Source organism: Pelobates fuscus, chromosome 9 (assembly GCF_036172605.1).
Source record: "Pelobates fuscus isolate aPelFus1 chromosome 9, aPelFus1.pri, whole genome shotgun sequence".
In the NCBI taxonomy this organism is placed as follows: Eukaryota; Metazoa; Chordata; class Amphibia; order Anura; family Pelobatidae; genus Pelobates; species Pelobates fuscus.
The window spans coordinates 27442537-28595969 of NC_086325.1; the positions used below are offsets into that span (position 1 = coordinate 27442537).

The 1153433-nt window shown below is 42.8% G+C and overlaps 30 protein-coding genes and 1 long non-coding RNA gene across 54 annotated transcripts; 16 read left to right on the forward strand and 15 right to left on the reverse strand.

The window, feature by feature from the left end:
- The first annotated feature begins 9087 nt into the window (after positions 1-9087).
- LOC134573629 (olfactory receptor 8D1-like) lies at positions 9088-10020 on the forward strand. The gene has a single exon (XM_063433414.1). It carries the CDS (start codon positions 9088-9090, stop codon positions 10018-10020), a length of 933 nt encoding a protein of 310 aa, XP_063289484.1.
- Positions 10021-11786: 1766 nt separating this feature from the next.
- LOC134573630 (zinc finger protein 184-like) lies at positions 11787-47478 on the reverse strand. The gene is made up of 11 exons (XM_063433415.1): positions 47370-47478; positions 45953-46078; positions 45173-45299; positions 44910-45062; positions 41527-42305; positions 20256-20345; positions 18697-18753; positions 17040-17187; positions 16083-16190; positions 15105-15212; positions 11787-14642 (listed from the first exon to the last, which is right to left on the reverse strand). The coding sequence occupies exons 2-11, from the start codon at positions 46028-46030 to the stop codon at positions 13216-13218; spliced, it is 3075 nt and encodes a 1024-aa protein (XP_063289485.1). The 5' UTR covers positions 46031-46078; positions 47370-47478; the 3' UTR covers positions 11787-13215.
- On the forward strand, positions 23552-32366 carry LOC134572588 (oocyte zinc finger protein XlCOF7.1-like). Its single transcript, XM_063431641.1, has 7 exons — positions 23552-23621; positions 25561-25663; positions 27101-27160; positions 27713-27860; positions 28288-28395; positions 29875-29982; positions 30484-32366. Exons 1-7 carry the CDS (start codon positions 23611-23613, stop codon positions 31806-31808), a joined length of 1863 nt encoding a protein of 620 aa, XP_063287711.1. The 5' UTR covers positions 23552-23610; the 3' UTR covers positions 31809-32366.
- Positions 47479-76951: 29473 nt separating the features above from the next.
- LOC134573533 (putative transcription factor ovo-like protein 3) lies at positions 76952-87302 on the forward strand. Its single transcript, XM_063433309.1, has 4 exons — positions 76952-77051; positions 86012-86070; positions 86708-86870; positions 86968-87302. Exons 1-4 carry the CDS (start codon positions 76952-76954, stop codon positions 87288-87290), a joined length of 645 nt encoding a protein of 214 aa, XP_063289379.1. The 3' UTR covers positions 87291-87302.
- A 78-nt stretch (positions 87303-87380) lies between these two features.
- On the reverse strand, positions 87381-91193 carry POLR2I (RNA polymerase II subunit I). 2 transcript variants are annotated; one of them, XM_063433310.1, is made up of 6 exons: positions 91084-91193; positions 89628-89682; positions 88913-88986; positions 88582-88656; positions 88430-88481; positions 87381-87522 (listed from the first exon to the last, which is right to left on the reverse strand). In XM_063433310.1, the coding sequence occupies exons 1-6, from the start codon at positions 91140-91142 to the stop codon at positions 87460-87462; spliced, it is 378 nt and encodes a 125-aa protein (XP_063289380.1). In that variant the 5' UTR covers positions 91143-91193; the 3' UTR covers positions 87381-87459. The 2 variants fall into 2 exon arrangements, with proteins under 2 accessions (XP_063289380.1, XP_063289381.1); XM_063433311.1 differs by lacking the exon at positions 91084-91193 and adding an exon at positions 90754-91062.
- A 16412-nt stretch (positions 91194-107605) lies between these two features.
- On the reverse strand, positions 107606-180087 carry LOC134572634 (sphingolipid delta(4)-desaturase/C4-monooxygenase DES2-like). Of its 2 annotated transcripts, none has more exons than XM_063431717.1 (4): positions 179926-180087; positions 131217-131342; positions 126350-127092; positions 107606-109018 (listed from the first exon to the last, which is right to left on the reverse strand). In XM_063431717.1, the coding sequence occupies exons 2-4, from the start codon at positions 131296-131298 to the stop codon at positions 108875-108877; spliced, it is 969 nt and encodes a 322-aa protein (XP_063287787.1). In that variant the 5' UTR covers positions 131299-131342; positions 179926-180087; the 3' UTR covers positions 107606-108874. The 2 variants fall into 2 exon arrangements, with proteins under 2 accessions (XP_063287787.1, XP_063287786.1); XM_063431716.1 differs by lacking the exon at positions 179926-180087 and adding an exon at positions 132412-132484.
- Positions 180088-180373: 286 nt separating this feature from the next.
- Positions 180374-202179, forward strand: TBCB (tubulin folding cofactor B). Its single transcript, XM_063431680.1, has 6 exons — positions 180374-180575; positions 184725-184868; positions 194772-194868; positions 196391-196582; positions 199617-199689; positions 200223-202179. Exons 1-6 carry the CDS (start codon positions 180459-180461, stop codon positions 200338-200340), a joined length of 741 nt encoding a protein of 246 aa, XP_063287750.1. The 5' UTR covers positions 180374-180458; the 3' UTR covers positions 200341-202179.
- Positions 202180-230528: 28349 nt separating this feature from the next.
- Positions 230529-251453, forward strand: LOC134572613 (NTPase KAP family P-loop domain-containing protein 1-like). Of its 2 annotated transcripts, XM_063431683.1 has the most exons (5): positions 230529-230602; positions 238420-238465; positions 246295-246426; positions 248142-249919; positions 250803-251453. In XM_063431683.1, exons 2-5 carry the CDS (start codon positions 238453-238455, stop codon positions 251106-251108), a joined length of 2229 nt encoding a protein of 742 aa, XP_063287753.1. In that variant the 5' UTR covers positions 230529-230602; positions 238420-238452; the 3' UTR covers positions 251109-251453. The 2 variants fall into 2 exon arrangements, with proteins under 2 accessions (XP_063287753.1, XP_063287752.1); XM_063431682.1 differs by lacking the exon at positions 230529-230602 and having other exon boundaries at positions 238367-238465.
- A 2627-nt stretch (positions 251454-254080) lies between these two features.
- Positions 254081-708982, reverse strand: LOC134572638 (uncharacterized). Its single transcript, XR_010085291.1, has 2 exons — positions 708927-708982; positions 254081-254111 (listed from the first exon to the last, which is right to left on the reverse strand). It is a non-coding gene; the product is annotated as an uncharacterized LOC134572638 (long non-coding RNA).
- Positions 254159-256697, reverse strand: BLOC1S3 (biogenesis of lysosomal organelles complex 1 subunit 3). Its single transcript, XM_063431718.1, has 2 exons — positions 256573-256697; positions 254159-254823 (listed from the first exon to the last, which is right to left on the reverse strand). Exon 2 carries the CDS (start codon positions 254821-254823, stop codon positions 254269-254271), a length of 555 nt encoding a protein of 184 aa, XP_063287788.1. The 5' UTR covers positions 256573-256697; the 3' UTR covers positions 254159-254268.
- On the forward strand, positions 256892-266710 carry TRAPPC6A (trafficking protein particle complex subunit 6A). Its single transcript, XM_063431719.1, has 6 exons — positions 256892-257195; positions 257453-257520; positions 257832-257949; positions 263467-263550; positions 264920-265013; positions 266604-266710. Exons 1-6 carry the CDS (start codon positions 257115-257117, stop codon positions 266633-266635), a joined length of 477 nt encoding a protein of 158 aa, XP_063287789.1. The 5' UTR covers positions 256892-257114; the 3' UTR covers positions 266636-266710.
- CLASRP (CLK4 associating serine/arginine rich protein) lies at positions 297811-330412 on the forward strand. Of its 2 annotated transcripts, XM_063431714.1 has the most exons (22): positions 297811-297878; positions 300654-300724; positions 301453-301580; positions 301708-301805; positions 303415-303516; positions 303911-303990; positions 304637-304721; positions 305166-305308; positions 307140-307236; positions 307418-307496; positions 307701-307774; positions 308197-308238; positions 308708-308917; positions 309904-310167; positions 321715-321873; positions 322312-322351; positions 322960-323020; positions 325032-325090; positions 325349-325395; positions 328948-329027; positions 329289-329313; positions 329568-330412. In XM_063431714.1, exons 2-22 carry the CDS (start codon positions 300715-300717, stop codon positions 329608-329610), a joined length of 1926 nt encoding a protein of 641 aa, XP_063287784.1. In that variant the 5' UTR covers positions 297811-297878; positions 300654-300714; the 3' UTR covers positions 329611-330412. The 2 variants fall into 2 exon arrangements, with proteins under 2 accessions (XP_063287784.1, XP_063287785.1); XM_063431715.1 differs by lacking the exons at positions 325349-325395; positions 328948-329027; positions 329289-329313; positions 329568-330412 and having other exon boundaries at positions 322312-322355.
- Positions 340534-369031, reverse strand: LOC134572617 (galectin-4-like). Of its 5 annotated transcripts, none has more exons than XM_063431690.1 (11): positions 368938-369031; positions 360171-360259; positions 358743-358938; positions 358174-358293; positions 357082-357129; positions 354233-354274; positions 352639-352677; positions 345779-345802; positions 345047-345135; positions 344022-344187; positions 340534-341396 (listed from the first exon to the last, which is right to left on the reverse strand). In XM_063431690.1, exons 1-11 carry the CDS (start codon positions 368965-368967, stop codon positions 341253-341255), a joined length of 987 nt encoding a protein of 328 aa, XP_063287760.1. In that variant the 5' UTR covers positions 368968-369031; the 3' UTR covers positions 340534-341252. The 5 variants fall into 5 exon arrangements, with proteins under 5 accessions (XP_063287760.1, XP_063287758.1, XP_063287763.1 ...); XM_063431688.1 differs by having other exon boundaries at positions 340535-341396; positions 345779-345805; XM_063431691.1 differs by lacking the exon at positions 357082-357129 and having other exon boundaries at positions 340536-341396; positions 345779-345805.
- LOC134572618 (uncharacterized) lies at positions 354285-355305 on the reverse strand. Its single transcript, XM_063431694.1, has 2 exons — positions 354458-355305; positions 354285-354366 (listed from the first exon to the last, which is right to left on the reverse strand). The coding sequence occupies exons 1-2, from the start codon at positions 355025-355027 to the stop codon at positions 354292-354294; spliced, it is 645 nt and encodes a 214-aa protein (XP_063287764.1). The 5' UTR covers positions 355028-355305; the 3' UTR covers positions 354285-354291.
- NKPD1 (NTPase KAP family P-loop domain containing 1) lies at positions 472762-491105 on the forward strand. The gene is made up of 4 exons (XM_063433312.1): positions 472762-472808; positions 486664-486744; positions 486978-487109; positions 487980-491105. The coding sequence occupies exons 2-4, from the start codon at positions 486720-486722 to the stop codon at positions 489959-489961; spliced, it is 2139 nt and encodes a 712-aa protein (XP_063289382.1). The 5' UTR covers positions 472762-472808; positions 486664-486719; the 3' UTR covers positions 489962-491105.
- GEMIN7 (gem nuclear organelle associated protein 7) lies at positions 493078-495406 on the forward strand. The gene is made up of 2 exons (XM_063433313.1): positions 493078-493159; positions 494382-495406. The coding sequence occupies exons 1-2, from the start codon at positions 493145-493147 to the stop codon at positions 494733-494735; spliced, it is 369 nt and encodes a 122-aa protein (XP_063289383.1). The 5' UTR covers positions 493078-493144; the 3' UTR covers positions 494736-495406.
- On the forward strand, positions 509564-547633 carry PPP1R37 (protein phosphatase 1 regulatory subunit 37). 2 transcript variants are annotated; one of them, XM_063431712.1, is made up of 13 exons: positions 509564-511541; positions 525375-525472; positions 534177-534222; positions 534671-534771; positions 537343-537462; positions 537573-537723; positions 538335-538490; positions 539257-539369; positions 539627-539768; positions 539905-540071; positions 540364-540985; positions 541371-541466; positions 545384-547633. In XM_063431712.1, the coding sequence occupies exons 1-12, from the start codon at positions 510941-510943 to the stop codon at positions 541463-541465; spliced, it is 2412 nt and encodes an 803-aa protein (XP_063287782.1). In that variant the 5' UTR covers positions 509564-510940; the 3' UTR covers position 541466; positions 545384-547633. The 2 variants fall into 2 exon arrangements, with proteins under 2 accessions (XP_063287782.1, XP_063287783.1); XM_063431713.1 differs by lacking the exon at positions 545384-547633 and adding an exon at positions 542179-542327.
- On the forward strand, positions 569609-576826 carry LOC134572621 (uncharacterized). The gene is made up of 3 exons (XM_063431697.1): positions 569609-569639; positions 575530-575906; positions 576064-576826. Exons 2-3 carry the CDS (start codon positions 575531-575533, stop codon positions 576639-576641), a joined length of 954 nt encoding a protein of 317 aa, XP_063287767.1. The 5' UTR covers positions 569609-569639; position 575530; the 3' UTR covers positions 576642-576826.
- RELB (RELB proto-oncogene, NF-kB subunit) lies at positions 577135-610798 on the reverse strand. Of its 2 annotated transcripts, XM_063431695.1 has the most exons (11): positions 610730-610798; positions 603775-603813; positions 596240-596565; positions 590800-590960; positions 585894-585985; positions 585082-585213; positions 584574-584678; positions 581604-581819; positions 578606-578668; positions 578371-578442; positions 577135-577871 (listed from the first exon to the last, which is right to left on the reverse strand). In XM_063431695.1, the coding sequence occupies exons 1-11, from the start codon at positions 610749-610751 to the stop codon at positions 577579-577581; spliced, it is 1521 nt and encodes a 506-aa protein (XP_063287765.1). In that variant the 5' UTR covers positions 610752-610798; the 3' UTR covers positions 577135-577578. The 2 variants fall into 2 exon arrangements, with proteins under 2 accessions (XP_063287765.1, XP_063287766.1); XM_063431696.1 differs by lacking the exons at positions 603775-603813; positions 610730-610798 and adding an exon at positions 598549-598797.
- CLPTM1 (CLPTM1 regulator of GABA type A receptor forward trafficking) lies at positions 631140-694431 on the reverse strand. Of its 2 annotated transcripts, none has more exons than XM_063431709.1 (14): positions 694412-694431; positions 641523-641644; positions 639925-640051; positions 639672-639830; positions 637832-637949; positions 637628-637713; positions 637400-637520; positions 636848-637092; positions 634793-634886; positions 634408-634598; positions 634063-634158; positions 633246-633381; positions 632301-632468; positions 631140-631729 (listed from the first exon to the last, which is right to left on the reverse strand). In XM_063431709.1, exons 1-14 carry the CDS (start codon positions 694412-694414, stop codon positions 631542-631544), a joined length of 1854 nt encoding a protein of 617 aa, XP_063287779.1. In that variant the 5' UTR covers positions 694415-694431; the 3' UTR covers positions 631140-631541. The 2 variants fall into 2 exon arrangements, with proteins under 2 accessions (XP_063287779.1, XP_063287777.1); XM_063431707.1 differs by lacking the exon at positions 694412-694431 and adding an exon at positions 656076-656268.
- NANOS2 (nanos C2HC-type zinc finger 2) lies at positions 693606-694179 on the forward strand. The gene has a single exon (XM_063432293.1). It carries the CDS (start codon positions 693606-693608, stop codon positions 694059-694061), a length of 456 nt encoding a protein of 151 aa, XP_063288363.1. The 3' UTR covers positions 694062-694179.
- Positions 708983-709818: 836 nt separating the features above from the next.
- On the forward strand, positions 709819-725610 carry CCDC61 (coiled-coil domain containing 61). Its single transcript, XM_063433315.1, has 14 exons — positions 709819-709907; positions 712233-712388; positions 713897-713979; positions 714170-714330; positions 715437-715589; positions 715680-715890; positions 717128-717210; positions 717402-717595; positions 720997-721075; positions 721172-721236; positions 721539-721614; positions 724309-724378; positions 724491-724563; positions 724660-725610. Exons 2-14 carry the CDS (start codon positions 712238-712240, stop codon positions 724752-724754), a joined length of 1494 nt encoding a protein of 497 aa, XP_063289385.1. The 5' UTR covers positions 709819-709907; positions 712233-712237; the 3' UTR covers positions 724755-725610.
- Positions 725611-734148: 8538 nt separating this feature from the next.
- On the forward strand, positions 734149-767623 carry DMPK (DM1 protein kinase). 8 transcript variants are annotated; one of them, XR_010085292.1, is made up of 15 exons: positions 734149-734600; positions 740793-740884; positions 758737-758820; positions 759465-759560; positions 760957-761105; positions 761234-761327; positions 761404-761604; positions 761732-761995; positions 762115-762191; positions 763695-763797; positions 764500-764624; positions 764886-764989; positions 765224-765339; positions 765602-765676; positions 766264-766276. XR_010085292.1 is itself a non-coding variant. In XM_063431721.1 (15 exons), exons 1-15 carry the CDS (start codon positions 734468-734470, stop codon positions 766354-766356), a joined length of 1761 nt encoding a protein of 586 aa, XP_063287791.1. In that variant the 5' UTR covers positions 734149-734467; the 3' UTR covers positions 766357-767623. The 8 variants fall into 8 exon arrangements, 6 of the variants coding, with proteins under 6 accessions (XP_063287791.1, XP_063287795.1, XP_063287793.1 ...); XM_063431721.1 differs by having other exon boundaries at positions 765224-765294; positions 766264-767623; XM_063431725.1 differs by having other exon boundaries at positions 765224-765294; positions 765606-765676; positions 766264-766354.
- Positions 767624-769670: 2047 nt separating this feature from the next.
- Positions 769671-783416, reverse strand: RSPH6A (radial spoke head 6 homolog A). Its single transcript, XM_063433316.1, has 7 exons — positions 783285-783416; positions 778346-778577; positions 777488-777943; positions 776829-777116; positions 770973-771117; positions 770548-770665; positions 769671-769979 (listed from the first exon to the last, which is right to left on the reverse strand). The coding sequence occupies exons 1-7, from the start codon at positions 783383-783385 to the stop codon at positions 769736-769738; spliced, it is 1584 nt and encodes a 527-aa protein (XP_063289386.1). The 5' UTR covers positions 783386-783416; the 3' UTR covers positions 769671-769735.
- Positions 783417-787582: 4166 nt separating this feature from the next.
- SYMPK (symplekin scaffold protein) lies at positions 787583-805319 on the reverse strand. 2 transcript variants are annotated; one of them, XM_063431732.1, is made up of 27 exons: positions 805202-805319; positions 802390-802469; positions 801704-801769; positions 801535-801588; positions 801376-801449; positions 797154-797280; positions 796642-796891; positions 796369-796539; positions 795833-796075; positions 795505-795650; positions 794924-795074; positions 794568-794784; positions 794335-794485; positions 794025-794251; positions 793682-793763; positions 793451-793564; positions 793214-793361; positions 792954-793114; positions 792350-792458; positions 791494-791594; positions 790279-790369; positions 789886-789987; positions 789561-789748; positions 788571-788747; positions 788255-788344; positions 787979-788152; positions 787583-787901 (listed from the first exon to the last, which is right to left on the reverse strand). In XM_063431732.1, the coding sequence occupies exons 2-27, from the start codon at positions 802465-802467 to the stop codon at positions 787785-787787; spliced, it is 3609 nt and encodes a 1202-aa protein (XP_063287802.1). In that variant the 5' UTR covers positions 802468-802469; positions 805202-805319; the 3' UTR covers positions 787583-787784. The 2 variants fall into 2 exon arrangements, with proteins under 2 accessions (XP_063287802.1, XP_063287801.1); XM_063431731.1 differs by having other exon boundaries at positions 805180-805319.
- A 37220-nt stretch (positions 805320-842539) lies between these two features.
- On the reverse strand, positions 842540-844943 carry FOXA3 (forkhead box A3). Its single transcript, XM_063433317.1, has 2 exons — positions 844830-844943; positions 842540-843591 (listed from the first exon to the last, which is right to left on the reverse strand). Exons 1-2 carry the CDS (start codon positions 844887-844889, stop codon positions 842743-842745), a joined length of 909 nt encoding a protein of 302 aa, XP_063289387.1. The 5' UTR covers positions 844890-844943; the 3' UTR covers positions 842540-842742.
- Positions 844944-866159: 21216 nt separating this feature from the next.
- Positions 866160-878208, reverse strand: MYPOP (Myb related transcription factor, partner of profilin). The gene is made up of 3 exons (XM_063431733.1): positions 878193-878208; positions 869438-869859; positions 866160-867424 (listed from the first exon to the last, which is right to left on the reverse strand). Exons 2-3 carry the CDS (start codon positions 869838-869840, stop codon positions 866787-866789), a joined length of 1041 nt encoding a protein of 346 aa, XP_063287803.1. The 5' UTR covers positions 869841-869859; positions 878193-878208; the 3' UTR covers positions 866160-866786.
- A 16213-nt stretch (positions 878209-894421) lies between these two features.
- On the reverse strand, positions 894422-922646 carry NOVA2 (NOVA alternative splicing regulator 2). Its single transcript, XM_063431730.1, has 4 exons — positions 922018-922646; positions 903238-903381; positions 897629-897795; positions 894422-897017 (listed from the first exon to the last, which is right to left on the reverse strand). The coding sequence occupies exons 1-4, from the start codon at positions 922169-922171 to the stop codon at positions 896175-896177; spliced, it is 1308 nt and encodes a 435-aa protein (XP_063287800.1). The 5' UTR covers positions 922172-922646; the 3' UTR covers positions 894422-896174.
- Positions 922647-951157: 28511 nt separating this feature from the next.
- Positions 951158-980561, forward strand: EXOC3L2 (exocyst complex component 3 like 2). 4 transcript variants are annotated; one of them, XM_063431738.1, is made up of 13 exons: positions 951158-951228; positions 967615-968084; positions 970022-970458; positions 970610-970764; positions 971244-971358; positions 971458-971568; positions 972839-972939; positions 974488-974598; positions 976572-976707; positions 978212-978334; positions 978654-978809; positions 978954-979075; positions 979855-980561. In XM_063431738.1, exons 2-13 carry the CDS (start codon positions 967625-967627, stop codon positions 980141-980143), a joined length of 2316 nt encoding a protein of 771 aa, XP_063287808.1. In that variant the 5' UTR covers positions 951158-951228; positions 967615-967624; the 3' UTR covers positions 980144-980561. The 4 variants fall into 4 exon arrangements, with proteins under 4 accessions (XP_063287808.1, XP_063287807.1, XP_063287805.1 ...); XM_063431737.1 differs by lacking the exon at positions 951158-951228 and adding an exon at positions 953946-954014; XM_063431735.1 differs by lacking the exon at positions 951158-951228 and adding an exon at positions 965608-965863.
- A 90786-nt stretch (positions 980562-1071347) lies between these two features.
- Positions 1071348-1109587, forward strand: MARK4 (microtubule affinity regulating kinase 4). Of its 2 annotated transcripts, XM_063431742.1 has the most exons (18): positions 1071348-1072610; positions 1073658-1073843; positions 1074301-1074354; positions 1087972-1088020; positions 1088137-1088202; positions 1088404-1088474; positions 1094834-1094890; positions 1095112-1095348; positions 1095667-1095786; positions 1095897-1095996; positions 1097992-1098101; positions 1098302-1098452; positions 1099715-1099929; positions 1101030-1101133; positions 1101684-1101920; positions 1102541-1102620; positions 1104829-1104873; positions 1107490-1107656. In XM_063431742.1, exons 1-18 carry the CDS (start codon positions 1072569-1072571, stop codon positions 1107552-1107554), a joined length of 1989 nt encoding a protein of 662 aa, XP_063287812.1. In that variant the 5' UTR covers positions 1071348-1072568; the 3' UTR covers positions 1107555-1107656. The 2 variants fall into 2 exon arrangements, with proteins under 2 accessions (XP_063287812.1, XP_063287811.1); XM_063431741.1 differs by lacking the exon at positions 1102541-1102620 and having other exon boundaries at positions 1071349-1072610; positions 1107490-1109587.
- A 2227-nt stretch (positions 1109588-1111814) lies between these two features.
- Positions 1111815-1118381, reverse strand: CKM (creatine kinase, M-type). Its single transcript, XM_063431743.1, has 8 exons — positions 1118275-1118381; positions 1116047-1116259; positions 1115455-1115609; positions 1114959-1115091; positions 1114515-1114686; positions 1113728-1113851; positions 1113411-1113600; positions 1111815-1112339 (listed from the first exon to the last, which is right to left on the reverse strand). Exons 2-8 carry the CDS (start codon positions 1116237-1116239, stop codon positions 1112161-1112163), a joined length of 1146 nt encoding a protein of 381 aa, XP_063287813.1. The 5' UTR covers positions 1116240-1116259; positions 1118275-1118381; the 3' UTR covers positions 1111815-1112160.
- Between the last annotated feature and the right edge of the window lie 35052 nt (positions 1118382-1153433).

The following is a 1153433-nucleotide window of genomic DNA, read 5'->3' on the forward strand; positions in this document are numbered from 1 at the left end:
GAAAGAGAATGGAGCAGAAGGGGGAGCAAACTAAGCAGAAATTAGCAGAAAGGTGAAGGAGCCAAGGAGGAGAAAAGACAGTGTCAGAAGAAAAAGAAGACTGTGTCAAATGAAGGAGAAGAAAGGGAGATTGGAGCAGGAAGAACAAGTGAAGTGATCCCTCCACTTAATTCTAGACACCACATCATAAGGCTTTGGTACCTGGGCCTGGCAGGGAAACTTCTCATCTCCACAGGTAAAAAAGAAATATCAGTGTTAATGTGTTCACTTTCATTTACTGAGTGTCAGGAAGCACAGAGTGCCGCTGAGTAGGGGTGTCGCTGATTGGCTAGAGCGGTCAACTGGCACTCTAAGCCAATCAGTAGCTCCCCATTCATAAAAAAGTAAAACATTTTTATGAACCGGGAACTAGCGATTGGCTTAGAGCATCAATTGACCACTCTAGCCAATCTGCAGCACCCATGTCTGACGTCAATCTGCACTTCCTGACACTCCGTTTCAGAAGCCGAATACCACTGAGCGACCTGGAGCTGGAGGAAGCCTTTGGGATTAAACAATTTGAGAGCGGTTTAACCCCTTAAAGGAAAGAGAGCACCCAGGGGCTTCCTGGCATCATAGCATTTTCATTTAGATGAATTTGTTATGGTGACCAGAATGTTCCTTTAATTTGATTAAAGGAACACTATAGTGTCAGGAATACAAACCTGTATTCCTGACACCATAGTTGTGAAAACGCTATTCACCCTGATTTTATGTGATAATGACTATGCCCCTTCCCTTTCATGACACTGTCAAAAAGGGGCCAAGCGTTGATGTCATTACAATTATGCCCCCTCCGGAAAAATTCCTGTGGACGCCCATGGCCATGTCTGCAGCTTAATAGATGTTTTGCTATTGTAACACCCTGGTACTGCCAGTGCTCTGCCTGTGCACCAATTTGATTTGTGCATAATACCTTTCTAGCATGCCTGAGTTAATCACCCCATTCTTATAGTCCTCTAGCCAGCAAAATATAGGCTTGTAAGGTAGTAACCATAGTAACCAAAGTCAATACACAGAGCATGATGACCACCTCTGTCAGGTGTTTCCTCATCTGGCAATCAATTCTTTAGCTTACACCTCAATGCCAAAGAGCGATTTTAAAAGACCTTTGCTAGGACAATGCATAAATTATATGCTCTGTAAAATGAGTATACTTTGTGTGTGCCATGACAGATAGACTTTACAACATTCACGTTAATACATGGTTTGTTTGGGGGGATTTTTTCAGACAAAAATATAGGAAAACGTAGATCTAACCTGAAGTGCAGAGATTGACTGCAGCAGTATGCATTGCTGTGGCCATTATTGAAAAAAAAAAAAGGATTTGTCAATGATTTCAGCACCAAGTTACAAAGAACAGCTCCTCAATTTCACTGAATTTTGCTGCTGCCAATAATTTCATTTTGTCTAAAAATGATTTTGTCTCCCTGACAGGCCGTGAAACAAAACATATGGAGATGTGGCTCCCGTGGTTCATGTACATTACCCAATATAGACAAGCAGAAGATGTTCCTGAATCCACTAATGGAGCGGCAGCAGTCATGGGCCCCACTTGACGCAGATCAACTCACCCTACTCCCCTTCCTTCTATACCTAATTCCTACTTACCTCTCTCCAACTCTGCAACAACTAAGCTAACGGGGCCCGGGGGACAGGGGACAGGATCAGAGGGACATACCATTGAACATGCAATCTGCTACACCTTAATGTCACATATGTTCCCAGCCCTCATGAGGCACGGACAACCACCCGACTATCACAACACGAGTCGATGTAAGGGACAATGCACGTTTGCAGCTTACGGTACTGTACCACATAGACCTAGATCATACTCACCCTGCGCTAACACAGATACACACACTAATGACTTAGCACAATTACTCACACTCGACAATTGCATTGTCACCGACAACTACATGTAACTCGCATCCTGGGATATATGCGAACTGCAGGCTCTGCCGAGAGGGGAAAACGACAATGGCCATAGCCAATTACATCAGCAAAACGGAGTGTAGAGCATCTCCCATGGGTACTTACAGCCAAAGAGTGGAAACTACTTCCCACCATTATAGCTTAGAGGGAGATTTTGCCCCGAAATCATATGCTTATACGCACCGGTGAACACCTGAGGACTGTGACGCTAACTACGAAACACGACCCTAGTAATCCCACCACTCCTGCGCGCTAGGGTATACCTGGCGACACCAATGCGGACCTGCGAGTCTGAACTCAACAGGGGCCTGCGAGCCGCCTTTCTCATTAGTGCTTTGACATCCCGCCCAAACGTTCAGGTAGCGCATTGTTGTCTGACTCACATCATAGCTCGTTGAGAACGGCATGTCTCGATACAAACTATGTTTGTCCTTTACACATAACCTTGTTACGTGATGCCCTCTGATCGCTCCATACGTATTATTCCGTATGATGCCACCGTTTCGCACTGTTGTGCACCTTCGCTATCTACAACGTGTATTTACCTTGCTAAGAGACCTGCGAGTCTCCCTATTGAAGATTGCGCAGAGATTTGCATATCTCAATGTATAATATGCTCCGGCAAATAACAGAAACCTGCGAGTTTCAAACTGTTTACCAACTAAATGCTTTTTACTACATGAAAACACTTTAATAAAAAGATTTACAAAAAAAAAATATATATATATATATATATATATTATTTTGTCTATTCGTTTTCGGACGAAATTTGGTCATTATTTTTGTTTCAGAATTTCATTCAGCCATTTATTAGATAACTCCCTTAACTGGTACCCTTGCGGAATTGCCACATTTCATGGTACCAAATTAGGGTGCTTTTTAGTAGATAACTCCATTTTCTATCAATAAATGGGCACTCTTTTCGTATACATAATTTTTCTGTGGCTTATTTTGGATTTTCTATGTTTGCAGATGTACATGCACCCATTGTGAAACATTATCGTTTTGGGTATCCTTGTGGCAATCCCACATACGGACTAGGGCAGGGCACTATCCTTTTTGTAATTTTGATCTTTCAGGCAACCTTATTAATACTAAGTTAAAATAAATGCTTAGTATTGGTAAATAAGGGGGCTTAACTCTCTCTCCTGCCCCAACACACTCTGCCTACTACATGTCTACAGATGCCTACATGTCAAAGTTACTAACAGCCTAATTGCAGCTAAATCCAAAGGCCACTACTCAATACTAATTCTTCTTGACCTCTCTGCTGCTTTTGACACGGTTGATCATGCTCTCCTTCTTCAAACTCTTCAATCGCTCGGTCTCTGTGACTCTGTCCTCTCATGGGTTTCCTTCTATCTCTCCCAACACTCATTCAGTGACTCCTTTTCTAAGGATACCTCATCCCCTCGTTCTGTCTTGGTTGGAGTCCCCCAAGGCTCTGTCCTTGGTCCCCTTCTATTTTCTCTTTATACTGCCTCTCTTGGCAAACTTATTACCTCTTTAAGATTCCACTACCACCTGTATGCTGATGACACCCAGATATATCTCTCCTCCCCGGACCTCTCCCCTGCAACATGTCACTGCTTGCCTATCTTCCATCTCTGATTGGATGTCCTCCCGCTTTCTGAAACTCAATCTCTCTAAAACTGAGCTCTTTGTCTTTCCTCTTCCTAATACTGATGATCCTCCTTTTGCTCTCCCTTCAAGTGAGTGGTACCCACATCAGTCCATCCTTGCACGCGCGCTGTCTTGGCGTCATACTTGATTCTGGCCTCACATCCTGTATGTTGCCAAATCCTGTAGATTCCATCTTAAAAACATAGCCCGCATCCGCCCCTTTCTTACACAAGATGCTACCAAGGACCTTGTCCATGCTCTAGTAATTTCCTGCATGGATTAATGTAACCTTCTCCTGTATTGCACCGCTACAGTCTGTAATGAATACTGCCGCCAGGTTGATTTTCCTCTCTAGTCTGTTCTCTTACACTTCACCCCTATGTCAGTCCTTACATTGGCTTCCTGTATCCTATAGGAGTCAATTCAATGTACTAATTCACACCTATAAAGCACTGAACAATTCTAGCCCCTCTTAGATCTCTTCACAGATCCATAGGTATGCCCCACATCGGTCTTTCCACTCTGCTGTGACCTTCTCCTGTCCGCTGCTCGCACCCGTACGCCCAACTCACGCTTGCAGGACTTCTCGCGGGCGGCTCCCGTCCTATGGAATAGCCTGCCTACTGCCATCAGACTCTCCCCTAGTCTTCAATTGTTTAAAAAGTGCCTTAAAACCCATCTCTTTAGGAAGCGTATGGCCTCCCAGAGTAACTTCTACCTTACATACCTGTCTCTTGCTCTCTCCTAAAGGGCAGCACTCTTCTCTCCTCCAGCTCTGCCTCACTCCTACCTTATTTGATTGCCATTTCCTGTCCTAATGTGTTTTATACCCCACCTTCTATAGACTGTAAGCTCGTTTGAGCAGGGTCCTCTTCAACCTATCGTTCCTGTAAGTTTTCTTGTAATTGTCCTATTTCTAGTTAAATCCCCCTCTCATAATATTGTAAAGTGCTACGGAATCTGTTGGCGCTATATAAATGGCGATAATAATAATGTCTACTAGGGGCGGGGCCGGGCCGCCGAGCCGAGCGGTCGCAGGGAACAACAGCTCCCGCATAACGAGCTCCATCTACACTAAAAATCGGGATTTCAACGGAATTCAGCGACTAACAACCCCGACCAGCAGTGTATGCAAGCTACCGGAGCCGGGGTGAGGCTTGCTCCTGGAGTTCCAGTCCCCCTGAGGTGGGTTCACCGCAGCACCAAGCGAGACCCAACCTGGCGGTGAGTGAAGTGGACGGCCGCCACTTCGCTATCCTGCCCAACGGTGCCTGACGTGCACATAGCGCATTGGACGACCCGGTCCTGTCCCCCCCCCCACCGGGCCGGGGGGGTGAACCCGGTCCATGCCTCAAACTTGATCACGGAGGCACTACTCGACCATCATGCAGGCCCCAAACCCACAGCCAAGATGGCGGAGGCCACGTGTGCGGGGACCGATCTGCAGATCCTGAGGCAGATGGCGGACGGGAACTGACTGCAAACGTGTTGGGACCCACACAGTACAGCAGCACCCGACCCCGGAGACACATCAGCAGCAAGACCCGGCACATCGCTCAACCCATATGGACGGAACCACCCATGGGACCGATCGCCCTTCTTCTGGGCTGGGTGCTCACCTAGAGGAACTCCTCTGCAGCCTGCCATACTCCCTGGGAGAAGACCGCGATCCGGCGGAACCCAGGGCCCACGATCCTGCTGAAGGGATCAATGGCGAAAGGGCACGAGCGCCTGTTAAGGCCTCAGGCTGAAGGCTGGTAGCCCATGGTAGCGGTACCACCACAACGTTGGGAAATCCTAAACCCGAGAGCCGGAACCACGAAACGCTTACCCAGGTTTTGGGCCACAAACCCTCGCCACTGCCAACAGGTAAAAGCCTGTGGACTGCTTTGAACTGTCTGATTGCCTGGCTGCACACAATCCAGGGCTCAGCGGGCAGGGCCCGTACACAACAGGGCACAGCAGGCATTCTCCTCTGGGCAACGTGCAGAAACAGACGGGACTTAACTCATCTATGTAATTATCATGCATACTGTGTTTTCTGCCTAAACGAACCAACATATGTCTTTTCACTGTGTTCAGTCATGCATGCAAACCCCTTAGCCCGTACTAAACAGTGATATCTTGAATTCTGCTTACTGCTGTCACTAGACTAAATGTATTTGTGTTAATAAGGTAAACTCACAACCCACATACCTCCTAGTGCTTACTACCACCATGAGTTACCATAACACTAGGCTAATCGGGCTGCAACCTTAACGCTACACAACCGGTGAGAGCCAAATATGGGAGGGCTACCTGCCTGTTAATATGCAGCTGATGCCTATCTACGCTATCAATCCCAGTCCGGCTGCATATGCTACCATTAACTGACACACCAAAACTTAGCAAAATGAGGCACTAAATCGTGTATTGTATACTGCACAGACGTTCCTGTTATCTGTTCGCGCTACTGAACAACGTATCCATATAGCCTGTTAAGCCCAGTTAGACCACCAAGTACACCCTCTTGGCATACCTGACAACCAGTGCGAACACGAGGCTTAATACCGCTGAGCCAATTTAAATCGCCCCTCTCTTGGCCTCCATAGAATAGCCATAGAATCATATTACTCACTCTGAGGTTGCTACACGAAATAATTTCTGACAGAAAGCTTTTACTCGTTGTATGACATCTCTATCTAGCCTGTTTAAAACTCGACTCCTTTAAGCGACACACAAATTATAAAAATAAGGCATTATTGTCCTGGAAATGTAACTAACAATGTTTTAACCCCAAGCTGTACGTTCTCTATGCATTTCCCCTTCTTTATTCTGTATCCCACACATGTGCCTTAATAAAAGAAAGATTTACGAAAAAAAAAAAATAATAATAATAATGTCTACTAAACATTGAGCAGCCAATAGCGGCTCACTGTCATAACAAAGACTAGCGACTGGGCAGCTATATCCTGAGATTTACCTGACAGAGCGCTCTGCGTGAAATTGCACAGCATGGGACAGCTTTATAAGGCTTTCCCCACCCTGCAAGATCCGTCTGCGTGGAGCCCTCACAGGGTGAGGAGGGATTATTTTTTCTACTGGAATTCTTTTTTTTCCTGCAATCGTTTTTTTAGGGCTGAAAAAAGGGAGATGGAAGAAAAAAAGAAGACATCTGATAGGTATTTATTTTTTTATTTGACAGGTATTTAGTTTATTGGCCCCCCTCACTATTATGAAGGTGGTGACTAGGGGCTTGGGGACCCCTAATCACCAGAGGGATGGCACTCTAGGCCCCGCATTTATCACCCGTGGGGCACAGAGGGACACTACATCCTTTAATGATATGTCAGGAGAGGAGCTGAAGAGACATTCACATTCAGATTCTTTCTCCCCAGCATATTCGTAAAGGAAGCGGGACATGTTCAAGACAGCAGTAATAACAAATAGTAACTAATACCTAGTCAGCCAGAATGGGACTTGTAACATCTCGATGAATGTGTTTTCTAGACATTCATCGATTCACTCGACTTTCAGTCACATGGTTTATTATCCTTTCTTTAGAACCCCTTGGTGGCCTCATTTTCCCATAATACGTTTCACTCTTATGCTTCACAATTCTATCTCTTTATCTCATTCTCTAAGTGTGTATACGAAGAGATACAGATTGTGTTGGGAAGTCTATAGAGCTCTCAGTACTGGCTTGGTGCTCACTGTAGGATTTTACTGCCATTGTACTTACTGCTGAGTTCCAGCCAAGTTAACCCCAGATTAAAATAAATGGGACTAGTTTATAATATGTAAACTCAGCATGGCAAAAGCTTGTTCTAAGTCTAGAAAAAATATAATTGTTTTAGAGATCGTATCATAATCTATATTTAAGAATAGTATGCAATATATATATATATATATCATCTATAAAGCAAAATCGCATATCTAATATATATCCTTTTCACCTCCCAAGAAGCGTCTGTTTAGATGTATTTTTAGTAAAAGTCAATGGGGGTTTATCTGTTTATAGTAGTGTTCAGGGATATTTCATAATATTCCGAATAAGATCTATTTCTTAATTAATCTTCTGTGTTTACACCCCTAGAGAAACCTTCCCATACATACTATATAATGACATCTTCTAACGTATCTGTGTAAATTAGACACTGTTGATTGTAGGTAAGTGCACACTTCAATACGGTTTAGTTGATATTTTGTGCCATTATCCATTTTTAAATGTGCACTCAACGTCAGCCACCCTACACCCCACCCTTTGCCGTTGTCAATTCCTCAATGCAACTAATCTATTTATTTTTTTTTTTTAAAACACACGCCATCCATATTTTTATAACCATCAGTGACCAATCGACAAAATATAGAATGGCCAGTTCCAACAAAAACGAAAAAAAAAACACAATACTTTTAAGGTGGTGTACACATTGTGCAAAGAATGTTGCTACCCACGATTTTTGGTGAGTATTAAGAATTACACCCTTCATTATATTTAAAATCAGTATAAGTAAAATACCTATCGTTAATGTATAGGTACGTGCACTGAATTTATTTACAATTACAAATTCACTGTTTAGTTAATATTGCCACACACAGTAAATACACCAGTCAATAATTTAATTCAGCATAGAAACAAATAAAAATGCAAGCAACCATTGAATAGTGTCACTATTAACTAAACAGTGAATTATTGATTATGGAAAACCTCAGTGTACTTACCTATACACTATCCAAATCAGACAGTGGTCCATTTCAAGATAATACAGATGTTGTACTGAGAAATGTTGCAGGTGCCATACTACTTTCTAACTCTCCTAACCCATGTTCAACAGACTCAAATAAATAACCTTATACTTTTCCATTTGATTTTTCCTTCTGCCAAATATAACCACTATTAGATAATACGGAAATGAGATGATGATCATATATGTGCAATACACTTTATATCTGTTATATCTTGTTTATCTTCAGACTGCAACATTTTTGTAGTTTGTATATCTCTGTTACTGTCTACTGAATGAAGACTTGATTGACTATAAAATACAGATGTGATTGCTTTTGGCCAAGCAAAGGTTAGGGGAATGTTTTTCCTATTTTTGTTAGATTAGGGGAACTTTTAATTCGCATTTTAGGTAAAAAAAAAAATATGTAATCCAACTGTAATCACATAATGTACACCTTCTATTCCAATCGGCTAACCCTTATTATACTTTACATATATGATTTGTACTGTACATTGCCGTGGAATATGTTGGTACTGTAATTTAGATTATATTTCCATATAATTGTCTGTTTGAACAGTTATTATAAATTTAATAAGGGGCTCGTATAATGGACTCTCTCAGTTTCGGAGTAATGTGAATAACCTCGCAAAACAAGAATATGGCTAAATCCTGAGTTTGAATTTCACTACATACGGAGTTATTTAGCAAAAAGAGAATACTCATGAATTCAATTAACTAAACAAGTCATTGAAAAAAGATCTTTCAGATTTCACCTTGAATATCCATGAACCTCACAAGTCAACCTCCAGTAACCTATTTCATTATTAAGGGGATATCGGATGTCCCAGAACTGCAGGTTCCAATTTTCCTACTGGTTCTGCTGATTTATCTCATGATTCTTGGTGGTAACATGACTATTTTTCTGCTTGTTTGTATGGACCATCACTTGCACACTCCCATGTACTTCTTCCTGTGTAATCTCTCCATCATGGACATTATGTCCAGCACTATCACCCTACACAAGGTCCTTGTGAAGTTCCTCTCAGGAGACAGCACGGTTTCCCTCCATGCCTGTATGACACAAATATTTGTTTTTACTTCCTTGGTGTGCAATGAGCTTCTAATTCTTACAGCTATGAGCTATGATCGCTATGTAGCCATCTGCAACCCAATGCATTATTTAACTATAATGAGTGGTAGAGTCTGTGCCACGTTGTCCATTGCCTGTTGGTTATGGGGTTTTCTAGTTACTATCCCTCATGTAGTTATACTATCACAGTTGACATGTTATAAATCAAAGGAAATAAATCATTTTTTCTGTGATATTTTACCCCTTTTAAAACTTTCGTGCAATGACACATCTCTTTCAAACCTCCTAATATTGATCTGTGGACTTTTTTTGGCAACCTTCCCCTTCCTTTTCACTTTTATCCCATATGGTTTTATAATTGCCACCATTATGAAGATTAACTCTACTAGCGGGAAATATAAAGCTTTCTACACGTGCTCCTCACACATCACTCTTGTCATCCTTCTCTATTTGACACTTGTCTGCCAGTACCTGAGGCCCATTTCAAAGGACAGTTTGGAATCCAATAAACTCTTCTCTCTCTTTAACACGGCCGCTGTTCCCATGCTAAACCCGCTGATATACAGCTTGAAAAATAAAGACGTCAAGTCGGCATTTAGACGCAGATGGCATAAAATTATAGCTTAACTTTGAAATCCTGGCTATACAACCCACCAAAACTCTTTTTAGATCCGGTAAATACAGGCTTAAACCTATATTACAGATCTAATTTTTGATGATCGACTTATTTGCCAGCTTATATGGTCCATTTAGTCGGAACATTTTCTTCTGACTCATGTTACACAATATTTACTTACAACTCCACAGCATAGATGTAACGCGGCAATTTCAATATAAACTAGTTACCCTGATCAACATATTTGCTTTTGATAAACTATACAAAAAGAACAAACATATATACATATTCAATTTATATGTACATATAATGCAGACACATAAATATATACTATAATACATACATATATAAACACACCATGTATATGTACATATTATGCGTGAAACAATACCCACACACAAACTTATATAAACATCCAATATGCCTTGAGCATAATCTGAACACACAATATCTTCTGTACTCCAATATGTTTCATTTAAGCTGATTAAGTCTATTGGCTTCCATAGGGTTGTGCATTGATGACATTTAGGTTTTATTTGTTTTATAAAAGGGTTATATTGTAGATATGGCACAACACACAATGTCAGACACCTCCGAGGGTATTGTAAGTAAATATCTAAGGATACGCATGCTATTGCAGTAACTAGATCTCCAGAAAGTAAAACCGCCGTTAAGCTATTCAAACCAGGAAAGCATACATATTGTTTAACCCCTTAAGGACCAAACTTCTGTAATAAAAGGGAATCATGACATGTCACACATGTCATGTGTCCTTAAGGGGTTAAGGAGAGAACTGAATCCATTAACACAATTAGACTCCCAGTCAAGACCGTACGTTGTAATCGTTGGTTATCAAGTCTCCAAGAGGTGATGCTCTGGAACGCACAGCCCTATTGAATGAACGCAAATTGTAATTCTTTTATTTGTTGTAAGTCTTTTGTTTTAGCGAAATCCACCCTTTGTAGTACCCAGTGTATGTTCTCCTCTACCATCAATTTACATCCCTGATACATCGACACTACAACTGCTGCATGCTTCATTTCTTCCACCTGGGTATCTTTCTGCTTGTAGCATCATTCCATCGGAAGGCTATACATCTCTCTGTAAGTTCTTCATGTAACCCTGTGTGTTGGCTTGCTGACACACACTAATAAACCCATCATTTATACTAAAGAATTAACTTCTTATTATCTACAAAGGCTATAAAAGCTTTAATCCATAGACAAAGGTGTGTTGGCACCTGTAAAACTCTCACATTATTCATTAAAGAAAATTATAGTAAACTGGGTTTCCAACAATCTGTATGAAACCAATAATAAATAGGCTTTGGGATCGGCTACTATGAAATGGGCTTCTCAATGGCTGTTATGTAGAATCTATTCGTTTTGATTCATTAACACATCTAGTAATCAGGGAACGGCGGATAGATTTTTAAAGTGGATTATGGATTAACCCAGTCTATATTGTAGAAATCAGTGCTTGGCACCATCTCCATGGATATCAACCCACTTTATTTAGTCAAGTGTACACAGGAAAAGTGATAAGGGTCTCACTAAATACTGATCTTTGTCAAATGAGTAGTTTGTTGAAATGTTATTAGCTTTTCCTGTCTACGTATTGCTATATATGAAGACGTGCTAAATAATCTTTTTTCTATTTCCATCGTCACAGCCATCCCCTAACTTGGTAAAATGAGTGCACTCGACTAATTGCACTTTATTAGCTTACAATGTAACAAAATGAAAAGCATATCAATAAATTCATAATAACAGCAGATTCTTTTCACATAGAGTTTAAGAAAAAGACCAAAATATCCGCAGATATTTATTTTAGATTATGTGAATATTTATTCTGAGTGAAACTGCTGACAAACAAGACATCCTAGACTGAGGTCCTGAATCTTACAACATATTACTTGGCAAACATCACACTAACAGTGCATTCACAAAACAAAAAACAATTTACTGCCTTCCTGGGCCATGGCCCAAACCGGGACAGTTCCCTGGATACCACTCACTCCCTCAGAGGATCCCTAATACACGTGAGCCGTAACAACCTCTTAAGAGACCTCAAGACCAAGCCCTGGCAGTATCCAACGCTGAGACTGAGACTGGCGCATTGGGCTTTGAGGGGACCTGGGGCTGGTGGGGTACAGTTGCATGGGTCATGTTCCGTGTTGGGGTAGCTCCCATTTTCTCACAGGCGGGGGCTAAGCCCTCTGGTCTTAATGCTCACCCCTAGACCCACGGCTTGCTCCATTTTTGTGGGCCCTAGCTTCACACGTTATATCCTTACCCTCATGGGCCAAGCCGCATGTTCTACTGCTATTTAATGTGTCCCCTTTTTACCCCCCCCAAGGCTACACAGGCATACTTTAAAACCGAAGAGCGCACCTAGGTACGCATAGCATGCTCTCTTAACACTCTATCAACTCTACATGTCTGGATAATCTTCTTAGGCTAACTATATCAGCATTGATACTTACCTAACATGTGTAATGCATTCTACTTTCCTAAAAATATAAAATGTGCAACTTCTTCTTATGCCATGACACTGTAGTTTGCAATAAGCTTGTCATCACTGTTGTGGCATCACAAGCCTGTATGTTATTCCTCCCACTATGAAAATAAAGAATTGGCAAGAGCACCCGAAATTATATACGGCTGTACAAAAATATAATATATATTAAAACCTAGAAAAACAAAAAATAAAGAACAGACCATAGTGCAATATTGTATGAACAAAATATATTTGTCCACTGTTTTGGTACAAGCGTATGTAATTTTGTGTGCTCTCACAAATAGTTTTTTGTTTTGTGAATGCACTTTTTATATGTAGAGTAGTGACCCACATTAGGTTATAGTAGCACCAATTGTTTTTTCCCAACAAAACCCTTGTACTTGTTTATAACCGTGAAATAAACTGGTCAGTGTGAGTATTCTGGTTTGTTTGTTTTTTTGCAAACAACTCTTTTAAATGTATAATCCTAGTTTGTGCTTTTTTAAATCCAACCTTGTCAATTGCAATGTTTTCAAGTTTATATAGTTTACAGTATAGAATTGTTGATTTATCAGAATCCAAACCGAAAGGTGCATCTGAGTGAAACATATGACCATAAAAATGTTGGGCAGTTATGATGTAGAGCAAACTTTCAAAACCTGGGCCTGTGAATCGACTATATACAGGTAAAATGTTTCCCAATCGTGTCAAAATTCAACAGAGTTGAACATATTTACTTTTTCAGTTCTGTGAGTTCTCTGGTGGACTTCCAAATAGGACCTTTTAGCAAAACCTTTTCCACACACAGAGCAAATATACGGCTTTTCTCCTGAATGTGTTTTATGATGTGTTACCATGTGTGACCTCTGTGAAAAACACTTTCCACATTCAGGGCATGAGTATGGTTTCTCTCCTGTATGAGTTCTTTGGTGGGTGACCATGTTCGATCGTCTTGTGAAGTATTTTCCACACACAGGACACATAAATGGCTTCTCTCGGGTATGAATTCTGAGGTGGGTGACCAGGTTTGTCCTTTTGGCGAAAGACTTCTCACACACTGTACAAACATATGGCTTCTCCCCTGTATGGGTTCTATAGTGCATTACAACGTGAGACCTTTTCGAAAAACATTTCCCGCACTGTGCACAAGAATATGGTTTCTCCCCTGTGTGAGTTCGTTGGTGTATGAGCAAATGAGCCCTTTTACTGAACCATTTACCACACACAGGGCAGGTACATGACATCTTCTGATGTAGAAAGAAATTTGAGGATGTAGGCAATTGCTTTTCACAGGTGTCTCCCCCCAAATGTGTCTTCTGATGGAGAAGGAGGCTATTTGCAGAATTAAATAGCTCACCACACTTATCGCAATTTTGAAGCTTTGGATCCGTATTTGTTGGTTCACGCTCTTGGCTCTTTTCTTCCTTAATGTGAATATTTTGGATTGTTCCATCAACAAATCTTTCATTTAGTAAGTGCATATTATGTTCACTTAAAGGTAATGAAATTATATTTCCACTTTCATACGACCCTGACTCATTTGGTGAGTGTTCTCTAGAGACTCCTTGATAACTATGAGACATACAGTTGTCAACATCTGCAGTCCGATCCCATAAACAGGGCACTGTCCAAGAAGAAGCTCCTTGAAATGCATGAGAAGTAGTGGTATCACCTTCCACTGTACAAGGCAGTGAACAGTCCACTACTTGAGTTTCTTCTTTACATCCATGGGATGCCTCATTGCCACCTTCAACTGACCAATCGGAAGTACAGGGTACTGTCCAGGACCCTCCTTGAAAGTCATGTGATCTACTGGTATTCGCCACTGTGTGAGCCAATGAAGAGGACATTTTCCAAGACTCCTCTACAAACTTATGGGATGTAACAGAATCATGTTCCACTGTCTGAGCCAATGCACAAGTCTGTGTACGGGATTCTTGTTTAAGCCCATGAGATGTGCAGTTTTCACTTTCCACAGTCTCGTCCACAGAACAATGTGCTGTGTGTGACTCTCTGGTGATCTTGCAAGATGAAATGGTATCACCTTCCACTGTCGTATCTGAAGACGGAGCCTGTGTTTGGGATTTTTTAAACATATCCTTATTCGTGGATGAATCTTCCACTAAGGAACAGCCTGCGAGACAAAACATTTACAGTGGGTTTATCATTTGTGTTTTACAAACTTGAACTTAAAAAAAAAAAAAAGTCATTATTAAAGAACCAATATCTGTTCTTAAAAAGGACACTCTACAGACCAAAACCACTACATCTGAATGTAGTGGTTTTGGTGCACACACCTGTCCCTGCAGTCTGGCAAATGTAAACCTTACCACTTCTGAAAAACAGCAATGTTTACATTTGTCAATCAGTATGCCTCTGCTGGCTATCAATTACACAATCAAACGGTCTCTAGTGGAGACTTAATAAACATCCACCATAGTTTCCCAACGAGAAGCATTTGGCTGAATAACGGAATCTGGCAGAAATGCCACTAGAGGAGTGTTTAACCATGCAATGAGAACATTATAGTTTCTACAAAACATCGCAGGGTTAAAACGATAGGACCCCTTCATTGAGATGATATGAGATGTCTCACCTGTGCAGATGTCTCCATCCATTTGTTGTTCCTGGGTTTCCGGGTTACTCTTCACAACTGGTGCCTCATTTATTTCACCACTGTGTACAATATCACTAGTTAAATCACCTGTTAGAATGAACAATTGGGATTTTTTTATTTTAATGATGTTTTTTGGGGGCTCCCTGTTATCGTTACTAAGACCAGACTAGTCAAAATGGAAGGTGGAGTCCTCCAAATAAAACACATATAGGCTATCCTGAAATTTCATTAGAATAGTAATGTAATCATAAGATAGATAAGAGCAAAGAAATGAACTACTTTGAATTGTAGCAAAATGTGCATGTGCAAACTTCTCTGAAACATCCATTGATCTATTTTGTACTCAATGCATACTAGTGACAAAAAAAAGGACTCTGCACATGGCATCTTCATATGCTATGAGGTGCACAAGGTTCTACAATGTAGGAGTGAGTACTTCAGGTAAGCATATCAACCTTCTCCACCTCCACCAGGATCCTTTAAATGAGTGGAGATGTAAGGCACACTCCCTGCAAGTGGTGGTGTGGATTTAAAGGGATTCTATCAGAGCCTACCTTCGGTGTACAAATAATCATATCTAGGCCATGAGGTTCACCTTACAGCACTCTAGACTTGCACAGTATTTCACTAAAGTGCGAATTGAAGGTGAATTTCAAATTTAAGGTCATAATAGCCAAACTGGAAAAATTCTTAAGCTAAAAGTGCAGCTCCTCTGGCCTTAAATGTGGAATTGACTTTGAATGCTCACTTTAGTAAATAACCCTGATAATCTATAATGAAAGAAAAGCATTCTGGGATAAATTGCAGGAGAACACGGAAATTCCCTGTGGCCATTGGTGGAACTAGATAAGAGAGATATATAGTTTTATAGAAAAGTTGTAAAACTGAATCTACTGACCACAGCATGCTTTGCAGGAAAAGGATCCAAAGAATTTTAACTGTCACGTTCCATATTACCTTCACAGGTGTTCACCAAGACTTCCACTTGTTCACTTTCTCTGTTACGTTTATCATTTTTAGGAAACTCACTAATAAACACAGGGTCTACGTTTTCCTCATGGGTTCCTGTGAATTTAATAAAAAAAATAATCTTATCAAAAGACCTGCTTTTTAAATCTCTCAATTTTATCTCACCTGCCTCTTTACATAATGAGACTAAAAATTTGAATTCAAGACTCAGAATTTCCGCTCACCCACTAGCCATTGGCCTGCCAAATTTTGGCAGAAATTCACATTTGGCTTGCATCGATGAGTAACTTTTAAACCCTGGCTAGTAAACTTGAACTTGAAATTTTAAGCCTTGTAAGTATTATTTATGAAAACTATTAATTAGAATATGAAAAAAAAGATTTAAAACATAATTATTTATTAACAGAGCTGAATTGCAGAAGTTTTCCAAAGTGGATAATGCTGCCCACATTTTGATTTTTTTTTTTGTTCAATTCACAATTCACAGTTCGGTGATTAGTGGATTGGTCGCCTAACGTGACACTGAATTTCCTCACGCTATGCATGGGTAAGTTCAGCATCACCCAAAGCTACATGGAAATAGATCGAATAAGGTTTTCCTATTGGGCTGTTCTAATGCGAGCACATGCGCATTAGGTCTCCCCCTTCAGCTGACGTCAACAGGGGAGGAAAGAAGGAGGACCCAAGGCATCGCCGAGGAACATCAATGCTAAACCTAAGTAAGTGACATAAGGTGTTTTTAACCATTTCTGTACAGGGGGTGGGGTTTACCTTGACTGAATTGAAAGCTATAGAGCCAGGAAAACAAAGTTTGTTTTCCTGGCATTATAGTTTCCCTTTAAGCCATAGGCGATGGGGGATTCTTGTGTGAGATTTGGTGGTTGGAACCTGCACGCAGCAGGTAGGACATTTATCTACTTCATAACAATTAAAACACAAGGTCACCTGTGCTTCTTCTTTTTGGACTTCTACTTGCATCAGACACCTGACGACCCTTTATCATAACATCCTGGTAAATGTCCTTGTGTCCCTCGATGTAATCCCATTCCTCCATGGAGAAAGAGATGGAAATATCCCCACACTTTATCGGGACCTAAAACACAGATAATCAAATCCTAAAGCAATCTAACAAACAAACAAACATATTGCTATAGAGAACAAAGATGCAAAACCGTGCCAAAAACATTGTATCTTACCAAAGATCGCCTAAAGCATAGTCATCATGAGAACACGGGTTGATTTGTCTTAATTCCTTATTAACCTGTTTCCCCTGAAGGTTTTCCTGATGCCATGTAAAAACAGAACACACCAGTGGTGCTTTAAGGGATCTGATAGTGCCAGGAAAACAAAGCCATAGGTTTCTAAGGAGCCACCCTCCCTCGCTAACCCCCCAACCCCTACCGCAGGGATGAAGGGTTTAAAACCCCTTCAGTCACTTACCTGAATCCAGCGCCGATGTCCCTCGGGCTGGGTCAGGCCCTGCCCACACTTCTCCCCCTAATGCACATGCGCGGCAATGGCCGCACTTGCATTAGGATTTCCCCATAGGAAAGCATTAATCAGTGCTTTCCTATTTGGAAAATCTTACGCTGGAGGTCCTCATGCAGAGCGTGAGGACGTCCATCGTCAGATAACAGGCCAAACATCCGTTTAAATTACAGAAGCTAGACAGCAACTGAGGGCAGACTTGGAGCTGCAATGTAATGTTTTACATTGCAGAACTAGGTGCAAAAGGGACACAGCACCCAGACCACTTAAATTTGGCCGAAGTGGTCTGGGTGCCTATAGTGTACCTTTAACACGAACTGACAAAAATGAATAAAATAAAAAGAACGAAAATATGTGATCACGAGTGCCCCCCAGTGGAATAAATTATGTTCACCATAGCCACAGGAGATCGCTTATAGAGGTCCATGGGCATCAAGAATGTATTCTTCTCTTTACCAATGCACTTTAATAGTAATGTGCTTAAGGTGGAAAATCAATTAGCAGTTAGAGGAACAGTACTTCTATAAGTGGGGTTTTAGGGTTTATTGGTAAAGGGAGAGCTTGTCCTTGAACCGTTATAGAAAAATAATAATAGGAACTCCAAGTACATAAAACAGTATTATATAAACAAACTCATTTTTATTTGCCCCATGGGGCTGTTCAAAAATCCAATCCAAAGTCCACAAGAAACCAGAGATTGACGGTAATGAAGCAGGTCTTGCAAACAGATCAGCTGGCAAATTTACCGCCTACGTGTTTCCTATAGAACTCTTTTCAAGACTAGTTATCCAGGTGCTGAAGCTCAACATAAATGAAGTAGCCATCTGTCTATGCTCCTCCCACTACCATATGAATCCTCATCAAAATCAATTAGCTTACTTTAGCTAAGCAACTATATAGCTAAGATTTTATCCAGACACTACAACAAAAAAATAAAAAAAAAACTACCCTAGAACTCTAACTGTTGCCAGGTTCCTTTCCCAGGATACCCTGCCTGCCTTAATAATGCTTGCTGGCTATATGTCAAGGTAATAGAAGTCTTCATGAGTCATAGTATCCCAAAAACGGGTCTAGATAGCGGAGTCAAACAGTAACTCCTGTGCTAAACACTCACCTCTCCAGTCAGCAGGTGAATGCTGTGCGGGGAACTCTTTTTCACAACAACATATTCCTGCACAACGAGAGGGAGCACTATATCAAACAATGACCTTATGTATCATAAAAAAAAAATCAGCATTACTACTAAATATACACATGGTGGCTGATTAATTTCTACATTTCACCTGAGAAAGAAACTCCTGGTTATGTTATAATAGTTATTTCAGAATACATTTAAACTAAAAGCACTTGGGATTACATCAGCAGTGTCATATTGAGATTTAGGATTAGTTAGAATCCAAAGGTAAATTGACAAATTTAGAAATAGCACTGAAATCTATATTATCTGTAGTCAGCCGCAGTCAGTCACCAGGCCCACCTCACCTTGTGATTTACCCCTGCCCTACAGTACAGCACAGCCCACTGACCAAACCCACATTTGTTTAAAAGTGAATAAATGTTCCTTTTCATAGTCTCTTGTACTTTCTATGTTCAATCCACTGGCCAGTCCCATGTTCTCTATTAAAGGGATTCTCCAGTGCCAGGAAAACATATTAGTTTTCCTGGCACTGCAGGACCCTGTTGTGCCCCTCTCCCTCCCACCCCCCATCCCAAGTGACTTACCGGAGTCCAGCTTTGATGTCCCTCGGCGCTGGGTCAGGCTCCGCCTATTCTCCTCCCCCGCCGCTGTCAGGCGGCAGGAGAGAGTGAACGCGCATGTGCGGAAATTGCCGCGCACTCGCATTAGACCTCCCCATAGGAAAGCATTATTCAATGCCTTTCTATGGGGATTCCAGCGACGCTGGAGGTCCTCATGCATGGTGTGAGGACGTCCAGCGTCATATAACACACTTTTCGTGTTCTAAGAACACGGAAGTCCCTCTAGTGGCTGTCGGGTAGACAGCCACTAGGGGGACGACTTAACCCTGCAAGGTTATTATTAATTACACTTGCAGGATTAAGGGTAGTGGGAGTTGGCACCCAGACCACTCCAATGGGCAGAAGTGGTCTGGGTGCCTGGAGTGTCCCTTTAAAGGGAAATTGTCACTTACCAGTATTTTTAATATTATATTTACTTATCCCTACATTTAACAGATATGTATTTGTGAGGTGTAGAAAATAAAATTTAATTCAGAAATCCACAACTTCTCATCTTGAAACTGGGCGACTCCATCTTAGCCCCCTGTCAATCGTTGTAACAAACTCTGCCCTATGCACCTGGCATTCAGCATAGAGAAATCATACAGAAAAGAGGAGAAATTAAATCAGGTTTCTATTTCTCTTCTCAACCTGCAATGTTTGCCCTGGTTTTGCCGTGTCTGAACTGAAATATGGAGTAATTTCCTAAATCTTTATTTATAAATTTAAAGAAAATGGAGCATTTTATGAAAAAAAAAGCCCAACGCGAGTTACAGGTGATTTTCATTGTTGTAAGCACTGGTGTAAATTCCAGAGAAATTATAGTTTCCCTGTAAACCGCCTCTATTCTTGGACATTGCTCTCCATTGGCACAGTGAAGTCCGGCTATGACGGCAGTAACGAGTGCTCATTGGGATAGAACAGAACAGTTCCCACCTCTCCAGTCAGTAAGAAGATGATCCCGAGAGCATGGTTCAAGATCCTCTCCGTCATCTGCTTCGTGTCCTTGGTCATCTCTATCATCCTCTGTAACGGAGACCAACAAAAATGGGAGAAAGATCAGCAAAGCAATAACACCATGATGGTTGTTCTCACCAACGACCCAGAGAAAATGGCTATTACCAACAAACACTGGCCATTTCACTGTAACTCCTAAATACTGCAGATATTTCTAAACCACCGGCTTTAGTTGCAAACATCTGTTTACCAGCCCCTCCACCATATCAGAAGTTGCAATTTCCTGATATCCCGAATATGATTTAAAGCTAGAAAAACATATTAAAGTAAAACAATTATTTATTTATTTTTAAATAAAAATAAAGCAGTGGTTTGGTTTGCATTATTGGCCAGCTACATACTAGCTATAAACCATAATGTTGTACAGGAAGAAACCTGAGTAACAGCAACTATTGCCAATGTAACCCCTGATAAATTTCTATAAATAATGCATTTACCTCTAGATGAAGACTGCAGGTAATCTCTCAGTGGATATACAGTTTGGTATTGTGCCAGGCCCAGATAGATTTCACCGTAGCTTGCCAGAAGATTGTCTATTAGCTGCTAAGTGGTAACAAAGTTCAATGTATATGTACAGGAGTTAGATACAACGCTAAAAACTGCACAAATTTCATAATTCCCAGCCGTCCAGGAGAGGATTATGGGATGCTCAGTTTACTTCCGAAGAGCAGTTGAAACTATGCAATAAACTGCTGGAAGCCGCACCACAGCGTCTATAAGGATATATACAACTCAGTTCACTGTTTCATGAACAGCGCATGAAAAATTCACAGACAGCGCATGCACACTCCGTTAGGGAGGAGAGAGAAACAGCTTTCCATATTGTGCATACAGTATACACTGAGAGCACAATAGAGATGCGATTGACACTAGCAACCCATGAGCTATCAGGGTTATTCACGGAAGTGGGAATTAAAAAAGAATGTAATTTAAGGTCAAAATAGCCAGACTGGAAAAATGTAAAAAAGAATTAAGTCAGCAATGCTTTTAGTTTGGCAACTCTGTCTTTAAATAAGTCATATCGACCAATTAAGAAGTGCATAAAATAAAATGAATTAGAACTGGTGATTTATTTTAGCTAGAGGCATGCGCTAAATAGGTTTCATTCTTATCTAATAAGGCTGTCAGAAAATGTATAAGTCCCCGATAAATATTTGTGTATACTGAAATGTTTGTTTCCTCTAATTAATATGTGATTTGGTCCAAAAAAGGTTAGTAGCCCCTGGCTTTCAGTGTAAGTGATCTGACTGGTTTATTTGGGATGTGACTATAAGAGAGCCCCCCTGGGGCACTGCACATATAATAAAACAATAAAACATGTATATAATAACCCATATAATATAATAAAACATACTGTACAACACATAACAAACCTGTATATAACAACACATATAACAAACCTGTATATAACAACACATATAACAAACCCTGTATATAATATCACATATAACAAACCTGTATATAACAACAACACATATAATAAACCCTGTATATAATATCACATATAATAAACCCTGTATATAATAACACATATAATAAACCCTGTATATAATAACACATATAATAAACCTGTATATAATAACACATATAATAAACCTGTATATAATATCACATATAATAAACCTGTATATAATATCACATATAATAAACCCTGTATATAATAACACATATAATAAACCCTGTATATAATAACACATATAATAAACCATGTATATAATAACACATATAATAAACCATGTATATAATAACACATATAATAAACCTGTATATAATATCACATATAATAAACCCTGTATATAATATCACATATAATAAACCCTGTATATAATAAACACATAGAATAAACCCTGTATATAATAACACATAGAATAAACCCTGTATATAATAACACATAGAATAAACCCTGTATATAATATCACATATAATAAACCCTGTATATAATATCACATATAATAAACCCTGTATATAATATCACATATAATAAACCCTGTATATAATATCACATATAATAAACCCTGTATATAATAAACACATATAATAAACCCTGTATATAATAAACACATATAATAAACCCTGTATATAATAAACACATATAATAAACCCTGTATATAATAAACACATATAATAAACCCTGTATATAATAAACACATATAATAAACCCTGTATATAATAAACACATATAATAAACCCTGTATATAATAACACATATAATAAACCCTGTATATAATAACACATATAATAAACCCTGTATATAATATCACATATAATAAACCCTGTATATAATATCACATATAATAAACCCTGTATATAATATCACATATAATAAACCCTGTATATAATATCACATATAATAAACCCTGTATATAATATCACATATAATAAACCTGTATATAATATCACATATAATAAACCCTGTATATAATAACACATATAATAAACCCTGTATATAATAACACATATAATAAACCTGTATATAATAACACATATAATAAACCTGTATATAATATCACATATAATAAACCCTGTATATAATAACACATATAATAAACCCTGTATATAATAACACATATAATAAACCCTGCATATAATAACACATATAATAAACCCTGTATATAATAACACATATAATAAACCTGTATATAATATCACATATAATAAACCCTGTATATAATATCACATATAATAAACCCTGTATATAATAACACATATAATAAACCCTGTATATAATAAACCCTGTATATAATAAACCCTGTATATAATGCATGTAGTAGGTATTCTCCCAGCATGCCCCTGGGCTGCCCAGTGACATACTGACAGGGACAGGGTGACAGAGAATCACAGGGTGACACGGCCTGGGACTGCCTGCTCCCCCGGGGGAGCAATGTAAACACAGTGACAGCAGAATGCATTACCTCGCAGCCATTATCACAACACCGGTGGGCAGACGTAGAATCAGAGCGCACTGCGCTGATTGGCTCAGCTCGGCGTGATGTCAGCACCAAGGCATTCGGGGGTTGTAGTTCTGAGATCAGCGAAAGCGAGGCGGCCCACGCACCTGCCGAACTACACGTCCCAGAATCCCTCGCACGGTGCTACCGTTCGGCTTAACCCGTCGTTCAAAGGTTGATGAGAGCTGGTGTTCTGTCAGAACCCCATCGGTCCCACCGCGCGGGATTCTGGGAGTTGTAGTTCTGTCGCTCGCTGGTTGGTGACGCCACACCTAGCTCAGCCAATCAGCGCACTTCACTCTGTTTCCTTACTCCTGAGAGTGACTATGGCTACAAGGTAAGATCTGTGCCATCTCACACTGTATATTCACAGCCCTGGGTCTGTATTTACTGTATATAGTGATTGATATATTCTATATAATGATTTATTACAGCCCTGGGTCTGTACTTACTGTATATAGTGATGATATATTCTATATAATGATTTATTACAGCCCTGGGTCTGTACTTACTGTATATAGTGATTGATATATTCTATATAATGATTTATTACAGCCCTGGGTCTGTATTTACTGTATATAGTGATTGATATATTCTATATAATGATTTATTACAGCCCTGGGTCTGTAGTTACTGTATATAATGATTGATATATTCTATATAATGATTTATTACAGCCCTGGGTCTGTAGTTACTGTATATAGTGATTGATATATTCTAGATAATGATTTATTACAGCCCTGGGTCTGTATTTACTGTATATAGTGATTGATATATTCTATATAATGATTTATTACAGCCCTGGGTCTGTACTTACTGTATATAGTGATTTATATATTCTATATAATGATTTATTACAGCCCTGGGTCTGTACTTACTGTATATAGTGATTGATATATTCTATATAATGATTTATTACAGCCCTGGGTCTGTATTTACTGTATATAGTGATTGATATATTCTATATAATGATTTATTACAGCCCTGGGTCTGTACTTACTGTATATAATGATTGATATATTCTATATAATGATTTATTACAGCCCTGGGTCTGTAGTTACTGTATATAGTGATTGATATATTCTATATAATGATTTATTACAGCCCTGGGTCTGTATTTACTGTATATAGTGATTGATATATTCTATATAATGATTTATTACAGCCCTGGGTCTGTAGTTACTGTATATAATGATTGATATATTCTATATAATGATTTATTACAGCCCTGGGTCTGTAGTTACTGTATATAGTGATTGATATATTCTATATAATGATTTATTACAGCCCTGGGTCTGTATTTACTGTATATAGTGATTGATATATTCTATATAATGATTTATTACAGCCCTGGGTCTGTACTTACTGTATATAGTGATTGATATATTCTATATAATGATTTATTACAGCCCTGGGTCTGTATTTACTGTATATAATGATTTATTACAGCCCTACCCTGCTTGCTGCACACACAGTGACCCTTTTATCATAATGTTATCATACTGTAAAGACTAAACATATAAACACACACAGCTCAATCTGTTATTATGATTGTTATTATTATTTATAAACCACCACCAAATTCTGTAGCAGTTGATGGACAGATCTGTCACATCCCTATATTTACAAATGTAAGACATGAAAAGAGATTTAAATGGCATTTACCAGACTTGTTATTGTAAGGATGCAGGGAAGAGTCACGCTGAGGTTGCCAAATGTAAAAAAAAGTCAAAGTTTAGGAGCCGGCAGTAATGTTTTCGGTTGCATTTCACCGATTGCTGAGACACATCATACCTACTCAGTCATCCGTAAAATATTAAGTCTGCCTCCTCCAAGATAGATTAACCAAGGGATTGTGGTGAACATGTTTGTATTCACACCTTATGAGGAAGTTCGAAAGATGGGAGAAGGAGTGTCAGGGAAATATATTTGATTTGGCAGAATTCTGTAAATAACCAAATTATTCCAGTTCAAATTTTTTTGATATTGGTAATATCATATTTCAGGAGTTTTGAAGAAGCAAACTCATATGAAACCAAGTCTCCATCCGTCCAACCAACCTCAGACCACATTAACCCAAGGAACATTTATTTCACAATACCCCTTCCTTTTTGTAATACTGTGAGAATTCACGGCTTTAATCGGGTCATATGTATCATTGAAAGTCTAGTATTTCTCAGTTATATCACGCTCTCTAAATCTGAGAATACAGAGCTATTGACCAGAACCACTATTATTCACTCATCGCACTCCTATTTTTACACTCTTTCTTGTAGGTCTCAGTCGCTGAAGATGAAGGAGTTGACAAAAGACAAAAGGAAAATTTCGGAGAGAATCTTGAATCATGCTCTCGGGATCATCTTCCTGCTGACTGGAGAGGTGGGATTATATCTAAGTGCCCACTTTTTACTGCTTAAAGAATAAGAAGCAGTGCACAAATTCACTAGGTTGCTTAAAATCACCTAATATTGGTGCATCCTACAATAATTTTAGAATTAATGTAAGTCCCACCGATATTGGGGTACTGTGACGCAGTGGCGCGCTTAATACGGTATAGCCATATTGTGTTACCAAAACCCCAAATTTTTTGCTTAGATATGTGATTATAAGTGACCCAAAAAGACTGTTTCTTAGTGGGTAGTCAAAGGGAAAAGGGGAATTCAGGTGGGCTAGATGGTGTTTTTAACACTATAGGGTCAGGAATACATGTTTGTGTTCCTGACCATATAGTGTTCCTTTAATTTAAATACACACTCCTCACAATAAGTATTCACTTTGCTTGGTTCGTTTGTTTGTTTCAATGTATCTCTATGAGGAGATGTTGATTGGCCAGGGCAGTGTTTGGCTCTGCCCATGGCCTGCCTCCTTGGCTGTGGTCATCAGAATTGACAATCTCAGACAATCCGACGCTTTCCTATATGAAAGTATTGTGATTGGCTGAGATCATCACTTCTGATGATGTCAGCCAAGGAGACAGATCAGGTAAGATTTTACTATATTTAGGGGGGTAAGGGATGGCCAGGGGGGCTAGATAGTGTTTTTGACACTATAGAAATAAATGTTTGTGTTCCTGTCCCTATTGTTCTCACTATGAGAAGAAATCTATTAATATAAACTGGGAAGAGAAACAAAAGATCATATTCAGATAAGTATTGGGTGAAGTAATGTCCATAGACTCATTCGTGGTGAGGGAATTCCATCAGAGCCTCTTACTCACGCATTTCACCAGATAAGACTCAGCAGAGAGGATTCTAAATTTTCCCATTCGGGCATCGATCTACTATAATTCTGGGTTCAGTGAATCCCCCTGTGTGTCTAATCCAACCACTTGGAATCCAATACAAGGCCATTAGAACCCAGGAGTTAAGCAGAGTTAGAGGGTTATTCTGTACTGTAGATCATGTGTTAATTAGAAGAGGTAAAGGTCCAAGTGACTGACTGTGGTTTGGTTTATAGATGACCTGTGTTGCATTTCTCCTGCACACAATGATTTTACGTAATTGTAAAATCATTAATATGCATCTTGAGGCATCCGTGTGATATCCATAATGTATTCCCTCTGTTATCTCTGCTATGACAGATTCTGCAAAAGGTTCCACAAAATCATGATGAGATCTCCGCAAGTTTTACATTTCCTAATAGCTATTTTTACGGAATGGGAGGTCACTGGATAAAGTGCGATGCTTACAAAATTGTAAAATTTTCTAAAATCTTAAAAGGGCATGATCCAAAGCAAGGCTGATCATTATATGATATTGAAGGGTGTCTGTCCCTTACACCACAGTCTGACATGCTTTTACTGATCTTATTTTGCAGGAATATGTAGTTGTTAAAAAAGGTGCCCCCCACAGTAGCATTCATCTTCTAAATGGAGAGGTGAGTATCCAATGCATAAATTACTATTTGGGATTTCTGTCTCTCACTGGCTAAAGCAAAGGCTGGGGAAAAGTTAATGGGCATAGCTGAGAGGCGTAATTTGGAGCTTACAGAAATATAATTTATTTTGAAGGCTGTTTACCTCCTCGATTAGCAGCTGTACTAGGAGATAAAAATACTAAAGCTTTCTGATCAGCAATTACAATAAGCCTTTCTCCCACTCTCACTGCAGTATATAATATTAGATCTAGGGATGCAACAGAAAGGTGATGATTGTATGATCATTACATCAATATGTGTCCTCTCAGTGACACACAAAGTTATTCAATGAACATCACATTTTAGAAAATTTAAATCCAAATGGCTAAAATATCTTATTGGGAAAAAAATCTCCAACTTAGCTAAAGTCACAGATTGATTTTTAGCCTCATTTTTGCCACTTGGATTTCACAGTTTCCCCCTGTGTTGTCCGTAGCAGGACGTTTTGTGTGTGTCATTGTCTTTTGGAATGACCTGTTGTGTGAAATGATTGAATGTTACTCTGCGTTTCAGGTGCCTATAAAATGTGGCGATATTTCCGTTTATTTCTCCATGGAGGAGTGGGATTATATAGAGGGACACAAGGACATTTACCAGGATGTTATTATAGAGGGTCGCCAAGTGTCTGATGCCACGAGAAACCCAGAAAAAACAATCTCAGGTGACTTTGTGTTTTTAATATCAAGAATAAAATACATATCCCACCGATGCTGACAGCGATCACATAATGGGAATTATTATTATTATCGCCATTTATATATGCTGATAACTTGCTAATACTGGCGGACACAGTCTCTGAGCTGTCTGTATGAGAGTTTACCCACAGATCATGAAATGTACGTTTACATATTGCCATCTCAGAGCAGTGACATGCCAGGACAGTCACATGACCTCTAGAAAGAGCTTATTGTGCCCTGGGATGTCATTTAATATGAAGTGGTTAATCGCTCATTTCCTTGTGTAGCTGAATGTTTTTGAAAAGATATTCTACATAGGTGAAATGTACTGCATGCGAGTGGAATATACTTTAGTGTTATGTAAATTACACCAGTATAAACTCCGCTTACTGTTTCTGTTTAAACTGCCAGACGCCCACGATGATGATGATGCGGACGTTGTGTTTATTAGTGAGGTTGTGAAAACAGAAAAATGTGAAACAAACAAAGAACATGTGAAAATCTCTGACACCTGTGCAGGTAAGTTGTGCAGTTGAAATATCCTGTAGACACTGGTGTGAAATGATGTGAGAGAGTCACATTCTAATATTCAATTTATTAAAATGTGCTATTTGTCCCTTTTGCCACCACGTGAAACTGTAACCCAGCTAAGTGCCTGTTCCCTAGCTGCCTTAACTCCTTCCACTCAACTAGAGGCCCCCAGTAAACTCTGCTCAGTGAGCGGCAGTCCCCTTTCAAGATTGCCAGTCTGTCTTAATGTTGCCCGCTACATTTCCAGATCTCCAATATGATCTTCCAGAGAAGCCACTCGCTCGCACATGCCACAAAGGTATGGACCGTGGACGGCTTCATCCAGGCATGCATACCTGTAGCAAGATGTGCACTGGGTCAAACCTTCCACCTTGCTAACACTCATTTCTCCAGATAGCGAAAACAACAAGCATACAGAACAGTAAAACAATAATTCCCTTGTTGGTTTAAACTCCTGTTTTTCAACTCCTACTTATAAGAGACTCATTTAAAGCAAGTCCAAGTGAGCCAGCTCAGTGAGTCAGCTGAGGGTTTATGCAGCTAAACAAAAACCCACACAGATGGAAATTAAGGCACCACTCCCTGAATTAACTGAGCAGCAACATACAGGGGAAAAACACTGCTCTTTTCCCTTTTGAAGTTAAAGAAGATTTGCTGGGGAAAAACCTCTGTCCGCAGTTTTGTAGATCTCCAGGGGAACTCCTTGTTTAGAATCCCTACTTAACAAAGTCTGCTTAAAAGAGACTACTATTAACCCCTTAAGGACGGAGGCTATTGTGCAAGTTCTCATAAAAACCTGGAATATGAGCTAGAAATCTGTTCAACCAAAATCCACCTCTTTCATATTAAGTAAACCCTCAGTTATTATATATAATTTTGTTCAGGAGAAACTGGACTTTCATTTCACATCAAATATTCATATATCAAACAATTTAATATGAGTAAAATTTAGAGAAATTAAGAAATGTTATATTGCAGGTTCTGCATGACACTTTTACTGTAACTACGATAAAATACACATATTTGTGTTCAGCAATGTCTCGCGTGTACAACAGAGCTCACTGAGCAGAGTTTAGCGGGGGGTCTCTAGTCGAGTGGACGGAGTTGGTGCAGCTGGGTAACAGAACAAACGGAGGCAGGAGGGAATGCAGAGTGGGCGGTAGGGGAATGCTAACTTCACAGCAAGGGAGGATTTTCACGTCTGTCGGCAGCTTTCAGTGTGTGCTGACAACAGACAGAATTTGTGCACAGAATTGACATCGGGCAGCCAATGTCACGTGTGCTGAAACCCTGCACATACGCACCCCTACCACCATTACTACTTCAAATCACTCAAGTAACCCTTTAAGAAATAAATTGCTTAGTGTTTTGTGGCCAGGAAAATGTAGTGGGGTCATAACCGTCCCTCCACTCTAACATGTAGCACCTGTACTGCATATAAGAATCCACAATTGTTTATTTTCACAGGTGAATATAATGGTGACTATGTATACTGCAGTGAAAACACTAAGGCTCCGAATATGAAGAGTCACCTGGAAACCGAGCAGAAGGAAACAAACAGAGACATTGGCACAGGTGGGAAATCCCTTAATAATCAGTTTATCAATATTATCGCAAGCTGCTAGCCGGTCCTTGATCCAATAGTGTTCAATGTATTGATCCACATCATGAAGGAAGAATAGACAGTCAACCGGTTGATTTATAAATTCTCTTTTGGATTATATACTTTATTTACCAGTTATTTTAGAGCGATTTTATCCAATAATCAAATCTAATGCTCAAAATGGACCCATTGTTAAAGCATTATATTGATATTACAAAAAAAATAATGCAAAAATAAAATGGGTACAATAATAAATATGGTGGGGGGTGGGAATAAAAACCCCAGTTTAAATGATATGCTTTCCTGAAGAGTGTTTTCAAAGATTTTTTGAAGGTGTGGAGACTGGGTGAAAGTCTAACGGAGAAGGGAAGGGAATATAATATAGTAGATATTTGTATTTGATTCTTGATAATATTTGTGGTACACTCAAAAACTAATGATGCTTTTTCTTTAAACATTTGTCGTCCTCACAGGTCAATGTCTGAGCGTTGATGTGCTAAGAGAGTCTCAAGTAGCAGACTGTGCCTCAGGTCTGACAGAGGAAGGTGTTACACATGGAACACATCAGATTTCCAGAGATCCACAGACTTCTAATTCATGGGTTAGGACCGTAGAAGATAATAGCGGTGTGTCTCATCCACCGAAGGAAGAATCGCATGTACAGTCATGTTCTTTGACTCAGGCAATGGGAGACCATACTGAGAGTTTAAAAGGGTTTCACGAGGAATCCTGGACAATGCCCTGCTCATCAGAGTGGACAATGGAAAGTGGCACCGGTGCTCCTCATGGTTTTAAAGAAGAACCTAACATAGTGGATCCTTCCTTAGCTGAGGTAATAGAAGATGAGTCAAATGCATCTGTTGCATTTCAAGGGACATCCTGGTCAGTATCCTGTTCATGGGATCAGGCAGAGAGTGGCAACACCAGTACATCTTGTACTTATCAAGATGTCCTTCAAGAATACTCGCCGAATGAGTCAGGTTCATATAAAAGTGGAAATCCATTACCGTTAAACCAATGTCAAAAAAATATGCACTTGCTGAATGAGAGGTTTACCAGAGACAGCTCTGGTAATATTAAAATTAAAAAAAAAAAGCCCACTCGTCAAGATAGTAACCCATTGTACACAGGTCAGAATCCTCATCAGTTTGATAAATGTGGAGACTCGTTTCATTCCACAAATAATCTTTCCATATTGAAAATATATCCTGAGGAAAACAATTGCGAGGCACAACTGCCTACATCCTCAAATCTCAGTGAATATACTGAGCCTGTACTGTCATATATCTGCCATGTGTGTGGAAAACCATTCAGTAAAAGGGAACAGTTGATAATACACCAACGAATTCACACGGGGGATAAACCATATGAATGCCCTGAGTGTGGAAAGTGCTTCACCAGTAGGTCTCATGTGGTGATACACTACAGAACACACACAGGTGAGAAGCCATATGTTTGCAATGTGTGTGAGAAGTCCTTCGCTAAACGGACAAATCTGGACAGACATTTCCGAATTCATACCCGAGAGAAGCCATATATGTGTCGGGTATGTGGAAAATGTTTCACTAGACGGTCAAATGTAATCAGCCACCAAACAACTCATACTGGAGAGAAGCCATATTCATGCCCTGAATGTGGGAAATGTTTTACACAGAGGTCACACATGATTATGCATCATAAAATCCATTTAGGAGAAAAGCCGTATGTTTGCTCTGTGTGTGGAAAAAGATTTGCTAAAAAGGGCTATCTTGATCTTCATAAGAGAGCTCACAGAACCGAAAAGGCAAGTTTGTTCTAAGCGAGAAAGCATAACTACTTATTATGACACGTATAACAAACAATGGGAATAATAATTTGCACTGTTAGACTGTGTCCAGCCCAGGCAATGGTGTTGAGTTTTATCTGCACAATCTCTGCCCAAAGTCTCCTTCCAGTCCTAAGCAAAGGTTGTGGTGTCGACCTATGTGGTTTGGAAGCTGAAGAAAAGTCATACACAGGGCTGGACTGTCCAAAGTGCACTATAGACCATCCTGTACAATATCCTAGAGTATTTTAGGAGCACTTCATCTATTTATGAGAAAATGTTATTTATAGTTACCTTTATTTTGTTCTAGTTAAGCAGAAACAGATCGTGGCTATACTTAAGCCCCAGGCCGACATTAGCATTTATTACTGCTTGCAAGGCTCCCCACATCCTAAGCCAGTGTTTCAAATTCATTATTAATGTAATTTTAATGTAGCCAATGGATACAATCACTCAAGAATCACTGCTTGACGGTCATTTACGTTCTTTTTTCCTGAGGGTGGTGGGCTTAAAACCATGTTAAACAACTAGTTTTTATCAACTCAAAGTTTAAAAAAATAAATTATAAAAAGATATTTTGACATGACAGAGGTCTGATTTTGTAGTCCTGCTAATTGTGTCTATACATTGTGCTAGCGAATTAAATTATCATTGGTTTCATTGTTTCTCAGTGAGTAATATTTCTAGTAGATTGTGGCTATTGATGCCCCTGCTTCTCACTGCAAGCCTTTAGGTTACCTGGAAGATCATAACTATTGGTAATCTTGCAGAGCAGCAAATGATTCCTCTCTCCACTGGATTAGAGGTGAGTAACTTATTTTTAGGAGATGATGGGAGATAGTAATCTAAAGGTAAAAATAAACCCTCGATAACGACAGTGTTGGTGGACTTTCTGCATGTGCACATAGGCATGAAGATGAACATCATCAAACATAGATCAATCCCTGTAGGGGTCAAGTCCTGGGGAATAAAGTGTGGGAACTCACCCAAGTTCAACCCCCCCACTCCCCCTTTCCCAAAAAAATATACTCGTATGCATATATAAATGCATGCACACACACACTGACAGGTGCACATACACACACACACACTCACAGACACAAATTATTCATATTCTTTTTAAATTTTAAAAATGTCCACCCTACCTGGAGAGCTGGCGTGGACCTGTCCTTGGGGTCCAGTGGCGCTTCAGTGCGGCAGGCGCCTGTCTCAATGTCAGATGCAGCGAGGGAGCTGTGTCCTCTCTGCTCCCTCTCACCGCGCGGGCTGTCTACTGATGCAGGGAGCCGGAGTATGACATCATATTCCGGCTCCCTGCATCAGCAAACGTCGTGCGAGGGAGAAGAGCAGAGAGAACACAGCTCCCTCGCCGGGTCTGACAGCGAGACAGGCGCCCGCCATGGGGGGGCCATCAGGCCACCTCTTGGGCCCCCCCATGACAGGGGGAACACGGGGGGGCATTTGAGGGCAGCACTTTTTGACGCCCCCTGAGTGCCTGCAGGACCACAAACGGGAACAGCGTTCCTGCTCTAAAAAAAGGGCAGGAACGTGCCCTGAATCCCTGATACTAAACCTATTAGGCAATAAAATTGGGGGGACACGCCATAATAAGTCCTATGTTTTCATGGAACATAAAGCATGCAATGCTTTATAAGTCACGGTAAAAACAAAAAACCTTACAAATCCGCATACAAATAGTTTAACAGTCTTTGACAAAATTTAAAATTGCGCCTCCCACCAAAGAATAAAAAAAGGGTGATTTTCTGTATTGATCACAAGATTGGCAGTAGGCTCAACGAATAGATGCTTGTTTTTATAACTATGTTGTGTGGCAGTGTTTTATATTGGACACATGGTGGCAGTGTGCTCAAAAATTAGAAGCAAATTTATGTATGTGTATAAATATATATATACACTTTATTGCACTCTTCTATGTTTAACACTTGGTACCTTGTAGCATTCTTGTACATCCAGAAAGCAGGCAAGTTTAAATGACAACAGTAATTTGATACAGCACAGTGTGCTCGTAGCTCACAATGCAACAGTGTACCCAAAAAGAAAGAAAAAAAAAATATATATATATATATAATCTAAAAATTAAATAATATATATAATCAAAGAATTAACAAACACAGGGTCACAGGTATCACACTCACGTTTTAAGGAGCTATTAATGTCCTAGCTCAAGGTAAGTCAGTGTCTGCATTTGTGGACCCTACCGGGGAACAGTAAGTAAAAATCAGCGATAACGAAATGTTGAGACAAAACGTAAAAGGACTCCATTGGTGCTGTGTCAAATATCAGTGCAAATTTATCTAAAGACTGGATACTTACGTTTTTGGTTGCATTATCCCAAACATGGTATATATGTTTGTATCAGCTGGTAGGTGATTAACATGATCAGTATAATGCCAGTATAATATAAAAAAATAATAATAATTGTAATATTAAAAATAACAGGGTTTTTATTCCATTAACACTCCTGTCCCACACGAGTTTGTTCATAGGTTACCATGGTAACTTCTTGTTACTACGTTTGCTAATGTTAAACAAGCAATATTTAGGATTAATATGCGTCAATTACCACTGCGTCAATTACCAGCAGTTTGAAAATGCCATAAGTGAAGTTTGTAATGTTATATTGTACTTTTAACTATTTAAAAAAAAACTTTAACATTACACTGAATGTTAACATATTCTCTTAATAAAAACATGTAAATACATATTTCAAAGAATAGAATTATCAAATGCTTAAAAAAATATAAATACAAAGAAAATATCTTGAGGAGGTTAAAATTATAAACATAGGGGGCGGGGCCTGACCGCAGAGCCGAGAGGACGCAGAAAAGAGCTGCTCCTGGGCATATCTCCCAGGCTATAAGCCTACAAAGTACCGCAATCCCCTCACATGAGCACCTAACGGAAAGGCGAAACTGGGGGCTACCTGCAGATACTAAACATGTGGCACAACAGACAGGAACCACCGAAGTACTCCTCAAGGCCTGCCAGCATGGTCGGTACAGGGGAGATGGCCGCTCCCCTGGCGCCTTCAACGGCTACAAGCGTGATTGTGGGCCCTGGTCCCCCCCCCCCCCCCCCCCAATGACCGGTGGGGGTCATCCCGGTCCCAGGAGGGCCATGTCAGAGGCTGTGGCAGCAGCCCCAACAGAACCGAGCTGAGTCGAATATGTCAGAGACCACACATGGACCATCGGACCTTACACAGGAGACCGACATCCTGGCGCGGCTAGCTGCTACATTTGAAGCATTCTGGAAGAAACTCGACGACCGCGCTCAGATCTCAGCCTTACCTTTGGCGCCATCCTTCCACTCAGGGGTGGGGGCCGAGGGGGACAGTAGTTCCCCCCTTATTGTTTTTTTAGGGCCCCCACCCACCGCTCAGGGGTGGGGGCCGGGGTGGAGGACGGTAGGTCCCCCCCCACCATTATTATCTAGGGCGCCCACCCACTGCTCGGGGTGGGGCCGGGGGAGGACAGTAGGTCCCTCCCTCTCTTTATTTAGGGCCCCCACCCACCGCTCAGGGGTGGGGGCCGGTGGTGCCCCCCTTATTGTTTTTTTAGGGCCCCCACCCACCATTTAGGGGTGGGGGCCGGGGGGGGGGGACAGTAGGTCCCCTCCCCCAATCACAGGTTACTGGCTATGGAGGGATAATGTATAATAAACACAGGTTACTGGCTATGGGGGATAATGTATAATAAACACACAAAAAAATTAATGCAGCTTCAGAATTAATCTAAATTGTATGCTGTCTAGGAGGTGGGAGGGTCTGCTGCTGATTGGCTGGAATGTGTCTGCTGACTGTGAGGTACAGGGTCAAGGTTTACTCAATGATGATGAATAAGGGGCGGACTGAACATCGCATATGTTCGCCATCCGTGGCGAACGCGAACATGCTATGTTCGCCGGCGAACCGTTCGGGACATCACTACTGCTCACTAAAACTAAACAGTGGGCATAAATTGTCCTGGCTCTGAAGGGATACAGCATTTATATTTCAAAGGAATAATATCCCATTGGAAGTACCATAAATGATTAACGCATTAAAGAGAATAAGAGAATACCTCCCACTAAATCTACAATTATTTATCTTGGAATAAACCCATTAACACATGCCTGAAGGAACATAAACCAAATTAACCTGTCCAATTCCTTGGAAAATTGCTCAATGCCACTTTCCTTGTTAAGCAATCTTAATAGTGCCAACAATTGTTCAACTCCATTATCTGTCATAATCCATTTATCTATTAGGTCCCTAAGCAAAATAATAGCTCCAAATTGATTACACCTATGAGAAAGATTTAGCCCGCTCCATATCATGCAGTTCACACAAACAAAATAAGATCCCGTACAAAAAAGGGCACTAAGGTACATACTATGCCCAAAAGACAATGGGATAATGAAATGTAATCTACTATTGCTTAGTTTTAAAGTATTGACGAATGTGTTCCTTTAAAAACATTTCACTGGTACCCTACAGCGAGATCCTTTTTATATTGAAATCCCTGTCTGTTTTCTCGTTCTTCTTTTCTTATCATGTGAAATAAGATTACCTTTCTTGTTCTAAGAAAAAAATGGATTCTTGGAAAACACGAACGCTTATCCTCTTTAATTGAACAATATTGCAATGTTTATAGTTTTTCTTTCTGACTGACATTAAGTAAAAAATACTGGTATTAACACAGATATTTTGGGGTGCCGGCTAACCCTCCTCTGTGACACAATATTAAGGTGCCATATATCACATTACTTCCAGAGTCTTGTTACATGTGAATCATTTAATGTGTTTGTGTATATGTCCATGTGTTTGTGTATATGTACATGTGTTTGTGTATATGTTAAAATGGCAACCATTTCCAAGTTGGTGCTCTGTGGAGCCTTTGTGGATCCCCATGCTTGAGCAGATATTTCTGAAAACATTCTTTTTAAATGTTTGTTGTTTCTGTGATTATTTCCTATTGCACTGTCTGTGTTCCACCCCCCTGCCCACTAAAAGTCTGTAATGTTTATGGTACTTGGAGTCAAGGACACATAGAGAATCAAGCTTGTAGGACTAGTTATGAGCCACGATATAGGATCCTGTGGGCATGTGCAACACTACAAGCATGGTCGGCCCGTCCGTAGACCGCTGTGGAGCCACGGCTCCAGGTGGCACATTGACAGAGGCGGCATTGTGCCACCCCTGGCATAATCTAAAACAGGAGTTCCCAACCTATGGCAGCGGTGCAGCAGCACCACACAGGTTGTGAACCTGTGTGAGGGTCCATCGGGTGGCCCAGGCCCGATGGACATTTGTTTGTGTGTGTGTGTGTGTATATGCTTGTATGTGTGTAATGTGTGTGTGTGTGTATCATTCCCCACTGGACCTGAGAGTAGACTGCTACAAAGTACACAACATAATTACATTACTTCTCAGGTACAGGACATACAGATCAAATACACCCCAAAATAGACATTTAACAATTAGGTACCCCCTCAAGTTCCGGATTGCCTGGATCTGAGCACACAACATATCCGAAAAGCGCTCAGATCCCACGAACGTAACCGAAACGCCGCCGGGGTATAGTTTGGATCGACCGCACATGAGTCGCCTGCCCAAAAGAGTTCCAAAGATTCAGGCTGTGCGGTCGGTCTCTTTCGGGAGTACAAAAACATAATAAAATACCAAAAGTATCTGTTCGTATGAGAGTTGGTCGTGTGCCCCCCGTTCTGGAGTTTGTTTCTACCGAACCCCGCTCGAGTGAGTCGAATTAAACCGAACACACTTGGGGCTGGAAGTCCCAGCGGTGTTCGCGCCGTCGAGTGCCCATTTAAGTTCCACACACTCGACGACCAAACCCTGCTGTATGCGTTCACGAAGTTAAGATGGCCGCCGCCTCGTGTTCGTCCATATGAACGACGCCCACCCAGCCGTCCACTTAAAATGTTGGTAATTGTGGTTTTCGAAAGTGTGAAAAGAGGTCAGGCAGGTTAATGAGCGGCACATGACTGTTCTGGGCGGTCAATCCATTCGGTAATAGTTCGGTATACGAACCAAACTGTTCAATCTGTTCGGTGGTGTTCGTATACCGGACCAGTCAAAGAAAAACAATAATCCTGGGACAGGGAATCTGCCACATTATGTGTCTGTGCATCTGCAGGTGTATCAGTGTGTTACTGACACATGCAGATATACAGACACACAGACACAGACACTGCCACACACGCAGATGCATAGACAAACAGATACAATCACTTACACACAGATACACAGATACAAACGCTGACACACATGCACATACACAGACACAGTGTATAGGTAAGTTTATTGGCTGCAGTGCACACACAGATACAAGCTACATCCCCAGCACACAAAGACATATACTACATCCCCAGCACACACACAGACACAGACACATACTACATCTCCAGTACAGACACAGACACACACCACATCTCCAGTACAGACACAGACACACACCACATCTCCAGTACACACACAGACACACACTACATCCCCAGTACACACACAGACACACACTACATCCCCAGTACACACAGGCACACACTTCACTCCAAGCACACATACATAGAGACACTGCCATTGCAGAAGCATATATGTTTGGGGTTTTTTTTTTGGGGGGGGGGGGGGCAGCATTTCATATTTGGACTGGCAGCACAATTTCTTGGGCCGGCCCGGACTACAAGAAAACCTGTTTTTGAGCAAATTTATAGATGTGGAAAAAAAAAACCTATTTAAAAATAGTTTTTCTCCCACCTGTTAATCAATTGTTCTGCATAAACTTTATGCCGAAGAATTAATTAGTTACGTAGCTGAAAAGAGACAAATGCGTCCATCAAATTCGACCTGGCATTTGTTTTTGCTGTTGATTCAAAAGAAGGCAGAAAACCCAGTTCCAAACTAGGAAAATAATTCCTTCTTGACCCAGGAATGGCAGTCAGACCTACAAATTAAAAATTATATTCTTGAATATTTTTTTCTTTTTGCAAGTTACTGTTTAAACTTGTGTACAGACTCTGATAAAACTACCTCTTCAAGCAGCGAATTCCATGTCCTTACTGTTCTTATAGTAAAACAAACCCTTATGATTATTGCACCATTGCCACGTTCTTATTTATTACTTACTCTTCCGTGTGCCGGATCTTAATACCTGGGCGCCTCCATTTTGTTTTCCTCTGTCCATGATATCTGCAGTTTGCCGTCTGTGGGAATCTATTGACTGATGGATTGTGGGTAAATCAGCTTAACAACTGAAATTAAACTTTGCTTATGCTCTACATATTGCAAAAAAAATGCCAAAGATAACACCCCCCATGAGAATAAGCAGTCGTTACATCTTCTTATGTACAATAGAAAAACTAAGGTGAATTAAAAAAAAATCATAGAGAAAAAACATAAAATACTGTGCTGTAAGATCTGATTGAAAATGCCAGGGGAGGTGTGGCTAAATGGTAGAGAATTGAGCAGTGAGACTGCATGGACATGATCGATACAACACATATTTTCTTCTGGCAAATATATACAAGTTGTTGTGTAGGCACTGCAAATATTTAGTGCGTGAGTTTGAAAAAGGTGTAATCCCTTAACACCTGAAAACCAAATAATCAGTTAGAATACAAAATAGATTCACACACACAGAACAGGTGTAAATATATCTATATACCGCCTATTACAGATGTAATTAATGTAAGTACACCGCAGACCAGTTATACAGCACTGAGGAAGGCCCCATCTAGGGCTGAAACGCGTTTGCTATTCACTGTACACACTCTGGGACTTTTTGTTGGCGGTATTTGTTTATATCCATCTGTATTTACACTGCTTCTTATTTTTGGCCAAATCTGCGGTGTACTTATTATCCTTAGATACCTGCCATACTTTTGTCCCTGGTTATTAATTTATTTTTAATTATATTCTATAATAAATTTGTACTCTAACACTGCATCCTTGTGAACATCGAGTTCTTCATCGAAATATATCGAGAGCCTGGACAGGCACCCAAGGGCGATTTCCATAGAGCCTAAGTCACTCCATCTTTGTGAGTTTATTCCACATATACCTTAATCTCTATATTTTATATGTTATGGAGAGCACTACGTACGTTTTATTTGCTTTTTTCAGATGGAACTACATTAATTACATCTGTAATAGGTGGTATATTGATAATTTACACCTGTTCTGTGTGTGTGATCCTATTTTGTATTCTATTGAATATTTCCTTCTGGCTAGTGATTGTCCATGAAGTCCTTTTTATTTGGGTGTTAGTGTCTTCATGCTTCACGTGCATTGTTTCCTGCATTGTATGTGCTTTTCCTGGGTTAGTTGATGACCATTGTTTCTCAGGAGGAGACCCAGGAAAGATAATGAGAGAAGCCTCAGTGAGTGTATTCAGCCTTCCTAGTGCAATGGACTTATATTAACTCATTTAAAACATATTTTTTACAAGGATAGTCACCAAACATAAGCAAAGAGATCTATCTCAAAACATAGATGGAGTCACTTGTTTTTAATTGCATTCTCACCCAATAGGGAGGATAGAATTGCAATGGGAACGACCATGATTCCTAGACATACTGCTTGGTTTTTGGATGTTTTTGAATGACCTATTCACAGACATTTTGGGATCTTCCTTAATTCAATCCCATTCCTGACCCCATTTTCAGCCTGAACAACTCCTTCCCTTCCATTGGCCTTACCTGTATCAGCCTCTCTCTGCTAGCAACTATTAATCTTTGTTGATTCAACCAGAAGCTAATAATTTATCTGCCCCGTTATTTGCTTAGATAATAGGCCTTCATTTTGTCTCATGTTTTTTTTTGTGTAAAGGAATAGCTAAATTACATGCTTCCACTGTGGATTATGTGACAATCTGAACTCAAGAGAGTGACCTAAGCATTTTTGCCATTTGTAAAGCTAGAGGTCATCCCAGGAGGGATTTAGACACTTCTTCTTGATTCTTTGTAAGAATAATGAAAAAAAAACTGAATTATCGTTGACAGTGTCCAGCGAACATGATGCCTCAAACCCAAGGTATTAAACCCAAGAGACAAACTTGCAGGACGTAAACAGAATTATAAGGAAAATTACACCATGCATGTTTAATATGCATCTTCAGTCTGAAATCAGCTTGCTGTGGTTACCTTTCCAACTCACTGGAACCTTATACAGATCATGATGTTACTGTGTGACAATCAAACTGTTATACCCTCCAGCTAAATCTAACTGGGCCATAAATACAATAACATAATCTTACAAATTAAGACTAGGCACAATCAAGAGAATAATGTGAAGGGCAAACAAGCATTGAATAAACCAAAGACAATGGGTAGCAGAGGGTCGTAAGATTTAACTGGATTGTACTGCACTGTTGCGTTTTATCGCAGGTGGCAATTTCACATGTAAATTTCATTCTCAGAGCACAAGGAAAAAAGGTCTATAGCACTACAGATCTCAAGCCAGTCTTGGATGATTGTTGTGATATTGATTAAACATGGATTATTTTGTACTAAATTCAGGGCCATGCAATTTTACAGTTTCTTTCCGTACACATTGAATCCCAGTTTTATGTTCCAAAGTAGATCCTGGACTGTTAGTTGCTTAAGAACCATTGACACAGTCTATCTAGCTCTTGAACCCATTTTTGGAATTAATGCAAAAATGTATCTGATTGTAAACAAAGCAACAGTTCCTTCAAGTGTGAATTTTCTGATGTCTGACAAGATGCGAACGTCGGCCAAAACGTTTTCCACATTCTGAACAGGCAAATGGTTTTTCCCCTGTGTGAATTTTCTCGTGTCGAACCAAGCTGGAGTTACAGCCAAAGCATTCTCCACACTGTGAACACAGATAGGGCTTCTCCCCCGTATGAATAATCTGGTGTTTATTGAGATTTGATGTGTGGGTGAAACATTTTCCGCACTCAGAACATACAAAGGGTTTTTCTCCTGTATGAGTTCTTTCGTGTATAATAAGGTGAGATTTGCAGCCGAATCGTTTTCCACATTCGGAACAAGCAAATGGTTTCTCTCCAGTGTGAATCCTTCGATGGGTAACTAAACTTGAGATTAGGCTGAAACATTCCCCACATTCAGTACATAGAAATGGTTTATCTCTTGAGTGGATATTTTGATGTCTTATAAGATTTGAGCTCTGGCCGAAACGTCTGCCACATTCCACACAGACATATGGTTTCTCCCCTGTGTGTGTTCTCTGATGGACAATAAGGCTGGAATTACAGTTGAAACATTTTCCACACTCAGGACAAGGATAAGATTTCCCTTTAGGTCCAACAATCACTTTCTGAATAATATCTGAGTTTTGTAAGAAATACTCTTCAGAAATATTTCTTGTTTTACTTCTTCTGGGATAGCTTTCTTCTTGTGCATCTTGGTTAACAAAACTTTCCGTCTTACAGTCTGACAAAGCAAGGGAAGTTTCATCGACTTCAGATATATCCCTGTTCATCAGCTCATCTGTTGGAGAGAAGAAAAACAAATATATACCTTTTGAAATTACAGTAGACCTGTCTTTATTTCTTATCAGAAATTCAGGAATGCAGAAGTCCTATCGCCCAACACCTGGGACATGCAGTTTGGGGAGCAAGGCAGGAAGTTTTGGGGGGCTTTTAGCCCTGCCGCAGGCAAGCAGCTGAGCTTCTCCTGTGGATGACAGGACCTGAGAATCTGGTGGAGGTGCAGGCTACAGTAATCCCTCACTTACATTCGGGAGCTCACTGATGACTTAGAGTGCAACCGCCAGGATTCCCAGCATGCTTTGACTCCCTGGGCACTGGTACTGTGGTCTGCACCCACTGGAGATGCAGACAAAACGCTCAAACACCAGATCATCAGGTACACAGCACACACTAACACATTACCCACATCACAGGCATTGCACATAGCCATCAAACATCAAAACACACACAGCACACATAGCCAGGAAACATACACATTAACGCAGCTGGCACAAAAACACATCTGGCACACATCACTCTTACATTACAAACAGCCAGAGCACACTACACACATTACACACAGCTAGAGGGCAATATACACTCAGCACAGACACACACAGTCTACATATACATTGCACACACAGTATGGGAGAGACAGAGCAAGAAACTATGGGGGGCAGAGGATTATTTACTGAACTCAAAATTGTTACAAATTTAATCTGAATCAAAAAAACTAAACCCAAAGATTGTGACTACACCCTGTTCCAAATTATTATGCAAAATTCTATTTAAGTGTCACAAAGATTAAATATTTTGTTTTTCAGTTTAACTCATGGATGGCATTGTGTTTCAGGGCCCTTTATCACTGAAAACAATCTCGGACACCTGTGATAATTAGATTGCCAGGTGAGCCCAATTTAAGGAAAAACTACTAAAGCAGGGTGTTCCACATTATTAAGCAGAGCACCATTTTCATGCAATTTGGGGAAGAAAAAGGATCTCTCTGCTGCCGAAAAGAGTGAAATAGTTCAATGCCTTGGACGAGGTATGAAAACATTAGATATTTCTAGGAACTTAAGCGTGATCATCACACTATTAAGAGATTTGTGGCTGATTCAGAGCACAGACGGGTTCGTGCAGATAAAGGTACATTGAGGAAGATTTCTGCCAGATCCATGCATCGGGCTCAAGAGAGCAGCTGCTAAAATACCATTACATAGCAGCAAACAGATATTTGAAGCTGCTGGTACCTCTGGAGTCCCACAGACATCAAGGTGTAGAGTCCTCCAGAGTCTTGCAACTGTGCATAAACCTTTTATTCAGCCACCACTAACCAATGCTCACAAGCAGAAACGGCTGCATTGGGCAAAAAAAATACATGAAGACACAGTCCTTTTCACTGATGAGTGCGGTGCAACCCTGGATGGTCCAGATGGATGGAGTAGTGGATGGTTGGTGGACGGCCACCCTGTTCCAACAAGGCTGCGACGTCAGCAAGGCAGTGGTGGAGTCATGTTTTGGGCCGGAATCATGGGAAGAGAGCTGGTCGGCCCCTTTAGGGCCCCCGAAGGTGTAAAGATGACCTCTGCAAAGTATGTGGAGTTTCTGACTGACCACTTTCTTCCCTGGTACAGAAGAAAGAACTATGCTTTCCGTAATAAAATCATCTTCATGCATGACAATGCACCATCTCATGCTGCAAAGAATACATCTGCATCAATGGCTGCTATGGGGATAAAAGGAGAGAAAGTCATGGTGTGGCCTCCATCCTCCCCTGAACTCAATCCTATTGAGAAACTTTGGAGCATCCTCAAGCAAAAAGATCTATGAGGGTGGGAGCCAGTTTACATCCAAACAGCAGCTCTGGGAGGCTATTCTGACATCTTGCAAACAAATTCAAGCAGAAACTGTCCATAAACTCACAAGTTCAATGCATGCAAGACTTGTGAAGCTGCTATCAAATAAGGGGTCCTATGTTAAAATGTAACGTGACCTGTTAAAATGTTTAAAAAGTTAAAATGTTGTTATAAGTTTGATTGAAATAGCTTTTGATTTCAGTAAATGAGCTGCAAACACAACAAATGACAATTTTCAGTTCTTTACATCCTATAAAGTGTTTTGAAACTTACTGTGCGTAATAATTTGGAGTTTTTTATGTTTAAAAAAAATACTGTCATCATTAGGAGGTTTGTTCAATAAAATTTGAATTTTACTCTTAATAGTTGACATGAGAATTATGCTGACTGTTATTTACATCAATTATTTAGGTAAATGAGAAAAATATAATTTGCATAATAATTTGGAACAGGGTGTATAGCTGAACAGGATAATTTTTCAAAAGCAACTTTTTTTGTCGTGTCAGTTTTCCATTCAGCTTTAATTCACAAAGGTTTGGTAAAAACCCTTCCAATAACCATGGCTCTAGGCAGGTACCCAATCTGAAATTATTTTGTGTGTCAGGACAAGTAGTTTGTCAAGCCGAACAAGTAGATTGGGCTACCTCTTTAGTCCATTGGACAACTGAAACTGTAGATAGTTTGATATCTTAGGCCAAACTGAAAAGAGAAATGACCTAAGAATGAGGACTGTAGCTACTGTCTTTCAATAAACAATTAATACCAACCTTCGGTGCCATCCAGATCCATGTTCTCCTCTTTAATCTTAAAGTGACTAGGAATATATAATGCTTCTTCATGTTTAATCTTCGGAACAACCCTAGGTCTCAAATTGATGCATCTCTTCTGAGAATAATTAAATATGCTCATCTTGCGGTGACCTACAAGCCAAACACAGACACATTGTATTGTAGACTGCATAATTAGGTTTGTTTTACAACATAATAGAGTGTATATTATGTATATAATTTTACGACCAGTAGTTTATTACCTATAGACCTCAGGGTCCAATATTTTGTTGTTCTTACATCTTCACGTACGTCCTCTCTTCCATTTTTCACATCTTTTCCTGTGCCCTTATAGATGTACATTGCTTCATCGTCACGCTCAGATTTGGGCTAAAACAAAACATTCTGAGTCAATGTCTTTCTATTGAAGAATTCATAGACAGCAACAATTTGGCAGAATACAACATAATACAGAGACATGCAACCTCTGTCACCCCTCTTTAAAGATCTAGAAACCCCCATGGTTGAAGCTGTAAAAGTTTAGCAGGTTTAAAGAAACAGTCTAATCACCAAAACCGCCACAGCTTGCTGCAAATAGTCATCAGGTGCAAAACATATTTTGTACTAAATCCATCCATATTTGGACAACAAAAATTGACTGTGAGCAGGGGGTCACTTACACCTAGCAGCTGCTTGTGACAGGTATTCAAATTTGTACAGAAACCTAACGAAGTAAAATTACTCCTTATATTGGTAGCTTCAGTAAGCTCAGGATTTGGGTATTGGGGAACCCAAGTCTTTGTCAAACCACTCAAAAACTCAGTTACGCTATAAGACAGCCAGATATTCTGTCATTAGCCAGTGAATCCGGATAAGCAATATCTATAATAAATTAGGGTTTAGGGTTCGCCAGTTGGAAAATCATCTGTTTTTAATTGTCATTTTTCTTTGTAATTACCTACAGTGAAAGAGGTAAGTGCCAGCTATCCAGGTGTAATGGGGGTGGAAGAACAGATTATTGTCAAAGTGTATTTCTCTCTTACCTGTTCACTTAGCAAGTATTTATTTTTCAAATTACGTTTTAACATTTTTGCAGATCCCTGCGTCTCCTCCTTGTTCATGTTCGGTTATTCAAGATTTTCATGAATGGAATTTCGTGGTGGAGGTGACTGTAAAATGGGGGGGGGGGGAGGGAAAGTGTTGTTTATGCCAAGGTGATGCCACAACAAAAAAGAAGTTTAACTGTATACAATGTATTTAATGCAAAAGTATCATGACAGCTTTACTTTGTCCTATAACAGCTCCCAAGTCATTAAGTGTCATTTATCATAGTAATAAATTATAGATTTTATTCGTACTCAACTACTGCCCCTCGCTCTAGCAGCGCCTTCTTCCCAGAGTGTCTGTTACAATACTGTAACACCCACTCTCTGCTACTGCTCCCTCTCTGCTGGAAGTATCCGTAAACAGGGCAATCCGCTCTGATGGTGTCAAAATGCTGGCTTCACTGCCAAAACATCGGTGTCACAGTAATAGTAATAGAGTGACAGCTTTGAAAGGGTTCTCCTGCTCTCCCTGTCATTCATTTTTCAGCATTTGACATCTGTAGGTCTAATGCCAAGGATTGATTGACAGGTGGGGGATTGGTCAAAACTTAAACGTGCATTTAAAATGTAGACATTTGCCAGTATTTTAACTAGCACAAAGGATACGGTATATGAACTGTAATGCACTTTAACATAAGACACTTTAAATCATTTGACTTGAATAACAAAGCATGTCAATATCGGTGATATTCCACTAAAGTGGTAGGCAACCTTCGGCACGCCAGATGTTATGGACTACAACTCCCCTGATGCTTTGCCAATATTGTGGCTGTAAGAGCATTATGGGGGATGTAGTCCACAACATCCATTGCAAAATTTAGGACAAAACAACTGATTTGGAATAATTCTCCTATTCAGCTAATGTCACAGCTTGGCTACTTTAGCCTTAATTTGTATTATGCATTGTTTAGTGAGTAAACCCTTAACATTATCTGTACTGCCTGGTTTTAGCCCGACACATAATTTCTCCTAGTAATACTCCATTCTGATATTCTTCTAGCAAACATTTGCTGGGGGAATATCTGTAACAGAGCGCAGGACTGGTGAACAGGGGATTGAGGGACCTATTTTTAAATATAAATATCTAAATATCGATGAATTTGCTAGGATGTTTGATAGCACAATTTATAATAATAATAAGAATAACATTAGACAATATACCCACGATGCATGACCTTTCATGATCTGCCCGGCAGGTGACTTTTAAGATGCCTGTGCAGGCCAAACCTGTACACATTCATTTCTGTACACTCTCTGCAATAGGATGCCTGCTGTACTTTCTATGTAATTAATCTAGACATTTTATAGAGTTGCTTCTCTATATTTTTTATCTCTGTAGTTTTATAACCCTTACCTCCTAGTTTTCGATCCTTTCTTGAAGTTCATGCTGAAACAATGATGAAAAGAGTGTCTTCCAAACGCTAATAGAATATGGTTTTATTTCTTTAAAATACATTGATAAAGGGACATTCCAAGCACCAGAACAGCTTTTACTAATTGCATGGGTTGTGGTGCGAGGTGGTTCCCTTACACACAGTTACATCAATATGGTATGGCTATACGCTCAATGCTTTTGTCCCTGAGTGTACTGGATGAATCTATACGCCTAACTCCGCCACTCCTAATACATGGACAATGTATGTACTCGCTCCTTTCACTAACTCCGCCACTCCTAATACATAGACAATGTATGTACTCGCTCCTTTCACTAACTCCGCCGCTCCTAATACATAGACAATGTATGTACTCGCTCCTTTCACTAACTCCGCCACTCCTAATACATAGACAATGTATGTACTCGCTCCTTTCACTAACTCCGCCACTCCTAATACATAGACAATGTATGTACTCGCTCCTTTCACTAACTCCGCCACTCCTAATACATGGACAATGTATGTACTCGCTCCTTTCACTAACTCCGCCACTCCTAATACATAGACAATGTATGTACTCGCTCCTTTCACTAACTCCGCCGCTCCTAATACATAGACAATGTATGTACTCGCTCCTTTCACTAACTCCGCCACTCCTAATACATAGACAATGTATGTACTCGCTCCTTTCACTAACTCCGCCACTCCTAATACATAGACAATGTATGTACTCGCTCCTTTCACTAACTCCGCCACTCCTAATACATAGACAATGTATGTACTCGCTCCTTTCACTAACTCCGCCACTCCTAATACATGGACAATGTATGTACTCGCTCCTTTCACTAACTCCGCCACTCCTAATACATAGACAATGTATGTACTCGCTCCTTTCACTAACTCCGCCACTCCTAATACATGGACAATGTATGTACTCGCTCCTTTCACTAACTCCGCCACTCCTAATACATAGACAATGTATGTACTCGCTCCTTTCACTAACTCCGCCGCTCCTAATACATAGACAATGTATGTACTCGCTCCTTTCACTAACTCCGCCGCTCCTAATACATAGACAATGTATGTACTCGCTCCTTTCACTAACTCCGCCACTCCTAATACATAGACAATGTATGTACTCGCTCCTTTCACTAACTCCGCCGCTCCTAATACATAGACAATGTATGTACTCGCTCCTTTCACTAACTCCGCCGCTCCTAATACATAGACAATGTATGTACTCGCTCCTTTCACTAACTCCGCCGCTACTAATACATAGACAATGTATGTACTCGCTCCTTTCACTAACTCCGCCGCTCCTAATACATAGACAATGTATGTACTCTCTCCTTTCACTAACTCCGCCACTCCTAATACATAGACAATGTATGTACTCGCTCCTTTCACTAACTCCGCCACTCCTAATACATGGACAATGTATGTACTCGCTCCTTTCACTAACTCCGCCACTCCTAATACATAGACAATGTATGTACTCGCTCCTTTCACTAACTCCGCCACTCCTAATACATAGACAATGTATGTACTCGCTCCTTTCACTAACTCCGCCACTCCTAATACATAGACAATGTATGTACTCGCTCCTTTCACTAACTCCGCCGCTCCTAATACATAGACAATGTATGTACTCGCTCCTTTCACTAACTCCTCCGCTCCTAATACATAGACAATGTATGTACTCGCTCCTTTCACTAACTCCGCCACTCCTAATACATAGACAATGTATGTACTCGCTCCTTTCACTAACTCCGCCGCTCCTAATACATAGACAATGTATGTACTCGCTCCTTTCACTAACTCCACCGCTCCTAATACATAGACAATGTATGTACTCGCTCCTTTCACTAACTCCACCACTCCTAATACATAGACAATGTATGTACTCGCTCCTTTCACTAACTCCGCCACTCCTAATACATAGACAATGTATGTACTCGCTCCTTTCACTAACTCCACCACTCCTAATACATAGACAATGTATGTACTCGCTCCTTTCACTAACTCCGCCACTCCTAATACATAGACAATGTATGTACTCGCTCCTTTCACTAACTCCGCCACTCCTAATACATGGACAATGTATGTACTCGCTCCTTCCGGCTTTGTAAGTCAGTCTGAGTTGCAGCTGCACACATGCAGGGTTACATGGTCAGGTCAATAAGCTGATAGTAGCTGTTGGACGACCCCTATCAGCTTATTCAGGATTTAAGTCATTGTGTCCAATGAATGGAAATGCTGCTAAGGACTTATACTATAAAATCTTAATTAATGGACAACAAGGCTTTCATTTACACTAGACATCATCTGCCCATATTTTGGTTAGTATTCCTTAGGCTTTTCTACAAAACAGCTTCCAGGGTTATTCATTACAGTGAGAATTCAAAGTGATTTTCAAATCTAAGGCCAGAGTAACTGAACTGAAAAAATAGCTTAGGGTATCTTACCAGTTATTTTGACCTTAAATTTACAATTACATTTATTTATTTAGCACCAACACATTCCACAGTGCTGTACAACAGGCAAACAAGACAAACATTTAAGTCTGACAAAACACGTGACACTCCTTCAAAAAAGTCGTTAAAAAACCCACTTTTTCATAAAAGCGTATCAATTAAACTGTTAATAGCTCCCAACTGATTCCTCTTCTGCAACTGTCACTAGTCTAATACTATCCTTACCTTTTTGTGGCACTTTACCCCACTCCCTCTAGCATGTAAGCTCATTGAGCAGGGCCCTCAACCCCTCTGTTCCTGTGTGTACTACTTGTCTGGTTACAACTACATGTCTGTTCGTCCACCCACGGTAAAGCGCTGCGGAATTTGACGGCGCTCTATAAATATCATAATAAGGGAAAGTAGGTGAAGAGCGCCAAAGCTGTCCAAACAAGCTTACAATCTAAATTTGAAATTCACTTTGAATCCACTTCAGTAAATAACCCTGTTTGTCTTGAAATCGGTTTCTTAGCCAGCACTGAATCTACCTCCTCTAACTTCCAACAGCTGTTTACAACAGATATACTGTATATTGTTTATACGCTTTGTGGGATATCATCATGAGTGATTGTTTGGTAACATGTAGGGGGGGGGGGGGAGTTGATGTAGAAAAACTCTCCAGCTCAGCTTTAGTCACAGCTTAAATATTTCAGACTAGATTTTTAATTTCTGTTTTTGTTTCTCTGCGATTCATTGTTTATTGAATAAACCACTGAATGTTCCTTCGACTGGACAAAACCTCTCAAAACCTATACAGTCAATGTTGGTTCTCCCACTTTTTACATTAATGCGGCACTGTCAAGATACTCTTTATAAATACACATTTTCACTATGTTGGCATCGGACTGAAATTCCAATCCAGTCAAGAGGTATACTGACCGAGACAAAGTAGGCACTACTTAGTCTGAGTATTTGTCCACCGATTGACTTTCTTAAGACGGAGATGCAGTGTCAATTCAGACAGCCGTCACCCGGGACGGTTGCAGGGAATCGACTCTATCTATGGAGGATCCCACAGTCTCATGGAATCCTCCATAGACCTCAACGCTACACTCTTGCGCATGCGAGTACAGCAGTGACGTTGGCTCCTGGCTCTGCCAAAAAGGACCTGCCGGAACAAGATGGCCGTGCCAGCGAGGGACAGGTTCAGGTAAGTAAATCTTACCTTTATCTGTCCCATCTCCGGTCACCATCAGGGGGTCTTTGCGAGTTTGGCAAAGTCCCCAGATGCTGAGATTTCTATTGATAATTGAAAAAGGCTGAAAACCTGGTCATGTTTAGTTTTACCATTAAATGCTACGAATTAAGATACATCAACCAAATGGCTTGTATTAAACTGACTAAATCAAATTAAATTAACTCATTAAATACATTCTTTAAACTAGAAGAGATGTAAATATTCCATAAAATCCTGCAGAAACCCAAACGAACTCTGCTTTCAATTGAGAGTTGTAGGGTACATCGCAAACCTAGCCACGAGTAGTTTCATTCATGAAAAACATGAGCAAAGCTACTTGCACAAGTTACCGACTATAAGTTAATAGCCAAAAAGAAAATACATTTTTTTTCTCTCTCGTTTCAAACAGAAAAGTAATGTTTTAGTTTTGGTTTTGGTTTTAATGACATGCAATCAAGCCAATTATTATACATAATGTGAATGTAGTGTTTCTTTATTTAGGATACCTACCTGTGCCTACTGTGTCACTGCACACCCTAATTCACTGAGACTGTCCCCTGGCATTACACAGTAATATACAGCTCTCACATAAATAGGTTTATATAGCCTTTACCAGAAGAGCATTAAAACACACATATAAAATCCAATTCTTTCTCTCACCTCTGTACAGCCAGGGTGGGTGGGGAAGGAACTGAGGTTGAGGAAGGTGTAACTAAAGGAAGGCATTAAACAGTGACTAAAGGCTTTCTGGGAATTGTAGTTCTGCATTGCTTTGCTATCCCAGCTTAGATACTAAACAGAACTACATCTCCCAGAAATCATGTGTAGATGTGATCACATGACTCTTAGTAGCCATTCGCAAGAAAGATGGTATAGTCTCTTTTCGTTCCTATTTTAGCTACACTGTTGCCAAGCTTAGACTGCCCTGGATGCTGAAAGAGCATCATGGGAGTTGTAGTCCACTGCTTAAAGGTGTAGCTTGTTCTTGTATATATTTTCATAGTAACTTCTCTGAAGGTAGCCTTTCCTAATGTCCTCACCAAGGTGAACAACCATGCTGCACAGTACACACCCAGAGTAACTGAACTGCAAGGATAGTTAGCTCAGGGTATTTTACCAGGTCAGCTATTTTGACATTAAATTTACAATTACAATTATTTATATAGCGCCAACGTATTCAGTAGCGCTGTATATTAATGGTCATGAGGACTGCACAGGGTGTAGGTGTAAAATACACCTACCTCTTCAGCACTTCTCATGCTTAAATTATTTCCCAAGGTGCCCTGGATGTGCCTGGGTAATGCTGAGAAAAGTGCCCAAGAAGAAATGCTTAAGCGGGTGACAGTAACAAAACTAACACAAAAGGAGCAGGCTTCTATTAAGCAGAGAGCACAGGTGTTGACGATGATGACCCATTGTACAGCGCTACGGAATTTGCTGGCGATAAATAAATAATAAAATAATAATAATGGCTGATGTCATTTAATTGCGAACGCTTTGTACACTGAGCTAAACTGAGTACTTTTTGGCTCACCTAAAATATCAGAGCTTGGAAAGGAAGCATGAGGACCTTGAAGATAAAAAAATGGGAGTATTTCCATAATATTGGCATCATTTTTGCAATTTGATTTTCAAGTAGGAGCCATTTCCCGATTTCCATGGTAACAGAATAACCTGTCGCTTGAATGACTAGCAATGCATTCCAAGGACACGTGCTCTGCTCTAAAACTCCCTTAGCACCGTCTTTTATTGAGGTGCCAAATATGTAGTAGAGAGCACTGCCAGTCAGTTCTGATATATGGGGATACCTGCATAGACAGGCAGATTCCCAGCATATATCCTATTCAGGAGGGAATAATAACACAGAACTAGGTCAAAGAGGTAAATTCCTCCAAATTTGTGTTTTAGAACCGCAACTCCCATTATGTTATGTTACTATACTTTGCTAGCATTAGTGCTTGTACTTGAGTCTATCCTTTGACCTCCTCAGCATTAGAATCTCTTGATCCTACAAAAAAGAATAGAATATCATTAGTCTTGAGCAAGGTTAGGCAACCTACATCTCCCCCGATGCTTTGTGGGAGATGTAGTCCACAAAATCTGGAGTGGTGAAGTTAAATTACTTATGGTCTCTTAGGTGCCTCTATGTGGAGGTTCCTGAGGATTCACTCAAAATATTGTATTTGCTGTCCTATTGTGAGACAACATTCACCTCCAGTGACATTATAAGAATTACATTTCTCTTTCTATAGGCCTTCTCTAACAAGGTGTTCGCCATAGTTGGATTTTTGCAATGTTTTTTTTTTTTTTTTGTATCTATGACCACCTCAGTGATTTGAGTCTGCATGTGCAGTTTTTCATTGTGAAGCATTGCCCGTACTAAGTTAAAGTGTAATCCCACCTCTTGCAACGGGCTCTAGTGGTCATGATGGTTATTATTATTATTTTTATCGCCATTTATATAGCGCCAACAGATTCCGTAGCGCTTTACAATATTTTGAGAGGGGGGGATTTAACTATAAATAGGACAATTACAAGAAAACTTACAGGAACGATATGTTGAAGAGGACCCTGCTCAAACGCGCTTACAGTCTATAGGATTGAAGTAACCTTTTAAAAACGAAATTATGGAAAAGTGTTTTTTATTCTTATTTCCATTTTTTACACCAGTTAGAGCAGACTAGCCAGATCTGAGGGGTCTACGGCCAGAGAAAAGGGGCGTTTTCCAAAAATGCCCCCAAACCTTGACAAGATTACTTACCCAGCCTCTTAGCTGCCTCTTCAGTCATTAAAATGTGGGGATAGAGATGCAGAATTATTATTATGTATTTTTTATTGCAACAAAGACTGAGGGAGGCAATACCCCACCTGCCCCTATGGACCACCTTAAAAAGTTACATTAAGCTGAAGGGAACATTTAATTTAAGCAAAAAAATATTTACATATTTCAGCTGTATGCCGACGAGGTACTGTTACTATCTATAAAAGTTGTTATTGTCTTTGTATAGGCAATGCGTGTTTGATGTTCCCAGAATGCACTGGGTTTTAAGGTGACTTGCCTAGCTCATCCTATGGCTCAGTCAGTCATTGTTAATCACAGAATATTGTTTATTATAAATGTGTTGTCATTTTCATGTAACAAAAAAGAAAGATAAGAAAAACTTTTAAAAATATAAATCATCGCAAATTGCAGTATTAAAGGACCACTGGAGGCACCCAGACCATTTCAGCTCAATGAAGTAGTCTGGGTGCCAGGTCCCCCTAGTTTTAACCCTGCAGCTGAAAACATAGCAGTTTCAGAGAAAACATAGCAGTTTTACTGAGGGTTAATCCAGCCTCTAGTGTCTGACTCACTGACAGCCACTAGAGGCCGCTTACGCGATTGTGAAAATCACATTGAGGACACGCTGGACATCCATAGGAAAGCATTGAGTAATGCTTTCCTATTGGTGGTCTAAATGGCACGCGGCTCTTGCCGCTCATGTGCATTCAGAGCTGATGTCGGCATGGGGAGGAGAGGTCACCAGCGCCGAGGGAACCTAGCGCTGGATTAAGATAAGTGGCTGAAGGGGTTTTAACCCCTACAGCCTAGAGGGAGGGGAGCCACGAGGGAGGGGGGGACCTAATAATCCTATAGTGCCAGGAAAACGGGTTTGTTTTCCTGGCACTATAGTGTTCCTTTAACACATATTAACCAAATATATATATAAATGATTTGAAGGTCCCTCTTTCATCCACACTCATATTACATCCAGTCAAATAAAATCAAGTCAGACAAGGAAGAAGAGGGCATTACAGGTGATATGTTAAAAAAAAAAAAAAAAAAAAAATCATTCCCGCAAGCGAATAGGATTGCTTTAATGCATATTTATTTAGTTCTCTGTCAGATCACAGCAGGTAAATTCCGAGCAGTATATATTCTGAATAAGTAAACATGTGTTATGTGCATTCATGAATAAAGTGTTCCTACTTCCCAAGTCATGTTATTCAAGCCTCAGCAATATCGCACAATGTTAAGCAATGTTTTATCTTCGTCAGAAACCTGGCTCCTGTAATCAAGCGACCTGGAGCTGGTTCTGCCTTTTCTAAATACTTATTATGTGCTTATAGTGCAAAGCGTCTCTGAGTGCCTTCACTCGAGTGGTTTGACAAAAAAATCTCTGGGCCCCTTTTACTGCCATCTAGATAATGAGGATGGTAATAACAGACCCTGAATAGTGTGGTCCCAGGGCTTACAGCCTAACTCTGCCAGTGGAGTGCTTATACCTATGCCTACTATTTTTCCTGTTGTACATGTATACCTATTTTGGACATTAGGCAGCAGTTTCTGGAAGACAAGATCATTAAAACTAAACTTTAACATTAACTTAAAGGATCGCTATAGTGTAGGGAATACAAACATGTATTCCTAATGCTAACGTGTTAGCCTGCGTGTTTGGATTGTTGGAAAACTAATAATAAAATAGCTTTTACTTACTTTTATTCCAATGTCATGCCAGTGTCGCTACTGTCACACCACTTCCATTGGCTGAGATTATCAATACTGTTTTCCTACTCTCAAACTAGGTGCGTCTTATAGAGCGAAAAATACGGTAATTAAGTTTAACTAAATGTTTTCAACTTTTCGTGGTGTTATTCTGATTTTTTTCTGCTGCTGATCACAAGTTACTGCCTTTTCCATATCGCTTTAATGAATATTTATAGGTTAATGCAATAGCAGTATTTAACAACTCTTATTAAAGTTTGGTATTCTTGACGTACAAGTGTAATGGGACCTTATTGGTAGGTGGATCTTATTGCGCTGCTAAGTTAAGTCAATGTTCCCCATGCTGGCTATTTATTTGGATATTGAAACCTCCACATTGTGTTTAGTTACTCACTCAGTAGTTTTAAATTGTAGCAGTTTTGGGGTACGATATGTACAGCCGTTACAATGACACATTAGTTTTCAAGACACACACAATCTTCTCAGAAAGTCAAAGTAGCAATCTCTAGTCACACGCACTGATCACTGTTAATATCTGGCTGTATGTTTTAATGTTGGTATTTAGGTTTTATTATCATCACTATCATTATTATTTTTTTCATTTTTTTTTTCTTCATCTTTATCTCATGAATAAAGAGATTTATGTTGTCTGACTTTGTAATTGCAATTTGTTATATTTAAGTATTAAAAAATAGTTCTTTTCATGCAAGATCGTGTTTTGAGAAGAGCTTGTTTGCTGGTCCTACAGACCATTCGTTTTGGAATGTTCTCTGGAACGTTCAGGAAGAACCCTGCGTGTTACTCACTGGGGCAGAGGAAAGCTCTAAGGATGGTGGGAGAACACCTAAAAAGTGCACGCTGAAAGCTGACCAGTCTCCGAAGTTCATGTTCAACACTTTCCTTATGTCGTTGCTATCACTGTAGTAAAGGGCTTTCCCATTCAGTTTCTGCTTCTTTATCATCTTGTCATAATTCTTCAAATTCTCATATAAGTAACCATGATTGTTCATCTAGAAAACAAAATGTATGTTGGTATGTTTGATTGTACCACACTGATTCACAGCAATAATTACAATCTGTATAAATAAGATACATTGTTCTGGTTCTAAATTACATTTCAGTTGCATACACTTTTAATAGTAAACTACCTAAACAGTCTTAGAACAGCCCTGCCACGGTCACACCCCCAACCCTAAAATTAAAGTTTCCCTTTTGTTGGTCACACAGGTTTTACTATCACGGCTAAATGTGGCGGCAAAGAGCCTCACCTAGCGTTGGCAGACATGATTCCAGTAACAGGGTTTCATGTGAACATCGGACCCGGAAAGAGAAGTAATGAATATTTAGTGATGTAGTCAGGGCTATATTGGAGCCCCTGGGCCCTAGACATTCTTTTGAATAGCCTGGCTATACAAAGTACAAATAGTTCAAATCAACCGATTATTGAAGGTTCTAAATCAGGGATCCGGTATTTAAGACAACAGTTCTGCCATGGACCTATGGGTGTTCGGTGATTTCTGAATCTTTGGTATAAGGGGAAAGACTGGCGTGGTTGGGTGGTCCACCAGGAAATAATTTGCCAGTTTATCTAATTCTCATCAATGAAATGTGGTATTGCAATTTATAAGAAAAGTAGATTAAAATCCAGCGGTGTAAAAATGTTTTACCTTAATTTTTCTTTCAACGTCTTGTTTATAGAATACAGTTTCAGGGATAACTATAGCCTCGTCTTATCTGAATATTGATTATTTATTAAACTATAGGTGTGTCATTTTCCAAAGAAAGTATTTCATAGTCTTCTTCTCTGGTAATATTACAGGACTTGCACAATGTTCTCTTGGATAATTATTCAAACTTGGCTTCACAGGTCCTTCTGGAATCCTAAAGGCTCTTAACCCCTGAAATGGATTCCTAAAATTGACAGACAACACTAGTTCATAATTCTAGATGTGCCCAAAACAGGCCAGTTTTTCTAAATATGTGATTAAAGTTTGCATAGCGAGGTCAAGAGTGCTATCTTGTACAAGAAGACTGAGAGAAACATTACTGTCAGAATTAAATTATTAAAAATAATGGTGTTGACTTGTTCTTCATAGTGAATTTAACAAATTAAACCAAAATAGCCTACTTTGGAAAAATAGATGACTAGTATCGATTGCCCTAAACCGTGAAATGTGATTCCTGGAAAATCTCACTTTAGTGAATAGCCCTACCAATTTTGATCTTAGAGATAGACACTCCGGGGGAGTTAGGGTCTGGATTGGTCAGTGATTGTATGCTGTAATCTTGCATTACAGGTTACATTTCCACTAATACAAATACAGGGTGTCCCAAAAATAAATTTCAATCAATGAAATTCATCACAACAGATTATATGGGTACACATACACAGTGACACACAACAAAGTGGCAATTCCATTTAAGACATTTAAATATCAGTGTGGCATGCCCTGAATCCCCCCGCACCTCCCTCCTCCACCCCTTTCCTACTTCTCTCACGTACTAAACCCCTACTCACCCCTCCTTCTTTTCTTTAACTATCTTTCTTTTTATCGTGAGAAACGCTCGCAACTGTAGCAACAAAACCATACAATATGTTACTAAATTACATTTCGAAGGGATATGGACCTATACTCACATGAATAAATGGATACCGATTTATTGGATCCACACATTAATACATGAAAATGATGAGGCATGTCCTATCGACCAAAGCAATGCCTGTATGGTACTCTGTTGCTTCTTTATGTTATATTTGATTTTCATTTTCTGTCATAAGTTAAAATACCAGGGAGAACGGGGAATCAGCTTTGTACTGTATGTTATACACATTGCAGGATACATTAATACAGTGACAGTTAAATAGATGTATCAATCTAAGGCTCTTAAAGGATTGCTGGGGATGTATGATACACAATGTAACGACACCTTACAATGTATTGATGTGTTATGTTTTTGATGTCCTGTTCTACCTTGGAATAAATAAAGAATTTAAAAAAAATATATATCAGTGTGGCACTTGGAATGAAAAGTGAAGAGCAGATAAAATAATCATTTTATTTTACTGTTATGGTGAATGATGACAGCGAACTTGAGTCAAGAACAAAGAAAGTGGATTCTAAAGCAGTACTGGTGGCATATACGGACATTGATGCAGAACGGAATTCTTGTCTTCTTGTGTTTCGCAGTGTATTGGACTGGTTCGAGGAAATGTTGTAGCGTTGATGGGAGATATTTCAAACACTTTCGAGATTAAATAGTGTTAAACAAATATAAATGTAACAAATATGTAATAATATTCAAACAAACTTTACTGTATACCTACTTTTGGGCGAATAATAGAAAACGCTTTAATCAGTAGTGAATGGCAGAATACTTAGCTCAGACCATGAAAGGTTTGTTCAATTATCTCTGTTGAAGCCTTAAGCCTCTACTTATGCTGCAGTTATTATCACCTGGCTTTTAGCGCACGTTGACAAAATAAGAAGGAAATATTGCCACCTAGTGGTATTCTGTAGAAAGACACTTTGGTATTTCTAAGGCAATATAACAGAGTAATTTATGGTCTTATACCACCATTTCATGGCAGATATTGTCTACTTTCCTTTTCTAAATAAATACTGGTGGCAGAAACATTATTGTGCATCGCCGGCATGTTTCAGGTTGGACTTGAGGAAGTTCTTCTTGGGCACAGAAATCAGAGAAATCATGTTTCCACAACTATCCCAGAACCCCCGGATTGACATGCCAGTTATTGTGTTACAGATTTCACAGCATTCCTGCCGTTACCCTTAGCAATGGGCGCTGTTTTAAAAACAATTAGACAAAAATCAACTGCATTTCTGCATATTTCAGCTTTCGAATAACCCCACCCCCCACTCCAGTCTTTAAACACTCTCTGTATTCTCGTGAATTTTAAGCGTTTTAAGTTTATGCAACTGATTTAAATGAAGAGAACACTATGTTTTGTATCATTATTTTTCTGATAGTATAAACGTATTCTATTCTTTTATACAACTTTTCATCTCTCAAGTGAGCATTTGTCAAGGCTTGCCAAAGGGTAACCTGAAAGCGGGAATGTTGTTATGCACTGTTCCTGAAAGTCCAAAAATTTTATCTCCATCTTGAGATTTTTATACCCCAGGTGGGAGAGGACATTTTGGAAGTTACTTCCACTTCCCTTCCACACCAAAAAAATATTATTTATAGCAGCAGTTTTGACTTCCAGTAATGTCCTTCTTACATAAAATATTTTTCCCAATACACCATAAAGACAATGGTGACAATCATGTAACTGGTGGTAAATCTGGTGCCCATCAACATGTGTTGGTTTGCAAAGACCACCAAAGGTGAGAGCCTCCATAAAAATGCACAAACATTAGTATAATTGTATATATTAAGAGTACACACATAATTCAATCACTCGGTCTCTGTGGCTCTGTCCTCTCGTGGTTTTCATCCTATCTCTCCCAACGCTTTTCTAAGGATACCTCCTCCCCTCGTAGTCCCCCAAGGCTCTGTCCTTGGTCCCCTCCTATTTTCTCTTTATACTGCCTCTCTTGGCAAACTTATTACCTCATTTGGATTCCAATACCACCTGTATGCCTATGACACCCAGATATATCTCTCCTCCCCGGACCTCTGCCCTGTCATCCAGCAACGTGTCTCTCGCGGGCGGCTCCCTTCCTATGGAATAGCCTGCCTACCACCATCAGACTTTCCCCTAGTCTTCAATCATTTAAGAAGTGCCTTAAAACCCATCTCATTAGGAAAGCTTATGGCCTCCCAGAGTAACCTCTACCTCACGTACCTGTCCCTTGCTCTCTCCTAAAGGGCAGCACTCTACTCTCTCCTCCAGCTCTGCTTCACTCCCACCTTATTTGATTGCTACCTCCTGTCCTATTGTGTTTTATACCCCACCTGCTATAGACTGTAAACTGGTTTGAGCAGGGTCCTCTTCAACCTATCGTTCCTGTAAGTCTTTCTAATTGTCTCATTTATTGTTAAATCTCCCCCTCTGATAATATTTAAAGTGCTACAAAATATGCTGGCACTATTTAAATACCAATAATAATAATAATCTATAATACACAGGGCCGGCTCTACCCTAAGGCAGCACAGGCGGCTGCCTTGGGGTGCACCGGACCGGAAGCGCAATGTCAGGCTGACCGACAGGAGGAAAGCGCACTGCCACGGATCTATGGGTGATTTCTGAACCTTGGGTAAGGGGAAAGATTGACGTGGTTGGGTGTTCCACCATGAAAAAAGTTTACTAGTTTATTTAATTTTCATCAATTAAATGTGATATTTCAGTTCACAAGAAAAGCACATTAAAAAACAGATGTGTGAGACTGTCTCACTGTCGTACTTTCACTTTCATTCTAGTTTGTTTATAGATTATATCTTCTCGGATAACTACAGCCCCACCTTATCTGACTTTAATTAATCTACAGGTGTGTAATTTTCCAAAGAAAATATTAAATTGTCTTCTTCTCTGGTAAAATTATAGGACTTGCATAAGGTTCTCTTAAATGATTCCACACACTTGGCTTAACAGGTCTTCTGGAAACACAAGAGTTATTTGCTCCTGATATGAACAGGATACAACTTGGTTTCATTTTCCTAAAACTGACGAAAGAGGTATTCCTAATTTTAGATGTGCCCAAACAAGCCATTTTGTTTCTTTTTGCAAATTATTTCCTTTAGTTTTAGATATACAAACAGGCATGTAGTGCAACAAGTATAGAGTGTACAAAAAACCCAACAACATGAACGTAGTTGTGCGGTTTATCATAAATATGTATAGCACAGTATGAACCAAGAAAGTTACGGTGGGGGGGAGGAGGAAATGATTGAAAACCCCTTTTAGTTAATACATTGTTACTATCCACTGACTTTAGGTGGAAAGGGTTTTCAATTACTTTTTGTCCCCATCATAACTTTCTTGGTTTGTGCTCTGCAAGTACTGCCAAGCCTCACTAGCAAGCCAGTAACCAACCTCATGCTGATGAGTTGCATTAACAACGAAACAGCTGTCCACGAGTGGTTCACTGGCTTTGCACCTCCTCCTGAGTTGCGTTTCAATGCTGTTGTACACAGCAGACATAAACTCCAAGGAATCCATGTTTAGAGGCAAAAAATGTATTCTTGTTGAACTAATTTGCATATGCCCACCCAGAATTCCTTGCACCAGTAACATCACTGTAAACGTGAGATTTCTGTGCGGAAAGCAAGTCATATGGCTTGACTGGTGTGTAGATCTGTGTTTAACAATGTGTGGACTACACCACAGTAAGAAGAAGAGTGTGTAGTGAAGAGATCACTATCGCCAACTAGGAATGCCAATTTTGAGGCTGAGACTAATAGTGACCAGAAAGTGCTCTAGATAGAGGAGGTTAATAGTCAACTGGAGAAAAGAAAAGAAATAAGAAGCGCTAGTGGAGGGAGAATGAGGAGAAGAGAGAAGTCCATGGCTGGACCAGATAGCTGCTGATTCATTTCTATTGTCACCAGGTCTTATTGCATAATGTTTAATTGCCTATCTGAGATTTGTTCATTGATTCTGGTCCTCTGTAATCTCTCCAACACCATTTGCATTATCAGGGTTACAAATTCTTCCATTGACAAGTTATCACTTTTGGCCGCTATCAGGATTTGAAGGTCAATATTTCAGGAGGGGCCTTGGATGTTAGAAGGAATCATCTAGGAGCAGGACCTCTGGCTTCTTGGGTAGAGATGAGTGAGTTAATTAGGAAAATAATCTAAATAAATACCGGTGGCAGAAAAATTAAAGTGAGTACAAACATCAGAGTGTTGTCCGTGAATATAAAAAAGTGGAATACAGAAATGTTTTATTATTAATACTTATATATCAAAGTCCATCCCACTGAAAATAGACTACAAAAAATAAAAGTGCAAACCCTTTTTTTTTTTTTTTTTACTAAATATCAATCAATTTAAATCCTAATTAATGATACTTTTCATGAGTACAAAATTGCCAGCGTTGCATTTGAGCATGTTCTCTTTATTGAGACATTTGAAAGCTAAAAATATTTAACTTCAAAACTATTTTTTTTTCTACATTGTAGGGAAAGGCCATCTATGAAAAGAGAACTGTACACAATTATGTTTTAAAATGCTGGCACTGTATTGATGACAATGCGAGTTTTATTTGTTTGCTAAGATAAGTTATTTTAGGTAGCCAAACTGCATATTTTGTGTGTGTGAGTATGCACTTTTTTCCTTAATCTGTATTTTTGTTTATATTTCAGTTTTTGCGGCATCATCACTACTGAGAAATGCATGTCCTGGTGAGAAGAACTTATGGTAACTCTGTAATAAAGCGTCAGGATAGGCGCGAAACGCATAGAGAGTTACTGTAAGTTTATCATGTTTTGCTTCTCAAATAATTTATTTAGACAATTTTTAAAGAATACTGCGCGCACCATAACCGCTACAAGCCACGGGGGGCCCACTGGGCCTTTGTCTTAGCTGGACGGGCGTTAGGCAGCTGCCTATGGCGCCTTACGGGAAATCCGGCCATGAGCAGACCCTTGGTAAGTTGTCAGACTATTCTCAAACAGTTTGACGACTTATGGGACCATAACCACTACTTTAAAGTAGAGGGTTTTGATACTATTGGAAGAAACATTTAGCTTAATAATCGAATAATGAATTATAAAGACCTTATAAATCTTTCTTGTATATCAACCAATAGAAATAGTCTTTTCACTAGTCATTTTTTGAGGATTTTTAAATTTGGCTATCAAAAACAAATTATTTCTAGAGTCAGTTAACTAGAGTAAACAAAAAAAAAGGATGTTTCAGATCATCATGCATGTATATATATATACTTCAGGGGAAATTTTTTCTTTTAAAACTTGATAAAAGTGTTAATATATTAAAAAATAGCGTTGAGTTGGCAGTTGTCATTAACCATCAACCACCCATTCCCACACCCCACAGGCCACAGCATCTCCCCATCCCCCTAAGAATGTTGATCTTGCCCTTTTCCAACCTGAATCTCTTCCAATTTCATCCTACACTATTTCTATCATTGCTGGTATTAGGCAAAACGTGTTGGGTATAATTTGGGAGAGCGGAGGGAGAGTATGATATTGTTATGGTACTTTTTAGCAGTAAACCAAAATGTTTAAATGTCTATCTGTTCCTGTCCAAATCAATAAAATCAAATTGCGTATATACGCTGAAGTAATTAAGTCTGACACACAAGGTTCAGGTTAAAATAACTTCGAGAAAGTTTATTGGCAAGTCAGGAAAAAGCGGGCGCGCAGGCCCTTTTAAGAGGCATTTTGCGTCATCATTGATTATTAGAATATCAGCAAATAAACATCATCAATTGGATTAATTGTTAAGTGTCGGGATTAGTGTCCTCCTATCAATATTATTAATTGGCTCAAAAACTAAGTGGTTAGTCCCGTGCCCACCCACCAAGAGGTGGGATTGTTCTGGACACGGGTGGGGACAAGGGGGTCTTGAGCGTCATTTTACACGGTCGGTGATCTCAGGCCTCGTGGCCAGGTGCAAGGTCTCTTATGAATAGAACATTTCATTACTACTGTGTTCTCATGGCCTTCAAATTATACTATGTTGCAAGTTTAAGGAAAAGTCAGCGATTTCTGTGTTAATCATGTCTTTATAGAAAATACAGTCTTTGTCTATTGTATTAGATGTGCTGGGAAATTCTGTCATGTAAGGTACTTTTAAAATGAACAAGTTAGGTTATTAGGACAAAATGGAGGATTGAAGAAGTCAGGTTAGGAGGACAAAATGGAGGATTGTCACAGTATAAAGTTAAAATGGAGTTAGTGCAATTATTGAATACAAGTACAATAAGGATTTTTAAATAATCCCACATCAGTCCCCCCTATGAAATGTTAGATTCTAAGAGATAAAACTTTATTAAGTTAGTACCAGGAAGACGTGTTAACCCAAAGGCACAGAAATCCCGTGGCCGCTAGCTAGGTGTTAATGCAAAGTGCAAGACTGTCCCTAGATCTGACCCTGAGAGGCTAACTCATCCGTCAGTATGGCTCTCGAACACTTCACACCCATGGGTGTCCCATGGCAGCTAACCCACCACTTCTCCACACGGGGGCCTTTACCATTCACTGACAGATGCTGTCCCTAAGCTAGTCCCTTCCTAGAATTCCTGCACTTTATCAACGAAAGGGATTGTTTGCAGCGGCAGACAGGGTGAGTTGATGTCTTGGAAATCTTGGTCATCAACTTCGAGATGGGTGAAAGTGGGTGCCGCTTGGTCAACAGTCTTCATGAGGGATTTTCTCAGACATGGGAGGATACAACAAAAGAGAAGAGCAAAGATAAAAAGAAAAATGAGTATAGCCATACCAATATGCATTAAAGCCTTTTGCCATCCTGTCATCCAACCAAACCATCTTTCCCAGGGATCTTGTATCCCAGAATTCCTTTTCAACTCTATAGACAGGTCATTTAATTTTTCTATGGCTAATGTAACTTTACCATTAGGGCCTGTGTTTTCTGTGATATAGGTACAACATGTCAAGGTGTCGGGCAAAATTTTACAAACCCCTCCTTTTTCGGCTAAGATCATATCTAGGGCCATTCTATTCTGAAAAGCCATTTGGAATGTGGCCTGCAATTGTTCGGCCAATCCCTGGAGGGCGTCTCTGGTATAATTAACAAAACGCTGTTGATTATAATAAATGTAATTTATCCAATTTAAATTCTTGTTTGTGGTAACTATGGCAAAAAGTGATTCAAATCCTGCAGCAACTTCATCTCTTGCTTTAAACTCATTGGGCACCCCCCTAGGCACTCCAATGGCATCAATATACACATGAGGATCAAAACTTCCTTTCACTGGGGCGTCACGCTTAACCTTAGTGTGTCTGGACTCATGGGTGACGAGGTGTGTGTCAGAGATGATATGTATAGGCATAATAGCTTTAGCCAAAGTACACTCCCCCCACCACTCCTTGTCCATTCTGGATCTTAGCTGTAAATCCCCACACAACCAGTAGATATCCCCTAATGACCTGGTGTGAAACTGCAACAAGTTCATAGAGACACTTCTGTAGGTAGCACAATACCCCTTAGAGAAGTTACCCAAGAATTTACCAATTCCATCATAATTAGCATAACAAGTGTAATTACCTTTATACACGGTAATACCATCTGGGGGTTTGACATCCTTGGTTAGGAGAGGATACTCCTTTGTCCATGCAATACATATGGACCTGTTAAAATCATAGTGATAGGCAAAAAGGCTTAAAACACATTCCTCTACATCTACTGGCAGGATTAGAGGTACAGTACCCAGGTGAGGCTGGGCACCACCACACACATAGCATGCAGTCTTATTATGCTTATTGGCATTATATTTCATCCATTCTAACCATAAATTTACATCATTAAAACCTGTTTCAGCGGCCATGGTATCTTCAAAGGTGGGGTTAGCAATGGCCATCATGTCTTGAAAGGTCTGGATATGAGGTTTTAATGGGTTAGGGACCATATGGGTGGCCCCTTGCCACTCAGAAGAGTTGCACATATCTTTTAAAAAGAAATGCCCTAATTTACGGTAGGAACCCTTTTTCCAATACATTCCCATCACATACTGGTCTGCATCCGTTGGGCTTGGATCTACTTTAGATAAGGCACTTTTTGGTTTGTAACCCCAGGCAGGCCCGGCATTCCATCCCGCCGCCCCCCAATGGTTACAATTGTGCCCCCATTGCTTGTCAACTACACAAACATATGGATCCTTTGAATGAGGGATATCTCTGTAGATACTCTGGATTTGTGATGTGGGGAACGGGCATTCTACAATATCACAATAGTCAAAGGTGTAAGTAGCCACATGGGTGCATGATGAATTGTACCAGAAGGTATACCCGCTAATATCTTTGGTGATGGCTACTTTTTGGGCCTTTATGAGGCTAATTAAGGAGAAGGTGTACCAGAGGTACATGCTTGTGCGGTATCTGCTTCCTCGGGGGCTGGAGATTTCTTGCAGTGGGAAGCGTGGATCCAATTTGGCCTACCGGCCAGTTTGACGGAGGTTGCGGTAATCAGGAGAACTTGGAATGGACCGTCAAATCTTGGTTCCAGGGTATTTTTCCGCACAAACTTCTTGACCAGAACCCAATCTCCGGGAAGCAGGTTATGGGTACCTGTATCCAATTCGGGATCTGGAATTGAAGAGAAAACTTGGGCATGTATTTTGTTCAAGGCACTTGCAAGTTCAGTTACATAATCTACTAAAACATCTGATTGGAGCTGTAACTGCTGCGGATAATAACAACCTAGTCTGGGTGCTGTCCCAAATAGAATCTCATATGGGGACAGTGAATGCTTCCCTCTAGGTGTGTGCCTAACACTAAATAAAGCTATTGACAGGCTTTCTGGCCAGGGCATTTTTGTTTCTTGTGACATTTTTAACATTCTGGCTTTTAGAGTGCCATTCATGCGCTCTACTTTACCACTACTTTGTGGGTGGTAAGGGGTGTGGAAGGCTAGAGTCACCCCTAGAGCAGTCCAAATTTCTTTAGTCACTGTCACTGTGAAAGCTGGGCCTTGATCACTTTCAATGACTTCTGGGAGTCCAAACCTACATACTATCTCTGTAAGTAGGCGTCTTGCGGTTGTTTTTGCAGTGATATTGGCCACTGGGTAGGCCTCTGGCCATCCTGAGAACATGTCAACTATGACTAGTGCATATTCATGGGGCCCACTCTTGGGCATTTGGATGTGGTCAATTTGAATTCGCTGGAAGGGGTACATGGGCTTTGCCAGGTGTTTTGCAGGCACCTTGATTGGTCTTCCTGGATTGCATTTTGCACAAATGACACAGGCCTTACAGAAGCTGCTGATCAATGTTGTGATTCCGGGTGCTTCATAATACTTCTGTATGAGGGCGGCCATCAATTCCTTTGACAGGTGTGCAGGCCCATGTGCCCATTGGACAACTGCTGGATATAAATTTTTTGGAAGACAAAATTTGAAGTTGTTGTAATATACTCCGTCCTTTTGGACAGCTCCTTTCTTTTTCCATTTCTGGATTTCTTCAGGAGTGACTGCAGCTTGCTGTTCTCGCAAAATTCGCAAATCAGTAGGAAGAGTTTGCAGAGCAAAAATAGGGACTTCTTCTTCTTCTTGTCCGGACACTTCTTCATCCACTTCCTGCAGATCCCTGGCTGCTAGCTTAGCAGCCTGATCAGCCAAATGGTTGCCCTTTGCTTCATCTGTATCCAATTTCCCATGGGCCTTTACCTTCAGAACGGCCACTTCTTTAGGGAGTAGGAGGGCATCCATTAGCTCCTTGATTGCAGTACCGGCGGTGGTAAGAAATCCTCTTGTCTTCCAAATTAGGCCGAAGTCATGTGCCACGCCCAGAGCATATCTTGAATCTGTATAGATGTTGGCACGTTTTCCTTCGGAAATTTTGCATGCTGAAGTCAGAGCCTGTAATTCAGCTTCTTGCGCAGACATTGCTGGCGGTAAGGATGATGACTTGATAACTTCATCTGTTGTGGTTACGGCATATCCTGTATGATATCTTCCTTCTTCATCAGCATATCTTGAGCCGTCCACAAACAGGGTAAAATCTGGATCTAGTAATGGATTCTCATGTACAGTTGGTAGGTGCACTGTCTCCATTTTCATCTGTTCAAAACAGTCATGAGGTGTTTCGGGGTCATAATCATTCACTATGACCAGATCTTGAAATTCTTTTTCTAGGAAGTGGCGTGGCCATGCTTCCAGAAGGTCGGTTGTTGGGTATTTGACAATACCATTTTCCTGTAGCTGTTCTTCATCCATGGTGGCCCATAACTTTGCCATGGGCCCAAGATCATTCCACGACCTTGTCTTCAATTTGGTAACAGGAATATGTGGGATAGCAATATCCCAATGGCGGTAGAGGTAGTTAAGTTGTTGAGGTAGTTGGACCAAGACCATGCTATTGCCTTCAGAGTCACAATAGAAATCTTGAGCAGTGAGCTTCACATCAGTCCAGTGGTAAAGCTCATCTTCATAGCAAGGTTCGGGAGTAATGTTTGGTTTGTACCACATGGTACAGAAGGCGTAATCTGGGCCTTCACAGAGAGGCTTCTCATCTTCATAAAATGTCAAATGTGGATGCATGACTTTCTTGATACATCCACAAAGCAGGTAAATGTAGGTTTCATCTGTGATAAATCCATAATAGATACCCCCCTCAGGGAGTGGAAGAAGAGTGGATGGGTTAAGAACTTGACATCTTTGGATAGAAATGTTGTCAGGTAGAAGAAGATGGCACTGGAGGCGTAGGTGTCTGGCTGGAGACACGTGCTTGAGCTGGACTTGGTTGATGATGGCAGAAATGTCATGAGGGGCCAAAACAACCAGAGGGTGGCCAAGGACCAGGTCTGAGGTTCTTTCTATGAGCTCTCTTGCAGCAAAAACAGCCCTGAGACAGGACGGAGTCCCTCTGGCCACAATGTCCAGTTGACATGAGAAATATCCAATAGGCCTCTGGCGGCCTCTTAAGTCATTAGTTTGGGGGAGAACTCCTGTTGCGTGGCCTTGTCTTTCAGAGACAAATAATTTGAAAGGTTTGGAGTAGTCAGGTAGGCCCAAGGCAGGAGCAGAAGCAATGGCACGTTTGAGAGCATTGAAATTGTCCAGAGCTTCATTAGTCAAACAGAAAGGGTCAGACTTAAGTGCGTCATAGAGAGGTTGCATGAGCAGGGAGGCTTCTGGGATCCATGCTCTGCAGTAGGAAATGAGGCCTAGGAAGGCATGGAGAGATTTTGAAGTCCTTGGAGTTGGAATATCCAGTACAGTTCTTACCCGGTCCCGAGTAAGATGTCTAGTACCTTGAGATAGGCAATGTCCAAGGAAAATTACTGAGGGTTGGCAGAACTGTAGCTTGATGAGCGAAGCTTTGCATCCTTGTTCTGCCAAATAACAAAGAAGACTAATTGAGCACTTTTCAGTAGTGGGTATATCATCTCCACAGAGCAACAAATCATCCACATACTGGAGCAGAACAACTTCTGGGTGCTCAGCTTGCCATGGGTCAAGGATGGTGGCCATGGCCTTTGCAAATTGACTTGGTGAATTTTGTGCCCCTTGGGGCATGACAGTCCAGGTATACTGTTGCATCTCATGGGTGAAAGCAAACAGGTATTGGCAGGATGGGTCCAGTGGGACACTGAAAAAAGCATTTGCTAGGTCAATGACTGTGAAAAATTTTGCAGATGGTGGGACTCCAGAGAGCAGAGTATGGGGATTTGGTACAAGAGGGGTGTCCAGGACGGTAGCTTCATTGACAGCACGGAGATCCTGAACCATCCTGTACTTCTCTGGCTCACCTTTTGGAGTTTTCTTTTTCACAGGGAATAATGGGGTGTTGCATTCAGATTTACATTTCACCAGGGCACCCTTCTCCAAGAGTGCCTTGATGTGGGTAGAGATGGCAGCAGCCTGTGCTGGTTTTAATGGATATTGTGGTTTTCTTGGTAACTTAGCTCCTGGAATAAGCTTTACCACCACAGGGGGAACATTTAGGTGACCTATGTCCTCTGGGCCTGAGGACCATAACTTGGCGGGCACCTGTGTTTCTAATGCCTCTGGGAAATTGGACCTTAATTCTGCTGCTTCCTCACGGGGCTTTTCTAAATGCAGCATTAGAGGCAAGGAGCACAAGGCTGAGGTGTCTGATTCAGATAGAGGTGTGGACATTTCTACCTGCCCATCCGGGGTGAAGGTGATGGATGCTTGCAGGCGTGAGAGAACATCAGCACCTAACAGGTTAATTGGGCATGTGGAGGATACCACAAAGCGAGCAAGCAGGCTAGAGCCAACTCGTAGTGGGGTTGTTAAAGGGCTATGTCTTGGCTGGCCATCTACTCCAACACAAGAGACATCAATATTTGACAGAAAGGATGGGTCTGGCAGGTCTTGTTCTCGCAGAACACTACGGGCTGCACCTGTGTCAACTAGAAATGTGGTAGGGTGGCCTTCAATGGGCAAAGTCACTGTGGCAAGTGGCCCCCCCTTATCCCCTGTAGACACCGCCATTACAGGGGTTACAGACACAGGCTTGCCAATTTCCTAATCATCGGGTTCCTCAATTATCGGAACCTCTTTCTCGGCCTTGGGGGCCGGGGCAGGCCTGGATGGCTTTCTTGGCTCTCTCTTGGGTTCTGGGCAATCACTTTTAAAATGCCCCTTAGCCTTACAATTAAAGCAATGGCCATCCTCCGGTCGGACGCCCTTGGGGACAGGGGTAGAGCGGGAGACCATGAGAGGAGCTGAGGTGGGTCTTCTTGGGGTCTGAGCAGATTCTAACCCTCTGGCAACTAAGAGCAGGGTATCCAGAGGAACAACCTTATATTCTGGGCGGGCAGCAATAATTCCCTTGCGTATAGAGTCTTTAACACCTTGGACAAACGCACCAGACAGCATTTGTGAATGAATCTTGTCAGTAAGATCAAACCCCAAATCTGTAAACATTTGATACAGTCTTGCATGAAACCTTTCCACTGATTCTCCTTTATCTTGAATAACATCAGTAAGGCCAGCAGCCTGATCTGCAAGTTTGTCCTTAGCCCATTCTCTTAATTGGGTGCAAAAAGTTACTCCAGAGGGGTAATCAACGTCACTGCTGAGCAGATCTGTACTGAGGTGTCGAGCCATGCTTGGCCAATATGCATCCCCTGCTTTAATAGCACAAATGCTCAGTAGATCACGCCATGCGGCGGAATAAGTCTTTTGAATTTGAACTATCCCTCGGTAGAAGGGCATAGGCTGCTTTTCTGGGTCAGGGAGTGATTTCATTAGAGCACTAGCTTGAGTGGGGTTGAAAGCAACATATTTAGGAGGGACCCGTTCTCCCCGACCCTTGTGGCCGAAGGGATCATCGATAGAACGATGAGCTGAGGCTCCCGCAGCAACCTCCGACGAGACATGGGACACCCTGTCCTCCTCTTCGTCATCGAATTCTATGATATTGGCTCTCTTACGCGGTGCAGGGCCCGCGTGAGGTGAAAGGATCGGGGGTTGGGAATGAGCCCCAGATGCAGGGGTGGCTAGCGTGTCATAACCTGGGGACAGGTAGTCACCGGGGATTACCGGCATCAGGGCTGAACTGGGGGCCGCCATATTGGAGGCGGGGAAAGGAGTTGCATTAGGATTAAGGGAAGAAGTGGCGGCCATGTTTGATATGGGCACTTCCGGGGCAGACTGAGCCGGACTGGGCATGACCGGAACCTGGGGAGTGGCTTGGGGAAAGGAAGGGTAACCGGGGTAGGGCAGGGCCATGGGATATGGGAAGGGGTAGGGCCAGGCAGGGGAGGGCAGAAGAGTAGGGTGGGTGGGTACATTTAAGGAGGTAGGATATTGGACTGGGGCGGAGCTGGTTATGGGAGGAGACAGGACGGGATTGGTAGGGATGGATGCAGAAAGAGGAGTCGTAGCAAGGGAGGGAGGGGTAGTTAGTTGGGCGGATGCTGACGGGAGGGGATTAGCCATGGAGAGGGATTGCAGGGAGGAAATGGCAGATGAGATGTTAGGATTAGGCATGGAAGGGAGCGTGGGGATGGCTGAGGATGATGGGACTGTTAGAGAAGGGGAAGGGGTAAAGAAAGATCCGTCAGAATTCAGGACCGGGCAGACAGGGGAGGTGGTGGGATGGGATTCGGGAGGATTGGGAGTGGGGAACATAGTCAGCTGGCTATCACCTATTGCTGACTGAACCTTGGGGATAGACATCCCCTGGGCGCCATTTTGGGGCGCTGGCTGAGGGTAAACCCCAGCAACACAATTCTTATGATACACAAACAATTTCACACCTTTGTGATTTATCTCTTCCTCAACCCAACCTTCTAACTGAATAGCCTTCGCTACTCTGTACCATGCTTCAGCAGTCTTTAATAAACCATTGTCTGTAAGCTTGCCTTTCATTTCTGCCAGTAACTTGCGCCAGCTTTCTGGTTGCAATCTCCCACATGTCGGTACAGCAATTTTACATACTTTTGCAATCTTCTCAACACCTTTAACCATCTCTTCACCCTCTCTGTTCTCTACTAAATCACATGCTAACCAGCCCTTGCTGGGCTTATCTAAATCCTGTCCCATAGTCCCTTTACCCCTATACCAGCGTCCTAGATATAGAGAGAGAGAAGGAAAATTGAACAGGAACGTCTACAATGCTCGACTGCCACCCGAGAATCGTGGGACTTTCTCAGGTGCGTCTTCCCAAAACGTAGACCAGTCACTGAATCCGCCTACCCGGGGTGGTAGACACGGATTGGAGCGAGGTGAGAAGTGTGTGACCAATCACTTCTCTTTTAAGAGGAATGGGAGTGGATAGTATAATAATATAGAAAGTGTAGGAAAGATGAAAGGCAAGGAAAAATCCTTAGAGACAGACACAGGAGTTCATGAGACTCCTCATTAAACAAACAAGACAACAATACAGTTGAAATACAGTGCATGCATCACAGTTCAAATGAAATCAACAGTAATTCCTTTCCTTTACTCGTGTGCTTACTCCAAAGTCACCTCCCTCAACCCCGTAGTGTCTCCACTACCTGCAGCCGCGGAAAACAACTGACACCGGTCCGAGTTCCGCCAGCCTCCCTCAACACAGCAGCCCACTAATAGTGTCTGCGCTACCCTCACCCTCGTAGTGCCCCTATAAAAACCCACTTTATAAGTCTCACTACTCCGTGGCGATGAAAACAGCAATGCCTGCCCGAATTCATCCACCACAAATAAAAAAAATTGGAATGGCTCCAGCTCAGCGCTCAAAGCTGGAGGGTACCACCACTCTGCAAGCAGAGTAACGTGCACAGAGAAGCTAGCTAGGCTATCAAAGTGACACAAGAAGGATCCCCAGGAAACTATGAGTCTACACAATCTCCACAGATCCAACACACCTCTTTTTCCCTACAGCCCCAGCCACGAGGCTCCTAAAAGAGTTAAACAGGAAAAGATGACCCCCAGGAACACATCCACAGGTCAACCCCCCTTTTTCCCTACAACCACAGCACCGTGGTTCCTAAAAGGAGTAAAACAGGCAACAGAAGACCCAGGCAAATCCCCTCAGGTCCACCCCCCTTTATCCCAAAAGGGGCAAAATACAAACAGATAGACAGATATACTGAAGACCCAGGCAAGTCCCCTCAGGTCCACCCCCCTTTATCCCAAAAAGGGGAAAACAAACAAGACAGAACCCCAGGCAAATCCCCTGCAGGTCCACCCCCCCTTTATCTCAAAATGGGGAAACAGGCAAACAATTCAAACACACCCAGGCAACAGATAGACTAAAATGCAGGTAAACAAGTGAGTAACGAGGCACCGGGCAAGATATTACCTGTCTTTGATGTCCTCCCGGGAAGCAGTCACAGACACGTGGACGGGTCAATCAAAGGGGCCGGAACATACCGGTGGCTCTGCAGAAGTCTCTACCGTGTACCTGGAGGTGATCAATCTCCTTTCCTTCCCCCTGGATTCCTCCGTCCACCCTTGTCTTCCTTAGGACGGCTCACCGGCCGGACATAGCCCGATGCCCCACGTTGGGCGCCAAGTTGTTATGGTACTTTTTAGCAGTAAACCAAAATGTTTAAATGTCTATCTGTTCCTGTCCAAATCAATAAAATCAAATTGCGTATATACGCTGAAGTAATTAAGTCTGACACACAAGGTTCAGGTTAAAATAACTTCGAGAAAATGTATTGGCAAGTGATTAAAAAGCGGACGCGCAGGCCCTTTTAAGAGACATTTTACGTCATCATTGATTATTAGAATATCAGCAAATAAACATCATTAATTGGATTAATTGTTAAGTGTCGGGATTAGTGTCCTCCTATCAATATTATTAATTGGCTCAAAAACTAAGTGGTTAGTCCCGTGCCCACCCACCAAGAGGTGGGATTGTTCTGGACACGGGTGGGGACAAGGGGGTCTTGAGCGTCATTTTACACGGTCGGTGATCTCAGGCCTCGTGGCCAGGTGCAAGGTCTCTTATGAATAGAACATTTCATTACTACTGTGTTCTCATGGCCTTCAAATTATACTATGTTGCAAGTTTAAGGAAAAGTCAGCGATTTCTGTGTTAATCATGTCTTTATAGAAAATACAGTCTTTGTCTATTGTATTAGATGTGCTGGGAAATTCTGTCATGTAAGGTACTTTTAAAATGAACAAGTTAGGTTATGAGGACAAAATGGAGGATTGAAGAAGTCAGGTTAGGAGGACAAAATGGAGGATTGTCACAGTATAAAGTTAAAATGGAGTTAGTGCAATTATTGAATACAAGTACAATAAGGATTTTTAAATAATCCCACATCAATATGATATTCAGACCCTCTCTGTCAGACAAGAGAGCCATCTTGGAAGACACTGTACCATGTAGCACATGTGCCTGATCTAGAATGGAGATGCCAAGGCTCGTGTGACCTTTAACTCAGTATCTGCTACATCCCATTTCTTGTTCCATGTGTAATGTTGTTGCTTTTAAGAAACATAAGTAATCATTTCTTTTATACGGACATCCTCAAACATAAATCCCAGTTTAATCTCTTTGGGGAACATACTCCACATTACATATTCTCAAAGATTCATTAGGGTGATTATTGTCTAAACTGGGAAAAGATATTAAAAGAAAAAGAGAAAAAAATAAAGTGAGTGGAAAAGTGGGGATACCTCCCGCTGCAGTGGAGCAAAATAAAAAAGGGAGGGTTCCCCCAACAGAGATCCACTCTCAACCAGGAGTATACTTGACCAAGGGATCCCAGGTCTTATGGAAAGAGGGACGAGGTTTGCAGACCATGGTCGAATGCTTGACCATTAGATAACTGTCAGTAACCTTCTCAATTCGAGGGGTCCATCCCAGAGCCAATCCACAGCAAGAGACCTGTCAGCTGATGAGGTGATTTTATTTAATAGATTTTGAGAGTGGGTCGAGAAACCCTCAATCGGATGGGAAAGTAAAAACAACCAGGGGTTTACATCAAACTGTCTATGAAAGACAGCAGCCACAAAATCCCCACCCTCTCTCCAATAAGAAACCACCCTAGGGCAGGTCCAGTATATGTGTAGTAAGTGCCACGGGCTCCACATAAACGTCAGCATCAGTCTACTGGGGTTTTACCCATACGTAAATGTTGTTCTGGGGTCGGGAACCATCTAAAAAGAACTTAATCTTTATTTAGTAAATAATTTTTCATGCAATAGCAAAATACAGAATAGGTAGAACAATTATATATCACAGTTGAATGTTTGCAAACCAGTTAACAGTGTTTAACATCATCCATCGAGTTTGGAATTTAACATATGTGACTTCCTGGTCAATTCTCCACAATTCTAGGAAAATAAATTCCTATGAACGTATCATGGCACTAAGGACACTAAAAGGTTAACAAACTGGGAATCTCAGCTAACGAGGTTTGTTAATCAAATGATGTTCAAGGGATAAGTCAACGGGGCATTCAAATGAGAGCTGGCCAGCTAATGACAGCCCGTTAATTTGAGGATTATCCTCTTGTAGCATCTGATAGTTCATCTTATGCATTATTCCTTTCAGGACAGGTAACATGTTCACCCCTGCTAAGAGAGGAGGGGGTTTGACATTTGTAGGAATTAAAGGAATTCTAAGAGAAATTAACCGTTCTCCAACGAACAATTCCCTTCCCTTCTTTCTGTCTACAGGATTTGCATGGGGAGGAAGAGCCCGTTCTCTCTGTGTGTTAAAAAGAGCTCAGCTCCACATGCAAAAACCTGGGACATTCAAATTATTTGGAACAAATAAGAGATCCCGTACACTCTCTGCCTTCTCACTGCTGTGATTCACATTGCTCCTCGAGAACAGTGAACTTAGCATTAAAGTCACCTTTCGCCACTATTATTGGGTACCATTCAGTGACCCACTCCTGTCTTCTACTAATCTTTTAGAAGTTCAATTTCAAGTTCTACGAGATTCCACTTTATCGAACAAGGCGGTTCGTTAAAGTTAGCCAATAGTCTTCGGTCGTTAGTTTAATGTTATTTAGTTGATTCAGAATTGTTTCACTGTCAAGAGCAACAAGGATCCAGACTGTTCATTTTAATTAGACAAACCACCAGAGACGTATCTGCTGTGCACAACCTTTTAGACAGAAGCTACTGTGAACTATCATTCACATTTCTTCACCATCACCGCTTCTAAACTGATACTGGCAATCCAAAACTACTCCAGGACATTGTCATAACTTGCACAGACGAGCCGTAGAAAATCTTCCTATGCTGCCTAAAATATACCTCCTTAAAGAATATACCTGATTTAAAAATCCACAGTGCTCTCGCAACATCTGTCAAAAATCATTAACTATCAGGGTAGTTATTCTCCTGAGGACAATGCCTCGTTCATTCTTGGTAAAACGCCGTCACTCCATCATGGGTATCACAGGATGGGGGCACCTTGCGGATGAAGAAAGAGGAGACATGTATATTCCAGGTATGTAGCTGATGCTCTCCTGAAAGGCCCAGAACATTGCTTTATAGAGATTACACTAATGGCAAAGCACATGTTTATCACACATAAATCTCACAGGGTTATTTACTAAGGTGAGAACTGTTGGGAATAAAATCTGAATTTCAAATTTAAGGTCAAAGTAGAAAGTAGCCAAACCAGAAGAATAGATGGCTAGTATAATTTTTCTAGTTCAGCTATTTTGGTCTTAATTTGAAATTTTCTTTGGATTCCCAGCACTTGACATTTTATTGAATAGCTCTCTTAGACATTCTTGAATTGTTTTTACTAACACTAACTGCTCAGGAAAGGGACCTGCCTACTCTAAACAACGGAGAAAGGTAAGGGAGTATTCGTACGCTATGTGTCTGTTCATGAATAGTTATCAGTACTGGTGAGGAGAGGATGTTAACGACACATTAAAGATCACTCATAAGATGTTTCCTAAAATACAGGCGACCATATCACGTTAATCAGTATTAGTAGTATATTAACTGATTAAACAGGGTGGTTGATGCATTGAACGGCCTTCCAGGAGCTGTGGTAAGAGCTCATAATTTAGAATGTATGAACTTTTAACACACGGATGTCCTATATAGGAAATGCACTAACTATAAGGAGGATAGGATCTTTAGAAAAATGCATATATATATGGGATCTTTGGAAAACCTATATTCCAATATTTTCTATAGCTTTTTTTAAATTTGGTAACTTTATGCGAGAAAATTCAATCCTTCTTTGCTTCCCGGGCTCATCTTTCCTTCTAAGTTTCAAAACATCTTTCTCGATAGTTTTATTCCTGTCCATTCTTCTCCAAAAAAAATAGATCTCTTTTATGTATATAAATATACATGTAATATTGAAAAAATATTTAGATTGTCAAAAAATAAAAACTTTAAATAATGAACAAGCCTATTTCTGTAGAGAGATTATATAGAGAGAGAGCATAGAACAGGGGCGCTCCTAGGTTCTGAGCCCAAAAGAAAAGTTGAGGATTCCCTACACGGACACAGAGCTGGGAATATATTAGGATAATCCCGTCTCTTTGCTATGTCCCTTCCTGTCTAAACATTGTGCTCCCCATCCATGTTTTCTTCTATTTCCAGAGTCATTAACCCTTTGAGGACCAAACTTCTGGAATAAAAGGGAATCATGACATGTCACGCATGTCCCCTTATGGGGTTAATCACCCCCACCCCACTTTCCAATACTTGTTTTCTCCTGTTCTCATACTCATTAAATACTAAAAAAAAAAAGTTTCGATTTCCTGTTATCTACCATTCTCAGATTTATTAGACTATCTCCACTATCCAATCTTCATTTCCTGCTGTCCCCTAGATTCATTCTAATACCCAATATTTTAGAACGTCCTTTCTGCTTTCCCCAAATTCATTAGAATACCCCCTATCAATCCTTTGCTTTTCTCTAACCTGAGATTCATTATAGTACCCCCCCCCCCCCATTTCCAGTCCTTGTTTTCGTCTACCCCACCTCCCCCCGATTTATTTGAATATTAACCCGTTTCACCTCTGTGAAATACATTAACATTAGTGGATTCTGTTACAGTCAAATAAGCACAAATCCCATCTATTTATCAAGTCAACTGATTTATCCATTCATAGCTCACTCCATGCATCAGGATTGGTTTTGTCTAAATGTTTTGAATAGCAGCTTCTTCTGTTTACATTGGCATTAATGTGTCAGTCCATCTATTGCTCCCAGCCTCGTTATCTTTTCTTCCTTTCGACTCTGAATAAACACACCTGATACATACGCCAGGTGTGGTCTGCAGGTAGCTATCCTAATGCTGCACAGGTGCAAATCAGAAATCAGCTAGCTAAGCATTGTGGGTGGTGTAGTTCTGCACTGGTAGAAGAACTACATGTTAGCTTCTCTTGACGTACAAAGTAGGACATCTAGATTTTGCTAAATTGAATTGTGAGATGAAAGGGGCTGTGGAATATTATTGGGCAAAATCACAGAAAAGGTGCAATTGGTTGATCAGAATTGAGCTAATTATGTATTTACACACACGCACACGGAATTACGCTGCCTATTTGGTTTTAAATATTAAAATCCTCAATTCTGCAGGAGAATATAGAAAGAGTGATAAACGTTTTGCTCCATATTCTTTTTATTTTATTTTTTTAATTCCCGAGGGGCACAGAATTGAGCTGTGAGACTGCAGGGGGCATGATTGACATACAAAAACCACTTAATTAAGTTAAAGTTGCAGAGGCACAGATAATTGCAATACCAAGAGGATTGAAAATACAGGATTGAAATTTCGCTGCAGCTCCTCCCACTGTGGTTCCAGAGGTGGAAACTAAATAAACGTAGAAAAAACGAGGTCTGCGCTTCCAGTTGGAGTGTGCACCAAGCATTTTATTTATTTAATTAGTTCAATAACTGCTTGGTAGCACATTGGCGCACACTACAACTGGAAACACAAACCTCCTTTTTTTCTGTGTTTATTAAGTTAAAGTTGTTTTGGCGTCCCTTTAAATTTTACATTAACTTTTTTTGAATTTCTGACCAATCTCTCTTTAGTGAACAGCCCTGTATGTGCGACTGTGATGAATCCAGTGACCTAGTTGTTAGAGAGCTCCATAATTCAAGATTTTCCTAGTCTTGACGTCAGAAAATATAGATTTTATTAAAGACAGGAGGCGAGTATTATGCATTAACTTTCTTTACTTAACTCCAGCAGCAAAGACATTTTTTCAATAAAGTTTAGTGAATAAAAAAGGTAAAACAACAGAGTAACTGAAATGGAACGTTGGTAGCCAATCAGCATCCAGCATAGTCCATATAGTGAATGATCCCCCAATATTCTCCCTCTTTCGAGCTGCGAATGTAGAAGAAGTGTCTAGTAGAGTAACTCCAAGGATAGAATGATGAAACTCCAAACAGGATTAAGCTGAAATATAAATAACAGGGTGGGTTAATGGGAGGGATAATACTCGCCTCCTGTCTTTAATAAAATCTATATTTTCTGACGTCAAGACTAGGAAAATCTTGAATTTTATAACAAGACAGGAGGCTCGTATTATGCTTGTTCAAAGCTATGTAGTCATAATATAACATACATCAGAAGTTATTACAATATTATTTTTGAAACATGCTGGCTAGGTCTAAAATAAAACTGTTTAAATGTAGATTCTGATAAAGAGCCTCCTGCTTGAAACACTTTAGTAGTTATAGCTCCTCTTGATGAGTGAGCTCCAAACATTGAAATATTAATACCTGCCATAGACATGGTTTGTCGTACCCATCTAGCTAAAGATGTAGAGGAGACAGGTAGAAAAGGTTTACGAAAGGAGATTAGTAATTGTGAGAAATTAGAATTTCGAATTAAAGAGGTTTTAAACTCATATGTTTGAAGACAACTGACAACACATAGAAGAGGATGGTCAGAAAATGAAGGATAGAATACAGTACGGAGATTAGTTTTGGTACGTCTAACAATAGAAAATTTAACACCATCAGGAGTATATTGTCTATTATTTAAGTCTAAAGCCTTAACGTCAGAAATTCTTTTGAAAGAGATGAGACATAGTAAAGTGGTAAGCTTAAACGAAAGCAATTTTAAGGATAATGAATCATTGGCCCCCCATAATTCTATCAACTGGAGTACCAGGGTAACATCCCAGGTGGAATTATATTTAGGGCATGGTGGACGTTTAAATCTGATACCCTTCATAAGTCTGCAGACTAGAGGATGTTTACCCACAGGGAAAAATTCAATAGGGTCGTGATTCGCTGAGATAGTGGATCTATAGACATTAATGGTGCGATAAGCTTTCCCTGAGTCAAAAGAGGCTGACAAAAAATTTAGAATGTTTGCTAAATCTGAATGTATGGGATCCACTGCCCGTTCCATGCACCAATTAAGCCAAATTTTCCAGGCTGATCTGTAATTTGCACGGGTTCCCGGTGCCCATGCTTCTGAGAGAATGTTTTTAGTAGTGTTTGAAAATTCACTATGAGATTCGAGTGACCCGAAATAAGGGATGCAATCAGGGGTAGTTGGCCCGACAGTACTAGAGGATGAAAATTTCCCTCTGGGTCGCGAAGAGAATCCCGACGCATCTGTATGAGTCGAGGGTAGTCTATCAGCATGCTGAGAAGCTGAGGGAACCATGGTTGTGATGGCCAGATAGGGGTTATAATCACTAAGGTCGAATTCTGAGACCATGCTTTCAGAAGTACCCGGGATATCATCGTAAACGGGGGGAAAGCCTAATTGACCCCTTCCTTCCAACATTGGAGGAAAGCATCTTGATCTACTGCTTCTGGATCCGACCGCCAACTGAAAAATGTTTCCAATTGGCGATTGAGCCGCGATGCAAAGAGTTCGTATTGAAATGGACCCCACAGAGCAAGTATTCGTTGGAAGATGTTGGGATCCAACATCCAGTCGCTGTAATCCACTAGAAAGCGGGAATTCCAATCTGCTACTGTATTGGAAAGGCCGAGAAGGTATTCTGCTCGTAACGTTATGTTTCGATCGAGGCAAAAATGCCATAATTCTTTGGCAATGTCGGCCAGTTGCTTGGATTTTGTACCTCCTAAGCGATTTATATATTGGACTGCTGATATGTTGTCCATCTTGAGAAGGATACAACAATGGGATTTGTGTTTCGCAAAACTGCGTAGAGCGAAAAACCCTGCCATGAGTTCCAGGCAGTTTATATGCATATTCGTCTCTTCTAGAGACCATTTGCCTCCTGTGGAATTGCCTCCACAATGAGCTCCCCAGCCTAAACGACTTGCATCGGATTCTATAGTTAGGTCTGGGAACGATGTGAAAATGGCTTTCCCGTTCCAAATTTGAACGTGATCTAACCACCAGGAAAGTTCTATTCTTGTCTCTGAAGTTAGAGAAATCTCGTCTGAATAAAGGAGACCATTGTTTAGATGTTCTCTTTTCAATCTTTGAAGAGCCCGATAGTGAAGGGGGGCTGGAAAGACAGCCTGGATCGAGGCTGATAAAAGTCCAACAATCCTTGCTAACGACCTGATGGAAATTAATTCCTTCTTTAGAACTGACCTGATCTCTTTCCGAATTGTTTTCAACTTCCGTGATGGAAGGCTGAGAGTGGCTAAATTAGAATTTACTAGAAATCCTAAAAATTCTATCTCCTGAGAGGGAGTTAAAATCGATTTTTCGTAATTTATTACAAAGCCAAGGCTTGTTAACAGATTCAATGTCCATTGAGAATGTAGTTGAAGAGTTTGCACACTCTGTGACATAATCAGTATGTCGTCTAGATATATTATCATTCTTATTCCCCTGCTTCGAAGTAGGGATATTACTGGTTTCAGTAATTTGGTGAAACACCAAGGTGCCGAGGATAAACCAAATGGCAATGATTTGAATTGTCATTTCTTCCCTTGCCAAGGGAATTGTAAATATTTCTGACATGAATGGTGGATAGGTACCGTAAGGTATGCATCCTTCAAATCTATTTTGATCAACCAGTCGTTGAACATCAACAGGTCTTTGAGGTAATAAATTCCCTCCATTTTGAAATGGTGGTATCTGACAAAATTGTTCAAGTATTTCAAGTTTATGACTGGTCTGTGACCAGAATCTTTCTTTTTCACCAAGAATAAATTGCGTATGAAGCCTGGGCTGTTCATGGGCACATGTATGATGGCATTTTTTGAATATAAATTTAATATTTCTTGATGCACCAGGGCCTGGTCTTGGGTCGAAAATTTTATCGGCAAAGGTATGTTTCTTTGGATGGGGAATGATATAAAATCTATTTTGTTACCTAGAACCGTGTCTAGTATCCAAGAGTCGTTTGTAACCTGACTCCAGACATGGAAAAAACGAGTGAGTCTGCCCCCTAACCTTACTGGGAAAGAACGGGGATTTGTCATACTCACCAGATGAAGATCTGAAGCGAGACATTCCTCGATGGCCTCTTGATCTCCAAGGTCTGCCACGTAGTGGAAAGAAAGGAGTTGATTGTTGGGTGTCATATGAGGATCTGGTGGGTTGAAAAGTGTTCCTTGGAACCTGTCTATGCTGAAAGGAACGTCTGGAAGAACGGTTCCTTCCTCTTCCAGCCCTTCCGAAAACCTTAGGGTTTAAAGCTTTTTTCAGGGATGACTGAGCCTTATCAAGGGAACTAAATAGATTGACATATTTATTAATGTCTTTAATAAAGGATTCTCCGAATAGGACCAGGCTGGACCAGGTTCGGAAGTAGCTAAATTTGACAGTTGAGGGTCAATTTTCATTAAAATAGACCTGCGACGTTCGCTGGTGAGCAATGCATTAACATTCCCCAAAAGACATATAATGCGCTGGGTCCAGCCTCTCAAAGTATCAATGCTGGGAGGATTCCCAGAAGCTGCCGCATATTCCAAAGTTTCAAACATTTTAGTCACAGGACCAGAAATGTCCATTAATTTATCTTGACAAGATTTCAGTGATCTGAATTTATGATTTTGATAAAAATTGTACAATAGTAGGATCTAGATCAGGGGTCTGTGCGACTTTCTTTGATAAGGTCGGTCTAGGGCATTCAGCCCTTAGTTTATTTCTAGTTGCTTGCTCAAGGGGTTTCCTTAACCAGTGTTCAAGATATTTGGCTACATGAGCCATAGGGACCCATTCGGCTGACCTGGGGTGTTTAATATGGTCTGGGTCAAATAATGGTTTACCATTAAAATCCAAAATAATGTTTTCATCGTCAGATTTAGAAATAAGCTCAGGTTTCTCTGAGATATATGAATAAATTGAAGCAGAATCAGAGTCAGATTTTTCATCCTCTGAGATTGAAGATGATTCACTATCTGAGGAGGTTTTATAGGAATCAGGTTTGTTCCTGTGAATGGCCTTCCGAGCCCGTTTAACTTCCTCACGAGCAGAGGGTCTTTTGAGTGATTGATTACACTCTTCAGTTTTGCGTGAAGTACGCATTGTATTCTTGTCTTGGTCCTTCCCTCTCTTAATTTGCTTAGAGCCATTAGGGGATTCTGCAGGACCGTCAAAGCAATGTTTGCGTTTCTGGGTGGCCTTCCCAGACCTCCTAAAACCTTGAGCTAGGTTTCGTTCAGACTCCACAGATGACCAGAATTGGTCTGAAGGAGTATTAATTAAATGAGTCTTCTCACTGGGTTTTGAGTTATTTATGGCTTGAGCCACAGACTTTGCAATTGCCTCCTGCATAGAGGACATTGCAGTATAAATAGCAGAGGAAACTGACTTTTGAACGGATAAATCCACCATATTATGTAAAAAATCCTCAGTGAGGATTTCACAGTCATGAGAAACACCAGGTTTTGTTGATTCAATGTGTCTGATCTCCTTAGAGTTCATAATTTCTAAATTGCAACAAATAGTAATTGTATCTACTATTCGTAGAATAGTTAAATAATAAATAAATGTTGACAATAATGAGGGGAAATACTGACAGGAATTCAAATAGTTCAAATTATAATATTAAAGGACCACTCTAGTGCCAGGAAAGCATACTCGTTTTCCTGGCACTAGAGTGCCCTGAGGGTGCCCCACCCTCAGGGACCCCCTCCCGCCCGGCTCTGGAAAGGGGAAAGGGGTAAAAACCTACCTTTTTCCAGCGCTGGGCGGAGAGATCTCCTCCTCCGATCCTCCCCGTCGGCTGAATGCGCACGCGCGGCAAGAGCTGCGCGCGCATTCAGCCGGTCACATAGGAAAGCATTCACAAAGCTTTCCTATGGACGCTGGCGTGCTCTCACTGTGAAAATCACAGTGAGAAGCACGCAAGCGCCTCTAGCGGCTGTCAATGAGACAGCCACTAGAGGACATAGGGGGAAGGCTTAACCCATTCATAAACATAGCAGTTTCTCTGAAACTGCTATGTTTCTGAAAAAATGGGTTAACCCTAGAAGGACCTGGCACCCAGACCACTTCATTAAGCTGAAGTGGTCTGGGTGCCTAGAGTGGTCCTTTAATTACCATTATAGAGTAACAAGTTGTGAGGAAAATGCTGTCCTGAGGTAAAGTGGGCGGTAAAGTTAGCTGAGGACCAACTAACTGGTATTCCCGCCCATAAAACATCACCAATGTGTAAGGGACTAACTGACAGAAAACGCGCGTGCAGCGGTTCGTGTAAAAACTGCCGAAATGACTGAACAGTGAATCGACCGTTCGTATACAAAAAAATAAAGTACATACGAAAGTAAATGGGTGTAATTCGTGTGAAAACTAACGAACACGATTGATAGAAAATACTGACCTAACAGTTTAACCCCTTAAGGACACATGACATGTGTGACACGTCAAGATTCCCTTTTATTCCAGAAGTTTGGTCCTTAAGGGGTTAAAGACAAAAACTACCGAACGCGGACGAACCGCGATTTATTACCAGACAGAATTCATGAACGACAGTGTACCAAATATAAAAATATATGTTTAAAAAACTATAAGAAACATAGAATTACTTCAGAAAAGCATATATTCCAATGAATACATACATATGTCAAACATATAATCAAACTAGAAGGTATGTTTAGAAAACAGTAGCATAAGTGAATATATATGATACTTATCTCTACTGGAGCAGCAAAGAAAGAGGGAGAATATTGGGGGATCATTCACTATATGGACTATGCTGGATGCTGATTGGCTACCAACGTTCCATTTCAGTTATTCACTAAACTTTATTGAAAAAATGTCTTTGCTGCTGGAGTTAAGTAAAGAAAGTTAATGCATAATACTCGCCTCCTGTCTTGTTATAAAATAAACGATTATCTTCATTAATGCTCAGACGGATCAATGTCACATTTGGACCCTGAAACGACCAGCCGGGGCAATGCCTTATACCAGTGTAAAACCCTTGAATTGCTGGCAGTGTGGGTGCTAACAATAGGGGTTTTAATTTATCTATATTTATAATCGTTTTTAAAGCAGAATCTTGTTATTGCACTCATCTCTCTTATTTCAGACTCTGTGTTTTGGACACACTCCTCAGATCATGGAACACCCACACCACATGTGCATGAGGTATGTGTACAGGGGATCAGATTGCGTTGTACGGACAGGTGCAGAGATTTTCCATATTAAGTTTTGGTCAAAGTACTTAAACCAGTGATACGTTAGTACTCCAGCAAAGTCACTACGTCACGGGAGATGTAATTCAATAACCGGACACCTACCAGTGCATTAAAAGGAACAGTACACACCTCTAAAGCACAAAACTTTGGTTATGTGGCTTTAGGGATTAACAAAGTGCTCAGTTTATAAAAGTAACAATTCCATCATCAGGAACAAGTGACGTTTCCCATTCAGGAGTATACGTTTCAATGTTTTCAATTATCAGCAAAACTGGCTGATTGCAGCAATTACAGTATATGTACCCTGCCTCCCGATGTTTCTTCGTAAGAAGTGTAGGATTGGGCAGGAGTTCATCAGTGGAGATGATCTCCTAGAGGTTGAGCACGGTTTATGTAAGACCCTCTTCCCCTGAATTGCAATTGAGTTAACTCTTTATTTTACATTAACAGGGGGAGTCTAAATCCATGTCACATAACGCACTTAAGCATTATAAAGTTGTTGTTTTTTTTTTGATCATGCTATAGCATTCCTTTAAATAATTATCTCCAATTTTTTTCATCACTGATGATCTCTTACATTCACTTAGGGTCGGTTCGCTTGTCGTGCATGTCGCAAATCTTTCCCTCTTCAGCGCATGTTAACACGTCACCTCAAGTGTCACAGTACCCAGAAGAGGCACAGGTGTCCCTGCTGTGCAAAAGGATTTAATGACACGTTCGATCTCAAGCGGCATATGAGAACTCACACAGGTAGAGCAGCAGCACGGGTGGGAGAAAATTGATTATTTTAATTGACCATCTTGCGTGGCTCACAATATTTACTTTAACATTTTTTTATCCCTTACAGGAATCCGTCCATACAAATGTCCAGTTTGTGACAAGTCTTTTACCCAGCGTTGCTCCTTGGAAAGCCATCTACGCAAGATCCATGGAGTAGTACAGAGTTACGCGTACCGCCAGCGCCGTTCCAAAATCTATGTGTGTGAAGAATGTGGCTTCACGTCTCCAAGTGCGGACACCTACACCCTGCATGTCATCGAGGTCCATCCTAGCAGTCCTGTGCTATCCAAGCATCTAAGAAAACGGGGGGCTGGAGTTCTGAGGGGAGAAATGGGGGTCTTACTACACCCTACACCTCGTTATGCCTCAACTACTATTCACTCCAGGTGACGCAGGTTACTGCCCCAGAGACCCTGTGCAGAATGATGCAGACCTAAAAGGACTTTAATCTTGTACAATAAATGAAAACCACTTTTAGCATTTAAATAAAAAAAATATTTATTCAAAAGACAGACAGTATAAAATTTCTAAGAACACATTGGATGACTCCGCAAAAAACTCATTCTGTCCAGCGATGGCCACAGTGAGGCGCTGTACAAACATAATACAATCTCATGGCATCCTAAAACGAGAGCAAAAAAAATAAAAATAAAGATATTACTGGAAAAAAAATAATACATTCATACATGGCTACTTATAATGCTATGATAATGTCCACAAATACCAGTGGAGGCTAAAATAAATTATCTGGTAAGCACCATGAGAATTATTTTAATGTATTTTTTATCCTAAAGGGTTAGTACCACAGCCACTTCAGTGATTTGAAGTGGTCCTGGTGCTTTGTGTTTGAATGTGCAGTGATTCACACGGATATATTATATATTGCTGCTAGATGTGTAACTCCACCGCCGGCAGCGTCATTGGTATGTCATTAGCCAGCCTGGAACAAAAATGCATATTTCTTTGTCCAGAAGTTCATTCATTGGTTCAGAGTGATCAGCTGACGTAAGTTCATTCATTGGTTCAGAGTGATCAGCTGACGTAAGTTAATTCATTGGTTCAGAGTGATCAGCTGACGTGTTCTGCTAACGCATGAGCTCAGCATTTAGCTTCTGTAGAAGAACTGTAGCTTCTGTAGAAGCTGGTCATCAGCCAGGCCTGGAGAATTGGCGCCCGGTGTCAAACGGTTGATAAATGGCTTGCCTCATTACTGGGGAATGGTGCTTGGGTATTGCTCACATCATAACCTTTAAATGCACCTAACAATAAGGTGCTCTAAATATTTATTTCTTAAAGGGACACTATAGTCACCAAAACCACTTTAGATTAATGAAGCACTTTCGGTGTATACAGCATGCCCCTGCAGTCTCACTGCTCAATTCTGTGCCATGTAAGACTATAACAATGTATAATCATTTAGATGCCAACCTATCAAACAACGCTTTACTGGAGGATATTTCCTAGGAAAAGGAAAGAATCTGTAAATTGTGTAAATAGAAAAAAGAGCACTTGGCGGTTCGGGATCTTACCTCAGCACGTGCGCTGTGAGACTGGAAGAATACGGCTTCTTTGTGTCCACACCTATTGGCCAGAGAAAAGGTTTATTAGCAAACTAGACTAGATTGGATAGCTTGGTTACGCAGAATAGAACGCCAGGTTGTGCATTTTCAGGGTAACTTACTTGGAACAAGGATGGTCTTCTGTACGTGGTAGTGTAGGATCCTGAGACACATCAGCGATGATCTGAGTCAGTTCACTATGGCAAGACAGAGTTAATAAACCCACAGTTCAGAGAAAAAGAATTCCCCATCATCCACTGAAGTGGGGTCACAATATGCACAATAAAATGCAACACTAATTACAGGTAGAACTAGAAACAATGGCAAGCCAGTAAGGTATAAATTGTACTGGTGGTTCATGACTAGATTTCAGCAGAATCCATAATATACACACTTTTCTTATGCGATAAAATCTATATCCATTTCTATTAAACACACACTATCACTACTTACTCCACTTCATGTGTAATCTTATTGACGTATATGCAGCTGTTGTCTGCCTCCTGCTGGTAATCACAATTCCGGCACTGCAAATAAAACAAACAATATATTAATATAGCCCAAACAGTCCTATTCGCATTCCAGTGGAATTTGACTTTGGCGCTTTGCAAATTCAATGGCTTTGTGAGTAGAACCTTCAGGGAAAACCAGATTTTTAAGGCAGACTGTACAAGCCAGATACATTGGATGGAAAAGAAGACTATTTAGTAGACTTGTGCACGAATGTGTTTCAGCCGGTGCAATCAAATCACGTTTTTTTTGGGTTTTTTTAATGTACCCCAGTCCAAAATTAACTGTGCAAATTGGTTCATTCGGGAGTAGATTAAAAGGTATACTCAACTAGTTAGTTTTTTAGAACTGCAATTCCCATCATGTTTAGTGTTCCTTAAGGCTGCAGAGAATAATAAAAAAAATTCAATCCATAAACACGTGAAGCACCAGAGTTAGCAAGAATTTTCATGAACAGTACTTTTAATGTGCAAAACCACTGGGGAAGACTCAACATTCCCTGTGAGTCATTGCTGGGATATCAAGGTGGCAGCCCTCCTTCTGTTTTCGAACAACTCCCACTTGCTTCACAAGTCTAATGTGTGGCCTGTATACACACTATGAAATATCAACCAGAATGGAAATGCGGAGTAATAAAAAAAAAACAAGACTATCTTACGGCATAGAGGAGGATTCTGTTCTCTTTGTCTTCCTTGGGATACAACATGTTGTTACTGCAAAACAGAAAGAAACAATGCACCATTTTATTAATTTAATACAAATTCACTGCATCAATAATATTCCATATTACAGTTCTCAGCCACAGCTTTTTTTTCCCCTCTCTCTCTTATGTGATGGGGAGGTGGAGATATGAAAAGTTTTAGGTGGAGGTTTAAATCATCTGATTTCTGAAACCAGGGCTGATCGTGGGCAGATGCATGGGTTTCCCGTGTCCAGGCATCAGGTCATGGGAGGCGCCGCGACGAGTGAGTCGATGGCCTTTAACAGGGGCACAGGAGGTGGCAAAGAGGGCGCCTTAATGCCCCCCGGAGTGGTGCTTATTCAGTAAGGCAGAGTAGGCACCTGCTTTTCCCACACTGCAGTTGCCTACTCTGCAGAAATTTACCAGGCCGGGGAGAGAGGAAGCTGCAGGCATGTGGTGGCGAGAGAGCGCTCTCTGCACTGAATGCTGTCTGCTCCTCCCTTGCGTGCCCTGTGTGGTGATATGAATATGATGTAAATCCGGCACATCATCACTAATCAGCATGCGTGAGGGAGCAGGAAGGGAGACCTCCAGGGAGAAGATTCCCACTGGACCCCAGGGAAGGGAGAGGAACCACACCAGCTATCCCAAAGGTAGGGAGGCTGGATCAAAAAATAAATCAACAAGAAATAAAATCAATTTGTTAGTGTATCTGTCAGTGCGCGTGTGTTTCAAATAAGTGAGAGTGTGTGTCTGTCATGGGGAGTGTGTGTTTCTCAGTGAGAGTGTGTGTCTCTTAGCGAGAGTGTGTTTGTCAGTGACTGTGTTTCAAAACGTTGAGATTGTGCGTCTGTCATTGAGAGTGTGTGATTGTCAGTGACTGTTTCAAAATGGTGAGATTGTGCGTCTGTCAGTGTGTGTGTGTGTGTGTATAACTGTCAGGGAGTGTGTGTTAGGGGGTGTGTCTGATTACAAAAAAAGGGGTGGGGATTGCAACGTACCTCACAAGATTATTGTCATTACTCTAACAAAATGTTTTAGGGAGATCGCATTAATAAATATTATTAGCTTTCAGTAAAAGGACCACATACACAGTACGTACCCAGTCTTGATAACTCAGGAGACTCGCCCAAGGTAAGTGAATGTTCTGAATAAATTAAAGTACTTTATAGATGGAATAAAACTCAATAATCTGGGGTCCTTACAGCATCAGGAGAGGGCAAAGGCAAGACTTCAAACTGCTATAGGACTACAATTCCCATAATGCCTCTCCAGACTAACAGTGACTAACAGTCACAATGTACACAGGCTGATACAGAGTGCAGGATAATTAAAGGGACTACATTTCCCAGAATCCTAAGCCAGGTATATTATAACCCATGGAGAGAGAGGCAATATTAACCCTTCCCTGTGTGTGTGACTCCCTCCTCACCATTCCTGACAGAAGCGAATCCCCACAAACCCCGGCTCATAAGACCCGTCCGCCTCCATGTTGGTCTCCTCTCTCAGAGCTGGAAGTAACCACAAACCCAGGGCCAGCAGTGATGACGTCAGGGTTCACCAAACACGCCCCCTTTCGGCGTAGAGCTCTAAACACCCGAGATAACCGGAGCCCTGATGTCTGTGAAAGCACATACTAGTAAATTGTGTAAAATAAAACGTCACCAACTGCAGATGCATCGCACAAGGCGTTACTTTACGTTAACTGCACTGAGATATGTGACTTTTTGTGATGTGGTTAGTAGTAAGAGATGTGGCTCTGGTGATTAGAACTCTGCGTCAGGCGCGCTAGCTCTATTTACGCGAGGGATCTGGACATTCTGCGGAGTTACGTCACGTACGCCAAGCCGACCAGCGCTTTTCTGAAGTCTTCCGGGCAGCTGGGCGCCGCCATTTTGTTGGTGGGCAATAATGCATACATTAGCTCAGTACGTACACAGTATGGACGTATGCCATGCCTCCAAGAAAACATGGCGGCTCTGATGACTTTATACCATTACTCACATCTGGGACAGAGTCAAATACAATAAACTGTTATATGGCTCTAACACTGTCTTCCATTTTCAATAGGTATATAGCAGAGTAAGCAATTGACAAAGTAAACGGAGATATGCGATGAATGAAGGATGGTGAAGATATATATATATATATAATATATATATATATATATTGGATGATCAGTCTCTATTCTGTACATTAATTTTGTGTACGCTACTGCACATCTTGTGTTATAGCAGTAATTATGTGCACATTAAGGGCTTTGGGAGTTAAAGGGACACTATAGTCACCTGAACAACTTCAGCTTAATTAGGTTGTTCAGGTGAGAACTATAGCTCCCTGCAGCCTTTCTCATGTAAACACTGTATACAGTGTTTACATTGAAAGCTAGGAACACCTCCAGTTGCAGTCACTCACAGTGAACCAGAGGGACTTCGGAGTAGATGGAGGCATAATTTGCCTCCATCCCCTCAGATCTGCTGTGCATGAGCATTCTGTGATTCAGTATCTCCTCCCACTGCATGCAGACACTGAACTTTCCTCATAGAGATTCATTGATTTGTGGTGGAATCTCGGTAAAAATAAATTTAGTAGGCCGAGATTACCACGTGGTATGTGTACGTGCATATGCTGACGTATCGATCAGTTGGATGCACGAGGCAAGATACGATCAGTAGTGTACGGAGCATGTGCAAGAATACAGGATATAGTATTCCCCCTCCTCCATTGTGCTGGACAAGCCATGCGGTCAAACAGGAAGTTAATTCTTATTTGTGTTGATTGGTCAAGGGAATGTGCGGGTGGAGCTTAATATGGGAGGAGTTATATGCCTATATAAGGAGCCTGCACTATTGTCCGGGGCTCAGACTTTGCTGTATTTTGGTGACATTAGTCCCTCTGAGTCCCGATCGGTGATCCAATAAAGAATCTCTTCCTTCCTGAAGAAACCTGTGTCCATCTCTCTGTGCTTGGCTTCCGTCAGTTTCTCCGGTATCATTTGGTGCATTGGCCGGGAAGCTCATCGTTCAACGGTAGCTGAGAGGCAGAGGCGTGAGACGGTCTATCTTTGCCCACGTTCTCTACGGCTGCACCCCTGAACTTCTGCGTGGACCTCCCTTCGTCTCGGCGCCACTGGTCTGTTGTCCAGGAGATCATCGGCCTCTACGTGAGAAGTGCTGGGGTGTCCCCGTCGATGAGTGTGAACTCAGGTTCAGGAACGAGGAGGTAAGACAACTGCTGTTTTAGACGGCAGGACCCACTAGGGGTATACCGATTGTGCGGTAGGCCCAAAGGGGTTTTGAATCTGTGTATCTGCCCCCTCTGTCGGAGGGAAGGAGCGAAGGCGCACCGCTCGATCGAACGCTCTTTAGTCAGACCGTTTGATTCTGTTAGTCAGGCGGGGCTCTGGTGTAAATAGCCCTAGCCGGACACCGGTGTCTTGTCTAGACTAGCGTTCTAGGGTGTACATTTTGTTCGCTAGGTCGGAGGGACCGGGAGACTAAGCGGCGTCTGTGTAAATCCGGTTCGCTAGTTCTCATCCTATCTGGGCTAAGTGGGAAGGCGTGTAAATTTGGAACCCACTAGACTTTTGATAGTACGACTAAGAGGCGTCTGTGTAAATTCGGTCCTCTAGCTCGTTGTATAGTGCGACTAAGAGGCGTCTGTGTAAATTCGGTTCTCTAGCTCGCTATATATGTGGTGATTGGGCAGTGTGGCTAACCAAAACGTATGTAGATTGTTTTTAGGTAGTCCATTCAAGGTACTGGCCAATAGTTTAGTTGGGAATTGTAAATGTGTTAACGATTGTTTTAGTAAAGTGTATATCTTGTTAGATAGCGCGAGCTCAGCCGTCTAGCGAGAGTGTTAATAGTGTGTTGCTGTATTATAGTGCACGGTACCATAACCCTGTATATTTACTGACATTGTATAATAAGTACTAATCATTGTCGTCCATTGCATGTTTAACACCATAACCACTAATAATTGTATTGTGACCTTAACTTGTGCTTTGACCTATGCTAACCGTACTGTAACCGCTATTTGTAAAAGACGATGTTACTGGGGTGTGTTATAGACGGGTAATTCGTATATAGAGAATTATAGCGTGGGTGACTGTATAGTTACGCCAAAGGGCATAATATTGATTATATAGTGACTGGTGTAACAGCTGTGTGTGTACGGGAATTCCCTGAGTGTTTATTGTTATTGTGTACGTTTCACTTGGTAACCGTACCACGTGGTGCTGTTGCCAGAGGAAACGGGTGTGACTGTTGAATAGTACGCGTGCATAGTATTCGTTGTCGACGACGTTCCATTGTTAAGTATGGGTGCGTCGCAGTCAACGATTCCGGATCCCTTAGGTTGTATGGTGAAGAATTTTAAAAAGGGATTCAAAACTTGTGATTTTGGGGTTAAGATGTCTCCTGTGCGTTTAGTTACTTTGTGTACTAGAGAGTGGCCTACTTTGGTTGCGGCATGGCCGCCACGTGGCAGTTTGGATCCAACTCTGGTACAGCGCTTACACGTGGCTGTATCAGGTAGGCCTGAACTTTACGGCCAGTTTCCTTATATTGACTGTTGGAGACAGGCCGTAAATGACTCGCCAAAATGGCTCCAGACATGCCACGAGGAGCAGTGTCGCCTCATGGTAGCTAGGACTTGTTCGTCCACTAGGACCGGTGTTAGGCCCATTTTGGACACGCCCCCTGAGTCCGAGATCTCTTTGCCGCCCCCTTACTTTCCGTTAAGAAGAAGTGACGCAAACGCAGGAAGCCCTGCACCCCTCCCCTCATTACCCTCATCCACTTCCGCTTCCTCCTCCAGTACAGGATCCACCCCCCCTCGTACTAAATCTCCCCTTCCGGAACCAGAACCCACCCCCATTAAAAACGAATATCCTGATTTGGCGCCACTTCAGACTTCCGGTCAAGCTTCATCTAGCTCGGCTCGAAGTGTTTTATTTACGACCTTTTCACAAAACCAACCTCCCACATCCCCATACCCTATCTCTCCCCGACCGGAACCCATGACTGACGCCTCTCTACGTAGCCCCATCCAAACCCGACAGTTGACTGGTGCCCAACAATTAAAGCACTATCAGATGCCTCTTCGCCTAAATCCCGGGTCAGCTTATATCGATGCCGCAGGTCAAATGGCACACGCTGACCCAGTCTTCGTATATGTCCCATTTACCACTACCGACCTTTTAAACTGGAAGACCCATAATTCCTCGTATACTGAGAAACCACAAGCCATGACTGATCTGTTCACCTCAATAGTACAGACGCATAATCCGACATGGGCTGATTGCCAGCAGTTACTAATGACTTTATTTAACAATGAGGAAAGGACAAGAATAAATCAAGCAGCCATTAAAGCATTAGAAGATAGAGCCCGTACTTTGAATCAAGCTAATCCAGCAGCATGGGCCGCAACACATTATCCCAATACTGATCCCGATTGGAACGTAAATGGTGCTGATATGGTTCAACTCAAAGCCTATAGAGACGCTATAATTGCTGGCATGAAAGCAGGAGGAAAGAAAGCCATTAACATGTCGAAGACAGTTGAGGTGATCCAGAAAAGCGATGAAGCGCCCAGTGTCTTTTATGACCGATTATTGGAGGCGTACCGCTTGTACACCCCCTTTAATCCGGAAGACGCAGATAATTCCCGAATGGTTAACTCCGCCTTTGTCAGCCAAGCATACGGAGATATTAAGCGCAAGCTACAAAAGTTAGAAGGGTTTGCAGGTATGTCCATCACCCAACTAATGGAGGTAGCAAATAAGGTCTATATGAACAGGGATACAGAAAGTAAGAAAGAGGAAGAGCGCAAGATGCGTAAAAAGGCTGATATGCTAGCGGTAGCGATCGCAGGCGTAGATAGACGGGGCCCGGATAGAGGCGATAGTAAGTGGAATGAGGAACCTCTAAGTAGGAATCAGTGCGCTTACTGTAGGGAAGAAGGGCATTGGAGAAATGAGTGTCCACGGAGAGAACAGTCTGAGAGAGACAGACCTAGGTCAGGTTACGGAAACTTTAGAGGCAGAGCGAGAGGTAGAGGAGGCCCCGGAGGGAGTAATGGTTATAGAGGGAGTAATGGGAACAGAGGAAGTGTTAGGGAAGACAGGTATATTCCAGCAGCGCAAAGGTCCCGCGATAGAGAAGGTAGGGACTTCGTAGGATTGGCTGACACGGTCATGGAGGACTATTGATACCGACCGGGCTCCATCCCCCTTGGTCGAGCGGAGCCTATGGTCGATGTATCAATAGGGGGGAAAAGGAGTGCGTTCATGATCGACACTGGTGCTGAACATTCAGTGGTGACTAATCTGGTTGCTCCTCCATCTGGAAGGACTATTACTGTGATAGGAGCAACTGGAAGAAGTGCTGAAAAACCGGTTCTTAAAAGTCGACTCTGTACATTGGGAGGCCACGTAGTAAAACACCAATTCCTTTATATGCCTGAATGTCCAGTCCAATTGCTGGGACGTGATATGCTATCAAAATTACAAGCGCAGATTACGTTCCTACCAAATGGAACAACATCCTTAAAGTTTAATGGACCCTCAGGTATTATGACTTTATCCGTACCAAAGGAAGAAGAGTGGCGACTTTATACAGTGTTGACTAGCCAAAACCCTAGGAGTGATGAGACATTGTTTAACATACCAGGAGTTTGGGCAGAGAACAACCCACCAGGACTGGCCCGCAATATTCCACCAATAAAAATTGAACTGAAACATGGGGTTTATCCAGTGAGCCTAAGACAATATCACATTCCGCAGAAGGCTAAGAAGAACATCCAATCCTATCTGGATAAGTTCATACGGTATGGTATCCTAAAATTCTGTACTTCCCCCTGGAACACCCCATTGCTGCCTGTTCAAAAGCCCGGTACAGATGAGTATCGACCTGTGCAGGACTTAAGAGCAGTCAATGATGCGGTTGTTAGTATACATCCAGTTGTACCCAATCCATATAACCTGCTTGCTTTAATTCCGGGCGGGGCTACTTACTTCACAGTCTTAGATCTCAAAGATGCCTTCTTTTGCCTCCGAATTGCCGCAGAAAGTCAATGTATTTTCGCTTTCCAATGGGAGAATGCTGTAACGGGCTCAAAACGCCAAATGACTTGGACAAGACTGCCCCAAGGGTTTAAAAATTCACCTACCCTATTTGGTTCAGCCCTAAGTCAAGATCTACTGGATTTCGAGTCCATCCCAGGAGAGTGTGTATTGTTACAGTATGTAGATGACTTGTTGATAGCAGCAGTTACAAAAGAAATCTGTCAGCAAGCAACGCACGATCTACTACACATTCTCTGGAAGGCAGGATACAAGGTGTCTAGAAAGAAGGCTCAGTTGTGTTTGCCAACTGTCAAGTATCTGGGATTCCATATCTCTGAAGGTCAAAGGATTATGGGGCCAGAGAGAAAAGAAGCTGTCTGCCAAATACCAATACCCAAGAATAGAAGACAAGTGCGAGAATTCTTGGGGGCAGCAGGCTTCTGTAGGATATGGATTCCCAGCTATGCGATACTGGCAAAACCTCTGTACGCAGCCATCAAAGGTACAGAGCACGACCCCTTCTTATGGACCCAAGAACAGCAAACGGCATTTGAAGATGTGAAGAAGGCTTTGATGAGTGCCCCAGCATTAGGTCTACCTGATCACACACGACCATTCTACTTATATGTACACGAGCAGAGAAGAATGGCTGTGGGAGTATTGACACAGTACTTGGGATCATGGCAAAGACCTGTTGCCTACATGTCTAAGCAATTGGATGCAGTGGCCAGCGGACTTCCACCTTGTCTAAGAGCCGTAGCTGCAGCCGCCCTGCTAGTAGCTGAAGCCGATAAACTCACTCTGGGTCAAGAACTTTATGTACGAGTCCCACATGCAGTACAGACGTTGTTGGATTACAAAGGAAATCATTGGTTTAGTAACAGCCGTATGACCAAGTATCAAGCAATGTTGTGTGAAAACCCAAGAGTGCATTTAGAGACTGTAAACACCTTAAATCCAGCTACCCTTTTGCCACAACCTACTGAAAGTCAACATGATTGTTTGGAAGTAATGGATGAAGTATTCTCAAGTAGACCAGATCTTCGTGATTTTCCCATCCAGAACCCCGATGTTCAATATTACACCGACGGCAGTAGTTATGTGAAAGAAGGGATCCGCTATGCAGGATATGCAGTGACAACAATAGACAAGGTGATAGAAGCTCGGCCACTGGCAAAAGGAACATCAGCACAAAAGGCAGAATTAATAGCACTAACACGAGCGTTACAATTGGCTGAAGGTTTAAGAGTAAATATCTATACGGACTCTAAGTATGCGTTCTTAACCACTCATGCCCACGGAGCTTTGTATAAAGAAAGAGGACTACTGAATTCAGAAGGCAAAGAAATCAAATACGCAGCCGAAATCCTACAACTATTGGAAGCAGTGTGGGAGCCGAAAGAAGTCGGTATCATACATTGTCGAGCGCATCTGAGAGGAGATGGTGATGTAACCAAGGGAAATCGGATGGCAGATAGTGCAGCTAAGCGTGCTGCTGAATCAGGAAGACAGGAGTATGTGGGGCATATAGCTGCTCTTATACCAACTCCACTGTCCCAATGGACTCCAGTTTATACAGCTCAAGAAGAGGAGTGGTTAAAGACTGAACCGGGAAAGTATCTGGAGAACAAGTGGTATCAGCTAGAAGATGGAAGAATAGTTATACCAGCATCGCTAGCGGTAGAAATTGTCCAAAATTATCATAACGGGACACATTCTGGGAGAGACAGTACTGAAGAATCTCTTAGAAAACATTTCTACATACCAAGATTGTCCAACTTGACTCAGGCCATTGTACGCAGATGTGTAACGTGTGCTAAGAATAATGCAAGACAAGGACCAGTAAAGCCACCAGGAGTCCAGTTTATGGGGGGACTCCCCATGTCCGATCTACAAATAGACTTTACAGTGATGCCTAAATCGGGTGGACATCGTTACCTGCTGGTAATTGTGTGCACCTATTCAGGCTGGGTAGAAGCATGTCCTACTCGTACAGAGAAAGCAGGAGAAGTTGTAAGATTCCTGCTACGAGAAATAATACCTCGATATGGACTACCCTGTTCTATAGGATCGGACAATGGTCCAGCTTTTGTTCACCAGTGCCTACAACAACTGACTCATATGCTTGGTATAAAGTGGAGGCTTCATACTGCATATAGACCCCAGAGTTCTGGTAAGGTAGAGAGAATGAATAGAACTATAAAGAACCAGTTGGCTAAAATGTGTCAGGAAACCCAACTTAAGTGGAACGTTCTCTTACCTATAGCTCTATTGCGAATCCGCAGTACCCCTACCAGAAGGATGGGCCTCTCTCCTTTTGAAATTATGTATGGGCGACCACCTCCCGTACGTGGTAACTTAAGGGGGGATTTGAGTCAGTTGGGAGAAGGAATTACCCGGCAGCAGGTTGTAGAGTTGGGTAAGACTATGGAGGAGGTACAGAAATGGGTACAAGATAGATTACCTGTGAATATTTATCCCCCTGTTCATAGTTATCATCCAGGAGATCAAGTGTGGATTAAAGAGTGGAATAATGTACCGTTAGGGCCCAAGTGGAGAGGTCCTTATGTTGTTCTTTTGTCTACCCCTACAGCGATAAAAGTAGCAGAAGTGACTCCGTGGATACATCACTCCAGGGTTAAGCCAGCAGCAGTCGATTCTTGGCAAGTTACAGCAGATCCAGAGAATCCCTGCAAGATCCGGTTGAAACGCACTACTCAGTCGGAGTAACGAGGAATTATTGTGGATTACAAATTTTATTGTTACAGGTGTGAGTGAGAAGGCCATAATAAAGCCTGTCCGCTTACCATCACATAGTGTATAAGCCAGGAAAGTCTCGAAGGGACACCTGTGAAGACGAGCAGAACTCCATTCCCTGCAGCCCTCACATCCTGGAAGCTGAGGTTCCATCGCACGGACGAAGACTGAGGATGACGGCGAAAGATGTGCTTTTGATTGTGTTTATTCACATGTGTTTTTATATTCAGGAAGGTAGAGGTACCGACACTCCTAGCTGTGAGGTATGCATTAAGACTACGAGAACAGGTAACCATATTTCCCAAACCCTAATTTGGCATTCACAATACGAGTGTAAAGGAGATGTATCGAGATGTAGATACTTAAATATAGATTATAGTGTGTGCCATTTAGGAGTAGGAGAACCTAAGTGCTTCAGTCCAGAGTATCAACCTCGTACAATTTGGTTGACTCTCAGGAATGGAGATCCTCAGGGGACCCTAATTAATAAGACGGTGTTAGAATCCGTACATTCTTCGGGTGTTCTGCTATTTGATGCGTGTAAAGCGATATCGAGTGGTAGAAAGCCGTGGAATGTATGTGGGGATCTTAGATGGGAGAGGACGTATGGGTCTAACGATAAATACATTTGTCCCAGTAGCAAAAATAAATATGTGAGTCCTAGATGCCCAAATAAAGACTATAACTTTTGTCCATATTGGTCTTGTGTGGGGTGGGCGACTTGGGGACAGACAGTAGATAAAGACATGATAGTGACTAAGTTGCCGACTAGCCCATATTGTAAGTCTATGGAATGCAACCCAGTCCATATACTTATTAATAACCCCGACAAGTTCTTAGATAAGTATGGAAATTTATTTGGGTTTCAAATATACGGGACGGGTTTAGATCCTGGGACATTATTGTTTATAGGAATAGAGACTGATACGGTATCCTCCCAGACTCATCAAGTATACCATTCCTTTTACGAAGAGATGAGTATAGATAATAAGATCCCCCATAATGCTAAAAACCTGTTTATCGATCTAGCTGAAAGTATTGCCGGTAGTCTTAATGTTACCAACTGCTATGTGTGTGGAGGTACTAACATGGGAGACCAATGGCCTTGGGAAGCAAAGGAGGTAATGTCCGGTTCTGAGGCAGTTGACCAATTAATATCTACACAAGCCGATTATCATATGAGTGTTAGAGGTAAATCTGAGTGGAGATTAAAGACCTCCATCATAGGTTATGTTTGCATAGCAAGGAAAGGAATAATGTATAATACTTCTGTAGGAGAATTAACTTGTCTAGGGCAAAAAGCTTATGATGATGATACAAAGAATACAACTTGGTGGTCGGCTTCAAATGTCTCAGAACCATCTAACCCGTTTGCTAGATACGCCAATTTAAAGGACGTGTGGTTTGATTTATCCATCACATCTACCTGGAGAGCCCCAGCAAATTTGTACTGGATCTGTGGTAAGAAAGCCTATTCGGAGTTGCCACAGGACTGGGAAGGGGCATGTGTGTTGGGTATGCTCAAACCATCCTTCTTCTTGTTACCAATTGAAACAGGTGAGACTTTAGGTGTTAAAGTGTATGATGTGAATCATAGGAAGAAAAGGGGACCCATAGAGATAGGCACCTGGGAAGATAATGAATGGCCTCCCCAGCGTATCATAGACTATTATGGGCCAGCCACGTGGGCTGAGGATGGTACTTTTGGTTATAGAACCCCTATTTATATGCTCAACCGTATTATAAGATTACAGGCGGTGGTTGAGATTATCACAAATGAGACATCACAAGCGCTCAATCTTCTAGCGAAGCATAACACCAGGATGAGGACAGCAGTCTACCAAAATAGATTAGCCTTGGATTACCTTTTGGCAGTAGAGGGAGGTGTATGTGGGAAGTTTAACCTAAGCAATTGCTGTCTTCAAATAGACGACGAAGGGCAAGCAATAGCTGAGCTTACTAGCCATATGGTTAAACTAGCGCATGTGCCTACTCAGGTATGGAAAGGGTACAATCCAAGTAGTTGGTTTGGTAGCTGGTATGAGTGGTTTGGAGGGCTTAAGGCAGTGGTAGGTGGAGTCCTACTGATTTTACTGTTGTGTCTACTCCTACCGTGTCTTATACCCTTAGTAGTTAGGTCTGTGCAAAGCCTGATAGGAAGTATAGCAGAGAGGAAGGCTGCCGCACAGATAATGGCGATATATAAGTATAAGGCTCTAGATCAAGGAGAACCAATGCAAGAAGATGAATGTTGAAGATTCACATCATAGGATAAGTCTGGTCTGTTTCAAGGTAACTTGCGGTGTAAGCAAAACTAAGGTTATGTGATGCCTCAAGTAATTGTAAAATATCAAGAGGCATCAAAGGGGGGAATGTGGTGGAATCTCGGTAAAAATAAATTTAGTAGGCCGAGATTACCACGTGGTATGTGTACGTGCATATGCTGACGTATCGATCAGTTGGATGCACGAGGCAAGATACGATCAGTAGTGTACGGAGCATGTGCAAGAATACAGGATATAGTATTCCCCCTCCTCCATTGTGCTGGACAAGCCATGCGGTCAAACAGGAAGTTAATTCTTATTTGTGTTGATTGGTCAAGGGAATGTGCGGGTGGAGCTTAATATGGGAGGAGTTATATGCCTATATAAGGAGCCTGCACTATTGTCCGGGGCTCAGACTTTGCTGTATTTTGGTGACATTAGTCCCTCTGAGTCCCGATCGGTGATCCAATAAAGAATCTCTTCCTTCCTGAAGAAACCTGTGTCCATCTCTCTGTGCTTGGCTTCCGTCAGTTTCTCCGGTATCAGATTCAATTCATCTCTATGAGGAGATGCTGATTGGCCAGGGCTGTGTTTGAATCATGCTGGCTCTGCCCCTGTCCCTGATCTGCCTCCTTGTCAGTCTCAGCCAATCCTATGGGGAAGCACTGTGATTGGATCAGGCTATCACATGTCAGCAGACTGCTTGTTTTTCCTGAGTCTCAGCATGCAGATTTACAGCTTCAGGCTTGAATACAGTGGGATTTTTACTATATGTATGGAGGCACGAGAGGCCCAGGAGGGCTAGATGGTCGTGTTAACACTATAGGGTTAGGAATACATGTAGTTGCACTGGTGACTATAGTGTCCCTTTAAAGGAACACTGTAGTACTAAGAACGCAATAATGCCCTAGTCAATGTTTAGGTGACTGGCCTCCACTGCAAAGAATAAAAAGGTGATATTACTTACCTTTTCTCTTTCACAGCACTGGTCTACAGCGTGTAGCATTGCCTCTTTGGCTAATATGCCATAATCAATGTTCTCAGCCAATCCAATGCTTTCCTGTAGAAATGCACTGGGAGGCTAATGCGCATGTACAGCTATATATTCTGCACAATGACAATCATGCGCCTGCTTTATAGCACATAGGAACAGAGATGAACCGCCCTTCCCCGAGGACCACCAGGTGCATGACCCCAAAGAATTGCCCACACAGACAAAAGGCAACCTCCAACCCAGGCGGCGCAAGACATCCATGACCGTATTTTTCCCCCATTGTGGGAAAGACTGGGACTCTGTTAGTCCACTGCTCGAAGATGCCGGCTCTGTAAAGGCCTGGGGTTGGCGGGATGTTGGCGGGGATGTTCCACCTCGCTTCCACTATGCACCACCCTTACCGACCTCATTGTAGCGACTGTGCACATCCCATGTGTGGGAATCGGTTGAATGCGGACAATCTACCTGGTGCAGTCCTGCGTTATGCAATGGGGATTGCCTCCTAATTTAAGGATGCCATCCTGCTCTCGTTGGGCTTATTTAGCCGTGTTATGTAGATTGATGCCATGTTTTTTCTTTTTATTTGCCTTTTATAGTCTCATGTTTTTTTTTTTTTTTTTTAAATTCTTTATTTTTGTCGTGCAAATGAGATAACAACACGCATGAGGTACCCCAAAGGCAATCCGCACGCTTTTTCATAAACATTTGAAAACAGAATGGGGTATGTTAATGCATGCACAATTTTATAAGTAATATTTAGTTTGGTATGATTATTCACGCTCTGGTATCTCCTGACTGTTAAGCGGTAGTATAACATATGTAACTCAGGTAAGGTAGGTAACGTTTGGACGGGGATGCTTGTGTCTAGAGGGCTAGGTGTGACTGAGCTAGTTGCACTTGACATTAAAAATACATCATGTAAACAGTTGCTGGCATTTGAGGGTACTGCACATTTAGTTAGAGTACATCTTACATGAGGTTATGATTTGTCCTGAGCTTGTCGAACTGCTTACAACTAATAAAATTTAACAGAAAGCTTTTGGCTAGGCTGTGCTTTAATGAGGTGTCTCGTTTGTGGACCTGCCCGCTGTGCATTAGGTGCTTCAGCTGTGTGCTTATAGTAAACAGGTATTTAAACTAGGTAGGTTATAACAAACGATTAGTTGTTGGATGATAGTAAATAATAAGTAATAAGAAATAAGTAATAAGACAGATAAACAGTCCAGTTTGAGGTTGATACATATCAGTCTGTGGAGTAACAGCGGGGCACTAACTGAGGTGTGCACATCAGGCTGCGTGTAGTTGGAGTTTCACCCTATTCCCTGACTTGGCTTCTGCACACTTCGATTTGAAGAAGTCTCAGTGGCCCCAAACCCGTTGTTCCGTCTGCCCCAGGTTTTTATTGGGACCCAGTTCCTGCTGATCCAGTTGCGTGTTGCTCCTCCGCCGGTATCCCGGTGAGGTTCAGTGTTGGTGTGAACCCGAAGTTTCCCCCTCCGGAGGTGTGGGTCGTGCTCTCGCGGGCTCCCCTTTGCGGCTCTCCGCCCAGGATTGCGGTGAGGAGTTTTGGTCACCACGTGGCTCCGGTAAGTGCCAGGGGGTCGGTCAGATCGTCTCCGTTGGTGCCAGGTGCGCGGCGTAGAGATTTTATGCCTAGTGAGGTGAGGCGTGGGTCGGCAAGTGTTAGGGGGTAAGCCTTGCAATGAGGTGTCGCTCTTCTCTGTCTCTACCCTTTGTTTGTGCCGATCAGATAGTTTGGACCCAGGGTTAGCGGAGATTGTATCCGGGTGCCTCTTAGCTGCCTCTGGGCTGCCAGCACCGGGTGCAGTGCGTGGCTCGGTTGCTCTTTTTGGAGCCGGTTTAGCAGGTGAGGTGGTGGGTTGCTGAGAGACCGTTTGGGCTGCTCGCATCTGTGGCACTTTGGCCCACAGCTGTGTCCAAAAGTGGTCGAAGGCTGCCGCTATGCGGTCTGCGTGGGGGGTCCCACTCACATGTCGCGTTTGAAGAGGCTGGGTGAGAGCAGAACCAGGAGCGTGGTCAGTAGCCGCCATCTTGGTCACACGATTACTTTCTAAATGAGGTTGATTCTCTCGAGGGTACCTTTTTGTACATACAGTACCTTTTATTCTTATTCATACCCAGTTCACCTATGCATGTGTATTCATGTTATAACTCCAATTTGATTGTTCTGTATTTCAATCTTGCCTCAAATAAAACAAAGACTGACCACACAAAAAAATGGATTATAAAAAAAATAACCAAATAATACCACATTCAAATGTGAAGAAAAAATATATCCAAATAGTGGTTTATTGACACAACATATTAATATTAGATAGAGTCCTAAACTGTCCTTTTTTATAATTCAATTTGGGGTCTTTAGAGGTGACCCAGATACCTGCACCTTTGTTGGGATTGAGTGCAAGCACAATTTGAATGTTTAGTTAAAAAAAATGGAGCCGCTAATAGCTAATATTTATGACCTTAGGTGTATATACTTTGTGCATTTTTAATTTGGCACAGCAACATTTGTGTTTCTGTTTAAATAGTAGTAACAGCCTGTTGTAATGTGATATTTGGTAAAAATACACGCACCTTCCTGTGTTCTATTTAGTGTTTTACACTACTAATGTGTACCTGCCAGGTATACTTTGTTACGTGACTTAATAAACACCATGGGATAATATTAATTCTTTGTTACCTGCATACTTGCCATAATAATAGTTGACTGATTTTATTTTTTATTTTTTTGTTTTGTTTTAATAAGTAACATTTTCTCCATAAACTAAACCCTTCCTTCCAATATGCTGTTAATATCCTATATATTCAAGCATCCAATATGTTAAAAAACGATTTTGACACCGATGTCTCTCGATGCTGGCTTGGGCTACGCCTCTGCTCCTTCAGCGCCCACGTCAGTCAGCGAGGGAGACCTGATGAGCATGCGCAGCAATTTCCTTGCTCCCATTAGGGACTCCCTAGTTATACATGCTTTCCTATATTAATATGCTGCGTATTCTATATTATTATGTTTACCCTTTGCTATTTTAATATGCTGCATATTTAATATTATGTTTTTGCATGCTCAAATCTTTATAGTTTATATACAAAAAAAAGAACAAACTCGTTTTGCAGAACATTGCACCATAAGCCTGCCTCGTTAGCTACGTCCTCTTGCCAGACAGACTTACTTATTAAATTATGCAGTATTCTGAAAAACATTTTTTTTTATGCAAATTTGAGCATTTAAAACAGTATACAGCATACTAATGAGGCCAAAACCAATCAAATGCAGTAAACTTGTAATGGTGCCGGAATGTCTCTTTAAGCAAAGATAACAGTGACAGTTAGAAATATGCAGATTTTTAAAACATTTTTCTAACTTTGTTCTCAACTCTCTGCAGTTTATTGTAAGTAACCCTCCCATTCTTCTTAAATATAGCAGGCCAGTAAAGATAATCTTAATGAAAACATTTTTTTGAGAAAGACAGGAAATATAATAATTATAAACATATAGAAAACTTTATTTCAGTGATAAAAGTTGTAAACGCTAATTTTTATGCAAACCGGATTCTTTATATTACATTGCACAATGTAAGGCTTAAATGTTATATATCTTCATTTTTATATATCTTCTTTGTCATGTGCAATCAATTTTGCATAAACATGATGAAATCCTTAAACAATTCTTAGAAATATCTTTCCACACACATAGCCACATACATTATACTGAAAACTATAACTTAAAAACATACATAATTCATACACCTTTAAGCCCAGACATGTGAAGTCACTAAAAAAGTAGAGCAACCAAGGCATCCTTCAACACCGATCTCCAATCCCGCCTAGTGGCCTCCCGAGGTAAGTAATCAAATTACTGACTTGTGTTTTCCAACTCCCAAACACCTTGAGAGCAAAATCTAAGTAGAAAGAGTTTGAAATAGCTTATATTCTGCCTATAAGGGAAGGAACAATACATTCCATCACTGGCCCCCAGGACCACAAATAATTTTATCTCCCTGCCCTGGCACTACAAGGCAAGCCTACACTGAACCTACTTGCCATTTTGCCCTAATCGCTGGCCTGCCACCACCACATTTTCTGAACCCTTTATAACTCCTCGGCAGTGCCTCAAAATTTGCACTGCCCTGGGATGATGCATAAGTCACCCAGAATTCAGCATTATTAATGTCATGTATTCATTCAATATAGATCGGTAAGTCACTTAAATTTGTTGGGAGACAGTTTCATAATTAGTACATTAAGGTCAGATCTTATTAATCTAATTAGGAGACGGTAGATACATGGTCTGGTGCAGCCAATATACTAATCAAAAAGTGTACGGATGTCAAAGCAACGTTTTGATTCAGAAAGTCATTTTTTAAGATCTCTTAGTGAAAGCAAAGCATACACTTCCCATGTATAATATTTTATATATGTGTAATGGTATGCATATTTTACTGTAATTTGGTTTGAAACTTACATAATTAGTGTTGCATGTAAAAATTAAATGACTAGTATTTCAATATTGCAAATACTACAACGCATTCAGTGTGAAGTCACATCATTACAAGGTGTAGTTACTTTCAAGTGTTATAAGGGCATTCAATAAACAGTGAGTTTTGGTGAGCTGCTAAATTACTTATTTTCCAACTCAGATTTATTTTGATCTTCATTCGTCATTGCTTCACAACTTACCATTTATTGAATACACCCTTTGTATTGTTAGCATTTATAGGGAATTCATTTTTACCCTACTAACGAAATCGAAAAATATTTTTAACTCAATCACTTCATGGCCTCTTTTTAGGGTAGAGTAAAAACACATTATTGGAAAGAATCATAATATATTGTATAGATAGTGTATTAAAAAAAACCCCAGCTGTACAGTGCACATAAGTATTTTTATCCAAGAAAAATAATATAACTATTCATGAAATAAAGAACAATAGCTAGGTAGATTCTATGAAAATTGCCAACAAGCTTAATAAATTATGATACTAGTCACGTGAGCAATGTGCGTGATTGCTGTACAAGCTCTCCTAGAGAAATCTCTTGAGGAGCCCACATTAGTAAAGTCACTTAGTAGTAATTCAAAATGTAGAAGATCTATCAGAGATTGAGAAGCTATGATTTCACAGAGTAGAAAGAAGAACAAAAAGTACTAACGGATAGGATGTAGACTGACAATGGTGAGCACTAGATCAAGAGAAAAAGTAAAAAAACAAAACATGAATTCTTCATTAATGCATTTGATGCTCAGAGAAGGTGTTACCATGGCCTGCAGGGCTTCCCCGTGAGCCGTGACAGATCATAGATAAAACAATACCATGAAGAAGTGATATCATCGGTGGAACATATTTAGATACAAAGCAGCAAAATACTGTTCTCCACAAATAATGTGTACTGATACAAATGTGAAAAAGTTACAGCAGTAATTGCTTACCTAGGCACTAAGGATATTTATTTGCCTAAAGGCTAGCTGATTGTCATGGATATGTCGTTCAGAAATATCTGCAGTGTCAAGGTAAACAATCACTGAAGTGTACAGTTTACATGCACATATAGAGGTTTTTTTCCCCCTTCTTGGTCATTCCTTTATACTAAATAATTATAGTGCATTTCTACTAGGAAAATTGTTCTAGTAGGTTGTCGGATAATCCATAAGGATATTGAAAATTTTTATGTATATTAATTGTAAGGTGGCCATAAGCCACAGACTGATACATTGGCACTTCATTTTAACAGTGTTAAGTGGATACCTTTACAGAAGAATTTTTTACAATTCTGGAAAATACTTTTAAAGCAGTGGATGAAAAAAAATATATAAGGCCATCTTGGTAGAAATTTCCAAATAACCTTTATTAGCCTAAACTCTTGTCCTGAGCCAGTATGCAGGCAGGAGGAAAGGGCCCAAGAATGAGGCACCTGAATAGACTGTTCATGGGCAATTGCTTGTTAGGGCCAATTGTGCATTATGGGGTTTAATATGTTTGATAATTTTGCCTTTTAAATGCTTGCACTATTAAAAATGAATGCCAAATTTAAAAAAAGTGTATACAGTTAATGTAGTTTCCTAAATTAATTATCATTATCTATACACGCGAGAGTGAAATAAATAATTTCTTTCAGTTTATTTTTAGTCCTTTTTTGCAAGTTCACACTCTCTCTTAACACGAGAGAATGGTCCCAATTCTTTGCAGAATATGAAATCCCAGAGTACTCGTCCCCACGATGTATGGTATGGGAGATTGTCGTAGTATTCAGCAGCGATCTTACGTACCTGAGTAGAAAAGAGGAGAATGATTAAATAAGGGTAAGCAACAATAGTAAAACAAAGTGGTATTAAAAAAAAAAAAAAAAAACAAGAGAAAGAAGAGGAGATGAAATTTAGGTAAATACAAATGTAGTTATCAGAAAGCGGCTCTGCTGGTATGGACTATAGGAGAAACAACATATGTAATATTCTGTCTCTGTAAAATTATATCCATTTGAGTTTTGTAAAAAACCCTGAGATTGTTGGCACACAGCCAGACCTCCACATATCTGTTGGACAACATACAGAGCTCCAGTTATTCCTAAATGAATTGAGCAGGCATGTTTATTGTTGATAAACTGTACTAATGTGTGTTGTGGAGCAATCTTTAAAGATATATTATAGACTTTAAAACTACTGCAATAGTCTAACTGCTCATTTCTCTGTCATTTAGAATTTAAATCACTTGTTTATGTAGACCTACCACACCATACCTGGCTGTGACACATACAGAAGGCATGGGGTGGGGGGTGGGGGGTGGGGAGGAATGGTTTTTATTTTTTAATCAGTTGTTAACTTACTTTAGAGATTTTTATTTAATGCTCTGTAAATTGACATTTGATCAAACACAGTAGGCTTCTACAGGGTCTAGTAGGCTAACAGGAGAAGACGTTTTTAGATTAAACAGATTGAGCAATAAAGGAACCTAGAATATCTAACTTCCTTTCCAGGAAATGTTAAGGAAGGCTGTGTAAGTCACATGGGAGGTGTGAATAGAGCTGTATAAACAAAGTGATTTAACAGTGAGATTGTAGGGGTATGGTTTATACACCAGAATTGCTTCATTGAAGGGACTCTATAGTCACCAGAACAACTACAACTTATTGCATTTGTTCTGGTGAGTAGAATTATTGCCTTCAGGCTTTTTGCTGTAAATACAGTCTTTTCAGCGAAAATGCAGTGTTTACATTACAGCCTAGTGATAATTCCACTGGCCATTCTTTAGATGGCTGCTAGAGGTGCTTCCTTAAGCAGTCCTGCCTAATGTGCAGCACTGCCGTTCAGTGTCTCCACCCTCTGCACGCAGACACTGAAGTTCCTCATAGAGCTGCATTGATTCAATGCATCTCTATGAGGAGATGCTAATTGGCCAGGGCTGTGTTTGACTTGTGCTGGCTTTGCCCTTGATTTGCCTTCTTGACAGTCTCAGCCAATCCTATGGGGAAGTATTGTGTTTGGCTCAGACCACCGCTTCTGATGACAGCATACAACAGGTAGTTTCACAGGCAGACAGGGGCAGAGCTAGCAGCTGCATACTTGAATACAAGTAAGATTTTACTATATTTAGGGTGGCAAGAGGGGGCCAGGGGGACTAGATGGTTGTTTTTTAACACTATATGGTCAGAAATATATGTTGGTGTTCCTGACCCTATAGTGCTCCTTTAAGTTAAAGTTGTTTTGGTGACTATAGTGTCCATTCAATGCAGGGCTAAAAGGACAGCTTTCCGCATTAAGATATGGTTTAGCCCGCTTGACTAAGTATTAGCATTTACCTTGTTTAGAAATGTAATATTCTTGTGAATTAAGACAAGCCTACCTAGTTATTTGTATTTTTACCAATCGACATAAACTGCCTGAATACTCTAACATAACCTGCACTGCAGATTGAGGCCAGCATGCTTTGCTACACTTAGATGTCCGTAATTATAATTTTTGCGTTAAGCTTAAGCCCAGGTTTTACGCGGATATCTCCCATTTCTACCCACAACCTGCAGGGAAACCGTTACTCACAACATATAGAGCCAGTACATCGCATAATACAACCTAAGACTCAGCATGTCATAAGCGACCATCATCCTTCTATTTCACATTTTACGCTGTGCTGACACTGCCTTCCCACTGTTCCACATCGCTATATAGCATAGCCAGTTGTTCTTAGTTTGACTAACATGTTCACTACATATAAACTCATGACTTCTATACATACCTACCTAGCATGCTCCAAACTTGATTAAAAATAAAAATTGTGCTCTGTTCCTATATACCCCATTGTTACCCATGTTTTGAACTACGCAGAGTGGAATGCCTTTGGGGTACCTCATGCCTGTATGTTATCCTAATTTGCACTGCAAAAATAAAAAAATGTAATAAAAAAAGGACAGCTTTCTGGGCCCAAACATTTATCAGGGAAATACATAGTTTCACCCAAATTCACTGTGTGCTGAATAAAATCATTTAGTATACAGGCTACTTGAACAGCAGAATATGAAGAATCCAAATTTGGAAGCTAGTTTCTATGTTGATTGGCCAAGCATGTGAAGAACAAAAAATCTCTATTAAAAAAAAAAGATTTCAATAAGTTTAATAAAAATAAATATGCATACAAGCAAACCATATATCCATCATGGGCTGAATTAATCGCATTAGTCCCCAGAGTAGGGGAAAGCAAACTTTACCACTCCAGATGTTGTGGACTACATTGAAAAATGATGCTTTACCGCCATTACGGCTGTAAGGGCATTATAGGAGATGTAGTCACCAGCAGCTGGAGTGCCGAAGTTGCCTACCGCAGCCCTAGAGTATTAATCTGCTCTTTCTAGTTTACGTGGAACATCAACATAGTGCCAAATTACTCACATTCAAAACGCACCACTAGAGGGGGTTGTACTCAGACTCTTGATTAGTTACTATACAAATAGTGGAAAGGACAAATGATCTCAGTGCAACAGGAACATTCTCTGCTTAGGATAGCTGAATTGTTTTGTGTGCCAGACACAGGCAACCACTGACACCTGGTTATAAATTAGTGGATTATGACCCTAGCTGGTGTAGATTGTGACTCACAAGTTGCTCGCTTTTATAATCACATTTCACTTTACGCATCATCACAATCATGCATTACTGGAAAGATGATAGAGCACCCCCTAAGCCTACTGCTGTGCTCTGTAGCTGATCTGGACCTGTGTCATGCTTCTCCACATACAGAAACATAGAATGTGACGGCAGATAAGAACCATTCAGCCCATCTAGTCTGCCCAGTTTTCTAAATACTTTAATTATTCCCTGCCTTATCTTACCTTATGCCTTACCCACACATGCTTAAACTCCTTCACTGTGTTAACCTCTACCACTTCAGCTGGAAGGCTTTTCCATGCATCCACTACCCTCTCAGTAAAGTAATACTTCTTGATATTATTTTTAAACCTTTGCCCCTCTAATTTAAGACTATGTACTCTAGTTGCGGTAGTTTCTCTTCTTTTAAATATAGTCTCCTCCTTTACGGTGTTGATTTCCCTTTATATATTTAAATGTTTCTATCATATCCCCCCTGTCTCATCTTTCTTCCAAGCTATACATATTAAGATCCTTTAACCTTTCCTGGTAAGTTTTATCCTGCAATCCATGAACCATAGGCATGTGCACGGGCACACCCTAATCCTCATGGCCCGCGCTGTGTGCCTCCATGGGCTGGTGAGGATGATCAAAGATCTCACTCACCGGCCCACAGGGAGGGAGGCAGGAGAGGACCCGGGGAGCTCTTGCCAGCAGCTCCGCTGGGTTCCTCTCGCGAAGTTGGAGCGTTCACACTAGGACCACCAGGAATCAGGGATGGCAGCAAGGATGCCCCCTCCCAGGCAAAAGATAAGAAGGGAGGGGGGCTCTTTCCTAATCTGTCCCCCTACCCCCACACACAATCCGTCCAAACAAATTCACACAGCACCCTTACATACATACATACACACACACACACACACCACCCTCACACACAGCACACTAACAGCATTCTCACACACAGCACCCTCACACACACACACACACACAGCCCCCTCATGCAGCCCACAGCACACTAACAGCACCCTCACACACATACACAGCACACTAACAGCACCCTCACACGAACACACACATGCAGTAGTGTATGTATGTGTGGGTTTGTACATATATATATATACACATAGACACATACATATACACGCGGCGTCTGTGTTTGTGCTTGTGCTTTAGGGTCCCTTATGCAATATAAGTGAATAAATTCTGTGATATAGGGCGCTTCAAATTAATGAATACAATGTACAATGTCGTGGTAGATGTACAGTATAGTGATAGCAGCTAACACACCAAAAGTAGGAACTCTACAACCTACTAACAATCAATTGTGGAAAAAACGCTATTGTGCAATTCTATGCAGAAATAGTGTAGAGGTGGAGCGCTTTAAGGAATAAATCACTTACTCCTGCAAATTTCAGGAGACAATATGGATGATGTAAAGGTCCATATGGATGTTGTTAGGAGTTGGAAAACCTCAAATAGGAGACAAAAAATGGGAGAAAAACAGGGAAGCAGTGCTGACCCTGGTGTAGAAATCCTTGGTAAGGTATGCAGTAAGATGTAAATCACAAATCACTTCTCACCTTGCTGGGAGCCTATAACTGGGCTCCAAGTATATAGGTATACTGACAATTATAGGGTGACAGTTCCCTTCTTGTAGCAGCATAAGTCACTAGTCCACTTGGTAGGAGAAATTAACATTTATTGTAAATAAACAAAAAAACAATAAAATAAATTCAATTCAATGTACTCAAGTGCCAGTGCTGTTGTCCGAGACGCGTTTCGCCGATGTGTTTCGGCTTTCTCAGTCGGTGACTGAGAAAGCCGAAACACATCGGCGAAACGCGTCTCGGACAACAGCACTGGCACTTGAGTACATTGAATTGAATTTATTTTATTGTTTTTTTGTTTATTTACAATAAATGTTAATTTCTCCTACCAAGTGGACTAGTGACTTATGCTGCTACAAGAAGGGAACTGTCACCCTATAATTGTCAGTATACCTATATACTTGGAGCCCAGTTATAGGCTCCCAGCAAGGTGAGAAGTGATTTGTGATTTACATCTTACTGCATACCTTACCAAGGATTTCTACACCAGGGTCAGCACTGCTTCCCTGTTTTTCTCCCATTTTTTGTCTCCTATTTGAGGTTTTCCAACTCCTAACAACATCCATATGGACCTTTACATCATCCATATTGTCTCCTGAAATTTGCAGGAGTAAGTGATTTATTCCTTAAAGCGCTCCACCTCTACACTATTTCTGCATAGAATTGCACAATAGCGTTTTTTCCCTTATGCAATAGGCTGCACACGCCTATGCTATGAACCAGTTTAGTAGCCCTTCTCTGAACTTTCTCTGAAGTTTCAATATCCTTCTGGAGATACGTCTCCATTACTGCGTACAATACTCCAAGTGAGGTCTCACCAGTGTTCTGTACAATGGTATGAGCATTTCCCTCTTTCTACTGCTAATACCTCTCCCTGTACAACCAAACAGGTTGCTCTATTACATCGTCTGCCTACTTTTAAGTCATCTGAAATAATTACCCCTAAATCCCTTTCCTCAGATGTTGAGGTCGGAACTCTAACAAATATTCTATACTCTGCTCTTGGGTTTTTACGTCCAAGATGCATTATCTTGCACTTATCCACATTAAATATCATATGCCACAACTCTGACCATTTTTATAGTTTACCTTAATCATTTGCCATTTGGCTTATCCCTCCGGGAACATCAACCCTGTTACATATCTTAGTATCATCAGCAAAAAGACATACCTTACCATCAAGACCTTCTGCAATAACACCATTAAAAATATTAAAGGGACACTATAGTCACCAGAACAACTACAGCTCAATGTAGTTGTTCTGGTGAGTATAGGCATTGCCTTCAGGCATTTTTATGCAAACATTGCCTTTTCAGAGAAAAGGCAGTGTTTACATTGCCCCTAGGAACACCTCCAAGTGGCCACTTCTCATATGGCCACTGGAGGTGCTTCCTGGCTCAGTTCTGTACAGTAGGCAGCAGTGCCGTTCAGTGTCTGTACGCTGTATTTTCCTCATAGAGATGCATTAATTCAATGGCCCCTTGCCGATTTCAGCCAACCCAATGCTTTCCCCATGGAAAAGCATTGGATTGGCTAAAAATCTGCCATTCTGATGATGTCACCAAGGGGGCCAAGCTAGCACTGGCGGACCCGGGTGGCGCTGGAAATAAGGGGAGTTTTAATTGCTTTTAAGGCGGCTGAGAGGGAGTGGGGGGCAAGCCACATAAATGATGGGTTAAACACTATAGGGTCAGGAATACATGTGAATTTAGATGTTCAACAATGCTATCCTTTAACACGGTTTCCATTACTTTCCCCACTACTGAAGATTAACCAACTACTAGCAATCTGTGTGTCATCTCATCTGTATGGCTACATACCCCTTATTGAGACCAAACTCCAAACATGATATAACATATAAAGTGCTAAATTCACCTATTGTCACTATATACATACAATTAGCGTACAGTGTATAGTTGCTACAATTATTGTACTTTTACCCTACTATAATAAAACTTTTAAAGTGCTAATTACTCTTCTTAACGCTATATAAATAATATACATACACTGTAGAACTACTGCACTTTTTGTACCTCCCTGTAGATGCAACCTGTACAGTGCTTAGTACCTCGTCAGAACTATATACTTCAAATACCCATAATCACAGACAAGAAAAGTATCAGAGTGCCGGATTCTCACAGTTTTCTTCACCTTTCAGAGAAATGTGTTTTCTTTTGCTACATATAACCATGTTTGTATAGGGAGTTGGGTTTATCATATAAATAAAAGTATCCTTGTTTTGTCAACAAAATTGTATCTCACAAAGTAACTTTAGGAATGCATTCACATTGAACTGTGGTGAACTCACAGTGGAACAGCAACATTTGCTCGATGTGGGAGATTCACCAAAGTGTTCTGTTCTAAAAGGGGACATAGATTATTAAAAGGGGAGCCATCGGGGGCAGTGCCTGACTGCCAAGCGGACCAGACGCGTGTTGCGAGAGCTCCCGCGTCTGACTTCAATACTCAAGGGTGATTCCCGGCCAACTCACTTCTTTGGCGTCAAAACAACGATACTCACGTAACGGGGCAATGATGATCCTGGTGATACCACTCTTGAGCCTCTTGGTGCCCGGATTGCTAGAGGCGAGGCCTTGCGGGCTGTGCGAGATAGGACAGAGGAGAGGCGGCCGCTCTCCAAGTTCTACAGCCGGCTGAGTGGAATCAGCACCCTACAATCCCCCCTTTGGACCGGTGGGGGTTATCCCGGGCCCCACTGGACTGACTTACTTTGCACCTACGCTCAGGATAGCTCGCACTGCCTGACTGGACACAACGCTTACTAAGATGAATGGATGGGCCCACCATAGAGGAGCGAGACATGCTGCAGCAAAGCAGTGAACAGCCTGACACCACTCAGTGTGTCTTGCTGAAGCTGGAGGCGACATTTACAAACTCCTGGGCCCGACTGGAGAAGCACATGTTTCCTCAAGGAACGGACCAAAGGGGCGAGATACACGGGTCAAATGCCTGTTACTCTCATGCACATCAAAAATAAAGAATTAAAAAAGAAAAAGGGGAGCCATCACCATGGAGACCAGTGTATCCAGCAGGTACATTTCACTGGCCACTTCTCCCCTTTTACATGTTTGTACCAGTTTTGAGCACAGAGCGCTTTTAAGTTAGAGTTCAAAGTGGATTAAAATATCAAAATAGCCAAAACTGGTAAAATTCCATTAGTCAGCTATGCTTTTAGTTCAGCTACTCAGGCTTTAAATTTGAAATTCACTTTGAAATCTCACTTTAGTAAATAGCCCTGTTTACCAAATCTTCTACCTCCTCCTGGCTGTACCAGAACTGGACTGGGATGTGAATTGAAAAGTCTTCAATATTCATGAAAAAAACATTAACACGAGTTCCAGATTATTTCAATGACCATTTTAATGTTATCTAAACAGACCTGATAATTCCCCTGATTTTCAAAATTACACTTTCCACTTCCACAATTTTCCCAACTAGGGTATTTTAACTAGAATTACATTCTAGCAATTTATTTTTAATTCATTACTACTCACCATATGCTATTTATAATCAACACCTAAAGCCCTTATATACCTGGCTTCTGGCCTTGTTCCTTATATTGTTTGTGTATCAAAGCAGGAAAGAGAAACTGCCACAATTGGATTAAAATGTAATGAAACAGAATGTGAGAAGAAATAATTGAGAGAGCATGATGGACCTTGGGATATTTGCATGCACTGCCCTAGAGAGGGACAGTTTTTCCACAACATACGTAAGGTTTTCAATGGCTGACTGCTGAATATTAAGTATCTATATTTGTAGACTTCTTATTGTTTTTGTTTTTTTACAGTTGTACCCCATGTCTGTTAAATGTGTTTTAGTGTGCTCAAATTATACCAGTTAATTGATATCTCTCTCTAATAAGAGCCTGTGGTCTGTAATGAAAAGGCCCTCTTCACTATTGATTTTTGTTAGACTTATTTTCCATTAGTTGTGTTCGATTTAGTTTGCATACCCATCATACAGTAATGCAGAATATGTTGGTTCTCTATAAATCAAAGCTTGTAAATGATCGTGACTTTCGACACACTAATGGTTAATAAAATCCGTCTTATTCAATGCAAACCTTCTACTGCTGTTTGCTTGTCCTTTATGGATTTGATCCTAGAATCCAAAGTCCCAACTACACTAATTTCCCGGCCTGGGGCCTTTATTGTACTTTGGAGCCTATTGTGTTGCTATTAGAAACTAGTTAACAAATAACCAATTCTACAACAGAGTCAAATGCCCTGCCTTAATGAGCTCACTAATGGCTACGTGATTAGGTAAATGATAGGAAGAAAATGGCATGTTTCTATACTAAGCGGTGAATTAACAAAAGGATTACAATATTGAAGGGACAACCCAGACCCCTCGTGTTTTGCTTTGTTCTTAATCAGGAAGCTTGAAGGGGCACTGACACAGGGAAATTATGCCAATGAATTATCTATAACTTGTGTTAATCTTTTAATGTGATAGTATGATTGTTTTTTGTTGTTGTTGTTTATATAAAATATATACACACTGCTACTATGGAGGAGACATTGGTGTCACGTATACAATTTGTCTCATATTGATTTTGAGTCCTTTTTCCTATAGCCATCTTAGAGCTTGATGTAGTGCAAACTGTCTGATAAAAATGGCAGGTTTGGCAACCTTAATTCAACTGTAATTTTAGTTTTTTTTTGTTTTGTTTTTTATGCTGGCTGTCACCAAAGTAAAAAGACTGTCTTTGTGTAAAGTAATTTATAAACAGGCTGGTCATTGAGTACTCTCTGGTCCTGCTTTTACAACAAGTTAAAAATGCATTAGAAATCTCTTGACCTAAGGCCATGATTTGAATCACATCACATGTCTATTTATTATAGGGTGAGCTTAAAACCAGTTAGTGAGGCACATAAACACATTGTGCCAACTCAGCAGTAACTGCTCCAAATTCCTGCTTTGTTCACGGTCCTAAAACATGACATAAGTTCACATTATAAAAATATTTATAATCAGAACTTAACTACCCTATCTGAGCTCTATCTCCCCCTGACGTTTCCTTCTTATCAATGTCCTATTTTGCATTATTGGAGATTTATTTAGAACTATGCGTCACAGGACAATTGTCGCCCTGTGAACGTCGAGAGCACCAGCCAAGAATACATGAATTAACTAGATCGTTAAACAATGCCGTTCTGTTTAATGTTTACATCCTGCACTGCTTGGCCAGATTGTGGAAAGTGCCTGCCGTGCCAGGCAGAAATGGGCATAGTTTCAGGAAATGGGTAGATGAGATAGCAATAGATAGAAAATTCAAACTAAAGGCAATGTAAGAGACTCAAAAAAAAGAAAAAAAGTTTTTTTTGATACAAAAAACAGAGCAAGCTTTCCTATTACTGGCCAGGCATTTTCAATCCTGACCAATATTTTTCAGTGAAATGCAGTTAACCCATGCTACAGAACTTACTCCTCTGCTTCCTCTGACCTGAAATTTAATGAATGAAACAGAACATAAGTAATACTTGTCTCATATCTCATAACCTGCATGGGGACATTCCAGAGAAAAATATGCCCAAATTGTGTATTGCAAGTATGTTAGCATGTTATTGCAAGAGGCCAATGAAGGGTATTTGTACCGTTGTAGCAGCAGTTTTGCAGTACTCTACACTACATGCCAAACCAGGTTAGCTGGTTTGCAAACATACCTCCCAACCCCATTTTAAACATCACCTAGAAAATACCAACTTGGCTATTGTAATTTTTCTTTCAAACCACAACAATATATTGTTTAATGTGTACACCCATTTAGTAGGATTATGGTCACTAATTATTCGCAGTGTTTGATTCTGCTTTTCTGTCTTTTCATTTGATGACTTATCTCTAAACATGTAGTGGAAAAAAAATAATCTCGTTCTTTTATTACCGTGTTGTAACGCTGCCCTCAATAACCCAGGAAATATGAATTGTGCATGTGAGGACTCATTCCACCCATGTTATGTATTAATAAAAACATCATTAGACATACATGTTGTAGCAGAACCCCTTTGGCTGTCCAATATATTCCCTTTGTAATATTATTGTTGGAACCTAAGAGTTTTTCCTGTGCCTGGATTATACAGATTTGCTTACAAACTTATGTGGCCATGCTTTGTTCGGTAAAAAGATGTACAAGTCTGCATGAGAACGGCTATATTCACCATCCGAACTAAAGTACCGAACAACCGGACCACCCTGGTGTGAAGTGTGGCTGTAATTTACCTCCCTGTATGCTCTCTCCATTCCCCTGGTTTAAACACACGAACGCTCTGATGTATTCCCTGGGTGGCCGCCATTTCGGCAGCCGAACACGTGGCGGCGGCAATCTTAAACTCGTGAACAGCGGTGTTTGGTCGTTGAGTGTCTGGAACTCAAATCGGACACTCGACTAACCGAACACCGCTAAGACCTCCAGGACTTCAGAAAGTGACGATTAAAACACACGAACGGCTCGTCATTCGGTAGGATGAATCCCACGAACTAAGGGATTCATCCGAATGCAAACTTAACCATAGATGGCATAGACTTTCGGGACTTTTGATGCACGAACAGAGACCGACCGCAGGGCCAAATCTCATGGAACTATTTTCGGCTACTTTACCCATGCGGTCGGTCAAATCTTTGCTTCCTCATAACTCCCGAACCCCTGGTCTGATCTGGGTGATTTTTCAATATGTTTAAAGGTGTACCTACCATATTTGGGGTACATCCAGGAATTGGGGAAAAGTATGTACATTATAATTATGTTAACTGTTAAGCTAAGGGGAGGAGATGTGTGGGAGGTAACGTCTATGTGATTGGTTACTGTAGTAATTATGGTGAGTACCTCCCTTGCATGGGAGAATCCCATAAAAGCAGGAATTGTGTCATTAAACTTCAGTTCTACTCCTGATACTTTGTGTCGTCCAGTGATTGGGAATGGTGATGGGACAGTGGCGTGCATACCGGGGTCGCAGGGGTCGCGGCTGCGACCGGGCCCGGCCCACCAGGGGGCCCGGCCGCCCTGCGACCCAGGTATGTACCCACAGGGCCAGCCTCTTCTGCTGGGGGGCCCAGGAGCTGGCCACCTAAGGGGCCCCCCGAGGCTGGCCCTTCTGTCACACGGCTGGCGGGCGCGCGAGGGAGCACTGTCCCCTGTTTGCTCCCTCTTCACCTCCCTCGCGCACCGCACTGAAACCGGAGCCGGAAGATGACGTCATCTTCCGGCTCCGGTATTAGTACGCGGCGCGCGAGGGAGCTGAAGAGGGAGCACCCAGGGTACAGTGCTCCCTCGCGCGCCCGCAGGACCGGCCAGCCGGGTGACCGCCCCCCCCCCCCCCCCCCAGGAGCCCAGCAGCACCACTGGACCCCAGGGAATCCCCTCAGATCTCCCACAGGTAAGGAGGCTGGGGGGATTAAATTTCAAACAAAAAAAAAACGTGTGAGTGTGTCAGTGAGTGTGTCAGTGTTTGTGTCAGTGTGAGTGTGTTAGTGTGAGTGTGTTAGAGTGAGTGTGTTAGAGTGAGTGTGTTAGAGTGAGTGTGTTAGAGTGAGTGTGTTAGAGTGAGTGTGTTAGTGTGTTAGTTAGTGAGTGTTAGTGAGTGTGTTAGTGTGTGTTAGTGAGTGTATTAGTGTGTGTGTTAGTGAGTGTATTAGTGTGAGTGAGTGTGTTAGTGAGTGTGTTAGTGGGTTAGTGTTAGTGGGTTAGTGTTAGTGAGTGTGTTGGTGTTAGTGAGTGTGTGTTAGTGTGTGTTAGTGAGTGTGTGTTAGTGTGTGTTAGTGAGTGTGTTAGTGTGTTAGTGAGTGTGTTAGTGTGTGTGTGTGTGTGTGTGTTAGTGAGTGTATTAGTGTGTGTGTTAGTGAGTGTATTAGTGTTAGTGGGTTAGTGTTAGTGGGTTAGTGTTAGTGTGGGTGTTGGTGTTAGTGAGTGTGTTGGTGTTAGTGAGTGTGTGTTAGTGTGGGTGTTGGTGTTAGTGAGTGTGTTGGTGTTAGTGAGTGTGTGTTAGTGTGTGTGTGTTGGTGAGTGTGTTAGTGTTAGTGTGTTAGTGAGTGTGTTAGAGTGAGTGTGTTAGAGTGTGTTAGAGTGAGTGTGTTAGTGAGTGTGTTAGTGAGTGTGTTAGAGTGAGTGTGTTAGTGAGTGTGTTAGTGAGTGTGTGTTAGTGAGTGTGTTAGTGAGTGCGTTAGTGTTAGTGAGTGTGTTAGTGTGTGTGTTAGTGAGTGTGTTAGTGTGAGTGAGTGTGTTAGTGTGAGTGAGTGTGTTAGTGTTAGTGAGTGTGTTGGTGTTAGTGAGTGTGTTGGTGTTAGTGAGTGTGTTGGTGTTAGTGAGTGTGTTGGTGTTAGTGAGTGTGTTGGTGTTAGTGAGTGTGTTGGTGTTAGTGAGTGTGTTGGTGTTAGTGAGTGTGTTGGTGTTAGTGAGTGTGTTGGTGTTAGTGAGTGTGTTGGTGTTAGTGAGGGTGTTGGTGTTAGTGAGGGTGTTGGTGTTAGTGAGGGTGTTGGTGTTAGTGAGGGTGTTGGTGTTAGTGAGGGTGTTGGTGTTAGTGAGGGTGTTGGTGTTAGTGAGGGTGTTGGTGTTAGTGAGGGTGTTGGTGTTAGTGAGGGTGTTGGTGTTAGTGAGGGTGTTGGTGTTAGTGAGGGTGTTGGTGTTAGTGAGGGTGTTGGTGTTAGTGAGGGTGTTGGTGTTAGTGAGGGTGTTGGTGTTAGTGAGGGTGTTGGTGTTAGTGAGGGTGTTGGTGTTAGTGAGGGTGTTGGTGTTAGTGAGGGTGTTGGTGTTAGTGAGGGTGTTGGTGTTAGTGAGGGTGTTGGTGTTAGTGAGGGTGTTGGTGTTAGTGAGGGTGTTGGTGTTAGTGAGGGTGTTGGTGTTAGTGAGGGTGTTGGTGTTAGTGAGGGTGTTGGTGTTAGTGAGGGTGTTGGTGTTAGTGAGGGTGTTGGTGTTAGTGAGTGTGTTAGTGTTAGTGTGTTAGTGTTAGTGAGTGTGTTAGTGTTAGTGAGTGTGTTGGTGTTAGTGCGTGTGTTAGTGAGTGTGTTGGTGTTCGTCTGTGTGTTAGTGAGTGTGTTGGTGTTAGTGCGTGTGTTGGTGTTAGTGAGTGTGTTGGTGTTCGTGTGTGTGTGTTAGTGAGTGTGTTAGTGAGTGTGTGTTAGTGTGTGTGTGTGTGAGTGTGTGTGTGTAGAGTGTGTGTTAGTGAGTGTGTTAGTGTTAGTGTGTGTTAGTGTTAGAGTGTGTGTGTGTTAGTGAGTGTGTTAGTGTTAGTGTGTGTTAGTGTTAGAGTGTGTGTGTGTTAGTGTGTGTGTGCGTCTGTCACTGAGTGTGTGTCTGTCAGTAAATGTGTGCGTCTGTTCATGAGAGTGTGTGTGTGTCTAAAGCACTTACCTTTCTCCAGCACCGGACTCCCTTGGCGCTGGGGATCTCTCCGTCCCGATCCACCTCTCAGCTCCGAATGCACATGCGTGGCAAGAGCCACGTGCGCATTCAAACCGCCCAGTGTGAGTGTGTTAGAGTGAGTGTGTTAGAGTGAGTGTGTTAGAGTGAGTGTGTTAGAGTGAGTGTGTTAGTGTGTTAGTGAGTGTGTTAGTGAGTGTGTTAGTGTGTTAGTGAGTGTTAGTGTGTGTGTGTTAGTGAGTGTGTTAGTGTTAGTGTGTTAGTGAGTGCGTTAGTGTTAGTGAGTGTGTTAGTGTGTGTGTGTGTGTGTTAGTGAGTGTATTAGTGTGTGTGTTAGTGAGTGTATTAGTGTGAGTGAGTGTGTTAGTGAGTATGTTAGTGGGTTAGTGTTAGTGGGTTAGTGTTAGTGTGTTAGTGTTAGTGAGTGTGTTGGTGTTAGTGAGTGTGTTGGTGTTAGTGAGTGTGTGTTAGTGTGTGTGTGTTAGTGTTAGTGTGTTAGTGAGTGTGTTAGAGTAAGTGTGTGTGAGTGTGTTAGAGTGTGTTAGAGTGAGTGTGTTAGTGAGTGTGTCAGTGAGTGTGTTAGTGAGTGTGTTAGTGAGTGTGTTAGTGTGTGTGTGTTAGTGTGTGTGTTAGTGAGTGTGTTAGTGTTAGTGAGTGTGTTAGTGTTAGTGAGTGTGTTAGTGTTAGTGAGTGTGTTAGTGTGTTAGTGAGTGTGTTAGTGTGTTAGTGAGTGTGTTAGTGTGTTAGTGAGTGTGTTGGTGTTAGTGAGTGTGTTGGTGTTCATGTGTGTGTTAGTGAGTGTGTTAGTGAGTGTGTTAGTGTTAGTGAGTATGTTGGTGTTAGTGAGTGTGTTGGTGTTAGTGAGTGTGTTGGTGTTAGTGAGTGTGTTGGTGTTAGTGAGTGTGTGTTAGTGCGTGTGTTGGTGTTAGTGCGTGTGTTGGTGTTAGTGCGTGTGTTGGTGTTCGTGCGTGTGTGTTAGTGAGTGTGTTAGTGTTATTGAGTGTGTTAGTGAGTGTGTGTGAGTGTGTGTGTTAGTGTGTGTGTAGAGTGTGTGTTAGTGAGTGTGTTAGTGTTAGAGTGTGTGTGTGTTAGTGAGGGGGGGAGGTGCAGGGATGTGTGGGGTAGGAGGTAGAAGTATGGGGGGGGTCCAGGGCAATTTTCGCACCAGGGCCCCGTGGTTTCTAGTTACATCTCTGTCCATGTTCCATGTATTTTTACAGTATTGCGCTGTGTCCATTAATGAATGAAAGTAATATGCTCATATTAAATGTGATAAATGATGTATACTTGCTGTAAGAGCTGGTATGGGCTACTCTAATGTAACACCCACCCTCCATTCCCACTCATGTCTGATACTGCATTGGAACACATCAGGAACAGAGTAATCCCCTGAAATGTACTGACATTCCATTAATTTATTCCCCCCAGCAACTATCACTTTCTGTAACAGAGAGCTGGAGACCCACCAGTAAGATGGTCATCCTTAGCTCTCCTGTCAATCAAAAGTTTGCACTGGCAGATGTGATGGGAGTAGGAGGGGGCATTTTAGGTAGATTTTTAAGGCAATCTATACATTTAATTCTGCTAGCATTTATATGGTTTCAGGTTACTTCCGCTTTATTTAAAGGTGTATGTATCATGACATGTACATAATAATGTCCCCCTCTGATGACTGACATGAATAAATGTGTAGTAGCCTCTCCACCCTTCCACATTCCATTCATGGCATGTCAATGGTGTGCTATGGGGTGGCCAGTTTGCTACAGCAGTACATGTTGGACAAGGACTAAGGAGAAAGCGAAACATCGGTAGGTAATCTCACCAGGGTAGTGTATCTCACAGGTTATCAATAAAGTATCATCATTTATAGAAAATAAACATGCACTTTTACCATATGAAATAAGCATTTTTTTTTTGTGTTGGGGCCCACTGTAATAAACACTTTTGTAGAGGTTGAACAGTATAGGTAGACGTGCATTTGCTGTATAGTGACTGGCTGAGCTGCTTTCCATTGATACCTAATACATATGTGGACTAAGACGGAGGGAGGGAGGGGAACTATGGAGAGTGTGGAATAATTGGCAAAGCATTCACATTTGTGGCAATCACCTTATTTACACATGCAAACTTTGATTTGAATACGCAGTTTTGTTTAACACCTTCACGGTTTGCATTTCATCCCATGGAACTTTCACATATGAAGTCAACGCACTCTGTGGGCATTAAGGTGATCGCAGGGGAACGAACCTTCGGGTAATGAGTTATACGGGCATTTACACATACTGAGCCATGCCCTGGGTATCATTTGTATTTTTTCAAGATTATTTGTATTTTTGGCTTATACTCTGTATATATTGTTTGGAGTATTGTATTCATTACCACAAAGCCTGAGGAGAGGATATTAGCACCTGAAACATTTCTGTGTTTTACCACGTTCTGTAGGTTTAGATTTGCTGTTTTTAAATAATAATTAAATGTGTATATTATACACAGAGGAGTCTTTTTGAACTTTTCTCGATTTTAAATAAATACTTTCACTGGCAACAGTACTGTCCCCTAGATCCGTCTAGTTTTGCTGAAGGTTATATTATATGATAGTTACGTGATTATTGTTGGTACTACCCGTATCGAGTGAATAGGCTCATACGTCTATGCCTCTCGTGTTCAGACTAAGTTAAAAAGATTCCAAAGAACGCATGCAGCTTTTCACTGTTAGTAACCGGATACCTATAATTTCAAATGAAACAACTGCTCAGAAACAAATGTTGCAAGTAAAGCAAAAGGTAAAGAAAAAGACGTGCTTCAAGGTATTCTATTACATGGATGATATAGTGAGAAATTCACAGCATGCAGCAATAAAGTCACCATCTCCCCTCACCTCAAAAAAATCCCCAAACAAAAAATAGAAACTCTAATAACAACAAGACCTAATGTAGTATTTTGGTAAATATCCATCACTCTTCTGTCTTGACCAAGGGATGAAGAATTCATATACAGGGCAGAGGTGTCTCTTTCTCTTATATTTGCACACCACAGGCTGGGAGTTTATAATGGTGGGTGACAGTGGGATACTTTTTGGATAATGGCCACGAGATGTTAATTCCACTGATCAGTAGCCACATCACTTGGATAGAGGCTCTCAAGCTCCTGGTCACGTTAATCACTCTAACCTGCTAAGCCTGTGACTTAGTGAGAAGTAGAAAATAAATTTTAATTTAAAAGAAAGACCAAGTTCCCTTAGCTCAAATAAACATTAGAAGGAAGAAGGTATATAAAAAAAATACTTTTAAATATATTAAATATGGACACCCTATTGGTCACTGTTAACTTGTCTGTTACTCTTGTTCTTATTTAGCAAGTGGCACAGTAAATGACCTTGTGGACCTCAAGGACTAATTCTGTATGAATTCATTACATTTGTTGCCCTATGCTCATCACTTAAAAACTAAAAAACAGATTTATACATTATAAAGACAACCTAAAAATAAAATTCTATTTGATTCTAATGTTGTAATCTTAAAATTCTGAATTCAGTTATCTTACCAATGGAAGCTTGCTGCCGGGGATGCTGGGGAAGTCATGATGCTCCATGTGGTAGCCAACATTGAAAGTCAACAGGTTCAGGGGACCATAGTAGGAATAGGTTTCGTAACCCTTTAAAAACATGTAGTGCTCTGCAATGAAGTGCCCTGAAATGGGATGAAAGCCCATAGACAAAATGGAACCAGCCAAAAGGTAGACCACAGGTTTCAAACCCCACAGAGAGTAAATCAACAAATCAAAGGAAAATTGAACTAAGGAGTTGATCACTTCTAGTTCGGTGATGGGCTTGGGATTAACATAAAGTGGACGCAGAACATAAAGTAGAGGCTGAAGGATGATCCACACGACTTTGCGCATAGGGGTGCAGAAAAATTGCCCTTCAAAATCTGTGGGAATGTCAACATCAAGTCCATCTCCACCAAGGTATCTATGATGATCAATGTGATACTTTTTGAATGATGTGGAGTAAGGCACACCAATGGGAAGGTTAGCAAACATCCCAAAGAATCGGTTCAAACGTGCTGACCTATTTCCAAATGCCACATTGTGGGAGATGTCATGAATGGCAAGAGTTAGTGAATGGTTGATTACACCCCCAAAAACATAAGACCAGAAGAACAGCCATTTCCAAGATAGGTCTTGGACAAGAAAGCAGCACAGCACTTGGACAAGAACCATAAAAGACACAGTCCATTTTAGGTGTGGGTCAGGCCCCATTAAACTCTTGATCTCAGGATACTTGGCTGTAAGACAAAATGAACATTATAGAACAGATTAGTCTGAACTGACAGAAGAGACATTCAAAAAGTCACTACCATCTAAGAGTGATACAGACAAGGTTATTAACTAAACCAAGAATTGACCTGGGAAGCAATTACATCTCTGAATGAGATCAGATTTATTCCAGGAGAAATTCTCACAGTAAAATAAATTTGAAGCTGGGGGTCAGCATCTGCGATATATAATATTTAAAGGAACACTATAGTATCAGGAATACAAACATGTAGTATTCTATACTATACTATAGTTCTAATAGCGATATTTAGGTCCCCAGCCCTACTCAGCTATCTTTAAGCTCGTTGCGGCTGGCCCTGCCTATGCTTCGCCTCCTTCACAGAGATCAGCAAACTTGATTATGTCAGACTATTGCTCATGCGCTTCAAAACGCCGCTCTGCACCAATTAGCATCTTCTCATACAGATTCATTGAATCAATACATCTCTATGAGGCAAGTTCAGCGCTTCCATGCAGTAGGTGGAGACGCTGAACGTCACAGGAAGCACCTCTAGTGACCATCTGAGTGACTGCCACTAGAGGTGTTCCTAGGCAGTAACGCAAACACTGCCGCTTCTCTGAAAAGCTGTAGTTATTCTTGTGACTATAGTGTATATGTATAGTGTAGAATGTGAATTTGTAAAAGACACCCTGACATACATATAAGGGACTGGGAAATAATAAGTACAGAAGCAATTTGGGAGTTTATCATCAAACAGAAATTAGAGCCTTATTTTATTTCCTGTTTCATTTCAAAATTTCAATCCCTTAAATTCAGAACATGATTTGATTCTCATACTCCTAAATTGAACAAAATATTTATTCTCATATCATTCTAAATATGTAATTGTAGATTTAACCATATCATTTATTTTCTTCTACAAAGTATACATCTTTTTAATATAAACAGGTGTCTGTTACTTTCCTAATCTACATACTATATGGAGCAGCAAGAAGCCTACCCACTGATCCTCAAGGTGATACCAGTAAGTGGAAAATGGACATATGACAGGTGGTCCCGTGATGCTATTTGTTTGACAAAGACCCTTTTAGGGGTCAAAACGTTGCGGTATCTTGTCCTAATAAATACAATTGCCTAGATCCTCTTTCTACCACTGCTATCTATTTGTTGTCACTAACTGCAGAGTTGGTATTGCCCCCACAATCTCCCAGTTCTGCGTGCACTAAATCTCTTGTGAAGTGAAAACATAGTATGTACAGTTGCTTGTGTAAGGGGGAAGTTTAGAATAATTTACAAAAGAGATGGCCAGAATGACTTGCTATAGGGAATGTCCCAATGAAAATCTGGATATTGTCTATTTTTGTGTATTACATAGTATAACCAGAACCATATGACCTCCATATCTTAACTGAACCGCTTGTCAGTCAGACCTGAGGAATCCTGCGTATTGTGACTATAGTTATGCAAGTTGTAGAGGGTGGGGCGCAGACCAGTTGTTCCTGTACCGAGCCCTTGGATATACAGCAGAAACCATGTCGGTCGTGCAGACCATACAATGTACAAGCTGTGTGTCCCATAGCAACCACATGAGTTGTCAATGTGGGTTAGGAAACAATGCTTCACTTTCCTTGGCAGCTATTACGAGTTGTCCCAGGATGCACGTTACCTGAAAGTAACCTAGTTTAAATGGCAATGAATGCTACAAAAACCCGTTAACGCAATTATATAATGAAGGCAAACATACTTTCTTATCACTGAGGAATTTTCATCACTAAGGGCCAGTCTCCTTTAACCCCTTAAGGACCAAACTTCTGGAATAAAATGGAATCATGACGTGTCACACACGTCATGTGTCCTTAAGGGGTTAAATAAAAGGTATGTTGTAAAAGAGTGTAACCCACTTTGAGATAGCCAAACTAAATTGGAATGTCTAAGGTGACAATGTTTTCCCGTTTTCAGACCTTGAGACACATTGACATTTGCTCTAAAATGCTCCATGAGCTCCGAAATGTCTCCTGAATCATAAAGAAAAACTCTCCCATCTGAATTTTATGAACAACCTATTCATGAGTAAGTTATGAGTTACACACCTCCCAAAACTGCAAATGGACAAAGAAGGAAACTTTAATTTAAGGGTGTGAAGGGTGTGTGGTCAGGGGCAGGGCTGTTCTGGAAAATTTTAGGTGACTTCCTATTAACAATTTATGCAATTAGAATGTAATTTATAACATGAACAAACTCTAATCTTATTGACACAGACTGAATACTAAACATATTTATTGTAATTATTATTGCTGCGGAGCTCTGTTAGACACTCAGACACACCAACAATATGGACCTCCTACAAAAGAAGGACATTAGGAGAGAAAGAAGGGTGCACCAACCTGAGGGGCACAACGATGTCCGAGAGATAGGTGGGGAATGGAGCACAGACAACTCCTCTCCCGCCAGACACTTTCTGTATCAATGACCTTGTTACTAATTTACTGCGCTGGCTGCCTGAAGGGGGGGAAAAAGCATGCAGCCACTGGGAGAGGTGGGAAGTTCCAGTAATGGGAGTAGCGAGGAACGGCCGCTTCATCAGCCAAAGGATGCTGGATCCATCATGTGCTGGCAATGTGTGTGTAAGAGCCAATTAGTGTGTGTGTGTGTGTAAGAGCCAGTGTGTGTTATGTGTAAGAGCCAGTGATTGAGTGTAAGAGCCAGTGAGTGTGTGTGTGCAGGATTTTTGCCGCCTTAGGCAAAACATTTTTTTGCCATCCCCCCATATGCACTGCCCACCATGTGACATCACAATGCTCCACCCATATGATCTGTCATATGAACCAACGCCAGTGCTGCACACAGTGTGTGTTTACATTAAAAAGCCTGCAGGGACAGACAAGAGACACCAGAACCACTACATTAAGCTGCAGTGGTTCTGGGGACAATAGTGTCCCTACCGCCCACCCCATTAGTGGTCTTTCCTCTCCCTCTCCACCCTTGGTGGTCTGTCCCCTAGTGGTCTCTCCTCTCCTCCCCTGTCCCTTGGTGGTCTCTCCTCTGCCCCACCCCATTAGTGGTCTCTCCTGTCCCCTCTTCCCCCTTGGGAACCACCCCTCAGTGGTCTCTCTTTCCCACCCCAGCCCAGGCTGGTCTCTCCCACCCCCCCTCTCCTGGTGCTCTCACTCCCCTCCCCAGATGGCCCCTCCTCCCCTGGTGGTCTCTCCTTTCTCTCCCCCCCCCCTCCCCATGTGGTCTCTCCTTTCCCTCTCTCCCCCCCTTCCCATCCCCCAGGTGGTCTCTCTCTCCCTCTCTCTCCCCTCATTGTGAGTATATGTTATTGGGGGGGTTAGAGACTGGCAAGTATTTTAGCAGCCGCTAGCAGCTGTTATAAGCGATAGCTTGCAATTGCTATTTACTAACAGTTTAGGAAATAAGTTCTTTAATGGTATAATACCAATGTGAGCATAGGCGTGCACACGGGGTTTGCCAGGGCACACCCTAATCCCCGCGGCCCGCGCTGTGTGCCTCCATGGGCCGGTGAAATCAAAGATCTCCCTCACCGGCCCACAGGCAGGGAGGGAGGCAGGAGAGGAGAGGACCCGGGGAGCTCTTGCCAGCAGCTCAGTGGGGTTCCTCTCGTGAGGTTGGAGCCACGGCAACGCTCAGATCTTGCAAGAGTGAACTCTAGCCCTGCAGACTAGAGTTCACTCACCACTAGTACCACCAGGAATCAGGGATGGCCCGCTCCCAGGCAAAAGGTAATAAATAGGGGGGGGGGGGGGGGCTATTTCCTTATCTGTCCCCCTACCCTAACACACAATCCCTCCAAACAAATTCACACACACACACACACAGAGCACACTTACACACACACCACACTAATAGCACCCTCACACACAGCACTGTATGTATGTGTGTGTGTGTGTGTATATATATATATATATATATATATATACACACACACACACACATATACACACACGCATACACGCGCGGTGTGTGTGTTTGTGCTTTAGGATGCACACCCTTATGAAGAAATATTGTGATTAGATGTAACAATTTAAATTCAATGTGCCTACATGCCAAACAAATTAATGGCATTAAAGATATGATGAAAAAATCCCACAGCCATTAATGAATACTCACCCAATATCTCTTTCCTTCTGTCTGAATGTGGTTGATCTGTGTAGACCCATTCAAATTTATCCCTCACAACTGTATTTCCCATGGTGGTCTCTGAGGCTCACCCCAGCTGGTGTAATATACAGTCACCTATGAAATCAACAGGAAACAAATTAAAGTAAATTCCTTTGCAAGTAGAGAGTGTGAAGGCTGGATGATGTTAAATATTTAACCTTATAGTACAGTATAGCAATCCTTTTTGAGGCTATGGAGTTCGGCTGTTTATTTGGGGCAGTAGCACATAAAACATTTACATGTTGACAAATTATTGTTCCCATAAATTTATATAATCTGCATTCATTTCTTTCCTTCTGGCAACATCTCAACGCAAGTTTCAAACCTCTGCACACAGTCAGGACCACCTAATTATTAGATGTGGCTTAGTATTACACAAGCTGTGTAGTTTATGCGACTAAGTCATGCTATTCTCATTAGGAAGTCTTCCCCAAGCATTAGGTGCAAAATGTCAGAATTCTGAAATCTAAAAAAATGGCATTCCTAGTTAAGAACATGATTGCTGTAAACTGCAAAGCTGTACTTTTACTGTGCATCTAAAAGCTTGTGGGATTTATATGTGTTTAACACACTGTGATCATGTTGATAAACCAGTTAGCAAAACATTTCAACAAAAAATTATATCAAGTATGAGATCAGGGACATTCCGAAGTGCAGGTTTCTTTATATAATGACAGGGAGCTTAAGGGACTATATAGTCAGTGAGAAATTCAGGATTATGCAAGGTGCAATAATGCAAAAAAATAAAATAAATGTCATAGCATGCACATGAAGGTGATCCATAAGGAATAAAATATGACATATAGAGTACTGCTGAACTGTAAGGTGCATAAAATATTAACAAAAGTAAGTAAAAGTAAAGCAGAGTAATGACAAATACATAGACACGAGACATTTTTAATGTTTGTGGCATAGAGATATGGAAGTACTGTTACATTCAGTATGATCAATCAAAGAGCAACAGAATAAAAATTATTTCTAATGGTTAAAACTACAACATCAAAATCATGTTTTTTCCAAATAATACTATTTTTCTATAGTATAAAAAAACTATAATTTAACCCATACAGTAGCCCTTACAATTGAACCACCATCATATAAACTACATACAACACAGTTAAAATAAAGTGGAGAGAGGTTTCACCTGTAACGTTTTATGGTGTTAGCTCCTCAGTCTGTACAAAACAAGGATCAAGTGAGCAACATAGAAAGAGGAAGGCAGAGGAACAAGGTGTACGATAATGTCAGGGGGAGGACCTTACTTACCATACTAAACACTCTATGGGATACGCCCTGAGTCAATAGAAATGCCATGGTACAGATAAGATACGCATGTGACCACAGGGACAACCTGTTACTTTAATCCTAGGGATACTCTCCAAAGCATAATGTCATAATCACACCCTGTAAACTGTCACTCACTAAACCAGTTGGATCACAACCTGTGTACTACTAAGCCTGAAATGATTTCACAAGGCTTTCATCCTTTTAACACTCTCAGAGTTAATAATTGCCAAGTCAATTGCAGAGTTAGTCGAAAATACCAAAATTTGAACCAAAATTGTATTGACTAAAGGCAGTTTGAGAAAACGCACCTAATATGTTGGTTCGTTTTGGAGAAATCTGATGTCCACTTTAATAAAAAAATAAAAATAAAAACCTGAAAAAACTTCTGAATGCCATTCACAGTCACAGTCAGATATTTATTAATCACCTTGACGCATTCTGAGATTCCAGAGTCTTTTTTTGGCAACAAATTTTCTAAATGTATGCCAACTTGGGCAAGATGAAGACCTTTTTTTAGTCCAATTAACCATCTCAGTTACCAACTCACTGTTTTGTCAACAGATCCACAAAATATATCTCATGTCGCTGTTCCATTGTAGTTGGAGTAACTGTCTGGTTGCCTACAGCAAGCTGATTGCAGGTTCATGACATATATATTGAAATAACAGCCATGCACAACAGTTAATGCACGGATACGTAACAGATAGACCAACCCTCTCCAGACCATCCCTAAAATGCTTTGCCAGCCTACAGGCATCATGGATGGAGGACAACATTTCTGGAGAGCAACCTCTTGACTACCCTGCTATCAGTAAGAATAGTGCAAGGCTGTTTATACATAAGACACAATGTATGGGCGTAAAGAAATGTATATTGACATTCTTTACCACTGCCACTTACTGGTTATTTGTAGTCTAAATAATGCTCTCATTGAAATTATACAGGACAGTAGTTCAAGAATTATGTTGCGTTGACATTTTTGTGGTGGTCCATGAGTTAATTGTGTGTCTTCCAACAGAACCTAGGATACCTTGTTTCTCCGTGAGACATGTTTCACCTCTTTGTGAAAGATCACTCAGTCCATTACTACTGTTATAGGCATATGCAAATATTTACAAGTTTTTTAGAATTAAACATATTTCTTAAACTGTGTACTTTATCTGTAAGAGATTTTGCAAACTTACAATTTGTTAGAAATTAGACACGTGCAATTCGTTTCGGTCCGAATATGAATTCGGACGAATTTCGGACATTCGGGTACTTCCGAATGTCCGAATTGCCGAAGTGCCGAGGTCCCGAAATTACCAAATTTCCGAAGTGCCGAAGTACAGTATTGCCTAAGTACTAAAATACTTACCCAGTGAAAGAAGAAGAATGTTACATTGTTAACAATTTTAAATAAAAAGTATACAAACATAGCCAGGATTCGGCAACACTTACAACAATCAAGTAACATACATTTATATAAAATGTAAGTTACTTGGCCAGTCAGTGTAATGACAGGAATGAATAAGTAGATAACTCCCTAATTCCCACGGTATTAGGGAGCTATCTACTAAAAGGCTAAAAGACCTAAATTAGTCTTTCAGCCAAATTTACTAATACTAAGTAAAGATTACTTAGTATTAGTAAATTATGCCCCTACTCGCTATACCGTGAGTAGGGGTATGTCTATTAAACAACAAGCAGCCTGTGGCTGCTCACTGTAAAAAAATAAATAAATAAGGTCCCCTCGCCCCCACCCCTGAGCGGCGGGTGGGGGCCCTAATGTAAAATAATGGGGGGGGGGCCCTATTGTCCTCCCCCCGGGCCCCCACCCCTGAGCGGCGGGTGAGGGCCCTAAATCAGAATAAGGGGGGGGGCTAATGTCCTCCCCCTGGCCCCCACCCCTGAGCGGTGGGTGGGGGCCCTAAATCAGAATAGGGGGGGACCTAATGTCCTCTCCCTGGCCCCCACCCCTGAGTGGTGGGTGGGGGCCCTAAATTATGATAAGGGGGGACACCTAATGTCCTCCCCCCTGAGCGGCGGGTGGGGGCCCTAAATTATAATAAGGAGGGGACCTAATGTCCTTCCCCCTGGCCCCCACCCCTGAGCAGTGGCTAGGGGCCCTAAATACTAATAAGGGGGGGGGACCTAATGTCCTTCCCCCTGGCCCCCACCCCTGAGCAGTGGCTAGGGGCCCTAAATACTAATAAGGGGGGGGACCTAATGTCCTTCCCCCTGGCCCCCACCCCTGAGCGGCGGGTGGGGGCCCTACAGTAAAAGAAGGGGGGAGACCTAATGTCCTCCCCCTGGCCCCCACCCCTGAGCGGCGGGTCGGGGCCCTAAATTGGAATAAGGGGGGGGACCTAGTGTCCTCCCCCCTGGCCCCCACCCCTCAGCGGCGGGTGGGGGCCCATAATACTAATAAGGGGGTCCTAAGGTCCTCCCCCTTGGCCCCCACCCCTGAGGGGCGGGTGGGGGCCCTAAAAACAATGTGTGTGTCCCCCAGGTGACTAGGGGTCCCCAAACCCCTAGTCACCTCTCCCCAATAAAAATTATCCCCCTACCTACCCCCTCACCCTAAAAATAATGAGAGGGGGACCTTTAACTAGGTATCTGTAAAAAAAAAAACAAAAAAAACAAAAAAAACCTTACCATTCGATGTTTTCTTTTTTCTAAAATCTTCTTTTTTCAGCCCCCAAAGAGGCCAAATAAAAAACAATAATAACCGACGCAATTATAAAAAATAAATAAATAAACAAGCGCAAAAAAAAATAATCCTTCTTCACCCATGGAGGACTCCGCGCAGACTGAGCTCTGCAGGACGGGGGAAGGCTTATCGCCTTGCCCCGCCCTGCAATTAGGCTCAGAGCACTCTGATTGGTGGGTTTAAGCCATCCAATCAGAGTGCTCTGACAGGTAAATGAAGAGACTGACAGGTAAGTTTTTACATTTACCTGTCACAGCACTGTGATTGGTTGGTTTGAAATCCACCAATCAGAGTGCTCTGTGTCATTTTACACAGTGTGGGAGAGTTCTTTGGAATTTTCCCACGCTGTGTAATTTGACTCATAACTCTCTGATTGGTGGATTCAGTAACCAATCAGAGAGTTATGAGTCAAATTACACAGCGTGGGAAAATTCCAAAGAACTCTCCCACACTGTGTAAAATGACACAGAGCACTCTGATTTCAAACCAACCAATCACAGTGCTGTGACAGGTAAATGTAGAGACTTACCTGTCAGTCTCTTCATTTACCTGTCAGAGCACTCTGATTGGATGGCTTAAACCCACCAGAGTGCTCTGAGCCTAATTGCAGGGCGGGGCAAGGCTTTATAAGCCTTCCCCCGCCCTGCAGAGCTCAGTCTGTGCGGAGCCCTCCATGGGTGAAGAAGGATTTTTTTTTTTTTGCGCTCGTTTTTTTTTTTTTATATATATATAATTGCGTCGGTTATTATGTTTTTTTTTATTTGCCCTTTTTTGGGGCTGAAAAAAGAAGATTTTAGAAGAAAGAAAACACTGAATGGTAAGTTTTTTTTTTTTACAGGTACTAAGTTAAAGGTCCCCGCCTCTTTAGTTTTTAGGGTGAGGGGGGTAGGTAGGGGGATAATTTGTATTGGGGGGGGGTGACTAGGGGTTTGGGGACCCCTAGTCACTTGGGGGGGAACACATTATTTTTAGGGCCCCCACCCGCCGCTCAGGGGTGGGGGCCAGGGTGGAGGACAGTAGGTTTCCCCCCCTATTAGTATTTAGGGCCCCCACCCACCGCTGAGGGGTGGGGGCCAGGGGTGAGGACATAAGGTCCCCCCCTTATTCTAGTTTAGGGCCTCCACCCACCGCTCAGGGGTGGGGGCCAGGGGGGAGGACCTTAGGTCCCGTCCCCCTAATTTTTACTTAGTATAAGTAAATTTGGCTGAAAGACCAATTTAGGTATTTTAGCCTTTTGGTAGATAACTCCCTAATACCGTGGGAATTAGGGAGTTATCTACCAAGCGGCTGCAAGAGAAGTTCCGAGGTGCCAAAGTTCCGAAATTCCGAAATTGCTGAATTTCCTAAGTGCCGAAGTTGCAGAATTTCCGAAGTGCCGAAGTTGCAGAATTTCCGAAGTGTCGAAGTTGCAGAATTTCCGAAGTGTCGAAGTGCCAAAGTTCCGAAGTCTTGAAGTGCCGAATTCCCGAATTGCGAAAATCCCGAATTTTGGAATGCAGAACCGAAAATTTTCCCTATGCACATGCCTATTAGAAATGGAACATTTTGTTTTTAATACAATGTTTCTTTAATAAATGGCCTCTTACCCATATTCAGTAAATATGCATTCAGACTCTAGGACGCCATCTTGTCGTTGTTTAGTGGAATTCCCCAAGTCAATTTCCCATACTTTAATCTTAATAAACTCTGCTATAAATTATTGTATAGGATTAGCAAGGTTTTAGGGCTATATTTATATTTGATAAAATATTTAAAGGGACACTATAGTCACCCAGACCACTTCAGCTCAATGAAGTGGTCTGGGTGCCAGGTCCGCCAGGTTTTAACCCTTCAGATGTAAACATAGCAGTTTCTGAGAAACTACTTTGTTTACATTGCAGGGTTAATCCAACCTCTAGTGGCTGTTTTCCTGACAGCCGCTAGAGGCACTTCTGCGATTTTCGCATCCAGCATGCAGAACGTCCATAAGAAAGCATTGAGAAATGCTTTCCTATGGACTGTTTGAATGCGCGAGTGGCTCTTGCTGCGCATGCCGCACCACACGGGAGCGGACGTCGGCGGGGGAGGAGAGATCACCAGCACCGAATGAGCCTGGCGCTGGATAAAGGTAAGTGGCTGAAGGGGTTTTAACCCCTTTAGTGCCAAGGGAGGGGGACCCTGAGGGTGGGAGTGGGTGGTCCTAAAGATGATATAGTGTCAGGAAAACAAGTGTGTTTTCCTGACACTATAGTGATCCTTTAAAAAGACAAAACTTTATTGCTTCCAAGACCAGGGGCGGACTGAGAACCCTCAGGGCCCCCGGGCAAAATAAATCAAGGGCCCCCTTACAGGCCCCACCCATACTCCGCAGCAAGCGTCACCCATGTCCCGCCTCCATGCACCGCCTCCAGCCACACCCTACACAATCTTTAGACACAAGGAACAAAAGTGCAATAATCCCTTCAAGGCCCCAATAGAGACTACAATTGAGGGCTAATGGGCCATGGAGGGGGGTCTTTCTAGCAGAAGCTATATCAGTGTCCTTTAGAGAGTGTGTTAGAAAGAATACCCTCCAGGCCCTATTAGAGACTACAATGGAGTCTAATAGGCTTGGAAGGGGGTCTTTCTAACAGAGGCCATCTCAGTGTCCCTGCTGGAAACAGTCGCCTCCATGCCCCAGTAGAGACTACAATTGAGGGCTAATGGGCCATGGAGGTGGGGAGCATTCTAGCAGAGGCTATCTCAGTGTCCTTTAGAGAGTGTGTTAGAAAGAATTTCCTCCAAGTCCCATTAGAGACTACAATGGAGTCTAATGGGGCCTGGAGGGGGGTTTCTCCAACACTCTGGTTCCTATTCACAATATAGCAACACAACATAGCTCGCTGATACCTAGGCCAAGTTGGCTCCTCTTACCTTAATTACTGTTGCTGGCTGGCAGTCTGTGGGCTTGCTGGAAGGCTGTGGGCTTACTGGCTGTGGCTGGTAGGCTGTGGGCTTGCTGGCAGGCTGTGGGCTTGCTGGCTACTGCCGGCAGGCTGTGGGCTTGCTGGCTGCGGCTGGCAGGCTGTGGCTTGCTGGCTGTGGCTTGCTGGCTGGCAGGCTGTGGCTTGCTAGCTTTAAGCCTAACTGGTGGCCTGTGGGCTGGCTGGCTATTGGCCAGCCTGTGGGCTGGCTATTGGCCAGCCTGTGGGCTGGCTGGCCGGCTGGCCGGCCTGTGGGCTGGCTGGCTTGCTGGCTACTGGGGCACTCGTGGATTATTTAAAGAAATAATCCATGCACAATAACCACTACTGCTCTGTGTAGTCGTTATGGTGCCAGGAGGGCCGGGTAAGTAGTCAAACCGTTTAAGAACAGTTTAACAACTTACCTGGGGTCTGCTGGGATATGAGGCTGTAGTAGGGTATAGGAGCAGTGGTGCAATGTGTAAGGGGTGCAGTGTGTGTGTGAAAGGTTCAGTGTGTGTGAGGGGGTGTAGTGTGTGAATGTGTAGGGTGTGTGGGGCAATGTGTGTACGAGGGGGCTGTGTATGTGTGTGGCAATGTTAGTATGGGGGGCTGTGTGTGTATGGGTGGGCAGTGTATGTGTGTGTGTGAGGCAATGTGTGTAAATGTGTATGGTCTGTGTGGGGGCAGTGTGTGTGTATGGGGGGCAGTGTGTGAATGTGTATGGTGTGTGGGGGCAGTGTGTTTATTGGGCTAGAGTTCACTCTCACCACTGCGACCACCAGGAATACCTGGTGGTCACAGTGTTGAGAGTGAACTCTAGCCCGTAGCTCCAGGGCTAGAGTTTACTCTCGCAAGAGCCGTAACGTTGCCGTGGTAACCGCGGCAACGATCTGTGCTCGCGCAAGAAGGACCCAGAGGAGCTGCAGGCTGAGCTCCCGGGTCCTCTCTTCCTCCCTCCCCTGCCGGCTGCCCGCACGGTGCCTGCGGACAGGGAAGGGGGCAATTGCCCTCCTCTTACTCCCCCCTCCCCCTCTTCTTACCCCCCTCCCCCTCTTCTTACCACCTTCTTACTCCCCCCTCCCTTCTTACTCCCCCCCTCTCTTCTTACTCCCCTCACCCTCTTCTTACTCCCCTCACCCTCTTCTTACCCCCCTCCCCCTCTTTTTACCCCCCTCCCCCTCTTTTTACCCCCCTCCCCCTCTTTTTACCCTCCCTCCCTCTCTTCTTACCCCCTCCCTCTCTTCTTAACCCCCCTCCCTCCTCTTACCCCCCTCCTTCTCTTCTTACCCCCCTCCCTCTCTTCTTACCCCCCTCCCTCTATTCTTACCCCCTCTCTTCTTACCCCCCTCCCTCTCTTCTTACCCCCCTCCCTCTATTCTTACCCCCTCTCTTCTTACCCCCCTCCCTCTCTCTTCTTACCCCCTCCCTCTCTCTTCTTACCCCCTCCCTCTCTCTTTTTACCCCCCTCCCTCTCTCTTTTTACCCCCCCTCCCTCTCTCTTTTTACCCCCTCTCTCTTTTAACCCCCTCTCTCTTTTAACCCCCCTCTCTCTTTTAAACCCCCCTCTCTTTTAACCCCCCTCTCTCTTTTAACCCCCCCTCCCTCTCTCTTTTACCCCCCCCTCTCTCTTTTAACCCCCCCTCCCTCTCTTTTAACCCCCTCCCTCTCTTTTAACCCCCCTCCCTCTCTCTTTTAACCCCCCCTCCCTCTCTCTTTTAACCCCCCCTCTCTCTTTTAACCCCCCTCCCTCTCTCTTTTAACCCCCCCTCCCTCTCTCTTTTAACCCCCCCTCTCTCTTTTACCCCCCCTCCCTCTCTCTTTTAACCCCCCCTCCCTCTCTCTTTTAACCCCCCCTCCCTCTCTCTTTTAACCCCCTCTCTCTTTTAACCCCCCCTCCCTCTCTCTTTTAACCCCCCCCTCTCTCTTTTAACCCCCCCCTCCCTCTCTCTTTTACCCCCCTCCCTCTCTCTTTTAACCCACCCTCCCTCTCTCTTTTAACCCCCACCCTCCCTCTCTCTTTTAACCCCCACCCTCCCTCTCTCTTTTAACCCCCACCCTCCCTCTCTCTTTTAACCCCCACCCTCCCTCTCTCTTAACCCCCCTCCCCCTCCCTCTCTCTTTTTACCCCCCTCCCCCTCCCTCTCTCTTTTTACCCCCCTCCCCCTCTCTTTTTACCCCCTCCCCTGTAGCGTGGCCGAACGGCTTTCCGGTCCGCGGTGCCCGGCCGGAGTGATAGGAAGGTGCACACTGTGCACCTTCCTGTCAGTCCGGCCGGGTACAGGAAACAGAAACTTCTGTTCCGCGCGGAACAGGAGTTTGTTTCCTGTACCCGGCCGGACTGACAGGAAGGTGCACAGTGTGCACCTTCCTATCACTCCGGCCGGGCATCGCGGACCGGAAAGCCGCTCGGCCACGCTACAGGGGAGGGGAGGTGAGGTGAGAAGCTGCAGCCGCCTGAGCGCTCAGGCGGCTGCAGCATTTAAAGGGGCGGCCGGGCCCCCTGATGGCGGGCCCCCCTCCCGGCCATCCCTTTTTTATATTGTATTCTCAATTATTCATATATTTTAAAAAGAGGAACTCTTACAAACTATATAATATTATGGCTAAGATACCTGTATGATTAGCCCTACTAAATTCTACACTTTAAGGGAGTATTGTGGTAAATAGGGGAACCAGCAGCAGTTACACTACATATTGTCAATATTCCACTGCTTTTATAATAAATATATACACCTCATCCATTCTCTAATTGTTTTTTTTGTTCCACCCTTTTGGCTTTTTCAAGATGAATGTTGGTTAGCATCACGTGATCACCATTAAGGATGTAAATTATACAATGAGAATGTGCAATGAATTGATTAAGGCAGACATGACCAACATGTCACATTTTAAATTTTTTTTACATCTGGACAAATGTGGCTCTAATAAAGAAGATTTTATATTGATTTATGTGGTGTGATGCCCAACCCTCATTATGAGTCTCGAAGTGGTCCAGCGGTGTTACGGTGCTCCAACAATCAGTGAATTGTTAATCCACTGACTAGTAATTATTTCTACATTACTCCATGAGAAAAAAAGAAAAAAAACTTTCTATAGCCTCGGGTCATCCAATTTTTTAAAATTAGCACTTAAATGTGACACGTAAAAACCCAACCCTCACACGTATAGCGACAGTCGATTAAAGATTTAGGCATTAAATTGACAGCAAACCCAGACCACCTCTTGCAACAAAATTCTACACCACTCATAAAACAACTCATCAGGGAACTAGAGACCTGGAATGAAAGGCCTATCTCTTGGATAGGGAGAATTCATGCGGTCAAAATGAACATCCTACCTAGGATTTTATTCTATTTCCAATCTTTGCCCATACATCTCTCCAAGACGCACCTAGCGCCCTTGCAACAGGCGATAGGGAACTTTGTGTGGCAAAATAAACGCCACAGAATTTCGAGACACATCTTACACAGGCCAAAGAATAGGGGAGGCCTTGGTCTACCTAACCTATATGGTTACTACATGGCGACACAACTGTCGCAGATAGTCTTATGGCACTCTCCGCCCGGAGAGCGGAAATGGGTAGACCTGGAGTCATTGATGGTAGGAGCAGACATACCGCAGTTACTCATTTGGGTCCCCAAAGATAACAGACCAATCATTAGGGCTACATGCCCAGCCATATTGAACTCTATTCACGTCTGGGATAGAGCTCAGCAGAGATATGGACTGGCGTCAGCCCCGTCCCCGCTGATACAGTTTCTGCGAAATAGGGCATTCCCGCCGGGAATGGCAGCACGGAATTTTAGGAATCTAGAAAGAATAGGCCTGCAACGCATTCATCAATTGGTACAGGGCTCAGAGGTAGTATCTTTTGATGCCTTACAGCAAAGAGGTCACCTCACGCCTGCAGACTTCTTCAGGTACCTTCAAATAAAATATTTCGTAAAGCTCCCATGGGTCCGAGCTACGGCCCAAACACCCATGACTTTTTTCGAACAAATCTGCCTTCGAGACCATATGCCTACGGGTCTGATAACCCAGCTGTACGCCCCACCTCTGCTCTGTGTCTAATGAAGGGGGAGATCTGGCCTATACGGAACAATGGGAGAGGGACCTGGGGGAACACCTAGAAGGGGTGGAGTGGCAGGAGATCTGGGAAGCCAATCACAAATCCTCAGTATGCGTAACAATACAGGAGCAAGCAGTCAAGACGATGCTTCGCTGGTATACAACCCCTGTAAAGCTATGCCAAATGAAAAAGTGCCCTACCGACTTTTGCTGGAGAGGGTGCGGAATGAAAGGGACATATATCCACATGTAGTGGGAATGCCCCCTGATGGTACGATTCTGGCAACAAATTAGAGATATGATAGCCTAGATTTTTTCCAGGTCCCCCCCCTGGACCCGTGGCTTTACCTGCTCAGTAGAACGATAGACAGGTGGACTAGACACGAACAAAAACTCATACATAAACTAACTCTAGCAGCCAGGAGAGCAGTGGCAGCGGAGTGGCTTAAACAGACCACACCACCTATAGCGGGTGTAATTAACAGAATACGGGAGGTATATGTGATGGACGACCTGACGGCAAGAGTTAGAGGAAACCAGAAGCAATTCTGAAAAATATGGGCGCCATGGGAAAATAGTCCCTTGTGTTAAGGCTCGCAGCGGTACCGAGACCCATAAGACAACTGAACAAATAGATGAGGATCCCCAGTACTTCCCCCCACCCCTACCCTACACTCTTTCTCTCTATATTCTCTCTCTTTCCTATTTCTTTTTTCTCTTAATATGCGAAGCATATTGTGGCGAAACCGACCTCGCCACGTGTCCTTGGAGGGGGCTGCTTGCCCGCCTCTTGCCTTTGGACTATGGACCAGACTTTATGTGAATGTGTTAACCCAGATAGCTATACCATGGAGCCTATTCATATAATGAAAGACTATGGGAAAGACTTTAGCTCCATGGCAATTGTACTGTGTGAATAGGATCTGCGCGCTATTCTGTAGTTTTGTGCGCTCAGATCCCAGCTATCTGGGGATATGTGAAATGTCTGTGTCTTATGTATAAAAAGTAACTTTATGTATTTTAAAGTGTTTTACTGTCTTTGTGCTCCCATGTGCTCAATGGAGTCTGTCTCTGTGCTGGAGATAATTGGATTACTTCTCCAGCACAGAGAAGGCTCTGTAAAAACCGGTCTGAGCTGGAAAGCTAGGGGTTTTAAAAGATACTTTACTAACTTTTGAACCCCTGGTCTGATCCATGCCATTTTTTAATATGTTGTTCCCCTGAATGGATTGATTGTGGATATGTAATTTTGTGTTAATGTGATGTATGGTTTTGAAGTTATAAATAGTGTAAAAAGTATATTTTAACTGTATGTATAATTGTGTTAAGTGTTAATCTAAGGGGAGGAGATGTGTGGGAGGTAACATCTATGCTATTGGATATTTTACACCTCCCCTGTGGGCAGGCTTAAATGTGTAAGATGGAAATAAACGCCAGGCTGGATGTGCCAGTCAAGAGTTCCTGTTTTACCCTCAAAGTGAAGTGTCGTCTCATTATTGGGGGAAGGATTTATTGCATGCTGTTCCAGTTTGACTGCTAGGATTGAAAACCTATTCGTATGGTTCCTATTCAACGGTCTACAGCATTCCTATGCTTGAGAAGAGTCATATGCTGCATCGGTTCGGTGATTGTGGTGTCTGCCAGAGTGCTTGGAGTCCTCAGGAAGCGCTAGGAGCATCCATTAACGGAGGTACCCAGTCGGGGTGCCAGGCGATCCGTTACACATGTCTCCCAGAGGATCTTGGGAGAGGTCTACCCGGAAATTGCTTACACAACAGGTGTGTACAAGGGCTAGGCCCTCTAGAGGGCCCTGCCTACTGCAGGGGGCTCCCGGCAGATAGAGGACACACACCAATGAGGTTTTATGCACATATACACCTAAGCTTCATATGTTACCACATACTTCATGTTTTCCTGTTCATCTTCACAAACCTTAAAATCCAAGTTGACAAGCGGTAACCTGTATTATCAGACATTTTTCAGGTAACCACTACAACAGCTTCGGATGCAATGGTGGGATGTTTCCGACCACCATCACAGCGCATGGTTTTGCGATAGTTATATTAATGCAATCTGTATGCACTATGTATGTCACTTATTGTTTGACCCACGGAATGTACGCGATTTATGCCGGTTATTCTTGTCAACATAAAATAAAGAATTAAAAAAAAAAACCCTCACTATCCTGGTTTGCTACAGTATATGAAACAATATGAAGTTGAGCTACATTACTTTGCAATGCAGGTGATCAAAGATAAATACACACCCCGGAAGGGAGAACAAACTAAGCTAAATCACATACACGTACCAAGAACAAGGAAATAGTATCATGAGTCAAACAGCTTTCTCTTGCCATCCATAAAAGTTTTTAACATCACCATGAGACAAAAGTGAAATACAAACCTTTAACAATCAATTAACTGAACATTCCAAGCAGCATAACCACTACAGCGTACTGTAGTGGTTATGGTGTCATGCATGTACTGGTGCCCTCACACAGTGATTAGTCAAACCGTTTAAGAATGGTTTGACAATTTCCCTGGGGTTCACACAGCTACCTCTGCCTCCACTGAAGTCTGAAACTTTTGCACTGAGCTAAGATTTATTGTGCTGGGAGGCAATCATTGGCTGAGAGTGCTCAGCCAAGGGTCTCAGCAGATGAGCCAGCCATGTACAGCAGGGTTTAGCTCAGTGGAACTAACAGAAGCTACTTGCAGGACCCACATAAATTGTCAAACTATTCTTGAAGGACAGTGATCATCAAATGTTAAATTCTAGTTTGTAAAAGTTTATTTCATAAAACAATGATTTATTTTTGTAATTTTTTTTTGTAAAGAAGGTTATACTTTTTTTCTGGTTCAGCGACCATGTTGGGTTACATTCTACTTGTACAACGCTGCGGAATTTGTTTGGCACTATATAAATAATAATAATCTGGTCAAATGCTTCTCAACAGAACTTGCCTGCTGCTGCTATTGCTCTGTGTGAATCTATAGTACCAGGCTAGTTAGGATGAGCAGCAGTTGGTCAGGTAACATTAGACTGAAACCGAACAGGACTCCTCAGCTACACAAAATAGGGAATTTTCCTCCTATAACAATATATTCGGTCATTATGTTAAAAATAAATAAATATTCCTTTAAAGTGAACCTGTTTTGAAAAAATAAACTTAGCTTGAATCACCACTAAATACATGCATTATGTATTCAATGTAAAATATCAAGATATACTCACGTCACCTCGGTTCCAGTGCCACCATCATCTGAGCTTGGTGATTTGCTTTGCTTGGGGCGCTTCCTTAAGCACGGCAAACCTCCTCAGTGACGGCGGCATGATGTTTTTTTTGCCAGCATGCAGGCATCTGTACAGAGTGACGTCCTTTCTTATACTACCATGCCAGCAATAACTGCATCAGCTAAGGAGTTTCCATAGCAACCACAGCGCATGTGCATGTGCTGTGGTTGCTCTGCTTGGGAGAGCAGCTGCTAAAAGCTTGTGGGTGTTCTTTTTTCTTTTCTGCTCTCCCTTGTCAGTCAATTATCAGCATGGAGCCAAAGCCAACTATTTAACCAAGATGTGGAAGAAAATTTATTTTAAACTTACTGATATTTTATTTTCACTGTTATAGGCCATGGCAGCACTACAGATGAGTGGGAGGAGCTAATCCCATCATAATGCTGCCATGGCCTACATCTGGGAAAAGAAAATATCTGTAAATTGGAATTAAATGTTCTATTTTCCCGGATATAGGCCATGGCAGCACTCCGATGGGTATAGCTCCTCCCACTCATCTGTAGTGCTGCCATGGATATATCCGGGAAAGACCTATTTTTCCGTTTTTTCCCCCAATCTATATATTTGCTTGCAAAACTGCTAACACAATGTATAGATGAAATGTCATGCTCTTTCTAAAGAGCAATAGTGGTTTGGGGCGTGATAGATCTCATTTAAAGATACAATCACAGCAAAATCCTAAAATTTGGACTGCAGTGGTTATGGCTTTTAAGATAACCCTAAAATATGAAAAAAACTATCTACAAACAGTTACAAACATAACAAAGTTGTGTTAAAGGCATTAATATATAACTAATAGTCATATAGTCACGGTTACCATCCATGTATGTATGTATACACTACATATAGTAAAGCATTCCCTCTCTATCTTTTATTAATGTAACGTTAAGGTCACATGGTATGTATCATGATTAAAGGAAGTACCAGCATAAATTAGGACATATGTGTAGTACAAGTCACTCTTATTCCTGTCCAGTCATCATGCTAATAGGACTTGGCTTTGCATTGAATATGTATCAGCTATAGTATGTATTTTAGTATATAGCTAAGGACCTGCTTACACACTCTTACCTGTTAAAGAACTCTTTCCAGTAATCTATGGAAATCTCAGATTGCTTTCATCCAATCATTAGGTTTCAGCCAACTGGGACAAGCTATGCATATTTAACACTCAGCACTTCACCTTTGATGTACTGGTTTCAGCTTTGTGCTTTATCATGCATATGACCCCTACTTTGGTTATTGAGCAGTTAGAATTCTGACCTTTGTTTTGTTTACTGTGCTGTTACCTTTTATCTGCCAGGCACTGAACAATAGCTTGTATTCTGGAATAACTAGTAGCATTAGCACACACACACACACACACACCCTCTTATTGCTAATGCAAGAGGTGCATCAACATGTTATGAGCAAATGCAAATATTACAAGTTTTAGAATGAAATGTTGTATTTCTTAAACTGTGTACTTTGTCTTTAAGAGATATTGAAAACTGACAAGGTGTTAGAAATGGAACATATTGTTTTTCATAACTGTTTCTTTAAGCAATAACCTCAGTGCATATTATGTTTGCGCCATTTTGTCCCAGACGAATTACAATAACAATAATGCATAAACAAGCTTCAAGGCCATACTACGACTCTTTCAGTACACAATATACTGTGGTAACCCCAAGTTAATGGAACTTCCCCAAATCCGGGAATCTCCCACGACTGAGCACTTACGTCTTAGTATAAACAACAGATAAGCTATTCAGACTTTAAGATGCCATCTTGAACTAAGTCAGGAAAATTTCCATGACGTATACACCCTTTAGTTATGGCCTTGTATCTTTGCCAGATTAAGGGAGGTCCTAAATTGATTTAAAGTAGACAAGTTACTTTTTCATATATGAACTATGGTGACTCTAAAATTACGACACTTAAGGTATAAATAGGTGTACTTTTAAAATGTTAAGAAACAGAGGAGAGACTTGGAGACAGACGCTGCTCCATCTTAAAATGACTGAGAGGCTGACATGATGACATGTTCAGAAGGGTATGTTAACCTACTAATGATATTTGCAAGCATTTAATTTCATCTTATAAACTCTGCTATAATGGATTTTATATGTCTATATTTATATTTTTATATAATAAATATCTAAAAGACAAAACTATTGCTTCCAAGACAATCCTTATTTTATATTGTATTCTCAATTATTTACATATGTTAAATAGAGGATCTCTTACTAACTATATAACATTATGGCTAAGATATCTGTATGGTTAGCCCTGCTAAGTTCTATGCTTTAAGACATTATAGAGGTGAATAAGGGAACCGCCAGCGGTTACAAACATGCTCAGTTTATGGGCTCACATATCAAATAATCTCCCTTCACTGGTTTCTGCATTGCAGAGCTATGGCCAGCAATATTTCCCAGGTATAAAAAGTTTCCTTTTCCCCACTGCAGACAGAAAAATGCCCTCCTAATGATACCGGAGAAACTGACGGAAGCCAAGCACAGAGAGATGGACACAGGTTTCTTCAGGAAGGAAGAGATTCTTTATTCGGTTCACCGATCGGGACTCAGAGGGACTAATGTCACCAAAATACAACAAGTTCTGAGCCCCGGACAATAGTGCAGGCTCCTTATATAGGCACATAACTCCTCCCATATTAAGCTCCACCCGCACATTCTCTTAACCAATCAATACAAATAAGAATTAACTTCCTGCTTGACCGCATGGCTTGTCCAGCACAATGGAGGAGGGGAATACTACATCCGGTATTCTTGCACATGCTCCGTACACTACTGATCGTATCTTGCCTCGTGCAACCAACTGACCGATACGTCAGCATATGCACGTACACATGCCACGTGGTAATCTCGGCCTACTAAATATATTTTTACTGAGATTCCACCACACTATCCCATTGATTAGGTCTACTGTGGCAACCATTGGGAGGTAATCGAGGGACTAGAAGTAGAACGAGAAGCATAGCATTCTCTCTGCCAATCTTGTGCTTTCTTACTATGGTACTAAAGCACACTGACACGTGCAGACATAGGTCTACAGCAACAGAACTTGCAATTATACATAACTAAATTGCAGTAAGTCAGATTATAAACTTGTTTAACCCCTTAAGGACCAAACTTCTGGAATAAAAGGGAATCATGATATGTCACACATGTCATGTGTCCTTAAGGGGTTAAAGGGACACTATAGTCACCAGAAAAACTACAGCTCAATGTAGTTTGAGTATTATCATTGCCTTCAGGCATTTTTATGCAAACCCTGCCTTTTCAGAGAAAAGGCAGTCTTTACATTGCCCCTAGGGACACCTCCAAGTGGCCACTCCTCAGATGGTCACTGGAGGTGCTTCTTGGCTCAGTGCAGTACAGTAGGCAGCGCTGCCGTTCAGCGCCTGCACATTCAATGCATCTCTATGAGGAGGTGCTGATTGGCCAAAATGGCATTTGGCCCTGCCCCCTTGCCGATTTCAGCCAATCCAATGCTTTCCCATCGATTGGCTAAAAATCGGCAATTCTCATTATGTCACCAAGGGGGTGGAGCTAGCACCGACTGACCCGCACAGCGCTGGAAATAAGGTGTTTTAATTCCTTTTAAGGGGACTAAGGGGGGAGGGGCAAGCCACCTAAATGGTGGGTTTAACACTATAGGGTCAGGAATACATATTTGTGTTCCTGACCCTATAGTATTCCTTTAATTACAATTATATTCCTTAGTTTTAATCAATTCCCCTTTGGCACTCCTTTCTAAAGGGGTAAAGTGAAAGTGGGATGTTTTTAGTTTGTTTGTGCTTATTGTGTGAGAGAGACTATGTATATGAGACTGTGTGTAAAATGGAGAAATACTTGCTGTGTGTGCAGTTAGGATGTCTGAGAGTGGCTATGTGTGTCTTACTAAATGTAGCAGTACTTACCCTCTCCAGGGGCCGGCCGAGGTCCTCTCTTCTCGCCGCGCGCGGTCCTGCTCCTGCACGAGCCGCGCGCGGCTCATCCAACGAGGAGATCAGTCAGGTGGGCAGTGACCGCGAGAAGCGGTCACGTGTCCCGCCTGACACTAAGAGCGCGCCGCGCGTCTCGGGCGCGCTCTTAAAGGGACAGTGGGAGACAAAATTAGAATCAGTCTCCCATTTGCCCCTGTCATGCCACGTTCCCCATACACTCACGTTTTGGGGGTGTGGATATGACAGGGACCAATCAAAGTGAACATTAGGGTATTTATACTCACCTGTTTCCTTTGCACCTTGCCCTATCGTGTTTCTGTTCAGTTCCCTTTAGTGCTTGTTGCGTTCAGTTGGTTTTTTGGTGCTTGACCTTGGCTTTGTTCCTGTCTCCGTTCTCTCTTTATCCTTGCTTGTTTATCCGCCGGTTTGTCCTCCTGTGTACCAGTCCCCGGCTTGTTCTACTTTACGCTGTCTCTCCGTCCCCTTGACCTCGGCTTGTTCTGGACTCTTGTCTTTTCTTGTACTCGTCTAAGTCCGGCCATTCTAAGGTCCGGTAAGACGAATCCTGTTTTCTTGTCTCTTGACTATCTGGACTATTCCTGCGTGTTGGGGTATATTACCGTGACATTACGATAGAGCCATGGACCCCGCAGGTTTAGGACAACAGATGGCTACCCATGAGGCTAGATTCGCAGAACAGGATCACCGTATGGATCAAATGGCTCAAGCCATCCAGACACTGTTATCCAGAACAGCTCCGGTACCTCTACCTGCGCCTCCTGTAAACCCTGTACCAGACACAGCTAATATGCCTAATGCTTCAGCACATCTAACCCCGCCACCTAGGTATGGAGGGGACGCTAAGACATGTAGGGGATTCCTTAATCAAGTGGAATTCCACTTTGAAATGTACCCACGTTCATTTCCCACTGATAGATCTAAGGTGGGTTTTCTTATGCACCAGCTTACTGATAAGGCACTTGAATGGGCAAATCCTATTTGGGAGGCTAATGGACCTATGGTACACGATTTCAATAGCTTCCTCACAGCGTTTCGTAGAACATTTGACACGACTAAAAGGTCAAAGAATGCCGCCAGGGCGTTAATGAGAATTAAGTAAGGATCTAAATCTGTAGCCGATTATGCTATTCAGTTCCGTACCCTTGCCTCACAGGTAGATTGGACTAATAATGGGCTTACTACTGCGTTTATGGAAGGCCTGTCTGAAACTATGTTGGATGAGGTAGCAGCTAAGGACCTCCCTGTACCCCTAGAGGACCTTATTGACTATCTCATCGATATAGATAACAGGATCCGTGACAGGCTATATACCAAGTCCAGAAATAGACGCTTTGTCCCCGTTAATTCACCTAGAGCTGAGACTCCCAAGGGATCTAAAGGGTCAGAGGAGGAACCTATGCAGTTAGGGGTTGCTAAACTTACTGACACTGAAAAACTTTATAGGAGAAAGGAGGGACTTTGTCTTTATTGTGGTAGGAGGGGCCATATGAGACAAGAACGTCCCGTGCGTCCGGAAAACTATCGCACCTAAGACCGTATAGAGGACAGGCCTTGGGTGTGACATCAGAGTCCTCACATTTGCCTCTTAATAAATTGCTTCTCCCTGTTTCCCTGCACCTTGGTAGTACTGCATAGCAGGGAATATACTAGCCCTGATTGATCCCGGAGTGGCCGAAAACTTTATAGATTCCAGTTTTGTTAAGGAGAATAACATACCCACTGGAGAGAAGGAGACACCCTTGGCCGTTGAGGCCATAGATGGTAGACCATTATGCTCTCCAGTTATCACACATGAAACTGTACCACTACATATGTCTACAGGGGTGTTGCACTCTGAAACCATTCGGTTTCAGATCATTACTTCTCCTTCCTCTCACCTTGTGTTAGGGTATCCTTGGTTGCGTACTCATAATCCCACTATTGACTGGGAGTCAGGACAAATAGTATCTTGGAGTGATGCTTGCCAAGAGTCTTGTATTGTTAAAATCACCCCTTTGAATTCTACTAATATTCCCCCCGAGCTTACTGTCATACCCCCTCAGTACTTGTCTCTTAAATCTGTTTTTGATAAAAGGGAGGCTGAAAAGTTGCCACCTCACAGGCCTTACGACTGCGCTATTAATTTACTACCTGGTACTATGCCTCCCAAAGGGAGAATATATCCTTTGTCTCCTCAGGAGAATCTTGTTATGGAGGGCCATGAGGAATTTGAAGTGGCTGCTATACTCGACTCTCGTTTTCTTCGGGGTCGCCTCCAATATCTGGTACATTGGAAGGGCTATGGGCCTGAGGAACGCAGTTGGATTTCCGCTGGCGCTGTTCACGCTCCTCGCCTTGTGCGTTCTTTCCACGCTCGCTTTCCTGCCAGGCCTGCTCCTCCCCGCCCGGTGGGCGTGTCTTCAGGGGGGGTACTGTAGCAGTACTTACCCTCTCCAGGGGCCGACCGGGGCCCTCTCTTCTCGCCGCGCGCGGTCCTGCTCCTGCACGAGCCGTGCGCGGCTCATCCAACGACGAGATCAGTCAGGCGGGCAGTGACCGTGAGAAGCGGTCACTTGTCCCGCCTGACACAAAGAGCGCGCCGCGCGTCTCGGGCGCGCTCTTAAAGGGACAGTGGGAGACAAAATTAGAATCAGTCTCCCATTGGCCCCTGTCATGCCACGTTCCCCATACACTCACGTTTTGGGGGAGTGGATATGACAGGGGCCAATCAAAGTGAACATTAGGGTATTTATACTCACCTGTTTCCTTTGCACCTTGCCCTATCGTGGTTTCTGTTCAGTTCCCTTTAGTGCTTGTTGCGTTCAGTTGGTTTTTTGGTGCTTGACCTTGGCTTTGTTCCTGTCTCCGTTCTCTCTTTATCCTTGCTTGTTTATCCGCCGGTTTGTCCTCCTGTGTACCCCGGCTTGTTCTACTTTACGCTGTCTCTCCGTCCCCTTGACCTCGGCTTGTTCTGGACTCTTGTCTTTTCTTGTACTCGTCTAAGTCCGGCCATTCTAAGGTCCGGTAAGACGAATCCTGTTTTCTTGTCTCTTGACTATCTGGACTATTCCTGCGTGTTGGGGTATATTACCGTGACACTAAATATACTTCTTAAACTACTGCTTGCATGGCTGCCTTACCACAGCTACAAAAAAATTATGCAATTTTTCATTAATTGATATAAATATTACCGGTAGGGTATATTTAACTGTATATGTATGCGTGTGTGACAGAGTGTGTGTTTGGAATTGTCACAGTGTGTGAATAGTTAGTTATGTATGTGAGAGATTACTCACAACACACACCGAGTGGAGGAAGCTCACTCAGCATAGACACACAATACACAATAAATAACAAAATATATACATGTATTTGTCACATAGAGCAACTTTTGGACCTGGCTAGTAAATTTTGTAGTTAATAAAAATAAAATAGTTACTATATATTCAGTTCTCGGAATGCTTTGCAAACTCTGGTAATCTCAAGACAAACACAAGCATAATTAAAGATCTACAAGAATTCCTGTTCTGCCAGTTCTAGAGCAGGATCTCCTGTTAATTCTTAACAAACTCACAATAAATGCTGCTAACCTGCCTAGTGTTTTATCTATTAAACAATGAACGGTGGTGAATTGAAAAGGGAATTGTAGAATGTGGTGTCAATACAGAAGTTGGAAAAACATTTTTTTGCGATTCAGTACTTCATTGTCAGGATTATTAGTAGATCCAGCACGCAGAATTATATCACACCTAGGACTAAAGGTAACGTCTTACCGGGCCTTAGAATGGCCGGACTTAACGTACCAGAGAATAGTCAGAATACTTGCCGAGGTCAGGTATACAGAAGGAGACACAACGATGAGGGAAAGTCAAAAGTCAAGGATACCAGAATACAGGGAAGTCAAAACGAAGCCAAAGTCAGTAACTAGAAATAAATGCTCAGGAACACACTCTCGGATAACCTACTAAGGGAAACCATGACAGGGCAATGAGAAAAAGTAAAAATGTGTTTAAATAAGCCTCCTATGGATCCGATTGGCCGTAACCGGCCTTTGACCCCAGAACATGCGTGTGTGTCTTTTGCATGACATCACACGCATGTTTACGTCACAGTCTCACGCCGCAGTCTCAACAGCGGAGTGAACCTTGGTCCAAGTCTCACGAATAGAAGCGAGGTGATCATCCAGAGCAGGGATAGCTGTGTCAGAAAAAACAGCTGGTAGGACAGTAGGATGATGACCGTTATTGACAAAGAATGGACTATGCCGGAAGAGTCATGGGTAGCATTGGCAAACTCGGCCCAGGGCAATAATTCAGACCAGTTATCTTGTGTGCTATTCACAAAACAACGTAAATACAACTCCAACAATTGGTTAGCCCTCTCAGCTGTGCCATTGGAAGGAGGAAGAAAATTGCAATTCAATGCCCAACTGTTTATTGAAAGCCTTCCAAAAACACAATACAAACTGAGAACCTCTGTCAAACACAATATTTTGAGGAATACTATGTAGTCTGACAATGTCTCGTATAAAGATAAGAACCAGGTCTTGAGAGGAAGGCAATTTTTTGAGAGGAACAAAATGAGCCATCTTTGAAAAGCGGTCAACCACCACAATCCACAAGGAAGTTTATGAGGAACCTTAGAAACTGCACATACTGAACAGGCCTGCACATATTCCTTGACAACTCTCCTAATTGAATCCCACCAAAATGATCTCAGGATAGCGGATATGAACTTATTAACGCCTGGATGCCCAGCAGTCCCATTGTTGTGGAATACCTAATTACATTCTCTCTTTGGATCAACGGAAGAAACAATTTATCTGGAGGTTTATTGCAAGGTGCCTAGGATTGAGCCTGTATAATAGAATTAAGCAGAGGTGATGTTAAGGAAAGAACAGTGGAAGCAATGATACACTCGGGTTGAACAATAGGGGATGTCTCTTGTTCTGATTCAACATCAAACTGTCTAGATAGGGCGCCAGCTTTAAAGTTTTTGGGACCAGTTCTGTAACTTATAAGAAAGTTAAAGCGAGATAAGAACAAAGACCATCTAGACTGTCTATAAGACAGTCGTTTAGCATCACCGATATATGCCAAATTTTTGTGGTAAGTTATGATCACAAGGGGGTCCTTGGAACCCTTTAAAATATGTCGCCATTCTTTAAGTGCTAGTATAATGGCCAACAATTCTCTGTTACCAATATCATAATTACGCTCTGCTGGAGACAACTTTCAAGAAAAGTGCCCACACGGATGCAAAGGGGTATCCTGACTTTCCCTCTGAGAACAGTTTCGGAGGCATCAGGATGTACCAAAATGTCAGCTGAAGCAAAAAAATGTTTAAGACGTTCAAAAGCCTTTCTAGCTTCCTTAGACCATATCGTACAATTAGCCCCCGTATGTGTCATATTGGTGATGGGGGCTATCACAGAAGAGAACCCTTTGATAAATCTCCTGTAGTTATTGGTAAAACCAATAAACCTTTGAATTACATTTACCCATTAGGCAATGGCCAATGTAGAACGGCCTCTAGTTTATGAGGATCCATTTGAAAACCAGAGGCGGAAATATTATACCCCAAAAACTGTACCTCAGTCAGGTCAAAGATGCATTTCTCAAGTTTGCAATAGCGTCTATTCTTTTTTTTTTTTTTTGTCAAAAACCAGCAACTCAAAGTTTATTTGACGGATATGTTTTAGACGATAATGGATATATCACCCTTTGCTCCACATATATTTGAAAGATTCCATAGGTTATGGAAACCAAAAAGAATTACAACGCTTGGTTCTCAAACTACTATCTAAAAGAAACGATCATGAAGGAAGTTAGGCAAAGTCCTATTAATTATCTAAAAGAAACGATCATGAAGGAAGTTAGGCAAAGTCCTATTATTTATCTAAAAGAAACGATCATGAAGGAAGTTAGGCAAAGTCCTATTAAGACACATGACATGTGACATGTCATGATTCCCTTTTATTCCAGAAGTTTGGTCCTTAAGGGGTTAAAGGGACACCATAGTCACCAAAACAACGTCAGCCTAAGGAATCAGTCTTTCTGCATATATCGTGCCCCTGCATTCCCACTGCTCAATTCACCGCCATCCCCGAGCCAAATCCCTTTGCCTAGCCACACCTCGCCTGACACAGCCTGCATGAAAACAAAATGGTTCAATTTTCAATCAGATTAAACTAACTTTAAAAGTCTTTACCTCTTGCTCTGTTAATTAAACTTTATTTACATATAGGAGGCTCCTGTAGGGTGTATCAAGCTATGAACATAACAGGAGATGATAAGAAATTCTTAATTCATCCGAATTTGCAATAAAAGAAGTGCAAACACCAGAGGACTCTCTGTAGGAAGTGTACTGTATAAACAAAGTGATTCAATTCACAAACGGCAGAGAAGTGAGCAGCGAGACTGCTTAATTAAGCCAAAGTTATCATGGTGACCACAGTGTCCCTTCAAGCTAAAGTTGTTGTGATGCTTCTAGTATGCCTTTAACCCCTTAAGGACACATGATGTGTGTGACACGTCATGATTCCCTTTTATTCCAGAAGTTTGGTCCTTAAGGGGTTAAGAGCAGCATTTGTTTTGAATATTTTTATTGTTTTACAATATAAACGCATATATCAAACTGATTTGTGGTAAAGCAAGTAGTTGCCCGCGCAGGGGCATAAGCATCAGTAAATAAAGGTGCAAACATTTTGTCGCTTACGCAGAAGCAGATTTAACATAGCCTGTAGAACATAACATATTGGTTCATATTGTCAACTGATCTATGCAATGAAATTGGATTCCGGCTATATGTTTTCATAACTTAATCGTCTTTCCAGTATCTAGTGCCCATCACTCAGCGTTTTCTAGTACAAACTCTGCAGGGAAGCCTGCAATACATGTAACTGAATATGTGTACAGGCAAATGTTCTACCAGAACAAAATAGTCCTCTCATAATGCGCGGTCTGATGTAGGCTGAAGCTAACGATGCGGTCTTGGTAAAAGGGTATGCATACTATCACATTGTTTAACAGGCTGCGCTCAGTATAGTTAACTGTGTAAAGCGGAAGACTGTGAAGTGAGAACTTTAAAGCTTTAAACCTGTATAGCTTGGTGGAAAGACGAGACAGGGGGGATATGATAGAAACATTTAAATACATAAAGGGAATCAACACAGTAAAAGAGGAGACTATATTTAAAAGAAGAAAAACTACCACAACCAGAGGACATAGTCTAAAATTAGAAGGACAAAGGTTTAAAAATAATATCAGGAAGTATTACTTTACTGAGAGGGTAGTGGATGCATGGAATAGCCTTCCAGCTGAAGTGGTAGAGGTTAACACAGTAAAGGAGTTTAAGCATGCGTGGGATAGGCATAAGGCTATCCTAACTATAAGATAATGCCAGGGACTAATGAAAGTACCGTATATACTCTAGTATAAGCCGACCCGAATATAAGCCGAGGCCCCTAATTTTACCCCAAAAAACTGGGAAAACGTATTGACTCGAGTATAAGACTAGGGTGGGAAATGCAGCAGCTGCTGGTAAATTTCTAAATAAAATTAGATCCTTAAAAAATTATATTAATTGAATATTTATTTACAGTGTGTGTATATAATGAATGCAGTGTGTGTGTATGAGAATGCAGTGTGTGTGTATGAGAATGCAGTGTGTGTATGAGAATGCAGTGTGTGTGTATATGAATGCAGTGTGTATATGAATGCAGTGTGTATATGAATGCAGTGTGTGTGTATGAGTGCTGTGTGTGTATGAATGCTGTGTGTGTGTGTATGAATGCAGTGTGTGTGTATGAGTGCAGTGTGTGTGTGTATGAGTGCAGTGTGTGTGTGTATGAGTGCAGTGTGTGTGTATGAATGCAGTGTGTGTGTGTATGAGTGCAGTGTGTGTGTGTATGAGTGCAGTGTGTGTATGTGTGTGTGTAATGCAGAGTGTGATGCAGAGCCTTGGTGGGGGGGTGGGCATTTTTTATTTTTTAATTATTATTTTAATATTTTTTTTGTTTCATTACATTTTTTTATTTTATTATTTTTATTTTATTATTTTTTATTTTTATTTTTTTATTATTATTAATATATATATATATTTTTTGTCCCCCCTCCCTGCTTGCTAGCTGGCCAGGGAGGGGGGCTCTCCTTCCCTGGTGGTCCAGTGGATGGGCACTGTGTAGGAGGGGGCTGTGGGGGCTGCAGAGAGATGTTACATACCTTTCCTGCAGCTCCTGTCAGCTCTCTCCTCCTCTGCCGGTCCGTTCAGCACCTCGGTCAGCTCCCAGTGTAAATCTCGCGAGAGCCGCGGCTCTCGCGAGATTTACACTGTGAGCTGACAGAAGAGCTGAACGGACCGGCGGAGGAGGAGAGAGCTGACAGGAGCTGCAGGAAAGGTAAGTAACATCTCTCTGCAGCCCCCACAGCCCCCATTGTCTGTATTATGGCAATGCAAATTGCCATAATACAGACTGTGACTCGAGTATAAGCCGAGTTGGGGTTTTTCAGCACAAAAAATGTGCTGAAAAACTCGGCTTATACTCGAGTATATACGGTATTTAGAAAACTGGGCAGACTAGATGGGCCGAATGATTCTTATCTGCCGTCACATTCTATGTTTCTATGTTTTGTGGCTGAAGCGGTGCATTTGTCTGGCATTGTGATGCTGTAGTGCATCATAGCTATCAGCATTATGTTAATGTCTTATTATTTGCATGATAGGCATGCTATGGATTAGGTGGACAAATATTAAAAATAATGACTTTCAAACTTTTAGCACAAGGAGTACATTTGTTGTTAAGCTGCTGTGCAAGAATATGTAATGGAGCTATCTGTTCATCCCAATGGGGCAATGTGACCGAACAACATGGTTGTTTTTATACTGAAGTAATAACCGTAAATACATCAATTTCGGCATGGGCTGTGGTTCGCCATTCTCAACAGCTGAATACCCATTCCGTGTGTGCATGCTGCGTGGGTTAAAGCCTTATATTGCTATAATGCGTTAAGTAAAGAAAAGCACAGTCATGTCACTATAAACCATAAATACATCAACCTTCGCCTGGGCAATGGCAGGCTATGCTCAACTTCTGGGTAACTGTTCTGTGTGTGTTTGCTGCAGAAGTTAGGACCGAATAGTTATATGTAAATGCTAAGGAAGCGGCTCCATTAAAAGCTTAATGTGCGGGCAATTGATAGGGTACTGCGGTCCCTTCAGGAGCCTGTTAGCTTTTCAAATAGTTAGTAGACATATGCAGATTTGTGCTTTGAGCGACTTCGCCTACTGACAATGAGTGATCTTGAGATGTGCATAATCTAGACGCTAGCAATAATCTAATTAATGAATGCGGAAAGAATAAGAGACAGTGCTAAAAAAATCAACAGTATATGAGCTTGGCAGGTAGTAACTTGTATGGCGGGTGTATGGCAGTCTAGTGGAGGCCACACATGTCTCTTCTGCGATACAGTCCTTGGGTCGCCAAGCCTCCGCCTGTTCTCCCCACACCAGCCCCCCCAACCGCTGGGCCCGCCACGGTGCCGTGGGCACTCAGGGCCAGAGAGTGTCCACTAGACCCCACCACAAAGTCCGTGGCCCTCCCGGCCCTTCACCTCCCCAGCATCTCTTTGTGCCCTATAGAGCGAGCACCCCCATGTCCCTACCACTGCCGGCCTCACTCTTAAAGCTGGTACACAGTCCCCACGGCCACCGGTCCGCCGGTAGGTCCGCGCACTCCCGCCTCACAGGGCTCACAGCAGCGGGGACATTGGTGTCCAGGGACCTCCCTACCCAGAGATGGGGTACTCACTGCTCCGGTCGGCGTGTGGGCAGTGCGGAGATTCCGCTCAGCGCTCTGTACCATTTGGGCCTGCTCGAGCTGTCCATGCCGGTCCTCCTTGGTAAAGTCTGCTGAGACCCACCGGGCGTGTTGAGTTATGGTAGGGCGACTCTGGGTAAATGCTGGTGAGTTTTCTCGAGTCAGTGCCTGATCCGCCATCTTTTGGGAAGGCTATCTTCCCGCTTTTAGTGAGTAGTTTTTTAGGCTGCCTCTGCCTGTTCAGGAGCAGGATGCCTCCCCTTGGAAGTTCTCCTTCCCCTCCGTGTCTGAGCCGACGTCTGCTGGCTTGCTGTGTGTCATATAGCTTCTGCCAGTGTAGGCTTTCAGCGCATGGCCTGCGCGGGGCATCCCGGCGCGGTATGGGCCTCCACCATGTGGCGGGATAACCCCTACTGGTCCAAAAGGGGGGGGAGCGGGGCCGTGCCCCGGGCTAACTCACTGTGTGATGCTGCGGTCGCGCCGGTCTCCCGCTCGGGTGTCTCTAGGTAGAGCTTCTCTGCGGGGGCCTGCCGCATGTAGTGGCTGTCAGCTCTCAGTTGTGCGGCCATGTGTAGACCGTTCATGGCCACCTCCGCTTGCCCGGCCGGTGTTGAGCTTCTTGCCGGCAACGGGACTGAGCTGGGGCCGGTTTCCGTTGAGTAGTGTCGAGGTTTGTATAATTGGGCTGGCTGGGACTGTTTTTTGTGCCTCTTTTTGGGGGTTTAGCGCTGGAGCCCATGCGGTTGGCGTCCAGTCGGCCCGGCCCCGCCAATAGCGTCTATTCTTAAGCAAGGTTTGCAGCACTTTTTAATTGACATGCTTTCTTGAAGAAGTGAGTTTTCAATTATTTTTTGAATGAGTGGAGACTGGGTGGAAGTCTTATGGAGAAGGGAAGGGAGTTCCACAGAAGAGGTGCAGCCCAGGAAAAATCTTGGATGTGCAGGCTTGACCTGTGGCCTGAGCTATCCCAATTTGCGATAGGACTTCTGGCCTGCCCCGCTTCAAGTGTCCGGTCAGAAAGGACCTTCAGTGCAGCAGGAGGTATTGTCACTGAGAAGAGAAGTCGCCTAGGTCAAAAAAGTCTAGATTACCTCACCTTTATTAAGATGAATGAGGGATGGATCCCGAAGGGACTGACAGTGGGCGATATATTCGACTAAAAAAGGCCTGATGAGATGAGCTGCCTTGGGCTAAAAATGGTGACCCTATGTAGGAGGATCAGTCCATATTCTGCTCTGTGTAAGTGTGTATCAGGGTCCCTGAGGACAGGTGTCTATCCATATCTGCCAAGTGACCCTATGTAGGAGGAACAGTCCCTATTCTGCTCTGTGTCAGTGTGTATCAGGGTCCCTGAGGACAGGTGTCAACCCATATCTGCCAAGTGACCCTATGTAGGGGGAGCAGTCTCTATTCTGCTCTGTGTCAGTGTGTATCAGGGTCCCTGAGGACAGGTGTCAATCCACATCTGCCAAGTGACCCTATGTACGGGGAACAGTCCCTATCTGCTCTGTGTCAGTGTGTATCAGGGTCCCTGAGGACAGGTGTCAATCCAGATCTGCCAAGTGACCCTATGTAGGGGGAACAGTCCCTATTCTGCTCTGTGTCAGTGTGAATCAGGGTCCCTGAGGACAGGTGTCAATCCATATCTGCCAAGTGACCCTATGTAGGGGGAACAGTCCATATTCTGCTCTGTGTCAGTGTGTATCAGGGATCCTTAGGATAGGCGTCAATCCATATCTGCAAAGTGACCCTATGTAGGGGGAACAGTCCCTATTCTGCTCTATGTCAGTGTGTATCAGGGTCCCTGAGGACAGGTGTCAATCCATATCTGCCAAGTGACCCTATGTAGGGGGAACAGTCCCTATTCTGCTCTATGTCAGTGTGTATCAGGGTCCCTGAGGACAGGTGTCAATCCATATCTGCCAAGTGATCCTATGTAGGGGGAACAGTCCCTATTCTGCTCTGTGTCAGTGTGTATCAGGGTCTCTGAGGATAGGTGTCAATCCATATGTCAAGGTGTCAATCCATATCCATTGTGATTTAGGAATGTTAGGTGATTTATGCCCTTTATGATTAAAAACAGACTCTGCATCAACTGTGTAATTTTCCATGGGAGTTTTGCCATGGATCCCCCTCCGGCATGCCACAGTCTAGGTGTTAGTCCCCTTGAAACAACTTTTCCATCACTATTGTGGCCAGAAGGAGTCCCTGTGGGTTGTGAAATTCGCCTGCCCATTGAAGTCTATGTTCGCGACATCACTATTTACAGATGAAAATGAAGGAAAGGGACCTCAGTTAAGAAAAGGATAAATGAGTCATTTATTACACGTGAGTTTACAGAGGAAGAGGTTCTATTTCAACTGTCAAAAGTAAAGACAAATAAGTCAATGGGACCTGATGGAATACACCCAAAGCTATTAAAAGAGCTTAGTGGTGTACTAGCAAAACCATTAACAGATTTATTTAACAAATCATTGATAACAGGACTAGTCCCAGAAGATTGGAAGTTGGCGAATGTTGTGCCCATTCACAAGAAAGGTAATAGGGAGGAGTCGGGCAACTATAGGCCAGTAAACCTTACTTCAGTAGTGAGGAAAGTGATGGAAACCATGTTAAAGGATAGGATTGTTGAACATCTAAAAACACATGGATTTCAAGATCAGAGACAACATGGGTTTACTTCAGGGAGATCATGCCGAACTAATCTTCTTGATTTTTTTGATTGGGTAACTAAAATTATAGATCAGGGTGGTGCAGTAGACATTGCTTACCTAGATTTCAGTAAGGCTTTTGACACTGTTGCATATAGAAGGCTTATCAATAAACTGCAATATTTAAGTTTGGATTCCAATATTGTTGAATGGATAAGTATATTGGAAGTATATTCGAAGCTTGGGCTTGTCACCAGTGGGGTACCTCAGGGATCTGTACTTGGACCCATTCTCTTTAATATTTTTTATTAGTGATATTGCAGAAGGTCTTGATGGTAAGGTATGTCTTTTTGCTGATGATACTAAGATGTGTAACAGGGTTGATGTTCCAGGAGGGATAAGCCAAATGGCTAATGATTTAGGTAAATTAGAAAAATGGTCAGAGTTGTGGCAACTGACATTTAATGTGGATAAGTGCAAGATAATGCATCTTGGACATAAAAACCCAAGGACAGAGTACAGAATATTTGATAGAGTCCTAACCTCAACATCTGAGGAAAGGGAATTAGGGGTGATTTTTTCTGATGACTTAAAGGTAGGCAGACAATTTAATAGAGCAGCAGGAAATACTATCAGAATGCTTGGTTGTTATAGGGAGAGGTATTAGCAGTAGAAAGAGGGAAGTGCTCATGCCATTGTACAGAACACTGGTGAGACCTCACTTGGAGTATTGTATGCAGTACTTGAGACCATATCTTCAGAAGGATATTGATACCTTAGAGAGAGTTCAGAGAAGGGCCACTAAACTGGTTCATGGATTGCAGGATAAAACTTACCAGGAAAGGTTAAAGGATCTTAACATGTATAGCCTGGAGGAAAGACGAGACAGGGGGGATATGATAGAAACATTTAAATACATAAAGGGAATCAACACAGTAAAGCAGTGGCGGATCCAGAGCCTGATCTCGAGAGGGGCACTTGTAGATTATTTAAATAAATAATCCAGACACAATAACCACTACAGCTCAGTGTAGTGGTTATTGTGCCAATAATGCCAAGACCCCCTCCCAGAGTAAGTAGTCAAACTGTTTAAGAACTGTTAGACAACTTACCTGAGGTCCTCTGGGAAATGGGGCTGTAGTAGGGCAGAGGAGCAGTGGTATGTGTGAGTGGTGCAATGTATGAGGGGGACAGTGTATTAGCAGTGTGTGTGTGAAGGTTGCAGTGTGTGTACGTGAGGGCGGCAGTATATGTCAGGGGTACAGTGTGTGTGTGGGTCAGTATGTGTGTGACAGTTACAGTGTGTGTGTGTATTGCAGTGTATGTGTGGGGCAATGTATGTGTGTGGGGGCAATGTGTTTATGGGGGGCAGTGTGTGTATGTGGGGACAGTGTATGTGTATATGGGGGCTGTGTATATGGGGGCAATGTGTTTATGGGGGGCAGGGGCAATGTATGTGTGTATGGGGGCAGGGGCAATGTGTGTATATGGGGGGCAGGGGCAATGTGTGTGTGTATGGGGCAGGGGCAATGTGTGTGTATGGGGGGAAGGAGCAATGTGTGTGTGTATGGAGGGCAGCGGCAATGTGTGTGAGTATGGGGGGCAGGAGCAATGTGTGTGTGTATGGGGGGCAGGGGCAATGTGTGTGTGTGTATGGGGGCAGGGGCAATGTGTGTGTGTATGGGGGGCAGGGGCAATGTGTGTGTGTGTGTGGGGGCAGGGGCAATGTGTGTGTATGTATGGGGGGCAGGGGCAATGTGTGTGTGTGTATGGGGGGCAGGGGCAATGTGTGTGTGTGTGTATGGGGGGCAGGGGCAATGTGTGTGTGTGTGTATGGGGGGCAGGGGCAATGTGTGTGTGTGTGTATGGGGGGCAGGGGCAATGTGTGTGTGTGTGTATGGGGGGCAGGGGCAATGTGTGTGCGTGTGTATGGGGGGCAGGGGCAATGTGTGTGTGTGTGTGTATGGGGGGCAGGGGCAATGTGTGTGTGTGTGTATGGGGGGCAGGGGCAATGTGTGTGCGTGTATGGGGGGCAGGGGCAATGCGTGTGTGTGTATGTATGGGGGGCAGGGGCAATGTGTGTGTGTGTGTGTGTATGGGGGGCAGGGGCAATGTGTGTGTGTGTGTATGTATGGGGGGCAGGGGCAATGTGTGTGTGTATGGGGGGCAGAGGCAATGTGTGTGTGTATGGGGGCAGGGGCAATGTGTGTGTGTGTGTGTATGGGGGGCAGGGGCAATGTGTGTGTGTGGATTGGGTTAAGGGGCAATGTGTGTGTGTGTGTGTGTATATGGGGGGCAGGGGCAATGTGTGTGTATGATAAGAAGGATGGGGGGGCTTTTTTTTTTTAAATGTGTGTGTTTTTTTTAAAAATTTAATTAAAATAAATATATAATTTATGTCCCCCCTCCCTTCTTACCTTTACTGGGAGGAGGGGGGACATATTTCGTTCCCTGGTGGTCCAGTGGGGTTCATTGGTGGTTCCAGTGGTAGGAGTGAACGCTAGCCCGCGCTCCAGGGTTCACTCTCGCAAGATTTGGAGCGTTGCCGTGGTAACCGCGGCAACGCTCCTAATCTCGCGAGAGGAGGACCCGGAGGAGCTGCTGGCCCCTGCCGGTCAGCTGTCAGTAATGTGCCTGAGGACCGGGGAGGGATCACTGATCTCTGATCTCCCTCCCCGGTCTGCAGGCACAATGCAGGGCTGGCACTTGGACAATGTCAGCCCTGCACTAGCCGGCAGGGGAGAATCTCGGGGGAGAATCTCAGGGGAGAATCTCTCCCCCCCCCCCCCCCCCCCCTGGATCCACCACTGCAGTAAAGGAGGAGACTATATTTAAAAGAAGAAAAACTACCACAACAAGAGGACATAGTCTTAAATTAGAGGGACACAAGTTTAAAAATAATATCAGGAAATATTACTTTACTGAGAGGGTAGTGGATGCATGGAATAGCCTTCCAGCTGAAGTGGTAGAGGTTAACACAGTGAAGGAGTTTAAGCATGCGTGGGATAGGCATAAGGCTATCCTAACTATAAGATAAGGCCAGGAACTAATGAAAGTATTTAGAAAATTGGGCAGACTAGATGGGCTGAATGGTTCTTATCTGCCGTCACATTCTATGTTTCTATGTGATGATAGCGCCGTTGACTTGGAGGGACACAGACACGGGAGTAGTAACACATGAGGAAGGAAAGACCAGAAGTTCTGTTTTGGACAGGTTGAGTTTAAGGAAGTGAGCAGCCATCCAGTTGGAAATCACAGAGAAGCAGTCAGAGACACAAGTCAATATGGGCGGAGAGAGATCAGGAGAGGACAGGTATTTTTTTAACGTATTTACATATTTATTTATTTTTTATTATATATTAAATATACAAAGACCTCGCGATCACATGGCCCAGGGGGGCCGAAGAGGACAGAGGGGGACTCCCTGGGCTCCCAGGTAAGTCCCCATTCCTCGATCGCCGGCGTGGGATCACCGGCGACCGGGTAAGTACATAAGATCACAGGGCGTTCTATGCCGCCCTGCGGCGTTAAGAGCCATCAAAATAGGGACGGCATAAAACGCCCTGCGGTCTTAAGGGGTTAAATGCAGAGATTAATGGATGTTTTTAACCATACCCACCAATATGCATGGCAGGAGGTGGGAGAAGATCTTAACACCTGTTCTCAGTTTGCAGTGCGCGTTGAAAAAAGACGTAATTTATGCAGAGAATTGACATTAGGCAGCCCGGAATGGAGTCTTGTGTGCTGGGGGTGCAACTTGATTTTATTAAAGACACGGAGGCTCATATTATGCATAACTCTTTCTTTATTTCCTCAGCAGCAAAGATAGAGGAATATAAATATTGTCAAAATGAAAGAAAAAACTGTATAGATACACAGGCAACCAATCACATAACAGAGGAAGTGACTATATAAGGCCTGTGTCTCCCACAATCCTCTTCTTTCTTTGCTGCTTCCTCAGACCAGCTAAGTACCTTAATCTTGCTCTGCATGTTTCAGCATTTATTGCTCTTTTATTGCTGTTTACACTTTTGATTATTATTACTGTGTATTTACTGTGCTCTGTTTCTCTTCTGTGGTGTGCCTAGTGGGTTTTCCGTTTCAGTTTCTGGTTTCCCCGTGGAGGGGATTCCTTCCCTTGTTTCCCCTGCGGCTGGCTTCCCTTCTGGGTGCTCGCGCGCAGTTGTGGGCGGCTGTTTACCGCGATCTGCTCTTGCCGACCGCGGCTACATCTCCCTCGCTCTCGCGACCTCTGTGCACACGCCCCTTCCCCCAGTGTGTCCGGGCCTCAAGCAATACCCGCCGGCTTCCATGTGCGGCGGCCATCTTAGAGGCGGAGCTTACTCGCGGCCTATCCTACTGCTCCCTGCGGCTCGCGGTCAGCCTGCTGTCCGCCTCTGCAGTCCCCTGGGTCCCCCTGGGCACACCTGGCAGCGCATTTATCATTGTTCTCTTCTACCTGTGGGTTACTCAACCCTGTTGCTCTTCTGGTTACTGCAAATCGTTTTTTCCCTACTACATCTGTGAGTATTTTCCCTGCCATTATGCAAGACAGGTATGAGAGGCAAGAGGGCCTTCCTGGCACTTTTAATCAGGATGTTCCTGAGGGCAATGTGGCTTCCCAAGAATTCCAAGCCCTCTTGGATGCCACTATGGCATCATCCTTGCAGAGGGCCTTTGCCTCTGCCATGGGAGCGGTGTCCACATCGTTCTCCCAGTCTCTGCAGAAAATGCTTTTGCCCTCCTTGGCGGCTCCCTCCCCCCTAGGTGATGGGACCCCCCTGCCATGCCTGGGGCCCGTGAGGCTGCAGGTTATACCTGCCATGATGGACTCGCTTGACGCAGTCACAGACAGCGCGCCTCCCACGCGCAAAAGAGCCCCTGGCCAGGCTAAAAAGGCTAGATTGTGGAAACGGGCTAGAGCCCTGGATGATGGGTTGGATACCGACCGGAGTGTGGAGAATGAATCTGACACTATGGAGTATGACTCCTTTGATGAGGGAGATTCGGGCGAGGACTTGCCCCCTACGGGTGTGACCCCCTCGGGATCCTCTGCCGCTACTAAGGGTCATGTACAAGGCCCCACTGGGGATAGTAAAGTATTGTTTGACCCTCAGGGTATCCCCCTGTTTGACCCTGACAACCTCCGCCACCCCCGGTCATCAGAATGGGTCCCTCCTGAACACATAGCTCATTATGTGGCCCCCCCTGTCTAAGGAACGTCGCAATAAGTTGCGTGCCGAATGCCCCAGGCCTTCCCTCCCGGGCTCGGCCTGCAAGACTCCCGATATTGACCCCCAGATTGCCCATATCCTGAACAAGTCAGGCTGGAAGTCCAAAACGGGCCTGGACTACTCCCTTAGGGGCTGCCAGGGCAAGATATTGGATACCCTGGGCCCGCTTTCAAAGCTGTACGAGCTGCTTGATGCCACTAGAGCTGGTAATTCTGTTTTGGACATCGATGTGGCCATCGGTTGGGTACAACGGGCTGCCATTTGGGGAACGCAAATACCGCCATGTCCTCCGAGAGGCGTAAGGCGATACTCCTTAAAATTTACCCAAAGTTGGCTGCCATGACGGTGGCGGAACCAGGCCCATCTGATGAAGGGGTCTTGTTCGGTAATTCATTTGTTAAAGACCTGGGGTCATATGTTAAGACCTTTACGGCCATAGACAAAGCACAAGCGAACATGAAGCGCATGTTCGCACCCAAGGTTTTCGGAGAGGCTGGGCGTAGCAGGAACCGTCCGCCCGGCCGTGGTTTCCGAGGCTCCTTCCGTGCCTCCAGAGGTTTCTTTTTCCCATCCCGGGGATTTCAGGATTCAAGGACGCCTCCTTTCTTCCCTGCCAGAGGTAGATCCTGGGGCTCCAGATACCCCCGCGGTGCCGCTTCGGGAAGACGCCCTTATGGTGAGTACTCTTTCTTCCCCTGTTGCTCATGTATGGGTAGCGGGAAGGCTGGCTCTGTTCCAACAGGGGTGGGCGAATATTACTTCAGACGCTTGGGTCCTGCAATGTGTAAAGGGTTATCGCCTGGAGTTTGTTTCTCTGCCTGTCCAATTTTATGTCCCCAAGGAATTGTCTCTTCCGCCAGAGCAGGACAAGATGATCTCTGCGGAGGTCGAGGAGATGCTATTGAAAGGCCGCTCCGGGTTTTACGAGCAATCTCTTTCTGGTACCAAAGAAAGGGGGCGGGGTCCGTCCAGTGATAAACCTCCGTCCTCTCAACGCATTCCTCCGATACCAACATTTTCAGATGGAGGGCATACACTGCCTCAGAGACGTCCTTCGGCAGTCGGACTGGCTGGCCAAGTTAGAACTGAAGCACGCGTATTTCACGGTCCCGATAGCGGTGGAATACAGGGACTACTTACACTTCACCTGGCACGGAAGGCGTTGGCGCTTTACCTGCCTGCCATTCGGCCTTTCCTCGGCTCCTTGGTGTTTCACCAAGATCATGAAGCCTGTGATAGAGTTCCTCCGTACCCGTGGGGTACGATTGATTATTTACCTGGACGACATTTTAATCATGTCCCAGTCCAGGGACCGTCTTCTAGTGCATTTGGAATGGACGATCGATCTACTTCAAACTTTGGGTTTCATGATCAACTGGGACAAATCGGTCCTAAACCCTGCCCAATCGATGGAATTCTTAGGTTTCCAAGTGGACTCCATCCGCCAATTTCTATACCTACCAGATTCAAAGGTGAAGGCCATCCAAAAAGAGCTACGAAGGGCTCTTCGTGTACCGGACCTGTCCATCAGACAGTTGGCACGTATTATCGGCCTCCTTGCTGCCTCCATTCAGGCGATATTCCCGGGCCCACTGCATTACCGTGCCCTCCAAAGGCTCAAAGGTTCGCACCTCCGGTCGGGTCATTCCTACGAATCTCGTGTACGACTAGACGAGGAATCCAGGGACGAACTGGTGTGGTGGTTGGCACACATGAAAGCCTGGAACGGGAGGGCCATCTTCGGTTCCGTCCCGGACGTGGTGATAGAGTCAGATGCCAGCTTACACGGCTGGGGTGCTCGCTGTGGCGAAGTTTCCACAGGAGGCAGATGGTCCGAGATAGAGAGATCCCTGCACATCAATTGTCTAGAACTCTTAGCAGGGGCATTCGCGATTCGCAGCCTTACCCCAGGACGAGCGAACTGCTGCGTTCTCCTCAAGATGGACGTGTCGGCGGTACGCTATATAAACCACCTCGGGGGCACCAAGTCCAGGATGTTAGCTCTGTAAGCAAAATATTTTTGGCAATTTTGCCTTTACAACCACGTCTCGGTAACAGCGGAACACATTCCAGGACTGGACAATTCGGATGCGGATTGGAACTCCAGACACTTGAGAGACTCGGGAGACTGGCACTTGCACGTTTCGGTATTCCAAGGCCTAGACAGACTATGGGGACGGTTCAAGATGGATCTGTTTGCGTCACGTCTGAACGCTCAGCTACCGGAGTTTTACAGTTGGAGACCGGACCCGGCGGCAGTGGCGACGGATGCCTTTCTCCATCGGGCCGCCTGTATGCATTTCCCCCATTCAACATGATCGCCAGCACGATCTCGAAGTTGGTTCGTCACGATTGTTGCCTGACATTGATCACTCCTCTGTGGAGATCCCGACCATGGTCCCCACGTCTATTGGAGTTGTCGATAGACTATCCCCGGTTGATCCCGAGCTTCAGGGACCTCCTTCTGGATCCGGACGGGAACTCTCACGGTCTGGTGCTACAACAACAATTGCCCCTAGTAGCGTGGCTCCTTTCAGGGGGGAACCTGGGCTGTCCCGAATGTTCCGCGATCAACTCTCCTACTCCTCGATAACGCCTGGGCTCCCGGTACGAGATCAGCTTACCGTGCTTCATGGAATTCATGGTCTAATTGGTGCATGGAATGGGCAATGGATCCCATATCTGCCCCTCTCCATCTGATCCTGGAGTTCCTCACGTCCCTGTTTGATGCAGGCAAGGCGTACCGCACAATCAACCTTTTCCGCTCGGCGATTTCGGCCGGACATAGTGGTTAGATGGTTCACCAGTCGGCAGACATCCTTTTGTGTGTCGTCTTCTCAAGGGTATTCGCCTCGCTCGCCTTCCTAAATCTCGTTTCTCTGTCTTCTGGGACATCAACGTCATGTTACAGTTCCTCTCGTCATGGTATCCTAACCACGGACTGACTCAAGCAATTGTCCTCCAAACTAGTGATGCTACTCTGTTTGGTTTCGTGTAAGAGGGTTTCTGATGTTCGGGCCCTTGATTGGGACGCCATTGTTTTCACCCCGGAAGGTGTTGCTTTCAACATATCCAGAAAGACAAAATTGGCATCCAGGTCGTTTGTATATCCTAGGTTCCCAGAGTGTTCGGCTTTATGTCCAGTAGAATGTCTGAAGGCTTATCTGGACGCTACGCAATCTCTTCGCTCCTTGGATCTACATCATTTATTCGTGTCTTTTAAAGCGCCTCACCGGCCTGTTTCGACACCGACTCTGGCACGGTGGGTACGCTGGCTTTTATCTTCAGCGGGTATAGACACCTCTGTCTTTACGCCTCACTCTATTCGGGGTGCTATGGCTTCGAAGGCATCCGCTATCGGCTGTCGGACATCATGCGTGCGGCGGACTGGTCTAGAGAATCGACCTTCCGCAACTTCTATTTCAGACCTATTGAACATATCGCATCTCAGGTGATAGCACAGCTTTAAACTTGCATAATATGAGCCTCCGTGTCTTTAATAAAATTCCCAGATTTTACTTTTAACATGACGTAAAGTCATGATTTTATTAAAGACACGGAGGCGAGTATTATTCCCTCCCACCCTCCCGATGTGGGTCTAGGGATGAGATGCTATTGGACTCTTCAGGTACGTTTCATTTCGGTCTGTTTTGATGGGATTTGTGTATGTTATTTACATATTATATTAATTATATATTTTATGTTTTTTCAGATTCCAGTTTTCTATCATTGAGCTACCAGCAGTTTGTTTTGATTCCAGTTTTCTCTCATTGCAATACCAGCAGTTTGTTTTGGTAAGTCTACAGTTTGGAGTTTGGATATTACCATATTTCTCTCTCTCTTTTAGCTTGACGCAGGGCCGGCGCGTCCATAAGGCGGCACAGGCGGCCGCCTTAGGGCGCCAGAGGAGGGGGGGTGCAAAAATCCGAATCTCCTGCCTCTGGCAGGAGACTCGGATTTGTAAACTCACCTCTCTCCCTGCAGCCAGCACACAGCAGGAGCAGGGCAGTGAAGTCAGCCGTCCTCCTCTGATGATGTCAGAAGGGGGCGGGACTTCTACTGCTCCCAGACTCCCCAGCCGTCCTGACTGCAGCTCCAGCCTCCCAGCCGACCACCAGTTGTAAGGTTCTCCCTCCCTGGCCCAAGGTAAGCTTCTGGGAGGGGAAGGGGGTGGAGAAGAACTTTAAGCATTTTAATTTTTATTTTTTTTAAATCAAAACTTTTTTTTTTTCAGCCCCTTTCTACAGCCCCTGCCCCCACTATACTCCCCCTGCTCCCACCATACTATCCCTGCCCCCACCATACTATCCCTGCCCCCACCATACTATCCCTGCCCCCAATATACTCCCCCTGCCCCCCACCATACTCCCCCTGCCCCCACCATACAGCCCCTGCCCCCACCATACAGCCCCTGCCCCCACCATACAGCCCCTGCCCCCACCATTCTCCCCCGCCCCACTATACTACGCCTGCCCCCACCATTCTCCCCCGCCCCACTATACTACCCCTGCCCCCACTATAGTCCCCCTGCCCCCACCATACTGCCCCCTTTACAGCCCCTGCCCCCACTATACTACCCCTGCCCCACCATACTGCCCCTGCCCCCACCATACTGCCCCCTTTACAGCCCCTGCCCCACTATACTACCCCTGCCCCATCATATTGCCCCCTTTACAGCCCCTGCCCCACTATACTCCCCCTGCCCCCACCATACTCCCCTGCCACCTCTATAGCCCCTGCCCCCACCATACTACCCCTGCCACCTCTATAGCCCCTGCCCCCACCATACTACCCCTGCCACCTCTATAGCCCCTGCCCCCACCATACTACCCCTGCCACCTCTATAGCCCCTGCCCCCACCATACTACCCCTGCCACCTCTATAGCCCCTGCCCCCACCATACTGCCCCTGCCCCCTCTACAGTCCCTGCCCCTCCAAACGTCCCCACCATACTACCCCTGCCCCCTTTACAGCCCCTCAATAGCCCCTGCCCCACCATAGTGCCCCTGCCCCCTCTACTGCCCCATGTGCCCCTCTACAGCACTTCTATTTCCCTCTTTAGCCCCTGCCCCACCATACTGCCCCTCTATAGCCCCCACCCCTCTATAGCCCCTGCCCCACCATACTGCCCCCGCCCCCTCTACAGCCCCTCTATGCCCCTGCCCCACTATACTGCCCCTGCCCCCTCTATAGCCCCTGCCCCACCATACTACCCCTGCCCCCTCTACAGCCTCTGCCCCACCATACTACCCCTGCCCCTTAACAGCCCCTCTATAGCCCCTGACCCACTATACTACCCCTGCCCCTTAACAGCCCCTCTATAGCCTCTGTCCCCACTCTACTGCCCCATGTGCCCCTCTCCAGCACTTCTATTTCCCTCTATAGACCCTGCCCCACCATACTGCCCATGTCCCCTCTACGTCCCTCTATAGCCCCTGCGCCCCTCTACAGCACCTCTATAGCCCCTGCCCCCACCATACTGACCCTGTCCTCCTCTACTGCCCCCTGTGCCACTCTACATCTTCGCCTGTGTAGCCAAAAATCCTTGCACCGGCCCTGGCTTGATGTTATCGGTTTGTTGCCGTTTTCCTGTTCTGGACAAGTTGGATTTTGTTCTTCTTACCTGATCTTCGGTATTCGCAAGAAAGAGGAGTATTGTGGGAGACACAGGCCTTATATAGTCACTTCCTATGTTATGTGATTGGTTGCATGTGTATCTATACAGTTTTTTCTTTCATTTTGACAATATTTATATTCCTCTATCTTGGCTGCTGAGGAAATAAAGAAAGAGTTATGCATAATACTCGCCTCCGTGTCTTCAATAAAATCATGACTTTACGTCATGTTAATAGTAAAATCTGGGAATTCTGGTACACAAATGCTAATAACTGAAACACTGCACATACTGACTCCTACCACTATGGTAAATCACTGACGTGATCATGGTGGTTTGAGTTACCCTTTAAGGCCAAAGTAGCTGAACTGAAAGTATAGCCGACCTAAAGAAATTTGGAATTCACTTTGAATTCATCTTGAACTCACAATTTAGTGAATAGCCATGCCAATCTCCTTTAGGCAGATTAATGCAAGCAATGTGATTTGTGCTCATTTGCACGTTTTGCATAGCATTCTCGGACTACTGTGGAAAAACATTTTTTTTCAGAGATAAAGATCAAGTTTTTACATGTGGATATTCCATAGCAGTTTGTTTAGCAATTTGCTTTACTTGTTATTTGGATAGATGGACAAATACAGGCAACTGACAAATACAAATTAAAAGATAGAAAGATGGACAGACACAGATTGAAGAAAAAAAAAAAAAAAGTGTATCTACTACACACACATTATACCAGGAATACTGCTTTTACCTAAACATGCATACATTACAAGTATATGATTTATTTATAGTATATTATACACTGCATAAGCCACCAGAACTCCAATGTACCTGGCTTTAGAAGGTCTTACTCAAGCAACTTAACAGGGACACTCCAGGCACCCAGACCACTTCTGCCCATTGGAGTGGTCTGGGTGTCAACTACCACTACCCTTAACCCTGCAAGTGTAATTATTGCAGTTTTTAATAAACTGCAATAATGACCTTGCAGGATTAACTCCACCTCTAGTGGCTGTCTACTAGACAGCCACTAGAGGGCACTTCCGTGTCCCTAGCACAGGAAACCTGTGCTAGAGCGTCGCTGGCCGTCCTCACGCTGTGCTTTCCTATGGGGAGCTCTAATTCGCAGGCACGGCATTGCCGCGCATGCACATTAGGTCTCCCCGGCCGGTGGGCGGGATCAGTCTCGCCCACCGGCCGACGTAATACAGAGGAGGAGCAACCGGGGATGGGGGGTGGGAGAGAGAGGGGACCTGCAGTGCACTGGAGTTTCCCTTTAACCCTACAAGTGTAATTATTGCAGTTTTTATAAACTGCAATAATTACCTTGCAGGGTTAAGTCCTCCTCTAGTAGCTGTCTATCAGACATCTACTAGAGGGACTTCTGTGTTCTTAGAATATGAAAAGTGTTTTAAAAGACGCTGGACGTCCACGCACTATGCATGAGGACCTCTAGCGCCGCCGGAATCCCCATAGAAAAGCATTGAATAATGTTTTCCTATGGAGAGGTCTAATGCGCCCGCGTATGCGCATTAGGTCTCCCCCGACAGCTGACGGCTGGGGAGGAGTGTGAGCGGAGCCTGACCCAGCGCCGGGGCACATCGGCGCTGGATTCAGCTAAGTGACTGAAGGGGTTTTAACCCCTTCAGCAACATGGGATGGGAGGCAGGAGGGAAAACGGTTATGTTTTCCTGGCACTGGAGAGTCCCTTTAACCCCTTGAGGACGCTAGACGGTTCAGGACCGTCATTGGCATTTTTCCCTTGCCGACCGACGACGGTCCTGAACCGTCCTAAATTTAAAATGTACTTACCCGATCGCCGTCGTTCCCCCGGCGGCGATCGGCGGTGCTCCCGGTGTGGGGAGACTGCCTGCAGCCCAGACAGTCTCCCCATGGCGGTTTAGGACCCCTGGGGCCATGTGATCGCCCAACAGGGCGACCACATGGTCACAATAGGTGTCCTAGTCTCTGCCTGCAGGGGGACTGTCTGTGCTGACAGGCAGTCTCCCTGCAACTGTAAAATCATAAAAAAATTTAAAGTGAAAGTTAATAAAAAAAATTATTATTATATATGTGTATATATATGATATATAGACATATATTATACCTATATAATATATGTCTATATATCATATATATATAATGTCATGCTAAGTGTATTTTTATATTAATATGTACATATATTAATATAAAAATACACTTATAATTAATTTACACACGTATATATATAATATATATAATAACTATATATATTGTATATATATATTATTATAAAATACGAATAATAAATAATTTAAATTAAATTAAAAAAAATTACAAATAATAAAAATTTTAAAAAAATTATATATCTATACGAAATTTTATTCTAACTGTATTTTGATATTAATATATATATATATTTATATCAAAATACACTTAGAATGAAATTGTATATATATCTATGTATATATAAATAAATAAAAAGAATGCGAACTATTCATGTCCATATACAAAATTACATAAATAATTATATAAATATACACGTAGACTTCAAATATATAAATATGCATATATATTTAAATTGTACGTGCGTATTTATGTAATATTTTTACATAATTAAGTTATTTTATTGATTGCAATTTAAGGGACCTGCCTGCCAACCCAGGCCGAAAGTCCAGAGAATTTAATTTGCTATCACTGTATTTTACCCTGTAACGTTCTACGACACCCTAAAACCTGTACATGGGGGGTACTGTTTTACTCGGGAGACTTCGCTGAACACAAATATTAGTGATTCAAAACAGTAAAACATATCACAGCGATGATATTGTCAGTGAAAGTGACTTTTTTTGCATTTTTCACACACAAACAGCACTTTTACTGATGATATAATTGTTGTGATACATTTTCCAGTTTTGAAACACTAATATTTGTGTTCAGCAAAGTCTCCTGAGTAGAACAGGACCCCCCATGTACAGGTTTTATAGCGTTTTTGAAAGTTACAGGGTCAAATATTTTTACATTGAAAATGGCCAGGTTGGTTACGTTGCCTTTGAGAGCGTATGGTAGCCCAGGAATGAGAATTACCCCCATGATGGCATACCATTTGCAAAAGAAGACACCCCATTTGCAATACCTTGGGTTATGTCCAGTCTTTTTTAGTAACCACTTAGACAAACACTGGCCAAAATTGGCGTTCAATTTAGTTTTTTACTTTTTTCACACACAAACAAATATGAACGCTAACTTTGGCCAATGTTTGCGACTAAGTGGCTACTAAAAAAGTCTGGACATACCCCATATTGAATACCCTGGGTTGTCTACTTTTAAAAAAATATGTACATGTGGGGTGTTATTTAGCAATTTATGACAGATAATAGTGTTACAATGTCACTATTGATACATTTTAAAAATGTATGTTTTAAAACCGCAATATCCTACTTGTACTTATAGCCCTATAACATGCAAAAAAATAGCAAAAAGCATGTAAACACTGGGTATTTTTGAACTCAGGACAACATTTTGAATCTATTTAGCAGTTTTTTTAATTCGCTTTTGTAGATGAGAAAGATTTTTCACATAAAATTCAAAAAAAGTGTATTTTTTTCAATTTTTCATCATATTTTTTCATTTTTTTTTAAATTAAATTACATGAGATTATATAAATAATGGTATGTAAAGAAAGCCCCTTTTGTCCTGAAAAAAACAATATATAATTTGTATGGGAACAGTAAATGACAGAGCGGAAAATTACAGCTAAACACAAACACCACAAAAGTGTCAAAAAGATGCCTGGTCGCAAATGTACAACATCGCAAAAAAAGTCCGGTCCTTAAGGGGTTAAGATTGCTCTTATGCAATTAAAGGGACACTCCAGGCACCCAGACCACTTCTGCTCATTGGAGTGGTCTGGGTGCCAACTCCCACTACCCTTAACCCTGCAAGTGTAATTATTGCAGTTTTTCATAAACTGCAATAATTACATTGCAGGGTTAACTCCACCTCTAGTGGCTGTCTACTAGACAGCCACTAGAGGTCACTTCCTAGTTTCTAGCACAGGTTTCCTGTGCTAGAGCGTCGCTGGACGTCCTCACGCTGTGTGAGGACCTCCAGCGTCGCTCAAAACCCCATAGGAAAGCATTGAAATGATTTTTCAATGCTTTGCTACGGGGAGACTTAATGCGCATGCGCGGCATTTCCGCGCATGCGCATTAGGTCTCCTCGGCCGGTGGGCGAGATCAGTATCGCCCACCGGCCGACGTAATCACAAGGAGGAGCGTCGCGGAGGCGGAGACAGCGGCGAGGGACATCGCCGCTGTCCCAGGTAAGTGACTGAAGGAGTTTTCACCCCTTGGGTAACCTGGGATTGGGGGGTGGGAGGGAGAGGGACCCTCCAGTGCCAGAAAAACGGATCGTTTTTCTGGCACTGGAGTTTCCCTTTAATCCACTTACTTGGGAAATCCATCCTCCTGGGGCTCTCTGTGGTTCAAAGTTGAAAAAGGGCCCTAATATGAGTCACCTGTGACAGGGAGGGGTGCAAAACCAAGGAAGTTGGTCTGAACACCCAAATATATTTACATATGAAACCAGAAAGGCTACACTCACCTAACATAATACTTTATAAGTGTTGCATAATTTGTGACCAAATGTTACAACATACAGAATCCAGCACACTCAGTCACTGACTAACACCAATTGCAAAGCTCACAATATGTAATCATCTTTAATAACACCTGACTTATTAAAAAATAATGGGGATTTAGTATATGATCATACACTGCATTAGCCTGCCACACCACCAATATACCCATTTGTACTGCACTATATATATATATATATATATATATATAACATTTGTTTGTTAAAGAGTGCAGAAGAGTTGCTTCAGCAGACTCCAGGCAGGACATGAAAAGTCTGCTTAATTTGCATTGTAGCAGGTATATACTCACTTTATTTATTTGTAATGCTGCTGTACAATATGTTAATGGCCTTTAAGTAATTGGCACATTAAGTATATTAGTAGAAAAAAATACTCACCAGCTCCACTGCCGGGCTTTGTCCTAATCCCCCAAAAGGACTAAAGTTTACATTAGAAACAATTTTACCTTTAGGTCCTACAGCAGACACACAATTTAATGGCAATGCTCCTATTCATTAATTATATATATAGTCAAACCTTTACCTGGATAAACCCTGTACAATTCTATTCCAAGCCTTAGACCTTAGAGAGTTTGATTTAGGTTACAGAAATTACACCTCCTGCCCAAGGGAAAACATACAAACATATTGTGGAAATATGCAAAATGAAAGTTACAGCTGGTACAAGGAGGCTATTCTCATGTTTTATCATTAATCCACCACCCAGTGGTAGAACTATTCACAGCAATCAACGAGAACTCTGCATGATACTAAATGGATATATTAAGATAAGCATTGCTTACAGAGAAAAGACTACTACCTCAGATAAAGAAACCTCCCTAAAAGAAAATGAAATGCTTTAGTTTCAGACCAGACATTGAAGGAAACAGATGGCATATACAGGTTATTCACGAAAGCGAGAATAGAAAGTGGATTTAAAATTTAAGACCAAAATAGACGAACTGGAAGCTTAGCTGACCGACAATTTTTCCAGTTTGGTTATTTTGACCTTAAATGTGAGAATCAAATTGAGTGATTCTCAAATTTATTGTCAAAATAAGCTCAGAGGGGAAAAAGTCTTATGCTCTGCTTCCAGTTCAGCTACTTTAGTCTTGAATTTTAACAAGTTATTTAGTAACATGAGAAGTGTATTTCAAATTCAAGGCCATAGTAGCTTAACTGGCTTTGAGATTTTTTTTTTCAGTTAGGCTATTTTAACCTTAAATTTGAAATTTACTTTGAATTTACCTTTAACTCCCACTTTGGTTACTAACTGAGTAAATTGACTTTGAATTCCCTATAGTGAGTAACCCTGATAGTAAAATCAGACTCTGGGATCTTTGCACAAGGAAAATAACAATTGCTAGACTAGTAATAATTCACTGAGTGTGTCGCGTGGAGCATTCGCATTGTAACCCATGGTAACACACTGAAAGCGGGGGCAAGAGTGTGAGTTGGAGACAGCAGTGCTCCCACTTTATTATAAAGACAACCGCGGGTACGCATGGGCACACACACACACACACATATATATATATATATATATATATATATATATATACACACATATATAGCAATTCAGCCTTTGCATGAATGTACACCAACATGACTCCCAAGTGTCCCTATTTAGGGCCCGAATCGCTCTCTCTTTTAATTTCCTGCTTTTCTAGGAACTCAATATCCTCTCAGTGTATAACAGAACTCCACAGCAATAAAACTTACAGTAATGAGTATTTTTAACTTACCAAAAAATCAGTCTGTGTAAATAAGATACATTCTTCCTGTAAATTACAATTTAGTTGCACACATTGTTATCAGTAAGTTACCCTACAATTTCTTAGAACATCAGCCCCCCCCCCCCCACAGGGTCCCCCTCCCGTGGCGCTGAAGGGATAAACACAGCATCCTTGTCCGACATCACAGGAGCCGCACGTGCTTTCAAAGTGTCCGTAGGAAAGCATTTCTCAATGCTTTCCTACGGACGCTCTGCGTGATTGAGGCATAATATGCCTCCAGATGCGCCTCCGGAAGACAGCCACTTGACTAGAGGCTGGCTTAACCCCAAATGTAAACATAGCCATTTCTCTGAAATGGCTATGTTTACATGTGAAGGGTTAAACCCTGGGGGACCTGGCACTCAGACCACTTCATTGAGCTGAAGTGGTCTGGGTGACTATTGACTATAGTGTCCCTTTAAAGTGTCTCTCGTTGTCCGTTTGAACTGTTGGGAGCATTGCACCAGACCACCTGCCATGGATGGAATATCGTTTACAAGTCCCCGTCCCCCCCCAATAAGCAAGTCATCCAGTACACCCCTTGTGTTCCTGAAATTTAAATTATGAGTTTTGTTTTTTTTTAGCTGTAAGTTCGTTAGGGCAGGGCTGTCTGCACCATTCATGTTTTGTTTTATTGTCTCGGTGTTTGTCTTGTTTACCCATTGTACAACGCTGCGGAATATGTTGGCGCTATATCAATAACTTGTCTCGGGTTGCTTTAAAAACTTACACCAAGGTAGCTGTGAGCACATCCCAGTTGTCATCGAAACGTTGTGGGTTGTTTGTTTGTTTTTTTTTAAAGTCAAGCTAAAAATAAATGTCTAATAATAGGATAATAGCCCCAGGATCACCACACCCCGCCATGCCTACATGGTTCCCGCTCCTCACAAACCAACTGCCGCAGCAGGATGTCACAGGGCCCCTGATTGGCTGAGAAGGAATGCATTGCATAACACAAACCCTTCCTGATTGGCTGATACTCCTACAGCGGCTGTTATTGCCTTGCAGCCGCTCTGTCACGAGGGCTAACTGTACGTCACCAGCAAACTCGACCGCGATTGGCAGACGCGGCTTTGGTTGGCAGGAACCAGCTGCTGATTGCTCACAAAGCCAACGCCTAGTCTAATTTCCTATTGGTTCCGAGACGCCTTGCCCTGTGTTGCCATTGGCTGTCCTTTTTTCTCGCCGTGTTCTGATTGGCTCCTGCGTTCCTCCTCTTTCATCTGTCACGATTTCGGAGCCGCCGCAGACCTAAGCTGTAACATGAGCGCCGTCACGGTCAGCTCGGCCCCCCTGGTGTCAGTGCGGGTCAGCAGCAGCCTGAACTCCTTCACCGCCGACAAGAGGTTAAATCGGGGCATCACGCTCGCAGAGCTTAAGGTTGGGGAGCATTAAAGATGGCGGCGCTGGGGGAGGAGGGTGTGACAGCCTGGGTGACTGGGCTGTGAGGAGGGGGTGACTGGGCTGTGAGGAGTGGGGGGAGGAGGGGGTGACTGGGCTGTGAGGAGGAGGGGGTGACTGGGCTGTGAGGAGGAGGGGGTGACTGGGCTGTGAGGAGGAGGGGGTGACTGGGCTGTGAGGAGGAGGGGGTGACTGGGCTGTGAGGAGGAGGGGGTGACTGGGCTGTGAGGAGGAGGAGGGGGTGACTGGGCTGTGAGGAGGAGGGGGTGACTGGGCTGTGAGGAGGAGGGGGTGACTGGGCTGTGAGGAGGAGGGGGTGACTGGGCTGTGAGGAGGGGGGGAGGAGGGGGTGACTGGGCTGTGAGGAGGGGGGGAGGAGGGGGTGACTGGGCTGTGAGGAGGGGGGGAGGAGGGGGTGACTGGGCTGTGAGGAGGGGGGGAGGAGGGGGTGACTGGGCTGTGAGGAGGGGGTGACTGGGCTGTGAGGAGGGGGGGGAGGAGGGGGTGACAGCATGGGTGACTGGGCTGTGAGGAGGGGGGGGAGGAGGGGGTGACAGCATGGGTGACTGGGCTGTGAGGGGGGGAGGAGGGGGTGACAGCATGGGTGACTGGGCTGTGAGGGGGGGGAGGAGGGGGTGACAGCATGGGTGACTGGGCTGTGAGGAGGGGGGGAGGAGGGGGTGACTGGGCTGTGAGGAGGGGGGGAGGAGGGGGTGACTGGGCTGTGAGGAGGGGGGGAGGAGGGGTTGACAGCATGGGTGACTGCATGGGTGACTGGGCTGTGAGGGGGGAGGAGGGGGTGACAGCATGGGTGACTGCATGGGTGACTGGGCTGTGAGGGGGGGAGGAGGGGGTGACAGCATGGGTGACTGCATGGGTGACTGGGCTGTGAGGGGGGGAGGAGGGGGTGACAGCATGGGTGACTGGGCTGTGAGGGGGGGAGGAGGGGGTGACAGCATGGGTGACTGGGCTGTGAGGGGGGGGAGGAGGGGGTGACAGCATGGGTGACTGGGCTGTGAGGGGGGGGGAGGAGGGGGTGACAGCATGGGTGACTGGGCTGTGAGGGGGGGGAGGAGGGGGTTAACCAATGTAACCGGCCGAGGAGGGGGGTCCCTGTTAACCAATGTAACCGGCCGAGGAGGGGGGTCCCCGTTAACCAATGTAACTGGTTAATAATGATGGGTGAGGCTGCCATTTATGCCGAACACTGAGCACGTCATCTGTTTCGGAAGCAGAGCATGCTGGGCCAGGTCCTGGCTGTCACTGGTCTATGGGAGGGGGAGGTGGTGACACATGGAGTATCATGGGTGACCGCACCACTGTTTGTTTTGTAATGTGGCAAAAGGTACATGTGAGCCCCATGTATAAAATGAGCATTGACACATTAATATGAATTTAGAGCTACTTTAAAGCAGTGGGTAAAAATCTCAGTAGAAATGGGCAGTTACACCCTTACATCTCCACTACTAAATCTGCATCAAAATAAAGAGCCCTACGGTGTGTGTATATGACAGACATCTAGTTTTGCATTAAGGTGTTCACAAGTACTGTTTCGCATCACAAGAGTCTGTAGACGCAGAATTCTTAGCCGCCTCCCCTCCAAAAATCTGAATATTAGACTATTAAATCAATGTGTTCAGTTCTACACGGTAGAACTGCACGCCTCAATTTTAGAGCCATGGTGGAGGTTGGACAACAACAACAACAAAAAAATCTTTTAAAAAAGCATGTGAAAGAAGAAAATATTATTGAAAAATATGTTAAGAAACACATAATGTAGCACCGTATGCCAGAAATGTAAAAAGTGACAAAAGTATTAAATACATGCAGTAGTTAACTGGACATTAGTCACCAGAACCACTACAACTTAAAGGACCACTATAGTGCCCTGAGGGTGCCCCCACCCTTATGGCCCCCCTCCCGCTGCGCGGAAGGGGTTAATATCTTAGCTTTTTCCCTCGGCGCTGGGGACTCTCCTTCGGACGTCATCGGCTGAATGCGCATGCGCGGTAAGAGCCGTGCGTGCATTCAGTCAGTCCATAGGAAAGCATTCTCAATGCTTTCATATGGACGCTGGCGTCTTCTCACTGTGAAAATCACTGTGAGAAGCGGCTGTCAATGAGACAGCCACTAGAGGCTGGATTAATCCTAATGTAAACATAGCAGTTTCTCTGAAACTGCTATGTTTACAACAGGCAGGGCTAACCCTAGATGGACCTGGCACCCAGACCACTTCGTTGAGCTGAAGTGGTCTGGGTGCCTATAGTGGTCCTTTAACCCCTTAAGGACACATGACGTGTGTGACACGTCATGATTCCCTTTTATTCCAGAAGTTTGGTCCTTAAGGGGTTAAGATAGTGTGGCTCTGGTGTATAGAACCTGTCCCTGTAAACGCAGTGTTTACATTGCTGCCTAGTAACACTTCTACTGGCAGTCACTCAGACAGCTACTAGACTAGAGGAACTTCCAGGACATGCTAAGCTCTCCCCATAGAGATGCATTGATTCAATGCATCCCTATAAGAAGTTGATGATTAGTGCAGTGTTTTGCTGTGCATGCGTAATAGCCACCCATTGCTTTCTATGGGGAAATTATTGGATTGGTTAAGATGATCAAGATTGATGATCTCAGCCTCGAAGGCGGGGCCAGCCTTGGCAAGACCAGCACAACAATGGAGAAAAGGTAAGTAAAATACCTTTTAACTCCTAACAGAGTGGGACTGGACACCTAAACATGTACTCCAGCATTATTATAAGTTATCTTACATTGTATATGTTTTGGCCTACAAAAGTGCTATAAAAGGCCTGGTTTTAACATACCTGCTGTCTGCAGGTTGCCCCTCTTTTTCGAACACAGACATTCAGTCTGTGAAGAGGAATACGCCATCATTGAGAAGCCTCTGTGCTTGAGCTACATGCCTTACTCTACTGCGTGTGTTATATGCCCATTACACAGTGAAATAGTTGCAATTGTAGAATGGTCGTAATTAACTAAGATTATTTCCTGGATTGCACATGTATGTGCTTTGTCCTATAACGTCTAGGAATCCATTCCAGGAAATATGCAATTCTTTATAACATCAACTTGGGAGGTTCAGCTACCTCCTTATTTAACAGGTTATTATAGCACTACTTTTTGTTTTTTATATTTTTACATTTGATATTTTAGACTTTTTAGTTTGGTCCTTCGGAAGGAAGGAAGTTGAGGTACTGCAAGGACAATAACAGTAATTTAATACTATTGTAAGGAATGCTGTTAAGATAGTGGTGATGACATACAATGTCAAACAGAATAACAGTGCCCCCTGGCAGCTGTACTACTGGGTTCCTAATGCCCCTATACTCGGGCTAGTACCTGCATTCATTCCGAGTCATGGTTTCAGGCTTGGGTTATTTCTCTTCTACAACTAAGCATTGTAAAGAGAGGTCTCTACTTCAACACACACTCACTTTGTAACTATATTTACCAATGCGATTCACCTTCACGGGATTAAACAATTGTCTCATACAACGTGACATTATGTCATGTGCTTAAAATACACCTACCATTGCAGGTTTCTTAGGAACTCCTCACAACCGCAGGTGGTTTGGTGTGAGTCACTGAACTTGTGATGCTGCCAGCTTTATTGATTTTTATGAAATCTGAAAATCTGTAGTGTTGGGTGTGTATTGTAAAGTTCACATGCATGATCCGTGACCGCGTGGATGCGACCAAGTGTGATAAGTATAATGTTGTGTTTGCAGATCAGCACCTACCGGTATCCCTGTTAAAGTGGTTATGAGGGAGAACAGATGAAAAGTGTTTGACCATAGTAAAAATAGCTATTTTACCACCATTTAAATACATAGGGCTTTATTTACTAAATTTCTAATTATAACACATTGAAATCCAAATGGCAAAACTAGGACAATACCGGTGTTGGAATTTTGTTTTTCAGTTCACCTATTTCAGCCTAGGTTTTGTCATTTGGACGTTCGTGAATAGCAACTTTATTCAGTAAAAGAACAAATTGCTTGTTACAATGTAATGTATAATGCGTAAAATTTAAGACTTTTTAATAAAAAATTTTTTACAGTGGTATATTTTATATATATGATGTTTTGATGGTCTGTTCCCATTTATTTTCAGTGTAAGCTAGAACTGGTGGTTGGCTCTCCAGCATCATGTATGGACTTGCAGTTGTTCAGTGCAGACAACACTTTCCTTCAGAACCTGGACCAGGATGATGCATTACTAGGGTCTTACCCGGTTGATGATGGCTGCAGGATCCACGTTAGTAATCCTGAACACATTAAATGCTATCTTGTTTTTGTCATAATATCTTTGTGTCCCATCTTCTACTTTAGCCGTTTGCTAAGCCCAAGCTCTGTAACACTGATGTTTGCACACACATTCTTCATCTAGTTTGTACTGGTGAAATCTAGTGTGATTGGAATATTTCATTAACTTATCCGTGTTTAGAAAAGATCTTGCATTCTTGTGATATATGCACATAAGTAAACACATGGATAAGACAGAACCATACACCTGCTTGTGAAACTGCAACCACCATGGTGCTTCAGCTCGTTGGTGGGCAAAGCATTATGGAACCTACAGTGCTACATTTGCTGGAAATATTCTAATAAGCCACTTGTGTTTTAAAGGGACACTATAATCACCAGAACAACTACAGCTTAATGTAGTTGTTCTGGTACGTATAATAGCTCCCTTCAGGCATTTTTATGCAAACACTGCCTTTTCAGAGAAAAGGCCGTGTTTACATTGCCCCTAGGGACACCTCCAGATGGCCACTGGAGGGGCTTCCTGGCTCAGGACTGCACAGTAAGTAGCCCTGCCGTTCAGCGTCTCCACGCTCTGCATGGGGACGCTGAATTGTCCTCATAGAGATGCATTGGATTGGCTAAAAATCAGCAATTTTCATAATGTCACCGAGGGGGCGGGGCCAGCACCAGCAGAGCCGTGGAGAGCTGAAAATAAGGTGTGTTTTTTTTTTTTTTTTTTTTACTCATTCCAAGGAGGCTAAGTGGGGGGAGCCACCTAATTGGTGGGGTTTCACTATAGGGTCAGGAATACATGTTTGTGTTCCTGACCCTATAGTGATCCTTTTTTTTTAATTTCTACGTGATTCTCCTTTCAAGTTACCTAGCATGACTTTATAGGCACCTAGATGGTCACCTAAAATTGTCTGGAATTCAGACAAGTTTAAAATTTTTTGGACAAAATACCTGATTTTTAATAATCTAAATCATCTATGATCTAAAAAAAAAAAAAAAATGGTACAGATGCCACTGGGAAAATTGGAGATCCAGCATTGGAGGCAACCTTTCAGGTTAAACGGTTTAACCCAAGCATGTCAAACTTGCGGCCCACAATGACTATCTTTGCGGCCCATTTGCCCAGCGGCTGCATTTTGCTGTGACCAGCCACAAGACAGGAAAGATCTTTCCTGTCTGCCATACCACGGCCGATCGCATGCCACGATGGCCCCAAGAGCGCTAAGTTTTAGTCCACGCCAGCCACCGGATATGTGCATACAGCATGTGATGTCATGTCCACCAGCTGTGCTACAGTGTGCAGAGTGGCTGTCTGTCTGCAGAGCATGCTAGCCACTCCCCCTTCCCTCCTGATCACAGTGCCAGAGGAGCATCTGACCTGCTTGAGCAGAGAAGAGCAGTGTATTATATTGGGTCTGCATAGAGGTGCTGAACACTCCCCATGGGAATGCTCATTGGTTGCGTAGCGTCTTGCCACACATGCTCAATAGCCTCCCAATGCTTTCCTATGGGAAAGCATTTGATTGGCTGAGATCATCAAGTTTGATCTCAGCCAATTGAAGAACACACTTATAGGACTTCAAAATCAACAAAATAATGTCATTTGTATTTTACAGCTGTGCAACAGCATACAATCACCATTTCAGTCCCATTACCAAACTTTTCTTAATATGTCAAGGTAGTTGGACTGAAACAGAATGTTATGTCAGATAAGAACCATTCGGCCCATCTAGTCTGTCCAAAACATTTGTTCTATGCAAATGCACGTCTCCTTAACCCCTTAAGGACCGCTGACGGTTCAGGACCGTCAACGGTAAAACGTGCGTTTGGACCGCTGACGGTCCTGAACCGTCATAACGGTTTTGGGCTACTTACCTGATCGCCGTCGGTCCCACGGCGGCGATCAGCTCTCCTCCCGGTCCAGGGGGGTTGCCTGTCTGCCCGGGCAGCCCCCCCTCGGCAGATCAGGACCCCACGGCCATGTGATCACTCGATCACATGACCGCAATAGGGGTCTTTGTATCTGCCTGCAGGGGGACTGTCTGTGCTGACAGGCAGTCTCCCTGCAAGTGAAAAATCACAAATAAAGTTTTAAAATAAAGTAATAAGTGTGAAAAAAATAATAATATGTGTATATATATATATATGCTATATATACATGTATTATATCTATATATACCTATATATAATATATGTATATATATCATATATATATATAATGTCACACTAAGTGTATTTTTATATTTATATATACGTATATAATTATAAAAATACACTTATATTTAAATTACACACGAATATATACAATATATATAATAACTATATATATGGTATATATATATTATTATAAAATACAAATAATATGTTAATAAAAATAAATAACAAAAAATAAAAATAATTTTTAATAATTAAAAAAAAAAAAAATTGGGGGCGGGGCCTGACCTGCAAGCAGAGCAGTCGCATGGTGGACGAGCTCCCACCACACAGGCTGTTTATAGGGAAATACCGGCAGTTCTCATGCCTGGATTAAAGCCGGGGTGTGCTACCCATACTGGGGGCGCCCCGGTGAATCACCCGATACCGGACTCAAAGGTTTCCCTTAAGCGAGAACCCCAGGTGGCAGGCTGCGGCCCACGATGGACGGGGCAGGGGGGAGACGGCCGCTCACCTCGCCTCGACGTCAGGGGCATGGAGCCGCCGATTACCCGCTCCCCCCCCTCAGGACCGGCGGGGGTGATCCCGGTCCAGGCAGCAGGGCTTAAGCGCGAGACGACGGCAGAGCATACAGGGCAGCCCCATGCTACACGAGCACTCAAAATGGCGGACGCCACGTGCACTGCACACTACCACACGGACAAGCATAGCATCATGGACAAACTCGAAGCCATACTCGACGCCTTCTGGGCACGACTGGTGTGCAAGGAGCGACACAATGCAGTTCCAGTGAGTACACCCGTTCAAAAACCAGTACATGCCCACCGCAACCACATAGGCCCCCGCCTGATGGGCCCTAAGAGTTGGCGCCGAAGACGGAGATCCCGCCTGCCTAAACACAAACAGGCGGGATCAAGGCATACTGCGACCCTGGCCCGATTTGGCCCACAAGTTCACCCCAAATCCCGCATGTGGCGGACACCCAAACCGCAACCAGCAACAAGCAAGCTACAATCACAGCTCCGATCCTGCTCGAAGCTATGGAGAGCCCCAGTGCACCAAACGGAGAATACACTTACCCGCAATGTCCACACCGGTCCCCGCGGTGACGAGCAGATGAGTCGGCAACTGGAACCCACGACGCAGCACATTGCAGAGCCTCAGCAGGACCTTCAAACGCTCCCAACACCCTTCAAGGCGATGGGTATCGGCTGACCGAGCACTCCCAGACCGGGACGCACAGCGGTATAAGTCCAAGGCCTCTACTACAATAGACGCTATCTATACCACAGTGACACCTGCTAAGCAGAGTTTTTGTACTCCTTAAAATGTATCCTATCTCTTAACACATCACTCATTTGCCTCTCAAACCAAAATCTTGTTCTAATGTTTATACCTTTCTTACTTGTCTAGATCTTCTCCTAGGCTAGCTAAGCATTATATGCTCATTCACTCTAGACATGACTAAACAGCATGTCATATTTAGCGTTTACTTAATTAACAAGCTACTGTACCAATAGTCTATACTTTTATTTTGTGACTTAAGCCTCAGTCCATATCCTGTGTGCAAAGCATGTCATTCTTATTCATTGCTATTAAGTGTACCACAAGACCTGCAAATCACATTATAAGCATTAATGTACTTTTTATAACATTTAATCTAATGTTTAACCCCTGTTTCTTTAAACTGTAAGCTTATTGTCTACACACGTGAAATCACCTGTAGGACCTCTAATATTTTAGCATGTTAATTACCGGATCTTATGATCCTTAGCCTGTATTTTCTAACTACTGTTTTAACGACAAAAAAATTTAAAAATTGAGGCACCGTAATTCAGGAAATGTCATTTAATCTTGCTGTACCGATCCTATAATGTAATTCATTTGCACGTTTCCCCCAATTTCTCTTATGTACCCCATCTTATTTGCCTCTAATAAAAGAAAGATTGACAAAAAAAAAAAAAAAATTATATATATATATATATATATATTCAGTTTTATTCTAACAGTATTTTGATATTGATATATATTTATATCAAAATACACTTAGAATGTAATGATATATATATCTATGTATAAATAAATAAATAAAAATAATACGAAATATACATATGTCCACATACATAATTACATAAATAATTTCATAAATATACACGTAGACGTCAAATATATAAATATGTATATATATTAAAATTCTACGTGCATATTTATGTAATATTTTTACCTAATTAAGTAATTTTAATGATTGCAATTTGAGGGACCTGCCTGCCAACCCAGGCCAAAAGTCCAGATAATTTAATTTGCTAGCACTGTGCTTAACCCTGTAACTTTCTATGACACCCTAAATCCTGTACATGGGGGTACTGTTTTACTCGGGAGACTTCGCTGAACACAAATATTAGTGTTTCAAAACAGTAAAACCTATCACAGCGATGATATTGTCAGTGAAAGTGAAGTTTTTTGCATTTTTCACACACAAACAGCTCTTTCACTGAGGATATTATTGCTGTGATATATTTTACTGTTCTGATACACTAATATTTGTGTTCAGCGAAGTCTCCTGAGTATAACAGTACCCCACATGTAGAGGTTTTATAGTGTTTGTGAAAGTTACAGGGTCAAATATAAGGCTTGATTTTACTTTTTTTTTTTTTATTGAAATTTGTCAGATTGGTTAGGTTGCCTTTGAGAGCGTATGGTAGCCAAGGAATGAGAATTAGCCCCATGATGGCATACCATTTGCAAAAGAAGACAACCCAAGGTATTGCAAATGGGGTATGTTCAGCTTTTTTTAGTAGCCACTTAGTCACAAACACCGGCCAAAGTTAGCGTTTTTTGCATTTTTAACACACAAACAAATATAAATGCTAACTTTGGCCAGTGTTTGTGACTAGGTGGCTACTAAAAAAGACTGGACATACCCCATTTTGAATACCCTGGGTTGTCTACTTTAAAAAATATGTACATGTTAGGTGTGTTTCGGGGATTTATGACAGATAACGGTGTAACAATGTCACTATTGATACATTTAAAATATATATATATTGAAACAGCAATTTCCTACTTGTATTAATAGGCCTATAACTTGCAAAAAAAGCAATAAAGCATGTAAACACTGGGTGTTTTTAAACTCGGGACAAAATTTTGAATCTATTTAGCAGTTTTTTTCATTAGCTTTTGTAGATAAGTAAAAGATTTTTCAAGTAAAAGTCCAAAAACATGTTTTTTTTTTTTTTTATTTTTCACCATATTTTATTATTTTTTTTAAATACAATATATGACATAATATAAATACTGGTATGTAAAGAAAGCCCTTCTTGTCGTGAAAAAAACAATATATAACTTGTATGGGAACCGTAAATGAGAGAGCGGAAAATTACAGCTAAACACAAACACCACAAAAGTGTTAAAACTGCTCTGGTCCTTAACGTACAAACATCGCAAAAACAGGCCGGTCCTGAAGGGGTTAAAATGAATTCACTCTTTTGTTTACTTTGAAGCCCTACGAGTGTGAGGACATCCAGTCAGATTTTTTTTAATATGGTACTTTTCGAAATAAACCTTTGTTTCTATGAAAACTAAAGTTTTAGTTTTTTTTGCGGGCCATTTAAACCCTGTTTATTTGGCCCGTGTTAGCCTTTGAGTTTGACATGCTTGATTTACCCCTTCAGGTAAGAAAGTGCACAGGGACCATAACAACTTAATTTTGATTAAGTTGTTATGATGTGCGAAGTGTTCCTTTAAATATGTTCAGTGTGTTTAATAAAGGGTTTGACTTATTTTGTAATAAAAATGGGCTGGCGTGGCCTGACACCGCATGGCAGCAGTCGCATAGTCAGCGAGCTCCGCCAAATTGTGGACTGCACAGCGTGCTACACAGCATTTTTTTACTACAAAACGATAGAGCAAGCTACTGAGGACACCGGGAGCAAGATGTCTACCAAATCAGCAAAAAAACATGCTTTCCCACCTAAACAGGCCGAACGTGGTGTATCACGGCGATCAAGATGGCGCCGGCGGACCAAATTCCCCCACTTCAGACTCTGACACCGGAGACGGCCAGGACATACCGAGCACCCCTGGCATACAACCCGCTACCGACGCGTCCGTGAGTACAATGCTGCACTCACTACAGGCCAGCTTGAGAGCGGACTTTTCCAAAATGGCGGCTGATATAAGGGCTGACATACAGGCCCTAGGCGACAGAACCGCTCATCTCGAGGAGAAAGCGGATGGGGCTTATGGAGGCACACAATGAGCTAGCAGAAGCACACTCTGCGCTCCAACAAAAGGTAACCTTCCTAGAAGGGAAGATAGCGGACAATGAAGACTGTGATACGCAAAATAATATCAGACTAAGGGGCGTCCTTGAAACAATAGGCCCACAAGAACTTACTCAGTTTGTTCAAGACATGTTCAGGGCACTCGTTCCAACCCTGGAACCCGCTGATCTCCGCTTAGATCGTACCCATCGCTTGCCGAAACCTAGGTACCTACCGCCTTCCACCCCACGAGATGTCATTACAAGAGTACACTACTTTACAGTGAAAGATCAACTCATGCAGGCATCCCGAACGGCTACCGCTCCACTTCCAGATCCATTCACCGAAATAAAACTATTTATAGACCATTCAGCAACTACCATGTACAAACGGAGAGCGTTTGCACCTGTCACATCAGCTCTGCGATCAGCAGCTATCCTGTGCAAATGGGGATTCCCCGCGAAGATCATAGTGAAAAGAAATGGAGTAGATCGTGTTCTCTTAACGCCGACCGACGGCATGAAACTACTCAAGGACTGGAAAATACCCACCGCTCAACTCACGACCTCTAGATCATCCATGGCATCTCCATCCAAGAAACCTACCAGAGACTTGTATGTGATCCCGTGGCATGAGACATACCCACGCGAAACAGAGAAGCCGCAGCCATGCTCGCCTGGACGAGACGCAGCTGACCAGATATGTATGACTTGTTGCTGCTAATGCTCAATGCTCCCCTATGGTGCCTCACGGCTGACTTCACCCCCTAATGTGATTTACAGCTGGGAGTCCACATAAGGCGGACACATCCTATGTTGAATTTATTAGTTTTGTATAACTCTGCGATTAATACTTTGTATAACGTTACTTATCATCTAAGCCCGCATAACCCCACACTGCTTACCTACCTCATACCATACCCGTTTGCAGTTTACTGCATTGTGCCACTCTGCCAGCGGGCCATTGTACATAGTTATTGTTAATTATTACCGATACCCGGAACCGCCCCTCCTTACCCACCACCCCCCACTAAAGACCCAAACCATAGCGCAGCTGCTGGTTACAGGACCGCCACATAGTATCAATAGGCAAGATGTCCTTAAAGATAATTTCCATGAACACGAAAGGGCTAAACACGCCGAATAAAAGGCGATTTGCACTCCTAGAAGCCAAGAAACGAAAGGCTCATGTAGCCTTCTTCCAGGAAACGCATTTTAAATGGGGCTCCAGGCCTAGGTTTAACTCTCCCTGGTTTCCAGTAGACCACCACTCTTGCTATTCTACAAAAAAGAGAGGGGTTTCTATCCTAGTGAGTAAAAATGTCACCTTCGAACTAGTCCGTAAAATCAGTGACAAAAAGGGCAGATACCCTTATCCTACAATGTCACCTCAACAATAGTCCCTACACATTGATGAACATATATGGGCCTAATGAAAACCAAGAAATGTTTATGGATAAGGTTTTCGCACTACTAAACCTACCAACCATACCTAAGAACCCCAAAACATACCTACTGCTCCTACTCCCCGCAGAGCTCACAAAAGCGAGGAGACAAGTGTTGCGTGATCACACTTCTAGCTGCCAGGAACCTACTGGCCCTTAACTGGAAATCCCAAACATGCCCATCTAAATCACAACTCTGGGACAAAATACAGCAATATTATATCTATGAGAGTATGACCTTGACCAGTAGCAAAGAAACGCACACTTTTCAAGACACTTGGAGACCCTGGGTGGAACTGCATGCATCCGCTGCATGTAATCACATACCTAAGGCCTCTGGACCCTCTACACACCTATGTGTACTATGTGTTGATGCTACGTATCAAATAGGGCAACCTGGCCATGAGCCGACAATATGTAACCAAACTGTGACCTACATAGGTGCAATGCACTGAGATCGCTTGGCTAAACCTACCCTCTATATCCCCTCCTCCAATACCAGGTTGTTGTTGTATGTAAGATTGATTTGCCTACATGTCAAAAATGCTTCCCCTATCCCTTTTTCACTTCTGTACCCCATTCTTTGAAAAACAAATACAAAAAAAATTACGAAGTAAAACAAAAAAGTGAGGTTTTTTTTGTCTGTTTTTATTTTTTTATTCTCTGTAATTTAGGAGAGAACTCACTTTTGTCTCTGTCCATGTAGCCCTAGCCACACTTTCCCTGTCTGTGACAATCTGTATGAAAAAAAATTGTTTCACTTTAAACCAGATCTTAACTTAGATTACCCTTAATTCTGTAAATTAAACTGTAATCAGACACAGGAGGCTTCTGTGGGTCCAGATGGCCTTTAATAATGCAGGAGATAAGAAATTCTAAATTAAAGGGACACTACAGTCACCAGAACAACTTTAGCTCAATATATAATATATTCAATCACCAGGTCATATATTAACTTGGTGATTGTAAATGTGTTTAAACAATTTAATTGAAGATATAATTGACTTGGGTGTCTGTTTTTTTTGTTTTCTAAAAGGGTTTGATCTGCAAAAGGTCACGCCTCTAGTATTCAGCTAAAATAGATCAGAATACCTAAACACAACTCTTGATGCTTAATGAGTGGAGAAGCCTTAATGTGTTTAGAAAAGGTGCTTAACTTAATTTATTTTTAGCTATGCTTTTTAATACACAATATGCCTGACGTTCCTTTCAATGTAAGCCAGCTACTAAAGACCAACCATGGAAGAAATGGTCCATAGACCGGTGTTGGATAGTCTTCAGCCGGGGATAAACCATCAATGCACTATATGTTGTGTTGGCAGAATTGCAAGTTATGTAAGATTTGTGTGCAAATAGATACTCAGGACTTCATTGTATAAGCATGTCTGTGAGAACTGCCATGTTACATAGTTGCATAGCTGAAAAGAGACTTGCGTCCATCAAGTTCAGCCTTCCTCACATATGTTTTTTGCTGTTGATCCAAAAGAAGGCAAAAAAAACCCAGTTTGAAGCACTTCCAATTTTGCAACAAGCATGTGTTTTTTCTCTCTTCTGGTGGAATCCTGCCTCCAGCCTGTTGTTATTCTACCTGCATAGTACCCACATTTGATTGTCCCTGCCACTGTTGATAGTCATTGGCCACTTTGGTCTCACTTCACAGATAAGCGTAGTAAATGTTTTGTTTTATTTTCATGACTGCTAGTCTTCATTGCCGTTTTGCAGACATGTGAATTCAATTATTTTTTTCTTTATTCATATGTCTATTTAAAAAAAACTGTTTTAATTGGCTGAGACTTGGGAATCCAACTATGGAATTCTTTGGATTTTCCCTACTTCAAAATTCTCCTTCCAAACAACAACTCCTGCCTGTGCCTGTTATGTTTTCTTATTGATCTTTCGAACACTAGCAGAGGGACAGAAGCTTACACTTGATTGTTTCAATCTTTATGATTTGTGTGTGTTTTCTCATTATGTATTCCTAATCTGCACAGAGCTATAACATAATAATGGTGCTCTTATGATAATTAATGTCTACCTGCAGGTGATAGATAAGAGTGGCGCAAGGATTGGGGAGTTCGAGGACCTCTCCAGGGTGGAAAAATATGAGCTATCAAACGAAGCCTATGAGAAAAGAACAGGTGCATCCCTCAGTGTCATTCCACCTTCCGCCTATGCTGCCGATCAATGTCCCTTTCCGCTGCCCATTGAATTTTATAAGGACCAGTTGCCAGCAGCCACAGTATCAGTAGTCTATACACCATCCTGTTAGAATTCAGCTCACTGCAACAAGGGATAAGAAAGTGACCAAATGTTTGATTTGCTTTCTAATCTGTGACAAAAAAAAAATCTTTCACCGCAAGGTCTCACTCAAATCACGCCACCTAGTGTCAATCTTGGTTCTCCTGTTCATATTCAGCTTTATAAACTCATTCCCTGCCCCTGCATAGCTTTTTGCTGCAGTAACATGAAATCTCTTTTAAACATGTTGTTCCACCTAAACGGACTGATCGAGTATGTAGATCGAAGAACATGAAGCATTATTTTGCTATTAATTATCTAAATATTTAACAACTTTTAATGTACAGCGCTGCAGAATAAGCTGGCGCTATATAAATCCCAATAATAACAAGGCATTATGCATTTAGCTTTCCCTTGGTTTTCAAGTATCTCCTGGAATTACATTTTTCTTCTTCTCCAATTTATGTTTGGAGGTGGGTTTCTGCTGTGGCAGCAAGGGCTTCTATTCTATAAATACCTGCACTTTGTGTCACATGCTGAAATTGATCAAATCCTAAAAAAAAAGTCACAGGACCAAATGTGAATAAAGATTTACAGACTTTCTGGGAATTCAAAGTGAATTTCTGAATAAGCATATGTTTATAATTCTATTTCTTTAGTTACTGAGTCAATTGTGTTTGCAGTATGGATAGTTAGCCTTATGTTTTGACATTTTCTTTGATTTCCCTGCAGTCCTCACTTTAGATTTTTTTTCCCAGCTGTGTAGCTGGAACTGCATCTTTAATGAAGGTTTTAGGCCGTAGATCTGTTTTATTTATATATTTTACACATTATGGATATTTTGTGTGTACAAAGAAAATGTAGATTTGAAACCCTGCTTATCCCCAAACATTTATTTTATCCTTGAGCACCAGACACGGTTAGTACATCAGATGCTGAGAATAAACCCAGTTAATAATTTTCATTTCCTACAATTTCTTGTTGTTGGATTTATACTTGGTAATTAATAGATATTTAACATCCACAGTTGGAAATGTTCTATTTTGTAAGCGGTACCACCAACTAACCATCCTAATAGGCAGCATCCATTCATATAGGTTTCCTAAAAATGAATTTAGTAGCCTGATAACAGCTAACCTTTTGTATTCTAACTGTCGTAGATTTTAGTTTCCATGATGTTCATTCAGCACATCACGAATAACAGTCACAACAGCTGAAATGCAAAAAAGCTGAGGTATCATCGGTTAGGACTTTTTAAGAGACTTCTGACAAAGTATTATCCATCAGTTGTGCTGATCGGCATGATAGAACTAGTTCTAGAAGCCTTCATACAAAATCGTCATTCATGAAGTAACTTTTGATTCCTGTGACTGGTTTGGGGTAGACGATGACCACCCAATTTCTGTCTCCATTTTCTCATAGATTCTGTGCGCTCATTCCTGAAGAAGAACAAGATGGGGAAGTTCAATGAGGAAGAAACAGCCCAGATGAAAGCAGAGAATGACCGCAAGCTAGAGGAGGAGAGGGTAGCTGCAGAGGCCATCACAACAGGGGCACGATGCGAGGTTCGAGCGGTCGGCCTACCTACAAAGCGGGGAACTGTTATGTATGTGGGTACGTAACAATGAGAGTAGACTTCTATGTGTATTGGTTCACTCTCTAGTTTATTGGTTTCCCAATATTATTCCTTGGCTTTCTTCGGGTACAATTCTTGTTCAAATAAAGTGGTGTGAAAATAAATGTAGATAACAAACAAAGTGAATCTTCTTGATAAAAATGTGTGAAGCACAGAACACACGTAAAATACCGCACATGAAGGATATACAGAAGCAGCATAATCGCTCATATACATCAGCGGCAAGGGGATGAACGATGAAGTATAATAGTGGTAATGAAGACCGGGTAAATATTCTTTAACCCCTTAAGGACCGCTGACGGTTCAGGACCGTCAGCGGTAAAACGTGCGTTTGGACCGCTGACGGTCCTGAACCGTCATAACGGTTTTGGGCAACTTACCTGATCGCCGTCGGTCCCACGGCGGCGATCAGCTCTCCTCCCGGTCCAGGGGGACTGCCTGTCTGCCCGGGCAGTCCCCCCTCGGCAGATCAGGACCCCACGGCCATGTGATCACTCGATCACATGACCGCAATAGGGGTCTTTGTATCTGCCTGCAGGGGGACTGTCTGTGCTGACAGGCAGTCTCCCTGCAAGTAAAAAATCATAAAATAAAGTGTAAAAAAAAAGAAATCAGTGTAAAAAATAAATAAATATGTGTATATATATATATATGATATATATACATGTATTATATCTATATATACCTATATATATAATATATGTATATATATATAATATATATGTCACACTAAGTGTATTTTTATATTTATATATACGTATATTAATATAAAAATACACTTATATTTAAATTACACACGAATATATACAATATATATAATAACTATATATATGGTATATATATATTATAAAATACAAATAATATGTTAATAAAAATAAATAACAAAAAAATAAAAATAATTTTTAATAATTAAAAAAAAATTAGATATATATATATTCAATTTTATTCTAACAGTATTTTGATATTGATATATATATATATATATATATATTTATATCAAAATACACTTAGAATGTAATGATATATATATCTATGTATAAATAAATAAAAATAATACGAAATATACATATGTCCACATACAAAATTACATTAATAATTTCATAAATATACACGTAGACGTCAAATATATAAATATGTATATATATTAAAATTCTACGTGCATATTTATGTAATATTTTTACCTAATTAAGTAATTTTAATGATTGCAATTTGAGGGACCTGCCTGCCAACCCAGGCCAAAAGTCCAGATAATTTAATTTGCTAGCACTGTGCTTAACCCTGTAACTTTCTATGACACCCTAAATCCTGTACATGGGGGTACTGTTTTACTCGGGAGACTTCGCTGAACACAAATATTAGTGTTTCAAAACAGTAAAACATATCACAGCGATGATATTGTCAGTGAAAGTGAAGTTTTTTGCATTTTTCACACACAAACAGCTCTTTCACTGAGGATATTATTGCTGTGATATATTTTACTGTTCTGATACACTAATATTTGTGTTCAGCGAAGTCTCCTGAGTATAACAGTACCCCACATGTAGAGGTTTTATAGTGTTTGTGAAAGTTACAGGGTCAAATATAAGGCTTGATTTTACTTTTTTTTTTTTTTATTGAAATTTGTCAGATTGGTTAGGTTGCCTTTGAGAGCGTATGGTAGCCAAGGAATGAGAATTAGCCCCATGATGGCATACCATTTGCAAAAGAAGACAACCCAAGGTATTGCAAATGGGGTATGTTCAGCCTTTTTTAGTAGCCACTTAGTCACAAACACCGGCCAAAGTTAGCGTTTTTTGCATTTTTAACACACAAACAAATATAAATGCTAACTTTGCCCAGTGTTTGTGACTAGGTGGCTACTAAAAAAGACTGGACATACCCCATTTTAAATACCCTGGGCTGTCTACTTTAAAAAAATATGTACATGTTAGGTGTGTTTCGGGGATTTATGACAGATAACGGTGTAACAATGTCACTATTGATACATTTAAAATATATATATATTGAAACCGCAATTTCCTACTTGTATTTATAGGCCTATAACTTGCAAAAAAAGCAATAAAGCATGTAAACACTGGGTGTTTTTAAACTCGGGACAACATTTTGAATCTATTTAGCAGTTTTTTTCATTAGCTTTTGTAGATAAGTAAAAGATTTTTCAAGTAAAAGTCCAAAAACATGTTTTTTTTTTTTTATTTTTCACCATATTTTATTATTTTTTTTAAATACAATATATGACATAATATAAATACTGGTATGTAAAGAAAGCCCTTCTTGTCGTGAAAAAAACAATATATAACTTGTATGGGAACCGTAAATGAGAGAGCGGAAAATGACAGCTAAACACAAACACCACAAAAGTGTTAAAACTGCTCTGGTCCTTAACGTACAAACATCGCAAAAACAGGCCGGTCCTGAAGGGGTTAATGGCTTAAAAAGAAATAACACGTAGTATAATACCATAAAAACAAACCTGCAAATTTTAAATATTATGCACTCACAAACATGAATGCCACATGCTGTGGCAATAGAAGCCCATTAAACCACTTTATATTATGGTACCTGGGTACGATATTGTTTGCTAGCATGGATATCTGTGCTTGAGGTTATTTATAATTTATTATCCGCATTCATATATCACCAATATATACCACAATGCTTTACAATTATAGAAAGGGGATATTTAGAGGTGAAGTAGATCCTGCTCAAACAAGCTTACAATCTATAAGGATTTTAGCTATGCAGATATTTAGCGTTGGGTGTCTTGCCAAGGACATGCTCGGCTGTGACAGAGCTTGGATCTTTCAGCAGTAGTGGAGGCCTTTAAATTTGGTTGATGTATATTGTGATTCTGAAGTGACCCACATCCCCAGACATGTCAGAGCATTTTCATTTCAGCTTAGGGGCAGATTATAGCACACGAATATCCCTAGAGAACATGTGCCACAGGTGTATTTCTTATTTGTGGGTTTCTGTTGCTTGTAATACACAAATGTATTTGTCTAATTGCAGGTCAAACCGATTTTAAACCTGGATATTGGGTTGGAGTGAAGTATGATGAACCTCTTGGAAAACATGACGGAAGGTGAGTGTTCTCCAAGAATGGATCAGTCACCATGGGAACCAACAGAATGTTCTTACTGATAGGTTTATGGAAAATGGGATTAAATGCCTGCATTTTGGATTGTGTTGTGAAACCATTAAAAGGACACTGTAATGAAATTATTTTGGGGCATAGATGCTGCTGATGGGAACAATATTGTTTCTTTGGACATTTATCATCAAGCTTGATGCTCTGATGGTAGGCAGATCGAGTCTGCAGTGAGGAGGCTCTCCTGGCATTTAAGTACTACTAAGCTAAATTAAGCTTTTAAATGTGTGTTGCATTGTGTTTTTTTTTTGTTTTTTGTTTTTTATGCCAGGTTTATAGCAACACTTTCTAACCGTTTTTTATTTGTTACATGCATATTCTCCACTCACGCAGATGTTCAACATTTCAGATTCATAAACCAATAAATATTAACTATTTTGTTGGGTGGCACAGTATCCTACCTAAGGGTGATAAGTAGCCTGAATGTCTTGTTTATATAACTCATTTTTTGCCTTTTCTCTTTGCAGTGTTGAGGGAAAACGCTACTTCACATGCTCTCCAAAGTATGGTGCATTTGTCAAACCTCAGCATGTATCAGTTGGTGACTACCCAGAAGAAGACTATGGCCTGGATGATGAGATGTGATGTGCCATTATTTTGTGACCTTGTCAGTGCCTCCCGTATCTCATATGTCATTAATATTCAACCTAGATATTCGTTTTCCTTTCTGCTTATTAGTACTGTGACAAACGTAGACCTGGTTTGTGGGGGGAGTAGGTTTCTGCCCACCATTTCCAGTACTGTGAAGGCCCCAGCTCATTGTACCCTGGTCATATTAAGATTCTTGTTCCAGAATCAGTGAGGGGGGTCTTCTCTGTAGCCAGCTATTGACCAGTAATATTAGCTGTAACTTGTGGGGCAAGGAAAGTATGTCTGGCCAATCATTTGTAAAATAAGAATTTTGTGTACTATTTACAAATCTCTACTAGAATGTAGCAAAACCAGTGACTTTTATTAATTCAATCACATCTACATACACTCCATGTAATCTGGGATTGGCAGGCTCAAGCAGTTCATCTTCTGTAGACTGCAACTCCCAGAAACCCAAGCCAAACCTACTTGGAGTTACAGGCCACAGGCAGGTGGGATTGCAGATATTGCATTTAACTACACTTTATAACTGAATTTTCATAGGGGACACGGGCCCAGGGTTTGGGGGTGGGGGAGGAGTGGTGAACACAACCTGTAAATGAAAAGATAAAAGTCCTTTAGCCCACCTCTCATGATGTTTAAATGTCTCTCAGTGGATCCTGCTGGCTGTCCTAATTAATTGTCAAGTGTAACTGGTTTGATTTCTTTTATTGTTGTACACCTCCCTGCTCTCTGTACCATAGACCAGTCTCCATTTTGAAATTAGATACACATATGTAAGCACTGCTGTTAATGATCAGTGATTACCCAGATATGTATACAGATAACATTCACTAGGGCCCAGACATAGGCAACCTTCGGCACTCCAGATGTTTTGGACTACACCTCCCATGATGCTTTGTCAGCATTATGGGTGTAAGAGCATTATGGGAGATATAGTCCACAACATCTGGAGTGCCGAAGGTTGCCTATCCCTGCACTAGGCACTATACAAAACAAATTCTAACTGGAACACATGTATTCTTCAGACAAGTTGTTATCTGTTCTTTTCTGTAATATTCCTAAATTCTAAATTGTTTACTCATTTGAGAACTAGTTTCATAGCCTTTAATTTGTTTGTAAAACACACACGTGCTCTCTAAACAACAAATTTTGATTTCACCTTTTTGACCAAATGTACAATAATGTCTATTGTGGTTTTGTTTTTATTTATTTCCTTTGAGTTGTGTTGTTAAGGGAGGTAGTTTACCAGGCTTGTTAATAGATTTCAGATAGTTGTTATCGCAGGCCTTGTTTGGGCAGGGTTGGCCAAAAGGTAGTCAATTGACTGTTGTAGGTTGTTCCAAGATCTTTTGCCACCCTTAAGCAAAAAAAAAACACAATAATGGAAACCAGTTCTACAACAGTTGTGGGACAACCTTTTTGACTAGCCCTGGCCTAAATTATAATTTGCAAGTGTGTATGCATAGCTAAGCAGGAGTCTTTGCTAGGCCATTTAGGACATGGGTAATCTTTGTCCTGTAATTTGGCTGTGCACTGGTAATCAAAGGAAGACAAACTAGTACAACAGCTGGCGTGAGCTATATCTGTCCAAACCCTCAAGGCACTGATGGTTCCCAACAGAATTTAAAACCTTTCCATCCTTGCTGGTGACGTATAGATATAGCCATGAAAGGCTAGTAGTCTTGCAGTATATACTGGGCTGGAGAGCTAAATGTCCAGACTGGTTTACTGGGTCAATTTGGCAGATCGACACAATCTGGTGTCCCTTGTGTTTCATGTACTGTGTGTACAACCTAAAGAGCTAAATAAATATACACTGCAAGAGCTGAATATACCAAGTCTGTTATCCTTTATTGCAGTATGTTTGAGTTCTGAATTGTGCTGTTTTTACACACATTTTTGGGTGAGGGCCTGTTATGGGAATACACAAACTTAGGGCTTAGAATATCAAGACCTACAATACTATCCAGGCCTTAAGTTACTCGCCACGGCAAGCCTGGAGGGTTTGTCATATTCCCCAAAGGTGAATTTGTACTCGCCAGGTCAAACCTGTGACTTGCCAATGGCTACTACCAAGTTGAAATTTTGAACTCTCTACTAATAGACAATCAAGGACTGAGCAGGGGGATTGATAGCCAAAAGCATGTTGCAGCACATGACCCTCTCTAAATGTTGCATGGGTGGATTATCCTTTGAGTATGATAGATGGGCCCCTTGCTCCCCATTCTACAAATAGACCAGGCAATGCAACTTAGATCCCTTATGAAGTATAAAAAGTGATTTTATATATATATATATATATCACTACATCTGGTTATTATTTGTGCACAATATAGGTTAAAGGAGCGTTAAAGCGTTCGGAATACAAACCTGTATCTAATGCTTTAGTATACTCCAGCATGGTCCAATCCAATGTTTTTCATAGAGGAGCATCGGTGATTTGATCCATGTCAAGTACCACGTGCACATTTAAGCTTCCCCATAGAAAAACTTTGAATCAATGCTTTATTATGGGGGCTTCTGTGTCACGTGTGTCAAGAGTTATACTTGGTCAGTGCTCCTGAAGTACCTGTAGTGGCAGTCCGTATAAATATGGATTTAATCCAGCAATGTAAACATGTTTTACATTGCAGGGTCAAAAGGACAGGAATACTGCACCCAGATCACTTCATTGAGATGATTTAGCCTGGGTGACGTTTTTTATAATATGTTATGGGAGAAACTTTTCTAATTCCTTCTCAATTAACCGTATCTTCTGAATCATGGCAATGTGTTCCAAAGCAGTTACAGCAGGGACTGATTGTTGTGCAAGGGACAAAAGTAGGAAAATGCTTTTCAATCACACTCTTATAATGCAGACATTTACTGCCCGTACCTGGTACTAACAAATTTCACTTTACCGCCTATGGAAGTGTCCGGCATTGCCTGCTGGTTGAGTGCAACAAGCTAGCCACTGTATGACTTTAAATTAGATTTAGGTGCAAAAACACTTGGGGTGACTTAAAGCAAACATACAGACAGGTTTCTGGCACCATAGCCATACTCAAAGCCATGTATCTTGCTCTCTCTTCTGTCTTTTGAGTAGAGGACACATGATCAACACTTTGTTCACGTTTAGCCTACAGCTTTAAAGATGTAACACTGCTTTGCATTGTTCTAAAATTATGTAGTGGACTTGTTTGCTCCCTTTTTTTCTTATGTCAAATGCTTTTTGCAATTCTGACCTTTTTTTAAATAACTTCACCCACATTTATTGTGCATAAATATAAAAGCATATACAAGATAACCTAGTGCAGTATGTGGAAAGGAAAATAATCAGGATTTGTGACTGTGTATATCATTAGGGCATCACCTCCAAAACATTACTTTTTTACTGTGTATAATGGCCTTATAAATATTTGATATAGTTATTATTGAGGGGGTACAGGTGTACAGAGACAAAATGAATAGTATATAGAGAGCCAAATCTAGAAATAGCATGCCATTCTTTATAGCTAGTAGTTACTGCTAAGCACACTGTATGGATTTATTAAAGGGTTATACTAATCAAATACTGCTTTTTGGATGGAGCTGCAGTCCTGGTACCCACCACACCCACAAAAGCGAATAGGAAATTCACTTTGACCCACCAAAAGGACAAATTCTTCTGGCAACCCAATCGTCAAGTGACGCCATTCTGCCTGATATTAAGGGGGATTTAAGAAGGGGGTGCCTCCATTTCTCATTGTGTGTGCTGCCGACAGACGTCTAATATGCAAAGGACCGACTTAAACGAGGGTGGAACTCTTTTTTTCTGGGCTGGATTATTATACTGCAGAGATGTAATGCTACCTCCAGCAGTGTCCATTTAATAGTGAAACACTGCATGTACAGACTCCAAGCACCCTGACCACTTTAAATCAGTAAAGTAGTGCTTGGAGAACCAAGTCAACTACAATGTACAACATGACGAGTTTGCATGACAGCTTCAGTTTGTTATTTACCCAAAAATAGGCAAAAGGAGAGAAGTCAAAAACAAATTAATCTAATTCCTTGTATATGGCTGAAAACCACAATTGTTTCTTTAATCCCAGTTGTACTCTGAGTTAATAGGTCTACATAATTCTAAAAGGAAGGTACTTACAGTTACAGAAGACGTCAAGCTAAAGATTCTTCTACTGAGTTAAGATATACCGTCTGTGTTTTCTTAATTTGGTAATCGCCTTCTGTTTCAACACCAACAAACAAACTAAATTGTGCTGGGACAAGGCTGTGTCACTGAAAACCTTGATTTCCCTAAATGTTCTTGGAACACTGTCAAATAAAATTCAGGAAGCTCTGTAGGGGGTCTAGCCACACCCCTCAAAGGTACAATGTAGAACATTTCATTTTTCAACAAAATATTTGGATAATATGGGGCTGTTTGTTATTACAACAACATATGAGAGCTTTGACCAAGGTGCAGCAAGCTGAATATTGACTATCACATGTTTCTTTCAACTATGTTATGGTTTATGGAGTCATGGGGTTTTCCCATTGTGTTTACAGTTTTTAATGATGATATTTTCAGTTTCCACTATTGTGCTCAAAGCAGACACTTAGACAACCTGTGAAAGGGAAGATTGAAAGCCCACCTATTTGTAAGTGAAGCTATGGGTATATTGGGTTTATGCAAAGGATATTCTGTTTAGTGAATATTTAAGGGTACTCTATACTCAGATGACAGTTTCTCTGAAACTGCTATGTTTACATCTGAAGGGTTAAAACCTGAGGGACCTGGCACCCAGACCACTTTATTGAGCTGAAGTTGTCTGGGTGACTATAGTGTCCCTTTAATAAACTGATTCCCTCTGGTAGCATGTAAAGTCTACACACTGCTGGGCAGTACTTTTCATGTAACTTCCAAACAGCGTGTGGCAGCTCTCTCAACATGAGCCTTGGCGTTGATTCCATTCATTCCATGGTAACTATGGAATGTTAGAAAGAAATGCACAATCCTGGGTTCTGCCTGTTTAGCCAATAATGACATCCAAGCATTTTATGTTTGGCTTACATTCTGTGGATTGTCTTTTGGGTTCAGCACTGAACTCAACCAGTAAAGTAAATATGTTGGGAATGATCTCATGACATGCACGCAGGTGGGAATCAACAGAGCAGTGTTTCTTAGAACGCAAAAGGTTTGGGCAATAACACAAACCAAAACATGTATGTTTAAGATATTCAAAACAATACTTTAAGCACTTTAAGCACCAGAACCACAATAGATTAATGTAGTACAGCTGGTGATTAGCTACCGTCCATGCAGGCTGACCATTTCATTTATGCCTAAAGCCACCGCTCGTGGTTTTCACTAAGCCACTAGCAGGGGTAGGCAACCTTTGGCACCCCAGATGTTGTGGACTACATCCCCCATATTGCTCTTACACCAATAATTCTGGCAAAGCATCACGGGAGGTGAAGTCCAAAACATCTGGAGTGCCGAAGGTTGCCTATGCCTGCACTAGAGGATTTCCCTGTTACAGTCCTGTGATCTTTGCAGGACTGGCTTTCTGAACCTTCATGTTCTGCATTTGGACACCAAAAGCAATCCATGTAGATGCATCGAAACTGACACTTTTATAAATTAACCTGGTTTTCAAGAAGACGACAGGTCCTGTTACTCCCTGGTTTGGTTAGCTTACTGGCACTGAAATCTAGAGGCAGCAATTTCCCAGAGAACTTGCCTTGCAAAGAATATCATTGAGCTGCATTGGGAAGTCTGCGATTGGACAGACACAGAAAGTCTGGGAAGGGTTAGATGTGCAGTTTTTTAAAGCTGTTTTTAGATATTTGGGCAGTGGAGTGCCTTTTAGTTAATACATCTATTCGAGGAGATGCTGATTGGTGCAGCATTGAAATGACCACGTATTCACAATAGGCCCCCAATGCTTCCATATGGGGAAGGCAAGTTATATAAGGCATGTAAAGAAGAATACATGTTTGTATTCCTAATGTTAGGAAGTTCCTTTAACAATATCGTAATTCACTTGTCAAGTGGTGATGGTGAATATGTTGGAGCTGTACAAATAATAAATAGGAGATCTACCCAGTTTTGCCCACTCCTGTTTTTAATCTATATATTTCCATACTAGATTGAGATCAGATTAAGGATATCATGGATTGCGCATGCCTATCTAAAGCAGCCTGACGGCCATGTGGATTTAAAGCTGACTGAGTGCCTTTAAACAGTTTGTCAAGTGTTGTAAAATGCTACTTCAGTCAATAAAAGTGTTTGCTCACATAATGTGTAAAGGATTGTTCTCTGTCACTGTGCAAAGAAAAATAACCGCCAACTCATACGTAGTTTTGGATTTTATTTCAATACAGTGTGGAACCCAAGCATATTGTGAAATGAAGCTGCACATCTTAGTAGAGAGAAGGCAGAATGATATATACAAAAGAGAAACAATAAAAATGGCGATTGAGGCGGAGCTAAGCAGGCAAACTGAATGGAAGCACATTTCATGAGCTCCTGCAGAATAGGCCCAAATTCTACAGATAATCGGCAACCGACTGCTACGATTCCCCTACAAACCTGCCAGTAGGCTGGGGGAAGCAACTGTGAATATGCCGGTACCAATCTTGAAGACAGACACGACCGGGAACCGTGGCAGCGAACTGAGGCCTAGTGGAATCAGGGGAGGAGGGACGGCCGCCTTCCCGCCTGATCCCAACACTGACAAGCGAGTGCAAAACACGCACCCCCCCCCCCTATGGACCGGCGGGGGATATCCCGGTCCCCACCAGGCGGGCTGCCCCGAACCCTACACCAACAGAATGGCACACTGACCACCATAAGAGACGAGGGGACGGGAGCGCCCAAGATGGCGGACAAGCGACAGCGGCCTCCGGATGCAGGGGACACCGGGCACTGCGCAAAAGACTCCATCACACTAATCTTCGAACGCTTCTGGGCCAAACTACAGGCACGCATACAGCCTGCGACACACGGCCAAACGCTACCCACAAGGGTAAGAGCCGATGGCGGACAGGAGAATGGGAGTCCTCCTCAGGGCAACTCTAAGAGCCCTGCATCTATCCCCCACATCCTGAGCCCTCCTGGGCTGAGAGCAAGATGGGGAGTACCCCAGAGGCGCTGGCCACATAAGCGGAGAGGGGCAAGACGACACCACAAGCGACCTGATCTACCTCCCTGCAACAACCCGAAAGGGCCGATCCTGGACCACAAAGGTTCCCAGGCTCGTGGCCTACGAGCGCCAGCTCTCCCACAGCTCCAGGGCAAGAGGGGATTCCCACATCCGAGACACCATGGCACTACCCAGAAAAGACGGAACTCAAGCGAGAGGCCCAAACCTGGGAAGCAGCAGATAACCGGAGGTCACCAGGCCTGCAGCGAACAGACCAGCATTCTGGCACAAGCTCGAGGGATGAACTTCCTCATCGCCATCACAGCCCTAAGCGACTGTCTAGCTGTCTCCATCCACACCAGACAAGCAGGACTCTGCAAGGCACCGAGGCCAGCATCTGATGAACCCCAGGGATGGCACGGACCTACCGAGCCAAGGCATCGGCTAACAGTGCCACATGCCCCCGAGCGAGGTACCCGTGCCCCCCTCAGGACTTACTGCTATACTGCTACACTGCTATATACTCACCCGTTGATACCCAGGCGGATGATCTTGATAAGCTAATGTATAACAATGATTTATAAAGGCATCCAGTGATATATTTTATCTATGTTATAACAGCAACCTTTATATATGTTGTATTGGTAACCAGCGATATCATACAAAATGTTAAAATTAAAATTTACACCAATGATAACCCTCATGCGCTTTATATTGGCACCAGCGATATCTCTCTGTATGCAACCTGTGACAACACATAACATGTTGTCATGTTTTCAATTCCGGCAGCCTTACCATCAGCCATAACATAGCCTGCGTTTAACCATAGCTGCACGTTTAAGCCTGTAAACATACCAATTTGTAATTATTTTTGCCTAGAATTAATCTAAGTATAAACCTAACCAATGGAAGAGTACACTACACGTTAAGCAGGCTGCTAGCGTACAAGCGTGGCTCACTCCCCTTGTCATACCTTTCACCCTTTCCAAGCTATCTTTAACTTGTACTAATGGAACACTGACCAGTCTGATCACCTTCACTGTTTATAACTCAGCTTGTTTCCTATTCTGACTCCTAAAACATAAAATGTGCCATACAAATGTTCAGCTATGTCTATATTTTTTGCTTGCACCAGCTATTGTGGCAGTGCAAACATGTCTGTTATATCTGTGCACGAATAAAATAAAGATTAAAAAAAAAAAAAAAATGGCGATTGAATGAATCACTGATTACAACATCGGACAACACAGCGGACATAGAGACAGCACTAAAAGACTATTTCAAAGACAACACACGTGACCAGACCTCCCCAGCGGTACGTTGGGAGGCACACAAAAGCGTGATCAGGGGGCTCTTTATACAGAAAGGAGCACTCCTCAAACAGCAGAGGGAGGCTCGCAGACTTCAGCTTATTCAGGACATACAACACCTAGACACCCTCAACAAACGAGCACGCCTTCCCACACATCAGGCCGCGCTTCTCACCTTGCGACGGGAACTAACCACTCTATTGCACACTGAACACCACAGGGCGGCATTGCGGCATAAGACGTTTTTTTTCCATACATGGAAACAAGAGTGGCAAACTCTTGACGTGCATGCTTAACAAACGGAGACAGGACACCTACATTGATCGCATGCGGGACAGGGGGGGCACCCTCCACAAACATCCCCCCAAGATACAAGCTGTACTCCCTCCCCCGACCGCAAACAGCAACACAGACACAACGACTTAAGGACTCAATTGACGCGTACCTTAAGACTCATGACCTCCCTACCCGGACGTCGGACACGGTAGACCCGCTGGAAGAGCCGATCACGCCGGAGGAGCTGGCACACGCCGTCAAACACACTAAACCGGGCAGGTGCCCAGGCCCGGACGGCCTGCCCATCAAATATTATAAGAGCTTCGCAGACACCCTGTATCCACCACTGCTCGAGATGTTCAATGAACATCCCCAAGCAATCACTCATGGCACACATAACCCTAATACCGAAGGAGGGAAAGGATCGTGAACAGTGCGGGAACTTTCGGCCCATCTCCCTCATTAAAACCGATCTTAAACTCCTAGCCAAAGTCCTGGCGGCCCACCTCCAGCTGCATATCCCGTTTTTGGTACACGCGGACCAGGTGGGGTTTGTGACGGGACGCGAGGCCAGAGACAATACCATCCGGGCCCTCACGATCATGCACGGACGGACTAGGGACGACGGGGGCCTTCTCCTCCTCTCCACGGATGCGGAGAAGGCCTTCGACAGGGTCTGTTGGGAGTAAATGTTCCAGGCTCTGGAGCATTTGGGGATGGGGCCCCTCCTGCTGGGTTGTATTAGGGCCCTTTACGCGCAGGTAGTAGTTAACGGAGCGCTCACAGAATCGTTCCCCATCTACAACGGCACACGTCAGGGATGCCCCCTGTCGCCGTTACTTTTCATACTGGCACTTGAACCTTTCCTGACGCACATACGGAATCACCCTGACATCACAGGAGTTCGAACGTTAGACACTCACCACAAAATAGCCGCTTATGCGGATGACCTCCTGTTTTTCATAACACACCCAGAGGTATCCCTCCCCAACCTTCTAAGGGAATTCCGGACCTTCGGGACCGTGTCGGGTCTTAAGATCAACTTCACTAAATCGTACATTCTGAATTTAGACATCCCCACACGGAGGGCGGAACATCTCCGCCAGAACTTCCCATTCCAATGGGCCCAGGGTAAAATACGGTACCTAGGCACTTGGCTGACGGCCAAAGATTCGGACCTCTATACAGCTAATTTCACCCCAATTCTGTCCAAGTTCCGAGCAGAAATTAGGGAGTGGGCTCTCCCACACATATCTTGGCTGGGCAGGATACAAGTCGTGAAGATGAATTTCCTGCACAGACTACTCTTCCTTTTTCAAGCCCTGCCCATCATTCTGCCACACCCCTTCTTCGCGACACTCAGACGGGCGCTAGGGGACTTCATATGGGATGGACGGAGACCCAGACTGAAGTACACACTACTCACACAACCCAAAGATCGGGGGGGCCTAGCCCTACCGGATTTCGCACTTTATTATAAGGTGTGTCACCTACAACGCATCTTGGAGTGGTCCAAACCAGGGGTCGCTAAGCTTTGGAAGATCGTGGAGGAGGCCAAGGCGGGTGTTCAGGCCGCACTCCTCCCGTGGCTCCCCAGACGCGAAGGGGGAATGGAAAAACACTACTCAATATACACCAGGGCGACACTGCAGGTGTGGCGTAATAACACAGGATGACACGCACTAACTACACACCCATCACCGCTCCTCCCCCTCACCCATAACACTGACTTCCCGCCGGGCCTAGATCCAGGGGGGATGCGGACATTAGTTAGGGACCCGTTGCCACGATTGCGGCACGTATGCACTAAACGGGGCCTGAGAGACTGGGCGGATATGGGTAACGAAACAGACCAATCTTTCCTAGCCAGATTCCAATATGCACAAGTACGTAGCTTTGTAAAGGCCCTCCCACGGGGAGCAAGACTGGGTAGAGACCTCACAAGCTTCGAAAACCTATGCGTAGATCCTAACCCATTACCACACGGGGTCTCAGTCTTTTACGCCACACTGCAACTACACACACCAACGGCACCCCCAAAATTCATGGGAAAATGGGAGGACGCCCTGCACCGGACCTTTAGTGCAGCGGAATGGGAGAAGATTTGCCACATCACCCACCATTGCTCAGTCTTTAGCAAAAGCCAGGAGACCGCGTACAAATTACTATCCCATTGGTACCGTACACCAGACATGATACATCACATATCCCCACAAGTACCCCGGCTTTGCTGGAGATGCGACAAAGAGCTAGGTACACCCCTGCACATATGGTGGGAATGCGAACATATACAGCCTTACTGGCAAACCATACATAAAATACTAACCAGATTCTCCGACAGCCCACCGCCATTTGAACCAGCAGCCATGCTACTACACCACACAAACACCCCTATCGCGAAGTACAAAAAATCACTCACAATCCGCATCTGTCAGGGTACCTGAAGCCTCTACCTCCGAAAGAGGTAGAGACTTAGTAGTTTACTCCTCCAGCAGGTCGGCTTCCTCCATCCCTCGCGGCTCCTCTAGACACTCTCACGCCGGCCGCGAGGGATCCGTCTCATTTTATGACGTCACGCACGCTGCCCGACGTCATGACGTCAGTCCGGACCGATCTGTCACTCAAGTGACTGGAAGCCACTCAGGACTCGTCGGAGGCGGGCATACTCACTGTAACCAGGGTATTTAAACCTGTTTCTCCCATTCACTCATTGCCCTGTCGTGGTTCTAGCCTGTCTAGTCACACAGTGCTCTGGCGATTTCAGTTATTCCTTTGGTTCCGACCCGGCTAGTTTGACTTACTCTGTTTTCCTCTGGTATCCTTGACCCGGCTTGTTCCTCGCTCACCTGTCCTCTCGTTCCCTCGACCTCGGCTTGTTTCTGACCACTCTCTTTACTCTCCGTACGTTAGTCCGGCCATTCTAAGGTCCGGTATACGTACCCTGTCCTGTTTGTACTTTGCGTGTTGGATCCCTGTCCCGATCCTGACATTACGACAGGGCCAATGGATCCTGCAGGTACAGTCAGGTTGGTTCCTCTGATTCCAGGTTTGACGCCATGGAACACAGAATGGACCAGATGGCACTAGCACTACAGGCGCTATTATCTTGTGCCAATAACCCACCTGAGGAGATCCGTACTACTTCCATCTCTCCTGTAAGTTCTGGTCTAGAGGTAGCCACTGTAGGTGCCTCTTCCCGTATTACCCCACCTGTACGTTATGGTGGTTCACCGGAGAAGTGTCGTGTTTTTTTGAACCAAATTAGTATCCACTTCGAACTACAACCTCGCTCCTATCCCACAGATAGGGTGAAAGTTGGATTTATTATCACCCTACTCATTGAAAAAGCTCTGAGATGGGCCAACCCACTATGGGAGAATGATAACCCATTGGTATATAATTATAATGCCTTTGTAGCTGCATTTAGAAGAACTTTTGATAGAAACTCCTGGTAGAAAGGTTAATGCAGCCAGATTACTGTTGCGCCTGAGACAGGAGAACCGAACACTTGTGGATTATGCACTAGAGTTCAGGTCTCTGGCGGCAGAGGTCAAGTGGAATGAGCAGGCTTATATAGATGTATTTTTGAACGGGCTATCAGATATTATCCTTGATGAGGTTGCTACTAGGGAGCTTCCTGAGAATTTAGAGGACTTAATTTCGTTCATTTCTCGTATTGATGAGCGTTTAAGAGAGAGACAGAACACTAGAGAGAGGAACTTCAGACCTGCCTTTAAATTAGCCCCTACATTTCAAAGTCCTGATTCCAATACCTCACTGTATCCTGAACCTATGCAGATAGGCAATACTCGCCTCTCTGAAGAGGAGAGGCAGTACAGGAGAAGGGAAGGTTTATGTATGTATTGTGGAGCCAGAGGTAATTTGCGTCTGAATTGTCCTACTCGCTCGGGAAACGCCCGCACCTAAGTTTCTCTCTAGAGGGCAGGCCTTGGGTGTTTCTATTTTGTCCTCTACGCATAATTATAAAGATCACAGGCTTCTGCTACCAATTTCTTTAACGTGGGAGAAGGGAATGCTAAAGACCATGGCCTTGATAGATTCCGGAGCTGCTGAGAATTTTATCGACCAAGTCTTTGCTACTAAACACACTATCCCATCCCAGTTAAGGGATACACCCTTGGCCGTTGAGGCCATAGATGGTAGACCTTTACTTGAGCCTGTTATCTCTCGTGAGACTATACCCATTAACTTAACTATTGGTATCTTACACGAGGAGAACTTATCACTTATGCTCATTTCATCTCCTTCTGTTCCCATAGTCCTGGGCTACCCATGGTTAAAGAGACATAACCCTATTATCGATTGGGAATTAGGGGAGATAATCTCATGGGGCCAGGGTTGTCAGGAGAGGTGTTTACGCAGGGTGTCTCCATTGGCTATGATTAACACACCAGATAGTTCTACCCAGTCTACAGGGAGACAGATACCTCCTCTGTACATAGACTTAAAAGCAGTGTTCGATAAGAAGAACGCTGATACACTACCCCCACACAGGACCTTTGATTGTAAAATTAATCTTTTGCCCGGCACCATGCCCCCCAGGGGTAATGTATATCCTCTACTATCCATTAAAGAGAATTCTGTTTTAGAGGAGTATATTCAGGAGAATTTAGACAAGGGATTCATTAGGAGATCCTCTTCTCCCGCCGGGGCTGGATTTTTTTTTGTTAAAAAGAAGGATGGCTCACTCAGACCATGTATTGATTACCGAGGTTTGAATAAAATAACCATTAGGAATGCCTATCCGATCCCCTTGATTACCGAGCTCTTTGATCGGCTAAAAGGTTCTAAGATTTTCACCAAGTTGGACCTCAGAGGGGCATATAACTTGGTGAGAATTCAACAAGGTCACGAGTGGAAGACTGCGTTTAATACCCGCTACGGGCATTATGAGTACACGGTCATGCCTTTTGGCCTTTGTAACGCACCGGCAGTATTCCAGGATCTGATTAACGAAGTTCTTAGGGAATTTCAACAGGATTGTGTTATTGTATACCTGGATGACATTCTCATACACTCTAGAGAGATTGAGACCCACCATAGACAAGTCAGAAAGGTATTACACAAACTTCTACAACACGGCTTATACTGCAAATTGGAGAAATGCAGCTTTGACCAGACCCAGATAGATTTTCTTGGATACGTGATTTCTGGGGAAGGCTTTAAGATGGATCCCGACAAACTCCAGTCTATTCTAGATTGGCCATTGCCTAAGGAACTCAAGGCTATCCAGAGGTTTATTGGGTTCTCCAATTATTATAGGCGCTTCATTAAGGGTTACTCTTCTATTATTGCGCCTATTACCAATATGACCAAACAAGGGGCTGATACTAAGACTTGGTCTACTGAAGCTCTCGTTGCTTTCAAAAATCTCAAAGAACTTTTTGCTTCTGCTCCAATATTAGTCCATCCTGATACGTCCTTGCCGTTCCTACTTGAGGTGGATGCCTCTGAGACAGGAGTAGGTGCCGTTCTCTCACAAAGGTTGGGGGTGGATAAACCATTACATCCTTGTGGTTTTTTTTCCAAGAAACTTTCTGGGCCTGAAAGCAGGTATGACATCGGAGACAGGGAATTGTTAGCAGTCATTAAAGCCTTGAAAGAGTGGAGACATCTATTGGAGGGTACCTTACATCCGGTTACTATTTTGACGGACCACAAGAACTTGTCCTATATTGGGGAGGCTAAGCGTTTGTCCTCTAGGCAAGCTCGTTGGTCCTTATTCCTGACTCATTTCAATTATGTGCTTACTTACAGACCTGGCTCTAAGAACTCTAAGGCCGATGCTTTGTCTCGACAATATGAACCTTTCACTGTATCTGAACCGATTCTTTCTTCTATAGTTCCTAAATGCAAGATTGTTGCTAATACGAATCTCAGGATTCATTCCCCGTTACTGGCCGAGATCTTTAAGCTGCAACATCTATCACCTAAACAGACTCCTGAGGGTCGACATTTCGTTCCTCCTACTCTTCAACTGGAGCTGTTGCAATGTTTCCATAACAGCAAGATGGCGGGACATCCTGGTATCCGCAAGACGTATGCTTTGATTTCTAAAGACTTCTGGTGGCCTGCTTTACGTAAAGATACTAAAGATTTAATCGCTGCGTGTGAAGTGTGTACTAAGACCAAACAACCTCATACGCTCCCAAGTGGATTCCTGCATCCCTTAGAGGTACCAGAGAAACCATGGTCTTGTTTGGCCATGGACTTTATTGTCGATCTACCTATCTCTAAAAGACAGACTGTTATCCTCACCATGGTTGACAGATTCACCAAGATGGCCCACTTCATTCCCTTGCCTAAACTTCCATCCTCCCCAGAGTTGGCAGAGATATTCGCGAGGGAGATTTTTCGCTTACATGGGATACCTTCCCAAATCGTATCTGACAGAGGGTCCCAATTTGTTTCCCGTTTTTGGAGATCCTTTTGTTCTCAACTAGGTATTAAATTAAATTTCTCTTCTGCCTATCATCCCCAGTCTAACGGAGCTGCTGAACGTACTAACCAAAAGATTGAGCAATATCTACGTTGTTTTGTTTCCGAACACCAGGACGATTGGGTCGGTTTGATTCCTTGGGCGGAGTTTGCGCACAACAATCTCGTTTGTGACTCTACTCATTCAAGCCCCTTCTTCATGAACTATGGCTTTCATCCATCTATTCTTCCCTCGGTTTCTCCTTCCCAAGGTATACCGGCGGTTGATGTACATGTTGCCAATTTGAGGAAGTTGTGGGATCAGACTCGACAAATTCTTCTACACAATTCTATGCTGGTTAAGAAACACGCCGATAAACGTAGAAGGGCGGCTCCGATTTTCGTTCCAGGCGATAGAGTATGGTTAAGCACTAGGCTTAAAGTTCCTTCCATGAAATTCGCTCCTCGATATATTGGTCCTTACAGGATCTTGACTCGAATTAACCCAGTGGCGTATCGTCTAGCTCTCCCAGCTGCCTTACGCATCCCTAACTCCTTTCACGTTTCATTGTTGAAACCCCTAGTCTGTAACAGATTCTCCTCCACGATCGCCCCTCCTCGCTCTGTTCAGGTGGAGGGTCAGGAGGAGTATGAGGTTAACTCCATCATTGATTCGCGTATCTCTCGGGGGAGAGTACAATATTTGGTCGACTGGAAGGGATATGGTCCTGAGGAGAGAAGTTGGGTACCACAAGAGGATGTTCATGCTCCTCGCCTTCGCAGGGCGTTTCACTCACGCTTTCCGTCTCGTCCCGGTTCCTTCCGCCCGGTGGGCGTATCTGAGAGGGGGGGTACTGTCAGGGTACCTGAAGCCTCTACCTCCGAAAGAGGTAGAGACTTAGTAGTTTACTCCTCCAGCAGGTCGGCTTCCTCCATCCCTCGCGGCTCCTCTAGACACTCTCACGCCGGCCGCGAGGGATCCGTCTCATTTTATGACGTCACGCACGCTGCCCGACGTCATGACGTCAGTCCGGACCGATCTGTCACTCAAGTGACTGGAAGCCACTCAGGACTCGTCGGTGGCGGGCATACTCACTGTAACCAGGGTATTTAAACCTGTTTCTCCCATTCACTCATTGCCCTGTCGTGGTTCTAGCCTGTCTAGTCACACAGTGCTCTGGCGATTTCAGTTATTCCTTTGGTTCCGACCCGGCTAGTTTGACTTACTCTGTTTTCCTCTGGTATCCTTGACCCGGCTTGTTCCTCGCTCACCTGTCCTCTCGTTCCCTCGACCTCGGCTTGTTTCTGACCACTCTCTTTACTCTCCGTACGTTAGTCCGGCCATTCTAAGGTCCGGTATACGTACCCTGTCCTGTTTGTACTTTGCGTGTTGGATCCCTGTCCCGATCCTGACAGCATCCTCAACGTAGCAAAGCAAACTGTCCCCCAATACTGGAAGAAAGCGGAGACGCCACCTCTGCAAAGGTGGTTCGACCAAATGGAAGAACTGAGGGCCATTGAGGAGCTCACTATGCTGACGGCAGGACCGCAGCAACAGACGTACCTAGACATATGGACACACTGGATACTGACGACAACTCAACCGGACTTCCTGACACTCCTGCGTGGACACGCGACTTAGGACACCTGACAACCGGACGACCCGAAGGTTTCCATACTCCCTACCCCCTTCCCGCCCTACCCTGCCCTACCTCCCCTCCCCGCTTACCCTACAAGAGGCACCCGAGGAGGCGGGAGTACCCGAGAGGGGGGACATGGGTCTGTCCACATGGACGGGAGCTGGCACGAACAGACACGTTGGCCCATCTGGACACCTTCAAGAAGGCAGACAAGACAGCCAGGGGGCTGAGGACAGATAAAGGGGAAGGTCCACACGCAGGACACGATACCGAGTTACCTACCCTGATCAGACAAAGCTAAGGGAGACACCCAAACTAGACGGGGAGGGACAGGCCAGAGAGCACACAGACCAAAACCCCAGGGGGGACTCGTGCCGAAGGAGTAGTGGGCCCGTGCCTTGAGGGAATCAGGGGGGCTTGGAACCTGCCAGAGGCACTGGGGGGGGCACTATTTATATGGCCTATGGCTTCCCCGCCAGGGGGGACGGCAACACGTAAAGCGGAGGGCAAAGGCTTGGACATGTCCCCAGGGCAGGGCCACACGGGAGAGGGAAACCTAGGCCTGGGAGCCCCGACAAGATATGCCATATAAAGACCAAAGAACGGCCTGTGTGCCGCCAATGTATGCTCCTATAGTGGCTGTTCACCCCCCTCCCCTGTCCTCTCCCCACCCCTCCCCCTTTCCCATGGGTAGACAGGGACCTGCGAGTCCCAACGACAACTATCTGAGCACGACAATACCTATAGATAAGTAATTTTATACAATAAGCTGGTGACCTGCGAGTCACGAATGTTGGTTCTTCAGTTTTCCTTTTTCCTTCATTGTTTTCTGCGAGACCTGCGAGTCCGCATTGCGGTTACCATACTAACGTAAGATGTGCAATGGATAACGAAAATTTTCAATAAAGAAAATATTTACAAAAAAAAAAAAAAAAGAGAAACAATAATATATATATTGTTTGACAGCCCTAAACTACTATATGCAATCAAGAGTTTGTTCACTAAACAGTTAATTGTAATGAGTTTAAATGGACATTATAGGCACCCATACCACTTCAGCTCATTTTTGTTTTTTAAAGAAACCGCAATACTTACCTTTCAGGGTTTACTCCACCTCTAGAGGCTGTCTACCAGACAGCCACTAGAGGGACTTCCGGGCTGTTGAGCAACTTTTGGTTGCCTAACTGACGCTGGACACTATGCATGCGGACATACTATATGCAATCAAGAGTTTGTTCACTAAACAGTTAATTGTAATGAATTTAAATGGACATTATAGGCACCCAGACCACTTCAGCTCATTTTTGTTTTTTAAAGAAACCGCAATACTTACCTTTCAGGGTTTACTCCACCTCTAGAGGCTGTCTGCCAGACAGCCACTCGAGGGAATTCCGGGCTGTTGAGCGACTTTTGGTTGCCTAACTGACGCTGGACACTATACATGCGGACATCTAGAGTCACCCGAAACCCTATAGGAAAGCAATGTATAATGCTTTCCTATGGGGATATTCTATGCGATCACGGCCATTGCCACACATGCATATTAGGTCTCCCCTGCCGGCTGACGTCAGCGGGGGAGGAGCGAAGGCGGACCCAAGCCAGTGCCGAGGGACATCAGCGTTGGACCCAGTTAAGTGACAGAAAGGGTCTTAAAACCCTTCTGCACTATGAGAGGGGCTGCGAGGAACGGGGAAGCTATAGTGATTTTATTATCAATATACATTATTGCAGCTTTTCCTGGACAGGTACATATTTCATATACAGTTGGGAAGAGTAATGCCACCTAGCAATTTAAATCTAATATTCTAATCCAATTGGATCTCTTATTTGATTGATAAACTGATTCCATAGCATGTAACGTGTACACACTGCTGGGCAGTACTATTCAATTAAGTTTGTTTTCCTGGCACAATAGTTTCCCTTTAAATCCATATGGCAAAATTTAGGTTAAAATAATCAAACTGGGGGCGGGGCCAAGCAGCCGAGCTGAATGGTCGCACATTCTTTGAGCTCCTACAACGGAACCCACAAATAAACCACAAAAGACCCTAAAATCGAGCTATCCGCAACTGGGGAACCCCCCACGAGACATAAAACTTAATATGGGTCGCAAATCTAAAAAGATTAAGCCTGATAAGCCTCGGATGGGCTTGGATATCGGAGACATACTGCGGCAGGCGAGCGGAACGACAAGGCCAAAGATGGCCGACCACCCGGTACTGTACTCTGACCTCTCAGATGATCTGTCCCCTGATGAGGAGAACGAGTATCCCCCTACGAACCCAAGGGCAGTACACAGGCACAGCGAACAAGACGGGACGCCAGTGACAGCGGCAGTGCTGAAGGCACTCCTGGCGGATGTCCAGAAGAGCATCCAAGCAGACGTCGCCTTGCTCCGCACGGACCTGCAAGGCCTTACGGGCAGGCTAGCAGTAGTGGAGGCCTCGTCCGACAGCCAAGCCCAACAGATAACCGCACTACAGGAGGCGGTCAGGGGACTCCAGCGACACAGCGAGCAGTCGGAGCGCCGCTTCTCCGCCTTTGAAGACTGGAGGAGGAAAAATAATATTAAAATAAGGGGCATCTTGGATGAAGTGCCGACGGCGGAACTACCGCACCTCCTAAGGCGCCTATTGGGCACTATCCTCAACCCACGACAAGGCAAACTAGTGGGTATAGAAGGATTCTTCCGGGTGCCAAAATCCCCACGAGCACCAGAAAAAGTGCCAAGAGACCTGGTCCTCCAACTGATGAGCGGGAAAGACAAAGCAGCGGTGATGGCGGCAGTTAGAAACCACACGCCATACAAATTCGAAGACATGTCTCTTACCTTCTTCCCGGACCTGTCGGGGAGCACGTTGGCTTGGAGAAGATCACTCCGACCGTTTACGTCACTCCTCCAGCAGAAGCAGATTCTATACCAGTGGCGGCAATTCCGTACCCTACAGTTCCAACATGGAGGAATCAAGTTCCAGATAAGGGACCTCGAGGAGGCAAAGGCCGCACTGCCCACTCTTAACTTACCCCCTGACGCTCTGACACCGGCTGGGGCAGGAGCGGCGACCCGCACTCCACACCAGTGGAATCTGGAAACGGTGATCCCCTTCTCCCCCAGACGCCTAAACAAGGGAGGATACACAGCAGCCACCACCTGAAGACACAGCTGTCCGATGCCAGGTCCACAAACACTGCCTACGGCAGCAGCGAACTTTTCTGACCCCTCTGAACTTTACTGACTCCTTTGTTCCTCCGTTATATTTAACCTTTTACAAGTTTTGGTTTTAGCATAGATAGAGCATACACATATGGGAGCTCACTCACATACACATATATAGCGTACCCAAAGCTCGACAGGCTACCTTGAGCCGCACACATCCCCCCCCCCACAAGCCTCTGGCACCCGGTAAACGCAAAATACCTCCCTGATTAGCGCTGGGGGCACACAACAGTGAACCACGCAACATCTCTGCTCCCGAGTTAGAACCAGGGCACAGCACTACAGTGACAAACACTAGGGTATGGAGATCGACAGCCAGCAAGGAATCATTACAAATAGCCTGCTACACATAATTCTCTATCACAGCGATAATACCAATTTAATTTAATTTAAATTTAAAATGTGCTATGAATATGCAATTTATGCCAATGTTGTTCTTTGAATGTTCCTCAAACGTTTGGTATAGCTATTGTGGCATACCGAATTTATCTGTTAATATGTGCACAACATAAATAAAGAATTTAAAAAAAAATAAATAAAAAATAATCAAACTGTGATCAAACTGATTTGTTAATAAGCCCGAGACAAATTATACAGTAATATAATGTTTTGTTTTTTTGGTATATTACTAGTCGGAAATGTAGGAAAGCAAATTGATAGTCAATGTAAAAAAAAAATGTACTTTTATTTAAGCACGTTTTTTGTGTTCCCTTAATATCTGTTTTTGCAGTTCCCTTCTTAAGTTTAGTAAGTAAATAAATCTGTTCCAGGTAAGGAAATCACTTTTTTTTTTATTATTTATACAAATATGTAGGTTAGCGGGGGGGCGGAGCCTGACCGGGAAGCTGGGCAGACATGCTTTTTGTGAGCTCCCGCGCCTGATCCGGAATCTTGCCTAAAATAGGGGGTAAAACACCCAACCCAGAACCCTTACCTGCCTCACTGTGGACTACAGAGTCTGGGGAACCGGGGGACACCTCGCAAGCCTGAATGCCGGCAGAATTCCCGGAGCAGAGTCTTGGGGCCTACTCAGTACAGGGCAAGGGAGAGACGGCCGCTCTCCCGGCCCATCAAAACAAGCGATACCCGAAGTATCGGACCTCCCCCCCCCCCTAGGACCGGTGGGGGTTATCCCGGCTCCACTCAGCCTGTATCACGACTACCCCAGCCACTGGCTTCACCAAGCAACGGAACCAGCGGTCAACCAAGTCCGCAAAGGCCCAAACAAGATGGCGGCCTGCACGAGATCCGCGAAGCAAAGCACCCTCATAAAGCCACCTATAGTGTTGTCGCGAACCCGGAATTTTCGGTTCGCGAACGGCGAACGCGAACATCCGCAAATGTTCGCGAACCGGCGAACCGCGCGAACCGCCATTGACTTCAATGGGCAGGCGAATTTTAAAAACAACAGGGACTCTTTCTGGCCACAATAGTGATGGAAAAGTTGTTTCAAGGGGACTAACACCTGGACTGTGGCATGCCAGAGGGGGATCCATGGCAAAACTCCCATGGAAAATTGCACAGTTGATGCAGAGTCTGCTTTTAATCCATAAAGGGCAGAAATCACATAACATTGACACCTGTCCTCAAAGCCCAGCCCTGATACACACTGACACAGAGCAGAATAGAGACTGTTCCCCCTACATAGGGTCACTTGGCAGATATGGATTGACACCTGTCCTCAAAACCCCTGATACACACTGACACAGAGCAGAATAGGGACTGTTCCTCCTACATAGGGTCACTTGGCAGATATGGATTGACACCTGTCCTCAAAACCCCTGATACACACTGACACAGAGCAGAATAGGGACTGTTCCCCCTACATAGGGTCACTTGGCAGATATGGATTGACACCTGTCCTCAAAACCCCTGATACACACTGACACAGAGCAGAATAGGGACTGTTCCCCCTACATAGGGTCACTTGGCAGATATGGATTGACACCTATCCTCAAAGCCCCTGATACACACTGACACAGAGCAGAATAGGGACTGTTCCCCCTACATAGGGTCACTTGGCAGATATGGATTGACACCTGTCCTCAAAACCCCTGATACACACTGACACAGAGCAGAATAGAGACTGTTCCCTGTCCACAGAGACCATGATACACACTGACACAGAGCAGAATAGGGACTGTTCCCCCTACATATGGTCACTTGGCAGATATGGATTGACACCTGTCCTCAAAACCCCTGATACACACTGACACAGAGCAAAATAGGGACTGTTCCCCCTACATAGGGTCACTTGGCAGATATGGATTGACACCTGTCCTCAAAACCCCTGATACACACTGACACAGAGCAGAATAGAGACTGTTCCCTGTCCACAGAGACCATGAAACACACTGACACAGAGCAGAATAGAGACTGTTCACCGTCCACAGAGACCATGATACACACTGACACAGAGCAGAATAGGGACTGTTCCCCCTACATAGGGTCACTTGGCAGATATGGATTGACACCTGTCCTCAAAACCCCTGATACACACTGACACAGAGCAGAATAGAGACTGTTCACCGTCCACAGAGACCATGATACACACTGACACAGAGCAGAATAGGGACTGTACCCCCTACATAGGGTCACTTGGCAGATATGGATTGACACCTGTCCTCAAAACCCCTGATACACACTGACACAGAGCAGAATAGAGACTGTTCACCGTCCACAGAGACCATGATACACACTGACACAGAGCAGAATAGGGACTGTTCCCCCTACATAGGGTCACTTGGCAGATATGGATTGACACCTGTCCTCAAAACCCCTGATACACACTGACACAGAGCAGAATAGAGACTGTTCCCTGTCCACAGAGACCATGATACACACTGACACAGAGCAGAATAGAGACTGTTCACCGTCCACAGAGACCATGATACACACTGACACAGAGCAGAATAGGGACTGTACCCCCTACATAGGGTCACTTGGCAGATATGGATTGACACCTGTCCTCAAAACCCCTGATACACACTGACACAGAGCAGAATAGAGACTGTTCACCGTCCACAGAGACCATGATACACACTGACACAGAGCAGAATAGGGACTGTTCCCCCTACATAGGGTCACTTGGCAGATATGGATTGACACCTGTCCTCAAAACCCCTGATACACACTGACACAGAGCAGAATTGAGACTGTTCCCTGTCCACAGAGACCATGATACACACTGACACAGAGTGTCCGCGTGAAATAGGGCCGTGAGTAATGACGTCACGGGTAGCCTGCCCATAGTATCGCATAGGGTGGAAGAGCTGATAGGACATCTGAAACGTATTGGGATGGAGATGCTTAATTGTTCTCCAAAATGCTTGACACCACCCCATAGTGAATCTCTGCAAACTTTAATACCATCAGAGGAGGAAGAATGTGGCAGCCCACTGGGATTATTCGAAAAATTTCAAATTGATGATTTTCCAGACCCTGGGGTTGACATTAGTCCAGATTTACATCTTGTGACCCATGAGGATGTTCCAGGCACTACTTGTGAAATAAAGACAGATAATAAAGTGAATGATCCTTCTCCTTGGGACTTGCACCCTGTCGTTGAAGGTGGAGTAGGCAATGGCAAGAGCATGCTGTGGGTAGTCAGTGCAAACACTCTCTTCCCGGTGAATAATGAGGAGACTAACTATGATGACGTTATTTGCGTTGAAAGTAATGATGCCAGAGATCTTTTGAAACCATATGGAAGGAACGAATTGGTTAAAAGAGACCACCTGCATATAGACAAGAATACGCATAAGAGAAAGAAGAGAACAGGTGAAAAAGAGAAGCTGCAGACTGCCTATCTGCAAATAGTTGAGTTATGTCCTGAAGATGTCCGTGTTACCACAGTGCAGACTCTGTTTGATACACTACTGAGGAGAGTCAGAGAAACCCCAGATCTTCACGTATTGGATGAGTCGGTGCGTGGAGTTGCAGAGAACGTAGAACAAGAAATATTTAAACTTTTCCTGTGTACTGACAGCAGATATAAGAATAAATACCGGATCCTCCTTTTCAATTTGAAGGACCCTAAAAATCAGATCCTGTTCCGTCGTGTGGTCCTTGGTGAAATCACCCCACAGTGTTTGGTTCTAATGAGTGCAACGTAAATTGGCAATGTGCACTGAAACAGTTCTGCAGAGCACACGCTGAAGGAAGGACTGACAGAGCCGCTTGAAGACAAGTAACTGCTATTCAATCTATAACAGTGAAAAACAAATTTTGGTTTTAAAAGCACGCTATAGAGACACCAGATATGATTGGCAATGTGCACTGGAACAGTTCTGCAGAGCACACACTGTAGGCCTGAGACACCCGCTTGAAGACAAGTAACTGCTATTCAATCTATAACAGTGAAAAACAAATTTTGGTTTTAAAAGCACGCTATAGAGACACCAAATATGATTGGCAACTGTCAAAGCACGCTGGAACAGGTCTACAGAGCACACGCTGAAGTAGGCCTGACACCCAGATGCTTGCAGACAACTAACTGATCTTCTATTACAGTGAAAAAAAATGATTTCTTTAAAATCTAAAGCTTAAGCTATTGTTAAAACAGATATGAGTGGTGGCACTGGGCAAGTAGGCACAGTATCCAATGTGAACCTCACACAGAAGCTGGCAGGCAGGCAACTGCTCTTCTATTACAGTGGAAACAAAATTTTGGTTTTAAAAGCACGCTATAGAGACACCAGATATGATTGGCAATGTGCACTGGAACAGTTCTGCAGAGCACACACTGTAGGCCTGAGACACCCGCTTGAAGACAAGTAACTGCTATTCAATCTATAACAGTGAAAAACAAATTTTGGTTTTAAAAGCACGCTATAGAGACACCAAATATGATTGGCAACTGTCAAAGCACGCTGGAACAGGTCTACAGAGCACACGCTGAAGTAGGCCTGACACCCAGACGCTTGCAGACAACTAACTGATCTTCTATTACAGTGAAAAAAAATGATTTCTTTAAAATCTAAAGCTTAAGCTATTGTTAAAACAGATATGAGTGGTGGCACTGGGCAAGTAGGCACAGTATCCAATGTGAACCTCACACAGAAGCTGGCAGGCAGGCAACTGCTCTTCTATTACAGTGGAAACAAAATTTTGGTTGTAAAAGCACGCTATAGAGACACAAGATATGAGTGGCAACTGTCAAAGTACGCTGGCAGGGTTGTGCAGGGCACACGCTGAAGGAAGGCCTGACAGAGCCGCTTGAAGGACACTGACTGTCTGCTATTAGCTTACACTGGAAACCTTTTTTCTTTGTAAAAGCACGCTAAAGAGACACCAGATATGATTGGCAACTGTCAAAGCACGCTGGCACAGGTCTGCAGAGCACACGCTGAAGTAGGCCTGACACCCAGATGCTTGCAGACAACTAACTGATCTTCTATTACAGTGAAAAAAAATGATTTCTTTAAAATCTAAAGCTTAAGCTATTGTTAAAACAGATATGAGTGGTGGCACTGACTGTGCAAATGGGCAAGGCATCCAACCTGACACAGAAGCTGGCAGGCAGGCAACTGCTCTTATATTACAGTGAAAAAAAAATATTTATTTTAAATGTAAAGCTTAACCAATTGTTAAAACAGATATGAGTGGTGGCACTGGGCAAGTAGGCACAGTATCCAATGTGAACCTCACACAGAAGCTGGCAGGCAGGCAACTGCTCTTCTATTACAGTGGAAACAACATTTTGGTTGTAAAAGCACGCCATAGAGACACCAGATATGAGTGGCAACTGTCAAAGTACGCTGGCAGGGTTGTGCAGGGCACACGCTGAAGGAAGGCCTGACAGAGCCGCTTGAAGGACACTGACTGTCTGCTATTAGCTTACACTGGAAACCTTTTTTCTTTGTAAAAGCACGCTAAAGAGACACCAGATATGATTGGCAACTGTCAAAGCACGCTGGCACAGGTCTGCAGAGCACACGCTGAAGTAGGCCTGACACCCAGATGCTTGCAGACAACTAACTGATCTTCTATTACAGTGAAAAAAAATTATTTCTTTAAAATCTAAAGCTTAAGCTATTGTTAAAACAGATATGAGTGGTGGCACTGACTGTGCAAATGGGCAAGGCATCCAACCTGACACAGAAGCTGGCAGGCAGGCAACTGCTCTTCTATTACAGTGAAAAAAAAAATATTTATTTTAAATGTAAAGCTTAACCAATTGTTAAAACAGATATGAGTGGTGGCACTGGGCAAGTAGGCACAGTATCCAATGTGAACCTCACACAGAAGCTGGCAGGCAGGCACCTGCAATTACATTACACAGGGAAAAAAAAAAAAAGCAGCCTGATGTTATAGCCCTAAAAAGGGCTTTTTGGGGTGCTGTCCTTACAGCAGAGATCAGATGAGTCATTCAGGATTGTAGTGGACACTGAATACCCTAGCCTAGCTATCAATTTCCCTATCTAATCAGCAGCAGCTAAACTTTCCCTCCTCTCACTAAGCATGCATCTTCCGAATGAATCGAAAATGGATGCTGGGAGGGAGGTTGGAGGGTGTGGAAGGGAGGGAGTGCTGCTGATTGGCTGGAATGTGTCTGCTGACCGAGAGGCACAGGGTCAAAGTTTGCCCAATGATGACGAATAGGGGGCGGATCGAACTGCGCATGTGTCCGCCCGCCGCGGCGAACGCGAACACGCTAATTTCGCCGGGAACTGTTGCCGGCGGACAGTTCGGTACATCACTAGCCACCTAAACTTGTCCACGACTTCTTTCAGAGGCTCTGCACCAACCTATGGGCACAATACCACAACAGGGGTCGGTCATTCCGACTAGCAGTGAAGGAAACAGCGGCATGGATCCGCCCTGCCACCCGGCGCCGCTTGTGCAGACACTCGCATCGCGCCCCCAGAGCAGCAGCCAGACGGAGACTGTGCCGGAGAGCCGGATGGCGGGAAGGAGAGGTTAACTCCACAAGCACCATCACCCACCCTCGCACACAACTGAGCGGGACTGCCAGACAAACCCGACCCGCTTACCACTCAGCAGCACTAGTGTCCTCCGAACACCACAGCCTCCAAGCAACGGCAAGCTCAGAGCGGTCCCTCGCTTGCAGCCGCGCCAACCGCCAGAACAGTAAGACATCAACCCTTACCTCAACCAGGCGCAGACCGCACGATGAGGGACGAAAAGGTCGGTGCCCACCGTGAACCAACATGCAAGACTACCCCCAGAAGCACACCAGCGGCATCGGGTGAGGACTTACAACTACCCGTTGCCCAGCTACCTGCCTAGACACACAATGGGACTTGGGACGCTCTTATTGCCATTACTAACAAGTAAACTCTAGACCCTGCCGTTTTACCATTGTTAGTTTTTTCTTTTTTTTTTTTTCTCCCACCTTGTTTTTGTGTAAGACGTTTAAAATGTCGAGCTAATCTTTAATGTAAATTTTCTGTCCTTCTACAGAATGTTTCTCTATGTTTGTTCATGCATAACTAATCAGGCAAGCAACAATACTGTAGATGTATCTTGCTAGCTAAACAATCTATACCAGCATAAGTACCAATCGCTGGGAGCTAGACCTGATTGAATAGCCTGCATAATGGCCTAATTAACTACTTACTATAACTATACACACGATTGAGCAATGTCTAAGCGTAAAAATTCACGGTACCATTTCGAGTCCAGCCGCTGCCATAAAATGAACGCTCACCCCTGCTTGGTTACTGAGTTTGTTAATACGCTGATTAAGCATACTATTGTGGCTGAATGCGCCCGTTACACTCTGCACACCTAAATGCACACACAAGTAACTTTTTAGCTCGGCCTCGCACCCTCCCCTTACTAGCCATGGTGGCGAACCCGAGCTACGTTGTATTGTATACCATTATGTAGGCGCATGCTGTCATAACATTTCATGTAAGACTGACTCGTTTCTCGCATAGACCACGGGAAATTTTATCAGGGCCCCACTGAGACAAAACAACCACCTACTATGATCCTATAGGATATTGAGTAGAAGGCCTCCCACTGCGACTCTAGCGAGTTATACTATTGTACAGTTTGTCATGCTCACATCTTAACTAGGCCACATGACCTTACGAGCAACATCTAAACCTGACTGTTTAATATGTGTGACATACTCTCTTCTTTCGGGTACTGGGTGACAACACTCTGCAGGGCCTATACACGACGTAAACTGAACGCCACAAGCGGACTCACAAGCGACCTAAAGCAATCAGGGTATAAGCCAGTTGTATTTCATACCAGCGAGGTTGTAGATTGCACTTAATTTCTGTATTATTTCTCCACTATTGTTATTGTTATGTTGTTTAATGCCTCTGATGGTTGCCATGATTTGTCATATTGTTGCTCACGGTCAGGGTTATGGAGCGGCTGTTTTTCTCCTTGGACATCCCTCCAAGATGGCAAAGCTAGCCCTAACGTGTTACAGCTGTTTAAGCTTTCTAATACACTACGAGTTAAACATGTTTATATATATATATAAAAATAGTGCATCGTTCTACTGTACTCAATTGCTTTCCATGTAATACACTCTGTCTTTGAAATGTGCATGCGGAGTGCCTTTGGGGTACCACCTGCCTGTATGTTAACATCATATGCACTACAAAAATAAAGAATTTAAAAAAAAAAATATGCAGGTTAGCGTCAGGTGTATTTTATGATAACATCGGCCAAGAAAATTGTACACAATAAAACTATTTAGATGTACAGATTTCTAACTGAACACTAGGATTCAGTACTCTAGTCTAGAGAATATAAACAATACTAATTCTTTATAAGTGCTCTTCAGTGTAACCCTGTTGGTTGAACACACGCCTATGTCACACGCCTGAGTTTTGTCCTGCCTAGGGCAGCACAAAACCAGGATACACCACTGGGTACGAGGGGTGTACTGTGTGTGTGTGTGTGTGAGTGTGTGTGTGAGAGGGGTGCAGTGTGTGCACAGGGGTGCGTTGTGTTTGTGAAGGATCTAGTGTGTGTTGGGTGCATTGTGTTCGTGAGGGGTACAGTGTGGGGGGGGGGGTGCATGTATATTGAGGGGTACAGTGTGTTTGTGTATGTGGGTAGTGTGTGTGAGGGGTACAGTGTGTGTATGGGGGCAGTGTGCATGAGCGGTAAAGGGGGCAGTGTGCATGAGCGGTAAAGGGGGCAGTATGTGTGTGTATGGGGGGCAGTTTGTATAGGGGGCTGTGTGCATATGGGTGCAGTGTTTGTATAGGGGGAAGGGTAGGAGGCTAGATAAACCCTCCCTGCTTACCTTTGCATGGGAGGGGGGACAGTGCGTATCCCTGGTGGTCCGTGAGGAAGCCCTGGTGGTAATAGTGAACTCTAGCAGCCTCAGAAGCTGCTAGAGTTCACTGTCGTGAGAATTGGAGCGTTGCCATGGTAACCCCGGCAACGCTCCAGGCTCGCGAGAGGAGAATCCTCTCAGGTTAGAGCTCCCCCGGGTCCTCCCTCCCCTGCCGGCTGCCAGCATTACACTGCTAGCGGCCCAGTGAGGGAGATCTTGATCTCCCCTCCGGTCCTGCGGAGCCAGCAGGGGAGAGGGAGGCACATTTCCAGGTTCTATGATTCTAAGATCATAGCACTGGGGAAATATCTTGCGGCGCCCCTGTGTGCCCGTCGCGGCACCTCAGGGCGCCATGGCACACAGTTTGGGAACCGCTGATTTAGAGAATGACCTCCCTTAGATTATCCAGTTATCAGACTTAAACAATTTCCATGAGATTAAGATGAATACACGTGTAACAAGTGATCAATGTTGATGGCATGCAATTCACTTTATAGCTAATGGGGACATATTTTCCTTAATATTTTTTATTTAGGCAGCACTTGATACAATATTAAAGAGAATTAGAAATGAAAAAGACCAAGGCAAGCCTATCATAAGGGATATATATATTTTATATATTTGTACGTATTCAATATGTAGATCACAGGTATGCAATCTACGGCATTCCAGGTGTTGTGGACTACATCTCCCATGATGCTTTGCCAGTATTATGGTTGTTAGAGCATTATAGATGTAGTTCACAACATTTGGTGTGCCGAAGGTTGCCTACCCCTGATCTAAATAACTACACACTCACTTGTTAAAATACTCAGTCATTACTTGACCACTTATTACACTATTTGTCTACAAGGTTAAAGTCCAGGCCGGGCCCATGTTTACTTAACTATACTCTCTGTCTCATTTCTATGATATGATATATAAGCCTATAGCAAACAGGCAGGTAGTTAGTTCCTGTTTCTTTGCATGGAACGTGAGACTGGTAGAGACAGGTGAGTACCACATTGAAATATGGGTATCCTAGAATGTTGGGGTACAGGTTAGTAAGATATATAAATGCACTGTGCTATCTATGTACCGGAACGATATTGTGTGATAATCAGATGGCAGGTTGTTGATGTATATGTACATTTTACCAACACACATTTTTCTACAACATAATCTAAATATCAGTGGCTAAAAATGCCGCATACACCTATTCGCTAGGTATTTTTGTGCTGAATGGGTGGGTAGACAGACAGACAGACTGAGAGATAATGGGCACTACGTGTGTACAGAGAAGGGAGTTTGCATATCAATATATTTGAAACTTTTCAGCTGTAGGGGCACTGTGTGTAGTCAATGGGTTTTTCATTTTTTTGAGTGTGACAGGTTTTCTGTGAACTGTATAAACTTACCATGGAGGGAAATTATTAATGAGGGATATTAGCAGTGGATGAAGTTACACGTCAAGGAGTGAGCCTACTCTCAAGTCAATGAAATTGTCATAAAACGAGTGATCCTGTCCTGAAGTGAATGAGTTTACTGTACAGTGAGTAAGACTTGCTGATCTGAAATGAAATAGCCTGCCTTGCAGTCAATTAGATAGCCGTCAAGTGAGTGAGCTTGTTCAGCAATGAATGAGATTACCTTCCAGGCAGTGACTGCTCATCTGTAAGTGACATTAGCTTCCAGTGACTGAGGCTTCCCCAACTGTATGAGATGACAATCAAATGAATGAACTGCTCTCCACTGAATTACAATCAGTTCTATAGTGCCAACATATTCTGCAGTGTTATACAATAGGAAACATGACAAACATTTAATTCTAATAAAACACGTATGACACACTGAATCAGTAGGTAAAGAGAGTTTTGCCCAAACAAGCTTACAATTTAAAGAGATAGAACTAGGATGCCAGGAATGATGCTGCCTCTCAATGACTGAGATGGTCTCCCATGAATGAGACTGCCCTTCATTGACTGAGATGGTCCTTCAGTGAACGAGACTGCCCTTCAGTGACTGAGATGACAGTGAATGAGACTGCCCTTAAATGACTGAAATGGTCCTTCAGTAACTCAGACTGCCCTTCAGTTAGTGAAATGATGCTGCCCCTCAATTAGTAAAATGGTTCTCCAATGAATGAGACTGTCCTTCAATAATTGAGATGGTCTTCCAATGAATGAGACTGCCCTTCAATAATTGAGATGGTCTTCCAATAAATGAGACTGCACTTCAATGATTGTGATGGTCTTCCAATGAAAGAGACTGCCCTTCAATAAATAAAATGGTCCTCCAATTAATGAGGCTGCCCTTCAATGAGTGAGGTCGGCCTTCAGTGAACTAAACTGCCCTTCAATGACTGAGATGGCCCTTCAGTGAGTGAAACTGCCCTTTAATGACTGAAATGGTCCTTCAGTGAATCAGATTGCCCTTCAATTAGTGAAATGATGCTGCCCCTCAATGAGTAAAATAGTCGTCCAATGAATGAGACTGCCCTTCAATGAGTGAGATGGTCTTTCAATGAATGAGGCTGCCCTTCAATGAGTGAGATGGTCCTCCAATTAATGAGGCTGCCCTTCAATACAGTGAAAGGTTCTCAAATGATTGATGCTACCCTTTAATGAGTGAAATGGTCTTTCAATGAAGAAGGCTGCCGTTCAATGATTGAGTTGGTTCTCCAATGAATGATGAATCCTAATGCCTTCGATCAGAAAGCACTTCCCTTCAATCAGTTACATTGCAGATTCATAAAAGGCATTGCCCTCCAATTAATGAGACTAGCTGGCAACCAATTGCAAAAAAGTAATGTGAGAATTACCAGGAATTAAACATTTATTCAAGGTACATGTAAACAACTAGGATAAAATAACGGATTTAGAATAATTCTTCAAGTCAATTCTGTGCTCAGTTTGGCTATTTTGACCTTACGTTTGAAATTCACTTTGAATTCTCAGCAATCCTCACTTTAGTAAATTAACCCTGAATTGTCCTGTAACAATTCATTTGATGCAATCTAATGGAAGAAAGTTCTCTCCAGTTAATTTAGACTGCACTATAATAGAAGAGGCTGCCCTTCAATGAGAGAGCCTGCTGTCTATTTATACGGCAGAGCATATCAATGAGAGAGCAACCTACGGAACAGAGACTCATCAGAAATGCATTCCAGTGACAAGGTTGCCCTCAGTGGGTGAGATATAATCTTACAATAATAAAACCTCCCTGAGTACAAATGAGATTATTTGCAGGGTGGGACTGCCTGGAATGATATCACATTAAGGTCCATACTTAGTTTAGTTAAAGCAGTATGAGTAGGAATCTGCAGGAACCTAAGAGAGGATTTTGTAAATAGTGTTTTAAAGGTAAGAAAACAGAAAGATCTGAGAAAGAAAATCAAATGTGCATGGGGTACGCTGAATTTTAAGGATTTGTACGTATCCTAACATAATTATATATACTTGTCTAAAAACATTCAGGGCTATTTATCAACCTGTTTAAATCCATTTCCAGCTCCTGGAATCCATCCAATGACTATGATCGGATGGAGCATTGGTAGTGGAGAAGTAGGGGTGCTCAATCAGTAGGGTAACAATAGTGGCTAGAGAGGATCAAAACTGTAAATTGACCCCAAAACTTAAGCTGCCTATCAGCTGGACATCCGTGGTTAACTAGAGGGAATTAGTAACGAGACGCCCTCCGTACCCTCACTGACTGCATTGTGAGCAATGGATGTAGGCATTGGATGTGATGTTATAATTAGGATCCCCATTAACTAGAGAAAATCCTCCCATACCTCATGGATGTCCAGAACGCAGGGTGGTCCAGACTTGGACTTGAAAGCCTTATCCAGAGACATTTCCATACATGCTTGCTTTGCTGAGGGTTCTGGGTATTACACGACCATATTTAGACAGCACCATGCAGCATGTGTATGTAAATTTTTATCATGTAAAATCCAAATATTGTTAATTACCTTGAGTACCCCCTCCCCTCCAGTGTGACTAATTGCCAGAAGCCATACATGTGACTTTTGATAAATTTAGGTTTTTCTAAGCCTGAGTGTAAACAAAGAGATGCTCAAAGCCTGCAAAACCGCACCCTATGTATTACTTTACAAATAACCCATGAAATACACAAATCTTGGTACCTGGAGAGAAGTTTACATTACCACCTTCTTTTAACTCCCACCGTGTGCGTGGGAAGGATTTCAGAACAGCAAGCAAAGCAACATACCTCTAGCTTCCTCCTGCCTAGGTCAGTTACTACGTTCCAGTTCCATCAAGCTCAAACCAAAACACTGTGACCCCTTTCTCAAGACAGCAGTCACTGAACGCAAAGAGTAATGGGAGGTAGATTCATTCATATTTTAAAATGTGCCATTATTGCAGTTAGGTTTATTCTCATTAAATTATCAACCATTCCTTATTCAATGAGTCATATCGATAATGCAAATATATAAATTCAAAAGCAATAAAATAAAAATAATTAAAAAAAGGTAAAAAGATTTGTGCTTTTATCACTTTCGTTGTGGCTATTTACAAAGAAATAGAAGAAATAGAAGACTAATTACCATTAAGTTTAACCTTTTCTGCTTCTGCAGTGAGCTATTACTAAACCAGGAAGTAGCTCGGCCAATCATGGTGCTCACTTAACCTTTCTATAAAGTGTGCTCCGTTTTCTGTGGTCAGAGAAATTTTCCCACAATTCTTACCTTTCCTCCGTGATCTCGCAATGCTTTCTGTCAGTATTCCCGAACGTCCTGTCACTTAGACAGAACGCTGGTGAAACCACAGAATTTTGTCCTAACAGAATGAGAACAGGTTCTCCATTCGTGTTAGGACGCAATTCGGGACTTTGTTCGGATCGGAATTTCAATAGGAATGAATGAAATTCAGATCTATTTGTGCCGCAGCTGCATCTTGCGTCTTTCAGCCAAATTAACTAATACTAAGTAAAGATTACTTAGTAGTAGTAAATTCTGCCCCTACTCGCTATATCACGAGTAGGGGCATGTCTATTAAGCAGTAAGCAGCCTGCAGCTGCTCACTGTTGTAAAAAAAAAAAGCCCCCTATTATCCCCCTCCCAAACCCCCACCCGAGTGGGGGCTATTAAACTGAATGGGGGACCTAGCGTCCCCCCGGTCCTCACCCATAAGCAGCAAGTGGGGGCCCTAAATGATAATGGGGGGATGTATTGTCCCCTCCCACCGGCCCCCACCCATGGGCGGCTGGGGGCCCTAAATGAAAATAGGGGGGAACCTATGGTCCTCCTGCTGGCCCCCACCCATGAGTGGCGGGTGGGGGCCCTAAATGAAAATGGAGGGGAGACCTATTGTTCCCCCCCCGCCCCCATCCATGAGCGGCGGCCAATTTGAAAAGCAACCATGAGCCAAATTACACAGCATGGGAAAATTCCAAAGAACTCTCCCATGCTGTGTAAAATGACACAGAGCACTCTGATTGGTTGGGTTTCAAGCCAACCAGAGTGCTGTGACAAGTAAATGTAAAGACTTACCTGTCAATCTCTTCATTTACCTCTCAGAGCACTCTGATTGGTTGGCTGCAGAACTCCGTCTGTGCGGTGCCCTCGCTGGATGAAGATGGATTACTTTTTTAGCGTCGTTTTTTTTTTTTTTTTCTCTGGTTTTTTTTTATTTTAACCGTTACGACAGGTATTATGGATTTTTATTTGGCCTTTTTTGGGGGCTGAAAAAATAAGATTTTAGAAGAAAGAAGACGTCAAATGGTAAGTTATTTTTTATTCACAGGTATTTAGTTTTGTTGTTCCCACCTCACTATTTTTAGGGTGAAGGGGGTAGGTCTTTATTAAAAAAAAATTGGGGGGGAGGAGGGGTGACTAGGGGCTTGGGGACCCCCAGTCACCTGGGGGGTTTACACTTAGCCCCCACCCGTCGCCCCTAGTCATTTAGGGTCCCCTCCCACCGCTCATTTGAATAAATCAGAATGAAAACCTTACGTTCTGGAAGACATTCAAAGTTGTTCGTATTTAAATGTTTGACAGTGATCATCATTATAATTGTCACACTAGTGTTTATGAAGCAATAACTTGTATATGACCTGCAAGCACGGTTCAAGAATGTTGCATATACTCCACAGTGAGTCATTGAATTCCAGCAAGTGATACTCCTCTTCAGCAAGATCTCCTTCTGGCAATGTATTTCCCTAAAAATGGAGGATTAATCTGAATTTGATACTAGGTCTGCAGGGGGTCTGCAGGGGGCGGAGCCTGAGCTTCATGGCGGCTGGACGCGTTTCAAGGGAGCTCCGCAGCCAAACGGAGAAGTAAGCTAAAGAAAGGCGTTCCAGTAAGCCAAAACGACTGACGATGCAGCGCACCTTAAGCAGGAGCCAGCCGGGGCACCCTGACCCTCTTGCCTCCCTCCCGGATCAATCTCTGGTCGAGGGTTCCGTCGGGGCCTGGAACGTTGCCCGGGCAGGAAGGACGGCCGCTCTCCCGCTCTGCATGCGACACAGCTCCTGTAGGGGGCAATTGCAGACCCGCTGCCCCCCCCTTGGACCGGTGAGGGTTATCCCGGTCCCCGCTGGCCAGTCACAAGATGCACAGAGTGGCAGGGCCCCTGGGTCGGCACCTATTTGAAACGCAGCTCTCCCTGCCAAGATGGCGGCTGCACTCCCACCTCATGGCGATGAACCCAAAACAGGAGCCTACCCTGATATCGTCAAGCAATCTTTGAAGAGGCTAGATGCCCCGTTCGGCCGTTTCTGGGCCTCTCTGGAGCGGAGAACAGCTGCACGACCACCTCAGCCCCAGAAGGGGAACGGAACGATGAAAAGCCGGGAGGAGTGTAGGCCTAAGCAGAGACCGGTCCGCACAAAAGCTCTAACAACTCCCAACACGGGCTCCACGGGGCAGAGAGTCAAAACCCCGCAAAACCCCGCACTCACCGATCAAATGGAAACCGCAGGAAACATTACTGCCGCACCAACACTCCGGGTCGCTCTCCTCCCCGAAAAGTCACAGGCACCATTAGCCAGGGTCGTCCCACGATGACAGCAACGGCAATGGATTGGAGAGAAACTCCAGACTGCACCCTACCTGCGGCGGCACTGCGATGCCCCATCCCCTGTACAAAGGGACCCCAGCGGGCACCTCAGCAACAACCCACACGGCTCCAGGAGACAAAAAGACACGGCACCGGGACTATCATGGCGAGAGACTCACCCCCTGAGCCTCCTAGCGGGGTAGGCTGACAGCCAACAATAGATGCTATGATACCTGCTCTCAGGCACCAGAGAGCCCTGTTAAATCCTGTATGCATTAACTAACCTGTTTATCTACCCAGCGGTACACTCAAGCATTTCAACATAAACTCTGTAAAGCGTGATACTCTTATACTCACTAACCAGCTATTACCTTGCATTTATTTTACGTACTATATTTGGCTGATGCGCATCAACCCTGGTTTGTTGGTACAATGTTCTCGTTTCAGTTAAATATCCATGCAACGCTGATGGCACCTAATGGTCAGGCATGAAATCTAGCCTGCATAAGTCTCCTGCCTATCTAATATAAACTGTCTTTATTCGGTATAGATTTCCTGCAGCACCATACCACACTGAATAGAATAATGCTACAGAGAGCCTCAGGTGTTACCCTAAGTTGCAGCACTGACCTCAGGCTTATATCTCAGACCCTAGCAGTATTAACTCCCCAGATGCCATTGCAGAATGTGCCAACTGTTAATTTACTCTAGCCTCAATGTACTGTTAATTTTATATTATTTACTGTAACGTGTTAGATTGTTTAAGCTCAATAATACTATAAAAATGTGCATTGCCTTGCATGCCACTGTTCTTACTACAATGTCAAAGTTTACGCTGTTGTGGCGTCATTAAATCGATATGTAAACACCTGCACAACAAAATAAAGAATAAAAAAATAAAAATAAAAAAAAAACTGGTCTGCAAAGCCCCTAGGTAGTGCAAGGAGCAGAGAGCAGTGTTTTGGGTTCCCATTGGTACATAACAAGGGCGTTGCTAGGTTCCAGAAACATCAAGGGCTTGAGACCCCCAAAAAACTTTTTGGCTCTTACACTAACAGAGGAGTGGGCACCAAAGTTCTTTTCTACCGCACCCTCTCATGACTGTCACCTTGGGGCACCCCTTATGTAGCCCGATGGAGCGTTTTACTATTGATCTTTCTTTTAGTAATATCTCTTGATGTAATATTGAATTTAATAACAAAAAAATAAAAACACTTACATCCTTCTGCCATCTCCACCAACTGTAGAGACCTGGAATAAAGAGTCCCACATCTGGGGCTTCAGCCCGCAAAGACCCTATGAGAGTGGTACCTAGACTAACATAATATTGCATCAAAATAACATATTAAAACGCTAAATGGAGTACACAAATATGAGCCTTATTTATCTGTGTGTATCTTACTTCATACGGCCCTCATAGCCCCTACCATCTGTATATTATGCAATATTCCTAGCAGTGATGGCTAAGCTTGGCACTCCAAGTATTTGGGAACTACATTTCCCATAATGCTCAGCTACAGAGGCTGGATGAGCATGGAGAATGTAGTGACCACCAGCTATGTGGAGGAGCAGAGTTTAACAGAGTACTTGGTTCAGGTGAGCTGCATTGTGTTTGTGCAGGACATAGAAAGGTTACTATGGACAGGTAACTGTAACACCTGGAGAGGAGTGACAGAATGGAACAGAATACAAGTGGGGAGGAGGAAGGGGCATGGGGAGGGGAGGGAGACATACTGTAGTATTTCAAAGTCCTTATATTGTGCAGAGGTGTCATTAACCAGGACATGATGTGATCCTCCCCACAGGTGAAAGGCCCCTGCTAGGGAACTGATGGTGACATGGTGTGTCCAGGTAAGTACCCTTCTCCTTTTCTGCTGAGCCTCCACCTACCTACCTCTCCTGCTTGTTATTGCCCCGCTTCCTCAGTCCCCACCTTCCTCTTTCAGTCCCCACCTTCCTCTTTCAGTCCCCCATCCTGAGCCCTCTGATACAAAGTTTTTTAGAACACAGAGCTCGAATCCTATCTTATCTCAGTAATTACCTGCCCCTCCCTCCCTCCCATCTGTAATGTAAACTTGTCTGTCTAGCTGCATGTCTCCCTACTCACTGCTGAGTGGCTGAGGATGATGGGAGTTGCATGACATGTTTATTGCCAGTCCCTCAGGTGGTCAATAGTTCTTACCCCGAGTTAGAGCTTCTATTTAACTGCACTCACAACAAACATAGTAATATGGTCTAAAAAAAAAAAAAAAGCCCAGCAAGTTCAAACCTTTTCACGTCTGTTTCCATTATTAATCTAAAGGATTGCAATAAAAAAAAAATTAGTAATAATAATTATATGAAGTGAGTTTTAGCTTTGCCTCAAAATGTGAAAAAATATATAATTTTTCATTCAATAATCGCAATCATGTTGCCAGGAGCCATCTCACTGCTGTAGTCTAATGACCCATCGTTTTAACGTATATTTAATTTATAATGGTGTTAAACTCAGGGTGTTACCCATGGAGGTCAGTAATATGATCTCACATTAACTTTCACTCACAGTGGCTGAAGAGGACAGCAGGAACCCCTGTACCCGCGGACCATACAGGGCTCGGCCACGCTACAGTGAGGGAGTGACAGGAGGGAGCGCTGAATGCTGAGCGCTTACCTCCGGTCAGCCCCTCTCCTCATGCTGCGCCCGGGCGGTGCGCCCTCATGGACGCACCAGCCCGGGCAAAGCTGCAGCCGCCTGAGGCTCTCTACAGAGAGCTCGGGCGACTGCAGCATGAGGGGGGCCGGCGGAGCTGGGGGGGATTTCCCCATAACCTGTCCCCCCCGCATGATTTGCTGGGGGGGATGCGTCCCCCCATCCACCCCGGTTCCTACGCCCATGAGCAGAGTGTAACGAAAATATATCCCAACTCGCAGGATTCAACTCGACAAAAGACAACACAGAAGGGAGATACATCTACTGGACCTTAGAATGGCCGGACTCGACGTATATGAGAGGAGACAGAGTCAGGAACGATCCGAGGTCAAGGGCACAGAGAGACAGCGTAAACTAGGACTAGCTGGGGTCTGGTACACAGTAAACAGCAAGCCGGCAAACAGAACAGATAAGGATAAAGAGATAACGTAGTCAGAAACAAAGCCAAGGTCAATACGAAGGAACACAACTGAACACAACAAGCCCTAAAGGGAACTGAAACAGAAACCACGATAGGGCAGGGAGTAAAGGGAGAGGTAAGTTTAAATACCTTCAACTTATTCTTGATTGGCCCCTTTCATATCCACGCCCCCAAAATGTGAGAGTATGGGGAGTGTGGGGTGACAGGGGCCAATGGGAGACCGTTTTGATTTTCGGCTCCCACTTCCCCTTTAAGAGCGTGCTCGTGACGTGCGAACAGAGTACCTCGGCCGGCCCCCGGACAAGGTAAGAAACGCTACACAGAGGCTATAATAAAAACAAAAACAATGGCTAACCACTGGCAGTCTACCCCTAATTGAATACACTTAAGTTGGTTTCCGCTTCCCTTAGCGACAATAGACCACCTTGGTTGTTGTGCAGATAATACAAGTAAAGGGTCTATACTGTAACTGTAGGCGAACACTAAGAGCCAACGGTCCGTACAACCACTGTATGCCACTGTTTTATGCAAGCGTCCTATGCATCCTATGTGTGCTGATATTTATGCAAACATTATATGCAATAGCTATTTGCAAGTATTGTGTACACAGTCTATGCCATTAGTATATGCAACTGTTCCAAGCGACCATTCTACACGATCGATGTCTGCAACTATTTTTTGCTAAAGTTTTGTACCATTGTTATATGCGACTGTAGGGAGCAAATGGTGGGTGCAATTATTTACGCAGATACAGTATACAACCGTCAGGCGAGACTGAAGGGGGCAGATATAGTATGCAAACACTCTATGCAAACGTAATATGCAGATGTTGGGTGCGCATGGGCGGTGCAATTGGAGTGTGCAGATATCCTGTGCAACTACCCTACGCAAACGATATGTGCAGCTATTTCAGGCTACATTCCATGCAACAGTTCTCTGCAACTAATACATGCAAACGTTTTATACACTCGTTATATGTTAATGTTATGCGTAACGTTCTGCGCAACTGTTTTACACAAATGATACCTGCAATTGAGATCCGCGACTGTTCGCTGTATAATTTTTATTCCTACTTTTAATATGGTAATGCAAACGTATAGTTATGTTGGATAACAAAAGAAACAAAAATGTGCGAATATCTATGTCACTGTCTACAATGTATAAATCCTGCAATACGCTGTTGTGGCGTCTGACGAAACCATGTACCCACCCGCACAACAAAAATAAAGAATTGAAAAAAAAAACAAAAACAAAAAAAAAACATGATTTAAATCAACTTGAAAGTGGGTGGTTTAACATTTTAAAAACTGAATAACAAATGTATATATATATATTTATTTATTTATTTTTAAGTACAATTTCAGTTTATCATTCACATTTTAATGAATAGATGCGTAGTTTTCGCTAGAGCTGAATTAGGAAGTAACATTTTAAATACAACATGTCTTCAAAATAGAATGTGGTCAACGTTGGTGGACGCAGAAGGGAACAGATGGGCTAGCTGTTATTGATGCTTGTTTGCAACTGCCTATGTTGCTAAGTTCCTGAAAAATCTAGCACTGTGTTCTCAAAGGTTATAATGTGTCTGTCATCTTTCCAGTTTACTGTGCAAATATGTGCTAAGATAATGTATGCGATTAGAACAGGAATTAGGCCGGAATATTGTATTTGTCATTTCTGTAAAATTCAGCACGATTGTAATATAAGGTTAATCGTTTACAGGAATACAAAATAACACCATGCAAGGTTATTCTCTAAACTGCATATTGGAGAGAACCGACAAGAGATGCAAGTGTTAAAATAGGCAAAGTGATAAATTCTCAAATTCCTGTGTCAATTTTACACAATTCTCCGTTAAGTGAAAAGACCCAAAATACCCTTTGCATCGGATAGTCACAAACTGGGTTACTATTTTGCAGTCTGATCAGTGATTTCTTATAAAATATGCATTCTTCAGGGCTGCATTCAATAAAGTTACATTTCTGATAAAATGCTGAAGTTGTAAAATGCGTTGGACTGGGTGTTGGCACTGTGTAGTATATTTCTATATTTCTATTTTTTTCCCATCTTTAATGACCCAACCTCTCAGCGTATGCGCAGTGAACTTCTGAAACGTTGGCTATAAAAGTACTGAGTTCATTTCACACTGCGTGCCTAATGATGTGCTTATGGGTGGATTTCCGCCTGCTGTCTCAAGAAGCAGGACCCCAGAGAACAACAGGATAGGGACTGTCACACTGAATCCAGGAGAGTTGTGCAGTTTGCTTTAAAAAATTTAATTGACGTAAGAAATATAAACATGTATAGATTTTTAAAAATATATATTTATACATGATGCCATGATTGTTACAAATGCTGTATTCGCTCTAAGTGTCTGCCTGGCACATGTACGGTGAACAAGCTATTATAATGTATATCACTAATGTCTGAAAAGAGACTCTGTGAGTCAAGTATTGGCTTGCCTCCTTCCAAAGCCTCGGGTAGAAAGAAATAGAATAAAAGTAAATGAAACATGCTTATACTGGCCCATCCGACTCCCCAGCCATAGGTCAGATTCCAGCCATGTATAATGTTTAGCGGAATTATCAATACCAAGAATGAAAAAGATCATTGCAACATCAGGAATGAGATAAGTTGCTGGGGACATTTCACTGGGGAGCACAAAACTACCGTAGTCTTTATTAAAGGTAAACTTTAGTGCCAGGAAAACAAAGTTGTCTTCCTAGCACTATAGCACCCTAAAGTGCCCCTCTATGGCTAGCCACCTCCCCCCAGCTTCCCCCTCTGTGGTGCAAAAGGGATTAAAAACCTCTTTTGTCACTTACCTGAGTTTAGTGCTTATGTCACTCCTGCTCCGCTCCTACCCTTCCGAGGTCAGCAGGTGGGGGAGACCTAATGTTCATGCGCGGCAATGGCCGCCCTCGCGTTAGTACTTCCCCATAGGAAAGCAATTTACAGTCCTTGCCTATGGGGTTTCGGGTGAAGCAGGATATCCTGGTCACTCTGGTACACAGCAACAAGAGGTGGAGTTAACCCACAAAAAGTAATTATTGCAGTTCCTTAAAACAACAATAATTACCTTTGCAGGGTTAAAGGGACACTCTAGTCACCTGAACAACTTTAGCTTAATGAAGCAGTTTTGGTGTATAGAACATGCCCCTGCAGCCTCACTGCTCAATCCTCTGCCATTTAGGAGTTAAATCCCTTTGTTTATGAACCCTAGTCACACCTCCCTGCATGTGACTTGCACAGCCTTCCATAAACACTTCCTGTAAAGAGAGCCCTATTTAGGCTTTCTTTATTGCAAGTTCTGTTTAATTAAGATTTTCTTATCCCCTGCTAGGTTAATAGCTTGCTAGACCCTGCAAGAGCCTCCTGTATGTGATTAAATTTAGAGATTGAGATACAATTATTTAAGGTAAATTACATCTGTTTGAAAGTGAAACCAGTTTTTTTTTTTTCATGCAGGCTCTGTCAATCATAGCCAGGGGAGGTGTGGCTAGGGCTGCAGAAACAGAAACAAAGTGATTTAACTCCTAAATGACAGTGAATTGAGCAGTGAAATTGCAGGGGAATGATCTATACATTAAAACTGCTTTATTTAGCTAAAGTAATTTAGGTGACTATAGTGACTGAGAATATGCCCCCAGACCACTTCAATTAGCTGAAGTGGTTTGGGTGCCTATAGTGTCCCTGCAACTAAGCTGTGCATTAAAAAAATATGTTTTTTTTTAATTCTTTATTTTTGTGGTGCTTTGTTGCATGATTGAGATTTGGCTTTAAAATAGGTTCATGTTGTTCACGGGAAAGTAACAAGTTTCGAGTTGTTGAGTTTTCAGCACTGCTTTAAAGTTACAACAATCAAACAGTTATGCCACACAGTGAGTAATACTTATAGCAAAATACCCTTAAAGGACCACTATAGTGCCAGGAAAACAAACTTGTTTTCCTGGCACTATAGTGTTAATAGGTCCTCCCCACCCTTATGGCCGGGCTCTAGGGGTAGGAAGGGGTTAAATGCTCACCTTTCTCCAGCACGGGCTCCCTCAGTGCTGGGGACTCTCCTCCTTCTTCCGACGTTACCGGCAGAATGCACATGCGCGGCAAGGGCCACGCACGCAGTCAGTCCATAGGAAAGCATTTCTCAATGCTTTCCTATGGACGCTGGCATCTTCTCACTGTGAAAATCAATGAGACAGCCAGTAGAGGCTGGATTAACCCTAATGAAAACATAGCAGTTTCTCTGAAACTGCTATGTTTATAGCAGGCAGGGTTAACCCTAGATGGACCTGGCACCCAGACCACTTCATTAAGCTGAAGTGGTCTGGGTGCCTATAGTTGTCCTTTAAATAAGTACATAATATGGCAAAGACTTAAGTGTTTGAAAATATTTTCCGGCCATGCAGTCTTGTCTCACGTATGAGTGATGCTAAGATTTAACCCAGTCAGGGTAGCGCAAGAAACCTAGTCAAGAAGCATAAACCTGTCTCTGGTATGGGTAAAGTCAGCTAGGCAAGAGGCTCACAGTCCATGAGGAGTGCTAAACAGCATGGTTTGCATTCATGTCTAAGGAGGTCACTGGAACCCGTCACGCTATAAGAACTTGATATCACACTAGATAAGAGTGGTAGTTACAGTCAAACATAAGGAAAGGATAGACAAATAAAAAGTAAACACTATAACTTTTAACATAATAAGGAGCTGGACGTTGTTCTCTGACTGCAGGATGGCTCTTGTTAGCTGTAAAGCTGTAGCTTATCAGAAGTCATCCGATTCCCCTGCTTGGGATGTGTACTGATATTGCATGAGGGTCGGACAGGCTAGTGAGGCTTTGCCTAACTAGCATAACAAACAAGATGCTGATGTTAAGCTTAACATGACTTGTAACGTTGGGTGTAAAAGCTGTATCACACGCAAAGACATTTTACGTAGTGGAAAAACAGGATGCTCGCTATTGCATAGACTTCAGTCTAACTGATTAACAATAGGGTTAGTGGTAGTAAAGGACACAATAGTCACCAGCCTAAGGCAGTAGTTCTGGTGTCTATAGTCTGTCCCAGCCAGCTGAGCAATGTAAACACTGCCTTTTCAGAGACTGGCATGGTGCTGGGAAAAAAAGGTAACTAAGATACCTTTTCAAAGGGAGGCAAGGGGACGCAGACACCTAAATAGTGATTTCACCACTATAGTGTCAGAAATACATGTATGTGTTCCTTTAAATAAAGCCGGTTCTTCCCTTAATTACATAATTGAATACATAATTGATGATGGCCATTTTCTTTCAAATGTGTATTAACCCCTCGAGGACAATAGTTTTGGCATATACCATGCATTTATGACCATGATTATGGTGCTTGAGCTATCGCGAAGGGGTTAAATATTTAGCAACTGGCCTCACAATTCAGTTCAGTCCTGGCGTAGCCAGGTATCACATTGCAATGGAGGAGGAGAAACCAAAATAGCAAGTATTTCCTAAGGCTGGGATATTTGCCATAAACCTTTGTTGTGCAGGGTATTGTGGGATGTGAGGCCAGATCCTTATTAGTGGAGCCTCTTTTTGGTAAAGGAGGACCCTGAACGCTCTTGACAATTGCTGTGATCTTTTAAGACCAGCATTAAGTTCATTTACCTTTTAATTCACTTTCTTTTCAAAGGCTTCAATCTGCTTATTATTTTTCACACCCTGCACTGCTGCTATGACACAAGCTAGGAAGAAACACTCAGTAACGCAAACCACTCACACAGAGAGGGTGTAGTACAGGAGTGTAACTACATATTATAGATAGGGCACTATACTCAGAAACTTTACCTGAGTACTAGCCCTCTCTCTCCGAGCCAGATTCAGGATACAGATAGACTGCCCCAACCAGCAAACTCTAATTTGGATACTCCAGGCCAGAGTAGACAAACTGGAGACATAGTTCAATTTGAGCTAGTTTGCCCTTAAAGGGACACTCCAAATACAAAATAAATAAAAAATCACTGTTTAGTAGATATACCCCAAATGAAAACGTGCATGCATTTAATTATGCTTTTTTTTTTTTACTTTGGAATGATATATATATATATATAATCAACTTGCAAAAACCGAAGATATCTTGTCTGCAGTTGTTGTAAGCCCTCCTCTTCTGACGCCGCCCAGACTTTATGTGACTGTCCAATCGCAGACTTCCTAATGCAGCTCAAGGCAGGTGCTCTAAACAATTGCTGCCTCTTGAGTTCAGTGCAAATAAGCTAACAGGAAGTAACAGGACCTGTCATCTGCTTGAAAAGCCAGGGGGTGTAACAAGGTTAACTTATAACACGGTCTATTTCTGTTGAAATCTGCACTTTTTCCCAAATGAAAAAGAGCACACACTCTTCACACATAAAGATTTTCATCTAGCTAAAGTGCTTCAGGGGTCTGAAGTGTCCCAACAATTTTTTTTGTGAAAAACTACTTTCAGTTTGGCTGTTTTTGGCCTAAGACGTGAAATTCACTTGTAATTCTTAAATAATTAACATTTTAGTAATTACGTCTTAGTTGGCCCTAATGTTTGATTATTTTACCTTTTTTTTTTTTTTTTAAAGGTTTTCAGACCAAAGATGATGTCTACTGCTTCTCTCTGGCTAAAGCACTCTATAATGCCTCAACTCCCGTGACAGTAGGATTTTATGCTCCCTGGGGTAGAAGAAAAGACATCCTTCTCAACAAGATCGAAAGTAAGCACTGTGTCTCAAAAAGTATATCTAATACACAACACAGGAGCAGCATATAGAAAAAAAAAACGTAGTTTGAAATTGTGCAAGGTTACTTAAGGCCACTTATCTCAATTTAATTATTATTTTTTTTTTTTAAATTGGATTTTAGTCACATAATATGGTATAATGTGTCAAGCCACCAGATAAAAACAGTAATATTGGCTGCACACATATTGTAACCCACTCTCCTAGCTGACACTAACCTCTCTCTGACATGACTCCGCAGACAACTAGTAGGTTAACTTCTCAATTACTTTAGCAATCCTACATGCAAATGTCGTGTGTTACAGACACAAAGCTAGAGGCCGCACAACGTGGGACCTCAGTTGGCCGACACCTTTTTCTTTCTACACGTACACCCTCCGTGAATCTCCCCCCCCCCCTCCACCCTCCACGCTGGTCCACAGACGAACCTGCCTCACTGCATATGTATATAGTTAACCGGCAAAGGGGGCAACACTAAGCGGGCACCACGCACGAGGAACACAACATCACCCACACAGAGCACAAGAGCAGACCACCACAATTGTTAAACGTACCATTAATATCAAACTATGTATTGTTCACAGTTGCCGACCTTATTAGTGACCGTTGTTACTTAAGCTGATATGTGCGGTTGTGGCATTATTAGTAACCATGTTCATCATATACATGTAAAATCATAACACTGCAAAATCAGACACAAAATTAAGAGTGTATAGCTATGATCTGCAAAGCAATTGTCAGGGTACCTGAAGTCTCTACCTCGGAGGAGGTTAGACTTTCTAACGGCCGTCCTCTCAGGGGGACTGATTCACCCAATCCTCACAGCTCTCATAACCGTTTACACTCCGGCCGTGATAGCCCCGTTTCCTTTTATGACGCGGCGCTCAGGAGCCGACGTCATGACGGCAATCACGTCCCGACCTGTCAATCTAGTTCCGAACAACGAATCAGGGCTCGGCAGGGGCAGAGTCATCAATCAAAGAGCTAGGTATAAAATAGGGATGTGTGTAATGGTTCATTGCCCTGTCGTGGTTCTAGCTTGTCTGGTCACTCAGTGCTCTTATTACTATTGTCTCTTTGGTTCTGACTCGGCTTGTACTTTCGTTCCTGCTTATCTCTCGTGTCCTTTGACCTCGGCTCGTCTCTCGCTTACCTGTTCTCTCGTTCCCTCGACCTCGGCTTGTCTCTGACCATTCTTTGCTTTCTCCTTACGTTAGTCCGGCCATTCTAAGGTCCGGTATACGTACCTAGCTCCTGTTTGTATTCTGCGTGTTGGATCCCTGTCCCGATCCTGACAGCAATGTCCTAGCATGACCGTTAATCTAACAGTGACTAATAGGTGCAACATACCGGTGAATCAAATACTGCTTTCACTCATCTTTATAAGCGTACGATATTATCTTGTCTATATAACTACTTTAAAAAAAAAAAAAAAAGTGCAATGTCATTAATGCCATGTGATTAAGAGTGTATGCAAACTCGATTGTACCAGCTATTGTTGCAGTACTAATTCGCCTGTTAACCTTATGCACAAACAAAAATAAAGAATAAAAAAATAAAAAACATATAAAGTATAATGAATAAATAAAAAAAAACCAATTCCATTTAATATGTGTTTTATGTTCATTATGAAAGCATTTCCAATGTTTGAAATAACATTTTGTCACGTTGCTTTCTATCTGTTGTCCCAGCATATTTGTATGAAGAATCATGGAAAAAGGAGAGGGCAGAAGTCCTAAACTCAGGCTTGAAGACAAGAAAAACCACTGGAAAAGACCTTCTTACTCTTCTTTTCCTTCTGGTTTTTCACAATCCAGTTGTCACCGAAAAGCACAAACAAAGGAAAAACATCCGTTTTGTCGTCATTCGATTTAGTGCATGGGAATTTGCAGGGAGCGACCAGCTTTGGGCCGGGCTGGTCACTACTCTCTGCGATGGCATAGAGAATTACTTTGGACTAGCCCCCATTAGTGTCTACAGAGCTGTCGGTCGGAAAACAAAAATTTTCGATGGCATGTACCAGCAGGAGTGGGTTAGTAAGAAGTTCTTATGCATCCCATTGTGGCTGGCTACATTATTTGTCATTTTAGTGGGTATCACTGTTGGTGCTTTGATTATGATTTTTGGTTTTCCAGTTGGCGACCTCTCTGGGGATCTCCTTTCAGCTGCCGAAGGTGTTGGGGCGACTGTGGTTGGCATCTCAGCAGCTGGAGCAATTAGAATAGCTATTGTAGTGATGAGAAATGCCGTAGTCACACAGAAAGGCAAGGTGCAGCAAAAGATGAACCGAACAGACATGAGTTCACAATTGGGTTTCATGAATGATGTCAAAAGAGAAGTTAAGATCATAACTCGTTACATTCAACTCATGGAGGTCTTCCAAAGACAGAAAATAAGAGTGGTCCTCGAAATCACTAACCTGGATAAATGCATGCCAGATAAAATAGTAGGTGTCCTAAATGCCATGAATATCCTTCTATCTGACCCAAATGCGCCATTTATTTCCATCCTGGCTGTGGACCCTAGCATCATTGTAGACTGTGTAGAAAACTCACAGGTGCTGAAGGGCATTGCCAATAATGGCTACCAATTTCTAAATCGTATTATATCACTTCCCTTCTCCATCCCAAAAATGGATTGCTGCACCAAAATAAATGTGCTAAGACACATCATTGAGAACAGACAAGAGATAGCAAGTGACGTGGAGGATGGAGAAATGCCATTAAATGTTGAGGTGGTGCCAAATGAGAAAGACCAGCTTCTTCGGAACAGGTCAAACAATAAAAATGAATATGGTTTCATGGAGGTTCCTTTAAGGGATATGAGCTGTGATGATTTAAATCCATCCAACAGTTCATTGGCTGACAAAGGCCCAAAGACCAAAGCCTTAATAGAGGAAGCTTTCCAACACCTCTTTGATGAGAGCATGAAGGAATACTTAACTGATAATGTTGTTCATTTACGACGAGTTGTAAATTCCATCACAATCACCATCAGGCTGATGATCAGGAAGGTACCAAGAAATATGATAAATCCTCAGAAGGTAGCCAAATGGGTTATTTTGGTAACTCAATGGCCATGTCGTTTGAGCTGGGTTCTGCAGTGCATTGAAGATGAACAACAGAGAAGGTGTCTTGAAAATCCAGGAAGTCAATCCGGCTTAAATAGTAATATATCATTGTGGGACGTGTTTGAGAAGTCTTTAGAAGAGCTCGATGCTATAAAGTCAAGCCTCAAGAACCTTCTTGAACTAGATGGAGATCCAGAGATCTTTCACCAACTGTTACGAGACAACTTAAAAGTGGAAGATGTTGACTTCCTTCTGCCCTCTACAGTCAATTTAGATTATTCAATAAAGAGAAAAATGGAGCTTCTGCGAGGCAGTAACAACCTTTGGGAGAACAAGAAATCCAACAGACTAACTATGCTGTCTTTGTTGAGCATGAGTGTATCGGAGGTCTGTGAAGAAGTAAGTCTCACTCTGTGTCATTATTTGTGTGTAGGAATTTTCAGGTCATGTTTCTGCTTTTTATAAAAAGTTGCTTAAGTTAAAGAATGTATGTTATCAAAGGTAAATGGTCATCTGGATCTGACCACCATAATTTGATTTTAATATTGACCTGTATCCTGGAAAATGTTTAACCAATAGAGCATACAGGTTATATATTTTAATGGTTTTGCTGTTTCTTCTTTTGAAAAACCTGCATATCCTACTGCAATTGTCTGCTTCACGTGGATATTCATATATTTCTATGAATTTCAATGCGCAAAAACTGAAAAGGGGAAAGTCCTAGATGTGACCCTGTAACTTTTTAAACCCCCATAAAACCTGTACATGGGGGCTACCATCATATTTGTGAGACATCGCTGAAAACATATGTTTTATTGCAGTACAATCTAACAGTATTGACATTCACAGTTAAAATGCCATGTAAAACAATTTCTTACTTTCTCATTTATTTTTATTTTTTTATTCATATTAAGTTGTTTCATATATGAATATTTGATGTGAAATGAAAGCCCTGTTTCTCCTGAACAAAAATATGTACAAGTGTGGGTTCACTTAATATGAAGAGGTGAATTACGGTTGAACAGTTTTATTTTGATTCAGAACTTGTACAATTACCTCCGTTCTAAAGGAGTTCAGAGCTATGTTTGTTTTTCTCATAGGCTAACTCCCATTCTGTAACTTTCAGATATAATATATACTCATTTAGACCTATTTCAACCCACTGCTCTCTTGATCCTTTATCATATCCTTCCTTTGGATCCAAACATGCATTTTAAAGAGCATTCATGCATATCCTATTGAATCCTTATTGAATATTCTAACATTCTTTCTTCTCTTTTAGATGAAGAAGCTTGGTTTTTCGGATAAGAATCTTACGCGGTATCGAGACCTAATAAAGTCGCACAATCTTAATGGGAGAGCCCTTGTCTACAGTGATAACAGTGAGATAAAAGAGGTCTTGGGGATGGGCCTAGGAGACTGGACACTCTTTAGTGTGTACTTTTTAGGTGTCCTCCCTCCACCTGTAGTCCCTACATCTGCTCCAGTAATTAGCACTCAGGATGCCCAAAAATATACTCGATCCAAGGACCGCCTTCTACAGGAGAGCAAGCTAAATCTTTACATTTCAAAAGAGGATCTCGCATAAGAGGAACGGTTTTCTTTTTTGTTAGCAGTATGTGGATTTTTAATTTTATTTTAGCTATGCCATTGCTCTATGGTACATGCCATTTTTTAAAAAAATTTCTTCACAGGGAGCTAAACTGAGCGATATCACCCAACTAACTTTGATTACGTCGCTAATGTAACGTCAACCCACTGGTGAGGCATAGAAGTTGTCTGTTATTAAAAGCGCACATTTTATACACTGATTTATATTTAACTTTTACATCTGGTTTTACAACATGTGCCTGTAGTGTCCCTTTAATGTGTTCACCTCCTATGTTTGGATTGTTTTTGTATGCAAATTAAAAATAAACCTCCCATTTTCTCATGCTCATAGCCCATCTGCTGTTTTTTCCATTCTTGCTGCAATAACGCAGAAGGTAATAGCAATTCTATCCCAAATAGTTGTACTCTCGGCACTCCAGATGCTGTGGACTACATCTCCCCTGATGCTTTGCCAGCATTATAGCTCATACATGTAATAGATCATACACTATCCCAGAGCCCCCACTTACAGACACATTTTTGCACTCCCATACACTTTGCATCTAAAACACTCAAACAGGGATGAAAAAAGGTGTAAGGTTAGCGCTAATAATATAATGAACAGGCAGCAATTTATTTATCTTTTGGCGCAACCTTTCTTTTTCTTTACTCAAACAGGGATATTTGCTAAAATGAGAATTGTGACAAATTCCGAGTGAATTTCTAAATTTAAAGCCACAGTTGCCAAATTGATAATATCTGTCGACTTTGATTCCAGGTTAGGTATCTTGGCCTTTAAATTGTGAAATTCTATTTGTTTTCCCAATAATTGCCACTTTAATGAAAACCTTGTAAACCTTTTGAATACCCTTGCTACAAATTATTACACCTGTCGTCCTTTCCTTCACCCTTATGCCTAGTGGATACTAACCTAGCAATTCTGCCGAAGATTACACACTAAAGCTCTTTAACTACTATCCCTCCATGCTGAACGTCAAGGACCGCACTACTACCAGATAAAGTTTAATTTCTTCTTTGACGAGTCGGATATGAACTATGTAGTATTGTTAAGCAGATCTCCCAAACTAATCCAGTCCCCATGATCTCATTTAAAAACCATGTTTTTCCTCGTTCGAAACCCTTTTACTGGATGTGTCTAAAAATTTAGGAGAGATATTTATTTTCATTTTTGATGTATTTAATATTTTACTGAATGTTGCAATTTGCTTTGATTTACCCCCATTTACCTTTTCGTGTCTGTGATTCCTCCTACAAATTTAAATTAATAAAAATATTTTCAAAATACTAAACGTCATAAACATTTCATACGAGAAACCTTTGACAGGTCATAGAATGTCTAAGCTAAGGTAAGTCCACAAGTTCTTTATATATTCTGTGAATCAACCCACTCACAAGGCCCCCAGCACACCTGTGCAAAAGCAGATCTGCATGTTGTTTTTAGTACATAAAATAAATTCTTGAAATATCACTTGAAGGGCAGATTCTGATGTTTTTCCAGATGAGAGACTTATTGCATTCTTTTGGAGGTGAAGCACATAAACAAATTATATAAAAATTAGAATTTCCAGTTTAACTGATTACGTAGGAAAAATACACATTATAAAAGGTGGAATCCATGCTCTGGTCCTTAAAGGGGACTGTTTTTGTGGGCTGGCAGGCAGGGCTGGGTAGCCATTGGGTTAACAGCGCCTCACACTCTACAACTCACATAAATTGTCTGCCAGCCAAAAATACAGCATGTGCCAGGCAATGATTTAATGGAAATTGGTGAGCAGGTGAAAGTCCATCTTGATATAAGGATTACTGACCAAATAGACCTAATTGTTAGTAACACAATGGGTTCATGTTCTGCAAAGCAAAAAAAGATATATTCAAAGAGACACTCCTTGAAAGAGTTAAAAACAGCTCCAACTCATTAAACTTGTTATGGGGACAGGAGCATTTGGACACTCTATTACCTTTAGCAATTACCTAGTTCAACTGTTTAACAACAAAATTGGTACCTGGGCGCTGGACACCTTTTCTTTAACTTTATTTTTACATCAGGTGATATACAATACAGAGTTTCAGTAGTAGCGCAAGGAGTCACACGCAGTGATGCATAAAAAAAAAAAAGACATGCACTCGATCGTCTTTTTACATTTTTTGATATCAAGAGTGGTTTAACTTTACGAACCAGTGGGCCCTGCCTAGACAAGATAAGGACTAATGCAGGTTAAAATTATTGCGGAATAGCAGGGTATGTGACCTTTCTTTTATCAAGTTGGTGGGCACAACTCACAACCAATGGTGGTAACGGGGGGGGGGGGGGGTGATAATATTGGATTTATCAATGCATCGAGGTGCATGGTATAGAGCTCCTCCAGGTCAGGGGTTCCCCAGCTGTGTAAGACAAGGTAGTAAAATAGAAGACAAATGAGAAAAATAAAGAAAAGCTTGAGGTATAGTGCAAGTCAAAACATGAGACACCTCCTTCCTAACTTCTTTCTTCCTTTCCAGTCAGTGACTCCCCATTCACAAAACTGTCTCAATTCTTTCCGATTAGCAGGTTCCCTGCCCCAGCAGCACTTTGTGCTTCCAGAAACTGATATTTCAGCAACGAGGGGAGTCAAGATTGGCGCTAGAGGCAATTTCAGGGTTAAACTATTCAAAAATGGCTCGGGGGCTCCTGGCACCATACCCACTTTATTTAGATTAAGTTGTTTTGGTGCCCGGAGTGCTGCTTTTAACTCCTGAAGGTAAGACGATGCCCTGACACTCCTACCCTCATATCAACTACTACTTTAGTGAGCTGAAATTGTTATAGTGGTGTTTCTTTAACAGAAACTTAGATTTAGCGTAAAAGGACTTCTGACAAAAAGTGAAGACAGATGTATAAAGAATGTACTTACCATCATTTCAGAAGTCATGTAAAGGTGCACAGAGGGGAATAAACAATGAAAGCCAAGACATACAAATGGTATTTTATTTAAAGTAAATACTTTAGACTAGGGTTTGTTTTCAATAAATCATGGTGACAATTAAAGGTTTCAAGCCCTCCATATAAATATTTATTCTCCTGAAAACTTTAAAGACCCTTCACATCTCATGGGTTGGAGAAAGCAATCCGGGGCAACCAAAAACGACACCTTAACAGCCTAGATCTGGATATCAGGAAGCAAGTTACAGCTGGTAATTATGTCAATCTTCTCGGAAACGCCTTTTAAATCTTCAAGGGCCAGTCGGATGCTGTGAGATGCATTTATAATACCATTTTGAGAATTACTCAGTTGGCTTGTCAATGTCCGAATCTCACTGGTCGTTGTGTGATAGACATGTCTGATGGTGTTGTTGATATCGTGGTAAAGACGAGCATTACTCTCAAGAAGTTTTTGCTGCAGCAATGTGCTGTAACGGCCTTGCTGTTGAATGTTGACAATGGGTTTCTCTTCGATGCCAACTGGAGAATGTTCTCCTTCATTCCTAATGACCACTAATGGAGGAAGGTTCTTCTCCAACACTTTGGAAGGTGTCTTCAGAGTGTCATCAGAATCCTCCTCCTCGTCGTCTGTCTCAGAGGCTTCTCCCTGGACTTTTACTCCATGAGGGCTAGAGAATGGCCCAGGTGCAACTGATGTCACATACATCTCTTCTTCATCATCGGTCTCAGATGCTTCTCCCTTGACAACAGTTTGGTAACCGTGAAAAGACATCTGCTCGCATGCAATAAAAATTAAACAAATTATTAAAAAATTTTAAAATATATTCATGACAATGTTATCGTTTTTCAAATAAATATATAAATATATGGTTAATAGAATTGTAAAAAAAAAAAGAGAAGCTATATAATTATATTCATACATTGCACAAGGCAAATGTACAGATACTCACTCAGGCAATAACTAACATCAAAATAGGGATGAAATTGATATGCTAATGAAAAGGATCCAGTTCTGCATAAACAATTCTGGTGTGAGGAGGTAGGTCTGAGGTCAAAACGGGAATAGCACCATAACCATTGACATGTGCCTAGACTACTCCTTTTTTTCCATAGCAATGTGGTCCTCAGGGACTCTGTGGCTTATTTACTAAACAATGATTTGTAGTATACTGAAACAATATAACCAATTCAACTCTAGTCACTGCTTCAATATTGTAGCAATAATGACCTGACAGAATTATTCACTAGAGTGAGAATTTAATGTGAATTTTACATTTAAAATCAAAATAGCCAAACATGGACATAATCTCTGATTGTTATCCTTTCAGTTCAGATACTCTGGACTTACTTTGATGTCATACTTTAGCGAAAACTCATGTTAATGTCTTTATCAAGCTTCATGGCTTGACAAAGACACTGTTTAGATTGGAAACGTTGCCAGGTCACTCACTGAAGAAAAATAAATGTGCTTCTTGGGAACATAATTCAGCATACCTCCAAACATCTCAAATGGATAGAGGGCCACTTTAATTTGAGGGGTATGAGTGCTTCCATGTGCAGGGCTGTTCTGCAAAGTTTTAGGTAACTTACTAATGACAATTTATGTACCTAAATCAGGGCTCTACAAATCCCAGTCGCCAGCTCGACTATAAATTTCGCCCGGGCGCCTAAGATTTGTATGCCTTTTAGCTAAGCAGCCGCCCGGCCACCCTGGGGAGCACGGAGAGAGCCGGCTGAGGCAGCATGGAAGCAGCAAGCAAGGAAGCGTCGATCTTCATGCAGCCGGAATATGACATCACTCCGATGTGGGCATCACTGCAGAGAGCGCGCAGGGGAGCAGAGAGGAACTACAGGAAGATTGGAAAGCAGCACACTGGACCCCAGTCAAAGATCCACTCAGCTCTCCCAAAGGTGCGGAGGCTGGGTAGATTTAAATAAAAAATAAAAATGTCAATTTGGGAGTCTGTCAGTTTAGGTACCTGCCCCTTCCATTCGCAAGAGAAAGGTCTTTTTACTCATCTTTCAAGAGGAGATCATCAATCTTTATGATCTCATTTAAGCCAATGATTTCCCATAGGAAAGTATTAGGAGGATATTGTGCATGCACAGCAAAACACTGCGCTGTGCCAATCAGCATCCCCTCCTTGAGTCAATGCATCTCTATGGGGAACATTCAGCGCCTCCATGGAGAGCATGGAGACGCTAAACGTAGATGCTGTACACTGTGCAGCACTGACCCAGGACATTGAAACGCCTGCAGGGATAGGCTATACACACCAGAACAACTACATAAAGCTGTAGTGGTTCTGGTGACTATAGTATCCCATCTGGGCATACATAATTTATCAAAACAGACTATAACCACAGCTTGGCTGTTTATAAACCCTGCAAACTGGATTTCAATATCCTACTATGGGGAATTAATCCTGCATTATGTACCCAATGAGGGTTTTATTGGTTGCTTTTTTTAAGAGACAAGGAAGGCAAAATAAAGAGCACAAATAAACATCAGGAGGCTCACCTCACATATGTGAATTTCGGCCCCAGGCAGACAGTACAAACATTGCAGGCATCCAAAACACTGTTGTGACCGGAAGTGGGGCGTTCTTTCAATGGACAAGTCCTGCCGGAAGTGGGGCAACGTCAGACGACAGAGTCAAAGCGCTACATTTACAGGACGAGCAAAATAAAACACAGTTCAGGTTCGCCGAAAAAAAATGATTTTACCCCAGATTAACACAACGATAGCACTAACATGTCGGGTTTAGTAAAGTGTATGGTGTATGAGAGACCGGAAGTTGCTGCATCTTTCCTATCACGTGACTGGAATAGGACGGAAGTGGGGCAACCAGGAAGTAGGTGTCAGTTAAAGAGGAATAGAAACATTAACTAAACAGCGGGGAGCCCCTGGGAATTGCCAATATGATAACAGTTTAGGAGCAGGAAGGACAATTAGACAAACTACCATCACACAGGTCACATGTTACTGTCACTTTAATGCTTGCAGACTGACACATGGTAAGACAGTAAGGGGCTACTAGGTAACTGACTACTGTCTTAAACATGGCAGATGAAACCTTGTTTGCCCTCTTACACACAGAGATCGTTTCCCATGCGCAGAAGAGTGCGGGTCAGGACGATGAGGTGAGATGGGAATTGGCTAATGGCATATGGTCAATGCATGCTATTTAATTACAAGCAATCATCAGGGGTATTTGCTAATTAATACATTGTAAGCCTAGTTGGAAAATGGCGAAAAGATCTCCAACGTGGTTATAGTCAAAGCTTATTTTGTAATTATTCCAACCATAACATCACATCCACAAAACTGCTTGGCATATCTGATTTTGTTTTACACTAAAATGTGTATAATGTTATTTGTTTGTTGTAAAAATGTGTAGGATCAAGGGACGCATATACGTATTCTAGAGTCTATGGGATTTCGTGTTGGTCAAGGGCTTACTGAAAGGTAAGAATATTATTATTGTTATTATTAGAGCACCAACAATTCCCAGATCCAACATTTTCTATAGATTCTTAGCTGGCAAAGCAAAGACATTGAAATATAGTTCATAAATGTCTGTAGTGACCCAGTTACTTTCGCTAGAAAACACATGTTTTTGGCAGTGTGATTTAAAAACTCTTTTAACTGGATATCGCAAGATCTAGCCCCATTTACCTTGTAATGAGTTTGATTATTATTATTTCCTAAATTGACAGAATAGATAACTGGGAGTCTGTTATTCTGTTCACAAGCTAATAAACGTTGTTTTACCTAAGGTTGACAAAGGACAGCCCGTCATTCAAAGATGATCTAGATGTTGTTAAATTTGTTTGTAAGGATTTTTGGACAGTTGTCTTCAAGAAACAGATTGACAATCTAAGAACAAATCATCAGGTATGTATGGGAGGGGGAGGAGAATCACAGATTATTTGTCCTTTAACATAATAAGACCTAGTAGAGATTCCTATACGTGTTTTCTTAGCTCCATTATTTCATATAGTAATATTTTACATTAGAAGGAGAGGATACTCAGGGAAGACATATACCTGTTTATAGGTTGTTAGTTAAAAGCCACTCACCCAGTGCTGTTAAGGCTGGGACTGTGTGCATATTTTTCACAAGGAAGTGTTGATAGCATGAGGAGGCATGGCTAAGGAGGCAGGCTTGTGCTGCAGAATTCTGCAAAACATTTTTTGTGTGTAAAAACTATAAAGATTTTGAGCATGCAAAAAATACATAATATTAATAAGGCTAAAATCTATCCAATGCATTAAAGTTGAATTAGTGTTGGAGTGTCCCTTTAATTTTTCATAACTCTTTGCCAGTCGTTGGCCAATGTAGGATCACCCAGAAAGCAACAGCAGTGAAAAACAGCCCAGTTTATTGAGGTCCAAAGTTATCAACATTTCAACCTATATGCAGGCCTTTGTCAAGTTCAGAGAGGATAAGTGCAGCACCGTGTATGAAACAGTGAATTAAAGGGGCATACCGATAAGTAATCAAGTGACAGCATGTTGCTATGCAACCATGGTACGCATATTGTCCAGCAATATGGTCATGGCAGTTTAACGTTTCTGGAGAAAAGATTTCTGCATTATGTTATATTCTCCAGTCTTTAGATAAAACATTACAGGTTTGCTATGTGACTGGCGACATCTTGGATAATAGTTTTTCCAGATTTCCTTGTCTCTGTTTTCACCTAATGTAACCTGTTCAAACATTTTGATCTACAGTTTGACAGTGGTTCCTTCTTATATTGACTTCATTTATGTTATTACACATATATAGACACAAAAAAGGGGATGAGATACGGCTGTATAAAATCTAAAACAGGAACAGAAACAAAAAAAGAAACATAGTGTGATACAGCAAAGTGAGGGACAATGCGCTAATACAGTGTTACACTCACGAGATCCAGGTGAATAAATCGCCAAAATGAGAGCCTGCCCAAATTGATTTGGGTGGCTATGCGTCTCCACTCTCCACTGGAACTCCAAGCGGACCAAAGATGGAATGAGACTTCAATAGAGGTAGGTTTGATGGATATGCAAATTTATTAATTATAAAAAGGCTATCAATTGGTAGCCGTATTTTAAATAAAGTAAAAACAAAGTAAAGACAAAAACAAGGTCCTACGCGTTTCGTTCCTATACAAAGGAACTTCCTCAGGGACCAAAATACAATTACATAAAATCAGTCAGTACAAAAATTGCATACAACCTTATCCCCCCAATAAGTCTCTATAAATAGGCCTAAGCCTTCAGTTCATTGGTAGATCCAGTGGGAGTTACCCTTGATTGTTGACCCGGTTCAGATGTGGAGTGTCCATCCGGTTGGTTCTGGTGTGGAGAAGGTGTTCCGACGGATAATTCTGGCGCCAGCCGATGAAACCGGAAACCGGAAGTAACATTCCGTTTGTACTTCCGCGTTCCATTGCCCTATGCGTTCCAACTCATAAACGAAAAACAGTTAGATAGGTCGCCATCTAGAGGTCTCCCAGAATATAACAATTATGATATTACTGCACAGTGTGATCTATTTATAGCAGGCGGACTTCTTTTAACAGAGGATAATTGTAATCTGGATAATTAGATTTAAATGGTACAGTACTTTCAAAACAATATATTTTCAATCTCCTACCCTCCTGTTGCAATTCAATATTGAGAGTTCTCAATTTGTCCTTTATCAGTACAGTACATCTGAGAAACAATCTGATTCCGTTTATTTTATCGGTATTATGGAACCCTCTAAAATGATATTGATATGAGACTAAACTGATCCATCACATAAATCATCTTATAGTTTCATTGTGTGAAGAAAATGATAATAATAATAATACATAGTGACGTCATATTTAATAGACAATTGGCAATTTAGTAGATGCTGATCATAATTCCTATTATACTAATCAAAAAAATATTAAAGAGTGTATTTACAAAATATATACACCTGTGAAAACACCTTAATATGAGCATTATCATCAAATACATTTAGGTGTCAACCCATAATGTGTGAATTTATTTAGTGTTATATATCTATATGTTTAATGTATTGGAGGAGTTTGAATCATAATCTCCATATTACAAAGTGCTCCTAGTGGTGTATCCTAAAGATCGAATAATATCTTATATTAATACTTTCTGTGAATCTGTTCCTTAAATTGTAATAGTGTGAATTTATCTCACAGGATACAAATCTCTTAGCCCTTAAATAAAGGAGGGCAAGAAAAATTGTAGACCCAAAGAAAAAAAGAGAAAAAAGGAGGAAAAAATGAGGGAAAAGGGAGAAAATCCCTCCCATCAAGGCACCGTCGTAGGATGACCCAAAAGCTGAGACCAGATTTAATCCAGGAAACATATGAGATCTATGTCATGATTAAGTCCTTTGGGGTGAAGAGTCTGTAGTTTATGAATCCAAAAGGTTTCACGTTGTGATAGTTTTTTGAGTCTATCTCCTCCCCTCCAGTAAGGTGATACTCTCTCAATTCCCACACACTTAAAATTGGAAAAAGAAAAGTGGGGACATGTATTACAGTGGGTAGGTACAGAGTGAGTCTCAAGCTTCTTTTTTATATTATTAAGATGTTCCATGAATCTGATCTTGAGAACCCTCTTGGTACGACCCACATATTGCTTGCCACACGGACACTGCAGTAAATAAACTACAAAGTCCGTGTGGCAACCAATATCACTTTTGATGTTAAACTCTTCTCCCGTGCTGTAGCTACAGAAAAGGTTTGTTCTGGGTACAAGGCTGGTGGTACAAGCCTTGCACATGTGACATCCCCTAAAGAATCCCGATGTCTCAGGAGCTTTTTGGTTTTTAAGTTTGAGGGCATAGCTGGGGGCTAACATGTTTTTGAAGTTCCTATTCTTTTTATAAATGACTGTGGGTAATTGTGGTAAGGTGGTCCCCAATACTGGATCCTGTAATAGGATCGGCCAATGTTGTTGTAGGCATCTTTTAATTTTGTTGTAATCGGTATTGTATTGGGTTAGAAAAGCTAATGAAAATTTTTTCTCATCCTTAGGCATATCGATCTGGGGCTTGTCCCCTAGTAGCTTGTTTCTATTGACTTGTTTGGCTAACCGGATCTCTCTCTCCAGAGTATTCTTTTTGTAGCCTTTCTCTATTAGTTTATTTTTGACATGTGTAGATTGAATGTTAAAATCCTGGCTGTCGGAGCAATTGCGCCTTAAGCGTGTGAATTGGCTTCTCGCAATGCCCCTAAGCCAGGGTTTATGATGGCAACTTTGCCGATGAACAAACCCATTCCCGTCAGTGGGTTTGAAAAAGCACTTGGTTTTGATCTCTCCCCTATCGAGGAACAAGGTGAGGTCCAAAAAATGGATCACATCTTTGTTCCAGACAGGGGACAGTACCAAGTTGTAAGTATTGGAATTAAGAAAATTAACAAAATCCTGAAATAAAGAAGAGGAACCTCGCCAAATAATAATTACGTCATCTATATACCGCCGCCAGAGCACCAGGTTCTCCCTCCAGTCATGACCCGACCACACGTACAGATCTTCCCAACGTCTCATGTAGGTGTTGGCATAACTGGGGGCACCTCCTTTTTTCTCTTTTTTTCTTTGGGTCTACAATTTTTCTTGCCCTCCTTTATTTAAGGGCTAAGAGATTTGTATCCTGTGAGATAAATTCACACTATTACAATTTAAGGAACAGATTCACAGAAAGTATTAATATAAGATATTATTCGATCTTTAGGATACACCACTAGGAGCACTTTGTAATATGGAGATTATGATTCAAACTCCTCCAATACATTAAACATATAGATATATAACACTAAATAAATTCACACATTATGGGTTGACACCTAAATGTATTTGATGATAATGCTCATATTAAGGTGTTTTCACAGGTGTATATATTTTGTAAATACACTCTTTAATATTTTTTTGATTAGTATAATAGGAATTATGATCAGCATCTACTAAATTGCCAATTGTCTATTAAATATGACGTCACTATGTATTATTATTATTATTATCATTTTCTTCACACAATGAAACTATAAGATGATTTATGTGATGGATCAGTTTAGTCTCATATCAATATCATTTTAGAGGGTTCCATAATACCGATAAAATAAACGGAATCAGATTGTTTCTCAGATGTACTGTACTGATAAAGGACAAATTGAGAACTCTCAATATTGAATTGCAACAGGAGGGTAGGAGATTGAAAATATATTGTTTTGAAAGTACTGTACCATTTAAATCTAATTATCCAGATTACAATTATCCTCTGTTAAAAGAAGTCCGCCTGCTATAAATAGATCACACTGTGCAGTAATATCATAATTGTTATATTCTGGGAGACCTCTAGATGGCGACCTATCTAACTGTTTTTCGTTTATGAGTTGGAACGCATAGGGCAATGGAACGCGGAAGTACAAACGGAATGTTACTTCCGGTTTCCGGTTTCATCGGCTGGCGCCAGAATTATCCGTCGGAACACCTTCTCCACACCAGAACCAACCGGATGGACACTCCACATCTGAACCGGGTCAACAATCAAGGGTAACTCCCACTGGATCTACCAATGAACTGAAGGCTTAGGCCTATTTATAGAGACTTATTGGGGGGATAAGGTTGTATGCAATTTTTGTACTGACTGATTTTATGTAATTGTATTTTGGTCCCTGAGGAAGTTCCTTTGTATAGGAACGAAACGCGTAGGACCTTGTTTTTGTCTTTACTTTGTTTTTACTTTATTTAAAATACGGCTACCAATTGATAGCCTTTTTATAATTAATAAATTTGCATATCCATCAAACCTACCTCTATTGAAGTCTCATTCCATCTTTGGTCCGCTTGGAGTTCCAGTGGAGAGTGGAGACGCATAGCCACCCAAATCAATTTGGGCAGGCTCTCATTTTGGCGATTTATTCACCTGGATCTCGTGAGTGTAACACTGTATTAGCGCATTGTCCCTCACTTTGCTGTATCACACTATGTTTCTTTTTTTGTTTCTGTTCCTGTTTTAGATTTTATACAGCCGTATCTCATCCCCTTTTTTGTGTCTATATATGTTGTAAAAGGTCGGGAACTGGGCCACGACCTTGAGAGGCTGTTATTACTATATGAGATAAGTATAAGTTTATTCTGATACTATTGGTACTTATTTGGAGGTACCATATACATACATACTGTTTGTATTTTTCTATGTTATTACACATGTTGGATAACTAGATGGGACCAACCATTGCAATCCCATTAAAATGCCAACCACCCAGTGAGATAGAATTTGTACCAGCCTGGTAACTACTTACCTATTCCTACCTCTTACTGTGACTTAGTATGCTTATAAATCTGCCACTCGGATCTTATCTTTGTTGATTGATCTTTTGTCTTTATTTGTTATTGTTTGCGTTTCTCTTTATAGGGTACCTATGTGTTACAAGACAACAAGTTTCAGCTTTTGACACAGATTTCTTGCAGTAAGCAATATTTAGAAGAAGCTCCCAAGGTAAATACAATTAGAAGTGTAATTTTTATGATGCCTTATAAACGTTATAACTTTTCCTTAATTGTCATGACAATTACAAAATTCACTGGATATATGATTGGTCCTTTTAGCAGGAGACCGGGTAATGGAAATAGTTTTTTTTTTCCATTTTAATAGTATGAAGGGAAGAAACACTAAATTGTATAACATGAGTCAATCCAGAGTTAGAAAATATCTGAATGACTTTGACAAGGGCCGAATATTGATGACTAGACTACAACGTCAGAATATCTCCAAATCGGCAAGTCTTATGGGGTGTTCCCGGTGTGCAGCGATTTAGTAAATAAATCGAAAAGTGATCTGTGATAAATAGGCTGTTAAATAAAAAATATATATGAAAAGCTGCTACCACGCTTGTGAAAGTTCCTTCCCATCTTTACAAACTGTCATACACAAGAAACACAACCACCGTGTGGAGAACCAAGGCCAACAGCACTGAATTAAGTGGAGTGCTATATTTATGACAAATAAACATACCAATTTGAATGATAGGGGATGTATTGTATCAAGTGCTCAAATGAAATAAAAAATAAAACTGAATATAGTGTAGTGTTATAAAAGTCGTAAAGAATGCAGAGAAATAAATAGGATACACCCACATACACCCACGCACACATTGAGCCTATAAAGACAGGCTAAATGTGTGCTAAGTGGACACTCTCCCTCTTCAATCTTCCAACCAAATAGCTCAAAGGATAAAGTAGAGATATATAGTTCAATATGTCGGATGGTAAACTTGATAGACCAGGAGACAAAGAACTGCTCACCTTAAAAAGAGCCTTCCACAACCTAACTCTGGGTCAAAGCACCCATGTGTCTATATATTGTTTTATCTTTTGTTTCATTTGAGCACTTGATTCAAGACGTGGGTGTGCGTTGTTTACCTGGGGAGGAGATGGCAGTAGGGTGCACTATGGGAAGAAGGCAGGTCGGCAGAGGTAGTGTTCTGCTCTGGACAATGTTGTGCTGGGAAAACCTTGGCACGTACCACTTACCTAAAGATTGTTGCAGACCACGTACACCCCTTTATAGCAGTGATGTTCCCTGATGGTAGTGGCCTCTTTCAGCAGAATAATGCACCCTGCCAAACTTGGCCTCCAAATTCCGCAGATCTCGATCAAATTGAACATCAAATCCGATCTATGGAGGCCCCACCTCACAACTTGCAGGACTTAAAGGATCTGCTGCTAATGTCTTGGGGGATCTGCATGTTATTAAGCAGGTGGTTTTAATGTTGTGGATCAGTGTATAATGCAAACTGAATTTAATTTTAAAACTTCTCATTAACCACTTCATTCTCATGATCGCTGTCTTTTTCTTGTTCTTGCAGTTCCTAGCGTACACATGTGGACTTATTAAAGGAGCACTTTCCAATTTGGGCGTGAGTAGTACAGTTTCTGCAGAGGTCCCTATAATGCCTACCTGTAAGTATTACAATTTCTTAGTGGATTAACTAATAGAATATAGTTTATATATATATATATATATATATATTTTTTTTTTTTTTCATGATGCACTTGTAGCAGCTGGTTAACCAGGGTTTGCCTTTTATTCTGTTTTTTCTCAGGTGTCAGATGATCTGAGTAATTCTCTGATCATATCTCCCACGCCTCACCCCTCTGTCAATCCCTGCATTGGCTTCCTGTGTGATATAGGGCTCAATTTAAAATGTTGGTTCTTGCTTACAAACCTCTACATCAAGCATGTCAAACTCAAAGGCTAACACGGACCAAATAAACAAGGTTTAAGTCCATGTGGGCCACAAAAAAACAGAAACTTCAGTTTTCATAGAAACATAGGTTTATTTAGAAAAGTACAGTATAAAAAAGTTGCCTGACACTGGATGTCCTCACGCTCATAGGGCTTCAAAGTAAGGAAAAGAGCGAGTTTATTTTAAAGAGACATGCTTTTGCTTATGACCAACGTATCAGTCCAACTACCTTGACATATTAAGAAAAGTTTGATAATGGGACTGAAATGGTGTATGTATGCTGTTGCACAGCTGTAAAAAAACAAATGACGTCATCTTGTTGATTTTTAAGTTCTATGAGTGTGTTCTTCACTTTGGCTGAGATTTAATACACTGCCCTCTCCCCCCCATTCTAATACATTGCCCCCAAATCCAATACACTGCCCCCCTCCTTACACTGTGCACTGCCCCCTCCCTCAAATTATTACACTGCCTCCCCCCCCCCCGCCCACCCCAATTTAACACACTACACAGGAAGGTCCCCCAAGCCTTGAGATGAGCCGCCCGTCCTCCAGTTCCAGGGCAGGTGGGGCGCAATTATATTTATTGTGGGCCGCAAGTTTGACATGCTTGCTCTACATAATGCTGTTCAGAGCTATCTATCCTCCCCAATGGCATAGGCAACCTTCGGCACTCCAGATGTTTTGGACTACACCTCCCATGATGCGTTGACAGCATTATGGGTGTAAGAGCATTATGGGGGATGTAGTCCACAACATCTGGAGTGCCGAAGGTTGCCCATCCCTGCACTAGTATGTCCCATCTAGGCTATGCTATCTTATGTCTTTACTCCCACCTCGCCTTCAAGACTTCTCCAGGGCTGCACCGTTCCTGTGGAATTCCCTTCTCCGTTAGACTTTCAGCCAGTCAGTCTCCACTCTTTCAAAAAAATCATTGAAAAATCACTTCTACAGGATAGCGTATCAATTAATCTGTTAATAACCCCCACCCCCTGCACTCTGATTCCACTACTGCAAGCCTCCTAAGCCTTCAGTGAACACTATCCTAGCAACCTACTTTTCTACCCCTAGTATGAAAGCTCATCAACCCTTCTGTTTCTGTGAGTCCAACTTGTCTGGTTACAATAACGTGTTTGTTAGTCCACCCATTGTACAGCGCTGCGGAATTTGTTGTCGCTGTATAAATCATAATAATAATAATTCTGTCACTCAGGAACTTAGTCTTAGAATCAGTTTTTTGACAATTCTGTAACCGTCTAACTAACATCTGATGTAACTAAATGAATTGTTCTTAATTTTCGCAGGCAAATTCCAAATTGTAATTTTAAAGATTTAATGGGACAGAAGATTCAAAGACCATTTATTATTTCGCCAAGAAGAAAAAGAATATATAATTTAAAAAAATAAATCTAGAGCCAGCTGTATCTGCTATGCAAACTTTTTCTATGTGATTTTTAAACTGGATAAATCATAAAAAATGTTTACAAAACGCAGTCCCGCTATTACGTTTCCCAGAATTGTATTCTAGGTGAAGTATTTGATGTAGTCCATCAAAATAGGTGGGCCGAGTTTGGATACGGCTTGTACAGCTTGTTTACATGATGAAGTTCTCAACTGGTCCAATGACTGCTTAGTAAATTTCTTCATATAGTGCTGTTGTTTTGGTGGTTTGGCTCATATATATATTATACACACACCCATCAGGCACTTTTCCTGCTTTGTCTTTTCTTTAGTTTACAAAATAGTTTTACGCTGCAATCTCTACGTATAAAAGCTTAGTCCAGTTAAGATGACAGCTGCTGTGTGTGTGAGAATGCATGCGTACACATAAAAGTAAAAACACAGCTGCTTGCTACCAAGTAACTGGCATTGCATTTGTCCTTGTCATTTGGGTGCAAATGGCGACACACAGCTAATCGCATCGATTTTCTCACAGACATCCCAGAGCTGTGTTTTAGACGTACGTTGATAAAATGACTTTTAATTCAAATTGTTTTCTGGCACTATGTATAGATGGAATTAACTGCACTAATAAAGGGGATTTTGGCATCTTGATTATGACCAAGGCCCTTTAATTTCTTGTGGATCTCCTTTCCCACGGGGACTGTTTGAAGCCATATGTTGACTTGAGCCACTCTTTCTACTTGTTGATTAAACTGTGACTTAGATTGTATTGGTCTATGAAGCAGACAAAGCTCATTGAGACTTTTTGTAGATTGTCTTCTTATATATTTGCTTTGTTAATAAAATAAAATTGAATCCACTTTTGAAGTCACTGTTTCTCTTACAGTAAATAGCTGTGATCTGATTTAGCTCCATACACCTTGGTTATGTACATTTGGTAAGATATGTAAATTTATATTTTTGAAGGAGATTAGGACTTTTTAATTTTAGGAGTCAGTCTAAGGACCATAACAACTTCCAGTTATTGAGGATTCTGCGTACATGACTGGGACTGCTACATCCAAAATTAGTTATCTATTTAAGGGCTTCTTTGCATTAACCCCTTAAGGATACATGACATGTGTGACATGTCATGATTACCTTTTATTCCAGAAGTTTGGTCCTTAAGGGGTTCAAGGAACGCTGTATGCACCATAACTACTTAATTGGACCAAAGTGCTCATGGTGTTTGGAGTCCTCAGGTGCCGGGTGCCACTTTACTGCTAAATAGTTTACTGTACCATTTAGTACAGATTATCGGAGGTTGGCCTCCAGTGACGATATGGCGGAAGCAGAGGTACGCATCTGGCCTTTGCCATTCTAGGTCATGTTAGGGATCGAGGCAGTGATTGATTGAGAGCGCTCAGCTGATGCTCATAGCTGATCACTGACCGCTATCCCTGGTATAGAGTGAAGCAGAGTCTGGACATCAGGCTGCCAAGACCAATAAACTCTATGAAATGGTGAGTGAACCATTTAATAGTGATGTGGGACCCAGTAAATGTGGACTCCCGGCACCATAAACACTTATGTATTGATAATTTCTAATTAGTGGGGTAATAGCTGCTTGATCCAAGGAGACATCTGACTGCTATTTTGGGGTCAAGAAGGAATTTTTTCTATTTTGGGTCAAGAAGGAATTGGAAGCGCTTCAGACTAGGTTTTTTGCCTTCTTTTGGATCAACAGCAAAAACATATGTGGATATGGAAGGCTGAATTTGATGGACACATGTCTCTTTTCAGCTATGTAACTATGTAATATCTACAGTATTCTTCAATAAAGTGATTATTTTGCAATAGAGTTTCTTGTACCCTGTTCTGCCTGTATTGATTGAGATTCAGTGGCTGCGGTGCACCATCCGAATAAAACGGTGCTACATCATCGCTGTGCACAACACTACCATGCTTTACTTGAGATGTATTGCATGAAATTCCTACTAAAGCACACATACGTTATTCTCATATAGACAGATTCAGTTTACATCTATCAATATAGACCAGTGATGGTGAACCTATGGCACAGGTGGCACGCCGGGCCCTTTCTGTGGGCACGCGGCCATAGGTTTGCCATCACTGCAGAGTAGGCACCTGCCTGCCCGAAACGGCAGGCGCCTACTCTGCTTCCGGTTCGGGAGGCAGGGGTAGGCAGGGGAGGGATCTTTGAAGCAGCTCCCCTGTCCTCCCGCGAGCAAGCTGTGTTGAGTGTTGCCGCACGTTACCATGGCAACGCTCCACACAGCATCGCGCGGGAGGACAGGGGAGCTGCTTCAAAGATCCCTCCTCTGCCTCCCCCTGCCTCACGAACCGGAAGCAGTACTTGCCACCACCGGACCACCAGGGATGACTGTACCCCCTACCCTCATTCATTAAAGGTAAGAAGGGGGGGGGGGGAGAAGATAATAATTTAATATACTTTTTTTGTAAACGTTTAACCCCCCCCACACCCCATCCCCACACACACAGCACCCCTACCTCCCAGCAGTACCCCTACCCCCCCCCACACACAGCACCCCTACCTCCCAGCAGTACCCCTACCCCCCCCCACACACAGCACCCCTACCCACAGCAGTACCCCTACCCCCCACACACACAGCACCCCTACCCCCCATACACACAGCACCCCCACCCCACACACAGTACCCCTACCCCCCACACACACAGCACCCCTACCCCCCAGCAGTACCCCTACCCCCCCACACACAGCACCCCTACCCCCCAGCAGTACCCCTACCCCCCACACACACAGCACCCCTACCCACAGCAGTACCCCTACCCCCCCACACACAGCACCCCTACCCCCCATACACACAGCACCCCCACCCCACACACAGTACCCGAACCCCCCACACACACAGCACCCCTACCCCCCAGCAGTACCCCTACCCGCCACACAGTACCCCTCCCCCACCACACACAGTATCCCTACCCCCCAGCAGTACCCCTACCCCTCCACACACAGTACCCCTACCCCCCACACACAGTACCCCTACCCCCCACACAGCACCCCTTCTCTCCCCAGCACCCCTCCCCCACACCCAGCACCCCTCCCCTATACCCAGCATCCCTCCCCTCCCCCCGTACCTCCCCACACACAGCATCTCTACCCCCCACACAGCACCTCTACCCCCCACACAGCACCCCTACCCCCCCACACAGCACCTCTACCCCCCCACACAGCACCCCTACCCCCCCACACAGCACCCCTACCCCCCACACAGCACCCCTACCCCCCCACACAACACCCCTACCCCCCACACACAGCACCCCTACCCCCCCCCACACACAGCACCCTTACCCCCGCCCAGCACCCCTACCTCCCCACACAGCACAGCACCCCTCTCACACACACAGCACCCCTCATACACACACACACACCACCCTTCACACACACACAGCACCCCTCAGACACCCCCACACAGCACCCCCCCACACACACACCACCCCTCACACACACACAGCACCCCTCACACACAGCACCCCTCACACACACACAGCACCCCTCACACACACACACAGCACTCCTCACACACACACACAGCACAGCACCCCTCACACACACACTCAGCAGTCTGTCTGTGTGTGTACTCAGCAGACTGTCTGTATGTGTATTCATCAGTCTCTATATTCAGCAGTCTTGTGTGTGTGTGTGTATTCAGCAGACTGTGTGTGTGTATTCAGCAGTCTGTGTGTGTATGTATTGCATTTGTTGGAGATACTAATAAATATAAGCTTAATTTTATCTATTTATATCATTATTTAAAATTTGTATCATTGAACTCTCTGTTGTTGTGTTCTTTTAAAACAAAAATTATTAATTAGTTCGGACAACAGTACGAGTTGTTTTTTCTAAACTTAAACCTCAATATTCAGGTTTAATTGCCGTGTTGGCACTTTAAGGAAAAAAATGTGGCATGTATTGCGGTTTGGGCTCTCTGGCTCAAAAAGGTTCGCCATCACTGATATAGACCAAAGTAATTTGTGTCTGAAGATTTAATAAAATACTGACTCTTGCCTGTAACACCTTTTTTATGTCATGTTTTTTTCTTTAATTTAAATGTATATTAAAGGAACACTCCAAACAACATATAGCCACTATAGCATGCTGCAAGTGGTTATGGTGCCATTAGTGCTCTGGCGTCCCTGTGTTGTAAGTACTTTTATAACTGTTTGACTTCTTACCAGGGGTCCCCCGGGGACCAGTCCCCACCACTTGTCTGCTGCCAAGCTGGGAGCTTCTGTGGTGGAATCTCGGTAAAAATAAATTTAGTAGGCCGAGATTACCACGTGGCATGTGTACGTGCATATGCTGACGTATCGATCAGTTGGTTGCACGAGGCAAGATACGATCAGTAGTGTACGGAGCATGTGCAAGAATACGGGATGTAGTATTCCCCCTCCTCCATTGTGCTGGACAAGCCATGCGGTCAAACAGGAAGTTAATTCTTATTTAAATTGATTGGTTAAGAGAATGTGCGGGTGGAGCTTAATATGGGAGGAGTTATGTGCCTATATAAGGAGCCTGCACTATTGTCCGGGGCTCAGAATTTGCTGTATTTTGGTGACGCTAGTCCCTCTGAGTCCCGATCGGTGATCCAATAAAGAATCTCTTCCTTCCTGAAGAAACCTGTGTCCATCTCTCTGTGCTTGGCTTCCGTCAGTTTCTCCGGTATCATTTGGTGCATTGGCCGGGAAACTCATCGTTCAACGGTAGCTGAGAGGCAGAGGCGTGAGACGGTCTATCTTTGCCCACGTTCTCTACGGCTGCACCCCTGAACTTCTGCGTGGACCTCCCTTCGTCTCGGCGCCACTGGTCTGTTGTCCAGGAGATCATCGGCCTCTACGTGAGAAGTGCTGGGGTGTCCCCGTCGATGAGTGTGAACTCAGGTTCAGGAACGAGGAGGTAAGACAACTGCTGTTTTAGACGGCAGGACCCACTAGGGGTATACCGATTGTGCGGTAGGCCCAAAGGGGTTTTGAATCTGTGTATCTGCCCCCTCTGTCGGAGGGAAGGAGCGAAGGCGCACCGCTCGATCGAACGCTCTTTAGTCAGACCGTTTGATTTTGTTAGTCAGGCGGGGCTCTGGTGTAAATAGCCCTAGCCGGACACCGGTGTCTTGTCTAGACTAGCGTTCTAGGGTGTATATTTTGTTCGCTAGGTCGGAGGGACCGGGAGACTAAGCGGCGTCTGTGTAAATTCGGTTCGCTAGCTCTCAACCTATCTGGGCTAAGTGGGAAGGCGTGTAAATTTGGAACCCACTAGACTTTTGATAGTGCGACTAAGAGGCGTCTGTGTAAATTCGGTCCTCTAGCTCGCTATATATGTGGTGATTGGGCAGTGTGGCTAACCAAAACGTATGTAGATTGTTTTTAGGTAGTCCATTCAAGGTACTGGCCAATAGTTTAGTTGGGAATTGTAAATGTGTTAACGATTGTTTAGTAAAGTGTATATCTTGTTAGATAGCGCGAGCTCAGCCGTCTAGCGAGAGTGTTAATAGTGTGTTGCTGTATTATAGTGCACGGTACCATAACCCTGTATATTTACTGACACTGTATATAAGTACTAATCATTGTCGTCTATTGCATGTTTAACACCATAACCACTAATAATTGTATTGTGACCTTAACTTGTGCTTTGACCTATGCTAACCGTACTGTAACCGCTATTTGTAAAAGACGATGTTACTGGGGTGTGTTATAGACGGGTAATTCGTATATAGAGAATTATAGCGTGGGTGACTGTATAGTTACGCCAAAGGGCATAATATTGATTATCTAGTGACTGGTGTAACAGCTGTGTGTGTACGGGAATTCCCTGAGTGTTTATTGTTATTGTGTACGTTTCACTTGGTGACCGTACCACGTGGTGCTGTTGCCAGAGGAAACGGGTGTGACTGTTGAATAGTACGCGTGCATAGTATTCGTTGTCGACGACGTTCCATTGTTAAGTATGGGTGCGTCGCAGTCAACGATTCCGGATCCCTTAGGTTGTATGGTGAAGAATTTTAAAAAGGGATTCAAAACTTGTGATTTTGGGGTTAAAATGTCTCCTGTACGTTTGGTCACTTTGTGTACTAGGGAGTGGCCTACTTTGGTTGCGGCATGGCCGCCACGTGGCAGTTTGGATCCAACTCTGGTACAGCGCTTACACGTGGCTGAATCAGGTAGGCCTGAACTTTACGGCCAGTTTCCTTATATTGATTGTTGGAGACAGGCCGTAAATGACTCGCCAAAATGGCTCCGGACATGCCACGAGGAGCAATGTCGCCTCATGGTAGCTAGGACTTGTTCGTCCACTAGGACTGGTGTTAGGCCCATTTTGGACACGCCCCCTGAGTCCGAGATCCCTTTGCCGCCCCCTTACTTTCCGTTAAGAGGAAGTGACGCAAACGCAGGAAGTCCTGCAACCCTCCCCTCATTACCCCCATCCACTTCCGCTTCCTCCTCCAGTACAGGATCCACCCCCCCTCGTACTAAATCTCCCCTTCCGGAATCAGAACCAACCCCCATTAAAAACGAATATCCTGATTTGGCGCCACTTCAGACTTCCGGTCAAGCTTCATCTAGCTCGGCTCGAAGTGTTTTATTTACCACCTTTTCCCAAAACCAAGCTCCCATATCCCCATACCCTATTTCTCCCCGACTGGAACCTATGACTGACGCCCCTCCACGTAGCTCCATACAGACCCGACAGTTGACCGGTGCCCAACAATTAAGACACTATCAGATGCCTCTTCGTCTGAATCCTGGGTCAGCCTATATCGATGCCGCAGGCCAAATGGCACATGCTGACCCAGTCTTTGTATATGTCCCATTCACGACAACCGATCTTTTAAACTGGAAGACCCACAATTCCTCGTATACTGAGAAACCACAAGCTATGACTGATCTGTTCACCTCAATAGTACAGACACATAACCCGACATGGGCTGATTGCCAGCAGTTATTAATGACTTTGTTTAACAATGAGGAAAGGACAAGAATTAACCAAGCAGCCATTAAAGCACTAGAGGATAGAGCCCGTGCTTTGAACCAAGCTAATCCAGCAGCATGGGCCGCAACACATTATCCCAACACCGATCCCGATTGGAACGTAAATGGTGCTGATATGGTCCAACTCAGAGCCTATAGAGACGCTATAATTGCTGGCATGAAAGCCGGAGGAAAGAAAGCTATTAACATGTCGAAGACAGTTGAGGTGATTCAGAAAAGCGATGAAGCGCCCAGTGTCTTTTATGACCGATTATTGGAGGCATACCGCTTGTATACCCCCTTTAATCCGGAAGACGCAGATAATTCCCGAATGGTGAACTCCGCCTTTGTCAGCCAAGCTTACGGAGATATTAAGCGCAAGCTACAAAAGTTAGAAGGGTTTGCAGGTATGTCAATCACCCAACTAATGGAGGTAGCGAATAAGGTTTATATGAATAGGGAAACAGAAAGTAAGAAAGAGGAAGAGCGCAAGATGCGTAAAAAGGCTGATATGCTAGCGGTAGCGATCGCAGGCGTAGATAGACGGGGCCCAGATAGAGGCGATAGTAGATGGAATGAGGAACCTCTAAGTAGAAATCAGTGCGCATACTGTAGGGAAGAAGGGCATTGGAGAAATGAGTGTCCTCGAAGAGAACAGTGTGAGAAAGACAGACCTAGGATAGGTTATGGAAACTTTAGAGGCAGAGCGAGAGGTAGAGGAGGCCCCGGAGGGAGTAATGGTTATAGAGGGAGTAATGGGAACAGAGGAAGTGTTAGGGAAGATAGGTATATTCCAGCAGCGCAAAGGTCCCGCGATAGAGAAGGTAGGGACTTTGTAGGATTGGCTGACACGGTCATGGAGGACTATTGATACCGACCGGGCTCCATCCCCCTTGGTCGAGCGGAGCCTATGGTCGATGTATCAATAGGGGGAAAAAGGAGTGCGTTCATGATCGACACTGGTGCTGAACATTCAGTGGTGACTAATCTAGTTGCTCCTCCATCTGGAAGGACTATTACTGTGATAGGAGCAACTGGAAGAAGTGCTGAAAAACCGGTTCTTAAAAGTCGACTCTGTACATTGGGAGGCCACGTAGTAAAACATCAATTCCTTTATATGCCTGAATGTCCAGTCCAATTGCTGGGACGTGATATGCTATCAAAATTACAAGCGCAGATTACGTTCCTACCAAATGGAACAACATCCTTAAAGTTTAATGGACCTTCAGGTATCATGACATTATCCGTACCAAAGGAAGAAGAGTGGCGACTTTATACAGTGTTGACTAGCCAAAACCCTAGGAGTGATGAGACATTATTTAACATACCAGGAGTTTGGGCAGAGAACAACCCACCAGGACTGGCCCGCAATATTCCACCTATAAAAATTGAACTAAAACTTGGGGTTTATCCAGTGAGCCTAAAACAATACCACATCCCGCAGAAGGCTAAGAAGAACATCCAATCCTATCTGGATAAGTTCATACGGTATGGTATCCTAAAATTCTGTACTTCCCCCTGGAACACCCCATTGCTGCCTGTTCAAAAGCCCGGTACAGATGAGTATCGACCTGTGCAGGACTTGAGAGCAGTCAATGATGCGGTTGTTAGTATACATCCAGTTGTACCCAATCCATATAACCTGCTTGCTTTAATTCCGGGCAGGGCTACTTACTTTACAGTCTTAGACCTCAAAGATGCCTTCTTTTGCCTCCGAATTGCCGCAGAAAGTCAATGTATTTTCGCTTTCCAATGGGAGAACGCTGTAACGGGCTCAAAACGCCAGATGACTTGGACAAGACTGCCCCAAGGGTTTAAAAATTCACCTACCCTATTTGGTTCAGCCCTAAGTCAAGATCTACTGGATTTCGAGTCCATCCCAGGAGAGTGTGTATTGTTACAATATGTAGATGACTTGTTGATAGCAGCAGTTACAAAAGAGATCTGTCAGCAAGCAACGCACGATCTACTACACATTCTCTGGAAGGCAGGATACTGTCAGGATCGGGACAGGGATCCAACACGCAGAGTACAAAGAGTGGAAAGGTACGTATACCGGACCTTAGAATGCCCGGACTAACGTACCGAGAGTAATAGAGAATAGTCAGAGACAAGCCGAGGTCGAGGGAACGAGAAGACAGATAAGCGAGAGGCAAGCCGGGTAAAGGGATAACAGAGATAAGCAGGGTAGTACAACAAGCCGAGTCAAAACCAATAGAGCAAACTAGAATACCAGAGCACTGAGTGACTAGACAAGCTAGAACCACGACAGGGCAATGAGCTGAAGTGAGAAGTAAGCTTAAATACCCTGGCTCTGGATGGTAATCACGCCTCTGACAAGTACCGATTGGATATCGGACACTTGAGTGACAGGTCGCTCGAGATAGCGTCATGACGTCACGTATTGAGCGTCCCGCTAGAAAAGGATGTGGATTCCTCGCGGTCGGTGTTTAAGTGACTGGATGGACCGCGAGGAACGAAGGAAACAGCTCGTTTGGACGGATAAACTACTAAGTCTCTACCTCTTTTAGAGGTAGAGACCTCAGGTACCCTGACAGTACCCCCCCTCTCAGATACGCCCACCGGGCGGAAGGAACCGGGACGAGATGGGAAGTGGAGGTGAAATGCTCTGCGAAGGCGAGAAGCATGAACGTCCTCCTGAGGTACCCAACTCCTCTCCTCAGGACCATATCCCTTCCAGTTGACCAGATATTGCAATTTTCCCCTTGAAATTCTGGAATCAATGATGGAGCTGACCTCGTACTCCTCCCGACCCTCCACCTGAACAGGACGAGGTGAGGAAACCTTAGAGGAGAATTTGTTGCAAATAAGAGGTTTCAACAAGGAGACATGAAACGAGTTAGGAATGCGTAAGGCAGGTGGCAGAGCAAGGCGATACGCAACCGGGTTGATACGAGTGAGAACCCTGTAAGGACCTATGTAGCGAGGAGCAAATTTCATAGATGGAACTTTTAGGCGAATATTCTTAGTGCTCAGCCACACCCTATCCCCAGGAACAAAGACCGGAGCCGCTCTTCTATGCTTGTCAGCGTGTCTCTTGAACAACGAGGAATTATGTAACAGAATTTGCCGAGTCTGATCCCATAATTTCTTCAGGTTGGCGACATGATCATCAACCGACGGTATCCCCTGAGAAGAGGAAACCGAAGGAAAAATTGAAGGATGAAAGCCATAGTTCATGAAGAAAGGGCTAGAGCGAGTTGAATCACAAACAAGGTTATTGTGTGCGAACTCCGCCCAAGGAATCAAACCGACCCAATCGTCCTGGTGTTCGGAAACAAAGCAACGTAGATACTGCTCAATCTTTTGATTGGTGCGTTCAGCAGCTCCGTTAGACTGAGGGTGATAGGCAGAGGAGAAGTTCAATTTGATTCCCATTTGAGAACAAAAGGATCTCCAGAAACGTGAGACAAATTGAGAACCTCTATCAGAAACAATCTCCGAAGGAATCCCATGTAGGCGAAAAACTTCTCTCGCAAAAATCTCTGCCAATTCAGGAGAAGTCGGAAGTTTAGGTAATGGCACGAAATGGGCCATCTTTGTAAATCTATCCACCACCGTGAGAATAACAGTCTGTCTCTTGGAAGCAGGCAAATCCACGATAAAGTCTATGGACAGGCAGGACCAAGGTTTCTCAGGAATGTCCAAGGGGTGTAACAGACCACAAGGAGATGTATGAGGTTGTTTAGTCTTAGCACAAGTCTCACAAGCTGCGACGAACTCCTCAATATCTTTTCGTAGTGAAGGCCACCAGAAATCCTTGGATATCAGAGAGTATGTCTTGCGAATACCAGGATGGCCAGCTACTTTACTTTCGTGAAAACATTGTAAGAGCTCCAGTTGGAGTTCAGGGGGAACAAAGTTTCTTCCCTCAGGAGTGTTTCTGGGTGCCAGATGTTGTGACTTCAAGATCTGGTCAAGTAGCGGAGAATGGATTTTGAGACTGGTATTAGCAATAATATTGCATTTGGGTACAATGGAGGACAAAAGTGGTTCAACTGAAGCAGAAGGCTCATATTGGCGAGATAGCGCATCGGCTTTAGAATTTTTTGACCCAGGTCTGTAAGTCAGAACGTAATTGAAATGGGTAAGAAATAACGACCAACGAGCCTGCCTGGAGGACAAACGCTTGGCCTCTCCGATATAAGACAAATTTTTGTGGTCCGTTAGAATGGTAACAGGATGTAATGTACCTTCCAATAAATGTCTCCACTCTTTCAAAGCCTTGATAACCGCTAGTAATTCTCTGTCACCAATGTCATATCTGCTCTCTGTACCAGACAATTTTTTAGAGAAAAATCCACATGGATGTAATGGTTTATCAACACCCAACCTTTGAGATAGGACAGCACCTAAACCAGTCTCTGATGCGTCTACCTCAAGTAGAAAAGGCAGAGAAGTGTCGGGGTGAACTAAAATTGGAGCGGAAGCGAAAAGTTCCTTGAGAGTTTTGAACGCAAGGAGAGCTTCAGTAGTCCAATTCTTAGTATCAGCCCCCTGTTTGGTCATATTGGTGATAGGTGCGATAATTGAAGAATAACCCTTAATAAAGCGCCTATAATAATTAGAAAAACCAATAAATCTCTGTACGGCTTTAAGACCTTTGGGTAAAGGCCACTCTAGAATGGACTGGAGCTTATCCGGATCCATCTTAAATCCCTCCCCCGAGATCACATAGCCGAGAAAGGTTACCTGGGTTTGATCAAAGCTACATTTCTCCAACTTGCAGTATAAGCCATGCTGGAGAAGCTTGTGCAAAACCCTCCTGACTTGCTTGTGATGAGTCTCAATCTCACTAGAATGTATGAGTATATCATCTAGGTATACAATGACGCAATCTTGCTGAAATTCCCTAAGAATCTCATTTATCAGATCCTGGAATACAGCTGGTGCATTGCATAACCCAAAAGGCATGACAGTATATTCATAGTGGCCATATCGAGTATTGAATGCCGTCATCCACTCATGTCCCTGCTGGATTCTCACCAAGTTATATGCCCCTCTGAGATCTAACTTGGTGAAAATTGTAGAACCCTTCAAACGATCGAAGAGTTCGGTGATCAAGGGAATCGGGTAGGCATTCTTAATGGTTATCTTATTTAGGCCTCGATAATCAATACAAGGTCTTAAAGAACCATCCTTCTTTTTAACAAAAAAAAATCCAGCCCCGGCAGGAGAGGAGGACCTCCTAATGAATCCCTTGTCTAAATTTTCGTGAATATACTCCTCTAGAACTGAGTTCTCTTTCGTAGATAACGGGTATACATGACCTCTGGGCGGCATGGTACCAGGGAGTAGGTTAATTTTGCAATCAAAGGACCTGTGTGGAGGTAAGGTATCGGCTTTCTTTTTGTCAAACACTGCCTTTAAATCTAGATACTGAGACGGAATTTGTGTCTCTGTAGGATTGTCAGAGTTAGTCGCGGTGTTGGTTAAGCAGAGAGGTAAGACCTTCCGCAAGCATTTCTCTTGACAATTCTGTCCCCATGAAACTATCTCCCCTGACTCCCAATTAATAATAGGGTTATGTCTCCTCAACCAGGAGTACCCCAGGACTATGGGAATAGACGGAGACGAAATGAGCAGTAAGGATATGTCCTCTCTATGTAGGATGCCAGCAGTTAAGTTAATCGGTATGGTCTCACGGAAAATGACAGGCTCAAGTAACGGTCTACCATCGATGGCCTCAACAGCCAGTGGTGTCTCTTTTAACTGGGATGGAATAGCATGCTTGGCAGCAAAACCCTGATCTATAAAACTCTCAGCAGCTCCAGAATCGATTAGTGCCATAGTCTTGACTACTCCCTTTTCCCACTTTAAAGAAACGGGTAACAGAAGCCTGAACTCTTTGTAGTTGTGAATAGAGGACAAAGTAGAAACACCCAAGGCCTGTCCTCTAGAGAAACTTAGGTGCGAGCGTTTCCCGAACGATTAGGACAATTTAGGCGTAAATGACCTCTGACTCCACAATACATACATAAACCCTCCCTTCTTCTGTACTGTCTCTCCCTCTCTGTGAGATGAGTACTGCCTATCTGCATAGGTTCAGAAATACGTAAGTCCTCGAACTCAGAATTTTGAAAGGTAGGCGCTAGTTTAAAGGAGGGTCTACGGGTCCTATCTCGAGTGTTCTGCCTCTCTCTTAGGCGTTCATCAATACGAGATATAAAAGAAATTAAATCCTCCAAATTCTCAGGGAGTTCTCTAGTAGCGACCTCGTCAAGAATTACATCTGATAGCCCATTCAGAAACACATCTATATAAGCCTGTTCGTTCCACTTAACTTCTGCCGCCAAGGACCTGAACTCTAGTGCATAATCCACAAGTGTTCGATCGTCCTGTCTAAGGCGCAACAGTAATCTAGCTGCATTGACCTTTCTACCAGGAGGGTCAAAAGTTCTTCTAAACGCAGCTACAAAGGCATTATAATTATAGACTAGTGGATTATCATTCTCCCATAAAGGATTGGCCCATCTCAGAGCTTTCTCAATGAGTAAAGTAATAACAAATCCAACCTTCGCTCTATCTGTAGGATAAGAGCGGGGTTGTAATTCGAAATGGATGCTAATCTGGTTCAGAAAGCCACGACACTTCTCCGGTGACCCGCCATAACGTACTGGTGGGGTAATACGGGAAGAAGCACCTACAGTGGCTACCTCTAGACCTGAGACTGCAGGAGAAATAGAAGGAGTACGTGTCTCCTCAGGTGGGTTACTAGCACGAGACAAAAGTGCCTGTAGTGCTAGAGCCATCTGATCCATCCTATGCTCCATGGCGTCAAACCTGGGATCAGAAGAACCAAGCTGACTGTTTGTACCTGCAGGATCCATTGGCCCTGTCGTAATGTCAGGATCGGGACAGGGATCCAACACGCAGAGTACAAAGAGTGGAAAGGTACGTATACCGGACCTTAGAATGGCCGGACTAACGTACCGAGAGTAATAGAGAATAGTCAGAGACAAGCCGAGGTCGAGGGAACGAGAAGACAGATAAGCGAGAGGCAAGCCGGGTAAAGGGATAACAGAGATAAGCAGGGTAGTACAACAAGCCGAGTCAAAACCAATAGAGCAAACTAGAATACCAGAGCACTGAGTGACTAGACAAGCTAGAACCACGACAGGGCAATGAGCTGAAGTGAGAAGTAAGCTTAAATACCCTGGCTCTGGATGGTAATCACGCCTCTGACAAGTACCGATTGGATATCGGACACTTGAGTGACAGGTCGCTCGAGATAGCGTCATGACGTCACGTATTGAGCGTCCCGCTAGAAAAGGATGTGCATTCCTCGCGGTCGGTGTTTAAGTGACTGGATGGACCGCGAGGAACGAAGGAAACAGCTCGTTTGGACGGATAAACTACTAAGTCTCTACCTCTTTTAGAGGTAGAGACCTCAGGTACCCTGACAGATACAAGGTGTCTAGAAAGAAGGCTCAGTTGTGTTTGCCAACTGTCAAATATCTGGGATTCCATATCTCTGAAGGTCAAAGAATTATGGGGCCAGAGAGAAAAGAAGCTGTCTGCCAAATACCAATACCCAAGAATAGAAGACAAGTGCGAGAATTCTTGGGGGCAGCAGGCTTCTGTAGGATATGGATTCCCAGCTATGCGATACTGGCAAAACCTCTGTACGCAGCTATCAAAGGTACAGAGCACGACCCCTTCTTATGGACTCAAGAACAGCAAACGGCATTTGAAGATGTGAAGAAGGCTTTGATGAGTGCCCCAGCATTAGGTCTACCTGATCACACACGACCATTCTACTTATATGTACACGAGCAAAGAAGAATGGCTGTGGGAGTACTGACACAGTACTTGGGATCATGGCAAAGACCTGTTGCCTACATATACAAAAAGAGAAGTCCTGCGCTTAAGCAGCAAGGACTACAACACACATCAGCCCCAATATATAGTAAAAGCCAAAGAAAAGAAAATGTTACTTGCGCTTTTTCCTTAATCCCTATGTATATTTAGACAAATGGAGGTCATTTAGTTGCTCCAATGGCCATTGGAGGGATGCCCGCCTGCCAACGTCAAGGCAGACCCCCCTAAGCGGGTCCTAACACTGACCCTTCAGCCTGCTTCCTTGAGCTTCTGGCAAAGATATCTCTAATGAGACAGAAAGGGGTATTTTTTATATACACCCCTTTACTTATTAACCCTTAATAGGGAACACATGGGATGGGTAGCAGCATTGTAACCAGGCTGTGTGATACAAAGACGTTGGCAGGCGGGCATCCCTCCAATGGCCATTGGAGCAACTAAATGACCTCCATTTGTCTAAATATACATAGGGATTAAGGAAAAAGCGCAAGTAACATTTTCTTTTCTTTGGCTTTTACTATATATTGGGGCTGATGTGTGTTGTAGTCCTTGCTGCTTAAGCGCAGGACTTCTCTTTTTGTATTTGTATTTACTTTGTATCACACAGCCTGGTTACAATGCTGCTACCCATCCCATGTGTTCCCTATTAAGGGTTAATAAGTAAAGGGGTGTATATAAAAAATACCCCTTTCTGTCTCATTAGAGATATCTTTGCCAGAAGCTCAAGGAAGCAGGCTGAAGGGTCAGTGTTAGGACCCGCTTAGGGGGGTCTGCCTTGACGTTGGCAGGCGGGCATCCCTCCAATGGCCATTGGAGCAACTAAATGACCTCCATTTGTCTAAATATACATAGGGATTAAGGAAAAAGCGCAAGTAACATTTTCTTTTCTTTGGCTTTTACTATATATTGGGGCTGATGTGTGTTGTAGTCCTTGCTGCTTAAGCGCAGGACTTCTCTTTTTGTATTTGTATTTACTTTGTATCACACAGCCTGGTTACAATGCTGCTACCCATCCCATGTGTTCCCTATTAAGGGTTAATAAGTAAAGGGGTGTATATAAAAAATACCCCTTTCTGTCTCATTAGAGATATCTTTGCCAGAAGCTCAAGGAAGCAGGCTGAAGGGTCAGTGTTAGGACCCGCTTAGGGGGGTCTGCCTTGACGTTGGCAGGCGGGCATCCCTCCAATGGCCATTGGAGCAACTAAATGACCTCCATTTGTCTAAATATACATAGGGATTAAGGAAAAAGCGCAAGTAACATTTTCTTTTCTTTGGCTTTTACTATATATTGGGGCTGATGTGTGTTGTAGTCCTTGCTGCTTAAGCGCAGGACTTCTCTTTTTGTATTTGTATTTACTTTGTATCACACAGCCTGGTTACAATGCTGCTACCCATCCCATGTGTTCCCTATTAAGGGTTAATAAGTAAAGGGGTGTATATAAAAAATACCCCTTTCTGTCTCATTAGAGATATCTTTGCCAGAAGCTCAAGGAAGCAGGCTGAAGGGTCAGTGTTAGGACCCGCTTAGGGGGGTCTGCCTTGACGTTGGCAGGCGGGCATCCCTCCAATGGCCATTGGAGCAACTAAATGACCTCCATTTGTCTAAATATACATAGGGATTAAGGAAAAAGCGCAAGTAACATTTTCTTTTCTTTGGCTTTTACTATATATTGGGGCTGATGTGTGTTGTAGTCCTTGCTGCTTAAGCGCAGGACTTCTCTTTTTGTATTTGTATTTACTTTGTATCACACAGCCTGGTTACAATGCTGCTACCCATCCCATGTGTTCCCTATTAAGGGTTAATAAGTAAAGGGGTGTATACAAAAAATACCCCTTTCTGTCTCATTAGAGATATCTTTGCCAGAAGCTCAAGGAAGCAGGCTGAAGGGTCAGTGTTAGGACCCGCTTAGGGGGGTCTGCCTTGACGTTGGCAGGCGGGCATCCCTCCAATGGCCATTGGAGCAACTAAATGACCTCCATTTGTCTAAATATACATAGGGATTAAGGAAAAAGCGCAAGTAACATTTTCTTTTCTTTGGCTTTTACTATATATTGGGGCTGATGTGTGTTGTAGTCCTTGCTGCTTAAGCGCAGGACTTCTCTTTTTGTATTTGTATTTACTTTGTATCACACAGCCTGGTTACAATGCTGCTACCCATCCCATGTGTTCCCTATTAAGGGTTAATAAGTAAAGGGGTGTATATAAAAAATACCCCTTTCTGTCTCATTAGAGATATCTTTGCCAGAAGCTCAAGGAAGCAGGCTGAAGGGTCAGTGTTAGGACCCGCTTAGGGGGGTCTGCCTTGACGTTGGCAGGCGGGCATCCCTCCAATGGCCATTGGAGCAACTAAATGACCTCCATTTGTCTAAATATACATAGGGATTAAGGAAAAAGCGCAAGTAACATTTTCTTTTCTTTGGCTTTTACTATATATTGGGGCTGATGTGTGTTGTAGTCCTTGCTGCTTAAGCGCAGGACTTCTCTTTTTGTATTTGTATTTACTTTGTATCACACAGCCTGGTTACAATGCTGCTACCCATCCCATGTGTTCCCTATTAAGGGTTAATAAGTAAAGGGGTGTATATAAAAAATACCCCTTTCTGTCTCATTAGAGATATCTTTGCCAGAAGCTCAAGGAAGCAGGCTGAAGGGTCAGTGTTAGGACCCGCTTAGGGGGGTCTGCCTTGACGTTGGCAGGCGGGCATCCCTCCAATGGCCATTGGAGCAACTAAATGACCTCCATTTGTCTAAATATACATAGGGATTAAGGAAAAAGCGCAAGTAACATTTTCTTTTCTTTGGCTTTTACTATATATTGGGGCTGATGTGTGTTGTAGTCCTTGCTGCTTAAGCGCAGGACTTCTCTTTTTGTATTTGTATTTACTTTGTATCACACAGCCTGGTTACAATGCTGCTACCCATCCCATGTGTTCCCTATTAAGGGTTAATAAGTAAAGGGGTGTATATAAAAAATACCCCTTTCTGTCTCATTAGAGATATCTTTGCCAGAAGCTCAAGGAAGCAGGCTGAAGGGTCAGTGTTAGGACCCGCTTAGGGGGGTCTGCCTTGACGTTGGCAGGCGGGCATCCCTCCAATGGCCATTGGAGCAACTAAATGACCTCCATTTGTCTAAATATACATAGGGATTAAGGAAAAAGCGCAAGTAACATTTTCTTTTCTTTACCTGTTGCCTACATGTCTAAGCAATTGGATGCAGTGGCCAGCGGACTTCCACCTTGTCTAAGAGCCGTAGCTGCAGCCGCCCTGCTAGTAGCTGAAGCCGATAAACTCACTCTGGGTCAAGAACTTTATGTACGAGTCCCACATGCAGTACAGACGTTGTTGGATTACAAAGGAAATCATTGGTTTAGTAACAGCCGTATGACCAAGTATCAAGCAATGTTGTGTGAAAACCCAAGAGTGCATTTAGAGACTGTAAACACCTTAAATCCAGCTACCCTTTTGCCACAACCTACTGAAAGTCAACATGATTGTTTGGAAGTAATGGATGAAGTATTCTCAAGTAGACCAGATCTTCGTGATTTTCCCATCCAGAACCCTGATATTCAATATTACACCGACGGCAGTAGTTATGTGAAAGAAGGGATCCGCTATGCAGGATATGCAGTAACAACAATAGACAAGGTGATAGAAGCTCGGCCACTGGCGAAAGGAACATCAGCACAAAAGGCAGAATTAATAGCACTAACACGAGCGTTACAATTGGCTGAAGGTTTAAGAGTGAACATCTATACGGACTCCAAATATGCGTTTTTAACCACTCATGCCCACGGAGCTTTGTAAAAAGAAAGAGGACTACTGAATTCAGAAGGCAAAGAAATCAAATACGCAGCTGAAATCCTACAACTATTGGAAGCAGTGTGGGAGCCGAAAGAAGTCGGTATCATACATTGTCGAGCGCATCTGAGAGGAGATGGTGATGTAACCAAGGGAAATCGGATGGCAGATAGTGCAGCTAAGCGTGCTGCTGAATCAGGAAGACAGGAGTATGTGGGGCATATAGCTGCTCTTATACCAACTCCACTGTCCCAATGGACTCCAGTTTATACAGCTCAAGAAGAGGAGTGGTTAAAGACTGAACCAGGAAAGTATTTGGAGAACAAGTGGTATCAGCTAGAAGATGGAAGAATAGTCATACCAGCATCACTAGCGGTAGAAATTGTCCAAAATTATCATAACGGGACACATTCTGGGAGAGACAGTACTGAAGAATCTCTCAGAAAGCATTTCTACATACCAAGATTGTCCAACTTGACTCAGGCCATTGTACGAAGATGTGTAACGTGTGCTAAAAATAATGCAAGACAAGGACCAGTAAAGCCACCAGGAGTCCAGTTTATGGGGGGACTCCCCATGTCCGATCTACAAATAGACTTTACAGTGATGCCTAAATCGGGTGGACATCGTTACCTGCTTGTAATTGTGTGCACCTATTCAGGCTGGGTAGAAGCATGTCCTACTCGTACAGAGAAAGCAGGAGAAGTTGTAAGATTCCTGCTACGAGAAATAATACCCCGATATGGACTACCCTGTTCTATAGGATCGGACAATGGTCCAGCTTTTGTTCATCAGTGCCTACAACAACTGACTCATATGCTTGGTATAAAGTGGAGGCTTCATACTGCATATAGACCCCAGAGTTCTGGTAAGGTAGAGAGAATGAATAGAACTATTAAGAACCAGTTGGCTAAAATGTGTCAGGAAACCCAACTTAAGTGGAACGTTCTCTTACCCATAGCTCTATTGCGAATCCGCAGTACCCCTACCAGAAGGATGGGCCTCTCTCCTTTTGAAATCATGTATGGGCGACCACCTCCCGTACTTGGTAACTTAAGGGGGGATTTGAGTCAGTTGGGAGAAGGAATTACCCGGCAGCAGGTTGTAGAGTTGGGTAAGACTATGGAGGAGGTACAGAAATGGGTACAAGATAGATTACCTGTGAATATTTATCCCCCTGTTCATAGTTATCATCCAGGAGATCAAGTGTGGATTAAAGAGTGGAATAATGTACCGTTAGGGCCCAAGTGGAGAGGTCCTTATGTTGTTCTTTTGTCTACCCCTACAGCGATAAAAGTAGCCGAAGTGACTCCGTGGATACATCACTCCAGGGTTAAACCAGCAGCAGTCGATTCTTGGCAAGTTACAGCAGATCCAGAGAATCCCTGCAAGATCCGGTTAAAACGCACTACTCAGTCGGAGTAACGAGGAATCGTGTGGATTACAAATTTTATTGTTACAGGGATTTGGTGCGTGAGTGAGAAGGCCATAATAAAGCCTGTCCGCTTACCAACACATAGTATATAAGCCAGGAAAGTCTCGAAGGGACACCTGTGAAGACGAGCAGGACTCCATTCCCTGCAGCCCTCACATCCTGGAAGCTGAGGCGCCTTCGCACGGACGAAGACTGAGGATGACGGCGAAAGATGTGCTCTTGATAGTGTTTATTTATATGTGTTTTTATATTCAGGAAGGTAGAGGTACCGACACTCCTAGCTGTGAGGTATGCATTAAGACTACGAGAACAGGTAACCATATTTCCCAAACCCTAATTTGGCATTCACAATACGAGTGTAAAGGAGATGTATCGAGATGTAGATACCTAAATATAGACTATAGTGTGTGCCATTTAGGAGTAGGAGAACCTAAGTGCTTCAGTCCAGAGTATCAACCTCGTACAATCTGGTTGACTCTCAGGAATGGAGATCCTCAGGGGACCCTAATTAATAAGACGGTGTTAGAATCCGTACATTCTTTGGGTGTTCTGCTATTTGATGCGTGTAAAGCGATATCGAGTGGTAGAAAGCCGTGGAATGTATGTGGGGATGTTAGATGGGAGAGGACGTATGGGTCTAATGATAAATATATTTGTCCCAGTAGTAAAAATAAATATGTGAGTCCTAGATGCCCAAATAAAGACTATAACTTCTGCCCATATTGGTCTTGTGTGGGGTGGGCGACTTGGGGACAGACAGTAGATAAAGACATGATAGTGACTAAGTTGCCGACTAGCCCATATTGTAAGTCTATGGAATGTAATCCCATCCATATACTTATAAATAACCCTGATAAGTTCTTAGACAAATATGGCAATTTATTTGGGTTTCAGATATACGGGACGGGTTTAGATCCTGGGACATTATTGTTTATAGGGATAGAGACTGATACGGTATCCTCCCAAACTCATCAAGTATACCATTCCTTTTATGAAGAGATGAGTATAGATAATAAGATCCCCCATAATGCTAAAAACCTGTTCATTGATTTAGCCGAAAGTATTGCCGGTAGTCTTAATGTTACCAACTGCTATGTGTGTGGAGGTACTAACATGGGAGACCAATGGCCTTGGGAAGCAAAGGAGGTAATGTCCGGTTCTGAGGCAGTTGACCAACTAATATCTACACAAGCCGATTATCATATGAGTGTTAGAGGTAAATCTGAGTGGAGATTAAAGACCTCCATCATAGGTTATGTTTGCATAGCAAGGAAAGGAATAATGTATAATACTTCTGTAGGAGAATTAACTTGTCTAGGGCAAAAAGCTTATGATGATGATACAAAGAATACAACTTGGTGGTCGGCTTCAAATGTCTCAGAACCATCTAACCCGTTTGCTAGATACGCCAATTTAAAGGATGTGTGGTTTGATTTATCCATCACATCTACCTGGAGAGCCCCAGCAAATTTGTACTGGATCTGTGGTAAGAAAGCCTATTCGGAGTTGCCACAGGACTGGGAAGGGGCATGTGTGTTGGGTATGCTCAAACCATCCTTCTTCTTGTTACCAATTGAAACAGGTGAGACTTTAGGTGTTAAAGTGTATGATGTGAATCATAGGAAGAAAAGGGGACCCATAGAGATAGGCGCCTGGGAAGATGATGAATGGCCTCCCCAGCGTATCATAGATTATTATGGGCCAGCCACGTGGGCTGAGGATGGTACCTTTGGTTACAGAACCCCTATTTATATGCTCAACCGAATTATAAGATTACAGGCGGTGGTTGAGATTATCACTAACGAAACATCACAAGCGCTCAATCTTCTAGCGAAGCATAACACCAGGATGAGGACGGCAGTCTACCAAAATAGATTAGCCTTGGATTACCTTTTGGCAGTAGAGGGAGGTGTATGTGGGAAGTTTAACCTGAGCAATTGCTGTCTTCAAATAGATGACGAAGGGCAAGCAATAGCTGAGCTTACTAGCCATATGGTTAAACTAGCGCATGTGCCTACTCAGGTATGGAAAGGGTATAATCCAAGTAGTTGGTTTGGTAGCTGGTATGAGTGGTTTGGAGGGCTTAAGGCAGTGGTAGGTGGAGTCCTACTGATTTTAATGTTGTGTCTACTCCTGCCGTGTCTTATACCCTTAGTAGTTAGGTCTGTGCAAAGCCTGATAGAAAATATAGCAGAGAGGAAGGCTGCTGCACAGATAATGGCGATTTATAAGTATAAGGCTCTAGATCAGGGAGAACCAATGCAGGAAGATGAGTGTTAAAAGATTCACATCATAAGATAAGTCTGGTCTGGTTCAAGGTAACTTGCGGTGTATGCAAACCAAGGTTAAGTGATGCCTCAAGTAATTGTGAAATATCAAGAGGCATCAAAGGGGGGAATGTGGTGGAATCTCGGTAAAACTAAATTTAGTAGGCCGAGATTACCACGTGGCATGTGTACGTGCATATGCTGACGTATCGATCAGTTGGTTGCACGAGGCAAGATACGATCAGTAGTGTACGGAGCATGTGCAAGAATACGGGATGTAGTATTCCCCCTCCTCCATTGTGCTGGACAAGCCATGCGGTCAAACAGGAAGTTAATTCTTTTTTTTTTTTTTTAATTCTTTATTTTTGTTCCAGCATCCGTAACGGCATCAAAAAAATACAGTAGATGACCCACGCAGGGGTCTTTCATGTACATGTAATACAGTGTTTTAACATGATGTATATCGTGTCATTATACATGAGTATAAAGGGTTATGCCGCTCGGCGCTGGTTTTCCATAGTCCGGGCATTGGTAGCCCAAGTATCAAAATGAAACATACCATAAAAGAAAAAATAAAACTAAGTGTCTATTAACATGGTTATTAAAGTTCTGTACCACATTTCGTATCACGTTTACCAGTTAACTTTATTTGGGTCTGGCAATCTGCTGGTGGGCGTGGAGTGTCTGTGTTTGCGAGGTAGTGCTCTGTATACTAACACAGTTACTAATCGCCTTTTGCGTCGTAGTGCATTATTCTACCCAGTTGAGGTAGTCGTACTTGTCTGGTATGTCAAGCCCTCTGCGGTACTGATCAGTCGTACTGAAAGGGGGTAGGATAGGGTAGGTTGGGAGTTACGGGTGAGGGGGGGGGGGGAGGTAGTGGGAGGTGGGGGTACTGTGCCCGTTGGGGCGCCCGGCAGGCGGAAGCACGCCGGGCCGCAACCCGCGACTCTCGGTTATTTTGGAATTATTCATTGGCATAAATTTCCCATGGTTGCCAGATTTTTTGGAATGATTTTTCTGTATGTCTGACTTGAGCAGTCAGTTTGTCCATCAGATAAGTGTCTTTGATTTTGACTATCACGTCGTTGTCAGTAGGGACCGTGGGCTGTAGCCATTTTTGTGCTAGTGCCCTTCTAGCCGCCAGCGTAAGTTTATTTAGTAGTTGTTGTTCTTTTTTAGAAAGGCAGTCATTAGGTCTGGATAGGAGGATCGCCCAGGGATCTAGGTCTATGTGTCGTGCGAGGACCTCTTGAAGTAGTGTTTGGATACTTTTCCAGAATTTGGTCACCTCTGGGCATTCCCACCACATGTGGATGAAGGTGCCTTTGCCCCCGCATCCCTTCCAACATGTGTCTGTCGTTGTTTTTCCCATTTTATAGAGTTGGGCAGGTGTGGTGTACCACCTCATGAGCATTTTATATGCTTGCTCCTGTTGTAGCACACAGATTGACGTCTTTGCTGTTGCTTCCCATATGTCTACCCAGTCCTCTCCTTCTATTGCTCCCCCTAAATCAGTTTCCCACTGGTGTATGTAATTTGGGTCTGCGGCTCCTCTGTCTGGGGCACTGAGCTGAGCATAAATTGTGGTGATCATCCCTTTTTGGATTGTTTCGGCGTCGCATAGTCGTTCGTAGAATGTCATAGGGGTCTGGGCTGCTTTCTTTATGTTTGGGAGTCTGGCAAAGTCTCGTAACTGCATGTGGCGGAAGACGTCCTTGGTCGTTAGGGGTGCTATAGTTTGTAGGGTTTCAAAGGATTTGAAGGAATCCCCTATGTACATATGTTTATATCTTTGCATTCCTGTGCTTTCTAATCCCCTGAAGTCTCGTGCGCTCAGCCCGGGCCCAAACGCTTTGTTCCGTAGGTACGGAGTCAGCGGTGAGGGTGTATGTGTCAGGGCGAATTTGGTGGCTGTTAAGTCCCAGATCCTAACGGAGTTGAGGATCGCTGGGCAAGATGTTTGCAGTGAAGGTCGGTCCTGTTTTGGTACCCATATCCAAAATTGAGGGAGGTCAGTGTGCATTAGTTTTGTCTCGAGGTCGACCCATCTGTGTGCGCCCTCCGGTGTATGCCATGCTACTATCTGGGCCAGTTGGGCTGCGAGGTAGTAATGATAGAGGTTCGGGAGTCCCAGTCCACCCCTCGCTTTAGGTCGGTATAGGGTCTGTCGAGCTATCCTGTGTCTTTTTTGTGCCCAGATGAAATTGTCTATGTGTGTTTGTAGTACTTGTAGGTTTTGTTTGGTGACTTTAGTTGGAAGGGCTTGAAATAGGAACAAAATGCGTGGGAGCAGCGTCATTTTGACTGCATGCATCCTACCAATCCACGATATGGGCCTTTCATGCCATTTTTCTAGGTCCCTACAGAGCGCCTGGATGGTGGGCGTGTAATTGGCGCTGAATAGCCTCTCAGGGTCTGCCGTGAGTTTTACTCCAAGGTATTTGAAGTCTGACCGTGTGAGTTTGAAGGGGTAGGTGTTTTTTATGTTGTCCGTTCCTGCCTTGTCCATTTCTATAGGCATGGCTACCGTTTTATCTAGATTAATTTTGTAGCCTGAGACGCTTCCGTACTCTTCCAGTATTGTCACCAGTCGAGGCAGGGATTGAGCAGGTTTGGTTAGTGTGACCAGGACGTCGTCCGCATATGCAGAGACTTTGAACTCCTCCCCTCCCACCTGTATACCCGAGATGTTCTCATCCTCTCTTATCCTCTGCAGGAGAGGCTCCAACGAGAGGACGAAGAGTAGGGGGGAGAGGGGGCAGCCTTGTCTCGTGCCGTTGGTTGTCGCGAACGGGGTCGGGGTCGCTCCCGGCACTTTGGTTTGCGCCCTCGGTTGGGCATAGAGGGCTTTAATGCCCTTTATGAAGGTTTCTGGCATCCGTAGTTGTTCGAGAAGTGCAAATAGGTAGTGCCACTGCACTCTATCGAACGCCTTCTCTGCGTCCAGGGAAAGGATCAGAGAAGGCGTTCGAGATCTCACCGCCCACCATATGATGTCTGCTCCCCTCCTGGTGTTTTCATACAATTGTCTCGTTGGCACAAAACCGACCTGGTCCGGGTGGACCAGCATGCCCAGATGTTGGTTAAGTCTTGTGGCTAAAATCTTCGCGAAGATCTTAACGTCAAAGTTAATCAGGGAAATGGGCCTATAGTTGGAGGGTTCGGTTGGGTCTCTCCCTGGTTTAGGTATAAGCGCTATGTCAGCCGTGAGCATGTCTGAATTGGGGCACCCACCCTCCATCCATTCTGCGTACATTTTCACTAGGTTGGGCGTCAATGCGTCCCTAAAGATCTTATAATATGAGCCGTCAAAGCCGTCTGGTCCTGGGGCCTTGTTGCCCTTAAGGTCTGTGATCGCCTTACTAATTTCCTCCTCATCTATTGGGGTCCCTAAGGTGTGTAGAGCTTCCGGGGCCAGTCTCGGCATGTTAGTCCTAGCTACGTAGTCTGCTACTTCTTTTATATGGTCCGCGTTGTCGCTGTTGAGTGTTGGTGAGTGGTTGTAAATGTTTGCAAAGAAATCTGTGAATATCTGATTAATCTCCGCTGGGTGTTGGGTTATTAGACCCTGTTTATTTTTAATGGCCGAAATGGTATGGTAGGTGGGCTTGGGGTTCAGCGCCCTAGCTAGCAAGGTGTCCATCTTATTAGAGCGTTCGTAGTAGAAGCGTTTTTTGCGAACTAAGTCTTTCCCCAGATCCTCTACTGCTATTGACCTGATTTTATGTCGAAGTTCCCTGAGGTCGTGTAGTCCCTGAGGTGTGGGGTCTTGTTTATGTTTGGCCTCTGCCCCCCTCAGTGCCCTTTGGAGCCCGAAGAGGGTTTCAGCTCTCTGTTTCTTTCTGCGGGTAGCTATTTTTATTAGGGTACCTCTCAGTACCGCCTTATGTGCGGCCCATATCGTGGATTGGGTCAGCTCTGGGTGATCGTTCTCTCTAAAGTATGTCAGAATTTCCTCCCTAAGGTGCTTCTCCGTCTCTGGGTCTTTTAAGAGTGTGCTGTTAAGTCGCCATTTCCATGGTGGTTTAGGTCCCGGGATCCTGAGGGTGAGTTCTATGTCGGCATGATCCGACCAAGTGATGAGGTTAATATGTGCAGTTTGCACCCACGGGATCCCGGTTTGGTTCACCAGGAACATGTCGATGCGAGAGTATGTGGAGTGTGCGGCCGAGAAGAACGTGTAATCTTTCACTCCTGGGTTCCGCAGCCTCCAGGGGTCAAATAGTGTTGCCTGCTGTATAAATTGTGTTAGGAGTTTGTCCTGTCCCCTCGTGCTTTGCGCCCTCTGTCCCCCAGTAGGGGTGCTGCGGTCCACTGTTGGGCAGTGAGTGGCGTTCATGTCGCCCCCTAGGATTAGGATGCCATGTGACAGGGCCTGGGTTAAGGCTTGTATTTGGTCCCAGAAACCTGGGTCCGGCTGATTGGGTGCATAAATGTTAATGAGGTGGTATGTGGTAGCATGGATCGTCCCTGAGACGATTATATATCTTCCCGACGTGTCCGCTTTTGTCGACTGTACTATAAAGGGGCAATTTTTGTGTAGGAGGATTTCTACCCCATTCTTTTTTACTAGGGCCCTGGAGGAATACACCCTGGTGTATGTGTGGTCCTTCAACTGGATCCGGGCTGAGCGCAGGAGGTGGGATTCTTGTATGAAAGCTATGTCCGTTTTTTGTCTTTTCAGTTCCCTCATTAGCAAGCGTCTAAGGTGTGTTTAACCCGTTTACATTAAGGGAGGTAAATTTTAGCGTCGTCATGTTGTAGAGTCTTTGAGGTTACCTTGAGTCGCTAGTGCAGCAAGACTATGCTCCGCCGCCGAGCGCCCCCCCCGAGCCCTGCTGTTCCCCGGGTATAACCCGTTGGGCCCACCAGACTCGAGCCCGGACGGGGGTCGGGCCGGGAAGGGGGATGGGGGGTGGGATAGGTGGAAGGATGGGGGGGGGGGGGGGGGAGTAGGGGAAGGTAGCTTGAGGAGGGGGGGGGGGAGGTAGTTGGAGAAAACTCCGGGAAAATGCCCCGGTCTTATCAACTAGTGCCGGGTGTCTCGGGGGGTGACTACCCGCCCCGCGGTACCAAGTGTTAGCGCGGAGGGGGCAATCAATCGCCGAGCACCCCGGTGTCGGTCCTTATGGTACTGTTATTCGTCACCCGTTCCCTGGTCATACCTGTGTACGTAAGTCAGGTCGTCTATGTGTCCCGTCACACGTGACATGTATAAACAACAATATATGCAACAAATATTAACTCAAGAAGTTTTAACGTAATCAGGTTTAGAGCGATAGTAAGAAAAATAAGAAAAATACAAAATTCAAAATTTAGGGCATTCACCCCTTATCCATCCTGTGGGGCTGCCTAATCTTCCTGTCCCTATTCGCCCCCGCTGAGTGTTTTACATAGAGGTATAATATATGTGGGATTCCCGCTTGTGGCTACCCAAGCTACCCTCTAACCCAAGCGTACTGGTTTAACCTGAAATAATGAGGGGATGATTTTTCCGCACAGTGTAATGTCGACTACTCTCCGGCCCTGCCGGTTCCCATGTCCCCTTAAGGTGGGTGGCCCTATCTACCTAGTCTTGATGGTATACTGTTTCCGATGTGGGTGGGGTGGGGGTGAGGGGGTGTGTGGATGGTGATCCTTTCCCTGGGCCCACTGACCCTACTGCTCGCCTGAACTGCTCCCTCCCTCCCCGTTAGCATGGAAGTAAACATAAATATACATAAATACACAACACAGGGTGAAACTTGCGTGTCTAGTTGGATGTGAGGTGGGTATAATAGTCCGCATTGCACTCCGGCAGGGGCCATATTCATCAGGGAGTGTGTGGTCAGGTGGTGCTCTCAGTCCATCTGTCGATACTGCCGGTATAGGCTCGTGATTCTTTACGATCACTACACCGCCCTTGAGTGCCTCAGTTCGTGGTAGGCATATGCAAAGTCTTTTCGCCCTGTGTCATCGACCTATGGCGGTCAGCTTCTTCCTTAGATGGTTCTTTCTTGGGCGGTAGTCGGAGAGTGCCGATGAAAGGCGCTTTTAAGAAATTGTCTCTTTCCTTTTCTGTCCTCGTTCCTTCACTACTTTCTTCTTCCGAGTTGTCGTTTCTTCATGTTTCCAAACACATATTTACAGCACAAAAATAAGAAGAAGGGAGAAAAAACCGGTGGGGGGCATCTCTGTTGCTGCTCTTACGTCCCTTCTTGTTTATATAAAGTCAATATATACCATCAATGGTGGAGCATGTTAAAATCCGGTTCCGGCCTGTGTGATAAATTTGCTTTGCAGGTCGTGGTGGGGTTGCTTGGGTAGTATTTGGTCTTCAGGAAGTCTCTGGTTATTTACATTGTATGAAGCAACTTTGCTTGTGATGCTGAGTTGGGGAGCCACATAAGGGGGGTATCGGTCGTTTTATTATACAATGGAGGCGATGTGGTGGGAGGGGGTCTGTTAGTATCTGTTAGTATGCGTTAAGGTGCAATGCCGTCTAGTGCTTCGCCTTCCCTGGGTAACAGCCCCAGCGCCTGGATACCCCTCTGGGGGAGGTGAAAGTCTGCCGGGATTTCAATTCCTAGGTCCCTCAAGAAGGCTCTGGGGTCCGCCGAGGGCAGGAGCACGGTTGGGCGAGGCCCGTTGAACACAAGCATTTTGAAGGGGTGTCCCCAGGCGAAATTCAGCCCCTTGGCTCTGACTAGGTCAGCTATAGGTTTCCACTCTCTGCGCCTGGCGAGCGTTGCTGGTGCTATATCTTGGTATAAGTGGAGTGTGGTGCCGTCTAGGGTATACGTGTGACGTCTGGTGCTTTTGATGATGGCCTCTTTGGTGGAAAAGAAGTGCCACCTCATAATCACGTCCCTGGGTGGGCCATTGGGGGGTCCTCTGGCCCTAAGTGCCCGGTGCGCCCTGTCTATCACCCACATGTGGTCAGGGATAGCTGGCAGCTGTGTTTTGAACATGTCTATGAGTACCTTCTGGATGTCTGTGTCTTTAATACTTTCAGACAGGCCCTTTATCCTCAGGTTGTTCCTTCTCGATCTGTTGGAAGCATCTTCAACTTCTGCCTCCAATTCAGCTACCCTGGACAGTAGGGTGTTGGTGGTAGTGGCAGTCTCGTTATGGGCCGTTATTACCTGGTCCATCCGCCATTCCAGGGCTTCAGTACGTTGCCCCACAGTTTGTATTTCGGCCTTTACTTCTCTTGCCGATCTTTCAATCTCCCCGGCTAAAAAGTTTTTCACTTCTGCCAGTGACCGCATTATGTCTGACATTGTGGCCTGCTGTGTCGGGGCATTCAGGTCCCTGGTGCCCGGTGAGCTTGGGGAGTCCGCGCTCGCGTGGCCGCCGCCATCTTTATGCGCTTGCGGCCTAGGCGTTGTGAGGAGGTCGGCTACGGATGGAGTACCGTCTCTCCGTTTGTTTCCCGATTTTTTGTGTTGGGCCATCTCCTAAACCTTCTTCGTTGCTCTGCTTTCAGTTTCAGGTGTTGGTGAGCGGGTAATTCGCGTCTGGCGTGGTTTTTGGACCGGTCGGGGTGCAGAGCTCTCTGCCTAAGCGGCCATCACTTTCGGCGGTCAAGCCACGCCCCCCAGGAAGTTAATTCTTATTTGTATTGATTGGTTAAGAGAATGTGCGGGTGGAGCTTAATATGGGAGTTATGTGCCTATATAAGGAGCCTGCACTATTGTCCGGGGCTCAGAATTTGCTGTATTTTGGTGACGCTAGTCCCTCTGAGTCCCGATCGGTGATCCAATAAAGAATCTCTTCCTTCCTGAAGAAACCTGTGTCCATCTCTCTGTGCTTGGCTTCCGTCAGTTTCTCCGGTATCACTTCGTCTGCTCTCCTTGGTCAGCTGATATCTCTAGATATTAGTAGAAACTAGGTCAACGCACTCAAGGTTTCTTCAAAAAGGCAGATTTATTGAAAAATTAATGTGCAACGTTTTGGCCTGCACGGAGGACTTTGTCAAGCTGATATCTCTAAGCTTAGCTGTGACTGCCCTGTAGGCTGTAGTGGAGGCGGGGAGCGGTGCCCAGTGGAGCTCAAGTAAGTGACAAACCTCTTATGTGGGAAGCGGAGGGAGCCTGGGCACTGTAGTGGTTATGGTGCTTGGAGTGTTTAATTGACATCACAGTCCAGTAACAGCCAGGAGGCCACATTGAAAGCCATGGGAGGACTGGACTTGGCAGAGAAATCTCAGCCTCCCCCTGGTCTGAAGTTTAAATATATGTGTAGCCAATCAGAAATTACTTTATTTTTTTTTTATTTTTTTTATTAGTACTATTTTACCCCACCCCTTTTATTATTATTATTATTTTTATTTACTCTTCCATAAAACAGTAATACATGGTTAGGAAAGAAATACATCAATAAAGTTTATTTTAAAAGTATGTGACGTCATATCAGCCGCCAGGTACGGTAACTGACAGATCTGTGCCATTCCTGTCAGCAAGGTAAAAGGGGGGAGGAGGGGGGCGTGTCTGATCAGAGTGCGAAGCACTAGAGCCGACGTTCGAACCTCGCCGCTGCCTTTCGAACTTTGCCTTCAGCCCCGCCTCCTCAAACATGTCCGCCGCGAGGGAGAATCACCGTTGAAGCTTCCGTCTCTATTGCTTAGCGCTCTTTTTTTTGCGGGGGCATATCAAACAAAAAAAAAAAACAGGTGGCGGGGTGTATAACCTTTCTCCTCCGTTTTGTATTCGTGACGGAGTGTAAGCGAAGAGCGGGTTTGTGTGACGTCACCGTCCGGGCAAAAGAAGCCTCCCCTTGCCCACAGTGGGTGGTGCTTCGATGCCCTGCGTCACTTCCGGCTGGCTGTAGAAGGAAGCTGGTGAGTGTGTTGCAGTGTGTGTCTCACTGTGTCTGTGATAGCGGGGTGTTAGTTTATATAAAGCTGTGTTGCTGTGATAGTGTGTGTGTGTGTGTGTGTGTGTGTGTGTGTGCCATGCATGCTCAGGGTCTCCCAGCTGTGTTTATATGGTTTATATACATAGTATGGAGGCACCTGGCCTGGTATGCATTATATATCTAAATATATATATTGTAATGGCTAACCTGTAACATGTACAGCATGGATACTACTGCCCTATACTGTATGAAGCATTCACATGCTGCAAGATTCTTCTTTTATACCAGGCATAGGGCAACCTTCAGCACTCCAGATGTTTTGGACTACACCTCCCATGATGCTTTACCAGCGTTATGGGTGTAAGAGCATTATGGGGGATGTAGTCCACAACATCTGGAGTGCTGAAGGTTGCCAATGCCTGTTTTATATCCTGCTATGCTACCAGCAGGGCAGCTCTGTGGAAGGGGGTCTCCTCTGTTAGTAGTATGTGGAACAAGGTTGATCTAATGACCCTAGGTGAGCTGCAGGGGTTTAAAAAAAAAATATATATATATATATATATATATATATATATATATATATATATATAATAATACTAATAATTTATGATATTCTCCATGGCTGGCTAAGTGTTACGTGGACTGGAGTCTACAACATGTGTGAAGAATGATGGAGAATACAAGTGACTTAGATTGTATGAATAGACATGTATCTGCTGTTGTGTGTTGTTGTTGTTTTTATTTTAATTTAATTTAATTTAATTTTTTATAAATGTGTCTATCAATCTATTAGGGTTTATTAACAATGTGAGCATTCAAAGTGAACTTCATATTTAAGGCCCCAGTATGAGAACTCAAAGCATAGTTGCCTCAGACAATATTTTTCCAGTTTGGCTTTTTTGACCTTGAATTTGAAATCTACTTTGGAGTTGAATTTTAGTAAATAACCATATAAGAATCTTTTATAGTACATAAATAGGTCAAGCCATGTTGCCAGATGTCTGAAATCGATATGGGCTAAAACTATTATTTATTTACAAATTTCCATTATAATATAAGAACCACATCGTGTGGTAGACCAATTGAAAGCAAATATGTAAATTAGAATTACTCTAATCTATATTTTAAACCATATGTTGGCCACAGGCTAATTGCAAAGTATATATGTATTTTCTATTTTTAATCTATAGGTGTGTGTGTGTGTGTATATGTACATACGATTTAGTAGAACTACCTTTGTAAATGTCAAATCTGGACACCCTAATTAAAGTGTATGTGAAAAGTAATTCTAAAAAATGTTTGAACTGAACAGCTGCTCGTAGGCAAGTGCTTATACAATACTGTACTTAAGCCCTGGTGCCAGTTAGAATGAATTAGATACACATTGCTTATTGGAGCTTAATCAGTTTGATTAATTTCTGCACACAAGTGTGGCATCTTACGGATACACCTAACTGCAAGGGTTGATGTTCCTCAGCCTTCCTATATAATTCAGTAGTGAGCATGCTAAACACCTATAAAAGGGAGTAGGAGAGTGTATTTGAATATGGTGATCATGTTGAGTTATGAATAATTCTTGCAAGGCTCCAGATTGTTTAATTATCTTGTTTTGGACATCTGAAGCTTCTACAGCTTTAGTGACAGCTTGTGCCACATAACACATTTTGCTGAATATGTTGGAACAGCTCTCTGATAGAACTGTCAGTATTTCTGTCGGCTTTGCAGATCAGGGACGTATCCGCAGAGATGGTGAGAGCCTTTGTTATTGTTTCCCTTTCGCATTCTGGATAAAAAGAGAGTTTGGTGTATACATGTCATAGAATACCTAGGCTCAAGACAATAGTCCTAAAATAATCACATTATCGATTACGGTAATTCTCTTTTTTAAGCTACATAGTCTGTTTAGAAAATGTGAGTCTTGTGAGCAAAGGGAATCTCTAATGTGAATGCATGATTGTTGGAGGACCATTTTTTTCAGGATTCATGTACATATTTTGTTACTAATCTTGATACTTGTCAAATAAATGTAAACAACCAAGTCGATGATGATCGAGCATTAAGGCAGTGTCTTGGGTTTAAAAAAAACTCTACAAATAAATACTCTAACCACAAATTCTTGTAAATATAGAAAAAATATAAAACAAAAAAACACTGGCCATCGTCACATAAAGCTCAAATGTGACAAAAGGGAGCGGGAGGTGACTAAATGATGAACTCGAAATAAATGGCAACTGGTTTAATGGACTAGTAAATTAATGTCTCCTTTAAAGTTCTCAAATGTGGATGTGTTTGCTGTTCTTATGGTATTGATTTTCAATCAAAAACCCATGCAGAGGTACAATGGTAATATTCCATATAGATCAAACAAGCAAAATCGCCTTTCATACAATATATTAAGCAAAGTAATTAAAGCTATAAATGAAGGACTGTTTAACAATACAATGCAAGGGATCAACCACACTCCCATAACCACCCAAATCACATGGGATCAATATAACTTTAACTATGTGCAGCACGCTAGTAGGTGGCTGTGCTGTCACTCATTAACTTGACAGTTGTTTGCTTGCTTTCTCTGTGATCGTTATGCATCTCAGTGAGGAAACACACAGCTCTAATTATTCAGAAACAATGACTAGCCTGCAGATTTAGCAGAGTAATGAAAATAATGCGCCTAGGACCCGTACTAAATCATACACTAAAATGTTGACGATACCCAAGAAAATGCAAATGTCATAATCTGTTGCGTTTATTTTTATAGAAAAGGAAGTGCTCCCTACGGGTGTTTGGTTGTTAAAGGGAGAAATAGAAGTGGAGATTCCATGTCATCAGGTACGTTACAATACAGAAATGTTGAACTGAGTGCTACCATTGTAATTATTAAATAAAAAAAGATAATTAAGACTTTTTGTCTTTAGGATTGTACTTTAAGTGATTTAAAGTGGCTTGTCACATGATCACTTCTTTAATGGGAACGTAGAAAGGCCCTAAGGGGTCGAAACGTTGTTTTCTGGTGCTTGGGTCCAATAAAATTGCCTATTTGGTTGGGAATATCTTGGAGTGCCTGGATTACTTTCTACGTTTATATTTGATATTTGGCCCTTTAGTACTGGGGCTTATCCAGTTTGAATTGCACCCAGGATTCCAGGACGAGGGTTTGAGTGCATTTCCACTACCTGTATATAACTTCTTTAATGGGGGCACTCTAAGCAAACCATTACCGCTCAAGGTGGGGATGTTATGTTACTGGGGTGCTTACCCTCAGCTTTACGTCAGACCGCTTAGTGGTGGCTTGACCGTAACCAAGCCTCTCATTGGCACCCGGAGACTGTTCCCTCCTCAACTGCATTAATATTGTGGAGTCTACACTTTTGCCTTTATCATCCAACCTGGAAGATGGTGATTGGCAAAGAGTGCTGGGATGGATTAGTCCAGTGCACTCTGCCTGGTGTGTGGTCATCCAATGAGTACCTTTGCAAACTGTCCTATATAACTAGGTCTTTATAAAAAGTGTGTATTCATGTGAAAATAAGCCGAATTCCTTGCTTCTGTGTTTACAGTCGGATATCGGATGAAGACTGGCTCCAGAATGTGGCATGAAGCTCGTAAACACGAGCGGAAGCTTCGAGGGATGATGGTGGATTATAAGAAAAGAGCCGAGCGCCGCCGCGAATATTATGAGAAAATTGTACGTGAGCTGCACGCATCCTTAAGTGTTTCTAAATTCTGATATTTGAAAGGCAAAATAAATACCCCTGCCCTTGTTGTTCTACTTTACTATTATACTGATGAATGTTTCTCTGTTTCCCATCCAGAAAAAGGATCCCGCGCAGTTCCTTCAGGTGCATGGAAGATCTTGCAAGATCCACTTGGATTCTGCAGTTGCCCTGGCTGCAGAGAGTCCAGTTAACATGTGAGCATCTAGCATGTAATGGGTCAGGAGCTTTATCATTGTGTGATAGGAGCTGCCCATTCATAATTTTATACATTTAATACAAATTCACTAAATGTGTTATTTGGTGAGATATGCTTATTGAATGGATGGTGTTGGCAAAGTTAGCATTAATCAGAGTTCACTAATTGGTTAAAGGAATACTTCAGCTTGCGATAGAAATCCACACATAAAATTAATAGAAATTCCTCCCCCAGGGGTGTCACCCAGCTTGCAAGTCTGTGTCAGGGAATGAATGGTAGACTTGCAAAGGCTGCAGTATATCTACAAAAAAAAAATCATAATAATTCAACAGATTGTTCCTTTAAGTCAGGTATTGCAGTGGTTTTCCAATGTGTTTCCTCTGCTGTCGGGAATAATTGTGGAAGTATAAGCTAAACCGCTTAAAGGAACAGTACGGTGTCAGGAGTACGTGTATTGTTTGACGCTATAGGTGTGAAACCGTAATAAATAATCCGCCAGTGCTCAATCCCTCATTGCTCCCTTATTAACGTGCACAACGGATACAGTGCAGCATTTCAACTGATTACTGGTCTTTATCAAGCTAAAGCGTTATCTGATACATTAAAAAACAAACAGAATTCAGAAAAATGTCGATGCCAATTGTTTTTGTTCACACAATGATGAATTGATTTTTTTTTTTTTTTTAAATCAGATTACTCTTATAAGTTATAAACATATTTACATCATTTTGTTTTATTTTATAAAAGAAAGTGCTTGTATATGTTGCACTGCTTAGTTCTATTGGTTACAATATGAATTATTGTATCATGTGATGAGATGAAACCGGTATCATGTTATTGTATGGGGTGATTTCACTCCCATTCATTTCCTATTCATTGAATGACACCTCGGCTTGATAAAAGCCTGTTATCCGTTTAAATATGTTACTTTGTATCTGTTGCGCACTTTAATAAGAGGAGTTGAGGACGCACTGGAGTATTTACTGATTTCACAATTGATTGATTGGTGTTTGGGACAAATAAGGACTCATTTGCACCTTGTTGACCACACAGAGAGAGCCTACATTGACTTGAACAAATGACATTTTTTTTCTATTTTTCCTCTTTATTTGCAGTGGCTTTGCCTTGTCTGAACTGGATTATGATGCCATTTGCTCAATCTTTAATATAAATTTAAAAGTAAATGAAAATAAGGTTAACACAAGTTATAGATAGAGGATTTCCAATGTTGTAAATTTCATAGAAGGGACTTGTCCCCTGTATAAAGGGCACTTGAGACTGGAGTTGATTCTTTGTAATGCATTATATAAATAACATGTGAAAAATATACAATTCAAAAATAATTTAGAAACTGTTTGCATTTTCAGCAAATTCCCAGGAGAGAAATTAGGTTTACTTAACATCCCATAGCACTGCTCAGTTTATTTTACTCCGTGCGTTACAGATACGGTCATGATTTCTGGGAGTTGTAGTGCATGTTTTTGCTCACAAAATACTATAATGGTTTTATGGGTGGAGAAGAAGGGATGGGACTGTGGGGCAATATTAATAATTTGACAGGCAAAAAATACAGTAGCTCCCTTCTAATACATTTGGTTTCATGACAGGATGCCATGGCAAGGGGACCCTAATAATATGATCGACCGGTTTGATGTCCGAGCTCATCTTGATTATATCCCTGAATATAAACCACCTCTGCTCACAACCATGTAAGTATACCTGGCCATCCCATCACAGGGGGATGTTCATTTTAGGTCTTAGATTCTGTTCGGACAATTCGTTTTATTTCCTATGATCTCTATTTTAATTCATCGTTTAGTCAGGTTATTTTGATTAACCTACTTAGGCTATGGTTGAAGTTGCAATCCTCCAATAGTCGTTGTGCTTGGAGGAGCTACTTTGTAGATTGTTACAGTAATGGACTGTACTATATCTACATTACTCTGCCACTAGCTGTTATCATTCGTCGTGGCTGAGCTTCTTACAAAATTATAGATGAATTGCTGTCATGTGCATAGGATAACCGTTATTGTTTCATTGATTTATTTTTTAGTTTTATATGTTTACATGCTACTAAACGGGTGCTTTCTGTCTTATCCCCAGTTCTTCCGAGCAGGAATCTGATGACCGAAAGTGCAATTATGAGCGATACCGAGGTTTGGTTCAGAATGACTTTGCTGGAAGTGAGTGGATCTTTTAATCTGCCTTTGTAGCACCAAATTATTTTCTAGGGACTTGGACTGTGAGTTCAGATAAGGACCTGATGGCCAATTTGATCTGCCTATTCTGGAATCTCTTGGGGTGTTTTTGTTTGTTTTTAGTTTTTTAATTTTTACATATTTTTTTTTTTTTTGCCCTAATTAGAAAAGGGAAGTGATTACACACCCAACAAGAAACCTTACATTAAATGGTCCCATGACTGTTTGTCCGTTTCTCATTGGAGTAAATGGAGCAGCATGTGCAATGCATCAGCCAGCATTCCCTTGTTCACTGAAGAACAAAGATAAATGCAAACCAATAATGTAGGTGGGTGGATGTCATTGCACATGTCAAATGTAAGACCTGCTGAAACTATCTGCTTTAGGCATGTGAGAGAGGCTCCTCATTCGTTCCTTGCTCTTTTTAGTTTAGTTTTAGTTTTTTTTTTTTTTTGGTTTTTTTTCTCCCCTCTATCTTTTTTACCCATATAATGCTTTTAAAGGCTAGTTCTTATTCAACCTTAGATTGTCCAATTAAAACTTTTTGGGTGATTTATCTTTATTTTATTTTTTTTCTCCTGTAATATCATTGAATTTGTCCATTTATTTATTGCTGTGCTTTCTTCAACAGTTTCTGAAGAGCAGTGTCTTTACCAAATCTATATAGATGAACTCTATGGCGGCTTACAGAGACCGGGAGAGGAAGAAAAGAAAAAGTACGTTTCCAGAAAAGCTGTATCTATATATAATTTTTCATGTTTTTTTTTTTTATTTTATTTTTTTTTCCCTCTGCCTCTCTAATAAACCTTAACGTCACAATATTCCCTGACTCTTTTGAACGTTTCCAATTTGGCCAAGGTGTGCTAATCTAGCACTCACGTGATCATATTATGAATGACTTATGAGTGGTTTTACACTGTGAATAATGACAATGTCGGACATGACATCTATCTCTATCTCTATCACCTTTGGAGTCCCGGGAGTGCTATCTCTGCGATCTATATATATCTCCCCATCAGAGACAAATCTAAAATTGTCCTTAACACCAGACAGCTATGTATCATGCTCTGAATGCTTATTTTATTTCCCCGTCTTGTTTTCTCTCTCTTCCTCTTATGGTTTTTTTTTTTTTTTTCCCTCCTCTCCTTCTTTCCATTCAGGCTTTCGGAGAAGAAAGCCTCTATCGGGTACACTTATGAAGACAGCACTGTTGCTGATCTGGGAGACTCTCCAGAAAAGGGGGAAGATGAAGACTCTGATGACGAGAGCAAATCTGATGAAGATGAGGTTATCCCTGACATCGGTATGTCCTGTCACCTTTACAAACCCTACAAATGTTGGCACCTGGTTTCAATCTGTTGGGATGAAGCCAATTCGATTAGTTAATTTACTCCTTTAGCACAAAGAAAGAAAAAAAAAAAACTAAGTACTCCGATGCCCATGATACCATTAGATACTCCTTAGTAGCATTTACCGCGATACTGACAAGGCATTTGCCTTGGGAATCACTTTCAGAGGGCGGCATAAAAAACAGTCCCCCTCCCCCCCCTCCCTCAACGCCCCGGCAGATGCCATGTCAGCCTCCTGTCCTGGGGGGGCCCAGAAGCTGGCCACCTTAGGGCCCCACCAAAGGCAAGAATCCGCTGATGTAGGAGGCGGTCGGCAAGGGATCGCTCTTCTCTGCTCAGCTCAGCACTGCAGTGATGCTGGAGCCGGAATATGCCGTCACTCCGGCATCACTAAGGGGCACGAGTGAGCTGAGCAGGAGGGTTAGAGCTCCCTCACTGCCCTCCTGAACTGTGCGCCTGCCAGACCACCTGCATTGCCCTGCCAGCCCCACTGGACCCCAGGGAAGAAATCAACCAAAATGTAAGCAAATAATGAAACAAAATTGTAAGAGTGTGTCTATTAATGAGTGTTAGTGTGTTTTTGTCAGTGTGTCTGACACTGAGTGAATGTGCGTCTGTCAGTGAGTGTGTATGTGTGTCTGTCGGTGAATGTGTGTGTGTGTGTGTTGGTTAACAGTTTGGGTGACAATGACTTTGTTTATGTCAGTGTATGCATCAGTAAAGACGTGTGTCTGTCAGGCAGTTTGGGTGACAATGACTTTGTTTATGTCAGTGTATGCATCAGTAAAGACGTGTGTCTGTCAGGCAAAGAGCATGTTGGTTTTTAACAGGAAGTGAAATTGAGTGGGGGAGATGAGAAATATACTCCCATAAGATATTCCTAAAACCACAATAAAAATGTGGAAGATAAACATGACACAAAACATATAAGGAAAACCACTGGGGGGAAAAAAAACTTCCCTATAGTAGCTATTTGCAGGGTACAATGTGATTTAGTTGATATATCTTTGATTGCAACAATCTATGCACAATATATATATATATTATTTTCTGCACAGACTACATAGTCTGTATGCAGTGTTTGCAACTTTCTTTTGCTACACAAGTTTCTATCTTTGATTAAAACAATCACATTGTATCTTGCAAATTACCATTCCTCAGTTTCCCGTTTCTCCTTAGCAGGACCACCCTGTAAGCTACACAGTATTTCTCCCCTTTTAGAATAGAAAAGATATTCTCTAAACAGATGGAACTCTTCACTGTCTCCACTTGCATTAAAATATCATTATTGTATTTGGGTAATATTCCCAAAGGTTTTATTATAACCAAAGTGATAATCAACACAGGAGGGAAGTGTTTTCATTCTTTTATTTTTTTTCTTATGGGCAAGTTTGTCTTCCACATTTTTATTGTGGTTTTAGGAATACCTTGGTACATCTCTCATCCTGTTTTTTTTTTATTTGTTTTATATTTATATTATGAAAGGTTAAGTTTATTTTTCTTTGCATATTGCATCTAAATAAACTTTCTTCTTCTTTATTCTATATTTTCACCCATGATTCCATTAGATACTCTTAGCAGCACTTTTTGTTTTTTCTTTATTTGTGTTAAATTACAATTTAGGGTTTATTCCCCTTTCTATAGGAGTCTCTCTCACTCTCCCCCCCCCCTCCCCCCCCCCCCCCATTTTGGCATTATTATTATTATTATTATTATTATTTTATTTTTATTTCATTTGTTGTAATTTACTCCTGGAATACTATGCTTAGTGTTAATTATTTACAGATGTCGAGGTTGACGTAGATGACATCACGGAAGAGCAAGTGGCTGATCTGAACAAGCAGGCAACAACATATGGGATGGCTGATGGTGACTTTGTAAGGTGCGTTTAGTCAGTAAAGCATCAGTTTTAGGTAGTATCCATATTCATTAAAGGAGAGATTTTTACTGCTAATTCTTGACATTAATGTTTTAGATCCTAGGCTGTAGTGTGGTGCATTTGTATATAGTCATTAAATCTCATTTTGAGTTTGCTATAATACCCCCTTGGAATTGCTTTGCAGGATGCTACGTAAAGATAAAGAGGAATCTGAAGCTATTAAACACGCAAAGGCATTGGAAGAAGAGAAGGCTATGTACTCTGTAAGGATTGGCACCTATCAGTGTGCACCAACATGGCCGACGTGACATGGGTTACTACAGCAATCAGACGCCTAATCTGTTACAGATAGTTCCTTCAACAGTTTCCCATAGCATTTTGGCTTCCCCAATTCCATTCTCAACAGCCCCTTTATTGCATTGCGGCAATCTGTTTGGATTCCTCACATCCATATACTTTTTTTCTAGGGCCGGCGTTCGCGCCGCCAGAGGAGAGAGTTCAGAGAAAAACGTTTAAAGGGGAGAAAAATTAGCCCTCCCAGGTAAGCATTAACAGATGAACATTGTTAGCTGTCGGTCTACAGTCATAAAGTACACTATTGCACCACTTCTGTGCCAAGGGATGTTCCTAATGTACTGTAGGCAGCTGGGGATGTCTGGTACTTCTTTCATCGTATGCAGGTTTTGGAAGAATTGTCATTTGCACTTACTCCAGTTTTGGTAAAGCACTCTCTGCGACTGCGTCATCCTTTTTGCAAAAATAGATGTTCTTGTCTCCATGGAAACTTTAACTCAGAGTTCCATTAAGCGGGAAGAACAATATTGCAAGCACCACTCTAGTGTTGTTGTTTTTTCTTTGTGATTTATCAATTTCATAAACAAATGACGCAGTGAACCAGTGAATGATTGATTTTTTTTATACTCTTGATAAATGATGTAATAACATACATATTTCTCTCTACAGTTATGCCAGAAGGGACAGTCCAACATATGACCCCTACAGGAGGTGAGTCCGATAAATATCTAATCTTTTAAATTTTATCTCTATTAATCCTGTCTACCCACCTGAATCAGCACCATCATTGATAGCTGGGAATAAAAAAAACAGAACGCACCAGTTATAAGTTTTTGCTATCTAGAGGTGTCTTATTTATTTAAGTAGGTTTTTCTAGAATATCTGATTCCATTTTTCTGTAGCGTTGTTAACACAATTAAGTTTAATTTTGCTTACATTAACAATTGTGGAAGATTGTTAGGTTTTTTGGTTTTTGTTTTAACTACTAAGGCAGCAGATCAGCCTCTAGTCCACTGCCATTGATACTGTTTGTAAGAATTGGCAATTTGAGCCATTTTCTGGTTTGCAAGAGAATTGCTAAAATTAGGGATTAGCTTGCCTTTCAGTTTGATTTATGACAAACCGTTCTAGCTCTTTTTAACGGTTAATATTCAAATTGAATTTTGATCTCTTTTTCAAGGTCACAATCTGATTCGTCCTCCGTTTCCCGTTCTCGAACACCAAGTCCTGGGCGAGAGGAGGCAATTACCTTCATCACCAGTTTTGGGGGCAGTGATGAAGAGGCCACACCTGGCCCCGCAGTGCAGTCTCCTTCCGGGAGTGGGAACAGCAAACGCACCCCCAACACACAGGGGACTGGGACTTCATCAGGTCGTAAAGAGGCCTCCCGGTCGGTAACTTTCGATTCTCCCCAGCCGTATGTGTCGTGGGTCGGCCTTAACAGGGGAGGGCGGGAGGCCCGAATCTTCTACATTAGAAGGGCCGGAACTCCCCAACCGGTAATTGGAAGGGAGCTCTGTGTACATATGGCTGAGCCATTTTATTTTTTTTAACTTCGAATTGCAGTAGTAAGTAGAATGTTGGATGAAAAGCATTTCAAACATTCTAATAATTTGTGGCTACTGTACAATTCTTTGTATAATATTTTCCAAAACCTACCTGAAATCAATTACAACTGCAACCCATGCGGGCATTGGAGCCCTGCATTACCTAACTTAAGGTATATTTTTGAAATGTAAAATAACATGAGCGGCACCTTCCAATTTATCTTACAAAAAAAAAAAATCAAAGCTCAGCGTTTGATTTCAAGTGTTGACATTTGTCTTGACTAGTGATGTCCATCTAAGGCTCTCCAACTGTTTGCTTTTGTTTTTATGCCAAGCTTGGACATCCCACTACAATATGAACTTTTGGTTGAAGATTAAAGTCTAGAACATGGGCATCATTATGGTTTTCAGTCTTTCTGATTTAAATAAAATGAAATGGGAGGGGAAGGGCGGAGTATATCTGGGTACATAGAAAACTATACGGCAATTTTCTTAAAAAAAATCCCGTTCTGGGGTTGCGAACAAACCTCGGTGGTTCAGCTCAATGCTCTAAAGATGGAATTTGAAGGAATATGACCCATTACCTCGCCGTCACATTCTGCTTAAGCTCTGGGAAATGTCTTCTTTCTTGAAAACACAGAGCATTGTGGATGTTATGAAAATGTGTGCAGTTTATAGAGTTTACAAATAGTGCCATTGATGTCATCTTCATATCCAACAGAACCAGGAGTTGAAAATGTCTCATTGTTTTTCTTTCATACTCTAATCGACTGATCTGTTTTCTGACTCCCTCTATTATTTTCCTTTTGTCCAACCTTACTTTCTGCAGAAGGAGATCTACATCTTCCTCCTCTTCATCTTCGTCTACATCGAAATCCTCGAGCTCAAGATCCTCTTCAGAGTCTCGATCCAGCTCTAGATCAAGGAGAGGTAGCATGCGGCGTAGGTCTGACTCTCGCTCTCGATCTCGGAGGTACTCTCGCAGCCCTGCAAGACGCTACTCGAGTAGCGGAGGAGCAAGAGACAGCAGAAGATACTCTAGATCCCTGTCTTCAGAAAGGGATCGATATTATGGAGGAAGACGTCGGTCAAGGTACATACTGGCCACTGAGCTGCACTTGGAAATCTGTTGTAACACTGGAGACAGTGAGACACTTTCTTCTAGTGCATTATTTTTGATCTAGGCTTGCATTTCTCTGGACCATGCGTGTCATGTACCCCCAACGTTCCAGCATATCGAGATTCTACAGCTGTAGCCCAATGTGAATATTTTTTAAAAATTGTATTTTAGTGATTGGCTAATGCTCTCATATTTAAAATGTATCTGTTTAAAGAAGGTGAGGGAGAGGTATTTACATTGTGTGGCATAAAACTCCAAATATTGTATGTGTGTGCATTATAGCTCTCCATAGGAAAGCATTCTATGGGGAATTGAGCGGCGCTGGAGGTCTTCACACAGCGTGAGGACATCCAGCGACGCTCTAGCACAGGTTTTCTGTGCTATGCACCAGGAAGTGCCCTCTAGTGGCTGTCTGGTAGACAGCCACTAGAGGTGGAGTTAACCCTTCAAGGTAATTATTGCATTTTATAAAAAAAACTGCAATAATTACACTTGCAGGGTTAAGGGTAGTGAGAGTTGGCACCCAGACCACTCCAATGGGCAGAAGTGGTCTGGGTGCCTGGAGTGTCCCTTTAATAAAAATCAGCTTAATAAGAACAGCTCAAGAAATAGATTCCCACAATCAATGTGTAGATCTATTCAGGAATAATAGATCTCTAAAAATCAGACATAAATCACAGTATGAAAACAAATTAGGTGCGCTGTGCCTTGAAGAATGTATTGTTTTTCAAACCAAATACTTAAACTATATATAATTATTGTCCAAATACTTATTTTCTCTCTAATGTGCATATATTATGTGCAGTGATTTATATGCAACAAACACTTCGAAATTTACCATAAAGTGCTGCAATGCCGTGAAAAAAGCAATGTAAAGTGCTAACATTCACAATAACATGAAATTATATTAGTTGGCTCCAAATAGAAAGGACATATGTAAAAGAGAGAAACAATGACCACATCAGGCAATATTGTAACGCGTTTATTTGAGCTTGTACACTGTGTGAGGTGCAGATTTTTGGGCCTGTTTCCAGCACCATTAGTACTTGAGTTTGTTTTTAGTTGGTATAAATCACAATATACAATGTATCAAAAAATCTCATGTAATTCTAACAACAAGATAAGTTACATAAACCTCCTAAAAAAGCAGGAAGAAAACCTTGCTACAGTTTCAGGTAAAATGAAGCCGCATGTAGCAGCCTAAAGTGAGAGGTTTATGCCAGCAAAAAACGGGAGGGGGATAGGGGGAAGGCACCTAGTGTAAAAGATATAAGAGACCGTTATAAAATAAAAAGCTGGCAAATAATAACAAAAAAGGTCCTCTAGAAACCCGCGGGGGGGCACCCTCCCACTATATCAATCTTGCTATGGGTAAGGATCCAAAGCTCAAAAGTCCCTTCAAAGGCTGTAAACCTGATCGCGCCGATTCCTAGCCACGAGGTGGTGTGAAACAAATGCCGCGATCCGGATCTTCACAAAAGACCGTGGCCATCTGGATGATAAAAAGCTCAGGGAACACGAGGAGAGGTGACAAGCAAATGCTGCGGTCGGAATCTTCACAAAAGACTTCGGCTACCTTGATGTTTATAGAGCATAGCAACTGAAAATCAAGCTGCACCCGGTCCACTGAGTCTACGCGTTTCGTCTGTCACAAGACTAACTTTCCTACTTCCTTCCGTTTCATTTATGTATTTGGAGTGCACATACAATATTTAAAGTTTTGAATCTCCGGCGATAAAGTCGCTCTTTTTATGTATGTTGCTGCCCACTTTATTTAGAATTTTGGTCACCGTTTCACACTTGTAAATACTATTGTGTTTAAAACTCCAAATACCGGGGGCGGCGCCTAGCTACTGAAGAGAACGGTCGCACGCCGGCTGAGCTCCGAGCAACCAAGCGGGAAAAACACACAAAGAACCCCCCTTCTCCGGGTCAAAACCACCCCGAGGGGAGCACAACGCCAACACAAGCCTAATGGGGATAAAAAAATAAAAAACTCAAGCCCGAAAAGCCCACGATGGGCATGAACATCGACGAGATGTGGCGACAGGCCCGAGGAGCCTCGAGCTCCAATATGGCGTCCTTGCACGGCGGATGCTCTTATTTCTATGCAGAGACGTCGGATGAAGATGGAGGGGAGCTCACCCCGGCAAGGCATCACTCACCGCCAGCCCGACCGCAACAGCCGCCTCCAGCCGCGGCCCCCACGCCAGTGAGCATTGAGGCCATCAGGAAGCTTATGGCGGAACACCATAGCAAAATCTTGGCGGATGTTGCCTCGATTAAGGACACCCTGCGGGGCCTAACAGGGCGATTGGGAGCTGTGGAGAGCACCTCAAGCACCCATGCCAAGCAAATCCAAAAGCTACAAAAAGAAGTACAGGAGCTGAAACCGCAATCTAGCCGAAACGACCTAAAATTTGCAGAGCTCGAAGATAAACGCCGCCTAAAACACCTCAAGGTTAGGGGCATCGATGACAACGTACCCGATACGGAGCTGCCACATGTCACTCGGCGGCTCCTCACGGCCCTATTGACTCCTAAGGTAGCCAAGGCCATAGTGCTCGACGGCATTTTCCGTATCCCTAAGCCCACCAAGGCCCCTACCGCAGCCTCACGAGACGTAGTCCTGCAATTCCAGACCTTAACCCCTTAAGGACACATGACATGTGTGACATGTCATGATTCCCTTTTATTCCAGAAGCTTGGTCCTTAAGGGGTTAAAGGACAGATCCGCAGTACTGGCGGCCACTAGAAACCACCCAACTTACCTCTTCGAAGAGATGACTCTTTCCTTCTATGCGGATCTTTCAGGGGCAACGCTGGCATGGAGAAGGACCCTACAACAACTAACATCCCTCCTGCGAGATCGCCATATACAATACCGCTGGGGGGACCTGCCCACACCGTGCTGATCACCAAGGGCAACAACACGCTCACAGCATGACACATGCAAGAAGCACCAGCGATACTGGGACAACTGGATCTCCCAACGGACTCATTACCACAGCAAAAGCCTACAGACCGAACCAAGAACCCATCGACATGGGCCACAGCCGGCGCAGCAGAACTTATCCCCAGGCGAAGGACCGACTCACTCGAGGACGCGGCCGACACCTGAATGAACTGCCAAGGGTTTTTTCATCTCACCCATTGGGATGTTACCCCCCACAAACGGAGCCCACTTTAGTCACACACACACACTTTAGACCGGGACTCTCATCTACCACTGTTACACGGGACGTTTTTTCCCAAGCATACTACAATACCCTTCGGGCTTCGGCCTAAAAGTGGTGACACTGCCTTTTACTTTTTTTTTTTTTTCTTTTTTTTTTTTTTTTGTCAATCATTATTTTATTCAAGGCATATGCAAATGAGTACAGAAGAGAAAGCATGGGAAACGTACCAGCGAATTACATCACAGGGTGGTTACATCAGTGTGGTCATAACAGTACAGTTTCAAAATAATGATGCCTTTTTTTTTTTTTTTTTTTGTGATACAAAGAAAAGTAAAGCAATGAATATCAATCAATCAATATAAAAGCTTCAAGTGAACAGTAATACTATTAAACTATAAAGATTCTTTCAACCATGTGCATAAACCTATGGGTAATTAGCAGGCTAAATATAGCGTGGGGACAGAGGGGGGCGGCAATGTCTTGGGGGGTATTCAGTATCAGTTCCTTTCCCCTGCTATATAGGGTGCTTAGTAGCTTCGGCTGTGCTGGGTTGATTTCGTTAACTAAGGGCCGTCTATTAGGTTAGCGGTGTGGCACTATGTCGGTAAACCTGCGTATCAAGTCTTAGTGCCCTCTAGTGCGTCATGTGGGGTTATCCCAATGGTTAGTCTCACCTCTAAGTTCGAGTCTTGCGACTCCGTCCCATTAGTTGTCCTGGTGTTCAGCGTTATCGCCCCCTAAGGGTCAGTGCCTGTCCTGTTCGGGGTAAGTCGTTAGTCATCAAGCGTCCCTGGTACCCTAGGGGTCAGGGAGAAGGGGTATGCAGAAGGGGTTGGGTAGGGGGGGGAGGTGGGTAGGGGGGGGAGGTGGGTAGGGGGGGGAGGGGGGGGGGAGTTCCGGACGGGACCACTCCGGCACCAGGGGCCATGCCACAGGCACTTCCCGCGAATGGACTTCCAACGTGTCGCTAACGGTCGCGACTCGGCCGATATCAAGCATCTAGCCCATGGGAGCCAACTATGCCGATCTATTAGTGATGTATGATTTCCAGGGATACCATTTGAGGGCACATTTGTTAGAGCGCTCCTGCAGGGAGGCGGTCATGATTTCCATATCATAGATGTTTTCTACCTTGTCAACCCATTGTGTGAATGTGGGCACTGTGGTGCGTTTCCAGTGTAGTGGTATGAGGGCTTTCGCTGCAGTGAGTAAGTGTATGGTGAGGGAGTTTTTGTATGTTCGCATGGGTATTGGCGTGTGGTGTAGTAGCATCGTCAGGGGTAGGAGGGGGATGTCCGAACCTGTAATCTCTCTGATCTTTGTATTGATCATATGCCAAAATGGTGTGATGCGTGGGCACGTCCACCATATGTGTATGTTCGTGCCGGGTCCGGACCCGCATCTCCAGCAGTCTCCTGTGGTCGTTACTTGCATACGTTTGAGGGTCTCCGGCGTCTGATACCATTGCGTCAGGAGTTTATAGCTGGTTTCTTGGAACTTTGAGCTTATTGAGCATTTGTGTGTGAGGAGGAAGATTTTCCCCCATTCCTGATCTGTTAGTTGGGTCCCCGTCTCTTTTTCCCATTTACCGGTGAAGCCTAGTGGGCTGCCTCCCATCGAAGTCAGGAGGATTTCATACATGTGGGAGACACCGTGTTCTATGTGTCTTCTGTCAGTGCACAGCTGCTCGAAGTCCGTGAGCTGCCTATGGAGGTGGGCTCTACCCGCTATTTGTGCGTGGTATGCCTTTACCTGGTGGTGGTGGAATGTTTCAAGTTGAGTGGGAGGCCCTTCCATCAAGTCTGCCAGCCGCCTGACCTCGCCCCCCGAGATCCATTGATGTAGGTAGATCCAGTCTGCCTCTTGGATGCGTTTGAGGGCGGCCGGGTGGAGGCCTCCTGCGAGGTCCGGGTTGTAAGTAATGGGGGTAAGAGGGTTCGGGGAGGTAGTCAGGCGGCGGGTGAAGCGGAGGCCGCACCACACTCTGAGCGTGGCATCGATGATTGGATTGTCCGTCTGCAGGTCCCTGAAGGTGAGCCGTCCCAGCCAGAGTTTGGATGGGATGGTGCCCAGGGACTGTCTTGTCTCCATCTGTATCCACCGCTTGGGGCTGGGGTGGGCGTGCCAGTCTACTATTCTGTGTAGGTGTGTGGCCTGGTAGTAGGTCTGTAGGGATGGGAGTCCCACACCCCCGGCAGCTTTGGGGCGTTCCAGGGTGGTCCTGCGAATGCGGGTCGGTTTCTGGTTCCATACGAAGCGTCTGATGGCCGTCGTCACCGATTTGAAGAATGCCTGTGGGATCCTCGTGGGTAGGGTTGCGAACAGGTAGAGGATGCGGGGCAAGATGTTCATTTTGACAGCACTTATGCGGCCGAACCAGGTAATGTATTGTCCCGTCCACTTCGTCAGGTCTTTCTGTATGGTCGAGAGGATGGGAAGGAAGTTCAATTGGTAAAGCTGAGCCAAGTCGCTCGGCAACCAGGTACCCAGGTAGCGAAGTTTGGTAGTATTCCAAGAGAAACGGAATTGGGAGCTAAGGTGTTTGGCGAGGTCCTCATTCCGAGTTATGGGCATGGCTTCGGACTTATCTATGTTCAATTTCAGATTGGACAGTCGTCCGTAGACCTCGAATGCCTGCAAGAGGTTAGGGACCGAAATCAACGGTTGTTCTAGGAAGAAGAGCATGTCGTCGGCATACGCCGCCACACGATGCTCCTCTCCTCCCACTCTCACTCCCCTGATGCCCCCATCTCGTCTCACCGCCTCCAAGAAGGGTTCCAGGGTGAGGGCAAACAAGAGGGGCGAAAGCGGGCATCCCTGACGAGTGCCGTTGCATATTGGGAAGGCGTTCGTCAGGGTTCCGTTGACTCTGATCCTGGCTGTCGGCGTGGTATATAGCGCAGCTATCCATGAGCGCATGTGTGGTCCGAAGCCCATGTGTCGCAGTGTTTCGGCCATGAACGTCCAGTCTACCCGATCAAACGCCTTTTCGGCATCAGTCGACACAAGTACGGTGTCACGGTTGGATGATCTGGCTGTATGGATAACGTTGAGTGCACGTATCGTATCATCCCTGGCTTCCCTACCCGGGATAAATCCCACTTGGTCCGGGTGGACAAGATCTGGTAGTATATGGGTCAGTCTGAGGGATAGTGCTTTGGTGTATAGCTTCAAGTCTGCGTTCAGTAAGGAGATGGGTCTGTAGTTCGCACAGACGGTCGAGTCCTTGCCCTCTTTGGGGATGACCGTGACAGTCGCCGCCAGTGTATCCACGGGAAAGCGTCCTCCGTCCCGCAGGGAGTTGAGTCCCGCCAGTAGTTTTGGCATAAGCGTGTCTCGAAACGTGCGGCGGTATGCTACTGGCAGTCCATCTGGTCCCGGTGCTCGGTGTGGCTTAGAGTTCTTTAGTGCCAAGGCCAGCTCTTCGAGCGTTAGGGGGCTCTCCAGGTCTTCTGCGTGTTCCGATGACAATTTGCGTTTAACGTGTTGTGACAAGTAGTCCGTGATCCTCCGGCGTTGGGACACGTCTCTTGTGGCTTGTGTGGCCTGTTTCTGATTATAGAGATCCGTGTAGTACGCCTCAAATGCTGCCATAATCCCCTTGGGCATATTAGTGTGGTGGCCGGCTCGCGTCTGGATCTTATGGATATGTTGAGACCGTCTCTTTGAACGGAGCATTGTCGCCAGGAGTTTACCACTCTTGTTGGAGTGTTCGTAGAAGAACCTCGTGGATTTGCGCAGCAATTGCAGGTGGCCTTGAGCCAGGTGTTCCCTGAGTTCCCTCCGAGTCTCTGTCAGTTGAAGATAGGTGTTGTCGTCCAGTGTCTGTTTGTGGGAACTCTCCAAGTCCGCTATCCTCCTCGTCAGGTCCCGAATGAGTCGGGACTTCTCTTTCTTGCGTTGCGTACACACAGATATAAAGTGCCTACGCATCACACACTTATGGGCTTCCCATAAAGTCAAGGGGGGCATGTCGGGAGTCTTGTTTGTTTCAAAGTACTGGGTGATAGCGCGCTGTGCTGCGGTGCGGGCTACAGGGTCAGTCAGTAAGGATTCATTGAGTTTCCACTGGCGCTCTACTGGTTTATATAGGGGGGAGTTTATCTGTATTGATGTCGGGGCGTGATCTGACTGGCGGACAATCCCTATGTGTGCGTCTCGGAGGAGCGTCAGGTGTTCCTGTGGCATGAAGATGTAATCGATGCGTCTATATCGTTTGTGTACCGACGAGTAGCAAGTAAAGTCCCTGTCGTCTGGGTGGGCCGTCCTCCAGCAGTCCACCAGTCCCGCCTTGTGTAGGGCCTTCCTGGCGGTGAGTAGGCAGTGTGGTGGGATTGTGCAGGTCCCTTTCGAGGTGTCTATGTGTGGGTCTAATGGTAGGTTTAGATCCCCTGCCAGGATCAGGAGGCCGTCCCTGAAGCGTTCCAGTTTGGACAGTGTTTTGGCTAGGAACGTGTGCTGCGCTCGGTTTGGGCTGTATATGCAAGCGAATGTGTATGTGTGGTCAGCTATGGAGCCTTTGATGAAAATGTACCTCCCGTTTGGATCAGCAAGTGTTTCTGTGTGTTGGTACGGGATCGAGTGTGCAACTAAGATCGCCACCCCTGTTTTCTTAGCATCTGGGTGGTTCGCAAAGAACCCCTGAGGAAAACGGCTGTTCCCTAGTTTCGGTTGTGTTCGGCTTACGAAGTGCGTCTCCTGCAAGAATGCTACTGACACTCTCTCGGCCCACAGTAAGCGTAGCAGTTGGGCGCGTTTTTCAGGGGAATTCAGGCCGCGGGTGTTGTTTGACCAAAACTTTAGCTGAGCTGGGCGTACCTCCGACATGGCCACGCGAGCCGGGGATCCCCCCGGGACCCGGAGTGGATTAAGAGGGAGGGATAGGTCAAGTGCGATAGGGCAGGGGGGCAGGAAAGAAAGAAGAGGGGGTGGGTATGAGGGGTAAGTGCAACTTCGAACCTCGGTCGGGGAGAGCCGTCGGTGGGTACTATCCTGTAGTCCCTCCGAACACCGACCGGTATATACAGTACAGGTTCGTTGCTTGAGGTGCGAGGGAGGCAACCGATGTCGTCAGTCGTTCGGTTGTCTTAAGTCCGTCAGCAAGTGTCTCTCAGGGCTCCCAACCCGCTGGTGGTGGAAACTAGTGGTCTTAGGTAACTGCCTAAGGTGGTATCATGTGGGGGTGGGCCGTAGGTCCCTGTGGATGGGGAGCGTCATTAGATAAGTCCGGAGGGGCCTCACCCCATCCGGCGTCCGTCTGTCTATGTCCGGGGTCCTCGTCAGTCGATACTCAGAAAGCGTATCCGCTTGTCTTGGCGTCGTCTACCGAGGGTGGGACCGTGAGCGTGCTATCCAGGTCTACCCAGATCCCCGGGTCAGTTAGTTACGCCCGTGGGCCCCGACTGTATAGTCGTACCATACACAAAAGAGTACATACTGTAACCCATAACAATAAGCAAAAGTTAATAAACATTGTAACTTGTGAACATGTAAGGTACCTTCAACATTCCCCAAACCCGATTACCCGGGGTGCTCGGCTGCCGGACCCCGTCCCCGGGCCCTGCCCCCGCTCACAACCCGGCCAGCGAGGAGGGGGCCCACGAAGCTCCGGGGGTGCGGCGGGCGTGCCCCTACGACCTGCCAATCCCATCCTCCCGCCCAACCCAAGTGCTCAGGGGACCCCCAATAACAGATTAATGGCCGGCCTAGTTACGGGAGCCCAGGGGATCCCAGGCCCCGCTTGGTATAAGCGTCCATGTCTCGGCTGTATTAGCTAGCAGCTTCAAAGTCCCTATGACGAACCCGTGACCTGACAAGTGTTTGGCATGGTGGGGACCAGCGACCTCGGAGGGGATTCCCCGCCCCATCCCCAAGCCCCACCACCCAAATTCGTAATGTGCTCCCCATAAATGTTGTAGCCGGGGGTGAAAGCCAGAGTCCCGCAACCACAGTGGGCCCACCATCCCCAGGTCCCTTCCCCCACCCAAGCGGACGTAGTTCCCGGGCTAAAATTCAAGCAAGGTGTGCTGGGGGGGGGGGGGGGCGTGCAGTACATACCAGATTGGGCCGTTCTTACCACTTGGAAGCTCCCGGATCCCCCCGTAAGCGAGGTGGGCAGTTGTCAGTCTCAGCTCTGCTGATGTCGCGTGGGCCCGGAGTCCATGCAACCGCTGTCCGGGGTCGTAGCTTGGGGTACATTCGCTTATTCTTCGGGGCCCACTGGTCCGCCGCGCCTCTGGCTCGGGCCCGGGGTGTTGTCTGTGAGGTTCTCAGCTGGGACAGTGGGGCCAGTGGGTCTGGCTGGAGGGCAATCCAGGATCCAGTTTGAGATTGTCATGGGAGGGAGGCCCACGGCCCGTAGGAAACGGGGGAGATCATTAGGCCATCTCAGCACGTGCCACTGGTTGTCCGTTCTGGCTTGCAGGCTAAACGGGAACCCCCATTTGTAAGGGATCCGTTTCTCTCGCATGAGATTGGTAAGAGGTTTCAAGGCCCTCCGAGCATCTAGTGTAAGTGTAGACAAGTCCTGGTACAGGGAAATCTGGGCGTCATTATATCTGATGGTGCGTTGCGTTCTGGCTGCCCGCATTATGGACTCTTTCAGCTGGAACGACTGTATGCAGCATATCAAGTCCCTTGGTAGGCCGTCCCTGCGCGGGGCCCGTAGCGCTCTGTGTGCTCTCTCCAGGCCGAAATCCGTAGGTGCATCAGCCCCGAGTATGTGGGTGAACAGGCCCGTTAGCTGTTCACGGGGCGATTCCCCTTCTGATTCCGGGAAGCCTCGTATGCGAATATTGTTCCGGCGTCCCCTATTATCGAGGTCTTCCATCTGCCGCCTGAGGTCTAAAAGAATATTGCCTTGCCTCGAGGCTGCCAGGTCGGCCGCCTGCATGTGGTGTTCAGTATGCAGGCGGTGTTCTTCCAGGGTATCCACCCGCGTTTCCAGGACCGCGAGGTCCCTCCTCACTGCAGCCACTTCCTCTCTGATAACTGACCTGAGCTCGGCTATGAGCTCCGTTTTGTCACTGCGGGTAAGCATGTTGGCCGAAATTGCAGCAAGGTCAGCAGACATTTGAGATAGTGCATCCTCTCTTGGGGAGCTCCTCATGGAGTCAGCCCGGCTGCTTGATCCCGGGGATGCGGGCGCCATCTTGCTTTGGTCCCGCGGGCCCCCAAACGAGTGCGGGGAGGACAGAAAGTCGTCCATCGGGCCCGGAGTCTGGATGGCCGGTGTGTGCGGAGGTCTAGGGGTATTCCCTCGTTTTGTTCTCCCCATAAAATCGGCTTTTTTGCAGCGTGTTTAACGTTTAAGCGGGTTGGGGCCTAGGAGCTCTCGCCGTCTGCGTCCTACTCCATCGGCTGTCAGGCCACGCCCCCTGCCTTTTACTTTTTATACATGTGTTTTACTATATATTTTCTCGCAACCACCTATATATATGTGTATACAGTTTTTTTCTTTTTTATTTTTTTTATTTTTTTTCATTGTTTTTTACATTTTCATTGTCTAACCAACAGTTATAGCATCACCACGAAAGCATACATGTGCGCACCCGGCCGCTCATGGGTAGGCAGATGACCCACATGTAGCTAGCTTGTGCATAAAGGATAACATCCAACAGCCTAAACATATTTAACATTGAGCGCAAGCAATAGCCCAGTAACCCACACAATTCTCATGTTTCAAAAGCGAACAAAGGCAGCCCAGTCTTACCATGACATTGTGGGCATTGTTTTTACATGTTCTAGTTTATACTCAATACGTTGCACTACGCATATACTTAACCGCCAGATCAACGATCAGACAGAGCGGTCACAACATGGCGGCTTAGCCGTGATCTTAAACTCTTCACAAGCACACACTTACCAATTTGAGCGGACACCTCTACGTTTAGTTGAAAGGCCTGTGGCCCCAACTCAATACACATACACTAGATATTTGTTCCTACCTAATATTTCACCCAACATAGGAAAACATTACTGCACTTGTAAATGCATTATAATATAAAACGTGCTTCTACTCATACCACTGTTTGTCATGTAAATAACCTGTACGCTGTTGTGGCGTTTCAATTCGCGATGTACACACCTGCACGACAAAATAAAGAATTAAAAAAAAATCCAAATATCACAAGCAAAATCTAGTGTTTTCGTTTGCCTAGAGTGCTTCAAAGATTTTTCAATGAAACACTATTGAAAACAAACTGATTTACCAAACTTTGGCCAGTGGGCTACACATTTTAGTCCTCAAATACTTTAGTGTGATTTTTCAGCTTGTTTCCTGGATTTATAGTTTTATATTGCCTATAACACCTTTTCATCTTTTTTTTTTTTTTTTTTAAAGAAGCCGTTCACGGTCAAATGACCGCTATGGACGCTCTGGACGAGGTGGAGCACGGGCACGTAGCAGCAGCCATAGTAGTATATCACGGAGTCCATCTCCTGGACGAGAAAGGGGGGTGAGACCAACAGTATCCCCTGCTCTGGGGGAGCGTTTGAAAAAGTGAGTGAATCATTAGATGCATTGAAAAGTGATGACTTGGTTACAAGATAAAATGTTTAAATGGGATTATGTCTGGGGTGAATGTGCTTTTAAAAGGGATACATTTGTTCTGGACACTTGGTTGCAGAAGGCTGTGAGATCAAAGTAAAGTGGTGGGTTTGCATTGATGCCTCAAGTTTCAAATTCCGTTTACGGCAAAGTCCCGTCAGCCAGTCATCCTTTCTAGTTTAATAAAACAAGCATTGTTCTGTTGGGTGATTATTGTGTTTTACTAGTAAAACACTATATATTCAAAAATGGAGAGTGTCGTTACAGCATAGTCCCAGTAAGCGTTTTTTTGTTACAGCATTGAAAGGGAAATTGAAGGCTCGATTTAGGGGGAAAGTAGTTACATGTGTTCTAATATACAGATTTGACAATTCTTTCTCTATCCTCCAGGCCTGAGCTTGCTGTTTGCAGAGAGAGCGGATCAGCCAAAGTCAGTAAGAATTTTACCGCCTTGTTGATTGACGCAGGATGAGATCTAGCCGTTAGATAGCAGGGGTCATTAACATATGCCATGGTGTACATAGATTTGTCATCTTTTTATTTCATCATTCTAAAGATTAGCTTCTTGCTCATTTATTATATTTAATGAATACTTGCGTTTGCATATGTTCCTTGTGTTGATTATTGGTGTGGCAATGAAAGGCATATTATCAGGACCAGAATAGAACACTATACCGTCTGAACTTAGTAATGTATTATTGGCTAATATTTTAACCCTACAGGTTTGTTCAATGCATTATGTTACAGTACTCTTAATAATGAGCTGAAGATGCCTTGCTCTGTAAGGCATCATGGTCTTATTATCTAGCTGTCTAGCAAAGCATTATCTATTGTTTCTCTGAGGGTTTATATATATCTATATATTTTTATTAATTTATAGAAAATGGCATGTTCATACCTAGCATTTTCCGTTAACAATCCTTTCTCTCTCTGAGGACATTGTGGTTCCTTCAAGATGTCTGCACTTTGCCCAGCATGTAGCTGTATATAGTTTTATCTCTCCTAATGTTCCATATTCTCTTGCCTTCCTTCCTCCAGACAAAGTTGACTCCTCAAGAGAAGCTTAAACTTCGAATGCAGAAAGCATTAAATAAGCAGTGTGAGTATCCTCAATGTATCACCTTACATGTCTAATGTCTCGAAGGTAGTCCGTAATCTCTACTCACCCGTTTCGTGCATGTCAATTTCTTTTTATTTTTTATTTTTACTATTTAAGAAATGAAGCTAATAAAAAAAATAGTAGTAAAAGTATACGGCCTGGATAAAAAGATGACGGTGGCCAGTGGTGTATCCTGGTTTTGTGCTGCCCTAGGCAGGACAAAACTCAGGCGCCCCCCTCCTGCCCGCGCCACCCCCACCCATCCCTTCCCCGCCTTCTAAATACACACACACACATTCGCTGACAGATACGCATACACTAGCTAACAGAAACACACACTAACAGACACTAACAGACATACATACACACTACCAGACACACACACACACTCACACTAACAGACACACACACACACACACACACACTAACAGACACACACACACACTAACAGACACACACACACACTAACAGACACACACACACTAACAGACTCACACAGACAGACACACACACACCAACAGACATACATACACACTACCAGACACACACACTAACAGACACACACACACACACACACACACTAACAGACACACACACACACTAACAGACACACACACACACTAACAGACACACACACACACTAACAGACACACACACACACACTAACAGACACACACACACACACACTAACAGACACACACACACACACACTAACAGACACACACACACACACACACACACACTAAAAGACACACACTAACAGACACACACACACACACTAACAGACATACATACACACACACACTAACAGACATACATACATACACACACACACTAACAGACATACATACATACACACACACACTAACAGACATACATACACACACACACACTAACAAACATACATACACACACACACACACTAACAGACATACATACATACACACACACACTAACAGACATACATACACACACACACTAACAGACATACATACATACACACACACACACACACTAACAGACATACACACACACACACACACTAACAGACACACAGACACACACTCACATATTTTACACATATATATTTTTTAAATGTACCCCCCCCCAGCCTCCTTACCTTTGGAAATGCTGAGGGGGGGGGGTCCTCTTCCTCCCTGGTGGTCCAGTGGCTGCTGGGCTGGGCGGGCGGGCGGCTGGCGAGGGAGCACTTCCTCTGAGCTCTCTGCTCAGCTCCCTCGCGCGCCGCAGAGTGAGGCTGGGAGCCGGAAGATGACATCATATTCCGGCTCCCAGCCTCACTCTGCAGTGCGCGAGGGAGCTGATCAGACAGCTCAGGGGAAGTGCTCCCTCGCCAGCCGCCCACAAGCGCCGCCCGCCCAGCAGCAGCCCAGTATGTCTGTTAGCCGCGAGGCTAACAAGACATTTGCCTTGGGCATTTGGGGGCGGCTTTTTTTGCCGCCCCCTGGAAAATGCCGCCCAAGGCAAATGCCTTGTTTGCCTCGCGGCTAATACGCCCCTAACGGTGGCCAAACCCTAAGTTACATTGAATTTGTAGCGCAATGTAAATGCTGTTTGTCTGTTTCATAGAGGATTCTCTTTGGAAAAATCAAAGTATGCTCACTTTAGGTTGGGCTTTATTTGTATGGCCCTCGTCAATGCTGAAAAGTGTGTATGACTTGTCTATTTTTTTTCTACCACCTTGTTAAAATGATAGACCGTAGTTTTGTTGCTATGAGTATATGGCAACTGTAGTTTTTGGAATGATTCAACAAAAAAACAGGACTTTTCCCTGAGCACTTTATTTTTGTGTAATTGCTAAACTGCTTTGACAGCTCACCTGGGAGATTGAACCAGAACAGAACCACTACTGTTAAGATTATGATAAGATTCCAGCTTAAAAGGCATAGATTCTAAAGAATAACCTTTTAAAAAAAAAATATATATATATATATATATATATATTTTTTTTTTTTGCGTACATATTTGTTAATTGTTTTTGATATTGTAGACAAGGCCGATAAGAAGGCAGCTCAAGAAAAGATCATCCAACAGGAACACGAGCGCCAGGTGAGGCAAAAACCTTTTTTGATGCTTTGTTTGCCCTACAAATTAAAGATTGACATGACAAAGCATTGTGGGAATTGCAGTTCAATGGCTAAAGAAATGTTGCTGTTGGACAGCGTCTCTAAAACAATCACCTGCATGAACAAAACACAATTTCCTTTTCTCTTTTTTTATTTATTTATTTATTTTTATTTTAGCTAATTTATAGAGTGTGTGTCAATAATTGATTTAATGGAATTTATAACCCATTTCTCTATTTAGGAAAGAGAAGACGAGCTTCGAGCCATGGCAAGGAAGATCCGTATGAAGTATGTGAGAGTTGAATAGCTTATAGACGTGGTCATGGTGGCGGGGGCTCATTATCTGTCGTCAGCCCGGAACTCAGACTGGCGACAGATAATTTTCCTCTAATCATGACATTCCTAATTCGCCCCCCCAAATGTTACCCAAGGGCAGAGTATAGAATATTTGATAGAGTCCTAACCTCAACATCTGAGGAAAGGGATTCAGGGGTGATTATTTCTGATGACTTAAAGGTAGGCAGACATTGTAATAGAGCAGCAGTAAATGCTAGCAGAATGCTTGGTTGTATAGGGAGAGGTATTCGCAGTAGAAAGAGGGAAGTGCTCATGCCATTGTACAGAACACTGGTGAGACCTCACTTGGAGTATTGTACGCAGTACTGGAGACCGTATCTCCAGAAGGATATTGATACTTTAGAGAGAGTTCAGAGAAGGGCTACTAAGCTGGTTCATAGATTGCAGGATAAAACTTACCAGGAAAGGTTAAAGGATCTTAACATGTATAGCTTGGAGGAAAGACGAGACAGGGGAGATATGATGGAAACATTTAACCCCTTCAGGACCGCTGACGGTTCAGGACCGTCAGCGGTAAAACGTGCGTTTGGACCGCTGACGGTCCTGAACCGTCATAACGGTCTGGGGCTACTTACCTGATCGCCGTCGGTCCCACGGCGGCGATCAGTGCTCCACCCGGTCCAGGGGGACTGCCTGTCTGCCCGGGCAGTCCCCCCTCGGCAGATCAGGACCCCACGGCCATGTGATCACTCGATCACATGACCGCAATAGGGGTCTTTGTATCTGCCTGCAGGGGGACTGTCTGTGCTGACAGGCAGTCTCCCTGCAAGTAAAAAATCCAAAAAATAAAGTAAAAAAAAAACCAGTGTAAAATCAGTGTAAAAATAAATAAATAATATGTGTATATATATATGATATATATACATGTATTATATCTATATATAATATATGTATATGTATCATATATATATATATAATGTCATATTAAGTGTATTTTTATATTTATATATACGTATATTAATATAAAAATACACTTATATTTAAATTACACACGAATATATACAATATATATATAATTGCTATATATATGGTATATATATATTATTATAAAATACAAATAATATGTTAATAAAAATAAATAACAAAAAATAAAAATAATTTTTAATAATTATAAAAAAATATTTATATATGCAATTTTATTCTAACAGTATTTTGATATATATATATATATATATATTTATATCAAAATATACTTAGAATGTAATGATATATATATCTATGTATAAATAAATAAAAACAATACGAAATATACATATGTCCATATACATAATTACATAAATAATTTCATAAATATACACGTAGACGTCAAATATATAAATATGTATATATATTAAAATTCTACATGTGTATTTATGTAATATTTTTACCTAATTAAGTAATTTTAATGATTGCAATTTGAGGGACCTGCCTGCCAACCCAGGCCGAAAGTCCAGATAATTTAATTTGCTAGCACTGTGTTTAACCCTGTAACTTTCTATGACACCCTAAAACCTGTACATGGGGGTACTGTTTTACTCGGGAGACTTCGCTGAACACAAATATTAGTGTTTCAAAACAGTAAAACATATCACAGCGATGATATTGTCAGTGAAAGTGAATTTTTTTGCATTTTTCACACACAAACAGCACTTTCACTGAGGATATTATTGCTGTGATACATTTTACTGTTCTGATACACTAATATTTGTGTTCAGCGAAGTCTCCTGAGTATAACAGTACCCCACATGTAGAGGTTTTATAGTGTTTGTGAAAGTTACAGGGTCAAATATAAGGCTTGATTTTACTTTTTTTTTTTATTGAAATTTGTCGGATTGGTTAGGTTGCCTTTGAGAGCGTATGGTAGCCAAGGAATGAGAATTAGCCCCATGATGGCATACCATTTGCAAAAGAAGACAACCCAAGGTATTGCAAATGGGGTATGTTCAGCCTTTTTTAGTAGCCACTTAGTCACAAACACCGGCCAAAGTTAGCGTTTCTTGCATTTTTAACACACAAACAAATATAAATGCTAACTTTGGCCAGTGTTTGTGACTAAGTGGCTACTAAAAAAAACTGGACATACCCAATTTTGAATACCCTGGGTTGTCTACTTTAAAAAAAATATGTACATGTTAGGTGTGTTTCGGGGATTTATGACAGATAACGGTGTTACAAGGTCACTATTGATACATTTAAAATATATATATATTGAAACAGCAATTTCCTACTTGTATTTATAGGCCTATAACTTGCAAAAAAAAGCAATAAAGCATGTAAACACTGGGTGTTTTTAAACTCGGGACAAAATTTTGAATCTATTTAGCTGTTTTTTTCATTAGCTTTTGTAGATAAGTAAAAGATTTTTCAAGTAAAAGTCCAAAAACATGTTTTTTTTTTAAATTTTTCACCATATTTTATTATTTTTTTTAAATACAATATTGGACATAATACAAATAATGGTATGTAAAGAAAGCCCCTTTTGTCCTGAAAAAAACAATATATAACTTGTATGGGAACCGTAAATGAGAGAGCGGAAAATTACAGCTAAACACAAACACCACAAAAGTGTTAAAACTGCTCTGGTCCTTAACGTACAAACATCGCAAAAACAGGCCGGTCCTGAAGGGGTTAAATACATAAAGGGAATCAACACAGTAAAGGAGGAGACTATATTTAAAAGAAGAAAAACTACCACAACAAGAGGGCATAGTCTTAAATTAGAGGGACAAAGGTTTAAAAATAATATCAGGAAGTATTACTTTACTGAGAGGGTAGTGGATGCATGGAATAGCCTTCCACCTGAAGTGGTAGAGGTTAACACAGTAAAGGAGTTTAAGCATGTGTGGGATAGGCATAAGGCTATCCTAACTATAAGATAAGGCCAGGGACTAATGAAAGTATTTAGAAAACTGGGCAGACTAGATGGGCCGAATGGTTCTTATCTACCATCACATTCTATGTTTCTATTCTCTCCCTCCCTCGCTCTATACCCACTCCCCGCCCCTTACCTGTCCAGAGTGCACACGTTCTTTGAACCAGTGGAACAAACCAATCAAATGCTTCCCCCCCACCCCATCCTGTAACCATGATCTTTCTGCCTCTCTCGCCTCAGATCAAAGTGATGAACCCGAGGGGCAGAGAGCAGTGTCTCAGCAAATGTTACAATGTCTCATCCAATGAATAGTAACAGTGATTGCGTTGATCGCTGTTTTGTCAGGCAGGTCCCCCAATTGTGGTCGGCACCTTAGATAAGGAGGGCCAGATCGTTAGCATGCCCTAACGTCGGGAAGGGGTTAATCTCTGAACTGATGAGATTTTCATAAGTGGTTTCACTTATTTCGAGTACAGATCATGTAGCCATGTGATTGATCTGCTATAGTTTTAGGATATCCTGTAGACCCCAGATACTGTGCTGTCCTTTTAACTTTATAAAGGTGCAGGTCAGAAAAACACAATGAAAAAGAACCAATAATTTGTTTAAGACTTTTTATCTCTTCTTTTTAGGGAGCGAGAGCGGCGCGAGCGAGAACGTGATGAATGGGAGAGACATTACACGCGGAGTCGAACCCCCTCCCCAAGGCACAGTGAGTACAGATTTACAAGTTTTCTGTTCAGGTTTATGTGTGTTTTGGAACTCATGGGACCATCTTCATCCTCTGAAATGTCCATCTTCATTTCTTTGAGTACACCTCTTATAAACTTTACTTTTATAAAATGCCATTAAATTAAACTGATACCAAAGTACACTTGGAGTACATGTGTTGTAGAGAACCTGATTGGAATACTGCATGTTATAATCTAGATATTCGTTGATCTGTTGTCACAATTTCATTTTCTCTTTCTAGGTCGAGAGTACAGTTCTTCAAGGAGGTAAGATATTTGCAAAAACTGGACAGTAGTAGCTTTAAAATGTGAATCTTGTTTGATGTATATGGTTTACAAGTCTGTTTATATTGTTTTTTGTGTTTTTTTTGTGTAAAGTGATAATGTGTTGGCTCTTTAGACTGTAGAAGATCGGTTTTACTCTGAAGGAGTAGTAGAGTCCTCATTGTCCTGTGACCTTGATGTGGTTTTGAAATTGGTTGTTGTACACTTATTTAAACGCTTTCTTTTCTTGTTGACAGACGGTCCCGTTCACGATCCAGAAGTCCTCATCACCGTCATTAGCTCGGTGTTGCATCTGCCTATTATTATTTTTTTGATTATACTGCGGGTTATGAAGAAGATGAACCTTCCCAGAGTTCGTGGTGCTCCCCGTGGGGCAGAGATTGAGATAAATCTCATCACCAAATGATTGAAGAATTGGTATCAGAGTGGAGACTGTCTCACGTCCTGAGAGATCCTGGAGGTCAAGGCCAGCCTTTATGACTGATGTCGGACTGTCCAGTTTTCATAAAACGCACCTCTTATCTCATGGTGTCCAAGGGTTTGGTCTTTGTGGTGTTTTACAGTTGTTCTCACTTTTTTGTTTTGTACATTCCAGAGCTACCCATCAGACACCATTCAAAGAGAATCAAATCTTCTAGCAGAGTATAAAATGGTTCGCTCAACAACCCACAAAATAATACAGCTGAGCGTAGCGAATATTTATATATTTTTTGTCCCGCTAACTCCTTTAGAGTCTCTGGTTTTAATGTGGTCATCGTCAAAGATTGATCACTTTATATTTGAGCCTGTATTAGGATGTAACAGACTACAATGAACTATAATTTGATTACAAATTGCAAGCTAGAATGCTTTAAGAAACACTAGTCGGTGATCTAACGAGTGTTTATTGTCTTGCATCTGTTTCATAAGGGCTTGATAAGGGGTCAGTGCTCTTCGGTTAATGCTGAAGTAGCAGTGATCTCATTGCACACAGAGTGTGATGTAAGAGTTTGGTGGGATACATGGCTTTGTTTGCAGAGCTGTGATTTCCACCCAATTCCATTTATTGTATATGTAAATATAACATGTTTTGTTTCTTAAATTGAGTTGTGTGTTTTTGTTGCGTTTTTGTCAATTTTTAGTAAAATAAAATAAAATAATTATGCCGCAGGCACAGCTATACTACAATACAACTTGTTTGGATTTACAGGAGTTATCACAGAGCTCCAAAGCAATACAACACATACTAATGTGTGGTGTGCACGCCAACATAATACTCACACGGGTTTATTAAAAGAGAATTTACAATTTTTAAGCTAAACAGCCCAACTAAAAACCCAGTTTATTTTCATTATTTTCCAGTTCAGCTATATAGACTTTGAGATTCTAACAATTCACACTTTACTGTATAATCCTGACTGTATTGCGAGTCATGTCAGTAACCAGCAATATGAATAAAACTGTCTATGATTCTCGCACTCTCACTGTAATGTGTTTGTGTGTTGAGTTACACAGCAAGAATTCACAGAATGACAGCTTTTGTTTATTAAAATTTATTTGTTAATGTTCAACTCTGTATCTTTCTTTATGAAACCAGAGAGTACATTGAAAACTCGTCATTCACAGTGTAATCAAAAGCTATTTGATATTCTTTAATATAGCACAATTATCCTGGCGTTCAGTTAGTTAAAGGGAAAATTGTAGGCACTGTAACTGCTTCATCTCATTAATGTGGTTATAGTGTCTGAATCCCCCTGGTGCTGTCCTTCTGTATAGTGTTAAACAATTTTATTTTATTTTTTTCTCTTTCTCCCACTCACTCAAATCTATTTTGAGGTATATCTGAGAAATATTGTTTTACCGTGGTGACCATACTAGACATAAACATTGAAAGTTGGGTAAAAATACCAGTAGTGTTACGACGCATAACTACGTTGCTACAGAGGAAACTATTGTACATAGCAACCCAATTAAGGCAAAGGAAAGTTTTTTTTTTTACTGTAAGAACAATCAGGATGTGGAATTCTCTGCCTGAAGAAGTGGTTTTATCAGAGTCCATACAGATGTTCAAACAGCTACTAGATGCATACTTGCAAAAACAGAATATTCAAGGATATAATCTTTCAATGTAGGGTAATAACTGCTTGATCCAAGGATAAATCTGACTGCCATTCTAGGGTCAAGAAGGATTTTTTTTCCTAGCTTGTTGCAAAATTGGAACATTTACAAATTTTTTTTGCCTTCTTTTGGATCAACAGCAAAAAACATATGTGAGGAAGGCTGAACTTGATGGACGCAAGTCTCTTTTCAGCTATGTAACTATGTAATGTTATGTATTGTGTCACACACACATCAGGTAGGCCTCTTCTTAATGAAAGAAAATACATGGTTAATGAAACATATAACCTATGGATGATAAAGCCGAACGGCAAGCAACAGTAGGTTTGTAGCTATAACTTGAAACGGTCAAATGAGCGAAAGAACCATCTATATGGAAAATAAAGCAAAGTAAAACAAATTTTAAATAAACTGTAGTTATACAAATAGAATCAGACACTCAATGGCCCATACTAGCCAAACATTATGTATTTGGCTGTCATCTTGGTAGTCAGATTTAGCCTATTCCCCTACTGGGAAAACATCTTTGCGAGATCTTAAGAGAAGTTCTCCCGCTGAAGTTTACTCCTACAGCTCCCGAACTCTTAATAGAACCTTGACACAGTGTCCACTGACCCTTCTTCTCTTGGTGACTACTTGTTTTTACCAATCCGTTGCTAAATATCTGTACCACTCCAAACCATAAAACCCATCAGCTTGCTAATGCGTGAGAAGTATTCCACTTTATAAAAGTGCTGATTTCAGTTTTTGCTGATTTCGATCTCCCAGTTCAACACAATATCATGGCACCTATGCCCCGCTACACCCCCTCCCCTTCCCTCTCCGCCCATGGCTTGCGGTGGTACCACAAAAGAAGCTGCGACTACGAACAGTGTGCCCAACATGGTGGAGACTGCATGCATCCAAATTCACCTGGAGGAGAAGTATGGCATATTACCTCGATAGTCTCTTTGAAGCATTTTGGCAGACATTGCAGCACAGATACTTCCTACCTGCCACACAAGCTCACCCACAGAGATCGCCTGCGCACATAATCCGGGGCCCTTGTGACCAAGGCCCTATGGTGGCCCACCTCAGGCGGCGTAGACCCCACCGGTAACACCAGAGCAAAACACAGCTCAGCCTGCCAGCTTTTCTAATACATGACTCCCTGACCGGCGTCATAGTGTGGGACTGTGACCTGCTATCAGTGGGTATAGGCTGAGAGACGCTCAAGAGTCATCAATTCATCCTTTTTATGGACTCACACCTCATATACGGAGTCACGAGGTGGACCTAATTCTTTGACAGCAGTACATTAGCATGTGTTTCTCTCTAACTTTAAGCTTCTTCTCTGTTTTCTTGTTCTTACAAGCTTGTTATACAGTACTTACTATATGTGAGGTGAATTGACAAAGCTGAATCTACTGTTTTCTTTCGTGCATATAGTAGCCTATTACCCAGTAGCAAAGAAGTAATTATATAATACTAATGCATGCGTAGAGCGTTCCAGGAGTTTTCCTTAGTGCCGGGTTTCAAGTGTTAGACCAATACCATTAAGTTTGATATTGTGAAATCCATTTTTTTCGGAAGCTATACCAGAATCCCTCTGCAATACTAGACTTAAACCATCACTCGTACCTCAACACGAGGTAGGTTGTACTGATACAAATCCAAATAAGGGATATCCGTTACTTAAATCTAATTGTTTTATTGTGTTTGCTTATTTTTTTTACATTCTTGATTTGACGAAAACATTGAATTAATTCATAAGAAATCACACTTTTCCTTATGAGAATGTATTATTTTTTTTTATTTTTTTTATATTCTTTATTTTTGCTGTGCAGGTGGGTACAAGGAATCAACAGACGCCACAACAGCGTATTGCAAGATAAACATTGGTTAAACAGTGGCATGAGCGTCTGCACATTTTTACATTTTTAGCAAGCTAGGCTAAACTGTTGTATCGTTAGCGTGAAGTTAAATAAAATACAGCAAGATAAATGATGCTTAACTTGTCTAAATCGGCATTTGTGCTAGGCATATGTGTGAGAAACAAAACAGTGAGCTTATTTTTGCCGTTACCGTGTTTCTCCGAAAATAAGACCGGGTCTTATATTAATTTTAGTCACACAAAACACACCAGGGCTTATTTTCAGGGTAGGGCTTATTTATTTACGGTACCGGTATGTACATTGAACCCCCCCCTTTAATTAATCCACCCCCCTTTAATTAATCCACCCCCTCTAATTAATCCACCCCTCCTTTAATAAATCCACCCCCTCTAATTAATCCACCCCCCCTCTTTAATAAATCCACCCCCTCTAATTAATCCACCCCCTTTAATTAATCCACACACCCCTCTAATTAATCCACCACCCCTTTAATTAATCCACCCCCTTTAATTAATCCACACCCCCTCTAATTAATCCACCACCCCTTTAATTAATTCACCCTCCCTCTAATTAATCCACCCCCTCTAATTAATCCACCCCCCCTTTAATTAATCCACCACCCCTTTAATTAATCCACCCCCTTTAATTAATCCACCCCCCTCTTTAATAAATCCACCCCTCTAATGAATCCACCCCATCTAATTAATCCACACCCCCCTCTAATTAATCCACACCCCCCTCTAATTAATCCACACCCCCTCTAATTAATCCACACCCCCTCTAATTAATCCACACCCCCTCTAATTAATCCACCCCCCCTCTAATTAATCCACCCCCCTTTAATTAATCCACCCTCCCTTTAATTAATCCACCCTCCCTCTTTAATTAATCCACCCCCTTTAATTAATCCACACCCCCCTCTAATTAATCGACCACCCCTTTAATTAATCCACCCCCTTTAATTAATCCACCCCCGCTTTAATTAATTCACCCTCCCTCTAATTAATCCACCCCCTCTAATTAATCCACCACCCCTTTAATTAATCCACCACCCCTTTAATTAATCCACCCTCCCTTTAATTAATCCACCCCCGCTTTAATTAATCCACCACCCCTCTAATTAATCCACCCCATCTAATTAATCCACACACCCCCTCTAATTAATCCACACCCCCCTCTAATTAATCCACCCCCCTTTTAATTAATCCACCACCCCTTTAATTAATCCACCCTCCCTTTAATTAATTCATCCCCCCTTTAATTAATTCACCCCCCCTTTAATTAATTCACCCCCCCCTTTAATTAATTCACCCCCCCCCCCTTTAATTAATTAAATCCCAGACATAAAATACCGGTATCTACTCACAGTTCAAAGAGTCCGACCACTGGGTGCCTCACCGCCCGGAATGGATCCTTCCGCTGAAGATCCGTGAAGGCAGACTGACGGCGCTGCGCACGTCGTCATCACGCTGCGCGATGCCGCGGCCCGCAACGCTCCTCCCCCTCCTCATAGAAGAAGGAAGTCCCGCCAAAGGTAAAATGCCTAGGTCTTATTTTCGGGGTAGGGCTTATATTGCAGCCCACCCCGAAAATTCGGCTAGGGCTTATTTTCGGGGTAGGTCCTATTTTCGGGGAAACACGGTAAAACAGGAGCTAAGGTCATCCTAAAGAACAGGTTTCTAGAAGCTTAATTAAGATTAACCACCAGGGGGCAGCAGATCGTCGGATCTTCATGCTAGCTCAGACATATTAATTACTTTAAGCAGAGAAAAAGAGAACTCTGATAACCAACTATATAGCAATGCAGGCTTTTTCACTTGCACACATCCTTAGATGTAATAAACAAGAGTGATTGACATTGGCTTCATAATTAACTATGGATGAACTCTCTGCAGAGGGATATATATTGTAACATAGAAGTCTCTAGCTAGGACATCTGTGCTTGTAAATGAACAAGGTAAACCATGGGTTAAACAGATAACAGTTTGCACAGTCAGGTAAGGTGGCTGCTATTAGTATATATCGGGTCTGGCAGCTTAGGCACGGATTGTATGTTCAGTTCAAGTTCAGCTGACTCCTGATACCGGGAGACGTTGGTGATCTGTTGGGCAGTCCCTCAGGGCCTTGAACACATGTGGGGGCCAGTGGGACCGAGTGGTCACAGGGGGTCCAATGTTGGTCATGCTTGAGTGCCACTGTGTAGGCCTCCCTGCCGTCAGCGCTGTTCTCCCCAGATGGCAGCTGGTAGGTGTGGGTGTTATGTTCCGTTTGCCTGGTCGCTTTTGGCGAGCCGTTCTCTTTGTGGCTCCCGGCTCATGGGGGTGGTTGCCGCTCATGGCAGGTGCTGGGCACTGTGGGATGCCACTATGTGATCCGCAGCCATTTTGGGCTGCCCTCCACTGGACTGTTGCTGGAGGGTCTCGTTGGGGACCTTTCGCTTTTGCCGCCAATTTCGCCCAGAAGGCTTCCAAGATGGCATCAAGCTTAGCCTCTAGGCTCCCCTGGGGCACCTGCCTGCTTTGAGTTGTTGGTCAATGTGTTTGGCTGTGACAGGCGCGTAAATCCGCCACCTCGTGCGTCCGAGTATATTCCACGGCTCCGCTGCGTCGTCCGCTGGGGACCATCCGCTCTGTAAGCAGTGTAGTACGGACCGGGATATCCCCCCCGGTCCAGAGGGGAGGAAGCGGAGCTCTGTGTGGTCCTGCTGGGTGAGAAGATCCGGGACGGGTGATCGGCCGCCTCACCCGCCCGTGGTCCTCGCAAGGCCGCAACCACTCGGCAAGGACCCTGGCAGCCGACATCCCGTTTTTTCGGACCGGAACACTCGGGCCGTTGTCTATGTTGGGGAAGTCTCTTTTGGGGACAGTAGTGAGCGGCAGGAGGTTCGGTTAGTCGCTCGGGCAGGTAGTGTGCTGTGGAGCTCCTGCATGTTGCGACCGTCCGCCATGCTGGTCCGGCCCCGCTCCCTCGAGAATGTATTTTATTCTGAGAAGAACCATGGTGTCTCCTAGAGGGCAGTATTGCTTACTGCTTCAGTCCATGATACAATGAATTCATTTCACAAAACGTGGACCTTTTAGGATAACTTTTTCAACAGGGCAACCTGAGAGATCTTTTGTTTACGTATGAGCCTTTATTCCATTAATTGTTTACTTATCTACTTTTTTCTTGTACCCACAGTGGTGCCCCCTCTCTTCCCCCTATTTTTTGCTCTTCTTTCTCTTTCTTTATTTCTTCTTTCTTATCACTTATCTTATTCCATTTATGTCATGTTTACTTTGTGTCAAATGTCAGAATTATCGATGTTGTCTTTTATGATCCTGCTAATTACATGTGAAGATTTCCCTGTCGCAAAATAATAAATAACTACATTTTAAAACCTAAAAATGTAGATGAATATTTTTATATGATCAGAACATATAGTGCTTTGCTAAAAAAAAATTAAAAAAAAATAAATGCCATGTTCTCTAAAAAGTTAAACAGAAAAGTTTTCCTCCCAAAGTGATTTTTTAATATTACTGGGTACCCCAAATCTTATGCACCCCCTAAATCTAACCATTTACTGCATCTGAAAGGATATACAGTGTCTTGGATTGAGGTTTAATAGCATTGGTCGTCTACAAAGCTGCTGCATTATAGTGTGAATAGATAGTTGGAGAGAGGCACATAGGCAATCCTGATTCAAGTAGCACATTAATATTTAGTTTAATTAAAATATCATATTAATCTTTAACATTACAATATCCTGTTTGTGTCATTCAGGTTCCTGAATATTTTGTCATTTGGAATGTTTTTAAAAATGTCACAGTTATGAAATGTCCCAGACAAGAACATAGAATTATATCATATTTTAGAGGTACCTTATAGAGAGAGAGCAATATCAGTTAGGTAGGGTGTGATACAGGTGTAGGAATAAGACGAATTACATTCTTTGTCAATGGTAATAAACCTTTCAATTTCCAAGAATATATATAGAATAAAAGTTAAAAAGTAGGACTATAATTGTACATTAACCCCTTAAAGGGAATCTCCAGTGCAAGGAAAACAATCAGTTTTCCTGGCACTGCAGGATTCCTCTCCCTCCCACCCCCAATCCCCAGTTGCTAATAGACAGCCACTAGGGGAGGACTTAACCATGCAAGGTAATTATTGCAGTTTATAAAAAAACTGCAATAATTACAGCTGCAAGGTTGAGTAGTGGGAGTTGGCACCCAGACAGTGTCCCTTTAAGGACTCATGCTGGCCTTTTACTTATGAAGCTGTGTGCTTAAGGGTGTTAATAATTGTATAACAACAGTACTGTGTTCACAGTGGCCAAGACTTTAGACGATCAAAGAAAAACCAACCCTCAAATGTCTATTTCACAGCTTTTATAATGAGCCTGTCCTCCACAAATCATCGCATGCAGAGAGATAAACGTGCACTATTTAGAATAAAATATAAAGGAAAAATGAAATCGGTTCTAAAACCTAAAACCAGGAGTAGATATATAGTGACTGAACCACTAAATAGTGGGTTGGATCAACCACTATATATCTACTCCTGGTTTAAAGGGACACTATAGTCGCCTGAACAACTTTAGCTTAATGAAGCAGTTTTGGTGTATAGAACATGCCCATGCAGCCTCACTGCTCAATCCTCTGCCATTTAGGAGTTAAATCCCTTTGTTTATGAACCCTAGTCACACCTCCCTGCATGTGACTTGCACAGCCTTCCATAAACTCTTCCTGTAAAGAGAGCCCTATTTAGGATTTCCTTATTGCAAGTTCTGTTTAATTAAGATTTTCTTATCCCCTGCTATGTTAATAGCTTGCTAGACCCTGCAAGAGCCTCCTGTATGTGATTAAAGTTCAATTTAGAGATTGAGATACAATTATTTAAGGTAAATTACATCTGTTTGAAAGTGAAACCAGTTTTTTTTTCATGCAGGCTCTGTCAATCATAGCCAGGGGAGGTGTGGCTAGGGCTGCATAAACAGAAACAAAATGATTTAACTCCTAAATGACAGTGAATTGAGCAGTGAAATTGCAGGGGAATAATCTATATACACTAAAACTGCTTTATTTAGCTAAAGTAATTTAGGTGACTATAGTGTTCCTTTAAGAATTTAGAACAGAATTTTTTTTCCTGTAGATTTGATTTGATTTGATTTGTAGCCCAGGGTGGGAGCTTTCCCCAACCAGTTGTAGAAGATGTATATGGATTTAGAGCATTTTCTATATTTCCCCGCCTTTGGAGACCAACAGGAATGATCCATTTTGTTATTACATTTTTTCTTCTTGGCTTCTTGGCACTCTATATTTCTGCGCTATTTAGAATGCTGATGAATCAGGTTTCCTCTCTATGTAGAATGGTGCCATAGAATGTACAAAATGGCTGTAGCCAAATGGCACAATGTGCACCCCACAATGACTAACATGCTGGGAATTGTGGGATACACACATGTAGCCAATCCAAACCTCCAAGTTTTTTGTATTTTTTTTTTGTTTTTGTTAAACTCTTTGTTTTTAACAAACAACCTGTAGTATCATTCCCATATTTTCAAAATTTAAAGAGAAACCATTTTCATTCATTTTTATTCATATCGCATGTTCACAGCTTTTTAACGGCATTACATGGCCATATGTAGGTAGCATGGCGTAAAAACATTGTACAGGTAAAATCACATTAGCCATAGATGCATAACTGCCTAACATCAGGCTTGTATATGCAACATGAGGTTTTTGATAGGAAAAGTGTAGATTTAAGTAAAACTAGAAGGAATGGATATCAGTACACATATACTCTGTACATCCTCTACATTTACAGTGTTACGTGTTGTCGAGCATCGTTAGAAGAATGTATGTTACGCTGTGTGTGTCAGGAGCCTATACAAGGCTAGTTCAGGCGATACCAGTCCTTGTAGGGAGCTATGCGTACAAAGATATGTAGGGGGGGGGGGGGGGAATCTTGGCATCTTGGCGTTTTTACAGCTTTGTAAGTGTGCCTATGGAGCCAGAGAAATAATAATAACAAGACTTCTTAACTTTGAAACTAAAAAACTTATGACACAAGGAAAATCTACAGATAGTTCAGACGGTGTCAAGCTGGAGGGTCCGCCGACCCAGCCTTGCCTCGGGACAAATGGGGGGATCTCTTCTACCGCCCGTGTTCTTCTCTCATGTGGTGGAGGAGCTTCTGCCGAGATTCCCAAAGCTTGGAGGAATGCAGGTGCGTCTTGGAGGGTGGAGAGAGGGAACTTCTTGCCGCTCTTTTCTGCCACTAGGTGGTGTGGGCCCCATTTGTACGGGATCTCTGCCTCTCTCAGTAGCTTTGTGGTGGAGCGGAGTGATTGCCTCCAGTGCATGGTTGCTCTTGAAAGATCCTTCTAAAAGGATAGCTGGGAGCCCTCAAAAGATAGCGAGGGAGATACTCTCGTGGCACTGAGGACTGCGGATTTATCAGTCTCTTTGAAATTGCAGGAGCACGTCCCTAGGTTCCTCTGGGGGTGCCTTAGTTGCCTTTGACAGTCGGTGGCCGCTTGCTTTGCTTGCTTGGGCGTTAGCAATGTGGCCAGCAGTCGCCGTACATAGTGGGGTAGTTCGTCTGGCGAGACAGACTCCGGTATGCCTCGAATCCTGACGTTGGGAGCTTTGGCTCTGTCCTCTAGGCTCGCTAGTCGCGTGCTCATTTCACTGCTCTTCTTTTGCAGAGCACGGAGTGCAGCATCTGTGGCTAATTGTGCCAAGTGTGTACCCCCTAGTTCTCCCTCCACTGCCTGGACCCGGCCTGTCAGCGTGGCGACATCCTCCCTCACCACTGCTATGTCAGCTTGGAACATAGCTTTGAGGTCTTGGAGTAAGGCTTTAATATCAGCCTTAGTCGAGGGGGCTGCATCCCCAAGCCCTGCATGCTGTGATTGTGTGGGTATTACCATTGGCAGTGTGGCATGGAAGTCTTCCTCTGTTATGCTCTCGCCTTCCGAGGCGGCTGTGGAGTAGGCCGTGGTCGGCGCCATCTTGGATTGCACCGGAGGTTGCGGCTGTCGGAACAAACTCCCAATATCTCGGCAGCCGGGGCCGGGGTCTGCTCGCTGCTTTTGGAGCGGCTTCCCACGTTCTGTGGACCCTGGGGAGCCTGTCTCGGGCTTTGTGTGCGTCCTTTGAGGCAGTATATTAGCCGGTGAATCAGGCGGCTGCTCGGAGCTCACAGTAGGTGCGACCGTATCGCTTGGGCGCTGGCTCCGCCCCCTCCCCATTTTTCGTTCATTTTAAACAATATTTGAGGCCTTCACACCTAAATAAGTATATACTCCCTACTTCCCAACACCCTTTGCCATCCCTTTAAGCACCGAAGTAATGTACAGCAATGAAGAATTAAATAACAGTTTTTTTTGTAACTAGTAATGGGCAGTTTGTATCCTATGTAAAATTGATGCACATTGGTTGGCCAACCTAGAACATGATAGTCCTATGTAAAACATTTGAAAGTATAAAATTAAAAGAAGCAGTATGTTCCATCTAAGCACTGGTTTTGCGACACTGAAACAGTTAATGTAAGATCTTTGTAAGAACCCCACATTGCTGTTTCAATTGAGGATTTTTTGTTACTTTTCATACCATGAGGTTACTTTAAATATTCCATCCTTCGCGTGAATATTTACTAAATTAAAATTTATCAGGAATTCAAAAAGAATTCAAAATGAATTTAAATTTGTCAAACATAACTGAACTGGATGCATAGATGACTTAGAGATTTTTTTTAGTTCAGTTCAACAATTTTGGCCCTGAATGTAAAATCACTTTGAATTCCCTACAATTCTCACTTTGATAAATAACTCTATGGGTGTATCAGTGCAGGAAAGTTCTCGAATGGGAGCACATATTTAAAGTATATGTATAAATGTGTCACTTTGTACTACTCAATTGCTATAGATTTTCTTGTTTTTTTTATAATTCCTGAAACAAGAACTTAGAACTGGGCATAGGACAAAGTCACATCTCCAGACACCTCCATCATGTCAATCTGGGTGACCGGCAGACGATGAACGTAGGTGAAAACTTTTGTTCCGTTTACGTAGACACCAAAACAGGCTCCTTCATTTCTGATCTCCATCTGTGATGGGTGGGAAAGGACAACATATAGTAAGATGGCATTGAGTACTGATACACAAAGATACACATCAATTTTTAGGGCCAAAGTATATGAACAAGAGGCAGATAAATACTCCTTTGAAAAGAACACGGGAAATAGAAGAGGGAGAAATAGAGGACGAAAGAGAAAGTAAGAGAAGGGAGAGAACAAAGAGGAATTAGAAAAAAAGCCCATACCAATTTTTAAACTTCCGGAATTTTTTTTATCAGATACTTAATGTCAGTTTTAAGGAAAGGTTTTAAATGTGCACCTAGTTGTGATGCGGATAAGTTTGAAAGTTTTTTTAGATCTCAACAGGTTTTTACGAAAACTATGCTTAAAAAAATTTTTACAAAAATTTTATGGAGAAAGAAGAGATAATTAAAGATAATTATAAACCATACTGATTTAAAACAAAAATCTTCTTCCTACCCATATAATAAAAAATCTGATGCAATGAAAGTTTTTGAAAGATTATATTTTCAAGAAATTAAAATAATCAAATAAATATTAAAATAATTTAACAAGGAAAGAGAAAGAAGCACTTAAAGATCTAAAGGAAGATAAATCTATTGTGATAAAGCCCTTGGAATTTGGCAAAAAACTAAATATCTGGAAGAAATACATAAACAACTCAATGATAGTACCACTTATTTGAAAGTAGATAGTGATCCATTAAAAAGAATAAAAGAAGAACATGAAATCTTTTTTTTAAAAAAAGAGTTTGAAATAGGTATTTTAAATAAAAAGTAATATACATTTTTAATTGGTGATTTTCCTAAAATTCCAGTTATTTATATACTACCTAAGATACATAAAGATATTACAAACCCCCGTGAAGGCCAATAGTATTTGGTATAGATACACTTTTATCCCCTTTATCACAATATATTGATACATTTTTACAAAATATGGTCAAACAGTGCCCAACTTATCTTAAAGACACAATGAGTTTATTAACTATTTTAAAAGATTGTTATTGGGAAAATTATTTTATCATGGCCACCTGTGATGTCAGTAGCTTGTACACGAATATAGCACATGATAAAGGCTGTACAGCTACTAGACATTTTTTTGAAAAATTTGGTGACTGATAAACAAGTGGATTTTATTTTGAAGGGGATTAATATGATTCTAAAGAATAATTGATTTTGGTATGCAAATAAATTTTATTTACAAATTCAAGGCACAGCTATGGGGATTAGGTTTGCCCCGAGTTATGCAAATTTGTTTATGTCACATTGGAAGGAGACTTTTGTCCTACCTAGCATTGACTCTGGGGCAGGCCTAGTCCTCTATAAGCGTTACATTGACGATATTTTTATTATATGGAAAGGGAGTAAAAGTCCCCTGGTGGATTTTTTAGATACGCTTAATTCAAATGATTGGAATATTAAACTCACCTGTGACATTAGCGATCAATCTATTAAGTTTTTAGATTTGGATGTTTTTATTGAACAGAATCAGATTAAAAGTGTTAACAGTTTTATTGATTTGAAAAGCTGTCATTTTAAACCCTGAGTTGTAAACGTACCAGAAGGTCAATTTCTTAGGTTACGTCGAAATTGCACAGAGCTTAAAGACTATCAAGATCAATTACTCATTTTAAAACAACAATTTTTAGACAAAGGTTATGATCCTATTTTTATTGATAACAGGCTTATAAAGATAAAATTATAAGCAAATCCGAGATGGTTTGAATGAGGGTTTTGAAATAACTTCATTTTGTTCATTTTTACACTCCTTATATTTATAAATTAATTTTTATATATAATTTTTCTAAGTATTTTATGTTTTTTTATTATTATTTATTTTTATATACTGACTTTTCTGAACCCCTTTTTCCCCCTTTTGCATTATATATATTGTCTTTATGGATATACTATGCAAGCTCCTTTTTCCAATTATTAGAATGTACAGACTTGATTCACGTTGGACTTTGTTTACAAGTCAGCGCACATGCGCATCGATAGGAGACACTCTAATGCGTTTCATGCCGGACTGGCGGATCAAACCCGATCATGTAATCGGATAAGCCGGAAATACGTCACCAACTAGAGACATGCACCACCCGCTGACCCAGAAGTGATGCACGCGGAAGTGACATAACCGGACATACGCAGAAATGACATAACCGGATATTTAAGAATGGACAGCGATCTGGAGACATCACCAAGTACTTTGAGAAAGAATGTTGTGTCGAAACGCGTTAGTGCGGCTGCTTATTGGAGATATTTATTTTATTATATATTTTTATTCATCTTATTAAAGTTTTTCTGGCTACCTTTTACCAACCCCCTCCCCCCTTTTTGCTCTCTGGCAATCCAAGGGGGAATTCCTGATCTCAGCAACTAACTATATTTATCCCAAGGCGCTTAAAGTCTGAGCCCACTACAAATGGCTCAGTACCACGTGAGTGGGACCAATTTGTTTTAATCTGTTTTAAAGTACTGTATACAGATTTCACAATGATCTGTTGTTTCTTGTTATTTTAGGTTTTATCCTATTTGATGGTAATTTTCATGTGTTATTTCATACATTTTTAGTGTGCTTTTACCAACTTTTTATTCACAAAGAACATCAATACATCGAACTCCATCCTCTCACCTGAAAGTTTTGCCCGGGTGAAAATGGCATGTAAGACACGTGTCTCTCTTCAGGTCCCCAAGTGCCTCTGTCCTGGGTGTTTCTCACTAATGCCCCTTCCCGAAATCTAGGATTTATATGGAGGTAGATATTCCTAGTTCTGCTGTTCAGTAGGTTAACAGCAAACCTGCAAGTGTAATAAACATAAAATAATATGAGTAGATAGGATAGGACAAAAATATATAGGTAGCCAGTACAAACATCTCTCTCATTAACAGGACTGTACAAAGGACAAAGAGTCACCCACTGAGACTTGAAGGAAATAGATATTTCTTACAGTGTAGGAAGAACACAAGACAATCAATCTTTAAATTCTGTACATATGTTTGAAAATCCATTTTTTTTTTTGTAATTAGAATATTTATTGATGACATATATTCCCAATTGGAAATATCTTCACATTTAGGTTTTTCTTTGTTTTTTTTTTTTTTTTTTTAACATCTTTTGGATCAATATTAGAGGCGGATGAGTGAAAGGCTGAACTTGAGTCTTTTTTTCCTTTTATGTTATTATACCTACCCTATTTTAGATTTAGATCTTGTGATATTTCTTACTTACAGAAGAGGAACATCTGCAGAATTGACACTTTTAGTACATGAAATAACTATATATTCTGTATGGGGGGCAGGTGGGCATGGGCTAGGACAGAAGTGAATAAAAAATGGGTCCTGCTTTTTACGAGGACACCTGAAAAACATGAGGTCATAGTATTGTGCCCCATCTGAGTTAAATCTGGATGCTGTCTGGAGATTTGAACTAGAACTCATGACTTTAAATGTTAAACTTTTCTTGATTTGTATGATAATATAGATGCACACGGGTAGCAAGTTTATGCTATTTGGACATTGAAATGTAAACTTTGCAGCTTCATCTCACCAAACTCACTGTTTAATGAATAACCTTCAGGGGACACAAAGCAGTCCAAATTGTCACCCAGTCTCGCAAACCGCTAGAAACAGAAAATGGGTATTTAACTTCAAACTCACTTGTCTGCTCCATAGCTTACAATCCCAGCGAGGACGATATTACGGTTCTGGAGAAAAGTCCCCTGCAGAGCACTTTGGAAGGGCATCATCTGTCCAAAAACATAGATTATTAAGACTTAATTTTTTATAAAAAGGAGAGAGTGTGAAACACCCCTCGCTGGAAATGTATCCTTAACTAATAATAATAATAATAATAAAGTATTTAACCAGGAAAGGTACATTCAGATTACTCTGGTTTTCAAGTACGTCACAAGAATATACACGTTTTAGGGACTCCTCAATGTTGTTTTGTTCAGAGATTTTGTATCATTCTAACAGTACGTGAAAGGGTAATAGCACCTGATTAAAGGATACCTAGTTAAGCTGCCTGTATTAAATAGAGCAGATTTTGAGTAAACCAGGTTGTCAGTGTATCAGACTGTACAGGTATGGCTGACTGAATCGGGAAGAGACTCACTCTCACTCAAACTAATTGCAATGGTACATCACACTTTCACCTATTGTGTTAATTATAGACTGTATAACACTCTGTCAGCCTTCACCAATGGCAAAGAACACATCAGACATTTACTGTGATATGTATGGTGTCTAAGTGAATGAATAACAGTGATACTGAATGAATGGATGAATAAGCCATACACTCCTTAAATATTCATATATTAAGGAAAAATAGAGAAAAATCTGTATATTTTCCTGGTAAAATAGTATTTATATATAAATATTCATACGTACCGGGTTATGAATAGTCACAGGACCCTGCTAAAAAAGATAAGCAAGAAGTGTTATATTTCATCAAATGATCAACACTTAACATTACTTCAACATTTAAATGTTAAAGTCTGTAAGATATTTAAAATTCAAAACTCCGTAAGTCATTAGACAACATTATAATATTCTTTAAAACAGGGGCAGGAAAAAGATCTAAAAACTATAAATTGAAAAGCCACTAAACTGAACTCAAATGTAAAGCAGGATTCTCGCACATGATATCTGAATGTTGCCAGATAAAGCTGTTAAAGGAACACTCAAAAAACCAAAATCTTTTCACCTTGCCGAACTGCATTATGGGTAATTGCCTGACCCTTTTTTATATAAAAGTGCCAATTTCAATAGGAATATGGAGTATTCGCCATATGTTTTTCCAGTGTTTTAGTATACATCTGACTGGACCAGAGATTATTAGAATTGATCACCTCATGGGTGGATTGGTCTGCAGTCTGTCTCTGTGGTGAGTTAGAGGTAAATTATCTATTTTTTTTACATTTTATTTAATAAAAAAGGAAGGAGTGCGGTGGCCGAAAAAACCAACTCATTCGACCACGAAAGTCACCCAGACCACTTCAGCTCAATGAAGTGGCGTGAGTGCCTTGATCTTATATGTTTAACTCTTTGAGAAACTACAATGTTTACATTACAGGGTTAAACACACCTCCAGTGACTGTTCAACTGACAGAGAGAGAAGGAGGTTCACCAACAGTGGAGATAAAGTGGGAGGCTCCGAGAAGGAAAAAAAGATGAGTTTTTCTTAAACCCTTTATATGCCAAATTGATGTGATTAATCAGGTTTGGAATTTTCAAAAAAAGTCATGAAAAAACACCAGAAAGTAGCGCAATATTGTACAAAATACAGAATAAAAATAGCAACTGATTTCAGTAATATATCTCTGAATCCATTTATACACTAACAGAGTTATTCACTAAAATGACAATTGTCCGGAATTCAAATAGAATTTTTCATTTAACCCCTTAAGGATCAAACTTCTGAAATAAAAGGGAATCATGACACGTCACGCATGTCATGTGTCCTTAAGGGGTTAAGGCCAAAATAGTTGGACTGGAAAAGTTCTCAAAGTCAAATATGTTTCCACTTCAACTACTTTGACCTTAAATTTGAAATTCACTTTGATTTCCTGACAATTCTCCTTTTAGTAAATGACCGTGTGATGTTTGTCTTAATAAAGGGATCTCCTTTTTGTAACTATGGCTTGTTGAAATAAAAGAAGTCAACAAATTTTGCCTAATCAGGACTAAGTAGTCCCAAAACCGAGAGCAAATTCATCCATCAAAATTGTAAACTGGAAAGTTATAGGTTGCTGAAACACAGTTGGTCTACTCAAACACCATCTCTGCTACTCTCGGTAGAAGCATTGATGATCGCCGAATGACCGCACTTATTTGAACTACTTCATTAACCTACAATTTTAAGACAGCTTCATCAGAGCCATCTCAGCCTTATATTGGCCACCCGGTGCCCAGATTCTGATCGCAGGTGCTCCTCTTTATCTGTTTTTAATGGTACCCACCTGGGATGCCTGTTCTCTGGAATCCCTGATAGCTCACATCAGAATGGCCGAGAGTATTAGAGGTCTCCATACAGCAGGTTCAGAGCATAGGGTCTCCGCTTATGTAGGTGACCTTATTCTCGCACTCACTTACCGTGACACTTCCCTCCCAACCCTGTTCTCCATTCGTAGCAATTTTTCCCTCCGTAACATGATATAAGGTTAATATTGACTTTGGTGACTGTCTCCGAGCACCTCTCAGATACCTGTCACCTTCAAATTAAGACCATCTCTATTCCTTACATGGGATTTAGGATCACGGCCTTCCCCTCAAAGTTATATGCTGTGAACGAAATAACCGCTTACGCTGCTTTAAAACATGACCTATGGTCCTGGAATAAAAATGCCATCTCCTGGGTGGGCAGATTACAGAGCATTAAGATGAAACTTATTACATATGTCATGCACGTTCCCCATGCAAGGTCCGTCAACCTTATGTAAACCTTGATAGATGATAGCGGCTCAACTCTCCCAAATGCAGGCCTGGCATGCTCCTGTCAGACATCATCAATAGATAGACTTGGAATTGGAACATTTTTCCACCTATTTTCCTCAGTTTTTGCTTTTGTTCCCTAAAACGTCCTGATCTTTTTCTACTTACATAATGCTCGACTATAGTAAGTTCTATTTAGATATTGGACAAATATGTCATTAAATGTAAATTTAATTTACCCGCCCTTACCTGACAAGCAGGGTTTTTCCCCCTGGTATGTCGCCGTCCTTTGTTCACCTTGGGAATGCTGGCCTGCATAGGATTACAGATCTGCTTGATGAAGGTGCATTTATTTCCTTTGCTAGGATGAGGAGCAGAGCTTCTCTGACCTCATCAGACTTTTTTCAATTTTTCCAAATTCGTAGGTATGCCACCCAGACCTGTATACATTCTACATCCAGTACAGATCTGACACACATTTTGAACCCCTGTGCCTACAAGAGGTCTATGTCAAGGGCTTGATCTCTCTTAAATTCCTGACTGAAATCAACTCTGGACTCTTTCGTTATGTAGTTAAAGGAGATGTTGAACTCATAGGGGAAATCTCAACTGACGACTGGTTGAAAATGCGGGAGTTCACGGCTAAACTTTCTGTTTGTGTGACCCTACAGGAACAGGGTTTTAAAATTATGCTCCACTGGTCTATCACTCCTGTTGTACTTCACCGCATGAGACGTGCCCCTTCTGATGTGTGTTGGAGAATGTGTGGACAAAGGGTGACACACGTCCACATGATCTTGCTCCTTTTTAGGCTTCTCTACACCGATTATGTGGGCCAGAACTCACTCAACTAATACCACTAGACCTCTGAACATATCTAGATATCTTAGATCTCATGAAAATAAATTAATGTTCAAAATTACCGTAGCATCTCGTAGAGAACTTGCCAAAGGCTGGCTACATGTGGTCCCACCCTCTCTGAATGTTGTCATTGTTTGAATTTAAAAACAAAACATGCAGATGGACAAATTCACTGCTCTATGGCATCATACCTCTCCAGCATTCTTTAGGTATGGACTCCCTGGCTTGAATAAATGCCTGGATAAATGCAAAAACCTGAGTGGTCTTCTCCAAACAACAATCACCCACTCCACCCATCTCTACTCCTCTCTCTCTCTCTTCTATTCTCATCTCTGTTCCTCCTAATTTCTACTCCTTTATCTCTTTGTTCTCTCCACTTTTCTTTCTCTATTCTTATTTTCTCAATTATGAATACGTTATTTGATGTATCTTTGCATTTAATGTTCAATCCTACCTTAATTGGTTCTCATATGAAGTATCAACTTATTGGCATTACTTTTTTTGATGGACAACTGCGCCATTGTGCATTACCGATTTCTTTAACCTCGATGTTGGGGCGTGCTATATTGTCCTACAAAAGAGGGTTTTAACTACGTTAGGGTGGCATAGCACGCTCTAATGATCAGGTCCTTTAAGGAGAGCAGATACTCACCTTCTTCACCAGATCTAATTGAGGAGTGGTCTTACAAGCAAGGCAGCCCCCCTGCAGCAAATCCGGGAAGCATTCTTAATCTGCATAATTCCTTTTTTTACTCTCCCCATTCTAGTGCCATCTTCTGCACTGTTTGCTTGTTTTTTCTCTATTTTCTCTTGTTTTTTTTCTCTCTGCCCCCTCACTCTGTAAATCTTAAACAAGATATTTCAAACCCTTTGTGAGAATGGTGTCTATTTTCTATCAGACATGTGCCTTTTCTGCACTCATGTTGCTCTAACTCCAGTATCACAACTCAACTTTGAATTCTATGTGTCGTTCTTTGCTTAGAAATGCTTTAGACTTGAGAAAGGAAAGCTTGTCATTCCATAATTCTGTTAACCCAATTAAAAGGTGTTATAAGATACGAATTTCATCTGTTATTTTACATCTGCATCACTGGACTAATATGGCCACTAGTGGGGCCACTATTCCCCACACATTCGTAGTGTATTTTTATATTATTTTGTAAAATTTATATCAAAACACACTTATGAATGAATATATATATATACATATATATATATATATATATATATATATATATACACAGTGGAACCTCGGAATTTGAACTGTTCCTTACCCGGAAAATTCGGTAGTCAAGCAAAGATTTTGAGAAAAAAATGTCTCGGTACACGAACGATCCTCGTAACCCGAACAAATCATGCCACAAACATGTTCAATGATAATGCTATGTCTCACTTTAGACACATTTTAAATGCCAGAAGAACAGTTACCTATCCCCATTCCCACAAAGTATTATTGTACATTGTGTTTATTATTTTTTTTTATATGATTTTATGCATTTAAGGTATTGTTAAACTGTAAAATGTGTGTTTAAATGCTGTAATTTTTGAGGTCTGGAACGGAATAGTCAAATTTACATTAATTCTTATGGGAAATGTTGATTCGGTTCTCAAACAAATCAGAACTCGAACAACTCTCTGGAACAGATTCATTTAGAGTTCTGAGGTTTGTGTATGTGTATTGTGGCAGGGTCAGAGAGGCGTTTTATGTTAGTAATAGATTGGAGCGCTCTCTATTCCCAGCATGATGGGGTTAATTGGTAGGAGTCACCCCTTGAATGTTATCAACCAGGTAAATGTAATTAACCAGCACTAGCGTTTTAAAAGGTTAGCCTCTGAAGACATGGGGGAGTCTAACAGCTGGGAGAGAGGAGGTAGTTAAGCCTGAGACTCTGAGAAAAAGGTACTGTGTGAAACCTGCTAAAAGTGCTGTATTTCATTTTGTTTAAAACTGGGAACCAGATTAGCTGGCCAGTTGGATAGTGAGTAATACTGTTGTTTAGTAAGTCTCCAAGTTGGAGTAGGATTTATTTTCTTTTTGTTTTATTTTTGTGGGCGAGCACAACCTTGTATATATTGTGGAAAGTGACAATAAACTGCAGTACTATTTTATCCTGACTGTTGCATTTGAAGTTTATTGTGAAGAGCCTGGCCATCCTGCCACAGTATATATATATATATATAGTACATTTATGCATTATTTTCACATAATTATATGATTTTATTAATTAAATATTAAGAGATCCTGCCAGGCAGAAAGTCCAGAGCATTTTATTTGCAAACCCTTTATTTAACAGTGTAACTTTCCAAAACCCCATAAAATCTGGACATGGGGGTACTGTTGTACATCGTGAGACATTGTTGGACACAAATATGAGTGGTTTAGAGCAGTAAAATGTATGATGATGATATTATTGGCAAAGGAGCTGTTTTTGTGTGAAAAATATAAAAAACAAATCTGAAAACTAACTTTGGCCAGGGTTTATGACTAAGTCTGGACATACCACATTTTGAATACACTGAGTTGTCTACTTTTGCAAATGACATAACGTGATGGGGGAAAGTTCTATCCCTGGGCGGCCATACTGTCTCAAAGGTTACATAGGCCTAGCAAACCAATCTGGCAAATTTCAATGTGTAAAAACTGAAAAGGGCAAGCTTTTTGACTCTGTAACTTTCCAAAGCACCATGAAACCTGCACCTGAGGGGCATCATTGTACTTGTGGGACATGACAGCATACAAATGTGATTTTATTGCAGTAAATGCTAACAGTATTATGACATTCACAGTAAAAATGCCAAGCAGAACTTAGAAATAACATTTCCATATTTCTCACCCTTTTTTAGATTTTATTCATATTAAATTGTGTTCCATATTTAATGTGAAATGAAAGCCCTACTTCTGAACAAAATGATATATAAGTGTGGGTGCACTTATAGAAGAGTGGTAAATTATGGTTGAACAGACATATAGCTCAAATTCTGGGGTTTGTTTTTGTTTTGGTCAGAACTTGTACAAATTGCCTCCGTACTTAAAGCGTTAAATAAAGAACTGAAGGGAAAAAAATATGCAGTTGTTGTTGTTGTTGTTGTTGTTTTTTTGTGTGTGTGTGTTTGAACTTTGAATCCTAACTGATGTCAATTAGAACTTAAACTTGAACTGCTCATAGAGTTTAGTACAGGGGTGAGGGGACAATAATATAAAATGAATGCAATTAAAGTAATAAAAAAAAAAAAAACACGTGTACAGGAAAGTGGATTCTGTTTACATAACCCCTTACTGGCTGACTGCTTTAACCCCTTAAGGACCAAACTTCTGGAATAAAAGGGAATCATGACATGTCACACGTCATGTGTCCTTAAGGGGTTAAGGAGATGAGGGGAAATTAGCAGCTTCTAAATTAAGCCCTGCGTATTCAACGTTTTATGCAATAAACAGGGAGTTTCACTTGAGAGATTGAAGCCGAAATAGCCAGTCTGGGGGGAAAATCCTAAGGAGGCTGAATTGGGATTTTGGTTTTTACAACTCTGTAAAAACATGTGGAACTTGTTTGTTGTCTTATCACATAGTTATTTAGTGAATTTCATCCATGGCTATATAAATCGAAAGCTGAAATTCAGGGGGTGATTAGATCCTTCAGCTTACTAGACTGAAGAGATGAAGTAAGTGGGAAGACTTCCTGGCAGCAAGAAAATGTTATAAAGGAGAAAAGGGGATGTGTACCTTAAACAAGGAGTGGTTTATACCTACAACAGAGAAGGGTGGGTAATGTAGACCAGGAGTGCCTAAAGGTATATCCCCAGATGTTTTAGATCTGCAACTTCCACAATATATCGCTTTTATAAAGCTTGGAGGGAAGGTCATGGGAGCAGAGTTCTACAACACCCCGGGGTCTACCATTTGTATCTGCTGTACACAATACACAGGGGATCTCCATAGATAAAGGCTGGAAACTTACCATGGGACTAAATGCAGGTGGCATCACCATGCTTGGCATCTAATAATGGTAAAACAAGAAAAAAGGATGTCATTACGGAGTACAGCTATTACAAGTGTTTAAAACAAACTGATATGATCACTGTTTGAAAACTGATCTGTTTCTGCATCTAATAAGTTTAGAACACAGCAAATAGCAACATTGTAACTGTAATTCCATGCCTTTGTAGAGATAAGAGGGCCCTTGAGCGCCCTCTTCTGCTTGTCAACTGGACATTTCACCCTCCAGGCAAGGGCGGCAGCCTGTGTCACCTTATGGTAGCACTGGTCCTGCACTTGGATCCTTATTCTGCCTTGGACATAATTCAGAAACATTTTATGTTTTTCTGTGAAGTTACATAATTTAGGAAGATGTGACATTATCAAGAAGGTGTGACGTTATCAGGAAGCATTGATGCCCTTATTGAGGAAAAAGTGATGTCATTAAGGAAGGTATGGCATCATTACGAGAGGAGTGACATTTCTTTAGTTGGTGTGATGTCATTCATTAAGGTGTGTTGCTGCATGTGCCCAGTTTAAATAAAGGGTGCTTGTCTCGAGAGGCTGTTTTTATGGGGGTGGTCCAGCCTTTGCATCATTGACAATAACATCCCTGCAATCCCTAATATGTTCAATTGCCTTGGATATTTACCACAATTCCAAATTCAGTTAATGAGACTCAGCAGCCTAACTAATTAGAATTCGGCATGGACTGAGTGTAAATTCCTATACGCCAATTGGTGTTGCTCTCCCATGCGTGAAAACTCTTCTAGGGTTCTTTACTACACTGTGAATTGCCAGGAATTCAAAGTGGACTTTGTTTTAAGCCAAAATAGCCAAACCAAAAACTTAGTTGAGATTTTGTGCCCTAAACCACCTTGAATTCATTCTGATTTCCTGACAATCCAAACTTTAGTGAATAATCATGCTTGCTTTTCTTTCAACGCATATGTGTCCAAGAACTTTGCTATACTTTTTCAGTGGAATGGAGAATTTCTACATCAACTGTGCACTCCATCCTGTCCACTCCGTCTTGTCGACATGGTCATACCTGTACCCCCATCTTCCTGTCTATGTGGAGAGTGTTGAAAAAAATTTCACCTAGAAGCAACAAGGGCTTCTGTAGAGGTATGAAATAAATGAACAATAAAATGAAGTGATTGCGCAATGTGTGTTTTACTACAAACTCGTTTTGTTGTATTTGGTTTTGTTTAGAGCAATTAAAATATTTTTTTTTTAATTAAAATCATTCCACCTAAATGTTCTGCTTTAAAAGGCACAGTCTTTCTTTCTTTGGAACCCAAATCCTTCTCATTATTTTTTCTATCCTAAAGCTTTTTTTCCAATGACCTCTGAATTATGGGGTAAATGTGTGATAGAGATGAGCGACAAGAGTATAGGAAGGAGAACACTTGAGAGGTATGTGTAGTCGAATAATCAATATTTGCCAATTCATTTTTGCTGTCCTACTTTTGTTATGTATTTTTCTCCTTTGAATTACTTGCCCTCTTCATTCAACATTGAGTTGCTTGCTATGTTACATTTTTCCATACATTGTAATATGGAGATAAACTCACCAATGGTGCTGAATATGCAGGAGGTGCAAACCCACTTGAAACCTAAAGCAAGACAAAATTTAACAACTTTCCTCAACATGGGTTAGAACATGGACATGGGAGTAGGAAGTACTGTCCTCATAACAAGTTAGAAACTTGGACATGGGAATAGTTAGTTCTGTCCGCATTTAGAGTTAGAACATGGACATGGTAATAGTTAGTTCTGTCCGCATTATGAGTTAGAACATGGACATTGGAGTAGAAAGTACTGTCCTCATCATGAGTTAGAACATGGGCGTGGGAGTAGGAAGTATTGTCCTCATAACAAGTTAGAACATAGACAAGTGAATAGTTAGTACTGTCCTCACTACAAGTTAGAACATGCAGGTGGGAGTGGGACGTACTGTCCTCATAATGAGTTAGAACATAAACAAGGGAGTAGTTAGAACTCTCCTCATTACGAGTTAGAATATGGACGTGGGAGTAGTTAGTACTGTCCTCATAACAAGTTAGAACATGGACATGGAAGTAGCTAGTAATGTCTTCATCATGAGTTAGAACATGCACGTGGGAGTAGGAAGTACTGTCCTCATAACAAGTTAGAACATAGACAAGGGAATAGTTAGTACTGTCCTCATCACGAGTTAGAACATAGACATGGGAGAAGTTAGTACTGTCCTCATCACGAGTTAGAATATGCACGTGGGAGTAGTTAGTACGGTCCTCAATACGAGTTAGAACATGGACCTGGGAGTAGTTAGTTCTGTCCTCATCATGAGTTAGAACGTGGGAGTAGTTAGTACTGTCCCTTAACATGTGTTAGAACATGGACATGGGAGTAGTTAGTACTGTCTACATCATGAGTTAGAACAAGGACATGAAAGTAGTTCGTACTGTCCTCATTACGACTTAGAACATGAGCGTGGGAGTAGGAAGTACTGTCCTCATAACGAGTTAGAACATAGACAAAGGAGTAGTTAGTATTGTCCTCATTACGAGTTAAAATATGGACATGGGAGTAGTTAGTACTATCCTCAACATGAGTTAGAACATGGACATGGGAGTAGTTAGTACTATCCTCAACATGAGTTAGGACATGGGAGTAGTTGGTACTGTCCTCATTATGAGTAAGGACATGGGTGTGGGAGTAGGAAGTACTGTCCTCATAACGAGTTAGAATATAGACAAAAGAGTAGTTAGTATTGTCCTCATTATGGGTTGGAACATGGGAGTAGTTAGTACTGTCCGCATAACAATTTAGAACATGGACATGGGAGTTGATAGTACTATCCTCAACACGAGTTGGAACATGGACATAGGAATAGTTTGTACTGTCCACATCATGAGTATGAAGAAGGACATGGAAGTAGTAGTTAGTATTGTCCTCATCACGAATAAGAACAAGGCTGTGAGAGTAGATAGTACTATCCTCATCATGAGGTAGAACACAAAATACTGATCTCAATAAGTGTTAAAATTCTCTTCTTATCACAAGTTGGAACTTGGACATGGGAACAGGAAATACCATCCTCATCACAAGCTGGAACATGGAAATGATATATTGTCATCATCGGGAGTTAAAACAAAGACATTGAAACAGGAGATACTGTGCTCCTCGTGGTTTAAAACATGGACATGGGAACAGGAGATACTGTACTTCTCCAACTTGTTAGAACATCCATATGTGAACTGGAGATATTGTCCTCAACACATGCTAGAACATGGTATATTGTTATGATCAGGAGTTAGAACATGGACTTGAGAACATTAAAATTATGGACATGGGAACAGGAGACACTGTCCTTTTATACAGATAAAAGACTGTGCATGCTGATATTAATTGGATGTTGCCTATGGCACCTTATAGACCAATCCAGACTCCTATCCAGAAGGTAAAGAAAGGAAAAGGGTTCTGGCACACAAAGGTCGTGCAAGAGCAGACTTCATTGGATTAAGGAGCAGGGCTTAATGTGCTCTTGGAAACTTGTGTGCCCGGACCTTTTTATTCATTTTTCTATCTTATTATAAGCTATTACATGGTCTTTGGAAAAGAGGACTTTCGTCACCATCAAGATATAGAACATGGACTTGAGCACAGGAGATACTATCCTTATTGTGAGTTAGAATACAGTCATTGACAAAAGAACATAACATTTGGTGTTATTAGTTAGCCATAATCATTTAGAGAATGAACAAGAGAACACAAGGTTCAGGTATTATAAATAGAACGGGTACGGGAATGAGATCAAAATTGATATTATTACTACTGAGCTCCTGTGTTTGAGGAGGATAATTCCTGAGAATATTCCTGGTTATATCAGGATAGCAAGAGACCAAGTGCACCAAGTCATTTACTTTTGACATTGACAATCATGCAGCATACCACATCAAAACACTGGTTATTTTTTGTTTAAAGCATCCACAAGCTATCTGCAATGTAGCAGAGAATCCTGGCATCATCATACCTTTAGCTACCAGCCACAGAGCAAGCACCCGTCACACCACCCAGCGCTATGGCTAATTAGCAGAACAGCAAGCAATGTTAATCGTCAACATGTATTTGATTATAAAGTAAAAGATCCTATCTTTATCATGCCTTTGGTGATTGGCAATAAAAATAGTGCATAAGCAAGATCAAAACTACTGTTAATACCAGCACCTATAATATAAATGTAAGTAAACATGTTAGTATTGCAAGAAAAAAAGAAAATACTTTGTAACTCTTAATGAGTGACTTATTTGTGCAGAATATTCAGGAAGCGATATCATGACCAAAGATGACAGTGCGCTGACTGCGCGATAGGGACGGCTAAATAAAGTGAAAGCGATGGTGTAAGTAACCACCCACCACCAGATGCTGGAATACTCACAAAGCTTTGGATCATGCTATAAGGAGGTGGGGCGAGTAAAATTTGCTCCTGAAATTGCAATATAAAGGAAAATTGTACAAGAATCTGAGAAATAAGATAGTAAGAAAAAAAAGTGACCTGTTTTAAGGCTATTAAGCCACAGACCTGTCTTCCATATTCGTCAGGTCTTCAAATGGTTAAAATGTTAAAAGCACAATGAAAGTAAAAACAAATTAGTGTGCAATGGCATGATTAGAAGACTAAGCGTAGTCCCTTGGTAAAGTCATCATAGGCAGCCATCTTAGAAACCAAAGTCTCAAATTGTACAATTATAACCAAAGGTAATGTAAATGAGGGGTTAGTTGTATAAGGTTCAGGGGCAATCTTGCATTTAGGATTAACCCCGTGGAAGCCAGAAAGATAACCCTCTGGAACTTGACTGCTTCTCGTTCCTTCACTGACAAGGACTGGAATGTGAGTGCATGGGTGACAGTTACGGTTACAGTTAAGATTCCACTTTATAGATAAGAATAATCAAAGGGTAAGAGATAAGGTTTGGACCCATAAAATGTATCCACTAATCTGAATTAGGTAAACTGACTATATACACTCCACCTAGCAAAGGAGCTGCCTGGATTTATGAATGCAGTTTTCCCCCGCAGATTATCTTCACAACATTTCATGTACTGGTACCACATTGTGATAAGCACCAATTTGCTGTATCCATCGAGAGACTCCCCCCGAGATCTGATAACGAGGAAATCACATGTATGACAATTTAACGTCATTGTTCTCCTCTAGCTGGAGAGGATTTAAAGAACACGTCTTTATAAATGAGTCATTATGCATACGATACTTTAAAGCTCACTTCATCCTGGAATCCAAATATCCACATCACTTAAGGACTTCAAAACAAAGGGCCATTGGCGAGGGAATCCAATCATAAGAAACTAACTTTATCTAGGAGTGGGATTAATGACTGCTCCGGAAAGACTTGAGGGGTCATCTGTTTGGCTAGACATAGGGATCCTTAATGCATCACCCCAATATAATGTACTGCAGAATGCGTTGGTGCCTAGTGGCCAAATAACGGCGTATGCCTCCAGAACTCACCATAGGCCCAGAGAAGGTGACACAGCTGAGATTGACATCCCCATTGACTTGAACAGACTGGATGGTTTGGTAAGACAAACGGTGACGATATTCCAGTAAAAATTGCCCATTTGCTGTGACCTGTAGGACATCAATACAAGTAATCCATTAAAAGGGAAAGTAGACGTCGATAAATTTTAAAGAGTCAGATATAGAATACATGGAAGTCTCATGATAATCAGCAAATAAAAAAGAAAATTTTTGCATTTTTTTTTCAGTCTGCCTGAATTATCCCTCATGTTTCTGGAGGAATCTGGATTCTGATTTTATAAGTTGATATTAATGAGGAGCAGACAGTGGGTGCGAAAAGGGGTTGATGGGTAAAAACTAGTTAACATCACTTTGCCTATAAAGAACCCTGGTTACTAATGTGCTAATTAGGATTCTAATATAAACCAAATTAGTACTCTTGTGCCAACTGGCTGGACAAGGCTACTGATTAGACAAAGCAAATCTTGATACATTTGCCAGATCGTGGAAAGACAGGTGTGAATGGTGTGAATGTTACCATATTAACTTAAGACACATACCTGGAAAGCGTGTCCTAGCACAGTGATTGCTATGTCGAAGTACGTGCTCTTACGAAAAGGCATGTTACCTTTCCTTTCTTCAGAGCCCCACTGGTTCCCCTGCTGGGTGTTGCACACAATGACATTTCCCTCATCAAATCGTGGGTTAAAGTGAAACGCGATGTCATTGTTGAAAGAGACAAAGTTTACTGCAAACCTAAAAGAAGAAAGAACATTAAAGAATGTCCCGGTTAGATAAAGTCTTCTTTAGCCAATGTCTCTACGTCAGCATTAAATAGAAGGCCTATTTTTTCATGAGGGAGAGGAACAGTGCTCGTAAAGGGCGGGGGTTTGGTAAAGTTGGTGGAAGTGAAGTCACCAAGTTCCATTTTTAAATCTGATGGTTTATATTTAAAAAAGGAGAGCAGAACTCTCTGGGTTATCTGCAATTCACACCCTACACATAACTCTTTGTTTTTTAGTCTTTCTCTAGGAAACAAAATCTTCAGTGACTCCCTCTTCAAATAGAATATGGAACATAGCAAACTCTTTTCTCAATACCAGCTTTGTTAGACTCTTTCCTGTGTCCTCCATTGTAAGGCATTGCTATGACATTCATTGTGTGCAGTTGTCTGTGGCCCAACTAACGAGAGGTGCACTGGAAATGGGCCAGATGATGAATTAAGGTTAAGAAGCACTGCTTTAAGAGATATTAGGGGGCTGTCAGGCACCAATGCTCAGAATGAGAGAATTGGTCTGTGAGTCTGAGGGGTTATTAACTAAACTGTGAAATGAACGCTAAAAACCTAAAATAGCCATTTGTGACAATAGCTGAGTTGGAGAGTTTTTCCAAATCGGCTATTTTGGCTTTTTTTTGGCTGGGAGGATGTCAGATCCTTTTAATCCCTTGTCTGAGTGGCAAATCTACAGATACAACAACTGCTACGTCTTTCAGTAAATTCTAATTATTGGTCAAAATAGCAGTTGTGAAAAATGATCCATCACAGTTAACATTTCCCCAAAGTTTGAAATTCCTGACAATTCCCAATGTAATGAATAACCCAGCTTGTGTCTGTGTGAGTGTCTCTCTGTGAAAAGCAAAACACACTCTCAGGTACTCTCTGGGAGTATAAATACAAAAAGATAAGTCCTGCGCTCACTCCCATCACTCCTGGGCGGCAGCAACAAACACAGTACACATCAGCCCCAATACATACCTTAAAAACCAAAGAAAAGGTACTCTCTGGGAGTATGTCTGTCTCTCCGTTGGGAGAAACAGTCTTAGGTACTCTTTATATGTCCATTTCTCTCTCTTTTGGGTGAAGAATTACCATTCATGTACTCTCTATTCCTGTCTCTTTCTCCCTGATGGAAGGGTAGTCTAGCGTACTTTCAACCTGTGTGTCTGTCTCTTTGCTGTAGGAAGGACAGTCCTACAGTTTTACTCACCTCTTGGCATGGGCGCGTGCTTGCCCCTGGATGACCACTCTCTTGCCTTCAGAAATCCCCCCGAGTATTGCACTCTGGAATGGCACAGTCTGCGAAGAAAAGAGAAAAATATTGAGTCACGTTACCAATAATTGAAGGCATTCACTTGACAAAGGGGAGAGTAGTTACTTTATATTCACAGTATTTATCAACATTAAGGCATATTCATTTATCCAGGAATTGCAGAGAACTGACAGACAGACTGAATATTGTAAGAAAAAAAATATTCTCTGATAAACTAACTACATTGGAATTTTTGTCTCGTTCCGATATTGCGGCCAAGAATTTTCAATTGGCTTTTTAGTTTTCCAATATACCCAGTATATATATATATATATATATATATATATATATATATATATATACCCAATATACCCCAGGGGTTATTCAATAAACCATGAATTCACCAAGGAACTGCGCATTTAAGATCAAAATACCCAAACTAGAAAAGTCTTCTCTTCTTTGTACGCCTTTATCATCAGATTGTTTATTTTTTTATTTTATTTTTTATTTTGTTGTAAATGGAACCAGTCAGGAGCCTGGCATCAGCTGTTTTTGGCAGCATTAGTACAGATAGTGACAGATACGCACACTTGCTGTCATTGCTCCTTCTAGAGCACAGTATTTTCCAATGAGGTTGTCAAATCACTTTCCCTTCCATATCAGCCCCGCACTCCCAGACAAGGCGGGAGCAGTGACAGACAGTGGGTTTACAGTACTGTCACCACTCCAGCACCATCACGCCCTCTACTGCCCAGTGAGGAGTAAGACATTAGCCTGCTTCTCCCTAGGGTTTACCTCATCTCCTACTGACAGAATTCCTTTGTGAGACTCTGTAAGTGTGCTTATGTGTGTCTAACTCTTTTGTTTGTGAGTGTGTGTCTGTATGCAGGTTTACCTGTGTATGTGTTAGCCGGTACATGTGGATTTGAAAGTTGTTGCCTGTTTCTACCAATGATTGTGGTGTAGGTGAGTGTGCACCACTGCCTATCTGTGTTTGTTTTGTCGATTATTTAGAAAGGAAGCTCAGACATTAAAGGAACACTATAGTCACTTAAATTACTTTAGCTAAATAAAGCAGTTTTAGTGTATAGATCATTCCCCTGCAATTTCACTGCTCAATTCACTGTCATTTAGGAGTTAAATCACTTTGTTTCTGTTTAGGCAGCCCTAGCCAAACCTGCCCTGGCTATGATTGACAGAGCCTGCATGAAAAAAAAAACTGGTTTCACTTTCAAGCAGATGTAATTTACCTTAAATAATTGTATCTCAATCTCTAAATTGAACTTTAATCACATACAGGAGGCTCTTGCAGGGTCTAGCAAGCTATTAACATAGCAGGGGATAAGAAAATCTTAATTAAACAGAACTTGCAATAAAGAAAGCCTAAATAGGGCTCTCTTTACAGGAAGTGATTATGGAAGGCTGTGCAAGTCACATGCAGGGAGGTGTGACTAGGGTTCATAAACAAAAGGATTTCACTCCTAAATGGCAGAGGATTGAGCAGTGAGGCTGCAGGGGCATGTTCTATACACCAAAACTGCTTCATTAAGCTAAAGTTGTTCAGGTGACTATAGTGTCCCTTTAAAACCCCTTAAGGACACATGACGTGTGTGACACAGCATGATTCCCTTTTATTGCAGAAGTTTGGTCCTTAAGGGGTTAAAGTGTGTGCAGGTGTCGATTTAATGGCAGTGTACAGCGGCATAAAAATATATTTTGTGTGTTTACACTGTGTCACCTGATAACTGGCACATACGGACTTTGTACTTCTTACTAAAGAACCGAATACACGTGATTGCTTTTATCGAGATCCACATGGTCATACCAAGAGAACTAAATATCACTCTGGACACATGTGGGACACAATTATGGATTTAGGTGAAAATAGCTTATTTTAAACACCCAAAGACAAGCACTCGAGAAAACTTACACTTTTCTGAGCTAACAAATTTAGCTCAGATTCTTGCGCTTTGGGGTCCGTTAAGGCGACCCTTTCCCTTCTTTGTTATCCAGTGGTCCAATCCTAAATAGGCATAGAAGGGTGCATATAGTGTAATAACCACAATAAGGTCCTTAACCACATACACGAAGTGAAGTGAGCCTAATTTCTGGCTCTGGGTTTGTGAGTACAAATTCACTATACTTAATTAGCTCTTAAAATTTAGACAATGTTACACTATATGCACCATTCTATGCCTATTTAGGATTGGACCACTGGATAACAAAGAAGGGAAAGGGTCATCTTAGCGGACCCCAAAGCGCAAGAATCTGAGCTAAATTTGTTAGCTCAGAAAAGTGTAAGTTGCCATTTGGCATTTGTTCTTTGTTCTAAATCTATTCACTTATATTATACAGGTTGCACTATGTTGTGTATTTTTTTATGCTTTGTTGAAAGGTACACACAGAAGGGTTAACAATACAAAAAGAGAACATTGAAATTTAAGGTATAGACCCTGATATTTAATTTTATTCCATATCTTTTTCTGTTCACATAAGCGCTGCACCGGTACATCTCCTTGTTTTATTTCTACCTAAAAAAGATATTACGGTGATTTAGCAACTACTTACATCTGGTGTATATAAATTTAAAAAGCACGTATTACTCAAATAGCGCTAATACTTTTTTCTTTTATCTACTTTTGTTTTCATGAGCTGAACTCAAAGATCTAAGACTTTTTCTATGTACACAAAAGGCCTATTTCTCTCAAATATTGTTCACAAATCTGTTTAAATCTGTGTTAGTGAGCACTTCTCCTTTGCTGAGATAATCCATCCACCTCACAGGTGTGGCATATCAAGATGCTGATTAGACAGCATGATTATTGCAAAGGTGTGCCTTAGGCTGGTCACAATAAAAGGCCACTCTAAAATGTGCAGTTTTATCACACAGCACAATGCCACCCACAGATGTCACAAATTTGAGGGAGCGTGTAATTGGCATGCTGACTGCAGGAATGTCCACCAGAGCTGTTGCCCGGGAATTGAATGTTCACATCTCTACCATAATTACTCTTAACTAACGACCAGTCTTTCTGTAATAATTATCATGTGGCCATGCATAAGCAATGGTACAAGATCCATACAATAGAAGCCAAGGATCTGCAAACATTCCATTTACACAACCAATAGAAGCGAGGCTTAACCAAAGAACAGACCAGGATCCATACAATGGACAGCCAATAGAAGCCAAGGATCTGTGAACTTACCATTTACACAACCAATAGGAGTGCGGCCTAACCAAAGAACAGACCAGGATCCATACAATGGACAGCCAATAGAAGCCAAGGATCTGTGAACTTACCATTTACACAACCAATAGGAGTGCGGCCTAACCAAAGAACAGACCAGGATCCATACAATGGACAGCCAATAGAAGCCAAGGATTTGTCAACTTACCATTTACACAACCAATAGGAGTGCGGCCTAACCAAAGAACAGACCAGGATCCATGGAAGAAACGTCTAGTACCAACCAAGGAGATGCTATTCTAATATGTTGTAACAACAAACAGGAGTTAAGCAACAAAAAATAGTTCATAAAATAAAAATAAACAAATAACTATTTAATGCCAATAATAATATAATGGGAAAAAACAACAACTAACGTATGTAGAAATAAAACTGAACATGTAGAAATGTATTCTTTCTAGTAAGAGGTCATGCTTGACCGGGAGTGTTTGGAATGCACACAGTCTAGTCTTACAGTCAGTCAGCTACATCTGGGAGGGAATAACATACTCCCCAGTGTGCAACTTTCAGTAAAACCATTATCTTCCCTCCCTCTATCAGCCAGCTGTCTGCATTGATATAGGGGACAGCCCAGGCTGGGAAATTACAGCGAGGAATGAGAAGGGGGGGTTATATGCAAGTGATGGCCTACACAGACTGATACAAGTAATGTCATCGTTTGTAAAACACTACACTGGTTTCACAGCAACACACGGTAACTTATTTATTCATAAAATATTTTACCAGGAAAGATACATTGAGATTTCTCTCGTTTTCAAGTATGTCCTGGGTCCACAAATCATTGCATTGTTACATTTGGGTACAATAAAATACAAAAACAATATTAATATACAATATATACAAAATATAACATAGAACAGGTAGTAAATATATAATCAACCATGACACATGCATTCTGTTTTGAGGTATGTAGAGAGGGACTTTAGGCTTGTGCACCAAAACTTATATATGTACACTATGTATGTCGGTAAACAGAGCCCTACGGAGTACTAATGGAAGATGGTTTGGTTTTATAGATGGATTAAATGAGGGCGGGCGTTTGTCAGACTACGGGTACAGACAAAAACATACGCACTTGGCCACCAAAATGGCATTGGACATTAATATGAGGGGGGAAGAAAGGGGCAATGCCCCTGACTATGTAAGCAGATGCCTGAGACAAAAAGAAAGATAACTTATACAGTGTTTCACAAACAGGGGTCATGTCCTGCGGAAAAACATGTGAGAATTCATCCAAGACTTTCACCACCCAAGGATGTGTAAATTGCCCCTGTTTGTTTTGCACAGTGCAAGCAAATTTAATGACACACTTCCACTGTGTTTGATGGTGTCTTGTTTCTGGTGTCCCCATAAGTGTGTGTAGAAGGGGTTGTTTGTGGTGTACTATCTGTAGCTAGGGGCTGTAGTGTGTGCATGTACATATGTAGGGATGCGTGTGTTGACAGGGGCTGTAATGTGTGTGTGTGTGTGTGTGTGTGTATCAAGGAGTTGTAGTGTGTATGTATGTTTGGATATAATTTTAGTATTTGTACAACAAAGTTTTTTATTTTTAACATTAATTTATGAACCTGTTGAGCATCCATTAAAGGATGAAGTGGTCTGGGTGCCAGGTCCCCCTAGTTTTAACCCTGCAGTGGAAAACATGTTTACATTGAGGGTTAATCCAGCCTCTAGTGGCTGTCTCGCTGACAGCCACTAGAGGCCGCTTCCGCGATTCTCAGTGAGAAAATCGCATTGAACTCACACAGTGTGAGTTCAGATCCCCATAAGAAAGCATTGAGTAATTGCATTGAAGTTAGACTGTGTATAATGTGCTGGTCTCCAGCTTTGCTTTCACTGACATCCTGGAGAGCATACCCAGAACGCTGTTCACAGAATCATGCGATACATAGAGAGGAGGGGACGCAACAGAGAGCGAGGATATGACATAACCCCCCTTTGTATTAGAGTAGGGATCATCGAGCTTTGGCTTGGGCCCAGGCCCCCACCGCCCCCCATTGATTCTAGAACCCAGCAACGCCCCTGGAGATTTCCTTATATAAGGAAATGCTCTTTTAAAACTGGTTGATAGAAATAACATACAAAAAAAAGGGAAATTTGCATAAAATGCATCCACCGACGTTGGAATTGGTAAATAGTTTAACACTTGCCGCAAGCTTCATTTAATGCAAATCACTCCTGCTGTCTGAGCATTAAGGGATTTTTTAATCAGATTTACATTTCCCGCCTTCTCTTTACTCCATTTCCTCTTGTAATGTTTTGCAATATCTTATCTTGTTTTTACTGCTTTCATGATATCGGTGTATTCTGTTCCCCTCCCCCACACGCTTTTCATTTCTTTCTTTTCCCTCTCCCTATGCATATGGTTAGTTTATTGAAGTCCTCCCATTACTCCTGGTCCTGTTCAACACTTAAAGGACCACTCTAGGCACCCAGACCACGTCAGCTTAATGAAGTGGTCTGGGTGCCAGGTCCCTCTAGGATTAACCCTTTTTTTTTATAAACATAGCAGTTTCAGAGAAACTGCTATGTTTATTAATGGGTTAAGCCTTCCCCCAAAGCCTCTAGTGGCTGTCTCACTGACAGCCGCTAGAGGCGCTTGCGTGATTCTCACTGTGAAAATCACTGTGAAAATCACAGTGAGAGCATGCAAGCGTCCATAGGAAAGCATTGTAAATGCTTTCCTATGCGACCGGCTGAATGCGCACGCAGCTCTTGCCGCGCGTGCGCATTCAGCCGACGGGGCGGAGAGGAGGAGGAGGATCGGAGGCAGAGAGCTCCCCACCCAGCGCTGGAAAAAGGTAAGTTTTACCCCTTTTCCCCTTTCCAGAGCCGGGCGGGAGGGGGACCCTGAGGGTGGGGGCACCCTCAGGGCACTCTAGTGCCAGGAAAACGAGTATGTTTTCCTGGCACTATAGTGGTCCTTTAACCCATTACATGCCCCAGAGCAGCGTATTCCTTGATACGGTTGCCAACCTGGCCATGTTTTCACGGACACATTGGTGGTTATGTATAAAAATGTTGCATTTACTTTCATAGTAGCAGAAGTTTTAAAGGGACACCATCGGCACCCAGATCACTTCAGCTCATTGAAGTAGACTGGGTGCAGTATTCCAGGTCCCTAATTACCTTTGAGAGTTAACTCCACCTCTAGTTGAAACCAGAGAAACTTCAGAGTCATTAGGCGACTTTCGCACTTTTTTCGCGCTATGCATGAGGACTTCCAGCGTCACCAAAAACTCCATAGAAAGCATTAGATAATGCTTTCCTATGGGGGAAGTCCTAATGCAAGCAGTATGGTATTCACGCTGTGCAGTTAATTCGATAATCATGTCTGAGAAAGCTATTCAAACGAAAACAACAGCATTGGTAGAAGGTAACCTGAAACTTGGCAACCTGTAACTTTCATAGGAATTTTGATAAAATCTTCCTGATTGCAGTTTAACCCTCTAACAACCAGTCATTGAATCACCTCCGTACCATAACAATTTGTTGTGTGTTTTGTTTTTTTAAAGGAACCCTTGAGTCTGCATTGAGAGAGGAAATGTCCCTTCCTCATTTAAAAAAAAAAAAGAGAAAAAAAAAGTGCTATAAGTTTTTTCTAAAAATTGACATTTGTTAAGATTTTACCTACAAACTTTTCCAGGTAAAGGCTAGTGAATCATCTAAATTACTTGTGCAATATGTCACCGCGTTAGAAAAAAAAAAGGACATTGAACCTGTCGAAGTATGGAAGTGCTGCAATACTGTTTGATGGAGTAAAGGAAAAACTCATTTTAATTTCTCTGGATGCTACAATTCGTCTTTAACCCATTATTATTATTATTATTATTATTTATTATTTTATTTTATTTATTTTTTTTACTGCATAACATAAAAGTGCATTAAAATATGGAAAAAAAAAAAAAACAATAGGATAACAAATAAAAATATTTTTTTTTTAAATATAATTTTTGAAGTGCCAGCACTTGTTGCAAATCCCCAAGATTTGCAGCAATTTAAGCGATGAGCTCTCGCCATACCAGGAAGTGAATGATGCATTTGGAGGAAGTAAACTAATTATAATAAAATAAAATAAAGAGATAAATTATTATTCATAAAAAAATATATACCTAGCATAATTAAATGTAACTCAGCCTACACATTGCAGATAATTTGCATGGCGTCCGCTATGTTCCTTAAAGGATCATTTACTAAAATGGAATGTCACACTGGAATATCAAGAGTAAGACTGAGTACAGTGATAGAAAAACAAGACATACTCTGTTTTAGGGATTAGTGAGGGTTTGCTGCAAGGTGTAGGATTTGGCCCCATAGTGGTTAATTATTTTTTTCCCCATCAATCTATTGTTAAATGCAATGCAGGAAATATCAAATGTCTGGCTGTTCTCCAACTTATTAATCAACGTGATATGTGACCATAAAGGACAGGTATTGCTGTGATAAGAAAAGGAGAAGTTCGAATTACCTGGGGTTTTTTTTTGATTCAAGGTGTAAATTTAACATTTTAGACCAAAATAGTCGAATTTTGCAGTTCCAAATCAGCAATGTTTTCGGTTCAACTACTTTGTCCTGAAACTTAAAATTCACTTTGAATGTTGGACAATTTACACTTTGGTGAATAATCCTGCATGTTTTCTCGATTTACCGAGATGTACGACGGAACCTGAATATTACTGCCCAGCAAAATGTAACATTCATGATTTTATATTAATGGATGTGAATTCCTCTTACTGCTAAGAAGCGCTTTTCATGATCTGCCCCACAACACGTGCAAAATGGATCTCGCAACCCTGCTTAATGTCTGGACTACCAGTTTAGACAACTACGTCCAATACTCCAATACTCCGTTCCAACCACACAGATACCCAGCACAGCATTTGACTCAATTTCCCCACAAGATCCAAATGAGCAATTTAACCCTTGCATGTGATATAAAACCTGCCAGTTGTATTAATATATATATATATATATATATATACTGCATTAAAGCTCTTTCCCCCTCCAGATGTTCCTGAACTACAACTCCCATCATTCACTGGTCACCTATCTATTGCATTCAAAGAATTCTAGGAGTTTTAGGCCATCAACAAGGGGTGGAGGGGTCAGAGATTGAGGACCCTTCTCCAGATCATTCATCAGTTTTCCTTTAACGACTGACAGCACATGCGAAAGTTGCCCAGCAGTATGCAGGATTCATGTGCTGCAGTATTATTCAGTCATTAATTGCCTTATTTTCCCACATGCAGATGAATTCTACGTAGTGCAGGGATACACTGCATCACGTGCAGCCTAGTAACTGGATGTGTATCTGGCAATCCTATCCCACAAGACATGAGCAGGACATCTTTCAGCCATTCCTAGCCTTTATAAAGACTTCACACACACTCCCAGAGTCAGATATCTCAATAATAAGCACACAGAGCCCCCACAGAGCAGACAGAAAGCCCCCCACAGAGCAGACAGATTTAACTTACAGGATTGTAAATGGGAGCAAAGCTGGCCATGGTGTCTGTCAGATGCCGTGTTCAGCAGCTACTGCTCAGTTAGTTTCGTTTTTGATGAAATAGAGTGACTGATATAAGTAAACCCAGGAGGGAGGAGAAGGGAAGGTTACAATGTAGTTTAACCAACGTTCCATTTTATTATTGGACTTGCAGCAACACTAGGAGGGGGGACATTCCTTCCACCATTTTATGATGTGGTTTAATAGTGTTGGCATAGAGGGAAGTTATGGGAAATGTGGTCACAAACAGCAGCTACAGTGTCACCATCCAATGGGTTCAGAACAAGGTGACCACATCCACTCCCACAATTACTTTTATTAACCAGTCTCTTGTTTTTTGGCTGTTTTTTATTTGTATTTATACAATGCTCACATCCCTCTAACAGTGGGATAATAGAAGGAGGACCTCCCAAAAAAGGCAAGAACTTCCTGGGGACAGGAGGGGACCACAGTGGGGAGACCTGCAGCGATTAGGAAAAGGGGGTGCTAGTCTGACACCGCACTACTGCTGCCCATGTGCAGAAAATTACAAAATGTTTTTTATCATTGGTGAATGGTGAGAGAACATAAGGTATTTACATTAAAATCAAATATAATAATCAATAATTAAGCAAAGAAAAAAACCTGCATAAAATCATTGTAATCTGGTGGGGGAACACAGCAGTAAACTTAAGGCAACTGCTTTAAAAGGATAGTCTAATAAGTACCCTTATCAATAGAGCCCACTGTAGTGGTGATGGTGCCAGCAGTGCCTGCGCAATTAAGCGGTTTAAGCGGCCATCTAAGTCCTCGTGACCGCCTAAACCGCCTTACGGCAGACTGTGTCGGGTCCTCCGTCAAGGCCCTACGGTCCGCCAGGTGCAAGGCCCCTCAAGTGTTGTGCAGAGCTTCAGACCATGTCCCTGAAGCCCTACTGTGTGTATTTTCATGGGCCGGTGGGGAGATCAAAGGGAGGGAGAGAGGAACCCGTGGAGCTCTAACCTGTAGCTCCGCTGGATTCCTCTTGCGAGATCGGAGCATTGCAACAGTTACCACAGCGGTTAGCACGAAACTCTGGATCATGTAATCTACACACACACATATACACACACTAGATCCCTATATACACTATGAATCCTACACACACAGACAATCTCCTATACACACTCTCGGTCTTTTACACACTAGATCCCCTACACACACACACTGCACCACCGGCACCTACACACACTACAGTCCTAACCAGTGGCATACACACGATCCATGGGGCTCTGGTGCGAAAATTGATCCATGGGCCCCCTTACCCTCCCGGCGCTGGCTCTGCGCGGGCCGGGGCCACTACACATACACTTAAAGGACCACTATAGGCACTCAGATCACTTCAGCTCAATAAAGTGGTCTGGGTGCCAGAAAAACTGCTATGTTTCACTGAGGGTTAATCCAGCCTCTAGTAGCTGTCTCACTGACAGCCGCTAGAGGCACTTCCGCGATTCCGCTGGACGTCCATAGGAAAGCATTGAGTAATGCTTTCCTATGGGCGGTTTGAATGCACGCGCAGCTCTTGCCGCGCATGCAATTCAATTTAATCCCCCAGCCTCCTTAGGCCTTTGGGAGTGCTGGGTGGATTCCCTGGGGTCCAGTGGGGCTGCCCGGCGGCCAGTCCTCCAGGAGGCGAGGGAACATTCTCCTCTGAGCGCTCTCTGCCCAGCTCCTTCACGCGCCGCTTACTGATGCCGGAGCCGGAGTGACGTCATATTCCGGCTCTGGCATCAGTAAGTGGCCCACCAGCCCGCCCTCAAAGTGATACCACTGCCAGCCTCGGGGGGGCCGTGAGGTGGCCAGTTCCTGGGCCCGCCAGGAGAACAGGCTGGCCACACTAGCGTACATACCGGGTCGCAGGGTGGCCGGGCCCCCTGGAGGCCCAGACCCGGTCGCAGCCGCGGCCCCTGCGACCGCGGTATGTACGCCAGTGTTCCTGACATACAAACTCTGAATACCCTATGCACACACTACATTCCTTGTAAGCAAAAACATACTACATTCTCTAAACACACACTCTCTACATCACCTACACACACTTCGTCACCTATACACACACACACACTACAGCCCGCATGCACACACTCGCTACACCCTGTATACACACTGTCCCCCCTATACACACACTCTCTACAGCCCCTAGTCACACATATTACACCACAAACACAAATGAAATCAACCAATTTACACAATTCCACACCACAATCAGCTCACTCTACACACACGCAATCCCACAAGCAGGCTCCAAACACATGCACGATATGCTTTCCTGGCCCTTTTGTCCTCTGGTATCCCACTTTTGAAGACACCAGAGACAAGTTAAAAGCAAACACAGCGCAAGCATGTTATTAAATTTGCTTGCGCTGCGCAGAACAAATACAGAGCCTTTTTCTCATGCTAGAGCTCTTCAGCGGGGCTCTGCGCATTGAACCAACATGCTCACTTTGAGAGGGGGCGTGCTTGTCATTAGTGATGACAAAACACACCTTCTCTGGCCCCACCCCCTTCTAAGGGGGCCGCTGAGATTTTAAAAATGACCTAATTTGTTTCCCAGTCCAGGTCCTGCCCACCTCTCACACATTATTATCCCCCCTTCCTCTCACGAACACACACCCCCTTTACACCATCACCCCCTTCCCTCTCACCATCATCCCCCTCCCTCTCACCATTACTCCCTCTCCCTCTCACCAGGGGAGGGCTGGCAGCCTTAGGCCTGGGGGGCAAGACCAGCCAAGTGGCCCATTGCACCACCAAATCAGCTCACCATCCATGACCACCTTTTCCTGGTTTTATAACGGATATTAATGTTATGCTAATCAGTAGCTCTTTGCCATACCCGCTCCTTCACGGCTCTGACTTTCAATGTTGTCAGAGCGCAGGCTGAGAATCTCTGAGCCTGTGCTCTGACTCACTAACTGAGCGCCAGAACCACGAGGGAGAGGATATGATCTGACTGCACCTACTGCTGGAGCACCACCAGTGGACCACCAGCGAATCGTTTAAATTGAATATGCTGGTGTACCCAACTTGTGAGCTGTGTTGGCCGCCGGGTGCCTCTGTTGTCATGGCACCCTGCATGACCGCACAGCTTGCCCACCCCAACGGCTGGCCCTGCTGACACACACTGACGTTACTACTTAGACATCCCTCAATATTAATACAGACATCAGAGTAAACACCAATAAACTGTGGAAACAGAGCTGATCCCCCCAAATGTATAAAGATTTGCTTAGTGGATTTGTTGTAAGATTAAATCATGCCTCCTCCTCTCTCTCCCATGTGCTGCTCTGTAGGCTGGGAGGAAGTGAAGAGTAATCACATTCTCCCAGCACAGCAGCACCTGTGGCCTGCATGGAGAACAGCTGTTTAATGTAATGCTTGCAGGATGGCCAGCTGCCGCAGAACCTCTTTGTTCCTGTCTCTGCAAAGGGCTCCAGGCACTGCTTGTTGTGAGTGTGAGCCACTGTAAATTAGGGGCAGAGGGCACTTGCACTGCGGTAAAGACGGATCTGGGCAGGAGGAGAGTGCTGTGCAATCAGTGCACTCCCCTCCTGTGGGTCACCAGTAGACTGGTGCACCTGCCCAGGATCAGAGCCGGTGCAAGGATTTTTGCCGCCCTAGGCAAAATAAAAATTTGCCGCCCCCCCCCCCCCCATGTGACATCACAATGCCCCACTTATATGATCTGCCATATGAACTAATGCCAATGCTGCAGACAGTGTGTGTTTACATTAAAAAGCCTGCATGGACAGGCTATAGACACCAGAACCACTTCATTAAGCTGAAGTGGTTCTGGGGACTATAGTGTCCCTTTAATGTGAGGTAAATTATAGATTAGTGTCACTAATAATATACTAGATTGCCTGCTAACAACCAGATGAGGATGATGATGGGCTGCAGTTTGGCTCCACTGGTCTGGTGTAGAACAGGATCTCTGGAGGCTGCTTGTAACTGTGGTCACAAAATTCAAAGTTCTAGTAGAATGGGAAGCAGCTCCATTTTTTTTGGGCCCCTTACACAGCTCAAGATCTGGGCCCCAGGGCCTGACCATTGGCGGATCCAGGGGGGGGGGCAACGGGGCAATTGCCCCCCCCCGAGATTCTCCCCTGCCGGCTAGTGCAGGGCTGGCATTGCCCAAGCGCCAGCCCTGCAGTGTGCCTGCGGACCGGGGAGGGAGATCAGTGATCAGTGATTTCCCTCCCCGGTCCGCAGGCACATTACTGACAGCCGACCGGAAGGGGAGGGAGAGAGGACCCGGGAGCTGTTACCAGCAGCTCCTCCTGGTCCTCCTCTCGCGAGATTTGGAGCGTTGCCGCGGTTACCACGGCAACGCTCCAAATCTCGCGAGAGTGAACTCTAGCCCTGGAGCGCGGGCTAGAGTTCACTGGAACCACTGGACCACCAGGGATTCCCCACTGGGACCACCAGGGATCCAGAAATGTCCCCCCTCCTCATCAATAAAGGTAAGAAGGGAGGGGGGACATAAATATATTTTCTTCAATAATTTTTTTTAAAAAATTTTTTTTAATTAAAAAGCCTCCCTTCCCTCCTCCCCTCCCCCCATACACACTGCCCCCATACACACTGCCCCCATACACACTGCCCAACATACACTGCCCCCATACACACACTGACCCCATACACACACTACACACACTGACCCCATACACACACTGACCCCATGCACACACTGACCCCATACACACACTACACACACTGACCCCATACACACACTACACACACTGACCCCATACACACACTGACCCCATACACACACTACACACACTGACCCCATACACACACTGACCCCATACACACACTACACACACTGACCCCATACACACACTGACCCCATACACACACTACACACACTGACCCCATACACACACTACACACACTGACCCCATACACACACTGACCCCATACACACACTACACACACTGACCCCATACACACACTACACACACTGACCCCATACACACACTGACCCCATACACACACTGACCCCATACACACACTGACCCCATACACACACTACACACACTGACCCCACACACACACTGACCCCACACACACACTGACCCCATACATACACACACTGCCCCCATACACACAAACACTGCCCCCATACACACAAACACTGCCCCCATACACACAAACACTGCCCCCATACACACAAACACTGCCCCCATACACACACTGTCCCCATACACACACTGTCCCCATACACACACTGTCCCCATATACACACTGTCCCCATATACACACTGTCCCCATACACACACTGTCCCCATATAAACACTGACCCCATACACACACTACACACACTGACCCCATACACACACTGACACCATACACACACTACACACACTGACCCCATACATACACACACGGCCCCCATACACACAAACACTGCCCCCATACACACAAACACTGCCCCCATACACACAAACACTGCCCCATACACACAAACACTGCCCCCATACACACACTGTCCCCATATACACACTGTCCCCATATACACACTGACCCCATACACACACTGACCCCATACACACACTGACCCCATACACACACTACACACACTGACCCCATACACACACTGACCCCATACACACACTACACACACTGACCCCATACACACACTGACCCCATATGCACACCATACACCCACTACACACACTGACCCCATACACACACTGACCCCATACACACACTACACACACTGACCCCATACACACACTGACCCCATACACACACTGACCCCATACACACACTACACACACTGACCCCACACACACACTGTCCCCATACATACACACACTGCCCCATACACACAAACACTGCCCCCATACACACAAACACTGCCCCCATACACACAAACACTGCCCCATACACACAAACACTGCCCCCATACACACACTGTCCCCATACACACTGTCCCCATATACACACTGTCCCCATACACACTACACACACTGACCCCATACACACACTGACCCCATACACACACTGACCCCATACACACACTGACCCCATACACACACTACACACACTGACCCCATACACACACTGACCCCATACACACACTGACCCCATACACACACTACACACACTGACCCCACACACACTGCCCCCATACATACACACACTGCCCCCATACACACAAACACTGCCCCCATACACACAAACACTGCCCCCATACACACAAACACTGCCCCCATACACACAAACACTGCCCCATACACACACTGTCCCCATACACACACTGTCCCCATACACACACTGTCCCCATACACACACTGTCCCCATATACACACTGTCCCCATACACACACTGTCCCCATACACACACTGCCCCACACACACACTGCCCCACAAACACTGCCCCATACACACACTTCCCCCTTACACACACTGACCCCATACACACACTGACCCACAAACACTGCCCCACATACAAACACTACACACACTGACCCCATACACACACTGCCCCCATACACACACTGCCCCCACAAACACTGCCTCCATACACACACTGCCCCACAAACACTGTCCCCATACAACACTGTCCCCATACAACACTGTCCCCATACACACTGCCCCACAAACACTGCCCCATACACATACTGCCCCGCACACACTGCACACCTATACACACACAGTGCCCTACACACCCTGCTGCCCCCCCATACACACATTGCCCCAAACACACACACACGACCCCCCCATACACACAGTGCCCCCCATACACACACTGCCCCACACATACATACAGTGCCCCCCCATACACACACTGCCCCACACAGACATACAGTGCCCCCATACACACACTTCCCCCTAACACACACACTGCCACCCTTACGCACTCACACTCACTTCACCGCTCACACACACACTGCACCTTTCACACACACTTCACCCCTAACACACACCACTTCTCCTATGCCCTATATCCCAGCAGACCCCAGGTAAGTTGTCAAACTGTTCTTAAACGGTATGACTACTTACTCCGGGGTGGGATCCTGGCACTACTGGCACCATAACTACTACACTGAGCTGTAGTGGTTATTGTGCTAAGATTATTTTTTTTAAATAATCTACAAGTGCCCCTCCCGAGATCAGGCTCTGGATCCGCCACTGGGCCTGACGGTGAGTATGCCCAAAGGGCCCACTCATAAGTCCACCTACATGTTCCACCCATGAGTTCGCTCACAGGGAGTGGAGTGTGTAGGGGATGTGTAATGTGTTATTGTAGAGGATCTAATGTGTGTGCTTATGGTATGTAGTGTATAGGGATACCAGTTTGTGTAGGTGATGCAGTGTATTTGCGTGTAGTGGAAGCAGTGTGTGTTTGTGTATAAGGGATGTGTTGTGTGAATCTGTGTTTGTATGCATAAGGGATGCAAGGTGTGTGTCTGTAAGTGTGTGAATTGAGTGTGTGTAAGAAATGCATTGTGTTTCTGTGTATATGTAAGAGAAGCAGTGTGTGTTTGCATGTGTGTGTAAGGGTTTGCATTCTGTGTTTCTGTGTATGTGTGCAAAGGATGCATTGTCTTTGTGTGTAATGGATGCATTGTGTGTTTCTCTGTGTGTAAGGGAAGCATGTTGTATTTCTGTGTGTGTAGGGATGCATTGTGTGTTTCTGTGTATGTATAGGGATGCATTGTGTGTGTGTGAGTAGTGTGAAAGAGCTCCCTGTCCTGCCCCCTGTCCTATAAAGCTCTCCCCTGCCCCTTAGTGGTCTCTTCTCTCCCCCCCCCCCTCCCCTAGCAGTCACTTCTCACACCCACCCACCCTCCCTGTGCTCTTCTCACCCCCCCCCCCCCAAACCTCAGGTGTTCTTTTCTCCCCCCCCCCAAACCTCCGGTGATCTTTTCACCCCCTCCTCCCGTGTTCTTCTCACTCCCCCCTCCATGTGTTCTCGTCACTCCCCCCCTGTTCTCCTCACCTCCCCCTATGTGTTCTCCTCACTCCCCCACCCTCCCTGTGTACTTCTCCCCTCCCCTCTCCCTGTGTTCTCCTCATCTCCCCTTCTCCCCCTCCTCCCTGTGTTCTTCTTACTCTCCCCCCGTGTTCTTCTTACTCCCCCCGTTCTTCTTACTCCCCCCCTATTCTTCTTAATGCCCCCCGTTCTTCTTAATCCCCCCTCCCTGTTCTTCTTAATCCCCCCAACCCCCGTTCTTCTTAATCCCCCCCACTCCGCCTGTTCTTCTTAATCCCTCCACCCCGTTCTTCTTAATCACCCCCCCTGTTCTTCTTAATCTCCCCACCCACCCTGTTCTTCTTAATCCCCCCCGTTCTTCTTAATCCCCTCCCCACTTCTTCTTAATCCCCCCTGTTCTTCTTAATCCCCACCCCTCCCCGTCTTCTTAATCCCCACTTCTTCTTAATCCCCCCACCCCACCCTCTTCTTAATCCCCCCCCTCTTCTTAATCCTCCGTTCTTCTTTCTTTCCCCCCCCCCCCCTCCCCTGTAGCGTGGCCGAGCTCCTCTCCGGTCCGCGGTGCCTGGCTGAAGTGATAGGAAGGTGCACGCTCAGTCACTCAGTGGGCACTTCCTCTCAGTCCGGCCGGGTACAGGAAGCAGAAACTCCGCGCGGAACAGGAGTTTCTGTTTCCTGTACCCGGCCGGACTGACGTGTGCACCTTCCTATCACTCCGGCCGGGTACCGTTGACCGGAGAGGAGCTCGGCCACGCTACAGGGGAGGTGAGGGGGGGGAAAGAAGCTGTGCTGCAGCCGCCTGAGGCTCTTAACAGAGCGCTCTGGCGGCTGCAGCATTAGGACCGGCCCGCCTTGGCCGGTCTTAAAATTATTTGGGGCGACCTGAGGGTCAATTGCCTCCCTGCCTCTCACCATCACCCCCCACCCTCTCACTATCACCCCCCCCCCCCCTCCTCTCACCATCACCCCCACATGAACCACATTGTATCATATTTGCCTTGCTTCATAACATCAATATCCATTATAAAACCAAGAAAAGTTGGGCATGGATGGTGAGCTGATTCGGTGGTGCAATGGGACACTTGATTGGATTTTCCCCACAGGCCTAAGGCTGACAGCCCTCCCATGTTTACTTAATCTGTAAACTAAGTCAAATGTAGAAATCCACCTCTCTTTCTCCTGCAAATGGGTTCCCATAAATCATTGTTATCAGCTCTCTCATTTGCACTTAGCAGTCAGCATAGAGAGAGAGAGAGAGAGAGAGGAAACACTGAGATGAGAGGAAACGAAACTAAAGTGTTTCTATTTCTTGTCTTCGTTTTCAATGAGTGCTTTGTCGTGATGTTGTTTGCTAAATTTACAGAGTATCTCATGAATAAAATGTCTACGCAAATTACAGGTGATTTTCAATGTTGTATTTAACGGAGTACATTACAGGGAACTGACAGTATCCCTTTAATCTCCATGCAGGTCACTGTAAAGTGTAATCACTCTTTGTATTTTCTAATGTTGTATTTTTCTAGATGTTGTCACATGTGATCAGTCTTTGTATATGCCAAAAGCAGTGCATGTGCAGAATCTTCATGCCTTTCAGACCAATATTTGTGACATACAGTGAATACAGTGGAACCTTGGAACTCAAACTTAATCCACTCCAGAAGTCTGATCGAGTTCCGATTTGTTCGAGAACATAATCAAAATTTCCCATAAGAAATATCGTAAATTTGATTAATCCGTTCCACCCCCCCAAAATTAGTATCATCTACCGTAGTTTCACACAGATCTGCAGGCCTAGGGGCAACATCTCTACGCTAGATTTATCAGGTTAATGAGTTGGATAGGTTTTAAGGGATGCATGTAGTAGGTGTGACGTGCATGCCCTATGTGTCTCAGCAGGGCAAATCAACCCTCTCTCTCCCTAGTATGCAACCAACCACATTTATCAATAGTGAGTTCACCAAATTTCGCTCATTACCAGTGGATCCCGCCAATTATACTCCTATAAAGAGTATAGTGGATATGTTGGATATTGTAACGATGAGTAAGTAAGTACTCAACTGTGAGTAGTTATGGTAGCAATTCATCTATTTATGAGAGGTTAATGTAGTGTGACATGTCAGGGTACTGAGGATCATTCGGGTACCAAGACATTTTTTTCTAAATTTTTTGTTGGTTAGACTACCAAATTGTTCAGGTAAAGGACTATTTGAGTTCTGCGGTTCCACTGCCAGAGCATTATTTGTTATATCATATCCGCGCACAGAGCACATATAATCAGTATGTACATCCCCTCAGAGCTGTACATTTTTCCAGTCTTTATATCTGCACAATAAACTCCTGCCCCCAACACAGGCGTCCAGCTGTATGGAGTATTAGGGAGTGGGACAATGATGCAAATCGAGTTGCTGTCACCACCTAAAGTGGCCGACACTCCCAGAAAGGGGGAGGGTCTACTTGGGGAATTGGCAGGTCAGCCCTGTGTAAAAGCTTCCTGATAATCAAGCTAACCGGCCCACCAAAGGTGGACTATGCAGGGAGCTCTGCTTCAGTCCTCTCTGCAGCGTCCTAGTGGCCTGCCTATAGCAAGAGCGTGTCTAATGATGCACTCGCGATTTGATTTTTGGGACACCAGGGAACAAATTCGGGATGGTGGCTCTCGACCACGGGTGAGTCGCCCAAAACCTAAACAGGGGCTCACCCTGGGACCCCCCCAGCACAGCAACCCTCATAAGCGCAAGCAGAAACAGGGGGCACTACAAACATCGGGCAATCACTCACCTCGACGACCACCCCAGCAACAGCCAGCAGCTCAGACAGAGCACAAAATGGTAAGATGGCGGCAGAGGGCTCAGCACTCACCTCTCCCACGCAAAGCTAGAAAGCTGAGGAGATCGGTGAAGCCAAGACCCCCTCAGGTGCCCAACACAACAGAGGTGACACCGCTCCAACGGCACATCCCAGCAACTATACAAGGAAACCACCGCTCCAGGTATGCAGACAAGGCCTCCAGAACAGGCATTGGCTAAAGCAGACTGGACTGACACGGTGCACGGCTCACAGCCTACGACCCTGCTCATGATGCAGAGACTCTCGTTACCCGGAGGCAACAAAAGTTTACTAACTTTAAATGTGGGACCAGAAGCCCAGTATATTTATGTTTCCCCTCTCTTATAGTATCATAATAATGTCTCCTGAATCCCTCCTGTATAGATGAAAATGTATGCCACTCATAACTCTTACCTCGCATATTGTGGTTACTTTTGTTTATTCTTGGGGAGAAGTAATGTTAAATCTGCTCCACCTTAATTGTAAGCTAGAGAGCCCAGGAGACGTGGCCACACGCTTTAGCACATACGCCCTAATGTGCCATGTTCCTGTTTAGAGTCGGTTACCATGCCTAGCCAATATACCTTGATAGCAATAACTGTGTATGCTGTTAGTCTGGGTTACATATATACGCCTCTAACTTGAAATGCAGCCTAGACAACGGGTGCCAGGCCTCGGTGGCTTAACCGCTATACATAACCTTTAATCCAATCTACTTAGCACGAGATGCAATCGACTAGTATCATATACACTAATCGCATGGTCAGCCTAGCTCGTCAGTTATGCTTAACCTATATTAAAGTTTACAAGCTAATGTTGTACTTTAAGTCTGACTAGTATCGTTTAAACAATGTGCAGTAAGTACAAATGCCATACTGACGTTATACATATTACAAATGCGCTTGTCCAAGCTGTTGTGGCCTCATAAGTTTACAAACTGATGTTTTACTTTGTTTGACCATAACCACTTAAAAAAATGGGCAGTAACTATAAATGCCATACAGATGTTATACATGTTACAAATGCGCTTGTCCTAGCTGTTGTGGCTATCCAAGCAAGATGTACAGCTCGCACAAACAAAAATAAAGAATACAAAAAAAAAGATTAAAAACAAAAGTTCACAGCACGTGTACATCACACTAGGATTTCTTTACCACTTTCTATTGCGAACAGCAGCGTCATATGAAGATGCAGAGAGCTTAAACTAGATTCAACGACCAATAGAACAGTAGCAGATCAGTGTACCATCTTGTAAAAAGCGATACAAAGAGCACATTGCCTGCGTGCAACACATGTCCACGTTTTCTACACGGCAAAAGTAACACTGTTTCACCCCTGGCCGGACCAGGACTGCATCATAAGGGATTGGTGACACAACCCCCCGACTGAAGTTCAAAGTTAACTACGTATCAACAACCACATTAGCGTAGATAGTTTGTCAATCGACACATACTGCTGGTTTGATATTTAAGTTATGTGAAAAACAAAAAAGTGAAATGCCTTTGTTATATAGCATGCATGACAATGTTGGCGGACGAAGGATTACCTGTTATAAGTCAGAGATACTGTAAATGCCTATGTCATATACTCAAGATACAACGAACATTGTATGCTTTTGATGTAACAGGACTTTCGCACAAAAATAAAGTATTGAAAAAAAAAAAAAGTAACACTGTGCAACATATTATATTGAAACATGTTGTATTTTGAAAACACCTGTCGTTCAAACTGGCATGTATGATATCTGTATCTCCACCTGATTGCTCACTCACAAATAAAGAATATAAAAAATTAAAAAAATTCGGGATGGTGGGACACAACCTGAAATCAAGACTGTCCCACTTAAATTGTGAATTTAAAGAGGCATGCAATAAGAGCTTTATATTGACCTAGAAAAGGTCACTGAATTAATTGGTTTCGTTTCTAAACTGAGCAAAACTATGTTATGTTATTATAACTATGTTATCATTTTGCTACTAGTAAAGACAGTGTTACTGTTTTATATATTGTGTGCAAGTTTTTTAGTTTTTTTTATCTGTTATCTTTGTATGGTGAAGTATGTATCAAAAGACTCGTGATTTAAAGGGACATTATAGTCACCAAAACAACTTTAGCTTAACCCCTTAAGGACACATGACATGTGTGACATGTCATGATTCCCTTTTATTCCAGAAGTTTGGTCCTTAAGGGGTTAAAGAAGCAGTTTTAGTGTATAGATCATGCCCCTGCAGTTCCACTGCTCAATTTTATGCCACTTAGGAGTTAAATCAGTTTTGCTTCTGTCCATAGAGCCCTAGCCACACCTCCCCTGACTGTGAATGGCACAACCTGCATGTAAAAAAGGTTTAATTTGCAATCAGATGTTACCCAGATTTCAGTAAGGCTTTTGGCACTGTCGCAAATTGAAGTCTTATCAATACACTGCAATCTTCGAGTTTGGATTCCAACAGAGAGTTGTAGTCAATGGAGTATATTTGAAGCATGGTCTTGTCACCAGTGGGGTACCTCAAGGACATGGGCGTCCGCAGGAATTTTTCCGGGGGGGGGGGGGGGCATAATTGTAATGACATCTATGCTTGGCCCCTTTTTGACAGTGTCATGAAGGGGAGGAGCATAGTGATTATCACATAAAGCCAGGGTGAATAGCGTTTTCACAACTATGGTGTCAGGAATATATGTTTGTATTCCTGACACTATAGTGTTCCTTTAAGCAAATTAAAGGAACATTCTGGTCACCATAACAACTTCATCTAAATGAAAATGCTATGATGCCAGGAAGCCCCTGGGTGCTCTTTCCTTTAAGGGGTTAAACCGCTCTCAAATGGTTTAACCCCAAAGGCTTCCTCCAGCTCCAGGTCCCTCAGTGGTATTCGGCATCTGAAATGGAGTGTCAGGAAGTGCAGATTGACGTCAGGCATGGGTGCCGCTGATTGGCTAGAGTTGACAGTTGACGCTCTAAGCCAATCGCTAGTTCCCAGTTCATAACTTTTTTTAAACTTTTTTATGAATGGGGAGCTACTGATTGGCTTAGAGTGCTAGTTGACCGCTCTAGCCAATCAACAACACCCCTACCCAGCGGCACTCTGTGCTTCCTGACACTCAGTAAATAAAAGTGAACACATTAACACTGATATTTTTTTTTTACCTGGGGAGATGAGAAGGTCCAGAGTTTCCCTGCCAGGCCTAGGTACCAAAGCCTTATGATGTGGTGTCCAGAATAAAGTGGAGGGTTCACTTCATTTGTCCTTCCTGCTCCAATCTCCTTTTCTTTTCCTTCATTTGACAGTCTTCTTTTTCTTCTGACACTGTCTTCTATATTTGTCTCCTTCTGCTCCTTTCTGCTTATTTTGCGCCCTTCTGCTCCTTTCTCATTCTGATTCCTTTCTGCTCCTTGCAGACCCTTTCTGCTCCTTCTCCTACTTTAGCTTTGTGCTCCTTGCTGTCCCTTTCTGCTCCTTCTTCTACTTTACCTTTGTGCTCCTTCTGATTCTTTCTGCTCCTTTACCTTTGTGCTCCTTCTGTCCCTTTCTGCTCCTTGCAGACCCTTCCTGCCCCTGATCCTTGCAGACCCTTCCTCCTCCTTGCTGCCCCTGCTCCTTGCTGACTCTTCATTTAGCTCCCCCTCCCCCCATGCCTCACTTGCCTAATCTATGGGCTGCCCCCCCCCATGCCTCACTTGCCTAATCTTTAGGCTGCCCTCCCATGCCTCACTTGCCTAATCTTTAGGCTGCCCCCCCATGCCTCACTCCCCTTATCTATAGGCTGCCCCCCATGCCTCACTCCCCTTATCTATAGGCTCCCCCCCATGCCTTACTCCCCTAATATAAGGCTGCCCCCCATTCCTTACTCCCCAAATATATAGGCTGCCCCCCATGCCTTACTCCCCTAATATATATAGGCTGCCCCCCATGCCTTACTCTCCTAATATATAGGCTACCCCCATGCCTTACTCCCCTAATATATAGGCTGCCCCCCATGCCTTACTCCCCTAATATATAGGCTGCCCCCCATGCCTTACTCCCCTAATATAAGGCTGCCCCCCATGCCTTACTCCCCTAATATATATAGGCTGCCCCCCATGCCTTACTCCCCTAATATAAGGCTGCCCCCCATGCCTTACTCCCCTAATATATATAGGCTGCCCCCCATGCCTTACTCCCCTAATATATAGGCTGCCCCCCATGCCTTACTCCCCTAATATAAGGCTGCCCCCCATGCCTTACTCCTCTAATATATAGGCTGCCCCCCATGCCTTACTCCCCTAATATAAGGCTGCCCCCCATTCCTTACTCCCCAAATATATAGGCTGCCCCCCATGCCTTACTCCCCTAATATATAGGCTACCCCCATGCCTTACTCCCCTAATATATAGGCTGCCCCCCATGCCTTACTCCCCTAATATATAGGCTACCCCCATGCCTTACTCCCCTAATATATAGGCTGCCCCCCATGCCTTACTCCCCTAATATATAGGCTGCCCCCCATGCCTTACTCCCCTAATATATAGGCTGCCCCCCATGCCTTACTCCCTTAATATATAGGCTGCCCCCCATGCCTTACTCCCCTAATATATAGGCTGCCCCCCATGCCTTACTCCCCTAATATATAGGCTGCCCCCCATCGCTCACTCCCCTAATATATAGGCTGCCCCCCCAATCCCTCACTCCCCTAATATATCGGCTGCCCCCTCATCCCTCACTCCCCTAATATATAGGCTGCCCCCCATGCCTTACTCTCCTAATATATAGGCTACCCCCATGCCTTACTCCCCTAATATATAGGCTGCCCCCCATGCCTTACTCCCCTAATATATAGGCTGCCCCCCATGCCTTACTCCCTTAATATATAGGCTGCCCCCATGCCTTACTCCCCTAATATATAGGCTGCCCCCCATGCCTTACTCCCCTAATATATAGGCTGCCCCCCATCGCTCACTCCCCTAATATATAGGCTGCCCCCCCAATCCCTCACTCCCCTAATATATCGGCTGCCCCCTCATCCCTCACTCCCCTAATATATAGGCTGCCCCTCCCATCCCTCACTCCACTAATATATAGGCTGCCCCCCATCCCTCACTCCCAGTGATATATAGGCTGCCCCCCCATCCCTCACTCCCCTAATATATAGGCTGACCCCTATCCCTCACTCCCCTAATATATAGGCTGCCCCCCCATCCCTCACTCCCCTAATATATAGGCTGCCCCCCCATCCCTCACTCCCAGTGATATATAGGCTGCCCTCCCCATCCCTCACTCCCCTAATATATAGGCTGCCCCCATGCCTTACTCCCCTAATATATAGGCTTCCCCCCCATCCCTCACTCCCCTAATATATAGGCTGACCCCTATCCCTCACTCCCCTAATATATAGGCTGCCCCCCCATCCCTCACTCCCCTAATATATAGGCTGCCCCCCCATCCCTCACTCCCCTAATATATAGGCTGACCCCTATCCCTTACTCCCCTAATATATAGGCTGCCCCCCATCCCTCACTCCCCTAATATATAGGCTGCCCCCCCATCCCTCACTCCCCTAATATATAGGCTGCCCCCCATCCCTCACTCCCCAAATATATAGGCTGCCCCCCCATCCCTCACTCCCCTAATATATAGGCTGCCCCCCCATCCCTCACTCCCCAAATATATAGGCTGCCCCCCATCCCTCACTCCCCTAATATATAGGCTGCCCCCCATCCCTCACTCCCCTAATATATAGACTGCCCCCCATCCCTTACTCCCCTAATCTATAGGCTGCCCCATCCCTTACTCCCCTAATATATAGGCTGTCCCCCCATCCCTCACTCCCCTAATATATAGGCTGCCCCCCCATGCCTTACTCCCCTAATATATAGGCTACCCCCCATCCCTCACTCCCCTAATATATAGGCTGCCCCCCATCAAGCACTCCCCTAATATATAGGCTGCCCTCCATCCCTCACTCCCCTAATATATAGGCTACCCCCCCATCCCTCACTCCCAGTGATATATAGGCTGCCCCCCCATCCCTCACTCCCCTAATATATAGGCTGCCCCCCCATGCCTTACTCCCCTAATATATAGGCTACCCCCCATCCCTCACTCCCCTAATATATAGGCTGCCCCCGATCAAGCACTCCCCTAATATATAGGCTGCCCTCCATCCCTCACTCCCCTAATATATAGGCTACCCCCCCATCCCTCACTCCCAGTGATATATAGGCTGCCCTCCCCATCCCTCACTCCCCTAATATATAGGCTGCCCCCATGCCTTACTCCCCTAATATATAGGCTTCCCCCCCCATCCCTCACTCCCAGTGATATATAGGCTGCCCCCCCATCCCTCACTCCCCTAATATATAGGCTACCCCCCATGCCTTACTCCCATAATATATAGGCTTCCCCCCCCATCCCTCACTCCCCTAATATATAGGCTGCCCCCCATCCCTCACTCCCCTAATATATAGGCTACCCCCCCATCCCTCACTCCCAGTGATATATAGGCTGCCCCCCCATCCCTCACTCCCCTAATATATAGGCTGCCCCCATGCCTTACTCCCCTAATATATAGGCTGCCCCCATCCCTTACTCCCCTAATATATAGGCTGACCCCTATCCCTCACTCCCCTAATATATAGGCTGCCCCCCATGCCTTACTCCCCTAATATATAGGCTTCCCCCCCATCCCTCACTCCCCTAATATATAGGCTGACCCCTATCCCTCACTCCCCTAATATATAGGCTGCCCCCCCATCCCTCACTCCCCTAATATATAGGCTGCCCCCCCATCCCTCACTCCCCTAATATATAGGCTGACCCCTATCCCTCACTCCCCTAATATATAGGCTGCCCCCCATCCCTCACTCCCCTAATATATAGGCTGCCCCCCCATCCCTCACTCCCCTAATATATAGGCTGCCCCCCCATCCCTCACTCCCCAAATATATAGGCTGCCCCCCCATCCCTCACTCCCCTAATATATAGGCTGCCCCCCCATCCCTCACTCCCCAAATATATAGGCTGCCCCCCCATCCCTCACTCCCCTAATATATAGGCTGCCCCCCATCCCTCACTCCCCTAATATATAGACTGCCCCCCATCCCTTACTCCCCTAATCTATAGGCTGCCCCATCCCTTACTCCCCTAATATATAGGCTGTCCCCCCATCCCTCACTCCCCTAATATATAGGCTGCCCCCCCATGCCTTACTCCCCTAATATATAGGCTACCCCCCATCCCTCACTCCCCTAATATATAGGCTGCCCCCCATCAAGCACTCCCCTAATATATAGGCTGCCCTCCATCCCTCACTCCCCTAATATATAGGCTACCCCCCCATCCCTCACTCCCAGTGATATATAGGCTGCCCCCCCATCCCTCACTCCCCTAATATATAGGCTGCCCCCCCATGCCTTACTCCCCTAATATATAGGCTACCCCCCATCCCTCACTCCCCTAATATATAGGCTGCCCCCCATCAAGCACTCCCCTAATATATAGGCTGCCCTCCATCCCTCACTCCCCTAATATATAGGCTACCCCCCCATCCCTCACTCCCAGTGATATATAGGCTGCCCTCCCCATCCCTCACTCCCCTAATATATAGGCTGCCCCCATGCCTTACTCCCCTAATATATAGGCTTCCCCCCCATCCCTCACTCCCCTAATATATAGGCTGCCCCCCATCCCTCACTCCCCTAATATATAGGCTTCCCCCCCATCCCTCACTCCCAGTGATATATAGGCTGCCCCCCCATCCCTCACTCCCCTAATATATAGGCTACCCCCCATGCCTTACTCCCATAATATATAGGCTTCCCCCCCCATCCCTCACTCCCCTAATATATAGGCTGCCCCCCATCCCTCACTCCCCTAATATATAGGCTACCCCCCCATCCCTCACTCCCAGTGATATATAGGCTGCCCCCCCATCCCTCACTCCCCTAATATATATGCTGCCCCCATGCCTTACTCCCCTAATATATAGGCTTCCCCCCCCATCCCTCACTCCCCTAATATATAGGCTGCCCTCCATCCCTCACTCCCCTAATATATAGGCTACCCCCCCATCCCTCACTCCCAGTGATATATAGGCTGCCCCCCCATCCCTCACTCCCCTAATATATAGGCTGCCCCCCATCCCTCACTCCCCTAATATATAGGCTTCCCCCCCATCCCTCACTCCCAGTGATATATAGGCTGCCCCCCCATCCCTCACTCCCCTAATATATAGGCTGCCCCCATGCCTTACTCCCCTAATATATAGGCTTCCCCCCCCATCCCTCACTCCCCTAATATATAGGCTGCCCCCCATCCCTCACTCCCCTAATATATAGGCTACCCCCCCATCCCTCACTCCCAGTGATATATAGGCTGCCCCCCATCCCTCACTCCCCTAATATATAGGCTGCCCCCATGCCTTATTCCCTAATATATAGGCTTCCCCCCCCCCATCCCTCACTCCCCTAATATATAGGCTGCCCTCCATCCCTCACTCCCCTAATATATAGGCTACCCCCCCATCCCTCACTCCCAGTGATATATAGGCTGCCCCCCCATCCCTCACTCCCCTAATATATAGGCTACCCCCCATGCCTTACTCCCATAATATATAGGCTTCCCCCCCCATCCCTCACTCCCCTAATATATAGGCTGCCCCCCATCCCTCACTCCCCTAATATATAGGCTGCCCCCCCATCCCTCACTCCCCTAATATATAGGCTGCCCCCCCATCCCTCACTCCCCTAATATATAGGCTTCCCCCCATGCCTTACTTCCCTAATATATAGGCTTCCCCCCCATCCCTCACTCCCCTAATATATAGGCTGCCCCCATGCCTTACTCCCCTAATATATAGGCTTCCCCCCCATCCCTCACTCCCCTAATATATAGGCTGCCCCCCATCCCTCACTCCCCTAATATATAGGCTTCCCCCCCATCCCTCACTCCCAGTGATATATAGGCTGCCCCCCCATCTCTCACTCCCCTAATATATAGGCTGCCCCCATGCCTTACTCCCCTAATATATAGGCTTCCCCCCCCATCCCTCACTCCCCTAATATATAGGCTGCCCCCCCATCCCTCACTCCCCTAATATATAGGCTGCCCCCCCATCCCTCACTCCCCTAATATATAGGCTGCCCCCATGCCTTACTCCCCTAATATATAGGCTTCCCCCCCCCATCCCTCACTCCCCTAATATATAGGCTGCCCCCATGCCTTACTCCCTTAATATATAGGCTTCCCCCCCATCCCTCACTCCCCTAATATATAGGCTGCCCCCCATCCCTCACTCCCCTAATATATAGGCTTCCCCCCCATCCCTCACTCCCAGTGATATATAGGCTGCCCCCCCATCCCTCACTCCCCTAATATATAGGCTGCCCCCATGCCTTACTCCCCTAATATATAGGCTTCCCCCCCCCCATCCCTCACTCCCCTAATATATAGGCTGCCCCCCATCCCTCACTCCCCTAATATATAGGCTACCCCCCCATCCCTCACTCCCAGTGATATATAGGCTGCCCCCCCATCCCTCACTCCCCTAATATATAGGCTGCCCCCATGCCTTACTCCCCTAATATATAGGCTTCCCCCCCATCCCTCACTCCCCTAATATATAGGCTGCCCTCCATCCCTCACTCCCCTAATATATAGGCTACCCCCCCATCCCTCACTCCCAGTGATATATAGGCTGCCCCCCCATCCCTCACTCCCCTAATATATAGGCTACCCCCCATGCCTTACTCCCATAATATATAGGCTTCCCCCCCCATCCCTCACTCCCCTAATATATAGGCTGCCCCCCCATCCCTCACTCCCCTAATATATAGGCTGCCCCCCCATCCCTCACTCCCCTATTATATAGGCTGCCCCCCCATCCCTCACTCCCCTAATATATAGGCTGCCCCCCCATCCCTCACTCCCCTAATATATAGGCTGCCCCCCCATCCCTCACTCCCCTAATATATAGGCTACCCCCCATGCCTTACTCCCATAATATATAGGCTTCCCCCCCCATCCCTCACTCCCCTAATATATAGGCTGCCCCCCCATCCCTCACTCCCCTAATATATAGGCTGCCCCCCCATCCCTCACTCCCCTAATATATAGGCTGCCCCCCCATCCCTCACTCCCCTAATATATAGGCTGCCCCCCCATCCCTCACTCCCCTAATATATAGGCTGCCCCCCCATCCCTCACTCCCCAAATATATAGGCTGCCCCCCATCCCTTACTCCCCTAATATATAGGCTGCCCCCCATCCCTCACTCCCCTAATATATAGGCTGCCCCCCCATCCCTCACTCCCCTAATATATAGGCTGCCCCCCCATCCCTCACTCCCCTAATCTATAGGCTATTTTGGACCCATTCTCTTTAATAATTTTATTAGTCATATTGCAGAAGGTCTTGATGGTAAGGTATGTCTTTTTGCTGATGATACTAAGATTTGCAACAGGGTTGATGTTCCAAGAGGGATAAGCCAAATGGCAAATGATTTAGGTAAACTAGAAAAATGGTCAGAGTTGTGGCAACTGACATTTAATGTGGATATGAAGCCCATGGAGCAATGCAGGAGGGGAATGGGCATTGACAGGGCCAGAGAGTGGGCAGGTGAAGTTTAGGTCAAGGGGTGTAGAAAAATTGATATTGGGTATGGGGGGGAGGAGAGTAAGGATTTAAATAACTGCCATTTTGATGAAGTGGCCTTTTTAATCAAAATCTCACTTACTTGCTACTTGTGGCAGGTCTGTGTGGTCTGTTCTTTTCTAGCAGGTATGGCTTCTGCTGAATAAATCCTGGCGGGTGTCAGAAGAATGGCGGAGGAGAAGGGGATGTCGTGGCTGCAAGACCAGTTAGGGGTCCCGAGCATGTCTGCTCCCCCCACCGCGGTGATGGAAAGGAGGCTCAAAGGAGGAATGGATCCAGCCCAGCCGGGGTGGCAGCCAGGCAGCAAGGAAGAACCGGACCGGTGATGCATCGCCCCAGTGAGTCCGCCCCTAGCGGCGATACTGAGGGGCAGGGGGATGGGGTAATTGCGGACAGCTCGGCTCCAGCGCCCCCTCAGGTGACAGGGGGGGAGGCAGATGGCAGGACAAGTACGGGCTTAACCCCTGAAGGGAATGGGCCCAGGACACAAAGCAGGGAAAGGGACAGCAGCGTTTCTGGGCATAGAAGAACCGCGGGGGGGGGGGGGATGAATCCCAGCCCTCAGAAGGTCGCCAGCGTGACAGGAGAGGACAAGGCAGGATATCTGAAGACAGGTCCAGGGACGTGGTGGAGGCTCAGGGATCAAGGAGAAAAGAGCTAGGCAGTGCAGACAGAGGCGAGCGGGAGCCACCTAAGGGCCGCTCTCAGGGTCGGCTGGACGGGAACTGGGACAGGAGGCGAGGCTAGCGAGCAGCGCAGTGAAGGGGATAAGAGCAGCATCCAGAGGAGGTCAGCGGAAAAAGGGAGAAGCCGGGACAGGAGCCAGTCTAGGAGCCGGCGGAGTAGGCAGAGGTCTAGTACCAGGGAGCGGAGGCCAAGATATCGGCGCAGCGCTTCCAGTTCATCGGAAAGGAGTGTAAAAGGTCAGCGGAGAAGAACATACGGCCGGGATGGTCAGGCAGCGACGCAGCGCAGTGACAGGGACGGGGCGAGGGAACGCAGGGAGGATGGGCGGGTAGGACGACATGTGGACAGACTACCCAGGTTATATTCTCCCGGCAGGTCGAGGAGTGTTTCACCTACGGTTTCGAGGAGGGGCCAGGCGGATTGGAGTCGGCGGCTACAGTATTCTCCGGAGCCTGGCAAGGCGGATGGAAGGACAGCAACCCCGCAGCCGGCCACGGTCGGGGGCACCGGCGGTGACTCACAAATTGCACCACACACTGGGACCTTACTTGGTTGTCTAAAATCGTTCCAAAACTCCTGGGCAGGAGAAGAGGGGTCACCTCCGCGGTTCGGCAGGGTATGGTCGCCAGACGGCGGGAGAGATAAGGAGCGGGGGCCTGAGGTGGCGTTGGCACGCAGGTCGGGTGTCGGCAAAACGGGGGAAAGGGAGTCGGCAACCGACAATGCAGACGGGTCAGGACAACAGGCGATAGGGGGTGGCGAGATAGCGGACGTGGCAAGGCAAAACGTCCATGTGTCCTTCGCGGGGCCTTTGGGGTGTCACCTGAAAGCGGAGGTAAAAGAAAAAATTGGGAAGGGGGAATTCATGGAAATGTTCTCCTTGCTTCCACTCGAGGAATTCCTCGACTTGAAGAAGGAGGATAAGAAAGATGCCAAAAAAGAGGAGGAAGAGAAAAAGCGGCGGTATCGAAAGATACCGAAGACTTTTGGGAACTGGCTCAGGGCCTTTTGTATTTTGGCGAGCGTAGTCGGGGAAAAGTACCCAGAACAATGCTCACAGCTTTTCTGTTATTTGGACGGGATAGGGGACGCCTACAGGACGTATAGGGGCTTAACATGGTGGCCAGGGTCTAGGGTTTGCCCGGTGGCTTGCGGTGCCGAGTTCTTGGAAGTTCGCCCTGAGAGGGAAGGCTGTTTCTTCATCCATGCAGATGGGAAGGCGTTGTCCCGTTTTCAGTTTGTTAGGGTATTTCGTGCAGGGTTAGGTAAGTTGGGCCTGGACCCCATGCAGTTTGGGACAAATTCTTTCAGAATTGGGGCTGCAACAGAGGCGGCTCGTTTAGGGTTGGGTGACGAGAGGATCAATCGGATAGGGAGGTGGGAATCCATTCGGTTCCGCTCGTACATTAGACCTGACAGGTTGGTGTAACGGGGGGTTGGGGGCGTTTATTGTTAAGATTGCTTTGCTGTTCATTGTTTTTTTTTTTTTAATTCTTTATTTTTTTTGTGCAGGTAGGTACAAAATCTTTGTCAGGACGCCACAACAGCGTAAGTATATGCATAACTTTACAGAGTAGGTAGTGGCATGAGTTCCTTGCACATTTTTTTTTTTTTTATTCTTTATTTTGTTGTGCAGTTTCAAGAGAGATGTCCACATTGCCACAACAGCTCATGCAGGCATACGTAACAATATATAATAGTACAGTAGTGGCATATAAATATACATAGCACTTTTTATGTATTATTTGTGTAGTTGTGGTGTCGTCTGTTAGTTCGGACATGTCCAAGACCTGGTGCTTTCTGTGAGTGTGCCCACTCGAGGTTTGTCTGAGGACATGTAGTGTCGTATGGGTCTTATGGGTTTGTTTGAGAACCAGCTATGGAGGCGTTTGTTGTATGTGTGGTGTGGGGTCCCCCCCGCTTGGCCATCCGTCTAGGCCCCGGTGTGTGAGGATGAGCCGTGTCATGGATGGTACATGCCCTAGGATGCCCTAGGAGGGTATGTGTCCTTTACTGGGGGTCGCCATGGATATGTTTTAGCTGTGTCTTCCATGTTCGTGTGTGGAGGTAAGTTAAATGCAAATGTGGTCGTCGGTAAGCCTGGTTGTGAGTGTGTGTGTCCCTGGTATAGGGTGCGAGTGCCGCTGTCGATGCGGAAAACCTACGTTGGGGAAACCTATATGGGCTATTGGTGTACTAGAAAAAGTCAACTTTGGTTAACAAAAATTCTAAAGGGAGGAGGAACTTGAGTGTTGCCCATGTGCAAGTTCTCAATAAAGTAGAGCGGGTTCATCTTAGGCAGGAGGCCATATCCTGGGGAGTGCATTATCAGCTTACTCTGGGGTTCTGGGGCGAAACCCCTTGTTGCAGTGTCCCTCAGGGTATCTTTCGTTGGTGCGGCGGTCGGGTGGGTGTTCTCGGAATAAAGTCCGTCACAGTGGCCGGATCCAGTCCGGGGAGGTCCGAGTTTTCGCTGCGTGGGGGCGACAGTAGGCCTGCTGTGCGCAGGTGAGAGTCCAGTTCAGGGTAGCTCTGAGCTCGGTACGTGGCATCCTGATGTGTGAAGGTAATCATGTTCGGCGTCCCCCATTTATACTGTATGTTCTTGCTCCTGAGGTGTTGTAAGAGTGACTGCATGGACTTACGCCATCCCATGGTGCTTTTAGTTAGGTCCTGAAAGAGGGACAGCGTGGCTCCCTCAAATGTCAGAGGGGTTTTCCCCCGTTCGGCCGCCAGCAGCTGGGCTCTGTCCTGCAGGCTTTGAAAACTGAGGATTAGATCGGTGTGTGCCATGGCTGGTGCCGTTGCGGGCTTTGGCAGTCTGAACATACCATCGAGTCGCATTGCTTTTGCCTGTTTGGGTGGCAATAAATCGGCTAGCAGGCGCCTGACAAAATGCGGCACGTCTGTCTGGCCTATTGAGTCCGAGATGCCTCAGATCTTGAGATTATAGCGCCTTCTTTGGTCCTCAAGGGTGTTTATCCGGTTGTTTGAAATGTTTTGTTGAGATTGCACTTCAGTTAGTGCTTGTTCCAAGGACGCTATCCTAGCTTCTTGGGAGGTAGTTAAGGCCTCAAGCTTCAGGACCCTAGTCGTGACCCCCTCCACTGCCTCTCTTATGCCGGCCATGTCTGCTGCTAGGTTGGTTCTGAGCTCTGCCAGCATGCTCTTAAGTATTGTGGCCGTGACAGGGTACTCTGCAGGGGTATGTGAGGGCCTGGGGTTAGGTGGAGGAGCTTGTGCCATACCTTCTCCGGGGTCTATGGAGAAATCCTCGGAGGAGAATGAGTATCCGTTGTTTCCCGCCGCCATCTTGTCCCATGCAGAGTATCGGAGAAGTTCACCGATATCGTGGGTAGTCGGGTCTTTATCCGCCTGGGTTTTCTTATGCTTGCGTCCCATGGCTAATCCCGGGTCAGGAGTGGGTATTTGAGCCCGGGTGGACGTCGGGAATCGCCTTATTGAGCGTTTTGTTTGCGGTTCGTGTCGGGGAGCTCTCAGTGAGTGCGACCGATCTGCTCTGCTTCAAGCCCCGCCTCCTCCTTGCACATTTTTAACGAATATAAGAAGGGTTAACGTTATGATTCTATAGGTTAAACATTAACAACAGAAAAACATAGTGCAATAATGCTATAACAATTTAAAGATGGTGAGTAAATGCAAAAATTTCACACTCACAAACCAAAATTGATTGTAGGCGTTATCATAAACCTCAGGACTTGTGGAGCATCATGGCAGATATAAAGGAGAGAAAATATAAAAATAATAGTGCAGAGTATCTTGATAAAAATGAACACTTTAATATACAAACACACTTACAAAAATGAAGTGGAAAACAGGCACATCAATAAATCCAATCTCGGTGGCTTGGCAGCCGACGAACATGGCCACTTAAACTCTCCCTCTCCGCCCGGGTCCCGACTTACCAGCACGATTACCTGCTACGCTGCCGACATGGGGAGATCTAACAGGGCCCCACAGACCGGGAAGACCCCAGAGCCGAAGAAGGGGCAGCTCACCTCGTCCCTGCGCCAGTTCCTGGTGACCCCCGCGGACCTCGTGACACAGCCGCATGGCGCCGACGGCTCAATGGCGTCGGAAGATTCCGCGCCCTCATCGCCGGCATCCGACCTGCACACGGGAGGTCAGGAAAAACCCCCATGGTTGGCCCTCCTAAGAGCTCTGCCCACCAAAGAAGACCTCCGCTCGGCCACCTCGGAGCTGGGAATTAACATAAGGCAAGACATCCAGGCACTGAGGGCTGACATACAAGGCCTGCAAGACCGTGTGAGCCATGTGGAGGCAGCCTGTGACAGCCTGAGAGAGGCTCAGACCACACTAGCTGAGGCTGCAGAAACCTCATCTGAGCAGGTACGTGGCATGGCCCTGCATATTGAGGACTTGGACAACAGGGGGCGCCGCAATAACCTAAGGCTGCGCGGCCTCCCTGAGACTGAGGACTCCCCCCAGCAGTTGCAGGACTGGCTCCTGGAAATATTTAATGAGATCCTAGGCCGTGACCACCAGGCACCTATAGAATTTGTAAGAGCTCATAGAGCCCTCCGCCCTAAGGGCCCGCCGGATAGCCCACCCAGGGATGTAATTTGCTGCCTGGCGAATTTTGCCTTAAAGGAGACTATCCTTAAACACGCACGAGGCCAGCAAACGCTCACCTACCGGAATCAAGACCTGCAACTCTTTCCAGATTTATCGCCGGCTACTCTGACCTACCGACGCGCTCTGAAACCACTCACGAGAGTATTGGTGGCACAACAGATCCGGTACAGATGGCAGATGCCCACAGGACTACTTGTCCACACGCCAAGAGGCCCATTCCTGGTCCGCACACACAGCGACTACATAGCACTGGGCACGGAGCTCCAACTGCCCGCCATCAACATGAGATGGCCTGACCCATTGGACATCTATACCACAGCAAGAAACCCCTATCCGAGACCGGTGCTGCCGCAACGCACTCGAGGGGGACGCCAGGAGGCCACTAGGCCTACAGGTACCGCCCGTTAGAGGGCATGACTTTTCCCCCTTTCCCCCCACGCTGCACCCGCCTGGCCGCCTTGCACCGGTTTGGCCCTCTATAAGGCACAAATAGCCCCGCTACAGGACTTGGACACTATCCCCAATTACAAACTTGGCCAACCCACGGATTGGACACTCCATAATGGCACTCTGCCCCTACACCCCTCAGCGCAGCACCCCCTACCGGGCTGCATGAACAGAGGCTGGGCCACATTCCACCTACAGCCCTCACTTACAAAAGTGTCACCATGGACATGAGGGCCCCGGCTACCCCGTTGGGAAGGGGTGGGTTGGGGGACGTGACCCAAGGGACTGTGGTACCTGGAAGTGCTCACAAAGGTTGGCACTGGCCCACTGGGAGCGCCTACTGCGCTGTGTCTCGTATGGCACCCACGCATGTACATGCTGAAACTGTCCGCTGCATTGTATTTACCCTCACATGTGCTAGCGCATGCTATAGTTATTGGCGGCATGGTACATCCCACATATACCCGCACGCACAGGTTACAATCACCCTCTACGCTGCAAACCACTGCACATACGCCCGCACACACTACAACCGCCCACTGCAGGGCACGTAACATGGCATAGGCGCCCACACATGCCAAAACTGTCTACTGCATTGTACCGGCCGCTATATACACGCCTGCGCACGCTCCAGATGCTCCTAGGTGGGTGTATAACCCTGCACACACGCCCGCGCACGCTAACATTGTCAATTGCATGGTATATCTTGTTTAGGAGCTAAGAGCTGGTCCCCCTATTTATAGGGTTTCTTTTGACTCGCTTCTGTACTATCTCTAATTGCTTTACTTCTATATCATTCGGTGCATACGCCTGCTTATGCTAGAATGGCTTACTACGTTGCACGGACCACTGGGTATATGTGCCTACACATGCTACCAGTACCCCCTGGTCCGTAAATCACCCTACATACACTCCTGTGCATGTTACAATTGTCCACGGTACTGTGTATAACATGGTCTATGCCCCTGCACATACTAAACTTGTCCACTATCTACACCACAGATTAGTGTCAGGATCGGGACAGGGATCCAACACGCAGGGTACAAAGAGTGGAAAGGTACGTATACCGGGCCTTAGAATGGCCGGACTAACGTACCGAGAGTAATAGAGAATAGTCAGAGACAAGCCGAGGTCGAGGGAACGAGAAGACAGATAAGCGAGAGACAAGCCGGGTCAAGGGATAACAGAGATAAGCAGGGTAGTACGACAAGCCGAGTCAAAACCAATAGAGCAAACTAGAATACCAGAGCACTGAGTGACTAGACAAGCTAGAACCACGACAGGGCAATGAGCTGAAGTGAGAAGTAAGCTTAAATACCCTGGCTCCGGATGGTAGACACGCCTCTGACAAGTACCGATTGGATATCGGACACTTGAGTGGCAGGTCGCTCGTGATAGCGTCATGACGTCACGTATTGAGCGTCCCGCTAGAAAAGGACGTGGATTCCTCGCGGTCGGTGTTTAAGTGACTGGATGAACCGCGAGGAACGAAAGAAACAGCTCGTTTGGACGGATAAACTACTAAGTCTCTACCTCTTTTAGAGGTAGAGACCTCAGGTACCCTGACAGTACCCCCCCTCTCAGATACGCCCACCGGGCGGAAGGAACCGGGACGAGATGGGAAGTGGAGGTGAAATGCTCTGCGAAGGCGAGAAGCATGAACGTCCTCCTGAGGTACCCAACTCCTCTCCTCAGGACCATATCCCCTCCAGTTGACCAGATATTGCAATTTTCCCCTTGAAATTCTGGAATCAATGATGGAGCTGACCTCGTACTCCTCCCGACCCTCCACCTGAACAGGACGAGGTGAGGAAACCTTAGAGGAGAATTTGTTGCAAATAAGAGGTTTCAACAAGGAGACATGAAAAGAGTTAGGAATGCGTAAGGCAGGTGGCAGAGCAAGGCGATACGCAACCGGGTTGATACGAGTGAGAACCCTGTAAGGACCTATGTAGCGAGGAGCAAATTTCATAGATGGAACTTTTAGGCGAATATTCTTAGTACTCAGCCACACCCTATCCCCAGGAACAAAGACAGGAGCCGCTCTTCTATGCTTGTCAGCGTGTTTCTTGAATAACGAGGAATTATGTAACAGAATTTGCCGAGTCTGATCCCATAATTTCTTCAGGTTGGCGACATGATCATCAACCGACGGTATCCCCTGAGAAGAGGAAACCGAAGGAAAAATTGAAGGATGAAAGCCATAGTTCATGAAGAAAGGGCTAGAACGAGTTGAATCACAAACAAGGTTATTGTGTGCGAACTCCGCCCAAGGAATCAAACCGACCCAATCGTCCTGGTGTTCGGAAACAAAGCAACGTAGATACTGCTCGATCTTTTGATTGGTACGTTCAGCAGCTCCGTTAGACTGAGGGTGATAGGCAGAGGAGAAGTTCAATTTGATTCCCATTTGAGAACAAAAGGATCTCCAGAAACGTGAGACAAATTGAGAACCTCTATCAGAAACAATCTCCGAAGGAATCCCATGTAGGCGAAAAACCTCTCTCGCAAAAATCTCTGCCAATTCAGGAGAAGTCGGAAGTTTAGGTAATGGCACGAAATGGGCCATCTTAGTAAATCTATCCACCACCGTGAGAATAACAGTCTGTCTCTTGGAAGCAGGCAAATCTACGATAAAGTCTATGGACAAACAGGACCAAGGTTTCTCAGGAATGTCCAAGGGGTGTAACAGACCACAAGGAGATGTATGAGGTTGTTTAGTCTTGGCACAAGTCTCACAAGCTGCGACGAACTCCTCAATATCTTTTCGTAGTGAAGACCACCAGAAATCCTTGGATATCAGAGAGTATGTCTTGCGAATACCAGGATGGCCAGCTACTTTACTTTCGTGAAAACATTGTAAGAGCTCCAGTTGGAGTTCAGGAGGGACAAAGTTTCTTCCCTCAGGAGTGTTTCCGGGTGCCAGATGTTGTGACTTCAAGATCTGGTCAAGTAGCGGAGAATGGATTTTGAGACTGGTATTAGCAATAATATTGCATTTGGGTACAATGGAGGACAAAAGTGGTTCAACTGAAGCAGAAGGCTCATATTGGCGAGATAGCGCATCGGCTTTAGAATTCTTTGACCCAGGTCTGTAAGTCAGAACGTAATTGAAATGGGTAAGAAATAACGACCAACGAGCCTGCCTGGAGGACAAACGCTTGGCCTCTCCGATATAAGACAAATTTTTGTGGTCCGTTAGAATGGTAACAGGATGTAATGTACCTTCCAATAAATGTCTCCACTCTTTCAAAGCCTTGATAACCGCTAGTAATTCTCTGTCACCAATGTCATATCTGCTCTCTGTACCAGACAATTTTTTAGAGAAAAATCCACATGGATGTAATGGTTTATCAACACCCAACCTTTGAGATAGGACAGCACCTAAACCAGTCTCTGATGCGTCTACCTCAAGTAGGAAAGGCAGGGAAGTGTCGGGGTGAACTAAAATTGGAGCGGAAGCGAAAAGCTCCTTGAGAGTTTTGAACGCAAGAAGAGCTTCAGTAGTCCAATTCTTAGTATCAGCCCCCTGTTTGGTCATATTGGTGATAGGCGCGATAATTGAAGAATAACCCTTAATAAAGCGCCTATAATAATTAGAAAAACCAATAAATCTCTGTACGGCTTTAAGACCTTTGGGTAAAGGCCACTCTAGAATGGACTGGAGCTTATCCGGATCCATCTTAAATCCCTCCCCAGAGATCACATAGCCGAGAAAGGTTACCTGGGTTTGATCAAAGCTACATTTCTCCAACTTGCAGTACAAGCCATGCTGGAGAAGCTTGTGCAAAACCCTCCTGACTTGCTTGTGATGAGTCTCAATCTCACTAGAATGTATGAGTATATCATCTAGGTATACAATGACGCAATCTTGCTGAAATTCCCTAAGAACCTCATTTATCAGATCCTGGAATACAGCTGGTGCATTGCATAACCCAAAAGGCATAACTGTATATTCATAGTGGCCATATCGAGTATTGAATGCCGTCATCCACTCATGTCCCTGCTGGATTCTCACCAAGTTATATGCCCCTCTGAGATCTAACTTGGTGAAAATTGTAGAGCCCTTCAAACGATCGAAGAGTTCGGTGATCAAGGGAATCGGGTAGGCATTTTTAATGGTTATCTTATTTAGGCCTCGATAATCAATACAAGGTCTTAAAGAACCATCCTTCTTTTTAACAAAAAAAAATCCAGCCCCGGCAGGAGAGGAGGACCTCCTAATGAATCCCTTGTCTAAATTTTCGTGAATATACTCCTCTAGAACTGAGTTCTCTTTCGTAGATAACGGGTATACATGACCTCTGGGCGGCATGGTACCAGGGAGTAGGTTAATTTTGCAATCAAAGGACCTGTGTGGGGGTAAGGTATCGGCTTTCTTTTTGTCAAATACTGCCTTTAAATCTAGATACTGAGGCGGAATTTGTGTCTCTGTAGGATTGTCAGAGTTAGCCGAGGTGTTGGTTAAGCAGAGAGGTGAGACCTTCCGCAAGCATTTCTCTTGACAATTCTGTCCCCATGAAACTATCTCCCCTGACTCCCAATTAATAATAGGGTTATGTCTCCTCAACCAGGAGTACCCCAGGACTATGGGAATAGACGGAGAAGAAATGAGCAGTAAGGATATGTCCTCTCTATGTAGGATGCCAACAGTTAAGTTAATCGGTATGGTCTCACGGAAAATAACAGGCTCAAGTAACGGTCTACCATCGATGGCCTCAACAGCCAGTGGTGTCTCTTTTAACTGGGATGGAATAGCATGCTTGGCAGCAAAACCCTGATCTATAAAGCTCTCAGCAGCTCCAGAATCGATTAGTGCCATAGTCTTTACTACTCCCTTTTCCCACTTTAAAGAAACGGGTAACAGAAGCCTGAGCTCTTTGTAGTTGTGAATAGAGGACAAAGTAGAAACACCCAAGGCCTGTCCTCTAGAGAAACTTAGGTGCGAGCGTTTCCCGAACGATTAGGACAATTTAGGCGTAAATGACCTCTGACTCCACAATACATACATAAACCCTCCCTTCTCCTGTACTGTCTCTCCCTCTCTGTGAGATGAGTACTGCCTATCTGCATAGGTTCAGAAATACGTAAGTCCTCGAACTCAGAATTTTGAAAGGTAGGCGCTAGTTTAAAGGAGGGTCTACGGGTCCTATCTCGAGTGTTCTGCCTCTCTCTTAGGCGTTCATCAATACGAGATATAAAAGAAATTAAATCCTCCAAATTCTCAGGGAGTTCTCTAGTAGCGACCTCGTCAAGAATTACATCTGATAACCCATTCAGAAACACATCTATATAAGCCTGTTCGTTCCACTTAACTTCTGCCGCCAAGGACCTGAACTCTAGTGCATAATCCACAAGTGTTCGATTGTCCTGTCTAAGGCGCAACAGTAATCTAGCTGCATTGACCTTTCTACCAGGAGGGTCAAAAGTTCTTCTAAACGCAGCTACAAAGGCATTATAATTATAGACTAGTGGATTATCATTCTCCCATAAAGGATTGGCCCATCTCAGAGCTTTCTCAATGAGTAAAGTAATAACAAATCCAACCTTCGCTCTATCTGTAGGATAAGAGCGGGGTTGTAATTCGAAATGGATGCTAATCTGGTTCAGAAAGCCACGACACTTCTCCGGTGACCCGCCATAACGTACTGGTGGGGTAATACGGGAAGAAGCACCTACAGTGGCTACCTCTAGACCTGAGACTGCAGGAGAAATAGAAGGAGTACGTGTCTCCTCAGGTGGGTTACTAGCACGAGACAAAAGTGCCTGTAGTGCTAGTGCCATCTGATCCATCCTATGCTCCATGGCGTCAAACCTGGGATCAGAAGAACCAAGCTGACTGTTTGTACCTGCAGGATCCATTGGCCCAGTCGTAATGTCAGGATCGGGACAGGGATCCAACACGCAGGGTACAAAGAGTGGAAAGGTACGTATACCGGGCCTTAGAATGGCCGGACTAACGTACCGAGAGTAATAGAGAATAGTCAGAGACAAGCCGAGGTCGAGGGAACGAGAAGACAGATAAGCGAGAGACAAGCCGGGTCAAGGGATAACAGAGATAAGCAGGGTAGTACGACAAGCCGAGTCAAAACCAATAGAGCAAACTAGAATACCAGAGCACTGAGTGACTAGACAAGCTAGAACCACGACAGGGCAATGAGCTGAAGTGAGAAGTAAGCTTAAATACCCTGGCTCCGGATGGTAGACACGCCTCTGACAAGTACCGATTGGATATCGGACACTTGAGTGGCAGGTCGCTCGTGATAGCGTCATGACGTCACGTATTGAGCGTCCCGCTAGAAAAGGACGTGGATTCCTCGCGGTCGGTGTTTAAGTGACTGGATGAACCGCGAGGAACGAAAGAAACAGCTCGTTTGGACGGATAAACTACTAAGTCTCTACCTCTTTTAGAGGTAGAGACCTCAGGTACCCTGACAATTAGGCACGTACGCAAGTCCAAAATGTCTATTGGCTAGTTTGCAACACAGGTGTCAGAATATACTACTCTAGGGTACAGCTGTATATTTACCATTGTATTAACACCTGCACACGCTGACCCCAGGACGATACAACCCACTTCCAAAAAGATGGGGGAACCCAGAAGGGGACACAGTGACCGGGCTACCCTCAGGGGGGACACAGGCTTTCCATACCGCTTCTGGGGATGGAGGGATGGTGCCACGGGGCTACACTGGTGCACATGGGGGAGCGGGTTGGGGGGAGGGGGGGGGGTTTGTCAACATCCTAGGCGTATGAGCTGTCGAAGGGGGGTCCGGCCCTGGGTCGGCTCGTACACCTTCCCTTCAGCCTAGACAAGGTCGGGACCCAGGGGTGAGTTCCCGCAGACACACAAAAGTACCAACGAGAGGTCACAGTTCCGGCTGGAACCTGACCATACTCTGGGGGACTCACACCGGGGACACGACAGAAGTGTTCCCAGGTTTGGGTTACAGTTGCTAGTGTTTGCTGCGATCCGCAGCCACCTCTGTTGGCTGGTCGATAAGGCTCCTTCCACGCCCCGTGAGGTCGGTGTCATCTGTATAGGGAGGCTGTCCCCCGCTCCGGTCCCCGGGCCAGGGATTTCTACCCCCCTGACACCGGTGCCTCTGCTCCATTATTAGGGCGGCCCCCTCTGTGCCCCACCACACAGGGGTACCCACCACCCTGCTCCGCTCTGCCTGCCCCGGACCGAGCTCTACCTACCTGGGCCCTCACCTGCCCCCACAGACCGGGGCGTATCAGACACTCGTGGGACTTGACAATATGGCTACACCCGCACCCAAATACGCACCGGCCCCACTTAACTTCCTATCCCTGAATGCAAAGGGCCTAAACTCCCCCGAAAAAAGGTCACACGCACTACGCCTCTGCCAAAAAACCAGAGCCCATGTGGTCTATTTCCAAGAAACCCACTTTAAAACTGACTCTGCTCCGAAACTCTGTAACCACATATACACCCAAGGCTTCTACAGCAATAACCCGGACGGGAAATCTAAGGGCACAGCAATACTCCTACACAAATCCATACCCTTCATAACCGACGCGACCAAGACGGATAACTCGGGCAGATACGTATTTGTTAGGGGTAAAATCCTGGACGAAACCTATACGTTTGCCAACATCTATGCCCCAAACACGCGACAGGACAAATTCCTTCGGGTCACACTCCGGGCCCTCCACGACTTTGCGACAGGCTGTCTGGTCCTGGGAGGGGACTTCAACATCGCCTTACACCCGACGATGGACGCATCCAGGGGCCACTCATCGACACCCCCCCACACACTGCTCAAAATTCGTACACTTCTCCACCATTACAGACTTACAGATTGCTGGAGGGCGACCCACCCGACGGCTAGGGACTACACTTTCTACTCGACCCCGAATGACTGTTACACACGCATCGAATACTTCTTCCTTCCATATTACTATCTACCCAGATTGCGGGACTCCGCCATAGGGGGGACAATGTGGTCCGACCACGCACCACTCACGATTCAACTCACATCGCCACTACACAAACCCAAAACCACGACATGGCGGCTCCACGAAAATCTTCTATCCAACCCGCAGGTGGCCCAAGACGTACAACAAGCCCTGACGAATTACTTCGCCGAGAACCTACCACAAGACACGTCCCCCCTCTTGACATGGGAGGCCCACAAGTGTGTGATTAGAGGGATCCTTATCTCACACTCCTCTGCCCTGAAAAAGGCACGGGAACATACGATCCGAGAACTAACCGCCAAGATAGGGACCCTAACACAGGCCCATAAACGGACACTAGACAACACGCTTCTCCAGGAACTCACAACAGCCCGTGAAGAACTAGCACGGGTCCTGCGGCAATCGTACACTAGGGCCCTCCAGCGCACTAAATCTCTTTTCCACATGGAAGGAGACAAGTGCGGCAGGTTGCTAGCCAGAATGATGAATAAAAAACGGTCCATGACATATATTGCACGAATGCGCGACGCCACAGGCCAATTGCACCACATGCCAGACCAAATCGCGACAGCTGTAACCCGTTTCTACACGGACCTTTACGCGATCCCTCCCCACGCCCCTCGAGCAGACCCGAAACTGGGAAAGACCCGCATGAACGCATACCTCACTAAATACACTAAGACAAAACTCTCCCCAGACGCAGCGGAGGCCCTGGAGGCGCCCCTGACGGAGGGGGAACTGGCCATGGCCATCAAAACCTCAAAGATAGGAAAAAGCCCGGGCCCAGATGGCCTCCCCCTCAAATACTATAAAACCTTCCTGGACACACTGTCCCCCCAATATGTCTCGGCCTTCAACTCCATAACAGAGGGAAATGCCATCCCCCAGCAAACACTGGCGGCCAACATTGTCCTATTGCCAAAGGAGGGGGGGGATACCGAACGGTGTACGGGCTACCGACCGATATCGCTACTTAACTGCGACCTACGCCTGTTCGCTAAAATACTAGCTAGGAGGTTGACCCCACACATACCAGACTTAATCTCTCCCGACCAAGTAGGATTCGTCCCCCACAGGGAAGCCAGGGATAATACGGTCCGGGCCCTTTCTCTGATCCACCACGCGCAGCGCACTCCGGAGAGCCTTAGGAACTGACGATCCCCAGGAGGAGACACTAGGAGACTAATGGGATAATCCACACTCGGCTCAAAACTCAGTACTTCCTTCCCACACCCTATCCCACCCACCCCACCCCATGTCCGGTCCAGGCGGAGCGAGGGATCGGGGGCCCGGGGAGCTGGGCGGGGACCACGGGGGCGTAAGTGGGGCTACGACGCCTGATGGGGTGCGGCCTTATGCGGTACCCAAAACAGCCTACGGCCTCACGGGGGTAGGGGGTGGAAGTGCGCCAGTATCCGTGTACTTTTGAACTAGCTATAAATGATATCTTAGAATGCTAAATGCTAGTTGCTCGTACTTTCTGCAACTTGTTTGCTCTATCAGAACATATATAGAATGCACCATTTTTAGGTACTGTGGCCGAAAACAAGTGCCTGTGACTCAGACAGGGTACAGGCCAGTAGAAGTTCTGAACAGTTCTTGTTTCGTTGTATTGGGGGTTTGTTTATCCACTCATTCGGCTCCCCACTCGGTATCCAGACTAATGGATGATTATGCTGCCCCTTCCCCCGAAAATCCATTCATACAAATACAAATACTTTAGTCTAGTATTAAACAATAGTATCCGTAATCCTGCCTCCCAGGTATTTAAGCCTTCGTTCCATATACAAACGGAACGGCACTAGGCCTACAATCCAGAGTGCACTGCGTAGACCTAGAACCTGTATGTTTAACCCTCGATTCATTCACTCTCTCTTAGTAATTACGATGGGGATATAAATATGCCGGATTAAACTTTTGTTCAAAGCCATACGGCTGGTTTCAATTGTTTATCTGCTTATATGTAAACCGACAGCTGGACCTGCGCGTCCATCCAATTTCAGGTGATTCGAGAGACCTGCGAGTCTCACATTGTTCATTGTGGAAAATACCTAAAATGATGATATGCTTTCAATAAAAACAGATTTACAAAAAAAAAAAAAATCCAATCTCGGGATCCCTGGAATCAGGAACACCAAAAGGACCAATAACCAGAATATAAAAAGATGTGAAAGTAAAAATAAAAATAAATAAAACCAAATTCAAATGTTCTGCACTAAAATAGAAAAGCCCTACGCGTTTCGTTCAGTAACCTGAACTTCCTCAGGGGCAAGTAAATCTCCTAATCTGCATGCAACATCCTTCAAGTCCCGATCTCCTTTTAACCCCTTAAGGACCAAGCTTCTGGAATAAAAGGGAATCATGACATGTCACACATGTCATGTGTCCTTAAGGGGTTAAACTCATCTGAGTTTGGCGCGCAATACGTCCCAGCCTATCCACAGCGTACTTCCGGGTTCGGCATTTTCTATACTTCCGGGTGCGTCCCAATGACGTCACCGGAAGTGCGACTCCGGTTTCATTCTCGGACTAAACCGGATATGATGATGTGTTCCATTCGGCAGTATCAATAAAACTGTTGGAATCAGTAGCCTTAAAAAATGTTTTAGTCTTGATTGCTCCACCCTCAATGAAGATGGATAAATCAAGAAAATCTATACTGGAAATGCCTATCTTAGGTGTAAAGACTAAAGAAAGAGAATTCCGATTAACGTACAGAAAGAACCTTTCTAATTCAACCAAAGGACCACGCCAGATCACCAGGACGTCGTCTATATAACGCCTCCAGAGCACCAAGTTTGCACCATATGGGTTGTTGGACCAGATAGACGATCTTTCCCAGTAGTCCATCAACACATTAGCATAACTTGGTGCAAACTTGGTGCCCATCGCCGTGCCCTTAACTTGAAGGAAAAATTCCTTATTGAAACTAAAAAAATTATGGGTTAAAATAAACCGAATAGCATCCTCCAAAAAAGATTGAAAAGCGGGTGTAAGATTGACATCTCGTTCTAAATTATTTCTGACTGCCTCCACACCGAGATCGTGATCGATCACAGTGTAGAGAGAGGTCACATCCAAGGTAGCCCAAACAAAATCTTCCGCCCACTCAATTGATTCCAGCTCCTGAATAAGATGTTTGGTATCCCTGAGATAAGATTTTGCTCCCTGAGCATATTGTTGTAGATGGAAGTCAATATACTCAGATAGTCTAGAGGTCAGAGAATCTATGCCACTGATAATTGGCCGGCCAGGGGGTTTTTCTTTACACTTGTGTATTTTCGGGAGAAAATAAAAAGTGGGTACCTTAGGGAATTCCGAAAAAATAAAGGTGTAGGTAGACTCATCTAGAGTGCCTGATGTTTTAGCAGTATTTAAAAGGGTTTTTAACTCTCCATTAAACTTGAAATTGGGGTTGTATGTTAGTTTTTTGTATACACAAATGAGAAACCAATCAGGTTCACATTCAAGATGGCATACATCTCCATCTAACCGTTTTGTGAATAACAAATCTTCCTCTAAATTAAGAAATTACAAACCTATTCAGCCCCCTGTGACTTTTAGATCCAGACCCGATCATTCTCCAACTGAAAGAATCACCACCTCACCACAGACGCATGGTCACCAACATAATAGGGATTTTTTAGGGAAGGGGCGAGACCGAAGAAAGGGAGAGATAACGGAGTTTTTTCCTCCCAGGTCTCAGGAATTGCCCCTAACCAACCGATTCATGCCACTGAGAGAAAGAAACACACCAGGGAAGAAAAGGAGATTGAGTGGAGGAGCAATGGGAGTTTAATGTTTACCCAGTTGCAGGAAGAAAATTTAGGAGTCTTTAACATTTCAAAGCTCTCTATGACCCCTCAAGAAATCCTTCTCCTAAGTAAAGGTTTAAAATTTGTCCCGGAGGAACCTCCAAATTTATTTCAGTTGCATATAGATGCCCAAAAGTTTACAAGAAAAATGTCAATTAAGAGATTTTTCATTAAGAAAAGCATAGAGGGCTATACTAATGATGTCTCTAATATTAATAAATCAGTGCAGAAATTTAAACCCAAATCCAGATTTTGCCCTAATGAGAAAGGTAGCCAGATTGAAGCTTTCAATAAAATGATTATCAGAGATTTTGAGAAACTAGGGAAGAATCCAAATTGGGAGACCAAACATAAGAATCTTACTAGTATAGAAAGTAAGATTCTTATGGATTTGAGAAATAGAAAAGAATTAACCATTAAGAGTGCAGACAAGGGAGGAGGTGTCGTCATTATGTCCACAGAATATTATGTGACAGAGGCATATAGATTACTTGACGATCACCTCACCTACAAAAAACTAACATACAACCCCAATTTCAAGTTTAATGGAGAGTTAAAAACCCTTTTAAATACTGCTAAAACATCAGGCACTTTAGATGAGTCTACCTACACCTTTATTTTTTCGGAATTTCCTAAGGTACCCACTTTTTATTTTCTCCCGAAAATACACAAGTGTAAAGAAAATCCCCCTGGCCGGCCAATTATCAGTGGCATAGATTCTCTGACCTCTAGACTATCTGAGTATATTGACTTCCATCTACAACAATATGCTCAGGGAGCAAAATCTTATCTCAGGGATACCAAACATCTTATCCAGGAGCTGGAATCAATTGAGTGGGCGGAAGATTTTGTTTGGGCTACCTTGGATGTGACCTCTCTCTACACTGTGATCGATCACGATCTCGGTGTGGAGGCAGTCAGAAATAATTTAGAACGAGATGTCAATCTTACACCCGCTTTTCGATCTTTTTTGGAGGATGCTATTCGCTTTATTTTAACCCATAATTTTTTTAGTTTCAATAAGGAATTTTTCCTTCAAGTTAAGGGCACGGCGATGGGCACCAAGTTTGCACCAAGTTATGCTAATGTGTTTATGGACTACTGGGAAAGATCGTCTATCTGGTCCAACAACCCATATGGTGCAAACTTGGTGCTCTGGAGGCGTTATATAGACGACGTCCTGGTGATCTGGCGTGGTCCTTTGGTTGAATTAGAAAGGTTCTTTCTGTACGTTAATCAAAATTCTCTTTCTTTAGTCTTTACACCTAAGATAGGCATTTCCAGTATAGATTTTCTTGATTTATCCATCTTCATTGAGGGTGGAGCAATCAAGACTAAAACATTTTTTAAGGCTACTGATTCCAACAGTTTTATTGATACTGCAAGCGGACACCATCCGAACTGGCTCAAGGGGGTCCCTAAGAGCCAGTTCATTAGGATGCGTAGAAACTGCAGTGATCTGGATCTGTTTTATTCACAAGCAGATGTTTTGAAGAATCGTTTTCTAGAAAAGGGATATAGTCTGGAACTTCTGGATGCAGAGATTGAAAGAGTGGGAAGCATAAATAGAAACGATCTTTTAATGGATAAAAGAAAGACGGACATTAGAAACCCTATGTTCGATTTCTCTTTTAATACACAATATAGCTCGAAGGCCTTTGATGTACAGAGAATCATTAAGAAGCATTGGGGTCTATTAATTGAAGATGACTATTTAAATATGCAGATCCCCCAAATTTCGAAAATTATTTTCAGGAAGGGAACGAATTTTAAACAAATCCTGGCACCCAGCACTTTTCGATTGGAGAATAAAAAGGTTATAAATAAAGTAGGTTTCCATACATGTGGCAACTGCATTAGTTGCAATCACCAACATAAAGTTGTTTCGAGTTTCAGTAGTTTTCAAACCAAAAAGAAGTTCAAAATCAAAAGTTTGGTGTCCTGCTCCTCAACACATGTCGTATACCTGATCACATGTGGATGCGGGTTGCAATATGTGGGGAGGACGGGAAGGAAGGCTAAAATTAGATTCCAAGAGCACAGAAATAATATCAAAAAGAAAATGATAACACACTCAGTGCCAGTGCACTGTAATAAATGCCCTTTTTTCAATTTCAGTACCCTCCAATGTACTGTTATTGAACAAGTGTCTTTGGATGAAAGGGGTGGTGACCTTGGATTACTATTGAGGAAAAGAGAGGGATACTGGATATACACCTTGCAAATTATGCAACCAAGGGGGCTGAATGTAGAGTTTGATTTGGTTTGTTTTCTTTAATACATGATTTTTTGATAGATTTGTCTCTTTAAGATTTCATATATATGCTTTAAGCTGCTTTATTTTTTGATGGGTTTGTTCCTTTAAGACAAATACAAAAAGAGAAGTCCTGCGCTAAAGCAGCAAGGACTACAACACACATCAGCCCCAATATATAGTAAAAACCAAAGAAAAGAAAATGTTACTTGCGCTTTTTCCTTAATCCCTATGTATATTTAGACAAATGGAGGTCATTTAGTTGCTCCAATGGCCATTGGAGGGATGCCCGCCTGCCAACGTCAAGGCAGACCCCCCCTAAGCGGGTCCTAACACTGACCCTTCAGCCTGCTTCCTTGAGCTTCTGGCAAAGATATCTCTAATGAGACAGAAAGGGGTATTTTTTATATACACCCCTTTACTTATTAACCCTTAATAGGGAACACATGGGATGGGTAGCAGCATTGTAACCAGGCTGTGTGATACAAAGTAAATACAAATACAAAAAGAGAAGTCCTGCGCTAAAGCAGCAAGGACTACAACACACATCAGCCCCAATATATAGTAAAAACCAAAGAAAAGAAAATGTTACTTGCGCTTTTTCCTTAATCCCTATGTATATTTAGACAAATGGAGGTCATTTAGTTGCTCCAATGGCCATTGGAGGGATGCCCGCCTGCCAACGTCAAGGCAGACCCCCCCTAAGCGGGTCCTAAGGAAAAAGCGCAAGTAACATTTTCTTTTCTTTGGTTTTTACTATATATTGGGGCTGATGTGTGTTGTAGTCCTTGCTGCTTTAGCGCAGGACTTCTCTTTTTGTATTTGTATTTACTTTGTATCACACAGCCTGGTTACAATGCTGCTACCCATCCCATGTGTTCCCTATTAAGGGTTAATAAGTAAAGGGGTGTATATAAAAAATACCCCTTTCTGTCTCATTAGAGATATCTTTGCCAGAAGCTCAAGGAAGCAGGCTGAAGGGTCAGTGTTAGGACCCGCTTAGGGGGGGTCTGCCTTGACGTTGGCAGGCGGGCATCCCTCCAATGGCCATTGGAGCAACTAAATGACCTCCATTTGTCTAAATATACATAGGGATTAAGGAAAAAGCGCAAGTAACATTTTCTTTTCTTTGGTTTTTACTATATATTGGGGCTGATGTGTGTTGTAGTCCTTGCTGCTTTAGCGCAGGACTTCTCTTTTTGTATTTGTATTTACTTTGTATCACACAGCCTGGTTACAATGCTGCTACCCATCCCATGTGTTCCCTATTAAGGGTTAATAAGTAAAGGGGTGTATATAAAAAATACCCCTTTCTGTCTCATTAGAGATATCTTTGCCAGAAGCTCAAGGAAGCAGGCTGAAGGGTCAGTGTTAGGACCCGCTTAGGGGGGGTCTGCCTTGACGTTGGCAGGCGGGCATCCCTCCAATGGCCATTGGAGCAACTAAATGACCTCCATTTGTCTAAATATACATAGGGATTAAGGAAAAAGCGCAAGTAACATTTTCTTTTCTTTGGTTTTTACTATATATTGGGGCTGATGTGTGTTGTAGTCCTTGCTGCTTTAGCGCAGGACTTCTCTTTTTGTATTTGTATTTACTTTGTATCACACAGCCTGGTTACAATGCTGCTACCCATCCCATGTGTTCCCTATTAAGGGTTAATAAGTAAAGGGGTGTATATAAAAAATACCCCTTTCTGTCTCATTAGAGATATCTTTGCCAGAAGCTCAAGGAAGCAGGCTGAAGGGTCAGTGTTAGGACCCGCTTAGGGGGGGTCTGCCTTGATGTTGGCAGGCGGGCATCCCTCCAATGGCCATTGGAGCAACTAAATGACCTCCATTTGTCTAAATATACATAGGGATTAAGGAAAAAGCGCAAGTAACATTTTCTTTTCTTTGGTTTTTACTATATATTGGGGCTGATGTGTGTTGTAGTCCTTGCTGCTTTAGCGCAGGACTTCTCTTTTTGTATTTGTATTTACTTTGTATCACACAGCCTGGTTACAATGCTGCTACCCATCCCATGTGTTCCCTATTAAGGGTTAATAAGTAAAGGGGTGTATATAAAAAATACCCCTTTCTGTCTCATTAGAGATATCTTTGCCAGAAGCTCAAGGAAGCAGGCTGAAGGGTCAGTGTTAGGACCCGCTTAGGGGGGGTCTGCCTTGACGTTGGCAGGCGGGCATCCCTCCAATGGCCATTGGAGCAACTAAATGACCTCCATTTGTCTAAATATACATAGGGATTAAGGAAAAAGCGCAAGTAACATTTTCTTTTCTTTGGTTTTTACTATATATTGGGGCTGATGTGTGTTGTAGTCCTTGCTGCTTTAGCGCAGGACTTCTCTTTTTGTATTTGTATTTACTTTGTATCACACAGCCTGGTTACAATGCTGCTACCCATCCCATGTGTTCCCTATTAAGGGTTAATAAGTAAAGGGGTGTATATAAAAAATACCCCTTTCTGTCTCATTAGAGATATCTTTGCCAGAAGCTCAAGGAAGCAGGCTGAAGGGTCAGTGTTAGGACCCGCTTAGGGGGGGTCTGCCTTGACGTTGGCAGGCGGGCATCCCTCCAATGGCCATTGGAGCAACTAAATGACCTCCATTTGTCTAAATATACATAGGGATTAAGGAAAAAGCGCAAGTAACATTTTCTTTTCTTTGGTTTTTACTATATATTGGGGCTGATGTGTGTTGTAGTCCTTGCTGCTTTAGCGCAGGACTTCTCTTTTTGTATTTGTATTTACTTTGTATCACACAGCCTGGTTACAATGCTGCTACCCATCCCATGTGTTCCCTATTAAGGGTTAATAAGTAAAGGGGTGTATATAAAAAATACCCCTTTCTGTCTCATTAGAGATATCTTTGCCAGAAGCTCAAGGAAGCAGGCTGAAGGGTCAGTGTTAGGACCCGCTTAGGGGGGGTCTGCCTTGACGTTGGCAGGCGGGCATCCCTCCAATGGCCATTGGAGCAACTAAATGACCTCCATTTGTCTAAATATACATAGGGATTAAGGAAAAAGCGCAAGTAACATTTTCTTTTCTTTGGTTTTTACTATATATTGGGGCTGATGTGTGTTGTAGTCCTTGCTGCTTTAGCGCAGGACTTCTCTTTTTGTATTTGTATTTACTTTGTATCACACAGCCTGGTTACAATGCTGCTACCCATCCCATGTGTTCCCTATTAAGGGTTAATAAGTAAAGGGGTGTATATAAAAAAATACCCCTTTCTGTCTCATTAGAGATATCTTTGCCAGAAGCTCAAGGAAGCAGGCTGAAGGGTCAGTGTTAGGACCCGCTTAGGGGGGGTCTGCCTTGACGTTGGCAGGCGGGCATCCCTCCAATGGCCATTGGAGCAACTAAATGACCTCCATTTGTCTAAATATACATAGGGATTAAGGAAAAAGCGCAAGTAACATTTTCTTTTCTTTGGTTTTTACTATATATTGGGGCTGATGTGTGTTGTAGTCCTTGCTGCTTTAGCGCAGGACTTCTCTTTTTGTATTTGTATTTACTTTGTATCACACAGCCTGGTTACAATGCTGCTACCCATCCCATGTGTTCCCTATTAAGGGTTAATAAGTAAAGGGGTGTATATAAAAAATACCCCTTTCTGTCTCATTAGAGATATCTTTGCCAGAAGCTCAAGGAAGCAGGCTGAAGGGTCAGTGTTAGGACCCGCTTAGGGGGGGGTCTGCCTTGACGTTGGCAGACGGGCATCCCTCCAATGGCCATTGGAGCAACTAAATGACCTCCATTTGTCTAAATATACATAGGGATTAAGGAAAAAGCGCAAGTAACATTTTCTTTTCTTTGGTTTTTACTATATATTGGGGCTGATGTGTGTTGTAGTCCTTGCTGCTTTAGCGCAGGACTTCTCTTTTTGTATTTGTATTTACTTTGTATCACACAGCCTGGTTACAATGCTGCTACCCATCCCATGTGTTCCCTATTAAGGGTTAATAAGTAAAGGGGTGTATATAAAAAATACCCCTTTCTGTCTCATTAGAGATATCTTTGCCAGAAGCTCAAGGAAGCAGGCTGAAGGGTCAGTGTTAGGACCCGCTTAGGGGGGGTCTGCCTTGACGTTGGCAGGCGGGCATCCCTCCAATGGCCATTGGAGCAACTAAATGACCTCCATTTGTCTAAATATACATAGGGATTAAGGAAAAAGCGCAAGTAACATTTTCTTTTCTTTGGTTTTTACTATATATTGGGGCTGATGTGTGTTGTAGTCCTTGCTGCTTTAGCGCAGGACTTCTCTTTTTGTATTTGTATTTACTTTGTATCACACAGCCTGGTTACAATGCTGCTACCCATCCCATGTGTTCCCTATTAAGGGTTAATAAGTAAAGGGGTGTATATAAAAAATACCCCTTTCTGTCTCATTAGAGATATCTTTGCCAGAAGCTCAAGGAAGCAGGCTGAAGGGTCAGTGTTAGGACCCGCTTAGGGGGGGTCTGCCTTGATGTTGGCAGGCGGGCATCCCTCCATTGGCCATTGGAGCAACTAAATGACCTCCATTTGTCTAAATATACATAGGGATTAAGGAAAAAGCGCAAGTAACATTTTCTTTTCTTTGGTTTTTACTATATATTGGGGCTGATGTGTGTTGTAGTCCTTGCTGCTTTAGCGCAGGACTTCTCTTTTTGTATTTGTATTTACTTTGTATCACACAGCCTGGTTACAATGCTGCTACCCATCCCATGTGTTCCCTATTAAGGGTTAATAAGTAAAGGGGTGTATATAAAAAAATACCCCTTTCTGTCTCATTAGAGATATCTTTGCCAGAAGCTCAAGGAAGCAGGCTGAAGGGTCAGTGTTAGGACCCGCTTAGGGGGGGTCTGCCTTGACGTTGGCAGGCGGGCATCCCTCCAATGGCCATTGGAGCAACTAAATGACCTCCATTTGTCTAAATATACATAGGGATTAAGGAAAAAGCGCAAGTAACATTTTCTTTTCTTTGGTTTTTACTATATATTGGGGCTGATGTGTGTTGTAGTCCTTGCTGCTTTAGCGCAGGACTTCTCTTTTTGTATTTGTATTTACTTTGTATCACACAGCCTGGTTACAATGCTGCTACCCATCCCATGTGTTCCCTATTAAGGGTTAATAAGTAAAGGGGTGTATATAAAAAATACCCCTTTCTGTCTCATTAGAGATATCTTTGCCAGAAGCTCAAGGAAGCAGGCTGAAGGGTCAGTGTTAGGACCCGCTTAGGGGGGGGTCTGCCTTGACGTTGGCAGGCGGGCATCCCTCCAATGGCCATTGGAGCAACTAAATGACCTCCATTTGTCTAAATATACATAGGGATTAAGGAAAAAGCGCAAGTAACATTTTCTTTTCTTTGGTTTTTACTATATATTGGGGCTGATGTGTGTTGTAGTCCTTGCTGCTTTAGCGCAGGACTTCTCTTTTTGTATTTGTATTTACTTTGTATCACACAGCCTGGTTACAATGCTGCTACCCATCCCATGTGTTCCCTATTAAGGGTTAATAAGTAAAGGGGTGTATATAAAAAATACCCCTTTCTGTCTCATTAGAGATATCTTTGCCAGAAGCTCAAGGAAGCAGGCTGAAGGGTCAGTGTTAGGACCCGCTTAGGGGGGGTCTGCCTTGACGTTGGCAGGCGGGCATCCCTCCAATGGCCATTGGAGCAACTAAATGACCTCCATTTGTCTAAATATACATAGGGATTAAGGAAAAAGCGCAAGTAACATTTTCTTTTCTTTGGTTTTTACTATATATTGGGGCTGATGTGTGTTGTAGTCCTTGCTGCTTTAGCGCAGGACTTCTCTTTTTGTATTTGTATTTACTTTGTATCACACAGCCTGGTTACAATGCTGCTACCCATCCCATGTGTTCCCTATTAAGGGTTAATAAGTAAAGGGGTGTATATAAAAAAATACCCCTTTCTGTCTCATTAGAGATATCTTTGCCAGAAGCTCAAGGAAGCAGGCTGAAGGGTCAGTGTTAGGACCCGCTTAGGGGGGGTCTGCCTTGACGTTGGCAGGCGGGCATCCCTCCAATGGCCATTGGAGCAACTAAATGACCTCCATTTGTCTAAATATACATAGGGATTAAGGAAAAAGCGCAAGTAACATTTTCTTTTCTTTGGTTTTTACTATATATTGGGGCTGATGTGTGTTGTAGTCCTTGCTGCTTTAGCGCAGGACTTCTCTTTTTGTATTTGTATTTACTTTGTATCACACAGCCTGGTTACAATGCTGCTACCCATCCCATGTGTTCCCTATTAAGGGTTAATAAGTAAAGGGGTGTATATAAAAAATACCCCTTTCTGTCTCATTAGAGATATCTTTGCCAGAAGCTCAAGGAAGCAGGCTGAAGGGTCAGTGTTAGGACCCGCTTAGGGGGGGTCTACCTTGACGTTGGCAGGCGGGCATCCCTCCAATGGCCATTGGAGCAACTAAATGACCTCCATTTGTCTAAATATACATAGGGATTAAGGAAAAAGCGCAAGTAACATTTTCTTTTCTTTTGTTCCTTTAAGACCTTATGTATATGTTTTAAGCTGTTTTATTTTTATTTATTTTTATTTGTGTTATGTATTTAATATTTTATATAGAGGAAGGTTTGTTTATTGATATCCTGGTGAATTATTTAATTTATGGGATATGAGATCGATTTTCGATTTGGTAATTGCTGTTTCTTTGTATTATGGCTCTTTTCCGCCCCCTTGACGAGTGGTGGAACGCAAAACTGCCGAATGGAACGCATCATCATATCCGGTTTAGTCCGAGAATGAAACCGGAGTCGCACTTCCGGTGACGTCATTGGGACGCACCCGGAAGTATAGAAAATGCCGAACCCGGAAGTACGCTGTGGATAGGCTGGGACGTATTGCGCGCCAAACTCAGATGAGTTTAAAAGGAGATCGGGACTTGAAGGATGTTGCATGCAGATTAGGAGATTTACTTGCCCCTGAGGAAGTTCAGGTTACTGAACGAAACGCGTAGGGCTTTTCTATTTTAGTGCAGAACATTTGATTTTGGTTTTATTTATTTTTTATTTATTTTTACTTTTACTTTCACATCTTTTTATATTCTGGATATTGGTCCTTTTGGTGTTCCTGATTCCAGGGATCCCGAGATTGGATTTATTGATGTGCCTGTTTTCCACTTCATTTTTGTAAGTGTGTTTGTATATTAAAGTGTTCATTTTTATCAAGATACTCTGCACTATTATTTTTATATTTTCTCTCCTTTATATCTGCCATGATGCTCCACAAGTCCTGAGGTTTATGATAACGCCTACAATCAATTTTGGTTTGTGAGTGTGAAATTTTTGCATTTACTCACCATCTTTAAATTGTTATAGCATTATTGCACTATGTTTTTCTGTTGTTATTGTATTGTAGATTTTCTTTTTTCCATATTAATCTGAGGACTGTGAGGAGTCCTTATCTACAGTACTTTAGTACAAGGGTAATTGTTTTTAGAGTTTTTCTCTATCTATTTGCCCACTAAGTGTATGATTTTTTGATAGATTTGTCTCTTTAAGATTTCATATATATGCTTTAAGCTGCTTTATTTTTTGATGGGTTTGTTCCTTTAAGACCTTATGTATATGTTTTAAGCTGTTTTATTTTTTATTTATTTTTATTTGTGTTATGTATTTAATATTTTATATAGAGGAAGGTTTGTTTATTGATATCCTGGTGAATTATTTAATTTATGGGATATGAGATCGATTTTCGATTTGGTAATTGCTGTTTCTTTGTATTATGGCTCTTTTCCGCCCCCTTGACAAGTGGTGGAACGCAAAACTGCCGAATGGAACGCATCATCATATCCGGTTTAGTCCGAGAATGAAACCGGAGTCGCACTTCCGGTGACGTCATTGGGACGCACCCGGAAGTATAGAAAATGCCGAACCCGGAAGTACGCTGTGGATAGGCTGGGACGTATTGCGCGCCAAACTCAGATGAGTTTAAAAGGAGATCGGGACTTGAAGGATGTTGCATGCAGATTAGGAGATTTACTTGCCCCTGAGGAAGTTCAGGTTACTGAACGAAACGCGTAGGGCTTTTCTATTTTAGTGCAGAACATTTGATTTTGGTTTTATTTATTTTTTATTTATTTTTACTTTTACTTTCACATCTTTTTATATTCTGGATATTGGTCCTTTTGGTGTTCCTGATTCCAGGGATCCCGAGATTGGATTTATTGATGTGCCTGTTTTCCACTTCATTTTTGTAAGTGTGTTTGTATATTAAAGTGTTCATTTTTATCAAGATACTCTGCACTATTATTTTTATATTTTCTCTCCTTTATATCTGCCATGATGCTCCACAAGTCCTGAGGTTTATGATAACGCCTACAATCAATTTTGGTTTGTGAGTGTGAAATTTTTGCATTTACTCACCATCTTTAAATTGTTATAGCATTATTGCACTATGTTTTTCTGTTGTTATTGTATTGTAGATTTTCTTTTTTCCATATTAATCTGAGGACTGTGAGGAGTCCTTATCTACAGTACTTTAGTACAAGGGTAATTGTTTTTAGAGTTTTTCTCTATCTATTTGCCCACTAAGTGTGTGTCTTTTCTTTTCCACGCTTTGGTGTATCTGGACATTTCTGTATTAGGTTAAACATTAAACATATTCAATCAAGTTTTTACCGTTACAGTGACTAAACAAATAGGCATTGTGTAACATATAGGTATGCATGTTTCATGTTACCCAAGTAAGCGGGAAGATGAACGCACCTGCCTCACACTGGCGGCAAACTGTCGTGAAACAAGAGGAAACCGACAGGAACATGCCCGGACGAAACTAAAAGGTGACAGTAAAGCCAAAAACCGCATGGCTCAAACACACGTGGCGTCGCAAGCAAACGGTAGAGACAGACATCAGCAAGCTGCCACTCCAACAAAACGGAGTAAACTTACAGAGGGGGTCCCCAAATTGAGCGACAGAGCCCCAGCAACGAAGCCCAGCACACAGATCCTCTCAGAACACCACGAGGAAGCAGACCCAAACGGACTGAAAACCCGCAGCTGCGAAATCACCCAGACAACAACATGGCTGCAGGGATCTAACTCCCAGCTGAGGCAAGCACAGCATTGAATCGTAGGTACTCCAGAAGGGGAAAAACACTCAGCCACTTACCTGGACTAAACCTAACACGACAATCCCCAAGCTTTAGTTCTTCTGTAGCCGCTACACTTCACAATCCTGCCTCACGGCACACAGTCACTGACTTTCATCAGACTGGTGGGGGGTTAACCAGGGGTGGTCAAACCTATGCATGTTTGAAGCTTCTATCTAGTGATATATCAATATAACCAACGTGATTCTTTGCATTAGTACGACCTAGCTTGAATGTAATTTCATGTCTTAACAGCACATTTGATCCTCTTGTATTTAAAAAGAAAAATTGTGCACTGTTCCTATATACCCCATTGAAATCTATGTTTTGACCTCCGCAAGTGGAATGCCTTTGGGGTACCACTGGCCTGTATGTTATTCTAATCTGCACTGCAAAAATAAAGAATTAAAAAAAAAAAAATAAAAAAAAATAACAAACCAAACAAAGTCAACGGAAAAGGCATACATCATGGTACATTAGGAAGCGGTAGGTCTTGGCTTAATGAGCAGTGAGTAACCTGTCCCGGTGCTCAGCCCATACCCTTTGGGGGTAAGATGTAAGCATGCTGACAAACGCCCGGTCGTGACACATGTCCCATTCGCGAGAGTCTCAGTCCCGGTATCATATATGAGTGAGGGCATACTGTAGGCATCATCCCGTCTTGAGCCCGGCATATTGCATGCTTCTGGCACCTTGCTTGCTTGGTAGGGCGGCAGGCTCTGTTTTCCCTGACCTGTTGCGTGGTCGCTGACTTGCGTCTGTAAGCGCCGGTATTCCAGGACTGTTTGGCCCCCAGGTGCTGTCGCTGGATGAGAGAGCTAGCAGGTCTCTGCTGGGGCAGTAATTGGAGCGCGGGTCTCCTCCTCCGCCTGTGTTGGAGCATGGTCTCCTGTTGCTGCTGGAGTCGGAGCGTAGCCCTGTGCTTTGGTAGCTTGCAAGGTATAACCCTCTTCCCTCTCAGTGTTTGGGAGGGGGTCAGGCCCTTATTAGCACGCGGCTCGGGATCGCACTTTAGGAGGGAGGCAGGATGCTGTCGAGACCTAGGTCTCTGAGGTGGACTGGGCCGGCTTGGTGAGCATCTGGGAGGGTGAGGTGAGTCGAGTTGCGGGTTCGCGGTTTGCGGTCTGCTCTCAAGCTTCCTCCAGAAGTCCGCAAACAGCTTGTCGAGTCGGACTTCGAGTGGCTCCAGTAGGTCTCGTGTGGTGGAGGCCTGCATAGTATCAGACATCTTGGGGTCTCTCTTGTTCTCGTCAGTGCCCTGCCAGGTAGGCAGGATTGTGTCTCGCTTATTTGGAGCAGATGTGTCTGCCATTTTGGAGGTTCCGAGCCCCACGGTGTTTGTATGCTTCGCTCGCAGAGTCGGGGGTTGTGGGGTGGAGGGCACTCCGTCTGGTGGAGACCGGGATATCCCCCACCAGTCCATGGGGGGGGGGAAGGAGCTGTACATACTCTTGTGCAGTTTCGTGCGGCTGGCGGGAAAGCGTCCGCCATTCCCCACCGCCATTTGCGGTAGGCCTCGCTCTGCTGCTGCGGTTCCCGGTAGACCTGGGTGTCAATTTTGGCATTGTCAGGCTCGGGATGCGCACCCCATTGTAGTGGTCCAGATTACCAAAGGTTTGTGGCATATCAGGTTAGGTGCTGTTCATTGTTTAATCTATTTTAGGTTGGTTGGTATGGCTGATTGGACATTCATACATGTATTGGGCACGGAAGAGGGACGCAATGAGACGCAATGGAGCACAACTGGGCTTTCCGAAGGAGACGGTGGTTCTAATGTGGTTGGGGTTCAGGGGTTTCAGTTGGCAGAGCATCAGTACGGAATTGTTTAAAAGGTTAAAATGGGGGTCACTCCCAAACGTAATATTGGTTCACGGTGGGGGAAACAACCTAGGTTTGATCCCCCAGCGGAAATTGTTGAGGAGGATGAAAAGGGATTTGGATCGGCTACGGGAGCTGGTTCCTGATGTGGTATTGGTTTGGTCAGAAATAGTGCCTTGTTTTACGTGGAGACACGCCAGGGATCCAGCCACGGTAGCGCGAAGTAGGGGTGAGGTCAATAGGACCATGGCAGTTTTTGTGAGAAGTACGGGTGGCGTGGTTGTGCGTCACAGGGAATTGGAGGGCATGCTGCCTGGATATTTTAGGAAGGATGGGGTACACCTGTCCGACGTGGGATCGGATTTGCTTAATTTGGGTTTTCAGGATTGTATTGCCCAGGCCCTGTTTCTGTGTGGTGGGGGTCGCACGTGTCCTTAAGGGGATCAAGTCATGTGCTGTGGCGGAATAGGGCATGGGTTAAAGAGGATTTAGGTGGAATAGGAAGTGGGCAGGCCAAGGTCTAGGCTGGAGTATGCCGGAGTGGAAAATGGTTGGTAGATTCAAGCTCGTTGGTGGCTAGGAACCTGGGGGTGTAGGGGTGTCTGGGTACACCCCTACAGTTAAACATATGGTTATGGGGTCTCTTTGGTAGGCCATGTGTTAAACGTTATGCATTATTGGAATGCTTATTATTGTTATTTGGTAGGGTCATTGTCGGGGGTATTGGGCAAGAAGGTCGGACGTAATTAATACTTGTGACAATGACCCTAAATTGTTAAATTGTTAAATATATATAATTAATAACGCTGTGGACTTTATACTCCAACAGAAATTGGTGTCCAGGTGTCAATTTATTATGGGTTTAGCACATGCCGAATAACGACTGTGCACATGTCATGAACCCCATGGAGCAACGCATGAGGGGAGTGGGCCTTGACAGGGCCAGAGAGTGGGCAGGTGAAGTTTAGGTCAAGGGGTGTGGAAAAATTAATATTGGGTATGGGGGGGAGGAGAGTAAGGGTTTAAATAACGGCCATTTTGATGAAGTGGCTTTTTTAATTAAAATCTCACTTACTTGCTACTTGTCCCTCCCACTCCCCCTTTTGGTTTGAGGCAGTTTCCCGTTTGGTCACAGCGGCGGGAAAAGGGCGTGGGTTAAAGAGGATTTAGGTGGAATAGGAAGTGGGCAGGCCAAGGTCTAGGCTGGAGTATGCCGGAGTGGAAAATGGTTGGTAGGTTCAAGCTCGTTGGTGGCTACGAACCTGGGGGTGTAGGGGTGTCTGGGTACACCCCTACAGTTAAACATATGGTTATGGGGCCTCTTTGGTAGGCCATGTGTTAAACGTTATGCATTATTGGAATGTTTATTATTGTTATTTGGTAGGGTCATTGTCGGGGGTATTGGGCAAGAAGGTCGGACGTAATTAATACATGTGACAATGACCCTAAATTGTTAAATGGTTGAATATATATATATATATATAAATGACATAGGTGTAGCTTAAAATGTCATGGAAGGACACTGCACATTTTTAGAATAGTAAATCAAGATGATATCACATGCTAAGCTAATGCAAAAAAAAAAAAAAAGAAATATGTATGTTTGCCAATTAAATATTGTGTATTGCTAACTCACCACGCTTGCTGACATAGCAATTAAAGAGGAAAAAACAAAAAGTTAAAACTAAATAATAGTGAGAGTGTCATGTGTCGTTTATCTAAGAAAACTAACTAAGCAGTATCTGGCAACGGAGGACATTAGTGCAGCTCACGATCAAAGTTCTTTTCAGCCAATCCCCAGAGGAGGCAATAGTAGGGCAAATCTGCGAGAGATCTTGTGAGGATCCACAGAGCTGCGCCAGAATGGGGTTCCCCTCCCACCCCAGGCCTGAGGGAGAGCAGGCATCCTCAAACCACAAACTTGGAGTCCCATGAACCCCAAGTTCATAACCCGCCATTTTTCTGGTGTTAAGATCCTCATGGTGGTAAGATGCTTATGGCAAGTGCCGCTGACTGCGGTTAATCTTTGGCCTATGTGGTCATTGCATGGAGGCATAGCCCCTTGGGGCTCTCGGTGTACTGTAAGGGGGGTAGGTGCTTGCGAGGTGCCTGGAGTGGTAGCATTCGTCTCTGGTGCACTGAGCTTGAAAAAGACCTTTACGGTCGAAACGTTGCGTTGCATTCTGTTACAATACAACTGCCTGCGGCTTGAATTCGGAGTGCCTGCGAGTCTTTCTTCTGGTGCACTGGGTGAGTGACGCCCGTCACGCTGTGTGGTCTTTGAGGCAGATAGGACGCTCAGCCAGCATGAGCCAAGAGCTCTGAAAGATAAAAGCGTTGCAGGATAGTTTCCATATGTGCGCTGTGGGGACTCTGGTTTAGACTAAAGCCTTTGTGAGGCTATATTAGGCACAGCCACCATCTTGGTGAGGCCTAGTGATCGTGTTGTGGCTGGAATACAACTCTGGAGCAGAGGTGAGTGCAGTAGCGGGTACCAGGTCGATTTCAATGGGGACTGGGATAAGTATGCAGCAGGTCTGTACCGGGATCAGTCGAGTGGAAAGATCCGCCTCTCTCCAGCTCAGCCCCGTGCAGGTCATAGCAAAGGTGTTCGGGTTCCCGAGGGCTCTGAGACACGAGTGAAGGCTTTATATGAAGGTCTGGAAAGCCCTTACACCCGTAGAGCAACGGAATGTTAATTCACAGCTAATGGGCTGGGGATAGCACCCTTGAACCGGCCAAATAATCAGGAGCTCGTGTGCCACGCGTCTGGTCTGATGAAAGGTCAGGCTCTGCTATCACATTCTATGTTTCTATACACCAAAACTGCTTCTCTAAGCTAAAATTCTCTTGGTGATTATAGGGCATTCCAGTGACGCTGGAGGTACTCATGCATAGTACAGCCATGACAGACAGCCAGTAGAGGAGGACTTAACCCTGCAACGTAATTATTGCAGTTTATAAAACTGCAATAATTACACTTGCAGGGTTAAGGGTGGTGGGAGTTGGCACCCAGACCACTTCAAGTGGTCTGGGTGCCTGGAGTGTCCCTTTAAAGGTTTGAGCATTTTTCACCCATGCATCTATCAAGATAATCTATCTATTAATTTAAAGGGACACTACAGTCACCAGAACCATAGTGGTAGCTTAATGTAGTGGTTCTGGTGTATAGAGCCTGTTCCCGAGAAAAGGCAATGTTTACATTTCTGCCTAGTAACAACTCTAGTGACTGTCACTCAGACAGCCACTAAAGGGACTTCCTGGGTTAGGTCCTGCAATCTATGCAGGACCTACATTCAGTGTCTTGCCATGCATGGAGACACTGAATGCTTCCCATAGAGATGCATTGATTGGTGTTTTGCCACGCATGGCCAATACCGTCATAATGCTTTCCTCTGGGAAAGCATTGGATTGGCTGAGGTTATCAAGATTGATGATCTCAGCCATGGAGGTAGAGCCAACGGTTTAAAACCAGGTCAAAATCTAATTCTTTCCAATCAACCAATGACATTTTCAATAATTCAACTGCTATCTCACGGCAGTTATCAAAAATTTACAAACCTTGTAGCAAAATGTATCAGTTCATGAACAAATTCTTGTATAAATAATAAAATTTCTCTTAGATACTCACTAGTTGTCCAGAAGATATGACAATGCTAAGACATCTCCAGGGACTTCTAGAAACTGAATACTTTGGAAAGTAAAGCAGTTTCTTGAGGTCTACACCTATCTCCTTCAGTCAGAGATCCCATGACAGTTGTTGCCTCGACTACCAAGGTGTGTACGAAAAGAAGAAGCTGAGTGGAGTACACTAAAGCAGTGCATCCATAATCAGCTTCTAAACCCTGAATGAAAAGTGCTCCGTCAGTGTATGGCAATACAATGCTGTGAGAGGGAGCTAAAGAACGAGCTTATTTACATTAATTACAAAGAATAGTAGAAAAATAATGAATCTTTAATAACCCTCTTAAGGGAAATACAAATAGAGTAAAAAGTAGATGAACTACTCTATGAGCAATGCCGAGATAGATATATGAAAGGGAGTAGGGCAATTAAGCACTACTGAGACATACTCGCAATATAGACACTATGTTGCAATGTAGCTGTACAGACTTTGTTAGGCAGCTAAAAGGTGGATACTCTGTGTTACAATGTAGCTGTACAGACTCTGTTAGGCAGCTACAAGGTGGATATAGTGTGTATGAGTCATGCCCAGTATAAATTCCGATAGCTCCCTAGGTACCACATAGAAGATAGTAAACAGCGTTTAGTGATAGTAAATTGGAGGACTCGTAAAAGAGTCTAGGGGGAACACTGTCATTTAGCACTATATTTTAAGTACTGACAGTTTTCCTAGTGTAGGTACAGCCAGTGATTTCATAGAGTCCAAGGCACGTATTTAGGTAGAAGGGGAAGATCGAGAGTGGATAGCAGATGATTGGTGCCTATCCACCTCTTGTCACCCTTAAAGATGCCAAACAAGGAGTGGTATAACGCTCCGTGGTTCACACTGGACCTATTTAGACCTGTTTAGCAATCATACTCCGCAATCCACTAAATGCACCCGCAAGTAACAGTGCAAGACCACAGCGGGAGTACGCTTACGTTGAAATGCCCTTGTGGTAACCAGTCATATCAGTGGGTTAAAACGATAGGTGCGAGGCCTGTCTACAGCCCGAGGTAGTGGTGATAGGAGAGATAACCCCTTCAGTCCCAGTACCCAGAGGCTAGGCGTACTATCGGTGTGTTTAACGAGAGTAGGAGGCCTGTCTGTGGTCTGGGGTAATCGGGATCCAAGCGAGATAACCCCTTCAGTCCCAGTACCCAGAAACTAGACGTGCAGGCCTTAGAGGATTCCCCGCAAAACACAAACCATACACTGACGGAGCACTTTTCATTCAGGGTTTAGAAGCTGATTATGGATGCACTGCTTTAGTGTACTCCACTCAGCTTCTTCTTTTCGTATTTTTCTGGGTTATGCCCTCTACTCCCTCCAACCACCTACAACTCCAGTGGAGTGATCACTTGTGGGTCCTCCACCGCTGTTGTACTATCTACCAAGGTGTGTATACTATAAATCAAACCACAAGGCACAGATCTAGTGGGTAGAAAAGGCCACAGCCAGTTGTATTTATTAAAACAGTCATTGACTCCAATTAACATTAAATATATATTGAACCTTATAACAACATTAGGCAATGACAATGTTTTTTAACACAGGGTTAACATAACCCTAAATAACTTCCAGACTGTAATTACCATAATTAACCATTAACAATCTAACCTTTCCAGCACCAGCTTGCTCCCAGGGATCCCCGTGTTGTAACCGATCCAACCGCTCTGCCCAGCCCTCCCCCCCCCATTTAGGCTAAGAACCCCTCTTCCGGCTCAAAACCTCTCACCAAGACTCCATTAGGCTATCACCACATCCTCATTGTGAGGTCATAGACCATCCCCAGGAGCAAGCTACTGCCAAGGCTGCGACAAAAATCTCCTCCGGCACTGCCAATCCAACCACTGGAACATAACCATCTGTCCAGTCCCCATGTTGGCTAAGAGCCCCTCTTCTGGCTCAAAACCTCTCACCAAGTCTCCATTAGGCTATGACCACATCCTCATTGTGAGGCCATAGACCATCCCAGGAGCAAGCCACCGCCAAGGCTGCGACAACGATCTTCTCCAGCACTGCCGTCCTTGTGACCCGCCGTCTCTGAAAGAGAGAAAAAAAATGGCAGAACTTGGAAGTATCCCTACAAAACCACAAGCCCCATAAACCACCACACTAGGGAGGGAGGGACAACAACATGAGGGGACTGCTACAAAACTAAAATGGCTGAAGTGTAACTGTTACACCAGCCTATACATGCCCTCCTGTGCCCCTCCCCCTTTCTATATCCATCAATCTGTACAGCCTTGCTCAGCACACCTGTCAAGGCCTTCCTCCGCCTATTTGACTACATGGGGCTGCATTCGCCTCCATTCTTTTAAAATGTCCATCACCATTCATTTGTTTGGGCAAGCTTATCAACACTCCCTTCAACTAGTCTGCCCCCTCTCTCTTTGCACAGCTCAGTCTCTCTCTCTCACTTTCTACATCTTCTTCTTTAATTAGTTTAACTATGTAAAACTTTTAAATCCAGTGATGCCTTTTTGAGACATTGTTCTTCTGCTTGTGTTCTCTTATACCTCTCCTTTCATAGAATCTAGTTGGTACGATTGTCTATAATTGTAATAATAGCTAGAGCTTGGTATCTGATCATATCGTCCCAAACCACATACCCGGAAGCCATGACTAAGTGCAGTAAATGTTGAAGTAGATATTCCTACTGAAGGACACGGTGCCTTTTCTTACTTCAGAACCCCATTGATTCTCATGCACATTGTGTTCCAAGGGACATTTCCTTCATTGAACCATGGATTAAAGTTAAATGCAGCATCATAGTTAATACCTATAAAATGTACTGCAAACCTAGGAGATGAGAAGACAATATTATAGGTACCCAGTGGCATTCTATGGGGGGAATGTCAGACAGGAAGTACTAAGCACATCAGCAGTTACTTGTACCAAGAGGGATGTTATTTTAGTGACATGTTGTGAGTGTTAAGGGAGCAGGGACATGACCTAGAGTTCTTACCCGCCTTGTGATCCACTCACATAGCCCCAACACCAAAATCTCCATGTGGAGGGAAATGCTCTTAAAGGGACACTCTAAGCAGTGTTAGCACTTCACCTTGCTGAAGTGGTTATAGTGCCTGGAGTCCCCTAGCACTGTGAGTCAATTCAGTGTCAAAGGAACATTATAGGGTCAAAAATACAAACATGTATCCTGATCCTGTAGTGTTAAAAGCACATGTAGTGTCCCTGCACCTCTCCCCACCCCTTAAATATATTTTTAAAAACTCACATTTTCCCAGCACTGATCTCAGTCAATCACAAAGCTCTTCCATAGGAACACATTGGATTGGCTGAGATTGTCAGTTCTGATGATATCATCCAAAGAGGCAGGGTGGTGGTGGGGGAGGGGGGAAATGCTGCCTTAGCCAATCAGCATTTCTCATAGAGATGCATAGATTCCATTCATCTTACTAGGAGGCACAATGTATCACAGTCTGTATGTGCATGTTACTGTGACAGATTAAGATCGTGTACAGGCTACAGCCATAGAGGTATAAGCAGGACAGCACAAACAGACGAGGCATATACCCTCAGTTCTAAATATATGATGTTTATAATGTTTACATCACCAAAACATGTGGCAAGTAATGTAGTTTTTCTAGTTTGTTTCTTTTACTTATAAACATCAGAACAGGCAAGGTGAAGGGTTGTAAACTAGTCATATGATTAGATACTGACTAAATACTAAACAGGCTATGTGAAAATACATGTAACTATATATCTTCTTGCTCGGGGAGAAGTTAGTTTTATTGCAACATGAATAGCAGGGCAGAACCCCTTACAGTAAAGGAAATGATTTGTGTAAAGGAAGTAGCTGATATAGAACAGCTTTCCGTGGAAGTGGAATTAACCCATCATTAGTCATATTACATAGGTAATGGCTTTATAACAACAACTACTTTTCAATGGGTATACATTTAGTAATGTCTGAGAGTGCACGCGAATAGTAAGTCCTCCAAATTCTATAGAGGCACAGGCGAAACTACCAGCGTCACAATGGTTGCGCTTCGGTTGTGTCTCTGCAGTGAGGGTAGAATAAACTCTATGATACTATTTGTCTGTGGGACTGTCTCTTTACTGAAGGAATGATGTACTCTCTAATACTCTCTCTAATACTCTTTGTCTGTGGGACTGTCTTATTATGATAGGAATGGCGCACTCTATGATACTCTGTGTGTGTGTGACTGTCTCTTACTGAAGGAATGATGTACTCTCTAATACTCTCTCTAATACTCTCTGTCTGTGGGACTGTCTTATTATGATATGAATGGCGCACTCTATGACACTCTATGTGTGTGTGTGACTGTCTCTTTACTGCATGAATTACACGCTCTATGTTACTCTCTGTCTGTGTGACTCTCTTTATTGAAGGAATGACACTCTATAATACTCTGTGTGTGTGTGACTGTCTCATTATGATAGAAATGACACACTCTATAATACTCTGTGTGTGTGTGACTGTCTCATTATGATAGAAATGACACACTCTATAATACTCTGTGTGTGTGTGTGACTGTCTCTTTACTGCATGAATTACACGCTCTATGTTACTCTCTGTCTGTGTGACTCTCTTTATTGAAGGAATGACACTCTATAATACTCTGTGTGTGTGTGACTGTCTCATTATGATAGAAATGACACACTCTATAATACTCTGTGTGTGTGTGACTGTCTCATTATGATAGAAATGACACACTCTATGATACTCTGTGTGTGTGTGACTGTCTCTTTATGATAGAAATGACACACTCTATGATACTCTGTGTGTGTGTGACTGTCTCTTTATGATAGAAATGACACACTATATGATACTCTGTGTGTGTGTGACTGTCTCTTTACTGAAGAAATGGCGCACTCTATACTCTCTATTCACTAATGTAAAATTGTGAAGAATTGACAAGGGGATAGCAAATTTCACACCAATATAGTTACCGTAAGATGTAAAATTGTCCAACTAAACTGAGCTAAATGGGAGGTTATTCTTCCAACTCTACTGATTTTTCCCAACGTTTGCTAAGTTATCAGGTATAAGTGGATAGACTGTACTGTTTAGTGCATAGGCCATTTCTGTTCAATGTATCCACATATTTGGTGTGTGGCCAAGCTCGGTAATATCCAGAAATTAGGAGCTATATTTAGGTCAATGCATAACAAAGCAAAAATGCCTTTAGTAATGCAGTCAATTTAGAGTACAGGCCATGTGGTGCCAAATATATTTTATGATGTAAAAATACAATGTAGACCTTTGTTAGACAATCCATCTCAATGTATTGTGTTGCATATTCTACTCCGTAATGAGTAGTATGGCTTAGGAGAGATATGAATAGACAAAAGAGGGGTGTTAGGGAGCTGGGGAGAAAGGCTCAAAGGTTTTATAGGAGATGGTGAGAGACACACACACACACACATATAAAAGGGGAGTCAGGGAGATGGCCACAAACAGTTTAAGGGAGATAGGATAATAAAATGGCAGCATTGGGGTTGCTGGATATAATCCTGCAGGTTAGAGGATACCACCGGGGATTGGCCCTGGATGCTACATTGAGGAAGCGGCTTTCAAATTTTGACATGGGCTAAAGCCCGTAGGAGATGTTAGAATTTATCAGCACCCCTGATTTTTTTACATAGACTGTTTTCGGCAGAAAAAAAATGGCCGTTCTGGAAGTTAATGATAATATATTTGAGTCTTGCGAAGAGTTAAGTAGTGAGGGGATTTAAAAAAATGAAGCACCATGGGGATGTGAGAAGGGCAGGGAGGGTTTAAGATAAAAAGGGGGGGAGTGATCAAGCTTCCCCTTGCAGGCACGGTCCCTACAGAAGTTACCATGAAAGCCTATGGGCATTTTTTAGATAATTAATTTGAAAAGTTTTTCTTATGGATTGAGATAATTTCAAAAACATATCCAAAAATATTAAATCGAGGCCATTCTGAAGAAATTATCTCCCAAATCCACCATTTCTTAATGTACTATCACCATAACAAACTATTAACAATAGCCCCTCTTGGTTCTCCTACGACAGTACTTGTTAGAAAAAAAGCTATTATTCACTCTTACAAATCTATAATTATTGGAAGACCTTTCAGTTAACCCGTGAGTCATTGTCAGCAACAGATTTATTGAATTGGGTTATAAGTTGCTGATTCAGCTGTGTAATTTTTCCTTCAAACTTGGAAAACGGGGGGCGGAGCCTAGCAGCCGAGCCGCATGGCCGCAAATCGGATGAGCTCCATGCCAAAAAAGCCTGATTTCGACTCAAAATACGACTCTAAGCCCTAAAAGTACCTGCATTTCGACCCTTGAGACAAGGGTCTACCACAGCGACAGGGCATGAGCGAGCCCGTAACGAAAACGGCAACAACGCCCAAGGGATCGACCTGAGGCCTACAGAGGGCCTACTCAGACGGTACGGGGGAGGCGGCCGATCCCCCCGCCGACTGCAGCCTACTCACCAGGAGGTCTCCCTGGTATACTCTTCCCCCCCCCCCGCCGGTGAGGGATATCCCGGCAAAGCAGTCCGTATCTCAGCAACACAGCACCACTCTCTGCCTAACAGCACTGCAGAACATGGCGGACGCCATGCGCCAGCCTGAGCGAGGATCCCAACTACCACCACTCTCGGAACGGCTTGACCGCCTGCTGGCCGACTTTTGGGCCAGGCTCTCAGCCCACAAGAGCGCTCCAGAAGAGGTCCGACCGGCTACAACACCACGGGTCACCACGCCACAGCCTGCAGTTCCAGGAGGGGGCCAAATTGCAACTTGGAAGGCTGGGAGGAGGAGGCGAGCGGCCCGATGCAAGCCCCAGCAGGTCAGCATCAGACCAGAGGTGAGCCGACTAACTACACAGCGGCAAACCCCAGGCCTACCTACTCAAATCCCCCTCCTCCTCGTGGAAACCACAACCCTACCTGAGAGACAGCATCACGCCGACAGGCCTCAGAATACCCGGCACGACTCCACAAGGATCCGCTACCTACAAGTACCGGGGAATTCTGCTACCAAACCCACGGAATGTATCCCGGCTGGGAACTGGAGAGGCACTGACTGGCGGGACCCCCAACGCTTGTTGTTCCGGGCATCAAACCCACCGCTGATGGGGATCGGTTAAGCCACAAAGTTCAAGCCTGCAAAGTACCAGTCCCTTTGCTTTAAGCATGTTTAATTAAACTCTACATATCACAGCTTAGTATGACGTTCAACTGTTACATACACTGAATATCACTATTGCAGCATCTTGTATTACTAATGTACTTATCTTGCTATAACCAAAAAAAAAAAAGTGCAGCATCTCTTGCCTTCCTCTACTTATATTGTTTACTGTGAAATATTATACTGTACAAGTCTTTGTTCATGCCTGAAAATAACTCTGCACTCCAAAAATAAAGATTTATAAAAAAAAAAAACTTGGAAAACTGCCCAGCTACGACACGAACAACTAAATGGACACAACACGTTGCATATGGTTTTCTTACACAATTACCAGGAATGGTCTTTCATTAGGTCCTTCTTTCTGGTCTTCAACTAATGCCCTCAATGCTCTGCTTTTGACTCCTCTTTTGCCCGTTGAATATATGCGACATGCTGTGTCCTATATACATCTCAAGTCATGATACATCTTAAGGAATTCATGGAGCAGGAAGTTTCATGTGACCTAGGACTCCTGTTATTTCACACAAAAATTATAACAAACATGTAAAAAAATATGTGTCAAGATGACTCCCACATAAATGAAGACAGGGCATTACTTTATCTTCAACTCTATATGCCACCAGTGTGAATTATCTTTAGATTGCCACCACTCCAATTACAGACAAATCATTTCATTTCAAATTTTTTTTTTTTTTAATTCTTTATTTTTGGTGCAAAGCATTTTACAGGCAGGCCCATGTAGCCACTACAGCAGACACAGGCAGGTTCATGCAGACATGTTCGTGACATTTGACATTTGCACATTTTTGTTAATAGGAACTATAACAGGCTAGGAAACATTGCTTATATGGTATAATATGCTGGGGTATTCAGGCATAAGAACAGTTAAGTGAAAGATTGATAATCTGCTTTGTCCATTTGGTTTCATTCTAACAGGCTAATACCAGACGGGTGCTCATTAAGGGTTAAACAGGCTTAATGATTAATCGTAAGATTATAAAATTACAGGCTTTTGCACAATAGTAGTCAGGTGAGACATTCTACTCTAGACATGCTTATATAAGATGATACGTCTTTCTGGGTATAGATTCAGAAATGAGTGAAGTGACTGTAAGCAAGCCTACTGAAATGTTAAACGGTCTATTAAAGGATTAGCAGTTGACTGTGCATTACCATAAAAAACAAGATATGCTAGGCTTATTGACTACATTGTCATGTTTGGCCTTAATAACTGAAGATGCAGGTGAGTTAAGTTATCTAGGGGAAGTACTACATGAGGAAGTTTACAGTCCACTGGTACCTGCTTCACTCTGCTGAGGTAAGTAAGGTTGGTATTTGAGTAGTAGGGTGGGGAGCACCTCAATGAGTGATGCAGGTTTGCAAAACAAAAAGAAAAAGAAAAGGAAACTGAGTCCTCGGCAGTCCAGTGGTGCACCTTACCACCTTGTAGGTAGGAGCAACAAGTATCCCTGCGAAGTGACAGGTAGGTATGGGATACATGTGGCTAGTCCGCCTTAGGCCCTCAGCCTACGCCAGTCCTTGAGGCCCGTCGCCCGGCAGCAAGAATCCGCTCGGCAATATGCTGTGGCCAAACGGTCTTGATGGGGTGTCGCGGGGGGCATTGGAGCCGGACAGATTTGGTGGTGTGAGGCTGTGCCGTTCCCCGATTTGCCATGCGGGTCTGCATATGCCAGGTTGCGCTGTGGTGGTCGGAGGGGTCAGGTTCCTCTGAGTGGGGAGTGGGTCGGGCGGGTTCGCTTGTGTCGGTCTGGTGGTCGTAGGACCGTCTGCTAGCTTCGGGGTGAGAGGTCGTCCGCACTCGCCGCTTCGGTCCCCGGCTCTTTCTCTGACCTGAGACCGCTCCAGTGGCTGGGGGTAAGTATCTGCCTAGTTGGCGCCGGGTTGCTGGTCGTATCCATACCGCCAATGCACCTATAGCTGAGTGGAGGTGCCGGCCTCTGATATGGAGTTAGGTCCAGAGGTGATTGCTGATCCGTTCAAGGAATACCCCGATGCTTTCAGGTGGCTTAGTGAGGGAGCGTTGTGGCGCCGCTCGTGCTTTGGCCGCCATCTTGACTGGACCTTTGTAGTCCTGGTTAGCCTCATGTTTCGTCGCTTTTTGGTGCTGTGAAGGGGGGGTAATCGTCCCCTGCGAGGACTGGGATAACCCCCGCCGGTCAAGAGGGGGGGGCAGCAGGGCAGTCGTCAGGTTGCGTTTGGGAGCAGGTCCTAAGCCGGGGGATCGTCCGCCTCCCCCAGGCCTCGGGCTTCACTCCAGTTTAGGCCGCATGGTCGGAGCTTGTGCTCGCAGTGTGAAGCGGTGCAAGTCGGGTGTCATTCTGTTCCCGGTAAGGTCCTGGACCTGTTTTTGGATCCCGTGTGGTGCTGGCATCGTTATTGTAGCCAGGATTGCCAAGATTCTGCCTGTTTTTGCTGGAGCTCTCATAGAGCACGTCCTGCCATGTTGGCTGTCAGGCCCCGCCCCAAATCATTTCATTTCAAATGGGATATCTATTTAATTTGATTTATTTTGCAAAGCTTAAGTGTTGAGGGCTATGTTTTGGCAGCTTTACATTATCCATTCCCGCTAATTTGTTTCTTGCATTAATGTATTTTTTATTATCTATTTAAAGTGTTTTTTTGTTTGTTTGTTTTTTTGAAGTTTTTTTTTTTTTAAATCTGTTTATTGATTTATGAGCATATTTGACATATTATGAAAGTAAAGTAAAGAAAATAAAATGAGTAGAGTACAAGCAGGTGAAAACCAAGATTCCGTGAACAATATACACAACCGATAATACACTTATTAACAAGGTAACAAGATCCATCCTTACGGGGATCAAATGTTAGCATGGTATCCAAGACGAACTTGTGCAATCGTTATATACAAAACTACACCTGTATTTACATTCGAGAGTTTGCGTTCGGTGTACCCGGGAGGAGTACACCTGGTGGTATACCTGCCATTATGCACACGTGTGGGCATGAGAATTTGCTTTAAAGGCGCCCCAACAAATTGTCTGAATTATAGATAAAGGGTTCGGTATACAGCAGCGTAGTAGTCGGCATGCAGGCGAATAACTCTAATAATAGTGGATGCTCCCGACACCAGGCCTAAGTCGGGGCCTGAAAGAGCACCCAACCCGAGCCTTTAACCCTCACTTTCGGCAGAGCTCGTGCGTTGTCCAGGTATCCCTCCACCTTAATTGAGGCGCTCGGGTCGTGCGTCGTGATGGATATGTTGAGATGGCATGTAATATGGGTGCTACTCCTGCACGAAGGTGGACCGAGTCATGCGTCTGTCCAGTCGGTGGGAGTGTAGTGGACAAGTGTTCGTCATGTGAGCCACAGTCCTGTTAAACGGCAGGCATTGATCCCACAGATTGTCTTGGGATTACGTATCCCCAGGTGAACGTCTTTGCGTTCGTCATGTTACTCAGTAAGCGTATGTTCTTGTCTGTTTTTTTTAAGTTGTGCTTTTTATTACTTTCAAGATTTTCAATGTGTTATCAGCTGTGGATAAGTTCATCATACAGTATATTAACATTGACTTTCAATGTGACTTAAACACTTCCTCCACAGTCCTGCTCCCAGATACACTACAGGGTTAACAATGCACACACTGGTAGCTGCAAAAACTTTACCTAGCATGTGTGTAGGTAGCGGTTATCGTGTGGTGCGACTCAATACATCCCCCCATCCATTCCCTTAACCCAATCAAAACTAGGAAACATATATGTGGTATAAAAAAGGCCACAGCTTTTATTTATAATTTAACAAACATATTTATAAAACCAACCATAAATAAATTCAAGGTATAAGCATGGTTTAACTCGAACTAGTCCTTGCCAACCGTACCACCAACCCTCTAGAGTACACACCCTACCGAGGCATCAGCCCTCCCCCCTCGTCCAGGATACCTGGCCTTCACCTTGGCCTTCCAATTCCACATGCCAACCCCTGGCCACCTTTCCTGGCACAGAGGGCACGCCCAAATACCCAAACATTTTCCGAGGTTAGGGGAGGGACCCGACCCAGCATCCTTCTTTTCCTGTACTCCTATTCCCAATTGGTTCGGCAAGGACCATACCCGCCACTAGCCCCCGCTGCATTTACGCCTAAATAAGCGGGCGCGACCCCCAAGCAACGCCATGGCCTGCTCCAACGCATCCTGCAGCACTAAGTTAAATAAGTCCAAACCAACATCAGTTAGATGGACCCCGTCCGGGCGAAAATAGATCGCTGCCTCCCGCTCGAAATTACGGTGTCGCACTGTCAAGCCCCCGACGCCTAGCACAAATTTGGAAACCCGCTTGTTAATTTTTACCCTACAGCGCTCAATAGCTCCCTGATCGCGTGCGCACTTCCAATAATTCCTGGAAACTATACCCGACCATACTAGGCAAAGTTGCGGAAAAAGCACTCGCAAGCGCGCCAAATCTCGCCTAATCAGCTCTCCTAGTCCCCACGCACGCAGCGACCCTAAATCGTTTCCACCCAGATGCACCACTAAAACATACGGGACTCCTAATAAAGTAGACAACTGCACAACCTCCGGCAACAGCTGACCCCATTTCATGCCCCGGAACCCGAACCACCGGACCTCCGCCAGTTCCCGAGGTATTCCAAGCCGTGTCCCACCCGGGCGTACCCCTGCCCGCAGGTGGGCCCAGTAGATATAGGAATGACCGATCAGCCAGATCCGTCGGCCGGGCCCTGTGGAGAAAACACAAGGGGGATACCGATCAGACGTGTGGGCCGCACATAGGACCGAAACCTCCCCGATTCCCATCTACCAATCCTTTGAATGGCCTGGTCCGAGAAACCTAAACGAGAGGCTTCAGTAGCAGCCCCAATCCGAAAAGAGTGACACCCAAAGTCTGCGCCCGAAATACCCAGTTGTTCGAGTGCCAAACGAAAAACCCGGAGAAATTGGAAGCGAGAAAGGAAGGACCCATCCCCATGAATTAACAGTGGGCCTACAACACCCGGGCGACCCGGACAGTAAGACTGAAAAGATGCGACGGGGCAGACGGCCAAACCAGGAATGGCGCGAAGGGAAACCCATGCCCCCCTACCGAAGATGTCAGTTTTCGACTTCCGCACCGTATCATTCACGACAGACACATCATTGAACAACAAGCCGCCTGGGATCCATTTGCTAGAGCTCACAAGCTAGCCAATCCGCAGAGCCCCAAAGAAGGCGAAAGTGAAAGCCACCCGGAACAAACGCGCTTCGAAATCGGACAAGCAGACCCTGGATAAGACCGACGCGATACCAAGTAGCAGCGCACCTGAAACCGGCCTCCTAGAATCCCGTAGCTGCGGGCCTCTACGCCAGCCGCGCATTGCAAGCCGGACCATGCAGTCCTTGGTAACATCCGGCACTTGAGTCAGGTTGAACCAGAAGCTAAGACCTGACAGCTTCCCCGATACCGTGGCTGGAGAACATCCACTAGCCTCCCAAAACCAGAGCAACCGTAACACCCCTTGAACCCTCTCAGCAGTCGAAGCGAACCCACCTTGGTCCTGTTCCAGAGCGACCCAGTCCCCCCATGCCTTACCGGACCGGACCCAAGTTGCCTCCGACACCGAAGACCGTATCCATTCCCTTATTCGCTCAGGTCAAGGGACCATAGCTCTCTGGGACAGGGAAGGCCCTCCGTATCTGCTTCTGGCGTGGTCAATCGAAACACCTGCCATTGGAAACGAGAAAGAGCGTCAGCCGTGGTATTCTCTACACCAGGAATATGCATAGCACGGCACGTAACATTCAAAGACAGTCATCGCAGTACCAAGCTCCGCAGGAGCCTGACCACCGGAGGAGAGGAGGCTGTCAACCTATTAATGGCCTGGACAACGCCCAGGTTGTCACAGTGGAACACGACACGCCTGTCCCTGATTTCCGGCCCCCAAAGATGGAGAGCCACCACAATGGGAAAAAGCTCCAAGAACGCCATGTTCTTGGTCAGGCCCGAGTCGAACCACAATTTTGGCCAAGGTTCCGCACACCATTGTTTACCCATGATAGCCCCAAAACCAGACGAGCCCGCAGCATCCGTAAACAGGTGCAGCACTGAGTTCGCTACCTCAGGCTGCTGCCAGTAAGACCTGCCATCGTACCCATCCAGAAAAAACGCCCACACCGCCAAATCCTCCCTGAGCGCTTTGGTCAAGCTGACAAAGTGGAACGGCTTCAGTATCCCAGACGTGGCTGCTGCCAGGCGCCGGTTAAACACTCTGCCCATAGGCATAATCTGACAGGCAAAGTTCAACTTGCCCAACAGGGATTGAAGTCGTTGCAGCGTGATCTTCCGCAAGGAGCTCGCCTCATGCACCACCCCACGTAGATCAGCCAACTTGTCCGACGGAAGGCGACATTCACCAATAACCGAATCAATCTCGATCCCGAGAAAGCACAAGCACGTGGAAGGGCCAATCGTTTTGTCCGGTGCCAGCGGCACTCCGAACTCACAGGCCACATCCGACACTGCTTGTAAAATCTGAGCGTATATCGGGGAATGCGCGGGGCCCACACACAGAAAGGTAGTGAAGCAGGGAATCGTAACCGGACTCCACTCTCACTACCCATTCCATAAAGGAGCTGAAACATTCAAAATAAAAACAGGATATTGCACAACCCATCGGGAGGCACATATCCACGTAATAATAACCTTCAAATGCACAACCCAAGAGATGATGGCACCCCGGGTGAACCGGTAGGAGGCGAAAGGCAGACTCAATGTCGGTTTTTGCCATGAGTGCTCCGGGGCCAGCGGCCCTGACTATGCCCACAGCAGCGTCGAAGGACGCATAGGAAACGCTGCATAATTCCGCTGCGATGTCATCATTTACCGAGCACCCATGAGGTTGTGATAGATGGTGAATCAGCCGGAACTTTCCCGGTTCCCTTTTGGGCACCACGCCTAATGGTGAAACCCTCAGATCGGGAAGTGGCGATACCCGAAAGGGGCCTGCCATGCGGCCCAGCGCTACTTCCTTTGCCAATTTATCCCTGACCACCCTCGGATGGTCAGCAACAGATCTCAGGTTTCTGCAGAAACCGGAGGCCTGCCGAGGCCGGTGAGGGATCCAAAACCCCTGCCCAAAACCCTCCAATAATAAGGCAGCCTTTTTATTCTTATAACGCTTTAGCCATGGGCGCATCGCGTCGACGTCCACTGGCGTCTTCGCCCTTAGCGCCCACGGAATCACCTTTGTCGCCAGTTTTGCCTCGTTTAAAGCATTTGGAAGCGGGGTGGGACCCGCCGCATCCGGAACATTCATGCTTGAAGCGACAACCTGACCCGAATTTGCATTGGCCATCATTATATTGCCAACAGCAGCCTGTTTTTCGCTGACCGGCCGACGCTGCGGTTGAAGAACCCGCGCCGGCCCCCCCAAGAAAGGACGAGAGGCCCCCTTGATGTGAGGCTGGGCGGGTCATGATAGCCAACCACAAGCCGATGTCCATTTGATCCCAACCCATGGAAGGCCGAACCGCTAATCGTTGGCGGAACTGCTCATCGTACCGCCACCACCCTAACCCGCCGTACACCCGACAAGCGTTCCATATCACATCCTGGTAGCAAAATAGGGAAGAGCACTTGCTGGGAGTCTTTTCACCTATCACGCTAGCCAGGATAGAGAAAGCTCGGATCCAGTTTCCGAAAGTTTTCGGAATCTTCCGATATCGAAACTTTTCTTTGTCTTTTTCGGACTCTTTAGCATCCACGTCTGCCTGAGGAAGATCTTCCATAGGGAGGAGAGAAAAAAAATTCTACGAATTCCCCCTTGTCTATTTTTGCCCGCAATTCCGGCGTTAGATGGAGGCCCAGGGGACCTGACCAGCACATGTACGCCGCCCCGTGCGCAGCGGGTGCTACCCCCAAACCCGAGACAACAGCGGCGTCCCCAGTAGCGCCCCCGGTGGACTCAGGCGCCACCGTCAGTGATGCTGAGGCCAGGGGGCTGGGGGCCTGTATCAGATTGGCGGGAATTGACGCCGCGACCGCCGCAGGATCAGACCCTGCGGCACCTGCCCAACCCGCCCGAAGTTGGTTATCCAAAGCCACCGGGGAAGGGGCCCCGGGGCCAGATCCCCGCTCAAGGGTTAGCAAAACTTGTTTCATAGCTTGGAGTACCGAACCCCACTCTTGCACCTCCCCTGCGCTAGCGCCCCCCAAACCCAGCCCTGTTATACCGGAGTACTCACCTGCAGGAGCTGAATTGGAAGGTAGCAGCGGAACCCCAACATGCCCACCAGGCTGCAACGGCCCCAAGGGAACTGCGACCGCAGGAAGCACTGCAGCAGTCACAGCATCAGGGAACCGACTTGTCAGCCGACCGGGGGTGATCTTTGAAGACAGGACAGGTGAGAAGGAACCCTGCCCACCCACCCCAGGTGCCTGGGGACCCGCAGAAGTAGTTGGAAAAAACGTGTGTGAGTCTGCCATGGCAGAAATAGCCCCATAGGGGGCAGGATGGACGAATGAGATTGATGGGAGTGCAGGATGGACGGGTGAGGTTGATGGGAGTGTGGTAGTGGCCGGCCCAGGGGAGACAGAGCGGGGAGTAGGAGAAGGGGGGGGGGGCTGTGAGTACAATTAGCCGGTCCTGGCTCTATGCCCCGACCTCCAAACCCCCCAACCCCCTACTGGTTGCCCTGCCGACCTGCGGCCTACTTACCACTCTGGAAGAAGGGCCGGCTGCAGACCTAACCTGTGCGCGCTCCGCCCGAGATCCGCCATGGGCAGAGCGCATGTCAGGTGCCCGGTTCGCCGCCCGCGATGCAGTGCTGGAACGTGATCTCGCGGCCGCCCTCCTGGAGGCCCGCGAGATCATAGGAGCAGGAACCGGGACGGAACGGCCATCACCTCCCCGAGGAGCGGCAGCCAGATGGGTACTCCTAGACCGCCTCGGGGAGGAGGCGACAGACTGCAAAGGCTCACTGCCACCCGCGGCCGCTGGGGACTTGGCGCGCGGGCCGGCAACGGGGCTCCTGCTCCTTCCCCTCACCCGACCCTCCCGCGAGGGGCTATAACGGGTAGGGGGACGCGCCCGGCGGCGCTGAGTACCATGGCCGCCGACAGAGGGAGCAGCTACCACGGAGGCACCCTGCAGCCTAACCAGCTGGGCCTGCAGGTGCCGGCCACCGTCTTGGAGGGCCTCAGCCCGGAGGGCAGCAAGGATCCCTTCAATATCCATGCTCCTGGCCATGGGGTAAGCACAAGCAACAATAACTGCCAGGAAAAGGGGAGAAATTGTTACCTCGCCGTTAGATTTAAGATGGCTGAGGTAAAAGGGACAAAATGGCCGTTATTTATATAACCCCACCCAACACCTTAGCTAAATGACACACCCATTTTTACACACACACCCACCACACCCACACATGCCTCCTATTCGGCTAGCTTCCAGCCCGCCTCCTCTGGGCCTCGTCAGTGGAAATGCCCTCTCCCACACTCTCTGTGGCACTAGACACCTTTTGAATCTCATAAAATGTACGAGGCTATGCCCCACTGAGTGAATGGCACAATCTCAAAGCATGAGAAAGTCTAGGCGTCGTGGGACATCCCCTCTTGCCTCAGGAGGCCACAAACCTAGTTGGCACGATTATCTATGTAGTTTCCTTTTTGTTTCTGTTTCATCGTTCCTATTTCAATTGGACGCCTGTTCAGATTGATTGGATCCATAATTTTTCTTTGCTTTTATTTCTAAATTGGAAACCAACAGAAATCGAGAGATTACATTTTTTTAAATTATTTTCCAGACACCACAATTGAATATATTTAACTAAGGAATGAAAGCTATCACCCAAATCATTGTATTTACAGTAGCTTCCTCCTTGCTTAGCTAATACCAGTTCCCTTATTGCTAGAAACTTTGGTTGAAGGTTATTCAATATTTTCATTACCCTGCAAGTTAACTTATACTTCCTCATAGTTCATTTAAAGGGACACTATAGTCACCAAAACATCTTTAGCTTATTGAAGCAGTTTTGGTGTATAGTTCATGGCGCGCTAAGTTCACTGCTCAATTCTCTGCAGGTTTAGGAGTTAAATCATTCTGTTTATGCAGCCCTAGCCACACCTCCCTTGGCTGTGACTCACACAGCCTCCCTACTCACTTTATGAAAAGGAATCTCAATTTTGTACTTTCCTTATTGTACTGTGTGTTTAATTTAGAATGGTTTGCCTCCCTCTCTGTAAATACCTTGCAACAGCCTCCCATGTGTGATGCATATACAGAAACAAAAGTGATTCAACTACTAAATGGCAGATTATTGAGCAGTAAAACTGTAAAGGCATGATCTATACGCCTACACTGCATTGTTAAGTTAAAGTTGTTTTGCTGCTTAGTGTCCCTTTAAGCCCTTATCGTTCTTGCATAAGACTGCATATTTTCATAGCAAGGAAATCTGCTCATATTTGCCCATAACACTATAAGAGGCTCCAAGAGAAACCCCGGTGAATTGGTGGCTGCTGAAATAATAAAGTGACATTTCAAAGCCAAGATTATTAACCCCTTAAGGACCAAACTTCTGGAATAAAAGGGAATCATGACATGTCACACATGTCATGTGTCCTTAAGGGGTTAATACACATTTGGCACACTCAGGATTCCTGTAAATTATGTTCGACAAAGCCATAAACCGGATTATTCTCTCTGTTCTGATGCAAGTTAATACAGTATTGTTGATGAAAGAGTTATACATAAGAAATGGGAAGAAATATGTTGGTGACATCGGTCCCAGAGAGAAGTGAGTTCTTTAAATTCATTGAAAAGTGTGTTGTGTAAAAATAACTTACAAGAAAGAGGAAGTTAATGAAGCCCATGGAACAACGCAGTAGGAGGAGTGGGCCTTGACAGAGCCAGGAAGTGGGCAGGTGCTAGTGTTTGGGGGTTGGCTTAATTTAATGGAGCTTGGGGGCGGAGACAGGGAGTATAAAGAGCAGCCATTTTAGAATAGGGGCCATTTTAACCAGAGCCTTTCTTACCTGTAAATTGTGTCAGGTCGGCGAGGTTCTTTTTCTTTGTCGTTTCTGCAGGATTATGGCGTCGCTAGATGAGATTCTGGATGGTGTTCGGGCAGCGGTGAAGGACAGAGGACTGGATTGGCTTCATCAGTAGTTGGGGACTGCTGTCGACTGGCGAGGAGGACTAGACCACCTCAGCGTTTGAGCCCAGGCGCTGGGCCTGCAGCGCGGCGGAGGAGGAGCCCTTCAGCGGGAAGTGGGGTGACCGACGGTCCGGGTGAGCCCCGGTCAACAGAGCCAGGCAGGCGCACGGCTCGCTCCGGTGGGCGCGGCAGCGGCCTGGCGAGGACGGCCGCACAGCGCATGGTGGCGGAGGGATCTAAGCCACGCGGTTCCGCGGCTGGCAGGAGGAACGGTCCGGGCGGATCTCGGAAGACGGCCGGGGCGGAGGCCAGGCCGGCTGGGAGTCATGTGAGCGGCGGCACGAAGCGGACACGTCCCGGTGAGTCAGCCACTAGTGCGAATGCTGGAGGGCAGGGGTGTGATGGTGATGGCGGATGTATGACGGCCCCTCAAGCCGTGGGGGGAGGCCAGGACAGCAGTGTGAGGGCAGGGACGTCTCAGGCTGAGGCAGGTCAGGGAGACAGATGCAGGGATAAGGGGACCTCACAAGGAGCGAGTGGGTCTGGGCACACGGCAGGCTGCCGGGATAGCGGAGATGACTCTGACATGGGGCAGACGGCCGAGGAGAGGCCTGGCTCGGCACTGACAGTTGAGGGACAGGGTGCTCAAGCTGTTAAGCTGGTTCGGGATGTCAGCGGTAGGCGGGAGGGCCCATCTGGCCGCTCCCAGGGTCAGCTTCATGACAGGGAGGCCACAGGGAGTGAGTGGAGAGCAGAACGACGCTTCTCTGGCGTCAGGCGCAGCGTTTCGAGGAGCAGAGCAAGGAGTTCAGGGAGCAGGGAAAGATCACCTGCGCGGAGCGGGTGCAGCTTGGCGGGCTCATGTTGCAGGAGGCGTGATTCCAGGGATAGCAGGAGGAGGAGTCAGCGGAGAAGATCGGGTTCGCCGGGAGAGAGGCCTAGTGATCGGTGGAGGGGATCATCTCGTGAGGGCAGTCGCCCTGCGAGACGCAGCGTTGCTGAGGAGGATTGGGAGGAACGTAGGGAGGAAAGGCGGGTGAGGAAGGTTCAGGACAGACTACCCAGATTTCCTTCTCCCTACAGGTCTCGGAGCAATACCCCTACGGTCTCGAGGCGAGTCCAGGCGGATGGGAGTCGGCGACAACGGGATTCTCCGGTGCCTGAAAAGGTGGACGGAAGGACGGCGCCTCTGCTGCCAGCTACGGCCAGAGGTTCGAGTGGTGAGTTCCTACACACACGACACCCAGGACAGTTGTTAAATGATTTAAGAACATTTTTAGATTCTTGGTCTGGGAAAGAGGGGTCGCCTGCGCAATTCGGGAAAGTGTGGGCGCGGGAGAGTAGTCGGGACATAGCTACAGGGCTCGGGGTTACACAGCTGTCCGCGCACGGCGGAGGTGAGTCGGGAGCGGGGGCTGATTTGTCTGGGTTGGAAGGAGGGGGTGAAGAGCGGGAGGTAGGTGATGTCCCGGATGCGGCGCGGCAGAATGTGCACGTGTCCTTCGCGGGCCCCCTCGGATGTCATTTAAAGGTGGAAGTGAAGGAAAAGATATGGAAAGGTGAGTTTGTGGAGATATTTTCCCTCCTTCCCCTAGAGGAGTTCTTAGACTTGAAGGAGGAGGATAAGAAGGATGCTAAAAAGGAGGAAGAGGAGAAAAGGCGGAGGTATCGCAAGATACCTAAGACCTTTGGGAATTGGTTGAGGGCCTTCTGCATTCTAGCTAGCGTAATCGGGGAGAAGGCTCCGGGGCGTTGCTCAGAATTATTCTGTTATTTGGATGGGATAGGTGATGCGTACCGAACCTACGGAGGTTTGGCTTGGTGGAGGTACGACGAACAATTTCGTCAGCGGCTGGCAGCGAATGCGAACATGCGGTGGGACCAAATGGACCTGCCATTATGGATGCGCCTTATGATGGCCCAGAAGGCGGCGCCCTTTCCCGGGGCAGCCGGCACGGCCTCAGGGGCCGGGTCGGCTGGGCAAAAGAAAGGTTTCTGTTGGATGTTCAACGAGGGACATTGCAAATGGGGAAATAATTGCAGGTTCCGGCACGAATGCTCAGGCTGCGGGGGGTCCCACGGTGTCAACCGTTGCTTCAAAAAGGGTAAGTCTGGCGGGGGAAGCGGTCCCGCAGGGGCGGCAGCTACCGCAGCTCCCGTTGGGAGCGTCTCCGGTGAAAATAGACGTGATGTTGCCTTGGCTAAGGCGATACGTTAACAGGGAAGATGCTATTTTCTTGTGGCGGGGTTTTCGGGAAGGGTTCTTTATTCCCTACGTAGTTAGGGAACCTGGTACGTTGTGTGGGAATCTTAAGTCAGTGCGGGAACACCCAGAGGTAGTGAGGGACAAGCTAAGTAAGGAAGTGCAACTGGGGAGGATGGCGGGGCCGTTCTCGGCACCGCCATTGCCCGATTTGCGAATATCCCCGTTGGGCGTGGTTCCCAAGAAGGAGGCAGGCAAATTCAGGTTGATTCACCATTTATCGTACCCGAAAGGGGCTTCGGTGAATGATGACATCGACACGGCTCTTAGCTCCGTCTCTTATACGTCATTTGACAAGGCAGTCGAGTTGGTTCGGAGGCTGGGGCATGGTGCACTGATGGCAAAGGTAGATGTGGAAGCAGCATTTCGACTGCTCCCGATACACCCGGACTGCCATCATCTGCTCGGTTGCTGTTTTGAAGGGGAATATTTTGTTGATCTGTGCCTGCCTATGGGGTGTTCGATCTCGTGCGCCTATTTCGAGAAGTTTAGTACCTTCTTGGAGTGGGTTGTGCGGACGGAATCGGCAGAGGGTGCGGTGGTGCATTACCTCGATGATTTTCTTTGCGTGGGCCCGCGGGATTCGGACCGCTGTAAACAGATATTGGACGTGTTTCAGTGGGTAGCGCATAAAGTAGGGGTCCCCCTGGCAGAGGACAAGACGGTGGGGCCTACGACGTGCCTTAGTTTTTTGGGCTTAGAAATTGACTCCTGTAAATGGGAATGCAGGTTACCGGGGGACAAATTATCACGGCTGCGGGAGCTGGTGGCCACGGTAGGGAGGGCCAAGAAAGTGACACTGCGCGGGCTCCAATCGCTGGTGGGGAGCCTTAATTTCGCGTGCCGGGTCATACCCATGGGGAGGGTTTTCTGTAGGCGCCTCGCACAAGCTACGAGTAAGGTGCGTCTGCCGTCACATTACATTAGGGTTTCGGCGGATATGAAGGCGGATTTAATGGTGTGGGACCGGTTCTTGCAGGATTTTAATGGAACGGTGATTTTTCGAGAGCCGGCGGCATCAGGGAAGGTTGTTGGTCTATACACCGACGCTTCTGGTAGCGTAGGCTTTGGGGCTTACCTGGGGGGTCACTGGTGCGCTGAGCCATGGCCGGAGGCCTGGAGGCAAAGCTCGCTGATTAAAAATCTAGCTTTTCTGGAGCTATTCCCGGTGGTGGTAGCGGTGAGTTTGTGGGGGCGGGTGTTGTCCAACAAGCATATTATATTTCACTCGGATAACATGGCGGTAGTACAGGCGATCAATAGTTTGTCGGCGTCGGCCCCCCCTGTTTTGTGTTTGCTGCGGCGTTTTGTCCTTCTTTGTATGTCTTTTAATTTGGTGTTTAGGGCTAGGCACATCCCTGGTATGTTGAATGTGGTAGCTGATGCGCTTTCTCGTTTTCAGTGGGAACGATTTCGGGAAGCGGCGCCGGAAGCTTTGGCACAGGGGCAGGCTTGCCCTGGCGAGATGTGGCAGCTCGGGACCGCATGCTTGGGGAGTGTATAAAGAATTCCCTTGCGCCGAGCACTTGGTCAGGCTATGTCAAGGTTTGGAAAGAATGGGACGAGGCGGTACAGCAGGTAGGGGGTGACAGTTCGCAAGGGCAGAGGGTGGATGTGCTGTTATGGGTACTGTGTCGCTTGTTTGCTAAACAAGCGTCGCCGGCCGTGATAGATAGGTGCATGTCTGCCATGGCGTTTTTGTTCAAGTTCAACGGGTGGGAGGACATTACGAAGAATTTTCTAATACGCCAGGCTTTGAAGGGCTTTAAGAAGGGTAAGAGGCTCGCGGACCCGAGGCGACCGGTGTCGTTTTCGGTCTTGCAAAACCTGTTAAGTGTGTTGATCGATCTGTGTAATTCCCCTTTCGAAGTGACACTATTTTCCGGGGCGTTTGTCTGGGCGTTTTTTGGGGCTTTTCGCATTAGTGAGCTGGTGAGTGCCAACAAGTCGGGGAACGGCGGTTTGATGTTCAAAGACGTGGTCGTAGGTAATGATCAGGTGCAGATGTGGCTGCGACGGTCTAAAACGGACGTGTACGGCAAGGGACGTGCGGTGGTACTGTATGAGTTGCCAGGGTCAGAGGCTTGCCCGGTGGCTTGTGGCAAAAGGTACTGTGAGGTGCGGCCAGAAGGTAAGAGTTGTTTCTTTTTACACGCCGATGGTTCAGCGTTGTCGAGATTTCAGTTTCTGCGGGTTTTTCGAATGGGTCTGCAGAGAATGGGCTTAGAGCCGAGTCAATTTGGGACGCACTCTTTTCGCATTGGGGCAGCGACGGAAGCTGCGCGTTTAGGTTTGGGGGACGAGAAGATCAAGCAAATAGGGAGGTGGGAGTCCGTGCGATTCCGCTCGTATGTAAGGCCTGATAAATTGGTGTAATTGCTAGGGTGCAAGTATCTGGGGATGGGGACGTTGCCTTTGTTCTGCCATTAATTTTGTCTCTTTTCAGGTTTGAAAGTTTGGTTGCTGGGCCACTCGTATGTGTACTGGGCGGAGAAGAGAGCCGCAGTTCGCAGAAGCGGATCACAGCTGGGCTTTCCTTTGGAACGAGTGACTCTATGTTGGTTTGGTTTCAGGGGCGCAAGTTGGCAGAGTTTGTGTAATTTCTTGTTTCAGAAAGTGGTTGGTGGGTCGGTCCCGGATGTGGTATTGATTCATGGAGGAGGGAACGACTTAGGTGGGATTCCGCAAAGGGAATTGGTGAGAAGGATGAAAAGGGATGTAGATCGGCTGAGGGAGCTGGTTCCTGGCGTGGTGGTGGTGTGGTCAGAAATGGTTCCGCGATTTGCGTGGCGGCACGCCAGGGACCCGGCTGCAATAGCTCGATCGAGGGGTAAGGTTAATAAGATTATGTCAGTTTTTATTAGACGTTCTGGGGGCGTAGTGGTGCGTCACAGAGAGTTGGAGGGCATGTTACCTGGGTATTTCAGGAGGGATGGTGTACACCTGTCAGACGTGGGGAACGATTTGTTGAACCTTGGGTTCCACGAAGGTATTGAGCAGGCCCTGTTTAGGTGTGGTGGGGGTCGCACATGAGCTTAAGGAGGTCAAGCCATGTGCTGTGGCGGAACAGGGCATAGTAGAAATTGGAATTTGGCGAAGAGTTTGGACTGGACAGGCCGAGGTGTAGGCCTGATGGAATTAAGGACTGGTTGGTTCTAGCTCTTCGGTGGCGACGAACCTGTGGGTGTAGGGGTGTCTGAGAACCACCCCTACAGTTAACAATATGATGTGGGGCCTCTTTGGTAGGCCGTGTTTCAAGTGAATTGTTATTTGTTATATATTGTTCAATTGGTAGGGTCATTGTCAAGGGTACTGTGTGGGGGGTATAGTAATTTAATGTATAGTTGGACAATGACCCTAAATTATGTTAATTATGTTAATTTATGATAATTTAATTAATAATTTAATTAATAAAAGCTGTGGACTTTATACTCCAACAGAATTAACTGTGTCCGTGTCTTATTTAGTTTAAGGTTATAGTGCATGACGAATATCGTCTGTACAAAGGTTTATATAAAAGTTTTAGCACATGCCGAATAACGTCTGTGCAAATGTCATGAAGCCCATGGAACAACGCAGTAGGAGGAGTGGGCCTTGACAGAGCCAGGAAGTGGGCAGGTGCTAGTGTTTGGGGGTTGGCTTAATTTAATGGAGCTTGGGGGCGGATACAGGGAGTATAAAGAGCAGCCATTTTAGAATAGGGGCCATTTTAACCAGAGCCTTTCTTACCTGTAAATTGTCCCACCCACCCTCCCTCGGTTTAGCAGTTCCGTTTCAGTCACAGCGGCGGAACAGGGCATAGTAGAAATTGGAATTTGGCGTAGAGTTTGGACTGGACAGGCCGAGGTGTAGGCCTGATGGAATTAAGGACTGGTTGGTTCTAGCTCTTCGGTGGCGACGAACCTGTGGGTGTAGGGGTGTCTGAGGTACACCCCTACAGTTAACAATATGATGTGGGGCCTCTTTGGTAGGCCGTGTTTCAAGTGAATTGTTATTTGTTATATATTGTTCAATTGGTAGGGTCATTGTCAAGGGTACTGTGTGGGGGGTATAGTAATTTAATGTATAGTTGGACAATGACCCTAAATTATGTTAATTATGTTAATTTATGATAATTTAATTAATAATTTAATTAATAAAAGCTGTGGACTTTATACTCCAACAGAATTAACTGTGTCCGTGTCTTATTTAGTTTAAGGTTATAGTGCATGACGAATATCGTCTGTACAAAGGTTTATATAAAAGTTTTAGCACATGCCGAATAACGTCTGTGCAAATGTCATGTTTATCTCTCGAGTGGTTAAAATAAAGCAATTGTAGCAGACTGAATTAGAGGGACATATACAAACCGGACCCAACAGAAATAAAAAATCATTAAAAAGTAGCAGTAATAATTACTTACATTAACAGCGGTAAATGAAAGCAGCAAATGTTAACAAGAACCTTACAAAGAAAATAATGAGTGAATAGAAATAAACTATCAAAGCAGTCACAACAACAACAACAACATGTGAAAAGAGCACAGTATTCATTTACCTTGCTCATCCCATATGTTTAAAAAATTTGTGTCTGTGTGGCCTGAAAAATACATTAAAATGTAGAAATCCATGTAGATTCACTAGACATGACACCATTTAGTAAAGGGTTCTGAGCAGGGCGCAAGTAATCCACAGGAAACCATAGAAAATGCAACTTTATTTTCCCTTTTCTTAAAGCAGCACTGTCACTGTCTGGGAACTTTTACGAATTCGAAAAGAGTGGCATCAACGCTGGGGGTTCAGTTGCCGAAGGGCAGGTAAAGGTGAGATTATTTACCTGAACCTCTGCCTCATGGGCGCCACCATCTTCCTCGTCTGCTCCGCCAACGTCACTGCATGTGCGACACGACAGCAATTAGGTCTGTGGAAGATCCCATGAGATCCTCCGTAGACAGAGCCAATTCCTTGCAGCACTGGTGACGGATACCGGGATTGACACTTAGACTCTGCCCAAAGTCTAGGAAAGTCAGGCCGAGGAAATATACAGAGACAAAATGGTCCCTACTAAGTGAAATTCCAACACAGTCAACATGAGTATTTCATAAAGATTCTATCTAGTGATTGTGCCAATGTAATGGCTTGGCTGGATTCATGACTCACATTAAGGTCCCCCAGAGGAAGGCTTCACAGCCGAAACGTTGTGGCTTCATTTCTCCTGCTCTTGGTCAGTATACCTTTTTTAATGGGTTTTTGCATTTAGCACTTTACTTACATTGTAGCTTTGGTACTATATACTGGTTTAGCACTATACTATGCACTTTCTCTCTGCTATAATGATGCCTTGTTGTATTTTCTATGCATGAATAAATACTCTTTTTATGTGAAAAACCGTGGTGTGCCTTGGGATCATTTCTTGTTTTTTTTATCACATTAAGTCTAGACCTAGTGAGATCAGGTGTAAGGTCTCACTATGCAACTCTGCCGATAAAAATAACCCCTTCTCCTACGATGTGGTGTGCTTTTCTACACTGTAGCACTGACAGGATATATTAAAACATATCACGTTACATGCTGAGGTCGGTAAGACCCCAGCATATCATTAGAAAGAGCCATCCTTATATTGATTAAGAAATAAATAAAATATGGGGTCCCCCAAAAATAATAGAAGAAGCCGCCTCTCCTCTTTCCCCACTCCAGTGACTGCAGAGTTGAGAGTAATAATAAGTATTTGGGAGCAGGAGATGAAGAGTCTCCTAAATATCCTAAGAGTTAACCCGTAGTGCACCCAAGGGATTAACCGTAAAGGAGTTAGTCCCCTAATATTAATGAGAAGCTCAGTCTCCCAGCCTCCTATTGTTGCTTAAATGGGAACGTTAGGTGCAGGATAAAAACACTTAATAAACTCACCAGGGTGGTTATGGGCTCCTTACCACTAGCTACCCCCCCCTCCACCCGCCCCCCCCCCCCCCCCCCTATAAATGACTCTACCTAACTCCCCACACTGAGATTATAATAGGATTTGGGGCAAAATATATTTACCTGTTGAAGTATTGAGTGAGGATATTCTATCTTCAATCTTTCTTCATTTATCAAAATAAATGCCTTGTCAATAAATGATTGTCTGATGTTACGTGAGATTCACCTGTTAATGTGTATATATACATCTTAGTACAGGAGAGACATTGGTAGCTTCAAAATCCAGTTACTATAAAATGCAATGTTTGGTGTTATTAAAAATCAACCACGGGGCGGAGCTTGACAGCCAAGCTGAGCGGTCGCACTGCAGATGAGCTCCGGGCATAACAGCCCAAAATCAGCCAAATTTATGGCACCAAGCTATGTATTGCCTGCGTTTCAGCCTCGGAGACAGAGGCTTAATATGGAGAAGAGTCTAAACGGGGTCCATGACCAACACAGGCGACCGCATCCAGGGGACAGACCTGAGGCCTACTTGCGGCCTACTCGGGAGGCATGGGGGAGGCGGCCGATCCCTCAGCCGACTACAGCCTATTCTACTATAGGTCTCCTCGGATCACCCTCTCCCCCCCCCCCCTGCCGGTGAGGGATATCCCGGCAATCAAAGCATGCAGTCCAGAACGGAGGCACCGACCTCAGATCAGTAGAACTGCAGGACCGCTGGCACATAACATGGCGGGAGCCACGTGGACACCAGCACCTAAGCCCTGTCTGCCCCCATTGTCTGAGCGGCTAGACCGCATATTCGGAGACTTCTGGGCGAAGATTTATCAACGCAGAGACACCACAGATGTAGTCCTACCGACATCAGTCTCAAGGAAGCCCACAGCACCAACATGGGCCCTGAGAGTGACCCGGACGGCGGGGAGAGAGAGGCGGGAAACCAGAGGCAAGCTCCAGCACCTTAATCCTCGCCCAATGGTGAGTCACCTAAAGCCTCCACAAAAACCAGGGCTACCCCCTCGCCGCTCCACTCTCAAGCATACAGCCCCAGCTGGGAAGAGACGCCCTGCCAGAAGGCCTCGCAATCTCAGGCGCAACTCACCCCGTAACAGCTCACCAGAACGCCGAACACCCACTGTCCGAGAACAAACGAACACTCTGGCCACCCGGCCGGGAACGGCAATTGGAAGCCGGGCAACGGAACACACCTCTGCCGCAAACTCTCCTCTTTCTTTCCCATGTAGAGAAGGGAGACTACTGCCCCCTGGGGGGTACCCACCACGCAACACCTTAGACCTCAGTTTGCTCCTGATCCTGATGGACATGTACACAAGGCACCTGAGATACAGAAGCGGCATCGGATGAAACCAGGCCTGCAGGGGGACTTTCCTAATCACTCCAGCGGATGGCCCCTATATCCTAAAGGCTAACTATCAGCTGACATGACTGTTTGCTTTTTTCCACTCATCTGGTCAACACTCAGAGACACCATCTAATATCAAATAGTCAGGCTAGCATACTTATATTTTCATTTACTTTCTTTTGGGGTTATGTTCATCTGGTCCCCCCAGAATCCATGCCGTACTAGACGCTGAAGGGGACTGGTTCACTCACACACCAGCTCCAATATGCTCCAATACTTTGTCTTCTATGCAGGGACTTATGTCTCAACATTCAATCAAAGCTCACTCGTGATTAAACTAATATAATAGCATCTTACCAAGTCAGGATGGTTACTAGCATAGTTCAATAGTTATTTCTTTATTTTTTTTAAGCCTGAGCCTAATTTTGTTAGCTTGCATAATACTGATACCTTAGGCTAACCTCTGCTACGACCTCGCAATGTGACTACAAAATGTGTACCTAAGCTACTGTATTGTTTAGCATTTCTCATTAACAGCCTACCCAGATAGGCATCGCTATCGAAATAGCTTGTTTCATATGTTTTTACTCTCATAAAACTAAAATTGTGCTGTTTACTGATATGCCACATTATGTTTTAACTGTTCGTTATATTACTGCTGGTGCCTGCTATCGTGGCTGACCAAGCCTGTTGTTATACCATGCACGTCAAAAATAAAGAATAAAAAAAAAAAAAATAAAAAAATCAACCACTAGGTGTCAATGTTTCTTCGAAAATGCACTCCAGATAAAGCCAGAAGTTAAAACATGCGACAGGTGATTTTTAATACTGGGACAGAGCTGTAGGGGTGATGTCAGTGAAAGGATTCAGGTAGTGAAGGAGATCATTTTTGTTACATGTGAGTAATGCCAGAAGAATAGCATGGGTTTTGGTTTACCAACTAGAACCTTTATGATTTTTTTTCTGTAATTTCCTCTTTTATGTACTGCTTTGCTTCCGGGTCTTCAATTGATGTAAAAGTATTTAAAAGGGACACTCTTGGCACTATAATCATTTCATCTCATTAAATTGGTTTATAGTGCCTAGAGTCCATTGGCATTGCCCCTCCTTTAAATCTTAAACCATTTTCAAACAGTTTAACTCTAAATAAGGGCCTATGGCCCCACACAGCCTGGCCCCCACTGGAGGCGTGGCTAAGGCAGAGATTACACACTTCCTTCTAGCCATACCGATTCATGCCAGCAATGTGCTCTGTGATAGGCTGAAAGCAGTCAGCTGACACTCTCAGCCAATCATCGCTGCCCATTGCTGCTCAGGCTAATGTTTCCTGATTAGCCCTAGGAGCAAAGAAGGGGATGGGCTAACGGGGAGTCTGGTTTGGCATTAAACAATTAAAAATGATTTAACACTGCACAGAAGGAAAACTTCAGAAACTCCAGACACTATAAACACTTCAATGAGATGAAACAGTTAATCAAAGAAGCTCTAATTGGAAAGGGCGGAGCCTGTGCTCGGACTGGAGCGGCCACTATCTACATTAGCTCCGCAACTTTTCCTCACAAAAACCACCCAAAACGACCTGTGCCTGCCTCACACACGGGCTACTCACGCGAATACACCGAGACTGTAACCCCAACACGCCATATGCCGTTCTTTCAAGCGGCCAAAACGCCCAGGAAAAAAAGAAAAACCAGGGCCTACTGTACAGCTCAAAGCCTGGACCTGACGGCTCTGTTTGGCGCCTTCACCCCGCCGGGCATGGCCGGAGGGAAGCCGGCACAACCAGACACAGCACCCGCTGAGATGGGACGTAAGTCCCAAAAATCGCCCCCACATACCCCAGCAGGGGCCAAGAACATAGAAACAATGCTTCAACAGCAGCCACCATCTAAAATGGCGCCGGCCGGGACAAGCAAGGCCGCGGACACTCCGGAGGGCACCCCATCAACAATGTCCAGCATGTCCTGCCGCAGAATGGACTTACCACAATATCTGCAGGGGATGGCTCAGCTGCGGTCACCCAAATGGACTTCCACAATCTGGTGGGAGAAATCAAACACCTCCTAGCAGCAAACGTAGCAGCCATACAGGCAGATCTTCAGAAAGTCAGTGACAAAGTGCAAACAGCAGAGGGGGATATTGCCGACCTGAAACAAGGTATGAACACAGTACAAGAAACCATCCAACACATACAAATCATGCAACAAGCCCTTTCCCTGCACCAAGCCGCACTGGATGATAGGTCCAGAAGAAACCACCTTAAGATAAGGGGCATCCCAGACTTGGTAAACCCAGACGAACTCCCCCATTATGTACGACAACTGGTCGCCACCATCCTACCGGCTGCACAAGCTAAAAAAGTCGCCCTGGACAGGACAGATCGCCTACCTAAACCCAGCAGAGCTCCAGCAATGGCTAAACAAGACGCCATAGTGAGATTCTCTCACTCCTACGACAAAATCGCCGTCTGGTCGGCACTGCGGGGCAAGACACCACTCATCTTTAAAGGCGCTACCCTCACCTTCTATCAGGACCTCACAAGATCCACCCTACAGTGGCGGAGCTCCCTCCAACCTCTCACAAGCCAGTTGAGAACTGCTGGCGTCAAATACCGCTGGATGTCCCCCAGGACACTGGTAGTGAACCACGAAGGGATAGTACATAGACTCTCGTCAATGGCAGACGCCTTGACCCTCCTCACGGCACAACGCTTGCCAACGCAGGCACCGATAGATGATGGACAGACAAATGCCCGCAGCTGGAACCCATCCCGAGTGGCCCTGTTCAAACCCACTGCCAACCCAGCCGTACAGACAGGGACCTGAAGTCCCAGGAGACTGTAAATCTGTTTGCCAAAAAGTTAAACCAGAACTTTTTTTTTTTATGTTACTCACAGTTATTTTATATATGTACACACACCACACACACGAGTGGCCTCTTAGGAAGACCTAACGCCCCTAGACCTCTAAAGCCCAGAGATAGGGCGCTACAAGGCAGGTGACCGGCTCCACACCGGCCAGCTCTCCCCCCGCCACCCCCTTGGTAAGGGGTAACACCTAAGGAGGGCAAACCCACTCATACTCAACAACCATGACTCACGTAGTAATACGAGGGCTCCGCAAAGAAATGCCTGACCCGACCCATAGTTAACACCTCTCCAGATTAACTATCACACAACTCAATAACACAAACACACTCACGAAAAAAAAAAAGTGCAAAGTCTTAACCATGTTGTTTTCGATTTAACTAAAAATGTGCAAAGTCTTAGCCACGACAAAGCTTATCTATTTTAACTAAAAATGCGCAAAGTCTTAGCTAAGCCAAAGTTTGTTTTCTATTTAACTAAAAATGAGCAAAGTCTTAGCTATGCCAAAGATTGTTTCTGAATTGCTCGCACTCGCTATTGTGGCGATGCAAGCACATTTGTACTCATTTGCACTAACAAAAACAAAGAATAAAAAAAAAAAAAGAAGCTCTAATTGTTTATTTCTGCCTTGTCATTTTTTATCTAACACTATCAGCGCAAGCAGGGACTTTTCATGGTCTGTGGACGGATGGTTTACATTGGTATCGGTTTTGAATTGTTATTAGGACTCATATGACACAGATACTGACAGTTTGCCATTAAGATATGTCAACCATTTCTCTATCACTGGAACCCACCGGGATATGAGCTCAGATGTACACTCGATACAAGTATATGTTTCAATTTGTTAATGGTGGTTTACAATGCTAACCAATAAAAACTTAACTTAAATATATCTAGATTGAAATGACCAAATCATGTATTGTAGAAACATAAACAATGTTTCTAATTCTCCTCCTCATTTGCCAAGTGTGCCCTGGCTGTGCCAAGATTGAACTGGATACTATAGTCACCAAAACAGCTTTAGCTTAATGGAGGTTTTTTTTGTGTATAGATCATGACTCTAACGTTTCATTTTTCAGTACCACTGACATTAAGGAATTAAATCACTTTTATTTCTGTTTATGCAGCTTTAGCCACACCTCCCCTGGCTGTGACTGACATGGATGAAAACAAAAATGGTTTTATTTTCAATCAGATGTTAACTTACGTTGAAAGTTTTTATCTCCTGCTCTGTAAATTGAACTTTAATCCCATAAAGGAGGGGCCTGCACGGTCAAGCAAGCTATTAAGAGAAGAGAGCAGGATAAGTTATAAAATAAACAGAATGTGCAATAAAGTAGAAACATTAGCTGACTCTTTACAGGAAGTGTTTAGGAAGGCTGTGTATGTCACATGCAGGGAGGTGTGCCTCGAGCTATCAAGCTATATAGATTTTGCTTTAACCAGTGCTTGCTGGTGAAGTTTAAAAATCACGGGGGGCGGGGCCGGGCCGCCAAGATGGCTGGTCGCAGGGAAGCTCGGCTCCTGCAGACTACACACAATTGGGCTGGAAATATGGCCTTTGCAAAGTCCACAGATACCTGCCACTGCGACCCACGACGCACAGAGGCTACCGGATCCGAGGAGAGGCTGGCCCCAGTAGCTTCAGTCCCTCGGAGGTGAAATACCCGCGACTCACAGCGGGAACTTAGCCGGCGGTGAGTGGGGTGGACGGCCGCCACCCCACTATCCTGCCTAACGGAGCTGAAACGGCAATCCATCTCACGGCGGACCCGGCCCTGTTACCTCCCCCCTTTGGACCGGGGGGGTGATCCCGGTCCTCGCCCCACAGCCGTACTCACAGCGTGGCAGTGGAGATCCGGCAAGGACGCCCGGCCATTACACAGGCTCAGGGCCCAAAGATGGCGGAGACCATGTGCGACATCGCTGATCCAGACGGAGGTTTCTCTGACTTCATCACTGCGCCTACGAACTCTCCATGGGAAAGGCTATACAGGAGACCAGGGTACACATCAAAAGTCTTCACTGTGATCCACAGAAATCTCCACCACCATTGACCATGATACCTTTGGTTCTCAACACTCAGACAATTCAACAAGACAAGTGAAGCACCCCCAGGACCATCAAGCCTGACAAGGGGAGACCTACCATGCACAGACGAGCACCTGTGAAGCTGAACAGCCATGGCGATAGATCAGTGTCCGAGGGGAAGGAGTCACATTTGCCAGCATAGAGACTCTCACAACACCACAGGACACTGAATAAATGAGAGAAGCTACGTTCCAACATCAGCTACCTAAGAGACAGTAGCTTCCTATTTACCTCTTGCCACTCAAAAGGCGCTCTAACATTCACTGTAGCCATGCTATTATATTACTGTCTAATGTTCATACCTTATAATACAGGAATGCGCCCAGCCCCGGTGGCCACCCGCCTACCCGTTCTGCAGTGGTAATATTGAAGTTCAACCGGGCAATAATCTTGAAAGCCCACACTTACTTATTTAAGCTAAAATTTATTCACTGTTATAAGCTTGCTGATCCCATCGTCTCATTGCATTAGATATAATAACTCGCCTGTCTGCGTATCTGTAACCTGCACTACGTTAGTCTCTGTAGGAGTGCATAGAGCATGTAACCTGAAGCGATTACGCTATAATTGCCCTATAACTTGATTGATGAGCCAGCTTTTAGTTCAAACACGTATTTTGCAATAGTTCATGTTGACGATGTCTTGGCAGGGCATTAGAGTGTCTGTAATTCTTTGTCTAGCACTGTCATCTCTCTATGCATTAATGTACTTGTCTTATATAACGGGTTACTTTAGCATGAACAATAACAAAAAAAATTTGTGCTGTTTTAACTGCATGCCATGGCACCTTGATGTTCAAAATCCGCCTGCAGTCGCTGTTGTGGCACTGCAAGAATTCATGTAATCTGTTTTCACATGCACAAACAAAAATAAAGAATAAAAAAAAAAAAAAAAAAAAAAAAGTTTAAAAATCACCTCTATCTGAGTACCAACAGCGGGCCGCAGCATTTCTCTGTTTGCATGTACCAAGTGTAAGCTATTTTTTAAACTTTATTATATTATTTATGATATTTGAAAACAAGGAAGAAAATGTAAATTTGTCAAACTAATCTAGACAAACAGACTTGACCTCACTTTTGAAAGTATATAACTATTCAAATATTAATTATTTATATAAAGTGAAACAGACAACAAAAAGTAAGCTACATATTTCAGCATTTGAACTAATAAAATTGGCGTCTCCTTGTTGAATTGTAATTCTGCAAACTGATTGAAAAAGAAAATTACGTTATTTGTGTTTCTGTTTTTTTTTTTTCTTTAATTAAACACTATAGCGTGTGTTCTTGCTATCCATGTGTAATGCTATCCATTCATAACTGGAGATCTTACCCCTTCCCATACAAATTATTTGAAGTTGTTCTGTCCTCCTTGCCCTGAAAGTCATAGGCCCTCATCCTTTTTGTCCTCAAAATATTAACGAGATGAGATTCTCATCCACTTAAAACATTTAGGTCAAAGTAATAATCACCATCAAGCTGATAAGTTGCAAGGAATTTAGTTTAGGAATTATTTTTAGAAAAAAACATGTTTACCTAAAAAAATTGATATTTGTCATTCAGATGGTGAACGCCCATTGCCTATATCCAGGGTGATTCTACACATCGAAGGAGATGAGTCAGATGGTTGACTGAACACAACTAGTCCGACAGGCCAGCTGTGCTTCGAAGAATGCTTTATTGTAAAGAGACACGTTCTACGTATGTTTTATCTTCAAAGGAGGTTCCAGTACATAATATTGATGTCAGGATATCCCTCAGATTTATTCGATCTGAACAAGGCCTGCTTCTACTTTGTACTAGGTTATTTCCACAAACTACTACCCACAAGTCTTCCACATATCTTCGGTTTCTGACTACATTCCAAGGTTTGTTCCTCCCTCTCACACAGGAGTAACGGGAGGAGCGCCTGAGGAACCTGTTAGTAATACAGACTGTAGACATTATCTCCTATATGTAGACACTGTGCATCTTTTTCAACACCCTCAGGATTTACTATTAGGGGTTTATTTCCATTATCTCAACATCTGAATGCAAGCATGGGATAAGACCTACCCACCATTGAGTGTGACCACACTTACACCTGATATGATAGGGATCTCCTCTTCTTCCAACCCGAACACTCACATTCACTGCTTCCTCACTGATTTGGTTTACTTAAATCATGTTTCAGCTGTGTCAGTCACTCTACCCCCACTCTACTCCCTCCAAAATGTTATCAACATCATCTTTTACTCAATCTTGCACAAGGTGATGCTATTTTGGGGAAGCACCACTGAACGGATTTAGAAGAGGACACAACAGCACACTGTATTCCAGGATACAGTCAGAGTCAAGACAAGTTCATTCATGAACTCGGTAAAGGAACATTAATAAAATGTCCTAAAAAAAGTGCTAATCTCACTGCCATGGCTCCTTGTCCCCTTTCCCGTACACCCCCATTAGTGTCCTGAATGTTAGCAACCTGATGCTCCTAAACTGCCGGATAAGATCTTCTAATTCCGCGCTACCTCTGGCTGACCGTGTGGAACTGTTTAGTTGACTGACTCTCAGCCTTGGTCGATCCAAACTTATATCAGGTGGACATGTTTGTATATATTATATGTGCATAACTTTCCTACTTAACAGGAAGTAACTTGTTAAATAAATGTGAAAAGAATCCTATCCCTTAATATCATGCGTTTACGAAGTGTGCACTAAGTAAAGGACACACATGCAAATATTGAGTTGCCTAAATTAAGCCTAATATCTATTACAGTTAAAGCGTTTTGGTTTCCAGCAAATAGAATAACCCTGAAGTCCATGGACTCACACTTTGAATTTAGCAACGAGTGATTACAATTAAACCAGTAGCTAAACGAGATGTAGTGTCTCAGCAAATTCTCCAAATTGCAATCTGCTCAGATTTATCATTATATTATTATATATATTATTATATTTTGTCTAACTAAGACATTGAGAGTCTGAAGATGCAAAGTTGTCTTTTTCTCTGTACACCTAAACGAGGCAGGTCTAATTTTTACTCAGATAGTGATTGAGATTCCCACCCAGCATGAGAACCAGGTGATAAATGGCATTTAGCATCTCTTAGTAATCTCTATGGAAAACATTAAAACCTTCGACAGCTGCGAATTTCCACTTATGGTACTAAATGATGATGATGACAATGTTAGGCAAAGAAACGCCATATTCGTTCCAAATCCAATCTCAAAAGACCCACTCAGTGTGCTATCCATGTATAAACCAGCAGAGAAAAAAATGGCGGTGGTAGAGAATGGAGGGAAAAGTAGGAAAACAAGGAGCGCCAACAATCTGCGCAGTCGAGCATAGGTCATGATGTCAGCCCAGGGAAACCAGCTAAGATTTCGGCTCTATGCTTCTTGTATATTTATACAATTGATACTTTTTCTTAATAGAAAAAGAGAGGGCGTATACCGCGCTTATTGTATCAAAAGTAAAACATACAAAAATACATACATATGTTCTTCCAATCAATCGTGACCTCAAAAAGAAATAGAAATAAAAAAATAATAGCGCAATACAGCAAATATAATAAAAGAAATAGATGATAAGTAACTAAATACAGTCCACTCACATGAAGTAGAGCTATAACAGAGCTCTACTGTAAAGCGCTTGGACGGTACAATCCCCGTCTTGGGATTTGTGGTGGTTGCCGCAGATGTTTTCAAGGTGCCAAGTGTATAGTTGGTATAAAAAGAAAAGATAGCAGCAATATGGTGAAGTAAGTCCAAATGGTAAAATAAATAGTAAATAGTAATGTACTTACACTTTCCAGAGCATGTAACCTGCTCTAGTGTAAACAGCTTAGGTGGTATGATCCCCACCAAGGATATACAGGATACCAGGAAATGAAGATTGTGGGGCCCCCACACTTCTGAAGAAGCCTATTAGGCGAAACGCGTTAAGTGGGACTATATTATATATCTATATTTTATTACTATATTTTAGATTTCATTGTTTAGTCTGTTTATATTAAAGTATACTTTTAAGTTACTTTTTTTACAATCTTCATTTCCTGGTATCCTGTATATCCTTGGTGGGGATCATACCACCTAAGCTGTTTACACTAGAGCAGGTTACATGCTCTGGAAAGTGTAAGTACATTACTATTTACTATTTATTTTACCATTTGGACTTACTTCACCATATTGCTGCTATCTTTTCTTTTTATACCAACTATACACTTGGCACCTTGAAAACATCTGCGGCAACCACCACAAATCCCAAGACGGGGATTGTACCGTCCAAGCGCTTTACAGTAGAGCTCTGTTATAGCTCTACTTCATGTGAGTGGACTGTATTTAGTTACTTATCATCTATTTCTTTTATTATATTTGCTGTATTGCGCTATTATTTTTTTATTTCTATTTCTTTTTGAGGTCACGATTGATTGGAAGAACATATGTATGTATTTTTGTATGCTTTACTTTTGATACAATAAGCGCGGTATACGCCCTCTCTTTTTCTGCTATCTCACTCACAAGGTTGGGGAATCCTTGTCCTGTATACTGCTGCCTGGTTACTATAGTGAGCGCCTATTACCCTTCCTTTTTTTAATTTTTCTTAATGCTTCAAATGAGTTTAACCAGTCTTGACAGGAAAAAGATTTATTTAGTTCGATTTCCCATCTAGAGATAGTGTTATGTTTTATTTGCTGGTTTAATTCCTCCAAAGATCTTCTAACTACTGAGGATTTATTATTAGCCACTCCAAAGAGGATCTTATCAAAGGGTGAGTCTTTAATTATAGTTATCTTATGGAGAAAATCTTTTATTTTTAGATAGGTGAAATGCTCTTTATGTGGTAATCCAATTTTTTCCTGAAGATACGAAAAACTACTAATCCCAGAGATACCATGTAAGTCCTACATTTTTGCCCAATCTCTAGCTAGCCATCCAGATAGATTAAGGTCCTGAATAAAAAACTTCAGGACTTTTAAAGGGACATTTGAAGAGATTTGATTTTGGGGGAAAAAATTATTCTTTACCAGTTTTATAGATTGAAAAGTGTGAGAAATAATTAGGTTATCGATAAGCACGTTTTTAAAAAGTTTCTTATCCACCCAAAAAAGATCAAAGATTCCACTTTGATTTATTGTTTCCCCATTCTAAATAGTGTGAAAACATTACCGTATCATGAGTATAGAATATGTTCGGGAAAGATAGACTCCTTCTGTTAATCTGGCTGACATCCATTGTATAAATATACAAGAAACATTTCTCAGACTTATCCATAGATGGTATATGGTCCCTACGAAAACATGTAAATTTCAAACAAACTCCTCAAATGTCTGTTGGCGTTGCAATAATGAACGTGGCTCACTCACATATTTGGTGGGATTGTATTGGTTTGGACACTCTTAAATCAGAAGTATCTAAACTTTTTGTTGATCTAAAATTGAATATTGTTCTATCTCCAGAAAGATTTTTATTCCACCTAGACTTGCCAAAAATAGATAAATCAGCTCAGTACTTGACCATACATGTCTTAATGGCTGTTAAACTATGTATTGCCAGAAAGTGGAAACAGAACATACCTCCCTCTATAACAGAGAATAAAACCCAGATCCAATACCAAGGTCTAATGGAAAAGGCGGTTTATTTCAAAGATAATAATATTGGTTCTTATAATAAGATATGGACAAAATGGTTCGATTACTATAAAGAATAGAATACCCATGTCTTAGTAAAACTAACAAACTCTGGCATAGATACTGATATATGATAAATCGCTAATAATACCTATCCGAAAATGGCTTTAGACCCAATTAATCAACTAATATTTTAAAAAAGCGATAATGATTCGCCAATTTCCTTGATCTCGATAGTTGATCTTATGTTTTTATGTTGTAGGTTTTATTTATGTTTTTTGCATTATTTATTTTTTGACGATTTAAACTTTGACAAAGAGCTCAACTCAAGAGTATACTAATTCCAAATATTAATGTTTAAAAACGAGTTAATCGAGAAATGCAATATATGGAGATTCATTGTAACATTTTGACATACTATTTTGGTTTGTTGTGACCTGAAAGATGTTTAATATTTGTTTAATTTTTGTCAAATTTGCAAAATTACAATAAAAAATGAACTTAAAAGAAAAATGTAAAAAAAGTGTTCGGCTCTATGACTCCCCTGCAGAACTCTCAGAATCTGTATCTTTGATTTTTGCGGTATAATCTAGCCTTGGACACCAAATTCCCAGATACTTAACTGATCATTTAGATTGTAAGCTTGTTCGAGCAGGGCCCTCTTCACCTTCTGTAAAATAGGGCAACCATGTTTTGTTAGGATTAAGTGTTTGTCTTGTCTACCTGTTGTACAGCGCTGCAGAATATGTTGGTGCTATAGAAATAATTATAATTGCAATTGAACGATCCAATTAAACAGCAGTAAGTTCATCCATGGCTTTCATTTCTTCAACACACGCCAACAATCGTCCCGTTATTAAAGGAGTAGGGATTATCAGCTTGGCGCTAAAATGTGGCAGCGATCATAGATATTAGCCCAGATTGTTCATCACACATTCTGAAGTCTGTGTGTGATCAGCTGCAAATTACTAAACTACATGCACAGTCTTACAAGCCTGCAGTCATCTCCATGAACACATTAACATACTGTACCTTCTTCTTGGAACTTTCTCGAGGTTTCGGTAAGGAGAGACAATGACGGTGGGATAGGATATATTCAGAAAAGGAAGTAAAAAGCTAAACTCCTATCCACAAAGTAAATGCAAAGCCCATTATTATCCAACACACGTGTCCCCGTCACCCTAGGATAGTCTTCTCAAAGTATAACAGTATCAGGTACACACACAGGCTCCAGATATGAGGATAGTCCTAGGAAAATCTAATTTTAAAGCAGTAACAAACAGTTGTTTAAAATTCACGATTTTTGTTAGGAATGAATCCACATAGCATGCGCGTCTTGACAAGGTAATTTGTATGAAATGCGTAAACATTAGTTGCCTTTGTTACCTATTTCAATTCTCACAAACGGCACTGCTACGTGGATTTTTCTGATCTTTTTTTTTTACCATTTTAAACCCTGTGGGGGTCAAAAGGAATCGTGGATTTTAAGCAACTGCTTGTTCCTGCTTAAATGGTGATAGGATATAGGATTAATGCATTTTCTTCCATGTGTAACCACATTCTATGGAGTGGTGATAAACGGGTTGGGGGAAAGAATAATTGAAGGGATATTTTATATTTGGAGAAAGAATTACAAGGAAATAAATTACAAATGTGTCATTGTGGAAAGGTGTCATCTATTTAGAGCGGTTACTTAATACAGATGCAGAAATTCTACATCTATACTTATCCACTTTATTATCTTGTCATCTGTTACGTTTGCTTCGGGTTGTAATTTCTATAACCCTATTATTAAAATTATATTGTTCATTTACTATTCAGTTACAATGCGTGATTATAGAGATTCCAGGAAGTCGGTTTCCTTCAGTTCCTGACACTGAGCTACATCCATCCTATAACCTGCTTGGTTTCAAAATGCTGTATTGACCTGACGTGAGGAAGCATGGTACGAATGTGGTGTTTAGTTACCTACTTATTTATTACTGGCATTTATATACCGCCAACATATTCCACAGTGCTGTACAATTAATAAACTGTACAAAAAACGCAGACAAATATAAAAGTTAAAGAGGGCCCTGCCCGTGAGCTACTCCTGTCATCGGCCTACAGGCGCCTGTCCACAGGGAGCACCTGTTTTTTTTAATTTATAAAGTGTCTAGAGCTTAGCTGGGCTGCTTAGGGGAGATAAATAAAAAGAGTCTTGGTCAGTGTCCTCTGCAGTCCAGTCAATCTCCTATGTTTTATAGCAGAGCTGCAGGAAGAGTTATAGAGGGTGTAAGACTCAGTGCTGTCCCGGCTCCTCCAGGGTCTGTGTATGAGTCTGGACAGGAAGTGGAAGTGATCACTTCCCATCTGCCCACTAACAGCCTCTCAGACAGGAAGTGCCTTGCAGGAGGAGCGGGGACACTGTTGAGTGATACACACTGTATAACAACTACTGCAGCTCTAATATCAATCATCAGCTCTAAGAATACATAGGAGGGTGAGTACTTTGGAAATTAGCCTACAAATTACATGTGCCCAAACCATCCCTTTCTCCTTAAACCAAATGTAACCCCTTCGAAAACCTAGACAAACCATTTCATAAGTTCCACATGTAAGTATTCAAATCCTAAACCTGAAATAAATACTAATCCCAGCAGTGATTCTTCTTAAAATCTTAACACCCCATGTGCTCCAAAATAAAATGTAACCTAACTATAACAGAACATTGTCATTTGTTTTATTATTCTTTATTTTTGCTGTGCTTTAAATTACAAACAGGCTTGCATCGCCACGACAGCGGGTGCAATCAGCAAACAGCAATCGGTGTCATGGCATGGAAAACCAGCACATTTTAAGGTGTTAGAGAAAGCAGGCTAAACATTTAATATCGTAACGTGGGGAAGAAATTCACATTTTGTTAATATAATGGACATGCTTATACCGGAGACATCTTAAAGATGGATAAAACAAGCTATATATTCTAACTGCAGGATTGGTCATCATAATGAAACATTATATGCTTTACATAGTTACATATACTTTAATGAAAGACAGAATCTAAGAAAAGAAAAGGCCACCAAGTGTGAATCACAGATTATACTATCCTAGATGTGATAGCCAGGCAATATAGTGAAAGGGAATATATCTGAAGGTCATTCAGTCATTAGGCAATAGGCTCCACGTGCTAAAATAATAGTAAAAACTTAAAAGGAAAGCAAAGAAATGACACAGGGACAGTCTGCAGTTCAGTTTCAGCCAATTCCACGTGTATGAAGCAAGTGGAATCTGGGTTTTCGTGCTGGCAACGATTTCGGGGCAATAAACAGCTAGATGCTCGGGAGCTGATACAACCAGCGTCTGCTCAGCTTGACGGTCAGGCCCCGCCCCACCGTAACAGAATAATTCTAAACACCCCCTTATACCACAACTACAAATACTCTTAATCTTGCAATTCGTTTAACACAAAGCACCCTAGGTTAACTAACGTTAACCCCTCTCAAACCATAATCCCCCCCTTTACCCTACCCACTTTAACATTACTTTGAATCCTGCATTGCATTTACAACTCACTCACTATACTATACACAATATATTACAAACAGATATATATGGCGGCAAGTAAAAGTATTTGAAATTTGTAATTTGAATGTTTATAAAAATGTCATCTCGTCTTCATCAAATTCCTAAGTATAGACAAACACAATGTGCTTAAACTAACAACACACAAATAATTCTAATCTTTCATGACTTCATTGAACACATCCCATTAAATATTTACAGTGCTGTCGAAAAAGTAAGTGAACACTTGAATTTAAAAGCTAGTTGATCCTCCTTTGGCAGCAATAACCTCAATCAAACGTTACCGGTAACTGCGAATTAGACCTGCAGGAATTTTAGACCACTCCTCCTTACAGAACAGCTTCAACTCAGCCATATTCTTAGGATGTCTGGTGTGAACAGCTCTCTTGAGGTCATTCAACAGCATCTCTATGGGGTTAGGGTCCCTACTGGTCCACTCCAAAAGGCAGATATTCTTTTGTTGAAACCATTTGGTTGTGGATTTATTTTGATGTTTAGAATTATTGTCTTGCTGCATCACCCAACTTTTATACTGAGCATCAGATGACACAAGCCACCCTGATATTATCCTGTAGGATAAACGTGATAAATTAATTTTTTTTTTTTTTTTTTATTTTTTTTTTAAATTCTTTATTTTTGCGTGCAAATAGGTAACAGTGATGCATTCTGAGCCACAACGGCGCACGTTCGTATTATCAACAGATATTTATAACATATATGGCTTACATATCTTTGCACAAATTTATAATATTATAAGATCAACTTTAGAGAAGAAAAAACTGTGTAGTGTTATCAATAATGCCCTTCGTGAGGGTGACGTGGACGTGGTGTCGCTCTCTATGCGACTGCCCTGGAGGGCTACCCCCTTTGCCTTTGTTCAAGGTAGTCGTAAGCTAAGTGGATCCTAGTGTGTCGGCATGGGGGGGGGGGGTTTGAGGATGTCGCAGTGTAATGCGGGTTAGTGAGATCGTTACTAGGTAGGTATCTGCCACCCTGTGTGTTTACTCGTGGTATAATGCGGAGAGGGATAATGCTGGTTGTATGGAGGTGACAGTGTCGGTTTCACCATGTGTGAACACATTAGAAATCACAACGGAAAATGTTAGAGAGCATATTAAGTAAAACTAAACAATACTACAATAGAACAATAAAAATAAAAGAAGTAAAAGAGGTGTTGATGATTCTGCTAAGATCGAGTCTCTGACTGCATGAGGCGTTTCGTCTGCGTGGAAGGTGGAATGAAAAATAAGGGTAAGTCATTATGAGGCGGCTTGTAGGTGGTACTTCAAGTAGGCGATCTGCCCGGGGAGGTTCTGGTGGAGTTCCGTGGGGTAAAGTCCCGTATGGTATCCGGATTCAGTTGGGCTATGGTCCGTCCGGACGTCGGTGCCGCTTGAAAGATACCAGTCGCTTGCAGGTGAGCTTCCAGCTCCTGTTTGTCTTGCGCCTTATATGTAGTTCCGTTGAGGGTAAATGATACAGCACGGGGGGTGCCCCATCTGTATGGGATTTCTTTGGTCCGAAGATGGTGCAGGAGGGGTTGTAGGGCTTTTCGCCAGGCTATAGTGTTCCTGGTCAGATCTGGGAATGCTGTCAGTGAAGCCCCTTCAAACCGTAGGGGGGTTTTTCCCCGCAGTGCGGTCACGATTGAGATCTTGTCAGCTTGTGTTTGGAACCGCAGTATGAGGTCTGCTGTTGCCGCTGTCGGTGCTCGGGGCGATTTCGGCAGCCTGAACATGCCGTCAATTTTAATGGCTTTCACCCGTTTTGGCGGGAGTAGGACTTCAAGGAGGCGCCTGACGTAATGGGGTAAGTCGTCTAGGCCTACCGACTCCGGTATCCCCCTCAGCTTTAGGTTGTAGCGTCTTCTTCGGTCTTCTATGGCGTCAAGCCTGTCATTAGTAGCGGTTTGCCATTGGACCAGGTCTGTGACTTGCCGTTCAATTGCCTGAAGCTTTGTGTCATGGGCGCTTGAGCTAGCCTCTAGCTGTATAATTTTTTCCGTGGCGCCGTCAATGGCCTTTCTATAGTGGGCCATGTCTGCCGCCAAATCTTTGCGGAGTTCCGCCAACATTGTCTTAAGTTGGTCGGCTGTGACCGGGTCCCCAGATCCTGGGGGTACCTGTTTGCTTGCCGGTGGTTGCCTGTAGGTTGCACCTTCCAGGATGTCAGTGGCGAAATCCTCAGACGAGTAAGAGGAAAGGTCGTCCGGCTGCGCCATTTTGGGCCATGCGGCCTGGTGCGAGAGCCGAAGCATCTCGCCAATGTCCCTCCCGTGGGGGCTTCTTTCGGCTTTCGCTTTTTTAGATTTCCTGCCCATGGTCGTGTAGCCTGGACCTGGATGCTTTTCAGGAAGGTTTTGGGCCCGATTTCCACCATATATCTCTGAATTTATGCAGGTCAGAGACGGAGCTCTGAGAAATGCGTCCTCTCAGTTGCTCCATAAATTAATTTTTCACTCGATGATGGCATGTGGTCCAGCCCTTAAAGCAGCAAAGCAACCCTAAATCATGCTGCTCTATACAGGGTACGTAACTGTTAGAGTGGCATTTTCACGTTGGTATGCGGCGCCCTTTTTACACCATACATAGTTCTGCGTGCCGTTTCCAAACAACTCAACCTTAGTTTTATCCACTTAACATTTTCCTAGTAGTGCTGTGGAGTGTAAAGATGGCCTTTGGCAACCTTTAGGAGCACGGCAATGTTTCTTTTTTGGAAAGCAGTGGTTTCTTTGTGGTGTTTTGCCATGGATAACATGTCTGTTCAATGTTTTCCGTATAGTAGACTCATGAACCGAGATGTTAACCAGTTCCAATGATTTCGTCAAGTCTTTAGCTATCACTCTAGGGTTCTTTTTTACCTCATTGAGAATTGTGCAGCGGCTGGATGGCCACTTGTAGAGACAGTAGCCACAGTACTAAATCGCCTCCATTTATAAACAATTTGTAGAGTAGACAGATGGACACCTTATCTCTTTGAGATAATTTTGTAACCCTTTCCAGCATTAGGCCATGCAACAGTTCTGCTATCAATGAACATAATGGATGCCAAGATATCTGTATGTAACCAGTAGGCTGGTTTGTTTGTTGGAATATATATTCAAGTGAGAGATGCAACAGGATTTTGCAAGCAGGGTAAGGACTGAGAAATACATAATGTAAAACCAGGGAAAGGAGGATAACACCCAACTATCCTTCCTTCTGGGAAGTGAAAACCCGCTCCTGGCTCATACACGTGTCCATTCTTCAGCAATGTATTTACGACAAAGTATCTATTCCTTTTTTTTTTTTTTTTTTTTAATTCTTTATTTTGTTGTGCTTAGGGTTCAAACAAGCACTTTGCTGCCATTTCAGTGGTAACAAGCTTATACATATGTATACAGATAATGTTAAACGAAATAAAACATGGCATAAGGTTAAAAGCACATTTTCAGATAAGGCGTAACAGGAATGGGTAACAGTGAAAATGAGTCACAGTGGGGTTGGTCTAGCTGTGTGTGGTAGTCAGTTAAGTAGGCTGTGTGATGCGTTGTAGTCTACTATGGGACTGGCTGTTTGTGGTACGGCTTGCATGCTGGGCAGTCTGTGTGGGTTACAGGCCCTACAGTAGCTTCTGCCAGCAGTGTAAGAAATGTGATAGGTTCTAGCGTGTTAGGGCTTTGGATGGTGTTGTGGTGGTGCGCTCTGCCTCGGCACGGGGACAAGACACCCCTGACCATGGGGGGATGGTGGGGGGGGGGGGGAGGGGGTTGTGTTTGTTGGACTATGTGTCCAGTTGGGTGCTTTTAAGGCTACCAGTCTTAGTGGTAGTATAACTCAAGTAGCGTCAGCGGAGTAATCCGTCCTACAGGTAACGATATAGTAACTTAAAGTAAAAGGCATAATAAACATAATAGAACTTAAAGTCCATCGTAATTAAATCTTAAATCTTGTGTTTTATCAACCGGTTAGTGTTCATGTGCCCAATGCCCCCAGTTCACTTGTTCCCGGGGTATCGGGAGAGGCGGTCATGCGTTCCGGGCGTTCTCCTTGCTGTTTCGGGGTCTGGTGCTGCAAGCCGAGGGTTTTCAAAAATTTGGAGGCTTCCTCAGGCAATGAGAGGACGTGTGTTGTCCCTGCGCGGGTGACTTCCATAGACCCTCCTGCTCCCCACTTGTAGGCTATGCCTGCGGCACATAGCTGTGTTGCTGTTGGGCCGTATGATTTGCGCCACAGTAGTGTGGCCCTAGATAAGTCCTCATAGAAGGTTAGCTCTGTGCCTTCAAAGGGCAGTGGCGTTCGGTCTTTAAGCGCTGCCATAATATGGAGCTTGTCCTGAACTGTGACGCACCTTAAGATGACATCTCGTGCTGCCGGTGTTTTCAGATGAGTGTATGTCGGGAGCCGGTAGATGCCGTCTATGGCGATTTTCTTTGCAGCTGCGTGGGGGAGTATGCTGGCTAGAAGACGCCTTACGTAATGAGGCAGTTCTTCTGCAGTGATTGCATTTGGAATTCCCCTGATTTTGATGTGCATTCTCCTTTGTCTGTCTTCTATGGTCGCCATTTTAAGTGCCATAAGTTTTTGGTGATGCTGTATAGTGAGGACTTGTTCATCTAGTGTTGTCAGGTGTGTTTTAACCTCCCCTACTTCTTGCTCTGTGGTAGTTACCCTATCTGTAACCAGTTGTACCTCTGTCTTGAGGAGGGCAGTGTCAGCTGCTAAAAGCTTGTGAATGTCAGCAAGCAGGAGTTTAAGGTCCCCCTTAGTGGCTGGTGCTGCATCTGCAGGGGATTCAGGCTGCTGTACCTGCGCTGGCCGTGTGGCCTGGGGGGTCTCCTGTCCCCTCCGCTCCTGTTGGGGAGCGTGAGCTGGCTCCTGTTCTCCGCCCGCGGGCATGGGAGCGGGGCGCGGTGGCGCCGGGCGTTGCAGCAGCGCGCCGATATCCCCTCCATCAGGTGCTGTTTTTTGGGATCTGCGTCCCATTGCAGGTATGAGCGCTGGCGTTTCAGTGGGTGAGGGGGGTGGTGGAGGTCCTACCCTCTCTGCTCGCGGCCGGAACAGAAATTCCTCCAGGTCCCGGATCGCCGGCGAGGTGTAGGCCCCGGTTATGCGTTTCCGCTTGGGGAGCTTGTGGGGCTGCAAAAAAGGCATCTGCTGGTGCCTCTTGCCTTGCTGGTTCCGATTATGTGGGTTGTGGGGCTGGATGGGTGCCCGTTTCGCGGATTTTGCCTGGATTAAGTTTTAGGATCGGGAGAGATGGAAAATGGCGTCTGGTGCCGTGTGCTAGCAGGCTCCGCCCCAGTATCTATTCCTTTTGATGGACTTTCCTCATTTGCAACTTACTGGTGAAGGGCAAATAGCTCTACGGAATTTGTTGGCGCTTTATCAATAATAAAATAATAATAGATAAAGACATGGGGCGCCCAAAGATGGTCAGCTGAACGAGCGTGATTCTCTTTCTGATCAATAGTTTTGCCTTCCTAGAATTGTAACAAAACTAGAAAGATCTGACCCATTCATAGACTCTGGTAGAACATGAGAGAAGCAAATAAAAAAATAAACAATTGGGGATAAGGACATAAACCTACATGTACATACACACAGACAGACAGACACACAAACACACACACACACACACACACACAGACAAACCTTAGAGTTTTACTACCACCTAGACATATGATGAGATAAGCAGAGGGCTCTTTGACAAACAAAATAATGATGGTGTAGCATCTTATAAGTTGGTCCACAGGATTAAAACTGACAATTCCATTCACAGAAAAACAAAAAGCAAAAAGATGACAAAAAAATTTATTATGTAGGGTATAAATTAGTATTCAGTATCTGTATACTAACAAAAAATGTAATTATGCTTTATTGTAGGATTGCAACCAAACATGCCCTGATTATAGACAGCAGGATGAACCGGCCAGACAGCTTCCGAAAGCAGCCAGAGAGGGAGGAAACTCATCCAGAGGTGGAGTGCATGGATAGTAGGGTGGAGATACATAAAGTGATGAATTAATGTTGTTACAGCATTTTAAAGAATCTAGAAACCACGTTTACTAAGTTATAGAAGGTGATCTGGACAATTTAAGGACAAGATTTAGCTACCACACTCAATGAATGGCAGACTGGATGGCAGCAACACTGTGAGTAAGCAATGGCAACAGTCACTTGAATGAAGAACAACACTGAGATCCAGCCACACGTTCTGAAAGGAACTAGCCATCACTGAGAGACAGCCATACTCACTGAGAGACAGCCACACTCACTGAGAGACAGCCACACTCACTGAGAGACAGCCATACTCACTGAGACAGCCACACTCATTGAGAGACAGTCACACTCATTAGGAGACAGCCATTTTCACTTTAAAGAAGCAGCACACAGTGTGGGGGAGTCCCTCTATTACTGAGATTGTCACACTCACTTTAAGTTAGCGGCACATAGTAGGAGCAAGATGCACTCAGAGTAAAACAGTTATCCTTACTATTAGGACATAACACACGATGTCAGTAAATCACACTCATATCACAACTCACTGGAAGGCATTAACTGTCTATAAAACTGCCACACTCACTGTCTATGAAACAACAACACTCACTGTCTATTTAACAATCACACTCACTGTCTATTTAACAATCACACTCACTGTCTATAAAACAGTCACACTCACTGTATTTGAAACAGCCACACTCACTGTCTATGAAACAGTCACATTCACTGTCTATTTAACAGTCACACTTACTGTCTATAAAACAATCACACTCACTGTCTATGAAACAGCCACACTCACTGTCTATTTAACAATCACACTCACTGTCTATGAAACAGTCACACTCACTGTCTATTTAACAGTCACACTTACTGTCTATAAAACAGTCACACTCACTGTCTATGAAGCAGCCACACTCACTGTCTATTTAACAATCACACTCACTGTCTATGAAACAGTCACACTCACTGTCTATTTAACAATCACACTCACTGTCTATGAAACAGTCACACTCACTGTCTATGAAACAGCCACACTCACTGTCTATGAAACAGCCACACTCACTGTCTATTTAACAGTCACACTCACTGTCTATGAAACAGTCACATTCACTGTCTATGAAACAGCCACACTCACTGTCTATGAAACAATCACACTCATTGTCTATGAAACAGCCACACTCACTGTCTATTTAACAGTCACACTCACTGTCTATGAAACAGTCACACTCACTGTCTATGAAACAGCCACATTCACTGTCTATTTAACAGTCACACTCACTGTCTATTTAACAATCACACTCACTGTCTATGAAACAGTCACACTCACTGTCTATGAAACAGCCACACTCACTGTCTATTTAACAGTCACACTCACTGTCTATGAAACAGTCACATTCACTGTCTATGAAACAGCCACACTCACTGTCTATGAAACAATCACACTCATTGTCTATGAAACAGCCACACTCACTGTCTATTTAACAGTCACACTCACTGTCTATGAAACAGTCACACTCACTGTCTATGAAACAGCCACACTCACTGTCTATTTAACAGTCACACTCACTGTCTATGAAACAGTCACATTCACTGTCTATGAAACAGCCACACTAACTGTCTATGAAACAATCACACTCATTGTCTATGAAACAGCCACACTCACTGTCTATTTAACAGTCACACTCACTGTCTATGAAACAGCCACATTCACTGTCTATTTAACAGTCACACTCACTGTCTATTTAACAATCACACTCACTGTCTATGAAACAGTCACACTCACTGTCTATGAAACAGTCACACTCACTGTCTATGAAACAGTCACACTCACTGTCTATGAAACAGTCACACTCACTGTCTATGAAACAGCCACACTCACTGTCTATTTAACAGTCACACTCACTGTCTATGAAACAGTCACATTCACTGTCTATGAAACAGCCACACTCACTGTCTATGAAACAATCACACTCATTGTCTATGAAACAGCCACACTCACTGTCTATTTAACAGTCACACTCACTGTCTATGAAACAGTCACACTCACTGTCTATGAAACAGCCACATTCACTGTCTATTTAACAGTCACACTCACTGTCTATTTAACAATCACACTCACTGTCTATGAAACAGTCACACTCACTGTCTATGAAACAGCCACACTCACTGTCTATGAAACAATCACACTCATTGTCTATGAAACAGCCACACTCACTGTCTATTTAACAGTCACACTCACTGTCTATGAAACAGTCACACTCACTGTCTATGAAACAGCCACACTCACTTTCTATGTGTCACGGATGGCGTTCCAAAGACCGGGACCCCTGTGTGCCTGATTTAGATGATAGGAGTCTCAGCATGAAAGTGGACAATCAGGGTCTGGTGCAGGGTAACCACACACCCCCTGGTGATGATCACCAGCGTTTGTGCAGCCACAAACCAGAACCCTGGTGCAGCTTAGCAGATACTAGGGGCTAGATGATTAGCTGAGATGTATCCAGTACTAGAAACAAGGCAAGACTAAGATAGGCACCAAACAAGAAAAAAACACAAAACTAGAAGAACCCAGAACCATAGAAGGACAGAAAGCAGAACCCAGAAGATGTGAACAATACATAAGGGAAACATTAACAGAACATGGGCAGGACAGGACAGGACTGTACATGGACTGGGAATAGAAAATAAAACAAGAGGAGACATTAAGTACTATATATATAAGACATTGGAGATTTAGACATAAATAAATGGCCAAGATGTATGCAGCCCACCACTGTGCCAAAGTACTCCAATTACAGTGGGTCCTAACTGCCTAGATATGCATGACTAAATAAACAATAATAAAACACACACAGCACTTACCTGCAAAGAAAGGAGCAGAGGATATAAGACCACTGCTTGCAGGATTAGACTGAAACAAAAGGATTAATGGCAAAGGAATGGGTGTGGCAACATAAAACAAACATTAAAAGGAATCCAGGAGACTGGGAATTCCACGAACAGTCACACTCACTGTCTATTTAACAGCCACATTCACTCTCTATGAAGCAGCCAGGGGCGTATTAGCCGCGAGGCAAACAAGGCATTTACCTTGGGCGGCATTTTCCAGGGGGCGGCAAAAAAAGCCACCCCCAAATGCCCAAGGCAAATGTCTTGTTAGCCTTGCGGCTAACAGACATGCCGGCGGGCTGCTGGGCGATCGGGTGGCCCTGGCTGGCGGGCGGGCGGCAGGCTGGCGAGGGAGCACTTCCCCTGAGCTGTCTGCTCAGCTCCCTCGCCAGCCGCAGAGTGAGGCTGGGAGGCGGAGCCGGAATATGACGTCATATTCCGGCTCCCAGCCTCACTCTGAGGCGCGCGAGGGAGCTGAGCAGACAGCTCAGGGGAAGTGCTCCCTCGCCGGCCGGCCGGCCGGCCGGCCGCCAGCCAGGGCCGCCCGATCGCCCGGCAGCCACTGGACCACCAGGGAGGAAGAGACACCCCCCCCTCCCCAGCATTCCCAAAGGTAAGGAGGCTGGGCGGGGGGGGGGGGAGGGTGTTAAATTAAAAAAAAATGTGTTAAAAATAAATTTAAAAAAATGTGTTAATGTGGGTGGGTGAGTGTGTGTCTGTGTCTGTTAGTGTGTGTGTCTGTTAGTGTGTGTCTGTGTCTGTGTGTCTGTTAGTGTGTGTGTGTGTGTGTGTGTGTGTGTCAGTGTGTGTGTCTGTTAGTGTGTGTGTGTGTGTGTCAGTGTGTGTGTCTGTTAGTGTTTGTGTCTGTTAGTGTGTGTGTGTGTCTGTGTGTCTGTTAGTGTGTGTGTGTCTGTTAGTGTGTGTGTCAGTGTGTGTGTCAGTGTGTGTGTCTGTTAGTGTTTGTGTCTGTTAGTGTGTGTCGGTTAGTGTGTGTGTCTGTTAGTGTTTCTGTCTGTTAGTGTGTGTGTGTGTCTGTTAGTGTGTGTGTCTGTGTCTGTTAGTGTGTGTCTGTGTCTGTTAGTGTGTGTGTCTGTGTCTGTTAGTGTGTGTGTCTGTTAGTGTGTGTGTGTGTGTCTGACTGTGTGTGTCTGACTGTGTGTGTGTCTGTTAGTGTGTTTGCCTGTGAGTGTGTGTGTATGTTAGTGAGTGTGTGTGTCTGCTAGTTTGTGTCTGCTAGTGAGTGAGTGTGTGTCTGTTAGTGTGTGTCTGTTAGTGAGTGTGTTTGTCTGTTACTGAGTGTGAGTGTGTTTCTGTTAGCGAGTGTGTGTTTCTGTTAGCTAGTGTATGCGTATCTGTCAGTGAATGTGTGTGTGTGTATTTAGAATGCGGGGCGGGGGGAAAGGTTGGGTGGGGGTGGCGCGGGGGGAGGGGGGGCGCCTGAGTTTTGTCCTGCCTAGGGCAGCACAAAACCAGGATACACCACTGGAAGCAGTCACACTCACTCTCTATGAAACAGACACACTCACTGTCTATAAAACTCACTGTCTATGAAACAGTCACACTCACATCTATTTAACAGTCACACTCACTGTCTATTTAACAGCCACACTCACTGTCTATTTAAAAGCCACGCTGACTGTCTATTTAACAGCCACACTCACTGTCCATTTAACAGCCACACTCACTGTCCATTTAACAGCCACACTCACTGTCTATTTAAAAGCCACACTCACTGTCTATTTAACAGCCACACTCATTCTCTATGAAACAGTCACACTCACTGTATATTTAACAGCCACATTGACTGTCTATGAAACAGCCACACTGACTGTCTATGAAACAGCCACACTCACTGTCTATGAAACAGCCACACTCACTGTCTATTTAACAGCCACACTCATTCTCTATGAAACAGCCACACTCACTGTCTATTTAACAGTCACACTCACTGTCTATTTAACAGTCACACTCATTCTCTATGAAACAGTCACACTCACTGTCTATTTAACAGTCACACTCACTGTCTATTTAACAGCCACACTCACTGTCTATTTAACAGCCACACTCACTGTCTATGAAACAGCCACACTCACTGTCTATTTAACAGCCACACTCACTGTCTATTTAACAGTCACACTCACTGTCCATTTAACAGCCACACTCACTGTCTATTTAACAGCCACACTCACTGACTATTTAACAGTCACACTCACTTTCCATTTAACAGCCACACTCACTGTCTATTTAACAGCCACACTCACTGTCTATTTAACAGTCACACTCACTGTCTATGAAACAGTCACACTCACTGTCTATGAAACAGCCACACTCACTGTCTATGAAACAATCACACTCATTGTCTATGAAACAGCCACACTCACTGTCTATTTAACAGTCACACTCACTGTCTATGAAACAGTCACACTCACTGTCTATGAAACAGCCACACTCACTTTCTATGTGTCACGGATGGCGTTCCAAAGACCGGGACCCCTGTGTGCCTGATTTAGATGATAGGAGTCTCAGCATGAAAGTGGACAATCAGGGTCTGGTGCAGGGTAACCACACACCCCCTGGTGATGATCACCAGCGTTTGTGCAGCCACAAACCAGAACCCTGGTGCAGCTTAGCAGATACTAGGGGCTAGATGATTAGCTGAGATGTATCCAGTACTAGAAACAAGGCAAGACTAAGATAGGCACCAAACAAGAAAAAAACACAAAACTAGAAGAACCCAGAACCATAGAAGGACAGAAAGCAGAACCCAGAAGATGTGAACAATACATAAGGGAAACATTAACAGAACATGGGCAGGACAGGACAGGACTGTACATGGACTGGGAATAGAAAATAAAACAAGAGGAGACATTAAGTACTATATATATAAGACATTGGAGATTTAGACATAAATAAATGGCCAAGATGTATGCAGCCCACCACTGTGCCAAAGTACTCCAATTACAGTGGGTCCTAACTGCCTAGATATGCATGACTAAATAAACAATAATAAAACACACACAGCACTTACCTGCAAAGAAAGGAGCAGAGGATATAAGACCACTGCTTGCAGGATTAGACTGAAACAAAAGGATTAATGGCAAAGGAATGGGTGTGGCAACATAAAACAAACATTAAAAGGAATCCAGGAGACTGGGAATTCCACGAACAGTCACACTCACTGTCTATTTAACAGCCACATTCACTCTCTATGAAGCAGCCAGGGGCGTATTAGCCGCGAGGCAAACAAGGCATTTACCTTGGGCGGCATTTTCCAGGGGGCGGCAAAAAAAGCCACCCCCAAATGCCCAAGGCAAATGTCTTGTTAGCCTTGCGGCTAACAGACATGCCGGCGGGCTGCTGGGCGATCGGGTGGCCCTGGCTGGCGGGCGGGCGGCAGGCTGGCGAGGGAGCACTTCCCCTGAGCTGTCTGCTCAGCTCCCTCGCCAGCCGCAGAGTGAGGCTGGGAGGCGGAGCCGGAATATGACGTCATATTCCGGCTCCCAGCCTCACTCTGAGGCGCGCGAGGGAGCTGAGCAGACAGCTCAGGGGAAGTGCTCCCTCGCCGGCCGGCCGGCCGGCCGGCCGCCAGCCAGGGCCGCCCGATCGCCCGGCAGCCACTGGACCACCAGGGAGGAAGAGACACCCCCCCCTCCCCAGCATTCCCAAAGGTAAGGAGGCTGGGCGGGGGGGGGGGGAGGGTGTTAAATTAAAAAAAAATGTGTTAAAAATAAATTTAAAAAAATGTGTTAATGTGGGTGGGTGAGTGTGTGTCTGTGTCTGTTAGTGTGTGTGTCTGTTAGTGTGTGTCTGTGTCTGTGTGTCTGTTAGTGTGTGTGTGTGTGTGTGTGTGTGTGTCAGTGTGTGTGTCTGTTAGTGTGTGTGTGTGTGTGTCAGTGTGTGTGTCTGTTAGTGTTTGTGTCTGTTAGTGTGTGTGTGTGTCTGTGTGTCTGTTAGTGTGTGTGTGTCTGTTAGTGTGTGTGTCAGTGTGTGTGTCAGTGTGTGTGTCTGTTAGTGTTTGTGTCTGTTAGTGTGTGTCGGTTAGTGTGTGTGTCTGTTAGTGTTTCTGTCTGTTAGTGTGTGTGTGTGTCTGTTAGTGTGTGTGTCTGTGTCTGTTAGTGTGTGTCTGTGTCTGTTAGTGTGTGTGTCTGTGTCTGTTAGTGTGTGTGTCTGTTAGTGTGTGTGTGTGTGTCTGACTGTGTGTGTCTGACTGTGTGTGTGTCTGTTAGTGTGTTTGCCTGTGAGTGTGTGTGTATGTTAGTGAGTGTGTGTGTCTGCTAGTTTGTGTCTGCTAGTGAGTGAGTGTGTGTCTGTTAGTGTGTGTCTGTTAGTGAGTGTGTTTGTCTGTTACTGAGTGTGAGTGTGTTTCTGTTAGCGAGTGTGTGTTTCTGTTAGCTAGTGTATGCGTATCTGTCAGTGAATGTGTGTGTGTGTATTTAGAATGCGGGGCGGGGGGAAAGGTTGGGTGGGGGTGGCGCGGGGGGAGGGGGGGCGCCTGAGTTTTGTCCTGCCTAGGGCAGCACAAAACCAGGATACACCACTGGAAGCAGTCACACTCACTCTCTATGAAACAGACACACTCACTGTCTATAAAACTCACTGTCTATGAAACAGTCACACTCACATCTATTTAACAGTCACACTCACTGTCTATTTAACAGCCACACTCACTGTCTATTTAAAAGCCACGCTGACTGTCTATTTAACAGCCACACTCACTGTCCATTTAACAGCCACACTCACTGTCCATTTAACAGCCACACTCACTGTCTATTTAAAAGCCACACTCACTGTCTATTTAACAGCCACACTCATTCTCTATGAAACAGTCACACTCACTGTATATTTAACAGCCACATTGACTGTCTATGAAACAGCCACACTGACTGTCTATGAAACAGCCACACTCACTGTCTATGAAACAGCCACACTCACTGTCTATTTAACAGCCACACTCATTCTCTATGAAACAGCCACACTCACTGTCTATTTAACAGTCACACTCACTGTCTATTTAACAGTCACACTCATTCTCTATGAAACAGTCACACTCACTGTCTATTTAACAGTCACACTCACTGTCTATTTAACAGCCACACTCACTGTCTATTTAACAGCCACACTCACTGTCTATTTAACAGCCACACTCACTGTCTATGAAACAGCCACACTCACTGTCTATTTAACAGCCACACTCACTGTCTATTTAACAGTCACACTCACTGTCCATTTAACAGCCACACTCACTGTCTATTTAACAGGCTAACAGCCACACTCACTGTCTATTTAACAGCCACACTGACTGTCTATTTAACAGCCACACTCACTGTCTATTTAACAGCCACACTCACTGTCTATTTAACAGCCACACTCACTGTCTATGAAACAGCCACACTCACTGTCTATTTAACAGCCACACTCACAGTCTATGAAACAGCCACACTCACTGTCTATTTAACAGCCACACTCACTGTCTATTTAACAGTCACACTCACTGTCCATTTAACAGCCACACTCACTGTCTATTTAACAGGCTAACAGCCACACTCACTGTCTATTTAACAGCCACACTGACTGTCTATTTAACAGCCACACTGACTGTCTATTTAACAGCCACACTCACTGTCTATTTAACAGCCACACTCACTGTCTATTTAACAGTCACACTCACTGTCTATTTAACAGCCACACTCACTGTCTATTTAACAGCCACACTCACTGACTATTTAACAGTCACACTCACTTTCCATTTAACAGCCACACTCACTGTCTATTTAACAGCCACACTCACTGTCTATTTAACAGTCACACTCACTGTCTATGAAACAGTCACACTCACTAGTGATCCGTATCAGTCAGAACAGTTTATACTCATACAAATGACGGTAAGCCCGTCTTTCTGTTAGAAGACTCTGTATTTCAGACTCTTTCACTAACTCTGTGTATTACAAGTTCACCTTACATCATTGATCAAGCTATATATGTAGCAGTGAAATTGCCAGCAAATATATATTCTAACCCTATCTCATACATAGACCAGGCAGCTATACTTCAAGGCTGAAAAAACCCTAATATAATAAGCCGCCAGGAGAGGAAAATATATAAAGTTGTGAAAAAAAAATAATATTAACACATTTTTTTATTTTTTTTTAACTTCTAAATACTGAAAAACTATGTTGTGATTATGTATTTGTTTGGCACAACAATATACATTTTCTTTTTCTTAAATATGTATTCTCCTGAATATTTGTTACTCCTGTGCATCCTAGCAGTTGGTGGATTCTGCCATGTCACTAGGGGGCAGTGCAGAGCTGTGGCTCTACCTTCAGTCACCTGTAGACTCAGTATTTACTGCTATGCCAGTAGCATAGAGGTAAAAGCCAATCAGATAAAAAGGGAAAATGTGCATAACTGTGCATTTCTGACATTTCTAGCAATTTGACTAGCACAGTGTATTGATGGAATTTCATTTTCTTATTTCACTTTTTTCATGTAAGGCACGAATGACCAATGCAATTTAAAGCCCTCCAAATAGTTTAAATTCTTTTAGAGTTTGTTTTCTGTTTTGTTTTTACAATAGACATATTGATGGAGAAGAATTATGTGCCATTTGTCACAAGCGCAGAAAAAAAGTTTTAGATGTAAAAAAATATGTCGTTTTTACACGTGTAGTGAAAAGTGACTTGTGTCGAGTTAGCAAATGTGTCATGAAGTGTAATGCACGATAGCAGTAGCTACTTGGAAAAATAAATTGTCACACACTGCATGGGGGTTTACCTTAATACTGTTTTACTGATACCGATGTCCTTCCTGATCCTCTTTGATACAGCAATAAAAGAATATGTAGTGTAGACAATAAGCCAAGTTAAGCTGTTTTCAAAAAAAATAAAAAGTAATCTCAAGACTTTCTTGTCCGACAGACTAAAAGCGAACTTGTGGAAAATCGAGCAGCCAACCATAAGCAAAAAGATGTTGGGTACCGGGTATAATAATGTTAAAAACAAAAATCAAACAGTGAATGGGTCTGATATATTGGTGGTGGGGGGGGGGGAGAGGCTGCCTCCCAATGGAGGCTCATCCATAGGGGTGACCCACCAGTTTTTATGTGGGAAAATGTGTTTGCGATAGTTTGGAAACAGTAAGATTCTTTTTTCAGGAGAGGAGGGTGGCAAATAAAAACTATTTAGGAAAAAAATGAATGTCTCTCTAACTATGTAATAGGTTTTACTTCTGCAGGACCCCTCCCCTTTCATTGGTAGCTGTTTGTAGAAGCTGACTAAAGAGGATCTAGGCATGTCTAAACAATGGGGCTGGTTTGAAATCTGCCCTGTTTCAGCATGTTTTGCACATGCCTTGTGTCCTTTAACCCCTTAAGGACACATGACATGTGTGACATGTCATGATTCCCTTTTATTCCAGAAGTTTGGTCCTTAAGGGGTTAAGAAGAAATTTCAGGAATTTCCATTGAGTTGCCATTCAGACAGTAGAACCAGCTGCCCATGAGTGGCAGCATGTCTTTTCAGGGGCCATAATTGGCTGATAGCACCAGGAAGTGGGGTTACAGTGTACTCAGGAGAGAGACGCCATCTTAGATGTAACACAGAAAGGGCACAGCTGCAGCAGCTCCTGGCCCCTGCCAAATGTAAATGTATAATATTATCTTTTTCTCTTCCCTAATATCCCTTGCGACAGCCTAAGGGCTGGTTAACCAAAGGGAATTTACTCAAAAAAATATAAAGCCATGGATGACAAGGGGAGGGGTCATTTCTGACACAGAGTAATGTGCTGTCTGTCATTAATAGTTTTAATAACTCCTACTGCATGCACCCACCATTGTCTTTAAAGAGTTTAGTCACTCTACAGCTGAGACCTGAGACACTCATGCTGTGGCTATTTGAAAAGTTGTGAAGCTTCAAACTGCAGGACTGTGGCTGTGACTCAGAGGACTGAACTGATTCGGGTTTCAGTCTGTTTTAATCTGAAATGATTGTTAATTCTGCTAATCATGTCAGCTACTTCTTGGTTCCATATTATCACTACAGATTCATTATATTGCCAACTGCAAAGTTAATGAGGAGTCTATCAGTATCCTGCTGCTTTAACTCTGTGTACACTGTGTGCTGATCAAAGACAACGATCAGGTGGCCCCAAGTGCATGGGGAACCCGATGGGCTCCTTGAGCTTGCCTGCCCGCTGCACCGGCAGTAGTTTCGCCACTGCCACTATGTGTATTTTGTGGAAACTTTATGTGATATCTATTGAGGTTGTACACGTTCATATTTATCCCAAGATTGAAAGCGGCTTATATTTAACAGAATTGTATGATATATAATCTATTTGCTTATTAAAAACATATTGAGATTTATTCATTAAACAGTGAATTGTCGTGAATTCAAAATCAAGTGTCTGAAATAGCCAAGCCTAGATTATAACTCTCTTGGAGAATTTCTCCTTAATACATATTTTTACCTAAATTTTGCAATCTGGTTCGTGTCACTGTTTAGTGAATAAACCTCAATGTTTCGAAAGTATTTATTATCTGCATCTTTCCTTGTTCGTTAAAAAAAAATTCGGAATTAGGACACATTAGACACAGTACGGCACGAGGAGGAAGCAATTAGCGTTGTGGAGGTGTTAGAGAATTTGCCTTCAAATTGCTGACAGGAATACCTCTATAATTAAATGCTTAATTGTATGTTATTAACTGTAAAACACAAAATATTTGTTTACATACATGGCAATAAATAGGGAGACAAGGAAACGGGGAGAAGAACGATAAAAAGGAAATTAAGATAATGTTAAATATAGGGGGATTTGGGGTAAGGGACATATAATTATACACAATAACATATTTGGGGATAAACCATCCCATCATGCTCTGCTGTATTTAAAACATTACCATATCTCTCCGTATTTAAAACGTGAAGGAGGAAGGCACTAGTGAGTGTTAGCTATTGAAAGCGATGTATGTAATTAATCATGTAAAACAAGATTGAAGCATTTAATGGACATAAATTATGCAAATATATATTCTCTGTGCGTTAAACACAGACGGCCTTCATTTAATATTTTTTAGAAAAGCTTTTATGAAAATAGCAAAAATATATATATTTATATCAATATATATTGAAAAAAATCAATGTATCAAAAAATATCTAAATATTTTTTTAAAGGTTTATCCAGAAATGTTAAATTATTTGAAAAGATTATCCAAATATATTAATCCAAGGCCACGTCAATGCTGTGTAGCTCTATAATAGACTCACACAACACTCATTGCTGAGAGATTTATAGCAATGGCGTTCACACACATACGCACAACACTATTGAGCGTTTTATTGCCGAATTTCTATCGAATGTACATATTGGAAAAAGAACTTTAAAAATAAGTAGTTCCCCCACCTATCAATCAATTATTTGGCACAGAATAAGCCTAGACCTGTATGCTGAGAATTAACTGACAGTGGAGAGCAGGAGAACCCTCCTACAGATACCATTGTTACCATGGTTACTCACTGATCAGCTGTTCTTGCGCTTCCTGAGGTAACATAAAATGGAGTGACTGATATCAATCAGTTCAGACGCATTGAAATCAGTGTGTCAGTCTCAAATCAAATCAAAGCGTGGGAGGAACACAGGTGGGCAGACCAGCGGTCATGGCAGGTCTGAGGCCAAAGTAGAACGTGTTAATATCTAAAATGAAATCAGTTGAATACGTAATTTATCTCTATAATAAAATGTCATAAAAGGTTTACTTTACAGAGAATTTGTTTGTTCAAAAGGCCACAACCAAACATGTACAGTACCCAGATCTCTCAATACTTTATTAATACGTATTTCGAGGCAAGTGATTGCCACACTCGCCATTTCCAGTTTCCGATGGGCCGTTCCCACATTACCTCGTCATAACAGAGATAAAGATGTGATGTAACTAAAGAATTTCCACCACAGGGTTAGGAAGACATGGTGGGTGAGGCTGCACTGACTAATATGTGTTATTGTTTCATTCTATATATAAATATAGGTAAATATTGATATCACTGTTAGTCATCCTAGGCTGACTGAGATGACCTCCATGAAATGTTTCTTGGTGACGGTACTACAGTATGTGATGTTGTTGGTCCCACTCTGAAACCTTTACGAGTTTGTGTCTTCCAACAGTACAAACATGGCCACAAACTGGGCGGTTTCTCAGAGATTGGTCCACAATGAGGGAAGTGTGCAACATTAGAATTTAATGACATAGACTCCTTTCCCCCTGCACCCTCATATAACTCAGGCTGCAGTAGAAGCTTTTTTTTTGTTTTTAGTTTTTGTGTTTAGGTGAAATGGCATCTTTAAGTATAGTTTTGTCAGTCTGTTGCCATTTTGCTAAGTTGGACAATAAATCATAAGACCAGCCAGTCCATTGGATGCAGAACTGTGGTCTGATCAACCCATCTTCATAACTCCCAGTCCCAGTTTGGGACACATATCTGTCCTCCATCCCATATCTGCTGGTCATCTTCTAGAAACACCACTGACTGCACTCAGGGAAATAAATTGAAAGTGCATCAGTGAATATAATATATTTCAAAATTAAGCCCTGTACTTAAACTCTCACTACTCCTGGGCGACAGCAATGACTATAGTACACATCTGCCCCCGAAACATATACAATAAAAACCAAAGAAAAAAGATACTTGCACACTATCTCAAATCTCTATGTACATTTAAATATGTGGAAGTTTTTAGTATCATTCCAGTGGCCATTCGAGTGTAAGCTCACCTGCCACATCAAGGCAAAACCTTAAGTACTCTGCTAACAATTCACCTTGCTGCTTTTAGCTAAAAGGTAAAATCTCTGAGACAGAGAGGGGTATTTTTCTAAATCCCTACACACTTAATATGAAGAGTTAATACATGTAGGGGTTTAGAAAAAATATCCATTATATCATTGGAAAACACACGTTTTGACCATGCCCTACCCAACTCACTATCATATTTCCCAATATTAGATTATATGCGTCCTAAGGAAATGATCAGTTATCAGTCCTGTACAAAATCTGGAAACCATAGATCCTTGATAGAAATAATATATTATTTAAATTAAAGACATTTCCTTTTTTTAAATTATTCTAGCACTATGAAAGAATCAAATTGCTGTTGTGGATAGTGAAGCTAAAGCCGGCAAAGACATGTCAGCGAGAATAATAACACAAGGTAATATTTTTATTTATATAAAGTATTTGCATACACATAAGCCTTGCTGCCAGACAAGACATGTTTTTATTTGTACCTGCGCATATCTCCCGAATGTGCCCCAGATCAATTGGGACAGTTCCAATTTGGGAGCCAGTTTCCACTATTGCAGTATGTCTGCACCTGATTGAGGTGAATGGGTAGGTCTCAGGTTCGGTCTGTTTGTGTCACATAGCTCGATATTTCTCTTACAGGTAAGCAGACAGAAGATGATATCTACTGCGCCTGCCTCTCCAAATCCTTATGCCAGATATCCACGCCAGTGACTGTCGGATTATACGCCCCATTTGGAGGTCGTGTCTACATTCTACTGGATCGCATTACAAGTAAGCAAAATAACGTGATGCCCAAAGTAACAAATCACTACATAAAGCAGAAGTCACTAATACACCCAATATTTTGCATATGAGGAGAGTGGAATTCTTTGACACATTTTGCTGATGTCATATACAGGTCAGTAGAGTACAAGACTTTCCTGGCCTTCTCAAGAATATCGCACTGATTTACAAATTTCGATCTGTAAATATGCTCCAAGTATATATTAATAACAGGTGGAATTAACAAAATACTCATTCGTATTTTTGTATTGATGGTTGCCTGCTCTCATAGTATTTATAAATATCATTTATTTAAACGATCCCAGATAAGTTTAAGTCCTTTCTGAAAAAAATGTGAATATGAGTGAAAGGAAGTATTCCCGGTGATCTATAAAATGGTATAATTTTTTCTCATTTCGTACTCTTCTGTAGACTCTCTATAGTTCCAGTTGGCGTGCTTTTGAAATGTTAACATTGTAGTAGAGTGTCCACACATAGCTTGTATTATCTTTTCTGCATGTATAAATACTATTACAGCATCTTTACTTCACAATTAACAACAATACAGCCATTGCTCTGGGGGTTATTTTTGTTCTTTTTTGTTTGTTTGTTTTGGTTTTAAAGAATATGACATAGTACAACATTAAAACACGTATTTTCAACCATCATAATCTATGTGTTTTGATTTTTCTTTTGGATATCTCATATATATTTTCATTTTTCTCAATGTATCATTGCATATAGTCGAAAGACTTATGCATATATACTAATGAAAAAAAAAACTATAAAAATAATTTAAAATATTATCAATGTATAGATCATTGTCAGATTTGATTTGTTATCTTGCTGTGGAGCTAACTCATTGCTTATACCTTTCAGAGTGCATGAGGGAAGAGGCATTACGTGTCACCGAAAAGGAAGAAAAAGCTGTAGGACATGTCACTGATAAGCCGGTGGGATGGGGATTCTTCCGTCTGCTCTGGTGTCTTCTTTTCTATCGCCCTCTCATTACAAACCGCCATCTTGGACGGAAAAGCATTGAGTTCATCTTTGTGAATTTCAGTGCCTGGCAGTATGCAGGCAGTGACCGTCTCTGGGCCGGTCTAGTCACTACCCTCTGTGATCAGATTCGCCGCCACTTTGGTGTCGTCCCATTGAGTATTTTCAAAGTTCTAGGATCGGCACCTAAGAGAGAACATGAGGGTGAAAACAGTCTCATTGAATGGATTTTCAAAAAGACTTTCTGCGTTATCCTTGTGGTCGTTTTACTCTTATTTATCTTTGGATTAGTTCTTCTGATTGTGCCAGTGACTTCGGGGACTCACGGAGACAGTGAGACAACCACTACAGTTTTTGGGAGTATTGTCACTGTGCTGTCAGGTTCAAGTATAATTATGACTTTGTATAAGCTGTGTAAAGGTGCCCTAATCAGTCAAAAGCAGAAGATTGAACGACTAGTTAACAGTCAGAAGTTCAGCTCCCAAATGGGCTTCATGAATGAGGTAAAGAAAGAAGTTGAAATTGTCACCCAGATGGTCCAGTGCATGGAGATCTTTCAAAAGCAGAAAATCCGTGTGGTTCTGCAAATCACGTGTCTAGAACTTTGTGCTCCTGACAAGGTGGTAGGGGTGCTAGATGCTATGAACACCCTACTATCAGATCGCAAATCCCCCTTCATTTCCATTTTGGTAGTAGATCCCAGCATTATTGTTACTTGTCTGGAAAGTGCAGGTTCTCTGAAAGGCATGGCAGACAATGGATACATGTTCTTAAACCGCACCGTTACTCTGCCATTTTCTGTGCCAGCATTAGGCAAGAGGACGAAACTTCAGCTTCTGAAGAAGGCTGTTCAGAGGACCGAGGATCTCATAGACTGGCCCAGTCGAAATGATGCAAATCGTGGAACTAAGACTGGTATTGCAGAGTCTGTGAGGCTTTTGAGGGGTGAATTATCAGAAGATGATGAGCCAGAGACAAAGGAATGCAACATTCAAGCAGGACGTTCAATTCAGGAGACCTTTTACTGCTTATATAGCGAACGTGAGGTTCTAAACGAATACATTCCCGACAGTATTTGCCAGATGAAGAGGATTGTTAATACCATTCCAGTGATGGTCCATCTGATGATGTTGAGCCGTATTCCATGGGATCGACAATCAGCTAGATCTGTGGCAGCATGGGTAGTACTTTGCAATCAGTGGCCATGCCGGTTAAGCTGGATATTACAGTGTCTGGAGGATGAGGACCAGAGAGGTTCTAAGGATGGGTTCTCTAACTGCTTACTTTGGGATGTGTTCAAGGAAAACAGCAAGGAACTCTTTGCTTTGAAGACAGGACTAAAGAATCTTCTGGATTTGGATGCAGACCCTGAAATTTTGCAGAGGTTTTTGTCTAAGGACTTTCCCTTCACGGTGGAAGAGGCAATGAGATTGATTCCATGCACTGTAAATTTGGACTCTTCCATAAAGCAGAAAATGGGACTACAACGGGGTATAAACAATCTTCAGAATGACTGGAAAGTGGTTGAGAGCAAGATATCAGAAGTTATTAGGGAGGGGAATTTAAATAAGACCGAGACTGAGAAAGATGGTGATAAGGATAAAGTTGAGGTTGATGTGAAAGTAGATGATTCTATGAAGGACAACAAGAAAGATGGTGGTACTTGTAAAAACGAGGATAAAGAGTGTTGTACAGAGGAATTTGTGAAGGGTGGAAGGAAGGACAGGCAAGAAACTGGTGAAGGCAGAGATGAGTGTTGGGTGGAAAGTGAGAAGGAGGGAGAGACATATAGGAAGGAACCTGGTAATGAAGGGCATCATCAAAGGCAGGACATTGAGGTAGTGGAGGTACACGTGAAGTAGGTCTGCTGGAAAGTGTGTGTTTGGTAGATGCTGTAAATAATGAAGACAGATCAAAAGGAGGTTCAATGGGAGATTAAAGGGACACTCCACCGCCGAAATAAAAAATTAAATATCCCTGTTTAGTAAATAAACCCCAATGAAAACTTGCATGCATTTAATTATGCATTTTTGTATATGGGGTGTATCTAAAGCAGCTTGCAGAAGTTGCAGATCTCTTGTCTAAAGACATTACAAAAAAAAAGGCAAAGACAATCACAAACATATGATGCAATCTGACAATAGAAGTTATTATGACTACAAGAGAAAGTTTGAAGGTTGAAGACAATAGTACGACAGGAGACAATATGACAACAGGAGACGGTATGATAATAATAAACACTATGACAACAGGAGAAACCATTACAATGGGAGATGTTATAACATTAGGCGGTATATCAGCTGGACACAATTGTGGGTTAGGTGTAAAAAGTGTTTCTATCCAAGCATGTGCTTGTATACCAACTGTTGCAAATAGAAGAGTTATCTAGTCATGGTTTACTTTGTTGCATATTATGTATAAAAATAAATGCAGTTGAATTATAAAAATGGATGGAACAAGTGTGACATTTCTAAGATACAAATGTTAAAATAAAAAGTTGCAAGTTTGAGACTGGAAAGTCACAAAAAAGTTCCCAATTTTTTTTCTCATGTAGAATATCTATCTAGATATTGCTATACATACTGTAAAAATGCAAAGGGAAAACTATAACCAAATACATTATAATTATTATTGACACATAATCCACAATGTGAAACAGTATGACAACAGAAAGAAATGAGACAGTAGAAAGAAGTACATAAATAGAGTGTGGGAAATATGAGACAAAGAACTTAAAGGAATACTATAGGGTCAGGAACACAAATATGTATTCCTGACCCTATAGTGTTAAAAACACCATCTAACCCCCTGTCTCCCCTTATGCCTCCCTAAATATAGTGAAATCTTACCTTTATTCCAGTCTGCTGGTGCTGGCTCTACCCCTGATCTGCCTCCTTGATTGGCATCATCATAAGTGGTGAACTCAGCCAATCACAATGCTTTCCCATATCAAAGCATTGGATTAGCTTAGATTGTCCATTCTGATGATCTCAGACAAGGAGGCAGGCCGGGGGCAAAGCCAAACACCGCCCTCGTCAAACAGCACCTCCTCATACAGATGCATCTTTATGAGGAAAGTTCAGTGTCTGCATGCAGAGGGTGGAGACACTGAATGGCAGAAAAAATGGCTGAGTGGCTGAAAAAAAAAACCAGACAGAATAGTATGAGATCTAGCTCTGAGTGCTTTAAAAATCCCATTATTTTAATAAATAGTCCTGCATGAAAAATAACTGCAAATGTAAGGCCAAAGTAACTCAACTGGAAACATTTACATTTCCCAGATGAAATAGCAACAAGCAACGGTTTATTGAATAGTTTAGTGATAATAGGTAAACCATAACAATGCGTTTTAGAGATTTTAATTATTTCAATGTTTAATTTTTATTGTAGCATTATGGTTTGGAGGATGGGTATAATCTGTCACAATAGCTCAATGTATGCAGCAACAAGATATATTGAACAAGAAAGGAGAATGAGCTAGAGAACCACCATACACACAGGTGCGAGGTGGAAGGCTGCTCATTCAGTAGTATATACCCCTTAAGTACATGTACTTACATAAGGAGGGGGAGGGGAGAAAAAAATAATAAATAAAAACATAACCAAAAACCACAAAATAAAAATGAACAAAAGACGGGGTGGAGAGGACGTGAGTATGTGTACCTTTAATAGAACAAAAATTACGTAACTTGTAAAGAATACAAGCTGGCCCTATGCCTGGCCAGGGTGGGTACAAAGTATCCCTTGCAACACGTACAGAGTGACTGGCTATAACCAAACACAGTTGAAAAGTACTAGAGACCACACAAATGGTCGCAGACAGTTATAAATAACCAATAAAGTGTTGGTCTTGGCCAAAAAATAAAAAGTGTTACCAGAAATCAAGTCTTGGCAAATGGGTCTTGCCAGAGATCTGGTAAAAGGGTAGAGGGGTATATTGGATAAAGGTAGGGATATAAAGTGAGCCTTGGTAGTAGTGGTGTCCCTGGAGAGAACAGAAAGTATACTAGTACAGGCTATCAGGTAAATGTATGCAGAGTGGACAGAAGATCCAAATGGTAACTCTAGGAAAGATGCCCCTCAGCATGGGGAAGTATACATGAAAAAAGTAATTAGTTACCAGAGAGGACCTCCAAACGATTTCTTGTTTCAAACTAGGTAGCCCTGTATAAAACTGACTGTCTCCCATATGCACAGGGTGACCAAATTAACTACCTGCTGCTTCAAGGCAGCCTCAAGGCTATCCCTAACTTATAACCCCCACACTGCCCCAGAATGGCCCTCAACAAAGTTACATTAAACACATAAATAAATAAATAGAAAAAACGAAAATAAAGAAAAATATCAAAGAGAATGCTATATTTATTTCTGGGGTAATGCCCCCTATATACCTCTAAGTAACCTACATCAGAGTTTAAGGTGTTGGGTTTCTCCCACACCCCATCTCTCTGTCTTTCTATTTTCAACAAGATATATTGTTAAGTACAGCGCTACGGAATCTGATGGCGCTTTGTAAATAATAAAATAATAATAATAATAATAATAATAATAATAATTCACTGAACTTTTATTGGTAGAAATAAAAATTCTCAATTAATTTAAACACATGTTAAACCAATCATTCTGTAACTCAACTATTTTGCCTATACCCTGTCATTAGGATTTTTGGACAGTTTGCTAAGGTGAGAATTATCTGTAATTCAAACTAAGTCAAAAGGGAATTTTAAATGAAAGGCACAGCTGTCTTGGACAATACTGTTTGTATCCAGTTCTCTGGGAGACAGATTACACAAGTTGTGCAAGTTTTATTTCCAGCACTAGGTGTCGCTAAAGCGCTGTAATTCTGAAATGGGAACTTCGGAATAGGAACTGAAAAGACAGCCGATCCCGTCCTCTGTTCCCGCACGTCAACAAATAATGTTACACACAGAGTGGGAATGAAGCCGAAGGGACTGAGAGTAAACTGCAGCCACAATTTCCGGTAATGTTTTCCTGGTGCCACATGAAGGGTCGGGTTACTGCTGGGCAGAACTGCAAATTATAGAATGAAGGAATCAAACGTGAGGCTCCTCTGCTAATTAATGCTTGCTTCATAGTGGGGGTCACAGGGATTAGCCACTTTGGCCATTCCAGCTGTTTGGCTTAGTGGCTACAATACACCAAACCATGTGCTAATTGTTATTGTCTTGCTTTTTACTATAGAGATATTTGTTATTTTACCCCCTGTCTGGGCTTCCCATGGTTCAGTGTGGAGTATAGGGTTACCATACTCCATGGTCCCCTGGACACCCACAATTGTCATGTAGATGGGCAGCACAGGAAAAGTGCTACCCTGTACCTTTATGTTCATAATGCTTTAATTACAAGTGCTGCCTATACTGAAGGATTCCTGATGGCTTAAAGGGACAGTCTATGGACTATAATTTAATACAGCCTGCTGTAGTGGTTATGGTGCCAGGTACCATAACCTGGTACCGACCCAAAATGGATTTGGGGGTAAAAAAATCCCCAATCTTGCCAATTTGTGGAAATACCTTTTTTTTTAAATCCACTGCAATTCATGGTTTAGTTAATAAACCCCTGCACGTTGTAGTTTACTTGTAGTGCAGAGCCAAATTTATATATTGATATATTTAACATGTCTGTGTTTAAAATAGCAATGTGGGAAATAAAGTTCCTACCCTGTGCCCATTCTGGTTCAAATACTGGTAATGTTAGTATAAAAATGACAGAATTCCCCGAACTTAATAAATAGTAACACACTTAAAGGAACACTATAGGCACCCAGACCAGTTCATTTCAATGAAGAGGTCTGGGTGCCATGTCCATCACATTTATTTATTTATTTATAAAATATTTTACCAGGAAGGACACATTGAGATTTCTCTCGGTTTCAAGTATGTCCTTAAAGGGACACTCCAGACACCCAGACCACTTCTGCTCATTGGAGTGGTCTGGGTGCCAACTCCCATCATCCTTAACCCTGCAATTGTAATTATTGTAGTTTTTATAAACTGCAATAATTACCTTGCAGGGTTAAGTCCTCCTCTAGTGGCTGTCTATCAGACCGCCACTAGAGGGACTTCCGGGTTCTTTTGCTGGAATCCCCATAGGAAAGCACTGAATAATGCTTTCCTATGGGGAGGTCTAAAGCGCGCGCGGCTGATGCCGGTGGGGGGAGGAGTGTGTTCTCTTTAAACTTTAGTTTCTTCTTCGTTTCTCCTGTTCTAAAATGTTACTTTCACTATAACATTAATTCCTCCTTATCTGTTTCTCCCCTAGGATCCTCCTCTTCTACCACAGGTTCCCATAGTGCGCCTCCCACGTGCACCGTCTCCCAATGGCCGTGGTTTTGATCCCTCTTCACCCCGTGCTCTGGCCCTGTGTCCTCCAGTAACGCACCAAAAAGCCCGCTCTACCCTCCGCCAACACTTTCTCCGTAGTCTCCTGGCATCTGCTGGACTCCCTGTTACCTTCACCCTGTACCAGCGTGTCACCGTCAGTGCTGGACGCTTTAATGCTTGTGACATGGAGGCAAACAACTTTCAGGTGTCCGACCTACAGACACCTCTTGGAGTGGAAAAAGAAGCACTTATTCGAGGCCAAGATATCATATCCTACTCCTTCCATCTCTGACACAATGCTTCTACTCCAAAAATGACTTGTGAATTGGAACTGTGAAGGCTTGCTTGTGTGTTATGTACTAGTATTGGCAGGTTAAGTAATCACAGCTGGCATGTTATGACAGTATACTATTGAATTGTATTAAGTGACACCTAGAACTGGAATCATGGAACTGTTAACATGTGGATACTCTGTGTGCCTTACCGGCAGGGATATATACTAAACGTGCAGGGTTATGCTCTAAAGTGAGAATTGCTGGAATTTCAGCATGAATTTCACATTTTGGGCCAAAACTGCAGAAAATTCAAACATAGCTACATTGGAGAATCTGTCCAGTTCAACTACTGTCAGCCAACTTGAGAAATTCACTTCAAATTCTTGACAATTCACAGTTTGGTTAATAACCCCGTGTGAGGTGTTAAGAAATCCAATCGAATTTTGAAATTCCCTGGTGAAATCCCAACAAGTCACGATTTAATGAATAATCCTGATTGTGGTATTAGGTCAACCATACTATATATGTTTTTTTTCTTGTTTTATTATTATTATGGTCTGATGGGCAAATCTCACATAATTCTCAATTTATGTTTGTGTTTTTTTTTATCCAAAGTAGTTGTCTTGATCTTTACTGTTGTTTAAGGATGAATCTTGATGTTATAAAGCTATATTGTTATACCAAATAACCCTGCTGCGTCCTGAAATGGTCTCCACTGCCGTAGGTAGTAACACTGATCTGACAATTCTGCATTCATGCAGATTTCTGTTATACAACTTGTAGATGAGATTTATCCTAGTGCAGCAGGAATTTATATTTCAAATGTTGTCTTATGAAGAACCTAACTCTCATCTCAGAGATGCATCTGTGGAAAACCAAAAAGGTTTCTGAATCATAGTGCACTTAACACAAATTTCAACGTTTTACAGACGTGTTTACTAAGGTGAGAGTTGAAAGTTAATTTTACATTTAAAGGTACACTCTAAACACCCAGACCACTTTGATCTTAAAATTGAAATTCACTTTGAATTCCTTCTTTAGTGAATGAGCCTGTTAGGCAAAGAGTGTTGATTTGAAGAAATTCTCCAATCTGGCTATAGTCACAACTGGCTTTGGCAGTTTCTTCACAACATTTCAGTTTCTAGTGAATAAAACCATTTCGCCATACATTCACCACCCTGGGAAGAAAAATTGGTTGTTTTTAGCTCATCATTTCACAAATCTGCCCATTCACCATGAGAGGCTGGTCTTACTCCCCTTAGAATTCACCAATTGACTCTGAAAATAGACCCTTTCATCTCTTGTTTATGAGAATCCATTTAACCTGCGATCCAAAAAATGTGTCTGTTCAATATGGTAATCTGCTTGTCCATCATGAGAATTTGTCCATTCTCAGAAATTGTGAGAATCTACAGGTGTAGGCATCATTCGTCACTCAAGATGTTCTGAACCAGATCTCCCATGATGCTTTGCCAATGGACCCCTTCACCTCGAGCCTGCATACATTGAGTTGTATTAAATTTGGACAGAAGGGGGCAGTCTCATAATAAGCATATCACAATGTGTCTTCCTGAAAGCCATGATATTTGAGTTGCTGTATTACTCTGGTAGTGTAGATACAAAATAATGAAGTATTTCTTTTTTGTAATACTTTATTTTTTTGTTTTGGAATAAAAATTAATTGTTAGGTATTACAATAAACTGCAATTCTTGAATATTTTGCATCTATCAGCTTGCAAGGAAGTATGTAAGCCTAGGTAGCATGGGTTCTATAAAGAATAAAGAAACGGGTTGTGCCAAAACAACAATAAAGTAAGGGTACTTTAAATAGTAAAGTATCAAAGAGTAATAGTAACTTAGCTAAGGAGTTACAAAAGTAGTCCTTGTTATATAAGGGTGGTAGGTGCCCGGGGTAGTTCAATGTATTCATCGGTTTGGAAAGGCTCTGATATATGGAATGATATAGTGTGATATGGTATATAACAAAAGCAAATGCAATAATTTGTTAGAAATACAATCACAAACAAGGAGCCAACTATTGGCTCTGTTGTAATCGCTTCTGACAATATAATCCTTGTCACATGATACGAGTGACTGCCACTAGAGGTGTTACTAGACCTCAATGTAAACACTGCTTTCACTCTGAAAAGGCACTGTGGGGACTGACTACAGACACCAGAGCCAATACATTAAGCTGTAGTAGTTCCGGGGATTCTAGTGTCCCTTTAACCCCTTAAGGACCAAACTTCTGGAATAAAAGGGAATCATGACATGTCGCACATGTCATGTGTCCTTAACCCCTTAAGGACCAAACCTCTGGAATAAAAGGGAATAATGACATGTCACACATGTCATGTGTCCTTAAGGGGTTAAGGGGTTAACTAGATGGACTCTATCAGGGTCATTCACTAAACTGAGAATTGCCAGGAATTCAAAGTGAATTTTACATTTAAGGCCAAAATAACCAAACTGAAAAATAAATGAATCTCTTAAGTCACCTGTGATTCCAGTTTGGTACTTTGACCATTAGAGTTGAAATTTACTCCTAATTCCTGACAGTCCTCACTTTATTTAATAGCCCTGTAAGACATGCCAAATCCCCTGTATAATCTGCTTATACCATTAACCCACGGACTCTATTAAACACTGACTATCTCCTTATAAAATGGGTTCATATCAGCAGGGACTCTATTAAACACTGACTGTCTCCTTATAAAATGGGTTCCTATCAGCAGGGACTCTATTAAACACTGACTATCTCCTTATAAAATGGGTTCCTATCAGCAGGGACTCTATTAAACACTGACTGTCTCCTTATGAAATGGGTTCCTATCAGCAGGGACTCTATTAAACACTGACTGTCTCCTTATGAAATGGGTTCCTATCAGCAGGGACTCTTAAACACTGACTATCTCCTTATAAAATGGGTTCATATCAGCAGGGACTCTATTAAACACTGACTGTCTCCTTATAAAATGGGTTCCTATCAGCAGGGACTCTATTAAACACTGACTGTCTCCTTATAAAATGGGTTCCTATCAGCAGGGACTCTATTAAACACTGACTGTCTCCTTATAAAATGGGTTCCTATCAGCAGGGACTCTATTAAACACTGACTGTCTCCTTATAAAATGGGTTCCTATCAGCAGGGACTCTATTAAACACTGACTGTCTCCTTATAAAATGGGTTCCTATCAGCAGGGACTCTATTAAACACTGACTGTCTCCTTGTGGTGGAATCTCGGTAAAAATACATTTAGTAGGCCGAGATTACCACGTGGCATGTGTACGTGCATATGCTGACGTATCGATCAGTTGGTTGCACGAGGCAAGATACGATCAGTAGTGTACGGAGCATGTGCAAGAATACAGGATGTAGTATTCCCCTCCTCCATTGTGCTGGACAGGCCATGTGGTCAAACAGGAAGTTAATTCTTATTTGTATTGATTGGTCAAGAGAATGTGCGGGTGGAGCTTAATATGGGAGGAGTTATGTGCCTATATAAGGAGCCTGCACTATTGTCCGGGGCTCAGAACTTGCTGTATTTTGGTGACATTAGTCCCGATCGGTGATCCAATAAAGAATCTCTTCCTTCCTGAAGAAACCTGTGTCCATCTCTCTGTGCTTGGCTTCCGTCAGTTTCTCCGGTATCATTTGGTGCATTGGCCGGGAAGCTCATCGTTCAACGGTAGCTGAGAGGCAGAGGCGTGAGACGGTCTATCTTTGCCCACGTTCTCTACGGCTGCACCCCTGAACTTCTGCGTGGACCTCCCTTCGTCTCGGCGCCACTGGTCTGTTGTCCAGGAGATCATCGGCCTCTACGTAAGAAGTGCTGGGGTGTCCCCGTCGATGAGTGTGAACTCAGGTTCAGGAACGAGGAGGTAAGACAACTGCTGTTTTAGACGGCAGACCCACTAGGGGTATACCGATTGTGCGGTAGGCCCATAAGGGGTTATTTGTGTATGGAATCTGCCCCCTCTGTCGGAGGGAAGGAGCGAAGGCGCACCGCTCAATCGAACGCTCTTTAGTCAGACCGTTTGATTTGGTTAGTCAGGCGGGGTTCTGGTGTAAATAGCCCTAGCCGGACACCGGTGTCTTGTCTAGACTAGCGTTCTAGGGTGTATATTTTGTTCGCTAGGTCGGAGGGACCGGGAGACTAAGCGGCGTCTGTGTAAATTCGGTTCGCTAGCTCTCAACCTATCTTGGCTAAGTGGGAAGGCGTGTAAATTTGGAACCCACTAGATTTTTGATAGTAATCGACTAAGAGGCGTCTGTGTAAATTCGGTCCTCTAGCTCGCTATATGTGGTGCTTGGGCAGTGTGGCTAACCAAAACGGATGTAGATAGTTTTAGGTAGTCCATTCAAGGTACTGGCCAATAGTTTAGTTGGGAATTGTAAATGTGATAAAGATTGTTTAGTAAAGTGTATATCTTGTTAGATAGCGCGAGCTCAGCCGTCTAGCGAGAGTGTTAATAGTGTGTTGCTGTATCATAGTGCACGGTACCATAACCCTGTATATTTACTGACACTGTATATAAGTACTAATCATTGTCGTCTATTGCATGTTTAACACCATAACCACTAATAATTGTATTGTGACCTTAAATTGTGCTTTGACCTATGCTAACCGTACTGTAACCGCTATTTGTAAAAGACGATGTTACTGGGGTGTGTTATAGACGGGTAATTCATATATAGAGAATTATAGCGTGAGTGACTGTATAGTTTCGTCAAAGGGCATAATATTGATTATATAGTGACTGGTGTAACAGCTGTGTGTGTATGGGAATTCCCTGAGTGTTTATTGTGTTATTGTGTACGTTTCACTTGGTAACCGTACCACGTGGTGCTGTTGCCAGAGGAAACGGGTGTGACTGTTAAAAGGAACGCGTGCATAGTATTCGTTGTCAACGACGTTCCATTGATAAGTATGGGCGCGTCGCAGTCAACGATTCCGGATCCCTTAGGTTGTATGGTGAAGAATTTTAAAAAGGGATTCAAAACATGTGATTTTGGGGTTAAAATGTCTCCTGTACGTTTGGTCACTTTGTGTACTAGGGAGTGGCCTACTTTGGTTGCGGCATGGCCGCCACGTGGCAGTTTGGATCCAACTCTGGTACAGCGCTTACACGTGGCTGTATCGGGTAGGCCTGAACTTTACGGGCAGTTTCCTTATATTGATTGTTGGAGACAGGCCGTAAATGACTCGCCAAAATGGATTCAGACATGCCACGAGGAGCAATGTCGCCTCATGGTGGCTAGGACTTCTTTGTCCACTAGGACTGGTGTTAGGCCCATTTTGGACACGCCCCCTGAGTCCGAGATCCCTTTGCCGCCCCCTTACTTTCCTTTAAGAGGAAGTGACGCGAATGCAGGAAGTCCTGCACCCCTTCCCCCATTGCCCCATCCACTTCCGCTTCCTCCTCCAGTACAGAATCCACCCCCTCTCGTACTAAATCTCCCCTTCCGGAACCAGAACCAACCCCCATTAGATCTGAATATCCTGATTTGGCGCCACTTCAGACTTCCGGTCAAGCTTCTTCTAGCTCGGCTCGAAGTGTTCTATTTACTAACTTTTCCCAAAACCAAGCTCCCACATCCTCATGCTTTATTACCCCCCGACTGGAACCTCTAACTGACGCCCCTCTACGTAGCCCCATACTAACCCGACAACTGACCGGTACCCAACAATTAAAACATTATCAGATGCCTCTTCGTCTGAATCCCGGGTCAGCCTATATCGATGCCGCAGGTCAAATGGCACATGCTGACCCAGTCTTCGTATATGTCCCGTTCACGACTACCGATCTCTTGAATTGGAAGACCCACAATTCCTCGTACACTGAGAAACCACAAGCTATGACCGATCTGTTCACCTCGATAGTTCAGACACATAATCCGACATGGGCTGATTGCCAGCAGTTATTAATGACTTTGTTTAATAATGAGGAAAGGACAAGGATTAATCAAGCGGCCATTAAAGCGCTAGAGGATAGAGCCCGTGCTTTGAATCAAGCCAATCCAGCAGCATGGGCCGCAACACATTATCCTAACACCGATCCCGACTGGAATGTAAATGGTGCTGATATGGTTCAACTTAGAGCCTATAGAGACGCTATAATTGCTGGCATGAAAGCCGGAGGAAAGAAAGCCATTAATATGTCGAAGACAGTTGAGGTGATTCAGAAAAGTGATGAAGCGCCCAGTGTCTTTTATGACCGATTATTGGAGGCATACCGCTTGTATACCCCCTTTAATCCGGAAGACGCAGATAATTCCCGAATGGTGAACTCCGCCTTTGTCAGCCAAGCTTACGGAGATATTAAGCGCAAGCTACAAAAGTTAGAAGGGTTTGCAGGTATGTCTATCACCCAACTAATGGAGGTAGCGAATAAAGTATACATGAACAGGGAAACAGAGACTAAGAAAGAGGAAGAGCGTAAGATGCGTAGAAAGGCAGATATGCTAGCGGTAGCGATCGCAGGCGTAGATAGACGGGGCCCAGATAGACGCGATAGTAAGTGGAATGAGGAACCTCTGAGTAGAAATCAGTGCGCATACTGTAGGGAAGAAGGGCATTGGAGAAATGAGTGTCCGCGAAGAGAACAGTATGAGAGAGACAGACCTAGGACAGGTTATGGAAACTTTAGAGGCAGAACGAGAGGTAGAGGAGGCCCCGGAGGGAGTAATGGTAATAGAGGGAGCAATGGGAACAGAGGAAGTGTTAGGGAAGATAGGTATTTTCCAGCAGCACAAAGGTCCCGCGATAGAGAAGGTAGGGACTTTGTAGGATTGGCTGACACGGTCATGGAGGACTATTGATACCGACCGGGCTCCATCCCCCTTGGTCGAGCGGAGCCTATGGTCGATGTATCAATAGGGGGAAAAAGGAGTGCGTTCATGATCGACACTGGTGCTGAACATTCAGTGGTGACTAATCTAGTTGCTCCTCCATCTGGAAGGACTATTACTGTAATAGGAGCAACTGGAAGAAGTGCTGAAAAACCGGTTCTTAAAAGTCGACTCTGTACATTGGGAGGCCACGTAGTAAAACATCAATTCCTTTATATGCCTGAATGTCCAGTCCAATTGCTGGGACGTGATATGCTATCTAAGTTACAAGCGCAGATTACGTTCCTACCAAATGGAACAACATCCTTAAAGTTTAATGGACCTTCAGGTATTATGACATTATCCGTACCAAAGGAAGAAGAGTGGCGACTTTATACAGCGTTGACAAGCCAAAACCCTAGGAGTGATGAGTCCTTATTTAACATACCAGGAGTTTGGGCAGAGAACAACCCACCAGGACTGGCCCGCAATATTCCACCTATTAAAATCGAACTAAAACTTGGGGTTTATCCAGTGAGCCTAAGACAATATCACATCCCGCAGAAGGCTAAGAAGAACATCCAATCTTATCTGGATAAGTTCATACGGTATGGTATCCTAAAATTCTGTACTTCCCCCTGGAACACCCCATTGCTGCCTGTTCAAAAGCCCGGTACAGATGAGTATCGACCTGTGCAGGACTTGAGAGCAGTCAATGATGCGGTTGTTAGTATACATCCAGTTTTACCCAATCCATATAACCTGCTTGCTTTAATTCCGGACGGGGCTACTTACTTTACAGTCTTAGACCTCAAAGATGCCTTCTTTTGCCTCCGAATTGCCGCAGAAAGTCAATGTATCTTCGCTTTCCAATGGGAAAACGCTGTAACGGGCTCAAAACGCCAAATGACCTGGACAAGACTGCCCCAAGGGTTTAAAAATTCACCTACCCTATTTGGTTCAGCTCTAAGTCAAGATTTATTGGATTTCGAGTCCATCCCAGGAGAGTGTGTATTGTTACAATATGTAGATTACTTGTTGATAGCAGCAGTTACAAAGGAAATATGTCAGCAAGCGACGCACGATCTACTACACATTCTCTGGAAGGCAGGATACAAGGTGTCTAGAAAGAAGGCTCAGTTGTGTTTGCCAACTGTCAAATATCTGGGATTCCATATCTCTGAAGGTCAAAGAATTATGGGGCCAGAGAGAAAAGAAGCTGTGTGCCAAATACCGATACCCAAGAATAGAAGACAAGTGCGAGAATTCTTGGGGGCAGCAGGCTTCTGTAGGATATGGATTCCCAGCTACGCGATACTGGCAAAACCTCTGTACGCAGCTATCAAAGGTACAGAGCACGACCCCTTCTTATGGACTCAAGAACAGCAAACGGCATTTGAAGATGTGAAGAAGGCTTTGATGAGTGCCCCAGCATTAGGTCTACCTGATCACACACGACCATTCTACCTGTATGTACATGAGCAAAGAAGAATGGCTGTGGGAGTATTGACACAGTACTTGGGATCATGGCAAAGACCTGTCGCCTACATGTCTAAGCAACTGGATGCAGTGGCCAGCGGACTTCCACCTTGTCTAAGAGCCGTAGCTGCAGCCGCCCTGCTAGTAGCTGAAGCCGATAAACTCACTCTGGGTCAAGAACTTTATGTACGAGTCCCACATGCAGTACAGACGTTGTTGGATTACAAAGGAAATCATTGGTTCAGTAACAGCCGTATGACCAAGTATCAAGCAATGTTGTGTGAAAACCCAAGAGTGCATTTAGAGACTGTAAACACCTTAAATCCAGCTACCCTTTTGCCACAACCTACTGAAAGTCAACATGATTGTTTGGAAGTAATGGATGAAGTATTTTCAAGTAGACCAGATCTTCGTGATTTTCCCATCCAGAACCCCGATGTTCAATATTACACCGACGGCAGTAGTTATGTGAAAGAAGGGATCCGCTATGCAGGATATGCAGTAACAACAATAGACAAGGTGATAGAAGCTCGGCCACTGGCGAAAGGAACATCAGCACAAAAGGCAGAATTGATAGCACTGACACGAGCGTTACAATTGGCTGAAGGTTTAAGAGTGAACATCTACACGGACTCCAAGTATGCGTTTTTAACCACTCATGCCCACGGAGCTTTGTATAAAGAAAGAGGACTATTGAATTCAGAAGGCAAAGAAATCAAGTACGCAGCTGAAATCCTACAACTATTGGAAGCAGTGTGGGAGCCGAAAGAAGTCGGTATCATACATTGTCGAGCGCATCTGAGAGGAGATGGTGATGTAACTAAAGGAAATCGGATGGCAGACAGTACAGCTAAGCGTGCCGCTGAATCGGGAAGACAGGAGTATGTGGGGCATATAGCTGCTCTTATACCAACTCCACTGTCTCAATGGACTCCAGTTTATACAGCTCAAGAAGAGGAGTGGTTAAAGACTGAACCTGGAAAGTATTTGGAGAACAAATGGTATCAGTTAGAAGATGGAAGAATAGTCATTCCAGCATCACTAGCGGTAGAAATTGTCCAAAACTATCACAACGGGACACATTCTGGGAGAGACAGCACAGAAGAATCTCTCAGAAAACATTTCTACATACCAAGATTGTCCAACTTGACTCAGGCCATTGTACGAAGATGTGTAACGTGTGCTAAAAATAATGCAAGACAAGGACCAGTAAAGACACCAGGAGTCCAGTTTATGGGGGGACTCCCCATGTCCGATTTACAAATTGACTATACAGTGATCCCTAAATCGGGTGGACATAGTTACCTGCTGGTAATTGTGTGTACCTATTCAGGCTGGGTAGAAGCATGTCCTACTCGTACAGAGAAAGCAGGAGAAGTTGTGAGATTCCTGCTACGAGAAATAATACCCCGATATGGACTACCCTGCTCTATAGGATCAGACAATGGTCCAGCTTTTGTTCACCAGTGCCTACAACAACTGACTCATATGCTTGGTATAAAGTGGAGGCTTCATACGGCATATAGACCACAGAGTTCTGGTAAGGTAGAGAGAATGAATAGAACTATTAAGAATCAGTTGGCTAAAATGTGTCAGGAAACCCAACTTAAGTGGAACGTTCTCTTACCCATAGCTCTATTGCGAATCCGTAGTACACCTACCAGAAGGATGGGCCTCTCTCCTTTTGAAATTATGTATGGGCGACCACCTCCCGTACTTGGTAACTTAAGGGGGGATTTGAGTCAGTTGGGAGAAGGAATTACCCGGCAGCAGGTTGTAGAGTTGGGTAAGACTATGGAGGAGGTACAGAAATGGGTACAAGATAGATTACCTGTGAATATTTATCCCCCAGTTCATAGTTACCACCCAGGAGACCAAGTGTGGATTAAAGAGTGGAATAATGTACCGTTAGGGCCCAAGTGGAGAGGTCCTTATGTTGTTCTTTTGTCTACCCCTACAGCGATAAAAGTAGCCGAAGTGACTCCGTGGATACATCACTCCAGGGTTAAACCAGCAGCAGTCGATTCTTGGCAAGTTACAGCAGATCCAGAGAATCCCTGCAAGATCCGGTTAAAGCGCACGACTCAGTCGGAGTGACGAGGAACTTTGTGGATTACAAAATTTTATTGTTTCAGAGATTTGGTACGTGAGTGAGAGGGCCATAATAAAGCCTGTCCGCTCACCGACGTATAGTATATAAGCCAGGAAAAGTCTCGAAGGGACTCCTGTGAAGACGAGCAGAACTCCATTCCCTGCAGCCCTTACAGCCTGGAAGCTGAGGTGCCTTCGCACGGACGAAGACTGAGGATGACGACGAAAGATGTGTTTATGATAATGTTTATTTATGTGTATTTTTATATTCAGGAAGGTAGAGGTACCGACACTCCTAGCTGTGAGGTATGCATTAAGACTACAAGAACAGGTAACCATATTTCCCAAACCCTAATTTGGCATTCACAATACGAGTGTAAAGGAGATGTATCAAGATGTAGATACCTAAATATAGAATATAGTGTGTGCCATTTAGGAGTAGGAGAACCTAAGTGCTTCAGTCCAGAGTATCAACCTCGTACAATTTGGTTGACTCTCAGGAATGGAGATCCTCAGGGGACCCTAATTAATAAGACGGTGTTAGAATCCGTACATTCTTCGGGTGTTCTGCTATTTGATGCGTGTAAGGCGATATCAAGTGGTAGAAAGCCGTGGAATGTATGTGGGGATCTTAGATGGGAGAGGACGTATGGATCTAACGATAAATATATTTGTCCCAGTAGTAAAAATAAATATGTGAGTCCTAGATGCCCAAATAGAGATTATAACTTTTGCCCATATTGGTCTTGTGTGGGGTGGGCAACTTGGGGACAGACAGTAGACAAGGACATGATAGTGACTAAGTTGCCTACCAGCCCATATTGTAAGTCTATGGAATGCAATCCAGTCCATATACTTATAAATAACCCCGACAAGTTCTTAGATACATATGGTAATTTATTTGGGTTTCAAATATATGGGACGGGTTTAGATCCTGGGACAGTATTGTTTATAGGGATAGAGACTGATACGGTATCCTCCCAAACTCATCAAGTATACCATTCCTTTTATGAAGAGATGAGTATAGATAATAAGATCCCCCATAATGCTAAAAACCTGTTCATTGATTTAGCTGAAAGTATTGCCGGTAGTCTTAATGTTACCAACTGCTATGTGTGTGGAGGTACTAACATGGGAGACCAATGGCCTTGGGAAGCAAAGGAGGTAATGTCCGGTTCTGAGGCAGTTGACCAATTAATATCTACACAAGCCGATTATCATATGAGTGTTAGAGGTAAATCTGAGTGGAGATTAAAGACCTCCATCATAGGTTATGTTTGCATAGCAAGGAAAGGAATGATGTATAATACTTCTGTAGGAGAATTAACTTGTCTAGGGCAAAAAGCTTATGATGATGATACAAAGAATACAACTTGGTGGTCGGCTTCAAATGTCTCAGAACCATCTAACCCGTTTGCTAGATACGCCAATTTAAAGGATGTGTGGTTTGACCTATCCATCACATCTACCTGGAGAGCCCCAGCAAATTTGTACTGGATCTGTGGTAAGAAAGCCTATTCGGAGTTGCCACAGGACTGGGAAGGGGCATGTGTGTTGGGTATGCTCAAACCATCCTTCGTCTTGTTACCTATTGAAACAGGTGAGACTTTAGGTGTTAAAGTGTATGATGTGAATCATAGGAAGAAAAGGGGACCCATAGAAATAGGCGCCTGGGAAGATAATGAATGGCCTCCCCAGCGTATTATAGATTATTATGGGCCAGCCACGTGGGCAGAAGATGGTACCTTTGGTTATAGAACCCCTATTTATATGCTCAACCGTATTATACGATTACAGGCGGTGGTTGAGATTATTACTAACGAGACATCACAAGCGCTCAATCTTCTAGCGAAGCATAATACCAGGATGAGGACAGCAGTCTACCAAAATAGATTAGCCTTGGATTACCTTTTGGCAGTAGAGGGAGGTGTATGTGGGAAGTTTAACCTGAGCAATTGCTGTCTTCAAATAGATGACGAAGGGCAAGCAATAGCTGAGCTTACTAGCCATATGGTTAAACTAGCGCATGTGCCTACTCAGGTATGGAAAGGGTACAATCCAAGTAGTTGGTTTGGTAGCTGGTATGAGTGGTTTGGAGGGCTTAAGGCAGTGGTAGGTGGAGTCCTACTGATTTTAATGTTGTGTCTACTCCTGCCGTGTCTTATACCCTTAGTAGTTAGGTCTGTGCAAAGCCTGATAGAAAATATAGCAGAGAGGAAGGCTGCTGCACAGATAATGGCAATTTATAAATATAAGGCTCTAGATCAGGGAGAACCAATGCAGGAAGATGAGTGTTGAAGATTCACATCATAAGATAAGTCTGGTCTGGTTCAAGGTAACTTGCGGTGTATGCAAACTAAGGTTAAGTGATGCCTCAAGTAATTGTGAAATATCAAGAGGCATCAAAGGGGGGAATGTGGTGGAATCTCGGTAAAAATAAATTTAGTAGGCCGAGATTACCACGTGGCATGTGTACGTGCATATGCTGACGTATCGATCAGTTGGTTGCACGAGGCAAGATACAATCAGTAGTGTACGGAGCATGTGCAAGAATACAGGATGTAGTATTCCCCTCCTCCATTGTGCTGGACAGGCCATGTGGTCAAGCAGGAAGTTAATTCTTATTTGTATTGATTGGTCAAGAGAATGTGCGGGTGGAGCTTAATATGGGAGGAGTTATGTGCCTATATAAGGAGCCTGCACTATTGTCCGGGGCTCAGAACTTGCTGTATTTTGGTGACATTAGTCCCTCTGAGTCCCGATCGGTGATCCAATAAAGAATCTCTTCCTTCCTGAAGAAACCTGTGTCCATCTCTCTGTGCTTGGCTTCCGTCAGTTTCTCCGGTATCATCCTTATAAAATGGGTTCCTATCAGCAGGGACTCTATTAAACACTGACTATTTCCTTATAAAATGGGTTCCTATCAGCAGGGACTCTATTAAACACTGACTGTCTCCTTATAAAATGGGTTCCTATCAGCAGGGACTCTGTTAAACACTGACTATTTCCTTATAAAATGGGTTCCTATCAGCAGGGACTCTATTAAACACTGACTGTCTCCTTATAAAATGGGTTCCTATCAGCAGGGACTCTATTAAACACTGACTGTCTCCTTATAAAATGGGTTCCTATCAGCAGGGACTCTGTTAAACACTGACTATTTCCTTATAAAATGGGTTCCTATCAGCAGGGACTCTATTAAACACTGACTGTCTCCTTATAAAATGGGTTCCTATCAGCAGGGACTCTGTTAAACACTGACTATTTCCTTATAAAATGGGTTCCTATCAGCAGGGACTCTATTAAACACTGACTGTCTCCTTATAAAATGGGTTCCTATCAGCAGAGACTCTATGGCCTGATAATCCCTGTGTTTCACAGTCTCACACCTCTTTTTTAGGGACCTATCCCCCCCAGCTGCTTGTTTTAGTCTCTCCCAGCTCTAATTTCTGCCTTTCCTTTTCAAGTTAAATATTACAGCCAGTCAGTCCTCCTCCCTCTCTATGGTAAGTGCATGCACGGCCTCTGTTGTGAGCTCTTTCTCTGCCCCGCGAGGTCTATGGTAGTTGCTGACGCGGCGGTCGCTGATTGGTCTCGGGATTCGCCTGCGTCACATGTTGGCTGAGGCCGAGACGGAGGCACGTGACCCGGAAACCGAGTTAGACATCAAGAGACAGCCTGGGAGCGCTGGAGACAGCCCTGCACGCAGAGACAGCCTGGAGCTGGCCTCAGAGACGGAACGAGCAAAGAGACTGCGTCAACCAACCGAGAAAGTCTTCTCCACTCAGAAATCAGTGTCTGGGACCGAGTCAGACCTTCTGCTGACAGATTGTATTAACCAGGCGGCCTGACAGCCAGGACACTGCTACCTTACTGAGACTGCCTCACTGAGTGAGAGACAGCCAGGAGGACACTGAGTGAGACAGCCAGCCAGGAGGACACTGAGTGAGACAGCCAGCCAGGAGGACACTGAGTGAGACAGCCAGCCAGGAGGACACTGCTATCCTGCAGCCCAGCTCCCTCACACAGAGACTGCCTCACTGAGGGAGAGACAGCCAGGAGGACACTGCTATCCTGCAGCCCAGCTCCCTCACAGAGACTGCCTCACTGAGAGACAGCCAGGAGGACACTGCTATCCTGCTGCCCAGCTCGCCCACAGAGACTGCTTCAATTAATAGGAGACTGCCCTGCTCCCTTATAGAGACTGCTTCAATTAATAAGAGACATCACAGGTCTTACAGAGACTGCTTCAATTAATAAGACATCCCAGCTCTTACAGAGACTGCTTCAATTAATAAGACATCCCAGCTCTTACAGAGACTGCTTCAATTAATAAGACATCCCAGCTCTTACAGAGACTGCTTCAATTAATAAGACATCCCAGCTCTTACAGAGACTGCTTCAATTAATAAGACATCCCAGCTCTTACAGAGACTGCTTCAATTAATAAGACATCCCAGCTCTTACAGAGACTGCTTCAATTAATAAGAGACAGCCCAACTCCCTTACAGAGACTGCTTCAATTAATAAGAGACAGCCCAGCTCCCTTAGAGACTGCTTCAAGTAATAAGAGACAGCCCAGCTCCCTTGCAGAGACTGCTTCAAGTAATAAGAGACAGCCCAGCTCCCTTGCAGAGACTGCTTCAAGTAATAAGAGACAGCCCAGCTCCCTTACAGAGACTGCTTCAAGTAATAAGAGACAGCCCAGCTCCCTTACAGAGACTGCTTCAAGTAATAAGAGACAGCCCAGCTCCCTTACAGAGACTGCTTCAAGTAATAAGAGACAGCCCAGCTCCCTTACAGAGACTGCTTCAAGTAATAAGAGACTGCCCAGCTCCCTCACAGAGACTGCTTCCTGCAGTGATATAGTCCAGCTTACTCATAGATTGGTTCCTGCAATGAGAGTTCCTCAATGCAGTGAGACGCTTCAGTTCACTCATATATACTGCTTGCTGCAATAATACAGTCCACTTCACATTTAGAGACTGCTTTCTAAATTACAGACCTGCCCAGTTACAAAGTCTGCTTGTTGGAGAGAGACTGATCCGCGCACAGATAAAACCTGGAGTGAGACAGTCCTGCTCACTGATAGACTTGCCTGTTAGTGAGGCAGCGTGCTACCAGAAATTTAGAGACAGGCTGTCAGACAGAAGCTGTCTGATGACTTTAGTATTTGCCACCAAGCTGCTATATACTCCCCCTTGCAGCACACTTTACATTCTGGCACAAAACTGACCAAGTGAAATCAGCATTGCACTAATACTGAATGATACTGCTGAAGACCGTATGCTGGTGAGACATTCTGTGATTCAAATGTTGCAAGTGTGACCACACATTGTGAATTACCAGCAGATTGACTATTTTCTGTTTGAAAAGACTGCAAATGTAAGGATGATGGTGCAAAAACTACATGAGTTATAGCCCAGGGGGTAGAAAGACTTGTCCAGGCCGGACAAAACGGCATTGCGATAATTTTTCTTTTTTTTTTTCTTTTTTAAAAAGATCACCATTTTGTACAAAACATCATAGAATACATGGATACAATAATGGACATATCTTTTGGAAAGTTTGAATGGCGACAATAAAATACTTCTGATCATACAGTGAGCATACATGGGGTTTGAAAGGGCCATGAAGTGAGATATGACCACTTACTGGGTTTTCCAAAGCATTGTATTTTCAGAACCGTGTAAGTCAATACCCAGTTGTTAAATATCCTGTGTGTTCCAGCACCTGTCATGCACTGAGTCATTGAAGCTGCAAGTTCTCTTATTCTGTATGAATTAAAATGGCATCAGTAGCTGGATAAGTTTTATTGCTATGGAAATGCCTGGGACTTTAGAGAACGCAGAATTGCCCCTCGAGGGGCCACCCCACAGGGCAGAATATGCAGATGAGGAGAATGAAGTCACATCATGCCCTACAAACGAGACCACAGGAGATGAAATGTGTTGCAATCCTCACATAAAACCAGATGGCGATACAGAATCTGATATGGTACTCCCTGACGGGAAGAGACCCCTGGAAATTACAGATGTAGTGCTGGAAACCAGCTCAGTGGCTGAACTGAAAGTTGATGGGAATATAGACTCTCCGTCTACTGTGGATGGTAGCAAGAAACAACAGTCTTCCACTTTCCAAACTTCAATTTGTTCGAATTTGGAAATTCCACCTGATGACAGGACCCATCTGGTTTCTCAAACTAAAGCAATGGGACATGGTGATGGAGGGGAGGGGATTGAAATGTGCACGTTATCCACTGGAAAAGTAGACCAAGGAAAGAATGGGAATGGGGCTAAGGATGGAAGTGCACCAGAAGAAGAGAATGGGCGTAGTAAACAGGGGCCCAAAAGGGTTACCTTTCCATCTGATGATGATATTGTTTCGGGAGCCCTAGAACCAAAAGACCCCTGGAGGCATGGTGAGAAATGCTGCTAGATATAATGGTTCTATATAAATATCTCATTCCCTTCAGTCCTGTATTCCCTGTTCCATATTGGTTACGTCCCATACACAGTTTTCCATTGTCTCCCTAAATTAGGCTTGGTTTGGGAAGTGAAGTGCAGTTTGAAGGCCAAAGTAGTTGTACTAGAAAGAAAAAATCGCAAATTAGGCTTGTTAATTTTTTTTTTCTAGCTTTGATATTTTGGCTTACGATGTGCAATTTACTTGTCAATTTTTTTTATAATTCCAGGTTAATGAGGAAATCCCTGATGTAAGAATCTAAACCTTTTTATTAAAGACATTTCAGGTTTCTTGAGATCTCGTTATAGTTACAAACTACCCCGCAGATTATTGCTAATCATTTATCTCTGATGTTAATAACCCACAGATACAGCAAGGGGTTAAAGCAACCATTAGTTACCACTTACAACAGAGCATTTTTGTTCCTACTTTTGTACAGTCCATTATCTAAAACTGAAACCATATACGATCGGTTGCTGGGTTGATCAATTATATATCAGGCTATCTGAGCACTAATAAGTTATTAATTAATGTGACTTGCTAGTTTTGGTTTAACTCAAAGGTGCAGCTTTACAGTATAAGCAGACAGTTCTAAGTTAAGATATTCTTAACTGTAGTTCTTTTTTATTTGATGTTTAGTACATATGACTTTGTTCTTTTAAATCACCGTGAATGTATCCTGTATATTCCCTCCACTTGGGCACTTTGGTATGAGGATATAAAATATCCCTTTAATTCTGGATCATGCTAATAATGAGCAGACCGTTACTATTTCTCGACTCCTTGCTAGCTAGACAGTCCATCAATGCCCCATGCATCTAATCATTGTGGCACCATGCCCCAGATGCCTGTTGCCATAGGGCACTATTACAGGGTTGTACTGCATGTACTAGGTTATTGCTAAATGCTTTAGGGCACGTGGCAGTGCAGATCTGTGCTCGTAGCTATATGAAGAAAAACAATAACCTGATGTTTTAGTAGATTAGTTACACAAAGTGTATACATGACTCTAGCCTGGATAAATATTTTGCGGAGAGTCAAATATATACTTTTTATGTAATAGTTTATTTTTATTTTTTGGTGATTGCTGTTATATTGTGGACTATGTATAAAAGGTGTGTGTGTTCCGAAAAGTGGAGCAAACATGAAAATGGAGCGGATTAGCAAAGTAAACTGCCTGCCCGGCCCACTGGTTTCCATGGAGACTTCACTTAATTTAGACCACTTTTCAGAATACGACTTTATTATTTTAATTTTTTTGTTTTTATTCTTAACCTTGCAATGACTGCACTATAACCTGTAATGTATTGCAGTCGTTCTATAGCTATTATTATAAGCAAAACTGTGAAAGTTCTCTTTATTGTTTTGTTTTTCTTAATTTTATTCATACTTACCTCTGTGTTGTTTCTAGATAGAGGGTTTCTGAAGACAGTCCTGTCTACCCTTGGAAGCAAAATATAATCTGTATGAGTGCCCTTAATGAGAGAGCCTGAAAGAATGGTTTGAAAATAAGGGTCACTCCACAGCCCCAAAAATAAATAAAAGAAATCACTGTTTATTACATATACGCTCAGTGAAAACATGAGTGTCTTCAATTATGTTTATTTTTTTTTTCCCATTATGGTTATAAGCTATAAAAGCTGCTGATCTCTTGTCTGCAGCCTTTGCAAGCCCTCCCCTTTTTCACCGGTACACACTTTCTGTGGCTGGCTGCCCAATCACAGACTTTCGAAAGCAGCTCAATGAGAAAGTCTTTGCAAGGCAGGTGCTATGGGCAATTGGTATATCTAGTGAGAAGTCTTCTGCAGGGTCCTTGTGCCCCATGATTAAAGGAACATTTAATTAAAAAAAATAGTACATATAATCCCAAATAAAATATGCATGTAATTTGTTTTGTATGTTTTCTTTGGGGGTACATGAAACTTGGTTTGCGGTAGATATATACCTAATGCAAGCCTTCCCCTTCTTACTCAGCACAGACCTAATGCAGTTTAATTAGATCTTTGCAAGGCAGGTGCTCTGGGCAATTGCTGCCTTTTGAGCTAACCAAACCAGGAAGTAACCGGTCCAGCTGTCTGTGTGACAGCTAGGGGGTTGTAACAAGGTTTATTCATAAAAGTGTTTGATGCATGCGCCCGGGGACTCATGGAAGCATAACCACCACTGCAGTTTTGCCGGGTTATGATGCTTAAAGTTTCCCTTTGAATGACCATGATTTAGTTCCTGGTTGGTGACAATCCTGGAAGTTAAATGTGGTCACCTTGTGTCTTTAATTTGTTTTTGCATAATTTGAAATCATTATGAATATATTAAAATAAATGTCCTATATATATGCAGAGCTAGCCCCTAGGGAGCCCTGACCTTGACCCAGATGAGAATAGCTGCCCACCCAGCCCACTCAGCCGACGACCGGCGTAACGCCATAATGACTATCACAATCGACAGACTACTACACAGTTCCAGGACTCTTTTTGCCTCCGGTATCGCCAGACCCGGCCTGGGAGACGTGGAACATAAAACCTACACACAAACCCCCGAAAATACGGATACACACTGACGTGAGTCCAAACACTACACCTGGGAACCACAAACAGGTGGACCGCGCGCTTCCTGCGCCCGGTCCTGTGCAGGTGCGGTCTTGGCCCGACACCCCCTGACGGACGCTTATTTTGCACTGGTGAAGAGGCAGGTAGGTTGCTCTCCACAGAGTATACCGCCCAACGCCTAAACAACAGGCGTCAAGTCATGGCAGACCCCATAAGTGGGATCCTATTTAAACCCTATATTTAGGGACCCCCCTCCCCCCCCTTTTTTCTTTTCTCTCTGATTCTTCTCTCTCCTCTCTTCCCCCGCACCTATTGCACTGAGGGCTCGGTGCTTCCTCCCCTCTCCCCGGGATGGCTGTCTCGCCTCCCCCTTCGCCGCGCGGGCCGCGGGGTCTGGGTTTGCCCCGGCGCCTCTCCGGCTATGGTCGAACAACATGCGAGGCCTCAACACGCCTGAACGGAGATCTCAACTGCTGCGCTCCCTGTGGGCGAAGAGGGCATCGGTTGCGTTCCTGCAAGAGACCCATATCAGGGGGGGATGCGGGACCGCGGCTGAGGGACTCGAGGTACCCCCAGGGATTCTTCGCAAGCCACGCGACAGCCAAGAGATCTGGGGTCACAATCCTGATAGCGAACACGGTGCCATTCGAATGCACGGGGCAATTGGCCGATCCCGTGGGACGCTTTCTCTTTATTAAAGGTTCCATCGCAGGCACTACATACACATTAGCAAGCATATACTCTCCCAACACCCAACAGCATAGATTCCTCAGGAAAACGCTGCTTAAACTCGAACAATTCTGAGAAGGATTACTACTGGCAGCAGGGGACTTGAACGTCGCACTAGAGCCGCGAGTGGACACATCTAAGGGAACTAGCTCCCTCCTACGACATAGTTTGCAAGACAACAAGCGACCCTACGCGGGGCGGGCTTGGTGGACTGTTGGAGAGCTTTTCACCTGAGCGACAAGGATTATACATACTACTCCACAGTCCATAAGCGATACAGCAGACTGGACTACATCCTTATGGCCCAGGAATCCCTGTCCCTGCTTGTGGCAGCCGAGATTAAAGCGGTCTGACCACCACCCCATACTAATGACTATAGCCTCCCCCCTGCATCGACCCAGAGAACGCCACTGGAGGATGAATGAGTCGATGCTAGCGGACGTCCCAACTGCCGTGGGAATTCGCTCCGTACTGACCTCGTTCTTCGACGAAAACGAAGACCGAGACATGCCAGCCCTGACGTTGTGGGAGGCGCACAAGTGTGTAGTGCGGGGGCACCTCATTAAACTGTGCACCCAACGTAAGAAGGAGCAACGACGGCACATGGAGCAGCTCGACCGACGAATCTCAGAACTGGAAGCGGCTCATAAATCCACGCAAACAGACTACGGCTATGCTTCTTTGCTAGAGGCCCGGAAGGCTCTTCGCGATATCCTACACCAAAAGCTTCAACACACTATCCGATTTTTTTTTTTTTCCTACGAATATTCAAATAAATGCGGACGGCTCCTGGCGCGCATGCTACAGAAGAAGCGACGGATGTGCCATATTTCCAAACTTAAAACTAGGGAACAAACGACGACCCAGCTCCCAGATAAAATTATTGAATCATTCAGGGAATACTGCCACGCCCTTTACAATCTGCCCACGGAGACCTCTCCTGATTCCATCCACCGCAGAGAGCAACGGATTACGGAATACCTCCAAGAATACGTTACTAAAACGCTGAGCAGAGACACAGCAGAAGCACTAGAGGCTCCCATATCGATAGAGGAGCTGCAGGTGGCGCTGAAGGGCGCTAAACTCAATAAGGTTCCAGGCCCGGACGGACTGCCCATCAAATACATAAAGGAATTCGGAGAGGTGCTGCTCCCCAAACTATTAACAGGCCTTAATTCTCTCCTGGAGGGGGGAACGTTCCTGAGAGACTCACTCATGGCAACAATAACAGTAATACCCAAGGAAGGCAAAGATCCGACCAACTGCGCCAGTTATAGACCAATATCGTTACTGAACGCTGACCTGAAGCTCTTTACGAAGGTCCTGGATACACGAGTCTGCGGGGTCCTCCCGGAGTTAGTGAAATCGGATCGAGTGGGATTTATACCAGGAAGGGAAGCGAGAGACAACACCATCCGCGCCCTTAATGTCATCCACGAGTAAGGACCAGAAGCTCGTACTGCTCTCCACCGACGCAGAAAAAGCGTTAGGGTAGACTGGCGATATCTGATGACAACGCTACAGGCGATGGGTTTTGGCCCCCAAATGAGAACATGGATATCTTCACTGTATACGATCCCTACGGCCAGAAAAAGGGTCAATGGGGCTTTGTCCGCGCCGATACACATACATAATGGTACGAGACAGGGCTGCCTGCTCTACCCTCTCCTGTTTGCCCTCTCCCTGGAACCATTCCTGGGGGCGGTCAGACGGGATGGGGGAAATAGAGGGATTCGCACTGAAAGGAACGGTCCATAAGGTGGATGCCGATGATATGCTATTCTTCGTCAGCAATCCCCTGGTCTCCCTTCCAAACTTATTGAGAGCTTTTGCAGAATATGGACGGATTTCCAACATGAAACTGAACAAGGAAAAATCAGAAGCCATGCCCCTGTCCATGACAGAAACGAATGTGTCACATATGAAATCCCAATTCACATTCACTTGGTGCCAGACAAAGCTAAAGTACCTGGGGATCTGGCTCACTGCGGACCTCTCGCAACTCTATGCTCACAACTTCGCCCCGATGATGCTCACGTTGAAAAACGATCTGACAAGATGGTCCGGCCTATGCGTGTCATAGTTTGGAAGGATGAACGCAGTTAAAATGAACCTATTACCGCGCTTACTGTACCTCTTCCAAACCATACCGATAAGTATACCTGCGACTTTCTTCCGACACATGGATACAGCCATCGCCAGTTTTATCTGGCAGTCCCGAGCCCCTAGGCTCAAGCGAATGCTGCTTCACCAACCAAAGGCCCAGGGGGGAGTGGAACTCCCTTCCCTGTTGACCTACTATAGAGCAACGCACCTGCTCCGCATAGTGGACTGGCATGTCCCAAAGACGTGCAAGAAATGGATACTTATGGAACAAGCTCAAGCGGAAGGGAATATACCAGCGACCATATGGTTGAGCGGACATCTGAGGAGCCCTCGTATCCGGACTCACCCATTCATCGGGGTGACGCTGAGAACCTGGAACCTCATTAGCACCAAATTCTCCCTGACCACGACACCTGGACCGCTGACCCCACTCACCTAGTTTGAGGAAATCTGCCAAGCTAAAGCGCACATAGCCAGAAGCATCTCTACGATCTACTCACTACTCCTAGCCGCAATCCGAGCCGGGCCAGCAAGATACATGGCAAGGTGGGAGGAAGCCACCGGCGTCCCTCTTATGGAACCACAGTGGATGAAAATCCACATACTGACACACCAAAGCGCAATGAGCTCCAAACACCAAGAACTTAATTACAAGCTAATGACCGGATGGTACAGAACGCCCGAGAGGATACACAGAATGAATGCAGATGCACCCAACACCTGCTGGAGATGCGGAGAAGAAACTGGATCGGACATCCATATATGGTGGACATGCAGGAAAATAGCACCATTCTGGAGCCTAGTCCATGCACAGATCAAAACCATCCTAGACTCTGATCTCCAACTTCTACCGCTCCAGATGCTCCACCACACGGAGATGCCCATATCGAGATACAAAAAGACGCTAATGAAACACCTCCTAAATGCAGCCAAATCACTGATTCCAATCAACTGGCGGACTACACGGACACCAACCATCCAACAATGGATGGACAAGGTAGAGGACATACACGGGATGGAGACCCTCACAGCGACCCGTAGACAAATACATGCAGACGTGGACCCTATGGATGGATTTTCTCTCGCGCAACGGGACGTGAGGGTGCCGGGGCCCTTGTGCGGCCGGGGGTGGGGTGGGCGTGGCGGGTCCAGGGGGTTCTGCCGTTCTCTTCCCCCCCCCCTCTTTTTTTTTTCCCTTCTTCTTCTCAGTCTACCTCCTCCCGCTCCGCCTCCTCTCTCCAGCATCACCCCCTCCCTCCTCCTCTCTGCCCTTCACCCCCCAGATACGCTGAACAGGGGTGACGAAACCTGCACATGTGGGAGGGAAGACCAAAGGCAGCTGAAGCACGAAACAAACAAACTAGTGGTCAACCAAAAACGCTCCAACACCACAAGGGAGACCTACAGGCTGGTGATGGGAGGCAAGGCGGGTCCGATAACCCACACAACTGATAAGACAAAACTGGAAGAAATAAACAGGACATGGACTGGGGGGGGGGGGGGTAGGAGGGGAAGGGGAAGGGGAAGGGGAGAGGGAGAGTGTACCCCTGGCATAGAGGACTGGAATAGACAGCCACAACAGAGTGACAACTCACCCTTATCCCGCGACAAGGGACTATCCTACAATATAAGACGCAAGCATAAGGGAAACATAAATGCGCACCTCTGGGCCCAGTGAAACACATAGAAACACGATGTAACCCCAGAATGCAAGGGCGCACAATAAGGCCACACAGAAAGGGGGCAGACGACTAGCTACCACGCATGATGATTAGAAAGCATCATAAAGCGAGACTCTACATTTACACAAAGCCACAAACGTCTCTCAAAACCAACAGTATAGGAGAAAGTGGCAAGTTTAGAAGCACGCGACACTGAATAGATACACAAGGTGCAAAAGGCATAGCACTTAAACACTGATAGCTAAACAAGTCTAGAAATGTACACATGGGAAGGACCTGTACCAATGTTTTGCAATAACTTTTGACAAATTGTCTCTGTAACCGATAAACACAATAACATGTAACACTACTTAACCCCTTAATGCCGTTATGACGTACCATGCCGTCACGCATTAAATGGGCTTTAAAGCCGTTGCAACGGCATGGTACGCCGTAACGGCTTGCAGCCCCAGGAGGTGAGTTGTACTTACCTCCGCCGCGATCCTCTTCTGGAGGGCTGCCTGACGGCCCAGGCAGCCCCCTCCGGCAAATGACGCCCCCAGGGGCCATTTGATCGCTCTCAAAGAGCGATCACATGGCCCCCTATAGCTGGCTATGGATCTGCCAGCAGGGGGAAATATCAGACAGTCCCCCCTGCTGGTAGGAGGTGTAAAAAAAAAAAAAAATAAACATGTTTAAAAATAAATTAAATATATTTTATATATATATATATATATATATATATATTTTATATATATATATGTAACGTCATACAAAGTGTATTTTAATATTAATATAAGTACATATATTAATATTAAAATACTTAGAATGACGTTACATATATATAATATGTATAATATGTATAATTAAAATAATAAAATAAATAAAATATTGAAACAAAATTTAATCTAAATTATATATGCATATGTAATTTCATTCTAACTGTATTTTGTTATTAATATATATATCGGTAACAAAATACACTTAGAATGACATTCTATATATATCTATCTATATATAAAATACAAATAACCGCAAAAATATATATATAATTACATAAATGATTACATTAGTATACACGTAGAATTTAAATACCTAGAAATGCATATATATTAAAATTCTACGTGTATATTTAAATAATCATTTAACGTAATTATGTGATTTGATTAATTAAAATTAAAATGACATGCCTGACAACACAGGGAGAAAGTGCAGAGAATTTAATTCACAAGCACTATATTTGACCCTGTAACTCTCCAAGACACCATAAAACCTGTACATAGGGGGTACTGTTTTACTCGGGAGACTTCGCTGAACTCAAATATTAGTGTTTCAAACTGGTAAATTGTATTACAACGATGATATTTTAAGTAAAAGTTACGTTTTTCGCATTATTTACAAGCGAACTGCACTTTTATGTCTATATTATTGTTGTAATATGTTTTACTGTTTTAAACACTAATATTTGTGTTTAGTGAAGTCTCCCGAGAATAACAGTACCCCCCATGTACAGGTTTTATGGTGTTTTGGAAAGTTTTATGGTGTTTTGGAAAGTTAGAGAGTCACATATAAGGCTTGCATTTCATTTTTTTCACATTGAAATTTGCCAGATTGGTTATGTTGCCTTTGAGAGCGTATGGTAGCCCAGGAATGAGAATTACCCCCATGATGGCATACCATTTGCAAAAGTAGACAACCCGAGGTATTGCAAGTGGGGTATGTCCAGTCTTTCTTAGTAGCCACTTAGTCACAAACACTGGCCAAATATTCGTTTTTTGCTTTTTTCACACAAAAACAAATATGAACGCTAACTTTGGCCAGTGTTTGTGACTAAGTGGCTACTAAAAAAGACTAAACATACCCCACTTTCAATACCTTGGCTTGTCTACTTTTTCAAATGCTATGCCTTTATCGGGGTAATTCTCATTCCTGGGCTACCACACCGTCTCAAAGGTAACATTACTAATCTGGAAAATTTCAATTTGAAAATGGAATGTTCTATATTTGACCCTGTAACTTTCCAAAACAACATAAAACCTGTTAATGGGGGGTACTGTTGTACTCGTGAGACATCGCTGATTACAAATATGTGCATTTTTTTTGCAGTAAAACCGTGTTATGACATTCACAGTTAAAATGTCAGACGGAAATGCAAATTTAAAACAAAATCTTATTTTTTTAATTTTATTCATAATAAATTATGTTCCATATATGAATAGTTAATGATAGATTAAAGCCCTATTTCTCCTGAACAAAATGATATTTAATAAGTGTGGGTGCATATAATTTGAAAGAGGGGAACTACGGGTGAACAGACATATAGCGCAAATTCCAGTTTTTGTTTACGTTTTGTTTTGATCAGAACGTGCACTATTGACTCCGTCCTGAAGGGGTTAAACGTGAAAATTAAAAAATAAAGATTGTCGGAAAAAAAAAATGTCCATTGCAAACTAAAGTATCCTTTTAAAATACCAGCAGTGTCAGATGATGAACATGCCTCTAATATTTTTTTTGTTTTCCTGTCCATGGAAATAGACATTCAAAACAAAATAAGGAGACACTGAATGTCAGCGCTGCACAACGTGCAGCACTGCCCCAGAAGGCACCTATAGTAGCCAGCCTAGGGAGATATCCCTAGGCTGTAATGTAAACATTGCATTTTCTGTGAAAAGACAGTGTTTACTGCAAAAAGCCTGAAGGAATGATTCTACTCACCAGAACAAATTCAATAAGCTGTAGTTGTTCTAGTGACTATAGTGTCCCTTTAAGGAATCTTTTGTTGAGACACTAAAGTACAATGACTTCCTGGTATGTTTCGCCTCTCTTGGTATTGTTTTCTTGTGTGATGTGTTGCTAAAGTAAATAATTTTTTTAAGCTAAATGCTTTTTCTAGTTTTTAAATGGATGCTTGTTGGGGTGGGGGATGGAGGGTTAACTCTCTTTGTTTAATGTATTTTATGGTTTATTCATTATCAGATTTTTTTTACAGTGTTAAAATAAAAAAAATATTTGTAGATCTGTCTCTCATGCAGGTGTTCCCTAGGCTAGAGTCAGCCTACTTTGATGCTCTTTGCATTTAAAGTGTCCTTGTGCTCCCAGCCAATCTTGATTTCCATTGAACAATTCACACACACGTGTGGTGTGTTCACCCAAGTATGATCTGCGCATACTTACACCGTACAGACACAATTGCTTGCATGAATGAATGGGAACTAACTGAACGCTGGCCTTTGCATTCACATCCAGTCTGATCTATCAAAAACTAAAAATGTCATAGATAAGAGGAGTTATGTTGACAAACGAAATGTCTACAACTATTTTGAGTTTGCTACATAAGTAGCAAATTCTTACATGCCCGTAAATAGTGCCAGGAATGTCCCTTTGTTTTGTAGAGTTTGTGACTGGGCCAGATAACATCATGTGATTTGTTGACCTCACATGTCTGATCAGCTGAGCAATTCTCACAGTGTCGCAATTTCCGCCCCCCCCCCCCCCTAAATCTGTAAAAGCTTTCTCTAAAGTTTGCTTTAACGCAGCTTTTGCTGTCCAAACAATACATTTATTTACACAGTTCTTTTAACATGTAAAGCTGCCTTCTTAAGTACACAGACACCATGCAGGAAACGTAGGGGTCAGATCGTAGAAGGTTTGCATAAGATATAAAATATGCATATTTAATGTTAATATTTTACCTATACACTTAACACATAATCTGCACCTATATATATATATCATTTTTTTTTTCTTCCCAGACTTTGCCAGGGGGCCTATCTCTCGGTTTTATATATGTATGTGTTACAGACCAGAAGAACAACATGTACTAAACTTCAAAGCCCTGTACATACCACCATAAATAGCAACAGGACTATTGCACCAGAGAGGAACTCTGTGACCAGTCCATCCCGTTTACCCATTGTGAAAACTAGATTTACTTACTAATTCAGGGTAGCCTTATGCACCGCACACGTTCTTCCTTTACCTTGCTAATCTTTACTATTACTGCTAATGGCCTATTTCAGCTACCCCTTTATAAATCACTGTTGGCTTTTATTGCTGTCCTGTGTATTTTCTGCCTTTTTTAGATCACTGTTGCCCATTATTACTTCCTGTCTAAGACTGATTCAGGTATTTGCTGCCCTTTATATATTATTGCTTCTGCTGGAAGGCTAATCAATGTATCTACTACTTTAAAGTAGTATATATTTTTTTCTTTCTATTGTCTTTAATCTTTCAACTTCTTGTTTTTATTGAAAATTCGTCCCCTTTCTAACCATTTGATATTGAACATTTAACCATTGGATATGTGCAAAAATGTACTGACACAATGTTACACATTCATGATTGGATCAGTACCTTATTCCAATAAACGGATTGAACCAGGATAAAATACATTGGATTGTAAAACATTCATGTTAATTCCATAAAAGACATTCTATTTGAAATGCAGCAAATTCCTCTAATCCAGTGGTCCCCAACCCAGTCTTCAAGTTCCCCCCCCTAAAAGTCCAGGATTTAGGAATTACCCAGTTGTGTCTAAGGTGTTTCTTTAGAAAAAAAGAAGAAAAACTCTTTAGACACAACAGGGTAACCCCTAAATCCTGGACTGGCTTGGGAACCTCTACTCTAATCTACTCCCAGTATGTTTCCTCAATCCTGAATCTGACTGAGATTTCCCAGCTTAATTATGTACTACCATTGGGTCTTCAAACTCCGGCCCCCCAGATGTTGCTGAACTACAACTCCCATGATTCCCATGGGTAAAGTTTTGAGGACCCCTGCCCTAAGGCATTGGCTCTAATATGATATTGGATTTGGCAAAGTGACCCCGATTTTAGTTTGGAAGATTAGTTTAGTAACTCATCAAGTGCTATATTCGAAACATTAGAACACCTTCAAATGACTGTACTCCGTGTCATAGGTGTCTCTACTTCCATGTATAAAGCACAGCTGCTGCAGTAGATCTCAGTTGCCTGTAGCCCAATGAATAAGGTGTCTGTTCCTATCAGTGATAACCCACTAGAATTAAATGTCTCCTTACAATCTGGTCCCAATGGAAGGGTTAAAAACCATTGCTCTAACTTCTAAGACAAATCAGTGATGTTGTATGACGATGTATGCACGCTAATTTATGAGCAGCATTACAACTCTTGATATAAGTGAATAACACCGGCTTTCGGAAATTAATTGGAGCTGATGATATCCTGCGTTCACTTGTACTTGTTTCTCACATTCATATTTCATTTTTGTTACAAGCCCCTAAGATATAGTTTGTGGCCCCTATAGCCCCTTAAGGACACAACTTCAGAAATAAAAGGGAATCACGACGGAATATTTCCGTCATGTGTCCTTAATGGGTTAATGAAATAAATTAGGACATCCCACTGGCTGTCAAACTGAAACCCACAAGGGTTTCCTCTCTCAGTACAAGAAAACTATAGTTCTCTAGATAGTGAGATTTCTCTGCTGGCTTGTTTCTCCTCAAATAGGTTTATTTATTGAACAGTGAGTTGGCAACTGATTTTATGCCAAATAAAATGTTGGAAAGATTTAACTACTCTTCTGCATTGGGACTGCATTCTTACCAGTTGATTGTCAACATTCCACAACTACATGTTGTGCTTTAACAAAGCCTGTAAACAGGTTTCAGAGAGAGAAGACAAAATTGTATTATTGGATATATTTTAATCCGTAGTTTCTGCTGGTTCCGAGACGGGACTTAAAGGGTCACTATAGGCACCAGAACAACTACAGCTTATTGTAGTAGCTTGGATGAGTATAGTCAGTCCCTGCAGCCTTTTTGCTTTAAGCCCTGCCTTTTCCGAGAAGAGGCAGTGCTTTCATTGCTTCCTAGGAACACTTCTAGTGGCCACTACTCAGAGGTCCCCTAGAGGTGCTTCCTGGGCCAGTACTGCACACTGTGCAGCTCTGATGTTCTGTGTCTCCACGCTATGCATGGAGATGCTGAACTTTCCCCATAGAGATGCATTGATTCGATGTTGATTGTCCAGGGCGGCATTTGGCCCTGCCCCCGTCCTGCCTGCTTGACAATCTCAGCCAATCCAGTACTTTTCCTATGGGAACAATTTTTACGTTAGCCAAGGAGATCTGCATGGCGCTGGGAATAAGGTACGTTTTCTTACCTTGTAAGGGGGACAGGCCACCTAAATGATGGTTTGAAAACCATACAGACAGGAATACACGTTTCCTTTAATATATTATTCATTGAGAACATTTACTATTAAACCCTGCTCATCAGAGGATACATAGTCCAACAGTTGAGTAGTTATATTCACGAATGGGCAAATTAAACTATTTGGCAAGCAGAACCTAGGTTAACCTGCCCAATTAGCTTAACTCATCATTTTTTTATTTTATTTTTTTCCATTAATGAAGTTGACAGTTGTTAATGTAAGAAGCTGCCATACAGAGAGTTGAATAGAATTCTTTGAGGGAGACCATATATGCCACATATAATAACAGTGTGGGGTAGGGTGGGCATTTAACAGCAGGTATAAACCAAAGGGAACAACACAGCCTTTTGCCCCTAAACAGATGCCTGTTTCATTGTGCGGTATAATGTTTGAGTTGAATCCTTAATAAAACTTTTTTTAAAAATACCTTGCAATCCTTTTCTGCTCTATTGATCAATTATATGTATAATAAGTGACTATTTCACGCTAATACACTAGTTATTCATGACCCCATCCCTACAGCTTCTCATTTTTTTTAATTCTGTTCCACCCCCAGCTCAGAACGTAACCGTGGATGATGTCATCACGTCGTACACTCAAGCCTGCCAGAAACTCAACTGCAAACAGATTCCCAAGCTTATTCGACAACTTCAGGTATGTCTGTATCAGTGTAGAAAGGGTCTTTCCCTATTTGTGGGAGCATATATTGATCTATACTCTACAATCTGGACGTATGGGCCTATGTCTGTCGTACTGCTTCTGAATGTTCTCCGTGCCATTTGCACTCTATTCCTGGATAGGATCACTTTTATTGGAAATATCTGAACCCCATACCTTCCTGTATAACCACGTTGCCAGGTCCAGCCCTGTCCATCCTGAATGTTAACCACTGCAAAACCTAGACCCCCCTGGTACAAACAACCTCATAATATAAGGCTAAGCTCTTTCTCCTCATTCTATATCTTCAGTCTACAGCACTCCACCCTTCCTCTTTACCGATGTGCAGTTTTATTCTCCCCTTCCCACTCTGAAGCTTTCCTACACACACTGTGTATATTTTTCATATATATGTTGAATGTGTCATTGTAATTTGAGTTTTTAAGGCAAAGTAAGAGCTACTTTGTATTATGTACACATGTGTTTTGGCAAAATGAAGAGGGCCATTCAACAAGCATCTTCTCAGTCTTTATCATGGCATTTGTGTAAGAGTTCAAAACTAACGCGGCTTTTGGTAGATCTTTCTTCTAGAAGCTGAAAATCAGATTGCGCAGCTCGAGCAGACAAAATGTTCTTAGGTAAATAGATCTCCCTTTCCCTACCCCGGGGTGCCACCGTTCAAGCAGAGGACACCTTCAAGGAATGGGGTTCTTTGCAAAAACAAATGTACATGCACAACATTTCTCAAAGAGCATTACTCTTGTAATTGATATACATAGTCTGTGTGCCTATTTAAAATAATCTGCATTTTTCATATAGTGGAGTTGTGGGTCCCAACTTTGCACATACTACTGTTAACTTTGTATATAGTTTCTAAATTATATAAAAAAATAATGCACGGTAATCTGTAATTCATTTATTAACGCTGACACATTACAAAAGCTGAAAGAGCAACATCAGATGCAGTTAACGTGTCGTGTACCTTTAAACTTGTTAGGTGTTTTTTGGTTACATGTGTGTATAAATAAATATACTCCGGCAGATGTGAGTTTTATCTGTGCGGGGTAACACGATGATACAAAAAAAGACCTGTCTTTAGGCAACATGACAAACACAAAGCCTAGCCGAGACAGACAAAGCGTGCCTTTATTTATGTCCCTGGACAGGATGTGACACAGAGGTTGAGATTGGTTTTATAGCCTTAAGACACAATAGGGAGCTGTCACTACCGGACACATATTAAGAGCGCCCCCGTTCTCAGAATGATACAACAGAGAGGACACAGGATTCTGCACCAAGTGACAATGACACTTCCCCCTATCACCTGTCACTTTCCATGGCTAGACCTCATATTAATTACCTTGCAACTGGGTCACTAGCCTTTAGATTGGCGTATGGATAAAGACAAATGTGTTTTTGCTGTTCTTCTAAACTTCTTGGTTTTAGAGGGAAATCTATTGCAATATTGTGTTAATGGTTTTTTTTGTTATGCTAGTGTCATTAGAAATGTTAAATGGCCTTACCGTGAACGTTAGATGTAAGCTGATTAGAGTACTGTTATTACCTCCGTTTCCCTTTACCAAATATGTTTGTTAGAGCGCTGATGTATTGATTATTTGTTACACAGTGGTGTGCGATATGTTAGCACTTTATAAAAATAGAATTGTTTAGGATATTCAGTATTTAGAATAGAATAATCTATTCCTAATTTATGCATGATTTCAGTTTGGCAGACCTAAAATTAGGCACTTGAATTTGTCTGGGTTTATTCTCTAAACTGAGAATTATAGATTTTGGGCTATAATACCTGGGTCACTTCTTCTATCTGGACGCAGAGTGTGTTGTGTGCTAAATATGAACCATGAGCAGACAATTGCAATGTGAGATTCAACACTTTTTAGCTTAGGATAAATCTGGCTGGTCTGCCGCATGCTTAACTTCACTGTAGATAAACTGATATGTTTCATAGAATACATCTATCTCTAGCGTTTCTCTAAGCTCACTGTTTGAATAGTCGGTGCCATCTGTTCCATTTATGAGAATGCTTGCTCTGCTGTAATGTTTGGAAACTGTACCTGGGCAGAACATTGTGAAAAATCCTTGTACAACATATTGGCTGAAAAAAGACCTTACAATGTCCAGAACTATATTTATGTGAGAGATTTGTGAAAGCAGAAATAGTTTAGCAGCTTGCCACTTCATACAGTCAGGTCCATAAATATTGGGACATCGACACAATTCTAATCTTTTTGGCTCTATACACCACCACAATGGATGAAATGAAACGAACAAGATGTGCTTCAACTGCAGACTTTTAGCTTTAATTTGAGGGTATTTACATCCAAATCAGGTGAACGGTGTAGGAATTACAACAGTTTGTATATGTGCCTCCCACTTTTCAAGGGACCAAAAGTAATGGGACAATTGAATGCTCAGCTGTTCCATGGCCAGGTGTGTGTTATTCCCTCATTATCCCATTTACAAGGAGCAGATAAAAGGTCCAGAGTTCATTTCAAGTATGCTATTTGCATTTGGAATCTGTTGCTGTCAACTCTCAATATGAGATCCAAAGAGCTGTCACTATCAGTGAAGCAAGCCATCATTAGGTTGAAAAAACAAAACAAACCCATCAGAGAGCAAAAACATTAGGTGTGGCCAAATCAACTGTTTGGAACATCCTTACAAATAAAAAATGCACCGGTGAGCTCAGCAACACCAAAAGACCCGGAAGACCACGGAAAACAACTGTGGTGGATGACCGAAGAATTCTTTCCCTGGTGAAGAAAACACCCTTCACAACAGTTGGCCAGATCAAGAACACTCTCCAGGAGGTAGGTGTATGTGTGTCAAAGTCAACAATCAAGAGAAGACTTCACCAGAGTGAATACAGAGGGTTTACCACAAGATGTAAACCATTGGTGAGCCTCAAAAACAGGAAGGCCAGATTAGAGTTTGCCAAACATCATCTAAAAAAGCCTTCACAGTTCTGGAACAACATCCTGGACAGATGAGACCAAGATCAACTTGTACCAGAGTGATGGGAAGAGAAGAGTATGGAGAAGGAAAGGAACTGCTCATGATGGTGGTAGTGTCGTGGCGTGGGCATGTATGGCTGTCAATGGAACTGGTTCTCTTGTACTTATTGATGATGTGACTGCTGACAAAAGCAGCAGGATGAATTCTGAAGTTTCAGGCAATATTATCTGCTCATATTCAGCCAAATGCTTCAGAACTCATTGGACGGCACTTCACAGTGCAGATGGACAATGACCCGAAGCATACTGCAAAAGCAACCAAAGACTTTTTTTTTTTTTTTTAATTCTTTATTTTTGTTCGTGCATAAGGGTAACAGGCGTATTTGTACTGCCACAATAGCTGGTACAGTCAAGTTTGCATACAGTCTTAATCACATGGCATTAATGACATAGCACTTTTTTTTTTTTTTTTAAGTAGTTATATAAACAAGATAATATCGTAAGCTTAGTAGTGATAGCAAATTAAAGACTTAGACATAGAGAAACAGTTATGTGTCCTATTAACTTTGCACAGTTTTATGGGTTAATACAGGAATGTAGGAGCATGCTAAGTCTATTGAGGCTATGGAGTGTTATGCAGGCTGAACATTGTTATTATACATAACCCTATAGAGTGTGTAGAGGTTGTGCTTTGTTAAGTTTGGCATATGTTTATACTAGTGTTGTTAGTCGATAGGAATACAAAATAATTGCAGTGGATTAGCGTGTGAGTTGCAGAGCATAGCATATGAGCATGGGAGTAACACTATATTTCTCAGGGGAACAAGAAAACGTCCTTAGTAGCAGGTAGGGACTTTGAGGCATATGGTGAATGACTCATCTGTGTTGTCAAATGTCCCGGTCAGCCAACACCTGCCAGGGGTATGTCACAGCCATATGTTTTGCCGCCTCTCGGGGGAGCGAGTGGACCAAACACTCCCGTTCGTTGGGCAGTGAGTTGGCTCCGTGCTGCCTCTAGGTTTCCTGGTGGCTTGGAGTGGTGAGTGTTTGGGAGTCCTGTATGTGCCTTTAGACCCGGAGGGTTGCTGTTCTGAGACGGAACCTGCCTGAGTGTGCTAGGCCGGTTCTTAGAGAGGACTTTTTGCGGGTGAGAGAGGTGGTGATGGGGCAGCCCTGGAGATCTTCTCAGTTGAGGCTTTGGGCAACTCACCAGTGGTCTAAGAGTCGGGCGTCCTTTGTTACAGGCTGCAGTCGGCTGAGGGATTGGCCGTCTCCCCCATGCTTCCTGAGTAGGCCGCAGGTAGGCCTCAGGTCCATACCCTGGAATCAGTCGCATTTTGTGGTCCCAGGCGCGGTTATGCATTGTCTGGATATTAAGCCCCAGTGTCTGGGGTGTAAAGGCATTGAATTTGCAGGTTTTGCAGCGATTTTGCTCGTTTTTCAGGCTATTTAGACAGGAGCTCTGCTGAGGTGCGACCACTCAGCTTGGCTGTCAAGCTCCGCCCTGGTGATTGGGCTTTAGAAAAATTGACATGTGCATAGAGGAGAACAGCTATATCTTTGTGGCCAGCATCTAAAGCAATAGACAGCGCTGAGCTGCCATCATTGTCCTCCAAGGCAGCATTGCATGCAGGCTGGCCCAGTAACAGCTTGACTATTTCCACATGTCCATGCTCACTTGCACACATTAATGCTGTTGATCCTTCATCATCCTGGATATTGACATCTGCACCACACACCAGGAGAGCCCTTACCATATCTATCCTTCCATGGCTCCCCAAAGACTTTTTTAAGGGAAAGAAGTGGAATGTTATGCAATGGCCAAGTCAATCACCTGACCTGAATCTGATTGAGCATGCATTTCACTTGATGAAGACAAAACTGAAGGGAAAATGCCCCAAGAACAAGCAGGAACTGAAGACCGTTGCAGTAGAGGCCTGGCAGAGCATCACCAGGGATGAAACCCAGCGTCTGGTGATGTCTATGCGTTCCAGACTTTAGGCTGTAATTGACTGCAAAGGATTTGCAACCATGTATTAAAAAGTAAAAGTTTGATTTATGACTGTTAATCTGTCCCATTACTTTTGGTCCCTTAAAAAGTGGGAGGCACATATACAAACTGTTGTAATTCCTACACCGGTCACCTGATTTGGACGTAAATACCCTCAAATTAAAGCTGAACGTCTAAAGTTAAAGCACATCTTGTTTGTTTAATTTCAAACCCATTGTGTTGGTGTATAGAGCCAAAAAGATTAAAATTGTGTTGATGTCCCAATATTTATGGAACTGACTGTAAATGCTTTAACATTTCAAGCCTAGCACTCCCAGCCTGGTCTAAATACTCAGCTCCCTTATACTTATAGGAACAGATGGGGCTATTCATGAGAGGGTGAGAGGATTCTTTGCTGAAAGAGTGTTTGCACAGATAGGGAACACTAAGTCAATTGGGTGTGTCTGGATTATTGTATTTAACCACTGCCAGTATACTTGCCATACGTGTGTGTGTGTGTGATGGCTCTAAGAATCCACTTTCTGTAAAGTGTTTGACCAGCGTTGTGACCGAGCTGCAGATAAAAATGGGAGTGCTGAGACTGGGAGCGCAGCAGACTTAATGGGAGGAAGTGGAGAAATAATCTGGTAGACGAAGAGTCTGAGCTAGCTAGGGACAAAGTATATCCATAAAAATAAAATGTACTGTGACACACCTTGCTGTTCAAACACAGCTATTTAATGCCCCTATTGCCGAGGTAGAAATACGGTGCAGCCCATAAGTATTAGGTCACAGTTACTAGTTTTTCTGTCTCTCATTGGGCTTAATTGGATCTGTCATTAAGATGGTGAACGTGCATACTGTCAGCTTTACCATGAGAGTATTACATCCATAAATTCCAAACTTCGTAGTAATTAAAGCCTTTCATATAAATAGTTCCTCCTTTTTAGGGATCAGAAAGTAGCTGGATTCATTTATAATGTTGAGTACTTTGTTGCAAATCATTTGTACTTTATTTCTGCCTGAAGTATTCGGCCTATAAACATGACCAGATGTTGGATATATTCCCTGGTGATACTCGTCCCGTTTGTTTCTGGGCATTTTCTCTTCGTTCTAGTGAAACACCAGTTCAGATGGATCCTTTCAGATATGCGATCTCTGCAGACAGGGTATTTCTGTGCCTACCAGAATTTATCATGCTAATTCCAGTGTCCAACCTATACCACTACCTTCAAGTTTCCCAAATCCTGTTCCTTTCGTCACTTTTATAACACGCCATCCCTCAGAGGCAGGTTAATCTTTATCTACTCCTCGCCTGTTCTTTCCGGAATCTATTGTACCTGGAAATTGGTGATCTCATCCCCACCTCCACCACCAGGTGTTATGTTTCCTCATTCATTGCTGGTTCCTGTTAACATTTGTGATAGTTTATCTCATATTTGCTGTTTTATCCCATTAAAGAGATGGTAAAAGCAGTTTAATATGTTGGTGCTATGTAACTGCTTACTGTAATAACTAGAATCTGTCCGCTAATGATTTGGGGTAAACCCTGACTTTATGCTGATGTGGTCTTCCCATTGGGCTACTTTTTGTTCTCATCACATCAAACACCCTCCTCTTATTGTCTCCTGTGGTCCTCTGTACACTGACCATTTGTTGTTATGGAGTTTACCAGGAGATCTTGCAGTGGAATACACCATTGAATCATCTTTGTTTCACTGATTCGGTTACTCTATTTGTGAGAATTGTCTGCGTCTGCTTTACTCCCATTGACAACTCATGTTGTCTTCTTTGAACAGAAGCAGGCTCAAACTACAAAAAGGAAAACTCGTGTTTTCACCTTTCTGAATTATCAACTTGACCTAGCAATGCAATGACACATACTGGGCTAACAACAGAAAAGCCAGCTGTCCAATTATTTTTGATCCACTGAAATGGAGGGCCTATGCATACAAAGGACAATATCTCCAACATGGGTGCAAATACCTTGAAATCAAAGCAAATTAGAGCTCTCGGTTATCCAGTGTGCTAATACACAGACAAAACTACAAATGTCCTGTTGCTGTCCAAGTATTTATGGATTCCACATTCTAGGTTGAAGCGACATTTACAAAGCATACTAAGCATTTTCCTACAGGTTTTAACTCCACACGTCAATGAATCAGAATCTATGTGCCAGGAAATAATTTTGCTTCCTTCATGTTCTGAGCCGGAGAGACAAAACCGCCTTAAATGGAAAATAACAAGTGCTGTCCTCCTTCACTCCCACCCCACTCGGCTGGACGCAGGACATGAGAGTTTGATTCATATCACTATGGGCTTGGGGGTCTGCAACGCCCTGCCTAAATAAATACAGCCCAATAATAAGATCTAATGTTTAGAAATCTGCCCTGATCCTATGCTCTGCCTGAAAAGTAGAGTTAAAAACACTCTGCGAAAATATTGTGTGAACTGGAAAAATAGGTTTGGATGTGTTTTTTGGTTTATTTTTATTTTTTTCATGTGTTTGTTTTTAATTGTTTTGGGGGGTGATTTAAACAAGAATAGGAATTTCCACTAAACTATGAATGAAACCCACATTGTAAAAACTAGGCAAAATTATATGTTGTGGGTGTGGGGGAGGGAGATCTCCAACTCTGCAATAGCCATAGCGTGGAATATTTTAGTTTAAATGTTGCACATCAGATTTAATTTGTAAAAAAATAATGAATAGTGAATAACTGTCTTTCTTTTGTGCAACTCTTAAAAGGTTTGCGGAACTTCATTCAAAAAGAAACCAGAAAGTCACATATGTAGTGTAACATAATTTGTACCTGATTTTCAAGCTTAAAGTTTTACCCAAACAAAACACTGTTTTTGGCCAGAGTAACCCTTCCTATACTTGTCCCACCTACCCAAAAAAACACCCAATTCCTTCATCCCAGCGCTGAGGCCAAGTTCTCCCTGCAGCTGAGCTTCCTCTGTTAATATCCCTCCCCCTAATCCGAAGGCAGACTGAGGGGAGGACATGGGTGGCACGGAGGGACAACGTAGGACTTGCTGCTACTGTCTGTCCGACACCTGCATGCTGTTCATGCTGGCAACAGATGCCAAATTTGCATAGAATTCATATTCGCCACCCTGAACTGTTCCGGTCTGACTAATGATAACCCAGTGACGCATAGGGGTCGATCTCTTCATAGTGAAACCTTGCACATACAGACTCCAGGCTCCGTGACCACTTCAAATCACTGAAGTGGTCATGGTCCTTTAATGTAAATGGTACTGTTTATTTTGCTGGTGTATTGTGCAAATATTTAAGCTCTTTTACAAGAATCAATATATTTATAGTGGAACGTCAGAAATGTAGGCACACAGTATCAATACAACGTCAAAGAAATGTTTTCTCTGTCCCAGTTGTAGGAAACTGGGAGCTGCTGAAAGTCAGATTCTAATTGGCTGCTGGTATCCCATTGTGTCAGCAAGATTGTTTATTATCGGTAACTTCCGCTGTATCAGAACTTTACTGAGGTTACTGTGACATTACTGTATCAGCTACATCACGTTCTTAAAGTGCACACATAAACAGGTTAGCTTTGGATTTACAGGGCTATTGCTTTGCCAACCCGTTTACCTGAGTCCATGTTGCACATAGGAGAATTACTGCTCTGTGATAGAACATAATCATGATGTACCGTAATTTACTCTTAGTGCTATGCTCTACATTTATTTTAAAAACAGTCTTTTTGTCTTGCAGGGTATGACTGATCTTTCGGGGAGAGTGGAAAGTCTTGATCTGAAAGGTGAGTACTCTGTCTAATGGCCTCTAGGCTCCAGGTCTAGCTGTTGCTATAGGTTCCTCTCTGCTTCTTTAGACATAGTGTAGGATAGAATATCCCTACTGCTTATTGACGCCGGTCTTTGTCCCCCTTTTTTTGTTTTGTTACTGTTAACTCCTTGTTCTCCCGTTCCCCTGGAGATATGATCGAAGAATGACAGCTTCTGACCTCTCCCTGCTAAATCCAGTTGTAGACGTATACGGTTCCTTCTTTCTTCCTAAGCTATTAGGCCTAGAATTGATGAAGTCTTAGGCTTGCTAACTGTGACTATTTAGCAGTATTCGCACTACACCTACCATAATCATCCCATAACCTCAAAAAGCTGACCGAGGACTATGTGAGTTGTAATGTAATAGCTGTTACACAGCATGGAATTTGACTGTACATGTATAAAATATTGGTTCTTCCATAGGTGAACGCTTAGACCACAAGGCCTGTGAGGCTTTGGAGGAAATATTCAAGAGGGTCCAGTTTAAAATGGTGGATCTTGAGCAGACCAACCTGGATGAAGATGTAAGTCTTCTATTTCTTAGTTTTTTTTTTAATAAAATATAAATTATTGTGTTCAAGAACATCTGGCTGACCATCACTGTAGTTAAAACCAAACACTGCAATATGTGTAAAACGGGAGAGAGAGTCTATAGCAAGCATGTCAAACTCAAAGGCTAAAATGGACCAAATAAACAAGGTTTAAGTTTGTCTGCCACAAAAAAACAAATACTTCTGTTTTCATAGAAATTGCCAAACGTACAGTATAAAAAAAGTTGCCTAACTCAGGGATTGACAAATTTGCTTTCAATCTAGGAGCCAACTAAAAAAGTTAGGAGCCAGTTTGTTTGTTTGTTTTTTCCAACAACAAAAATACACTTCTTAAAGGAACACTATAGTCACCAAAACCACTACAGCTTAATGTAATAGCTCTGGTGTATATAGCCTGTCCCTGTAGACTTTTCAATGTAAAAGCTGCCTTTTCGGAGGCTGTCACTCAGATGGCCACTAAAATCTCTCCTATCTTAGTCCACAATGTACAGCACCTACATTCAGCGTCTCCACGCTCTGCATGGAGACGCTGAACGTTCCCCATAGAGATGCTTTTAATTAATTTAATGTATCTCTATGAGGAGATGCTGATTGGTAATTGATAATTTAAGCTACGGAGGCGGGCCAGCTACAGCGAGACCGGCACGGCGCTGGAAAAAAAGTTGAGTAAAAACATAATTCCCAATGAGATCGGAGGGGGCTGGTGACCTAATGACCTAAAGACACACCCACACCCACTGACAGAGACCGACACATACACATACAGACATACACAGAAATTAAAAAAGAAATGCATATTTGTAGCCACCCTCCTACCTTTTCGGCTCAGGAGGGTGGCTCCCTTGTGGTCCAGTGGGGCTGGCTGCGGCTAATGGGAGTAGGCAGCCGCTGTTTTTCGAGCCCTGGTCTAACTGAAACTGGACATCCTCTCCTTCGTAGGGCTTCAAAGTAAACAAGAGGGAATTTATTTTCATGAGACAAACATTTGCATATAGCCAATGTTTCAGTCCAACTACCATGACATATTAAGAAAAGTTTGGTAATGGGACTGAAATGGTGAATGTATGCAGTTGCACAAAAACAAATTACGTTATCTTGTTGATTTTGAAGTTTTATGAGTGTGTTCTTCACTTTTGCGTAAATCATCAAACTTGATGATTTCAGCCAATCCAATGCTTTCCCATCGGAAAGCATTGAAAGGCTGTTGTGCATGTGTGGCAAAAAGCTGCGCGGCCATCAGCATCTCCATGCGGAGCATTCAGCGCCTCCATGCAGACCCAATCTAACACACTGCCCACAAATCCAATACACTGCCCCCTCCCTCCACTCTTATTCATTGCCCACTCCTCCACCCAGATCTAATAGACTGCCCCTTAATCTAATACACTGCCTCTCCTCCCTCTTTTCTAATTGACTAGGCTGCCCTCCCTCCCCCCACTTTAATACACTGGCCCCCTGTCTCCCTGAAATTAATACACTTCCCCCTCCCACCACTCTAATACACTGCCCACTATCTCTCCCAATTTAATACACTGGTCCCCTCCTACAATTTAATACACTGCCACCTCTCTCTTTAAATGCACACTGCACCCTCCCTCCTCCAAATAAATACACTGCACCCTTCCTCCCTCAAATTAATACACTGCTCCCTCCCTCCCCAATTTAACACACTACACAGAAAAGTCGCCCAAACCCCTATTTTCCTACCTTCATATGAGCTCCCGTCCTCCAGTTCCAGCTCTTCTCTTCTCTGCTCAAGCAGGCCAGACGCTCCTCTGTCACTGCAAGCAAGAGGGAAGTCTGCTCTGCAGACAGACTGCCTCTCTGCACTATTGCGGCCGCGAGAGCACACAATTGCCGTGGGAGAAAAGACCAGAATCGGACAGAAAAGATCTTTCCTATCTTGTGGCTGGTCGTAGCCACTGCACAAAGCGTCCCCAGGGCAGACGGGCCGCAAAGATATTCACTGTGGGCCGCTGCTTGGTCTATAGTAACGCACTGCATGTTTTGTACAGGACATAAAATTGTGTAGCTCGTGCCCATCCATATAGTATTTGGCCACAGCTCCCTTCATCATTCTCTTGGGTGAGGATCTTCATAGGTTTCCACAACAGATAGAAACATAGAATGTGACGGCAAATAACCATTCGGCCCATCTAGTCTGCCCAATTTTTTTAAAAATACTTGTATTAGTCCTTATAGTTAAGATAGCGTTATGCATATCCCATGCATGCTTAATAGAAACATAAAAAATCAAACTGGTAGTGGCGGGCAGAGCACGTCAACGGCCACCGGGAGCTGCTCCGATGGAGCATCTCGCTGGCCACTATCCACCCTACACTACAGCCCCTGTACTCCAGATGTATGACACCTATCTTTTGTAGACTGAAGGTTAATTATCATAAGCAAGGTGGCTCTGCACTCCTATGGGGCAGTTTGGGACTGTACCATGAGTGCTTAGGAAGGGCATCTTGTCAAAAGGATTCACATTCATTCATTATCCTTTATAAATAGTCACCCATTAATCCTATAAATCCTCCACAGGGAGCCTCCGCATTGTTTGATATGATTGAGTACTATGAGTCGGCAACACACCTCAACATTTCCTTTAACAAGCACATTGGCACCCGTGGTTGGCAGGCGGCTGCTCATATGATGCGTAAGGTAAGATCGCTCTAAGTGTGAATAGTGCCCTTAATCCCCTTGCAGTTACTTGCGTTGTGTTTTGGTAGTATTACTTTGATAAAAATGTTCTACTTATGTTCCTCATGCAGACCAACTGCCTACAGTACCTGGATGCTCGCAATACTCCCTTACTGGATCATTCAGCTCCATTTGTGGCCCGTGCACTCCGGATCAGCAGCAGCTTAACAGTTCTACACCTTGAGAACTCCAGTCTGTCTGGGAGACCCTTGATGTTATTAGGTTAGTGATAGTCACATAATAAAGATTGGGTATACCTTCTGTCAAAGTTCTCTATGCTGAAAACTAAGAGGATGGTGAGAAAAGCGACCATACAATAAGACTATACCTTTTGTAGCACAACGTATCAATAATATTTTACCCTAATTCATTTTAAAATCAATTTGTGCTACTGTGACCGGTATACTTTTAAGAAGCCTGTGATATCCAATTGCACAATGTATATTATAGCTTGTCTGCCTTAGCTGTGAAGGTCAATAGAAAGTTCCAAACAATTGGACAATCTGCTGTTTTGGAATTAAAAACTTACAACCTAAAAAATCAGCAGTTTGAGATATCTTGCCATAGCGTTCAGGTACCATGGTGTCAGTTTAACTTGTATCCAAGGCAGGCATCTGTCATTCTCCCATGGTTTTTACTGGTCTGCGTCTTCTATCACTCTATTCTATCACTGCCGTAAGCGATCAATAATGAGGTCATAGCTCAGATTACAAGTATATAGTTTAAGTTGTAAGATGTGTTCTCTCTCCACTCTTGTAAACACATTCATTAATCATTAGTCCACTCCTTGACATGTCAACCTGCTTCATCCATGCCACTCTCTCTTGGTTTAGCTACTGCCCTAAAGATGAACATAGTGTTAAAGGAGCTATACCTCGCGGATAATCGTCTCAACAATCTCCAGGATTCAGCTCAGTTGGGAAATGTCCTAAAATTTAATAGCTGTATACAAATCCTGGACTTGCGGAACAACCATATTATGGACTCTGGTAAGTGTGACATGTCCTGTTTCTATTGCCAAGCCATTGTGTGATGTATGAGTCTATTATTAAACTAAAAATGACCCCCTTCCTCCCCAGCAGGCTTATAATAAACCACAATCAACTTGGGGAAACTCTGTACAGCAGTCATATGACTGAAATCTAACATTTTCGTTGTTGAAAAGGAGAACAGTGTAAAAATGAGCAATCTACATTGACTAGCGTTGCCTTGTTTATTTAGCATATTATATTGGAGATAGGTTAGGCATTTTTTATCACATGTTCTTATAAACATAGAAATCTGATTTTAGTTTTCAGAACCTCTTGCAATTTTAAAGCAACGTGTTGTGTGTGTGTGTGTGTATATATATATATATATATATTTTTTTTTTTTCATCTACATTTAATCTAGGTTTATACTTTTCTGTGCGATAATTGATGTAGAATACTGTATGGTTACTCAAAGTGTTGTATTGGGTCATGAGATATAACCCCTCTTGTAGTAAATTCACTGACTCCATACGGAAACTGAGAAAAGGGAATAATCCCAAAATGCAGGAAAATAATAAACTCTTTAAAACTGTGTAACTTGGAGTCCAAACTCTAACATGGCATGTGGATCAAAACCTGTGCATGTAGACATTTTCCTCCTGCATTATTTTTGCCATCTGGTAAGCTGCTCCCACCAAACTAATGTGGTGCATTGCCGTGCCAGATGCTTAGGATATTCTTGGTGATGTCTACACTCCATCATCCCTTTTCCACCTACTCCCAGGTCTGGCGTACATCTGCGAGGGACTGAAGGAGCAGCGACAAGGCCTGGTCACCCTGGTTCTCTGGAACAACCAGCTGACCCACACTGGCATGGTGTACATGAGCATGTGCCTGGTGAGGCTGACATCCGTCTTGAGGGCTGAAGAGAGTGGGGGTGGGAGGTTAAAGAAACGGTTTGTAAACTTGCCCCTACTTTTTCTTTTTTTTATTACTATTTATTTTTTGTCTCCAAGCACCACACATAGATTATTTATTCTCTTCTCCCTCTCTCTCTCTCTCTCTCTCTCTCGCTCTCTCTCTCTCTCTCTCTCTCTCTCTCTCTCGTGTTTCAACATTTTCTTTTTAACTCAATCTTTCTCTTTTGCTCTCAGCCTCACACTCAAACTTTAGAGACCCTGAATCTTGGCCACAATGCAATTGGTAATGAAGGCGTACGTCATCTTAAGAATGGGTTGATTGGGAATCGCAGTGTGCTCCGCCTTGGGTTGGCGTCTGCCAAACTCACCTGTGAAGGTAATGCATATGACAATCGTTGGCAAAAATAGTTTTTATTCATTATAGCACCTACAGCTCATGAGGTTAGTGTCCTTTCAGTATTTAAGGGTTTTTGTTTTTTCACTTCTTCCTTTTCCAATCTTGCCACCTACAGGGGCAGTAGCTGTTGCAGAGTTCGTAGCCGAGTCTCCCAGACTCCTACGTCTGGACCTTAGAGAGAACGAAATTAAAACAGGAGGTCTAATGGCGCTGTCTCTTGCACTCCGTGTCAATCAGTCTTTACTAAGGTTGGACCTGGACCGCGAACCCAAAAAGGAGACTGTGAGTTTAATATTTTGTGAAAAAGCTCTCCTCCATCTCTGAGCATGCCGTAGATCAGGGGTGTCCAGAAGGTGGATCCCCAGATGTTGTAAAAATTCAACACCCATCATGCTTTACATGCCTTTAGAATGACAAATCATCATGGAAGCTGTAGTTTAAATACATCTGGGGATCTACCTTTTGGACACCCCTGCCCTAGATGTTCCTATCCTGTCTGTGAGACATGATGCTTTGTATTTCCTTCACCTTCGTTTACATTTCATCTTAATTCTCTCCTTCCCCCTCCCCCCAGGTTAAGAGCTTCATTGAAACACAGAAGGCTCTTTTAACAGAGATACAAAACGGCTGCCGACGAAACTTTGTGTTGGTGAAGGAAAAGGAGGAGCGTCTCCAACAATCTGCTTCTATGGTTGAAATTGCTTGTCCTGCCTCTGAAGATCCTGATACTAACCCTGAGGATTCCGTCACTGCCGCTGAAGGTTCCGTCACTGTCGCTGAAGATTCTGTCACTGCCCCCGAGGATTCTATCACTGCCATGGAGGACAGCACATCATCTCCTGAGAAGCAAGAAGATGGAGAGATTACAACTGCCACAGATCCTCAGAGGGATGAGTCAGACTCTGATACAGAGGAGGAGGAGGACCAGGTGGAAAGGAGGGAAAACAAGCCAACAAGTTCTCAACCCCAAGGCACCCCAGGACAAGTGGCAGTTTCTAGCCCTGGCAGAGGTCACAAGGTGTTCTTGGTGACACGTGTGGAGAATCCAAATGCAACTGAAGGGGTTAGGGGAGACAATGAGGGTCCTGAGACTCGGGGGGTAAGGATGCTCCCCAAAGGTATCCGTGCACTCACCAATGGACTTGAGGCGGATTTGGTACAGACAACACATTGCTGTGATGGCAAGGCTGGGTCTGGTATGTGTTACTCAATGTGCCAGGATCTGACTCCAAATTTATCATTATGCATCACTTTTTTTTTTTTCTTTCTCACTGCATAACAATAACTATTTCTTTTTTTATCCCTATTCATATTTTTTGCCTATTCCACTTGTGGAAGCTGCCATTCTTCATTTCCAATCACATTCTCCAGTTCTTTTGTTTTTGCATTGGGTCAGACAGGTTTGTTTCCCTACACTATGATCAGCCCTGGTGGGCTATTTCTCCCAAAAGTATGATCCGCTCTGACACAATCAGCAATTCATTCAACCCAAATATGTTTGGTGCTGTGGCATTCTTGGTATAACTATATTAATTTTGATATTGGTGTAGATGAGCCTTTCTAACTTTAATTTCCTTACAGATTCCCATGTGACGCTTAGTGATACCGAATTGGAGGCTTTGCTACAGGATGCTTCTAGGGAACCAGACCCTTCTCTAAACTTTGTATCACTGTAAGGTACGGATGATCTAACCCTACTAAATTTCCCTGTAAAACAGAAAGGCATATTGACTATACTGCTGGTGGCATGAAGCCTGAGTGGAAAAAGCAAATAGGGAAATGTTATTCACAAATATCTGTAGTGCCAAGGATAGCCAGGACACTTTTTTCACACTAAACTATAAAAAGAATAAAGACAGAGCCTTTCAATTTTTTTAAAAAAGTGCAGCTTTCAATAGAAATAGACAATAGAAATATTCTACATCAACCTTATTACACCTCCCCGGCTGTCAATCAGACAGATGGTACTGTTACTTCCTGGTTGTTTAGCTCAATGGAGCTAAACAAAGGAGACAGACAATTCATTAAACACCTGCCTTGCAAAGATTTCTCAATGAGCTGTAATGCAGCTAATTAGGAAGTCTGTGATTGGACAGCTACAGAAAGTCTATGCAGTGGAGACTTTTAAGATTTGCAGTAGCTGCAGATACTAGATCTGTAGCTATTGCAAGCCAAGATTAAGCATATCCCAGAGAAGAGAAAAACAAATGACATGCATATCTTTTTGGAGTTATGTCTACTAAACGGTTATTTAATGTTATTTGTTTCCTCATCAACTTCTAATCTACAGTTAAAGGGACACTAAAGGCACCCAGACCACTTCATCTCAATGTTTTACCCCTGCAATGTAAAACAGTGCTGCTTAGTAGAAACACAATGCTCCCTCTATTGGCTGTTTTTCTGACACACCAAGGACGCTTTCACTGTGAGAACAGAAACAGAGTTCTCACTGCTCAACTCCATTAGATTGGAGGAGTGCAGTGCTGGCTCCATTAAGAGTATTGGATTAGACTATTAGAGGGACTGGATCTCGACACTGGAAAGTATTTTTTTATTTTTTATTTTAATTACTAACAGGTTTGTATTAATGCTATAGTGTCCTTTTAATGGTTATTATTAATCTGTATGTTTTTTGTTGTTTTGTTTTTCCCTATGGAATCACTAGTGGTATCACCAATAAGCAGGGTAACCAACAGGTAGAACTCCACTTGTTTCCAAACTACAACTCCCTTTGCCTTCCCCATGCATTTAACTGGGCTTCCATTACACCTTCCATAAAACTGACCACCCAGACCTACCTGTTGACCACAAATAACTTAAAGGGACACTGTAGGCACTATAATGATCTCATTGAATGGTTATATTACTTGGAGTTCCCTGTCACTGTCCCTCCATTCAGAGTTAAACTATTTTGGATCAGTGAATAAAGGGACACTCCAGGCACCCAGACCACTTCTTCCCATTGGAGTGGTCTTGGTGCCAACTCCCATCACCCTTAACCCTGCAAGTGTAATTATTGCAGTTTTTATAAAAACAGCCACTAGCGGGACTTCTGAGTTCTTAAAACCCGAAGTGTTTTAAATGACACTGGACGTCCTCACGCTATGCATGAGGACCTCAAGTGTTGCATTGAATAGTGCTTTCCTATGTAGTGGTCTAATGCGCACGCGGCACATGCACACTAGGTCTCCCACATCGGCGGGGGAGGAGCGTGGGCGGAGCCTGACCCAGCGCCGAGGAACATCGGCGCTGGATTCGGGTAAGTCACTGAAGGGGTTTTTAACTCCTTCAGAAACATGGGATGTGGGGTGGGAGTGAGAGGGGCACTGCAGGATTCTGCAGTGCCAGGAAAACTGATATGTTTTCCTGACACTGGAGAGTCACTTAAGGGTTTCTGGATTCCCATAGCCCAGCCCGACTGGAGGTATAGCTAAGGCATAGATTACACATATCCTCGTAGCCATATCGATTCATACTTGCAATGTCACTGTGATAGGCTGAATGTGATCATCTCTCAGCCAAACACAGCTACCCATTGCTGCTCAGGCTAATGCTTCTTCATTAGTCCAAGTAGTACAGAGGGGATGGGCTGCTGGAGGACCCTTGTTTGGTATTAAAACACTAAAAACCGTAACACTGAATGGAAGGACAGCACCAGTGGACTCCAGACACTATAACCAATATAATGAGATGAAGTAGGTATGGTGCCTATAGTGCCTTTCAAAGGAGCAATTAGCTACGTTAACCAGGCACTGTGATATTATGTGTATCTGCACAAACCGCAACACTTACTGCAGAGGAACCCTTAGTAGACGTGCTGTAGGATAAGTCTCTGGAGGAGATAAGCATAGAATATTAGGCTTTGCCCATGCATTGACTCAATACTTTCCTATTTATGTGTCCCTTTAATTCCCAGCCTTTGTTATAGCCACAGAGACACAATGTAAAAGGCTTAAACATGATATTTGCCAAGAAGGAGGAATTCATGATGTACTATGATTGTAAAGTGAAATAAGATGAGATGTTTATATATAGTAAAATGAAAATTAAAAATCAGAATGTAAAAAAAAAAAGTTTCAAATATTTTTGAGAACTAAGCCTGCACCTCCAGCACTACCCACACGGTGTGTTTAATGTAGAATAAAACCATAATGCAACATTAAAGGGACACTATAGTCACCAGAACAACTACAGCTTAATGTAGTTGTTCTGATGAGTGCATAAAAATGCCTGAAGGCAATGGTTATAAACACTGCCTTTTCAGATAGAAGGCAGTGTTTACATTGCCTCTATGGACACCTCCAAGTGGACTCCTCAGATGGCCACTGGAGGTGCTTCCTGGCTCAGTGCTGCACAGTAGGCAGCACTGCCGTTCAGCGTCCTCACGCTCTGCACGCTAAATTTTCCTCATCGAGATGTATTGATTCAATGCATCTCTATGAGGAGGTGCTGTTTGGCCACGCCCCCTTGTAGAATTTTAGCTAATCCAATGCTTTCCCCATGGGCAATTCTGATGTCACCAAGGGGGCGGGGCCCAGCACCGGAACACTCGCCCGGCACTGGAAATAAGGTGTTTTATTAACTTTTAAGCGGGCTGAGGGGGGGGGCAAGCCACTTAAATGGTGAGTTTTGCACTTTAAATGGGTAAAATTAATACTTTTAGTTACTGTGTGAAAAGCTGACTATTTCGACAGATGCAAAAAAAAAAACAAAAAAAAACCAACAACCTGAAACATTAGAACTGGTTTAGAGTGGACTTCTGTAGCTGCCAAACTCTGCATTCCATTATGATTCTTAATGCATGGCAGGCTGTGAATCAGTGCCACGTACCTGTGCTCCATTTATCTAGATATTTATATCAAACACCACATTAGTACATGTACATGTTAGACGAAAGCAAGATGGAATTCAAGAAATGCTCGTTGGTATTTGCTGAAAGATGGAGGGAAACCATCAGAGTAGAGACTGGGGGAGGCATTTAGAAAGTGTTCGTAATGGTGGCAACATTAGAGAACGAAATCTAGACCTGATTTTATTTTATTATTTTGTGTCCCTTCACCGTGATCTATTCTAGAAGTTGGTATCCTGACGTTATTTCATGGCTTCACTCTTATGCATAAATAGTGTTTTTTTTTTTTATGGATAAGTTGAGCCAAAGAATGTGAAATGTAATATATTCATCCTACCTTAGGATATGAATGCTCATTGTATCGAGAAGGCTGGCGTGAGGTTTCCTTCATGTGGGTTGTAGCCAGTTCCCATATGTGGCAATCCAGAAATAAAGCCTCAACCCAAAGAAGGGTTATAAACAGAAGTGCCTTTCATTTGTCAATCACAGAGAAAAAGCTATCCGCAACAGGGATACTAAGGATGGTGGAATCAGTGTCTGTTTTGTGCTGCAAAGCACTTGGTCAGACTCCTTGCACGACAAAGCATCAACATATCTGAGATGATAAACGTATCTGACCATTTTTGTGGCTTGGTTGTTTTGGTTTAAAACTTACCATATTCTCCAGTTGCCAATTTATTCAATAAGCCCCACTTTACTGCTTGTATCAATGCATTATATCTGTTCTCCTTTCTCCAATTTGTAGGGTGAATTCTTCCTGCTCTTTGGAGGGGTGGGGGCTACATCTTCTAAATTTCCTGGATTCTTCTGAAACCCCTTTTTATCTCGCCTTAAAGAATGGGACCTTTTAAGGATCGTAAAACACGGGTTTCCACAACAAGACTTTTCAGGCGATCCTGAGCCCACCTCCACGTGATGGCAATAAAGGCGCATGGAATTCCTATCTACAATAGGATTTGCACAAGGTAAATTAAGAATCGCATTAAAGAACTCTTGGGTTCCACTACTTTGGGATTTCCAGAGAGATGATGACATTTTCCACTGTGCTGAAAGTGACACAAAGCTGGATCTACCCCTCACACTGGACTGTTACCCGCTTTAGAAGTTTTGTTTTGTTTTTGTTCTGTTCTGGACTTAAGTTGGACCCTTGGACTTTGTCTACACTGCTTATTGCCACCATGTTAAAGCTCTAATTATCTGCAGTACCTTGTTATAGGGTTTACGTAATATAATATATGCATCTTATTTGTAATGTTCTACCTCTGTAGCAGTGATAGCTGCCCCATAGCTCCAAAGCTGTTGTGGAAGTAGGCATACAAAGCATCATGGGAAACATAGCTTGACAGCTGGAGAGATACCTGCTGGCTTGCATTGCTATAGACGATAAATGGGTCTGACCCTATAGTATTCACTACACTGCTTGTCCTATAAAGCAAGTCTGTGTTCTTCCCCAGGGGGTGACATGGGTTGCTAGATTTGTCCTACAAAAATAAAATACAAATATTCACTACATGCTGTATGGCCAGAAAATGCTAGGGTGTTATAGGGGTTTATCCATATAGGGGCAGAAAATATGTAAAACCCCAGCTATTGGTCTGAATGACCCATGGTTTGTGATTATGGGGCCAGATACAAATGGTAAGACCACCCTCAATAATACAGGATTTCTGGAAGAGCCTAGAACGTATGTTGGAGGGGTCTCCAACAGTAAGGTGGTCTATATTTTTCCATTAGGGAAGGGAACATTATTCTTTAACTACACATTTCAAGGCATAGACCGCATCAGCCCCTCAGATTGACCAAAAAATAAATAAATCTGAAGACTTTTCTCTGGTGCTCCTATATCCACCTGCACTTCTAATAGGAGTATGGCTTTCCTTACCCTATCTGTCAGAAAATCACTACATTCAATGTGCACTTGATATGTGTGTAGGTATTGCGAAGGAAACTTTATAGAGTTACTAGTTTAGCAGTAATTCCCATGTGTCCCCTTCTGCTGAGGGTATGTATGGTTGATCTAATATATATATAATCCCCTGCTTCACCTCCCACAGGTTTTAGGCTTTGGGATGTGTTTTTCTTCTATTTAAGATCAGTATGGGGCCTGTGGACTCCAGGCCTGACATAGAAGGTGGCCATTTTGAATCAGGTAACACACTGTAATACTGAGTTGTACTCACACATATACAGACATAATTAAAATACATGCTGCTGCACTTGTTTACTTTAAAAATCACTAAAAGTGACATTGATGACCTTTAAAATGCTTAACTTTTTTTTTTTAATTACTATGTGTGAGCAAGTGTATAAAGTTTGTATTGCTTGACACTTTTAAACAGAGCCACCTCCTCTTCTTTGTTAATGCTACTTGTTATTTTAAAAAACACGTTTCTCGGCATAGCGGTGATCTGTGACATAAAGCAATTTACTAACAGAACTGTGGGAAATTAGGAGCTGTGCATCCTGGGAACAGGCGAGGCAGCTGCATCATATGGCATATGCAGTGTTTATTAGCCTCTCCTTATCCACTTTGTTAAATGAACTGGCAAAAGGGCCATTTATGCCGTAACCAGGGTCAATTTTAAGGGCAAACAGGAGGAGGAGTCTGTCATAAAGGGTTAATTTTGTATAATGTATACATTTGCTGGCACAATGTATTTTTAAACAAATTAGGTGTGTAATTAATTTACCCTAATGTCAATTTTTGTGATAAAGGTATTGTTACGGATTCCCCCGCCCCCTTACTGTTCTTTTCAAGCATGCTATATATTTTTATCCCATGAGAATCAATTTTATTTCTTTAATCTGCTCTTCCAAAAAAATTTACCTATCCCGGTTACTTTGTACAGGTTAGAATGCTAAATCTGTTCCGAAGAGTGATTTACAGGTTTTTTTTGTTTTGTTTTTTGTTTTTTTACAAAATCCGTAACTGACAGTATAGAAATTGCATCTTAACATGTGTGTTACCAATTTCTTTTTTTTTTTTTTTTTTTTTTTTAAAGCGTGTTTTTGAAAAACACCCATATGTAAAAAAAATAAAAAAATAATAATAATTTCATGGAGAGCTTGCAATATGAGGCTGTCATCAAGAATACCTTTTTATGGGTTGCGATTGATCCGATTTCCCAATGTACATAAAGTTTATAATGTTGATTAAAGCATACAGTTTCTGAGGGAATGTGTATCTAATGAATGCATTTGTAAATATTTGTGTTTATACGATTATATGAACTCTGCCCACTTTAGACACGAATATCAACTGACAAATCCCATCTATTATTCTAGGAATCAAAACGGCCGCCCTCCACTAAAAATATATATAATTTTTTTTTTAAACCGAATTCTCAAACCTCAAATGTGATCATATAGGAAATGCAAGCTTCCCAGTGTGCAATATTACCCTTTTATTCATACACACTACTTTCTGCATACCCCTTCTTTCACCTATATGGTTGACCCTTATATACACCCTGCAAACTGTGCTGTGTTTTAAACAAAAAAAGGTTTTCTTCCTTTGGTCAAATAAAAGAATTTCCTACACATGTGTGTTTCTGTTCCTGTGCATGGCAAGACTAGAACGTTTACTAAGCCAATCTTTACTCACAAATATACAATACATGAGTGGTTGCACCTCTTCCTGAGTTGTTTGAAAGCTGCTGTACACAGCAGACATTAACTTCAAGAAATCCATGTATAAAGTGGAATAATGAGGCGAAAAGGTGGTTTTGTTGAACTCATTTGCATATGCCCACTCAGAATTCATTGCAGTAGTAACATCCCTGCGCATTTGAGATTTCTGTGGGAAAAGCAAGTCCTATGGCTTGACTGGTGTGTGCCGATCTGTTTAACAATATTTTGACTTTATATATTTAGATAATCGTAATATTCTGTAAAAGGGACACTCCAGACTTTAGCATGCTGAAAAGCATGTGAAGAATGTGTCCGTTGTTTTTTTTGTTTGTTTTTTTTCTATTATTATTATTTTGGGGTTTTTTTGGGGGGGGGGGGGGTTTAAGTGCAGATTTTAGTAGAATTTAGCACTTTTATTATTTAACCTGGTTACACCTCCTTGGCTTTCAAGCAGACAAGTCCTGTTACGTCCTGGTTTGGTTAACTCAGTGGAGCTAAATCCAAGACGAAGCAATTGCTCAGAGCACCTGCCTTGCAAATACTTCTCATTGAGCTGCGTTGAGAAGTCTGTGATTGGACAGCCACAGAGCTATCTTTAGATAATATCCCCAATGAAAAAAATAGATAATTAAATGCATAAAAGTTTTTATTTTGGGAATATCTACAAAATAGTGATTTCTATTTTTTTTCTGGTTATTAGTTACGAAAGCATAGCCTAAAGTACTTTGGAAATATAAAATGGGTCTCAATGTGACTTTAGTGTGGCCTTATTGGTAGGAGACACATGCACCTGATATTCACTGGACTCAGACTACTGAATAACAGCATTATTTACTAAATAGTGAATAGTCATAAATTCAAAGATTAGGTATAAACACCAGCTTTTGAAAAATTACCCACACTGGCTATATTTTCAAGTTAAACGATTTTTGGCCTAAAATACTTACATTTATTTTTGAATTCACTTTTGAAATCTTTAGAAAATAGCGATGTAAGTAGATTGAAGTAGCAGCACTGCCCTTGCAAGAAACCGCTAATCAATACAAGCAAAGGATTACTTTTGTCACCAATGATTTATTTTACTTTCTTTTGTACTTTGCTTTAAAGAAACAGAATGGCCTAACATTTACGTAACCCATAGTGTATGAAGAAAATATGTTCTTCAAACAGAACTCTCACTTTGGTGAAAACCCTAAGTAAATTGAAAGTTAATTTCAAATTTAAGGCCAAAACATCCGAACTGGAAACATTCTCTAATTCGGCTATACTTACAGATCTGCTGTTTGGGTATCAAAGGAACACTAAAGGGTCAGTGACACATGCATGTATTCCTTACCCTATAGTGTTAAAACCATCTGGCCCCTCCTTGCCCCCTCCTAAATATAGTAAAATCGTACTTTTATTCCAGTCTGCTGCTGATGGCTCTGCCCCTGATCTGCCTGCTTGGCTGACATCAGAAGTGATTCTGTGAAATGCTTTCATTGGATTGGCTGGTACTGTCAAGGAGGCAGCCAGCACAAACCAAACACAGCCCTGGCCAATCAGCGTCTCCTCATAGAGATACATTGAATCAATGCATTTCTATGAGGAAAGTTCAGTGCCTGCATGCAGAGGGTGCCCCAAGAAGCACCTCTAGCAGCCATTTGAGGAGTGGCCACTGGAGTTATTCCTAGGCTGTAATGTAAACACTGCATTTTCTTTGAAAAGACAGTGTTTACAGCAAAAAACCTGAAGGGAATAATTCTACTCACCAGAACAAATACAATCAGCTGTAGTTGTTAAAGTGTCCCTTTAAATTTGATATTCACCTTGTATTCTTACTTTTTGTGAATAACCCTGTATGTACTATGCAGTATAACAATAATTTTGCATCTTAAAACCTTGGCTTGTAGCTGCCCCTACTCAACACTGTGTTAATCCATGCCAAAATCACCCCCCAACCCCCATCTCAATTACTGCAAACTGCTTCTCACACTCCCAACTTTTCCCATATTTGCTCTCCATGTGTCCCAGGCTTCCTCAGTGCGCCGTGCTGCCTCGCTCTCAGCTCTGCCCCCGCTATCCTCCCGCCCTCTTGACCACGAGAACAGGGGAAGGGCCAGGAGCAATCGAGCAGTACGCCTTTGCGCTGCTGGCTTATTCCATGGGTGGGGGCTCTCTGTGGTCTTTGCGTGCGGAGGTTGATACCACCGGGCGCTAGTCTGCAGCTATGTAAGTGCTTCCAAGCGCCCTGTGGCATGACCTGCGGCACGCAGTACAGATTTAGTCACTCATAGAGGGGCCCAAACTAGCATTTAAGCTGCTACAGGCGCCCCCTCCCTTAAGGAGCGCCCTAGGTGGGCGCATAGTTGGCCCGTAGGGAGTGCCAGCCCTGCTTACACCTTAAGCTGTCAATCACACAACCGGTCCTGTTACTACATAAGCTTGCCATGGTTATGATGCTTGTTTTTGATTCCATGAGTACCCAGACTGTCTGAAGACTGGGTCAAACACTTTTATAAATAAGCCTCTCTAGATGGCATTCAGACAGCTGGTCCTGTTACTTCCTGGTTGTTTAGCTCATGGGAACTAAACTCAATATGCAGCAATTGCCCAGAGCACCTGCCTTGCAAAGACTTCTCATTGAGCTGGATTTGTAAGTCTGTGATTGGACAGCCACAGAAAGTCTGGGTGGGGTTAGAGTGGGAGGGTTTACAGAGAGATTGTATAGGAAATCTGCAGCTTTTGCAAACTGTTAGATATAACTCCACTGAAAAATGCATAATTAAATGCATGCATGTTTTTATTCGGGGTATATCTACTAAACATTAATTTTATTTTTCCTTTAAGGGTCAATTTACAATTCTAGTCCTATCTTTTAATCACTTTATAACACTGCTCCTAATTACCTATCTTTACTAATAGGCAAGAAAGAACAAAAATGGCTATTTGTATAATGTATTTATACATTAACCAAGGGTTTGTTGCCAAGACATTTGTTTTATCTATAGATATATCTCTAAAGTAATTGTTGGTGCAGGCAATCCCTTTTGTGCTGGTTACACTTTTGCATCAGTTTAACTTTTTTTTTTATTTTATTTTTTTATTATTCTTTATTTTTGCTGTGCAGGTGGGTACAAGGAATCAACAGACGCCACAACAGCGTATTGCAAGATATACATTGGTCTAACAGTGGCATGAGAGTCTGCACATTTTTATAATTTAACAAGCTTGGTTAAACCGTTGTCGTCAGCGTGAAATTAAATAAAATGCAGCAAGATAACTGTCGTTCAACAAATCTAAATCGGCATTTGTGCTAGGCATACGTGTGAAAAACAAAATAGTGAGCTGATTTTTGTCGTTAAGACATGAGTTAAGGTCATGATCAATAACAGATTTCTGTAAGCTTAATTAAGTTTATCCACCAGGGAGCAGCAGAGCGTCAGACATACCTGCATGCTCAGACATTTTAGTTAGAGTAAGCAGAGAGATAGAGAACTTATAACACCTACCACATCACAATGCAAACTTTTACAATTGCACACATTTCTAAAAAAATGCCATAAACCAGGGTTAGTAACATTGACTACATAATCGATTTGGGTGATCCTGTGTATGCAATATTTGGTAGGTTAGCATGAACTGTACTAAGGGTGCTAGTTAGTCGGTTGATCGTGCATAGTGTCATATCAGTCCGCCATCTTGTTGCGAGTGTCCCCATTTACCCTATACCAGAGGTCGGCAGGCTTTCGGCATAGGTCTGGGAGCAGTCCGAGGCTTTCTGTGTGGGGGTTATCTCCTGTGCTGCAGCTGTACGATTCCGGCTGTGAGCAGTCGCTTGAGCTGGGCTTCCAGCTTGTCCGTGTGCGGTGAGGCTTTGCTGGGGCTGGGCAGTCGTTTTTCCAGGGGCTTTCTCCGCCGATTGTGGACGCTTGAGAGGAAGAGTGCTGCCGCCTGAGGGGCAATCCATCGCCACTCGTTGCTTTGCTCTCTGCCTTCGTCCCCTTCTGGAAGCCGCCCTGGCGGCTCGCTGTGGGTACTTACACAGTTGCCGCCAGGTAGCTGGTCGGACCCATGATGCAATTGCTTGGACCGCTTGTTTAAAGGGCCGAACCTTATGATGGAGTTGTGACCATAAGCAGGAGCAGAGTCGGTCAAAGAACTCCTGGATGTGTCTGGGTGGAGTGGCAAGGGTGCTGCTTGTACCATGGTTCGCCATCTTTCTCTCTTTTGCTGTGTGCTTGTCTTTGCTGTGTTGTGGCTGTATCAGGCCACGTGTAGTAAGGCTGGGCTCGTCCGCCATCTTGGGCGCCGCCGCTTCCATTCTGCTTGGAAGTTCAGTGGTGTCTGCTATGATGTCTCGGCTTGTTGTTTCTCGTGCTGGTGGGGACCGGGATATCCCCCACCGGTCCAGAGGGGGGGAAGCGGTGCGTGAGTGTCCCCTTCTCAGCCTGAGAACCGGGAGAGCGGCCGTCTCTCCGCGGCTCCCACCTGTGCAGGCCGCGGGTTGTGATGTGGGCTTTTCCGCTGCGGAGAGCCCCGAATCGGGTATCTCCGGACTCGGCATTCCCTACTGGATATGAGGGTGGTTGTCCGCTGCCGGCACGATCCGGTGGTCGGGCGTAATGCCCAGAATCAAGGCTTCAGATGTGGGAGCTCCCACCATGTGCGTCTGGCTTGCTCGGCTGGTAAGCTCCGCCCCTCTCAGTTTAACTTTTTATGCAATTTCCATCTACTGTAGTATCCTGCTCCTATTTTTAATTTTTTTAATGCTAAAGACCTGTGTCTATTTTTTCATACTTCTATAAAGCTACAGCGTTCCTATAGAACTCTCTTACCACACCATTAGTTCATCATTCCACCTCCATAACGTTAAATTTTTTTTTTTAAAAAAATAATTGCTAAAACCCAACTTCTTCTAGATGGCAAATCATTTAAACTAAACTAAACTATCTCCCTGTATTTACCAACCCATTTTACATATTCTACAACTGAGTCATCTGGAAAAAAAAAAGACTCATTAAAAGCTCTTCCAGGAACTAACTTTATCACACGTAAAATCCATCTCACCCATACCTCTGTATGTCATTTTACCCCACTCCTTTCGGACTGTGAACCTTTTGTTACTGTACATCGAACTTGTCATGTTACAACTTCTGATTAATTCGTGGACCCATTGAATAGCACTGCATAAAGTTATCGCTTTGTAAATACTAACAATCAGGATGATTGGAACGTCTTTGTAAACCGATAGCAGCCATATTGATGAATGTTTGGTGCTCAATGTTTACACTTGAACAATGAGGCAGATAAAAAAAAAAAAAAAAAAGTAGTTTATGTGCTTGTCACTATTTTCCTGTTGAAAGGGGCAAATAAAGGAGTGTAGGAATTATGGTGCAACTGGTTTTGCAGTTAATGATAATGTAAAAAATATATATATAATAATAATTCTACCAGATATGTAACTACTTAAAACATGCTTGTGTGATAGTGCCACCTATATGTGAAACTGTTGTACTGACCACAGATGGGTTCTACAATTTTCCATTTTAAAGTGAACCTGTAGTGCCGTTTATTTTGCTTTAATACTCCCCAAATACATTGAATATATCATGAGGTATATAATGTATTAAATGTAAAATTTGGAGATATCACTCACCGTACCCCAGATCCAGCTCTGTTGTGCTGCTGTCGTCATTGGTCTTACTCTTCATGTAACACCAACCTCCTGGTCTGCTCAACCTCAGCCTGGTCACTTCGTTCATATGCCTGGCTTGGGGTCACTTCCACAACGTTGGGCTCATTGCCGGCATCTGAATGGGGGTTATGTCAGTTATTCTGTTCCTTTACTCCCTAGCCAGCACTCCTAGATTCCATAGCAACTGTGGCTGCTTATCCTTGGAATAACCAAAGGGCCTCTTATGGGGGGGGCTTTAATGCTCTCCTTTGTACGTTGCATTGTCTGCATAGAGTCTGTGCCAAATATTTAACTCAGAAGTGGGAGAAATACCTATTTTTAATAGTCTCCCCCCCACCCCCTCAAATCTATCCTATCTATCCATTTGCTAGTAAATGCTAACACAATGTATAGATTAAATATTATGCTCTTTAAAATGAGCATAGTTGTAGGGAGGGTTACGCACTTTTCACAACTCTACATTCAGTTCAGGCTCCTCATTTGATGCTTGCCGCTTGACGAAACTGACAGCTATTGCAGCAACCAAATACCCGTCCAGGGGTGTTGTCCAAAAGGATATTTATTGGCATATAAAAAGAGGTAAAGTGCACAATGTGCTAAAAACAGGTCCACAGGTCCTACGTTTCATTCTCTCTTGAGAACTTTTGGACAACACCTCTGGATTGGGAATTTGGTTGCCGCAATACCTGTCAGTTTCATCCGGTGGCAAGCATCAAAGGAGGAGCCCTAGCCCCATGACATTGAGAGTGACACCCATAAGGCGCTCTAATCATCTTAAATTTGTGAGTGCAATAGAATATCTTTAAAAAAAAAAAAAAAAAAATTAGTTACAGGCAATATTGCACTGTCTTATCATATTTATTTATATATTTGGGTACACTAGCCGGATCCCTAATTTTTTTTTACATTGTATAGAAATTACACAATAAAATCTAACGCACAAGAAGAGAAGTAAGCGGAATATAGAGTATAAAAATCTGTAGCATCATGATTGCCTACCACAGCCAATGCACACTGTTTAGATCGATCAGGGTGTGCACATAACTGCAACAAAGTAGCCGTCAACCATTAGGTTGCACTGAACCAAACTAAATCCATACTTCACACAGGACAATTTTGTTGTTCCGCACTCACAAGGAATCCCCAAAAATACATCAGGAAGAAATCATAGAAAAAAAATGCACATTTATTGAAGTAAAAAAAAAAAATCCATATTGCAAGATACTAGAACTACAGTCTTCATGTATGCTGTATTGGTCCAAGCATGTGAAAATGGGGAAAAAAGGTTGTGAGTGAACAAAGTATAAAAAGTCCAAAACCCGAGTGTGGGACCACCCGCAGCTGCTGTACAACGAGCAATGAACAGGTCACACCGCACGATTTCCAACAGTGTGCATTTGAGTTGACCCATTTTGTGCCGTCTTTGGGGCGTGAGATACCAGTGAAGGAGCATCTTGTAAGCCTACTCCTTGTGTGTCATGCAGATTGTTAGGGTACTTCTCGTATATGAAATGTCTGTCTAGTCAGTCAGTTCGTCAGGAGGTCCCAGGTCGGTTTCCCATGCTGTGATATATGTTAGATGTATTTGAGATGTATGTGTAGTCAGGGAGAGGTAGAGGGAAGAGATTTGCCCTTTGCAAACTAGGGAGTCCATGCTTCGCCTTTCAATGGTGTAGGTGGTGCCGTGCCTGCCATTTTTATCGTGGGCGTTGAGCCAAGTAACGTAGTTGGATATAGCAGAAGTAGTCCGCTTTGCGGAGCTCATCTTTCCTAGGGAGATCTATGTATTCAATAGGGCAAGAGTCGTGATAGTGGTGTAGATAGTAATTACAAAGAAAGCAATATCTAAGTGTCTTGCCACTAACCCGGGCTGGGTGAGGAGAGACCACTAAGTGGGTGGGAGGGAGGGTGTGAGGAGAGACTACTAAGGGGGGAGGGGAGACTACTGAGGGAGGGAGAGCGGGGTGAGGAGAGACCACTAGGGGGGGGGGTGGAGGAGTGAACACTAGGGGAGCCGGAGTGAGAAGAGACCACTAAGTGTGAGGGGGGAGAGGTGGAGGAGAAAACACTAGGGGAGCGGGAGTGAGAAGAGACCACTGAGGGAGGGGGTGAAGGAGAGACCACTAGGGGAGGGTGGGGGAGTGGAGGAGAGAACACTAGGGGATCTGGAATGAGAAGAGACCACTAAGTGTGAGGGGGGAGAGGAGAGATCAGCTCCTGTCCTACCCCACATCCTCTCTCTTTCACACTTCACACACAATGCTTCCCTCTACATACACTGAAACACACTGCATCCTTACACACACAAACACACCATGCTTCCCTTAAACAGAGAAACATACAATGCATCCATTACACACAAAGACAATGCATCCCTTGCACACATACACAATGCACTCCTTACAGACATACACTGCATACCTTACATACACAGAAACACACCTTGCATCCCTTACACATACACAGATTCACACAGTGCATCACTGAAATACAACCAGAAACACACAATACATCCCTTACACACAAACATACACTGCTTTCTATCCATTAAACACACTGCATCACCTACACAAACTGGTATCCGCATACACTACATTCCATAAGCACACACTTTAGATCCTCTATACTAACACATAACACATCCCCTACACACTCCACTCCCTGTGAGCGAACTCATGGGTGGAACATGTAGGTGGACTTATGGGTGGGTCTTATGGGCATACTCACTGTCAGGCCCTGGGGCCCAGACCTTAAGCTGTGCAAGGGGCCCAAAAAAACTGCTTCACGTTTCCCCAGAACATTCTTTTGTGACTACAGTTACAAACAGCCTCCAGAGATCCTGTTCTACACCAGACCAGTGGAGCCAAACTGCAGCCAAAGCCCATCGTCATCCTTATCTGGTTGTAAGTAGGCAATCTAGTATATTAGTGACACTAATCTCTAATTTAGTTGAGTAGGGAAATTGGTTGGTATAGTCCTGGATCCAGGTGATCCTTACCTGGTTTGGAGATAAGGCAGACGTTGTCTGAGACCATCTCTGGAGGAAGGGGTTGGACTTCTAGAAGGGAGTTAAAGACTCGACAGAGGCGTGGGAGCAAATCTTCACTAAACATTTTGAAGTACAAGCTTAAAAGCCTGGTCATGGGCTTTTGCCGGACTTGCAAGTTTGGAGAGCAGATTTGAGTTAATTAATCTCTATGTCTGCTGACAATTCCTCCCTAGCATTACATGATAGTGTGGCTAAATGTAGGGGAGCCAAAAATGCTTTGATTTTTCCCATTCATGTCAGCAGTTTCCATTGCGGGTGTGGTTGTGGTTGTATAGTTTATTGTAGTATTGGACAAATGCTTGTGCTATAGCTTAAGGTTCATCAGTAAATGTGCCCGATGTCATACGGATTTGCGAGATCCATTTGGCTTCCCTCATGCCTTTTGAGATAGCTTGCTAACATTGAGTCTGCTTTAGTGCTTTTTTTGTAATATGTCCACATATGGGCTTTTATAGATGATGGAAGTGCATTCAATTCTTCGTCTGGAATTCAGGGTGCTTAACTGGACAAGTCCCAGTACCAAAAAAGGACCAATTGTAACATTTGAATAAAGAAAATAATCCAGGCACTCCAACGAATTCCAAACATGTATAGATAATGGAAGTGCACTCAATTCTTCGTCTGGAATTCAGGGTGCTTAACTGGACAAACACATAAGGGCTTTTGACGTGTCTGACATAATGAGGGACTTTAGTTTGTCCCTAATCATCGTCAGTTGGGTCAGGATATCATCAGTGGGTTGGCATTTTAATTCAGCCATGGCATCAGTGATCCCTGTCATTCTAAGTTTTTTTTTGTTTTTGTTTAAGGTTTGTGATCAGTTTGCTGTGTATGACTGCCTTATGGGCGGCCAAATCATTCCCAGAGAAGAGTCAGTGGTGGTGTTAAGGCAGAAGTATTTTTTTATGTCAATATTTTCAATTTTGTCAGTGCAGTAAAAGTGGATTCAGTTTGGGTTCCTCTGCTAGCGGTTAGTGGGCATTTGGGGCTTTGGGTTAGTGGTCATGTGTGTTACCAGACTTGGAAACAATCAAGGGCCAGGTACGTGTTCCTAACCTCTCTGTGGTTTGAGACTTGAGTATAGTCTGAGGATATGTTACAAGAGGCATGAAATTTGTCATGTGAACCACGGTAAGCAAAAAAAAAAAGGTAGGGCAAAAATGCTTTCGTCCCTGTCCCCCATTTAGAGAGCAGCATAAGCATGTGGTAAGCAGAGGGTCAGATTTGCACTATAATCTAGATCAATGAAGTGTGGAAAACAGGGCGTGAAGGGGAGGGGAGAGGGAAAAAAGTATATATTTTTGAAATACAACAGTTTTACATTTCTATATACTAAATGATGACCTACATAATACTGTTGTTACTGAAGGACAGCTCCCAGTACCATCTAACCATGCTCTCAATCTAGATGAGGGTATTCATCTCAAGCCCAGTTTGACAATCCCTTATGTCCTGTCCCGGGTTGGACAAGGGGTGGACTAGTGTAAGCTATTAGGTCTGTGTGCATAGTTTGAGCTGTTTGATCCTCTGAGGATAAGTTAGTTGGTGAGATCCATGTCCCCGAAGGTGGCTACTCAGTCTAGATGCTATAATGTTGGGCCACTATAGTGTGGTTCTGAGGCTGGGTCCCACAATAGTGGGGGAAGGCAGGGCGGGAACCAGAGGCCAACACTACAGAAGGCATCGGCTTATTATGCACAGAAATGTGAGATACATATGGTAGGCATGCATAGCGGTCCCCTATTAGCTGCCATCAAATCGTCGATACCAGCAGCACATCGAGAGTAGGTCAAGCCAGTGTTGTATCTTGCAGTCGTTATGATCACAGGGGCAGCTAGTTGGCAGAGAGTCAGACTCCTGCCTGGAGTGAACGTAGGTGAGTAATATTATGCCAATGAGGAAAACAGTCCTCTAGAGAGCTCGAGTCATAAGGGCTAATTACCAATCATATTCCACCCTGCACCCCAGCCCCATCATACCTAAGAGCCATAGAGCCAGTGCTTGAGTTGCCCACCAGTGACTGTGGTGAGGTTGGCCATAATTAGTGTGTTAACGATGGCTAGCATTGCCAACCGGGCCTGATTGTGGTACGAAAGTAGAAGGAGGGTGAATGGTGCGGGAAGGCCTGGAGTGGGAACAGGGCCAGTAGCACTCCTCACAGGTTGTGCCAAAAGAAAGCTGGTTAGTGAGAGGGGTGGCTAGTGAGGTGATGGTCTGGAAAGTCATTGATGGGCTTTCTAAACCATGGTATGACTATAAGTGCAAGCACCCTGGCTCTGGCCTACAAGCTCCCGCCACGGAATACCCCATGGTCTCACAACAGCGGTCGGCCAGGGGCATTGCGTGCATGTTCCAGCATTCTGGGTCACACTGTACTACCGCTCAAGGGAGCAACATCACATTTGTGGAGTCTTATATCAGTGGGAGATGCCTAACAGTGGAATGAGAAGCCCCCACCTCCACCCGCCAGTGAAGGTATGTAGGCGAAGGCTGGAGAGGGAAGGAATGTTTACATGTCAGGGCATAGTTAATCATGCATTCTGCTGGATATTAGAGCTCAAAAGGATATGAAAAATAAAAATGTTCTTGGGAACCTGGTATCACAGTTTGCGGTTGAGAAGCTGGAACAGGGTTGGAGAGCCGCAGAGGGTTTGAGGAGTAAGTCGGTAGCCGTTGGCTTGCTTCTAGCGTCCTAGAGCTTGTGAAATGGAGGGTGCTTCTGGTTGGAGTGCTTCTGTTTCAGCTTCTTGCTCCTGGAGCGTCAGATATTTCCAGAGCGGCTTTAAAGGGCCCCTTTCTCGTGGGCCTCTGTGGTTGCAGCAGGGTGAGTGGTGGTTGGCCTAGTTTGTCCAGAAAGGCTGGGATAAGACGTGAAACTTATTGTCCTTTTGGACTGTCAGCCTGATAGGATGGCATCAGGCGTAGCACTGGTTTTGTTGCACAAGAAGTTGTGTAAGTAGGTGCAGTTCTCGCCTTTTGCGCAGTGTGCATGCTTGATAGAGGGGTGCCATCTATTTGCAACTGCGTATCCCTAAGATGTTCTTTTACATGAAAGTAGTGCCTCCGCACTATCACATCACGCATCATAGTTGAGTTAGCTGAGGGTGCACGTAAGGCGCTGTGTGCTTGATCCATAAGTAGATCAGTACCCGGGGGAGACAGGCAATAAAAGGTTTCAGCCATCGTCATCTACAGTATGTCCACTAAAATAGATTCAGGGAGGCCTTGGATCCTAATGTTGTTTCTGTGAGAGCGATTCATTAGGTCTTCCTGTGCTTCTTCAAGACTTTAATGTGGTCTTTGAGCTTGTAAAATGGAGCTTGAATGGCACCATTGTGGGTATTGAACATAATGGAAGTGTCCTCCAGTTTGTTTTCTATTTCATGAGTGCACATAGCCAAGACATTAAGGAGTTGTAAGTTTTTGTGGAATTCCTCTGCCACATGTGCCCTGAGTTCTCTAATGAATCCCCTCATTTCCCATCTGGTAAGGGGAGTATCTGGGTTCTCCTCCTGCATTGCACTGCTGCCCTCCGAGTCTTAGTATGCCGGGCTATGTGACGGCTTTTGGGCCTTATTATATTCCTATTGATATTTTAAGTCCTGAAAGGTTATTATAATAGATATTTACCATTTGGTTTAATTCTTAAACTTAATTTAGTATCTAAATAATTTATTTCCTGGTTGGTTCAGACAGACTAATATTTTGAATTTAGTGCTTCTAATTGTTCCAGTTCAGTATTTGCTGTTATAATTTGAGTTTTGTTGACATAACTTTTAGAGTTTGAAAAAAAAAAAGCCAAATTATTTCAATATATCCATCACTGCTGGAATAGATATTTCCAAATCACTTAGAGTTAAAGTTACATCATCAGCTTATAACCGCATTCTGCAATCAGTGTCTAATATTGAAGTCCCTTTCAGAGCTAATGAACTGTGAATATATGTTGCCATTGGCTCAATAGAAATGGAGACAATGGGCAACCTTGACATGTTCCATTATTAATTTTAAACCAATCTGAATTTGCCCCATAACCTAATACCTTAACTGAAGGGTTTATATATAAACTTAAAACCAATGATTTAAAAAGACCAGTAATTCCAAAAAGTAATTCAGAAAAGTCTCGAGTCATTTCTAGAAATTTCCAATTGACACAGTCAATATGGATAAATAAAGGTTTTTTTTCAAGCTGGAGTTTGTTGGTAAATTAAAATGGAAAAGAAAAAGTTGGGCATATAGTGTGACCTGTATTTTCAAGACTTTTTCTATAATTTTCTGGTTCATGTTTTCTAAATTCCTACAACTCCACTACATATGGACAAGAGTTCCATTTTCTTAATTACACCTCCACAACAACATTTTCAGTTGTTAACATTATATTTAAGTAAGATTTGCAGGACTCGACACCATCTATGGAGGATTTTTAATTGTGTTTCAAATATTAGCAGAGTGTACTGCTTTGGTTTTGTTTTGTTTTGTTTTTTTCTTATAATCTGAATATGCTAAACTAAGTTTCTAATAAATAACTTTGACCAATATCGATTTCCCACTTAATCATACCGGTCAATTTTTTCCACATCGAAGGTTATAAAGGCTGCAGGAATGTCCATTTTGTTAATTTTAAATATCGTATTTATCAAGTATGAAAATATTATCTCCACCTGATCTTTTATTAATGAAAGCTATTTGACTTTGATGTATAATTTACCGGTTTTAGTCTTTTTGAGAGTTTATTTTTGAAAATATTTTTTTTTAACACCTTTAAAGGGACACTGTAGGCACCCAGAACACTTCAGCTAATTGAAGTGGTCTGGGTGCTGTGTCCCTTTTGCACTTAGTGCTGCAATGTAAAACATTGCAGTTCCATAGAACTATAATGTTTACATTGCAGCTCTAAGTCTGCCTTCTGTGGCTGACTACCAGACAGCAACTGGGGGCGCTTCCGGATTCGTAACGGACTTTTGTGTGTTATCTGATGCTGGACGTCCTCACGGACCTCCAGCGTCAGATTTTCCCCATAGGAAAGGATTGAATAATGCTTGCCTATTGGTAGGTCTAATGTGCACGCAGCCATGGCCGTGCATGCGCATTGGGTCTTCTCCGCCGTCTGTCGGTGTGGGAGGAGCATTGGCGGAGCCTGAGGCCTAGGGAGGTGACTGGTGGCCAGACTGAAATACCGGGTGCAGCGTCACCCTCTATCTGCTGTGGTAGTTTAGCCAAGACATCTGTGCACTGGTACATCAAGGCCCAAAGAAGGTGCAATATATGATTTAAAGCTGCCATAAGTGAGGCAGTTTGCTTGCCAAACGTCATGATAGAATTTGGATAGGCCTGTTCGGCACAGAAAAAACATTGTGCGGTATAAGTCATACTTGGTGTGTTAGATCCCTGCAGCAATAGGCAAGAAGGTAAGTCGGCGGCCATCCACCTCGCACAAGTAGGCCGCAGGCATCGATTCTCCGGGTCGCTTACCAGGGCTTCATATTTTCCAGACTCTGGCTGTACAACAGCACTGTCAGCTGCATAATCAGAAATGTCAGCTTCGAGATACCAGAAAACTATATGTTTGGGTGGTTATCTGCTCATAAACCAAAAGCTCTCAGGAGCTAGTCTTGCATGCGAATAGTCAGCATCGCGGTCCGGCCATGTCCCCCTTCTGGGCATTTTCTATTTCTTTTCAATGTTTTTCTATTTTCTCCATCGTGGATGACATTTTTTTTTTCAGCTCCATTATATTCTGTATGTTGCTTAATCTTACCATAAAAATAGTTTAACGCTAATTCCAAACTTTTGTCGTGTTATGGAGTTTTTGATTGGGAGTTGTTCAGAGAAATTTGTTTGGGGAGGCTGTTGTATTGCTAGAGGTAATGATTTCCTTTGGGCTTACGAAGATATTCATTATTCTTTGGAGAACAGAAGGCATTAAGACTTTCAATTTGTATCTTTTTTTTTTATCTCCATCAGTTGTTTTTCTCTTTTTTGGGAGCCATTCTCAAAACAACAAACGACAAAAAAAAAAAAAAAAGTCCTTTCTCCTATTTCTTTCATTTTAATTTAGCTTTCCGTTTATTTCTCTTCACTTTTATCTGGTCTTTTGTTTAAACTTGAACTTGCACTGGAAAACAGACCAGGACAATGAAAGAGATATATATATATATATATATATATATATATATATATATATATATATATCTCAACACCCTACTGTTTGTGGGGCACACCCTATTATTTTAAACCGCTAGCAGAGTTAGGTGTTTGTCAGTAATATTGGATATTTCAATTAATGCTTTGCTGTCTCAATAATTTTCATGTAATTCATACTTATCGTGTTTGACAGCTTGCAAAGATATTTGGTCCTTTTCACTTTTGTGCCTGTGCCTTTTAGCAGTCTTCCAAACCTCACGAGTACAATGATTACAGCATGTATCTATTGCAGCATTATCTGCATTTACCATACGGTACTTCTTTTTGCTCGCTTTGGCAACTTTGTTTATCCTCTTGGGCTTTTTTTTTTTTTTTTTGGCACTAAGGCCCTGAATTAGCATCGTCACAGCCCACTCTCTCAACTCCGTATTCTATATTTTCTTTTGTTTTCCCCTCTCTGGTTTACCAGCTTTTTTAAAAAAAATTAATCCTTTATTTGTACTTTTTAATATTACATACAAAGGTGTAAAACCATGGTTTACATAGGATATAGACTAGTATAGATAGGTAGGATAAGGTTATTATAAGCATCCCTGAGATCATTAGCTGTTGACCAGGTCAGAGGATTTTAGATAGGTGCTGGGTCCGGTGGTCGAGGCTCCTTCAAGGGCATAATGCCTGACCCCGCCTCCGGACTTAGTGGTGGAGACATGTCTGCCCCTCGTGATGGTCGTGGTTTGGGCGTAGGAAATGTCAGGAATGATATTAGACCGTTTTTGTTGCTAAGGATGGATGGGCGGTTCAAGCTTTATGGCAGGGATTTACCAGCTTTTACATCCACCACACTCTGCTTTGTTGGGTAAAGCTTCAGCGTCTCAACGCCTCTCACAGTCTGTATCCGGGTCTCTGCATGCTTACAAAGCATCTCTCAGACAACTCCTCTCGCTTTCCATAGTTCCATAGTTCCAAGCATGCAACATCATGCATTCCTGTATGGGAAAGCATTGTAATTGGCTGAGATCATCACTTCTGATGATGTCAGCCAAGGAGGCATATCAAGATCAGAGCCAGTAGCAGCAGACTGAAATAATATAGTAAGATTTTTGCTATATTTAGGAGGGTGGGGGCAGGGGGGCTAAATAGTGGATTTTATCACCATAGGGTTAGGAATACATGCTTGTGTTCCTCCCCATATGGTGTTCCTTTAAAGCCAGAGTAGCTGAACCAGCAGCATAGAATTTTTCCAGTTCACCTATTTGACCTTAAAATTTAAGTTCACCTTGAATTCTCACTTTAGTGAATAAGCCTAATTGTTTCTATTTCAACAACTCCATTTACAGATTTGCATTGTCTGCACTGGATTATGATGTCATTTGCAAACCTTTCAAATAAATTCAAAGGAAAACAGAGCATGTCATGGAAAAAAACACAAGTTATCAGTGATTTCCAAAGTTCCATTGAAGCCTGTAAACTTCAGGGAGTGACAGTTCCCCTTTAAGATACTCGGTAATCTTTTCTGTATAACAGAATCAGGATTATTCACAGAAAACCACATTTTGATAAATTAAATGCAAATGGCATTACTTGCTATTTTAGTTTGCATTTTACCATTGGGATTCAATTTGCTAAAATTTACTGTTTAGTGAATAAAACTGTGTGTGTTTTATAAAGTGCACCACTGTAGTGACTCTTGGACGCAATGTGCATATTGCAAAGTGCAAACATACATCTGGGTACAGAAACTATAGGCATACTTCTTTAACTACAGATGTGTTTGTGACTAAGTGGCTACCAAAAAAGACTGGACATACCCCATTTGCAATACCTTGGGTTGTCTACTATTGCAAATGGTATGTCATCATAGGGGTAATTTTCATTCTTGGGCTACCATAGGGTCTTAAAGGCAACGTAACCAATCTGGCGAATTTTTATGTGAAAAAAATGAAACGCAAGCCTTATATTTGACGCTGTAACTTTTGAAAACACCATAAAACCTGTACATGAGGGGTACTGTTGTTCTCGGGAGACTTCACTTAACACAAATATTTGTGTTTAAAACAGTAAAAAGTTGGACCCCACTGAGTGGAACGGACCTGGGCGCGCCGAGGATGCGGAAGCATACCCGAGACCTCATGGTCTTCCCCCCCCCCCTACCCTCCCCTCAACCTCTAATTGTTCCCTACACCCCTACCCACATAGGACCCGCACACGAACACCTGCACTCACGACACAACAAGACACAAAACATTCAACACCGATGTCGCCCAGAGTGCGACTGGTGATGAGACTTGAGACACGAGACATGAGAGGAGTACACCTCATGGCTTAGACCGACTCACCACTGACATATAGGGACATGACGCCTCAACACGCCATATGGAGCCTAGGCTGCAAAGTACAACTAAGATTCACAGAACATACCATCACCAAACACGTTACAGAGACTGAGGACAACCACAGATACACATCAACCAACACAAAGACGGACCGCTAGAAGACCGACATTACACCCAAGGGACCTAGAGAATACCCACACTTAGCCTAACGACCTCATGGACACACTTGGAACCCTACTGAACATACAGACAAACATTGACCGCACACGACAACACTGGGCTGTTCCCGAAGGGAGACCAGCAATTACAGGGCAACCTAGAAGACGATGCCATCCGACATGACCTACTGGCAGGCAGATACGCAAGGGAAGAGCACCCTGGGAAGGAGAGACGGGGTGAAAAAAAAAAAAAAAAAAAGGGAAAAAATAAATATAAATAAATAAAAATATAAAATAATAAAAAAAAAAAGACTAGGGAGGACTGACCACAAAACACTCGAATAACGCTGCACAACTACCAGATGCACACCGGACACATTGGACAGACCTTAGATGTGACGCCTCCCTGAAGAGCCGACAACGACTCACTTTATGACACGAACCCGGGACCCAGCATAGGGACCATATATCTTACATGGGAACAACATTACAACCACAAATTCCCTACGGAGGTCCTCATAGAGGGTCTTAGCACACCAACCGACGACACGTACTACCCTAGCTAGACGACTCGCAGCCAGAGAGTCACGGTCATTCACAATGAGCCAGCGGGACCGATTAGGATACTTACCCAGAGAGGAGCACAGAAGAGGCAAGGGACCCGAAAGGGAACCCATTACCAAGGGTGCCTAAGAAGTTGAAACAGGTAGTCACACAATAGGCAGGGTCGTATGAGCACAAACCCGAGACCTGCGTGGCCTTACGCTCACACAATCTATTACAGTATACATGCTTCCCCACACACGAAAATCGTCTTACACACCAGCAGAACACTGCCGGGTCATGTTGGAAGGGCATCAAAATTGTTACTGTGCATCAATGCAAGATATATGCATGTTGTCTGATGAACACTCAGTTTACCTTGAGACCTGTGTGTCTCCCTTACCATGGTTACACATGAGATCTGCGTATCTCGATTGAATAATTACTAATTGTTTTTTTTTAGTTCATTTGCTCATCTGAAACCTGCACGTTTCTTAGCATTTCAACCTTTCTTGTTAACTATTCTGAGAATCTTTTCAATAAAAAAAGATTCTCTTTTAAAAACAGTAAAAAGTATCACAGCAATAATATCGTCCGTGTAAGTGCTGTTTGTGTGTGAAAAATGCAAAAAACGTCACTTTTACTGGCGATATCATCGTTGTAGTACATTTTACTGTTTTGAAACACTAATATTTGTGTTCAGCGAAGTCTCCCGAGTAAAACAGTACCCCCCATGTACAGGTGTTATGGTGTCTTGGAAAGTTATAGGGTTAAATATAGTGCTAGCAAATTAAATTCCCTATACTTTCGGCATGGTTGGTCAGGCAGGTCCTGCTAATTGTAATTAATTAAGATACCTAATTATGTAAAATATTACATAAATATATATGTAGAATTAATATATGTGTGTGTGTGTGTATATATATATATATATATATATATATATATATATATGTGTGTGTAGATATTTATTTCGTTCTACGTGTATTTTGATATAAATATATATATATTAATATCACAATACAGTTAGAACGAAATAACACTCATCTATATATTTTTTTTAACGTATTTACATTTTTTATATTATATATAAATATATATAACAATAATTATATATATATATTTAATCAGTATCAGTCTACGTGTAATTTGATATTAAAATATATATATATATATATATATATATATATATACTTAGCTCATGATCATATATATGATCTAAGTATATAATTATTTTTTTTACACTGATTTTAACTTTATTTTATTTGATTTCCAGCCAGCAGGGGGACTGTCATTACAGGCAGTCCCCCTGCTGGCAATGCAGCAGCCAGCTAACCCGGCCATGTGATTGTATGGTCCTCGCAAGGACCTCAGTCTCTCATGGCCGGGGGCGGCCGCTGGAGGCAGGATCCGCCGCGGGGGCCCACCTGGGATCCCAGGTGAGTCCCCCGACCATGATCGCCGGCGACGGGTAAGTAACAAAAACCATGAGGGCGTACTATTACGTCCTGCGGCGTTTAGAGCCGCTTAGAATAGGGCGTAATAGTATGCCCTCCGGTTTTAAGGGGTTACATTTTCCTAGAAACGTAGGTTTATTTTGAAAAGTACAGTAATAAAAAAAAAAAACAGCATCCCCCTCTACTAAACCACACCACCCCCTATACTAAATCCCAGTCGTCCCCCATATACTAAATCCCAATGTGTGTCCCTCTAGCCAACAAGCAGACTCCACTCACATTGCCGCTGCCATTATACGACTCCGGATTCCGGTCTCTGGTATACCCCAAATGGCGCCATCCGCATCCTGTGCCAAATCTGATCCTGACGCTACTTCTTGAAACCCTGTGAAGGTGGAGCACGTTGATGTCACGTCGGAATGTGACGTGGCGTTGCGTGCCTCCATGCACCTCCAGGTACTCCACTGTCCAGTCGCAGCCAATGCAATGCTGACCCACGCACACACTCACTGACATGCTTGCTCTAAAAGGTTTAGTCAACCTTAAAGGGAATTTCAGAGCCCTAAACAACTTTACATTGTTGAAAAGCTTTGTGTGAAAAGTGTGTCCTCATTTTTTTCATTTTGCAAAAAGTGCAGATTTCAATACAAAATGACAGTTTTATTAATTAACCTGGTTACACCCCCCTGGCTTTCAAGCAGACAACCGGTAATGTTACTTCCTGGTTTTTCGTTAGCTCAATGCAGCAGATCTCGAAGAGGCAGCAATTGCCCAAAGCACCTGACTTACAAAGACTTCTCATTAAGCTGTATTGGGAACTCTGTGACAGGGAGGCACATCAAGTCTGGGCAGGGTTAGACGGGGAGAGCTTGCAAAGGCAGCAGACAAGATAACGGCAGGTTTTGCAAGCTGAGTTTCGATATATTTTCCCAAATGAAAAAAGACATAATTAAATGTATGCACATTTTCATTTGTGGAATATCTACTAAACAGTGATTTTTTTATTTATTTTGTATTTGGACAGTGGAGTGTCCTTTTAATGATGCTGCAGGCGTTGCTTTTGGGCAATAAAAGCTCCCACTTGTTTCATTACTTATTTTTCCCACTTTTTCCCATTTCTGTCTTGCAGTTCTGCATCTGCCGTAGCTATTTATTTATTTTTCTTCCTGTTTGTCTGTGTCCAGACTTTGCCTACATCTTAACAAAAGACCTTGGCTAGAAATCATTTACCAGCCCAGCAGTATAGCATATATGTTACCGGATAAAGTCCAGAATCCGGCTAATCTTAAAGTCTAGAATAATGTTCATTATCCAGGCCTCTGTGCTAAATATCTGGAATTGTTTCCCTTTGTGAGAAGTGCATGGTATTTGCTTCATGGGGGGACTCTTGAAGCGGATTGCGGTCGGGATTAAGGTAAGGCTTAGCAAAACCTCTCGAAACAAATCTGACTTTTCAACATCAACCTTTATTCCTAATCTCTTCTTTGAGATAAATAAGTAGAAAAGCATTTTGCCAGACATTAGCTATAAGTTAGTGTCACCAACTCTCCACACCTGTATATGTTCTCACGTTCTGTCTTATTGGAAAATACCTGTCATGGTAACTGATTTAACCCTTTCTGAGCTACAGCAGGGCGCTTGAGTGTGCTACTCTGTTGCACACAAAAAGTTAAAGTCAGCTCTTGGAAGCCCAGTGCAATGATGTGCAGTGCAATGCTTGAATCTGAAAAGGGTGGGAAAAAAATCCAAATGCAGTTTGTGACATAAAAATAAGATTTAGACAAAAATGAAATAAATATTTAGGTCAATGGGTGCAATGGCCATAGTACATTTTCCCTTCTCTTTCAGGGGGTAAATATCAATATATAAAGGGGCTTTGTTGTACGCCAGTGTCAGCTGAGCTCAGAGAAAGGAATGGATGGGGAGGGGGAACAAGGAGATAGGGAGGAGAGGGAAGGTTCTTTCAAGTTGCAGAGGGAGAGCTAGAGGATTTTGGAGGAGAGAGAGGTAAGACACACTGTACTGAATGGGAGGCAGGAGGACAAGGGCTGACAGTGACCCTCTATAGAAAGAAGGGGGAGTGGGTCTAGCACATGATATAGAGGGGAGGCAAAAAGTCACAAGTGCATTCAGAAACTAAAAGAAACACAAAAAGGTAAGTGAAAAAAGGAGGAATATTGCACAAGGTAAAATAGTAAAGGACTGTGTGATAGGTAACGATGGAGACAGGGAAGATGGGGAGGGGGTAGAAATAAAGGGGCACGAAACTATAAAGTTGAGCAGAGGAAAATAAGACGTGACAAGGATGGGAATTAGGAGATAGCAGCCTCTCTCCCTCCTCTCTAACACAGCAGGGCTTAAGATCCCATGCATTGACACCAAGTGCCATACACGAAGGATCACTTGTGAAGCTTAACGGGGATTCAGAAGGCTCGTGGTGGGAGACAGTGGACTATAAGTAAGCTTTTCTTTCTGCAGTAGACGTACATACACTTTATTCTACATGGCTGCATCTCAGTTATGTATAGAGTGACCAGGACAAAGTTTACAGACTGTCCTTTCAAAGTTTATTAGCCAATGACCACCATCAACAATACTTATACAACTTCAGTGGGTATCGGATCACAAATACCATCACTACCGGCTACACAATGCAGAGTGCTTGTGTAAATGCAACATATGGATTGTAATGCATCTGTATCTCATCTGTCAGAGACGGAATTCGTCACCACCACAGGTAAACAGGATAAAACATCAGAGATTAGTATAAGTTTCTGAGTGATGATGAGAACTAGAATTCTTCCAATTTGATTATTTTGAACTAAAATGTTAAATTTATTTTCAAATCCCCAACAAGTCACACTTCAGTTATTAGTGTATAGATTTTTTAAAAAAAAATTATTATTTTCTGTTGCAGAATGTTTGAAGAGTGTAGAATAGTATAGTGATTCTATAGGGCTTTATGTCGTCAGAAAAAACAAACAAACAAAAAAAAATCTATTTTGCACATAAGCCCCAAATGCTAAGATACTATGATAGTATATGCTATAAAAAAAAAACACACTTTTTTCTTTCTAAAGTTTTAACGTAAACAGGCTTATTTAATAAAGTAGGAATTATCAGGTATTGAAAATTAATTTGATGTTTAAGGCTAAAATAGTCCAAAAAAAATGTTTTTCCTGGTTTCCTGTTATTCCTGGTTTGGTAATTTAGAAATTCCCTTTGAATTCCCGACAATTGTTATTTTAGCTAATCACTTAATTTGTGAATTGTCGGAAATTCAAAGTGAATTTCAAATTGTAGACCAAAATAGTCAAATTTGAAAATTAAATCTCCAAATGGTCTGCGTTTTCAGCTCAATTAGTATGGAGAAATGTTTGAAATAATCCTGTAAATATAATGTTCACCATTAATAATATAAATTAATTGACCACCCTTTTAAGACATCAATACATATTTAGTTCATACGTGTATTATCCATGGGGTAAAATCGGTTAATCGGTGAATTAAATCAAACCATGTCTGGTGGGTTAAAAATTAACGAATCACAAATTATGTCTGGCTGTGCTGGGAGTTAGACATCAGCAGGAGAACTAGGCTGTGCAATCCTGACACAGTGTGGCTTTTTATTTTTTTATTCTTTTTTTTTTTTGTTATGCATGTGAAAAAACAAAGATTGCACAATATACAAATATTCCAAAGAATTGGTAAATAAATAGAATATAAACAGTTGTGCAATCAGCACATTTAAAAATTTTTTTATAATGAGATAAGCATAGTGCATATGGAAGTAGACTTTTCAATTAAGTTTGAGTAACAGGTGAGGTCTGCAGATAGCTAAGTGAGAAGTGATAGGCCACCAGGTTGCGGCAAAGTTGCTTAGGCAAAGTAAGTGACACTAGAGTGACAAAGTTAGAGGTTTAATTTTGCTTTAGGTGTTAATGTAGCATCTAACTAAAATGTCTATCTTGCAGCTTGGTGAGTTATAACTGTGAGGATAGACTTTAAATGGGTAATTGATGTAGCTTCAGTTGATACCACAGGTATGCCTCACTTGTGAGCCGATCTTGCTTCCAGGCACAAGTCTCCGGATGATTTTCATGTTGCTTTCCGGCTCCACATGGGGATCTCGATCTCCCAGCTTATGGGGATGAATGTTGCGAGACGTCATTTTCTCCCCCTCTCCATGCCCATGTCGGTGTATGAGCCGGTGCATTGGTACAACTGCTGTTCTGCAGGGCTCCCACTCCGCAGGCCGCCCCACAGGGTTGTGGACAGCTGATGGGCAGTACCTCCATCTTGGCTCCCGGCTCGGAGGAAGGACAGAGCGCAGGAACGCCGCTGGGGACATCCCCTGTTGCGGTCAAGGTGGGTGGTAGTTGCTGCTGGCGAGACTCGATCTGGGACCAAAAGGCTGCACATATGGTGGCATCAAAAGCCGCTTTAAACTTTTATGGGCGTTCGGTTAGTGTGGCGGCCATTTTGGTTATGCCACGAGGCCCTGGCTTGTCAGGCAGATTGCAATTTTCTTTGCCTTTGAGGATTAGTCGCTTGATCTGGTGGGGACCGGGATATCCCCCACCGGTCCAGGGGATGGTAACAGAGCTGCAGAGAGGCTGTAATGAGCAGTGCTCTTCAGGCCGGGAGATCGTCCGCCTCTCCCTGTCGTCTGGTGCACTAGACCATGAGATGAAAGCTTGGTGAAAACACTCCACACATATAATCGGTTCAGAATAAAATCAGCTTGACACCGTGTACAATACGATAATTGAAGTTGTGTGCTGGGGGCTAGTTGCAACCCCAGCACAAGTGACACTGGCAGCTTTTAACTCTGTCATACCAGTGTCAATTCTGTGCATTAAATAGGTCTGCAGTCAGTGAACACTGCACGCTGCAGACACACGTCATAATGTTTCCCTTGCAGGCAGAAGCTCTTGCCTCCCACCTACCTCCATTCCAGATCCTTTTTTTTTTAACTTCTCCTCCTCTCCACATGCTCATTGAGAAGCCTGTGATTGGACCGCGCACGGCCAATGTGACGTCTGAGGCGACGCGGAAAATCAGCACTGGGAGCTTCGACCGGCTCTGGATTCCGGGTAAGTAAGATCTTTATTTTGCAGGTTTTACTGCAATTCAAGGGAGGTGACCTTCTCCATAGGTGGTTTCCTATGATGTCCAAGCAGTGCATGGCTGGACAAATTATTTCTCTCAGGTACCAGCTGCTGATTGACTGGGTTGCTTGTTGCAAAATGTCCCACTCCGGCACGGACACTGTTCGCGAGTGAGTGTGAAAGAGATTGTGTCTGTCTCTGTCTCTATTTGTTACATATAGTCAATGCATTGTTAAACACAGATCTGCACACCAGTCAAGCCATAAGACTTGCTTTTCCCACAGAAATCTCAAATTTGCAATGATGTTCCTACTGCAAAGGATTCATCAGCATGAGCCTGGTTACCGGCGTGCTACTGAGGCTTGGCGTTACTTGTGAAGCAAAAACCAAGAAACTTTGTATCTCTTCCTGTGTTGTGTTTCAAAGCTGTTGTATACAGCAAACACAGACTCCAAGAAATCCATGTTTAAAATGAAATAATGAGGCAAAAATGTGATTCTCTGTTGAACTAATTTGCATATGCCCACCCAGAATCCTTTGCAGTAGTAACATCACAGCAGATTTCTGTGGGAAAAGCAAGTCTTATAGCTAGACTGGTGTGCTGATCAGTTTAACATTGTATTCACTATCCACTGACTTCTGGTGGAAGGAGTTTTCAATCACAATTTTTGTTCCCACCATAACTTTCTTGGTTTTTGCCTTCTCTCTCTCTCTCTCTCTCTCTCTCTCTCTAAACCTAGAATGTGACATTAAGAACCATTCGGCCCATCTAGTCTGCCCAATTTCCTAAATACTTTCATTAGTCCCTGGCCTTATCTTATAGTTAGGATAGCCTTATGCCTATCCCACGCATGCTTAAACTCCCTCACTGTGTTAACCTCTACCACTTCAGCTGGTAAGCTATTGCATCCACTACCATCTCTGTAAAGCAAGCATGTTAAACTCAAAGGATAAGACGGGCCAAATAAACAAGGTTTGCGTTTATGTGGGCCGCAAAAAAACAAAAACGTCAGAAAAAGTATAGTATTAAAAAAGTTGCCTAACTGACACTGGATCTCCTCACGCTCGTAGGGCTTCAAAGTAAACAAAAGAGCAAATTTATTTTAAGGAGACGTGCATCTGCATATAACCAAGGTTTCAGTCCACCTACCTTGACATAGTAACAAATGTTTGGTAATGGGACTGAAATGGTGAATGTATGCTGTTGTACAGCTGTAAAAAACAAAATTACGTTATCTTGTTTATTTTGAAGTTCTAGGAGTGTGTTCTTCATTTTGGCTGAGATCATCAATCTTGATGATCTCAGCCAATCCAATGCTTTCCAATAGGAAAGAATTGGGAGGCTATTGTGCATGTGTGGCAAAAACTGCGCAGCCAATCAGCATCTCCAGGGGGAGCGTTCAGTGCCTCCATGCAGACCCAATCTAATACACTGCTCCTCTTCCCAATCTTATCCACCGCCTCTCCACTGTTCTACACTGCCCCCACTCCACTTTAAAGGGACACTCCAGTGTCAGGAAAACAATCTGCAGGTCCCCTCTCCCTCCTACCTTCCATCCCCAGTTGCTGAAGGGGTCAAAACCCCTTCAGTGACTTACCAGAGGCAGCGACGATGTCCCTCGCCGCTGCTTCTTGGTCTGCCCACGCTCCTCCCTGTCCCCACGTCATCCGGCGCGCATTATACCTCTCCATAGGAAAGCATTGAAAATACTTTTAATGCTTTCCTATGGGGATTTTAGCGACGCTGTGCTATGAATCAGGAAGTGCCCTCTAGTGGCTGTCTAGACTTCCCCAAATTAATACAGTGCCCCCTCCCTCTAATACACTGCCCCCCTTCCTCTCATTAATACACTGTCCCCCTTCCTCTCATTAATACACTGCCCTTCTTCCTCTCATTGATACACTGCCCTCCTCCCTCCCATTAATATACTGCCCCCCACAGCCACCACTCACTGGCTCCCTCCCTCCCCCAAATAAATACACTGCCCCTCCTTCCTTCAAATACACTGCCCCCCTCCCCCAAGCCCCTCTTCTCCTACCTTACAATTTTCTGTCCATGTCCTCCAGTTCCAGTTCTGCTGAACCAGACCAGACCAGACCAGACCAGACCATCCTCTGTCACTTGCTCTGCCCTCTTGTGGCCAGGAGAGCAAGAATCAGGAAATATTTTTCCTGTCTTGCGGCTGGTTCCAGCCACAACTGAAAGCGGCCCCAGGGCAGCCGGGCCGCAAAAATAAGCATTGTGGGCCGCATGTTTGACATGCTTGCGCTAGATCTACACAACAAATACCAATGCTGTTACATCACGCTAAGAAATGATTAACATAAAAATAAGTGAAATGCTGCAGCTGTGCCCAAAATAGAAAAGTCATGAGTGTGTGTGTTTATTGGATGAACTCAGCACTGCCATAAAAAGTTAGGAGAGTGTCATGATTGGATACGTATCTTAACACTCTGGGGAGAGCTCACAGTAGAAACTGCAAACGCGAATGAGTATATATCAATTAATCATGTATTTTTTTTTCCCAGGAGTGTCTCTTTATACAAGGACACACTTTTTACAGAATAATAAAATGTATTGTTTTTGCGTTTAACTTAACCGTATCTGTATTTAAAAAAAGAATGGAGTAATCTCAGCCCTAGAACATCAATTTAAGCTTTGGCTATTTTTTTTTTCTTTTCTTTTCTCACTTTACAATTCCAGAGTCACTAAACGTCTGGCAGAGGTATTTGTAAGAAATAGACGGGATAGCACTGACAACATTTCTCTCATCTCTTTTTCACAGGATGGTGTCACAATACTTTATCATCGTTCCGACCCTCGCTGTCCTCCTTACTCAGCTCACATTGAGCCGCCTCTCGGACTCGCTGCTCGCCCTCTCTGACGCAGGCCATACCCTCTACCTTCTCATTAGTTTCTGTCCCCCTTTTATTCTTTCTCACTCCTCCAAGTTACCCCACTATGCTCGTATCCGCCTTCCTACTCTCTTCTCCATACTCGCCCCCTTGTTTCTCTCCTCCCTTGGCCTTTCCCTCGCTCTAATGTCACTGGAACGCATTGTACGTCCTCACTCCCCTCAACGTCCAGTTCTAATACTAGTAGCGGGAGCGGTAGGCCTGCTCTTTAATACCATATACATAGTCACAGCAAATGTGTGGAAAGGTAAGAGTCGGCATATAGTGATGTCCTTTCCCCATCCCTGTTTTCCTGTGTCTTCCATGTCTCCTTACTGCTCTTGTAGTTTGTCTCCTTATGTGCTCTTGTAGTTTATAGATTCAATATACAGTTTATATGAGTATTCTTATGTATTCTCTCACAGGATCAGGTTTCTACATAGGAAGAATACAGACACAACAATCAAGATGGACGCCAGTCATGCTCCTGCTGGTCTCATTAACTCCCTCATGTTTTCTCCTGGTCAGCGGCCTTTCCTTCTATCTGTTCAGTCACCCCGTATTGCACTACATGGATGCGGCTCTCTGCCTAGCTTCTATAATAATCATGGTGATTTCTGTATATTCAAGCATAATTCAAAATGGCTCCATTTTGCTCCAGTCTGTGCCACCCTCCGTTGACCTAGCAGGCCTCAGACGGGACTTAGACATTCTTTTCGGTCCTAAAGGTCACCACGAATTACATGTGTGGGCTCTCGCTCAAGGTCACACCGTGGCCACACTCCATCTGTCCTGCACAGAGCCTGAAGCATACCAGGAGTACTTAAAACAGGCTACAACCCTTTTTGGACGCCACAGTGTTCAGGAGGTGACAATACAACCAGAGTTTGAAGTCCCTGGTCCGTGCAGTATGTCTTGTGGTCCATCGTGCGCGAGTCATTTCTGCTGTGTAACGTGGGAGCAAGAACCCAAGGGGCTAGTCTTGGCAAATATCTGTGCGTAAGGGTGGACAAGCTGCCTATATCTTGTTAATCTGCATTATTATGGATTAACCATGTTTGAGCAATTTACTATTACACCATAACTTTTGAAGTATAAAAGAGAGCGCACAGATGGGTTCATCAACTGAAATGGATTGATGCATCAGTTTCTGTTATTTTATACTGTCTAATAAAATCTAGAAATGTTCCTTTAATGTGCGATTCATCATCTGCCCACAAATGGATAACACATACAACTTATTTATTTTAAAAAAGGAAATATATTTTGTGTATATATCATGTTAGTGCTTTCGGCTGCTAAACAGGCTTCCATATTGCATGTTTTTAATGAGCAGCTTTCGAATACAATATAAATCTAAAATCTTGCAATAAAAAGCATCCCATATAACCCATTTCCAGGAACCAAACCCACAGTTCTCAGTCTGGAAAAGAAAAATACTGGATCAAAAAGATGTCTGTTACCCCTAAGTGCTCAAATGTAAGAACTATGTTAAAAAAAAGTGCATTCTCTCCCCCTATCCCAATGTCCCCCAGACACACAGTCCAACAAATGATCCATATTCCTCACAGCTCAAGAGAAGTTATTCACGAATGAGCAATTAAACTTGTGTAAGAATTGGGATTACTGTAACATGCCAGGATAAAGAGAGTAAAGTTTAAAATCCATGCTGTCAAATTGTCCCATAATTCCGTTCCATAACGGTTGTCCATATTTGTGAGAATTTTTCGCATTGATGGGATTTTCTTTTTCTTTTTTTTTCTTTAATGCTACACGACCAGCAAGCCATCACAGAGGTTGAGATTAGCTTCCACTTGCACCGCAGTCACACATAGTTCAGTTGAACTAGATGTGTAGAATATTCATTGCTGGTGACATACGAATAAATTGGTTTTCATCACAATGTAGGTCTCTTAATAACGGGTGCAATCTTCAACAGTCTAACCAACTCTTTTAAAGGAATAATCTGGGAACTCCTGTCCCTGTTCGGTGAGGGCCAAGCTTGACCCAAATAGATCTGCTGTTTCTACACCATCAAAGGTAGAAGTAATTTCCTCGAATTGAGGTAGGATAGTTGGATCTTGAAAATTGTAATCAGGCAATGGTGGCTGCATGCTCAATCCAACTTCTTCCACCAGAGATTGTCCAATGTTATCCTCTTCAAATGTAGAGGAGCAACCAGGCCAGTATTCTTGGTAATGATTTACTGCATATTGTGCACAGAATTCTGTCCCTGGTTGAAAGATGTGTGTTAGTTTTTTTCCAATTGTTAAGTTTTATAAAAATACATCATCTAAAACGTAAAAACTATTTTTGGACAAGAAAGGGCAGAAATAGAAAGGATAAAAAGAAAGTTAACATTATTTCTCTGCAATTTTTAGCAGGTAGCATCGGGAGAACATATTGTGAGTCAATAAAAGACCTCTATCAAGTAAAAATGATTAATGTAGAGTGGTGCTGGTATGGCTTTAACAGTCATGAGGTGGCACAGGTATGTATGTGATGTGAGATATAGGATTTTAAAGTTGTGGATTAATATCGTGTTTGTTCATGTTAAAGGTGCTGTACGGAGGATACAACGCATTGTTCTATAATATAAAATATATATCAAAATACATCATTATGTGATTTAGGGCAAATAAAATATATTTTCAGGCATGATGGGAGAAGAAAAAAAATAAAATAAATCTTGTAAATGCCCCCATTTACATGTGGTTATTTACAAGCTATACCTTGTTCAGGAATGCAGTGATCCATAAAATCAGGTATCGGACGGTTCCTTTTTGCCTCAATGCAGTGTGGATCTGTTGAATAAATAAAGTTGAATTTAAGTTTTTTTAACTTGATACAAGTGCAGCTGGGGTACAAAAGGCTACCTGGAACACCCGATTCCCAGCATTCCAGCTGCTGTGTGCATAACGGGTCATGCAGTCCGTAGCAGGCCGTCTGTTTCTGATGATTACCTACCTGGGTCGTTTATATCATCTTGAGGAGAGTAGCGTCGCTTCTTGTTGTGCAAACCATAGAGATCTGAGGCAAAGATAAAGATAAAGAGAGAGAGAATAAATAAGGAAAAAAAACAATAGGTCTTAGATTTCTTCAAAATGGCAGATTTGAAATCACAAGACACTCACAGAGTTATTCACTAGAGTGGGAATTCCAAATCTAAGGTCAAAATAGCTGACCTGGAAACATTCTTTAAGTCAGCTATGCTGTCAGTTCCGCTACTCTGGCTTTAAATTGACTTTGAATTATCACTTTGAATTAATACCCAGTATCTTTCTTTTCTGGTTTCCCATGTGCATTCATGAAAATAGATTAAAAAAAAACCAAAACACAATGTCCCTACAGAGAATTGTGTCAAACTAAAAGCAAGGACAGATAGTGGAGGTGGATACAAATTGACCACAATGCAATATTCAGTGAATGCGTACGTAAAAGCTGAAGTTTTGTTTTTCTTAAACGCTAGAAGTAAATCGGATCTTTCAGCTTTACAATGTTTGTCTCACTAGATGCATTCGCAGGACTGGTAAAAATATGAGAACATTAAAGATTTCACTTTCAGCACTAAATTTAGGAAGATCTAACTTGTGTTAAATTCGTATTTATAGAGTTATTTACTAAAGTGGGAATTGAATGTGAATTCAAAGTGAATTTTAAAATTAAGGTTAAAATATTTGAACTGGAAACATTCTCTAAGTCCATTCAGCTGCTCTGGCATAACATTTGAAATTTTCAGTGAATTCAAACTTTAGCATATAACCCGGTGTGTGTTGCAGAAACCAATCTATGAATGGATCTAAATTTGCAAACTCAGAAATGTATTACTGTAATATAAAAAAAACAAAAAATATATAGGTGCGTTGTGTCTTTAAATACAATTGAAAAATAGTGTAAACACACTTACTTATTTTAAAACCATCAAGGTTTTAAAATAAAGTGATCTAAAGTAAAACCTATTTTGGTCCCAATATTGTGCAATGCCTCTGCCAAAGTTCATTTGATGGAAATCCAAACACTTACAATCAATCAGTTACTTAGAACTGTAGGCAAATATGTATCCTCCACTTCACCTTAAAGACCAAAAAATTGAGAGAGATACATAGTGTAAGCCTGTGTATGAAAACAGTGAATACTGAAATGCTATGATGGAACTCTCACAAACAAAGAGCAGATGAGCCTGCTCTGACTGATCAGCTTGATTGGGTCCCTTAATGGGTAAACGGTGCAGGAAAGGATGGCAGCAACAGGTATATTTCAAATACATTATTGCATCAAATGTTAGTAAAAACATCCCCAGTACTTCTCTCCCTTGTGCAGTCACCAGACCGCTCAGTCCGACGCCGGCTACAGGACTATGGGCTTTCCGACAACCGACACAAGCATTTCCAGGAGACGGGATTTGCGTCCAAACACCCTGTCTCCTGGAAGTGCTCGTGTAGGATGTCGGAAAGCCCATAGTCCTGCAGCCGGCGTCGGACTGGGAGGTCTAGAGACTCTGCACACGGGTGATCCTAAAGAGAGCGCAGTACTGGGGACGTTTTAACTTACATTCAATGCAATAAAGTATTTGAAATATACCTATTGCTGGCATCCTTTCCTGCACTGTTTACCCATTAAGGGACCTATTCAAGCTGATCAGTCAGAGCAAGTTCATCTGCTCTTCGTTTGTGAGTGTTCCATCATAGCATTTCAGTATTCACTGTTTTTATACAACGATTTACACTATTTAACTCTCTCAGTTTTTTTGTTTTTGAGCTGAAGTGAAGGATACATATGTGCCTACAGTTTTACGTAACTGATTGATTGCAAGTGTTTTGATTTCCATCATATGGACTTTGGCACAGGCATTGCACAATATTGGGACCAAAATAGGTTTTGCACAAGATCACTATAGTGATTTATATACACCTTGATGGTTTTTAAAATAAGTAAGTGTGTTTATACTATTTTTTTATTGTATTTAAAGACACAGCGCACCTATATTTCTTTTTAATTTTATTGGAGTGTACACACAGGGGCTATTTGCACTTTAAGTGCTTTTTTTTTACACAACTTGCACATTGTATAAATAATTGTCTGGACATTATTGAAAGCACCATTTGTTACTTGTCACTTTTTTTGTTATTACGGTAATATACACAGGAAAAAGATACTGGGTAGTCTCAAAAAGAGAAAGAAATTGCATTTCTCTGAAACATCCCAGCAAGTCAAAATGGCTTTCAGTTATGAAATATAAATCCCTGGCCTATAGCTGAATCTATGCTTGTCAAACAGTGTTTCCACTGTGGGGAAACATACATATATTTTTATTTTGTCAATCAAAGTAAACCCTTACACTGTTGTGAGGTACGTTCTTTGGATTTGTAGTTCAGGAGTTACCATTCTACAATACAAGTCAGATATTTGCACAGGCTCCCTAGAACTCTAAAACTATTTTTTTGCAGGAAACATATTTTATATTACTTTTTTTTACCTTTATTTCTAAATATTTTCTTTACAATGTCCTAGAATGTTTGTTTTAAGTTGGAAGTTACAAGGTAGGCTATCTGTAGAACAACTGCTTAAAGGAATATACAGGGTTTTGTTTTCAATATCTTAATGTAATCTTTATGTTTTTAAAATTGCCTGACAGAGAATTGTACGGGCAGAGAGGGCACACTATTTTGAGAATAAGTTGAAAAGCAGAGAGCATTGTGTCAGAAAACTCACAATCCGATCTGAAGGTGCACAAAGATGGCTGTCAAAAAGGGGGAGTGGGAAAGGTGGACATATGCTTTATTAAAAAAAAAAAAAAAGTACATGAGTTGAAAATAAATAAAATAATTAGCTGTTATAGTATCACAAAGGCTATATTAAGATATAAAAAAGTAAATTCACTTTAAGGTAAACTTTAACACCACCATATTACAAAAGGGAAAACAAATAATATTATCCATAGCTGATCTGGACTTTTCAAACACACCTTGTATACGTGGTTTATAGGTGAAGTTAACCCCTTCACTCCGAATGCCATCAGTGATTCTCTGCAGGTATACAGACACAGTTACCGGATCCATGATGTGGAGGTCACGGTACGGAGGAGTTTTCAGGACAATGGCAATCTGCCGGTGTACGTCAGCTTGTGCGAAATCAGCACGGGCCTCCCACACTTCATCCCCGAACACCACCTGGATATCCTCTAAGAAAACCATGAGGAAGAATATTCATACATACGGGTCACATACAATGTACGGTTATTTGTGCAGATAGCAATCTTTTCTAACAAGTCACCAATGTAAATATTAATGCTTTACACAATTGCACCCATTGCAGCCAGGTAGAGCACATTGTTCTTATACATCCTGCCAGTCAGAATAACATTGAGAGAGACAACATGAAAACAGTGCATGGCTGTGAAGTGTAGATTATTGGAATATTAAAGAGACACTACAATAACCAGAACAACTACAGCTTTCAGAGAAAAGACAGTATTTACATTACATTAATGGATACCTCCATTTGCCACTCCTCAGACTGCTGCTAAAGGTGCTTCCTGGGGCAGTGCTGCACAGTGTGACTGACATTCAATGTGTCCACCCTCTGTATGGAGACACTGAATTTTCCTCATAGAGATGCACTGATTCAGTGCATCTCTATGAGGAGATGCTGATTGGCCATGATGGCATGTGGCTCTGCCCCTTGCCCGCCTCCTTGGCTGAGATCATCACTTCTGATGATGTCAGCAAAAGAGGCAGATTGGGGGTGACCCCGGCACTGGCAGACCTGCTGGACGATCTAAATTTAGGGTTGAGAAAACATGTTTGTGTTTCTTTAATGTCAACAAGGAGTTTTGGATAAACCCTGATGTGTCCTTATTTCATCTCTAGTAGTCACTTCACTGTTATGAAACTTTTACATTTCAAGTGTTTGTTTTTTTAATAGGGTTAGGGCTAAGATTCCTTAAATCTTAGGGTAATACCACTGCCTGAAGTTGGTATGAGTAGCTCCCTGCTGCCTTTAAAGGAACAGTTTAATGTTAGGAACACAAATATCTATTCCTAACACTATAGTCATAGTCACCGTTTAGGTAACCAATAAGAAAAGTATTTTAATTAATATGTCTCTCTTGTTGGCTGGTCCTGCCTCCATGGCAGATTATCAATCTTGATGATCTTAGCAAATCCAATTCAGTCAGCTGTCTGGGTGACCGTCACTAAAGACATTGAAACCATGCAATGCAGATATTGTCATTCCTGCACTGTAAGGTCACACACACATATATTTTTATATTTATACAGAGACGCACGGTATACTTAAAGACTGAAGGAATTGACCGGCTTTACCAAAAACACAAAAATGAATAAATAACAATTCATTGAATGCTGTCAACATTTCACCTTTAATACAAACATTTATATGGTATTAATCATGTAAGTCCTATCAGAAAAGGGCTGGTCATATCCGTTTTTCCATGGAGTGCAAAGTTCAGTTTCTAATAGACGTAGAACATTAAACTATGATATTCTCAGTTACTTGTCCTTTATCTTAACTTCCTATATTGTGTAACACAGTAAATATATAACGGATGTGAGATTATGGACAGCTGGGGATATTAGAATTGCAAACTATTTATTTATTACCCTTGGCAAAAACCAGAGCCACACATCCTGGACATAACGGTGCCAAACGTGCTTTATTCCTTCCCGACTAAGGGTTAAGCAAAGTCATTGATATCATGATACAATGTATGTCATTGGTAATGAAAAGGTTGAAGGTTTAACGGCCCCCCTCCCACCATACAAACACAAGTAAAATTAACATTGCAGTGTGATTTGTACACTCCATTGATCCTTATATAGATCTATACAAATTAACTACAAGGTAAATAGCTCTCCGCATTATCTTGATTTAAAAAAAAAAAAATAATTTACAAATTTTTTTTATAAAAGGCCTTAATGTAATGTTTCAACATTTTATCAGAATATACTCACCAGTAAACATGAAAATAACTTCTTCACCTTAGAATGCAGGGGGCCATATTTAGTATTGACAAAGTAACACTGTGTTAATATTGTAGGTTATTCTAGTAGTTATGATGCAAGGTGTCTTTGTATTGGTCCCTGTCTAGCTCAACCATTTCTTTGGGGTTTGTCAGGACAGAGGTATCACCAGCACCCAAATCCAGCTCATCACATGTCCAAATTTGGACACTAGTCAAAGTCTGAGAGACTGTGGAGGATTGTCTTCAGAAGAACAGCACTGGGAGAATCCTTGCACCTATGGTTATATACGATGGGACCTCTGGCAGATGTGAAAGTGTTACAAACTGAATTCTAGGAGTTTGCTTAAAAGTCGTTTTCTTTTCTTACTTTGGCCTCGATTTAACCTTCTTGGATAAGCTTTCCAAATGATTTACGTAATTTAATATTTTTGGATCAATGTTTAAAATGATTTAATAATTATGAAATAATTGTTACAATAATTGGTTAAAGGCAAGAGCGAGTATCTGAAAAATACATTCTGTTGATTAATAGAGGTTAGATTATGTAATGGAGAAATTGAATGAATTCTAAATAAGGAATGTCCTTATTCAGAGCATGCATTGACTCTCCATTGGAGGCAACAAGTGTTTATTCTGCAATAAACCAATCAAACGGATCTGAGTATTTTCTCTGAAAATTGCCAGGATACCATAATCACAATAGTAAGCTGTAGAGGTTGCGGTGGATTAAGTGTCTATTTAAGTAGAAGAGTTACACTAGAAATACTACTGGCCTGGAGGAGTCATGTTTCATTCATGTGCTTAATTAAAGAGCTGGTTAGCTCAGCTTATATTATAAATTATATTTTCCTAAAGCAACAGGATCACCACCCACTCTGCATGGAAGATAAGCATTTTCTACTTGTCCGGAGCTCACATCAGTGGTTTTTATCTCTGCGCCGCACCGTTTACCTTTCTGCACCTTGTCACACAGGATGTACACTTCTTCGCCCCCTTCGCAGTGACCATAGTCTTTGTTCATCCGACAAATCTTCAGCTCAGATGTGTTCGTGGATTCTAACAGAAAACAAGCAAAACACTTAGAATAGCAGCTTTCTCCAAATCCTGCTACATTACAAGAAAGCAAGTATCCAGTAACAGACTCTATCCATAAGCATGGGATTCATAAACATAAACTTTATATCTTTTTAGGATTTAAATATCTGCATTGTTAGCAGGAACATAAAAATTGCTTCTGCAAATGGATGGGGCAATAAAAAGGAGCATCAGCAAAAATAAATTAAATGATGAAAACGTAGATATATGGAGAGGTAGAATGCAAAGTATTCCCTGGTATAGCAGAACAAAGTGGAAGCAGTGAATATTGGCAATAGCGGGATTCGGGGTGGGCTGCGGATAGTAAAGGCAGAGGAACGCAGTGACCGTGTAGTACCACATGGGGCTCCTGGGTTAAACTCACTCTTATCATAGACCGGTTCAGACAGCACTGGTGGTATCAGCCTTCTCTGTCCTCCTGGTTCGTAGTAAGAGGCCTGGAAGCAGAGTCGGACGACATTCAAGTCCACCTCTTCATGGTGCCGCCACATGCCAGCTGGGGGGGAGGAGAGGATCGGCAAACATCAAACATCTGCATAGCAAGCAACTGTCCAAAGACATATCTAAAAAATACACACTGAACAACCAACTGAACACAGCGAATAAATTACAAACTACACATAATGTTTGTTAAAACAAAGGCCTTAATTTAATAAGGTGGATATGCTTTTCAAATAAATCTAATATTTTGGATACACTTTAAACATGAGTTAATAGTTAGAGAAATATTTTAATATTTCTTAATTTATGGATATGTTTTCTTTTAGGATAGATTTAAAAAAAAAATAAATTAAAATAATTTTAAAGAATGTAAGTAAAAATATTAAAACTATTTAAAAAGCATAGCCAAAAATATTGAAATTGAAGCCAAAGTATGAGAATATACAAGCTCAGTGCTAAAAATGGGTTATTCACCAACGCGACAATTCAAGGTGAATTTCAAATTTAAGGGTCAAAATGGAAAGTATAACTGACTGAGAGAATGATTCAATTTCAACAACTTTTACCTTAAATTTTAAATTCACTTTGAATTTTCAATTCTGTAAATGATGCTGTCAAAGCCAGTTAATGAATGTTCCCAGAACGCCAAGTTGGTTCTGTAACAAGTCCCATTATTGTGGATAAATTACTTCCTTTCTTATCTTAGCGTACGTAAGCACTAAGTGAGTTCCTCACCATGGTACGGGTCTATTCCGAGACCTAATCTCTGCTGGACAGCTGTTTCGATCTCTTTCTTTCGCACACATTGAATTCCCAGGTTACTAAAACTGGACACAAAATAACAGAATGTTACTAGGCATAACACAGGAAGCATACAGTATACACTGTCACTCTCTATGGCTTTTATCACATTGTGTACTCTCTCAGGTGTATTCATCAAACAGAACATTGAGGAGAACAGCAAGGAAATTGCAAATAATAGACCAGAGTAGCTGAGCTGGAAAAATTCTTCATTTTACTTGGTTTTCCAACACAGCTATTCTAGCCTAAAATTTGCAGTTCCATGTGAAATCTCCACATTTACCAGTTTAATGAGTAACTACAGCTAATTATAATAATTATGGGATTGTAGGTGCAAACAGTGAGCATTGTACCTTTCAGCCTATAAAAGTTGCCTTCTAGTGTGAGCTCATTAGCTGTAGGAGGCAGTGTTGAGCTAAAGCCAGACTCCTAGCTAGGACTGTAAGTATAGATGTGTGATTAAAGGAGAGTCAGATGACTCAGTCAGAATCCGGACTACCCAGCAGGAAGACACTTTCTTTGACCAGTCCATGAACGTACTCTCTGGGAGGCAAACTCAGAATCAGAGAATCAGCTCAATTACTCATATCAACAGTCAGGAAGTAATGGATATCCTGGGGCTTGAACACTTAACACCAGCCTCTAGTAAACTGAAAACCAAATTTTCAAACATGGGCTGAAATAGGAGTTGTGACTACAGTTGTGAGTAGGGTGTAATTCTCCCATTTTCACCTAGACCTTGCAATTACATTTTCGATTCACTTTTCCAATGTGATAATGCAATGATTCCTGAATTACCCCCTAAGTCACAGGCTGGCTCAAGCCACATCTCAAGTCCACATTCGGCAAAAGCTAAGTAAATAAAATCTGGCAGCCCAAATATCCAAAAATATATCACACAATGCAGTGCAGAGCATTGTATACTAAACTAAATGGGTGATCTTTACTACAATAGAGTGCCCAGAGTACAGTATAAAGATACACACAGAATCCCATACAGAAAATACAATGAATCATTAAATGCACAGAATGGAAAAAATACAACAAAGAAATTCAACAAAGTGAGCGGATTCAAGTTTCCTCCAAGACAATATATGAAACGATAAGATTTAAAAGTCCTTTCTGAGCAGCAGTAAGTGTTTTGTTGAAGTTCCTGTACGTTGTATTTTTCCATTTTAAGCATATTTGTGGTATGGGGTTCTGTATGTGTGTCTTTATTGCAGCCCACTAGTTGCTATAGTTTTTTTTTAACCCCTTAAGGACACATGACATGTGTGACATGTCATGATTCCCTTTTATTCCAGAAGTTTGGTCCTTAACCCCTTCAGGACGGAGTCAATAGTGCACGTTCTGATCAAAACAAAACGTAAACAAAAACTGGAATTTGCGCTATATGTCTGTTCACCCGTAGTTCCCCCCTTTCAAATTATATGCACCCACACTTATTATATATCATTTTGTTCAGGAGAAACAGGGCTTTAATCTATCATTAACTATTCATATATGGAACATCATTTATTATGAATAAAAGTAAAAAAAATGTGAGAAAATAAGATTTTTTTTTAAATTTGCATTTCCGTCTGACATTTTAACTGTGAATGTCATAATACTGTAGGGGGCCATGTGATCGCTCTTTGAGAGCGATCACATGGCCCCCGGGGGCCTGATTTGCCGTGGGAGGGCTGCCTGGGCTGTGAGGCAGTCCTCCCGAAGCGGATCGCGGCGGAGGTAAGTACATCTTACCTCCTGGGGCTGCAAGCCGTTACGGCGTGCTATGCCGTCATAACGGCTTTAAAGCCCACTTAACCCGTGACGGCATAGCACGCCGTAACGGCGTTAAGGGGTTAAGGATATGCAAAGTGGTACAATTGAGCATGTGTACTGTGTGGCCATCACATTCAAAGTGAATGAGCAATTCTAGCAATTAATCTGCATAAAAGTTTGCGCTAAGCTTGAACATTCCTCCGCGGAAACTATTTCGATGATTCAGAAGGCATTACACTGCAACGAGTGCAGCACAAATAAAAGTGTGGTACAAACGCCTCAAAGATGGTCGAGAACCTGTTGAATAATATAACGCCCTGCAACTTTTGTTTTTTGTCCAAAACTAAAATCACCTTTGAAAGGGAAGAGATTTCAGACCATCGATGAGATTTGGGTAAATACGACGAGGCAGCTGATGGCGATTCCAACAAAGGATTTCACAGAGTGTTTTGAACAGTGGAAGAGACACTGGGAGAACCGTGTAAGGTCCCAATGTGCCTACTTTGAAGGGGACTGAGGCGTCAATGTCCTATGTACAATGTTTCTTGAATCTTCTTCAATAAATGTCTAATTTTTATTTTCTGAGGTAGATAAAATGAGTACCATTAAATTGGGTGATAGTAACAACCCCTGGATGTTGGGCTAAGGAAACATCCCCAGGACGTACTTGAAAACCAAAGTAATCTGAATGTGCATTTCACGGTTAAATACTTTGTTATTATTATTATTTTACATGGCTGGGTACTTTGCGGACAGACCTTGTGTATGTACATATAGAATATCTTTATTTTTTTATGTTCAAATTCTTTTTTTACAATGTACCATCTCCATGATACATTTAGGAAGGGTCTCTCTTTTATAAGCCCTCTTTGTGCCATTGGGAGTCCCCGACTGGAATTCTGGACAATGTTAGGTTTCCCAGAATCCTCTAAGTTTATTCTAACTAAACTGAATGAACAGCTACAAAAGGCATCCCACTCAGTGAAATAACAAAAACAGTCAGCAAGAGTGAATGGGAACCACTGCTGCCACTTCTCATGAATTCATTTTCTGGTGATTTGAGATGTGCGTGTGACTATTTCGTCACCTTTCTGCATGTGAAAGAATGTGAGGGGCGGGTGGTTACATTGCATGAATTGAACATTTATTTTTTTGTTTCTGTATCACTATGCCCTTATCACGCAGAAAAAAAAAAGCCATCTATATTTGTTTCTCTTTTGTCGTTTAATCAGAGTAGTTCAAACTAGCAGGATTCAATTAAAGTACATTCATACTAGATTTCCCATTTTAGACCCAAATAGGAGACTTTTTACAGTTTGGTTATCACAGATTAACATTTTAAATTCCCTTTGAATTCCTTTCCAACCACAGAGGTCTATTTACTAAACTCTGAACTGTAGCAAACTGAAATAAGACACACGGTCACATTTTAGACTGGAATTGCTGGTTTCGAGATTTCTCCGCTGTGGGCCACGGCTTGGCTACTTGTGCTGAATTTTATCATTCAGGTGTTATTTTGCTACAATTCAGGTTTCAATGAATAAACCCCATGCGGTACACTACAAATATGGCACAGGTATACGTGTGGGTATTGCTGCACTGCTGTATGCTTTTTTAAGTAGTAGACACACAGGGCTGTGAAACCCATTATTAAAATTAAATCTGTATGTCCATTTTCAGAAGTGAATCACCTGCTGGGCGATTTGTGGTTTAACCTCTCCCCCTTTTCCTCCACTTTTTTTTTTTTCTTCTTCTTTTTTTTCCTCCTTTATATAGACAAACGTTTTCTTTGGCGAGGCATTTCTGCCCTATAAGTATGAGTTTTATTTACGGGACACTTTAGGCACCCAAACTACTCCATCTCATTGAAGTGGTCTGGGTGCAGTGACCCTGTCTCCTTACTCCTCCAATCTAAAACATTGCAGTATTAGATAAACTACAATGTTTACACTGGAGAGTTAAGACTGTCTGTTGTGGTGGTCTCCCAGACAGCTAATAGAGGCACTTCCTGGCATTTCATGGAGTTTAACTCTGTGAAATGATGCTGGATGTCCTCACGCTTTGCATGAGGACGTCCCGCGTCTTGACAATCCCCATAGGAAAGCACTGATTCAATGTTTTACTATAAGGGAGAGATAATGAGTGCTCGGCGCACACGCGTATTAGGTTATCTCCATTGCGGATTTCAGAGGAAGGGCACAGCTATCCAGCACCAAGGGACCTCAGCGATGGAATCAGGCAAGTGAAAAAGGTTTTTTGTTTTGGAATACAGTTTTGTTTAGCGTTCCTAAGCTCTGTTGGTGAACTTGCTTCATCACTAACAACAAAAGAGATATCACTACCTCTTTTGTTTTTTTGAAAACCTTTAATAAACCCTTTAATTTAAAAATTCAATATGAATGTGAATGTATGTAGGGTCTTTACAGTATTAGGGCCCACAGTATTAGGACCTGTAGAAATGAAACATATGTAAAATAATATATTAATATAGAATGTTTAGTAAAGGTGGTCACATGAAAAGTGTCAAACTGTTCTTAGTTAAATACCCTGGGGGTGTCTTATGTCTATAAATAAATGATTTTGCATTACCAGTTTTGGATTTTGTAACTGCTGCTTAAGGTATAGTCTCCGTAGACCAAGTTTTGCACAGGTTTAGCTTTAAATCATGATTTACTCCTTGCAATATTTGTCCTAGAATTTACAAAAAATAACTGAAACCCTGGACATATGAGGGATTTTACCAACCAGGAATAACTTAATTTTTTTTTTAATGTATACACCTTCCCTTGTTGTGTTGAAACTAATCTAAGCATAGCATTACTATGAAAAATGTATTGTTTTTTGTTTAATATTTTATTCATATGTAATGTTAGTTTTGTACATCTGAAGAAAATTCCATCTGTCCTTTAAAAAAACAATAACACATAACAAACGTGTAAAAAGGCCTGAATCGTGAATGCACTGTATTTCAGAATAATCTCAGTCACTAAGGGGTTAAAGACCTGTGTAAAAAAGCTTCTAGTCTGGTTCCAATGGAATGTGTGAGTTTGTCCAAGCATTTTAATTAAATGCTCACCTGTGCTGTGTCTCCCCTTCCTTAGGATGCAAAGTGACCTCACAGATGCCATCGTGACAGTCCTTACCCACAAGGCCGTGCGGGTGAACCCGGTGAGGATGGTCTTTCCACACAAGGCAAGCTCTGACACACACTTCAGAGATATTCTCACAGTTACGCAGCTGTACAAGAAGACACAAGTAGGAGGGGAGAAAGGGTAAAGGACAAATCTATTAACAGGTAATGGGTGTGACATCCCAGGGATTTCAGGTGCTTTCCACTAACTTTTAAAATACTTAGTTTTTATCTAGACAACAACATGGAACCAGTCTTAACATACACCAACCACATCATAGCACGGGCCATCAGCACCTTGGGAAGAGTTACATAGTAACAGGAAAATGACTAGAATGTCGCTCAAGACTAATTTATATATGAAAATATGCTGTCCGTTAAGGAGTGGCACTGTACACCGTAACAGGTGTTTTTATAGAACACACATTGAATCAGGGGCTGTGAAACTTGTATTTGCTGTTAAGGGCTCACATGACTTTAAGACAGCCAAAAAGTACCAAAAAATCCACAACATGTGAACTGCTTTGGTTTGTTTTGTTTTTTTACTTTGGCTATTTGGGGATTAATTTGTGCCGAGGAATTAAATTATCTCACCTGCTCAACACGATTCCTAGCAGCCAAATTGTATTTTTTTTTTCAAATCAATGACTATAATATAAACGTTTTCTATTAAGCTTTATGAAAATTATGGACTAACCATCACATTTTGTCTAAAACGGGCAAACTGGAAAAATTCTCCAGGTTAGCCACGTTTCCAGTTCATCTTCTTTGGCCTAAAAATTAAAGTAAAATGAATAAAAATTAAAAATATATAATAAATCGAGAATTCCTGACTTAAGCGTATAACCCTGTATGTGTTAATGAGTTACTAAAACGAGCCTTACTAAGTTCAGCATATTAACAAGTAGCAGGTAATTTGGGTGATTTTGCAATTGAATGGAGAGAATTTGCTTCTGACTGTAGATGGGAACCCACCAGGGCTCACCTGGAAATTGCAGGTTTATAGGAATGAATGTAATGTCAAAACAGCATTTTGCTGCACATGCACAATAGCCTCCCAATGCTTTCTTGTGAGAAAGCATTGGATCGGCTGAGATGATCAACTATCAAGGCGGAGCGGCCAGAGAAAAAAGGTGATTAAAATCAGCATTTCAAAGGGAGAACGGATACCTAAATAGTTATTTTACCACTATAGTGTCAGGAATACATGTTTGTGTTCCTGACACTATAGCGGTCCTTAAATTAAACTGGCAATTCCAGATAACTGACCAGGAATGAGCAATTTTAGGTCAAAATAGCTGAGCTGAAAGGATAGCAGACTTGGAGAATGTGTCCAATTTGATTGTTTTGCCTAAAGAAACTAAACTCCCAGGTCCAAGCTTTAGTAAATAACCGTCTGTAATCACAGGTTGGTCTAAAAAAAAAATCTAATTAAATTGTTTGGCATGCACTTGCATTACACAATGGATCACAAATTTAATTACGTAGGTGGTTGTGAAGAATGCTTATGTGCAGAAATGTCCTGTGAGTCTGCAAGCAGAATGCCCATATTGATGGTTATGATGGTTGCTCCTCCAAGATGCCTACCATTATTAACCCAGTGTTTCCATCCTGTGCCAAATTAAAGCCACATGCTGGTCTGTTATAGTGCTAGTCAGATCACCTAGGAAGCATGGTAAACAAGAGGCCACTCTGGCAAATCAAGATAACTAAATAACCTTAATTTGTTTAAATATACATAGGGATTTGGGAAAGAGCGCAGGTAACTTTTTTTCTTTGGTTTTAACCCAAGCAACCTCCCTTTCTGGCAATGGTTTCTGCTTGCGCTGCTTGTTTCATTCTAGACAAACATTCACTTTGAAAAAAAACATTATTTCTATATTTACTTGCACATTTTACTGTCATGTTAACTTTTGTCTTAACTTTATTGCTTTGTACTGAGCAGTAAAAAAAAAAAAAAAAAAAACTTTCATTGACAGTTTCTCAAAAAAATCGCTGCAGCTATAACCAGCCTGACAGAGCTGCCAGCTATCTCTCTGTTCAGGACTGACAGTTTCAGATTTATCCAAGTTACATGCCACAAGCTCAACTTGGACTGAGATCTCTTTCCTCCCCAGAGAAATAAACCACTGGCGTGCTCTGCGGATATCTGTAAACAGAAAATTTCACAAAAATGTGAACTCGGCTGTTTTTAATCTGATAGCAGCTGCAGTGTGTCTGCGCTCCGTTTACTGAGCAGTTTCACTCATCTAATGTGATGAATGGAACTGGTCCTGGGGATAAACATCTTTTTTGTAGAGACCCAAAGTGTGGATTGAAACGCAGCACATCCAGAGATATTTTTTTTTATTGTGTGTTGGGGACAAGTTGCAACTTCAGCCCACGTGGCTAAGGCAGCCCAGAACTCATATGTTTTGCTTGGATTATTATCCTGGTTTGTATATACACTTTGTCTTTAAAACAAATAATACATTTATTTTTTTGTAAAGTAGAACAAGTTGCTTAATAGTACAACTTTTCAATGTTTTTATGTCTTATGATACTTTTCCTTTAAGCATTCAGGCCAAATTACCTAGAGCACTTGCCTTGAAAACACTTTTCGTTATAATACAGCTCAGTCTGTGATTGGACAGCCACAGAAGGTATTTGAGGGGGAGGGGAGTAGCTTGCAATAGGTGCAGGTATTGGATCTGCAGCAATATTTATTTATTTATATATATTTTACCAGGATGAATACATTGAGATTTCTCTCGTTTTTCAAGTATGCCCTGGGTCCACAAAACATTGCATTGTTACAATAGGATACAATAAACAAACTATAAATATATACCCGATCTGCAGGACAAAACTAACTGGGATAGCATGATACAGAATAATCTAGACCAACCCCACTGACGGATGGACGCAGGGACAGACCCAGGAGACAGAATGACGGATCCACACGTGACTGGAAGAGGGAGGGAAGCGCTATCAGAAATGGACACTTATTGCAATTGGTCTGAAACATACGATCGAAACCAGGTTAGCGGACGATCACCAATGCCTGAGTTTTTAAGCTTTTGCAAAAGAATGCCATGGTCTACTGTGTTAAAGGCATTGGCAAAATCAAGGAAAATAGCTCCAGTTAAGTCTCCTTGTTCCATGCCAATTTGGATGTCATTGCAAACTTTTAAGAGGGCAGTTGAAGTTGAGTGATTTGGACGAAAGCCAGATTGATCAGGGGTCAGTTAATTTGACCGTTGATAATATTCACATAGTTGCGTGTTGACGCATTTTTCCAAGATTTTTGACAATACAGGGAGCAATGATATCGGGCAATAGTTAGATACCAAAGTATTGTCACCAGTTTTATGGATCGATACAACTTTTGCAGTCTTCCAAAGTTTGGGTATGTATTCTGACACCAAGGATTCATTGATAAGGGTAGTGACAGGTTTAGGAATTGCTAGCGCACTGAGCTTCAGCAACATCGCTGGGATTTGATCTGGTCCACACTGGTTTTTCATTTTTAAATTATTAAGATGTTTATTAATGACACTAACAGGCACAGGTCTAAAATTTAATTTCTCTATATGAGGATTTTGAAGATTTGGCAGGGCCTGATCTTTATTTGCAGTCTAAAAATGAGTTTAATTTGTTATCGTAGCAACCAGAGTGGTAGCACATACAACAAAATAATTATTAAAGGCATTTGCTACATCTAGGGGGTGTTGCAGTGTTTGGTTGTCCATTTTGACAGTGGAGGGTTGGGAGTAGATTGTGGGTGTTTGTATGCTATTTATGATTTTCCAGAAGTTCCTTGGCTTTGATACGTTGTTGTTAAAATTTTCACTGAAATATTGGGCCTTTGCCATTTTTATTTTGTTTTGTGCATGCATTTCGCCATTGTCTGTAAGTACAGTACGCTTGAATTTTGACCACAGTGAATCTCTAAACTGGTTCATTTGAATGAGGTCAGCTGTAACCCAGGGCAGGTGTGTCCCTTTTAGTCACACTTTACGCAGAGGGGTCATGCAAATACCAAACAAGCAAGAGCTCAGACTCCATAAAATGCAATCGCAGAGTCTAGATCTGGGATTAGACCTAATCTGTATCATGGTATGCTCTTGAGATCATTTAAAAAGGATTCAAGATTCATTTTTTTGAAAGACCTGGTGATTATAATCTTGGGAGGGGATTTAGTGGCCTTTATTTTGCGTATGCTGTACACTAGACAGTGGTCACTGAAACTGTTAGGGAGAACGCCCGCCTCCTGGATTCTGTCAGGACAACTGGAGAGAATCCAATCGAGCAAGGTATGGTTCTGGCTTTTAATATTAATGTGAGTTGGGGAGGAAATTGTGTTAGCTGCAAAGTCTTAAACAGCGTACATGATTATTATGTACATGACATAATTATTTTTAGGATTCAGCCAATCAATATTGAAATCTCCAAAAACCAACAGTTACTTTTTTGGTTTTGAGTTACAGTATCACTTAGTAGTTGGGCTATGTCAGAAAGGGAGTGCACCGGAGAGCTAGGCGGGTGGTAGATTCCAGCATCGATGATAGTTTTACTGAAAAGGATCTCAATTGTGCCAGAAAGGAAATCAAAGGCAGAAGGGGGTTATAGTTTTTTAAAGGAGTAAATTTTATGGACATGTCAACATAAATGCAAGGCAAGAGTTCATATGCCCCCAAAGAAAACACGTAAAACACATTTCAAGCATATTTCCTTTGAGGTATATCTACTACATTATTTTAAGTTTTGTTTGTTTTTTATGCTTCGTTTAAAAAAAAAAAAAAAAAACCAACCATAAAACTATGTACTGAATATGCCTTAACAGAAAAACGGAAACCAGCCAATGTAACATTGATTATTAATAAATAATATGCAACAATGAATACCTGTCACACAATAAAATATCTCCACTGCCTAATAAATCTTGCTTGAACCGAGGTGAGTAAATAAGGAAAAGACGGACATTCTAACCTGTATGTAGTGAAATAGATACAAACCTATAAACAGGTAAAACTATTTACTCAAAGTGGATTTATTCAGGAAGTGATATCCATTTTTATCTCCTCAGCTCAACGTAATCCTTTCTAGCAGACACATTTCACTATTTTAATAAAGGCAAACAAATACATATGGCTAAGACTGACTTAGTCTATTAATTCATATTTCTTTTATACTGACAAAAAGGGTTATTCACTTAACTGTAAATTGTCAAGAATTCAAAGAGAATTTCAAGTGTTAGGCCAAAATAGCAAATTGGAAAAATCTTCCATATTGGCTATATTTTGAGACTGGCTATGTTGACATATAATTTAAAATTCACTTTTGATTCCCAAGAACACCAAGCTTCCTGTATGTGAGTAAAACAAAGCAATTAATGTGTGGTCACCTCGATTGCCGGCAGAGTTTTGTTTTGATCGGTGCTATGCTGTCCCAGAATGCTCCCCGCGGACCTTCCTTCACACTGGTATCGAAATCGCATCCCTCTCTGCTTTGGCTGTTCTGTGATCAGCAGCTGTGGTGGTGGTGGAGGTGGTAGAGGGAGGTCTTGCAGTGGTTGCCACACAGACGGCCTGCAGTCCCGAGGTTGGATGCAAGAGGCGACGGTGACTGTTTCGAGAATGCTAGCATGTTCCGTATTTCTTGAAACAAGCACAGGGGAGTGCAGCTGGTTGTCAGGTTGGGATTCCGAATGGATTAAATCCATTACATCATCTAAGAAAAAGTAGGGAGAAAAAAGTAAGTTTTAAAAGAATGTTGCAGAGCTCATTACAGGGTTATGAGCTCACATTTAATGTGCAAACAGAAACAGGAGACACTTGGAGTCAGCAGAAAGTCCCTATTTTTCAGGTATCATAGCATGTGACAATTATCAAAGAGGTTCTAATTGGGGAAGTACCAAAGGTAGATCAGACTCCTTGCTAACGACTAGGGAGGGACCAAGTACAATCAGCATACCCTTATTGCAAGGTGCTCTCTCTTTTTTCTGGGTTTCTTTATCTTATATGGAAAACTCACTTATTATTCAAACTGCAATAAGCCACTCTGATACCATTCACAAACCAGCTTAACTCTTCCAGTAACAACCCCATTTTGCGTTGCTGTCCACGTTTCCCAAGGGAGCCATTTGTAACTGGGCAAGTGTGCAGGGATTCTAAATTTACTCCATGGCCATGGCACCATCAGCACAGAGCATTACCTATGGGCATAAATCCACATATGGAAGCCCATAAGTAGATTTCTTCTTTTTTTAGGCTGCTGCACTGAAAAATGCCAGATTAATGGTTTTATAAAATAATTCTCATTGCGTTTTTCACTATCTTTTCATTTCCCCACATAGCTAAAGGCATGTGGACAACTTTGAGTGAATTTGGCTAACTGGTCACACCCACAGGTTACAGCTATTCAATGTAGAACCAACATGTTCCTGCTAATCTAGAGCTGCCCCGGATCTAGAGCCCACGAGAGCTACCCCGGACCTAGAGCCCATCGAGAGCTGCCCCGGACCTAGAGCCCATCGAGAGCTGCCCCGGACCTAGAGCCCATCGAGAGCTGCCCCGGACCTAGAGCCCATCGAGAGCTGCCCCGGACCTAGAGCCCATCGAGAGCTGCCCCGGACCTAGAGCCCATCAAGAGCTGCCCCGGATCTAGAGCCCATTGAGAGCTTTCCTGAAGCTAGAGCTGCCCGGGTCTATATGTGCCAATATAGAGTTGCAAAAGCTGATTGTGACATTGAAACATCTAGGATCAAAAGCCACTAAGCAATAGGCAACACACGCTCACAAATAGGGCCTTGGATTGCTGGAGTATGTAGCACATGAAAATGGTCTACAGAGTTCCTGACTGCATTCTGGTAGCTGTGTCAGCCAATTAAATCCAGCCTAAGCCAAGGTCATCATAGGATTATTAACAGCTGCTCAGCCATTTAAACGTGTCTCCACAAACCATTCTCGTGGAGATTTTGCCTAAAGAGACAGTTTGGGATTCAGTTGTCACTGTTGCAATAGTTTTGTTTTTGTCCTAGACATTTTCACTTTACATTAACAGCCTGGTAAGTTTTGGCAGGGCAGAAATTGGATTACAGACATCCTTTACAACTGTCATATGTAAAAACAAAGTATCATGTTCCTCTCAATTGTATTACGTTTGAAATCTACATTGTCTGGCCAAACTGCTAGAAAATGCATACATTTTATAAAAAAAAAGCTCAAGAAAATATTGTCACTAATCCCCACCTGTCAATCAATTCTCGGCGCTGACAGCATTGACTTCTGAGAACTGATTGACACGTGACAGCAGGGGAATCCTCCACTAGAGGGTTCTCTAGTAGAACAACTAAAGAATCTATAGCAATGTGCTGCAGTCACTGTAAATATTCTACCCTCTGGCATACATCAATCTGCCATTAAGGTGGCATTTAGACCAGCGTCTGTGCCCTGCTTTGGGAAGCACAGATATGTTTCTCAGACAAAGCAGAAACAAATAGGAGGTAGGTAGGTGGGAGGCAAGAGTGCTACAATTGTAACAGTCATGGCAGCCCCAACACTGCAATAATAAATAATTACTGTAACTAGTTAAATGCAGTGCACATGTATCCAGCTCTATAGATTTGTTCCCCTCTCTCCTGCAGATTTTTGTTGTGGAATAAAACACAGACACTTTAATTTTCTGGAGCATGACTCACACAGAATACATTACATTTTTGAGATCCACGTAAGTGCAGCAGCGACGGCTGGTTGACTCACAACTTTCCTTGGTGTGTGAATGAGATCAGAGATTACTTTTAAAGCTCCCAGCTAACTAGGCCAGAGTCTTAGGCTAAAAGCAGGGATACATTCTAACTGTGAGCATATCTACGCATCGCATTATAGAATCTAAAGATCAGGAGAAGGAGTTATACTAAGCGTGTCGAGCATTTGTCCAAGGGAGCGATACAGACAGCAAGGCTCATGTTTACAGCCCCCAGATCTTCAGTACAGAGGGAAAGCATAGGATCAAAGTTCCCATCTATACTATGAGCATGTGTACTCATACCAAGCAGCTGACAAGGATACATTAGCGAGGGACTGGGAGCATTTTCCCCTTGTGTCAGGCTGTGCTGCCAGAACGTACAGAGAATGGTGCTGGGTTTCAAGTCAAGACATTTCCCAGTGCCTCCTAAAGGTCCCACAGCATATCCCAACGTGGGGGAGCCTGTTAACTGAGCTAGGCCTGGTGATTTAATCAGTCTCTATTACTTTATTCTTCCAAGATCTCCACAGAAATTAAAAAATGAAAAATTCTATATAATTATATATATATATATATATGTGTGAAAATGTATATAAAAAGGATGCACTCTCTGGTCTTCCAAAGTTATAACATTTTTATTCCATCAAATAGTGTGTAATAAGATGATCGACGTTTCGACCCATTCGGGTCAAGATCTTGAGGAAGACCTGAATGGGTCGAAACGTCGATCATCTTATTACACACTATTTGATGGAAAAAAAATGTTATAACTTTGGAAGACCAGAGAGTGCATCCTTTCTATATACATTTTCGCATATATACCCAGCGTGGGATAGCACCAGGGCATTGAGCTAAATACTATTTTGTCAGCAAGGGTGAGTGCCATTATACTTAAAAAAATAAATAAAATAATAATATATATATATATATATATATATATATATATATTGCATAAGCCTGCCACAACGTCAATGTACCCCATCTTTGGCATGTCCTACTCTAACAGCCTAATGTCTGCTCTTAATAGATTAACCCACTTACTGGGGAATTCCATCTGGGACTCTCTGCAGTACAAGACTAAATAGGGCCCTGGGAAGAGGCACTTGTGACAGGGAGGGGTTGGCTAGACTCCCAAATATTTATATATATATATATGAAACCAGGGTGCTGCACTCACCTGAACATGCATAAATGGGGTACTGCTGGGGGCCAATTTATACAATACACAAGATCCAGCGCACTCACCTATCCACTAAACAGCAACTTCAATGTTGTTATTTGTGTTTTTTTTTTTTTTTTTTTTTTTAAACAGGCTTATGCAATGTATGATCATATAATGTAACGCCCACTATTTTTGCATATATTAGGTGTTTTTAAAAACACTAATTAAATCTGTCAACATTGAAGTTGCTGTTTAGTAGATAGATGAGTGTGCTGGATCTTGTGTATTGTATAAATTGGCCCCCAGCAGTACCCCATTTATGCATGTTCAGGTGAGTGCAGCCCCTTGGTTTACACACAAACACACACACACACATATATATATACACACACACACACACACACACACACACACAAATACATACACTTAAAAATATATGTTTTCCCTCCCACAGTTGTAGACTTCAGCAGCACACACTGCACATTACTGTAAGTTTTATTGCTATGGAGCTCTGTGATGCACTCATTTTTGTACTTTTATATAAAATTCAGGGCTTGACAGATGTCTCAAAGCTCCACTTCCCAGCGTGCCTTAATGCTTAAAGGGACACTATAGTCACCAGAACAACTACAACTTAATGAATTTGTTCTGGTGAGTTGAATCATTACCTTCAGGCTTTTTGCTATAAACACTGTCTTTTCAGAGAAAATGGAGAGTTTACATTACAGCCTAGTGATAACTTCACTGGCCACTCCTCAGATGGCTGTTAGAGATCCTTCCTGGGTCATGGCTGCCTAAAATGCATCCAAACATGCAGTGTCTCCTCTCTCTGCATGCAGACACTGAACTTTCCTCATAGAGATGCATTGATTCAATTCATCTCTATGCGGAGATGCTGATTGGCCAGTGCTGTGTTTGAATCATCTGCCCCTGATCTGCCTCTTTGTCAGTCTCAGCCATTCCTACGGGGAAGCATTGTGGTTGGATCAGGCTATCACTTCTGATGATGTCAGCAGGCAGAGGGCAGGTAAAAAGTAAACAATGACAAAGCAAACAGCTCCAGACTTGAAAAAAGTAAGATTTTACTAGATTTAGGGAGGCAAGGGGCTCCAGTGGGGCTATATGGTGGTTTTAACCATATAGGGTCAGGAATACATGTTTGTGTTCCTGACCATATAGTGGTCCTTTAATATTTATTTTGATCAGTTAGGAAAGCACAATCTTCAGGCAGACATATACACACACAATTAGAAAACTAAAATTTTTGTAGATCGAACGAGTTCAAAACATAACTGGAAATGCCACACCCTTTTGTATAACAGATGGTTTAAATCCCAGACACCGGGCAGAAAATAAAATCGTAACTGGTGCTATGAATAAAATAATTGCTGTAGCATGCAAACCATAGTACAGATAAAAATCTAACTAAACAAATCGAACCTGGCAAACAATAAAAAGCAACACTGCATTTAAAACGTATGAAAAACAAAAACAAAAAAAGTAATAAATTACATAAATATAAAATTAGTCACTGAGTCTCAGTAGTGAACTATGTGGATAAAAAAAAAATTCTCCAAACTCTCCGTGCAGCCATAATTATATTCATACTTTGAAGCAGCTGCTGGAAGACTCCAGGCATTCAGTGTCCAAGTACACCGGTATACGGCTAAATTAAATGGTAGAATGTCTTCCAAGCAATATACCAAAAATCCAACTAAGCCTAGAATGATTGATAATGATTGCGCCATAACACAAACGAACAATGTATTATTGTCTGTCTTTCCGAGACTCCCTAAGGACCTTCTGTGCCCAAATCAGCAGCAGTGAACAGGCAGGTGGATTGTGAATTACTTGTTCTCAGCCAGTGACTCCCCATTCACTAAACTGGCTTGCAAAGATATGTACCACTTTTGTGAATGGGAAGTCACTGATTGGCTGAGATCGTCAACCAATCAGCGGCGCCTTTGCCTGGCGGCACTCCCCTCTTCCTGTAAGTGAAAATGCTGAAGCCGGATGCCACTAGGGAAGGAGACGGAGACCAGCAAGAAGGCAACTTTGGGGTTAAAACGTTCAAGAATGGTTTAACACCTTGAGGTAAGAGTGCAGTAGTTTTGGTGCCTGGAGTGTCCCTTTAACTGTGAAATTCCCTAGGATTTACTAGCACATCTCACTTTTGTGAATAACCCTGCAAGTTCTAAATGGAACCAAAGAAAGGATACCATTAGTCATTAATTTCTCAGTAAGGTCTTAACAAAAATTCAATGAATACCCTCAGTGAATAATGATCAGTTCTAGGTCAAAGTTCTAAAGTTGCAGCAGTTACCATGGAGACAATGGAATGTTCCTGCTGACTGTTTCATGTTTAGAACTTATTCAGAATTTCTGTTACACACAACACTACCAGTCTGCATATCCCTTTTATAGGACTATGTGATATCAAAGAGCGCGTTATCATTTGCACAGCTGACCACGTTTTGATGCTGTTGTGAAATATTTAGCAGTTCCTTTCTCACACGCTCTGTTTCCAGGAGGATAAATTGGGGTTTTACTTCCCCAACTATTTTTGAATTCAACCCAAAGCAAGAGAATAAGAGCTTCCGGCTGTCAACACGAACAGGGCAATCCACTAGTACAAAGCTGAGAGTGGAGAACAGAATTCTGCAAGATGTGTATTGCATAAGAGACACACTGAGTGCCATTATATAAAGCACTGGTCAGTATTCTGATTTGACACTTAAACCCTTCATTAACACATTATTTGAAGAAAAGGGGCAAAATAAAGACATTCAATAAAGTGATTTGTAAATGTATTACCATGTCAGTATGCACAGAGAACAATATTTAATGATAAAATGACTTTGCTGATCCTTGTTTTATGGATAGAGGAAATACACAGAGTTAAAACATAATGGATTTACAGCCAAGCGTACTATATTCATTTATCTTATGTGCAAATTATTAAAACTGTGGGGGGAAAAAGTGTATATCAGGTTGGGGTTTTGGGTATAGATGCAGACACTTGTTGCCTGGGTAAACATGATATCAGGTGGTGAAGGGGTTAACCAACGGCACATGTGGAATCTCATATCCGTAGGTTACTCAATTCAGGACCTGGAGGGAAACATGCAGGGTTAATTCATTAAAGGGACACTCCAGGCCCACAAAGCACTTTAGCTTGCTGAACAGCTCTATGTGTTCAGAGTGTGACCTCTTTTTTTTTCTACAGAAATTGATACATTTATAAATGACCTTATTACATCCACCTGGCTGCCAATCAGACAGCAGCTTCCTGTTACATCCTGGTTTGGTTATCTCAGTGGAGCTAAATTCAAGAGTCAGCAATTGCCCAGAGCACCTGCCTTGCAAAGACTTCTCATTGAGCTGCACTGGGCACTCTGTGATTGGACAGACACAGAAAGTCTGGGTGGATTAGAAGGGGAGGGCTTGCAAAGGGAGCAGACAAGAGAAGTGCAGTTTTGAAAGCTGTTTTTATATATACTCCAAATGCATAATTAAATGCATGCACATTTTCATTTGAGAGTATAACTACTAATCAGTGTTTTTGTATTTGGACAGTGGGGTGTCCCTCTCAAGGGTTACTGCAACACCATGACCACTTCCATTCTAAAACAATCTGACGACTCTTAATAAGAGGGAGCCAGGGTACTCCAAGCACCACAACAACAACAACAGTGAGTTGTGGGGATTATCGTGCCTGGAGAGCCTTGACGCATCCCCCATTCTAAGTAGTCAAACTGTCTCAGACCTGAAATGGGTATGGTGCTTGGAGTGTTCCTTTATAGGATCACTTTAAGTACCATAACCACTACAGTTCAGTTTAGTGGTTTTGATTAAATAGTGCTATGGGTACCCTCCCACATTAATTTATTTGGAGCAGTTTGAAGAAGCCTAGCACCCACAGCCGACCACATTTACATTTCCACATTATCAATATAATGAGTGTTTGAGGGTCCTGGCAGGCAAGTTGTCACACATACATAATAATATATACACACGTGATGAGTACTTACCCAGTGTTGTGCCATCTTCTTCTTGAATATCATGAGAATCTATAAAAGACAAAAGAAAAATACGATCATCTCAACCACACCAACTCTTGTTAGACTACTATTTCCAACAGCTTTGAGACACAGTAACCGGGCCCGGAGTTAAATGGATCTGGCTTGATGACCAAGCACATTGACATCTTACAACATTTTTTTTTGCATCATACTTCCAAAGCACCATGCTCTGCCCTTTTTCTACCAACTAGATTTCTCAAGATTTGTTTGGGATCAAGTAGCCAAACCATTGTCATCTGAAACCTGGACCAACTCACCCTAGCGTCCCCCCTGGCCCCCTCCCACGAGCGGGCTGTGGGGCCCTAAGAGAATGGGAGGGCTTATTGTCCTTCCCCACCGCTGAGCAGCGGGTAGGAGCCATAATGAGGGGTGGTCACCTATTGTCCTCTCCCCAACCCCTGAGCGGCGGGTGGGGGCCATAAACATAATGGGGGGGGACCTATTGCCCTCCCCCCGACTCCTGAGCAGCAGATGAGGGCCATAAATAACACTGGGGGGGGCCTATTGTCCTCCCCACCGGCCCCCACCCCTGACCGGCGGGTGGGGACCCTAAATTAAAATGTCCCCCCCCCTCCCCAAGGTGACTAGGGGTCCCCAAGCCTTAGTAACCTTGGGGAGGGGGCGTTCGACAGGTATTATGGTTTTTATTTGGCTTTTTTGGGGGCTGAAAAATTAAGATTTTAGAAAAAAAGACATCAAATGGAAAGTTTTAATTTTTTTTTACAGGTACTTAGTTCTTTTATTCGCCCCTCACTATTTTTAGGGTGAGGGGGGTAGGTAGGGGTTTATTCATTTTGTTTTGGGTGGGGAGGGGGGGCACACTTTGCTTTTCCACTGGTCAGAGATGGTCAGGCGTATGAAAACTCCATAAGACAAATAGTTCCTACTTTGTCTTAGGTTTTAAAAAAAACTAGAGCAGACAGGAAGAAATGAAGAACAGATCCTGAGATAGGGAGAAACGAGGAATCGATTTGGGAAAGGTAAGTTCGGCATGACAGTGCCGCTTTAAGGTATGTGACCAGCTCACCAAGAATGTTCTCTAATAAATGTGACCAGCTTTCATAGAATGTTTACTAATAAAGTAAGTGATTACTTTTTGTAGCATGTTTACTAATAAAGAGGTCAGCTTTCAGAGAATGTTCACCAATAAAGTATGAGGTCAGCTTTCGTAGAAAGTTTACTAATGGTATGAGGCCTGCTTTCGTAGCATGTTTACTAATAAAGTACGCGGTCAACTTTCAGAGAATGTTCACTAATCAAGTATGAGGTCAGCTTTCGTGGAATGTTTACTAATAAAGATTGTGGTCAGGTGATTCAAGTCACAAAATCCTGGCTGAGGAATATGGAAAAAGTAGTCCAAAATGTGTGAAATGCTAAAAGGTTACCAAACACTGCTGTGTGGTGACTTCAGATGAGGGCAATTCTAAATAAAACCACAGATGCCACATAGACAAAAGTGTAAATAGCAAAAGGAAAGGGAAAACAAAAACAAAAAATGTCTATTTCAGACTTGATTTAATATTCTTGAATATGCTAAATGATTTAATATTTATTAATTTAGTGATATATTATTTATATTTTAACATTTAGAAAAAAATTATTTTAAACGTTTATCCAAATATATATAAAATGAGTAAAATAAGCTTATCAAAAATATTTAATCAAGGCCTTTATCGGGAAAATATGTCATAAGATTCAGTAACGTGAGTATTTTAAGTGAATTTCACTGTGAAAGGGACACTATAGTCACCATTTGTTCTGGTGTGTAAAATCATTCCCTTCCCATCTTTTCAGAGAAAATGCAATGTTTACATTACAGCCTAGTGATATCTCCAATGGCCACTCCGCAGATGGCTACTAGAGGTGCTTTCTGCATTGATTCAATGTATCTCTATGAGGAGATGCTGATTGGCCAGAGCTGTGTTTGGCTTGTGTTGGCTCTGAACTTGATCTGTCTCCTTGACAGTCTTAGCCAATCCAATGCTTTCCTATGGAAAAGCATTATAGTTGGCTCAAAACACAACTTCTGATGATGTCAGCCAAGCAGGCAGATAAGGGGCAGAGACAACAGCAGCAGACTGCAATAAAGTAATATTTTGCTATATTTAGGAGTGGAAGGAGGGCTAGATGGTGTTTTTAACACTATAGGATCAGGAATATAGGTTTGTGTTCCTGACCCTATAGTGTTCATTTAAATAGATTTTGAATTCTCACTTTAGTGAATATCCTTTTGTATCTCTGTGGAATGTAGACAATACTGACTTTATATAGGCATGCAATAACATAAACCGGGCATTTAAAACAGAACTGTCAAGTTCACTGGAAGGGCCCTTTTCTAAACCCCTTTCCCCAAAAAACTTTATCGAAGCTTAACAGGGTGTGTAAATGCCATTGAGGTACTTTTCCGGTGTACTATCTTAATTCAGCATTTTTTTTACCCACCCTCTATGGAGCTTCACCCCATTTTCAGCATACTTACCTCGTTCCTAATGGACCCAGTGCCGCCATTAGCTTCTTCTTTGAACTGCCTTTTATTGGAAAGATTCGGTTGGCTTTCTAAAACCTGGCACAGCCCCCCTGATCACACTGAGATGGTAGGTAAAAAAAGGCTTCCCCACAAAATATAGTAGACAAAAATACACATATATGAACCACAATTTAAAAAAAAGAACACATAACCCCCAAACCCCAGATCCACCCCTTCCTCCCCCCCAAATCTGCCTACTTCTTTCTACTTCTATGCCAATACCTGCAACACTGTTCATGACTACCTAAGGCGAGACACAGTCTTCAACTAAGTAGATTACACTACCTTCAAACACTCGCCAAAAGCAATATGGTATTGCATGTTTGGGTTGCATTTGTTTGTTACTATTAAAGTTAATGTTAAATTATTTTTATGTAAATACAAAAACCTTGAAGTCAGATTGCATACTGTCCATACAGAAAAACTGAGAATCCTTCACAGTATGATATCTTACATTGTAAACCTTGTTTGTAAGATGCACGATGTGAGCAATCTGTCAACGTAATGTGATATATGTCTTGATTTATGTCTGACGGCAAACCAAACTAAATAAAAAAAAATATATATATATATTTTTTTTTTTTTTTTTTTTAAAGCACGTTTTTTTACCAGCGTTTTATCGCAAAATAAGTATATATTAGCCAGGAATTTCGCTAGTACAATGTATAGACTGGAACTGCAGAGGAATATTTCTTGCAAAACACAAAAGTGGTAAGACAGGTACCCTTTAACCCCTTAAGGACTCATGACATGTGTGACATGTCATGATTCCCTTTTATTCCAGAAGTTTGGTCCTTAAGGGGTTAAAGGTGACATTGGTAGCGCTTTAGACCAACATTCAAGTAGACAATCACTTGGGAAATAGTGATCACAATATAGTGTACTGTGATATAAATAAAAATAAAAAAACTAAAGCACACCGGGAATATTAAAAAACATAATTTTTAAAAGGCCAATTTCAGTAATATAAGGGCAGCTTTACAATATAATGACTGGCATAAACTATTTAGTGAAAAGAACACCGAGGATAAATGAAATATCTTCAAACAAATATTAGAAAGGTACATTTCTCAGTAATGATAGACCTGTGAGCTTAACGTCTGTGGCTGGGAAAGTATTTGAAGGGTTAATAAGGGATAATATTCAGGAATTCACTGGGAAGAACTTTGTTATTAGCAATTATCAGCATGGTTTTATGAAGCACAGGTCATGTCAAACTAACCTAATTGCATTCTATGAAGAAGTATAAGTATAGATCAGGGTTTTGCAATGGATGTGATCTATTTGGATTTTGCCAAGGCATTTGATACAGTTCCACACAATAGATTAGTGTTCAAACTCAAGGAAATTGGTCTAGGTGAAAATGCTTGTTCTTGGGTTGAACATTGGCTTAAAAATAGAGTACAACGAGTTGTCATTAATGGTAAATTTTCAAGCTGGTCAAACGTGGTAAGTGGTGTCCCTCAGGGTTCTGTTTTGGGACCGCTTCTATTTAACATATTAATAAATGAGCTTGAAAAAAGCATTGAAAATCATGTTTCAGTGTTTGCAGATGACACAAAACTCTGTAAAGTGATAAAATGTGAGCAGGATATTGCATTGTTGCAGAGGGATTTAGATAATTTGAGGGACTGGGCACTCAAATGGCAGATTAAGTTTAATGTAGAAAAATGCAAAGTTATGCACTTCGGTGTAAAAAATACACAAGCAACTTATACCCTAAATGGAAGCGAATTAGGGATAACTACACACGAGAAGGATTTGGAATTGTTATAGACAACAAGCTATGCAACAATGTGCAATGTCAATCACCAGTGGCAAGGCCAGTAAGGTATTGTCATGCTTGAAAAAGGGCATTCATTTTCAGGATGACAATATAATTTTGCCTCTATAAATTATTGGTAAGACCACATATTGAATATACTGTGCAATTTTGAGCACCTGTTCTCAAGAAGGATATTATGACACTAGAAAAAGTGCTGAGGTGGGCTACAAAATTAATAAAAGGAATGGAACATTTTAGCTATAAAGAAAGGTTAACAAATTTAGAAAAATTTCACCTGACAGGGGATATGATAACATTATACAAATATATCCGGGGCCAATAAAAACTATTGTGTGAAAAGTTATTTACAAACAGAGCTATACATAGGACACATGGTCATGCATTTAGAGTGGAAGAAAGAAGATTTAGTCTAAGGCAAAGGAAAGGTTTTTATTTCTACCGTAAGAACAATAAGGATGTGGAATTCTCCGCTTGAAGAAGTGGTTTTATCAGAGTCTGTACAGATGTTTAAACAGCAGCTAGATGCATACTTGCAAAAACATAATATTCAATGGCATAATTTTTCAACTGTAGGGTAATAGCTTCTTGATTGAAGGATAAATCTGACTGCCATTGTGGGGTCAAGAGGGAATTCTTTTCCTAGTTTGTTGCAAAATTTGACATGCTTCAAACAGGGTTGGGTTTTTTTTTGCCTTCTTTTGGATCAACAGAAAAAAAAACACAGATGTGAGGAAGGTTGAACTTGATAGACACGTCTCTTTTCAGCCTAGGTAACTATGAAGCTCGCTTGGACATCTGCACAGAAATGCTATGTGATCACATTCCCACATTCCCTCCAAAACTAAAAAGAGTCAGGCACGTCTTGTAAGCTTAAAATGAAACTACTGAGATTTTTATTAAAATAAAGAGTACCAGCCATAGTCAACTTTTCCTCATCATTTGGTGGTGCACAATCTCTGCAGTGACAGTGCCATTTTAAGGGGATGGTATTTTAAAGGGAAAGCACACATTAAATAGTGCTTTCATTTTTCATAGAGCCCTACCTTGGTCCAAATGTATCTCTGTTTAGGACCTTAAAATTGAATAGTCATTGGCTGCAAAAATCCCTGACCTCTCTGCTTCAATATTAGAAAAAAAATCCTCAACCAAGACAATGCCATTATGAACCCTTGAATGCGCCACTTTTCTTGGAGCTGAGATGTGTGTAGTAAATTCCAGAGCTCCACAGCAATAAAACACACAGTAATGATCTGTGTGTATGGAAGTTTCACAGAGCTTCCCTACAATACAAATCACACTTCTATGCTGTATGTGAGTACACAGTTGCAGAAAAATAGAACTCACAGTAACACACAGTATATATGAATAACTCACGGAGCTCCACTGCAATAAGGCACTCAGCATTGTTCTATGAGTATTGCTGTACAGAGCTCCACAGCAATAAAACACACAAATGTTCTGTGTGTAAATGTACAGAGCTCCATAGAATTAAAACTTACATTAAGGAGCAGTGTGTATGATTGTATCTCAGAACTTCACCAAAACATTATATTGAGAAATATGTGATAGTAGATGAAGTTCCTGCTTCTAACTGGTCTTAACATCGTTGGGAGGGGGTCCTCACTGGATGCAGACACCAAAAAGCAGAACATAACAGCTATGGCTTCCCTGCACCAAAACAGGAGACGCTACCACAGCTTAAATTAAACAACCCCAAAACCACAATCTCTTGGTACGTTTCCCAGTTCATTAGTAGTCTCTGTACTGTGTAAAAAAAAAAAAGAAAAAACACAACAAACTGATTTTCAGTTTAAGGTAGATATGTGCACAGTTACATAGTAGTTACACAGTAATCTTTATTATTGACTTTAAGGAAAAAAAAAAAAAAAGAATCAAGGCTATAAAGTTATGCCTTTCATACATGTGTGTCTGCGGTTTATCCAACTAAGTTAAAATACTCAATGTACAGTTACTTCCAATACATAGGGGGGGGGGGGGGAGAAAAATCCTACTGAACTCCAAAGTGAGAATAAAATGTGTCACAGGATCAACAAGATGTTACCCCACATTTTAACTGCTATATCCTTGAATACTATGTTTTTACATGTGATACACATATACAGTTTATAAATACATAGAAAGGTGCGCGCACACACACACACTGTAGTCCTGTTTATGTTTAACTTATACACACACACACACACACACACACACACACAGGATTGCAAAAAAAAAAAAATGTACCATATGTAATATTTGCATATTGCTTGTCACCACACATCTGTTCTGTATACCACGAAATGCAGAACACCACTTGCCTTTACATAGCGTATGGTACAGATCAAATACACGACTGTATACATCTACCTTTTAAAACCACACTACACACGTGCAGCTGGTAAAAACAAATGTTTGTTAACGGTGACTAATCACACACATTGCATCACACCATGCACACACATACACACTTAAGCAAAAATAAATGAACAACTTTTAAAAGATTGTCATGCAAACAGGACATTGTTGAATCCGAAATGCATACACTCTGCCAATAATTCTAAATAATAAAAAAATAGAACACATGTACCTACCTGTCCTGCCCACTTCCCTCATGGTGCTTGTAGTCTGTATAGAACTCCAGTATGCAGGTCTATCGCGATCTGAGTGTGTATATTTATAGTTATGTGAGTGTGCAAGGGAGATGCCTGCAGTGTACAGTGTGTATACAGGACAGTCAGTACAGCATTGTGTATATAGAGTGCTGTCACTTCAGAGGGAGGATACAGAGTATACAGTATATAGAATGCTGTCAGTACAGAGGGAGGATACAGAGTATACAGTATATAGAATGCTGTCAGTACAGAGGGAGGATACAGAGTATACAGTATGTAGAATGCTGTCAGTACAGAGGGAGGATACAGTCAGTATACAGTATGTAGAATGCTGTCAGTACAGAGGGAAGATACAAAGTATACAGTATGTAGAATGCTGTCAGTACAGAGGGAAGATACAAAGTATACAGTATGTAGAATGCAATACAGTGAGTGAAGCAGTAAGTATGCAGTCAGTATACAGTGAGTGAAGCAATAAGTATACAGTCAGTATACAGTGAGTAGAATGCAGTCAGTATACAGTGAGTGAAGCAGTAAGTATACAGTCAGTATACAGTGAGTAGAATGCAGTCAGTATACAGTGAGTGAAGCAGTAAGTATACAGTCAGTATACAGTGAGTAGAATGCAGTCAGTATACAGTGAGTGAAGCAGTAAGTATACAGTCAGTATACAGTGAGTAGAATGCAGTCAGTATACAGTGGGTAGAATGCAGTCAGTATACAGTGTGTGAAGAGGGGCCCCCACACTCAGTAAACACAGGGTCACCTGTAGCTGGCTGAGTTCTGATTCTCCTTCTCTGGAATTCCCCGGTTCCCAGGGCTGCTCTCCCATTGGCTGAACTGCCCCTGCGACGACACAAGGAGGGAAAAGGCGGAGGCAGGAAATCCCCCGGCCTGCGCTGGGAGAGCACGTGACTTCTTTTCACTAGAACCACGTGGGTGAGAGGCTCAGCCTGCAGTCTGTGTGTGTGTGTGTCTGTGTGGTTGGACGAAATATGAATAAATCACGTCTGAGGCCAAGGTGGGGTGGGAGGTCAGCAAAGTCTTATGAGTTTTTTTACTTTCATCATAGTTTATTTTTTGTTTGTTTGTTTTTTAAACTAGTTTTAAAGAAATTGATATCTGGGATGTGCAATTACTTTCATGGATTGGTATTAAGATTCTACTTGTTAACTAAATGCTAAAAGACCAAAAAGTAGAGGAAATGTATATCAATAATGATGTTTCTATTTTTTTAAAAAAAAAACAACAAAAAAACAACAATTTAACACCTATTCTCAAAAAATAAAATTACCAATGGCAACTGTGTTAGTAAACACAATGTGAACAAGGGCTAACATAGAACAAAGGGTAGCATGCCCGCTATTGGTAGGAATGCTAACATATGTGCTATGAGAACGAGGGGCGGCATGCACGCTATGAGAACAAGGGCTAACGTGCCCGATATAAGAACGAGGGGCAGCATGCCCGCTATGAGAACGAGGGGCGGCATGCACGCTATGAGAACAAGGGCTAACGTGCCCGATATAAGAACGAGGGGCAGCATGCCCGCTATGAGAACGAGGGGCGGCATGCCCGCTATGAGAACGAGGGGCGGCATGCCCGCTATGAGAACGAGGGCTAACATGACCACTGTGAAAACAAGGGGTAGCATGCCCGCTATGAGGCTGAAGGGTAGCCTTCACACCTGTTTACCGCTGAATGCACTAGGAGCCCAGGGATTAGCTGGAATATAAAACAATGCATATACGGTAAGTTCACGTACAAACAAGATAAGTAATATAAAACATTCAGAGCACAGAGATTACAAATTATTAGCCGATAATTTTATTATCAGATATATCAATATTTCCAAATGAGCTATTTTGGATTACATTTTGCAATGTGGCTTTCAGTTCACAGGGATTTGCCATTTAGTCAATAATGCACTCAGTGTCCCATTTCAAGGACTATTCCACCAAAGTGGTAACAGATGTGATCAATAAGGGTTGTATGTGTGATGGTAAAACTGTGTTGTCTGCACATGAAACCATTAAAGTCCTTCATATTTTTTTGACAAAGGGTGCTGCACGAGTCATGGGTTCAATTCTAAATCAGAGGTTTTCAAGCATGATGTTTTATCTGCCATTTGATTAAATTTTTATCATTTTTTTTTTGCCACATGACCTTCTCAGTTGGTCTAACAAGATGTGCCCAAGGTGGAAGGTGACCATGTTTTCGGGTCATGTTTGATGGAAGTTAAGAACCTCCATTAAGGTGTGCCTTTGGATGAACCAAAATGGTAGATAGTAACAACAGATGCCTGTTCCTGGGGATGAGGAGCTGACGTCAAAGACAGGATGAGTCCTGTCTTTGACGTCGGCTCCTCATCCCCAGGAACAGGAAAGTAGAACAAAAGAAACAAAAGGTAATTGAAGTCGTGTAGTCAACCATGTAAACCAGCAGTCAAGAAATGTGTAGAGAATCCCCATGTAGGAATAGAAAAGTCTTCACACTAAAAACAAAGAGAAACATTGTGAAAGTCTCTTGGACAAGAGAAACTCAACTTAATATCATTTGATATGGAATTTAAGACACTAACTTAGACTGAGCTAGCTCTAGTGTAAGTCGTTTAAGTTTGTTTCAAATCAACAGGAGTTCAAAAAACTAGACTACCCATTAGCATTAGGAAGATGTATTAGTAAAAATGCAAAACTGAAAACATAAAATCGGAGTAAAGGAACCAGTATTAGAAAAACATTGTAGGGAAGAAAAAAAAAAATAGGGTGGGAAAATATTCGCCTCCTGTCTTTAATAAAATTTAGATTATTCGGTCACTGAGCTAGAATAATCCCCAATATTCTGGCAAGACAGGAGGCTTCATATTTGCGGTGTTAAAGCTCAGAAACAATAGATAAAGAGGCAAGTAAAGTAGGTTTGAAATAGGTGGTTTGAAAAGTTAATTCTCTGGACCAATCTGCAGAAGGTAAAAGGTCAGACATAAGAGGCTAGACATAAGAGACAATAATGGGACCTGAAAGGGCCCGAAGAGGGTTTGTAAGATCGATGTATTGATAAACACAATATGCCATACAGACAGCAGGTCTGCCCAGGAAATATGGATAAGAAACTGAGAATGACGTGCATCTTGTTATGGTAAAGTGTACTCCATCCGGTGCATACAACTGTGGAAATGGAAGGAACAAAATATCTGAGACACTGCAGAAAGGCACTAGACAAAAGAGAGGAGCCAGCTTAGCAGAGAGTTGGTGAATAGACAAAGGTATTCTTAGAAAGCCAGGATTCCAAAAATGAGAAAACCAGAGTGACATCCCAAAAATTGGAGTATCTGGAAAGAGGAGATCTGGGCAGACGTATGCCACATAAAAATCTGCAAACAAAAGGGTGTTTGCCCACCGGAGAATGATTAATTGGGGTATGATCGAAAGATCTTAATGTAACAATATGATTTTCCATGGTTGAATAACGAAGATAAGAAGCTCAACACTTGTGCAAGAGATGCTGATAAGGGGTCAATCTCCTTTCCCACACACCAGCTGACTCAAGTCTCCCATGCAGAGGCATGTGCGAGTCAAGTTCCTAGGGCCCATGAGTCCCATAAAAGTGTTCAAGCTGTGCTCGAAAATCCTGCAACATGCCAAGATTACCTGAAATGGTCCAGCCCACGAGGAGAAGGTGGCCTTGTAGGGTGAGAGGATGGAAGTCACCTGCCGAGTTCCTGAGTACATCTATGGTCTGATGCAATAGTAGAGGGTAGTCTACCAACAGTTTCAGAAAAGTGGAGAACCATGTCTGGGCTCTTAATGAAGAAATCAGCAGGACTATCATGACTCTTTAAACCCTGATTTGGTGAAGAGTTTACTGGATCATGGAGAAGTGAGACAAAACATTTTATTGTTGATGGCCGCTGCTGAAGGAATGAATTGGTTGCCAGGGAGAGAGGGTCCAACAACCAGCTGAAGAAGGCATCTGTTTGACGATTTGGGTCGCCTTTAGACCCTGTTTGATGCCTTTATGCGGTTCCTTGCCCGATTTAGTAAGGAAAGTGACAAGCATAGGGTCAAATTCTGGCATTCACGCCATCTTACCTGGGATAGTATGCCTGGGGCATTCAGCCCTTAACTTGGCTCGGATTTCCTTTTCCAAAGGTTTGTGAAGCCACATTTAAAAAAAGTTTGTAGTATGTTCTGGAGGTGCTATTCAGCAGAACAAGGGTGCCGAATAACGCTAGTGTCAAAGTCGTTGGCCACAAGATCCCAGGAGGATGTCAGTAAGTTGATCTCATTTTTTATTTGTTTGCTGGAGTCCTTGTCATTAGAGTTTGTCTGATTGATAATATAGGACCCCAACAAATTCTGATTTTGAGGAATCTTGATGCACATTCGCAGGGAGCTCCTCTTTAGAATAAGTAGTGCAGTATTTGTCTATCACTTGAAGATTTGGGGAAGAAGATCCCTCTAAAGGGTCTGAATCATCCTGCAAAGAAGGTGGCCGGAATAATTTAAATGTTTTTGAAGGAGCCTTACCTTTGCCTGCTGAGGCTCTATCCCCTTTCAAGGGATGTTTGCACAGGGGTCACTCTAGATCCGAGAGATATGAGTCCTTTGAGTCAGAGTCTAGGTGAGCGGGACTATTAATGTCAGTGTTAGATTGTTCATGGAAAGTTGTCAGAACTTTTTTTTTATAGACTCTGCGGAATTGAGCCAAGCCAGCAACTCAGAAGAGATTGCTGGGTCTGTCTGATCCGTTATTTACCTGAAGGGATCCTATAGTGCCAGGAAAGCAAAGAAGTTTTCCTGGCACTATGGGGTTATTAGGTTCCCCTTCCGCCACTTATCTGAAGGCTCCGCCCACCCAGACGGCAGCCAGGTGGCGATACCCAATGCATTAGACCTCCGCATAGGAAAGCGTTATTCAATGCTTTCCTATGGGGAAAATCTGACGCCACGAGGACATCCAGCGTCAAACAGACCAAAAGTCCGTTTGGATTCTGGAAGCCCTCTAGTGCCTGTCTGGTAGACAGCCCCAGAGGGAACACTTAGAGCTGCAATGTAAACATTACAGTTTTGCAGCACTAAGTGCAGAAGGGTCACTTCAATTAGCTGAAGTGGTCTGGGTGCCTACAGTGTCCCTTTACCTGCCACTTATCAAACTAAAGGTGAATGGAGAAATATGTAATGCTATACACAATATAAAATAATAGGAATGTTGATTCACTACATTAAGGCAGAAGGCTTTATGTGGCTAAATTATTTGGGGTTCACCCATGTGTTGAAAAAATAAGGCCAGTAATGTCTGAGGGTCACTCAGAAATATAGTGGGGATAACCCACAGAATCAGCAGTATAGTGGGGGTTGCCTACACTGTAAGCAATCAAAGGTGTTCACCCTTGCGAAATATAGTAGAGGGGGGGGGGGGGGGGTTACCCAGCAAGAAATCAATATAGTAAAATGAAGGTGTGAGAAGTGGTTACCCACAAATAAAATCTGCGGGTGAGCACGGAATAATGGGTGGGGGTCACCCACAATAAATCCAAAATAGTAAGCAAGCAAATGTTAAATGGTGTCAGTCACAACAAGTTAAATAATGCAGACAAAAGCAGGGGGGGGGGGGTGTCACCCACCATGCCTATTGTACAGCGCTACGGGATTTTTATATAAATAATAATAATGCAGAGGCAATAACCGTAAAATGGGGGTCACCCACAATGCAGAGGCAATATCAGTAAAGTGGGGGTCTCCCACAATGAAGAGGCAATATCAGTAAAGTGGGAGTCACCCCCACAATGCAGAGGCAATATCAGTAAAGTGGGAGTCACCCCCACAATGCAGAGGCAATATCAGTAAAGTGAGAGTCACCCCCACAATGCAGAGGCAATATCAGTAAAGTGGGAGTCACCCCCACAATGCAGAGGCAATATCAGTAAAGTGGGAGTCACCCCCACAATGCAGAGGCAATATCAGTAAAGTGGGGGTCTCCCCCACAATGCAGAGGCAATATCAGTAAAGTGGGAGTCACCCCCACAATGCAGAGGCAATATCAGTAAAGTGGGAGTCACCCCCACAATGCAGAGGCAATATCAGTAAAGTGGGAGTCACCCCCACGATGCAGAGGCAATATCAGTAAAGTGGGAGTCACCCCCACGATGCAGAGGCAATATCAGTAAAGTGGGAGTCACCCCCACAATGCAGAGGCAATATCAGTAAAGTGGGAGTCACCCCCACAATGCAGAGGCAATATCAGTAAAGTGGGAGTCACCCCCACAATGCAGAGGCAATATCAGTAAAGTGGGGGTCTCCCCCACAATGCAGAGGCAATATCAGTAAAGTGGGAGTCACCCCCACAATGCAGAGGCAATATCAGTAAAGTGGGAGTCACCCCCACAATGCAGAGGCAATATCAGTAAAGTGGGAGTCACCCCCACGATGCAGAGGCAATCTCAGTAAAGTGGGAGTCACCCCCACGATGCAGAGGCAATATCAGTAAAGTGGGAGTCACCCCCACAATGCAGAGGCAATATCAGTAAAGTGGGAGTCACCCCCACAATGCAGAGGCAATATCAGTAAAGTGGGGGTCTCCCCCACAATGCAGAGGCAATATCAGTAAAGTGGGAGTCACCCCCACAATGCAGAGGCAATATCAGTAAAGTGGGAGTCACCCCCACAATGCAGAGGCAATATCAGTAAAGTGGGAGTCACCCCCACAATGCAAAGGAAATATCAGTAAAGAGGGAGTCTCCCCCACAATGCAGAGGCAATAACCATAAAGTGGGGGTCCCCCCCAATAAACTGATGCAGACAAGTGATTTTTAAAAGGAGCACAGGTAATTCTATGGAAAAATACATGAACAGATCAATAAGAACCAGTGTAAAAGGCCAGGGTATTGATATAGCTAGGGGTTATTCAATAACCTGACAGAAAAAATGGCATTAGGTAAAAACTTAGAGAAATATGCGAGAAAAGGTAGAGGGGACTTACCTTAAAAAGGTTGTCTGAAACTGTTCGTACAACTGAGGTCAGGAGGATGAAGATTTATTAGAGGAAACTCAGAATAAAAACTCTGTTGTCGGAGGTGATAAAAAAAAAAAAAAAGGCGGGAAAATTGAAAAGGCTGAAAGAGCCTATTGAAAGCCAATCCATTTAGACAAGTAATAGAAATCAAGGAAATATGTAACAAAATAATAATATATTAAAAAGGAAACTATCACAAGTTAAAAGGAATTTTTATTAAAAAACCCTGAAGGCAATATAATTAGAATAGACTCAGCTGGGAGGCAAGCAGCAAAGAAAGAGAAAGTGGTAGAAGTCTGATTGCACTATGTTATTGATATACATTCTAATCGATTGATTATTTTATTTTATTTTTAATCCACATTGTTAACGGTTTCTTTTCTGCTGGGAGGTTTCAGTAAAGAAGGATAAAGCAAATATGAAGCCTCCTGTCTTGCCATAAAATTGTAGATTATGCCAACGTAGTGTACCTATAATCTTAATTTTAGTAATGACAGGAGGCGAATATTTCCCTCCTTACATTTCCCGCCCGAATGGTAGGAATTGCATTGTTACGTTCATATAGATTTTTCTCGGTTTGGACATTATATGTGTTTGGTTGTTATTTAGATCCAGTTACCACTTAATTAGAATTGTTATTCCTTCATGACATGCATAATTGGGTTTAAATTACTTTAACCCCTTAAGGACCGGCCTGTTTTTGCGATGTTTGTACGTTAAGGACCAGAGCAGTTTTAACCCCTTAAGGACCGCTGACGGTTCAGGACCGTCAGCGGTAAAACGTGCGTTTGGACCGCTGACGGTCCTGAACCGTCATAACGGTTTTGGGCTACTTACCTGATCGCCGTCGGTCCCACGGCGGCGATCAGCTCTCCTCCCGGTCCAGGGGGGTTGCCTGTCTGCCCGGGCAGTCCCCCCTCGGCAGATCAGGACCCCACGGCCATGTGATCACTCGATCACATGACCGCAATAGGGGTCTGTGTATCTGCCTGCAGGGGGACTGTCTGTGCTGACAGGCAGTCTCCCTGCATCTGTAAAATCAAAAATAAAGTGTAAAAAAAAAATCTGTGTAAAAAAATAATAATATGTGTATATATATATGCTATATATACATGTATTATATCTATATATACCTATATATAATATATGTATATATAATGTCACACTAAGTGTATTTTTATATTTATATATACGTATATAATTATAAAAATACACTTATATTTAACCCCTTAAGGACACATGACATGTCTGACACGTCATAATTCCCTTTTATTCCAGGAGTTTGGTCCTTAAGGGGTTAAATTACACACGAATATATACAATATATATAATAACTATATATATGGTATATATATATTATTATAAAATACAAATAATATGTTAATAAAATAAATAACAAAAAATAAAAATAATTTTTAATAATTAAAAAAAATTATATATATATATATATATATGCAATTTTATTCTAACAGTATTTTGATATTGATATATATATATTTATATCAAAATACACTTAGAATGTAATGATATATATATCTATGTATAAATAAATAAATAAAAATAATACGAAATATACATATGTCCACATACATAATTACATAAATAATTTCATAAATATACACGTAGACGTCAAATATATAAATATGTATATATATTAAAATTCTACGTGCATATTTATGTAATATTTTTACCTAATTAAGTAATTTTAATGATTGCAATTTGAGGGACCTGCCTGCCAACCCAGGCCAAAAGTCCAGATAATTTAATTTGCTAGCACTGTGTTTAACCCTGTAACTTTCTATGACACCCTAAATCCTGTACATGGGGGTACTGTTTTACTCGGGAGACTTCGCTGAACACAAATATTAGTGTTTCAAAACAGTAAAACATATCACAGCGATGATATTGTCAGTGAAAGTGAAGTTTTTTGCATTTTTCACACACAAACAGCTCTTTCACTGAGGATATTATTGCTGTGATATATTTTACTGTTCTGATACACTAATATTTGTGTTCAGCGAAGTCTCCTGAGTATAACAGTACCCCACATGTAGAGGTTTTATAGTGTTTGTGAAAGTTACAGGGTCAAATATAAGGCTTGATTTTACTTTTTTTTTTTTTATTGAAATTTGTCAGATTGGTTAGGTTGCCTTTGAGAGCGTATGGTAGCCAAGGAATGAGAATTAGCCCCATGATGGCATACCATTTGCAAAAGAAGACAACCCAAGGTATTGCAAATGGGGTATGTTCAGCTTTTTTTAGTAGCCACTTAGTCACAAACACCGGCCAAAGTTAGCGTTTTTTGCATTTTTAACACACAAACAAATATAAATGCTAACTTTGGCCAGTATTTGTGACTAGGTGGCTACTAAAAAAGACTGGACATACCCCATTTTGAATACCCTGGGTTGTCTACTTTAAAAAATATGTACATGTTAGGTGTGTTTCGGGGATTTATGACAGATAACGGTGTAACAATGTCACTATTGATACATTTAAAATATATATATATTGAAACAGCAATTTCCTACTTGTATTTATAGGCCTATAACTTGCAAAAAAAAGCAATAAAGCATGTAAACACTGGGTGTTTTTAAACTCGGGACAAAATTTTGAATCTATTTAGCAGTTTTTTTCATTAGCTTTTGTAGATAAGTAAAAGATTTTTCAAGTAAAAGTCCAAAAACATGTATTTTTTTTATTTTATACCATATTTTATTATTTTTTATTAAATACAATATATGACATAATATAAATACTGGTATGTAAAGAAAGCCCTTCTTGTCGTGAAAAAAACAATATATAACTTGTATGGGAACCGTAAATGAGAGAGCGGAAAATTACAGCTAAACACAAACACAACAAAAGTGTTAAAACTGCTCTGGTCCTTAACGTACAAACATCGCAAAAACAGGCCGGTCCTGAAGGGGTTAACACTTTTGTGGTGTTTGTGTTTAGCTGTAATTTTCCGCTCTCTCATTTACGGTTCCCATACAAGTTATATATTGTTTTTTTCACGACAAGAAGGGCTTTCTTTACATACCAGTATTTATATTATGTCACATATTGTATTTAAAAAAAATAATAAAATATGGTGAAAAAAAAAAAAAAAAAAAAAACATGTTTTTGGACTTTTACTTGAAAAATCTTTTACTTATCTACAAAAGCTAATGAAAAAAACTGCTAAATAGATTAAAAATGTTGTCCCGAGTTTAAAAACACCCAGTGTTTACATGCTTTATTGATTTTTTTTGCAAGTTATAGGCCTATAAATACAAGTAGGAAATTGCGGTTTCAATATATATATATTTTAAATGTATCAATAGTGACATTGTTACACCGTTATCTGTCATAAATCCCCGAAACACACCTAACATGTACATATTTTTTAAAGTAGACAACCCAGGGTATTCAAAATGGGGTATGTCCAGTCTTTTATAGTAGCCACCTAGTCACAAACACTGGCCAAAGTTAGCATTTATATTTGTTTGTGTGTTAAAAATGCAAAAAACGCTAACTTTGGCCGGTGTTTGTGACTAAGTGGCTACTAAAAAAGGCTGAACATACCTCATTTGCAATACCTTGGGTTGTCTTCTTTTGCAAATGGTATGCCATCATGGGGCTAATTCTCATTCCTTGGCTACCATACGCTCTCAAAGGCAACCTAACCAATCTGATAAATTTCAATAAAAAAAAAAAAAAGTAAAATCAAGCCTTATATTTGACCCTGTAACTATCACAAACACTATAAAACCTCTACATGTGGGGTACTGTTATACTCAGGAGACTTCGCTGAACACAAATATTAGTGTATCAGAACAGTAAAATATATCACAGCAATAATATCCTCAGTGAAAGCTGTTTGTGTGTGAAAAATGCAAAAAACTTCACTTTCACTGACAATATCATCGCTGTGATATGTTTTACTGTTTTGAAACACTAATATTTGTGTTCAGCGAAGTCTCCCGAGTAAAACAGTACCCCCATGTACAGGATTTAGGGTGTCATAGAAAGTTACAGGATTAAACACAGTGCTAGCAAATTAAATTATCTGGACTTTTGGCCTGGGTTGGCAGGCAGGTCCCTCAAATTGCAATCATTAAAATTACTTAATTAGGTAAAAATATTACATAAATATGCACATAGAATTTTAATATATATACACATTTATATATTTGACGTCTACGTGTATATTTATGAAATTATTTATGTAATTATGTATGTGGACATATGTATATTTCGTATTATTTTTATTTATTTATTTATACATAAATATATATATCATTACATTCTAAGTGTATTTTGATATAAATATATATATATATCAATATCAAAATACTGTTAGAATAAAATTGCATATATATATATATAATTTTTTTTAATTATTAAAAATTATTTTTATTTTTTGTTATTTATTTTTATTAACATATTATTTGTATTTTATAATAATAATAATAATATATATACCATATATATAGTTATTATATATATTGTATATATTCGTGTGTAATTTAAATATAAGTGTATTTTTATATTAATATACGTATATATAAATATAAAAATACACTTAGTATGACATTATATATATGATATATATACATATATTATATATAGGTATATATAGATATAATACATGTATATATATCATATATATATACACACATATTTTTTTTTACACTTTATTTTGGATTTTACACTTGCAGGGAGACTGCCTGTCAGCACAGACAGTCCCCCTGCAGGCAGACACATGGACCCCTATTGCGGTCATGTGATCGAGTGATCACATGGCCGTGGGGTCCTGATCTGCCGAGGTGGGACTTCCCGGGCAGACAGGCAGTCCCCCTGGACCGGGAGGAGCACTGATCGCCACCGTGGGACCGACGGCGATCAGGTAAGTAGCCCCTGACCGTTATGACGGTTCAGGACCGTCAGCGGTCCAAACGCACATTTTACCGCTGACGGTCCTGAACCGTCAGCGGTCCTTAAGGGGTTAATGTTCATAATATGCGGACAAATTGTCAATTCAGCTCCCTTTCATTTGTTTTCATTTTCTTTCAGTGTGAATGGTTCTCTTCGAATTAATCTTCCACCTGTTTTTTAAGGAAGTTCCTACCCGGATTTAGGATCATACTGTTTTATTGAACTTTTTGACATACGTTTATCGTTTGATTTAATCTGTTCTTACTTGTTTACTATTCGCTAGAAAGAAAAACAGGTAAGAACAGATAAAATCAAACGATAAACGTATGTCAAAAAGTTCAATAAAACAGTATGTTCCTAAATCCGGCTAGGAACTTCCTGAAGAAACGGGAGAGATATCCTGTGTATCCGTGTGTGATGGAGCAACCTCGCTATCATGGAGAACGGAGGAAATACATATGCTCCTCATTTCGGCTATGATTGCAGGAATGTGTACACTGCTTCGCAATTTGGATCTGGGAGCCAGCTGTAGTATTTCGCAAGTTGGTGATTGGTCCGGGAAGCAAATAGGTCCAGATGTAATGGGTTCTTCAGATGATTTAATTACTGGAAGATTGAGACATTGAGCTTCCAGTCGCTGTTGTCCCGCCAATGCAGCGAGAACCAGTCTGCCGTCAGGTTGGTAATACCCGGCAGTACTCTGCTTGAAGCGTAATATTGCGAGAGAGGCAGAATCTGTATATGTCCTTTGTGAGAGCATGGGATTTGATCCCTCCCAGGCGGTTGATGTATTGCACTGCCGAGACATTGTCCATGCTGAGCAGGATGCAGCAGTTCGACAGGTCTTTGGCCAAGCTGCGTATGGCAAAGGATCCCGCAATCAATTCCAGGCAGTTGATGTGTAGTTCGGACTCTTCACCTTGCCAAGAACCCCCTGTGGAGGAGTTCGTGCAGCGGGCACCCCAGCCCCAGAGGCTGGCTTCCGAATCCACGATGAAGTCTTGGGATGAGCCAAAGATCGCTCTGCAATTCCATGCTTGCATGTGAAGGAGCCACCAGCGGAGTTCCGCCCAAACTTCCGCTGAGAGTGGAATCCAGTGATTGTAGGAGTGTCCTGAATGTAGACATCTTGCCTTCAGGCGTTGCATGGCCCTCTAGTGTAGGGGTCTCTGAATGAATGGAGGAGGACAGGAGTCCCACGATCCGAGTGAGTATCCAGAGGGGGATAGTATCCATCCGTAGACAAGTCTGATTTCTTTCCTTATGGATGCCATCTTTGCCAATAGTAATACGCAGTTCCTCGAGTCGAGGAGTTGGACCAGCTGGGAGGGAGATAGAGATGACTTCTGTCTGTTCACCACGAAACCCAGATTCCAGAAAGTGAATGAAACATTCCGTCTGCAATCATAGCCAGTCTTCGTCTTCCAAGAGTGAGCCATCTTCGTGCCACTTGTCCACGATATTAAGGTTACTCGGTGGACCATAGTCCTCCTGGCTGGAGGCGGTGGGGGAAAAGGGTTCCCGTGATTCCGCTCGCTTGGGTCGTTTGACAGGTGCTTTGCCCTTGATCCTAGAGTTCGGAGGACTTGATCCCTTCCAATGGCGCTTGGACTTTGACATTTCTGATCCAGAGGCCTCCACCAAGTCTGGTGGGCCTGCATCTCCGTGGGATTGGGGTAGAGCTCGCAGCAGAGCTTTCTCCGCCGAGGCCGTCACTGCGGCATGAATCATAGCTTGGAAGTCCTGAGTAGGTTGCGGTGTGTCTTTCATGATGTGGTTCTGTCCTGTGTGCGAAACAGTGACAGTCAGAGGGGGCAATGGTGGTAGGGCAATCACAGAAGGGTGCCAGTCTCCTGGTACAACTGGGGCTCGCCCAGGGTATAGTGGCCCCAAATTGCCCGTGAGTGTATAAATATTGTGTGCCAATGCGGGAGGGCTCTCTCTCTCCTGATAACCAGGGGGGTTACCCTTGAGAGGTAGCAGAGACCTGAATGTCTCATAGGAGCGGGTGACCCAGCAAATCCCTTTTTCACTGGGTTCACCACAGTTGTACACGGAGCTGTACCTTGTTTAGAGATGATCAATATGCAACCCGTCCCCAACCATGCTAGCCTTGACAGCAATAAGCATAGGTAGATCAGTACCATATGGGAAATTTGGCCCATTCAACATAAAGGTCTGCCGCAGCAGAGCCTGCATATAATTACCTGGGGGCTCACCCCAGGTGGTGTGCCGTGATTACCAGTGGACACCCACGTTAATATTTGGCACAATATTGGAATGAGATGAATAGCTGGGGAGATTCAAGATGGCCGCTGCTCATGCGCAACAGTCAGCAAGACCTGCTAAAAACACAGGCCCACCAAAATATCGCAAACTAAGCCCTCCGGACTCCCCCCAACCATGCTAGCCTTCACAGCAATGACCCCCAACAGACTGCCAGCCATACGGTCTGCGTTCCGAGGGAGAAGGTAAAAGCACTTACACAAATGACAGAGGGCAGAGGCCAGTCAAACAGATATAAATATATAGGGTAATAGTTGGGACAGGTTAGGGGAAAGCCAGGGAACAGAAATAAGTATAGGATAAATACATAACATCAGTAGAAAAATTCCATTAATACACACCAGGGATAAACAAAATAATCTGACCTGTGCCAAGGCTGGAGCAGCAAAGAAAGGAGGAGGTGGGGCTATCAAGGCCTTTTTGTGTATCAACTAACTTTTTTTCTGATTGGTTGTTTTTGTGCTGCTGGAGATTTTCAGAGTTATGCAAAAATTGAGAGCAAATGCTAAATTGGTCATTCCAACAAGCACCAGAGATGAAATGAATTGCAAAAGTCCAGCTTCATGTTTCAACAATCAAAGAACAAAGTGTAGATCTCTTTCTCTCAGAGATTGCATCCGTAATGTTCTGGACTTAGAGACATCTGAAAAGCTTGAGAGCAGTTTACATCACAGGGGAAGACAATTTGGTTGTACACTTCTTGGGCAAACCGCCCATAGCTCTGGTAGAATCAATGCAGAGTATTCAGGATGGTCCCAAATATAGACATTTTGTTGTTATATCAATAGTCTGCTACAGTCTTTTCCATATTGCTAAAACATGTTTTCGTTCCGGCAGGCTGTCTTAGTGATATTGCTGAGGGCTGACACTCCGGGCCATTTAATGGAAGAAATCTCATGGTGAATGAGCAGACTATCTGGCTTTCAGACAGAATGGGCAGATTGTCACAAGTTCAGGACAAATTGGCAGATTTGCATGTTCTCAATGTGGATGGAAACATTGTAAAAGTGAATGCACTAATATTCAGAATGAAATTTTTTTTAGATAATGGAAAATGAAAGAATTTCTGATTTAAGTTTCACAGTAAATGGGCAATTTCTCACAGTAAGTAAGTAAGAAGATTCTCAGAATAAAAACAGGTTTTTATAGCAGTGCTGTCCACCTTTCCAAATCCTACTGACCGGATAGTAATATCTTGCCGTCCAAACTTGACATCTGTAACATAAAAACATAATCGAGGATGTAGCATAAAAAGATACAGTAAGGGGACACTCCAGGCACCCAGACCACTTCTGCTCATTGGAGTGGTCTGGGTGCCAACTCCCACTACCCTTAACCCTGCAAGTGTAATTATTGCAGTTTTTTATAAACTGCAATAATTACCTTGCAGGGTTAAGTCCTCCCCTAGTGGCTGTCTACTAGACAGCCACTAGAGGGAACTTCCTGGTCCCTAGCACAGATTATCTGTGCTAGAGCGTCGCTGGACGTCCTCACGCTCTGTGTGAGGACCTCCAGCGTCGCTCTATTCCCCATAGGGAAGCATTGAAATGAATTTTCAATGCTTTCCTATGGGGTGCGCCAATGCACATGCGCGGCATTGCCGCGCATGCGCATTGGGACTCCTCAGCCGGTGGGCGGGATCAGTCTCGCCCACCGGCCGATGGAGGAAGAAGATGGAGCAGCGGGGGAGGAGCAGGCAGCGACGTGGGACATGTCGCTGCCTGAGGTAAGTGACTGAAGGGGTTTTCACCCCTTCAGTAACCGGGGATTGGGGGGTGGAAGGGAGAGGGACCCTCCAGTGCCAGGAAAACCGGTTGTTTTCCTGGCACTGGAGTTTCCATTTAACCATAGATTAAAAATTAGGGTGTGCACCAAGAAAATATCTTGTAACCTTTATGTAAAAATTGACCAATGAGACATACATTGGGCTGATTAGACAATGCATTCATGCCTGGGTACACCCACTGCGCATACACCTATGCATTTAGCAGAGTTTAAGTCATTTGATTCAGTTAACAGAGTTTACTTGATGAACAGTTCAAGCTTTCACACATCTGTGTTCTCTCGTTTGATCCAAAACAAAATATTCATATTCTATCAAGCTTTATTGTAGGTGCAAAGTTTGAACCAATGATCCTCAGAGCATCTTACAAATGATTAAAGAAACACTCGCCATAACACTTCAGCTTATTATACGTACAGAAAAATTCTATAAATAGTTTTTTTTTTTTTTTTTTTTTAAGTTACTTTCAATAAAATAAACAGAATAATCCACTGAAACAGTTTGAGGTGCCCCTTTGAAATTAAAGGGACACTATAGTCACTAGAACAACTACAGCTTATTGTTTTTACATTGCAGTCTAGTGATAACTTCACTGGCCACTCCTCAGATAGCGGTTAGAGATCCTTCCTGGGTCATTGCTGCCTAAAATGCATCCAAACATTCAGTATCTCCTCTCTCTGCATGCAGACACTGAACTTTCCTCATAGAGATTCATTGATTCAATTCATCTGTATGTGGAGATGCTGATTGACCAGGGCTGTGTTTGAATCATGCTGGCTCTGCCCCTGATCTGCCTCTTTGTAAGTCTCAGCCAATCCTATGGAGAAGCATTGTGATAGGATCAGGCTACCACTTCTAATGATGTCAGCAGACTGCTAGTTTTTCTGAGTCTAACAGCATGCAGAGTTACAGCTTCAGGCTTGAATACAGTAAGATTTTGCTATCTTTATGAAGGCATGAGGGGCCCAGGGGGGCTAGATGGTGGTTTTAACACTATAGGGTCAGCAATACATGTTTGTGTCCTGACCAGATAGTGATCCTTTAAACTAAAATAAATATATCACTAATTAGAAGACATATACGCATGTAGTCATTGTGGGTATATCTAAAAAGAGCTTGCAAAAGATGCAGTTGTTTTGACATCAGCCTATTGTTCCCCAGATGAGACTGTTTCACTCTGTTGACAGGGAAAACAACACAGGCTTCTCCTTCAGAAGCCTCTGAACATGTGCACATGTGCGCTGCACCTGTGATCAGGAAGAACGCTGCTAAGAAGGTGTTGAAGAGCAATGGGAGAGAAGGTAGGCATGCTCAAGTAGAAAGGAAGACAACCTCCTGGCTGTTAATCAGGCGTTTCTAATTGTAATGATAAAAGTGCATATTTCTCAAAGAAATGGTCACTTTAATAAATTAGTTAAGCGGTTAACCAGATCTTAAATATAAAGTGTTTTTAACTTTCTTTAAAAGAACACGCAAAATGTTTGTCCTTTAAGGTTGCTAGGCCCTCCTCTTAAAATACAATGTAAATGTTTTGTGTGTGAAAAGTGTATTAGAATTTTTTTACATTTTGTCAGGGGAGTATCTAAATTAAGCTTTCCTATAATCCAGCGTTTGAACGGTTTCCGCGTACCAGCTGGAACCACCTCTTCTTAGGTCAATAAAGCTGGAGATCTCATTCCCATTGAATACTTTTTATAGAGAATTATTAAGGTCCTAAGGTACAGGGCAAGGGAATCATTTCACTCCACCAATCATAGAGAAACACTAATTGTGATCGGCTTCAACATGCTGGATGTGATGACGCCAAACAAGCTATTTGCAAGAGACTTCATGAGGAAGGTTCCTTAATGCCTGGCAAACAGATATACGGTGGTTTTGGTGCTCCGAGTGTGAAATAAAGTAGCACAAATACAAGGAAACAAAGGATGTCCCCTGCTGGAAGCTGTAACAATATGCCAAGCAGCTGATCTTTGAGGAAAGACAAGTTGTTTAACTGAATGTAACTGTTGAGCTGCCATGACGACACGGCAGCAGAATGTCAAACAGATTATATACAAGAAATTTAGCAGTACTCCGATTCCCCCCAAAAATTCTCAAGGGTAGCTACATTTGTGGAGTGTTGCCGTCAGGTTTAAAATTCTCCAAGTACAGATTATATATATCATTGCCTATTTATCAAATTGATGATGGCTTTAAATATGGACAATACACATACACACTTATTTCTTTTTACAAAATCTATATAATACTCAATTACTACTATGCATTTTGTTCTCTCTGCTCTTCTTTTATGTACATTTTGTAAGTTTCATGGGAAATAAAGTAAATGGAAAGAAAAACAATATTATCTATACTTGGTACTGTACCAAATTGAAATCAGAACTGGAAAATTTAGGCAAAAACAGAGGATTTGGAAAAAATTTACAATTTGGCTGTAGTAACACTTTGCCAATTTCAGCCTCTCTCTACAATACAATGATTTTAAAAAAAAAAAAAAAAAGTGTGTATATATATATATATTCCCTAGTGACTTGTAAGTGTGCCCCAAAAATAATTTAGCCTTTATCAACTTTAAAGTCAAACTAACGTATTGCAGAGCCCATAGCACACATGCACAGATAAAACATGTGATGTACTCACCAGTACTTGCTGCAATCATGCTTACTGGGGTGAGGGAAAGAGCAACTGTCAATATCAGAAAATATCTGTTTTACCATTTTGTTTCAGCACATCAATATGTGTCATCAATAGCTAGTTTCCCATAGGGTTCAAAGGAAATTAAATATATTTTTAGGTATCTTACGTTCCTTTACAATTTAGAAGGAATGGTGCCGATTCATCTGACATTGTTAAAAGCCATTTTGTTTCATGTTCTGATATCTCTTTCCAATTAAAGAAACACTAGGTCCCATAACAACTTCCATGGATTGAATTGGTTATGGGCCCTGGAGTCCATGGACACATGTTCACTACGAATAGGCTTACTCGCCATTTAGTAGAGATTAACAGTCCACAGGAGTCTAAAGCCAAGGCTTCAATGACAATATGGCCACATAACTCCCTGAGAGCATCAGCTAAGCCCTCTTAGCCAATCACTACATCAATTCCTGTAAAATATATATAAATGTTAAAGCACAAGGCAAAAAAATAAAATATATATAGCTCTGCCTCCCTCATACTGTCATTGGAGGCCAGGCTTCGGGCTGCTGAGGACAGAGTTACTACTAAATGGTGAGTAAACCTATGAGCAGTAATGGGGGACCAGGCACCATAACCACTTCAATGTATAGAAGCAGATATGGTGTCTAACGTGTCCTTTTAAGTAACATATTTGGTTGGGATACATTTTACTTAATTTAAACCCAACCTTAAGGTTATAGGTGTCCCAGCTGCCCCATATCACCCTCACACAGACATGCTTACAGTCAGAATGAATATATTATATATATATATATATATATATATATATATATATATATATATATATATATAAAACCTACTAGCCTTCGACTACCCCTCCTCCATCCCCCTTTTAATTATTAAACATACAATCACAGCTTTCTATTTTATTAACTACTAACAGTTAGGGTTTTAGAAGCACATTGTATCACCCATATAGAGGCACTTAGGAACTCAGTATTATTCTACAAAAACTGAGTAATGCCTTATATAAATCACATGAGAACATAACTAGGTAAATTTCATACAATGGTGTGCCAATCACAACATTTCTAATTGACTGTTTTGTAACAAAATATAATAAAATCACTACAAAGGCTTAAACTTTTAAGAAGTCAAACTCAATGGCCTAGCGCTAGTCACATGCACCACACACAAGGAAGCATAAATGATTTAAGGATACACTTAGTAATGGAGTCTTGTAGGAGCACACAGATGAGAGAACATCTCACACCATTAGAGTATTTACTGGCCATTTAACAAATACACTGTACAAAATGAGTTGCATTACTTACCTGACCTTACTCTGGACCTGGTCATTCAGATATCTAGGTGACAGGTTCACTTCAGTGATATCATCTAGTATAAGCAGCGGCCTCACATTAATCTTATGCATTGATCTATGATCTACTTATTTACATTTCTTGACTTTATGAAATGACGCGTTACCTCTAGTGCCATGTACAGAGAAATAGGACTCCTGTCACAGAAAGACCAAGTCAAAACTTGAGTTTTACCAATAATTGATGCCCTGCTTCCAGTAATGTAGTTGGACCAGTTTATTCCTCAAGAGTGAACGTAGAAACCATTTAAAACTGGAGAAAGATAGACATTCAAGTCCTTAAGGAGTGAAGCCAAAGTGAACAGTCGTAGGATTTAGTGGGAGAGACACAAGTAAATCTTATCACTAGACCATTGCCTAAAACAGTGGAAAGTTAAAGAGCGGCCATATTTATTAAACCCAGTTTTCGCATTGTTGACCCAACTGAAGAGTCATAATTACGGGAGAGACACAGCACAACGGAATCATTGAGAAAGACACGAAGAGGGAGTAAGAGCAAGAAGAAATTGGATAGAAGGAGGGGAAACTAGAAAGAGGTTGGAAGACAGAAGAAGGAAGGGAGAGAACGGTTAGAAGACAGTAAGCAAGGGGCGGGCAGAGAAAGACATACTTCACCAGTCCCATATACATATTAATAGACGGGGAAACACCGCCTTAACAAGGGGTTCGGGAACAATAGGGGTTTATATATAAAACAGCAGCCGATTTACCCCCCCAAAGGGGGCAGTACAGTTCATAAAGGGAACGGGAATAGGGACAGGAGAAATTAATCAGTCCTTCTTTTTATCTTCATCTGGTTTAGGTGGAGAAGTGTCTTCTGGTACAGGGGGAAGAGACGCAAGTCCTTCCTGGACAGGCAGGGGAACGGGTGTTTCTCCACTTGTCCCAAATTCATTTACTCTTGTTGGGTCCACTCTATAAATCCAACGCTGATACAGATAGATGAAGAAAACCACATCTGATAAGAAAGAGAAAAACATTAAAAACATTTTTTTTTTTTTTTTTTATTCAATCTGTAAACACAAAGGTAAACCTAGAAAAGAGTGCCATCAGTAAAATTTTAGGCAACAGGATGAGGTAGATGTGGCACCTGTGAGGGATGTCTCTCCATAAAAGGGGCTTTATCGTTCATAACACAGAAGAGTCCATTTTAATATTTTCATTTAAAGGGGGAGGGGTTGTTCTGTTTTAGTTAGGTTTTTAGATATTTTAAAATAAATTTCATATAACAGAGTCCTTTTCACAAACATTGCTTAAATCCTGCATATTAATGGGCAGCAAACCACAATTCACGGTTTTTACATTAAGCCTCAAGTTTAATTGAGAAATTCATGGATGGGAAGATCAGAGACTCACGTTCCCAAAGTCTACTAATACATAATCAAGTCTGTTGATTTACAAAGAATATAACCGGATTCTATTCTAATGCTCCGAGTGGTTTATCAATTCAGTTCCAAACTCTCAGCCAAATTAAAAGCTCCAAAACAAATCCTGCACAATATCTGTAAAAAAAAACGTAAAGGACTCACCATCTCGGAGGCACCCAATTCTATACATCATGGGCATCTTGATGACAAAAGCAAAGAGATCATCAATGAAGGTATTCAGTGCTTTGTAAGTCAACATCCTCCATGGGAGGTGGGCCACTGACTTCAACTTGTAGTTAATGAATAGCTGTGGAGTCATTGTGATAAAACCTATGGGCGAGAAGACAAACATTTTAATAAACTAATTTACTTAACCCACAGTATCTGGTGTCAACAGTGCATCAGACAGAAGAACGGACAAACAAGTGATATATTATCTACAAACAAGAACATCTTAGAGAATGCTCCTAAACAGTTTTCTTCTTGACACAAAACAGAATATTTGGCCATTTTGCTCCGAGTTCCATAAGCACAAGGATGTTCAAAATGAGCCAGTTAGAGCTATATGGATCTTGGCTTATCATGATTTCTGTGAAACAGTTGTAGAACACATGATAAACTTAAGAGAAGGAAAAAAAAAAATGATATTTGTCAGAGAACCCAATACATTAGTGAGATAGCTAGTGGGCATGTGGCTAGGGCTGCAATCACAGTGATTAAACATTTAAAACAAAATAGAATAAATCAGAAATACTGCAGGGACATAATCTATACGGCAACATTGCTACATTAAGCTTAAGTTGTTTTGGCTCTTAGAGTATCCCTTTAAAACTTTTCCAATAAATGTACAGAGAGTTTTAGAGCAGCAGCAAATGTACAAAGTTAAATAGAATGAACCATTTATCCCAGCTCTCAAAATGTCTTTCAGGTTGTAAATGGAGTTTCTTATAACAGGTTTAATTATCCGGCATTTAAATCCTAAAGAATAAATAAGGAAAACAATCCAAGTATATGAGCAACGAGAGACAAAGTTTGAATTACTTTGCTAAACTTCGAAGAAAATAACAAATGAGAAGGGCATAAAACGGCACACTGTTGCAAACTTACCAAATGTGAGAAGGAATCCGTACAACATACTCAGTACAAACGAGTACCAGCCCTTGTGCTCCATATACAGCAAGCTGTACACCGAATAACATCCCAGAAGAGGATACAGCAGCCATGACAGGTATCGGAACGCCATCTGAGTAGATGTGACAGGGTTTAGTTATATAAAATAGATTGACACAAACAAAAAAGTGTTCTTTAAATAAGGAGTTGCAGTTTCTTTAGTGTGTTATAGGCCACAACTTCAATTCCATAAGTTAATCGTCATTAAAGTTTGAAAAGAAAAAAAAACTATAAAAAGATCAACATTGATTCATTTTTAGTAAAACATCAAATACATTTTAGTTGCATACCAAATATTAGGACCAAATAGCTGAACTTTTCCAGTTCGACCATTGTGGCCTGAATTTAAGACAATTCAGCCATTACGGAATAACCCTGACCCCCTCTAACTCAATGCATAGGAGATGTGATGCAAAACATCTACGTTTCTTATTAACATCCGTTATGGATGGTGGAGATGCATCCTTTCGGTTAAAGTGGGGAATATATGACTTTTCGTTATTAGAATTCCTCATTGCAGGAACTTAAACTTCTTTCCAGGAGACAAGGAAGAAAGGAGCCATGGATTTGTAAAATACAAGCTGTAAATAGAGACTTCAATTTTTTTATTTTTTTCAGGTTTCTAATTTTCATTAAACTTTAGCTTGATTGCTTTCAAGATGTTCTACCTAGATACGGACCAAGCTGAACAATAATATGTATTAGTTTTCTAAAGGCTCTAGCTTGAAATTAATAGAAGGGTGAGAATACGTACATCATCATAGATCTTCGTGGATGACGCTACATATGTGGACTTGTCCTTCATCGTTAATCTAGGAAAGATTCCTGCCACTTTGTTCTCTCTGTCCAGCTGTGGAAGAGTAAGAAGTAATTTTAAGAATGCTAGACAATTGTTAGTTTATATTTCTGGAGGTCTCTGGTAGATATGGACATCAATTGCTTATCTGTGAGAAAGTAAAGAGAACCAGTACTCAACAACTCATCGTCATGAATAATTTCAGTGAAAAAGGAAAAATAAAACAAAAACAAAACACAAGACAAAGTTTACCATCACTTTAACGAGGATTTGGGAAGGACACAATTATTGGATGAAACTCACCTTGACATCCATGACCTTTGTTATCTTCCAGAAGTCTATGAGCAGACCGATGCCCACACTAACTTGCACCACAAAGTTGGTCTCATTATCCAATATGTACAGCAATACCACTAGAGACTGGAATACGCCAAAAATGACTGACCGCACAGACAGGCCTTCCAGTGACTGACGACTGTTCCAAAACTGGATGTCTGCAAGCCAAAAATCGAACCAGCAAATAAATGAAAAGGCAGTTAAATAAGGACTGTATCTTCAGATAGAAATATAATCTGCACACAACCACACCCATTTCTTCCTACAAATTAACATGACCCTTCAAATGTTTTTCCAATTAAATTATCACACAGCACTCACTAAATGTGTATTTCATTCCGCACTACCTTACCATTCTTGAAGGCAAGGAACTCAAAAATGCTGTGAACAATGGACACTGTGATGGTCAGTGCAAGTAGATAGGGATTGGTCTCCAAAAGTGCCACCTGAAAATGTTAGAAAGAACAAAATAAAATAAAAGGTTATGTGGTTGTAAGGAGCAGTATGGGACATTACGATCAAAGTGGATGTAATTTTGTATTTTAGTCTAAATTACACAGGAGAGAATCTTGTGTTCTAAATTCTGAACCTCACCCACTAACAATCCTAAATTATGAATCTATCCATCTTAAAATAAAATGACATGAGAATGGTTACATCTCTGAAAAGTACATCATGTAAATTGATTAAAACACTGAAAACTCCCTATAATTTGTATTAACGGGACAATCTAAGCACCCAATGAAGTGGTGTGGGTGCAGTGCCTTTGTCATTTTAGTCCTGCAATGTAAAACACTGCCATTTAGTAGATACAGCAAGGTTTCCGTTGCAGGGCTAAAAACACCTTGGTATCTTCTTGAGAGTCAGACTTGGCTCCCACCAGTAACTTCCTCAAATGCTTCTCATAGGGAGCACGTGATTGGAATATTGGTGACGCACAAAGATGGCCGTGCACACGCTTCTCGTCCCCACGAGGAGCACTGAATTGGACGAGAAGTCAAAGAGTCAGCGTGATGTTGTGGGAGGCTGATTGTGCGGCTCCAGTGAACTCTTCTTAATGCTGGAAAAAAGTTAAGTAATACCCTCTTTGAAAATTAGATTTAGAGAAGGAAGTAGCTAAATGGTGAGGAGAACACTATAGCGGGAGGGGAATATAAGTTTGTTTTTCTAACCCTATGGTGTTCCATTAACCTTTTTTTTTTTTTTTTTTTTTTTTTAACCTCTTTGGTGCTACTCTTTCTTTGAAATGAATATTAAAGATTAACCTGACAATCCAGTTTAGTCCTGACACAACCAGGGAACACATTGCATTGAAGGGGGAGAAAAACAGAAAAATGTTTTTTTGTTTCTCCTACTCTTTCTAAGCCAAGTGTTTTTAAATAGGATAAGAGGGTAAAACATGAACGAGTTAAATATCGACATGTGCATCTCTACCTTTCATTTTTCCAGGCATCTCAAGCACATATTTGTTAACAGAAGAGACTAGAATGTGTCTTCTCAGTGATATAGTAGGGCTTCCATGGCATTTGTAGTTCTATAACTGGAATGTCACGTCCTGCCCTCTCCGATGTTTTTGAACTACAACGCTTATAACCAACAGGTTACGCTTGGCAGAATGTTCCAGGATTTGAGCACAGTTTAAGTTGCCTGCCCCATAGCGTGAGTTAGGATTACAGTTTTCCCTGAAGAATTACTTAACACACAGCTTTCTAAATTTCTAAGCAATTTTCTTAAATATTTAAAGATTGGAAAAAAAAAATAAAAAGCAGCCATATCTGCACCTTCCTTGCTATACACAAAACTGGTCAAAAGAACCACTTAGATACCTACAGCAGCCTAACTTTAATCTCAACATTACCAGTATTTTATGTGGAGCACAGATTACCCTATGCCATCATTAAACGGTTGTCCAAAGCTTTGAAACCACTCTAGGTTAATGAACTGGTTTTAGTGTATTGATCATGCCCCCGCAGTCTCAATACTCAATCTTCTGCTATTTAGGAAAGAAAAGACTTCCTGCAGACCCAGCCATGCCCTTCCTGGCTGTCAGTCACAGAGCCTCCCTTCACACTTCTTGAAAAGATGGATCATTTTTATCCATATCTTGTGCTCACACTTGAATTCACCCAAGCCATGCAGAGATCATCCTGTTCCTTTATCAGATTATATATATATCTTTAAAAAAAAAAAAAAAAAACCTTCCCTTTATCTGTTTTTTTTTTTTTTTTTTAAAGTGATTATTTGTGTGGCTGCTTGCTGGTCACTTGACTCACTCTGTAGAATTAGTTTTTTTGCTTTTAAGATATTTCTCTTTCATTTATCCCAGAAAAGACAAACAGGTAGAGGACATGCTCATGTGGCAATATTTCAACCCACGTTTTACAAACCCGTTGCAATTTATTCTCACCTTTACGGAGTCCTGCTCCTCATCGGACTGCTCATAGAGGTCCTCCCCCAGAAAATTCCAAGGGCTGCGGGAACTCTGCGCAGCATACAGCTGCCATCGCCATAAGGATAGGGGACAGAATGATAACCGCAGGGGCAAAGTTGTAACGCTGGAATTTACAGGTATATAATCCTTCTGCAGATTCCAATAATCATTAAAATACAATATCGGGTAATAATCACCACTGACCGCATCAAATTTCACATCTGTGGAGGACATAAGACAAAAGCAGGTTAAGGCCAAACATGCAAAATTACATTGTTGTGATAATGTTCCCTGAATGAGAAGATCAAATCAGGTGATTTAGAAGACTATAAGGTGAGTGATACCAAGCTCAGCTTTGACCTGTAAGAATCACTTAGATTATTACTTAAAGGGCTTAAAGTTGCCCAGTTTTGATACTAGTCATGGTATGGTAATTTGCTCCCGGATTGGTCAACACAATCCACCAACAATATAAAGATTAAATCAGATGATATAAAAGATCTGGAAAAGTATAACATGAAAACTTACATTGGTCCAGAGGTGGAGGTACACTGCCCTGGACCCACGGAGTGTGGTCATCAACTATGTTTATTGTTAAATTTGGATGCCAATGTGAGATGATCTCAATAGGACCGTAGTCCTCCGCTCTCTGAAAGGAGAAACACAAGCAGTGGGAAAGTTAAACTTTGTTATTACAGTAGAACACAAAGCAGGATGAGGAGCATGAGTTCATGGGAAGCATGTCAAAAATCTCACCTTAATCATTTCTGGATCTGCCTCAGTCTCTCCTGTCAGAAGGTTTTTGGTCTTGAGAAATCGGCGACGTTTAAATTTGTTTAGCACTGCAAGAGGAAAAAGTACATGACTGAGGAGAATAAAATGAAAGAACTGGGAAAGAGGAGATTGGTGGGGATACGCAAAATAAAGGGGGGAGGGGAGGGAAGAGTAGAACATCCTTACTGCGAGACGTATGCACAGTGGCCAGTCTCCTGTGGTGAGCCTTCTGACTTGGGTCTGGGTGAAAGCCACTCTTCGTTAAGTACACATGGATGTAGAAGGAACCATTATTCTGGACACCCTGCATCAGATAAAGCACAACACATTCAAACCAACACCCCTGCTTCCAATTTCACTATGATCCGCTGGCTATCATCTTCTAAGTCTAGATACATGGTTTCTAAGACGATAACTGGCTTATTCATTTAAACATTAAAAATGAAAACATCCAGTAAATCAATTCAAATCTGATACTGGATTTTCTCTCCCCAATACTTCCTTTCACTGGCAGTCCTGTACAGAAGCTGAAGATTGTGCAACAGACATTGCATAGTGTGCACTTAGGAGTGGATTATGCATTAAGGATAAAACAACTTACTATTCATTAAGCTGTGCACACTGTAAAGACATTATTAGGCCAGGCACACACTTATACCGGTTTTGGACATAGGGTCACCCTCAATATGACCCCCATATTAGCATACAGGAGACTGAAATCTCCCAAATGCCCCTACTCGCTATGCCGAAAGGGGCCCCCTAAATGACAATGGGGGGTGGGGGGGACCTATTGTCCGCCACCTAAGACCTCACCCATGGGCGACGGGTGGGGGCTAAATGTAACCCCCCCCCAATGCTCTGATAGGTAAATAGTGAGTCTTACCTGATTGGTTACCTGTAAGGCTCACTATTTACCTATCAGAGCACTCTTATTAGTTGACTTAAACCAACCAGCGCACTCTTGAGTCAAATTCCAGGTTGTGGGAAGGCTTTATAAGCCTTTCCCCACCCTGCGCGGTGCCCTTGCTGGGTTAAGACGGATTTAAATATTTTTTTTGTGTCAGGATTTTTTTTTTTCCTGCATGTTTTTGGGGGGCGCTTGGGATTATAGATTTTTAATTTGCCCTTTTTTGAGGCTGAGAAAAGAAGGTTTAAAAAAATAAAATTAAAAAAAATACGACGTCAAATCGTAAGTATTTTATTTTTGTTCATTTATTTACAGGTATTTAGTTTTATTGTATCCCCCCTCACTATGTTAAGGGTGAGGGGTGTAGGTAGGGCTTTCATTTATTTTGGGTGGGGGGTTGACTAGGGGCTTGGGGACCCCTAGTTACCGGGAGGGGTATTTTTACATTTAGCCCCCCACTTAGGGTCTTCACCCATTGCTCATTGGTGGGGGCCAAGATGTCCCCTGTTTAGTTGAATAGCCCCCACTTGCGGAGCATGGGTGGAGGCGGGACACTATGTAAAACTAGAGCAGATTAAAAAAAAAAGAAAAAAATTTAAAAGAAGAACAGATTCTGAGAGAGGAAGAGAAGAGAAAGAGATTAATGAAAGGTAAGTTCGGCATCACAGTGCCGCTTTTATTTTTATGAGTACTGGTAGGGACTTTTTTTGTTTTGTTTTTTTAACACCAGGGTGATTTTCTGCATTGGACAAGCAAAGATGAGGAGAATCTCTGAAAGACAAAACTATCCCAAGAAGACAATGTGGACATGGAAACTAAAGACGATATTTGGGAAAGGCTCTATGGGAGTGAACTGTCTCCCCACTGCTGGAATGGGTTACAATTCACTATATAAGGACTTTGCCAACCTTCTAATAAAGAACATGCTTTAGGATTTCTAAACTCGTGACCACAAGATTGGTTTACAAGTAAGAATTCGATACAGCTAAATAAGGAAGGTAAATAAAGAACCAACATAAACTAATAAGAATATAAAAGGAAATAAAATGATGTGGTTGGATAATGGTAGGTATGTCATTATCTGTAGATTAGAAACCCCTCGGGTGGGAAAGGATTTACCTCTGGAATGACCACCTCAGAGTTTTGCTCGTAACAGCCATCTCCATTCTCCCCGCTGCTCCAGTCTCCATACACCAAATCCCTCTGCTCCCAAATAAGAGCCGTCGTGGAGTTAAATTCTGTGAAGACCTCACTCTCCGAGAGGAACACATGAAGGTCCTGAAAGTTAAAGAAGGTGGTTCATTGTAGTGACACTACAGCAATGTCCCCAGCCCTTCTGCCCACCCCATAACTATGACCAATACAGACATACCATGAGAGTATCCCGGGGGAAAAGGTTGCGACTTGGAGGTCTTGGTGTTCCAGTTGTTCCAGGAGTTTGGTCTTGGGAAACAGATCCTCTTCGAAACCAGCTGCTGATGGCCCATATTATGAAAATTCTACAAAAAGGGGGGAAAAAAAGAAGCTAGCATAGTAAGCAAAACCGAAAAAAGTAGCTGCAGGGTGGGTAAATCAGACACATTGTAGAGACAAACCGCTAATATCTGACAAGAAGCAGCCGAATTGGAGTAAAACAAATTAGTATATTATATCCCCTTTCTCTATTCTGCCCTCTAAATACTACATTGCGGTGGTAAACCATACTACAATTTTTTTTTTTTTTTTTTTTTTTTTTTAAGTATGAACTACAAGCTATGGTTTCTTTAATTTTTACTCGTTTTGAACTTGGTATTTTTTTTTGCATCTGGCATCCTAATTAATACAGTGCACCACTGCTATTTTCCTACACTAATTATGCATTGTCTCTCCGCTCTTTAATTGCTACCTGCAAATTTCACACACACGAAGAAAATAAATAACATTTTAAAAGCACAAAAAACACCAAACCAACACACCCTAAGAGGAACCAGTATTTCAAATCACGGGCTGCCACAGAGATGCAAATACAAACTCTTAAAAACAACAGACCGATTAGTAGAAAGTATTACAGAGGTCTCCGTAAAGAATTATGACACGTTAACATGGTATTTTATGGGAACAATCCCATGCAAAAATAATGAAAAAGAATAAATGTAATTAAAACATTTTATTTTTATTTAGTTAGCCCAAATTTGTTGGGGCAGAGGTTTACCTCACTTAACATCCAACTATGATAATGCTCCCTAAAACAGCTAATTCAGGATAATCCTGTCCTTACACACAGATACTTTTTTAAAATACATTTTTCCTAAACAACCTACTTTTTTTACATTTCTATATTTTCTCTTCGGAATTACACATCATTTGATAGTTTCCTAAATGTGTTGTATATATTTATAAACACATTTATAACCCGCTTGAAAGTCAACAAACACAAACCTCTAACAAAGAGCTTGACATGACAATTAACCCATGAATAAAATTACTCTGCTGTATAGGGTTGGATGGTTGGTGATTGGATATAGCAGGTTTTCATCAAAAGAATCATTTTTGTATTACAGTAATTTGGAAAAGGACCCCATCCACATGGCGTGTTCACCTTTCCCAATTCCATCCAATAGGAATTTGTCAGACCTCGTGTCTATTTTTGGGCAACCACAGGCACAGGTGCAGTAAATGAATGAACCAGAGGTTATGATCCTTGTAGCTGGAGTAGTCCCACGATGACATGAATATTATTACGTTAATAGGTATGTAGCACTAACACATTCCACAGAGCTTTATCATTTTAAGAAGGTGTTACAAAACAGCAGGTAATTACCTAAATATTGGGATATAGTCACAGATCCTCTAGGGTTAATTACAGCTAAACCTACAATATAGCTCATTGAGTTGGACAGAATGTTCCTCTTCTTGCAATATTGTTTTGAACTGGCTTATGGAAAGATACCATCTTAACAAAAAGTGTAGAATTAAATCTCTCTTACTCACCTGAATGCCACCCCTTTAATCACCTGCCACGCATTGGGGGGAGGGGGTTGCTGTGGCTGCTGTTGGTTCTGCTGATCGGGCGCTATGGCAGCTTCGGTTCCGACGGAACCATTGAGGCTGGTCTGTGGGGAAAAATAAAACGTTACTCATGTTGATGGCTCCAAAATCAAAGTTTAACCCCTTAAGGACCAAACTTCTGGAATAAAAGGGAATCATGACATGTCACACACGTCATGTGTCCTTAAGGGGTTAAAGAGCAGAATTGTGACCAGCAGAATATGAAACAAATAGTAACCCAACAGTCAAAGCACAGCTAGTTTGGAGAACTTTCAGTTTTACCATGGTTTCCTGAACACATATCACTTTTACAAACTGATGCGCAGCACATACAAAATTCTACGCTTTGCACGTAGTATTCATATGCCGCAAGAGGGAAATCAAGTCAGTTATCAGGGAGAATTCTCCCAGCATACAAATTCTTCAAATAGCAGGACAGCACTTTTCATGTGCCTTCTATCAATATGTGCAAGAAAACACAGGATCTAGCCACCTTACCACTATGTCTACCAACTAATATTTCAGCTGATTGTCAACACCATTCTGAGAATTTATGAATTGCACTGAAGAGGAAATTGTGTTGGTTTTGCCTTCTCAATAGCTATACACAAGGCAAAGCACTCCCTTCTTTAAGATACGAGCTGCTGAATATTATTTTTGGGGGTGACATGACAAATTGAGACCAAAACTGTAGAAGTCAAAAAATGGAAAAAATACAAATTGAACCAGGCATGCCCGTTTCTCTTTAAAACATGTGTACTTTAGATTAAAAGCCGCCCCCAAACACGTTCTCCACTCCTCAAAAGGTTTTTAAGTATCAAACCAACCGAAATCTAATCGACGCCTTTGAAAACAGGTTAAACAATGTATAATCAATTAACGTGTGGAAATCAGGTCACAAGTCAGTGACAGAGCGAGAAGAGTTACTTGGTTGTATGAAGAAAATAAAGTATAGCATTGCCCAGAAGGAAAATATGTTCCAAGTACCCTGGTAATGCTCAGGTATATTTATAAAAAACAAAACAAAAAAATAAATAAATTAGTACTTCTGCATTAGTAATAGAGTGCTAGAGACTCCCATTTTTGGTAAAACCATTTTTGGTTTTGGTACAGCCAACTAGCACCATAACCACTAAAAGTGCATGGCAGAGTGCTTAGACTACCCCTTTATTCTGCCTCATTGAACTCTCCTCTTCATGTTTTGTAGCAGTTTCAGGAAGTTCAACATGCAAAGTCTCTTCCTGGGGGAATATTCTCAAATTCCCAATAAGTGACCTTTTAAATATTATAGAACATGTCATTATCAAAGTCAGAGGTTACTATGCTACAAAGAAAGAAAAAAAGAATTAAATATACTATTGGCGGTTGCCAATAGAAATAAAACAACAATGCATTCTCTGTTGCTTGAAGTGATTAGCATTTAAATGGTATATATATAATAGTTACACACTAAATAAACTTCCACTCTCCAAGTAGGTTAGAGAGGGAATTAAAGTGGAACTACCAGTTTTAACAGTTAGCTATCGGGGCCTCCCTCTTCCCTATAAATAATGCGGTTACGTCTAATCTAGCGATGAGAGCAACTCTGGGACCAATCCAATATTTCTCACAGAGAACCTCTGGGGTCCTAAGACCCCACAGCAATCACCTCACTGCACCAATAGAATGCTTTGTTGTAGTTCTGTTCAAGCCAGTGCACAAAATTGAGTAAAGAAATACACTCTGCCATGTAACCTCGGTCATTTATAAATGTGGTGATTTCTCTTAAAATCAGCATTTTTATTAAGTGTGCAAAGTGGACACACCGAGAATAACCCTTAGTGCACTTCAGAAAGCAGAAGTACTTCACAGTGTTACTTTAACTGGGTATATAAAACATTTTCTGCCTCAGAACATCTGTGCCCAGGGCAAGGTCATCTCCCCCGTGATTCTTCAGGTGCTCGTTTGCACGCGCGGGCATTTGACAAATGGCAAAAGGCACATGTAATATTCTATATGTTTAGACAAGGCTAAAGGGGGTCAATATCAAATGCATGGTGGGCTCCTCCCAATTGCCGGAGAGTCCTGAGGCCTCCATTAACTGTACCCGGCACACACGATGGCGCTGGATGGGTTAGGCCGACTCTTCAGGTTGCAGGCACGTCGGGTCTCTAGACTCCTGCACAGCCCCACACTTGGAAGACCTTGAAGCAGCGGCTTAAAGGCCGAACTGAGGAGACTTGGAACGCCTGGTGCGCCCCGACGGGAGAACACAGTGCCATTGCCTGTAGTAAGGCCTGGAGGCAGGTTGGCACTTGTCTGAATTTGCAGGAGACGGGCCTTGTGAGAGGGAGGCGGCAGACTCCATCCAGCGAGTGACCACTGGGGTTCTCGAGTGTTGCCCGAAGGGGAATTGGATAGGCTCTAGGGCAGGGGTAGGCAACCTACGGCACTAGTGCCATGCACGGCACTCAAGGTGTCTTTGCACGGCACTCAAGGCTGCTAGAGCCAAACAGGCTCTGGCCTATCAGGAGTCCCAGTAAAACTTCAGATATCTGCTTATACGAAGAGGTGGTGAAGGACAATCCTCAATGTATGCATTGCAGCACGTAGAGGAAGTGATCTCAGATCTCTTCCTCCCAGCACTTGTGAATGTGAATCCACATTGTAGTATCCTTGACCTGTACCTGGCCAGCCTGGTCCCCACTGGAACCCAGGGAAGCCACCCACACTGCTAGATTTACACAGAAATGCAGAATAACCCTCCCCTCATACAAATAATGTGAACAGCCCACACACACGCATACACACAATCAGCACAAACGTAACCCGTTAACAATCCACATACATGCACACAACCCCACATCATACACGATACCATAAACAACTAATGAACATATACAATATAATAGCTCATATACGCACAAATACAACAATACAAAAGCAATTACAGTATAAATAACACAAGCAGAAGACGGCAACATACACACCTCAATTTACAAAAATAGGACCAACACGGTATGGGACATCACAAACTTATATCGGCACAGTGCTGCTAAAAGGTTGCCTACCCCTGCTCTAGGGACTCTGCACAAAGTTTATTTTTGGTGCTTAAGCTTTCTCTTTTTGACATTTGTTATTTAATTAGTGCCGTTAACAGGCCATTGATGAACTTTATTGCCAGTGAGAGCTACTCTTGTATGATTGACCGTCAGTTTTATTCTCTATACTTCTGCATATCTAGCTACGTACCTCATGCACCCTATACTGTAAAAAGTGCAGTCTCATCAACATTTTTAAATGTATTCGTAACCTGTTTATTGATGCATTTTTCTTGCTAAAATGTCTAAGCATATTTGTCAGTTTTACCATGCACGTTAAAAATAAAGAATGTCCAAAAAAAAATACAAAATTAGAGCGCCAACTTATTCCGCAGAGCTTTACAATATTATAAAGGGGGAAATTTAACAATAAATGAGACAAATACAAAAATGTTACAGGAACAATAAGTTTCAAACAAATTTACAATCTAGATCTCCCTAATTTACAACTGATTTGGGATGTGACATGGCCACTGCTCATTTCAGCTGGCATACTGCCAATTCAGACAGGCTGGTCATCCTGTGCCATCATTGCAAAGAAACAGCAAGCCTCATGCACATTTAAATCACCCTGTTATGGAACTCCATCTTGCCAAAGAGGATCTCCAGGATATTTCAGTGAGTATTTGGTGCGTTTCATTTATTTATTTTTAATGAGAAAAAATAATTTGTGCAATTTTATTGTGAAGCATTACAGATCTGATGTGTTCAAGTATTGTAAATGCACCAATAATCCCCTAATATATAGAAAGCAAATTTTGTTGGAAGTCACACGGTCAACTTAAACACATCATAATTCCGACATGACTTTTAGCACATGTTCTAGTGACACTAACTGCGTCACTCTATTGACCTGCATCAAACTTCTCATGTAGTCGCATATGACTCAAGAAAAAAAATAATATCTTCATAGTAAATACAAAAATATAACTTCCTAAAATGAACTTCCTTTACATATATTATATAGAACGTCACAAAACCCAAAACTACCTGACAATTTCACCTCAATGACACAATTTACCAACTAAACAAAGCCACAAATTAAACCCTACATGTTTAGGGGGTTAGTCAAACCATCATCAATACAGCAACAGTGTCGACACTTCCTTTATTTTCGTCTTAAGTGTTTATGTCATGCCTGAAACAACTTAGTGCCACTTTGAGAGCCAAATTGCTAGCAATGAAGAGAAAGAATTTTAGGGAGTCATGAGTGGTTATTTAGGAGATCACCTTGCGTGGTAAGAATTATGGGTTATCTGTGTGTGGAGTGGTGGCTGCATGTGACAGTTTCAGTTCAGGATGTGATTGCTGTGCATTGGACGCGAGGGCCACTTACCACACATGTGCATCATGTTCACAATACTCCTTTATGAGGACACCTGATGGATAACATTGCAGGAGGCGGTGTGGCGGCACCACTGAGGGTGCCTCAAAGCTGGAAAAAGGTTGGTAAAAACTTTTCTCTAAAACTGCTATGTTTACAGCTGCAGGGTTAAAACAAGGGGGACCTGGCACCCAGACCACTTCATTGAGCTAAAGTGGTCTGGGTGCCTATACCCCTTAAGGACCCCTTTAACCCCTTAAGGACACATGACATGTGTGACAGGTCATGATTCCCTTTTATTCCAGAAGTTTGGTCCTTAAGGGGTTAAATGCAGCTGGGGTGGGCCCTCTAGTCTAAATAGGGACTGAGGCAAATTAGCGTTAGGAATCAGGTTTGTATTCCGAACGCTATAGTGTCCCATTAAACTGTCTATCGACCCCCAGACCAGTTCATCTCAATGAAGTTGTCTAGTGCTGTGCCCCTATGGTTTTAACCCTAAACACTAAGGCACACCCACCCCAATAGTTAAGTTAAACTGGGCTATTTAAAACAGATGTTGTAGATTGGCACAGTGTTTTGCCGCGCATGCAAAATAGCCTCCTAACGGGATAATCAACACTGATGACTTAAGCCAAAGAGGCGGAGCTGCAGAATGAAGACTGTAATAGTGATTGCTGAAAGGCAGGTAAATCTCATGTTAAACCCTCTCCCGACTGGAAGGAAATAAAAATATGCAGTTAGAAACCATAGCACTAGGAATATATGTTTGTATTCCTACAGCTATGGTGTTCCTTTAAAGCATAGATGCATATAAATAGCAGATCCCAAGAGGATACATTGTAACTAAGACAACACACTTGTAAACACAGCATCAATACACACACAGAGCACGCGTCTCTATTGAACTAATTGAAAGCTTTTAAACACAATACATTAAATATGAATCAATTGTTCTGCTTTCAATGGAGCTACCATTAGATTGTATTTTGTTAAAAATCATTACTGTGTTAACATCGTTAAAGCATGGTATTCATGGAGAGTTAACAATAACCTTGCAATGATACAGACAGAATAGGAAAATTATTTTGGCTATTTGAGTTTCATTCTGCAATTATGTTTTTATCTCCATACCAACTGGTTTAGTGATTTCCTACAAAATCATTCTGTGCCAAATACTGGCTCTCAAAAGTGTGTAAAAAGCCTGTAAAGAATCAGCTTAACCCCTTAAGGACACATGACATGTGTGACATGTCATGATTCCCTTTTATTCCAGATGTTTGGTCCTTAAGGGGTTAAGGAGTACTTTAAGCACTATAACCACTTCACTGATTTTCAGTGGTCGTGGTGCCTGCAGTCTGTGTGCGCAGCGTTCTGCTATGCAGTATAACTCCACCTAAGTCAACATCGTTGGGGTGTAATTAACCAGCCAGAAAAAAAAAGAAAAGTGAACGTTCCAGGCTAGCTAGTGTCAGCTTGACATCATGTCCCTCTCCATACTGGCTAAGTCAGACCGTCCCCCCTAACAGGAGTGATGTCAGTAGTGGAGGATCAGGCTGAGGGAGAAATTGGCATTGGCACTGAAAAGGAAGGTGCTACTCTGACAAAGAACTGCTTTTTCTTAGAGCACTGTTTTTCTGTTGGAGTAACCCTTGATAAGGAATGTGAATGCCTTAAATCTGCTGCTGGCACATAGGAAAGCATCTGCCTGATACTGAACACTGATCATGTAACAATTGCAGGATTAATACAGAAAGCCGCTCAGATGGAATAAGTGTCACGGATAAAGCCTTTCTTCTACAACTAGAAAATGCTGCAGACGAGAGATCGAGTACAAGATAAAGATACAATTTTTGTTAGTGGTTCCTTTTTTCCAGCACTTCCAAGTTTAATTATATAAGAGTTCCAAGAGTTAAAATCTGTGATCTTTGAAGCTGCTGTTTAGTGAATTGGCTCCATACCCATAAAATGTAAGCATGTCCAGGTGAGTGCAGCCCGCTGGGTTTCATACAGTGAAACTGCTCTGCTGATCTAACCATCTGGTGGGAGCAATTTTCTTTGGCCAGTGGGCTTTACAAGCCAGCTCAAAGTAAGCAACCATTGCATTAAGTACCAAGGAAATTGGCTTCCTCCAGGATTAAATGGCCAAAGTACCATAACCACTGCAAACGGCTCCAGTGGTTATGATGTCAGGAGTACCCTAGCGCTGTTATCCGGTAATAGGGCTGTTTGTCCCAACGGTTTGTAAACGCCTGGACACTAGTTCTCCTCTGCAGCAGGTTTAACAATCGGCTTGTGCGGATGCTGCCTTAGCAGATTACGCTCAGCCACAGAATGAGCATCTGTGCAAAGAATACACACAAAATTGATATGAGCCCATCCCCAACTCGTTCCAGGCTCGCTAATGACACTGCTGGTGGTGGTTTTACACCTTCTACAGCAATTTAAAATATCTCTATACTATGACTAAATACTGAAGTGGTCATAGTTGTTGGAGTAACCCCTCTGAGCTAGCAATTTGTTAGGTATACACGAATGAGCACTGCATATTATTTTGTTAAAGAGTGAATATAAGTACCATAACCCCACATGCCCCTGTATTAGTTATGGTACTAGTATACCGTGGGCACCATCCCCTAATTCTGGGTCAAACAGTTCTCATGCTATATAATCAGAATTGGGGGTCCCCATGGCACCCATCCCCTTTGCCAGATCGCTAAAGTTTAATTTCCAGAGAAAAGGCAGGTTTTACAGCTACACAGCCAATAGCGGTACTTCCTGTCTCAGTTGTTCAGCGTCTTTACACTTTGCATGGAGGCGTTGAACACGCCCCATAGGGGCATTTTGACGCAAACACGCAATAACCGTGCTATGGGAAAGCATTGGATTCAGCCAGAGGAGGGATCAAGTGGTGTCAGCCATAGTGAAACCAGTGCTGCGTAGGGAAAGAGGCAAGAAAAAAAAAAAAAAACTTTTCCCATGCGATCGGAGAGGGGTCAGTCACCTAAATAGTTAAGAACTATATTGTGAGGAAGGATACCAAAAAAAATATTGAATGAGTTTCATGAAATTTTCCTGAAATTTGTTTGGGGATCTAAAAAGCCAAGAACATCATACAAGACGTTAAGTCGGAGACAAAATGATGGAGGGGTATCTTTTCCTGATTTAACAATGAGACATGATGCAATTATGATTATGCATTTAATTAACTCAAAGTATAAAGACTCGGAACAGAATTCCTGGGTAAATATAGAAAGACTATCGAAAAATTTAGATCCAATTGTCTTAATCTGGTTGGATAAATCCACTTTTAAGAAATTAAATGTACAAAATAATATTCTGACAGAATTATATAACTATATGAAATACCTAAACAAAAAAAGACATAAAATCGAAAACAATATCTCCGTTTCCGCTCCAATAGACGTACTGAAGGGATATATAACTGACATAGATTTGAGTAAATGGAAACAGGAAGGATACAAAGTTATAGGAGATTTTTTTTATGGATAATAACAAAGACTTTTCAAGAAATTCATGAAGTAAATCTCCTCTTAAAATCTGAGTTTCTAACTTACCAGATTGAAAAATAAACGAATTGAAGATCTCTTTGATAAAATTGTATCAATAAAGGGGAAAGACAAGTTAATATCAAAAATAAATAAAATACTATATGAATATACACCCAGGAATAAACTGAATAAAATCAGTAAATGGGAACAAGAAATAAATAAAGTGTTTAGTGAAGAAGACTGGGCAAAGGCATTTATTTTAACATTTATTTTAACCAAAAAAACAATACACAACATTATTATTTATGAGAATTATATTAAGATTTTACACCGGTGGTACATGGTACCAGCAAAACTCTTTAAATTTCAAACAGGCTCAAGTGATATATGCTGGCGATGTAATACGACCACGGGTACACATTTACATATTTGGTGGGATTGCCCAAAGCTTCAATTAGTGAAAAATAAACTGGACTTAGTATTAGGTAGAATCTATGGAACGAATATCAGACTAACTTCTTACTCATTTCTATTTCATTTGGAGCTACCAGATAGCAATATCTATTCTTATAGATTGACGATACATATTTTAATGGCATCAAAAATATGTTTAGCTAGGAGATGGAAAACTAGTATAATTCCATCATGGAAGGAGATACAAGTACAGATAAATTTCCAAAAAACAATGGAAAAAGCAGTGTATGTTAATATGGGGAAAAAACAGGATTATCATAGAATATGGAATCCTTGGGAGACGGCTTTGGATGAAACAGGGGCGGCCGAGAAGGCGGTCCCCCCTCCCCCCGATATCGCCCAAGAATGGATGAATGTGATGAATGATTGTAAGTTTATTTGAGGTGAATTGCTGCTACGTCACCATGTATAATTATATAATTTATAATAATAAAAAGAATGAAAATATAAAATGGTTTAACAAATGATGATAGGGTATCTGATATTAAGCATCTTACCATAACAAAACGATATGTATCAAATACCATTATCTGATGTTTTAAAAAAAAAAAAAGAACTATATAGCGAGGTTTGTATTCATGACACTATGGTGTTCCTTTTAGATTGTTACTTTGCAAAGGTATACAAATAGGGTATTGTACTTAGAAGATGTTGCCGACTATAGCCAAGATCATTATATTACAGTGGGACACGAGATTTACAAAATAAGCAGAAAAAGGAATTATGTAAAAACTGAAAAATAAAAGTTGTACCATGCACTCTATAGTAGCACTATACCTTTGAGCCAGGCAGAGTTTAGGCACTGTAAAAGGGGAGCTCAATACCCAATTTATACTTGTATTGGTTTTATATTGATATAATACACCATGGATGTCTTTCTATCTTTTATTTCTACCGGAGTGAACATCTTAATTAAAGGAGTGGTGTCATGCTGCCCTAAGAGCATAACCGCCCTAAATATGGAGCCAATATATATAGGCTCAATTACATGTGAGTGACCTGACCTCAAAAAGATAGATTATAGTGCAGATGGTAATTAAGTATAAGCAATATGTTCTTGTTTTTTTTTTTTTTACGGTAATATATTCTTCTGTACATACCAACATATACATGGGGTATTTACCCCTTTAATTTTCACCTTTAGCAGTCCACCATCGGTATAAGTATCTTGTACCCACTAGATATTGTGTGTTTAATAGCCTGTGATATATAAATATACACTTTTTGTGGCAATTCTGTTTTCTGTTAACACTACTAAACTTACATGACAAACACACCAAATTCTAAAATCTCGAAGGGAGGAAGGGGTTAAACACTTACCTTTCTCCAGCGCCGGGCTCCCTCAGCGCTGTGGACTCTCCTCCCTCTTCTGACGTCATCCGCTGAATGCGCATGCGCGGCAAGAGCTGCGCGCGCAGTCAGTCCATAGGAAAGCATTTCTCAATGCTTTCTTATGGACGCTGGCATCTTCTCACTGTGAAAATCACAGTGAGAATCGAGGAAGCACCTCTAGCGGCTGTCAATGAGACAGCCACTAGAGGCTGGATTAACCCTAATGTAAATATAGCAGTTTCTCTGAAACTGCTATGTTTACAGCAGGCAGGGTTAACCCTAGATGGACTTGGCACCCAGACCACTTCATTAAACTGAAGTGGTCTGGGTGCCTATAGTGGTCCTTTAAATCAAATGAAAGCCCTTTCTGTTCTTTAACAAACAATTCATAAGCACTTGAAAAAAAAAATTAAATCCCAGTGGGGAAAAAAAAATAAATCTATAGCTCAAATGAAATTTTTGGTTTTGGTTCAGAACGTGGACAAATACCTCCATCCTTAACAGGTTAAGCTAAGAGAGCGACCAGGGACCTCCAAGCACCATAACAACTTCATACAGACTACGCAGTTATGCTGACGGAAGTGATCCTTTAATATATTTTTGTTATAATATACAATTTCTTTTGCTTTTTAAAATCATTCTTTTTTTTATTTTTATAAAGCTTAATTAGAAAAAAAAGATTGATTCTCCACTTGGTACATACAAGCACTAGGATAGAAGAGGACTCAGGGCAAATTCTCTTCCTTATGCAATATCCTCACAAGTATGAGTCAGTCAATAAATGCAGTAGCCAGGCGCAGAAGTCTGTCAGTGCCTCAACGCAGTCCAATGATGCGTGCAATGTCTCAGGGAGGTCGAGTTTGCAAGGTAACGATAACATACATACTGCTGCAAGTTAAGGTTAATACAATAAAACCGTTTATCTATAAATCTGTGTGAGGCAACAGGTAGCTCTCCAAATGAGGCATGGCTACAATTTTGTGATGCGTTTAATCTTTCTGGATCTTTGCTGAGCATTGTGAGAATTGTATTTCCACCCCAGCTGATTATCTCAGATCTACAGTCTATTCTATTAATCAAAAAACTGCAGGTCTAGTCATATCCCAGCATGCTCTGCTTCACTCTGTACAAAGAGCTGGACCAGAAAGTAGATGAAAGTACAGATAACAGCCGTAGCCATCTACGAATTCATTTACATCAACATGCTTCTGTGCGTCCAGGGACAGAAGGGGGAAAAATAATAATAAAAAAAAAAGTGGTAAAAAAGAAGCAATCTATTAGTATAGATTGGGTAGCCGTGTCTTTTGTTTATTGTGGGTTGTAATAAAGTCTGCAACTGTTCTGATGTCTACGGAGAGGAAAGCTGTACATACGATCAATTACCGCTTTATCACATATAATAGTCCACTTAGAGTTTTTTTCTGTTAAAGTTTTCAGTGTGAAAGTCTCCTGTCTGGGTTATTAACAAAAAATAAGAATTGCCTAGAATTCACCAGGAAATGGCAACATGACTACCAAAAAAAGCTGAGATGGAGAATGGTTCTAATCTGGTTATTTCTGACCAGATTGAAGGACACAGAGAAAAGACTACATATGTTACATCTAATTGCAAAACACAGCGGAATATTTTAGCACTGTAATAATCTCATCCTTTTATTGGATGATACTTAATAATACATATCAGGTGAAAGCTCAATTCCCCCAATTTAAAAGACCATCAGCACCATAACCACTACAACCCACTGTAAGATGTCAAACCGTTTTAGCACGGTCCAACAACTTACCTAAAACCAGCTGGGAGATCTAGACTGCATCCACTACACCTTGGGTCTTCTCCGGCAAGAGAATCGCAATGCTTTGTAGAACATTGCAGGAGTGTACTCATTGGCTGGGTGTCCTCGGAGTGCTTTCAGACAACGAGCAAGGACCCACATTGAAGAAAACCTCATGCAGTGGATGTGGCTGAGAGCTCTTGGCAGGACCCAGGTAAGTCAAACAGTGCTAAGACGGTTTCACATCTCACCATGGGATGAAGCAAGGGTACTGCAGGCAACATAACCAGGACAGGGCCTGTAGTGATTATGGTGCTTGGATTTGCTGTGTCTCTCAGGAGTGGGCGACCTCTACACAAAAGCCACAAAAACGGAGGAGGAAAGAAGGATCTTGTCTGCGGAGCTAATTAATGGTTAATAAAAATGGTAAGGGAATCTATAGTTTATGACAGCACATTTATAAAGCATTATAACAGATAATGAATTATAAATATGTGTAAAAATAAATAAATAATTAAAATACATAAACGGATACATACCTTCAAAGTATCCTTCAGATGTACTGTAGCTACATGCAGACCAATTCTTCACTAGAAAGAGACATCCTATCAGGAAGGGTCTCATCTTATCCCATAATACCCTATCACTCAAGAGCAGTTCAATCCACCACAAAACGTAAACTTACAGCCGCAATATCAAGACTGCTTCCAGTTTTCATCTTCACAAACTGTTATTGTGTGTTTTGTTAGAATTTTTTGATTTGGTTATCATTGGACAGCGCTGCAGAATATGTTGGCACTATATAAGCTATTATAATTGCTTAGTGCACGGATAGAACGAGAGCTCAGCCCAAGACGTGATGTTGGATGTAACTACTATAAAGCAGCCATAACTACTGATAGGAGCATCCAGGCTGCCTGAGTCAGAGCTTTTTATAAACTGACAAATTGTTACAGTCTAACCTGCTGTCAGAGCTGAGAGCAAGCTCAGGGTGCTCGATGCACCATCACCTTTGTTATTATGCAAAGTTGTGATGGTGCTTAGAGTGTCCCTACAACACTAGAGGACTGCATTAAATATTGAATGACAGCTTTGTATAGGATGGTCCTACTTTTCCCATGAGTTTCTAAAAAGATTACATGAATTATATAAATGGAGGTAGCCTTATTTTCACAGTCACCTATGAACGAACATTGGTTTAAATATAACAATAGTGCCATGTGGAGTTTAGGGGAATTTTAGAGTGAAACTGGCACTACTTTGGATTTCAGATTCTATTGAAGAGCTTACTGTGTCAATAGTGTACTGTAGTAGTTATGGTGCCAAGAGTCCTCAGGCCCTGTCTGCTGGTCATCTGTCAAACTGTTTACTAATGGTTTGACATTCACCTTGCTGCGTCTGGCCCCCACAGTTCATCCAGTCTGAGTCACTCTTAAAAAGCGGAATTTCATAATTCAGCATTATCATACAAGGTTTAAATAGTATTCACTGACTTAGAGCGCTGCCAATGGCTCTCATACAATAAATACTGCTTAAAGCAGGTAGAAATTAGTATGATAATGTGGATAACGCGCTTGCAGGACTTCTCGCGGGCGGCTCCCTTCCTATGGAATAGCCTGCCTACCGCCATCAGACTCTCCCCTAGTCTTGCATCTTTTAAGAAGTGCCTTAAAACCCATCTCTTTAGGAAAGCATATGGCCTCCAAGACTAACCCTTACCTCACATACCTGTCTCTTGCCCTCTCCTAAAGGGCAGTCCACCTTATTTGATTGCAAATTCCTGTCCTAATGTGTTTTACACCCACCTCCTATAGAATGTAAGCTCGATCGAGCAGGGTCCTCTTCAACCTATTGTTCCTGTAAGTTTATTTGTAATTGTCCTATTTATAGTTAAATCCCTTCTCATAATATTGTAAAGCGCTACGGAATCTGTTGGCGCTATATAAATTGCAATAATAATAATAATAATAATGGTAGCATAAACTTCAGCTTTAACAGACTATAACGGACTAGAAGGAAAATGATCACCTGACAACGCAAGGTAAATGTCAAACCATTTATAAATATTTTTACAAATTAATGGTTGGACAGCACCTGGAGACTATTAGCACCATAACCACTACACATCGCTGCAATAGTTATGGTGAATACAGTAATCCTTTAATTTCAAGATACCCCTATTTGAGCAGAAAGGCATTAAATGACTTACCTTTGTTCAAGCAGAGGATACGTGCCCTGGTCCAATCCACTGAGTGATGCAGAGAGGTTTGGTTTTTGGGGGGTGGGGGTGGAGATTGCGGAATTCGGCCAATATTTGCCTTGTACTTTACAAAGCTTATAGCATCTTGTATATGATTTAAGCATCCCAACACCTAATGATCCAACTCTGCTTATTCACCAACATTACAAATGGTAAAAAAATAAATCAGAGTGAATTTCAAAATTTTTCAACAAAGTATCCAAACTGTAAAATGTATGTTTTCCCCAGTACTATTTTGGCCTATCAATTAATATTCCCTTTTAAGTCAAAACCATGTAAATGGTGATAGTGAACAACCATGCAGCGTGTTCTTTCATGTACTTTATACACCTACAACATAATTGGGACTGCATTGAGGAGTTAATAAGTAAGAAATTATAATCAGTCAGCCATTAAATTCCAGAATAAAGTTCATCACACCATGTGGGGGAGGGGTGAAGAAAATGGAAAAAATGAATTGCCATCACCATTCTGAATGGACAGGGCAGTGAGGTCACAGGAATGGGCTAAAAACCCCTGCACCCAACCCATAGACACCATAATAAAATAACAATATCCCAATATTTGGCCATTGGAGGAGTTTCATTGTGGCAGTGATGTAAAGACCTGTCTCTGATCCCCTCTCTGATCCCCTCCCTGGTCCCCCCTCGTTCCCCCCTGGCAGTATACCCTCTGGTCACACACACTGTGCTCAGACCAGGGGGGTCCTGGAATCACCACCAATGCTCACACTTTAAATCCTCACCTGAATCTCTCCCCCCGGCGCCGCCATCTTGCTCTTTGCTCTGTCACTGTATTCGCCGGATCTCGAGAGAAACTGCTGTGGGAACACACAATCGCAGCCGCTGCCGGAGTGCGAGCCAATGGCGTGTCGAAACGTTACAAAAGCGAGCCAGGCAGCTGACTGAATAGGTCACCTTCGTGGGCGCTTCCGGTAGCGGAAGCTCCGAGCGCCATCTTTGGAAAGGGAAAGGCTGGGCAAGTCATGCTGAGCGCGCGCCATCTTTGAAGAAGGCAGGTTGGTCTACGGGTTCCCGACTCCTGGCAGGCCAAGTCAGGGCGTGCGTGACACTCGGCCGCCATGTTTGTTATGGGCAAATTCGCATTCACGCAGTTTCCCTTGTCTTTCCCAGTTGTGGATTGAGTTTAGGAAATAGTACAGTGTATACATTGTAAATTCCTGACACCCTCCATATACAAACAGGTTTTATATTGTATGCTGATTAGTGAGTCTAAATAGAGAGTACAGTAATCACAGCTCTAAAGGTGGAGCAATCAGCAGGTGGTTTCATTGGTTTCCATGGTGATTATCATCTAATTACATTATGGCTGCAGCTGTGTAATTCACTTATTTTAGTTGGGGAGGTACATGAATTCTTAATTGTGTTAGGCAGCGCTTGAATGGCCTTCCTGGCAGAAAGTTGAATGTATGTGCCAGACAACCTGTGCAAAGTGCATTAGTGGTTATGGTGCCTGTAGTTGCTCTTTAATTGGACATTCACCACAAAGGAGTTGCTATGATTAATTACATGATTTTGCTATTACATGACGAAAAGTCATGATTTTATTAAAGACACGGAGGCGAGTATTGCATATCCCTTTCTTTACTGTTCACAAATAGCAGCAAAGGAAACAAACAGAATGAAAAAAGAATGAACATGTGATAACATAGGCCCCTCCCCGCTCAGGTTCCAGTATAAATGTGGTGGAATCTCAGTAAAAATAAATTTACTAGGACAAGATTGCCATGTGGCATATGTGTAAATGTTGTATCAGTTAGTTAGTTTCACGTAGCTAAGATACAATCAACACCGTATTGAGCAAATGCAGGAATGCAGAAACTGAAAACACTTCCCCCCTCCTCCATTGTTCTGGGTGAGCCATGTGGTCTAATAAGTAAGGGAAGTTAGGCTTTGTTCAGCTGATTGTGTAAAGAGTATATGGGGGTAGAGTTAACTATAGGAGGAGCTATATGTCTATATCATGCATTTACACAGTCAGTTCTGGGCTCAGATCTTTGCTGTTTTTGGTGACATAAGTCCCTCTGAGCCCCGGTCGGTGAATCGAATAAAGAATCTCTTCCTTCCTGAAGAAACCTGTGTCCATCTCTCTGTGCTTGGCTTCCGTCAGTTTCTCCGGTATCATTTGGTGCATTGGCCGGGAAGCTCATCGTTCAACGGTAGCTGAGAGGCAGAGGCGTGAGACGGTCTATCTTTGCCCACGTTCTCTACGGCTGCACCCCTGAACTTCTGCGTGGACCTCCCTTCGTCTCGGCGCCACTGGTCTTTTGTCCAGGAGATCATCGGCCTCTACGTAGTAAGTGCTGGGGTGTCCCCGTCGATGAGTGTGAACCCAGGTTCAGGAACGAGGAGGTAAGACAACTGCTGTTTTAGACGGCAGACCCACTAGGGGTATACCGATTGTGCGGTAGGCCCAAAAGGGGTTTAAATCTGTGTATGGAATCTGCCCCCTCTGTCGGAGGGAAGGAGCGAAGGCGCACCGCTCAATCGAACGCTCTTTAGTAAGACCGTTTGATTTGGTTAGTCAGGCGGGGTTCTGGTGTAAATAGCCCTAGCCGGACACCGGTGTCTTGTCTAGACTAGCGTTCTAGGGTGTATATTACGTTCGCTAGGTCGGAGGGACCGGGAGACTAAGCGGCGCCTGTGTAAATTCGGTTCGCTAGCTCTCAACCTATCTTGGCTAAGTGGGAAGGCGTGTAAATTTGGAACCCACTAGATTTTTGATAGTAATCGACTAAGAGGCGTCTGTGTAAATTCGGTCCTCTAGTTCGCTATATGTGGTGCTTGGGCAGTGTGGCTAACCAAAACGGGTGTATATAGTTTTAGGTAGTCCATTCAAGGTACTGGCCAATAGTTTAGTTGGGATTGTAAATGTGTTAAAGATTGTTTAGTAAAGTGTATACCTTGTTAGATAGCGCGAGCTCAGCCGTCTAGCGAGAGTGTTAATAGTGTGTTGCTGTATCATAGTGCACGGTACCATAACCCTGTATATTTACTGACACTGTATATAAGTACTAATCATTGTCGTCTAATGCATGTTTAACACCATAACCACTAATAATTGTATTGTGACCTTAAATTGTGCTTTGACTTATGCTAACCGTACTGTAACCGCTATTTGTAAAAGACGATGTTACTGGGGTGTGTTATAGACGGGTAATTCATATATAGAGAATTATAGCGTGGGTGACTGTATAGTTTCGCCAAAGGGCATAATATTAGTTACTTAGTGACTGGTGTAACAGCTGTGTGTGTACGGGAATTCCCTGTATGTTTTGTTGTATGAGTTTGACCTAGTAACTGTGCCACATGGCGCTGTTGCCAGGGAAACGAGTGTGACTGTTGGAGGTGTGTTTGTTGTGTTTCTTTAAATTAGACGCTCCGTTGCTAAGTATGGCAGCGCCGGAATTTAAAGATTGTTGATCCCTTAGAATGTATGCTAAATAACTTTAAAAAGGGATATACTGTGTGTGATTTTGGGGACTACCTTATGTAGTAGAGAATAACCAGTTTTTGACTGTTAACACAGTTTGTGTTACTAGATGGTTATCAAAACTGGTCTGTCCATCCCCAATGGAATCTGACCCATCTGACCATCCCTCAACTAAATTCTTTATCAAAAACTGGTGCAGCTGGTATGTCCCCCTGTGCTCTAATTGTCTCTGGCTCTCAGATGCCTGTCCCCTCCTATTTCTGTGCCTACCTACCCCCCCAACTGGTTCTTTGTATTCAGTTTTATTATTAGCAGTCAAAATTGTGAGGAGAATTCTTAATAACAGTAACTGAATCCACTGAAATCAGATAATTCTCAGCAATTACAAAACACCATAACCACTGAAAACACCATAACCACTGAAAACACCATAACCACTGAAAACACCATAACCACTGAAAACACCATAACCACTGATAATACCATAACCACTGAAAACACCATAACCACTGAAAATACCATAACCACTGAAAATACCATAACCACTGATAATACCATAACCACTGAAAACACCATAATCACTGAAAACACCATAACCACTGACAATACCATAACCACTGACAATACCATAACCACTGACAACACCATAACCACTGAAAACACCATAACCACTGAAAACACCATAACCACTGAAAACACCATAATCACTGAAAACACCATAACCACTGAAAACACCATAACCACTGACAATACCATAACCACTGACAATACCATAACCACTGATAATACCATAACCACTGAAAACACCATAACCACTGAAAACACCATAACTACTGAAAACACCATAACTACTGAAAACACCATAACCACTGATAATACCATAACCACTGATAATACCATAACCACTGAAAACACCATAACCACTGATAATACCATAATCACTGAAAACACCATAACCACTGATAATACCATAATCACTGAAAACACCATAACCACTGACATAACACTATAATTACTGAGCCTTGTGTGCCTTTAGTAACAGTAAATTAGTTTTGAAATACAACTGGATGAAATGGTCAATGGTATAGGACGCTGGAATACACTTTTACCATTTTTGGTTACTGGTCAGGCTCCTCCTAGCCCTGTCCGAAACATTTTGTTAACCGAGTTACTGACCAGTAAAATTAATTTATCCATTTCCACCTACCTCACCACTCCCCGACCGGAACCTATGACTAAACAACCCTATCTAAGTCCCACCCTAACCTGACAAATGACCGGTGCCCTCCAACTTTGACATTTACAAATGCCACTGCAGCTTACCCCTGGTCCCCCACACATTGATATTAATGGTCAATTACAGTTGGCAGACCCTGTATTTGTTTATGTCCCGTTCGCCATGACTGATCTGTTTAATTGGAAGACCCATAATTCCTTTACGAAAGCAGACGAGTAACCTAATGCTTTCTATGAGAGATTGCTGGAGTCATATAGATTATATACTCCTTTTAATCCAGAGGCCCCTGAGAACTCTCGAATGAACAACTCAGCATTTGTCAGCCAGACCCAAGGTGATATCAAAAGAAAATTGCTAAAGTTAAAGGGATTTGTACGAATGTCCATATCACAGTTAATGGAAATTGCAAGTCAGGTGTATATAAACAGGGAGATTGAAACAAAGGAGGAGGAAGAACGTAAAATGAGGATGAAGGCAGATATGCTAGCTGTAGCTATCATAAGTGTAGAGAGACAGGGAAGGGAGGTGAATAGAGGAGTTGAGAATAGGCTGAGTAAGGGAGGAAGTAGGAATCACTGTGCGTATTGTAGAGAGGAAGGATATTGGAAAAGTGACTGCCCACAGTGGGAATATAAAGCAAGTTATAGATAAGACAAGAGAGAAGGTTACGAGATGGTTACAGAGGTGGCTATAGAGAAAGTCTTGGAGGGAATGACAGTAGTAACAGAGGAGGTGTTCAGGGAAGTAGATACTATTCCCCTACCCAGAGATTAAGGGATAGAGAAGATAGAGATTTTGTCGGTCTGGCTGACACTGTCATGGAAGACTATTGATACCGACTGGGCTCCATCCCCCTTTAGCCGAGTGCAGCCTATGGTCGATGTATCAATAGAGGGAAAGAGGAGCTCTTTCATGATTGACACTGGTGCTGAGTACTCTGTGGTAACTAACCTAGTTGCTCCTCCTTCAGGAAGACTATAATTATGATAGGAGCTACTGGGAAAAGCGCTGCTAGACCAATTCTCAGGAGTCATACTTGTATTCTAGGAGGCCATTTTGTTAAGCACCAGTTCCTATATATGCTGGAGTGTCCAGTTCAGCTTCTAGGACGAGATCTATTATCAAAGCTTCAAGCCCAGATAACTTTTAAACCCAACGGATCAACGTCTCTGAAGTTTAATAGATCACCAGGCATAATATCAGTATCGGTGCAAAGGGAAGAAGAATGGCACTTCTACTCCATAATAACAAATACAGACCCTAAGAGTGATGAATCCTTATTTGACATTTCAAGAATATGGACAGAGAATAATCCTCCAGGACTTGCTCGCAATATTCCACCAATACACATTGAATCAAAGCTTGGAGCATATCCTGTTAGCCTTAGTTAGTACCATATATTATAGAGGGCTAAGGAAAATATACAAACCTATGTGGATAAGTGTGCAAAGTATGACATCCTAAAATTCTGTACCTCCCCTTGGAACACTCCATTATTACCTGTTCAGAAGACGGGATCAGATGAGTATCATCCTGTACAAGATCTAAACGCAGTTAATAATGCAGTAGTCAATATACACCCAGTGGTACCCATCCCCTATAATCTGCTTGCTTTAATACCAGGTGGGGCAACCTACTATACCTTCCTAGACCTCAAAGATGCTTTCTTTTGTTTCTGGGGTACTGCTGAAAAATTATGTATGGGCATTCACCTTCCATACTTGGTAACTTAACGGGGGATTTGAGTCAGTTGGGAGAAGGAATTACCCGGCAGCAGGTTGTAGAGTTGGGTAAAACTATGGAGGAGGTACAGAAATGGGTACAAGATAGATTACCTGTGAATATTTATCCACCTGTTCATTCTTACCATCCAGGGGATCAAGTGTGGATAAAAAAAATGGAACACTGTTCCATTAGGTTCCAAGTGGAGAGGTCCCTATGTTGTTCTTTTATCTACCCCAACAGTTGTAAAGGTTGTAGAAGTGACTCCGTGGATTCATCACTCTAGGGTAAAAAAAAAAAACAGCGGCAGATTCCTGACAAGCTACCATAGATCCAGAGAATCCTTGCAAGATCCAGTTGAAGCGTGTGACCGAGTTGGATTAAAAGTGTTTTTTGCGAAGATAATATTGTTAAAAGGGAACATCAACAAAGATCTACAAGTGAGTGTTTTTGACGGCCATAATAACGCCTGTCCGCTCACCAACGTGTTATTAAAAGCCAGGAAAGTCTCGAAGGGACCCCTGTGAAGACGAGCAGAACTCCATTCCCTGCAGCCCTTACATCCTGGAAGCTGAGGTGCCATCGCACGGACGAAGACTGAGGATGAAGACGTCGAAAGAAGTGCTTTTGATAATGTATATTTTTGTGTCTTTTTATATTCAGGAAGGTAGAGGTACCGACACTCCTAGCTGTGAGGTATGCATTAAGACTACAAGAACAGGTAACCATATTTCCCAGACCCTAATTTGGCATTCACAATATGAGTGTAAAGGTGATGTGTCTAGGTGTATATATCTAGGTATAGAATATAGTGTATGCCATTTAGGAGTAGGAGAACCTAGGTGCTTCAATCCGGAGTATCAACCCCGTACAATTTGGTTGACCCTCAGGAATGGAGATCCTCAGGGGACCCTAATAAATAAAACTGAGTTAGAAACCGTACATTCTTCGGGTGTTCTGCTATTTGATGCATGTAAAGCAATATCAAGTGGTAGAAAGCCGTGGAATGTATGTGGGGATCTTAGATGGGAGAGAACATATGGGTCTAATGATAAATATATTTGTCCCAGTAGTAAAAATAAGTAAGTCCTAGATGCCCAAATAGAGATTATAACTTTTGCCTATATTGGTCTTGTGTGGGGTGGGCAACTTGGGGACAGACAGCAGACAAGGACATGATTGTGACTAAGTTGCCTACCAGTCCATACTGTAAGTCTATGGAATGCAATCCAATCCATATACTTATAAATAACCCCGACAAGTTCTTAGATAAATATGGTAATTTATTTGGGTTTCAAATATATGGGACGGGTTTAGATCCTGGGCAGTATTGTTTATAGGGATAGAGACTGATACGGTAACCTCCCAAACTCATCAAGTATACCATTCTTTTTATGAAGAGATGAGTATAGATAATAAGATCCCCCATAATGCTAAAAACCTGTTCATAGATTTAGCCGAAAGTATTGCCGGTAGTCTTAATGTTACCAACTGCTATGTGTGTGGAGGTACTAACATGGGAGACCAATGGCCTTGGGAAGCAAAGGAGGTAATGTCCGGTTCTGAGGCAGTTGACCAATTAATATCTACACAAGCCGATTATCATATGAGTGTTAGAGGTAAATCTGAGTGGAGATTAAAGACCTCCATCATAGGTTATGTTTGCATAGCGAGGAAAGGAATGATGTATAATACTTCTGTAGGAGAATTAACTTGTCTAGGGCAAAAAGCTTATGATGATGATACAAAGAATACAACTTGGTGGTCGGCTTCAAACGTCTCAGAACCATCTAACCCGTTTGCTAGATACGCCAATTTAAAGGATGTGTGGTTTGACCTATCTGCCACATCTAGTTGGAAAGCCCCAGCAAATTTGTACTGGATCTGTGGTAAGAAAGCCTATTCGGAGTTACCACAGGACTGGGAAGGGGCATGTGTGTTGGGTATGCTCAAACCATCCTTCTTCTTGTTGCCAATTGAAACAGGAGAGACCTTGGGAGTTAAAGTTTATGATGTGAATCATAAAAAGAAGCTAGCATCCTTGAATGTAGGTAGCTGGGAAGATAATGAGTGTCACTGGCTACCTTAGCGCACTTCATTGCCAATAGGAAGGATGTAATATGTGAGGGAACTGGTTAACAGCCAAACTGTATGCCCATGAAGTGTTATTGTATTCTAATACAGGGATTCAAGCCTCATTCTACCATTAGGCAATTATGGATTCCTCTGTAAAGCACATAGCCTTCTTACCAGGTAAACCAGTTGGGCTGTTGATAAAGTCCTCCATTCACTTCCAGTGCAAATAGAAGGAGGTGTATGTGGAAAGTTCAATCTCAGCAACTGTTGTCTGCACATAGATGATGAAGGGCAGGCAGTGGCTGATCTCACAAGCCACATGGCTAAACTGACGCATGTACCGACTTAAGCCTGGAACGGGTACAATTCTAGTAGTTGGTTTGGAAGTAGGTACGAGCAGCTTGGAGGGATCAAGACATTGGTAGGAGGAGTCATGTTGATTATAGTGTGTCTCTTTCTACCATGTTTGGTTCCATTGGTAATTAGGTCCATACAGAGTGTCATAGAGAGCACGACAGAAAGGAAACCAGCTGCGCATGTAATGGCTGTTTGCAAGTATGAACCCTTAGCCCAGAGAGAATCAGAATGAGGAGTGCTAAAGGAATTTGTAAGGATGCTAAGATGCTTACGAGGTCTGTTCTGATTCATGACAACCTGAGGTGTAAGCAAACTATGGTTAAGTGATGCATCTGGAATTGTGAAATATCAGAAGCATCAAAGGGGGGAATGTGGTGGAATCTCAGTAAAAATAAATTTACTAGGACAAGATTGCCATGTGGCATATGTGTAAATGTTGTATCAGTTAGTTAGTTTCACGTAGCTAAGATACAATCAACACCGTATTGAGCAAATGCAGGAATGCAGAAACTGAAAACACTTCCCCCCTCCTCCATTGTTCTGGGTGAGCCATGTGGTCTAATAAGTAAGGGAAGTTAGGCTTTGTTCAGCTGATTGTGTAAAGAGTATATGGGGGTAGAGTTAACTATAGGAGGAGCTATATGTCTATATCATGCATTTACACAGTCAGTTCTGGGCTCAGATCTTTGCTGTTTTTGGTGACATAAGTCCCTCTGAGCCCCGGTCGGTGAATCGAATAAAGAATCTCTTCCTTCCTGAAGAAACCTGTGTCCATCTCTCTGTGCTTGGCTTCCGTCAGTTTCTCCGGTATCATAACAGGCAGCACTTCCCTTCCATTTCCCTCTTTCTGCAGATGCGACCAAGGAAAAATTTCCATAACGAGAGTAGTGTGAGAATAAAGTCCCAAGGTAAAAGCATAAAACCAAAGAAGGTAGAACATCAAAAACTGGGAAGCTTGACCATAGAATCCATAGGACCGATGGAGAACAGCGGGAAGAGACCAATAAACCGGACCATTGCTTGCTGTCTTGCCGGATTAAGCTGTGAAGATATAAAGGAACAGGAGCCAATAGGTTAAAGTCGATACTTGCAACTAGTTTCAAGGTTAAACCAGTGAGGACAAAAGACCCCCCCATATGTACAGTCCCACAAAACAATAGATATATCCAGTATTATTGAAACAACAATGTCCAAGGATGGCCCCACTTACCGTATTGAACCATACTATGCGGTGTGTCGTGGTATGAGTAATTCTGGGGGGGGGAATATATTATTACCAGTGTGTAAGAACAACAAAAAAGGGTGGGACAATACTCTCCTCCGTGTCTTTAATAAAATCATGACTTTTCGTCATGTAATAGCAAAATCATGTAATTTTATAACAAGACACGGAGGCTCATATTGCAAGTTTAAAGCTGGTCCATTACCGCAGCGAATGTATGTGGGGCCGGCCGAAAGTAGAATTCTCGGAAAGTAGACTCCCTAGACCAGTCAGCTGTCCTCATAATGTCTTCTAAGCGTGCGCCTGCCTGATCATGGAAGAGGCTGATGCCCCCCGTACTGAATGGGCGCCAAATACCGTAGTATCAATGCCTGCTTGGGCTAGCAGCCATTTCACCCAGCGTGACAAGGTAGTGCTAGAAACTGGATGAAAAGGAGGACGGAAAGATAAAAATAACTGAGGAGAGACGGTAGAGCGGTGTGGTTTGGTGCGAGTTTCGTATTCGCGAAGGCAGGTCACTGGGCATAGTGAAGGAGAGGCAGGGAAACTAGGGTATGATACCGCTTTGATGGAAGTCTTAGTCCGCCTGCTGATGTGAAAAGTTACCCCGTCCGGGGTATATGACTTGGCATCGAAGTCCAGTGCACTAACATCCGAGACTCTCTTGCATGAGATGAGGCAGAGCAGGCAAACCAATTTGGCAGACAGCTGTTTGAGAGAGTCCTGCGTTAGCGGGCCAGGATGAGAGGAAAGCCAATACAACTGAGACGTCCCAGGTCGTGGAGTAGCGGGGCCTGGGTGGTCTTGAAAATCTAGAACCCTTGATGAGTCGGCACACTAGGGGGTGTTGTCCCGCGGGGCGGCCCTCGAAACCTTGGTGAATCGCTGAGATAGCGGAACGGTAAAGGTTAATAGTCCTGTAAACCTTACCGGCTTCGAAGAGGGACGTCAGGAACTGCAGGATTATTGTTACAGAGGCCGAAACGGGATCCTCGTTCCGAGCCATGCACCAGCTAGCCCAAGCTCGCCAAGCTGACCCATATGCCCGTCTAGTGCCGGGAGCCCATGCTGTTGCCAATAAGTGTCTAGTCGTGTCTGAAACTCCTTGGACTTCCCAGGGTCCCCGGAGATCCGCCATGCCAGAAGTGGGAGAGAGTCTTCTAGCCGGAGGGGGTGATAGCGTCCCGTCGGGTCTTGCAGCAGGTTGTGGTGTCCCGGCAGGAGTCGAGAGTAGTCCAACGTCATCTCGAGCATTTGGGGAAACCATGACTGCGTTTCCCAGAATGGGGTGACCATGACCAGTTCCGCCCGGTGCTTGCGGGCCTGCAGGAGTGAGCGAGGGATCATGGAAAACGGGGGGAAGGCATAAAGGAGGCCTCCCTTCCAATTTTGTAGGAAGGCATCCACTGCCTCCGCCATTGGGTCCGGCCTCCAGCTGAAGAAGCGTGGGAGTTGGGCGTTGAGCCGGGTGGCGAAAAGGTCTATGGTAAATGGTCCCCAGAGATATGATATATCAGAGAACACCTTCCTGGCCAATCTCCAGTCGCTGGTGTCTGAGAGATAACGTGAACCCCAGTCCGCCTGGACGTTGTGCAGACCAGGTAGGTACTCCGCGTAGACCATCAGGTTCCGCTCCAGGCAGAATTCCCAAAAGTCTTTCGCCAATCTGGCCAGGACTGCCGACTGTGTACCACCCAGGTGGTTGACATATCTCACCGCCGAAACATTGTCCATGCGGAGCCGAATACATGATAGGGCACGGTCCTTGGCGAAGCTGCGGATGGCGAAGGAACCTGCCAGAAGTTCCAGGGCATTGATGTGTAGTCGGGATTCGGACTCCGACCAACGGCCCCCCGTGGAGACTCCCTCGCAGTGGGCTCCCCAGCCGTGTAGACTCGCATCCGAGTCGATCGTGAATTCTGGCATTGAGCCGAAGATGGCTTTGCCATTCCATGCGGACAGGTTGAGAATCCACCATCGCAACTCGTCTTTCGTCTCGTTGTCCAATGATACCAGATCCGCGTAGGATGCCCCGGCTCTTAGGTGAGCGATCTTTAGGCGCTGTAGCGCTCGGTAGTGGCACGGGATTGGGGGTAGTTGCGGCCGGACAGACGGCTCCTGAGTCTGCCGGCCCTGGTAGAGACCCGCCCCTGGAATACTCGCCTCATGGAGGCTTGGGCCTTGTCTAAAGCCGTGAATGCTCCCACAAAGCGCCCTAAATCTTTAATGAAGGAATCTCCGAAGAGGAGTCCTTGGGCGTCTTTGCCCGCTTCCGTAAGGGCGAGGTTGGCCAGTTTGGGCTCAATTTTAAATAATATGGCCTTACGCCTTTCTATAGATAGGGAGGTATTTACACTCCCAGCAATACAAATTGCTCTCTGGACCCAACCTCTAAGGTCTTCAGGGTCGACCATGCGGTTTTCCGCTCTGGCGTCTTCCGCCAAGTCAAATAATTTGGCCAAAAGTCCGAATATGTCCAGGTGCTTGTCCTGGCAGGACTTCAAAGCGGACTCCAGTCCTTTACGGGGATTCCAGCCCATTTTAGCGAGGAACTGGGTCATTTTGGGGTCAACCTCTGGGGTGTCACAAACCTTGTTGGGCACCACAGGCCTAGGACACTCCGCCCTCAATTTGTTGCGGGCCGCCTTGCTTAAGGGTTTTCTGACCCAATTTTCCAGGTATGTGGCAACGTGGTCGGCCGGGAGCCACTCCGCCGACCTCGGATGGTGTAGGTCATCCGGGTCAAAGAGTGGGACCCCCGAAGGATCCACGAGGGAGGGCCCCGCAGCCGCGGGGATCCTGGTCCCTGTCTCGCCTCCGGGCATCTCTGCCTGAGCAGAGGAAAGGAGGTCAAGAGCGCCATCGGCGGCATCCGCATCAGAGTCGGTATCCGACTTGCTCATAGCCTCCTCATTTGACCCGATTTCTGAGTCGGTGTCGCTCTCAATCTGTGCTCTGGCACATTTCCATAGCCTCGCCCGTTCTGCCTGGCGTGGAAAGGCTCTTTTGCGTGGATGGGACACGCTTTCTGGGGCGACCGAAGGTGCGCCAGTCATGGTGTTTCTGGAGGCAGAGGAATGCTTGGACTTACGGGTAGCCTTTTTGAACCTCTCTTTAGACACCTCTCCCTGGGGTGTTAATAGGCCCGAGAGTTGCTCGTCTGAAGGACGTGGCAAGAGGGCCTGTGAAATGGTGTGGGAGAGGGTGGAGGACATAGACCCCATAGCTGCCATAATGGCGTCTGTTACTGAGCGCTGTAGCGCTAGAAACTGTGCCCCACCGGGGTGGGTATTTCCATCAGCCATAGAAGGCGAGATATCGGAGGTGACAGAAGCCTCAGTTCTAATGAGTGGGGCATCCGACTCCTCAGAGGGAGTGGACCCAGCGGATAGTCTGGGTTTAGGCATGTTGAGAAACTAGCAGTAGTAATAGGAAATAAAGAATGTATGGGTTAGTCACCCAAACAGCTAAGTAGGAAATAAGAAAAATCGCTCTCACCAGGGCCCAGACCAGTGACACACTAAGATGTAGAGACAGGATGTCAGAAAATGGCCGCCGGAAATCTCGCGGGATTCGCGGCACCCGCGAGATACGCGGTAAAGCTACCAAACGTGAGGGAAAGAATGCGAAATGCGCAAAGAGGCGCCCGGGCAGAAAAAATACAAACAGGAGACAAGACTACATAGGCAGGGGAGGTCTGGGCCCTGAGACTAGCGGAAAAACCAGATAGGACATAGAGGTACAATGAGACAAGTAACTAAACTTTGATACTGAAGAAATAAACGAATAAATGAATAAATAAATAACCGGATAAATAAATGGATAAATAAATACGAGTAAATACAAGTAAATGAGAGAAAAATATCAATGAACAAAATCAGTATACTAAGAGAATATGAGGAAAAATATGGCATGTACTTATCTTTGTGTCGGAGCAGCAAAGAAAGAGGGAAATGGAAGGGAAGTGCTGCCTGTTATACTGGGACCTGAGCGGGGAGGGGCCTATGTTATCACATGTTCATTCTTTTTTCATTCTGTTTGTTTCCTTTGCTGCTATTTGTGAACAGTAAAGAAAGGGATATGCAATTTGAGCCTCCGTGTCTTGTTATAAAATTCATTTATTTTACACCCATACTGTATTGGTTTGACGTATAGGTAGTGAGTTCTTATACACCGTGCCTGCAAGAATGCAGAAATTATAATCGTACATAAAGAAAATGCAACTTGGCAGCCTGACTCAATGTTAGGCTGCTGAAAACTCACCACAGGGTCTCATAAACCCTTACGCTGCCAAGGACTTATGCACTAACACGTTTCTGCTTTCCTCGTCTATGTGTAGAATCAGCTGCTGGGAATACTCAATGAACACCAGTCAGATGGAGTATCAAAAAGCATTCAAAGGTTTAATGCTTCGCACATCGTATATATAAAATGGCATTAGTCTACTGCGCATGTGTACATGAAAACAAAGGGACAACTTGAGAGTCTTATCTACAAGGTTAAAGCAAAAGATACATTTCATGAATGTGCTGCAGAAAACTGCGGACAAAAACAGAAGTAAATTTAACCTTTAACCCTCCCAGGACTTAACTAGGGCAGAGGTTTTAACCCTTTATTTATGACAATCCCCATCTTCTGGCCCAACAGGTCAGCGTTCGAGCCAAGGTATATCCAGGTTTACTAGTTATACCTGTGGGAATTTAATTAGATCTTCACCTCGATTCCCTTGCCATCTCACACCAAAGGAGCCATCAAGGAAGACTTGCCCAGATATCTGTGGGTTACAGGACAATATACTGTATATATAAATATATATATATATATATAGCTCTGTATGTCTAGAGGAATATTCACTAAGCATTGCATTAGTAAAAACTATTTATTTTCCATCAATCAACTTATCAGTAAAACATTCTGCTAGATATTTGCTCTCTTTCTAAATATAGTCTACTGTGATCCAGAAAGTGATTTGTCTTTGCAAACTGTCTTGCTTTTGTTGCGGCAGTAATTTAATAGGATTGCCATGGCAAGCAAACTATTATAGGACCTAGTTATTCCACAACAGTTTAAGAGCAAATCAATTTTAACATTAAATTGTTAAAGGGGGAGGCTCCAGCACTCTGTAGTGAATATGGTGCCAGGAGCCATACATCCCCTGGTTAAAAATCAAACATTTCTTTTCGTTCAGTCGGACACTTACATTGGGTCTCTGGACACCTTTCCATACAGCTAATCCAACAACTGCATTAGTGATATGGATTGTGGCCAATTAGGAAGAAACATGACCAATAGTACGTGGACACCGGTAAAAGCGTATTTTATTATTTGCCGTTTCGTTCAGGATTGATTAAGTGGCACAATAAGCAAAATAACTTACTCTACATAATAAAATACACTAAAATACACTTTTACCCCCACATTCTAGGTAAGACAAATAATGTATGAGTTAGTTATTTTGCTTAAATCACACCTGAACGAAACAGCAAATCATAAAATACGCTAAAATACACTTTTACCGCTTCTCTCCACCCCCCTCCCCCCCGTGTTCGTGGCTATAATAGTCACTACTCTTCTGCAAAGGCTTACCACAATATGTTGAATTGTGTCTGTGAGCATTTGTGCTTATTCAACTAAAAGAATATTTGTGAGGTCAGGCATTTATGTTGAATCAATCAGTTTCAATTTGTCTCAAAGGTGTTCAGTGGGGTGGAGGAAAGTATGTGAAGGCAGATGAAAGTAATTCTCCTAACGCTTGCTGGTAGGGTGAGGGTGGAAGCGATCAGATGCTGTTCATCCTATGCCCTCCATGGGCAGAGCACAGTCCTGTATCCATGTGCAATGCTGCAGGCCTGGCTGTCTTGTGTGGTGGTGGGAGGAAGAGATAGGTCTGCTTGCTGCCTCTCTGACTCTCCGATGGCGTCTCCGCCAGGTGGGAACCAGACGTGTTGTGCCGTTTACCCTCCGAACTGTGGATAGCACCACTGGCGTCTCGCAGGGTCCAGCAGCGTGTTGATTTGGGGCAATCAAAAATCGTCATGCCGTACTGCGCTTAATTAGAGCGTGCTTTCTTTTCCGCTCCCATGCGGGAGCCCACCCCCCATGTGGAGCCGCTTTTCCTTGAGGGAGTTCCTGGTGTGAGAGGGTGCTCGGCTGTGGCAGAGTAGGTTGCTGCAGCTTGCTTTCCAGTTGCTGCCAAAAGTGTAGGAAGTGCATGTCCAGTCGCGTAAATATCATGCTGTAAGCATCGCTGGGGTCTGGGTGGCACGCGGCCTGCGCCATCTTGGGTAAGTCACTGGGCAGCACCCAGGAGAGGACCAGGATCACCCCAGCCAGTCCAAGGGGTGGGGGGTAATGGGGAACCTGCATATAATTCATGGTTCTTAGGCACCGGTATACAAGATCGTCTGCCTCCCCCAGCTCGGCGCCCGCTAGGCTGCATGTTCCGTGGTTGGGCTTACATACCTCCGGTGTGATTCCAACCTCCTCCCCGCTCAGCAGAAAGGTTAGGCAGCTTGTGTTGCTCTTGTTCTGGCCCAGATTGGGCTTTAGTGTGCAGTTGAGAGCTCTAATTGTGGGGCTTGTGGAGGAGCTCGTTCGAGACACATCTAGCCTCCATAACAGTCAGGCCCCGTCCCCACCATAAAGTTTTAAGCACACAGTTATCTAAGCATTAAGTCGACTCTTCAGTGGAATTAAGGGGCTTATGCACAAACCATGTGAAACATCTCCAGGGCATCAACACTTTACCAAAATTTACAGTTGGCACCATTTCTACAATTCCATTCAACACTTGGCATTGTGCATGTGAGGATTATGTACAGTCATGGAGTTTGAAACCAATTTCCTGAAGATCCTGAGGCACAGTTCTTGTGCTGGAGTTGCTGCCACAGGCAGTTTAGAGCTCTGAAGTGAATAATGCAACAAATTATAGATTATTTGTATATCCTGGTCCAAGTATGGTCTACCACTTTTAGCTGGGCTGTTTCTCCTAGACACTTCCATTTTTCAGTTTTATGTTTAAAGTCACTCTGCTCTTCTTTACAACCTCTTTAAAACCAATGTTTGTCTATGTAGATTTCAGGACTATGTGCTTGATTTTATGCACACGTTAGCGATGGGTGAGGATAAAACCTCACCTGAAATAAAAAATGGTGTCCACATACTTTTAGCCATAGTGTGCTATTATTGTGAATGTAGCAATACCTTTAAAGAGGCTTGATCACAGGAACCAGTGGGAACTGGGTAAATTTGTTGTTCAATATCCCAAATCCCTATGCACATTTAAATAACTGGAGTTTTTTTGTATCATTCCAATGGCCATTCAAGTGTAAGCTCACCTGCCACATCAAGGCAAACCTCTCAGGTGAGTCATAGGTGGTTTGTCCCCCACCCGGGAATGTAAGATACAGCTTCTCCAATATAAGATGTCCAATGAAGGTCCAGGGGTACAATGCAGATATTATTAAACAAATAAAAAGTAAGTAACACACTAACGCGTTTCACCTATACAGAAGGCTTTTTCAAAGTGTCTTCTGTACCCCTGGACCTTTATTGGACATCTTTTATTGGAGAAGTTGTATCTCACATTCCCGGGTGGGGGACAAACCACCTATGCTGTAAAGAACTGAGCAATCCCTATTTGCTCATCTATTGTGAGTAGATTTCTCTCTTTATTTTATTTGTTTTATTAATACAGAGAACATTATTCCTGTTCTTTTATATCCTATACATATCACTGGACCATCATCCACCACGTGGATTATTGGCACAGGGATACGATACCACAGGAAATCAGGACCATCCTAACATCCACAGACGGGGATTGTACAGTCCATACGCTGCGATCTGGAGCTGATCTTGAGCTCCAGAAAAGTGCGAGTGCAATATATTGTTTCTTTATATTCTGCCTCTGCTGTTATAGACATACTACACTATATTAGTATTCCTGTCCCATTTTGTTTTCTACCTTATATTGGCTCCATTTGACTCCACACAAGGACTTTAATTGTTAAGCGCTGCTTCCCTACATCCCCCGTTTGTAAATACAATTTTTATAAAATGCTCAACATTTAGGGGGTGACAGAGATGCTTTAAAGGATATGAATCTAAGCACCATACATCGTTACATGATTGTTAAGTTTCTGGTACAAATCACTCCCTGTACTCACTCTAAGCTGTGAGAATGCCTCCCAATCGTCCTAATTTTCGCTGTCCCAGCTTAGTCCCCTGGTGTCCCGCTTTTGGGGAAACCAGGGACCTGTCCCCAACAAACATAGCTTGCTCCCTGCACTGCTTGCCCTCAGTGGGCTGGCCTGGATGATGGACAGAAAGCCTGCCATGCATTCACACAAGGCTGACCTGCCAATCCTTCAGGCAGACCACTCTTTCTGTATGGATCTGCTCCCTTAGGATGGCGCCAGTGACACGGCCCATCCCTTTCCCACATCTCGTCCTGATTCACAGAACGCTGGAGTTGGGAGGTATGACTGATGTTAACCATTACAGCATGTTATTGTGGCTACCTGGAGTCCACTGGTGCCATCTAGTGGTATATTGTCAAACTGCTTACAGCTCTCAGGCAATGAGTAATGTCTCAAATTAGTCTGATTTGGTATGATAATATGAAAGTATTAGTTTCTGCTTTATCATGCCAGCAAGGGAACTCGACAATGACAGGTAATGTCAAAATGTTCTTCAGTGGTTTGATAGTTTACAGTCGGACAGCGCCAAAGGACTCTTGGCATCACAGCCACTACAGTGTGACATAATTTCCAAGCCACAGCGCCTGAAGGGCCTTTGTATAATAATTAATATTTATGATATATGATTGAGGGCTGACTTACATAAAACACATTAAATGGTTAAACACATTAAATTATATGTTTTTACATCTACATCTCTTGTTTGTCAGTACTACTATGCAGCCCAGGTAGTTTATTTATATTCTTTGGGATTGAGATGGGCAGACTTACTGAGTGGTAGAGCACGGGGAAGACCTCCAGAAGCAGGGTCATTTTAACAACAGCTCAGGCCCTTGCTTTGACATTATGAAATAGGCTTCTGCCATTACACAGGAGCTCCAATCTGATTAAACAGTTATTTTTCTAATTTATTTCTCAGTAGTCACATCGTATTGTGCACGGAGGCTGCACTTCACATTAACACTACAGAAGTTGATATGGTGCCAGGAGCTCCCTGCAACTAACTTACCTTCAGGGGTTAAACCATTTGTGAAAATTGGCTTAAGGAACAATTTCTCAAGCCGATTTATACATGGGGAACCACTGATTGTCTGAGAGCGTCAGCTGACCAAGTCAATCAGTGGCGCCCCTGCGTCGCAGCCATCCTAGGCTTCAATTTTAAATCTTCACAACAAGCAGATGTTCGAGGGGGCAGAGAGATGCAGAGCTGGAGAGAAGACTTTGGGGTTAAACAAACAGTTTGACCTCTAAAGCTAAGCCAGGGGGACATGGACCTCCTGTACCAAAACAACTTAAATTCCATGATTTTTTTACGGTTTCCAGAGGGTCCCTTTAACCCCTTAAGGACACATGACATGTGTGACACCTCATGATTCCATTTTATTCCAGAAGTTTGGTCCTTAAGGGGTTAAAGCTTGGTAAGAAAATCTAGAAATCGTGTACCTTTAGCTCCCAAGGCCACTAAAGGAATACAAAAACAATACAATATTCTAATATATCTATTTATGGCTATTTCATGTAACAAATCTCCAACCTCCGGTTTGTGAGATAGAAACAATTATTGTAATGCAGGAAATGATTCAGACTGTCATGTTGCATGTAATTTCCAAATGGATTTTCAGGACCATCTCCCCCACTCACTCCCAGACAGTAAGTTATTACAATGTGGCACAGGCAGGTGCATCTTGTTATGGGAGTGTCTGAGAGATAGAACACCCTGCATTTGTCTGGTAAACCGATCTATGAAAGTGTCCATCTTCTCAGACAAATGATGTGATAAATTGGTTACAAAGTTCATTTTGCTGTGATGGATTAAGTGGTTTGAAGGATTGACAACTTCCATTTGCTTTACAGCTTTGCCTAAACCCTGCTGTAAACATTAAAACTGGGATCATTTTTACTTGATACACATCGTAAATGTAAACTGGTTTGAGCAGGGACCTCAACATGCTCTGTTCCTGTGAACCCAACTCGACTTGTTGCAAATACTTGTCTGTTAGTCCACCTACGGTACAGTGCCGCACAATTTTTGGGCGCTTTATAAATAATAATAATAACGAATTGGCCAAATATGACAGTTAAAACAAGTGTTGAACTTTAAGGTAATTGACCTGTTGGCTAGCGGAAAAAAACCCTAGAGGGAAAAGCCAAGGCTATCAGGATTATATTGATCCAGCACGCAGAATAGCATCACACCCTAGTCTAACCGGACCTTAGAATGGCCGGACTTAATGTACCCGAGAATAATCAAAAAACTAGCCGAGGTCAGGGACACAGAACGAGACACAGCTATAAGGAAAAGCCAAAAGTCAAGCATACCAGAAATCAGGGAAGTCAAAAAGAAACGAAAATAAAAAAACAGAATAACACGATCAGGAACACACTCTCAGATAACCATCTAAGGGAAAATACACCAGGGCAATGAGCCAAGGAATAAGTGAGTTTAAATAACCCTCTTGCAGATCCGACTGGCTGTACCTAGCCCTTGACTCCAAAACGTGCGTGTGCGTCTTTTGTGTGATGTCATCCGCAGGTCGGCGTCGTCTTTACCGTGGACGAATGTGGGGTTATATAACTGCGTGGGTCTGCAGCGGCCGGTGTGCACCGACAAGCCGCACAAATCAGGCATCATGGCAGAAGACCGCCGAGCGGCACTCCCCTCGATCTTCGGAAGGTAATTGTCTCAGTTTTTGACACAAGGATACGAAGGATACGTGACAAAGACACAGTATTAGAATAGAAACACTGCAGAAACCTTTGCACATGTGATCAATTTTTGTTAGCTGAGATCTGTCAAATTAAAAGGGAGGATAGGGGGCCCTTAAAAAGGAAATGCTGATCAAGAAACATCAGCAGTGATCATTACCAAACTATAAACAGATTTCAATTTTATGTTCACATGACAAACCCAAACTAAATCCAATAGTTAACCCCTTAGTGACACAGCCTCAGTTTGCTTGTTTTCTACTCAACCCCTTAAGGACAGAGGCAATTTTCCAACTTCTGAACCAAAACAAAACCTACTGATACCGGAGAAACTGACGGAAGCCAAGCACAGAGAGATGGACACAGGTTTCTTCAGGAAGGAAGAGATTCTTTATTGGATCACCGATCGGGACTCAGAGGGACTAGCGTCACCAAAATACAGCAAAGTCTGAGTACTGAATACATAGAGTACATTCCTTATATAGCAATGTAGCTCCTCCCACAATTAACTACACCCACACATACCCTTAACCTATTTAATAAATAGAGTCTAAACTCATCCATCCGGTCTAACCACGTGGCTCATCTGATACAAAGGAGAGGGACGCGTAATTCCAGTTCTTACATTCCTGCACCTGGTCAGTACAGTGATAACAGTATCTTAGCTACGTGTAATTAACTAACTGATACTACAAACACATATACATACATATGCCTTGTGGCAATCTTAGCCTGCTAAACTTGTATTTTACTGGAATTACATCACATTCCCCCCTTTGATGCCTCTGATATTTCACAATTACTTGAGGCATCACTTAACCTTGGTTTGCATATACCTCAGGTTACCATGAACCAGACCAGACTTATCTTATGATGTGAATCTTTTAACACTCATCTTCCTGCATTGGTTCTCCTTGATCTAGAGCCTTATACTTATATATCGCCATTATCTGTGCAGCAGCCTTCCTCTCTGCTATACTTCCTATCAGGCTTTGCACAGACCTAACTACTAAGGGTATAAGACACGGTAGGAGTAGACACAACAGTAAAATCAGTAGGACTCCACCTACCACTGCCTTAAGCCCTCCAAACCACTCATACCAGCTACCAAACCAACTACTTGGATTGTACCCTTTCCATACCTGAGTAGGCACATGCACTAGTTTAACCATATGGCTAGTAAGCTCAGCTATTGCTTGCCCTTCGTCATCTATTTGAAGACAGCAATTGCTCAGGTTAAACTTCCCACATACACCTCCCTCTACTGCCAAAAGGTAATCCAAGGCTAATCTATTTTGGTACACTGCTGTCCTCATCCTGGTATTATGCTTCGCTAGAAGATTGAGTGCTTGTGAGGTCTCATTAGTAATAATCTCAACCACCGCCTGTAATCTTATAATACGGTTGAGCATATAAATTGGGGTTCTATAACCAAAGGTACCATCTTCTGCCCACGTGGCTGGCCCATAATAATCTATGATACGCTGGGGAGGCCATTCATTATCTTCCCAGGTGCCTATCTCTAAGGGTCCCCTTTTCTTCCTATGATTCACATCATACACTTTAACACCTAAAGTCTCACCTGTTTCAATCGGTAACAAGAAGAAGGATGGTTTGAGCATACCCAACACACATGCCCCTTCCCAGTCCTGTGGCAACTCCGAATAGGCTTTCTTACCACAGATCCAGTACAAATTTGCTGGGGCTCTCCAGGTAGATGTGATGGATAAATCAAACCACACATCCTTTAAACTGGCATATCTAGCAAACGGGTTAGATGGTTCTGAGACATTTGAAGCCGACCACCAAGTTGTATTTTTAGTATCATCATCATAAGCTTTTTGCCCTAGACAAGTTAATTCTCCTACAGAAGTATTATACATTATTCCTTTCCTTGCTATGCAAACATAACCTATGATGGAGGTCTTTAATCTCCACTCAGATTTACCTCTAACACTCAAATGATAATCGGCTTGTGTAGATATTAGTTGGTCAACTGCCTCAGAACCGGACATTACCTCCTTTGCTTCCCAAGGCCATTGGTCTCCCATGTTAGTACCTCCACACACATAGCAGTTGGTAACATTAAGACTACCGGCAATACTTTCAGCTAGGTCAATGAACAGGTTTTTAGCGTTATGGGGGATCTTATTATCTATACTCATCTCTTCATAAAAGGAATGGTATACTTGATGAGTCTGGGAGGATACCGTATCAGTCTCTATTCCTATAAACAATAATGTCCCAGGATCTAAACCCGTCCCGTATATCTGAAACCCAAATAAATTTCCATACTTATCTAGGAACTTGTCGGGGTTATTAATAAGTATATGGACTGGGTTGCATTCCATAGACTTACAATAAGGGCTAGTCGGCAACTTAGTCACTATCATGTCTTTATCTACTGTCTGTCCCCAAGTCGCCCACCCCACACAAGACCAATATGGACAAAAGTTATAGTCTTTATTTGGGCATCTAGGACTCACATATTTATTTTTACTACTGGGACAAATATATTTATCATTAGACCCATACGTCCTCTCCCATCTAAGATCCCCACATACATTCCACGGTTTTCTACCACTTGATATCGCCTTACATGCATCAAATAGCAGAACACCCGAAGAATGTACGGATTCTAACACCGTCTTATTAATTAGGGTCCCCTGAGGATCTCCATTCCTGAGAGTCAACCAAATTGTACGAGGTTGATACTCTGGACTGAAGCACTTAGGTTCTCCTACTCCTAAATGGCACACACTATAGTCTATATTTAGGTATCTACATCTTGATACCTCTCCTTTACATTCGTATTGTGAATGCCAAATTAGGGTTTGGGAAATATGGTTACCTGTTCTCGTAGTCTTAATGCATACCTCACAGCTAGGAGTGTCGGTACCTCTACCTTCCTGAATATAAAAACACATATAAATAAACACAATCAAAAGCACTTCTTTCGACGTCTTCATCCTCAGTCTTCGTCCGTGCGATGGAACCTCAGCTTCCAGGATGTGAGGGCTGCAGGGAATGGAGTTCTGCTCGTCTTCACAGGTGTCCCTTCGAGACTTTCCTGGCTTATACACTATGTGTTGGTAAGCGGACAGGCTTTATTATGGCCTTCTCACTCACACCTGTAACAATAAAATTTGTAATCCACAATAATTCCTCGTTACTCCGACTGAGTAGTGCGTTTCAACCGGATCTTGCAGGGATTCTCTGGATCTGCTGTAATTTGCCAAGAATCGACTGCTGCTGGTTTAACCCTGGAGTGATGTATCCACGGAGTTACTTCGGCTACTTTTATCGCTGTAGGGGTAGACAAAAGAACAACATAAGGACCTCTCCACTTGGGCCCTAACGGTACATTATTCCACTCTTTAATCCACACTTGGTCTCCTGGATGATAACTATGAACAGGGGGATAAATATTCACAGGTAATCTATCTTGTACCCATTTCTGTACCTCCTCCATAGTCTTACCCAACTCTACAACCTGCTGCCGGGTAATTCCTTCTCCCAACTGACTCAAGTCCCCCCTTAAGTTACCAAGTACGGGAGGTGGTCGCCCATACATGATTTCAAAAGGAGAGAGGCCCATCCTTCTGGTAGGGGTACTGCGGATTCGCAATAAAGCTATGGGTAAGAGAACGTTCCACTTAAGTTGGGTTTCCTGACACATTTTAGCCAACTGGTTCTTTATAGTTCTATTCATTCTCTCTACCTTACCAGAACTCTGGGGTCTATATGCAGTATGAAGCCTCCACTTTATACCAAGCATATGAGTCAGTTGTTGTAGGCACTGATGAACAAAAGCTGGACCATTGTCCGATCCTATAGAACAGGGTAGTCCATATCGGGGTATTATTTCTCGTAGCAGGAATCTTACAACTTCTCCTGCTTTCTCTGTACGAGTAGGACATGCTTCTACCCAGCCTGAATAGGTGCACACAATTACCAACAGGTAACGATGTCCACCCGATTTAGGCATTACTGTAAAGTCTATTTGTAGATCGGACATGGGGAGTCCCCCCATAAACTGGACTCCTGGTGGCTTTACTGGTCCTTGTCTTGCATTATTCTTAGCACACGTTACACATCTGCGTACAATGGCCTGAGTCAAGTTGGACAATCTTGGTATGTAGAAATGTTTCCTGAGAGATTCTTCAGTACTGTCTCTCCCAGAATGTGTCCCGTTGTGATAATTTTGGACAATTTCTACCGCTAGTGATGCTGGTATGACTATTCTTCCATCTTCTAGCTGATACCACTTGTTCTCCAAATACTTTCCCGGTTCAGTCTTTAACCACTCCTCTTCTTGAGCTGTATAAACTGGAGTCCATTGGGACAGTGGAGTTGGTATAAGAGCAGCTATATGCCCCACATACTCCTGTCTTCCTGATTCAGCAGCACGCTTAGCTGCACTATCTGCCATCCGATTTCCCTTGGTTACATCACCATCTCCTCTCAGATGCGCTCGACAATGTATGATACCGACTTCTTTCGGCTCCCACACTGCTTCCAATAGTTGTAGGATTTCAGCTGCGTACTTGATTTCTTTGCCTTCTGAATTCAGTAGTCCTCTTTCTTTATACAAAGCTCCGTGGGCATGAGTGGTTAAAAACGCATACTTAGAGTCCGTATAGATATTTACTCTTAAACCTTCAGCCAATTGTAACGCTCGTGTTAGTGCTATTAATTCTGCCTTTTGTGCTGATGTTCCTTTCGCCAGTGGCCGAGCTTCTATCACCTTGTCTATTGTTGTCACTGCATATCCTGCATAGCGGATCCCTTCTTTCACATAACTACTGCCGTCGGTGTAATATTGAACATCGGGGTTCTGGATGGGAAAATCACGAAGATCTGGTCTACTTGAAAATACTTCATCCATTACTTCCAAACAATCATGTTGACTTTCAGTAGGTTGCGGCAAAAGGGTAGCTGGATTTAAGGTGTTTACAGTCTCTAAATGCACTCTTGGGTTTTCACACAACATTGCTTGATACTTGGTCATACGGCTGTTACTAAACCAATGATTTCCTTTGTAATCCAACAACGTCTGTACTGCATGTGGGACTCGTACATAAAGTTCTTGACCCAGAGTGAGTTTATCGGCTTCAGCTACTAGCAGGGCGGCTGCAGCTACGGCTCTTAGACAAGGTGGAAGTCCGCTGGCCACTGCATCCAGTTGCTTAGACATGTAGGCAACAGGTCTTTGCCATGATCCCAAGTACTGTGTCAATACTCCCACAGCCATTCTTCTTTGCTCGTGTACATATAAGTAGAATGGTCGTGTGTGATCAGGTAGACCTAATGCTGGGGCACTCATCAAAGCCTTCTTCACATCTTCAAATGCCGTTTGCTGTTCTTGGGTCCATAAGAAGGGGTCGTGCTCTGTACCTTTGATGGCTGCGTACAGAGGTTTTGCCAGTATCGCATAGCTGGGAATCCATATCCTACAGAAGCCTGCTGCCCCCAAGAATTCTCGCACTTGTCTTCTATTCTTGGGTATTGGTATTTGGCAGACAGCTTCTTTTCTCTCTGGCCCCATAATCCTTTGACCTTCAGAGATATGGAATCCCAGATACTTGACAGTTGGCAAACACAACTGAGCCTTCTTCCTGGACACCTTGTATCCTGCCTTCCAGAGAATATGTAGTAGATCGTGCGTTGCTTGCTGACATTTTTCTTTTGTAACTGCTGCTATCAACAAGTCATCTACATATTGTAACAATACACATTCTCCTGGGATAGACTCGAAATCCAGTAGATCTTGACTTAGAGCTGAACCAAATAGGGTAGGTGAATTTTTAAACCCTTGGGGCAGTCTTGTCCAAGTCATTTGGCGTTTTGAGCCCGTTACAGCGTTCTCCCATTGGAAAGCGAAAATACATCGGCTTTCTGCGGCAATTCGGAGGCAAAAGAAGGCATCTTTGAGATCTAAGACTGTGAAGTAAGTAGCCCCGCCCGGAATTAAAGCAAGCAGGTTATATGGATTGGGTACAACTGGATGTATGCTAACAACCGCATCATTGACTGCTCTTAAGTCCTGTACAGGTCGATACTCATCTGTACCGGGCTTTTGAACAGGCAGCAATGGGGTGTTCCAGGGGGAAGTACAGAATTTTAGGATACCATACCGTATGAACTTATCCAGATAGGATTGGATGTTCTTCTTAGCCTTCTGCGGAATGTGATATTGTCTTAGGCTCACTGGATAAACCCCATGTTTCAGTTCAATTTTTATTGGTGGAATATTGCGGGCCAGTCCTGGTGGGTTGTTCTCTGCCCAAACTCCTGGTATATTAAACAATGTCTCATCACTCCTAGGGTTTTGGCTAGTCAACACTGTATAAAGTCGCCACTCTTCTTCCTTTGGTACGGATAAAGTCATAATACCTGAAGGTCCATTAAACTTTAAGGATGTTGTTCCATTTGGTAGGAACGTAATCTGCGCTTGTAATTTTGATAGCATATCACGTCCCAGCAATTGGACTGGACATTCAGGCATATAAAGGAATTGGTGTTTTACTACGTGGCCTCCCAATGTACAGAGTCGACTTTTAAGAACCGGTTTTTCAGCACTTCTTCCAGTTGCTCCTATCACAGTAATAGTCCTTCCAGATGGAGGAGCAACTAGATTAGTCACCACTGAATGTTCAGCACCAGTGTCGATCATGAACGCACTCCTTTTCCCCCCTATTGATACATCGACCATAGGCTCCGCTCGACCAAGGGGGATGGAGCCCGGTCGGTATCAATAGTCCTCCATGACCGTGTCAGCCAATCCTACAAAGTCCCTACCTTCTCTATCGCGGGACCTTTGCGCTGCTGGAATATACCTGTCTTCCCTAACACTTCCTCTGTTCCCATTACTCCCTCTATAACCATTACTCCCTCCGGGGCCTCCTCTACCTCTCGCTCTACCTCTAAAGTTTCCGTAGCCTGCCCTGGGCTGGTCTCTCTCGTACTGCTCTCTTTGCGGACATTCGTTCCTCCAATGCCCTTCTTCCTTGCAATACGCGCATTGATCCCTACTCAAAGGCTCCCTACTCCATCTATTATTGCCTCTATCTGGGCCCCGTTTATCTACGCCTGCGATCGCTACCGCTAGCATATCAGCCTTTTTACGCATCTTGCGCTCTTCCTCTTTCTTACTTTCTGTATCCCTGTTCATATAGACCTTATTTGCTACCTCCATTAGTTGGGTGATGGACATACCTGCAAACCCTTCTAACTTTTGTAGCTTGCGCTTAATATCTCCGTATGCTTGGCTGACAAAGGCGGAGTTAACCATTCGGGAATTGTCTGCGTCTTCCGGATTAAAGGGGGTATACAAGCGGTATGCCTCCAATAATCGGTCATAAAAGACACTGGGCGCTTCATCGCTTTTCTGGATCACCTCAACTGTCTTCGACATGTTAATGGCTTTCTTTCCTCCGGCTTTCATGCCAGCAATTATAGCGTCTCTATAGGCTCTGAGTTGAACCATATCAGCACCATTTACGTTCCAATCGGGATCGGTGTTGGGATAGTGTGTCGCGGCCCATGCTGCTGGATTGGCTTGGTTCAAAGCACGGGCTCTATCCTCTAATGCTTTAATGGCTGCTTGATTTATTCTTGTCCTTTCCTCATTGTTAAATAAAGTCATTAGTAACTGCTGGCAATCAGCCCATGTCGGATTATGCGTCTGTACTATTGAGGTGAACAGATCAGTCATAGCTTGTGGTTTCTCAGTATACGAGGAATTATGGGTCTTCCAGTTTAAAAGATCGGTTGTGGTAAATGGGACATATACGAAGACTGGGTCAGCGTGTGCCATTTGACCTGCGGCATCGATATAAGCTGACCCGGGATTCAGACGAAGAGGCATCTGATAGTGCTTTAATTGTTGGGCACCAGTCAACTGTCGGGTTTGGATGGGGCTACGTAGAGAGGCGTCAGTCATGGGTTCCGGTCGGGGAGAGATAGGGTATGGGGATGTGGGAGGTCGGTTTTGGGAAAAGGTCGTAAATAAAACACTTCGAGCCGAGCTAGATGAAGCTTGACCGGAAGTCTGAAGTGGCGCCAAATCAGGATATTCGTTTCTAATGGGGGTGGATTCTGGTTCCGGAAGGGGAGATTTAGTACGAGGGGGGGTGGATCCTGTACTGGAGGAGGAAGCGGAAGTGGATGAGGGTAATGAGGGGAGGGGTGCAGGACTTCCTGCGTTTGCGTCACTTCTTCTTAACGGAAAGTAAGGGGGCGGCAAAGGGATCTCGGACTCAGGGGGCGTGTCCAAAATGGGCCTAACACCAGTCCTAGTGGACGAGCAAGTCCTAGCTACCATGAGGCGACACTGCTCCTCGTGGCATGTCTGGAGCCATTTTGGCGAGTCATTTACGGCCTGTCTCCAACAGTCAATATAAGGAAACTGGCCGTAAAGTTCAGGCCTACCCGATACAGCCACGTGTAAGCGCTGTACCAGAGTTGGATCCAAACTGCCACGTGGCGGCCATGCCGCAACCAAAGTAGGCCACTCCCTAGTACACAAAGTGACCAAACGTACAGGAGACATCTTTACCCCAAAATCACAAACTTTGAATCCCTTTTTTAAAATTCTTAACCATACATCCTAAGGGATCCGGAATCGTTGACTGCGACGCACCCATACTTAACAATGGAACGTCGTCGACAACGAATACTATACACGCGTACTATTCAACAGTCACACCCGTTTCCTCTGGCAACAGCACCACGTGGTACGGTTACCAAGTGAAACGTACACAATAACAATAAACACTCAGGGAATTCCCGTACACACACAGCTGTTACACCAGTCACTATATAATCAATATTATGCCCTTTGGCGTAACTATACAGTCACCCACGCTATAATTCTCTATATACGAATTACCCGTCTATAACACACCCCAGTAACATCGTCTTTTACAAATAGCGGTTACAGTACGGTTAGCATAGGTCAAAGCACAAGTTAAGGTCACAATACAATTATTAGTGGTTATGGTGTTAAACATGCAATGGACGACAATGATTAGTACTTATTATATAATGTCAGTAAATATACAGGGTTATGGTACCGTGCACTATAATACAGCAACACACTATTAACACTCTCGCTAGACGGCTGAGCTCGCGCTATCTAACAAGATATACACTTTACTAAAACAATCGTTAACACATTTACAATTCCCAACTAAACTATTGGCCAGTACCTTGAATGGACTACCTAAAACTATATACACCCGTTTTGGTTAGCCACACTGCCCAATCACCACATATATAGCGAGCTAGAGAACCGAATTTACACAGGCGCCTCTTAGTCGCACTATCAAAAGTCTAGTGGGTTCCAAATTTACACGCCTTCCCACTTAGCCCAGATAGGATGAGAACTAGCGAACCGAATTTACACAGGCGCCGCTTAGTCTCCCGGTCCCTCCGACCTAGCGAACGTAATATACACCCTAGAACGCTAGTCTAGACAAGACACCGGTGTCCGGCTAGGGCTATTTACACCAGGACCCCGCCTGACTAACCAAATCAAACGGTCTGACTAAAGAGCGTTCGATCGAGCGGTGCGCCTTCGCTCCTTCCCTCCGACAGAGGGGGCAGATACACAGATTCAAAACCCCTTTGGGCCTACCGCACAATCGGTATACCCCTAGTGGGTCCTGCCGTCTAAAACAGCAGTTGTCTTACCTCCTCGTTCCTGAACCTGAGTTCACACTCATCGACGGGGACACCCCAGCACTTCTCACGTAGAGGCCGATGATCTCCTGGACAACAGACCAGTGGCGCCGAGACGAAGGGAGGTCCACGCAGAAGTTCAGGGGTGCAGCCGTAGAGAACGTGGGCAAAGATAGACCGTCTCACGCCTCTGCCTCTCAGCTACCGTTGAACGATGAGCTTCCCGGCCAATGCACCAAATGATACCGGAGAAACTGACGGAAGCCAAGCACAGAGAGATGGACACAGGTTTCTTCAGGAAGGAAGAGATTCTTTATTGGATCACCGATCGGGACTCAGAGGGACTAGCGTCACCAAAATACAGCAAAGTCTGAGTACTGAATACATAGAGTACATTCCTTATATAGCAATGTAGCTCCTCCCACAATTAACTACACCCACACATACCCTTAACCTATTTAATAAATAGAGTCTAAACTCATCCATCCGGTCTAACCACGTGGCTCATCTGATACAAAGGAGAGGGACGCGTAATTCCAGTTCTTACATTCCTGCACCTGGTCAGTACAGTGATAACAGTATCTTAGCTACGTGTAATTAACTAACTGATACTACAAACACATATACATACATATGCCTTGTGGCAATCTTAGCCTGCTAAACTTGTATTTTACTGGAATTACATCACACTACGATCTGCGATTTTTGTTGTTTTTGTTTTACGGTTCGACTTCTTACTTGGGGTAAGATCTCTGGTAGGTGCCACTCACCACCTCCGTGCAGAGTTAGCTCATTGGCTGAGCGCGTCAGCTAGTCACTAATTTTAATATTTTCTTCCAGGAAGTGTGGCAAAGGATTGGATAAAAGTAGATACGGTTCCTACGTTTAAATACCAATCTGGAAGTTACAGACCTATGGTCGTTGGGAAATTATTTGATGGGCTGTTAAGGTGTTTCTAACAACAACATTAGTAGGCATAAAATCTTGACATCATGTCAAAGTAATTTAAAACCATTCTGAAACTGAAAGCATTGGGTTTAGATGAAAAATTGTGTTCTTTGATGCAGAGTGTAAAGAGTCATTGTAAACAGAAAACGTACACATTTCACAACATTGACTTGTGGAGTGCATCAGGGTGCTGTCCTGGGTCCACTTCTCTTTATAGTGTTTATAAATTATTGTTTTGTTTGTAGATGACAAAACTAAGTAAGAGTCTAGACAGGATATTACTTTCTCTACAGCGGAATTTGGATAAATGAACAGGACTGGTCAGGCATGGCAAGTGAGATTCAATATAGATAAAAGCAAAGTCATGCATTTTGGAGTTTGAGAACCATAGGCAACATATTCAAGCAGGGGAGTACAGGCAGTGCTCCCACAAGAGGTCCGTAAAAGGAGGGGAGCCTGCTAGGGCACTTTCTTTCTTTTTTATTCTTGTTTTATTTGATATTGGATAACAATACAATTCGAATATTGCATAACAATGGACAATCGTAGAATAAAATCCTGTCTGAATTTACATTAACCCCTTAAGGACCAAACTTCTGGAATAAAAGGGAATCATGACATGTCACACATGTCATGTGTCCTTAAGGGGTTAAAAACATTAGTAGGATTAATGTGCACAAAGTCGTGTATGTGTGTGCATGTGTCTAGGAGTGTACGATGGAGAGAGGTGTGGTATTGTAGGTGGCTTCCTAATTTCCAATGGCCGCTCTGTTATTTTTGGGGTTATTCCTTAAACACCGAATTTTGACCTGATGGGTGAAATTCGATCAAAAGGTCAACACCATCTACAGACCATCAACAGGACAGCAAGGTCAAAGTCAATAATAGAACTAGCAGTCTTGTATTTTTGAGGCTAATGGATTGCAAGACAAGTTTTGGTATCGGGCAGTGAAAAGATTGGCATAAATGCAAAGCACCAACCTACAGAGGAACCTTAGCTGAGAAAACAAAGACGTAATGACAGACAAAGCCCCAAATATACTATTAATGTAATATAGACTTTACCCAAGACTTCAACCCATCATGAAATCCCTGAAAACCCACTTGGGGTTTTTTTGGGGGGGAAAGTGTAACATCTCCCTGGCTGACTCTTCTTTCATTACAATATTTTTACTGTCCCTCCACCCTCCACTTGTTTTCACTCTCTCTCCTTCCACTTTGACATTCCCCAAACTCCCAATTTGCAAGCTGAGCTAGACACTGACATCATATCTATCAACATCCCCTCCCCCTGATACAATGTTCTACTTCTTGTCCTCTTTTAACACTTCCTCCTAGATTGTGGTCATATGAGCAGGGTCTTCTTCACCTCTCCTGTCTGTAAGTTGCTTATCATTTAATATCCCCATTGTAAAATTGTAAAGCTCTGAAGACTGCAGGCTGTATAACTTCTAGATTTTTTAAAATGCTAATTTGAAAAGATAAAGGAGAGTTTGAAATTAGAGCCAAGTGGAAATGGTGGTGTAAAGTCTTAGATAAAAGTAATTCAAGTAGTTAAGGAGAACTTGTAAAGTACCCAAGTATGAACCACAGTTTTACTTAATTCAAAACATCCAATGGAACGGACCACAAGTAAGCGTGAATTTGACGAGTTCCTGGAAGCAGTTTACGCAGTAAGTATTGCAGTTAGCATGTTTATCTCTCAGTTTAAAATAAGTGTAGGACCCACCAATATCGGGGTATTGTGACGTAGTGGTAGGCTTTACATGGTATAGCCATATAACTAAATCCCAATATTTGTTTGCTAATATAGGTGATATTTAAAGTATTTTTTTAAGATTTAAAACTGTATTTTGTTGTGTGTGTGCACTGTTGTATTTAGCTGTAGTTTGCATATACAGTTAAGTCTGGAAATATTTGGACACTGACACAAGTTTTGTTATTTTGACTGTTTACCAGAATAAATGCAAGTTACAGTTAAATAATGCATATAGGCTTAAAGGTAGGTCTCTCAGCTTTAATTTGAGCGTATTCACATCCAAATTGGAGTAAGGGTCTAGGAATTACAGCTCTTTAATATGTAGCTCCCTCTTTTTCAAGAGACCAAAAGTAATTGAACAGTTGACTCAAAAGCTGTTTTATGGATAGATGTGGGCTATTATTTTGTTATCTTTTCATCTATTGAGCAGGTAAAAGGTCTGGGGTTGATTCCAGATGTGGCATTCACATTTGGAAGCTGTTCCTCTGAATCCACAACATGTGGTCAAATGAGCTCTCAATGCAAGTGAAACAGGCCATCCAAAGTTGTCTTTATTTTTAATTTGTTTGACAAATGTTTTTCAAAGTCATTACATGGTCAATGACCCAGAACGTACTGCGAGAGCAACCCAGGAGTTTTTATTTAAGGCCATCCAAAGAAAAAAGAAAAACAAATGAGAGGTAGCAGGAACATTAGGAGTAGCCAAATCAACAGTTTGGTACATTCGTACAAAAAAAGAACACTCTGGTGAGCCCAGCAACACAAAAAAGCGTGGACATCCACAGAAAACAACAGTGGTGGATGATCGTAGGTTCCTTTCCATGGTAAAGAAAAACCCCTTCACAACATCCAGTCAAATGAAGAACACTCTCAGGAAGGTAGACATATAATTAGCCAATACTACCATAAAGAGAAGACTTCACAAGAGCAAGTTCACCACAAGGTGCAAACCATTCATAATCCTCAAGAATAGAAAGGCCCGTTTAGCCTTTTAGGCCCGTTTAGCAGATGAAACAAAGATCAACCTGTACCAGAATGATGGAAGAAAAAAGTATGGAAAAGGCTTGGAATGGCTTATGATCCAAAGCATACCACATCATCTGTTAAACACAGTGGAGGTAGTGTGATGGCATAGGCCTGCATGGATTCCAATGGCACTGGGTCACTAGTGTTTATTGATATTGTGACAGAAGCAGCCAGATGAATTATTAAGTGTATAGGGATATATTGTCTGCTCAGATTCTGTCTAATTCTGCGAAGTCGATTGGATGGTGCGTCACTTTACAGATGGTCTGTAATGGTCTCTTTAATGGTTCTTCAGAAATTCATCTCTACCCCTTTAAGAGAACCTCTGACCCTCACGTATTTAAACGTTCAACGTCAGTGCCTCCATGCACAATTAATGTACAGGAACTTCAGAGCGGTTCAATCTTTTTCCTCCTAATTAGGTTTCATCCTAATCTGTCCAAGTGACACTCCAGATTACTAACTAATTGAACTGCATTCCTGTTGCTGAACTCGGACTGTCTTTTCACTTCTCTCAAGGCTCTCCCTTTAATGTCTATTACGGCATTCCTGTTGTTGAACGCAGATTGTCTACTAAATTCCTCTCTCGGATTTTCACCTGTTAATTACCTGCACCGAACTGAATTAATCTTTTGGATTATCCCTTAATCACTGATTATTTGTTTCCGACCTGGATTATCAACTAAACTACGCTTTTGGATTTCCCCCTTAAGGACTGATCATTTGTTGCCGACCCAGGTTATCACCCAAAACTATGCTCTTGGATTTCACTAAATTAAACTTTCTTCTAAACTGCAGTTCCTGCTCCCATTTCGGAAATCAACTACTTGACCTGGTAAGTGGTCTTTATTTTTAATTTGTTTGACAAATGTTATTCAAAGTTATTACATGGTCAATGACCTAGAACGTACTGCGAAAGCAACCCAGGAGTTTTTATTTAAGGCAAAGAAGAATACTCTGCAATGGCTGAGTAAATCACCTGATCTCATCCTGGTCAACCGTGCATTTCACTTGCTGAAGACAAAACTTAAGGCAGAAAAAGCCACGAACAAACAGCAACTGAAGACAGCTGCAGTAAAGGCCTGGCAAAGCAGGAAACCCAGCATTTGGTTATCTCCAAGCGTTTCAGACTTCAAGCAGTCATTGCCTGCAAAGGATTCTTGACAAAGTATTAAAAATGAACATTTTATTTATGATTCGGTTAATATGTCAAATTACATTTGAGCCCCTGAAATAAGGGGACAATGTGTATGAAAATGGTTGCAATTCCTGAACATTTCATACAATATTTTTGTTTAACCCCTTGAGTTAAAGCTGAAAGTCTGGACTTCAATGCATCTCGCTTATTTAATTTCAAATCCGTTGTGGTGGCATACAGAGCCAAAATTAGGAAAATTGTGTTAGTCTCCAAATATTTTCAGACCCAACTGTATTTTGGTACTGTATAAGAGATGCATGTTCTGGGTGTGCCCCCAATTCCCATTTTTGGGTCTATTTGGAATCCAGGCCAGATTCCCATTGTTTTTAGCACACTTTCCCTTTAGGTGCCCCTTTAAAGGTGACCACAGGAAAGCATGAAATTAAGGAGAATCTCTGGGTGCAGTTTATGTAGTAAGTATTGCAGTTATCACGTTAATCTCCCATGTTAAAATTAGTGTAGGACCCACTAATATTGATGTACTGTGATGTAGTGATGGGCTTAACATGGTGTGGTAATATGATGTAAAAATCCCCATGTTTGTTTGCGAGTTGATTTTAAGTAGCTTTGTAAAATGTTAAACTGTATTTTATTATGTGGGCACTTTTCCTTAATCTGTATTTTGCATAATTTTTTTCCTTTACAGAAGCACCGCTACTAAGAAATGCATGTCCGGAATGCATGCCCCAAATTCCCTTGTTTGTTTATATTTGTAATTCAGACCAGATTCCTTATGGGTTGAGCAACCCGTCCCTCCACTTTTGGTGCCCCATTGGACGTGTACCCAGGAGGGCATACATTTGAGGGAAGTTTCTGGAATCAGTTTAAGCAGTAAGTATCCAATTTAGCATGTTAATCTCCCGTTTTAAAATAAGAGCAGGACCCACCAATAACAAGGTACTTTGAAGAAACGGTGGGCTTAAAACGGTATTGAAATACGGTGTAACTAGATCATCATGTTTGTTTGCTAAGATAGGTGATTTTGAATAATTTTATAAGATATAAAACGGTATTTGTTAATGTGCGCACTGGTCGTTGATCTGTATTTCTTTATACAGTGTGTAATTCAGAGCCTGATATTAATTGAATCAGTTTTCCACGAAGCCAGCCACACAATGCGTGCTGGTGTGAGACATTTCAAGAGATAGAACAATAATCTATTTGAATCTGATCTCCACTCTTGACACCTTCCATTCATTCCTGCTCGTAAGAAAAAGCAAACTACAGAAGCAGAGGTGGAAGACTGAAAACAAGAAGATACAATATGCAGATAAAAGGGTTTGCAATGACACATGTCCTGGATTTTTTGGCTTGATTCATGGTCATGCCGCACCGGTTACTGACAAACAGTGGACAGTAAAGGATGATCCATGCTGGGGTGTGATGCAGCACCCCCCTCAGTTTTTGTTGCAAAATAAAAATCACATTTATTGCCATTATAAGAAACGCTGATAAGTGTGTGTTAGAAAACATGTGTTTGTCATGATAATACCTGTAGTTTATATTCTCCTCTTTGGAGAGAATGGTATATCATGGGGGTATATCACATGGGTAAAGCCCATCAATTCGGGAGGCAGTACCCCATCGTCTATGAACTTCACCACCCGCCACAGTGCTTAAGACAAAAAATTTCTTGTGTGTTGTGATATGCTTGAGGGACCTGGTTTCTTTAATGGTAAAAGTGTATTTTATTATTTACCATTTCGTTCACGTGTATTATAGCATTTTTTTGTATTTTTTGCATTGCTATTATGGTGCGCACCCATTGCAGATCACCCTCACTGGCCCAGACAGCACCTATTGCAGGGCACCCTCACTGGCCCTGACAGCACCTGTTGCAGAGCACCCTCACTGGTACAGACAGCACCTAGTGCAAGGCACCCTGATGGGCACAGACATCATCAGACATTGCAGGGGCACCCATTGCAGGGTACCCTACTTGGTGCAGGACAGCACCCAATGAAGGGTATTCCTTGGCAGAGCAGCATTCATTACAGGCACCCTGATGGGCATGCACCCTGATGGGCACATAGAGCACCCAATGCAAGGTATTCTTTTGAACACACAGCACTCAGTGTACTATGCACATACAGTACCCAATGCAGGGCTCCCCAATGGATCCACAGCACCTACCGCGGCACCCACGGAGGTCCGGAGCTCTTGCCCATTATCCCAGACATTATGTTTTTTTACCAAACACAGTATTTTTACTTTAATATAATGACTGTTAATAATAAAATACGTTATTTACTTTTAGTAGGAGTGAAAAATAATAAAATATGCTAAAGCACACTTTTACCTTTTTTAATTGTGCACCATGTACTGTTTTGCACAAAACCACATATGTTTCACATTTTACTTGTTTGCTGAAAATGTGAATTATTTTATTACAAAACACTAAAATTAAAACCCTAATTTAAAAAAAAAAAAAATACGCTCCTGTTCCTCTTCTATATGGTATGTACCGTTTCAGAATGTAAATGGGCCTTTTTCAAATCTAGGCCTCGAGTATCTGAAAAAAGAAACACATGACAATATACTATAGCCATAAGAATTCAGATTCTTTAGCTAGTTGAGAGGAGATGAACTCTTGCTAACACAGTGGGTGTTACACTAAAACTCCACCCATCTAAAATTAGATATATTCCAAAGGGGCACTCCATGGCACAGACATTACAGCACCATCATGGAGTTTGACCCTTGGAGAGACTACCTCCAACTTAATCTGGTGATCCGAGAAATGGCAAAAAGCAGAAGTATTGGTCAACCACCTGTCGCCAGCAGTCACCTGAGTCCTGCCCTGGTTGGTGCAACAACAATGGCCAACAAAAATGATGGAGATCCTAACAATCCTGGCATTCAACCCACATCAAGCGTTGCTCTTGGTGAATTTAAGCCACCGGATGAGATGTGTAACTTCTGCAAGCATAATGGCGAATCGCGCTTAGTTTACACTTCCCATGCTTTGAAGAGTCCCGGAGGGACAGTGGTGTGCCCTGTCCTAAGGAAGTATGTCTGTCCTCTGTGTGGTGCAACGGGAGATTCTTCCCATACTCTGAGCTATTGTCCTCTCAACGAGGAAAAACACTCCCTCTACCGAAAGAGTGGACGAAACTCAGCTGGACGCAAACTGAGGCGTTAATTTAATGATGCCCTCCATGAAGATCTCTAATGTTATGTTCTTGCAGTATTTTTCAACATGAAGGAAAGGTGAAATCTTCAACTCTATTCTCGATGAGGGATGAACCCTGAATTAAAGGACTGGGGGACTCAAGGCCATCATTTGTATTGGTGACGGGTTCCTCAATTTTTTGTTCAATACAACAGCAAAATATGTTTGACTCTTATCATCCGATGAAGGGATTTCTCTTGATTTTGTGTGCTTTAAGATTTTTTTGTTATTGAGTGTTTTTGAAAATTTGTTTTTCTTTTGATGAGAGCATTATACCCCCCGCAGAGAAGCATTGTTGGAAAAAAAAGATGAAACTTTACCATTTTGTTGTTGAAAAAGTTTCTTCAGTTGGATGAATCTGCAATAAATACAAGTTAAGATTATCTGCATTAACAGTGTTTTGCTGTCAGTTTGTGTCTATCTATCTATACATAGCTAACTAGTTGTTTCAATATGTCTGTCTGCGAGAGAATTTAAACAGTTGATCTCATGGAGTAGGAATGGGAAAAAATGATTAAGAGAAGTAAAATAGAAAGTGTAGCAAAAGGCAACACAAAGCTTACAACACAAGGCAAATGGTGGGTTATTGACACACACAGGAGAAATTAGAAAAGAAGACCGTTATAAAAACTATTCACATAACTGTTTATGGGAGTGGAGATGCATATGGGATATTTGTGAGAGTGCAGGAGGAATTTATTTAAAGGAACACTATAGGGTCAGGACCACACACATGTATTCCTGACCCTATAGTGTTAAAACCACCATCTAGCCCCCCTGTCCCTGTCATGCCTCCCTAAAAATAGTAAAATCTTACTTGTATTCAAGCCTGAAGCTGCAGGCTTTGTCCCTGTTTCCTTTTGACCTGCCCACTGCCTGCTGACATCAGCAGAAGTGGTGGCCTTTTCTAATCACAATTCTTCCCCATAGGATTGGCTGAGACTGACAAAGAGGCAGATCAGGGGCAGAGCCAGCACAATTCAAACACAGCCCTGAATTGAATCAATGTATCTCTATGAGGAAAGTTCAGTGTCTGCATGCAGAGGGTGGAGACACTGAATGTTTGGATGCATTTTAGGCAGCCATGACCCAGGAAGGATCTCTAGCAGCCATCTGAGGAGTGACCAGTGAAGTTATCACTAGGCTGTAATGTAAACACTGCATTTTTTTCTGAAAAGACAGTGTTTACAGCAAAAAGCCTGAAGATAATGATTCTACTCACCAGAACAAATTCAATAAACTGTAGTTGTTCTGGTGACTATAGTGTCCCGTTAAGGGTTAGAGGGTCAAAGTATAACTCTTACCTGAGATGCTGAAGACAAGTTCAGTTCTACTTTTTGATATGATCTCCCCCTCTGAGTCAAAAGAAATGAAAGTCAGAAAACAATATTTGTCAAAATCAGCAGTATCTAATCAATATTTAAAAAATAATCAGCCAGTGAATGACAATATATATTTTATCTATCCAGTATCATTCATACCATAATTTAGCTTTGTGATATCAGGGGAGGGAAAACAAAAGGAAAGGGACACATTTGTTTTGCCAAGATTTCCCCTAAATTCACAGGCCCACTTGTGTGGAGAGGGCCAACTGGAGAGAAAATATGAGAAATACTTACCTTAAGCAGTCCTTTCTCCATGCCACCATCTTGCTGCCATACGTCTTTGGCTCCTGGTAAACTGACACCATTCTTGTACTCTTGTGCATTCATGAAAGTATAAAGTACAGGGTCTTATTCAAGACGGTAGCATCTTAAATGGATAATCTCGCTCATTACCCACAGATATCTATAGGGCATTGAACAATAGGATGTTTTTTCCCACCAGCTTTCGCAACTAATGACTGGCTGGAAATGGTGGTGTAAACTCCATACTTTGCCACAACTGCTAATTACATAAGACAATGTGGTAATTTCTCTCATTTATATATTTTTCTTATCATTCAAGATGTATTGAGAATGTTTAACATTACAGCAATATGAAGGCAATACAAATCATTCACAAAGCAGGAAAAGTAGGTAAACCTCTTTCACAGAACTTGAACGGCACCCGTAAGACCAGCAATACAATGTAAATGCCTCAGAAATGACAGGATACATGCAGCAAACCTTTGTGTGCTAGGTTAAGGGCCCGGAGTCACAGTAGTGGAGCCAAAGTGTTTTACAGGGTATAACGTGTCACCTAGGTATAAACCATCTAATGTACATGAAATAAGCAAGGGGGTATTCACTACAGAGGTGAGCTCGGAAAAGACACCACATTTACAGCAAGTCAAAAATAGGTTTACATGTTAACATCATCATAATATGACAAAGGTCTCGTTATATCAGAAGCAAAAATAACAAAATAAAATACAAACAATTCAAAAGCTGGAGTGTGTTGGATAAGAAACAATAAAGAAGAAAAAAAGCACCACCAGAAACAGCCGCCCCCCCAAATAAATAAATGAATAAAAAAAAAACACAGGACATAATAAAAGAGAGCCTATATGAAAACCCCTCAGAGTAACCCAACACAAATGTGTTTGGAATCCAGTTCTTGGATTGAGCTACCAAGGAAAAGATAAAGTCAAAAGTAAGTTACAAACCTGAAGTTTCAAAGACACAGCTTAGATACCCTAGATACACGAATGACCAGCAGCCCTCCCCAGGCATGGAGGGGGAAGGAAAATAAATATTAATACAAGATATAAAACTAAATCTATATTTAGTTTCCCTGTAAAGGTAACTACTGAGTAATTAATAAGCATTATTAAAAACTAGGCATTTTTCCAATCCCTGAAGGAAATAAAGGCACTTTGGCTCAATGGAAACTAGCATATAGGTATAGATGATATAGGTGCCATCGCTATTGCTTAGTTAAAATAGGTCTACTCCTCCGTAATCTAGGCTAGAGGCGTATGCCATGCTTCGATGTATATCAGTAGTAATGTATATATATAAAAAAAGATTAAAACAGAGAAATAACCATCATCAAGCTGATAAAGGGTTAACACATAGTAGTAAGAGGACTATTCATAAAGTTCAGTAAGTAGGCCGGCAAGGACCTGGATCCTCCACTCGTTCCCCTTAAACTAATCGTTGCTTCCCCATCAGGAGTTCTGCTGCACATTGGGCACCCAGTTCACATGACCCCCCTCCCTAGAGTCCACAGACCAGCTGCCTCCTGCACCTGCACCATACCACCAGAGTCCTAGTAGAACAGAATGGGTGCATCCATGTGTCACATCTACAGCTGGCCACTCATCTGAGGCAGGGAATGCTCTGGCCCACAGTTACTAGTCTGCCATGGGTCCAACAGCCTGGCCCAGCAGGGCTCACAGTAACTGGAACATAGCTCTCCGGGACACCCTCAGAACACAGAGGTAGAAGCTCTACTTATCCAGCAGGTGAGTTGCTCGGGAGAAGTGACAGAGAACCAGCCATCCCAATGGGTACATGATCAGCAGTAAAGTAGTCTTCCGACTAAATATGTAGCAATCCCTAGACATCGGTCTTTAGAAGAGGAAGAGCACAGTGAGAGAAGAAAAATAAAAGCCCCATGTGAGGGAAGGCCACTACTTCAGCAACAGGAGCCAGAAACGTAAACATGAACGGTAACTAGGAGACTGGGATAACTTCCACCGTCCGGTGGAGTGAGCAAAACCGCAGCAGGAACCACCAGAGCTCTCCATGTAGTAAGGCACTGTAGTCTGAAGTATTATCCCCCTGCTGGGGCATCTAATCAGAGTCAGACATTATGTATCCAGCCCTCTCTCAAAGGCCGCAGTAGGCCAGGCTCGTGGTAGTGAGTAGGCTTGGGATGTTGGTATCCTCTCACCTGGAATGCAATTGGTTACAAGAGGCTATCAGACTGGAGGCTATCAATTGCATCAAGTAAACAGGCATTTAGGCGATCAAAGAGTGGTATTTAAGCATATCTCAAGGGCTCAAGACCAGAGCTCTGAAAAATGGTCTCCTTTCAGCTCGGCGGTCTGGCCTCGCCCTCTCATGTATATTTTTTGATTGCACTGGAGTTTTTTCATGAATGCCAACACAGTTAAAAAGAGCTCTTACAAAATATTGTATCTCTATGAAAAACTCAAAGGTGACAGAGCGGTTTTAGAGAGGGACACTATAGTCACCAGAACAACTACAGCTTATTGAATTTGCTGAATTGAATTTTACAGCTTATTGAATTTTAAGATAAAATGCAGTGTTTACATTACAGCCTAGTGATAACTTCACTGGCCACTCCTTAGATGGCTGTTAGAGATCCTTCCTGGGTCATGGCTGCCTAAAATGCATCCAAACATTCAGTGTCTCCTCCCTCTGCATGCAGACTCTGAACTTTCCTCATAGAGATTCATTGATTCAATTAATCTCTATGAGGAGATGCTGATTGGCCAGGGCTGTGTTTGAATCATGCTGGCTCTGCCCCTGATCTGCCTCTTTGTCAGTCTCAGCCAATCCTATGGGGAAGCATTGTGATTGGATCAGGGCACTACTTCTGATTATGTCAGTAGACAACTTGTTTTTTTGAGGCAAACAGCATGCAGATCTACAGCTTCAGGCTTGAATACAGTAAGATTTTGCTATTTTTAGGGAGGCATGAGGGTCCCAGGGGGGCTAGATGGTGGTTTTAAAACTATTGGGTCAGGAATACATGTTTGTGTTCCTGACCCTATAGTGATCCTTTAAATGTTGATTTGCAGGGATATGTCTCATAAAGGAGGTGTGTAAGCCAAACAAGCATGCGTTCTAATTAGTCAGTAACTTTGCCTACCAATGTGCACAGCATGGCAAAAACACTATTAAAAAAAAAGCCTATAAATGGTCTTCACCATCAGAGTGTGCTTTAATTATGTGCTACATACTATGTTGGTTCTTTATAAATATTATTAATAATAATTGCAAGCTTGCAAGAGTATGGCTCTCTATCTTTTCGTAGCTGTGTGTAGCAATGTGTATGTTATGGAAACTTTTATGTAAAGTCTGTTAAACATCAACTTGTCTGTAATCTTGTTAAATAGAACCATGCTGAAGAATCTACTGATACTCTATATAACAGAGTGCCTGTGCTATACATGTTGGTGGCTTTCTCTGATATTCCCAAAGAAACTGCAGAAAAAAATCCAGGATGGAGGGACACAGGTCCTAAACTGGAACTGTGCCTCCAGACATGTGAGGCCCAGTTTGGGAGGTATGCACTATAATCGTGGGGGCAGGGGGAAAATAAAACAAGTTCAGATAGCCCTAGGCAGCTCTGATATAAAGAATTTGGATCACAAGCTACATTTATTTAATTTTTTATTTACAGGCATGTCTACCGAGGGCTTCTCCAAGCTGTAAGGTCACATATTTAGGTGACATATCTCACTGAGCTAGTTCTTTTTTCTGTTCCACCCACTGGCAATCTCTACGGGCCATTTAGTGAGTTGTAATGGTTGTAGTGCAGGAATGGACTGTTTTCATTTCACTTTGTTACATACCATTTTTGGCCCACCATGCCAAGTTGGCCTCTCTGACAAAAAGTTTCCACTTAGACCCTGGAAGATACGGCAGATTTTAAATCTACCCCGGGGTGATTCAAAATATGTGAAAGTTTTCTGTTTGAAAGCGCCATTATTCATTCCTATCAAGATTTATTTCCAAATATTAATATCAGAGATTTCATCCAGTCCATAAATCTACCACAACTGTCCGGTTTACAGGAAATAATCTCAGAGATGTAACATTACTTTATTATATATCATTCTCTTTTCGTTTGCTGATCTTTTTGTGTCGGTGCCTGTGTGATTTCACACAAATAAATTATGTCACAGACATACTGTGTATAAAACAACGCTGCTCTGACAATTAACATACTCTGAGTATCAGAAGTTCTTTGTATAATGTTTACATTGTTTAATATGTTGTATAAATAAGGAACATAGCAAGTTATCAACACTATCCTAGTATATACACCCATTAATATAGAATATTACTACAAATGTTTTGTCCATAGTTTGCACTATCTCACATAGCCAAAAAGGGACAGCTTTTTTTCAGGAAGCATAACTCGGGGGTGTATTACATGAATTTCCTAATGACAGCTATTTATGGTTTGAGTCAATCTGTTATAATGTGACGAAAGTAATTAATTAGCACAAACTAATACCCTGTTTACTGCACTTAGAGGGTTACTCCAATCACCATGACCAATTAAGTGATTTGGAATGGTCATGATGTGTGGAGTCTGTAGGTGAAGTATTTCGATGCCACAGGTGTAATTCCATCTCCAGTAATGTCATTGGGGCATCATAAGCCAGCCCAGAATGCTAATACCAATTCCGTTGAATTCTACATGCACAGTATGGCATTTATTGGCTGAGAGTGGTTAGCTGATGCTTTCAGCCAATAAATGGCCAGCGAGATTGGCATCTGGCTTCTGTAGCTCTCCAGAGCAGATCAGGAGTTTGGCGAGACTCAGGCAACAGAGCAAACCATTACTAAACTGTTTGCCTCATTACCAGGGAACAGTGCCAGGCTACACCTGGCATCATAACCTCTACAGCAAAAAAAACAATGATCTACCTATCACTAGGGGACTCACTACCCAGCCCACCTCAAGGGCTGGGTAGTGAGTCCCCCAGTGATAGGTGGAACAGTGAGAGGTTCACCATCCATGCCAGCTTAGGGAGGCCTCAATAGCTGGCCCACTATGGAGGGTGGGGTATCACTACCTGGCCCCATTGCCTACTGCTCAATATGAATATTAATTTCACCAAAGCGCACAGTTTAGTAAATAAAACATTAACCGTAGTATTTTTTTCATTAAATGATTAGCTTGGGGGACGTGCCGTGTTTCTCTTGTTGTTTTATAGTATCCACAGCTCAAATAAAGCTTTCTCTTAAACCAGAAAATAAAATAAAATATAAAGTATTGATTACAGGATACATGTATTATTATATATACTTGGGGTAGTAAAACAAAAATGAAATTATACACAAGGCAAAATGTTTCTTCCCATGGAAACTTGGGGTACACTAAGCATGAATTCAGTAGCCATGGGGTTTTGCTGCTGTAGACACATATGGTACCATAAGATAATATACTTGGTACTCTATGTCTATCACAGACCATACCAAAACAGAAACATCTGATCCCTCACAGTTGACCATGAACGAGAGAGCCCCTTCACCATCAACTTCGTATCTGCTTAAGGACCAACGATGGAATTTGTTCCAGCATTGTTTTTCCTACCCTTATGGACCCATGATGGAATAATTCTGTCATGTGCCTTAAGGGACACTATATGCATCTGAACCACTACAGCATAATGTGTCCCTGCAGTGTAAGTACTGTAAGCAATTAACTTTTTAGTGAAAAGGCAGTGTTTCCATTGCTGCCTAGGAACACCTCTATTGGCAGTCACTCAGACTGCCACTAAAGGCGTTGTCTTGCTCAGTGCTGCACAGTGTGCAGCACTGGCGTACTGCATCAAGGGACTAAACGTTCCCCACTGAAATGCATTGATTCAATGCATCTCTATGAGGACATGCTGAGTGGCGCAGCTATTTGCTGAGCATGTGCAATAGCATTTGAATTTCCTATGGAAAAGTCTTTGATTGGCTATCATAAAGATTATTGATCTCAGCCATTGAGGCAGGACCAGCCGCAGCATGCTAGAAAATGTGACTTTAAAACTTGATTCTCCCAGACGCCTAAACAGTGATTCTGGCACTATAATATCAGTAATACAGGCTTCTGTAATATAGTGCTTGTATTCCTGACACTATAGTGTTCCTTTAAATTAGTCCCAGATCATACCCATGACAGGTGAATTCCATCATGTGCAAAAATTAGCCCCAGATCACTGTTGCTCCCGCAATGATGGGGTTGATGTATCCAACGTAGACCAGCAATAGAAAATCGCAATGTCCAAACATACATGATCACTGTGACAGCCAGTTACAGTGCTGTGTGGACACTTAGATGGATTGCAGTGTTACAGTGTATTACTGTAAATAAAATGATTGTTTCCAACTATTCAAGACCCCCTTTAGTGCACTTTCTTTGAAATGAAGTAATTCCGTGCTGTTTGATCACTACTAGCAGTTATAAAATTACGTGAAAACCTGTGTGTCTTACATCCTTCGAGTTGGGATCTGCGAGTCCCAGTGTGTATCCATTCAACATGCCTTCACCGATTAAACAGAAATCTAAAAAAAAATGCATTGACAAGTTCTCATGAAATATACGTGACGACGGGGATTCAAAAAGTATACAGCGTAAAAAAATCCAGATACTGTCCAAAATCCAAGCAGGGCAGGCTTCCTCAGTGACACAGACATGCTGGCATCTGAACCAAATGACGTCAGTACTAGCAGTGCTGGCTAGGGAGTTACCATACCAACCACATCGCATGTGCTGTGGTTGCTATTCTTTGGAGAGAGGAAGGACCGTGGGAGGTCGTAATTGCTCTCCCTTGTAAGACAAATCGTCGGCATACAGTCTATGCTAAGGATTTGGCTGAAAAGTCAGTTAAAAAACGATTTCTAAACAGGTTCTTCTCCAAAACTGGATGTTTGCTAGTAAATTTGCAAGCACAATGTATTGACAGAATTGTATGTTCTTTCAGTGACATTAGTAATGATAGGTATCCTTTAAGTACAAAACAAGCAAACCATAAGAGGTTAAACATTTGGAAGGGCTTGTTTACTGGCTGTGGTGGGGGTCAGGAAATAGTACCTTCTGCCATTTTGTTAAACAGTTGCAAGGTGTCTAGACATAACCACATTTTTTCCAATTTGCACAGAAGCATGTGCTAATTTTGGAAGGTCACCAAAGGGATACACTGAGGTATCATTGCCCCTGTAGCAAAGTTAGCAGGGGCTTTTCCTGATATGAATGTAACAAAGTATGAGAGAGTGGATATGACAAGGATACTATATATTCTTTACTGGCTTTGACACCTGATTACATAACTCATTCTGTAACAATTACCAAGGGCTTGCACCCGTATGAAATAAAAGAGACCTAAAAAACAAAACTATATTACAGGTTACTCCAGCACCACGACCCATGACTACTTCAGTGATTTGAAGTGGACATGGTGTATGTACAGCGTTTCGCGTTGAAATACAGCACACTTGGAGATTAATCTCTCCGCTGCCATAGCTGTAACTCAACCTTCGACAGTGTCATTGGGGCGTCATTAAACAACCTGAAATATAATTTCTGTGCAAATTTCAATGCACATGTGCTCATCATTCTCAGTCAATTAGTGAGTTTCAGAATCGGCATCTGTCTTATACTCACCTGCAGGAGCCGGATGTTGTGAATCTGCCTTGTAGGAGGAGAAGGAGCCTACCAGGACCCAGGTAAGAGGGCAAATTGTACCAGGGAATGGGGCCAGGGTACTCAACATTATAACCACTATAGTGGGCTGTAGTGATTATTTGTTATTTTTTTGTCAATGTTTATTTTTCAGTGTAAAAGATTACAGACAGACTTGTGAAACCACAACAGCAATAACAAGTTTTTGTTGATATACGTATCATTGTGGTATGAAATGTACAGGCACATTTAAAAAAACAAACAGTAAGACATAAAAAATAAAGTAAGCTAATATTAACAAAATTAAACGTAGCTGCTCGCTCCTATATAAAATTTAGTTGTAAATGCCTTTATTAACTATAAGAGGAAGCAAGGAGAATATCATCTAGAGTGGAGAGGCTGAAACACCCAAGTTTAGTTGGTACAACAGGTAAAATTAAGATTAATCAGGTGTGTGGATGGGGAGGAGAGAATATAGTGGGTAAGTAACCCCTTTTGGCCGGCAGGTAAAAAGTGAAGAAAGGCTCTAAACTATGCACTCAGGAACACTATACTGTATATGTGACATAAAAACTATAATAATGCAGCAGTATGAGCAGCAGTATTCACTTTGTGTAGGTGAGCAAAGACCCCGTTGATCTTGTTTTAAAACTGACCAATGTCGGCCACAATGTTTCTGCAGAGCTCGTCCAAGTGACCCTTCAGAGTCTCTTCCGTGACCGGAGGAGGCTTTCCTGTAGACTAGAGTGGTAAGTTACCGTGGTCTCTGCCAACATTCATTTTCACACCACAGTCCTCAGTGAAGGATGATCGGGAAAGCCCGATGCATGGTGACGCCATCACAGGCCTCTGGGCAGCTTGCGGCCTCAACAAGAGATTGACGACATCAGCAGCCGTGAAGAGTTTGTCCGTGCTTTATTTCTTGTTTTTTTTTTATTCTTTATTTATGCTGTGCAGGAAGAACAAACGCCTATTATGCCACAACAGCTGGAGTAGGACATTATAACATTTAGAAACATAGGTATGGCAAGAGAAATAAGAGCACATTTTTTTAAAGTAGTCAAAGCAGCTGACCAAGCCACAACAGCATAGGTAAGCAATCATAGTTACAGACAGGATACAATGCAGGTATGGCAATTTCTGAATCTGCACATTTTTAGAGTGTTAAATACAAGCCATAGAAGCATGTCTAGGTGTATACAAAATTACATATATAGAGACCACCAGGTACTTGTCAAAGCTGCACCATCAGCAGAGCATTAGTTGCTAGGAGGTGTCAGAGGAGTAGTACAACTATAGGTAATGCATCTCATGAATAAGTAAAATAAGTAGTAGCTGACTAATAAGTAAACCAGAAGAAAATTTAAACAAAACCAAACTTTTTAGCTGACATCAAACTAGTGTGCTAAAGCTGTCCATAATAGACTTCAGGAACGTCATTGTCCTTATCTCAGCCAACTCCACAAGCATGCTTCAACTGGGGTCTGGATCGGCTTCCAGTTACAGATTGCTGCATGGTTCTCCCCGTAGCTCCCTGCCTCACCTGGAGGTTGCTCCGATTGTCATAGGTGATACGGCCGTATTCCAGCTTCTTCACTCTCCAAAACCAGGCCAGTACATGACCGGGTGCCTTTTCACCACTTAGTCCCCCATCTTCAGAGGACGGGCTGATGCCCTGCGAGACAGTGCTTCAAATTCTCAGAAAAGAACTCCTGAGTGGACAAGGAGAGGTAAGTGTTCGCTGGAGTCCCCTTTGAGGTTACAATCCAAGCAGAATGTTTAAATTTCAAGCTGTATGTGAGGAGCTCACTAAGAACACAACCATCCTCCATGCTAGCCAGGCCCCGCCCCCTATATTTCTTGTTTTTACGCCCCATATCGTAATGAAAGCAGCAGCCTAGGTCGGAAAAGGTAAAGATATTTTTAATAGATTTTTCGTTGTGCTTGCCCGGAGCTCAGCAAGAACGTGTCCTGCTAGCATATCTGCTGGCTCTGCCCTTCTTGGCTGTAGTGGTTATGATGATTGGAGTAACCCTTTAAAAACATTCTGCAAAAAACAACTACAGCTGAACATTGTCAGCTGTCTCACTAAGGTGAAAATTGTTGTAAAGACAAAGTGAATTTCAAATTAAAGGCCAAATAGCCAAACAGGAAAGATTACAGCTACTGGCTCCCTAATGCTAATTCTGAGCAAATGTCATTGCACAGTGTCAGTAATTGGTCAGCTGATACTTTCAGCCAATGAATAGTCACCAGACTACCAGGGAGCCTCGGAGCCTTGCAGGGAGTCAGGTAACTGGCCAGGGTACTCATGATAAGCTGTAACAAAGAGCGGAAACCACACTCATATACTAGGTCCTGGTGCTCCTAAACCTGGGGATGAGTACCCCTATTCCAATGGTGCAAGAAAAGTATGATCCAGGCTCTCAGGATCTTGTGCAGCAGTTTTATTTGAAAACAGAATTAAAGTTCAACGTTTCCATCTCCAATGAGATCTTTTTCAAGCATGAAAAAGATCTCATTGGAGATTAAAACTTTGCACTTTGATTCTTTTTTTCAATAAAACTGCTGCACAAGATCCTGAGAGCCTGGACCATGTTTATCTTGCAAGCTGTGGTGTTTATGATGCTTGGAGTAACCATTTGAGTAATAATGAAAGCTTTGTATCAGTATATTGTGTGTTCTGCATTCTGTTTGCACATTGTGTAACTTGCAGTCATTTCAGTGTTAATTACATTATCAACAAGGGACACTGTAGGCACTAGAACCATTTCATCTCATTAAATTAGATATAATACCGGGAGTTCCCTGGCACTCTCCCTCCATTCAGTGTTAAAGTATTTTCAAGCAGTGTAATACTGAATGAAGGTCCATGGCTTCTCATAGCTCAGCCCCCACTGGAAGTAAGGCTAACCAGGGATTACACACTTCCTTCTAGCCATACCAATTCATACCAGCAATGGGAACAGTGATAGGCTCACACGCTCAGCCAATGAGGGGAGGGCTTGCAAGGCTGCGGACTGTCACACATCAGGTTTGCAGGGTCGAATGCCAGATCTGTAAATAGATGGACAGCCATATTCGTTTATGGAGCTAAAAATGATGATGATTATGGTAGATAGTTCCCTAATTTGGTATTGGAATATTTAATGATACAGAATTAGGAAACTATCTAGTAAATAGCCGAAATATGAAAATAAAAAGCCCCTTCTCTAACTGGGACCTTTCAGTTGTTTAGTAGATAACTACCTAATTTGCTGTCCTTGTGGGATAGCCATATAATTGAGCTGTCGGCTAAACAGCTCCCTAATTTGGTATCCTTAAATATGGCAAGTAGATAATTCATATATGGCAGTAGATAATTTAGGGAATTATCAACTAAACGTCTGAAAGATCAAAATAAAAAAGCCATTTTCTAAATTGAAAATTTCGGCTGTTTATTAGATAGGGTCTAGATGGTGGTTTTAACACTATAGGGTCCGGAATATATGTTTGGGTTCCTGACCCTATAGTGTTCCTTTAAGAGAGCTGTGCAGAAACAAATGCCAGCAAACCTCAATGAACTGAAACAATGTTGTAAAGAAGAGTGGGCCAAAATTCCTCCACGACATGTGAGAGACTGATAAAGTCATACAGAGTACGATTACTTGAAGTTAATGCTGCTAAATGTGGTTCTACTAGCTATTAAATCGTGAGGTGTACTCAGTAATACATGGCTTCTTCATTTTCTTTAATTATTTTATTTTAAATAAATCATTAAACAGTGTAATATGTCATGTGTTGTTGTTACTCTGAGGTTGTATTTACCTAATTTTAAGACCTGCTATGAACAGATGATTGTTATTATCTCCTGACATGTAACACCATAGAATTCAAAGAGGGTGTACTTTTTATACCATTACTGTAGTTGTTTCCAAGTTGCTAGCCACAAAATCTTAATTATAATATATAGAAATATCAATCATGGAAGATGTTAGTCATTTATAAAGAACATCAAAGGGATATAGAGTTTAGAAGCTGATAATAAATCAGGGTTGGTAGCACGAAAAAACGTTTATTAACATTTATAGATAAATACAAAGAAACAAGTCCTACACTCAAACTCCCATCAATCCTGGGCGGCAGCAATGACCATAGTACACACCAACCCAAATACATATAGCAAAAACCAAAGAAAAAAAAAAGTTACCTGTGCTCTTTCCACATCCCTATGTATCTTTAAAGGACCACTATAGTGCCAGGAAAACATACTCGTTTTCCTGGCACTATAGTGCCCTGAGGGTGCCCCCACCCTCAGGGACCCCCTCCCGCCAAGCTGGATGGTGAGGAAAGGGTTAAAACTTACCTTTATTCCAGCGCCGGGCGGAGAGCTCTCCTCCTCCTCTCCTCCCTTTCGGCTAAATGCGCATGCGCGGCAAGAGCTGCGCGCGCATTCAGCCGGTCTCATAGGAAAGCATTATCAATGCTTTCCTATGAACGCTTGGGTGCTCTCACTGTGATTTTCACCGTGAGAATCACGCAAGCGCCTCTAGCGGCTGTCAGTGAGACAGCCACTAGAGGATTTGAGGGCTGTATTAACTCATTTATAAACATAGCAGTTTCTCTGAAACTGCTGTGTTTATAAAAAAATGGGTTAACCCTAGCTGGACCAGGCATCCAGACCACTTCATTAAGCTGAAGTGGTCTGGGTGCCTATAGTGGTCCTTTAACCCCTTAAGGACACATGACATGTGTGACATGTCATGATTCCCTTTTATTCCAGAATTTTGGTCCTTAAGGGGTTAAACAAATGGAGGTTTTTAGTTACCTCCAATGGCCATGAGAGGATATGCCCACCTGTTTTCAGATGTGACAGCAGATTGTGTTTACTTTAGAATTTTTTTTTTTTTTTTAATCTCCTGCTCTGCTAATTGACCATTAATCAGACACAGGAGGCTCCTGTAGCCTCTAGCATCCTATTAACAGAGCGGGAGATAAGAAATTCTAAATGAAACAGGCTGTGCAGTACATTATAATAATGTTTGAACATTAGACCTCTCTTTACAGTTAATGTGTAGGGAGACTGTATTGGTCACATGCAGGAAGGTGTGACTAAGACTGCATGAACAAAATGACTTAAATTGACGGGAGTGCCGCCGTGCAGGGGCGCCGCTTATTGGCTGACAGCAGTCTGCAGACTCTCTCATCCAATCAGTGACTCTCCATTCAACAAACTGGCTTGGAATGAAAAGTACCTTTTTCAAGCCAATTTAATGAATGGGAAGTTGTTTCTAGCCTGAAAGGATCAGCCACCCACGCTCAGCCAATCAGGGGTGCCCATGCTCAGCAGCAGTCTGCACTTTCTAAATCTGAAGATTCAGAAGCCGATTACCATGGGGGAGGGGTACTTGAGACTGCTAGCTGTAGGCAACTTTGGGGTTAAACCATTACAGAACAGTTTAACCCCTTGAAGTAAGAGTGCCTCCTGGCACCATAACAACTTCCTTTAGATGAAGTTGTTTTAGTGCCTAGTAAAACATAATGTTAAAGGGACACTCCAGGCACCTAGACCACTTCTGCCCATTGGAGTGGTCTGGGTGCCAACTCCCACTACCCTTAACCCTGCAAGTGTAATTATTGCAGTTTTCATAAACTGCAATAATTACATTGCAGGGTTTACTCCTCCTCTAGTAGCTGTCTACTAGACAGCCACTAGAGGGCACTTCCGGGTTTATAGCACAGATTTTCTGTGCTAGAGTGTCGCTGGACGTCCTCACGCTATGTGAGGACCTCCAGCGTCGCTCAATTCCCCATAGGATAGCATTTTCAATGCATTCCTATGGAGAGGTATAATGCGCGTGCGTCATTGCTGTGCATGCGCATTAGGTATCCCCTGCCGGCTGCGCATGCGCGATTGGTCTCCCCTGCCGGATGGCGTGGGCGAACCCGCAAGTCTCAGGTAAGTCATATGGCAACGTGGGATGGGAGATGGGAGGGAGAGGGGACCTGCAGTGCCAGGAAAACGGTTTGTCTTCCTGGCACTGGAGAGTCCCTTTAACAGAAACTGCTTACTTAACAGTACTTGTATGATATTAAAAAAAACCTGGCAGGCTGACCAGCTCTCGGGGTCTCCTTTATCCAGGGCTGCAGAATATACTCGAGGTTCCATAATAAAGTAATATTGGAATACCATTGCAGTGTACAGGTAGCCATTGCTGCTCTATCATACCTGCTCACTCACCCACTGATTCCCCCACTACCACCACTACAACTCTGCAGGAGACAGGACCCAGGGTAACCATAGCAACCAAGTGTCCCTTCCGCCCAACCGCTACCGGAACTGAACGTCCGACTGACAGTTGGCTGCGCCAATGGGAAGACGGGAAGGGCCGGATACCGTGTGATTGATGTTCTAGCTGACCAATCAGGTAGCTCGGAAGGCGGAAGTCTGTTCCTTAGAGGGTGTTGCTGTGTGTGTGGGATTAGAGACGGTTTAACGGACAGGAGGTGATACAGGGAAGGCAGGAATCCCAGCAGGTAATGGAGGGAACATGTCTGACATCTCCCTATAGCCGAGCAGCTTATCTCCATTCTGTCACTCAGTCTGTGTGCAGTGTTTATGTACAGGGGCTGGGGTTTCACTTATTTCCTATTAGTGTGTTTATCTGGGCAGCTGACCATCATGCTAAACCAGCCACATGGCTGCCTGAGCCTCATGGGAATGAGATATAACTGCATTACCCGGGGTATGGCAGAAATAAAAGCCCATGGTGCTCTGCCAGCCCTAAGCATCATGGGAGTTGTAGTTCTGTAGGAGCTGGTGTGCAGCCCCCCTCCCTCTCCTGTATGCAGTCATTATCCATACCTGGTGTGTAGGTCTCCTGTATGCAGTCATTATCCATACCTGGTGTGTAGGTCTCCCGTATGCAGATATTATCCATACCTGGTGTGTAGGTCTCCCGTATGCAGATATTATCCATACCTGGTGTGTAGGTCTCCCGTATGCAGATATTATCCATACCTGGTGTGTAGGTCTCCCGTATGCAGATATTATCCATACCTGGTGTGTAGGTCTCCCGTATGCAGATATTATCCATACCTGGTGTGTAGGTCTCCCGTATGCAGATATTATCCATACCTGGTGTGTAGGTCTCCCGTATGCAGATATTATCCATACCTGGTGTGTAGGTCTCCCGTATGCAGATATTATCCATACCTGGTGTGTAGGTCTCCCGTATGCAGATATTATCCATACCTGGTGTGTAGGTCTCCCGTATGCAGATATTATCCATACCTGGTGTGTAGGTCTCCCGTATGCAGATATTATCCATACCTGGTGTGTAGGTCTCCCGTATGCAGATATTATCCATACCTGGTGTGTAGGTCTCCCGTATGCAGATATTATCCATACCTGGTGTGTAGGTCTCCTGTATGCAGATATTATCCATACCTGGTGTGTAGGTCTCCCGTATGCAGATATTATCCATACCTGGTGTGTAGGTCTCCCGTATGCAGATATTATCCATACCTGGTGTGTAGGTCTCCCGTATGCAGATATTATCCATACCTGGTGTGTAGGTCTCCTGTATGCAGTCATTATCCATACCTGGTGTGTAGGTCTCCTGTATGCAGTCATTATCCATACCTGGTGTGTAGGTCTCCTATACATGGCTTCACCCCTCTCCTGTATGTAGTCCTTATCCATACCTGGTGTGTAGGTCTCCCATATGCAGTCATTATCCATACCTGGTGTGTAGGTCTCCCGTATGCAGATATTATCCATACCTGGTGTGTAGGTCTCCTATACGTGGCTTCACCCCTCTCCTGTATGTAGTCCTTATCCATACCTGGTGTGTAGGTCTCCCGTATGCAGATATTATCCATACCTGGTCTGTAGGTCTCCTATACGTGGCTTCACCCCTCTCCTGTATGTAGTCCTTATCCATACCTGGTCTATAGTCTGTAGGTCTACTACACATTGGTTTTCTCCTCCTCCTCCCCGCATGCTGCCGGTATCTTCATCTAACTAATGATGCTATATGCTCCAATTTGATGTCAGTTTTTGGGAAACATAGCCACTTTAAGTCACGATGGCAAAATCTGAGTAGTTCCATGTTTTGATGACACAGAAATGTGCAGGAGATTCCAGGTTCTTATAATGAAATGTTGTGGTCTGTGATAGGTTATCTAGTCTCAGTTCTCCAGCTGTCAGACTGAAATTCCCATAACCCTTTGCACAATTTCAGGATTATTCATTACAGTGGGAATTGTTACGATCAGTCAAGGTATTTTCAGGTTTTGGGTCAAAATTCCAATGTTTAACCCTTTAACCCCTTAAGGACCAAACTTTTGGAATAAAAGGGAATCATGACATGTCACACATGTCATGTGTCCTTAAGGGGTTAAGGACACATGACATGTGTGACATGTCATGATTCCCTTTTATTCCAGAAGTTTGGTCCTTAAGGGGTTAAAGAACAAAACAATTCAGTCATGCTTGCTTAAAAAGTGGCAGTTTTTCACAATTCCTGGTTAAGTGAATGTGCTCATACACCAGCTGGAGTGATGAGAATTACAATGTGCTTTAGACATGACATAAAATATTACGTTATAGTTTTAGGCATTGTAAGTTTGTAGTGCTTACTTGATGTAAATATGGAGGTTAGTGGTACAGAAAAAGCGAGCAGTTAGAGCTATAGAGTGGTGATTTTCCTGTTTGTTTGTGCGTGTGTAAAATGTATTGATCTGTTTTTTGCATCATCCCTTTATAATGGTAACATGCGTACCCACTCTTGCCTTAATATGTCCTTATCATATCTCTTGTACTTTCTTATATATTCTGTTCCTCTGTATATATCTTAGCTTTCATGATGGACGAGACAGAAGTAGCCGAAGCACGTTGTGTGTTTCGAGGGATAGAACACATTCTGCGAATCCGTGACACGGGGAACAGACTGGAGGTGGAAGTAGAAGATGCTGTGACCACCGATCAATGGAGAGGGGAGTTTGATGCTGAGTGTGAGTTTCACTATGTAAAGTTGAAATGTATTCTTAACTTTGCTTGAAGTATTTTTTTTTTATAGCATACTAACATCCTATGGACAAAACTGATCTTTTAAAACCGATGTGTGATCAGATTTTTTTAGGTGTATTCAATATTATTTTCGATCAGTTTATCAGATTCAGACATTGTTTATTTATAGACGCTTTTCTGTGCATACTATTTCCTGGCATAATCCTCTAATAAGTTAGTACTTTTAGTGATGCTTTTTTAATGAGCTATTATGCTCCAGTCTCAGACTGCACAGCTACCTGCATGGGTGTGCCATGTGCACCTGCATCATTTTCTGTTTGTACAGGACTACTCTGCAATCAGGACAGATTGTGAAAGACTGCATGAAACACTGACATTCTGACCTGTCAAAACCACTAGACGAAATACAAATAATTTTCTAAATAATTGCTCATCTGTACTTCTAATAGTTGCTTGACTAGCAAAATGTATGGATTGTGTTACTAGAAGTTTAAAATGTGGACTTGCGTACCTTTTTATTGATCTGCAGGGCTGGAATTAGTTGGATTACCATGCTTCTCACTTAAAGGGTCTTTCTAAGCAGCATCACAGATAAGGTAGTGCAAAGCTAATTGCACACAGAGTACCATAATCTTACTGTCATACCTGCAAGTGGATTAAAACTTCAGAAATTTGTAAAATAAAAAAAAATGTGCCTCCAGGTATAACATTGCTTCTTAGAGCTGTCAGTTAGTTATCTGGAATTCTCAGTTCCAGCTCTCCAATATCAATTTTGTCCAAATTATGCATAAAACTTACCTAGGGTCCTACGGGTGCTGATTGCCTTTTTTTCTGCTGTTGGAAGCTCCATCCATTGATCTTAGCCAAGTAGTGCAGGGTTTAGCTCATTAGCGGATGCTTCTAAACAATGAGCTGGCTCTGCATGGCAAGGCTTAGCTCATTGGAACTAATGGAAGCTCCTCGTAGAAGCTTCCTGCTCCTTCAGAGGCTGTGACCAGCGCTCCGCAGACCCCAGGTAAGTCAGCATGCATTTTGCAAACAGTTTAACTTATTACCATGTCAGGGTGCCAGGGCACTCTTGGCATCACGGATTAAAGTGCTTGGAGTGTCCTTTTAATATGACTCACTTTGATGAAAAGATTCTTGGCACTAGATTTATCTATGAAATATGTTGTGACAATATATCCTGTAGGCTGCTTTACACTCATTAACCCGACATTGAAGAGAATTGACTAGAGAATTGCATATTCTTTGTAACAAAACAAAAAACCCTCTCCAATATGGCTTTTTGTATCCAATTCGAAATTCCTTTATCAATTCTCCACAATACTGTGTTGAGTGAATATTAAAAGCATGTGTTTTCATACTGTCTGAAATGATGGAGCCTAATGGCATAGATAAACTGAAGACTCTGTAAGGTTGACTGTTGCCAGAATTGGTTTAATTTTTACTTATTGCGAACTTGGCGTTATTATATTTCAATGTCTTACAGTTATAGAGGATCTCACACACAAGACTGGAAACTTCAAGCAATTTGCCATCTTTTGCAACATGCTGCATTCTGCCCTCACTCAGGTGAAATTTATGTCTTCTGTGAAAGTCCCTTGATACCATATTTTAATTCAAAATATCAGTCAAGCAAATCAAAGTCTTGATTTGCCAAAGAGCACTAAATGTGTAGCTTCTCTCCCAAGGGTAAAAAAAATCAAACAAACTCTTAACTCCCTCATATTTTGCGGATACATTTATTTTCTTCTCCACACAGGCCAGCGAGTCGGTGACCCTTGACCTATTGACGTACGCAGACCTGGAATTGCTACGCCACAGGAAAGTAGGAGGAACGTCTCGACAGGCTCCTCCCTCCAGAAGCTCTGCCCTTAGTTCAAAACGTTACCTGATCCTCATATATTCAGTGGAGTTTGACAGGTGAGCTTTATCATCGTATAATCTTAAAATACTACTTGACCTCTGACCGTGTGCCAGATTTTTATTTGGCCTTTTTTGGAGCTGAAGAAAAGAAGATTTAGAAGAAGAATAATTTATCTATATATTTATTTTTTTAACCCCCTCTTCAATATTATTAGGGTGGGTAGGTAAGTAATTTATTTTGGAGGATTGCTAGTGGATTAAGGACCTGTATCCTTTTTTATTTGGTGAGGTGAACAATATGTGCCCCTCCTCCTCGATTTACTCTATAATCAATTGGGGTCTCCACCCACCGGCAAGAAGATAAGAGGTGGGGGCATATAGAGGCAAAATGCTTCCATTATAGCAATATAGGGGTCTCCATGCAGAGTTTGTAGTCGCTGATCGACAAAAATGAAACTGTAGTGGTTTTGGTGACTATAGTGTCCCCTTAAGGTAAATAACAATGTATCTTTTCCTGTCATTTGACTATTATTTAAAACTAACTTGCTGTTTAGTCTTTACATATGTAGGTTCAATACTCTGAGGTGGTGTGAGAGAATGCAATGCTAAACTCGGATTAGCTGAGATTTAAACATAAATGGATGTTTCTTAGAGAAGCACTGGTTTCAATGCTTCTCCGAGAAGCATTGTTGGTGTGTTACAATATTTGTCTGTGAGAACCATTCCTCAGTAATGATGACTTCACAGGAGAAGGATTGGAGCTGCAGTGAGGAGACTCTAGGAACTGGAGTACAAGTTCAATTTGAACCATTTTGATACTGAAATGAGGGGTTCAGGAATCTTAAGGGACAAAAGCAACATTGTGTGGCTGAAACGTTGTCATGACTGTTTGACAAAATACCAGAGTATTGCAGTATGCAATGATACCTTATTTTATTGAAAGTATTATTGAATTAATTTCCATATTATGTTAGTCCAATAAAAAAGGTATTGCATACTGCACCCACTTGTATCCCTTATAATAAAACCTTAAAATCCATGGCCACTTCTGAATGAAAGACTTCATGTGTGCTTTTATGAAACCGTGTTTGCATGAAGATGCATAAAAAAGGAAAGGAAACCAAAAAAAATATCTCACAACTAGTCTGTGTGTTTATCTGCAGGATACATTACCCCCTCCCTTTGCCATATGTTGGAAAGCCAGATCCAGTCTACCTGCGCCAAGTGATCAGAGGTTTGAAGGAAGAACTAGCGTCTTTGAGAGCCGCACAAGGAGGGGAAACCATGGCGAGCGAAATCCGGCATTTACAAGAAGAGTGAGTGTCTGCAAAAAGTATAAAGACCATGAAAGTGTTATTGAATTAATTTCTACTTTCAGTTTATACTATCGTGTTCCCAAATATTAGGCTTCAAATGATGAAGGAGGAGAAAAGGGAGGCAGAGCTTGCATTGGAAAGGCTGCAGGAACTCTCTGTTCCCAATGAGAAAGAGGCAAATCATACCCGAATACTCAAGAGGGCGTTACAGACTCTGGAGACAGACCTACACAAAGAGAAAATGAAGAACCAGCGAGTGGCCAGTAAGAGACGGGAAGAGTGCAGGCAGCTAACAGAGCAGGTACACGCCATAAGATCTTACTGACCAGGAGGTCTTGTATCTTGTCAACCTCCAAGCATATTAAGCTTGTACTAAAATACACCATAAGAATGGCTAGTTAAACCCCTTAAGGACCAAACTTCTGGAATAAAAGGGAATCATGACCTGTCACACATGTCATGTGTCCTTAAGGGGTTAAAGGAACACTCCTTCCACCATAACCGTTTTAACATGTTGTAGTGGTTATGATGCCAGGAGTTCCCTGGCTTTCTTCAAGTTGACGTAGTTGAACTGTTAATGGTTTGAATGTGTTCCGGTCACGTTTACTGTGATGTCTTTTAAGTGCTTATGCTAGCAAGTTGTATGAATATTTGTAGGTTTTCCCTGACATTTCATCCAGTGATTATTAGTGTTATGAATCATTACCACAAAATAATATTGCTTATAATACATTATGGAAATTAGTAGAAAATATAATTCTCCTCTTGAATCAGTTTTTTTTTAAATGTAATCTTTCAATGGATTTTGCAGTAGATGGTGTGCAAAGTACATGCTGTAGCTTCTAAAATGGCAAAGGAAAGTACATCCACCGGCACATTTCAAGCTTTTCCCAGAGACTCTCACTGACTGTTACTGCCATCAAAATGTAAGCATATAGTATTTCCAAAGGAGAGGGCAGCACTCTGGCACATTAACAGTGTTGGTTGAAGGTGTGATATCGAGAGACTTGCTCTGGGTCCTTGCCATGCAAAAATAGAAAACGGAACCACAACAGCTCCAGATAGATTTTAAAGGGAAACTATAGTTCCAGCAAAACAAAGTTGTTTTCCTGGCACTATAGCTCCCTAGAGTGCTCCCCTTGCCGTGGTGCAGAAGGGGTTAAAACCCCCTTCTGTCACTTAACGGAGTCCAGCGCTTGTGTCCCTCTCTGCTGGTTCGAGCTCCACCTCTGTTCTCTGCGAGCATTAGCACCTTTGCATTTTTGCTACGTGAAGTACGCTTCCCACAATATTCAGGAAGCCCCTAGACCCCTGGTGATAGGCAGCCATCAGAACTCCAGATATTGTCTATTATGTCTCCCCTGATGCATTGGCAATGTTATGAGAGGTATAGTCCACATCACACAGAGTGAATGACTGTGGATTTTAGAAGCATAGTTCATAAATACCTTATTATATTTACCATCTGCTGACTTGTATTTTATTTCATTTTTTTTCTCTCCTGTCATCCTTTTTTTTTTTTTTTTCTCTCTGTTCAGTTGGAGGAATCTCGAGCTATAGAACGTACCCTTCGGTTGAAGGTGAAGAGCTTAACCACTGAACTAGCAATGTACAAAAGAGGGTGAGGAAACATTATTAGACTTTAGCAAGACATGATTCCTTTTTAACTTGTCTTTTCATCTCATTCTAATTTGACAATAACCGGGTTATTCACCAAAGTGAGACTTCAGAGTGAATTTTTTAAATATAAGGTAAAAATAGCGAACTAGAAACATTCTCTAAATCAGCTATGTTTCCATTTCACACCCACAGACGAGTGACGCCTACTGGACCATCTCCACAGGGTCGCTCTAGCTCTGCCAACCGGGGCCCTCCCCAACGAACTGCTTCCCGTGGAGAAAAGCAATTGCGGAGGGACAGATCTACATCATGTGAGCGTAGTGGTAGGAGCTCGGGAGAGGGGAGGAATCTGATTAGAGCAGCAAGGTTGTCTCCCTCTCCAGTAGGTAAGTGGTCAGATTACTGTAATTCCTAATAATCTGTAAATTGGATGGAACCTGTCTGAATGTTGTGTTTTGTTGGTACAAACTGCTTTTTAAACAACCAATGTCTATGGTCACAAGACCCATCTGTGTTCACAAGTTTTCCTCAACTACTATGCCCTCTACATTCTTCTGTCCTTTTCACTAGAAAAGATGAGTGCCTTTTAAAATTTGGAAATCAGAGTAACAATGTATTTGGTAAGGTGCATTGAGGGCTTATTAAATTGATTAAAGGGAAACTCCAGTGCCAGGAAAACTATCCGTTTTCCTGGCACTGGAGGGTCCCTCTCCCTCCCACCCCCCAAACCCCAGTTGCTGAAGGGGTGAAAACCCCTTCAGTCACTTACCAGAGGCAGCGACAGGACAGCGACAGCGTGAGGACGTCCAACGACGCTCTAGCACAGAAAACCTGTGCTATGAAGCAGGAAGTTCCCTCTAGTGGCTGTCTAATAGACAGACACTAGGGGAGGACTTAACCCTGCAAGGTAATTATTGCAGTTTAAAAAAAAAAAAAAACTGCAATAATTACACTTGCAGGGTTAAGGGTAGTGGGAGTTGGCACCCAGACCACTCCAATGAGCAGAAGTGGTCTGGGTGCCTGGAGTGTCCCTTTAAGAACAAATACCAGGGTGGCCTTAATCTCCCTAATGCCAAGGAGTACAGTTTGGCAGCCCGACCCAGGCATGCATTGGACTGGTTAGAGAATTAGTTTTTTGGCTTGCCAATTGGAATCTTTCTTAGCCTTGCCAGACTCTCTGCCAGCCTTACCTCAACCACCTCACTTCCAAATAATATTGTCTCATTCCCTCTTAACCGTTACATTCAGAGCTTTTCACACCCTTAAGCTGGGTACTTACCTTCTTATATTTCTTCCTATCCCATTGATTTATAATCCATATGGATGGGGCTAGTACTTGCCCATTCACATTGCGGCCCACAAAGCATTTCATTAATCTGAATCCTTCTATCAATTTTTCCTCTAAAACATTGCTTGCTTACTCAAACATAAGGGAGTGGTTCCTGGACCTTCCACTGCCATGATTTGACTAATTCCAAGCATTACTTTTTACTCTCTCGCAGCAAGTTTCACCAAAGAAGACAGGAAGAAATTCCGTAATGGTACATTTTGAATGATGTTCTCCATTCAGATTGCCAATTATTTCTAAGTCATTCTGTGAATGGAAATTAGAACATGCGTAGATGCATATCTTGAAATTTCATTTGGGAACTTTAGTTAATAAACTTTAGCCATAATTTGTCCAAAAAACTACCCTCTCACTTACTTGTGTACTCATGATCTGTAACTGCCCCAAGGGCCTGAGTGGGCAGCCATGTTTGCAGCTGCTTCACCTCCCTGCATGTCACTGAATATTGAAAACTGACCCTGACAGAGTCATGATGGAAGCTCCACATGGTGAGTGACCAGAACTCCTATTGTTAGTGATTGTCACTTCTCAAGGCACTAAACTTAGAAGATGACATATGGGTGCTGCCTTATAATATCCCTTGCATGGCATAATCCGATACATGGACAAATGTCTCCATTTTATATTACTGCACAGTATGGGGTAATGGTGGCGCTACGTCCATGATCCACCTGCAATTCTTTTTAACACTTTCCAAGTTGGCATGTGTTCAGACACTTGACTTTGTATAGCAAGCATGTCAAACTCAAAGGCTAACACAGGCCAAATAACTAAGCTTTAAATGTATGTGGGCCGCAAAAAGACAAAAACTTCAGTTTTCATTGAAACGTACAGTGTAAAAAAAAGTTGCCTAACTGACGCAGAACATCCTCACGCTCATAGGGCTTCAAAGTAAACAAGAGAGCAAATTTATTTTAAGGAGATATTTATTTGCAGATAACTAATGTTTCAGCCCAACTACCTTGACATATTAAGAAATGTTTGGTAATAGGACTGAAATGGTGAATGTATGCTGTAGCACAGCTGTTAAAAACAAATGACGTTATCTTGTTTATTTTGACGTTCTATGAGTGTGTTCTTTACTTTGGCTGTTTTCATCAAACATGATGATCTCAGCCAATCCAATGCTTTCAAATAAGAAAGCATTGGGAGGCTATTGTGCATGTGTGGTAAAAAGCTGCGCGGCCAATCAGCATCTGCAAGGGGAGTGTTCAGCGCCTCCATGCAGACCCAATCTAATACACTGCTCCCTCCCCGCATTTGTATGTGCCATCACAATCTATCTGCTCTAAAATCTCATACTGGTACATTATTTGGTGGTCTTCTGAATAAGCATTCTACAATCGCTTGAATAGAGTATAGAGTTTACCTTCAATAGTAAAATCCTTGGTTAAATATAGAAAATAATGACGTAACTGGAAGGGCCTATTTTTAAAGTTTGTTTTTTCGTTTACCAAAATTCTAGGTTTAGTGAATAAACCCTTCACTTTTGCAGCTAAGTTTCAGTGCACCACAGTTCCCTGTTTACTGAATAAACCTCACTGTCCTTAATAAGCCTTTGTGAGGACTTCTATTGAGAAAGAGATGTTTGATAAATTGCAGCAGACATGTGCATAGCTCTCAAGGGCCATAAACACTAAAATGTAAAAATTGTCCTGCTTGACCAACATGAGTACGTGACGTGGATCATTAAATGTTTTATTTTTATATATATATATATATATATATATATATATATATATATATATATATATATATAATTAATATTTTGAAAAAAACATTTTTGGAGCTTTTTACACCTCCTCCCCAAGGCAGTAACAGATCTCTTTTGATAAACGGGGACCAGCTTAGTTTTTCCCTTGACGTGCGTGACCAAACTGCATTGAATGTGTTTTGTATTCATTTGCAACTTAACCTATTAAGAATGATTACATTGTATATACAATGCAAGCCAATAAAATTAGACAGCTACACACCGTAAATAAGAAGCCCCATAAAGTATCTAATTCGTCACATCTTCATCAGGTCCAGGCTGTATACTTGGAATGCAGCTGCAAAGTCCTGATAGCTGGATAATCTCATCTGAAAGGGTAACACTAGATTGCAGGCTTGCTGGCATTGTCCTTGCTGTGTGGGAGGCCTAATGACCTCTGCATATGATGGGCTTGCTTAATGCTTGGGTTCTTTTCATTATGTATTGATGAGTCAGTGCTATAAATATTTAGTTTTTGATTAAATTGACAGTCATTTCAGCTCTTGGATTTTTGACCTGGAAAGTTGTCTGAACCTGCAATCTTTTTAACGCTTTCATTTGTAAATCGCCAACATTGTTCACTGCTCTGTTTAACGAATTAACGAAACGTACAACTCTTCTTATAGATTTGTTTTAGAAAACTAGAGTGACACGGTCAATTAAGTTGCCATTCTTCTGTGTCGTAGGTCTTCGTCCTCCAAGGTTTGATCCAACTGCCTTTGTGAAAGACCGTGAGCGCAAGCAAAGGGAGGTGGAACAAAAGAAGTAAGAAATTATCTTTTTAAAATTCCCCCCCCCCCCCCCCGAACCCCCTCCACTGTCACGCACTTGAAGTAAAAACTTTGTGCCTATTTCCCCCAGTACCAGGGTGCGCAGAGTTTCTGGGTCCCCATCCAGTTTAAGAGGACAGAGACGCAGCTCATCAGGTGAGTCTTCTACCTTTCCAGCTCTTATTTATTTATTTTTTTTCTTTAATGTAAAATCCTCGAGTGTGTCTCTCAATACATTTAGAGTTAGAAGCCGTCTCTCCAAATTTAGGTTTAAATGTCTGAGTCTAGCTGCCCAGATTCTGGTTTGAAGTGTTGTCTTTTCTGATTTTTAGACTGCATTGTTGTGACTATGTCTCAGCAGCATTGTTTAGAGTTTGCGGCCTTTCTGCAGTCAGGTTAAGATTGTGCAGAACCTTTTCTCTTGGCGCACAATTCATAAAAAAAATTCTATGTTCCAGTTGAGAGTCTGCGAAGCCGCCGTTCATATCAAAGCTCAGGTGATGAAATGGAGGACACAGAGCCACTTGCCAGCAGGTAATAACTTGGGGGTGAGGGGGGAAACCTTTACTGTTTTATGTAATAACCATTTTCTGAAATTCTAGTTTGGAAGCTGATTTGAGTTTGAGCATTAGAAAAAGGTGTAAGGGTAAGGGCTTTGGTTTAACATGCTCTGCGCTCAATGCACTGAACACATGGCTAGAGCTTAAGTACTCCTGACTTTTTACCCCAAATATCTCTAATCCGGTCCAATGCCTGGAACAGCAGTAAGCACATGTTCAAGGCAGTTTAATTACTTGTTACACCCATGCTCTTTTTCCTCCTGAGCAAATATTATAAAGCCTATTATATTCTTTAAGCTGTATTGTACAACCATTAGCCTCCACAGGTGTTAGCAGTACAAGCCTACCTAATTGTATTTGCCACTGTCTGTAATTATCGGCATATTTCACATAAAATCATTTTATTGGGTTATGGACAAATCCACGGTTGACCAAAATTGATCTGGTCACCTGTTGGACTGAATCCCCCCATAATTCTTAGCTGGCTGTTGGAAACACCAGATTTTAGTATTCAAAATAGGTTAACCGTTTGTGGACATTTTACAAGACTCAAAAGTTGTCTTGAGGCCAGAGAACGGCACATAACTGTGCCACCTTTTCATAATTATAATGCATAGTCTAACTAGTCCTATCACTAGTTTAGAGAAGTCAAAGAAGAAAATGAACTTTGCAAATGTGTTAGGAACTGGATGAAAGAGGGGTAATTGGTTTAGAGAAGTTAAGTTTTGTTGGTCAAATGGCAGAGTTTTTGTGGCACTCCACCAACCTCTTGAGTTTTTTGTATTTCCTAATTAGTCCTGCTGCCGAGTGAAAGGGGTGTGTTTTTAGTCCCCAAGTTCATTTTGAATTCTAAGCTTGGCATGTTTATTGTCTACTGCAGTAGCCGGATGGTGACCAATTCTGTGTGTTGATGTAAAAGCTCCTGCAAAGTTTGGGCAGAAGAGCGTACTGAGGAAAGCCAGAAGATATTTTAGTCAGTCCATTAGCTGAGGAAGCCCTTTTGTTTGCTGATATTTGTGATTTAAGAGGATCTGCAGGAGGAACACTGTGATGGGTGTAAATGGATGCTTTGTAGGAATATTTGCTTCTGTGAATAAGACAAGAAATGTCAGAATGAACCATAATAAATACAAGCACAAGTAGTCAGCCATGTACATATAATGAAAGAAGCAGCACTTAGAGCAGTGGTTCCCAACCCAGTCCTCAAGTACCCCCTAACAATCCAGTATTCAGGGATATCCCAGTTGTGTCTAAGGTGTTTTTTTAGAAAAACAAAAACACTTTAGACACAACAGGATAATCCCTAAATCCTGGACTAATAGGGGGTACTTGAGGACTGGGTTGGGAACCACTGACTTGGAGGGATTCTCAGGTCTGGCAGAGTGTGAAACAAGGCAAGGGAAGAGTAGAACAAGTATATAGTATAGTAAGTCGAATACTGGTTAGAGTAGGAAAAAAAGAGATTCACTTACAATGTATAGTTATCCGTAAGCGCCTGGGCAGTTTAACCCCTGCCTGAGGATGTGAGGTGTATCTCTTGATCCAATGAGGGGTGGTCCGAAGATTATGAAATACAAACAGAATGGATACCAATATAGTGTAGTATATTTGGTGTCATAGATGAGGGTGATATTGTATGTGGATATGCACTCACATTTTATGTAGCCTAAAGATGGCTCCGAATAGATATCCAAGGTTGTGGATTATACCACTTCACGATATGTTGGTGGTAGTGATCCTCACGACAATGATCTGTGGATAAAAATAGAACTAAACTATAGTGCACACTGCAATTTTTAAAAAAAGTGGTAAAATAACTGGAAATTTGCTCACACGTGTGAAACAAAAACAGATTGTTGCTCAATCTTCAACGTGTAAGTGGTATGTTCCCTACCAAGGAGTTTAGTGTCCAGGTATCAGGAACAAAACAGGATGGTCGAGGCGTATGAGATATCCACTAGCACCAATTCTAATTATGTACACACCATAGAGTGCAGCCCTGAATATTAACACTACCGTTAAGGAGGTGGTGTTTGTGGATTTTTTTTTGTGTTGAGGTACCTCACTTCTTTCTCTTACTGGCTCTGTTACATGGAGCCTTAGTGCTATTGCTCTTTCTTTCCTTTGTCATGTTAATCTTGTACACCGCCTATAATCCTGTGCACAAGAACTACAAATAAAGATGGTCAAATAAAAGACATCCATTAGTTTTATTAGAAGTATCTTAAAAAGTACATAAAACACAATAAAATATAACACAAGCTTGTTTGATCACATGAAATTAACTTTATCAAAGGTACACTACAAGAAGTAACTCACCACACTCTATAGATGTTCTACTGTTCTCTTGTCTCGTTTCATACTTGGACGCAATGAGGTTCTCTCTAGGCGCTGCTCCCTTCATGATATGTACATTTCCTACCTCTGACCAGAACAGAGCGACTCTGATTTCGGTTGTCCCAGCTGCCTTTACCTGTACACTACTAGTGCTAGAAACTTTTTTTTATTTTTTTTACAAGTAGTTTTCAGCAGCTTTGTAATGGGAGAGTTTTGTCGAATGATATACCAATATTTCATTGTATCCTGTATGTGTTTTTCTAGTAGGAAAGCAGATTCACTGAGCTTGAGTATAATTTATTTTTGTTGTTTCTCTTTGTACCCTCTCCAGTGGGGACAGACGGACGGCAACACGTGGGAGAAGACCATTTGCACCATCGTCCTGGAACTCTCGCAACAGAGTAAGTTCACTAACAAGGGTTTATTGAGTTTTATATTTTCCTCAACTATTGATATTGATTGGGTAAACGTTTTTAACTTTTTTACATTCCCCATTATCCGTGAATTTACCAGGGCACAAGAGATAAGTCATCTGAAAAAAAGCGGCTTTCCAGTACACCTACTTATGACCGGAAAACTGAGAAAGGTAGCTTAATTATCATGTCCATAATGCTTTGTTGTGTATTCCTCTTATTATGATTATCTCTCATGACTGATCCGTAATCTATTTTATGCTATCCAGAAAACCGTTTTGACGCAATCTCTGACCTCTCAGACATTGATGCCCGGTTACAGGCACTGCAGGATTACATGAAGAACCTGGACACTCGAACGTAGAGTGATCATCTACACCTGGACAGCCCCGTCTTATATCAAATATAAATGGTGATGGGGTGGTAGCAACTAGACTTGTGTCGTGTTTTTTAAAAAAAAAAATAAAAAATTTATGTAATCATATCACCTTCGCACCCATCTCCACTGTGTGAATGGACAAATCCTTCTCTTGGCTTGTTTGAAGCCTCTCATTACATATAGATTTGGCCCTGCTTTCACCATTGGTCCACGTTGGTGTTGAATCCAGATTACACAGAAGCTGATTGTATGATTATTGTATGTTCAGGTATTCCCGGGCCTATGTAGATGAAGGTTCATAGTCCAGAAATGAAGGGCATAGAGCTCTAATTTATAAAGTTAACCATTTCAATTATGTGTACTTTTTATGTGAGAGTTGGTTCATTAATGAAGTAACCAAAGATGCCAACAAACGAAGTCTCTGAGAGAGAAAATGTCAGGTTAGTTTGAATTCTATATATTTAAACTAGAATGAACTCCTAATTGCTCCCTTCTTCTAGTATGTTGCTGTTTTTCATTTCCTTGTGTAACTCTGTGAGCTGTTTTGCTATATGGGCTTTTCTGCGTGGTTTCAGTATCCGGCTGTTAACGGACTTCCATTTGTAACTTGATTTTAGTTTGAGAGGTCCGTTAACAGAACGGAGGAGGGTTTAAGGAGAGTTAGCTACAGAGAAGCCCATGAGGGAAAATGGCCCCTGCCTTTACACAACAAAAAATCGGAAAGCTGGGGACACAAAACGAACAGGAAAAAAGTTTGTTTATTATGCAACAGAAATGTCAGGACTATTGTAATGCTACCATTTAAGTGTGGAAGGAACGCTATAGCCGGAAACGCTCTTAATTTTTTGTAAACTCTTTTTTTTTTTTTTTTTTTTTTTTTTTTTTTAAATACATTTTTAATCGTGTGTGTGTATATATTCTTTGTAGAAGGTTTTTATGGTGGTTTTAATATGGGATATTTTGTTTCTTTTTATTTATGTTGTTCATATTTTAATGTGTACAAGAAATGATTACTTGAGCCATTTTTTTTTAAATGTTAAATATACATGTATTTAAGAACAAATAACATATTGTGTATCTTGTTTTTGTTAGTGTGTGTGTGTGTATGTATTTGTGTATTCAACTGCTGGGAATGGACGGGTAGCGTCACGTGTAACCACCAAATGACATGTAGCATGAAATGATGACTAGCGCGTTGGTGTCTGTGAATTCCTTAAGTCAGGAAAAAATAACATCTAGTTACATTTTGAGGTATACCAAGATATACCCCCTCCCTCACCAAGGCCAAGTTCTCTCTGATCTTAATCCTCATTGGCTGTAGTCACTTCCCATTGTCTGATTGGGGTGTGTGTGTGTGGGGGGGGGGCTGTGTGTGCTGGCTTCAGATGCCAATTTTGCACTCAAAATTCACAGAATTGACATTAGTCAGCCCGTCAGCCCAAACTTTATTCTGGGCTGGCTAGTGATGTTGCCAGAGGTGGAGTTACACCTCTGGAAGTCAAGATCGAAACACTGCACATACAGACTTCAGGCACCATGACCACTTTAAATCACTATAGTGGTCGTGGTGATTGGAGTTATCCTTTTAAATTCCCTTGGATATCTAATAAGTGAAAGTAACTTATTCTTGATTTTATTCCCCCCCCCAACCCCCTCATAACTCTGATAGCTTCCCTGGAAGGTTTGCAGTCTGTTCGTTGCTGCTTTTGAAGTGTTGTGAGTGCTAGTGGCTTACAGCAAATTTGTGCAGTAGTGCTGGTGAGTCATGCAACCCCTGAGCACCATGAGGAGCTGAATATAAGCATCTATAATCAAACCGCTCTGAACACCTTCTTAGGTAATGGGGGAGGGATCCAAGATACTTACCAAGGCTCTGAATTGTTATTCATAAATGGCTAATGGAGCCAAGTGGAATTGTGTGTGTGTGTGTGTGTGTAAATGTATAATGGATTTATTTCCTAAACTCCTGAAATTTCAAAGTCAAAATAAAACTGTCAAAACAATTCCTCAGGCCAGATTGTAAGTGCAGCACAGAAAACCCGGACAGACATCTGGAACTTGCTTTAGCTGACTATGCATTCTGACTTAGAATTATAATTTTTTTTTAATGCAATTTTGGCCTACCATTTGCAATACTTGTCGGTTCTTCTCTTTCTCAGTTGTAAACCGAGAGTCAGTGAAGTTTCTATATAGTATTACAGTATATTAACGATATGCTGAAACTGAACTGTAGCGGATTGAATTCTGAATTGCAAAGTTTAGACAAAGTGCTGATTTGGGAAAAAATCTCCAACTTGGCTGTAGTTACAGGCTGGTCGTTTTTAACCCCTTAAGGACCAAACTTCTGGAATAAAAGGGAATCATGACATGTCAGACATGTCATGTGTCCTTAAGGGGTTAAACCTGAATTTTGCAAATCAGATTTTTTTTTTCTTCAATTCACTGCATTTTAAGTCATTTAGTAAATGTACCTCTCACCCAATTTTTCTGCAGCAGTATCTGGCATGGGAGTGTTTGTTGCTTACCCAAGGTAAAATGATCGTTCAGTATTTTGAGCATGCCTGAAGGAGGTAAGCGAATTAGATATCAACTGGAAATTCAAGATTTTTTCAATTTTTCTAATTGCCACATGCATGTTAAAGAGGATTAATCTGTTATTTGAAACTGTATGAATCAAAATATTTAGTGGTTTTGTAACATTTGCCTTTACAGTTTTCCTGAGGCTGGATGCAGCTAAATTCTTTACCAATATAAGTCAATCACACGCTTCTTAAATTAATGTTTAAAGGAACAGTATAATGTCGGGAATACAAACACGTATTCCTGGCGCTTTAACCCCTTAAGGACACATGACATGTGTGACATGTCATGATTCCCTTTTATTCCAGAAGTTTGGTCCTTAAGGGGTTAATCTTCAAGTGGCTGTTTAGGTGACCGGCCCTCCTTAGATCGCTTTGAATAGGTTATTTTACTCCCCTTTTTCTCCACACGCCGCACTGGTCTCCCTGCTGGCTCTGACTCAGTGGGTAAGATTATCAAACCTCCTATAGGAAAGTATTGGGAGGCTATCGCGCATGCATTGCAATCAGTGCATCTCTATGGGGAAAGTTCAGCGCCTCCATGCAGAGCGTGGAGACTCTGCACACTGCAACTTGGACACAGGAAGAGGTGTTAAAGGAGCACTATAGGGTCAGGAACACAAACTTATATTTCTGACCCTATAGTGTAAAATCCACCATCTGCCTTCTCTTTACTAAATATAGTAAAATCTTACTTGAATTCGAGCCTGAAGCTGCTGACTCTGCTCCTGTCTCCCTCAGAGCTGCAAGCTATCTGCTGACATCATCAGAAGTGTTGTTCTGAGCCAATAACAGTGCTTCCCCATAGGATTGGCTGAGACTGTCAAGGAGGCAGATCAGGGCCAGAGCCAGCACAATTCAAACACAGCCATGGTCAATCAGCATCTCCTCACAGAGATTAATTGAATCAATGAATCTCTATGAGGAAAGTTCAGTGTCTGCATGCAGAGGGAGGAGACACTGAATGTTGTGATGCATACTAGGCAAGACTGAGATAGGAAGCCGCTCTAGCAGCCATCTAAGGAGTGGCCAGTGAAGTTATCACTAGGCTGTAATGCAAACACTGCATTGAAAAGACCGTGTGTACTGCAAAAAGCCTGAAGGAAATGATTCTACTCACCAGAACAAATACAAAAAGCTGTAGTTGTTCTGGTGACTATAGTGTCCCTTTAATAGGCAGCAATGTAAACACTGCCTTTTTTGTCTTAAAAAGCAGTGTTTACGGTCCTAACACTGCGGGGACAGGCTATAGACACCAGAACAACTACATTAAGCTGCAGTGGTTCTGGTTACTATAGTGTCCTTCTAAGAATAATCAAGTTATTTTCTTAATGTGCACGACCACTTTGTCATTATGTCAAAGCAATGGATAAGTGATCTGTAACACCATTAGATGTTGGGTTAAAGGTTAAAGAGTAGCCCACCCACACCTCATTAATGGTGGCTAATGTCTTGGAACTTTCAGGTTACAGGACAGGATTGGCTGACACGAGCAGCCACTTTTTGGTCCCTGTAGAATTTGTAGACTTGCTGGAATTGTAGGAAGGCTTGAGGGAGAGCATTTTTAAAAATGCATTTTCACTATAGGCTAAACAGAGCAATGGCCTCTTTTAAAGATGTATCTTTGTACACAAAGTGGTAGTTGGAGGTATCCATTTTAACAAATTGGAGAATGAAAACTCAATCTCCCTTTGGATAAGTAAGGGGTGCTCTTTGTTAGGTGTGACGTGAAAGCTCTGTACTCGTATGATCGAGGTTTGTTTAAAGGTGTACATTTATCTGATGGGTCTAAGAGTTGGAGCTCTTATCATTATAATAGGTTTGGGGATTATCTTTTGTAAGAATGGGGTAAGAGCTTCATATAACTACTGTAGGTGATTTGATAAGAGGACTCACTAAGAACTCTATTATTTAGATAGCTGTTTCTCACTTTGGAAATGAGAGAAGAATCCTGTGTCCCTAAAGTAGGTAAGTGGTTTAGATCCCTCTGCCTTTGTGATGGTTAAAAGGTCTGAGTAGAAAGCGAAGAGAACAGATAGTGACTTGTCTGAGAAGGTAATAACGAAGAGTACTCAGAGTTACTGTTGCAGTGGGCAGGAAGGGCACATAACTGGTAAATTATGGGTTAATGGCTATGCGTGTCACCCAGGCAATGGACGGGTACTGATAAGGGCAATATGTGTGAATTTAGAGAGCAACCAATGTTTCACCAAACTAGAAGCTAAATATATTGTATCAAGTTAGGGGTTAGAAGTAAGCTGGCACACTACAGGTTAACCACTCTGCGAAGCAGAGGAACGCAGCTTCAAAGGGTCAATCAGCAGGTAATTATTAAACAAGATCTGTTATTCATTTTACACCTTCATCTCCATTTTGAAAACCGAATGTACATATGCTAACTAGTGGCAATCTGTGCTCAAGCCTAAAGCACATACTTATGCTTAAACAGGAAAAGAAATGCAAATTAATATTCTATTCACTTTTTTTTTTTTTTTAATAAAATAGAGTTTTAGCTCAACACAAAAAGGCGTAAATTATCCCGTGGCTATTTCATAACATTTATATTCAAATATTAGTGAAAGAGCCTCTCATTGTGTAGCAATAATCGGAAATTTCCAATAAAATAATTTAAAAAGAAATACATTTGAATGCTTAGAAAGTTGGTTGTATTTCTTATGCTACTAAATATAAAGATGACCGGTTTCAAGATGACCAGTTATCAGGTGGCATTTGGGGGCACAGTCACTCCATCCATGATCAGAGTTTCCCCTTTACGAAGATTTTTTTTGCAAATCATAGAATATATTACAGCACTGCAGAACTTGTTGGTGCTTTATAAATAATATTAGATTCAATTTGGAATGTATTAACTTAATTGAGAATAGTAGAGATTTATTTTTTAGATCAAAGTAACAATTCAGGCCTAAAATGTTAAATTCCATTACCCCATCAGTTCCCAGTTGAGTATAATCCTTTCTACTTTCATTTTTCAAGGAGGAGACCGGAAAACAGATTTCAACCAGATGGCGCCGCCAACCAGCTGTGCGTCAGACGCTATCAATCTGGTGTCCGCTATCTGACTCTTCAACCTACCCAGCATAGCTGCGGTTTGGTAGTATTTCAAGGTGATATGTTCTTCAGGACAGGATTTATATTGGTTAGACTCTAGGATTGGGGCTAATGATTATCAGGTGTTTTTTTTTTTCACTAATACTGAATTGTGGTGAATTCAATCAAAATTGTAAACATAGAATGTGACGGCAGATAACCATTCAGCCCATCTAGTCTGTCCAATTTTCTAAATACTTTCATGACCTTATCTTATAGGTAGGGATTGCCTTATGCCTATCCCACGCATGCCTAAACTCCTTTACTGTGTTAACCTCTACCACTTCAGCTGGAAGGCTATTCCATGCATCCACTACCCTCTCAGTAAAGTAATACTTCCTGATATTATTTTTAAACCTTTGACCCTCTAATTTAAGACTATGTCCTCTTGTTGTGGTAGTTTTTCTTCTTTTAAATAAAGTCTCCTCCTTTACTGTGTTCATTTCCTTTATGTATTTAAATGTTTCTATCATCAATTTAGGCTAAAACAGCTGAGCTGTGTTAAAAAGTTTATGTAAATCTGATATGTCAACCTAAATGTTGTAATGTGGATTTAAGTCCGCTACAATTCACAGGGCTATTCAGTAAAATGAGAACTTGAAGTGAAATCAAATTGAATCTCAAATTTAAAGGGACAGTATATTCACCTGAACTACAGGCATTTTGCTTTAAATGCTGCCTGAGAAATGACAGTGTTTACAATACAGCCTAGGAACTCCTCAGACGGCCACAATGAGCATCATGGAGACGCTGAACGTTCTCCATAGGAGGAGGAGATGATTGGCGTAGCGTGACATTTTGCCATGCATGTGCAATAGCCTCCCAATGCGAAAGCATCTGATTGGCTGAAATCCTCATATCTAATGTCAGCCAAAGAGGAAGGTTGGGGGCGGGGCCAGATGTGGGGGAAAAGGTCAGTAAATCACCTTTCTAACCCAAGGTAATGGGGAGCTGATGGTTTTACATCTATAGTATAGCAGGGTTCACACGTTTGTGGTCCTGACACTATAGTGCCCCCTTAAGGTCAAAATAGCTCAAGTGAAACGTTTTCTTAGTCTGCTATGCTTTAACTTCTACTACTCTGGCCTTCAATTTGAAATTCACTCTGAATTCTAACTTTAGTAAATAACCCTCCCTGTCCGTATTTAGTGGACAACTTATTTGTTTTTCACGTCACAAAACATAAACATTGCGTTTTTAGGATGGTCTATCCGGAGAGTAGATGGTTAATTGCAGTGCGCCAAAGAAGGGTTAAGCAATGTGCGCCGATCTGCACTATGTTTGGTTACATTCCTCTGCAGAGAGTTTTCGGATGTTTATATTTAGAGCGCGTGGATCTCCTGAATTGAGAGAGACATGGAAAGAATGAGATTTCTATCTGTCCATCTATCTCTGGGCCGGTCTGTTTAATTGTCTGACCTTTTTAAACTCTATCTGCTCATCTGCAGTGTATATTTTCCATCAAATTTATAGCTATATAGTGTAATCACCAGAAATTGTTTTCCTCTGTAGGTAATAACTCGTTTCAATATCTCAATTAACTGTAGAAGAGCCACAACCTTCATTCCCCTATATGTAGGAGAGCACTGCGGCATTTATATTGCCAATAAATTGCCAGTAATCTCAACGTGCACTTCGAATGCATATACATATATAAGGAATTATTCACTGAACGAGATATTATAGTGATTTGAAAGTAGAAATGTCTCAGCTAGACTATTAAAGCCTAAATTCTGCAGTTTGGTTGTCAATTTGCTGTTAAGTGACTAAACCCCTAGAAACTGTTTTTTGGCCTTGCGCTATTACACCTATTGGAATTTGCAATTGGAGAAAATTAATATATTGGTTTAAACTGTTTATGAAGAACAAAACACCTGTTCTAAGCCATTAAGGCTTTATGTAATCACAAAAAGTAGTAGGAATCTGGTTAATAAGAAAGTTTAGTTTAAAGGTTTTTAGATTGTAAGTTCTTTCGGCACGGTCCTCTTCACCTACTGTTCCTGTGTGTAGTAGATGTTTTTAGGAATTTTAGGATTGTCTTGTTTCCTCACGTACAGCGCTACAGAAAACGTTGGTGCTATATAAAGAATCGTAACTAAAATACAGAAAATGTTTTTGTATTTACTAAACTGGGAATTGTTGGAATGAACAAGCAAATGTAAAATAAAATAGCTGAGTTGGAAGAATAATTTTGTAAACAATTTGTATTACCTTAAGGTGTGTAATCCTATTGTAAAGCCCTTTCAGTTCTGTTTTAGTGAATCAGTCGCACTGCGTGTACTTGGGTTGAAAATGTTTGGAAGGGTAGCGCCCACATCGGGCTGAGTATTGGAAAAATTGATGGCATGAAACGGTGCCCTGTATTCTATGGTGGTTGGACGGTGGAGAGTTAATGTGCAGGGGGATACTGTGATAAATGGGGAGGGCAGTAATACAAAGCCTGAATTAATGTAAACATTTATCTATAATAGATTTAAAGGGTGAGACTGCAAAAAAGGGAATATTGGGACTGAAGGAGTTAAAGGGACAAGGGAGGTGGAGATGAATGAGTTGGGTTGTGACAGGAAGGAGGGGGGAAGAGGCTGGAGCAAAAAACACAAGTTAGAGAGAATAGAGGTAAATCGGGATTGAGTGGAGTGCAGATAGAGGGGTAGATCAGGAGTGAGTGGAGTGCAGATAGAGGGGTAGATCAGGAGTGAGTGGAGTGCAGATAGAGGGGTAGATCAGGAATGAGTGGAGTGCAGATAGAGGGGTAGATCAGGAGTGAGTGGAGTGCAGATAGAGGGGTAGATCAGGAGTGAGTGGAGTGCAGATAGAGGGGTAGATCAGGAGTGAGTGGAGTGCAGATAGAGGGGTAGATCAGGAGTGAGTGGAGTGTAGTGAGGAAGGGGTATAGCAGGAGTGAGTGGAGTGCTGGTAGAGGAAGGGGTATAGCAGGAGTGAGTGGAGTGCAGTGAGAGGAAGGGGTATAGCAGGGGTGAGTGGAGTGGAGTGCAGTGAGAGGAAGGTATAGCAGAGGTGAGTGCAGTTAAAAGAAGGGTAGATCAGCATTTAGTGGTGTGCTGGTAGAGGAAGGGGTATAACAGGGGTGAGTGGAGTGCAGTGAGAGGAAGGGGTATAGCTGGGGTGAGTGGAGTGCAGGGAGAGGAAGGGGTATAGTAGGGGTGAGTGGAGTGCAGGGAGAGGAAGGGGTATAGTAGGGGTGAGTGGAGTGCAGGGAGAGGAAGGGGTATAGCAGGGGTGAGTGGAGTGCAGGGAGAGGAAGGGGTATAGCAGGGGTGAGTGGAGTGCAGGGAGAGGAAGGGGTATTGCAGGGGCGAGTGGAGTGCAGGGAGAGGAAGGGGTATTGCAGGGGCGAGTGGAGTGCAGGGAGAGGAAGGGGTATAGCAGGAGTGAGTGGAGTGCAGGGAGAGGAAGGGGTATTGCAGGGGCGAGTGGAGTGCAGGGAGAGGAAGGGGTATAACAGGAGTGAGTGGAGTGCAGGGAGAGGAAGGGGTATAGCAGGAGTGAGTGCAGTGCAGGGAGAGGAAGGGGTATAGCAGGGGGGAGTGGAGTGCAGGGAGAGGAAGGGGTATAGCAGGAGTGAGTGCAGTGCAGGGAGAGGAAGGGGTATAGCAGGGGGGAGTGGAGGGCAGGGAGAGGAAGGGGGGTATAGCAGGGGGGAGTGGAGGGCAGCAATAGATTTTTTTTTTGAGGCAAACAATGTGCAGTCTAGAGATGTTCTTGGAGTTGATTAGTCAGCAATATCTTAATACAAAGTGCTCTTTACATAGAATCTGTTACCTATAAAGTACCCCGTGCTTTTAACAGTGAGTATTGCTACCAGCTAGAGGCTGTATCTTTAAATTATCTGCTGGAACCAGTTATCTGAGGATGCTCTGCTGGCCTTAGACCTCACGGACCCCAGGCAGAGACTTCATGGGTACAGATTCCAGGAGGAAGAGCCCTCAGTGACTGTGACATGGAGTGGATACTTTTCCAGTGAGTGTCAGTAGAACCACAGCTCCACGAATGGAGGGAACACCATTGGCCCCGGCATTTCTGGGTCTTGATGCCCTGCTGGACCTAATGCTATGTGTATGCCACGAGCTGGTTACATCTCCTCTGGCCCACGAGACACACATCTCTGAATTCCTGAGCTGGGGTGAGTGTTCGCTTGGCTAGCTGGGCATCATAGGAAACGTAGTCCTCAACAGCTGGCGTACTCCCAGTTTTTGTATTACCAGATCTGATGCGATGCTTTATGGGTTTTTAAAAACAGCTGGAAGGCATAGGATGTATTTTAATATGGGCATAAGCTATAACAGCTGTATAGAAAAAATGCCACAATAGTGAGCCCTAACCCCTTATTCCAGTGGGGGCATTATGTAGAAAGATGTCCAAATGTTTTAGTAATGTCAAAGGGGGAAAAAAAAATCTATTTCTAGGTTGGCAAATGCTGTGCATATTTTTGTAAAATAGTTTGACTGCAACAAAACTTTCTAGAACAAATTTCTTATTTTAAGGGAAGACTAGTGTTTTGCTAAAATGTAGTGGTTTAACTATACCGTACATTTGTTTAGCTAATTTTGTTGCTATTCAGACACTTTTAATGCATGTCTGTCTATCTCAAGCTCTGTGTTACCGTTTCATGTTGAGACTGGTGTCATGTCACACACTCCTTGTTACTCTGATTCTTTCTTTTACTTAAGGGGATGTTGTTCCTATTTGTAAATTGTGTCACTATCAGTCACTACAATCTGTCTGCAGTTGTCACAGGATCACACTGAATTAGTTAGTGCTGCATATGTTGTTTGTATGAGCTGTTAAGGCAGACCGAAGATTTTCTGTATTTTTTTTTTTTTACCACTTTGTAAGTAGTGATATGCATTTTAATGTATACACACTGGTTTAACTGGCCGGGTGGGTTTTTAAGCGCAGGGAGTGTTCGATGTCTACATTGAACGCCCTGTAATTACAGATACAAGTCTGTCTGACCCGACGAGTGACACAGAGTCTTTCACGCCCATTGTAGGGTGACGCTCGGAAAGAGCCTAGAAATGTTTTGGGCATCACTGGGTGTCCTACAAAGAGCTTGTGTGCCCACCCTGCCATTCCCATTTAATGGTGACAGTGGTCTATGACACAGAGACCTTTACGCCCCTTGCAGGGTGACGGTTGGAAAGTGCCTAGAAATTTTTTGGCCATCACTGGGTGCCCTGCAGAGAGCTTATGTGCCCATCCTGCCATTCCCAGCTCTTGGTGACAGTGGCCCATGGACTGGTAAGGCTTTTCTGCCCTTTGCAGGGTGACAGCGGGCCTTGGAGGCTGCTATGCCCGTTGCAAGGTGACAGCATATCTGGGAGATGGATCACCTGCTGCCATAAGGCCTCCTCTGCCCATCGCAGGGTAACTCTAAGCTAAGAGTTCACCATGGCTATCACAGGAAGACATAGAGCCTAGAAGGCTGTCATGATCATGTCAGTAAGACATGAAACCTGGGAGACTGCTATGTCTGTAAGAGAGTGACTCTGACAAAGAACCACCTGGAAGTGTGTCCTAGCAAATTCAGGGTGACAGAGCAACTCTGAAGCTTCTTTTCAAAGCATGAACTCGGGAGGTGCACTGCTGGATTTTGAGGCACATTTAAAAAAGTGGACACATACAGATACATACACTTCTAAACATGCATAGAATGACAAATACCTACACCCAGATTCATAAATACACCTGCACATAAACAGATACAGATACACATATCTTACATACTACATGACTTGTTGCCAGTCAGACATAAATGACCATGTCTTTTTGGGGGAATAATCGCCCCCACCCCTACCTCAACCTCTGGATCCACCACTGAAATGATCACAACTTAGTGAGGAAACTCCAGACTGTTGTGGCCTTTTTTGGGGTGGCACGGGAATTAGTAAAGATCCAGGGCCTTCAATGTAGAATGAGACTGTAACAAACTTAGGCCCTCACTGCAGTGTGAAGCATGATCTGTAGTGTTCTACTCCACCACTGCGAACTGGTGTTGTCATATATTGAGCAGATCTGTGACCTTCCATTCCCACCCCTGTGGGGTAACAGTAACACAGGATGGCCTGTTTCCAGACATGACACTGTAGAAGTGTTGATTTGTTTCTGTGTAAGGTGTCATTAACTACTCTGGTGCAATATATACAAAAGTATTGAGGATGCCAGCTTTATCTCCCTAAGGGTCTCGTCCTAAATATCCAGTTGTTGCCTAGTGGTTCACCCCCAACATGGGTCCTACTGGATCCTAACTATCCCCATTTAGCATTCTGAGAATAGACATATCTTACAAATTTAAGACGTTCTGTAAATGCACCCTAATGTCTTTCATGGGTGACTCTGGCAGTGGAGCCACAGTGACAATGGCTATGGCCATCTGTCCCTAACCGAACAAAAGTTTTTCTCCATACTACTTACGGGAAAACGCAGGAAACCGTAAATCCACTACCATTGTTGGGCTACAGCTCCCAGCATGCTCAGCTGTTTTTGGACTGCATGTCCCATTATGACACATTAAAAAACAACAAAAAAACAGCTTAAGATGAACATTAACAGAGCTCTGCCCTTGGGTGGCAGTAATACTGAGATCAGAGACAAGTTTAATAAGATGTAACTCGTGATAGTCCGTCCAGGCCTGGGTCCCCCATGAAGAGACAGTGAACCTTGTTGTGTTGCTTGTTTGATGCAGAAGTGACCCTGGTCTGCCTCAGGGAGTTCTGGTCACAAGTAATTTCCAACAAACTCAGAGAGCGAGAATGGGGCCATTCCATCATACGGATATTATAGATTGAACAAGCCTGTGTGTTTCCACCTCACTCCATACCTCACATTGACTCAGACCAGAGCTGGCAGTCTGCTTCTTACTCAATGGGTGGAGATGCCAGCATGCCCCTTTTCCTATAGAATGATGGGCACAGGAGCTGCCAGTCTGCCCATTATCCTAAGGATGACGGGGACAGAGAAGCAGTTACTATCTGTGACTCAGAAGACAGGACCTGGCTGTAGTAGGTGCCAGACTGACCCAAATCATCTGGTTAATACAGAATAGCTGACAGTCTGTCTCTTACCCTCTGTGTAACACAGGGTATCTGGCAGTCTTTTCTTTACAGTACCACAGGCAGGGAAGCTGGCAGTCTCATCCTTACCCCTATCTGTCTACCTGTCTACCTGTCTTTTAACTTTTACACACACACAGTAACTGGCACTCTGTTTATTACCCTTTAATATGACAGACAGTGCAGCTTGCAGTCTCTTTTCCCCTTGGAATATTACAGACAGAGCAGCTAGCGGTCTCTTTTCCCCTTGGAATATGACAGACAGAGCAGCTAGTGGTCTCTTTTCCCCTTGGAATATGACAGACAGAGCAGCTAGCGGTCTCTTTTCCCCTTGGAATATGACAGACAGAGCAGCTAGCGGTCTCTTTTCCTCTTGGAATATGACAGACAGAGCAGCTAGCGGTCTCTTTTCCCCTTGGAATATGACAGACAGAGCAGCTAGCGGTCTCTTTTCCTCTTGGAATATGACAGACAGAGCAGCTAGCGGTCTCTTTTCCCCTTGGAATATGACAGACAGAGCAGCAGCTATTCCTCTTGGAATATGACAGACAGAGCAGCTTGCAGTCTCTTTTCCCCCTGGAATATGACAGACAGAGCAGCTTGCAGTCTCTTTTCCCCTTGGAATATGACAGACAGAGCAGCTAGCGGTCTCTTTTCCCCTTGGAATATGACAGACAGAGCAGCTAGCGGTCTCTTTTCCCCTTGGAATATGACAGACAGAGCAGCTAGCGGTCTCTTTTCCTCTTGGAATATGACAGACAGAGCAGCTTGCAGTCTGTCTCTTTCTACTCAGGTCAGACAATGACACAGACAGATGTGCCGCAGATTGACATGTAAAACAGATGTCAGTCTATCTCACATGATGACAGACAGAGGGCACCAGGATGCCTGTTCCCCTGTGCAGGGGACATTAACGGATGGAATGGGTTAAATGCCCAGACAAGGGGTGGTAACGCTCTTACATTAACCATATGTGGAGTCTGTAAGAGCGCAGACTGACAGTCCATAAAAGGAAGAGCTCTTACACTGCTCCCCTCACACCCTGTGATTTGATACCGCAACACCCCACTATCTGCAGCTTAATAGCGTAGCCCCCCACTCAAATCATCAACCACCTCACCCCCCCTGCCTCTACTACACTGACAGTGGTCCCCTCCTCTGTGATGTTTAATACAGCAGCAGGCCATGTATTGCCCCCAATAAATATATTTCTCCTTAGTCCAGTTTCCCAACGCTACAGAGTCCCAAACTATGGCCTGGAATTAATTTGTTTTAGTCAGAATCCGAAACGATTCCAATCTGCTAGAAAATACTTTTCAAATGATTAACCTACAGAAGACACAGTTAAAGGAATACACATCTGAATTCCGAACGCTCCAGTCCTGTTGTGGGCGTTTATTTTAGCTCCCCAGATATTAAAAAATAAAAATGAAATAAATAAAAACAAAATGAATTACTTACCTCTTCAACGTCGAGTCTCCCTTAGTGCTGCCGCCATCTCCTCGAGTGACGTCCATCCAATCCAATGCTGAACACCTTAGACGCTTACATGGTGCTCGCCGCGCTTCCAAGCCTTCTATTTAGTGAAATAAAGGGGCTTGGGGGTTAGGACAATAAGATGAAGTTGTTCCTTAACCCCTTAAGGACCAAACTTATGGGGAAAAAAGGGAATCATGACGTGTCACACACGTCATGTGTCCTTAAGGGGTTAAGGGGTTAAAAGTCTATGGGATTTTTTTTTTGTAGATAAATAATTTTAAAAGTTTTTTTTTTAAGTTTTTCTAACATATTGGAATCATTTCTGATTCAAATGAATTAAAGGGACACTATAGTCACCAGAACAACTACAGCTTATTGTATTTGTTCTGGTGAGTAGAATCATTCCCTGCTGGTGTTTTGCAGTAAACACTGTCTTTTCAGAGGAAAGGCAGTGTTTACATTACAGCCTAGGGACACCTCCACTGGCCACTCTCTAGGCTGCTAGAGGTGCTTCCTTGGGCAGTGCTGCACAGTGAGCAGTACTGCCATTCAGTGTCTCCACCCTTTGCATGCAGACACCGAACTTTCCTCATAGAGATACATTGATTCAATGTATCTCTATGAGGAGATGCTGATTGGCCAGGGCTGTGTTTGGCTTGTGCTGGCTCTGCCCCTGATCTGCCTCCTTGACAAGTTCAGTAAATCCAGCACTTTCCTATGGGAAGGCATTGTGATTGGCTAAGATTGCCACTTCTGATTATGTCAGCCAAGCAGGCAGATCATGGGCAGAGCCAGCAGCAGCAGACTGCAATAAAGGTGAGATTTTCCTATATTTAGGGGGGCTAGATGGTAGTAACAATATAGGGTCAGGAATGCATGTTTGTGTTCCTGATTATAGTGTTCCTTTAAATTGTGGCCTATGTTCTTTACACTAAGATACACACACACACACACACACACACACACACTCTCCCTTTCCCTTCCCCAAATCCCCTTAAACAGCTGCAGTCGTTCTCCTACTTTATACTTGTCTTACACTTGATCCAGAGTTAATGCACCATTTCCATTGTCTTCAAGGGTTTATATTGCCACTGATGAACAGGTCTTATGATCCAGATAGCTTTCGTTTCCCTAAAACACATGTCTCTTGCTCTATTCTATATTTAGTTTTTTTGCGCTAGTTCCCCAGTCTGCAGGTTCTTATAGTGTTACTGTGTTTTCTCATTTTTATGATGCAGGATCAGTTTTTTCCTGGGTCCAATGGTGCTCATCGCTGGCCTTTTCTTGGATCTGGTGGAGCCCAGCTCTGGCCTTTTCCTGGGTCTGGTGGAGCCCAGCTCTGGCCTTTTCCTGGGTCTGGTGGAGCCCAGCTTTGGCCTGTTCCTGGGTCTGGTGTAGCCCAGCTCTGGCCTTTTCCTGGATCTGGTGGAGCCCAGCTCTGGCCTTTTCCTGGGTCTGGTGGAGCCCAGCTCTGGCCTTTTCCTGGGTCTGGTGGAGCCCAGCTCTGGCCTTTTCCTGGGTCTGGTGGAGCCCAGCTCTGGCCTTTTCCTGGATCCTTTCTACAAAGTTCTTTCTGAACCCCATCATTTTTACCCAATGAAACTTACTTCTCTTTTTCTTCATTCATTTAGAATATGTATTTCTACATATATTAAGTAAAATGAACAAATAACAGCTCCTGTCTGTAGCTTTGTATTCAATGATTTGTACATTATATTTTAATAAATTGCTCAGATTGTGCATGTAAACAGATACATATTTATAGATTACATGTCTGTTGGCAGCCAACCCTCTGTCCCTGAGAATACGGGAGCGGAGGATGAAAAGGACCGATTTTGACATCCTGAAAGTGATTGGACGTGGAGCTTTCAGTGAGGTGAGGACTCCTATTACTATATTGACAGATTGAAAACGTGTTTGTAGTGAGTCAATGGCTAATTTGTGTTTATCGTCTAACAAAAAGGGCTGGGCTGATGGGAACATTCCAACTGCTAATTGATTCCTAAAGTGTAAATCGTGGGATTTCCTAGTGAATTTTACATTTTAGAATAAAATAGCCAGGCTGAAAACTTAGCAGTTTTCAACAATTCCTTGGTGAATTTCGTTTTCTAAAAAGGTGGTTATATGGCACTAGGAAGGAATTGGCACTAATCGGTTGAAATGCTTAATTGCTATAGCAATTGTTCTTTAAAAGGTTTTGGGCTAGTTTTATTCTTTTAAGCTATTAAAAAAACATAATTGACCAAGTGGCGTCCTTGTCTGGTGATGCATTGCCTTTGTTGCTGTGTAGCCATTTTGAACAGTGTTCGCCATGATACTTGGCCACAAAATTGCATGAACAAGAATTATGGAAGATGCAGTTAAAGGGACACTATAGTCACCAGAACAACTACAGCTTATTGTATTTGTTCTTGTGAGTAGAATCATTACCTTCAGGCTTTTTTGCTGTAAACACTGTCTTTTCAAAATTAGAGATCCTTCCTGGGTCATGGCTGCCTAAAATGCATCCAAAAATTCAGTGTCTCCTCCCTCTGCATGCAGACACTGAACTTTCCTCATAGAGATTCATTGATTTAAGAGATGTTGATTGGCCAGAGTTGTGTTTGGCTTGTGCTGGCTCTGCACCTGATCTGCCTCCTTAACAGTCTCAACCAATCCAATGCTTTCCTATGTGAAAGCATTGTGATTGGCTCAGAACACTACTTCTGATTATGTCAGCCAAGCAGGCAGATCATGGGCAGAGCCACCAGCAGCAGACTGGAATAAAAGTAAGATTTAACTACACTTAGGGGACAAGTGGGGGAAGAGAAGAGGGGCTAAATGGTGGTTTCAACACTATAGGGTCAGGAATACATGTTTGTGTTCCTGACCTTATGGTGTTCCTTTAAATTGATGTAATGTGGAACTTATTCAAATTGTATTCTACTGATAGAAAAGTAAGAGGCATTAGTTACTAGTACATATGACATAAATACTGCCTGAGAGAATAATAGAATAGAGCAAGAATAGACAAGTACAAAAATGTATCTAAACATCATCGAACATAGCTATTTTATTACAATTTTCCAGGATCATCTGCATTTTATAGCAAACGGTGAGCTGCCATGATTTTGTGTATATTTCCGGTCACTGACCGGTTCCAGCTTTATTATCAGCCAATCAAACACAATTCCAGGGTTTATTCACTAAATGTTATATTGTAGTCAATTTAAACACAATAGCAAAATTACGGCAAAAATCCAAGCTGCAATTATAGGCCAGATGGCATTTTTTTTTCCAGATCAGCTGATTTTTGCCTAAATGTTGCAATATATTTTTAAATTCACAACAATTTTGTATTTATACATGTTTGATTTTAAATATTGTATTTTTCGTTTCATACAATTCTTTTACCTCCTTTTAAAAAAAAATTATAAATAAAAAAAGAAAAATCTGGAGTCTCTTCGTGCACTGAAATGCACAATCCTGTAATTAAGATACAGTGTGTTCCAACTTCTCTAGGCAATGCCATGTCTTAGAAGCCATTAATATTACGATATTACTTATTGTAGATGCTGTAATAGCAAATAATGAAGACTTGTAATATTTCCATTGTTTAACCCTTTAAATGTTTAATGTGTGACATGTCATGATTCTCTTTTATTCCAGAAGTTTGGTCCTTAAGGGGTTAAAGATGTAACTTAGCTTGTAGTGCTTATGGTGCCTATTGTGCCTTTATAGGGACACTGTAGGCACCCAGACCACTTCAGCCCATTAAAGGGGTCTGGGTGCCAACTCCCATCACCCTTAAAGGGATTCTCCAGTGCCAGGAAAACATATTAGTTTTCCTGGCACTGCAGGACCCTCTAGTGCCCCTTTACCTCCCACCCCCCCACTTACCGGAGTCCAGCGCCGATGTCCTACGCTCCTCCCCCACTGACGTCAGCCGGCGGGGGAGACCTAATGCGCATGTGCGGCAATGGGCACGCACGTGCATTAGACCTCCCCATAAGAAAGCATTATACAATGCTTTCCTATGGGGATTTCGGCGACGCTGGAGGTCCTCACACAGCAAGAGGACGTCCAGCGTTGTTTTAAAACACTTTTCGTGTTCTATGAACACGGAAGTCTCCTCTAGTGGCTGTCTGATAGACAGCCACTAGAGGAGGATTTAACCCTGCAAGGTAAATATTGCAGTTTATTAAGGGTTAAGGGTAGTGGGAGTTGCACCCAGACCACTCCAATGGGCAGAAGTGCTCTGGGTGCCTGGAGTGTACCTTTAACCCTGAGCATGTAATTATTGCAGTTTTTATAAACTGCAATAATTACCTTGCAGGGTTAAGTCCTCCTCAAAAGGCTGACGTCGTGGGGGAGGAGTGTGGGCGGAGTTCCCATGTTATTGACAGAAGGGATTATTAACCCTTTCTGCACCACTGCGGGGAGGGTAGCCTTGACAGAAGGGGTAGCTACAGTGCCAAGAAAACAAGTTTGTTTTCCAGGCACTATAGTTTCCCTTTAAGCGGCAGGATTGTGCCTAATGCATTACTATACAATATGTGCCATACAATTATAGGGGACAGAAAATCTTGTGCTACTAATTCAGCAGAAGACTATGAGGGGAAGTAAATGCCCGAAACCCAGCTGAAAGAGCATTCTTTATATTAATCAACAGTTGCACATAATGTAGAAATTCATGAATGCATACCACCCAACATTGGTGTCCCGTTAAATGGGACGCTGGTGGGCAGGGTTTAGGAGGGCAGGCCATACACCGATGGAATGGGAGCAGGTTCACCCACAGAACTGACAGGTTATGTTGATCAGACTTCCAATCACACAGGCCAGCCCATTAAGTGGAGACCATGAAGGCAGCAATGAGTCCTGGTGCCCTTAATGTAGCGCAAGCACGTTTAATGATGCAATCGCACTATGCTTTTTAGGGACAGTTGTTCCCCGTGTGTTCCCAAAAGTGGGATAGCAGAGAACAAAGCTGGGAAAAGACCCTAAAATTAGAACCATTGGGAGACCTGTGAACGTGCCCTAGTTATCAATTACATGCGCAGTCTTTGGTCAGATAAGAGGTTATTCTGACCAAAGAAGATTAAAATATAGCCATCTCCATGGTAAGATTAGCTCAGATATGCACCGAAAGTAGGTTTATGCTTAGAATAGATACAGTATATTTTCCTTTAATAAAAGAAAAAAAATTATGATGGTTTTCCTTTAATTGATGGGACGTACGGGATGAGAGTAATTTTCCAGATTAGCAATACGAAGGCTGAAACCAGCAGAGTAATTATCTTAACTATATTTCCCGAGGTGGCTGTGCAGCTTCAGGTCTGACACCGCTCGCTGGGTTGTGTACAAGAACTCCTTAGCCGGGATTTCTATTCTCTGACAGAAACGGCCTATCCGAAAGGAATGTTCCATATAGACTGCAATATAAAGCATCCCAGACAGAGATGGATGTAAAGAATCTCCACCGTGGAGAGAGAGGATATTTTTAGCCCTCGCTAAAAGGTGGCAGCTGGGACAAACATAGAGAGCGTGGAAACTGTGCAGCATATATAGTGAACCTATCCGAGCATCGCTGCTTTGGTTCTGGTCTATACAGGGATGTTATTGCAAAACTATGCATTGGGTGACCTCCCCGGTGCTCAATTAATTCTATAATAATCGTACAGTGTGAGTTGTTAGAAATGCAGCTAGAATTTAAAATAGCCAAACTAAAAACATAGTTGGCTTTAAAATTTAATTTTTCCAATTTGCAGGCCTCCTATTCTGTTTCGGTAGAAAAGTCCCACCTTCGTGGCCCTTTCCCACCGTCACGGTTTTCTTCCCTGGTGTCCCGCATCTAGAGACACAAGGGAACAGTCCTTGGACAGCACAACACAAACACATCAGTAGAGAAACTGTAAACGAGCACTTGGACAATGATCCTGTATGCTGGAAGCTGGCGTGCTTGACACCATACTGATACCCCGTTTCACTGGGCAGGTTCTCGTAACCAGTGACGCAAGGTGCATCCTTGATGACTCCCTTCTCAGGGCTTCCGCACCCTTGCCAGGCTCATATATCCCATTATATGCGGCTCTCAATTTCATATATCCCAATATATGCGGCTCTCGATATCATGTATCCCAATATATCCGGGCTCTCGATATCATGTATCCCAATATATCCGGGCTCTCGATATCATGTATCCCAATATATCCGGGCTCTCAATATCATAAATCCCAATATATCCGGGCTCTCAATATCATATATCTGGGCTCTCAATATCATAAATCCCAATATATCTGGGCTCTCAATATCATATATCCCAATATATCCGGGCTCTCAATATCAAATATCCCAATATATGTGGGCTCTCAATATCATATATGCCAATATATGTGGGCTCTCAATATCATATATCCCAATATATGCCGTCTCTCAATATTATATATCCCAATATATCCGGGCTCTGGATATCAAATATCCCAATATATCCGGGCTCTGGATATCATATATCCCAATATATCCGGGCTCTGGATATCATATATCCCAATATATCCGGGCTCTGGATATCATATATCCCAATATATCCGGGCTCTGGATATCATATATCCCAATATATCTAGGCTCTGGATATCATATATCCCAATATATGCATCTCTCGATATCATATATCCCAATATATCCGGTCTCTGGATATCATATATTCCAATATATGCAGGCTCTCAATATCATATATCCCAATATATCCGGGCTCTGGATATCATATATCCCAATATATCCGGGCTCTGGATATCATATATCCCAGTATATCCGGGCTCTGGATATCATATATCCCAATATATCCGGGCTCTGGATATCATATATTCCAATATATGCCGGCTCTCAATATCATATATCCCAATATATCCGGGCTCTGGATATCATATATCCCAGTATATCCGGGCTCTGGATATCATATATCCCAATATATCCGGGCTCTGGATATCATATATTCCAATATATGCCGGCTCTCAATATCATATATCCCAATATATCCGGGCTCTGGATATCATATATCCCAATATATCCGGGCTCTGGATATCATATATCCCAATATATGCGGGCTCTCAATATCATATATCCCAATATATCATAGAAACATATCCGGGCTCTGGATATCATATATCCCAATATATGCGGGCTCTCAATATCATATATCCCAATATATGCGGGCTCTCAATATCATATATCCCAATATATCCGGGCTCTGGATATCATATATCCCAATATATCCGGGCTCTGGATATCATATATCCCAATATATGCGTCTCTCAATATCATATATCCCAATATATCCGGGCTCTGGATATCATATATCCCAATATCGGCTCTGGATATCATATATCCCAATATCGGGCTCTGGATATCATATATCCCAATATATCTGGGCTCTGGATATCATATATCCCAATATATCTGGGCTCTGGATATCATATATCCCAATATATCCGGGCCTGGATATCATATATCCCAATATATCCGGGCTCTGGATATCATATATCCCAATATATGCAGGCTCTGGATATCATATATCCCAATATATGCGGGCTCTGGATATCATATATCCCAATATATGCGGGCTCTGGATATCATATATCCCAATATATGCGGGCTCTGGATATCATATATCCCAATATATCTGGGCTCTGGATATCATATATCCCAATATATCTGGGCTCTGGATATCATATATCCCAATATATCCGGGCTCTGGATATCATATATCCCAATATATCCGGGCTCTGGATATCGTATATCCCAATATATGCGGGCTCTGGATATCATATATCCCAATATATGCGGGCTCTGGATATCATATATCCCAATATATGCGGGCTCTGGATATCATATATCCCAATATATGCGGGCTCTGGATATCATATATCCCAATATATGCGGGCTCTGGATATCATATATCCCAATATATCCGGGCTCTGGATATCATATATCCCAATATATCCGGGCTCTGGATATCATATATCCCAATATATCCGGGCTCTGGATATCATATATCCCAATATATCCGGGCTCTGGATATCATATATCCCAATATATCCGGGCTCTGGATATCATATATCCCAATATATCCGGGCTCTGGATATCATATATCCCAATATATCCGGGCTCTGGATATCATATATCCCAATATATCCGGGCTCTGGATATCATATATCCCAATATATCCGGGCTCTGGATATCATATATCCCCAATATATTCGGGCTCTGGATATCATATATCCCAATATATCCTGGCTCTGGATATCATATATCCCAATATATCCGGGCTCTGGATATCATATATCCCAATATATCCGGGCTCTGGATATCATATATCCCAATATATCTGGGCTCTGGATATCATATATCCCAATATATTCGGGCTCTGGATATCATATATCCCAATATATCCGGGCTCTGGATATCATATATCCCAATATATCCGGGCTCTGGATATCATATATCCCAATATATCTGGGCTCTGGATATCATATATCCCAATATATCCGGGCTCTGGATATCATATATCCCAATATATCCGGGCTCTGGATATCATATATCCCAATATATCCGGGCTCTGGATATCATATATCCCAATATATGCCGGCTCTCAATATCATATATCCCAATATATCATAGAAACATATCCGGGCTCTGGATATCATATATCCCAATATATGCGGGCTCTCAATATCATATATCCCAATATATCTAGGCTCTGGAGATCATATATCACAATATATGCGTCTCTCAATATCATATATCCCAATATATCCGGGCTCTGGATATCATATATCCCAATATATCCGGGCTCTGGATATCATATATCCCAATATATCCGGGCTCTGGATATCATATATCCCAATATATGCGTCTCTCAATATCATATATCCCAATATATCCGGGCTCTGGATATCATATATCCCAATATCGGGCTCTGGATATCATATATCCCAATATATCTGGGCTCTGGATATAATATATCCCAATATATCTGGGCTCTGGATATCATATATCCCAATATATCCGGGCCTGGATATCATATATCCCAATATATCCGGGCTCTGGATATCATATATCCCAATATATCCGGGCTCTGGATATCATTTATCCCAATATATCCGGGCTCTGGATATCATATATCCCAATATATGCGGGCTCTGGATATCATATATCCCAATATATGCAGGCTCTGGATATCATATATCCCAATATATGCGGGCTCTGGATATCATATATCCCAATATATGCGGGCTCTGGATATCATATATCCCAATATATGCGGGCTCTCGATATCATATATCCCAATATATCTGGGCTCTGGATATCATATATCCCAATATATCCGGGCTCTGGATATCATATATCCCAATATATCCGGGCTCTGGATATCGTATATCCCAATATATGCGGGCTCTGGATATCATATATCCCAATATATGCGGGCTCTGGATATCATATATCCCAATATATGCGGGCTCTGGATATCATATATCCCAATATATCCGGGCTCTGGATATCATATATCCCAATATATCCGGGCTCTGGATATCATATATCCCAATATATCCGGGCTCTGGATATCATATATCCCAATATATCCGGGCTCTGGATATCATATATCCCCAATATATCCGGGCTCTGGATATCATATATCCCCAATATATCCGGGCTCTGGATATCATATATCCCAATATATCTGGGCTCTGGATATCATATATCCCAATATATTCGGGCTCTGGATATCATATATCCCAATATATCCGGGCTCTGGATATCATATATCCCAATATATCCGGGCTCTGGATATCATATATCCCAATATATCTGGGCTCTGGATATCATATATCCCAATATATCCGGGCTCTGGATATCATATATCCCAATATATCCGGGCTCTGGATATCATATATCCCAATATATCCGGGCTCTGGATATCATATATCCCAATATATCCGGGCTCTGGATATCATATATCCCAATATATGCCGGCTCTCAATATCATATATCCCAATATCGGGCTCTGGATATCATATATCCCAATATCAGGCTCTGGATATCATATATCCCAATATCGGGCTCTGGATATCATATATCCCAATATATCCGGGCTCTGGATATCATATATCCCAATATATCCGGGCTCTGGATATCATATATCCCAATATATCCGGGCTCTGGATATCATATATCCCAATATATCCGGGCTCTGGATATCATATATCCCAATATATCCGGGCTCTGGATATCATATATCCCAATATATCCGGGCTCTGGATATCATATATCCCAATATATCCGGGCTCTGGATATCATATATCCCAATATATCCGGGCTCTGGATATCATATATCCCAATATATCTGGGCTCTGGATATCATATATCCCAATATATGCGGGCTCTGGATATCATATATCCCAATATATGCGGGCTCTGGATATCATATATCCCAATATATGCGGGCTCTGGATATCATATATCCCAATATATCCGGGCTCTGGATATCATATATCCCAATATATCCGGGCTCTGGATATCATATATCCCAATATATCCAGGCTCTGGATATCATATATCCCAATATATGCCGGCTCTCAATATCATATATCCCAATATCGGGCTCTGGATATCATATATCCCAATATCGGGCTCTGGATATCATATATGCCAATATCGGGCGGTATGAATTTGTCTATTTTGGTCTATATTTTGAAATTCACTTTGAATTACAAACAATTCACACTGCAGTGAGTAATCCTGACAAGGTTCCTGTCCTTCCCTGTCTCAGTGGTTCCTCATACTAAATATATAAATTTCCCCTCTCCAGGCAGGAAACTCTACATCAAACAATTCATCAAATGGTCTTTAATACATAATGTTTCAGTTATTCATTAAAGTGAGGATTATACACTAAATTGTGACAAAAGGGACAGGCCTGCGTACTACAGGACCTTGCGGAGAGCACTGCTGGAACACTCTCTGCAGGCTCCCTCAGATGCGGCCCACCAGGGAACAAAATCAGGCCAGTTGAGGAGTCTGAAATACAGTTCACTATTAATTTACCAGAGAATTGTACTGGACTGAAAACCAAACTGGACATTTTGATCAAAATATTAAAATAAAACATTAAAATAAATTTAGATACTTTTCCAACTTGGCTAAATTATTTTTTTTCCAACTTGGAAAATTATCACAGATTAGTGAATACAAATCTGTTACTAGGACATAGAGAAGTCTAATCCTAAGTATCCATGTGAATAAAACTTTCAAAATCACTTTTAACTTGTCTTAAAGGGACACTATAGGCACCCAGACCACTTCAGCTCATTGAAATGGTGCGGGTGCAGTGACGCTGTCCCTTTAACCCGGCAATGTTAATTATTGTAATGTCTGAGTTCGGCAACTTTTGGTCGCCTGACTGACGCTTGATGTTCTTCCAATGACGTTAGCCCCTCGGGTGAAGTTGGAGGAGGCAGAGCGCCGACCCAGCACCGAGACAATCGGCAATAGAATTGGTTAAGTTTCTTACACCTTACAGTCCTGGGGCAGAGGGAAGCATAGTGCTAGGCCTTAGACTATAGAATCCCTTTAACTTTTTTTTAAATGTTATTAAATGATGTTCCATTTGCTTGTAAATTCATATTAAAGACTTGGCAAATGGCATCACTATCCAGGCAGTCCAGACACAGTCAGGGCACACATTGCTAATGGGCAGGAGAAGCAGAGCCATTGTTTCATTTCTCCTCTTCTCTGTACGCTTTCTCTATGCTTAATGCCAATAATATCAGCACGATATACATTGCTTGACCCCTTACAACACGATCATTTTAAATTACAATTTTATATTTTAACTACAAATTAAACTGTGGAAGTGCCATTATGGAGCTTGTAGTCTGCAGCTCCAATGGATGCATATCACTTTAAATGACTCAGTCTGGTTTTAGCACTGCTTGAACGAACAATAGTGGAGTTACTGGGTTCCCCTGCCTGCGCTCTGAGCCATGCGCTGAGCACTAAAAGGAACATTTACTGTGATCTGCACCTGTCGGAGGTGCAGATCATGTGCTCCCCCACTGGATCACCAGGGATCAATAATCTCTGCAGGACCATAGTCCCTTCCGTGCAGAAGGTAAAAATGCAAAATGAAATATGTGGGGAGGCGGCAGTCACACATACATGAACACACAGCCACCACACCGCACACTCAGGCACAGCCCCTCCGCAAACAACAGACACCCCACGTCACACACTGCCTGACAGACATGGTGGTAAGCAATAAGCTATAAAAGATAAAGTAAGTAATCTGACTGAAAGTGGTCAGACATTTAAGGATGTAAGATTAATATTTTGTAGTGTCTTCCATGTTTTGTATTGGTTGTTATCACCCCCTGCTGCAAGTGAACATTGTTATTTATTGTAACATTTATGTGCACATTGCAGTGAATTGTATTTCTGAGAAAACTAAGCTATGTGTGAGACACTGAGATTTAATGCTACGAAGCGTGTGATACACGTTAAAGCACTATACATTACTGTAGGCGTTGCTGCTGTATGGATCTGTGATACACTCATACAAACTGAATATTACTGTGGGGCTCTGACATACCTATGTGTATCTTACTGTGAGTTTTATAGCTGTGGAGATCGGTGATCTACTAGGTCTCGCAACTGTCCTGCTTTCCGAGTCCTGACCCACCATCCTCCAAATCACAGTCTATGTAGGGGGACCACCGAAAGGCTGTCTGTGTGCCTGGTGTGTTTGACAGACATGAATATTTTCTGGGGAGGATCGTCAATTATGCGCATCGCAATGACACAACTTGCCCCCCTTTGAAGGCCTGCCTCACGCCCTGATTTCATACCCCCCAGCATGTGCACGGCACCTACTGTCAGTTTTATTGATGTAGAGTTTGGCCATACACTCATACAAACTGTGCATAACTGTGAGTTTTATTGCTGCGGAGCTCTGGGTGTTCCCCCTGGCTCCAGTCCACAGCAAAAATAAAGTTAAAGTAATAAGCAGTGTGTATGAGGGAAAACCCTTAGCTCCAAATCTTAGAGCTCCAATATTGTATGACGTGGGAATGTCCAGTAGCTCTAAAGTAATATTATTCTTGTTTGTGTGTGAATGTAGTTTGCTCACTTCATTATTTCAGTAGGTCATTGTCATTGGCAATAACTAATTACGGCCTCCCAAACTTTGCCTTTGGCACCATGCCACTCACTGTCATGTGCAAAGTACAGAGCTTAGGACAATGATTGACAGGGAGCTAAGATGGAAGCGCCCAGTCCTTGGATATGTTCACTCTTCACAAATATGTATTTGTTAAATATAGAAAGTAGACACAATATTAAAAATCCCGGAAAGGGACTGTTCCCCTTTAAATCACTGCTAATCATTGTAATGTGCTTTTTATAAATGGATTACCCGGTCACTGTGTTTAAATATCCCAGAGCATTCCTGAAATGTCAAAGTATATTTCCTACTAAACAGTTTCTAAATAAGTCAATCGCATAAGGAGAAGTCGGGTCACCCTCGCAAGGGTGTAGGAAAATTGCTAATAAACATTTATTTAAAGGGCATCTCAAGGCAGTTTATTCACTAATGAATGAATTGTAGTGAATTAAAAAACGAATTGCAAAATTAGCCATTTAAAAAAAAAAATCTTCAGTTTGGCAACAGTTACTGTGACCGGAAGTGACGGCGAAACCAAGAAAAAACATTGAAAATGAGGTCATATCATTGGCTGTCCGCTTACGGAGCCAGGTTGAGATTGTATCTTCTAAACAGAGGCAATATAAGAGTAACGTAAAAGAACATAAACACTGTGACATGTGACTATCATAATGGAAAAGTCCCGCAGTTGTGCTTAGGAATTGGTATATGCTATGGGCCTAGTAGGCCTTCAACTGGGTGTTGTCGTGCATACTGCAAAGTACATTATGACATGTTATAGAGGTGGATATCTGCTCGGCTCAGGTCGGTAGGTCTGCAGCTCTCGGCAACGTTCCTCTGGGCACAAAGGGTGTGATGTCTGTGACGTTCCACGGTGGACGGGTGTCAGTGATGCTCACCGGCGCTGGGAGATCCAGTGTTTGGAAGAAGGTTGGTGCTTCTGAAGCCCTCGTTAGGAGGTGCGTCTTACCAGCATGGTCTACCATCAGCCTGTGGGGACCCCATTTGTATGGGATGGAATTCTCTCGGAGGTGCTGCGTTATTTGGTGGAATGCTCTGTGATAGTGTGTTGTGAGAAGTCTCTGTATAGTGTCAAGCTTGCACCTTCAAAGGAGATTGTGGGGGTGCCCCTTGTTGCACCCATAAGGGCCCCCCGGTCTGAGTCCCGAACTAGTTTAAGTAGCACATCCCATGGGGCATCCTGTGGTGCCTTGGCGGCCTTAGGGAGACGGAAGCAGGAGTCAATTCCGACCTGTTTCGCCTGTTTTGGGATCAGCAACGTGGCTTTGAGCCATCTGCAGTAATGTGGTAATTCTCCTGCGTTGGTTGTTTCAGGTACCCCCCGTATACGCACGTTCCGTGCCTTAGCTTTATCTTCCATGCCTGCTAATTGTGCTGTCAATGTATTGCACTGTTTCTGTAGGGATCCTAAAGTTTCTTCTGTAGCTATTTGTGCCACATTGGTGCTTCTGACAGCCTACTCTGCTGAGGTTACCCTGCCTGCAAGCGTGGTAATGTCCCCCCTAACAAGCGCCATATCGGCGTCAAACATTGCCCTGATTTCCTGCATCATTGCTTTAATGTCAGCTTTTGTGGATGGTGCCAGGTCGCCCAAGTCTGTTGGCTGCAGCGACTTACACTGTACCTTAGGATGTGCAGGCAGGGGGTCTGGTATGCTGTCTTCGTCCGATGACTGTGAGGTGTAGGCCTCAGCCAGCGCCATCTTGGCGAGCTCATGTCGCTGGGTCGGGTGCATGTAAGCGCCTATATCATTGGATCCGGAGCCAGGGTCTGTTCTGTGCTTTTTAGCTTTCTTCCCCATGGTCTGGGGCGTGCAGGGGGCCGTTTTCTCCGGACTCCGGAGATGATTTTGCCGCAGAAATAGCCGTTTTATCTGGACGGCGCTCGGAGCTGGGGTGAGTTGTGACTTTCCCGTTCAAAAGCGGGCTCCGTCCCCCTCCCCCCCATTTTTTCTTATATATTCACATTGTTTAAGATATACATTGCTTCACCTTCATTTCACTATTTCACAACAGTTACTGCTTGCCTACCTTTACCTAAATTCTGCAATTTAGATTTCAATTCACTTGCATTTTTTCACTTTTCAATTCACTTGCATTTTGCTATTTAGTTAATACACCCCCAATACAAGGTGACATGTGATTAACTGAAAAACAGATTATTAAATATGAATGCAAGAATAGAAGACTTTTCAAATAAACTTAAAGCGACCCTTTAATTTTTCACCTCTCCGTTTACCAAAGCCGATCCTGAGTGGGTGCAGCCCAGGAGCTCTGTAGATAGGCGGTGTTCTGTGCTAATCCCACCCCCTCAGATAGACCCCACCCCTCTCTGTAGGCCCCACCAGTTGTGAGCAGTGCCAGGTGGCTGAGTGGGTGGGGCCTAACGTAGGGGGCAGGGCCTAGCGCAGAACACCACGCCAATCTACAGATGCGCCCACCCAGGATCAGCCCTGCAGTTAACCTGTCTTTATGTCCCTTGTAGCTTTATAGTTATGCTTTCTTTAATGTCACTTGTCTTTTATTTATATTTATTAACTTGTATTACTTGCTCCTGGTCTCAATACCTGGGCACCTCCATTTTATTCTCTTGTGTCGATTTACAGCTGCAGTCTGCCTTCTGCGCGATTCTTTTGGCTAATAGATTGTGGGCAAATCAATTTAACAACTGAAATTACATTTTGCTTAATCCTACCATTACCAAAGATCACACTTCACCTGAGAAAGATCAGTCCCTACTTTATCTGATGCATAACTAAAAAAAAAAAAACTTAATTGAAGAAAAAAAATATATATATATTAAAAAGTAAAATAAATTTTTAAAAAAGGAGAAATAGGGGGACACGAAAAAAAAATGAATCTGCAAAGCGACAGAGCCATTTTAACTACACAATATTCCTATATTCACTATATTTGGCTTACAGTTTGCTATCCAGGCTGATTTTTAAACTAAACTATTGTGAATTAGGACAAATATGTCCAGTCCCTTAATGTACATGTGATGTATAGGACAGTAGCTGATGTTTGCAAACAGACCAATCGCTAGGAAGTGGTGGTAGTCAAGATGGAAGGAATGCATTTGCATCATAGAAGAAAAATTTGTGATCTGACACGGGATCCAAGGTTTTCTCCATTATAAAGGTTTCTGTTAATGCTGCTGCTCTAATTCAGTTTTATGTATATTCCACAGAGACACAAATTATGCAGAGCCCAGTGACTGTTTACAGAAGTCCCACCAGTGCAATTTCACAGTTAAATGGCTGAGTGTCATGGTAAAGGCATGTCTCTCACTTCACATGGACAAGAGGAACACACATTCATTTTAGGGGTGCGAGTGGGGCTGTTCTGAGAAATATTAGGTGACTTACTAACAATAATTTATGCAACTATAATGTAATTTAGATGAAGAACAATGTATCCTATTTACACAAACTGATTTCTAAACACATTTATTGTGGTTTAGAGACACATCACGGGGAGTATTATTGCTGTGGAGCTCTGTTATACACTCAGACACACCAACAATATGGAGCTCCTAGAAAAGAGGGACATTAGGATAGAAAAGAGGGACAGAGGGATTTGGGCCCAAAATAGAGACTGTCCCTCCTAAATAGGGATACTTGGGAGGTATGAAAATATAGTCCGCACCTACCTTTCTGGATATGCTAAAGCCATCTGGTTGGGCATTGTGGGGAATTTAATGCATAGCTGTTTAGCTGTCCTGGCACATTACTGCCGACTTGGCCTGGTTAACAGATTCGTCTTCTTTAAGTTAATACGACTGGTTGGTTGTCACACAAAACTGCATTTGGAATAATTGAACAACTCTGCTATAATCACCGTTTGGCCACTGTAGCCTAAATGTTGCAATTTGGATTATAATTCTCTACAATTCAGTATTTAACAAATAAACCCCTCGGTATTTATATTTTTTTATTTTCTGGAAGATATCATTAAGTTAAAGGGACTCTCCAGTGCCAACCCCCTTCCCATGTTGCTGAAGGGGTTAAAACCCCTTCAGTGACTTACCTGAATCCAGCGCTGATGTCCCTCGGCGCTGGGTCAGGCTCCTCCTACTCTCCTCTCATCGGCGGGGGAGACCTAATGCGCATGCGCGGCAATGGCCGTGCGCGCATTAGACCTCCCCATGGGAAAGCATTATTCAATGCCTTCCTATGGGGATTCCGGCGACGCTGGAGGTCCTCCCATAGTGTGAGGACGTTCAGCGTAATTTAAAACACTTTTCGTGTTCTATGAACACGGAAGTCCCTCTAGTGGCTGTCTAGTAGACCGCCACTAGAGGAGGACTTAACTCTGCAAGGTAATTATTGCAGTTTATGAAAACTGCAATAATTACGCTTACAGGGTTAAGGGTGGTGGGAGTTGGCACCCAAACCACTCCAATGGGCAGAAGTGCTCTGGGTGCCTGGAGTGTCCCTTTAATAATTTTATGTTACGTTTTTGTAATGCCCTAGTGAATCCAGCAGTCCAGATGACCAGGGACTTTGTCGATAAGCAATGCGGTCCTAAGTTTTAATGTTCGATATAAATGGGTTTTATATAGCTAATTATGCATTTTACCAAAGAAAGAGGAACTGCATTATTCACAATGGCTGAAGAGAGTAATAGAAGGAAACCCAGGGGTGAATTAATTAAAATCTAAATTAAAAACCTACTTAAAAAGCTTAGACTAAAATAGTTGTATAGTCACAGATTGATTATTTTAGCCTGAATTGCGCAATTCATTTTACAATTCACTGTTCAGTGAATAAACCCTTGACGTTTTTAGATCTATTTAGAATGAAGGCTGGTTGCTTGGTATTACATCCAATCAAAATACAGCTGGAATTCGTATCACTGTCAATGCCAGGAAATGCACAGATAAGGAACATCGAATGGCAGCCACCAGTCCGCTGTAAATTACAGACTTCCTGAGAATATAAATGTAAAAATAGCCGTGTTCTAAGATTTTTACATAAATTCTTTACATTTCTCCAGACGTTCCCTGGAATATAAACTGAGCTGAAATTAGAGAACTGCTATTTTCTTAACTTCCTTAACTTCTGGTAAATGTATCGTTGGTAGTTATGCTTTGCCTGAAGGCTTTTAATGAATGCAGGGCATAAAACTGATAATAAGTCAAAACAATGATTAGATCAGAATTACAAAACCAACAAAACAGTCAATCAGTCCTGTAAAACTGTTTACACAGCGCCATCTACTGTCCAGTATGACAAATACACTCGTCAAGCATGATGAGGTATGTTAATCCACTCCATGGATAACCTGAGAATTAACCGATAGGGGCAACTTTGGGCTCAGTAAATAGAAATCATACTGTATGATTAAACAAGTTGCAAATGTCAGGATGCACTGTCTCAAATATAGTTCTAATCAAATAACAGTAGTTAAAACAATACAACATGAATCTGAAATGTAAGTATAGAACTCAAAAATGTAAGCAAAAAAACTATTTTTTTTTAATAGATAAATAATATCCTAAAGAAAGATTGACTGAAGAAGGAAACACAAGTTAGCGCCATAAAGTGTGCTGTCACCACAGTCCCACCCAGTGTGACGTCAGTAGAGAACCCCCCAATATTTATTTAAAATCAGATCTGTATATCACCTTAATGCTTACATCAATAGAATATGTAGATTTACATCTATGCAACACAGGAAGTGGAGATTGAAGTCATTACATAATATTAGCAAGGTTATGTTCAGAAGACCACAGAAGATGCAATGAATCCAAATACTCACTGCGATACATGAGATACATTGCTAAAAAAGGTATTGATACGTCATATATATTTTTGGGAACCTTGCAGTTTTATATAAATTACTGGCCCAGGTGCTCCACCAGGTCCCACACAGCAGGCTAAATCATGTTTTAGAACGAAAGGTCTTCTTTTATTTCAGGTTTTTGCATAAAACATGTGCAAATGGCAAGATTGATGTTTCAGTACACAAAGGACTTTTGTTCTAAAACATGACTTAGCCTGCTGTGTGGGACCCGGTGGAGCACCCAGATTGTCATTCTGACAGTTGTATAGGTCAGATTGCGTTTGGAGAAAAAGTTAAGTTTTGAGCAATTTTGCAAAGGTAAATAATGCACACCTTCCAACTTTGGCATACTTTAAAGTGGGATGCTGGTGGGATGGGGACAGTAGGCCATCCACCAAGGGTGGACCATGCAGAAAACACTGTTGTAGTGCCCTCTGCAGGGTCCTAATGCTCTGAAGCATATCAAAAGTATGTCTATGATTGTTGGGGACAATTTCCTGGTGTCCCCAACAGCAGAACACCAAGGGACAAAGTTGGGATGGCGGGACAGGACCCAAAAATCGGGACTGTCCTGCTAAAATCAGGAGGGTTGGGAGATCTGATAACGTGCTTAGTGTACTGTGTTTTTACTGGTTATATTACACTCTTCCACTCTGCCCGTTTTTGTTTCCCTCCTCCTTTTCTTCCATTTCCATCTTTTGTCCCCTTCTCTCTCTCTGTAATCTGTAGGTTGCAGTGGTTAGGAAGAAGAGCAATTTACAAGTGTACGCGATGAAGATCATGAACAAGTGGGACCTTCTGAAGAGATCAGATGTGAGAGACAGGGGGTACAGAAAGAGGTGTACATTGGCAAAAATAAGCTGTAGACCAGGATTGACCACAGAAAGAGGTGTTCGGACAGGATCACAAAAAAATATTCAAACAGACAGAACAGAACCACAAAGACGTTGTCCGCATGATAGTCTGATGGACCATTGAATGAAATGTACTTACGACAGGGTAGGGGCTTAAAAAGAAGTGCACAAAGATTGAATAGGGGCACGGATATGGATGCAGCGGTGATGGTCAGATGGAGACGATGTATAGATATACAGAGGTCACAGGCAGAGATGGAGATATAGCGTTTTTTTGTCTCCTATTGTCAACATTACAAATCATTCAGTTAATAACATATATTCAGGTTGACATAATTTGTCTGAATGAAGATCTAATACAGAATAAATTAAACACTGTATTGCTTTTGAGGAAGTTAAAGAACCTCAAAACTATGGGGGCGTGTTTTAGGAAGAGTTATAGACTTTCTGGGGTACATAGTAAATGGTGTAGGGTTGGATATAATGTATGTAGTGAGAAGTGAGACGGGGATAAGAGAGGGGAACTGATGTAAAGGGCGGGAAATGAAGTGATGAAAATCAAATGTATGCACTATATCTGTCTTTTTCTGTTTTTGTGTACAGGTTGCCTGCTATAGACAGGAGAGAGATGTTCTAGTGAATGGAGACAGACGATGGATAACCCAATTGCACTATGCTTTTCAAGATGATAATTATCTTGTAAGTCTGTTTATGATTTAGCAGGAGGCTTTTGTAAAACAGATTGGAGCAGATGGTAGAGCTGGGGGGACTGGGCACATTGCTTTCAGATGGAGATCTGGATAGGGTAAGCAGGTACTCGACTCGTAGGATAATCAAAACAGAAAGATCGATCCACCAGACCGCAAAGATTTAGGAAAACACTGGATTGGGTCATAATGCTACAAAAACATAGGTTGTAGTAATCTGTTCTGCTGCCTTTAAAGAATGATAGTTGTTAAGAACTCTGGTATCTCGAATACCAGTTCTTCCAGACACTCCCGAATCGCCTAAGGACTTTGTGATTATAGCCCTGTTTGCCTGGAGTGTTGAGTCGACCGTTACTGAAATCTTAGCGAGCAGAGAGGAGGAATACCGCAATACAGCAATCGCATACCCAAACATAAGTTGGAACTAGATGAAGGGTACAGCAGGAATGTTTTATTCAGGCCAAATGGCTTGCTTTTATGCAGGTCAAGGTTACATGACACACGCCCATGGAAACTCCCACAACACGCCCACATAAAATCCGAGTCACCATGACTCGGCAAAAATACAGTAAACATGAAAATAGGCAATAATAGCATAACTATGTCTGGACTCCCACACATGTTATATGACTGGGTAGCTGGGTTTTAGAGCACCCAATCTGGCAAAATAGCACTCTGATCCCATGTACCCAGCGAAAACGCCACCGAGGTAAAGGTTCGACCGACCGCGCACGAGGCGGATGCCCACAATAGTTCCATAAGTTCGGTGGTCGCGGTCGATCTGTCCGAAAGGCACCAAAATGACCCAAAAAGGTGAACTCGCTTTAAGTCTCGGTAGTAGCGTTGGTCCACTTGGGTACTAGGAGCAGCCACACCAAATAGCGGTCTCCAGGCAAATTGGGAAAAGGGAGAAGATGCACGCAGAGGAGTCCCTGGGGAATTGCGCGGTCGAGTGTCCGGCCTATAGCACCAGACACTCGACGACCATGTCTGTATTCTGGGGACAAGATGGTCGCCACTTTCTCTAACACGTGGCGAGCCAGTGTCCGAATGGCGGCCATATAGCAGGGCCCTTGTGGAAATCGGTTCACTGATAAAATAAATAAGCCAGGAGAGTGAAAAGGTGTTCGATACTAAGGTCCCCCGAATGCAATTCATAAATGAACACCCCAAATATGTAGTTTCATCACAATACTTAATTTAACAGGTGTCCCATCCATGGAGCTAATATCATGGAGAACCTACAGTCTACGGAACCTACAGTCTTGCATTTTCTCCAGTAGGGTAAAACAGGCCAAACAAAAGCAATAGTCTATTATCAATAGGTTAATACAGTACTGATATTTATAATGACTTGTTACACCCTCTAATTCTCTGTCTCTCCTCAGTACCTCCTGATGGATTACTACATTGGAGGTGACCTTCTTTCCCTGCTCAGTAAATTCCCAGATGGGCTCCCTCCCCACATGGCAATCTTCTACATAGCTGAGATGATCATGGCTGTCAATTCTGTTCATTCTCTGGGTTATATACACAGGTGAGAAGGTCTTTAACTGGTGGAGGTGTTCATATACAGAGAAAAGATTATTGGTGTTAAGTATGCTGTTTCTCTAGTTAATCTGCCATGTTGCATATCATTTTCTCTTCTTTTCCCTCTGCCATCAGAGATATAAAGCCAGATAACATGCTACTAAATATTTCTGGTCACATTCTTCTGGGAGATTTTGGTTCCTGTCTGAAGCTGCGAGAGGATGGCACGGTATGTTCTATCCACATATGTCTCTTCTCCACTTTTTCTTGTCCAGTCTCGTTTTTGACTTCTCCCCATCCTAAAGGTCTCTTGCTCAGTTGCTGTGGGGACCCCAGACTACCTTTCCCCAGAGATTCTTCTTGCTGTTGAAGACCATACGTTGTCCTATGGTGTTGAATGTGACTGGTGGTCGCTTGGGGCCTGCACCTTCGAGATGTTCTTTGGTCACCCACCTTTCTATGCAGATTCTGTTGTGGAAACATATGGCAAGATTATTCACTATAAAGTAAGGGTGATACATACAACAGGTACCTGATAGTCTGAAGAAATCTGTTGATCACAGATAAAACTCAAACATATTTTCCATCAGTGATATAGAAAAGGCTGGAGATCCATTCACTCTCTCTTTTTAGGAGCACTTTACATTCCCCCCATTGGCCACTGAGGTACCACAAGAAGCTTTAAATTTCATCTCATCCCTCATCTGTCAGCGTGACACACGTCTGGGCAGGGGAGGACTTCAAGAATTTCAAAATCACCCTCTCTTTGCTGGGCTTGACTGGGAGGGACTTCAAGACAGTTCACCGCCCTATATCCCTGAATCAGATGGTGCCACAGATACTTCGAATTTCGATGTGGTGGAAGACCACCTGACAGAGATGATTAGTGGTGGAGGAGTAAGTACCCTAATGTCCACTTCTGTTTGCCATTTCACCAAGGATACCCATTCTCCAAAGAGTGTGATTGAAATGATAGCTTATTACATTCTGAAACTGTCTTGGTTTTCTGATTCCAGGAGACCCTCTCTGATGTTGAAGTTACTTCACCTCTTGGAGTCAACCTTCCTTTTGTTGGTTACTCTTATACCTACAGGTTAGTGGAGCTCATATTTATTAACTTATTCAAAATGTTTTGACATTGGTTGGAAAAAAATTTTTGTGGCAGATACATTACATGCACCAGTTCTGTTCTTTGCACGAGTTATAGTACAAGGAACTCACTCTCTCCCATCATTGTATTCATTACTTTATTCCCACTCCCAATGTGACTGTAAAAGGTCTATTACAATGTGTGCATTCTTGAGTAGAACCAATACCTGCTATTGGCTTGAAGATTAGTTTCATTCATGGTTTTGTTTTGTTTTACATTTTTTATCAGTGAAAGTACTGTATCCCACGTTATGTCATTGGTACATGAATATCAGCATTTCCTAAACAATTTCAGTCTATTTAGGTTCTAACCACCCTGGAGAAGTTTCGCTATAAAATCTACTATGTCGGTGTGGAAAAAGTTTTAGTTTTGGGGGTTCAGATTTTCAGGAAATCTGAAGTCTCATTAATTGCTGCCATGCATAGTGCATCTTTAGCACATATCACATTTCTGACTCAGCTTTAATTTAAAGTTTCCAACTTTTAGCTAAGCACCTACTTATAAGCGCAGCACAGATTCTAGAAAGTCTGTACATTTAGTCACTCATTGTCTTGATTACGGAGGTCTATCCAGGGATCAAGGTCTAGATGTACATGGATACATCTCCCTTGCTTCTGAGATATATCCTCCCAAAGAGGTTTAATTCATGGGAATTCCCACCATGAATGTAAACAGGTACCTCCTCCTTGTACCTTCTCAAGCAAACTGGATGCATTCCTGGTTAATCAGAGACATTCTGTGATGTTGGAGTTACCATTTGTCCATTACATTGTAGAAATTCTCCTTCATCAGTTTGCTTATGATGATGTGCATTGTATCATCTGTTTATTCCTCCTGATCACAGAATGATTTAGAGAGTCACACCGGCTGGCCTGAGATATATAGTTTATCTGAACATTTTTATTTGCAAGATTAATAAAATAAAAATGTATCGTAATGGCTTCTAGTCACTTACACAAGCAGTTCTTTTTAATTATGTTTTTCTTTCAAGTGAAGAGATGTCACAAGTGACTCTATTGCATATTCAAAAGCCTTTCACGTTCGGTTGAATGAGAAATTAGTAAGCATTCAGGCATGTGGTATCATGCACACCGTTTGAGGAACAGTAGTGGCTGAGAGTTTGTGACTCTCGTCTGGTTTAAGATGACATCACTTGCACGAGTTTAGAGTAAGGGTACTGGCTGTGTAAGAGAAGCATCCAAAGGTTGAAGGACATGTGTTCTCTGTCTACATGTCAAGTTGAAAGTGATATGTATCCTAATCACATTTTGTGAATGTGAACCCGGGTGTTTTACTTAAAAGGGTTAAAAAAATGGGATCCACTTAACAAAGACCAACATGAATTCCATGTGAAGAGGGAGCTTGTTTCTAATCTTAATCTTGATTCTCTTAACAATATGCCATTAAGGGTCATTTATGGCAGACTCTGATTATTGTTTTTTTTAGAGACGATGATAGAGGGAATGTTTGGGGAATCAGGAAGAACGAGTATGAGTGTAAAAAGAGGCCAACACAAGATACCCAAAATATGAGCCATGGAGACAGCCTGGTGAGGAGATATTCATCCACTTTAATAATGATCACATCTGTTGCTTGGGTTCCAAAGGTGACACACATCACACCAAATACATTCTCTGGCACGGCGATCCATTTAGCTGCTTGGGCTCAGAATTTGCTCAGCAACTCATGCTTCGACTGGAAACCTAGCTCAGTGATTTAATTCAACTTTAAAAATATATGTAAATTTAGAATGCTACATTAGAATCTTTGCAGTATCCAAGGGCTTTTCAATCGCAAGGATGAAGGCAAATATCTGATATGTCCGAAATTCAGGACATACTTGAAAGCGAGAGAAATGTATCCTGTGAGAAATGTATCCTTCCTGGTAAAATATTTTATAAATAATATATACGGTAATTATAATATAGTGTGCCGCTTGCCCTCAGTGGAGATACACTAAGAGGAGATGCGGACACGTTTTTGGTAGTCCCCTGACTTTCTTACTATACTTTTAATAGTTATCTTAAAATTCTAGATCCTGTAATAACATGAGGGCGACCTTTATGGTGACTGTTACCAAATGATAATTAGACAACTAGATGAAATAGGGTCACTGATCCACATCTGATAGTTTCTATATATTATAAATGGCATGTCCTGAGCTGAATCCTCATAATAAATCCTAAGCATAATTCCATTTAGAGACAGAGATTTTCTTGTTTTTAACATCTATATTGTCATGTGCCTAAAGGGCCAGAATCTCGACTCAACGCTACTCACTGACCTGCGAAATGCTCTCCAGAATGAAATAGAGACTCGAGAGACCCTTAATACAGAGATCAACCTCCTAAAAACAGCCAATCAAAGCTTGGCGCGGTGAGCAACCTCCATGGCTGCCTTCTTCCTTCCCCTAAATCTGTATGAAAAGCATTCATCTGCATCTGAGTTATGTACTCGTTTGTTCTCCTGTTCTTCTGTCTGCCTGTCTTGTCAACTACACGGATAAAGTTAGCAAACTTTATATTCCACTCATCTACCTGTCTGTCCAACTCTTTGGCTGTCTGTCTTACCATTCACATTTCTTGAGGTGGCCATGTATAATGTGAGTTGTGTATGTCTGTCCCCCCACCACCACAGGCGCCTGTATGAAGCTGACCAGTTAAACGCTGAGCTTCAACGCAAGATTAACATGATGGAGGAACAAATGAGGGAGAGACCTAGCATAGTGGAAGAAGAGAGAGGTGAGTGAGACCATCCAATGACTTGTCATCACCAGCTCACTAGCACCGCGACACTGCTATACCAGCGATGGGAGCACTTCTCCCACTGTCTGTCTGTCATTGCTTCTCTCTGTCACCTTTTTCTCTCCATATCTCTATACTTCGTTATATTGCTCCATCTCTTTCTCTCACTAACACTCTCTGCCTCTCGCTAACACTCTGTCTCTCTCATATCTCTCGTTCACCTTCTTTCAGACGTTCATTTTTCACCTCGAAGACATGAAATCTGCAATCAGAAATATGAAACTATCTCTAGGACTAGACAAGTGAGATATGTCTAGTGATGGGCTTGGGTGGTGGGGTGAAGACAGGTAAACTTGCCCGGTACCAGAGAGATTCTGGGATAAGGGGTGGTGACTCGTAGCGCAGCCAGTGGGTGTTAGAGCTTCTAGATTTTTGAAGTGTGATTGCGGCTGACAGTGGTTTTGAAGATCCAGATGGAGGGACTAGAAGGTTGCGCATCGGGAGAGAGTTGATGGGGTCACCTAAGACATATTTTAGGAATTGCAGAAGGGAGAATGAGTTTGACACCTTTAGGGCTGACTCCAAACCTTTTTCTGTCTCCTCTCTCAGCTAGATAGCTGTATACCTTCCTATTGTCACCCTTTAGTGACACCAGTACACCGTCACATGCTGCTGTTCTCACGGGTATGTCACCTGCATGTCACCAACTGTGTCACTATGTGTTGGGAGGGATAGTCTCCCAGGGACCCTGCGTGTTTGTAAGGCACCCATAATCAACCAGGAAAGTTTTCCCTCAACCCCTAAACGCTATTCAGATGCTATGCTTTAGAGATAAACTCCCAGGGTCCATATGTACCTTCTGGATTTGGCACAACCTACCTCTTCCCTTCTGGGTTTATTCTACTTGGCATAGGAATTAAGAACAAGGACCTAATGTTTTGCTATTTAGGTAGCAATGTTTGGGAAATAAAATGAGTTGGTCCATGACAAATTGTGAGATTTATTGTTTCCCTGAGTGATGGTGAGTCACCCTGCAGAGATGCCGAATGACACCTCTGGATCCCTGAATGTTCATAAGAAATCCTTTGGGAAAGAAGTATAGATCCCCCAACTCATTTCTCTATTAGACACCCCAGTCAAGGGAGGGACGGGTTCCCTGGGTCCCCTGTATGTTTTTATAGTAACCCTACTGATTCCCAAGTCCCTACTGTCTGTTTGTCGTGTTAGGAGAGTTTCCTCCATATGTAAACATGTTTTCCTCTCTCCTACAGATTCCTAAGCCCCACACATCCTGGGTGGGCTATCTCCTGCTCTGTTCCATCAACGGGTCTCACTGTGTGCCTCGACCTCTATGTTCGTTGTAGGGGACACGACACCGATGCATTTCAGTGTGCTCTGTGTATTGTGATAGCAGATACTCCTCCGCAGGGTGATTTGTGTCCGTATATAGTGTTGAGATTAGATTTCAGTTCTGTATATAGCACCCTAACAAAAATAAGTCACTTAAAAGCACTTTTACTTAACAACCGTAACTAATACAACATGTTTTCCAGCTTAATAAGAGTGCAGTCCACAGCACAGGTTTACTTTCTGTGTCTTCAAAATGAGGTGAGAACAGAAAGGAAGAACACGTTTCAGCAACCTGACACTCCATTGTTTAAAATAAAAACTCTCATCACCTCCAGCTAGCCACAGGCTGATGAGAGTTGTAGTGCAACAGGTTGATACACATACAATTCTAATCACTTTTTTCATGCACCGTGTCTAGTATCTGGGGCTACGTGAGGTCGTTGAGTACCCTGCGAAATACAAACTCCATTACTAATATCGCAGCCCAGCCTCAGGATGTCTACAATTTGCACTGAATTCACTAACACAAAATATAACGAAAATGACATCAATTTCTTGGTCAGAGAAGTGGACAGGCATTTTAATCCGAGAGAATTGTATTCCTATACGCACTGAGTGCCCACAATGTTCTATAAGCTATTACAACATTAACGCTGCCTATGTATACAGTTGTGTATGGTGTGGAATTAATGTTTGGTGTGGATAAGGATAGTGTGGGGTGCATTCATTTATTTGTGTTTGAAGGCTGGACAGCGGGAGCCTCTATAGACGACGTATTGCGATGAGCGATATGATGCCTGAATCCCATTGGAATTGGACAAAAGTTGACGGCCCAGCTCTGCCTTTTGTCATTTTCGGATTTTACCATAAACCCCTACTTTATATAGTAGTACCTTTTGGATTGTGTTGGAATTTCAGTGAGATCATGATCATCATCACGCGTATTTCCCAAAGATTATATCTGTATAACATAATAAGAAGTGACAAAGCCACTTAAGACTGTCTGATATTTTCTGGGCATGTTCAGAACTAGCAGTAGCACTAGATGGGCATAAGCCATCGTCTTAAAAACATCTTCCCTAACCTGTGAGCAGTCATGGGGTTGGCTCTTTGAAATCAGTATATTTATGACGTGTTCCATTTTGGTACGACAAACCAGACAGAAATATCTATGTTACACTGGACAACTCAGTTGGGCAAGTCAAATCAATCTGGTTGCCAGTAGCAACTGCCTCCGGGGCAGAATTAATAAGATGATGGTAGATTCCCTGCATGACATCATATTGTGTGACCAGCTAGTTAGAGGTTTCTTCCAAGGCAGATGGAATTCTACAGGTATAACAATGACTGTATCAGCCACTACTATTACAGTTACAACAGAACATGTGTGTTCACGTTGGTTCAATCTAAATGTTCACCTATACAGTATTTCCTGTGAATTTATCTAGACAAGGGGGAATAAATATATATATTTGTTATGGGTGACCGGCATATTGTGGACGTAAATCCCGAATATTACATACAGTATATACACAGGCACAAATGGGACAGTTTGCTGTGAGTGACTCTGGCTGGAAGATTGTAGTAAGTTGTATAGGTAGAGATATTGCTGTAAGTGGGGGGATGGAAGAAGATTATAAATGGGGGATAGTGAGATTGCTAAAAGCGATGTGGGCAGACAGATTGTTCTAAATCGCGGGACTGGGAACTTGCTACAAGGATTGGACGGGGGGTAGATGTGACTTGGTGTAAGTGCGGTATAAGAGACTTACTGTATGGGACTTGGATCAGACACGTGATAGAGGCAGGGAGACAGAATGCTTGCAAGCAGTGTATGGAGGGGATGGGAGGCAGTAGTTTGGAGAGAAACAAATACAATCTATTTCTCTCCCATGAAAATATTTCAGTATGAAACAACTTAGAATTAGCAGAGGGGATTATATTAATGGAGATGCAGTTACCTTCACAAATATAAACCTCAAGCACTTTGCATTCACGTTTCGATACGTTTGTGTGTGTGTGTGTGTGTGTGTGTGTTTGTGACTAAATAGTTTACAATGAGTAATTTATACACAGACATAGGTGTCAAATAATGTGTGGATATATCTATGTTTTATAGGTGTTCTAAATATCTATATAAATGTATATATATATATATAAATATATATAGATATATATAGATATAATAATATATTGTAATATATTTTGTTTTTTGTTTTAGTCCTTTTGAGATCTGTATGTATATATGAGCATATTGTATATATGACTGTATATATTTTAAAAGAAATGGAGATTTGTGAGTAAAATAAATATCTACTATATAAATCTGTGTTTTGTTTTTTGAAATCTCATTTGTTAGCCGTGTGTGCTGCACTAGAGAATACTGATGGTGTTGCATTAGGTAATGTTTGTTAGCCCTGGCATCCACACTGGAGCCCTTCCTGTGCCAGCGATACACTTTTGAGATGTGGGAATCTTGCAGGATGGTTAGGTTCTGTAAGGGCATAGCCATAGCGAGAGTCTGGAGCTCAAGCCTTTGGTTGGGGTAGTCCCATTGTATACTGGCAAGTCTCATACTAAGTATTCACTAATATTGACCAGATCCTGTTCAAAGGCTCCTATAGCACTGGGTACACAGCCACATGGGTATTGGTGATGCATGGATAAGGATTTAGTTGAATTGTTTTTTAATTCTCAGCTGTGCTCATTATCTGTGGTGGCTGGTAAAATTCAAAGATGGTGGGAAGCTAGATTGTCACACTGGAACGGGGCTCCGCACCCTCACTGCCTATTGAACCCCATGTACTCTTCCATGATCCGATTCTGTTCAACAATGGAAAAAATGTTTGGAAATAACAACCAATTTCAATAAGTCCAACCCTCCCTGTCCCATCACCATGCTGGTACCCGGATATAGCCAATGGGTAACACTCTATCTTCACATGATTATTTCATCAGCCTATTAGCAACATCTCAGTTGGAAGCCATTTTGAGTTGTGACGGAGGAATCTATTAGTGAAGCAGATATGCCTTGTAGCTGAATAAAAAGGGTCGGACTCCATGTTTCAGAATCCCAGTGATATTCAGAGACAGTTACTGACAGGAAGTGATAACACAGCATCGAATGTTAGAGTTGGAACAGCTGGACAGTTACCTGTTGACTGTAACTGCATTAAACAGTGACCTTAGGTGAACAAACAAAATTCAGGGAACAATCTGAAAAAACAGCAACCATTCAGTGAATAAACCCCTAATTGTTCTCCTCTGTGATAAACCTGTCCACACAGACACCCCTGAGAACATGAAAAGGCAGTCAATGCCAGCAGAGTCGCTTACAGATACAAGAATAACTTTATTTAAAAATATTTTTTTTATAACACAGTGGTGTGTATTTTAATCATCATCCTCCTCTTCTTCCTCTTCACCTTCCCCTTCTTCTTCCTCTATTTCCTCAGCAGCGGCCGCAGCCTCCTCCTGTGCTGCCTTCAGAGCTTGCTCCTCCTCTACCGTAGGGTCTGCAGTTTCACTTATCTCTGGCCCGCTGGGATATTCTGCCTGGGGTATGGGTGGGGCGGGAGGGCTGTACCCCTCCGGACTGTATTTTGTCCCCCAGCCAATGTAGATATTCTCAAACTTCCTGTAGGAGAGGAAGACCAACGGTTAAAATGGTATATGTATGTGAAAATAGGACCAAGATAAGTAAGTACAGACCAGTTGGTTGTTGAATAATTTTTCATGAACTCTAAATACGCAACATGGCAGCAGCCATCACCATTTACAGAGAGATCAACTATCATTTAATAATAATAATATTGACTACACAACTATAATTTAATAATAATAATAACTACACAGGGGGGGCATCTCCAATCCGAAATAGATCCAATAAGTAATCCCTAATACACTGGACACATTTATATAGGAACACCATTTTTTCCTATTTCATTCCTGTAATGAAAATGTATGACCCACTGTTCAATAGTCTGATAAGGTGGTTCTTTACGCTGCCTTTAGATGTGCATGAGCCTTACATCTGCATTGTTTCACATAATCCAGGTTTGGACCTGCAAGTCTCCTTAGGTAATTGAATGGTCTATACTTCAACAAGCAGCGGAACATGTACTGAAAATGGGTGGTTTGTGGTTTGTTTTCAAGCAAAAATTCTGATTGGTTGTGAAGGAATGAGAATGTGACTAATATCTTACTTGGCACTGGCAATGGTGTAAGCTCCAGGCCACAAATTGGAACGGAGGACTGCAAGAGCATATTGAGGAATGAGGTGAGAGGAGATCGATACCGTCCACGGAGCGGTGTGACCAATTTCTACAAACAGAATACAAAAAGAAATGACAAATTACAAAATCTGAGCGTTTTAGCAGAAACCTCTGAAAATGCAGAATATTAAAATAGGATGAGTGTTATGAGCACGTGGAGAACATGAATCATCACACGTGAGGTTTTAGAAGAAAGGTCACATGTCCCATTAGATAATGTAGACACCTGGCTTACAATGGGTCTGCATTTCACTATTTGTGATGGCAGTTCCTGAAGCTTTGCTACATATCACCAACGCATTTAGCTGCAGCGTTCAGGAAACACAGGGTCAGGTATGAGCTAGATCTGTTAGTACCTGCATCCTCAGACAATGGCGTGAGCAGAGGAGGACCCACTTCAGGCATTGCCTCCTCCTCATCTTCCTTTTCTTCCTCTTCTCCCTCCTCTTCCTCCTCCTGCTCTTCCGATTTTGCAGATGTGTTCACCCAGACACACCGGCCCTAACAAATAAGACAATATGACAGTCCGTCTTCACCAATACCTGGGGACTCAATGGCACAATCCAAATTGACATTTGTAATATATCAGAGATCGCATAGCATTGTTAGCTTGGCGCAGCATATAACCTACAGCCAACCTCGCTATAATCCAGATAATCCTTTATTATTAGTACTCGGTAAGGTGGAAATAATTGGCCTTCATTTAACACCACAGAAAGGCAACATAGGGACATTGACTTTCTAAGGCAGGGGTTCTCAACCCAGTCCTCAAGGACCCCCTACCAGTCCAGGATTTAGGGATTACCCTGCTGTGTGTAATGTGTTTTTTTCTAAGGTGACAATGAAAGTTCAAACAATTTCCACCTAACCAGAGTGCTGTGAATTACTGCTTATCTATCCAGGGAGGCACAATCTCAGAGATTAAAGATACATGGCAGTGTAATCTTATCATCATGGGTTCACAAGAGGGCAAGGACTGAGAGTTTTCTCCTGACACAGTTATAAAGGCAGAAGGCATGCAGGATGACAAGGTCCTATGTCTGATGCAAAAAACTAAATGGGGAGTAGATTCTCTTTGTAGGGTCTATAGTGTGAGCCAAGTGCACAAAAAATAAAGTGCACACAGTGACAGTGAACATAATTTAGTGCCCAATTGTCTGCAGAAATCACAAGCTTTGAGAGTGCCTGTTCCTGTTCACCTGTTCCTTGTTCCAAATCTTTCCTTTTCATTTTCCTAATGGGCCACTTTGTTCAATTGAGTTTCATTTTCTCCCTCCATCACAGTCCCCACCTCATACAAAGCTCTCCTTTATATTCCACACCCTATATTATTTTATACTCATTATTGCAGGTCAACCGACCCTTTCCTAGAACCAGCTCCATTTCATTTCCTCAATCCCCACTCCAGCCATTGTGGCTAGCCAGGTTGGATGATCATTCACAATGAAGGCCACATGGATAGAATCCTGGTACACAGCTACAATCCTACAGTATATCTGCAGTAAATCCCTACAGCCTATCACTGCTACAGCCAATCCATACAGCCCATCAGTATAGAAACATAGAATGTGACGGCAGATAAGAACCATTCGGCCCATCTAGTCTGCCCAATTTTCTAAATACTTTTAATTAGTCCCTGGCCTTATCTTATAGCTAGGAGAGCCTCATGCCTATCCCACGCATGCTTAAACTCCCTCACTGTGTTAATCTCTACCACTTAAGCTGAAAGGCTATTCCATGTGTCCACTACCCTCTCAGTAAAGTAATACTTCTTGATATTATTTTTAAATCTTTGCCTCTCTAATTTAAGACTATGTCCTCTTGTTGTGGTAGTTTTCCTTCTTTTAAATAAAGTCTCCTCCTTTACTGTGTTGATTCCCTTTATATATTTAAATATTTCTATCATATCCCCCCTGTCTCGTCTTTCCTCCAAGCTATGCATGTTAAGATCTTTTAACCTTTCCTGGTAAGTTTTATCCTGCAATCCATGAACCAGTTTAGTAGCCTTTCTCTGAACTCTCTCTAAAGTATCAATATCCTTCTGGAGATACGGTCTCCAGTACTGCGTACAATACTCCAAGTGAGGTCTCACCAGTGTTCTGTACAATGGCATGAGCACTTCCCTCTTTCTACTGCTAATACCTCTCCCTATACAACCAAGCATTCTGCTAGCATTTCATCCTGCTGCTCTATTACATTGTCTGCCTACCTAAGTCATCAGAAATAATCACCCCTAAATCCCTTTCCTCAGATGTTGAGGTTAGTAGGGTATCCAATCATTAAAGCCAATCAATGTTACAGGCAATCCCTACAGCCAATCCCGACAGCCAATAATTGCTACAGCTAATCCCTACAGCTAATCTACATTCATTCCCTATTATTATTATTATTATTATTATTAGCGCCTACTGATTCCGCAGCGATTTACAATATTACAGTCTAGCAGTGTTACACTCAATCCGTACAGCCTATCTACAGCCAATCCCTATAGTCTATCAGTATTTGCTGTCAATCTCTACTGCCGATCAGTGTTACAGCCAATCCCTACAGCCTATCAGTGTTACTGTCAATCCCTACAACCTAGCAGTGCTACTGTCAATCCCTACAGCCTACCAGTGCTACTGTCAATCCCTACAACCTATCAGTGTTACTGTCAATCCCTACAACCTATCAGTGTTACTGTCAATCCCTACAACCTATCAGTGTTACTGTCAATCCCTACAACCTATCAGTGTTACACTCAATCCGTACAGCCTATCAGTGTTACACTCAATCCGTACAGCCTATCAGTGTTACTGTCAATCCCTACAACCTATCAGTACAGTTAACCTCTACAGACTATCAGTGTTACAGTCAATCCCTACAACCTATCAGTGTTACAACCAATCCCTACAACCTATCAGTGTTACACTCAATCCGTACAGCCTATCAGTGTCACTGTCAATCCCTACAACCTATCAGTGTTACAACCAATTCCTACAACCTATCAGTGTTACAACCAATTCCTACAACCTATCAGTACAGTTAACCTCTACAGACTATCAGTGTTACAGTCAATCCCTACAACCTATCAGTGTTACAACCAATTCCTACAACCTATCAGTGTTACACTCAATCCGTACAGCCTATCAGTGTCACTGTCAATCCCTACAACCTATCAGTGTTACAACCAATTCCTACAACCTATCAGTACAGTTAACCTCTACAGACTATCAGTGTTACAGTCAATCCCTACAACCTATCAGTGTTACAACCAATTCCTACAACCTATCAGTGTTACAACCAATTCCTACAGCCTATCAGTGTTACTGTCAATCCGTACAGCCTATCAGTGTTACTGTCAATCCGTACAGCCTATCAGTATTACTGTCAATCCCTACAACCTATCAGTACAGTTAAACTCTACAGCCTATCAGTGTTACAGCCAATCCCTATAACCTATCACAACAGTTAAACCCTACAGCCAATCCTTACAGCCTATCAGTGTTTTTCTGTAAGTGTCTCTGTATTTTTTCCACCATGTGAGGATGTGTGGATTGTTTTTTTCTGTATAATTTCCTATTGAGTTTCAGCATATATCTATATTGCTGCGTATGCTATAAAACCAGAAAAATAAATGTTCAATACAATCTATCAGTTTACTTTAAAAAATAAATAAAAAAATAAAATCTAGATGGCATTTTCGTGCAACTTGATGTCTTCAGAATACAGCTCAGAATGTGGGATTAATTGCATTTAAATGTTTAATAATTATAGTATTTTACAAAGTTATACTACGATTTAAATGTTTAATAATTATAGTATTTTACAAAGATATACTACGATTTAAATGTTTAATAATTATAGTATTTTACAAAGATATACTACGATTTAAATGTTTAATAATTATAGTATTTTACAAAGATATACTACGATTTAAATGTTTAATAATTATAGTATTTTACAAAGATATACTACGATTTAAATGTTTAATAATTATAGTATTTTACAAAGATATACTACGATTTAAATGTTTAATAATTATAGTATTTTACAAAGATATACTACGATTTAAATGTTTAATAATTATAGTATTTTACAAAGATATACTACGATTTAAATGTTTAATAATTATAGTATTTTACAAAGATATACTACGATTTAAATGTTTAATAATTGTAGTATTTTACAAAGTTATACTACGATTTAAATGTTTAATAATTATAGTATTTTACAAAGATATACTACGATTTAAATGTTTAATAATTATAGTATTTTACAAAGATATACTACGATTTAAATGTTTAATAATTATAGTATTTTACAAAGATATACTACGATTTAAATGTTTAATAATTATAGTATTTTACAAAGATATACTACGATTTAAATGTTTAATAATTATAGTATTTTACAAAGATATACTACGATTTAAATGTTTAATAATTATAGTATTTTACAAAGATATACTACGATTTAAATGTATAATAATTATAGTATTTTACAAAGATATACTACGATTTAAATGTTTAATAATTATAGTATTTTACAAAGATATACTACGATTTAAATGTTTAATAATTATAGTATTTTACAAAGATATACTACGATTTAAATGTTTAATAATTATAGTATTTTACAAAGATATACTACGATTTAAATGTTTAATAATTATAGTATTCTACAAAGTTATACTACGATTTAAATGTTTAATAATTATAGTATTTTACAAAGATATACTACGATTTAAATGTTTAATAATTATAGTATTTTACAAAGTTATACTACGATTTAAATGTTTAATAATTATAGTATTTTACAAAGATATACTACGATTTAAATGTTTAATAATTATAGTATTTTACAAAGATATACTACGATTTAAATGTATACTCATTATAGTATTTTACAAAGATATACTACGATTTACATGTTTAATAATTATAGTATTTTACAAAGTTATACTACGATTTAAATTTTAATAATTATAGTATTTTACAAAGATATACTACGATTTAAATGTTTAATAATTAAAGTATTTTACAAAGATATACTACGATTTAAATGTTTATTAATTATAGTATTTTACAAAGTTATACTACGATTTAAATGTTTAATAATTATAGTATTCTACAAAGATATACTACGATTTAAATGTTTAATAATTATAGTATTTTACAAAGATATACTACGATTTAAATGTTTAATAATTATAGTATTTTACAAAGATATACTACGATTTAAATGTTTAAGAATTATAGTATTTTACAAAGATATACTACGATTTAAATGTTTAAGAATTATAGTATTTTACAAAGATATACTACGATTTAAATGTTTAATAATTATAGTATTTTACAAAGTTATACTACGATTTAAATGTTTAATAATTATAGTATTCTACAAAGATATGCTACGATTTAAATGTTTAAGAATTATAGTATTTTACAAAGATATACTACGATTTAAATGTTTAATAATTATAGTATTTTACAAAGATATGCTACAATTTCCTCTCATGTTCAAGCATGTCTTGGAGTCTAGACATACTTCAAAATAAGTGCCAAAGTCACCCGGATTTACCCACATGGAAAGTTAACAACTCAATACAGAGGGTAAAAGTTAAACGTATTTTAATCTTTATTTGCGTTAGACAGATAATTACACACTAAACGTCAAACCAAATAAAATTGTGATGCAAAAAGTGCAAGTGACAGAAAGAAAGTAACTTAAAAAGGAGGAATATATGGCTCTTCACGTTTGAAATCTTCATGTTTAGTGTGTAATTATCTGTCTAATGCAAATAAAGATTAAAATACTTGTAACTTTTACCCTCTGTATTGAGTTGTTAACTTTCCGTGTGGGAAGTTGATATCCGGGTGACTTTGGCACTTAGGTCCTCACTCTCAATACACCTGCTTTAGGAACTCACTTTCTCTGAATGATTTATCTGGGTTATGCCCACTTTACCCACTTAGTCCCCTTTTGACTTCTAGGTCAGGTTGTCCTGTCCCTTTAGTCTCTTTTGATTTTTGTTTATACTTTAAAATGACCCAACTTGATCGTACTCGCTTGGATAAGATGACCTATCTGGAAATAAAGCCCATGAACTTGTTTAAGGAACAAAATGTTCTACAGGAAGCTAACTGAGCTATCTGCAAGCCCTCAGTATATACATTTTTTACTTTTTTCAACATGGAACTCTTTCTTTTAAAGAGTAGCAGACTTCTCACCTGTGGCAGGATGTGCTGAACGTGATGTGCCCAGTTAGACAGATTGTCTGCAAGTTCAGACACCGGTACTCCCTCAAATTCTGGATTCTCCTCACATGTGTCCTTCGCACCACTCTCTTCCTCTTCCTCACCTTCTTCCTCTGAAAACTGGTAGTAACCCAAGGGGCTGACATGAGTACCAGCAGAGATTCGGGCAATCTGGGCTCGCAATAGGTTGGCTTCTGTTCCTAGGAATGGGGGGTATGTGACAACAGGGGCATCAAGAATTCCAGTGAAGAGACGCTTGATCTGATGAAGAACGAAAGATAGGCGAATTAATCTTCTGTTAGATATACATTTAGTATAGAACGTAACAAAACTTAGTATAGAACCTAACAAAGCGAAGGAACTTTGATGTACTGGTGGCCTGACCATTTTATAACCATAAAATGAGAATGCAACACCACACCATGAGATGGTTGTTGCTATATTTAGTTTTATAGGTCTAAAATGTGTTCTGTATTGATGTACTGATAGGCCCTGAATCCCCCATATATTTTGGATGATGATAGATAGACATATAACACCTAGGTGTACACCTAAAGGGTTTGATAACGTGTATTTTGAAGTAGCCATTAAACATTTTTAGTTTTACAGACTAAAGATAAAGGTATTCATACCTTACGAGCAGCAATGATTTGAGCTGGTGTAACTGGGGGTAATCGGACCCATTCTGCTCCTGCCTCAGAACAAACAAAGTATATGTATTTATTTGCCCCCGTTCCATACTCCTCTCGGGGTATCTCTGGTGGAGGGTGGTAGGTGGATTTGGGGGGCAGATCCTCTGCTTCTTCTGCATCTTCTTCCTCTTCTTCTTCCTCTAAGACCTTGTCTTCTTCCTCTCCTCCTTCCACTGCTTCTTCATCCTCCCCCTCCCGGAACTGTACTTCCGCCACCAAGTAACTGCCATGGGTACCCAGGATCTTGCCCCAGAAGCGACAGCGTTCAAGAGGATGAGCATCTACGAGGCGTTTCAGAGCAACTGATATCCGTACGGTCTCATCTCTCCCTAAATTTAACCCTCCTTGCTGAACAAGGTGAGCAAGTTCGAGGAGATTTGGAAGGGGTGATTCCATCTACAAAATGGCAGACAATAAGAATGAGACACAGGAATTTAGTAGGACATAGTGCCTCCACCCAACACAAAGCACATCCAACAAAACGTCTTTCTATTTTTTAAGCAAGTAGAATAAATCCAAAAAATGTTTGTAAGCGTATTCACGTATGTCTGATTGCATTATATTTTTACACACTAAGTATATATTAATATTGCAAGAATAATTAATAATAATCTAATTTAAATATATGAAATTATTAAATGTATTGATTTCCTCATCTGTCTGAGCTGGCAGTCCTCTTCAAAGGTATTTTACTACAGATTTTAAAAACAACATACACCTCACAATTTCAATCAACCTTCCACTCCCTACAATACCTCTCGCTATGCCATTTTCTTATATGTTTTTTTAAGTTCTCACCATTTCTCCTTCCTCGTTCTCCTCCCCTTCCCCAGAACCACCAGTAAATAATGCACGTTGAATTTCGGCCTTGCTGTAAGACTGTAGTTCCTCCCTTGGTGTGCGAAGAGCATCGGGCCCGCGATTCAACCTGGCCCATTGCAGCTCTGAGCTTAACTCTGCCAGTGACTCCAGTGCATTTGGGGGGCGCTCTGATAATATCCGAGAGAGCAGGGCAGAAAGATGCTCATATCTGTAAAAATACCACCAGGGAACAAGAGAATATTAATAACTAGTCTGCAACGTTGTCTCATTACTAGGGCCAGCTCAACATTATATCTTACCAGCCTATTGACTAGACTCAAGAAGATAATATTATGCCTGAACTACCTTTTAAACTGAGATGCAGGATTCTGATGCTGTTTTGTTTCTGGAGAGCAAGTGGGAATGAGTGGTGCCTGACATTTACACAGAGTGCGAGGAATTTAAATTTAAACAATGTAAAGCGATTCACACAGAAAGTCACTTTTTAAATAACCTCTAACAGGCTATTCACTACATTTCGATTTCAGAGAATTAAGTAATTATGGCAGAATTAAAATGACATGCCCATCCTGTATAGTATTTACCCATCCTGTATATTATATACCCGCCCTGTATATTATATACCCGCCCTGTATATTATACAACCATCCTGTATATTACATGCCCATTCTGTATAGTATATAACCACTTTTTATATTATATATACCCACCCTGTGTATTATATACCTGCACTGTATATTACATGCCGATCATGAATAGTATTTACCCACCCAGGATAATATATACCCACTCCATGTATTACATACCCACCCTGCATATTACATACACACCCTGTGTATTATATACCCACCCCATGTATTATATACCCACCCGTGTATTATATACTTACCCTGTATATTATATACCCACCAACCATGTGTATTATATACCCACCCTGTATATTATATAGCCCCTGTATATTATATACCCACCATGTATATTATATAGCCCCTGTGTATTATATCCACCCTGTATATTATATACCCCCCTGTATATTATATAGCCCCTGTGTATTATATACCCACCCTGTATATTATATAGTGCCTGTATAATATACACCCTGTATATTTTTTTTGTCAATCTGATTTTTATTAAGGCATATAGTATGGGGTACAAAAGAGAAGACGGAGGAAACGTTTAAGCGAGTTACATTCTAGGGTTGGTACAACAATACACATAGTACATTTCCAGGTTTTCAATGCCTAATTTTTCTTTTTTTTTGTTTATGTAACGTAGCTGGTATCGTTTATCTAAAACATAGTAGAACCAAGAACAATGCCTGTCTAGTTAGGCTGTCCAGGGAGAATCAGTGTACAATTCAATTTCGTCCTGAAGCTCTAAAGTGTTCAACAATTGGTAAATTACAGTGTTGTTATAGAGTGAGCATAAGCGAGTGGCGGCTGCATTGCCTCAGGTTATTATACATTCTAAGCGAACATGTCAGCTAGACAGGCAAATGGGTATGTCAAAATGATAGTTACAGGGTTAAACTAAAGGTTATAACATGTCATAGCTCGACAATTTAACACTACACAAGATGGGAGAACTAAAGCAAAAGGACTAACACTGTTTAAACTGCAGGATCTGACAGTAAATGAGTATACTTGTTAGCAATGGCAATAATAGTGTCTCAAGTCCTATTGTGTATCCAGGGTGGTAGGTGGGCAGCTGGTACGTGTAAGTCCTCACCCGGAGCTGCTGGTGTTCAACCTACGCCCGTGCTCTGGATCTCGTTGAGGCCGTTGTGGGGCGGTAGAAGGCAGGGGTAGAGATCAGCGTCCCTCCAGCCCCAGGCTCTGCAGAGAGCGCGCATCTTGGCTCCACGGATTCGGTAGCTCGTACTGGAGTCCGGATCCTTCCCATGTCGGGGATTGCAGGAGCTCCTGGTGTTTCTACGCCGCCTGCGGCGTCGGAACCTCCGCTTATGTGGATGATGCCGGGAATGTGCATCCCTGTGGGCTCTCAACCCAGGCGGGCCAGTGTATGCTGGTTCTTGCTTTGACGTGGTAGTTGCACCCTGAGGGGGCCTTCTCGCTCCCCGCTTCTCCCCGCTCCACTCAGTACTCCTGCCCAGGAACGGCCCAGCCAGAGTATCTCGTTGCGTTTGTGCTGTAACGGGCACCTGCCGGGCTGAGAGGTCCTCTGTACTGTTGGTAGGTGAACGGTTTTGTGTGGGCAGGGGAGAGCCTCTTAGTCTCAGCTCCAGACGGAGCCAAAAGGCTGCGAAGATGGCGTCGATACTGTCGTGTGTAGCGCGTGGCTGCGCTTCTGCAGGAGGCCCATGTGAGTGCTCCGCCATGCCAGGAGTAGTGAGTTGTGGTCGTCGCTTTAGAGCAGGCGGGCGACCTCCTGGGACCGGGATAACCCCCTCCGGTCCATAGGGGGGGGGACAAGGGCCCATAATCAGTCTTCCAGCTTTGTCGGGCAGTGGGAGAGCGGCCGCCTCTCCCGTGGCTGCCTTGCTTGTAGGCCTCATGGTGCGGTCGGGGGGTTCTCGCTGGTGGGTCAGCATGAGTGGTACCGTTGGATGCCCCTTAGTGTCACCAATTGCTTGATAGCCTTATATGTCGAGTATAGGTAATTATGGAGCAGTTATGCCGCAATATTTGCCTCCATGAGCAGGAGCTGCTCTGCTTAGCGTCTGCTCAGTTCGGCGGTCAGGCCCCGCCCCCCTACACCCTGTATATTATATCCCCTTCATATCATATACCCCCCACATATTATATCCCCACTTTGTATATTATATAGCCCCTGTATATTATATGCCCACCCTGTATATTATATAGTCTCTGTGTATTATATACCCACCCTATATATTATATAGCCCCTGTATATTATATACCCACCATGTATATTATATAGCCCCTGTGTATTATATCCACCCTGTATATTATATACCCCCCTGTATATTATATAGCCCCTGTGTATTATATACCCACCCTGTATATTATATAGTGCCTGTATAATATACACCCTGTATATTATATCCCCTTCATATTATATACCCCCCACATATTATATCCCCACTTTGTATATTATATAGCCCCTGTATATTATATGCCCACCCTGTATATTATATAGTCTCTGTATAATATACACCCTGTATATTATATACCCCCCACATATTATATCCCCACTTTGTATATTATATACCCCCTGTATATTATATATCCCCCACATATTATATACCCCCTGTGTATTATATACCCACCATGTATATTATATCCCCCCTGTGTATTACATACCCACCCTGTATATTATATCCCTCCTTCATATTATATACCTCCCCACATATTATATACCCACCCTGTATATTATATCCCCCACATATTATACCCCCCTGTATATTATATACCCTCACATATTATACCCCCTGTATATTATATACCCCCACATTTTATACCCCCTGTATATTATATACCCACCCTGTATAGTATATCCCCCTGTGTATTATATAACCACCCTGTTTAGTATATCCCCCGTGTGTTATATACCCACCCTGTATATTATATACCCAATCTGTATATTATATCCCACCCTGTATATTATATACCCCTCACATATTATATACCCACCCTGTATATTATATACCCCCCTCACATATTATATACCCACCCTGTATATTATATATCCCCCTGTGTATTATATACCCAATCTGTATATTATATCCCCCTGTGTATTATATACCCAATCTGTATATTATATCCCCCCACATATTATACCCCTGTGTATATTATATACCCACCCTGTATATTATATATCCCCCCTCACATATTATATACCCACCCTGTATAGTATATCCCCCCTGTGTATTACATACCCACCCTGTATATTATATCCCTCCTTCATATTATATCCCTCCCCACATATTATATACCCACCCTGTATATTATATCCCCCACATATTATACCCCCCTGTATATTATATACCCTCACATATTATACCCCCTGTATATTATATACCCCCACATTTTATACCCCCTGTATATTATATACCCACCCTGTATAGTATATCCCCCTGTGTATTATATAACCACCCTGTTTAGTATATCCCCCTGTGTATTATATACCCACCCTGTATATTATATACCCACCCTGTATATTATATACCCAATCTGTATATTATATCCCACCCTGTATATTATATACCCCTCACATATTATATACCCACCCTGTATATTATATACCCCCCTCACATATTATATACCCACCCTGTATATTATATATCCCCCCTGTGTATTATATACCCAATCTGTATATTATATCCCCCTGTGTATTATATACCCAATCTGTATATTATATCCCCCCACATATTATACCCCTGTGTATATTATATACCCCCCTGTATATTATATATCCCCCTCACATATTATATACCCACCCTGTATAGTATATCCCCCCTGTGTATTATATACCCATCCTGTATATTATATCCCCCTGTGTATTATATACCCAATCTGTATATTATATCCCACCCTGTATATTATATACCCCCTCACATATTATATACCCCCCGCACATATTATATACCCACTCTGTATATTATATACCCCCACATATTATACCCCCTGTATATTATATACCCCCACATATTATACCCCCACATATTATACCCCCTGTATATTATATACCCGCCCTCACATATTATATACCCACCCTTTATAGTATATCCCTCCTTCATATTATATACCTCCCCACATATTATATACCCACCCTGTATATTATATCCCCCACATATTATACCCCCTGTATATTATATACCCCACATATTATACCCCCTGTATATTATATACCCCCACATTTTATATCCCCTGTATATTATATCCCCCCAATATATTAAATCCCCCTAACCCCCAGCTTACACCCCCTTACTCACAGGCTGAGCCCTGATTTGTCTGCCTGCAGTAGGTAAGCCTTAGCATTGCGGATCTGCAGCTCTCTGGGATCCAGGGACACGGGCTCCGGCTCCTCCGACATCTTCCTCAGGTCTCGGCTCTGTATGGCCCGTTACCCCGGCAACCGCTATCAGACCTGGTTGCTAAGAGATGAGCAACGCTTTGCACCACGTGATATCTCCCTGCCGCGCAAGGCACGCCGGAAGTTGTAGTTCTGATCAGTCAATGGAGGGAAGGCTCCATAAACCTGCTGAGTGCTTCTCAGAGTTTACACCTGGTGATATAGGTTTAATGAAACCAGGATTTATACCTGGCATGGCTGGCTAACCTCCAGTACTGACACACACTGCATGTCCACAGAGCCGGGGAGGCAATTTAACCAAAATATCGCCCATCCTCCAGCCTTGGTACTCATGCATTGAGGAGGGTGACATGCCCAGGGCGCCCACGTCTGGGTGACATGCCCAGGGCGCCCACGTCTGGGTGACATGCCCAGGGCGCCCATGCCTGGGTGACATGCCCAGGGTGACCACGTCTGAGTGACATGCCCAGGGCGACCACGTCTGGGTGACATGCCCAGGGTGACCACGTCTGAGTGACATGCCCAGGGCGACCACGTCTGGGTGACACGAACAGGGCGCCCAAGTCTGGGTGACATGCCCAGGGCGCCCACATCTGGGTGACATGCCCAGGGTGACCACGTCTGAGTGACATGCCCAGGGCGACCACGTCTGGGTGACACGTCCAGGACGCCCAAGTCTGGGTGACATGCCCAGGGTGACCACGTCTGAGTGACATGCCCAGGGCGACCACATCTGGGTGACATGCCCAGGGCGCCCACGTCTGGGTGACACGCCCAGGGCGACCACGTCTGGGTGACACGCCCAGGGTGACCACGTCTAAGTGACATGCCCAGGGCGACCACATCTGGGTGACATGCCCAGGGCGACCACATCTGGGTGACATGCCCAGGGCGCCCACGTCTGGGTGACATGCCCAGGGTGACCACGTCTGAGTGACATGCCCAGGGCGACCATGTCTGGGTGACACGCCCAGGGTGACCACGTCTGGGTGACATGCCCAGGGCACCCATGTCTGTAATATGGAGCATACATGGACTGACCCGTTTAATCCCCTCACAGGGGATTTCTAATTGTAGATGTAAACCAAAATAGCCAACATTTCCAAGTCATCTGCTTCAAATGCTCTGAATATTTGACAAATCACATTCTGTCCAATAACTGGATCTGCGATTTGCATATTCACTAAAGGAAAATCCAGTTAAAATGCATCTCATTTGGTATCACCCAGTGACTGATTTCTATTTAGAACTATAGGATTCTCATATAGTAAACATTGGATTATTACTTGGTTTTACTCTGAACAGATCTAGTTGAAGGGAAATTGGTCAAACCTACAAAATTTGCAGAGTAAGCAACAAAGCTTAACTCATGAAATAAAATCCCCAGCCCCCTTCTCAACCAGGAACCACCCAGAGCTATTGTCTCTTAAACTCCTTAATTTTATAGCTGGTGACGAGATCCGTCCCGAGATGAATACCTGCCGGCAACCAAGGCGGGGAGACCTCCACAATTAACCAGCTCCAACCCAGAGACAGCTCCGGTGACAATTGCGGCCCTCACGCGGCCACAAAGATCTGCACAACGATATCGCTGCACTCAGGGGGGACCTAAAAGGGATGACAACCCGCTTAAACGCATTGGAACACACAGCCGACACCACCCGAGATATTGGGGAAATCAGGCAAACCATACTCGACATTCAACGTCAACAAAAGCTCCATGACCACCGCACGGCGGAGCAAGAGGATGCCGGACGGAGGGACAACATAAAAGTAAGGGGGTTCACTGAAAAGATCCCCGAAGCGGACCTGGCTCAGGCTGTTGCTCGCCTTATTGCCACAATACTGCCACTCACGCAGGCCAACAAGATCACCCCCGCTAACATATTTAGGATACCCAAATCCCCCAGAGCGCCTTCAGAGGCCAATCGAGATGTCATACTCACTTTTCAATCCAGAACAGATAAAACAACAGTTCAAAACGCCTTGAGGGAGAAGACGCCACTCCAATTCAAAGGGATGACACTACACTTCTTCCCAGATCTCTCGAGGGGCACCCTAGCATGGCGGCGATCCCTCCAACCACTTACCATGCTCCTCCGCCAAAGAGAACTCAAATATCGATGGCAGATGACCCATGTACTCACCGTACAGCAGGGAGTGGACTCCCACCAGATCAGGGAGTTGAACGATGCAACACCGCTATTACAAGCATTGGGCCTACCGCCGGACTCCCTCACACAGACAGGCCAGCAGAGTGCAACATCACCTCAACACTCGTGGGACCCGGCGAGATCTGTCCCGTTTGTACCGACGAGCCGAACTCCCGACCCATACGTGGCGTTCACCACCTAATAGGCAGACTTAACGATACTAAGATAATCTATAGGACAGAGGGGACATACCTCAGTATAAGAGACGACGGACATACAAGTGCTCAACCTACACCGAGCCTCACAACGATCAGGAAGTCCTCTTCCTACCCGAAAGCACCCTCTGAAGAATCCACTCACCCCTAAAAACTTGCCCAATTGCCTCAAAGCACAAGCCTTAACCCAACCTGATGGCCACGGAAATGGACGGAGAGGACACTTTTCACCCGGACTACGACTATACCCGGACTAACCACTCATAGCTTGCTTTCTCAGATACTTAGTGTCCTAGATAGCTACACGGTACCATATTCCCTTGTACTTTAACACATGAGAACTCTGTCTTAAACACCAAGCTATAGCACCTATGTACACTAATAGCGCCTGAAGCTATTAGGAGGTCCCAGGACCTCATCTGACTTAAGGCTGTCTAATCATTGCGCTAAGATTTGTATATAGGTTTGAATACCAGCACTAAGCCACATTCACCCAAGGTTCCACATGCAACACACTAGCTTCTAGCTGGCACACACATAGATGCACAGCTGTTAATCTACATAGCTCACTGTATAAATGTCGAAACAGCTAAGGATGCTCAGATATCTGAACGTAGGCTTCATAGCCTGCCTACCAAGCACCATAGCATTTAACCCTTTCTTACACGAATATCACAGACGACATGTAACGCTCACTACTAAATATATAATGTTTATTCATTGTTTATTCTTCTTTCCAAATTGTGCTACATACCTACATGCCACAATATGTGGAAATATGCATGTTATCATTTTGCTTGCGACTGCTATTGGGGCTGAGCAGGCCTATGGTTATTATTATACTATGCAAAACAGAAAATACAAAAATAAAGAATTTCAAATAAGCCTGCGGAGATAGACATGAGCCGAGACTGGCTGACAATCCCCTCCTACAGGAAGTCAAACCGAGTGGCTGTGTCTGAGGGACTTTGCCAAGCATCATCCGACAGACTTCTCTTTATATATTATTTAGGCCTGTTGCGCTTTGGACTCTTCACTGATGTTACAATACCAATACGACATATATCTAGTCATGTCATGTCTGCCTGTCACCTAATTAGTTACCGCAGACTGCAGGGGTTGATTGGTCCGGTGCTAGCTGTTTGATTAAGCATGTTTCATTTTACTTTAGTTCTCATATAAGGGAAACTTAACACCTTAGGTAGCTTAACCCTGTCATAGCAAACATACACTCACGCGCAGACCACAAGATGCTAATGACTCTAAGCTTCTCCAGCATGCCTTAGCCTCACTTGTTATCTAAGTAGAGTGTTCTACTGCTCTTGTAGGTAGAATTCTGCCTACCATATATGCTACTTAAGGCTTGTCTATTTCTATGAACACTTGCTATACTGTTTCTACCTGTTTAACCCGCATAGTAATACATCGATGCAAAATATATAAAAAGAGGCTGTTATAGAAGGGAGTACTAGAATTGATACTGCTATCACTGCTTTGCATACCATATGTTTTAAAATGCACTAACTCCTTGCTCTATTTTCTGTATTGTTCTCTCATATGCCTCAATAAAAATAAAGATTGCCAAAAAAAAAAAAAAAAAAAGGACAGTGAATTGAGCAGTGAAATTGCAGGGGAATGATCTACACACTAAAACTGCTTTATTTAGCTAAAGTAATTTAGGTCACTATAGTGTTCCTTTAAGGGGTTAAAAAGTCCAACAGGACAGTTTAAAAAAAGCGAACAATAAATGCCCATTGTTACATAACTATAACTTCGAAATCCTAGATTACACGTTGTTTTGCCTACTGGTGTCAGAACCATAGTCTACGTTGTAAATACCATGAAAATGTAATTTTATTATCACATTTGTTTGCCAATTCAGCTTTTGTGAAATGGTAGTGACCAATTGACGTACATACACTTTGAGACACAACATTGCAAATATTTACATATAGAACAAACATTTTAATGTATCACAGTAATGTTCAGTCAAAGCAGATCTAATTGTGAAGTTATGAATTCTGTGGTCTCTCAGTCATCTTTTGTTTCTACACTCTCTTCCATGGGCTCATCAGGTGGACTAGGCTGTGGTGTTCGATTTGTAGATTTCACAGAATCGTCCTGGGATCCTTCCTTCACCTGGGCTTTCTGTGAATAGAAAGTGTTAGATAAATCCAAAAATAGGAGACATAAACTTACACATTTATAGAATATTTAACACAAACCGTTAGCTCTTCCTCTTTATCATCTATGAATATGGTAGGTGTGTCAACCTCTGGCATTTCCTCATCTAATTCTTGGGTTTTACGTCCCTTTTGTTCCTCCAAGAGCTGCCTTTTTAAAGATTTCTCCTGAGCCAGGCGACGAGAAATAATATCCTGGCCGGGGTCTTCCTGCTCCTAAGGTTAGGATAAAAAAAGAGAAGATGGTTTGCTTCAAAACAAGATACAGTGCACTAATCATGAGGAAAGGGATAAGGAGATAAAAAAAAAAAAAAGAACCTCATCAGCTTGCGCAGCATCCTCTGACTCTGGTTCTCCTCTGGATTCAGCTTCAAGAATAGCCATGATGGACTGAGGAACATGGGCCAACTATAGGAAGAGAAGACAAGTGAAAACGTACTGTGCACTCAACCTACAAAGCCTCCCTTCTTAATCCCATAACCTTTTAGAATAGGACATTAAGTACTAGGCCAGACCTCCTCCCATAACCTTTTGGAATAGGACATCAAGTTAATGACTAGACCAGACCTCCTCTTATAACTCTACTCTTTCCCTTTTGTACGTGTACAGGGTTTGATATAGATTCCTTTCTCACCTGGTGTGGAGTGAATGTCCTGACATGAGCTAAAAGAGGATCCCGGAGGTCAGGACAGGTCTGTAGAACAGAGAGAAGCTGTGGAGGTGGGAGCTGCAGGAGGACGCTGAAGGATTGTGGTTTAGTTCTTTGGCAGCATTTAATGAACCCTTCCCATACTTTCGGATACTTCCAAACCTAAAGGAGCAAACTTGGGAGAATCAGTTAAATGTGCCATGCGCTAATGCAATAATGTCAGCAGCAACAACAAACAGGCAATCTATTAGTTAGGTAAGGTCTGGCACATCATGAAAACTAAAAATTATACAATAATGCACTACTTGCAGTTTAAACATAGGCAATAGGACCGGTTTTCTTTTTCTTATCTGCACTTTGGATACATATTTCTACGTTGTGGAGTGAGGTAGCTGAATCCAATATTAAATGGAATAAATTAATTAAAAAGTCTTCTCTGACTTTCCTATTATTATTATTACTGTTATTTATATAGCGCCAGCATATTCCGTAGCATTTTACAAAATTACCAAAGGGGGAGATTTAACGATAAATGAGACAATTACAAAAACTTACAGGAACAATAGGTTGAAGAGGGCCCGGCTTAAGCGAACTTACAGTCTATAGTCTATTCTTTGATATCTGCTACCTAATTAACTACTGAAGACACAATGGCTAGAGAATACATTGTTTTTTGCCCGTTCCCATGTGCAGCACTTCAGGACGAAGGACTACTTTTACTGCTATCAGTACCTTCTGAATACAAAAAATAACAAATATATAAATGCTCCACTCTGCAATATCATACTAACTGAATCCAGCCACCAGCATAAATATCACACTATAAAAACCACTAGTCATAGGAAACTGATCTCTCTCTCCCAAAAAAACCAAAAAAAAAAGTATTCTGTGTCGCACAATATCTGGTAATCGGAGGACCTTCCATTTTTTCTTCTTTTACTACCCTTTCCCCAGTCACCAAACTCAAGGGGGCACCTGCTTGTAGATGAGCCGAGTCAGTATGTTCATGATGAAACCACCAAGTCGAGGATACATCCCCAGGGCTTGGATGACCGTCCTCATGAGGAGCATGGGAAGAGGTGTTGCATCCATAAGCTGCTGAAGGACCACGGCCAGGACTTCAGAGGTGTACACGGAACGAGAAGCAAAGCACAGATTGGTAGCTGGGGAAAGAACAATAAAAACATAAAAATAACAGTTAAATGAACACAAGGAAAAATGGTTGTGGTGGTAGCACAGTGGACAAAATCTAAGTGGTTGGAGACATTTTAGTGAATTTTGTTGGACTCTGGAGGCTTACCCTTAATGACAGATTTCATGTCACATTTGCTGGAGTCAATATTATGAAGAGCAACCAGAAGATCTCCAGGTGTGAGCGGCGACATGGTGGAACTGAGTTCTCCTGTGACAAGAAAGAGCACAAGTCTTAGTGACTCACTCCCCCACCCTTAATAACTTGCCATCTACAAAAGAGGAGTACATAACTTCGACAAAATCCTTAGCAAATGAAGAAATTAAAAGCTACATTTACATGAAGACGGATTGTGCCTCCACAAAGATGGCAGCAGCAACAGATATACACATACACACTCACCTATTGCAGTAACCATATCTGTACACATAGAGCATAAGCTAGGAATAAATACCCCCCTTTTTTCCATGGTCAGCTTACATCACTCCCTCCAACACTTACCATGTTGTGTTCCCAGGAGTCTATTGAAAACCTCTTTTACTACAATCGGATTGAGTTTGATGAGTTTTGGTAAAGCCTGAATGACTTCTTTCTGTAAGAGATGAGAAATTAATTTTATAGTTTATTATTTCTGATGTTCTACACACCCAAGCAGTGGAGGGTTTAAAAGTATCTAACATGGTTTATTAAGTTGCCTGTCAGCTTAGAAACCTAGAATGTGACGGCAGATAAGTGTGGCCCATCTAATCTCCCCAATTTTCTAAGTACTTTCATTAGTCCCTGGCCTTATCTTATAGTTAGGATAGCCTTATGCCTATCCCACGCATGTTAAAACTCCTTTACTGTGTTATCCTCTACCACTTCAGCTGGAAAGCTATTCCATGCATCCACTACCCTCTCAGTAAAGTAATACTTCCGGATATTATTTTTAAACCTTTGCCCCTCTAATTTAAAACTATGTCCTCTTGTTGTGGTAGTTTTTCTTCTTTTAAATATAGTCTCCCCCTTTACGGTGTTGATTCCCTTTATGTATTTAAATGTTTCTATCATATCCCCCCTGTCTCATCTTTCCTCCAAGCTATACATGTTAAGATCCTTTAACCTTTCCTGGTAAGTTTTATCCTGCAATCCATGAACCAGTTTAGTAGCCCTTCTCTGAACTCTCTCTAAGGTATCAATATCCTTCTGGAGATATGGTCTCCAGTACTGCGTACAATACTCCAAGTGAGGTTTCACCAGTGTTCTGTACAATGGCATGAGCACTTCCCTCTTTCTACTGCTAATACCTCTCCCTATACAACCAAGCATTCTGCTAGCATTTCCTGCTGCTCTATTACATTGTCTGCCTACCTTTAAGTCATCAGAAATAATCACCCCTAAATCCCTTTCCTCAGATGTTGAGGTTAGGACTCAATCAAATATTCTGTACTCTGCCCTTAAACAAGCAACCGTTGAGGTCAGCTTTAAGTAAAGTCTATAAAAAGTTCTGATAACAAAAACACAGACTATGTATATTAAATACTACACTGACTTTGAGCCTGGATTACGACCTCTGATGGGTGGTGTGTTTATCACCACTCTCCCACAATGCCTTGCATGATGCAACATGCTAGGCATTGTGGGAGCATATAGATGCATATACGACTTATACCTCTATACCTCTGGCCGTGTCCAATCACTGTGGCAATGTAATAGTCAAATCTTTAGTCTACTCACCTTATCTAGCCCATTCAGCACAGGTATCAAGAAACGGACATCTGGCAGACGTTTCTGATAAAGATCACGGACGCGTTTCACCAGTTCAGGAGACGGTGGTGCTAGGGTTAGACAAACAGTTTAATAAACATTTACAAACAGATCTGTTGATTATAAACATGAACACAACAACTGCATTATTGCTCAGCTGGGTGGGACATGACATAGAGCTCGGTAAAGAGCATTCAGATGTGTCATGACAGAGGATAAAGTTCCTGCTTGATGAGGACCAGCGGCCAACATTCACATCTATAACCAAAGTATTAAAATCCAGTGTCTACCAGAGAACCACAGCCTGGTGAAAAAGATGAGTGGAAGGTTTTACAGCAAAGTATTGCTCAGTAGGTGGAATGTTTGAAAGCCACAGTCCTGGGACAGGATAGTCCAAGGACAGAAATGTGCTTGTGCATATGAATCCAGGGGGAAACACAGCTGGACTTTTTAGTTGTTATGGTGAACGGAGACTGGAGAGCAAATAGCAATAAGCAGGATTTGAAAGAGGGCGCTGGAAATGATAATGACCAATGGTACTTAACCATTTTGAACAGGGAATTAAATTATGTACAAGGCAACACCTTGATGATCCATGCAAAGTTAGTTCAGAGACCCATTTTTAACACATTTATCTGTGTCAGCTGACAGCTGCCTAATGAATATGATGTGCGCGATCCAACCAGTGGAAACCCACTGAAACAGCACAGACACTCAAATTAGGGCCCTATCCTAGACATAGGAAACACTGATATAGAAAAACTGTAAACAGGAACAGGAAATAGGAGTCATGGGCAGCAGAAGCACACAGTCAGATAAAAGCTACCTTTGTCAGTCAGGATGTGCAGGCAACGGGTGACAAGAGTCTCGGCTCCTTTGGGGCAGTTTTCCACCAACAGCAGTAACTCAGGGGAGTTCATGCCCATGCCTCTGATCTGGAGACAGTTTGGAAGAAGAGTTCAGTGGAGGTTAAAGAGAGATACATGAATTGGAGTAATATGTCCTTCACTCATCATCCTTTTCCGTTGGTATCACCATTAATTTTACTTTTGAGCTACTAATATTCTGTGCTCTCTAGATTCACAGAGAGTCACCTGCTATAGCATAATATTGCCATTTACCCCTCTCCTTTACAAATAGTTAAAGGAATTTTACAAAGCACAAAAAGGTGTTATTTTCTATATAAAAGAAAGGCTACAAACAGAGGACAGGAACTGAAGACGGAGGAAAGGCAATGTGATATATCCTTTTACAGACACAACCGTAGATGTATTGAATAGTCTTCCAGCAGAGTAAACTAAAGTAGAACAGAAACTCAAACTTGGTCTAAAACATAATAAAACATACTACTGTACTGAGAAAGCAGCCCCCCCTAAAAGTAAATAATGTGTTTTTAGAAAAGGAATGGGCTCCTTGCTTAATGTACTCACCGGGGTCTCAATGACCCTCAGCACAGTCCTCTTGATGTCAGCGGTGGCTTCTGTATAGACAGATGCCAGCTCATGTATCAGTTTGTGGTTCTGTGGTAGTAGAGCCAAGTACAGATATAGACACTGTTTAACAGTATCTTCTGTCCAGGGTGCTGCAACCTCTATAATGAAAAGGAGAAAGAAAAAAATTCATATGTGGATAACAAGAGAGAGCTGGTGAAAATAAAGTAGTGATTTTTAATTTTGTCCACAGTCCTCACCTGTATCTTTATCTGCACCAAAGAGAATGGATGGAGGGTTTGGATGGACGAGAAGCTGCAAAAAATTTAGGGCAAACTTCTCTATATACTGTCGGAGACTTTCCTTGTCGTACATACGTTTAATGAATAGCAGAGACTGCTGACGGACCTGGGAAAAGAGAACATGTGGAGTTTGTGAAACCCAAAGACAGAGCAGCACTGCTTCTGTGTCAATACTTGTTATCCTACAGTTCTAACCTTATCCTTTTCATGGGAACTCAGATCCAGAAGAAGATGGAGATACTGGAACTGCCTGGCAGGCCGAGTGAGGATGAGATCTCGCAAAGTGGACATCCCTAGATAACTGCGACCCTGGAGCAAGAGATAAGAATGATGGGTGCAAAGGAGTGCAACTTATAAAAGAGTACAACGTCTAACGAAGTGACATTTTAGCGTTGTACAATAGGTAAAGGATGGTAATCCACCTACCTCATCTTCACAATATTTCCGGATTACGTCAAGAGCTGCATCTGTGAGTAGAGGAGCTTCTAAGACAACTTTTGTGAAGATCCTAAAGGGATAAGAAGAGGGTGTGCTGAGCCTTAAGTAGATTCATATATCTTGTCATAGTTTTACATAGGGTTAAACTATACATTTTGTGCCATTATTAAATATCACTAGCACTCTGTATAAACAAATACAGCACGTGACCTCGTTATCTTGACATTTTGCACGCGAGTATTGAATATTTTTAATCAGTATCTTTTAGGATCCCTCTAGCAGGTTTAGTTTAAGTCACTCCCAAGACACATTTAAGCACATGATCACTCACCCGTCTTTTTGGTCAGGTCTCTCTTGGAGACCGGTCAGTATCCCAATCAGACATTCCTGATATCCTTCGTCGTCACCGGAAGACAGATACTCGCAGTACTCCTGGAACAGCCAGGCCAGTGCCAACTCAAGTCTCCCACGTGTGTCACTCATAAAGTGACATAAAACCTCTGCCTTCATAGAAGTATCCAAACGGGTCACCAGACGGGCAAGGACCTTTATTCGCATCTAAATAAATATATCATGACAGCTTATTACACAATTACATCTCCTATGACTGATACTAATTAATGGCATGTAGGGTTTAGTACCTGGGATGAGCCACTGCTACTGACACTCCTCTCAGCCTGCAGTATTCGCCGCACTGCTCCAAGTTTGAGACTCGCAATCTGAGTGTCTGTTAGCGGCTCAGACACTTCCTTTAATCTGAAAACCTTCTTACGGCCTCCAACCCCAGCAGGTCTGAGCATTGAAAATAAGGTTTAATGTGCACATGGGTGGGATCATTAACTGACACATAAATATAGTTTAAATTAATTCTTACCTGGGCTGTGTTACTGGCAGAATAGGTTCTGGTCTTTTCTTAGCTTGTGGGGCTTCATCATCTTCATTTTCTTTAATAGATGTACTCTGGGCACCAAGCACAGAGATGGCTTGCCCCTGAACCAGCGTTGACACCCGGCGCTTGATCACCAATCCCTCAGGCTTGGCGCTTTCTTCCTCTACTACTTCTGCTGGAGTCTCTTTAACCTGCTCAACACCTACGTGACAGATTAATATTAACAGAGACCTAGTTGCCTTGTTATAAGACATATTATTGTACTGTGAACATTATATCCAAGACCACCCATCATGTGATTATTTACTCTGCAGCCACCAACATCAGATCCCACTACTTACCAGGTCCAATGCCCGCTGAGGTCATCTGTGTGGCCATGAGTCGAGCAAGATGCCGGATTTGGGCATCAGTGCCCGCAGACTCCACTGGTGTATATGTAGACTGAAAAGAGGCAGGCATGGTATCCGGGAGATACACCATACTGATAAGGACCTGAAACACCACAATGAAATAAGAAAAAACGGGGATAAAATAAATTATATTTCAAAAACAACAAGATTTTCCACAAGAAGCTTACTGACAAACTATTAAATGTTCCAGGTTTTGGGGAATTAAAAAAAATAAAAAATGGTACCAAACTGTTTCTTTGAGGGAATATGCAAGTACATAATATCGGAATCCTGAAACTGTGTGGTTTATTATATTGTGGTTATCGTATCGAGAGGAACAATTTAAATATCTTGCTTGTGAGTAGAAACTTATATATAACAAAATGTTTTTAAATTAGTGCAGATGTGTCTTCTTGGACATTTTTCCCACATTACACAGTGTGGATTTAAACCATGCAGTTGTTTTTCTTTTTTTTGTAAAAATATCTGAGCAATGAACACTACAGGAAACAGTTTTCTGCGAGATACATTACCAGGTTGGCAACACTCTCTGGCGTCAGAAGGGGGTTTAGAAACTCTGCAGTGATATCTGTAGCTGATAGCTTGCATGGAGCAGGAGGGGGCAATGGAGGATGTGGCACCTGATCTTTATCATCGTCGTCGTCAGCCAGAGCTGCGTCTAAAGTGGAAGTGGAGATCACAAAGCTGTTATAGAACTGCAGCAACGTTTATGAGGAATCATTTGCTCCCATACTCTACCTTGTCACCAAAATCCCACTGCCCTCCAATTGCTCATAATACTACAAATCCACATTCACCAAGCTATTGCTCTACTATACAAAGACTGAAGGGACGTCTTACCTGTGCGGCTCTTCTTTGGTCCTCCTGGTTCCATTTCCCTGGTCCGCTTTCGACCAATATCCCTGGGAGGTGGAAGATTTCTAGTGATTTCTCCCTGGCTGGTTCCCAGATCTAGCAGCAATGTGGTGATGGGCCCTTGGTAGTCATAGGATAATGGATGGCGCAGAACGCTAAGCAACTGCAACTTAAGATTCTTCCGAACACTGCTCACCTGAGACTTTGCCAGAGTGGGGGGCAGGTTTGCTATAGGAGTAGGAGAGAAAAGAGGAGCAATGAAAAGTTAATGGTAATAGCTAAATGTTTTTATTTCTATTTTAGAAAGCAAGACAGTTGATCAATTTGCAGAAGCATGTTTCAAAAAATAAAAAATAAAATAAAAATAAACCAAAGCTCATAAAAGTGGGATGAGCATATAAAGCAAATGGTGAGCAAGATGGTACATGGTGGATTTCCATACTGAATAAATTACAGTCACAAAATGATTTCGACAAACTAATTGAGGGGAAATTCAAAACATTGCAATCTTCGGCACTTACCATGCAAGGTCTCATATGCCTGAATGACTTCAGCCATAAACATGGGTCGTTGGCGGGCAATAGATGCCAAAGAACCCAAGGCTGCTGTTAGATTAATACTGGAGATGGCTGGGTGAGCCATGAACTTCAGTAGTTCTTGAAGGGCCTGCTTTCCTGCATCCCGCAGACCATCTGTAGAAACAAACAGCAATGAGTTGTCCACAGTAAGAAAAATACAGAACAAATATTGAAAGGGAATGTGATGGGCAAGGATACAGTAACTGTTACACTCACTATATTTCAGATAGGGGTGGTCAGGGGGAAGTTGTTCAAGGCTGATGTCACCCTCCTGCCTCTTGGGTATGTCGCTGTCTGCTGTACGAGGTGACAATGTGACAATCAAACTCTCCACAAACTTTACTGCATGGGTACGGATCCCATCATTATCGGACTCCAACATAAGCAAGATGTCTCCGGCCATTTCGGTGACTAGGTCCCAACAAGACTCCTGTCGATCTGACGGAGGGCGTGAGCGTGCAATCCACTATGGGAAGAGGAGAATATCAGATATGGCTAATACAGCAACTGAATTATATTTTTGAAAGAGACAGAAACAAGAAACAAAAGTGAAAAAGTATCTAAATATTTGGAAAAATTGAGGTTTTGATTATGAACTAGATAGATGCCAGAATAAAGGAGAAAGCATCAAGTAAAGAAATCCCAAAACAAAAAGTACTTAGGAGGAAGGACAGAGGACAAATAATTCTCTGTAATGCATGTATCAAGACAAGCCATGTCTCTCTCACCTGCAGGGTCACCTTGTACAACTGGGTCATGGTTAGTATTGACTTCTTAACCACATTCACATTGTCATCCTTGAGAAGCATATGAAGATTGGCAATTAGCTTCAACAGCAGTTCATTATCCAACTTACTGGGAGAGACAAAAAAATATAGAGTTAAAAGGGAAGTAACACCTGAAATTCTGTATGTTAACTACAGTCAATCATCTCAGATCAAGAAAGGGAGCAATAAATAAAATTATGTGAGTGTGTGCAAGAATTTGTAAATGTGTGTGTCTGTCAGAGAGTGTGTCCGTGTGTGTGTTTGTTGGTCAGTGTTGCGATGGCCGCGGCTGGACAGTGGAGGACCTGGAGGTGCACAGAGGCACGCAACACCACATCACATTCTGACATGACGTCAACGTGCTCCACCTTCAGAGGTTTTCAAGGGTAGCAGGAGGATCTGTTTCGCACAGTATGCGGACAGCACCATTGGGGATATAACAGAGACTGGATTCCGGAGTCGCATACTGGCAGCGGCAATGTGAGTGGAGACTGCTTGTTGGCTAATTATATATATATATATATGAAAGAAGACACAACAACCAGTGGAAGAAAATAAATGAATACAATCTTGCACTAGAGTTGGCGAGGTTGCAGGGTATAAGGGCATAACCCAATGAGTATAATATAGAAGCGAAGAGACTGAGAAAGGTATGACAGAAAGGTCCTCCCCTACCATCAGTCCCTATACCCCAGGATAGAAATGTTCATAATCATGGCTTCAAAAATTGCCAGTATAGAACATAAATGAAATATGTAAAATAATAAATTTTTATTAACCCCTTCAAGGGAAGATAGTGAACAAACAAAATAAATAATAAAAGTGTATATACATAAAGAAGTGTAAAAAATAGAAATCGTCTGTAGCACGACACACCTTACTATCACAGTAATTTGTGACACAATCTCAGCGGCTGAAATGGCTATCAGTGTGTATATTGTGAGATCGTAACAATCTCCCTGATTTGTATCACAAAAGTAGCAAGTGTAAAGAATAGAGATCGTCTGTATAATCACACACCTTATAATGACAGAAATTTATAACAGAATCTCAATGGCTAAAATAGCTATCGGTGTGTATATTGTGAGAGCGTAACGATCACCCTGATTTGTATCACTAAAGTAGCAAAATAGTTAAGAGGGGGAAACTCCTAATGTAGCTGTTCATACACAACTGTCACAGCTCTCATCCAAGGTGCTGATAAGAGGTCTAGGTGGTTGCTAGATTGGAAATATAGCAGACCTAACCTTGGACCTAATTGCTGCAGGAAAGAAGCCAAGAAAGCACACACACAACTCGTGTATCAGTAACTCTCTCTGTACTGGTAAGGAGTCTGATTGCTAAAATAGCTACTTCTGCAGAAAAGGAGCAATAGAGCACACTCGCAATTCATATACCAGTTACTATCTTGGTGCTAGTAGGGAGTCTGATTGCTAAAATAGCTGAAGACCCCGATGCAACCATTAAAAGATAGTAGTGTGTGGAGGAAAAATCCCTTCCTAATGAGCGTATAACATATAGATACCTAGTCTACTTAACAGACAGATTCCTAGTCTAATCTGATTCTGGACCGAGTGGTCCCTGAAATAACCCAGACTTCTAGTCTATAATCTGATTCTGGACCAAGTGGTCTCTGTAATAACTCAGACTTCTAGTCTATTCAGATTCTGAACCTAATGGTCTCAGTAATAGCATGATAACTCAGACCGAAGTGGTCCCGGTATTAACTCAACGCGCGTTTCGGCGCTGGCGTGGCGCCTTTGTCAAGAGCTTACCGGAGTGAGTGAGCCCGCCACAATTTAAACCCCCAGACTCCGCCCATAAAAAACCCGACGTCATCGTCGCTGAACGAGCAGCGTGAGTCGGTGGGCGGGGGATGGATGGTTGAGTGGCATGTGCAGCCATCCGGCAAGGGGATAACTAGAAGGTTAACCCTATGTTCGCCAAATATCCGGATGGATGCTAAAGATAGTCCCTGAACAGGGGCATAAGTAATGAATGTCATATTTCGAATGAAAAATCGAGCAAGTACTGCAGGGCAGTAAATAGACATATGGTGAATAAAAAATAAATAATAAAATGCAGAAAAAAGTAAGTAGGCTATCAATCGAAGGAGAGCAGAGATATTCAAAAAATAAATAAAATGGCAAAGAACAATGAAGTGAAAAAGTTGATATATTTACAGATGCAACAGATGAGATTTAAATGGGAACTTCACCATCCGAGTGACATCAAGGAATTATGTGTTATAACCTGATCCCTAAGTTTGTGTAATCAGCTGGTAGACACAATGTAGTTGCTAAATTGACCTATATATATATATATATATATATATATATATATATATATATATATTTTTTTTTTTTTTTTAAACAAGGGCTAGTGTTTAGTAGAGGGAGGTGCTGGGATTTAGTATAGAGGGGAGACTGGGATTTCGTAGAGGCGGGATGCTGTTTTTTTTTATACTGTACTTTTCAAAACAAACCTACGTTTATATGAAAATGTAAGGTGTTTTTTTTTTTGTGGACTACATAAACTTAAACCTTGTTTATGTGGCCCGTGCTAGCCTTTGAGTTTGACATGCTTGGTCTACAAGTTTGTATTCAACTTTAAAAGATAACAGATTCTGGGGGGCGGAGCCAGCGCCTGAAAGAGCAAGTCGCACTTCACTGCAGCTCTGAACGTGAGATTCGAAAGAAAAGATAATACAGCGACAATATTACCCTCTGGGACCCGACAATCAGATCCACAGAGCGCCCTACACTATGGGAAAAAAAACAAAAAAAGAGCAGTGCAGATCCTGGCTCGGGGTTAAAAGATATCGGCACTTTTATGCGCCCGTCTCAGCGGCAAGAACTCGGCAAGATGGCGCCGATGGAGGCCTATACCCCACAATCCTCAGACGACGACAGCGTCTCTGATTCCTACCATGTCCCTAACAAGGTACATACCACAATCCCGCAGCCTGAAGACCTAGGTGACGCAGCACCCGCCACAAAAGCCGATATAAAAGCACTAATGCTGAACATCAAGGCAATGTTCAACGCCGACATGGCGCTTGTCCGAGGGGTAATCTCCACGCTTTCGGGCCGCGTGGTCTCCATTGAGGAGTCCCTCGGGGACACAAGGATGGCACAGGCGGCTACGGACACATCTTTGGGACTCTTGCAAAAGCAATGTGCAATGCTGACCGCACAATTAGCGGGAATGGAGGATAAAACTAAAGCCAGAAACCTACGGATCAGGTGAGTGCCTGAATCGGTTGTGAACCAGGAGCTGCCACACTATTGCAGGAGGCTACAAACAACATTATTGATCCCCAAACAAGCAAAACAAGCAGGTATTGACTCCTGCTTTCGCACCCCCAAAGCACCCAAGGCTCCCCAGGAGGCACCAAGAGATGTGCTGATTAAATTTGTCAAGGACTCTGATCGGGGGGCCCTCATGGGAGCTCCGAGAGGCTCTCCCACGGTGACATTTGAGGGAGCAAGCCTGACCTTCTATAGAGACTTGTCACGGCATACTCTTACCTGGCGCAGATCCCTCCGCCACATCACCTCGTTGCTGAGGGAACATGATATCCCCTATAAATGGGGACCCCACCGTTTAACAACGGAACACGCTGGCAAGACGGTCCACCTGATACACAGGTCCGAAGCACCCAAGTTTCTCCAGTCCCTGGGACTCCCGATACCGGCAGCAGCAACGGGACCCAGTCCAGCATGTAACGTTGACGAAATAACTCCGTTTGTACCCAGAGAAGCAACGTCGAGGGCAATAGACTCCCTAGCACAGGACAAGTGATTGCATACGCAAGTGCACCTTAAACCTGTCAAACAGGTGACCTAAATATGGGACTACACACGGGACACTGCAAGTAAACTACACTTGCCAGGGCTTTACTCTCCTTTTACAGGCAATGTGACCTATTGTTTAGTTTCTGTTTAATTATTGTTTTTATATATTTAAAGTTCTCTGAATGTCTCAGGGTTCCAAACACACTAAACGACACTGGCTCTGTAAGCAGATGACCAGCGATGTTGGCTAAGCAGACCTACACATGGGGGGTGGAGGGGGTGGGGTGGGCAGAGCTATTTCAGATTGTAGAACATTCGGGGAGACGGGTTAATTTCAGCTTGTAGTGACCCTTTCAATGATATTAGGAGGACATTATAGAACTCACCAGGCTTCTTCTATGAAATTCAAAACAAATTTACGAACTTCTACAGATTTGTCAGCCTGAAAGGCAATTATTTCCTAAAAAGAGGAAAAAGGAAATTCATTATTTCATAGACTTGGACTAGTTTCTATATGTTCTAAATTACCAGCCTCTGGTACTTACATCAAGAAAGTTATCCAACAGAGTGGGATCCTTGTTAATAATCAATTCTTGAACCTGAAACATACACACAGAAACATTAGAATTCTGCAATAAATGTGTGCTACATTTCTGTAAAATTTATAACAGTTCTACAACCTTTGTGATCAAAACAGATTAGTTCCAGACTCACCTGTTTAAGCATGGTGATTTTATTTTCATTGGAAGCTAGTGCAGCTGTATTTAACAAATCCACAACCTAGAACAAAACATGAGTGAAAATAATTATTCTATTCCCTCCAACCTCTGAATAATTCACTCTGCAGAGCAGAAATGTAACAAAATAGTTTTTACAGGGGAAGATTTAAATTCTGCAAAAATTTGAATATGGGAAAAAAAAAAAAGACAAACTAATTCCACACGAGTTAATTCTGTGGGATAACATCTAAATTTCAGTAACTGCACTTGTGTAAATACCGAATACCCAAAACACGTGTCAATCTGTTTACTATATGATAAACATTGCCAACATTGGAAGTAATTGTTATAATTAAATGGACATGTTGCCTGACATAAGCCGCATTCTTTAGCATTGAAATAGCACAAAAAACGATGTCTGAAATGTAACAACTCACAGCTAAAAAAATAAATAAAATAAAAAAACCAACAAATCTGCGCATGTTTGGACCTCACTGGCATTATTAAAGCATATCAGTTATTACATATTGAAACATTAGTGAAGAGATAAGATACATCAATGTAACACAGGCCTATTTTTGTGTTACTATACATAGCTGCATCAACACTGGCATCCCACACTGCAAGACAATTAACCAAGAGATCATTGGTCAGTCCTACACCATTTATCTGCCTTCTTACCCTTTCAGATGTAGACATGTCTGTAGTGATCTTTTCATCTTCTTCGGAGAAGAACTGTGAAGCCATACTAACCGCCATTGCTGCAATATAATGTTATAGATAGATATATCCAATTAAACAACAAACATGTAGACATACAAAGTAATGTAACAGCATAGTGTGCTCATATACCAATACACCTGGGGAAGATAATGTTAAGAGTATAATTTGTGGTTGGTCAGAACAGATTTGCTAAAAAGTATAATTTTTTAATGAATACATATATTTATATATACACACACACACAATTGTGTTTATTAAGGCTGCTATTCATAAGCTTTGGTATGTTTCATGCTAAAATTAAAATATGAAAATTAAATTGTGTCTGGTTTACAGTCTAGGGGCATTTCCAAGATCTTATGCTCATATCCAGAATAACATGGAACCCTCAAAGAGTAATTATCAAACTGTTTTAGAAAGGTTTGACAACTCACACGGCCTGCCAGGTGTCTACAATAAGACAGGCAGGTGCAGTACAGGAAAGTGCTCATTTGCTAAAAGTACTGCTGAAATTGCCAGTTTAATGAGTATAATGAGAGTGGTCATTCAAAGCCCTGCATACCTAGGTGGACCTGATCAGATGTGCCCAGCGGGATAGACAATTATTTATAAAATATTTTACCAGGATGGATACATTGAGATTTATCTTGTTTTCAAGTATGTCCTGGGTCCACAAAGCATTGCATTGATACAATAGAGTACAATAAAATACAAAAACAGTATTTATATACAATATATACAAAATGTAACATAAAACAGGTAAAAAATATATAATCAACCATGGCAGGTGCATTCTGTTTTGAGATATGTAGAGAGGATTTTAGGCTTGGGGAAGATTTGAAAGTGTGCAGGAGGTCGTTCCATAATTGCGGCGTTCTGTAGGAAAAGGAGGATCGGGACGCTTTCTTTTTGTATTGAGATAGACTAAAAGTGCTGGTACTGGATCGGAGGTTATAGGCGGTGGGAACAGCCAGAGAGAGCATTCTGCTCAGGTAGGGTGGGAGCTTCCCAGAAAAGCTCTTAAACACAAGGCTGGAAAGATGAAGGGTGCATCTGGATTCCAGCGACAGACAGTTTAGTTATTTTAGCATGTCACAATGGTGGGTCATGTAATTACATTGTAGCACAAATCGGCAGAACGAGTTATACAATGTATTAAGATTATGAAGGTGGGTTTGCGGTGCAGGTGCATATACTACAACCCCATAATCAATGATTGGCATCAGCATTTGCGTACAATCTTTTCCTTTACTGTAGGGCTTAGGCAGGATTTGTTTCTGTACAGGGCACCTAGTTTTGGATAAAGTTTAGATGCAAGTTTTTCTATGTGGAGGCCAAAAGATAGATTGGGGTCTAATTACATACCCAGGTATTTGGACTGAAAGAATTCAACTGCACAATCTAAATCTGGATCTAGGTTTAATCTGTGCCATGGGAGGTTCTTGATGTAATTTAGAAAGGATTCAAGAATAAATATTTTGAAGGAACTGGTGATTTTAACCATGGGAGAGGATTTAGTAGCTTTTATTTTGTGCACGCAGTACACTAAGCAGTGGTTACTGAAATTGTTAGGGAGAACACCGGCCTCCTGGATTCTATCAGGAGAAGTAGAGAATTGTTGTCAAACCATTCAAAACTGCTTGACAGATTGCTCTGGTAGGGTGCCAGAGGACTCACTGCACCATAACCACTACAGTGGGCTGTAGTGGTTATTGTGGTTTGAGTGTTCCTTTAGCTACATTGTTTTCAACAATCATAATAAAACATTTTTAATAACAAATTACATTCTATTTGAGCTGTGCAATGCATCATTTGAGTTAAGCAGACCTGCAGGAGATAGAGCTATATATGTCTAACCCTCATTACAGAGATTCTAGAGTGTAAAGAATGCAAAGTTGTATTCCTTATGCTATAGAGTCCTCTGGTCTACTCCTTCGGCGCTAGTTCGGCGCTCTGCCTCCTCTGACAGGGGGACCTAATGCGCATGTGCGGTGAGTGTTTTGCTGCAATGCTTTCCTATAGGGATTTTACTGCCGCTGGATGTCCCCATGCAAAGTGTGAGGACGTCCAGTCAGTTAGGTGACCAAAAGACTGTTAGCCACCAGGAAGTGCCTCTAGTGGCTGTCTGATTGACGGGCTGTCTTAGTCCCGCACTGTAATTATTGCAGTTTCTCTAAACTGCAATGATTTGCTTTGCAGGACTAAGTGGGACAGGGACACTGCACCCACGCCACTTCAGGGAGATTAAGTGGTCCGGGTGACTATAGAGCCCCTTTAAAAGACTATAAATTAAGTATTTATCCACATTTTCATTGAGGTGTTTTCCCTGAATTGAGGAATGCATTTTTTAAACAATTAAAGCCATGTTCTGGGTTATGCCCCAAACCAGGTATTTTCCCAGATAAGTTATTTTGGCGTTCAATGGGCAGTTCCCCAGCTACACAGCTCTCCACGGTGGCAGGTTCGGTGAATTCTTCAGGCAGTATGAAACCAGGAATGAATGAGCCAGATTCACATTGGGATTTCTTCACTAAAATCTTAATTGTAGAGAATTTACATTCAAATGGCAAAAATGCAGGTTAAAATATCTGAGTCTCCGTAATATATCCACACAGGCAGGGCTATTTATTTTATCCCACATTCTGCAATTCAGATTTCCAATGGGGGTTTTACAGAATTACCAGAATGTGGTGTTACTGCTCACAATACACCAACAAACAAGGTGCATGGTGCTCCATTCTTTATATTTACCTGGTTTTAGAGCCAAACTAACCTGCTGGGTTCTTAAAATTCTTATTCACAACAGAATATTCCAAAAGAACTCCTGCTCACGATACAATCCTGCCCACCGCGGCCATCTTGGAAGCTTCAGCGGGCCATACTTCCTGTAGAGTTCTAAACGCAAAAGTAAACGCGACACGTCTGGAATAGTTAAGAAATTCTCTTACAGGAACGCAAAATATGTCCTTACAGAAACTGAATATTCATCACATTTAGTTTAATGCAACTACTCACCGAGAAAGCTCTACTTTCCAAAATTTGAATCAGTTAGTTTAAGGCTCTATTGCTTTGAACTCTTTGCTTTGGCAAAAAAGGCAACTTCCGCCCGTAGTGAGGTTATTGCCGCCATCTTGGTTCACCCACTACACTATTATTATTTTTTTTTTATTATTAATATCACTTAATTTTCAGTTGAACGCATAGTTTTCTGTAAGGCATTTTTACATTTTTATCTCGGGCGAAATGAACAGTATATTTTTTGTTTGCTGGGGAGCGCCAGGCTGTTGCATGCTGTTCACATCCATTTTGTTGGAGACACGCCGCCATCTTTGTACACCTCATATTTTTTCAGCTGCAAACATGGAAATGTGGGTTTGACAGCTTGCTGTAGTGACATTTTTTGAAAATCACATGTAAGTTGTTTAGTCAGTGTGTAACCAGTTGTACAGTTATTATTCGTAATTAGGCTTACAAGGTCTGCCCTTTTTACTAGACTGGCTTATCTCTTACTATAGAAAGCAGTGATGCTCTTTTTCAGGAATATTGCTTTTTATTGGTAATCCTGCGCCAATTAAAAGAATTACAATGAAGTACAAAATTGTCAACTTTAGTTAGGAAGTATTTCTGGTACCCAGATCTCTGTCCCTCTTGTAATGCTTTATTTTACATTTTTTTAAGCTAGCATATTTTTGTGAGTTTGTGCAAAGCTCCCAATTGGTTTTGTCAGACAGTTAATACCAGCTATCTGTGCATAGTATCCTACTATCATAAAGGCAAACTCCACTGCAAAAACACAACTGTTTAGTAGATATACCCCCAATGAATGCATTTAAAGGGACACTATAGGCACACAAACCACTTCATCTCATTAAAGGCACACTATAGTCACCCAGACCACTTCAGCTCAATGAAGTGGTCTGGGTGCCAGGTCCCTCAGGTTGTAACCCTTCAGATACAAACATAGCAGTTACAGAGAAACTGCTATGTTTACATTTGAGGTTAAGCCAGCCTCTAGTGGCTGTCTTCCGGAAAGCCACTAGAGGCGCATCTGCGACGCTGGAGGCATATTATTCCTCCATCGCGAAGGGCGTCCATAGGAAAGCCTTGAGAAAGGCTTTCCTATGGACACTTTGAATGCGCGCGCGGCACTTACCGTGCATGCGCATTCGGCTCCTGTGACGTCGGACGGGGGAGCTGAGGTCGGCGGGGGAGGAGAGGTCACCAGCGCCAAGGGAGCCCGCCGCTGGATTAAAGTAAGCTGCTGAAGGGGTTTTAACCCTTCAGCGCCATGGGAGGGGGACCCTGAGGGTGGGGGCACCCTCGGGGCACTATAGTGTCAGGAAAACCGCTTTGTTATCCTGACACTATAGTGATCCTTTACTTTAAAGACTAAGACAGCCACTAGAGGCGCATCCAGTATTCTAATGGACTCTTGAGTCCCTTAAACATGCTGGACATCCTCACGCTCTGCACGAGTACATCCAGTGTTAGTTAAAACCCTGTAGGAAAGCATTGAGGTAATGCTTTCCTATGTGGGGGGGGCTAATGCGCTCCCCCCATCAAATGGCATCAGAGGAGGTGGAGCGCAGAGGGACATCAGCCCTGGAATCTGGTGATTAAATAAAGGATTTTTAACCCTTTATATGCAAGAGGGGGGCAGAGGGAACTATAGTGTTAGGCATACAGATTTGTATGTAAAGGATAGCATAAAATCTAGCCTAATAAAGGTTAGTGAGGCGAACATAGAGTCCGTTTGGGTTACGTTAGAATTTGGTAATCACACAGTAACTCGTGTAGGTGTGATTTATAGGCCCCCAGGACAAATTGAAGAGTTAGATAATCTACTAGTTGAAGAAATAGCTAAAATGACAATGAAGGGGGAAGTTATCATCATGGGTGACTTTAATCTTCCTGATGTGAATTGGAAAACAAAAATAGCTACTTGTGCCAGGAGCACACATATTCTAAACTCCCTACTGGGATTGTCTCTAAAACAAGTTGTTGAGGAGCCAACTCGTAAAGAGGCCATACTAGATTTAGTGTTAACAAATGGAGATTTGGTATCAGATATTACTGTAGGTGAAAGTTTAGGATCCAGTGATCATCAGTCAGTGTGGTTTAATATAAGAACAGTGACTGAGTCACACCACACAAAAACAAAAGTTTTAGACTTTAGAAAAACAGACTTTTCTAAAATTAGAATATGTGTAAAGGAGTCATTATCAGACTGGAGCAATTTATATGGAGTCCAAAAGAAATGGGATTATTTAAAAGTTGCACTACTGAAGGCAACAGAAAATTGCATTAGGCTTGTCAGTAAAAGCAAAAAATTCAAGAAACCACTGTGGTACTCCGCAGATGTGGCCAAAATAGTAAAAAACAAAAAGTTAGCATTTAGTAATTATAAAAAAACCCAGAGTGAGGAAGACAGAATGACCTATAAGATTAGGCAGAAAGAGGCTAAGCAAGTTATAAGAGCTTCCAAATCCCACACAGAAGAGAAAATAGCACAGTCAGTAAAAAAGGGGGACAAAACTTTTTTTAGATACATAAATGAGAAAAGAAAAGTAAAACAAGGATTAGTTAGATTAAAAACAAAAGAAGGAAGGTATGTAGATGAGGATAAAGGTCTAGCTGACTGCCTCAATGAATATTTTTGTTCGGTATTTACAGATGAAAATGAAGGAAAGGGACCTCAGTTAAGAAAAAGGATAAATGAGTCATTTATTACACGTGAGTTTACAGAGGAAGAGGTTCTATTTCAACTGTCAAAAGTAAAGACAAATAAGTCAATGGGACCTGATGGAATACACCCAAAGCTATTAAAAGAGCTTAGTGGTGTACTAGCAAAACCATTAACAGATTTATTTAACCAATCATTGATAACAGGAGTAGTCCCAGAAGATTGGAAGTTAGCGAATGTTGTGCCCATTCACAAGAAAGGTAATAGGGAGGAGTCGGGCAACTATAGGCCAGTAAGCCTTACTTCAGTAGTGGGGAAAGTGATGGAGACCATGTTAAAGGATAGGATTGTTGAACATCTAAAAACACATGGATTTCAAGACAAGAGACAACATGGGTTTACTTCAGGGAGATCATGCCAAACTAATCTTATTGATTTTTTTGATTGGGTAACTAAAATTATAGATCAGGGTGGTGCAGTAGACATTGCTTACCTAGATTTCAGTAAGGCTTTTGACACTGTTGCACATAGAAGGCTTATCAATAAACTACAATCTTTGAGTTTGGATTCGAATATTGTTGAATGGGTAAGGCAGTGGCTGAGTGACAGGCAACAGAGGGTTGTAGTCAATGGAGTATATTCGAAGCTTGGGCTTGTCACCAGTGGGGTACCTCAGGGATCTGTACTTGGACCCATTCTCTTTAATATTTTTATTAGTGATATTGCAGAAGGTCTTGATGGTAAGGTGTGTCTTTTTGCGGATGATACTAAGATATGTAACAGGGTTGATGTTCCAGGAGGGATAAGCCAAATGGAAAATGATTTAGGTAAACTAGAAAAATGGTCAGAGTTGTGGCAACTGACATTTAATGTGGATAAGTGCAAGATAATGCATCTTGGACGTAAAAACCCAAGGGTAGAGTACAAAATATTTGATAGAGTCCTAACCTCAACATCTGAGGAAAGGGATTTAGGGGTGATTATTTCTGATGACTTAAAGGTAGGCAGACAATGTAATAGAGCAGCAGGAAATGCTAGCAGAATGCTTGGTTGTATAGGGAGAGGTATTAGCAGTAGAAAGAGGGAAGTGCTCATGCCATTGTACAGAACACTGGTGAGACCTCACTTGGAGTACTGTACACAGTACTGGAGACCCTATCTTCAGAAGGATATTGATACCTTAGAGAGAGTTCAAAGAAGGGCTACTAAACTGGTTCATGGATTGCAGGATAAAACTTACCAGGAAAGGTTAAAGGATCTTAACATGTATAGCTTGGAGGAAAGACGAGACAGGGGGGATATGATGGAAACATTTAAATACATAAAGGGAATCAACACAGTAAAGGAGGAGACTATATTTAAAAGAAGAAAAACTACCACAACAAGAGGACATAGTCTTAAATTAGAGGGACAAAGGTTTAAAAATAATATCAGGAAGTATTACTTTACTGAGAGGGTAGTGGATGCATGGAATAGCCTTCCAGCTGAAGTGGTAGAGGTTAACACAGTAAAGGAGTTTAAGCATGCGTGGGATAGGCATAAGGCTATCCTAACTATAAGATAAGGCCAGGGACTAATGAAAGTATTTAGAAAACTGGGCAGACTAGATGGGCCGAATGGTTCTTATCTGCCGTCACATTCTATGTTTCTATGTTTCTATGTTTCTATTCCTAGCCCTATAGATTCCCTTTACTTATGCACTTTTTTTTTATTATTGGTGTATTTAGAAATAGCTTGCAAAACTGCAGATTTCTTATATGCAGCCTTTACATCGCCCCCCTCCCAAATTTCCAACTCAGCAATAGTCACAGGCTGGCTGTTTTTGTCCAGATTTTGCTCCTCTAGATTGCAAGCTCTTACAGCAGTGTCCTCTTCAACCTTGTGTTCCTGTAACATTTTGTAATTTATTGTTAAATATCCCCCTTTATAATATTGTAAAGCAGTGCGGAATATGTTGGTGCCATATAAATGCCAATAATATTAATAATTCTGATTTAAATTTGCCATAATTTGGTGCTTAGTAAAAAAAAACATGAGACATGCTTGATATCATTTTTAATGATAACCACAAGGTGGAGGTAGAGATTGCCAGATCTATCAAAAGAAAGCCATATGATTTATTCAGGGGTTATTTATTAAACTAAAGTGAGAATTGTTGTAAACTGATGCAGAGTGAGAATTCAATGTGAATTTCAAATTTAAGGTCAAAATAGCCAAACCGGAAATATTCTGTCAGTCAGCTATACTTTCCATTCAGCTACTCTGGCCTTAAAACTTAAACTGGAATAACCCTGAAAGTGAATTCCAAATTTAAAGGGACACTCCACTGCCCAAATGAACTAAAAAACAAAACAAAAAAAACAAATCACTGTTTAGTAGATATACCCCCAATAAATACATGCATGCATTCATTGGGGTATATTTTAAAAGTGCAAGCTCTCCCCATTATCCCCACATGGAAATAACGAATCAGAGGCTGCTCATTTGGAAGCCTCTGAATTTGCACCATTTTGTGTGCACGCGTGCCAGCTCATGCACACACGTCTGTTCTGGAGTAGCTGGGTGAGCTGATCTGAGGTTTTGTTTGTGAGCGTCAGCTTGTGCTCTTGCTGAGGTCTGGAGGAGCTGATCTGAGGTCTGTGTGGGAGGAGGCAGGCACGCTCAATTAGATATACCCTAGATATCCCATAAAACTAAAATTCTAATGCAATCTAAAGATACCATAAAGCAAAGTAGGAACTACTTTCTGAGGTTGTAAAAAGGCAGAGCTCCGATGTAAACTTGTGTTCAATCACAGAAGCCGTTGCAAGTGACCTCAGTGTTGTATACTCTCGTGCACGCACGACGTGTCTCCTGGCAAATGAAGAACCAGCAGATGAAGAGGACAGCAAGAAGATGATGGCAACTGTTACAGAAAAAAACAAAAAACTTATTGTAATCCTGCTCATCCCATATCACAGGAGTATAGCCACAAAAACTTGACATGTGCACAGTCGTCCTTGTCGGCATATGCACAAAACCCCCCACCACATACTTAGTTATAATAATGACACTGACACCTGGGTTTTGGCAAAATTATATCACAGCTTTTATTTATTAATTAACATAGAATTATAAAGGTCATTGTCACACAACAGGCCCACGTTGGCCTGCACAGTTTACCACATTATTTTACAATTTAACCCCTTGACAATGACCCACCCCAACGTAACATCATAACATAATACACCAACATTGTAACACATTAGCTTAATCTGAAACATGACCATTGCCACCGAAGGGCATCAACCATTGCCACCAAGGGCACCATCCATTGCCACCAAAGGGCACCACCAGTGTAGGGGCATACCGAGACACCCCTACACACCCTGGTTCGGAGCTACCTACGAGCTCGAACCTACCAAACCAGTCCAAAGGCCTACCTATTAGCCCTGAACTCCAAACTGTCCCCCCTCTCACTCTTTTCTCCCCCCAACTTTACTCTCCATCCCCCGCCGCTGTGACCAAACGGGAAACACCTGAAAGCAAAGGGAGGGTGGGTGGGACAACGAACAGGTAAGTGTAACTTTGGATTAAAAGTGCCGTTAGACCTAAGATGGCCGCTACTTATACCCCCCTAGTAACTCCTCCCCACTCCATGTCCTTAGACCAGCCCCCAACTACTGACAACTAGCTGCCTGCCTCCTGGCAATGTCAAGGCCCATTCCCCTTAGCTGCGCTGCTCCATGGGCTTCATGACATGTGCACAGTCGTCCTTGTCGGCATATGCACAAAACCCCCCACCACATACTTAGTTATAATAATGACACTGACACCTGGGTTTTGGCAGGGGACACGGCCGAACCTCCGCCCGCTGCGGGAGCGGACTTCCCCTTCTTAAAGCATCTGTGGAGGCCGTGAGTTCCTCCGCACCCTGAGCACTCGTGCTTAAAGCGACAGGTGGCCCCCCACTTGCACTGCCCCTCGTTGAATGACCAACAGTAGCCCCGTTTCTGGTTGGCCGACACGGCGGTAGAAGCGCCCGTGCCGGCCCCGGACTGAAAGGGGGACGCTTTTTGCGCCATCATCAATTTTATCCAGAGCGGTAGGTCCATCTGGTCCCACCGCATCCCCGGATTAGCGGCCAGATGCTGACGAAATTGCTCGTCGTACCGCCACCATGCTAGGCCCCCGTACGTCCTATATGCTTCCCAAACCCCGTCCAGGTAACAGAAGAGCTGCGAACATCGCTCCGCCGCCTTCTCGCCCATCACGCTGGCCAAGATGCAAAAAGCTCTGAGCCAGTTCCCAAACGTTTTGGGAATCTTCCTGTACCTCCGTTTCTTTTCCTCCTCCTCCTTTTTTGCGTCTTTTTTATCCTCCTCCTTGAGGTCAATGTATTCCTCAAGGGGGAGAAGCGCAAAGAGCTCCACAAATTCACCTTTCCAGATCCTCTCCTTCACCTCGGGCTTGAGGTGACAGCCTAAAGGTCCTGCAAATGAAACGTGGACGTTCTGTCTCGCCGCATCCGGGACCCCCCCAAGCAAATTCTCACTCTCGGTCCCTACACCGGAAGCCTCCGCCGCGGGGGTCGCGCCCCCGCCTCCGTCTACACCGCCCCCGGCCCCGGAAACCCCCGCTGGACTAGACCCGAGGACCTTCCCTTGTGGAGCCCAAACCTGACTACAATCCCCTTCCTTCCTATTCCCCTCACCCCAGGAATCAATCAACTGTCTAATGCCCGCTAAAAGCTCCCCCGACTGCTGAAATGACAGTGCCTCACCTTCCGAACCCCTTGCCGCCGAAGGCCGTGGAGTTGTCATCCGGCTCTGTGCGACCTGCCCCAAGCGTTCAGCTGCTCCGGGCCGTGGGCCTGTGGCGCTGGGTCTCACCCGGTCCACGGGCGACCGTCTGGAAGTCCTCGCTGCGTAGGGTCGCGCCCCCTTGGCGGGTGACCGTCTGCAAGACCTGCAAGGAGAAGAAGACATCTTGGGTAGGCTGGTCGTAGGAACCCTGCCCCGTCCTCCCTCCTCCTGGGACCAGTCACCCAACTCCCTTCTATTCGTCCGCCTTCGAGGGGTAAGAGCCTGCGCCGCAGTCCGCACTCCCTCCGAGGAACTCCCACTCCTGGAACTATCGTCCCGCAGCGTCCGTCCCCTACGCCTGGCGGGGGGCAACCTACGCCGCCCCCGGGTGTGGACCTCCCCGCAGGGGCCCCTGCCGTCCGACTCCGTTCCCCTCCGGTGATCGCTCCGCGACCTGTGTCTCCTAACCGCTTGCGCTCCAGCCCTGCGGGCCTGCCCTTTAGCGGGCGCCGATCTCCAGCGCTGTCCCTCGCTGGCGCTACCGTCCGTCAAGTCTCCGACTTCCCGACCAGCCTGACTACGCCCCCGGCCTAGTCGCACGGGAGACCCTGGCGAAGCGCTGCGCTCCTGCCCGCTGACTGGGGACCCCCCATGGCGTCTCGCAGTGCTGAATCTGTCCTGTTCCCTCCGAGCCCTAGCAGTCCCCTGCTTACCACCTGCCAACCTACCGTCACCAACCATGCCAGTACCGGGACCCACCCCGGGGTAGCCCGTGGGCTAGCAACTGAGGGGGCAGTAGCGTTGGAGGGCGACTCACCCGGGCGATTCGCAACCGTGGCTCCTGCTCCTCCAACAGCACTTCCAGCACTCCCAGAACCTGCTGCCAAGCCTGCCGTACCGCTCCTCTTCCGTCCGCTGGTCTGCGCCTGCAATGGCCGCTTCCTCGAACTCCTGGCAACATCAGAAACTTCTCCGTCCCTTCCTGTAAAAGAGGACACAAAAACCGAACGTTCGGCAGTTTTGCTGCTTCCACGTTCGGCAGCCGAACGGCCGGCAGTAGAGCTACCTCCACGCTCAACCCCCAAACGTTCGGCAGTGGTCTTGCCTCCCCGTTCGGGAAACGAATGTTCGGCAGTATTAGCACCTCCACCTTCGTCTCCCGAACGTTCGGCAGTTTCGGCCCATTCGCCAGATCTCCTACCTCCACGTTCATCTCCCGAACGTTCGGTAGTTTCGAGACCCCTCTCCTGCACAGCAGCCCTGACTCCTTCCAGCCAATCTTCCATCTTCCTGACAACCTGCAGAGGAGACAAAAGAAAACAAAGCCACACAAATCCTGCTACAACGAACAGGTAAGTGTAACTTTGGATTAAAAGTGCCGTTAGACCTAAGATGGCCGCTACTTATACCCCCCTAGTAACTCCTCCCTACTCCATGTCCTTAGACCAGCCCCCAACTACTGACAACTAGCTGCCTGCCTCCTGGCAATGTCAAGGCCCATTCCCCTTAGCTGCGCTGCTCCATGGGCTTCAGATGGCTGCTCTTATAGTGGAATCGTCACTTTGCTTTTCAATCTTCTACAGTTCAATGTTTAGTGAATAAAGCATATTTTCTTGTTTTATGACCTTTGCATCTTAAAAAAAACAAACCTCTTTCATCTTTTCCTGTAATCTGAAGTTCCCACTATGACCAACGGGGGCGCCTTTGGCAAAGTAACATATTTTGACTTTGAACGTGTAGTAGAGATATCGCTTGTCCGATCCATCTTCAGATCAAGGTTTTCCTGGGCAAATAGTTTTTCTTTTTAATGCTGATTAGCAGTGCATAAAAATCGCTGTCTTAATATGTAGCATTCATCGAGTGCAGGGGTTCCCAGCCCAGTCCTCAAGTACACCATTTCAAGATTTAGGGATTACCCTGTTTTGTCTACAGTTTTTTGTTTTTTCACCCTAAAAACACCTTAGATGCAACATGGCAATCCCTAAATCCTGGACTGTTAGGTGGTACTTGAGGACTGGGTTGGAAACCACTGATCTAGTGGGATCGCTTAAATGGTTGCTCTAACCCAGGCTTCCCCAAAATCCGGCCCTCCAGATGTTGCTGAACTACAACTCCCATGATTCTCAGCCTATTACAATCATAGGAGTTGTAGTTCAGCAACATCTGGGGGGCCGGAGTTTGGGGAAGCCCGCTTTAACCGTTACAACCCCATAAGCTTAAAGTAGTGGTTATGGTGCTGCGCGGCTTGATAAAAGCTGGGCTTATGCAGCATCTAAAGCCCACACTCGGTCTGTTATTGATGTCCTATATTGGACAGGCTGATACAGATTCTGCACGAGTCTCTGCTAATTGAGTTCTGGTGCACACTGAATGAGTAGAGGCCGCACAGGAATTTTTAAATTGACTTTGAAATCCCAGAAGTTCCCACATTATTATTATTATTGTTTATATAGCGCCAACAAATTCTGCAGTGCTTTACGATGGGTGGACTAACAAACATGATTTAGTGAAAAACCCTGACAGTATTACCAACTACAAGTCATCAAGCAGTTGTTCTCTTTATCACTGCCAAACTATTGCAGAAACATTGGCCTTTGAATCAACACTAATAGTTGTCATTCCGGCCAATCAGAGTGAAGTACAGACAGCAAATTGTTAAAGGGACACTATAGTCACCAGAACAACTACAGCTTAGTGTAGTGGTTCTGATGTGTATAGTACAGGGATAGGCAACCTTCGGCTCTGCAGATGTTTTGGACTACACCTCCCATGATGCTTTGCCAGCATTATGTGTGTAAGAGCATTATGGGGGACAGTGGTGTACACACAACCCATGGGGCCCCGGTGCGAAAACTGATCCGTGGGCCCCCCCGCGCGCGCGCTTACGCTGCGCGAGCAGGGGCCGCAACATATGGCGGCGGGCACCGGGTCGCAGGGCTGCGACCTGTGTGACCGCGGTATGTACGCCAGTGCATGCATAAACACATACACTTTAAGGACCACTACAGACACCCAGATCACATCAGCTCAATGAAGTGGTCTGGGTGCCAGGTTTCTAGTTTTAACCCTGCAGCTGAAAACATAGCCGTTTCAGAGAAACGGCTATGTTTCACTGAGGGTTAATCCAGCCTCTAGTGGCTGTCTCATTGACAGCCGCTAGAGGATTTTCTGCGATTCTCACTGTGAAAATCACAGTGAGAAGACGCTGAACGTCCATAGGAAAGCATTGAATAATGCTTTCTTATGGGTGGTTTGAATGCGCGCGTGGCTCTTGCCACGCATGCGTATTCGGAGCTGAGAGGCGGAGAGATTCCCAGCGCCAAGGGAGTCCGGCGCTGGAGAAAGGTAAGTGCTTAAGACACACACACACAGACTCTCATGAACAGACGCACACATTTACTGACAGACACACACTCAGTGACAGACATACATACACACTCACTAACAGATGCACACAAACATACTCAGTAACAGACACACACACTAACACACACTCTAACACACACACACACTAACATACACTCACACACACACTCTAAGACTAACACACACACGCTAACACACACTCACACACACTAACATACACTCACACTCACAAACACACACTAACACACTCACACACACTAACACACTCACTAACACACACTCACACTCTAACACACACTCACACACTAACATACACTCACACACTAACACTCACAAACACACACTAACATACACTCACACACACTAACATACACTCACACACACTAACATACACTCACACTCACAAACACACACTAACATACACTCACACACACTAACACACACTCACACACTAACACACACTCACACACACTAACATACACTCACACTCACAAACACACACTCACACCCTAACACACACTCACTAACACTTACACACTCTAACACACACTCACACTCTAACACATACTCACTAACACTAACATACACTCACACTCACAAACACACACTAACACACACTCACACTCTAACACACACTCACTAACACTAACATACACTCACAAACACACACTAACATACACTCACACTCTAACACACACTCACTAACACTAACACTCACAAACACATTTTTTTTTAAATCCCCCCAGCCTCCTTACCTGTGGGAGAGCTGAGGGGATTCCCTGGGGTCCAGTGGTGCTGCTGGGCTCCTGGGGGGCCGGTCACCCGGTGGGCAGGCAGGCTGGCGGGCGCGCGAGGGTACACTGTCTCCTGAGTGCTTCCTCTTCAGCTCCCTCGCGCGCCGCGTACTGATGCCGGAGCCGGAAGATGACGTCATCTTCCGGCTCCGGTATCAGTGCGGTGCACGAGGGAGCTGAAGAGGAAGCACCCAGGAGACAGTGCTCCCTCGCGCGCCCGCAGTACCGGCCAGCCGGATGACAGCAGGGCCAGCCTCGGGGGGCCTGGAGGTGGCCGGCTCCTGGGCCCCCCAGGAGAAGAGGCTGGCCCAGTGACATACATACCGGGTCGCAGGGCGGCCGGGCCCCCTGGTGGGCCGGGCCCGGTCGCAGCCGCGACCCCGGTATGTACGCCACTGATGGGTATGTAGTCCACAACATCTGGAGAGCCGAAGGTTGCCTATCCCTGGTATAGTATGTCCCTGCAAGCTTTTTAGTATAACCACAGCCTTTCCAGAGAAAAGCCAGTGTTCAATACTGCCTAAGAACACCTCAGTGGTCGTTACTGTTGTTCAGCAACTCCATGCTGAACGTTCCTCATAGAGATGTATTGATTCAATAAATCTCTATGAGGAGTTGCTGATTGGTCAGGGCGGCATTTCACTTACACCCCCCCTTCGCTGAGATCATAAGAATTGATGATCTTAGCCAATCCAGGGGGGCCGCCTCCTAAATAGTGTTTTTAACACTATAGTCAGGAATACACGTTTGTATTCCTGACACTATAGTGCTCCTTTAAGCAAAATAAATACATTGAAGCAAATGGGGATGTGAATATTAATAGTGACGTCCACCCACTCCATTATTAAAGCATCACTGTCACCCGCTCCAAAATGAGGATTTCATAAAATCTTTATGAAATACGTACACTAAGTGTGTTGGAATCTCACTAAAATTCCAACATAGTCAAAAAATATTCCGAGACAAAGTAGGGATTATTTTTACTATGCTTGACAAAAAGGCAGAGGTACCTTTTGTTCACCCCGTAGTGACGGCTGAGGGGAAAAAGGCTATTTCTACGGAGAATACTGCCGTCTTACGTGGTCTCCTGGCTGCTGAAGAGGACTGGCAGGAAAAGAATGGTGGCAGCTGCAAGGGACAGGGTCAGGTAAGTATAACTCACCATCCCCTGCACCTCGCGGCATCTCGGACACCCAGCAGCAAAGTCTACGAGGCAGAGTAGGCACCTGCCTTTAGGTACCAGTCCTGTAGTGGGTACCTGCTATGAGCACTTATAATGTGCCTTTTTGGAGAGATAAGTATCAAGATCCTTGGTCAGTGTCCTCTGCAGTTTATTTAGCCTCCCATGCATGTTAGCAGAGCTGCAGTAATAGAGGGTGTAAGACTCAGTGCTGTCCCAGCTCCTCCAGTGTCCATGTTTGAGGCTGGACAGCAAGTGGGAGGGATCACTTATCATCTGCCCACTAGTAACCTCTCACACAGGAAGTGCCTTGCAGGAGGAGCAGGACAGCAGGGAGAGCACTGGGTAATACACTCTATATAACCACTACTAGAGCTCTATTATCTGCCATAGGAGGGTGAGTACTTTGCAAATAACCCTTTAAACTTCACATTCTAAACATTCATTTGTTCCCTAAACCTGAAATGAACCCCTCACAAAATCTAAACAGAATCTTTCCTTAGTTACAAATCTAAGCATTCAAAGCCTAAATCTGAAAAAACCAACCTTCTACCTTAATCCTAGGTTTAACTTAAAAAACTAAACACCCCATGTACCCCAATAGTAAATTTAACCCCACTCTAACCCTAAACCCAAACATTCTAAATACCCCTTATATCACAACTGTAACCCCTCAAGCTTTTAAAGGGACACTGGTCACCTGAACAACTACAGCTTATTGTAGTTGTTTTAGTGTCTATAACTTGTCCCTGCAGGCATTTTCATGTTAACACGACCTTTTAAGAGAAAAGGCAGTGTTTCCATTACTGCCTAGGAACACCTCCAGGGTCAGTCACTCAGACGGCCACTAGAAGTGCTTCCTGGTGGAGAGGCTGAACGTTCCCAATATAGATGCAGTGATTCAGTGCGTCTCTTTGAAGAGTTGCTGATTGACCAGTGTGGTGTTTGGTTTAGGAGCGGAGCAAGCACTGGAATAAAGATTATTTTAACCCTGCATGCATTTACACAACTGCATACACTCACTATACTCAAATATTTAAAGGGACGCTAGTCAACAGAACAACTGCAGCTTAATGTAGTGGTTCTGGTGTATGCAGTATTTCCCTGCAGGCTTTTTAATGTAAGCACTGGCTTCTCAGATAAAATACAGTGTTTGCATTGCTGCCTAGAAACACCTCTAGTGGTCGTCACTCAGTCACTGACCCAGGTGCTTCCTGGGTCAGTGCTGCACACTCTCCATGGAGGTGCTGAACGTTCAGACCCGCACAGCGCTGGAAATAGCTGATGTGTTTCCATAACTATAGTGACAGAAATATACGTTTAAACACAACTACAGGTAGAAATATGCACAAACATATATGAATACATATTTTTAGATAAAAAAATTTTGTTCAGTTAAAGGAACAATAAAGCGTTGTGAATACTATTGTATATTTCTAACACTACTGCGTCCTAATCACCATTTAGATGACCGTCTTCCCACCTGAGGGTTAAATTGTATGTTTACTCACCTTTTCTTCCATGCTGCACTGCTCTCTCCGCGACTGATTATCCCAGTGAACCTTTAATCATATTTTTTACTTATTTTAATTCGGCCTAAGTACATTGAATAGATCATGTATCACAGAGATGCATAATGTATTCCACGCAGGGGTGTATCTTGGATTTTTGCTGCCCTAGGCACGACTAAATTCAAGCACCCCCCTAATCTAAATTTGCCCCACCACTTTGTGTCAAGGCCACTTTCTTGACTGACAGACGCACACCCTCATTGACACATGCACTGTCATTGGCACACACACACTGTTTAAACAACCCACACTTTCACTGACAGACACACACACACTGTCACACCCACTCACTGACAGGCACACACTCTCAGATACACATACACCGACATACACTCACTGAAAGACACACACTGACAAACATCCTCACTGATTGGACACACTCTGACAGGCACACACATTCACTTACTCACAGACACACACTGACAGCTACATACACACACACCGGGGCCGGAGTGACGTCATATTCCGGCATCATAGAAGGGCGTGCGTGGGAGCAGGAAGAGCTCTATGCTCCCTCGCTGCCTGCCTCCATTTAACCATCATAATGCTGCATTTGGTTTGAGGGATTAGAAAGGACCACATGTCTGAATCCCTCCTATTTAAAAAGATGTTCAGGGACCTCTATATGTTTCCATTCTTTATTTCTCTTGCAACAATTTGCCTACTGATTGCTTGCGTGGCTAGTAGCCAAATATCGTAGGCTAAGTTTTGTGGAAAATTGCATTCCATTTTTCATAAAACATACCAAATTGCATATATTGCAATGAAACGTAGAAAGTACAAAGGGGAAAGTACAACTGCTGCAGTTACTTATTCTGAATTACATTAAATAGTTCAAAATAGTGCAATCAACATAAACAATGAAATATAAGCACACTTTTAGATCAGGTTGCAATTTTAACTCCATAGTATGAGGTCTTACTATCAACTTATAACCGTATAGTTGATTGGGCAAATATCTTGCATGTTGTATTGGGTGTTGAAATATACTCAGAATTCAGAGTAGTTGCTAAAGCAGATGCATTTATTTTGCAAATGCGCTTCCCACTGGAACAGAACGGCACACATTTGGTAACTTTTCAATGTTTAATACATCTCCAAATTCTAAAATTTATATGGCAATCACACTGCTATGGTGACTTTTGTTCATATTCAGATAAGCACATTTGGTGCTATTTACCAAACATTTGTCCTTTATAATCCTCAGCTCGGTGATTTGGCGATCTTTCACTTTATTTTGATAATTCAGAGTTTATTGCAACCATAGTGAATAGTCCTGTAAATCTTTCACCGGGCACATTAAAACCTGTGGGGTGTAAAAGGTTAATGTGTGGGTGGAAAGCTTTGGGGTATTTGCAGAAGGTAAATACCATGTGTGTGTGTTTAAGATAGCAGCAAGGCAAGAGCTAAAAGTTATTCATTAACCACACAGACAGGAAAATGGAGACTGCAGCAAACCATCCCTCCTCTTCATTTCACTTTGTGTCCTTCTTCCCCTGCAGTTATATTAATACCCTTTAATGTAGAGTACCATAGCCATCTCCATGATATGTGCGTAGTCAAGCTTAACTTTAATACCCATTCCCAATAAAACACACACTACCATTTTTAACGTTGTAAAATTTTTGTCCACAGCTTTATTAAAAACATTGTAAAACATAAGGTCATTGCCAACACTTAACACACATACTGAAATACCCCTCTCCCACCAAGGGTAGTTAAAACCCTGGCAATGATCCCCAAACACGAGTATAAACCATAATATAACAAGAATAATAATCACATAACACACCAACCAAGGGGCATGTTTACCAATATATAACAAACTGTAGGGGTATACCGAGATACCCCTACACCCCCAGGTTCGGAGCCACCGACGAGCTTGAACCTTCAAAACCACTGTAACCCCCGTGAGTATTTTCCTTTTAACCTAACCCTGCATGTTATTGACTCACTTTACCCCGCCAACCCCTAATCCTGCTGCTGTGACTAAGCGAGAAAAATGCCAACAGAACCGAAGAGGGAGGGAGGGACAACTACAGGTTTCCACGTAGGCAGATTAAAATGTCCACCAGCTAAAATGGCCGGTCTATATACCCCCTTAAGCCCACCCCCATTAACCTCCATAGCCACCTCCTATTAGCTTCCACAACTACACACACTTACTGCCCTTAAACCCACTCCACTATCTAAGCCACAGCTCTGAAACTACACCACCAACATATTGCCCTTAAACCCACTCCACTATCCAACACACGGTTCTGCAATTACACCACTAACTTACTGCCCTACAGCCATCTCCATTAAACCCCACTTAAACCCACTCCATTATCCAACCCACGGCTCTTCAACTACACCACCAACTTACTGCCCTTAAACCCACTCCACTATCCAACCCACGGCTCTGCAACTACACCACCAACTTACTGCCCTTAAACCCACTCCACTATCCGACCCACAGCTCTTCAACTACACCAGCAACTTACTGCCGTTAAACCCACACTACTATACCCCACTCAGCTCTGCAACTACACCACCAACTTACTGCCCTTAAACCCACTCCACTATCCGACCCACAGCTCTTCAACTACACCAGCAACTTACTGCCGTTAAACCCACTCCACTATCCGACCCACAGCTCTTCAACTACACCAGCAACTTACTGCCCTTAAACCCACTCCACTATCCAACCCACGGCTCTGCAACTACACCACCAACTTACTGCCCTTAAACCCACTCCACTATCCGACCCACAGCTCTTCAACTACACCAGCAACTTACTGCCGTTAAACCCACACTACTATACCCCACTCAGCTCTGCAACTACACCACCAACTTACTGCCCTTAAACCCACTCCACTATCCGACCCACAGCTCTTCAACTACACCAGCAACTTACTGCCGTTAAACCCACTCCACTATCCGACCCACAGCTCTTCAACTACACCAGCAACTTACTGCCCTTAAACCCACACTACTATACCCCACTCAGCTCTGCAACTACACCACTAACTTACTGCCCTACAGCCATCTCCATTAACCCTACTCAGCTCTGCAACTACACCACCAACTTACTGCCCAGCAGCCCTCTTCACTATCCAGCACATGGCTCTGCAACTACACTCCCAACTTCCTGCTCTGCAGCCCACACCACAGCTCTGCAACTACACCCTGACATCTGCCCTGACTTCCCCTCCACTATTCCTACATGAAGGTCTGTCACTGCACCTCCATCCTGCCCCGCAGCCCTTTCCACTATTCCTTCACACAGAAGCTTTTATGTTGCCAACGGATGTTTGGATGGAAAGTCTTGTTGGATACGGGAAGGAAAATAGCAAGCTTCTTATGCAGAGTGTAATTATATATAAAGACTCACACAGAATCTGTGTGTGTATATATACGGAGTTCGATATGTCCTTAATTCTTACTGATTTTCGTGCAGCCACCAATATGAAAATGTGAGTTTAGTGTTTTGGGTAACTTACTGACATGCATGTCTTTCACATATGTCTATAGACATCTGATCGCAAAGTAAATAAAACAAAAAAAAAAGATTATAGACAAAGATGTCTATAAATAAAATATTTTAATTCATTTACAACTGGAGTTAATACTTGTTGTTTATTTATTAAATTCACAATACACTAAAATATAAGCATGACCCATAAGTTAAAAATAATAATACAATTTGATTAGTTATTACACTTGTAGCAAATCCACAGGCTTTGCAGCTTCTACAGTGATCTTTCACCAAGTATGAAAAACATTTCAGTAATTTGCATGTAAAGCTGGGAACTATGTCAAAGAAGGACTTCTCAAAGTCCAACCCGAGATATGCAAGTAGTGTGTGTGTACAATACAGTCCAGTTGTGGGTCTTCTACCACAGCAAGCAGTTTGCTTGTTTAACAGAGAGGTTTTGCAGCACAGCCCCTATGTTTGATGTATTGGGTGCATTGAGTCTCTGATCACAATACTTGTTGCGTTGTTGCTTTTTATTTTCTTTTGGTATGGGTAATATGAAGTGCTGAGCCAAGACATGTTTTTATGTAGGAATTTTTCTATATTTTACTAATTTAAGAAAATTATCGTATTTGTAAAATGAAATATTATCTAGGAAATGCTTCTTTTAATATTATTATTATTATTATTATTATTATTGCAATTTATATAGCGCCAACAGATTCCGTAGCGCTTTACAATATTATGAGAAGGGAGTGTAATAGTGTAAAATGTAGTAACATATGGTCTAAGATGTTGAATACAAAGGTAGCAGATGCTTCTGTCATAAATATGACTTGATTAGAGGTTAATCTGTCCACTCCCAGCAAAATGCACCCATAAATACATACACATACGCAATGATCCCGCACCCGTAAACACACACATGTACTCACACTGATCCTGCACCCATAAATAATCACATGTACTCACACTGATCCTGCACCCATAAATAATCACATGTACTCACACTGATCCTGCACCCATAAATAATCACATGTACTAACACTGATCCTGCACACATAAATAATCACATGTACTAACACTGATCCTGCACACATAAATAATCACATGTACTCACACTGATCCTGCACACATAAATAATCACATGTACTCACACTGATCCTGCACCCATTAATAATCACATGTATTCACACTGATCCTGCACGCATAAATAATCACATGTATTCACACTTACCCTGCACCCATAAATATTCACATGTACTCACACTGATCCTGCACCCATAAATAATCACATGCACGAACACTGATCCTGCACCCATAAATAATCACATGTACTCACACTGATCCTGCACCCATAATTAATCACATGTATTCACACTTACCCTACCCTCATAATTATATACATGTACTCACACTGACCCTGCACCCATAAATAATCATATGTACTCATACTGATCCTGCACCCACAAATAATCACATGTACTCATACTGATCCTGCACACATAAATAATCACATGTACTCACACTGACCCTGCACCCATAAATAATCACATGTACTAACACTGATCCTGCACCCACAAATAATCACATGTACTCACACTGATCCTGCACCCATAATTATATACATATATTCACACTAATCCTGCATGCATAAGTATACACATGCATTCACAGTGTCCCTGCACCCATAATTATATACATGTATTCACACTGACCCTGCACCCATAATTATATACATGTACTCACACTGACCCTGCACCCATAATTATATACATGTATTCACACTGACCCTGCACCCATAATTACAAACATGTATTCACACTGACCTTGAACCCATAGATACAAACATGTATTCACACTAACAATGAACCTATAGATACAAACATGTATTCACACTAACAATGAACCTATAGATACAAACATGTATTCACACTGACCCTGCACCTGTAGATACAAACATGTATTCACACTGACCATGAACCTTTAGAAACAAACATGTATTCACACTGACCCTGCACCTGTAATTACAAACATGTATTCACACTGACCCTGTACCTGTAATTACAAACATGTTATCACACTGACCCTGCACCTGTAATTACAAACGTGTATTCACACTGACCCTGCACCTGTAATTACAAACATGTAATCACACTGACCCTGCACCTGTAATTACAAACATGTAATCACACTGACCCTGCACCCATAAATACACACGTTTTCACACTGACCCTGCACCTGTAATTACAAACATGTAATCACACTGACCCTGCACCCATAAATACACACGTTTTCACACTGACCCTGCACCTGTAATTACAAACATGTAATCACACTGACCCTGCACCTGTAATTACAAACATGTAATCACACTGACCCTGCACCCATAAATACACACGTTTTCACACTGACCCTGCACCTGTAATTACAAACATGCAATCACACTGACCCTGCACCTGTAATTACAAACATGTAATCACACTGACCCTGCACCCATAAATACACACGTTTTCACACTGACCCTGCACCTGTAATTACAAACATGTAATCACACTGACCCTGCACCCATAAATACACACGTTTTCACACTGACCCTGCACCTGTAATTACAAACATGTAATCACACTGACCCTGCACCCATAAATACACACGTTTTCACACTGACCCTGCACCTGTAATTACAAACATGCAATCACACTGACCCTGCACCCATAAATACACACATGTATTCACACTGACCCTAAACACGTAGAAATACATATATGGATTCATTCTGAGCCTTGTAGTAATGTAAAGTATATTAAAATACCATGTAGCGTGAAAGATTCAATTTAAGAAAATTAACTACATGATTATGCAGAATAACATCATACGCAGAAAAACAACTCCAACCCATATGGTTTTCATGATAAGACCCATCATTTGCAGGTAACTCTGTAGTTGACTTATAGAAATGGAATTCTTAATGTTATTTGCAGCATTTCTACAATAAAACGTGTACCAAAAATAAATGTAATTTTCCCTCTATTATTTTTTTTTATTATTATTATAACTGTCATTTATCTGCTTATTTTTCTTTTTATTAGTCACTTCTTTCTTCATAATGTTTGATATATGTCTAGATTTGAAAATCTCTACCTAATATCCAATGCTGTCATTTAATGACAATGATTTTCTATATGTTAAATTTTGCCGAATCCATAAAAAAAACAACCCAGTTATTCCATAATGCTTAGTGTGTCTTCATTTTAATATTTGAATGAAATGTGTTTTTAAAAATGACTGGTAGTCTATTTGTAATATACATTTATATTAAGAACTGCACAGTTTGACAGTGTTTATAGGCAGCACACATCATGGAGTGACACTTGCCGGGGTCACGACATTGTGATGATGCATAGGAAATGAAAAGGCTTTTTGTGCTTGTCTTTCTGTTGCTACGCTATTTCAAGCTAATGCATGTGAAAAGCCTTTTCAATTCCAAATTTGTCAGATGGAGTAATAGCCTACCTTTCTGCCATTGCCTCCTGCATGTCCTTATGCTTTCTGCAAAATAACCAGAGTAAAACAAACATGCTTTTTCTCCCCTCACCCTCTACCACCTTCTATTCTTTTTCACTCCAACCACCATCACCACTTTAGTGATTTAAAGTGGTCTTGGTGGTAGAAGTCTGTATGTGCAGCGTTTGGGCTTGAAACAGTGCACAACCAGAGATGCAATCACTTTTGTGCCAGGGTCTATTTGCACCCCTGGCATACATAACTTAAAGGGAAACTCCAGTGCCAGGAAAACAATCCGTTTTTCTGGCACTGGAGGGTCCCTCTCCCTCCCACCCCCCAATCCCCGGTTACTGAAGTGAGGCAGCGGCGATGTCCCTCGTCGCTGCCTCCTCCTCCGCGCCGCTCCTCCCTGTGATTCCGTCGGCCGGTGGGCGAGACTGATCCCGCCCACCGGCCGAGGAGACCTAATGCATTGCCGCGCATGCGCATTACGTCTCCCCATAGGAAAGCATTGAAAACAAATTTCAATGCTTTACTATGGGGAAATGAGCGACGGTGGAGGTCCTCACACAGTGTGAGGACGTCCAGCGACGCTCTAGCACAGGTTTTCTGTGCTATAGAGTAGGAAGTTCCCTCTAGTGGCTGTCTAGTAGACAGCCACTAGAGGTGGAGTTAACCCTGCAAGGTAATTATTGCAGTTTATAAAAAACTGCAATATCTACACTTGCAGGGTTAAGAGTAGTGGGAGTTGGCACCCAGACCACTCCAATGAGCAGAAGTGGTCTGGGTGCCTGAAGTGTCCCTTTAAGCAGCCCGGTACTCTCTTCTGGGCTATCCGTATCAATTCTGTGCAAAGGTTACGTCTGGACGCTGTACGCTGGCGACAGATATGGCCAGATTCTCTACTTGCAAGCAGTGTTTGCAAGGGGAACCGTTTGTCTACCCCTCCCCACTCTTATTTACAAATCCCTCCACAAACATGCTCCTACCCATCTACCCTCTCTCATATGTAACCTTTGTTTTTGTTTTTTGTATGTTCATTAATTTACTGTAACTGTTGTCTAATTTATAACTATGTAACCTCAATGTCCTTTAACTAACTGTCTATTACAACTCAATGATTGCATCAAAAATGTAATTATCGCTTTCACATATTATGTGAATGTTACTCTGTTTAAAATGGAAGTAAATACAAATATCCAGGCACTCCTGATGGTTTCTTCTAAAAGGCGTTCTTTATTTGGAACACGGAAGTGGAGACAACGTTTTGGCTCCTACATAAGCCTTCTGCAAGACTTGTAGGAGCCAAAACGTTGTCTCCACTTCTGTGTTCCAAATAAAGACTGCCTTTTTAGAAAAGAGGTTCCCAATTAATTTCCCATGGAACCCTTTGACATAGTAGACGAACATCGTGGAAACCCCCCAACAAATATCGCGCCGTCGCACAAACCAGGTAATGAGTGGCTTTTTCATTATCATTTTTAAATATTTTGCTCATGCACTGTTAAGTCTTCTGATACTCCTGAAGCTTTTGTTTTAAAAAGACAATGTCTTTTTGTCTTTGTGCTCTGTGTGATTTTGCTCAAAATGGCAACGTAATTTAGCAGGTGCTAACAAACTGTTTGGCCACATTTTCTTGCCAAGTAAGCATTGTGCTTGAGGTATATTTTTTATTTCTGGCACTTTGGAATCCAAATAAGTAGCTGTCGTCATATTTTCTTTTCTTTGTTTGAGAAGATGATTGGGTAGCATTGTGTGCTTTTCTTTTTTTCTTTGACTTGTCACTTGTCTCTGCTATTTGAGATACAGTAGATTCAACTATTTCGGACCTGTTTACTTGATTTCTTGTATTGTCTTTCTCAGTTTCTATACAGTTGCAAGAAAAAGTATGTGAACCCTTTGGAATGATGCATTTCTGCACAAATTGGTCATAAAATGTGATCTGATCATCATCTAAGTCACAACAATAGACAATCACAGTCTGCTTAAACTAATAACACACAAAGAATGAAATGTTGCCATGTTTTTATTGAACACACCATGTAAACATTCACAGTGCAGGTAGAAAACGTATGTGAACCCCTAGACTAATGACATCTCCAAGAGCTAATTGGAGTGAGATGTCAGCCAACTGGAGTCCAATCAATGAGATGAGATTGGAGGTGTTGGTTACAGCTGCCCTGCCCTATAAAAAACACACACCAGTTCTGGGTTTGCTTTTCACAAGAAGCATTGCCTGATGTGAATGCATCGCACAAAAGAGCTCTCAGAAGACCTACGATTAAGAATTGTTGACTTGCATAAAGCTGGAAAGGGTTATAAAAGTATCTCCAAAAGCCTTGCTGTTCATCAGATCAGGCCTGATCAGATCACATTTTATGACCAATTGTGCAGAAATCCATATCATTCCAAAGGGTTCACATACTTTTTCTTGCAACTGTAAGTGTCGAACAGTTAGAAGTAGTATTTTTTCTCTTGATAGTTCCTTGTTTTAACCAGATGTCCAAATTCATCATTGTTGGTTGGTAAAAAAAAACAAAAAAAACTTTTTTCTAAACTAAAAAAAATGCAGATATCACTACCTGACTGCAATGGATGCTGTTTCTTATAAAATTCTTAAAAAGAACATAATGTAAGCAGGATTTGGAGTCAATCTTGGAGCAAAAAGAACACTACTACAGATTTTACTACCTCACTGCAAAGGATACTGATAAACAGTGGTTATGGTGCTTCGACTGTCACAAACAAAACTCTTTTAACAGTTGAACAAACGATATTAACACTGAAACAGAGAATCAGACACGTTTCTATAGCAACATCGAAATACTTTATATTTATTAAACCTATATAGATAGGAGATTACCAGCTGCCTGTGAAAAATAATGTACACATAACATGAAAAATAAAATAGGAAATGCCAGAGGCTGTCTGTGTGGTGCATGGTAAATAATTACTCCTAAAATACTATAACAAAAATAACATATCAACGGCTAAACGGTTCTTAGTGACCATTTGTTTAAGACATTATTTACCTCTCCTGTCTGCTTGTCACTGAGTCTATTTAATACCTGTACTTTGCCAACCATGTGGCGACAGAAGTTTATCTCTCCTGCCAACCACAACAGAAAGTCACTTACGTCGTATGTACCTCCAGTGATGTCACAACACTGGCTGTCAATCTTGCTCACAGGCCTCTTGCGAAGGAAAACACTGCCTACAGCAAATTGTTAATGTTTAGAGTTCTAAACGCCAGACGAAATGCAACTTGTTTGGCGACGGCCATTTTTGCCGTAGACTAAAGTTCACTTAGTTTAGTTGGCATGATCCACGTTAAATGGCTATTGGAATGGAGATGTGAATTCGACAGCGGAGGGCGGGCTGAAGGCAGGTATACATAGCTGTGTAATCTCTCGATCACTTAATAAGATCACGGCCACACGATCTCTGCTGTTCCTGACCTTCTGGGAACAGCAGGGAACGGTGGCCATTTTGGATGTGGTGATTCACGTCGGAACCCCAGTTTTGTTCTTGCGGAACCCTAGGGTTCTGCGGAACACCAATTGTGAAACGCTGTTTTAGAAGAAACCATCATATGTGCCTGGATATTTATATTTACTTCCATTGGACTTTTGTGGGGAACTCACCATCCCTATCTGGAGCACCCTGATAGAATTACTCCCACTTTCAAGTGTGTGCACTAATATCTCGTATTGCAAAACAAAATAACTATATCTACAATGCTTGGGGTAAGGGTTCTACATAAGAATAGTTAAATGTAGAAATAAATGAGTAGAGAACAAAAAATACTTAAAGGATTACCCCAAGCCTGCTGTAGTGGTTATAGTGTAAGGAGTACCCTGGCCCAGTTTCCCGGTAGAGTTTCCCTCTTACCTGGGACGCTGTACGTATGGTGCTCTAAGGCTGGTGACATGCATCTCACGTCTGCAAAGCTGCAAAAACAGTATGCAGATCCCATGTGTCATCCATTGGCTGAGAGGGTTAGCTGAACGTTCTAAGCCAACGAATGTAACTCTATGTATAGAAACATGCACATAAATTACATTAACCAGCGAACCACTGGACATACAGATTCCAGGCACCATGGCCACTTCAAATCACTGAAGTGGTTGTGGTGCATGTATTAGCCCTTTAATTGTGCTAAAAACGCATCGGTTCATCAAAACCAAATAGCAACAGCTCCAAACACCCCAAAACAACAGTGAGAACAGTGAAAGATCTTTGACTTCTGACGTCTAGTTCCCTGCGATAAGTTATTACTGTAAACCTGTATGTCAGTGTTTAAAAAAAACAAAGTATTCTCGCGCTGTGAGCCAGCCATGTGACATACGCTATTCTGTTACTCACAAGACACTCACATTCATCATCCACATCACATGTTGCGCAAATATCATATGTAGAAGCCACATGAAACTAACACACAAGCCAACATTACAAACTGCCCTTCATACATACAGCACCAATATTATTATTATTATTATTGTTATTGTTATTGTTGTTGTTATTATTTTTATTATTGGTATTTATATAGAGCGAGCATATTGCATAGGCTTTGCAATATTATCAAAGGGGGAAATTTAACAATAAATGAGACAATTAGAAAAACTTACAGGAACCATAGGTTGAAGAGGACCCTGCTCAAACGAGCTCATAACAAGCAGTAACCAAAAACATCACCCATAATACACCCATGACACACAGAATGTACATGACACCCGTATGACCTGTATGTAACACCCTAAAACACAAGTTTGGGAAACAACAAAGACACATTGAATGCATCCGACAGCAGTGTAGTGTAGAACTGTAGTTGCTTGGAGGAATGAAGGGATTACTTTTGACAGATGACAGAATGGAGATATGTGCCTCCATCATGCTGTATCTGTCGCACAGTGCATGCCATCCATCCTCATTATGTGAATATTGGGTTCAGTATTGGACAAATGTCACAGAGGGAGGGGGGGAGGTTAGATTCCCCATGGTGTTATAACATCTTTGTCATGTAAGTTCTAAATAACCAGTATGGGCTCTCTCTTATAGCTTTTCAATTTTTTTCTCTCTTCATTTTTGTAATGATTGTCTGCATCGCAGCCACATGAATGTATGATCACGAATAATAGGCCCATTCATGAAAACAAACACAAAGCTAATTAATGTTACTTTGTTAATTACACATACCTTTTTGACTCCTTCTTTTATGTACCTATTCCTAAAGCATCATACAGTATTGCTATGCTTTTTTCTCATATGTATAGTTTAGCAATTGGTTTTATCCGTTTGTTTATTTTATGTCCAGTACGTTCCTTTGGACGATTGGATATTCAGTTGCTACTGGTATGCATTTCCTGGGTCTCCCAGCATGTTTTTAGGGTTAGGGGTTGAGTCTTAATTACATTTGTATCATTTCCTGCAATTAAGTAATAATTATATATCTGGCCTCGTTACATCATCTGGCTACTGGTATCACACGTAGTAAAAAAAAAGGGTAGCCCTGCGGCCAGCACCGTTTTAGTTGTGAATTATGTACTAGTAAAAAAAACTGTCGTCAGTTTATGACCATATGAATAAACTTTTTCATTTTTTTAGATTCGGTTTCAATTTAAACTTCATTAAAACTTCATTGGAGCCCCCAAATAATTTCTGGGAATTTAGTAAAAGCATGACATTAAGAGATACCCTTTCTTAAAGGACCTAATGGCCTACGATCCAAATAATTTTGTCAATCAGTGATGCTGTGCTTGCCAAATAAATAATTTTAAGACATACATTTATGTATCAACTCAAATTTTTTAAGCTATATGGGTATGTGCTATGAACGTAACATTGGTCAGCAGAGGGTTAATTTGGTTTCTTTTACACTAAGACATGTGGCTTTTAGTTTTTTTTTTTATGTGTTTAAAGTATCTTCTCTCCCCACCTTCTCTGTCTGTGTCTCTCCCCCTCTCTTTTCCTTCCCGTGTCTCACAGGGTGGGTCAGCTAGAAAGCTCTCTGTCTGGCTAGATCCGTGTATGAAAGGTGTCTCTGTGGTGTGAGGACATCCGTCTAGTGTGTAGTGGGGAGAGAAGGGAAGCCTGTGTGTTGGGATTGGCGTGTGTATATGTATTAGTACTATGTGTATGTATAGATAATGTGTGCGTTTATATTTATTTTACATTTTAATGCGCATAACCCTCCGTATAAAGGATGCATGACCTTTAACTGTGTATTAAGGGCCTATAGTGCTATTAATGGGCTCACAAGATTTAAACCACAAACTCAAGGCCACGTGGCTCATGTGTCTCCGCAGAGCCCCTTAGTCTGCTTAATAACTCCTTACTATATTGACCATCTTTAGGTTACTTATGGTAGATTTATTTTATAGATTTTTATATATTTATTTATTTGTGGTGTTAGTCTCAGCAGTTTCATATTAATATTTGCGAATCTTTTTAAAAGTACATATTTTTTTAAAAATGTATTTTTTTTTTCCTTTTTCAATAACCCAGAGAACACTGATTTATAATTGGAGTCTGAGTCATATTCTATAAACGTCCTTTGACCAAGGCTCGCTGTCTGTCTCCGTGTATGCTGGACAGACAGTGAAGGTCTGTCAGTGCGTAAGAGTTTAAGAGGCTAACGGGAATCGCAGTGACATCAGAGCCAAACCCCCTGATCTGACTACAAGCCCCCCTGCAAACGCATTTCGTTAGTAATGCACGCTGCCTGAATTTGCACCCGCTCAGATTTGCAATGTAGAGATAAATACAAAAACAGATGTGCATGCATCTATGACAGGGTTATTTGCTAAATTGAGAATTGTTGGGAAATCAAAAATAAATTTCATGGGAATTTCAAATTTAAGACCAAAATAGGTGAACTGGAAAAATTCTCCCGAGTCCGCTATACTTCCAGTCTGACTATCATTTTAGCCAAAAATTAGAAATTTTCACTTTAGTTGGCGCCATGTTAGTGTGCTCACGTTTGCAGAATCTGTGCATATATAGATCTACATCGTTCCCAGGCTTCCACATTTAGGTGGGTCCTTACCTATTAGGGGGCTAAATCCTTTTGTTCTTTTTTTCTATTCTAGTGCCCACTTTTTCTAGAAGTGCCCAATATTTGGTGTGTATAGTGCCCAATATTTGGTGCTTTGCAGTAATAAACTCTCATCGATGTGTCTGTGAACTACAATACATGTGTATAGAAATCAGTGTCTGTAAGTAAAATACATTGAAAAATTAAATTTTCAATTATGTAACTAGTTAACACGTTATACAAATTCGATTTTAAATGTCTCAGAATATTGTATGCCTCATCACCTTTGTACTTACAGTATATCTTTTATTATATGTCATTTTTTTTTTTTTTTTTAGCTTAGAAGCAGGTTAATTTACATACAGTAATAATCATAGCATGTTATTGTAGGAATGTAGCCCCATGTAGCCAAAGCGCAGCTTAAGCGGAACAGGGCCTTGACAGGGGTTAGGAGGCGGGCCCAGGAGGAACAGACAGGACAGGTGGGTTATGGGATATGTGGGATTGGCTATTTAAGGGAGGAGCCATTTTGTAAGGTTCACTTCTAATTTCCTACCCGGTTCAGTTTGTGTGCATCCCGGTGCTCTCTAGACTTTCTGGGTAGGGTTTCTCTTTTGTCTCCTCTGCAGGGCCATGGATATCGTGGAGAAGCTTTTGGAGGGAATCAGGACAGCGGCGCGGCAACAAGGAGCGGATTGGGTGCAGGCCCAGCTGGGCCCGGTCCTTGCTGCGGCAGCAGGACAGGAGGCCGGAGACTCACGCCCGGCGAGGGCCAGGAGGCCCCCGAGGCGTTTGAGCCCGGGAGGAGAACCGGAGGTCGGTGGCACGGGAGTGCAGGAGACAGCCAGTGGAAGTCGTAGCAGGCCCAGGAGCTGCCTGGTTGAGGCTCTGCCTCCCAGTGTGCGGCCGGGGCTTCGGCGTGGTGAGTCGAGACGGGCGGCTGCCCTGGACATCGATGCACCAACCCCTAACACGGAGGGGGCCGTGCGCGGAGCAGGATCCAAGATGGCGGCCGGACGGCCTAGTGCGGGGCCTGGCGGGGCGGGGTCTCGGCCCAGGAGGGCACCCCCATCGGTCTTGGCGGTGGACTGCAGCACGCGGACTGGGACGGTCCACGACGGGCCCAACGTACAGCAGGCAAGTGCAGGGGCTCCTTCCGGGGGTCCCCTTGGCGTGGTGGGCAGGCGGGGAGTGAGGCCCGATTCCAGGGAGCGGGCGGACGGGGAGGCGGGTAGGCGAGCGGCCCAAGGGGAGCAAGGGTCGGGCGGAAGGCCCCTGGGGGGGGTGCGGGATGCTGCGAAGGGGTCCCGCGGAGTGCAGACTGGGCGGGCTTCCGTGGGAGGGGATGGGGGGTCCCTCGGTAGTTCTCTTGCGGGGCGGAAGGTATTGCCTGCGGGTTCGATGGATGTTAGGAGGGTGGTAGAGGGTAAGGGGAAAGGTAAGGCCCCGAGGTCCGGTCGGTCGGGGATAACTGTCTCGGGGAGCGGGGTGTCACCATCCGCGTCCGTTGAGGGCCCCGGGGGAGGTGCCCCTGGTCTGGGTTCCGTAGGTGTAGTGGTAGGCCGGGCTGCGGCGGGGTTGGGGCGCGGGGCGGGAAGCGGGGAGGGTGGGCCTAGTTCGGAGTCGGGTAGTGCTAGCCCCTCGCCGGTGAGGGCCCCCAGGACACGCAGACGGAGGCCCCGGCGCAGGCGCGCAATGTCAGGGAGTTCGACAGGGTCCGGGTCCCCCAGGTTGTCTCAACGGGGGTTGGCATCCAAAGGCGATGGTAGGAGTCGTAGTCCACGTGGCAGGGCTCTCAGGGCCTTTGGGGCGCGACGGCGGGAGGATACCCGGCGGGAGGCTTTGGCGGTTAGCAGGCGCTCCCCGGTTCGGGACGGGAAGGTGGTGGGGGAACAGTACGCCTTGCCCAGGACTTCTTCTCCTCTTTCCAGGTCCCGGAGTCGCTCCTCATCTGATTTTTCCAGGCACCGGGTGGGATCCCTGGTTGGCGGGACATCGGCGGATGGCGTTCATCCTGGACGAGCAGTGACGGACTGCGCAGCCCCGGGTGTCCTCGGCCCCAGGGGCTTGGCCGGTGAGTCTATTGAATCGCTACAGTCCAGTGCACTAGTACAAACACTGCAGTCACTACTCCACTCACTGGGGGCGGGGGGTGGCACACAAGGTAGCGTAGGGCAGGTGTGGACGCAAGGGGGAGGGGAGGTGGGGCCCGGTCTAGGGACCCCGGCGGTAGTTGCGGGCGGGGAAGCTGTGTCGGCTTCCAGCGTGGGTGAGGCGGGAAGCGAACGGGCGGAGTTGACGGGGGGGGTGACGGAAGCAGCGAGGCAACATGCGTATGTGTCCTTCGCGGGCCCGCTGGGGGTGCACCTCAAGCAGGAGGTGAAAGATAAAATCTGGAAGGGGGAATTTTGCGAGATTTTCTCGCTTCTTCCCTTGGAGGACTTTCTTGACCTCAAGGAGGAGGACAAAAAGGACGAAAAGAAAGAGGAGGAGGAGAAACGGCGGAGGTATCGCAAGATACCGAAGTCTTTTGGTAACTGGCTAAGGGCATTCTGTATCCTAGCCAGCGTGATCGGGGAAAAATCTCCGGGCTCCTGCTCGTCCCTGTTTTGCTACTTGGACGGCATATGGGAGGCATACCGCACCTATGGCGGATTGGCATGGTGGCGGTATGATGAGCAGTTCCGGCAGCGGCTGGCGGCGAATCCGGGCATGCGGTGGGACCAGATGGACCTGCCTCTCTGGATGAAGCTCATGATGGCACAGAAGGCACAGCCCTTTCAGCACGCGGCTGGCGCTAAGGGTCAGTCCTCCTCGTCGGCCGCCTCGCAGAAGGGCTTATGCTGGCTCTTTAATGAGGGCCAGTGCAAGTGGGGCGCAGCCTGCCGCTTCAAGCACGAGTGCTCGGGTTGCGGTGGGGCTCATGGGCTCCAACGTTGTTTCAAGAAAGGGAAGTCCGGGGGGACAGGAGCCTCTGCCGCGGTTGGCGGCGGAGGGTCTCCCACTACCTCGGGGGCTAACCCCAGTGAAATTAGACGCGATGGAGCCCTGGCTAAACCGCTACGGTAACAGGGCAGACGCGGAGCTGCTTAGAGCGGGGTTTGGGCAAGGGTTTGTCATTCCGTTTCGGGAGAGGGGTGGCACTGCTTGCCCTCATAATCTCAAGTCCGTGGTGGAGTTCCCAGAGGTGGTTCGGGAGAAGTTGGACAAGGAAGTGCGGTTGGGTAGGATGGCGGGGCCTTTTGTGGCCCCGCCACTGGCGGGCCTTCGGGTCTCTCCCCTCGGGGTGGTCCCCAAGAAAGAAACAGGGAAGTTTCGGCTCATTCACCATCTTTCCTATCCTAAAGGGGAGTCGGTGAACGACGACATTGACAGGGACCTATGCTCGGTCTCTTACGCATCATTTGACCAGGCGGTCGAGCTGGTGAAGAGAGCTGGGCGTGGTGCGTTGATGGCCAAGGTGGACATCGAGGCTGCTTTTAGGTTGCTTCCGGTGCACCCGGCGTGTCATCACCTGTTAGGGTGCTTCTTTGAAGGGGGCTACTTTGTGGATTTGTGCCTTCCCATGGGGTGCTCCATTTCGTGCTCTTACTTTGAGAAGTTTAGTTCATTTCTCGAGTGGGTGGTGCGGACGGAAGCGGGAGATAAAGCGGTGGTGCACTATCTGGATGATTTCCTGTGTGTGGGGCCGGCCGGATCTCCCGCGTGCCAGCACTTGTTAGGTACCATCCAATGGGTGGCGGGCTGCTTTGGGGTGCCGCTGGCGGCAGATAAAACTGAGGGCCCGACTGAGTGCCTTAGTTTCCTGGGTCTGGAGATAGATTCAGTGCGGGGGGAATGTCGGCTGCCGCTGGCAAAGCTGGAAGGTTTGCGCGGCGTGGTGGCAGAGGTGCGTCGGGCACGAAAAGTGACCCTGCGCCGACTGCAGTCATTGGTCGGAATGCTCAATTTCGCCTGTAGGGTGATACCCATGGGTAGGGTGTTTAGCCGCAGCTTATCGGCGGCTACCGCGGGGATTAGGTCCCCTCACCATTTCATCCGGGTATCTTCGTCCATGCGGGCGGACTTGGGGGTGTGGGATACCTTCCTCAGGGACTTTAACGGGACGGTGTTCTTTCGGCAAGGAGGCGTGTCGACAGCTGAGCTGGAGCTGTACACCGACGCGTCGGGTAGCGTGGGTTTTGGGGCCTACTTCGGTGGGAGCTGGTGTGCTGAAAAATGGCCGGAGGCATGGGGGCAGAGCCCCCTCATGCGTAACCTGGCGTTTCTGGAGCTGTTCCCACTGGTGGTGGCGCTGGCGCTGTGGGGGGACCGGTTGAGGGACAGGAAAGTGGTTTTCTTCTCGGACAACATGTCCGTGGTGCACGCGGTTAATAATCAGTCTGCAGCATCGAGGCCGGTGGTAACTCTGCTGCGGCGCTTTGTTTTGTTGTGCATGTCCCTGAATGTGGTTTTTCGCGCGCGCCATGTGCCTGGGTACTTGAACGAGGTGGCTGACGCTCTGTCTCGTTTTCAGTGGTCCCGGTTTCGAACGATGGCCCCGGAGGCCCAGGACAGGGGTCAGCCGTGCCCGATCGAGATGTGGCAGCTAGGAGCGTCCTGCTTGGCGGACTCGTGAAGGCTTCGCTGGCACCGGCCACATGGGCCGCATACAGTAAGGTCTGGAGTTCATGGGAACGTTCCTGGGGCGGGCTGGGCCGAGGGGTACGAGGGGAGCCGCCTCTGGATGCCTTCTTGTGGTTTACCTTTCAATTACTGGCGGGGGGCGCCTCCCCGGCGGTGATTGACCGGAACATGGCTGCAATGGCGTTCTGGTTCAAGCTCCATGGTGGAGCGGATCTTACCAAGGCGTTTATTGTCCGGCAAGCACTCAAAGGGTATCGGAGGGCTCGGAGGGCCCCCGACGCTAGGCGCCCGGTGTCGGTGCATGTGCTGGAAGGGCTTGTTCGGGCGCTACCCTCCATTTGTTTCAATGCATTTGAGGTGTCGCTATTCCGTGTGGCATTTCTTTTGGCTTTCTTTGGGGCGTTCCGCGTCGGGGAGTTGGTGAGCAACACCCGGGCGGCCACGGGGGGCTTACAGGTGTCTGGGGTACGTATACTGGATGGGAAGCTGGTGGTACACTTGGCTAGGTCCAAGACGGATGTGGAAGGCAAGGGCCGGGACGTTACGCTGGGGGCCCTGCCGGGCTCGGCATTGTGCCCAGTAGCTGCGGTGTCGGAGTATTTGGGTCAGAGGCCCGCGGTTGGCGGGTCCCTGTTGGTCCATGCGGATGGCTCGTCGCTCTCCCGCTTCCAATTTCAGAAAGTTTTCAGTCTGAGTCTGGGTCGGATGGGACTGGATGCCAGCGCATACGGCACCCACTCCTTTCGTATTGGGGCGGCCACGGAGGCCACACGTCTAGGTTTGGGGGATGAGGTAGTCAAGCGGATTGGGAGATGGGAATCTGTTAGGTTCCGCTCATATGTACGCTTGGGTATGTTGGAACACTAAGGGACATTGGGGCGGCCTGGGGGGTACGGGTGGTTTTATCCTGTGTTTTTTCTTTCTTCCCCAGGCCGGGTCGCTTGGATCGTGGGTCATTCCTTCATTTTCTGGGCCGGACGGAGGGCTGCAGCTCGAGCTCAAGGCCAGCAGCTGGGCTTTCCGGAGGACCAGCTCGTAGTGCGCTGGTGGGGGTATCGGGGCTTCTGCTGGGGGGACGTCTGCAGGGCAATATTTGGTATGGTCGCAGGCGGGGCGCGGCCAGATATGCTAGTTTTACATGCAGGCGGTAATGACCTGGGCCTCACCCCGCAGCGGAGACTGGTAAAATGGATGAAGCAGGATCTTAACCGGTTGGTTGATCTGCTTCCCGGGGTGATGCTGGTATGGTCGGAGATTGTTCCGAGGCAGCGGTGGCGTTACGCCCGGGACCCGGTAGCCATTGATAGATGCAGGGGTAAGGTGAACAGCCTGATGGCAAGTTTTGTTAGGAAACTGGGGGGAGTGGTGGTAAGGCACCAGGAACTGGAGGAGGGGTTGGATGGGTATTACCGCTCGGACGGTGTACACCTTTCGGCAGTGGGTTACGACCTGCTAAACTTGGGTCTGCAGGAGGGGATGCAGAGGGCGTTCCTTCTCCGGGGTGGCGGAGCTCAGACAGCTTAAGGGGTCAAGGTCTGAGCTTGTGGCGGGATAGGGAGCTGAGAGAGAGGACATAGGCTCCCTATGAGGAACGTGAGGAACATGGAAAAAAGTGGAATTATGGTCAATGGTGGTTTCGAGTCCTGGAGGTGGCTCAGAACCTGGTGGGGCAGGGGTATCCGGGTATACCCCTGCCATGGTTACTTATGGTTGGCACTTGTTCGGTTCAAGTTGGCGAGGTTGGAAAATGTCGTTACATATTTGTATTTGTTATGTTGGGGGTCATTGCCCTCTATTAAAAAGAAGGATACGGATGAGAGGGGCGGAAGGTGGGGGCAATGACCCATGTTTATATGTTAATTTATTTAAAGCAATATTATCGTTATATATTATTTAAATTATTTAATAAAGCTGTGGACAAATTTTCCCATATACCAGGTGTCAGTGTGTTATTGGGTTAGGTATGTGGGGGGTTTTTTGTCCAAGGTTCCGCCAGCCCATATGGCGACTATACACCGGTCATGTAGCCCCATGTAGCCAAAGCGCAGCTTAAGCGGAACAGGGCCTTGACAGGGGTTAGGAGGCGGGCCCAGGAGGAACAGACAGGACAGGTGGGTTATGGGATATGTGGGATTGGCTATTTAAGGGAGGAGCCATTTTGTAAGGTTCACTTCTAATTTCCTACCCGGTTCAGTTTGTCCCGCCCACCCTCCCTATATTTTATGTTTAGATAGGGGTTTCCCGTTTTTTCACAGCGGCGGGATAGGGAGCTGAGAGAGAGGACATAGGCTCCCTATGAGGAACGTGAGGAACATGGAAAAAAGTGGAATTATGGTCAATGGTGGTTTCGAGTCCTGGAGGTGGCTCAGAACCTGGTGGGGCAGGGGTATCCGGGTATACCCCTGCCATGGTTACTTATGGTTGGCACTTGTTCGGTTCAAGTTGGCGAGGTTGGAAAATGTCGTTACATATTTGTATTTGTTATGTTGGGGGTCATTGCCCTCTATTAAAAAGAAGGATACGGATGAGAGGGGCGGAAGGTGGGGGCAATGACCCATGTTTATATGTTAATTTATTTAAAGCAATATTATCGTTATATATTATTTAAATTATTTAATAAAGCTGTGGACAAATTTTCCCATATACCAGGTGTCAGTGTGTTATTGGGTTAGGTATGTGGGGGGTTTTTTGTCCAAGGTTCCGCCAGCCCATATGGCGACTATACACCGGTCAAGTAGTTGATGGTAAATGATCTGCCTTTTGAGACTTATCTGGCACTCGTGTGGTTAATTGTAAAGGCAGATGATTTGCCTTTTGAAATTTGTTTTTCTGGAAAGCAATAAGTAAATGATTAATTTGTAAACATGGACAATCTATTTTTATAAACTGATAATATGCCTTTTTCACTACATATAATTTATCCATGAAAGCACCTCATCCGTGAGATTGATTATCCACCCAAATTATTATCCTTTAAGATCAGAGGATACTCTGTGATTGGCGGTGAATGTAGTTTATGGATAATTACAGATCTGTGTGTGTTGTGTGCTTGTCTCATCACTGACTTTTATTTGGTTTGTTTCTTCTCCACACCATATAGAAATACATACATTAATAGAAATATATAGTATGTACAGAAGAAACTTGCATTTTCTTTTCAATGCAATTAGCATCTTTACATGGGAGAATTTAAAGGATCACTATAGTGTCAGGAAAACAATCTCGTTTTCCTGACACTATATAATCCTTAGGTCCCCCCCACCCTCAGGGTCCCCCCTCCTTGGTGCTGAAGGGGTTAAAACCCATTCAGTTACTTACTTTAATCCAGCGCCGGGTTCCCTCGGTGCTGGTGACCTCTCCTCCCCCTCTGACGTCAGCTCCCGGGTGGAGCGGAATGCGCATGCGCGTCAAGAGCCGCGCGCGCATTCAAACAGTCCATAGGAAAGCATTTCTCAATGCTTTCCTATGGACGTTCTGCACGCTGAATGCGATTTTCGCATTAAACTGATACTGATTCTCTGAAACTGCTATGTTTACATCTGAAGGGTTAAAACCTGGAAAACCTGGCACCCAGACCACTTCATTGAGCTGAAGTGGTCTGGGTGACTATAGTGTCCCTTTAAGGCCTATGTTTATTTTTATTGCTTAGCAGTAAATCACATTGAGCTGCTTTGTAGTTGCAAAATTATTTTTGTCACTTATTATGGCATTGCTTGGTTAAATAGATATAAAAAAAATATGTAATATCTAGAATTTCAAATGAAACGAAACCTTATTAATAATGTTTTTTTTTTTTAATACATTTGAACCTCCCCCCAAATTACTGTTTAAAAAAAAAAAAAAAGTAGTAACTATCCACATTAAGATCATAAGATAGACATTGGTAAAGAAAAAAAAAAAAAACATACTTTGTCTTTTTGTTTTTTTTATTCGTATTAAAGAAAAATGCAAATTGATGTTGGGAATAAAATCCCCTCAGACTATATTTCAGAATGCTTTGTATAAAAAGGAAAACAAAACAAGTTCAGAAACTGACTAGTTTTTTTGTAGTGACATAAAACTATGGAGGAAAAAAAAAATTGAGGGAAGCAATAAAATTTTTTTTAAAAAAAATTTAAGGAATCTGGGATGTTTTTGTAAATGTGAGGTATTATATTTAAAAATATCTGATTTTCTTTTTATCTTTTCTTTTAGAAATTTGAGTCATTATTGAAACAATGTGGGCAACAAATAAATGGTGAGTAAACTTAAGTCCTGTGCTTTTCTGTAACATGTGTAACATTCAAGGGCTCTCAACAATGCTTGAATACCAACTAAGATGCATTCAGGAGGGATCTGCTATAGACACCCTGGTAGAAAGCTGAACCCTCACCTGAGGTTTCAGGGATCCTGTAAGCCATTGCGTCCTGCTCCCCGACCCCCATTAGACTGCTAATGGAGAATGGGTGGCTAAAGTCATACCGTGTGTCTCTCACCAGTTCATCAACGTCCAACCCCATAAAATGACCTCCCATCCCCCTTCCACCCTCCCGGTCTTCCATGAAAGAGGCTTGGCATGCTCCCAAATCCTGCTTCTCTCCTTCGCGTCTCTCCTTTTCTGGATTTTTGTTTCCCTCCGTCTCCTTGCCTGTCCGTGCGGGTGTTTTTTCTTGCGCTGCCAGTTTGAACCGTTTTTGTCTCCTCAAGTAGCAGCCGTTCTCAAACATGTCTCCTGAATTTGGATGCATAGCCCAAAACGATCCCTTGCCGGGTCGATCGGGGGATCGGGATACCCTGACAAAACAGTCATTGAAGGAAAGAGAGTGGCGAATTGAGTTTTGCCACCGCTGTTGATTTTGACGATAGTAAGGGAAAAGGTCCATGATCCACTGGTAGATCTCGTTGAGTGTTAACATCTTGCTAGGGGCTTGCTTGATAGCCATTGTGATAAGTGAGATGTATGAGTAGGGGGGTTTGGAGTGGCCTACTGTTCTTCTGTCGTAGCTTTTCATGCCCTCCCGAGGGCGGCTGGGACATGTGTAGGCCTGATATCCTGATCCTTGGTTGCCAGTAGAAGAAGAGGAGTCTTGATATGAGCCAGGGGGTGGCAGCCCGACAGTGTTCAGGGTCATGTAGGAATTAAGGGGTGCCAAAGAACCCATGGCGGTTCCTGTAGGGTAGACCTGAAAGGGGAAGGCATTCAATAAGTGCTGGAAAACTAGGAATAACAGTACTTTCATTTCTCCACATAATTTTTTTTGTTAAGTTCTACATATTTTATTATATAGGTGTTACGTCTTTTTATGACTTTCTTTTCTTTCCTTTACGCTCGTCCCCCCTCCCACCCTCGGAACAGAAAGATACACAGATACCTGTAACCTGTTCTAAATCCGGGATCACTTAACCCCTCCCCTGCCTCAGAGAAACACTCAGTTTAACACATTCCTTGCCTTGGAGAAGATCAGTTAACTCATAATCTCTCAAACAGAGTTAGCCTTACATTACATCTATTAGAGAGAGGGATCTGGAAACTCCCCTGGAAAAAAAATGACCTTCAACCCCCCCCAATCCCTGGGTCACCTACCAGAAAATGACAACCACATAATAGTTAACCCCTTGTGTTCCACAACAAAAATAATGTAGACTCTACATGTAACATTTCAAGCATGTAATCATTTTGATTTCCAAGCGAGGGCTGCAAATCTTTTAACCCCTGGACTAGGCTAGAAAGGAATCTTTCCAGAGTTGTAACGTGAATTATGAAGAACAGCTAACTCTTTCTCCTTACTCAAAGAGACACACAGAATAAGTTACAGACTTTTACAGCTTTTAACCCCTGAAACAAAATTAACTCTGCATCGGAAAGTGAGCCGTTTGAGCAAATTAACCATTTCCTTGCGTCAGAGAAACCTTCAGTGCAAGTACCCAGTCTGCCATTATGCAAAGCATTTACATTAACTCTTTGTAGGTCACAAAGTGTGCCTTGTCGAGCGGTTTAACTTTTTCACTACCACAGAGAGGAAGTGGGTATCAGGACTATTAAATCGCTGGCACCATGCAGACATGGAGAGAGAACTGGTGAGGTCTTAACCCTTTTGCTGCGAGGCAACTTTATGTAATGTTTCTTTATTATTGTTGTTGTAAATATAGATCCAACATATGGTGCAGTGCTGTACAATGGGAATATAAAACCATGTACATTTTGACAAACATGGGGAACATAAGTAAAAGAAGATGAGGAGGGCCACAGTCTCATTAAGGCCAAATGTAACCCTTTTACCCACTTTCCTATCATTACACTTATTACCCGTCTTTGCTCCTCTCAGATCTCTTTTGTTGCTGTAATGAAATCTCCCCCCTTCATGTCTCCCTCATATAAATGCTCTCCTGTATCACTGAAGTTTATTGTTTTGCCACTTACCTCCACAGGCTCCGTACAATATGATGTCCACTCTGGCATCTCCTGACCCTCCATCCTCATAGCCCCTTGCCCCCCAAAAAACACCTCTCCCCTTCCCGTAGTATCCTTTCAATTATATATATATATGTGTATATATATATATATATATATATATGGCTGTTTTGATTGTCAGCTTTTGGGACAACAATGTGGGCAGCACACAGTCTACAGGCCTGGGGTTTCTAGATTATGAGAGACCCTCTCTGGGTTCCCTTACAGGTATATATGTGTACTCAAGGGCTGTCACGCCTTCCTTCTCTCCCTCCCTTTCTCTCTGTGTAAATACAGCCATGCCAAACACTCCTCACACCTCAATTGGCTTGTTATGGGCTGCTATTTAGGGACAGAAATCGGCAATGCTGTGTCTTGGAATATTGCTATTTGTAAATATTCATTAAATATGCCATTGTGTCTTTACAAATCCTCTAAATTGAAGAGAGATATACTAAATGGTGAAATCTTGGTGCAATTTCTCTCCAGATGAAAAACCCCATAGTTCTTTTACAATACCTTTTTGTTTACCTCAAAACAGAGCTATAAATGATAACACAGTTGCTGTGAACTTTAGCCAAATTTTTTACTAAAGGATAAATCTTCCTGCGTTTTTCAAAATTTGGGGCTTTCTTTGCTAAGCCTTAGTTTTGAAGGACTAGGCCTAGGGCCTCGATTTTAATATTTTTGGATGAGCTTTTATTATGACCACAGAAAGTTCCAACTTATTTTATTTACAAACCTCACCATAGACTTAAATAGTTACTTCTCTTAATAAATTAAAACAGATTGTTATCATTTGAAAAGCGTATCCAAAATAATTAAATCTAGGCCTAGATTAAAGGGACACTTCAATGCCCAAATGCTAAATAATTAAAAATCACTGTTTAGTAGATCTACTCCAAAGGAAATCCTACATGCATTTAATTATGTATTTTTTCATTGTAGTTATACATAAAAATCACTTTCAAAACCTGCAAATCTATTGTCTGCTGCTTTTACAAGCCCTCCCCTTCTAACCCCGCCCAGACTTTCTGTGGCGGTCCAATCACAGACTTCTTAATGCAGCTCAATGAGATGTATCTGCAAGGCAGGTGCTCTGGGCAATTGTTGCCTCCTGAGTTTAGTTGCACTGAGCTAAACCAACCAGGAAGTAACCGAACCTGTTGTGTGCTGGAAAGTCAGGGGGGGGGGGGGAGGTGGTGTGACCAGGTTAATGTATAAAAGTGTCTGTTTCTATTGAAATCTGCACTTTGTGCAAAATGGAATAAAAAGGGCACACACTTTCAGCAAGATAAAGTACTTTAAGGGTCTGGAGTGTCCCTTTAAATATCTAAATCTTGTAGAAGTCTGGCAATGTCTGCTTGGTAAATTAATTATTTAACTCCATGCTCCCAATTCCATCAGTGTTAGACATCTGACCCTCAACTTTGTGTATACATTAAAGGAACACTCCAGGCACCAAAACAACTTCATATAATTGAAGTTGTTATTGTGCAAAGAGTCAACTAGGTGCATTCTTATCTTCACCTTGAATGATTTAATCCCAAAGTTGCCTCCAGTGCCGATTTAAGCTGCCCCCACCGGTGGCATCCGGATTCTGAAATTTCAGATTCAAAAAGCCCTCGTAGGTGCACAACTGATTGGCTGAGAATGATCAGCTGATGCCCTCATGCCCTCAGCCAAACGTACCTTTTCCAAGGCAGTTTTGTGACTGAGGAGTCACTGATTGGCTGAGAGTGTCAGCTGAGCATTCTCAGACAATCATGGTGCCCCTGCCCGGCGGCACTCTGTGCTTCCTGAAAGTAACATTTCAGAAGCCGGATGCTGCCAGGGGGTGGGAGGTAGCTTAGATTGGTGCTGGAAACAACTTTGGGGTTAAACCGTTAAAAAAACGGTTTAACTCCTAAAAGGTAAGAATGTGACCGGGGGCCTCGTCATCTAGATGGAGTTGTGATGGTGTCTAAACTATACCTTTTAATTAATTTTGCTTTTAAAGTGACAAATTAAATCAGCCAAAAAAAGGTAAACATCTTCTTTTCGTAGTAATGCTTCTTGTATGTAGAATCTCAGAGAACGACGGGGCAGAGCAGAATGGCGCTGGAGAGAGGACTTTGGCGTTAAAGGGTTCATGAAAGGTTTAACTCATAGAAATAAGTTGGCCCCATGGACCTCCTGGCACCATAATAACTTAATTCCAAAATTGTTGCTCGGAGTAATAATATTATTAATATAATAGTAATAATTTCTTTATCCCTTTAATCTTTTTTATTTAGTAAAATAGACAAAGTGTGACTATAGCAGAGTTACGGTAGCTACTTTTTCCATATCTGCTACTTTTGCCTAAATTTTATGATCAGCTCACTACAATTTGTTTAGGAACCTTATTAGTGATTTTTAAAAAATATGTTAAATAGTACATTTGTAGATTACTTGCCTATAATTTGCTGAAATGTTTAAATAGACACCTCTCCTCTTGATTAAACGTTTATTTTAAATATCTTCCAATCCTTAACCCTATTTTATAATTACCTTCAAAATCAGGAATTGACACTGCTATATTAGATATCAAAATATAACAGGACAGGCATAGTGTTAAGTTATATTGGCTAAATACCCCACAGTGCCTTAAATTTCTAGGTGCCATACATCAATCAATCCCTACCAAGACTAAATATCAGTCCAAACACAAATTTCCTTAAAGGGACACCAATGGCACTATTACTATTTAATCTAATTGAATTCGTTTTGGTGCCTGGAGTTCTCTGGCATTGTTCCTCGATACAGTGTTAAAAGATTTTTGAGCAGTCATGCACTGAATTGGGGGTCCATGGCTTCCCATACTCCGGCCCTTACTTGAGGTGTGGCTAAGGAAGAGATTAAACACTTCTTTCGAGCCATACCAATTCATACCTGAATGGGCAGCTGTGATTGTCTGAAAGTGGTCCGCTTACACTTTCAACCAATCACACCCACCCATTGCTGCACAGGACCCAACATTGGGTCTGTTTGCTTTGTCAGTGCGTCACCAGTGGTTGCAACTTATCCATCAGAACCCAAGTAATCAACCACAACAGCTTAGTTAGCGTAGCAGCACTGCCTTTCCCAGTACTATAGAACACGCTCTGTTATTGAAAGCATTTCCAGTATTATTTAGTTATATATTACATAGCAGTTGAAGGATAGGTCACTGCAGTATATATATATTCAATTCTTTATTTTTGTAGTGCAGTAAGAAATACATGAGTTTGGTTTGACAAATTATAAGCATGTAGACAGTTTTTTTTTTTAATTTCTTTATTTTCGTCTTGACATATGAAACAGCATTACAGTTTGCGTTGGCATGTACATTGGTCGAGAAATAGTATGTGTATACTGTGCATAATACAGAAGGAAGAGAGTAATGCAGATTACATCATTACAGTTGTCTTGCCGTTCATTGTCAAGTTTTCTTTTTTTTTTTTTTATAAATTCTTTATTTTGAAAGATTTTTGTTTTATGGGGTGGGGGTACAGAAAAGAAAATTGGGAATTGGTTTGTGGTACAGTGTTTACATATCATCCATCTACTGTTATAGCAGTCGTTCACCATGAGTATAAGTGCTAGTCAACAGTCTTAGTTACAACAGTTGGGTATTGCCTTTTTTTTTTTTTTTTTTTTTTTTTTTATAAATTCCTTATTTTCCAAGGTGCTTATTTAGGCTTACGTACAGATCATGACATGGTGGTACATCAATTAAAGCCGGTTTCCTAACACTGTCTCGTTGTTCATGGTAGTGTTGCTGTTGCTAGCTGCTGAGCCTAAACAGTTCACAAATTTATCCCATGTCCACTCTGATTGATTTGTGTACATTATCCTTTTAACCGGGTAGGGGTGAACTGGGGTACTTGGTCCCGGGGTCTATGAGCTTCTCTTGTTGGCAGTATCTCTTCCTGTTTCTGTTGGGGTTGTGGGGGAAGGGGGTACCGTAGAGGAGGAGGGAGAGAAAGGAGGGGGAGAGGAGAAAAGAAGAAGAAAAAAAAAAAAAAAAAAAAAAGAGGGGGGGGGGAGAGAGAAGCCAGGGTCAGTGATTTGTTGTGGTGCGCTTGGCTGTCCGCCTAAGCGTGTCGGTGGTGGGGGGTATTCTCACTGTTTGCTTCTTCCTTGGTTGTGTGTGGGGGTGTTTGAATGTGTAGTCAGGGGGGGCCTAGGGTGGAGGCCTAGTGTCTTCGGGGTTCTTCCCGTCGTTGTGCGGTGCGGGATCCCGCCTCTGGCCTCGGTATCTGGTCTTTGTGGACCATTGCCATGCCTGTTGTAATGGTTGGGGCCGTGGAGCTGTGCCGTGTTGGGTCCTACCTGTCTGGTGCTGAGGCTCTGGGCGGGTGTTCGTCTTGGTTGGGATTCCCATTTTCGTCCCGTGGGGTGGCAGTAGTTCGGTTGTTGTGGTCAGGGGCGGGTATGGGATCTGTCCTGGGGTGCCCCCTTTCTTTCCTGGGCTTCCTCCTCCTCTAACAACTGGGGAGTCCTGTGGTGGGGTTGTGGGTATTGTTCCCCCCGGCCGCCCGCGCCCGCCGGGGCCCCCCCCTGGGGGGGGGGGGGTGAGGGGAGTGGGTTTGTGGGGGAAGGGTGCAGACGTTGGTGGGTCCGCTGTGCGGGGTATGGACATGCCGCGAGGTCCGCCAGGTGGTGGGGCCGGCTGTCCGATGGAGCGTTTACGCTCTGACCATGGTGTCCAGCGTTGGGTAGTTTATGTCCCAGGGATCCCAGGTTCGGTGAAATGCTTTGTAAGAGTCGTGGATCTGCGCGGTGAGCTCGTCCAGGTCTCGGGTTTCTATTATCTTGTTGATGATGGTTGAGAGTGCGGGAATTCGGTGGTCGGCCCACCGCTCCGCGATCGCTCTTCTGGTCGCTAGTGTTATCCTTGCGGCTAGCTTGTTCTCGCTCCTGGTGAGGGAGTCCAGCGGTTTGTTGAGTAGTGCCGTCCACGGTAGCGCCGGGTAAGGTTTGTTGAGTATTTGTTCTATGAGACCGCTGATTGCCGCCCACAGTGGTTTAAGTTTTGGGCAGGACCACCAGCAATGTATGTAGGAGCCAGCTTCGCCACACAGTTTCCAGCACAGGGTGTCTGTTTTTTGTCCCATTTTGTGGAGTCTGTACGGTGTCAAGTACCACCGGAACAGCGTTTTGTACGCTTGCTCCTTGTGGGTGACACACACTGTCAGGGAGTTTGTTGCCTCCCAGATTTCGGCCCAGTCGCTCGGTTCTTCCGGTGGTCCCAGGTCCCTTTCCCATGCAGCAATATAGGTGAGGTTGATGTGTGAGGTATGCGTTGTTAGGGTGGCGTATAAGCTGGAGATTTGCCCCGAGTGCATGGGTGCGTCGAAGCATCTTTTCTCAAATGGCGTTAGGGGCGAGGTCCCCGCTTGTTTGATGATTGGCTGTCTGGCTAGGTCTCTGAGCTGGATGTAGCGGAAATGGTCCGCAGTTGTAAGTGTTTCGTTGTCCGGCAGGTCTTTGTAGTCTATGATTTTCCCTTGTTGATATAGGTGTAGGAGTCTGGAGATGTCCCTCTGGTCAAACGCGCGGAAGTGTTTTGCCACCATCCCTGGTGGGAAGAGTTTGTTCCGGTATATTGGTGTTACCGGGGAGATGAAAGAGGACAGTTCGTATTTGAGGTTGAGTTTATCCCACAGCGCTAGCGTGTGAGTGATTGCCGGAGAGGTGGGCGGCGGGAGCGGGCGATGCACGGGGGGCACCCACATATATGATGATGGTAGATCCCATCCCATGACATCATGCTCCAGGTCCACCCATCGCTTCGTGCTCGGGGGGGCGTGCCAATGTTGGACGTGGGCCAATTGTGCTGCATTATAGTATTGTTGGAAGTTGGGTAGTCCGAGGCCTCCGCTGGTTTTGGGGACATACATGGTCGATCTACGAATGCGTGGTCGTTTGCCCCTCCAGACAAATTTGTCAATAGCTGCTTGAAGGTCTGTAAAATCTTTCTTCTGTATGGGGATGGGTAGTGTTTGAAAGAGATACAGGAAGCGTGGTAGTAAATTCATTTTAATGGTTGTGACTCTACCAATCCATGAGATCCCTAATTTGTCCCAGCGTTGGAGGTCCTGGTGAGCTGCTGTTAGAAGTGGTTTGTAATTGAGGTCGTAGGTATCTTCCAAGCGTGGGGGCAATCGGGTGCCCAGGTATGTGAGATGAGACGTAGAGATTTGGAAGGGAAATGATTTGCGTAGGAGTTGGATTTGTTGCAATTCCATTGCCATTGGTATGAGAACTGATTTTGTCTGATTGATTTTGTACCCGGAGAAGCTGGAGTATTCGGCTATTACTTCGAGCGTGGCGTGTAGGGACGGTATCGGGTCTGCGAGGGACAAAAGGACATCGTCCGCATATGCCGCCACTGCGTATTTTTCATTTCTAATTTGGATGCCTTTTATGTCCGGGCGGGTGCGTATGGCCTGTAGAAGTGGCTCCAGGGAGATTGCAAAGATTAAGGGTGAGAGGGGGCAGCCCTGTCTGGTCCCGTTCTGTATGGTGAAGGTTCGGGCCTCGATGTTGGGTAGAAGAAGTTTCCCTGTGGGGCGATTGTAAATTGCTTCTAGGGCGTTCATGAAGCCGGCCGGGAATTTGAGGTGTGTGAGTATTTGGAACATGTATGGCCAGAGAAGGCGATCGAACGCCTTCTCTGCGTCCAGCGAGAGCATGACCGCCGGGATGTTCCGATTCTGGGTGTACCAGATTGTGTTGAAGGCTCTTCTGGTGTTGTCCGATGCCTGTCGCTTCGGAATGAAGCCGACCTGGTCGGGATGTATCAACTGGGGGAGGAAGGTGTTGAGACGGTTGGCCAGGGCTTTGGTAAGGATTTTCAGATCTGTGTTTAGAAGTGATATGGGCCGGTAGTGGCCGGGTTCTAACTGTTCTTTGCCTGGTTTGGGCAGGAGGCATATGTCGGCGGCGAGCATGTCCGGGGGGAGCCGATTACCTTGGAGGATAGAGTTAAAAGTTTTGCACAGGTGTGGTAGGAGCGTTGCCTGGAATGTTTTATAGTAAAGTGCGGTGAAGCCGTCCGGTCCTGGGCTTTTCAGTGGCTTCAGCGTTTTGAGGACTTGGGCAAGTTCCTCGCCCTCCATGGGTGCTTCCATCAGTGCCTGTGCCTGTGTGGATAGGGTGGGCAGGTTGAGCGGTTGTAAGAAAGATGAAATTCGTTCTCTTTGGGACCCGTCCCCTGTTGAGGGGTCGGCATGGTTGTATAGTTTCGTGTAATATCGCAGGAATTCTTGCGCTATCGTGTCTGGGTCCTTCGTGAGCTCCCCCGTGCTGGTTCTAATTTTGGCAATTCGTTTGTTGTCCTGTCGTTTTTTGAGGCAATTAGCCAGGAGGGAGTCTGCTTTGTTCCCCTTTTCGTAAAAGCGTTGTTTGGCCCACATAAGGTTTCGTGCTACGTCTGCTGAGGATAGCCGCCGGAGGTGCTCTCTTATGGTGGTAAGTTCCTGTAACACTTTATCAGAGGGGTTTTGTTTGTGCAACGTTTCGAGCTTAGTTAGGTTAGCCAATGCTTCTGTGAGGTCCTGGAGGCGTCGTTTTTTGTGGGTCGTGGCGATTGCTATCAGGTGGCCTCGGATTGTCGCTTTGTGCGCTGCCCATACTGTTGCCGGGGCCATGTCTTCGGTTGTATTTATCTCGAAATAGGTTTTGAGGTGGTCGGTTATGGTATGTACTGTTTCTTTGTCCCGGAGGATCCACGGATTGAGTCGCCAGCGCCACGGACAGGATAGCCGTGGGATTTGAAGGTCCAGCGTGATCTCCGCATGGTCCGACCACGTTATGTTGCCAATTTGTGAGTGGGTGGTCCAGGGCTGGATCGCCTGCGAGACCAGGAAGCAGTCGATGCGGGAATATGACCGGTGTGAGTGGGAGTAGAAGGTGAAATCTTTATCTGCCGGGTGGTGAGCTCTCCAAACGTCCAGGAGCGTGGTCTCGTGGAGGAAGTTGGCATATAACTTGTCATTCCTCGTTGGGGCCGGTATTGTGTTATCACGCGCTCTTCGGTCTATGGCGGGTGTGTGTGTCGCGTTGAGATCCCCCCCTATGATGAGGTGTTTGGCCGAGATGCTGCTGAGTCGGGACTTGAAGGTGCTCCAGAAGGTGGGGTCCGGCGTGGCCGGTGCATAGAGGGAGCATACGGCGAGTGGGGTTGTACCCATGTGTCCTGTGAGGATCAGATATCGCCCGTCAGGATCTGGATACGTGTGTATATCTTCCAAAGGGCAGGAGTTGCGTAACAGGATTGCAACTCCTTTTTTCTTTGGGTCCGGTGAGTTAGCTAAAAAGTGTCGTTTGAAGCGTCTATTGGTTAGAGGGAAACGTTTCCGGTCCGTGAAGTGAGTTTCCTGGAGTAGGATTATATCTGCCCCCGTGCGGTTGGCCCATCGTAATAACCCGTGTCTCTTGCCTGGGGAGTGTAGCCCCTTCACATTGAGGGAGGTTAGGCGAATCTTCGTGGAAGGTGGCGCCATGACCCGCACTGCGCCCTCGGTGGTGGCGGGTTGGAGGTAGGGAGGGGTTGTGGGTTGGGGGGGGACCCCGGAGCGCGCGGCGGGCCGGGGGGCTGTCGCTGTAATTGGGGCGGGGGGGGTAACTGGGCTTATCAATCTGGCCAGTCGTCTGGTTGGCGGGAGGGCTCGGTCTCCTATCCGCTTAGTGGGATTAGAAGGTGCAAATCCTGAGGGAGGGTTTTGGCGGGTCGTGGCAGTTCCTGCTTTCGGCCTGCCTAGTACGGGGCTGTGTTGGCTGAGCTCTGAATGAGGACTAGGGGAGTGGTGCGGGGTTGTGTGTGAGTCCATGGTATCCGTGGCTGCCCTGAGTGGTGGGGGTGGCGTGCTCGGGGGCGGTAGCCCCTCGTCCTTGCCGTGGTGGGTGTCCCCGCCTGAGGTCCTGTGACGCCCGTGTTGTAGCTGTTGGTGCCTCTGCATTTATTGGTAGCGTAGTGGGTTATAATGTGTGGGGGGGTGTTGTTCGGGGCAGCTCGGTACCCGGTGTCTTCCTGTGTTTCTTGTTTTATGGGGAGGGAGGGAGGGAGGGGAGGGAGAGGGGGGGAGCACGGGTAGGGAGGAAAAGGTTGTGGCCTGTGGCCATAGTAGCTGGCCAACTGCTCTTCCCTAAGGTTTGGAAGGTGTTGGCGCCTCTTGTGGTGGTGCTGAGCTTAGAGGCCTGTCAGTGACAGCTTTTCAACATAGTTTATGCAACATTTTCATAACATCATTAAAACATATTAGTTGTAGCTTTGGTAATATAAACAAGTAAACAAATAAACAAAGAACCTGGTCATTGCAATAATAAGCCTTGTAATATGCATGAGCAACCATCTCGTCACCTGATGTGTTGTGTGGTTTCCTGCATGTGCCATGTGGTGTTGGGTGGTACTGAGGTGCCTGTGGCGTGACGTGGTGTTCGTCCGGCCCCGCCGTGTTTGTTTTCGTGTGTGTATGTCAGCGGTGTTCTGCTACTGTTTGGGTTTGTTGTTTTGTGGTTCCCTTTGTCGGTCACCTGCCGTATTGATATCTGGGCTGAGGGTGCAGGTCAGTTAGCGTGGGTGCTAGGTTTGGTGTATGCGTCTAGGTTGCTTTAGCAGTTTTGCCCCCCGCGTGGTGTTCCTGGTCTGTTGCTGGCGTCAAGCGCCTCGTCTCGCTGGTGGCCATGCGTGGGTAGGGCCTGAGCTCCCCATCTATGTGTCTCCCCATGTGTTGTCACCCGGGTCCCGTATTGTCCTGTCGTGGTCTCTCTGGTTGGAGGTCAGGGGCCCCTAGTGGTGTCTTGTTGGGATGGCGGCTGTGGTTGAGGGTTCCGCCGGTGGTTGTCTGGGCTCCCCCGTCTAGGTGCTCCAGGTCCCCTGTCGTGTGTGCCCGTCTGGTGGGGGTGTAGCGGGTGTTAGTTTGGCCCATCAGCTGGTCTCTCGGTCATGCTGTCCGGGGGGGGGTCATGGTGTGTGTCTCCGGCCTTGTTGAGCCTGGGTGCCCATCCCGGAGCCGTCTGGTGACTCCGGTCTGCTGGCCCCCTTAAGACGTGCCTGTGGGTACCGCGTGGGCGGCTGGGTGGGTGTGTCCGGTCAGCTGGTGTCTGGGCTTGGCCCGTCTCTACGGGTTCTGTGGGTTGCATAGCGTATGAGGACTTAGGGGGCCCCTGCTCTACGGTCCAGGGGGTAGTGGGCTATAGTGGCCGTCCGGTCCCTTCCGTCTGGTTGTAGCCCCCCGGGGAGCCTAGCTGTCTCGATGCCCATTGTGCTCCGTGAGGGGGGTCCCCCAGTCACCCAGTTGCCTTCCGTATGTTCCCCTGGTGGTAGGGGCCTGTCCATACTCCGGTGTTGTGGCGTCAGTGTTTCCCCCCAAAAACGCTTTGCTTTGGCCCCTGTGAGCCTGTTCGTCCCCCCCCCATCCGCCCACCCACCCCACATGCCCTCCCCCCCATCCGCCCACCCGCTCCACATGCACTCCCGCCTCCCCACCCCCCCCCCCAGAGAGTTCAATTACTGTCCCTGGTGTCTTGCATGTATGTATGTATGTCTGCCCCGTTATACTTGCAGCCCAGAGTCCAGTGTCCAGTGTCCGTCTATGAAGGGCTTCAGAGGAAGCTGTCCATGTGGGTGCCTGGTCGTCTGTTGCTGACTTGAGCTTCAGGGGGCTGCGAGTGGGCAAAATGAGTGCGGTCTTCGTCGTGGCATCGGCTTCTGTATCCAAAGGGTGGCCACTGATGGCGGCTCTTTTGTGCCCCGTGGGGCCGGCCTGTGTAGGTGGGTGGTTCAAGTCCTGGTGTCCGGTTGGTGCTCATGCTGTGTCTGTGGCCTGGTTCCTAGGTGCGTGCGATGGCAGGCCTCGGCTGCTCTGCGTGGTCGTGGGATCCATCCCGGCGTCTGGGCGGCAGATTGCGGTCAAGTTTTCTTTTAAAAACAAAAAAATGAAAACAAAAGATAACATAACATTTCCATTAGAACTTCGAGAAAATGTGGTTGACCATTTTTGCAACAAGGTGTGCTTGTGAGAAGATACAGGTTATACTTGGCATGTAGACAGTTATTGTAGATCTAGGTAATGTCAAGAGAGACTGCACTACTCCCCCCCCCCCCCTTCAACCCCCCTCCCCCCAGTACATAAGACATAGGCAAACAAGCTAGGCAGAAAAGTCTAAGCAATAAACAATCAGAACTACTATGTTGTACGAGGAATGCAAAGAAGACACAAGGTAAGGTTGTCATTTAGCTTGCTGATAGATACCACTGGACATGAAAATATACAGTATAAGGGCAAATAGCCAACACTTCTGTTTAGTAGGAGTTGCATCTAATTGTTGGGAATCTCAGCCTGTACCCATCAAAAGGTGAAGAGTGGCTTGACGAAAGAGATCACAGGGGCCCCCCTTATCTGTGCCCCTCCAGCCCCGAGCCAAAATGCTGTCTAAAGTACCGGTCTCACGAGTCCCCTGTCGAACCCCAAGCAGGACTTGATCTTGGGTCTCTGTAACAGACTTCTGTAGCACACAGTGCAGTAGATGTAAGCGGGGTGCATGGGGGTGTCCCAGGAAGGTCCGTGGTCCAGAGCGGGAGCTGTTCCCTGCAGCACCATGTCGACGGAATTGCCACTGTTTTCGAGGCACCTGCCTCCGTTTCCCCACCTTCGGTAATTTACTAGCTGGTCGCAGGTTGGCTCTGCTTTGCGGTGGGTCCGGATGGGGTGAAGTCACAGTGTTAGTGCTCTTCAGTCTTTGCTGTTTTCAAACAGGTGAGGCAATAAGTCTTGATCGGCAGGCTATACGAGCCCAGAAATTTCTCGAAGCGTTGTACCCAATCCTAGGTCTCTGGGCCTACTTTACTCAGTATAAGTTTCGGTGCGGCGGCCATCTTGGAGTCACAATGCAGCTTCAGGCTCTACTTCAGAAAGTGACTACTGCAGCGTAGATAGTGGTCCTAGTGGAAACCGGGATAACCTCCTCCGGTCCAGATGAGTGTTCTGAGCTATTTGTCACACAGAATTTGTAATTTTAGCAGGTTTAATGCTTGTTCTGACAAGAGCTCCTAGGAAGCACATCTGGCCAGCTTGTGAGTCAGGCCCGGCCCCCCCATTGCAGTAATTTTAACACTGAGGAATAGCTCTCCATACTAACGAAAGAGGTTCCGAACCACTGACATAATTAATTCAGATTTGTGTCTATTACTACATCTATTTACAGAATATTCCACTGTGGAATTCTGAATGCAGCACCGTGGAGACGATTTACGTTCTCACATCCATTCACATGGCAGCAATATTGGTTGAGAAAGATCGATGGGTAATCTATATTTTGGAGACAAAGGTTTTAGAGACAAAAACCCCGAACAGACTGGTGTACAGAGAAAAAGACACAACCTGAGACAGATCGACTGACACACAAAGATGGACATACATGGCGGAAAGCTACATGCTCCCACGGCTGTAGACAGACAAATTTACACTGCTAATTAATCAGCACTAAGCCCCCATGCATGTCTAACGGCTGGCCAGTAGGAGCAGGTAGCAAAACAGCACTCCCACTGAGCCCATTGGTTCTTGTGAGCATATAGTGCCCATAGACCTGTGAAACTTTCTCACTCATTAGATTTGGAACCCTTTTACTAGAATGTGGTCTGCAGAGTGCATGCCTAAAAGAGCTCATATGCAGATTGACAGCTGCTGCGTAATCAAAGGATCAAAACTGAAAAAAGAATTGAAGAGACGATCATACTCATATTGGTTTATAATTACCGTCTCATTCAAAGGGATTGGAATTATAAATGTAATTGTACTATTATAAGTAGCTTATGAATAGGGCCAGACATTTTTGATGCCTGATATACTTTGATACCTTTATCATGCACTTCCAAAGTTTCTTACGGTAAGAAAGGTAAGGCAGGAGTGTGGAGTCCATTCAGTAGACCCATCGTAGAGCAGCCATTGATTGTGGATGTAGATTATACTGCTCCTTGCAGGCCTTAATAGTGCTGGTAACTTGAATATCTTGGATTTATTTTGTCTGTTCATTGTTAAACATTGCATGCTGTGTAGGTGTGTGTAATATATATATTTACATATATATTTATATATATATATATATATATATATATATATATATATACACACATTCACACCCAGTTATGGATGCAGTAAAATTGTATGTGATTCACTGGAATCAGCTGAATGTTACGAGATTTATTTATTTATAAAATATTTTACCAGGAAAGATACATTGAGATTTCTCTTGTTTTCAAGTATGTCCTGGGTCCACAACACATTGCATTGTTACATTTGGGTACAATAAAATACAAAAACAATATTAATACACAATATATACAAAATTTAACATAGAACAGGTAGGAAATATATAATCACCCATGACAGGTGCATTCTGTTTCAAGGTATGTAGAGAGGGATCTCTTAAAGGACTTTAGGCTTAGGGAAGATTTTAAATTGTGCGGGAGGTCGTTCCACAATTGCGGAGCTCTGTAGGAGAAGGAGGATCGGGCTGCTTTCTTTTTGTATTGAGGTAGACTAAATAAAGTGTTGGTACTGGATCGGAGGTTATAGGAGGTGGGAACAGCCAAGGAGAGCATTCTGCTCAGGTAGTGTTGGAGTTTCCCAGAAAAGCTCTTAAACACAAGGCTGGAAAGATGAAGGGTAACAACCTCTTAATTGGACCGATTTAGCCTAGTTTTATAGAAGAACCATTTTTGAATTTATCAAGTCATTTTTGGTTCTGTCAAGGTATCTTTTTTTGCCTGTCTTTTCATACATCTGAAGAGAGGTGTCTATTATTTGTAGACTTTTTTACTGACTTTAAACCCTGACGAGTTTCTCTGTTCATGATACCAAGTGGGCACAACCTTGAACACATGTATACGATATGTCACATATCAGGGCAGGTATTTCACTGGCAGCAGAGCCCACCCATCAAAGTTGCCCTGGGCAGCCAAGAAGTCCCTAACATGCCCAGATGGCTAGGACACCTTTTAGCTTCTAGTCAACCACTGATGGGGCCTCTGACAGAATGAAGCAACGCAGTATCGAGATTGCTGAAAGAGCTATGTCCTAACAACACGTACGGCTCAGGTTAAAGTTCAGCACAGGGCTAGCTGGTGGAAATGCTGATGGGCTGTTGAGTACATGCTATCTCAGTTTGGGTTGCTCAATCCTGAGTGGGGGGTTGATGTTTAACGTTGCGTTTTAAGAGCAGTCAGGTTGACCATGGACTGTGTCTGTCCCAGGTAACAATTAGTTAATATTCATTAGGTGAGATATGCCTGACAAATTATTAGCCCTTTACTTTGCAAGGCAATCCTTACCCTTTAGAGATAAAAATGTTCCGGGACAGAGTCATTAAAATAATCCAGATGTTTTCTCCTTAATAGAGCGCTAGTCGAAAACTCTTATCTCTTTCATTGTTTTGACTGACCTCATTCAAAGGGACTTATTACCGGCATAAACTATAACATTTTTAGATTAAATAAGGGAATTACACATTGCTATTTAAACTCCTCCTATTTTTTTCTTTAAGAATAACATTAATTCTGTTTTTGAGTAAACATATTGGGTTTTAATGCCAGCATGGCCTGGTGCTTCTCGCAGACTCCCTTCCAGACATTTGTAAATAGCGTGCCCTGCTGACTTCTCATCCATGACACACTGACAGGGTTTATCTACTAAACTCCCAATTTTCGCAAATTAAATCTGAATGGTGAAACTGAACCAAAAATAGCCAAATTGTGACTGTGGCTGAGTTGTAGAATTTCTCAAAACCAGTTACTTTTTCCTCAGTTTTTCTATTTACATTGAATTTGCAAAAATTGAGTAAGTTGAGTGAATAACCCTGTTCAACCATGCCTTTTAATTTTGGTATTCCAGTTTGAGAGAACAAACCTATAATCTCCTATATGTGATGCAGAGGGCTCTCAGAGAGGACTTTGGGCAGCATGGGGGGGGGGGGGGGGGGGGGGGAGTTGCTACCCTTTGTCATCAGCATGTTATGAGGTGGAGTTGCATTCTGACAGCAAAGTCAAATATCACTTTATGTGCAGTTTTTCTTATGAATTAAAGTACGTAGTTATGGTGCCTAGAGTCAGCAGCTGCAGGTCCTGCATTAATGTAACACAGGTGAAAGGACGCTATGTGACGGGGGGGGGGAAGGAAAGAACACTATGGGACAGGGGGGTGGGGAAGAACACTATGGGACCGGGGAGGGGGGGAGGATAGAACACTATGGGACAGGGGGCGGGGGGAGGAAAGAACACTATGGGACAGGGGAAGGGGGGGGGAGGAAAGAACACTATGGGACAGGGGAAGGGGGAGAGGAAAGAACACTATGGGACCGGGGAGGGGGGGGGGGGAAGAACACTATGGGACAGGGGAAGGGGGGATGGGGGGAGGAAAGAACACTGTGGGACCGGGGGGGGGGGGGGGGGGGGATAGAACACTATGGGGAAGGGGGGACAGGGGGAGGAAAGATCACTATGGGACAGGGGGAGGGGGGAGGAAAGAACACTATGGGACAGGGGAACGGGGAGGGGGGGAGGAAAGAACACCATGGGACCGGGGAGGGGGGGGGAGGAAAGAACACTATGGGACAGGGGAAGGGGGGATGGGGGGAGGAAAGAACACTATGGGACCGGGGGGGGGGGAGGATAGAACACTATGGGACGGGGGGAGGAAAGAACACTATGGGACGGGGGGAGGAAAGAACACTATGGGACAGGGGGAGGAAAGAACACTATGGGACAGGGGGAGGGGGGAGGAAAGAACACTATGGGATGGGGGGGGGGAGGAAAGATCACTATGGGAAAGGGGAAGGGGGGGGAAGAACACTATGGGACCGGGGAGGGGGGGGGAGAATAGAACACTATGGACAGGGGAAGGAAAGAACCCTATGGGACGGGGGAGGGGGGAGGAAAGAACCCCATGGGACAGGGGGAGGAGGAGGAGGAGGAAAGAACACAATGGGAGGGGGGGGAGGCAAGAAAGAACACTATGGGGCAGGGGAGGGGTTGGAAGGAAAGAACACTATGGGACAGGGGAGGGGTTGGAAGGAAAGAATACTATGGGACAGGGGAGGGGAGAACACTATGGTTTGGGGGAAAAACACTATGGGGAGGAGGCAAACACTATGGGACAGGGGAGGGGGGAGCACTAGGGGGGGAGAGAGAGGAATGTTAAGGGAGGGCACTAAGGTACAGGGAAGGGAAAATAAACACTGGGGTAGGGGGGGGCACTAAAAAATAAGGGAGATGAACATTAAGGGGTAGGGGGGGAGGGGAGGAGGGAGGTTCCTACCGCACACATTTACACACAAACACACAGCATCCACTATACAAACACACTGCATCCACTACACATACAAACACATTGCATCCACTACCACAAACACACACTGCATCCACTACACACACACATATAAATATTTTTGAAATGTATATTTTGTGCATTTACCACTTAATAAAAAAAAGATTTGCAAAAAATGTTTTTTTCCTCAAAACGGTAAATGTACAGAACATCGGTAAGCTATCAGCTATCGGCCTGAAAGTTCACAGATTATCGGTATCGGCTCTTAAAAATCAATATCGGTCGATCCCTATCCAGAATACAAAACCACTTTAATCTATTAAATTGGTTATGGTGCCTACTGTGTCCCTTTTAATGATCTGTAGAATATACCTGCATTTCTGTAGTGGATACGTACACACACCTGAACATTTCTTAATGGTTCAATTATAATTTTATGTATATCTGTGCAAGATATGTCAACATACTGATCAAGGCCTCGCCTAGTGGCGAACAAAGGTAACTGCATGTATTTCAGACAATATAGATATTGAACACATCCCGATCCTTTGGTCAGATTTATCACTGCTTGTGTCACTCCAGTAGGCAGGAAATGGATTTCCATACAGTCTATGATATATTAACTGTTTCCTTCCCTTTTTTGTACCTTTTTCACACCCCAGCCCTTTTTTCTTTTAACTTCATGTAGACCTGTGATAATTCTATGTATGCCATATTATACACCTCTATGGCAGAAACATTGTTTCTCCATGCTTGGTGGGAATGAGCACTAATTTTATTTTCTTAGATAATTCGCAGCACCATTACTACCTAATTTTACCCTGCATGCAACTCTTCTTCACTATAGCTCACCTTTGGTATCCTCCTATAAGTACTCCTTAACAAAACATTGGCTCTCACGTGTGTCTTCTCTAATTCTGCTGCTTTGAAAAACCAAACACACTTCCTTCTTTAACCCCTTAAGGACCAAACTTCTGGAATAAAATGGAATCATGACATGTCACACATGTCATGTGTCCTTAAGGGGTTAAAGGAAGTGGTGCTGTGAGTTGTTGAGTTGCTTGTATAGAATGACCTACGCTGGCTGGCTCTCCCACTTCCAAAATGAGCATCATTCACGTCCACATCTTGGTTCCATGATGGTTGACTTCATACCTCCTTCGTGTATGCCCCCTTTATTTTCCCTTCTTCCCTTTCCTCTGCTTTTACCATTCTCTTTCCAAAAAAAAAAAAATTCAGGATAAAAATCGCTAAACAGTGAATTTAAGAATTTCTTTCAAATCGGCTATTATTGCGATCATTTAGCAACTTGCCTTTCAACTTACTGCAATTTGATGTTTAGTAAATTCACCCCGCAAGGTTTATTTAGAAAATCTGGGATTTTCGATGTAACTTAGTATTGAGATCTGGTATCTTAAGTGACAGGTATCTTAGGTAGGAAGGTATCTTAAAATATCCATCTTCACATTTTGCTGTATGAAACAATGTTACACTCTAATACAGACTCTTTATGTATTTGAATAATTAACAAGAGTGCAGGTAAATTAATGTTTTCAACAATATTTTGACAAGTTCAGGTAAGTAAATCAGTTTGATAGAATAGCATAGAACAGAAACCAAGCAGTTAGCTGTGTTCTATCTCAAATCCCTATGCCCATTTAAATAACTGGAGGTTTTTTTAGCATCACTCCAATGGCTTTAGGCTAATGTTTTTTTTCATAATTATTTGCCATATCGCTAAAGCTCTCCCTCCCCTCGTGAAAATTTTTACATCAGGCAGGGGGATTGGTGCTAAAGAAGAAAAGCACAGGGTACATGAGTCTGGTGGTTGTTTTGGAGCACAGGAACGAACCACTGACTATATAAAGTCTGTTCTTCCCTTCCTGGAACGCCATCCCCTCTAACACCTGCACTGGGTTATGATGTCAAATCCTGGAGCCCTGTAATTCAGTGCAAACACGAATAAATATTGTGATATGTTAACAAACACAGGTTCCAGTACTCTTCTATACTAGCCAATACAGGTTCTTGTGCTTTCTACACTGGGAGAATATAGGTTGAGGTACGCTGATATACTAGGGGAACACAGATACCAGTACTCCGTTATACTAGGGGTATAAAGGTTCTGATACTCTTGCAAACTTGGGAATGATAGGTTCCGGTACTCTACTGTAGTAGGGGAACAAAGGTTCCAGTACTCTCCTATACACTAGGGAACATAGATTCTTGTACTATCTTAGAATAGGGAAAAACTGGTTTTGATATTCTGTACTAGGGGAGATGGACTCTCTTACTTACCTTCGCTCTACTGTCCTAAGGAATACAGGGTTAGACACTGGTACTCTCCTATACTGTCTGTACGCTATCTTTCTCCCTGTCACCTAAATTTCTTACCAGGTCCTATCCCATTATGACTCAGAAAAGGGACTCAACCTAGGAGTTGGGCACTTTACCTCCTTAATTCTACTGAATCTGTCCAAAACCTATTTGCAATTCTTTCTAGCAGGAGGAGAGCAGGAGACATCCTCTGTATTAGGAACAATAAGATTGTCTAGAACCCTTTAGCTGCCGGAGAGACACTCGCTCAAGCCCCTGTATTTCTATATAACCGTAATAGAGGTGGGCGGTTTCCCAAGCCTGTGCAATTTAATCAACACGACATGTTATGAATCAGCTTCTTTTAATATGCAGTTATTTACATACATAATTAATGCTCCCACATTAATTACCATGTGCCTAATTAACGTAAAGAGGAGGTTGATGCTATCTACAATGCGTGGATACGGTTCTATATACAAATATATTGCTTTGAATGAGATTCAATATGTATGCGGAGAAAACGATACCGGGGATCTGAAAAGTAAGGAATGGGAATTGCAAATAAGAGCTAAATATTTCATGTACGGTAATTCATCTAGAACTGGGAGATCCACGATTGGACTGTCAGCTGTGAATCTCCTGGATTTTTTGCAGTGTCCTTTTACTGGCTTTTTCCTATAAACGTTCAAACCACTTTTTTTTTTTTTAAGGATTGCAGAGTTACTCACACAAGTGAAAATTCAAAGTGAATTACAAATTGAATGCCATTGCAGCCATACTGAAAGCTTACCTGACTTAGAAAATGTTTACCAAGTTAACGAAAATATTAACTGCCCATATCTTAGCCCTGTGCTTAATATCAAATTGATGCTTAAAAGCCACGTCAAACAAAAGTGTTTCTGCTTTGTTCATCTATTCCAGGCTTCCTCAAACTCCGGCCCTCCAGATGTTGCTGAACTACAACTCCCATGATTCTCAGCCCATCTATTTCATTCATAGAATCATGTGAGTTGTAGTTCAGCAACATCTGGAGGGCCGGAGTTTGAGGAAGCCTGATCTATTCTGTTTGCAGGCACAAATTTACTCTCAAATGCTAATCCAGCCACCCAAGACCTGCGAGGCCGAGATAAAGAAACTCAGAGTTGGGGAACGTGCAGATACTTGGATTGGTTAAAACACATCTTCAAAAAGTATAAAAACCACTGTTTTATCTGATTGTAGTGCGCGCCAGCGGAATTACTTGAAAGTGCTAAAACTCTGTCACTTTGTTTTGTAATCCTGCTTCATTGTTCAATAATAACCTTTTTAATTTGGACCAGTTGCTTCACGTGCCTTAACAATTTGGCTATTTTGACCTTAAACGTAAAATATACTTTGAATAACCCTGTAGGACCTAACACAGTCAAGGACAATGGACTACACATTTTAAAGCACAATATGAGGCAAAGTTCTAAAAATGGAGCAATAGGGAGAAACATTGTACTGTGTTCCACTCACTCTCCACCTTTAGAACTTTGATCCAGGATTCTATTTTTTATATATACGGGTCTGTGGAGGTTATACATTGTATAGTTAACAATTGAGCTGGGAAATCCTGGCCCTAGTAGCCAATTTGTAGAGGTTTTTGGCTATAACGCTTTTATAGCCAAATTTTCTTTGATTCCCCAAACACCCAGTTTGGATCATTAATCCCTTCAAGTAGCAACTGTGGTATTGGCTCCAAAATAAGGTACAGGAGGGGAATGAAAGAAAGGACACAAACACTTAGAGGGAAGAGGCATTAAGGGCAGTGGGCTAAAAGCCTTGGTGTTCATTTGTGGTTTTCCAGCTGTTTCTTGGACTGCTAGTACCAAAATACCTTTTACTAGCTTAACGTTATTTGTGACACACACTTTAAGAATTTGGGGTGCCCATACAGGTTGTTAAAGGACCACTCTAGGTACCCAGACCACTTCAGTTTAATGAAGTGGTTTGGGTGCCAGGTCCCTCTAGGGTTAACCCATTTTTTTTTTAAACATAGCAGTTTCAGAGAAACTGCTATGTTTATAAATGGGTTAATCCAGCCTCCAAATCCTCTAGTGGCTGTCTCACTGACAGCCGCTAGAGGCGCTTGCGTGATTCTCACTGTGAAAATCACAGTGAGAGCACGCAAGCGTCCATAGGAAAGCATTGTAAATGCTTTCCTATGAGACTGGCTGAATGCGCGCGCAGCTCTTGCCGCGCATGCGCATTCAGCCGAAAGGGAGGATCGGAGGCGGAGAGGAGGAGGAGAGCTCCCCGCCCGGCGCTGGAATAAAGGTAAGTTTTAACCCTTTCCTCATCCCAGAGCCCGGGGGGAGGGGGTCCCTGAGGGTGGGGCACCCTCAGGGCACTATAGTGGTCCTTTAAGTTGACAAGATAATTTCAAACTTTAAAGGGACACTATAGTCACCCAGACCACTTCAGCTCTCAGGTTTTAACCCTTCAGATGTAAACATAGCAGTTTCAGACAGCCACTAGAGGCATATCTGCGACTCTGAAGGCATATTATGCCTCCATCGCGCAGAGCGTCCATAGGAAAGCATTGAGAAATGCTTTCCTATGGACACTTTGAATGCGCGCGCGGTACTTGCCGCGCATGCGCATTCGGCTCCTGTGACGTCAGCCGGGGGAGCTGACGGAGTGGGAGGAGAGGTCACCAGTTCCGAGGGAGCCCGGCGCTGGATTAAGGTAAGTAGCTGAAGGGGCACTATAGTGTCAGGAAAACCGCTTTGTTTTCCTGACACTATAGTGATCCTTTAAGGCCATATATAGTTGGCATAGCGCATGTTTACCAGTCCCTATTTTGGCTTCCATTTTACATTTCTTGTGTCAAATTCATTGTTTAATTAAACAAAAAAAACCTAATAAATATTACTAAAATAACTAGACCTACTACTTTTTGGAATTAGAGTAAAAGCGTGACGCGGAGGAGAGAGAGCTATCAGATTTATAATTATATGAAATGAGTTTCTAACAGTTTCACTTTTGCTGTGTGCAGCTAGCTGTTTGTTCTCCAATTGTTTATTTAGCTTCTCATGGATGTCTGAGGAGGCAGAAAGAGATTGTAGTTCGGATGAATGATAAATGAAGGGGGACGAAGTCCTGAAGGCTTAGAGAATCTTAAATGCATCAGACTTACTGCTAGGTGTTAGTTTAAATTGGCCGCCCTCAAGCCTTTTGAGGCGAAAAAAAAAAAAAAAATTAAATGGAAAAAATGTATATAAAATAAGAGGCAAGGCAAAAGGACGAATAGCTCCTAAATGTTTTTCCATCGACCTCTTCTCTTACGTGGAGTCAGGTACCCAAATCTTTTTCTCTTGTTAGGAGGTGGTGGGGAAGGGGAACGGGGTGGCTCTGCTGTATCTTCCTTGGTCTCTTCTGCACCAGCTTCGCCTCTCTCATTAGCCTCTCCTTCCTCCTCCTCCTCATCGTCTTCATAACTCACAGGGTCACATGGCTCAGCCTCGGGCTCCGTCTTTGTTGGAAAATAGGTTGAAGGAATAACCCCTGAAGGAGGAGGTGACGTTGGCACCAGTGGTAAAATGGCTGCAAGGACATTGGTCAAACGGTCCATACTTTGACGTAGGGTGTAAGTAAGGTGCCGTATTGCGTCAGCTGTCTCCTGTTGAGCCCTTAGCATAGCAACAGCTGGATCAAAGTGTGGGGTTATCCCATTGGGGGAAAGCATTGGTGATCCTGATCCTTGAGGTGGTGGTGAATGCCCTTCAGATCGGTCGGATGTAGGAGTCATGTGGGGCAACTGGACAATGTTAAGCTGAGATGTTGGGGAAGGGGAATCCTTGGGGTGCAGCAGAATAGGAGCCTCAGGGGAGCAGAATGGGCCACTGAGTGAATTTTCAGCACTGGAGGATCCTGGGCCCAATGGATGGAAATCTGTATGATTATAAAATAAAGAAAAAAGATGAATACATAATTTGGTTGAGAAAGCCCCCAGCCCTGACATACATTTTTCTTTAATGTTCCACATGTCAGGACACCAGTGATAGTCCAGTGTACCCTGAGCGATCTCATTTAATGGAGCTTGTATCATAGCAAGACCATTTTCTCACCAAACAAGAAGTACTCCTAGCAAAGGCTGCACATCATTGTTAGCTGGCACATAATTTTCCAGACCGTGCCTTCCATCCAGTGACATTGACATGTGTTGTGTCACTAGCATGACCCTTTTTTGGCCACACTAACTCCTATCGGACTGTCATACACCACAGTCTTAGGATATGCACATTTTACCCATTTTCATTTTTTGTGTGTGTATCCTTTATAACATTTATTCCAGCTTTTACCTTTCTGTGGGATACTGAGCACAGAGCTACATCAGAGAGCTTAAATAACCCTTTCTTTCTTGCACGTCGGAATACTGGTAGCATTGTTTTTCTTAATATTTGTTTTTAATTGCTTTCGATAACTATAGTATATATTTTTGTATTTTTTCATGGCATTCATGCGCTGCTTTTAACTGATGAACCTTTCTGTGATGATTCTTACCACCCAAGCTCTATGGATTGAGCAAAACCATTAATTTAATTAAGTGCATCTTTTTGCATTTACTCCGTATACGGTGTGCACTATATGTTCTCCTGTTTTCTGTTTTATATACCCTTACAGAGAGAATGCCAGCCAAGTCTATATCCAAGAGTGGGGAATTATACCACTCTATGCTGATTTACTAGAGCCAGTCAGAGACTATGTCATGAGAGTACATTTCATGTCTACTTATGGATATTAAGCCAACTAATATACTACACTATATGGGTGCTTTTCTATTTTCTGTTTGACTCATTACATATTCCATGAGATAGCAAGCTTGGATCAAGAAATACACCTCCCATCCATAAGTAGGGATTAATCTTCTCAAGCACACGAATTGGAGCATATTTCAAGCTCAAGTAAAATGTAAGTGCATTTCCTTATCCTACTTATCCCTACCATACTACAATACATAGTCCTACTTCTGTTTTACTCTTAGTGTTTCATACCAATATTATATCTTTTTTTATATAATATGCATGATCATTCTTACCCTGTCCATTCACCTTCTTGGTTGCAGTATTCTCTCCACCCCCCCAATGTCTTCACAACCCATCTCTAAATCCTGGTGAAGTATCATCAGCGGCTCCTTTAACAGGTCACTAAGTTGCCTACAATTTTTCTAAATTGGTTTTCACTCTGTCTGCACTTCTAAAACAACAACTTGTCTTTCTCTGACTGTGGTCATACCATGTGGGGCATCTTCTAAACCAGTGATACGCAACCTTTGACACTCCAAATGTTGAAGACTACATCTCCCTTTATGCTTTGTCAACATTAAGGTTCTATGGTTGGAGTCCACAACATTTGTATTGCTGAACGTTGCCTACCCCTGCCCTAAACCCATCACATTATATTTAGATGAATTAGGTAAGACCACACACCAATTAATGTTCATCTCCTGAGTATAAAATGGGAGACACCATTAATGCATGGTTGCTAAGTGTGGATCAGATGTCTTATCTGCTCCCTCCTAGTACATTGTATTAGACAGAGGACACCTTGTTTTATGACTTTGTGTCTACCTGACAAGAGACAGGAAAAAAGACACCTCTCTCAATGTAGTTACTGAGCCACTGCTTCTTTATTGCCAGTTAGGACACCTGAGTGTCTGACATTACCTAGCTTTCAGTAGTTATGGGTTAAGTAGAGAAGTAATAATACCTTAAAATGGGTTATCTACTAAACAGTGACCTGTGAACTGTAAAATGTATGAAATTAAGTTTTTAATTCACCATATTTCACCTGTGAAATGAACCCCAAGTGAGGGTACATAGCGCCTTGTATATAGTAAAGTTAATATGGCAGTTCCTATACAAAGCAATTTATACTGTATACTGTGATGTATTGGAGGCTCACCCATTGCACCCAGCCGTGTGGCAGAGCTATAGTGGCCTCTCCCAGCCATCACCCCGGGACCCAAGATGGCGAATATCGTCTCCTCTTCAGCAGTTAGCGAGTCCTCTGCTGTCCCGCTCTGGGTGGAGTGGGGAACACGAGCTAGCTTTTCTTTGGTCCGCCTCTTGAAATCGTTCCAGCGTTTCTGGACCTCTTGGGCTGTGCGTTTCCAACTGGTAATAGCGTTAATCTGAGCGGCAATGCCCTCCCATACACGGCGCCTCTCTGACACACTGAGTCTCCTGCTCTGTGCCCCGTAAAGCAGGGGATAGTGAGCTCGCACCTCTCGGATAAGTATTTGGTTCTCTTCATAGGAGAAACGGGGTTTGCGCAGGCGTGTGACCTCCTCTGTGTCGCCGGACATGGCGGGGCCCCCACTATTCCTGCAATAAACAAATTAAGAAGGAAAAACAAGGAAACCTTGGCTAGCGAAAGTAGGATCTTAATTACTCTACAGCAGGGGTACCCAAAAGGTAGATCTCCAGGTGTTGTAGAACTATAACTCCCATGATGCTTTGTATGCCTTCGTAATGGAAACTGTAGTTTTAAAACATCTACGGATCTACCTTTTGGGCATCCCTGCTCTACAGAATGGCAAGTACATATGTAGAGGGTGACAAGATAGCTCAGTTGATTCCTTCACCAACTGCAGATCCATTGTAAACCCAAGGGTTCAAATACATGAGTACAAATAAGTAATGCCAATATCTATTAATGGACCAAACATCTGATTTTACATGAAAGGGTTTTTAAGCATTTCTAAATTAATTTCCTTAGAAAGAAATAGACCATGTTAAAAAAAATGGTTATTGGTACTGTGAATGGCACACAATGCTATGTGTGTAGCAAAGTTACCAGTATAGAATATGGGAAAGGACACTTGGAGAGTGAGTGCATTACTACAGAATACAGGTCGATGTGTAATTGATACAGGGCAGTGCTTGGCTGCTGAGGGGTGACAAGAATGTATAATTGGTATCGGGTACAGAGGGGTGGCAAGCATAGTTGTAATTAGTACAGCGTACAGGACAATTTAAGGTGCTGAGGGGTGGTAAGTGTATGTTTAATTGGTACAGGGTGCTGACTGGTGGTAAGTGTATGTTTAATTGGTACAGGGTGCTGACTGGTGGTAAGTGTATGTTTAATTGGTACAGGGTGCTGAGTGGTGGTAAGTGTATGTTTAATTGGTACAGGGTGCTGAGTGGTGGTAAGTGTATGTTTAATTGGTACAGGGTGCTGAGTGGTGGTAAGTGTATGTTTAATTGGTACAGGGTGCTGAGTGGTGGTAAGTGTATGCTTAATTGGTACAGGGTGCTGAGTGGTGGTAAGTGTATGTTTAATTGGTACAGGGTGCTGAGTGGTGGTAAGTGTATGTTTAATTGGTACAGGGTGCTGAGTGGTAAGTGTATGTTTAGTTTGGACAGGGTGCTAAGGGGTGGTACGTTTATATTTAATTGGTACAGGGTACTGAGGGGTGGTAAGTTTATATTTAATTGGTACAGGGTACTGAGGGGTGGTAAGTTTATATTTAATTGGTAAAGGGTGCTGATGGGTGGCAAGTAGAACAGAGTACAGGGCTCTCTGGAGTACTGAATAGGTGGTAAGTGTGTGTGTAATTGTACAGGGCACAGCGTGGATGGTGAGGGGTGGTAAGTGTGTGTAATTGGCACAAGGCACTGTTTTGGTGCTTAGTGATGGTAAGTGTAATTAATACAGTTCTCTGTGTGGGTGCTCAGGGTGTTGGTGTATGTGTAATTAGTACTGGGTGTTGTGTGGGTGCTCAGGGTGTTGGTGTATGTGTAATTAGTACTGGGTGTTGTGTGGGTGCTCAGGGTGTTGGTGTATGTGTAATTAGTACTGGGTGTTGTGTGGGTGCTCAGGGTGTTGGTGTATGTGTAATTAGTACTGGGTGTTTTGTGGGTGTTCAGGGTGTTGGTGTATGTGTAATTAGTACTGGGTGTTGTGTGGGTGCTCAGGGTGTTGGTGTATGTGTAATTAGTACTGGGTGTTGTGTGGGTGCTCAGGGTGTTGGTGTATGTGTAATTAGTATTGGGTGTTGTGTGGGTGCTCAGGGTGTTGGTGTATGTGTAATTAGTACTGGGTGTTCAGGGTGTTGTTGTATGTGTAATTAGTACTGGGTGTTGTGTGGGTGCTCAGGGTGTTGGTGTATGTGTAATTAGTACTGGGTGTTGTGTGGGTGCTCAGGGTGTTGGTGTATGTGTAATTAGTACTGGGTGTTGTGTGGGTGCTCAGGGTGTTGGTGTATGTGTAATTAGTACTGGGTGTTGTGTGGGTGCTCAGGGTGTTGGTGTATGTGTAATTAGTACTGGGTGTTGTGTGGGTGCTCAGGGTGTTGGTGTATGTGTAATTAGTACTGGGTGTTGTGTGGGTGCTCAGGGTGTTGGTGTATGTGTAATTAGTACTGGGTGTTGTGTGGGTGCTCAGGGTGTTGGTGTATGTGTGATTAGTACTGGGTGTTGTGTGGGTGCTCAGGGTGTTGGTGTATGTGTAATTAGTACTGGGTGTTGTGTGGGTGCTCAGGGTGTTGGTGTATGTGTAATTAGTACTGGGTGTTGTGTGGGTGCTCAGGGTGTTGGTGTATGTGTAATTAGTACTGGGTGTTGTGTGGGTGCTCAGGGTGTTGGTGTATGTGTAATTAGTACTGGGTGTTGTGTGGGTGCTCAGGGTGTTGGTGTATGTGTAATTAGTACTGGGTGTTGTGTGGGTGCTCAGGGTGTTGGTGTATGTGTAATTAGTACTGGGTGTTGTGTGGGTGTTCAGGGTGTTGGTGTATGTGTAATTAGTACTGGGTGTTGTGTGGGTGCTCAGGGTGTTGGTGTATGTGTAATTAGTACTGGGTGTTGTGTGGGTGCTCAGGGTGTTGGTGTATGTGTAATTAGTATTGGGTGTTGTGTGGGTGCTCAGGGTGTTGGTGTATGTGTAATTAGTACTGGGTGTTGTGTGGGTGCTCAGGGTGTTGGTGTATGTGTAATTAGTACTGGGTGTTGTGTGGGTGCTCAGGGTGTTGGTGTATGTGTAATTAGTACTGGGTGTTGTGTGGGTGCTCAGGGTGTTGGTGTATGTGTAATTAGTACTGGGTGTTGTGTGGGTGTTCAGGGTGTTGGTGTATGTGTAATTAGTACTGGGTGTTGTGTGGGTGCTCAGGGTGTTGGTGTATGTGTAATTAGTACTGGGTGTTGTGTGGGTGCTCAGGGTGTTGGTGTATGTGTAATTAGTATTGGGTGTTGTGTGGGTGCTCAGGGTGTTGGTGTATGTGTAATTAGTACTGGGTGTTGTGTGGGTGCTCAGGGTGTTGGTGTATGTGTAATTAGTACTGGGTGTTGTGTGGGTGCTCAGGGTGTTGGTGTATGTGTAATTAGTACTGGGTGTTGTGTGGGTGCTCAGGGTGTTGGTGTATGTGTAATTAGTACTGGGTGTTGTGTGGGTGCTCAGGGTGTTGGTGTATGTGTAATTAGTACTGGGTGTTGTGTGGGTGCTCAGGGTGTTGGTGTATGTGTGATTAGTACTGGGTGTTGTGTGGGTGCTCAGGGTGTTGGTGTATGTGTAATTAGTACTGGGTGTTGTGTGGGTGCTCAGGGTGTTGGTGTATGTGTAATTAGTACTGGGTGTTGTGTGGGTGCTCAGGGTGTTGGTGTATGTGTAATTAGGACTGGGTGTTGTGTGGGTGCTCAGGGTGTTGGTGTATGTGTAATTAGTACTGGGTGTTGTGTGGGTGCTCAGGGTGTTGGTGTATGTGTGATTAGTACTGGGTGTTGTGTGGGTGCTCATGGTGTTGGTGTATGTGTAATTAGTACTGGGTGTTGTGTGGGTGCAAATCAAACTCTTCTGTGTACAGGGTGCAGTGTAAGTGTATTAGAGTTATAAGCAGTGTATGTGTGATTAAAGAAGGCGTACAGTGCAGGATACTCTATATGTAGAGATTGAGTAGAAGATGTTTGTGCAATGCGCATGTGGGGTTGGCTTCATTAAGGTGCTGTGTGTGCAGACACTGATTAGCACAGTGAGCACTGTGTGCAGGAAAGCATTAGATAGTCCTGACCATTTAACTTTCATTGAAAGGATGAAAGACTATTGAGGTGGATGTTGCTATTACCCAACTTAATGGCACATATTTTATTGATCTCAGAAGAATGAGTAGAGATTGCCTGTCATTTTTTTTCTGTGACCCTAAGGATTGAACAAGCTTCATGGTTGAGAGTTAATTTAAGCCTTACGATACAAAACAGTGCAATAAGCAAGTGGGACAGAGACACGAGGAGCAATTGGCAGTGCAGAATGCTGCGGGGATGTAGCAGTGATTAGCTTAATTCACTAAAGGGAGATGATAGTACAGGGTGCTGCGGGGATGGAGTAGTGGTTAGCAAAAGGTGCAGTGTAGAATGTGGTGGGAATTAAAGTGTAATTTGCATAGGATACAGTGCAGGGAACGGTTAGTGCAGGATGTGGTGGGAATGCAGTAGTGATTAGCACAGGGTGCAGTGCTAACCGTGAATAGCACAGAAGAGCACGGTGGGAGTTAGTTTAGATTATTGTGGAAATGTGTTAGTAATTAGCTCAGGAGAGTGTGGGATTCTGGGGGAATGCAGCAGTAAGCAGCACAGGGAATTAGTGTAGAATGTAGTAGTGATTAAGCACAGGATGGGGTGGGAATGTATAAGTGATTGGCACAAGATGCCATAAGAATGTACTTAGTGCACGATGCTGTGCGAATGTAGTAGTTAGTAGCGCAGAATGCTGTGGAAATGTAGTAGTGATTAGCGCAGGATTCTTTGGGCATGTAGTAGTGATTAGCACAGGATGGGGTGGGAATGTAGTAGTGATTAGCGCAAGATGCTGTGGGAATGTAGTAGTGATTAGCGCAGGCTGCTGTGGGAATGTAGTAGTGATTAGTGCACGATGCTGTGGGAATGTAGTAGTGAGTAGCGCAGAATGCTGTGGAAATGTAGTAGTGATTAGCGCAAGATGCTGTGGGAATGTAGTAGTGATTAGTGCAGGATGCTGTGTGAATGTAGTAGTGATTAGCGCAGGATACTGTGGGAATGTAGTAGTGATTAGTGCAGAATGTTGTGGGAATGTAGTAGTGGTTACCGCAGGATGGGGTGGGAATGTAGTAGTGAGTAGCGCAGGATGGGGTGGGAATGTAGTAGTGAGTAGCGCAGGATGGGGTGGGTATGTAGTAGTAATTACCGCAGGATGGGGTGGGAATGTAGTAGTGAGTAGCGCAGGATGGGGTGGGAATGTAGTAGTGAGTAGCGCAGAATGCTGTGGGAATGTAGTAGTGATTAGCGCAGGATTAGGTGGGAATGTAGTAGTGATTAGCGCAGAATACTGTGGGAATGTAGCAGTGATTACCGCAGGATGCAGTAAGAATGTAGTAGTGATTAGCTCAGGATGTGCTGGTAATGTAGTAGTGATTAGCACAGGATGCCTTAGGAATGTAGTAGTGAGTAGCGCAGGATGGGGTGGGAATGTAGTAGTGAGTAGCGCAGGATGGGGTGGGTATGTAGTAGTAATTACCGCAGGATGGGGTGGGAATGTAGTAGTGAGTAGCGCAGGATGGGGTGGGAATGTAGTAGTGAGTAGCGCAGAATGCTGTGGGAATGTAGTAGTGATTAGCGCAGGATTAGGTGGGAATGTAGTAGTGATTAGCGCAGAATACTGTGGGAATGTAGCAGTGATTACCGCAGGATGCAGTAAGAATGTAGTAGTGATTAGCTCAGGATGTGCTGGTAATGTAGTAGTGATTAGCACAGGATGCCTTAGGAATGTAGTAGTGAGAAGCGCAGGATGCTGGGGGAATTTAGTAGTGATTAGTGCAGAATGCTGTGAGAATGTAGTAGTGATTAGCGCAGGATGGGGTGGAAATGTAGTAGTGATTAGCGCAGGATGCTGTGGAAATTTAGTATTGATTAGCGCAGGATGCTGGGGGAATTTAGTAGTGATTAGCGCAGGATGCTGGGGGAATTTAGTAGTGATTAGCACGGGATGCTGTAGGAATGTAGAAGTAATTAGTGCAGGATGGGGTGGGAATGTAGTAGTGATTAGCGCAGGATGCTGTAGGAATGTAGTAGTGATTAGCGCAGAATGCTGTGGGAATGTAGTAGTGATTCGCGCAGGATGCTGTGGGAATGTAGTAGGGATTCGCGCAGGATGCTGTAGGAATGTAGTAGTGATTAGCGCAGGATGAGGGTGGGAATGTAGTAGTGATTAGCGCAGGATGGGGTGGAACTGTAGTAGTGATTAGCACAGGATGCTGTAAGAATGTAGTAGGGATTAGTGCAGGATGCTGTAAGAATGTAGTAGAGATTAGTGCAGGATACTGTGGGAATGTAGTAGTGACACAGTGCTCCCCCTGCATGTAGTGTCTAGGTATACAGTGCTCCACCTGCATGTAGTGTCCAGTGACACAGTGTTCCCCCGACATGTATTGTCCAGTGACACAGTGCTCCCCCTGCATGTAGTGTCCAGTGACAGTGCTCCCCATGCACGTAGCTTCCAGGTACACAGTGCTCCCCCTGCATGTAGTGTCCAGTGACTCAGCGCTCAACCTGCATGTATTTTCCAGGTACACAGTGCTCCCCCTGCATGAAGTGTCCAGGTACACAGTGCTCCCCCTGCATGTAGTGTCCAGGTACACAGTGCTCCCCCTGCATGTAGTGTCCAGATACACAGTGCTCCCCCTGCATGTATTTTCCAGGTACACAGCGCTTTCCCTGCATGTAGTGTCCAGGTACACAGTGCTCCCCCTGCATGTAGTATCCAGGTACACAGTGCTCCCCCTGCATGTAGTGTCCAGGTACACAGTGCTCTCCCTGCATGTAGTGTCTTGGTACACAGTGCTCCCCCTGCATGTAGTATCCAGGTACACAGTGCTCCCCCTGCATGTAGTGTCCAGGTACATAGTGTTCCCCCTCCATGTAGTGTACAGATTCACAGTGCTCTCCCTGCATGTTGTGTCCAGGTACACAGTGCTCCCCCTGTACGTAGTGTCCAGGTACACAGTGCTCCCCCTGCATGTAGTGTCCAGGTACATAGTGCTCCCCCTGCATGTAGTGTCCAGGTACACAGTGCTCCCCCTGCATGTAGTGTCCAGGTACACAGTGCTCCCCCTGCATGTAGTGTCCAGATACACAGTGCTCCAGCTGCATGTATTTTCCAGGTACACAGTGCTCCCCCTGCATGTAGTGTCCAGGTACACAGTGCTCCCCCTGCATGTAGTGTCCAGTTACACAGCGCTTTCCCTGCATGTAGTGTCCAGGTACACAGTGCTCTCCCTGCATGTAGTGTCTTGGTACACAGTGCTCCCCCTGCATGTAGTATCCAGGTACACAGTGCTCCCCCTGCATGTAGTGTCCAGGTACATAGTGTTCCCCCTCCATGTAGTGTACAGATTCACAGTGCTCTCCCTGCATGTTGTGTCCAGGTACACAGTGCTCCCCCTGCATGTAGTGTCCAGGTACACAGTGTTCCCCCTGCATGTAGTGTCCAGGTACACAGTGCTCCCCTGCATGTAGTGTCCAGGTACACAGTGCTCCCCTGCATGTAGTGTCCAGGTACACAGTGCTCCCCCTGTATATAGTGTCCAGGTACACAGTGCTCCCCCTTCATGTAGTGTCCAGTGACACAGTGCTCCCCCTGCATGTATTTTCCAGGTACACAGCGCTTTCCCTGCATGTAGTGTCCAGGTACACAGTGCTCTCCCTGCATGTAGTGTCTAGGTACACAGTGCTCCCCCTGCATGTAGTACCCAGGTACACAGTGCTCTCCCTGCATGTAGTGTCTAGGTACACAGTGCTCCCCCTGCATGTAGTACCCAGATACACAGTGCTCCCCCTGCATGTAGTGTCCAGGTACACAGTGCTCCCCCTGTATGTTGTGTCCAGGTACACAGTGCTCCCCCTGTATGTTGTGTCCAGGTACACAGTGCTCCCCCTGCATGTAGTGTCCAGGTACACAGTGCTCCCCCTGTATGTTGTGTCCAGGTACACAGTGCTCCCCCTGTACGTAGTGTCCAGGTACACAGTGCTCCCCCTGCACGTAGTGTCCAGGTACACAGTGCTCCCCCTGCACGTAGTGTCCAGGTACACAGTGCTCCCCCTGCACGTAGTGTCCAGGTACACAGTGCTCCCCCTGCACGTAGTGTCCAGGTGCACAGTGCTCCCCCTGCATGTAGTGTCCAGGTACATAGTGCTCCCCCTGCATGTAGTGTCCAGGTACACAGTGCTCCCCCTGCATGTAGTGTCCAGGTACACAGTGTTCCCCCTGCATGTAGTGTCCAGGTACACAGTGCTCCCCCTGCATGTAGTGTCCAGGTACACAGTGCTCCCCCTGCATGTAGTGTCCAGGTACACAGTGCTCCCCCTGCATGTAGTGTCCAGTGACACAGTGCTCCCCCTGCATGTAGTGTCCAGGTACACAGTGTTCCCAGCACAGGAGCTTGTCCAGTATGGGGCAGTGGGTGTAAAGAGTTAGTGCTAACAGAATATAGGGAGGGGTGTCTCCAAGAAAGCTTGCTGTGAGTGTGTGCAGGGGGTTATAGGGTGCACAGTCTGGAACTGTTACACTATGTATCAATATTCCCAGGATACTGTGTCCAAGGAGAACTCCTTGTGTCATTGGCTGCTCAGTTTGATATGTGTGGGTAGAAGAGGGGTAAATAAAGGTTGGTGTGTGCAGATGATACTGTCTGTCTCACCTATCTGCTGCCTTCTCTGCTCCACCTCTTCCTCTTCCTCCCCTTGTAACCCTTTGCACAGCAGAGCATGCTCTGCATTGCGTCACTGCAACCCCCTCCCCTCTCCTCCACACCACTCTGGCATGAACACAAAGGATTCTGGGAGATATCTCATGGAGCTTTCATTATCCACCCCCTGCAACAATGTGGTTATTCCTGTAAATGTCCAGAAGGGGACAGTGTTGCTCTTCCGTCTCCATGCTACGTATCTTCACTCATTATTTTATGAATATGTTTTCAAATGAGACACAATTTGTTCCTTGATTTATATATTAGGTTTAGCAGAATATTAAATCAAGATCTGTATTTTTCTTCGCATGGACCATCACCACTTTTTAAATTCACAGATTATTATGGTCCCTAAAATCACTGCCTCTTCCTTGAACAGTTAAATTTGGTAACAAACAAGTCTTAGGGTGTGCCAGGATGATATACCTTGAAATAACTTGACTCACATGCAGCAGATTGGTATAACTGAGAGAATTCCATATTTCGGGACTGGACGTCCAATGCTGTCAATCAGAACATTCATTCTGATCATTGTAGATCCATTCGGTGCTGAGCAGAGTTCTCATCATCAGTGTGGGTTTATTTCCTGCTTGACTGAGTCCAAGGGGCATGCTTGCAAAGTCCCAATTTACACGGAGTGTAATTTAATAATATGGTGATTGAAAAAAACAATTAAAAGCACAATCTTTAGCCAACATTTAGTTAACTATGAGTTTGTGTGAAAAGATACGACTGTTCTTTCCCAGGTTTACCTTGTTCTAGTTATACTGGTCACAGGTTCCGTTGGATTATGCTCCAACTGCAGAAGTCTATGAAACAAGTACCGTTTAGTTGGGGAATGGCAGCTTTAATAATCGGATGCCTTACAGGGCTAATTACTAAATGAGAGTTCAAGGTAGCTGAAGTGAAAGCATAGCGGTCAAAGAATTGTTCCAGTATGGCTAGTTTGATCTTCGATTTGAAAGGCACTTTGAATCTGATTTTGGATTCTCATTATAGTTAGAGTGTGCCACTAGCCCCATGGGGAGAGCATTTATAAAATATATTGCTCCAATGAATAAAAAGCTTTATCAGTTCCATTCATTCTCCTAAATGCACCCGGGTGCTTGGTGTCCGAGATCGGCAGTCCCTTTCAGGATTAGTCATTTTCTCAGAGAAGCCTACAGTTTCATGTATTCAATAAACTGGGAATGCAGAGAACTGATGGGGAATTGCAAAGCTAACATCCAAAATGGAAAACAAAATCTCCAACTCTCTCAATTCTCTACAATTCTTTGTTTAGTGCATAAACCCCACAGTCTGCTACTAATAGTTGTCATGGAGAAGAGCTGTGTTTTTATGTCACAGCATTCTCTGCCCAGTCACCTTGCCAATCCGTCATAGAAACGGAGGCACATATTTATAAAAAGCAGGGGCAAAGCGCTAAATGTAGAAAAATCACCATGGAAACAGAGTTTGACAGCAAATAAGAACATACTGGATCATCTAGTCTGGTTATTCTCTAAGTGCAACCCGAGCAACCTGTTACCTATTACACTTATATTCAAATGTTATATCCCTTCATCGTTTGCTCCTCGCACCATCTCTGCTGGGAGTTTCTTCTCTGCATCCACCACACTTTCACAGTTAGAAATTTACTGGTAATTTAAAATTTTAGGCCAACATGTTATCCAGCTTGGCTGTTTTCGTTTAAATCTGTTCATTGCTGACAAAAAAACAAACGTATTTGTGTTGCCTAATCCTCAATAAACAACTAATGGGAGCTGTGAAATTGGGTTTTGAGAGGACGTGGCTGGAGGGCTGCATGTGAGCCCAGCAAACAGACAGGGTGACGGACAACCCTGTAAGACAGTCGATAAGGTTGTGACAAATGTGCTTTCATCAGAGCAGGGCCGGATTTACATGTCTGGTGCCTGTAGGCACAAAATTCAAATTCGGCTGTGCATGGCCATCTTTGATGTCTCTGTGTGGCCGCCTGGATGTCCGCGCATGGAGGCTGTGGCTATGGTACACAAACGTAATGATACATGTATATAACCACTGTGAAGGCTTTCTGTAACCACCCTATTGAATGTAAATAGACAGCTTACAATGAATAAGTGACCATCTTGGCATCCCTATGGGGCCGCCCCTCTGTATATATGTAACCGACTTGTAAAATGTGCATGGCTAACTCGGCATCTTTACTAGACCTTCTCAGAGTCTAAGCAAAATCGATTGAATATGTTTCCCTATGTATATGTCAACATGAGCAATGTGCTCACTTTTGTACCTAGTATGTGCATGACCTGACAAATAAAGAATTTTTTTTAAAAAATTGTATTAACTTCGTAAAGATTTGTTTTCATTTATTTGAATGTCTTAATCGTATTAACTCTTTCCTTTCACTCTTCCATGCATTGTATAATTAAATAGTAAGTACAGACCATGCATGATTTCAGCTGGCTCTGTCTTTTGAGATGTGCCTCTTCTCCATGGGTTATTGAAGGGTTATTTCAACCCTCTGCTTGGATCTTTGCTCACCTGGAATCCAGAACCTGGCAAAGCTCCTGGTGCTGATCTTCCGTGCCCCCTTCGATGTCACAGGGGCCACACGCAGTCCAATCACAAGTTTCTCATAGAGAAGTGGCGAAGCTAATGTGCAATTGAGGAAGGCAGGAGGAAGTGCCCACAGGGAGAAAGGATTAGATTGGAGGGGAGAGCAAGCTTCCCCTTGCATGCACTCTGCCTGCAAGTAGAAGAATTCTACATCAGCGTACAGTGCACACTGACACAGATGTAGAAATGATATTAGGCAGCCCAGATCTGCCCTGATCGTCCTCCTTGGCTGATATCAATTACGTTTTCCCATGGGAAAACGTTTGATTGGCTAAAATAGTCAATTCTGATGGTATTAGCCAAGGAGGTGGCCTGGGGGGGTGGAACCAAATGCCAACCTGGCCAATCCGCATCTCCTCAACGTATCTCTATGAGGAAAGTTCAGGGTCTCCATGCAGAGGGCGGAGACACTGAATGTCAGTGCTGCACAGTGTGCAGCATTGCCCCAGGAAGCACCTCTAGGAGCCATCTGAGGAGTGGCTACAGGAGGTGTCCCTAGGCTGTGATGTAAACACTGCCTTTTCTCTGAAAAGACAGTGCTTACTGCAAAAAGCCTGCAAGGACTGATTATACTCACCAGAACCATTACAATAAGCTGTAGTTGTTCTGGCGACTTTAGTGTCCCTTTAAATATACAGGTAGACAGGGTTAAATCATTTTTATTCGGTTTGCTTTCCCTACAATAAGTAAATATTTATTCCCTTTATAAAATGACTTACTGAATTCAAAGTGTCAAATTATCTGAACTGCAAAAGTTTGCAAAGTCAGCAATGCTCTCAGTTGGGCTACTCTGCCTTTACGTTTAAAATTCCCTTTAAATTCTCACTTCAGTGAATAACCCTGATATATTTATTTTCAGATTCTACTCATAGCTAAGGATGCCCTGTTAGCATTTCAGTTTATCTGTTTTCATGTTAGCTGTTTTTGATTAGTTTCTATTGTCCCCCAGCCAAGTTTGAAATTATATTCCTGCGGCAAATCCATGTTGTTTTTGGATCCTTTTAAATGGTGGATTTTATGTGTTACATCTGTTTTAATTTCCCTGTGATAGAAGACAGATTGGCAGCTCTATAATTACCCCCACTTCTCTCCCTCCTCCTCCTTTTACAGATTGGCACATTATGGGCAATTTTCCCATCATCTGGAAGGTGTCCTGTCATCTTCGACTGGATAAAAATATCAGCCAATGGTACAGTCAGAACGTGTAACATTTGTAAGCATGAGATCCATGGACATGTTGTGGGGTAATTTCTATGACATTATTACATCTTTTAATGCTGATTGCAGCATATTGTCCGTTTTGCACAAAAATAAAGTTCATGCAATGCGCCAATTCTAAGCATGAACACAGCTTTTTTTTGCTTGGGTTTGCCAGATAATCAGAAGCCCCTTTTCTGGCTATTATGCCCTCTTCATACCCACACTCACACTTTATAGACTCCAGATTGTGACGTTCAGCATGAGCAGAGAGCAAGGACTTCACTCTATACCTTATATTGAAAATTATAAAAGGGTTGTAATCGGAAAGTAGTGCAACGTTCTTAGAATCCAGTGAAATCCGCAGGGGCATTGCAGAAGCGATAACATCACAAATGCAACTTTGCACCAGTTTTCTGATCATGATACATTTATACATATCCCTTTTGTATTTAGAGTCATTCTTTCCCAACCATTTATTTTATTTTCGAGGGACGAGGAACACAATTCTGTGATTATACCAGCTACGTTATAGCCAATCCGGAAGTTTGAAGCATTCAACTTTATTGCACTCCACATCCCATACATCCTCTGCACACACTGTGCTGGTTAGTCCTTCTGTGTTTAGGGATAGCCTTTTTCGCAAGTTTTTGCCACTGCTAGGTTTTCTTATGTACCTATGACTTCCACAACTACATCATTCTTAGACAGCATCCTCCGTGCAAGAAAAGCGAGAGCACATTGGTACTCCCTACTTCTGTTCAGTTGATGTATACAGAATACATTTTGTCCTTGAGATGCCATGGACTACAACTACCATCATTCACTGAACACAGGCTTAACCAGTATTACTGCTCACAAGGTTATGGCTTGTCCGTTTCTAAGAATACTAATTCGGTCATTCAGTTTTTACAGGGTGAGTCCGTTTTATCGCATGAAAGTCACTACACACAGGTTCAAAGTTAGTCTATGTCACTACATACGGGGTGTGTGTGATAGGGTTTATCCATTAACCAGGGACTGGTGGGGAAAATCAAATTATAGTGATTACTATAGCACCGTTGGAAAATGTTTATAAAGCGGCTCTTGTGTGCTGCATTTTGCAATGCAGGTTCCACTGTCTTAAACGTTAAAGGAAACATGGAAAAACAAAACTATTTTGGTATTTATTGTAGTGAATTTGGATGCACATAATGGATTTATCCCAGTCTAGCAAATTTCCTTCAGGGTAATTTAGTGTCTTAAAAAAAAAATAACCCCCTCCCCCCAAAAAGCAACAAACAAAAGATCTCTGAACTCTCGATAAGACTGTAAATTCAGACAATTGTCAGTCAGTGAATTGCCCCCGCATTGCTCAGTTCAACGGTTTATTTGGGAGTTTCAGTATGATTTCACTTCTGATAACTTTCTCACAAGATAGAAATGAAAAGCCCAGGAGGGTCCTCAAGATTTCCCCATTTGCCCTTTACTTCCTCCTATGCCAATATATTTGCATCCTTCTTAGCTACAACATACTCAGCTTCCACTCACATATCTTAATCTCCTGGTCTGCATGAGGACAGAAGGCATCTATCAAACAAGTCAAAACACGCTGCATCTACACAAACGGGCTGCAATACAATACAGCCGAATGGTTGTTTGGAAACTGATGTTGCACTGTTAATTTACAACCTTATATCACAACTGAAGGGCCAATGCCTCCAGTAGGTTTGTCAGTATGCATATTATAAGGGCTATGAATATTTCAAGAAATCCCTAATAAATGTGCGGGAATAGCAGGTAATGACTGCCAAATCTTGGCCTAGGGGACAGGTACAAACAAATTGCCTTTTTTTTTCGACATGCAATTCACAGAATTCTGTGTGGACACTGCACAGTTTACACCGATCAGTCAAAACAATAAAACCACCTGCCTAATATTGTGTAGGTCCCCCTCGTATTGCCAAAACCGCTTTGGTGTGTTAGCGCATGGACTCCTCAAGACCACTAAATGTGTCCTGTGGTATCTGGCACCAAGACATTACTTTGTTCCAGCACATCCCATTGATGCTTAATGTGGGGAATCTGGAGTCCAGGACCCAATGTTTCCCAGCAGAACATTGCCCAGAGCATAACACTGCCTCCACTGGCCTGCCTACTTCCCATTATGCCATCTCTTCTCCAGGTAAACTACATACACGCACTCGGCCGTCCACCTGATCTAAAAGAACATGTGATTCATCAGACCAGGCCACCTTCTATTGCTCCATGGTCCCGTTCTGACTCTCACGTCCCCATTGAAGGTGCTTTTGGCTATGGACAGGGGTCATCATGGGCACTCTATCCCTGAACCATGCAATGGTAATTATTGCAAGTTTTGAGAAAGTGCTATACTTACCTCCCAGGGTTAACTCCACCTCTAGTGGGACTTCTGGGTGGAACTGACGCTGGACATCCTTCCTCTCTGCACGAGGACATCCAGCGTTACCCGAAACCCCATAGGAAAGCATTATACAATGCATTCCTATGGTGAAGTCCTAATGCAAGTGCATTAGATTCCCCCCCGCTGATGTCGACAGAGGTGGAGCCTTGAACCAGCACCACATTGATACTGGAATCAGGCAAGTGACAGAGGGGTTTTTAAACCCATTCTGTACCATGGGGGGAGGGGGGCAGGGATTTTGTGCGAGCGACGGGGGCGCTATAGTCCCTGAAAAACAACTTTGTGTTCCTGGCACTATAGTTTTCCTTTAAGTTTTTCAGCAATTCTGTTTAATCGACCAGACAGGCTAGCCTTCATTCCCCACATGCATCAATAAGCCTAACCACTGCATACCGGGAAGACCCCACAAGACTGGCCATTTTGGAGATGCTCTGACGTTTAGCCATCACTATTTGGCTCTTGTCAAAATCACTCACACCTTTTCCCTTGCCCATTTGTCCTGCTTCCAACACATGAAATTCAAGAACTAACTGTTCACTTGTTGCCTTACATATCCCACCCCTTGACAGGTGCCATTGTGACAATATAATCAGTGTTATTCACTTCACCTGTCAGTGGGTTTAATGTTGTGGCTATGACTTTTTTAATTCAGCTATTTTGGCCTTAAATTTGAAATTCACTTTGAATTCACTCCACATTCTCAACTATTCCCACGTTAGTGAATAACACTAGCAGGATTAGATACTAAAGTCAGATTTCAAAGTGAAATAAAATGGAATTTCAGTTTTAAAGCCAGTCAGACTGAAAGCATTTAGCGAGAAAAACATAAGAGTGTATCAATGACTCCCACTAAAAGTGAGAGTGTTGAAACACCCAGGGTCAGAGTGGTGGTTCCAGATCCACCAATAAAGGGCTTGTACCCGGATTAAAGTATTAGAAAAAAGAAAAAAATGAGTCTCGATAACAAGAAAGAGACTCTAAACTGGTTTTACAATACAATTAATAGGACAATTAATAATTGTGGTGACCACACCAGAAGGCACTGTTCCATTTAGACCTAAAAAATGCATCAGATGGTATATAGCATGATATAAAGAATTACATAGCTCCAAAAAATGGCTCAATAAAAACAAAAATAAAAATTACTTTATTGGTAAATAAACAGGAGAGAGGACACTTTAAGTGGAGTGTAAATAAATAAAGCTAAATACAATATATCAATATAGAGGCTAAATACCACTGTGCAAAAAGAAGGTAATTAACAGTTTAGCAGAGGAGCAATCCCCAGGGTATTCAAAGGCGGCTCAATCTACTAACTCCTAGATAGGGAGCCCCAGGAAATAACCCTGTTGGCTCCTATGCACGGCACCTTCCAGGGTGCGCTAAGCTGCCCTTGTTGCTATATAATGGGGGAGAGAAGTCCCCAGATGAAGCAAGGCAGCCAGTGACAGGAGTAGAGTAAATATATATAAAGAGCAATAATCCCTGTAACTCCTAGAAACACCTTCGAGGGTGTTCTATATACTGTCCCTATATGAGAAAACAGAAAGGAGATTGACACAAGCAGCTCCACCAAATAACTCTTAAGTAGAGAGCCTAAGGAGATAACCCTATAGCTCCAGTAAAGCAAGACAGTCTGCCACAGAGGAAAATAAATAAAAAGAACTGGTATCCCTGTAGCTCCTAAATAAAACACCTTCAAGGGTGTTCTGTGCTGTCCCTACATGGGAGAACGGAGAAAAAAAGGCAGACTGACTGCAGCTGAAATCACCTTTAAAGTAAATAGAACAGTGCTTTCAAAAAATAAATCAAACAGCTAGTGCTACCATTAGTGTAGAAAGCGTGATAAGATTGAACCCGACGCGCGTTTCGGTGCGTCTACTGCACCTTCGTCAGGGGCTAAAAATACCTCTGTCAGTGTGGAAGCTTTTAAATCCTAAATAGCCAATCATATGCGCAGTCCCATCACCCCGTAAGTATCAGCCGGTGTATGCACGGAGCGTATTGTGGGAGGAGCAAACGGCCGTCATCAGTTACCTCTGATGAACGGTACGCCGAAGTGAGCGTCACAACCCACGTGGGTATCCAAGGGCGGAGCTAGGGGCGGCGAAAGTAAGGGTTCGCTCCTCCCTTACTCCAATCCGGCTCGAGTGTGCCGAAGTAATGGGCGTACGGGGGGAGGTGGGGACCAAAATACCGATATGAAAGACTCTGGCAAATTACAATATATTATGCCGAGAGCTCAAAGCGTCAATCCATGGAATCATGAATGCGGAATAGATAAAAGTATATACACCCAGAGCCAGATATTTAGCCCTTATAGACAAAGTGTCATATATCCAGGGCTAAAATGCTGCATACAGATATGTAAAAAAAGTATATTGTGAGGGTTAAACTGAATCTCTGTAGCAGATGGTGATTAACCAAATATTTTTATTTGAGACAAAGGGTGAACCTATACTTCACATATTTCATATGTATGTCATATGTGGTCATAGGAATCTAGAATTAGCTTTGATTTCCATGTGATGTGACTGAAATAGGAGATGATTCCACATTGAATTCTAGAGGTAATATTAAAAGATAATAAACGTGGTGACAAATAGTGATGATTAGAAATGGTGTGATTAAAGTGTCATGAAATTTATTAAGTGGAAATCCTATAAAAGTATAGATGATGTTATTATAATCAGAGATCACTAATGAAGGGGGAGTAGGAAAAACCTTCATTCAATCCCTTAGGGGACAGTGTATTAAGTCTGCCGCAGCTATCTAACAAACTGCTAGGGACCTACAAATGCGGCAGATGTAAAGCCTGTAATTTCATCTGCAAAGACTCTAAGAGTTTCCCAAACAGTATACAGTCTGATACCTTCTATCCCAATTCATTTTTTAATTGTAATTCTAAGGGTCTGGTCTACTTGATAAAATGCCAATGCAACAAATTATATGTGGGCAAGACCTTCAGACAATTTAAAAGACGGATTTTGGAACATATAAACTCTATCAAAAGCAGTAGACATATTGAAACCACAGTATCCAGACATGTTAAGAATTTTCACCAAGGTGACCACACTGTACTCCAATTTTTGGGTATAGAATTGGTCAAACTTGATAAAAGGAAGGGGAATTTGGATAAAATCCTTAGGAGGCGAGAGTGTTTTTGGATTTATCGCCTTAATACACTGTCCCCTAAGGGATTGAATGAAGGTTTTTCCTACTCCCCCTTCATTAGTGATCTCTGATTATAATAACATCATCTATACTTTTATAGGATTTCCACTTAATAAATTTCATGACACTTTAATCACACCATTTCTAATCATCACTATTTGTCACCACGTTTATTATCTTTTAATATTACCTCTAGAATTCAATGTGGAATCATCTCCTATTTCAGTCACATCACATGGAAATCAAAGCTAATTCTAGATTCCTATGACCACATATGACATACATATGAAATATGTGAAGTATAGGTTCACCCTTTGTCTCAAATAAAAATATTTGGTTAATCACCATCTGCTACAGAGATTCAGTTTAACCCTCACAATATACTTTTTTTACATATCTGTATGCAGCATTTTAGCCCTGGATATATGACACTTTGTCTATAAGGGCTAAATATCTGACTCTGGGTGTATATACTTTTATCTATTCCGCATTCATGATTCCATGGATTGACGCTTTGAGCTCTCGGCATAATATATTGTAATTTGCCAGAGTCTTTCATATCGGTATTTTGGTCCCCACCTCCCCCCGTACGCCCATTACTTCGGCACACTCGAGCCGGATTGGAGTAAGGGAGGAGCGAACCCTTACTTTCGCCGCCCCTAGCTCCGCCCTTGGATACCCACGTGGGTTGTGACGCTCACTTCGGCGTACCGTTCATCAGAGGTAACTGATGACGGCCGTTTGCTCCTCCCACAATACGCTCCGTGCATACACCGGCTGATACTTACGGGGTGATGGGACTGCGCATATGATTGGCTATTTAGGATTTAAAAGCTTCCACACTGACAGAGGTATTTTTAGCCCCTGACGAAGGTGCAGTAGACGCACCGAAACGCGCGTCGGGTTCAATCTTATCACGCTTTCTACACTAATGGTAGCACTAGCTGTTTGATTTATTTTTTGAAAGCACTGTTCTATTTACTTTAAAGGTGATTTCAGCTGCAGTCAGTCTGCCTTTTTTTCTCCGTTCTCCCATGTAGGGACAGCACAGAACACCCTTGAAGGTGTTTTATTTAGGAGCTACAGGGATACCAGTTCTTTTTATTTATTTTCCTCTGTGGCAGACTGTCTTGCTTTACTGGAGCTATAGGGTTATCTCCTTAGGCTCTCTACTTAAGAGTTATTTGGTGGAGCTGCTTGTGTCAATCTCCTTTCTGTTTTCTCATATAGGGACAGTATATAGAACACCCTCGAAGGTGTTTCTAGGAGTTACAGGGATTATTGCTCTTTATATATATTTACTCTACTCCTGTCACTGGCTGCCTTGCTTCATCTGGGGACTTCTCTCCCCCATTATATAGCAACAAGGGCAGCTTAGCGCACCCTGGAAGGTGCCGTGCATAGGAGCCAACAGGGTTATTTCCTGGGGCTCCCTATCTAGGAGTTAGTAGATTGAGCCGCCTTTGAATACCCTGGGGATTGCTCCTCTGCTAAACTGTTAATTACCTTCTTTTTGCACAGTGGTATTTAGCCTCTATATTGATATATTGTATTTAGCTTTATTTATTTACACTCCACTTAAAGTGTCCTCTCTCCTGTTTATTTACCAATAAAGTAATTTTTATTTTTATTTTTATTGAGCCATTTTTTGGAGCTATGTAATTCTTTATATCATGCTATATACCATCTGATGCATTTTTTAGGTCTAAATGGAACAGTGCCTTCTGGTGTGGTCACCACAATTATTAATTGTCCTATTAATTGTATTGTAAAACCAGTTTAGAGTCTCTTTCTTGTTATCGAGACTCATTTTTTTCTTTTTTCTAAGACTGAAAGCATAGCTGACTTAGAGAATGTTTGCAGTTCGGCTATTTTGGCCTTAAATATGAAATTCACTATAAATTCTCACTTCAGTGAATAACCCTGATAATAGTCTGCCACTCAGCCTCCGATACTGCGGTCTTCTGGGAAATATCCCAGTAGGCTAGCCCTAGAATGGAGAGCATTGAGAGTGCAGGCTGCTAAACTATGCATACAACCACACAGTGCTATATGTGATACAAGGTCATCTTTAAAGGGCACCTGTCATCAAACTATTTAATAGATTATACTCATTAGATTATGCATAGGATTCTAGCTATACATTGTGCAAGCAGTTTTGCTAGCAATTTTACAGAGTAAGAGAAAAACCTATTTAAACACTTTTTTCTCCCCAGCTGACAGTCAATGGTTCGGCATGGATCCCAAGCAGGGCAAATCAAAGAAATGCTCGGGATGAGTGGAGTAGGAGCAGAAGACGGCCGGGAGGTGGGTAATTAATGAACAGTAATACCCAAGAAGCTGCTATGGAACAGAGGAAAAGTGAGTAAGTCTTTATATTGTATATTGAATACACCATGTATCTTGGTGATATATGGTGGATTCAATGTATATGGAAGCGATTTCAGGTAAGTGATTCTTTTCATACCACCACTAGTGAATAAATCTAAATCATGGAAATTAAATATGCTGTGTTCTCAAGTACTTAGAAAATATTAGTTTTTTTTGTTTTTTTACAGGGAAAGGGTATGAATGACCACATATATTTAGGGTTACCAGGAAGGGAGAGTGACATCATTCATTTTACATATGGTCTCAGGGAGACTGGGCCTCCAGCAAGCATTTGATTGAGCATTTATGTAAAACTCACAAACTACCAGTGAAAGTAAAGATGATAAAATATCTGGGAATCAATCTCACTTCAGACCCAACTATCCTTTTCAAAGCTAACTACTCACCCCTGTTTCACATGTTCAGGGATAATATAGATACCTGGGGAAGTAAATGATTTTGTGGATGGGTAGAGTCCGTTCAATTAAAATTAATTTGCTGTACCGTCTCCTTTTCTTGTTCCAGGCCCCCCCAACAGTTGTAAACAAAATGATCTTGACCGCCTACAAACATTCATTGATCATTTCATATGGAATACAAATTAATTCTTGTAAGGAGAAAATTATTGTACAAACCAAAGGAGAGGAGGACTGGGATTACCTAACCTTATTATATATTATTACGCAACCCAACTGGCCCAGATAGTGTTATGGCATGCCCCACCAGGGGTCAGGAGATGGGTAGGACTTTAATAATATGTTTTACTTATGCCTGTGAGGGTCTCAGAGAGCCAACCCAAAGATCCAATGCCCACCCTTCTTAAACTCCATCAGAATATCTGATAGGTTAAACCTGTCCCGAACCCTATCAGAAGTCGCACCTCCCATGGCCTCCTGTCTGAGTAACTAAGACGGATGCAGCCATAGCATTTTGGAAAACTGGAAGAGTCATGGATACAATGTATATATCATTTATGGGATATATACCCATAACCCTATATGATTCCCAGAGATGTATTTAGTTTTAACCAAATCAGAGGCTATACAACCGTTGGAACAGAGACATTGTACAGAAAGGCCTGATTATTTATATTTATTAATACTATTTATAGCTATATTTGCTCCAATTCTCAAGGCGGTGGGGGTGACATGACATTCCAAGCAGTGGGAGACCAACCTAGGTGAGGAGGGGCAGGTATGGGAGGACATGTGGGATACTGCAGCAATCCCTTTCCATATTGATTACCTTAGAGGAACAAATGTTCAAAAATAGGTGAATATATGCACACTCACATTTTTGGAGCCTTATGATGGCTCCTAGTGAATAGCATTAAGTGGTATAATCCCCACTATGGGATATATCAATGGTTCAGATTCTCACTGTGGTATTATGTGGATAAAACAGAAATAAAATAAAGTGCTTACCGTACTCTATTAATTAAAAAGTGTTAAATAATTGGAAATTGACTTAATGTTGCAGAGCAAAATAATGGTTTTGCTCAATCCACAGGACATCGGTGGTATATTCCCCACCAAGGAAGGGGATGTCCAAACTTCAGGGAAAAAAACAGAAAGGTCCAGAAGTATTAAAAACTGAATAAATATGGACAGAGAGGGACTTACATGTATATGTGGTGGTAGTGCTTGAGAATAACCCTTTTCTGGAAAGAAAAATTTAAAACGTAATAAAGCAAAATGTTCCAAAGATCTTTTGACCTAGACCCATGGTCATACTTGTTTTCCTGACCTATAGGGAGGTTTCCTAGACAGATACAAAAACTACGTAATAAAATAACATTGGCCTCTAGACAATCAGTAGTGAGCAACTGGCTTGAATAGGACTTACTTTCCATTAAAGAGTTTAAAGCACTGATCGAAGACAACAGAATTATGGCCCAACTCACTGCAACGGTTAGAGGTAACTATCCCTTATATTACAAAATATGGTCTGAATGGGACGAATATGTGAACCTGATCTAGTCACCACCTGCAACATCGCAGCACCTATCCATCCCCTATTCCCCTTACTCCTGCTTCTCTTTATGTAAATATTAATTTTTACTACTGTCAGTGTTATGGAGAGTTACGGAGACTCCATAGGCTAAAAGGACGCTCTATAAGTATGTATGCTGATCCAAAAAGACAAGGAGATGGTAGACTGCAGGACACAGATAATATCACCATTATGTAATATCCCAGGATTCCTGGAGGAATGTTCCGATTCAGTGTATCATCGTTTTCATTTGACTCTTTTTTGTTTGTGTATTTTCAATATAAAACAAGTGAGATGGATCGAAACCTGTAAATCAGTATCTGTCTTTAGATACAGAATAAAAGAAAAGAAAGGAATGCAATTCTTACAGCATGACATGGAAACAATTTTCTTGTTAAGTGAGTCCCCATGATTAATAGGTATTTCTGGGGAATCCTAAACTGCAGTAGAATTATTTATAGTAAACCATATCTAAATTAAAGTCTTTGAATAGTTTTTTTACTGCATGCAATTTGTGTAGTTCGTTGATTTCTAAACACATTAGAGTGGGGTCTTTCATTAGTCCATTGCACCAAATCTAAGATTAGAGTTAATCCATTTAAGGGTTATACCATTTCACTGCATACAGGGCCAGGGTTATACCATTTCACTGCATACAGGGTTAGGGTTATACCATTTCACTGCACACAGGGTCAGGGTTATACCATTTCACTGCACACAGGGTTAGGGTTATACCATTTCACTGCACACAGGGTCAGGGTTATACCATTTCACTGCACACAGGGTCAGGGTTATACCATTTCACTGCACACAGGGTCAGGGTTATACCATTTCACTGCACACGGGGTCAGGGTTATACCATTTCACTGCACACGGGGTCAGGGTTATACCATTTCACTGCACACAGGGTCAGGGTTATACCATTTCACTGCACACGGGGTCAGGGTTATACCATTTCACTGCACACGGGGTCAGGGTTATACAATTTCACTGCACACAGGGTCAGGGTTATACCATTTCACTGCACACAGGGTCAGGGTTATACCATTTCACTGGGCACAGGGTTAGGGTTATACCATTTCACTGCACACAAGGTCAGGGTTATACCATTTCACTGCATACAGGGTCAGGGTTATACCATTTCACTGCACACAGGGTCAGGGTTATACCATATCACTGCACACAGGGTCAGGGTTATACCATTTCACTGCACACAGGGTCAGGGTTATACCATTTTACTGCATACAGGGTTAGGGTTATACCATTTCACTGCACACAGGGTCAGGGTTATACCATTTCACTGCACACAAGGTCAGGGTTATACCATTTTACTGCATACAGGGTTAGGGTTATACCATTTCACTGCACACAGGGTCAGGGTTATACCATTTCACTGCGCACATGGTTGGGATTATTCCATTTCACTGCACACAGGGTCAGGGTTATACCATTTCACTGCACACAGGGTCAGGGTTATACCATTTCACTGCACACGGGGTCAGGGTTATACCATTTCACTGCACACGGGGTCAGGGTTATACCATTTCACTGCACACGGGGTCAGGGTTATACCATTTCACTGCACACAAGGTCAGGGTTATACCATTTCACTGCATACAGGGTCAGGGTTATACCATTTCACTGCTCACAGGGTCAGGGTTATACCATATCACTGCACACAGGGTCAGGGTTATACCATTTCACTGCATACAGGGTTAGGGTTATACCATTTCACTGCACACAGGGTCAGGGTTATACCATTTTACTGCATACAGGGTTAGGGTTATACCATTTCACTGCACACAGGGTCAGGGTTATACCATTTCACTGCGCACATGGTTGGGATTATTCAATTTCACTGCATACAGGGTTGGGGTTATACCATTTCACTGCATACAGGGTTAGGGTTATACCATTTCACTGCACACAGGGTCAGGGTTATACCATTTTACTGCATACAGGGTTAGGGTTATACCATTTCACTGCACACAGGGTCAGGGTTATACCATTTCACTGCGCACATGGTTGGGATTATTCCATTTCACTGCACACAGGGTTGGGGTTATACCATTTCACTGCACACAGGGTCAGGGTTATACCATTTCACTGCACACAGTGTTGGGATTATTCCATTTCACTGCACACAGGGTCAGGGTTATACCATTTTACTGCACACAGGGTCAGGGTCAATCCATTTCACTGCACACAGGGTTTGGGTTATACCATTTCACTGCACACAGGGTTTGGGTTATACCATTTCACTGGGCACAGGGTTAGGGTTATACCATTTTACTGGACACAGGGTTAGGGTTATACCATTGAACTGCACAGAGCGTTAGGGTTATACCATTTCACAGCACACAGGGTTCGGGTTAATCCATTTCACTGCACACAGGGTTCGGGTAAGTCAGTTTCATTGCACACAGGGTTAAAGTAGTCCAATTTAATTTTACTGAACACTGGCTTAGTGTTAGTCCAGTTTACTGCACACATTGTTAGGATTATGCAATTTTACTGCACACAGTGATACATTAGTTTGTATGCACTCAGGATTAGATCACTGCATTCTCACTTAAATCATTGTTTAATTCAGTATACTCTGAGATATTTTATAGTCCTCTTCATGTTTTTTTTTTTTTTCCCTTTTTTTTTTGTAAGAGGACTATCAATAAATAAATTACCTGGCTCTTCACATTCTCCTTGAGACATGTTTATATTGGACAACACATGTTGCCCAGAGACATAACTAAAATACCTAAATTACTTGGCAGCTTATAGTTCTTGTCCCCTCCCACCCCCATATAAAATCATTCCCAGAAAAAGACACACACATAATTATGTATATATAATATAAATACAGTTTCATTTATCTATACAGAGACATTTTAGGAATCTACACACAATCACCTCCGTAACCCAGGCAGTGTTTGGCACAGTCAGTATAGACGGGGTGCTCTGGTGTTATACAAAGGTGTATGTGTGGGGTAGAGATTTTATGCAGTAATAGCCATGCCCTCATGTATTCTCCAAATGATGTCGCTATTCCTGCGTACCTCCCTTTATGTGCACAGAATACTATTCAACTCAAAAGATACCCTAACACGCCCCATATATTCCCACAGATATGCTATATATCGCCTAAAAAATGTATTTTCTCAGATTTATGCTGCACGTTAGCCCAGATACTGCAGTTTTGTTTTTTGTTTTTTTTACACAACTAAATTCTAACTTGCGAGACATTTTGGCTAATTTCAACTCTGAATGAAAACTCGACCTCCGTCCGATAACATTCTGCATGAAATCTGCATATTTACTGGACCCCAAAACGTTATTTTTTTAATTTTTTTTTTTATGGCATTAAGCAGCTACAAGGAAGCAAAATGTTTCACAGTAGCTCTAGATGCATCCTATCTAGCATGGTAATGTGAAATGCAGAACTATTCTTATTGAAATGGAGGAGGGGAGAACATGCATTTGGCACTGGTTCTTAGGGAAAGGTAGTGTTTGGCACAATTGTATGGATTTAAGGAAAATTAAATAATGAGAGGCGTATGATGATGTATGATGTCACTGGTGATGTTATAGGAGCTAGGTACCAGGCCTACTTTGAGACGTTTTGCCACCTTGATTTAGAGGACCAGTTTCCCTTTGTCTCATCCTGCAGTTCTTGTGACTAACCAGTCACTTCTGTTTTTCTCACTTTGCAAGGTTAATGAGCACTAAGGACGAGGAGATTCCTCTGACCTTTTAGTTACGATATTACCCTGTATGGGGAGTGTTGGTCCAGTGCAAAATATGCTTTTATTGCTTTTTTTTTTTCTAATATGTTTTGCGATAAAAATCTGAATTTTCACATTTTTTAGGGTAAAAATAACACATTTACCTTTGTCCATAAGAAGAACTAGGTCCTCTCTTCCTCCCTCAGCTAGGCCTAGTTGTAGCCACCTATCTGCCTCCCAATCCAGTACTAGAGGTGCCAAGCGTTGTGATTCTTGCCCCCTGTTGTTCTAGAGGTAGTAGACTTAATGTTTTGCTCATAGCCTCTATACGAACAACCTTCCCTTCGTACAACCCTGGCTCCCACCTCTCTTTCCATTCCAACAGGTGCCAAACTCCTTCCCCTCTTTATTCCCTTCTTTCTCCCACATTCACCAAACTTTCTCCCCTACCCTCCATTCAAATTAACCCACCTTTTGTGGGTTGCTGGACCTCACCCCCTGCTCATAAGCCACCCTCTGACCAATCAAATATTGTGCTGCCTGTGTGGCGCCTGGAGGTCCTGTGATGGTCACCTTCCGGCTTCTTGTTCCCGGCACAAATTCTCCCTTCTTTGAGATTTGGATGCGAGCTCCTGTTAGCTCTTGGTATTCAACCAATGTTTTCCCACCCTTGCCCAAGATTGCGCCTACCAAAGTTTCTGGAACAGCCATCTCTAATGTCTCCTTGCCTGCCACACTCTCTGCTGCCAGTTTTTCCACCAGGATTCCACCACCACCCAGCCCCATTGCTGGAGCTGCCTCTCCCGCATAGGATGCAAGCAGACTTACTGCAGCTGGGTGGACTCCCCCTACTAATGGATTGAAGCCCAAGCCTGTGCTGTAACCATAGCTGGCCAAGGTGTTGAGGGCAGTAGAGATTGCCAGGAGGTCTCCTCCGGTGATGGCTGGTGGAGCTGGTGGTGCAGTTGGAAAAGGAGTAAGGGCTGGCTCTGCTGTTCCACCAGCATAGGGCGACCCAGTGGGATTGGAGTTGGCCACGGGGCCTTGTGAGTTAGTGTAGCTGATGTTCAGGTGTGCATTCCCTTGTGGTGGGTCCTCCTTAGCTTTGTGGATGATATTACGCAGGGCGTGTTGGACCTGACTGGCTTCCCCACTCACTGTCACCACCCGTTCCTGGAGATTGGGCCCTGCAGGCTTCTGTGAAAGCTGAACCCAGGCCCCCGATTCTTCCATGATGCTCCGTACAGTTGCGCCACCCTTGCCAATAATCAGGCCAGCTGTTGTGTTTGGAACAATCAATTTGGCCTGTCGAATAAGTGGAAACAAAAGATCAAACAATATAAAAAGCGCTGATGACTTTAGTAAGACTGATTCTATCATTGAAAATGTTCAATGTCATTTACTTTTAAAATTACATTCACATTACACCACATGCACCACACAATATTTACAGAGCCATGCAGATATGGACAGCAATGTCTGGCTGTTATGCCTGGGGTAGTACCAGAGGACCCGAGCTAATTTGTGTATGCGTGTATATAAATATAGTGTAATTACTCTCTAATTTGTGTATGTATAAATATTTACGTATTTTATAAATATTTGCCACAAAGAACGACTACTAGGTCCTTATATTGCAATAGAATGGAGGACCGTATAGCTGGCATGTATAACATGTTGCTTGTGCAACTTTGTTTATCAATCAACCAAGACACTACTCTAAAAAGTCACATCCATTTTTAGCTTGGTTTTCAATTCCTAATTTCTTGCAGCTGACACAAATGATGGCTTAATTTTTTTTCTATGGCATTTTCTCAGCCATATCACTATTTGTCAAAAGTGCAGCTGCTGTGGGCTGCAGTCTTTTCTAAGATTGCATATTCATGACTTTGTATGTGAGCAAGACATCTACGCACCTGCTTGGCTCGCTCCGTATTAATAGTGGTCTGGGGGGGCATGAGAACCCCCATATCGTTTTTTGCTGCTCCCTGAGGTACCTCCCGCATCTTTTCTGCAATGAAGCTGTGTACAGATAACAGAGCCTCGGCTGTTCCCTGAACCAGACATACTCTTTCTGTCGTTCCTGTGAAGAGAATGAGATTTATAAGCAATTACAGATTGGGGGTATGTTTTTAGAAGCAATGTACTTGGAGTGAACACTGACAAATTTCCTAAACATACACATTTTACCAACAAATGTTACAGTAAACAAAGGCCATAAATCAAAACTGTTTTGAAAATGCCATCAAAATTTAGCAGAATTACATTTTCTTAATGAAACAAAAGCACAGTAATATGTTTGCTCCACCAAGGTTGTTTTATCATGCTAATTCTGCCCGCGTATCTCTTGTCTCCTCAACCTGCCTCTAGATCTGTTTTATGCATGTTTTTATAATAAAGTGACAGTCTGCTCATAGTAAAATCTGTAAAATATTTTAATTCCATTTGACCTATTTTTCAGAAATTGCACCTGTCACTCACAGTCTCACAATATGTTGCTAGGGAAGGCCCAACAGCGGCACCAATGTCCGCGTTGCTGCTATTACTGGCTTTTGTAAAAATAAAAAAATGTAAGATGTCTCAGAAGTTGCCATTCTATAAAAGGGGATAATAACTACTTTATGTGGACTTTGCCCATCTCGTGCAGAACGGACACTGCCCTGTGGAAAAGGCTTGGCACAGTATGGATTAACAGTTCCCCTGAGAAAGGCATTCTTTTGTGTGCTGAAATGTTGGGGGTTTGGTGGCTTGTGTTCTGCCTTGGTAGGCTATTGATGGTAATACTGTTACATATTGATGTGTAGATTCTAGTCCTTTTCACTGTCACTTTTTTGTGTTTGTTAATTATGCTACTATTGTGTAATTAAAGGGACACTATAGTCACCAGTGCAACTACATGTATTCCTGAACCCTATAGTGTTAACACGACCATCTAGCCCCCCTGGGCCCCTCATGCCTCCACAAATATAGTAAAAATCTTACTGTATTCAAGCCAGAAGCTGTAAATCTGCATGCTGAGACTCAGGAAAAACAAGCAGTCTGCTGACATGTGATAGCCTGATCCAATCACAATGCTTCCCCATAGCATTGGCTGAGACTGACAAGGAGGCAGATCAGGGACAGGGGCAGAGCCAGCATGATTCAAACACAGCCCTGGTCAATCAGCATCTCCTCATAGAGATGAATTGAATCAATGAATCTCTATGAGGAAAGTTCAGTGTCTGCATGCAGTGGGAGGAGATACTGAATCACAGGATGCTCGTGCACAGCAGATCTGAGTGGATGGAGGCAAATTATGCCTCCATCAACTCCGAAGTCCCTCTGGTTCACTGTGAGTGACTGCAACTGGAGGTGTTCCTAGCTTTCAATGTAAACACTGTATTTTCTCTAAAAAATACAGTGTTTACATGAGAGAGGCTGCAGGGAGCTATAGTTCTCACCTGAACAACCTCATTAAGCTGAAGTTGTTCAGGTGACTATAGTGTCCCTTTAAACCAGTATATTTTCAGTATCATTTGTGTGCATCCTGGTATATTTATATATTAATGTGAAACCTAGGGTGTCAAACACAGAATGTCTACCTAGGTTTGCACCCGGTTGATTTCATTTAATCATACATAGAGTTTACCTCCTTATACAGATTGTTGTTGTGACAATATGGATTAAGACACATCTCCCAAGTGTCCCTATTTAGGAGGGACATTCCCTATTTTGAGCCAAAATTCCTCTGTCCTTCTTTTATATCCTAATGTCCTCTTTTCTAGGAGCTCCATATTTTTTTGCTGCCTCTGAGTGTAGCAATAATACTCCCAGTAATGTCTTTAAACTACAATAAATGTGTTTAGAAATCAGTCGGTGTAAATAAGAGTAAGTCAGCTACATTTTCTCAGGACAGCCCTGCCCCTGGTCACACCCCCACTCACACTCCTGAAATTAAAGTGTTTCTTTTTTTTTTGTCCATTTGAAATGTTGTATGCACTCTGGGAACAGCTCTTCAGCCTAGATTTCTGCACACGCTCTAAAACAAGTTATTGTAATTTCAAAATACGTGAAATTCCCTTATAGTCATTTAAATGCTAGTGCCACTGCGGCAGATGGTGTTTACCTCTACGTAGCCTGGAGGTGAAAGCTGAACTCATTAAATAAAAATTAAATTTAATCTATATGTCTAGTAGAAATTTGGCTAGCACAATATATAAATAAAATGTTTCTCTCAAAGCATCACATTAATGTAAGGACATGATACCCGCTGGCACCATCAGCATCAATTATATGTGCCCTGGTTCATTTTGATCTGGGACGCCAAGTTCTGTGATTTGTAATTTGGCTAGATTTTTTAAAACTTTAAATAAACCTTGTCATAGAATCATATAGAGAATTAAAAATTAATATTATGAGCATATATTTTATACAAATACAAAGCTGACATGATGATTCTAGGACACACTTGAAAACAGCAGATACAATTCCGTGTAATGTGGAAAGTGAGTGTTTTCTTTTTTTTGTTTTTTAATTCATGGTCCATTTTAAACGCCTTGTACATTAAAGCCAACATAGGCCTATCAAATCTGATTCACTGCGCGCTTTTGCCATGACAACATGGGACCACAATGACTCAGGCTGTGGCCTAGACCAGCCTTTGTGGCAGTGTGGTCTCCAAGGTAACCTGGAAGCCTATAAGGCATTGCCAAGCCTTTCTGGTATTGAGCTGTTTCCATGGCAACTCATTACAGCCCAGGATGCAGTCACAGATCCTGTGTTGTGGTTGGCTATCCTGATTGCAGTTTAGTATTACAATGGGTATGGCTGCGGCCTACAAAGCCAAGACTGCATAAGCTGTTTCCATGGCAACCCGAGCCCTTCTATGTCTTATCAAACCTGCTTGACTGTGAACAGTTGCAATGCTAATCTATTACATTTTGGCCTGCAGGAAATCGTCAAGCCTTTGTTGCAATGAACACAATAGTTCAGCCTGAGGTCTACCATAAACCGCATAGCAATGAACCTTTCTCCCCCCCACCCCCAAACTAGAGCTTTAGTGGTATCATGCAGACTACTGTGTTTTACAGATTAAGGTGACCATGTGTTCTCTTTTTCAAAGGAAACTCCCTAATTAAGATATCAATCCCATAACTCCTGTAATTACTCTCCGTACCAGGCCAATTAGTTTTTTTGTTTTTTTTTGTTATCCTTTTTGGCTAAAACATACTAACTTTCTGGCCCTAATCATGAATACAGATATTTTACAAAAAAAAAAAAAAAAGACCACTGAAACAATATGTTACAAATAACATAAAACAGACATAAACCGTAATCTAAAATACTAGATTATAATATTGTTTTCAATAACTTCTTGCTTGCTGTTAACAGTTGAGATAGTTATATCCCCATATTAGTATTTTAAAGGGCTGCATCATATGCTGGCACTTTATAAATCCCAATAATAATTACAAGAAAATATTAAGAAAAAAAATCCACATTTTAATATACTTATAATAACATAATGTCTAAAACGCTATTATCAATTTATGACAATGTGCGACACAAACAGAAAAAAAGAATTTCAGGTACAAGTTGAACATCTCATGTTAAAGGGACACTCCAATGCCCGGAAAACAACCCGTTTTCCTGGCACTGCAGGTCCCCTCTCCCTCCCACCTCCCATCCCCAGTTGCTGAAGGGGTGAAAACCCCTTCAGGTTAGTTACCTTAACCCAGCCGATGTCCCTCGACAGGGGGGTTTCTGCTCGCTGCCGCTCCACCCAGTCATTACGTCAGCCGGTGGGCGAGACTGATCCCGCCCACCGGCTGAGGAGACCTAATGCACATGCGCGGCAATGCCACGCACGCGCATTAGAGCTCTCCATAGGAAAGCATTGAAAATGCTTTCCAATGCTTTCCTATGGGGAATTGAGCGACGCTGGAGGTCCTCACACAGCGTGAGGATGTCCAATTACGCTCTAGCACAGAAAACCTGTGCTATGGACACGGAAGGGCCCTCTAGTGGCTGTCTAGCAGACAGCCACTAGAGGTGGAGTTAACCTTGCAAGGTAATTATTGCAGTTTATAAAAAACTGCAATAATTACAGTTGCAGGGTTAAGGGTAGTGGGAGTTGGCACCCAGACCACTCCAATGGGCAGAAGTGGTCTGGGTGCCTGGTGTGTCCCTTTAATTTAGGCCCTGTATCCTAACACTGCTATTCAAATTCCAGCAGGTTAGTAGCAGATACTATAATGTTAATTATCTTACAGCTTAGCTGCCTTCTCTATCTCTTAACAGCAATATGCCAAAAAATGACATGATTAGATAAAATGTCTCCCCCATTTCATCAGTTTAAACCATGGAATTATGTATTGCTAGTCAGCAGTTTAAGTACGGCACCAATTGTGAAACTGTTTAACAGCAAAATGTTCACTGCGTGTGCACAGTTCATGTGCAGCTGGGTGTGCATGTGAAACAGTGCATGGACAAGACTTAGTAACTGGACCTTCCGAGGAGACCTGAAAAAATGACATTATATACACACATGTATGACATTTGACTAATAGGAGGGAGTTTTTATATACAAAATAATCTTGATAAAGACCCAGCAGGGTCAAAACGTTTGATTATTTGATTTGATTATTTGAATATTTGATTGATTATTTGAGTTTGTAAATACACATTTTTGGGAATCCGGAGAGTGCTCCTTTATTTACCTTTTGTATTTTTGCACTGGGAAGAAGCATTTAAGTTAGTTCTGTCGATATCTATTTTGTGATTGGGGAGTGCCAGTTCTGTGTATGTATGTGTATATATATTGGGATACTGAGTGCGTATACTTATAAATAAAGATCCACAAACTAAAATTGGATCATTATTCATGGTAATAGATCCAGCATCCTAGATAATACAGAAATATATATGTATACAGGAATACAAAGTGTGCGTCTTTAAATTCACGTTTTGTGTCCCCTGAATGGCTCCTTAAATCATAATATCCTGTCAGCCGTTCAGTCTAAGTAGGCTCTGGTTAGTGCTATAATGTGTAGTGTTTCAAAATGTTGACGTCTCATTTTGTTGCCTTCACTTTGAAGCGAGTCATTGGACACTTTGTACCAATAAGAGAAAAACAGAACCCATTATCTTTCTTCTCCTCCAATGCATGTGTGCTGTGGCTGTGCCGCGACTAAACTGATTGTGAAAGCAATAACTTTGAATGCTTTTTTTAAAATTTTTGGTTTTGTTTTTTAAATGGAGCGTCATATGAAAAAAAGGTTAAAACAAGTGAAATGTGATTTTTAATGTTTTATTCGATGGTGTAACGTGTTAGAGAATCGAAGATTCGCCTTTACGGTTTTCATACTGACTGCACACATATTTTATGGGAATACTTGTCATATACTGTAAAATAATATCATGATTTATTATCTTGAATGAATGTATTTTTTTGTCTTCCTTTTCTAACTTTTTTACAGCAATTTAGTAAAGCTTTGTCAGTGACAGACTCCGATATACATTACATGTTCGATCCTCTCTCTGTTACCTGGGTAAAAGTCCTTGGATTTAGATAGCTTGATAGTGGCTCCCGTCTCTCTCTGCAACTGGACAATAGTCTGCCCCCCCTTCCCGATAATGGAGCCGGCCGCATAGCTGGGGATCAACACCTTCAGGAAGAGTTCACCCTCATCTGCAGGATAACAAAATGTTACTCAGACGTGTCGAGAATAGAACACTTTTATGAGTGATTATGAAATCAGCCATATTGCTTTTTTAGTAGGCTGCTATTTATGACTTATAGTATCACGCACTTTCTATAGTGTTGCATAAACTGCGACACGGCTGATATAATGCAAGTCCCAGTTTATTATTTCCTTGACATTTAATGGGGTTTATTAAGAAACACAGGAATTGTAGAGCATTGGTGAGCCAATTGCAAATTGTAGATCAATATAGTTTCTATTTACCCTAAAATGCGCAATTCCTTTGTCAGTTCTCCACAAGTTTAGGGAATAAACCCAATTAAAATGCAAGTCAGTCTGCATTTCTGTGCAGGTGGGTGTAGAAGCCCTACCGCAGATCATGAAAAAGTATTTTTTTAGACTACCGCATGTCACTTTCAGAGAAGCCATCCAAATACCATCATATGTTTAAAGCAAAACACAAGAACAACAAAACAGCAACCTATAGATATATCTAACGTGGAGCGAAAAGAGCTCGGACCACGTAAACTCATCCAGAAAATGAGAATTTTAGTAGGAGGGGGGCATTCTATCCCTTAACTCTGATCAATAAATAGAACTGAAGTATGCTATTATATCACAGCGCCTTCTGTGCTACCAAGAAAGCGTTTCTCTTAATGGTTACTGTGGTAACCACATCGTGCCATTTTTGGGGGAGGAGAAAGCATGCTTATTCTGTGTTTGTGCACACAGTTGCCACAGTTCATGGTTAGGACAAGACCATCTCTATCTCTTGCTCTTGTGTCAAACAACAGACGCATGTGTCAACAGCCGAGTATAATATGTAATATATGATAAATCATTCCAGCAGATATATTCCCTTTTAAAGCAATTAAATTATTTTTGGAATGAGGATATACAATAGATAATTGGTAATCCCCAGTCAACCGAGGGGCTGTGTCTTGTGGATGATCAATTTTGTCAGATAATCAATCTTGCAGTCAGGCCGCCATTTTAAATTGATTATATGCTGAAAAGGTGTCCTATCAATCACTACTGGTGGATCATCTGCCTTTTGAGATGGATTTTTCATTCATACTCTGGTCAACCATGCAGGAAGTTGGAAATCAGCTGTGTAAAAGGTTAGGCAGAGTCCACAGAAGGCCCAAAATGACCATGGTATGTATAGTACAGAGAAAATAAAAGAAGGGGTGGTATTTATTGAAACATAAAAGCGCTCAAAGGGATTTAACAAATTGAAGTATGGAAGTACAATCCAAAGACAACCAAAATTCAAAAAGCCGAAACATGAGATAGAATTACTTCACTGACAAGGTAGTGGACACGTGGAATAATCCAGCAGCCGTTGAAGAAGGTATGTGAAGTTTAAGTATGCAAGGGATAGTTATAAAAGCAATTATGGAGCAAAGTTAATAATAAGAAAGTGGACAGTCTAAATGAGCCCTGCAGTTATCACCTATCATAATAATTCCCCACACCATGCCACCCCCCTACATTATACGTCAGTGTCAACGACATATGTGAATAGCCACATGTCAACAATCGTTCGGAAGAAAACACTTTTTTGGCAAACAATTCCATAGATTGGAATATATCCATTAAATTCATAGAGACTGGGCGGTACTTGACAAGCATAACACAGTATGTCACTTTTTGCATTCTATGGGTTTCACGGTGATATTAGTTTAAACTGCTGTCTGTAAATGCACAAAGCCTCAAGTACCATGCCTGGGCTATAGTTTGTACAGTTCAATGCTGGGTAATCTTGCCAGCTGGCTTTTAGCATCATGATAAATGCAGTTTACATATTTTTGGCATGCCAAGTTTTGCCATCACTGATATTATGCACGTGTCATCCGTATGAATGTTAATTACACTTAAGAGCTCCTTACACCCCCATACATAACTGCTGTAGAGTCTTAGAGATGCATTAACGCAAAAACACTCTTTTCATGTTGCAAAGCAATGTTACTCTATTGTCTATGCATTTTAAATACTCCGTGCCATTGGAACATTCCGTAAACTGATCATATATGCCCCACACTGTATAGCCATATATATAGGCTATCTACTGTGCTAACTAAACATGATTATATCATGTATTTATATGTAAAATATTATACAATGTTTTATCTTCTAGACTAGGACAGCTCAGATTTTTTTATATTTATTTGATCATCAATATAGTCGTAGCTCTGCCCCCAAAGGATTCTTTAATTATTTCAACGTATTAGTCCATTTCATGCCACTTGGAGCATAATCTACATATCAATCATTCCTATCAAACCCTACCATCCTCCGAGCTTAGACTGTGTCTTCTACTCATCTACTATACCTCTCCTCCACTAATAAAATATGAAATATTTCTAAAATTATACATAGTTGCTACCCATGCAAGGTGCCCTTGTCAGACCTGTTATTTAGGTCAGGGCTGCAAAGATGAGTCCTGTGGGATGGATGCCGAAGATGGCTGCAGACCCATGCGCCAGAGTCTCAACGTTTTTTTATATTTCATATTAAAGTGCTAAAGCTGACCCCTTGAAACAGCTGGACAGCACTAACTAAGACCGTGAACCGTGTCAGGATCAGATGAGAGATGGGACAGATGGCAATGGGATTATTCGTTCTGTGGGGAGCTGCAGCCACTACAGAAATGCACATTGCTGTAGTGCAATGAGCACAGCTGTCTATTGACCCAGTTACTTGGACGATGCCTTTTCTCTTACAAATTGGGGTCCACGGAGCCTGAAGAGTATAGAACAGCATATATCTAGACTGTATCATTGTTGTCATTAAATAGACAGATAGATGGACAAGCGGATATTGAGGACGGTGTGTTAGGCCGTAGACTGTAGACTTTGTATTGCTAAATTGTCTGATTACTGATCAAAGGTTAATGTGAGTGTTAGCACTGATTTTAAGAGTAAGATGAAGGCTGCTCAGTCAGAGTCTCCAAACAGGACTGAACGTCTGAGCTCCTGTGAGAAAGATGAGATCACAAGGATTACAGTTAATGATCTGTACAGGTACCGCAGAACGAAAATTATATGAAGCAATGTATCCCTACAAGGGGACTAGGCATTATACTGGGATGGCTAGCTGTGCTGGATGCTTTTAATGTTTTTTTTTTCTCCTAACACAGTGAGATGATATTCCACCTCATTAATTAGATGAGCCTGAATGATTCGTAGCAGGTTTTAGAAAGCACTGTAGGTCATTTGAAGTACTAATTTTAACAGAACAATGAAAGAAAACACCACAGCATCTTCATTGCCATCTAAATTAACAGTGCTGACTTGTTCAAACAGAGTACCCACCGTGAAGGCAGCCCAGCCCCTAGGGATGCCTAGCAAGGCAAAATCATCCAAAATCAGGAAAGTGTATAAGCACTGCAATTTAGCTAAACATTGATTCACAGTGTGAGGCCCATGAAACTAGTTTATCATTGAACAACGGTGAGATATCTAGCCATTGCTGTGAGTTGTTTTTTCCCCCAAGGTTAAGCCTGCCCGCCTCATTTTTTGTGGTGGGGATTGAAGTTGTCATTCGGTTGTACTGCAGTGAGACGATGTCTCTGGGTGAGAAAGAGGAATCTTTGCCTTCATTCTATTAAATATTTATGCTTCATGTATCTTGAATAGCAGTGGTCTTTAACCCATGTGTTGCATTCACCCAAATCGTGGTCCCTATGCTGCATTAATGGGTCTCCATTGATTGTGACTGGTACCCCAAATTTGCAGATTCTGAATCTCCTAGATAGAATATTAGAATGTATTACTTAAAATTTAAGGATACACAGAGTAGTTTTTTTTACAACTGACGAATGGGTAAATGGGCTATTGCTATGTACCAAGGCTGTTTCTCTGTCATAAAATGGTTCAGAATCCCTGTTTATTTTATCAAAGAGACTCTGAGCCTGATGTACAATTATTTTAAGTGTCCACTCTTTGCTGCCCTTGCTTCCTACAAACATTCAAAGGAAACCTGTATCTGCTATCATTGACGTCCACTATTAGGATTGTAGCTGGTCACAACTATAATTCTATTCTGAATAGAGCAGCATGACTGTGTCATAAAGCAGTGGACTTTTCAACTCAACTAAAAGGATTTACAGGTCTTTGTGCCTACATCCATAAGGCTGCAATACCTGTTACACTGGCATATGGTTGTGGGCTAGGGCACCCTGGGGATCTAAAGTGTGGTGTACCATCATGTAAAAATCACAGAAGATGCACTTTCTTTTCTTTCAAAAACCACTTCCACATAAAAAATATAATTAGCACCCCTTTTCCATTTGGTAGTCTCGCTAGCAACTAGAATTTTGAGAGAACGCAGTGGAAAATGCAGTGGTACATACAGGGGTTTGTCATTGGACAGTGTACAGTAAGCACGCTTGTGCAAAAAAGACACATTCCCCCTGTCTTATTCATTGAAAAATATATACGAACAAGAAGCATTCAAAAAGAATGAATGGAGGCCAACACAGCGTCTCAGTATTTTTTTTGCTTTTCATATTATTTATTATTTATATAGCGCCAGCAAATTCCATAGAGCTGTACAATGGGTGGACTAACAAACAAGTAATTGTAACCAGACAACTGGACGCACAGGAACAGAGGGGTTGAGGGCCCTGCTCAATGAGCTTACATGCTAGAGGGAGAGGGGTATAGTGACAGTAGGGAACCAAATAGGTTGCTAGAAAAGTATTCACTGAGAATTTAGTAGGTTATTTTTGACAGTTGCAGGAGAGGAGTCATGGGGGAGATGAATACCCACTAACAGTTTAAATTATATGTGATCCTGAAGAAGTGTGTTTTCAAAGATTTTATGAAGGAGTGGAGACTAGGTGAAATTCTCATGGAGAAGGGAAGGGAGTTCCACAGAGAATGTGCAGCCTGGAGAAGTCTTGGAGGCGAGCATCAGATGTGGGAGTACGGACAGAGAATAGACGTAGGTCTTCGGCAGAGCGCAGGGGCCTCGACGGGACATACTTATGTACTAGGGAGGATAGGTAGGTTGGAGCGGTATTATGTAGGCAAGCACCAGAATCTTAAATTGAGCCCTATATCTAACTTGAAGCCAATATAGGGACTGACAGAGGGGGGAGGCGTAGGAGGTGCGGGTGTACAGGAAAATGAGCCTCGCCGCCGCATTCATCATAGATTGCAGTGGTGCAATCTGGGAAGCCCTATATCTAACTTGAAGCCAATGTAGAGACTGACAGAGGGGGAGGCGTAGGAGGTGCGGGTGTACAGGAAATTGAGCCTCGCCGCCGCATTCATCATAGATTGCAACGGTGCAATCTGGGAACACGTAAGACTACTGAGAAGGGGATTGCAGTAGTCAAGGCGAGAAAAACAGCACCGTAGCTGCATCTGGTGTTAAATAGGGGCGGATGCGAGCTATGCTTTTGAGATGGAAGCGGCAGGATTCGACGATTGACTGGACATGAGGGGTGAAGGAGAGGTCGGCGAGCCTGCGAGGTAGAGGTGATGGTGGCGCCGTTGACTTGGAGGGAGACAGACACGGGAGTAGCATCACTTTAGGGAGGGTAGACCAGAAGTTCTGTTTTGGACAGGTTGAGTTTAAGGAAGTTAGCAGCCATCCAGTTGGAAATCGTAGAGAGGCAGTCAGAGACACGAGTCAAGATGGGTGGAGAGAGATCAGGAGAGGACAGGTAAATTTGTGTGTCATCTGCATATAAATGATAATGGAAGCCAAAGGAGCTGATGAGTTTACCAAGGGAGGCAGTATAGATGGAAAACAGTAGGTGACCAAGGACAGAACCTTTGGGAACGCCAGCAGAGAGGGGTTGGGGAGAAGAGGCAGAACCTGAGAAAGAAACACTGAAAAGGCGCTGGGAGAGGTAGGAGGAGCACCAGGAGAGAGCAGTATCTCGTAGACAGAGATTATGGAGAATGAGAAGAAGCTGTTGATTATCAACAGTGTTAAAGGCAGCAGAAAGATCAAGGAGAATTAGGATAGAGCAATGGCCACGAGATTTAGCAGCGATTAAATCGCTGGATACTTTGGTCACAGCTGTTTCAACAGAGTGACGTGCGCGGAATCCAGACTGAAGTGGGTCAAGCAGAGAGTTGGATTCGAGGAAGTCTGTCAGTCTTGCATACACAACTCTCTCAAGGATCTTGGAGGCAAATGACAGGAGCGATATAGGTCGGTAGTTGAATGGGGAGTTGGGGTCAAGTTTGGGCTTTTTCAGAATCTGCGTTATGGTTGCATGCATTACGGGTGAAGGAAATGTGCCGGAGGAAAGGAAGAGATTGAAAATTTTAGTGAGAGGAAGAGCAAGAGAGGGAGACAGAGTGTGGATGAGATATGAGGGAATAAGATTGAGGGAACAGGTGGTGGGGCGGGAGGACTGGATCAGAGCAGGAACTTCTTTCGTTGTAGTAGGTGCGAATGAGCAGTGGAGTGATTGAGGTTGGGTGATGTATTGGAAGGGGAGGGAGTGAGGTTAGCGATCTCTTCCCTGATTGCAATCTGGGAAGCCCTATATCTAACTTGAAGCCAATGTAGAGACTGACAGAGGGGGAGGCGTAGGAGGTGCGGGTGTACAGGAAATTGAGCCTCGCCGCCGCATTCATCATAGATTGCAACGGTGCAATCTGGGAACACGTAAGACTACTGAGAAGGGGATTGCAGTAGTCAAGGCGAGAAAAACAGCACCGTAGCTGCATCTGGTGTTAAATAGGGGCGGATGCGAGCTATGCTTTTGAGATGGAAGCGGCAGGATTCGACGATTGACTGGACATGAGGGGTGAAGGAGAGGTCGGCGAGCCTGCGAGGTAGAGGTGATGGTGGCGCCGTTGACTTGGAGGGAGACAGACACGGGAGTAGCATCACTTTAGGGAGGGTAGACCAGAAGTTCTGTTTTGGACAGGTTGAGTTTAAGGAAGTTAGCAGCCATCCAGTTGGAAATCGTAGAGAGGCAGTCAGAGACACGAGTCAAGATGGGTGGAGAGAGATCAGGAGAGGACAGGTAAATTTGTGTGTCATCTGCATATAAATGATAATGGAAGCCAAAGGAGCTGATGAGTTTACCAAGGGAGGCAGTATAGATGGAAAACAGTAGGTGACCAAGGACAGAACCTTTGGGAACGCCAGCAGAGAGGGGTTGGGGAGAAGAGGCAGAACCTGAGAAAGAAACACTGAAAAGGCGCTGGGAGAGGTAGGAGGAGCACCAGGAGAGAGCAGTATCTCGTAGACAGAGATTATGGAGAATGAGAAGAAGCTGTTGATTATCAACAGTGTTAAAGGCAGCAGAAAGATCAAGGAGAATTAGGATAGAGCAATGGCCACGAGATTTAGCAGCGATTAAATCGCTGGATACTTTGGTCACAGCTGTTTCAACAGAGTGACGTGCGCGGAATCCAGACTGAAGTGGGTCAAGCAGAGAGTTGGATTCGAGGAAGTCTGTCAGTCTTGCATACACAACTCTCTCAAGGATCTTGGAGGCAAATGACAGGAGCGATATAGGTCGGTAGTTGAATGGGGAGTTGGGGTCAAGTTTGGGCTTTTTCAGAATCTGCGTTATGGTTGCATGCATTACGGGTGAAGGAAATGTGCCGGAGGAAAGGAAGAGATTGAAAATTTTAGTGAGAGGAAGAGCAAGAGAGGGAGACAGAGTGTGGATGAGATATGAGGGAATAAGATTGAGGGAACAGGTGGTGGGGCGGGAGGACTGGATCAGAGCAGGAACTTCTTTCGTTGTAGTAGGTGCGAATGAGCAGTGGAGTGATTGAGGTTGGGTGATGTATTGGAAGGGGAGGGAGTGAGGTTAGCGATCTCTTCCCTGATTGTAGAAATCTTCTCAGTGACATGAGTTGCAAAGTTTGAGGCGGACAGGGTGGTAGGGGGAGCAACCGGGCAAAGGAGCGCATTAAAAGTGTGAAAAGGGCAATTGGGTTTGCGGGACAGTGTGCTTATGAGGGTGTTGAAGTAATTTACTTTTGCAGAGGAAAGAGCCAGAGTGTAGGAGTGCAGCATAAATTTATAGTGGAGGAAGTCTGGTGCAGAGTGAGACTTTCTCCAACAGCGTTCAGCAGTTCTGGAACATTTTTGGAGATATCAAGTCAGCTTGGTGTGCCAGGTTTGTAACTGGAAACGCCTGCTGCGTTTAAATGTACAAGTTGCCATGATGTCTAGATGAGAGGAGCGAGTGGAGATGTAGAGTGAGGTTTTAGAGTTAGGGCAAGTGAGATTTGAGATGGGTAAAAGGAGAGTTTGGAGTTTGGTGGAGAAATGCTGGAGATCAAAGCAGTGGAGGTTTCTGCGAGATTGGAGAGTTGAGGGTGGTGAAATTTGTGTACGGGGTATGCTGATGTCAAAGGTCAGCAGATGGTGGTCAAATAAAGGAAATGGAACATTGGAGAGATCAGAGGTTGTACAGATAAGAAACATATTGATATGTTTCTTTGTAAATATCTTTCTGTATACATCCCCTTACCACCTGAAATTAGTGGTGGTGTGGGGGGCAAGGGAACAACCAAAATTGCAGCCAGATCTCTGACACTTCCTGATCTTTGTCAATGTCAGGACATTCCAATTTTTAGACATCCTCAGTTTGTACTTTGGTTTCCCACTTTTGGGGACATGAGGGACAAGTTGCTAGCATCAATACATTTTCAAGGATATTTTAGGGTTTCTTCTCTGTATGTCATACCTCCCAAGTGTCCCTATTTAGGAGGGACAGTCCCAATTCCTAAATCCCTCTGTCCCACTTTTCTAGGAGCTCCATATTGTTGGTGTGTCTGAGTGTATAACAGAGCTCCGCAGCAATTATAATCATATATAATGTGACTTTAAACTACAATAAATGTGTTTAGAAATTATTCTGTGTAAAAAGGATGCATTGTTCTTGTTCTGAATGGAATTTTAGTTGCATAAATTGTTATTAGTAAGCCACCTAAAATTTCTCAGAACAGCCCTGCCCCAAGCCAAACCCCTAATATTTAAATATCCCTCTTTGTCCAATCGAAATATTGAGAGTAGCACTCTGTGCAGGTCAGCTCTAGGGAAGGGATTTTTGGCAAATCCTTTATGTCTCTTTTAAAGGGACATTCCAGGCACCAGGGCCGGACTGGCCCACCGGGATACCGGGAAATTTCCCGGTGGGCCGCGGCACCTGGGGGCTGCAGAGGTATGTGCCACCGGGTGGCCGGTCCGGTGGCACACTCAGAGGGGGCCGGCCGCTTTCTAGGCTGGTGCCGTCGGGCCGGGTGGCAGCCTCGCCGGTCCGGCGGCACTTCTAATGCTGAGGACGGAGGAGCATGAAGGAGGAGGGAGGAGCATGTCTCTGTACCATGCTCCCTCGCGGTTCCCACAATTCCCAGCACAGGAACCGCGAGGGAGCATGGTACAGAGACATGCTCCTCCCTCCTCCTTCATGCTCCTCCGTCCTCTGATCTCCCCTCCGGTCTGTGAAGGCACATGGTGCTTGGACAGTGCCAGCCTGGGGGGGAAAGGGCAATTGCCCGTTGCCCCCCCTGGATCACACACACACATCTATGTTTCTTTCTCCCCCTCACTGCTCCTCTGTGTCCATGTCTCCCCTCTCCTTCCCAGTCACTCTCTTCCCCCTCTGCCTCTTTCGCCCCTCCCCTTGTGTATCTCTCTTCCCCTCTGTTTCTTTTTCCCCCTTTTCCCTGTCTCTCTCTCCCTCTCTAACATCTCTTTCTCCCCTTGTGTCTCACTCTCCCTCCCTCTCTGTCTCTCTCTATTCTCCCACTGTCTCTTTCTTCCCTATCTCTGTTTTATTCCCCCCCTCCCCTTGTGTCTCTATATTACAACCCTTGTGTCTCTATATTACCCCCCCTTGTGTCTCTATATTACACCCCCCCTTGTGCCCCTATATTCCCCCCCTTGTGCCCCTATATTACCCCCCCTTGTGCCCCTATATTACCCTACCCCCCTTGTGCCCCTATATTGCCCCCCTTGTGCCCCAATATTACCCCCCCTTGTGCCCCAATATTACCCCCTCCCCCCTTGTGCCCCAATATTACCCCCCTCCCCCTTGTGCCCCAATATTACCCCCCCTCCCCCTTGTGCCCCAATATTACCCCCCTCCCCCCTTGTGCCCCAATATTACCCCCTCCCCCTTGTGCCCCAATATTACCCCCCTCCCCCGTGTGCCCCAATATTACCCCCCCCGTGTGCCCCAATATTACCCCCCCTCCCCCCGTGTGCCCCAATATTACCCCCCCTCCCCCCTTGTGCCCCAATATTACCCCCCCTTGTGCCCCAATATTACCCCCCCTCCCCCCGTGTGCCCCAATATTACCCCCTCCCCCCTTGTGCCCCAATATTACCCCCCCTCCTCCCTTGTGCCCCAATATTACCCCCCTCCCCCCTTGTGCCCCATCCCCTCCATTTACCTGAGAGTAGTCAGAGGGGGCCGGCCGCTTTCTAGGCTGGTGCCGTCGGGCCGGGTGGCAGCCTCGCCGGTCCGGCGGCACTTCTAATGCTGAGGACGGAGGAGCATGAAGGAGGAGGGAGGAGCATGTCTCTGTACCATGCTCCCTCGCGGTTCCCACAATTCCCAGCACAGGAACCGCGAGGGAGCATGGTACAGAGACATGCTCCTCCCTCCTCCTTCATGCTCCTCCGTCCTCTGATCTCCCCTCCGGTCTGTGAAGGCACATGGTGCTTGGACAGTGCCAGCCTGGGGGGGAAAGGGCAATTGCCCGTTGCCCCCCCTGGATCACACACACACATCTATGTTTCTTTCTCCCCCTCACTGCTCCTCTGTGTCCATGTCTCCCCTCTCCTTCCCAGTCACTCTCTTCCCCCTCTGCCTCTTTCGCCCCTCCCCTTGTGTATCTCTCTTCCCCTCTGTTTCTTTTTCCCCCTTTTCCCTGTCTCTCTCTCCCTCTCTAACATCTCTTTCTCCCCTTGTGTCTCACTCTCCCTCCCTCTCTGTCTCTCTCTATTCTCCCACTGTCTCTTTCTTCCCTATCTCTGTTTTATTCCCCCCCTCCCCTTGTGTCTCTATATTACAACCCTTGTGTCTCTATATTACCCCCCCTTGTGTCTCTATATTACACCCCCCCTTGTGCCCCTATATTCCCCCCCTTGTGCCCCTATATTACCCCCCCTTGTGCCCCTATATTACCCTACCCCCCTTGTGCCCCTATATTGCCCCCCTTGTGCCCCAATATTACCCCCCCTTGTGCCCCAATATTACCCCCTCCCCCCTTGTGCCCCAATATTACCCCCCTCCCCCTTGTGCCCCAATATTACCCCCCCTCCCCCTTGTGCCCCAATATTACCCCCCTCCCCCCTTGTGCCCCAATATTACCCCCTCCCCCTTGTGCCCCAATATTACCCCCCTCCCCCGTGTGCCCCAATATTACCCCCCCCGTGTGCCCCAATATTACCCCCCCTCCCCCCGTGTGCCCCAATATTACCCCCCCTCCCCCCTTGTGCCCCAATATTACCCCCCCTTGTGCCCCAATATTACCCCCCCTCCCCCCGTGTGCCCCAATATTACCCCCTCCCCCCTTGTGCCCCAATATTACCCCCCCTCCTCCCTTGTGCCCCAATATTACCCCCCTCCCCCCTTGTGCCCCATCCCCTCCATTTACCTGAGAGTAGTCAGAGGGGGCCGGCCGCTTTCTAGGCTGGTGCCGTCGGGCCGGGTGGCAGCCTCGCCGGTCCGGCGGCACTTCTAATGCTGAGGACGGAGGAGCATGAAGGAGGAGGGAGGAGCATGTCTCTGTACCATGCTCCCTCGCGGTTCCCACAATTCCCAGCACAGGAACCGCGAGGGAGCATGGTACAGAGACATGCTCCTCCCTCCTCCTTCATGCTCCTCCGTCCTCAGCATTAGAAGTGCCGCCGGACCGGCGAGGCTGCCACCCGGCCCGACGGCACCAGCCTAGAAAGCGGCCGGCCCCCTCTGACTACTCTCAGGTAAATGGAGGGGATGGGGCACAAGGGGGGAGGGGGGTAATATTGGGGCACAAGGGAGGAGGGGGGGTAATATTGGGGCACAAGGGGGAGGGGGTAATATTGGGGCACACGGGGGGAGGGGGGGTAATATTGGGGCACAAGGGGGGGTAATATTGGGGCACAAGGGGGGAGGGGGGGTAATATTGGGGCACACGGGGGGAGGGGGGGTAATATTGGGGCACACGGGGGGGGTAATATTGGGGCACACGGGGGAGGGGGGTAATATTGGGGCACAAGGGGGAGGGGGTAATATTGGGGCACAAGGGGGGAGGGGGGTAATATTGGGGCACAAGGGGGAGGGGGGGTAATATTGGGGCACAAGGGGGAGGGGGGTAATATTGGGGCACAAGGGGGGAGGGGGTAATATTGGGGCACAAGGGGGGGTAATATTGGGGCACAAGGGGGGCAATATAGGGGCACAAGGGGGGTAGGGTAATATAGGGGCACAAGGGGGGGTAATATAGGGGCACAAGGGGGGGAATATAGGGGCACAAGGGGGGGTAATATAGAGACACAAGGGTTGTAATATAGAGACACAAGGGGAGGGGGGGAATAAAACAGAGATAGGGAAGAAAGAGACAGTGGGAGAATAGAGAGAGACAGAGAGGGAGGGAGAGTGAGACACAAGGGGAGAAAGAGATGTTAGAGAGGGAGAGAGAGACAGGGAAAAGGGGGAAAAAGAAACAGAGGGGAAGAGAGATACACAAGGGGAGGGGCGAAAGAGGCAGAGGGGGAAGAGAGTGACTGGGAAGGAGAGGGGAGACATGGACACAGAGGAGCAGTGAGGGGGAGAAAGAAACATAGATGTGTGTGTGTGATCCAGGGGGGGCAACGGGCAATTGCCCTTTCCCCCCCAGGCTGGCACTGTCCAAGCACCATGTGCCTTCACAGACCGGAGGGGAGATCAGAGGTCTCCCTCCCTGTTCTGGAGGCACCATGCAGGCAGCCGGCAAGGGAGGGAGGAAGAGAGGACCCGGGAGCTCAGCCTGCAGCTCCTCCGGGTCCTTCTTGCGCGAGTACAGAGCGTTGCAGCGGTTACAGTGGCAACGCTCCAGCTCTCGCGAGAGTGAACTCTAGCGCTGGAGCAACGGGCTAGAGTTCACTCTCACCACTGCGACCTCTAGCCCCATACACACACCTAGACCCCCCCATACACACATTGCCCCCCACACACACACACAGGCACCCAAACACACATTGCCCCACACACCCTACACACTGAACCTTTCACACAAACTGCACCCCTCACACATTGCACCACTGCTCCTATACCCTACTACAGCCCCATATCCCAGCAGACCCCAGGTAAGTTGTCAAACTGTTCTTAAACGGTTTGACTACTTACTCTGGGAGCGGGTCCGGGCACTCCTGGCACCATAACCACTACACAGAGCAGTAGTGGTTATTGTGCATGGATTATTTCTTTAAATCTATAAGTGCCCCTCCCGAGATCAGGCTCTGGATCCGCCACTGGTGTGGGTGTATATATATATCTATATCTATCTATCGTATATTAATGTGTGTATTAGTTTTATATATATATATATATAATTATGCCTATTATATTTACACATATATTAATGTACATATATATATATATATATATATATATATATATATATATATATACGTAATACACAGAGAAATGTAATTGATATGTACCATATGTAATGAGCAGATATTGGCCAAGTCTTGTTGCTAGGTGCATACTCCAGCACAATAACATATTTAAAGTGAAGAGCGCACCCACAGGACTTTAAACTAAACAAGATACCGTCATTTTTTACAGTTGTGCGCTACATACATTTACCATTTCAGTCCCATGACCAAGCTTTCCTTAATATATCATGGTAGTTGGACTGAAACATTGGTTATATGCAAAGGCACGTCTGCTTAAAATAAATCTGCACTCTTGGTTTTTTTGAAGCCTATATGTGCTTTTTTTTTTTTTACATTGGAGTAATAATTTTTAATCTTAAATTATCTTTTCTAACGCTGTATTTGCACATTATGCTGGCGTGACGCATTATGGGGCTGGTAAATAATTTTTTTCCAGGGCTGCTTTTAATTCCCAGTCCGGCCCTGCCAGGCACCAAAACAACTTCATCTAAATTAAATTGTTATGGTGCCAGGAATGCTTACCTCCAAGGGTTTAAACCATTCCCGAGCAGTTTAACTTGTGCATTGCCTCCAGTGGCAATGTCCACACCTCTCCTGTTGGCATTCGGCTTCAGAATTTGCAGGGCAGGTGTGCTGCTGATTAGCTCTCAGACAATCAGTGACTCCCCATTCACTAAACCAGCTTGAGAAAGGTACGTTTCTTTCCAAGCCAATTTAGTGAATTGGAGTTGTTGATAGACTGGGAGCGTCAGCTGACTCCTCACAGCCAATCAGTGGTCCCCCTACCCATGCACTGCGCACTTCCTGAATCTGAAAATTTAGAAACCGGATGCTGCCAGAGGAGGAGTGGAGATCGCCATTGGAGGCAACTTAGGGGTCAAACCGTTCAAGAACGGGTTAAACCCTTGTGGTAAGAGCCCCTGCATGGGCCTCCTGGCACCATAACAACTTCATTTTGATGAAGTTGTTTTGGTGCCTGGAGTGTCACTTTATACGTATGAATTTGTTTTTTGCTTTCTGACTCAACTTTATATAGATATATACTTATAGGTGCATATTCATTCTTTAGGTGGCGGGGTGCAAGTCTCATGTGCGCCAGTCGTCAGTGGGGTAAAGATCAACAAATGAGGCTGCCAACAGGATATGGTCATGCTTCAACTTACATCTACAGGAAATCAAATCTTGGAGGAGAGTAAAGTGGTTCTCAGGTAAGTACCTCAAACATTGCTGGCAGGTGTGTATATTAAATGTTTATAGCTACAGGAAACTGATTAGCTAAGTATTACTATGAGTTAATTTATTTAAAGAACAGCTCCATAATATACAAACTCTGGGTAGTATATGTTAAAATTAACCTCTTTAAATTAACACCAAATAACAGCAAGATCTTCATTGTTTGACTTAATATTTGAAAATAATCCTGATAAAATGCTGGCTCTGCTTATGATGTTTTTTTCCTTAAGCATCCTGTTTCCAAGTCATTCCTTTTCCTTGGTATCTGCTGTAGAAGGGAAATGGACAGATGATAATATCTCATCCTTTATCCTTTCAGCCACTTTCCCCTTATTAGGTTTGTGATCTATTCTCTATAAGAGCTGAACAGTGATTCCCCCCCCCCCCCCCCCCCCCGATCTAAAACCCGCCATGTTGTCTTGTAACTTATTGAGTTTTGCATGTGTTCAATAAAAAAAAAAAAACACATATAATTAAATAAAACCGTAGGAGGCGTACGGTAGGAGGCCATCATGGCAGCAGACATTCCTTTTCTAAATATTTTTTATCTCCACCCCTTCTCTCCTATATCAACACTGTTGTAGCACGTACAACCTATGGAATTGCATTGTGTATAAAGAGCAATTACAGGGCAACGTTCTAAAAGTAAAACAATCTCCCGGGAAACCAATAAAACACTCCACTTTTAGTGCTTTATATACAGTCTCTCCAGTGTTCCTCTTTGTCCGTCCCCATCTCAATGCTACCTTGCTTTCCAGCTTCACTCCCCCATCTACTAGCTGTTTGCTTCATTGATTCATTGATTTTTACAGGCAAGTATTTTTTTTTTTTGTTCGCTTATCTTTCCTTGCATCTTGTATGTCATTTTGTACCGTGAATAGCATGATGCGTGTTATTGCTGTAGACCGGCACAGGCCAAATTGTGAATGTTTTCTTCATACAGCATATTTTGTTTCCTTACTAGGCCCAAGGCCTAAAGTTCCTGTGTGATAACCTAATAAGAGCATAGTGAGGGTTAAAGAAAGGGATGCTTCATGAAATATTCACAAGTAAGTGTCTATGAATCAAATGTGGCTTTTGCAGCAAAACGTCAGCAAGGAGAGGTATAAATGCTCCGTGACCCATATTGTCTGTAAACAAAATGGCAACTCTGCTTTGGCGGCTCAGATGGTGACAACACAAAATAATATACAATATATCATCAGGTAGAAGAGAGGCATCGTGTGATTGATGTGTATGAAAAGACTGTGTTGGTTTTAGTATAGAAAAAAAGTTGGTTTAATATTTACTTTATGTAAATTTTGTTCAGCTCCATGAAAGCGTATGTTATTTTTTTGGGAAAGGGAATACTACAGTAATCGTACCGTCAGTCCTAAGCCTTATCGCGATGGATGCCTTCTGTTGGCAATAGCCTTTGGTCTTTCATGGCAGCATCTGCCAGATCACAGCAATGTCTTTGTATCGCTGTACAATAACAGGTCCAAACTCAGGTCCGTCTCAACGTATAGTTGGATCATAATGTGCTATACTAGAATAGATACTACATGTGAGTTATATTGTGTGTCAAACGTGATTAACAAACGTTATTGCGTTTACAACATCAAAATTCACCTAGTTAAAAGGCCTTCAGAAAAGGTCTTGGACTGGTGTTCTACAGGAAAGCCTAAATAATACTAACCTTATTCAGTTTTTGGTTGGTCTGTCTTTCTATTTGTCTGTCCATCTCTGTCGTTTGTCTGTGCCCTCGCACTCACAATACCCTATATATTTAAGTAGAATTATATTTGCATATATAGATATATAGATGCATGGATTTCTCGATCGTATCTATTTCAATCAATTTATTTGTCCAAGCACATGTTCATAAATGGATAGATAGATCCAAACGTCTCCATGTACACATACTCTTCAATAAATGTAAGCTTTCCTTAGACATTAGGATGTTCACTATTAGGCCTTTACATGTGAATTACATGCTTTCATTTATGATTCTTTTTCAAATTAATATTTAGAGGAGAAAACGGCTCACCATATTTATAAGGGACTTAATGTTAGCTAGGCCACAAACAATCAACATCATCTATAACCATTAATCAAACATTAAAATGTAAAAGCCACAGCTATTCATTGCTAAAAAACAAACAAAAACAAACTAGCCATTTTACGTAGTAGGCTGTACACCACATCTTAACTGCATATACACATCCTGTACTTGTTATCTTACGGGCTTCAAAAAACGTCACACATAAACAAAACTCTTACAATAATATCACAAACAGAAACTGGGCAAGACAGCTAAAGCAGATTGCAACTAAAAACACAAAGACAAAATGCAATAAGATTTCATAAAATTATTAGACCCTCGTCCCAATAACAAAACAAATATGAAATAAATTGTATTAAACAAATACACACAAACACATTAACGCACATACAAAATTATTGGTTTTACTCTCAAGGCGAGTTAAAATATTTTTTTTTTCTACGTTTTTTTGTACTAGATTTCTTAAATATACATGTTGATCATGAATGAAAATATACAATTTTGCGTTTTTTTAAAAGGTATTGTGGATATTAATTGATCCTGAATACCTTTTAGGTAATCCGTATATCCGATAGAGCCCTCCTAATAATGTGTGGATATGATCAAGCCATGACTTCCATCAATATGAGCTACTAACACAATGAAAGTCTTGATATATATAATTTCATACCTTTCTTGTTTATTGCTTTCTCTGATAGCATCTTGCGTCCTATTAAAATCCCAGGAGAACAGATTTTGGAATAAAGTTTCTAGGAATACGACAATATTTAAATCCCATGGACCCTATACATTTAAATTGCTATAGAGATAATTGATTAATGCAATTCTTTTAAAGAATTAACCTCCTTGACATCAAATATCTAAGCATTTAAATGCCACAAAGAGCGAGGTAAGAGCAAACAGATCTCAGGCACACTAATAGTTAACTATTCTGGCCGCAGAAACCTGCAAATATTCAGCAAATTCAGCCACTGTGTAATCTTAAATTCAGATCAAATATTGTACATCAATCTCTTTTTCTCAAGACAATAGGTAACGCAGTTTTTTTGATGCCATCTTCTTGTAGGGGAACAGCGATGCTGCAGGAAATTGATCTCAGAATCTTTTTGTATCCTCACAGGATGTCATAAACTAGGGGGCATTAGATGTGGGGGGCGGGGGGGTTGGGGGGGTGACGCAAAATTGAACATCTTATAGAAATCCTCGAAGGTAACTGTAATGTCCTCAGTTTTTTTAAATGCGTCATTCTAGAGCACAACACAAAAAGGATGCATCTAAAAATCATACAGAGGATAATGGACAGCTTAGGAGCACATCTTGCAGACAGTCCTGCTGATTTGGTACAGTAAATAGACATTCACCAGTCTTATAAAAAAAAAAAAGAAGAGAAAAAAAAGCATCATGCATAATTGACAGGTTTTATTATTATTGAATAGGATAAGGGGCAATCCTTTTTATAAACCTGTAACATACAATAAAGGTATTGCGGAATCAGTCTGGATACTATAGAGAACCCAACCCATAAATGATCATCTTTAAATAGTAAACCCATCGCTGTTGTCACAAAACTCTACAGATGCTTTGTTGAAAATCCACATTTTTATCTGTCAGCAAGCATTAAAAGCATCCTATAAAAGCATGCTATACAACCTCTATTGGATTGCATGCTTTACGCTGGACGTATCCTGAATCCTGTAGATACTTGCATTACCGTGACATTGTCACTGGTCCATCAGACTCTCAGCTTGAGACTAACCTGCTGTGTTGGACCTCTTGGTGCTGGTAGCTTCCGTTGGGGTCTCTAATGGTCTTTTCCTGGAGTCTGGGGCTTCCGTCTCCATCTGTGGGGTTTGCTGCTGCTGTGAAGGTGGATAAGGAGCATTTTGGTGGAGAGATCCCCCAGCCATCATGTCCCAAAAGGCAGAGACTGTCACACTGAGAGACAGGAGAGAAAGGGCAAGAGAAAACAGAGGAGGGGGTGGTGGTCTCAGAATGCCATTAATTTTAAGCAGACCTTACAGATTGCAATGCTTTTATGGGTAGAAGCCCCCTTTGTTTTCCCCTATATGCTCTCTCAGGTTTTCTTATTGCTGTTTATTCATTTAATATCTCCCTCCCCCACTGTAGAGAGAGAAAAAAAAAAAAAAAACAGGGATGGTAAAAATACAAAAGGAGGAAGGAAATGGGATGTGTAAGGATTTTGGCTATAGGAAAGAGGATGGGGGAAGGGGATTAGCAGGAAAGACTCTGCTTGGTTGGGACATTAGGGGGACTTATGTAGAAGATGTACAGCACATTTGGGGGTGGATGCTGACACCCCTCAAAAAAATGTAAGGGGCAAAATCTACCAGCACTTGCATTAGCATTGCTTTACAAAGGAGGGGGACTCACAGAGGGTGACGTCATTGTGCCTTTATCCCAGCCTATTGGAGGCTCCAATTGGCTAGCAGCTGTCCCCTCTGTACACACCCCTTGCTTGTTATTGGTTAAAATCAGCAAGGCTTTATTCTAAGGACTGAAGCAATAAAGCAAGTGCTTTTACTTGTGATGATAGGCAGACTTATCCAGAGATCAATAAAATACATATGGAAATTGATTGTCTGTGCAAATATTGTTTATGAAGCAGCAACACTTTCCACAGAGCAGGCCAATTACAAATCCAAAGCTTACACAGATGCTAACACTGTTTTATACTCCTGGATGGGGATCATAGGAGTTGTGTTCTGCTCACACTGCAGTGAGGTTGTCCATCCCAGGTTGGATAGGTTGGGAGCAGAGATAATCAATTGCTGCCTTTCCAAGACTTTTTTTTTGTGTGCAGTTTTTCTTAATTATACTACATTCATCTAAGGAGAACTGCACGATCATTATTATATCTGTGTAAACAGATGCAGGGTTCAGTGTTCAATCTATAGAGAGCTGCAGGGTCCACTGTAAAATCTACGGAGAGACGCAGGGTTCAGTATTTTGTAGAGGTGGGTTCATGGTAAGGTTTCTGGAGAGCTTCAGAATTAATTAATAATGAAGAACTGAAGAGTTTATTTTTAAATTTTATGAAAGCTGCATATGAGAAAGCATTGTGATTGGCTGAGATCATCGATTCTGATGATGTCAGCCAATGAAGCAGATCAGGGGCAGGGACAGGCACACGGAGCCCCGAGCGGTGCTGGAAAAGGGTGAGTAAATCTAGTTTTTAAACCGAGGAAAGGGGGGCCGACCACCTAAACGGTGGTTTTAGAACTAGTGTCAGGAATACGCGTTTGTGTTCCTGACACCATAGTGCCCCTTTAAGAAGAGTCGCAGATTTCAATATTTAGAGCTTCAGGGTTCCGTTTTACTTGATTCAGTGATAAATGCAAGGAAAGTTTAAAGATTTAATTTTAAATTGAAGAGGAGCCACAGATTCAACATAGTGATATGTTGGGTGTAAATTTAATCTATCAGGCTTAATGTGACTTTAACGTGAATTTAAAATTTAAGGTCATAATAGCCAAACTGGAAAAAAAATCTCTGATTCAAAACTCTCGACTTAATTTCCAAATTTAATTTGAATTCTCTCTTTAATAAATAGCCCTAATTGGCATTATATAAGGTGAGAGCTAGTAGGTTCGGGATTGACATAAACAATGTTTCTCTTCTTTATTTGCAGTCTGTGCCTTGGTTGTGCCCCGATCGAACTGCAGTACAAACACGTGTCACTCACATTCGCATTAGGAAAATGTGCATTCTGATCTACAAAGTAAAGATTCAGACTGAGGTCTTCATGCACAAAATATCAGTTCCACGTGCGTCTCGTTCATTCCAAAGTATTTGAAGTCAATACAGTGTGGCGTTACACAGATAAGTATTTCCTTGGTTGCTATGGTAACAGGTACCTGCCTAGATCGACATTGTATCAACCTCAACTGCCGTGGAGTGAATGAGATACTCGTACACTCGTTCGTACACATTCATATCGGCGCCTACATGAGTCACAAAATCCTGAAACATTCCACTGAAATTGTACTTCCTGCTTTACCATAATCTGATTGACTTTTTCTATGAGTACCAAGCAAGTGCAGGCAGTAATTACTTTATAGCACAGACTGGGATTGGGATTTAGATATGGCCATTAAATGAAACAGTCTGAAACTTTGCAGCAGTGATTCGTGTATAGTGATTTGCCTAGTTTTACTGAACTCAGCAGAAATTTAGCTATGCCATTGCTGCTGAGTTCAGCTGAGTCTCTCTGTTTAACTACACTTGGAAAATCCACAGGAACTCAGTAAACAGAAATGGACTAAAATGAAACATGCACTTGGATTGTCCTCCCCCTCCAGAGCTGTGTGCCTTGTTAAAGGGACACTATAGTCACCTGAACAACTTTAGCTTAATGAAGCAGTTTTGGTGTATAGAACATGCCCCTGCAGCCTCACTGCTCAACCCTCTGCCATTTAGGAGTTAAATCCCTTTGTTTATGAACCCTAGTCACACCTCCCTGCATGTGACTTGCACAGCCTTCCATAAACACTTCCTGTAAAGAGAGCCCTGTTTAGGCTTTCTTTATTGCAAGTTCTGTTTAATTAAGATTTTCTTATCCCCTGCTATCTTAATAGCTTGCTAGACCCTGCAAGAGCCTCCTGTATGTGATTAAAGTTCAATTTAGAGATTGAGATACAATTATTTAAGATAAATTACATCTGTTTGAAAGTGAAACCAGTTTTTTTTTTTTCATGCAGGCTCTGTCAATCATAGCCAGGGGAGGTGTGGCTAGGGCTGCATAAACAGAAACAAAGTGATTTAACTCCTAAATGACAGTGAATTGAGCAGTGAAATTGCAGGGGAATGATCTATACACTAAAACTGCTTTATTTAGCTAAAGTAATTTAGGTGACTATAGTGTTCCTTTAACTGTATGAATCCATAAAGATTATTTAAGCTGAACGTTATGCACACATTCTGATGGTCTAATTTCCGGAGTATACCTATGTGTATTATTTTTCTCTTGTCTGTGACTGACCAACCCTGGTTTTGCTCAGCTAAATACCAAATCAAAGCGTTTTCCATAGTATTACTAACTATTTAGCGAACAGAGGAAGACATTTACTGATTTGCTGATGGAAATGGCACATTTGGAATGAATGGTAGTAGTGGTAGTATATATTATAGAGTGAATATTGAGACTCTGGTCTTTGGGTTGTACAATGTTATACATTTCCTTTGGAATGCATGGTGGGAGTTGAAATATTACATTACACTCAGATAAACTGAAGAGTAAATGACTAGAGATGTTTTAGATCAGGTTTGAAGTGATTATGAAGTACATCAGCTTTGCTGTGCATGATGGGAATTGTAGTGCATCACCTTTGGAGTGAATGGTAGCAGCCGGAGCACATCATCTTTGAAGTGACTAAAGTAGAACTTTAAGTACCACGTGTTTGGAGTGAATTAGGGAATTACAGTGCATTACTTTTAGTGCAGGGGTGCCCAAAAAGTAAATCCCCAGATGTTTTAAAACTACAGCTTCCATGATGCTTTGGCATTCTAAATGTATTCTAGAGGCATGCAAAGCATCATGGTTGTTGTAGTTCTACAACATCTGGGGGTCAACCTATTGGGCACCCCTGTTTTAAATGAGTTATGGGCGTTGTAGTGCATTGCTGTTGAAGTGGATTGTGAGAGTTGTTTCACATCAATTTTGGAGAGATTGATGGGAGTTACAGTGCAAAGACTCCTCAGAGTAAATTAGTAGTTGGAAATAAATGTTTAATTGTAATCTTATGGTCGTAAATGTCATGTAACAGTGTCACATGGATTCTTCACAAAGCGCAGATCTCTCTGCTGAAATGGTTTGATCGCTCTTTATCCAGCAGTTAGGATATACAAACACAATGAGCACAATTTCACACAGCAGATCAACAAACACGCACACCTCCCAAGTGTCCCTATTTAGGAGGGACATTTCCTATTTTGGGCCCAAATCACTCCCCTATACTGCCCTAATATCCCATGCTGTTGGTGTGTCTTATCTGCCATCACATTCTATGTTTCTTTAGTATTACTTTACAGAGAGGGTAGTGGGCGCATGGAATAGCCTTCCAGCTGAAGTGGTAGAGGTTAACACAGTAAGGGGGTTTAAGTATGCGTGGGGAAGGCATAAGGCTATCCTAGACTTGCGTTAAGGCCAGGGACTGAGTATTTAGACAATTGGGCAGACTAAATGGGCCAAAAGGTTCTTATCTGACGTCACATTCTATGTCTGAGAGTGTAATAGAGCTCCAAAGTAAGAATACTCACAAGAATACTCACAATAATGTGTCTTTAAACTACAATAAATGTGTTTAGAAATCAGTCTGTGTATGTCTAATTGTTTATATACAGGTTAATCGAGCAGTTGGCCATGATGTATTAACTCATTATCAAGACAGGGATGTATTATCATGGGGATTGTAACCACGTATTTACTTATATGCAGAAAATACTGGTGTTATCACTATCTATATTAAGTGAGGTTTTCATTATTGATATTATTCTGCTACAGGGCACTGTTCATGCCCATTGTTTAGTAACCATTTTTCTTGTCTGATGTACAGAAATAACAGAAATAAAGAATTACAAAGTCCTAGACGTGGAGGAACATTCCATTGGATTCCATTATAAGCCCTATGATGTGAATATATCTGTGTTCGCATGGCACATATTAACGATTTCTAATCACGGGCAGTACATGAAAAGTGCTGCCCTGCAATATGTAGAATTCACAGGCAGCGAAAGTGAAATCAATAAACTTATCAACTAATCAAGGCAGATTTCTGTGCTGCAGCATTCAAAGTATGCATACTACAGATCAGCACTTTTCAAGAATTACCAGTCACCATGTAGAAGTGCCATGTGTCCAGGAAACATGGTGGATCTAGGTAGGAACCCTGCACAAGCATCCATTAAAAATAACTTGATCTGGAAACATCAACTCCCGTTCCATAAGGTTCCCATAATTCCAAATACAAAGAATGTGTCCCTGCTTGAACACAGGGGAGTTACACTGTTTGATCAGAGAAACACAGTGTAAAACTCTGCGTGCCAGCATGTCATCAGCACTGGAGTGCCATACTTATCTACCCATGCCATATTCTCTAGAATCAGGATACGTTGGTGAGGGTTGCTTTCAGTAGAATAATGAAAGTCTTGATGCAGTGCAATAGAATGTTCAAGAAATCAGCTGTACGTACGTGATAACCTAGACTTACCTCCGCCACTTGGATCCATTTAACAGATCACATATATATGATACAGCTCAGCTGCTCATAGGACCAGCTAGAGAGCCTGTTCAAACCTCAAGGTCACAGGGGTTATTCCTAGTATGTTCTACATTCTTTCCTCCTTCCAAGGTTAATTAAATAGGCACCACTGAGTAGGGTAATAGTTACACTTGTTAATTGGGTACCAATTTGGTTTAGCATGTGTTAGTTACATTGAGTTAAATTTGGAGAGAATAGTGTTTTTTTAAATCTTATATAAATACAGTTTATCCAGGAAAACAAAGCATCCGCCTGTTCCAATATGCAAATATACAATCCCATCCACGTAAACGTATCTTACCGACTGTGTGTGTCTGCTTTCTCTCTTCGTTTTGTACAATGTATTGAGTAAAACATTGTACATTTAGCCAATAGCAATTTTACAGAGACCCTGCCATATGCCATATCCACACACAGACAGACTTATAGATTATTAATATATATATATATATATATATATATAATATATATGGGTTTGTGTGCATATTTGTAATGTTAAACATTGCTTAGTAAATATATTGTATCAGTTATTATGGGAATGCAAGAATAACTAATTGCCCCAGTACCCGACATACTGTGTTATATGATTTGACACAATACCTTTTACTATAAAGGACGATTTGTAAAGAGGGAGACCTGGAATGAGTGAAAGTGAAGGAAAATGGTCAGAATTGGGGGAGGGGACTGGGGTAAACAGACAAAGAGAATCTGAGGTAGGCTAGTGAGAGTGCAGAGGGGGAGGGAGACCCCCTGCTGGGGGAGAAGGACGCATTCTGAATATTAAATTCACGTCCCCTTTGTACAATGTCCCATCTGTCTCATCCCCCTCCATCCATTCACCTTTTGTCCTGGGCTAGCAAATCACATCTGGGGCTAGCAGGTGCACGAATCCTCCACTGACAGAATGTGTGCTACACACATTGATAAGACATCCCTCAGACTGTCAGCTTTGCTTCAGAATGGGATAAGCCTGGTCAGTGTGTGCAGTATGCTCAGTCAGATGTCTGGCAGTGTACACACACAGGAAGGATGATACCACCTGCATTGTGCCAGCATTGCACATAAACGGGAGATAGTGTGTCCGTTCTACACACATACAAACATACAATTACATTTTAAGGACCTTGGAGGCATATTTGAGAATATTCAATAGATCTGATTTCTTCTGAATCCAAATTGATTGGATTCAGCACCACATATGAATCAACTCGAAATTGGCTCTGAATGGCCCCATCATAGCCACAACCAGTTCAGGAATTGCTATTTAGTGAAGTCACTCATTACAAATCAGTCCCATTCTAAAAAAAATAAAACATTCATACATCAATTACAAAATGAGTTGAGGACTTTGGACCCTCTATTAATTAGGATGTTCCAGGTTCTCTCACAGTGTGACTGGTTATGTAAAAGGTAATAATTAACATTCTCCATTCAGGTAGTTGTATGGGCAGAGGGAATCATAGCTTCTTTGTGGGACTTGAGTCAGGCTGAGACATGTGGCTGCGGTGATAGATTGAAAAAAATATCTCCAATTCGGCTATGTTTACAGTTGGCACTCTACTGCCAAAATAAAAACAAAACATTGTTTAGTAGATATAGCCCGTATGAAAACAAGCATACATGTAACCCCTTGAGGACGCAGCCTCAAAACCTGGACTTACCTTTAACCCCTTAAGGACACATGACATGTGTGACATGTCATGATTCCCTTTTATTCAAGAAGTTTGGTCCTTAACGGGTTAAGGACACAAGTAATTTTTGCATTTTTTGCTGTTTTGTGTTCAAACGCAATTTGCATCTCTGTCATTTGTTGCACCAACAGATATTATATACCATTTTTTTTAGTGGGCAAAAAGGGCTTTAATTTGATGTGACATATACATAGATAAATTCTCATTAATTATAAAAAAAATGCCAAAAATGGGAATAATAGCATGTGCATAATACGTCCGGCTTAGAAAAAGTAATTCAAAATAAATTCATTTATGTGTCTTGATTTATAGAGTACATAATATGTATAGGACTTCAGCTTATTTTGAAAGTTACAGGTCAAAAAATAAAAGGACTAAAATAAAATTAACCCCTTAATAGCAGTAGGCAGCACTAACAGTAAATTCCCAAATTTCCCATAACTCCCACCCAGCCTAGCTAGTAAAATATATAATTTTAAATTTTAATTAATATGAAATTAATTGAGGGTTAAAAATGAAATAAACGTTCTCCCTCAGGGGTTAAAAAATACTGTAAGTTGTATTTTGATCACTGTAGGCAGTGATCAACTTGCAGGGAATAGGTTAAAATTAAAAAAAAATTTAATTTTTTAAATTAAATTTTTTAAAATTAATTTTTATTAGGACTCGGTAAGGAGGCGGGGGATTTTTAAAACTTTTTAAAAACGTCATGAAAACATTTTTTTAAAGCTTCTTTTTTTATTTTTTATTTTTTTACTTTTTTAATGTTCACCCCTAGCTAGCCTAACACCGAATTCCCCACTAACTTCCACCCACCCCAGCTAGCTAAATATATAATTTTAAAATATTTAAATTAATTAATAAAATAAATGTAACCACTGAGGGTTAAAAAAAAAAAAACTTCAGATCACAGTAAAATGTAGTCCCTGCCAATGGATCACTATAGTCAGTGATCAATCGGCAGGGAAGGGATTCATTTTATTAAAGCAGGAGTTGGATTTAACTCACTGATCCGTTTCCCTGCATTCCACACTGAACACGGAAGAGCATAAGGCGGATCAGAAGTCCCTGCAGCACATGTGTTCGCTCTGGCAGCCTGTCAGAGCGATCACAGCTGCAGGGACAGCGCGATTGGGTGCTCCCGATCTGAATACCGAGGCAGACCAGAGGAGCGTTAACCATACAATCCTGGAGATCCTGGGTTAATTTTAGCCCATGACAGACCCAGTCCGTCATGCATCACTAAGTGTTTCCCCAGCATGACGGACTGGGTCTGTCATGTGTCCTTAGGGGGTTAATTATGCTTTTTTAAAAAAAAATTATTGGAGGTGTATTTAAAAACATCTCGCAAAATCTACAGTTCTTTTGTCTACAGCCTTTACAAACCCTCCCCTTTTTACTAAACCTAGACTTTCTGTGGCTGTCCAATCACAGACTTCCCAATGTAGCTCAATGAGAAGTCGTTGCAAGGCAGGTGCTCTGAGCAATTGCGTCCTCTTGAGTTTATCTCCACTGAGCTAAGCAACCAGGAAGTAACAGGACCAGTTGTCTGATTAAGAGTCAGGCAGTGTAACAATATCCATTTATGAATGTGAACATTTCTATTGAATTCTGCAAAATAAAAAAAAGGACACACTCTCTACACATAAAGCATTTCAGCAAGGTAAACTGCCTAAGGAGTTTGTAGTGTCCCTATAAGCTACTGTGGCCTAAAACTAAAGGTTCACTTTTTGTTCCTGTAAGTTCACACTGGATGACCTTGACTGTGTGCAGTAATACACCCTGTTCCAAATTATTATGCAAATTCTATTTAAGTGTCACAAAGATTAAATATTTTGTTTTTCAGTTTAACTCATGGATGGCATTGTGTCTCAGGGCTCTTTTGATCAAACAATCTCGGACACCTGTGATAATTAGATTGCCAGGTGAGCCCAATTTAAGGAAAAACTACTAAAGGAGGGTGTTCCACATTATTAAGCAGAGCACCATTTTCATGCAATATGGGGAAGAAAAAGGATCTCTCTGCTGCCGAAAAGAGTGAAATAGTTCAATGCCTTGGACGAGGTATGAAAACATTAGATATTTCACGAAAACTTAAGCGTGATCATCGCACTCTTAAGAGATTTGTGGCTGATTCAGAGCACAGACAAGTTCGTGCAGATAAAGGCACATTGAGGAAGATTTCTGCCAGATCCATGCATCGGATCAAGAGAGCAGCTGCTAAAATACCATTACATAGCAGCAAACAGATATTTGAAGCTGCTGGTGCCTCTGGAGTTCCATGGACATCAAGGTGTAGAGTCCTCCAGAGTCTTGCAACTGTGCATAAACCTTCTATTTGGCCACCACTAACCAATGCTCACAAGCAGAAATGGCTGCATTGGGCAGAAAAATGCATGAAGACTAATTTTAAAACAGTCCTTTTCACTGATGAGTGCTGTGCAACCCTGGATGGTCCAGATGGATGGAGTGGTGGATGGTTGGTGGACGGCCACCCTGTTCAAACAAGGCTGCGACGTCAGCAAGGCGGTGGTGGAGTCATGTTTTGAGCCGGAATCATGGGAAGAGAGCTGGTCGGCTCCTTTAGAGTCCCCGAAGGTGTAAAGATGACCTCTGCAAAGTATGTGGAGTTTCTGACTGACCACTTTCTTCCCTGGTACAGAAGGAAGAACTATGCTTCCCGTAATAAAATCATCTTCATGCATGACAATGCACCATCTCATGCTGCAGAGAAAGTCATGGTGTGGCCTCCATTCTCCCCTGACCTCAATCCTATTGAGAACCTTTGGAGCATCCTCAAGAAAAAGATCTATGATAGCAGCTCTGGGAGGCTATTCTGACATCTTGCAAACAAATTCAAGCAGAAACTGTCCAAAAACTCACAAGTTCAATGGATACAAGACTTGTGAAGCTGCTATCAAATAAGGGGTCCTATGTTAAAATGTAACGTGACCTGTTAAAATGTTTAAAAAGTTAAAATGTTGTTGTAAGTTTGATTGAAATAGCTTTTGATTTCAGTAAATATGCTGCAAACACAACAAATGCCAATTTTCAGTTCTTTACATCCTATAAAGTGTTTTGAAACTTACTGTGCGTAATAATTTGGAACAGTGCATTGTAAGTTTTTTAATGTTTAAAAAAAATACTGTTATCATAAGGAGGTTTGTTCAATAAAATTTTAATTGTACTCTTAATCGTTGATAACATGAGAATTATGCTGACTGTTATTTACATCAATTATTTAGGTAAATGGGAAAAATATCATCTGCATAATAATTTGGAACAGGGTGTATATGGACAAAGGGTCTCCTTACGCTATAATCTATACAAGGAATAAAGGTTGTGATGGTGTTTGGAGTTTCCATTCACGTTGTTAATTTTCCTCTCGGTTATTCACTAAAGTAAGATTTGTCAGGAATTTAAAGTTACTTCCAGTTCAGCTAGTGTAGCCTTACATTTTAAATTCACTTTTCTGACAATTTTTTACTTTAGTGAGTAACCCTGTCTGAATTGGCTTTACAGAGTAAATGAATGACAAATTTCAGGTAAAGTTGTGAATGATCCTCAATTTTGCATTATGGAGCTCATACAGAATTCAGATGTTTATTGTTGGACTTGACAATTGTCTACTACATTTTATATCACAGTGACAGAAGCACCAGGTTCTGTTCAAGGGTCAGTCTCCACAGGTTTCATAGAAGCACCATTCAAGTAGGGTAGTAACTTTTCCATCCTCAGTTCAAGGGTCAGTCTCAATAGGTTTCATAAAGGCACCATTCAAGTAGGGTAGCATGGGTCTCGTTTATTTACCAGACATCTATGATTTTTTGATGCTGTTGGGTGACCTTGTTTAAATTAGGATTCATTTGTTGGCTGAGTGACAGCACAAAATAATACATAGCTGCCCATTAAAAAATGATGGTTCTGGAAGCTGTATAAACAATTAATGAGCCTCAGAGATGGACCTCAGCTGCTGTTCATGGAATCCTCAAAGCACTCTGTGGAATCGAGCTGACCTATAGAATAGTGAAGGCCAGAAGGTCAAGGACCCACCAAGCAGACAGGCACTACCACTCCTGCCCAGAGAACAATGTCCGCAGTTGGGTGGGTACTGTCCAGTGCTGAACCACAGTGTTCTTGTAACAAGGTAATTGTTGCCGCACTAACCAAGCAACTCGTTTTCACTAACCTGGGGAGTGTGACCAATACAATGACCTGAGAATATAGTTATTTGACTTCCGACCCACTGATACAATCAACAGTGATTGGTAAACTCTGTACCTACCTCATGACCAATCCATGTCATCAATACTAACTCATAAACACTGTGTATAGCTGGTAGACAACCTGTTTAATGAACACTGATTGTTAAAAAAAATTCTAGCTAGTAACCAATCCATGTAGTGAATTGTGATTGGTAAACTCTGTATCTAGCTATAACCATATCAATATAATGCATACTGTAATGCATAAGTAAACTCTATATATAATAAGTAACCAATCCATATTATGAATGCTGGTGGGTAAACATTGTATCTAGCTAGTACTAATATAGTTATAAGAATAATGATTGGTAAACTCCGTATCTCGCTAGTAACTGATCTATATAATGAGTACTGATTAGTAAACTCTATATCTCGCAATGAACCAATCTATAAAATGAATACTGGTCGGTAAACTCTGTAACTAGTTATTAACCAATCCATGTGATGAATACAGATTGTTAAACTCTATATCCAGCTGGTAAACAATCCATATGGCTAATGGTGATTGGTAAACCATGTAACCATACCAATATAATGATCACTGATCTGTGCACACTTGACCGTAATCAATCCATAAAATGAGTACTGATTAGTAATCTCTGTATCGAGCCAGAAAGAAACCAATCCATAAAATGAATTCTGAACATTAAACTCAATATGTAGCTGGTGACCAATTTATATAATGCTTAGTGATTGGTAAACTCTGTATCCAGATTGTAAGACATATAAATAATGAATGTTTGAAACACTACATTTCTAGATAGTAACCAATCCATATAATGGATACTGATCAGTGTATACATAACACTGTTGTCCTGGAGTGGCTGTTTAGGTACCCGGGCCCCCTTGGATCGCAGTGTAAATGAGTTTTTTACTCACCTTTTCAACCTTTCTTTCGCTGGTCTCAATGTGGCTGTCCCCGCCTCTTGATGATCTAAGCCAGGGGTTCCCAACCCAGTCCTCAAGTACCCCCTACCAGTTCAGGATTTATGGATTACCCTGTTGTGTCTAAAGTGTTTTTATTTATTTTTTATTATTCTAAAAACACCTGAGACACAACTGGGTAATCCCTAAATCCTGGACTGGTAGGGGGTACTTGAGGACTGGGTTGGAAACCCCTGATCTAAGGCAATGCAGCCAACTACATAGGAAAGCATTGAGAGGCTATTGCGCATGCGCAGCAAGACGCTGTGCTGCACCAATCAGCATCTTCTCATAGAGATAAATTAAATCAGTGCATCTCTATGAGGAATGTTCAGCGTCTCCACGAAGAGCATGGAGACTCTGAATGTAGGTGCTGCACACTGTGCAGCACTAAGATAGGAAGCATCTCTAGAACACCAAAGGTGTTCGTAGGCCACAATGTAAACACTGTCTTTTCTCAGAAAACTCTGCAGCGACAAGCTATAGACACCAGAACCATTACATTCAGTTTAGTGGTTCTGGTGACTATAGTGTCCCTTTAAAGAAGCATCTTGGTCTGGGAGCAACCCGTCCTCTCATTTTAATATATAATGATCATATGTCCATCATTTGAAGCAACTTCTCAGTTGTAGGAATGTCTACAGAAACAAGTAGTGACTGGGATCGATAACCCAACCAAGTCACTTATTCCGTTGTTCTCAAGGAGAGCACTATAGATTGAATGGAATGACATACATATAGGTTTGGTATTGAATGCTATACAGTATGCAGCAGACCCTGCAGTGATCCCATTTGCCAGAAATGGGCTTCTATTAACTTGGACTAAAAGCTTAATTTACAATTTCTCATAAACTACTCATGATTTAGTACATATCTTTCATGTGTATCTGCCCAGCAGGAGTTATTGGGATATGCCGTGTACAGCTTTATTTCCTACATTTTAGATTTTACACCATTTCCTTTTTGAAGTGAAGACAACAGAATATATCTATTATTATTATTATTATTTGAATTTATATAGCGTCTACATATTCTGCAGCACTTTACAATTATAGAACTGGGATATCTGATTATACAATATAATATTGACAGAAGCAAGAGGTAAAGAAAGTCCTGCACAGATGAGTTTAGAGTATATGAAGATATATGTCAGAACATGCATGTAGTAGATATCATACATTTACAAACATAATATGCAGCATTCCTCTCTATCATATAATGGTATCTTGATAGGGGCAGATTAATCTACAAAGCATCATGCAGACGTGATTGGTGCATTCTATGCTCAGGCAAATTGAGTTTTCATGGATATCTGATTTATGATCTCTTTTCTCAGGATGCTCAGCTGCTGGTGCCAATTTCTTAATTGACACAGAGGAACCCTTTGGCAAGGCCAGGGGGTGCGTGGAAGGATCATGCAAGGTTATTGCAGCCCAGAACTCAATAGACAGGTGTGCGTGGAGTCCTGCTGCTTGTCAGTGTGAGTATGTCTAAGTTATTGGTATTCAGCGACAGCACCACGTAGCGATGGGGTTACACACACAGGGTTGGGGTGCTCAAATAGGAGGTGCAAACTATATTATTTGTTATATGCGTCTGCATGGGAAGTGCATATGGCCCCAAAGTTGGGATAATCAATAAGAGTGAGTTTTCATTTCAGCCAACATTTCCGAGTTCCGAGGGTTCTTGGAAGACAAATGAATGGAGCTGTGTGGCAGCATGGTGAATACACCTTATTTACTGGATGGAACAGAGCAGATCTTTCATAATTTACAGTTTCGTATTTTGTAATGCCCAAGATCAGTAATGGCTATTCTCCACTTTGTCGTTTATTGATTGGCTGAGAATCATGGGAAGGGGCATTATTTACAAAAGCTGAAGTGCAAAAAGTGAGCCATCGGTTCCTTCGCTTGTGGAGCAGATTCCGCACAACATCACGGTTACAGAGCTTTCTATGAAGCGACACCTACTGGCAGGATCCAAGCAGTGCACTTGCTGCTGCTGATAATATTTATAAGATCTATTTAATTATATCCATCTGTATGGCTTCACCAATTAACTGCATCGGAGATCTAATGCCCAGTTCAGTTCTGTGAAGTAAATTTTATTGAATACAGTTCGAATTTAAGTAACTGGTGTTCTAGTCTTCATTAAAATGAAGACCCAACAAAAAAACAAAACAAAACCCTGTGTTATATCTTGTATTTATTACACAAATGGCAGTATACAGATGTTTGCCAGAGCTTTATGTCAGTTATATAGATCATTATCATCGTTGGTTTTCTTAGTAGTGATATGGTGCCAGCAGTTTCCATAGCGCTTTACAATTGTACAGTGGGGATATACACTAATTAGCCACAACATTAAAATCTCCTGCCCAATATTGTGTAGGTTCCCCTCGTGATGCCAAAATAGCTCTGATGGGTCAAGGCATGGACATTTCCTGTGGTATTTAGAACCAAACATTAGCAGAAGATTGTTTAAATACTGTTGTGAGGTGGGGCCTCCATGGATGGGATTTGTTGTTCCAGCACATCCCACAGATTCTCAATTGTAGTGAGATCTGGGCAACACCTTGAACTTTTTGTCATGTTACTCAAGCAATTCCTGAACTATTTTCGCAATGTGGCAGGGTGCATTATCCTGCTGAAAGAGGCCACTGCTATCAGGGAACACATTTGCTATGAAGTGGAGTAAGTGGTCTGCAACAATCACTAAGTCGGTGGTACGTGTCAAAGTAACAAAGTAAATGCCAGGACCCAAGGTTTCATAGCAGTACATTGCCCGACATTGCTCAGAGGATAAAACTGCCTCCAACAGCCTGCCTTTTCCCATAGTGCATCCTGCTGCCATCTCTGCCCAAGGAAAATGATGCACACACCCGGCCATCCACTTGAGCTAAAAGAAAATGTGGTTCATCAGACCAGGCAAACTTCTTCCATTGCTCCACTTCTTCCATTGCTCCATGGTCCTGTTCTGACTCTCACATCCTTATCGAAAGCACTTTTGACAGAGGACAGGCGTTATTATGAGCACTCTGACTGGTCTGCGGCTACGCAACCCTATACGCAGCAAACTACTATGCACTGTGCTATGACATCTTTCTATCATGACCATAACTAAGTTTTTCAACAATTTGAGCTACAGTAGCTCTTCTGTGTGATTGGATCAGACAGGCTAACCTTCGCTCCCCATGTGCACCCCACACCGGTTTACCAGTTATCTTACTTGCACCTCTTTTGGTAGGTACTAACCACTACAAACCGGGAACACCCCACAAAACATACCGTTTTGGAGATGCTCTAACAGTCATCTAGCCATCACTATTTGACCCTTGTCAAAGTCACTCCGATCTTTTCGCCTGCCCATTGTCCCTGCTTCAAAAATCTGAAATCTGAAATTCAAGAACTAACTGTTCACTTGCTGCCTAATATACCCCACCCCTTGACAGATGCAATTGTAACAATATAATCAATGTTATTCATTTCACCTGTCAGTGGTTTAAATGTTGAAGCTGATCAGTGTACAACAACAAGTAATTGATCGACAATAATAATGTTGAGAGTTGCTCAAATGAGCTCCTCATTTAAGTCACTGGGCAGATGGTAACATTATAAATTGAAAAGGCATTAATTTATTTGAAGTAAACCCTTTTGTTACGCTTAAAGGGTTACTCCAGCCACCATAACCACTTCAGTGATTTGACGTGGTATTGGGCCAGAAAGTACAGTGTTTACGCATGAAACACTTCACATACTGAGCTATTGGCAATTATGTGTCAGGTTGCACCACAGAACACGACTCTGTTCCAGACGGCCTAATGTCAATTCTGTGCAGAAATGACTGCTTTTGTCAGTGCGCCCAGTACACTGACAAGAGACGTTAAAATCTTCTTGTCAGAGCATCTGCAAGGGGAAGATAGATTTCCCCTCCCTCTCTGTGCTCCCTGCCACCTTCCTCCATGCATATTGGTGATTTTTGTTTTTGTTTTTCAAACCTCTCACCTACCCACTTTCCGCCTCCCTCCCCTTGCCAGCCTGGGGTGCGAGCATGCCCTCAGAGCCAGCATATGGTCCAATCACAGGCTAATCTGTGAGAAGCCTGTGTATGAACTGTCTGCAGGCCCCAATGACGTAGGATTTGAAGGGGGAGTGGAAAAGAAGCACTGGGAGCTCAACCTGGAGCTGGATTCTTTTTATTTTAGGTTTTATTGCACTTTGAGATGGGGGGCCTTCCCCCTAGGTGCCCAGTAAAGCGTATTACAATGGAAAGGTCCACCCTCTCAGTAGGGTTTTAGTAACCCTTTAATTCCATGAGTGTGTTTAAGCCATGTGCAGCCATGTGTCATGTTTGACTGTATCACAAAGCTCCACAACAGCAGATCCCAGTTATATGTTATACATGTGCGTATATCACAGCAGTTAATTGTTCAGTATATATATATGTGTATCACAGAGCTGATGACATCTTTTGAAGCCTTCTGTTTTCATTGCAGGGATATACATATTGCATAGTTTTTGAATAGACTCCGGTTCCAGTTGGTAACCTGAAGTCTATAGAGTGAAAAGTCACCGGGTTGTACTAATATACAGGGGGTAACCCTAATGGATATCGTAAACACAAAAAACATACATACATATTGCATAACCCTTGTCACAATTCAGAGTCTGTATGCAAATCTTTGAGTAATCTCATCTGCTTGTATCTGTCCTAAATACCCACAGATCCTGCTTTCTGAATACTTTGCATTCTGCTTTGAGTGTGTGCGCGGGGGTCCCAATGTGTGTGTTAACATATTTCAATTAATTTGTTTTTTTTCTACTACTTAACTCACTGATTATTCACCTGAAAATAGACCAGGCAATTAATCTAGTTATTTACAGTAACGACCAAACAATTAAATGTGATAGTTTAAAGGGGATTATCACTTCCAAAAATGTTTGATTATGTTCAGTATGTACTGTAAATGAAAAACAGTTTGATCCCCTGCTGATTTTGAACGTTTGCCCACTGACAAAGAAATGATCAGTCTATAATTTTAATGGTAGGTGTATTTTAAAGGATCACTATAGTGTCAGGAAAACAAACCCGTTTTCCTGACACTATAGTGCCCTAAGGGTGTGCCCACCCTCAGGGTCCCCATCCCTTGGCGCTGAAGGGGTTAAAGCCCCTTCAGCGCCAACATTGGGAGTATACTTGCTTTGCGCAGTTTACATGTATACCAGAGAAGTTGCCACTCTCTTGGTTCTTATCAGACATGGAAAATCCAGTACCGGGCTCCCTCGGCGCTGGTGACCTCTCCTCCCCCGCCGACGTCCGCTCCCAAATGGAGCGGAATGAGCATGCATGGCAAGTGCCGCAAGCGCACTCAAACAGTCCGTAGGAAAGCATTTCTCGATGCTTTCCTATGGACGTACTGCATGCTGGATGCGAAGTTCGCATCCAGCGTCGCAGAAGCACCTCTAGCGGCTGTCGGGAAGACAGCCACTAGAGGCTGGATTAACCATGCTATGTAAACATAGCAGTTTCTCTGAAACTGCTATGTTTACATCTGGGAGGGGTTAAAACCTGGGGAACCTGGCACTCAGACCACTTCATTGAGCTGAAGTGGTCTGGGAGACTATAGTGTCCCTTTAACAGTGAGATACAGAATAACAAAAAAATAATCCAGAAAAACGCATTTCAAGCATACAGAGAAGGGGAGACATGGAACAAGTAACACTGAAAATGGTTAAGGTAGCGCAAAAAATTATCAACATGTGATTAGACTGTATTTTTTGCGCTACCTTAACCATTTTCAGTGTTACTTTGTCTTGTACTAGTGTAGGGATACTTTCTTCTAAAGGAGCAGCATTAAAAGGCACCTCTTTCACATTGTTCACAGACACACCCTATATTAAGTGTATACATATATATATTTTTTTCCCACGCAATTATATTTCTTTGGATCATTCATTACAACATTGGGAGTATACTTGCTTTGCGCAGTTTACACGTACACCAGAGAAGTTCCCACTCTCTTGGTTCTTATCAGACATGGAACAAGGTTTCGATTTCTCCTCTTCATTTGCAATGTTTGCCCTGGCTGTACTGTGTCTGAACTGGGTTATGATGTCATTTAGTAATTCTGTCATATGAATTTAAAAGAAAACCGCACATCTCTGAAAAAGTTTAATACGAGTTGTAGGTGATTTTTAAAGTTTTTCCCAATTGTGTAAATGCTAAAGAAGTCACAGTTCCCTTTTAAAGTGATTTCAATAATTCCTCCTGAAACGTTATCTGGCTTACTTTGCTTTATAACGATCTGTTGTTCTTTTTTAAATAGATCACATGCATTCCTTAGAACATCATCATCATGATCTCTATCAACAATGCCGTGTGTCTAATTATATCACAGTAGCTGTACAGTGTAGCAAACATTTATAAACAGCAAAGAAGTTATGACTCACGTTTAAATTTATTCCAAAAGGGAAGTATCCTTTAAAAAAAAAAAAAGAAGTGTTGACATAAATATATAAAAGCATTAACAGAATTTAAAGGACCACTCTAGGCACCCAGACCACTTCAGCTTAATGAAGTGGTCTGGGTGCCAGGTCCAGCTAGCTTTTACCCTTTTTTTAATAAACATAGCAGTTTCAGAGAAACTGCTATGTTTATTCTGAGGGTTAAGCCAGCCTCCAGAGCCTCTAGTGGCTGTCTCACTGACAGCCGCTAGAGGCGCTTGCGTGCTTCTCACTGTGAAAATCACAGTGAGAGCACGCAAGCGTCCATAGGAAAGCATTATGAATGCTTTCCTATGCGACCGGCTGAATGCGAGCGCGGCTCCTGCCGCGCATGCGCATTCAGCCGATGACGTTGCGAGGAAGAAGAGGAGGAGGAGTAGAGCTCCCCGCCCGGCGCTGGAGAAAGAGGTAAGTTTAACCCCTTCCTCCCCCCAGAGCCCGGCGGGAGGGGGTCCCTGAGGGTGGGGGCACCCTCAGGGCACTCTAGTGCCAGGAAAACGAGTATGTTTTCCTGGCACTAGAGTGGTCCTTTAAAGGGACACTACGGGCACCCAGACCACTTCATCTCATTGAAGTTGTCTTGGTGCAGTGTCTATCTTCCCTTAACAATGCTGTGCAAAACATTGCAGTTTCTGAGAATATGGAATGATTACATTGCAGGGTTAACTCCACCTCTAGTGGCTGCCTTCCACGTGCTTCCAGAGGTTCTCCCAGGCCCCGAGTGGAGTTTTACTATTTACTTATTACTGGTATTTATAAAGCGCCAACAGATTCCCCAGCGCTGTACAATTAGTGGAGAACGTACAATATACACAGACAAATACAAGAGGTAAGAGAGCCGTGCCCGTAAGCCATTGGAGCTCTTTATACAAAGTGCTTAGCTAGATGGCCCGTGAGCTTACATTAACCAATGTTGGAGATCTTCATGCTTTACATGAGGATGTCTATCTTCTTTTATTTTCCGTATGACCATGATGTGACAGTGGGAGGAGGCCTGGCCAGTGCCAAGGGGGCCTTGGCATTGGAAAGAGGTAAGTTAAAAAAGGGGTGTTAACCTTTTAGTCGTCAAATGGTGGTGCGGGTCCTAGAACCTTGGGGCAAGGGCAGTGTTCAGGGGACCTAGAAACTAGAGGCAGGGGCAGTGTTCAGGGGACCTAGAAACTAGAGGCAGGGGCAGTGTTCCTTTAAGCAAATCCCCAAGTATACTTGTGTGCAGTATCCACATATATGATGGCTTATGTAAAAACCTGCTTGATACTCTAAAAGATTGTATTTCACTAACACTTCCAGAATGCCTAGTAAGATATGCAAATGAGCACAAACATCTATTTAGTAGATCTACCCCCAATGAAAACATGCATGTGTTTAATTATGCATTTTTTGTTACTGGGCACATGCATAAAAACAGTTTGCAAAAGGTGCAGATCTCTTGTCTTGCTACCTTTGCAAGCCCTCCTCATCTAACTCTGCCCAGACTTTCTGTGAGTGTGCAATCACAGACTTCCCAATGCAGCTCAGTGAGAAGTCTTTGTCAGGTCAGGTGCTCTGGACAATTGCTGCCTCTAGAGTTTAGCTCCACTGAGCTAACCAATCCAGGAAGTAACAGGATCTGTTGTCTGGCAGCCAGAAGGGGCGTGACACATTTTTTTTTATTTTTATAAAAGTGATAATTTCTATTGAAATCTAAACTTTTTTTGTCAAATAAAAAAAAAAGAAGGCATACTATTCAGACATAAAGCTTATTTACTTAGAATAGCAGTCAATGTTAAACCAATCAGATTTACCCACAATCCATCAGTAAAATCAAACCCAATGAAGGACAAACAGCAGACATCATGGACAGAGGAGAACAAAATGGCTGCTCCCAGATACAGAGATCCAGCACAGTGAAGACAATATACTAAATATAAATAAAGGCAAATGGTGGGGGTGTAATGATTAAGATACAAGAAGCTTGACAAAATGAAAAACAAAGGGAAAAAAAAACCATGACTGAGCCGCTTTAATTCACTCTGCCCTGGGCTCTGACATTTGATGTCATTAATTCGGTCTGTTCTACGTTTTGTCAGGTGATGTAATTAACGCACTCTGCTCTGAGCTTGGTCGGGTGATGTTTGTTAATTCCTTGTAGACTGATTTTTTATTTATTTTTTTAAATGTAAGATGTAATTAATACCCTTTAACGAGGGTTTTGGCAGATGATATCATAATGTTTTTTGGCCTGTAATTTGACCTGTATTTAATAATAGCCTGTGCTTTAGGTGGGTGATATCATTATTGTCATTTCCTTTTTGTCTTGATGATCATGTCCTCTCTCCTAACACAATTAATTACTTGTTTGGAGTTCCTGCTCAGATAGGGTCATATTCTACCCTTCTCTAAGCTTTGGGGTAAGTAATTTACAACCCAGGCTATAATTAAGCACCTTTTCAGCCTTAATCCCATCCTTCCCAGATACCTTATGGACAGTTACTGCTTTTATATGTACAAATATTGACATGTACATTGCTTTTATTGAATTACAACATTGACACATTTTCTATACTACAGGCTATACTAGACATGGGATCTGCAAAGGGTAATTGATGGCATATAAGGTCTACATACTGCAGGGCAGTCCTTTTCATTTACCACCCAACAGTGTACAGAATTTCTAGCTGGCCAGAAAAAAAACATTATTTGGCAACTCTTATCACTGGTGACCTTAGAATCCGTATAATCGTTCGCTATCCAGGTATCTGCTCATAGAAATTAGTATCGCTGGTCAGCACCCTCAGAGTTTTCTGGCACTAACAGAATATAACAAATGCTGTGTATTCATGAATGGAGCTTCCTCCTTGCCGCCACATAACTCAGATTGTCAACAGTAAGTATATAATTACTGTATGAAAACTGATTAAGTGTCTATGGGTTTAGATGCTGTTGCCACGGAAACGAGCAGCAGATTATCTCTGGGTAATTATGTTTCTGCTCCCTTCCAAAATCCTTAAAAAAAAAAAAAAAAAGTGCTGGGATATAAATGTCTCCTCTCTTTTAGAAAGCTATGGATTGTAAAACAGGTTGTGCCTCCAGGAAAAATTAATCTCGTTAGATGGTCAACACCACCTGTGTCCATTTTTTTTACACTAATTATGAAAGGCTTTAATTAAAGTACGCACCAATGTTATTGCTCTTCTCTGAGTCAAATCTGTGACTTTCAATCAATCACTGGCTGGGTTAATCTGTTGACTCAGCTGATCACACAATTAATAGAAGCTTGAGCTTGTTCCATTGACCAATGGATACCCATTAGTATAAGGAATCAGTGGGATGGTTGCTTTAACTGCCTACTTTAATGATCATACCGAGGAATCACGGGCACTTGGATGTAATAGTTTGACTTAACATCCAAACTATCTGTAGATTGTGATCCTTGCCACTGACCATGTTAGAACACTCCTCTCCTCCCCCACACCTTTTTTTCTTCTACCACTACCACTACTTCACCCTCTACCCAAGTTGCTCACCAGTAGGCATCCGTAGTCAAGATACCTAACAATATAAATCTGCATACTTTAAAAAATCTTTTTAAAGACTGTAAGTTTGTTTGAGCAGGGCCTTTTTCATCTCTCAAATATCCCCTTACTAAAATTGTAAAGCACTATATATATAATAAAATAGTGTAGATTGGATCAGCCGTACTAGTCCAGTAGGCAAGATGCTAAAATAGCAGCGTATTGCAGTATGCAATGATACCTTTTTTTATTGGACTAACATAATATTTCAAAGACAAGCTTTTGAAAGTCACTCTTCTTCAGGTCTGAAACAATACTGATCAATCTGAAGTGATGACCAACAAGGGTACAATATCCATTATTTTGTGGTGTCTGTGTAGATTCATTCTGAGATGCAGCTTAAAGCCAGTTTCTTCAATGTATCAACCTGCAATGTGGCAATAACACAGCCAGACATAATAACAAATCATACAACATTAAAGGACCACTATAAACAAACTAGTTTTCCTGGCACTATAGGGTCTTTGGGTCCCCTCCATCCTCTGGGTCCCACTCCCGCCGGGCTGAAGGGGGAGGAAGGGGTTAAATGCTTACCTTTCTCCAGCGCCGGGCTCCCTCGGCGCTGGGGACTCTCCTCCCTCTTCCGACATCATCCTCTGAATGCGCATACGCGGCAAGAGCCGCACGCAGTCAGTTGGTCCATAGGATAGCATTTCTCAATGTTTTCCTATGGACGTCAGCGTCTTCTCACTGATTTTCACAGTGAGAAGCGCAGAAGCGCCTCTAGCGGCTGTCAGTGAGACAGCCACTAGAGGCTGGATTAACCATCTCAGAATGAATCTACACAGACATTCAATCAAGAACCACAAGGAAAACGGATATTGTACCCCTGTTGGTCATCACTTCACCCAGACTGGTCACTCCAGCCAAAACCTCAGGATTAAAGTTCTTAAAGGGAATTTCAAAGACTCTCATGAACGAAAGACATTTGAGATTAAAATGATCACACATTTCCACACCAGAAATGAAGGACGTAATGTAGATTCTGGCTTTCTCACACACTACCAATACTTTATATAAACACACATCTTAATGTCTTATATAATTATTTTTCAATATTCTCGTTTCACCTTTATTGGATCAATTTATATACATACATATATGCATCCATATACTTGCATGCCCTGCTCTGCTGTTTTCTTGTTTTTTTATTTTCCTTTTTTGTGTTTTTGTTCTTTTTTCTTTTTCACTAGCTTATTGACTCTCCTCTGTTTATTTACTTTTTTGAGGCTTTCACTGTCAGGTACATCTTCTGCTATTTATGACACCCCACCACCCCCCTTCCTTTCTCTAACATCAGTTGCTTTAAGTGCTAAATTCTATCAGATTGATCAGTATTGTTTCAGACCTGAAGAAGAGAGGAAAACTCTCAAAAATGTGTCTTTGAAATATTATGTTAGTCCAATAAAAAAGGTATCATTCCATACTGCAATACTCTGCTATTTTGGCATCTTATATATAAAATATTAATATTCCAAAATGGCTAGAGCTTTTGCTTCATCAACATGACCATAGATTGTCCACCTATACCCTACCTGGTTTATAGTCTCATACATGAGTTGTTTAACCCCTTAAGGGCCAAACTTCTGTTCTTAAGGGGTTAAAGAATATGAACTATGCACAGGGCTCGTGAATTGGGGAATAGTGCTGCCCAATCAAACACAAAATAATTCAGGTTGAGGGGCGGGGCCTGACCTTCAAGGGAGCCAGACATGCAAATTAGAGCTCCTGCATTAAACTACGACAAAAGGGGATTAAACCCAATTACACGACCACCACGACTCAACTTAAGGGACATCCCGGTCCCCTCGGATCTGACCAAGTACGCTTACGGACACCTACCAAGCGAGAACACTGCAGTGACCGACTCCGCAATCTCAAAATGGAGGACATCAAACACTGCGACATGCATGTTGTGAAAGCCTACCAGGGTGAATCTAGTGACTGTTACCGAGGCCCTTACACGGCTCGACTAGACATTTGCCAAATTCTGGCGCAAGTTCCAGCAGCTCATAGCGACTGGGCTCAGGAAAAAAAAAAAGACATGGCAGACGACCGGAGGCGCAGAGGCCTACTCAGGGCGCATCAAAAGGGACACCAAGTAATCAACCAAATGGCTGCCCTCCCAGGCCGAGAGCCACAAGGGGCTCGCAAGCCCCACATCGCCCACAAGGACAGAAGACGGACCGAAAACAGAGGCGCAAAGCACCTGCACCATCCATCCACCCTGCAACAGGGACAGACTCAGACACTGGAAGTACCCGAGTCAGTGGAGTAAAGATGCCGGCTCTAACACAGACCTGGGGCTGGAGAAGTACCAGACCCTGGAACGAAGCCATCTCAGGCCGGACACAGGACAAGCCACCCAAGGGCATCGGCTGAAGTTAAGAGGCAAACACCCAGAGACACTGGTCACAGACACCCGCATATGAACTGCACCCACCCTACAACTGTCATTTTGTGTACCCGTAAGGTAGACCAGCATAGCACAATCACCCGAGGTCAATAACATCTTCTGTCCAACCAGACCATGCCAGGAGCTCTACACTACTCTTAACAACCCCGTTACCCATAAGTTTGCAACATCAGTTTTAGCCAAAGAAATATATATATTTTTTTTACTGTCTTCCATGCATGGTTTTATGTGTTTATGTGTAAGGTTATAACTCTAAATATGTGCATGTTCAACTAATTGCCACTTTATATGTTAGCTTTGTATTACGCCAATTGTGCCTTCTGCTTTTGTGGTAAGACGCAACTGTATGTTTATCTCTGCACAGCAAAAATACTAAATTGAAAAAAAAAAATAATTCAGGTTTTCACTTCTGTCACCAACAGACAAGCAATTTACACAAGAGTGTACTTTACTAAACCTGCTACATGCAGCATTGGTTTGTTTGTGGTCTCATTCTTGTTAATCCAAATGTATCCTTAAAGAAACACTATAGTCACCTAAATTACTTTAGCTAAATAAAGCCGTTTTAGTGTATAGATCATTCCCCTGCAATTTCACTGCTCAATTCACTGTCATTTAGGAGTTAAATCACTTTGTTTCTGTTTATGCAGCCCTAGCCACACCTCCCCTGGCTATGATTGACAGAGCCTGCATGAAAAAAAAAACTGGTTTCACTTTCAAACAGATGTAATTTACCTTAAATAATTGTATCTCAATCTCTAAATTGAACTTTAATCACATACAGGAGGCTCTTGCAGGGTCTAGCAAGCTATTAACATAGCAGGGGATAAGAAAATCTTAATTAAACAGAACTTGCAATAAAGAAAGCCTAAATAGGGCTCTCTTTACGGGAAGTGTTTGTGGAAGGCTGTGCAAGTCACATGCAGGGAGGTGTGACTAGGGTTCATAAACAAAGGGATTTAACTCCTAAATGGCAGAGGATTGAGCAGTGAGGCTGCAGGGGCATGTTCTATACACCAAAACTGCTTCATTAAGCTAAAGTTGTTCAGGTGACTATAGTGTCCCTTTAATGCTGTATTCATTCCTTTTGAAACTAGACACAAATAAAGAATTGCTAGACAAGCAATTTAAATAAAGTTCTACTCCTTACTCTTCCACATTTGATGCAGGAAAAGCAGACGTCTGTTCTAATAAAGGCTGTGGGTTGCTTTTGGGTCATGCTAGAACTTACCAAATCTATATTTTATTCAACTTTAAGGACGTGGCATTGGCCTGCTGTACAAAATGCATGGCAAAATGTATCAGGCTTTGAACACCAGTTTCGTTTAGCTATCATTCCCCATAATGCTTAGAAACATAGAAACATAGAATGTGACGGCAGATAAGAACCATTCGGCCCATCTAGTCTGCCCAATGTTCTAAATACTTTAATTAGTCCCTGGCCTTATCTTATAGTTAGGATAGCCTTATGCCTATCCCACGCATGCTTAAACTCCTTTACTGTGTAGACTGTCAGCTGACTGTCTCATTGTTCTATTCCAATTAGAGAGCAGTAGATAAATGTCATTATTTGATCTTGAGCAAGTTTGTTAAAATGTAACTGCGCAAAATGCACTCTTCTTATTGGCTATTGAACATTAGGGGACTACAATCTATTTCCAGAATAAAACGGTATGTGTTCCATATATTTAGGTGTAATATTTTATACAGTATATTTTATGTGACGTCACCAGATAAAATCAGGACTTCAAATTTTAAGATTTTTGTATTTACATATATTTACATGACCATATTCTGAATAGTGTTTTTTGTTTTGGTATTTTCTTATTTTGTGATTTTAGTTATATTGTGTGTCTATTAATGCATGATTACAATTAACCTTTCAGTTTCCCAAATGTCAAGGTAATTAGGAGCATCCATCCTAATCTGATTTGGGTGACGTTTCTTTCTACTCATTTATTGGAGCGTTTGAAATAGATGTGCTCTAGTCATTTTAGACGGACAATCGCGAAGAAATATTTCGTACATAGGACATTTTTAAGAACCATGATGCAGCATTTACATCAGAAGGCACCATAAGTTTATGAAGCAAAATTTTGTAGAGTTAAAGTAATCTTTCCTTAATAGCACTAACCTCTCCAAAAGTATTGCACTGCTTGAAAAATAACCAGAAACATGTTCAACTTGTCTAAAGAAACGTTAGTGATATTAAAAAAAATTGAAAGGTTACAAAACTCCACATTAATGTAAATGTAACCATACAGACACCGTTCAAAAACATAAATTTATGAATATTAATATACACACAGTATAAAAAATAAAGTATGCATATTTATAATAGCTGTTTGGATCAGTGCTCTTGATAGACAGATGATCTTGACCTCTCCTTTTCCTGTCTATTGATTGGTTTAACTGTAATGACCCTCCTTGCCTTCAGCCAGCATGGGTTCTTAACAATCTTGCACAGAATTAATTTGGTACCTGTTTAGGAATGCCCTTTCAACAGAGTAAACATACTGCTATGAAAGAGCTTGCTTGAGCACAGATTTATAGAACACACAAATGCAGAATAGTATCGCAAAGTAGCCATGTAACTCCATTACTCACACAATAAATACAAGTTCCCTCCCAAGCGTCCTCCCAGTCATTTCACAGGCATGGCACTATTCGTTCTACATTTGACTGATGTCATTTATTACAAGGTTGTCGTTAGCGTTATATGACTGCTTATTTACCTTTTTGTTACTTACAATACTGTTGAGATCTTCAGAACTGATTGTGTCTTTTTATCCCCCAACCCACCAGTGTCTTGCCTATTGGTCATGTTCGATTTCTGTATGAATGCCCAGCTGATCTCAAAGGAGAGGCAAACTGGACATCACTCCTTCAAGCATCAACAACGGTTTAACTAAAGAGTTGGTACTTCTGTCTGCCAACATTCATCATCATTTTAATCGTGATACGCATCAGTAACTTGGCCAACGAAGGTAAGGACAAAACTATAACTCTTTTGGGGTCTACTTATAAGTATGTGTAAACCACCAACAACTGTACAAGTTCTGAACCCAGTACAGTGCAGGCCAGACAAATTACATTTTTAAAAAATAAGAACCCAACCATTGAGCTTACAATTTAGCCATTGTAGCATTTTAATGCAAAGGCGTTTGGTAAGGTAACCCGATATTGTATAATCAAGATAAGAAAATAGAGCTCTAGACAAAAAGATATCATGGACAATTTTCGATTACTAGCTGGAGCCCAGAGGTAAGAAGTTAAGGTACATTTGCACTGCATGCATATTTCAATGACGGTGGTTGTCCTGTCTTCACCAGTCCAATGAAGACTGATGTCTTCCTATGTGAGTGTTGAGATTTGTCTAGGCAAGGTATGAACCAGAACAATTTCTCAATAGAAAGTAATAATTTTATAAATTCTTTCTTACTGATAAATTAGATTGTAGGAAAATAATCATCTGCCCTTAAAAAACAATCAATTGTTTCTTCATTTTGGTACATCACTCAAATCTGCCCCCACCTCCCCTTTACATACTTTGGCTCATTCTTTGTATATAACCAAGTTATAGTTGTTCACATCATCAACAACATGTTCTTCTGGTAAAAGAGGTATTAGTCTGACTCTGAAACAGTTGTAGAGCTATAAAGTCACAATAAGGTCACTATAAATACTCTGGAAGTAGAAACAGCAAAAGACAAACCTGAAGTTTATGGCAATCATTTACATTAGATCATTAAAAGACATTCATTTGGGGAATGGCATAAGCCACAAAGTTTAATGCAGCCGCATTTTTATTACCGTATTTTTTTATTGTGAAGCAAATGACTATAAATGGGAAAATAGTCGAGAATCTTAAAAAACAAAACAAAACAAAAAACTGAAATAAAGAAAATGATGGTATGCATTTGTGATGATCTTAAAATGCCATTCATAGTTTGATGGAAAGATAAACAAAAGAAAATACAAGAATTGCAGGTTATGTCTTGAATGGCCTACGCAGAAGGTATGGAATTAAAATATTTTTCCATAAAAGGAATTCTAAATACCATGAGCGCCTCTATTTATATAGAAGATGGTCTTTGAAATAATTCTTATTTCGTCCAACTTCAGTATGTGTGATCGGTCGTGTTTTTCCTGTGATTTTTTTCAGGTCTCTAAATTCTAACATATTTCAGTTATTACGATCGTTTCAGTATCCTGTGTGGTGCTGAAAAGAGAAGAATTGGATTTAACTCTGGAATTTTCTAAGTGTTCACTTTTTAGCTCATGGAAACCTTATTCAGCAAATAAAAAGGATTTGCTTCCTGATTGCAGAAAAATTTGTAAGTATGATTTATTTTAATTGGAAATTCTTTTTACGTGATTTATTATTTTCTGTATTTTCACTTGGGTTTCCATGAATCTGTCCGTAGAGGGAGTGGGGTTCCATCATTCTGTTAGTATATACATTCGGGTCCCGTCAATGTGTAGTTGAGGAAGAGGGTTTACATCAGTCTGTCAGTAGGTAAAGAGTGTCTATGTCTCTATAAATCTTTATATAGAATGAAAAGGATTCTATCAGACTGTTAGACAAACAGTGCTCCCAAAGTCTGATGATAGGCAAAGTGGGTAAAAGGAGAGATCATCTGTCTCAGAAGAAATACGGGCTGTTGTTGGGTTATTAGAGGTCCCCTCTGCCAGTCACTTTAAAACTAATAATACATGAGAGAGGACTCTGCACAGGCTGCTATAGTGCCATCTAGTGTCTGCAATAAGATTCACAACAGGGATCAGCTTCACAATCTGCTGCTTGGAATATGATAGGGAGAAGCAGTTTTGGTAACAGAAAAACAGATACAGTGACAGACAGCAGTGACAGAGACGCACATTATTATTTTATTATGTTATTATTTATATAGCGCCAACAAATTCCGCAGTGCTTTACAGTGGGTGGACGAACAAACTTGTAGTTGTAACCAGACAAGTTGGACACACAATAACAGAGGGGTTGAGGGCCCTGCTCAATGAGCTTACATGCTAGAGGGAGTGGGGTAAAGTGCCACAAAAGGTAAGGATAGCATTAGACGAATGATGGTTGCAAGAGAGGAATCAGTCGGGGCACATAAGATGGGAAATTAAGTACATACTGGTGACATGGGTAAATCAGAGTGAAAAATATATAGGGCTCAAAAAGTTTAATGAGAAAGAGTAATAACTAACGGGAAGGAAAAGTGAAAAGTAAACGAAAGCGTGGCAAATGCTAAAAATTAGAAACACCATAATATAAAATAGGGTAGTATGAATTTCAGATGTTAACTCTAGTTTGCCCTCCCAAACTACTTACCTCTTTACCGCAGGTCCTTCCTTGCCATATCCATCTAATAGGATAGTAATTTAAAAGTGACCGTTTCAAATGTGTTAAATACACTAATAATGGCAGAAGGTAAAATGCATTTTGAAGATATTGGCAGAATAAAAAAAAAAATCCCATTCTAATAGCTTTCTGTCTAAATCTCTGCAATACGATTAGCAAGCGGGCAGATTGGGACATGGAACAGATGTTGCAGAGCGAAATATTCTACACGTTCGGCTTGGCTACTTTAGCTGAATTTTGAAATGTAGGAAATTAAAGGGTTACTCCAAGCACCATGACAACTTCAGTGATTTGACTTGGTCATGGTGCTTGGAGTCTGTATGTGCGTCATTTCACTATGTTACCAGAGTTCCGTGCTGATTAATGTCTATTCCGTGCATATTTCTGTGCAAAGAGTTGGCTGACCGTGGTCAGCTGATGCTCTTAGCCAATAAATGGCCAGCAGGGTCGATATTTGGCTCTGCAGAAGCCGGATGCACGTCACAGTCCGGTTTAAAGGAGACCACATGTCTGGCAGGACCAGGTAAGAGGGCGAGTTGTTGGTGTTCCTCACATCATAACCATTAACGCGGGCTGTAGTGTTTATGATTGTTATGACCCTTTTACCCTGTAATTCACAAAAAATAATTCGCATTCATACTGAATAGCTGTCGTTTACCATATAAGTACAATTTCAAATACCCGCGCAGTCATTCGCTAAACTGGGCTTCATCAGAAATTAACCAGGAAAATGTTACAAAATTGTTTAAAATCGTTTTGCTAGAAAAATTATTCCGTTCAGCTTTTTTACCTTAACGTGAATGTCCCCCCTCATTTCTCAAAATTCATATATCCGATAATAACTCTACAACCTGTTATGAATAGATGAGTTTTATATGTTACAGACACTCCGGATAAGGCTGATTTGTGTACGTCGTGAGTAAGTTAACATACATGCAGTAACATTGCCTTTTAGATAAACAGGGTTATTCGCTAAACTAAGTGGAATTCACCAGGGAACTGCAAACTTTAAACATTAATAGCCAAATACTCCAAGTCAGCAATGTTTCAAGCTTGGCTATTTTTGGTTTGAATTTGTACTTCCCAGATAAATTCCTCAATATTTACAGTTTAGTTAAGAACCCTAAAAGTATATCTGGTATTCCATATATTCCATAAAATTAAATGTAAATTTTTATATATATATATATATATTTTTTTTACTTTTTTCCATAAAATAAAAATAATAATAATACACAGCGAACGTATTGCCCCCAAATGACACCAATGTGTGTATTGGCAAATATAGTCATTTGAGACAGATGATGACACAGTTATCCTCCTCTCCTACGAGTGAAGGGATTAAAAAAAGAAAACAAAGAAAAATAGTTTCTTCGTCAAATAATGGGGGTGTGACTTTTCTCAGAAATTTTGAGGAAAGAAACACTTACTTATGTTATTTTTATGGTTTTTTTTTTCCTGTTATGTTTTCCATGCCCTTCACATCTTTATTCCCCCTGCCTCCCACCTCACTCTTATTTCCTCGGCGGGATATTTAAAGATGGCTGCCATCAGGTCAAGAGACCTTGGCATTTCCTTGGGACTGGCCAAGGTTTCCTGTAGATGGGGAGGGGGGGAGAGGTGACAGGAATGGGATGGGATGGGAAGGGAGGCTTCCTGTCTCCATTTATATCCCACACACTTACACACACGAGTAGGAATAGAGAGGGGTTCATTAATACCGGCCCTGGATGAGGGCATGCCGGTGTCAACAAGGTGAGTGTCTAGTTGTGTGTCTGTGGAGGTCACTTTGCTATGTTTTTTTCTTTCTTAAACATTTGTATTTTGTGCATTTTCTTGCCTTAATATGCACCTTTGTGTGTCTCTTTAGGTCTCTTTAAGTATGTTTATAATTTTGTTTCTCAAATTGTTTATGTTTCTATACGTATATCTCAGCCTGTGTGATGTACATGGAAGCCTATAGATATTTTATGTTTATGTATATAGTTTTTTTTAGAATGGTGTCTGCCTCTATATGTAAATATTAATATTTTTCCTGCTCTGGGTTGCTTCCTATGTAAGATGCGTACTGTATATGTGGACCCATGTGTAGACACCACTGATAATTCTATATGTATATTTGTGTGTTGCTATGCATGTGTACGTCCATGCTTGCAGTTGTGCGATAATCTGTTTACAGTGGACGTCACCATTGATCTGTAAAACCGTATTTATCAAACCCTGGCCCTTTAGTGTTTCTGGACTACAACTCCCATCACCAGCAGCTAACAGCTGCCCCCAAAAAATGATAGAAACTTGTAGTTAAAAACAAACTAAAACTATTAGTCAGTAAATAAAATAACTATGAATATTTCCATCATGATAAAATGATATATCTATTTCTATGTCTCTCTGTCTGTCTGAACAGTACCGGTAATTGCGTTTGAGTAATAGGGACAGTAGGAATTAGCAGAAAGATTCAAGTGTATTTGGATACTCTAACTGTTAAGGCCTCTGTGTTTCTGTGTGTGCAATCAAACTATAATGCAATAACAGAATTGTTTTAATAATGAATATTTGTTACATTCTGTAAGGCAACAATGGCTTGTCTTCTTACTGTAAGGGATTGGGAACTTCCTCAATGCTTAGATTGCTTTTTAGATGTTTTTTAGCTGCAGGCTCTTTATTTTACTTTTTATTGTTTTGGGCAATGAATTGACAGCGTGAGGTTAGACATCTATATAAAGCATTTCCATGTCTGAAACACCCAGACAATGGGAATATTCGCTCCCGGAACCCACTCACACAGACCTCGTCTCGTGTGGCTTGTTCCTGGTCTGTAATGCATAAATTGTGCCAGGTGGGTGAGAACAATGCATTATTATATTTATTGTTAAAATGCCAACATGTGCAGCAGCGCTGTACAATAGGCAGACAAAGCGTTTTAATAAATACATGTGAATAGAGACAAAAGCTAATCAAATGAGGTTACAGCAATTAGATCTCACATAGTAAATCCTCAATTAATGATACGTACATGTCTGCAATAGGGTATATGTGTGTTGGGTGTACATGTAATAGGGTATATGTGTGTTGGGTGTACATGTAAATCAATGGGGATCGTGTATAAAGAGCTATTCTGCTGCATGGTTCTAACCATGGGTCAACCAGCAGCAACCTTCCTTTCGTTTCCATGGTGATTACTCCACTTTAGAACTTTGGCCCAGAAGTGCTTTTCATACAGATATTCTCCTACGTATAACTGAATTATTAAAATCTCCGAGCACCTCGTATCATTTTTTTTCCATCCCTAAATAGTAACACTGATTTCCTAAAGATTTATGTTTTATGATGTTTTTTTGTTTCAGCTGCGTATTATTTATTTATATATACATATTCACATGTCTATATATGTCCTTGAACGTGTGTGCGTATATTTATGTCTCTCTGTATGGGTTCCTGAATATGTGAGAGTATTTGTACATGAAATGTATATACTGTTTATCACTCTGATCACATAGATTGTGTTATGCTATTATATATGTAGAATGGAATGCATGTAAAGAATCAATACATCTACTACAGGGGGAGATGTGCGGGAATTCCTTGGTGACTGCTCCACTTATCGAACTTTGCCCTCGCAATGCTTTGTGTTTATAATCCCTGCACTGTTTATGGGAATAGTAAAAAGCATGCTTAATCCTCAGGGTTTAACGTTTACTGCATGTATACCAGACTATTAGAGTGGTACTTGTATATTTTGCTATTTATTGCTATATACAGAGATCTTCTTGTGTGTACTTGTGTGAGGACTTTTACATTTCTCATAATAACACGTTAAAACACACTGGATGCCTTGCTGCTTGCAAGATCCTAACATTGCTAAATGTTCATCTTCCAATTCTAGAAAGTAAAACAATCTCAGATAATGTGAATGTTAAAAAGTTTGTTACCCCTTTGCATCAGTGTTTCCATAATCCAATTACATTGTGAAGTTATACTGGATGCACCTCTGAAACCCTCATCAAATGTAACCCCATGGAGGGCTTTTACTTCATGGGGTAAATCACCTTGAACAGGGTTTCCAGTATTATAGAGTATTGGTTTTTAAGAATAATAACCAATTCCGAAGATCCCCTACTAAAAGAGGAAAAATGGAAAAAAGCAGGTCCCTAAAAATAATAAAAAGAGTTTATTCAAGATTGGACAAGACTTTATTGAAATCAGAAGTATTTAAGGACTCAAATAATCAATAAAAAAAATTAAAAATAAACCTAGCACCTAACAAAAGAAAATAAATACCAATGAACTCTTCTCATTAGACCTCAGTCTATGGAGTGAATATAGGGAGGACATATGTTAATAATCACACAAAGGCAAATAACCCGGCAATATAAACAAAGAAGACTGTTACAAACAATGCTACTTAATCAGTGTAGATACTCACCAGGAGGTAAAATAATAGTCTGTCTTAATATAATGATACTTGAGGTAAGTATATATCAGTCGAGTCTCTGTAACAACAGTAGCAGTGATTAGGTATAATACATATGACTACATAAACCCAAGGACTAGCAGTGCATTAGATGTGACCTACAGAAACAAACATAGCAGCTGATTGTGTTGTTTAGTTGGTTAATGCACCCACTGTTGTAACTGACTAACCCTTAGAGTTGTATTTACTATTTAGATCATGTCAACCTGTCAAGGCCAGTACAGCAGGTATTAGGGTATGTATAAATGCTAGTAAAGGGATGGCCAAAAGGTAGCACCCACTTAATGCTTTCACTCGGTGATAGCAGTCCTGCACCAGTCCATCTCTGCTGTTAGCAGACATCCAGCTTCTCCTGCAGAGAATAGATGTGGAGGATAGGGCACTGTTGCCTGACATGAGCCAGGTAAGTTGTCACACCGTTCTAAAATAGTTTGAAAATCTTAACATGGAATGGTGCCAGGTCACTCCTTGCGCCATAACCATTCCAGTGAGCAGTAGTGGTTATGCTTTTTGTATTGTTTCTATTGCTAAATATATTCAAGGAAACCTTTAGACACGTTGTGTAAATATACATTATTTTATTTATTAATATAAAGCATTAAAAAATATACAGAGGGAAATTTCTATCTCACTTTCACTATTTATTGACGTCTTAATAGATGCCACCATTCCAGTTTTCAAAAGCACTTTCACCATTAATGGATTGGTGAAATAAGACCCCTCTACGTTACGTTAAACACTCAATTTTTTGCGTCTCAATTTTTGGCGCCATATCTTTCTGAAGACCTGTTGTGGGCACTTTAATGAAATATCGGAGACTTGGTAAATGCAATGCCCCAAAAACCCTTTTCTAACAATTAATCATTACCCCGTAAGAGCAGTGTGGAAATGTAAAACATCGCTATTGCAGAGAAATAGCAATTTGTACACGTCTCTAGTATCAGATACTAGAAGCACTTTGTCACTGATGACAACAAAATAATTTAATTCAACGCTTCTCTATGAGAAGCATCCAATTGATGGAGAGCGACAAATGCCTTTTCGTGTTTAGATATAAAACACTTTTTTAATACAATCCATACTGATATTTTGCTATCACAGTCCCTGTAACTCTGTCTAGGCCAATGATATTGGCTTGGCACTATTTAGTCTGGTGTCATGGAATCCTGTAAATGTATAGAGAGAAAGTTAAGCTCGCAGTGGGTGTTCTGTTATCCTTATTGACTGGTGTTATGTTTACGTGTTTGTTTTAATACAGGATTATCCATTGATGTCTTATGCGACTGATACACATCTCTCTGTGTAATTTTGTGGGGGGGATTGTATGATACCAAATGTTTCCAGAAACGTTGTTATTATTATTATTATTATTGCCATTTTTATAGCGCCAACAAATTCCTTTACGCTTTTTGTCAGTGTATTAAGTCATTGGTTTCAAAGAGACTCACTGCAAATGTCTGTTATTGTCTGTGGCAAATGTCTGTTTACGCTACCAGGGTAGACAGTGCTGTTGAAATATAGATCCTCAGGGATTTATCTGTTACCCTTCCAGTCTGTTCACAAGAACCCCATAAATTTACTGTAAAGCATAAACAGCTCGGAGATGTTTGGTTTTAGGGTTTTTACAGTAGTGTTATGTATTGTTGTCTTTTATAAATAGCAGTATAATATTACTCTGTTTTTTGCAGAATTTGGTATTGTTGGCTCTATGCTTTGTTCTTGGTATTTTAGCTTTATTCTGTATGGATTTGAAATCAAGGCAAAAGGGTGACTTCTGTACAGAGTTCATTCTGCAATGCCAAGATACGGCATGGAAACTCAATATTTTATCTCACTCCGTACTTAGAAACTAATGAATCAAATCGGTCGGGTTATATGTATATTTATTGAAATTATTAACTCATAGAGTAGTCCACTGCGTAGGTACACTTACTAATAAACCTGTCAGCCTGCAGAAATGTATTCACCATATGCCAAGTACTTGAGCTGGGCATATTAACCTTGGCACGGATCAGGTAAATGTTATAATGCACTCATTGCCAGGAGCGTCCTACCTTGCAGCCCTGTATCCTGTGTCCTTGTAGTGTGTTATAGAGGTTTAAATGAGCATGCAGCTCCGGTAGCATGGTTTATTGGAAGTGTGGAGGGCTGGAGTGAGGGTGTTACTCAAACAGTGTGAGTTACAGGGATATGGAGAGCTGGAGTGAGTGTGCTACTCAGACAGTGTGAGTTACAGGGACATGAAGAGCTGTAGTGAGCGTGCTGCTCAGACAGTGTGAGTAATAGGGATATAGAGAGCTGGAGTGAGTGTGCTGCTCAGACAGTGTGAGTTACAGGGATATGGAGAGCTGAAGTGAGTGTGCTGCTCAAACTGTGTGAGTTACAGGGGTATGGAGAGCTGGAGTGAGTGTGCTACTCAGACAGTGTGAGTTACAGGGGTATGGAGAGCTGGAGTGAGTGTGCTACTCAGACATTGTGAGTTACAGGGGTATGGAGAGCTCGAGTGAGGGTGCTACTCAGTCAGTGTGAGTTACAGGGGTATGGAGAGCTGGAGTGAGGGTGCTACTCAGACAGTGTGAGTTACAGGGATATGGAGAGCTGGAGTGAGGGTGCTACTCAGACAGTGTGAGTTACAGGGATATGGAAAGCTGGAGTGAGTGTGCTACTCAGGCAGTGTGAGTTACAGGGGTATAGAGAGCTGGAGTGAGCATGCTACTCCAACAGTGTTAGTTACAATGATATGGAGAGCTGGAGTGAGGGTGCTACTCAGACAGTGTGAGTTACAGGGATATGGAGAGCTGGAGTGAGCGTGCTGCTCAGACAGTGTGAGTAATAGGGATATGGAGAGCTGGAGTCAGGGTGCTACTCAGACAGTGTGAGTTACAGGGATATGGAGAGCTGGAGTGAGCGTGGTACTCAGACAGTGTGAGTTACAGGGGTATGGAGAGCTGGAGTGAGGGTGCTACTCAGACAGTGTGAGTTACAGGGATATTGAGAGCTGGAGTGAGTGTGCTACTCAGACTGTGTGAGTTACAGGAATATGGAGAGCTGGAGTGAGCGTGCTACTCAGACAGTGTGAGTTACAGGGATATGGAGAGCAGGAGGGAGCGTGCTACTCAGACAGTGTGAGTTACAGGAATATGGAGAGCTGGAGTGAGCGTGGTACTCAGACAGTGTGAGTAATAGGGATATGGAGAGCTGGAGTGAGCGTGCTACTCAGACAGTGTGAGTTACAGGAATATGGAGAGCTGAAGTGAGTGTGGTACTCAGATAGTGCGGGTTATAGGAGGTACAGAGAGCAGGAGTGTACATTCTGCTCAGATAGTGTACCTTACAGCGGTATGGAGAGCTGGAGTGAGTTCATGCAGAGTGGGTAATATCAGGTGTGGAGAGCTGGAGTGAGTATGTTTATCAGGTGGTGTGGGGTATAGAAAGTATGGAGAGTTGAAGTGTGCATTCTGCTCAGGTAGTTTTTGGGGTATGGAAAGCTGGAGTGAGTGTACTGTTCAGGTAGTGTGGTGTTCTATAGGAGGCGTGGGGAACTGGATTGAACGTACTGCTAATGTAGTGTGGGTTATAGTAGGTGTGGGGAGCTGGAATAAGCATTCTGCACAGACAGTGTGAGTTACAGGCGTTTAGCTGGAGTGCTGTCCAGGTAGTGTGAGTTATGAGAGGTATGGAGGATGGAGTGAGTGTGCTGCTCAGGTAGTGTGAGTAAAGGAAGTTGGATGGAGTCAGTGTGCTGCTCAGGTAGTGTGAGTAAAGGAAGTTGGATGGAGTGAGCGTGCTGCTCAGATAGTGTGAGTAAAGGAAGTTGGATGGAGTGAGCGTGCTGCTCAGGTAGTGTGAGTAAACGACGTTGGATAGAGTGAATGTGCTGCTCAGGTAGTGTGAGTAAAGGAAGTTGGATGGAGTGAGCGTGCTGCTCAGATAGTGTGAGTAAAGGAAGTTGGATGGAGTGAGCGTGCTGCTCAGGTAGTGTGAGTAAAGGAAGTTGGATGGAGTGAGTGTGCTGCTCAGGTAGTGTGAGTAAAGGAATTTGGATGGAGTGAGCGTGCTGCTCAGGTAGTGTGAGTAAAGGAAGTTGGATGGAGTGAGCGTGCTGCTCAGGTAGATTTAGTAAATGAAGTTGGATAGAGTGAATGTGCTGCTCAGGTAGTGTGAGTAAAGGAAGTTGGATGGAGTGAGCGTGCTGCTCAGGTAGTGTGAGTAAAGGAAGTTGGATGGAGTGAGTGTGCTGCTCACGTAGTGTGAGTAAAGGAAGTTGGATGGAGTGAGCGTGCTACTCAGGTAGCGTGAGCAAAGGAAGTTGGATGGAGTGAGTGTGCTGCTCAGATAGTGTGAGTAAAGGAAGTTGGATGGAGTGAGTGTGCTGCTCAGGTAGTGTGAGTAAAGGAAGTTGGATGGAGTGAGTGTGCTGCTCAGGTAGTGTGTTACCACACATGTGCTCATATTGCTATAATCAACAGAAAGGGGATCACCACTGGATAAAAAGGTAAGTTATCTTTTATTTTTAAGGAGTGCGGGGCACATGGTTCAGGGAACACAGCAAGTGTTCCAATCCATTTGAAGTGTCCATGCGGGTCCATAATGTACACATGAATATATTTGGGCCAGGGAGGTACATTTCTGTGCGCAGTGGTCATTCCTGAGAGTAATTATACAGGGTTCCTGGAATGATTTGCTTGTTATTCCCTGAGACCTTCACCCCTGCGGGCACCTGACCTGGCTGTGTGCCAATGAGAGCGGCTTAACAACATGCACATAGAAGAAAACTGATTTACTGAAATATATGGAATGTTTCAGTTACTGCCACATGAGCTTTTTTTATTGTTACTTTTTTATTTGAACACGCTATATTGAGTTAATATTTGCTCATAATCAGCTGAGTGAAAGTTGAGAAACTTTATTTGTTACAACTGGCAAATCCTTGTTTGAAGACATTCATCGTTTTTTATAATTTTATATTTTCTAGACAAAAAACAACGGTAGATGAGAATAGTGACATTTTATAAATGTGGAATACTAGCAAGTGTAGCCTGCTCAGAAATAATTAGGACATATTTATATTGATTTATGAATGTTTTGTTACATTTGATTCCACACCACCTCTCTGGTGGTCGGAGAGGACAAGTTCTACAAACGTTGGTGGTCCAATAGAATGAAGCATGGGGAGCTAGAGTTTCATGTCACAGGTTTGCCTGCCACTGATCCCACACCACCTCTCTGGTGGTCGGAGAGGACAAGTTCTACAAACGTTGGTGGTCCAATAGAATGAAGCATGGGGAGCTAGAGTTTCATGTCACAGGTTTGCCTGCCACTGATCCCACACCACCTCTCTGGTGGTCGGAGAGGACAAGTTCTACAAACGTTGGTGGTCCAATAGAATGAAGCATGGGGAGCTAGAGTTTCATGTCACAGGTTTGCCTGCCACTGATTCCACACCACCTCTCTGGTGGTCGTAGAGGACAGGTTCTACAAACGTTGGTGGTTCAATAGAATGAAGCATGGGGAGCTAGAGTTTCAAGTCACAGGTTTGCCTGCCACTGATCCCACACCACCTCTCTGGTGGTCGGAGAGGACAAGTTCTACAAACGTTGGTGGTCCAATAGAATGAAGCATGGGGAGCTAGAGTTTCATGTCACAGGTTTGCCTGCCACTGATCCCACACCACCTCTCTGGTGGTCGGAGAGGACCGGCTTTTTTTAGTCGGAATAATACAACTCAAAGTGTAGTGAATAAACTTGTGTGTAATTTGACGCTTCCAATCTATTTAATATCCAAACAGCGAGGTTGTTAAAATACATTATTAGTAAATATTTGTAAATAAGTAAATCATCTGAGAATAATTTTTTTTTACCCCCCTATGTGCTGATGGTAAGGGTATCGGTTAAAAGCCATGTTTCTGTTGCACGTGTGTGTTTATTCAATTTATAAAATCTAGTCATTATGTATGAGAAGCACCTGTAAACTCAGGGCAAACAGACTTTTAAGAACTTATCTATTATATATATATATATATATGTACTTGTTGACTGTCCATTGAAATGGACTCAGGAGCACCGATTCACCGTACGTTCAGTTGATATAAAAGGGCGCGTTGTTCATAGGTGAAATGAAATAGTAAATGTGTTCTGGAATCCCTACCAAGGGAGCCTGATGAAGGTGGTGGGGTGCTAAACATTGCCCCCCTAACTTGTTGGAGTCTGTCCATATAACCCGTGTACTGACCCAAAACTACAACAGCAATCATGACAGACACAACGTCCTCAATGTGATATTTTAAAATAAGCTTTTCTAAGGATTCCAGTGTGTTCGGAAAAACAAACTTTTAAACATTAACGTTTATGGGAAGATTTGAAGATATATCGTTAGAAAAGTTTTTTTTGTTTTTTTTTGTTTTTTTTTTGTTTGAATTCTTTATTTTTGCAGTGCATATGGTGGTAACAGTCAGGCACGTGGTACCCCAAAGGCAATCCGCATGCATATTTCAAGACAAAGGGTGATAACATGGAAAGCATTAGGGTATGATAGTACAATGCACTATTTTTATATTTATGAACAGGCTTAGATCACGTTATTTTGGTATGTTATAGGTTGTTTTGTGAACATGCTAAACTAGGCAATTTTATGCATACGTTAGTAATCTATTAAACAGACGATTATATTTTTGTTGAACATGCTAAACTAGGCAATTTTATGCATACGTTAGTAATCTATTAAACAGACGATTATATCAGCGTTAAACTCTTTGTAGATAACATTTGCTTGTCACAGTCGCTTAGAACATTTGCTCATACAAGTTGCCTAGAACAATAGTAATACAGCATAGTGGGGTATGCAGCTTGAGAGTGGGGTCGCGTGTGAAGACATACTGTTCTGCTGAGAGGGTGAGAAAGGGGCATCTGGCACCAACCGTGTAAGCCCTAGGTAAGTCCCGTTTTGTCCCTTAGGATGGGGGCTGACAGTGAAGAGTATAGACTGCTAGCCATCCCCAGCGATGGGGCTCAGCTCCAGCAGTGCTTGCAGTGTGTGTAGCTTTACGGCTCCCAGATTTGCGGCTGTGGCTTGAAAGGGTGGTGACGAGCTGTGCCCTCTACTGATTCCCTGGTCGGGTGAGTGGCTGTTGTGGCGCATTGGGCTGGTGAGTTCGCTCTCCTGGGTGTGGGAGTAATCATGTGGGTTGCCATTGTAGATCTGCCCAGGTGCAAACTCCAAGCTCACTTGTGGGCTGTGTGTTGCTCCCACCCAAGTGCCATGCTGAGAGGCTGCAGCTTTCCCTTTGTCCTGGGTCCGGTGCGGTCGCCGTATCTGCATTCAGACGGCTGTTGTGGCTCCATATCGCAGGAGCAGTAGTGTAGGTGCTCTGAACCGCCGCCATTGTGGGTTTGGGCCTTGTGTGCCTGGCGCCTTGTAGTCATCTTGCAGGTCAGTTTGAGTGCGCCCCAGTATGGACCGGGATGACCCCCCTGGCCCAGAGGGGGGGGGAACAGGACCGGCAGGCATTAAGCACTCCAGCGTGGGGCAGTATAGTAGGGAGACAGGGCAGCGGCCGTCCACCCCGCTCCCCCTAAAGTAGGCCGCGGCCTCCGAAGTCCCGTGCTGCCCGTGTGGGATCCGGAACTCCCGATCTCGGGGTCCGCTACCCTTCCCACCGCTGTGTGAGTCATTTCTCGCTGGTTGCGGGTTTGGATGACCGCCTATGTTGCCTCCGATGTCGGATTTCTCAGGAGCCCATCCGCCATGCGACCGGTCAGCATGGCGGACCGGCCCCGCCCCCCAGAAAAGTTTTTTTAACAGGTTGTGAACATTTTAAAAGCGTATCCAAAAATATTAAATCATGTTTTGTTCTAACTCACTCTTCTCATTAGTCCTTACCACATCTATAGATTATTATTTTTGTATTTTAGATGGCAACTAAAACTGGGACAGCCCCTTCTGATCCATAAATCTTTTTGCCAGGTAGTTTGCACATTAGAGAAAACCAGGTACAGTTACTAGTTTATTCTTTGCTTACCATAGACCACCTTCAAGGTATTGTGGAATACAACTCTTATTATGCTCTAACGGCCATAATGCTGTCAAAGAATGAATGGAAGTGTATCTCACAACATCTGGAGTGCCAAATGATGCCTTTCCCTGCACTAGACCATGAATTGAATTATATGTCTCTTTCTCTAGCAACTATTACTTGCTTTCTCTAAAAATGCAAGACTTTGTGCAGTACTTAAAGGGAAATTGTAAACACCATAACCACTTCAGCACATTGACTTTCCATCTTGTGGCAGTAATGATTGGCTGAGAGTGATATGCGCTGCCCAAAGTTGGATCATTCGATAAAGTGTTAACTTAATATTTTGCCCATAATCACTACAATAAACTGTAGTGGTTTGGTTCTTATAGTGTAACCGCTTAATGGTGCCCACACATTTTACATGCATATCTGAATTTGTCCCTGTGTACTGTTTCATTTAAACTCTCTATAGATTAAAAAACTAACCCTTGAATATAAGTGGCAGGTACGCAGTATCTTTGTATCTGTTCTTAGATCAAATAACATTTCTGTTAATATCTGTTACGTGGGTCCCTGAAATGCATGTCTCTCTGCACTAAAACAGGCTGCGATGAGTGTGCATATCCTTTTTCTGTGTGTTCTGTTTGCAAGAGTCTGCATTTATTATTTTTATTTTGTTGGTAAACTGTTCAGTTCATATGACCTCTGCTTCCCAGTACAGAGTTCAGTAGGAGGAAACCTTCCAGCCTTAGGTGCTTTCCAGTAAAATCGGCATTTAAATACCCTGACAGGCAGAACATAAAGGACATTTAAGAAGAATGGAGATTTAGTGTCAGAGCCAGGTGGAACTAGAGATCAGGAAGTGCAGGGACTTAACAATCTGGGACTTACCAGTACTTCTGCATGTTGCTTTCAGGAGAATATAATGTTAATAACACAATGCTAGTTGTATGTATAACAACACATACCAGATAAGGAAGGAATAGCAGAGACACATGGTAAGAGAGTGTTACATTATATTCACCATGAGTATTTAAAGCTGAATATGTCTGTGGAGATTGTGGAGATTGCTGAAGATCATATAGAGGGAGAAGAGACAAAGACAAGGAAAATGCTGTGAGTAATTACATGTTGTGTAGTGTTTGAGTAAAATAAAAAAAAAAAAACAGGTAATTGAGAAAGTGAAGTTAAATTGCACACTCACGTTTCATGGAGCACATCCGTGCTCCAACATAGCGACCCCAACTTATTTGGTTTGGAGGACTGGGTGAGAGGTGCAGGTTCAACTATTAAAATGTTTTCCTTTTTTTCAGTCCTTCTCAGTCTTCCCATTTCTTAAGCCACGTTGCATATTATTTTATATACTGCATTGATTATTTTTTTTAATTTATTTTTTACCTGTTAGTTTATCGGTGCTTTGCAGTCCTTTTCCTTCCCTATTTTCTGCTGCCTTTTTGTCGTTTGCAGTTTGCATATTTTTTACCTGATTACTTCTGTCCCTGAATATATGGTGGCCCCCACTCCCTTTAGTGAGTATTAACCAATCATTAACCCCTTATCTATGTCTGTTTTGCTGACCTTACCTTTTTGTTTAACCTTTTTCTTCTCATTCTCTGCCTGTCTCACCCGTTCTCATAACTGACTCGTTTATTTGTTCAGCATATCTAGATAGCTATCTAACCTGAATTTACTCTTTTCACTTTCACTTTTTGTTTCTTTCAGTCGTTTTTTTCCATTTCATATCTTTCTCAGTCATCTGCTTTTATCGTTTGCCAATCATTCCTTTTTTTATTTAATATCTGTCTCTTTCTGAGTGTCTCTAACTCTCTTGGTCTTTGTTGTATTGTTTCTTCCACAGTATCTACCCCTTTCTATGTCTGTCTTACTTTTTGGTCAATAAAATAGTTATTAGCCTGTCACCAAGTTTGTATTGTGTATGACTGGCATATACAATCATTTTATTGTCAGAATTTATAAATATTCTTGTTGAGACAAAAATATATTAATATAAATTAATTCATTTGTGTTTCACACATGTATATCAGTTGGACCAGGATTTAAATCTGGGTTTCCAGGTAGTAAGCAAGTACTGGCCAACCAACCTGACAAAGTGGTGGTAAATAAGGAATGGAAGACTGTGGTGGTGGTGGTGGTGGTGGTGGATGTGGCAACACCAAGTGACCATAACATAATGAAGAAGGTACATGAGGAGATGGACACATATCACGGACTGAAAGAAGATCTAGAGAGGATGTGGAAAGTGAAGGCAGTAGTAGTCCCAGTTGTGATAGGAGCACTCGGGGCTGTGACCCCCAAGTTAGGGTAGTGGCTTCAACAGATTCCAGGTGGGATATCTGAGATCTCTGTCTTGGAACTGGACCATCAGAAGGGTCGAGTTCTAGGAACAGCTAAGATACTGCACATAATTCTAAGACATCCAGGCCTCTCGTAGAGAAGAATGAGGAATACAAAAAAATATTTTTAAAAACATTTTTTTAATTTTATATAAATATGGTCTAAAATGTCTCCCATGTTTTTCCAATGGGAAATAAATTAAAATGTTCCATTCCAGATTCCTTCCTTTTCTTTCTCATTAGGAGTATAGGGAGTTAAGACAAATAAAGCCTAAAACACATGATCATGTTGGGCACACATTCTACTTGTAAAATGAAGTTTAATTTTATTACTTATTTCATGACTAATCTTAAAAATAACACTGATCAAAAAATGGTGAGCGTAATGTGTAAAATACAGGTCTGAACTGTTATCAACTCACCTATTAGAGATTTCAAATTTTTACTCCTGTAACTCATAAGAAGTGACACCATGGCCGCTGTACTAATGAGTTCCCTTACTTTCTCTTCCAGGCCTGAAACCATGCCAGGTGTAGCCCCAAATCCTTTTGATGAGGACACCCCTATGGATCGTCCCTCCCCTGAAGGGGGAAACCCATTCCTTGAGGAGGTGGAAGAGAAGAGAGAGCCTATGGGATCAGATGCGAAACGCAGGGGTACTCTAGAGAAGATTGCCGGCCTCTCTCCCTTTTGGAAAGGTGGAAAGAGTCTACTGGGCGTACTAGGGACCCCGGAGAAAAGACGAGGTCGGCGCAAATCAGAAGATGTCAGCCTGTTGTCACATGGGCGCAAGAAAGAATCAAGTGGAGGAGAAGAGGATGGAGGGGGTTTTGGTGGTGGGACAAAGCGTCTTTCCTTTCTGTGGCTCGGGGGAGGTGGAAACAGTGGAGGGAACCGGTCACATAGGGAGTCTTTGGTGGAAGTGGTCCAGGAAAACAATGAAGTGATCCGAGAGATTGAGAAAACCCGGGAACCACTCTCAGGTGAGGAAGCTGATCACATACTGATCTGTTCAAATAATTACTGGTGAGGTGAAGTCACATTTTCTAGACTGTGTAGGCGTAGGAAGGAACAATGGTTTATAGGATTTGGTGGGTAACTAGGGACCCCACAAAAAATTTTAAATATCAAAAAGAAAAAAACAGCTGCAATATCTTCATGAATCTCTAAAGCACTGTATCCTCCATGTCTGTATTTGATATTAAAGGGATCCTATAGTGCCAGGAAAACAATCCTGTTTTCCTGACACTATAGGGTTAATAGGTCCCCCCTCCCTCGGGGCCACCCTCCCACTGGGCTGAAGGGGATAAAAACCCCTTTAGCCACTTACCTTAATCCAGTGCCTGGCTCCCCCGGCGCTGGTGACCTCCCCTACCTCTGCTGACGTCAGCTCCCAAGTGGAGCCACATGCGTGGCCAGACCACTTATTAAGCTGAAGTGGTGTGGGTGCCTATAGTGGTCCTTTAACAGTTTGCTATTCTCCTCTCATCCACAATTCATATTTAGTGAATTAAACCCCAAAATACATCAATCTGAACTGAATGTTAGTTACTCAAATAACCATATTGCTTTGCTATAGTCCTCTATATCTGTATGTAGCGATATGAGACCGTAAACCAAGAGAACTACCTTAATAACCCTCAAAGATTGTTTAACACCAAATGGCATCACATGACGGTGAATCATTAATCGCGAAGATTGTATATTATTCCCTTAAACATTTTTCCGCTACAGATGGGAATGTTCTTACGGACCATGGAAGGTCTAAAAAGTCTGTCTTTTTCTGGAGTTATTCTATTTTTTTTTTTGTCCATGTGTGCCATCTTTCATTTGCATGTTCCATTTAACTGTTGTTAAGCATCTTGCAATTTGTTGGTACATTGGAAAACAATATTAACTATAGTGTTCCTTTAAATTGATTGCTCACACTAGCATCCTAAGAGTACAAAGCAGTGTAATTAACTCACTGGTAAACATATTATTATTTAATAGCCAGTGAGATATTGCAACTGGTTCGTGAAATATCTTGTATCTGTTCAAACCTCGGGGCACAGGTTCTGTTCCTGTCAGAATCAGTTTACCCTTTCATCCTTAGAAGCGTGAAAAAATGTACACCATTGAGTTGGATAGTAATTAGGCCTATACCCCAAGGCATGCTTGAAATCTAAAGAAAACTAAATGTATCCTTCCTGTCAAATCACTTTTGTTATTACAATGTTCTCCATTGTGATCTGATGCTTTCAAGACTTCAGCCTCTCTTCACAGCAGAGTCTAATGAAGAATAAAAAGCCTTTTCATACATGATCCACTTTATTTAAAAAAAAAAAGTTTTCTTTTTTGCATGTTTATTGAATTGCAATTCTCTATGCTAAACAAACAATGAAAACATATTTAACAAACAGATAGACATTGAACATAACAAAGATTGGAGTTAAAAAGTTGCCCTCGTCCGATGAGGGCAAGCAAAATGTTATCCCCAGTGTTTGTAGACTTTTAAAGCACACTGATTTGGGCCAAAGTCATTGAAAAGTAAACAATCATGGCTATTTAAGCCCTTAAGGACAACTTCTGTAATAAAAGGGAATCATGACGGAATATTTCCGTCATGTGTCCTTAAGGGGGTTAACTGATTTTTATGAGTGTTTTGTACCAAAGGCGTTTTTCTTTAAATATTGTTAATAATTGGCATTGGCGCTGTATGGATAACAAAATGATGTTTAAACCAATGTCTTCAACATCTGGGAGACCTCCAATGTAGCCCCATTTATATAAAACAAAGTAAAAGTGTTTAATGACTTTTAACTTCAAGGGTCAAAACAAGTAATACAACACCTTACCTCCCTGGGGTTCTTCCAAACCTATACATGTCATATATACATTGCTCCACTCTGACATAAGTAAGCATTTATCTCTGTTGCAGTTCTTGAGATCCTCCACCTCATTCAGCAAAGGGAACTGCGCTCAGCTGACCAACACATTATAGAACTAGAGGCAGAATGCGATGGAGGAGCAAGTCCAGATGGGACTATTAAAAGCCCGGGCCGACAAGCCAAGGATGTGACCCTCCTCTACGAGGCTCTGATGAAAGAAATGTGGGCTGTGGTTGACGAGTCACTTAACAGCAAAGGGAAACATCAAAAACTAGATGAAGTCATTGGTGTGATACAGCAAGAAGAGGCTCGAGAAGGGCCTTTAGGGAACAAGAACATGAGAAAGCATTGGGTAGATGCATTAGGGAGGAGTGCGGAAAAACGAATAAAGGGCAACTTGGAAGGAAAAATGGGATCACTATCTTCACAAGCTGAAAGAGTCAAGAGGACAGCAGTGGAAGATCTGACATCAGTGAAAAACCATCTGGTGAGGAGATATACTGTTAACAAAAAAGGACTATCCTTTCTACACACAATGACACAGACAAATAAGACAGATTTTACGTGGACATCTTTCTTTTTGACAAAGCCTTTTCTGGCGTGCTTCTTTATGTGACCCTACACTTGTTTCTCCATAGGTGTGCTCCTACCCAAAAGACTTTGACGTTTTCCGAATCTACCTGTCAGCGTATCACAGAAGTGTAGCCGAGTGGCTTAATACTGCGGCAAGGCGCAATCTTGAAAACAATGAAATTTACTTCATTCTAGACTGGAATAGTAATGTCTACTCCAGGTTAGTTCCAGAACTGCCAGAAGTGATGTATGTGTAAAATTATGCAGACAGAATCCTGTCTCTTTGTTGTAGAACTGGTTTACGGTAGTGTGAGGATTCCATGATAAAATGGTTTCTTCGAAGGAATAGACTTTGGGGCAGGATGAAGGAACATTAGTCATTGTTGGCCTGTAATTAACCAATAGGGGGAATTAAAGAGGATTAAGCTCGACAGTAGAGAAGTTATGGAGAATTTACAAAATAGGCCCAGTATCATACAGAAAGCTATATGCAGGAGGAGAGGATAAGAGTAGCAGAGATTTATTCGGCGGCTGCAGTTTTGTAGAGTTTATTTGTGGTGCGGTCAGAACAATATTGCTAGTAGACATATTGATAAAAGTACTGTCGAAATGATACAAGTGTACTCAGTGCTTAGGACATTTAATTAGATGGATATTACAGGAATAGTGTAAAGTGTAGTAGTGTCTATCTTTTCACAGGGATATCCTTTCCAGGCCTGAGATATCACCACTTATTAACCCCTCTGAGTTGGGTCCTCTCCTATCTGATGACGTACAGAAGATGCTGGAAGAGCAATATGTACAGTTCATACAGGTAAAACAAATTCAATAAATCTTGGTATGAGACTTCTGTAAAGTCTGATGACTCCACTTCATCTTTGCATCGCGTAATGTGTCCCTATTTCATCCCCAGATCCGTGTGTCCCAGAGATTAGACGAGGAGCTGAAACTAGAACAAGAACGCTGGAAACTTGAGGACAAAAATGAGGACATAAATTCTAATTTTAGTGGACGTGTGATCCAGGTAAGTCCTCTTTAACATCTCCATACCAAATAGCAGTGGCTGATTTTTCTAATTAGAGAGAAAAGGCAGTGTTTATAGTGCTGCCTAGGGACACCTCCAGTGGCAGTCACTCAGACGGCCACTAGAGGTGCTTTCTCGGTCAGTGATGTACCACTTGTAGTACTGACATTCAGCGTCTCCACACTCTGCCTGGGGACACCAAACATTCCTCATAGATATGTAGAGATGCATTGATTCAGTGCATCTCTATGAGGAGATGCTGATTGGCCAGTGCTACGTTTGGCTCCGCCCACTCACCCCCCCCTACCCCGTCTACTTAGAAAAGCATTGGATTGGCTGAGATCATCAATTCTAAAGATCTCAGCCGTGGTGGATCGGGGACAGGGACAGCGTCGGCAGTCCCGTGCAGCGCTGGAATAAAGGTGAGTTTTATATCTTATTTAACCCCTTAAGGACCAAACTTCTGGAATAAAATGGAATCATGACGTGTCAGACATGTCATGTGTCCTTAAGGGGTTAAGGGGGGCAAGGTGGGGTCGGCCAGCTAAATAGTGTTTTTAACACTTTAGGGTCAGGAATACACGTTTGTATTCCTGACCCTATAGTGTTCCTTCAAGCACCTGGTTCAGTATTATATTTTTCCATTAATCTATCAGAGCATTTTATTTTTATATAATTTTTTTGTAATGGGATACTGTCACTCAATAATTGTGTGAAGGGGTGGACTAAATACTATATTATCCCTTCATAAGTAGCTTACACAGGCCCATTTATGTTAATCTATTCTTAATTACATTTTATTGCAATAATCTGAAATGTATATCTAGGTTTCACTCTGTATGTATAACAGGGGATGTCTTCTTTAAATTCAGAACAGTCATATGTCATTTTATATTAGATAAATATTATCATATGATAGAAGGGTCAAAACTGTGCAGATCTCTACCTATAAAAGGAGAGAGAGATAGTGTGTGTTTTATAGTGATAAACTCTTTCTAGGTTCGTGAGTACAGTGAAAGTCAACAATGCATATTGGATTGTAAGGGTGATGTACTATACCAGCTTCAGGAGTCAGCAACCAGAGGAGTGTTAAAATCATTTGAGTAGGTAGCAGGCTGCAAGTCCTATTATATTTGAAATCTGAAAGTAATATGTCACCTGATCCCAGAAGAAGTGACCCAGTTACTCTCTTTCCATTACTGCATTTTCCATTCACCCTCTCATCCTGCTGGGTTTAGTGTTTGTGACCCTCTTCTTTGCTTTCTCTTAGATAATGAAACCTCATGTGGACCGGGCACCTGGGATAAGTGAAGGGTTTGGGGTCATGATGTCTCGATCGTGTCTAAGCTGCTTCTCAGAGTTCCTGCACAGGTAACTGCAAAGGTGGAAATCCCTACTAAAAGTGTATATGTTACCAAATTTCCTCTGTTACTATGACTTAAGTTTAGATAAGCTTTTCAAACTGTCACAATCTGTTAAAAAAAAAAAAAAAAACTCTCCAAAATGTTTATCTACAGAAATCACCACTAAAGTCTGGGGAATTTTCTTTGTAGATAAATCATTTGAAAAGCGTATCCAAAAATATTAAATAGAAGCCTTTGTTGGAAACAGTAGATAACTAAAAATAACAGTATTGGCCTTGATTTAATTCGTTTGGATCAGCATCAGAAATGATCACAGACTTCTGTAGATAAATAGAATGTGATGGAAGATAAGAACCATTCGGCCCATCTAGTCTGCCCAATATTCTAAATACTTTCATTAGTCCCTGGCCTTATCTTATAGTTAGGATAGCCTTATGCCTATCCCACGCATGCTTAAACTCCCTCACTGTGTTAACCTCTACCACTTCAGCTGGAAGGCTATTCCATGCATCCACTACCCTCTCAGTAAAGTAATACTTCCTGATTTTATTTTTAAACCTTTGCCCCTCTAATTTATTCAAAATCATTTGAAAAGTTGTTTTTTTTCCCCAAGAGATTGTGATTATTCCTGATGCCAATTCAAATAAATTCGAATTAGACCATTGTTTCATAATCTGTAAATTAAGGCATGATAACGTTTTGAGGAACATATAGTTATTGGAACAGATCTGAATGTGGGGAGTTGATGTACAGCTATGAACATGAGGAGTCAAGCTATAGATGTGTATAGGATTAGTCAGGATACAGCTATGGATGTGGCGAGTCAAAGTACAGTTATATAACCTATTGCGCCAACGTAATTCTAACTATGGTTCTATACCTGTACATTAGAGGGAATGCATAAGTAATGCTGGTTGGGAACATATACTGGCCATGTGTCAAATAAGCTTTCTTACCACAACAACAATTTTTCTTACCACTGTTGTCAAAAGAAATCATCTTTACCTTCAAATTCATTATGTCATTATATGAGACCATATATGAGACTTAAAGAAGATTGGGAGGCCCAAACCTCATTCATATCATCTTCATGACTGTCTATTTTAGGCCTCAATTTAATTCATTTGAATCGGCATCAGAAATATTCCAATATGTTAGAAAAATACTTTTCAAATTATTTATCTACAGAAGTTACTTTTAAAGTCTGTGGGAATTTTTGTAGACAATCATTTTGTACATTATTTTTCTAACACAATGGAATCATTTTTGATTATGATTCAAACTAATTTAATTGAAGCCGTTCCATTTCAGACAGTAGTTGGCTTGTCTAACTGTTTGGAACATTGACAGCCTTAAATATCAGCTGATTGATCTTTACCCATGGCTACCAGGAACTAATCATAGGGATTAGTGACCCTGCAAGCTTACATTACAGACTTCATCCTGTTTGTCATAGCTACGTCAAATGCCTATCCAATTTGTACCTACAAAAAGTAGACATTCTATCTTCTAACAAGAGATCTGATGAAACTGTCATTGCTTTCGTTCTTATTAGCTTTCAGAAGGCAGTAGAAAAATTTCATGCTGAGCAAGACGGGCTGACGGACACCTCTGATACCTATATATCTAGGGTTGTCAGCATTGTGAACTGCTGCCCTCCCTTCAGGTGAGTTCCACTTACCATAGATACATACTCTGTGTATAAAGAGTTATTTTCCATTTTTGTGTGCAAACCCTTTAAACAACATTGCATACATTTTCATCAAGAAATCTTAGCAAAGCATTTACTATACGGTATGCACACCTCATTGCTGTAGGTCTAAAACCTAAACTGTGATGCTTTTCCAATGATGGGACAGCCAGGGAAAAATACACACTCAGGAATACTGCTAAATCCTTACTTAGAACTTACTTAGAACTACTCTCTAGATATGAACCAGAAAACCATTTTCTATGTGATGACAAGACCTGGCCTGCCAGAATATTAATGCAAAACAAACAAAACAAAAAAAAATAAAAAATAAAAAAAATATATATATATATATATATATATATAAAACTTCATTTCAGGTTCATTCTAGTAAATTAATGTGCCTAACCATAGCTGTTAAGGGGTTGTCCACACTTTCTCTAAAACCAGGTTGAAATGAACTCCAATGATCTACGACATTACAGCATAACTTCTGAAATATTTTATGCATTTGTTGCTAGGCAAAACATTATGGGTTTTTTTTTTTCCAGTAAAACAGCTACATTCATGAACATTTGTTTTGGTTTTGATACCACTTCTTCCCCCTGTGCAGCTTACAATCCAAGCATAACCCAGCAGCATCTTGCTGACTCTTGTTCAATCTTAACACTATCTATAAAATGCTGTCATGATTGATGTATTTTAAATTCATGACTTCATTGTACGATCCTGGAAATAATTCATGCTCATTCAGTTGAGACTATCCCGCCTCTGTGAAACACATGATTTCTTAGTACTCCTGGTTCGAGTGACTGTGTTTTCATGTCTGATTGTGGTGATCGTGTTTCTAGTTATTGCAGTGATGTCTTGTGTTTAGAGTGTTTTATATAAAATATGGGTCTGGGAGTCTTGGGTTTCTCCCAAAGTTTACAAGAACCTGATTGAAAGTCCAATATTATATTCACGTGGCATGTGTAAATTCCCCTCACATGGCTCTCCTAAATCCAGTCTTTTTAAAATAACAAAATCATATTTTTCGACATGGTAAAAAAAATCACTAAGATGGACATTAATATTGAATGAGTACTTAGCAGAAGCAAACATAGGATTCATGGCACCCAAGGCAGAATTGTGGGTTGCCACCCATTTCCCCCCTGAATTGTAAATCTCTGCTCCCTTTGTGTTCCTTTGGCACATCCCTCACTCCGTTGTGTATATTTCCTAGTCCTCCTTTTGTGTCTCTCCTAATCCCCCACACCTCCTTTTGCTTCTTTTAATCGCCTCCTTACCCTTTGTGTGTCTCTTAAACCTCAACTTATTAGTATTGTAGCGTGGCCACATAGGACGACATTAGAGGAACTTCATGTCCGAGCAGCATGCCGAGAGAGTCAGAGAGACAGGTATATGATGCTCAGTCCCCTTTACTTTCTGCACACTGCTCGGGGGTCCTTTCAACCAGGCGCAGTAACATGAAGATCCCCATGTGGCCATGCAATATGCTCTGAGCACCCACCAGCTGTCACCCAGGGTGGTCCGCCTCCTAAGTATGCTTCTGGTACTTTGTTAATTCCACTGGTAGTTATCTCTCTTCTTATTTAGATTTACTTAATCTTTAAAAAAAAAGTCATGCATAGCACACTCAAATATATTAAGCATTTGGACTTCTGTTCTCTGGGAAGTGATGCTGAGGGGGGTGGATGCATTTGAAGTATAAGGATTCTAACAGGTGTGCATAGGTCTGGTAGTGGACCACTGTGAAATATTTTTTTAATTTTTTTTAAAAGGTAGTAGAGAGGGGGAAATGGTTGGTCATGTTGGTTAGTCAAGCCAGGTTGGAGTAGTGTAGCAGTTGGCTGTATTTGTAGCTTCTCAGACACTTCCTTCAAACTCAGGCTGATATATTTATTGTGTCTTGTTATATGTGCTGACTTGTCTTTGACTCTCTGCAGAGAATTTGCTACCCGGATGGCACAGTTAGATGTTACACTTGGGTCTGAGCCTCTACAGAAAGCAGACTTATCGCTAGACCGGATAATTACTTTGGGCACCCGAGGGATATGTGATTTGGTGCTGCATGACTTGAAGGTGTGTTTTTTTTCTATTTTGAATTATTATTTTCAAGCGGCATCATCTTAAAAAATAAATAAAAAAATACCCTCTCTCCCATGTGTAGCTTACGTACCTCTCGAACATCAGATTGGCCAAGCCCTCTTTCTTAAAGGAAACACACAGTTTCTAAATCTTCCTGTTTATAAATCTCTCTAACTACATGAGATTATTGAACAAAGATACAACCACTTAGTAGATGTTGCTGAGCAAACTTACCTTCAAAAATACCAAATAGGCACATACCACAGCACAGGGTTATTTTACTAAAGTAAATTTCACATTTAAGGCCAGAGAAGCCATACTGAAAACATACCTGCCTTTTTAATTTTTTTAGTTCAACTTTAAATTCTCAGTTTAGTGAATATCACTGGCAATACTTGCAGCACTAAATATATAAATATTTTGCCCCCACTCATTTAATGACCAGCCTCTGTAAAACGCGTTCACTATAGACCTGAATCTATATTGTTACATAATAAATCTATAGTGGGTGCATTGTACAGGTCCAGGACTTGGCTCCTAAATGAGTGAATGTGAAAAATCTTTGGGAATGTAATTATATATTTAGTACTTAATATACACTAATATGTACTTTCCTGTATTTATTTCAGGTAATCGCTGCATGATAAACATTATCTGCTAAATGATAATACTTGACTGAATTACCGTATTTATCGGCGTATAGCACGCACCGGCGTATAACACGCACCTCATTTTAAGAAGGAAATTTCAGGAAATTTTCCCCCCTCCCATAGTGTTCCCCCCCCCACATCCCATAGTGTCCCCCCCCCTTTCCATAGTATTCTACCCCCTCCCCCCCATAGTATTCTCCACCCCCTCCCATAGTGTCGTCCCCCCCTCATACCATAGTGTTCTACCCCCCTCCCATAGTGTCCCCCCTCCCCTTGTCCCATAGTGCACTTTCCCTCCCCTTGTCCCATAATTACTTACCTGTCTTGAAGCGTGGGCCGGCTTCACAGCGCGCACCGCGGTACAGGAACTTCAATTTCAGGTTCCGGTTTCCGGCGGGACTGAAAGGAAGTGTGCACACTGAGTGCGCACTTCCTTTCAGTCCCGCCGGAAACCGGAACCTGAAATTGAAGTTCCAGTACCGCGGTGCGCGCGGTGCGCGGTGCCCACGCTTCAAGACAGGTAAGTAAACCTTCACATTCGCTCCATAAGACGCACAGACATTTCCCCTCACTTTTGAGGGGAAAAAAAGTGCGTCTTATGGAGCGAAAAATACGGTATATCGGCGTATAACACGCACACATCATTTGCCCCCTATTTTCAGGGAGAAAAAGTGCGTGTTATACGCTGATAAATACGCCGATAAATACGGTATGTTATATTGTTGTGTTGTGTTTTTTTTAAGCACTATAATTAGTTGATGTGTGTATCTCTCTCTCAGTTATTACGTTCTGGATATCTTATTTCCTTATAAATTGTTCTCAATTTTTCCTTTGTCCCCACACCACAGCCCTGCTCTCGGAAACTCCTGGGACGTCGGTGGCTTCATAGCTCAGATGCATGTGATGGCATGGTGTCAACCTTAACCGAACGTGCTCCTGCACTACGAAAAATGATCCAAGGACCCTATCAGGTATGGACTTTGTCACCTTTTTAGACCCTGCGATAGAATATTTTTGATGGGAGGATTATATTAGCATGGCAAGTCACATAAGGTTCTAAAAACAAAGTTTGACTTTACTTTGTCTAAATATCAAGAGCAGGTAACCAATAGTCTTTGATCATTAACCTGCTGATCGTAGAATTGGATAATTAGGGCAAAATCTGAAATGTAAGTTGTGAGATTGTTAGTTTATATCCGTTGTTACCTTCACAATGTAAGACAAATGTATTAAATGTCAAATGGAATATATTTATATATAATCTTGTCACCTGTCCGACACATTCTTTAGGTAGCAGTCTCCGAGCTCCACCAGAGGGTACTTTTAGAACTGGTGCGTCCTCTTTTGCAAGGTAAAATGTCCTGCACCTCTTCGAAAACCAGGAGAAAAGTATCAGCAAAGCTGAAAGAAGAGGCCAGACAGCTGGGACAGATTTTCACCAGACTGGTAATTTTCATTCCCAACATCTCCACTATGAGTAACAGGATTTCAAAATAAACAATACTAGCACACTTTAAACTGTCTACTTATTAGTATTCCGTTTTAATAGTTCAATGGATTAATGAGAACCTTTCTTGTTCCCCTCTACAGGAGTCGCCTCAACCATCCTTAGATCTGGTGATTCCACGTCTTGCCGAGATACTGAGCCTAGAGGACATTGCGGCCATACAGCTGGAAGTTGGCATGTTAGTCACAGACTTTCCAGACTTCAGGTCCGTATCCAGTATTAAGGATTGCATATCTTCTTTACAAAAATGCCATTGCAAGGATCTATATAACTTTCCTGGACTGGTTCCATCCACTTCCATCTTTTGCCTATCGAGAGGTCTCATGTCCTCGTACTCATCTCACAGTTTTAGGGAAAATTCTGTATGTTTTATTTTTTTATTTATTTATGCATGGTGCGAAAGTCTCCTTCATTATTTTTGTGCCGGCATCCCTCTTTTCCAGACTTTAGGTTTCTGCTATTGCTGCTGTACAGGTACTTTTATCTAACCTCTAATTTTCCAGCCTTTAATGAAGTATCTACTCTCCATAACTTCTAATCTTTGACGTCTAGACTGCAATTTTTTGCTTTTATAGATGGACAAGTCTCTTCTTTCTTTATCATAAGATAGAAGATTGCTCCATCTTCTCTCAATTCTATTTTCTTCTGTCTTGCAGTATATTTGTGTTCATCTTCTGCCAACATTTGGACAAAACTAGGATGTAACTGCATCACTTCCATTTTCATGAGTTAAAGTCTTTGTTTCTTCCTTTCTTAGCCTTATATAATATTTTCTTCCTTCTCCTCCAAATGCACTGAGAACAAGTATATATTTATTCTTAATTTCAAGCCTGGATCTACCTAAGTTTTCTTTTCTCTAGCCTGGAGCATGTTTTCCTTTCTTGGTCATCAAACATTTTCCTGGATCTTTGTCTTCTTTCACCTCAAACTCTTCTGTCAAAGCTGCCAAAGTAGAATATTTATTCCTAATTCTCTGTCTGACAGAAAACGGCACTTGTCAGCACTTTTGGATGTACGAGGCCTTTGGGATCCTGGTCCCAGGCAGGAGATTCTGGGTGTTCTCCATGACTTAGAGGCTGTGGATACCGTAGTGCCATCCCGTGGTTCTAAAGGATTATTCTCAGATATTTCCATAACACGCGAAACGCGTTGCATCAATGTTTCCTTCCTCCGTGCCTCACAAATGGGTCGAAGAACACTGAGTCGCATAAGCCACCGACAAAGAAGCAGTCAAAGGCATGTGGTCGGAGGTGTCGGGGATGAAGATACATAGCTCTAAGTCTTTATCTCACTTGGTGGTAACAAAGGATTTTGCTTTGAGCAGTCATTTTTGATAAATAACATTTAAACCTTGTATCCCACTTGGTGTGACATGATCGCTGGCGACCATTTTGACCGTTAGGCTGCCATTGTTCCCTGACGTTAACAGAGACCAAGGAAGTGTTCCATGTATGGACTTGGTGATGTTGCCTGTGATGTTTTAGGCACTAAATGAACTGAAAATCCCTGCCCCGACTTCTCTCAGTTTCCCTGTGTTTAGTGTAATAACTTACATAGTGGCAACTTCAGTAATATCTTCAGAATTGATTACTGTTATGTTTCTACTGCCTGTATTATTATGTCTTTATTTCTGTGTATATGAAATGGTATATATTAAAGACTGGATTATAATAAATATTAATTTAACAATAGCCAATAGACAGCATTATTTATTCATTTCTACCTTGCACTGTTTAATCTGTTATAGCCTTGTACCATGAAGCTTATGATGTCCCTGCACCATGACGTCTGTGTTACCCATCCCACCTTGGACCATGACATTTATGCTTGTCTTAATGTTGCAAGAAGCAATATATATATTTGAAGGCATATATTTTAGGGAGTATGAAGGTGAGAACTGTTAGTAAGGAAATAAGAGCATCTGCTCACAATAAAAGCAGAGGTGATAAGAACAATAAAAGTAGGCCTGTGAGAGAGAGGTTAATAGAGAGTTGATAGGAGTAGAAGAAGTTATGAGTGTGAAGGAGATTTGATAAAGAATGGACTAAAGTAATGGACCTCTTCTCTCCATGCGAGGCACCATGCCTCACTTCTCTGACGGCTGACTCCTCGCTCACGTCTTCTGGCACAAGGTGTTCTTTCAGGGGCTGGAGGCTGTGCCTCACAATTCAGTTCGGGCGAGGTCCTTCACCGGGAATTGCGAATGGGTCCTACAGGCACCAAATCCATTAGGCATGCGGGGGCGTGACCATACAGGGGGGGTGCCGGTGATGCAGGAGTGGTGTGCCCCCTCTTCCCATTTAAACCTGCTCACACAAGCTGTCATTACTCAGTATTACTGTGCTTCTTGGTCCTATCAGTTGTTTCTCTGTTACTATTCTAACTACCTGGTTTCTGACCTTTGGCTTGATCTCCATTTATGAACGTGTGCTGCCTGACCTGACCATTTGCTAGTCTTCCCCTGCCTTTGTCTCTTTCTCATCGGTACCTCACTTTTGGAGTTTCTTACTGCATACTGGGCTCTGTCTACTAACCTGTGACATAAATAGAGAGAGCCGTAACAGACGGAGGAAGATAGTAGGTGCAGTAGGAGTTAGTAAATAGATGAGTATTTAAACTGATAAATGGAGAGGGAATAGATGGAGACAAGCATTGTGGAACACTCTGGAAGGTATGGGGATAGTTATGGAGAGAATGGAGACAGTGATCAATAGTAAGCAGGTTAATGGCTGGTGGATGAAGGACAATGATGCATGGAGATGGTGCACAGTGATAGCTTAGGAAGGTATGGTTATGGTGGAAGAAGAGATGGTGATAGGGAGTATGGGGCATGCACATGGATGAAGAAGAGACAGCAACTGATGAAAGCGGTAACCTAGTGAGAGTTAGAACACTCAAAGATGGAGAGGGGATGGCAATGTTTGGAGAGATGATAGGTGGAGCAGGAACAGTTATGTAGGGAGAGGGAATGATGATAGGTGATGTTGTAGCTATGGGTGAATGAGAGGTAATGGTGATGAGATGGATTTTAGCAGAAAGTGAGAGGGTATGGTGAGAAAGGGAGAAGGCATGGTAGCAGAAAAGGGAGATAGATAGATGGATAGAAAGATAGATATTAATGAGAGGAGATTGTGGCAGGAGAGAGGACAGTGATAGATGGTAAAGGAGAGTTCAGAGCAGGAGGTTTGATGAGAGGATTATGATATATAGAGAAGTAAGAGTGATAAATGGAGAGAGGATGTCAATAGATTAGAGACACATCCGAGGGAATGTAAAGAATTCAAAGATTGCAACACAAGAGGCAGTGAGATATGGAATGTAAGGAGCAGGCACTGAAGAGGTACAAAGGGCAGAAAGATGCAATATGTAGATAAGGGACACAAAGACTATATATTTACGTTAGGAAATATATAGATATGAAGATACAAAGGGAAGAATGAAAGAAGAGTTAAAATCTTTTCAAATCTTGGAAATAACTTCAGAAGACCCTCTTCCCCTCCCTCATTGTTGGTATTTCTTGGTATATTTTCCTTGTGACCTTGAGGTGACAGGGAGGTGTCACAGAGGGGATATGGCCACATAAACAGGATACAGGAGGGGACAGAGTCACAGGTCATCAGGACGTCCTGTTTAGATGGCGCAGCCGAGAGGTGGCTACTCATGATTTATTTAATTAACCCCTCAGAGATTGTCTTCCTTTTCAGTTATATAAATTGTCTGGGATAGTGGGCCATACCTTTATTTTACACATGGATATAATGGAGGAAAAGTGGTGAATAGCCCTCTCCCAGAAATGTAATATATATGTTTCATTTAGTGAGGCATTTATTTCACTTTAAAACTAGGTCAGAGACCCATTCTTTAAATCATTAATGTAATGTAATGGGTATACAATAAATTAAATTCGGAAAACCACCCTCATTATATACTTTCCAATATTAAATGTACCGGGAATACAGCGCCATTGCAGCTAACTATTTATGTATTCATTTTACATTTGTTCCAACCATTGGGGATCTTCAAAATAGCATGGGGACAATATTTTGCACCCCAAAGAACCACTGATTTAATTTAGTTTGGGGCACCAGTTTTAAAAGATAGTGCAGAACTAGAAAAAGTATAGAGATGAGCTACACAATAAATAAAGGGGGATAGAAAACACACGTTCTGAACAAAAGTTAGAAAAAATGCAAAGGTGCCTTAGAGGGAAATGATAGCACTATACAAATGTATACAGGGTCAATACAAAGTACTATGCGCTAACCTGTTCCTTAGCAGGAATTGTACAACAGAGGTCGCCCATTGAGACGGGAAGAAACCTTTTTTAACTTACAGCAGAGGAAAGGGTTCTTTACAGTAAAAACAATAGAGATGTTGGATTCTCTGCCTGAAGAGGTTGTCTTATCAGATTCTAAAGATATTTTTTAAAAAGCGTGGCTTTTTTTTTTTTTTTTGCAAAAACAGAATATTCAAGAATATAATTGATATGTATGTGAATGGGTTGTTCATGCAAGGAGAAAGCTGCCATTATGGGGTCAGGAAGGATTTTTTTCCTTTTTGTGGCATAACTGGAAATGGCTACAGTTGTGGGGGGGAAGGGGGCTGCTTTTGCCTTTTTTGGATCAACAGCATAAATTAATGGATTTCATGGTTGAATTTGATGGACTTTAGTCTTGTTTTCAACCTTGACCGTTATGTAAGTAATATATTATAGATGTATTGAAATGTGGATGGCTAGCTGGATAAATATTTGTGGACCCATCAGTAAATACATGTCATTTCTAGTTAGAGGGCTAATCTGTAAGTGCTAAATGTAATTCAATTATGTTCATCTGGTCAAATGTGTCTCTCTAAAATTGTGTTATATTAAAACTTATTAGCCTATTCAAAAAAGCAACTTTGGTTAATTTTTCCCCACGAGCCAATGTTAATTAGATAGATAGATAGATAGATAGATTGATCAATCAACCATATTAATGCAGGTAAGAGCAATTTATATTAGTATTTGGATAGCTGAAAGTACGACAGTCCTGTCACTGCCCCCTTGTGGTTGATTCTTGTGAAGCCTCCTTGCGATGTTCCCATTATTTATGGTCTGTAATGGGGACAGGTCCATTAACACAGGATAACACAGACAAAATGCCATATATGTGCAGCAAATGTTTTGTATGTGTCCCACTGTGTGCAATATAATATTTTTTTTCAGATACAGTCTGAAGGTTCTGTCAGTGTCGCTGTGTGTCAGGGATCAGATACAGTCTGAGGGCTCTGTCAGTGTCACTGTATGTGGGGGATCAGATACAGTCTGAGGGTTCTGTCAGTGTTGCTGTGTGTGGGGGATCAGATACAGTCTGATGGTTCTGTCAGTGTCGTTGTGTGTGGGGGATCAGATACAGTCTGAGGGCGCTGTCAGTGTCGCTGTGTGTCAGGGATCAGATACAGTCTGAGGGTTCTGTCAGTGTTGCTGTGTGTGGGGGATCAGATACAGTCTGAGGGTTCTTTTCAAATAATTTTTATTAAAGTTTTACATATTTGTATAACAACAGGAATATAAACATTGTATTTGGGGGTAGGAAGGGAAGGGAAACTTGGAAATGGAAAAGAATGACCATCCAGTATTACAATAGGCATAACAGTGTATATGGCAAAAATAAAAAAAAAATATGTTTTTACATCAATGCACTTTAATAACAAATATGTCAAAGACCATATGCTGTTTTGATTTTTTCTTCCCACTTGTCCCAATTATATTTTAATATTGGGAAACCACGCATATGAGCTCTATGTGATAATTCGTGTGCCTTGTTTTCTAGAATCAAATTAAAAACTTCCCTGAGAGATGGCACATCTTGGGACTTCCAATGTCTAGGTAAACAGGATGTAGCAGCGATCAAAATGTGACCTATGATTATTTTGTCTGTTCTATTAATGGATTCCGGGAGTTTTTTAAATAAGGCTAGTTCCGAGGTTAAAATGCTAATGGTCCTGTTCACTTTAATAATTAGGTCGTGAATCAATTTCCAATATTTAGTTAATTTAGGACAGAACCACCAAATATGGGCCATATTGCCCACACCCCCACAATCCCTCCAACACCGGTCAGAATACATATTGTTCATGTTGTGCAATCTAGACGGGGCTAGGTACCAACGATATAAAATTTTATAATGATTTTCAAAGTGGTCGGTGCAATACGAAATACCTTTTAAAGCTTTAAAAAAACCGAACCATTCTTCTAGATCGTACTGGGCACCCAACTCCGTCTCCCATGACAACATGTGTTTTAATTTAACTAGGGGCTTGGCGTTATAAAACGAGTAGCATAAGGATATCGTGCCTTTACTAGTGGGGCTGCATAAAAAAGCTTTCTCTAATGGAGACATCTCAAGCGTTTTATAGTTTTTATCCGTTTCAGGTACTTTATATTGTTCTTTCAATTTGTCAATGATTACCTTACATTCCAACTCACATACATCCGTTAATCCATACTTAAGTTTCAATTTTTCCAAAGAAAGAATAGCATTGCCGTGGAAAAAATTGTCAAGATTAGTTATAGAGCATTCCTTCAACAGTTCTATTTTTAAGGTTGGAATATAATCTTTCAATAATTCAATAGGCATTGCTCTATATAGGCTGGGAGAATGATCATTTTTAAAAACAATATCCCAGGCCTTAAGTGTAGTCTTGGTAGATAAAAATAACTTTGTAATTCCAGGTCTTTTCTTAGAGTTTAACCAGGGTAATTCCGACAGTCTTACCGGTAAAATTCTGGATTCTTCTATTTCCATCCATCTGGGTTTATCAACCTGATTGCCAAAGCTCACAGCCACTGCAGCGTTAGTGGCGAAATAATATTTGCGGAAATCGGGAACACCGATACCGCCATTCGATTTGTGGTGCTGCAGGGAAGTGAGCTTCACTCGAGCAGGCCTATTCCCCCAGATGAACTTCATAATTGTCGAATGAACTTTATTAAAAAATGATAATGGAATGGACAAAGGGATGGTCCTAAAAAAATATAGAATTTTTGGAAGTATCGTCATCTTAACAGATGCGACCCTCCCCAGCCATGAAAGTTCCATTCCGCCCCATCTCTCCATCTCCTTTTGTAGGTCCGACCATGCTTTCCTCAAGTTGTGATTATGCATATTTACCAAATTTTTACATAAATTAATGCCAAGATATTCCATGTAGTCAGCTCTCCAATCAAATAAATATAATTTCTTAAGGGCAATAGTTTCCGAATTTTTTAAATGAAATGGAAGGGCCTGAGACTTAGACTCGTTTAATTTGTAGTACGATATTTCGCCAAATTGAGTTAAAATGTCTTTGAGGTGGCTCAAAGATTCTTTTGGGTTTTTGACAGCCAGAATTATATCGTCTGCAAACAGGCCAATTTTGTGAGCGGATTCTTTAACAACAATTCCTGCAATTTGTGGGGTTATTCTAATCAGTCTGAGGGTTCTGTCAGTGTCGCTGTGTGTGAGGGATCAGATACAGTCTGAGGGTTCTGTCAGTGTCGCTGTGTGTCAGGGATCAGATACAGTCTGAGGGTTCTGTCAGTGTTGCTGTGTGTGAGGGATCAGATACAGTCTGAGGGCTCTGTCAGTGTCGCTGTCTGTGGGGGATCAGATACAGTCTGAGGGCTCTGTCAGTGTCTCTGTATGTGGGGGATCAGATACAGTCTGAGGGTTCTGTCAGTGTCGCTGTGTGTGGGGGATCAGATACAATCTGAGGGCTCTGTCAGTGTCGCTGTGTGTCAGGGATCAGATACAGTCTGAGGGTTCTGTCAGTGTTGCTGTGTGTCAGGGATCAGACACAGTCTGAGGGCTCTGTCAGTGTCACTGAATGTGGGGGATCAGATACAGTCTGAGGGCTGTCAGTGTCGCTGTATGTGGGGGATCAGATACAGTCTGAGGGCTCTGTCAGTGTCACTGTATGTGGGGGATCAGATACAGTCTGAGGGCTCGGTCAGTGTCACTGTATGTGGGGGATCAGATACAGTCTGAGGGCTCTGTCAGTGTCGCTGTGTGGGGGGGATCAGATACAGTCTGAGGGCGCTGTCAGAGTCGCTGTGTGTGGGGGATCAGATACAGTCTGAGGGCTTTGTCAGTGTCGCTGTGTGTCAGGGATCAGATACAGTCTGAGGGCTCTGTCAGTGTCGCTGTGTGTCAGGGATCAGATACAGTCTGAGGGCTCTGTCAGTGTCGCTGTGTGTAGGGGATCAGATACAGTCTGATGGCTCTGTCAGTGTCACTGTATGTGGGGGATCAGATACAGTCTGAGGGTTCTGTCAGTGTTGCTGTGTGTGGGGGATCAGATACAGTCTGATGGTTCTGTCAGTGTCGCTGTGTGTGGGGGATCAGATACAGTCTGAGGGCGCTGTCAGTGTCGCTGTGTGTCAGGGATCAGATACAGTCTGAGGGTTCTGTCAGTGTTGCTGTGTGTGGGGGATCAGATACAGTCTGAGGGTTCTGTCAGTGTCGCTGTGTGTGAGGGATCAGATACAGTCTGAGGGTTCTGTCAGTGTCGCTGTGTGTCAGGGATCAGATACAGTCTGAGGGTTCTGTCAGTGTTGCTGTGTGTGAGGGATCAGATACAGTCTGAGGGCTCTGTCAGTGTCGCTGTCTGTGGGGGATCAGATACAGTCTGAGGGCTCTGTCAGTGTCTCTGTATGTGGGGGATCAGATACAGTCTGAGGGTTCTGTCAGTGTCGCTGTGTGTGGGGGGTTTCAGATACAATCTGAGGGCTCTGTCAGTGTCGCTGTGTGTCAGGGATCAGATACAGTCTGAGGGTTCTGTCAGTGTTGCTGTGTGTCAGGGATCAGACACAGTCTGAGGGCTCTGTCAGTGTCACTGAATGTGGGGGATCAGATACAGTCTGAGGGCTGTCAGTGTCGCTGTATGTGGGGGATCAGATACAGTCTGAGGGCTCTGTCAGTGTCACTGTATGTGGGGGATCAGATACAGTCTGAGGGCTCGGTCAGTGTCACTGTATGTGGGGGATCAGATACAGTCTGAGGGCTCTGTCACTGTGTGGGGGGGGATCAGATACAGTCTGAGGGCGCTGTCAGAGTCGCTGTGTGTGGGGGATCAGATACAGTCTGAGGGCTTTGTCAGTGTCGCTGTGTGTCAGGGACCAGATACAGTCTGAGGGTTCTGTCAGAGCCGCTGTGTGTGGGGGATCAGATACAGTCTGAGGGTTCTGTCAGTGTCGCTGTGTGTGGGGGATCCGATACAGTCTGAGGGCTCTGTCAGTGTCGCTGTGTGTCAGGGATCAGATACAGTCTGAGGGTGCTGTCAGTGTTGCTGTGTGTCAGGGATCAGATACAGTCTGAGGGTTCTGTCAGTGTCGCTGTGTGTGGGGGATCAGATACAGTCTGATGGTTCTGTCAGTGTTGCTGTGTGTGGGGGATCCGATACAGTCTGAGGGTTCTGTCAGAGTCGCTGTGTGTGGGGAATCAGATACAGTCTGATGGTTCTGTCAGTGTCGCTGTGTGTGGGGGATCAGATACAGTCTCAGGGTTCTGTCAGAGTCGCTGTGTGTGGGGGATCAGATACAGTCTCAGGGTTCTGTCAGAGTCGCTGTGTGTGGGGGATCAGATACAGTCTCAGGGTTCTGTCAGAGTCGCTGTGTGTGGGGGATAAGATACAGTCTGAGGGCTCTGTCTGTCACTGTATGTGAGGGATCAGGTGCAGTCTGATGGTTCTGTCAGTGTCGCTGTGTGTGGGGGATCCGATACAGTCTCAAGGTTATGTCAGTGTCGCTGTGTGTCAGGGATCAGATACAGTCTGAGGGCTCTGTCTGTCACTGTATGTGAGGGATCAGGTACAGTCTGGTTCTGTCAGAGTCGCTGTGTGTGGGGGATCAGATACAGTCTCAGGGTTCTGTCAGTGTCACTGTGTGTGAGGGATCAGATACAGTCTCAGGGTTCTGTCAGTGTCGCTGTGTGTGAGGGATCAGATACAGTCTCAGGGTTCTGTCAGTGTCGCTGTGTGTGGGGGATCAGATACAGTCTGATGGTTCTGTCAGAGTCGCTGTGTGTGGGGGATCAGATACAGTCTGAGGGTTCTGTCGGTGTTGCTGTGTGTGGGGGATCAGATACAGTCTGAGGGCTCTGTCAGTGTCGCTGTGTGTAGGGGATCAGATACAGTCTGAGGGCTCTGTCAGTGTCACTGTATGTGAGGGATCAGATACAGTCTGAGGGCGCTGTCAGTGTTGCTGTGTGTGAGGGATCAGATACAGTCTGAGGGCTCTGTCAGTGTCGCTGTGTGTGAGGGATCAGATACAGTCCGAGGGCTCTGTCAGTGTCGCTGTGTGTCAGGGATCAGATACAGTCTGAGGGCTCTGTCTGTCACTGTATGTGAGGGATCAGGTACAGTCTGGTTCTGTCAGAGTCGCTGTGTGTGGGGGATCAGATACAGTCTCAGGGTTCTGTCAATGTCGCTGTGTGTGGGGGATCAGATACAGTCCGAGGGCGCTGTCAGTGTTGCTGTGTGTGAGGGATCAGATACAGTCTGAGGGATCTGTCAGTGTCGCTGTGTGTGAGGGATCAGATACAGTCCGAGGGCTCTGTCAGTGTTGCTGTGTGTGAGGGATCAGATACAGTCTGAGGGCTCTGTCAGTGTCACTGTATGTGAGGGATCAGATACAGTCTGAGGGCACTGTCAGTGTTGCTGTGTGTGAGGGATCAGATACAGTCTGAGGGCGCTGTCAGTGTCGCTGTGTGTGGGGAATCAGATACAGTCTGAGGGCTCTGTCAGTGTCGCTGTGTGTAGGGGATCAGATACAGTCTGAGGGCTCTGTCAGTGTCGCTGTGTGTAGGGGATCAGATACAGTCTGATGGCTCTGTCAGTGTCGCTTTGTGTGTGTGAGGATTCAGGTACAGTGCAAGGGCTATTTGAATGTCACAGTGTTTGTGTGGGGCGTACAGACAAAGCCCAAGGGTTTATTCTATAAGAAGGGTCAAGACACGCTCCCATATGGGGTCACTGTCACTTTGCGGGGTTGAGGGTATAACCTCAGATGCCCCTTGTCTGTGTCCCTGTCATCCTGTTTCTAACAAAATAAGATGTTACTACGGAAACGGAAAGTAAGGAGGGGGGGTCTTTAGTTGCAGTCAAAACGGATATATCAAAACGCTGGAAAAGCTAAAATTAGAAAGTTATAAATATAGCTATGTTTGTTTATGTATATGTCTGTCAATCAGTGTGTTAGATTATCTCTTACTGATGGTAATATCTCCATCTGCATCTAGTTCGGTATGGCAAGGCTCGGCAACGATACATGAAACCCCACTGTTTTAGCCAATATGACATAACTACTTAAGTTAAAAAAAACACACCTGTACTATTCACTATGAACTGCCATGTTTTTCACTGATTTTTTTTCTTTGTCCTTTCCCGAAGAGGACATTTGCACAAGAAGTTGGATGATTAAGTGTATGCAATCATTTTCTGAGCACCTAAGTGCCAAGGAGTTGTTCATACCATTATCCATTATCTCTCCGAGATATCTCCATTTGGCAACATTGTCACCTGCTTTTATATTTTGGTTTATTAGGCCAATATTACTAGAGGGCCCAAGTGATGTAACATATATGTGATGTCTTCATAATTCTGTCTATATTTTAACTGATTTACCATAACCACAATAAGCAGTAGGTAAGTGTACCATTGCATTTTTAGGGGTATGTACCGACAAGCTTTTAGTGTTGTTTTTTTTATTTTTTTATTAACTATTTATAGTGTGCTTGAAAGTGAATCACATTAAGGGAAAATGTACTTTAAATTTCAGATTCATCCCAGTGGTTCCCATCTTTGTAGGACATCTGAGAGGAGCAAGCCTATCTAAAATTAAATGTTCAAACAGGATCTGTGCCTATAGCAGGTAGCAAAATCTGTAAACCAGGTGTTTGCATAACTATAGACAAAAACATAAGTAAACGCCCCTTTAAATGCCTTAGAGGGGCACTATGCACCATAGCCACTACAAAGACCTGCAGTGATTATTGTTTTGGTAATTTACTAATGTCAATACACAAAATACAATCAATCAGAAGTCCGAACAATTAAGGGAGTGGCAGAACCAAAAATACCAAATAAGCGAAGAGATGAGGTTCAGAACTCACTCCCTCCTCACAAAGTTGGGTATAGTTGGGTATATCAGATTTAGAGAATAGAAGGGGGAATAAACAGGAGAAGATATAGATGAGGATAAGGAGAATACATGTAAGTGACCCCAAATGCGTGGTAGGTAGGTCCCCCCATAAGAGGGCTACACCACCAAAAGGTTCTGAGGTAAGCCTGAGAATCAGAAACCCCCATCCAAGAGTTTCATATTTTAAGAACATTATCAGTGGTTTCATGAATAAGTGTGATTCATTGTTTTTACCAAATAGCAAATTCTAGCATCAACCTGGGCCTGTGTAGGTGTGTCTGCCTTTCAGATTTTAACCAGACACAGTCACAAAGCGGTGCATGATAGTGCTTATGGTTTTTACTTTTATACTTTTGGTGCTGCTTTCTTGATTGATGCCAAACAGTTTTTCATCTGTTTAACGAGAAAAAAAAAATTGTGACCTACACAGCCCACTCCTCTGCTTTAACTTTCATATCAGCCTCTCCACCTATGGATGGCAATGAATTAGTAAATAGATTGAGATGAAAGGATCACAAAATGGCTACAAAATAGCTGTGCAATGATTGGTTAATCATGGTATTTCCCAATCCACACATCAAACACCCAACACACATTTTCCATTGGTTTCTCAAGATCTTGTTCCAAAACACTTTTCCTCAGACTTGCCCCAGCTACACTTGAGAAATATGGCCTAGTTCATGAAGACATTCCCCGAGGTCACAAAGCGAATGTCCACTGAGATCAAGGGCCCTTTCTGGCAGGCTTCATTTGTTAGGAAATGTTGAGGGAAGTCTGCAGAGCGCTCAGGAAAGATACCGCCAACCCACATCTAAATCCACTGAAGATCTGGGATAGCCTCCAAGTCTTTCAGGGCCCACTTGATTTCCCTAATATAAGCTCGGCCCTGGCCTCTTATAAACTCGTTAAGTGGCTCTTGTGTCCTTGCAGTGAGATTGTCGTGTTCTGGAAGTTTCCCAAATTAGTCCCAAGCATACTTGCGTTTATAGAGCAGGCAATAAGGCCCATTGTCTCAGACATGAGATCGTATGAATGATGGTTAATTAATCCTATCCTGTCTGGTTTGAACAGGAAAGCAGAACACATATCACTCTACACACAGCATGCAATAAAACTTACATCTCCTCTTATTAATACCATCAGAACACACTGTACAATAAAACGCACTGACCGAACCCTCTACACACGGGTTCTGTTCACTAGGAATCCTTCCTTTTGAAACCAAATGCCTAAATTAGGTACTGACTGGAAAATCAAATATTATATTGAAATTATTGTAGAATTATGGCAACAGCTTTCTACATACGGCGATAGCAATTCAAAGCAAACTATGTAATTATGATTCACAATTAAAGGCTAATGTAGACAGACAGACTGATTTATTATTATTATATTATTATACTGTAAAATTACCTATGATACTATGATAAGTCCTATGATACTTAAAATTACTTTCCACTGCAAGCCTGGAGGGTCTATTGTACTCTCACCAGGGGTGAATTTCTACTCACCAATTGCTTATGATGAGTGGAGATTTTGAGCCTTGGAATACTGTATATAGAATATGTTATATTATGTTATTGCATTATTATCGGAGAGCATCAGCACTAAAGACCAATGAATTACTCAGAGATGTGCAGCAAACGCTTTGGTTTTTAACAGCTCTAAATCCAGAAGATGCTCCAGGTAACAAAAATGAAACCCAGATCCTCGTAGAACTAAAGAGAACCTGCTCCAAATACATATGCAGCTCTGGAAATTCATTTTACTAATCTGCATTTTAATCTGAATGGAAACTCAGGAGAGGCAGATTTACTACCGGCCTACCTCAGTAACAAATGGAATGAAAATAAATAATAAATAAATAAATACATTAGTAAAATTAAAAAGACAGGTAATTTGTACAAAATAAATTGTCATGTCTTATAACCAACCTAGAGGGCATTCCCATACTGATCGCCCTCCAAAAGGTGATAAGGGAAACTGATTTGTTCAAAATATGAGATCCCTCTTGGGACATAGGCAAATTCACTTGTAAATGGGCAGCAATTAAAAATGAAATAAAGAACATTTGAGCCTAATATTGTACAGAATGCAGTCAGATGTGAACATACAAGCCCTTGACCTCCAATTATAGGACTTTGGGTTCAAATCTGGTTTTCCTATAATTTCTCATATTTATAGATCAAGAAATAATAAGATATTGTTTAACCCCTTAAGGACCAAACTTCTGGACTAAAAGGGATTCATGACATGTCACACATGTCATGTGTCCTTAAGGGGTTGAAGTGACATGGTTTTTTATCTGATACAAACAGAAATTAATCTGAACTGTACAGATGTACCTTGACAGTTCTTTGTTCTATTTGCCTGGGTGACCAAAGCAACAGAGGTAAATAAAGTACTTACCTTTTCAAGTTATAGTCTGGTCGAATGTGACTATGTGTGCTTGGGTTAAACTAATTTTCACAAAGTGTTCAGTGTGCCCAACAAGACATGTAAAGTGTTCAAATAAAAACCTGTAAGATTTTAAAAATTGAGTGGCATAGTGGCCACTTGATGAAGAAGATATGGATTTAGAGGACAACAGGGAGTGGAGTTGTTTGGACAATGGGTGAAAGCATTAATGCCTCAGGAAAGAGCTGTACCTCTCCCACGGCTGGATTAAGATCCCATTGGGGCCGGTGTAGACGATGGCCCTAATTACAGAATCTTATTAGCGTCAAACAATCATATCTCCCAAACATCATGTACCTGGTGGAGGTGGTGCCAGAGAGAAACTCACAGGATGCAGCTATGAGAATAAATATATTCTATGCTAATCTCTCGCTTTCATCTCTCAAATCCATACCCTCAACATTGGCGTCCTGTGAAACAGGATGCCGGTGAACTAGATAAAAGGGTGGGCCATGACGCGAGTCACGTAACCGGTACCCCCCAATAGGGCGGACATGCCCAGAAAGGGTTTAGGTCTGCCTGAAGAATTAGAAGGTCAGCCTGGCGTGCATGCATATCAGGCTCCTGCCAACTATGTAGGCCAGCCAATTTAGGCCGTACTATGCAGACAGCACCGTGAGCATGGTGCAAAAGTGTCTAATGAGGCACTCACTCTACGCTTTCTGGGGACTGTTCCCTAGTATTCACTTGTCTACTCCTCCCCTTACCTTCTTACTAGCAGGCAGAAGCTCCTGGTATACAGTCTAGGACAGAGACAAGATGGATGTAGTGAGTGTAGAAGAAAGGGAACATGCCACAGTGTTAGAGAGACCAAAGCAGCAATTTACACGGTGTGCAAAGTAAGCTTTACCTGATCTAATTTTATTGTCAGCCAGTCCACACAAGTTTTATTCCCCTATATCCCTCTTAAGTTACCATACTTAATTCCCTCTGCACAAAGCAAGAGAATGTGAAGAGTAGTAAAAAATAAATAGATAAATGTTTTTTTCATCTCCGTCAGCCCCTAAATTAATCTGTCCCTGACCTCTCCCCATCCATAGAAAATAAATAGACTTGTACGCAACTGCATTTTAACTGGTGCGCATGAATCAAATTCCTTTTAATTTACGCCTGAATGAACTGATCTGTCCGACTCCACAGGAAAATCCTGGATGGACTGATTTGTTCATATTTAAATTATAAGGAATTTTTAATCAAAACATCTTTATTTATCATTTTGTCCAAAGCAAGGCATAGCATAAAGTGACAGCTGTAAATGAGTAATACAGGAGTGGCGTAGAGCATTAATTCGGTACACAACATTCGTGATAGACAATATTTAAGATTACATTGCTGATGAGAAAGGGAGAACACAAGATCTGTGTATGAAAACCATTTCTCGGGGCGGAGCCTGGCACTCAGGCTGAGCGGCTGTGTTACACTTCAGCTTCTGCTATTCACTGAACTTCGAGGGGGTAAACCCCAAAAATCACGGCACAGTCGCCCACCAGAGTCGAGGAATCATGTCGGGGATACCCGGAAGAATTGCCCGACACCAAATTCCAGACTCTACCACACCGGGAACCCGAAAGGGAACCCTGAGGCCTACCGGAGATCGAGCGCTGGGGAGACGGCCGCTTCCCGCGCTGACTGACCTGGTCGGACGTACCTCGGGGGCGTCACCTCCTACCCCCCCCCCCCTCTGGACCGATGGGGGTCATCTCGGTCCACAACAAGCGACTGGAAAAGCAGCTACAGGCTGAGCCTACAATATGGGGCAACACAGCAACGAGATGGGCGAACACGAGGCGCAACTAACATGGCGGCGGTAAGCACACCGGGCGAGACATCTGAACGCCACACAGTCATGCCGGACTACGAAGCCAGACTCACCGCTCACTTCGATGCCTTCTGGGCAAAGCTGGAGCACCGAGCTTGGCTGAACAAACGGAGCACAAGCCAGAGCCAAGAGCAATTTAAGCAACATAACTGCCGACGCATCACTCCTAAACGGCACAGGGGCCCAAGATGGCGCCGCAGGAGGAGAGATCCTCTGCCTGCAGGCATACTCGTGGGAGAAAAACAAGCATCGGAGCACAGTCGCAGAATGTTGGGGACCCCCCGTACTCCCAAGAACTCTCCCTACTCTTCTTCCGAGCAGGGAGCCCACCTGAGGGTTCCTCCTCATCGCCACCCATACACCCAAGGGAACGACCGGACTCCGGCAAAACCCTGGGCCCACGACCCTGGAGATGGGGTCAATGGACTTGTGGCAAGGGCCCCCGCTAAGGCCTCGGGCCGAAGACACAGGACACCCAAGCGACAAAGAACCAGGAGTTGCACGAGGGGACCCACAACTCTAAAGGCCAAGCGCCCGACGGGTCAAGACACCCACCCTAGAGAGGCAGACCTAAGCCTCTATAGAGCGGCGGATCAAGGAGGCAACCCCCCTCAACCAAATGGACTAGACATCGCATACTACAGCTTGACTCCTCCATGTGGGGTAGGCTGAATAACAGCATGGACGCCTACTACACTCGATGCCTTGGACTGCTCCAAGTAACAGAGAGAGACACACTGTCATACCCTGAGGGTTTTGCCCATAAGGTTTCTTTTCACATGCTCCGTAATGTTTAATGTTTAGTTTTATTTTTTTTCCTTTTATGGTTAATACTCTACGAATGTCACCTAACAGATAGATATACACTGGGTCACCAGCCTGCCTTAACAACTTAAATTGCACTTTTTATGTCTTATTCCCGTTGCTGTGCACCTCTTGGTAACCAGGACGCAACGGCTCAGCATGCCTAGTATTTAAACTCTACTTAACTGATAGCTTTGTGCAACTCGAGTAACTATGTAATGCTTGTTTCTTGATTTACCTTCTACCGTGATAACTTGCCTTACTGCGCTTGTGCGGGCCTATATGTATACTTCTATCTTGCTGCAACTCCTGTATATTTATACTCGTGCACTTACCCACAGGTCTATGCCACACATCCTAACAAATGGGGGCTCACACCCTCGTGCATATGCGGTCAATCTTATATGCAACTCATTCAGCGTGTCTTAAATTGCCCAGCATAATACTATATACATTGCGCTACTCTACTTTCTTAAGCACTCATTTGTGAAAACTCATGGCATACACGCAAAGCGCTCATGTGTAATGGCATTTGCCTGTGCACTTATTGAAACAATGCAACATACCCTGCCAAACTGATCACATACATGAACAGGTCTGTTAGCTAATCTATATCTCAGTATGAACGTTTTCGTATAACCTACACTGACCGACTAATATGTAATACTATATATATAGGACGTGCATGACTGTGCTGTGCCCTAGCTATTTCGTTAAAAAACGTGATACTACATTTTCCTTTATTTGCCTACAACAATGCACCTACTTTTAGCTGTGTTAATTAGTTAGCATGTTACCACTCAGATCCTATGATCCATATCTTGTACTTTCTAATCCTAGTTCAACGACAAAACTTTAAAAAACAAACAACCTGTCTAGCCTGTAAAGTACTACTGTTGTAACGTTTATAAAATGAGGCTGTCATTCTAAGGATTACATGCAACAATTGTACAATCTGTTATGCATTTCGCACGTATTTCATGCATTAACCCCTTGTTTTACTTTCTGTACTGACCAATCTTATGCCTCAATAAAAACAAAGATTGACTAAAAAAAAAAAAAAAAACATTTCTCTAATACAAGTCAATATAGGGAAAGAAAATAAGTAGTGTTAACCTGTGGAGTAAGAGGGTCGTAATGTCTGAGCGACCGTGCCATAGGAGTAAATCTAGCGAGGATGGTAATATTCATGAGACCAATACTGACTGAATTGTGCCAATAGTTGGCACAAAAATGATAAATTATAAAAGAAAATTATAAGGAATTAGATTTTTTCAAACCAGTTGAAACACATTTGTACTCAAGCCTAAAAATAAAGCACAATCCAAGATATCTAACACTAAAACTGTAATCCAGGGATAGAATGCTGGTAGTGATTATACAGTAATCCAGTATAGAATGCTAGTAGTGATTATACAGTAATCCAGTATAGAATGCTAGTAGTGATTATACAGTAATCCAGGGATAGAATGCTGGTAGTGATTATACAGTAATCCAGTATAGAATGCTGGTAGTGATTATACAGTAATCCAGTATAGAATGCTAGTAGTGATTATACAGTAATCCAGGGATAGAATGCTGGTAGTGATTATACAGTAATCCAGTATAGAATGCTAGTAGTGATTATACAGTAATCCAGGGATAGAATGCTGGTAGTGATTATACAGTAATCCAGTATAGAATGCTAGTAGTGATTATACAGTAATCCAGGATAAATAGAAACGAAACAAAGAAACAGGAAAAGGATGCGCCTTAAAATAAATAATATAAATACTATATACAGGTGGATAATAAAATATAGTCCAAATGACTTAACACTAGTCCAAAGTAGTGAGGTCCACAGTAGTAAAGAAAGTTCTTGTAGAGCAGCAGATTGGATAATTCGTCACAAATGTAAACTTGTAATCCAGTAGAACATATGGAAAGAGAAACAGAAAGACGGAAATCCAATGGTGCAGTAGGTAAGTAGACTTGGATATTGGAATAATAGTAATAAGGTACTACTCACTATTTCCAGAGCTAAAATCCAGCTCTGGTATGGAATGCGTGAAGTGGAATAATCCCCACTCAAGGATATATGGAGTGTAACCAGTAATGCAGTAGTCCAACCGCGGTGTGGTTCCAGCCAAAAGTAAAAAGAATAAAATATATATTGCTCTCTGTATCTTGCTATAGTAAAATAATAAAAGTATGAAATGTACTCACAGTATGTTGAACAGGCTCACTGCTCTATGTACAGTGTGTGGGTGGTACAATCCCCACCTGAGGATTCTTTAAGGTTTTTTTTCTAGACGCGTTTCGCCTAAACAGGCTTCTTCAAGTAGAAACGCGTCTAGAAAAAAATCCAGGGATAGAATGCTGGTAGTGATTATACAGTAATCCAGGGATAGAATGCTGGTAGTGATTATACAGTAATCCAGGGATAGAATGCTGGTAGTGATTATACAGTAATCCAGGGATAGAATGCTGGTAGTGATTATACAGTAATCCAGGGATAGAATGCTGGTAGTGATTATACAGTAATCCAGTGATAGAATGTTGGTAGTGATTATACAGTAATCCAGGGATAGAATGCTGGTAGTGATTATACAGTAATCCAGTGATAGAATGCTGGTAGTGATTATACAGTAATCCAGGGATAGAATGCTGGTAGTGATTATACAGTAATCCAGGGATAGAATGCTGGTAGTGATTATACAGTAATCCAGGGATAGAATGCTGGTAGTGATTATACAGTAATCCAGGGATAGAATGCTGGTAGTGATTATACAGTAATCCAGGGATAGAATGCTGGTAGTGATTATACAGTAATCCAGGGATAGAATGCTGGTAGTGATTATACAGTAATCCAGTGATAGAATGCTGGTAGTGATTATACAGTAATCCAGGGATGGAATGCTGGTAGTGATTATACAGTAATCCAGTGATAGAATGTTGGTAGTGATTATACAGTAATCCAGGGATAGAATGCTGGTAGTGATTATACAGTAATCCAGTGATAGAATGCTGGTAGTGATTATACAGTAATCCAGGGATAGAATGCTGGTAGTGATTATACAGTAATCCAGGGATAGAATGCTGGTAGTGATTATACAGTAATCCAGGGATAGAATGCTGGTAGTGATTATACAGTAATCCAGGGATAGAATGCTGGTAGTGATTATACAGTAATCCAGGGATAGAATGCTGGTAGTGATTATACAGTAATCCAGGGATAGAATGCTGGTAGTGATTATACAGTAATCCAGGGATAGAATGCTGGTAGTGATTATACAGTAATCCAGGGATAGAATGCTGGTAGTGATTATACAGTAATCCAGTGATAGAATGCTGGTAGTGATTATACAGTAATCCAGGGATGGAATGCTGGTAGTGATTATACAGTAATCCAGTGATAGAATGTTGGTAGTGATTATACAGTAATCCAGGGATAGAATGCTGGTAGTGATTATACAGTAATCCAGTGATAGAATGCTGGTAGTGATTATACAGTAATCCAGGGATAGAATGCTGGTAGTGATTATACAGTAATCCAGGGATAGAATGCTGGTAGTGATTATACAGTAATCCAGGGATAGAATGCTGGTAGTGATTATACAGTAATCCAGGGATAGAATGCTGGTAGTGATTATACAGTAATCCAGGGATAGAATGCTGGTAGTGATTATACAGTAATCCAGGGATAGAATGCTGGTAGTGATTATACAGTAATCCAGGGATAGAATGCTGGTAGTGATTATACAGTAATCCAGGGATGGAATTCTGGTAGTGGTGAGACAATAAAACACGGTGGTAGTAGCTGCTCTATCATCTTGTGATCAACTATATGTACAGGTTAAAGAATAATCAGAAGATCTATGGAATTTATGTAAAACATGTTAGTCCAAAGCAGCTGAACCGGACAATTCTCCTGCTAATCTATTTTCCAGATCAGTTTTTTGACCTAAACTTAGCACATCTTTTTCTCGCTACACATTTCCCAGTTTAGGGACTATAGAGCTGAGAAAGACCATGACAAGACAAAATGTATGAGTCCTTCTCCTTCCATGTTGTTTTTGTCTGATTTGATTTGATACATTATATGTTCTTCAAAATGAACACTGCTGCAGTCATCTACATCGCAATCAAGCAAATATTCCCAATTCCTGTCTACATTTGCATAAACACAGACAAAAAACCCACAAAACAATATTTAAAAAATACAGCACTGGGGTATGGGTCTGTTAAATGTATTGGAAATATGATGTGTGAATGGTGGTGGGATCTGGATATGAGGGCCATATCGTAAAGGGTAAATAGGTCACTTATTTATTAACATTCGCCTTTTGCGAATACAGAGATTATATTTTAAGAACTTTTGTCTGGCAGATTGTATTTATTACTGTGATGAATAAATATGAATAATATGACAGTCAGCTAGAAATTTGTGCAAAATTATATACAAAATGCTGAATAAAACTTGACGATTGATCCATAAACGATATTTCTGCCCTTCATACATATGCCAGGCCATTTCCTCCTATCAGCCCCCTCTCTTTTCCTCTCTTTGCACAGTGCCTTCCTGTCCAGACTGTTAGAATGAGGTGTGAACAGGAAATAAGGCTATACGACAGCCTGCCAGGAATACGATCCCTACTAATAAGCATTTAGCGATGTTTATATATAGATCCATAAAAGATCTTACATGTCATGTGAGATCCCTTATACGGCCCCCCTGGAAGCCTTCAATGACAAGAGACTACTGAACCTATGTCCTCTGAGACTCTATGGCACTCTAAATTCCTTTTAGTCCATACCTGAATAAATTAATCGATCCCGCATTTACCTGTCCAGTCTTTTCTGTGAATAAAATGCCACCTGGTAAATCCAAGTCACGGATGTGGATTAAAAGGAATCCGATATGGACTAATCGGGTGAACATTTTTTGGGGGCAAGTCTACTATTTAGCAAACTAGAGGTATTTGGATGTTTCCTGAATTTTGACACTGTAGATATTATATAATTTGCAAATTTAGCTCATTCCACACTAAACCTGTCCTAAACTTTTTAATAATTATATAGATTCATAAAGGCAAAGCTCTTTGATGAACCATATAGTATGTACATCGTAAGTTCAAATCAGAAAATGTAAAGAGATTCAAGATTCACATTTTCAAGTTTAATTTCGTACGATCATATCTAGAAGGATGGGACTCTTGAGGTTAAGTAAATAGCATTCGTTGGTGAGGAGGCCAAATCTATCTTACAAAAAGGTGATTTCTGGGGTTCCTGCAGATTACATTAACTGAGAAGCCATGAGTAAATGAGACATTACTAGATTAGGAATAGGATTCAGCCTGCGATGGGTCACAGTAAAGCATAGAGAAAAGAAAATGTAAAAAAGTAAGTAAAACAATAATGTAGAATATTGCATATTCTATGTTTCTATTGATTATTTATGGTAAGGGATGGTATCAATAAGTCACAAGGCTTTCTTTGTCTGAGAAGTCTGGAATGTGGATTGGGGGTCTTGTCCTTATATGGCTAGAGTTATAGTCTGACGTCAGTATCGTTATATCTATATAGATCAGTGAACTAAGGACCACTTGGTCTTGGTCTTGCTTGCTGCACAAGGTTGTTCTTGTCCGGCTGTCTAACTATGTAGACTCAAACTCTACCTTCAGGAGTCCAGCAATTACCACCTGCTGTTGAACATCCATGATCATGTAACAACATCCTTTGTTGTTTTATTATGTATCAGTAACTAAGAATAAACCTGAAGAAACCGTAAGTCAGACTGCATATTAGTACTTTTCATTAATATAGACGTATATTAATTTTGCGAGCCTTTAACCCAAGAAATATGCATAATATAATTATTCCAATCGACTGGAAAAAGACACAGGAGAAGAACGGAAATTATTACAAATAAGCAACAATAAAAGCCATGGAAACATAGAAACATAGAGATCGCAGATAAGAACCATTCGGCCCATCTAGTCTGCCCAATTTCCTAAATACTTTCATTAGTCCCAGGCCTTATCTTATAGTTAGGATAGCCTTATGCCTATCCCACGCATGCTTAAACTCCTTTACTGTGTTAACCTCTACCACTTCAGCTGGAAGGCTATTCCATGCATCCACTACCCTCTCAGTAAAGTAATACTTCCTGATATTATTTTTAAACCTTTGCCCCTGTAATTTAAGACTATGTCCTCTTGTTGTGGTAGTTTTTCTTCTTTTAAATATAGTCTCCTCATTTACTGTGTTGATTCCCTTTATGTATTTAAATGTTTCTATCATATCCCCCCTGTCTCGTCTTTCCACCAAGCTATACATGTTAAGATCCTTTAACCTTTCCTGGTAAGTTTTATCCTGCAATCCATGAACCAGTTTAGTAGCCCTTCTCTGAACTCTCTCTAAAGTATCATTATCCTTCTGAAGATACGGTCTCCAGTACTGCGTACAATACTCCAAGTGAGGTCTCACCAGTGTTCTGTACAATGGCATGAGCACTTCTCTCTTTCTACTGCTAATATCTCTCCCTATACAACCAAGCATTCTGCTAGTATTTCCTGCTGCTCCATTACATTGTCTGCCTACCTTTATAGGAGCACTATAGTGCCAGGAAAACAAACTCGTTTTCCTGGCACTATAGGGTCATTAGGTCCCACTCACCCTCAGGGCCCCCTCTTCAGCCACTCACCTTTCTCCAGTGCCAGGCTCCCTCTGTACTGGGGAACTCTCCACCCCCTGCCGACTACAGATCCGAATGCGCATGCACGGCAAGAGCCGAGCGCGCGCGCATTCAAACAGCCCATATGAAAGCATTACTCAATGCTTTCCTATGGACGTCCAGCTTCTTCTCACTGTGATTTTTACAGTGAGAATCGCGGAAGCACCTCTAGCGGCTGTCAGTGAGACAGCCACTAGAGGCTGGATTAACCCTGGAGGCTGGATTTCTCTGAAACTGTTATGTTTTCAGCTGCAGTGTTAAAACTAGAGGGACCTGGCACCCAGACCACTTCATTGAGCTGAAGTGGTCTGGGTGCCTATAGTGGTCCTTTAAGTAATCAGAAATAATTATCCCCAAATCCCTTTCTTCCTTTCCTAAAATGTTGAGGTTGGGACTGTATTAAATATTATACACTCTGCCCTTCGGTTTTTACACACAAGATGTATTATCTTGCACTTATCCACATTAAATGTCAGTTGATAAGTGCAAGATAATGCATCATGGGAGTAAAAACCCAAGGGCAGAGTATAGAATATTTGATACAGTCCTAACCTCAATATCTAAGGAAAGGGGTTTACAAGTACATATACATCAGAGGCCATTCAAGGTGAGGAAAAATGGAGACAACAATGTCAAAATTAGGTGATGGTACCAAAATCCCAAAAGCAGAACAAATCAAGTAAGAAGAAGCGGTTGGAGGATTCAAAGATGTTGTTGTTTTTTGCCTTTCAACGCCGCCCTGATGTCAGTCCTATACAGGGGCGTATTAGCCGCGAGGCAAACAAGGCATTTGCCTTGGGCGGCATTTTCCAGGGGGCGGCAAAAAAAGCCGCCCCCAAATGCCCAAGGCAAATGTCTTGTTAGCCTTGCGGCTAACAGACATGCCGGCGGGCTGCTGGGCGATCGGGCGGGCGGCCGGCCGGCCGGCGAGGGAGCACTTCCCCTGAGCTGTCTGCTCAGCTCCCTCGCCAGCCGCAGAGTGAGGCTGGGAGGCGGAGCCGGAATATGACGTCATATTCCGGCTCCCAGCCTCACTCTGAGGCGCGCGAGGGAGCTGAGCAGACAGCTCAGGGGAAGTGCTACCTCGCCGGCCGGCCGCCCGCCATGCAGTGCCGCCCGATCGCCCAGCAGCCACTGGACCACCAGGGACGAAGAGACACCCCCCCTCCCCAGCATTCCCAAAGGTAAGGAGGCTGGGGGGGGGGGTTAATAAAAAAAAAAAAAAACGTGTTAAAAATAAATATAAAAAAAAATGTTAAAAATAAATAAATAAAAAAAATGTGTTAAAAATAAATTTTAAAAAATGTGTTAAAAATAAATAAAACAAAAGTGTTAAAAATAAATAAAAAAAATGTGTTAAAAATAAATTTAAAAAAAATGTGTTAATGTGGGTGGGTGAGTGTGTGTCTGTGTCTGTTAGTGTGTGTGTCTGTTAGTGTGTGTGTCTGTTAGTGTGTGTCTGTGTCTGTTAGTGTGTGTCTGTGTCTGTTAGTGTGTATGTGTGTGTCTGTTAGTGTGTGTGTCTGTTAGTGTGTGTGTCTGTTGGTGTGTGTGTCTGACTGTGTGTGTATGTTAGTGAGTGTGTGTGTCTGTTAGTGTTTCTGTCTGTTAGTGTTTGTGTCTGTGTCTGTTAGTGTGTGTGTCTGTGTCTGACTGTGTGTGTATGTTAGTGAGTGTGTATGTTAGTGAGTGTGTATGTTAGTGAGTGTGTGTGTCTGCTAGTGAGTGAGTGTGTGTCTGTTAGTGAGTGTGTTTGTCTGTTACTGAGTGTGAGTGTGTCTGTTAGTGTGTGTGTGTGTTTCTGTTAGCTAGTGTATGCGTATCTGTCAGTGAATGTGTGTGTGTGTATTTAGTATGCGGGGCGGGGGGGAAAGGTTGGGTGGGGGTGGCGCGGGAGGAGGGGGGGGCGCGGGGGGAGGGGGGGCGCCTGAGTTTTGTCCTGCCTAGGGCAGCACAAAACCAGGATACACCACTGGTCCTATAGGCAATTGTTTGGAAGGTGATCATTACAGTGGGGTGTCAGGCAGTACATAAGAAGAATTTGCTATTTGGAGCAAATAGCTTTTTTAGAAAATGAGGGCGTTAACTCAATAATCACTTATCGTGATCAAAACGAACATAAATATCTCTGATCTTGAAGTTTAAGTGTTGGCTTTTATCCTCCAAGGCATCAATTCTTGGAGTCATTGTGCCTTGTTGTATATGAGGTTTGTGTCCAGCTGGGCTTGCTTTGCAGGCAGGACAGTTGTGGCCTCTTCTGTAACTTTTATGTGGCACCTGAGAATGTGGTGTTGAATGTTTTCCAGAGGACTTCCCACATGTCAACCATGGTGACTGGTGATCCTCTGTCTTCGTCATCTGAGGCTTTCAGTAGTGAAGTTGATGGAAACCAATCCATTGTTTCAACTTTTTGGGTCCTCCAAAGACTGAGAGTCAGGGTCTGTTGTGGCCGTCATCTTGGGTCGTGAGGCCTTTGTGAGAAGATACCTGGTATCTCAGGATCCACTTGCGACTTAGGGTTTGAGTTTAGTGGAATTAAAATTTTAGACCAAAATAGCCTTAAGCGTAACTTGGAGAATTATTCAAAACCAGCTATTACAGCCTTAAATTTGAAATTCTTTTTAATTCACTTAAGATTCCCACCAGTTAACGCTTTAGTGATTAACCCTGTAAAACATTTAGGTAGAACTATCACAGTATTATTCTGTAGGCGGTGAACTTTTGTGACTTTGTGACTTGTATTTTGCATGTGTAGCGTACATATTTTACCCTCTGTACAATTATACCCTGCATCCTGAGACTGGAAGCACGTCTGAGCAGGGCCCTATTCACCTTTTGTTCCTGCATGTCAAACTTGTTTTGTCGCAATTACTGTTTGTTTTGTTTCTTTGTACGGTGCAGTGGAACATTGTGCCACTTTATAAATAATCCAATAGTAAAAATAAACACTGTTATTTATATGTTGATTTTTATTCCCATGACGCACAGCCAGCACAGGTTATCATCCACCCATCAGAAGGAGATGAATTGAGGGGCTGAGATGCTGGAGATTAATCTCCCCAGGTTCTGTGTTATGCTACGCAGTGGATGTAGTAAAGTAAATAATAATCTTTATAGAATAATACAGAATTATGCTATGCACATCACCTCGATTGACTTTTCAAAATATACGCAAACACTGGTAGCTCAAGTACAGACTGATTCTGGATAACAGGAATTGTAGTTTTCGAAAACTTCCACACGTACGTTACTTAACATCCCAGCAGGTTCACTATATAATAAATTGTCCCCTTATAAAAGTGACACCTGTGGACCTCTAATTTATTTTTATTTTTTACAACGCCCACCATTGCCAAGTTAACTCTGTGCTCTTTTTGCCTTTCCCAAGCACATAACGGGTTAAATGTTTTGCAGGTCCGATTCCTGGAAGAAGTCGTTTCCTCTGTATGATAGAGTAGGTAGTGATATAATTAGTCTTGTTATATATTCCCGCAGCGCCGGAGCCGTTGATCACTTTGCTCCGGAAAGCATTCTGCTCCTGTTTATATAGTGGAGATGGCAGGCGACAGGGAGGGAATGAATGAGGGAAACTCTGAGCGATAAGCGTCTGTGACAAACTATTTTGTGAGTGTATATATTTTTCTTGGACTCACCACATTGTCATCTTGGGAGAATAACAATAATCTTGTTCATCTCCTGTATACGGCTGAGAATGCTTCCAAATACTTTCAAATATAGCTTACAGAACGACAAAAAAAGCCACGTGGGGACTTTTTCAGAGGAAAAAAACAAGAATGGCCAACAGTGTGTGCGCCAGGGTTTGAGTTACTGATGCAGAGAGCTAGATATCCTAGGGTAACGGGTCTTAAACACTCCTAAAGGACCACCTGCAGGCCACGATTTGCAGTGGTGGGTCATACCAGTGGTGGGTTTTGTCAGTATTCTTATTGGTACGGAATTGGAAAATTCCTGTATTGTTCGTGGGCCTTGAGGTCTGAATTGGGAACTATTGGTTTAGAGATTACCCAATTCTATTCTAGTAGAAATATTACTAGTATCATTGGTGGTGACAGAAAACTGCTCGGCCAATCACAGGTTACGAGAGCCACTCACCAAAGTGACTTTGTCACCGACCATAGAGTGTAGCACTAATAACAAATGAATTACTGAAGAACTTAAACAACACACGGACATGATTTAAGGGTCCTCTGTCTGTTTGACTCTATAGGGTACAATCTCAGAACCGGCCTGAGGGCTGCCTTCAAAGGGTATCCCAGATGTTGCTCTGGATCAAATCAGAGAGTGGAATTGTTCTCTAAAACATACAACTCCATGTATCGGTACAGGTTTCATTGTGTATTGGACAGGTCTGAACATAATATATTTAACTTAATTTAGACAAGTAGGAAAAAAAAGATTGTCTGAAATATTTCCAGAGGTTGACAGTCGGTGTCCGGCCGCTCCTAAATGATGCCACTGCCAAATTTTTGCTAGGTGGACATGGTGTAACCTCCTATTATTCTACAATAAATATACGCACCTGACGTAGATGGACGAAAATCTGCCTCATAAACTACTGGTGGCCCACAAACCCCAGTGGATGTACTTACCCAAAAAAAGAGTTTGTCAGTTGTGGAATAGGGCCTTCCTCCAGTGTTCTGCTATCAGTGCCAGTGTCAATAAGAATTAAATCACAAAAGAACAATTATGGGTGTGCACCACAATAAAATATATATCTCGTCTTTCAGCCTCACTCTTCACGGTCGTATTAATGGGTCATTAATGCTTTAATATAAATAAACAGTTTTAATATAAAACAGCACACGGCAAGGCAGCTTAATTATGCTGATTAGGGGACTTTCCTGATCAGCATTTTACTCCTAACACAGTGAATTATGTAAGAGGGGCAGGAAGGGGCAGTGCGGTAGAGGGTATGCCAAAGATGCAATCCATGTGATTATTAACATGGTGGCGGAACTGGAAAAATGGGCATGTCAGCTTTGCAGGCTGAACGGTAACCTTGTTGACCAGTACCCCACATTGCTGAAACGCTCTGTATGGGCATAAAGGAGCTCAGAACATTTTCCATATTGCAGTGGTTATGGTGCCAGGAGCGCCCCTGTCATTCTCCCAGACTAATTTCTTAAACCATTGAACAGTTTGCCAACTTACCTAGGTTCCCCAGATTCCCGTGCCCTATTTGGTTGTCTCATGCAGGAGAAACTGGATGTCTTTACTGAGCCAAGCAGTTCTGATACAGGACTCCCCCTCGGAATTCGAATTCAGGAGAGAGGTTGCTGGGGCTGTGGCCATCCAGTGGGACCCAGGAGAGCTGTCAGACCATTCTAAAGACGTTTGACAAACTACTCTGGAAGGGTGTCAGGGTACTACTGTAAAAGCTAATAGGAGGCACACTTTCTATGGAAAACTGGTACATGTAAATACTACTTTAATTTATTTGTTTATTGTGTAGCACAACTGTGATGTAACAGAAAAAAGGACTAAGAAATTAATTTTCTCCAATATATTGCTCACACGGACACAGGGCCATTTATAGCTGCCTATTGCATGTAGATGGGGAAGAGAAAACAGGACACAGGGCATATCTTCTAACATTTCAAATGGACAAAGCGGGGCATTTTGATTTCAGCAGTGCGAATCAGGGGCGGGGCTGTTCTGAGACAGTCTAGGCGACTTGCTAATAACAATTTATGCAGCTAAATTTTTTTTTTTTTTATATATTGTTATTTATGTTTTTTTTTTTTTCTTACATTCTATTTTATTTGCGCATGAAATTACAGCAAGCGTGCAGCACCACGACAGCTGCGGCAAGCAGTTTCATATACATTACAGATCGTGACAGGTTAAGCAGCGCATTTTTTTTGTGAAGATAACAAGCTATAAGACATTCATGGTACTGTACATGTGTGCATGTTAAGAGTGATCTCGCTCAATGTTGTAGTGCGGTGTTTACAGATATGCGGGTGCTCGCTTGGGCGATTTATATATGATTTCACGGGATATGCTGCATTGTGGTCGCCATGGTTTGTGCTTTGCTAGTGTGGCAGCATTACCTCTGTGAGTATGTGGCTTTAGTGGTACTAGTGAGAGTAGGCTTCTGTGTTGTGCAGGTAAGTTCACAGGCATGTAGCTACAAAATAAGTTATATGTTAATGAGACTTTTACAGGCTAGGCATATGTTACAACTACCTTTGTCACAGTGGGCTACTTGAGATCTGTGTAGGTTGACGGTCTTATCATTACAGGTTTAATGTGTAAGCTAACATGTTGCAGGGTACATTCTTGTCTAGTCATCCGAGGTGGGAACATGTGAACTAAACATAACTTTGTATTTAAGTAATAACAATATGGTTACCAACAGTAGGTAAGGTTGTAGTGATAACAGACAAGGTATAATAAACATTAAGGGTTATGAATCATGGAGCAGAGATTTTAAACTGGTGATAAAAATAAACAAGATGTGTCACCACATCCTCAGATACATGAGGCAAGAGTCCACCAGGTGGCAATACGTGGGACAGGTTACTTAATATCGCCAGAGTGACAGAAAGTAGAAAAAAAAACTTGTAGTAAAAATAAAAGCAAATAATGCAAGCCAGATGGGGGCTATGGATTGCCTGTAGGGAGATTGTCAGCCTATGCCTGTGTCAGGCCTCAATAGTGGATACTTGCTGTGTCCATGACTGGGAGCTGCTTTGGTCATCTGCTTGCAGGGCAGTATGGACTCTTTGGTAAGTATTCTCCGGGGTGCTGTGGGCGTACAATGGGAGCTCCTTGTTTGGTCGCATCCTGAACGGCTGCCGTGGCGGGGCTGCTCGGGTGCCAGTGCACCAGTGGTTAAGGCTTTTGGTCGTTCCTCTTGTTGGGCCCTTCCCGAGGTCCCTGGGTGATGTTTACCGTTCTGGTGAGTCTTGTTGTCGCAGGCTGAGGTTCGGGGGCTGGTGAGGCTAGCGTGGAGGTCGGAAGTCTCCGTGCGGTAGACAGCTTGGGCATGCTGGCTGGTCTCGCCCCGGTGTGAGCGGGAGTGAACGCTGTCGCCCGCGTGACATGTTGCCTTTTCCCGCCCTCGTGTTTGTCGATGCCATCGGGAGGCCGCCCTAGTGGTGCCTGGCGGGGATCCACACAGGTGTCGCCGGGTTGCTGGGCGAATCCATGCCGCCGCCAGTCTCCTCGCTCGCCGGAAGGCATGACCGTTGGCACTGAGCTTCATCCAAAGGCTCGCGCAGAATTGGTCGAAGAAGTTTAAGGTATGCTTGGGTGGCTTCAGACGGGTGTAATGCGTCGCTGGCCGTGCCAGTGACGCCATCTTGCCTGGGCCCTGGCAGTTTAGTTTCACCGCCGTCTTTGTTGCTTGTTTGCGTAGCTTTGCGGGGGTGGGCACCCCCAGCATGGACCGGGATATCCCCCACCGGTCCAGAAGGGCAGCGTTTGGTTCATGCTTATAAGCGGCTCCCTTGCCGGGCGATCGGCCGCCTCCCCCAGGCTTTAGGCTCCGCTCCTGTTTAGGCCTCATGGCCGGTTCAAGCGCTCATTTCGCGTTTTGATGCGAGACAGGTATCAGCATGTTCCGTACAGGTTCCTGTACCGATTTCCGGGCACTATGCACTGCTGTCATTCCTCTGTAAACCGGATTAGTGATTTTTGCGCCCGCTGGTGCCGGAGCTATCAGAGAGTGCATCCGGCCATCTTGGCAGTCAGGCCCCGCCTCCCTGCAGCTAAAATTTAAGAACAATGTATCTTAATTACACAGACTGATATCTACGGTAAACACATTTATTGTAGTTTTAAAGACAAATTACTTGGAGTATTATTGCTGTGGAGCTCTGTTATACACTCAGACACATCATTAATAGGGACAGAGAGATTTTAACCCAAAATAGGGACTGTACCTCCTAAATAGGGATGCTTGGGGGGTATAATACTTTCTTCAGCTACAGTGGGGTGGGGGGGGGGGGGGAATACGCAACAATTGCAAGCTCTGGGGCTTGAGCTGGAACAATCCTTTAAATATTTTTGACATCCTGATGAATGCAAAGTGATCCCTCATAAAAGTTTAGCACATGATCCATAAGCATTAAAAAACACAATAATCACGCAGACAGCTTAATCACAATGAAGTGGTTTGGGTGCAGTGTCCCTGTCCTTTTAACCCTTGATTCAATGCTTTACTTTGGGGACGTTTGAATGCTAATGGTGCTTGCCTCACATGCGAGTTGGGTCTCAAAAAATAGATTGGACCACGCCGATGGAGGCCATGCCTACTCTGTGACGATTCTGGCAAAAGGTAAGTTTAACTTTTAAATGAGTTATTTTTTAGGGCAAATGGAGGTTGGGTGGAGGACACCTTAATACAAGTAAGGACAAGGACACCATGGATTTAGGAATACAGGTTTTTACCCCTAACGCTACTGTGTTTCTTTAAATATGACTGCACAGTGAAAGGGCTAATGGTTCTGAAAGCATTGATATTAAATCAAGTCTGTGATTTTTTTTTTTTAGCATCAATAACAAATATAATATCAGTCTTCCTGTTTATAACTATCGCAGGTAAAAGCAACATTGCATCAAGTCTTATCGCTCACCCATATCCCTAACTAAGCTGCTATTTCGGTGTATTTGCGATATAGTTGCATAACACGCTTCCTTTATTATTCACAAAATGTTTATCTGGCCTTTACGAAACCTGCCTGAATATTTCAGTTTCCTGACACTATACATAACAACGTACAAATTACACATTATCCCACATTTACCGAGGAAGGGCTAGCCTATATAACGTGTCTGGTATTCCTTAAACTTCCTATTTACATTACAATTTACCATTTAAAATGGACTCCTCTGTTTCTGCTATGTTTTTCTTCCATTAATATACGTCTGCCAAAAGCCAACATATTAGGGATTCGTGCGTTTTGAGGGACCCAGTCATAACAGCTCTGTATAATTATAGCAACACATCAGTTCTATTGTACTTTCTCACATGGAAGGCAATAGCGCATTTAAAACGGTTAAGCAGAAGTTAGCAAAATGATTATTTTTTATTAGCTTTCATATATCACCAATGCATTCTGTAGCGGTGTACAAATATAACGCATGATTTGCATGCAGACACTCGGCGTCTTGGGAACTTGCTGCTGATTTCTCTTAAAATGCAAAGTCTTCAGCCGACGCCAGTAATGGCTTGTCATTTATATTGTTTGAAAACTCCGAAATTAAGAAGAAAATGAGGTAAGAAAACAAAAGTAAATGAGTGAAATGTGTTTCATGCAGGCAAGGTTGAACTCAAGCGCCTTTCTTTAGTAACATTGGCCAGAAATACAAAATGGCTGCCGTGTAACGTGTCGACTGATTAAATGGAAGCACACGATTACAAAGCCCCATTTAAGGTATTTTGCCATTGACTGCTGGCACTAACTATGTGTGAAATTATGAGCAGACTAATTAGGACTTTTTATTAAAATCAGCCCTCACAATCATTTCTTGTAAATGAAAATAAAAAAAATAAAAATAAAGGAAATTTTGAAATACTGATGCCAAAAAGCTTTCTAGCAGGAATATTACTAGCTTGAAAGAGCTGATCCATTTGAAGATAACGTGAACAAATTAACTGCTTCGTGACTTCATGATGTATTGTAGAGGTTATCCTGTTTCAGTACTTTGCCTAGCAAAGTATCATGGGAGTTGTAGTTTAAAAGAAGCTGGGGGATCTACCTTTTGGCAATCCCTACCTTAAACTCTGAGATTCGTTCACTGCCGGCCTAGCTGTCACTACACTAACCCATTCAGTGCTGCAGAGGAAAGCAGACAATGGTGGCTCCTAAATTAATGTAAGCTTATACGTATGGAAAGCAAAGTTCACCTGGGGTTTCAAGGCTAGCCTTTACGAGGCTAGGCCCAGGTCATTGCTGGGACACAACTCGGGTGAACCTTGGAACCCTCTCAACGTTATAGAAATGTCTGAGAGCCTTTCTGCTTTCCTTCTAGGTTTTCTATAAACAATGGGTGGAGGAGAGGAGCGTGAGAGATGTAGAGACCTTATAATGTATTACTGATGTGTGAATAGCTTGTTTGTGTATTGCAGGCAGAGCTTGCACCCTTGTGTGCCAGGTTTGGGATGACCTTAAGGTGACAGGAAATCTATTTACAGAATATGCGTGATAAGGACTTATACACAAGCTCCGTTACTGCATCTCCACCCTGAAGGCTCTCTGCGATTCCTGCATGAACTGCGCACTTTAATACACAGATACAATGTTACACCACTAAATCGCAACCCGATCTCCTCCTTTATCTGAACTTACACAAGATTTGTGTAACATCTTTCAACCAACCTATCAACTTATATCTAATTTTCTTCCCCTAAAAAATACTGGCACTGTGCTCCTGCCATCCATCTCTTGTTAGATGTGATGCATTGGTCATTGAGATAGATTATAAATTAGGCTGGTTGTTAGATGGGATGGATCAGTAATTGGGATGGTTAAAAAGAGCTGGAGTGGATTAGTAGATATGATTTATTAGTTAATAGGGGGGATCGATGGATGGAGTGATACAGTAGTTGAGGTGAATCAGTGGGTAGGGAGGATCAGTAGATGGGATGTATTGGTAGAAGTTGTGGATCAGTAGGTGGGATGGATCAGTCGATTGGTTAATTTAATAGATTGAGTGGATCGGTAGATGTAGTGGATAGGTGGGTGAGTTGGATCTGTAGGTGGCATGGATTGGTGGGTTGGCTGGATTGGCAGATGGGATTGATCAGTCTATTGGGTAAAACAGTAGATGGGATTGATAAGTAGGTGGAATAGATTGGTAGATGGGGTGGATCGGCAGATATAATTGATCAGTCAATTGGGTGGATCAGTAGATGGGGTGGATAGTAGTTCAGATGTTTTAGTAGATTTAATGTGGAAATAAAGAAGCAGATATATACTGTAATTCAGTTTTATTACAGCTCCTAGTGCTTATAGCATTACACTTATGAATGTGTCTGAATGGGTTTATTGGGCATATATAATAAAAACAAAAAGTTCCAGTACTGAATAGTGTAAAACTGTAAATGTTGCTGTTAACATTTCCGTTAATAGCATGATAACATGATAGAGAGATTGACTTTACATATGCATATGGTACAGTCATAATTGATCATGTGGACGAGCCTCCAGGCCTGCTTAGTTGGAGCCTCACTTTTGGACCTGGTGCTGAGCCAGGGCATGGCCTTAATTTGTTGGCATTAAAGTCCTATGTCAAACACACACAACTAAGGACATTCTGTTACTTGCCTCCTACCCCCCCTGAGATGTGCCTTGTATGTTGTTAAATGTGCATGCTTGGATCTTGATCATGCATCTTGTCTGGATACAGCATTGTTTTTGGAGAATATCTGCCCAGTATGTGTTGGCTGCCTCCTCTCAACCCATTCAGCATAAAACCAGCAATTATCTTGCGTTTTCTGCACTTACGGCTGTATGGTTTCAGTTTTGCACACATCCCTGTGGGGACGTGCCATTCCTCTTTATTGGCAGTGGTGTGCCATACAGGCTGCTTGCATCCACGTGTTCAAACAATAGTTTGGCATCAGTTTCCCTTTGGCTCAGTGTTCGGTCATTGTTTTTGTGTGTCCCTTCTCTTTAATCCTTCTCCAATTTTATTCCTCCTTGGCCCAGCTTAACTTATTGTGCTCTTTTGCCCAATTTCTTTAGTGTCCCAGAAGGCAGATATGTGAACTTTTTTGCATCCTTATCCCTTGATTACGAACTAAAGTGGGTTTCTTAGCTTTATCGTTCCTTCGCATAGTGCCACCCTCATGGCTTCCTAGTCCTTTGTTCTTCTCCTGTTCATGTTTTTGTCCATTCAGTTTGTCATCAGATTGTGCTGATTTACGAAGACATTTTCCCCCATGGCTGCCCTGCACTCACTGCCATCGGTGAACGCGGCCATGGATGTTAAACCAAGGATCCAACCTGAGGGGTTCATATTAGTGTATTACCAAAAATTTTGGAAAAACACCTCAGTCCTGGATTTAATGGTGTGTCTTGAGGACTGATTAAGAAACCTCTGGTCTACTGCATGTTAGATCGCTAGGTGTGATAATGGAATAAGCTATAGATAACCTAAAATGTCTAGAACATTGAAACAAATTTAAATCATTGGAATCTCTTATCTCACAAGTCACAACACATATTAGAGGCACTAGAACATTTCAATCCTCAATCAATAATCTATGTGACTTTAATTTGTACTCTTCCGTGCAGTTGGATCTAAATGATGGTGAAAGTCTATCTTCAGTAGTATTGATGAATTATTTTACCAATTTACCTGCTTTTAAAGGTAAAAGAGGGTCACAATTGGGAGCTACATTTAAAAACCAATAAAGAAAAAAGATCCTTTGCATTACACATCACTGTTTAGCAAAGATCCAGGGAACATCTCCTTTCCCAACATCACTTGACCTTGGAGGACCTACAAACGTGCAACCACGATCCACCTACTTAACATGGCCAGAAATATCAATCCTCTGTACTGGAAACAAATGAAAATATTGGGTGGCCGCCAGGGCCGGACTGGGAAAAATATTTGCACGGACAGATTCTCGGGCGCCTTGTCGTGCAACATAATGCAGTAAGACACTGCTCTTATGCAGCTTCAGGGCAGAACTTATTAATAAGGATACTAAAGTCATATGCCAAGGTTTCACTGGAGAGCAGAGAGCACTATGGGCCTTCTATTGTGACGTTATTTCATGTGATATACACTGAAAATACCTTCAGAGGAATATCCTACATGTGGGGAGTTTGAATACCACTGTATGCTGTTTTACCTGGAGCTGGTTTTAGCTCTCATATATGTGAGTTTGCACTTTTTAAATTCTTTATTTTATTTGTGCATGGATATATCACATCAGGCTTACAATGCCACAACAGCTAGGGTAAGCAGTTTGCTAACATATAGGCACATTAGTTAGGCATGAAAGAGTACTGCACATTTTTATATAGTAATGGTTCTTATCTAGGAGTTGTTCTATGCTGCTCAACAGAAAAGGTAAGATACGAGTGTAGAGTTGGCACTTCTTAAACCTTAGTGGTGTCTGTGGCCACTCTCCTTTAAGTTATTGCACCATTGGTCCCCTCTGTGTCTTTTCTTTTTCATGCTGATGAGGATTTGACTCAAGATGCCTTGTGAATTCCTGAAGACTTTATTTGCTTGTTTTTTCTGGTACCTTTTTTGACATTTTAATTTAGAGAGTGTATGTGTGTCTGACAAAGAGTTTGTGTGTGTGTGAGTGTGTGTATCAAGGTTTGTGTAAGTTTCACTGTGTGTATCTAAGTGTGTATGTCAGTATGTGTGTTTGTGTATATGCCAGTGTGTATCAGTGTGTTTGTATGTGCCTATTTGTGTGTGTGAGTGTTCTGTGTATGTGATGTGTGTGTGAGGGTGCTGTAAGTGTAAGGGTGCTGCGTGTAGATACATTTTAAACCGAATGTGTGGGGGGGGAGACAGATTAATTTAAATATCTTAAATATGTATTATTAGTTTTTTATTAAAAAAACAACAACTTTATATCCCCCCTCCCTTCTTTCCATTTGCCTGGGAGTAGGGACCGTGCTGCCATCCCTGGTGGTCCTAGTGGTGAGTGAACTAGAGTTCACTCTAGCGAGTTCTGAGCGTTGCCATGATAACTGCGGCAATGCTCCGACGGATCCTCCTCTCCCTCCCTATCCAGCCGGCGGCAGTAAATCAGTGCCTGATCTTCCCCACTGGCCCATGAAGACACACAGCAGGGCCGGCGCTCGGATAGTGCCGGCTCTGCTTGGGCTGACAGGGGAGATCCTGTGATCGTCCCTGCCAGCTTCAGCCCATGGCCATTGCGGACCCACCGGGCATTTGCCCGGTGTGCCTGATGGCCAGTCCGGACCTGGTGGCCGCCATTAAGACGTGAAGTTTCTCCATACCCCATGTCATACAAATGACAGGGGAAATAGGATAGAAACATTTAAATACATAAAGGGAATCAACACAGTAAAGGAGGAGATTATATTTAAAAGAAGAAAAAGTACCACTACTTTACTGAAAGGGTAGTGGATGCATGGAATAGCCTTCCAGCTGAAGTGGTAGAGGTTAACACAGTGAGGGAGTTTAAGCATGCACGGGATAGGCATAAGGCAACCCTAACTATATGATAAGGCCAGGGACTAATGGGAGTATTTATAGAAACATAGAAACATAGAATGTGACGGCAGATAAGAACCATTCGGCCCATCTAGTCTGCCCAGTTTTCTAAATACTTTCATTAGTCCCTGGGCTTATCTTATAGTTAGGATAGCCTTATGCCTATCCCACGCATGCTTAAACTCCTTTACTGTGTTAACCTCTTCATTTAGAAAATTGGGCAGACTAGATGGGCCGAATGGTTCTGCGATCACATTCTATGTTTCTAATTTCAAGCCCTATGGCACTAGTCAGTACTTAAAAGCTACTTACTACCGCAAGTCTGGACAGTCTATGTCACAGTCACCAGGAGTTTATGTCTACATGCCAGAGCTGATTTTTCAGTTGCCAATGGCTAGTGGCAAGTGGAAATTCTGAGCCCCGATTAACAGTACTCCCAAAAGTCCCACTTTTAGCTGGACATGCCGTTTTTCAGGGTCTAGTTTTGCTGTTCCAATTTAGTTCTCTGGTTTCCCACATAAAATATAATGATGCGATCTCTTTTTTTAATGCCATTTATCAGTACTGGCAAGCCTTGGCACACCAGATGGTTATGGTCAGCTATGCATCATGAGTAATGTAATTCAAAAACACCAGGAGTGCTAAAGGTGGCAATCTCAAGCTGCGCCACTCAAACCAGCTTTGAAACATAGTGAATCCTAAACAATCCAAGAAGTCAAGGGGCTGAGTTGTTCCCCTAATCCACACATCCAAATATTTCACGTTCTGTCAGTAACCCCATTAAAGTGCATAAATACTGGTTTAGGGGAGCCTGCAGTCCGCTATAATCATACTGTCATTTACAGAGCTGTACAGGTAAATACAAATATATCTGCTGACACCTGGTGTTTATTTGGTGGTAATGCAAGCAGCTAATCAGGCGAGAAACAGCCAAGAGGGTATTTAAAGTGTTGCGGTCAAAAGAATGGTGCAAAGTTCTAAAAGGGAAGGTCTCCATGGAAACCAGTGGAATCAGCAGAAACATTCCATTGGTGATAATGCCACTATTACAGCTTTGCATCACTTTCCCTTACTAATCTGTAAATGGGTGAATTAAAATACAAAATGCAAAATTTAGGACAAAAGAAATTTAGAAATTTAGAAAAAAAATCTCCAATTGGGCTATAATCACATATTATTATTATTATTTATATAGAGCCATCAGATTCCGTAGCGCTGTACAAATGCTAGCTTAATTTGTGCAATCTGGTATAAATACTTTCAGTTTGAGGCTTTGGGGACGATTCATCAGACACGTCTAACTCTTGGCCTGATCTGTTATACGCCATTTGAATTTCATATTTAAAGTTAAATTGCCAAAGTGGAAAAATATCTTCACAGCCTCGATTTCATCAGAACAGAGTCCAGATTACAAGGTCCGGTCTCACTGTACCCGAACAGTTAGGTTGCTATTTGGCAATTTTACAGGCACAGGCAGCCGGTATCTGAGCCAGCAATGCAAAGACCTTTATCTTTCTCTAACTGGACGCTGGGAGACTGGTGAGAAAAAATTGTGTCACAATCCACCTCTATTATACATATCCGGTACAGACATTGCTGTATACACACACGACACACACACACAATTACAGTATACACTCTCACACACACACTCAGACACAGTATGCAAACACTGCAATACACACACACTCATTAAGACAGTATACACGCAATAGCAGACGTGCTGTCTGTGATTTCTACTTTTTGTATACATGTAATGACACACACTGCTATAGACAATATACACACACTGAGACACAGTTCACACACACTGACACAAACACACACAGTTTACACACTGAAACACTGTACACACACTGCTGCACGCACACACTCAGAAACAGTATTCACATACACTGGTAGATGACAGTCGGACATAGTGCACATATTGTAAGTTTTTTTTGTTTGTTTTTTTTAGTGATTTAGGGAATTGTCCCCTTCCAAGTCATTTTTGGTTTCTCTTATGTCATTTCCTGTAATGTTACGCAACTTATATTTATATTAAAAATATTTTACCAGGAAAGATACATTGAGATTTCTCTCGTTTTCAAGTATGTCCTGGGTCCACAAAACATTGCATTTTCACATTAGGGTACAATAACATACCTCCTGTAATGTCATGTCCTGTTATGTTTTGTGTATCTAATTCATTATGCAAATTAGCATAGCCAGTATTTTTTCCAAAAAAGGTGGAAATGGATAGCATTGGCTAGTCATTCGATGTGCTCGCACTACACTGCAGGGAGAGCTGAAACAGTGCTCTCTGTATGGGCTGCCCTTAGTGGGCCAGTCTATGTGATTGGCAGGCAGCCTGGCATGCCAATTCTTCGTGTGGACTCACTCCATTTTTGGTCAGGTCCACCCCATTTGAGTGAAGCCCATGATGTAATTTGTACCAGAGATCGGCCCCCTATTACCCAGACCACCAATGTTGGGGGTTATGGCTATGCTTTCAGTTTGACTGCTCTGACCATAAATTCGAACTTCACTTTGAATTCTTACTTTAGTGAATAACTCTGAATTATTGTAACTACTATTTCAGAAGTGTAGAAATGCTAATGCCCGACCATAGTAGGACTACAACACCCATAACCCTCTGAGACTAACTGTAGGAGGTGTAGTGCAGCTCAATCTCCTATATTATATACAAAAGATAAGCATGACGCATATTTTCATAACACTGATTGAGGTAAATCAAGGTAAACATTTGCCAGTTTTGCCTAAATATAATTCTACATCGGAAACAGGAAAAAATCTGACGAGGTGCCCAGTGTCCAGGACAAATGAAAATAAATACATAAATTGATATATTCAGCCAGAGTCCCCACACGGTGAACGATAAAAATAAATAACCTCTGCTGCTTGGAAATATGACCCAGATGTAAACTCTGGCTGTTCAGGTGATAAATTTGGAGCAATCTCCATAGAAACCAATGGAATGGTTCTTTTAGTGTTTGCTCCAGAATTTTCCAGATCTGTCTTGATACATAGGTGTCCAGGTGGAGAACATCATGTTCTAGCCTCGCAGAAAAATACACCTGGGAATTGGTGTAACTAGGCAGGAATTCCAGGAGCAGAACATTACGGAGCATTTTATAAAATATTAGAACCTCTGCTCGGGATTTCCTAGTATAATTATTTGGCAGGACCTGTATCTAGACTGTTTGGACAGGACAGAAAGTGTGAGGAAGTGCAGTTAAAAAAAAAAAAAAAAAAAACATTCAGTGGCGGAATTCCAAAGAAAAGTCTGCAGTTCTGATGGGAAAACTGAGGACAAGGTAAAAAACATCCAGTTGTGGAGTTCACTAAGTGGGTCGTAACGTTTGTGATGGAATGTGTGTGGGTCACATAATCTCGTGGAACAGAAATTATGGCACACATGGGAGTGGCTTACTTGAAATAAAAGTAATCTCTAATTCACATTGTCTTAAATTTATCTTACCGCTTGCAGCTCTTACCATTGTGACTTGCTGTAGAATAATATTATTATTAAGCAATATACAACATGTAATTTTTTTGCAGGATTCAGATGATTAAAGATGCTGAATTAACTTGGCTCTGCCAAACTATCACACTAAAGTTTAGTATTTACACAACGTTTCCAAGGAGATGGTCCTGATGCTCAATATCACGTGTGCCCCGTTTCCACTCAGCGGTACGGTTCGAGTCAGTACGGTCTTGTATGCTATTTTTTTTTTTTCAATTCACAATTTTTATTGAGTTTCAAGTTATAGGGTACAGAAGAGAAGGGGGTAGGGTTCCACAAATTTCTGAACATGCGTTACTTTTTTCATAGGGGGGGGGTCACAAAAGAGGTCACAGTGCATACACGAAGCATCACAATACATAATTCACAATTCCATTTGCAATACGTGATGTGTGCGGTCGTGCCATGTTCTGTCAGGGCTTGCCCTTGGTTTGTGTGGGGTGCGTCAGGTTCACTCCCAACCGGTCAATAAGGGGTCGCTTAGATATGTTGTGGGTTCGGGTTAAGGGTCTGTAGGTACAACTTCTAATATTTGGAAGAGAGTCAACTCTCGGTCAATGACGTGGTTGTTTCAAACAATCTGTTTACTTTGTAGATCTACCCATGGTTTCCATGTTTCTCGGAAACGTTGTGCGTCTGCACTATCTGTCATAGTCATGCTTTCATAAATATAGTATTGTTGTATTTTGTCCCAGAGTTGGGTTTTGGAGGGGCAATTTCGTGATTTCCAGTTAGTGGCCAACAAGTTCCTGGCGGCCAAAATGACCAGGGCGCTCACTTGTTTGTGCGCTCTGGTCAGTTTTGTAGGGAGCAAGAGTAATAGATATGTTTGTGGGTTATTTGGTAAGCTCGCTATGGTTAATTTACGGAGTGTGTTTCTGACCTCTGTCCATAAAGGTTGAATCTTTGGGCAGGACCACCAGATGTGTACCAGTGTCCCCATTTCTTTTGAGCACCTCCAACATAAGGGAGAGACTGTGGGATACGATTTGTGAAGTCTTTGAGGGGTCATGTACCATCTATAGGCTAGTTTTCTATGTGCCTCTATATGTGTGTAACATTTTGTTAGTTTGGATAGGACATTAAGGGCCTGTAGCCAGTCATCATCCAAAAGTCTGACGGAGCAGTCTTCTTCCCATCTCGTTTTGCATAGTTGGGTTTGGTGTTTTTGTGTATTGGCCCACATACTGTAGCATAGGGAGATAGCTTTCGGTTTACTCGGTGTAGTTAAACATCTGTGTATAATGGCGGACCCTGGGATAAGTGTGTCTGAGGGCCCAGTATGTTGTAATTGTACGTGTGACATTGTTATTCCTTTCAGTCTGAGGTAGGTGTATATTTCCCTGTGTGGTAATTGCCACTTGGTTTGCAAGTCTGAGTATGGTATGACTTTTTTATCGTCTATGAGTTGGTGGACATGTGTGATCCCTGCCGAGATCCAATTTCCCAGTGGTAGATCTGAGGTCGTTACCTTCAGGGCCGCCAGGGGGGCGTGGGCATGGAAAAGGGTTTTGCAATTTAGGGTGTCCAAGAATTTATCCCATGCAGTTATCGTATATGTCGTGGTTGGGAGCAGACGAAGATTAGAGGGTCTAAGGTGTTTGGGCGTCCACATATCAATATATATCAATTAAGTTATGCTCCGGTATTTGTGTCCTTTCCATGTCTACCCATTGTAATTCTCCCGTCGGGGAGTGTAAGTGTATGCCCGTCGCTAATGCTATAGCTTTGTAATATTGGGTAAGATTCGGGAGGCCCGTACCACCTTTAGTGATGTGTGCATATAGTGTCGAGCTGGGGACCCTGGGTTTCTTGTTGCCCAAGATGAACGCATTGCATGTTTTTTGAAGCGTTTTTAGTATGGAGATTGAGATTTTAAGTGGTAACATTCGGAAGATGTACAGTAATTTGGGCAGGATTGACATTTTATACGCATTAATTTTCCCTAGCCAGGACAGGTGGGTATGCGACCATTTTGATAGTTCTGATTTACATTGTTGCGGTAATGTTAGGTAATTGTGTTTTATTATAGCGTCAATGGACGCCCCGATTTTCACCCCCAGATACGTGAGGGAGTTGGATCTCCAGTCGAATTGGTACTGGGTTCTCATGCGTTGTAGCGCCTCCCATGGTGTGCGTATTGGCAGGGCTTGGGTTTTGTCTTTGTTGAGTCTATAGTGAGAAACCCGGCCAAAGTCATCTAGAGTTTGCATAAGATGTGGGAGGGAGTGTTCTGGACTACTTAATGATACAAATAGATAGGTAGAATATACTTTTGGTACTTAATGATACAAGAACGTCGTCCGCAAATAGTGACAACTTGTATTCCTTGTCATGGATTGTGATGCCCTTAATCTGCGGGTTTGTGCGTATTTTCAGTGCTAACGGTTCCAGTGATAGAATATACAGCAGGGGGGATAAGGGGCACCCCTGGCGGGTCCCGTTTGTGATCGTGAATTTTTCTGAGGTGAACCCTCCATTTGATACTTTGGCCGCTTGGCTACTGTAAAGGGCACTTATTCCCTTGATTGTTTCGGCCGGGAAGCCGTATTTCTCCAACACCTGTGACATGTACGACCAGTTGAGGCGGTCGAAGGCCTTCTCCGCATCCAGTGCTAGGAAAAGGCCCTCGGTCGCCCGTCTCTCCATGGCAGACAGAATTGTGAGGATCTTGCGGGTGTTATCCGAGCCCTGGCGTCCCCGGACAAATCCCGACTGATCATTATGTACTAGTTGGCTAAGAAGCGGAGCCAGCCTATTGCTCAGTATCTCAGGGCCGCCATCAGGGGGTGACAACCATAACGGTTGTCACGGGCCCGGCGGTCCTGGGGGGCCCGGACTGCTTTGGCAGTCCAGGGCCCCACAATTACTCTCTGCACCTATATATAGCGATGATCGCTATATATAGGTGCAGCCGCGGGCCCCCCGGGCTCCCTGTATCCGCAGAGGGGGCCCAGCGAGCTGCAGCTTTACTTTCCAGCATTTCCTCGCTCTAACTCCCGCAAGATGTGTGGCCGTTAGAGCGTTGCCATGGGTTACCATGGCAACGCTCCGCGCGCCGCGCACACCACGTCTCGCGGGAGTTAGAGCGAGGAAATGCTGGAAAGTAAAGCTGCAGCTCGCTGGGCCCTCTCTGCGGGGGGCCCCACAATGGCACTGGACCGGACCACCAGGGATCAAATAATCTTCCCCCCTCCCTGAACCAGGTAAGAAACAGGGAGGGGGGAATAACTTTAATTACATTTACATGCATCCACAACACTAACACACACACTGCATCCACAACACTAACACACACACTGCATCCACTGCACTAACACACACACTGCATCCACAACACTAACACACACACTGCATCCACAACACCAACACACACACTGCATCCACTGCACTAACACACACACTGCATCCACAACACTAACACACACACTGCATCCACTGCACTAACACACACACTGCATCCACTGCACTAACACACACACTGCATCCACAGCACTAACACACACACTGCATCCACAGCACTAACACACACACTGCACCCACTGCACTAACACACACTGCACCCACTGCACTAACACACACACTGCACCCACAACACTAACACACACACTGCATCCACAACACTAACACACACACTGCACCCACAACACTAACACACACACTGCACCCACAACACTAACACACACACTGCACCCACAACACTAACACACACACTGCACCCACAACACTAACACACACACTGCACCCACAACACTAACACACACTGCATCCACAACACTAACACACACACTGCATCCACAACACTAACACACACACTGCATCCACAACACTAACACACACTGCATCCACTGCACTAACACACACTGCATCCACTGCACTAACACACACACTGCATCCACTGCACTAACACACACTGCATTCATTACACTAAAACACACTCTGCATTCACTACACTGACAAAAACACACACTGCATTCACTACACTGACACACACACTGCATTCATTACACTGACACACACACTGCATTCACTACACTGACACACACACTGCATCCACTACACTGACAAAAACACACACTGCATTCACTACACTGACACACACACTGCATCCTCTACACTGACAAAAACACACTGCATTCACTACACTGACACACACACTGCATCCTCTACACTGACACACACACTGCAATTATTACACTAACACACACTGCATTCATTGGGAGGGGGGGCAGACCTTGTGCTTTGTCAGGGGCCCCAATATTTCTGGTGGCGGCCCTGCAGTATCTTGGCGTATAGCTTGGCATCTCCATTTAGTAACGATATTGGCCTGAAATTTTTACATACTGTGGGCGGTTTCCCAGGTTTGGGTAGTGTGGAGATGTGCGCTAGAAGTACTTCTTTTGGTAGGGCCCCCTTAGTTGCACATTGGCGGTATAGGGCGAGTAAGTGGGGAGAAAGGATTTGCGTGAACGTCTTGTAATACCTATTGGAAAATCCGTCCGGTCCTGGGGCTTTATTGGGGGGAAGATTTGTTATCGCTTGAGTGATTTCGTCTAGTGTAATGGGTTGTTCTAGGGAGTGTTTTGCGGTCTGCGACAAGGAGGGCAGATGAATGTCGGAGAGGAATCTATCTATGTCACCAGTGTCAGGAACGTAGGTAGTTTGGTCCTCTTTAAGGTTGTACAATGAGTAGTAATATTTTGCAAACATGTTAACAATTTTACGAGGGTCAATGACTTTCTGACCTTCGCTCCCTTTGAGGTAGGCAATTCTGGAGGCGTGCATTTTTTGTTTAAGCTGTGCTGCTAATGTAGCTCCAGCTTTGTTTCCTGCCATGAAAAATTTATGTTTTGATTTTTGTAGGTAATAAGTAGTTTTTGCCAGTTCCATATCTCTTAATTTAGTCTGAAGGTGTAGCAATTTGCCATGTGTTGTGTCAGTAGGGGAGTGCTTGTTTGTGTGCGTCAGAGGTTTTATTTCGTCAATGAGGGTTATATATTGTGTTTTGCGTGACCGGTGGATTTGACAAGCATGTTTGATAAAGCTGCCTCTTATGACTGCTTTGTGTGCCAGCGAGGTGGTTTCAGGGTCCATGTCCTGTCCAGCATTGTCCTTAAAGTAGTTCTCGAGATCCAACGTGATCTGTTCGACTACGTGTGGGTTGTTAAGTAAGGCTTCGTTAAGTCTCCAGGCGGGTTTGTCACTGGCAGGGAACTTATCTTCTAGGGTCAGTGATATGGGAGCGTGGTCTGACCACGATATCACGCCAATGTCTGTGTGAAGTACTTTTGGCAAGGACGTCGTTTTGATCAAGAACCTATCAATTCTTGAGTAGCTGTTGTGTGCGGGGGTATGACATGTGTAGTCGGTGTCAGTAGGGTGTAGTATTCTCCAAGGGTCAATGTAGTCGTGGGCCGTCAGGGTAATGCAGATGTGTTGGGACTGCTTGAGTCGTCTCTTGGACGTGGCAGGTATGACCGTGTTTGAAGCAGAGGAGTCTTTGGAACTGTCTAGGAGAAAATTGGTGTCACCTCCAAATATTGCCTCCCCAAAGCTATACAATTTCAACAGTGCTAGCATTCGAGACATAAATGATTCTTGGTTGTCATTGGGTCCATAAACATTCATTAATGTATAGGGGCTGTTATTGAGATAACATTGGAGAATGAGATACCTGCTCTTGCTATCACTGATTTTTCTAACTAGTTCGAATGTAACTGATTTATTCACTAGGATAGAAACTCCTCTTTTCTTTTTAGAGAAGCATGAGTGGTAGTCTATTGGGAACCCGGGTGAGTTGAACTTGGGTCTGGAGCCCCATTTGGAAGAAGGCCGCTTGCGCCTTCTGGTTTTTGGCCTCTAGAAGCGCCAGACGCCTCTTATTAGGTGAATTTAATCCTTTCGTGTTTAACGAGATGATTTTGATCGGCATTTTGTCTATTGGTCAGATTGCGTGGGGTCGCTCCGGGGTGTTGGGAGGTAGGGGGCAATGGGGTAGGGTAACAAGAACTATATACAAAACCCGTCAGCCTAGTGGCACTGCGCAGGGGTCTGCAAACGGGTATGGTACGGCTTGGAGAGTAAGCCGTGTGGGGGGTCTTGGCGGATAGGTCGTTAATTACTACTGAGTGGTGTTCGGATCAGTATCTGTCCGTTAGCGGAGATTATCCAGTGTATAAGCGTGACCAGCAGCTTAGTCACTCTTATCTAATGGGTCGTAATAACAATGCCCTGTTCAGGGTAGTAACACAGTAAATTAAACACGATCTAAGCAATGTCCGGCTAACGTGGACAAGAGGTTTAGAAACAATGATTAGATTAAAGCAGCCGCTCAGGTTGAGCAGGGGGGGTATTAGGCAAACAAGATTTATACATTACATATGAACGGATAATTGTGAGTCCTCAGTGGCGGTCTGCCAGGGTGCGATTAGGCGAGTAGACACCCGGTACATCTTGCGCTTTCGCATGAGAGTCATGCCAAGGGATCATGTGTAAGTTCTTTGTGAGTTTCCTGGGTGGCGACGTCGTGGGCGATCTTGGGTCAGATGTCTTCTGTAGCTGTATGCCCCAGTCTTTAAGCAAGCGAAAGCCGTCTTGTGGCGTTAAGATGATGCGGTCTGTGCCGTTTCTCCTCAACAAGATCTTTGCAGGAAATCCCCACTTGTATGGGATGGCGGCATCACGGAGCGCTGTGGTAATGGGCGCAAAGGCCCTTCTCCTGGACATCGTGTTGGCGGACAGGTCGATGAACAGCTTTATATCCGTAAATGGGGCAGGCAGTGTTGTGGCGGTTCGGGAGGCCTGCATCAGCTGGTCTTTAACAGTAAAATAATGAACCCTCGTGATCACATCTCTTGGGGTAGAAGGCAGTAGATGCTTAGGTTTCGGCAGGCGGTGTGTACGATCTAGGCGGAGTTCTGAGGCTTCAAGGCTCGGAATCAGGGCTTTGAATACTTCCTGCACAAATTTAGTTAGGTCTTGGGGGCCTATGGCTTCTGGCACTCCCCTTAGCCTTATGTTATTCCTCCTTTCTCTGTCCTCGTTGTCAGCTATTTTCCCCTCTAGGTAAGTTACCTTTTGTTGGAGCGCTATATGTGCGTCAGGCAGTTCGTTGTGTGCCCCCAATAGCCCGTCAGTCTTCTCTTCTAGGTGAGCGGTTCTGTCTCCTAGGGCTTGTATATCTGCCCTGATGTCGGACGCCATTTTAGAGAAGTCACTCCGCAGGCTGGTTTGTAGTGTGCGCAGCATGTGGCTCACCGAAGCGTCCGTGGCTGGTTGTGAGTTGGGGGTGTCTGGGTTATCAGGGGAGTCTCTGGCATCGAGGTCTGATAAGGGGGAGTGTGGGCCTCCGTCGCCATCTTGGTCGCTACTGTGCACCATTTTCAGATGGGGATGTAATGTTTTTTGCTTAAGTTTCTTGCCTGATTTTGTGGCCATCTCTTCCCCTGCGTTCCGCACGGCTCGGGAGAGTGCTGGTGTGTCGGTAAATGCTGTGAATCACGCTGATCGGTCCACGGTAGCACGGAGCTCGCGGTCTATGCGACTGCTTCCATGCGGTGTCAGGCCACGCCCCCTTGTATGCTATTTTGAGTGTTTCCATTATGAAAGTGGCCCATACAACCGAACCAAACCGTACCATTCCTGGTACCATTCAGATGAAGGTTTCATAGGAAATGGTACTGTACGGTTAGGGCGGAACTACTGGCGTCACACTATACAATCCATTGATTGGCGTACAGGAAAACATCAATGCTCACGACAAATGACACGCTATGCATTTGGTCTAAACCCCGCATCCCCCCTGGCGGTCCGATTTGCAGTGGAAACGCTCACCTGAATAGGCTGGACCATTCTAACCCAAACCATACCGCTCAGTGGAAACGAGGCACTAACTTTAAAGAGCACCTGATGAATGTGTGGAACAAAATTAGACGGTCAATTGTCACTTTCTACAATTATTATTTCCTACAGAAAAAAACAAAATTTTCTACGCAATTTTATCCAGCGTTAGCTAGCTACATTAGACCTCGTTACCACTTTCTCAATAGGGTTTCTTATATAAATATAGCTATTGGATACTGTTTGACCATCAACTTCTATCAACCTTAGAGTGATAGGAGTGGTAGTCCATCCAAAACAGCTTAGTTTAACTCAAACCCATCGTGGTCCTGTTAGAATTTAATTTAATCTCCCCCCTCCCATCTAACGTGGAGCAGCATGTTTGCTCCTATATACAATGGTCCAACTGTCCGACCTAATCTTGGCCTTTCCAGCTTGCCAGGATTTTACATGAATGTTGGCTGGGGCCCTATTCTCTGTCCCCGGGGTTTCATTTCCTATTTCCACTTCTCTCATTTGAAAGCTTTTGCAGATTATGCTGTTCTTTTTTCTTGAAGATCACGGACTACTGAGCCAATTTCTTTAATCCGTTCCCGAGTCACATAGGCCCCTGCATTAGGACCTTGGGAAGAAGCTTGATCTCCAGCCTGTGTTGATAAAGGTCTGAGGTTCAGGTGCCTGTTATCTCAACTCTGATCATCTCAACCCCTCTTCTCCAACTAAAACAATTCTGCAGATACAATACAGCCAGTTCACTAGTCGCCACAAAGACCCTGACGAGATGGATTTATACTGAGAGCATTTTTCAGATGAACTCTCCTTTAGTTTCCATATCTCAACAAAATTCCCGGGATCTGCTGGAAGAGGATCAGTCAATGCCTCACTTGAAAAACAAACACACAAAAAAGGTGCGCTGTCTCTTTAAGACTATATTGTTATTATCCATACAGCTAATGCAAATAGTGTAAAATACCAGCATAGAGTGCATTAAAAAGGTGCATCAAGCTCATTGTTTGCATTGGATGTGTGGATAATCACAATATAGTCTTAAAGACACAGCACACCTTTTTTTGTATCTGTTTTTGGAGTGTAATTTTTGGGGGGCTGATGCACTTTTTAGATGTTGCTATATTTGCACAAAAACATTTTTGTACATATTTTAATTTTCTGGAATTGTTTAGAGCCTTTTTACTGACTCTTTTTATCCTTCAATACCTCACTTGGCCTGTAGTGGGCGATGTCTTGTTGCATCATTCCAACCTGTTACATACTGTAGTTAAGAGGTCTCTTTAATGAATATCAGATTCTAATGAATGGAGTTTCCTCTTTTTCGGTGATTTGGTCAGACTTTCAAGACGCCCACGTAACGTGCATATTCTTTCCTTTACATTACTGTATTGCACAATCGTTGCACTGTTTAACTCTGAGAACTTATTCACAGCTAAATGAAACATCCTTTTTGCATACATTGAGTGGGGTAAAGCTCACTTTGTACTTATCAACTAATGCTGGTCTATGGGATTTCTCCTATGAAGAGAGGTTTCAGATTTAGGGGTGTATTTTAAACTAAGGGGATAATAGCGATAACCTCCAATGCTTGGCGGCACTGTTCCTGAGAGAATCACTGATAAATATATGGGTAGCTGCAGAGTTCAGTAATAAGCGTATCTAGAGCTGCAGAGTTCAGTATTAAGTCTATGGAGAACCCTGCAGGATTAATTTGTATCTGTCAGGATCAGGAAATGGTGATGAAACATATATGTGAGTATAGGGATGTATCGAGAGTGAAGAAGGAACCTTGGAAGAGGTCGTTTGAGTGTATATAAACCTTTAGAATGGTCAGACCTAATGCAACTAAATAAACTTCAGAGATATAAAATGTAATAGTGTCACCAGATAATAGCCATGGTCAAGGGAGCCAGAGGTAACAAAAGCTAGCCAAGTCAGGGATAACAGAAAACAGGAGCAACAAAGGCCAAGCCTGGCCTGATATCACAAAACTCTACTGAAACAGGACAATGTAAGCGGGGCCAGAAACCAAATAGGAGAAGGGAATAGCCGAAGGGTTTGGCTTCATAATAAAACAGTGTGCATGTTTGGATTTGGCTGATAGCATTTGTCATTAGGATTCCACTCCAAGAGGGAGCGAGCAGCGACTGGAGTGCCACGTGAGATTTCACTACGGAGATCTCCCTCATAGTCCCTCTATAGAGGGTCTGCTGAAAACCCAAGAGGGTTACAAGCAGGTTAATGAAAGGTGGATTCGCTGAAACTAGAGGTAGTTTTCCACACCGCGGCTGTTAACCCTTGGAAGGAGATTTATAAAAACGATGAGATAATACAAGTGGTGCGAATTTGTAAAAGTTGAGTAATTCTCATAGAAATCATTAGTGATCAGTCCATTTCTCCCAGCCAAGCCAGGCCTTCATAGACAGTAAACATGACGAGGCCCCTACTCTCTGGGAATATGTACGGCTCCGTGAAACTCTAAAGCAAGCCAAAAGAATGTCAGGATTTAGGTCCGTGTGTCAGACTGAGACGTTAATGTACTAAAACGGTAATAGATATTTACATTACACAGGCTTTATACAAGGATGGAGAGAGGGCTCTCAGTGGAATAAAAAGGTCTCTATTTCACACTATCTCCTGCAAGAATGGGATTGTCAGAAACCAGCAGGACGTCCAGCTTCAAATACCAGCCGAAATCTGTTTAACTCATGTCCCAGCCTAAAAAGCGCTTGTTGTGGTTTTAATCCTCACTGTGTCTGATCTGCAACAACATAGCCCTCAATAGGGATTATGGGAATGGACAGCTCCCATGAACGCTGCACAGGGATAGGTCGATAGGTAAGTCCCCAGCTGTTCTACAACTGTTCAACTCACTCTGGCGAGCAAAGCATCATGGACGTTGTAGTTCTAACAGCTGGGGATCTGCCGCTGTGCAACGAGCGCTAACCTTGGGAAATAGAGCACACAGACTAGGAAGAATAAAATATTACATTTTTTATTTTTTTTTGATAATTTTCTTAAGTCTATCTAGTTTCAAGGCAGGATATCTGTCATGTTTTCTATTACTTAAAACTAAATATTACATGTATTATAATCTCTCTGTATTTGACTGTATTGGACACATATAAGTAAATTGTTGAAAGGGTAAGGCAGTGGCTGAGTGACAGGCAACAGAGGGTTGTAGTCAATGGAGTATATTCGAAGCTTGGGCTTGTCACCAGTGGGGTACCTCAGGGATCTGTACTTGGACCCATTCTCTTTAATATTTTTATTAGTGATATTACAGAAGGTCTTGATGGTAAGGTATGTCTTTTTGCTGATGACACTAAGATATGTAACAGGGTTGATGTTCCAGGAGGGATAAGCCAAATGGCTAATGATTTAGGTAAACTAGAAAAATGGTCAGAGTTGTGGCAACTGACATTTAATGTGGATAAGTGCAAGATAATGCATCTTGGACGTAAAAACCCAAGGGCAGAGTACAGAATATTTGATAGAGTCCTAACCTCAACATCTGAGGAAAGGGATTTAGGGGTGATTATTTCTGATGACTTAAAGGTAGGCAGACAATGTAATAGAGCAGCAGGAAATGCTAGCAGAATGCTTGGTTGTATAGGGAGAGGTATTAGCAGTAGAAAGAGGGAAGTGCTCATGCCATTGTACAGAACACTGGTGAGACCTCACTTGGAGTATTGTACGCAGTACCAGAGACCATATCTTCAGAAGGATTTGATACCTTAGAGAGAGTTCAGAGAAGGGCTACTAAACTGGTTCATGGATTGCAGGATAAAACTTACCAGGAAAGGTTAAAGGATCTTAACATGTATAGCTTGGAGGAAAGACGAGACAGGGGGGATATGATGGAAACATTTAAATACATAAAGGGAATCAAAACAGTAAAGGAGGAGACCATATTTAAAAGAAGAAAAACTACCATAACAAGAGTACATAGTCTTAAATTAGAGGGACAAAGGTTTAAAAATAATATCAGGAAGTATTACTTTACTGAGAGGGTAGTGGATGCATGGAATAGCCTTCCAGCTGAAGTGGTAGAGGTTAACACAGTAAAGGAGTTTAAGCATGCGTGGGATAGGCATAAGGCTATCCTAACTATAAGATAAGGCCTGGGACTAATGAAAGTATTTAGAAAATTGGGCAGACTAGATGGGCCGAATGGTTCTTATCTGCCGTCACATTCTATGTTTCTAAATAACTATTAAGTGCATCTACTGGCTTACCATTTTTTTCTAAACTAAAGAGGTTTACATTTTTTAACCTTTCTTCATAACTAAAATATTCTTATCCTTTTATTAACTTTGTAGTCCGCCTCTGCACTTTTTCTAGTGCCATAATATCCTTCTTTGGAACAGGTGCCCAAAATTACAACTTAAAGAGGTATTTTCATATTTATGATTTACAATATACCGGTAATACAGATGCTATATTAGAAAACGCAGAATATATAAATATAGTAATAATTTCTGTTAATGTTTGTAACCCGAATTCTACTGCAGGGACTGTAACACCAGAATAACCTTTTTTATCCTAAATATTACAAATTTGGTTTTCAGTTGAATTCACTGTTTAGTGAATAAAACCCCACCATCGTGCAGTTACAATCATAAGAATAAACCATGCATGTATGATCTAGGTTGACACCGCTTAAAAAGGTTTAACAACATCAAACTCCCACATTTTAACTGTCTGTCTCACAAATACCGTGAAACAAGACCATTAAATGTCACTTTCTTTCTACAAATAACACTTGGAGAGAATCACATATCATAAACTGATTGTGCATATCATATTCATGACAATACATCAATAACTACAACCCACGCGTTGCTTTCATGGCTAACGCAACACACACACACTCTCTCTTTCTCTCTCTCAGAGTAATACGGTTGTGAATCCACAGCAGCTCAACATTTCTCTAATAACATCATTATGACACATCTATAGGGTTTACGTGGGGGTATCCCTTGCACCTCTCATGGGTCTACCCCAATAATATTACTGAAATCCTGGTCATCTTGTCTACACTCTTTAAATACTTTTATTTGCTCACTTACTCGAAGAGACAACTGTGTTATACCAAAAACATATACACATATGGTGTGGAGAATGTTAGCTATTAAGTCAAAAATACTTAATTTTGTGTAGGGTGCACAAAAAAAAAAAATTAATGTTCCCATAATGCATATAGACACTATCGCCATAGTCTGTACTTTTACGTAGGAAACTGACAGGCTAAATTAACCAACTGACTGCCAATTGGAAAACCGGTACTGTATCTATTTTATAGACATTCCAAATGGCATTACAGATATAGAAATCCCTCTAATCACTGGTAGATGTGTAAAGTGAAGTACATAAATCAATGGTTTCTTAAAGGGACACTTGACTGCTCAAATTCAAAAAAAGAAAACAATAAAAAAAATCCCTGTTTAGTAGATATATCCCCCAATGAAAACATGCATGCATGTTACATATGACTGCCAGATGAACCAGTATCGTTACACACTCATTGTCGTTGGTGGAGACCGTGTCTGCGTCTCTTAGTCAGGCCACGATTTCCCTGAACGATGTACCATGCGGTGCAGTTTATACTAATATAGGGTATATGATGTCACACCTCGCAACTCCGACTCCTGAATTTTTAAAATTCAAATATTGCATGTTACATATGACTGCCAGATGAACCAGTATCGTTACACACTGATTGTCGTTGGTGGAGACCGTGTCTGCGTCTCTTAGTCAGGCCACGATTTCCCTGAACGCTGTACCATGCGGTGCAGTTTATACTAATATATATGATGTCACACCTTGCAACTCCGACTCCTGAATTTTAAAAATTCAAATATTGAATTTGTTCTACACGGGTAGGACCATCCACACAGAGATTTGCCAGTTCTGTGACCAAAAATACAAAACACAATTTGTTTGTACTTGCCCTCAGGACAAAACCTGCCAGCCGTCTTCTGTTTACCACTATTTAACATGGTGTATATGTGCTTTATATCTTAATTTGGGAATGAATAGACTTTGTTTCTATGGATGGCGACTGTGTTGTCAGTAGAAAAAGGACTGATTTACGTATTATCAAATCATCATAAATTAAGAAACTGTACTGTGTCTTCCCATTCACTTTGAAATCTCGAGGCTGAGCTAGAAGCACAGAAAAGGACATAGCAGTTAAGTGAAAAAGTGGGCCTTGGGCTGAAATGTTTCTTTAAAAAAAAAAAAAAGAAGATATTTAATGTAAAATTAAAGAAAAACAGACACAAGATAAAAAAATGTTAAAAAAAGAAGAAAACGTGTTGCTGCAATATTATGTGAATCGCCAGCGTTTCTTAGTCATGCAGTTTATAGATGTGTAAAGACATGTCCCGGTATAGTTTTACATTAATTTGTAATGTGGGAGAGCCTTTAGAATTCTGTAAAGTCAGCATATATAATTAAAAACCATCTCCTAATGCATCATATGTAGTGTGTTATTATATAGCTCTGAGTTTCCCAACCTCCCGGCTTCGGGGCACAGAATGGTACAGTGTAAAGAGAGCAACGCCAGGAACAGGTAAATTAATGACTGTGATTCAATCATTAGTTAAGTTGCGGTTATGAAACATGTTTCGGATCAGGGATATCCCTAAAACTTGAATTACTGTTTCACCTGAGGCCTGGCAGGTAGACGAACTTCTTCAGGGCAATCTTAGATCAACAGATACGCACTAAATAACACCTTCTCGATTTGTCATGGCATGAACAGGCTCAAATACTATCATACTTGAACCAATACAAAATGTCTGCCCATTAATAGCTATCCCAAGGAAGGTTGTCATTGCATGCAGAGAAGTCCTGTAGTGCAAATAGTTTTGAGCTGTGGGCCAGGGATCTTAAAGGAGCATTCTTAAAACCCAGACATATAGGGTGTAATGGGTATGCTATGTTACAGTTTGTTTGTTGGGTGTATATTTTTTTTTTTTGCTTATCTTATCATACATATCTTTTCTTTTTTTTTTTGGCTTGTTAACCCACCCTTTATTTCCATATCTTCCGAAAAAATACTGTTGGCTGTTGGGAGTTGTAGTTTAGCAGTCAACCTTCTACAGAGGAAAGCCTCAAGACCTCGCTCTTCTATACTTTGGAGGTAGGTATAGAGGTCTAAAAGGGACTCACCGCATCCCTAAAACACTACAGAAGTGATTTATGTGTGAAGAGTGTGTACAAAAGAAAATGCAAATTTCAATAGTAATAGCCACTTTTCATTAGTAAGCCTTGTGACACGCCCTCGGCTCTCAATCACATCAACACATCAGAGGCAGCAATTGCTCAGCGCACCTGCATTGCAAAGACTTTGCATTGAACTGGATTGGGAAGTCTGTGATTGGTCAGCCACAGAAAGTCTGGGCAGGGTTAAAAGGGGAGGGTTTTCAAATACCTTAGATAAGAGATCTGCATCTCTTGCAAGCTGTTTTTAGATATCCTCCGAATTAAAAACACATAATTAAATGCATGCATGTTTTCATTAAGGGTATACCTACTAAAAAAGTATTTTATTTTTTTGGGGTAGTGAAGTGTTCCTTTAAAGTGTTCCTCGGTAAAGATCTACCAAAGCACCACTATACCTTGGATTACACCTAAATGCCCATTGCCCGTCGCTTTTATTAGCACAAATATTTCCCCTGTTCTGAGAATATTAAAAGATTCAAAATAGAGCAATAATGATGGGGTTATGTTTGTAATAAATGGGTGGACTAGTAGGCAATTATAGTTATTTGGTTTGTACTCTATAAAGAAAGGCATGTCTTGGACGATATGTCCTGAACTTCATCATAAGGTAAATGTGCAGTAGGTATAAAAATACAATCTCCTATTCTCCTAATTAAAGGGACAATCCAAGCTGGAGAAGTGCACTGATGATGTTAAATTAACCCATTATATTCCACATAAACATTGCAGTGTGGGTTTTAGTTATTGTGCTCATGCCATTTATTATATTATTGATTTTGCTATATTTTAGTAACATAGCATATGTGTCTTTAAATTGTTAACGTTGCTGATATACATTATCAAGTCTGGAGAGGTGTTTGTTACACATATATGGTAACACTTAAAAATATTTTTGGGGTACTGGTTATTTGTTAGAAACAGGGGTGTAATGTAATTAGAAGTTGCAGGGTCTTGGTATAAGAATTGATCAAAGGGACACTATAGGCACCCAGACCTCTGATTACAGGAGTCCCCGTCCCCTTAGTCCTGCAATCTAAACCATTGCCGTTTCAGGGAAACGGCAGTGTTTACATTGCAGAGTTAAGATTGCCTCTATCGGCTGTCTACCAGGCAGCCTCTAGAAGCGCTTCCTGCGGTTTTCCAGAGTTTAATTCTGTGAAACAACACTGGACGTTCTCACACTTTGCATGTGTCTTCTAAATCCCCCATAGGAAAGCACGGATTCATTACTTTGCAATAGGGAAAGCCTAAGACTTGTACGGCACTCACCTTGCACGCGCTTCCCCCTTTGTGATGACGTCAGAGGAGGTGGAGACGTAGCCCGTGCTGAAGGACCTGAACACTGGAATACGGCAAGTGAAAAAAATAATTATTTAACCCTTTGATCACTGCAGGAAGGCACTGGGGCAGACCACCACTATAGTGTTAGGAATACAGCTTTGCATGATCCTATAAGGGCCCCATTCTTCCCGCGTGGGTGTGGGTGTGTGGGGGGGTGTGGTGGTGGTGGTGTGTGTGTGTGTGTGTGTGTGTGTGTGTGTGTGTGTGTGTGTGTGTGTGTGTGTGTGTGTGTGTGTGTGTGTGTGTGTGTGTGTGTTTAGCTGTCAGAGGATGAAAGGTTATCTTTTTGTTATCTCCCTCCTGCTTACACTTTTGGCAGGGAGGGGGTATAATCCACTAATTGCTGGTGGTCTGGCAAGAGCTCCCACAGTATCCTTGTTGGTACAGTAGGGTAGTGTGGTCGGCACCTTCGGCTGGTAAATGCTTTTCCGGGCACCGCTTAGTAAAATGCCATGGTAACCCAGCAGCAGTGCTCTGACTCAATTACTGAGTGCCAGACTATGAGGGAGAGTTTAAAGGACCACTCTAGTGCCAGGAAAACATACTCGTTTTCCTGGCACTAGAGTGCCCTGAGGGTGCCCCCACCCTCAGGGTCCCCCTCCCGCCCGGCTCTGGAAAGGGGTAAAAACTTACCTTTTTCCAGCGGTGGGCGGAGAGCTCTCCTCCTCCGATCCTCCTCTTCTCCTCCCCGTCGGCTGAATGCGCACGCGCGGCAAGAGCTGCGCGCGCATTCAGCCGGTCACATAGGAAAGCATTCATAATGCTTTCCTATGGACGCTTGCATGCTCTCACTGTGATTTTCACAGTGAGAATCACGCAAGCGCCTCTAGCGGCTGTCGATGAGACAGCCACTAGAGGAAATAGGGGAAGGCTTAACCCATTCACAAACATAGCAGTTTCTCTGAAACTGCTATGTTTATGAAAAAATGGGTTAACCCTGGAAGGACCTGGCACCCAGACCACTTCATTAAGCTGAAGTGGTCTGGGTGCCTAGAGTGGTCCTTTAAAGTGGTCTGCACCAACTCGAGGTACAGACTACACACTTCCTAGAAGGATGTGACTGTTATTTAATATACTGACAAATACGGGAAGCCTTTTCTGGCCTGGGTACCCCCCCCATAGGCAGAACTCCAGAGCCCGTTCGCCAACCAACTGTTGCCACCCTGGCAGTTTTATCTGTTGTTAGAAAAGTGTTTTCAAGTCCTTTGAGGTGTTAAATTCACCATGTTTTTGGTAGTCCTGGTCAAGTGTTGGCAATGCTTATTTACCAAAAGTGTGGTTGCTGAAACTTGATATAAAAAAATAGGGCAAAGGAGGGGCGTGGCCTGGCTGCAGATGGAGTAGGACGCAGGCTTTCTGAGCTCCTAGGCCCCAACCCGCCAAAGCCCCTAAAACGAAGCGCTAAATACCCGCACAACCACGCTGATGGGGAAAACTAAAAGAGGGGCCACCCCTGGCCCGACATTGCCCTCCTCGGGACACTCGACGGGGCCTATGGACGATTACCTCTCCACCCCGCAACCGCTGGCCGGCGCACGCGGCCTAAACAACATGGCGCCCACGTCCCCAGGTATGAGCAGCCGCACTGACTCCCCACGGGAATCCCCTGCACGAGACCCCCAGAAAGACACCCTCACTCAGTTGTCCGCGGACCTGGCGGCCATAGCGGCAAACATGCTCACGCGGGGGGATAAAACGGAACTCATTGCGGAGCTCCGAAAGGCCGTGCGTGAAGAAATCACGGCTGTGAGGCGAGACCTAGCGGTGCTGGAACAGAGAGTAGACGATCTGGAGGTACATCAACTACAAGCCACGCAGCATCAACGGGCGTCAGAGCTGGCAGCCACAAGGCAGGGCAATATCTTACTGGATCTGAGACGCCAAGTAGAGGACTTAGATAACCGAGGTAGACGCAACAACATACGCGTCAGGGGCATGCCGGAATCTGATGGTGAATCACCACGGGAGCTGCTTGAAGGCCTGTTTTCCCAAATCATGGGTGGTGCAGCCCCACCAGACTTTGGACTAGAGAGGGCACACAGGGCGCTCAGAGCCCCACGCAGAGATGGCCAGCCGAGAGACCTGATTTGCTGCCTCCGGTCGTTTCAATTAAAGGAGGCTATAATGAGGGCTGCTCGAACGCAACGCTCAATCCGGTACATGGAATCTCCAATAGCACTATACCAAGATCTGTCAGCCATCACCCTAGACGCACGGCGAGCCCTGAAACCGATCACAAATGCGCTACAGGAGAAGAGGATCCAATATAAATGGGGATACCCGTTCAGCCTACAAGCTAGAGTGGGAAACCAGTGGCACGTCCTGAGATGGCCTACCGAAGTCCCACGCTTCTTACACGCCTTGGGCCTTTCGGACATGCCCGTACCCAACTGGATTTTGGACTATCCACCCGCAAGGCCAACTGGCCCAACACCACCGGCCGACATGCTCAGAGAGGGAGCCTTGCCTAGGAACCCCCAGCGCAGAGGTGGCCCGGTTGCACCGGAGGAATAAGCTACGGTTGAGCCCCGGGGACGCAGGGCCCCCACTGAAGAAGAACCTGCACGCCTCTAGATCCGGCCTGCTTGAGCGGCAGAACGATCAACGCCTCCCATTACACCGGAGAGTATGCAGTGGCCTAGAGACATCGGGACTGTTCACCAGGGGTATGTACTGCTTCCCCCCCCACGGGACTAGGGGCCCAAGCCACCACTCATGGGGGTTCAGTGTTTTGAGGGGGTACGGGACAGGGGAGGCTAAACATACCGAGGCAGTTTAGGGAGTAGCCTACACGGGGCCCTGCAAACACACAGTCGGGGATAAGATAGGTTGGGTGGTGGGCCTGGGGAAGACACTGGAGGGCGGCCCAGTCGGCCCGGGGACCCAACACCCACGGGGGGACAAGGTGTTTGCTGGACTCTGCCTTTCCACCGGCCACGGGAAAAGAGTATGGAGGCAGAAGGCCTCCCGGACGTTAACTGCTATATGACTGGTTTGATAAGGCCTCAGGCTGCTGGAGGGGCCGGGGGAGGGTGGGTGCAGGCAGGGGGGGGCGGGGGACCTGGCCACGCGCCCGGGACGCACATGCGGCCGACTCGGCTCCGGCCGCAGACCCATCTCTGGCGGGTGCGGAGTTGGACGCGGTGCGGAACGACTGCGTCTCCGGGAAATATGTAGATAATGCGGGAAGAAGGGATTTTAGACCCACACAATTAAATGTTATGTCCATGTTTTAGCAGGTTTTGATATTGTTATGGTTTACTAGTCCCACAAGTAGGCCACCCAGTAAGACGCTGAGATCCCCCCAATACAGTATGTTATGTACCCACTTCAGGAAGCGGGGAGGTTTAGGAGGCGATCTAGCCCATGCAGACATGGTGTTAGTGACTACAGGGGCCCCGAACATTACTGAACAGGCTAGGCCAGAGAAAGTGGATGTTTCAGCCCATTCTCAGCACATGGAACGACCGACACGTGGGTCCGGGAGGGTGACTCGGACCACAATGGGTACCCCACGCTACTTAGGACAGGGAGACATCAAGGGTTCTGACCCAACTGAGGATGCACCCAGCGGGTTGGGAGCTGACGGAGTCCGCTAATGACTTCACCTACAAGAGAAGGCGACTGACACCGTAGGTGGCCTCCATCGCACCCCACGCAACTGACCTACACTGTAAATACTGGTCTGTGTTCGGAGAGGTTTCTACTATAGTACCCCCGACATACTATTCCTGACCAAGGTTCGAAGTTGCTTTTTGTTTCCCGACTGACTCGACCAACCCAGACAGTCGACTACACCTCTGACCTACACCCACCCCCCCAGCTTTCCTCTTTCCCGACGACACCCGACACAGCCCGAAGGGGCTTACCCTCTAATATTCCCCAGTGAGCCCCGGCGGGGGACACTCCCGGGGCTGTCATGGAGTCCTTTAAACCGGCGCTGCTAAATTTATGGTCCCACAATGTTAGGGGCCTTAATCTCCCCGAGAAACGTGCCCAATTATTGCGTAGGCTTTGGGCCGACAGTGTCCGTAGCGTTCCTGCAGGAGACGCATTTCAGAGGTAATGACGCTCCAAAACTGGAGAATAGGCGCTTTCCACAGGGTTACTTTGCCAACCACCCGGACGTGAAGAAGGCAGGGGTGGCAATCTTATTCGCCCACACGGTACAATTCCAACACAAGGCTACACTCACTGATCCTGGGGGACGATATATCTTCCTTAAGGGCTCCATAAAGGAAGTACCCCACACTTTCGCTTGCATATATAGCCCCAATCGAAGACAGCACACATTCATAGCCAGGACACTAACTAAGCTGGACAGGTTCAGGGAACGGAGGAACATAGGGTAGCGGCCTACGCCGATGATATGTTGTTCTTCCTGGAACAACCCCGGGTCTCAGTGCCCAACCTACTAAAGGCTTTCGACGGCTTCCGTCAAGTATCAAATCTGAAGCTGAACCTTGACAAGTCGGAGGCAATGCCGATAATGAGGAACGAAGACGATGCTCTTGGTGCTAGCTGGAGACCTCAATGTCCCTCTGGATCCACGAATGGACTCCTCTCGGGGCGCAAGCACGGTCCCGGCGCACTGCCTTAGATCGATCCGTAGATCCCTGACCAAAGCTGGGTTGGTGGACTGTTGGAGAGTAGCACACCCTGAGGATAAGGACTTTTCCTACTATTCTCCGGTACACAAACAGTACAGCAGAATAGACTACATATTCATGCCCCAGGAAAGCCTGTCTCTTCTCCGAGAGGCCAAAATAGGTCTTATACACCAATCAGACCACGCACCAGTCTCGCTGAGAATAAAATCCCCACTGTTCAAACCCGTGGAACGCCAGTGGAGACTCAATGAGTCCCTGCTGGACGATCTAGAGGCCTGTACCACTGCCCGACAGACTATCACGAACTACTTTGTGGAGAACGATACTGCAGACATGTCCCCACTGACACTGTGGGAAGCCCATAAGTGTGTAGCTCGAGGGCACTTCATATCCGTTAGCACACAGCGCAGGAAGGACAGAGCACGCGAACTTACTGACCTCACGAAACAGATAGCCGACCTAGAAAATTCACAAAAGCACACGCTAGACGACAACATACATCTACGACTTACAGAAGCCCGTAGGGCACTCACGAACTTCCTTTCCCAGGGCCTGCTGCACACCATGCGGAAATCCGCCAGGTTCTTCTACGAGCACTCCAACAAGAGTGGCAAACTCTTGTCAAAGATGCTCCAGGAGAAACGTAGATCCCAACATGTACACAGGATAAGCACACAAAACGGGCGAACCACAGGGATGCCAGAAGGCATTCTGGACGCTTTCAGGAACTACTATATGGACCTGTACAACCAGTCCCGGACCCAACAAGGAGCCGCAGTACAAACCCATTACCGACAAGTAACGGACTACCTGGCTCAACATGTCACCCGTAAACTTACACCGGAACTCGCAGAGGAACTCGACAGTCCCCTCACCCTGGAGGAATTAGCGGCCGCAATGAAACAATCGAAACCGCACCGAGCGCCAGGCCCAGACGGCTTCCCCCTGACGTACCTACGGACATTCCGGGAAGAGCTCCTGCCGAGACTTCTGGCAAGCCTAAACGCCTTACGGGATGGAGGTGCGTTTCCCACTGACACCCTAGCGGCCATAGTGACGGTGATCCCCAAGGAAGGGAAGGATCCAACTAAATGTGCCAGCTACAGGCCAATTTCGCTGCTAAACGCAGATCTAAAACTGTTCACGAAGGCCCTCTCACTGAGGATATCCCGGATGCTGCCGGACCTGATCCACCCGGACCAGGTGGGCTTCATCCCAGGTAGGGAAGCCAGAGATGACACCATACGGGCACTGAACATAATCCATAGTGCAAAAGTCAGGAAACGGGACGTTGTCCTCCTCTCGACGGACGCCGAAAAAGCGTTTGAGCGAGTGGACTGGGTATACCTGAAAGAAACGCTGCGACATCTGGGCTTTGGCACATATATATGCGCGCCTGGATTTCGGACCTGTACACTACACCGACAGCTCGGATACGAATAAATGGAGCCCTAACAAAACCTTTCCCAATCTGCAATGGGACGCGACAAGGCTGTCCCCTGTCCCCCCTCCTGTTTGCCCTCACCCTGGAACCTTTCCTGGAGGCGGTCAGACGGGACGGGGGTATAACGGGGGTTCGCTTGGGTACGGAGGAACATAGGGTAGCGGCCTACGCCGATGATATGTTGTTCTTCCTGGAACAACCCCGGGTCTCAGTGCCCAACCTACTAAAGGCTTTCGACGGCTTCCGTCAAGTATCAAATCTGAAGCTGAACCTTGACAAGTCGGAGGCAATGCCGATAATGAGGAACGAAGACGATGCCCAAAGACTTAGTACCCAATTCACCTTTTCGTGGTGCACGGGGAAGATACGGTACCTCGGTACCTGGCTGCCGAAAGACCTATCACAAACTTACCAACTAAATTTCCTACCTCTCCTCCGGAAAATACAATCGGACCTCCAACGCTGGACAGCTTACTACATCACCTGGTTCGGACGAATTAATGCGATCAAGATGAACGTATTACCACGGTTGCTGTATCTCTTTGCCACCCTGCCAATCTCTATCCCACAAACATTCTTCAAATCACTAGATAAAGCTATACGTGGGTTCGTCTGGAACCATAGACCATCGCGCGTCCGCAGGTTAACAATGGAGAGACCCAAACTAGCCGGGGGCCTGGGGTTGCCATCGGCATCCACGTACTACAGAGCCACACACCTACACAGGATCACGGACTGGCATGTGAACGCGAGCCCAAAACGTTGGGTGGCTATGGAACTACAGCAAACGGGGGGTAAGATCCCCTCGAGACTGTGGCTGGGGGACGCCACGTTCACAGAGCTATGTACAGACAAACCCATGATGGATGCGACGCTCAATATCTGGTGCAAAGTCCGCTACGCCCATCAGTTAACAACATCGCCGAACCCGCTGACCCCGATTACATGCAACCCGAACCTGGCTGGGGGACTCCACCCAGCGGCGCCAGCCTAGCCGGTAGAGACCACCTTCATAGGCAACTAACGGACTTTGAAAGGATATGCACGAAGAGGAGTCACATAGACCACGGGGTATCGCGCATGTACGAATACCTGAGAAGGGTCCTGGACACCTACCCGCTGGGATACAAGAGCAAATGGGAAAGGGAAACAGGCACACAACTCTCGGACCAAGACTGGGACAAGATAGTCCGCCTAACCCACAAATGCTCGATCAGCTCGAAGATTCAAGAGACCGGATATAAATTGCTATCACTATGGTATCGAACACCGGATACCCTCATACACTTCGGCGGAGTCGGGGCGGGTGACTGCTGGAGGTGTGGCACGGCCCTGGGAACGAGCTTACACATATGGTGGTCTTGTCCACGTATAGTGACGTACTGGCAGCTGATAAACACAAAAATTAGAGAAATTACTGGAGACACCATCCCCTTCCAACCTATGTCGATGCTTTTACACCACACACCCACACCCACGCAGAAATATAAACACTCCCTCACCATGCATCTGTTAAACGCTGCAAAGGCGTTGATTCCCCTGCACTGGAAACTCACGTCCACGCTTTCCTTCAGACAATGGGTAGACAAGGTGGAGAGCATCTATGATATGGAGATACTGACGGCCTCCCTGCAGGGACGCTCGGACAAGTGCGCGCTACAGTGGTACCCCTGGAGGCTTTTTGTCTCCAGGGGGATCGCGTAAATTTTCGGGACAGGCATGGGGCTCAGTAGCTACTGAAGCTGCGTAGACTAGTCGAAACACACCCCGTACAGACGGGACAAGGAAACTGCATAGACAGAGGAGACCTCACCCGGGCTCTTGACCCCCCCCGACCCTACTTGTACCTACCCCGCTCTCCCCCCCCCCCCACTTCCCTCGTACCCAGCCTTTACCTGACAAACTTTCTACACCACAGGGCACCAGGGGAAGCTGGCCCTAAACCGACAAGACATTACACAGACAGACAGGTAACGCCAAGTACACTCAAGGACTAGAATCGAAACCTGACCACAAGACATAAGATCGAATACTGCCAATTAGGCAGACCTACACAACCGAAACAGAAGTAAACACGTACGTAGACACAAGTGCTAACAATCACTTAGACACGAACCCTCGGACAAATCCTGACCATTTGACAAAGCTGGTAGCCCTGACAAGGCACCACACCAAGAAAGGAATAACAAGGGGCGGCGGATGCCCTGTTTCCCTCTCTGTGGAGACGCATATGACCAAAAATCACACCATAGACTACGGAAATTAGTCCCTCACGCTGTACCCACGCAGGTACTGAGCATTACTGACCCAATACGACGAATGCATCAGGGTACTGTGGGGATGCTCCCGGGGTAGGGATGCAGGGTATACGTTGCCAATATTAGGGGAAACGGGTACGTGTACCACCAATTACAGAGGCACGCAGTTGTGACCAGGTAAACCCAGGTGGAAGCAGTCAAGTGAATATGTAAAAGAAAACTTAGCTAACTCTGGCACCATGAGAATGTACCTTAATAATGACGCATGACCAGGTTAGCTGTTTCACTGTTGCCAAATGTTATGCACCAATTTTTGTTTGACTTATGAGCCATGTGATGTTATTAATACCTGTGAAAAAAACTTTCAATAAAATATGATTGACACGAAAAAATAGGGCAAAACGATAAAGTGTAATTATAATTATCGAATTGTTAATGGTTAATCGGCACGCCATTAACATGTGGTTAAATATACAACATGCGCTGTGATTTTTCTTAAAGTCCTCACTAATTTGATGGAGGCTTTGCTTGCGGTAGGCCTCTGCTCAAAAAGCCTATGAGCCATCAGTTCAGACTCCTTGTCTTGATCATTAATAATGCGACCATTTAAAAAAAAAAATTTAATTAAAAACAAATTTAAATTTAACATATTCAGCTAAACCTTGGTACAGAGGACCATCGCAGAGTTCCCATAACCATTGAGTTTCCTGCATTGCTGGGAGCTATGCCAATTTCTACAGACTCTGGTTACTGATGTCACATCTCAGCCATATTGTATCAAGTCCTCGAAGGGTTTAAAATAGTGATACAAACCTAAAATGGCTACCCCTACGTTAAAATATCGGCAGCTCTTCAAATGCACATTACAGCTAAACCTACTATAGGGTGGTTCTATTAGTACAATATTTACCTTTTTGCATGGATGTTTTAAACATATTTTTTAGCCTTGTGTGTCTTATCTGATTTGTTGTAGCTATAAGTAATTGTAAGTAACACGGTTCCTTCCACCATTACCCCTGGGAGGATCACAGATAATTGGAGTGCATTTGTACAATGACACTCAAATGAATTAGAGCACTTACAAAAAACAATCAATAAAGAAACGACAGGGTGAATTCAAAGGAAACTTACAATTTAAAGCCAAAATATGCAAACAGGAAAAAGTCGTAAGTCAACGGTGTTTCAAATTCGACTACTTTGCCCTTAAATTTGAAATTCACTTTGAATGCTCATTAAATTTTTATTTATTTTTTAGGACAGTCGATCTTGGTCTTCCATTAGACCTTCAGGCTTTCTCGGGGTAAAGTTGAGGCATAGTTGGAGCTGTTGCAGAAGGCAAACCTCCGGTCTGGTCTAGAGGATAGAAATGGTGGCAGCATCGAATCCTAAAAGTACAGGGTTCCTGAAGACTTGATTAAATTGTCCATAGTGGTTCATCTCGCACTAATTTGCCACAGGCCACCTTGCACTAAAGACGGCGAGCAAGTTGTTGCCAAACATCTTTGACCTTTTTTGTTTGTTTTAAAAGGACCCTGGCACACAACAAAATATTGATCCAGTACCTCCCTGGAAATCTTAAGGAAGGGAGGACATGACTGCTGGCAGGGATAAGGGGTTGGGTTATAGGGGATACATTGTGGCACATGGGGGGCATAAAAATGGGGGAAAATGGGAGGGTACTCACCAGTTCCCCGGGCAGAGGTGTAGTGCTACTAGCTTCCCCTGGAACTGTTTACAAAAAAAAAAAAAAAAAATTATTACACGAATTTTACCAAAAAAATAAAAAAAAAAATAAAAAAAAAAATTTACAGGAGTTTGGAATACTTATCCTCTGCTTCTGTTTACTTATCTTTCCCTCATCTGGCATCGGGAGAATGGCTGCAGCTGTTTCCAAGGACGATGTGGTAGCCTTATTACAGGCGTACCTTGAATCCCATGGCTCCGGTGCGTTGCAGGAGGTGTTAGCCGGGGTGGATAACCGCCCGGCTCCTGCTGCTGCTTCAGGGACTTCGCTCCAGGCTGATGGCGGTAGGAGAGCCAGGCGTTCAAAGCCTCCTACGCGCCTGTCCCCCAGTCCGGTATCCACAAGAAGAGGTCGTCAGCGGGGTGAGCGGATCGGCACCGCGAGGTCTTCCCCGGTGAGAGCTGGTCGGAGATCGGTGGAGGCCATCATCGTTGGTGGACAAGATGGCGGCGTGGCGGGAAGATCTCGTAGCCCGCCGTCTCTTCCGGTCCCAACGGCGGGAAGAGAGAGGTCACCGGAAGTGTGTGCACGCGTCGGCGTGCGTCAAGGCGCCGGACGTCATCACCAGGCGCAACCGGAAGTGACGCGCCCCGGCGGCGCACGGGACCCGGAAATTACACGTAACGTCGGCGCCCTGTCCGGAACACGGAGTTCACAGGGCGCCGGACGCAGAGGACGGTCGGCAGGGAGGAGAGGAGACATCAGGACCGCACAGACAGCCGGAAGCAACCCCCATCACCCTGAGGCAGCCGGTTTCGGCGAATTTCACCTGGAGCACAGCTCAGGTCCTGCTGCAGATGTCCCCAGGAGGTCTTGGTCTGATTCTGATTCGGAAGCAGAGGAGGTTTCGGTGCCAGCAGTTCCCCAGCGGTCCGGTGAGTGGTTGCATTGCGCTAGCGTGCCAGGGACTGGGGCCCAAGATCAGTCTAGTGAGTGTTTGCGCCTGCTTAGGACCCTAGTGGCCAGTTTTCCTTCACACCTTACTGGGGTACAGGGATTCCCAGGGCAGGCTGAGGTTCAGGTGCAGGGAGGTTCACAAACCCCTAGGGGTCAGCCTTCTGGGGCTTTTCGTGCGGGTTCGGTGGGATGTGATCTTGCACCGTTAGGTTTGCATGTCCCTATGGACACGCAAGACAAAATATGTAGAGGTGAGTATGTGGATCTGCTGTCCTTGGTCTCTCCTGACAAGGATTCCGTGGACAGACCGCGCCGTGGAGAGGTTCCAGAGGCGGAAAAAGGTAAGCAGATACCCAGAACCTTTGGCAATTGGTTGCAAGGGTTTAACATATTTGCCAGTATCCTGGTGCGCCGTTTCCCAGATAAGGCTCCTGCCCTGTTTGGGTATTTGGACCTAATTTGGGGAGCGTATAAAATCTATGGCGGTCAATGCTGGTATCGGTATGACCAGCAATTCCGACAAAAATTGGCGGTGTGCCCGGGGATGGATTTCGGCGTTCAGGATGGCAGTCTCTGGCTGTTAATTATGACTCCCAGTAGACCATCCCCCTTTCCCGGGCCTGCCGGAGGGACCTCCGGCTCCTCTGCGGGGCAAAGAAAAGGCGTATGTTGGCTCTTTAACGAGAGCCACTGCCGCTGGTTCAGCTCCTGTAGGTTCCGCCATGAATGTGCACACTGCGGGGGAGCTCACCCAGCTGTGCGCTGCTTCAGGAAGGGGAAGCCAGGGTCTGGAAAGGGTCCATCTCGAGACGACATATCTAGGGGAGAGGACGCCGGTGGACGCCCGAAGGATGCGCCCGTGGCTCGCCCGGTATCATAGGGGTCGCGATGCGCAGACATTGTTTGACGGGTTTCAGGTAGGTTTCTGGATCCCTTTTGTTCCCTCTTCCTCGCCTCTGTTTGCGGACAATCTCCGCTCGGTTAAGGGCAAGGAAGATATTTTACAGGAAAAATTGCAGGTTGAGGTGCAGGCGGGTCGCATGGCTGGCCCATTTCTTGCGCCTCCCTTTCCTAACTTACGTGTTTCCCCTCTGGGCTTTGTTCCCAAAAAGGACCCAGGTTCCTTTCGGTTGATCCAACACCTGTCCTATCCGTCCGGTCAATCGGTAAATGATGCCATTGGCAAGGACATTTGTCGAGTGCGATATGCCTCGTTTGATAGGGCTTTGCAGTTGGTTCGCCGGGCCGGTCCCGGTGCTTTGTTGGCGAAGTCTGACATAGCGTCAGCTTTCCGTCTTTTGCCGGTTCATCCCTCCTGTTTTCACCTATTAGGATGTTTTTTTCAAGGGGTTTTTTACTACGACATGTGTTTACCCATGGGTTGTTCTATTTCTTGTTTTTATTTTGAAATGTTTTCCTGTTTTCTGGATTGGGTAACGAGGCAGGAGGCGGGTCTGGAATCGGTTACTCATTACTTGGATGATTTTCTTTTCGTTGGCCCTCCGGGTTCGGGTGAGTGTGAGCGGCTGTTAAACACATTTAGGGCAGTCATGGGATACTTCGGGGTCCCTGTCGCGGAGGCTAAGACGGTGGGTCCGGTTCAGGTCCTGTCGTTTTTGGGGATTGAGATCGACTCTGTCGGTATGGTTTTCCGGCTGCCAGATGAAAAGTTGTCGGTCCTCTTGAGGCTGATTGACCTGGTTCGTGGGGCGAGGAAGGTTCAGTTGCGACAAATGCAGGTGCTCCTGGGGCACTTGGCTTTCGCGTGCCGAGTTCTTCCCATGGGACGTGCGTTCTGCAGGCGCCTTTCTCTGTCCACGGTAGGGGTTCGGGAGCCTTTTCATTTTATCCGAGTCACGAGGCGGCTGCGCGCGGACCTCCAGGTGTGGAGCTCCTTTTTGGAGCGATACAATGGACGCTCCTGTTGGTTGCTGGAGGCGGCGTCTAACGCAGAGTTGAACCTTTTCACGGATGCGTCCAGTTCCGTGGGGTTTGGGGCATACTTTCAGGGTCAGTGGTGCGCAGAGGCATGGCCGGCGCACTGGCTGGGCTTGGATGTTATGCGCAACCTGACGTTTTTAGAGCTGTTTCCCATCGTGGTATCTTTGGAGCTCTGGGGGGAGGATCTAGGCAACCGGACAGTGGTTTTTCACACGGACAACATGAGTGTTGTCCATGTGATTAATCGTTCAACCGCCAGTTCCCCTCCTGTTCTTGCGCTCCTGCGACGGTTGGTACTTCTTTCATTAAAGTTTAATGTTTGGATAAAAGCTTGTCATGTTCCGGGTGTTCATAACGTGGTAGCTGACTCTCTTTCTCGGTTTCAGTGGGACCGTTTTCGGGAGTCGGCTCCAGCCGCGGAGGCAGTGGGTATCCGATGCCCGGTTTCCTTATGGGAGATCGATTTGGAGGATTGAGAGGCTTGGTGTCGGACTCCTTAGCTGACTCTTCCTGGAAGGCATATCAAGCCGTCTGGCGGACATGGCTCTCCTCATTTTCGCAGAGCCTGGTGTTGGGGTCGGAGTCCGGGCGATTGGAGGCGACTTTAATAATGTTGGAGTCTATGTTGGCGCAGGGTAAGTCTTGCTCGGCGGCCGAGAAGGCATTAACCGCCCTGTCCTTTCTGTGCAGGTTTATGGGTTGGCAAGATGTTTCTCGGTGGTTCGGAATTCAGCGAGTTATCCGGGGTTGGAGACTTCGGAGGGTCCCAGACCGCCGCCGCCCGGTGTCTGCTGACTTGCTGGGACGGATTCATGGGGCTCTGGAGGCCGTTTGTTTCTCAGATTACGAAGCCGCTTTATTTCGGGTTGCGTTTTCTTTTTGTTTCTTTGGAGCACTTAGAGTGGGTGAGTTGGTTGCTCGCAACCGTAGGTCGGTTGGGCCTCTGCTGTTGTCGGATATCCGGTGGTCCGAGGCCTCCGTAGACGTTTTCATAAGTCGTTCCAAGACGGACCAGGTAGGTAGGGGTTCGTGGGTACGGATCGGGGCTACGGGCGGCAGGTTCTGTCCAGTCCGTCTTTGCTCAGCCTATTTGCAGATTAGGCCGATGGGGTGTCTCTCCTTTTTGATTCATAGGGATGGGTCCCCCCTCACTCGTTATCAATTCTCAGCCAGGTTCCGTGCTGCCTTGGTGGCATGCGGGGTGGATCCTCGTCATTACTCTGCTCACTCTTTCCGTATAGGGGCGGCCACCCAGGCTAGTTTGTGGGGTTTCTCAGACGCAGCGATCCAGCGCTTGGGTAGATGGGGTTCACGGCGCTATAGGTCCTATGTCAGACCTCATTTACTATAATGCATTTTCTCCGTAGGTCCTCGGCCCCGCTGCATTTGGATTCTGGGACATTCCTACGTATATTGGGCAGCGCGGCGAGCTGAGGAGCGGCCCTACGGGAGAAATTTGGGGGTTTCCTATGAGATGGCCAGGGTAAGGTGGAGGGGTATTAGGGGTATGTTGTGGCAGCAGCTGTATGCCGAATGCGTATCCCTTCGGAGGTACGTGTCCGGGCCAGTGACTCTGGTGCTTCATGCAGGGGGAAATGACCTAGGGCGCAGTAGGTCAGTGGACCTCCTGCATGCGATTAGACACGATCTGGCTAGGTGTATGGCTCTGTTCCCCGATTTGACCCTTATTTGGTCGGACATAGTGTCCAGGCCGTGTTGGCGTTCGCTGCCTCATGCCAAGGGTGTTGAGCGTAGTAGGCGGAAGCTGAACGTGGCCATTGGTAAGTTTGTCCGCCGGCTGGGCGGTTTTGTAATTAGGCACAGGGAGTTGGAAGGGGACAATTCCAACCTGATGCGAAAGGATGGGGTTCACCTCTCCCTCATAGGGTTAGATATCCTGAATGCGGGTCTGCAGGCGGGTATTGAGGAGGCGCTGGCTGCGGGGGGCGCGGTTCCTTCCAGGGGAGCAGGTAGGGAGGAACCGCGGTGGCGGTAGTCCTGGCCAGCGGAGAGGTTCGGAGGAAAGTGCCCAAGCGGCTTGGGGAGTCGCAGCCTGCTGAGAGCTGATGGCGGGGGCAGGCTGCATCGGACTCGTGGGATTCATTTGATAGAGCTGTCTGTTGGTAATCCCCCAACAGCTGACAGGTTGTGGACGCCGGTGATTTATGTGAATTTTGTTAATAAAGCTGTGGCCGTTGCCCTTACCCATACAAAAGGTGTTGTGTATTTATTGGGCAACGGGTGGTGGGAGTTTTGGTCCGGGTCAGCAGTCAAGTACCTCCCTGGAAATCTTAAGGAAGGGAGGACATGACTGCTGGCAGGGATAAGGGGTTGGGTTATAGGGGATACATTGTGGCACATGGGGGGCATAAAAATGGGGGAAAATGGGAGGGTACTCACCAGTTCCCCGGGCAGAGGTGTAGTGCTACTAGCTTCCCGCCCGCCCACCCAAAAAGTGTTTATGATGGTGTTGTTTTGGTTGTGTGCTGTTGTTTTCTTTGTTTTGTCACAGCTCGCGGTAGTCCTGGCCAGCGGAGAGGTTCGGAGGAAAGTGCCCAAGCGGCTTGGGGAGTCGCAGCCTGCTGAGAGCTGATGGCGGGGGCAGGCTGCATCGGACTCGTGGGATTCATTTGATAGAGCTGTCTGTTGGTAATCCCCCAACAGCTGACAGGTTGTGGACGCTGGTGATTTATGTGAATTTTGTTAATAAAGCTGTGGCCGTTGCCCTTACCCATACAAAAGGTGTTGTGTATTTATTGGGCAACGGGTGGTGGGAGTTTTGGTCCGGGTCAGCAGTCATGACCTCTCATCAGGAAATAATTATTTTCATTCAAGGTTTGTGTTTTTTGTTAAAGTGTGATTTATTTTGTAATTCAAAAAGAATTTCATATTTTAGCCAAACCACAGGTCACTGGGAGACTTTCCCACTTCAGCCATTTTATAACCATAAAATGTGAGATTTGTTTTTACTTTCTGATCATTTACTAAACTTTGAATAGTTGCCAAGTGAAATACGAATTTCCAAATGTAGGCTAAAATAGCATACGATTTGTAAAAATCCGCTAGATCGGCTATAGGCAGAGCTTGGTTAGATCAGCCAGATTTCTGCGATTCTGATTTCAATTCTTTACTATTCTGAGGTTAGTGAATAATTTAGCAAACCACGAGTGTGTGATAATCAGACTGTGAGCAATTGCACACTGCCATCATGACCCTGAGCATTGAACATACACATCTGCCTGTTCCTACCCCTCCCAAAGAACCTTCGCAATTCTTCCTGAATTATATACTTTTTCTAAATCTGATTATTCCTTAAGCCAGGTAATAGAAATTCTCTCTCAAAATGTACTTTTTTCTCTAAAATTCGCAATTTATCTTAAATTCCCAAGACACCCCACAACCCTTACACTTTGTATATTTCCCATAAAAAATGAAAATTATATATATATATATATATAATAAATACACAAGATCCAGCGCACTCTCCTATCTACTAAACAGCAACTTCAATGTCGACAGACTTTATTAGTCTGTAAAAGTTTTTTTTAAAAACACCAAATCTAGGCAAAAAAATGGGGATTTAGTTACATTATATGATCATACATTGCATAAGCCTGCCACAACGTCAATGTACCCATTTTTTTGCCTAGATTAGGTGTTTTTAAAAAAAAACTTTTACAGACTAATAAAGTCTGTCGACATTGAAGTTGCTGTTTAGTAGATAGGAGAGTGCGCTGGATCTTGTGTATTTATTGTATAATATGGCCCCCAGCAGCACCCCATTTAAGCATGTTTAGGTGAGTGCAACCATCCCCCCATGTTTCCTATATATATTTGGGAGTCTAGCCAACTCCTTGGTTCTGCACCCCTCCCTGTTACAGGTGCCTCATCTCAGGTCCCTATTTAGCCTTGTACTGCAGAGAGCCTCAGATGGAATTTTTTCCCAAGTAAGTGGTTAATCTCATAAGAGCAGACATTAGACTGTGAGAGTAGGACCTGCCAAAGATGGGGTACATTGACGTTGTGGCAGGCTTATGCAATGTATGATCATATAATGTAACTAAATCCCCATTTTTTTGCCTAGATTAGGTGTTTTTAAAAAAAACTTTTACAGACTAATAAAGTCTGTCGACATTGAAGTTGCTGTTTAGTAGATAGGAGAGTGCGCTGGATCTTGTGTATTTATTGTATAATATGGCCCCCAGCAGCACCCCATTTAAGCATGTTTAGGTGAGTGCAACCATCCCCCCATGTTTCATATATATATATATATATATATATATATATATATATATATATATATATATAGCCAAAATACCAGAGTATTGCAGTATGTAATGATACATTCTCCTCAGCTACTGACCATGAGGTGGCTGCTCTTCTTTGCTCCTCTCGCCCCACCACTTGCCCGCTCGATCCTGTCCCATCTCACCTTATCAGATCTCTCTCCACTTGTCTCGTGCCTTCTCTAACACACATCTTCAACTGCTCGCTCTCTTCTGGCATCGTCCCTGCTGACCTTAAACATGCCACTGTAGTGCCTATACTAAAAAAAACATCCCTTGACCCATCCACCCTCTCTAACTACCGTCCCATATCCCTGCTCCCTTTTTCCTCAAAGCTTCTGGAAAGACTTGTGTTTACCCGTGTGTCTCATTTCCTCAATTCCAACTCTCTCCTTGACCCCCTTCAATCTGGCTTCCGCCCTCTCCACTCTACAGAGACTGCCCTTATCAAAGTCACTAACGACCTAATCACAGCTAAATCCAAAGGCCACTACTCCATACTAATTCTTCTTGACCTCTCAGCGGCCTTTGACACCGTTGATCATGCTCTCCTTCTTCAAACTCTTCAATCGCTTGGTCTCTGTGACTCTGTCCTCTCGTGGTTTTCCTCTTATCTCTCCCAACGCTCATTCAGTGTCTCCTTCTCTAATGATACCTCCTCCCCTCGTCCTGTCTCGGTTGGAGTCCCCCAAGGCTCTGTCCTTGGTCCCCTTCTATTTTCTCTTTATACTCTTGGCAAACTTATTACCTCTTTTGGATTCCACTACCACCTGTACGCTGATGACACCCAGCTATATCTCTCCTCCCCGGACCTCTCCCCTGCCGTCCTGCAACGTGTCACTGCTTGCCTTTCTTCCATCTCTGACTGGATGTCCTCCCGCTTTCTGAAACTCAATCTCTCAAAAACTGAGCTCCTTATCTTTCCTCCTGCTAATACTGATCCTCCTCTTTCGCTCTCCCTTCAAGTTTGTGGTACCAACATCAGTCCATCCTTGCAAGCGCGCTGTCTTGGCGTCATACTTGACTCTGGTCTCACCTTTGAGCCTCACATCCAGCATGTTGCCAAATCCTGTAGATTTCATCTTAAAAACATAGCCCGCATCCGCCCCTTTCTTGCACCAGATACTACCAAGGAGCTTGTCCATGCTCTAGTAATTTCCCGCATGGATTACTGTAACCCTCTCCTGATTGGTCTTCCCAAAAGCCGTACTGCACCCCTACAGTCCGTAATGAACGCTGCTGCTAGACTGATTTTCCTCTCTAGTCGTTTCTCTCACACCTCACCCTCTGCCAGTCCTTACATTGGCTTCCTGTATGCTATAGGAGTCAATTCAAGGTACTTACTCACACCTATAAAGCACTGAACAACTCTAGCCCCTCTTATATCTCCTCACAGATCCATAGGTATGTCCCTTCTCGGTCTCTCCGCTCTGCCCGTGACCACCTCCTGTCCGTTGTCCGCACTCGTACGGCCAACTCGCGCTTGCAGGACTTCTCGCGGGCGGCTCCCTTCCTATGGAATAGCCTGCCTACCGCCATCAGACTCTCCCCTAGTCTTGCATCTTTTAAGAAGTGCCTTAAAACCCATCTCTTTAGGAAAGCTTATGGCCTCCAAGCATAGGCGTGCGCACGGGGTGTGCCGGGTCCATAGGTATGTCCCTTCTCGGTCTCTCCGCTCTGCCCGTGACCACCTCCTGTCCGTTGTCCGCACTCGTACGGCCAACTCGCGCTTGCAGGACTTCTCGCGGGCGGCTCCCTTCCTATGGAATAGCCTGCCTACCGCCATCAGACTCTCCCCTAGTCTTGCATCTTTTAAGAAGTGCCTTAAAACCCATCTCTTTAGGAAAGCTTATGGCCTCCAAGCATAGGCGTGCGCACGGGGTGTGCCGGGTGTGCCTGGGCACACCCTAATCCCCATGGCACGCCTATGTATTAAGTCCTGCAGGAACAGCGTTCCTGCACTTTTATTTGAGCAGGAACGCTGTTCCTGCAGGCACTCAGCTCCCCCTACCTCCCCCTATGTTCCCCCTGTCATGGGGGGGCCAAGAGGTGAAGGACCCCCACCCCCCGGTCAAGCGCCGGTCTCCACTCAGCCGCGGCGAGGGAGCTGTGTGCTCTCTGCTTCCTCTCGCCGCGCGCTGTTTGCTGATGCCGGAGCCGGAATATGACGTCATATTCCGGCTCCCAGCTACAGCAGACAGCCCGCGTGGTGAGAGGAAGCAGAGAGCACACAGCTCCCTCGCTGCGGCTGAGTGGAGACCGGCGCTTGACCGACCCACTGGACCCCAGGGACAAGTCCACGCCAGCACTCCAGGTAGGGAGGCTGGGTGGACATTTTTTAATTAAAAAATAATACTTTGTATGTATGTGTCTGTGAGTGAGTGTGTCTGTGAATGTATGTGTGTGTGTGTCTGTGAGTGATTGTGTGTGTGTGTGTCTGTGAATGTATGTGTGTGTGTGTGTGTCTGTGAGTGAGTGTGTCTGTGAGTGTATGTGTGTGTGTGTCTGTGTGATTGTGTGTGAGTGAGTGTGTATGTGTGTCTGTAAGTGTGTCTGTGAATGTAGGTGTGTGTGTCTGTGAATGTATGTGTGCGCACGCGTATATATATATATATACACACACACACACACACACACACACACACACACACACACACACACACACACACACACACACACACACACACACACACACACACACACACACGTATATTATTTTTTTTGGGAGGTGGGAAAAGAGTTCCCACACTTTATTCCCCAGGACTTCACTGGAGATCTCCGGATCTCCCCTGTCGGAGTGCCGGCTCCGCTCTAAGCCTCCATGGGCTGGCGGGGAGATCAAAGATCTACCTCACCAGCCCACAGCAACATGGAGGGAGGCAGTAGAGGACCCGGGGAGCTCTAGACAGCAGCTCCGCCAGGTTCCTCTCACGAGATCTGAGCATTGCCACGGCAACACTCAGATCTCGCGAGAGTTAACTCTAGCCCCGCATGCTAGAGTGCACTCTCCAATGGACCACCAGGGATGGCACATGGCAGCAAGGATCCCCCCTCCCTATATAAGGTAGGGAGGGGGGATATTTACTAATCTGCCCCCACCTCCACAATCCCTCCAAACATACAGCCCGCACGCTCACACACACAGTACACTAACCGCACCCTCACAAACACACACAGCACCTTTACAAACACACAACACCCTCACACACAGCACACTAACAGCACCCTCACAAACACACACAAACAGCACCCTAACAAATACACGACACCCACACACATCACACAAACGGCACCATCACACGCACACGCACACATCACACAAACAGCACCCTCACACACACAGCACCAGGACCCTAACAAACACACACACACACAAACACCCTCACCCACATAGCACACTACCAGCACCCTCACACCACCCTCACACAGCACACGAGCAGCACACACATACACAGCAGTGTATGTGTGTGTATGTATGTATGTATATATATATATGTATTACATATATACACATGCGCCGTGTGTTTGTGCTTTAGGGTGCACACCCTAATGCAATAGGCTGCGCACGCCTATGCCTCCAAGACTAACCAATACCTCACATACCTGTCTCTTGCCCTCTCCTAAAGGGCAGTCCACCTTATTTGATTGCAAATTCCTGTCCTAATGTGTTTTACACCCCACCTCCTATAGAATGTAAGCTCGATCGAGCAGGGTCCTCTTCAACCTATTGTTCCTGTAAGTGTATTTGTAATTGTCCTATTTATAGTTAAATCCCCTTCTTAATATTGTAAAGCGCTACGGAATCTGTTGGAGCTATATAAATTGCAATAATAATAATAATAATAATACCTTGCATACTGCAATACTCTGGTATTTTGGCATAGTATATATATATATATAAAATTTATTTATATTATTGTCTCTGGGGGGGGGGTAGTAAATAAATCCATGCAATAAAATGCAATCTCATCCTCTGAGCTCTCTCCAGGTTTTCCTAGTAGGAGTCCCATAGCAGCATCCCTACAGCCTGTTTAACCCCTTAACGCCGTTACGGCGTTCTATGCCGTCGCGGCTTTAAAGGGCTTTAAAGCCGTTGCGGCGGCATAGAACGCCGTAACGGCTGAAGCCCCCAGGAGGTAAGCTATACTTACCTCCGCCGCGATCCTCTTCTGGGGGTCTGCCTGAGAGCCCAGGCAGCCCCCCTCCGGCAAATGAGGCCCCCGGGGGCCATGTGATCGCTCTCAAAGAGCGATCACATGGCCCCCTATAGCTGGCTATGGATCTGCCAGCAGGGGGACTGTCTAAAATATTAGAGAGTCCCCCTGCTGGTAGGTAGTGTAAAAAAAAAAATTAAATACACATGTTAAAATAAAATACAAGTATTTATATATATATATATATATATATATATAATATATGTATTTATATTATATATATAATATATATACATATTATATATATGTAACGTCATACGTAATGTATTTTAATATTAATATTTTTTTTTTTTTTGTCAATCTTTCTTTTATTAGAGGCAAATAAGATGGGATACATAAGAGAAATTGGGGGAAACATTCAAATGAATTACAGTATAGGGTCAGTACAGCAAGATTAAATGACATTTCCTGAAGTGCGGTGCCTCAATTTTTACATTTTTGTCGTTAAAACCTTAGTGAGAAAATACAGGCTAAGGATCATAAGATCCGGTAGGTAACATGCTAACATATTAGAGGTCCTACAGTTGGATTTACATGCGTAGACAAGAAGCTCACAGTTTAGAGTAATCGTGATGAAACATTAGGTTAAATGTTATAGGTATCGATCAGTGAGTTAAAATACAGGCTATGGATCATAAGATCCGGTTGGGGACATGCTAAAATATTAGAGGTCATACAGTTGGTTTCACATGAGTAGACACGAGGCTCACAATTTAAAGAAACAGTGGTTAAACATTAGGTTAAATGTTATGTGTATCGATCAGTGAGTTAAAAATTAAAGTAAAGAGAGTAGCAGTAGTAGCGGAGCAGGTGTTGCTATGGGGGTCACCTTAACGTATGTGGTTTGATAGGGATTGCAGGGTGCCTGGAAGTCACAGCGCCGGGTGATCCGGCTTGTCAGCCTGGAGTTAACAGGAGACGGGCCAAACTGGCACATGGCTAGCAAGCGTCATGAGACATTTTAGTATTGTGCACAGAATATAAAGCCAAAACAGAAATGAATAAGCAGTGTTCAGAAATTCGAGGTTGGTTGCTAATCTCAAAACAGATATAAATATATTAATATACCACCAAAAGTCTATATGGACATGGTAGTAGGGCAGCAAGCTGACCCCCAGTGTATGACCGAAAGTCAGCCGACCCCCCCAGTCGGAATCATGGCGTCTGCTAGTGGGGTATAGGCGGTGCTCGTAGAGATTGTCCACATGTCTGTAGTGCTTCTCCCGGTTGGGACCTGAGCGTGATGTCCTCTGGAAGAGGGAGAGCTTGGCGTGTGGTGGCGGTCTCTCCATTCCGTTTGGATGGTCCCTCCGCGACTCTGTCTCCCGGCGTTCTGGCTCCGGGCCTTAGCGAGATCCCTTGCCTTGGGTCCATGGAGCCTCCCAGACACAGTGGTTGGCTTGGAGGCCCGTGGGATCTCCCTGTCTCGGGCATCCCCACGGGTGCATGGTCGGCTGGGGGTAATCCCCCGGTGGGCTCCCAGCCCAGAAAGACGTCGGGCAATCAGAGCGGCAGGTTTGCATCTCTTTGTGACGGGCGGTGCTGGTTTGGGTCTTGATGGAGGCTTATCGGATTTCTCCTGCTCTCGTGCCGTGAGGCCTACCTTGCTCCGTTTGGGTTGTGTCTCGGCAGCCTTCCCACTGGCGCCGCTCTTATTGCTTTTGTAGTACTTGCTCAATCGTTGTGAGGCTGTCGGTTCCAGTTTGGCCTCCAGCTTACGCCAGAAGTCGTCGAAGATAGCTTCCAGGCTCTGCCGGGTCTCATGCTGTGGGTCTGTGAGCTCGGGGGAACATGAGGCGTCCGCCATTTTAGGTGAGTCATCGTGTTGCATGCTTCCCCTTGCGTTCCCCCTCTGCACCCGCTCCGGTCTCGATTTCTCCCTCGGTTGTGGACCGCGATTACCCCCGACGGTCCAGGGGGGGGGGTAACGGGGTTCCTCCTTGCGTTGTGTCGGCATCTTGTGGCACCGGACCGGGGGATCGGCCGCCTCTCCCGCTCTACGGTCGCCAGGCCTCATGGCGCAAGTCGGTCTGCCAGCTAGTTTCGGTAGGATCACAGGCTGCAAGGTCGGTTTATTGCCCCTTCCAGGATCGAATGAAGCTGTTTGGGCTTATTTCCATATGTTTTTAGGGCTATAAAGTGATATTTTGCCCTGTCGTGTGAGGAGCTCTGCCGTGGCACGTCTATCCGCCTCGCTGGTCAGGCCCTGCCCCCCTTTAATATTAATATTAGTATATATATTAGTATTAAAATACACTTAGAATGACGTTACATATATAATATGTATATATATATTATATATATATAATAGATCTACATATATATATTATATTTGTGTTAAGGGCTCATGATAGTACAGAAGATACAAACACTGATAAGTGTAGGATGGTATTAAAAGAGCAAGTCGGTTGTGGTGTGCCGGAACCGACGATGAGGTAGGCCTGTAAATAAAGAGGGCCCACCAAGAAGAAATGTAAAGAGAAAAGGAATTAATAATGAGGAGTGGGTGGGAGGGTGATGCAGCGCTGACCTTGAACGATATGGAGCCAGGTAAGGGGTGTCCCTTAAGTAGGGAAGAGGTGTGTCATACGCCCCTCCCACAATTACAGGCCAAAAGGCCTTAATACTTGTGTTAAGGGCTCATGATAGTACAGAAGATACAAACACTGATAAGTGTAGGATGGTATTAAAAGAGCAAGTCGGTTGTGGTGTGCCGGAACCGACGATGAGGTAGGCCTGTAAATAAAGAGGGCAAAAGTAGAAAATCAAATTTATTACATACCAGCAATATACATACTTTAACCAGACATGTCTTGAAAGGCATTTCTTACTTCTTGTACCGGGTTAGGTATGTATCTAGAGTAAGCCGATGATTTCCAGCGCCCTAGTGACTTGATAACATGAACTGGAATGTTTGCACTGGATGCTGTGGAGGCCGCTCCTATGCGGAAGGAGTGGCCCAAATAGTTAGCTGATTTGAGGCCCAGGTGTCTAAGTAAAGACCTGACGTGTGTCATAAAGGTGGTGGTAGTGAGTACCGAACCTTGTAGACTGAAAGTGGTTGAGATGGTGGTTCGTTGTTATGCTGGGTATATGAGTCCAGTAGTTTGACGGGGCTCGACCTGTTGTGAGTAGGATAGTACTTAACCTCTACTGAAAGTGCATGTTGACTGGTTTTGGAGTGAGGCAGAGTCAAGATATAATAGTCCATGTGTTTTGTTAAGTGTGAATGAAGTAGGATGTGAGTGGACTGTGTTGTGCTGATGGTGGTAAATTCTCTTGGTCTCAAGAAACCATAAACAAGGCTACGTATATGGCGGTTTTAACGATGAGGTTCGTGTTGTTGGCAAAGGGTTTAACCCCTTAAGGACCAAACTTCTGGAATAAAAGGGAATCATGACATGTCACACACGTCATGTGTCCTTAAGGGGTTAAATCTAGTGAATTGTATAAGTCTTCAAAAATATGGAAATCTATGGGTAGCCTCTGGGCCGTACGTGGGGGTTCGGATCTCTGAATACCCCTAAGGATGTTCTTAATTGGTAGGAGGACACTTGATTTGTCTGGTTGTAAAGTTAGCATGTGATGTTGGATGCCTGTCAGATATGGTTTGATTGTGTTGTATGATAGTTTGAGTTTGAGGTGGCAAAAAGAAGCAAAGCCCAACCAGGATGTCACGATGAAAGGTTGTAAGATGTTGTGTTCAGAAAGGAATCTTTAAATCAAATGAAAGCTCTATCGTAAGTTTCCCGGGTATTAGTAGACAGTGCTAATTGGGACAATGTTCTGCTATGTTGCATAATAGCATCTAGTCCATTACTAGATGGTGGAATAGTGGGGTGTTCGTGGCTGTGAGTGCGGCTGACGGGAGTATTTGACGAAAAGCCTGGAAATTAAAGCGAGACAAATTGTCAGCAGCAGTGTTACATACACCTGGAACATGAATACAAAACAAGAGAAAATTATGACATGCAGCCAGCCAAGTGAGTTTCCTCAAGAATCTCATAATAGTCAGTGATTTGGATCGGCCTTGTTTATAATGTGACAAGTTACTTGGTTGTCTGAGTAGCAACGTACAGACGAACCTGCCCATAAATGCACCCATGCCACGGCAACCGTCACGATGGGATATATCTCAAACAGAGCTGAGGTAGTGGAAAAACCCTCCAGGTCCTGAACTTCTGAAGGCCAGCTGCCCCAAAGCCATTCGTTCCTGAAAAATTGCTGCAAAACCTGTGGTAGACGCCACGTCTGACCAAATGGTAGGTGAGGAGTCAGACAATTTTGGAAGGAACATGCTTTTACCATTCAAGGTGGTTAAAAAATTTCTCCACATAATTACGCCTGCCGTGGCTTGGGTATCCAGGGGTGGCCTGTGTCCATCATGTCTAAAAGTGGGAAACATGTAAAGGAGTTGTGAGATGAAAGCCCGGCCTTGAGGTATGATGCGAATGGCAAAATTCAGTGACCCAGGCAGAGACTGTAATTCTTGCGGTTGCAAGTACCGAGTTGTATGTAGAGATTATGTTGATCAGAATGTTTTCTACCTTGGGCGTGGCAGGCTAGCTTGCATGGTGGCTGAGTCTAGTATGATACCCAGGAATGTGATGAAGGTATCTGGTCCTTCAGTCTTGGTGGAGGAGACTGGGACACCCACCTGTTCGAATAGACTGATGGTTTCTTTTAGGCTACTGGGAGGGGAAATATTCTCCTCGACCAGTAAGAAATCATCCAGATAATGTATAACTGTAGGGCATCTGGCTATATTTAATAAAACCAGCATAGGGTTTTGGCGAATACGTCGAAAATGGCCAGACTACTTTGGAACCTAAATGTTAAACGTGAGCAAAATAGTAGTTCCCTGCCCACTTGATACCATGCAGGTGACACAGTGTAGGGTGGATAGGCAGTAACTTGAAAGCATTGTGAGATCAGTCTTACTGAGCCATGCTCCGTCCCCTGCCTGCATGATAGCCGTAATGGCGTGATCTATGGTGGAATATTGCAGTGAAAATTCCTCAGAGGGTATGAGGGAGTTCAGACTAGGAGTGGCAGAGGTGTGAGGTGTTGATAGATCAATGATAAGTCTCTGTTTGTGAGAAGATTTCCCCGTGACAATACCGATGGGGTTTGTCCGCCATGTGGTGAACGGAGGGGACTGGAAGGGCCCCCATAGGAAGTCCTCTGCCACTTCCTGGCTATGAGTGTCTCCACCGCTGTAGGGTTTGTTGTGCGGATTGTAAATTAGGACATTCCAGGATTCCGGAAGGCATGTGTATGAGGCCTGTGTGAATCCTTCTGATAGACCCGAGATAATGAATTCCACCAAATGTCTAGATGGATGATGTGGCAGTAATGTCGTAAGTACAGAAATGTTTATTGATGTTAAGTATAGTTTTGGGATACATTTTATTTGGACACAGATTTAGCATGTGCCCTGAAACAGATGGCTGGAGAAAGTGATTGCAACTCAACCAGTGCTGGAGGGGTCGCAGCGGCCGACCCAGCCATGGTAAGGGGTGTAGTGACCGATTCCCCAGGGGTGATACTGGCAGGATAACTAGGCCTGAAAGGCGAAAAATTAATCTTGTTTTGTGACAGGTGAGGCCCTGCTAGTTGCCAAGTGGCTATGAGAGGCTCTGTCTATGAGTTGGCGCGAGGGGTTATTGAGGCCACCCGTCGTAGTGGCAGGAATCGTAGGCCTCTCGGTGATAGTAAAAGAAAACAGGGGGAGGGAGTGACAGGTGAGGCCCTCTCTATAATATTGCGAGGCGGCTAACTCACGTGTGGCCCGATGGCGTTTGCCTCCGAAACGTTGAGGCGGGGTGTTGGCCTCGCGGACCACTAAACGATAGGCAGAAATGCCAAGAAGGGAGGTACCTATTTGGGCCTATACCCCTAACTTGCCAGTACTCTATGGCCTAGAAGAATGAAACGTATGTGAACTACAACGTGAGCAGGCTTACGTACCTGGTAGTATGTATGAAGTTTTGAGATTCGACAGGTATGAAAACCTGGATAAACCTAAAAAGGGATAGAGTGAGAATGGATCCTGTGAGACCTGTGTAATCTGTATAGGCTGGGATTAGGGCTTCTAGCAGTAGGTTTGGGAGGTGTAAAATCTATGAGTATGATAGTGACATGACTGCCCATGCTTGGTGTTACGCTGAGTCCGATACCTGGCAGCAGGGGATTGGCCGTGTAATGTGTATATATGGAAGGTGATCAGATGATATGCATGTCACTAAACTGATCTGGGAATGCAAGGGACTTTTTAATGTGAAGTGACAATATGCAGAATCATAAATGTTGCTGTAAAGTGACGTATGAATGTATGAACCAGAACGTGTGATTCAAAACCGAAAGTCTTGTGAGACGTATATGCCGTGTTCTTGAATACTCGTGTTACGTCGTCTGAGTGTGTCAAGAAAAGGCCTGAGTTTGTAAATGCCATGTGAAATTATGTGAAATGACAATCTATGCAGAAAATGTTGTAACGTGACATATGAGTGGTTGAACCAATGCGTGTGATTCAACCCGAAACCCACTGTGGAAGGTAGGACCGTGTTCTTATATACTCGTGGTATATCGTATGAGTATGATAAGAAATGGCCTGAATAGTTAGTGCCATGTAATCGTAATGTACATGGTTGTAATAACATCATATCTCCATTATACTCTTTGAAAATAGGACCGTGTCCTTGAACTCGTGGTATGTCGTACGAGCATGACAGAAAAAGGAGCCGTAATGTAGGCTAACCATAACAGTAATATACATGTAATATCTGCATTGTAAAATAAAATAACTATTATTATTAAAACCATATATATATATATAATAAGCAAACTGAAACAAAATAGACAACCTAAGATCGTGTAAAATAAGTATTTGAAAGTTTAACCGATTACTGTGCAGGAAACGTATGATTGGTTGGATCAGTACGTGTGATTCAACCCGAGTATGCATGAAAAGGAATTAAATCCTTGTGTCATGGTTAACAATAAAGAAATGAGGCCTGTAATGTAGGCTGATTTAATTGTAATGAAATGGATAATTATATATATATAAAAAAAAAAAAACTCCAGTAAGCGTGGGAGTCCAATGTCTATACAGAAATGTTAGCTGGTTTCATACCCTGATGTAATAAGTGATACCTTAAAAATAGCATGAAAATGGTCTGTCTATTTAACCAAGCAACTTTTTAACCAAATGTAAATACATGAAATGATGAAATGTAACTCACGAAAAAGATCTATGTGAATACATAGCAGAATAACCGAATCTTCGTATGAAGGGAAACAGAAGTTAGCATGAATAGCTTAACCGTATGCATTTTAATGCGAACAGCAATCGTGCATAGAATATACTATGAATAAGTGCCGACCAGAAAACACAAACCGAAATGACAATCGTTTAAATGAAGCAAGGTTGGTTTTTACATGAAATGCAATAATGTCTGAGAAGCCTGTAGTACACTGAATGACTGGTAGGGGTCAGTGTGTAGGCGAAAATGCAGTGGTTCGATGGTTTGTACATGAAATGCAATAATGTCTGAGAAGCCTGTAGTACACTGAATGACCGGTAGGGGTCAGTGTGTAGGCGAAAATGCAGTGGTTCGTTGGTTTGTACATGAAATGCGATAATGTCTAAGAAGCCTGTAGTACACCCAAAGACCAGTAGGGGGTTTAAACGAATGATATGCATGAACATGCAATGGTTTTAGAACAGACTTAGACAAAATGCAGCCGTAAAGTGAGGACCTGACCCGTGCATGGTGCCGTGGGACTGATGCCTGGCATAACAGGTAGGTTGACTTACAGTTTGTGAGTCACTTGGACACCATCCACGGCGATGGATTGAAGAAAGAAGGTGGTAGGCCGGAAAAGCCTGTGGCTGGATTCCTGACACAGCTCTGCTTAAAAAAACCTCATGGAGTAATCAGGTAAAATGGCGTCTGGATGACCCGGAAGTGGAAATGTTGCAGCGCTGACCTTGAACGATATGGAGCCAGGTAAGGGGTGTCCCTTAAGTAGGGAAGAGGTGTGTCATACGCCCCTCCCACAATTACAGGCCAAAAGGCCTTAATACATATATATACGTATAATTACAATAATAAATAAATAAAATAATAAAATAAATAAATAAAATATTGAAACAAAATTTAAAATAAATTATATATTCATATGTAATTTCATTCTAACTGTATTTTGTTATTAATATATATATATATATTGGAAACAGAATACACTTAGAATGACATTCTATATATATCTATCTATATATAAAATACAAATAACCGCAAATATATATAGATAGATAAATACATATAATTACATGAAAGATTACATTAGTATACACGTAGAATTTAAATACCTATAAATGCATATATATTAAAATTCTACGTGTATATTTAAGTAATTTTTTAACATAATTATGTCATTTAATTAATTAAGATTTGATTGACATGCCTGACAACACAGGGAGAAAGTGCAGAGAATTTAATTCGCAAGCACTATATTTGACCCTGTAACTCTCCAAGACACCATAAAACCTGTATATAGGGGGTACTGTTTTACTCGGGAGACTTCGCTGAACTCAAATATTAGTGTTTCAAACTGGTAAATTGTATTACAACGATGATATTTTAAGTAAAAGTGACGTTTTTTGCATTTTTTACAAACAAACTGCACTTTTATGGACTATATTATTGTTGTAATATGTTTTACTGTTTTAAAACACTAATATTTGTGTTTAGTGAAGTCTCCCAAGAATAACAGTACCCCCCATGTACAGGTTTTATGGTGTTTTGGAAAGTTAGAGAGTCAAATATAAGGCTCGTATTTCATTTTTTTGACATTGAAATTTGCCAGATTGGTTATGTTGCCTTTGAGACCGTATGGTAGCCCAGGAATAAGAATTACCCCCCATGATGGCATACCATTTGCAAAAGTAGACAACCCAAGGTATTGCAAATGGGGTATGTCCAGTCATTTTTAGTAGCCACTTAGTCACAAACATTGGCCAAATATTAGTTTTTTGCTTTTTTCACACAGAAACAAATATGAACGCTAACTTTGGCCAGTGTTTGTGACTAAGTGGCTACTAAAAAAGACTAAACATACCCCACGTTCAATACCTTGGGTTGTCTACTTTTTCAAATGGTATGCCATTATGGGAGTAATTCTCATTCCTGGGCTACCACACCGTCTCAAAGGTAACATTACTAATCTGGCAAATTTCAATTTGAAAATGGAACGTTCTATATTTGACCCTGTAACTTTCCAAAACACCATAAAACCTGTTAATGGGAGGTACTGTTGTACTCGTGAGACATCGCTGATTACAAATATGTGCATTTTGTTGCAGTAAAACCTAACAGTATTATGACATTTACAGCTAAAATGTGAGGCGGAACTACAAATTAAAAAAAAAAATTCTAATTTCTTACAGTTTTTTTTATTTTATTCATAATAAATTGTTTCATATATAAATATTTTATATGAAATGAAAGCCCTGTTTCTCCTGAACAAAATGATATATAATAAGTGTGGGTGCATTTAATATGAAAGAGGTGAATTACGGTTGAACAGACATATAGCGCAAATTCCAGTTTTTGTTTACGTTTTGTTTTGATCAGAACGTGCACTATTGACTCCGTCCTGAAGGGGTTAATACAAGTATTAACAATAAAGATTGGAGAGACACACAGTATATTTATTATATTTAATCCAGACATAGCTGAGCCTGGCTCCATTCATGCTGGCTGTGAATCATGGGTAATGTAGTCCATGTCACCTGGAGTGCCTGTCTAGTGATTACTGCTATAGCCTATCCCAGACTGACATAGCAACCCTTAGACTGGGAGTTATAGCAGCAAAGACTAGTGAGCCACTGCAGGCAGTGACACAGACTGTCCTCTCCTCCCCCCCCTTTCGCCCTTACATGGTTTGCTCCTCTAGTGCACTGCTGAAGGTCCGGTTGTCTCGGGTCGTTCCAATGGAAATATCCAAGAGGGGCGTTTTATGTCCTATATGCATAAATTACCCAGTAGCCATTAAATTAACCTTCCTCGGCGAAGGTGGGAGGGGTTTAACAGCTGCCACTCATCCTTAGGATAACGGGACGCTGGATTTGCTTCCTTACTCGGATTGGCTAAAGGGCTGTCGCTAGGTCCCCGCCTCAGCCAATCACAACACGAGTAGCGGACTTAGTCCCTCCTCCCTACACCACAGTGACCTGCAGAGCGCTTAACCCTTTCTTACCCGGCTCTAGCGTGATCACCCCCCCTCCCCTTACTGACAGAGACCCCAGGCCAACCCTCCCCCTTACTGACAGAGACCCCATGCCAACCCCACCCCCCTTACTGACAGAGTACCCAGGCCACCCCCCCCCCACTGACAGAGTACACAGGCCACCCCCCCCACTAACAGAGTACACAGGCCACCCCCCCCCCCCACTAACAGAGTACCCAGGCCAACCCTCCCCCCCTTACTGCCAGAGACCCCAGTCCAACCCCCCATACTGTCAGAGACCCCAGGCCAACCCCCCCTCACTGACAGAGACCCCAGTACAACCCCCCATACTGCCAGAGACCCCAGTCCAACCACCCCCCTCACTGACAGAGACCCCAGTACAACCCTCCCTTACTAACAGAGCCCAGTACAACCCCCCCCCCCTCCCTTACTGCCAGAGACCCCAGTACAACCCCCATACTGCCAGAGACCCCAGTCCAACCAACCATACTGTCAGAGACCCCAGGCCAACCCCCCCCCCTTACCGACAGACACTGCAGTCCAATCCCCCCCCCCCCCCCACTGACAGAGACCCCATTCCAACCCTCCCTTACTAACAGACCCCAGGCCACCCCCCTCCCCTTACTGACAGAGACCCCAGTCCAACCCCCCCCCTTACTGACAGAGACCCCAGTCCAACCCCCCCCCTTACTGACAGAGACCCCAGTCCAACCCCCCCCCCCTTACTGACAGAGACCCCAGTCCAACCCCCCCCCTTACTGACAGAGACCCCAGTCCAACCCCCCCCCTTACTGACAGAGACCCCAGTCCAACCCCCCATACTGCCAGAGACCCCAGTCCAACCCCCCATACTGCCAGAGACCCCAGTCCAACCCCCCATACTGCCAGAGACCCCAGTCCAACCCCCCATACTGCCAGAGACCCCAGTCCAACCCCCCATACTGCCAGAGAACCCAGTCCAACACCCCATACTGCCAGAGACCCCAGTAACAAACCCCACTGATAGAGAGCCCAGGCCAATGTATCCTTCCTGGTAAAATATTTTTTAAATAACCACCTCACTGTCAGAAATCCCTGCCCCCTCCTCCTCACGGTCAGAGACCCCAGGCCCCCTACCAAACTGTCAGAGATCCCTGGCCCCCCACCTCACTGTCAGAGACCCCAGGCCAACCCCCCTACTGACAGAGAACAAAAGGCACCACCCCCCAGGCCAAACACCCCCCCCCCTTACTGACAGAGTCCAGGCCAGTAACCCCCTCACTGAGAGAGACCCCAGGCCAATACCTCCTTACTATCAGATACCCCAGGCCCCTTACCTCACTGACAGAGACCCCAGGCCAACCACCTCCCACTGACAGAGAGCAAAAAGCCCCTCTCCCGACAGAAGACACCCCCCCCCCCTAACTGACAGATACCCCAGCACTGAGAGAGACCTCAGGCCAATACTCTTCCCCCCCTCCTAACTGACAGAAGTCCAGGCCAATATCCCCCCTTACTGACAGAGAACCCAAGCCAGGGAAATATGATGCTCCAACCCAGGGTAAAAAAAACTCTTCATATACTGATAGATACCCTAGTCCCAGGGCAATAACTCTTCCTTACTGAATGATACCCCAGTGTAATATTCTTACTGAATGATACCCCAGGCCATGGTTTTTTAATAGCTGCAGAGCATGCATTCCTCACCTGTCTTTCCTTTACAGTCAGAACTGCAGGTAACTCATTCATTAACATCTCCTCTGCCAGGGGCATCTATCAGCTGTTAACCCCTTAGTGACTAGTATGGCTGTTTAACCCCTTACCTGCCAGGGAACTAGTATGGCTGTTTAACCCATTACCTGCCAGGGAACTAGTATGGCTGTTTAACCCATTACCTGCCACGGAACTAGTATGGCTGTTTAACCCATTACCTGCCACGGAACTAGTATGGCTGTTTAACCCATTACCTGCCACGGAACTAGTATGGCTGTTTAACCCATTACCTGCCAGGGAACTAGTATGGCTGTTTAACCCATTACCTGCCAGGGAACTAGTATGGCTGTTTAATCCATTGCCTGCTTGGAAGCCATGCATAGTATTTGACCCCCATTCCACCCTGGAAGCTGCAATGAGAATGTAACTGCTCATATGCCAAGGAGGCTTTCAAAGAGACCGACCCATGTTTAAACCTTCATCCACCAGGTAGGCCTTAAAAGTAATCAGGCACCCTCTCATGTCAGGGACCTACAGAGCACTTAACCAATTTATTGCCAGGGAGTCAAATTGTTCATCTGCTATGAATTCCAGCATAATATTTAACCCCTCGGGTTAAATATAAATATTGTACAGCCCTAATCTCTTTACTGTTGTCAATGAGCTATGCCATATAGCATTACTCCTTTAGCAGGGAATCTACAGAAACACTTTTTATGTGCTGCCCATTTAACATAAACAATCTGTGTCTAGTAAAACATGGTGGATCTGATTTCACCCCTCTCCTGGCAGGGAGATCTGCATAATAAATAAATATAGAGAGTGATTCTTCTACCCTGGTCTATCGAGCAGGCCTGTAGCCCTGTTTACCATTCTCCTACCAGGGGACCTGATTAAACTTTATCTGCCAAGGAACTAGTGAGCATGTTTAACCCACCAAACTGGCAATTAACACACCTTGGACTAGAGATCTTGTATAATAATAATAATAATAATAAGTGAAAAACTCTTTAGTAATTAACCCCTTCCTGAGAACATGCTTAAGGGTTTAACCCTTTATGTAGCAAGGAGTTTTGCAGAGTAATTGAACCCTTTTAGGATAATTAACCCAGGTTCTGTAAGGGGTCTGGCAATACTGATTTAACCCTCACCTTACAGGGAGACCTGCAGAAAAGCTACACTATCATCTGCTATGGAACTAGAATGATTGTCTTTAATTCTATATTTGTCAGGGCAGATTGCAGAGTAATTAACCCACTCCTAACTGGCAGGCTTATAGACTGTCTGACATATTCAACTGCCAGTATGTTTAGCCACTTTTAAAGAGAGAGCTTTAATCTCCATTTATCAATGACTTAGTAGAAACATTTAACCCCTGTGCTGCCAGAGGGATATACAGAATGCTTAATTCCTTCATTTGACACGCTAATAAGAGTTTCTAATCTGCCCTGCCAGGGGACTAATACGAATAGTTAACTAGTTTTCTGCAAAATAATGTGAGTAGTTAACCCTTCTGCTGCCTGAGAGTCATGCAGTGTCATGAACCTGTTTGCAGCCCGTGAGACAGCCGCAGAGCTCTGCCTCCTATGGTTGTGACTGCTGCTGTCTCTCCTCCCCTCAGACACACGCCTCCCATTCATTGTCAGCTCTCTGTAGGTAACTGTCTTTTTAAGAGGCTGGAGAGGGGGGAGGGGGAACTGTCTGTGAGCTGAGCCCAGCCCAGAGAGACAGCTGGGGAGAAAGAGACAGCTGGGGGAGCCGGAGAGAGAGAGAGGAGACATCCAAGGGAAGATAGAAGCTAGATCTAGAGAGGAAGAGAGAGATGGGCAGAAAGAGACATTCAGGAATAAATAGAAATTCCTAGATATAGAGATGCAAGCTCCTTGAGACAAAAAGGAAACAGGGACCTCTAGGAATACAGGGAGGGAGAAAAATAGATCCAAGGATAAAACATAAGAGACATTCGTTGGATGAAAGAGTTGAGAGGGACACTGATTAAAAAGAATGGTAGGTAGACATCTCTGTTCTCTGTGACCGCATCCTGCTGAGAAAGACAGACTGGGCTTGGAAACCTCCCAAATTCTGACTGTCAGTCATCTTGGGATAGAGTGCAGAGGAATGCTATTAGAGTGCTGGGGTCTAGGTTAGATTTCCAGTGTGGGATCCGGCAGGAGATTGCGCAGGGGCTGTCGGATTGAGAGAGCATGATGGTGGTTTGAGGGGGTCTTCCACACCCCCCAGTGGGTTGGAACAGTCTCTGCTGGCCTGAAGATGTCTCGTGTTTCCGCTGGCAACGAACGGATAAACGATACGGTGAGTGGTCTTGCCCTGGGTAATTTGTCCCTTCTTGGTGAAATGGTGATTTTCATTTGTACCATATTTTTGGTTCTATCTTATTTGGTTTGTGAATGGGTGTTCTGCCAACGTTGACTTTGACCATGGACCATCTCATGTGCGTTGGCCGGTCAGTGGGTGTTTGAGCCTTTGCCCACCTTGTTAACGACAGGCGCCTTGGCCACCTTGTGAATGAGAGGTTCATATTTAAAGGAGTGTTTGTCATGGCTGCCATTGGTGGCAGGTTGGGTTTGCACCATGTTGGTGATGGTTCGTAGGATGTGTGCCCACCATGAAGAGTAATGCCATCTCCATTGGCATTTTTGGGGAAGGTATATGTTGTTGTTGCTTCCTGTTCTTTGTGAGTTACTACGCATGTCGACACAGACGCTTTGTGGTTTTACCATTTATAGATGAAATGAGTAATAGGTGCCAGTGTGTCATAATTGCCACGGCAATCATACGGTAGTCAAATGCTCTAATCGACAAAACCTACTCCTGTAGGTAATTTCTTTGGTAGAGTATGGTTATAATTTACACTTTCGTTTATTATGCTGTTTAGGCAACAATTTATTTCCTAATACAAGCAGTTTTTTTTATTTCTTTTCTGTCATTAAAATAATGCAGTTTTGTTTTTTTATTTAAAAGGTTTCATAAATTAGACTATTAATCTGTATAACGTGGTCCAAGAAAGCATTAAAATGAAATTTCATACATGGTGGCAATGTATCATCTACCGTGACGGGATCATAATCAAAGAATTCCCAACAAATACTTCAAATAGGTAGAGAGTTCTCATTGGCTACTAAGTTGTCCAGTTCCATTTACTAAACTGCAGTTTAAGACACATTGAGATTAGAGGAGGATAGGACTGTGTAGGATTCCTGTAAAGACAAAACTCTATGAAGGAAATGTTGGCGTTTATGTATAGGGTATCAAAAAAGAAACGTTCAATTTGTGCCTTGTGGTTTATATTTTCATGTCATAAAGAGCGATAATGACATTATTTCTGTCCACCATGTTCAGTCTGGTTCTACCCGCTCTGAAAAAAGCTCTGCCACCTCCTCATGGCCTCCTCGCCCTCCAGGAGCTCGGTCAAGAAGTTCCGCCCCTGAGGAGCCACATGTCGGAAATTACAGACTCCTTAGGACTATTGGAAAAGGAAACTTTGCTAAAGTCAAATTGGGAAGACATGTTCTCACTGGAAGAGAGGTAAGAATATGTTGAATGTAAAGGATGCTCAACTTTAATTTGCAATGATGTAAAATAAACCAAATGAAGGAGGGGAATTGGCAGGTACTGAGAAAAATGGGATATTTTATGTATGATGACAATGAGTAGAATGTGTAAGGAGAATTGGTGCCAAATCTGTTTTATGTGTTCAAAGTGCAAATGAACAGACCTCACACAGCGTGCATTTTGAGTATGTGATGCATGGATTAGTATTTATTTTGCTGTGATTGGCACCATGGACGGATGCTTTTACCATAGATGTGAATACCAGGAACCTAGTAAATATGGTTTCTGATAGTGCTACAGTATCACATGGTTTTCTAGTTGGGGGGGAGAGGGAGGAGCGGAGTGTTATGTACCCAATGACTTCTAAATCGTAAGTCTTTTATCCAAATCTGCAAAATACTATATAAACGTCACTTTTCTACATCTTTAGGTCGCTATAAAAATCATTGACAAAACCCAGCTAAATCCAAGTAGCCTTCAAAAGGTGAGTACGATAATCTGCATGTATATTCTAATGGTTATATGTTCTACTCCTTTATAAATCATTTGTATTTATATATTGGCTGGATCCATGTGTCCACAGCAAGTTGTATAAGTTTATTTGCGCCCACGCTTGCATGGTACAATATTTTGTGAGACCATGTGAATTGGCACAAAACCTTGCTATTTATTGGCGCTGTTCCTAAAATTCCTTTCCATAAATTGGTTTAAAATGAGTCTGTACTGCTTAACATTACATTCAACTACAAAACCCATAGTAAATTTGGCTGTAATTACCACTTGAAGATCTGTCAGTGTTTCAGTATGGAGGAGGCCATTTTGGCATTGCATCACATTTTTCAAACCTTTAGTGACAAATGTTGAGTAAAAAAACAAGGTTGTAGAAAGCATGTGATATCAGCTGCCAGTAATCTGGGATTTGCAATTGGAACTCTCAGATTTCTGTGCACATTTACATTTCTTTGAGAACTTTTCAATCAGTTTAGTTCTATTTGTAATATTTATACTATTTTATCTTGTAAACACGTTTTAGAGAGTCACTCAAGGGTATGCAGCTATGCAAAGATTCTTTGATTTATTGACGGTCTTTATTTATCTAGAATCTAGAGCTTTTGATTTGGTGTCATGATTGAAATAGGTTTTCTGTGCAAGGAATCAGGCATCTAGAACAGTTCTTCTGGATTTTGGTGGCATGGTACATTGGCTGTAGTCCAGGAGAGATTTACTGGATGGGCACTATTAAGATTCTATTTTTTAATTGACGTGCCGTTTCGGGATCTCGTTATTTCACATACAGTTAATTGATTACATTTCCTGTTTTGGACACTAAGCCTTCATTGATCAATTACAAGTTAATGAAAGATATGTTCAAAATCTTTCAGGACCAGGCCTAGCCTGTCATTTATAAAGTGTTGTGCGAATAAGGAGATAGCACATTTCACTGTAATCTCCATTCACTCAATGGCTTTCAAGAACTGCTCTTGCAGTATACGTTAAGGGGTTTATTTTCAAAAGTGAGAATTGTGTTATTCACAATGGAATTGCACATTTTGTGCCCAAAATAACACAGCCAAACAAATTGTCAGTTTTTCACAATTTCCCGTTTAGTGAATAGACCCTTTTAGTATTTAATGTCTAATTTTAAGACCATTATTCACATTTCAGTACTGCTGGGGCAAATAAACAAAACAAAAACTAAATATAAAAAGGACTCCAGGGAATTGCTTTATACTTCAGATTTCTACTTTACTTAAAATTAAAACGGTTTCCTAAATTTAGCCTGTCCTGCAGGTTTCTGGACCTTTTTAGAAATACTGGAACTAAAAAAAAAAAGAAAACTACCTGCTTCTTCCGTCTTCTGTACAACAGGAAATAGACAGGATATTGTGTCATATAGATGTATAGTTTTCTGAGGCACAATGAGGCCTGCTTCAGCAAACATTGTGTAAAACCTTTGTTCTGAATATTTTTAAATATGCTGTGCAATGTCAATAATTCTGCATTTGTTTTGAACATATCAATACATCATCCTTAAACCTTTGCGATCCCATGTCGGAATATATCCGACAAAATATATTACCTCTTGCGGTCCAATGTCGGATTTTCCCTGGAGAGTACCGCCGATGTGCACATTCGTGGCACCCGGCAAGGGGGATCGGTGGTACTCTCCAGGGAAAATCTGACATTGGACCACAAGAGGTGAAATATTTTGGCGGATAAATTCCAACATAGGATCGCAAAGGGTTAAATTACATTTTGTAGTTGACATAATCCAGGAACCTCAAAATTAACCCGCCATCCACAAAAATATAGTTCACATTCAGGGAGGGATATCCATCCTTACATTGGGTCGGTATACCAATCTATACATTGTCCTGGAGAAATTGCCAACACATGTATACATTACATTTATCTGAGTATGTCTTCCTGGTCACCCAAAATGGCATACCATAATAGATGGAGCACAGCCACCCCAAATGACGTCCTATAATTCATACACCCTGGCATTTGTGGATCTGCTTCAAACCTCCAAATGAGTCATTTTCACTGCTATGCCAATATCATAGCAGTAAATCCAAAGAAGGTCAAATCAATATATAGTTAAAAAACTTCATATGTATACACATTTGCCAGTTGTTTGGGTAGTGACAGGTACACTTTAATGTTAGCAAAACATAATAGGAAGTTGCATACCTCCCAAGTATCCATATTAAGGAAGGACATTCTATACTTTTGGCCCAAACCCATCTGTTCCTCTTTTCTACCCTAATGTCACTCTTTTTTGTAAGAGTTCAGTATTTTTTTGAGTGTCTAAGTGTATAACAGAGCTCCACAGCAATAATACTTACAGTAACGTGTCTTTAAACTACAAAAATTGTGTTAAGAGACTACTGTGTAAATACAATACATTGCTCTTGATTTTAGTTGCATTCATTGTTATTAGTAAACCTTTTCTGAGAACAGCTCTGCCCCGGCCACTACCACACTTACATCCCTAAATTTAGTGTTCCTCTTTGTTTGTTTGAAATGTTGGAAAGTATGAAGTTGTGGTTCATAACCAGCTAGGGGTTAACCATTTGCCCACCTTGAAGTAAAGGTTGGTAATTATCTTGATTAGGTATAGGGGTAGAGCTACCTGTGGTACAGATTGTGCTTGTGAAGGTTATAGCACGTTTAGGGACATTTTCCTACCATGTTGGAGGTGTAATACCAGGAAACAGAGATATCTGCTGGCATAGCTCTGCATTGCACTACTTCTTATGGCTGTTCAGGCCCTATGGACACAGCAAATGGTTTCATGTCTGACACCAGGTGTATCTGCCATGAAACATTATATTACATTCATCTGCCTGATAGTAAATGAAGATTCAGCACTGTATTAGGTATCATGGAAGTCTCAAATGTCTTTTTGTCCAGTATTTACAAAAATAAGGATTTGATTTTATTCCTAGTGAAAAAAAAATGTTGCGGTAATAATCATACAAAGGTACTTGACAAATGTTACCCAGAGTCTCCTAGTTTTAGATAATAATTGCGGAAAGTATAAATGACACAGCTTTTGATTCTGAGCAACCACTGCACTATTGGCTGTGCCCTCCAAAAATAGCAAATGATGCCTTATATGGTTGATGGGAAGCTTTTTTTTTCACAGCTATTTGCCTACATTTCCAGGTAGGTTGCCAGTTTCTGTTGTCAGAGCTGCACTCTTTTGAATATGACTGCCACATTTGCCCCTGATAACCCTGAGATTGGTAAACCTGATAATTTGGTTCAGATCAGGTGTATCTATGCTACAGAATTGAAGAGCGTTTTTTCTTTGTGGTTAGTATAATTTAATATATGATAATTATATATATTTAGACTTTTCTGTGATGTAACATTAATTCAGTGTGAGCTATTTGTGGACATTTTATGCTATGTAATTGTGTCTGTAATTCCACATCTGAAGATATTGTTGAGTTTTGGGTATACCTGTTCTTCCTGCTGCGCTGTGGTCCGCCATTAAGCCTTGAAGAGGATCATTTTAATGTTTTCTGTTCTAAAAAGGGGTCTATAGTACTAAAAGTGGGGCAATCACCGTGGGCACCAGTGGAACCAATTTTCCATTGGTGACTCATCCCCTTTAACATTTTCTATCACTTTTTAGAACACTTTGATAAATAACCATCTGTCTGCTTCTCCAAACATCTAGATAACCAATCGGACTGCAAATGACATAGAAATGTAATCTGACTATGTTTTTTGTCTTGGTGAGTTTATTGGATAGTGGTTAAACAAATCTTTAGGTTCAGCTGTCAGTGTTCTGATGGACTTCTGGAAATGGGTGACTATAAAGAAATCCTTATAATTGCCAATATGGATACCGCACTCTCCTGGATCCCAGGGTGCAACCGGGCCTGAGGTTGGCCAATCCTCACAATGTGATTTGCAAAAAAGTAATGATGGTCCAGTTGTGAGCCGAAACGTTGTTTCTATTTTATTCCAATAAATCTGCTCACTGGATTGAACTTGAGTGCCTGGACCAGCATTACTTTTTTAATAAAGAAATCCTTGTCGGTTACTAAGTACAGTGCTTGGGAATGTATATATTTGTGTATCCATGCTACCATGTGCCGTGCCTTATTGTAATGTATATAATGCTAGAAGTATGTGGTTTATAAGGTGGAAGCAGTGCCTACACCGAAATGGTTCTGCTTTGAAATCTACATAATACTATTATTCTAAAATGGTGCCTAATGTGGGATTTTTAACACGTGCCAGTAGATGTATAAACAGTCATGATTGAGTGAACAGTTTTCTTAGGTAGGGCTGAAAAAATCTTGTGTTCGATATAGACTTTAAAGGGACACTATAGTCTGAATTTGTTCTGGTGAGTAGACTCATTACTTTCAGGCCTTTTGCTGTAAACACTGTCTTTTAAGAGAAAATGCAGTGTTTACATTACAGCCTAGTGATAACTTCACTGGCCACTCCTCAGACGGCTGTTAGAGATCCTTCCTGGTCTCATGGCTGCCTAAAATGCATCCAAACATCCAGTGTCTCCTCCCTCTGCATGCAGACACTGAACTTTCCTCATAGAGATTCATTGATTCAATTAATCTCTATGCGGAGATGCTTATTGGCCAGGGCTGTGTTTGAATCATGCTGGCTCTGCCCCTGATCTGCCTCCTTGTCAGTCTCAGCCAATCCTATGGGGAAGCACTGTTATTGGATCAGGCTACCACTTCTGATGATGTCAGCAGATTGCTTATTTTTCTGAGGCAAACAGCATACAGAGCTACAGCTTCAGGCTTGAATACAGTAAGATTTTGCTATATTTATGGAGGCATTAACGGGGCCCAGGGTGGTTTTAGATGGTGGTTTTAACACTATAGTGTCAGGAATACATGTTTGTGTTCCTCACCCTATAGTGATCCTTTAAGGTGTTTTTGTAATGCCAAGAGCATTGACTGTTCCTTTAATAAATGGTGCAGTTGTGTTGAAAGAAAAGATAATCATAACATAATGCAAGTTCTGATGGAAATGCCCATTATATCATGGACGGTCTCTGTATTTATATGGTGTTACGTGTACTAATATTTCCATACAGTTCATGTACTTAAAGCAGAAAAAAATATATCAGATGCGGGATTTAGTGGGCAGTCAGGAGAATTAATTATTGGTAAGGGTTTGTTATTGCCAAGAATCCCATGATCTGTACTTCTATTATATGTGCAATCACTAGGCAACAGCATGTTGTGTTTTTTATCCGATAGATATCACTCCTTCCTGATCCTAGTATCCAAAAAAAAAAAAAAACCAGAAAGGGTATATTTAGATTGGATTCATTTATTTGGCGGGCAGATATCACAAGCCCATCTTTGGAGACCCCTGATCCAGAGTTATGCCACGTGATATGTTTTATGGACACATTTATGTAGAACAGGGGTAGGCAACCCTGGGCACTCCAGATGTCCTGGACCACATTTCCTTTCATGCTTTGCCAGCAATATGGTTGTAAGAGCATTATGGGAGAAGTAGTCCACAACATCTGGAGTGCTAGAGGTAGCCGGCATCTGATGTAGAAAATTATGTTCTAGCCATAAAAATGAACCAATGAACATACCTGTGAATTTTCAAAAGAAACTCTGATTCTGTTGGTATAAGTCCAGGTGTTACATTTTGATGTGGTCTGAAACGCTTACTACTTATGTTCATCTGGATGTTTTGCTTTGCGATTTTGTACAGTAACATGTTGACTGTCAGGCTTCACTGTCACGGGAAGAAGCACACAGTGTTAATAATAAGATTTGTCATGAAATCTGAAATTAGAGTTGCAGACTGTACCCATGAAACTTCCCAAATATTGACATTTTGCAACAAGGACAATAATATTTCATAAACAGAATATAAGCTGTAAGATGAGCTACAAATCACAAAGTAAGAATTCCAGTGTAACTCCCTTGGACCTTGCGGGACATGGTGCTGTTCTATGATCTTCTGAAATGATTTTGGAAAGGGACAGAAAGAGCAAGCGAGGCGGATACAGGTGAAAATTGTGCTTGGTTATTCCTTTTTAAAAAAATAATAACTAAATGTTAGTGCAGTACCCAGGCGATCCATGGTAAATTAATTAGCCTGGTGAGGGGAGGGGTAGGCTTTAGATGCCCGGGGTAGTGACATGACAGGCTGGAACAGAAAGATCAATAAAAAAGCACAAGGCCTTGTCGTGTTTTGAGTTCAGAGAAGGTACATGTAGTGAGGGCTTGTGCTATATTTTCTAGAATGATGTTATCTATTTTACAGAACCATGCTACAGTGCTTTTTATCTTTTTACATTACAAGATGTATCTGGCATAAGGAATTCGGATTCACTGGACTGCAGTGAGCATCAAGAGTAAGCTCTTGAGTATACCAGCAGAACTAAGCTCTGATATGTAGAACCAATATTATACTTCACATCTAGACTAGAGATGTGCACAAGTTGGTCTGAGGTTAAATTTGGTTATCTGATGATCACCGGGTCTGTCCATTCTGCAGTGCTACACATGGGCATCCCTGATGGCTGGTTAGGAGGACTGACTGACAACCCATCATTCCCATTCCCAGTGGCACTCATTTTGTCAATGGTGTACTCCAACTTGACCGTGCCTACTCTTCTGAGATATGCAGTGAAGAGCGTAGAAGGGCCCATCAGGACTGTTCTTTTAATCTATATTTTCGTATCTCCCAATATCGAGAGGTCTGTAAGTGGGACAAGGTGAAGGCAGTATGGGTTGTGTTAGTGGTGCCATTCATGTCACCGATCACCTGGCAGACCTCATGAAAAAAATGCCTGTCAGCTTGGTGTGCTTGTATGCCAACCAACAGTTATGCATGTCAGGCCACTCAAGGTAGACCATGAGCACAGAACTTCTAAAGCACTTTTTTATAGATAGAATTTTGGTCCTGAATTTGCGGGGTGCCCAAGGACAAACCCGAGATGTTCAGTGAGAAAGTGCCCCACTGAGTCCGGGCAGTTGGGTCTGTGTTTAAATGTGAAATATTGAATATAGAGAGCACAGTTTAGTAGAGAACCTTAGTACGGTGTTCATATATATTAAAACCGTAACCTTTTAAACATGAATATATGCTCATCTGTGATACCTTTGTTTATGATACAACTTTCACAAGCATGTAGACAAGTGATCTGTGCCTTGGTTTTTACAAAGGTCCTCTCTCCCGTTGCTTAACCCTTGTTAACTTGCCCTTTTTGAGCACCATGTTTGCCAATTCCCTACAAGTCAGGAAACCAATCTCTACGGGTGACCACTTAGACGACAACTATACTATTGGTTATGTCAGCAGTCTAGTGATGTATAAAATGTTGGAAAACCCACCTGCAAGTGGGGAACTGTAGGAATTTTCTGCCCATTTGATATAATGACGGGACCGTCAGAGTCTGAAATATGGTTTGTGGGGTGTTGAAATGTAAGGTTATATGTCAGTTCTAATGAACTGGGTGTGTCAGACCACAGATGGCAAGCTTATAAATAATTGATGTGATTTTTGTTTTAATATGTAAGGCTGCTTGTAATGCATTCATTAAATAAATGCTCCAGGCTGCAGTATACCCCTATCACTGCTACTTTTTATTGCATTATGTATTTAATGCACAAAAAAAGAAAAAAGGCAAAATTAGATCTCCCAACAGCTGAACATTCCAAATTTGGGACTTGTGTTTCAGGTTTGTTCCTTGTTGTCCTGCTGCAGTTTACAAGAGTAATGTCCTCCGTTAGAACAGCGAATGCCCAACACTACATTTACTCATGCTTTTTACAGATACCTGGGTTAATAAGCCCATACAAGTATTTTAATAGCGCTTTGCCCCTGGGTATTCCTAAGTTTAACCTGACATGTATGCATGCCCATCTAACTTGCTCGCTTGTTTGGGTGGGACTGGAACTTTTCCAGGATGCTATGCCCATAGCGGCTTGGGGGGGATGCAGGGGGCATCTTTAACTTACTGTGCTATTACTACAGGGCTACAACAGTGTCCCAGCTCTGTGAATTCACTTTCATGGCGTTCTGCTTAATACAGCTGTGTATTTGCAAAACTGGTGATGCTGTGGGCTGCAACTCCCATTAAATTCTGACTGGGACTGAATGGAGTTATTCAGTAGCCTTACCGGTACTCAGAAAATCTAAATGTTTGCCATTATGAACACCTCTGTAACGACACTGAATTCTTTAAGTCTGCTTCTACAGTGTTGCTCAACATTTTGTAACTCGCCATTTTAACAGCGAGGTTTCTTTTTATAGAAATCAATCTATGTATATTTTATTTATATAGAACTAATAGGTGTTTTTATCACTATACAGATTACATTACAGTACTGTAGTGTGTATATTTTATTTAGACAGCACTAATAGGCGTACTTTGCAAGTTAGGTTTGTATTACAACAGAGGGAGGTTCAGTAAGCTATACAGTGGGATGGGCAGAGTCAGAAGTGAACACAGTTGTCTAGACACCAATGCATGCGCGTATTTATAAAGGAACACTCCACATACCTAAAGCATTCAGCTTGCTGCAGTGTTTTCTGTGTGATGAGTGTGCCCTATGGTTTTTCATTTTACAAAAAGTTTAGATTTTAATTTAAATTGACAGTTTTATAATGTTACCTTTTTAATTACCCTGGCTGTCAATCAGACAACCGGTCATGTAACTCTCTGGTAGTTTAGCTCAGTGAAGCTAAACTCAAGACAAGAGGCAGGCAATTACTCAGAGCATCTGCTTGCGTATTAAATGCAATGCATGTTTTTATTTTGTTTTTTAAATTTGTGCAGTGGAGTGTCCATTTAATTTTCTCTGGTATGTACACAAAGAACACCAATGAAATAATTCATGGAGTTGGGACCTAAATTGGGACTATACACTATACACTTGGGAAGTATAGTAATGGCTAAAGTGGAACCATTTGCTTCTCTTTGTTTTTTTAGTCTAGCATTCCTATTGCCAAGTCTACATATGCATGTTTATAGTAGTGTGCATTCTTTTCATTCAATTGAAATAAGAAACAGATCATTGTGGTGAATTGAAAACCAAACGGTAAAATGTAGCTCCGAGTAGATAATTTGTGATTGTAGCTGAATTGGGGAATTCTTTGGGCCTACGTTTCCGACTCTTACATAGATGGACAGTTGTCTTTTTACATAGAAGAAAAATCCCTGATTGCTGCTAAGTACCAGTTGTTCCCGCTATGAAACCTCGGACTGATTTTATTTATTTGCTTTTTGTGATAGCCTTAGGCACATCCCAATCATTCCTGAATTTTTAAAATCAATGGAAGGCAATTTCGAATTTTTGCTATCCTTTCCAGGAAGTAATATTTTCTCACATTACCTCTTGGTTGTATACTCTCTAAATTCTATCTATTTTTATTGAACATACTCCCATAGTCAACTTTATTTTATCCCTTAATACCTTTTCTCTAGTATCTACAAAAATAACAACAAATGCCTTTTTGATCTCTTCACTGATTGGTAAATATCAGTGGTTTCACTAGTAAGACAATGCACATTTGAATGGACACAGTAATTCGGTAATTGATACTGTATTTGTTCTAAGTTCTAATAGTGGAGCTATGGGATTTAAAGGGACATACCAATGGTTTGTATTGAGTTTAGTCCACCTTTTTAGAACTTTACCTTTCCTTCCTTCTTGTGACACTTTTATACGTTTTCCAGTGCATGTGTATGACGTTGGACTCGCTGACTGACTAGATGTCCTAGGGCACAGTATTCTAAATGAAGGCTCACTAGGGGGGGGCACGATATATTGACATACGTATTTATAATGCTGATAATCAGAACAGTGTTTTGTAGTGTATTGGTTTGAGAGGTGTGAAATCCTGTGGTTTTTAGATGACAAACTGTCAACAAGTATAGCACCCTGGTCATTGTAATCTTATTTATTCTAAAAAGGACATTTACCATGCTTGCAACTCCACAACAGTGCAGACATTCAAGATGTCCTTATCTGAGCTCCTCCTCGTTCTCTCATTAGCACAGTGCAAGTGAGGATCCCTTAATGCAGACCCTGTAAATATCACACAATCTAGTAATTGCATCTGCAGATTTTACTGGTGGAGCCAGGGTTCATACGGCCCAATGGAACTCCCGTCAACGTACACTCCCCAAAGTGACTTTTTGTTATTTGTGTGTGTGAATGCCCAGAAAGCCATCAACGTGTTTCTTATTGTAACTATGATGTTCTCTCAACTTTTGATCTCTATCACCTGGTATCTTTTGGGGGTGGGGGGGAAAGATCCAATTATTGTTTTTTGAGTAATTTTGTATATATGTTTTTTATAGTAACTGGAAAGGAATAAATTGATTTTGAGTACCACATAATCTTTTATTCTAAAGTCAGATTAGCCTCTAAAAGCATTTCCTCAAACCTTTATTCAGACGACATTGACATTCCAAAAATCCCTACCAGCCATTTTGTTCATTACTAGCATTGATCCATCCTCAAAGAACAGACTATATGAGGACAGAGAGTAACCACAATAAATAAGCAGCAAATGAAATACGTTTAAGGATAGCCATCTAGTGCTTTTCAGAATTAAATGTAGTTTGAATGATTATACAAACAGTGGCATTTAAACTAAAAACAGAATACCTTTAGCATTAGTTTCTTCTGTTACCATGGATTCTTGGCAGGAATTGGCAGCAAGTCTTACAGAGTGACTGCTCCAGGAAAATAATCATATTGTTATAATTATGCTGCTATCTGTCTTTTATACGTAGTTTTCTTTGTGATCCCCCATGAATCTAAGGAATAGCTCCTCCCACGATCAATAGCATTTTTTCTCCTTAATAATGTTCCTCATCAGTGTCATTAATTGATGAGCTATTTGTGTTTCTACCAGCTGTGCTCGTAGGTCAATTAAAGGAGCACAGAGTAAGGTTGGAATTCCTCATTAGAATATTGTAATCCTAACCCATCCCGTACATTCTGTTCATGGCAGCTTGTTTATCAAGAGATATGCTAGTAAAAGCAGAATAGATACAGTTTGGGGTAGGCCACGTTCCTTGTTACTGTCAATACACTAAATTAAGTAATCTTTTTATAGCCTGCATCGGCCAGCACGATTTCACATTAGCTCAAAACACATTAGAATGGCAAGGTTTTAGATCATCAAATCAGGTGTGTTAGGTAGGGGCAGAAATCTAGAAAAGGCCATATTTTAGAACAGAGAATAAAAGATTTTAGAATAAATGTTGGATCTGGTCTCCGAGATGTCCCAAAGATTATTTTTTTTATTTTTTTGTAAGTCATTTGTAACATAAAGTAGACGGTTTCAAGAAACATCAGAAAAAATACATAATCATCCCGGTATATATTAATTGGCATAATATGAACATGGTATGAGTCTCACAAGAGTAAAGGTAGCAAAGCCAAAATCCAATAATACTGGGCTGTAGAACTCGTTCACAAAGAGTCATAGAACATCACAACGGCTCTCAATATGGCATTGAGCTATACAATGTATTTCAAGATATTTCTGTATATTTTTAGTTTTTCATGGTAAGCATAAATAAATACCACTATGATGTCCCAGAGTTTGAGCACTGATAAAATCTGAATCAATTTTAGCACATTGCTGAAGCCATATTGGCCAGAGAAAAAGGAGGTAGGGGACAGGGAGATCCTTGCATCAAGGAGCCTACGACATTTGTGGACTCAGAGTGTCCCTTTTAAAACATGTTATATGTGAGATGACTGGACTTGAGAAAGCATTCCCTGGAGGTACCAGGTCTCTGCCTGGGCTATGAATGCTATAACACTAGCCACAATGGATGCAAAAGGCATTAAAATAGCAACTACTGCTGAGAATCACCCCAGCTTTATTTTATATTTTATGGCAGAGGTATGGGATGTGTGTGAGTGTGTTTTTGTTGTTTTGTGAGAATGAGGAAAATATCTTTTAATTTTTTTTTCCTTTTTGCATTTTATCAAGCGAACCCTTCTTATATTCTATTTCTGGCTTTCAATTGATTTAGCTTTTTATTTTGAGAATATGAAGGCATCATTTTTGGCAATGCTTATCCTACTTGTCATTTTCAGTGTTTCACTTATGACTGCTTATGTATTCATTAAAGGGAGACTACTAACTAAAAGCAAACCCTATTTTTTTACATTCATTATGTAAAAAAATTAAAAATGGTTTCTAGGTTGTAAAGTGTTCTCTGGTCAGACCAGGAAGTAGACCAGTCATTTGGAGGCTCTCAATCTTCTTAGTGGAACTGACCTTATCCCTAAAACCCAACCCAGTAGAATGAATAGAACGGCTGCTTTATCTGATAGTAACAGCACTGGTTGCTATCTGCTTTACTTTTGGCTCCATTTATAGTAATGTGTTTACGCCACACAAATACCTTCTGGCAGAGAATAATATAGGTTCTTTCCTGATTTCAGACACTGAGTTGTCAGATTTATAACTCAATGATTTTACTAGCTGTGATGTTACAAACAGCTGTGTCTGTAAGAAGCATAAGCTGTTATGGTGCTTGGAGTGTCGCTTTAAGTAAATACCTTTAGACAAATATTGACCTAAATCAAAGAATGGTTCTGTGAAGTAGATAAAAGTTTCATAAAAACAGTATACCTCAGTAGCTCATAGTAATGATTATGTCCATCAGTGGCCTATTAAGTCTTATATTGGTTTCTTTTTTCAACTCCTATTACTTCCTACCGTAGATGGAGGATGAGACTAATCCAGCCGTGTAATATTATTTTGCATGTTACTGCTTTTAAAATGTGACGAGCCATGTACCTGTTGAACAAAAGGTGTTGTATACTCCAGATTTGATGCAGAGGTATGTCTATATAGACAACAATAGGATGTTGGCATGTAGGTTCAAGCATTTAAATTGCCAGGATAATGGATAATGGTGCAATAGGTACTCAAAGATTTCTATTTTGACTTGAAGGCCTATTAATTTCCTTATGATCACTACATTTCTCCACATTCTGGCATGGCCGACAGGAACATTTATCCAAAACAAGGTCCTTCCAGTGGGGTGCTAGATGTCACTATAGAATCTTGAACACGTTTGTGGAATACTGGTTGAAATAAGGTATCTAGAGCTCAGGCTTGTAACATATTAGATTGAAAAAATGTCTTATTCAAATTTATTGAATTAAAAGACGTATCTGCAGCTAGATTTGTGATGTGTTTGTTGATAATAGCAGGCCTATTCACTAAAGTGAGAAGAGTTGGAAATTCGAAGTGCTTTTTAAATTTATGGGCAGGATTCCCAAACTGAAAACAGAAATGGTAATTTTTCTAATTCGGCTATTTGGGACTAAATTTTGAAGTTCACTTTGAATTCCTGGACGCTCTCGCTTTAATGAACAACCCTGTAGATGTCTAATGCTGGATCTCGAGACGTGGAAAGTCTTAGCAAGTCTTCCTTTTGACATCTATTGATGGAAGATGCCCTGAGTTTCGTCTTGTTATTTAGGCGCAGAAGTATTGACAAATATATGGGACACAATGCGTGTTTATGATTTAATACACTCTGTTTGTGTGGACTGCTGTGTAATGTTTCAATGCCTTTGTTTTTCCACAGCTCTTCCGTGAAGTACGAATTATGAAAGGACTTAACCACCCAAACATTGGTGAGAGCGTGAGCCTTGTCACATGTATTACTGTCTTGCCAATTCTTTTTCCCATTCCACCGTTCAGTACCTCTGGCTCCCTTTCCCTATTTTCACCATCTCCTTTTCTCTCACAGTGAAGCTGTTTGAAGTCATCGAGACAGAGAAGACACTATACCTAATCATGGAATATGCCAGCGGAGGTACACTTGGCCATGTGCTTGTTTTACCTTGTTTTCTTTATGATCTTATGCTCTCTCCATTGCTGTACCTGGCTATATCTTTTTGTTTCCACTGTATCACACCCCCAATTCTAACCCTGAACATTTATACTTTCCATTATTCTCATCTCCTCTGTTTCTCACCCACATTACATCCCTCTCCTTTCTCTTTGTCTCTCTCAGGCGAGGTATTTGATTACTTAGTGTCTCATGGTCGTATGAAAGAGAAAGAAGCTCGGGCCAAATTCCGACAGGTGAGCAGGTGTCTCCTTCCTATTTGCTTCTCTCTCAGTGTCCCCTAACTGTCCTCTCCACTCTGCGCCGTAGGCAGCCGTTACGTACGCGGGCCTCTTTGTGAGTCCTTGTATGCTCCAGGCTTCGCGTCTTTGTGTGTTTGTCTCTTGTTTTCCTCGTGTTACAAACGTAGAAGGTTAAACCTCACACCTTGGTGTTTGCAGAATGCCAGGCTTCACATGTTCTCTGTTGTTCTGATAGGAAATGAATGCTGGGTTCTGAAATAACCTGGTACCCTAAATCAGTATTTTATAGAAGGCCAAAGTGGTAGTTTAAAAGTGATGAGATAAATGTGTGAGCTCAGCTTCCTTCTCAGTGATATAAATAGTATTGCAACAGAGTTTAAGTGAACTGATAATAAACATATCTACATGCATGTGAATGTGTCCCTTTATTATTAACTTGAATATTGCCTCCCTACAAATGTTGGTCAAATGCTGTCACCCCCACCCCAGTAATATGGGTAATAGGAACATTGTTACAGTACAAGGCAGGAAGAGAAATATAAATAGTCATGATGTGTTAACCTCTTCTTGACAAGTGATTAGGCAAATCCTTTAATGCCACGGCAGTTTTGGGAAATATGTCCTGAAGGGTTTATTATTGCATCCCCCCACCTTTTTATTTTTTAAAAATCATTTTCTTTTTTTTTAGGTAATTTAAAGTAACATTTATAATGTACTATACTGTCTTTTTGGTTTTATGATCTTGTAAATAATTTATATCATATTTAAAATGTAAATAAAGCCTATTTGATTATAAACTATATATATATATATATATATATATATATATATATATATATATACCGTATATATATTAACAATGAAAGCTTGGCACTCTCCTTTCAATATATAATATAAGAAAGATCTTGCCTGGATGCTGTATCCACAATCGTCCAGTATGTAAAATAGGTAAAAACGGGATGCACTCACAGGTCTTCTAAATCATGAAAATAGTGTTTTATTCAATAATACGATGCATATAGAAATCGATCGGCGTTTCGACCCTGCCGGGTCTTTTTCAAGATTCATCTCTATATGCATCGTATTATTTAATAAAACACCATTTTCACGATTTAGAAGACCTGTGAGTGCATCCCGTTTTTACCTATTTATATATACATATATATATGTGTGTGTATGTATGTATATATATATATATATATATATATATATATATATATATATATATAATTTTCACAAAGCATACTTGGATTAGTCATCTATAGTTTATGATGACAGGGAGTTTTGTAGCTGTGATCCCTTTAAAACAAATGTTTATGCTGTATGTCAACATGTTACTCCAAAACACAAATATAAAGAAGTCTGCAATGAGCTGTCAGCTGCAGTATTGGTCTTTGATCCGTGATGCTGACGTCATAGTGACGTTAAGTGACAACAGTACATCCATAGATTTCAGTGACACTGCAGCTGCACTATGGTTATTTAGTTGTGTAGAGAAACTTGTCTTAGTCTGATAGATAAAACTAACAGGACCCTATGTTACTGCTCTGTAGTAAACAATACGTCACCTGGGTCTTTATCATTGCAAAACAAAAATGTAAATTTGTGATTTAACCAAGTCTACAGAAATGAGGAAATATCCCCAATGGGTTCTAGCTCAGTAGGTTAGTAAGTTCAACCAAAACAGATTTTGTTTTCAATGCTAAACATCATCACACAATGGAATTCTCTAACATTGCTACCATTAACTGGTCTATCATTAATACAATAATACAAAAATACAATAATGTATTAATAAAAGTAAAAATCTGATTTATCTGATGCACGTTATTTAGTAAACAATTGGAGAAAAACAGAGATGGGTTTCTGCCGTTATTCCATCATTAACCTAATCAACTTTAAGTTATGTTTTGGAGTTTTTTTTTTTTATCTATCAGTGACTATAGTTTGTGGGTAACCTATCCAGTGCAGAAAAAAAAAAAAAATAATGGGATTACGTTCACAACAGCGGCCCTTTTGAACCCAGAAAGAAATGACATTACTGTGTATATCCTGTTTATGGCTAACATTGGCAGGTTCTATAGCCTTGCAGAGCATTGTGGGAAATGTAGTTAACCAACATCTGACATAGTGTATGAGTACTTGGCAGTCACTTGATTTACTACTTGAAGGTATGTTAAACTTTAGGTCAGAGTTTACAAAGTTGTTGCTCCCATATATTGGAAGGAAGTGGAGATGTTGGTCGTCCTGCGTCATTATCTGCTGTTGCTGCTGATGTTTGGAATTAGCCAGAGGTTTAGGAAAAAAAAAAAGTTAAGCCTTTGAACTATGCACTAACTTATTTTATAGATAAACATTCACAAATAGCTTGTAAATTATAAGTAAGAATGACTTCTAAAGAACTCTTTAGGAAGTAACATCAGTGACTCAATGCACATCAATCAATCAGTACCTGATTGTGTTGTAGTAATTAGGGTGTATCAGGAACATTCTCTGTAGAGACACATTTAACCCTAAAGGCGAGGATATTAAGATGGTAAAGCTTAAAAATGTCCCATTAGCTCTAACAAAGCATAATAATGGTGGAATAAGAAAGTGTTTACTTGTGGGATTGTGTCCTGGGAATCGTGTTTAACTTGTTCAGGGGTAGGTTGATGTCTATTAGCTCAAGGGCAAAGTATACAAATATAATATGAACAGACAACTGAAATCTAGGCCAGTCCCATGTTATATACACAGTAATTAATAGGGTCTACAGCAGCCCAGCAGGAGCCATGGCTGTATTTTGTTTCAGATCCACCTGGTGGCAGATTGTAACATTGCAGGTATGAAAATTGCTGCTGACACCTGCTGGGCCAAAATGTTTTAATTTCAAGAATCTTAGGTGTCTCAGTCTCTTTGCCCCTTTCATTCTACCCCTGCCGTGGTTTGCCATGCTTATGGCTATAATAATGTCTAATTGTCTAATTCTAATTGTTCAGATCAATCTGTATGTGTGTAGCCTGGCTGCCTTTGTTTATGTGTTCTTTGTTGTCCATAGGTAGTTGGCTGATTATGTCTATATGGCTTACTCTGTCTGTATTTGGCTGTGTTTGTGAATTCCATATCATATGTTTGTCTGTCTGTCTATATCTTGTTGACTATGTCTATATTTCCACCTATCTCCTTCTGTCTCCTGTTGACCTATGTGTTATGTGTTCTAGATAACCTTTCTGTTCCATACCATTATATTATCTCCTGTTGGCTTTAGTTATGTGTTCTAGGTTATCAATGTCTTCCATACCATTATATTCTATCCTGTTGGCTTTAGTTATGTGTTCTAGGTTATCAATGTCTTCCATACCATTATATTCTATCCTGTTGGCTTTAGTTATGTGTTCTAGGTTATCATTGACTTTCATACCATTATATTATCTCCTGTTGGCTTTAGTTATGTGTTCTAGGTTATCATGGACTTCCATACCATTATATTATCTCCTGTTGGCTTTAGTTATGTGTTCTAGGTTATCAATGTCTTCCATACCATTATATTCTATCCTGTTGGCTTTAGTTATGTGTTCTAGGTTATCAATGTCTTCCATACCATTATATTCTATCCTGTTGGCTTTAGTTATGTGTTCTAGGTTATCATTGACTTCCATACCATTATATTATCTCCTGTTGGCTTTAGTTATGTGTTCTAGGTTATCATGGACTTCCATACCATTATATTATCTCCTGTTGGCTTTAGTTATGTGTTCTAGGTTATCATTGACTTCCATACCATTATATTATCTCCTGTTGGCTTTAGTTATGTGTTCTAGGTTATCGTTGACTTCCATACCATATATACTCTGCAAACTATGTTTATGTGTGTTTGGGTTATCTATAGGACCCTACTTTCTCTGTTTATGTTTTTGCCAAAAAATAAAACTCTATATTCAATTTTTTGTGTGTTACAGATCTGTATGTCTCAGCTTTCTTTGTTTCCTGACGTCCTCTGTTTAAATTAGTTCCAGGTCTTATATCTGTATGACTTTGCTTTCTCTGTCTATGTATGTTCCAGGCTGTATATATACGACTCTGCATTCTCGATATCTGTGTGTTCCAGGCTATTTATATAGCTTTGTTTCTGAGTGTTCCTGGCTGGTTGTATAGCTCTTCAGTCTCGGTTTCTGTGTGTTCCAGAATATATAAATAGCTCAGCATTCTTTGTTTCTGTGTATCCAAGCTAGATTCACAGCAATGCATTTTCTAATTTCCATGTGTTCCATGCTATTTATATAGTTTCATATTTTCTGCTTATGTGTATTCTGTGCTGTCTCTAAGTCTTTGCTTTTTCTGTGTTTCTGTGTAGCTATATATCTCTGCTTTCTCTGTATCTATGTTTTTGTGGCTAGCTAGATATCTCTGCTTTCTCTGTATCTCTATGTTCATGGCAAGCTATATACCTCTGCTTTACATGTTTATCTGTGTTCCAAATTATTTCTAAGTCTCCCATACTGTCTATATGGTTAATTTTCTATGTTTATTACCATTTTATAGCAATCTATCCATTGGGCTTGATGTGTTTCTATCTCTGGCTAACTGTTCTTATATCATGCTCGTGTGTGTATTAATCTGTGGTTACTTGATTTTTTGGTTGATAATTCTGTTTGTTTTTTCTTGCTTACTGTTGATTTTTCCTGCATATTACCTCTATCCTTTTGCTAATATGCCTTTCTATGTATGGTTGTCCCTCTAAGATACCCTGACACAGTGACTCAATGCTCTGCGCACATCAAGGGTCTCAGCCCATGTATTGCTTCTAGAAGGACACATCCCATAATGCTCTGCTAGCCTTTAGTATCTTGGAAGCTATAGTTAGTCTGGGGATTTCCTTTTTGGTCATTCTGTATCTTGCCTAAGGAATGTAACTGCCACAATGCAGAGCTAGAGGTTTCCTTTCATTCATTCTGGCTTACTGCTACACCCCATTACATACCCATTGGGCTGTTAACTAAAATGTGGAGAACTGATGGGGATATTGCAAATTGCAGGTTACTCACTAACATTTAAATTGTCAGAAATTCCAAGTGAACTCCATGTGTATAAAATTTAGACCAAAACAGCTGTACCAAAGCCATAGTTGACTTGGAGAATATATTTGATATTTTGTCCTTCCATTTGAAACCCTTTACCCGTTCTCCAGAGTTTCTATTTAATATAAAATACCATCTCCTTAGCCCTTTAAAGCAGACACGTCACATTAAATAAAACACTGAAAACCACTTATAACTTGTATTAACCTTTTTTTCATCTGAGGATTCATTCTCTTTTAAATTGTACATTCAAAATGTAGCAAAGAATATCACATTCTAGTTTAAGCTAGGCACGGCTAGGGCACACAATACAAATGAGGAGAACGGGAACTTGTTTCAGATGTTCAGTGGCAGACAAAGGGCAAAATTCACAGTGGTTGACAAGAAGTCACGATGGAGGCGCCCAGTTGCTGGTTAGATGTGTGAGTTTCTACATTTAATTTTCAGACCTCACAAAAACATGTTTACTATATAAAGATACATAAAGACCTTGCACACACACAGTTTGGAGATTCATAACCTTTTAGAACAGTACAACACTTTTAAAAATCACCCCAAGGCTTATCATTGTCATCTTACACTTTGCTCTTACACTGACAGACTGCATCTCCAGTTGCACTTCACAAACATCTGCAGTCCCGAGGATACACATTTCTGTCTTTTATCTTGGGCAGCCATTTCTTCCACTTCTTCACAAACTATTGAACAATGACCATGTATCTCCAACATAAAACTGTTGGAAGAATACTTTCCACCACTGGTTTTCTTGTTCATTTAACACACATTCTCTTCCTTTCACTCCCACTGCCCTTTCTCATACAATGGTCTGTTCACTAAATCTTGAATTTGTTATAGGAAATTTGATTACTTTCATTCAGCTCAGTTCTTTGCAATTCGTGTGATGAAACTTGTCTCTTGTTCACTTTATATACCGTACTCTCAACCACACAGAAGGCTCAATGAGCCAAAATTGTCCTTGCTCTGTTTATCAAACAAGTGTAGAGAAAAGACTTGCAGTTCAAATGTAATTGATTTGTGAATATCTGCATTAGTAAACTAATGTTTTACATAGCAAACGTTCAGCTGAGATTGCTGGGTTTCTAAAACGAATGCTGTTCGGCTCTTGGAAATAGACGACAAAGTATTTCTCTCTCATAATCAGGCGCTGTGCAGATAATCTCTCCGCTACACGTCTAGTGTACTCGCTTGTTATATACATGTACCATATCTTTCACGTTGACATATTTCTTTCTACTCCTCCCACACAATGACTGTCTACGTCTACTCTCACAGATTGTCTCTGCTGTTCATTACTGTCACCAGAAGAACATTGTTCATCGAGACCTTAAGGTGAGATACATTTCCAACTTTAATATTTTTAATTTTTTTTTTTTTACCCTCTGTGTATGTGAATTCTATTGATTATTATTCAGTCCTTTTACCTAATACACCAAATTATTGTTGTAACTTTATCCAGCCATATTTCTAAACTCCTAAGATATTGTTTCTCTGCTCTCTTGCAATCGTTGCCCTTTAGACTTCTTACTATCATACTTTTCTTGCTGTGTTAGGCTGAGAACCTCCTGCTCGATTGTGATGCCAATATAAAGATTGCAGACTTTGGGTTCAGTAATGAATTTACTCCGGGTGGGAAGCTGGACACTTTTTGTGGGAGCCCCCCCTATGCAGCTCCTGAGCTTTTCCAGGGCAAGCGGTACAACGGACCTGAAGTGGATGTCTGGAGCTTAGGGGTTATCCTTTACACGCTGGTCAGCGGATCTTTGCCTTTCGATGGACAGAATCTCAAGGTAAAGGGAAAGAAGGGGAATTTTGGAAGAGGTAGAACGTGAGGTGTTGGAAGATGTTAAACGTTTTATGTTGTGGTAGCTACGGTCCTTTAATGTATTTGTATTTTCAGTCCTTTATACTCCTCAATTAAGATATTTGTGGGATATCCCTCTAAGCCTATGACACGTTCACTTTTATTATGTGCTTTGAGGACATTAATTTGGGAAATGGCAATCCAGTCTGTTCATGCTTCTGCCATCTAGTGGCATGAGAGGGGTTTTGTCAGACTATTTTTATTTCATGCATTCTGATGGTAATCATTTTTTTTTTTTCTTCAGGAGCTACGAGAGCGTGTCCTCCGTGGGAAATACCGAGTCCCGTTTTATATGAGCACAGACTGTGAGAGTGTTCTGCGGAGATTCTTGGTGCTAAATCCAAACAAGAGATGTACTCTAGATGTACTTAAACCTTATTAAAATTTTTTTCTCTTTCCTTAGAGTATCTCATGGTCAAACAACCTGCTTTCTTTTCCATCCATGCTGATTATCCTTATGATCATTTCTTGCAGCAAATAATGAGTGACAAATGGATGAACATTGGTCATGACAGTGATGACCTTAAGCCGTATAAAGAGCCAGAGGAAGACCATGCTGATCCCAAGCGCATTGGTGAGGGCGGCAGAATCCGTCTCTGGTCATTAGTGAACACTAAATTGTTGTGATCCCAAACGCTAAATAATTTTAAAGGCAATAATCTTATTTTGATGATACTTGGTGTCCATTCTAGGCACCCTACTCTGAACTTTGGTAATCTTTGGGCCTGAACGAGTTCCACAGTCTCATTCCCTTGGGGACAAAACCTGTCCAAAAATAAATAACACTATCTACAAACATTTCTCCATGATCATCAAGTGGTGTTCTAACATGAGACTACCATCATTTTGGTAATGGAGTCAGGCAAGGGGCTCTATGACATCTCACTAGCCAGATATTAATATTTAAAAAATATTTTTAGGAAATATAAAACAAAACAAAACAAAACACAAGAGTGCCTGAAACTTTATTTCAGCATAAGCTCTGGAACACATTTTCCTTTACATCAACAGTAGGCATTTGGCTCTTATTCCAGAACTACATCACAGAATTAGGTTTACCATAGCTGTCATAGGATTATAGAAATTGTAGTTTCTCAACAGCTTGAGATTCACGATTTGCTTATCAATGGCCTAATTTTAATGTTATTTTAAAATAAATAATTGTGAAAATTTACAGAACCCATCTCACCTGTTAAAACTATGTTCCTCAGATTGCTGCCATCTTGTGTTAAATTATATACTTTATTGAAGTCAGATCTATGCTATAATAAGAGTTTCTTTTCCTTTGAATTGTCACCCTTTTGTGGGTGACATTAATTGCCTTCTGGTGCCTTTGAAGAATGCATTTGATGGAACTCTAAATAAAATAATTAAAAAAGAATGGGGTTTAAAAAGATTACAAAAATTCAACTCCTAGCAATCTTTTAGAACACAGCCCCACTAGAATGTGACAGTTGCTTGTTAAAGGGGAATTCTTGTCACTGTAGCCTTGTGTGATCAAGCTTTCTATGTTGTAGATGTTGTTAATTTTACATTTCCTTGTTCTGTGAAAATAAATAAAAAAATAAATCCATCTACATCCTTGGCTGAAAAGCAACAGTGGGTGGGGAATGACTAATTAGTCTGATTTGAGGTTTGAAATGCAGTTCCTGCTGGAGGAGGGGCACAGCATGCTCCATCTTATAGATCTCTGTGTGTCATCTAGCAACCTACAGAATTCCTTTAATTAGAAATGCCATCGACCAGTACCTTCCGCTGCTCTCTGCCCCTGTACGGTAGACTTTATCATGCCAACAATGGACCTTATTCGTGTCATGATTTAAATGACGCAGAACAAAACATTAGGTTTGTCATCAATTAGTGTAATAATGTTTCCACTTTGATGCAGGATGCTTGCAAATTTAGTAATTTGTTTCATTGAGAACACCCCTCATGGGGTGCCCGAAGGGTTTTTGGTTCCAATGATTATGCCAACAAAGGCCGTGATTTAATATTTTTGAGTAAACTCTCTTAAATTATATTTTTTCAAAATATAAAAATATCCAAATATATCATATATAAAAATGTATTCTAAAAAAAATTACAGAATAAAATATATATCATAATTGTAAACCGTGTTAAAAGTTCTTCCAAAAATATTAAATCATTTGCAAATATTAAACAGGAGATTGAAGTATTGCCAAAGGAATTCCAATTTTTGCATTACGGTACTATCCACTATTTTTTTTTCTGCTCAGTTATTTTGGCCTGATGTGAAATTTCCATTTAAGTTCTTGAGTACCGGTAATTCCCAACTAAATAATTAAACCCAACAGGGTGTATTCGGTAAACATCCCATTGTGGTGAGCTGAAAAATGAATTGCTACATTTAGGCGAAAATAGCCAATATAGAAAAATAGGTCAATGGTTTAACACCCGACAGGTCCAAAGCACACATTGAGGCATTAATTAGTAAGACATCAATGAGATCATTGCTTTGTTTAATTTACAAAAAGACAAACATTTACAAAAGATATATCATTGCAGGCTCTGGTAATTATAATTTCTATATTTTCTTTTTTCTGCCTAGAAATCATGTTAGATATGGGTTACTCTCGGGAGGAGATCAAAGATGCTCTGAGCTCAAATAAGTACAATGAAGTAATGGCTACCTACCTGCTGCTTGGAAGGAAGGCTGAAGTGAGTTCCCAACAGATCATACTAGAGGGGGGCATTCTTAAAATCCTAAATGTTTGTGGACTGCATTTCCCATGATGCTCAGCTGGAAATGGTAGCTCACAAACTTTTGGAAGGCAAAGCTTAGCCCACACTCTGACTGCTCAATCATATGATAATGTTCTTCAAAAATATGATGAACTCTTCATATTTCCCTCCCCTAGAATGAAACGGTGGATTCTCGAACAGACAGCACACTTTCCCTCTCTCGTTCTCGAGTCACCTCAGATGTCACCAACGGTGCCACCAAGTCCTCTTCGAGTCACAGCAAAAACCAGCGTGGCTATCAGAGGCAGAGGAGACACAGTGACTTTTGTGAGTTTATTTTACTCAGACTGGTATCACTAATCTATCTCTCCTGCTGGGTGACATAAGTACACTGTTAAAATGTATTAAGAGAAGGATGACCTTGTTCTTTGGGTTACCGCCCTGCACTCTCCGTTTGGAATTAGTTTGAACTGATTCCCCAGTGCAGTCTTACTATAGCTCATTGGATTCATTATTATTTATTATTTATTATTGCCATTTATATAGCGCCAACAGATTCCGTAGCGCTTTACAATATTATGAGAGGGGATTTAACTATAAATAGGACAATTACAAATAAACTTACAGGAACAATAGGTTGAAGAGGACCCTGCTCAATCGAGCTTACATTCTATAGGAGGTGGGGTGTAAAACACATTGGGACAGGAATTTGCAATCAAATAAGGTGGGCTGCCCTTTAGGAGAGGGCAAGAGACAGGTATGTGAGGTAAGGGTTAGTCTTGGAGGCCATAAGCTTTCCTAAAGAGATGGGGTTTTAAGGCACTTCTTAAAAGATGCAAGACTAGGGGAGAGTCTGATGGCGGTAGGCAGGCTATTCCATAGGAAGGGAGCCGCCCGCGAAAAGTCCTGCAAGCACGAGTTGGCTGTACGGGTGCAGACAATGGACAGGCGGTGGTCACGGGCAGAGCGGAGAGACCGAGAAGGGACATACCTATGGATCTGTGAGGAGATATAAGAGGGGCTAGAGTTGTTCAGTGCTTTATAGGTGTGAGTTAGTACCTTGAATTGACTCCTATATATACAAGTCTACGGTGCTGTGCTCATGGGAAAGCATAGAAATCAAAGACTATAGAGAGTTATATATTTATTTGGTAATATATTTATTTTGGGAAGTTTAAATCCTACATAAGTCGCTAAGTTCAGGATAGAAATGCATTATTAGTGAGTTCAGACAAGCTCAAAACACTCGCCATTATGTGCATGCACGCAAGACTGGTTCTCCTAGCTAATATCAGGAGTGGGCAAGAGGAATGGGCTATTTAGACTGGCCACAGTGAAATACTGTACTTCATTAAACGGATAGTGTATGTACCATAACTACTGTAGCTCACGTTAGGGGGTTTTAGTGCACCAAGTCTTTAAGGGCCATCAAGGTCCCATTACGCTTCCTTTTGTTGGATAACCGGTTAACTTGGCACAGAAAGGATAATTTTAAAAATAAATAAAGATCAATATAGGGGCATTTGTTTCTGATCTATTCTATTGATATAGTTATGTTTATATCTCTATATTCTTCTGTCTACTCACAGGTGGCCCTGCCCCTGCTCCTTCGCAGGCCAAGCGGAGCCCCCCAGGGGTGGGAGAAGAGGGGACAGTTGGTGAGCGCCTTGCCCCCAGGAGGGGCAGTGGTTCAGTGGGTGGGAGCAGCCGGCCTCCCCCACCCTCTAGCCCCATGGTTAGCCACGCTCACAATCCCAACAAGGCTGAAATTCCAGAACAGCGCAAGGAGGCTCCTCCCACAACAGTAAGGACATGCCTAATTTTTTTATTTTTCTTTCTTAAAATCCTATAGTAACTATTAAAGGGTTACTCCGAGCACCATGACCACTTCAGTGATTTGAAGTGGTCATGGTGCCTGAAGTCTGTATGTGCAGCGTTTCCCTTTAAAACACCCCTCTGCTGCTGTAGGTTGAATTAGGGTGTCATCAGTCAGCTGGCTAATGTAAATTCTGTGCCACTTTCTTTACACAGAATGACAGTCGTTGGCTGAGAGTGTTCAGCTGACATTCCCAGTCAGTGAATTCCGACCCTTGTGGCTTCCAGCTTCTGCAGCTCTGCAGAAGCAGGAATCACGTCACTGGACTACCAGTGAGCATCAGAGCCCGGTGGGGCTCCAGGTAAAAGAGTAAACTGTTGACAAACTGTACGCCTCATTAATGGGGAACCGGCCATGGTACTCCTGGTATCATAACCACTACTGCTTTCTGTAATGGTTACGATGCTTGGAGTAACCCTTTAAGTTTTCTGGAAGTCCGTTGTACCTATTTTCTTCTAGATCACAAATGGTCAGTAAGCATCCCAGAGGGTGTTTTAGCCCTTTATTATTTCATTAGTTATTACATTACATTGTAGTTACTGCAGTTTTTTCACCAACACATGCTTTCTGCAATGGTGTGGTGAGCATTATTGGAGAACTGAGTATATCACAGGGCACTATTTTGGGGTAGAGGAGAAAAAGGTGGTGGTTTATTTTTTTTATCATATCTAATGTATCAGGAGAAAAGGGGAAAGGGAAGTGTAAAAGCTAAAATAAAATGGAAGTAAACAACTTTTTAAAACCAAAATATTGATCTGACAGCTGATTTACAAAGTTTACACCAAAAAGATACAAATTACTGTTTAGTGAATAAACCCTGTAGACATGCCTCCCTATTTGTTGCCATATTTACTGTTATTTAAAGTCTATCATTTAAAGCCACATCCATCACATCAGCCAGTATCGCTTCCAGACCACCCATGCTTCCAAAGGACTGCACCATTCTACTTTGCACCATTCTTGTCTGTATCCCACACTGCAAAAATATTGTTTAATCAGTTTACAATGTGAACTGTACCACTTCTCAGATTAACACGCCTCCAGGTGTTATGGGCCGCAGGAACACGTATGTTTGTACAGATCGCCACGGCTCAGAGCGTCACTCCCTACTCCATAACGGAAAAGAGAACAGGTAATTTGTCTAGTTACTTTCTTTGAACTGGATTTAATATCTATGGGATCTATGGAAGTCACCACTTTTTTGTTTAATATAAATAATAATAAATAAAATATTTGGAAAGTTTCTTAAATCAAGGCCTTTGTTATTAGAAATTCCATCAATGATCTCAAATTATCTGGGTGGGATAGAATAAACATTTTGCATTTGTTTGAGATATTGATATGAATAATTCAGTCATAACAGTCCAGTCTAAATATTGTATATAAAAATGGAATGTCTTAGTCATTTTACAAGAGAAAGATTCTATAATGCTACTGATGTTAACTAGACAGACTAATCCCTGGCTGAGCTGAGTGTTTAGGGATTTTTAGAATCACATGAATTGTCGTTTGCTCATAGTATAATATCACTGAATGGTAAATATTATCTGTAACTGGAGTTTAGGGTGTAGGTATTTACCAGTCTGTTCTTTTGGGCATATTGGGAATATTGATATTGTTACAAATACAAAATGGCTGACCAATGGCTTACCAAAAGTGGTCTCTTTTCTTCACCCTGACAGCTCGACTCCCACTCGTCCACCTGCCTCGTCACCCTCCACCCAGAGCATTGCAGAACGAAGCACACTCTCCCGAGGATCTAATGTGCGCAGCACTTTCCACGGTGGCCATGTGAGGGATCGAAGGGGTCAGAACCCACCCCCAAGTTCTCCCACACGTCCTCATGAAGGACTGAACCAGAGCAGGAGCCGAGCCACCTCAAATCTGTTTAGCAAACTGACCTCCAAACTGACCCGCAGGTAATTTAGATGCGTCTGGTGGCAGAGAGGACCTATTTTGGTGGCCGACCAGCCTCGTGTTATTGCACAGCAACATACACAGATCAGACCATGTGTATTGCCACGCACACTACAAAGAGGACCCCCCAAACAACCTTAAAATGTGCTTTTTCCTGCATAGTGTGGGTGTTGCCTTGGTCACTCCATAGAATCCACCCAGAAGGCATGTGATAATCAGGACCTTATTGCTGCTTGAGTGGTAGATAGAAGGCAACCAGAAGTTTGTTTTTGAGAACAGACTGGTAAATTACCCATTCCTCTATGCCTACTACTAGATTGCACTGACTGGAGTAGGTTGGCACCATGATGCATACCTACTGCATAAACATATTGATTGAAATCCACCCCTACTTATAGATTGACACTTATAGAGAAAATGACCAATGTTCCCCTTTTCCTTGACCGTGAACCCTGAAAGCTATGTAGCTTGGAATATTTGTCCCTCCTGCTTTCTGTCCTTTCTTTAACTTTCTCTTAAACCTCAGGCCACTGCTCCTCTCCTACTCCTAATTATCCTTCCTTCCCCTATTCTATTCATTTCCACTCTTTCTTTCTCTCTCTATCTTTACCTCCCTCTTTAGGGTCGCTCTTGACCCATCTAAGAGACAGGCGTCTCATCGCTGTGTGTCTGGAGTGTCTCTCCCTCAGGACAGCAAGATCAGTAAGTGCCATGCTCTAATACCCGAATATGTTGCCTATAATGCTTCTTAATCTATGCTAGGTGCTTTAAACCCAGGGTTGTCCAGCCTTCACCTTCCAGATTTGGTTGGACCTCATTTTCCATTAACCCAGCATAGTGGGAATGACAGTCCAACAGCAGCTGGGGTTCCAAGGCTGGACACCCCTATTTTGCCCTAACTAATTGTGTGTTGCAAGCTTTTTCAGTACTTTTCTCCTAATGTTTATTTAAATGCTTCTTTGTCCTTGCAGTTCCTTTCTATTGTACCCGCTATGAGAATGTGGTGTTTGTAGTAATAATTGTGCTGCTTATCTTGCTCAGCTTCTAGAACAGAGTTGTCACAAGTGGTTCTTAAAGGGACATACATCACAAAGCTTTAGCTTTGAATGAGACAGTTGCTTCACTCTGCAGGCAATTATTTTTTATTTTTTTTATATTTTTGTGCTTTTTCTTACTCCTGCTTTCCACACCCACTACAGGGGGGGCATTGATCTAACCAATCAGTGTCCAATTTCTAGGAATGCTGTAAAAGTTAATTAGGCATGCCTGGCAGTTTTAGACACATGCAGTTGTAAGATCTCTTCACCTTGCAACATCTTACAGGAGAAGGAGAGAGGGAGTGTGTGTCGCTAAGAGCTGTATGGGGGGAGGCTGAGTTTGTGTCTCTAATAGCTGTATGGGGGGGGGGGACAGAGTGTGTGTCTACTATAATGTAGCTATGCATGTGCCTGAGTATCCTTGTATATCTGTGTCTGTGTGCATGTGTATGCTTTTGTTTTGGAGTGTATGTGTGTGGGTAGTTGCTGGCATTGTCTTGTGTGTAATGGGGGCTGTTTGTGGTTTTAGTGTATCGTATTCATGGTGAGCCTGAGTTTCATGTGTGGGAAGTGACTTTGTATAACGGTGACTGTTATCAGGGGGTGATTGTGGTAGGGTCAAGGTGGTGTAAGTGTGACACTATTTGGAGGGTGAGTGTGGCAGTTATGGTAGTGTATGTGACCGGGTGAGGTGGGGTGAGTGTGACAAAGTTAGGTTGTGAATGTGACTGGATTGGGGGCTAAAAGTGGCAGGATGAGCGGCTGTGAGTATGAAAGGGTTGAAGGGTTAGTGTTACAGGGTTTGTCTGGCAGGTTGATGGTGACAGGAGTGGCGAGTGTGATAGAGTGAGGGTGAGTAATTTTGACAAGGTTAGCAGTGATGATTGTGACACGCTTGGGAGGTGAGTTACAGTGGCAGAGTGAATGAAGGGGTAGCAATGTAGGAGGAGGTGTGTGGGAAGTAGCCGCATGTGGTAAGGCTGTGTTAAACACAGTCCCCCCGACACTGTAATGCCTTTTTATATAAAATTTGTCTCCCTCCTGCTTGCCTCCAGAGCAGGTTGAAGGAGGAGGGGGCAATAATACATTCCCTGGTGGTCCAGTGAGCTCCCGGTGCAGCCACAGGTCTTCTGGTCCAGTGCTCTGTGAGGAGATCAAATTGCAGCATGCTTACTGAATCCCTCACAGAGTGCTAGAATTGGGAAGAACCACATACCACCATGGAGTAATTTTAAAGGGCCATGCAGAGGGAGATCTTTTAAATTTACCCCCGACTCAAGGAGGTCCAATCAGTTGTTTGTGCCCAGGCTCTAGGCAGCCTCCTAAGGGGTAATCTGTCTCTGGAGGCATGCCCAATAATGCTACCTGACCAAGTTTATAGTTAGCTTATAAATGTTTATTACATACTGTTCAATGATTTTCATTCTTTATTTTGGTATGTATAATTTATTTATTTATTATATTTATTATATTTCTGCTTGTTTTTTAAAACAATTAATTGTCAAGTGATGCATGTCCTTTTAAGGATCATAATACCATGGGAGTTTTAGCACTCTGTTAAGTGTACTTGACTCAACTAGTGGGCCTGGGTCATTCTAAAAGTGTGATGTTTCTGTTACCCTCTAGAAATGGATTCAGACAACTTTGCTCTAGAACCTCTGTGATTCTTTCCAACTCAATTCTCTGTCTGTCTGTCTGTGTAAAATGTGAAGAATACTACCAAAGCTTTAGCACTACTCTATATATTATCTGTCTCATGCTTGTGATATTTCATGTTTTCTATCCCTTTCCTGTGCTCTCTCTTATGTAAATGTATACAGTATTACAAAGCACTAGAAACTAATAATTATTTAATTTTATATACTTTTTGTAGGGTCACAGACGAATCTGAGAGAGTCTGGAGACCTGAGGTCACAGGGTAAGGACTTTATGATGTACAGTAATACCTTTTATTTTAACTAAAACAATGGGCCCTTTAACAGAGCAAAGGTTTCAAAAATGGAAAGTACAGGACTGCGTTAGAATGAATGGGTGTGTTTCTTTTATAAGCATCCGTGCTTCTTACTTAAGTTCATCACTTGTTTATTTATGTATTTTACATTATGAGCAAATTAAAGAATAATTCAACAGGAACCAGATTAATATCTTTAACTTGAAACAGGCAGGTAGATTATCCGGATGATGAGGACACTCTGGGGTGGGGGAATGAAGAGAGACAGGGTTGAGATTAGATGAGTTGGTCTGAGAAGGGCTCCTGAGTAGGCTAATGAATTTGCAGTGCGATGGGGTCAAGGTAATGAATATTTCTTTGGAGTTTGAGAATAGTATTGAGGGAAGTGGTGGGATGCTAGGTGGTATATATTCTAGTAATGGGGTACTGCAATGACAAATTATCCGAAGCACAAAATAATACATTAAGGAGGGTGAAAAGTAAGGGGTTTGAAGATGAGGATGGGTGGAGACAAAGTGGGAGACAAAGGAGGCAAGGTAAGGAGGCTTCGGGTAGTAGAGCGATTTTTATACAGAAGCTTGAAGTTTAAAGGAATTTGAATAAAGATTGTTGATAGACTGAATGCCAGTGATTTTTTTGCAGTAAGGAGGAGATGAGCTGATGTCTGAGGCATGTTGTGTTTGATATGGGCAGCAGCAGTGTTTTGAAGTGGGATCGTGGTATTTTATATATGTCATTAACTGTCATATTCCCACTATTTCTTCCCAGTACTGTCACCTCTCTTTAAGAGGTATTCAGTAAACTCCAAATTGTAGAAGACTGAATTCCAAATGGCAAAATTAAAAGGACACTCTAAGTACCAAACTTTAGCTTAATGAAGTGTTTGGGTGTATAGATTATGTCCCTGCAGTCTTACTGCTCAATTCTCTGCCATTTAAGAGTTTAAAACTTTGATTATTATATCCACACCTCCCCTGCTGGTGACTTATATAGTCTAACTACACACTTCCTGTAAAAAGAGATCTCATTTTTCTTAACTTCCTGTATTAAACTGGGTGCATAATTTAGAATTTCCTATATTTTGCTCTGTTAATAGCCTGCTAGAGTCTGCAGGAGCCTAGTGTGTGATTAAAGAAACACTATTGCATTAGGTATAGAAACAAATATTACTAATGCTATAGTGCCCTTCTAGCTACATAAGTGAAACCCCCTTCCCACGTTTCTGAAAAACAAAGCAGTTTTACTTACCTTTTTCAGCCCTGCTGTCCCGTTTTCAAGGCTGAGATCATTAAAACTGTTGATCTCATTCAGTCCAATTATCCAATATTTTCCTATTTGAAAGCAATGGGAGGCTAGTGTGCATGTGTGGCAAAACACTGTACTGCTCCAATGAGATGGTCTCTATGAGACCATCTGATTGAAATAGCAGAGTTTTACTTGGCTATCAGATCGACAGCCACCGTAGGCATTCACACCCTCCAATGTAAACATTGCTGTTCCTGAAGAATGGCAATGTTTTACATTGTAGGGTTTAAACGACAGGAACATGGCACACAGACCACTTCATTGAGATCAATTAATTTAATGTCCAATTAAAAGTGCAGGAGATAAAAACATCTTATACAAACACTTTAGTGCCAAGAATACAAACATTTATTCTTGACACTATTGTGCTGGTGTGACTTTTTAGGTGACTGGTCACGCAAAAAAGTGATTTTACTCTCCTTTAATCCCACGCAATGCCGTCTCGCAGTGGTTGGTCCTGCCTCCATGACTGAGATCATCAGTCTTGATGATCTCAGCCAATCCAAAACTTCACATAGAAAAGCATTGGGAAGCTATTGCGCATGCACAGCAAATTGCTGCGCCAATCAGCATCTCCTCATTGCCTCCATGAAGGGTGTGGAGATGCTGAACACCAGTGCTGTACACTGTGCAGCACTGAGATAGGAATCGCTTCTAGTGGCCGTCTGAGTAACTGAAACTAGAGGTGTTACCAGGCATTCAATATAAAGCGTTTACATTGAAAAGCCTGCAGGGACAGGATATAGACATCAGTACCACTACATTAAGTTGTAGATGTTATGGTGACTAGTGTCCTGTTAAGTAAACACATTGTGTTGTAAGATCCAATTGAAAAAGATTTTTTATTTATTTATTTTAGTGTTAGCTTCGTGAGCCATGGGAGGTGCGGCTATTGCTGCATGAACAAAATAATTTTAATTTTACTCCTAAATGGCAGATAATTGAGCAATGACGGGCATGATACATACAACATTGCTTCATTGTACTAAAGTTAATTCGTGCTTCGAGCATTCCCTTAACAAAGCAGTTTTGTTCTATAGATCTTACCCCTGCAGTCCCACAATTGTGCGACAGTCGGGCATGATCTGTATACCAAAATTGCTTCCGAGCCTCGAGTTTTTTTGGTGCCTAGCGTATCCCTTAAAGTCAAACATAGCTGATTTGGATAAATTCACCTATTTTAGCTGTAGCTAAATTGCTAGATTTTGTTGTGTAGGGAATAAACCACTTTTGATTCGTTATTCCAATTTTCACCTCTATTTCTTTCTTCATCTACAGTAGCTATATACCTTGGTATAAAGCGTCGGCCCACACCGGCCTGCTCAGACCTCCCGGGGATGTGAGGAAGTCCACCCGGCGCCCTCCCTTGAATTCGCCAGCCCCTTCCACCGCTCCCAACGAACCTTCCCCACCGGGCAGACCACGCCCCTTACCAGGCAAGCTCCGCCCGCTTATCACCGTTGGGACACTGGGACTTTAAGAAGGGGAAGTGAAATGCTCTATGGAAATCCATTGGAATACAGTAGCTGTTAAGAGCTGGGACACAACTCTTTGGGTAGTCATGCCCACCGTGCCATTGGGATGCTGTGCCTTTAAGATGGACACACCCCCTTTTCTGGATTGCCTCACCTGCAACACATTGTTGGAGGTCCTCTTGCGTTAAGGGGATGGACAAGTCTGCTTTATCCCAGAAGACATGCCCTTTTTGGATGTGCCATGCCCACTTATGTACTTTAAAAGGGCTATGACTTTAAGAGGATGAGCTGTGACATCACAGGGGAAGGGGCCTTGGTGAATGGAAACTCCCATGCACTTCTGGTCCTGCCCACTACACCAAGATGTGTCTAATGTGGGAGGGAACATGCTGGATCAGTGTTATATAATTAGCAACATGCTCCTCCCTTTCCACAGTTCAAAACATTCTCTCTTAAATACCCACTCATATTAACCCCTACATTACCAAATACTCTTAATGAGACCCATTCCTATACAACTACCCCATTAACAACCCCGTCCCTTAGTGAGTCTCGCCTTGAAATTCCACGTAAACCCTTTCCCTAATGTATTTCCTGTTTTAATGAGCCCCTTTGCAAGTTTTAGAATCTTAACCAATGCCCTATTATGAGCTGATAAATAATCCGTCACAACGAGCTCCCCTGTTAAGAATACCTTTCCCTACAGCAATATTCTCTACAATTAAGCTTATTAGTCTGTAAAAGATACAAATAAACACAACTAGATCAGAGCCATTTTAGAACCATATATAATCATTACCAGTGTCTCTAATTATGCTTTCATTGGTGAGAATTTTAAAATTATTGTTACCAGTTAAATTGGCATCTGAAATAGCATTTAACTCGAAGTTTTAGATTCAGAAGAAGAAAAAAAAAAGTATGATTTTAATTCTGTTCTGCCCTCTTTATCATAGCTCAGTTTGTATCCACGTTTGAATGATCTTTCTTGTAGTAGTTAATGTTCATATTGAGCTGCAGGGTTAGGGGTTTAGACAACAAATTTAAAACTAAAACCTATTGTAGGAATCAGTACGCAGAAGCTTGCTGAGCATCATGGGAAACACTCTCTTAAACATTTGTAGGTGCAAGGAAGGTAGTGACACATTCTCTTGTATGACTAATCCCCTTCATTGGGTAGCCTTTCATTCTGCTGTACTTTAAATCAATACTAATTTATTTTTGTGAATACAGTGATATACAAAGTATTGCCACCTTGGTCTCGCTTTCCCAGACAGATAATTAATGTCTGAAATGTTCACATCACTCAACGTTAGATTAAGCCGCCCTTCATTAAAATTTATATGGCACTAACATATTTACAATAGGTAAACAAGACAAACCTTTAATTCTAACATTTGACAAATGTTAAAAAGTAGATGAGGAAGGCCCTCGCCAAAAAGAATTTTTAAAGACACTGTCTAGACAACATATTAGCGAACGGTAGCCCTCTGGCTAGTAAGTGACTAGCTCGGGGGTCTGGGACTTGGAATCCTGCAAATTACAGTTCCCACTGTCCCAGCTCTAATGCATGTAATATTCTTGGGTGCACGTGTCCCCCTTCCATTACCCGTCTCCCCTAACAGACACTCCCTTAACCTCCCCATTCCCTTTAATAAATTAATGGCGATTTTAACGCTCAGTGCCCCTACCCATGCACTGCCCACTTTCACCCACTGGTTGCTGGTCATATGGGCAGGGTCTGTATATATGTGCGGGTCACGCAAAATATACATTTTAAAGATTGGGGCGGGGGGGGCCACATGATACATACTGAACATTTCATCCTGTGCTAATCTCTGCTCGGTACACATAAGCACTCACAGTATTGTCCACTGATATCTGCTAGCATTGACTAATCACTTCTCCAAACTGTATTTAAAACTGAGACTAGGTGCTGCTCTAATCCCTTCGCTGTGCTTCTCTCACTACTGCTGTACATTGAGGCTACAGTTCACAAACCATCCTGTTTTAAGAACACATTCATGGATTCTCATTCTGACATAACCACCGCTTTAACAAAAAAAAAAAAAAAACCCAAAAAAACTCTAGTCACTACTTTGTACATACATCCCATTTTTATGTACTCCTTGCTATAAACACATGTTGTATCCTATTCTGCACACTACATACCCTGCAATGAACAAAGCAAACTCGGCTTCACTCTCCCTGCAGACTGAGCATCCTGTATGCGCCTTAACCCAACATACACTAATAACTTCAGTCCATTTAGATACATTTGCTTGTACATTCTGCCCCCTATACCAATGCCTGCATGGCGTCCTGTAGTAATTGTATCTACACTAATTGTGTCCGTGTTATACATAGATCTGCAACAGCTATCCAAACTAAGAAATGCATTCTGGGAAATACACGCCTGTCTACAATACAGCATCCATGTTTAATCCCTGCTCAACACACACACACCACATCAATTACTGCTCTTCACAGATTTCCCCCCCCCCCCACCCCAGCACATATTTTAAAATATCACCAACGTGCATACGCTGCACTCTGCAATAAGCAGGACACAAAAACTTACACAGAGTATCAAGCAATAACTGCTGAGTACACACTTTCTAAGCAAAGCTCTGCTCTGTGCACAATACCACATTATGCACTCACTGGACACAACTCCCATATACTCAGCAGGGATAGATGACAGCACTAAACCAGCTGTTCTAGACCACGACTCCCATGATGCACAACCAGGCAGCTCGGCTGATCATCCTACACGTTTAAGGTCACAACTGGAGTACCAGATGTTGCCCATCTCTGATACCAAATACTGACACCTATGGTCAGCCATTACATAGCATCCTATACGAATTATATCCCATTCCCTGTACAGACCTACTCGGAATACAGCCGAACTTGCTCTCTCAATCCATTTCTAGTCCCATCACTGCTCCTACCCCAGGCACACATGCAAGTAGTGGAACGCCCTCCCCTACAATGTACCCCAAATCTATTTATTAAACTCTCCCATCTTAAACCTGTAAACAATGTGTTTGTTTGTTTTGTTCAGTGTGGAGAGGTTTGGCCCACATTAAACCTGCTCCTTTCATCTAAACAGTCGCCTGGAAATAAAAGCTAAATCTGAAGCATTATAGCATGAAGTGTGTGGGGGAGGGGGGGGGGGTGATTTTTATAAATTGGTGCATCATTTAGAATTGATGAGCCTTTCCACAGGAGAGAAGGTTATCTGTTGTGTGCCTGTTATGCTTGACCATTGCACTGGAGGTGGGTTAGAATGAAAAAAAAAAAAACAGTATATTAAAACTTTGTGAACGGTTTCATTGAATGTTCATGCAGTTATAGGCTGCAAACCAAGTATATTTAGCACTGCAATTATTGTATTTTACATCTGTGGACCACCTTTTACATTCAAATATCAAGATTTGTGTTTTTTTTTGTTGCATTTTTAAAATGGCAAGTCTTTTGGACGGTTGACAAAGCACCTTAGAGAATACCAAACACAGTTCTTTTTAATCCACCTATTCAATCCTTTTGTACTCATTTTGGATTTGAAACAATGAGAAGCCACATTGTACAGGAAAGGGTTTTCTTTGATATTATTTCCAGTGCAAAAAGGCGATCGTTGCAGTTTGGAATAATTCCTATAAAGGGATCCATATTCACCCATCCTACACTAGTGGAACTCTGGAGGTGGCTCATTTTTATGGATTTGGGTATCCTACTTCAAATATTTTGTTTTCATCATGTCATTTTCACTCTTGGTCCTTCAGCGCTTGCACAATAATCATAATTCTGATACATGTAGTTGGACAGCTAAAGGGTAAAGACTAGACACCCCTAGAGTCAGGCTACCAATTTTCTCAAATCCTCAGAGATCACTAAAGATTCAAATGTTATCATTACCTCCACTGAGACCGAAGTGGATAGAACCCTACATCTTCAACATTTGTGGTCCTTCTGGACTAGTTCCAGTACTTTAGAGACTTTAAATATTGTGTGTGATATGGCAGGTTCAAAACATTCTTTTAGAATTAAAAATATAAGTTATATTTAAATTACAAGGAGTGTGTGGTAGAAGTGAAAGATTTGGTACAATGGACAGACAATACTTCCTCAGAGGTGACATTATGGTTTTATTGTCTTCAGGCATTCATAGGAGGGTCACAAAATACATTAGATAATGAGGAAATGGGTAGGCATGGAAGCAACCCAATTTCTCTATAGAATTTTCAGTCCTACAAGGCAGATATTCATAGGTGTATCCTTCATCCTTCTGATCTGGTGGATTCTTCCTGTAAGTCTAGATGTTTCAGCTCCCCAGTGGTGGTCTCTTCACCCATCTCAATGTAATCTTCGTGATGACAGCCTTATTTTTAACCTCCAACGATTTAATGGGGTCTCCACTCTCCCCCTGTCTGTTGGTCATTTTCAGGGGTGGTTTGTCAGTCTCTATTGCCCTCTACTTCTGTGCGGGCACAAGGTCATCGATGGGCTGTCCCTTCTCAAGCTTCTTTTCCATCTCAATCATCAGTTTCACACCATCCACAACCATCTGGACCTGCTGCACCTCAGAGAATCCCAGTCTGTCAGCATTGGAAATGTCAAAAACTCCACCAATGGCAGCTGTGTCAACACCACCTGTGGGAAGAATAAGACATTAAGATGGAGGTCAAAATATGTGCATCTGAATAGTTTTACAATGTGGCTTTCCCAAAATTATTTGTCTCATGGTAAGTTATTTCACATGTGACAAACTGGAAAAAAGTAACTAGGTAATACGAATACACTTTATATAATATCAGTGATCTAGCAGAAAAACTAGTAGATCCACACTTCGTTCTCCTGTCTAACATACCACAGACAGCCCTGATGCACTTTGTAGATTAAATGGTGTGTAACAAGCACATATGGAAAGACCTGGATGATGGTTTGACTGCATTTTATATCATAATATATAATCATACTTGACAATTTTTGAGAAATGTTGATAACCGTTCATAATTTAGGAACTAGACAATATTTCAATAAAACCAAACCCAGAACTGCACTCAATACAAAAAAAAAAAAATCTGGGTGCTACCAAACCAGGATCCATCACCAGGTCCCAGTTACCAGTAGATATAAGAAAAAAGGAATTGAGGAGGCAAAGTTTAATGAAACCCAACAGTCAGCAACGTTTCGACCTAATTGCTTGAAAAAGAACTTTCATTAAACTTTGCCTCCTCAATTCCCTGGCATTCTTGGACCTTTTTTCTTATATCTAATAATATTTCAATGGTCGGGACATTGGATAACCATAGTGGTACTGCTGTTGAATACATTGTTCTACGTGGAATTTTTGAGATTGCCTTTTAACATTCAATGTAGTCTATTAGAGATGGTAAGAAACATTTTATACCCACCTGGTAGACATCTACCCCTCTCCTGACCTGTTTTGTCTTGAAACGTTTATCAGATAGATACCTAGTGAACTAGGGGGGCATTACCTTGTGATATACAACGTTGCATGACTAAAAACCTAAAATACTAAATACATACTTCTAAAATAAGGTCCTTCTATGCCAAATGATTTACTGACCCTTAAGAGGCAGGTTTATTAATATACACCATAGCACTTTGACTTAAAGGGATAGCAATATCAATAAAGGTACACACACACACACACAAAAAGTGAAAGAAACATCTGTGAAAAACTGGAAAGAAACCTACCGGTGCCTCTCTTCTGCAGACGGAGCCTTGTCAGGATTTCTTCAAATTTGGGGTGCTTGCTGAGGTTGGGAAGCTTAACGTGGACACCGCCTCTCAAACCTGTACCCAGGTTAGATGGGCAAGTGAGGACGTAACCCAGATGCTCATTCCACATGAAAGGGTGTCCTGCTTTTTTAAAGATCTCCTCAATCTGTATTAGATAAATAGATGTATTACGAATGATAGGATGTGAAAAGAGAAACATATTTAAGTGGGTGAAGCTTGTATGCATGAGAAGGAAGTGACATACAGAAGAAATAAGTGCAAATCATTTTTACCTTCTGGAGTCCAACACAGAAGCGTCTGAAAACCTCCTTCATGTCACCTCCTTTCTGCATGGAAATTACTCTCAGATGGTCCTCTTCATTTACCCAAACCAGGAAGGATTTGTCATCATTGTGCCTAGAGGGGCCAAAGAAGAATTGATAAACATCCATCAATCTTCAACCATAAGGAGCAAAGATAAATCAGCCCCAGTAAACCATTAAACCATCTCAAGGGGTTTCGATGATCGCTGCATCATGGTGAGGTTTTAAAGGGACACTTCATGCTGGATGTGAACCTTTCTCCCCATTTTGTGCATTAGAGAGAGGTTGGAAGCCTATACTTTTCTATGGAGCCTGCTTTTAACCTATAGTATAAGCAGACAGCAGGTTTGTGCATAGCATTCTCCTGAACGGAGTGTACACGCATGTTCTCTCTGAGAACTGTAGAGGATGAAAAAAGGACAAGTGCTGTGTGTGCTTGCCATATACTAGTTGAACAACAGAGAAAGAGAAATATTCTTCCTGACATTTATTTTGCAAATCATTGTAGTTGAATGCAACAGTTTGTGGGAGACAGTGACATTAACATACACAATGGAAATTAGGATGCTTAGAATGTCCCTTTAAGTCTAGATTTTCAACATTATACTCTCATGATAATATACCAACATATGTTATTTCATGTTGTTGATATAGTGATTAGAAGGTTATATACTTTGTCATTTGTGACAAATTATAGAAGCCCTCAAATGAGTCATATCAATTATTTGTTCTAGACCTTGTGGTTCATTGAACTTACCAGATACCACGGGCATCGGGCCAGTCACGGGCCATGCCAGAGGCCAAAAGCAGAGGGGACACTGGCTTGTCAAAAAGGAAGTGATCATCAATCAGCTGCTGCTGTTCGGCATCAGACATGTCCTTAAGTGGGTAATACTTGCCCTTGAACTCTCCGGTCAAGCTGTTAAGGGCTGGATCAAGCAGAAAGGAAAAAGGAGAAAGTGAGGCACATGAAAGGCTGATTAACACCCTAAAACACAAAAATGGAGGATGTAGGGGAACTCTATTTCCAATACTTTACTACCACACAGACTTTGTGCCAGTAAGGTAAATGAAAATATGACTCGACTAGGATGGTGTCTTATTAGCACATAGTTCTTGAGGGGTGGGGGGGGGATAATGGCATGATAGAAGGCAAAACAAGAAACACATTGACTCTATAGCCATCGTAGGACTTTGTTACCTTGAATGGACAGCTTCTCGATGGCACGACGCTCTCCACGGCTGCAGTGGGGTGGGAGAGTGTATCCCTTGATGCTGCGTCCAGTTCTAACACGGGAACTGAAGACGTAGTTTGGGTCCAGATCATCACCTCCCTGGGAACAAAATACAGAGAGTCATCTACTAGGCATTTTATTACACCCTGTAATGCCAACTTGGGTATCCTCTGACTTCATATTGCATCTCAGTACAGTTATCCACCTCAACATAGCCATCTTCGTTACTAGTTCAGGGACTATAATGCAATCTTTACAATGAAATGCCATAATGTGCATTAAGACATGGCGTTTAAAATCAAAACTAACATGGCAGTAAGCACTTTTGCAAAAGTTTTAAAGTGTGGAGGTGAAGCACTCATTCTTTTATGTACTGGCCTACAAATTAGAGAAAACATCACTTGTGTGGTTAACCCATTTATGAAGATGTATCTAAGGTAATCTTCTAGACTTCCTAATTACCTTAAGGTTGCTGAAGTTGAGGTCAGTCTTGTGCTTGTCGGTGGGTTTGTAACCTCCGTGACGGTCCTCAATGACTGGGTCCAGAAGATCCTTGAATACTTCATAGCTTTCCTCATCTCCAGCTACGCAACCCACAGTCATGATGAAAGGGTGACCTACAGAATATTAAATTCACAATTTTAAATGTGTTACAGTGAATTTCTCTCTAATAGAAAATAAAAATGAAAACAGACACACACAAAAATGCAAGAAAGCTAGAGAAACATTGTTGATACTTCACTTCTAATGCAAGAGAGAGAAGGGACTTTATTAATGTAATTTTATTTATTAGCACCAGTAGGCATTCCATCCCCAAATTCTATGAAGCTATATTTCATAACAAGGTTGCCCTCATTTAAAAGGCCAAAGCAACATGCCAGATCTAGCCTTGTCTTACTTATAGCCAAAAGCTCAGAAATGGCCAAACCATCCTTCCACCCTTCCACCAAAAACAGACATCATTGGGAGGCATGGGAACGTCTCCCTTTTAGATAATTGAGACAAAAGTCCATTTGGTTTGTCTTTCCCCATGCTGCCTAGTGTATTACATTACCTGGGTTATCGATTCCGGTTTGGATGATGTCATCAAGGGTGAAGCCACTTGGAGTCTGCTTGTCTCTGAGCTTCTTGTAAATGTCAAGGGTCAAAGCCTTGGCCATATGGTTGTTATGTTTGGAGAGGTCAGGGAATTCCTCTTCTGCTGAATAATTCAGCTTGAAGTTGTTGTGGGTGTTACCGAAAGGCATGGTGGAAGATCGGGCTGGACCTGATGAAGATTAAAAATACAAAAATCTCAAGTAAAACAAAAACAAATGTTAGAATGGCTTCTACCCTCCACCCCTTTAACCCCTTAAGGACCAAACTTCTGGAATAAAAGGGAATCATGACATGTCACACATGTCATGTGTCCTTAAGGGGTTAAAAGAAATTGTGGAAAAAGAAAAACACAAGTAGGTTGTGAATGTGAAAAGTCTGATTCTAAAGGCATCAAGTGACCCAGTTTTGTGATAGGAGAATTTGGGTCCATGTTTCATGTAATATCTGGGTATGGCATACCAAACTGTTGAGTTTGACACATTTATTTAGTAAAAGGAGAATTCAAAGTGATTTTCAAATTTAAGGCCAGACTAACCAAATTAAAATAGAACGGATTTAGAGAATATTGCCAGTTAAACTATTTTGATCTTAAATTTAAATTCACTGATGCTCACAGGGTTATTTACAAATTATTCTGTTATCCTTGTACCAGTCTGTTATTGTAAGCAATCTAGTTGCTGCTGTGGCTATCTGATGTTTCTGTGCTAGACAATCTGGATATCCAATGAATATTGAGTGAAATTCTAGACTTAGAATGCTGTGTGTGTAGCAGGAACATGTTAGTACTAAAAGTTCTACAAACAAATCATTACTTGTTTAGAGTTTGTATAAAATCACTGAACTCTAAAAAAGGTACCCCTGCATCTTGAAACCTTTCTCTTGACCCCTGAAGTTCTAGAGGTGCTGGACACACAGCGAGTGAGCTTTGGAAGCCAAGTGTAATGCATGCTAAATGTGACACTGATAATTTGCCTGTCCATCTAGTGATGGTGTGTGTGCGGGATCATTCCTTGTAAGTGACACTATGTGAAGCTGTTTGTGTGCGCAAGTGGCAGGAGCTCTGACAAGTGGTAAAGTGTGGATGCTGCGACAGCAGATTCTGAATATATATAGATCACAGGATCCCTCTACAGTGCCAAAGCTGACAGGTGGCTCTGCAGCATGTCATAAGTTAGAAAAGAGGGGTGGGTGGAATCTAAAAGGAGGTGACAGGCGGAGGGTGGGTGGGGGGGGGGCAATACAAGGGCAGCAAGAGGGGAGCATTTTAGATGACAAGAGTAAGAATGTGAGAGGACAGTGAATGGGTAAAGGGGCGGGCGGTCATCTGAAAAAGAGGGGACAGGAAAAGAGAAAATACAAGTACGATGAACATGGGATAGAATGCAAGGACAAACTGCAGAGGGGTCAGGCTAGGAGGAAACAGGATAATAAATAACAGCATGCACATATTTCCATAAATATTTCCCTCTCCTTTAAAATTTTACAAGTGCACAGGAAACCAAACTGCAATTAGACTGCAGGGGCTGAAGAAAACGTAACATATTCAAAGTGCTATGATGTGCAAACACTTAAAGAAGATCTGCTCTGTGGAGTTGTGCCTGGTTAGGAAGGGTTAAATACTCTATGCATAACACAGGGTTCAAAACAATGCTGCAGCAATGCAAATAGTTACATGGCCTGGGTATTTGCAGGGTTAGGGGATATGGTCATGGACGTTAAAGTACAGAGAACCCCATATGGGGATATACATTTACAGCATTATACTCGACCACTGGAAAGTTTGCAGTGCAAGAATTGGTATGGTGTAAGGAAGTTCTTGCATTCAGCATGTCCCCCAGCAATCCTGGTGGTGGTCCACAGGCAATGGTTAAATATAAAAATGGGGGATGCTTAAAGTACTCTGCAAATCCAGTTTTTGGCAGGGAAAGGTCAAGATGTTATGCAGTTCAGGAGCTTGAGCTAGGCTCAAAAAAGTGATAAGTTTCCATATTTTGCTGTTTTCTCCCCCGAGAAAAAGTAAAGTGCTCTGCAAAAAATTAAGTCTAAGGGATCTTAATTGCTCTGCAGATCCTCCTTTGCAGACTGAGGGGGTAAATGTTCTGCATGCCTTTTCTTGCGAGGAATTGTGAAGCATTCTGCAGATCTCCCTTGGGCAGGGTAGGGGGTTTAAGCAAGACCAATTACCTGCTGTAGAGACGAAGCAAACTTCAGGGTGACCCGTCTTTCTTTTCCAAAGTCTCAGTATATATAACCCGGAGAATCCCCCTATTGGCCACCTGCTCAGAGGTGTGAATTATGTCACAGTGATATCATGACCCTAGACACATTCGGATTGGCTCCCATTATATCCCAACTGATGCCTTTATCTGGAGCAGAAGGGCTCAGTTTACTTGTGGGTTATAATTAGAGAGAGGGGGCGAGGCAGGAGACACAGGCAGAGAGATGTCTTGGGAGTCCACCCCTCCTCCCTACTGGGTGTCAAACATGAGATATGGGGTTTCTACTTGATACCCGAGTAACGCACTTACCCCGAGACATTTGTTAACGTTTATTTTTTTGTTTTTGTTTATTCCTTACTATGCTAAAAATAAACATTTATCCAAAGTGTGTTGGATCTAGCCCACTATTTTTACATGTGTAAGCACCAACAAAACATTGGACTTTTAGATATTCTATATGTGCAGAGTGTGTGCGATGCAAAGGGCAACAGTTACACAGAAAGGTTGGGGTGTAGCTATTTGACTTCCTGCAAAACAGTAGTGTGTATGTGTTTTGTTTGTTTTTTCATGGCGTACAGTCACAGTCCAAATGTGGACACCAAGAATGTCTGCAATTTTATTTTTTTGCTAAAAACTCTCTTGGTTTTGTTTAACTTGATATGCAAGGACGTAGTAATAAAAAATAAATATATAAATAAAAATGTTAAAAAACAAACAAACATCATTCAGTCAATGCATGAAGGAAGAAATGACAGTGTTGTCCAAAGGCATCTGATCCTGCCAAAAGTTGGCTGTGTTTAGGCGATGAGCTGGGTGTAGCCAGGCACAACTTATTGCAGCTGCAGCACCAGCTATCAGAGATCTCAAAATATATTCCTGGCAAAGACTTCCCTTTGAGCTGCATTGGGAAGTCTGAGATTTGACATTGCTTTTGGAAGATGGGGAGTTCTGCTTTATTATTATTATGATTATTTTATTATTTATATAGCACCAACAAATTCTGTAGCGCTGTACAAAGGGTGGACTAACAGATATTTAATTGTAACCAGACAACTGGACGTACAGGAACAGAGAGGTGGAGGGCCCTGCTCAATGAGCTTACATGCTAGAGGGAGTGGGGTATAGTGACACAAAGGGTAAAAGTAGGGGTATGAAGTAAGTTGTTAGAAAAATATACGCTGAGGGCTTAGTAGGTAACCTGCTAACAGTTTAATTGATACGCTTTCTTGAAGAAGTGAGTTTTCAATGATTTTTTTGAATGAGTGGAGACTGGGTGAAATTCTTATGGAGGAGGGAAGGGTGTTCCACAGAAGAGGTGCAGCCCTGGAAAAGTCTTGGAGGCAAGCAATAGAGGAAGGGGTACGGACAAAGGATATACGTAGGTCTTTGGCAGATCGTAGGGGCCTCGACGGGACATACTTGTGTATTAGGGAGGATAGGTAGGTTGGAGCAGCATTATGTAGGGACTTGTAAGCAAGCACCAGAATTGAGCCCTATATCTAACTGGGAGCCAATGCAGGGACTGACAGAGCGGGGAGGCGTGGGAGGTGCGAGCGGACAGGAAAATGAGCCTCGCCGCTGCATTCATTATAGATTGCAACGGTGCAATCTGGGAACACGTAAGACCACTGAGAAGAGTATTGCAGTAGTCCAGGCGAGAGAGAACAAGAGCATGGACCAGCACCTTAGCCGCATCCGGGGTTAGATAGGGGCGGACGCGCACTATGTTTTTGAGATAGAAGCGACAGGATTTGGCGATTGATTGGATGTGAGGGGTGAAGGAGAGGTTGGAGTCAAAAAGAATACCCAGGCAGCGAGCCTGCGAGGTAGAGGTGATGGTAGCGCTGTTGACTTGGAGGGAGACAGACACGGGAGTAGTAACACTTGAGGGAGGAAAGACCAGAAGTTCCGTTTTGGACAGGTTGAGTTTAAGGAAGTGAGCAGCCATCCAATTGGAAATCGAAGAGAGGCAGTCAGAGACACGAGTCAAGATGGGAGGAGAGAGATCAGGAGAGGACAGGTAAATTTGTGTGTCATCAGCATAGAAATGATAATGGAAGCCAAACGAGCTGATGAGTTTACCAAGGAAGGCAGTGTAGATAGAGAACAGTAGGGGATCAAGGACAGAACCTTGGGGGACGCCGACAGAGAGTGGTTGGGGGGAGGAGGCAGAGTCAGAGAAAGAAACACTGAAAGAGTGCTGGGAGAAGTAGGAGGAGCACCAGGAGAGAGCAGTATCCTGTAGACCAAAATTACAGAGAATGCGAAGAAGCTGTTGATGATTAACAGTATCAAAGGCAGCAGAGAGATCAAGGGGAATTAGGATAGAGTAATGGCCACGAGATTTAGCAGCAATTAAATCGTTGGATACTTTGGACACAGCCGTTTCGACAGAATGACCAGCGCGGAATCCAGATTAAAGGGGGTCAAGCAGAGAGTTGGTTTCGAGAAAGTCAGTCAGTCTGGTGTACACAACTCTCTCGAGGATCTTGGAGGCAAATGGCAGTAGCAAGATAGGGCGGTAGTTGGATGGGGAGTTGGGGTCGAGGCTGGGCTTTTTCAGAATTGGCTTTGTGGTTGCATGTTTGAAGGGCGAGGGAAATGTGCCAGAGGAAAGGGATAGATTGAACATTTTTAGTGAGGCGAAGAGCTAGAGAGGGAGACAGAGTGCGGATGAGATATGAAGGAATAGGATCGAGGGATCAGATGGTGGGGCGGGAGGACCGGAGCAGAGAAGAAACCTCTTCTGCTGTAGCAAGTGCGAATGAGTGTAGAGTGGTGGAGGGAGCGGGGTTGGGTGATGTAATGGTAGGGGGAAGAGAAGAAACCTCTTCTGCTGTAGCAGGTATGAATGTGTGTAGAATGGTAGAGAGAGTGGGTTTGGGTGATGTATTGGTAGGGGAAGGAGAGAAATTAGCGATCTCTTCTCTGATTGTAGAGATCTTCTCAGTGAAGTGAGATGCAAAGTTTGTGGCGGACAAGGTGGTAGAAGGAGGGGGAGTAAAAGGGCGAAGAAGAGCATCAAAAGTGTGAAATAGGTGTTTCGGTTGATGGGACAGTGTACTTATGAGGGTGTTAAAGTAATTTACTTTTGCAGCGGAGAGATCCAGGCTGTAGGAGCGTAGCATAAATTTATAGTGGAGGAAGTCAGATGCAAAGTTAGACTTTCTCCAGCAGCGTTTAGCAGTTCTAGAACATTTTTGGAGGTGACGGGTCAGCTTGGTGTGTCAGGGTTGTAATTAGGGACGCTTGCTGTGTTTAATTGTAGGAGGTGCCATGATGTCGAGTTGAGAAGAGAGACTTGAGTTGTAGAGTGAGATAGCCGAGTTAGGGCAAGTTAGATTTGAGATGGGTAAAAGGAGAGTATTGAGTTTTGTGGGAAAAATGCTGGAGATCAAGGCAGTTGAGGTTTCTGCAAGATTGGAGAGTTGAGGGTGGTGAAATTTGGGTACGGGGTATGCTTATGTCAAAAGTTAGTAGATGGTGGTCAGACAAAGGAAATGGAACAGTGGAGAGATTAGAGGTGGTACAGAGATTGGTGAAGATGAGGTCAAGAGTGTTTCCTGCCGTATGAGTTGCTGAAGTAGACAACTGTGTGAGGCCAAAAGAGGAGGTTACAGAGAGCAGATGGGAGGCCCCAGGGCAGTTGAGGTTTTTGATTGGGATGTTAAAATCCCCAAGTGTGAGGGAGGGAGTGCTAGAGGAGAGAAAGTGGGGTAGCCATGAAGAAAAGTGTTCGATGAATAGCCTAGGATGACCGGGGAGGGGGGGGGGGGGCGATAGATGACAACAATTCTTAAAGGAGTGGGTTTAAATATGCGGACAGTGTGAACTTCAAAGGAAGTAAAGGAAAGGGCAGGGGCGGGGAGGATAGGTTGAAAGGTACATTGAGGGGAGAGAAGGATGCCTACACCGCCTCCTTTACAGTTGAGTCTGGGAGTGTGGGAGAATTGTAGTCCATCGAAACATAAAGAAGCGGGAGTAGCGGTATCCGAGAGGGACAGCCAGGTCTCAGTGAGTGCCAATATTGTGAGTGAGTTAGAGATGACAAGGTCATATATAGCTGTTGATTTAACATTACTACAGATTGAACAGGCGTTCCAGAGTGCACACTGAATGTTGGTAAAGGAGGATAAACTGCAGGGTATGTGGATGAGGTTTGTGTGCTTTGCAAGCTGTTCTTAAATATAGCACCAATGATAAAATGCATAATTAAAACGCATTCATGTTTTCTTTTCAAATAGTTTTTATTGAAAGTTTTGCAAATTTTACAACAAATTATAAGAACAGTATAATAAAGGAGGGGAAACTTGGAAGGAGGAAAGGGGAGGTCCATCCAATGTTACAATTGATCAAATAATGTACAAGGCATGTAAACTACAAATACTGTACAGTTAGAAAGCAAGTCTTACAAATTATAAACGCGTTTAATTTCAACTTCCCATAAATCCCAATGGTATTTTAGTGTAGCAAAGATGTGTGAGTTGTTTCTGTGTGACAGTTCGTGTGACTTATTGTCTATGACCAGCCTTAGCACTTCTTTAATTGAAGGAGTATGTTTAGTTTTCCAGTACCTAGGTAAGCACGAAGTGACGGCAATCAGGATGTGGCCTATTATTATTTTATTAATTCTGTTGACGGACTCAGGAGATTTTTTAAATAAAGCCAATTCTGATGTTAAAAGGTCAATGCTGCTGTCTACTTTGGCGATCAAATCATACATCATCCTCCAATATGTGGATATTTTGGGGCAATACCACCATATGTGGGCCATGTTGCCCAATCCGCCACAGTCTCTCCAGCACCGGTCGGTGTATTTATTATTCATATTATGTAGCCTGGACAGAGCTAAGTACCAACGATATAAAAATGTTAAATGATTTTCAAAATGGTCGGAAGAAAAAAGAAATTCCCTTCAGCGCTGAAAAAAAGCGAAAGAATTCTGATAACTCGTATTGGGTACCCAGCTCCACTTCCCGGGACAGCATGTGTTTGAGTTTAACAGTAGGTTTGGCGTTGTGCATTAAATAACATAATGATATCCTGCCTTTCTTATTTGGGTCATGTAAAAATAATTTTTCCAGTGGTGACATTTCCAATATTTTGTCATTTTTAATCGGTGTCTGTTACTTTCTATAATTCTTTCAATTTATCAATCTTACATTCATCCATTCATTTATGCTTGAATTGTAGTTTTTCAAACGATAAAATAGCATTACCGTGAAAAAAATCGTCTATGTTAGTCAGATGGTGAGTCTTTATTAAATCCGAATTCAAAGAGGGCAAATAGTTTTGCTGAGTGGCAGTTGTTTTTGTGCACTATATCCCAAGCTTTAAGAGTAGTTTTGATGGTAAGGAATAATTTAGTAACTCCAGGCCTTCTTCCAGGACTTAACCAGGGCAATTCATTGAGTTGGAATGGGAGAATTTTAGATTCTTCTATCTCCATCCATCGATTGGCTATTAAAGCTTACGACCACTGCAGCATTAGTTGCAAAGTAATATTTTCGGAAATTAGGTACTCCTATACCCCCATGTGCTTTATGATGCTGCAGGGAGGAAAGCTTAATTCTACCGGGTTTATTTTTCCAAATGAATTTTAGTATTGTTGAGTACATTTTATTAAAAAAGCACAGTGGTGTGGATAAAGGTATGGTCCTAAAATAATACAAATGTTTTGGAAGGATGGACATTTTGATAGAAGCAATTCTCCCTAGCCATGAAAGTTCCATCCCGCCCCATCTCTACATCTCTTTTTGTAGGTCCGGCCATGCTTTCTTTAAGTTGTGGATATGCATATTGGATAAGTTTTTACATAAATTAATACCCAGATATTCCAAATATTCATCTCTCCAATCAAACGGGTGAATTGACCTTAGGGCGACTATTTCAGATTTACTCATATGGAGTGGGAGGGCCTGGGTCTTAGATTCATTCAATCTATAATAAGATACCTCCCCAAACTGTAACAAGATATCTTTAAGACATGACAAGGATTTTTTCGGGTTTTTGAGCGTAAGAATAACATTGTCGGCAAAAAGGCCAATTTTGTGGGTAGATCCCTTAATATCAATGTCTTCGATGTCTTGGGTAAGTCTGATTAATTCCACCAAGGGTTCCATTGCCAGGACGAAGAGAACCGGGGATAAGGGGCAGCCCTGACATGTACCATTGGTGAGGTAAAAGGTTCTTGATTGGTAACCCGAGGCCGAAACATGGGCCGTAGGGGTACTATAAAGTGCTTTGATCGCGTCAATAAAGGACGATGGTATATTAAACTTCTTTAATGTGCTCCACAGATATCCCCAATGTACTCTGTCAAACGCCTTCTCTGCATCCAATGAAACGATCAGAGAAAGCGTTTTTGTCTAAATGCATTGAATTATATTTATGAATCGTCTCATGCCATCGGGAGCTTGTCTGCCCTGAACAAACCCCACTTGATCATTGTTAATCAGCAAAGGTAACAATTTAGCTAATCTATTGGCTAATACCTTCGAGTATATTTTCGAATCGTTATTGATCAGTGATATGGGCCTAAAATTGGAACATCTATTGTGAGCTTTTCCAGGTTTTGGCAATGTGACAATTTGTACTCACAAGGACTCCCCCGACATCTTCCCCCCCGGACTTATAGGAATTAAACAATTTGGTTATATGGGGAATTACAATTTCTGGAAAGGTCTTATAAAATAGTGATGCCATCTGGGCCAGGGGCCTTTCCAGATGGCATAAGTTTGATTGCCTCAGCTATCTCAGCATCAGTGATATCCCACTCTAAATTTTTTAAATTGTCAGAAGACAGCTGAGGCAATGACACCTTATCTAAAAAAAATATTAATTGTTGCCTCTGACGGGTGGGCGAGAGTCGAATCCAATTTCAGATTATAAAGTTCACTATAATAATTTGCAAATTGATCGCTGATTTTAGTTGGATGGAATATTTTATTTCCCTGGTTATCAAATAAATATGCTATCTTTGACTGGGCATTCACTTGCCGGAGTTTAGACGCCAGAAGAGTTGAGGCCCTATTGCCTTTTGAATAAAACGTTTTCTTAAGGTGTCTCACCATGAGAGATGTGCGTTCCAAATTAATTTTATGTAATTTCGATTTAATCTCTCCTATCATTGCTGACAGGGAGGAGGATGGGCCACATTTATTTGCTTGATTCAGGTTATAAAGTTCTCTTTCTAAGTTTCTCAGATTATTGTTATTGATTCTCTTCCGATGAGACGCTCTAGAAATTAAATGGCCTCGCAACAAAGCCTTATGCGCATTCCAAGCCACATCGCCAGGAACCTCAGAGGAAGGATTGTCCAAAAAAATAATTGTTTAAAACATTTTCTGTTAATGACTTATTTTCAATTTCATCAAGCAAATAGTCGCTCAATTTCCAATGTCTGTTAGGAGAAGAGGAAATTATTTCATCTATATGTAAAGTGATTGGAGCATGGTCGGACCAATTGATATCTAGAATATCCGATTTTGACATGTGCCTGGATAAGAGCACCCTGTACCAAGAATCTGTCCAGCCTGGAGTACATATTCTTGGATACCGAGTAAAAAGTAAAGTCCCTTTCATTCTCATGTGTCAATCTCCAAGGGTCATACAGTCCACATTCAGTCATATGTTTCGAATATTTTTCTGCTAATCTATCGCTGTCTCTCCTATAAGTTTGGGCTAAGTTTTTCCTTGCATTATCCAAATCACCATCCATAACAAAATTCATGTCGCCACACATCACCAAAGTTCCTTTCAAATTCTCATTCACCAGTTCCATTATCTTCCTAAAAAAAGTTAATTGACCCGTGTTGGGAAAATACACATTGACTATCGTGTACATGACATTATTAACTTTACCAATCCACAATAAATATCTCCCATCATTGTCCCCATAACCTTTTCTGTAGAACTGGCCACATTCCTGCTAAAAAAAGATAGAAGTACCCCTAGATTTAGATTTGTAAGTACAGTGGAATTGGGATGGGAATAACCTTGACATGATGTTATAGTCTTCACCTTCTCTAAAATGAGTTTACTGAACACAGATAACAATCGTCTCTTGTGAACGGTAGACATGTGCAATTCATTTCGATCCAAATATGAATTTGGACGAATTTCGGGCAATTCGGACATTCGGGTACTTCCGAATGTCCGAATAGCCAAAGTGCCGAATTGCCGAGGTCCCAAAGTTCCGAAATTACCGAAATTCAGCTGTAAGCATTTGCAACACTTGCAACAATCAAGTAACATACATTCATATAAAATGTAAGTTACTTAGCCTGTCAATGTTATGATAGGAATGAATAAGTAGATAACTCCCTAACTCCCTAATTTCCTATTAGGGAGTTATCTACTAAAAGGCTGAAAGACCTAAATTGGTCTTTCAGCCAAATTTACTAATACTAAGTAAAGATTACTTAGTATTAGTAAATTATGCCTCTACTCGCTATACTGCGAGAAGGGGCATGTCTATTAAACAGTGAGCAGCCTGTGGCTGCTCACTGTAAAAAAAACACACACAAAAAAAAAAGGCCCCCCCTCCCAAGCCCCCACCCGTGCCGCGCGAGAGCGGTGGGTGGGGGCCCTAAATACTAATTAGGGGGGACCTAATGTCCTCCCCCCTGAATGGCGGGTGGGGGCCCTAAATAAAAAATTAACCCCCATTCCACAGGTGACCAGGGGTCCCCAAACCCCTAGTCAACCCTCTACCCCCCAAAAATTTACTGCTGCTCAGGGGTGAGGGCCAAGGGGGGGCGATAGGTCCCCCTTTAATTTAAAAGCCCCCACAAGCACGTCGCGGGTGGGGGCTTGGGAGGGGGTACCCTTCTTTTAATTTTTTTAAATTTTTTTTATTTTTAAACAGTGAGCAGCCACTGGCTGCTCACTGTTTACTATAGATGCCCCTACTCACGGTATAGCAAGAAGGGGCATTATTTACTAATACTAAGTAATCTTTACTTAGTATTAGTAAATTTGGCTGAAAGACCAATTTAGGTCTTTCAGCCTTTTGGTAGATAACTCCCTAATACCGTGGGAATTAGGGAGTTATCTACCAAACGGCTGCAAGAGAAGTTCCGAAATTCAGAAGATCCAAAGTGCTGAATTGCCAAAGTGCCGAATTGCCGAGGTCCCGAAGTTACCGAATTTCCGAAGAGTCAAAGTGACGAATTTCGAAATGCTGAATCGAACCGAAATTTTTTCCCATGCACATGCCTAGTGAACGGTACTCAGGCCCCTCACATTGAATGATAGAAATTTAAGAACCATGACTCAAATTATAGATCGTGATTAATTGATAGAGAATGAACAGCAATGTGAGAACCTGAAATTCCGTGCCCCAAGAGAAGTTTTTTTTGGAATTCTTTATTTTTGTTGTGCAGGGTGTTACATGGTAGCGACATACGCCACATCAGCGTAATACAAGATGTACATTAGTTTGACAGTGGCATGAGGAATTTTGCACATTTTTTCAATTTTAAGCTTGGCTAAACAATGAAAATAGCAATAGTAAAATAAAATAGGACAATGTTGAACAGTTCTAGGTTAATTATATTAATAGTACGGTTTGTGCTAATAGTGTGGTTTACATTGCAGCTTACTTATGCTAGTTTGTTTTCCACAGGTTAATACAAGAGACGACATTAGTGTGTCGTTTGGGTCTTAAAGGCACAGTAAATAGATTTGCTGACTATTAGGCTAGCCTAGGTAACATTCTACTGTTATGCAAGCTGGTCGTTTAGTTGCATGCCTGCTGAGTGTGTTAGAACATGAAAACGGTATGGTTTAGTGTAACAAATATATGACCCTAGGTTGTAGGTTGCTAGGTCTGGGTAAACATATGATATCAAATGATATGAGTGAAAGTTTTTGCCCCTTGGGATTGGGTTGTCCGCCGATGCCTCTGACGGATACACCAGGACCAGTCCCGGATCAGCCGACCCCGCACATGGGCCATTTGGGATAGACAGTCTCTGCAACTGGGCCGGGGGTAACCCGCTCGCTTGGCTGAGTGATGGATGTGCTGTTGCGGTAGGGCGCTCGCCCTTTCGGTGTTCTCCCCTCTGTGGGCCGTGGGTAGGTTTCTTGCTGGTCGGTCCCCAACTCTGCTGTGGCATAAATTGTGTCGCTGTTGGCTCCGCCGGTCCCCTTGCGCTGGGTCGTGGCTTGCGGGGCGGTTGTTGCTGGGACCGCTGGGTGATGGGCGGGTTGGGCCCACCGGCGGGTTCCGTGCTCGGGCTTGAGGACGGTGCCTTGTGCCGCTTTCCGCCACCCTGCTCCTCTTCTCTGTTCCCGCCGGGCGGCCACTCCGGGGCCACGTCGTATGTTCCACCGCAGGCAACGGCGAGTCGCCAGACGGATCCAGGCTGCAGCCTCTTTCGCCGCCAGTGTGAAGGGCTGCGTTCTGGCTTTAAGTTTCACCCACAGGCAGGTACAGAGCTTGTGAAAGAACTCTATTGTGTCTGTGGGCGGCATGGGAGGCGAGTGCTTCTTTGTGTGCGGCGTCGCCATCTTTGTTGGGCCCCGACGTCTCTGTATGAGTGCGGGTTTCTTCGCTTGGGTAGGCAGGAGTGCTGGGGTGATAGGTCCCAGCGAGGACCGGGATATCCCCCACCGGTCCAGAGGGGGGGGGTTGCAGGGCTGAAGCGTGCTCTTGTGTACGAGCTCGTCCCGGGTCAGGAGATCGGCCGCCTCCCCTGGATTCCAGGCTTCGCTCTGGTGTAGGCCGCATGGCCGGCGCAAGTTTTCCTGCGGCGCACAGGTGCCGGGCTGGTGTCAGTCGATTGCTCTTATCGTGTTCTATTCGTTCCCGGTCCCTGTTTGCCGCTGGCAGCTTTGGATTTCTCTGTAGCGGCGTTCTTTTACCCATCAGTGTGGGAGATCCATGAGTGTGCGACCAGCCATCTTGGCTGTCAGGCCCCGCACCCCCAAGAGAAGTTTTAAGAAATCCAGCAATCTTAATAAAAATTGTATTTGTTGAGATAAAGATAAACATGCTAAAACATTTAAATCATGCCATATACAAATCACAATTCTAATCTGTACCATACTGAAGCAATGTAATTTGGTGAGAAGGAGGGTGGACCTAAAAAAAGCAACAGAAACAATAAAAAAAATTTGGAGAAAAACCCCTATCAGGGGTAAGATAAAAACTTTAGTGAAAAAGAGGGCCATGTGTTTGTGGGTGCACATGGCATCTGGTAATGGTATTAAGAAGTTTCAAACCTTCCTCTGGGGATAATACTGTGTAGTTTTGGCCTTCCATATGGAACAACACTTTCACAGGGAACCCCCACCTGTATCTTACCCCCCTCTGTCCAAGTTGAGCTGTGAAGGGCTGGAATTCCCTGCGTGTCTTGAAACACTTTTATGTGTTTATATTCATCAGGTAGTCCAGATGTGCAAACCATACTCCAAATTTTTTCTTTGATATGGAAGAAGTGGAGTCTTACAATAGTGTCCTTAGGCACTGCCGCTGGAGCTTTGTTGGTTTTAGGTAATCTATGAATGCGGTCCACAAGTAAGTCCATATTAGTGGCTCTTGGCAGAATGGTCTTGACCATAGTTTGAAAATAGTCCAGGAGTTCAGAGATCTCAACAGTATCAGGAATCCCTCTAATCCTCAGGTTGTTACGTCTGCTTCTATCCTCAGAGTCTGCCATCTTTTCCGCTTGCTGGTTAACCTGCTTTTGTAAATCCAGTGTCAACTAAATCTTGAGGAGATTGTTCTTGAGCTTGCAATCTGTATTCAATGTCATCTATTCGTTGTCCAATGCCTTCCATGACTCCATATATAGTGTCAAAGTCCTTTTTAAAGTCATTCTTTAGGTCCAGTCGTAAATTTTGAATTAGGTGAATAATCATGCCAGCAGAAGGAGGTAAATCGTCTGCCATTTCAAGTGGCATGTTAGAGTTATAAGTCATTGTTTTGTAACCTGTAGTAGCCATCTTGGATGTGGCGGTGGCCATCTTAGTTGTGACAGCTGCCATCTTTGTGGTAGCAATGTCTGACTGATCTGAAGTGGTCATCTTGGATGTGGCAGATTCAGTTAAAAATGTTGTTTCAGCAGCCATCTTGGTGGAGGCATCAAGCTGATGTCTTTGTGTCAATTGAGAATAATGAATTAAATTTAATTATATTTCCATTTCTATGCAGTGTTCTTCTGAGCTCTCTATAGCTCTCACTGATTCTGTGGGTGTGTGTGGCGAAATGAGCCGCGGGCCGGTTCTAGGAGTGGGCGATTGGGCCTGCAAGTCCTTACTCACCCCAGCTGCTCCAACATCTTGTTTCTGCGTCCCAGACCTGATTTTTTCGTTCTCTGTTTCTGCATGTTGGTATTTAGTTCATAAAGCTGTTGCAAAAGTCAGTTTTTCGTCTTTAACCCCTTAAGGACACATGACATGTCTGACACGTCATGATTCCCTTTTATTCCAGAAGTTTGGTCCTTAAGGGGTTAAAGCTGTAAATAGTGATTTTGGAACGATAATGTCCCCTTGATCCAGGAGCCTCTCTAAAACGTGGCCATCTAAGATGGTGGTCAAGACACGCCCCACGCATTCATGTTTTCATTGGGGATATAATATAAACAGGGTTTGTTATTTTTTTTTTTTCGTATTTGGGCAGGGGAGGGTCCCTTTACGGCCAAAATAGCCAAACTGGAAGCCTAGCCGATTTTCATTTTTTGCCCAATTCGGACTTTTACATTTGAAATTCACATTGCATTCACAAAATTTTTGTTGCAATTTTAAAATGGCAAGTCTTTTGGACGGTTGACAAAGCACCTTAGAGAATACCAAACACGGTTCTTTTTAATCCACCTATTCAATCCTTTTGTACTCATTTTGGATTTGAAACAATGAGAAGCCACATTGTACAGGAAAGGGTTTCCTTTGATATTATTTCCAGTGCAAAAAGGTGATCGTTGCAGTTTGGAATAATTCCTATAAAGGGATCCATATTCACCCATCCTACACTAGTGGAACTCTGGAGGGGGCTCATTTTTATGGATTTGGGTATCCTACTTCAAATGTTTTGTTTTCATCATGTCATTTTCACTCTTGGTCCTTCAGCGCTTGCACAATAATCATAATTCTGATACATGTAGTTGGACAGCTAAAGGGCAAAGACTAGACACTGGAGGTGGTCCCAAGCCCAAGTAAGCTCAGGAGCACCAAGGAAAGATTCTATGAGTCTACCCTTAATGGACAAAATTAAAAAACACCTTTATTATAGGGTATAAATTCCCCAAGAAAATAAAGGAAACTTATAAGTAATACTAACACTTCTAATAAAATAAAAATGATAAAAGTGGGGGAGATAGAAATATATACATATGAGATAAAAGTGAGCAGTTAAATATTACACAGTACAATCCTTGTCACCATATAACCAAGGGTTGCTTTGAATATATAGGAGGTAGACAATACCTTCTGCTTGTAGAGGAGACTAAGAGCCCTATATGAAATGAGGAAAAATAGTATCTCTTATAAATTGAGCTGTTTACTTAGTCTGGTGTAGGATTGAAAATTGATACAATTAGACATTAAAGTCATAGACAGAGTATCAATTATAGTATCCAGGAACTTCCAGGTCCTATGTAGTGTATTGCTATTACCTCTAAGTAGTAAGCTTAGAAACGTGTTTAGGATGTACTGTCTATAGAGGGCTGGTTGCCCCAAATTGCTTATAGTCTGTAGTATATTACTGCTTTCCAATAGACATTGAGAGCTTGCTTAACAAAAAATCTGTATGTCTAGGTCGTATTGTCTATCAGGGATAGATCACTCCAAATGTCCTGTAGCGTAGCCTTAAGATAAGTATCAACAGTGATACCCACGGGTACTCATGCTGCTAACACTATTAAAGAGTTGCTAAACCGAGATATCACGACCAAACAAACTGTTAAGCACCAATAGCTCCAATCTGATATTTACATCAAACTCCTATTAATCCCATCTATCTCCCCCCACCTAGTGAACACACAAAAAGTGCTGGTGATCAATTAAAAAGCATAACCTAACGCACGTTTCGTCGCTATGCAAGCGCCTTTTTCAAAGGTAAATGTGGCACTGCCACTGACTCGTTTTTATATCCCTTTACCTTGGTCGGATGTCCAATCACAGGGCGCATCCCATTAGCCTCTCGCGCGCCAAAATTGGGATGGGCGGTCTGTAACTCTTAGCTCCGCCCATCCGCGTCATCTTGGGGGCGTGTTCTACTACGGCCGCATATGTGATACTGGTTTGTGCCCAAATGTATCACGTTAATGGCCAGAGGGGATGTAAAATTGCGAAATTGCGAGTAGCTTTATTTCTTACGGTACATATGTCCAGAGAACGATATATTTATTAAGGACATAGTATAATCCAAGGATCATAAAGGACAACCAAATGCTTATCTATTGTCACCAAAAATAGTGTTATATATATCCAAAGCCTAGAAAATGGAATACATATGTCCTTTATTTATTAAGGGCACTGTAAATTCCAAAGATCATGGAGAATAACCAAATGCTTATCTATTGTCACCAAAAATATAGTGTTCTATTTGTCGAAAGCATAAAAGATGGTTATTTCCATTTAACCTCTTAAGGACCAAACTTCTGGAATAAAGGGGAATCATGACATGTCACACATGTCATGTGTCCTTAAGGGGTTAAAGTGATATACAATATTTTCCAATAAAGGGAATATATAGAGCCAACATAGAATAATACCATATAAGGCATTGCTTTATATTATTCCGTTACCCTCATATTTTACCCTTACCTTGTTTATCGAAGAGATGGTTATAAAGACATCTCCATTCTGTGTAATCTTAATAGGATGCACGTAATAATAGCGTACAGTTTATGTAAGTACCCCATTTAGGCTCATATACGTCTGTAGTGTATGGTAGAGGTAAGAAGTAGAGTCAATGTCCTAGAGTAGTGTCACAAAATGAGTTAGCTTATGTAAGTATTATACCCCTATTATATCACCGGTGTCGAATCAAAAAAATAGTCACAAGTAGACAAACTCCTATATATGTACATATTTACAATTATGGGTTTCCTTAGATCAAATAACCAACGAAGGGAGTAAATGTAAACCCTTCATTGAGTCCTTTTGGTGATAAGGTGTCCAGTTTGTGGATCCAGTAGCATTCCCTTCTTTTGAGGGCCTGGTCCAAGTCACCTCCTCTCCTACCCATCTGGATCTTCTCAATGCCCGCAAATTTAATAAAGCGGGGTGTATCCATGTGTTGAGACCTAATGTGTCTAGCAACTGGGGTGTCCCTGTTTGACGTCACTGAATGGACGTGTTCCATTATTCGTTTCTTGAATGGACGTATGGTTTTTCCAACATATTTTATGCCACATTTACATGTTAATAGATAAACCATGCTAGACGTTTGCAGTTAAAAAACTGCTTTATGGGGATTGTAGTAGTGTCAGCCGAATCTGTGATTGTCTTAGATCCTTTGGCGATAAAAATGCATGCTACACACCTCCCACGTTGATATGTGCCCTGCACCGTGATCCAATTCTTAGATGTATTCCTATATGTGGAAAGATGGCTGGGTACTAGCATATCTTTTATGTTTTTCCCTCTTCAGGCCGTGACAGACACTCTAGAGGAAATAGTATCCTTAAGGTGTGGGTCTTGTGTCAGTAATGGCCAGAATCGGCTTAAGATTCTTTTCGCTTTCTCCCAGCCTGCATCGTAGTTAGCTATACATCTGATTTGTTTGTCCGTATCAGGTTTATCATTTTGCAAAAGGGTTTCACGGTCACTGTCCAGTGCCCTTTGGTAAGCTTGCTTCAGGCATCTAATTGGGTACCCTCTTTCTCTAAATCTTTGTCTTAATTCCCTGGTCTTAGTCTTACAATCCTCAGTTGATGAGCAATTTCTTCTTAGCCTAAGGTATTGCCCCACTGGAATACCCCTTTTAAGGGGGATAGGATGATAGCTCTCCCATCTAAGCATATTGTTTGTTGATGTGGGTTTACGAAAAAGGGTAGTTTTGATCTCCAAGGTTTCGGTTATTGTGAACGTACAGTCAAGGAAATTGAGAGCTTGATCACCAAATTCCATAGTGAATTTCAGGTTTATGTTGTTCACATTCAGTGTCGCTACAAACTCCTCAAAACGTTGCCTGGTTCCTGTCCATATCACTAGGATATCATCTATGTACAGAAAGATTAAAAACCGTTAATGAGAGAGTTAAGACAGCAATAGAGGATATACAAAGCTGTAAGGATGACCCCTCCTTCACTGCACAAGAACAAAGACTACAACAAAATCTGAACAAATATCCGAACAATATAAAAAGTCGTAAACACGGAAAATATGTGCGAGATAATGACTACTATAAAAAAGGTAACGTGTATAGACGTTTCAAAAAACTATGAGGATGGACTCAGACCACTATGAGACATCAGAATATGAAACGTCTGACACAGATAATGAACAAACCCCCACTACCAGCAGCAATCGGAATCAACAGGGCAACAAAGGAATCCTTAAAAAGGGAGTGACTTTTTTAGGGCAGCCCCCTCGGGAAGGGGAAACACAGAATTACAGACAAACCAGGAACAGGGGCAGGGCACGCAGGAGATATTAAACAAAGATATGAGAGTAGTCAACTTGTCAGATATCACTCTTACCTCCATCCAAATAGAAGTCCTGATGAGAGGACTATCTTTTGTTCCGATTCCTCCATTCAATCATTTTGAATGGATTAAAGACATTAATTTGTTTGGCAGAAGATTGGCCCTACATAAATTCCCTACAGGAAAAAAAAGCTAAAGAACTGGGCTTTAATCTAAGAGAATATCAATGCCTACAGGAATTGGTTACCTTATGAGAGGATAATGATGATACTGTTATAACTACTCCATATACAAACCTGCGCCCTCAGAGTAAATTTACCCCCAACCTAAGGGAGTTCAAGAATATCGACATGTTTGTTCAGTCCACCACCAACATGATAAAAATGATAAATACAGATATGCTCACTATGAAACCCAAAGGTAAACTGTCTAAGACACAATGGAAAGCACTCTGCAGCTTAAAGGATAATGATGATATCATTATCATGCCGGCGGACAAAGGCGGTAATATTGTGATAATGAACAGACCACATTACGTACAAATAATAGAGAACATCCTCCTTGATACAAAGACCTATAGAGTACTTACCAATGACCCATCAACCAAGTATCAAATGGAGTATAAAACGCTCCTAGACCAAGCATACGATGATGGAATCCTGACTAAAGAGGAGTATTGTAGTATTTTCATAAAATGTCCAACAACTTCCACTTTTTACGGCCTCCCTAAAATCCACAAACAAAATGAAACACTTACAGCTAGACCCATTGTCTCAGGGTCTAACAATTTCACTAGTAAGGGAAGCATATACGTGGATAGAATATAACGACCATATGTGGAAACCCTACCTTCCTACCTCAAGGATACAAAAGATACCCTGAAGTGCTTGAAATCATTGAAGGTACCAAGAGGGTTAGTACTCTGTAGCTTAGATGTAGAAGGCCTATATTCCTCTATCCCACATTCAAGTGGGCTAGACCATGTGGGCTACTTTCTGGAGAAAAGAGGTCCAGAACATGACATCCATACAAAGTTTGTGTTGAACTTATTACGATTCATCTTGACTCACAGGGGACAGGGGACCGCTATGGAGACATCTTGTGCCCCAGCATATGCTAACCTGCACCTGGGATGGTGTGAAAACGAGGTGGTGCAGGGGACCGCTATGGAGACATCTTGTGCCCCAGCATATGCTAACTGTAGCGGTACTTACCTTATCCGGGGGCCGGCCGCGGTCCTCTCTTCAAGCCGCGCGCGGTCCTGCGGCTGCACGAGCCGCGCGCGGCTCATCCGACTGCTCAAACAGGAAGGCGGGCAGTGACCGCGAGAAGCGGTCACGTGTCCCGTCTGCAGCTAAGAGCGCGCCGCGAATCTCGGGCGCGCTCTTAAAGAGACAGTGGGAGCCTAAATTGCAAAAAGGCTCCCATTGGCTCCTGTCATGCCAATCACCCCATACACTTACCTGTTGGGGGAGTGGAAGTGACAGGAGCCAATCACATTAGTTTGAAGGCTACTTATACTTACCCTTTTCCCTTAGTTCCTTGCCCTATCGTGGTTTCTGCTACAGTTCCCTTTAGTGCTTGTTGTATTCAGTTGTGTTTCTCCGTACTTGACCTTGGCTTTGTATTCTGACTTCGTTTTCGCTTTATCCTTGTCTGTACTGTTTGCCGGCTTGCTGATTCCTGTGTACCAGACCCCGGCTAGTTCTCGTTTTCGCTGTCTCTTTGTGCCCTTGACCTCGGATCGCTCCTGACTCTGTACTTCTCCTTTACGTCGAGTCCGGCCACTCTAAGGTCCGGTAGACGTATCTCTCCTCTGTGCTGTCTTCTGTTTGGCTGGATCCTGCGTGTAGGGGTATATACTCGTTACATTACGATAGGGCCATGGACCCCGCAGATTTAGCTCAACAGATGGCGACCCATGAGGCTAGATTTGTAGAGCAGGATCACCGTATGGATCAAATAGCTCAGGCTCTCCAGACGCTCTTAGCTAGAACCATTCCAGCAACCGCACCTAACCCTCCTACAACCCTGCTTCCTGAAGTATCGACTATGCCTAATGCTACAGCACATTTAACGCCTCCTCCTAGGTATGGAGGGGATTCTAAGACATGCAGAGGGTTCATTAACCAAATAGAGTTTCATTTTGAAATGTATCCACGTTCATTTCCCACAGAGAGGTCCAAAGTTGGGTTCTTTATGCACCAACTTACCGACAAAGCACTTGAATGGGCAAACCCTATTTGGGAGGCTAATGGACCTATGGTGCATAACTTTCACAGTTTCCTAACAGCTTTTCGCAGAACTTTTGACACTATGAAAAGGTCTAAGAATGCCGCTAGAGCATTAATGAGGGTTAAACAGGGTTCTAGGTCTGTGGCTGATTACGCTATACAGTTTCGTACCCTTGCCTCACAGGTCGATTGGACCAATAATGGGTTAACTACTGCCTTCATGGAAGGCTTATCAGATTCTATATTGGATGAGGTAGCAGCTAAGGAACTTCCTGTTGCCTTAGAGCAGTGTTCCCCAACCCCCGGGCCGCGGACCGGTACCGGTCCGTGGATCAAACGGTACCGGGCCGCCCAGGGGTGTGCGATTCTGCCGGCTAATGCAGGGCTGGCATTGCCCAAGTGCCAGCCCTGCAATGTGCCTGCGGACCGGAGGGGAGATCAGAGATCTCCCTCCCCGGTCTGCAGGCACGGTGCTGGCAGCCGGCAGGGGCGAGAGAGAGGACCCAGGAGCTCTTACCTGCAGCTCCTCCGGGTCCTCCTCTCGCGAGATTTGGAGCGTTGCCGCGGTAACCACGGCAACGCTCCAAATCTCGCGAGAGTGAACTCTAACCCTGTAACTGGGCTAGAGTTCATCTCACCACCACTGGGACCACCAGGGAATCCCCACCGGACCACCAGGGACTAAGAAATGTCCCCCCTCCTCCCAGTAAAGGTAAGAAGGGAGGGGGGACATCAATATATTATTTTTAATTAAATAAATAAAAAAAGCCTCCCTACCCTCCTTACTCCCCATACACACACTGCCCCATACACACACTACACACACAGCCCTACACACACTGCCCCATACACACACTACACACGCTGCCCCATACACACACTACACACACAGCCCTACACACACTGCCCCACAAACACTGCCCCATACACACACTACACACACAGCCCCACAAACACACACTACACACACTGCCCCCAAACACTGCCCCATACACACACTACACACACAGCCCCACAAACACTGCCCCATACACACACTACACACACAGCCCCACAAACACTGCCCCATACACACACTACACACACTGCCCCCATACACACACTACACACACTGCCCCCAAACACTGCCCCATACACACACTACACACACTGCCCCACAAACACTGCCCCATACACACACTACACACACAGCCCCACAAACACTGCCCCATACACACACTACACACACTGCCCCACAAACACTGCCCCATACACACACAGCCCCACAAACACTGCCCCATACACACACTACACACACTGCCCCATACACACACTACACACACTGCCCCCATACACACACTACACACCCAGCCCCACAAACACTGCCCCATACACACACTACACACACTGCCCCACAAACACTGCCCCATACACACACTACACACACTGCCCCACAAACACTGCCCCCATACACACACTACACACACTGCCCCGCAAACACTGCCCCATACACACACTACACACACTGCCCCGCAAACACTGCCCCCATACACACACTACACACACTGCCCCACAAACACTGCCCCATACACACACTACACACACTGCCCCCATACACGCACTACACACACTGCCCCCATACACACACTACACACCCAGCCCCACAAACACTGCCCCATACACACACTACACACACTGCCCCACAAACACTGCCCCATACACACACTACACACACTGCCCCGCAAACACTGCCCCCATACACACACTACACACACTGCCCCACAAACACTGCCCCATACACACACTACACACACTGCCCCACAAACACTCCCCCATACACACACTACACACACTGCCCCCAAACACTGCCCCCATACACACACTACACACACTGCCCCCATCCAAACACTGCCCCCATACACACACTACACACACTGCCCCCATACACACACTGCCCCATACACACACTACACACACTGCCCCCAAACACTGCCCCATACACACACTACACACACTGCCCCGCAAACACTGCCCCCCATACACACACCGCCCCAAACACACACACACTGCAACTCTCACACACACTGCCACCCTCACATACACACTGCACCGCTCACACACACATACACACAATTTTGAGTCTATGTCTTTATGTGACTGTGTTTGTGATTTTCTGACTATGTATGTGTCTGCGTGTTTTTTTAATATATGTGACTGTTTTTTTTTGTCTTATTAAATCAAAACAAGCGGGCCACGGAAAAATTATCAAATGTTTACCGGTCCGCGGCGATAAAAAGGTTGGGGAGCACTGCCTTAGAGGACCTTATTGACTACCTCATCGATATAGATAATAGGATTCGGGACAGGCTCTATACCAAGAACAGGAATAGACGTTTTGTTACGCCTATTCACCCCAGAGTTAATACACCGGAGAGTGTAAAAGTATCTGAAGAGGAGCCAATGCAATTAGGGGTTGCCAAACTCTCTGATAATGAAAAATTACATAGGAGAAAGGAGTGTCCTCTGCTCCCGGAAAACTCTCGCACCTAAGACCTTATAGGGGACTGGCCTTGGGTGTGATTTCTAAGTCTCCTACATTGCCTCCTAACCGACTGCTTCTCCCTGTTTCTTTACATATGGGAGAGAGTTGTATAGTTGAAAACATATACGCCCTGGTTGACTCTGGGGCAGCTGAGAATTTTATAGACTCTGGTTTTGTAAAGAAAAACAATATTCCCATCAGGGAGAAGGAGATACCCTTGGCCGTTGAGGCCATAGATGGTAGACCATTGATATCTCCTGTTGTTACTCACGAGACTGCACCGCTACACATGTACACAGGGGTTCTACACTATGAAACCATTCGGTTCCAGGTCATCACCTCTCCCTCTTCACAGTTGGTGTTAGGGTATCCATGGTTACGTGCCCACAATCCCATTTTTGACTGGGAGACAGGGCAGATAAAATCATGGAGTGAAGCCTGCCATGAGTCATGTACTATTGAAGTCACGCCTGTGAATTCTATTAACGTTCCTACTGTTCCTCCTTTATCTACGGCTATACCCTCTCAGTATTTAACTTTAAAGACTGTCTTTGATAAAAGAGAGGCTGACAAATTACCGCCTCACAGACCCTACGATTGTGCTATTGATTTGTTGCCTGGTACTATACCTCCCAAGGGCAGGGTGTACCCCCTATCGGTTCAAGAAAACCGTGTCATGGAGGAGTACATTAAAGAATCATTAGAAAAGGGATTTATTAGGAGATCCTCTTCTCCGGCTGGAGCGGGGTTCTTCTTTGTATCTAAGAAAGAAGGTGATTTAAGACCTTGCATTGATTATAGAGGTCTTAATAAAATCACCATCAAAAATGCTTACCCTATACCATTAATAACAGAATTGTTTGACAGGCTCAAACATGCTACGGTATTCACCAAATTAGATCTTAGAGGAGCATAAAATTTGATACGTATAAAAAAGGACCACGAATGGAAGACAGCCTTTAACACTCGGTCAGGTCATTATGAGTATACCGTCATGCCATTTGGGCTTTGCAATGCCCCAGCAGTGTTCCAAGAATTTATTAATGAGGTCTTAAGGGACCTTATTCACTCATTTGTTATTGTGTACTTGGATGACATTTTAATATATTCTACAGACATTCACACTCATCACAGACATGTTACGACAGTTCTGAAGACCCTTCTTGCTAATGGTCTTTATTGCAAATTAGAAAAATGTCTATTCGACCAATCCGAGGTCCAGTTTTTAGGGTATTTGATTTCCGCTGAGGGTTTTCGGATGGATCCCCAGAAGCTCGCTGCGGTCATAGAATGGCCTCTGCCGCAAGGTCTGAAAGCCATCCAGCGTTTTCTGGGTTTCTCTAATTATTATAGACGTTTTATCAAAGGTTTTTCGTCTATAGTAGCGCCTATTACTCGTATGACTAAAAAGGATGGCAATACACGTGTCTGGTCTACTGAGGCACTTCAGGCTTTTGACTTTCTTAAGACTACGTTCGCCTCTGCCCCTATTTTACAGCATCCTGTCCCCTCATTGCCATATATACTTGAGGTTGATGCTTCCGATATAGGGGTAGGTGCTGTCTTATCCCAAAGAGAGTCTCCTGACAAGCCATTGCATCCTTGTGGCTTATTTTCTAAACAAATGTCCAAAGCAGAAAGGAATTATGATGTGGGTAATCGCGAACTCCTTGCTATCATTTTAGCACTCAAAGAATGGAGACATTTGTTAGAAGGAACTAAGGATCCTATTCTCATATTTACAGATCATAAGAACCTATCCTACCTTAGCGAAGCTAAAAGATTGTCTTCAAGACAGGCTAGGTGGTCACTGTTCTTGTCTCATTTTAATTATATAATCACCTATAGGCCAGGTGACTGGAACACTAAAGCGGACGCTCTGTCCAGACAATTCGAAACTATTGACAAACAGGAGATTGATGTCACTCCTGTCATTCCCCCAGACAGGATAATAGCAACTACTATATTGTCTATTTCCTCGTCGCTCTTGCAAGCCATACAAGCGAAACAGAGCATGGCACCTAGCGAGAGGCCTAATGATAAATTGTTCGTTGACGTTCCCGAGAGACGGGATATTCTGTCACTGTATCACGATACTAAGACTGCTGGACATCCTGGTATTTCCAAAACAGTGTCAGCCGTTTCTCGGTATTTCTGGTGGGATACCTTACGTAAGGATGTTACTGACTATATAAGTGCTTGTACTACTTGTGCATGTATGAAAACCTCTCGTAGAGTTCCTTGTGGGCTGTTGCATCCGTTACCCGTTCCAGAGAGACCTTGGTCTAATCTATCAATGGATTTTATTGTTGAATTACCCCCTTCGAATGGTAACACAGTCATCCTAATGATAGTAGATCGGTTTTCCAAAATGGCTCACTTTGTGTCTCTTCGCAAGTTGCCCACTTCCAAGGAACTGGCTCTTATCTTCGCTAAAGAAGTGTTTCGATTACATGGTATTCCCTTATCTATTGTATCCGATAGGGGTAGCCAATTTATTTCCAGGTTCTGGAAAGCCTTTTGTTCGGAGATGGGTATTTCCCTCTCATTTTCTTCCGCTTACCATCCCCAGTCTAATGGAGCTGCTGAACGTGCCAACCAGTCTCTGGAGCAGTACCTCCGTTGTTTTGTGTCTCACCATCAGGACAATTGGTCTGACCTGCTTCCTTGGGCTGAATTTGCTCGGAATAATGCCACTCATGATTCTTCCGGCAAAAGCCCTTTTTACGTTGTCTATGGCCAGCATCCCGTTGTTCTTCCGGCTGCATTCTCCTCACAGGGCATGCCAGTTCTGGATGAGCATTTGGCTGGTTTGCGTAATACTTGGGAGCAGGTTCAGCGTTCTTTGGTGGACTCTGCTGCCCGCCAGAAGGCTCAGGCTGATAAGCATCGCAGAGCGGCTCCTTCCTATGTTGTGGGGGACAGGGTTTTGCTTTCCACACGGAATATTCGCCTCCGGGTGCCTTCTATGAAATTGGCTCCCCGCTTCATTGGTCCTTATCGCATTATACATAAGGTTAATCCCGTTTCTTATGCCTTGGGTCTGCCTAAGAATCTGCGTATACCCAATGTATTTCACACCTCGTTGTTGAAGCCTTACGTACGCAACCGCTATACCCGGCATACTCCCCCTCCCCCTCCTGTCTCTGTGGAGGGTCATGAGGAGTTCGAAGTGTCTGCTGTTATTGACTCTCGTTTCCTCAGGGGTCGGCTTCAGTACTTGGTACATTGGAAGGGTTATGGGCCTGAGGAGCGCAGTTGGATTTCTGTGGATGCTGTTCATGCTCCCCGCCTTGTACGTTCTTTCCATTCGCGTTTTCCTGCCAGGCCTGGTCCTGCCCGCCCGGAGGGCGTGTCCTCAGGGGGGGGTACTGTAGCGGTACTTACCTTATCCGGGGGCAGGCCGCGGTCCTCTCTTCAAGCCGCGAGCGGTCCTGCGGCTGCACGAGCCGCGCGCGGCTCATCCGACTGCTCAAACAGGAAGGCGGGCAGTGACCGCGAGAAGCGGTCACGTGTCCCGTCTGCAGCTAAGAGCGCGCCGCGAATCTCGGGCGCGCTCTTAAAGAGACAGTGGGAGCCTAAATTGCAAAAAGGCTCCCATTGGCTCCTGTCATGCCAATCACCCCATACACTTACCTGTTGGGGGAGTGGAAGTGACAGGAGCCAATCACATTAGTTTGAAGGCTACTTATACTTACCCTTTTCCCTTAGTTCCTTGCCCTATCGTGGTTTCTGCTACAGTTCCCTTTAGTGCTTGTTGTATTCAGTTGTGTTTCTCCGTACTTGACCTTGGCTTTGTATTCTGACTTCGTTTTCGCTTTATCCTTGTCTGTACTGTTTGCCGGCTTGCTGATTCCTGTGTACCAGACCCCGGCTAGTTCTCGTTTTCGCTGTCTCTTTGTGCCCTTGACCTCGGATCGCTCCTGACTCTGTACTTCTCCTTTACGTCGAGTCCGGCCACTCTAAGGTCCGGTAGACGTATCTCTCCTCTGTGCTGTCTTCTGTTTGGCTGGATCCTGCGTGTAGGGGTATATACTCGTTACACTAACCTGCACCTGGGATGGTGTGAAAACAAGGTGGTGTTCTCTGAACAAAACTCACAATATACGGATTTCATCTATGTACATAGATGATATCCTAGTGATATGGACAGGAACCAGGCAACGTTTTGAGGAGTTTGTAGCGACACTGAATGTGAACAACATAAACCTGAAATTCACTATGGAATTTGGTGATCAAGCTCTCAATTTCCTTGACTGTACATTCACAATAGGTAATAAGGAATAGTGAGTGCGCTTACAATAAATAAAATACAGTGTTAATCACACCTAAAAAATCTGAAGGGCATATAACACATTTGATTACAATGCAATAATACCAAAGTGCTATAGTGCTTTAAGAAATGTACACAATATGTGGAGTGCCAAAGTGCATATATGTGCAGACAAGGGATATCCAATATAAAATAAAAAAAGGACTGATATACTTGCAGAGCTTCTGGAACAAATAATACACGGCTCTGTAATACAAATAATACAACACCTAGTGCAATATGTTTGTACAGTGCAAAATTAACAATAAATAAATAGGTATCTCACTCACAATGGTGGAGTGGTTGAAGTACCACCCCAAACTATCAGGCTCCAGGGAGGATCAGCCCCCAGTGATCGTGGGATCCACTCAGTGTAGAAAGAACGTGGGCCAGTCCGGATATGTGTAAACCAAGAATTTCCAATGCATAAAAATTACCAATGCATAAAAATATAAAACACCAGTCTCCTGCAACCTGCTACCGATAGTCCGAGAAAGAGAGAGAAGGTCTATAATCAGAGTGTCCTCCTCGCAGCTCAATCCTCATGGATACACGGATACACGGTGTAGGTGCAAAAACTTCCGGATTGTTCAGATGCTTCTGAACAATCCGGAAGTTTTTGCACCTACACCGTGTATCCCATGCTTTTATGCTTTTTAATTGATCACCAGCACTTTTTGTGTGTTCACTAGGTGGGGGGAGATAGATGGGATTAATAGGAGTTTGATGTAAATATCAGATTGGAGCTATTGGTGCTTAACAGTTTGTTTGGTCGTGATATCTCGGTTTAGCAACTCTTTAATAGTGTTAGCAGCATGAGTACCCGTGGGTATCACTGTTGATACTTCTCTTAAGGCTACGCTACAGGACATTTGGAGTGATCTATCCCTGATAGACAATACGACCTAGACATATAGATTTTTTGTTAAGCAAGCTCTCAATGTCTATTGGAAAGCAGTAATATACTACAGACTATAAGCAATTTGGGGCAACCAGCCCTCTATAGACAGTACATCCTAAATACGTTTCTAAGCTTACTACTTAGAGGTAATAGCAATACACTACATAGAACCTGGAAGTTCCTGGATACTATAATTGATACTCTGTCTATGACTTTAATGTCTAATTGTATCAATTTTCAATCCTACACCAGACTAAGTAAACAGCTCAATTTATAAGAGATACTATTTTTCCTCATTTCATATAGGGCTCTTAGTCTCCTCTACAAGCAGTAGGTATTGTCTAGCTCCTATATATTCAAAGCAACCCTTGGTTATATGGTGACAAGGATTGTACTGTGTAATATTTAACTGCTCACTCCTATCTCATATGTATATATTTCTATCTCCCCCACTTATATAATTTTTATTTTATTAGAAGTGTTAGTATTACTTATAAGTTTCCTTTATTTTCTTGGGGAATTTATACCCTATAATAAAGGTGTTTTTTAATTTTGTCCATTAAGGGTAGACTCATAGAATCTTTCCTTGGTGCTCCTGAGCTTACTTGGGCTTGGGACCACCTCCAGTTCTCATATTTGTTATATACCTAAGGGTTAACCCCTACATAAGATTCTGTGGACACACTATATATTCCGTTCATCGGGAATCTAACCACTTTATACTTAAAGACTAGACACCCCTAGAGTCAGGCTACCAATTTTCTCAAATCCTGAGGGATCACTAAAGATTCAAATTTTATCATTACCTCCACTGAAACCGACGTGGATAGATCCCTCCGTCTTCAACATTTGTGGTCCTTCTGGACTAGTTCCAGTACTTTAGAGACTTTAAATATTGTGTGTGACATGGCAGGTTCAAAACATTATTTTAGAACTAAAAATATAAATGTTATATTTAAATGACAGAAGGAGTGTGTGGTAGAAGTAAGAGAAAGATTTGGTACAATGGACGGACACAATACTTTCTCAGAGGTGACATTATGGTTTTATTGTCTTCAGGCGTTCATAGGAGGGTCACAAAATACATTAGATAATGAGGAAAGGGGTAGGCATAGAAGCAACTCAATTTCTCTATAGAATTTTCAGTCCTACAAGGCAGATATTCATAGGTGTATCCTTCATCCTTCTGAGCTGGTGGATTCTTCCTGCAAGTCTAGTTGTTTCAACTCCCCACTGGTGGTCTCTTCACCCACCTCAATGTAATCTTCATGATGACAGCCTTATTTTTAACACCTCTAACAATTTAATGGGGTCTCCACTCTTTCCCCTGTCTGCTGGTCATTTTCAGGGGTGGTTTGTCAGTCTCTATTGCCCTCTACTTCTGTGCGGCCACAAGGTCATTGATGGCCTGTCCCTTCTTTTCCATCTCAATCTTCCGTTTCAAACTATCCACAACCATCTGCACCTGATCCACCTCAGAGAATCCCAGTCTGTCAGCATAGGAAATGTCAAAAACTCCACCAACGGCAGCAGTGTCAACACCACCTGTGGGAAGAATAAGACATTAAGATGGAGGTCAAAATATGTGCATCTGAATAGTTTTACAATGTGGCTTTCCCAAAATTATTTGTCTCATGGTAAGTTATTTCACATGTGACAAACTGGAAAAAAGTAACTAGGTAATACGAACACATAAGTGATCTAGCAGAAAAACCAATAGATCTACACTTCGTTCTCCTGTCTGACTTTCCACAGACAGCCCTGATGCACTTTGTAGATTAAATGGTGCGTAACAAGCACATATGGAAAGACCTGGATGATGGTTTGACTGTATTTTATAAATCATACTTGACAATATTTGAGAAATTTTGATAACCGTTCATAATTTAGGAACTAGACAATATTTCAATAAAACCAAACTCAGAACTGCACTCAATCCAAAAAAATACAATTCTGGGTTCAACCAAACCAGGATCCATCACCAGGTCCCAGTTACCAGTAGATATAAGAAAAAAGGTGCAGGCACTCCAGAGAATTGAGGAGGCAAAGTTTAATGAAACCCAACAATCAGAAAAGTTTCGACCTAAATGCTTGAAAAATAACTTTCATTAAACTTTGCCTCCTCAATTCCCTGGCATTCTTGGACCTTTTTTCTTATATCTAATAATATTTCAATAGGAGGGACATTGGATAGCCGTAGTGGTACAGCAGTTAAATGCATGGTTCTACGTGGAATTTTTGAGATTGCCTTTTAACATTTAATGTAGTCTTAGAGATGGTAAGAAAAATGTTATACCCACCTGGTAGACATCTACCCCTTTTCAAAATGACCTGTTTTGTCATGAAACATTTATCAGATAGATACCTATTCAAATAGGGGGGCATTACCTTGTGATATACAACGTTGCACGACTAAAAAGCTAGAACACTAAATACATACTTCTAAAATAATGTCCTTCCATGCCAAAAGATTTATTGACCCTCAAGAAGCAGGTTTAGTAATATACACCATAGCACTTTGACTTAAAGGGATAGCAATATCAATAAAACGTACACACATACACCAAAAAAAAGAAAAAAAAGTGAAAGAAACATCTGGAAAGAAGCTTACCGGAGCCTTTCTTCTGCAGACAGAGCCTTGTCTTCAGGACTTCTTCAAATTTGGGGACCATGCAGAGGTTGGGAAGCTCTCCGGTCAAGCTGTTAAGCCCTTCAGGAGAGAGCAGAAAGAAAAAAAGGAGAAAGTAAGCCACATGAAGTGCTGATCAACACCCTAAAACACAAAAATGGACTATTTACAAGACTTTAATGCCGCACTGACTTTGTGCCAGTAAGGTAAATGCCGCAAAGTCCCTCATGCCCACCCTCCAGCACTGGGTAACGAAGGTGGAAAGAAATCTACTCAATTAAATCCCTGACAGCTGACCTCAAGAGCCGCTCTAATAAATGTGCTCTGACCTGGTTCCCATGGGGGACCTATGTCTCAATGATGGGTAGAGGACCAACCGAACACCAAACCCCTAACGCCCCCTAGGGAGACAAACCATGTCCATAGATGCAGGGAACACACGTCCACCCCTGATGTCTGTATTTTATGTAATAAATGTAACCTTGTGTATTTTATTGTATTTTACAGTCTTTTTACTGCCATGTGCTTAATGGAGTTTTGCCTCTGTCCTTGGAGATAATTGGATTACTTCTCAATTATCTCCAGGATAGAAGACTCTGTGGAACTCGTTTTGGGCAGAAAAGCCATACTTCATTTGGTCACAAAGGACTTTGATCTATCTTTTGAACCAATGGACCAATTTGGATGATTTTGACATATGTTTGTATTTGGAGTATGATTCGGAAAATGTAAGTTTTGTATGATGCATACTTTCGAAGTTATAAATATTGTGTAAAAACTGTATTCCTCTGCCGGTGATAATGAGATTACCCATTGTGTTCAGTAATCATATCACAGGCAGAGGAGAGGATTTTGTGTGGGAGTGTCTGTGTGTATTGTACGGATTGATTGGTTGTTCTGTAATACCCTGTGGGCTGTACTGTGGTTGTGGATTGGGAATAAAAGAGACTGTATGTGCCAGGACAGAGAGATTCTGCTTAACCCTCAAACCGAAGTGTCGTCTCATTATTGGGGGAATTGGATTGTATGCTGACTGCCAGGAGTGTAACTCTTTCGTATGGTTTTCCTGTTCGGCTGTTTCCAGGATTAGTAGAGTTTGCAGTTCGGGAGATTGGTGCTTACAGTTGCTGCCTGTGCATCTGGAAAGGGGAATATCGCCGAAACGGTTTTTAACCTCTGGTGAGCGAAACGGTCCGTTACAGTACATCTCCCCCCCCTTAATGTATACAAGTCAATGCCCAAAGACTGGCAACCCCTGCTCGGCCCCCGAACATAGGGTAGCCTGAGGCCTCCGCACGGACCCAAGCAGGGCGGGCCCCAGAGAAAGACCCATTACCTACAGACTTTGTTTACATTGCAGGGTTAATCCAGCCTCTAGAGGCTGTCTTCCTGACAGCCGCTAGAGGCGCTTCTGCAACGCTGAATGCGAAAATTGCATTCAGTGTGCAGAACGACCATAGGAAAGCATTGAGGAGAGGTCCCCAGCGCCGAGTGAGTCCGGTGCTGCATGCCCAGCGGGAGGGGGGCCCTAAGGGTTATATAGTGTCAGGAAAACGAGTTTGTTTTCCTGACACTTACGAGTTTGTTTTCCTGACACTTTAGTGATCCTTTAAGTAACGTTTGTTGAAAATGTAAATGCGAGGTCAGCTCATTCTCCAAGGCCAAATCAGAGAGACATATCAACAATTGCTTGACTCCGTTAAGTATCGCGCATCGAACATTATGCCCAGACATAAAAAATAGACACATAGTAAGAAAAATTATGTATAGTACAAGTGATTCCTGTTATAACGATTGCGCCAAGTTATTCCTCTTCTGTTTTCCTTCTTTGTGAAAAAAACTATATATACACAAATAAAGATTGTCAAAAAAAAAAAAAAAAAAACACAAAAAAAAATTTGTGGTGGGCTTAACACAATACGGCCTTGTGGCGTAACTGAATCCACAGATTTGCTTGCTAAAATGGCGGATTTTAGGTAGCCTTGTAAAAGTTTAAACTGTATTTTTATTTTTTTGTGGGTGTGTGCTGTTCCTTAATCTGTATTTTGTAACTATATATGTGGGCTTTACAGCAGCACCACTACTTAGAAATGCATGTTCTGGGTGTGCCCCAATTGCCCTTTTTTCTGAGCCGTCGGAAGTTCCTGTTGAGGAACTAAAGTCTCGGGAAAGGTTAGGGGAGGCGCCCAGTGGACCCCAGGTAAGAAGTAAAACAGTTTGGGGGTGGGGAAACCAGTCTCCCTTCAAATCAGTGGTATCCACATAAGTCTATCCTTGCAAGCGCCCTGTCTTGGTGTCCTATTTGATTCTGGCCTCACCACCAGCATGTTATCAAATCCTGTAGATTTCATCTTAAAAACATAGCCTGCACCTGCCCCTTTCTTACGCAAGATGCTGCCAAGGAGCTTGTCCATGTAATTTCCCACATGGATTATTGCAACCCTCTCCTAATTGTTCTTCCCAAAAACGTATTGCCCCTCTACAGTCTGTAATGAATGCCGCCGCCAGACTGATTTTCCTCTCTAGTAGATCCTCTCACACCTCACCCCTCTGTCAGTCCTTACATTGGCTTCCTGTATCCTATAGGAGTCAATTACAAAGTGCTAATCCATACCTAGAAAGCATTGACTAATTCTAGTCCCTCATATCTCTTCACAGATCCATAGGTATTTCCCTTCTTGGTCTCTCTGCTCTGCACGACCTTCTCCTGTCCACTACTTGCACCTGTACGGCCAACACACGCTTGCAGGACTTCTCGTGGGCGGCTCCCTTCCTATGGAATAGCCTGCCTACCGCCATCTCCCCTAGTCTCCAATCTTTTAAGAAGTGCCTTAAAACACATCTCTTTAGGAAAGCTTATGGCCTCCCAGTGTAACCTCTACCTCACATACCCGTCTCTTGTTCTCTCCTGAAGGGCAGCACTCTACTCTCTCTTCCAGCTCTGCTTCACTCCCACCTATTTTGATTGCTATTCCCGGTCCTATTGTGTTTTACACCCAACCTCCTATAGACTATGCTTGTTTGAGCAGGGTCCTCTTCAACCTATCGTTCTTGTAAGTTTTCTTGTAATTGTCCCATTTGTAGCTAAATCCCTCCTTTTATAATATTGTAAAGCGCTACAAAATCTGTTGCCGTTAAATTAATGTCAGTAATAATAATAATGAAGTGGTTATGGTGCTAGGAGTGTTCTTTTAATGGTCAAATTCTCAGGGTGCATGGGAAATGTTGGGGGTCATGGATATGCTAATAAATATACATTGTCAAAATTATGCGGACACCCCTACCAGTTATTGAGCTCAGGTGTTTCAGCATCCCCATTGCTAACAAATGCATAAAATGCATAAGACATAGCCATGGAATCGCCATAGACAGACAGCAGTGTAATGGGTTGTACCGAAGAGCTCAGTAACTACAGTGCCACGGTCATAGTATACCAACATTTCTGCACTACCAGATCTGCCACTGTCAACTGAAAGTGCAATTATTGTGATGTGGAAACATCTGCTCTAGGAGCAACAACGGCCCAGCCACAAAGTAGAAGACTACTAATACTTACGCAACTCAGCACTGTACTCGGTATCGCGTACAGTCAATCATCTGATGCACCAATCACCACGCATCGTTCTAAACTGCCTCTAGAAGCAACATCAGTAAAAACAAATATTCCCCTCCCCCCCCCAATTTCATGGCTAAGCAGTTGTACACAAGCCTCACATCAACATGTACAATGCAAAGTGTAAGCTGGAGTGGTCTAAAGTCCACCACCACTCCATGCTGCAGCAGTGGAATCGTGTTCTCTATAATGATTATTCACACATCTTGCAAAATGTGGTGGACGCCAGAAGAATGCTACCTACCGAATGAATGGTGTCTACTGTACAGGTTGGTGAGGGAGGGTTAGTGGTCTTGGGTTGTTTTTCCAACTTTTGAGCTATATAGTGTGTATGGTACACATAAAAGGGACACTATGATCACCCAGACCACTTTGATGGGTTGCCATGCCACCCTAATGACGTTGCAGGAGGCGGAGAGTTGAGCAATGCTGGGAGAGCCTTTGTGCTGGAAAAAGGCTAGTAAAACGTATTTTATTCATATTTTGTAAAAAAAAAAAAAAAAAAAAAGAAATGTGGGGTGGGAACGACTACTCTGCATAGGGACAGGGAAATGCAGACTTGTATTCCTAGCTCTATAGGGTTCCTTTTAAACTTACAATTTGTGGGTGAAAGGTTCACATTAAACAAAGAGATTAAGGAGGAAGCCATTTCTGAGCCGAACAGTGTGTGCTCCCACCTCCAGTTTCAATCATGCATTCTTGTTAAAATACTCTCCAGACAGAGTAGTGGAGACCGGGACAGTCCTCTGGTGGAGCGTTTTAGTAAACATACATAGGAATGCTAGGGGTGTCTATAAGCAAATAAATATATCACACAGAAGAGATATCCAAGTGTGTTAGCTAGCTCAATTACAGTCTAAGTGTATACACGGGTTAATGTCCCTCCAGTTGAAGTGCTGACACACACAGCACTTGTCACTGTATATTTTATACGGACACAGAAATTTGGCTGATTGTCAGCACTAGTGGAATGTCTAATGTCTGTCCTTCCTCACCCTCTGCTGTTACACTTTTCCCTGTTACTTTCTCAAAGCCCGCTGCTAGACTTTTTACTGCTACTCCCTCACCCTCGGCTACTCTGAACTTGCGCAGTGCTGCCTGGGAACAGTTCCCTGGTGTCACGCATTTAAGGACAGGACCCTAAAATAGGGACTTTCTGCCAAAAGCAGGTCATTGAGCAAAATTGAGGTTTTGAAGCATAGATGCTGTCTCTCTTCCCCAACAAATGGAAACATTGCTTTTCTGAGATGCTAAATGTGTGTTCTCTGACAAAGGTGAATATGGTGTATCTGCAGACAGATATCCACTGGAGGCATATCCTTAAAGGGAGACTGTAGTCACCTGCGCTCTCTCCTTAATCCCTATGTATATTTAGACAAATGGAGGTCATTTAGTTGCTCCAATGGCCATTGGAGGGATGCCCGCCTGCCAACGTCAAGGCAGACCCCCCCTAAGCGGGTCCTAACACTGACCCTTCAGCCTGCTTCCTTGAGCTTCTGGCAAAGATATCTCTAATGAGACAGAGAGGGGTATTTTTTATATACACCCCTATATACTTATTAACCCTTAATAGGGAACACATGGGATGGACAGCAGCATTGTAACAAGGCTGTGTGATACAAAGTAAATACAAATACAAAAAGAGAAGTCCTCAAGGAAGCAGGCTGAAGGGTCAGTGTTAGGACCTGCTTAGGGGGGACTGCCTTGACGTTGGCAGGCGGGCATTCACTCCAATGGCCATTGGAGCAACTAAATGACCTCCATTTGTCTAAATATACATAGGGATTAAGGAGAGAGCGCAGGTAACTTTATTTTCTTTGATTTTTACTATATATTGGGGCTGATGTGTACTGTAGTCATTGCTGCCGGCCCAGTAGTGATGGGAGTGACTTTTCTTTTTGTATTTAATCTTGTTATAGTGTCTGGAGTCCCCTGTTGCCATCATTTCATTGAACATTAAACAGTTTTTATGTTTTAATACTAAACGAGAGTCCCCAGCAGCCTGTCCCCTCTATTCTGCTTTGGCAAGTGAGGAAGTATTAGCCTGAGCAGCAATAAACAGCTGTGATTGGCTTAGAGTGTCAGCTGACTACTTTTAGCCTATCAGAACTCCCATTGACAGTATGAATGGGTAGGACTACAAGGAAGTGTGTAATCTCTGCCCTAGCCACACCTCCAGAAGGGGCCGGACTGTGGGTGGCCAAGGACCCTTATTTAGTGTTAAATTGCTCTAATATGGTTTAACTTTGAATGGAGGGACAGTGCCAGGATACTCCAGGCACTATAATTAATTCAAAGAGATAAAATCATCAGGCT

What these genes read in the sequence shown, in the direction of transcription:
- TBCB (XM_063431680.1), top strand. Translation starts at nt 180,459, where the DNA reads ATGAGCGCCGTCACGGTCAGCTCGGCCCCCCTGGTGTCAGTGCGGGTC. An exon ending in GGGAACTGTTATGTATGTGG is followed by an intron (nt 196,583 to 199,616) that starts GTACGTAACAAT and finishes GTCTAATTGCAG; the next exon opens with GTCAAACCGATTTTAAACCT. An exon ending in CTTGGAAAACATGACGGAAG is followed by an intron (nt 199,690 to 200,222) that starts GTGAGTGTTCTC and finishes TTCTCTTTGCAG; the next exon opens with TGTTGAGGGAAAACGCTACT.
- SYMPK (XM_063431732.1), bottom strand. Translation starts at nt 802,467, where the DNA reads ATGGCGGTTAGTATGGCTTCACAGTTCTTCTCCGAAGAAGATGAAAAG. An exon ending in GGAAATATTGTGAAGATGAG is followed by an intron (nt 793,565 to 793,681) that starts GTAGGTGGATTA and finishes CTCTTGCTCCAG; the next exon opens with GGTCGCAGTTATCTAGGGAT. An exon ending in CATGAAATCTGTCATTAAGG is followed by an intron (nt 789,749 to 789,885) that starts GTAAGCCTCCAG and finishes TTCTTTCCCCAG; the next exon opens with CTACCAATCTGTGCTTTGCT.
- LOC134572621 (XM_063431697.1), top strand. Translation starts at nt 575,531, where the DNA reads ATGGTGTCACAATACTTTATCATCGTTCCGACCCTCGCTGTCCTCCTT. An exon ending in CACAGCAAATGTGTGGAAAG is followed by an intron (nt 575,907 to 576,063) that starts GTAAGAGTCGGC and finishes ATTCTCTCACAG; the next exon opens with GATCAGGTTTCTACATAGGA.
- LOC134572634 (XM_063431717.1), bottom strand. Translation starts at nt 131,298, where the DNA reads ATGGGAAATACAGTTGTGAGGGATAAATTTGAATGGGTCTACACAGAT. An exon ending in CAGAAGGAAAGAGATATTGG is followed by an intron (nt 127,093 to 131,216) that starts GTGAGTATTCAT and finishes TTTGTCTTACAG; the next exon opens with CCAAGTATCCTGAGATCAAG. An exon ending in CCGGCAGCAAGCTTCCATTG is followed by an intron (nt 109,019 to 126,349) that starts GTAAGATAACTG and finishes TTTTCTACTCAG; the next exon opens with GTACGTAAGATCGCTGCTGA.
- POLR2I (XM_063433310.1), bottom strand. Translation starts at nt 91,142, where the DNA reads ATGGAGGCGGACGGGTCTTATGAGCCGGGGTTTGTGGGGATTCGCTTC. An exon ending in ATTCGCTTCTGTCAGGAATG is followed by an intron (nt 89,683 to 91,083) that starts GTGAGGAGGGAG and finishes TCTGTTTTGCAG; the next exon opens with TAACAACATGTTGTATCCCA. An exon ending in GAAGACCATCCTTGTTCCAA is followed by an intron (nt 88,482 to 88,581) that starts GTAAGTTACCCT and finishes TCTGGCCAATAG; the next exon opens with GTGTGGACACAAAGAAGCCG.
- TRAPPC6A (XM_063431719.1), top strand. Translation starts at nt 257,115, where the DNA reads ATGGCAGATGAAACCTTGTTTGCCCTCTTACACACAGAGATCGTTTCC. An exon ending in GGTCAAGGGCTTACTGAAAG is followed by an intron (nt 257,521 to 257,831) that starts GTAAGAATATTA and finishes GTTTTACCTAAG; the next exon opens with GTTGACAAAGGACAGCCCGT. An exon ending in ATTTAGAAGAAGCTCCCAAG is followed by an intron (nt 263,551 to 264,919) that starts GTAAATACAATT and finishes TTGTTCTTGCAG; the next exon opens with TTCCTAGCGTACACATGTGG.
- RELB (XM_063431695.1), bottom strand. Translation starts at nt 610,751, where the DNA reads ATGAGGGAAGTGGGCAGGACAG. An exon ending in CTATAAACCACGTATACAAG is followed by an intron (nt 578,669 to 581,603) that starts GTGTGTTTGAAA and finishes TCTTTGCCTCAG; the next exon opens with ATCTCTATGGTTTGCACAAC. An exon ending in TCACTGCATTCCTGAACAAG is followed by an intron (nt 577,872 to 578,370) that starts GTATAGCTTGTA and finishes TCTTTCAACCAG; the next exon opens with GGACAGAATTCTGTGCACAA.
- DMPK (XM_063431721.1), top strand. Translation starts at nt 734,468, where the DNA reads ATGGAGGGAACACCATTGGCCCCGGCATTTCTGGGTCTTGATGCCCTG. An exon ending in AGCTGCGAGAGGATGGCACG is followed by an intron (nt 761,328 to 761,403) that starts GTATGTTCTATC and finishes CCCATCCTAAAG; the next exon opens with GTCTCTTGCTCAGTTGCTGT. An exon ending in CATAGTGGAAGAAGAGAGAG is followed by an intron (nt 764,990 to 765,223) that starts GTGAGTGAGACC and finishes ACCTTCTTTCAG; the next exon opens with ACGTTCATTTTTCACCTCGA.
- LOC134573629 (XM_063433414.1), top strand. Translation starts at nt 9,088, where the DNA reads ATGAACCTCACAAGTCAACCTCCAGTAACCTATTTCATTATTAAGGGG.
- LOC134572613 (XM_063431683.1), top strand. An exon ending in CCTTCTCAACAAGATCGAAA is followed by an intron (nt 246,427 to 248,141) that starts GTAAGCACTGTG and finishes CTGTTGTCCCAG; the next exon opens with CATATTTGTATGAAGAATCA. An exon ending in TATCGGAGGTCTGTGAAGAA is followed by an intron (nt 249,920 to 250,802) that starts GTAAGTCTCACT and finishes CTTCTCTTTTAG; the next exon opens with ATGAAGAAGCTTGGTTTTTC.
- LOC134572618 (XM_063431694.1), bottom strand. Translation starts at nt 355,027, where the DNA reads ATGTTAAGGGACAGTACTAACTACTCCCACGTTCTAACTCATGATGAG. An exon ending in CTTTCTACTCCAATGTCCAT is followed by an intron (nt 354,367 to 354,457) that starts GTTCTAACTCAT and finishes CCCATGTCCAAG; the next exon opens with TTTCTAACTTGTTATGAGGA.
- MARK4 (XM_063431741.1), top strand. Translation starts at nt 1,072,569, where the DNA reads ATGTCTCGTGTTTCCGCTGGCAACGAACGGATAAACGATACG. An exon ending in AGGAGGCTCCTCCCACAACA is followed by an intron (nt 1,099,930 to 1,101,029) that starts GTAAGGACATGC and finishes ACCACTTCTCAG; the next exon opens with ATTAACACGCCTCCAGGTGT. An exon ending in CATAACGGAAAAGAGAACAG is followed by an intron (nt 1,101,134 to 1,101,683) that starts GTAATTTGTCTA and finishes TCACCCTGACAG; the next exon opens with CTCGACTCCCACTCGTCCAC.
- RSPH6A (XM_063433316.1), bottom strand. Translation starts at nt 783,385, where the DNA reads ATGTCGGAGGAGCCGGAGCCCGTGTCCCTGGATCCCAGAGAGCTGCAG. An exon ending in GCCATTGTCTGAGGATGCAG is followed by an intron (nt 770,666 to 770,972) that starts GTACTAACAGAT and finishes TTCTGTTTGTAG; the next exon opens with AAATTGGTCACACCGCTCCG. An exon ending in TACACCATTGCCAGTGCCAA is followed by an intron (nt 769,980 to 770,547) that starts GTAAGATATTAG and finishes CCTCTCCTACAG; the next exon opens with GAAGTTTGAGAATATCTACA.
- BLOC1S3 (XM_063431718.1), bottom strand. Translation starts at nt 254,823, where the DNA reads ATGTCTTTTCACGGTTACCAAACTGTTGTCAAGGGAGAAGCATCTGAG.
- CCDC61 (XM_063433315.1), top strand. Translation starts at nt 712,238, where the DNA reads ATGATGGACGAGACAGAAGTAGCCGAAGCACGTTGTGTGTTTCGAGGG. An exon ending in GTTGTCTCCCTCTCCAGTAG is followed by an intron (nt 717,596 to 720,996) that starts GTAAGTGGTCAG and finishes TCTGTGTCGTAG; the next exon opens with GTCTTCGTCCTCCAAGGTTT. An exon ending in ACAGAGCCACTTGCCAGCAG is followed by an intron (nt 721,615 to 724,308) that starts GTAATAACTTGG and finishes TACCCTCTCCAG; the next exon opens with TGGGGACAGACGGACGGCAA.
- NKPD1 (XM_063433312.1), top strand. Translation starts at nt 486,720, where the DNA reads ATGTCAGCGAGAATAATAACACAAG. An exon ending in AGCGAGAATAATAACACAAG is followed by an intron (nt 486,745 to 486,977) that starts GTAATATTTTTA and finishes TTTCTCTTACAG; the next exon opens with GTAAGCAGACAGAAGATGAT. An exon ending in TCTACTGGATCGCATTACAA is followed by an intron (nt 487,110 to 487,979) that starts GTAAGCAAAATA and finishes TATACCTTTCAG; the next exon opens with AGTGCATGAGGGAAGAGGCA.
- NOVA2 (XM_063431730.1), bottom strand. Translation starts at nt 922,171, where the DNA reads ATGATGGCTGGGGGATCTCTCCACCAAAATGCTCCTTATCCACCTTCA. An exon ending in CAAGAGGTCCAACACAGCAG is followed by an intron (nt 903,382 to 922,017) that starts GTTAGTCTCAAG and finishes GTTATCCTGCAG; the next exon opens with ATGAGGGTGAACTCTTCCTG. An exon ending in ATACGGAGCGAGCCAAGCAG is followed by an intron (nt 897,018 to 897,628) that starts GTGCGTAGATGT and finishes CTTATTCGACAG; the next exon opens with GCCAAATTGATTGTTCCAAA.
- LOC134572588 (XM_063431641.1), top strand. An exon ending in TCTTCCTGCTGACTGGAGAG is followed by an intron (nt 25,664 to 27,100) that starts GTGGGATTATAT and finishes CTTATTTTGCAG; the next exon opens with GAATATGTAGTTGTTAAAAA. An exon ending in AATCTCTGACACCTGTGCAG is followed by an intron (nt 28,396 to 29,874) that starts GTAAGTTGTGCA and finishes TTATTTTCACAG; the next exon opens with GTGAATATAATGGTGACTAT.
- EXOC3L2 (XM_063431735.1), top strand. Translation starts at nt 965,793, where the DNA reads ATGTCTGTGGAGATTGTGGAGATTGCTGAAGATCATATAGAGGGAGAA. An exon ending in TGATCCAAGGACCCTATCAG is followed by an intron (nt 978,335 to 978,653) that starts GTATGGACTTTG and finishes CACATTCTTTAG; the next exon opens with GTAGCAGTCTCCGAGCTCCA. An exon ending in GACAGATTTTCACCAGACTG is followed by an intron (nt 978,810 to 978,953) that starts GTAATTTTCATT and finishes TCCCCTCTACAG; the next exon opens with GAGTCGCCTCAACCATCCTT.
- PPP1R37 (XM_063431712.1), top strand. Translation starts at nt 510,941, where the DNA reads ATGGAAATGCCTGGGACTTTAGAGAACGCAGAATTGCCCCTCGAGGGG. An exon ending in CTGCTCATATGATGCGTAAG is followed by an intron (nt 537,463 to 537,572) that starts GTAAGATCGCTC and finishes TTCCTCATGCAG; the next exon opens with ACCAACTGCCTACAGTACCT. An exon ending in TGTACATGAGCATGTGCCTG is followed by an intron (nt 539,370 to 539,626) that starts GTGAGGCTGACA and finishes TTTTGCTCTCAG; the next exon opens with CCTCACACTCAAACTTTAGA.
- CLASRP (XM_063431714.1), top strand. An exon ending in GCGAATATTATGAGAAAATT is followed by an intron (nt 301,581 to 301,707) that starts GTACGTGAGCTG and finishes TTTCCCATCCAG; the next exon opens with AAAAAGGATCCCGCGCAGTT. An exon ending in GGAGAGGAAGAAAAGAAAAA is followed by an intron (nt 304,722 to 305,165) that starts GTACGTTTCCAG and finishes CTTTCCATTCAG; the next exon opens with GCTTTCGGAGAAGAAAGCCT.
- CLPTM1 (XM_063431707.1), bottom strand. Translation starts at nt 656,102, where the DNA reads ATGGCGGCGCCGGGGGGAGAGATTCAG. An exon ending in ATTAAAGGGGTGGCATTCAG is followed by an intron (nt 640,052 to 641,522) that starts GTGAGTAAGAGA and finishes CCCTTTTTGTAG; the next exon opens with AATTTTCATAATATGGGCCA. An exon ending in CTGAGGTGGTCATTCCAGAG is followed by an intron (nt 637,950 to 639,671) that starts GTAAATCCTTTC and finishes TATCTGATGCAG; the next exon opens with GGTGTCCAGAATAATGGTTC.
- NANOS2 (XM_063432293.1), top strand. Translation starts at nt 693,606, where the DNA reads ATGGAGTTTGACCCTTGGAGAGACTACCTCCAACTTAATCTGGTGATC.
- MYPOP (XM_063431733.1), bottom strand. Translation starts at nt 869,840, where the DNA reads ATGTCCGGCGACACAGAGGAGGTCACACGCCTGCGCAAACCCCGTTTC. An exon ending in CACACGGCTGGGTGCAATGG is followed by an intron (nt 867,425 to 869,437) that starts GTGAGCCTCCAA and finishes ATAATCATACAG; the next exon opens with ATTTCCATCCATTGGGCCCA.
- CKM (XM_063431743.1), bottom strand. Translation starts at nt 1,116,239, where the DNA reads ATGCCTTTCGGTAACACCCACAACAACTTCAAGCTGAATTATTCAGCA. An exon ending in TCAACTTCAGCAACCTTAAG is followed by an intron (nt 1,115,092 to 1,115,454) that starts GTAATTAGGAAG and finishes TTTTGTTCCCAG; the next exon opens with GGAGGTGATGATCTGGACCC. An exon ending in TCTGCAGAAGAGAGGCACCG is followed by an intron (nt 1,112,340 to 1,113,410) that starts GTAGGTTTCTTT and finishes TTCTTCCCACAG; the next exon opens with GTGGTGTTGACACAGCTGCC.
- FOXA3 (XM_063433317.1), bottom strand. Translation starts at nt 844,889, where the DNA reads ATGAGGATGGAGGGTCAGGAGATGCCAGAGTGGACATCATATTGTACG. An exon ending in ATTGTACGGAGCCTGTGGAG is followed by an intron (nt 843,592 to 844,829) that starts GTAAGTGGCAAA and finishes TTCCCCTTTCAG; the next exon opens with GTCTACCCTACAGGAACCGC.
- LOC134573533 (XM_063433309.1), top strand. Translation starts at nt 76,952, where the DNA reads ATGCCTCGTTCATTCTTGGTAAAACGCCGTCACTCCATCATGGGTATC. An exon ending in CCACACCACATGTGCATGAG is followed by an intron (nt 86,071 to 86,707) that starts GTATGTGTACAG and finishes ACATTCACTTAG; the next exon opens with GGTCGGTTCGCTTGTCGTGC. An exon ending in GCATATGAGAACTCACACAG is followed by an intron (nt 86,871 to 86,967) that starts GTAGAGCAGCAG and finishes TATCCCTTACAG; the next exon opens with GAATCCGTCCATACAAATGT.
- LOC134573630 (XM_063433415.1), bottom strand. Translation starts at nt 46,030, where the DNA reads ATGAACAAGGAGGAGACGCAGGGATCTGCAAAAATGTTAAAACGTAAT. An exon ending in TCTTCTTACTGACTGGAGAG is followed by an intron (nt 18,754 to 20,255) that starts GTGGGAACTGTT and finishes CTCGTTGTGCAG; the next exon opens with GAATATGTTGTTGTGAAAAA. An exon ending in CTTGGTGAACACCTGTGAAG is followed by an intron (nt 15,213 to 16,082) that starts GTAATATGGAAC and finishes TCATTCTAACAG; the next exon opens with GTGATTTAACTAGTGATATT.
- LOC134572617 (XM_063431688.1), bottom strand. Translation starts at nt 368,967, where the DNA reads ATGGCCAGCTTTGCTCCCATTTACAATCCT. An exon ending in TCACCTTCTCTGGGCCTATG is followed by an intron (nt 357,130 to 358,173) that starts GTGAGTTCTGGA and finishes TTGCAATTTCAG; the next exon opens with GAGCAAATTTTACTCGCCCC. An exon ending in CACCCGGGCAAAACTTTCAG is followed by an intron (nt 341,397 to 344,021) that starts GTGAGAGGATGG and finishes CACCCATCACAG; the next exon opens with ATGGAGATCAGAAATGAAGG.